At 32.3% G+C, this 907545-nt stretch overlaps 26 protein-coding genes, 2 long non-coding RNA genes and 3 other non-coding genes across 58 annotated transcripts; 15 read left to right on the top strand and 16 right to left on the bottom strand.

The window, feature by feature from the left end:
• Positions 1–32415: 32415 nt before the first annotated feature.
• On the bottom strand, positions 32416–46653 carry LOC113510267 (neuronal synaptobrevin-like). 4 transcript variants are annotated; one of them, XM_052898143.1, is made up of 7 exons: positions 46502–46653; positions 41933–42080; positions 40255–40333; positions 39527–39606; positions 38404–38455; positions 36532–36615; positions 32416–35044 (listed from the first exon to the last, which is right to left on the bottom strand). In XM_052898143.1, coding segments are annotated over exons 1-7 (447 nt in total). In that variant the 5' UTR covers positions 46504–46653; the 3' UTR covers positions 32416–35042. The 4 variants fall into 4 exon arrangements, with proteins under 4 accessions (XP_052754103.1, XP_052754105.1, XP_052754102.1 ...); XM_052898145.1 differs by lacking the exon at positions 36532–36615; XM_052898142.1 differs by lacking the exon at positions 32416–35044 and having other exon boundaries at positions 36524–36615.
• Positions 46654–64438: 17785 nt separating this feature from the next.
• LOC113514836 (uncharacterized) lies at positions 64439–66914 on the bottom strand. Its single transcript, XM_026898931.3, has 4 exons — positions 66869–66914; positions 66002–66084; positions 65428–65563; positions 64439–64533 (listed from the first exon to the last, which is right to left on the bottom strand). Exons 1-4 carry the CDS (start codon positions 66891–66893, stop codon positions 64466–64468), a joined length of 312 nt encoding a protein of 103 aa, XP_026754732.2. The 5' UTR covers positions 66894–66914; the 3' UTR covers positions 64439–64465.
• A 14932-nt stretch (positions 66915–81846) lies between these two features.
• LOC113517832 (PAS domain-containing protein cky-1-like) lies at positions 81847–104094 on the top strand. The gene is made up of 11 exons (XM_052898116.1): positions 81847–82402; positions 90609–90790; positions 91740–91813; positions 91886–91975; positions 92484–92672; positions 92991–93175; positions 95411–95517; positions 98186–98336; positions 99098–99409; positions 101077–101222; positions 102440–104094. The coding sequence occupies exons 1-11, from the start codon at positions 82392–82394 to the stop codon at positions 102631–102633; spliced, it is 1641 nt and encodes a 546-aa protein (XP_052754076.1). The 5' UTR covers positions 81847–82391; the 3' UTR covers positions 102634–104094.
• Positions 104095–118540: 14446 nt separating this feature from the next.
• Positions 118541–121418, bottom strand: LOC128201365 (uncharacterized). Its single transcript, XR_008253215.1, has 4 exons — positions 121251–121418; positions 120435–120631; positions 119883–119929; positions 118541–118709 (listed from the first exon to the last, which is right to left on the bottom strand). It is a non-coding gene; the product is annotated as an uncharacterized LOC128201365 (long non-coding RNA).
• A 3917-nt stretch (positions 121419–125335) lies between these two features.
• On the top strand, positions 125336–131187 carry LOC128201362 (uncharacterized). Of its 3 annotated transcripts, none has more exons than XM_052898122.1 (5): positions 125336–125508; positions 125881–126013; positions 128444–128541; positions 129245–129383; positions 130413–131187. In XM_052898122.1, exons 1-5 carry the CDS (start codon positions 125407–125409, stop codon positions 130493–130495), a joined length of 555 nt encoding a protein of 184 aa, XP_052754082.1. In that variant the 5' UTR covers positions 125336–125406; the 3' UTR covers positions 130496–131187. The 3 variants fall into 3 exon arrangements, with proteins under 3 accessions (XP_052754082.1, XP_052754081.1, XP_052754083.1); XM_052898121.1 differs by having other exon boundaries at positions 128444–128550; XM_052898123.1 differs by lacking the exon at positions 125336–125508 and adding an exon at positions 127572–127828 and having other exon boundaries at positions 125923–126013; positions 128444–128550; positions 130413–131185.
• Positions 131188–133825: 2638 nt separating this feature from the next.
• LOC128201363 (uncharacterized) lies at positions 133826–138218 on the top strand. Of its 2 annotated transcripts, none has more exons than XM_052898132.1 (3): positions 133826–133978; positions 136846–136984; positions 138083–138218. In XM_052898132.1, the coding sequence occupies exons 1-3, from the start codon at positions 133862–133864 to the stop codon at positions 138088–138090; spliced, it is 264 nt and encodes an 87-aa protein (XP_052754092.1). In that variant the 5' UTR covers positions 133826–133861; the 3' UTR covers positions 138091–138218. The 2 variants fall into 2 exon arrangements, with proteins under 2 accessions (XP_052754092.1, XP_052754091.1); XM_052898131.1 differs by having other exon boundaries at positions 138076–138218.
• Positions 138219–138564: 346 nt separating this feature from the next.
• On the bottom strand, positions 138565–140152 carry LOC113514707 (uncharacterized). The gene is made up of 4 exons (XM_052898125.1): positions 140069–140152; positions 139711–139802; positions 139282–139622; positions 138565–138589 (listed from the first exon to the last, which is right to left on the bottom strand). Exons 1-4 carry the CDS (start codon positions 140085–140087, stop codon positions 138565–138567), a joined length of 477 nt encoding a protein of 158 aa, XP_052754085.1. The 5' UTR covers positions 140088–140152.
• Positions 140153–142007: 1855 nt separating this feature from the next.
• On the top strand, positions 142008–144738 carry LOC113514706 (uncharacterized). The gene is made up of 4 exons (XM_026898805.3): positions 142008–142158; positions 143386–143438; positions 143830–143965; positions 144611–144738. Exons 1-4 carry the CDS (start codon positions 142143–142145, stop codon positions 144727–144729), a joined length of 324 nt encoding a protein of 107 aa, XP_026754606.2. The 5' UTR covers positions 142008–142142; the 3' UTR covers positions 144730–144738.
• A 1314-nt stretch (positions 144739–146052) lies between these two features.
• LOC113519273 (uncharacterized) lies at positions 146053–151834 on the top strand. The gene is made up of 3 exons (XM_026904333.3): positions 146053–146298; positions 148043–148178; positions 151496–151834. Exons 1-3 carry the CDS (start codon positions 146215–146217, stop codon positions 151600–151602), a joined length of 327 nt encoding a protein of 108 aa, XP_026760134.1. The 5' UTR covers positions 146053–146214; the 3' UTR covers positions 151603–151834.
• A 31-nt stretch (positions 151835–151865) lies between these two features.
• Positions 151866–155434, bottom strand: LOC113519274 (uncharacterized). Its single transcript, XM_026904334.2, has 2 exons — positions 155336–155434; positions 151866–152848 (listed from the first exon to the last, which is right to left on the bottom strand). The coding sequence occupies exon 2, from the start codon at positions 152840–152842 to the stop codon at positions 152492–152494; it is 351 nt and encodes a 116-aa protein (XP_026760135.1). The 5' UTR covers positions 152843–152848; positions 155336–155434; the 3' UTR covers positions 151866–152491.
• Positions 155435–174445: 19011 nt separating this feature from the next.
• On the bottom strand, positions 174446–175818 carry LOC116413806 (uncharacterized). 2 transcript variants are annotated; one of them, XR_008253209.1, is made up of 3 exons: positions 175522–175818; positions 175105–175207; positions 174446–175020 (listed from the first exon to the last, which is right to left on the bottom strand). XR_008253209.1 is itself a non-coding variant. In XM_031914711.2 (3 exons), exons 1-3 carry the CDS (start codon positions 175751–175753, stop codon positions 174602–174604), a joined length of 678 nt encoding a protein of 225 aa, XP_031770571.2. In that variant the 5' UTR covers positions 175754–175805; the 3' UTR covers positions 174446–174601. The 2 variants fall into 2 exon arrangements, 1 of the variants encoding a protein (XP_031770571.2); XM_031914711.2 differs by having other exon boundaries at positions 175105–175131; positions 175522–175805.
• Positions 175819–178118: 2300 nt separating this feature from the next.
• On the bottom strand, positions 178119–184605 carry LOC116413811 (uncharacterized). Its single transcript, XM_031914724.2, has 4 exons — positions 184404–184605; positions 183098–183141; positions 180119–180260; positions 178119–178603 (listed from the first exon to the last, which is right to left on the bottom strand). Exons 1-4 carry the CDS (start codon positions 184429–184431, stop codon positions 178119–178121), a joined length of 699 nt encoding a protein of 232 aa, XP_031770584.1. The 5' UTR covers positions 184432–184605.
• Positions 184606–193814: 9209 nt separating this feature from the next.
• On the top strand, positions 193815–213841 carry LOC113520393 (neuronal synaptobrevin-like). Of its 5 annotated transcripts, XM_052898129.1 has the most exons (8): positions 193815–194281; positions 203043–203163; positions 205181–205259; positions 205909–205988; positions 206616–206667; positions 206771–206900; positions 208755–208807; positions 209598–213841. In XM_052898129.1, coding segments are annotated over exons 1-6 (348 nt in total). In that variant the 5' UTR covers positions 193815–194279; the 3' UTR covers positions 206785–206900; positions 208755–208807; positions 209598–213841. The 5 variants fall into 5 exon arrangements, with proteins under 5 accessions (XP_052754089.1, XP_052754088.1, XP_052754087.1 ...); XM_052898128.1 differs by lacking the exon at positions 193815–194281 and having other exon boundaries at positions 203035–203163; positions 208755–208788; XM_052898127.1 differs by lacking the exon at positions 193815–194281 and having other exon boundaries at positions 203035–203163.
• A 1981-nt stretch (positions 213842–215822) lies between these two features.
• Positions 215823–246235, top strand: LOC113520445 (activating signal cointegrator 1 complex subunit 3). Of its 3 annotated transcripts, none has more exons than XM_026905779.3 (39): positions 215823–215967; positions 216135–216282; positions 217257–217515; positions 217735–218010; positions 218651–218900; positions 219557–219740; positions 220410–220561; positions 220941–221086; positions 221730–221930; positions 222793–222985; positions 223704–223890; positions 224744–224870; positions 225391–225674; positions 227113–227218; positions 227879–228103; positions 228442–228531; positions 228634–228778; positions 229413–229549; positions 229769–229945; positions 230326–230551; positions 231025–231166; positions 232358–232469; positions 233253–233344; positions 234378–234454; positions 235193–235413; positions 235907–236009; positions 236360–236549; positions 237378–237531; positions 238068–238204; positions 238908–239124; positions 239715–239873; positions 240680–240821; positions 241260–241450; positions 241885–242075; positions 243290–243458; positions 244036–244323; positions 244794–244928; positions 245183–245387; positions 246051–246235. In XM_026905779.3, exons 2-39 carry the CDS (start codon positions 216161–216163, stop codon positions 246197–246199), a joined length of 6561 nt encoding a protein of 2186 aa, XP_026761580.2. In that variant the 5' UTR covers positions 215823–215967; positions 216135–216160; the 3' UTR covers positions 246200–246235. The 3 variants fall into 3 exon arrangements, with proteins under 3 accessions (XP_026761580.2, XP_052754069.1, XP_026761581.2); XM_052898109.1 differs by having other exon boundaries at positions 215831–215967; positions 216076–216282; XM_026905780.3 differs by lacking the exon at positions 215823–215967 and having other exon boundaries at positions 215980–216282.
• Positions 246236–246617: 382 nt separating this feature from the next.
• Positions 246618–248758, bottom strand: LOC113520296 (alpha-1,3/1,6-mannosyltransferase ALG2). The gene has a single exon (XM_026905587.3). The coding sequence runs from the start codon at positions 248562–248564 to the stop codon at positions 247299–247301; it is 1266 nt and encodes a 421-aa protein (XP_026761388.2). The 5' UTR covers positions 248565–248758; the 3' UTR covers positions 246618–247298.
• A 961-nt stretch (positions 248759–249719) lies between these two features.
• Positions 249720–252211, bottom strand: LOC113520332 (peptidyl-prolyl cis-trans isomerase FKBP2). 2 transcript variants are annotated; one of them, XM_052898126.1, is made up of 3 exons: positions 252168–252211; positions 251729–251828; positions 249720–250033 (listed from the first exon to the last, which is right to left on the bottom strand). In XM_052898126.1, the coding sequence occupies exons 1-3, from the start codon at positions 252194–252196 to the stop codon at positions 249776–249778; spliced, it is 387 nt and encodes a 128-aa protein (XP_052754086.1). In that variant the 5' UTR covers positions 252197–252211; the 3' UTR covers positions 249720–249775. The 2 variants fall into 2 exon arrangements, with proteins under 2 accessions (XP_052754086.1, XP_026761440.1); XM_026905639.3 differs by lacking the exon at positions 252168–252211 and having other exon boundaries at positions 249723–250033; positions 251729–252072.
• Positions 252212–252412: 201 nt separating this feature from the next.
• Positions 252413–263907, top strand: LOC113519332 (nuclear RNA export factor 1-like). Its single transcript, XM_052898115.1, has 10 exons — positions 252413–252905; positions 254458–254788; positions 255375–255492; positions 256266–256338; positions 256525–256665; positions 260017–260212; positions 261031–261224; positions 261827–262036; positions 263173–263288; positions 263741–263907. Exons 1-10 carry the CDS (start codon positions 252762–252764, stop codon positions 263883–263885), a joined length of 1668 nt encoding a protein of 555 aa, XP_052754075.1. The 5' UTR covers positions 252413–252761; the 3' UTR covers positions 263886–263907.
• A 773-nt stretch (positions 263908–264680) lies between these two features.
• LOC113519331 (transcription initiation factor TFIID subunit 12) lies at positions 264681–266821 on the bottom strand. The gene is made up of 3 exons (XM_026904390.3): positions 266427–266821; positions 265723–265915; positions 264681–264878 (listed from the first exon to the last, which is right to left on the bottom strand). The coding sequence occupies exons 1-3, from the start codon at positions 266637–266639 to the stop codon at positions 264751–264753; spliced, it is 534 nt and encodes a 177-aa protein (XP_026760191.1). The 5' UTR covers positions 266640–266821; the 3' UTR covers positions 264681–264750.
• A 1789-nt stretch (positions 266822–268610) lies between these two features.
• On the bottom strand, positions 268611–281136 carry LOC113513623 (uncharacterized). The gene is made up of 4 exons (XM_052898120.1): positions 280681–281136; positions 278379–278505; positions 277687–277862; positions 268611–271105 (listed from the first exon to the last, which is right to left on the bottom strand). The coding sequence occupies exons 1-4, from the start codon at positions 281044–281046 to the stop codon at positions 271004–271006; spliced, it is 771 nt and encodes a 256-aa protein (XP_052754080.1). The 5' UTR covers positions 281047–281136; the 3' UTR covers positions 268611–271003.
• On the bottom strand, positions 270257–270328 carry Trnaq-uug (transfer RNA glutamine (anticodon UUG)). Its single transcript has one exon. It is a non-coding gene; the product is annotated as a tRNA-Gln (tRNA).
• Positions 281137–283131: 1995 nt separating the features above from the next.
• LOC113520401 (short coiled-coil protein homolog) lies at positions 283132–285892 on the bottom strand. Its single transcript, XM_026905727.3, has 2 exons — positions 285528–285892; positions 283132–284760 (listed from the first exon to the last, which is right to left on the bottom strand). Exons 1-2 carry the CDS (start codon positions 285790–285792, stop codon positions 284618–284620), a joined length of 408 nt encoding a protein of 135 aa, XP_026761528.1. The 5' UTR covers positions 285793–285892; the 3' UTR covers positions 283132–284617.
• Positions 285893–286035: 143 nt separating this feature from the next.
• On the top strand, positions 286036–288915 carry LOC113520347 (39S ribosomal protein L19, mitochondrial). Its single transcript, XM_026905659.3, has 6 exons — positions 286036–286245; positions 286318–286554; positions 286708–286850; positions 287216–287395; positions 287797–287951; positions 288714–288915. Exons 1-6 carry the CDS (start codon positions 286182–286184, stop codon positions 288844–288846), a joined length of 912 nt encoding a protein of 303 aa, XP_026761460.1. The 5' UTR covers positions 286036–286181; the 3' UTR covers positions 288847–288915.
• A 922-nt stretch (positions 288916–289837) lies between these two features.
• LOC113520263 (klarsicht protein) lies at positions 289838–674676 on the top strand. Of its 4 annotated transcripts, none has more exons than XM_052898112.1 (25): positions 289838–290048; positions 322234–322264; positions 445900–446297; positions 446992–447112; positions 447966–448104; positions 449367–449570; positions 451618–451716; positions 453141–453243; positions 453814–453944; positions 626086–626256; positions 629120–629299; positions 629862–630042; positions 630760–631349; positions 632372–632515; positions 632870–633106; positions 634986–635221; positions 635785–636157; positions 636693–637505; positions 639601–639697; positions 664899–665077; positions 668072–668223; positions 668747–668951; positions 669600–669761; positions 670865–670962; positions 671447–674676. In XM_052898112.1, exons 3-25 carry the CDS (start codon positions 446288–446290, stop codon positions 671685–671687), a joined length of 4866 nt encoding a protein of 1621 aa, XP_052754072.1. In that variant the 5' UTR covers positions 289838–290048; positions 322234–322264; positions 445900–446287; the 3' UTR covers positions 671688–674676. The 4 variants fall into 4 exon arrangements, with proteins under 4 accessions (XP_052754072.1, XP_052754073.1, XP_052754070.1 ...); XM_052898110.1 differs by having other exon boundaries at positions 289839–290048; positions 671444–674676; XM_052898113.1 differs by lacking the exon at positions 632870–633106 and having other exon boundaries at positions 671444–674676.
• On the bottom strand, positions 294697–294769 carry Trnav-cac (transfer RNA valine (anticodon CAC)). The gene has a single exon. It is a non-coding gene; the product is annotated as a tRNA-Val (tRNA).
• LOC128201360 (uncharacterized) lies at positions 404188–408095 on the top strand. The gene is made up of 3 exons (XM_052898114.1): positions 404188–404767; positions 405181–405301; positions 405389–408095. Exons 2-3 carry the CDS (start codon positions 405188–405190, stop codon positions 407642–407644), a joined length of 2370 nt encoding a protein of 789 aa, XP_052754074.1. The 5' UTR covers positions 404188–404767; positions 405181–405187; the 3' UTR covers positions 407645–408095.
• Positions 502242–556233, top strand: LOC128201364 (uncharacterized). The gene is made up of 3 exons (XR_008253214.1): positions 502242–502547; positions 504608–504840; positions 554455–556233. It is a non-coding gene; the product is annotated as an uncharacterized LOC128201364 (long non-coding RNA).
• LOC113510569 (putative nuclease HARBI1) lies at positions 567927–571112 on the top strand. 2 transcript variants are annotated; one of them, XM_052898118.1, is made up of 7 exons: positions 567939–568136; positions 568313–568544; positions 568631–568827; positions 569091–569223; positions 569837–569972; positions 570261–570678; positions 571051–571112. In XM_052898118.1, exons 2-6 carry the CDS (start codon positions 568320–568322, stop codon positions 570659–570661), a joined length of 1092 nt encoding a protein of 363 aa, XP_052754078.1. In that variant the 5' UTR covers positions 567939–568136; positions 568313–568319; the 3' UTR covers positions 570662–570678; positions 571051–571112. The 2 variants fall into 2 exon arrangements, with proteins under 2 accessions (XP_052754077.1, XP_052754078.1); XM_052898117.1 differs by having other exon boundaries at positions 567927–568544.
• On the bottom strand, positions 571725–574927 carry LOC116413170 (myb-related transcription factor, partner of profilin). Of its 5 annotated transcripts, none has more exons than XR_008253210.1 (5): positions 574562–574632; positions 574235–574420; positions 573354–573539; positions 572754–572956; positions 571725–571997 (listed from the first exon to the last, which is right to left on the bottom strand). XR_008253210.1 is itself a non-coding variant. In XM_052898124.1 (4 exons), exons 2-4 carry the CDS (start codon positions 574418–574420, stop codon positions 572849–572851), a joined length of 480 nt encoding a protein of 159 aa, XP_052754084.1. In that variant the 5' UTR covers positions 574562–574927; the 3' UTR covers positions 572004–572848. The 5 variants fall into 5 exon arrangements, 1 of the variants encoding a protein (XP_052754084.1); XR_008253211.1 differs by having other exon boundaries at positions 574235–574371; positions 574562–574576; XR_008253213.1 differs by lacking the exons at positions 574235–574420; positions 574562–574632 and adding an exon at positions 573702–573716.
• LOC128201386 (U4 spliceosomal RNA) lies at positions 613959–614098 on the top strand. Its single transcript, XR_008253224.1, has one exon. It is a non-coding gene; the product is annotated as a U4 spliceosomal RNA (small nuclear RNA).
• Positions 674677–676801: 2125 nt separating the features above from the next.
• LOC113520442 (serine-arginine protein 55) lies at positions 676802–690571 on the top strand. 6 transcript variants are annotated; one of them, XM_052898031.1, is made up of 11 exons: positions 676802–676984; positions 677897–678025; positions 679343–679413; positions 681000–681104; positions 682982–683066; positions 685013–685086; positions 685834–686013; positions 687032–687103; positions 687957–688112; positions 688502–688519; positions 688860–690571. In XM_052898031.1, the coding sequence occupies exons 2-11, from the start codon at positions 677900–677902 to the stop codon at positions 689077–689079; spliced, it is 1107 nt and encodes a 368-aa protein (XP_052753991.1). In that variant the 5' UTR covers positions 676802–676984; positions 677897–677899; the 3' UTR covers positions 689080–690571. The 6 variants fall into 6 exon arrangements, with proteins under 6 accessions (XP_052753991.1, XP_052753994.1, XP_052753993.1 ...); XM_031914590.2 differs by lacking the exon at positions 681000–681104 and adding an exon at positions 680883–680978 and having other exon boundaries at positions 676805–676984; XM_052898032.1 differs by lacking the exon at positions 676802–676984 and adding an exon at positions 677075–677256.
• Positions 690572–692691: 2120 nt separating this feature from the next.
• On the bottom strand, positions 692692–731918 carry LOC113520382 (neurogenic locus protein delta). The gene is made up of 7 exons (XM_026905709.3): positions 731565–731918; positions 721005–721304; positions 708627–708687; positions 703133–703390; positions 696781–696841; positions 695248–696618; positions 692692–694960 (listed from the first exon to the last, which is right to left on the bottom strand). The coding sequence occupies exons 1-7, from the start codon at positions 731610–731612 to the stop codon at positions 694867–694869; spliced, it is 2193 nt and encodes a 730-aa protein (XP_026761510.2). The 5' UTR covers positions 731613–731918; the 3' UTR covers positions 692692–694866.
• Positions 731919–907545: the final 175627 nt, after the last annotated feature.

Genomic DNA, 907545 nt, shown 5'->3' with positions numbered 1-907545 from the left:
ATATAATAGTCAATAAAATATAATCGGTTTGAAGAGATATGACAGTGAAATTACAGGGTACATAGACATATATAATTTATAATTTTTTATATATGCAGTTTTTTTGACTAGGAATTATTTGTTTTACTTACAGCACGTTTCTTTAATTATAAGTATGGTAGTGTTAATTATATTGTATATAAATTATCTTATACTCTTTGGCTTGTCTGAGGCAAACACTGCCAAATGGGGGGAAAGGGATTGTTAGTAATGGAGACTACGAATCTCATTGCTAGCAATATACCTAACCAGGTCGCGCGCGGTTCCTGCTGGAAACTATCAAGGTTAATTCGTGATGAATTCATCATGATGGGCTAACTGATCTGTTTTCATTTTCATAGAACACCTATCACTGGTCCTCTGCTAGAGTAAACTGTTAGCGCAGGCGTGAGTGCCATTCCATTTTCAGCCATAAAAAAAACATTGTCAAATTTTACATATTGCGTCTATTAGGGAAAACCTATAAATGCCTTCATTGTTGTTATCTTGTACTTATTTCTTTATGTAAATAAGTCTTAATTTTCCTTTTACAAATAAATAAATAAAATCTTAGTCCTTAGGAATGGCAACGCATGAGGGCGTCACAGTATACACACTGTGCTGTTAATAAGCGCTGTTGGTTTACCTTTTAAATAAATAAATAAATATTTATTTCTCAAATCCAAGTCGTCAAACTTGAATCTTGTTATTCTTATTCAAAATCGCCATATGGTGTCGCTGTAGTCCGGACACCGAACCCACTAGCTCGTTACGTACAGCTAATGAGTGAGCGTGGCACTTTATTAGCTCTGCAAAAACATTGCCGGCGAACGCATCGCCTCTATGCATCTTGTATGAGACGCCCGGAGCGGAGAGGTGAGATATTCTGTAACGGGGGTTAAAGATTTTTATTCAATATACGTACACTATACAAAGCAATCCGCGCCTACTTCCTACGGGTAAATATTTTTTTTGAAATAATATATAGCATATATTACCCGCTGGTAATGTTACTTAACAATTTTTTAAACAATTATATTCATTATTCAAGTAAACTTTTATATTTACTGGAATAAATTATTTATTTATCATTATTATTACTATATATAATTTTTAAAAGTACATCTTCAGTTTATCTATTAAACACAAACAATCAAATCTTTAATTTTTGTTATGCAACTTAGAATGGCAAACAAGCTGACGGCCCACCTGATGGAAAGTGGTAATCGTCGCCTATAGACATGAGCAGTACTATACATAACAGAGTATACTGTTATGCCTATGATACCCCCCATGCGTTGCCATTCCTGAGGACACAGGTGTTATTTCTTTGTACCCTGTAAATTCACGCCATATCTCACCCTTCAAACCGAAACACAGCCAAGCAGGGGAGAAAGGGATTGTTAGTAATGGAGACTGAGAATCCCATTGCTAGCAATATACCTAACCAGGTCGACCTCCTCGCAGTTTCCCCTGGAAACTATCATGATTAATTCTAGATGAATTCATCATGATGGGCTAACTGGCCTGTTTTCATTTTCATCGATCACCCTTCACTGGTGCCCCGCCAGCGTATCCCGTTAGCGCAGGCGGGGTTACCATTCCATTTTCATTCAATAAAAAAAAAACACAGCCATGCAAACACAACTGCTTCACGGTAAAACACGAATGGACAGAGATACCCAAGCAGATGACTTTTGTACAGTCTCTTCTAGTAAAAAGTCTCCGTTGCACCATAATATGTATTTAATAAAAATCAGTCTATTACATATACTCATAATATTTTATTGATTTAGGTATTATTTTATGGAAGTCCACATCATTTGTTATTTGATTAGAACTTGTTCATTTCCGCTATCATTAGTATGTCTGCGATTGCCAACACTCGAAGATTGAGTACTGTTAAAGTTATCGGAATTTCTAAAACCTTCCACATTAGCCATCAATTTCCGATTGCCATTTCGTCCAAGCACGTTTTATAACACGTGTTTCACCTTTAAACGAGACATCTTCAGGCAATTTAATAGGCCCTTCTCGGCATTTAGTATTCAGCGCCCAAACTGAACAAACTAATCAATACCTAAAATATTATATCTGCTTAGTTTGTAACTAAATGACACTGTCCGATATGTGTTATGGTATCTATTATTTATTTATTTAATCAACTGGTTCTATAAAATAGTAACACTGGTGATTTGGTCTACCAAATGCCATAATATTGGGGGGAGCTGGATTATTAATTATGGGGTATAGCATCCTCATTGCTAGCAATATATCCTGCCAGGTCGACTGCCATACAGTTCCTCCTGGAAGCCACTGATTAATTCTTGTTTAATTTATTACGATAAGCTAACTGTCCTACTTCATCCTTTCCTGTCATGCCTTACTGGTGCCCTGCCAGTTTATACTGATAACGCAGGCAAAGTCACTATATATATACCTTTTCACAATTAAAAAAATAATAATAATACCATATCAAGATATTGACTCTTTATAATAAAAGTAGACGTACTATTTATACGCACGAAGGACTTTTTGTCTTCCTTCATTATACGTAAAGGCAAGGATTTGAACTTTCTCCCACTTATATTTTTCCTACAACATAATCTAGACTAATTTAAGACAAAGGCAAATAGATAATTCGTGGGTCTGCAAGCTCTAATTTAGACTTCATAATTACTTTCGATAGGTAATATGACTAGATAAGACAGTGATTATTCGTAGGACCTTTCAGCAGTAAAAAAATTAATTAATTTTTTTTTAATAAATATTCAGAATATTCCCTCGTCGGTGTGAGCCAGTTAGTTTTGCGACGATGTATTGCGCATTGTGAGGCTACAAATTGATTGGGCTCGTCACAGAGCGCGCCGCCTTCGCGCCCGTCACTTTGTCACACCATACGCGTAAACTTTGACAAATTTTTATTCTCCACTTCCAAATGGGAATAATGCTCGATTTTAAACCTTATGTCGAGTGCCATAAGACTATAAGGTCATGGAGGAAATAGATTTCGCAGTTTGTCGAGCAATGACTTACAGATCGCATTCATGGAATCGGTTTTTGGGTGGTAGCGCTGAATAGAAAAATTTATTATTTATTTATTTATTTTAATGTATTACAAGATATTTTAGTTTGCAATCCCATACGTGTATATAGGAATTAATTCTGAATACTCTTTTACTTTTACCAGAGGGAGACTTTGTACAAAAGTCGATTGCTTGGGTACCTCTGTCCCATTCGTGTTTCAATCGTGAAAGTTGTATTTGCATGGCTGTGTTTCGGTTTGAAGGGTGGGATATGGCGTGAATTTACTGGGTACAGAGGAATAACACCTGAGTCCTCAGGAATGGCAACGCATGGGGAGTATCATGTGCGAAACAGTATACTCTGTTATGTCATTGGTACTGCTCATGTCTATAGGCGACGGTTACCACTTTCCATCTGGTGGGCCGTCAGCTTGTTTACCATTCTAAGTTGCATAAAAAAAATACTTTCTTTATATTTAAGATACTATTTACCACTGTTAGCCGTTATTGGATCTATTAAGTCCATTGCATTCAGAACCTTGACAGGTCGACTACAACGCAATCCCCACCGGGAACCATTTTTGTTTATGCATAATTTAACACACATTCCGTGTTCCTAATTCAAATATTTTTCAACTGACTTCAAAATGAAGGAAGTTCACAATTCGGTTGTATTTTTTATGTTTCATCATCATCATCATTTCACCCATTATCCCTCCACTACTGGACATAGACCTCCCACATAGACTGCTATAAGAAACGGTTCTGAACCACCTGCATCCACTAACTCCCTGCAATGCATTTGAGGTCGTTACTCTATCTAGTGGGGAGTCGTCCTACACTGCGTTTGTCCGTACGAGGTCGCTACTTAAGAACCTTTCTTTCCCATCGGTTGTCGGTTCTTCGAGCTACGTGACCAGTCCATTGCCACTTCAGCTTGCTTATTCTTTATCATTCATGATAAAATGTATGTAATCATAACTTATATCTCGGATCGACATTAATAAAACAGACAGATCGTTTAAGAATCATACAACAATTCTTCCCTCGCAACATCAAACAATGACCGAATAATTTAAAAAGTAAACGAAACAATGGTAGCATTGCGAGCAAGTGCAATAAATACCCGCCGAACGACAATCCCGGGCAAAAATGATCGGGATTATTGTAGACGAAACAATATTTATGCGCGGCGCACCGGCACCGAACCTGCGACCCCGGGCTACCGTGCCGGCGATGGTGGTCTGCCTACAAAAAATGTCGTGCATCCATTGAGATAGTTTGATACGCTCATTAATGTTAGTTTTTTTATATTGTCTTTTTTCATCTAGTATGTAATGGCGGTGTTTAGCAAAAGGAGTAATGAAATGGCAAGAATATACCATAAAACATTAGCATATAGGTAACTTAATTAATTGTATACTATCATTAGAAAATTCTATGGAAACTCAAAGTGCATGCATAAAACGGGTCATAAAATGTCTCTAAAGATTTTGGACTTCCCATCCTGCGTAAAGGATTTGGCGTAAAAATAATGTTCTTCAAAAAGGGCAGCCCTCAAAAAACCTTATTCTTAAGAGTCAGCAACATAGCTTGATATCCTTCGTGTTATAGGCGTCCATAGGCTACGGTAACCCCGTTTACCATCAGACAGGTCGTATACTTGTTTTCCAACATAGTAGAAAAAAAATCTAACATCATATTGAAAAGAGGGAAAATTTTTATTTTCTTTAATAATGGATAAATTCAAACCATACTTATTTTAATTTACCAAAAAAAAAATCCCTTATAGAAAAATACATTATTTCTCAGTAATTTATGGCTGTGTGGTCCTGGCATAGAATAGATTACCCTCTCCTTTCCTGTGGATATAGTAAGAGGCAACTATGAAAGGGCGAAAAATGGGCAGCAGCGCCCCTCTTACAATATCACCAAAGCCTAATTGCAGCTGCCATCCCGCCCACCAAATGTAACAACTACTAGCAAAATGTAGGAATGTCTATGTTTAGCAGTGGACAGTTAAAAGCAAATAAGATGATATGATAAAATTATGACTTTTTTTTATACAACTTAGAATGGCAAACAAGCTGACGACCCACCTGATGAATAGTGTAAAAAGCAGTACCATGAACATAACAGAGTATACTGTTTCGCCCATGATACCCCCCATGCGTTGCCATTCCTGAGGACTCAGATGTTATTTCTCTGTACCCAGTAATTTCACGCCATATTCCACCCTTCAAACCGAAACACAGCCATGCAAACACAACTGCTTCACGGTTGAAACACGAATGGGACAGAGGTACCCAAGCAATCGACTTTTGTACAAAGTTTCCTTCTGTTCAAAATTTCTTAAAAAAGAAAATTGTGTGATGGTAGTGAGGGTCGTTAGTAATAAGTAATTATATTAGCTATTAATTTCTAGTTTTATTTTCAATTTAATATTTATACTACTGTCTTTGAATAAATGAAAGTACAGCAAAAATATTAAAATATCCTGGTTCTGGGAGACTAATTTTAATTCTTAAATACGCCGTATGATTTTGTGTAATATGGTACCCTATGGATTGAAATCCATAAATTCTGGAACGTATTCAGAAGCACAGGTCATAGGTTGAAAAAATAGATGTAGAATATTCAACGATGTTGTTTACTGCGCTTATCTAAAAATGCATACAAACCACGGATTTATTCAGGCAAACGTTTTAAACCGAGCTCTTGCATTTATGTTTAAATAAATTTTCTACGTCAGCAATATTCTTATTATAATATTATTTTCAGAATGAAATTACACTGTGATTACATATAATATTTTTTGGATTAACTATATCATATCAGATCAAAGACTCATAATGGGTGGGTATTTTTATACTCCTTTTTTCCCTAAGAGTAACTTTTCCCTATAAGAATTTTTTATTGACATTGGTTCAGATAAGTTGCTTATATAGAGCGTTCACTGTATTAGTTTTCCTTAAAGACAATTGTATGGTGTTTTCATTACACATACGTTCACAAATGACATCATCTGTTTACAAAGTAGTCACAGCCGTAAATCATATAATTTTTTAATGAATTGTCTGGGTTTTTACATAACTTAGATTGACAAACAGACTGTCCAGCTGATAAAAAGAGATAAACGGCGCCTATAAGACAATGATGAATAACAATACAGTACTCGTATCATGAACTTCACAAAATACACTGTAACTGTAATATAATGCAATTCCTAAAGGCTCAGGTTGTATGTTGCTATGTGGTCCCGCATAGAATGAGCTAACCCTTCCATTCCCGTAGGTGTCGTAAGAGGCGACTAAGAGAGCTCAGTGATTGAGGAATTGGCAGCAACGTCGCTCTTAAAACACCACCAAAGTCTAAGTGCAGTTGCCAATCCACCTGCCGAGCGTGGCTGCAACTGGTAAAACCCCCCTTATAAGGAAGGCCTATATTTAACAATGGACAGTTGACCGGCTAATATGATGAAGATGATGAAGGTTATATGTACCTTGTGAATTCACTATCACATCCTACTTTTCAAGTGCTAAGAGTAAACTCATTTGTACATCAGCATTTGCGGTACATATGTACCTATATAACAATTTACTATAAGAAAAAGGAAAGAACAAAAATGTATGGAATTACAAAAAAAACAGTGCAGTAACAGTAACTTAAATTAGCATTTTTTTATACAACTTAGAATGGCAAACAAGCTAACGGATGGAAAGTGGTAACCGTCGCTTATAGACATGAGCAATATCATGGACATAACAGAGTACCTATACTATTTCGCCCATGATACCCTCCATGCGTTGCCATTTCTGAAGACTCAGGTGCTATTCCTCTGTACCCTGTAAATTCACTGCCATATCCCACCCTTCAAACCGAAACACAGCCTTGCAAACACAACTGATTCAAGCAAACGACTTTTGTACAAAGTCTCCCTCTTGTATATATACTACTATACAATAAAATATTTATTCACAAAAAAAAAGAAACCTCTATCTGTATAAAGTCAAATTTTGATTCACGTTCACGTAATATATACGCGTTGCAATCTTAACGTAAGGCAATCCATCTCACTACCTCACTCAGTGCATACATTTTCAAATTTATTGCGGCCTCATCACGAAATTCTCAAATCTCATTACACGATAGTGCCTACAATTAATTATTTATGGAGCACAAGATCGCCCAGAGGTATGTGCGATACGCAGCTATAATCTAATCTATCTAATGGTGAACGGGCAGAGATAATAAATATGCAACAAGTTATGGAACCGCCGCGGGCGAATGCGCTCTTATAGATTTTGTATAATAAGAACCGATACTGAACAATGCCTAGCAGATTTATTTGTTTACGTGTAGACTTCACACGGTGCTTGTTTAGGATAGTAGAAATGTGTTAGATCTGGTCGCTTTTTATGTAAATAAATAAAAATGTGTCGGTCTCAGCATAGAATGGACCGCTACTTTTACGTGGGTGTCGTAAGAGGTGATTAAGGGAGCTTATTGTAGAGTGATGGGCAGCGGCGTCCATCTTAAAACTTTCGTAAAAGCCTAACTGCAGTTTCCAACCCGCCTGCCAAGTGTGGCAACTACTGGCAAAACTCCTTGGCAAAACCTTCTGGGGAAGGCTTATGTTCAGCACTGGACAGTTAACGGCTGAAATAATAATAATAAAACAATTTTAACATAAGTAAAGGATTTTGAATGTGTTTATTGTATAAACATGAACATAACAGACTATGGGCATAACCGAGAACTGTGTTACCCATGATATTCCTTATGCGTTGTCATTCCTGAAGACTAAAGTTTTATACCTCTGTACCCTGTAATTAAATTTTTGTAAAATTTCTTTTCATTTTTGTAAAATATCATTTTACAAAAATCTAATTATTTAAAAACAACTAGATATTTACAATGTGACAGGTACTACCGCCATCTATTGGGTTTATTTTTTCAAATTACAGCAAACAATACATACGAGTATTGGCAAAAATTGTATTGAGATCTGACTTGAATTTTTTTTACATTAACCGCCCATTTCTTGAAGAAGGTTATAGACTATTCAACATTACTATACGATCACGAACGAAGTTGTAGGGTTGTAGGTTTAAAAAACTTTAAGATTCCCAAATGAAGAGTTAACCTAATTTATTTATTTATATATTCACAGATTTACCAGAGCTACACCAAAGCAAATAGATACAGTTTAGATATATATAATCATATATGTTACATAGATATAACACAAAGCAACATAAATAGGAATTAACAAAAAAATCTATATTATGTACAGACACGACTTTGTTCCAGTTTTATATTTATGTATCTATGAGTATATTGGTTACCTGTATTGGATTATGAATATGATAAGAATGAATAATTATTGGAATGATACCAATCGATTGGCAATAGTTCTGCATTTATTGTACAATTATTAGCATTATCTGTCTATTAATGTGTATTCATAGCACGATTGGTGTATTACTTGATAAACTGCAAGCACCTATGACCTGGGACAAGGAATTAAAAAACTTAAATCCTTACTATTATAATATTATAAATCGTGGCCTTGTAGGTCCCGGTATAGAATGGGCCACCTATTCCTTTCCCGTGGGTGTCATAAGAAGCGACTAAGGGAAGGCGAGGGATGGGCATCAGCGTCCCTCTAACGCCAAACTGAGGTTGTCAATCCACCTGCCAAGCGTGGCAACTACTGACAATACCCCCCTTATGGGGAAGTTATGGTCAGCAATGGACAGCTACCGGTTGATATGATGTTGATGATAAATATCATAAATATGATATTTATCATCAACATCACGACAACAACAACGAGTATCTTTTTTTATAAACGAAGTGGAATGGTAACTCCGTCTGCTTATCGGTATATGCTGGCGGGACACCAGTGAGGGATAATTGGAGAAGATGAAAAATGACAGGCCAGATAGCTCATCACGATTTATTCAACAATAAATTAGTAACGATGGTTTCTAATTTATTGTTGAATAAATCTAATATAATATGATGATTGGGGAACCACGTGGAGGTCGATCTGATAGGGTATATTGATAGCAATGGGAACTAGCCTTCCTATTACTAACAAATCCCTTCCCCCTAACCAGTATGCTTTTTTAATGGATGAAAATGAAATGGTAACTCCGCCTACGCTATCGGTATATACTGGCGGGGCTCCTGTGAGAGATGACAGGTGAAGATAAAAACAGATCATTCAGATCATCGTGACGAATTTCACAAAAATTAATCAAGATGGTTTCCAGGGGGAACCGCGTGGAGGTCGACTTGATAAGATATATTGCTAGCAAGGGGGCAGTTAATTCTTTACTAATAATCCCCTTCCCTCTTAACGAGTATGTTGGTCTCGTGGCACCTTAATGGCTTAACCATTCACTATGAAATTTGGATTGGTACACAGGCACTATATGGGATGGAGAGGGACATAGGCTACCTTTTATCTAAGTTGGCAAATGTATCCCTCTCACGAGTAAAAGCCAGTAGTAAATAAATAACACTGATGATGTGGCACAGCGCCATCTAGTTTCAAATTAAGCAAAGCTTGTACGTACTTTTAGTACTAAACAACGAACAGAACTATTTAAATATTTTTTGTAAATACATATATATTACATAAAACATTTAGTCCAAAACAAATAAGCATACTCTTTAATAAAAAAAAAAATATTGTGCGGGGATAGAAAGTGCGAACTTTAGAAGGGGAAGTTTAGTACATTGGTACTAAACCTCTTCACCGTCAAGGTCGTATTATAAAGATAAAATTTTAAGTGTATGTAATGTAGGTTATATACTGTCTGTATATAATAGGTTGATTTGGGGGAAAAGGGATTGTTAGTAATGGAGACTGAGAATCCCATTCCTAGCAATATACCCAACCAGGTCGACCTCCTCGCGGTTCCCCCTGGAAACTATCATGGTTAATTCCTGATGAATTTACCATGATGGGCTAACTGGTCTGTTTTCATTCTCATTTATCACCCATCACTGGTGCTCCGCTAGCGTATCCCATTAGCGCAGGCCGAGTTACCGTTACCATACCATTTTCACCCATAAAAAAAATAGGTTGATTTAGGTATTCGTATGTGAAAGAGCGAATAGCGAGCATGCAGTTCTCCTGATGGCATGAACACTCATGAACAGGGGAGACGCCTATGTATTACATTCTTTTATACACATAGCTTTTAATTAATAAATAAATGTTACTAAACAGTATATTTTTTTATTTTATTTTACTTTAATAGGGAAACATACAATACCTAAAACAAGTAAAGTTTCCACAATAAACTAATCAAAAAATCGAAAAGAGATGATTAACATATATATATACATGACAATACAAAAAAAAGAAAAGAAATATATCGATAACAATTAACAATTTAAACATGATTTTTGCTCTCTAATCAAATGGAGTTCGCCTGAAGTTCCTTTCTAACGTATTATTTCCAAACATGCCATTTTAACAGAGAAGCTGTTAGCATGTCTGTATAATATATATAATTTTTAAATCTATATTAATGCTTAAAAAAATTTTGCATTAGATAATTTATTTCTTTAAAATGTTTGGGATTTCAACATTACGATACGATCAAGAGCAAAGCTGCGTGATCACATTATATATATATGAAACTATAGTACAGAGACATATATAAAATTTATTTTAAATATTAATTAACGAGTCCATTTAATTATATATCAATGTAATATTATAGGAATAAATAGTTATTAACATCTGGTGTTGAAGGCAACATGAAGATTTATGGGTGTGAACGCGTGGAGCATTTTATGTGATTGTCATCGATTTTATCTAACAGGTCATTAATATATTATTAAATCTCTTTAAGATAATTTTAATAATCAATATATTTAAGATTTAAACACAAACAGTGTCTGAACTGAATGTTGGTGTAATGATAAAGATGTTGTATTTGTTTGGCCATTTTCAACAAAAAAGAAGGTTCTTAAATTAGACTATATATTTTTATGTTTATAACCTCAAAACTCGGTCATTTATAAACCAATTTAGAAAATTATTTTTTTTATTCGAAAGGATATACTTTTAGATCGGATCGATTGACATATTATTAAAGTCGATTCAGTAGTTTGGTTTGTTTGGTTTTTAAATCAAAACAAATGGTGCTGCCACGATTAAAGTAGATTTTTTTTTTGGGAATAATATCTATTACGAGAGATAGATAGATAGATAGATAGATAGATACTCTTTATTGTTTCCTCCAAAAGATTACAATAGTAAACTTATTATAAATATAAATAATTACAAGAAAGCGACCTTATCGCTAAGAGCGATCTCTTCCAGGCAACCTTTGGATGGAGAGGAGTAATTATAAACAGTTTGGTGGGAGGCACGATGAAAAATTTTGTTAGTTCTAAATATGGGAGATGTGATACATATAATAATATAAATATGAATAAATGAAAGAAGAATTACGAAAAAGCATTAAAATTACTAAGCACGAATGAATGGAGATTTCGGTAGGGACCGTCCTAGATGAACTATGCCGTGAATGATGTCAAGCAAATAGGCGACATGCTAAAGAAAGAATACAATAAATGTATCCATAATCGCCGAGTGTGTATGAATAGATTGATGAACGTGGATCAAAAGAGGTCTGTTTGAATGGGAGCTTTTGGCGTTCTATTGTTTTTAACTGCTCTAATAAGAAATATGCGTAATGGATATGTATGTATGTTAAGCTTAAAAGTTACAGTGTACCAGAGTAAAACTATGCAAAAGTCATCCACTTAGATACCTTTTCTCCACTGGTGTTTCTATTAATCAAACATCTATGTTATGCTTGTATGGCTATATGCTTATTTGTTACCTTTGTAGTATAAAAAAAGTGTTTGATATGGCAGTGAAATTATAGTACCAAGACAACTTCACTTACCTACAACATTCAAGAATGATAACGTCTAAGTGGCACTATAGATGTACCTTTTAATATGTACAAATACTTTGAATCTTTACTAATATAATAAATTTTGAAAGTTTGCTAATCGTCATGAATTTGAATTTACTGGGTACGGAGAAATAACACCTGAGTCTTCAGGAATGGCAACGCATGGGGGGTATCATGGGCGAAACAGTATACTCTGTTATGTCCATGGTACTGCTCATGTCTATAGGTAACGGTTACCACTTTCCATCAGGTGGGCCGTCAGTTTGTTTGCCATTCTAAGTTGTATAAAAAAATATATATGTACACTATTAATTGAAATACACATAATGCTATTTTTCATTTTAGTCAAAGCCGCAAAGACAGTTTGTATATAAGTGATTAAATTGCGAACATTTATTAATGAATAATTTAAAATTCTGTTCCACTAAAATAAAAACCGTTAAATTTTGGTTAAACGAGTTACTTTGATTTAGAAACTCAACTATTGGCCTGATTTTGATGAAATTTCTGTTTGACCAATCTGTATGCCCTTTCAGGTAATAACAAAGAATTTAGCAACTCAATTTGTAACTGAAGAAGGTGACAAATATAAAAAAATACAAATTACGAATTGGAAATCTCTTTCTTTTTGAAGTCAGTAGAAAATATAAGTCCCTCGACGCTAAATCTAATTTAATTATGATCCAACCTGATGAACGATGATTAAATAAATTTTCCTTATAAATACTGGGCTGGAGAAAAATTGCATTACTTAGAATCATTACAAATCTCGACTTAGACTTTTTCTAGGAAATAACAAAACGAACTAGATGTGTAACACCATATAATTAAAACTATATTGTAATCAATCAACAATTAGAATTGCATAAACATTGCTATGGAAATACCAATACCTGTGAACAATGAGGCAATAAACTACAGGAACTAGGGTTATGACGTAAATGGATAAAATATATGCATAAGTTATGGGAAAGACCATATTTTACTAGTCATAGATGATTATCTCTTTATTATAATCATTATAACTTCCTTTTTGTTTATTACTAGCTTTGAGTCGCGACTTTGTCTGCGTGACCGCGATTTGTTTACTCATCAAATTAAGTTCTCTATCCCATATAGTACGTGTATACGAAATTTCATAGGGATTGGTTAAAATGCTAAGAAATAAAACAAATTCACTTTCTAATTTATTTATTTTACTCCTTATTCCACCAAGTAGCCAGAGGGACCACCAGAGGGAGACTTTGTACAAAAGTCGATTGTTTGGGTACCTCTGAGCCCTTTCGTGTTTCAATTGTGAAGTAGTTGTGTTTGCATGGCTTTGTTTCGGTTTGAAGGGTGGGATATAGCGTGAATTTACTGGGTACAGAGGAATAACACCCGAGTCCTCAGGAATGGCAAGGCATGGGGGGTATCATGGGCGAATCAGTATACTGTGTTATGTCCATGGTACTGCTCATGTCTATAGACGACGGTTACCACTTTCTATCAGGTGGGCCGTCAGCTTGTTTGCCATTCTAAGTTGTATATAAAAAAAGTTTTCCTCCTCTTGTAATTATATATTGTACTTTATTACCTTAGTCGCGTTGTTTTAAGATGATATGTTATGATAAAACGTAATGACACATTTTATTCGTACCTCGTCAACAAACTAGCAATAAAAATAACGTAATTTTTTTTTAATTTTCATTAAAAAGTCCCTTCGTGAACATTAATTACTTCAAATTATTACGACAATGAAGAGCTTTGGTGTATACTATTATATAATTAATCATGACTTATATATTTATTATATTAATATGTACTATGTTTCATTATTTACATATGTATGTATTATATAAGTATATAATTTTTGTAAGTATATTAATCTATATGTTTGTATGTTCATTTATCTTAAATAGTATTAATGTTGTTATCTCCCAAAATATTTATTTAATTTACAAAATTGGTTTTGTTAAATCAATGCACCGCCATTTACTCTTTCTCTCTCTCTCTCTCTCTCTCTCTCTCTCTCTCTCTCTCTCTCTCTCTCTCTCTCTGTGTGTGTGTGTGTGTGTGTGTGTGTGTGTGTGTGTGTGTGTATGTGTGTGTGTGTGTGTGTGTGTGTGTGTGTTTAGCGTAACGGATAATTAGTAGAGAATGCTATCAAGTATTAAGTCCGCCATGTATACATATTTTAATGTATGCACAAGTATAAATAAATAAAAATAAATTTAGTAATATCAAGGTCTCATAATGACGATAACTTCGCATTATGTAAAAGAGCAACGACACATTCTTATTTCGTCACTAAACAGAAAATAAAAAAGAATATACATTAATTTCAAGATCATACAACAATAATTTGATATTGTAAACCAATCTCCGTACAACCTAACCTTCACAAGCCCAGCCGAGATCTCCCAGATTGAAACGTCCACCTATAAATCCACCACGTGCCTTTAAAGGCTTTCAAAACATAAAAACGCCGAGGGCAATAAATTATAACAACATAAACACCCAATATTGTTGGCTCGGAACGACGCGAAAAAAACTACAAGAATTACGCTCGACGCACACTGGTGTGCCCTCGATTATAATTTAACGCCATCGTGAGATATTGTGTATCCTACAAAATTATTTCACAACTCTTAAATATAGTGAGAAACATATATGTAATTTATATTTTAATTATTATGTGAAATTTTATTATTGATTAATAGCTAATATGAAACTTCTCGTAATAGTGGTGTAGCGGTGGTCATTCTTCGAGTGTTAGCAGTCACACACATACTAATTACAGCAGAATTAAACGAAGTATTCCTAATTAAATAATCAGTTTTATGCACTTCTACAAAATAACACGTAGTTCAGTAAAATAGTTTTTATGTCTTTGTCGAGTTATGCATATACACTTATAGTATTTTCAATCAAACTGAATGCTGTATACATATAATTATATATTGTTATTTTACTTTAAGCAAATAAATTTTAATTTTATTACACTGAAGGAATTAACTATTAATTAGTTCTAATTGTATCAATGACATAAAAATGAAAAAAAAAACTTGTCATCAAACTATTGCCCTAATAAATTTTTATAATATTAATTTATTCCACTCTTCCTCTTTCACTTCTTTTTTCATACACATTTTCTTATTCATCGCATCTTGACGCTTCAACGATTTAATAAATGGTCAAAAAAATTAATAAACGTGTAAAATTTGGCATGAAAAAAGACAGGCGCAACTGTATATTTTATTACGTATATATATATTTTAAATAAATAAAATACTTTCAATAGTTGTAAACTATTTCAGTGTATGGTGATCTTTAAATCAAGTAATGAGTAACAAAACCTGTCCATAAATTTTAAGTTAAAGAGGTGTTATAATTAATGTATGAAGCCTAAATGGATGTAAGTAAAGGGTCGGTTAATTTCATAGCCCTTTGTACAAGGACTGTTATAATTTGTATGAAATAAACACAAATGCAAACCTCGACTACATTTATCTGTACAAAAGTCGATTGCTTGGGTACCTCTGTTTCATTCGTGTTTCAACCGTGAAGCAATTGTGTTTGCATGGCTGTGTTTCGGTTTGAAGGGTGGGATATGGCGTGAATTTACTGGGTACAGAGGAATAACACCTGAGTTCTCAGGAATGACGCATGGGGGGTATCATGGGCGAAACAGTGTACTCTGTTATGTCTATGGTGTTGCTCATGTCTATTGGCGACAATTACCACTTTCCATCAGGTGGGCCGTCAGCTTGTTTGCCATTTTAAGTTGTATAAAAAAAACACTAACGTGATTGTAACTATTGTTATAAGGTAAAATAAAGTTTATTAAATATTAATTTACAATTTATATTGTAAATTAATATTTAATAAACTTTATTTTTCAATATATAAATATAATTTTAAAAAATCATCAGTAATGGTACAAAACATAGTATAAACTGTGACCTATATCCATGTGTAGCCTTTTTGAGAATAAAAAAAAAAACAATAGAATTTATATCTTCATCCCTACCTTATTGCTTACCTTCATCACCTTTCGCACGAACAAGCGTTATGGTATTTTATTCCATTAGTTATTCCTTAGATCAACAAATGGAATAAATGTCATGTGATGTTCTTACCACGCCATCTTATGCCCCAAATGAAAAAAACAGCTATGCTAATACCCCTGCAATTTATGCATCTTTGAATAGCAAACTTACTACCTCATGAAGAGAGGTAACTGTCACAAAAAGCCATAAACAGCACCATGGTCATCATCCTATAAACGAAGGCCAAAGTAATTTATTCGTTGGCAACTCTGAGAATTATTATGCCTCTATGTAGTGTAATTTCAGTGTTATATATAAAAAATTAAAAAAAATAAAAAATAAATATCCCACTCTTTAATACAAGCACAGCATGTAAGCATTGCAAGCACAGGTCGAATAAACACGAGTGATAGAGAAGTACCCATTCAAATTACTTTTATACAAGTTTTCAAGACAAAGGTACCCAAGCATACTACTTTTATACGAAATCTCCTTCTAGCATAATTATCTTATTATTAATATTTTGAACTAGTTTTTTGCCCGCTATTTCGTACACGTTTGCCCCCTATGTTTTAAAAAACTTGGATTTCCAAAATTCTAAAATAAATGAAATAGACTACTTTTAGATAGCGTATCAAGATAAAACCGCGTCCAATTTCAGGCAGTAGTTTTTGGGTAATATTGGATCAAATCTACAGACAGACAGACAAATAACTTTTATTGATCTTATTTAGACTAGAGGTCTAAATAAGATCAATAAAAGTTATTCTAGTATAAAAAATATTAACTATATTTTTTATACCAATGAGGTGGCAAATAAGCGTACGGTCCACCTGATGGTAAACGGTTATCGTAACCTATGAACGTCTACAATACTCGTACTAGGAGCATTGCGCGCGCGTCGCCGACCCTGAAGAAACCTCTTTATCTCTTTTTTGAAGAACCACATGCTGTAGTCCCTTGAAAAAACCTTATGATTATACTATATATATTATTTTTATAAATGGTGCATTAAAGTGTAAATAAATAAATATTTTCTCCTATAACTATCTCTCATGTACAAACACCCTCTAGTTACGATTTTATTATATTATAGTAGTAAGATTATAGCATCGAGGAACGATTATTACGAAACATTCTTTTGTAATGTCTACTGTTAACTAAAATAACTACTGTTACACACTATACTTAGTAAACCCATTAATTAAGTTCAACACGTGGCAAGATCAATCAAATAATTTATTGCCAGCTTCACGCTAACCTATTATTACATACTTTAAATAAATTGATACTATTAATTATATACTTAACTTGTGGTACAATGTAATATTTGACTTCGATTGTAACACTTGGCCTAGTGTCATAATAATTTTGCAATATGCGCAAATATGTATCGAATACGGTATCCTAATTAACGTAACCCGTTCCATAAAACTGGTATCAGTATTCATTAATAGGGTCTGAAAAATTATATTTTTTTTCTACATGTTTTTTGTATATTTTACTGAAGTTAATTTTATACTTTTTTTAAATATATTTTATTGCAGTGTTGCCGTTCAGGCATAGAATAGGTCACCCCTTCCTTTCCCGTGAGTGTCGTAAGAAGCCACTTGTTACGGTTTTTGCGGTTGCCAAACAGACAAGCTGATAGCCCACCTGATGGCAAGTGGTAACCGTCGCCTATAGACATAAACAGTAAAGTAGACATAATATAGTATACTGTGTCACTCATCATACGTCATGCGTTGACATTTCTGAGGACTACAGTATTATTATATATATCAGTACTCTGTAATATCACAGCATATCCCACCTTTCAAACCGAAACAAAGCCATGCAAACAACTACTTTAAGGCAAAAACACGAATGAGGCAGAGATGCCCAAGCAAACGACTTTAGTACAAAGTCCCTCTTTAAGACTTTTTCATATCTAATACATTATAATTCCAACATTAACCACATAAAGAAAAGTTAGCAATTATTGTTTTACCTATAATATAATTAATTTAAATTTATTATTGTATTCGTATTCTAAAATTACTCATACTTACATCTAATGGCGGTTACAATTGTTGTTTGGTATGTAAATAGACTTGCATAAACACCTGGATCGAGTCAATTCATAAATTTTATATTAATCATTAATCACGTTATCGATTATATTAAATAACAATATTTCGAAAATTGTTTTGGTATGTACTCGAACACTAGCTATTGAAATAAAAACATAATTAATATTTTCTTTGATTTATTTTATTGATTAATTAAATTGAATTTTACCCGAGGGAGGTTTTGTACAAAAGTAAACTTCATTTGGTATCTCTAACCATTTTTGTTTTTAACGTTAAATAACTATGAAAAATATCTTACTCCCTTATTCATAAAAATTAGAACCTCCTACGAATCTATTTTAAGTTTGAAGTGTTATGTCATTTTCATTTAAATTAAGAATTTAGCGCAAAATGTTTGACATTTTTATTAATAAAAGGATTAGTCCTTAGGAATAGTGATGTACGAGTCCTTCAAATTGAACAATAGCTATGCAGTAACAGGGTTGCCAGATTAGATTTTTTATTTTTGCCCAAATGTTATTTTTTCCGCAATGATATAATTTCACTTATACTCAAACACACAATTCTATCGGTATTAACCAAATTTTGAAATGTTACCACTACCTGAACGACACAAAAGAAATATCTTTCCCTGCGTCTAATTTTTCCACCTCCTGTTGCTTCTTTAATTGATTAACAAACACTAAAACCGTAAAAAATACCCAAATTTCTCCATTCCTATTTATTTTTGTTAAAAAAATTTCTCCAACTATTTCGTTTCTCTAAAATTTTGCGAACATTGTAAAAAAAATAACCAATCTGGCAACACTGCTATATAAGCACAACTGCTTATCATCAGAAACATTAAAGTAACCGAACAGGCTACTTGTACAAAATCTTGGTCTACGTCCCTAAATGAATATTAGTAAAAAAGCTGTCACAAAGCTCACACACTGTTGATTTCTAATTGTACTTGATTACTAGTGTACTGGATCGCTGTATAGTGAGTAATAAAATGAAGTATTTCCATAGCTCACTAGTGTTGAAACTTAATTAGCAAGTCCAGTTTAGTGTTCCTAAGAATTTATTATATTGATCAACCGAATTAACTAGCCACTTTCGTGTTTACAGGCCGAACTGCTGTGATACAATGTTTATTTTGACATTTATTGTGTTGATTTATATTAATTTGATTGTCTAATTTATGTATCGATTTGATGTTATAGCTACGCAATTTCATCTGTATATGAACAAATATTTACAATCGACTTCAAAAAGGAATGGAAGAGCTCGATTCGGTTGTATTTTTATGTTTGTTACCACATAAGTCCCTCAGTTGTAAACGAATTTGGATTTTTTTTATCTAGAAGGATTTTTTTGTTTTACAGATTGATTTCATAGAATTTTTTTGAAATTGGTTCAGTTTTGTTTTTTGATCAAACTAACTGTTTTTGTCACGATTGACATCGGTAAATAGCAAATCACTCATAAAAAGCTTGACGGAATTGAATTCAATTTTATACAAATAAATCATTTGTTAATAATCCAGCTCGAAAAACCAACAATCGATGGGGAAGAAAGATTTTTGAATGGCGACCGCGTACGAGCAAACGCGGTATAGGATGACTCCCCACTGGATGAAGTGACGACCTGAAATACATTGCAGGGAGTCATAGATGTAGGTGGCTCAGGACCGTTCTTTATGGCAGTCTATGGGGGAGGCTTATGTCCAGCAGTTGACGGATAATGGCTAAAATGATGATGATGATGAAACCATTTATCCCAAATTCACACGGGAAAATAGCTACTTATTTTTAAATCGAAAATCAGTAACAGCGTTTGTTAAAAACTATATGTAATGGTAAAATATACAGTGTTACAGTTTTATAATGGAACAGATTCGCTTATAACAATTGCCAGTTGGCGGCCGTAAAATTTTATTGTACAGCCACTTAACGTGTGACGCGCAGCGAGAGAACAGACCCACTTAGCCTTAATAGTCGTCTCGTTATAGTAAATACTGAATTGATTTTATTTACTCGACGATTCACCACTACTATGGAACAATTTTACAGAAATAATTTATATATATTTATATATATAATATATATAATTTGTTGTGTTTACATGGCTGTGTTTCGGTTTGAAGGGTGGGATATGACGTGAATTTACTAGGTACAGAAGAATAACACCTGAGTCCTCAGGAATGGCAACGCATGGGGGGTATCATGGGCGAAACAGTATACTGTGTTATGTCCATGGTACTGCTCATGTCTATAGGCGACGGTTACCACTTTCCATCAGGTGGGCCGTCAGCTTGTTTGCCATTCTAAGTTGTATAAAAAAAAATTAGTATGCTTGCGACTGCTAACTCTCAAAGATTGACTACTATTATTATTATGAGAAGTCGTACAATATTCCATATTAGTTACATGCATACTTATGATACCTACCAGAATTAAACAAAATAATTCTACTCACATAACCGGTGATATGGACTTCCACAAAATAAAACCTTATTCAGTAAAATGTTATTAAATATCGAATTATATTATATACGTAACTGTTAAAATATGAAAATAGCATATCAATAATTAATTTGTAATTAAATTTTATTACTAAATAAAATTTTAAATTTTTTAATGAAAGATTGTGAGGGGAAGGGATTGTTAGTAATGGGGTCTAATGAACCCATTGCTAGCAATACACTATCAGGTCGACCTCCACGTGGTTCCCCTTGGAAACCATCGTGAACAATTCTTGTTGAATTCGTCATAATGGGCTAACTGACCTGCTTCATTCTCACCTATCATCCTTCACCATGGTGCCCCGCCGGTGTATTACCATTCCATTATCACCCTTTAAAAAAAAATGAAAGATTGTAACATCAATACCGCATGCTTCGAAATTTTTCAAACACTCAAAATTATAATATAGTTGTCGTTGATCAGAAGTGTTCTTCTCTAGTAATCTGTCCAGATCCAGAGTAAGGGTACACGACAATATTCTAAGCCATTGCAGTATTACAAATAGTATTTAACAAGTATCCTCTTCACAACTGCAGACGATTTATAGGGAAAAGGAGATATCCCTTTCCTTTTCCCCGTAAATAAATTGGTTTCATAGAAATTTTATCAAAATTGATTAAGTTGCTAATCATTTTAAATTAAAATTAGTTGAAATTGGATTTTTTTTTGTAGAACAAAATTTACCTGTTTTTTAATTTCTACTTCTTTTTGAAATCAATGGATAACCTATGCACTAAAATCGAAATTAAACACGATCGTAAACCAATAGTAGATCAGTTATTCAGTGACAATGACGTTTTATTTTAGATACTATTTTTCTTAAAAGGTCTCTATAGACATTGTTCGGTAGTTTGACATTAATAAAATGTATTTATATTATTATTATTATTATTTATATTTATATCATGCAAAATAAAAGTATTATTTTATACTCCAATTTTATATTAATTATTAACATTTAAAGAAAATTAATTTACGAGTACTATTTACTCATCAATTTACTAGTATGCCTACAAATGGAAGTTTAATAATATAAGTAGATAAGAATGAGATATAATAAAAGAGAAAAATAGAGAGAGAACATAGAAAAATAGTACTAAAATATAATAATATTAATATATAAATATATTCAATTAAAACATTTAAGCAAAACCCGCGAGATACAGTTAATTGAACATAATACTTAAAATATAAAGCTATCAAGTTCCTCACTTTCATGGGCTGCGCAGATTAATTTAAAGATTTCACCATTGTCTGATAATTAAATCGATCATAATCTGATAATTGCTTACAAACGGGTATGTCAACTGAAATGGAATATATCACGTCGGTTAAAGATAACTAGAGAGTTAACCCGAGGAGATAGTTAAGGGTTATCTCTAAATGGGAAGCCAATTAATTTATACATGCAGTAGGTAGGTGTGAAACGAAGTACCCACTGTTACTTGTTTGTGAATATACATTTTTAATATGCAAGTAATGAAAATCTATATTTATGTACAAAAAAATATGTATGTCTTTAGTTATATAGTAACCATAGTATAAAAACTATATAATTTAGGCACTGTGTTAAATACCTACTAAAATTTATTTTTGTATATGCGTATTGTTCAATAACAATAGACCAATAGAAATAGATAGAATGTTTTTATTATATCATATCAGCTTTTAACTGTCCACTGCTGAACATATGCCTCCCCCATAAGAGGGGTTTTGCCAGTAGTTGCCACGCTTGGCAAGCGGGTTGACAACCGCAGTTAGGCTTTGGCGATGTTCTAAGAGAGACACTGCTACTCATCCCTCGACTATTGAGTTTCCTTAGTCGCCTCTTTCGAACACTCACGGGAAACGAAGGGGTGGTCCATTCTATGCCGGGACCACACGTCAATGTTTTTATTGTACGGTGCACGAACTCGCGACTGCCTGAAGGTGTAATAGTGTAATAAACATCTATACCATCAAGATCTTTACATTAGTAAGAGACATCTAAAATATTTCGTTTCTATAGTGTAAAGGTGGCAAACCACCGCCTTAGACAATCTTTGGCAATAAAAACGAAAAATAGCATACGGCCCGTCTGATAGTAATAAGTTTTTACCTGCATGGAAGAACAATAAAGATTAACATAAAGCTCAATTATTTTATCAAAATATTTTCTGTGTTGTCTTGACAGCATCATCATCATATCAGCTTTTAACTGTCCACTGCTGAACATAAGCCTCCCCCTTGGGGGTTTAGCTAATAGTTGCCACGCTTGGCAGGCGAATTGGTAACCGCAGTTAGACTTTGGGGATGTTTTAAGAGGGGCGCTGCTGCCCATCCTCCCTTAGTCACCTTAATTGTCCTGACAGCTTCTGGAAAACCCCTCTCTTTATAAAGAAAGCATATGTTCAGAAGCCGACAGATAATAGTTAATATGAAGATGATAAAGCAAAAAATCCAGTACAATGGGAAAAAAAAAACTTTATACCCTTGCAGTGGCAATATCTCTTTTAGAAAGACGTCCATATCCAGTAGTTTGGCGTAAATTTACTGGGTACAGAGGAATAACACCTGAGTCCTCAGGAATGGCATGAGGGGTATCATGGGCGAAACAGTATACTCTGTTATGTCCATGGTACTGCTCATGTCTATAGGCGACGGTTACCACTTTCCATCAGGTGGGCCGTCAACTTGTTTGCCAGTTTAAGTTGTATAAAAAAAAAAGTTTTTTATGGATGATATAATATAAATAGAATAGAAACCCCACTCGCGATATCGGTAAAACCGGCGGGGCACCAGTGAAGGATGATAGGTGAGGATGAAGCAGGTCAGTTAGCCTATCGTGACGAATTCAAAAAGAATTAATAACGATAGTTTCCAGGGGGAACCACGTGGAGGTCGACCTAATAAGGCATATGCTAGCAATGGGGCCGTCAAACTTCATTGCTAACAATCCCTTCCCCCCGCCCCTATATCCAGTATTAAGATGTTAAAAGTGGTGATTAAGTGAAGGAGTGGAGCGAAGCAGCTTTGAAGAGTGATTGCCTTAATACAAAATGCTTATAGAACAATAACGACACCAATTTGATATTGGATTGATCTCCTCAAATCTCACTTACGAGTAGACACGTACGCATCCAGTAGCCGCTCTGATGTACAGCTTTGTATTGCATGCATGCATGTTTTGTATTACCACAGATAATATATAATACAACAGTAATGTTACAGACGAACCAATTTTTGGAGTTGCTAAATTATAAGATAGTGAGATTCATTACTTCTTCATAACATTACAAACTGTTTATTCGAATATCTGCTAAATAAATTTAATAGTCATTATGGATTAGACTGGATCCCAGTTATCTAAAAATAAATAAATAAATAAAATAAAAAAAAAATAAATACATTATAATGGTCAATTTAATAATCTACTTTTTTTATACAACTTAGAATGGCAAACAAGCTAACGGCCCACCAGATGGAAAGTGGTAATCGTCGCCTATAGACATAAGCAGTACCATGGACATAAAAGAGTATACTGTTTCGCCCATGATACCCCCCATGCGTTGCTATTTCTGAGGACTCAGGTGTTATTCCTCTGTACCCAGTAAATTCACGGCGTATCCCGCCCTTCAAACCGAAACACAGCCATGCAAACACAACTGCTTCACGGTTGAAACACGAATAAGACAGAGGTAACCAAGCAATCAACTTTTGTACAAAGTCTCAAGTACAAGTACAATTTATTGCTGTTTGTATAATAAATGTTCTTAAACAAAATGGGTAGAAACTGTTATTAATAATTAACAGCAGCAACATAGTGTTTATTTAATTTATTTATTAATCAACCGACTTCATAAATATTGTTTATTTCACATACCCACTCTAATTTTCCTTACTTGTTTTAGATTTATAATTTTTGTACAGAAAATTAAAATCCGTTATTGGCTATATTTTTAAGAGGCTTAGCGTGTTAGTTATTTGGTAAGAGAGCCTTAGCATGTAAGTAATTTTGTAAGAGAACTGCGGACTTTTATATTGAATAAAATAAAACATAAAATGTATTTTAATTTCATGTACATAATAAAGGTAAACATGGCAGACATAACATCTAAAAACGTTTTATGCTAGTCAACTATGGGGCTAACAGAGATATTTAGTAGCAGTACTTTAAAATAAAAAGGAAACTATATATAAAAACACACCCACTAATATAAATAAAGTAAATATGAATAATAAAATCAATGTTTAAATATAAATCAATTTAATAATTAATTTCATATTACACGTAGTGACAAATTTAATACTAAATTTAATTATTTAATCTTTTTATAATAATTAAATTTAGAAGAAGAGAAGAGAGAGAGAGAAGAAAATAAAGAAAAATAAAAAAAAATATTAATTATTGTTTATAAAAAAATTTATGATTAATTTAATAAATAACTTAATTGAATAATATTTACAGTTCGTAAGCCATCGTCTGGCAAACCACATAAGGAATCTTCGTATACTTGTACAACGAAGATGGCTTAGAAATCTTGTTATCCATCCGCACACAAGTAATATTAGTTGGTAGTGCAATAAAATGGGACGTCCGTAAACTATTCCCTTTCTACTTCCACGTGCAACAATATAAAATTCATTACAACAATTGCATTGCAATAATACCCGCAATTGTTCCCTTGTCGGCGCCTGATTCAGGCTGATTTGATTGCGATTGTACGTTCAGCTCATATTGAGTGCAACGCAGTGCCAGGGTCCAGTTTGCTGAGTTTAGAATCACATACCGATATACAATCGGTAATAGATTTCCTTATTAAGATAAATGCTTCATTTGTAGATGTTTAACCGACTTCAAAAAGGAAGAAGCTTTTGATATGGCAAAGTTTTTTTGTGTCTTTTAATTAGATAAGTGATATCTTTGTCAGGTATGTCCCCGATTTTGACGATTCTTTTAATAGAAGGATTTACTTTCATGATAGTTTTATATACTAATTTTTTAAAGACTGAAATCAATTATTTCATAAAGCATAGTAATAAATTATGATTAACTAGCTTTTACATGCAGCTTTATCTGCGTGTTCGGGATATGATCACTAACAAGGATAAAAAGTATCGTATGTCCTTCTCTATTACGTATAATATCTATATACTAAATTTGATAGTTATTGGTTAAGCCGATAACGCGTTAAAAAGGAGGCTTAGCGGTCTAGGAATGCGCAGCAAAGTCGCTCAAAAGCCAAACTACGGTTACCAAACTACCCGCCAAGCGTAGTAATTACTGGCAAAATCCCGTTCAATGGTAAACTGCTACAAGGAATAGTCCTGTTTCTTACGGCAGTCTATAGAGGATACCTATGTTTGATATTAGCTGATATAATGATGACACAAAATCTTAAATTAGTTCAAGTCTCTAGTACATTGTCAGTTCACTGCTAAATGTAAGCCTCTGCCATAGACTGCCATAAAGAACGGTCCTGAGCCACCAGCATCCACTGATGTAGTATAGTGCTTACATAAACCTAATGTATAATGAGAGTTTAATCGAATCTAATTATCTTATCTCCTCAGCATTCAATACTTCACCTCTGAACTAAATTACGGGCCGGACCTACACAACATGTTACTAGACAAAGCGGTCTAGAATTACAGGGAAAGTCGCAAACACCTCGTTATATGTAACATAATAATCGCAATTTGCTATACTGGCAGGCCACACGTAATCTATACGTTTTCCGGCCATTTTGTAGCTGACAGACACTTGAGATGAGTAACCGGGAATATAATGGCCGTACGATAGAATGCATAAACCGCGAATGCTTCTTATTTGAAAAATTTAAAAATAAATTCCACAGCTGAGGTCCCACATGGAATGGGGAGAAGGGAATGTTAGTGTCCTAGCGACTGCATTAACATCGATATACCCATATAGGACGATCTTTACGCGAATCCTTCTTTCTGCAATCTTAACATTTATCTGTATTTGTTAGGGTGGCTCTTATTTGACCATATGATTTAATATTTAGCTATCATTTCTCACTGACCCACCAGAATATAAAATAATATCGCAGATAGACAACCACTCCGTTTTCATTCATTGAACATTCCAAATAAAATGGGGAATGTCTAAACACCCTTGGGAAAAATGTCCTATAATAAAGAGTCGTCGAGTTTAATAAACATAAATGGAAAAATAGTCCTATATGTGTATCCTGATATTATCGCTTACCTCGATAAATATATATATATATATATATATATATATATATATATATATATATATATATATATATATATATATATATATATATATATATATATATATATATATATTATAATGTTTTTATATAATATACATTCGAATTGAGAATCTTCTTTTTAAACTGCTTTGACTACTTAATACTAGAATTGTGACAAAATTGTTAGTTTTTATCTAAAATACATAAGAGCACAGGTTGCGAGGTCGTTAGGACAAAAATAAATATATCTACACAGTGAAGAGTTCAAGGAACGTGAAAATAAACAACGATATGTGCTCTTCAAACACCTGACAGTCCCATTACCGCGAACTATCAACGCACTATGCACTCACCCACTAGCTTCGAGTTCATAATATTATTTTATATTTTGTGATTTTTATGCACCTGCTAAAGAAACGAGGAAAAAGAGGAAAGAAAGAAGAGACAACTACTGGCAAAACCCCCCTTATGGGTGAGGCCTATGTTCAGCAGTGGACCAGCTGATATGGCATACTGATATGGTATTCGAGATATTCTTGCCATGTATAAATTATTAATTCAATCCTACCTGTATATTACCTAGTATTATAAATTACTTTTCTTTTATTTTGTCCTCCATATATATGAATAATAATACAATATGTATATATCTAAATGTATGTTATATATTTTATATACGTATCTATGTAATATTATAAGTATTTAGATGTACGTAAAGTATATTTTTATTGCATGTTTTATTAACATGCGTATTATTTTATTACATGCACTTCTTATGTCATGTAATAGATACCTTTTTTTTCTATTTTTCTCTACTCAAAAGTAGTCTGAAAGAGACTGCTTTAACTATAAGACCACCTTTGTACTTTAAGAATAATATATGTATATATATAAATATTTATGTTATTCTTCAAGTAGTGCAATAAAGAGTAAATTAATTAATATATTATTTTTTTATAAATTATTTTATTTCCTTGCTACATTATCTTTACATATAAAGTCGATCAACAAATCATACAAAGAGTCAACAAAAAACATTAGTTTATTCATATTATTGATGTATTTTTTGACCGTACATTCATGTTACCGCTGCACTGTGCACACAGTATCACCTCTCACCCGCAGACAGCGCTGCAGCTCACCGCTTGACACGCAATTAAATAATGCTTGAAGTGTTCACACTAAATTCAATATCTTCCAGCGAACTCTTTTAGATCTATGAGCTTTATGATCCTGTGACCCCTACTACTAGTTATCAAAGCCGGAAGATTACTAACTTGTGCTTCCTAGTCGGAAGTAGAATCGAGGTTAATCGCGGATTTATATATACGGTTAATGATATATGAGACTATGGGTAAACTTTAAATTTTTAATTTGTTGGCCCTTTATGTTTTAGACTTATGTTCGGTTCTTTGGAATCCTTTATTGCTTTGTAATTCTAACATGTTAATTATAGATAACTTGTTAAGTCGATTTGTACTTAGATTCAATATTATCTTATTAATCTTTACTAATGTTATAAATGTAAATGTGGCTTTGTTTGTTTGTTGCTTTATAGCGCCTTAACCAGTTAAACAATCACTGTGAAATTTAGTATAAACGTACGATATGAGATAGAAAAGGAAATGGTTACTTTTTATCCTGATCAGTAAACATATCTCTGCCATGCAGACGAAGTCACGGGTAAGAGCTAATACTTATATATTTAAAAAATAATAATTTAATACAAATACAAAATAGATTCACTGCAACCTCATTTACCAAATTTTTTATAAAAAAGAAATATATGGCAGGTGTAAGATTTTTTATTTCTTGCTACTCCTACTGTAACTTAATTAGTGAACTTAATAAGTGGTCGTAGTTAGATAAAAAAAATCCTGATTTTGTATTGTTCGTAGCCACCATATTTATTCTGTAGTTTTCGTTAAAATTCCCGGCATTGAATGGGCCATCCCTTCCTCTCCCGTGAATATAGTAAGAGGCAACTAAGAGGACTTACTGGTTTTTTTTTTTATGCAAAATAGAATGGCAAACAAACTGACGGTCCACCTGATGAAAAGTGGTAGCCGTCGCCTATAGACATGAGCCGTACCAGGTTAAGGCAAGGGCAGCAGCGTCTCGATTACAACATTACCAAATCAAAAGTGCGGTTGCCAACCCGCCTACCAAGCGTAACAGCTACTGGCAAAACACCCCAATACGGGGAGGCCTCGTTCAGAACGGCTGATATGGATAGATGGATGGCCCAGTTTTCGTGACGTAAATTGCTTTTTAACGAGGAAGCGGCGAAACTTTGTATTTTGCCATAGGAATGAAACATAGTGCCTTAGTCGAAAGAAATGTATACTTGTACATTAACTACAATATTGCCACATATTATACAGTAGTTATTTACGTGATTCATTCTCGAAATACGAATTATTTGTAGTTTTATTTTCTGTATAGGTTGATAGATAATCTCCAAAAGCCAATGTCAATACCAAAAATAATACAAATGTAACAACAGACAATTTATTAAAATCTATTTAACTGTTTTCAAACGATTTAAAAAAAAAAGATATTTCTGAATTCGGTTGTATTTTTTTATATTTGTTACCTCAAAAGTCTGTCAGTTGTAAATCGATTTGGAATTTTTTATTTATCTGGAAGGATATGCGTACAGATTGGTCCCAAAGAAATTTTATCAAAAACTGTTCAATAATTTACTTTTTAAATTAAAATTTTAACAGTTGAAGTTTTTTTTTTGTAGAATACAATTTAATTATAGTCATATCAGAGATTCATACATACATACTCGTAATGTAGTTTAACAACATTACCTTCCTATCTTTGACAGTTAGTTAAACAGAACAAGAAATAAACTAAATGTATATTAAAATCTAATTATATTTAGTTAATTCAAATATTTGATCGCAATGAAATACAACAATGGCTCAAATATAATGAGAATTAATAGTAATAGTCGGTACAACACAACATCAGTTGTAACTGAACACGCTTTGTTTTCCTAGACAGTTCCCACAGAGAAACTAATTGAGTGTCTGTGGAACGAAATATCGTGTACCATTTTTGCATTACTTTATAAAGCAGCTAAAATTTCGCATAAAACTACATTGACATCGATATTCGAGAAAACAGGATTTACTATCTGTTAAATTATCTTTCCCTGGCATTTTTTATTTCGGTTTAAGCAAAGATATAGAATACAACGCTTCTCGTTTAATTCTCTATCTATGGAATTGGATGTTTTTATAGTTTCGAATTATTAATACAGTGTGTTACTACTTCACTTTATTCAACATCTTGAGAAAGCATTTGTTTCTCGAATGTCGGATGAAGTGACTAAGGTAACATAATACAATACAGCAATGAAAAAAAAATAGGTAAGCATGGAAAAATACAGAGTAATGTTAGTATTTTACCACGTCTGTACTAGCATTCTATCTTAGTGCCAATTCCCTTATGGAGTCGACAAAGAAAACAAATGTCAATTGGCCTCTTATCTCATCTCTTCAGTTGTTATCAAAATTCTACAAATACATGAATTTGATATACTTATCAAAAGATTTATTATTCTATATTAACAGCTGGATTGATTTAAATGTAATTTGGTATACAAACGAAGCGTAATGTTATTAAATTAACACACAAAATTATTTTCATCATAATTAAACACACGGGTAAAACCACGAGATGCCGCTACTATTATTATAATGTTTCAATTTCATTCATTCGGTTATTCATAATTATATTTTAATCGATTGTTTACTTTTTAATTTTATCCTACATTAATGGTTCAAATAGCACCAACATTACTTAAGTTTAAATGACACGAACGCATAACTCATGTCATACCAGCCATTACTGTAACTCAAAATGGCGGCCAACTATCAAAGAGAAAGCTCGCGAGCTCTCACATCATTCTCTATGGTCTAGTCTATGAGGCACGTACCATAGACACACTTTTTTCCTGAAATTTGATCTTTATCGTTGATACAGTAAAATCTAAATTCGTTTGAGGGTTTCCCTGTCGATACTTTCTTGGTGTGACAGGACTAAATTTATCAATTTACGAAGATTGTTCATTGTCTCTCGCTATTAACACGTTAACTTCGTGGCTGTAGTGTTATTGGAAGGAGTATTGCTAAAATATTAATGTAGAAGTTTCACTTATCTTCCTGTAAGCATAGATATATCCATTGAAATGACGATACTTACTGTGATTCAATAGATATATTTTATATTTTCTAGCTGCGTAAACTTCTGACTGAGTTATATTGATTGACTGAGATGAAAAAATAGCTTACTTCATTCTAAACACTACATTTATGCCAATTTCCGTGATAATTAATTGAGATACATATCCTAATAATAAACGTCACAATTTCACATCTTTAATATTAGCATACTATAAAGAAATACTTTTTATTTCACTGTGATATTAATAATAATAATATATATATGTAGGGATCTATAAACATAAAAATATCTCTTGACTACCGTGTAGTCCCGGCATAGAATGGACCACCCCTTCCTTTCCCGAGAGTGTCGTAAGAGATAACTAAAAGAGCTAAATGGTCATAGCATGCTGAGCAGCATCCCTATTAAAACATCATCAAAGCCTGGCTGCGGTTACCAACCCTCCTGACAGCGTGGCAACTACTGGCAAAACCCCCCAAGAGGGAAGCCTATGTTCAGCAGTGGACAGTTAACGACTGATATGATGATAATGGATCCATCAGGTTAACAAAATGGAATTAGTTCATTCCAACAACAAACAGAGAATGGTGGTTTTGTTGTTTACTATCCCAATTCGGTCTCCGTTGCTCCTCTGCTGATAACTAATATACCTATATTGTTATTTTTTAATTAGAAGCATAATATGTACCAATGAAATTACCGAGTAGGTTAATAAAGCCTTCCTATCATATCTTAGTTCTCAAGAATAGTATATATAAAAATACTATGACCCTCACAGTGTACAGTGTAAAGCCAAACCAACTTACATAAAGAAAACTATTTGACCAATGCCTCTAAGTATTCCAAATTCTTTCTATAATATAATATTAAAATAATTGCAGGTATTTAGAAAGAAATATGCTCCATTCTTAAAGGTTTCAATGTTGCATCCATTCGGAAATACAACTATTGAAAATTGCTTCCATACTTTGATTGTACGTAGAAGAAAATATCTATAGAGACTATACGGTTGAGGACCGCTGCTTGTCCAGATGGACGGGATGGACGGTCCAATGGAAGAAGCTGGTATTGCTGTGCTCCAGCCCAAAGGTGAGAACTATATTTCATATGTAGGCGGATTATAGTCATGTGTATGTTCATTACATTATTTTTAAAAATAAAAACGTACATTGTAAGTGTAATCACGATTTTATAATCAGTAACATCATTTACATTCTGTCTTTAAATTAAATTATAATAAGAAATAATTATATTAATATTATTATCTTGCTCAATAAAAATGTAAAAAAAATATGCGGCAAATAAACTAAGTAAAATATAATTGATAGTATAATATTAATAAGTATAAGCTCATGTGTTTAATTAAAATCAATGATAATAATAGAAATATATTAAGAAATATTATTCGTTGAATTGAAATATGTATATCTTTTTATTATATTGTTTTTAATAAATCACATGAAAGCAAAGTATTAATTTTAATTGGGGCAACACTTGATAAAATTATTATTATCGGATCACATCGTGCATTAAAACATAAAACATTATAATTGGAATAAATACATATAATTAATTTTATACATATAAATTATTTTATTATTATATAAATCAGATAGTAATATAATATTTTAATAGGATTTATATTTATAATTTAAAAGGGCAAAAGCTGAAAGCACAACGTCGTACAATCGAATTTTTCCATAATTACACATTTAAATTCACATTTCTCTTATCACACCATATACCTTCATAGTTATAAAAGAACTAATATTGTCAATGGCACCATATATTTATCTCCTGTAGTCACTTACAATTTTTATAATCTAATATGAATTATAATTAAATCACTACTATAACTTATAAAATCAAACTAAAAGCGTGTATTCAGTGAAAAATGTAAATAATTATCCCCCTTACTTATACTCTCTCATATTTATATAAAAAAAATATTCCATCACTAGTTAATATGTGAATTCATTTATTAACATTAAATATCCAATTGACTATTTATTACCTAGTATGAGGGTTATTATATATAATGAGGTTAATTTTTATATAAAAATAATTTATATTAAAACCCTTACTTATATATAAAAAATTAAATTAAATATATTAATTTTAATAATAAATTTATTAAACATTAAATTAATTCTTGATTACCCAGTACTACTGATTTTTATGAATAAGGGGGCTTATTTTATATAAATTTATCATTAACCCCATATTTTGTAAACAATAAATACATTTTTGGTTACTAATAAATAAGCAGATAACCCTTTTTTTGTACAGAAATGACCTTTAATTATAAATTGGTAATTTCCTAATGAGCAGCTATCGTACTTTTTTATAAGAAGAAATATTGTTTGAGACAATAACTACCAAATAGCTCTGTTTTATATGTAAGGGGGTTAATTATTTGGCACTAAATGTACCTCTTGCAAATTATTATGGTGGCACATAAGCGCATAAAAAATGTAAGTACACACAGTACCAATTACGCTCTTTTCAGGCGACTAGTGATTACCAGTAATCTACATTGACATTACAAACTAGCAAATTGTAAATAAAGAAGATATTCTTTATAATAAGCACTAAACTAGTATGGCAATATAGATCGTTTATTGCATGTTTTGCTACATAATTGACTTGAGAAGCCCGATCACATAATCGAAAACATAAACGATTACCGCAGTATTGATAAAAAAAACATCTATTATAGTAGTAAAAGTAATCGATTGACACAAGTATTAATTTATGAACGAATTTAATTTGATATTTCGATGAATTACCGATCATGTGGGCCGAGCCAATTTCAATATTATTTAACTATCTAATGCAAATAATTGACTTCAAGACGCTACAGTGTGCAAATACCATAATAAAATATTAGTAATTTGTGAGCAAGAGGGTGGTAAAAATGGAAGTAAATACCTTAATTAAAAATATATAATAATATGCATATACTTAATATAATATAAAGTTCTAAAAAGTATTCGGTCTATTAATAAATTAAAATACATAATCGGTTAATTTTAGCTTAAAATGAATATTTTCATAACTAAACTGATCCTATTTATTATTATTAAATTGTAAATATATACTTTAAACTTTTAATATATTACTTGCTCAATTCCATTGAACTACTATTGCTGTTACATTATTGGTGTTTTAGATATTAAAAACAATGAGAAAATTCTACTTATTTTACAAAAAACAACAAGTGTATGTGTAAGATTCGTGTTATTATTTCATTACTATCCTACATTATCAGATAGATTCCACTACATTTGGAAGATCTCAATGACATAATTGAGTTACAATATCATAATATACTTCACAGATCAGTATCTCATAACACTGCGACTAAGCGTACGTAATAAAATTATTACTTCAGGCAAGACTGTAAAATACCTATAGAATTGTCTTGCCATATAAATAAAATACTATAATAGTAGAATTTAGGATTCTAAATAGTAGAATCTAGTTCAAGGCACGCAAAGAAATTTAGACAGCCGAGCTTGTCGTGAGTTCTATAGTTTTAATTAAAAAATAATAAATTTCTTCTCTTACCATCTATATACTTTCCATTAGGCCATTAGGTATAAGAACATTGTATACTCGTACATACAGGGAATGACTTACAAATATTACATTATTTAAAATTTACACATCATTAATTTAAATTAAACCAAAATGCATATCTTCGTTTGGTATTTTATGTTTTCGTTAAAATTAACTACATTCACTATAGTAGTAATTAATTAGTAATTACATTAAAAACCGTTAAGATTATTATATTCAGATCTGTTAAATAATTTATTCTAAATTCTACAGTATATCGCTATTTATATAATTATTATTTACCCCCATTTATTTATTTCAAAGTAGGCCGACATATATAATATTTAATATATTATAAACCATAAGTTAAAGAGTAAGTAAGTATAATTTTACATTCTTCTCATTTGAAGTGGAACCCAACGGATGCGATGAATAAATTATTACATGTATTTTCCTGTAAATAAAAATTTAATTATTAACATTATAATTAATATTACTAATTATATTTATAACATATTTTAAATCAATTTATAACGAAACATTTTTTAAAATACCTCATTCTTTCTTTGTTCTATTATAAAATTAATTTAAAATAACAATTTTTAAACACATGCTAATTTAAAATTGTGAAAATTTGTGTAAAATTGTGTAATGTAATGCGTGGAATAAATTGAAATATTATAAAATGCCTATCTACTGCAATTATTCAATTCAAATTTAAAATGTAGTGTTAACTAAATGTTTTATATTTTAAATACTAATACAAATTACCGACATTTTTATTATTAAACAAAGCGATGGCATTATTAAACACGTGCTTATTGTAAAACAATTTTACTGATTCACGCTGTGTAAAAAAAAAATTTGAATATTTGTATAGGAAATTTAATTTAATGAAAAATGAATATTTTGAAATTCCTATATATTTCTTTTACAACTTTAGAAAACAAGTTTTCTGTATTGACATCAGTCTGGATATTTTGTGTTTGGTCTTAAAATGTTGCTTGTCTAATTGTTATAATAATCAGCCGTTAACTGTCCACTGCTGAACATAGGCTTCCCCCTATTGGGGAGCTTTGGCGGTAGTTGCTACACTTGACAGTTCAATTAACAACTGCAGTTAGGCATTGGCAAATATCACTTTAAAAGGGAGCGTTCTATTTAAACATAACAGGCTGTCCGTCCCTCGATCATTAAGTTCCCTTAGTCACCATCTCACAACACACACGGGAAAGACAAGGATGACTCATTCTATGCCAGGTCCATAGGGCACGGATTGTTGTTACTAGTATATTATTATAAATGTATGACACTAATACAAGAAATGATGGCTAAGAAAATTTCCCGAAATTCCACGTGAATTTAAGCGTTTCCATCCTGATACATAGCTGCGGATAATCAATGATTAATATACATATTTATATACATAAATATTATATGTTGAAAAAACTATATCAGGCAAACCATACATAAACATTAACCACATTGATAACTGCATACTTATATATAGGGATATAACACAGTCAAAAATACAGGGTATAAACGAAGAATGATCTTGTATTATCTGCGTGATATCGTATTCAAACTTTTATTTGAAAAAAATTATAGCTATAATTCCTTATGGAGCAGTCGTTGTAGTGAACGTAATACTCGAAATGTCCATATTAGTTTTTATTTTCCTGCAAAAGGGTTTTAATACACTTAATTTCACAAAAAAAGGTTCATTATCTATGCATACTGGATTCAAATGTTTAATGAAATGTGGTCAACTCCAATATCCAATATCAAACGTCGTAAAATAAATATGCAATTTTTATTTAGGTATCATCTATATATATGATAGTGTATAACCCCCTGTATCGTGCACTCAATCTCACAATACTATAACTAAAGCAAACATGCACAAGCAAAAGGGTTTCGAGAGTAAGGTCCGTTACTCACAATTTTTAGTAATAGCTGTAAGAGTGGCATTGGTCGGCGCAGGAGGTGTTCCATCACTCATAGTCGGTGTGCCGCGGTACCGAACTAACCAAACATTTGTTTAATGTTATCACCTGCAAACAGCCGTAAGCAGAACATATGCCTCCAAGCGGCTACTCTACCCTACATCGCCAAATTGAGCAAGGAATTTCGTATTGCAGAATTGGTAGAGACTTTGTTTGAATATAATAACACATTTGGGAATGCCTTAAAAGGCGAAATCGGACAAGTGTTTATTGTAACGATTTGTACAAATGTTTACTGTAATAATATATATATCAATATATAATAAAATTAATTAGTAACATGTAAGAAAAAAGAAATATAGTTATATTTTAGCAAAGATGTAAAATAAAACAAAAAATCACAAATAACAAATAAAGATGTTATCATGGTTTTAGCATCCAAAACTTAGACTGCAAAAATTGGAAAGAATCTTTAATAATTTAGATTTCAAGTAGTAAATTATAAAATTATAATTTAGTTTTTAAACAGACTTGTGAGTAAAAAATATTTTAAACATATTAGATACAATTATGTAATTAATTTATTAAATAATTTATTTATTATTAAAAGTAATAATAAAATTAATTTAATTTTCTATTGGGTAGAGAGAAACATACCTACAGACAAAGTTAAATAATTTTAAAACAGATTTCCGTGCTCAATTTAAACCAAACCATAGTTCTCTTGAACAGTAATAAATACTGACCAGCCTTATTACACTATACACCGATCATTCTAGAAAACGAAAGCAAAGAAGACAGTGTCAGGGTTTAGAAGAGCGATTATTCAGCCATTTTGCTAAATGTAAAAACATTTTTATACCTTATATTTCTAATACAAAATGCTTTATTGTATTATTGTTTTATAGAATCGAGTACTGTATTATATAATACAATACTTTCATATACAGACACCAAATATTTGATGCATTTACGACATTTTCAGTTTTGAGAAAAAAAAAGCTGTTTGTCTACCCAATACAATTTCTTGTGTTACACATATACTATGTATAACAAGTGTAGGATTCTAAAATTAAATTTTTCATATTTAATTGAAATTGTCTTGGAATTAAGTATAAGACAATCAGCTTTTAGTCGAAACTTTACGCGCTAACAGTTTTTTTTTTTTATAATTTTAAATGTTTCACTCCTTTTCGACCAAGAGGACATTATACGCAGTAAATTCACGTGATATATATATATATTCATAGTTATTGTTAATTAATTTGTTATTATTATTGCGTTAAGTTTCAACTTTCTCTAATATAAATATTACACTGTTAAATATATGATCATATGCATTTATATTTTATAATCATAAATAGATATACAGTTCCCTTAAATAAGCGATAAACGAATCCATCTAATATGTTTGTTTTAAAACGGCGGATCATCTTATCTCATTATGAGATAGAACCAGATAGCAACTTCATGCATTTTGTTCTTTTGCATGTGCATGGTAATACAATTATATTTACCGATAGATATTCCCACTTACCTAAATAAATATGATGAAAATTAATGTATAAACTTTGTTTTTTTTATGTAATGTAACTTTGTCATTAATGTATAAATAAAAAAAGATTTATTATTAAGTAAATTTACACCACACAAAGTTATTTAGAAATATAAAATTATACAGCTACATCAATCACTAAATATTTTTATTATACTAAATAATTGTTTCAACTATCGCCGCAGATATTTGACAGTGTAATATAGCCCTTAGATAGACATTTGTAACATCTAACGGATCAATCTATACATCAGTCACTTGACAACATCGATTGGTCGACAACAGTAGGAATATAAAAAAATAATTACTCACCAAACAGAAGACCTATTATTACGATTCCAATGACACCCATTATTATCATCATCTGAAAGAATAAAAAAAATAAAGTGTATTTAATTTCCTCGAATCGCACACTATTCATTATTTATATAATTTTTTTTATACAACTTAGAATGGTTAACAAACTGACCACTTGATGGAAAGTGGTAATCGTCGCCTATAGACATGAGCAGTACCATGGACATAACAGAGTATACTGTTTTGCCCATGATACCCCCCATGCATTGCCATTCCTGAGGACTCAGGTGTTATTCCTCTGTACCCAGTAAATTCACGCCATATTCCACCCTTCAAACCGAAACACAGCCATGCAAACACAATTGCTTCACGGTAGAAACACGAATGGGACAGAGGTACCCAAGCAATCGACTTTTGTACAAAGTCTCCCTCTGGTAAATATATAATTAAATATAAATTATAATTAAACAAAAAAAGAATTTATGCAATGCAATCTATGGGGAGAGAGAACAGCTGATATGATGATAATGATGCAATGTTTATTAAAAATTTATATACAATATTTTTATTCATTTTTTATACAACTTAAATTAACTGATAAGTTAATGTCTAAGTACTTGACAATATAATACAGAAATTATACTATTTTGTAATCAATGACGAATACTACTAATACTTAAGTGCCGCCCTCTGGTGACAAGATTGTTTAAGTTGCTTTCGTTATACACGAATTCCTCTACACAAATTATGAGACGATGTGTCCTCGAAATACGAATCAAATGACAATTATTTCTAAAATATCCAAAGATGAATTTGATACTTTAAAGATTGGGCAGTCCAAATCATTGAATTTTCAAAATCATCCTACCAAGATATCATAAAATCATAGTGAATTCTATATTTTGACATTCTTAGATAGTAGTCAAATGAAAATGAAATTTAATATTTTCTTTATAACATGGGCAAACGAGCTTACGGCTCGCCTGATGGTAAATGACTACCACCGCCCATAATCACCAGAGACAGTGCTGTCGGCCAGTAAATATGTACAAAGACATACGACATGTAAATTAGTAACTGATAAATACGAATACTTATACATATACTTAGCGGATAGATAGATGTTATCTTTAAATACCTTAAGATTTTGTAACCAAAATTTATTCTTCAGACTCTTTGCTTGTTGTTCAAATTGTGATGCCCCTTGTTGCAAAGCCTCTGTGAACACATTTTAAAAGTTTATCATATCAATAATTAAAGATAGTATCTCACGAAAAAAAAACTGATTTAAACTGTGACAAAACCAAATATTTTTATTTCAAAACTAAACCATTGCACCGATTTTGATACTCGTAAAATTTCTATGATAAAAAATTGTAATTTTAACCTTTCAGATAAAAAATAATTTTCCAAATCAGTTTAGAATTGACAGAGTTACAACAACAAACATAAAAACAGGTAACAAACATAAAAAATGCAACTGAAGTGAGACCCTTTTTCTTTTAAATGACAATTTTTATACGTAATTTTTTTATAACACAAGAAGCAAACGAGCTTTCGGCTCTTCTGATGGTAAGCGACTATCACCACCCATGAGCACCCGCAACACCAAAGAAATTCCAGGTGTGCTGCCGGCCTTTTGAAAAAGAATATGCTCATTTCTTGAAAGTTACGATATCGCATCGGTTCGAAAATACTACTGCTGGAAATTGATTTCAAAGCGTGGTTGTGTGTGGAATAAAGTGTCTTAAAAAACGTACGGTGGAGTACTGCCACTCATCCAGATGGTTGTGGCAGATTGTACGACTTATTTGTGACTTACGATCCCCTTCCCTGGGGAACTCCCCTTCAAATTATATTAATTACCTGCTCTGTCGTCAAGTTCTGACAACTTGGCATCTCTGTCAAGGACCTTTTCTACGTTTGTCTTCATTATGTCCACCACCTGAAAATAGTAAATAGTTGTATTAGAAATTTTGAAATAAAATATAATTCAAATTAAATAAACAAAAATACGCACGCGCGCAGCGACAAATAGGGTGCTACTCGCGCTGTACTACTCGCGACACAGCTATGTACTGCGCTCAGGAATAAGGGCTCCTATTGAGTTCGAAACTAATCGGACAACCTCGAATTTAAAACGAAAGCTGAGACAAATTATAACAATACAAAATATATTATTATTATCTTTTTTTTTAATATCTTTGTTTGGGCTAGTTTAATGATGATAATCCGATACCGGTTGCATCGCACGGTATGAAGGTCGTTTTACCACACAAGAGAGTGCTGTCGCTTCGCATCTGAGCGCAACTATGTTCAGATTGATAAAAAAAAAAGTAATATGGCGTTGGCGCGAAAAGGGATGATGGGTTGTTAGCTGCATAAGCTCTGTTTTGTGTATTTATTTTATAATAAAGGACATATAAGTGAAATTCATAGTTTGTTACGACGTGGTTTTGTGTGCAACTTGTTATATTTCATAATAAGACTAAAATTCTATTAATGGAAAAACTGATATATGTTTCATGGACATGTGAAGTACCCGACATTACACCACCCTATTCAAATACAACATTTGTGCGTGCTCTGGAGCCCGTGAGGATCCTTAGCTGCGCCGTGGAGAAAGACAGCAAACCCAGGAGGCAGGTGAACCAGGACATCAAAGAGGTACGATGAATTTATTGCGAACGGTATACCGGTCTAGGAAAGTCATTGTTAACCGCCTTCTCTGCAGACCCTTGGACTTTTAGTTTTTCGCCCATACAATCTTATTTTTTTATTAAATTGTGTAATGTTAAATATTACACAATTTAATTTAGCTAATTTATTATAGTTTAAATTTATTGCGTATATAGAATTAATTGCGTCCATTGATTCTAATACCAAACAAAATTGGAATCAGAATCTCCCTTTATATGTGAGTGTATTATGGTGTGGAGTGTAGTATGAAGTGTAATATGAATAAATGAGAAAGTGAATTTGTTTGTTGATATGATTGTTATCTTTTGGCGCTTTAACGGCTTAACCAATCGTCATGAAATTACAGCATAAGTACAGTCAGTGTTTAGGATGAAGATAGATATAAGTTACTTCTTAACGTGGTTAATCAATATAATTACGTAATTAAAAGAAAATTAACTTTACTGAATTGGATTGGAGCTGAGTGTTCAGGGTTGTGCCCTCAGATGCTCATTGTCTGATTTCTCATAGATTGGTTGGTTAACTTAAGGTCCAAGTAATTGATGTGATCGTATGGCATTATATATATTTACAAACTAGCTTCTATCCATGACTGTGCCCGTATAATCGAGATATGTAGGAAATGTACCAGGATAGATAGTAACCTATGTCCATTCTATGTATTATATAATACGTATATACCAAATATGACCATTGGTTGAGCCGTAAGATTTTTTTTCATGAGCCGTAAGTTAGAAGTTAACAAAAAAATACTCATTTTCACATTTGTAATATAGGTAATGATATTCCAATCAAACGGACGAAGTCGCAAGCAAAGAATAGTATTTAATAAAAAATATTATACCTCGTCTACTTGTGCTCTAGTCTGCTGTAAACGCTTCTGTGCGGCGATTTGTTGCGGAGTACGTGGCCCCCCGATAATTTCCCCATCAGGCCCCACTTCTGGCTCCTGTGGCGCCAAACCCCCTGGTGCTCCTCCTTCAGGTGCTTCCCTGGAACAGAAATTTATGTCCAAATTAAGTATCAACTATATGTTGCTCTTCAAAAAAAAAAACTTCTGTCATAACAACACACCGAAAGATAAGATAATTCACATACAAATTATTTCGAATTTTAGAATTTGAATTCTAAATAAAATATGTAACAACTACATTTTGCTGCGTTACAATTACTTTTTGCTTCGTAATAATACAAAAAAAATCAGCTTCAATCGTCGTAAAATTAATATGTAATTTATAACATCTAGGTTTAAATATAGTTACACATACTTGTTGCCAAAGAATAGAAAAAATTACAGTACCTCTGAGAGTCTACTTTTTTTTTATACAACTTAAAATGGCGAACTAGCTGACGGCCCACCTGATGGAAAGTAGTAATCGTCGCCTATAGACATGAGCAGTACCATGGACATAACAGAGTATACTGTTTCGCCCATGATATCCCCATGCGTTGCCATTCTAATTACTAATTACGTATTGCAAATCCACAAGCTTCACTTCGCAAATTCTTCACAATGTCCTCGTTCAAATCATATATCGACAGGGGGAAAGGAATTGTTAGTAATGCGGCTACCAGTCCCATTGCTAGTAATACACCCTGTCAGATCGACCTCCACGTGGTCCCCTCTGAAAATCATCGTAATGAAATCCAAGTATATTAATCACGATGGGCTAACTGGCCTGCTTTCATCCTCATCTATCATCGCTAACAGGTGCCCTGCCAGTATATATTGTTAATGCGGGCGGGGTTGCCATTCCATTTTCTAATTGTCAAATTAGCTAACTCGTTTTTTTATCAGTGTTCTATACACTTACGCATAAAATGTATCTTTACGTATTATTTAATAAATAAAATGAGTATTTAGACATTAAAAAGATGCAAAATTTATAAGACAAAATAAATATAGAAGTTATAAAGGAATCATTCATAACTATTTATCACGAAAAATTTTATGAAAAAGTTGACCCCTTTTAAATAGACCATACAGTAATATGGGAACAATAATAAAATGCCTAGCAGAAATTTTAATCACATATTATTTTTACACAACTCTATTGATCCGGCTAGAGACATTAAAAATCAATTTGCTTAATAAATGTATTACAGATAACGATCGTATATATATATACTGTGGCGCAGTTGGCGAATAGTGACGTCAGTTGGCAACATGCCAGCCTATACGGATTGGTGGCACTGTCATCCAACCTAGAATTAAATGATAGCTCAGTGAAAATTGAAAAATCAATATTTACTATAAGTTCAATGAAAATTATTGACTATATGAATCAAACTTTTTAAAGAATATTCATTATACGGTTAAAAAATAACAGAAAAAAAAATTGTTTTGGATCCAGTGACAATATGTATTTTAATTACACATATGTATTTTAATCCATTATCCATTATAAAATAATAAGTTTAGTGAAAAAATACAAGACACGTTTTATAAAAATCTGATATAGAAAAAAGATAGAAATAATACATTGTTCTAAAAAACCTCAGTGTCAACAGCCAGTATTAAAACTCCGACAGGAACCGCACTATTTTTAATCTATGGAATGGAATAATAAAAAAATAATAATAAATAACACGACTAGTATTTGTCATTTATGTGGAAGTGTTACGCAAATGTTATAGTGGCGCAAATTCAGCGTCTTCTCCGAGATTCTTTTTCGAAGCTCTATAATATAAAAGACCGGCCATATACGAGGCGAGCTCGCTCACCGAGGGATTCAGACATAATAAAAAAATTTTTAGCGACAAACTAATATTATTTATGATGTAACTAAAACTTATGATTTTGGATTTCTCACTTTACTTACTGTGAGACATTATATTGTTTTTTGCCAAATTTTCAAATTCTAGGTAAAGTGCCCTACTTTTCATTGACATATGTTTTGATTCTTTTACAAATATCTAAATGGATGTTGTAAGTAATGCTATCTTTTGATTGCATTGACATGAATGTTTGATTTTTTCACAACTTCCATAGATTACAGACTTGAACAAACAGATGGTCTAACAATAAAGTAATCCTATAAGAGTTCTATTTTTTCTTTTCAGATATGAAACCCTTAAAATATGATATAATATAAAAATAATTTGTTACACAGTCTTATTTATATGGCTGAACGCATTTGTATAAAATACACATATACCTACTATATCTTGGATAAACTAATAGGATTATTTTAATCTCTCTCTTATATCATATTAGTACACGCGGGCAAAGCAACGAGATACTTATGGATAATACTCGTATTGTAAACGTAAAAGTTTGTAAAGATTTAGGATATTTGTTACTCAAGCACGCATAAACGGCTGAACGAATTTAAAATCTGGTAGGTGCAAAGATATGCCATGTCCAGAATATTGATTATTGTATTTAACGTAAATAATATCTTAATTCATATGCACAAACACAGAGAGACGCACATACACACGCACATACATACACGCACACACACATCATCACGCGCGCGCGCGTGCGCACGCACACACGCACGAACGTACACATATGTATACATAAAATAATTATTTACAGGAACTTTTTTTAAAACCCATTATTAAACCTTGGCTTAGCTCTTCCCAGAAGGATTCAAAGAGTTTCTTCTTTCAATACATAAAGGTAATTACGTTCCCTCTCATTTGTTGATTTACGAGTGTCATAAATAGCTCCAAAAATGTGTTTATCTATCTATTTTTAAATCGGATCTCTAATTCGGTAGATATAACGCAACATACAAAAACAAAAATAAGATCGAATATAAATTTACTCCAAACACAGAAGGATTTGTATCTTTCTTTTCCTGAATCAACTTCAATTGTAAACCGATATTTTTTTTTTATTTTAAAAGATATACTCACTTACAGGTTGATCCCATAGAAATTTTATCAAAATCAATTCAGGAGTTTAGCTTTTAAATTAAAATAACTGATTATGTCACAATTGAGATTGTTTTTTTTTTATAGAACACATTTAATTATTTTTCTTCGTTTCCTAAAATCAAACACATTGAGGAAATATAAAATAATAGGGAATGAATTCTAAAAATACAAAACATACGGCAAATAAATGTCACATTAAAGAGAAACAACTACACCCTTCGAGAAAATAGTACCTTAAACACATTCGCAGGCAATCCAATATGTCCAGACAAATTCAGTCGGTCATTGCTCCTGTTTATTTCGATAAACCCTCCAATATATTTACACGTCGTTTCATACGTAAAGCTAGTTGCTATAAATTATGTGAATTTATAGACCCGACGTTCAATATAAATACATAGTTTATCATTTAATATTGACGGATACGGTGTGATGTTTTACTGAACATACTGTATTACACAACGTCATGTAGTTCCTACTAACTAAGCAGAATTCATACTTTATGCAGGTTACATTCATTACATTGTTTTAAAGAAACTGTTTATCAATGAAAATGAAAATTTTTCAACTAATAGTTACTAACGAATGTGTCCTGTCAATTTTATTTAGTAATTTATTTCTTTTAAGTAATCTTTAAATATTTGTATTCTGTTGTTTATCGATCCTTTTTTTTAAGGAAAACCTATTTTTTTTTATTATAACGAGTATAACATGTGTTAGAATAAAAAAAAATGTTTTAATAATAAACAAAAAGAAAAAGAAAAACATGTATTTATTCTTAACTTACAAACATAACCATCGTCTGTTACTCATAAATAGTTATTCTGCATATTTTTGATGTATACTATTTTTAGATAAACACTAATTTTAATTATTAAATAATACGTCAAGATGCATTTTATGCGTAAATATATAATGATAAATTGATAAAAATAAATTTGACAATTAGCTGATAAAAACTTGACCCGTTTTTGAGGCTCGATGCTCTATCTATATAATCTAAGACCAATATCTTTTTATTACATCCTTTTTCACTTTATTCTGTTATTACTATTATAAATACGATAATTACGTAGATGCTTGTATGGATGGATGTTTGTTATCCTCACGCAAAAACTACTAAACGAATTTGAATAAAATTTTGTACACGAGTAAGTCATATCATAAATCAGACCATAGAATACATTACGTACTAATTTACGTGATCAAATCCGATAGATTTAGATACTTATATATATTTCTCAAATACTCTCAAATATAATAAAAACTTAATTCCGATTAAAACTGAATATGAAAAACATTTTACATAAAAACAACTCGTAGATATATAAATTAAAATCAATAAGATACAAATATTATGTGCAGGTCGCTATTAATTATACTAGTTATTTTTCTAACAAAAATAATATAAATATAATATATTAAAAATAAAATAAAAACTATTAGAATAAAAATCAAATAAATACATAGTGTTTCGCAAAATATATCATGGTATAGTCAACAAGAAAAAAATATTTCAACTTACATTTTTGTTCCTTCCTCACGTATTACGTCAAATTTAGAAAAGTATAATAAAAATATATTTTAAATATACAAGTCTGTAAGTTAAATAAGCACGGTAAGGCGTTTTCAGGCTTTCGCCGTTGTTTCAGCGAGCTCGACTGCCGCAAAGCTCGTCTGACGCCGGTCGCAGTAATGTCGTGAACAAATTTGTTATGTAAAACATATTCTTTTGCCAAATATAAAATAGGTTACTTACGCATGCTTCGAACGAAGATATCTTAATGTTATATTTTAGGTCATGACTGTATCTGGTATCGATTTGTTAACACTCTTTTGTATCCTTTTTTATTTAAATATATACATACACAAATCATGATCATCGTCATCAGATCAATCGTTAACTGCCCACTACTGAAGATAAAGTTCCCCCTTGGAGAGTTTTGCTAGTAGTTGGCAGACAGGTTGGCAACCGCAGTTAGACTTTGGTGATGTTTTAAGAAGGATACTGCTGCCCATCCTTCGACCATTAAATTTCATAGATACACAAATATTTTTTTAAAACACAGTTTATTTATCCTATTTGATAGGGGTCTTAGTTACTGCTTAGTTGAAGATGTATAAATGTCTCTTAAAATAACAAGAGTTTTCTCTAAAGAATACACCGTGGGGTTCTTCGAAAAGAACGTAATAAAGTCTCTTAAGCCATACGGCTCCACTACAGTAACCCTCTTTGTTATCAAACGGACTGTATGCTTATTTGCCACCATAGTAATAAAATACAAGACTATCTGCAAAATACCTAAATTTAAATGTATTGCAGGTGTTCATAGACTACGGTAACCACTTACCATTAGGTGGGCCGTATGCTTATTAACCACCTCAGTGGTATAAAATAAAATGTATTTTTGGTAAGCGATAACTTTATTAATTTTAAACTGATTTTAGTTTAATTAGATCTTGTTTGTTTTCTTAAAAATGTTTATGATTTACGTATAGTCTCTACGCGACTTTTTTAAATGCAATACTAATTTTAGTAATATTTTATTAACACATAAATGAAAAATTAAAAAATCTAATATTAGAAGGACATAAACATTTATGTATTATATGAACAAATATATTTTTCTTTTGTTACTATTTTTACAATTTTTGTGTAACTATTGATGGAAATAAAGAGTTTATCCATGTATTTGTATTGTCCAAAGACATTTTACAGTAATATCGTACTACTACCAACTAATGACAAAGTAATATTTTAGAACGAAAAATTTTTAGAAAACACTTTTCCACCAACCTGTACTGTTTGACTAGAGTGTGTAAATCGCATGCGCGGTACTGCGTGAATGTAACCCATCGATTGGGCACCACTCGTGGGGTAGGTCCAGGCAGAGACACACGTCTAGCATTGCACCATTAATGAATGTTGTTGATGAATGCACTTCAATGATGAAATTGTATGAACAATCACAATAAAAGTACAGTTGGCTTTACAAAAATGCGACGTTCATCATAAACACAGACTGACTAAAAATAATAAATGACTTAAAAGAGGCGTTTCATGGATACCTTTTTATGTACACATGTATATGTATATATATATATATATATATATATATATATATATATATACGCTATGTATATTATACGCTATGTACATATTCATTTACTTTTGAAGAATTTAGAGGGCGTAATCGCGTGTTTACATATAAATTTTACTTCGTAGTAAGCAGTTATTTGCTCTATACAAAAAATGCTGTTTCAATCGTCACAAAATTAACATGAGATTAACAAGGCAGTAAATCCTATGTATAGTATGGACTGCAAAAATAATAATAAAAATCCAAATAAAATCATAATTGGCACAGTAATATGATTAAACTAACTCCATCTCTTAACAAATAAACTCCATTGTGTAGTTGTCATAGATAGTTTTAAAGCTATATCATCATCACCATCATTATCTTCCTACCCTTATCCCAATTATTTGTGGTCGGCGTAATATGATTTTATCCATATTACAAAAAGATTTGGTTTTTAGTTTTACGACCGGCCACCTGCCTGACGTCAACTCTCTTTGGGAAGTTTTAAAGCTATATGTTTGTCTTAATAAGTCGTAAAAAATACAAAAAAAAAATTAACGAAATATATGAATCGAAAATCTCTACAAGTAATTCGCACAAAATACAGATACAGAAATACAGAGTAAAATCAAAATCATTAGCGTCCCATTAAACAGTGATCTATTCTACTAGTGAAACTTTATATTTATTCCATAGAGTTTCGGATTAAATAGCAACAAAAAATGTTTTGAATATAACCCATACTAACGCGGCAAGTCCTTCTATCAAATTAGTATGGGCGAATTAAATTACTTTTTCGCTTTTTATCTCATGTTTTTTTTTTGGAGAAAATGTTGTTTCGATGATAGAATACTTTGTTAAAAGTGTGCTAATGATATAAAGTCCTTATTTTACTGAACTAGGTATTATCCTGCGGAAGTCCATATCACTAGTTATTTAAATAGAATTATTTCCTTTTTAAAAGGCCGGCAGCACACCTGCAATGCCATGGGTGTTGTGAGTGACCATGGGCGGCGGTAGCCACTTACCATCAGGTGAGCCGCATGCTCGTTTGCCCCCTGTGTTGTAAAAAAAAAAATTGTTTTATTCCACTAGCATCAGTATGTGTGTGACTATCTACACTCGAAGATTGACCACCACTATTACTACTAGAAGTACCACAACCATCCATATTAGCCATCAATCTCCGACCACCATTTTATTCACGCACATTTTGTGACGTGTTTCACCTTTAAACCAGCCTAGTGTTAACCGTTCGGCACCCAAACTGCGAATTTCGCAGTTTGATTGAATAAATAATAATTCTATTCAAATAACTAGTGATATAAATTTTTTCCTGCAATATATTTAATTAAAAATTTAAATAAATAAATAAATAAATACAAATAGTCACGACTGTAATCCCAGAATCAATCAAAAGCCTTCTAAGTACTATATAGATTGGGTAAATTTTTAGTAACGGGAACTAGCAGCTCCATGGATAACCCTGTCAAATCGACCTCCACACGGTCTCCCCTAGATAACATCGTGGTTCTTAAGCAAATTCGTCAAGTTAGTACAACTGACCTGCTTTCATCTTCATCTATCATCCCTCAATAGTGCTTCGCCGGCAAATACCCACAGGGCGGGCGAGATTACCGATCATTTATCATCTATTAAAAATACAGACAAAAATATAGGTCTACGTATGTGCATAATGCACTTAGACATGGATAATATGGATATCGATCCGATATCTATATATTGGGTTCCTTTGAACTTTTATGGCGGAAGAAAGGTCATCATCCATTTTGATTTCACCCATATCGGTCGGATATATATTATATTCCATATTTATATATTATATTCCCATATTATTTTTTAAATAACAGACTTTTAAAGTATTCGTAATTAAACTTGTATATGGATGTTGTAACTAAAATATATAGATATTGCTATATATGTATTACCCACTCCTAATGCACATACATTTTGTGATACTGATATTCTGTGATACAGCTGAAATATTGATAGATTGGTCTATTTTGTGATACGTAGAGCCATTGAAGTCATATGCGTTATCACTTTCCATCAGCGTTCACTTTTACCGGAGGGAGACTTTCAAACGTCGTTTGCTTGGGCACCTCTGTCCCATTCGTGTTTCTACCGTGAAGCAGTTGTGTTTGTATGACTATGTTTCAGTTTGAAAGGTTATTTCTGTACCCTGCAAATTCACTACCATATCCTCGGCAGTGAATTTACAGAGTACAGAGAAATAACACCTGAGTCATCAGGAATGGTAACGCATGGGGAGTATCGTGGGCGAAACAGTATACTCTGTTATGCCCATGGTATTGCTCATGTCTATAGGCGACGGTTACCACTTTCCATCAGGCGGGCTATTAGCTTGTTTGCCATTCAAAGTTGTATAAAAAAGCATGTTTGCCATTCCAAGCCATATAAAAAGAATTAGATAATGAATGTATTTTATGCGTGTAATCAAATCGGAAAACTAATGTAACGAGTGCGACCAGACAAATGCGAGGGCCGCGCGCGTACGCGCTATAAAACAATGCCGCGGTTAGAACTCCGTGTAACACTGTCATAGCGTGGACATTACATTACTAGATACAAATTGTAAATAAAAAAAAACGATAAACTTAAAAAAAAAGTTAAATAAATCTAATTTTAAAAATAAAATAATTATTAATACTATAATATTGAATTAAGTCAGACGCAGATCATATAGATTCACAGTCACGATCCACATGAGGATACAGAGATATTACTAATTCATTAATTATTTTCAGCCGATTTCAAAAAGAAGCAAGTTCTCCATTTGGTTATATTTCTTTTATATTTGTTACCTTATAACTCCGTCAGTTATACTCGTAAATTACTCTGGAAAATTCTTTTTGTATCTGAAAAGATGTAATTACAAATGGTTCTCATAGACATTTTATCAAAATCCATTCATTGATTTAGCTTTTAAATCAAAATAATTGGTTTTATCACAATTAAAGGCGTTTGTTTTTCATTAAACACAATATTAAATTATGTAACTATACAATAATTTAATCTATCGCAGTTAAATATTTCATTAATTACTTATTTATTTTTTTAAAGTTTAATGTACAATAAAATTGTATGTACATATGGCGGACTTAACACCAGACTCTACTAGTCTACCAACATCTATCAGTCAATTAATGTTAGATTATGAAATTGGAAATCTTGATAGATAAAAAAGTAACTTTTATATTTAATTTTTTATTAGGTTAAACAAATAACCACAAAGATTGAGAATAGCTTTTCACTACTCGTTTATTTAATACAAACTGTAGATTTTTATGGCATTCTATACGTAAATTGGTATAAAATCCAACTATTCAAGCGTGATTGTGTAACAAATATCCAAAAATTTATATACACAAACTTTCACATTTATAATATTAGTGGGATAGTAAATATTAGGTACATACCTGTATTTAAATCTAATTATCTTATATAAAAAAAATATTTTAAATTAAAAAAATTCAATACTACATACATTACAATGAACGTTCCTCGTTAGAATTTTTTATTCATTGTATATTTTTAAATAATTAGTTTTCATTTCTCATACACATTCCACCATCCACATCAATCTATCTTATGATAAATACATTAAATATAAATTTTATAAGGCCATTAAAATTAGGGCGGTCGGGCCGCGAGCAAATTGTTGTGAGCGTCGGCGCGGGCGCACAAAGGGGGCCGGCTAATCAATTGCCTCTCCAGCGGGCCGCACTCGTTGCTTAACAGTGGTAAAGCGGAATAACTCTTTTTTCACAAAACTTAGTCACTTTTATTACCTTCATCATAAAGTATAATTTAAGATTGCGTTCAACAAAAAAAAAACAACTTCAATTGTGGCAAAAAGTCATTTTGATTTAAAATCTAAACTATTAAATCGATTTTAATAAAATTTCTATACATAATATAATATATACAATTACATATAATATTACAATATATACATATAATCTTAAAGTATATCCTTTAAAATAAAAAAAAAAAGAATTTTACAAATCTGTTTACAACTGACTGAGTTATGAGGTAGCAAACATAAAAAACTACAACCGAATTGAGAACCTCCATCTTTTGAAGTCGGTTGATAAATATTTTTTCTTTAAATAAGAATTCTTGAATAGTCTTTTTTATGACGCTACCGCCCAGATCGGAAGACAGTTTCAGTTGAGAAGAATGAACAAGTAACTAAGCTTTAAAAAATTAGAAGGAAAGGGTAATAAAATAAGAAAGATCACTTCTGGTATCTAACATTCTTCTAATATAAATAACATTTTCTATATCACTCTCTCTTATGATAAGCAGATCGAATATTTTATAAAGTCATTAAATTTAGAGCGATTGGGCAAATTGATATGAATGTGGAAGCCGACTAATCTATATAACAGAATAACTCTTTTTTATAAAAATTAATAAAAAATGTAAAATTTTTCACAGGTTTTAGGTATATTATTGTACTTGAATGGAATTTAGATGAATTTGAATATATGTAGATTTTAAAATATGTATCATAACTTATAAATAATGAAATATGTTTAATAAGGAATAAAATTATAAATTGCTTTACGTCATTACACTGATATTGTGTGTATGTAGGTACTAGATATAAATCGTAAATAATAATAATATCTCTTACAAATAAAGACAGAGATTCTCTTGAAGCAACGGATCTGAAAAAGCAAATTGCTTTTTGGGATCGATCAACTGTATTAGATACAGCACGATTAGTACAGTAGTTAGTCGTGCAGTAATGTACATGTATCAAATCCTCACATTGCAATACACATACTAATAATATAATTGCAAAAACAACTCTATCACCATTTTAAAAATAAATTTATGAATTTTGATACTTATACCATTTTACCATCATACTTCGATGACTGCGATCATTGCCGGCTCTTCATTTATTTTATTAGCAGGACTCCGCGAGGCATCGTAACTCACTCTAATACATTTATTTATTTCAGCCATATCTTTAATTACGTGGACTTAAGTAATAACAAGCGTCAATCCGTGGGACTCCCCACAAACAGATACGGTATTTGCATTTGTTACTGTTAGTATTATAGTGTGAGGATGCCTGTTCTTCTCTTATCCCTTCAAATTGTATTTATTGTAAACATTACAATGAATGGTTGAGCGATAATCAAACTTAGTACACTGTACTAAAGTTGTTTGCTAGGGTACCTCTGTCCCATTCATGTTCTTACTATGAAGCAATTGTGTTTGCATACCTGTGTTTCAATGTAAAGGGTGGAATATGGCAGTGAATTTGTAGAGTACAAAGGCAACACCTTACTCCTCAGGAATGGCAACGCATGGAGGGTATCATGGGCGAAACAGTATACTATGTTATGTCCATAGTATTGCTCATGTCTATAGGCGACGGTTACCGTTTTCCATCAGGTAGGCCGTCAGCTTGTTTGTCATTCTAAGTTGCATAAAATAAAATGTTTAGTCTAAATTATAAAAACAATTCAACAAAACGACCAACTCCAATTTTTGCATAGTGTTCCATCTATAAATAATCTGTTTCATTAGTTTTCGTACCTCTGAAATCAATGCATACGCAATAGAAACAAAAAAAGCTAGTAAACAATGATTTGCTGTCAAACCTTTAGAAGATTCAAAGTTTTTGATAAAATATAAACAAACATCAATTACTATTATCTATTGTAGTGTATATTTGTATTGTATGCAAGTACAACTAGGAAACATCCACTCTAATCACTAAACCAATCAGGTATCTAATATTACGTACTTAGTTCACAGAAAAACGAGGTCAAATGAATTTTCTATTCGACAAAATAGCCGATGTTTTCCATAGCGAACACAATCCACCTTTCTCCCTGTTCTAAGATAAATTACTTCAGTTCAATTTGTGGTCAAACTACATACCATTAACATTAGTAGGTCAGGACACGACTGAGTTGAGATATCATGGTTTCTATAAAGAAAACCATGGCGATATAGATTTTCATGATTAGGGTACAAATTTCTGTGAAAGCAGTGATATAGGTCAGTCAATTAATTTGATCTTGACCGGTCAAAGTTTGGGAATCCAAAAATCGAATCTCTGCCCAACATACACCTCTGAACTTTCCAATTTCCTATTTTTATTATTAAAATTAGCTTACACGGCTATGTATCGATAATTACAGATGATGAAGGCATAATCCTCATGAATGGCAAAGGGGTACCATGAATATCATCGTATATTCTGTGATATCTATTATGGTCTTCATATCTATAGGCAGTGATTATTCAATAAGTGTTTTAAATAACAGTTTTAAATTTATTAAAAAATAGATCCAATATATCCTACGGTATCTTATTTTAACATTTAATACCAATTCCCATAAAAAACCTGTTAATTTTAACTAAACGATACTTCAGAACAGTAAGTTTGTATTTGTATCTAGTATTAAGATTATTGCAATCGCTGTTTTTAAAAAACATACATATAAAATACAAAAGTATTATTTATTTTATTAAATAATTAATTTTTACTTATTTCTTGGTACTACTGGACGGTTATTACTTTCCATCAAGTGATCCGTCAGCTTGTTCGCCATTCTAAGTTGAAAATTTAAATAATTGAAATAAGTGGAAAATTTTTGCAGGAAAATATTGGGACTCAATGCAATGAAAAATTTTGTAGCCATGTAAGTAACATACCTGCTTATTTATTGCCGATGTTTCAACGTGGATTGCACCACGTCATGATTGTGACAAGACTACGATAGTGTATTTAAAATATGAGTAAACAACGCGAAAATTTAAAATTAACCATTTTAAACTTTTGCGTTTTTGAAAACGTTGGACGTCTGATCTCTGTCTGTGGTTTGAGTCATAAATAATATATTTCAAATCAATTGTGTAGCTACAAAATACTGTACAATAATTATAATAACACACCTATACCTACATATAGCTTCATTATACGATACAATTCACTCATACTCTGTTTACCTTCTTTTGTGCTAATATCATAAAAGCTTACAAATAAAACGAAGTGACTGAATAAACAGCAGTTGTGACGTAGACTTATAGTAGGTACTTATAGACATATACAGGCTGTAACAAAAATAATATAATAATAATTCTGCCTATACGGTCTGTGGAAGTGTCGTGATTCAGAGAATACAATTTTCCCAATATAGAACAGGATTACCCAAACAGAAATACCCATTTCATCACACCCTGTAAAACTATTGATTGAATTGTTAAATATACATACTAATGTTATAAATGTGAAATGAAAGTTTATAAAGATGTTTTTATGTTTGTACATTTATTACTTAATCACGTTTATACACGTTCAAACGTGGTGGAATCTTACAAAATTAATAATTGGTCGAATTTCATTTTTCAATGAATAATAACCAGTAATGCTGACTGTATTTTCCCGCTAGATATAATTACAGATGGGCAAAGCACCGGGTTTAAACCCGGTGCTTTGGTAAAAACCCAATAAACACCCATAAACTCCCATAATCACCCAAAAAAATAGGTTTTTACGTATTTTTTTGAAAATATGTAAGTAAAACCAATAAATTATTTTTATAAATTGTATTGATCAATTCTACAATATTAAATAAAACGTTAACTAATAATATTTCAGGAAATTTTAAAAATCTATATATAATAAAATGAAAGTAATTAATTTTCAGTGTTTTCATGTTGCAGTTGATCAACATGTTGGCCTTTTGCTTCCCGGATACTTTAAAATTTCTTCATAACACCTCGTTCGCACACATGGCCGTATATATTTAAATTCTTGAGCCACTAACAGTCCGAAATACTCATTTCTTTTATCCTCTTCTCCATAAATTAAGATTTAGAACAGTTTTGTTTCTTCTTTCAGTAAATTTTCTTTTACTTTATCCTCGTTTTTTTTCTTTGTTGCGACGACGCTGGGTAAATCATCTGGACACTGGGTCTCACTATCGCCAAATATATTTGGAGATCGGCTTCGGCTTGCTTGGCAGACATTTTTTTCTTTCTACAATTTTAAATTAAATTTATTAGAATAAATGCTTCGAACACACGCGATCTAAGTACCTTTTGTGTTTATTATACCTTACCTCCCTAGGTATAAAAAGAGTACTTAATTTTCTTTTATTAACTGTTTTATACGAAGATCTTGATCTCTCAAATTAGCATCCATTTTACTTCCAGTGATTATCAACTTTAATAATCCATGTATTAAATAACGTTTTTATGAAATATTTAGCACAAAAACAATACCCTTTAAATATCGATCGTCAAACTGTGGCATTTATATTCTACTTGTGAAGGGGAAATCCCCAATAAATTGTTTGTGACTGATGATGTGAAACATAATAAAAATGTTGCCAGGTAACGTCGTATGTTTTTGTCTCATAATCTTTACGGTTTGAGTATGAGTACATAAATCGTATATTTCAAATCAACAAAATCACGTGTAACAATGTAGATATCAAAATATACGGAAGAGATACGGACTTAGAAAAAACAGAAATGTTGTTCTTTGTGGAAGTCATTGATGAAATTCTATGTATTTTAGCCCGCAAACAAACACAGCGCCATCTATATCGAGTTCTGTAATTATCTCTTTGTTTATGGATTTGAAGTAAGACCGCCACGCATGCAATACATTATGACTGGGGATTCCCCTATTCGTCGACGCTGAATATGAGGCGACGACAATCACTGTCAAACGTGTTCACTACCTTCTGGTTGTGCTAATATCATAAAAAAGTGCATATTACAATTTGAAATAATATTTATACTTAACAAGAAATAATTAAAGTGATTTTTGAATAAACAGCAATTTTAACTTAAAATTAGATGTATTATTACAAGCTTTTATTTAGCTTGCGTTATGTAAATAAAAGTACGTAGGTATATGTTGATGCAATTATCTTCCTCAACCGACTGGGATAAAATTTTCCATACACGTTTATTTTGGATGATAGTGCATATACAGAGTCGTCATTGGATAATAATGGTGGATAGCAAAAATAATATAATATGCGTATAATCGAGTTAAAGTTGCCAGAACAATACGATAATAAACTAGCGTCTGCGTTTAATCCTCCGGAGATGTAATTTTACAAAGGTTTTTTGTATTTATTTTATTATTTTTTTAATAAATTTATTGTAAATAACAAGAAATAATCATTGAAAAAAATAGGCACTCTATTGTTGAATTTTCGTCAGACCAATATCATCGTTCATTTTTTTAGGTTCAATGGGGAGACCTAAAGATTTACGCATATGGGAGCAAACAGAAAATAAGGTCTACAAATTCATAATTCATCAACATCTTATCACTTGTCCAAAATCTCCAGAAACATTAAAACTATTTATAAAAGATAGTTCCAAAACCAAAATGTCTGGACTGTCAGAGATAGAGACTAATGATATAATATCGTCTGCTAACACTACAATAAATGTTATGATCATATAAAAACAGTTAGAAATATTTGTAACAGTTATCGATAAAGGATACAATTTTTCGTTTTTAAAATACCTTCACGTAAAGCTTTAGCGACAAAATACTTATATAAAATATATAGAGAAATGCGTTTTGAGTTAAATGAGGAACTAAATGCTTGTAGTTACTTACACCTTCAGTGCGATGGCTGGTCTAATTTAAGAAATGAAGGAATAATAATTTCTTATATCAAAACCTCAAAACGTTAAAAGTTTGAATACAGAAAGTGAATACCTTAGAAGTTGAAAAAGTAATGATTTTAAGTTTCTTGTAATGACGATAATAACAAAAGGCAGTAACAAAACTCAAATATCCACATGTTGTTCCTCTCGGTTGCTGTGCACATATCCTTAACTTGTTGTGCCAAGATATTGTAAAGATACAAGAAGTAACTGTGTTTATTATGCAAGCCATAAATATAATAAAAACTGTTAAAAGGAGTTTAAGTTCCTTGTTGATAAAATCACAAGATTCAAAAACACTAAAATTGCCTTGTGCTACAAGATGGGGAAGTCATGTTACTTCGTTAAAAAGTTTGAAAGCAAATAAGATAGCTTTGCAAATATTAACAGTTAGAGATGATGTGGTAATTTCAAGAGATATTAAAGATTTAATTCTAATGATTTCTGGACGAAGACAGGGGAATGTATAAGTATTTTGGAACCAGTCATTATTTTATAAGCGATGGTTTGCATCGCACATACATTACATTTAGAGATGTCAAGCTAAGATACGTTTTGCATTAAATGAGATTTCGACATTGAATACATTCTAACATCAGTATCTTTAAGATGCAATATGGCAATGAGGCCAATACATTTTGCAGCATATATTCTAGACCCCAGGACTCTAGGAGTCGAACTTACTCAAGAGGAAGAACTTAAGGGTATGGAGTTTATCTACAATTTAAGCCAACATAATTAAATGCTTATAAAGCTAAAGAAAACTTTTGAATTTGTATGGAGCTCATTAGATAGCATTGAGCCCCTAATATGGTGGAAAGGTATTTGTGGTTCCACTGAGTTAAGCAAAGTAGCGATTCGTATTCTATCATCGTTCGGCAGCCACTGAGCGTTCCTTTAGTATCCAAGGCTACATACATAATAACAAAAGAAATTGACTTACAACTGAAAGAACTGAAAAAATTTCATTCATTTGTTATAACTGGAATCTTAAACATAAAGCTGAATGCGAGGACATTCAGTTTAATGAAGAAAATACCTTAGACGCTTTCATTGAGCAAGTAAATGAACATAACAGTTTAGACGAAATAGAGCCTATCGAACCTATACAATTCATCGCTTGTAATAACTCTGAATCTGACAGTGATTGACTGTAGTTTTACATTTTACTTTCATCTCTTTCTTAATAAACTCAAAATCAAATTAAAAGTTTTTTATTCTGTAGGCTGTATAATAATATTGTCTATGTCCAGTATAGTGGACGTCTTGCGGCTGAGATGACGATGATGAAGTACAAAATCATAAACACCCAAAAATTTGGGTGTTTATGGGGTTTAAACCCAATAAACCCAAAACACCCGGTTTTTACCCACCAGACTTTAAACCCACCCAGGTGGATTGCCCATCTCTAGATATAATGATTCATTACACAAAAAACAGCATTCCTCAGAGGCAAGTGGAGTGTAATAACACTAATAAATGTTCCTATTAATAAATGGGAACTGAAGTCCCCATTACTAATAATACATCCTGTAAAGTTAACATGTACACAGTCCCCCTGGAAACCATCATAATTAATGCTTAGTGAATTTGCTACAGACCTGATTTCATCCTCATAATTTCATCGTAGGTCATGTGGTTCCGACATAGAATAGGCCACCCCTTCCTTTCCCGTTGGTTTCGTAAGAGGCGACTAATAGAAGGCAAGGGATGGGCAGCAGCGTTCCTCTTAAAACATCTCTAAAGCCTAACTGCAGCAGTGGACAACTGGTTATGTTCAGCAGTGGACGGTTAAGAGCTGGTATGATGATGATGAATCTCTTCGTTTACGGTGGTTCGGTCATTTTATACCATTAAATTGGTGTACCATTCCACTTTTACCCATAATAAAGCCAGTCTTGCACTAACAGTGATGTAGATTTTATGTAATATTATGCAGACTTCCGTGGCTTTGCATAATAAGGTCTCATGTTCGATTATCAGTCGGGCCAATTTAGGCAAATTTTCTCATTTGGCTCGGGTCTGATTGTTCTGGTTTATGCTCCCAAAACTTCATTACCTGTTTCCTCATAACACAGGATATCCTAGCTTGAGAGCCAGGTAATTGGTATTATTGTATAACATTTATTACTTATTTTAAATATTTTAATTGATGGAGACCTAAAATTTATACCATGTGTGTGATTTACACCGTATGATTCCGGCATAGAATGAGTCACCGCTTCCTTTGCTTATCTTAAGAAGCAACTAAAGGAAGATAAAGATTTAGGGATACGCAACAGCGTCCCTCTGAATACATTATCAAAACTATGCTAACCAACCCGCCTGCCAAGCGTGGCAACCATTGGCCAAACTCCCCTTATGAGGAAGGCCTATGTCCAGCAGTGGACATTTAACGGCTGATATAATAATGTTAAGATTTAAAATTCATCTCGAAGGTCAAGTGTAACTATGGCAGGTGCTCCGCCGACATTCTACCAACAATTAGCCCACTTAACCTGCAACTAGGCGTAGTAAACAAATCCGGTCTTTGTCCACCGCGTTAACGTGCCCCGGCTAAGTGGTGGACGATCCTTGTTAACTTTTTAGGTTAACAAGGGGACGGTGCTGTTTACGTGGCCTGTTGGTGCAAGTTGGAAGCGATATGTTCATAAGGTTTTGTGTATAGAAATAAAAAAAAGACAGAAATATCGAGGTAGAATCTATACTTATAATAAATCTGTAGAGAGGTCAATTCTGTGCATGAAATATATTTCCAAAATAACTATCAGGGGGTGATTAGTGATCGATACTGATGTCAAAAATGCAATCAATAAAATTTTTGCCTGTCTGTCTGTATGTTCTTTATAGAAACAAAAACAACTCAACGGATTTTAACGAAACTTGGTACAATTATTCTTCATACTCCTGGACAGGTTATAGTATACTTTTCATCACGCTACGATCAATAGGAGCAGAGCAGTGAAGGGAAATGTTAAAAATGTCCACTCATGCGACGCCGTGACGGGCCGCTAGTTATTAATAAGTTTAGATAAAAAAATTGTATATATACACTTTTTATAATGAAGTTGGTTAATTGAATTAAATTGGAAGAAATATCTGTATCGGACTACATCGTGTTGTATTCAAGTAATTCATATTGCATAAGCGGTTCTAAATACGATATATTTATTGAAATACAATAATATTGTTAAATATTTATAGAAGAATTTATTAATATTGACTTTAATGAAAATATAGGTCCATCCTGAATGTATTCCAAAAAAATAAATAAATTCCTAACTATCAATATATAATATAATTTATTCTAAACAACAAAAAAAACCATCTTAATTATTAGGTATATTAGCAATCCGCTCTGACTTCGCACAGGAAGATAGATAGACAAATTAGTATTTTATATTAGCTTTATTAGGCAAATTTTTGATACCTTGTGTTACATTATTGTAAGTTTCATAGAGATTTAAAAAAAATATACATATATAGCTTATAGTATTCGATGATAATCTATTTTTCTATAAGTGAAAATTTTATTTAAATCAGTTGTGTAGTTTTTGAGTTTATCCATTACAAACTCTTTATAATATTGGTATTGACAATTTACTGTACCTATAACCATTTCAAAATTACACTACCTTAATGTAAATCAGTTAATGTAAATAAAGTTTCAAATCACATTACCTTAATGTAATTCAGAATTTGTTACCATATAATTTTAAATCCAGCTCACCGCCATCGCTTTTACCTTGAACTGTAGCACAAATACGTAATAACATAAATAATATACATATAATAATATGTATGTACAGTATTGTATTCTAAACTTATTTTTACTGAAAGACATCCACAGTAAATATCGGAGGCCTTAGCAATAGCACAATACAGCGTGTTATTTAGTTATTAGATTTACTTCTTAGTCTGTACAAACTGTAACGTCATAACAAGACGGAATCCAGAAATAATATCTAAGAAACTGAACAAGTTTCCAGGCACGTTCCAGAAAACTTTTTCAGTTTCATCATTTTCAGCGACAGTTGCGCACTGCTGTATACGCCCCTCCCCTACTACCCCCCTACTATAACTGCTAACTGTTCACTGGTGAACATAAGCCTTCTTCATAAGGGGGATTTTGCCAGTAGTCCTATACTTGACAGGCGTGGCACTACTTGCAAAATTCTCGTGCATGTCGTAAGAGGTGATTGACAGAATTTAATGGACGAAAGATAACCAGCAGTGTCCCTCTTTATACATCACCAAAACCTGACTACACTTGCCAACCCTCCTACCAAGCATGGCAACTATAGGCAAAACTCTCCAATAGGGGGAGACTTATGAATGAAAGAATGAGTATACTTTATTTGCATTATACAATATAGGGTAAAAACAAGACAATAAATATAACGATACAATTGTATAAGTACAGCAAGGCGGTCTTATTGCTGAGTGCAATCTTTTCAAGACAACCTTAGGGTAATGGACTAATTGTTGTACAAGTAGGTATTGTATAATTAAGAAAATTAACGGAATAAAATATTAAGAAAACAATTATAAACTTATGTTCAACTATGGACAGTTAACGGCTGATATTGCATGGTATGGTATAGTATTCTTAAAGATCTAAGACCTTAAGACCTGGTGACTTTTTTATCTTGATAGGCTAACTAGAAGTAGACTTCTAATTCCATAATCCACTCGTACGAAGTCCAAAGCTATTTTCTTTAATGGGTGAAGATGGAATGGTAACCCCGCCGGCGCTATCGGTATACGCTGGCAGGATACCAGTGAAGGGTGACAGGTGAGGATGAAAACAGGTCAATTGGCCCATAGTGACCAATTAAACAAGAATTAACCACGAGGATTTCCAGAGAGAACCGTGTGGAGGTCGACCTGATAGGGTGTATTGCTACTAATGGGATTGTTAAATCTCATTACTAATAATCCCTTTCCCCCCAGCCAAAAGCTATTAGGATATACAAGTTGAATTCATTATCTTTTGTAATGCTAGTTCGTAATATATACAGACTTTCTGTGTAAACAGAAACAGAGACAAACTGTCACCTGTAGCTTTGATGTTAGTCGTTTAACACTTGAATGCCAACGACAATGTCACCAAAACGGTCTCATGTCAAAATTCGGCATTTCCTTCTGGTCGTATTATCACTTATACGGTAATGGGAAGCGCGGGTGCGCGGGTGCCGGCATCTGTACAAACATGCACACATAAAGGAACTGTATCAGCCATAGATATTTATAAAAATAGTTTTTTTTTTTATACAACTTAGAATGGCAAACAAGCTGACGGCCCACTTGATAGAAAGTGGTAACCGTCACCTATAGACATGAGCAGTACCATGGACATAACAGAGTATACTGTTTCGCCCATAATACTCCCCATGCGTTGCTATTACTGAAGACGCAGGTGTTATTCCTCTGTACCCTGTAAATTCACGCCATATCCCACCCTTCAAACCGAAACACAGCCATGCAAACACAACTGCTTTACGGTTGAAACACGAATGGGACAGAGGTACCCAAGCAAACGACTTACGATGACACAAATCTAAAAATCAAAGCCTATGTCTACGTAAATATGTGGCCCACTTAGCATCGCAGTTTCCACAATTGCAAGTATTTCTAAGAACGCGACGAACTAAATACAGCAAGTATTCTCTCTTCCACAACCATACCAACCACATGTAAGAATCATGCGAATGTTGTCATATTTATAAAAAATACGCTTTAATTTTTTAATATAACTTTTTTGATGTCAGTACCAAAATGGTAACAAAACTTTATGCTTTTCAATTTGCTTATAACTCCTCCATTTTTCTAAACACTATTCGTACTTCTAGTAACTGTGCCCACAGCATCGTTTTCATGGTCAGAAAAAAATCCTTCTCCATTTAAAATTAAACACGTATGCCAAGTTTTATAGTGAATGGTCAATACCTTAGTATTAAGAGGTAAATAAACAAACTCACTTTTAATTTTAAATAAGTATTAGTAAGTTTAAAAGGATATCTTATTAATATAATAAAATTGTAACTAAATGGGAGATATTTTAAAAAAATCATATAGGTAAGAGAAGCAGAAAATATTTTTTTTGAAATTTTGTCTGTCGACTATCTGTTTATACATATATTTGTTCCAGTATATATATTCCTGAAGTTTTTCGTATTTATACGTCGTCTAGAAGTGATAAATTCATTAATTTTCATTCTTTCTTTCATTTATTTTCGTACTGTAATGTAATGTAACGTAATGTAAATGTTTTTGTACCTCTGAAGTCCACGCGTACGAAAAACTATATTTATAATAAATCTGTAGAAAGTCAATTCTGTACATGAAATATATTTCCAAAATAACTATCAGAGGGTGATTAGTGATCGATACTGATGCAAAAAATGCAATCAGTAAAATTTTTGTCTGTCTGTCTGTATGTTCGTTATAGAAACAAAAACTTTTTTATTTATGATTTTAACGAAACTCAGTACAATTATTCTTCATACGCCTGGGCAGGTTATAGTATACTTTTCATCACGCTACGATCAATAGGAGCAGAGCAGTGAAGGGAAATGTTAAAAGTGTCCACCCGTGCGACGCCGGGACGGGTAGCTAGTAACAAATGAAACAGAAAAACGTAGTAAGATTTAATAACACAAAAAAAAAAATCTTAGTTAATTCTTATATACTTATTCGCTAATCCTCTCCGCTGCAGCGGCCTCATATTTGCAGACATCCATTTTTACGTGACGATATTCTGAAATACAAACAGAAAGCGTTTAATATATTATAATGCTATCTTTCTACAGTCATTAAATGGAAGTACATCTCTAATTCTTATAATTTTTTTTATACGACTTAGAATGGCAAACAAGCTGACGGCCCACCTGATGGAAAGTGGTAACCGTCGCCTATAAACACGAGCAGTACCATGGACATAACAGAGTATACTGTTTCCACCCCTGATGGGGTATCATGCGTACCATGCGTTGCCATTCCTAAGGACTCAGGTGATATTCCTCTGTACCCTGTAAATTCAGGTCATATCCCACCCTTCAAACCGAAACACAGCCATGCAAACACAACTGCTTTACGGTTGAAACACGAATGGGACAGAGGTACCCAAGCAATCGACTTTTATACAAAGTAAAACAATTTTACCAGAGGGAGATTTTCTTATTTATTGTTAGACATTATTATTAGTCCAATTAAATAGTATAAATTACCATAACATCATCATCATTATTTCAGTCATTATCCGTCCACTGCTGGACATAAGCCTCCCCCATAAACTGCCATAGAGAACGGTCCTGAGCCACCTGCATCCACTGACTCCCTGCAACGCATTTCAGATCGTCACTCCATCTAGTGGAGGGTCGTCCTACACTGCATTTACCCGTACGTGGGAGTACTTCATTCATACGTACCGTATAATTAATAGTAACGTCGAGAAATACAATATTTAGTATGTATCTATCACACAGTCCCATTCATGCTATGAAAATCCAGTTGGCAACTGCAGTGAGATTTTGATTATGTTTTAAAACGGACGCTGCTGCCCATTCTCTGACCATTAAATTTCCTTATTTTATTGCTAGCCCATTCTATGTCGGGACCACACGGTATTATTATTAATTAAAAAAAATCTTACGTTTTTTCTCATCACAATTATATTCGTAAAGGTCACAATTATCGTTGAACATTCTCGTGATGCCCAGCGAATCCTGGCCGCATATAGGTACGAAGTCGTGTTGACATTGGTCCGCCATTTTGCAGAAATTTATTACCTGAAAACATAATTATATAACATTAAAACATAATTGTTATTAAAAACAATATAACCATATATTAAAGTATAATGTATCTATTATGAATTTAAATTACTTTTTTATCATTTTATGTATATTAATTCAGCATATCTAAAATTATAAATGAAGCAATTGTTTTATTTATACAATTAATTAATGAAGTAACTTGTTATTAAATCATAATTTTTATATTTCTAATTTAAGAACCATAAAAATATTATGATACCATTAAATATAAATAATTAAAAACATAGAAAATTATTATAACACAATTTCTAAATCAGTGAATTAAATAAATGAAATAAAAAATAATTGAACTGTCCTCAAGAAATATTTAATATATTTTTCAGAAATATTGTTAATAATAGATAATAATTATTTAAGAACTACACTATTAACAAATTAAAAATTAAGTACCGGCTCTAAAGGAAAGAAGTAATCTTCAGCTTCTATTTCTACGTGCGACCATACTTCTGCTGCTAGTACAAGAATTATTAAACCTGAAACAAATTATTATTTTTTTATACTACAATACTCATAAATAAACAAAAGTCACGATTAACGGCAAACGGTTACCGCAGCCTAGAGCTGTTTGCAATACCAACAGTATCATGTGCGCATTACTGTAAGAAACCTTATTACAGAAGCTTATCAATATTCTTACTAAACTAGGTATTATCTTGTGCAGTTTAAAATTATTTTGTTTAATTCTGCTATCATTTGTATGTGTAATTTGCCTGAAGATCCCTCGTTTAGAGGAGAAACACGTGACGCAAAACGTGCGCGAACAAAATGGTAGTCGGAGATTGATGACAAATATATAAAGGTTGTGGAACTTCTAGTAGTAATAGTGGTAGTCAATCGAGTGTTGGTAGTCACACACATACAAATGTTAGCGGAATTAAACAAAATAATTCTAATCAAATAACCAGAAACTTATCATTTATTAATCCCTTTTTAAGAATCTTCATACAGTCATCTACATACATCATTCCTATTATCTGAGTAACTGCAATGTGTGTGTTCATTTAGTCTACAAATATGAGGATGAATTTCCTTCTCGATGGCGATTGGAGAGATGATAAAAGTTGGCTATAGACGTCACTTCAAACAAATCTTTAAACACAATCAGTTATTCAAGCTAATAAGAATTAGTTTATTTCTTATTATTATTACTATGAACTAATCTTTTTTTTATTTCAGAAAAAAATGTTAAACCCCTCTGTTAGAACACCTCGATATAAGAATGCAAATGATTTTTACTCCATCCTGTATAGTACTTACTTGTAAATATTTTTTTGAATAACATAATATCCACACAAGCAATCCAGTTGGTACACCGCGGTAATCTAGTTTAGTACTTACTAACAATAGTATGTTTTCAATATCTACTAATACATACTATTATAGTAGAACAGGAAATTATGAGTAAACACGCGCTTTATGCTGAATACTATCTAGAGTACAATATCCATGTCAGAGATTACAAACATTTTGATGGTTAAGAATTTAAATAATTTAAATATATATGACTAAAAACTGTCTAGTTTCTGGTCACTAACAAAACGTAGGTACTTATGTACCTACGTTTTTTAGTAAACTAAGGATATTTTCAACCAACTTCAAGAAGAAGGAGGTTCTCAATTCAGTTGTATTTTTTGTTTGTTACCTCATAACTCCGTCGGTTCTAAACCGATTTAGATTCTTCTTTTCTGAAAGGATATACTTATAGATAAATCTCATAGGAATTTTATCAAAATCAGTTTAGTAGTTTTAAATCACAATAAGGCTTTATTACAAATGCAGTCAGTTTTAGTAAAGTACTTTAATACAGTTAAGTGGAAAATATCCTGTGAGCCCAACTGATAGAGTCTATTAAAAATAAATACTAGTTGGAACCTAGGATATTGTCTATCTGTTGTCTACCAATTCATTCAAATTTGTATATTTATATTTTTTTATATATTTGTTGTTTTCTAAGTAAGTAACTTGCAAACATTTTGATATATTATTATTATATTATATATACTTCTCGTGTCAAATAACTACCGTGTTTTTCTTTTCTCCTCTACCCAAAAGTTGCTTGGAAGAGATTGTATTAACGATAAAATCGCCTTTTGTAATTCATAAATGTAATAATAATAATAATACATTATATATAAATGTAATTTATAAATTAAAATTTTGTATAACTCTTTAAGTGATGCAATAAAGAGTAAATAAATAAATAATTATAGAAAATCGATTTGGAATTGATGCAGATATTTTATAACATACAAAGAACGGTGAGATAAGAAGCTTCTGTTTTCGGACATCGTTTAATAATTATTAAGATATTTTGCTTCGAAAGCAACATAATTTAATAACGTAACTAACCTAAACATTTTATTGAAACTTGATTGTGTCATTTTAATTTAATTAAACAATTAGATGAGTTGTACAACCCTATTGATGCAAACTAGTGAAAATCAATGTAAACACTATACCTGAATATTACCAAACAATTGTTTAAAGTAATAAATAGCGAATTATATCCATGTCGAACAGCCATGTGGCATAATTTATTGATTCATTGTAAGTAACTTTTCTTTTAATTTATTCTTTTCTTTTATTTATAAAGCTTGTTTTAACTAAAAATAAATTTATCAAATTTTACAGATATATCTTATTCGTTCTTTTATCTGCAAATATACGGGCATATTCCGAATTATGCAGTAACGCCATCTGTAAGTTAAATAGTACCTACCCATTTAATATCTATATACAATAAATAAAAATTAAACACTTTTTATTAGTAATCGCATTATTTATAGGAATATATATTAGGAACTGGTGAACTGATTTGACATTTTTTTTTTATTATCACAATAATCAGGAATGAAATGAAATTCCGAAGTTTCGGACTCAATTTCGTGTTTTCGTTCATACCTAATACTGCCCAGTAAATGGAGCTTAACATTTAGTTCGTCATAAATCCTACCATAAAAGTCCAAAAGAATAATATTTTAATATTTTTAATCGGTAAGTATTTTGTAATTTTAAAATCAAATTTGTATTTCGTTCGGCTCCGAAATTTTGGAAAACATTTCATGGTAAGCCCTCAGTACTTTAAGCAAAAGAAGAACTAATACAAATTGAAACAAAAGAATTTTTGTTAAGCTGCATAGATGGAATATCAAAACGGTTTGTTAAAGTACCAAGGGGTAACAAAGAAACAAACTTACTTCCGTATATTATAATATTAGCTGTATTCCACCGCTTCACCCGCGTGTATTAATAGAACATAAGAGTTCATTACCAGAGGGAGACTTTGTACAAAAGTCGATTGCTTGGGTACCTCTGTCCCATTCGTGTTTCAACCGTGAAGCAGTTGTGTTTGCATGGCTGTGTTTCCGTTTGAAGGGTGGGGATATGGTGTGAATTTACTGGGTACAGAGGAATAACACCTGAGTCCTCAGGAATGGCAACGCATGGGGGGTATCATGGACGAAACAGTATACTTTGTTATGTCCATGGTACTGCTCATGTCTATAGGCGACTGTTACCACTTTCTATCAGGTGGACCGTCAGCTTGTTTACCATTCTAAGTTGTGTAAAAAAATCTTACTATACAGTACGAGGCAAGATATTGTGACGTAAAAAATATACTCACTCCGAAGAACGCTTCCGAATAAAGTCAAAATAATTGTTGGTAACGACAAACACAGTAATTTCATTAAAATCCCGATATCCTGTATCGTTATATATTAAGTTTTTAGTTTCAATAACTAATTATAAAAACCAATACATAGTTATGATTCAATATCATACAGAAGCTGCACTATTTTTTTTTATAACACAGGATGCAAACGAGCATGCGACTCACCTAGTGGTAAGTGACTACCATCGCCAATGAACACCCACAACACTAGAGGCATAGCAGTTGTACTGCCGGCCTTTTTAAAAGGAATACGCTATTTTCTTGAAAGTTACGATAGCGTACACTACTCATATCAATCAGGAAATGTATGTAAATGTATAAAATTAAAAACTAAAAAATAATAAAATTTTTATTTCAGAACACAATAGATCAATTTTGCAACCTGGCAGATACTTGCGTCCACGACACTATACCAGTCTGTGGGAGGATGGGGGAAGAGAAACGTACCTTTTTGGATATTTGTGATATGCTCGAGTTTGCCTGTGACACTAATCAGGGTAATTCTTTTTTTTAAACAGTATTTTCTAGTTGTAACCCATATCTCTGCCCGCGTAAATCTATAAATAAAAATTAACTGTGTTGCTAAACGCACAATTCGAAAATTCAGCATTTTTTTTTTCTATATTTTTTAAAGTCAGAAAAAGGTTCTTACGAAGAAAAAAATCGGAGAAATCACCCAGAAAAAGTTTTAACTCTATTTTCTTTTTTACACAAATGGTTTCCCGCTGTGAATTCAAATGCTTAACTTTTGATAGAACGACATCTATCGGATGAGCTATTATTTAAAATACCCTACGTATTAATGTAGGATAGGTTCTATGTACTATACGTCATTCAAATCTAGTCAGCCATTTAAGTATAATTTACTAACGAACACCCAAACTCAAATTTATAAAGTACAATGATTTTTGATTGAAAATTGTTTTTTTTAATAGTGAGTTAAAAAATAAATAAATAAATACTGATTGACTTAAAAAAAACTGAACACATCTTGTACACATACGGCGTATCTAGCTTTCAAGTCAGTATGAGAGGTACTAAATTTTTTATTATTTTTCAACTCACGTTTTTTTTCGATAAAAATATTTAATATCGCAAGAAAACAATACTCAGTAACAGTATTACAATTATTTTAATTTCAACCCGCATACCTTCTATTGTTACTGGAGATCCGCCCCGCCTTCGCATGGGTAGAAAGATAAAAAAAATATATTAGCTTAGGCAAAGTTCTGATACTTTGGGTAACATTATTGTAATATTCGTATGGATTTCTATTTTTTTTTTTTAATAATGTATATCTTATCTCACTAGCTGATAATATAACTTTCTATAGGTGAAATTTTTTGTAAAATTTTTCAAAATTTTCTTCTTTATAATACTAGTACATATACTGTTCAATTGTTACTTAATGAATAAATTAATGACAAATAAAAATTTAGAACTTTATTAACTTTTTCTTTCAGTATACACACACATAGATGACACTGAGGGATGCCCATAGACTAAAGAGAGAATCTTTCTATAAATCTTTTATTCTGCCCTATTTATTTCTAATAATAATATCGACAAGATATGCCAGGTAATTATCAGATACTTTTCGAGTTAACAAAACTAACTTAAACTTCTATTGTAAAAATAAAGAACAAGCAAGCTAAAGTGGAAATGGGCTGGTCACATAGCTCAAAGAAACAACAACCGGTAGGGAAGAAATATATATAGTAGGACGAAATCCCACTAGATGGAGTGACGACCAAATGCATTGCAGGGAGTCAGTGGATGCAGGTGGCTCAGGACCGTTCCTTATGGCAGTCTATGGGAGAGGTAAGTATTCAGCAGTGAACAAATAATGGCTGAGGTGATGATGATGAATACGCATTTTTTTTTGTATGTATAATAATAATATTATATTTTCATGTGAATTGTCTTACGTACACGTAAAACATTTTTTTTTATACAGTTTCAAATTTTATTAAAAATGAAATGAAACATTTTATATATTTTTCTCATTTCAGATAATTATTCATGGAGCAATACTATGTGTAGCGATTGTTAATTTCAAGACCAAGGAACAACGAAACAACCAATATCAACATGGCAGGAAAGATACAGACAGAAACTACGTCCGCTTTGAATGATTTTTCAATTTATATATAACTTCTAATATTGTTTTCAAGGTCTAATAATATTATGTATGATAATTATAATTTATTTATTATAAAAACTTTATTATATATTTTAAACAAAGTATTAATCGCATATCATAAACATCTAGAAGTGTTCGAGGCCCAGACATACAACTTTTTACGCAAAAAGAATATTTACTTAAATATGTGTTTAAGTATCATTACGGTAATGTTCTCTGGGTTGACCTGGGATTGTGTGAGTGGGAAGAGTAGATGGAGGGTTACGTGTGAGCGACAAGGAGGTTGATATCTCGAAGGTTGACCGGGTAACAGGTTGGGGCAGAATAAGTATAGCGAGTGCGGTAACGTACGGTGGAACGGGCGCATCTTAGGCGGACGACACAAAAAAATAAACCAGGGTTAACCTACCAGAGCAGGGGGCAGGTAGTAACATCGATTATATCTATTTTAATTAACTTTAAAAATGGCAGGAGTTGTCAAATTCAAGTAGCAAAGATATAAAAATGGGTTACGTCTGTATCCGTATTTCAAGCAATATCTTTTCCATTCATAATATTTATTTTAATAAATGCATTCTCTTTTATACTGAACTTGTAATAATTAAAAACTTTTTTTGTAATAGTAATCCTTATAGAATTATTATGGAATCAGCCCCGGCTATTCTTTCAATTACAAAAAGAATTATCAAAATCGGTGTATTTATTAACGCAGATACGTTGCGTACACATAAGCTGCAATTTGACATATAGAATTTAGTATTCTTATCATCATTAACATATCAGAAAAATAAATAAATAGATAATTAGCTATCTTGCATTACTTACATCACACATTTTATCTCGTTTCTTTGTGTATGCCTAACACAAAGAAACGAGATAAAACAATTCATATACAAAAAAAAAACCTAAAAGAAGTAACATAATTTTTTCCTTTAATGCTTTTCCCTTAAAAGAGCAAAACATTGATATTTTATTGTATTGTTGGGCGAAATATCCTGTAACCCGCATAGATATATGTATAATATTATATATAGGAGACAGAGTACTGTCACTCATAATCGCTGTAACGTTTAAACCTCTGAAAAAAAATGTTCACAAATCAATTTGTCTTAGCAAATTCTGAATAAATTCTAATAATTATTTTACAATTTAATCTCATATTAATGTTATTACGATTAAAATAAATTTCTTCTCAAACGACTTCAAAAAGAAGGAATTTTATTGTTTGTTACCTCATAATTAACATTTGATTTGGAAAATTATCTTTTTATCTGAAAGGATTTACAGATTTGTTCTATAGAAATACTGTCAAATTCGAAATAAGTGGTTTTGCCTTAATTGATTTCTGTTTTTTTTTTTTAATGAAACACAATTTTTTACTTATTAATTTAATTAAATATTTAAACTAATTTAAAAATAGAACCCGCCTACAAAAATGGAAAGTTAGAAAGTGGATCTAAAAAAATAAAGTTAACCCTACGTCTGTAAACCGGCCCGTATGCGGTCCGTGAGAAAGGTACAATTTGAACAAGCCATAATTAGCAAGCGGGGCATTAAATCACGGGCATTCGACGTCTGCCGCGCCCGCGCCCGCACCCGCTTATGCCCGCTTATAGCGATTCCGCCGATTAACCTGCTTAAGGTCAATCCGAACAGGTGGATTTGTGAGGTCAAGGACTTTTTAACATTTCCATTTAATTGGTAATAATAATTCAATTATAACATGATCTATTTGATATATTTTATCATTTAAAAAACATGATTTAAATATCCTGTCTATATGTATGTGGTCCAATTGTAATTATGAGTAAGTAATAAGTTTTATTCAAATTTGTCAATTCAGAATTAGTAAAGATATGGCCTAATATATACACATTAAACACTGCAGAATTACCACCTTGAAGTAGGTTAAAAATTACACTACTCTATCTTACTAATATAATAGAATTATAAATAGACGATGTCAGTACGTGGAAAATATTTATGAAAAAATACATGAGTAATCCTAATGAGACGTTAAAACAATAATTGTTTGAAATTTTGTGTCTCTCTGTATACTTTTGCTCCAGCATCACGCAAAAGCTACTACTGCAAAATTCTCTCCGGTTTTCAAAGTAATGTTCTATAAAAGGTTTCTTCGAAAGTCTTACTTAAAATCTGGTGTATATTTTATCTTGATATGCCATCTAGATCCCTGTGGTCCTGGCATAGAATAGGCCACCCCTTACTTTCCCGTGAGTGTTGTAACAGGCAACTAAAGGAAATCGAAAGATGGGCAGCAGCGTCCCTCATAAAACATCTCTTAAGCCTAACTGCGGTTGCCAATCCGCCTGCCAAGCATGGCAACTACTGGCAAATCATCCACTCGAAGGGTGAGGCTTATATTCAGTAGTGGACAGTTAAAGGCCGTTAAAGTTAAATGATGATGATGATGACGCCATCTAGAAGTTTTCCACGCGTACAGAGTAACAGGTAAAAAGCTAGTCTACAAGTCGTTTTCTTGGGTACCTCTGTCCATTCGTGTTTCAACGGTAAAGCAGTTGCGTTTCCATGGCTGTGTTTCGGTTTGAAGGGTGCGTTATGGTGTAAATTTACAGGATACAGAGGAATAACACCTGAATCCTCAGGAATGATAACGCATGGGGGGTATCGTGGGAGAAACAGTAGGTATACTTTGTTATGTCTATGGTACTGCTCATGTCTATAGGCGACAGTTACCACTTTCCATCAGGTGGGCCGTCAGCTTGTTTGCCATTCTAAGTTGTATAAAAAAAATATTATATCTGGATTCCATTAAACATGAGAAGATTTTTTTATTATAGGCTAGCTTTTTACCCGCTACTTTGTGCGCGTAGAATTTACAATTGTAAATAAAAATAAAAAAAAATTCTGACTTAGGATCAATTAAAAATGTAGCGATCAGTGGTTCAAGTGTCGGTCAATATCGGCAAATAGCCTTTGTTTGCGGAGCAGGTAAACTGAACGGACGCACCGGCCAGCAATCGCGCCATCTGCGTACCACGCCCAGCGACCCCGCGACCGTGGCCGCGCGCAGGGTTAACACCAATTGCTTCACTTTTGACGCAATCGAAATGGAATCGAATATAAATCACTTCTATGGTTCCGTTTTCCCTATCAATAGAGAAGATGTAAATAAATAAAATAAAAAAATAAATAAAAAAAAAGACAAAAGGACGAATCCTATACAGCCATATAGTAACGTGGCATAAACCGATTGACATAATTTGTGATTTGAATAAACTATTTCAAGAGATAGAAAACTCATAACACACCTTATAAACATAACATGTGTAAATATATAAATATTAGTATCGTCTTATAGGTCCCGGTATGGAATGGACTACTCCTTCCTTTCTCGTGGGAGTCGTAAGAGGCGACTAAGGGAGCTTATGGTGGAGAGATGGGCAGCAGCGTCCCTCTTAAAACATCTGTAAAAGCCCAACTGCAGTTGCCAACCCGCCTACCAAGAATGGCAACTACTATTAAAAAATCAACATCATATTTTCATAATCACACTGATATTATGTTGATTATATTCCATTAGACATATTTACTTACCTATAACATCGATGGTGTTTATGACTACCAATGTCTAGGATTCTATTTACAAGTGAAATATTAACTGGCCATTCCAAATTGTACAATGAAAAAAAAGACTTGAAACAAATTCAAATTTAAATACAGCACGGGTGTAAAAAAAGATACATTCTATTTTTAAATTTCTCAATAATCTAGATCCGCTATAGTATAATTGACTTTTAAAGGCCAGCTGCTGTCTTATAATTCAAGATCTATAAAAGAAAAAATTCAAAAGATTACAGAGCAAGAACGTTTAACTTCAAACTGTGGAGCTGTGCCATTATAACCTAGCTCATTATGACTAAATCGGACTACGGTGACTCACCCAAATCAACATTTGAATATTCCTTGAAAAATCAAAAGACCGTCAATATCTTGAGAACTAACTCCAAATGACTACTAATTTGAATTTCCTAACCTTATAATCTTTCAATTTTACAACAACAAATGAAATTATAGCTTTAAAATATTCCGTGGCAGCCCTATAGTTAAAAACACATCCAAGTTAAGTCTGCCTTACTTACCGGTAACGGCCCTAACGTTATAAAGGTACTGTAAAAAATACAAATGAAAGGTGTAGTGCTAAGTAAAAATAAACAAGCACATAATATTATAAAGCAGAGTTTAAAAATTTAACATTAAACAAATCAAAATTGTTGTTTTTATTCTCAGCGTCTATATAATTAAAAGATGTTTACGTGAGGGGGGAAGGGATTGTTGGTAATGTGAACTACCAATCCTATTATTAGCAATATACCCTATCAGGTCGACTTCCACTTGGTCCCTCCAGGAAACCAACATGCTGAATTCCATTTAAATTTCAGAGATGTTTTCTCTCACGAACACTCAGGTTATGGAATAAGCTCCCTGCCGAGATTTTCCCAAGAGACTACAGCATGGGGTTCTTCAAAAGGGGGGGTAAAGAGGTTTCTTCAGGGTTGGCAACGCGCGCATAATACCTCTGGTATTGCAGGCGTTCATAGGCTACGATAACTGCTTACCATCAGGTGGGCCGTATGCTTGTTTGCCACCTCAGTGGTATAAAAAAAAATCCAGGTGTAATCATCACGATGGGCTAACTAACCTGCCTTTTTATCCTCACCTAAAATCTCGCACTGGTGCTCCGCCAACTTGTATAGATAGCGTAGGCGGGTTACCATTCCATTACCATCCATTAAAAAAATACATCTTTACGTGTAATGAAAATATTAATTTAATACTTTATGATATTTAAAGGTTAGTTTTGAAATCAAGGATTTATAATTCATTATGAGAATGTAATACTGTAATGTTACCAAAAACAAAAATTTATCACATCACACTTATTTACTTATCCGAGACATAATGTGCTTTATTTTTGTTTATTCTTGATTGTACAGGCATATTAATTAATAGAACATTATTGATTATAACGCAAAATTCATTAAGAACAATTTTAGTGGAACAACATTTTTTAGAAATCATAGAAATTCAAACGAAATTCAAGTTTTCTGATAGAGATGTAGTATTGCCAGATAAAAACACAATATGTTTTGGATAAAATACAGTCGTAATCATTAATATACATATGTGCAATGATACATGTCATGCTGTAATTTAATCAGCTTAATAACAGCATGGCATGTATCATTGCACATATGTATAAATTATAAGTGTACAAATCTTTCAAATCCAAAGTATTACTGTGGTCTAACTATTTATTGTATAACTAGTATTGTAGTTTTTATAAATTTTCATCCTAATAATCATATATTATAAATACGCGTGTCGTGGCGGCCTTTAATTTAGGCAGTATTTTATAATGTAACCTTATTACCATGTATTTTAAGCAGATATAAATGTATGCTTTGTTGGTTATCTTTAAATAAATAAATATATTCAATCAAGGATAATTTTAGAGGAACATTTTATCTCGTTACTAAGTTCTAAAAACTGTTATTCCACTAAAAAATCTACTTCAATCGTGAGAACATTAGTACGGAACCAGCATGGGAGTGAAAAAGGAATTATAAAAGTAATTATCAAAATCTATTTAAAATCGGTGAAGCGAACGAATACATATAAAAAACAACCAGTTAAATTGAGAATCTTCCGTTTTAAAGTTAAGTCAAATGAAATCTCATTCTTCGACCTTTCATATGTTATAGTAAATTCTTGGTATTCACCGATCGCTAATTCGGCATATCAAAGCGCGTAACATCACACAAGTGGCCGCAGCCGTCCGGCGCGCTGTCACCGCGCGGTGATTAGCGCGCGACTCACGCGCCGCCTAAACTACGACACGTGCTGCGCCTGCGCAGGCCGCGAGCACCCTGCCGCTTATATAGGCTGTTGTATAATAAAAAAAATACTATAAATCCTTACTAATATTATAAATTTGAAAGTGAGTTTATTTGTTCAGTACCTCATGTTACCTCTTGGCAAGCTAATATATTAGAATTCTACTTTTGAGACTTCATAAGCATGACCGAGATAATAATATCTCGTATAAACATTGATAATCCTTAATAAAAAGTATTCTATGTACTTTTTCATTTCAAATACTAGGTGTATACCAAATTACGTGATGATTAGTTGAACCGTTAAGGCACCAAGAAGTAATAAACAAACAGACAAACTCATTTTAACAATCATAAAAGTTTAGATAGTAATAATAGTAATAAGATTAACAGTTCAGAATTAGTAACGTACCTAATAGCATAATATGGTCACAATAAAAAAAAAACAGAAAACTAACTAAATTAAAATAAGAACATTACTTACAGATTGGTCTTGTAGAGATTTTATCAAAACAGGTTCAATAATTAATTTTTAATCATCAAAATAACTGGTTTTACCATAATTTAAGTCAGTTTTTGTAGAACACAATTTCAATTATTATTATGTAATAATTAACTTAGAACTTAAAAAAAAACATCCTGTAGCTATCTGTATCGACAATGACGACGTATTTAATAGTAAACAGCAGGGAGGTCCCCTTAAAGACACCGGCATGACTCCCAAAAATCACGTAGCCACCACCCCAATGTAAACAATGGACAAAGACACCGCCCGTCATTAGGCTAGCTGATGACAATCGTACCGGGAAGCTAGGTTATATGGGACAGTTTTGGCTAAATACGTCGTAGAGATTGTATCACACTCGGACTACGGCGTCTGGGGTTTGACTGGGACTTATGACTTCTTTTTAAAAAGTACAAAGGATGAAAGATGTAAATTTGATGATTTTACAATATTGCAATGGCTTTACATACATCCCATTTTCAACGTCACTTTATAAAATGTGAAATTTTGAAAAAAGGAATGTTGCCTTGGTTTGGTCATTTGGAGAGGATGGATGAAAGAAGAATTACGAAAGAGATTTATCGAGTAAGAATGAATGGAGACGTCGGTAGGGGCCACCCTAGATGGACGTATGTTGACCAAATAGGCGACGTGCTGAATAAGGGCCTAATTAAAAGTACCCGTAACCGGTGAGCGTGTATGAAAAGATTGATGAATGTGGAAGAAGCGAAAGAGGTTTGTTTGAATCGAAGCATTTGGCGTTCCATTGTTTCTGCCTACCCTAATGGGAGACAGGCGTGACAGATATGTATGTATGAAATTTTGTGAAAATACGTTCAGATATTTAATCTTACAGAATACATACAAATATATTTCTATTTAAAAGTTTTTAAAGTATAATTTTTATAGTTTTTTTTTCTTACAATACGAAGGGCAATCGAGCGTGAATCTTACCTGATGGTATGTGCCTACTAAGGGTGAATAATATATAGCAATACCTATATATTATATTTACAATATACATACATACATACATATCTGTCACGCCTGTCTCCTATTAGGGTAGGCAAAAACAATGGAACGCCTAATGCTTCTTATATTGGTCTAGAAATAGATATATTAACTATCGGTTAACCAATATATAAAATCGAAAAGAAGAACCCGCTCGTAATGAATATAGAAATCAAACTAGTATAGACCCTAGAAAATCCCATTGCTAGCAATATATAGCAAGCATATGTGCTTCAAGGTAAAACCACAAATAATTATTTTATTTAATAATTACTTCATTAATAAACGGGGTTCTCGTATATTCGAATGAATATTTATAAATAAAATAATATAATACTAAAATAGGTAAAATAAAAATACACGTAGATTAAATAGGTGTATACTGTAATTTAAAAAATTAAATTAAAATAAGTAAATTAGGTACGTGCATTAAATGTACTTTTTAAAAATACTATTCTCTAATATTATTTGTATTTTAATTAAGGATACAAAACCTAAATGTATAAGTGTAAAAAACATAAACTAAGAAATTAAAAATGGAATTACATTTTCCATTTAAAAAATTAATAGTATATGTAGATGTTCAGGTCACTGTCTTTTACTGCGTAACGTGATAAAAAAATATTTAAATTTATAATTTAAATATGGGATTACAAATTCCATATTTAAAAAATATCGATCGTTAAATATAAAATATGTTCCCACATTAACAATGTAGATGGCCAGATTGCTGTGTTTATCTGCGTAACACAGGAGGCAGCCGCGGGCGACGTTTCAAAGTAAAATTTTAACCCCGTGTCTTACACGGTCGACTCGTGTGAAGATTAACTGTTTTGATTACACCACGGTTACCAGTGAGATAGCATTTTAAATACAAAAAAATCAATGAAATGCGTAACTTTTACCAAATTTTCTTATTTATATTACAATATATAACATACGTAGCTTAGACAAATCAACTCTCTTAATAATAATAGACGAAAATCAGCGACAAAAAAAGCATGTTTATTGAATATTACTCTTCTTATTTAATTATCAGCTTTTTCCTGCAACTTTCTACACCTAGATTTTAGAAGACGGCGTATCGAGATGAATCACATTTTACTACAATACACCACATTTTAAGTTAAATCTCCAGAAACACAACTGTGAAACAGCATCCAATTTGATGTAGTTGAGATTCGAAAAATATTGAAGTTTAAATATCTCTTAATGTTTCATATTCGCATCCCCCCCCCCCCTGTCTGTCTGTATAGATAAACAGAAACAAGTTCTAAAACCTATTGTTTTGACATCTTTCCTTTTATTTAGATCTTACATATTATTTTTTTCTAAAATATCTCTCATGTGAATACAGACATCTAGCTATAATTTTATTTTATTATTATTTATTGCTAATACTAGTAAGAGAAGAAGTACATTATTATATTCAGTATCAGAAGGTTACATACATGCATAAAATACACAAATGTTAACCATATACACATGAATATCTACATGCTTCTCCTATGGGGAGAAGCATGTAGATATTCATATGTATAAGAGAAGGACATAATGTAAGGACATAAAGGAACATAAGAGAAGGAATATATCTTACTATTACTAGGCTATCTGTACAGTTGTAGTACTAATTACCCAATTATGAAATTAGCACAAGTTTAAAAATTTACCGATATTAGAATAAGAATGTAGAAATTAGAATATTAGATAGTAGATATACCCAAAAATTAATAGATTCCAGCGGTTTTAAGTTCCAAATATTATTATAAACCTTACTCTTTAAAAATTCCAAAATCTAACGAATTGTACATATATTTCTTTTCGTATTATTATTACTATTTCATTTTTTTGCAAAATATACCTATTCTAACTATATATTCATATAAAGAATAAATACAATAATTCTTATCTCTACAATTGGCATCTTTTTAATGTGGTATTCAAGTAATGAGAATAAATATTTCTTGCCAAAAAAATATGACTCGAAAAACGATAAAAAAATCTTAGCCTCTCATACTAATATTATAGTCAAACGTGCCGTGTTTTAGGGAAAAAACCGAGCTCTTTTTTTTCAATTTATAATATACATAAACTTATATTTTTTTAGAAAAGCGTTCCGTTTCACTGATAAAATATACCCCCCAAAGATCCCTAAAGATTTGGTGCAATAATGTTTGCGTGATACCGGAATAAACATATAGACAAACAGACGGAATTTGTAAAGAATGTTTTTTAGTTTCTATTGTTCTTATTAAGCAAATTTGTACATATGTACAGTATTACTATATTATTGTATTTTTTATAAGTCACAAATGTGCTACCACTCACCTCTACTCGTAATATGTCATAAGTCGCAACTAAGGAACAAAGCGTTATTCTGCCTTTTTTCTTTCTTTCTAAGTAAACTTGAAATAAAACTCTATATCCGTATAATCCTTCTTTTAAGAAAGGACCTATTCCCAATAGTGGGGCATTAATAGTTTAGATAAAAATAACTACGTAGATAAATTGTGTACAAAAAAAACAGCACAGAGTAATTAATTATTTTCATCAGCTATAAACAACCAGTTTTATTGGTCAATTTAAAATGGCATGTGATGTAAAAACGCATCTCTTGATCTTAAAGCTGTCATTAAATACTAATTAACATTATCACCTGTATCTAGACGCAAGACCCTCCTATACGGCAAATCGCCGTACTCAACATATTGCGCCAATATCAATAACTGTCAATGCGTCCAGTCATTATACTTTTGTCTCGTTTACGCATCGCTATAATTACTTGGTCATTACCTACATCTCTTTCGAACTCATTAATCTGTTGCAACGAGAGCAACAAACCGCTCATTCCGTTTCATTCCCTCCAACCAACAAGTCAAACTCGAGGAAAAACGTGGTAATGAAACATCTACCCGTCTCGTTCTCACCCATGCTCATTGCAACCGATAGAGCTGTATAAAAACATTTATTTTTATTTTTCCAAAGTGACATCCACTTTCCTGAAATGTCTAATCGAAATTCGAAGGCATATTTGAAATGGGAACTGTCCCCGCCAAAATAAGGGACTCGTTAGAAGCGCAGGCGCATGGTTTTCAACAAAAAAGAAAATAAGGCTCACGAGAAAGAGAGGTTTAGTGTAGGCTTTTTATAGTCGTTGTCCCGATGCGCTGGCGCACGGAAGTATCGAGCTTCAGGATCGGGCCTTAATCTCATTCTAATAAAAAGCTCACGCATAAATTGACGTGCTGTCATTAGGTTTTTAAAATAGTTTTTTTTTCTAATGTCGATGTGTAAACTTGCTGTGAGGTTCTGTAGATGTTAAATTATGTCCGACACGTGCGGTTTATGGTTATTTTTATGGTCGCATTATGACATTATATTTGTGATGTTTTGTGAAAAGGGTTGTTTTTATTATTGAGCAATCATTAGGACTTCATACCTCGGACTGTGTGGTCGTGTTTATTTATCAGTTAATTAGCATCTCTTTTATTAAGGTTATAATGGATTAATTTGTGGTTGAGTGAAGTTCTTTTTTTAACTGTGGAAATTAATTTAAATATTATATCAAAATGTTCTTGAGGTAAGTTTTTAAATTTCTATACTTTTTTTCTTTTTTTTTTTGATATTATAATTATTATAATTATTCTGACATATTTTATGTCAATAAAAAATATGGAAATTTATTTTATTCATAACTTTCCTTCAAATTACAATAAAAATAGAAATGAAATATGTATTTAAACGAAACATATTTAGAATTTTTAATAAGTTTATTTGATTTGACGAAAATTTTTAATCCTAAAGTACATTATAAATCTAGTTACATGAAACTAGTTTCAAAACTTTTAATTAGATCGTGCGTTTCAAGTATAAATCTCCAATTTCAAAGGACATATTTAAAAAAACTAATAAAAAAATAAAAGGTTCTATAAAAAATTTTCACGTTCTAGACTTGTGAATTTTATATAGTTATTTTTATTTTATTACTGCATTAAATTAGTTTCCTTATGGCTGAATAAACAGTAAAAAAACATAATAAATTTTACAATTTTTTTAAGAAGTCTTGTAAAATATCTTCAGTATTTCTTTAGTCTTTATAATTTAAAACTTATTATTAAAAATATAAATATTTAAATCTATTCTGATCAATCCATACTAAAATGTATTCGATACAAATTTATAACCAACCTTCTTGTTTAGTACAATTACCTAACAATTCTTTAAATACAATGCACTAAAATTTAATCCAAAATAAATTAAGCACTAGTAATTAAACAGAATAACTTTCTCCAATATGCATATTTTGAGTTGAAACAACATTATTCAAGTATTTCATACTAAACCCATCACATTGCCATCCTTCAATATTCTTTTTGTACTTACGCTATGCTAGTAGGTACATATCTACTATCATTGGATTTTAAATTGATATAAATATCATACAAAATACACTAGCTTTTTGCCCACTGCTTCGTCGTACACATCGCTTCCAGAATTAGAAAAGTCAATAAAATAGAACACTTCTGGGTATCAGAATAAAAGATATACCTATCTTAGACGGATAGACCAAATTTCTAAAAATTATTGTTTTAGCATCAATTAGTTCTATAATACCTAAATTATTATTTTCTTTATAGCTATTAGTAAGATTTTTCACTACATATATATGTATCGATGCCAGTCAAATACATCGATAACTATCCCTGTTCTTGTTTTAATTAGACAGAAATAAAATATGCCATAAATTCTAGTCCAGTTGATTTGAAAATTAAATAGTAATGTATACGTACAGCTAGTATAGTCTCGGAGAAAAATTAAAAAAAAAAGTAAAAATACCAAACTGATTGAAAAATTAGAAACTTAAAGTTTATCATTTTTTAAACTGCTAATTTCGTGAAATAATTAGCTACTTGTCTTATAATAGTAAAAAAATATTACTAATAAAGAAAATAACATGTAGGTAAAACTACGATAATACTAAGAAATAAAATGACTTACTAATCGCTAGTCTTGTGACACAATAAAAAAACTACTAATAAAAAATATAACATCTTAAACACGAAAAATCAATTATCATTGACAATTGGCAAATACAAATAAAAGGAAAAACATTTATATGCCATGAACATAAGGCTCAATATGCAATGTAAACAAATTATTTAATTAGTCGAACGTGTAAATCTGTTAGCGGGTGCCACTGAAACCAAGTTTCATTGTTACTGAAGTGCTAAATAAAGTACGACCGTGCCTTTACAAACCTACACATGAGTTTTACTACTCTCGTAGAATATTTCTCAAGCGATTGTATACTATTGTACTCTGTCATAGAGTATATATTGATATTATCTCATCACGGGCCTATGTCAATATCTGTTCCAATATGTTCAGTTGTTAAGTAACGTCAGTATCAAACATAACCTTGTATGGAAATAAATTTATTTCACATCTAACTATACGTAATACTCAAATATGGTGACGTCGTAACGATGTTTTTTTTTAAATATATTTGCCTTTTTTTACTAAGACAGTTGATGTAACAGACTTTGTTCTGTCAGAAATATTCGAATTGACAACTAAGAGTCATCGCAATATAATTGTTTTCTCAGACTTTGTGACAGAACTGACTGAAATACGATAACCAGTAAATATGCTTACTACTCCTGTAACTACTCGTAGGAGTGTGGCGACCTCTGGTATCATGAATTTCTAATTTAAACCGCCTAATTTAAACTAATATCCAATCTTGGGGCCATCGGTCCATAGACAAGCGTTCTTCAACTAAGCACATCACTGTGTTGATCACGGTTAAACCGTATATATATATATATATATATATATATATATATATATATATATATATATATATATATATATATATATATATATATATATATATATATATATATATATCTCTCCTTTAAAAGATTACATATAAGTAATATTAATAAGAATACTTCCCCTAAGTATTCCTAACTCTACCAATCCAGAATACTTTTTGAGACGGTGGATATAGTTGCAATGTTTCCCTTTTTAATCGACTTCAAAAAAAGGATATTCTCAATTCGGTTCTATTTTTTTTTTTACGTTGTAAATCTATTTTTATGTAAAAGGATATACTTACATATTGGTTCCATAAAAATTTCTTTTAAATTGATTTAATAGTTTAGTTTTAAATCAAAATAACTTGTTTTACCACAATTAAATTAGATTTTATTTATGGAATACATTTTTAATAATAATAATTAATCCTGCTACCTATATACTGTACTTTAATAAGTAAGTAAGTTTTATAAATATTTAAATTAACCCTGTTCGCCGCACCATAACTATTAAATTTCTTGCTTTGATTTCCACGAGAAAGGTTTTGTCTAGTATGAGGTCAAAGCTCTTTTATAACATAGACTAATTTTGTTTAAGGAAATAAAGTTATTCTTATTCTTTTAAAATATGTTTAAATATTGGTCACTCATCACGAAAACGGATTGAGAAATATTAATGTTTTATACACAAATAGACTATATAGCTGGAATATAAGCTTTTTGTCCTAATTTAAGCAAAACCGCAGGTCGCAGACGGTCAAATTTACCCACGAAATAGCTACATTGAATGAATATTGTCTGAACTGTCATTCATATAGATCTACTACATCACTAATGTATTCGAGAGGAATTTACACGGTTACGTATTCGAATGTACCGTGAAATCACTTCACGGCCCGTATGTATGGAATGCGTTTTTGTGGCCGATAATGAACGAGTAAACGATTACCTATCGCACCGATACATTCTCGATTCGATTGTAAAAAATACAAATAATCGATATTAACCGATGACATTTTCCTTGGTCAAGCCTGAAAAAGATTATTGCAATTTCCTGAAGATAACAGAAATAGAAATAAATCGTTTCTTATGAAATATTGCGCTTCGTAAAAAACTCATTCTGAATTATATTGAGGGGTTTTAATGCAATGTTTATTATGTTTGACGATTATAAAAGAGTTTAGTATTAAAAATACAGATGTAAGCAATAATGTAATCAAATTTTATTGTGTGATTCATTCAGAACGTTTCCGTAGAAAAATTGAGTTTTTAATTTCGATTTTACATTTTAAAAATAAATTATTACGTACTTAAATAAATGTAGTGCTTCTAGATAACCTAGTTCTATTTCTAATTCTCAATTCTAGTGTGTATAAAACTTTTTAACTTTTTTTATATTGGATGTATTGGACTTAATATCATATAGTATATTCAACGGGCCTACCATGAAATATTTTCCGAAATTTCAAGGTCAAACTAATTTAATGTTAAAATTACATATAATGTTTAAAAAATGTTAAAATATCGTTCCTTTGGACTATTGTGATAGTAATTATGACGAACGAAATGTTAAACTGTAAGCCTTTACTAAGCAAAAATACGAAATTGAGCCACAATATTCGAAATTCCATTTCATGGTACACCACCTGGGTTCAGTCTTTAAGTACACGAAAATAAATATTCTAAATATTTCAAATAGGACAATAATCCCTTGGTAGATAGCCATATAATCGTAACAAGCAAACAGAAAGTCTGACTTTCCAGATTACAATAATATTTTGTTAATAAAAAGACAGAATCTGCTTTGATTTTGCTTGTTTTATGTAATTAACTGTCCATCTTACTACAAAAGCGTGTTCCATAACATATTTAAGTTTATATTACAGAGGCGTCCTGGCCCTTTAAAAAAGACGAATATGTATTCTCAAACACGTTTTTCCTATAACTGAAAGCTCCTCTCCATATTCTGGGGTGGGACATTATACTTAGTCCCCCTCTAAATAAGTCTATGTCTAAACAAAAGACAATGTATATTATTAAAAATAAATTTTTGAATATATTTATAAATTTTGATACATAAATTTACAACTAAACATATATAACATTGACTAAATAATATATCGCTCAGACAGAGTTTTTTGAAACACTATTTAGATAAACATGTTATGTTATTATTTTCATGTTTGTTACTCAACACGTAAACAGCTTACACGAGATTAAATTACACGAACTAAGCACGCGGGATAAAGTAAAAGCACCATAATCCTTTTTACATGTGATGACTACATTTTGTATGTTCGTATAATAAATATGGATAAGGAAACATACATTTTATACTCGATTATAACTAAAGTACACATTCATTGGTTGAAAATAACATTTGTAATCAATTTGCAACATGCATATTTATTTATTCTACACCAATTTACATGTTATGGTGAATGGATGATATTTAATCGTTCTGTGGACAGATAGATATATCCTAAATAGATAAACACTTTGGGTAATCTATGACACACGTAAGCTTATAAAATTCTTACAACTAAATAAATGAATAGATACGACTCGTGTGGCTAGTTCGGCCGCAGTAACTGCGGCTAGAATCAAACACTCAAAGTATAAGATTCTCGACCCAGCGGGTCTACCATGAAATGAAATTCCAAAGTTTCGGACTCAATTTCGTGTTTTTGTTCACACCTAAATCGGGCCAGTAAATGGAGCTTAACACTTCGTTCGTCATACATCCTACCATAAAAGTCCCAAGGAATAATATTTTCATATTTTTAATGTTTTTAAACGGTAAGTATTATCTCATTTTAACATCAAATTTGTGTTTCGTTCGGCTCCGACATTTCGGAAAACATTTCATGGTAGACCCTCAGCTTACATCTTCGTTCCCGTTGCTTTTGAGACTACTGGCGTGTGGGGAGCGGAAGCAAAATCCTTCATAAAAGAGTTGAGTCTGCGCATTGCGGATAGGGGCCATGATCGCCGTTCTGGTTCGTATCTGGCTCATAGAATATCTCTGGCAATCCAACGCGGAAATGCCGCAAGTGTCATGGGTACCTTTGGGTCGGGTCACGAACGGGACTCATTGTTGAATTTCTTTTTTGAAAAAAAGAAAAAAAAATGAATTACATAATTAAAAGACAAAACACAAAAAATAAAAAAAAAAATAATATGTTTTCGCCATGTGTCGCAGTGATACAAATAGGATACAGCTGAGTGATAGTATTGCTTAAAAGCAAAGCACTGATTTTTAACTACAAAGTTAGGTTACATGGACGCGAGCAACGTACTATATGTTGCTCTCTCTATGCTGCTATATATAACACCTTGTAGTCTATGCTATCACCAATATAAATTAGTCCTTTAGATATCTTGTAAATGCCTCATATTGAATGATTAACTTTGCTGCAGTGTACTCCAAATGACGATAATGCAGATAGTTTTTTATTATATAATAACTGTAGCATTTCGTTTATAAAACCGTGTATTGCACGATTCTGTTTTTGAATCATTATTTAAAACATTTGTTTTGACTTGCATACAAATATATTATGATTGAAGACGTTTTAGTTATTTTTAGAAAATCACTGTCAACATAATGCCACAATTAAGCAAAACATGTAGAGATGGGATTTGAGTCTTTATATTAAACATAACATTCAAATAAATAAATTTAAAAATAAGCTAATCTTAAAAAAATTAGTGCCAAAGGAATCCATACAAGAGATCTATCTCTTGTTATATTCACTTATAACTTTTTATGCAGCCCATCATTGTTGACAATGATATAAGCGAGTGCACTGTTCCATTATCACCTATAACAAAAAATCTTAGGCATTCAGTTTACAGCCAATTTTCAATTCACATATTGGCTCAAAGTTTCTTGATTATCCCTTCACTTGATTTATAATTTATATTATTCCAAAACTATAGAGTAGTGATTTCGTCTATTTATTTTTATTCTCTTACAGAACACTTTTTTTAAATTCTGTCTTATATATATTCTCTACTACTCACGTACTCCGAATATTATATATTTAGTGTATAAACAACAAACGAAACGTAGATAAAATAAAAAAAAAACAATATATATTAATAAGCAAACAACAAATCATTTTAAACTCAATCAAATTAATAATAAAACGACAGGGCACCAATCATTGTTCCCACAATAATACTTAACGACCAAAAAACAACTAATCACACGGACAAATAAAAATAAAGGCACAAAAGACTCCCAGGGGAGATGAAAGCGCCGCGCAAACGATCGTCGGGTGCGCGGGCGCATGTTAAACATCAAACGGAAAGCTACTTCCTCGGTATACCTGTTAATGATGAATTAATTTACGAATTTCGGTGATTTTTATATGGATATTATTATGAGTCGCACGTGCGGGATTGTATTTTCGTCCGGACCGCTTGAATAACCTGCAGCATCTTACCTTAATTTTAAGAACCTTTTAAAGAAGAGAACATTGTGGCTAATGCTGAGCATAAATTTATACAACACATACAACTGTATATAAAAAAATATACATTAAAAAGTAAATTACATTGATGGTGTTAATTAAACTTATAATAAATGTAGTTGTATAATTTTATTAATTTTCTTCAAAAAAGAAGGAATTTCTCAGTTCAGATGTATTTTTTAATGTTTGTTACCTCGTAACTCCATCAGTTCTAAACCGATTAGGAAAATTATTTTATTATTGAAAGGATACGTATACTCACAAATTGATATCATAGAAATTTTATCAAAATCGGTTCAGTAGCTTAGTTTTTAAATCAAAATAACAGATTTTACTACAATTGAAATTACAATTTTTTAACGAAACAATCTTTTGTATATAATACTTTATTGTTACTAGGCAGTAAATTATGCTATAACCAAAAATACTGTAAGATGAAATTTGTCAAGTATTATTTAACACATAATTATTTACACTATTATCTAAGTTTACTTAACATAAATTTGTAATAGTATAGTACAATTTTTTTTTTTACGGTTAGATCCTACAAAAACTAAATATTTTATTCAAATAACAGTTTATTAACAACAAATCAATGCATCCTGCGACCGACAGATTTACTATTATAATGGCGGATCCGCGCCTTATGTTAATTCTTGGCTTGTCACAAAAGTTGCGCCCGCGCACCTGCCCACCTGTCCGGAACACTGTATCCGCGCATTGTCTACAAATCCTAGAAAAATGTTCACATACCTTTACCATACCATAACAATATTGTTTTTATTGAGACTTAATTTAATGGTAACCTCGCCTGCACTATTGGTGTACGCTGGCAGGGCACAAGTTAGTGGTGATGGGTGAAAATGAACTCAGATCAGTTCACTTAATCACGATAATTTCCAAAGGACCCGCGAGGAGTCTACCTGACCTCATGATTTGAATAAATGTAACCTATTATACTGTCAACGAAGCTCCTGAAAACCATATCCTACATAGGGGGCACCGTGTGAAGGTTGAACTAACAGAGTATATTGCTAACAATGGGACAATTAAAAGCCTATATTAAAATCTCTTTCTCCCATAACAACATATTATCGTCCCACTATTAAACATGTCTTTTTTAATTAAATTCAACTTGCCGTTCCTTAGTCGTCTTTTACAATATTCTGAAGATGAAAAAATTTCGGCACCTTATATAATATCTCTATTCAGTGGTCCCGGCATAGAATAGCCCATCTCTTCCTTTCCCGCGGGTCTTGTTTTTTTTTTATACAACTTAGAATGGCAAACTAGCTAACGGCCCACCTGATGAAAAGTAGAAAAAGCTGTATATAAAAAAAAAAGAAAAAACACTACTTACGTATATATTTCTTATATTAATGGTTAAACTAAGAAGAGCTAACAAACACACAAACTTACTTTTGCAATCATAATATTAATGAAGATTACTAAATTGAACAGAATTAAATGTTTATAACGACGTGTACAGGTTCGAACCAACAAAATCAACAAAGGGCGCCAGCAAAATGCGCCGTGATCTCATCAACGCCGAGATCTCCAACCTTCGGGATCTCCTGCCGCTCCCGCCGTCCACCAGGCAGAGGCTCTCTCAGCTCCAACTCATGGCTCTCGTCTGTGTTTACGTTAGGAAAATGAACTATTTCCAACAAGGTAAGTAAATCATACATTTAATGGAATTGAGGAAAGTTGTTTTAAAAAAAGTGATAATTTCTTAATTTCCATATTATAATACATAATAATAATATGTAAATCGAGAAATTATAAAAAAAAATAACTTATTTTTAAAGATTTTATTCTGCATACATCAAATGATTGCACAATTTTTGTAAAATATTTTATTTTTCTTCATTATTTAATAATTAACTCCCAATAGGAGGAGGCTAATGATCAGCAGTGCACAAATAATGGCTGATATGATGATGATGATGATTTAATAATTGTAAAAATATCAGTTAGGGCGCTGTACAGTTCCATAAATATTGTTACTATATTAAGGATCGAAATAATAGGAATTTGAACGAAATAGATTAAAAACTATCTATTTCTTTGAAATTATCATATGATATAATAATGAATTATTTTTATTTAAATAGATATAAGAACTAAAGAGTAAAACAAAATTTTACTTTATTTATTTATACAGGAAAACCAAGGCTACACTAATATAAATAGAAATAATCCAGAACTACAAAATTTAACTTTATGCATACGAGTATGTGTATATAATATATTTTATTATGTAGCGACTACATTCACTTCGTTTATATTCATAAACTTGGTTTTGATGATATTTTGAAGTTATCAGTTACACTCATTCACTCATTGCTAATTCAGTAAGGCTTTATGCCTAATGAGTGTAAACAAAACAGTACTTAGTAATGTAGTAAACATTTGTGAAAATTTTCCTTCAACGGTTTCCCATGGTCCCAATCTTTCTAAGCTCATCACGTGCCCCCTTATCCGTAATCTTGTCCTTTCGTCTCCCAACTTTTTGTCGACTCACCTTCAGTCACGAAATCATATTAAGACGTTTAAAATGCATTTAGTTCGCTATCTTATCTCTGTTTCACCCATAATTCCGTCTTTCTTTCTGTTTTAGTGTTCAAAAGTCACGAATTCAGTTATCAGTACCAAGAGCAAGCGACTCCCACACCTAATATTGGATTTTCTAAGGTATGTTTCACGTTTTATGTGTAGTCTAGTTGTAAAACTTATTATGAGCTAATGTTTACAATGTCCTTACAGGCCATGAACGGGTTTATGATGATGATGACACAGAATGGGAAACTATTGTACATATCGGAAAACGCGGCGGAATATTTAGGGCATTCTATGGTTTGTATTGAATTTTCTTATGTGTACAATAAATAAATGATGATTAAAATTATAAGTTTATGACAACAGAACAATTGTAAATTTTTTAAATAATACAAATTCAAATTTAATTTATTAATATATAAAAAAAATTCTTCTTACAGTTCGGTCCTATGAGATTGATTCCACATCTCTAGCTATCTGCATTAAGATTTTGACCTATTATAGTAAAACTTTAAATGTTAATAAAATATTTTTTTTTTTATAATATTATTTATGGTAATCGAATTAAAAAGTGTTACAGAAAATATTAAATGTTTTTAAGTTTTTGCCGGACTATTTCAACACGTTTTTATTATGAATTAAAATTTATTTTATGTAAAATTTTTGCTTTCTTTTTTCATGATTTTATGAATTACAATACTATTCATCTAATCAATAACAAATTAAGAGTTATATAATATTATAATTAATTTTCTTGCGCTTAGGCAAAACTTTTTTCGGAAATTAATTAAATAAATATTTTCAGGAGGATCTACTAATACATGGGGACAGTGTATATGACATAATAGACAGACAAGATCACCAGACGGTTCAGATGGAGCTGAATAGAGGCGATAACGCAGAGACTGAAATAGTACCAAAGAATAGACATTTTTTCTGTAGAATGAACGTTTCAAGGAACGCAAGGAGGCAAATGAGATTTGGGGACCAAAAAGTAAGCGTCTTCAATATTATATATAATATATTTTAATGTTGATTTATGGAGTTTTATGTACACATGTATAGACTGGTAATTACTTTCATACGATCCTATTATAACGTTTTTAAATATCAAACTAAAATAATATACCTAATTTGAATTGATTAATAAGTTAAGGAATCAAATATTATTGACACAAAATCCCGTAACAGTAATATCGTTATCTTGAACCTCAGAAAATTGACTCAAAAAATGAGACTTCATATGATTTTGCAATTACAGATCGTGTCATTCCGATAATCTCATTATAAAAAAGTCATTTTCTAATCCTAGGTAGTTCTTGTAAGAGGCCATTACGTATCATACCTGCCGCTGTGCAGCCGCAACGAACCAGTGTTCCTGGCGGTGTGCACGCCGCTCGCGATGCCCGAGACGCGCGAGTGCGTCGTGCACGGCGCCACCAACGTGTTCACCACCGTGCACGCGATGGACATGAAGATACTGCACATCGACGCCAAGTAAGTTACCCGCGCTGCGTGTTGCACTAGCCGTTACCTGCCTCGCCTGCCGCTGTGCAGCCGCAACGAGCCAGTGTTCCAGAAGGGAAGGCAAGAACATACGAAGCGCGGATCCACCATTACGGGCATGCCCACAACCCTAATAGACTTCTGACGACACACTTTCGCAATCTATTAAGAACGATACTTTTAATACTTTTGTAACTTTTGTTAGCGAACAATCAAACGTTTTACACATTTATTGATTTACTGTGTTTCATCCTACGGCATTACCCACATTGAACACTGTACAAAATTTCGCTTAGTGCATCAAATATTTTGTAAATATCTCCTTTGTATTATTGCATTTCATCGGTCATAAGCGAGTTCGTACTCCGACTCGCTCTTGGCCAATTTTCAGGTGATTGTAACCTTTTTTAAGGGCTGGATCCGCACCTAAGACCTACTGAAGTGAATTTATTAAAAATAAGCAATTTCTAGTTATAGTTACTTCGCTTATATATAGAAAGCGGAAAAGTTTGTTTGAACGTGCTAATCTCTGAAAATGCCAATAGGATTTAAAAAAAAAATCCTTTTGAATTTCTTAGCTTATTTCTTGTTGAAAAAATCGGCTATTGAACATCATGTCGAGTCCAAAGATACAATAAATATCGTAATTGATTTATTAAAGCACAAAAAGTATTTAATACTACATAGATTTTATATATAATCTAGGTACTCGATCAATAGTTGAATTAAATGTAATATATACACACACACAATGTCCAAATAACCAAATAATTAAGTTACCTAGATTTAAAGCAATCAATACATAAATCACGACTCAATTAAATTCATAATTTCTGTAACATGAACACTAGCGCGGTGAGAGTGTTCAATTTATTGTATAGCGGTCCCTAGTTAAATTTTAATTAAGTTTGTAAGTGATAGTAAAATGGATGAGATACGAGCTGATGATTCAATTATAATTTTAAAAGGTTTCCACTTAAATAAAGAAGCATCTTTTTATACGAAGCTTTCGGAGATTAATTGCAATGTAAGCAAGTAAAAACTGTTAAACTTGTATATGTAAGTACTAACTACATACATACATATCTGTCACGCCTGTCTCCCATTAGGGTAGGCAGAAACAATGGAACGCCAAATGCTTCGATTCAAACAAACCTCTTTCGCTTCTTCCACATTCATCAATCTTTTCATACAAGTACTAACTACTGACAGCTTAAATTATTTTACTTTGTAATTATTATTATTTCAGCCGTTAACTGTCCACTGCTGAACGTAATGCTTCCCCGTAAGGAGGGTTTACCATTAGTTGCCACGCTTGGCAGACGGGTCGAAAACCACAGTTAGGCTTTTAGAGATGTTTTAAGAGGGACGCTACTGCTCATCCCTCGATCGTCCTTAGTTGCCTCTTATGACATCCACGGTAAAAAAAGGAGTGACCCATTCTATGCTGAGGCACACACGGCAATTTACTTGTAAATACAGGGTGAATTCGAAATCAATCTATTAATGACTATAACCGTTCTCCCCAAGAACACTTCACCAACAGTTGGACTGTCTTTTTTTAATGTAAAATAATGGAATGATATACCCTATAATAATATATCGGTATACTCTGGCGGAGTAAGAGAAGAGGGATTGTTAGTAATGGGGGCGTTAATCCTCATTTCTAGTACATAATATACCTTGTTAGGTCGACCTCCACGCGGTCTCCCATGGAAACCATCGTGCTAAATTCAAGATGTATTCATCACGATGGGCTATTATTATTATTGAAAGACGGGCTTTTTCAAACAGAAAACCTGTGACCCATTATGACGGATTCTTCAAGGATAATATATAAAATAAGCACAAAAATTTCCAGGGAGACCACGTGAATGTCGATCGGACTCTAAAATTGAATTTTATATGTCGTATACAAGTAATATTGATAGCAATGGGATTGTTAATTGCCATTACAAATTGTTTATTGCATATTAGTGATATAAAAAATAGTCTAGTCCGTGCTAATATTATTAATGTAAAAGTGAGTTTGTTTGTTTGTTACCTCTTAGAGTCTTAACGGCTTAACCAATCACTATGAAATTTGGTACATAAGTGTTTTCCGGGATGAAGAACGACATACGCTACTACTACTACTCTTTTTCCGCTCGCTAAACACATTTCAGTCACACGAACAAAGTCGCAGGTAAAAGCTAGTAGGTAAATGCTTGTTTTTATTTGTTTCAGTGGTGAATGGTACTTAGGATGGAAAAAGCAGGAACTATCCGATGTGTCGTGGTACCAACTGCTACACTGGGAAAGTTTACGAGATGCACAGAGTAAACATAGACTGAGTAAGTATACATACATATGTATATGAGATAGAAACAAATTCGCTTACCAGGTGGAGCCTTTATACAAAAGTCGCTTGCATGGGTACCTCTGCTCCATTCTTGTTTTTGTTGGCTATTTCGGTTCGAAATGTGAGATATATCAATGAAATTACAGGATACAGAGGCACAATACCTTAGTTTTTAAGAATGGTAACGCATGTGGAATATCATGGGCGACACATGCTATGTCCATTGTACTGTTCATGTCTATAAGCGGTGTTTACTACTTTATATAAAGTGGGCCGTCAGCTTATTTGCCATTCTATGTTGCATAAATAAAGGTTCGTTCAATTTAGGGTCAACAATGCGCATGTAACACCCCTAATGTTTTTTTTTTATGCAACTTAGAACGGCAAACAAGCTGACGGTCCACCTGATGGAAAGTGGTAATTATCGCCTATAGACATGAGCATAACAGAGTATCAGTATACTCTGTGAAACAGTTTTCACCCATGATACCCCCCATGTGTTGCCATTCCTGAGGACTCAGGTGTTATTCCTCTGTACCCAGTAAATTCACGCCATATCCTACCCTTCAAACCGAAACACAGCCATGCAAACACAACTGCTTCACAGTTGAAACAAGAATGGGATAGAAGTACCCAAGCAATCGACTTTTGTACAAAGTCACCCTCTGGTATGTTGCAAGCGTCCATGAGCTACAGTAACTGTTTATCATCAGACGGGATTATGCTTGTTTGCCACCTTTGTAGTATAAGAAAAACTATAGCCAAACAATTTATATCTCTTTTTTCAATATCCGGCTGCAATGTTTTACATGTAATTAAGTAAACATTTTGATAACAAAAAAAGTAAATAAATGTTGTAAGGTAACAACTTAAGGAAACTGTAAGTGATATTTATTATTTATGTTGCTATTAAAACAATTTGCAAGGTTATGTTTAATGTTTTTATTTTTATAGATAATAAAATAAAATAAAAAAAATATAAAAAATTATATTACTTATTTCAGATCATAATCAATACATGTCAACAATTTTAAAAATATATATATATTACACTAATTGTTTTGTATTGTAAAATCTTCATTGCACATAATTTACAACGGATACATTAAGGGATTTAATTAATAAATGCTCTCTAGTATAAATAGCTCTCAATAGTTTCTTTATTTGAAATTGAATAGCGGATTGGATATTTTATTACTAACTAGCGGCCCGTCCCGGCATCGCACGGGTGGACCTTTTTTAACATTTCCCTTCACTGCTCTGCTCCTATTGATCGAAGCGTGATGAAAAGTATATTATAACCTGCCCAGGAGTATGAAGAATAATTGTACCAAGCTTCGTTAAAATCCGTCGAGTAGTTTTTGTTTCTATAACGAACATACAGACAGACAGACAAAAATTTAACTGATTGCATTCTTGGCATCAGTATCGATCACTAATCACCGCCTGATAGTTATTTTGGAAATATATTTCATGTACAGAATTGCCCTCTCTATAAATTTATTATAAGTATAGAAAATAGATATAGCGTGCTTCCCTTCTTCTCGCCTATAATTAATATTGATCATACTAAATATTGCATTTCATATACTTTTAATTACAAGAACTTGTAAAATTTTACAATTCTTTTTTTTTATTATATTTTTTAAACTTGAAAGAAAATCGAATTAGTAATGAGGAGATCCTGCTTAGGGTTAAGGAAAAAAGACAAATTATTAGAACTATTGAAGACAGGAGAAAAATGTTAGGATACTTGATACGATACGACGAACTTATGAACATTATAGTAGAAGGTAAGATAGAAGGAAGTAGAGGCAGAGGGAGACCGAGACGTAGTTACATCAGGCAGATTAAGGAAGGAGTTGTTGTCGTGTCGTATCAAGAGGTGAAGAGACTGGCTGAAAATGGTAGTGAGTGGCAAGAGCTCCACCGACAAGAGCGCAGCATTTAAATAGGATAGATAGATAGAAAGAAAATTAAAAACTCTTACTTTTTATAGCGGCACATTACTACTTTTTGCAGTGGTATCCCATTCATTCCTGCTTCGTACATCTGGGTTGGGGAATTAGCTCCCTTCTTCAGATTTCTCCTTACATTAAAATATGGGACGTTAAAAAAAACTTGTCTACAAACATTTAAAAGACCGGCAACGCACAAATCTCTTCTCGTACTGCAGGTGTTCATAGGCGACAGTAGCCGTTTTCGATCAGGTGATCCGTCCGTTCGTTTGCCTCCCTAACAATAAAAAAAATCTATAAGGCAGACCAATCAATATAGATTTTTTTTAATGGGTGAAAATGGAATGGTAACCCCGCCTGCGTAATTGGTGTACGCTGGCGGGGAATCAATATAGATTGTCTATATTGAAAAATAAAACACTATGTTATTTAAGATTTTAGTATTGATAATGAATTGGTAACCCCGTCTGTGCTATCGGTACACGTTGGCGTGGCACCAATAAGAGTGATAAGTGACGATGAAAGCAGCTATGTTAGCCCGTCGAATTCCACTAGAATTAACCACGATTCCAGGAAAAACCGCGTGGAAGATAACCAGATAGGATGGGTTGCTAGTAATGGGGAAATAAGACCCCACTACTGTCCCTTTCCCCCTACTTGTTTCATTGAAAATAATGTAACAAGTGCTTGTCTTTGTTACAGTAACACAGTCTGAACAGGACAAATGTTGTATCCTACTGGCGAAGTTACAGCAACGTTCTGGACAATTCCTGTGGGTCCATATCGTATTGCAAGTAAAGGACGCGGCGGACTCTCCAAGGCAGTTCATTGTAGCCACAAATCAGATATTAAGGTATATTTACACTATGTTTATATTAACAAGAAAACTATACAGCTATTTGTGTATTTGTTTTTTAACACGTTATGCGTATACTTATTAAGTTTCAATCAATTTTGAAACCAATGGAATTCAATATTTTTCCAAAGAATAATAAAATAATTTAAGCATGTTTTACAAAAAAAAAAACAACTTCAATTGTAGCAAAAAAAGCTTTTGATGAAAAACTAAATGAACCGATTTTTATCAATTTCTATAAGACCAATCTGAAAGTATGTCCTTTCAAACAAAAAAAGAGTTTTCCAAATCGGTTTATAAATGACTAAATCAAGAACCTCCTCCTTTAATTAAATCGATTAAAACTTACAAAAAATTTAAGAATCTTCTGTACTAACTTTAATTGGTAATTAATTAATTGTGACATAATATATCTAATAGAAACAAAGAAAAAAAAAATTAAAAAGATTATAACAATTTATTGAGAAAGAAAATTCGATTTCAAATAAAATAGAGGTTTCTAGAAATTCAATCTTTCGAAATTTTACTAAAATTATGTTCACTATATAAACTAACACAACCTCAAATATATTACATATTATTTTAGTTAGTTGTATGTTAGTTTAGTTAGTTTAAAATCATGTAGGTTACTTAGGACTTCCTCAAATCTATGGGGGACCGTATATTCAGCAATGGACATATAACGACTGATACCATGATCAAAGTTCAAACTACGTGGTAGACCGAATTTTATATTATTAATTCCATTTTATCTACAGTGAAGAAGAAGCTTCAATAATGATGGCCAACTCCTGGTTATACCAATACTACGGTTACCAAAATCAACCGTGCAACATGATAGACCCTAGATGCCAAAAGTTCTTCAGGAGAGAGCAATGCTATCAAGAGCCTTACCAGGAAACATATCAGTATATAGAAAACCAGGAGTTGGAGTATACGGGGTACCACGTGTCGTCGTATGTGCAAAATAAAGGTGTTGAGGAGTTCAGTGGTTGCGAACGGGTGTACCAGGATAGAGGCCCTGTTGACTATTCCACTCATTCTCCACAATCTACTATTAGTGAAGAAAGGTAAATTTATTTATTTATTTTATTTTTAGTCCAATAGTATTATAACAATTCTATATTTTAATAGAGGATTTGAGAACTAATCATTTGTCGTGATATGAGTATGTAATGCGCAGGAAAGAAGAGAATATGGTAAGAAAGGTATTATGTATGAATGTGGATGGTTATAAGTGAAGAGGAATACAAAAATAGATGGATGGATTGTATGAAGGATGACTTCATTTTGTGGATCATAATTGAATGGTAACCCCACCTATCTATCCCCAGCTATCGGTATACACCGGCGGGACACCTGTGAAGGATGATAGGTGAGGATGAAGCATGTCAGTTAGTCTATCATGACGAATTCAACAGGAATTGTTCACGATGGTTTCCAAGGGGAACCACGTGGAGATCGACCTAATAGGACATATTAGCAATGGGGCTGTCAAACTCCATTGCTAACAATCACTTTTCACCGGGCGACATGATTAGAAAGCCAGAATAGCGAGATGACTACAAATAGAGTTACAAAAGAAGAAAACATATTATGCCAACCCCAAATAGATAAGGAAAAATTTTAAAAAGTAACAGAACAGTTTTTTATTTTACTTTGGTTTTAAATTTCTTGTGCATTTATAAGTAAAACGTACAGCATTCAGTGTATTGCGTTTCAGCTTAACAGAATAACAAATATCTTTTAATTTAAGAACACCCGGATTAACTTACATGTATTTTAATCGCGATTGCGTGACTAGTTTCGTGCCATCCGGGACCCTTAGTCATGAGCGGCCGTAACGCGAGCTCGAGCTTGATATTAAAATATAGTATGTACTTAAAAAACATATAACAATAAATATTTTTACAAATTTGCACATTAAATATTCAAAAAATTTAGAACAATTTTGATATACATACAGACAAAAATAAAGGTGTTTTAATACTTTTATTTACTGCACAATTGTACAAGTCAAAAGCTGGCAGATAAAAACAAACATACACCAAGATCACTAAACATAATTTGTACGCGTCATGTCACAAGCGAGCAATATAAATAAGAAAATCATCACCCTGTCCGTCTGTCCGTCCATCCGCGTAATTTGACACCTCTCATTACCATATTTATTGTGAACGTTCCGCTACAAAAATATTAATGTAGTATATGAAAATATCGTGTCATTTATACCTTCGCATTAAAGTTCAGTTTTGAATGACCATATTTATAAACGATTGCAAACACAATGGGGTAGTTGTAAACCAAATACGAGGAGGTTTCAAAAGTGAAGCGTCTCTCTGTGATAGCTTTTTAATATGGCTTGTAATACTTTAACATAGTATAGTATAACTATTTACAATTTATCATCTGTACATATTAAAATTAAATTAATTTGTCCTACAAAAAATACTTCGTTCGGGACAAAATTATTAGGTACTAGCTTTTACCCGTGACTTCGTCTGGGATATGTTTGCTGGTCAAGATAAAATATACCAAATTGCATAGTGAACCTCCAACGCGGAAATGCCGCAAGTGTCATGGGGACCTTTGTGTCGGTTACGGATGATAAATATGACTGATCATTAATTTAATTTATTTTTTAGATTAAAAAATTAAAAATAATAATAATAACTTATGTAATAACTTTACTAATAAACAAATATTTTAAATATTATATTTCTTAACTTGTCCATAGATCTCCTCATCATTACGACGCTCCGTCAGAGATAGTGGTAAACAGTAATATGTATATGTACCCACATCATGGCAAGAGGGAATACTATGAGCAATATCCAAGAGTTACATATATGCAAGGACCATGTTCAAGTGGTTCATTAGATGGTAAGACAATATTTAATTATTCATTTTTCATTATTCTATAATTTACGTAATGTATTCAATATTTTTGTCTATCTTATCTTTCTAATATAACGAAATTTAAAATAGAGGATGATACTTGGGAGATATTTAAGAAAAAATAATATGAAAGGTCTTAATAGGACCAATAGATACTAAAACAATAATTTTTAGAAATTTTATCTCTCTCTGTTTGTATGTTTTTACGATATCACGCAAAAACTACCGCGTCAAAACGGATGCAATTTCCACAGCTGTGTTCCGGAAGGTCTTAAATTATACACATATAGTATATTAGTTTTATATAATAATTTTATACACAAATCATCAGCGTGTATTTTTATCCCATTTGTATTACTGCCGCCAAGTACGTAATGTTCATCACAGTTTGTGTTCATACGCAATGTTCATCACAGTTTGTGTTCATACGCAATGTTCATCACAGTTTGTGTTCATACGCAATGTTCATCACAGTATGTATTTATACGTAATGTTCAACACAGTATGTGTTCCTACACATGTTCATCATAATATATTTTATCATTTCCATGATGCTACGTATTTAGCTTTATGTTTAATGACGATAGTTACCGCTTTCTATCAATAACGTCAACAGTTGGTTTTCTATTGTGAAAAAATATTTCGACCCTGTCTAAACATATTTTCAGTTAAAGAAAAAAAAATCACTTGATTTTAATTTCACTCTTTACCTTGCGTAATTGCACCTTATTTAAGGGTCAATTAAAAACATTTATTCAGTAAGGGTACAATCACCTATGCATTCGGTAAGTCGTACCTTTTTTTACCCAAACGTAGAACGATTCACCTTTCCGTGTGTGGGGAACACCTATAATCTGTGTGTGTCTTAAAAAGATGCGTGAAAAAGCAGTTAGTAAGTGAACATATTGGGACCGATGGGAACATTAACTTAATTTATAGTTTGATTACAAACATTATTTCATGCATTGTACATCGTGTTTATTACTTAATTTTAAGCTATTTGGTAAAAAAAAGTTTAAAGAATTAGGCATGTTTAATATTTCTCAATTTTTTCTAAGCATAAACTAAGATATGAAGATGTTGCCTTCTAGTATTAGAAGTTTCAAGACCACTCTAGTTTTATATGAAGGTCTCTAACGTAATCTATTGTCATATGCAAATATTTTTTTCTAAGCATTAATTACTCCCTTTTTTATTTGCAGCTATAGAATATCCAAGTCCGAAACGCATGCGCTTAGTGCCTGCCACGTTAGCAGTTGAAGAGGATGGCATGGACCGCTGGAACCCAAGCCCACCCTGGTCGGACACCACCCTCAAACTACCAGAGTACACCCAGCGTTTCACATACAACCACATGATGGCAATACCGCCAAATGAAAGAGCTATGGTCACCTAACAAACACCATAAAATTGTACATATTTTACTAGAATCAGCTTCCACCAAAGTGCGCATGAACCACGCACACAAAAACTATACAGGGGTTCTCAATTCATTTCTCAGAGATTCCTAACATTGTGTGTCAATCTTTGTGCTGGATATGTCTAATAAGTTTGGTTAAAATCATTTTTAAAAACAAGTATTTATTTATTATCCTTAGGATTTATCATCAGACTGGGTCGTCACGTAGGGTTATAATTATGTCAAAGCAAATCAAATGAGCCCAAAAACGACGGATTTATCCGTCGGTCCGAGTTCCTATATCTACCGTCCTTCTTCATCATCAAACTATGACACACCATAATATATTGTCAGTGAACTTATGCTTGAGGATGTCGGAATTTGAGACGAGGATATCTAATATATAATATTGTGGTTCAATTCAATCAATCAATGAAAACTGCAGCGGTAGCAGCTCGGTGATTGGGACCATTCCATCTTCTCTGAGACCTTCTCATCCTTTAATGGTGGCTAAAGTCATTCAATCGTAAACTCATTCAATCGTAATGTCATTCAATCGTAATGTCATCCAATCGTTCTCGGTATCAGATACTTATTTTATTAATAATTTTTATAACTTATTAATAACAAATCTATTTGGCATATTATTAAAATGGCAAATTATTACATCATATTTATTGAGTAATTTTTATTTATATATCAATTTGCAATTATGTAGTGTATTGCCAAATGTCTAATCATAAATTAATGTATTAAATATCTCTTTTACCCTCCCGTTAAAGTTTCGCTGTCGATTATTTCTCAATACTTTGTTAAAACTACTTTTTTATTATATTGTTTAAATAAGTCAACACAAAAGTTTAATAATAATGTATAAATTAATAATCAGTATAAATTTATTCAATTCTAAAATAAATTCATATGTTTTAAAGTATTATTCAATGTTCTTTGAATCTCTTGCTTTATGAAATATAACATGCATAATAAAAAGTTGCTGAAATTAATTATTAAAAATGTATTAAAAATATTTATTTCGCCTCATAAAAGTTGATTGTAATAAATTTCAAACATTACCCCTAAATATCGTTTCTATTATCAAAATTCAAAATACTGTAAATAAAATCATTAACAATTTTAATGTTATATATTATATTTATAATTAAGGTTGTTCCTATAAAAAATTGAGCTCAATAATAGATGGAGTATATAACAGTATTTTTAGTCTAAGTGTCATGTCAGAATTTTTTTTTGTTATTTTTTCTTTTTAAATTAAGTTGTAGTGATTAAAAAAAGCAATGAACGATTCCGTCCAAATATTTTGTGCATTGCATTCCAAAGGAATAGATAAAACTTTTTTTTGTTGTATATAAATGTATTATTAAATTGTTAAGCGCTTGTAAATAAATCTATAGTATTTAAACATAAGTTATACTGGAAAATAAATTAAAATAAATAATAAAGAAATATGTTCCTCTTATTTATATCACCTAGCTGTCTTATCCAAGAAACAAAATAGATAATAGAATCCACGAACCAGTATGATAGTATTGTGTTTCTGTAATGACAAAAACAGTCAAATTAAAATCAATTCGAAATGTACAGAGTGAAATATCATTATTGAAATCGATCTTGATGCACCATAATCTATAAACTAATCAACCAACTTCAAAAAAGGAGGAGTTTCTTAATTGACTTGTATTTATTTTATGTTTGGTACCTCATAACCCTGTCATTTATAAACCAATTTGGAAAATTATTTTTTCTGAAAGTAGGTAGGTAGGTATATCCTTTCAGATAGGTCCAATAGAAATGTTATTAAAATCGGTTCAGTAGTTTAGATTTTAAATAAAAAAAAAAGAACTAGTTTTGTCAAGATTAAAGTCGGTGATTTTGTGGAACAAAAACTGTTACAGAAACGAAGAAAATAAAACTACATTATACAATCTTGTAGCTGAAATAGATCTCTACTAGACCATAAGGCCTCAAAAATAGCAACGTATTCACAGTATATTCTATTACAACTATGGTTAATACCTTTTGAAGACGGTTACTTTTGAAATTCTAAATTGTGTAAAATTCAAGGTCACGAAGTAATATAGAATTATTCGTTATTTTTTAAATAACCTTTGGATATATTGCACAGCGCCATCTAGCGCCAAGCTAAGCAAATCTTATATTACGGCTACTAGACAACTGATACACATGCTTTGATATAATAACAATAAAGCCTTTATTCGCTGACCACAATTAAAACTTACATACTATACTTATAAAACAAAGTGTCTACATTTTATTCGCAATTACATTAAAATAATATAGAAACTTATTACTAGTTAGGTTACTATCAACCATTGTGTTGATCAGGTTGTCTGTCAATATAGGCCTCCCCCATTTGCTTCCACTTCTCTTTATCCCTAATTGACTTTCTACATCCTTTAGATAAATCGTTCTCCCATTTTTTGACTTGCCATCCTCGTTACCTTTAAAAAAAGACAAGCTTTGATACTTTTTCCTAAATACATACATATTATACATAGACGGGCGATGGTCCCGGTATAGAATAGGCCACCCCTTCCTTTCTCGTGGGTGTCGTAAAAGGCGACTAATGAAGCAGCCGTATCCCTCTAAAATATCTCTAAAGCTTAACTGTGTTGCCAATCCGCCTGTCAATCGTGGCAACTATTGACAACCCCCCCACCCCCGAGGGGGAGGCTTATTTTCAGCAGTGGACAATCAACGGCTGAAATGATGCAACATAAACAACAAAGCACGCTTGGCAGAAAAGTTGGCAACCCCAGTCTGGCTTTTAGAGATGTTTTAAGAGGAACGTTGCTACCTATCCGTCTACCCTTCACTTCCTTTAGTCACCGCTAAGTTTAATTCCTCTTAGTTTACTTTAGTTCCTTCAGTGATTGCTTACCACAGTAAAAACCACCTTTTAACTATCATATATACATACAGTATTACTCACATTCGGTTAAATAAAGATTTCCCAAAATTAGTTAAATTGATGACAGTATTACCTACATAAAATATATAGGTACTGAATAAAAATACAACCAAGTTACCGAATCACATTTTATAAAATCCGTTGTAAAACAAATTTAATTGAAATAACAAGTTCATTGAACTCCCTTGATCTAATTGTACCAAATTACTAATTAATAATAATACCAGAGGGAGACTTTGTACAAAAGTCGTTTGCTTGGGTACCTCTGTTCCATTCGTGTTTCTACCGTGAAGCAGCTGTGTTTGCATGGCTGTGTTTCGGTTTGAAGGGTGGTATATGGCAGTGGTTTACAGAGTGCAGAGGAATAACACCTGAGTCCTCAGGAATGGCAACGCATTGGAGGTATCATGAGCGAAACAGTATACTCTGTTATGTCCATGGTACTGCTCATGTCTATCGCCGACGGTTACCACTTTCCATCAGGTGAAATGTCAGCTTGTTTACCATTTTAAGTTGCATAAAAAAAATAATTAAATATTTTGTTTAATTAATAATAATAATACCGCATAGTATCTTGTTGTCACTTCGCTATTAAGCTATCACCAGAACGCTATTGCATAAGTTACACGAAATATTTAAATGTCTAATGCGTGCCATTAACATTAAGTAACAAGAGTTCGAACTCTTAATAGATGTAATTCGCTTAGCAAACAACCAATCTAAGAAGACCTGTGAAGTTGCATATTAGTTCTGACTGATGTTAGAAGAATTAACACAATAAAGGAAGGATGTTAGGTCTTGTTAGACTGGTGGCGCTATGGCCGTCAATCAGGAAAAAGCTAAGCCCGATATGGCACAGTTCAAGTAATAAGCGACAGCGGAAATCAATGTAATCAATGTATCTATACTGCGTAATAAATATATTTGCAAGACTTTTTCAATTTATAAATTCACGGTTGACAAATTATTTATTCAAGACAAACTAATATAATACCAATATCATAATTGCATTTAAGAGTACGTTCTTACTAAACACTTGGTAAGTTTGTCGTCAAACGCACTTGAATTCTTACTTAATATTATTAATGTGAACGTGAGTTTGTTTGTTTGTTACCTTATAGCACCTTAACATCTTAATGAATCACTATGTAATTCAGTATACACGTAAAAGTACAGATTAGTTTCATCCCGGTCAGTAAATATATCCCGGTCATGCGGACAAACTCGCAGGTAAAAGTTAGTATTAAAACAAAAAGAGAAAATGTTTAAACCCATTGATTATAAAAGGATTACCAAATTGAACAGAAAAACATGGGCAAATTAGGAACCTCATATGTTTAGAAATCGCTTATGAACCACTTTTATTTGGGGATGGGTAATATATTAAAATATGTATATATTTTAACACATATATATTAAAAGTCTGTTATTCAAAAAATAATATTGGTTAACAGACCTTTAACATATTCAAAAATAGATATGCGACCGATATGGACAATATCAAAATGGGTGATGGCCTTTTTTCCGCCATCAATGTCCAGGGAAATCCAATATATAAATATTGAATCAGTATCCATATAACCCATGTCTAAATTTTACTCATATATCATTTACGCCCGCCTGTCTCTCATGCCTGAAACGTCAAAGCTCCTGCAAAACATTGATCCATTGTTATTGCAGGCTTGTCTGACGCCCTGCAACTATGATGAATTATTGATGTCCAGGTTATATATACGTGATGCTCAACCCCAGCCTGGATTACAGGTACCTACAGGTTTTCTAAGATCTTCAACACGAACACATCAAAAAAATTCCGATACTATGAAAAATTCGAGAAAAAATTTTCAATGCTTATTTTAAATAAATTTCAAAAAGGATTTTAAAACAATTTTATGCTGTAATCTTAAAGTGTAAATTAAGTATCAAGGTCTTACTAATATTGTTGTTCATTAATTAGAAATTATCTATATAATTATAAGTAGCTAAGTAATAATATTGATGTACAAGAATGAAGCATCTTAAAATTATAGCAATACATTTTACAATTTTCTTTATTTTGACGACAGTGTAGAGAGAGATATATTTAAATAACATCTAGAAACTAAATATGTCTAAGGACAAAATTCCGTTTTATTCTTATAAATTTTTTGAAACTTAAGAAATATACTTTAATTAATTTCAACAACTACAGGAAAGTTCACTTCAAGATTTACATTAGTTTTTAACAAACTTTCTCAAAAAACTATAGAATGGCCTCAAAAGTAACGAAGTTCTCGCGTGTTTTTATTTAAAAATTGTTATATGTATATATTATGTACATAATTTAACTACTTTTTAATATAATTTAATTAAATTTCTTAAAATATTTAATAAATAATTATTTACTAAGAGTAAAGGATGAACAATATCCATATCTACAATACAAATTTTTTTAATACTCTAATTTCTGTCGCTATTGTTGGGGAAATATTTCTAACTGTTATGTAATTGTTGTATTTATATTCTGTGATTTATTTTATTCTTTTGTAAATAAGACTCATTTAATTTTTATCCCTAATAATTGTTTGTATCTATAATAAGTTTACTATTGTAATCTTTTGGAGATAACAATAAATTGTATCTATCTATCTAATCACAAAGGTGTCGATCATTTATCTAGTCAGAATGCAGCGTTTGTAACATTTGCGTTCATCCATTGCGTTGTAATTATTTAAAATAATACTTGTATATATATATATATATATATATATATATATATATATATTAACTTAATATATATGTACGATTCTAAAATATCTATGTCGTATTATTCAATTCTATATGTATATGACAGTAAAAATCACTTGTTGGAAACACTGTCTGTGTTTCCAACAAGTGATTTTTATCACTACACTTTCCAAAAAGCTAACTCCAAATCGTATAGAAATCATTAACAATCGTATTTCAGTTTAAAAAATATTATGTCAATCATGACTAAATTAATATAGAACCAACAGGGGCGTAAACTATATAAAAAAAAAAATTCTTCATAAACAAAAATTTGTTAATCACAGTCTGCTGCGTTTAGCTTTCCATCAGGTGGTCCGTCAGCTTGTTTGCCATTCTAAGTTGTATAAAAAAAAGCTAAAAAAAAAAACATAATGCAAAATGAAAAACTTTCAAAATTCATAACAAACATAAAATTTTCTAACTAAAAATGATAACACAACCTAGTTAGTCTTCTAAATAAAATAAACAAAGCAGGTTCCCTATTGCATAACGCATGCCCTCACTTTAGAGGCAGTGCTGTTGTTCGCATTAGCAGGCTCGTTAGTGGAAAACAAATTAATAAATTATGCCCTTAGTAAAGTTTCCGATCACACACCTCGTGGGAATTGATAGTGTAATTTATTTATCCATATGGGAGCAAACCGTACGTAGAACGTGTCTCGTATGAACAATCCGTAAATATTGAGATGTTAATTATAAAAAATCACATTCACACCCACTCATATATACACACACACACACACACACACACACACACACACACACACACACACACACACACACACACACACACACATATATATATATATATATACAAACACACATCATACACACACGCACGCACACACACACGAACGCATACACTCAACAGCACAAAAAGACAATAGAAAATTACAATCATAAAAAATTATTAAAATTGATAAAAATTTATATCATAGGCACAAAATGGGCATATTTCTGTGATCCACAAATTAGAATTCTCTTATATCAGAACAATAATAATCAGAAAAAAAATTACTGCTTTTGGGAAATTTCTTTTCCTTTCCTAAAATTCTCAAGATAATAGAATAATATAAAACATAAATAAATAAATTCTGTAACTTTCCTCTTTATTACCAATAGAGAAACACCAGCCCATTATATTATAATTACTTTTTTTATATATTCTATATTTTTATAATTCTTTAAATTTTAATCAATCGCTCAACTTATTTATAAAAAAAAAAAAACAAACTACACTATTATACAATGTAGGTAGAGTAACAAAAACATTTTACACGCGTCATAAAAACAACGACGGTTCTAACTCTCAAATATGTTAGATAAAAATGCATTAAAATGCCGTTTACGACTGAACCGACAGTATCTGTGATAAATATTCATGCAAATATATCGATACATCCTGGTTTCTATTTAAAAAGGGAAATATTAACAATGGACAATGGACGATTTATTTCTTTCGCAAAATACACGCGCGTCAATCAGATGAATGACAGCGTAAACGACTTCATTCGATTAAGAAAGAAAGTTGTTTCAACGTAAATCATTAACTAATAATTGTTAAAAAATAAGTATTCATTATTTCTGATAATTCATAAATTTAATTAATTAAAATAAATTATTTATTATTTTTATTTTAATCCATATATTATAGAGATTTTTTTAAATTTAATTTAATTATTTCAAATAGTCTGAATTGGATGACTATATTTTTTTTTTATGTTTTTGACGAGATATCAATTTAGCTATTTTTTTACACCTAAAGAATATAAATATGAAATATTACCTTTTAATATTATAGATTCTTATATTTGCCATAAAATATACTGATATAACGCATTTTACGACACACAACAATACTAGGACAACAATACTAGGACAACAGACGATCACAACATTCTTTATCCCATTATATCATTTGCAGGACGTTTTGAATTTTTAAAATGAAATTATTGTGCGATATTTCATAAAAAAAGATTTAAATAAAACACACAAAATACAGTATTACAAAAAAAGAAATTATCAAAGCATTTTATGAGACTTGAAATGCTTCGATAAATATTATGTATTTTTTTTACTACTTCTACATACTGCAAACGACAATGTTACTAATACAGATAGTTATATATATCCACAAAAATATTATTTATTTTTAAAATCGAATTGACTTCGAATTTATGAAACACTAGCAGTAAACTATTTCTCAATTTAACTCCACATCAGATTAATTCCATACTGAAGACATAGGCGACACATTGCGACTTCATAAACTTCGAATAGACTATAAAGTAGAAACGTACTTTCTAATATTTAAATAAAAAAGTGATTATAGATAATAAATATTAATATTTATTGCGTGATCTCTTCCTATGCAATTCATGCATATATCCACACATCCTGGATTCCGTTGAAAAAGGAAAATAACAACGCGCACGGATTAAATCAATGCACTTCCCTATGGCGAATGTACGTTTTACAATTACATTTTTGCTGTCAAAAACTTTTACTTAACTTATTTCTTTTTTAATCAAAATATCCATAAAATATAAATTATTAAAATTTAATAATACAAAATAAATTATTGTTATTTATTGACTATTCAATTATTCATTTGTTTTGCACTAATAATTTTGAAGTACTTAAAAATTAATTATTACATATTTACGATACATTATATACAATAATTATATTTTTATTTATACATAAAATATATAATGTATAAATGTATGTATTTCCTTATCTTACTGTGAGAAATAAAATAGTTTTTAAAATATTCATTTTTATTACTAGCTTTTATCTACTACTTCACACGCTTGAATTTCGACCTCGAAATAGACGGCTTCTAGATGTCTAATCTTTATAAAACATACACTAGTTTTAAGCTGGATCTTCCGAAATATAACTGTGAAATCTGTACCTAATTTGGTGCAGTAGTTTTGACGTCATGTTGGAACAAACATGCACACAAACAAACAGAATTTCTAATAAATATTGTGTTGGTTTCTATTATTCTCATTAAGACTCTCTCTCGTATATTTTTTTCTTAAATATCTCCCATTTACAGAGATCGTCTGGTTATAATTTTATTGTAATAATAAAATTTAAGTATCAGAGAGAGACTTTGTAAAAGTAATCTATATGGGTTACCTCTGTCCCGCGGGGGGGAAGGAATTGTTAGTAATGGGGAGGTTAGTTTCCATCGCTATAAATATATTTTATCAGGTCAACCTCCACGCTGTTCCCCCTGAAAACCATCATGACTAATTTATCGTTAAATTTCTCATGATGGGCTAACTGACCTGCCTTTTCATCCTCACCAATCATCCCTCACTGGTGCCCCGCCAGTGTATATTGATCCCGCAGGCGGGGGGGTTACCATTTCATTATCATCCATAAAAAAAACCTCTACCCCACTTGTGTTTCCGCCATCCAGCAACTTATATGGCAGTTATGAATATTTGGAAAATAACTTTTTAGTTCTTAGGAATGTTTATCCATTAACTGGGGTGAAGGGAAAAGGAATTGTTAGTTGTGGGGACGGCCAGCCCCTATGCTAAACAATAAACCTTACCAGGTCGTCTTCTTACCTCATTGCGGTCTTTCCTGGAAACCCTGCTTAAATCGAAGTCAATTAATCACTATAGGCTCACTGAACTGCCCTTTCATCCTCACCTATCATCCTTCACTGGTACTGGTAGCAAATATCTTTGGTACAAGTAGGTTCCCATTCCATTATCACCCATTGGAAAAAAAACCACGAACTATGACCATGACCGTCACAGTATAACCAGTGACACCCTTTTTACCCCCTAAGCGACGAAAATAAATCTTATAATATATTTCCCCAAAGCTTATATTTCTAGAACTTTTTTCTTTGTACGCAAATTTCCTTATTTCTCAATATAAAATTGACATTTGTATATACATAGCAACAATAGAAACTTGATCTCTTTCGTTTTTCATATCGCTCTTTTAAATACAAGTTATTTCCATACATATTACAACACAATCGAAGTAATCATAATCATAATTATTATAATGAGGGCGCAATAATGCAGTAGCCACCTCAGCTGAAGCGACCAGATGAATACAAAGTGGTACACCGTCAAAGAAACAGCGATTCCTTTATTCGTGTTAATCGAAATGAACCGATATATTGAAAACAATTGGTAGGGTAGTGCACGATTTCGTATCGTAGGAATGTCCTCGAAATTACATTATGTCGATAAAAATTAAAACTATCGATAAAAGCTTTGAATAAATCTCATCAATAAAAAATCCTGTAACGTCTCATTTTTAGGCATAAGTATCTGTTTAAATAATATGAGCCGACTATTATTGTTATGGTCAATCGATATTACATAGTGTTTTATTCAAAGTTTTCTTTTTCTGTACTGGTTTATAATATTGAATTCCTTTAGTTGGCTCTTACAATATATTGCTAAGATAAAAGTATGCATCATTACAGCTTTAATACACCTATCTACTTATCTACCTAAAATTAAATTTAAAACAATTGTTATCATTCTATAAAAAAATTACTCTTTTATTTGGTCCTATATTTTTTTTTAATTACCTTAATTATCAAAAAAATAGAGAAAGAAATAATATTCTATATCTATTTGCTGATTCAGTAATTTTATTAAATATGCTTGAATCTGACTACAAAATAAAAAATTAACTTCATTCTGTATAGTAAAAAGCATATGAATAAAACAATGATAATTAATTACATAAAAACAGCTTCTTAACCTCAACTACAATGCACATTGTATATGGATGTACGTATTCTTTAACGATATATTTTGATAGATTAAATTTAAGATACAAATAATACTGTATACTGTCAAAATATATTTCGTAAAATTAATGTAAATAAGGGTTTCCACTGAATGTAATTTCAGCAGAATCGATTTAACATTTTTTTTAAATATTTTTAGATTAAAAGTGTCTGTTTATAAATTATCCTTAAATGATTTTAATGACCACACTTGATTTTTTTTTTCACAATTATTCAGTAAATACTTGTTTTCCAAGACAGCAATTACAATATAACAAACCTGTAATGCCTTAGTGCATCCACAAAAGTCGCATAGGAACATAATTTTATAACGATAACTATAACTCTCGATAATATTTAATAATCGACACAATGTCAATCCCTATTCATATCATAGCAACGCACGATTTTCATGTCATTTGCCACGTGTGGACTGCGTATACACGACACCGGCTTACACCCTGAATTGAAAATTAGTAAACAATATTATTCTTCGTATTTACCCTTTCTAATTCTAATCGTTTATACGCACGCTCTCTTAACACGTGCCCGACGAGAGCTCTGAATTTAAATCGACTTAAAAATTTCGTTACCGATTAAAACACAAAGGGGTGCGGTACCGACACCGTTACATCGATATCACCGGTGTTTCAATCAAAACCGTTAGGATCTATCAGTATTTAACGGATGATTTTTGGTATCATTAATTTTGATCTTTTTCCAATCGGATGTCCAGTTAGAAGGAAGTTTATTATCGACAAAGGATACCTATTTCGGTAGGAACCTATTTCCTATTAATTATAGGAACACTTCTTTTTGTTTGCCCGGTTGATTTTAGAGCGTGGTTATTTTATGTGTTTTTTTTTAATCCCAAATGATAACGTTTGCCCTTTTCTCGAGTTTCTGTGGTAACCTTTAAACTTTTCTATTTCTGTATTCTCAATAAACCTATTTTATTTTCTGCTTTGTTTCACGAAATAAATATAACATTAATTCTGAATATTTGAAATTTACTTTATTAACAAAACATTATTTGTGCCTACAACTTTTAAAAAGATTCGTTTTACTAACGAGCATTATTAAACTTAATAAAAAATTATTAAAAGAACAACAAAAGAAGTGACAGACAAATAAAGTAATAATGAAGTTAATAATTATGTCACCGAAAATACATTTTTGTATTTTACTATGTAGCAGAATCGAGTCACAGTTACTGGAAACAGTGGGATGGATGTTTATTTTTGAAGTTTATTTTATAATTTGTAGAAAACTTTATTCTTAAATGTACAAATTATTAATTCTTACAAGTACAAATTTCATGATAGATTTTTTGACATTTTCGAAGTTAGGTACAAAAAACCCAAAGAGTAAAAAAGTATTTATTACTTCACTACATTAAATATGGTACTGTACTATTACATTTAAAATATCTCGTTGCTTTTAAATGGAATCATATACGATTATTTTTTTATTTATTCGTTTTTATATGCATACGTAATTTTTTTTCTATACCTATTAATCAGGTTTATCATATTACGTTTTCTGTAAATTTTTATTGGGATCGAGTTTATTCTAGTCGTTAAACTTTACAATGGTAACATAGCGACAAACATGTTAAACAGACAAATGTGATGAAATTAGACATATTCCTTTTGCTTACAGAAATATTTGTTTATAGAACATTAAAAAACGAAATATTGTTTTGTGTTGTACCACATGATTATATCAACTTGGGTATATTACGTACCTGAATTAACCAAACCACCCATTTTGATGAGGACATGTTCGTTCTTCTGTGCTCTGTCCCAGTATTCGCGAGGAAAACTTCGTAACACAAAATTGTCATATTTTAAGAAAAATATGAAAAAAAAGTAACATGAAGCAATAATAATTATGTATAGGTATATTACTAGTTATTATTTTCTTTACCTATCCCAATAATGAAATGCATTCGTGATTCACTGTTCATCCCAAGAGTTGATTGGTAGAGATCGCTACTAACATTAAGTTTGCATTTTGTACCATATTTTCTTTTGGTCAGTAAAGTTATTTAAATTAATAAATGAGCAGTGCAAAACTGTACTAATAAAATTGACAAAAATATGGGAGAAATATGAGAAATAAATATTTAAATTCCAGAACTAATTATCAAAAACCATATAATTGGTATTGATGTCGCGTATCATACACAAAAATAGTTAAAAAATATAGTCTAATTCAGAATATCCTTACTTATAACAGCTTATCTTTGCCTTTTTTCTCAATGTCCTCTACCCAAAGGTTGTCTGGATGAGATTGCTTAGCGATAAAGCCGCCTTTTGTATAATTTCTTATTAAAATAAACTCTATTTATTATAAATAATGCAATAAAACTTTAAAAAATAATTTTCGATTTTTAGAACTGTCGTCGTAACCACATATATGATAATGTCCTCGAAATAAATTAAATATTGGTCACATTATTTACCTATACGTACTCTCACACTACTATCTTACTAAAAACATACACAACACTGTCATCATGTCAAATTCGTGATGATAGCAGGTGGAGACGTGGGCGAAACGTGCTATCTAATCTCATTCACAATAAAGCAGCATTTTCACTTAAAATGGTATTCGCGAAGCAGTTTTGCCAAAATATAATGTAGTATTATTACCTAATTAAACATACCTACTTTAACAATATTAGGCATTGTTTGGATAGAACTTGTTGACACGAATAATTAAATCAACAAGTGATTTTACTTTGTTTTAATAGTGTTGTGATCCGAAATAAAGCACACTTATAATATTATTAAAATGTATAAAAAATCAACACGGAACTAAACTCTACTATGTCACTACTCGAATATAATATAAAAAGAATTGATTTCATCATCATCAACATTATTATATCAACCGTTAACTGTCCACTGCTGAACATAGGCTACCCCATGTTGGGGGGTTTTGCCAGTAGTTGCTACGCTTGGTAGGCGAGTTGGCATGTAGCCTTTGGTGATGTTTAAAGAGGGATGCTGCCCATTCCTCCACCATTAAGTTCGCTTAATCACCTCTTACAATACTCACAGGAAACCAAGTGATGGTCCATTTTATGCCGGAAGCTATATGTATGTGGAACACGATCCACAATTCAGTTATGGCAAAACCAATTGTTTTAATTTAAAAACTAAAGTACTAAACCAATTTTGATAAAATTTCTATACGACTAATCTGTAAGTATATCCTTTTAGTTAAAAAAAATAATTGTCCAAATCGATTTACAACTGCCGAAGTTATGATGAATTAATGAACATAAAAAAAAATACAGTTTGAATTGAATTGAAATCCTCCTTGTTTCTGAAGTCGGTTCCAAATTGTACATTGTTAAAGTGTAGATAAATTTGAAAAAATGTACATATGTAAAAATAATAATCAGTTACCTAAACAAAATTAAGACTAGTCGCGACATCTGTCAATTATATTGAGTAACTTAAAGCAGTTGTTTCTTAAATATAACTTAGATGGTTCTAGAGACAAATAACAGATGGCAATAGTTGGAAATTTAACAAAATACGTAATTTCATGGCAAATATTGACTCTACTAATATACGAAATTAAAAAAAATTGTTTCAACGATATTTTAAAAACCGTAATTGAAAAATTTCATTATTCTAAGCCCATGGATTTATTTATTATTATTAGGCTATGCACTCTTTGCCAGTTAATAGAGTTTTATTAAATAAGAAGATAATAGTAAGCATCCTGTATATGTGTTATTATGGGGATTAGCAAACCTATTGTCAGTAATTCCTCCTGCCTGGTCAATCCCCGATGAATTCCTCGCGATTGGTAACTAACCTGAGTACGTACTTACCTTTCATTCCTCACTGGTACTCTTTTTGGATGAATAGGATTATACCAATATTAACCTATTAGAGCCTTTTATTTTATTATCCTGGATTACTAGTACAGTATTATCACAGTGTAAGAAAGAAACAGCAATAGTCCAACGTCTTTGACGTGTCCCGAACTATTATATGACAATTGCTCGAGACACATTGCTCTGTATGGAATCAATGCAGTAAAAAAGTAATTAATTATTAAGTAATGTATTACTTGTTAATTTAACACTGCACGCACTGGATTATGTGTCGTCTCACAATTTCTTTGTTTCATTTTGTTTGTCATGTTATATGTATGTATGTATCAACCGTTATTTGTTCACTATTGAACATAACAATCCCTATAAGGGGGGTCTTGCCAGTAGTTGCCACGCTTTATAACGAGTATGCGAGTTGATAACCGTAGCTTTTTTTTTTTTTATTAATGGGTGAAAATAGAATGGTAACCCCACCCGCGCTATCGGTATACACCGATGAGGCACCAGTAGAAGATGATAGGTGAGAATGAATGCAGGTCAGTTGGCCCACCATGTTGAATTCAACAAGAATTAACTATGATGGTTTCCAGGGGAAACCACGTGGAGGTCGACCTGACAGGGTACATTGCTAGTAATGGGGCTATTTGACCCCATTACTAACAATCCCTTTCCCCCTGATAACCGTAGTTAGGCCGCTGCTGGCCATTCCTCCATCATAAATTCCCTTAGTCGCCTCTTTCGACACCCATAGGAAAGCAAGTGGTACACGACGATTTAAATAACAAAGGAAGAAAATTAATAGTTTTATATTTTACATCGTAATAAATGTATTTAAAAAAAATTACATTATCTTATCCATGACCAGCTTAACCAAACCAGGTACAATTTTTCGCCATGGTGATCTCGTTGTACTATGCGATTCCCATGTTCTGTTTATATGAACAAAATCTAAAGTGATATTTTTTTCAGCAATGAACTGTTTTTTTACATCGCATACCGTGTTGTTAACCTCAATGAAAACTGAAAATATAATTTTATTACACTCATATTTCTATTGCAAAGCAGCTATACTTGTATAGCTGTTGTCTATATTTGTCCCCTATCTTTCTTATCGCCCTGGACTCTCCAGCTAGAAGTTTACCAAGGGACGCCAAATAAGCTATTTATTCTCACATGGGTGAGGTTGAAATGGCAAGCCCGCCTACGCTATTTGTGTACGCTGACGGGGTATCAGTGAAAGATGATAGGTAAGTATGAAATCAGCTTAATTAGTCTATCACAACAAATTCTCTAGAAATTGTTGATAATGATTTCCAGGGGGGACTGTGATGGAGATCAACTTGACAGGATATATTACTAATAAAGAAACCTCCAGCCCCCATATTAATAGCAATCCTTCCAACAAACAGATGGGTAAATGGCCCATATGCTTAGCCAGCCTAGTAATGACGATAGGTCTTCTCCAATAAACAGATACCTATGTCCAGCTGTGGGAAATTAAGTTTCTACTCTTATATATATGTATATTTTAGGCACCTACATCCTTTCCCATCACAATTCACTTTATGAAGAGTACAACGATCTTCAAACTCAGCTAGATTACTGGTTTTCTGATCATAGCCACAGATTTTGAAGTCTGATGCTGGGGTACAAATCTTCCATTTGTAGCAGTGATACAAAGCAAAATTCTTCACTAGGCGAGGGTCATCGAATTGCTAGAAAATGAAGTTATTTATTAATTTATTTATGATTTTGTATATACACTTTTAATATAAATATTACGTTATAACAAAAATGTACACAATTAACCTTAAAAATCTGAAAAGAGAAAATATCAATAGGGTTTGTATATAATATGATAAATAATATATTAGTAGCTCTATAGTTAGTAACAGTGTATATATATATATATATATATATATATATATATATATATATATATATATATATATATATATATATATATATATATATATATCTATGTATTAGATTAGCTATATTATACAAATGTCTTTACACCTTCATAATGTTTGTACGTAGAACACTAAACCAGAGGGAGACTTTGTACAAAAGTCGATTGCTTGGGTACCTCTGACCCATTCGTGTTTCTACCGTGAAGCAGTTATGTTTGCATGGCTATGTTTCGGTATGAAGGGTGGGATATGGAGTGAATTTACAGGGTACAGAGGAATGACATCTGAGTCCTCAGAAATGGCAACACATGGGGGGTATCATGGGCGAAACAGTATACTCTGTTATGTACTTGGCACCGCTCATGTCTATAGGCGACGGTTACCACTTTCCATCAGGTGGGCCGTCAGCTTGTTTGCCATTCTACGTTGTATATAAAAAAAATGCTTGCCTTGACAGTATCTAAAAGAAAGAAGAAAAGTGATTGACTATTGGTAAATTTCCCTGCCTACATATATCGAAAAAGCAAGCGAGATTACTATTTCATTTTCACCCATTAATAGTTAAAGACTGTGTTCTACAGGAAAAACAACTTCTTACGTGATAAAACCAGCCATTTTGATTTCAAAACTGAACTAATAAACTGATTTTGATAAAATTTCTATAGGACCAGTCTGTAAGTATATCCTTTCAGACAAAAAAAATCCAACTCAGATTAGAACTGACAGAGTTATGAAGTAACAAACAAAAAAGAAACTACAATCGAATTGACCACCTCCTTTTTTGAAGTCGGTTGAATATCAACTTGTGTTCTTTTGAGTATTATTTCAGTTTCACTAGTGTAACACTCCCAAAAAAGATACAAGCTTAAATTATAGATGCAAGTGATTTTAAATTCATTTTGTATAAAGACTAATATAATCACCGTTGATTATTAAACGAAATAATTATTAATTAATTGATGAAATGGTACTTACATCTTTATCATCCCTTTTACCGTTTGAAAATTGAGAATAAAAGATAACTGAAAATTAAACATCACATATACCTACTTTAGTACTATAATAGCATATCCAGTTAGCGGTTAATTACTAAATTAAAATCTTACAACACGTACATACAAAAATCTATCATTTAAGTTCATGTTTCGTCAAAATGCCGCATATATATTTACTGTATATTTATTTATTTTAATATTTACTTTATAACTATGTCATATTATAATATAATATATAATATTATTTAATATAGTTATTTATTATGTCTTTTTTTACTGAATCACTAGTTTTTTTGGCGATAATTTATACATTTACTTATACTATACAGATTTCTTTAAAACAATTTTAAAATACGTGATCTTGTATTCGCGAGTCCTAAATAGGTATTCAATTTTTAAATTCTCTTGACTAACTTATACAATCGAGTGTAATCATATTTTCTTTCTACTTTAATTACATATAAATTGGTATTTTTACCTCTCTTTTTAAACAGTTACTAAAATATGAATAAATCAGTCATCAAGTTCTTACCCAATAACAAAGGAATACTTCTATTCAACATTGTAATTTGTTAAACACTGTTTAATTAAACAACTAATCACAAGAAAATGTATGCATAACTGTTAATTATAATGCAAATAAATGAAAAACGATTATATGGATGGATAATTTTATTTAACGTTTACGTTTCAAACACTTGTTTACGTTATCTCTCGTTGCGGTAAAATCTGCAAATAATGACAAATTAAACATATATTATATGCTAGCGACACGCTTCCACTTTACACAAGTGTGATTATACATTTATATGAAAGTTTCATTATTGTTTATTATACATTTAAACCTTTTATAAAAAAAAAAACATATTAAATGCCTGTGAAACTCTATTTAAAATCCATCGTACAGTTCAGATAAATACGGGTTCGCGAAGAAACAGCGAGACACGGACATTGGTTTTGAATACTATTTAAAGACATATGTTTGACATACACAGCTGACCCGACATACGTTTTCTTGTCTAAACTCCATTTTTTTTCTTTGTTATTAAAAACTTATCCTTCTAGTTTACTATTCTAACCATACCTACAACTACTACTCGAACACCATCTGATCTCGAGGATTTCAACTTTATAAACGAAAGCCTTTTACCACATTGCTTCATATACCTTTCACAGCATTAAGCAAAGGACAATAATTTTTAAATTATCCAAACACATATTTTAAAAATTCAATATTTTGTACTGGAATCTAATATTGAGTCCTCGTTCAAAGGTCAGATAAGTGTTATTAATCTAAACTGTCACCGTTCAACAGTACTGATTAAGAAAAAAAATTAAATTCACAAACCATGGCCAGCTTCACAATTGTGCTTGTACATAGTACACTCGCACTGAAATACTTGGTACCGTTTGAGCCGACGATCTCTTCCACATATAGGATTCTCAATCACATGACAGTATTTGGCACGCCAACACCAGTACTTATTGCTAACAGCCTAACGACCGGGAAAGACGCTTGTGGTTTGCTGTTCAAGAAAAAGAAACTCTATTCATAAAAGTTTACAGTAGGTTTTTGTTATCGCTACTCTGGTGGGTTTTTCTCAGGGCATCGACCTAGGTCCCGTATATATTATCATTAATCGCCGTTTTAATTAACGTTTTTAATATCATAATCAATTTTACATACCTAACAGAATATATATTTAAAGCACAATAATGATTTTTAAATTAAAAATCTTTTTCTTATCAGCCGTTATCTGTCCACTGCTGAGCATATTCCACAATAGCCTCCGCCAATTAAGAGATTTTGCCAGTAGCTGCCACCCTTGGCAAGCGGGTGGGCAACCGCAGTTAAGCTTTGGTGTTGTTTAAAAAGGAACGCAGCTACTCATCTCTCGATTATTAAGTTCGCTTAGTCGCCTCTTACGATAACCACGAGAAAGAAAGAGATAACCAACTAGGGCCACACAGCGAAAAATCTTTATAATCTCTTCAATAGAGCAAATATAATGGCAATTCTTGTAGTATAATGACAGTCATCTTACTCTTGGTAAATAAAATTCCGAGTTCAATTATCGATCGGATCAATTTATAAAATTATCTTTTCTAAATTGAGTCTGGATGATTAAGGTGATTCTCATAAATTTTCATCACCTGGTTTCAGTGCCTAGTGGTTAAAATATCCTAGCTAAAAGACTAAGCAATTTTTACAATACATATTTATTTAGAAAATATTTTATTTATTTTTATTTATTCTTTATTGTACACAAAAATTACAAACATAAAATATATATGAAATAAAGATGTACAACAGGCGAGCTTAACTCTGTAAGAGTTCTCTTCCAGCAAACCCTGAGTGGAAAGGAGCAATAATTACCAGCGGGCAGTATGCGTACAATAATAAATATGTTAATAAAAATATAAGATGTTTAATATAAACTTAATATTTTATATACTATACTATAATAACGGTAGAGGTACAATCAAATTTTAAATAAAATACCACAATTAACGACTACAATCTTTATTCAATAATCTATAAATTTCATCAATGTCCTCGTTTATTCAGTGAAGGGAGAGATTTGCATTTCCCTAGAGCCGTTTTCGTGTAATCTACAAAGTGACGTATTTATGTATATATTAGTGCAATTAGTAATATATCTGACTACCCCGCAAGCGTAAAAATAGATATATGGTTTTTGCATGTAGGCCCCTATATTTGGAGTCCGCAATTTATCTCTTTTTTTATCCACTATCATGATGTAGGAAATTGCAGCATGCTCATCATTCGACTCATGCATACACTAAATGCAACCAAATACATAAAAAAATTGCATTTAATCAGCTAAATCAGCTAGATCATTGTCATTACGCAAATGTGAAAATGATTCATGGCTTAATATAGATATAAATTTGATTATGTATTGACTGTAATTCAGCTGTACGTTTTCCAAAAAAATATTATAAATAAATAAATAAATAGAATAAAATAAATTTCAAGCTATAAAAGATAAAGCTGCATAAATGATAAATCATTTGAACTAAATTGCTATAAATAACTCAATATATTTACTTTCAGAATTCAAACAATTGTACTCCAACATGTCGCAGGTGTCGAAGAAGCGACGAAACTGGCCTTTCTTGTTAATTCCACACTTCTGTTTACTATTGTGATAGCATGTTTTAGCGTTATAGCATGCCTGGCAATATTGAGAAAATGTATTGAAAGATATATAATTACATACTAATATAATTACAAGATCAAGAATGCGTCATAGTGTATTAAAATGCTGGTTATGTCTATAGATGTAAAAAATTAATTTTTATATGATATTTTAAATTTTTGTTTATTTAATTTTTGTTTTTTTTTTTAATCGAGATCATTGCATGACAAATATATTTAAAAATGTACAATTATATGTAAAATAATTAAATATAATCTGACATCTAAATTGATATTATTGCTTGTACATTAGCTACCTATCAATATAATTTTGCTACACCCAAACAGAGTTTCATATACTTACTCTTCATAAGAACATTCCGAAAACTCTATATTATGTACATGAATGCATTATAATAAATAAATATAATTGAAAATAATGTGAGTTACATGCGACAATAATCAAAATAATTATGTCTGCACTAAATGATTATCTATTTATACAATTCGATAATAAAAAAAAAAAACATTAATACGCGTGCATAATACGAAGTTTGAAAAATAAATTACAATGAAATTCATTCTTATTTTCCAATTTACAATCGTTTAGTCCACTTGGGTTTTCGCAAAATTTTACCTAATTCAATAAAATATATAATTGTTCACTATAAATAAAAATGTTATGATGAAATATTCACACTTCATATAGTACTAATGTGTCCGATTATAGAATATGAAATTATACAATAGAAAATTATAGCATTTTCTATTAAAAATATTTTAAAATGAAAAAATTTTTAGAAATTATTAATACCAACAAGAAATTAATAAACATAATAATGAAATGATAGTGACTAGTAGCCCATTGCTAACTTTATACTCTATCACATCGAAACGATCCCTATGTGACGTTTGTTAGAAACTATTATAATTCACTTGAAGTAATTTAGTCGGAATGTAACAAAGGATTAGAGGCTCTACCATGAAATGTTTTCCGAAATTTCGGGGCCGAACGAAACACAAATTTGATGTTAAAACTAAATATTACATACCGTTTAAAAATATTAAAAATGTTAAAATATCATTCCTTTGGACTTTTACAATAGAATTTATGACGAACAAGATGTTAGGCTTCATTTACTGAACCAATTTCGAAACCGAACGTATTATGGACGAAAACACAAAATTAAGTCTGAAAATTCAGAACTTTATTTCATGATAGACCCCCAGATTTCATCTTCGCGTATCATCTTTCAATGGTCCTCACCAAGATAAACCAATAATGCGAACTAGAGTACCGTATTAACTATCATCCATAAAAAAATAACATCTTTATAATATTAACTATAGAAATAATAATAATTATACTAACTACGCTAGCTTCAAGCGAACAAAAACTCAAGATAAATAACAACGTTCCTGAAAACAAAAGAAGTGAGATATCGTTTATTACAATAATTCCAACAAAACAATAAAAATTGTATACGTTATGTTTTTAATTAAATATTTATTTAATTAAAAACATGGAATACCTTATGATTATGTATATCTAAGTGATGTAAACAGTACATAATGTACGTATATTTAAAATCTAACCTAACAGCGCTGTAGCGAACCATCGAGCCATTGTGAAATTATATTTATTACTTCTCGCATCAAAAAGCAATAAACTAGCATTCAAAGTATTTCAATTTATAGTTTATAAGGCTTTGTACACATTAAAACCATTTTTTATTTCTTTATTGACGTTACAAAAAAAAATTTGGTAAAAAAGGTGCACTTCTTTACTTAAAAGCTTTTTTTTTTTTTGTTGTTGTTGTATCAGCCATTAACTGTCCACAGCTGAACCTAGCTTTTCCCATAAGGGTATTTTTGCCAGTAGTTGCCACGTTTGGTAGGCGGGTTAGTAAACGCAGTTTGGCTTTTGTTGATGTTTTACGAGGGTCGCTGCTATCCATCCTTCCACCATACTGGGGGTGGTGGGGTAGCCTATTCCTACAGATAAAATAGCAAGCGTGCAAGCTATTGTTATATAAACTTAAAAAGTATAAACTTATGTACCCATCCATACACTTTTTTGTTTAAAGCGGCAAACTACTGAAATTAACATGCTCGCTCATCATATTATTAATTTATGCCCCAGAGAGGTAATATAAATAATAATAATAAAATAAAATCATATTGTAACTATTGTAAAAAGACCTTTACATACAAATTAATTCGATCACCAGCAAATCGCTATAAAGAAAAATCCATTCGAACAAATAGTGTATTTACCTACATATGTGTACAGAGGCAAAAATAAAATTCATAAATCTTTTATAAATGCAACTGCATATTAATGTCTTCGTATAACATTATGAAATACATTACTGTTGTTATAATATTTATCTTTATTTTTAATATTGAAGAAAGTAATCAAAGATTTTCAAAGAATATACAAGTAGGTAACATCAGTAATTTGATAAGTCGTTTTGTGTGTGTGTGTGCGTGTGTGCGTGCATGCTTGCGTGCGTGCGTGCGTGCGTGCGTGCGTGCGTGCGTGCGTGCGTGCGTGTGTGTGTGTGTTTGTTTGTAGAATGGCATACAAGCTGACGGCCCATCTGATGGAAAGTGGTAAACGTCGCCTAGTAACATGAACAGTATCATGGATATAACAGAGTATATAACTATAATATATAATATATAGTAACATAGTTAGTAAGTAAAGATTTATGACTTCTAGAATGAAATGCACTTAGTGTTTTATTCTATGAAGTAAATTCTACCATGAATGGATTATCTAGTAAGAGAAAAAAACTACTTTTTCTGCCAGCAATACTGTTTGGAATCGAAGTTTTGCCTGCATACAGCTAAGAGGCGCTGTGGTTTGGACTATAAAACAAGGGAAGTGAGACGTTTTCTGGACAAATGTGACATGTTAGAATTTAACTGCCGATATGAAAGAGGTTAGTATCTATTCATATTACTCCACTCGCATTAATTTACTGTCAATGTTATTGTAATCATGTCAAATATTATATATATATATATATATATATATATATATATATATATATATATATATATATATATATATATATATATATATATATATATATATATATATATGTATATATATATCCAAACAGTAGGTGGCGGAAACCACCAACAAATGCATTCCCAAAGAGGGTTGACGTCAAACAGGCGGCCAGATGTAAAACTATAAGCCAAATCCTTTATTAATATGGATAAAACCATATTACGCCGACCCCAAATAATAATTGCGATAAGGATAGGAAGATGATGATGATGGAAACGTACAAAGTAGTAAACAGAAAGTTAATATAATATATAATATAAATAATTATATCTTTATTTTACTTTCTAAAAGCATTTATTTAACGTAAGACGCGAATAATTTAATTTATTTTTTATATCAAATCTTTAGTTACTTGTAGATGTGTGAGTGTGTAGGCGGCAAATACAATTTAGTATTTTAATTTGATATTTTCTACGGCTATTAACAAAATCAGTCTCTCTTTAATAAAAAAGAAACGCCGGAGGTGTTACCGTTCCTTTTCATTGTCATCAGTAGTTTTTTATTTAGAATGACAAACAAGCTGACAGCCCTCCTAATGGAAAGTGGTAACCGTCGCCTAAAGACATGAACAGTACCATAAACATAACAGAGTATACTGTTTCGCGCATGATTTCCTCTCATGCGTTGCCATTCCTGAGTACTTAGGTGTTATTCCTCTGTACCTTATAAATTCACTGCCATACCCCACCCTTCATATCATAACACAGCCATGCAACACAATTGTTTTACGATAGAAACAAGAATGGGACATAGGTGTCCAAACAAACGACTTTTGTACAAAGTCTCCCTCCCTCTCAATATAAGTATATATCTTGTACTTTTACTTGCACATATTTATTTCTTCGATTTTAGAGGGGCATACCATATTATCGTAGAATATACTCAGGCAGATAATATTCGTAGTAAATCCTTCTGGTAGCTGTTATTCTTTAGGCATAAATATATATTATTACTTTTTCATGCCTGACCCCGGAATAAAATCCTAGCTGCACTTGACTACTTCTATAGCAATTTTCATCGAAAACAACTTATCAATTCATCCATTAAAAAATAAAAACAACATAATATATGTACTTTCGCTTTTAATGAATTTTAAGATTGTGTTCCGCAGAAACAACTGACTTGAAATGAGATGACTTAAATGAAATCATGCTAAAACCAGTTGTTTTGATTTTTCAACTAAACTATCGAACCGATTTAGATAAAATTTCTATGAGACCAATCTCTAAGTACATCCTTTCAGACAAAAAAAAGAATTCTTCAAATCGGTTTCTAATTGACAGATTTATGAAAAAGTTTCATAAACATAAAAAATACAACTAAATTGACTAGTTCCTTCTTTTTTTTAATAACGCTTGAAAATAATGGAAACTTATATTTATTTATAATAAAAAAATAAATTAAAAAACTTGAAAATGTTGCAGAATTCAGAATTGCATCAAATAACAAATGTGGCCACGTACCTCCATTGTAAAATATTTACCAAATTGTCAGTAGCAAAGTTCCAGGAGGTTAGTGAATTAAACGGAAGTTTTGCTATAAAATAGACAATAGTGAAACCGTGGACTATAAACAAAGTCGTAGTAATAACCTAGCTAGTTGTTTTATCGCGACAATTACTCATTGGAGTTTGGAAGCGTATCTCGTATTAGAAGAATGACGTTAACAATTTATTTATCAGGTAAGTTCTAGATCAGGTTCTTTATCAGGGAGATTATATTAGTCTTGAGTTACCCGCAAAATTAAATTGACACAAAGTTTTGGTGTCAATCTAATTCAAACTGACGACCTGTGAAGCCTATAAGTCGAAATTATAGGGTAGATACTTAATATTTTTTCCATAGAAATTTTTCCCAATTCGCTTGTATTTTTTGTGCGTATATTAGCGCTGCCTTATCAAAATAACAATCAATTTTAACAATTCTTTCTGCAATCGACAGGCTTTACTCCCCTGTTAGTTTCATAAAATAAATTAAAATAAACAATTTGTCTTGATTGAAATCACTGTTCTTGCAGGGCAAATTCCTGAAATATAAAATATTTATTTCATTTCTCGTTTGTTCCTTATTCCAATAGTAAGACTAGGTAAGTTTATTTTATTTTACAATAGTTCGAATGGCAAACACGCTGACGACTGTCAGTACGCCGTGTATAGACCTGAACAGCATCATGCGTTAGCTTTCCTAAGGACTAAAATATTATGCAAATCCCTCCATACCTTGTAATAATACTATTTTCAAACCAAAACACAGCCATTACAGCAATAACAACTTAATTATTTTTTCTGTTACATTAGCTTTACCAGTCCTTCTATTTGTGGGCTGTTTGTTATCCGTGGTGGCCCATGGACCACCTCAAGATCGCGACAATGAGGACATCACTATGGGGAGGAAGGTAAAAAATGTAATAAAAATTTAAATGTACTCTTATATTGAAATGAAATTAATTTATTTTGCTAGAATGTAGGTAGTTTTCGATGAAAGAGGTTTACATTTCCCATATACATTCTGCCTCTATGTCGGCGTGCAAATTATTAACAATATGAAAAATTTACATAATTCTACATTATATTTCCCCTTATTTACTATTTAACACACACATAATTTATTACAGTAAATAGAAAAGAAAACAGGAGCCAAAGTGTCGATCACATCTCCAGTATAGACTGTCAAGTATATTTGTTTTTTTTAGTAAAATATTCATTGATGGTATAAAAAATATTACATAACAGCCAATTCCTAAGTTTATGTTTGAACGCTGTATGAGCTGTTATTTCTCTAATGTAATTTGGTAGATGATTGTAAACTTTAATAGCCATACAATATGCATTTCTTTTATGTAAATCTAACCTACACTTTGGTTCACATAATTTGTCATTTGGTCAATTATCCCATCGAATCGATTATAGGATTCTTAAATACAAACTTACGCATTTTAAATATTTTTAATTAAACATTAAGATCGTCAAATAATAATTATCATAATTTTAATAAACGATTGACAAAAATTTATTACATTGCATTATTAATATTCCCTCTCCCCCCTGTAAAATAGAATAGTTGATATCATCTGCTTATATTATTTCATGTGGCTTTAGATGGGACCGAAATGGTGCAGCATGGCGAGGGTGTGCAACCATGACCGTGTGCCGATTTGTGGCATCAGCCACGCAGGCGACGTGATGGGCTTCAGAGATCTATGTGACATGTTCGATTTCAACTGTATCAGGAGACGGAGTTAGTATTTTGTTACGTTTTCGTATGTCCATTGTTAAATATAGTTTACGAAACAAGTATCTACTTATGTATAAAAAGTGTAGATATATATATATAAGTTAATATTCAAGAATTCTTAAATGAAAGTTTACTTGAATAAAAATATTTATTTCTCTCTTTTAGATATGTAATATCATATCATCGATAAAAAAAATATATCTTACTACTTAATATAATAAAATTGTAACTAGACGACGTCTGTACATGGAGATATTTAAAAAAAAATATGAGCAATAGAAGTCAAAATAACCATTTTTACCAGTGATTTTATTATGTCTTTCTGTCTGTTCGTTCTGGTATCACACAAAAACTACTCAATGAAATTGGATGCGGTGCAGTGACATTTGTATTCCTGAAGACCTAACTTAAAAACTAGTGTATGTTTTATATTGACAGTCCATCTAGAAATTCATTTTTCTATTTCTAAAATCCATACATAATAACTTACGAGAAAATCCAGTATTTTGTATATTTTAGTGCAAAACAATTTAAATTGAAAGAAAGTATCGAAGTTTAATTTAAAATTAAAAATTTTGTTCCACAAAAAACATAACGACTTCAACAGACGAAATTAATTTAAGAACAACATTGAAGTAAAATCCTGTCAATTGTAAAAAGAATCATTAAAATGAGTGTAAATTGCAAACATTTATTTATGAGACGGAGCATAAAAAATAAATGGTGCAAGAAATTTATATAACAATGAAGGTTATTAGCATTGAAATCTCTCTGCTTTATCCTGTAAGGATATGAAGGTACATAAATTGACAAACGAACCGGATTGTGGTCAGATTTTTTTTTTAAATTGGCAAACAAGTAGTTGTTATAATATTGATACAAAACTAAGAACGCAATTGTTTTTTAACCGTCACCTATGTTTTAGAAAATAATTTTAAATTCAGAATATTATGTAACGGAATATTCATTAATAAACTTAAAACTTGATAAAGAAATATATATTCTAATGTTGAAATATTTTCGTGTTTTCAGATTACAAGCAAACAGCGTGTCCAGAAGATAAATCAATACTGACTGTGTCACGTCGACCCACAAATAGTTATTATGATGATTAAACCTATACCTATGTTTGTATAATTGATTTTTAAGTGTAAGCACAAATCAAATCAATAAACAATGGGAACAATATACCCATTAACATGTATGCAACTTTAGGCACAGATATCTCGTTTTCTTTCTTTAATATGCATACCTACTACGAATATATACAACTATATAACAATTAAAATTTATAAGTAGTAATAATAATACGTATTTCATAGTTATTATTAAAAAAAATCCTGCCTTTTAAACTATTATTAGGTATTACAAATAATAACCGATGTATGATTCCGGCATAGAATGGTCAACCTCTTCTCTTCCCGTGGGTGTCGTAAGAGGCAACTAAGGATCGAAGGATGAGCAACAACGACCCTCTTAAAATGTAACCAAAGCCTAACTGTGGTTGCCAACTCGCCTGTCAAGCGTGGCAACTGCTTGCAAAATCCTCTTATGGAGAAGGCCTATGTTCAACAGTTATCAGCTGATATAATGCAATAATATAACATAATAATAATGGCCGTGTGGTCCCGGCATAGAATAGTGCCACCTCTTCCTTTCCCGTGGGTGTCGTAAGAGGCGACTAAAGGAGGGCGAGGGATGGGCAGCAGCATTCCTATTAAAACATCTCTAAAACCTAACTGTTGCCAATACGCCTGCCAAGCGTGGCAACTACTGGCAAAACCCCACAAGAGGGAAGTTTATGATAATACAATAATAAAATAACTAACAATGCTAAAGGATCGTTTAACTTAACAGCCAAAACTGCTAAGTCTAGAAAACCAAAATTTAGTACACAGGCTTAATTTATAACCTAAGCATCCGCTAAAAAGGTTTTTGGATACTAGACACCACGCGTGCAAAGCCGCAATCAAGAACTAGTAGAATTATAAATCTTAAGCTTCTTGAATATTGAATGAATATTAAAATAACCATTTCTCAAATATCGTAAGTAAGAATTTCCGTTTTGGTTACTCGATTATTTTACTTTAAAATTCATGGGATTTGTATAATCCAAAAGTAAATTCTACAATGATAAATTATGCCGGATTATCTATTATTCATATTTTATATAATTCATATGAATTACAATGAAGCTGATAATTACAACACCCACGTCTACAAAATTATCTCAATGAATATTTTACTTAAGATTTATATTTTTTTTTTTTATACAATTTAGAATGGCAAACAAGCTGACGGCCCACCTGATGGAAAGTGGTAACCGTCGCCTATAGACATGAGCAGTACCATGGAAATAACAGAGTATACTGTTTCGCCCATGATACCCCCCATGCGTTGCCATTCCTGAGGACTCAGGTGTTATTCCTCTGTACCCAGTGAATTCACGCCATATCCCACCCTTCAAACCGAAACACAGCCATGCAAACATAACTGCTTCACGGTGGAAACACGAATGGGACAGAGGTACCCAAGCAATCGACTTTTGTACAAAGTCTCCCACTGGTATTATTATTATTACACAATTATTTTTATTATAAAATAATTCTATAAATTTATACTTGCAGAATAAAATTGAAAACAGCATCTTTTTAAGAGAGTGTGCTATCAATGAAACATTTTTATTTTTTCCGAATACAAATGTAATCAAATCTCTACAAAAATGTAGTCTTAAAAAACAATTTGAACTTCCAATACAAATACAACACATTCAGTTGTAGAACATGTAATCGGAGCGTAAAATTTTTTGTAATTTTTTCTCATAGTTTTTTTTTATAGGAAAAAGACACAATGATTTCTACTTCAATCTGTATACATATTACCAAAAAATTTATTAATATACATAGATAAGAAACTATATAGGAACATACTTTGTTTCATAAAAATCATTCTGAATTTTGTCCTGATTTCATTGTTGTCCAGAAATTCAATAAAATTCCTACTTACGAAATATTGTGTACAGTTTTATTATAGATATAGCCTTTATTTTACATACTATAATCTCTTGCTATAAACCTATGAATATCATAATTAATCAACCATTAAATAAGTGTAATCAATTTATAAAAAAATATTTGTGTGTTACAGCAAAACGAGTCTTGTTATTTTTTAAACTTATGTTTATTTTTTAATTTTTTTTTTCTGCAATGTCTATATCTATCTATCCATTTAAGAGCTGCGCTCTTGTCGGTGGAGCTCTTGCCACTCACTACGATTTTCAGCGAGTCTCTTCACCTCTTGATACGACACGACACCAACTCCTTCCTCCTCCTCCTTCAATGTCTATATACATGCAAAAAAAATTTTTTTCTTAAATTAGACCAATACTTATAGGAAAAATTAAGTGTGTATATTTGTGTTGTGTGGCATACAGCCACTGAAGAGGTAAACAAGCATGCAAACCCCCTGATGGTAAACGGTTACCACAGTCTAAAAGTATTTACTCAAAGAAACAAGCTAACGTGTATAATGCGCTGCTCTTTTTTATCAACTCTGAACTAGATTGAAGAGATTGTTAGTAATTAGGAAGATACTCCCGTAATCAGCAGTTTGACACTATCAGATTGACCACATGGTGTCTCTGGAAACAGTCGTTATTAATTTGTAGTGAATTCGCCACGATAATTCAATTACCTAATTTCATCCCCACCTATTTTTCATCTTTGGCACATTTACCAATATTCCATTCATCAGTCCAATAAGAAAAGACTACAAAAACTTTTAAATTTTTTTACACACATTTTATACAAAGATTTAGAGTCTAAATTAAACTCTACTGAGCCTATTTAGAGTCATAATATGTTGCGTGATTGCGGCGATGAAAAAAAAACAAAATAGCACCGAAATACTTCAATCTTCACAAAATTAATATAGGAGACACACATAGAGATACATATATATCTAATGCAAAAATAATTACTTATATAGATTCCAAATAAGTGACGCAAAAGAAATTAATTATTTACAACTATATTGTTTGATAAATTACCATAAATTTTGCTACGTAAAGAATGGCATAATACATATACGTAGATAGGTTACAAACAATAGAATCTATATAATATATTCATATTATATTTTATTATATAAAAGTCCTGTGTTGCAATGTTCGTTCATACTAATCTCCGAAACCACTCTACCTCTACAATTTTAATGAATATTTATAAATGTATATTATTTTCTCAAATTTAAAAGATAAATAGATATATTTTTTTTCCAATTAAATAATAGGGACCCGGCAGGGGGCGAAACAATGTTTGTCGAAACCGCAATCCCCGTCTACCAACAATAAAGCTACGTCTAGCTAGATCTTGGAATCGATTAATTCTTGACAAACCTAATCCGATATTTCCTTCCGGCCTTTGTCTATTGGATTGCAGCAAGACATTGTCTATACTCTGTGGTCTATACCACAAAAGACGATGTGTCGAAGAACTCGTTGGAAAGCTAGCATTTTATCGCTTCAATTACTTATGTTATTATTTACAGTTTCATTTAATAGTATAAAGGGACACCTAGTTGGCGATAAAGCTCATTTGGTAAGTTAATTTTGCACACAATATTTAAACACGATTAGTTAACATCATTTATTAACAGGGATGGGCAGCAGCGTCCTTCTTAAAATATATCTAAAGCCTAACTACGGTTGCCAATCCACCTGCCATGCATGGCAACTACTGGCAAAACCCCCTAAGGGAGAGGTTTATATTTAGAAGTGGACAGTTAAGGGCTGACATGATGATGATTTAACATCTAATAAGGTGCTCAATTCAACTTAATTTTTTACGATTATGCTTTATGATTACATAGATAATTCTAAACCGACTTTTATTATTCTTTTTGCATTAGATCAGGTTTCTCACTTATGAGTTCTATATTAATTGTGTAATGATCGGAATTGAAGTTTACCATAGCAAAACAAAAAATATCCTGTGAAGCAAAATCTGCATCATTGCGTGGAGACGTTACGCCTCATTACGTCTTTTATCGCATATATCTTGAAGAGTGTTCAAAAAAATTATTTGGATTAATACCAGCTGCTGAACTTCATCATCGTACAATCCGTTACAAGCTGAAGTTCCATCACGATCATCTGAATGAGAGGCAGTCCTCTACCATGCGTTTCTGTAGGCATTTTCTTCCACATATAAATAAAATCATTTATCCTGACTGACTATTAACACACAGATAAAATTACTAAGTCTATAAATCTAAAATTTCGAACATTGTTTTTTTAGAACATAAGCTTTTTATAAAATATAAACTTAAAGGAGAAACACGACACCACGCGCGTAAAGCCACCGGCAACAGAAAGATTAAGTTAGTATTACATTATCTGTGGAGAAAATATATCATACAAGTTTAATTACAGTGAATCAACGACGTCGCAGCATGACGTTAATTTAACTCCAATTCATCTTACACGTGTTAGACATTTATAGGATAAATATCAACGGAGTACGCCCACACACGACAAAATATTAATTTATTTATTCACAACTTTCCCCCTTTGATCTAATATAAAATTTTCTTTATAACAATATTTACAAGTTATAAAAATAAAGCTGTAAAAGTTCCTGAGCTTTTTGTTATGAAAAAAAACTGACAGTAATATGAACGCAGAAGTATATATATTTATTATATCAGATTGTCACTCAAACAGATATTTCAGACACACTCTTTGCGCGAGTGAAATAAATTATAGTAATATAAGATTTAACACAAAATTACGACTTCATGGCTGCAAAATTAATATGGAACCTTATATCTCTTATATCCATTAATATATTTTTTTATTGGATAATAATAGAATGGTAACCCCGCCTGAGCTATTGGTAAATACTGCTGGGACACCAGTAAGGGATGATAAGTGAAGGTGAAGCAGGTCAGTTAGCCCATCGTGACCAATTCAGTCAAGAATCAATGATGGTTTCCAGGACTAGGTCGCCTGATAGGGTATATAAATATCTTCTGTGTTAAGCTTTTGTTTATAAGCATAATTATCAAAATTAATTCAAAGTATCAAAATAAATAAATCAAAAGGGTCTGGAAGTACCAGAAGTTGAAGGTTATAGGCTATTCAAGTTCACGATACAACTACGAGTGAAGTCGCGTGATACAGTTAGTATCATCATCATATCAAGTGTTAGCTGCTAAATATAGACCACCTCTCAGTAAGTTTTGTCAGTAATTGCCATGCTTGGCAGGTGGGTTTGCAATCGCAGTTAGGATTTGACTTCCTCAATCGCCTCTAACGACATCCACGGGAAAGGAAAGGGTAGATAGATAGATAGATACTCTTTATTGTTTCCTCCAAAAGATTACAGTAGTAAACTTATTATAAATATAAATAATTACAAGAAATAATCACAATAATAAAACAATGGGCGACCTTATCGCTAAGAGCGATCTCTTCCAGGCAACCTTTGGATGGAGAGGAGTAATTATAAACTATTTTGGTAGCACATATTATATATTATCAAATAATAACACGTGTGTAAATATATAATACTTATTAACGTTTAATCAAACCCGACGAATTATAGTTATATGCTTTTATTCTAAATATAGTAAACATAGTTGTTTATCTAAGATTTATCTTGAATAAATATTGTAAAAATATCAAGTCGTTTTCTCCCCCAGTGCTTTAAATTTTAAATATTGCTAATACTCTATTCTATTATTATATATTTTAACAAAAATAGCAGATACTAATGTTGACAAACTCTTTGACCGTTTTGTGTTAATATTTTTTTTTATAAATTTATTTTTTTATAGTCTCTAAACAAATCGAAACATCCAAACAATTGTTCTATTTTTGATTTAACTATTATTAGACATTGTTGTATCAGCCATTAACTGTATATTGCTGAACATAGTCTCCCCTATAAGAGGGGGTTTGCTACTAGTTGCCGCGCATGGCAGGCGAGTTGACAACCGCTATTTGACATTTTAAAAAGACGATGTTACCCATCCCTCCACTATAAGCTGCCTTAGTCGCCTGTTACAACACCCACGGGAAAGGAAAGGGTGGCGTATTCTATACCAGGACCTACATGGCAAAACATTTATCATGAGACATTAGCAAACTGTTTTTTTGGTCGGATCAATTATTAGTTTATTTACATTTTTATTAAGTTCTATGGAAACACATTATACCTGTTTATAATTTCATTTGCGTAATTGGAAAATCATATCATTCCATTTCTGTATAATTCTATATTTTTTTATCTTGTTTATTTTTTGTATTTTAATTTTGCGTATACAACAACTTCTTGGTTTCAGAATAATTAACTACCAATACGAAAATATATAACTTGAAATACAATAAACACATATAATCATGATAAAATTAACTGTATTGTTATTTTATTTAACTGCTAACTATTGTATAATATTGCTTCAGACCGAACTGAAAAAATTATGCGAGCACGCATACACATGTTTTCATGACACCGTCATTATTTGTGGAAAATCGGTCAACGAAGCCAGAACATTCATTGATCTATGCGATTTGTATGAATACTCCTGTGAATATAATATGGGTGAGTATTTGTCAAACAATCAATAAATTTAATTGCATAAACATAGGTATAGTTATAAATTTTATTTTTATTGTAGATTTCAAATCAAATCAAATTCTTTATTTGTAAGAAATACGGGTCATTATGATGTTACAAAATAGAAATAATAAAAGTACATGCTTTCCACCCATAGGGCGTGCAAAATTATATATATATATATAAATATATATATATATATATATATATATATATATATATATATATATATATAAATATATATAATATATATATATATATATATATATATATATATATATATATATATATAGTTTTTACTAATATAAATTCAATCATTTAATGAATGAATTGTGAAAATTCTTTATTGTTCCCTTAAAAGAATTATACAGACTATAAAGGTTAATAAAATGTCAACAATAATTATTATCGTTATTAAACATTTTATTATACATTATTGGGAATTAAAGTTTAATCTGTAGATTTACACGATCACAAATTTAAAAGTTTTTTTTTTTATTCCTTAAAAATAACAAACAAGCTAGCGGCCCACTTGCTGGAAAGTGGTACCTGTTGCATGTGACAGTTCATTTTAAACTTTCGTGCTGTTTATATATATTTTAAATTCACGTTCTTTCCATCACATTCCTGATTTATCTAGTAAGAAAGGGGTATATAGCTAATATTTACCTGTAATTGCGTTACATTAAGTTTCGATCGTAAATTTTATATATGTCTTCTGTGACACCCATATTAGCCCTAACGCCTTTTTATCCTTAGGGCTAATTTATTATAATTATTATAATATAATATAATTTTTTTTTATCCTTATTGTCTTGAAAAAAATATTCGATTTCATTAGTAGAATAGACGCTAATGAATACAATTTCTCTTAATATTTTTTTTATATTTTCATTCACTATAATCATAACGTTTTATATGTGTTTCATAAGAGACTGGAATTAATACGATCATTTAAGTAAACTATAATAATTTAGCTAAATTATCTCGACATTTCGATCAGGTTACATCGGCCGTAGTCACGAGTATACTAATGTAGCGCTATATGTATGATTTAACTATTTTTTTTTTTTTAGTTTACAGGCATGTAAAAGAAGAAGATGGAGTTTGTCCAAACCCAAAGGAGTTAGGTACCGGTATTGGGTAGTAAAAAATGCAAAAAATACAATGTAAAAATCAATGAAACTTATATTTTCCGTTAAAATGTAATACAGAAATTTAAAATATAACAAATCATGAAAATTTTATATTAAATTTATAAAAATATAAATGTTTTTATTAATAATAAAATATTTCTATTGAACTATATAATCTCATTAATCATTTTCTTTTTTATTTTAAAATAACAAATTACTAATAGATTTAGTTAAAACCTTATTTCATGATAAACATGAAAATAAAATTTATTTATTTATTAACAAATTATACCGCTGGCTGTTATTTTTTATGTTACTTAAAAAATACTCATATACTCTATTATCTTTAAGTCTAGCAACGGTTACCATTTTCCATTAGGTAAGCCGTCAGCTTATTTGTCAATCTAAGTTGCATAAAAAAAAATTGGATTACAATTTAGCACTAGCATAAAATCTGGAACAAAATATAATACAACTGAATTAAAGATGGAAAATGAATGGAAACTCATATATACACATACAAGTAAATCAAAATAGTGAACACTCACTATATTACCTATAACAATTAACTTCAAACATACGGGAAATATCATAAATTTACCGTTAACTGAAATTGTTGTCATGACAATAAACTAGGATAGGACTGCCTATGGCATAACAAGGCCATCCCACACCATGTATTCGCCACATCGTTATTAATTGGCAAAATTGAAATAACCACAGGATTAAGATGTACACTGGAATAGTAAACTTCTAAGAATGACAATTGCAATAAGTCAAAATACTGAAAATATAATAAGTAGAATACGCTTCTATAAGTAGTATATAATAATAAAATAACTATATACATCGCAATAAAATAAATTGTAATAATTCCGTCAAAGGATAAAGAAGTAAATAATTAATATGTAGTTATTATATATACACACACAATATTAATGGGTATATATTAAAAGCACTTTTATAATAAAAAGAATAGTATAATTTTTTAGTATGATTAATTTAAAGTTGTATTATTTAATGTACATATAAAAAGTAAAAGACTGATATAAATCATAGAATTATTTAGAACATGGAAGAGAAATTTGCGTTATTAAGCATGAATCTGCAAAACAAAATCAAGTACTTGGATTTTTTTCTACTAACGGCATTGGATCTGTCCTGTCCTCAAAATGGTTTAGAATAACATTTTTAAACAGTGTTCCATATTTTGGAATTCTCTTTCCAATTCTAAAAATAATGCTATCATTGTCTGCGCTGTCCTCCTCTGCATTATGACGTCTAGTTTCTTTATGTATCTCAATTTCTTCTGGTAACTTTGACTTTTGCGCACTTTTACTAAGGTTTTCAACTAATTGTTTAATTACTTTTTCATTGTTTTCAATTACTTTGACTAAATATCCTAATGCTTGTCCATGTTCGATCAGCTTTTCCTCTATAAAGTTGTTGCAATCATTTTGCTTAGATGTGTCCCGCTTTTCAATTCTCTGGCAAAATCAAATACTACATACAAGTTACTAGACTGCTCTATATATTTAGAATGTAATTATATTATCAATTGTTCATTTATCTCACCGTTGATGCTTGTGATGAATAATCCAGTATGTCCTCTAAGTCTTCTATAGGCATTTGAGAAGATGATGTTACTATTAACACGACCGTGATAGCTAAGACAATAAAAAATAACACATTTTAGTACATTAACTATATTATTGTCATATATTTTTTTAATTGTCGCAATGAAATTATTGGATAATGATCACATGACATGAACATCATCATGTCATATTGTCAACTTGCCCAATACTACTAATAGTTCTAAATATCATAAAAAAAATATTTCCGAACACATCTTTTTGGAATTGGATTGAGAAGTTTTAGAAATTTTACTATAACATTACTACGTAAAGATTCAAATTACATTATGGCTCACCGAATACTAGAGGCTTCATGGCGTTTTCAATTCAGGCCATCCAACAAGTAGCCCGGGCTAGACGGCTCAGCCACTTATAGTGTGGGTAATTGAGAACTACACGTGAAACGTCTTGATATTTGATATACCTACCTATTCAGTTAATTACACCTAATTTAGCGAACAGAGCAAGCAATCACTACATTATCCGTAATTTAGTGCTTGTTTGTTTATAACATCTTATTGTATAATACCTTTTACCCGCAACTTCGTACACGTGCTTATTTTTTTTTAATGGTTGATAATGAAATGGTAATCCCGCCTGCGCTATCGGTATACGCTTGCGGGGCACCAGTGAAGAATGATAGGTGGAGATGAAAGCAGGTCAGTTGGCCCATCACGACCATTTTATCAATAATTAAGCATGACGGTTTTCAGAGGGAACCGCGTGAAAGTCGACCTGTTAGGATATATTGCTAGCAATGGGATTGTTAGACACCATTACTAACAATCTCTTTCTCCGCACACATGCTTATTGAAAGTAAGAAAATCAATGAAACCATTCACTTCTAGAATACCTACGAAGAAAGAAAGAAAAATATTTATTTGGCGCATAACATTGACATAGTTATAAGATAAAACATACATCTAATTTTAAGTTGAACTTTCAGGAACAGCATCTAATATGATGCAGTAGTTTTTGCGTGATACCGAAGCAAACATACATACAGACTAAAATTATAAAAAAATATTGCTTCGATATGTAATCGTATGGTCCCAGCATAGAACGGACCACTCCTTCCTTTTCTATGAGTGTCGTAAGAAGCGACTAAGCGAAAATAATAGTCGAGAGATGAAGAGCAGCGTCCTTCATAAAATATTACGAAAGCCTAACTGCGGTTGCCAACCTGCCTACCAAACGTGTCAACTACTTGCAAAAGTCTTCTTATAGGAGAGGCCTATATTCAGCAGTGAACAATTAATTGTGGATATAATTAAAAATATAATAATTATTTATTTTAATCAATATCTCCTATTTACAGATTTATAAATTACAAAACACAAATTTATATTATTAGTGCCTACTTATAATTACTTACCATGCTTTACAGCAGAAAGAGTTGAGAGATGCAAATGTGGAAACACAACTTGTAAACCCGAACCCTAGCATTACACCAAGAAGAAAAAGAATTTTATCAAATAAGAGTCCGGCAGTATTTACTCCTCCTCCTCCTCCTCCAGTATATACATATCTCTCGGAATAAATGATGCTTCATGATGAATTTCTCTATTTTATATGGACCATAGTAACGAAAAAGTAAAATGTGACTTACTTATATTTGCTTTTAATATTTTTTAATGATTTAAATTCTGTATTACAGTAGGTATGTATAAAAGCCCTTAATCGTGCCCTAAAGCGTGCTATAATAAAAAAAATTATATGCATAGTATAAAGAGATCTAGCGGTTAATTTTCCAGGATGTAACAAAAAATTTAAATTTAAAAGTAAAAATAAAATTATAACGATCAAGATTAGTAAGAGACTATTGACTCTCGAAATATGATTTATAGTTACTAAGCACGTTTTGATTGAATTATGTACGTTGATACGGGTCTCAGTTACGAGCTAAATTGAACTATTAGTATTGTACTTTTATACCATGACATAAATTAAGATTATAAAATACTAATAAATTGCATTGCAATTCCTAATTAATAACTAGATTATTAAACTAATTTATTTGCCTTTTCAAAAATTTAATTTAAAACATATTAAAAGTAATTCTAAACTCCGTCGTTTTTAAAATGTATATTTCTATTTAAAGTAATTTTAGACCTTGATTATTTTATTTTAGCTTTTTATATCTTTAAATATTTCGTTAAATTTTAAAAATAAAGCTAAAATTGTAGTACAATTTAGCAATAAAAATGTGACTATAAATTTTAAATTATAGAACTTATTACCTGGCTCAATATACATAAATAATAAAAACGATAAGTGTGCAGAAAACTTTAGTTTTATGTATAATGCAAGTGACAAATATTGACGTTATTTACACCAATAACCAACTACTGCCTGTTATGATGTAGTACCATGAAAATTTCACTAGGTAAGTCTTTGCTAATGTTATAGTGACATATATAAGAATTATCATCATCATCTCAGTAATTTTTTTTAATGGATCATAATGGAATGGTACGCTGACTGTATACGCTGGCGGGGTACCAGTGGGGTATGATAGGTGCGATGAAAATGCTGATGAGTTAGCCCATGGTGTTGGGCCACCTAACCAAAAATTCAGCATGATGGTTTCCAAGGGGAACCACGTTGAAGTCGACCTGACAGGGTATATTGCTAGCAATAGGACTGGTAGTGCGCATTACTAACAATCCCTTCTCCCCATATAAGCCGTTATCTGTCTGCTAAACATAAGACTGCGGAACAATATGTGAATGGAGAGAAGAAATTATTAGTAATTTCGATTCCCTCAGGTTAACCACATGAATGTCAGGTCGACATACCCCTAGTGCTCCGGGAAACCATCGTCATTAACTCCATGTGAATTCACATCTATATCTACACCTAAAGTCTTTCATGACTATCAATATCAACCTAAATTTGTCACGATAGACCAAGTGACCAGACTTCATCTTCATCCATCATCATTTACGAATATTCCATCAACGTAAACGTCCACTTTAATTAAAAATATATATTATACTTATATTACTGTGGTTACATAAATGAAACATTTATGTAAATTGAAATTAAAGACTATAAAATATACTTATTCCTTAATTATAAATAATAAAGGATCAACATGAGATAAAACGTATTTAATTATATTATTTTTTTCAAGTTATTGTTGGCAAAAAGACTTATCAAAATCGATTCGGAAATAAAAACACATAATTTATCGATTCTGTAATTTTCTTCGGTCGCTCCATTCAAATGTACAATTTACGCATTGCTATTTTAATAGAATGTTACTATTAATATAAATAGTAACATTCTATTAAAATAGCAATGCGTAAATTGAATTTAGCTACTGTTAGTACTCGTATATTATAAATTTTAATTGTTTTGTTTGTTTTGTTTTATACAACTTAGAATGGCAAACAAGCTGACGGCCCACCTGATCGAAAGTGGTAACCGTCGCCTATAGACATGAGCAGTACCATGGACATAACAGAGTATACTGCGTTGCCATTCCTGAGGACTCAGGTGTTATTCCTCTGTACCCAGTAAATTCACGCCATATCCCACCCTTCAAACCGAAACATAGTTATGCAAACACAACTGCTACTAATTTCTTTAATATATGAATTTATTTCAGCTTTTGTTTTATATCTGGTGTCATCTGTAAATAGTCACAGTGAATCAATTAAAGTAAGTAACAGATTTCATAAATGTATTTAATTTCAATCGTATAATGTATGAAATTTTATCATTGGTATACAAAATACCCAAGATGCACAATCTGAGACTAAAAACCAGTACTGAAAATAGAGTTCATTTGAAAATAATGTAGATTCATTTTTAAACATCTAATGGCATTACAGCCAAAAGTGTAGAAATGTACTTACAAATTTTGTAAAAATATAGGGACTGATATAATTAGGTATCGATAAATAAATTTATTCTACTCTTGTCCTGCCCTACGATAACTATTTATTCCTTTTAATTATAATTCAGAAAACTTTTAAGTGCACAAACTTTTGTACGAAATGTGAATCTGATTTTTTTATGTCTATGTATCTTACGCATAATCTATTCGCAGAATGAAGAGGAATGTAAAATAGCTGATTTATGCGTACATGATAAAGTTCCTATGTGCGGGATTGACTCTTGTGGCGAAATGCGAACATTTATTGATACTTGTGATATGCACGAGTTTAATTGCGACAGCAAGAAAGGTATTAACAAATTAATTAATTAATTAAATGTAGTTGTTTGTTAGGTAATTTGTATTTAATAAATGGATATATTTGTTTGAAACTGATTAAATGTAACTAATTACCAAAAATAAAGAAAAGAGATAACTTTTATATGAAATCCTTTTTACCATTAAAATTTGATAGTAACTTTGTTTGTCTGTTAGCTCTTGTTTTGATTCTTGGCACTTGAATCACTCAACCAATTATCACAAAATTTGACATTTGGGATGGAAAAGGACATAGGTTGCTTTTATATTATATTATACCGGTTAATAAGTATATTTTGGTTATTAATAAATATATTTACAAATTAATTATACTTGCGAGTTCCGTCGCAAATCATCCATCCTAAATACATTGTATACACCTTTAGCGATCAGCTAGGGTATGGCCTTATGAGCTGCAATGTAACTAAAATATATATTTTATTTATTTATTGATTACATTACAAAAAATGACTGGTACAAAAGGCGGACTTAATGCTTTATAGCATTATCTCCCAATCAACCTTTGGCAAAACAGAAATGTAATTATGCGGTAAAAAATTAAAAATTGTTATAGATAAACAATTACACGTACGTGTCCATACTCACTTACAAATATATATAATACCTAAAATTTCAGATTTCAAACAACGTCCCATCCACGAATGCTGGGTAACGTGCAAGAGGGGGCGGTCTTTCAAGAAACCCGAATATAGAACGGACTGCAACATCAATATTAAAAATAATAATAGACTATAATTCAATGAACTATTTGCGTTTCATTTCTTATTTTAGAAAGTATGTATTATTTAATTTGCGAGAAATGTAAATACCTAAATCGAAATAAAATAAATAAATATATTCACAATTGAATCTCAACACTCAATATAAAGGAGTGCGCCGAGCATATTTGAATCAACAATACCGCCGCGCCGTCTCGCTAGGATTAGAAGCACAAACAGATAAAGGTACACATTTTCGAATTTACTCTATTACATACATGGATAGACATACTATGTGCCAACAACGATAAGTATAGTATATAATTTATTATGTACATACTAACAACTGCAAGTTATCAAGTGTAAGTATAACGAATGGCGGTCTTCCACCGTGCGTTTCTCAATGCATTTTCTCCCACGCACAACCACTCTTTGGAATCAACTTCCAGCAACAGTATTTCCGAACCGATACGACATCATAACCTTTTAGGAATATGTTCTTTTCTTGAAGAAAAGAACATATTCCTATTTAAAAGGCCAGCAGCACACTTGCAATGCCGTTGGTGTTGTGAGTGATAATGGGCGGCGGTAGTCACTTACCATCAGGTGACCCGCATGCTCGTTTGCCCTTTGTATTGTAAAAAAAAATCTTATGTTATTATACACACATTCTAAAACCTCCATCCATTCATCGCATTTCGCATCAATTCAATATCCAACGCACTACTACAGCTAAAGGTACTCACTTGAATAAAATTGTTAAGTGTAAATTGCAAGCATGAACAACATCGTGACGGTTACAATTTTTCATCAAATGGGCCGTCAGCTTGTTTATCATTCTAAGTTGTTTATAAAAGCATTATGAATATCACATTTAAAACACTATGACGCCCACATTACACCACATACGTTGCCATTCCTGAGGATTAAAATGTTTCTAGTTTATGCTGGCGGGGTGCCAATGAAGAATTGATTAAACAGAATAAACTCAAGCTCAAATCTTAAGTCAACCTCCACGTGGTTTCCCCTGGAAACCATCGTGATAAATTGTTGATAAATTTATCATAATGAGGCAACTGTCCTGACTTCATTCTCACCTATCCTCTCTCATTGATACCGCGCATATAGGTACCAATAGCTCACGCCGAATTACCATTCCACTATCATCCATTAGAAAAGAAGTCCCCATTAATTCTTCAGGACAATGGTGTTATGCATCCGTACTCTAACTTTGCTTAGTACGTATAATACGAGTATATCTTTTGTACAATCTCTCCTACATTTTCTTTGTGTCTACGTTTAATAAACTTAACCATAAAAATGTATGTATATTATTTTTGTTCAAGTTAATCCATGAAAATGGTATAAACATTTATTGCTCTCAACATAAGTAGATATATGTATATTGCTTTCCACATACTTACAGATTTGTTTTATTCAGCAACTGAGTAGAAGGAATGCATCAATAATTTAATATCATATAGATAAACAATAAACATGTACAAATACAGACTCTATTAATATGTCCAATGTCAATTGTGTGCTAATTATAATTGGTTTATCAGCATTAATTAAATACTCCTACCCACACATTGATAGCGAAAAGGTAAGTGGAAAATCAATAAATTAATTTGATTTATCATCAAACAGATATATATGAATATGTATTTATATTTATTTATTTATACTTTAATATACAATAAAATTCTATGTACATTTAACGAACTTAATACCGGGCGGTGTTCTTTATCAGTCAAGCAGTTAAGCAATTTCTGGGTACAGAGGAATAACACCTGAGTCCTCAGGAATGGCAACGCATGGGGGGTATCATGGGCGAAACAGTATACTTTGTTATGTCCATGGTACTATGTCTATAGGCGACGGTTACCACTTTCCATTAGGTGGGCCGTCAGCTTGTTTGCTATTCTAAGTTGTATAAAAAAAAGCATTGGGAAAACAGAGAAATCAGTGGAAGGTGCATTACTGAATTAAAGAAATATAAAGTAATACTTAATAGATTCATAAATTCTAAACATATAATTAGGCCAATATAAACATACACATAAAATATTAAATATATATATATATATATATATATATATATATATATATATATATATATATATATATATATATATATATAGTAAACATACATGAATAAATATATAAATATTACTATTACAAACAATTAATTGATAAATCCTCACGTGACATCGCTAAATAATGTTCCGCTAACTAAATCACAACTGAAATATGGCATTGACAAACTGTAATGCAAAATAAATATACATTTAACAGCTTTAATTATTTAGATGTACAATTTAAAATGTATGAGCTAAGGTCAAAACGCAATTATAAAATATTAGATAAATATTGGATGTCGTCCTGTAAGAGAGGCGTTACTCGATCGTTTTTAGCATTTCCACTGGATATCTAGTTATTATTATTAATCAAAGATCTAGAATCTTAAAATTTTAAATATTCCATTTTCTTTATGTGCACTTAGTACAAAGTAAATATAAAAATATTTTTAACTGATCCAGCGTAAACACGAAATAAAAATAAATCAAGATCGGTATTCGATTACATTCGATTCGATTGAGCTTTCATCGTGCAATTCAAAGGTTTCTAGGAAAGTATCCATAGAAACGCGAGAAAATTTCAAAGCGTGAAGCCAACAAATATCAAATATACAAACTCGTTTAAAATTAGATTTAGCAACAGGATATATTTGTGACCATTATACATTTCAATATTTTGATTAAATTTATTCATTGTTGTCTTACAAGGCTGGAGTATTTACAAAATGTTGTTTATAAAGTTTATATATAAATATTAATATAATATTTATTGTTCCTGGTAAGTATATTAGATTATTCAACATACATATAAATGGGATAGTACTATTAAAATATTGAAAGACAGGGATGGACCTTCGGTGTACTATACTATACAATGTGATACAATATCAATGCATAGGGGGGAAAGGGATTGTTAGTAATGGAGACTAAAAATCCCATTACTAGCAATATACCCAACCAGGTTGACCTCCTCGTGGTTCCCCCTGGAAACTATCATGGTTCATTCCTGATGAATTCATCATGATGGGCTAACTGGTCTGTTTTCATTCTCATCTATCACCCTTCACTCCACATCCACCAAAAAAAATATATATCAATGCATCGGTGTGTATGTTTTAAGGAAATAAAGATAATCGTATTCATACATAGCACACCTACAAGTAAATAGACATTGTATCATTGGGCGCGCATCATCTTATATCGCCTTGTCACATAAAGGTGACATTGTGATTTAACGCGCTCGATTTTAATAACAAAAAAAATTTTTAGCTAAACGAAGAATGTCAAATAGCGGACATATGTCGCCACGACCAGGTACCAGTGTGTGGGATCGACTCATGCGGTGAAATGAGGACCTTCATTGACACATGCGATATGCACGAGTTTAATTGTGACAGCAAAAAAGGTAAACATTCATAATCATTCATTATTACCAGAGGGAGACTTTGTACAAAAATCGATTGCTTGGGTACCTCTGCCCCATTCGTGTTTCTACTGTGAAGCAGTTGTGTTTGCATGGCTGTGTTTCAGTTTGAAGGATGAGATATGGCGTGAATTTACAGGGTACAAAGGAATAACACCTGAGTCCTCAGGAATGGCAACGCATGGGGGGTGTCATCGGCGAAACAGTATACTCTGTTATGTCCATAGTACTATATATAGTCCATAGTGCTCATGTCTATAGGCGATGGTTACCACTTTCCATCAGGTGGGCCGTCAGCTTGTTTGGCATTCTAAGTTGTATAAAAAAAAAAGAATTTCACTAGAATTAACCACTATGGTTAATTCTAGTGGAATTAACCAAGGAGAACCGCATGGAAGTCAATTGAATGTATTGCTAGAAATGGGTTAGATAGACCCCATAACTAACAATCCCTTTTGCCGTCTAATATTTCTTATTAGAATTATTTTATCTGAGACTAAAAAAACTAACTTCTAAGAAAACCCAACGCATTTTGTTTCGTTTCATTATTGCTAGGTACTTGAATAAAAACAATGTTTCCATTAATATTAATACCTTTTGATTTGTTTTAATTTACGTAGGGATAGTAGCTTCATAGCTATGAATGAAGGAAAGATATAATTAATCTTTGTCTGATATTTCGAAAGGTTATTCTCCCACGCCTATATGTAGATAAGTGTTGAAGTATTCAAAGTTTTATTTATGTCTCGCTGTTATCCACAACATCGTCCGTGTAGGTTTATTTTGAACAATAAAATAGTTTTATATAAATAATGTTAAACTTTAATGCACAGTAAAATTCTATGTACATTTATACGGCGGACTTAACGCCGGACGGTGTTCTCTAGTCAACCATTGAACAAACCGAGAAATACGTAGGCGGTGCATTTTTGAATAGAGAAAAAAATAAAGCAATATTATCTATCTATCCTATTTATGAGATGCTCTGTTGTCGGTGGAACTCTTGCCACTGCTCTGTACTCTGTCCTACTTAGGGTTAAGGAAAAAAGACAAGTTATAAAAACTATTGAGGTCGGAAGGAAAAAATGTTAGGACACATGAAACGACACGACGAACTTATGAACATTATAATAGAAGATAAGATAGAAGGGAGGAGGGGAAAGGGGAGACCAAGGCATAGTTACATCAGGCGGTTCAAGGAAAAAGTTGGTGTTGTGTCGTATCAAGAGGTGAAGAAATATAGTATTATATATACCTATGTTATTTTCGAATTACTATTTTGATTTCATTTTGTTCATAACGTTACACCGTCAATTAAATTTTTCGTTACTCCTATCTACGGTTGACCGGTATATAATGCCATATGGTGTCATGTTGACCATTTACACTTTATAGGTGTATTAAAGTTTAATAAAATAAATAAATAAAATAAATATACTGGGTCAAAATATGTCCCATTTTTTTTAAACAGCTGTCTATATAATAAATAGAAATCCTCTTATAATAAAAGACAACTATTGAACGTATATATATGTAGGTATATAAAGTATGAAAAGCCGAACCTATCCACTATTCTCTTTAACATCTTGGTCTGTGGCCACGGTTTATTTCGTAATGGTCATAACACAATACAAAGCCTACAGCGATGAAGAAATCATCCTTTATTATCCATACATACGTGTAGTGATTCTCTTAATGCATATTTAGTTACTTATTCATCACAATTTATGTATAAATCATCTATAACCTTAAATCAAAAATAGTACTACGAATCCGGTAAAAATTTTAAACATCGCTGACGAAATATCATCTCACTTATAGAACGGATTCTTATTTTGGATAATACTGTTATTGATCTATATATCAATAAATAAACTGCTCTTTGTCACTGGTTAATAAATCTTTTGTCGGTTCTTAATTTAAAAATTTTAAAATGAAATTATTTTTAAAAGCTTGTTTTTCTTTTAAACAATAAATACATTCTGGCGATGTATGTAGGTATGTTATGTCTGCTGGAATGCAATGTCAATGCAAAGCAAAATCGTGACAATGTCACGGCATTAATAAAATCTGTTTTTTACATTACATCTCCTTGTCAATGAACTATGATGTTTATATTTAATATTTTGTTTTAGTGAGATGTGTCCTGTTTTCATGAGATATTAACTAAAAGATATTAATGATCGTAATACACAAAACAACTATCAATATTTTGACTTTTGTTTTTTTTTTTGCTTTTTTTTTGTTCAATAAATAATTTTTAACAAATAAACAACATACAGCAATGTATGTAACATTGCTGTTTCGCGACAAAAATAGATATAATAACGTTCTACCTACTCACTGAGTCACATAAAATGATGTACAAATATTTTATTAAATGGCAATTTATTTCAATTATTTAAGCTTCATCAACCACAAAAATACAACGCCAACGATTCCTCTGATTACTGACATTTACTTATTTAAATACCAATACGTTCAAATAAACCGGCTATAAATAAGTAAAACAAAATATTCCTTTGATATTTAAGAAAATATACGTTCGACGAACATTTACCTAGTGTTGACTCAGAGGGATCGACTACTAAGCTATTCTTGTGAAACCCTACTCCCTTCGTCTTACTGAAAACCAGTTTACAAAGACCCATAGCATCTATCCCATTTGCTACATAATTGAGTTAAATAAATATAATGTTCAGGTCAACACTTGCTGGCCACTTTAACGCCTACGCTGGCGCCGATGACACGTGCTGCGTATTAGCATTTTATTCGTAACAAAACTGAACTTCGTATAGCTTAGAGCATGTTTTTTTTTTATTTAAATCCTATTTAGGTACTTTTCCTAAAAATTTGTATAAAACAAATCGTCATCGTTATTATATCAGCCGTTAACTGTCTACTGCTGTATATAGACCTTCTCCTTGGGGAATTTATGCAAGTAATTGCCTGGCTTGATAAGTGGGTTAGCAACCGCAATTAGGCTTTGGTGATGTTTACAAAAGGACGCTAGTACTTATCCCTCGGGATGACGTCGTCGAAAAAGGTGACAAGTCGAGACTTGTCACCTTGGGAACTTTTCGACACTCATGGGAAAGTAAGAGGTAACCCATTTTATGCCGGGACCAGACGGCTTAATATAAAATAAATAGTTCATATTAAATCGACTAGATTCGTAAACTAGGCAAACAGCAAAATATTGCTCTACTTGTGTCCGAGTTCGATGAATTACTCCTATTGCGTAAAAAAATCTTTATTTTTTTTATATGTGTACAACTTAATATATATATTCTTTACAGATTTCGTTCAAAAACCAGTTCATGAATGTTGGGTGACATGCAAGAGAGGTAGAAGTTTTAAGAAATCGCAATACGGCAGCGAATGTGACAAGGAAAATATCGTTTAAAAAAAATACATTTTTTTTATCAAAAACTGTTGTTTTTTTTTTTTAATAATAACAAATGAACAATAACTTACTATACGTACTTATTGTTCGAGATCACAGTGTATTAATACGAATAAAATTCTGATAATATTAATTTAAATACTAGACTATACTTAAATTTAAACACTATTACTAAGGAAACATAAATAGAAAACCAGTTTACAGTTTAAATTACGCGCATAATTTAAACAAACATTTACATACACTAATTAATTACTTATTAAAATACAAGTCTAATTAATGATAGTTATATACAATTACTCATTCAAAGGTTACGTTGTTACATTGTAAGTTATGACTTAGATACACAAAATTTAAACTAATACATCTAAAGTATACAAGGTGACGATATCATTATTATCTATGTTCTTATATAATATTTAAAACATTAAATCATAAATATTTACAATAAATAATTAATTACTACAAGAACATGCATGTATAAAAACTTGACAAAATTTTTGAAATGTAATGAAAAATAAACACTTAGTTGATGTGAACCCTCGTTTTCTAAAATACTTATTACTTTATAAAAAAAAAAAAGTTTGCTATTAAATGTAAACATCCAGAAAGAATATCTCGCTACAAATGACCTATGGTACTTTAGTTTTATGTAATCTATTTCTATTATAGCCCACATATTTCTATTATACTTAAACTTACAATATTGGCCAGCGTGTACTTTATAAGGATGTTAAATTATTACAGTTATTACTGGCAACACCAAAAAATGGCGCGCTTCGTTTTATTAAAAAAAATACACTTCAACGAACTGTTGGAGTTAGATAACAGTTTTTTCGTTACATTTGACACTTGATATTCTATCTAGATGTAAAATCTATATTAGCACCTAATGACTATCCAAAAATCCAGCATTTTTGACGATATTATAAATTTTCTGCCTCGGAATTTTCTCTGCTTCTCTCTCAACAACTTGCATCTCCTTATTGGTGAACCACGACTCCTTCGCTAATCCAGAAGCAATCACTGGATTGTCGTAGAAATCACTGGACTTTAACAAATCACGGGGTAATAGAGCTTCGCTGGCTGCGTTTAATTCTACTGCTGGGTGGGCTCGGACAGCTGGAATTGACGCGTGGGCGTATTCCACTCCAATTGGCTGCAAAGGCTGGGTAAATATAAACCCAGGTCTAGCTTGTGCCACTGCTAAAACTGCCGTGGCTATGATTAGACAGCGCATTTTGACCTGAAAGAAAACAAGTACTTTGTTGAATGACGTCCAAATATTGATTGTTTGTAATGATATCTGAGAGTATCTGTGACATGTTTTGCTAAGTCTGAGAGCGGAGACAGTGAAAATTATCATGGTTATGTGAATTTAACATAACGGACTAAGTTTAGCCTCAGTTACCATCCTTCACTAGTACCCCGCCAATAATATGTAAATTTGCAACAATGGAGTTGAAATACCACTTTCATAAATTAAAAAAGAAAATAAGTACCTACTCTAATATATCAACTTCGGTGGAATAGTTTGATATTTTTTTTTTAAAGTAACGTTAATTAAGGTCTCAGATAGACCCAAAACTAGTGAAGTACCATCATCATATCAGCCGTTACGTATTCACTGCTGAACATAGGCTTCTTTCTATTGATGGGGTTTGCCAATAGTTACCACACTCGACAGGCAGGTTGACAACTGCAGTTAGGCTTTGGTGATGTTTAAAGAGGGACTGCTATGCATCCCTCAACCATTAAGTACCCTTAGTCGCATCTTACGATATCCACGTTAAAAGAAAAGAAACTAGTAAAGTACTCCGGACATTAATACATATATATTAATTAGCTTATTTTTAGCTATCAAAACAATGTCAAATATATATAACTTGTTTAAACAGGTCTAAAATTAATATTATAATGAGATGACATAAATTTTATTCATTGTTCATTTATTAATATTATTAAACAAAATAAAAATATATTTTTAAACTTATATCTCAATTAGAATTAAACCGAAATTATTATGAATGTTTGACGTTGCCAAAGTTTTCTCATAACTTTTCGAAATATTTTCAAAGAAAATTAATATAATTAATTATATATTCTTACTTTAGAAATTATATCAAATATAATTAAGCCCTTCAAAGAGATCAAAAAATCTTTCATGTTTTTAACTTACAGTCTGAGTTCTATTATTAGTTTATCTTTTCTATATTTTTGTCTTGTTCAAATAAAAGTTTGTAATAATGTTTATATGTTTGAATTTTCTTTTTTATTTAATCGCGCTCAAAGAACTGGATTAATTTTATTGAAATTAGAGTAGAGAGGAGCGATATTTCAAAAATATCGATATTGGTATTATATCGTTACTTCAGTATCGGTAATCCAATATTATCGTAAACAATATTATAAATATCCATATATCTTTACACTATAACTTGGTCTTTAGTAAATATAAAAATGTAATGCTAAAAACACTACATTTTAATCAATACTGATTGCACTTGAAGAACCCCAGCTCACTAATACAATGTTACGAATACTTTAATGACAATGTGTTGATATTTTAGCAAAAATATTAATATTTTGAAAATAACAGTGTCTACATTAAAGTATCGATATTTTGGTTCTTGATATTTCGATATTATTGAGAAATATCGCTCATTCTCAATCTAAAATAATGTAATCCCAACTCACGAGACCTAAACCACGGGAAATATTTAGTATTATTAATATGATCATTGGTAATTAGTTGATGTAATTATTATTCGACCGCGCTTATAAGCTAAACAAATTTTAATGAAAGTACACAAATGAACAATATACATTTTACACGAGCGAAGCCGTATGCCACAGCTAGTAAGTAATGCGAATATTTATACATGTAATATAAATAGTAATAAAATGTATATAGAAGCTAAAAATAAAAAATAGCCGGACAAAATTCAGCAAACTTAAGTTTATCGTATTAAATTGCGTAAACGATCAGAAATACCCTGTTACAAAGGTATCGATTTAGAAATAAATGTTTCACTATAGATGCTGAATGAAATCTAATTATAGAGGGCTCAAAGTAAATGTTCTTTTTATAGAAAAGTCTTTTAAAGATCTTTATCATAAAAAGTATTCGACTAAGACAATATTCATATTGCTTGAAAAAATCTTATATATATTTCGCATCGATTCTTTTTTTTTTTTTTAATAGTTTCAAGAACCAAAATATTTTCGTTCTTAAGTTAATTTAGATACATAAACTATTCAAAATAATAAAAATAAAAATGAATCTAAATAATTATTTTGTATCGTCAAAGTACTTAAATGTGATAAAAAAGCTAACTCCAGATGATTCCAAAAGATTTCAATGGGTCGAAAGTGGGTTACTTAGGCTTTCGTGTGCAACACCGAGTTAAAATACAGTCTAAGAACAGTCTAGTCCCACTAATATTATTACGTTAGATTTTTATGTTTAGTCCCCTTCCCGCCTTAATGAAATATTACTATTTCGTGAAGAAAATAATGCTATTGCTTCTTCATCAGTGACCCTTAATTTTTTAATTCGTGTTCAAGAACTATTATTACACCAGCCATAACCACTGTCACCATAGATAACACAAAAAATATTTTCTCCTGCGCATTTAAAATTTTAGACATAGATTCGATATTTGAAAACGTAATTCATAATAGAAGCACGTACACACACACACACATATGTTTTGTAATATGCGTCACTTACGTTCAAAACTTTTCACGGTCACAATGCAATACGCAAGCGTGCTGAGTCGGTCACTGCGCGGGCGCATACAATACAACGAATATATAGCCTTTGCCGCGCAAATAACCTTCTCTACAAGCTTCCGGGACAGCCTCATACATTCGAACTGATGCTTGGGATATTTTTTTTTTAATATCATACTAATTTAAAATGATCCGTTATGACTTAAGTAGTCACGACTTTGTATCATTGATCTTCGTAAATTATATTGTAAACACAGTGACATTATAATACTGTAGTAATGAGTAAAATTGTATGAAGTTATATGTTTCGAATTTTATTAAGAATTTTCTCACTTTTAGATTTCTCTAGAACAATCCCTTTACCGGAATCTTTCACTATAAGATTGCTCTTTTACTAAATAAGAATTTCGAAAAGTAAATTTAATAATGTTGATCGAAAATAAAAAAAAATACTCCAAAGATTATACTCTTCTGAGATAATACAATATATTATGACGTTAATTTCTATCATATATCATTACATTTCTCGCATTAAAGTATAAATATTAGTATAAGTCTATCTATCCTATTTAAGAGCTGCGCTCTTTTCGGTGGAGCTCTTGCCACTCACTACGATTTTCAGCGAGTCTTTTCACCTCTTGATACGACGCGACACCAACTCCTTCCTTGATAGGATTGATCTGCCTGATATAACTAAGCCTCGGTCTCCCTCTTCCCCTCCTTCCTTCTATCTTACTTTCTATTATAATGTTCATAAGTTCATAGTGTCAAAATAAGTATTATTCTTAAATCTCAAAATTACATAGAATCAATTGTGTACAAACGACTAAACGGATTTGAATGAAACTTGGTAACTAGGTGTATTACGGTTTGAAAAGTGTAACATAACGGTTAAATTACAGGACGTAACATTGTAGTCCTCTAGAATGACAATATATGTCTGTGAGCGTCACAGTGTATTCTGTAATGTCCATGACGTAGTTCTTGTTTATAGTAGGCTATGGTCAATAATTTATATCAGGTAAGGCTTCGGCTTTTCCTCATTCCGAGATACATAAAAATAAAAATACCATATACAGAACTAAAACATGTCAAAGCTCACGTCCGCAGCACCGCGACATGTATTTCATACAGCAACTTTTATATGTATATCATATATATACCATATATGATTTTTTATGTATATTTGGTAGATCTAAGAATAGATCGCAGAATATTTTTTATACCCCTAGTGACAGGGGTGACCCTCCTCAGAATTTGTTTTCTAATTTTAGGACGAAAATTGTTTTATATATGTTTTATGATTTGACATCAAAAAATACAAAAATAAATATCTTTCAGTCATAGATGAGTTCTATCGTCCCCACATACTTATAATAAGTTAGTTATTTGTTATTTAAGTACTTAAATATTTAATAGAAATAATTCAAAGGCAATGGTTTATATATTTATATATATATATATATATATATATATATATATATATATATATATATATATTCTTTTAGTTATATACTTCATTATCATGTTATATTAGTAACTACAATTATATTGATTTATTCATTAACTAACGTATAAAGCGAGTCCGTTCGTCAAAATAAAACGTAACTAACAAACTCACTTTCACATTAATATTAGAAGGGATAACTAACATATACCTACATACAATAAATTGAAAAAAAACATTTGATTAATTATCGTGTAATGGAACGTCAATTTATCAAGTCAAAACTCGTGTGCGCCGTAAACAACGCCATCGATTTATGCCCTTACACCTTGACAGTGACGTGTTGGGTCGTTCACACAAATAAACATATGTACATGTGTGTGTACACCTTCCTCAGAATAACTCTGTTGACAAATATGTAGACAAGTAGATCACCTTGTTGTCCGGATTTTGTTCCGGTTCCGAGTTCACCCTTCATGTCAAAGACAATAGGCAGGTATACCTTACTTCAATTACACATACAACTCTCCTTTCTTGTCGTTAGCTAACTACATTGCTACATATTCATTTATATTTAATATCAACTTCACAAATTTTTTTTTTCTAATAAAAATAACCCATTTTATGTTCAAGATTTCTTGTTTTTGTTTGTCATGGATATATTAAAAAAAATACTAATTGATTTTTAATCTTTTTACGTATTAGCAAATATCGTGGACTGTGTTTTGTTTACAAAAAAAAAAAAAACAAGTAAAGCCGAAGAAAAAAGAAAGATTTTCTTTTTTTCTTTTTTTATACCACTGAGGTGGCAAAGAAGCATACGGCCCATCTGATCGTAAGCAGTTACCGTAGCCAATAAACGCCTGCAATACCAGAGGCATTAGGCGCGCATTGCCGACTCTGTAGTCTCTTAGTTTGCAGTGGATAAACTCAAAAAATTTACCGATTTAAAAAAATATTTCACCTATAGAAAGCTACGTTATTAGCTATTAATACTATTTTTTTTTTATTAGAGATCTTCTATATGTCGATTTATATGAAACCGGGGTGGATTACTAGTATAAAATAAAATAATTACTCTTTGAAGTGTTCAATCTATTAAAAAACTTCTAAAGCAAATAGTTAACTTACAAGTAAATGTATCGATGTATTTCCAATTAAGTGGATTAGTAGATCGCCTTCATACTTAACAATATTATTTCCGATAGAGGCGCACCTCTCGGATATAAGATATATTTTATAGATACAGTACCTAACAATGTACAACCAGTTGGCCTAGACTTACAGCTAGTAGTTTAGGTCTAAACTCTTTAAACATTATTAAACCTTTTTTTCTATTGGTATTATTTCTATTATTAATGTAATACTAAATACATTTTATATTATATTTTAAATAAGTATTAGAAAGTGAAGAAATATTATATATTTTTCGCATATAAATAAAAGTTTATTTCGAATTACTTTAAATAGAGTTAATCTTTATTCAAAAATTCTTAGAAGCATATACTTTAAGTAGAGTCCTTTTATTATACTACACTTATTGTAAAGATTATTTGTAACTTTTTTAACATAAAGTTAAAAAAAATACAACGCAGCATTAAAATTAGACATCCATAATGAGCGCATATATAGTCCATAATACGCAACACACAAACAAACTTACTTTCACATTTATAATATTAGTAAAAGTATTTTAAATTTTATAATTATGACTACAGGAATAATTCAGTTCACAATTTATTCGAAGGTAAAAAAGATATCTCATTGCCCTAGAATTTCAGTGGCATCCATGTTTTGGAACCGAATCTCAGCTTGACAGAAAATAATTACCATACTTTGCTTTGGCAAAGGGTGGCTTAAACTGTGGTTTTTAGGCTGTGTTTCATCATCATCATCATATCAGCCTTTAACTATCCACTGCTAAACATAAGCTTTCCCCTTGTTCTGCTAGTAGTTGCCATACTTGGCAGGCGGATTGGCAACCGCAGTCAGGCTTTAAAGATGTTTTAAGAGGAACGCTGCTGTCCATTCCTCGCCCTCTCTTAGTCGGCTCTTACGACACTCACGGGAAAGGAATGGATGGCATATTCTATGCCAGGAATACACGACTATAGTTGGAGTATGGCAGTCTAATTACAAGATATAGAAGCATAACACCTTAGTGCTCAGAATTGGCAACGCATAAGATATATTATAGGCGTCATAATATACTCTGTTACGTCCATAGTACTGTCTATGTCTATAGGTGATAGTTAATACTTTCCATCAGGTGGGCCCTCAGCTTGCTTGTTATTCTAAGTTGTGTAAAAAAAAAGAAAATACGAATAGTGCAGAAGTATAGAAGACTTTTACGCAGTCTTCCTCTGGTAAAACTTATTCAACATTTCTAATCTTTTTTTTTTTTATGCAACTTAGAATGACAAATAAGCTGACGGCCCACCTGATGGAAAGTGGTAACCGTCGCCTATAGACATGAGCAGTACCATGGACATAGCAGACTATACTGTTTCACCCATGATACCCCCCATGCGTTGCCATTCCTGAGGACTCAGGTGTTATTCCTCTGTACTCGAATGGGACAGAGGTACCCAAGCAATCGACTTTTGTACAAAGTCTCCCTCTGGTAAATAAGTATTAGATAATCTTAAATAACCTCTGGTAATCTTAAATTAATTATTCGATTCCCCACTAACTATGTTATACAAATACAATTGTGTATATAAAACTTACCTCAAAAATGCACATTTTAATATGTCATATTCTTTATATCAAAAACTATAAAATCATGATAAAAAAATGATCAGGCCGCATTGGGATCTGGTTCAAGGTTGCCGCCACGTGCAAGGAAAATGGACCACGAACGCTTAAGTTTTGCAAATCGAATCCGTAGTCTAACTTCTTTTAACTTCATTCGACCTAGGGATGAACGATATTTATCGATATTATCAAAATATCGATCTCGTAATATCAGTACTGATAACTTCAGTATTTTGCATATATTTTAAGAAAAATATCAACATATCGATATTCCTTATCAGAGACATTACAAATTCACAATAATAATTGGTGTTCTGTTTATCCTTTATGTCCAATCCAGGGAATTGTAGAATTATAAATAATATCAATATTGAAAAATGTCGATATTCTGCTTATAATAATGATTCTAACGATTCTAACGATATCAATTTCAATAGCAATATCGATATTTAGGCAATATCGATCATCTCTAATCCAAGGAAGTAATACGTAGACAATTGTTTTGTGTAACAGAAATTCCGCTTTCTATTTTCAGTCAATTCGAGGGAAAGAGTAGCTTATCAAACTCTTAGACAGACTATTGATAATAATAACCAGAATATTCCTATCCTTATTCAAATTAAATATATAAAAGAAGGTGCAAATCGTCATGAAAGGTTCATTCTCTTGCTCTCCTTCTTCAATATCGTTACAGGGGAAAAAGTGATTGTTTGTAATAGAGACCAATGGTCTCATTCCTAACAATATACCCAGTCAGATCGAACTACACATGGTTCCCTCCGGAAACCTTACAAATTAATATTTACAAATTACGTCACAATGGGCTAACCTGCTTCATCCTCACCTATCATCCCTACTGGTATCACGCCAGTATATACCGACATACCAAGCGGTGTCACCGTTTTATTTTCATTCTTAAAAACATTGGCATCAACACTCCTTAACAATGCATTGGTAATATATCCACTACTTACATCTTAAAATCCTACATTAACACTAGTTGTATCTCGCGGTTGTGCCCGTGGTCGTATATTAATATTGGCTATAAACATCCTTAAGAGATGAGCTATTAAAAATATTTTTTCATCCGACTAATATATAGTTCTAAACATTAGCACGTACAAACAAATACACTGTCAGTGCGTATTGATTATATTAATCACGCGAACGAGGTCCCGTGACTTAATTCGGTTAGTATAGGTAAAGGTATATTAAAATTCTCATAATACTTTCGTACTTTGTAACTTTTAATGATGTAACCGGATCAAATGAGAGTTAAATCTCATTATAATTTTCCTATAGATAAATAGAAGAAATTGTACAAAGTCCTTGTATTAAATTAAATTTACTTAACTTTTATATACTCTTAAAAGAGAAAACAAAACTGACTGCTTATTTTGGTATGCGGTATTTTGGTATCATCATTAACATTGTTTTAAACTTAATAGAAATAAGTACGACAGATTAAATAACTTCAATTACAAAGGAAACCTATAAATATAACTAGATAAATATAATTCTGAGTAAATATTATGTGTAATATAAAAATTTATCATAAATTATATACACAATAACAGCATATCTTTAAATGTAATGGACCTAAAAAATTTACATTCATAAACATTTATGAAATAAATAAACATTAAAAAAACCGACTAACTAAAATATCAGGTAAGAAATTTTGCATAGAGGTTCGTAATAGAAATGTTTTTTGAAAATTCCCACAGGAACTGAGAATAATGGTTCAAGCGTACGAGCATACGGGAAATAGCTAGTTATGCATATGAATAAGTGAAGATGAGGCATTAAATATTTGGTAGATCGTAAGATTTATGCCTAAGAGAAATTTCTTCAAACTAACCTTGAATACTTGATATGAACCAGTATTTTAAATAGCGGAAATCATAAGCAAACACAAACAAAATTAATAAGGGACCTATTTCGAATTTAATAGTTTTTCAAAGAAAATTTACAATTTATATCTAGACAAAATTAATATAGAACCAATACGGGAATAAACCGTACATTGTAAGAAAAGTCAATAACATTTGTAATGTGTTTTAACAGATTTATTTGTAATGTACAAATGTATATACAAACAATGTGTTTTTTTAACTTGCTATTTTTTTCCGTCTTCCAAAAGAAAGAGACTCTCAATTCATCTAGAGGATTAAAAAGTTTGCCTTAGACATGTCATAATAGAATTTACTTTATATAACCCGCCAAATAAACCACCTAATTTAATAGGCCTAATCACTGGGGGCGTAACATTAACGGATTACTACATTTACACTAAGTTGGGTTATATAATTTAAAGCAAATCCTGTTATTGTACTGTCAAGTAGGTACACAAATTGTTTTTAACCCCCCAGATTTGTTTTATTATGTAAACAAATATTAACATTGTTGATTTGAGTCAGCCCTTTATTTTTCATAAAAAAAATTATACTCATAAACCTCTTGACATAAAGTCATCGTTTTATTCCAATATATATTATTAAAGCATGTGTTTGTATTATTAATATGCCTAAATAAATAAATAATTCTGTTTAAAAACAAGCTTCTATAATAAAATCTGTCATTTTGGTGTGGCGGCCATTTTGAATTTGGTGTAACGTCACTTTATCGTTTTCTGCTCTTCAAGCATTTTCATTTAATTGAGATTGAAGCAAAATATATGATTTACAATATTGCGATGGCGACCATTATTAAAAAAAAAATATTACAATATCCCCAGAATTAAAGACGTATATAAAATTGGAAGTTAAGAGGTGATTCAAATGTAATTTATTAAATGGATCTAAACTAACTAGGTAACGTACATTGCAAATTAAATAAAAGCTTGTAAAAAATTTCACTTATTATAGATTATACAGATAGAGCATCGAGCCTCAAAAACGTATCCACTTTTTGTCAGCTAATTGTCAAATTAGCTGACAAAATGTATCTTGACGTATTTTTTAATAAATAGAATGAGTGTTTATGCATTAAAAAGATACAGAAATTATAAGACAAAATAAATATTGACGTTATAAAGGAATCACTTAAAACTTATTATCACGCAAAGTTGTATGAAAAAGTTGACCCGGATTTCTCAAATCATTTCTATGAAGACACTATCTATATAATCTAAGATCATTCACTACTACAGAATTTGTCATTGAGACGTCGATGCGCCACTGGAATTGGAAGGTGGCGACACCGACGTCACGCAATTTGCATCGAGCATAAATTATAGTGAACACGGCTGACGAAGTGCAATGCATTCAGTAATCATAGCTAACCTATTTTTAGATATTAAGCTTATTTTATATATTTACTACTAACTTTTTGCTGCTACTTCGAACGCGTTGATTTCAAAAGTAGGAAAAGTAATGATATAGACAATTTCTAGATGGCGTATCAAGATAAAACATACACCAGATTTTAAGTTAGACTTTTATAAATACAAGTACAAAAGTCGATTGCTTGGGTACCTCTGTCCCATTCGTGTTTCAACCATGAAGCAGTTGTGTTTACATAGCTGTGTTTCGGTTTGAAGGATGGGATATGGCGTGAATTTACAGAGTACAGAGGAATAACACCTGAGTTCTCAGAAATGGCAACGCATGGGGGGTATCATGGGCGAAACAGTATACTCTGTTATGTCCATGGTACTGCTCATGTCTATAGGCGACGGTTACCACTTTCCATCAGGTGGGCCGTCAGCTTATTAGCCATTCTAAGTTGTATAAAAAAAAAAACTATATGGGATGGACATAGGCTACTTTTTATCCTGGTCAGTAAATATATCTCGGTCAAGAGGACAAAGTCAAGGGAAAGCTAGTATTAAATGTTGGAAAGAAAATAAAAATTTTGTTCAATCACTTATAAGGTAACAAACAAACTCACATTCACATTTATAATATTATTAAGCATTCTTGATCACACTGCCTCACCATCTAATGGTTGCGGTTTGGATCCCTACACTAACATTTGTATTCAATAGTATCTCTGTTTTTATCTGAGTGTTATCTAATGCCCATAATATAAGCTCTCCTTAATTTGGTACCATATATATGTCTAGTGGTATTTATATATTAAACTGTAGACTGTTTTGCATACACTATGTAACATTATCTGTCTTGATAGTAATAAATAGTTGAATAGAAATACTAAGTATTTCAACTTCTGTTTCAAGATTCATCAGCTTTAAAATTCTGTACAGACATAACCTTATTTCTGATTTCTCTTTTACATTACGTCAATCTCGTTTAGACGTGACTTCAATTAAACAGATTTCACAATAAGATACTTGAAATACAATGTTAAGAAATTAAATTCTTGGGCATTATCTTATTTTTCTTTGTTTCTTTAGGAATTCAAGAATGATTGTGGGTTGATTATTAAACCAGACATCCAAGGACAATAACTGTGCAACTTTGTATGAATAAGTACAAGGCTTTACATGTTCTAAAGATTATATCGGTTTGTCTTTCCGATCAGGAAATAAGATGTAAATAGGTGTAGAGTTGGCCGTGGGGTCCCGGTATAGAATAGGCCACCCCTTCCTTTCCCGTGGGTGTCGTAAAATGCGACTAAGGGACGGCGAGCTATGACCATCAGCGTCCCTCTTAAAACATCTCTAAAGTCTAACTGTGATTTTCAATCCGCCTGCGAAGCGTGACAACTACTTATCAAACCCCCCAAGGGGAGGCTTATGTTTAGCAGTGGACAGTTAAACGCTGATATGATGAGGTGTTAGAATGTTCTTTGTTTATTTACTAGTTTATATATATATATATATATATATATATATATATATATATATATATATATATATATATATATATATGTGTGTGTATTTATATATATATATATATATATATATATATATGTATATATTTATATATAGCATCTGTATTTATACATATATATATACATATAAATTTGAAAAATTTTAAGGCACTGCTGAATTTCTTGCGGATTCTTCGCAAAATATTATTATTCTGAATTTATTCCGAACCCAGCAGTAAAATTATAAAAAAGAAAATAACTTACAAACAAGTCTACTTGAATAAAGATTATTTCTATTCAACTATATTCCTATTCAACGGACTTTATAATTTTAATCACCATCACCACTTAGCACAGAAGTAATTATAAAAGCGACTTACCAATCGAACAAGCTGACCTAACCGGTGACTACTTCATAAAATAATCGCCTAATAAAAAGGTTTAGTCATAACAAGCCGATAGAGACGTTGATATTTCATTATACACGGCTATATCCTTAGACGGTCCTTTCAAATCCTTGAAGCATTAGATACTGTGTTGTAAGGACTTCATTCATTAATAAGTGTCTATTAAAATCAAAGTACCAAATAATACACATAACGCTAACCAGAGTGAGACTTTGTACAAAAGTCGATTGCTTGGGTACCTCTGTCCCATTCGTGTTTCAACCGTGAAGCAGTTGGGTTTGCATGGCTGTGTTTCAGTTTGAAGAGTGGGATATGGCGTGAATTTACTGGGTACAGAGGAATAACACCTGAGTCTTCAGGAATGGGAACGCATGAGGGGTATCATGGGCGAAACAGTATACTCTGTTATGTCCATGGTATTGCTCATGTGTATAGGCGACGGTTACCACTTTCTATCAAGTGGGCCGTCAGCTTGTTTGCCATTCTAAGTTGTATAAAAAAAAAAACTATTTTTATAAATATCTATGGCTGATACAGTTCCTTTATGTGTGCATGTTTGTACAGATGCCGGGACGGTTATCACTTTTCATCAGGTGAGCCATCAGCTTGTTTGCCATTCTAAGTAGTATAAAAAAAAATTAATATGTTCTTTAAGAAAAATCCCTAAATTGTATTCGATTCTATAAACTTTTAAATTACTAAGTAATATACCTATGGGTATACATTGTTTTAATCAGCTCTGTCAGCTCCTGAGGGCCTACCATGAAATGAAATTCCGAAGTTTCGAACTCAATTTTGTGTTTTTCTTCGTACCCAAATCGACCTAGTAAACGGAGTTAACATTTCGTTCGTCATAATCCTACCCTAATAGTCCGAAGGAACAATATTTTAAAATTTTTTTATGTTTTTAAACAGTATGCAATAGGTAATTTTGACAACAAATTTATGTTTCATTCAACTTCGAAATTTCGGAAAAAAAGATAGTTGCGAGTTATGGTTATTATTAAGAGATATTAAAAATAAAAAAAGTTCTCAATACAAAGGTTTTTCGTGTCCATTTTACGCATATTTTCATCAGTTTTCACCTGACTTTGATGAAAAATATCAAAATTCGGTCATTAAAAACTTTACAATCGATGCTATTTATTCCTCGTCATATTATTTCGTCTATTTTGTTTCTGTCACGATTAATATCCCTGTTTTATTTTTAATGAAAGAAAATCTTTATTTATTTAAAGTTACAATACTGAATAACAAAAAGAATTATTGAGTAATTGAAACATTTCGAAGCGAACAGGATTAGAATACACACTGTAAAATACGAATTTTATATTATAATAATATGTCTATATTAATTTGCAATGGTGTAATAAATTACTAAATGTCTAATCATAAAAAAAAATACATTCTCTAATATATAATAACACATAAGTCAATCGTGTTGGTCTTAAACTCATAGTTAAAATATAATGTCATAAATTGTAAATATGAAAGTGTATTTGTTTATTACCTTATAGCGCCTTAACGGCTTAAAAATTGAGAGGGATATAGGCTACATTCTACCCCGGTCATTAAAAATATCCCAATTACGCAGACGAAGTCGCGGGTAAAAGCTAATACAATATGTATATATATTACCATAAGAATAAATAGTCCTAGTCTTTATTCCTTAAAGTCTTAAAAACTCTCAACAATAAATAAATATGTTTAAAAAAAAACATTGTTTCAATGGTCAATGATGGCTTTAAAATAATAATTTGCAATACACGAGTATAGCCAAGTATTGTTCAAACCAAACCTTTAATTATTTTCGGATCAACATTACAAAATGTGACAATGTGAGTTATCCAAACACGTAATATTTGGTACAATGACACGCCATTTCCTCTAATTGTACGTTACACTGAATTTAATGGTACATATCCATTCTGTGATTTGATACGTACAATTTAACAGAGAATTTGAGTGTGTTTACAGATATGGGAGGGAGGGTAACTTTGTACTAAAGTCGTATGACTCTGGGTACCTCTATCCTTCCCGTGTTTCTGTCTTGAAGCAACTGTGCTTGTATAACTGTATATTTTTGAAGCATGAGACATAGCAGTGGAATTACATGGTGTGAAGAGATATCTTCAATTGCTTCATAATACAAGCTTCCACTATTTTCAATAATGTATGTAGTAGATATCGAAATAGATATATTTAATAGTAACAGCAGTAATATAAGAAAAGCCATTTATTAATTATCTAGACTGCAAGTAATTCAATTTTAGTTAATTATATGTGGTAGCTTCTAATTAGCTTATTGTTGTCATGTATAGTTTATCATTAAGTTATTACAGCTGTACGTTTCCTTAAAATAATAAATAAAATAAAATAACACTGTAATCTTCCAGAATGGCAACGTAAAAAAGGTATCATAGGCGTCACAGTGTATTCTGTGAAGTCTATAATGCTGTTCACGTCTATAGGCAACGTTTACCACTGCTCAGCAAAAGCCTATAGTCATATTGCCATCAACTCTAAATATTATTAAAAAATGATTAATGATTAGCAATACTATTTTGTCAAATTTGTCAATTCGTCTGCCAAGCGTGGCAACTAGTGGCACAATCCTCCTAGAGGAAAGCATATATTCAGCAGTAGTCAGTTAAAAACTGATTTTATGATATGATGAATACTAAATACATTTTCGTATTACATTTCACAACACACTTCATTTTCACTTTCACTTCCTCTAAATTCTTATAATGTAAGCTTAAGCAAAGACAATTTTTATGAAAAAGTTTTGAAACCTAAAATGACTTCCTAAAAATGTACACTTACCCTTATTAAATCTAGATATCGATTACAGTTAATTAATTAAATTCGATCTTTCTTGTTTACAGATTACCACGTGTGAATTCACTCGAGGTTCCGCTAGTGAAATTCGAATTAGACATTGCAGAATAACATTATAGTACAATTCCGGTGTATATATCCCCATCACTGACTCCTATAAGACGCAATGAGCTGTGAAAGTGGGAAAGCTATAAATGTATCTTATAAATCTCACAGCGAATTTAATCTTAAAGAAATAGTCGTCCTCTGCCTCTTATGTGTTCGGGTGATCGTAAATCGCCCGTTCTATTTTCCCCTACCTGCCAAAGAAAAAAGGTATTTTTAGAGAGGGAGAGAAAATTTTTTAGAAATGGGAACTAACAGCCCCATTAATAACAATGTAGTTCGTTAGGACGACCTCCACTCGGCGCCTCTTAGCAACCATCATAATTAATTCCTGGTAAATTCATAACAATTGTCCAAAATACCTCGTTTTAACATCTATCTTATCTCATTGATATCCCGCCATCAGAAAAATAGTGCATACAAGATTATCCATAGCTATTAATATATCATACTTGACGCATATGTAGGAGTGAATTGATCGACCTTTACCCATATATATGCCAGTTATTTTTTCGCGGAGGTAGCCGAAGAAACTCCGCAACATTTACAAAATGCTTGTCATTCCTATGAAGGTGACTTTAATTTGTTTTCATACAAAACTTATAAAATACCGTGAATCCCATACTACTAATAAATTTGAAATCCCACTCTAGATTTTATTTTAATTGAATTTTAAAAGTATTCTATATTCAAATGTCAAAATTGATCAAGTACTAAGCTTAATGACTGACGTAATAGCCTTTGATACATCAATTGGTATATAAGTTCGAGTCACTTTGTATCGATATAAAAATCTATATAAACTTAAATTCAAAATTTACATAAACTTCATAATATTAATAAAGAAGTACTATTTTCTTAAATATAATGAAAAATCGTATTAATAGACTTATTGTAATCATTACAATTGCGCAGGTGATGGTACCCAATGTATATCAATATCGAGTTATAGTTATTAAAAGTATAAGCGGGGTTACCATTACATTATCACCCATTAAAATTTCTACATTGAAGGCTTGTGTTAAATTGACATCTATCAAATGAACGACGACAACCGGTCCCCATAAAAAAACTCCAAAGATTTCGGAAAAAACACCCAATATTATCCATCTTCTCTATTTAGATATCTGTGAAGTTACCATTGACATAAAAAAAGTTTAAGATACATACTTTACTATATATCTTTGACACTTAGTTTAAACGATAACTATCGATTATAATTGGGATCATCATAAATGTGGGATCATCATAAATATAAAATTAATATGGCAGCAATAAAGTCTCAAAATCTTACGAAATATTCCTATAACTTAAGATTATATATAATCTAAGCTCATAATTATTATTACTGTAAATCCGTAAATGGTTGTAAATACCAAAAATAACATCATCGTGTCATAGTTTAAAAGCTATGTATTTTGTTTATACTAATATTGTAAACAGGAAAGAGTGTTTGTTTGTAATGGATAAACTTAAAAACTACTCAACCAATTTTAAAAACTCTTTCGCCTATAAAAAGCTACAATACATTACCAGCGAGGAACATATTATGCTATATATTAAGTATTTTCGAAAATTGTATCTTTCCGAAAATTCTATCTTTCCGTGCGAAGCCGGGCCGGAGCACTAGTTACAAATAAATAAATAACTTTAGAAATTGAATAATAGTTTGCCCACCACCACCACTTTGAAACCACACCAATCATGTCTACACTTGACTGTCCATTAAAAAAAAAGAAATTAACAGTTGATTTACTTTTTAATCAATGTTTAAGTGGGTAGTAAGTGTTTGGTAATTAAAAAAAAAAGTGACAAATCAAGGTTTGTTTATTTGTTAACATGTATCCGGTTGATTCATATAAAAACAATTCTCTATGAAGCGCAATGCCTATGAAGGCATCACAGGCGTTCAACCTTCACAAAGATCATCAGCTGACCCGTACGAATACTAGCTAATTATTCAACATTATTCAAATCTTTGCGGCATTCCATTGGAACTTCGATCATATGGTTTTAATATTATTAATATATAATTAAGTCATTATTAAAATTTATTTGCATGCCACATTTCAAAGGGTATCTCTAACAACTCAATATAAAAACACTGCGAGTGTTATAGAGATCTTTGGACGAGGTTCAGAACGTAAACTTTTTTATAATTAAGTAGTTTATTTTTAATTATTTTTATTTATTTTTAATTCTACACTGTTTAAAATAAAACTTATTACTTATTTTTAAGTATTTTTTAATTATTTATGACTATATTGGTTAGTTATTGTTTAATATATAAAATATTTTTTGTATCAAATGTGTAAAAGCTTGTTAAATATTAAATTGAAACAAAATAATTTGCTATATAAAATACATACTTAAAGTATTAATTTTAAAATATTTCTTTTGTAAATCTATTTTATTTATTACTGTAAAAGCCCTCACATTAGTAAATCTTAAGTTTTACCAGTAAAATAAACTTAGGATTTACCAAAGTGAGTTGATATATGTGAAAATTTTATAAAAACAAGATTATTTTTATATCTTTAAATAAATAACAAATACAAATATTAATACTTAATAAAAAAAACTATAAATATTAATAACAGTATCTTAAAATAGACCTGTATCAAATAGAATTGTTTATGACGATATTATATCAAAATATAGTATATAAATATAGTTCACATTGAACAACGATGAATTCGCCTACGTCGGATTAAAATAAGCTCGATGAAATCCGAGCAAATCATGAACACAAAGGTGACAAACAAAGATCAAATGTCCAACGTCCTGACATACACTGCCAGGGGGAAAGGGATGTTACTATTAGATTCTGACAGCTCAATTATTTTCTTACTTAGTAGTTAATACCCATTACGTCTTTACGTAATAATTTTACTATGATCTCACATTTCCAATCGAAGCAGCCGTATTTTAGTACAATTTTTTTTTCTATTCTTTATTTAATAGTACTGTAACCTTACTGAAGATTATAAGAAAAAAGTTTTCATTAATTTTATATGCGTAGGCTTTCTTTCCGTTTTTATGGTTTTAGCATAAAATAGGAATATAAAAACCCCTTCCTTTCCCGTGGATGTCGTAAGCGACGACTAGATGGGCAGCAGCGTACTTTTTAAAACATCACCAAAATCTAACTGCAGTTGCCAATCCGCTTGCCAAGCGTGGCAAATACTAGCAATACGCTCCTTATGGAGTAGGCCTATCTTCAGCAGTGGACAGTTAAAGGGTGATATAATAATAATAATAATAAATTGCGTGCAAAGTGCATTTTCGAGTAAAAAAAGCATATAATTTGCGGAAAAAACTTCCATTTTTAAATGTAGGCCAATAGTGTTGTCAATAGTAAACAAAAAAAAAACACAATGTCACGTATCGGTATAATACCTAAAAGCTGTATAAATTCGATTAAATTACCAAGCCATTTACATAAATAAATCCACACGGGTATGAAATTTATGGTCTGCAGATACCAATTTCCATATTGATGTGAAACTTAATTCAGGTAGAATGTTAGAATAGACTAGAATAATTAATTTAGTTACATTTAAAAGCGTAATTAAAACTTCAATGCTACAGTTTTCTGTATTGTCTACTTTTTTCTATACGAGTACAGGGTGAAATCGATATTAGTAGCAATATGCAGTAACTGAAGATTATGTCCCACAAAAAACCGACTTCAACTATGACAAAACCAGTTGTTTTAGTCTAAAAACTAAATTACTAAACCGATTTTGAGGAAATATCTATTAAACCAAAGTGCACATATATCTTTTTAGATAAAAAATATAATAATCCAAATCGGTTTATCACTGATGTAGTAATGACAATAATCTGTATATGGAATATTGCTTTGTGGTCCCAGCATAGAATGGGCCACCCCTTTCTGTCTCGTGGATGTCGTAAGGGGCGACTATGCCTTATTCATCCCTCGACCATTTAAATTCCCTTATTCACTAATTTAAATGGTCATCTTAACTGCGATTACTAACCTGCCTACTAAGCATGGTAACTATTGACTATTGACAACGCCCCCCTATGGGGGAGATATATGTCCAGCAGTAGACAGATAATGGCTGATATAATAATAAAGATACAAACTAAGAATTAATACATACAATAAGTTAACGAATATATATATATATATATATATATATATATATATATATATATATATATATATATATATATATATATATATATATATATATATATATATATATATATATAATTCTGTTTAAATCAAGTTGAAAAATTTCTAATCAAATCTAAATAAAAATTACATGTTAAAGAAATACGCTTATTATGTATTATTCATTTAATGCTCATATTATATATATATATATCATCCATACATATTTTATTTGCTCGTCTTTTACGATTTTACGCGATGGTAATGATGAAACATTGTACTCCTATTTCGTCATCGCATTTATAGACTAAACAAAATGTCAAAATACAAAATAAACATTACTCTTGCTACTTACAATAGTGAACGTTTTGCTGGGTCATAATATTTAGTAACTGTATACAATAAACAATCCTCTTCACTGCTCTTTACTCATATGGCAACATCTTAATTTCGACAGACTCCGAGATAACATACCATACATGGCCAAGTTCATTGCAATACAAACAGTATCTACTGCTTAATATGCGACCTAAGTAAATTCACTCATAGACAAAGTACAATTTGACAAGTAATATAATTATGAACTCTAATGTAAAGTTTTAAAGTTCAAAATAGCATAAGTAAGTGCACAATAGTTAACATTCGTCGATTACAGGTTAGTTCGTCTTGTACAGTGTATAGTAGATTTCAATTACAGCGTCCATCTGACCGTCTGCTTTTTTAATCTGAAGAACTATTGAATAACTAGTTATAGGTAACTAGCAATTTGCTACAACTTCGCAAACCTATCGAACTTTTTTAAATCGCCTAAAATTCTACCGAAATTGTTTGACAAAAAAGAACATGTTATAATTATGTGTGCGAATACAGAGCAATTTTTCATACACAACATCAGTAAATATTTCTTTGAATATTTTAATGTCCACTTATGAATCCCAATTACATTGGGCCTTTGATATTTGGACGAGCTTTGTAAGTAATAAGCAATATAACAATTGTGGAATTGCCTCACCCACGCCATTTTATAAACGGTAATTCACTAATGAAATATTACGGCATGCTTGTTATAATACAACATAACGCGCGCCTACACAAATTACTGTGGATTGTATAAAATGTTCTAGAAATTTCTATGTACACAAATTAATATTAAGCCAGAACTTTTTAGGGTCGCGTAGCCAAATAGGCAAAACCAAATCCATATAACTTTCGTATAGGTATGTTTCTTGCCATGTATTGGTTCAAACGTCATATACTTCACTGGTAAATGCCAAATGATCCCTAGATGAGTCTTAAAAAAGCTATAAAAGAACAATTAATTGAATTATTATCTGCATAAAAATTTGTTAATAATTTATCGTTTAATATTCTTAAAAGAATATCAACCAAATTTACTTTTCGCTCGTTTACTCCTTTTGAAATAAATCATTCTTAGTAATTTTAAATGTTTCATCTTTAGATGTGTCAATACGTTTTATGTTTGATCTTGAAAACTTTCATTTTATTTAAAAAATAAAAGTAAAGCACCTGAGTCCTCAGGAATGGCAACGCATGGGGGGTATCATGGGCGAAACAGTATACTCTGTTATGTCCATGGTACTTCTCATGTCTATAGGCGACGGTTACCACTTTCCTTCAGGTGGACCGTCAGCTTGTTTGCCATTCTAAGTTGTATAAAAAAAAAGTCGAATAAGTGGACATAAGTGCAACCTAACTATAAATCATACTGAACCATAAAACTTAAGAAGATCATGAACATAATAGCAACAAACACATCATTAGAGGCATTACAACGAAACAATTCGACATACTTGTAACATTATCATTTTATTCGCATCTTTAAGGGCGGATAAAACTTCGCAATCGACTCTACGTATACCTTCATCTAACAATATTTCATCACAAACACGTGATTTCGAACAATAATAGGTATAGCACTTATGGCTCATTATTTTGCTATCGGGTACCATCGAGAAATACAATGCATGTACCTTGACATTACTTTAAAGTTTGCTCTCACAAAGATCAGCGTCTGTAATCTTGAATATACTTGACTTGAATGCCACTATAGACAAATTGATTTAATCACAGTAATTAGCCAAGTAAAAGTACAGTATTCTCATAATTTGTTATTGTTATATAATACATTTGTTATACGTACAAGTTTTTATTTCGCAATAAATCAATATCAATGTTAACAATGACATTATTGTAATAACAATTGTTAGCTATTTTTAAATAAATATTGTAAAAAATCACGAACTAGAAATATTCTTCAAATCTACATCAAGTTCAATCAACACATAATTATTTCATTTGACGGCAGAACTAGTAAGATTTTTAAATAAACGGAATTTAAATAATTCGATACCAATAATATCTTCCGCCGTATGGTCCCGACATAGAATGGACCACCCGTTCCTTTTCCGTGAGTGACGTAAGAGGCGACTAAAGAAGCTTAATGGTCGTGGAATGGGCAGCAGCATCATAAAACAATACCAAAGCCTAAACGCGGTTGCCAATCCACCTAACAAGCGTGAGAACTACTAGCAAAACTTCCTTAATTGGGAGAACCTATTTTAAAAAAATAATATAACAATAATAATATCTTTAAGAAAAGATATTTCATATAGTAAAAAGAAACTATTTATCACATGGTGTACATTTAGTTTTAAATCATTATCATTATGTGTTATTTTCAATTCCAACTGATACTCTAACATTGAATAAAAAACAATGAATTTGTACAAAGCTCTATCAGAAGCTCTAAAAACAAATTAAGAATATTTAAGTTTCATTGTGATCGCCAAAAATAAATGCATTATTTTTTTCATTAATTAAAAAGTTACTACGCCTTGGCCATTGAGTGGTGTCTCTCAACCATCTGGCTCTTCTGCCGAATTTTGATTTAAGTATTTGAAAAAAATCTCTGCTCTCTCCTTCCAATGTAGTTTCCCACGTCAAGGGCCTGTTGCATTCTTTGGGATAAGTATTCATACAAAGTTTAGTCACATTATACCGTATAGAAGGTTCAGTTACATTTACAAAATTTTGCACTTCAGTTGTCATATTAATATCCCCTTTACTCATATTTGACTGATTTGTATAATTTGTTTCCTTTACAAATGAACTCGTTATATTATGCTGAAGGATTGTTGTAATTTCGGCTTCGGTCGTAGTTATGCTTTCGTTCTTTGAAAATGGATCTGAAATATATTACAGATACTGTTTTTATTTATATTATTAGCTTGTATTAGTTATTGTATCAAACTATTAAAATAAAATTATACCTTGCACATCAAATTGTGTAGAAGTATCTGAAATATTATTTACATTATGTATGATTATTATGATTTTCTATACCTTGTAAATTATCTGATTCTGTTACACGGCCTGTGAAAGCATTATTATTAATCTTCTGTTAATCAGATACATTTTCTTACACATCTTTATTTAAAACACTAAGATTATCTTGGCCATAATACATAATATCTTCCCAAATGAATATCGTAAGTGGATTTTACAGTTCCAAAATAACTATTTGTACTGTTAATCTGATTTGTTGTAACACAACAAATTTATTTATATTTGTTAATAAATCCTTTTTTTTTTAATAATAATTATTCAATTAAAATTATTTTTACTTTATAGCAAATACATCATAAGAACTAGAAATTATATCAGCACGATAATAAATTATACTTTACCTTTTACTAAATCTTCATTAACTTGTTCCTGAGTTGTATTTGCACAACTAACATCTGAGTTTGTGATACATTTTGGCTGAGTTATTGTGGTAAAAATTGTAGTCGAGCGATTTTCTCCTCTAGTACAATTCCGCTCAAAAGCAGTAGTTTCTTCATCGGAATATAAAGACAAAATAGGATCCTTAGTAGTAGTTGATGCAGTAGATAAAGATGTAGTTTCATTTGCAACCATTGATGGAGTTGTAGAACTCGTATTGGTAGAAACTGATGTTAAAAAAGTTTCAGTAGTACTTTGTGCAGTTGATAATAAATTTATGGTACTAGTCATGTAATTGTGTGGTATTGTTAATATATCCGGTATAATATCAGTAATTTCAAGTGTGGTTATTGTAGCTATTTTCTCATCGGTACCATTTATATTTACACTACTATTAATAGTAGATATTTGATTTGAAGTACTTTCCATAGGAGAAGTATTCTCTTGTAATATATTACTTTTTTGTTTCGACAATATTTCTGTTGTAATTGAAGTGGTATTATTTGTTGTTATTACCGCTTCAGGTATATTTTTATTTTTAAATGTACTAGGTATAATCTGATCTGTAGCATTCTTTAAATAAAATGTCTCCCTTGAATTTGTTTTATTTTCTTTGGTGTTTTTGTCAACACATTCATATTTGTTAACAATTTTGTATTCTGTAATCAGGCACATATAAAATAAAACATCGTTGTATAATATTAAATAGCTTTATAATTATTAATATACAGATACCTATTGGCATACTGAATAAATATGATAACTACAGCATACCTTTTTTATAATCACAATTGTGTTCATGCATGTCGCATGCATCTAAAAATAATCGTGTGTCAAAATTTTCCATATCACTTCCACATTCAGAAATACCTGTATGATTGCATGTATATGCCAAGTAACATGGATCATCGTACTGCAAACATATATTTCAATAACAATATTTATATAATAAATACTTAAAGCTGTGATTTCTAACGAAAAAATTAACAGTTGCTACCAATTGAAACTATTGAACATGATCTTCCAGCTTTTGCTCAAACATATCAAAAATCAATATATCAGAATACGATCAGCTACCTTACCGATTAATTTATATATATGTTTTAGTATCACAGAATATAAACTTACTGATACAAAATGTTGTACCGAAGACTTAGTAAAAATTAAAGAGATGACGATTACTTTAAATGTTGCTCCAAGCACTATCGGCAATTCCATTGTATTTTTAAATGATGTAATTCCCAATACATTTTTTCATATTTCTCTAGCAAATTTATTCATAAAACTTATAACATTTTAATTTAAAATTACTATTGTTCTTTTTCAACAATCATCAATTCATCACTGTTTTAACCGTTGTAAGCATTCAAATTGTTTATTTTCCATTTATACGAAGTTTGTTTTATGGTTATTTTTACAATTACATTAACCAATAAAATATTTCGTATATTCAGTATAACACTTTTACAGAAACACTAGATTTTATTAAAGACTTTCTTCCAGGATACATTGATTTACTGGAGTAAACATCTCAAATGCTACGTTTATATCAAATTTGATGCCAAGTGACAAAAAAACTCACTTTTATATTTATAATAATAGTGTGGATCATCATAACTATACGTAATTTATTACTTCCTAGAACATATATAGGTATAATCTGCCTAAACGCTTAATGTTATTTCATGCAGGAGAAGAATAAGCTCTAGACTGGTTGCTGACAGATCGTTCGTCTTAATCAAAACATTATTCAAATCATCTATAATTTCAAGACCCGACCACCTTTTGTAAGCACTGCTGTATAATACATAGAAGTTTCATGTTACTACTGTTAATTAATTTTGTTTTCAATCTTTATGTATTATAGTTTATATTTAGATGTGCCTAGTAGATTTAGTATTTAGTATTAAATCTTACAGTATTTAAAAATGTTTTACCTGTACAATTCTCTCTCCTTTCTAAATAAAATGTTTCGGATTAGAAAGATAACAAATCTGCCGGTTTAATCTGTATTAATAAATAATTAATTTTCTCTAACCCAAAAGTCAGGATGAGATTCTTATGTTTTTCAAACTCATCGTTTCTAATAAATACCACCTACGCTTCGAACATTCACCTCTGCAGGTGATTGGAACTAAGCGTCTCAGGTCCAACAACTGAACGGTTAAAATTTTCAATATAGAATATTTGAAAACATTGCGCTATTTTGAAAACAATTCTTCCGATAGTTTTTCTATTCAAACAAGTATTAGTAATGGCAATATATATACATATATATAATATAAATAATGATTAAAAATTGTGTAAGTACTCGAGCGAGTATTAGATGAGTCTAATAACCCTAGAACTGTGGCATTCATTAGCCAATATATTAGCTCGGCTATACGACGGGGTAGTGCCGCCACATTATGCAAAAATTGTCACATTGTTGAAATTGAAATATTGTACATATTGTAATTTAATTAATGAGAATTTTATTTCCATAATTTAAATAATTATTTTTTAAGTATCTATAAATTAACATACTTTAAATAAAATTCTTTCTATTGTATTTTGTTTTTTATTTTACTAAAAATTCAGAATCATAATTTACTGGTTTTTCAGTCGCTGCTGTTGTTGAAATACCTTTAATAACTTTAAGTAATTTCTTTCCATTCCTTATAACTGATTCTTTTCTCAGTACAATTGTTTTCTTATTGCTTGTAATAATCAACGTGCTTCTTGTAACAAACATTTTCTTTTTTACGAACCCTCTCTTTCTTATCATTGACGTATACTTTTGAATCTCCTTCTTCATAATACTCTTTATTTTCCTCTTTTTTAGTATCGGGGTATACCTTCTTTTGCCTTTCAGCATATACATTGGCAAAGTAGATGACTTTATTGGTAAACTTACCATTCTTCTAGGTTGATTTCTGACTAAATTACGTTGACCCATTTTATGTTCTTGGTGGTTAGGACAAGTGGGATTAGATGGGCATGGTAGGGCGGTTGGGCAAGAAACCGGTCCAGTAAAACAATCTGAATAATTTAGTAACTCATAGTCTGAAATAGAAAGAATATGTAATAGTTTTATTACTTATTTATTTATTTATTCACTAGCGGCCCGTCCCGGCGTCACACGGGTGAACATTTTTAACATATCCCTTCACTAAAGTGATGAAAAGTATACTATAACATGTCCAGGAGTATGAAAAATAATTGTACCAAGTTTCGTTAAAATCCGTCGAGTAGTTTTTGTTTCTATAACGAACATACAGACAGAAAGACAAAAATTTTACTGATTGCATTTTTGGCATCAGTATCGATCACTAATCACCCTCTGATAGTTATTTTGGAAATTTATTTCATGTACAAAATTGACCTTTCTACAGATTTATTATAAGTATAGATTAATACATGTATGTGTATATGGCGGACTAAAAGCATTCACTCCCAGTCAACCTTAGGGAATTAGTATTTCATGTTTGATATACTAAAAAAAAAAAAACTTTAAGAAAACTAAATCTAATTGCAAATTTCACTGATGGTGATAAGTAGTTCTATTTATTTACCTTCAATTCACCTTACTAAATTAATAAAAGTTATGAAAGCGCAATTGCCTAAGTAGAGAAACATTGATGAAAGAAAGTATCTATGTATGATTTTTTTTTAGTCTCCCATCGGTATCTATTTAAAGAAATGGTCAACAACTGTGTCGTTGATACTGAATTATTTTCTCAAAGAAATATGAGTCGACGTTAAAACATTTTTAAAATCTCATATCATAAACTATTAGTTGAACGCGCCATATTAATATTAGACCATTTAACATTTTTTGACATTTTTCAGTCCATTTTGTTTGGGCTTTTTCATTTGTTTCCTTAAAAAGACGCTAATAGTACAGATTCACCTCGTGTCCTTACTAAAATTATAAATGTAAAAGTGATTTTGTTTTTTTGTTACCACTTACCGCCTTAATGACTTAACCAATCACTATGAAATTCAATATATAGGCAGTATATGTATATATGGATGTATCTCTTGGGATATATCATTACCATCATTTCAGCCATTATCCGTCCACTGCTGGGCATAAGCCTTCCCCATAGACTATAAAGAACAGCCACCTGCATCCACTGACTCCCTGTAACGTATGTCAGGTCGTCACTCTATCTAGTGGCAGATCATCCTACACTGCGTTTACCCGTACGTGGTCGCCACTCAAGAACCTTTCTTACCCATCGATTGTCGGTTCTTCGAGCTATGTGACCAGCCCACTTCAGCTTGCTTATCCTTTGGGCTATGTCGATTATTTTGGTTCTTTTGCGGACATCCCCGTTTCAGATTCTATCACGCAAAGAGACTCCGAGCATAGCCCTCTTCATAGCACGGAATCTTCTCAATAGATCGAGAACAAGGGCTACTTTAATCTCGATCAATAAACATACGCCGGTTGCTAGGAAAGACTAGTATAGAATAAAAGTGAATCATACTTATTGTGAATGAGAATTAGTGGAGGAAGAAAAAATTCTATGTTAATCCTAATATTGGAACAAAGATAAGGCAATCAAGACTCACGTTTATCATTATCGCAAGAGAACTCCAACATATCACATTTGTCAGTGAAGAGTCTGAGCGTTCCGTTCTCACCCCTCTCGCGGCCGCATTCCGGTATCCAAGTGTGATTACATAAATCTGCCAGAATACACATGCTTAGTGGCTGAAACGGAACGTAACACAAAAATCCTTTATACATAACCCCTGATCATCAATACTGTAGATGTATAATAATATATTATATCAAACTGGGATCACAACATAAAGAATTATTTGTGGTGGGGTCTTATTTGTAATTAGTTTCCTTATTATAATTATTTGACAATCATTAATCAACAAAAATTACTGTTTTTCTAAATAAACAAAACTACACTTTATCATTTAAAATTAACATTCCAATTGCATCGGTATTTTTACAATTTTAGATCGTATTTTTTTTAATAGTCGGACGATGGCCGTATTTAAATTCTGTTTTAGTTCGTGGAGTGTTATCTAGGTGGTATTGATGATCGAAGGTCACACGGAATTTGCATTAAATTATGTAATTTACGAGGAAAAAACTACGTAATTTTTAACTAATTTGTCCTTAAAAATACAATAGATTTTAGAATCTAATCTTTTTTTGAAGTAAGTAAAAATACCAAGTTTCATAGATATGATGCACAATAACTGTAATAGATACAGCAGTATAAAGTCTATGGTCACGTTAAGATTTTCAACCCCTCTACTTATATACCACAGAATATATATAACTTTATATATATATATATATATTTCATTAATTCTGACCTTACGCAGTGTTCATCCAACTCGGTGCTAACCTTGTTAAGCTACTTTTGTACGTAACGATGTTTACTGACTTGGGATATCTTAGTGTGTTCGTCGACTCTTGATACTGACTGTACTTACTATTATATAGGAAACTATAACGCGTATCTATCTATCTCAATTTACACCGCATTTATTTTATCTGTCAATTTTCATTTTCATTTCTAACGAGGAAAAGGAACTTGGTACAACTTCGCTAAGAGGCATCGTATTAATGTACACTCGGGATGCACTTTTAAATAGAATAAATAATGTCTAGTTTGTTACATATTCCACATATTTAAAAAAAGAAGGTACTCAATTCTATTATTTGATGTATTTTTTTCTGTTCGTTACCTCTTAACTCTGTTAATTCTAAACCGATTTCAAAAAATATTTTCCGTCACAATAGATGTACTTACAGTTTGGTCCTATAGAAATTTAATTAATATAGAAATTTTACTAGAGGGAGACTTTGTACAAAAGTCAATTGCTTGGGTACCTCTGTCCCCTTCGTGTTTCAACCGTAAAGCAGTTGTGTTTGCATGGCTGTGTTTCGGTTTGAAGGGTGGGATATGGCGTGAATTTACTGGGTACAGAGGAATAACACCTGAGTCCTCAGGAATAGCAACGCATGGGGGGTATCATTGGCGAAACAGTATACTCTGTTATGTCCATGGTACTGCTCATGTCTATAGGCGACGGTTACCACTTTCCATCAGTTGGGCCGTCAGCTTGTTTGCCATTCTAAGTTGTATAAAAAAACTTATCAAAATCGGTCCAGTAGTTTAATTTTAAAATTATTATAACTGGTTTTACTAAAGTTGAAGTCGGTGTAATTTGAAACACAATCTTAAATTCTTAACTTAATTTATATTCAATACAAAAACCACTGAGATTGTCGAGTTTGTTCCATTGAAATCTTTGTAGATTTAAGCTATTAATTATTTAACACTCATTCTGAACTGATTTTAATAATTATTTTTTAAATCGTTATTCAGTTTACTCATGTATTTGTGCCCAATTATTTTATGACGATTGAAACCGCCGTAATTATTTACAGAACAAGAAATTTAACCAAGTCTTTTTTATAAACACAAGATTCCACATTTCAATAGTTTCTATCTAATTTGTCTATAAAATATCTAGTCTTTCATTAATGTGATCATGTTTTCTTTCTCTTATAACCATTAAAATAAATACATGACATAATGTATTTATTTTAATGCTTATAAAATTTACTCCCGTATGAGTTTACAATAATTTTGCCACGTATCGGGTTTTTTATGGAATATATACAATTTTATTTAGGAGACTAAGTAAACAAGTAGTAAAAATGCAATAGCATAGTGCACAAGAAGAAAAAAATTATATGATTATGCCAAGCGACTTGGCCAGAAGGAGACTTTGTACAAAAAATCTTGTACCTTGCATGGGCACCTAGTCCCATTCGTGTTTCTACCGTGAAGCAGCTGTGTTTGCATAGCTGTGTTTCGGTTTGAAGGGTGAAATATGGCAGTGAATATACTGGGTACAGAGGAATAACACTCTAAAATGGAAGTACCATTACGTTATTAGACGCTGGTACACGCCTAAAAATACTAAAAATATATATTTTTAAAAATAATTCGAATATAACATTCGAATAGAACATAAGTTGTGAGAACATTTATTATTATAAATGTTCTCTAATAAGGTAATCAGATTTGTAGACTATTGCCACTGTAAATCGACATACCTTCGCACTTTCCGCTGAGCTGATTAATATCATTATCCTCATATTAGCCGTTAACTGTCCACTGCTGAACATAAATCTCCCCTTCAGGGGGTTTTGCCAGTAGTTGCTACGCTTGGTAGGCGGTTTGACACCACAGTTAGTCTTTGGTGATGTAAGAAAGACGCTGCTGCCATCCCTCAACTATTAAGTTCCCTTAATCGCCTCTTACGACCCTCGAGAAAAGGAAGGTATGGGTATGGTATGCTCATTCTATACCGGGACCACACGGCAATATACGACACACAATATTTATTTATTTATTTGTTTATTTATAATATGTATATTTACAATATAAAAATAATAATACCCAAAAACTCACTAACACAAGCTCAATAAATATTTATATAAATCGTAGGCACATGGAAATAATCAGCAAATCCCAATAGAAAACCGTATTGAATTATTAAACATCTTACCCAAATAAAATGTTGATTTGTTGGTAACGGGATGAAGAGGGTTACTGCGAACAGAAAAATGTGATATGAACTTACTAAATTAAAATTTTTACGCTTAATATACATAAGTTTGTTTCAGTAGAGCCTTATTGAAAAATATCATCGTCATCATCATATCAGCCTTTAACTGTCCACTGCTGAACATAAGCCTCCCCCTTAGCCAGTAAATGCTATGCTTAGCAGACAAGGAGGACTTAGGAGGCAAACGAGCATGCGGCTCACCTGATGGTAAGTGACTACCGCCCCCCATGATTACCCACAACACCAACGGCATTGCAGGTGTGCTGCCTGCCTTTTAAAAAGGAATATGCTCTTTTCTTGAAGGTTATGTTGTCGTCGGTTCGGTTCGGAAATACTGCTGCTGGAAGTTGATTCCAAAGAGTGGTTGTGCGTGGGAGAAAATACCTTGAAAAACGCACGGTGGAGGACCGTCACTTATCCAGATAGTTGGGATGAAATTTTAGATTATGGCGCGCTGTCGGCCTTTTAAAAAGGATTGTTGAATGTTTAAATTTTTTTCCAACTTCATTTGTAATATTGCAACAACACATGATTACTTTTAAATTGAAACAGACTATACTTACCTATTTCCTTCTTAATATTATAAATTTGTACACAATGATTGGATGTTAGTGTTTGATGTTTGAGCAACAATATAAAACACGCCGTAGATTAAAATACGTGATACTTTTTATCCTAATATACACGGGCAAAGTCTCGGGAAATATCTAGTCAACTGTTACTTTAATAGATAATAATGTTTATAATGGCAATAGCTAATTTAAATTTGGATTTACAGTAGTAAAGTTATTGTATACTTTAAAATGTCACTTTAGTAAAATGGACTCTTACACGCACATCGACATTTTTCTTGTAAATCAATGGCATTAGACATATCGAATGATACCTCATTTATCAAAATCGTTTAAGCCGTTAAAGTTGAGAATACTTAGCGATATATATACGTATACATTTACATATATGATGTATTATTTACACTCATCCACGAAATCTCTTTACGAAATTTTGTAACGATGTATGCAAGGATGGAAGTTTGTTACTCTTTCACGCAAAAACTACTGAACAAATTAGAGTAAAATTTGGTTCACAAGTAAACTTTATCCTAATTTAATACGTAGGATATTTCATAGGTATACTAATTAACTTGAGTGAAACCGCAGGATACAGCTTATCAAAAATAAAGATTTTTGAGTATTATATTAACTTACCTTATAATACACTTTATTAAAACTTCTTATATACTTACCTATTATAAAGACGCAATAATGTAACATAGTCTTATATACATTGTAAAAAAAAAAGTAAAGCAGTTAATTCATAAAAACTATAATAAAAATCATAATTCTTTCTACACTAACGTTTGTATAATTCTTGCAACATATTTCCTAGTAAATACAATATCGAAAAATCAATTTGTTCCATTGAATATTTTCACGTTAAAGTGGATTAGGTTGGGCCAATAAAAACATGGTTAGCTTATTCGATAAATACAACTCAAGTTAAATTGAAAATAAAATATGATTTTCCTCAATATAAATATTTTTACGCGAATGCCAACAAAAAAGGCATTTGGGATATGGTAGTTAAGTTTTGCAGGTATAACACTTTAGTCCTCAGGAATGGTAAAGCATGTGGGATACCATGGGCATTACAGGATATGTTATGAGGTTGCCTGGAAGAGATCTATTTAGCGATAAGGCCATCCATTGTAGCCTCTTTATCTTGTTTTTATAAAGTAAAGTTTATGTAATTAAATATTTATTTTGTTTGTGTACATACTGTTAGGAATACACAGAAGAGAACAACAAAAAGTTTTCATTCCTTCATTTATTCATTTATGGGTGACAGTTACCACTTGCTATCACGTGAGCAATGGGCGACGCTATCGAACTTGCTTGCGATTTCGATTTAATTAAAAAAATAAATGTAATTGAAGCAAATATTTTTCTGACGTATTTAGATGTTCAAATTTTGGCTCACAAGCCTTGTGTAACTTATGTATCTGAAAACCTATTCCTACATTCACTATAAAAGAACATATTCCTTTTAAAAAAAGCTGGTAACATACCTGCAGTTCCTCCAGTGTTGCGTTTGCTTATGAATGGTGGTAGTAAATAAAACTACAGGACCTAATAAAAATGAACGACAGTGACTCTTACATAAAGGTATGCCCTACAGTTAAATATCACCCGCATATAGAAACAGCATATATTATGTAAGTAGGTTTATATGTCCCGTTTAGTCTACGTGGATTCAATATAAACACAATTAAGCACCCACCTACCTACAATCAAACTGTAATTTACTGTAAATCTAAAATGGAATGTATTTCGAAACTTATGTGAATTACTTTATTTTATTTATTAAATTATTTATTGTAAATAAATAATTTGCTCAATAGATGACCTGACTATATGAGTCTACATAAATACCTATGTTTCTACATGACTATATTTTAAAATGTGAAATGTAATAGTGAGATTATATAGTAGATTCAAAGTAGGGGTAGGTATATATTACCTATAGATATATCTATATATTCGTCCAATAACGAATACTTTTAAAGTCTGTTATCGAAAAAATAATATTGGAAAACATACTTTTAACGTATTTGAAAATAAATAGATATCCGAGCGATATAGGCGATATCGAAATGGTTGGTGACCTTTTTCCGGCATGAATGTCCCGGGAAACCGAATATATAGATATAAGATCGGAATCCATATTACCCATGCTTAGTTCAGAGGTATTACACCATGTATTCTGTGATACCTATGGTGCCGTTTCTGACTATAAACTAAATTACTACTTTCCAACAGATGGAGTGCCAGCTCTTTACTATTCCGAGTTCCTTCAAAAATTACAAAGTAATTATAATTGAAAGGATCTAATATTATAAATGTGAAAGTTTGTAAAAATATCATCATCACATCATCCTTCAACTGTCCACTGCTGAACATAAACCGCCCCCTTGGAGGGTTTCGCCAGTAGTTGCCACGCTTGGCAGGTATATTGGCAACTGCAGTTAGGCTTTGGAGATGTTTTAAAACGGACGCTGGAACCTATCGCTCGCCCTCCCTTAGTCACCTCATACGACATCCACGGGAAAGGAAGGGATGGCCTTATTTATGCCAGGACCACCGACTATGTTATAAAAATATAAGTTGCATGAATGTGAGTGAAATTTGGTATATGGCAAGACATCCTATATTACATCCTAAATTAATACATACATATGATATTGTCTCACTTAATTCATACAGACTAAGTAAGTAAGTAAGTAAGACTAAGACATGCGGAATATAACTAGTTAATTTATAAAAAGCACATAATACTGAACTTGCCCATATTTCGTTGGAAAGAAATTAAATTAGAACAAAGTTTAGGCCGGAATTGTACCCACGCGACGACCACCGGTATTACAAGCCGAGATAGTAAACCACAAGGTCACTTTGCTTTTGTTATATGACTAGTTTTTATTCACCACTTCGTTCACTTAATTATAATCCGTACCCTCTTTTAGAATTCAAACTAAGCACATGGCAAATTTTATCAGTATTAGTACAGCATTTAACTTATTAAATCTAAGACCGGTAAGTTAAATTCATTGATGAAAAAAGAGTTCTCATAAAAGCACCAAATAAGATAATATAAGATAATAAATGCTGTTATAATCATAGCAAATTAATAGATAACCAATAATATCCCATATTACTATAATCACGGAAATCATTATAGTTCCGGAAATGATCGAGAGCAATGGACCTGCGCATGCGCGATCAATGTCAACCGCGAGGTAAACTGGTTCTGATCTGCCTCAGCATAAATATTTGCAAATCTTCATGTCAATATATTTTTTTATTTAATTAATAGGCTGTAAGTAAGTATCTACTTTATAATAAACTTGCAGTATGCCATGACTATGCACTATTTTATTGTATGTACGGTACTCGTCATCTTTATTTCCGATTCTGTTTAAAATTTCGATAAATATAGCATACTTTTTCGTTTTAAGAGTAATTTTGAAAAATCCTTTCTTAACCATTTAACTTTTAAGAGGAAAATTCAATTGCTATATCCTATATCCAGTAATATTGTCAGTAGTTAGTCACTTCTATTTTCTATCAATTTGTAACATCATTGTCTTATCTAATCGATTCTTCGAACTATGTGGTCAGCACAATAATTTTAGTTACTATGTTCAAGTAAAAATAAAACGTTTTCATGATATTATTACCACTGAAATAACAATTAAGTACGTTTTGTATCGTAAATAAAAAAAAATGCCACTGTCCTACCAAAATATAACTATTTTGGAAAAAAATTGTAGCCAGTATCACTCGAAAATACGTAAGGAATCTAACGATACCATATACTCAAATTTGTGCATGCAGGCATTTATAATGATGGAAAAGAAACTGAAACATATATGTGTACCCTAAAAATATTATAGTCGTGTAACAAGCTTACGTCTCGCCGGATGTTGTAATGTCATGTTATTTTATTATTATTTCAGCCATTAACTGTCTACTGCTAAACATAAGCCTTCCCCATAAGGGGAGGGTTGCCACGCTTGGCATCAATACTTATAATAAATCTGTAGAGAGGTCAATTCTGTACATTAAATATATTTCCAAAATAACTATCGGGGGGTGATTAGTGATCGATACTGATGCCAAAAATGCAATTAGTAAAATTTTTGTCTGTCTGTTTGTCTCTGTATGTTCGTTATAGAAACAAAAACTACTCGACGGATTTTAGCGAAACTTGGTACAATTATTCTTCATACTCCTGGGCAGGTTATAGTATACTTTTCATCACGTTACGATCAATAGGAGCAGAGCAGTGAAGGGAAATGTTGGGAAAACGGGAGAAGTTACTCCATTTTTAAGCTTCCGTCACGTGTGCAGACTTAATGGCCACTTTTTAAAATGTAAAAACGTCCACCCGTGCGACGTCGGGAAAGGCCGCTAGTACTTTAATAAAAATATCATAACTACCCATCAATATATCGCTATTAAGCACGGTAATATTAAGAAGACAGGTATCGGTCTACTATATTTTCCTAACAATAAATATAATTTAATATTTAAACAATATACCTTTATATATAATGAATAAAATATAGCAAGTTTTTTATTTATAAAATATAAACGTAATTAAAATAAATAATAAATGCCACTCTTGTTATTAAATAGACAAAGTATTAATTAACTCTGACATTTACCTTTAATTTTCGTAAACCCACACATCAGTTATTCTGTTTATACAGACACAAAAATTTTATATAGCTACATAAATTATATTCTTTTTTTTTTTATCTTAAAATACAAAACCTACTCGAAACTGACAGCCTAAAGATATTAACAGAACTCTTCGTAGTATCCGCAGGTACCATTCTTAATCTATGATGGTACCCCTCATCCCCTCACACATTCCTAAGAACTAATTACTCTGTAGCCAAAATTTTGTTGTCATATTCTATCCATCAAATTTATTACACTCACACAAGAACAAATACGTAGCGGCAGAGATTCCAGTGGGACAGAAGTGCTTGAACAGACGTACAATCTCTCTCTAAAAATAACATGACTTGGATTTCAAGTTGATAATAATAATAAAAACTGTCATATAATGTCAACTTTTCTGCCAAGTTAGGTTTATACCCTATTTTATACTATTAATTTAAAATTGTGTCACCCACCAAAAAAAGTCTACATTAATTGTGGCAAAGGTATTTATTTTGATTTAAAACTAAACTACTAAAATGATTTTGATAAAATTTCTATGGAAGTAAGATCCTTTTAGACAGAAAAATAATTTGTAACTAACGAAATTATGAGGTGAAAAACATAATAAAAATACAACAGAACTGAAAACCTCTTTCTTTTTGAAGTCGATTAAAAAGCAGTTAACGCTTCTTTTTGAAAGAGTGGAGAGATTTTTTCAATGTCGGCAACGCGCATAATGTTCCTTGTATTGCAAGCATTCGTAGGCTACGGTAACCGCCTACCATCAGGTAGACCGTATACTTGTTTGCCACCTCAGTAGTATAAATAAAAAAGGATCAGTTTGAAAGTACAACGATCATTTGAAAAAAACAAAGATCATTTGATAGTAGAGTTGCTATCAAATGATCTTTGTTTTTTTCTAGAGTTTAAGTAGAGTTATTTAAAATCTAGGCCTAGTTAGGGCTCTAAATAGCATACCTCTATATATAGGACTCTATAGTCTCAGAATGGGACAAAAGTACCGATGCAGAAGACGTGTTAGTCTTACTGAAATTTGGTCCAAATTAAAGTTTTTATTGTGGAGCAAAATCTTAAAATATTATTGTTTTCTAGAAATTTCCTTTTCTTTAAGCAATCTTCATGGATAAGTCTTTACGTTAAATAGTAGGAGTATAGCTGGCTAGTTCATTAAATAAAGGTCGCGGGAAAAAGCCAGTGCAATTTCCGTCCAATTTCCAGTTGAATTATAAACGCTTTTTCACTTCTCTGAGGAGAAATTAAGTTCATTATATTCATTATGACATCCAGCTAGCGCCCACGCGTTTAGGGATCATAAATACTTCGGCACGGATCCAAACTATTCCAGACATACCTATTTCGGACTGTGACTTTTCAACTAGTTCGAAGTTCTAAATTCCAATAATTCCGGCATTGATAGATTTTTATACAATATTCACGTCTCCACTTCTTAAGAAGGGACTTAAACTAACTCCCGGCAGAAGCACAGTAAGCCAGGATTTAGGGCCCCAGGGGGAGAAACCGGTGTACTATGCGGGCAGTATGCAGGAGCACCGCTTTTTACATCTTTCCCGGAAAAGAGCTACCTCGGAGTCCCAACGGTCTGAGGTATTATTATTATTAATGTTTATTGCCCATGAATTTGTCCCCTAAAACGGAGTAAAAAAAGTATAAATGCTTTCTTTCTCAATCCCAAACACTACGTACGAGTATATACCAAATTTAATAAAATATATACAAAAGCAGCATACTTCACGGTTATTCTAATATTAATGATTACAAGATTATGAACAAAGAAAAAATTTCTTCCACATTTACAATTTACTAATGATTGAACCTGACCCGTCTCGTGCTAAACATACGAGATAATCATATCAGCCTTTAACTGTCCACTGCTGAACATAGGCCTACTTCATAAGAAGGGTTTTTTTAATAGCTGATAATGGAATGGTAACCCCGCTCGCGCTATCGGTATACACCGGCGGGGCACCAGTGAAGGATGATAGGTGAGGATAAAGCAGGTCAGTTAGCCCATCGTGAGAAATTCAACAAGAATTGTTCACGATAGTTTCCAGGGGGAACCACGTGGAGGTCGACCTATAGGGCATATTGCTAGCAATGGGACGGTCAAACTCCATTGCTAATAATCCCTCCCCCCCCCCCAAGAAGGGGTTTTCTCAATAAATTGGCAACCGCATTAGGTTTTTAGTAATGTTCTAATAGGGACACTGAGGAGCATAAGAGATGGATAGATAATATAAGTTATATTTCTCGCTAATAATATAACTTAATATATTATCAATGAGGCTATAGAGAAAAGAATTTTAAAATTGGTTAAGTAGTTTTGTACTTTATCCATTAATAACAAACAATAAATCAAATCTTTTCTCTTTATAATATTAATATAGATTAAGAGTAAGAATTACCTATACTTGACATCAGTCAATATATACGAGGTCTGTCCGGAAAGTTCGTATAAAAGTGTTCTGGAATGCGAGAAAGAGGAGTGGGGAGGCCAGGTAAGCGCAGGACCCCTTCCTTATGTCCCTAACAATGCTTCAGTTCTGGTCTGACCGCCGTGCGGTGCGAACTGGCTTGTCACGCCATCTGTGAAGTTACCTCTTAACGAAACCCCGTCGGCATGGAGCCCGCTTCCGTTGAAGAGCAGCGCGTCGTAATCAAGAGAATGGTGACTTTTTGAACCGAGTCATCACTGGAGATGAGTCTTGGTTCTACGAATTTGATGTCGAATTAAAATCCCAAAGCAAAGAGTGGAAGACATCCGGGGAACCACGAACAAAAAAATCAAGAAAATCCCGCTCAAATGTCAAGACAATGTTGATTGTTTTTTTCGATGTTCGGGGGATTGTCCATCAAGAATTCGTCCCTCCAGGCCAGACAGTTGATGGAAAATTCTACGTCGATGTGCTCAGACGCCTCAAAGCTCGTGTGGCACGAGTTCGTCCAGAATTGGCGCGAGAGGGGCGTTGGATTCTTCACCACGACAATGCCCCTGCCCACACCTCTCTTGTTGTCCGTGAGTTTTTGAGTAAAAATTCCATTACGGTGACCGAACACCCCCCCTATTCGCCGGATTTGGCCCCGTGTGACTTCTTCTTGTTCCCAAAAACCAAATTGGTACTTCGGGGGCGGCATTTGGGGGACATAAATGAGATAAAAAAAGCTACGACGGGGCAGCTGAGAAACCTACAACCAGAGGACTTTCAAGGAGCCTTCTCACAGTGGAAACGGCGTTGGCACAAGTGCATTATGTCACAGGGGGAGTACTTTGAAGGGGATAAAATTGATTTACCTGAATAATTGTAAAATAAAATTTTTAAAAAACTTTTATACGTACTTTCCAGACAAACCTCGTATATCCATATTGTAGATTATATCTGAATTCAAATTAAAGTCTGCAAATGAAGCCCAGAAACCCATTGGTTTTGGATTATTGAGTGTTCGTCATTCCATTCAATTAACCCCTGATAACGAAACGAGGGTTGTTTTCAGTCGACCTCGTTTATAAACAATATCTGGTGATATCACGACATTAAAATATAAGATTGAAGTGACGAGGCAATTTATTACCAACTTCAATAAAGAAGGTTTTTACATAAACACACAATATCTTTGCAAAACGTGAAATGATTCTTTCGAATTTTGTCGAAAAAAATTTGAAACTAAAATGTTATACCCACTTTGTAAGGAAAATTTAAAATGTTTTATGTATCCTACTGAATTAACAGCATAGAGATTGCATGTGGGCGAGATTGCGAGAAAATCTAGTTTACCATAACTGGAATATTCAAAATTACTTATTTCCCCAGAGAATTTTATATAGTACAAAGATAAAACGATTTTAAATAGAAATTATATTAGTATACCATCCCTAGAGATATACTAAAATAATACGATATATATTAAATATTTCGTGAACACAAACAAATGCACATACCGGCAAACCAAGAGCTGTTTCGTAGATATATTTATTACATTACATTATGAATACATATTTGAATTTAAACGCAGAATCACGTATTTGTATATGTATATTTTCATTCTCAAACAAACAGTTTTTTAGTACACAAAGAAGTAAACTGTTGTGATTTTGTGGCACTTATATTATTATTAATTGCCGCTGCAATTGCTATAAAATTAATTTGAATACGATTACCTTAATAATTATCAAAATCGATTTAAAATTCGAAATGAAATTATGTAATAGGCTCAGAAAAAAAATAAAGCAGAATTAGGTAGCTACTTTCTCCTTTTTACTTAGAAACAGTAGCTCAAGTTTAATTCTATCCTACTAAATAATATTACATTAATGTAAACATTATTGCCCTAATTGCGACATCTTCCGCGTGACTGGGATTATGTTGATTACCTGGGATAAAAAGTATCCTATGTCCTTCTCCTTTCTAAATAGTACATCATATTTCGTGAGGATACGTAGAGTCGTTAAGATAAAAAATAAATAAATAATTAAAAACAAAAATTTATTACATATAAATTATTTAGTTACTAGCTATTTTCCGCGCCATGACACGCGCGTCAAATAAATAAAAAAATACATTAATGTTATAAATATGATGGTCATGAGATATGATCCGTCTTTTTACTGAATTTCATTCAAATCCTTTGAGCCATTTAAGCGTTTATTAAAAATGAAATACGTGCTAACATCTTTGTAAAAAATCACATTTACAATCTTAGTAGGAAATCGCATGTAGCAAAAACAGGCTAAATAGTTAAAAGGATCAACAACCAATAGGGATTAAAATCCTCGAATGGTGACCCTGCACAGACAAATGCAGCAATGAACGGTCCCTTGCTAGTTGGAACGATCTAGTAGGGTAGATAGTAGATACAGGACGCTCAGAATCATTCCTTATGGCAATCTATGAAGGAGGTCGAGGGTTGATGATATTTGTAAGAATTTTAATGACTCCATTAAAAATAAATTAAAGCAAATTCGTACTTAATGCTACAGCCATAAGTATCTACTCTAACAGTTATACTGTCCTCTATCAGGTAAGATTTAAGAAATCAGCAATATAAGTTGTAATAACCTATAATACAAAAAAAAATTAAAACTAAAACAATTATGGGACAAATAATATATTTTTGTAAAGAGACTTCAATTAAACACATATACTATCGAGATTTTTCTATCATAATATTATTCCCAATTAGAGCCAGCATGAAGCGCCGTTGCGAACATGTCTTCTCATTACGTAACACCCACATACCGCCAGCAATCGATTTTTGCCACAACCATCATTTGTATACGCATGCGCCAATATTCTGACACACACATCCGCTATAACCAAAAATCACACATGCACATCTTTGCCGCTCCCCAAAAAACCTCTTCCCAACCTTATTCCATACCACACTAAGGTACAGATTCGTTAACCCTGTGAAATATGGTATTTTTAGACAATACGTACCTATTATGGTGAATACAGTCGCGCCCTCTCCCATACAAATAGGAAAACCTGGCAGCGGAAGGTTTTTCTCTTCAATATATTTTGAGAATTTCTACGTTTTAAAACTAAAATTAATTGTGTTATTAATCAACCGAATACCGTTGGAACAGTGTGTGTTCATATCAATATTAATCGTGTTTGTATAAACATTTTTACTAAAAATAGACAGTTCCTCGATATAATATACTTGTAGGGAAATCTAGCAACCGCTTTCCATTCATAAAACACATTCATTTCGTGTTGAGCTGTGAAGGAATCCAGATCGAGCAAAATATAATTAATAGTGTAATCATTTCGGATTTTGAATTTGTGAGCGACCAATCGATAAGCGGATCGCCTGCTTCGGTTTCTTTTGTGGCGTGAAGCAGGACATCAAAAATGTAAGTTGTATTTCCTGTTTATATAATAATAATTATGCTGTACATTATATGGTGTTAAATATTGATCTAAAGTTCAAGTAAATGTGATAAACAACAATAAATAAATGTATAAAATTGGGCCTGTGTGACAATATACAAAGATGCTGGCAGTATAGCCGATTAGATACGTCGCCAAGGAATGTCCCAGCTTTTTGATCACCAGATGGTTCGATTAGGTACTTAAGGATTTAGTTATTCGACTCCGATTTGAATGAATTAATATTCAAAGATACCGTTTCTATATTTTCCTACTATTTTATACTAATCTTATTACAGTTAGAGACAATTTTTTGTAACGATTTTATAATTTTGTGAAATTAGATATATAATTTTCTTCCTTATTTTTTGATAATTAATTAACAACAACAAATAAAAAAGAGATTTACAGTATACATTATATATTGTACATATATTATTCATAAAAATGTTAATAGATTGATCAGTGTAGTAATTAAGTAGGTTTTATTTAAGATAAATAATATTACTAACCATAATTTATTAAATTAAATTATACTACTAAATTCAACTGAAAATTACAGATTCCAAAACTATATTTAGAAAGCTAATTAAAAAATATACTAAATAAAAATATTTTTTAAATTTTCATATATGCATACGTAACATAAATAAATTTGTCACAATAGATTTGTTTTGTAAATTAAAATTTTTAACTAAAACTTTTTTGAACTATTTTATACCTTCCGTTATATCATTTAGATAGGTTTATAAAAATATTTATTTATAAAATATAATCAAATAAATATAATTCCTTTGCTGTTTCATAACATGATACGGATTCCTGAAATGCCTGCCTACTTAATTTCGCTCCCTGGATAAAATATTCCAAAGCCTCAAGATTTGTCGAGTTTTTACTGCGTGGTTAGCGCTCACAAAAAGATTAATTCGCCTTTCCTTGAATGTATTATTGATGAAAAATGAAAAAGAAAATAGCGCCATGGAAGACTTTTTTTTATATACCACTAAAATGTCAAACAACCATATTGCCTGTCTGACAGTAAACGGTCACTATAGCCTATGAACGCTTGCTATGAACACTAGGGGTATAATCTGCCCATTGCCAACCCTAAACGTTAATATACTCGTTTTGAAGAACCCATACTGAGTTTACCAACCTTTGACTTTTCTTACAGATTATAAACACCTTTTTTTACACGAAAACATCTAAGAATATAATAATTGTTACATTTATATGCATTATGAAAATTGAGCGATCAATATAGTATCCTATCTTGGCGACCAGAAGGAGACTCTGTACAAAAATCGTCTGCCTTTGTACCTCTGTCCCATTCATTCATGTTTCTGCCGTGTAGTGACGGTATTTGTTTAGCTGTCTTTCGGTGTGAAACATGGGATATTGACAGTGAAATTTCAGGGTGCAGAGGCATGCCACCATCCGCAAGAATGATGATGATGATGATGATTCTGTGATGTCGATGGTACTGTTCACGTTTATAAGTAACATCCACCACTTTCAGCCATAAGACCCTTATAGAAAATAATCTTAAATGTTAACAATAAGCGTATGGAAATATTCCTTAATTTATTTAAACATTATTGACCAATAAAATGTGGTTTAAAAAGCGAACGAAGAAAAGAGTTCTATGGGCACTCTCTACGATCTTTACGATACGTGACCAGGATATATTTACTGACCGGAATATATCCTTCTCCATCTAATATAGTACATATATACCAATTTTATAGTTATTGGTTATGCTATTTAGGCGCTATAAACTAATAAACAAACAATCTCACATTCACATTTATAATAATTATTATTTATTATTTAGCTCATCATTACTTATATTGTTAATAACAACTCATAAATTAACAAAACATAAAGTTTAAAATAACAATTGGTATTGGTTCAAAACGAAAATTAAGTGCACTCTAACAGTCTGTATGTATATGTATTTCTTTGCACTTTTGGAGTACACTTAATTTAACTTGTACCACATTTACATTAATTTTTATCATATGTTAAATAAATATATCATATTGTCTATCATATAAGATAACCAATAGATAGTATTACAAAAGAAATATAACGATTTCACTCATGATATAATAGAACTATCAAGAGAATTCGCTGCAAAAACAAAACCCTAACAAAATCTGTTCAAATTTAATAAATATACCGCGTAACTTACATACAAACAAAAAATAAACACCCAGACGAATTAAAAACTTTCTTTCAACTGTTTTCAAAAGTATGAATAAATTATAAATAAGAATAATAGTAATAAATGCTATACCAATCCTCGATTTAGCATAACTTGTGTTTTGAGAAGGTACGGAACCGTAAACCAGGGTAGCGTGTTTGGATGAGGAACCAGGTAATAAATATCTGGGTGTACAACCCAAAACATTTATCTCCGAGCCAATTTAGGAAAGTTCGTTTCCTAAATTAACCCAACCGAGAATCGAAGCGGAGACCTCATTTACCCAAAACAACGTGCCCACCACTGCAGCTCGGAGGTCTAAATTACAAAGATTATGCGAAATTTTCATGAAGTTTTAAAAGGTATTGTTATTTTTAATAATACCTTTTAAAAATTCAAACATCAGAAGCAGGATTCGAACCTATGCCGTCTTTCCATTAACCTCTAAATGCCACAATAACCTTTCAGTTTAAAGTTTGTAATTACGAAATAAACATTAATTTACGAAAATTGAAGGCTCTAATTCTGTTAGGTAGGTATCTGTGCGAATTAATTAAAAGATTGACCTTTGAGACAAACAGGCTTTTACGAAATCAACGTTAAACATTTTATTTTTATTATTTTTAATATTCTTTTTCTTAAAAATGGGATATCAAAATGTTATTTCGTTAAGGATTTACCAGTCTATCAGAAGATGGCTTTATAGATAAATCATCAATAAGGGTACCTTTATCCCACTCGTGTGTATGAAATCGCTATATTTTGAACTAGCTTGAATAGCTATGTTTTAAGTTGAAGAATAAAATACAGCAGTCAATTTACAAGACGTGGATGCATAAAAATTTATTCTGTAATGCAGTATAATGGTGCTGCTCCTGTCTATGGAGGACTGTTATCACTTTCTATCAAATGGGCCGTCAGCGTATTTGTCATTCTAAGTATCATATAATAAAAAATATTTTGATAAAAATGGATATAAACTGCAGATAATACAATATAGCTTTAAAACATGCTTTATTTCCTCTACCTTATATGATAAATTTCCGAAATAATTAAACCAATAAAATAGATCAATTTCTAAATGGACTATCTAAGTAAAGTACCACATTGTATAAGTTAGACCTTCAAGAATACAACTGTATAACCACTTCCAATTTGATGCAGTAGTTTTTGCGTGATGTGGGAACAAACAAACAGACTGGCCAAATTTCTAAAAAATATTTTTTTTGCTTTTGTTGCTCTTATTAAAACGAGACGTTTTATTTCTTTAAATATCTCCCATGTACAGATATTGTGTAGCAACAATTTCATTATATTAGAAACATGTAAAAATGAATTTATTACCTCTTGACGCCTTTTGTTACTGATTTCACTGTCATTTAGATAATTTTTACAAAAGGTTTGAATGTTTTCACATGTGCGATGTATGGACAGGCTACTAGTATAATATGTACTGGTACCTGTAACTAAAAGACGATTGGTATCTAACTAAACCAATTTTCGCACCGCATGGTGATTCAATTCCATTTATATCGGACATATATGCGACAATACCATAGCGCGCCAATAAACCTTTTTATTGAAAAAGCATACAATAAAATATGAACTTTATCTGTGAGTCTTTAAAGCATTTTTTATAAAAATACATTAAATATGGATAAAGTTGGGAATGTTTTTGACCGATGATGTCTTGTGACTTGAGTGTCCGATTGAAACGATTATGTATTGAATTGTTTAAATGAAAAAATCTCGTAAAGGGACTATATAACTTAACAATACCAGGCATAACATTTTAAAGTTAATAAACTCCGCTCAAACATTGCTTATGGTAAAAGTTATCCTTATTTTTAATAAAGTACAATCAGTCACACCAATGACCTAGTCCTCAAGGTACCCTAGGTTATAAGGAACCAGGTCATTAATATCTAGAGGTGCAACCTAGAACACCTAAACCAAAGCCATTTCAAAAAAGTTCATTTCCTAAATTGACCCGACTGAGAACCGAAGCCGGGACCTAATTAATGCAAAACGACACGTTCATTACTGCTCTACGGAGATCATCAAATAAAAATATTATGATTATTATAAATTTGAGGAGGAATCTGTTTGTTTGTTACATATTGACACCTTAACAGCCCAACTAATTCTCAATAAATTTAATATACAAGTAAATAGGTACCGTACCTACACAACTTTAGTCACGAGCAACGCTAGTTGATAATAAATATTTAGGTACTTAACTTGCTTTTTTTATGCAACTTAAAATGGCAAACTGACAACCCACTTGATGGAAAGTGGTAACTGTCGCCTATAGTCATGAGCAATATCATGGACATAGCAAAATATACTGTTTTGCCCATGATCCCCCCCCCCCCCCATGCGTTGCCATTCCTAAGGACTCAGCAGTTATTCCTCTGCACCCTGTAAATTCACTGCCATATCCCACCCTTCAAACCGAAACACAGCCATGCAAACACATTTGCTTTACACTGCTTCACAATTGTATTACAGAGCACCACAAAATGACGCTACTAAACCATATAAAATTACCGTTACCCTTTTCACATCCATTTTTAGTTCATTTTTATTTAAGTAACTAGTTCTTACCTTGCAATTCTTCCACGTGATTGAGATTTATTGATTGACCGGGATAAAAGTGACCTATATTCTATAACCTATAATAATATCAATATACCAAATTTCACGACGATTGACTCAACCGTTAAGGTACTAAAAGGTCACTTTCACGTTTATAATATTAAAAAAGATTTGATTCTCTATATTCCCTTTGCTTATAGAAATATTTTTATTACAATTTAACACTGCTAACCGGTATTCAATCTCATCATTTTGTACGTCAACGTATTTTTATATACTTATTTTTAAACATCACATTATTATTTGAACATACGTCATTCTTTGTCACAATATGGTTTAAGAGTGCCCTACATTGTACAGTATGTTAATTATACAACAACAAATTATACAACATAGAATGGCAAACAAACTGACGGTCCACCTGATGGAAAGTGGTAACCGTCGCCTATAGACATGAGCAGTACCATGGACATAACAGAGTATACTGTTTCACCCATGATACCCCCCATGCGTTGCAATTCCTGAGGACTCAGGTGTTATTCCTCTGTACCCAGTAAATTCACGCCATATCCCACCCTTCAAACCGAAACACAGCCATGCAAACACAGCTGCTTCACAGTTGAAACACGAATGGGACAGAGGTACCCAAGCAATCGACTTTTGTACAAAGTCTCCCTCTGGTAAGTTTAGGTAAGTTTAGATAATATTATACATTTTTGTGTAACCTTAACATTCAGCCAGTTTGACATGCAACATTTTTACATGTATTATTTTTGGTAATCATTAATTATAAGTTATATTAATTAGAACAGATTTTGATGTTTCTTTTACTATCGATGTCGTTTATATAATTTTTTTCACGATTGCGATTAATTTAATGAAGCATTTAACAATTTCATAATTAGTACTTACTACAACACTAAAATGTTAATATTTCTGTGATATTTAAATATATGTATATATAAGTAAACAAACCCGCTCTCGAGTTACTGTAGACACAGGTACTCTCCTTAATTTATGAGGGTTACCCTCTGAATGGTTACCTCTAAGGACAAAACGGAAAGTGTAATAATATAGCTCTAATTTAATTATGACTTTGCTTTTTCACAAAAACCGGCCCACTGATACTACGGCGAAATAATTTAATATTGTGTCTCATAAAAGAATCTACTTCAGTTGTGGCAAAACTAGTTATTTTAAATTAAAAACTAAAGTACTGAAACGATTTTTATAAAATTTCTATAAGGTCACTCTGCTAGTATATTTTTTCAGATAAAAAATAATTTTCAAAATTAGTTTATAGATAATGGAGGAGGAGGAAAAAACAAACATAAAAAATACAGCTGAATTGAAAATCTCTTTCTTTGAAGTCGGTAGAAGAAATAAAATATATTTCTTGTACTTTACATTAACCTTAGAGACATTACTCTAATATAAAATAAACTATTTTTCTATAATATATAATAAAAGCATTTTTTAATTTTATTTTCTAGCCATACTCTTAAAAATTTGTTTTATTAGCCCATGTAACTGCCATTATTATTATTATTACATTATTATTGTTACATATTTTTATTTATGATTAGATACTTTTAGCAATTTTCCGTAATTTATTCGAATTATTTGGGAATATCCGACTAATTTCGGACTCAATCATCGTATCATGTTCGTGAATAAGGACTCCCATCGAAACCAAAATTATAATAAAGTTTATTAGAACTATACACATATAAGATACCTGGTTGTCCTAATTATATCGAGTCCGAATCTAATAGAGCCGAGATATACCGAAATTAAAACACTAGCCAAGTCACATAAATAGGTATAATAAAGTTTATTAGAACGACAAATAATATAATACTATAATAATATAATATAAATAATAATATATTAAATGAGTTGTCCAAATTATTATCAATTTCGAAACTAATAGAACAAAACAATCTCAAAATTAAAGCACAAGTTTAGTCGATACAAGTACTTACAATACAATCATCATCATCATCATCATATGAGCCTTTAACTGTCCACTGTTGAACATAAGTCTCTCCTTAGGAGGGTTTTGCCAGTAATTGTTACGCTCGACAAGCGGAGTGACAATCGCAGGTAGGCTTTGGAAATGTTTTAAGAGGGACGCTTACATACGACACCGACGGAAAAGGAAGGGGTGGTCACCATAGAATACTATGGTGAGGCCGACACGGCGGTATTATAATACAATAACAAAGTTTATTACAACTTTACTCGTACATACGTGTATTACATGGGCTGCCTTAATTACCAAGTCCGAAACTAATAGTGCCGAGCAATTCTCAAATTTAAACACGACTCAAACCAAACCAACAAATGAAAATAAAATAGTGACTTTTGTGATAAATGCACATGCATAGGACAACCTATCTAAGGTTGTTCTAATTTCGTTCCAACAAACCAAATAGATTTCGAACTATAGTGTTCAGCTGCGATCGACCTTCGAAACCTGAGTACAGGCCGAGCTCACGATAATCTAATAAAGAACGGCTTAAATTAAGGGACCAATTCTCTTTTAAATATATTACTAACAACACTCATGACTACGAAAAAGTTGTCTTAATATATAAGGTCTAAGGGTAAGAATATTATTAATTTTTTTAACTTAAAATTACATAAACTGAAATTGGTATATGTGTCTTAATGGATCTCTATACTTTAATAATAACTAAGTTTACGATATGTTAGAGCTAACATGTTGTACTATGAAAGCACCTAAATAAAAAAATTAAGAAATAAACTTAAAGTGGTGAGTCACTATGTTCTCCCATTGGAAATTATTATTAAAATTCGCAAAATTGTATTTATTGAAAAAAAATTCGACTACGACTACGTTATTATTAATTATTTCAACCGTTAACTGTCCACTGTTGGACATAAGCCTTCTCATAAGGAGAGTTTTGCCAGTAGTTTTCATGCTTGGGAGGCGGGTTAGACGACTGCTGCCCATCCCTCGCCCTCCCTTAGTCGCCTCTTACGACACCCACAAGAAAGGAAGGGGTGGCCCATTCTATGCCGGAGTACACACGGCGATACGACTATATAAAATAAAATAATCATCGCTAATTGTGAACTAATTACAATACAATGCCCATACAAATTATGAAGATATTGATTTTTTAACAAATTATTAAATTATCGTGTAGGCATATTATCAATTTAGTACTTGTCTTTAACAAATTTAATTTTAATAACCTAATATACAAGAATTATTCAAATTACAATTGATTCAACAAGGTAGCTTCTAATCACAAGTCTTGTCTCTCATAATTATAATTCAGTAAATTTTATTATTAGATTCCTTCCGACAAAATGTCAGTAAGTTCGTAGTTCTGACTGACAAATGAATTTTATTGAAGTCACTTAATCATGCTAATATTATAAATTAAAAAATAAAAAAGTTCTAAATCCGACTGGGTGTGTGTATTTTAAGTACGCGACTTCGCCGGTTCGGAGTCCATTTTTATTAATACATTTCAGATACGATTAAAGTTTCATATAAATTTCATCATGATTATGGACGTTATTTTTGTGGAATCAATTATTTAATTTTTGTATATAGATAGACACATAATTCATTTGTACTACTAACAGCACACAAATAATAACAAACAGATAGGCATGTAGAAAAAGAGAAAAAAAATACAAAAAAAGTATACAATTATGACCTATATATTTAAATATACCCATATTTATTTGTTTTATTATTTATGTTTTGTATAATATAATCATAGTAAATACCAAGACCAATACAAACAGACATACTCGTGAATACAAATGCTAGCTTGTAAATGCGAGAATCAAACGCGATATCGTCGTATATTGAGGCGGTATTTCTGTACCTCCTTTTAATATCTTCGAACAACTAATAAATATGACGTCGTCCCTTAATTCTAATATGTGATGCGTAGGGCGACGGAGGGCGGACTGGCGCCGGCCGGCGACGGCGACCTGCCCGTGGGCGGGCCCAAGACGCCCCAGCAGATCGCTGCCCAGCGTCGCCTCCAACAGACGCAGGCACAAGTTGACGAGGTATGTTCTCTCTATTACTAACTCCCTACTACTATATTTATGAAGGTGAAATTTTGTAAGGATGGTTAGAAGTTTGTTATTCTTTTATGTAAAAGCTACTAAACGGATTTGGATAAAATTTGTATATGAGCAGCTGTATGCTAACTTAACGTGTAGGATACTTTATATACTAGATCATTTAGGTACAGACGTGGGATCATAACAGCCTTTAACTGTTCACTGCTGAAGATAAGCTTCCCTTTGGGGACTTTGCCAGCAGTTACCACGCTTAGCAAGCGGATTGGCAACTGCAATTGGGATTTAGAGATATTTTAAGAGGGGCGCTGCTGCACATCCGTCATCTTCCCTTAATTGCCTCATAGGACATCCATGGGAAAGGAAAGGGTGACCTATTCTATACCGGGACCACACGACCATGCCGAGACCACACGGCCAGCCGTGGAATATTTCTAATCAATACAAACATTAGAATCATAATAATTATTATAATAAGTACTTGTATTATTATACAAGTACTTGAACCCTGTAAAAACCATATCAGGCTACTAAAATAATATTTTTTTTTAATAACTTATAATGTTAATTCAGTATACGCGTATACTAACAACTCAAAATTAAAAACAAATATTTTAAGTGGTCATGTAATTGCGCGATTCCTAAATCTTAGAGTAAAAAAAAGTTCCTTTTTTATATTCATTAACATACGTTAATTACTGTTCTTTTGAATACATGAGTTTGGATTATAACCTCAAAATATTTTGGAACAATTAACTTTTACCTACTTCGCTTCTCCCTGCATTCGTTTACGATGTTATTAACTTTTTAATCTCCGGCTTTGTAAGTTTTATAGGATACGGAATAAAATAACCTATGTCCTTCCGTATGACCTGAATAACGACCTATGTCTTTATATAGGTTATTTTATTCAGGTCAAGGGAATACCCCGTATCATATACTATACATATGGCAAATTTCATGAAGATTGATTGAGCCCTTAAACTAGCTGTATCTAGCGACTTTGTTCACGTAAATTAGGATAGAACTCAGGATAGACTACCTTCTGTAAATTAACGGAGATTTTAGATAAGAGCTCAAAATCAAATTTTATTTAAAATTATCCAGCCAAGTCAATTATTATATATATATATATATATATAGGTTCTCAATTCAGTTGTATATAAATAAACCATAATAATATAGCAATAAATGTCAGAATGGAATAACGGTTTTGTTGACCGAACGACTCTAGCGTAAGCAAACACTACGTCACAATAAAAAGTCGGACAGCAAATTGTTTGTCAATATTTAGATACACTTAAACATTTATTTATATTTTAAGATTACATTCTATTTATAAGAAGCAAAGACAGTGATAAATAATGATTTATTTATAAGTATTATTTATTTGGAATGAAAATAAAATTACTACGAGAGACTTGAAACTTTTTCGGTTTTTATTGCACTTTTTTTTATGTCTTGTCTTTTCTGATAAAACATAATAGTATCTTTCAAAGACGCTAATAATATTTACTTCATCTAATAAGTAGTTGAAATAATTGTCCATACTTTACCTTCATCTTCATCATCATTAGCCGTTAACTGTCCACTGCTGAGTATAGGTCTCTCATCTGAGGGGTTTTGCCACATTTGGCAGGCAAATTGGCAATACTTTACATTATTACTAACGTGTAATCTAATAAAAATAATATAATAATAATTACGTAGCTCGAAGAACCGCCAACCGATGGGGAAAAAAGGTTTTTGAGTGGTGACCCCGTACGGGCATACGCAGTGTAGGGCGACCCTCCACTAGATTAAGTGACGATTTCAAATGCATTGCAGGGAGTCCGTGGATGCAGGTGGCTCGGAACCGTTCCTAATGGTGGTATATGGGGGAGCCTTATGTCGGGCAGTAGATGGGTAATGGCTGAAATGATGATAATTATGGTCTAAAAAAAAGTCTACAATCAAGTTAATAATGTTATTCCTAAAATTTGTTTAATAAACAATGTTACAGGTGGTGGACATCATGAAAACAAATGTTGAAAAAGTATTGGAACGAGATCAGAAACTCTCAGAATTAGATGACAGAGCAGGTATAAAATTCAAATTTACATCAAAATGTCCCCTGATGGTCTTATAGACATATTTTATTATCGATCATTTATTAAATAATTAATTAATTGTGAAATTATAATTCATGAATCAATGTGACTAATTTAATTTAGTAACTTAATTAAAATGTAATTATTTAATCTTTTTTTTTTTATACAACTTAGAATGGCAAACAAGCTGACAGCCCACTTGATGGAAAGTGGTAACCGTCGCCTATAGATATGAGCAGTACCATGGACATAACAGAGTATACTGTTTCGCCCATGATACCCCCATGCGTTACCATTCCTGAGGACTCAGGTGTTATTCCTGTGTACCCAGTAAATTTACGCCATAGCCCACCCTTCAAACCGAAACACAGCCATGCAAACACAACTGCTTCACAATAGAAACACGAATGAGACATAGGTACCCAAGCAATCGACTTTTGTACAAAGTCTCCCTCTGGTAAATCTAAATGTAGTTACTGAATTCAATGTAATTTTATTTATAATAATTCAAGACTATATAAATTCAAAACGAGATTTGAATTTATTACACAAAAATGATAAAATTGCGCCATGTTATGATAAATTTAAGATACATATGTATAAAAATTACCATATTAGTGAACAACTCCTTTTCCTTCAGATGCGCTGCAACAGGGCGCTTCACAGTTCGAACAGCAGGCTGGGAAACTGAAAAGCAAATTTTGGTTGCAAAATTTAAAGGTACTATCGCAATAGTATTTTATATAGGTAGAGTCTATACATATTAATGTTTATTGAATTTATCTTAAATTTATACAGAAGTAATTAATATCTAATAATTATTATATTATATTATTTAATATCTCACTACACTAAAATCTATTTTAACAAATATATTTATTTAATCCTAAATTCAATTATTTATTTTGAAATTGTAAGGTTTTAATGTTATGTACAAATGCAGTAGTGAACTAGTGATGTAATTACTAACACAAGTAACTGAGTTTAAATTTCACAAAAAAAAACTGTGTGTATTGTTTTTTATATGTGGTCTATTAAGACCTGCTTAGTGTAACCATATAGTCAAGGAATGCACTTTTCCATTTTTATTTTTATGAATCAACGCATATTGTATAATTTGAGTATGAAAATAATGGAAGCCAAAGGGATATGTTACAATAGACGCAAATGGAAATCTGTAATGTCTACCTGCCTAAAGGACGTAATTAATAATATATTATCATAGATAAATCACGTATACTGCGAACATCCTCTAAAAACAAAACTAAAATGATACCTAAAATATTCTTTACTATACATACAAGTGTCTATTTAAGGTATATATTTCATCAATATTCCCATTTCCAGATGATGATCATTGCGGCCGTAATTGGAATCATCATTTTGGCTCTAATCATTGGTAAGTCGTGAACTCACATCAGCACACACTAGAGACTAGACAATCAATGTTTAAGTTGTTTTTATTTTAGACTAATCATATCATTTATTTTCCACATTTTCAGCCAACTTTGTGTGAACAAGTTTTCGGTAACCGAAGTTTAATTTAGAAGTTAATTGTTATAATGTTAATAAATAGTAATATAACGTACGTTGTTACTCTCTTATTACATTATTGGTACTAAGCCTGTGTTGGTAAGTGGGCAAACTATTTGTGGTTGTTGATGATAAATGTTGGCTTTCTCTGTTCTGTCACTTCGTATGTCTGTCTCTATTGGTGAAAATTTCAAATCTTCGCTATATGGGCTATTACGTCATCTTAAGGTTCTGACAGATTATCGGCATTGCCATGTGACGTTACACAGTGTCGATTGTCTGTAAGAACTCTTAAAATCTTGGGGGACTGATTACTCTCAAATATTGATGTATTTATTTATTTTTTTTATGTTTTTTTACTCCTTATAATAATGCATAGAGATACGTATTTACGTTTGATATAATAAATAAAAGAAAATAACATCTTTTGATGTATTCGATGTCTGATTGTATACTTCCCCCATATTGAGTTTTGTGACTATAGCCCTATATAATATAAAGTGATATAAAAACTGCCAATTATATCAGTGACTTCTTGACACTTTTTCAATGAACTTATATTAAAACATTTAAAAACCTATTTTATTCCTGACAAACTAAGCCAAGTACCAATAAAAATAGATACAGCAACCAATTTTATAAAGTTAGCATAATGATTAATTTATCACTAAAATTATAATATCTAAATATCAAATATGAACTATATATTATATATTACATTTACCAAAAAAAATATACTGAATTCCAATTAATACCTCGAATTGACGTCACTAATATAAATGGTTCGGAAAAGCTGAGCTTACTTTGCAAAACTAAATGTGTTCTTATATCTAGGATATTTTCATCTTTAAAAAGATTCTATATAAGAAACTACAGGACTGTTAGTACTGTTACTAGAATTGATGAAATGCTTGTCAGTTACTTTATCCAAGAATGCGTTGCCTGTCCCAAAAAACCCCAATTTAGTTCGCTTCTTCTTAAACATTCTGCACACTTCTAAATATAACCAATAAAACAAACTTGTAACTTGGAGAATTTGGATAAAATGTATATACTGAAATAATTATAGTACACATTCCAATTTTAAATATATACAGTTATAAAAACACTAGAATAATAATAATAATTTATGAGTTCATTAAATTTATGATTTCATGAATGCAGAATTCTCTTTAAGAATTTACGCTTTAAATAGATTGAAATCTCGGAAAAATATTATTATACTTACATATTTATGATTTTCTGGAATCTTGACGTTATAGTATCTATTATAGCAGTCTACTGTTTTTCCCATGCCATTTATTTATTTTATCAAGGACATTTTTTTATTTCAAGCTAATCAATAAACTTGTTCTGAGACGAACACAAAAATGCTTTTATATAACTAAGCAATATCATAGCTAAGCAATGCTTAAATCCGTGCTAATTACTATAATAATTTATGTATTTGTTTAATAACTTTAATTACTATATGGTGCAAAAGCGGAGTTATTGCTAAATATAATTTTCTACCAGTGAATATTAGAAGAAAAAAGATAAATTTAGTTAAGCAATATTGAGATTAATGGTTAAGTAAATTAATGTAGTCATATATGTAAATATTGCAATCAAAATCATTAAATATAAATTAACAGAGAAGATATAACATATATTCATAGTATTTTGTAACTTCCGTATTGTAATGTCTGTAATGTTTTCAAGCTATATGTTTATTAACTTTGTAATTAAAAATTTGCATGACTAACACAGAAATTTTAATTACATACTTACTTATCTACTTTGTGAAAAATGTACTAATCTTTATAATAAAAATGTTGTGTCTACAAACTTTTACTCATATTTATGGCACATTTTAAAATACATTTAAAGCATTTGTGAATATTGTCATCTTGTTACGTACCTACTTATGTATTGATAGAGAGCCAATATTAACAAGTATTAATTGCTTTCTAGGTCTGTAAACTTATATTTGGAGTGACATGCCGAGGTATGGACATATCTACAAGGTATTTATAATAACTTATTCACAATATTTCTTTTTTATTATTATTATTATTAAAATCATTACCTGTACTGTACTGTTTCCGTCTGTAAGCGACGGTCGTCGGAGAGCACGTTAAAGAGTTAAAATTGTTGTTAATCAGACACGTAGCTTCTTGAAAATACATCTCATAATACGTTATAGAAACACTATTACAATACAAAAAGTAACCAAATTTTGTTAAGGTTATTACAGACATATTCTCTACACGAAATTAGTAACAAATCAAAATGTTCTATTAATTACCTAACCCATTTTTATTAATATTACTATTAGACATCAGCATATTGTCTCAGCAATAAACCGGGTCAATTATTTTTTTGTTTACATTTTTATTCAAGTCTATTAAAACAGACTTATATATTTTATTGTAATTCAACAAAGAGGCTTCACAGCTAAAACATTTTTTTAGAATATCCTTGTGCTAGTAAGTCAATTTTATTTTAATCTCAAAGTTGTATAGATTAAGGATAGTACCTGTAGTTCTCTTTTATGCCCTTAACATTCTAGAAACAAAAATAATTCGTGCTCATAGGTGTATCAAGAGGGGGCCATCTGTGTCCACCTCAGATTTGTCTGGTGCATCTTTGTATGACGCCAAGCTGCAATGAAATATAACCTTAAATAAACCAACGGTTGTGACGCATTATATATTCCGTCAGTCACACATACACATACATACACACAGTCACACAGAGACAAAATTTAAATTTTTTTTGTCATTTATTTATTTGTTAATAAAATTGACATTTCAGGTTTCATAATTTGGAAAGAATGCCTACTACGTAAAAAGAAAAACAGCCCGTTATAATGAACTCTATATCAACTATCAGTAGTCATTAGTGTTGTTAAAATATCCTCAGAAAAATATCAAATAAATAAATTACCGTATTTTATGTCAGGTGTCTGAAACTCACTGCGTATCCAATCTTGTGTACAACACATTTTTTTTATAGAAACTATGATGAAAATATATTGTATTTTTAGATAATACATCTTTGTTAATTACTGAAAGTCGTCACTGTTTGCTACCAACCAATTTAGGTAGGCTTATGTAAAAACTTTGTGGAAAAACTTTCATTCACAACTAATAAAGACTAGTTGCGTTCGTACAATAAGATCATTTTGTTCGATTTGGACCAAGTTTCTTAAATTTATTGTTACTAGACGCATTTATTTTTATATCTACTTCATACAGTTTTAATTCTGATCCCTGTATTTGTTGATATTTGATAACGAACTATACGCATGTGTTTATGTAATCTACGCTTGTAAAATCACTTTAATAGATGTTGAGTATGAATAAGAATATATATATAGTTATTTAGAAATAATACTACTTATATAATAATAATAATAAACGATCCATTGAGTATCGTGCCTAAAGTAAATTGATGGATGCAGGTTCATTTTTTTTTTTTTTGTAAAAGCAAGGTTTAGTCGTGGGTATTTATCTAAGATTGTTGTATAATAACAGCAGTAGGAATAAATGTAGACTAATTCCTAATTTAAAATATTTACTTGAAAGCTGAAAAAGTGCTTCACAATGCTTAAATCAATTTTTAATCTTGTGTGTAAAATAATATCGTTACTTTTACTAATTACAATGTGTATGTATAAAAAACTATTTTGGACTTAGATAATCTGTAACTCGAATAGATATATACTTAGTTTGAAAACAAAATCACTGTCGTTCTATTAATTCAAAAGATTATTCTAACCGTGAAACTAAACATTGTCATAAAAAACGACAAAAAATCCTATACGAACTTAATAACTGGACGTTGCGTGTTCGTATAGTTTCAAAATTTTTTGTCGTTTTTCGACTCAAGTTTTTTTAGAAATATTATTTAGTTCCCTTAATAGACTATTACTTTAAAATGTTGCTAATAATTCCGATTACAGCCTATTGTATTGTCTATATGAGAAACTAATTTTTCTTTTAGTTATTATAGTTTTAGTTAGTCCATAATAAATAATAACTTATTATTTCTTATATTATAATAACGAGTATAATGCGGTTTTAGTTTTTCAAACTATTTTCCTAACACCCTGCTAAAGCACCTACAACCTACACCTAATGTTTGTCTACTAACACATTTAACCTAGGTACTTTTAACTGTAAAACCTATGTTCTTTTTGCTAACTGCAGTCCATTAAATTAAATATAAATTAATTAGGTAAATTAAAACTAAGCATTTTTGTTGCAATGTTGGGTTTGTCGACTAAATCAAAACTTTTCGTAATATAACAAGATTTATTGTATGTTTATAATAATTTTGTTTGTAAACCTATCTTGTAAGTAGTTATTAATCAATTTACCTATTTAAAATATGTGTGACCTCTATTTGAAACGAAAATGTGTATTAAAGTTGTTCATTATTAAATAAATAATGCATATTTCGTGTCTATCTATAATGATTAGAAAATATTCAATATTAATTTTTTAGAGCAGCATAACTAACAGCAAGAGCATAACTAACGCAGTAAAAAATATAATAGTACTGTTTGTGTAGAATTAGACTATGATTCAATATTGCAAAGAATTATATAACGCTGTTTAAATAAAGTACCCACAAACCATATTGGACAAATATATTTCACTAAAACAACCATATTTAAAAATCCTCAAGGAATATTAACCTATTCAAACTTCAAAATAACTTATTTCACGTATTAAGCTTTCTACTTGGCACTTGTTTTATACATTAACGTTCTCATCCCTTTCTATTTATAATATATAAAAATATATATAAAAAGCAGCAGGTGATAAGAAGTGTTAACACAAAAAAGCTGTGAAGTTGTAATTTTTGTTAGCTATATTCTTTTTAAACTTCATAATTGTATTGAATTTGAAACCTATACCTACATTGTGGCTGCTCGTACAACAATGGTATAATTTTGATTTGGTTGGATATCTCCTTTCTACTGAATAATGCAAATATACCATACGGTAATGTCTATGTTAAAATTAAATGTAATTTGTTAATTAAAAATAATCAAAATTGGGCATCCTTGGCCAGTATGTTTATCTATGGATAAAGCAAAGCATCGATTATCTGCTAGATTTAAAAAATATTTACATAGTCAGGTCTTTTAAACAAGTGAGGAAAAAATCAATGGATTGTACCAATTTTACTTCTCTCTTGCGATAATAAAAACATGTCTACTAATACATTCGATCTCAACACATCTAAAGGATTCTATTCTCACAGATAACTATATTCTATTATAACCTTGGACCAGGAATATTTAGATATATAATCAAAAAAATATTTCTGTCGTACTGATGATCTGGGGTATAACTAAAACACTTGAAAACAGTAAAAATCATTTCATATCTGCAGAGAGTTGCACTTAATCTATAAATATAAATAAATGAAATAAAATCTTATTGGCAAAGGTAAACAATAATATTACAAAAAGTCATCAGTTATCATTAAATCATTACATTATCAGGATTTATTTGTTTTCTATTTCTAGTTTTAATATTTACCTCACTTTTTGAAACACAGCTGTAAAGTAGAAATATCTATTTTATGTACTTAACACGAATACATAAGAAATAAGTAAATAATAGTCTTGGATAAGAGCATTTTCGAAAACATATATAACCATAATTTCTTACGATATAAAGACTATTTAATTAAAATTTATAAAATGACTATTATTAAATTTTATTGAACCTAAATACGCATCGTGATACTGAAAATCGTGTTTCAAAAACTGAGGTTACATTAACATTCACTGTAAGGTAAATAAAAACACACCAGAAAAGTATGTTATTTAATTAATTAGGTATAGTCTATAATAATGCATAAACATCACTGCCGCAAAGTCCAAAATAAATTAATTATTTAGAAAAAAAAAACAACTTTTTTTGTAATTTTGGACTTCACGGATGTGATTGGCCCTGTTAATTATTACGATATTAATATATTCTACGTTATTATTTTTTTCATACCTATTCATAGCAGTTTCGAACAATATACAATCTAGGGGATAAATTTTTGAAAATATTTGCCATAACTATAGATATAATAAAAATAAACTAATTTTGGTAGTAATTTTTAATTATTAAAAATATATATATAATATATATATTTCACATTGTGAGATTTACTTATTCTTTTGATTTAAATAATGAGTTATTGTATATAATACTCTAAGATAACATCCTAATCCTTAGATATGGCAACTCGTGAGGGATACTATGAATGTCACAATATACTTGTATGATATTCACTTTACATTCAAGAAGCCATTTACTTGTTTGAAAGTCCAAATTGTATAAAAAAAAATATAATATCGTAATAATTAGTGACAAATTTTAAAACCATTTGATTAAAATAGTCTCTCACTGTCCCTATGGCTGTTTGGACAACGAAATGTTATTTACTCGATTATTATAAAAATCAAGTCAAAAAGCAGGCAAAGGGATCGTGAATAAGGCTAAAACGAACTTGTATGTATTTATGTATTATCGAATGGTTTTAAACTAATTTAGATGTTAAAATTAGAATTCAATAGCGTAGATTATAGCACTCGTTCTCTTAGTTTAGTTAATCACATTTATTCCATTTATTCGTATATTTTGAGGGTGCGAGAATGAACTATGGGAGTACTTACATTAATTAGGAGAGCTTAGTAAAAATATCACAATCAAATGTTAATGAATAATGGTTCATAGAAGATATTCACATAATTATTGTTACAAAAATTTTAAAACTTTTTTTTTGTTTTTTAATAAATAAAGTGTCATATCCAGTGTGTACTAAATAAATTAAAAGGCGTAGGTACTTAATCAATTTCAAATACATAGTTATAACGGTGTCTAACTCCATTTTAGAATTGATTCGATAATATTCAATGTAACGTACCCAAATCATGAAATAAAGTTGTAAACGTACCTACTAATGTGTAAGGATACGATTACTTATATTATGTACCAAGGTGTAATTATTGCTTCACTAAAATAAAAGCAAGTTTAATAAACTGATCTTTGTTTTCATTCCATAACTTCCAGTAAAAAAAAAATTGTATTCCTGGTTTTATTTACCCAACAGTTTGTTGCTGACTTATCCTGACATTGAATCTACCTGACACCGAAATTATTTTGAATTTAAAATATATAATAAAATTAAAATAAAAACCGCCGTTAACATACCAAAAATAATCTAATAGACCTATAATAATCTGAAAATAAACCCAAATTAGGTGATGGATTAATTATGTAAGGGGGCATCCATTAATTACGTAAGCTCAGAATAGAGGGAGAGGGGTCTAATGAATTCTCACCAAATCTCATTTACACCGAGGGGGTAGTAAAAAATCTCACGTCAACTTCAAAAAATATAAAATATTAAAAATATTACTAAAATATTAAAGATAAACGTAGACGTTTCCAGTGATTGTCTTCCGGCACTACTAGAAATCCCAGATGATATGTGTCCTGGATTGAGTAAAAATTTAAAAGAAAGTGTTGTTTTTATGTTTTTGCTTTGAATTTTATTTAATTTAAATAAATTAATTATAGTATACCTGAACGATTTATTATTTTCCCGAATAATAAATATAAATTAAGGTTAAAATATTTTTTGCGTTAGTCTCACGTAAGGGGGGGGGGTCAAGGCAAATCTCACTAAATCTCACCTAAGGGGGGGAGGAGTCTAAACTAATCGAAAAAGAGCTCACGTAATTAATGGATGCCCCCTAACTGGTATGTATCGGAATTATTGTTAGTAGATTAGAAAAAATGTAACAGGAATCTCATCATATATAGATAAAATGCTACACTGAAAATTTTTAGAACTGGCTACTTGAAAGCAATATAATAAAAAAAAAATTATTAAAATTTTGAAAATGGAACTCTACGAATAATACTGAGTATATAATTTATTCGTTTGTCATTTGTTTTACGGTTTAGCGGCAAATTGAAAATAGTCTGTGTAACGTTATCATGAACTTAACACGAGAAAATTTTCGTGCGATGATTTTTTATAACTTTCGATCTCATCTAAGTCAACAAGAAAGTTATGATAGACTACGATTGGCCTTTCACGCTGAAGCCCCATCTGATGCCACTGTTTACAACTGGTTTAATGAGTTTAAACGTGATCGCACTAATCTCACCGATGATGTGCGTAAGGGACAGCCTTCTACGGCGACGACTGAAGATAACATCAGTGTTGTGCGGCATATGATATAGAGACTGACAAAAGAGTGACCTATCAGCAGATCCGGGCAAGATTAGGGATTGATATGAGTCAAGTGCACAAAATCCTCCATGAACATTTGGCGGTCAGGAAGCTTTGTGCCCAGTGGATACCTCATAATTTGACCGAGGCTCAAAAACTCCGTCGTGTGGTATTAACTCATTCATTCATCAGTCATTACGTGACAATTGTTTTAGAGGATCGAAAAACAGTTACTGCAGAGTGGTACAGTAAGGCCATCGAAGAGATCCCTAAGGACGAATGGGCAAAGTGCTTTTCTCAGTGGTTCTATCGAATGCAACGATGTATTGACGTGAACAGACATTATTTTGAAAAGATAAAATAAAGGTAAAAACTTGCTAATTTAATCAGTTTTTTTATTTTCCAAAGACTTTCAGTTTGACACAGTTTATGTAATGTATGTGAGTATACAAGCAGGTTCTATTTGAATTTGGTAGAGTTATATGGCCGTATAACATTTTCTGTACACTGGCCTGCTATGAATTGCGACTAAAGGTGTATCTTTCTTCCTCTTTTTACTAATTGTATTTGCATAAGAAGAGAGGAGGCAATCATGTAATTTAAAGTGATAATTCCTTGTTCTTAGTGATATTTATTTACTCAAGTGCATCAATTTAAAAAAACATGTATAGATTAAGGATAGTAAGTAGCTCAAATAGTAGTTCTCTTTCTACGCATAAAGAAAATTGTGAAATACGTCAAAACAAACGTCAAATGTCGTTGTCTCATTCGTTTTAATGTTTCCTGTCAGCAGCTTATCACTGCTTATCGCAACTATAATTAAATTAAATATTTCACAATATTTTCCAATAATAAATATAAAATATAATATTTTTTATTAAATTAACTTTTTAAAATCCTGACTTTTATAATTGTGCCTTCGTTTGTGGTGCGTTTAATTAATTTAAATTAAATATAATATTTTTTATACTATAATCCATATTTATTATTCCACATTTTATTCCATATTAATTTATTGCACTAAATTTATATTTAGAAACGTTGGTGAATTTCTAAAAATCATGTGACTGCTTTATTTTATTCCACAATAAACAGTTTTACAAAGAAATAAAGAAGACAACATGATTGAATTACCTCGTATTACACGAGCCCTAAGGGCGCATACCCAGCTTGATAAACCACGATGTCTAAAACCAACTAGTAATTCTACATTGCCAGTGGTCAAGCCAAAAAATCATCACAAGTAAGTCTTAATTTCTTATTTAGATAAACTATCTCATCTTTTATTTAATTTTATTACAATACATTAATGTACCTGTATTTCCAGTAATAATTTCTTATATTGAGTTATCTCTATTGATATAACTCTCGAAATTGGTGAACCCACCCTTGGGCATGCATTATTTGTATTATTATTTCGAGCACTTATTACTTACAGCACACAACTAACATTAGATATTGGTACATACTTAAAAAAAGAAATAAAACAAAACATATAAAAAAAAAACAAAAAGAAAGTACAGAAAAGAGGTTACACAATTTCTCATGAGTGTACCACAGTAACACAAAATTGCGATAAGGGTATGATGATAAAACTCACATGAAGATATATTTTCTATGAAACTGGTATATCACTTACTTACTTATATCACTTGTATACTATAGTATCAGTAAGAAAAAATTCTTATACCAAAAGAAAAATGTTATAATATGATTATATGTTTTAATTAGTTCCTTACTCGCTTATTTATAAAAAATCAAACCTCTCATAAACCTATTTTAGTTATTTAACTATTCTGTCTTTCTTTTACACTAAATTCTAAATTTGGAAGGTTAATTTAAATTTTTCAAACAGATCTAGCAAACATTGTTTTGTTCTCTGTAACCACCTACTAAGTCTTATTTATCTTGTTAAGCATGCTCACCTCAGAACTGTCTGGTGCCCACCCTAAGATGCGAACTTCATAAAGACATGTTTGAATTACATATGCACAATATTTTCAGAGGCCAAGCCCATCATGGTAAATAATTTTAAAATGGGCCAATATTGTTGAAATTAATATTATTCTATCTTTCAAATTGAAGCAGACAATACATATAATTATACTAAATATAATTAAAATTGATTGAATAGTTTCAGAGATAAGCATAGGCAAACATTGTGACACAGATTTTTTGCATATTACGATATTAACTGCTCTAACTGCTTAATTTCAGGTTCAAATCATATGCAGACATTTGTGACTACATTAGAAAAAATGAATCGAAATCAGATGAATTGTTGAAACTACTAAAGGATTTGAAAGAGAGCTGTAGACAATTAAGCAGTGACCAATCAGAAGAGATGACAGATGATGCTGCAGTTATGACCTTAAGGATGTTCATGGATCATGATATTGTGATGTTGAAACACTTGAATCAGCTCAGACAAACTTTTGGCTCTGTTACTAATGCAACTGCTAATAAAATCTGTGAGGTTTGTATTTACATATAAGTAATTTTTGTAACTGCAAATAATTTGAGGAATCCCAATGCATTTTCCCTTCTTAAATTGCATCATCTCCCATTCCTAAAATAATTCCCCCACTGGCTTATCCAAAATCCACAAATATCAATTAGTCCTACTAAAATTATAGACTTGCGACATCTCTTGTATGTTTATGACTTTAATTAATACCAACTTTATATTTTTAAGATCGTGACAGCAATATCCAGCGAAATATTAGATGAGACAAAAGAATATATTAAAAAGGAAACAATTGAAGCCGATAAGGAAAATATCAAATTATGGGGTGAAAATATACAATGTCATTATATCCCATACAAACCAGTAAAAAAACCATTAGCAAATCTAATAAACAAACCAGCAGTGGCAGGTGTATTTGTTAATGATTTCTCTATGAAATATAATAACAGTGTAGAGAAAGTGAATAGTGTCTCTAAAGAAACTAAGGCTGCTCCTGTATCGAAGGTTAGTTTGAGATCATACAGATCTATTTTTCTCCTCTTGTATGACTGACTGATTATATATCACCTTTCCATCTACTTTTGTTACAAAAAATACCTATTTTGGTATAAGCATTAGATAATTAGTGAAATCTCTGATACTTGTAAAAGTATAATGGACTGACTTAGTCATGTCCCTGATGCTTTTTTATCAATGAAATTGGAATGATAGCCATGCTTGCGCTATTGGCATATGCTGGTGGAGCACTAGTGAGAGATGATAAGTTACTAAAAACAAGTCAGTTGGCCCATTGTGATGAATTCAACAATAGTTAATTATGATGATTTCCAGGAAGAACCACAGGAAGGTCGACCTTGTAGGGTATATTACTAGCAATGGAGCTTTTAGATCCCATTACTAAAAAACTCTTTTCTTCTTAGTGTTGTACTATTCATGTTTATAAATTCCAATTACCACATTTCCTTAAGAGACTTGCAAGTATAAAAAAATTATATTACGTAAAGTATTATTAAATAAAATAAATACTAAAAGAGTATTTTGAACTGCCAGTCTGTCCAAGCAACAGGATAAATAATTCTGTATTGTAATAATTTCAATTGTATAATTTTACTGCAAATATTAATAATTATAAATGTTATTTCAGTTTGGTAAAACCTGGCTAGAAGTAAAAGTAAAAGAACTGTATACTAGGGATAGTGGAATATCCAGTGCAGATATATTACAATCTATCATAACATTTCTGAATTCAACACGATCTAATGATGAACTACAGAATGATCTCTTCGAGTTGTTGGGTTTTGATAAGTTTGAATTCATTCTGGAAATTTTGTCACATAGACAAGATATAATCGATAGTTTGAAAGCGCCTCCTCCACAACCTACTCTGTCAGAACGTATGTATTTTAATATACATGTGTACGTAATAATTTTTTTATGTAATATGATGTCCTTCATCACATATAAGTCTCATATTTTATATACAGTTCAATGAATTATAATTTATTTATAATAGACACGATCTTAGTTTCTTATAGTCTATCTAATAAAAAATGCAACGTGTCACTTCTTTGAGTCTTTCTATCTGTAACTAACAAACAAATGTGATTCAGATATTAAAATTCAGTTATTATATTCAGATATTTGTTCAGTCAGTATATTTACAAGTAATAAATCAGTTTAATTAATTCAGTAATTTTAATTTTTATTTGTGTTAGGGCACACAAACATGTAGTCATGTGTCATTATTATTTTTTTATACCACAAAGGTGGCAAACAAGCATACAGCTTGTCTGATGGTAAACGATCACTGTAGCCTATGTACGCCTGCAACACTAAGGGTGTCACGTACGCGTTGCCGACCCTTAAGAAACCTTAATTTTTTTTTTCCTTAATTTTTCATGACCCATAAATATTATTAATTTATTAATTATACTACGAGACTATATTGCAGAAAAGAAAAATTTAAAAGATTGTATTGTATACTTTACTTGCTACAATATGGAACCCATAGAATCTCAGTTTAACTTATAGAGTCTTTTTATTATAATAGTTGCAGCAAATCTTCCCGAAAATAAAATGCCTCAATACTTGTGCCAAGTATCAGTACTGTCTGAACAAGAGAAGATGCTTGCCAAATTAGTGAGAAAGGGAGAGAAGAAAGCAAGAAATAACAAGAGAAATGATGATGAAGATGATGAACCAGAAATCAATGTAGCACAAATGAGAGCTCGAAGGTTTGTCGTAATTTTATTTATAATAATTTACTACTTATCACCAGAGGGAGACTTTGTACAAAAATCGATTGCTTGGGTACCTCTGTCCCATTCGTGTTTCTACCGTGAAGCAGTTGTGTTTTTTTTTTTTGATGGGTGAAAATGGTATGGTAGCCCCGCCTGCGCTAACGGGATACGCTGGCGGAGCACCAGTGAAGGGTGATAGGTGAGAATGAAAACAGGCCAGTTAGCTCATCATGATGAATTCATCAGGAATTAACCATGATAGTTTCCAGGGGGGACCGCGAGGAGGTCGACCTGGTTGGGTATATTGCTAGTAATGGGATTCTCAGTCTCCATTACTAACAATCCCTTTCCCCCTGAAGCAGTTGTGTTTGCATGGCTGTGTTTCGGTTTGAAGTGTGGAATATGGCGTAAATTTACAGAGTACAGAGGAATAACATCTGAATCCTCAGGAATGGCAATGCATGGGGAGTATCATGGGCGAAACAGTATACTCTGTTATGTCCATGGTACTGCACGTATCTATAGACGACGGTTACCACTTTCCATCAGGTGGGCCGTCAGCTTGTTTGTCATTCTGTTGTTTAAAAAAAAAACATAGTCTATAGCCATTCATTCCTTTAAATTAAATATATCTTATTTATTCCGTTTCTTTTTTTATTACAGAATAGCTGAACTGTCAAAACCGGTGGTACCATTTTCTACATCGAAATCTTCAAATAATACAGATCCCATTCTACAGAAAATATCCTATTTTCAAACTAAAGTTCAATATCCAAATGTGTATGACTCGTCTATAGATGCAAAAAATGCAGCTGGTAAATATTATTCCTCTAAAAAATAACTAATGTGTATGTAAAATATCTATTATAAAATACATATAGAATTTATAAAATAACGTTGACATGTCTTATCTTCATAAATTCAATTCAATTCAATTCAATTTATTTTTATTCGGTACAATACTGCATTGTGTTGAATATTTTTAGTGATAAGAATATATCATAAAATATAACAAAACAAAAAAATATGAAGCGACAAAATAACCAATAATAATTGTCAAAAATAACATTACAATCAATTTACAAATGTCATTAGTAAAGCATAAAATATAAGAAATTTGAAAATAATCAGTAATTGAAAATAATAAAAAATAATCTCATGAAGCCCTTAATGATTTCCTTTCTTGACTTTCAGGTTTTGTATCAGGACTGAAATTAATGTTGCCTGAAAATGCTGTTAGAAAAGACTTGAAAGAGTACGAAGAGGTTATTATACCGAAAAATGATCCACCGCCTTTGCAAATAGGAAATAAACGTGTTCCTATATCTGATTTGGACGAGGTAAGTTGGTAATGTAAATGTAACACTCAAATATAATACATGGTGTTTTTTTAATTCATTTAATATTTTTATGTATAAGTATATTGTTATATATATATATATATATATATATATATATATATATATATATATATATATGATATATAAATTATAAATGCGAAAATGTTTAAGGAGAGACAGATTGATGCTTGTTACTCTTTCATGCTAAGACTACTGAAAGAATGTGAATAAAATTTGGTATATGGGTAGGTTATATCCCAACTTAGTACATAGGATACTTGACATAAGCGCGAATTCACGCGACCGAAGACGAGGGACAGAGCTACTATCATATAATATTCTCATTGTCAACTCAAAGAAATATTTTGTCAAACACTGTATTAAAACGACAAATCAATTAATGCTATGTTAGCCTTTACCGCCTTTTTTAAAAGAACGCCATACATAGTCTTTTAGAAAACTTTATTAGTAACTTCTATCTGCAACCAGAGCATTCGCAAAAGGAAACTCTTTTTAAATTGCGCTATACACGGTCATGTAAATTCCAATATGTTATTAAAAATTGTATAATCGCAGCTCAAAAACAAACAAATCATAATCTTATGCTTTTAACAATAACGTTTATATCTATTGTACATTACAGATAGGACAAATGGCATTTGAAAATATAAAGGAGTTGAATCGAATACAATCAGTGGTATTTCAAACAGCGTACAACACAAATGAAAACTTACTAATTTGTGCCCCGACGGGAGCGGGTAAAACTAACATAGCACTGCTGACAGTTGTGCATCAGATCAAACAACATATTGAGAATGATGTTATTATGAAGAATAAGTTTAAGGTTTGTATTTTCTAGTTTTAAAAAATGAGGTGAGAACCTTAATTTTTTTACTCATTTTGAATAATTTTAAGTAAATAAAAGGAAAGAGGAAGTGTTAAATTTGTCTTAATTTTTTTGAACGTCACGTAATATTGTCGTCATTTCTGAAACGATTTTGGTGAATTTTTTTTTGCAATCAATAAGATGTCGAGCCCATATTATTTTTTATCGATTGCAACAAGATTTATCAAAATAAGTCTCGTATTAATTTTATAATGCTCGGATTTTCTTTGCTTAACAAAATCAGAAATGGCGATATCCGCAGAAAGAAGCAAAGCAACTGTCATAGCTCGAAAAATAAATAAGCTGAAGTGACAATGAGCTGGTAAAACCGTTAACCGATGGGGCAGAAAGATTTTTGATAATTAAGTGATAAGCTTTAATAAGCAATTTTTATTAAACCTTCAGTTATATTATTGTAGTTTTCATAGGCATATGTAATTTAAAAAAAAATATACAGCCTTTGTTACTCACTCTTTATGTAGCTTTGTACTGGTAAATTTTTTTTACAATCGATTGAATAGTTGTTGAATCCATTACAAACAAGCAAACAAAAATTATAATATTATTTATTTATTTATTATTTATTTAACACTTTATTCCACCAACATAACAGGATTTATTGAACAATTTTCAATACGTATAGTGGAGTACAAAAGGCGGTCTTATTGCTAAGCAATCTCTTCCAAACAACGTTTGGGTAGAAGGAATTAAAGCATAAATAGGGAGGTAGCGCATTAAAAAAAAATAGATCTGTAAAAATAATATCTGTGACAGCATAGTCATATTATTAGTGTATATGGTATACATATACTTTCTCCAGATTATATACATTGCACCGATGAAAGCCCTCGCGTCCGAAATGACGGCCAGCTTCGGACGCCGGCTTCGCGGTCTCGGCATCGCCGTCCGAGAATTGACTGGCGACATGAAACTTACTAAGAGCGAGGTCCAGCAGACCCAAATGATAGTCACCACACCAGAGAAATGGGACGTCGTCACTAGGAAAGGAGCCAGTAAGTTTTAAATAGTCGTAGAGTTCAAAAATTTATAAGAGCTTTTTATATTTACTATTTTCTATACCAAAACGAGACTAACAAGGTTGTCTTCATTTACATAGATAGGGGCCTCTATTGTATTTTATGTGTTTTTTTAGATAACAAAAACAGTTAATTTTATTTTAAAATATATATATATATATATATATATATATATATATATATATATATATATATATATATATATATATATATATAGAATTACAAAACAGAAGCCAAAAACTTCTCCTTGTGATAAACAATGTTTGCTTCTCCCTTTCCTGTTTCATAATGATTTAGATTTATCCGATTTCACCATTAAGCCTACCAAATCCCAAACAAGTGAAATATTATTATAAAACACATTTGCCTTACCGCACTGGTACTGGGCGTTGCTGTCTCGTTTTATCACGTGCATACGGTAGCCAAAACGTGTCTATAACGTAAAAAGTAAAAAAATACCACTCCTTGCAATTTTCAACCGATTCCAAAAAGAAAGAGGTTCTCAGTATAGTTTTTTTTTTTTACTCCGTCAGTTGTGGTCCGCGTTTTAAAAAAGACTTATTTTTATCTGAAAGGATACACTGCAATAGTTATTAAATTAAATTAAGTGGTTTTATCACAATTGAAGTCAATTTTTTTAACACAACCTTATTTCTTTTCATATTTATGTATTTTACATTTTACATATTTATAGCGGATACGGAACTCGCATCGATAGTGAAGTTGATAATCATAGATGAAGTCCACCTGTTACACGGCGACAGGGGGCCCATAGTGGAAGCAATAGTCGCCCGAACGCTCAGGCAGGTCGAATCGACGCAAAACATGATCCGCATCGTCGGCTTGTCCGCTACGTTGCCGAATTACCTTGATGTTGCCAGGTAAATTGGACTTTATTTTCCGCGCTCTCATTTGGGCCATTGTACGTATGAAAGTTTTTATTTGTAGTTTCGAAAAAAATATTAAAAGGCAATAAAATTACTGGGTACTGGGTAATGTTGGTATTTTTCACATATTTATTTTTCATTATCATCTGCTACTTGTTTTGAAGTTCGATCTTTTTTTATACAACTTAGAATGGCAAACAGGCTGACGGCCCACCTGATGGAAAGTGTTAACCGTCGCCTATAGACATGAGCAGTACCATGGACATAACAGAGTATACTGTTTCGCTCATGATACCCCCCATTCGTTGCCATTCTTGAGGACTCGGATGGTATTCCTTTGTACCCTGTAAATTCACGCCATATCCCACCCTTCAAACCGAAATACAGCCATGCAAACACAACTGCTTTACGGTTGAACATGGGAACGAATGGCACAGAGGTACCCAAGCAAACGACTTTTGTACAGTCTCTTGTCGCTCTCTCTCTCCCTCGATTATTTGTCTACTTTACTCACATATTTGCCGTGTGGTTCCAATATAGAATGGGCTACATCCTTCCTTTCCCATGGGTGTCGTAAGAGGCGACTTAGGAAACTAAATGATCGAGAAATGAATGAACAGTAGCGTCCCTCTTTTAATATCACCAAAACCTAACTGTAGTTGCCAACCCGCCTGCCAAGCGTGGCAAGTACCGGCAAAACCCATCAATAGGGGGAAGCCTATGTTCAACAGTGAACGATTGACGGCTGATATGACTGGTGATGACTCATATATTTATCATCTGGACTGCCAATAACTATGTAGCTTTAATTAGCTTTATATGACTGGTCGATTGGTTTTGACACCAGATTTCTACGTGTGAATCCAAACATCGGATTGTTCTTCTTCGACTCGCGTTTTCGTCCCGTACCATTGGAACAACAATTTATTGGCGTCAAAGAAGTCGGCAGCGGCGGCGGTGCACATCTCAGACAAGTAAGCTTTTACTACAATAATAATATTTTATTAAATAAGAGATATGAAAAATACCCTTTAACACTTGGCTTTTCTTTTTTTAGGATGTTCTTTAATTACATAGTAATAATTTTTCTTTTAAATTATGCTCTCTACCTCATTTCTTTATGGTGTAATGTTGTGAGATCCCATCATCCCTTTACGTAAGCTTTATTCGTAAGATTTTATTAATTTGCTTGTTTTACTAGATACATTCAAATGCTACATATACCTTAAAAGAATTACTTTAAATTAATTTGTCATAGTATTGTCTTTCCCAGCCCAAAAGTTGTAAAAGACACTAGAATTAAAACTCTTTGTTCTTGTACTCTTCTATGTAAAAAAAGTTTGGGATAAAAATTCACATGTATTTATTATCCGTAAACCAATGCAAAGTGTATACACATATTGCACCTACCATTAAAGAAGTGTAGAAAAATAACTTCTTAATAATTTAATTTTTTAATTATTTAATTTTTTTAACCTTTCACCTTCGTTGCAGATACAAATAATGAACGAAATATGCTACGACAAAGCTGTCGATATGGTACAAAAAGGTCACCAAGTGATGGTGTTTGTACACGCTCGCAACGCCACCCACCAAACTGCCATGATACTGAAGGAATTAGCCCAAAAAAAAGGCCATTTGAAACACTTCGAGCCCGAGGACTCAGGAGGCTTCTTGAAGGCTAAAAAATCAATATCTACCAGTCCCAACAAACAATTGGCAGAGTTATTTGCAAGTGGATTTGCGTGTCACCACGCGGGGATGTTGAGAAGTGACAGGTAAGTCTTTTTTGAGAATACTTTGTGTTTCCTGTATTTTTGTATCTGTATTATCTGTATTTAATTTAAAAAAAAGTGTATAATTCCTCTTCCTTTATATATAAAGCACCTTTCGTACTTATTAATATAAATAAAACCGACAAGTAAGTACGACATAAAACATCATAACCTTCAAAAAAAGACTTAAGTAAGTATTTATATCTATATAATAGTGCGCCACTTGTCCTTTGTCTTTTCTCTCTATGTCCTCTACTCGAAAGATGTGTGGAAGAGATTGCATAACATTAAGGTCGCCTTTTGTATCACTTCACATTACAATTTACTGTATTTATTATTTTTATAAGTGTTACAATAAAGTCTAAAATAAACATATGTATAATAAAAGGTCAGCAGCACATCAGCATTTCATCCAATGATGCGGGTGCTTATTAGCAGCGGTAGTCACTTACCATTAGATAAGCCGTATGCTTATTTGTCCCGTGTTATAAAAAAGTGTCAGTCACCTAACAAACAAAATATACTATCATAATGTTATAATTATTTTAATGAATAAATAAAAATAAATAAATATTATAGCCAAATAAAATATATTTGCATTGTTCAATGAAGTTGGTGTATCTATAGATTAGAAAAGAGATAATATTTCATGAATTTATCAATATGTGGATCGAAATGACCGAAGACGATTCTATCTGACCTTTCGCTTACTCACTTTAGTTTTTTTTTATACAACTTAGAATGGCAAACAAGCTGTCGGCCCACCTGATGGAAAATGGTAACCGTTGCCTATAGACATGAGCAGTACCATGGACATAACAGAGTGTACTGTTTCGCCCATGATACCCCCCATGCGTTGCCATTCCTGAGGACTCTGGTGTTATTCCTCTGTACCCAATAAATTCACGCCATATCCCACCCTTCAAACCGAACTGCGGGCCAGCCTCTACTGCGTTTTGGCCTTGTTAGCAAATAGGCTGGATTCTTTCTACATGAAACATTGTGTTGCGTTGCATGTCGAAAGAACTCGACTATAATTATAAGTGTAATAATTTAATTAATTTAATCCTAGTAACCTTAATACAAACGATGATTATTATTAAACTCTTAATACAAGTAGTTTAGAGGTTTTTGGTTTAGTTGGGAGGTTTTATTTGTCTGTTATAACATCAAAGAATAAGATTCTATTCCTTATGAATATTTACATAAAAAATGTATATTCATATTATATTTACCCGTGTGAGGTGGATGTGTTTCGTAAATTTACCTCAGGAAAGGTAAATTTACGCCATATCCCACCCTTCAAACCAAAACACAGCCATGCAAACACAACTGCTTCACGGTTGAAACACGAAACATTTCAGAAAGCTTCAAAGTAGACGTAAAATGTTTACTCTGTATCACTATATTTCAGTTCTTATACTTGATTCTTGTATTACAGGAACATGGTTGAGAAGTATTTTGCTGAAGGTTACATAAAAGTTTTGGTGTGTACTTCGACACTAGCTTGGGGTGTCAACTTGCCCGCTCATGCCGTTATAATTAGGGTATGTACGCATTCACTTTTATATTGTGTGCTCTCTAATCTGACATTTTACCAACATAGATATATTTTTTTTTTTTGTAAAATAGATAAGAAAGACGATGGAAGAACTCTACGACTTTAATAAAAATTAAAGAAGTTGCTACTAAACTACTTTTCTTTATAGCACTACTTTACTTTTCTCGCACTGGATCCTTTCGAAATTATGTAGTAATGCTATTTATATTAATCATACTTATATAATAAAATCGATACTGGACAACGTACAAATATCGTCGGTCTGTACATAGAAAATATTAAAAAAAAAAAGTTGATAGGAGACTTCTAAAAGCAATAGAAACCAAAACAATCATTGTTGGAAAATATGTCTGTCTCTCTGTCTGTTCAGTCATCAAAAACTGTTGTTCCAAATTGAATATAGTAACTAATAAATGAGCTCTATTGAACCTAATGTAAAACGAAAAATTGACAAACAAAACTCATGCAGTGGTGTCATCTGTTTAAATTCACATCTCTTCTTACCTTCAATATTGTATAGAAAGTGGCTATACATACGTACATAAATATACATATATACATACATTACTATAAGAATAATTCTCATTAATACAAATTGTGAATCAATAAACCTCGTTTTAATATAAATCTTATCTACTTTCAACAGGGCACAGAAATCTATGACCAGAGTCACGGAACATTCGTAGATTTGAGCATTCTGGACGTACTGCAGATATTCGGTCGCGCTGGCCGACCACAGTTCGACAACTCAGGAACAGGCATCATCATCACTACGCATGATAAATTGACGCATTACTTAAAGTCGATGACGAATCAGTTCCCTATAGAGAGCAACTTTATCAACCTGCTAGCAGATAATTTAAATGCCGAGGTAATTTTATTTTTTATGGTAATTAATAAGTGTAAGTAATATATTGTATGTAATCGCCTTATTTTATGCAACTTAGAATAGAAAACAATCTAACGGCCCACTTGATAGTTGTAACCATCGCCTATAAACATAAACAGTACCATGAACATAATAGAGTATACTGTGTCGCCCATGGTAGTCATGCGTTAATCATTTCTAAGGATTGAAGTGTAATGCCTCAGTACCCTGTAATTTATGTTTATAGGCGACGTTACCACTTTTCATCAGGTGGGCCGTCAGCTTGTTTGCCATTTTAAGTTGCATAAAACTAAAATTTATAAATTATATATTCTTTCCAGGTTGCACTTGGTACAGTTACTAATATAGACGAAGCAGTTGAATGGCTCAGTTACACGTACCTCTTCGTGCGAATGAGAATTAATCCTCAGGTAAGGGTTACACAACGCCATCTAGTTTCAAACTAAACAGACATTGTTCTATTATATACTAGACAACTGATAAGAAATACTATATTTATTTCTTTTGTCTAGGTGTATGGTCTAACATACAACGACGTACAAGATGAGCCAATGTTAGAAACAAAAAGACGTGAATTGATCACCGCGGCCGCTATGCAGCTCGACAAAACGCACATGATACGTTACAACGAGCGCACTGGGGACTTAAACGTAACTGGTTAGTGTAAACCTGTGTTTATTTATCTATTTTTATCTATATCTATCTATCTAATGTAGAAATTACGCGCCTATTATAGACGAAACAGAAAAACAATGTGTAACCAAATTCATCATCCCTATGTCAGGTATGATCGACATACATACACACGCATGCACGCACGCACCCACGCACTAACAACGAATTTAGTCGAACAATAAAATTGGCTGAGCCGGTCCACCCGTTCTCAATTGTCCTTATCAATGAAAACATTTCATTTTATTTATATAAATTAATACCACTAGAGATTATGATTTTATTATACATTGCCATCTAGTCTCAAGCTAAACGTACCTTGTACTATTTTTTTTATGGGTGAAAATGGTATGCTAACCCCGCCTGCGCTAACGGTATACGCTTGCGTGGCACCAGTGAAAGGTGATAGATGAGAATGAAAACAGGCCAGTTAGCCCATCATGATGAATTCTTCAGGAATTAACCATGATAGTTTCCAGGGAGAACCGCGAGGAGATCGACCTGGTTGGGTATATTGCTAGCAATGGGATTCTCAGTCTCCATTACTAACAAAGCATCAATGTCAGCAGTCAATGTATATGTATTTAAGAAATCTAATTTAAGTTTATTCTCAACACAGACCTGGGACGTACTGCCAGCCACTACTACATAACTTGCGAGACGATGGAAGTGTTCAACTCTATGGTCCGAAAATCTATGACGCAGGCGTATGTACTAGAAATGCTCACGCGTTGTTCCGACTTCCAACAATTGAAGGTTGGTTACTTTTAAAAATACCGAACGTAAAAAACTATTTTCAATTCTTTATAAAAGCATATCTCCTTTCTCTTAAATGATAGTACCTTATATCGAATTTCTTCAAAGTCGATCCAGCAGATTAGCGGTGAAAACTAAACTATCAGCTAGACAATATTGTATTTGTAAATTACTATGGATACTGCTAATCACATCTCTAAATAATTACATTAACAACAGGTGAGGAAAGAAGAGTTAACAGAACTGTGGAGCCTCAAAGACCAATACTGCGAACTGCGTATTGATGACCCTCCCGAAGACATACACTGGAAAATCAACATATTGCTGCAGACATATCTCTCACGTGGACGGGTCAATGGCTCCTCGTTGCAATCTGATTTGAACTATATCAGTCAGGTACTTTAAGCCTAAATTAAATTACAAAATTATCTAGTTTTATTACTTTAATGTCATTTATGCATGTGAACCTATTTCGTAAGGCTTGTAATAGGCGAACAAGTAAAACGCAAAGTTATTTTTAACATATTGACATATAATGAAGCAATTCATTTATATGGCACAGTATGCACTCATACATACATAAGATCATTCATTAGTTTTATGAAACAAGAGCAATTACAACTTAATTCTAAGTAGTGGTCCTTCGAGCCGGATTAATTAAGGTCTCCCGTACTTTTTTAAGCAAAATCTACTTGTTATACTAAGAACTTTATTTCAAATCAATTCTATTATATTATTACTTTCTTTATTTATTATAATTCATATTCTATTTTTAGAATGCAGTACGTATAATTCGCGCACTATTTGAAATAACACTCCGCAAAAACAACGCATATATGGCCGCCCTATACCTCAAGATGGCGAAGATGTTGGAACTACAACAGTGGGACTTCTACAGTGATATGAGACAGTTCAATTGTTTCACTATTGAGACGCTCAAACACATCGAGTATCCAATGTTAAAGCCGGATCAAATTAGGGATATGGACTGGAAGGAAGTAGGTGGGTATTTAATTTAAATTTTATGGCTATATGCATATGATTGCATTTCATTTCTATATTAAGCTCAATCAAACAAAGTGGAGGAAGATAAAGGGTGTCACCAAAGATAAAATAAATAAAATGATTTATGAGAAAAATGATAAAAAAAGGACTGAGACAAAATTTGACAGATAGAAAATTGATCTCCTTCAGGTGCTTAATGACCTTAATTAACAATTAACCCTTGACTACGGTTTGCTGATTTTAAAATCTCAGATGCATAAATCTTTTCCTGTCTGGAGCTTTCAAAATCGAATTCCACTCTAAGTTATTTATATGTTTCATTTAAAAATTATTACCACTGATTTTATATTTCGAAGGGTATGTAAACGTCGTCGTAAGTAACCTCAAAAGACTTTTATAACCAAAATGTGCTAGAAACTCTTGCTTTACACAAGAGGGCGACTGATTTATTTAATTTTCTGTATACATAGGTGACTTGATACGGAACCCTAAAAACGCTAGACACCTAAAGAAATGTGCCGACGAGTTCCCGCTACTCGAAATGGAGGCGAGTCTACATCCGATAACAAGAACAGTTCTCAGGATTCGACTAACTATTATACCTAATTTCAAGTAAGTCGACAACATGCTACAAAATAAATAGGAAAACATATATTTTTTTATACTCCAAAGGTGGCAAATAAGCATACAACCCATCTGACGGTAAACGGTCACTGTAGCCTATAGGCGCCTGCAACACCAGGGATGTCACGTGCGCGTTGCCAACCCTGAAGAAACTTTATACCCTTTTTGAAGAACCCCATACTGTAGTCTCTAAGGGAAACCTCGGATTGGAGCTCATTCCGCAGCCTAAGCGTTCGTGTGATTTTTCTCTGAAACTGCACTATAAATCTATAACTTGTAAACGTTTTTGAAATGTAGTTTAAACATTTTCATGTATAAGGTTATTGTATCACCATGTAACTTATTGACTTTTCCTATAATATACATACAACCCATTTTACAACAACAATATTTACAACTTACTATTATTTACTTATTTACTTTATTTTATTTTATTTATTTGGCGCACATAACAGAAGTTTACAAATACAAACTTAAATTATAACATGCAAGTACATAAATGTATTGATCAGGTAAACTTGCCACAACATGTGCACACAGCATGATCCAATAATAAATGCGACTGCAACAAAGCCATTCGGTTGCAACTATTAGTGAAAAAAATTAAACATAAAAAGAAACATAAACATAAAGAAAGTTAAATAAAAAACAAAACAAAATTATATAAGAAATTTCTAAATATTATATTATTTTATACAATTGTCTGCGATATTGATTATAACTGAGTCCAAATATATTAAGGTCGATTTACTATCTAATTGTCTAAAATCTCTTTCTATATTAAGATACATACTTTATTTTAAAGCGGTCACTTGATCGCTTATGGTTGGATTAGGTACCATATATATGAAATGTCGGTAGGTTTAGTGTTAATGAATAAAATTTAGATAAATAAAATAAACATGAGACATGTGTAATAGATAGTGAAAAGAATTCAAAAGAGGGAAAACTCAAAATAAAACTCTTTTATACATACATATCTGTCACGCCTGTCTCCCATTAGGGTAGGCAGAAACAATGGAACGCCAAATGCTTCGTTTCAAACAAACCTCTTTCGCTTCTTCCACATTCATCAATCTTTTCATACACGCTCTTAAAACCCTTTTATCTTAAACACAATGTGGGACGTTAATGGTTTGTAAAGTTGATTAAACTCAAAAAATATTAATTTCGACCCAGGTGGAACGATAAATACCACGGCAAAGCACCGGAGGCTTTTTGGATATGGGTAGAAGACCCCGACACCGACATAATGTATTACCACGAATACTTCCTTATAACTAAGAAGCAGGTATTTGAATATTGAAAATAATATTTAGGTATAAGTAGATGTAAATTACTCAATTATATAAATATGGCTATAGAATTAATATAAAGAATTATTTTGTCATAACTATTATAATGACTGTTGCATGTCAGTTATGACAAAATGTGTGAAACCAACTATTGTAATATTACCATGTCACCTTATTGTACCACATTTTTAGCAATAAATTTTATTCATTAAATCATTCATGAAATATTTTTTTAGTTTATTAGAGTACAAAATAATGTATTGAAATATCTATGTATACTTAACCCTTTTAGTGCCATTGATTTTTACTCATATCTACTTAAAAATGCCAAAGAAATCTTTGTCGTGTTAATTTCATTTACCCTTGTCTCTAAAAAAACTGTATCTCCTCCAAAAATTATCCAACTTTAATATTTTTTTTTACAGCAAGCTAAACAGCGACTGATTTCACGAGCGCTATGACGCTCGTGGCACTTTTATTTGCAATGCGCACGATCGTTGGCACTCAAAGGGTTAAAAACAAAAACTAGATCTTGAATAAGTTTTGTTTGATTTTTCATTATATATATACTTGTTATCAGTTATAAATAATATAAATAAACATTATAGCACGATGTTATTTATTTATAGCTAAACTAACATGGCCCCTGCATGGCATAGAAGGTGTTTAAGTCCGCCCGTTTTGAAATTTTTCAATCGCACAATAATTTATTTGATTTTTTTTATTTGATCTGACATTGATTCAGTTTCACTTATCATTATATATTTTAATATTTTTAGGTAGTCACCAAAGAGCCACAGGAACTGATCATCACAATCCCGATTTCTGAACCTCTCCCTCCTCAATACTACATCAGAGCTACTTCAGAAAGGTATTTGTTTATATGCTTTTGTATATTCACTTATAATATAGATGTTAGGTTATTAAAAAATGTACACAGGCTGACTTAGCCCTTAAAGAGATTTCTTTCAGTCAATCTTGTGAACCTGAAAAGAGAAAGTATCTATAGAGTTTGTATATAAAGTATAAAACACAAAGGTATTTCATTAAATCTATACTTATAATAAATCTGTAGAGAGGTCAGTTCTGTACATGAAGTATATTTCCAAAATAACTATCAGGGGGTGATTAGTTATCGACACTGATGCCAAAAATGCAATCAGTAAAATTTTTGTCTGTCTGTCTGTATGTTCGTTATTGAAACGAAAACTACTTGACGGATTTTAACGAAACTTGGTACATTTATTCTTCATACTCCTGAGCAGGTTATAGTATACTTTTCATCACGCTACGATCAATAGGAGCAGAGCAGTGAAGGAAAATGTGTCTGTTACATCAAAACCACTGAACCGTGAGGAAGGACATAGGCTACTTATTTTACGAAAAACGACGGAAACGCTAACGAAGTCGCGGGCAACAGCTAGTTAATCATAAAATCAAAACACAAAAGACATAAAGGTAAAGGTAGTTCCGTAGACAACACAGAATGTACTGTGATGCCTATAATATCTTCATTTTCGTTGCCATTCTTCCCTCCTAAAACATCTTCGAAGCCTAACTGCTGTTGCCAATCCGCCTGCCAGGTGTGGCAACTACTGGCTAATCTCTCCTAAAGGGAGGCTTATGTTCAGCAGTGGATAATTAAAAGCTGATATGATAATCTCACTTTTCAAACTGAACCACAGCTATAAAAATATATTTACCAATACAGTTGACGCATTTGTGTCAAGGCGTAACAATTTCTAACAATTTAACAATGCCATGCATAAAAAAAAACTTTTTAACAAAACGTTTTGTGCATGTCCACTAAATGACGTACATCACCATATTATTTATTTTTTTTAATATGAAATTATAAGAAATTCGCCAAATGTTGATACAATATTTTATTATTTTTCTTTCAGGTGGCTAGGATCAGAAAGTGTTTTACCATTAACATTCCAGCATTTGATACTACCTGAAACACATCCACCTCACACGGGTAAATATAATATGTATATACATTTTTTATGTAAATATTCATAAGGAATAGAATCTTATTCTTTGATGTTATAACAGACAAATAAAACCTCCCAACTAAACCAAAAACCTCTAAATTACTTGTATTAAGAATTTAATAATAATCATCATTTGTATTAAGGTTACATTATTATATTGTATTAAATTAATTAAATTATTAGACTTATAATAATAGTGGAGTTCTTTCGACATGCAACACAACACAATGTTTCATGTAGAAAGAATCCAGCCTATTTGGTAACATGGCCAGAACGCAGTAGAGGCTGGACCGCAGTTGGGTTTGAAGGGAATGGCGTGAATTTACAGGGTACAGAGGAATAACATCTGAGTCCTCAGGAATGGCAACGCATGGGGGGTATCATGGGCGAAACAGTATACTCTGTTACGTCCATGGTACTGCTCATGTCTATAGGCGACGGTTACCACTTTCCATAAGGTGGGCCGTCAGCTTGTTTGCCATTCTAATTTGTATAATATATATATATAACTGCTGAGCAGTGACGCAGATCGTAATATCGTAATATGATATTAACGTAATAATCGTAATATGAGAGATACGAATAGTGGTGTAAAAACAATCCACAGAGTTTAGAAGTTTTTGGTTTAATTAGATTTTAATGATTACTTGTAAATATTACGTTACACAGATGTAGGTCCACCTTTAAATTCATAATAACCTATTACACAATTTGATTTTTAGACTTGCTGGAACTCCAACCTCTGCCTGTGACAGCACTAAACAACCCATCGTTCGAGATGCTATACAACTTCAGCCACTTCAACCCCATACAGACGCAGATATTCCACTGTTTATACCATACAGACAACAATGTGCTGTTAGGCGCGCCCACTGGCTCCGGCAAGACGATTGTCGCTGAAGTGGCTATGTTCAGGGTGTTCAACGAGTACCCTGGGTGCAAGGTGTGTGACCAAGATTTTTTTTATATTTGCTTTACTAACAATCTACCACGGCTTTGCACGAGTAAATAGAAAGATAAATTAGCATTTTATATTAGTTTTAAGGTGGTTGGCCACTAAGCAAAATTATACACGAAATACTAGATGGCGCTAGCATCAAGACTTGTGTTTTTTGTTGATTATTTTGTAATTAAAGTACTGTCTTTTTTTTTTTACAACACAGGGGGCAAACGAGCATGCGGCTCACCTGATGATAAGTGACTAAACTACTGTGTAATTAAACATATAAATAGAATAAATGTATATAAATTTTTACCGGCAACTTCGTCCACGTGACTGGGACTGTCCTTTTCCGTCCCATATAGTACCTGTATACCAAATTTCATAGTAATTATTTTAGTCGTTAAAGCCCTAAGACGAAACAAACTCATTCACATTGATAAAGATAAATCATTTTTCTTACAAAAAAATAATTGCTATGTTTGAATTTTTTCAGGTTGTTTACATAGCACCGTTAAAGGCACTAGTCAAGGAGCGAATTAAAGACTGGAAAATACGACTCGAAGAGAAACTAGGCAGGAAAGTCGTCGAACTAACAGGTAAGGTAGCTTAGATAGACTCATAAAACACTTGCTTCCTTTCCTTGTATTTCTTCTTTTTCTAAAATTTGTTCCTTTTACATATTCACATTGTCACTGGATATTTTGAAATGATTAAAGGGAACAACATAAATATTTTATAATTACCCCTTTCCATGCAAAGGTTGCATTGTTTTCTCATTGTAATTATTTCTTATAATTGTTTATATTTATAATAGGTTTACTATTGTAATCTTTTGGAGGAAACAATAAAGAGTATCTATCTATACATTTCAACGGTAAACAAACAAACTAAGACTCTTGAAAAATGTAATAATTACAATTGTCATAATTTTTTTTTTCATTTTTAGGTGACGTCTCGCCTGACATTCGATCGATAAAGAGCGCACATGTCATAGTGACGACACCTGAAAAGTGGGACGGCATCAGCCGCTCGTGGCAAACCAGGAATTACGTCAGGGACGTGGCGCTGATCGTCATCGACGAGATACATCTTCTCGGAGAGGACCGGGGTCCCGTCTTGGAGGTTATCGTGTCTAGGTAAAAACTAATACTGCATCCTTGATCAGTATAGCCTTGTAACAATTTTGGTCTATTGGGCAATAATATTTTTATCGCTTTAGCCATTTTGCCCCATTGGACAATAATATTATTTCTTTAACCATTTTGCCCCATCGGGCAATAATGTTATTGGCTTAGCCATTTTGCTGCATCAGGCAATATTATTTTGTCACTAGCCATTTTCCCGGCTAACTTAGATGAGTTGGCGGAGAAAGGGATTGTTAGTAATGAGACCCCATTGCTGGCAATATACCCTATCAGGTCCACCTTCGCGTGGTTCCCTCTGGAAACCATCGTGGTTAATTCTAGTGTAATTCATCGCGATGGGCTAACTAACCTGCTTTCATTGTCACCTATCATCCCTCACTGGTGCCCCGCCGGCGTATACCATTAGCGCGGGCGGGGTAACCATTCCATTATCATCCATTAAAAAAAACTTAGATGAGTCTCTCACTGGTTGGGAGAGAGAATGTTGGTAACAGTCCCTAACTCCTTTGTTTATCATGAATTTACTCAGTCTAAACTCTCAAAACATGAGGTGTTGCTTAAGACAATTATAATAATTTAATATTTTGTAGCCTTTCTATTCCTGGCATAGAATAGGCGACCCATTCCTTTCCCGTGAGGCGACTAAGGAGAGCGAGTAATGAATAGCAACGTCCCTCTTAAAACATCTCTAAAAACCTAACTGCAGTTGCCAACCCGCTTACCAAATGTGGCAACTACTGACAGAATCCCCCTTATGGGGAAAGCTTATGTCCAGCAGTGGACAGGTAGCAGCTGAAATAATAATAATAAATATTTCAGAACGAATTTCATCGAATCTCACACGTCCCGGCGTCTGCGTATCATAGGCCTGTCGACGGCGCTAGCCAATGCTAAAGACCTCGCCAACTGGCTGAACATCGGTGAAATGGGACTCTACAATTTTAGGCCTTCTGTGCGACCCGTACCTTTGGAGGTATTGTTGTTTTTTTTTTTACTAGACATTGAAAGTACTACTGCTGTGCATAGGTGCTCTACCTTAGTGAACACAATAATTTGGATAGATATATTTTTTATTAATACAATTTGGAATGGCGAACAAGTTGATGGCCCACCTTATGGAAAATAGTAATCGTCATCTATAGATATGAACAGCAATTCTTAAGATATTATAGTTTTACCTCTGTACCCTGTAATTTATCTATCATATCGAATCCTTCATACTAAAACACAGCCATCCAAATATAACTTGGTGAAAATAATGATTTAATTTTGTTGATACTATCACAAAAGCAATTTCTTAACGAAAATAGTAACAAATTAAAACATTCAGTCAATTAATCGATTTTCCATTTGTCCTAATGTCCAATAGTACTACTATTGGAGAGTACAGCAGTCTTATTGTCAATTTGATTACTCGTTATTCCATTTTCATAAAATTTTATTGAAACATGCTATAGATACGTTTACGCTACCACTATAGTTGTACTGAAACCAGCATGCGTCCCTCAGGTGCACATATCAGGTCACCCGGGGCGGCACTACTGCCCGCGCATGTTGTCCATGAACAAGCCCACGTTCCACGCCATCCGCCAGCACTCGCCCGCCGCGCCCGCCCTCGTCTTCGTCTCCAGCCGACGGCAGACCAGGTATGTCTCCATACCATTTTTTTTTAACTAACTGACCCAACAGACATCTTTCTGTTCAGTGCTAAGCTATTGGATTGGAGACTTGATTGCTATGGGGCCTCTAATGGGGTGAAGAGATGGTTAGTAATGCGGAGTACTAGACTCATTGGTAGTAATATAGGGTATATTGCCATGTCGACCTCCACGTGGTTCCCTTGTAAACTGTTGCGCTTAATTCCAGGTGTATTCTTCAAGATGGACTGACTGAGTTGCCTTTTTATTCTCACCTATCATCCCTTACTGGTATCCCGCCAGCGTATACCGTTAATGCAGGCGGGGTTACCATTCCATTATCATCCATTAAAAATTCCTCCCTACCCATGAGAAAGGGATTGTCAGTAATGGGGTCTTACAGCTCCATTACTCACATTATACTCTATCAAGACGACCTCCATGCGGTTCCTCATGGAAACCATCATGGTAAATTCTTGTGAAATTCGTCATAATAGGTAAATGACCAGCTTTTCATCCTCGTTCGTCATTTCTTAATAATAATAATTTTTTTAAGCTATTTTAAAAAAAATAATTCTTAATGACTGGGCGCTGCATACTGACGATGGCAGTGAGTTCCAAGGACATATGGCGTGCACAGTGAAGAATTTAGAATGATTAAAAAGTATTCGAGTTATATAAAAAATATAAGCATAATTAATTCATATTTCAGATTAACAGCCCTCGATCTAATCGCGTATCTAGCGGCCGAAGAAAACCCCAAACAGTGGCTGCACATGCAAGAATCGGAAATGGAGCAAATTTTATCCAACATCCGGGAATCGAACCTGAAACTGACGCTCGCGTTCGGTATTGGCATACACCACGCTGGCCTGCACGAGAGAGACAGGAACACTGTTGAGGAGCTGTTTATTAATCAGAAAATACAGGTAACTTGTATATGAAATAATGGAAACTTGAAGAAATATTAAATTTCTAATAATATTTTATTAATATATTTTTTTATTAATATAAATAGTGTAAAATAAAATAAAAGATAATTTATGTCGTAACACGATACCAGATATCCACCTAATTCATACAGATGTTTATATATTTAAAAAATCATTAAAACCAGTCGAGCAATTACGAAGATTAGCATAAACGAGTATTGTGACACAAGATTTTCAACCGACTTCAAAAAAGGAAGAGGTTGTATTTGTTTTTATGTTGGTTCCCTCAGAACTTCGTTATTTATTGATATATTAATTTAAAAAAATATTTTTTAATTGTTCTAAACTTACTTTCAGATTGATCTCATAGCAATTGCATCAAAATCGATTCAGAACTTTAAAGTTCTGAATCGATTAAAATTAATTTCTAATCAAAATAACTAGTTTTTATAAAAGAAAATATCATATAAATACAATATAATTATCATTACAATTATTGATTTAGTGATTTATGATTGAGTATGCAAATAAAAGTAAAAAATAATAATTAATACAATAAATAAATTAGAATGTTTCCATTCACCAAGGTCCTGATCTGCACAGCGACGCTTGCCTGGGGCGTCAACTTCCCCGCGCACTTGGTCGTTATCAAGGGCACAGAATATTATGACGGCAAGTCGCGACGCTACGTCGACATGCCCATCACTGATGTACTGCAGATGATGGGCAGAGCTGGCAGGCCACAGGTTATTTATTTTTTTAATAGACAATTACTTTTTTTTTTACACTGCAGACAGAGGCAACAGCTAAAGATCTACCCTCAAATAAATAATTAATATATGAGTCAGAGAAATTTACCAATAGTGCACTACATACCCGTGTGTATGTATAACCTACCTGATGCAGTGACGACTGTGGTACTGCTTTTTGTGTAAAGATGGCGCAATCCGTCGTTAAGATTTTTAGGGCGCTATCATGGTGCTTTCTTACCAAGAGATGGCTTTACGTGCTCTCTTGGAGACAGTGTCAGCCACTTATCGTATCACGTACTCTTTTTTAAAACATTACATTACATTAGAATATTTCAGACCTTTACCTAACAATATTGATCTATATTGAAAAATACAAAATAACAAACCACGGACTTTTTTTTTAATGGGTGATAATGGAATGGTAACCCCGCCTGCGCTATCGGGATACGCTGGCGGGGCACCAGTGAAGGGTGATAGGTGAGGATGAAGCAGGCCAGTTAGCCCATCGTGACGAATTCAACAAGAATTGTTCACGATGGTTTCCAGGGGGAACCACGTGGAGGTCGACCTAATAGGGCAAAGACAAACCACGGAACTGTCGACAGAGGCCTGCTATGATAACATAAATATCTATAACCTTCCATTAATAAGTAGCGTTCCTTCATAATGGTGACCAGCATAATTAGTGGCAAAAGTCAAGTATTACGCTCACTATAATAGCAATTTTCGACGTCACTGTCAACCCTTATTGAGATTACAGTCATAAGCATATATATTAAACAGTTTTTGTTGTCTATTAGTATGACAACGAAGGAGTGGCTGTCGTACTAGTTCACGACCAGAAGAAAAATTTCTACAAGAAGTTCCTGTACGAACCTTTCCCTGTTGAATCCAGCTTGTTGGAAGTGCTTGCGGACCACTTGAATGCCGAGATTGTTGCGGGTATGTAGAGCCGAAGTTTTTTTTTATAACTAACGGATCGATACGGAATCATATTTATTTTTTAATAAATTGCACCCTGTGTTACTCTCTAATGATTTAACTTCTTTATAGAAGTTAGTTCATCTTAACAAGTGAAAGATTTTTTTAAATTGGTTTAATCTTTTTTTTATCCTTTACCAATAACCAAATTTTTATAATATTCCCCCCCCCCCCCTCTATTTCTCACCTCTTAATATTTATTTAAACCATAATCATTATCTTCTGACGTCTTCTTTCAGCCTGACGTCAATCCTCTTTGGGTATATATATTTAAACCATAATATTAAACATAATAATTGCCAAAAACTTCAAAGAGCGTTGTAGGGAAAACTTTTTATTAACCATAAACTAAAAGACCCGTATTTAATCTACCCTAGTCTACCATCACAATTTGAACAGGCACAGTACAAACGAAACAGGACATCCTCGACTACATGACGTGGACGTATTTCTTCCGGCGATTGCTGAAGAACCCGTCGTACTACAACTTAGAGAGCTTGGAGCCTCAGGACGTGAACCGCTACCTGTCCAACTTGGTGCAAACCAGCATCGACGCGCTCGTACAAGCCTACTGCGTTGAGATTGAAGAGGTAATATACCGTATATCTGTTTACCATATCCATGATAAAATTTTTGTATTTTTTTAATAGTATTTTGCTATTTTTTTTTTCTATAATTTGTTACATATAATAATCTATTCAATAGCTATTTATTAAAAAGTAACCAAGTTTTAGAGGGAGGCTATGTTCAACAGTGCACAGTCGACGGCTGATGCAACAACCAAGTTCTAATAAAAGTATTGTTTGTTAAGCTTGTTTGCCATTCTAAGTTGCATGGAAAAAAATTACAGGAACACTTTTTAAACGAAATTACAGGCCAATAACAATAATTCAAAATCGGTTATTTTATTCTTGTTTTATTTAGTGTTTACATTTTCAGAAATCTATTGAAGTACTAAACTATAATACGGTTAATGAAATTTCTAGACGTTTTACGGTTCAAAAGTATATATTTTCGATATCAGGACGAGCGTACAGTGCACAGCACGTGGATGGGCCGCATCGCCTCCTACTATTACCTCTCGCACCGCACCATGGAACATTTCACTTCGCAACTGGCGCCCACTCTGCACGTCGACAGTCTACTCAGAGTGCTGGCAGACTCGTACGAGTATGCCACGCTACCGGTCCGCCATAACGAGGACGTACTTAATGGGTAAGTCTACTTCCAAGTCTATTCAATCTATGAAGAATTAAAGAGAGCATTTAAATTTCTTTTATGTGAAATGATGGCAAACTAGAATGTGAATCAACAAATACCGCCTTTCCCAAAGTGGGCAATAACGCCCCCTTATGGGCGCTGCAGGCCTATAGGGGAGCGGTAAGAGACCCAGAAAAAAATGGGGACCTTGTGTAAAGGCTCATTTAGAATTAATGTTTAATTTCCGTTTATATAGCTTACAATAATTGGTTAATTTGAAGTAATAGTGGTTTTTAAGTAGGTGAAAAAATGGGGGCGCTAAAAAATAATTTATTCTCAAAGTGGGCTGTAGACAAAATAAGTTTGGGAACCCCTGTACTAACAGTAAGTGATGACCGCACCCCAAAGACACTAACAACACCGGACACTAATAAAGACGCATGCGCATTGACTCTGATTTTAAAAAAAAAATAGAGAAGAGAAATTAAATTACAGGCGTAATCTTCAGGAATGCATGGCATTGGTTTACATGTACCTACAATCGTAAAAATATCAATTTCAATCAATATAAAACAATAATTGCAACGTCAATTAGGTATTTAAAAAAGAATCTGGCGTTGGTTTTTTTTTATATTTAATCAATTTTTTATTTGTACTAATTATTACCGCCCCATTCCGCTATAGAATAAGTTACCCTTTCCCGTGGGTGTCGTAAGAGGCGACTAAGGGAACCCAATAACCGAGGGATGGGCAGCAGCGTCTCTCTTAAAACATCATCAAAGTCTAACGTCGGTTGCCAACGCGTGGCAACTATTGGCAAAACTTCTAATGGGAAAAGCCTATGTTCAGTAATGAATTAAATTTTCAATTAACGACTGATATCATAATAAATAAAAACTATTATTAGACATCAAGAGTCTTATAGTCGAGACGATTATTTGTTTGTTTGCATTTTCATTAAAGTCTGTTAAACATATTATAATTACTTTTTACTATTTTCCTGTGTTCACTCTTCTCTTTCCTTTGTTATTCTCTCCTGTTCTATGTATGCTATTAAATAGTGTATGTTTATGTGTGTGTTATTTATGTGTATTAGTACCTATATAATAGTGGAAATGATTTTTTGTTGACGCCTTTTGTATCACTATTCATTTATATTTACTGTATTTATTGTATTTTTTTTTTTACTTGGTACAATAAAGTGTAAAATAAATAAATACTTTTTACAGTGAACTATCGCAGCAACTTCGCCTACCTGTGGACCCTCTGTCGCTAGATTCGTCCAACGTGAAAGCATTCCTACTTCTACAGGCGCATATGACACGCGTCCCGCTACCAAACACAGACTACCTGACTGATACTAAGTCAGTGCTCGATCAAACCATACGAATATTACAAGTAAGTGCTGTACTGTTGATTTATAATTTTTTTAAATCCATATTATAATATACACAAGCTCGTTCATATCTAATCTATCATATAATTTAAACTAGAAAGTCGAAAGATTTTATTTAGTTGTTTATAGTGGAACTCAAAAATACTTAATCTATTTTAAAAAAAAATTAATTATAGAAAGTAACATTATTAACAAGTAATATAGGATGCATTTTATTTCATAAATAGTGTTAGTCCCACAAAATCTATTTAAAAACTAAACTGCTCAACCGATGTTGATAAGACCAATCTGTAAATATATCCTTTCAGTTAAAAAACTTTTCAAGTCAATTTAGAATAAACGGAGTTATGAGGTAACAAACATGAAAAAACTTACGGGCAAAAAAAAAAACATACGACTAGATTAAGAACCTCCTTCTTTTTAAAGTCGGTTGAATAGAACTCTACCTATATATATAATATATAAATTAAATAAGTTCCCAGGCAAAATAGCAAACTGGTTTAAAATTTTTACTAGTACATTTATACACTATCAGAAATTTTAATACACTATCAGAGCAATTAATATCTTACCTTACAGGCAATGATTGACACGTCAGCAGAAAACGGCTGGTTGTCTGTCTGTCTGTCCTGTCAGATGCTAATGCAGAGCATCGTACAAGCGCGGTGGCCAACCGACTCACCCCTCACCACATTGCCCCATATCGACTCGCACCACTTATATATGTTCACACATATGACCAAAGACACAAACAAGCCTTGCACGTTGTTGAATGGACTCAAAGTGGTCTGCATGAGGAACTATGAGCTTCTAGCCAAATACTTGAGAAGAGAATTCGAGGAAGGTCAAATTGAGCAAATACATAGGGTGAGTATAGCTCAATTTTATTCTCAGAAATTATTCATAATAATTTATATTGTTCTGCAAATAAAAAGCAGCAATTTCAATTGTTATAGAATTAATAGAAGATTAATAAATGTAAAAACAATTATTCAATATCGATTCCAAATCGCCGAACAACAACCAGAAGGAGACTTTGTACAAAAGTCGTTTGCTTAGGTACATATGTCCCATTCGTGTCTCTACCGTGAAATAGTCGTATTTGCATAGCTGTGTTTCAATTTGAAGGGTTGGATATGGCGGTGAATTTACAGGGAACAGAGGTATAACACCTTAGCCCTCAGGACTGGCAACGCATGGGAGGTATCATGGATAAAACAGTATGCTATGTCCATGGTACTATTCACGTCTATAGTCGGTGGTGACCACTTTTCATCAGGTAGGCTGTCAGCTTGTTTGCACAAGCCAGTAATAATTTATATTTATAAATTCCATAGGCAATTTGCGACCTTCCTACATTAGACATAAAGTTATCAGTCCGCGGTATTTGGTACGACGGTGACTGCGAACAAGATAAGCGGCTCCCGCAAGCACCCGGAAAGGACAAGTGGTTACCATTGCATGCTGACCAGGTTTGTATTATGTTGAATTTAAAATATTCTCTATAACTTAACACAGTTAACATTTATACATAGTTTTTATATCTGAAACATTATATTGCAATAGAATTAACTTCACCATTCTATATCGTCCACAACCACTTATCAGATGAGTCGTAAATTTGTCAATAAAATGTTCCTATAGGTGAACCGGTTTTCTTTTTAAGGTCCAGTACCTTAAATATAGATCAACGTTATTATTAGTTACAAATATTGTTCTCCTTTAGGAGTACACGTTGTTAATCGAAATGCAACGCCGCGGTGGCAACCCTAACAATGTGCTGTGTCCACGCTTCCCGCGCGGCAAGAACGAGGGATGGATACTGACGCTCGGCTGCCGCGACCGCGGGGAACTACTTGCACTCAAGCGAACACCCGCCGCCCGCGCCACACACACTACCCATCTTGCTTTCTACACGCCCCTACACAGAGGTAAAGTAATAATAATAAGTACCACTGGGTATATGTGAGAGATATATGTATGGACATATTACTCAGCGCCATCTAGTCGCAAACTAAGCAGAACTTATGGATAACTGCTAAATGGAAATACCTAATGTTAATACATATTATACATACATAATAATAGTAATAATTTATTCAACAAAAATATACAGATGCAATTACAATATACATATAGATTACATTTTGATTCACAGTAAGTGTATCTGGCCTCCATGCTAGGAAATAAGTAATATTTAAACCAATACAAAGTCATACACCATGTATACAAATGTTTGTATTGTGTGGGACTATTCCCGCAATAATTACCTTGTAAGGCAATGTATAAAACCACTAAACAATCAAAGTATTCGCGTATTATTTTTTATTTTACAATATTAGAAGAAGAAAATAAACAAACAGGCCATTTCATTAATACAAATCACTATCATACAGAAGTGCTTTATCCTTTACATCATAAATTATACAAAGCAATTCCTATTATGATTCATGTAATGTAGGCTCTTTAACACCCTTGGTGGTTCAATGTAGGGCTTTTTATTTTTCCTACTCTTACACTTGTTGATACCTCTTCTGACTTCTCTTACTCCATAACCAGTAGTTAAAATTAGTAATTAAAATATTAATTTCTAGGTCGAGTGATTTACACGATATACATAATGAGTGACAGCTATATGGGACTGGATCAACAGTATGATCTACAATTTGAAGTGATGGATCCACTGCCTCAAGAGAAAGTCGACAAAGCATATAACACAATTGATAAGACTTCATTGGAGTGAATCATTACGTATAAATAAATTGTTTTTACTGTTGTTTATCTGCATTTTCAATCTCTTGACAACACTATTTATTTATTTATACTTATAGCCCTGTAGATATAATATATGCAATTATATCTATAGGGTGTACTTGATGCCTGATGGCATTTTCAATGGCATTCATGGCATCGGTCAATAGATATATGGGAATATATAGATTTTTAGGATATTTATATTCTATGCATTAGGGACCTTTTTTATTATAGGGAATATTATAAAAAACACCCACCATTATGATAATACATAACAAATGAGTCTCTGCAATTCCTTGAACTAATAAGTATTGTTTCTGCCAAAAATAATATCCTTGTATGCAGTGACTGAAAGTTGTATAAAAAATATTGTATTTCCATCATTGATTATAAAATAAAATTCATAATTGCTTCAAACAATAGTACATTTTATTTAAATATATTCATACAGTATCATTATATTATAGTAGTATTATGTATTTACATCATTTAATTATTTAATTAATAAGTAATACTTATCACAAACCAATATTAATTTAAATCAAAATTAATTTTACATGGAACAAATTATGACTGGCTACTTACTAGTAACAATTAACATTATTAGTACCCTCATATATTATACTTATTAACAGAATCAGTTGCCTACTTATAATTAACACTACTACTTCAGTAAACTATTAAACATTTTACAAGATACTTGACTGGTGGTAAAATAAAATTGCATACTGATTTTTTATAAAGCATGCAAAATATAAAATGGCCTCAAATCAGCATTTCAATAAGCAATAAAATTATTTCATAAGTATTTCTAAAAACATCACAACAAATCGATTAAGTGAAACTTTATTAGAAATCATAGACACCTATTATATCATAGATTATTAACATTATTATTAAAATAAATGCACTTATACATAACCATCATAACAAAAGGGGGTGTTTGAAAATTAGCCTGAGAGTGGCCATAGTGTGCATGAACAAATGTAAATAGAGATACTTAAGTTTAAATTCCCTACTGATATTAAGATCTTTGGTTAAGTACACCCTCAAACAACATCAAATATTGTTGGAGAGTCAGCATTATGTTATTTACGTTTCTTCTGTTCAAACTCTATGGCTCTTGCTTCAGAGATTACCTGTCTCTCTCTTGTTAATATACCATCTAGCTGCTCTGTGAATGCATCAAATGAGAACTTTGTTTCAAACCTTTTTCGACCTGCTTCACCCAATCTCTCACCAAGTTCTGGACTCAATATTAACTTACTCATAGCTGTAGCAAATGCTTCAGTTGTTGGTTGACAAAGGAAACCTGTAACATCATTTACTATTGTTTCTGTAGGCCCACCATTATTCACAGCGATCACTGGTTTGCTGTAATACATTGCTTCTAGAGGAACTATACCAAAATGCTCATTTGATGGAGTGTAAACCAATGCCTTGCAATTATATAGAAGAGATACCTTCTCAACATCTTTTGGAGACTTCATGAATGTCACTTTGTCCTCAATATCCAATTCGGCTGCTAAATCAGTCAATTCAATGTAGTGCTCCATATTTTCCAAATTTATAGGGTCAAACCCACCAGCCATTATCAAATGCACATGATTCCAGTCAGATTCACTTATTATATGTTTCAAATGCTCTAGTGCTCTAAGAGCTAACTGCAAATTCTTTTTTCTTTCATACCTATTTATAGACAGGAATATAATCTTATCTGTGCCAACTGGTACAACTTCTTTCAAAGGCATAGGTGTGGTAACCTTAAAAAACTCTGTATTGATTGAAGGATAACAAATATCTGGAATATCTTTGATGTTTTGGAATGCATCCTGATAGACCCTAGCTGTGTATTTACTGTTGACTAGAACCTTGTCAGCTTGAGATGTTGTCAGCTCCTCCAGCCAATTCAAAGGGGCTCTGTACAATTTCTTAAGGATCCCGCCTTCAGAAGTCAATAACTTATCTGGATGATGACAATAAAATACGACACGGAATGGCCCCTGAGCCATTTTTAAAAATGGAATACAAAGCGATATTAAATCACAAAATATAAGAGTCGGTTCCTCCACAGGTATAACATACCAAGCCAAATATACAGCTGCATAAACCATACGAACGTATGCACAAGCTGCTTTAAACCTTCCAAATATAGATCTTGGTATCCAATCACCGACAACCGTTACTGGAAAGGTACCGTCTCTAGTTTCTGCAAAACAATGGCTGGCATCGTGATGATTTGTATAGAAAGCAACTTCGTGTCCTTTCCGCCTGAAAGCTAATGCAGCGTCGAGAACCAGTCGTTCAGCGCCACCAATACCCAAATCCGGGTGGAGGAATAATATTTTAACCATTATCACAACGAACTTGGAAAATTTCACAAACACTAATAATTTATAAGTCCTTGCAATTTATAATTCATACCATAAGATATTATATTGATAGAATGAAGTAAAGATATATAATTTAGCAAATGAATTACAAATAGTAGCAAAAACGCAGTTCAGCGAACAGACACACAAATAGAAAATCGTGTTAAAATTTGTTGTTCCAGAATTTGACAACTTCCACCACAGATTAAAGCCTTTCTAAAATCACTACTACAGGTTTATGCGAGTCCACCTATTAATTCACAGATTACAGAGACTATATGTAAATATATCTTAACATATGTCTAATAGATTTTAATTTGTCAGAGAAACAAACGTAAAAAATTAAGGGAACGGATTTTACTTGAAGAGATGTAGTTTAATTATAATTTCGCAATGTGACAATACGTAATTGTTTGTTATGGTTGGTGTGGGCTTGAAATATTATTTTGCTGACAGAAAAGGATGTAAAAATGACAACCAATTGAGGAGTCCATGGAATAAGTATTGTGTCTGAGGCATTCTCCTTCTATGACTGAATCCACTGATGTTTTCTAGCTATTGCTCAACAGTTTAAAAATAATTCAAATTCTTAATCGACAATAAGGTGCTTAAATGTCTGTGTAATAAATTCATTTAAAATTTTTATATACATAAATAAGCAAGTAAATTATTTCAGTCTTTTATTATAACCGTACCACCAGTTCGGTTCGAAACGCTAAAAAAGAAGATAGGTACCTACCTAACAAAATAAAATATATATACTAATAAACTCCTATATTTAAATATGAATGAAAGAATGAAAATTTATTATTGAAATTTTCATTCATTCAAATCACATATACTTGAGATTGTGTTTACATACATGTTATTAAAATTAAAATATAGATTCACAAAAAATGTTATATTAAATAAAATGTTTATTAATAGATACTTGTTGGAGATCAATGTTCCAACTATATATATGACATACATTATATTAACAGAAATTTCAAATAAATAGTAAATTTTAAAACATAATTAAACCCTTTACTGTAAAACTCATAATTTCACCAGCGGTCATTTTATATTATTGTAATCATATTCAAGTAAACACACAATAACACAACAAATAATTTCATAATGTTTTATTTAATTTAATTTTAGTAAGTATATAAAGGCATAAGAAACCAATTATATGAAAAGTGAACTAGAAATTACAGTTCATCTTTTCTTTCAATTTTGACAAGATCTACATGGAATGTAAGAGTGGCAGACTTTGGTATCTTTGGTGGAGCACCAGCTTCTCCATAACCCAACTCTGGTGGTATAACAAGCTTCCTTTGTTCACCTTCACACATCCCTATTAGTCCCTGATCCCAACCTTTAATGACTTGGCCTGCTCCAAGTGTAAAGGTGAGGGGATTACCACGTGGTATAGAACTATCAAATTCAGTGCCATCATCCAATGTGCCCTGAAATAATGAGAATTGAGTGTAGTGTCATAATAAATTGAAGTTTTTAAGTTTAAATAATAATATAATCATGGATATTTGCTAAACAGTGGTATATAAGCTTAAAAAATATAATCATGATACATCAAAGTGATAGAAACATTATTAATGCAATTAATCTGAATGCCACTGATAGACATAACAATTGTTGTTTTTCACAAAGGTACAAAGGCTCTCTCTGGCTACATCAGGATTGCAGTTATGATTATATTTTTATGTAATCATTATCAATGTTTTAGTCACAAATATGGACTTAAATACATGTAACTGGATGTACTTTTCATGTACATTTATGATTCTAAAATGAGTTCAAAGAACCTAGATTGACTTCATTTAAATACAAATTTGAACTTTGTGTTAGAAAAAATTTTAATGACGGCAGTAAAATGCCATTTTCTGAATATTTTGATTACACTGTCAAAAGCTTTTGTATTATCATGATAAATAATTTAGTATTGACACTTATCTTAATATAAAGATCCCGTGTCATGATCTTCATTCATGACAATTTCCACACTGATTTTTTTTGTGCAGCTTAGAATGGCAAACAAGCTGACGGCCTGATGTTTCCATCACAATGATAATCATCACCTATTGACATGAGCAGTACCATGGACCTAAAAATATACTGTATCACCCATAATACCCCTCATGCACTGCCATTCCATAGGACTCAGGTGTTATTTCTCAGTACCCTGTAAATTCACTGGCATTTCCCACCCATCAAATCAAAATACAGCCACGCAAACACGACCGCTTCACAGTAGAAACATGAATGGGACAGAGGTGCCCAAGCAAACGACTTTTGTACAGTGTCCCTCTGGTTAACATATTTTAATGAAATTTTGTAAATGTGTATGGTTTAATCCAAGAAGATAAAAAAATAGACTAAGTAGGTGGTGGTAGTAAGTAATATGGTTTCAATTTAAAAAATGTGGTTGATTTTGAGATATTTTCTATACTTGTATCTAAATAATTTGATGGTTTAGTAAAATATATTACAGATCATTGAGAACTAAACAAATTTTTTTATTTAATTCTAATATACATTCAAGATATTTGTAGAGAAATCAGACTACAGTCTGATTTCTCTACAAGTTCATTACAAGGGTCTAGTAATTCTAGAAACAGGTCTGGAAATTTTATAAAGTATTGGAAATGGAGACAGATATATGAATTGAATTTATCTTTTATATTTATTAACAATATATATAATGTGATCTAAAATAAAGCTAATTATTTAGTTTATACTGGACCATAGAATAATGATTAGACTATAATATCAAGTTAACATTTACTTTCAGAGAATGGCACTACAAAATTGACCGAAAATGGGACCCTAGTTTTATAAAAATCCAATTTTATACTAGTTCTACAAATCCTTGTTCTATTGAACAAAACATAGATTATCTCTAATTTATTAACTTTATAGGTTGTAGAATGGTTACAACTAAATTGATAGTTTTGTTTGACCACTACCTCCAGCCAGTAAAAGTGATATATACCAGGTTAAACATGTCTCTGTAGGAGTGTTTGCTCCTAATATGTAATATCCATGATATTAACCATATTACAAGCTACATTTCTAATTAAGTGAATTTAATCACATTGCAGTATGATGAATACAAGCTGTAACATTTTTCCGAATTTACCTACCGTGTAATGCATATGTAGTAAATCTCCTTTTTTACTCTTGGTTGGGCATTCTGATGGTCTCTTTTTAACACCAATTTGTAATTTCTTTGGTGCAGACGTACTGCCAATAACAACATATGTAAATAAACTCAAAAATATTAGAACAAAAACTATGAATTTACAGAGAGTGATAAAAGCAGGATTCATAATTATTTGCTTTCGTTTACAGTATAACTTATAAAGAAACTGTAATCCGAAGGGCAAATTTTCCAATACAGAAAGCACTCACTTTTTTCTTATAGACGTATAATTTTGAGTTTTTTGCAGGCTCCTAACTGGTTTGAGTAATTTTAGTCCTCAAATTGCTCAACAGAGGCGATACTAACATTACGAAACGTAAAAAAAAAAATACTTGACCACAAATATCATGCAATTTTCAGTTAGACAAGAATTTACCTACCGTAACAATCGCAACCATAGAACAAACATGATCTATTTTACTGCTTATTCTGTGGTTCTGTACTGTTTCTTTCTTCTGTACATAACAGAGTAGTTTCGCACCTGTTTCCAAACTTTTTGTCGCATGCACTTTGTGTCGTGACATATGAAGAGAAAAAACAACAATTCCAGACAAATTATCTTCTTGAAGACTAGGCAGCATGGTCTCCGACCTTAGCCTGTTCCAAACGGAACAAACGTACTAAAAAAAAAAAAAAAAGAAAAAACAACAACAACTGTTTATTGTAATTTTTTTAGTTTCGAATTATTTTTCACGATAAATAAATAAACGTTCATAAATAAAGCAATGTGATTTATAATTAAGAAATAAACTGTAATGATGTAATTACATTATATTCTGTGTGTAACTTTTATTATACAATTTTAACTGATAACTGTCTCGCCACTGCTGTTCTTATGCATCCTATATTAAATAATATAATTTTTCCTTTGTGAAATAATTAAATAACATACTAAAAATTATATCGTTAGTTAGTGTATAAATTGTTTCCTTTTAATATTTTTTTTAGTTAATTTTTATATTTATGTGCTTACAATGAATACAAGAAAATATCAATTAGATAACTATACCAAGTTCCTGCTGACCAGAAATACTGCAACATCAGCTTTAACAAATCATATAGAGATCTGTCTATCGAACGAAGAAGATATCTCCAAACATTATTTTCATAAATTTATGGTTTGTTTAATTGAATTTATTACTTACTAGTGCACACAATAATTTTTTTATAATAGATGTTAACTTAGCTATCAGTATACGCCAGCGAAATGCTACGAAGGAGGATAGGTGAAGATGACAGTAGATCAATTGGTCCATCGTGAAAAATATATCAGAATTAACATTATCTCAGAGATTATGTCGTATATATATATATATATATATATATATATATATATATATATATATATATATATATATATATATATATATATATATATATATATATATATATATATATATATATATATATATATATATATATATATATATATATATATATATATATATATATATACAGCACACACTGTATACACAACTAACATTAGATATTGGTACATACTTAAAAAAAAAAATAAAACAAAAAAAAAACAAAAAGAAAGTACAGAAAAGAGGTTACACAATTTCTCGTGTACCACAGTAACACAAAATTGAGTCTTTGTGTATATATTAAAGTGTATATATTAGCACAATGTTAATCATTGTGTAATGTAGTAACTATTGAGTAATTGGTATATAGAGCTGTTTTTGTTGACTTAAAAAGTATTTGAGAGATATCTACGAGGTTTGTCCGGAAAGTACGTATAAAAGTTTTTTAAAAATTTTATTTTACAATTATTCAGGTAAATCAATTTTATCCCCTTCAAAGTACTCCCCCTGTGACATAATGCACTTGTGCCAACGCCGTTTCCACTGTGAGAAGGCTCCTTGAAAGTCCTCTGGTTGTAGGTTTCTCAGCTGCCCCGTCGTAGCTTTTTTTATCTCATTTATGTCCCCCAAATGCCGCCCCCGAAGTACCAATTTGGTTTTTGGGAACAAGAAGAAGTCACACGGGGCCAAATCCGGCGAATAGGGGGGTGTTCGGTCACCGTAATGGAATTTTTACTCAAAAACTCACGGACAACAAGAGAGGTGTGGGCAGGGGCATTGTCGTGGTGAAGAATCCAACGCCCCTCTCGCGCCAATTCTGGACGAACTCGTGCCACACGAGCTTTGAGGCGTCTGAGCACATCGACGTAGAATTTTCCATCAACTGTCTGGCCTGGAGGGACGAATTCTTGATGGACAATCCCCCGAACATCGAAAAAAACAATCAACATTGTCTCGGCCCTCTCTGAATCTTTTTAGCCACTTGTGGACGGTTGGTTCCTTCACAGCATCATCCCCATAAACTGTTCTGAGATCGGCAAAAATTTCACGGCCATTCTTGCCGAGTTTCGAGAGAAACTTGATTACGACGCGCTGCTCTTCAACGGAAGCGGGCTCCATGCCGACGGGGTTTCGTTAAGAGGTAACTTCACAGATGGCGTGACAAGCCAGTTCGCACCGCACGGCGGTCAGACCAGAACTGAAGCATTGTTAGGGACATAAGGAAGGGGTCCTGCGCTTACCTGGCCTCCCCACTCCTCTTTCTCGCATTCCAGAACACTTTTATACGAACTTTCCGGACAGACCTCGTATATATATAATTTTTTTTTTATAATTTTTACTATACTTTGTTTTTCAATTGTAGGTGCACAATTGGTCTGCCAGTGCTAGAATGCTCTTTGATACAATGAGTGAATATTATTCAACAACTTTGATACCAGTAAATTATACATCCCAAGGTGACATCGCCAGTTTTTACTCGAGTAGCCTCACCTTTGTGTTAAAGATCATAAAATTTAATTTTATGTTCCCATTCCAAAGGAATATGTATAATGTTGACATACTTTTGAATGACAAAACTTCAGTACAATGCTTTGAGAACAGAGTATCAGTGGAGGACATAGTCAGTAGTGTTGTGAGCAATCGTTTCAATGAAAAGCTTGAATTGGATTTATCAAATATCTGTTCTGATCCAGGTAAAATATTTTTATTTTATTTTTTATTATTATAACTGCTTGTTTTTTGGAGGAAAACATTTGTAATGTCCATAGGGGAAAATGAACATTACCTGGGGGCATCACGCTTCAGTAAAGAATATCATCATATTAAGTATTGGTACTTACGAGTCATCAATACAGATATTTTCTTACTAAGGGACTAAAGTAACTAGTCAAGCTAACCCTGGGGACAATAAAGAGAACCATCTCTCTACAAACTGTATTGTTTTATGCATAGAGGCAGTCATAGAATAATTGACCAAAACCAAAAAAAAATCTTCATCAGAGTTAACTCTTTCTTTTAAAGATTGTTTAAAAGAGATTTCTTTAGCAATGAGACCGCCTTTTGTGTAATATATTTGTGTATATATATATAACAAAGAAGAACAATTCCATCATACATTATTTAGTTTTATATTTCAACATTTTCAATGAAATTTATAGGCGACGGTTACCACTTTCCATCAGGCTGTCAGCTCGTTTGCCATTTTAAGTTACATAAAAAAAATCATTATTTTAACTAACAATTAATTCTTGTGTATTAATAAACCTAACTTGTTTACAGAATTTGTTGAGAGGAAAATATGTTTTTACAAAATTGGTCTGCTAAATAATTTTAAAATACTCATGATTAGAATGGGCCGAGATGCAAAAATTTTAAACCTAAGCTATAATAATTTAAGGTAATACATATTCCAGTTTAATGATTTTGGTGCATATTTTGACGATACCACACAGTCATCTAACAATCCAACTATTTTTCCAATACTTTACATGTAGAAAGTTATTTTATGTTTATTTGTCTGTGGTTTTATTTTTATTTCAAAATGTTTTTTTTTTTTTTGGATTGTGAGTTGGGTCAGATTGGAATCATATTGGAGTTTTTTTTTAATGGGTAATAATGAAAAATAAACCTACTTACACTAACGACTATAAAACAGTGAGTGATATAGGTGACAATGAAATCAAATCGGTTACAATGTCGTGACAAAATTACTATGACAATTTACCACTATGGTTTTTATAAAGGATATGATCCGCGCGGAGTGGGAGTTGACCTAACAGTGTATATTGGGGGGAAGGGATTGTTAGTAATGCGGACTATTAATCCTATTGCTAGCGATGTACCCTATCAGGTCGACCTCCATATGATTCTCCCTGGAAACCATCATGCTAAATTCCAGGTGTATTCATCACAATGGACTTACTGACCTGTCTTTTCATTCTCAGCTATCATCCTTCACTGGTGGGTACCAGCGTATACTGTTAGCGCAGGCGAGGTTACAATTTAATTATCATTCATTAAAAAAAAAACAGCATACATATAATAATAGTACTTGGGATGCTTTTTATCATTACTAATAATCCTTTCCACCCATGTTGGATTGTGAAACTGTTAGATGACAGTGTAATGTCAGCTTTATGTGTACATTAATTAGTTTGTATTTTGTTCCAGTGAACTCCCGAATGATATAATGAATTTTTTCACAAAAGGAAACTTAGTTGCCATTAATTTAAGTTACAATAATGTAAGTTAACATATGAAAGATTACATCAGCATACAACTTACTTTCATTTATACTTAAAAAAGAATATATTTGTATTATTTTCTTATTAATTAATAAATATTTCCTCCATTATGGAAACATTACATCATTGTTATGAATAAACGAAATATTGCCACATACTTCTTTGTACTGTAACGATGATTTCAGATCATGTCTCTTGCCGACATACATAGACCCAGTAGTAAAATAGAAAAAATATGGCTAGAAGGTAACCCAGTATGTGAGGACATCGATCCAGAAGTCTATGTCAAACAGCTCATTGTCAAGTTTCCGAGAGTTACTGAAATTGTAAGTTAATAAGTTAAATATTTGTAAGTTGCCCATATGGGTGTCTCTGTCCTAATCATAACTATACGACATCATACCCTATAAAAGAACATATTTATTTTATTTATTTATTCATTAGTACAAATATGTGTACATGGCGTACTTAATCCTAAAAGCATTCTCTCCCAGTCAACCATAGGGAAGTGTCAGAACACTCGAATGCGATACTACTAATTATTGATAAACATACATACTAAAATTACATATATAAACGAATACATTTATAAGACCGGCAGCACACCTGCAGTGACTCTGGTGTGGCTGATCATGGGCAGCGTTAGTCACTTACCATCAGGTGAGCCACATGCTCATTTGCCCCTTGTGTTATAAAAAAAAAACATATTGCTACTGAGTAGTAACGGTTTTTCTATGCCTGTTTCAGCAGTATGCATGCCCTGTAATTTAGATCTCAGGAACTGTTATGGGAATTATATTATTATATTGCATTATTTTGTGATGTGCATGGTCATGGTGCTCATGTCTCATATTGACAGGAGACATTTACCACTTGCTATCAGGTTGTCCTTCAGCCTGTTGGCTAATAAAAGTGTGTTTGTCACGTCTTAACACCTCAACGCCTAAACCAATCACTAAAATTTGGTACACATAGATAGTGTACATGGCGGACTTGACATTATATAGCGTTCTCAACCAATCGACCGTTGACAGAAATAATTATGTTATTAATTGTTAACTTAATAAGCAAATAAATAGGAAAACAATATTAAACAGTAATTTAAAAATAACTACATATAATACTCATGTTACCTACATTATACCTACATATATATTATGAACTTGCTTCGTGCGTTGGAGAACACGTAAAGTTGTCATGCAGTAAACCATATGGCATTTGTTTTTATTTTTTTATACTACTTAGAATGGCAAACTAGCTGACGGGCCACCTGATGGAAAGTAGTAACCGTCGCCTATAGACATGGGGAGTACCATAGATATAACAGAATATACTGTTTCGCCCATGATATTCCCTATGCGTTGCCATTCCTGAGGACTCAGTTGTTATTCCTCTGTACCCAGTAAATTCACGCTATATTCCACCCTTCAAACCGAAACACAGCCATGCAAACACAACTGCTTCACGGTTAAAACACGAATAGAACAGAGGTACCTAAGTAAACGATTTTTGTACAAAGTCTCCCTCTGGCATGGTCTTCGTCTGTGAAAGATGGTCTAGATTATGTTGATGACAGAGGGCGCCACATTCACGCTATTATTAGTAGTATTTTTTTAAGGGATGGTAAAGGAAAGATAATCCCACCTGTGCTATAGGTATACACTGACAAGGCACCGGTGAAGGATGATAGGTGAGGATGGAATCAGATCAGTTGGCCCATCATGACACATTCTAAAATAATTCATCATAATGAATTCGAATCTTGGGAGAGGTCACAGGATGCACTCGGAGTTTTTTGTGACCTATCAAAGGCATTTGATTGTGTGGATCATAAAACGCTTTTGTACAAGCTCGAACATTATGGTATAAGAGATAATGATCTAAAATTAATGAGAACTTATTTAGAGGATAGGGTTCAAACTGTAGATATTGACGGTGTAAAATCTAAGGGAGCTAATATTAAGATGGGCGTTCCACAAGGGTCAATCTTAGGCCCCTTTCTCTTTTTAATCTACATAAATGACCTTCCCTTTATGGTAGAGAAAATTGCAGATATAGTGCTGTTTGCGGATGATACTTCGTTAGTGTTTAAAATTGGACGTCAAAGTAATCAATTAGACGATGTAAATTGTGCTATGTCTGCAATATTAAATTGGTTTACATGTAATAACCTATTATTAAATTCCAGCAAAACAAAGTGTATAAAATTTACACTTCCTAATGTAAGACTAATAAATACACAGTTATTGCTTAATGACGAAATAGTAAATTTTGTTAATGATACAGTTTTTTTAGGTATAACAGTGGACTCGAAATTACAATGGGGGCCCCATATTTCAAAATTAGCCAGTAGACTCAGTTCTGCTGCATATGCAATTAGAAGAATTAGGCAATTAACAGACGTGGCGACGGCTAAACTTGTATATTTTAGTTATTTCCATAACATAATGTCTTATGGCATACTGCTGTGGGGTAAAGCAGCCGATATAAATACTATATTTGTTTTACAAAAGAGAGCCATACGTTCTATTTATGGTATGGGTTCAAGAGAGTCATTACGTCAGTGCTTTAAAGACTCAAATATCCTCACAGTTACTTCACAATACATTTATGAAAATATTATGTATACACGGAAGAACTTAGCGAGTTTTAAAAAACTCAAAGACTGTACAAGTAGAAACTTACGCAATATAAATAAGCTTATTTTACCTAAATGCCGTCTGCACAAAATCAGTAATTCATTCTATGGTAATTGCATAAGATTTTATAATAAACTGCCGGAATCTGCATTAAATCTGACAGAGAGGCAATTCAAATCTTATATTAAACAATTTTTATGTAAGAAAGCCTATTACAGGATAGACGAATTCATAGATGACAACATATCAAGTAAATAATTAGTTTATTAGCATACAACGTTATAATTTTATTTTCTCATTGCTTTCTTGATTTAATTGATTAATTTTAGAAATATGAAAGCGTAGCGGTTTTTTGTATTAATTGCCGCATGCATTCTTATGTAAAATGTGAATACTATAACTATCAGATGGCAATTGTGAGTAGCTTTGACGTGGTCTAGTGTTTTGAGTAGTCATGCTCACTAAAATGTCCAGACTTGTGGCGGCGTGGTGGGCCGGGTCATTGGGCTCCCTAAAATATGGTCGAGCGCAGTGATGGCTGGCTCATCCGTCATACTCGTGAACGGGTGCTGCTTGTAGGGACTGGTCTGCTCTAATCACTATGACTGATTTCCTCTTATTAATTGTTTAACCAGTTGGTTATGTATTCAATTTTTTTTTTCTTTTTGAGTATTTAATTGAATTAGTGCTAATTGGTGGTTTGTATTCACACAATTAAACTTAAAAATGTAAAATAATAATAAAATTATTTAAAAGAGCATCACGCAAGTTTCTTGCTCGTTCTTCTTGTGATGAGACAGCTTTCCGAACGAGCGGTAAATTAAAAAAAAATGTAATGACTTTTCAAAAGTGCTTCAATGTAAGTTTATTTGAATAAATGATTTCTATTCTATTCTATTCTATTCTAATGGTTTTCCAGGGAACCACATGAAGGTAGATAGAGTTCGATATATGGTATATTGCTAGAAACAGGCTTGCTAATCTTCATTACTAATAATTCCTTCTCCATTAATAGTAGTTACTTATGATTGTTTTCAGGATGGAATAAAGTTGTATTCACACGGATTCATGTATCCATTCTCCAGGAATTATATGATGACAAATGAAAAGTACTCCAAAATGGTTGTGGAGAAGTTTTTAACGCTTTATTACTCGCATTACGACACGTGTCCACGGAAAATAGACTCATTTTACGATAAAGGTGCAGTATTGACCATATCAACATCATTTAATGGTAAGTAAATTTAGTACAAGTGTATGAAGATGATGATTGGTTTAGTAGGATTGATTCTTAGACGCCGTTTCTCTAAATCTCTTAATCTTTATTTTTTTTTATACTATTATGGGGGCAAACAAGCAATATGGCCCGTCTGAGAGTAAACGGTATTACCGTAGCCTATGGACGCCTCTAACACTAGAATCGTCGCGCGCGTTGCTGACTCTTGGAAAATCTTATTAATAATGTAATATCATAATTACAAAATTACTATTTTATTTTAATATGACAATTTAAATTTATAAGAATTTTGACTTAATTTCTATAAGAAATTTATTGGTACACAAAACAAGAATTTTAATATCAAATTGTAATTTTAATTTTAGACATAAATTCTTACTATGATTAGTTATTATTAAATTAATGATTAGCTTGTAAAGAATGTCATATGGCATTAACCTCGCCACTTGTACATAGTTTGTTTTTTTAATTAATGATAATGAAATGGTAACCCCGCCTGCGCTAATGATATACGCTGGCGGGGCACCAGTGAGGGATGATAAGTGAAATAGAATGAAATAGCAAGTCAGTTAGCCCATAGTGATGAATCCACCCGGAATTCAGCATGATGGTTTCCAGGGGGGACCACGAGAAGGTCGACCCGACGAGGTTCATTGCTAGCAATGGGACTAGTAGTCCGCACCACTAACAATCCCTTCCCCCTACTTGTACACAGTTTTATTGTGCAAAAAATAAATAAAAAGTTTAGAGAATTAGTGCTTCAGAATCGACCCCAGTCTCACAATTAACATTAAAATATTAACTTTTGTTTTCAGAATCGGAGCAACAGAAATTAAATGCTTGTTACAAACACTACACTCGAAACGTGTTGGACCCTGAGAAAAGAAAATTGGTATTGGCGTACAAAAAATATTACACCAAAGAGAATGCTATATATAACGCTCTAAACAGTTTTCCAGCTTCCACTCATGATCCGGCCACGTTTTGCGTAGATGTTCCTATACACAATGTAAGTTTTTTGTAAATTAATTTTGATAATAGCCTTGACATTCAAAACGTATCTTTTGCAGAGAAATGATCTGTATCGCGTTTCTTACAGAGCAAAATTTATGTAAAATAAAGCAAAATGTCTCAATCTGTCAACAAAACAAACCGATGTTCACTGGTTTGTTTCGCACACATTTCGTTGTTTAAAAATTTTGAATTAAATTTCGCTCCAGGAAGCGGCTTCGGTCATCCAAAAATTTATCTAAAATCTCGACAGTGAAGCTTATCTATTGAAGAAGGAATTATGAAAATCAGTTAAAAAAAAACTCAAAATTAATTCCAAACATCCAATTTTTTTTTAATAGAGGAAATATAATCCCGCATGCGCTATCGGACTACGCTGGTAGGGCACCAGTGAAGAATAATAGGTGAAGGTGAAAGGTCAATTGGGCCATTTTGGCGAAAACAATAATAATTAATCACAAAGATTTCCATGGGACACCATATGGAGGTGGATCTAATAAGATATATTGCTAGTTTTATTACTAATAATCTCCCCCCCCCCTCCCTTTGATGATGTTAGATCTGTTGTTTACTTTTAATCCAATATTTAATTTGTTTCAGAAAGACATGCTGATGATAGTTATAGACGGAATTTACAGAGAAAAAGACGAAAAAAATTTTACCTCTGAAAATACATATTTATATTTTCAATTTAGAAGAACTTTTATGTTTAAAATACTAACAAACCTCAACAAACAGGAATACTTAATTACTCATGATATGTTCAGTATAAGCAGCGCAACTAAGGAACAGATTGAAAACAGTTTTAAGGTACAAACTTCATTTACCAATAGAGTATGCTACCAATCTCCAATAATATTAAATATATTTAAAAAAAAATGCCTACAAACATAGGCCAGTAACGCACAAGCAACTCCTCTCGTGTTGCAGGTGTTGCATGGGCGACGGTAGCCGCTTTCTATCAGGTGGACCGTCTGCTCGTTTGCCTCCCTAACAATAAAAAAAAATATATTCAACAACAAACAGCAGAACTGAATGTTAATTCTAGTAATAAAATTAATCTTCTCCTTGAGTGTCTTAAGAAACGACTAAAGAAGGGCGAGAAACGAGCAGCAGTGTCCCTCTTAAAACATCACCAAAGCCTAACTTATGTTCAGCAGTGGACAGTTGAGGGTGATATGATGATGACTGATGGTATATAAGTGATGTTTACAAATATACAACTAACACCGTAGTCTATGGAAAAAATATCTTGATGGTTTTTTTTATACAACTTAGAACGGCAAACAAGCTGACGGCCCACCTGATAGAAAGTGGTAACCGTCGCCTATAGATATGAGCAGTACCATGGACATAACAGAGTATACTGTTTCGCCCATGATACTCCCCATGCGTTGCCATTCCTGAGGACTCGGGTCTTATTCCTTTGTACCCAATAAATTCACGCCATATCCCACTCTTCAAACCAAACACAGCCATGCAAACACAATTGCTTCATGGTTGAAATACAAATGGGACAGAGGTATCCAAGCAATCGACTTTTGTACAGTCTCCCTCTGGTTTCCACGTACATACATAGAAAGTAGGTAATTTTTAATATTGGGGACTAACGGCATTGCTAGCAATGTAGACTACATTTATTCAGGCCGACCTTCACATAATCTCATTTGGAAACAAGTGGTTTAATTTCTAATGGATCCTTCATAATTGGTCAATTGACCTGTCTTCATACTCTCCTATCCTCATTTAGTGTTACCCAGCTAGTCTATTCCTATCGCGCAGACGAAATTATCATTCCTTTATTTTGGGTTCATATCGCGAAGTCCATCCAATATGTAGGGTGGCTGGTGAGGTTGTACAACTGTATATCCAGTAGTGAACTGATAATTATAACGAGACATTATAAAAGTATTTTCATTTCTAATACAGCTGTTAATTTATTTTAGATACCAATAAGAAACATGAATATTTTGGCGCTAACAAATCCAGATCCTGAAGAGATAGAAACAGTCTCCAAAGCTTTTTCGCATTTGACACAACTTAAAAAGGAAGAGGCTAAGCTGTAAGTATTTTAACTATGTACGTTATATTATATGATTAATAATAAAATGAACTGTTATAATAATTAGCTGTTTCTGATTTTGATTGTATTATGTTATATGAATTCGAGATAAATTGTATTTACAATTTGCGTAAAGTAACTTTTTTTTACACCATGATTGTTTTTTCTAACTACACTAGATTGACTGGAAGATATCTCTTTTAGAGATAACCCTCTCTTGCTAACAAGTTGTTAAAATAATCGCTGTACCTATTGTTCAAGTACAATAAAGAATATATATTGTTATCGAGATACTAAATTAGCACTATCTGATATTTACAAACTCTTCAATAAAATTCATTAAAAATAAATGAGTTTTATTATAATCTATTGAATAGTTATAAACCGCAATGTTATCTCCTATATTATATTAACCAGAGTACCATATGTCATTTTGTGTAATGTTGTTTCAGGCGATTGAAAGCCAACGACTGGGATTTCAAGAAAACGTTACAAATATTTATGGCAGAATTGAGAGCTGACAAAATTTCCGAGGATAGATTCATAATGGATGGTGATGATTTTTCAGATATATCTACTTTAAGTGATGTTGACTAAATAAAGTATTATAGTAATTAAAGGCTTCTTTCATTTCTAAATATCTAATCCTTATAGGTATATAAGCTATTAGTGGAATGTTAGCGATAGGCTCAAAAGAGTATTTTATTATGAAATTAATTAATTCTTAATAAAATAATATAATAATTAAGAAAATTAATTATGATATAATAATTAAGAAAGTATGTAAAAGGTCAGCGTGAAGTGTAAATGACACGAGCCACAGCCTTTATATGGTTTGGTACTTTTGTCGTGAATTATTTATTTTTTCCCATCGTGTATAATAAAAGACGCGAATTTACACTAATCTAAATTTCCACGAACTTCTGTAACATGTGTAAAAGTATAAAAATATACGGATTGTGGGAAAATCACGCGAAAATCAATAACTAACAAGTCTGTTGTCAACTGATTCCTAAGAATTATTGTATTTACATTTTCTATGAGGACATTTAAATCATAACAGCTTATATAAAAATTTATTTCTCTGTTGTTCTAATTGCTATGTAATACACATATGTCTAAGTAATATACATACATATATGTAAACTATTTTAAGTTTCAATTAATATTGATTTGTATTAAATAGATAATAATTTTGAAGTGATCACTTAGCCTAAAATAAAAGATTTTATATATTTTTATAAAAGGATTTATATTTAAAAAAAAATTATACTTACAGCAGTCATGTTCTGTACTGTTACAAAAAATAACAGTTTTTGCAAAGAACTTAGTCAATATCAAGAAATTTAACACCTTGGATTGAATGGTGAAAAAAATCCATTTTATTACAAATTATTAATTTTTAAAATCAATTCACAGAATTTTTATTTACACTAAAACTATAATGTACTTAAGAATGATACTAGTATTTCTTTATAGTTTTCCGTATAAGAGCCATGCGTTGCTTATGCGCTTCTGTGACAGCTGCACGTTTGTATGGTCGTAGTTCATCATTACCAAACCCAGGTATCCACATATTCCACTGTCTTTCTGTAAAATTGGAAATAAAATTATGTTGCATATAAAACTTTGTTATTTTTAAGAAGATTATTATTATAGTAACTTTAATATATAACAATAATAAACCAATTATCATAAACAAAAGAAATATCTCTATAATAATAATAAATTAGTCTCTAATTTTATTTTTATAACTTTTTTATTCAATGTCTATATAGCTGTAGCCCGCAGTGCGACTTAGACGCTGTGATGCAAAGCGCCAAACATTTCCTGAAGAAGACTTCTGGATAAAGTCGATTCAATTGTCAAGAACAACAACAAAAATATGTATATAGACAGACTACCATCTGTCCTCCTTCAGAGAAATCAGAATTTTGGAAACTCTTAACTCTTAAAATCATTTTAGCCTAATATTAGTACACTTACAAAAATATTACAATTTAGACAATATGACAGCAGTTACTGCTGTAGCATCCCATTTGATATCTCACAATAGTGATTAATATAATGGCAATTAAACCTGCTCACAATTATTCATGTGTTCAATGATTAAATGCAAATAAACCTGTAAACTCATTCCTTTACTGTGGGTGTCATCAGAGGTGACTAAGGGAAAATAATAGTAGAGAGACGAAAAACAGCACACCTCTTAAAAAATCACCAAAGTCTAACTGTGGTCGCTAACCCAACTGCCAAACATAACTACTATGGACAAAAGTCCCCTTATGAGGGAGGCTATATTCCACAGTGGACAGTTAACAGCTAATAAAAAACAAACCTATGAATGTTTTAGGTTGTGTTTTTAACTTACTGTACATACAGATGTTTTAGTGCAATAAAAAAATATATATATATATGTTAAAAATTGTCTTACCTAAATGTAACTGTACATCTCTAAGCTCCACAGTTGGAGCATGTCTGTGTTTTGCCAGTGAACATGATGCATTTAATGTTGTGTCTATAAAGTCATCTGCCAGTTGTAGCAACATTTCCTCCACTTCCTCGTCCAGTTGGACTGTGGGGTCTATCTCTCTGACTAATTCTTGTAATCGAGGCCGGCTGAGAAGCTGAAATCATCTTACTAGTTAAATTCTTACTAACATCAATTCTTTATGCTAACAAAGAATCAATGCTTTATTCTAACACAGAATGGGAAGTTAACATTCTAGCTAATGAAAATTAGTAACTAACAGCTATAGACATAATTCATTAACATCATAACAAATCAATAACATAAGTATATTCACTAGGATTACACATATGATTGTGACCCAGATAACAATCCTAAAATACTGAAAATCAAAAACACATTATCTTAATAATGTACTGTACACACTAAAGTGCCCCAAATTTTCATAACAACCTGATAGTATTCTTCAAAAGTCTAAAGATACACAAATAACAATACTTTTTACTTCTACTTGATAGTGTAAGTAAGATTAATTGACCCATTATGACGAATTCACGAAAACTATGACTATTTCATGGAAGCAATGTGAGGAACGGGCTAACAGAGTAAAGTGGCTCTAGATACTGTCTTACTGTTCATACTTTTAAGTTTATAACATGTCTACTAACCTGAGTAGTCTGGTCTCCAGATACACTTGTTGCAGGTTTAGCGGTGGTTTGCACTTGAGTACCCATTGGGCTATGCTGTGAGGGAGAGCTTTGTATTGAACTCGATTGCAATTGTGGACTTTGCATCGGATTATTCACGTATTGTATTGTTCCTTGATTTATAGTTCCTATACTAGGCATATTAGGAGCCTGGCTCATAGAATTATTAGCCATTGTTTATTACAAATTCGTTTCAAATCACAATAAAATATTTGGTGATTATATTATTTAAAAAAATGTTAGGAAAATAGTACTTTTAATATAAACTTTTCAGTTTTAATTTGTAAAAAAAATATTGGAGAGATTCCTCTAGTCACATACCCTTCTATGTAAAAATAAGCAATTCTGATTACTACGTAATGAGTTGGCACTAGACAGTTTCGCGTAACTTTCATACTATAAATATAAAGGTTTTGATGTATGGATTTGGTCAGGAAACATCATGCCAACATTTAGTTAAATGATGAAATCATAACAATGCCAACTTAATTAACAAAAATACTGTCAAATGTAATACAAATGACTGCCATCTAAACTATTTGTGTAAGTTTTAGCTTTGTATTTCATAATTCTTTTTATTTTGACGGGAGCATAACAACTATATATAATTAATATTGATTCTATTACGAGGTGTACTCTAGAAATAAACCATATATTACAGAAAGTGTTGAAAACTTGTGTTTACTATCAATAATACTACGAAATTGAGTACTCAAGATAATATTTTATAAATAATAAATATATTTAAAAATATTATGTTTCTTTTTTTTATTTTCTCTAAAAGAATTTTCGTCGGAAAATGCAATTTGACATAGAATAGAATATTTTATTTGCGTTGAAATATAATAGTAATGACAAAGCTTTTTAGAATACATAAACAGTTCCATATTTAGCTAATTTGCATTTCTACTATTAAACTATAATATAATTATAACCCTATTAGTTTCCATTTTGAACATCAGGCTGGCCAACATAAAGAGAAATGGAAAACTTTTGTGTAGATTGGATAGATATTCCTAAATGAGTCGTTTTATGTTGTATGAAGTGCATTCTCTTATCCCTTGGTTATGGTTATATATTTGGCATCGGACTTACGTCAACGGAACCTGGAGAAAAAAAAATAAATGCATGTTACTTTTCCGAAGTAACAATATAATAAAAATAAAAAAAATAAACAGTTGTGGCATCACACTAAAGAATACACTTCCTAAAAAAAATATCCATAGTGTTGTACCACTTTGCTTTCACCATGCTTTCATCCAATATATCGATATCGACAGTTACCATGAAAAAAACTAGCTAGTTCATAATATAAAATTTTCAAATTTTACGAAACACATTAAAACAAAACAAGTAACTATATTTAGTTACTTTATTTAACTTTACTGCAAATTTTAATTTATTTTTTGACAAGCGAATAATGCATAGTCCATTTTGGGCATTAAACAATAGTTTGAAGAATTATGCCAAATCAAACTATCTGTAAAAATAAACACGTATTCAATTCTAAAGGATATATACGTATTAAATTATTATATTTCGTAATGGTCATGTTCCAAATTCAACGAATTTCATTTATTCGAATACGAATTAAAAATTTATCGTAATCTAGAGTCATTGTCAAGCGCATGCTGTTGAAACGCGTTGTTCGTCAGCGCAACTAAAAACCAGCCTAAGAATACAAGAAAATTCCTCGTAAGTTCAAACAAAGATGTTCGAGACTTGTTGGGAATTCCTCTGTATTTTTTCAAATAAGTTGCCAATATTAAAGTCCTATTCCTGGAATTTGGATTATTTATATTCCAAATGCAGAAATTTTCACTAGTTCAAATAATTTGTAAGTCAGAGTCCAAGGGACCCCAGGTCCTATATGCTATTATATAACAATTGAAGAACAGCTCCCCTAGACAAGCAACTAATTCATGGAATGAAGCGTCATCGCAACTCGTACAACGGTAGGGAGTTGGAATGAGATATCGATCACTGCTAACTTATTGATGACGATTCCATTCGCTTGCCAGTTGTCTAGAAGTAATCCTCGAAAAATTTTAATTTTACGACGGCACAGAGCTCATTATTGTACACCAATAATGCTCTTGACTAGATTTTCGTTACGTTTGCAGGATGTCCCAAATAAAAGTCAAATTGTAATTAATTGTACATAGAATTTAATGTAATAATAAATTATAATAAAACATTAATAAAAAATTAAAAATAAATACATTATACAGAGAAGTAAATAGGTGTAAACTTAGGTAATTAAGTGATTTAAAAGCTCCGCTATAAGGCTTTGATCAAATATTTGTGGTAGGAAATGTGATAACAACATATATAGTCAATTTACGAGGAATATAGCAGAGCTTTTAATTTTTTCAAGAATTACATTCTGATAATTAATGTAAATACATATAGCAAGTACATAATAAATAGGTTTTAAATAAACCTTTAAAATCAAAGATCACCCTGGCATGATAATTTAAAAGAAATTGCAATTTTATTTATGTAGAATTGGACATAACACTGGGAATGTACGAATTAAAACATAGGAAGTGTATAAAAATAACATTATTTCACAATAACATTTAGTGCTTATGATATTAACAAAAAACTTAAAAATGCAAATAAAATAATAACTGTATACATTATATACCATGTATAATGGGTAATTAAAAATTATACCCCTTATTCATAAAAACTAAAACCTAATACAAACCTATTATAACTATTATAGTAATCTGTCACTTTCTTTCTATTTGAACTTTAAGCCTATTATGAGACTTTAGAGTTTTTATGAATAAGAGCGTAAGAGTTACACACTGGTATAATTAAGTACATAAATTCATTGAATACCGTTTAAAATTAACAATATAATATTGTGGCTAAGCCTTTTCAGTGTCCGTATACCTTTTGTGAAGTTAGCGCAATTAAATAAAGCCGTGGTCATATTAAACCTTAAAAGGAATTACCTAATAATAATCAAAATTTTGTATAATGCACCTACAGTCATGATAAAAAATGATATAGTAAAGTATTCATCATTCTTAGAAATTTGCAAACATTATATTATTGAAATATCAAAAAAAAAAAAACAGTTACAATCCAGAATCGACTTTTTGAGAGTTCCAACTCCTTTCATAACTTCGTTAATAAAAGTTATATGAAATTGTGAAATTACTCTTTTTTAATAGTTAGCTCTGTGTAACGTGCAGCAATTGCGTTTTGTTTTTCTTTCTTCTATATTCTAAATATTGCTGGGATTCTTTTCCAAGAATCGTTGTTTTCGTAAATAAAATTTAAGATATGAACATAATGTTTAATATAATCAATTTTTATTTTTATCACATTTTCACACACATTAGAATTAGGACACTTATTTATATCAATTGATCTAATAACTATAAAATTATCAAATAATTTTATCAGCGTTGTTTCTTAGAAGGTGGGTTGATATCGTGTATGCTACATAAAATAAACATGCTAAATATTTAATCACTGGTGATTAATAAGTAAGCAATCAATAAAAACCTCGAAATTTCTAATTTAATTAAAAACGTCGAAACCTTGTAAGAAACAAACATTAATACTGAATTCTAGACTTAGATAATACATTTTCTATAGATTTTACTCATTAATCCCTTTCCACTTCATGTTTATTAAAAAAAATATATAAAAATTCAATATAATCATAATTTGCGATTTAAAAATAATAAAGGTCCAAATTAATTAAGTTTTAATAAACGAGTCATACAACATTATATTGTTTAAATATCTTTATGCAAACGCAAAAAGTCAGGTTCTACCGAGGGTTGAACTCGGATCGCAGGATTCAAAGTCCTGAATGCTAACCATTACACCATAGAACCGCGTGACCAACCGGCCGTCTGTTTAGAAGGCATTGCAATCAGGTCACGGCAGTTTACTATAGCAATCAAATATACAATCATAAAATGTACTTTACTAAAGTACTTTATTTTTTATGAAGAATGCATGAGTTAAGCTTAATAATAACAGAAACTAGTAACTGTGTATATTGTATGTCGAAAACATTTATATACCCTTTTATATGTTGAAATCTACAAGGGCTCGACTCGAATTCGATTACGACAAAAGTCAACCTACAAATTTGACCTCAATGGAACACCAACGATGCAATATCACAATTTTATTTCGTCATATTAGAAAAATAACAATAAAATATCGGGTAATAATGTACAAATATTAACATTTAAATGACGATAGCTAAAATAAAATTTAGAATAAAAAAAAAACAACCTCATTAATAAATTAAACGTTTAAAAAGACCACATCCAAGTCTATATGACGAGCGTATCGCTCATAAAAATACTTTCACCAAATACATAAATCCTATTAAAAGGTCATTGACACCTCGTGACTTACTGTCTACAAAAATGTATCTCAATGTCAATTATCCAAAATAGACTAATAATTACAGCACAGAATAATACACGTGTCATTTTTTCAAAATTCACAAACCTAGAAGTGTGTAAAGTGCGCTCTAAAACTTGAATTGTTGTGATTTAAGCATCGCAAGAAGCGGCTTCCTTATCTGGATTGTAAAGGTGATCAGAGGGGTCCACTTTCTTCCAGTTGAGAGATTTAGATACTATCGCCACTGGTTCCTGTAAGGATTACACAAAAAATAATTAATAACGCTTTGTAGTACACGAGTATATGCGTTAAAATGACAATGTTAACTTCTATATCAGTCTGTATGAATAGACGATTATTTTTTTAAAAGAATTACTGTATTACCTGTATTATACAAGTTATAAACTTCATATTTACACAAGGTATTAAATGTGTAAAAGGTAAAAGTATTAGTAGTTTACTCACGGGGGACCAAGTGTGTAAAACGTATACGGAATTATGTTTGGTCTTATACGAAGTACCAAATGTGTAAAAGATATCAAATTTAAATTACGTATTTACACAGAGATTTGAAAGTGCAAAAATAATACGGCTAAAAAATAGTCTAATTTTTTTTTATTTTAATTACGCTAAATATAAATATTGATTAAATTAATTTGATTGATAAAATTGTTGCACCTTACGAAATTGTGATAACAATGTCCCAATGTGGTAGGAGAATTAAAGAATAAACAATGGCAATGAAATTAAAGCAAAGAAGACCTATTAAAATCACCTAAATATATACTTAACTAGTAAAAAGAATAATAATAAAGAAATATCAATGTATACACAATAATTATCAAAACACTGCGAGTAAATATTTTTATCGAAGAAATGTACTAACTACCATAACTTTATTTACTGAAATATAAAATTTAAGACAAGCAAAATATTTACCGTAGATAGGTATTTTTTAAAAATACATGAATTAGACGTCCATAGTATATAGTAGGAGGCAATATATTCTCCGTTCTTTTTAAAATGGAGTTAAATCAATCGATTTTTTGTTACTACTTTGAAAATTTTTTAATTTTCTCACCTTTCTTTGCTCGAGTGCAATCGTTATCCTCGATTTCTTTTATCTACATCTATTTGGTTTTCTGTTATTAAGGTTTTTTTGTTCTTTTAGTTTAATTCAATTTCAAACATCTAATGTTGTACTTGCGCCAATTTATCTCAATGCTTATGAACTTCAAAATTTCATAAAACTACGTAACACGCTGTTTTGTCTATATGGAGTAAAAAGTATCCTATATATTAATCTAGACTGGTTTATCTAGAAATATTTAGAAATGCGTTCAACTTTGAGTAAAAAATATGTATTAATTTTTACAAACTTTATAGAACATATGTAAGACATCTTTGTTTTGGTATAATTTGACAAACATGCGTTATCTATTCATGTAATTATCTGTCATCAAGTATCTAAAATAGATAGGCATGGACACGTAACAGTATAGCACAGGGCAAATGAATCACGCGCGTTGATAATTTGATAAGATTATATACATACGAATCAGTTACCTTAACTGGAACAGTTTTATTTGTACTTGATAAAATACAAATACTAAGTACGTAATTACCGACCATAGCCACCAATTAAAATAATCACAACAAATTCTTTTATTGGTTTTCCCAAACAAAATGTAATATATTACACATCTTAGAAATCAAAGCACAATATATAAGATATATAAAATATGTATAAGAAAAACTTGAAATAAAACACTTTACCTAACAATCTGGCCAGACTGGTAATAGGCTGTTATAAAGAGACGTCCGTGCTTAGCAGGGGATAGCTATTTTTTTTATAGGTGATAATGAAATAGTAACCCCACCCGCGCTATCGGTATACACCGGCGGGGCACCAGTGAAGTAAGATAGATGAGGATGAAACAGGTCAGTTGGCCCATCGTGACGAATTCAACGAAAATTGTCACGATGGTCTCCAGGGGGAACCACGTGGAGGTTGACCTGATAGGGCATATTGCTAGCAATGGGGCTGTCAAACACCATTGCTAACAATCCCTTCGCCCCGAGGATAGCTATTGGGTTGGTAAGGCTATTTACCAAATGCACAAGAGCCTTCTCCATAAGGGAAGTTTTGCCAATAGCGCGGCAGGCAGGTTGGCAAGAACAGTTAAGCTTTCGTGATGTTTTAAGAGGGACGCTGCTGTCGCTCTCTCGGTTAAGCTCCTCTAGTCGCCTCCTACGACAACCAAGGGAAAGGAAGGAGTGGCCCATTCTATGCTGGAAACACACGACGTTAATGTTTAATGTTTTGTCATTCGTGAATACGATCATTCAGAGAGCAATTCGTGTGCAATTCTGGATGAATTGCACACGAATTGCTGAATTAGAGATTCTTACAGAGGCATAGCCGGTGCATCAAAAATTAAGGCTATAACTATGGTAAACTGCAAACAAGCATATTTTGACAGCAAAACTACTTTATCATCAGCTATTTATCGTTCACTGTAAGAAACAGCTGATGGGCTCAAAATTGTTTAAATATGTTGCTATGATTAAAATCGGATTACAACCTATTTAGATTTCGAAGGTGAGAAGGTTTTTTACCAGTTCAATCTGAAATATTGAAATAATCATAGTTATTATGATTCATACACATCATGCGCACAAGCCATGCGCATTGTGTGCACGATTTGAGCGCATGATAGTAATGCACGTGCGCAGATTTAGCTCTGGTATTACTTTAGTACCAAACATATTTATCGATAAATACCAATGTAATGATTTATAACAATAAGTCGATAGCCAATTAACGTAATAAAATCATATACTTATTAGAGATTTATAATAATGAAATACACACTAATATATTAAATACATTCTTTACGTAAACATTTAAACAAGTAATCTTGTTTATATGTTTTTATCGTTTTTAATCAGTAACTTACCTGTAATACTTAATCAGAAAAATAAGTTTAAGTCGAGTTTTTATTTACTTTAGAATCTTGATTGCTTTATATACTTTTTATAAATAATTGAATTATGTTATAATGTATATGTAATAAATAATTATATTGTTATTTATTGTGAACAAAAACAGTACTTCACACTACAGCAGAACATTCTGTTATATAAAGCACAGGTAAGGTCATGTTTGGAGTACCTACAAAATTTTTCCTTTATTGTATGCTGGCCTACATTTTAGTTTTATCATAATAAAACTCTTTGTACTCTACAATGTTACTACTAATAAGTGACTAATACAAAGGGAAGGTTTTCCGTGGACACAATGTCCATCATCCGCAATCTTTATCAGTATGTTTACAAACAGTTATATATTTTTAGATATTTAACCTTGAAACACCTAGTGAAGTACTAATATAGTCATACAGGTACTTGTTTTGACCTTATCTTGTTCATATTATCCGTATAGAAAAGTGTTTGTTACACTACAGCTATAAAATACATATTTGAATGAAAATATAAATTGATTGTGGATAATATATATGCAACACGATGGCATTATTTAGAACCGTCACTTGTAGTAATAATTATAATTAAATTTAATATATTATTATGAAATATAGTAAATTTATTATATATTAAATTTAAGATATCATAACAATTTCAGTATCCAGTACCTTATACGAAGCTTGTTAGTCTTTTTAGTTATTCTTTTTTGTAAAAACAATTAAATTTAGAATCTATTGGTACTTTAGAAGAGTATGAATCATTCGTTGAGGAAAACGCAATTCAAGAGTAATAATATTTTAAGTAGACATACGTATACAGACTATTATTTATATACCTACCTACTAAAGTAAACAGAATCAAGTTTCTTGGAATGAGAAAAAATAGAGATTAATTCATTATGATAACAAAATAATGTCTAATTGCTGGGCACTGAAGTGTCCTATGCCCAGCAAAAAAAAAATATCCTCAGGCGAGAGCTCCTGATGTTATATATTTTTTTATTATACTTATAAGGCTTTATTTAGATTATTACAATTATTTTCTAATTTACATTATACATACTATAACAAGTCTCGCTCGTCATCTGTTTGCCTATTTTTTTTTTGTAGGTGAAAATGGAATAGTTTCCGGCCTGCACTATCGATATATGTTGGTGGAGTACAAGTGAGAGATGACAAGTGAGGATGAAAGCAAATCAATTGGCCCATCGTGATGAAGTCAACAAGAATTAACCACGACAGTTAACAGGACATTGGAGATCGATCTGATATGGTATATTGCTAGCAATAGGAGTTTTCAACACCAATCCATTTCCTTCCTATGCATTAACAAAGACCTTTTCTAATCTACATAATTCTTTTTTTATCTGGGATAATTCCTAAGGATATAAAACAAAACAAAATAAAAATAAAAAATAAATTTAATGGGATCAACACGGAAGTAAATGAATCCATACTCATAGTAACGTAACATAATCACAAAAAAATACACTTTGGATGTCGCTGAAAACGGAAATAAGAGAATAATTAAAAATAAATTAAAAATTCTAGTTTCCTAAATTGATTCAATCGCTGATTTCAACCCAAATATAATTACAATATCCAACACTACGCTGATCAATTGACATTTTATTGTTTTTATGAGAAAGAGAGACAAACGAGCTTTAAGATAGTGTGTATGTACGAGTATTATGAAGGAAGAAGTCGTAATTCATACATATTATAATTAACCGGGAATCATCGAATGTGGCAAACAAAAATAACATGCAAACAGCCTAATGATAAGCTGGGATGTTACGTAAAGTAACATGAGCAATGCCGACCTTGAAATCGCTTGTTTGTTTAACAAAAGTTAACTAACATGTCAAAGGATTCGAGCATAGTCTCTAATAAAGTTAACGTAGTTAACGTATCGTTATAAACTCGTCTAACTCGATTATAGAGTTATTCATGGAGACCACTATTCAAGAAGGAAGACTATGATTTGGAATTTTTTTTTGTACAATGTTTTTTATTAATTAAATATTTACGCAGTATTACGCAAGTATTAAATGTTTTACGCAGCATTATTGTAGCATTGTATACTTTAATTACATAATAAATTTATTACGTATAATAAAATTGTAAATAGACAATGTTTGTATACCTTTACTAATATTGTAAATGTGAAAGAGTTTGTTTGTTACCTTATAACTCCTTAATAGCAATCATTAATTTAACTATATGGAGTGGAGAAGGATATAGCGTACTTTTTTTCCGGTCAGTAAACATATTCCGATCACGTGAGCGAAGTTGCGAGCAAAACTAGTAGGAAATATTTAATAAAAAATTGTAATAAGAGGTTAATAAAAGAAATATTTTTACATTTTTTGTCTGTCTGTATATATGTACCGGCATAACACAAAAGCTACAGCATCAAATTGCTATTCTTTTACTGCAAGCTAACATACCATGTTCTAACTCAGAGTCGATTTAGAAAAAAATATTTTCTACATTAGTTTGACTAGAAATCGAACCTGCGACTACATTTACGCAAAGTTATATTCCTACCACTGAGCCAGGGAAGTCGTCAATTTTTTGAGAGTATAAAATATTTTTAAAAATAAATGCACAATGTATAATCTTTAAAATACATTTACTGGAGGGATTTATACATAAAAAAAAAAAAATTATAATCCAGACAAATGTGTTTCTTTGACGTAAATCCATATTTCAAATTGTTTCTGAAACTATAGTCAAGAGGAAACTACAAACCTTGTACAAATTGTGATAAGCTAAAAATACATTACTGATTGTTGAGCTAAAAAACAGAATAACAAGTGACAAAAATCTTTTACTACAAATAAATTTAATAAAAATACTGTTTACATTTTGTAGTAAATGTATAATTAATGTCCATACATATGTATCATCATCTATCAGCGGTTAACTGTCCATTGTTAAATGTAGGCCTTCCTCTTGTGAGGTGAGGCAGTATTTGCCAGGCTTGGCAGGCGGAACTGCAGTTAGGTTTCGGTAATGTTTTAAAAGGGATGCTGCTGCCCATTCCTCGACTATATTTATATATTCTTTGAATATATTATACTGTGTCTAACTTCGATCCCGTAACCGAGAATAAAGTTGTCTACCTATTTCATTCAGCATTCTAAATACAGCATTCACTCCCAATTACATAACGATTAATAGAGTTAAAGTCATCAAGGTAACAAACAAACAAACTCGCTTTCACCAGAGGGAGACTTTGTACAAAAGTCGATTGCTTGGGTACCTCTGTCCCATTCGTGTTTCTACCATGAAGCAGTTGTGTTTGCATGGCTGTGTTTCGGTTTGAAAGGTGGGATATGGCGTGAATTTATTGGGTACAGAGGAATAACACCTGAGTCCTCAGGAATGGCAACGCATGGGGGGTATCATGGGCGAAACAGTATACTCTGTTATGTCCATGGTACTGCTCATGTCTAAAGGCGACGGTTACCACTTTACATCAGATGGGCCATCAGCTTGTTTGCCATTCTAAGTTGCATAAAAAAAAACCACTAATATTACAACCCTATATGCTGTGTTTATCCAAAACATAGTATGTCTATGTATAAAATTTATTTTTCGTTCAGCCATTTAACTAGTGTAATTTAGCAAGAAAAATTCTAATATCTTTACAAATTATAATGTAAAGAGTAGGTAGAGAATGTTTGTAAAGATATTGGGATCTTTGTAAATTTGCTGAACAGATTTGGATGAAAATTTGTATGTGTAAAGGAATATAGAACTACCAAGACGTATAATATTTGGAGAATTTTCTTTGATATTTATTGCAAGTTCAACTGTTATGTGGTATAATATCTACTCACTTTCGAGATCAGTTTTCCATCATCACCAATCAGGAATTCTTCCAGACCAAACACTAATGGTGACGCATTCCCGAGGTGGAATATCCTCGAGGAGGTGCCTCGCGTGACTCTGAACTCTATTGTCTTGGCCATCAGTACATTTGTGATCATGTATACTGACTTCTTGCCTTTCAAATCTGAAACAAAATTATTTTATTTATATCTTGAAGAAAGTAAAAAAAAAACATCATCATTACGTAAATCGTTTACTGCCACTACTAAACATAGGCTTTCACCTATTGGGGGGTTTTGCTAATAGTTGCCACATTTGCCAGACGGATTGGCAATCACAGTTAAGCTTAGGTGATGTTTAAAATGGCTGCTGCCCATCCCTCGACTATTAGGGTCTCCATAGTCGCCTATTAATATTCCCATTACACACATATTGTCAATAAGATTGAGTTAAACAAAAAAAAAACTATTTATGGCAAAACCTTTTCTTTTATTTATTTTGATTTTAAAACTAAACTACTGTATCAATTTTGATAAATTTTCTATGGGACTAATCTGTAAATATAATAAAAATAATTTTCCAAATTGGTTTAGAACTTAATATACTTTTACAAGTTAGTTATAAGATAACAAATTAAAAAAAAAAATGAGAATCTCCTTCTGTTGTTCAAATCAGTTGTAAATATGTAAATCACACATACCTTTATTATTTTCTACATCTAAGTAAATGTTGTTGACCAAGTCTCTGCTCTTTGGGATTGAACAGCGTGTGAAGTTCACCATAATGACTCTCACTTTATTCTTGATTGATTCATCTTGCAATGTGATCTAATGGACAATTGAAAATCCTATTAATATTATAAATTCAAATGTTTATAAGGATAGATGAATGGATGTTACTCTTTCATGCAAAAAGTGTGTAACGGATTTGAATGAAATTTAGTACACATGTATGTTATATCCTTATTTAGCACACAGGATACTTTATGTACTGATTCACATAGGCAAAGGCGCGGAATGCAGATAGTTAAGATAAATTGTAAAATATGTTTTTTCTCCATGTTCAAATTTTAACCCTTTGCACTCCATTGTCGCCCTATTTGCGATATTAAAATGCTAACATTAAATCCACTGTCGCGGCTATGGCGACACAGTTATTTTACTGACTCAACACCCTTAACACTTAGGTAAGCAAAATCATCTGTGTTTATCTTATAGTCACATCAAATCATAGTGTTTATGATATGTTTATTATGTTTACATTATAAGTTATTGATAAGTTAATGAGTTATTAGTATCCTCTATGAAATACTACAGTGCAAAGGGTAAACCTCCGATGCAAAAAGAGGATTTTTTGTTTTAGTTTTTGTGGCAAAATCAGTGCCAAATTAATAGATATTTTCTTTTTATTTCAAATGTAATCATATTTACAGTTAGATTTGAATAAAATTTTAATTTTATTTCATACTGTTTACTTTGTTGAGACACTCGAGGGGTCTTTACGATTTTAAGTTACATATATTTATTTTACTGAACTAGATGTTATTTTGCACAAATCCATATCACCAGTTAATTAAATAGAACAATTTAATAATAATAATTTAATTGCGCTACCATTACACTCGAAGATTGCTTACTATTATTTTAACCAAAAGATAAATATAATTTTTCATCAACTGCCACCTTAAATACAAATTATATATGTGACTGTATCTATAGATTTAAATGATACAATATGTAGTTATAAAAGAAAAGTTTTGCAGACACAGAACCTCTTTTGTTAAATAATTAATATTGTGAGTCATATTGTATTGTAATTAATCATGTCAGCTTTACTTTTCGCCTAATTTAAACTGTGGATAAATCCTAAACAAATAAATAAATAAAACCTCTTTTTCTTATTAACATAGAGATTTCAAAATCCCATCATATTTGATTGATGAGCCTAACCAAGTTACATTACATTATCACATGAGACTCAAGTTTGAAGAGTTAATGGTTCAAAGGTATATTTGTGGGGCAAATTTAATTCAAATCTATTTAATCAGTTGTATAAACACATCTGAAGAGTAGTTGTAAGCAATACATATATATTGAATAAGTTTAATTTCCAATTTAATAATTTCTCCAAATATGTGTATCATTTGTGATTAAAAAAATTTTAAAAGGAATTTGAATAGACACAGAATACTTGTTTAAATTTTGGTCAATTGTATAAATAAATAAATATAAAGAAAACATTTGTTTGTGTGAAATGGTCAACTGATTTCACCTTTAGATGACTGATTAAAGATAATTAAAGAAAATAATTTTCTTTTACACATACGAATGTGTAACAGAAAATTATTTTTTTTAATTTTGTATATGCTGATGTATATGAGATGTATTGGCGATTCAAACAATAGTCTATATAAACATATATTTATATAGACATAATTAGTGTTTTGAAAGAATTCTAGTAGTTTTTTCAAAACACTCATTGTAACTTTAATCATTAATTTTTCTTCTGAATATGGAGAAGATTATATAGAACAAATTGTATATTTAAAGCATTGAAAATAATCTGTGTCACCAGAAAAAAAAAAAAATTGTGATAAACACCTCAAGGTTTGAACACCTGTTTAATCTCACATCTATAATCTAAGTTTAGACATACTACTGGTTATATCTATTAAAAATAAAAGATATTTAAAGTAAGAATTTTTATTACAATGGTTTTATTATGTCTTTGGTACATAATATTACAAATAATCATAATATTGAACACACTTAGACAAAGATTTCGTCAGTGGTTACCCTAATGGGCGGTTGTTTGTTAAACGCAGTTTGGGTAAGAAGTGTTTTAAATTATTTCTGCAGTAGACTCGTCGTAATTGTAAAAAAAACTGTTTAGCGAGAGAAAGAGGTCAAGGACACCACTTAAATGGACGTTTTCTAAAATTATTTAATTATTCTACATCAACAAAATTGAAAAAACAAAGTTTCAACAACCAAACTACGTACCTTGACGCTTTCGTGTGGAAATTTGAAGTCTGTGTCGTGGAAATTGCCTTCTTCCAACCATTTCACATAGTCGCTATTAGATTTCTCTTTATTAATATTTTTTATTAGTTCCCCTAGTGGTGTAAACATTTTACCATTTATTTCTTTATCATTTTGCACGAATAATGATGTCGTTTCGTATAATACTGCTTCTGTTATATGCGGAATACAAATTAGTTCACTACTTCCTATTTCTATCTCAATTTCATCTCTTATAAACGGCCAGGCATCCTCCAGCCTGAGTGATTTAAGATTTTCCAAACTAACATCTTTGCGTATTTCATGTGAATACAATGATTTCACTACAACTTTAAGTTTTTTCGGCATGTTTAAATTTTGGGTTAATTCTGATAAACCAGATAAACAAAATAACAAGACGACTAATAGAAAGCAGTGTCAGAATAAAACTGAGTGTAAAATTGACTTATAGAATGAACTTCGTTGAATTGAAATGACAAAACCAAAGTTGCCATATTTTAAATCAAATATCTCCGGAATACACAATTGGTATTTACTAACTGTAGGTACCAATTAAACACGTACCCTCTTATTCTATTATGTATTCTAAACCTATTTTAACTATTGCAGTGTTTTGTCACTTTCTTAATTTAGCACAAAAGAAAAAGACAAAACACTTCATTAGTTAAAACATGTTCATTTAATTAAATAGGTGAGGTTAGACATTTTTATGAATAAAAGAGTAAAATGGAATATGAAGGTAATATTTGACGTTTTTACTGAATAATATAAAGACAAAATTTAATTATAATATATGAATATTTTATAGTTGCACATATTGCTTCTCTTAATTATCGATAAGTATATTCTCATATGTACATGTTTTATTTTATATATTCTATAAATGCCCTAGACCTAATTTTTAGTCTTTCCAAATTCGCGTGAGATAGATATTGTTATTAGTGCAGTTGTTTCCTTGTTTTGTTTTTGACAAAATTTTCCTAAAATCGGGGTAAATGCCACTAGAGAAGATAAAAATAGAAAAAAGTAACATTTAAATCGCGATTATATTATATATCCCATAGATATATAATATAATAATACTACACGGAGCAAGTAATCATACTATAATCAAAGAGTATATAAACAAGGGATACCTATACTACACTGAAATTTATTTAGCGCCTTAGTACTTACTTGTATCTAAGTATCTACACTGTGACTATAGCTCGGTTTGCGTGAAGTGGCTACCTAACTACAGACCACAAAATATAGCTACTTAGGCATTTTTTTAATGGGTGAAAATGTAATATAAACCCTGTCTGCGCTATCGGTACCTATAAGGTAAACGCTGGCGAGCGCAGCACCAGTAATAGATGATGAAGTGAGGCAAGGTGCGGATGAAGGCAGGTCGGAAAGACAAATTAACCACAATGGTTTTAGGGAGAACCTCGTGGAGGTGGACCTGATAGAATATATTGCTATTATTGGAGCTGTTAGAGCCCATTATTAACAACGTTTTCTCTCGGTACATAGGTTTAGTTTTTTTCTTAATGGGTGATAATGGAATGGTATCCCCACCCGCGCTATCGGTATACAACGGCGGGGCACCAGTGAAGAATGATAGATAAGGATGAAGCGATTCAGTTAGCCCATCGTGATGAATTCAACAAGAATTGTTCACGATGGTTTTCAGGGGGAACCACGTGGAGGTCGACCTAATAGGGCATATGCCCTGCATCTTCAGATAAATGTTCTTCTGAGCAGTCTTGTTTACGGTCGCTCGTTTATTTTCGATGCGGCTGCTCTGACACGACTGCGTAATTCGTCCAAAGACTGTATAGGCTTACGGTACACTTCCTCTTTGAGGCAGCTCCAGTAAAAAAAATCTATTATATTTTGATATATTTTGTTTTGTATTTTTTTAGGACGGCCATAAGTTGAACTATAAGACGTTTCAAGGTTTTCCATTCATTACCGGACACTCTGTATATCTATAATAATACCTTTTGCAGGATAATACTTAGCTGCTTAGTTATTAGAATGAAGGAATAAGAATGGCTTTCAGTAATAGTGAGCCTATTTCTATATTTATCAAATTCTTGTCAGGGGTAGGGGGAACTGCCAAAAATTTGTACAAGGGCGCTAGATAAACTAAGAGCAATCCTGTTTATTGTCGTTCAATTACCAAGTTGTCACGAGCGACTTTTTACGAATCTTCTAATACAAACTGTATTAGAAAATTTGTAAAAAGTCGTTTGTATTTACTTTTTAATATGAACTTTTTTTTAAATATACATACTATAGTTAGCTTTAATAATATGTAATATCGCAGTCACGCAGTTGAAGACGTATGATGTTAACATCAATTACTGACTGTATTTGTCTTGTGTGTTAATAAATAAACGACAAAAAAATGTTAGGTTAAATATAATAGGAATAAAAGTTTTGATATTAAAATTCTTAAAAATTATATTATTATTTAAAAGCTTATATATAATAAATCTGAGATACCTGAGATTACATTTGGTTACATAACAGTCAAAAGTTCATGAGAGCATTATATCAAAAGTGTATTTTAAATAAACATCACAATAAGCATACAACGCATCTGATAGGCGCTACTGTAGGTACATCGGAGGTTTAGTAATCTGAAACCTTTGTTTACTGGCTGGTAATCTAATTGGACATTCTTTGTAAATACTGTCCAGACACTGGAATGTAGTGTTATTTAATTGAATTCACCTGTAAAGCTGAAATGTTTGCCAGTCCAGTGTTTCAAGCAAGAGATATCACTGTGCATCTTTTATAAAAAAAAGTATGTGTTTCACTATTATAGCTGAAATATTATTATAGTTTTAAAAAAATTACATTGGTGTTAAAGTAACTAATCACAATTCTGTGTATATATATATATTAACAATAATTTATCATAACATTACAAATTTTGTGAAGACAAATTGGAACAGAAAATATACTGTATCAAGACCAGATCATTGGATAAAAGCAATATAATGGCGACACAAACATTATTGAATAATGTTAGCATGTTAATTATACTGATGTATCATATTCAATTATTCTTCTTTTAATGTTATTTTTTCCTTACAATTTGTTTTATATTCTTATTCTATTTTAATTTAATTTAACTTTATAGTGTATCTGAAGTAGCAAAACGAGTATTAGATGTTGTAAATGTTGTTGGAATGTATATTACTATTCGAAATTTTAATATAATTATTATATTGTTAGGTAATGATTTAATTTTTTTTTTTACATTATATACTGTTTGCAATATATTCTATATTTATAAAATATAAATTTATAAATATACAGTCATAATGCATGTACAAGGCATTCTCAATGTTCACATTACATAAAATTTCTCTTTGCATCTATCTAATTTTAAGCAACATTTTATTAATAAATATACATTCTATTTATATTATCACTTAGACAATTGAAACAGCTGAATGAATCCACCTATATGTTTGAGAACTGCTATAATTTAGGTATGTCAATGGGGAAGCAAATACATAGATAAAACATCACAAGTGCATGTTGTAGGTAGTGAAATACTAGAAACTCCTCCTGTATAAGGCATCCACTAAGAAAACAGTTTAGAAATTTCCTATGAGAATTAAAAAAAAAACTAGTTTCAACTGTTTCTTATTGGTGTTGTATACACATTGGCAAATATAGATAAATATTGCTATAAAAAAATTCTCTGTCAGATTACTATGCAATAACAAGATCTAGATGAGTTCCCTGCAGTTTCCTAGCTTATTGAATAGCAGTACCCATAAGTGTTGCAATAGTAGTGCTTTTAAAGCTAAGCCTCCTTCTTATTACAAACTTTTTTATTTTAATACTAGTAGATAAGTATATCAAAATAAAAAAAAAAAATAAAAAAAAAATAAGTATTGTGCTTCCATGTCTTTTACTTCTTATGAATATTAGGTGTGGTCGACTGAAACACTGATGATGCAGACATTAAATTCTCTATATACTGGCCCAGGACTTGATTTTCGGATCGTAGCTTCAAATTTTCTTCTTTTACAGAATCAACTCTTTGTGAGAGATCTGTAAAAAAAAACAATTATTTATAAGAATATGGTGCTGATCAAGTCTATAGTGATAGAGTGTATACCATAAACTATAGGAAACACATAGACTAGGTGGGCCATGCCCATCCAAGGATTAGGAGCACAGCTTTTAATTATGGGCTATGACTGACATGTTCAAAAGTGCATGTGCATTACATAAGGGATCAGGCTCCCCCTGGAAAATAATCCTAAATGTGTCAATGGTGGTTACCACTTTCTACCAGTCAGCATAATATGAATTATTATCTTTATTTCCAATAAAATAAATGTAACATTTTATCTTTGTAACAAATTATTACACTTTTTTTATAGAAAAATATAGTGGATGTAAAAAAAAAAATGTAAAATATTTATTTCAATAACAAAATTAGTACACTATAAAGATTGTTTGTTGTAAGGTTCTAGTAAATAATATCACCTGTATTAGAAGGTCATGCTCTTTCGTAAACATAAAAATACAATGAAAATAGTGTGTGGGTGTGCATATGTGTGTGTTTGTATGGTCCTACACATGTTGGTATTTTAAGGATTATTTAATAAAAATTTACTTATCATTACATAAAAAATATAATACATGTATCGTAACTATACCTAACATACACTTCACATATATGATGTATATGTAACACATTATATATGTTTGGTGTTAATAGTATTAACAATATAATAATTTGTAGATACACGATTACCTAGAAATTAAATTGTATGAAACTTCCGAAAAATAAAAACAAAATAAGAGCATACCATCCAAAGTATTCTGTAATTCTAAAACTTGTGATATTAATCTAGCCTTTTCCTCTTGTTCATCAATTCCCGAGTCTGGTTCGAAACTAGGTGGACCATTTAGGCCAGGGCTAGACGAGCCACCAGTGTAAGAACTAGGCAATGAGTCCATTGATCGGCCGTGGTCTAGGCGGTTGTTTTCTACGTCATCAGTAATTATCACTTGTGGATCATCATCCGCCAAGGGTATATTATCATCATTGCACTTTTGTATAATAGAAGACATTTTCGTGAAATCTCTGTTTTAAATTAAAGAGGAAATTGAGAACAAGGACAAATAAACAGAATCAATACTTAATACAAAATAGTGACTAGATGACATTGACAGCCACTGACAATTTGACATGACTGACATTGTTTTTTTTTCTAAAGAATAGTCTGACATTTTATTTTTCGCGTGGATAGTCTCTAATCAATTTCTTTAGATGTAGTCTTTATAATCTGTGGTTTTTTATGAGCTATCAGTTATTGTCATTATAAAACCTAGAACATCTTTTTATTGTTTTTTAATTTGTGTTCCAAATTTACACATTTTATTATTGGCATGTTGTATATCATTTCTTTAATTTTTGAGGAAATTTTCTCAAATCATAGTCGGTATTTTTAAATTTTACAATGTCATTGGCTCTAAGAAAGACGACTGATATTGTGGCTGCAACAAAATGGATCCTACGAAGAGGTTATAATTTTCTTAATATTACTACTTTTTACTAAATCCGCAAAGCTGATTTTAATTATTATTTTTCCATAGGCTGTCTAAATCTATCTACTTTACCCGAAAAGTCGGAGGTTTTAGAACAATCGGGAAATGAGGTTAAAAGGCGGTCTGGGAGAAAACCAGTTAATCCAATTTTGAAATGCAGACATGTCTATCCTGAATTTCTCCCTGATCCCAATCCTAAATGGAGGAACAGTCTTCGTGAAAAACTGGAGAGAATGGATATGTTGAAACGAAGAAATCAAATTGAAATACCTGAATTTTATGTTGGTAAGATAATGCAAGTTTTTTTAATTTAGGGCTACAATTTGCACTTATTTGGGAATTATATTTTTATCTAGATAATGTATCAGTTTTAAAATGTTAATAATTTGTAGCAACACTACATATATTTATTTATTTAATTAAGTGTTGCATTTTCAGGGTCAATTCTTGCCGTAACCATATCAGATCCACATGCTCAAAGCAAGACCAACAGGTTCGTGGGTATCTGTATAGAAAGAAAAGGAAGCGGACTCCGTGCTGAGTTCACTCTTAGAAATGTTGTAGATCATCAGGGTGTAGAGGTGTGTAACAATAATGTGTAATAAAAAACATTCACTTTAATATATTGTAACAATAAGAACCATATTTGTAAAACATTTTTTATGAATAGTATAGAGCTTTAAGTTTGAAGAATTGACACTTTTATGAAAAAAAAACAATAGAACTTAAATAGAAACAGGGGCTTACTTATTTATTTTAATATTAAATTTGGAATCAACAGCTTATATCTAGAATAATTAAAAATATTGTATGGACATTAGCCAATTACAGATTCCCAATGAATATTGTGAATGTGGTGTACAAAGAAACAAAATGTCATGTGGTGTAAAAAAAGTGTATTGTGTGCATACTGTTTATTTTATTAAAAAGCTGTATTTTTTTGCAGATCAGGTATGATCTTTATGATCCAACCATTCATCAGATACAAGTATTGCGCCTTGAGAAACGACTAGATGATAAACTGTTTTATTTAAGGGATGCTCTCCCAGAATACAGTACTTTCCCATTTGACATGGATCCTGAAATATTGCCTGAAGGAACCCCTGTACCAATCAACCCTGTTCAAGTAAATATGTATAATTTATAATATTTTTTTCTCCTTCTCCTTTCATTCTTTCAAAAATTTATCTAGAATTTATTTAGAATATGCTTATAACATATAATTGAAATCTCTTTTTGCCACACAAAATCACCTCTATTTATCACTTGAAATATATATAAACAAGTCTTGGGTTTGTGTTAGCAAGCTGAAAAGTATCTGTGTATACCATACACATATACATAGACATATTTAATGGAGAGACTGAGTGGCCACAATCCACTTATTGTTTTGTTGAGTTTGTCGTAACAATTTTCACATTTATAGTTTTAGTAAGATTATAGAATACTAACTTTATAGCTGTATTGATTTGGTCAGTGCAATAGTGCAATGCAATTTATAACAATTGTAACTTCATATTGTTTTAGGTTAAACTGAAACCAAGACCTTGGTTAGAAAGATGGGAAAGACAAGAGCTGAAAGGTATTTCTAACATTGAGGAACACTTGAAAGAGAAAGACAGGGTTAGGAGAGAGCTTAGGAAGAAACCATGGGAGAAATATGACTTAATGCTCCAGTACAGGTATGTTGATAGGCTAAATACTTGTTTAAATTATTCATAGATATAAATATAAATTTAATTATTAATGATGTAATAGTAATACAAAAAAATTGTAGTTATTATGTGACAGGATATAAACATTAGTAAATTTTAAAAATTCAACACTTACAAATGTTACTGAATTGATAGAAATGAGGCCATAGTTTAATTGAATGCATTCATATTTTTAGTACAATTACAGTTTAAAAAATATTCAGTGTCTAAAATTGTGTGATTGTCCATCTTAGATTGATGATATTTGAATGATTGAAGTGATGATATTTTAATTCACATACATCACAATACTGACCCAATAATATTAAAACATTAGAAAGGCATTATGCATTAGGCTGATATGATTTTTTGTTTCAAAGAATAACTGGTGAGATAGGGGAGGTTGTTGGAAATGGAAATTATTGGCCCAATTGTCATTAATAAACTTCATCAGTTTAAATATGCAGTTTCCCCTGGACACCATTCTTGATAAATTAACTTTACCTATCATTTCTCATTAGAATCCTGCCAATGTAAAGCAATAGCACAGGTGGTGCAAGTAAACTGTAAGACTTAAAAACTTATTTAAATAGAAAGGAGATAGAAAGCTGAGTTTTATTCAGCAGTTTGTCTGTCAGCAGGTTCACTTCTGATCGTATAAAAGAATGACTAAGAAATATTGCATAGACATATCCTGTTTCTTAATCTACTTGTGTTCATTGAAAATAATTTTTTATCCTTTTTTTTTAGAAAAACAATTCCAATAGAAGAACAGAATGATATTTGGAGTGAAGTGTACAATCAACTACATCAGTTGCAAGTCTCACAAAAGAAAATCTCTAGGAAACGCACCTATAGTACACCTAAAACTCAGCTTGGCTAAGTGGAAATATATTTAAGTGATTGCTATGAAAAAGTGTAGTTAAATAAAATAATTTATTTAAACAATGTATCCCTTTATTGATTGAGTTTATAACCACACAGTTTAAAATAATCTATACATAAAAACGATGAAATATACATCTAATTTAAATAAATTGTAAATTTACATTTAAAGGGCCTGATTCTGAGTATTCTAAACATAATAATTTAGTTCTTAATTTAGTAATTTCATTTTTTTTTCTAATTATTATTTTATTGATTTTATAAATTTTAAATCTATTAGGAAATTGGTTCACACTGATTCTTAAAATAAATATTTCAAAGATGTTTAGGGAAATGGCGCTTCAAAATGCATCCCATTGTGTTACCCAGTTAGTTTATAGACTTTAAAATATCATACTGTAGTTTAAAAAGCTTTATAAAATAGTTTAAATAATTCCTTATAACAACAAGCAATCGCAATAATCGAAAATTATTTAATTATTAGTAATTAGCAAGCGACCGTCAGTGGTGCCTCTGTAGAGCGATTCAGGAACTAAAAGTATTGCTACAAATTTGTAGAAAGGTGCTCGCAGCGGAAGGGAAATAGTAAATAAAAGATAGATAAGATAGAAATATAGATATTATCTAGCCAAAAGGCAATAAAGATATGTACCTCCCTTATTTTATAATTTTTGTAGATATTGCATATTAATTAGTTAGATGCTCCATTAGATGATTTAATCGTAAATGATTGCAATGATTAATTCAGAGGCAACAATTTCATTTAATTTAAAATGCAATTATTAATGTAGTAATTGCCTATTTAATGGACATCATATAATATTAAAAAAAAAACATTGTTTATAGTATTCTAATTTATCTAATAAATAATTATCTAATAAGGTGTTTTATATCTTCGAGAATTGCTACCGACAATATAAAACGCTTCGTGTAAGAAGGGCTTAACTTGCATATATGCATTGACGCATTGCAATTGCAAGTTCCACCTGTCAAAAACAAGGATTTCGTGTTCGATCAACAGTTCACTTTATTTCTTGGAATCAGTACAGTATTCATTCCTAATTCAGTGTGATTTTTCGCGAAACTACAAAGAGAATTAAAGTGGACCATAATTTATGTTATGTTATCATTTACTTGTGTTTTATGTTTGTGAATAGATAAAGTTTGTGAAGTTGCATTTCTTTGCACCTGTCGCGCCGGGTGAGTATTGTTTATCTACTTATAATTGCGATAAACTTACAGTTTTTCTCGTTCAATAAAAGCGTGCTTGCCAACGTTTAACTTTTATTATTCAAGAAACGTCTCTTTCTGTTACTTTATATGTACTAAGTATCAACTAAATTCAGAACCGTTAGCTTTTTCATTTACTCGATGTTACTCGTTGCAAACTTGCAGTTGTGTACAAATAGTAACTAGAATTAATTAATTATGCGTCATGTAATTTCAGCCACAATTCAATTTGTTCAACACATATAATATCTTAATAAGCATAATCATAATACAAGAGGTTATTTTTTTTAGTACTTTTTAGTTAGCTAGGTGCATTCAGTTTGTAAGATTTTTATATCAGTTGACCAGTAGAGTAATGTAATTAATAGATCACATTTGGTGATTTTTGCTACATATAATAATTATTCTATATTCATATTTTGCCTTATTACTGTAAATAGTGCAATAATACTTTAAAAGTTTTATTTGCCCTTTATTTTTACACATAAGTTTTGAAAATTGGCTAATTCTGAATCACTCAGTTTGTAATTATTATATTTGATCACCAGATTGTGTTCTATATGTGAGGGTAGTATATCAATGAGTCAAAATACTCTCCTGACTCTAGAACATTTCCATCAGTGGGATTAAGTGGTTTTATTAACTCAAGTTATAATTAAAGGTTAGTCAGGACTTAGTCATTGGTACATAACTTGCCATTTCTGTTACCCAATTGATTTGCTACATATTTCATTATTGGTATAAAGAATCATGAAAAGGGGCATGACATAATTGATCTAATTTAACTGTGTGTGAAAATACAATGAAATTAACATTTTTACAGTGTTAATCAAGAACAGAGCAAATGGTTTCCAAGCCCTACCTACTTCACATCCTTTGCTTCCAACCACATTCCAACCTTATCCTAAAAGAATCATTTGAAGAGGAGATTTGAAATTAATCTTATCTCTATTAGATATCAAATGTTTTATACCTATTGAAATTATATATTGTGATGTGTCTGCACAGATGAGCATTTTGTCTACAACATAATATATTTTTATCTCGGCCTCCTTTATCCAGACCTTCAAGTTGTGACTTAAGACAAATCTATATATATATATTTTAATTTGGTTGTAATGAAACCTTTAAACTTGCGCTGCTATAATATACACATGTTGTATACACTGTACAAAGTGAAATTGAAGTCATTAGTTGTACATTAAATTAAGAATCTACCATGCTATTGATTAAATTAACAGAAATTATGGAAAAGTTTATAAATAACATAAAATTTTGAATGTAACTTAACGCTTGACATCCCATGTTAGTATAGGAGGCTTTTGTTGTTTTTGACTCGTGTTTCTTTGCCTGGATCGTGTTCAGATTTACTGTTAGAACTGCACCTGTATGTGATTTATAATATAATCTGCTCAGGCCTTTAATGACAAATAGATAAAATTTACTTCTCAAAAATCAAAATGTGTCTTTTGACCATCCACAACAACAATTAAAAGTATTTTTATATGTATAACACATGTTATACATATAAAAATACTAATAAAAATACAAGTGTATTAATATAAATCAATGTTAAATACATGTTTCACACTGTAACTTTATAACACATGTATCTTGTAATTAGGCACTTCAAGGTTTCATCACATAAAACAAAGGAAACTTGTTATATGTTGATTTTAATGTGTGTAGTATGAACATGTATGTATGTATGTAAATATCAATATTAGTGTATATTAATGAGTTAGTTATTGATTTATTCTTTCTTCAATGTATTTGTATGTTGAGTGTAATTATAATACATTATCTTCTTGATTATTAGATTATGCTTGGTATGATTTATATAGAATTTCAATTTTTCAATAAAATATAATATAAAAGGTTTTATTTTCTTTTATAATGGTGTTTTGAAAGTTGAAAGCATAGCTTACAACTTTGTCACATGACCGATAAAAATATGGCTTGTCCAGCTTAGTCTTCTCTGTCTTAAATACTATTTTTATCTTAAATTTCTGTCTAATTTGAAAATATATAAATTAGACTATTTTACAATTAATTCTAAATAATTATTAATTATTATTAAAACTACAGATACATAATAGAATCACAATAAGTGAATAAATTTATTCAGTGTTTAAAAGTGACTACTGATCTATTAGTATTAAGGTGGATTCAAAATTTACTTAGATATATTAGACTCTATTAAATATTCAAAGAGAAAGAATGTCTGACAATTTTGTATATTTATCACTTTTAATGAGTCTACTGGGAACAGCTTATCCAGAACCAGGGGACTACAGATATCTTAAACCGCATGATATTGTTAAGGTAACACAAAGGATCTATAAAATGATGGTATAAGGCAGAGGGAAGCACAAAGATCCCAATGGGTCGACGTGCAACAGCTTAGCTGACCCCATATGCGAATATAAGATAAGATACCACTTTTAAAATAGTGATGTTCTATATTTATATTTTGTTTTACACTTACATATGTCACTGTGCTGTAATCAAATACCCATTTTAAAAATCTCTCATTTTTTATTACTGACTCCTATTATATTTTTACGAATTTAAGTTGCCTGATGCACCACAATGATTTTAGACAATATAGGTATTGGTTTGAAACAGCCAAGTTCTCACAAGTCACGCGTTCAAAGGCCGTTGACCTATAATCCCCTACCGCGTATTATTGGAATTACATTATATTTTTTAAAAATATTAAATGTTTACAGTCGCTTACACTGATTTATGTAATATATGACAATATGAAAATCATATATATTGCATGAAACATGTGAATGTATGAATGGATACAGTATACGCAATTTTTCCAATAGCTTCTCCATTGTTGACATTACATTAAATGATCAACTTCAATTTTTATAAAATGATTTAAGTGGGAATAAAAATATCATTGAAATTGGATGACAATTGGCAGAGATATCACTTAAGATACATGTATAAACACAAAACGAAATAAAAAAAATAGTCCGAATGAAAGGCATTATTTTGATTATATTTTGTAAAATTGTATTTGGAGCAGCGATTCATTTTACCACTAATCATTCATATGTAACAGGAACCAAAGACAAGCAATGTTAGTTTTTTGATAATAATAATCTAATCACGCGATAAAAGTTGATTATAATTCCTGGAATACTTGCTTGTCCCTTATTTGACGAAGTACTTTGCTAATACACGCCGCTTATACTAAAGTGAAAAACGATGTGCGCTTTTTGAATTAACATAACACGACACGATAATATCGTCGACCTCCACGCGATACCTCTGGAAACCAATGTGGTCAATTCGTTACAATGAGCCAACCGAATTTAACATCACTTTTTCTTTTCATAAAAAAAAAAAAAAAAACATACAGCGCTATATACTACGATTTTAATGTCTCGTTACAATTGCAAATTGGGGTCTCATTTTATATCCTAACAGATAAGGTATAATTTATCCGAGTACCAAATTTTATTAAAATCTGTTTAGCCGTTTAAGAGTGATTGCATTCATTGAAACTTCTTCACAAGTTTCCATGTTTATAATATTATTAAGATAACAGCCACCTTGTCTGCCAACAAACGATAAAATCGTTTTAACTTTTATAATATTAGTAGGAATTTGTGATTTAGTACCGTATAATGTCAAGTACCACGCGGGAAACGTGGATAGATCGCAATCTTGGGTTAAAAATTGTGATGGCAATGTTTTGCAGGAATGATAAAATTGACGTGCATAATTTGGGGTAATTTTTTGACAATTTTGGTATTTGTAAACCGTACATGACATAAACATTATAGGTATGTATAATATAGGCCCATAGAATACCAAAACAAAAATTGCATCTGGCAACGCTTCACGTGGGTAGGTCAGCTTCCGCGTTTGCGGTCAACCTATGTGGAAACTCTGATCTTTGAACGAGTTGGTTCACTACTTTCTAGGTTTAATTAGTCGTTTATCCACCATTTATTTGAATACTACACATATTTATAATATTGTACATTTGTAGGAAGTTATGTAAAAATTTTACACAGAACGAGACTCATGTTTCGCATAAAATAAAATTACTGAGAATAAAAAACAAATTGTACTGTATGTATTACGTAGTAATTTGTATCTCGTGGCTTCGCCCGCGTGAATTAGAATAAAAAGTTTCCAGTGTTCTAAGTTAGAATATAAACTATATGTGTAGTAAATTTCATTCATATTCGTTCAGTAGTTTTTGCGTAAAAGAGTAACTAACGTCAATCCTCACAAACTTTCGCATTTATGAATAGATGTTACGAAATTTTGAACCCTTTTTCAATATTTTAATAATATACATACTTTGAATGCCTAATAGAATTATTTTTTATCTCAAAATATTTTGACCATTTATTACATTAGTAATGTTTTTAGTACTACATTGACTAATATGCTTTTTATAAGGAAATGTAAAAGTGTTTTGTTTATTATTTATGAAAACAATGTACTAATGTTATTAATTTTCTAATTGAATATGAAACCTATAAAAATTAAAATATTGAAGATTTTTAAATGAAGGATTTTGAAATCATTATTTATAGGTTTAGTATTGGTACTTTGAATATGTATTTAAAATAACAAAAAGACCTGTTTCCGCCCGGGATCGAACCGGGGACCTTGTGCGTGTGAAGCACACGTGATAACCGCTACACTACGGAAACCATGTTTGTTCTCGGCGAAAGTACAGTAGCCAAGTCAGAAAATGGTCGTCTACACACAACTATGTATTGATACAAATTTGTAACTGCATTTTGGGTATTTTATAAAAGAATATTTACTAGGCTAAAATTTTATATTTATCTGTTTTTAATATTTAAGAGCTAATGCTTAATAGTTGCGTACGTCAGGAGATATGGAAACTCATTTTAATTAATTTTAAAAATAACACAGATTAATTAATTAGTTGATCAATCATAAAATCTTATTATAAAACAAATGATGAAATATTTGCGGTATAAAATACATACGTAACAATAAAAAATTGGCTGCATGGTAAGTCGATGAGAAAACAATAAAGTAATTGCTGGTTAATTACTACAAAGAACTTAAACAAAAGGTGGATCTCTGAACGCAATCATTATTGATGATTCATTGCTTCCCTACAAAGGGTTTGCTCAAGGTGTTGAAGGTTGATGTTACTCGTAGGTATGTTGTCGATGATATAGCATTGTGTAATTATGATACTTTTTTTAAATTGAAAGTTTTGAACCTTTCGGCAAAAGTATTTGATTATTCAGTTATCACTTTATATTTTTTTTAATGAATGAAAATGAATAGCAACCGTGCCTATGATACTGTTTTATGCTGGCCAGCTACCAGTGAGGGATAATAAGTGGTGATGAATCGAGTCAGTTAGTTCATCGTAATTAATTTACCAGAAATTAACAGTTTCTAGCGAGACCCTGTGGAGGTCGATCTGATAAGATTTATATTGCTTGCAATCAATGGAGCTGTTTTTTTTAATGGGTGATAATGGAATGGTAACCCAGCCCGCGCTAATATATGCTGGCAGGGCAGCAGTGAAGAATGATAGTTGAGAATGAAAAGGCAATTAGTCCATCGTGACAAATACATCTGGAATTAATTTAGAGCGATGGTCTCCAGGAGGGACTCTTTCTGATTTTTTTTTCTTTCACCTCGATAGATCGATTTATCATAAAAAAAAACCTAGATTTAGTAAGTTATTTCTATCATTAATCAAAGTATACTTTCCCTAGTGTCTGATAAACAACTTTTATCGGAAATAGTCAAGAAGAGTTACGAGGCCACTTTAATGTTCATCTTAAACACTTTAAGGCCATTATCAAGCCCATGATTATGTTTCTTAATTGAATTATATTATGGGGCGATAATAATAGTCGGCAATATAACGCTTGAGCAATGATTGCCTTTAACGGGCAATGCATTTTATGTAGTCGTGTGTGTATAATAGAAATGTACCAACAATAATTTCGATAAATTCGATTTTAATCTGCAGAGGTTATGTTGTGTTTTAACCTTTTGACCACTTAGCTTTGTAGCAACGTCGTGCCCCGAGCTCTCGACTCACTATTGATTTTTAATAAACATTCTGATTATGGCAAATAATTTTAAAGTAGTTCAAATTTTTTGGTATTTAGCTTGAGATATCAGCTAATATTTCCGTAGTGGAAGGGAATAGGATAAAAACAATATAAAAAGTACAATAAAATTTAATACAAGAGCAAATACAGAAAGCAGCGATTGTTGCTATGGATGTGTCAACTTATTTTAAAAACGATATCTTTTTAATTTACAACCGGTCATTAGTTTATAGCTGTATAAAAATAAACCTATTTCTAATAAATTTTTTGTCCTACTCGTATATTCTGTTTCTGTTTTATTAGTATCAACATACTAATATATGTAGTAGGTAGTTCAATAAGTGAACATACAGACAAGTTCTTTGTGGAGCCGGTACGTTCTAGAAAATACTAGTTGAACAAATTCGACTGGGGCGCTTAAAAAATATTTATTTTTATTATTCTCTGGTATACTTCAAATTCAAATCATCTTTATTTATCTAATAGATTTGTCTACAAACACTTTTAAATTGTTATTTTCTTTTTAATCTACTGCAGGGTTCGGTTGTTATCTGTTGACAATACCACCGCAATATATATATATATATATATATATATATATATATATGATACAACACCGCAAGAAACTCAACAGTTACTCTTTTAAATCTCTGTTAATATTATGTGTATTTGTTTAAATGCACTATGTCTAATTTTACATGATCGTTAAAAGCCCCTGCATGATCGACTAACATTAAACTTAAGAGTTTTGTAAAGACAAATACTGGTTTGTTTTTCTATCATTGACTTATGATTGTGATATTATCTTTCTAGCTTTTATTTTGAATTGAATTAAATCAATATTTCCCTATGGTCTATATCGTTTTGTAACATATTCTGTTTGACTTTCATAATTAAAATGTAAGATCGATTTTCATGGCATTTGGGTTGTAGATAACTAGAAACCTTATTATAATCATTACGAAGTTTATTTATTTTATCATTACGAAGACCCGATTTCGCGAACGATTACGCGAAAGCTATTTTGCCTAGTTTTGATTTTTTTTTTTATATTTTGTTATTTTTTTTTTTTTTTATTTTTATTGACACATAAAACAGATTACAACCATAAGAAACTTAAGTAATAATTACATTTGTGATTCGGCTAGGTTATAATCCGATTATATTATGTGCACAGCTTGAGTAATACATTAAAAGAAAACACATAATATAAAAAGCAATAATTAAAATGTTATATAAATATATAAAAGATAAAACTATATAAAAAAAAAAAACATATTTTCAATCGTGTTCTACATAATAGAAATCAAGTTCTTCCTAAATATCAAATATTTTGTACCGAATATGTCGATGGATTTGTGGTCGAGCAGTAAGTCATTATAATGACGACACATTCTTACCACAGGATTGTAATAAGAAGTGTTATTTTTGTATACTTGCAATGTAAACAATTTATGAGTGGGATTACGTGCTTTGTACCTCGTATTAAAATTTAAATTAAGCAGTAGAGATGGAGAATCTATGACGTTATGGATGATTTTGTACAGATATAGTATGTCACTACGCTGACGACGCCTCTCTAAAGATGTAATATGAAAGTGTTCAAGCTTGTTTTCATAAGAGCTCAGTTTGCGAAGCAAGCCCGTTCGAAACGCGAGTATATTAAGGCATTTTCGCTGAACACTCTCAATACGATCACAATGTACTTTATAAAATGGAGACCAGATAACCGAGCCATACTCCAGAATACTTCTCACCAGTGATTGATATAGAGAAAGAAAACTGCTAGGATTTTTAAAATTTTTAGTTAATCTAGTAATAAATCCCAGCAGTTGGTTGCTTCTGTTTATAATACATTCATAGTGTGGTTTAAAAGAAAGTTGGTCGTCAAAAATAATACCCAGATCATTAGCGACATTTCTGCGTTCTAGTATTTGTCCATTAATAGTGTAATTATAAATTAATTTTTGTGATCTGCGAGTGAAAGACAACACAAAACATTTACGTACATTTAGACCCATTAAATTATTAATGCACCACTCGGATATTGTATCTAAATCGTATTGAAGCAATTGTGAATCATTGAAATCTCTTATAGTACAAAAAACCTTTAAATCATCGGCATATAATAGCGATGGACACCTTAGTTTTTCTACGAGGTCATTAATGAAGATAATAAATAAGAGAGGACCAATATGAGAACCTTGAGGAATTCCTGAGGTTACAGGAACAGGTGAGGATAAGTGTCCATTGAGCGTAACTAATTGGCTTCTGTTAGCGAGGTATGACTCGAACCATCGAAGAAGACTACCATGAATACCGAAGTGTCTAAGTTTATTACAAAGAGTCAAATGGTGAACCCTGTCAAATGCCTTGGAGAAGTCCGTGTAGATAGAGTCAACTTGAGTTCGGGTAGCAAATGCTCTACAAAGGAAATCTTTATATTCAAGGAGATTGCTTATTGTAGACTTTTTTGGTATAAAACCGTGCTGGTTAGGTGTTATAAATTGTGAGACGTGATAGTAGAGTTCATCGTAAATTAGACTTTCAAATAGTTTGGCAAAGCTACACAATTTACTAATCGGTCTATAATTCTCACACATAGTAATATCACCAGACTTGTGAATCGGTACAATGTGTGCAATTTTCCAACAAGTAGGAAAAGTACCAGATTCTAATGATTTATTAAAAATAATACAAAGGGGTACAGCAAGTTCTTTAAAGCAGGAGATAATAAAGAAAGGTGGTATGTGGTCTGGTCCAGCTCCCTTGTTGGGATCTAGTTTTTTTATTGTACTCCTTATATCAGATTCAGTGAAAGAAATTATGTGAATTGGGTAGTTCGGTACAGTAGCTTTATAAGAGTTCGAGTTCGTTACGCTATAAGGATTGACAAATACAGAGCTGAAATAACTGGAAAATAATTCACTAGCTTCATTATAATTAGTAGATGTAGAACCGTTAAATTTAAGTGTAGGCGGTACGGCATAATAAGATTTTCTATTATGAACATATCTCCAAAAGTGCTTGACATCAGACATAAGAGATTCCTCTACTGATGATAAATAGTTCTTATGACACTCATTAATAAGTCTTTTGCATCGAGTTCTAAGAAGAGCGAAAGTATCATAGTCCCGGGGATTGCCAAATTTTTTATATCGTTTATGGTACTTATGCTTTTCAGACAGACACTTCCTTAACGAGCGACTAAACCAACAAGGGTACGAATGTGAACCAACTACTGTTAACGGTATATGTTTACTTATTAAATTTTCAAGTATTTTATAAAATGTCTCAGTTGCACTATTAACGTCTGCATATGACAGTACATTTGACCATTCGATGCACCCAAGCTCAGCTCTAATTTTTTCATAGTTACCTTTACGGAAATTCGGACGCTGGCATATTTTAGATTTGGGAGGATTGAAACTATTTGAAGTGTGTATATCTATACAAAGACAGGGATGGTGTTCATCGATTCGAATAAGAGGACTCGCTGCATAAACCTGTAGGGTTGGCAAATTAGAAAGTACAAGATCCAAGTAACGGTTGTTTTTATTTGGTATATTATTGAATTGGTTTAGGCCACACAAAGATATAACATCAATAAGAAGGCTAGCTTTACGATCTTGGGGATCACTCGGTGTCATTGCCGCGTAATTAGGTGATCCAGACCATAAGATACCAGGCGTATTAAAATCACCAATACACAAAAAATCACTCAATTCGTTAGAGCGTAACATTATATTCTGAATGTTATTATAAAATTCTTGCAACATTGTTGTTATTAAGTCAGGAGGTAAATAGCACAGACATAAATTTATCACCTTATTTTTTGAATTATTAGGAAAAATACTTAACCACAAATCCTCGACTCCACTTTCCCAACAAACCTGACGGACACATCTGAGATTCTTTTTTACTGCAATTGCGATTCCACCCCCTTCAGTTTTATTGATAAGAGTTGTGGAACGATCTCTGCGAAAGACATTGTACCGAGTATCGAGAAATTCAGCATCAAATACAGAGCTATTCAGATTAGTCTCCGTCAAGCAGATAACATCATAATTAGAATTTAAAATATTAATATACAATTCGTCCAGCTTAGATCTAATCCTATTGACATTTTGGTAGTACACAAACATAGATAATTAAAATAAGAAATAAAACAGAGTTACAATATGCTAATATGACAAAAAAAAAATACAAAAGTTTATAAAAAATAACGATATAATAATTATAGAATAAACGTGGAGGAGTGACCGAATTACAACCTGGCCAATGAATCCTCGTTTTTAATCGAAATACAGTTTGAGTTGTCGTCTTTACGCACATAAATGCGACCGTATTTCACCCAGACATACTTATATTTCTTTTCCTTTGCGACGATTCTAGTTTTAGTATGCAGAGACTTGCATTCAGGCGACAGGTGTTCAGCGATATATATTCTACGTGTCTCACCAGAAACTCCTAAGTGAGTAGAGCTAAGCGGCTCATTTGCGTTGGTCTTATTAAATCGTGATACCGAGGATAGTATGATGTCTCGCAGGCGGGGTGTGGAGAGGGTTAATAATATATTTCTCGGGCGATTCGATGATGAGCTAATCTTAGCGACCCTTCGACAAGCAACAATACTCGACTCAATGAGCGGAACTTTTATTGTGTCGCATAAGTTTTTCGCAATATTTAAAACGTTTTCGTTTGGGGATTCAGGGACACACTGAAGCTCAACATTATGGCTGCGTGAAATCCTTTCTATAACTGAAACTCGGCCGCCCAGAATGCGTATTTCATTTTTTAATTTTAAATTATCAGTCTCCAGCGTTTTAATAACACTACATTTTTCTTCTAGTTGAATTTTCAAAGTATTATGCTCCTTATTTACAAACTCAAAAGAAGTATTAAAGTCACATTTCAACTCTTGTACTACGGTTTTCATTTCAGATCTGACCATTTTGTTTACATCATCCCTTAGTGCGGCACGAAAATCATTCATGAAACTCGATAAGGAAGATTGCAACTTGCTATCAAGAAGGTCACTAATTTTCTTCATTGTGACGGATTCTGATTGAATTATAGTGGGGTCAGATGATTCGGCTAGGGAATTTGAATATGTAGTGCTATTACGCTCAAAATTATCCAGAGATATGTTCATAGAAATGTCTGGAGATGGTACGTGATGCTGCCTAACGGGTGTGTTTGAATTAGATTTCTTACGTCGAGAAACATTACTGCATGAAGGGCACAACCAAGAAGTCAAATAGTCAAGACTCAGTGACAAAAAATGATCTTTGTTTATATTGAGACACTGGTGGTGGTATTTACCTTTGCACTGATGACATTGCATAAGACTGTCTCTTGTAATTTTCGTGTTACATGCATTGCAAATCATTATGAGATATTTACAAAAAAAAAAAAAATGTAAATAAATATATACGCAATGTTCTCTATCAAAGACCTCCGTGCAATATCTTAATTATGATATCTTTCAGCCAACCGCCCAAGCCGCAACTTCAATATGCGTAAACGCAATCCAGGTTGACGGCTTAGTCAATCTTATAGCTCCCGGATGACGCTGTATATATTTCTAATAATGTTCACAGTTATTTATATACTGTATATATATTGAAATGAGACTCGGCAACAAGGAGCAAGCACACACAGTTGCAATCCGGTCACTATTAACAACTTTCAACACATTTTAATGTTGAATAAAATTTTATTTATTTGGTTCACTACCCTACACATTTGAAATGACACTGCACTTACACTAGATATCTAAGTTTTCACTCAATTCGAGTTTACAGTCACTGTTTTATATTAAATTTTATATGAACAATATTATAGTTATAACTTAATACACTTTAAATAGATCGAGAGTTATGAAAACGATTAATACGTAAGATAAATTTTATACCAATTTACGCAAGTAAAACCGTATGAAACAGTTATTTCACAATATCAGTGAGATTGTACGTTATTATTTTCTTTGAAAACTGATCAGGTTCACGTTCGGTCGTTCTATTCTATTGAATGTAAAAAACTTGTAGAAGTGTACAAGTGTTTACACTTATAAACTGGGAATATTTTGAATTCTATTTCGATTCAGTTATTGATCTTTGGTCATTTAAAATACTTTTACCACTATTAGGTATATGGGAAATGAGTAAGTTAAATATTCAACAAAATGTTAAAACGTCTATATATTTTAATAGATAGACAAAATCAAATTTATTCCGGGCGCGCAACCTCGCATGCACTCTGTTATTATTTGTCTACAGGAATTTTAAAAGATTTTGTTATATATAAAGTTTTGTTATATATATTATATATACGCCACACGTACTACTGAGTACTACTTGTGTGGGGATATTTTTTAGTGTCAATACAGGAGTTACTAGGGCGTCTTAGTTATAAGGCTATAATAGACTTACACATTAATGTCTTTGGTGTGGTTTATTGGACAAAGTCCTGCTTTAGTACTAAACATTTAATTAACTACATTATTTACACTATGTTATGATTTTTGGTATATGCGTGCAAGTAAGAAGTAGCCCCTTGCGTGTACATGCGTCGTAAATATTTTGTGACGCTTGGGGTAAATTAATCTCTCAACAGGGGTAAACAACACATTTCATTAGGGCCATTTCTAGTTTAGTTGCCATATATGGCGTATTTTCTAAAAGATTAATTAATATGGGGTAAGAATTCGATTGAAGTTGCTATATTTTTACGGAGCACAACCTTTTTTAAAAATAATCTATATAATTTAGTTAATTTTTTAAAAGCATATATTTGTTGTGTGGTTAATATTATTCATTGAACGAATAAAAAAAATGTAAAAGGCATTCACGTATTCTCATCCATTAATTTGTTCTTGAAGGTCAGGCTGTATGGGTTAGTTCCTTTGCTTTTCTTATTGCGGATAAAATAATACTACTATTATTTATACGCTATTGTTTGGAGAAAATGTTTACAAATTTTGACGATACAGACAGATACTGGTATTTTAGCAGTTTATTAAAACAACGCGATTATACATTTGCTGCAAATTAGCTCAGACACGGAAATATGTCTGCGCTAATGAATATTAAGCGTTGACCTGCTCGCATTTTAACACTAATAAAATTCTGCTCAGATAGACAGAAACAAAAATACATTAATAACCTATGGGAGGGAAAAGGGGTTGTTAGTAATGGAGACTGAGAATCCCATTGCTAGCAATATACCCAACCAGATCGACCTCCTCGCGGTTCTCCCTGGAAGCTATCATGGTTAATTCCTGATGAATTTATCATGATGGGCTAACTGGCCTGTTTTCATTCTCATCTATCACCCTTCACTGGTGCTCCGTCAGCGTGTCCCGTTAGCGCAGGCGGGGTTACCATACCATTTTCACCCATCAAAAAAAAACCTATTTACTTCCGACTGCTGTCCAGGTGTACACTCATCTCGTAAGTCTATTGTTATCACTTGAAAGTACCATTTCGAGTGTTCATACTCTTGTACTAGTGTATTGTGCTTCTTTCCTCTTACGAATTCGGTCTCTTGTATATGTATGAAAGTGGTGATTGGTATCACTGTATTCTTAGATTGTCCAGGTATTCTAGGTGTGTAGTCAGATATTCGTTGATTAGTTTACTCATAACACAGGGTGTCCTAAGTTGAGGACTGAGCGATTAGTGTAATTGTGTGGTGCTTATAATTATTTTTATCTAGTATCCGTAATACGAGCTTACTCAGTTTGAGACTAGATGGCGCTGTGTCCAATGTTCAAGCGTATTTAATTATTTATAAGTACTTCATGGTCACATGAATAAATTCTACCTATTTGTCGTTGCTATTAAAATATGCAGTAGACCTTATAAAACATATTAATATCTATTTAAAACATCTTACGCGATTCTCATAAATACGCTATCAGAGCAATTGATGTTCTCACGTCAGTCACGGATCAGCATTTGACGTCGGCGACTCCAAGCGTTGTTTATGCATACAACGTTGCGTTTTGATGTCGCTGCAATCAAGAATATCTCACGACTTTCCGGCTTTCTATGCCTTTATAGGGTCGATGGCTATTCCTAGGGGCTTTATCATGTGCAAATTGTGAGATAAGAACGGTCGTGGGTATTTGGTATTGTTATGTCACGGAGTGTGGACGGACGGAGCGGAAGGATCTGTTGTAATTTTGAAGTCTTCAAAAGGAGGAAATATTCAATTTGTATGTTTTTTTTTGTAGACTACGCAATGTCTTTGCTAATCTTGAATAGATTTTGCTAACACGTTTTATAATTGTTAGGGTTTACTCCCGCATTGGTTTTTTATTAATTTTATCATGAAAATATGTCATGATTGGAGCCAGGTAATTGTTCTTGGTACTCATATATTAGATTTTATGTTTAAGTACCAGAGTCTAAATTACGTCAAAATTCTTAATAAATACTATATACAAACTAAAATATACTTACGTGTAAGTATCATACGGGTACAGAATTAGAAATGTATTTTAATAAAGCATTGCTTTCTTTCATCAAAATCACCTAAACGTATCAAGGCTTTTACAATTAGTTACTTATAACTCATGTATTAAATATTCCTACTACCGTCCATTTTGAATATTTTATTCAGTATATCTAAATATAATTTAAAAATGATATTTACATTAGAGTATATGAAATTAATAATTAAACTAAGGGAGGTCGAGGGATGGGCAGCGGCGTCCCTCTTAAAACGTCTTCAAAGCCTAAATGCGGTTGTCAATCTGCCTGCCAAGCGTGGCAACTACTGAGTAAAACCACCAAGGGAGAGGCTTATGTTCGGCAGTGGACAGTTAAAGGCTGATATGATGATGATGATATTGAATGAAAAATAAGTCAAGGCATTGACCTTGACCTTTACTGCAGTTGGAACAATCGATATATTGTAGTGAAAAAGCATACATGTGAACCTTTCCACATGGGCTGTAAGTTCTGCCACTACAATAAGTGTTATAGTTTAACACAGGCTACTTTCACTAGTTTATTCATCCATGCAAAAATACATGGCACCAAACCGGATATTCACATAACAATGAAGGAGAAAAGTTCGTTCGATTTTCCCGCTTTTCTAGGATATTAATCCATTGTATTCTATCGACATTCTGAATATCTCCGTTCATATTTATGCTACGACAATGAGCTAGTATCTTGTTAGTGTAATATATTTGTCTTGTTTAAAAGTGAAATCCGTTAAACCTAATAAATACCTTTGTTTTGGACTCGGCTATCCGCGAAGCTGCAAAATAAATGAACGTGTTACTTAACACAGACATGTCCATATTTAAACCTGCCAGTGTACAATAACAAAATCATTCGACGTAAATAATTTCAACTTTCTTGAGCAATACGCGACAGACCGCAATTCCCACGACGAAGAGATGAAACCTGTGTTTGGCCAATGTAAAACGATCCATTAGAATTCAATTGAAGTTCATCTATCTTTGAGTTTATTATCAAAAACGAAATTGCTCGAGGGGTCGAAGTAGTTTGGACGCTGTACTTAAAAATCATGTCCTGCTTGACATAACTCCGCGGGAGTCTGACTTGCTTTGATTCGTTTGTGTTTACATTATTTGGTATCTACTTGCGGTTGTGTATAGGTTTATTTGTACTATCATAACCTCAACACATGTCAATTGGTATTGCACTTTAGATTTAAAAACGTAATGTATATCGACGTCTCTCACGTGCGGTGTTTATAGATACGTATATTATATATATGTATATCTACAAGCTTTTACCCGCGACTTTGTTCACGTGAGCGCGATATGTATATTGATCGGGATAAAGTAGCTTAAATCCTTCTTCAACCCATATATATGTGTATACCAAATTTCATAGTGATTGGTCAAGTCGTTAAAGCACTATAAAGTAACAAAAATAGACTTTCACATTTATAATATTAGTAAGGATTTAAGCGAAGTTCAGCGTACTGATAGAGTAACCATGAAGTTTTAAAAATTTGTAACCTATGAACCTGAAATTAGACGGGAAGTTTCATTATAGAGTATATAACATCAACTATTTGAAATTCCCACGGGCATAAGGGATAACAAGTCACGTGCTGGCGAAGCTTCAGGCCATAGATAGTTTCAATAATACGTTTGACTATTTTCTAACGGCCAGATAATTTGATGAAGCTAATCAAGCAGGATTTTGCTCCGCAATGAAAACAGCGACGATGGTTACAATAGTTATCAAAATCCGATATGAATTGGTGAAGATATCGCGGAAGGTACACAAAAACAATAGGTACAGACGACTAGTGAATCTTCTCCTCCTTTTGTTAACTCGCTCAACAACAGTTGCTTGATGTTGCAGTATTTGTCCAATTAAACGTTACCATGGAGATTGACAGAAGAAAGCAAGGAGGTGGTTACGATAGCGAAAGTGTATTGCCCGTCTAGCTTCGTATGAGTTGAGGGAATAATATATTTGTGAACCTATTTATATTGATAGCGTTGTCAATTAGGTATATTCGTTATTTTTTATTGTGGCGTGTTTTTTTAATGAGTGATAGTGAAATGGTAACATCGCCTGCGCTATCGTTATACGCTTGCGGCACACTAGTGAGAAATGACAGATGTGGATGAAAGCTGGACAATTAGCTCATCTTGATAAATTCAAATAGAATTAACCACGATGGTTTCCAGGGGGAATCGCGGGAAGGTCGACCTGATAGGGTAACCCCATTTGTTGCTCTCATCCCTTTCCTGCTTACCGTGACGTTGTTCTATTAGGTATTTTACATAAAGTCTTCCTCTAGTAGTAATCTGTTTATCAAATTCTTTCTATCCATATTATATCAGAGGGAAACTTGTACGAAAGTAGTCTTAGGGTACTTCTGGGTTTCTCGTGTCTTTATCGTGAACTAGTTGTGTTTCGGTTTTAAGGACATGTGACAGTGAAATTACAGGTATAAAAACATAGTCCTCAGTAATGGCAACCCATGAAGGGTATTATGTGCGTTACTGTGTGATGTCCATAGTGCTGTTCGCTGGACACCACTTTCCATCAGGTGAGCTGTCAGTTTGTTTGTCATTCTAAGTTACATAAAAAGAAAATCTACCCTATTTTATATCTAGATACCCTATTTTAATGCTGTAAATATTAAGTTATTGTTAAAATAAACATAAGTTACACGAACGTCAATTAAAGCAATGTTACGACAAATTATTAGCCATCCTAATTATTTAATAATTATTTTGAATAGCAGTGAAACATTTTGCTTTACACGCTGTTTCCTACAGCCGTATACCGTCTAAATGACCAATAATGGCTTAATTTTATTAAACCATTAACAATTGTGGCACGACAACCTGCTATTATAGTCGGCTTTGTGCATAACAAGGTTGGTTGACGTTGGCAAGGGCCTATTTTTGTATATATTAATATTTAAATGCCATGTTGGCGTGATAATTGAAAACTGTTAAATATAGGGGACGTCGGTTTTGGACTGACCATTCAAGACGGTTGGAGCGGATTAGGTGACAATTTTTAAAATACGAACTGTATATGGTTTAGTTGTATTATTATTATATTATTAGTGAACGGCCTGACTTCGTAGTAGTTAAATTTTCAAAAATAATGTTTTTTGTTATTTGCACATAATTTAGCTTTTGATAGGTAAGAGAATTTTTAAAATCAGTTGAGTGATTTTTTAAGTTTATCCATTACAAACAAACAATCAAATCTTTATAATATTATTATCGATTATTACAATTCAGTTTATGTCATACAGACTACCGTCTCGGAGGTGTAATTCATTTAACGATTTCATTATTATTTCTATATTATAATTCACGAACATAACAGACAATAGATATTTATAAGTAACGGTAACCTTCATTTTCTATTAAACCACCAATTGAACACAGAACAAATTTTGATCCTTCGAACCGGATTATATATGTGTATTTATGTTCAAAAGTCATTATATATCCATATACATATGTACATAACATACGGTACAATATTCAATGAAATATAAAACTCTCATGAATGTTAATATTGTTAAGATTATTTAAAATCCTATCAACCCATGCAGCCTTACATTATTATATTATAGTGATATACTCGTATTTAGTATCCCGAAGAAAAAATATAGCGATTCTTATATATCGTTGCGTGCTACAGACTCATCTAAATCGTTAATTTCCGTTCCATTTTTCTCATTTATCCCTTCGTAAGTTGACTGTACGCTTAATGATAGTAATTTGTGTAGTTGTATGAATGATAACCTTTATATTCAGTGACATAAGGGCTGAAATGGAGTCTCGTGAGTGGATAAGGATTATCGTGGGTTCCGTAGAATCCATGGCACTCCTTCAAATTGTTATGTAATAGGCGTAACTTAAACCTTTAGTGGTCTATTATCTAAATCCAGATCTCGAGGGTAACGTGCTGTCCCCTATCCTTACCGTAATTTGTGGACATAAAAGTAATATTTTTTTTGTGAGTGCTGGACTTCGTTATGTTATTAAACTGTCTGTTTTTATTCTATTGGTAAAATATATGAAATTTTAAATTTTGTTCCACAATCAGTACAATTTGCTTTACAAAAAATCGACTTCAATCATGAATGAAAAAAATCGACTTCAATCATGAATGTAAAAATCTCCGATAAAAGACGTTTCATGTTTTGTTTCATTATTTTAATGTCTAATATTATATTAAGGCGAGGGATGGGCAGCAGCGTTCCTTTTAAAACATTTCTAAGTTTGACTGTGATTGCCAATTCGCTTGTCAAGCGTGGCAACTACTGGCAAATGGCTACCCTCAAATGGAGGCTTATGTTCAGCAGTGGACAGTTAAAGGCTGATATGATGATGATGATGAATATTACGTTGAAAATATTTGAAGTTAGAATGAATTTTGTGTTTACAATTAGATTAGCAAAAAATGAAGTAAAATGTATTGCAGTGTTTTGTTTCGCAAAGGAAATGGTATCTTCAAAGGTCACAAACTTAATACAACACGGAAGTGTAATCCTATTTAGTACGTATGTGCTTTATATTAAGCCTATGAGTTCTATCGATTTCAAAAACAGTTGTGAAAATCATGTTTAATTGGTGATGTAGTTGCGTAACAAAGCCATAAAAAATCTGAATTTAAATCTTCCTTCTGTTGGAATTTGTTTTAAAACAAATCGTAAAAAAGTTTTAAAGAACTAATTTTCACGGTTCTTTTTTAAAGTAAGAATTAAATTAAAATAGTCTAACAGAGAACTTCCTTTTTTATTATTATACCATGAGAATGGCAATCAAGGATACAACCCTTCTGATGGTAAACATTTACCATAGTCTGTGGACGCCTGCAACACTAGGTTTTTACATGCACTATGCCGACGTTTAAGAAACTTTTATACGTTCTTTTTGAAGAACCCCATATCGTAGTCTCTAAGGGAAACCTCGGCAGCGAGCTCATTTCGCGGGAAAAAACTCCTCTGTAACACATTGTGCACGACCATTTAGGTTCTAGCGTGTGAGGATGAAATCCCTGCTGATGGTGAGCGGTTGAAATAAGTACATTATAAGAATAAGAGAGTTATAGCGTTTTATTTGAGCCACCATGATATTTGTCATCGTCCTATAAAAATCAGAATGTGTACTAGAATATGTAATATATTTTTCAATTAGTTATCACTAGGTTCTTACTTTATTACAAAAACAATAGAGTTACGTAAAGCTGTAAAAACAGAATTTTCAGATAATTCGCTATTGCTAACGAAGAAGTAGGTTACGTTTACATATATATATATATAAGTACAATTAAAATAACAAAGGGCTATTGTTAAAACATACCATTGGCATATTCTCGAAAACCTGAAGTCCTCATTAGGGTCACTGAACTTATATTTAAACAGTTGTTTTTATTCTGAATTTCAGAACTGAAAAGAGTTAGGTACTCGTTGTAGAGTAAAATTATTGCAAAACTATCGTTAGAACTTAACGGACAGGTGTACAAACAATTTGCGTATTTAGGAAGATGTTTCCTTTTCATGGGTTTTAGCATAGATAAAATAGGTATGTACTTATAATAATATTTTGTAATGTATTCGCACTAGTTACGTACGTACTGGACTAGTGTTAAAATATGTAAGCGTTTTCAGGATTAGTGTGTTGGAAGTGTTTACATATTAAAATGAACTAAATACTAATTTGTTTTTTTTTTCTGTCAGTTGTTGATTATAAAATTAATAAAGTAGGGGTAAATCGAATGAAGCCGCTGTTTTTATTTGTAGAGCAAAAACAACTGTTGCGGAGCAAAATCTACGTGCAGCCGCACTGTTTTGGTTAATAAATATTTAATCAAATGCGTCTAGGATCATTCTATTCGTCCATTGAATTGCTTCGTCACTAAAGTTTTTTTTTGCGGAGCAAAAGGCACTGTTGAATGTTATTCGTTTAATGGGAAAGTTTTTTCTATGCTGGTTCGTTATTAATAAATTTTGACATAATTGGAGTCAGTTTATTTAATAAATACATTTAAATGACGTGCCATTAAATTGTTCATACAATGACGGGTAATAGTGGTGTTTTGTTTACAAACATTTGCGTTAGAAACGAGGTCAGTGCCACAGACGGCTCTTATAGTTTCTCGTTGTCCTGTTAAACGAAGGGTTTATTATAGTGAAAGTTGCAAATGTATCGTAAAATCGCAGCGTGTATGTCCTACTATAGAAAACTTTTGAATGCATTTAAAAGACGATTAGCGTCTGATTATGCGAGTTACTATTTTATTATCTGCAAAATACAATGCAGCGTTGGTACACATAATTTTAAATAGTGTTCCACTGAAAAAAAAATCCATAATCGTGGAAAATCAGTTATTTTTATTTAAAAACTAAACTAATTAATCTATTTTGTTGAAATTTCAATGGGGCCAATCTGAAAGAATATCTTTTCAGATAAAAAGTGAAAGAATTTCCTAAATCGGTTTATAAATGACGATATCATGAGGCAATAATAAAAAAAAATATATAACCCTAATTGAGAACCTTCCTCTTCTTAGAAGCGGTAGGAAATCATATAGTTTTCTTATGATAATAGCTGTAATTAATGTTTCTTTTTGTATTAATTCTTTCATTTCATTCATTTGTACATAGACTAGTCTGTTGATGTTTTTGGCAGGTTTTAGACTATCTTCTTTTGTTATTGTATTTAGTATTTAGACTCTAATTCTAGAAATCTAATTCTAAGAGAATCTAATTCTCAATGCAATTTGAAGCAAATGGGTACTGTTTGTGTTATTATAAATAACGTACCTACTCGTTAAAAGACCTTTTTTGAGTCTTAATTATAAGATATTTTTTGGTTATGTCTTGGTGCTTAGGATTGTTGTTGTGATATAACATGGACGACATTTAAATAATTCAATATTGTATTGAATTATGTATTTAGCCCAACAGCTAACTTTTAGTTGTCATGCTAATTGCAAGCAGGTACTTAAATACCATAGCGTGTACCGAGAGTTATTTAATTTAATGTGAAAATTATGCGACATCTTCGATTGTGCGTAAGTTACTTAACAACCGCTTTGTTATTATGGAAATTTCTTATTGTTATTTTGATTTTCACCTTTCTGAATGTTTCATTTTAATTCCGTCATACTTTTAAGATATGTCATAATATTTCCTGGACATGTTTTATTAACTATTTGTCAATCTATTGGACGGTGATTTATTTATAATAAATCCTTTTTAGTGTCTTTTTGATTTTATCGCAAATAAGAGTATTACAAAATAGCACTATTCTTTCAAACACAAACACCGCTTGTTTTTAAAAGCATAGCGTAATATAGTAATGTTATTATATCTACTAGAAATTACAATAAAACAAGAAGACCAACTGTCTCTTGGACAGTCATAAAGTCACGCAGCGACGTCTAACGGAAGGATTTTTTTTTTATATTTTTGACCACAGATATTACTGAATATATTTTGCAGGCAAGGTGTACGAAATTTTTAAGTTTGGGGCAAAATTTTATCTTCACGATGATACAAAACACGTTTCTTTGTAAAATTGGGCTCATAAACGTTTACGAGCCTTGGCGTCCAAACGGATATTGACGTTGTGTATGTCATAAATTGTACCTGAAAATGTCCAAGCGGCCAAAATAGTTCTGTCTTAACATATGCTTTTCGTAATTTTAACATCGAAGTTGAGTTTTGTTCGCATCTGAACTTTCAAACTAACTTTCAAGTTAGATTGAGTACTCGTTGTATTGTGCAATGAAAATAATACGCTAATAAAACTTAGATCTTGTACTAAAGTACTTGTTCAAATTGGAAACTGGTTGCAGTTGAAAATATTAAACTTCGCCAAAGATTTGTTTCAAGTTGACGTGCCGACAGTGTTTTCGTATAGGAGTTTACATTGGTCGGCTCTTTGAGAGACATTAACTCGTTATGATCGCTGTAGTGTAATTAAATATGTGAATTAACTTTTGTTTGAGGTACAGCGGTACTAAATGACGACAAATGCAAATTGTATTCTTTGACCCGCGCTTTTGTTCGGGTAACCGGGATGTATTCACTAATCTGGATAAAAGGTAGCTTATGTCCTTCTCCATCCCATATATTATCTATTTACCAAATTTCAAAGCGATTGGTTAAGCCGCCAAGAGGCAACTAACAAACAAACTCACTTTCGCATTTACAACATTAATAAGAATTTAAATTGTTCATTTCATTTACAGTTCCGTGTAGTAAATGATGTGGTACATTGATTACATGATTCGTGTGGTACATTTTAAAAGGTTTAAAATTTTGGAATTAATTGAACAAATTTATCTAATTTGTCATTAAACATATCAATATCTGGCTGCTGAGTAATCAGAGCATTGAGCAAAGAAATAGCCTTACAAACTTACTTTTAAATTATTATAGACGTAGGATTAGCTAGAACTAGATAGTCTGATATCTTGACTACTATTAGCGACTTGTTACTGTATATTGTTGTATTGGACCGTGAAATGTGGAAAAATATTGGAGAGGCATTTGTTCAGTCTTGCCCTACTACATCTTTAATAAAAATAGCTTAGTCCATACGCTTACTGACAGAAGATTCTATTATAATTTTGTTGTGTTTAAGAAATTTTTGGTTGATAGTATAACAATATTTTACGATATAAGAAATCATCATCGTCATATCAGCCTTTAATTGCCCATTGCTGAACATAGGTCTTTCCCAAAAAGGGGAATTTGCCAGTAGGTACTACACTTGGCAGGCGTGTTAGTAACAGTAGTTAACGTTTGGAGATGTTTTCATTTAAAAGTATCTAAGTTGCCTTTTACGTTACCCACGGGAAAGAAAGGAGTAGCCTATTTTATGCCAGGACCTCACGATACACGGATATAAGAAATACTTTGTATTTATCAGGTATTATTATTTAATGCATGGGTCTGTGTTAGCAATCCTAATACTCATACATTCATCTATTCAATCATATTTCCTCACTCTACAATTCTTTATTGATTGATATTATGAGAGAGTTATAAGACTAGTTAATATATCTATAACCTTAATTCAAATTGCACATCTTGTTGCCGGATTGCAACATACAAGACAATTTAATTAACTAAACTTAATTAACTTATGCAGAACATGTCCATACAATATCGATTTACAAACTTTCGAATCGGACGAGTCGATTTTATAACCATCTCGACGTCTCGGTATCTTCAACTCAATTAAAATTATAGTTTTCCCATTGAAATTCGTTTTACGCCGAGTTTTATGGTTAAGAATATTAGCTAGGTGTGATCAAGTGTCGAGCATAATGTCTAGCTCTATCCTTTCTCGCTATAGTTTTGAAATGGCTTATTTTTAGTAAACAAGTAGATATTGTTTCGCGAAAAAAATAGACAGTGATAATTTAATAGTTGGTAATTTAATTATTCTGATTTCAAAAAAAAAAAAGGCCCATCTATGCATTACATTTAAAATGTTTCAATTTAGAATGTATCGTATATATACAAACTGTAAGTAGATTTTACAACGCATCTGTATCATGTAAAGAAAAAAATTGTAAAACATTGAAAATTTTATACTTGTGTTTATTGTGATATGTATAAAAATTGTGGGTTCCATAAGTTTTGCATATTATATATATAATATATATATATATATATATATATATATATATATATATATATATATATATATATATATATATATATATATATATATATATATATATATATATATATATATATATATATATATATATATATATATATATATAGAGAGTTTTCAAAATTGGACCTCTAATTTATCCACATACTGATAATCTACATAAAATTGTTCTTTCACTAATTCTGAAGTCATTTAAAAACAACTTTTTGAATTATTTTGAAATACCATTGTAATGGTCGATGAATATTTCCAACGTTATACTGAATAACCGTTCGCGAATGTAACTAGGTCCAGATATTAGGAATTCATGTTCAATCTAACAGGAATGTGTGTATGGAAAGGTGCTGATTAGCTAGCACTGACCGATAGCTAAAGGCTGACCGCATACCGTGTCAGCGCTGATTGTATCCATAGCTCAATGCTAGACACCGTATGCCTGATCGTCGTGATTGTGTATTGCGCACCATGGGAAACTGAGCTGATATGCACTTGACATCATGTGTTTATCTCCGCGTCTTATATCCGCAAATGTGGGATTGAGGTCGGATTAAGTAATAAGATTATTGTTAGAATCTATGTTGTTTCATGTACATACTTGTTCATCACTTTACCGAGTTTTAAAATATAATTCTTAACCCGCTAAGTTCAAATTTTGATAAATTTATGTTAAAGTGTATAATATATAATCGATATTAGTAATCAATATTATTTTATTGCAAAGTAAAATCGATTTATTATATTCATTTCTCGGTTGCGTTCGTGAACTGTTTGTTTCTTTACGAGACTAAAATGGCTAGCGTGAACTATGTATTAATCTATAATTTAAAATGCATATTCATAGTATGGTATGCGCTTCAAACGGTGTTGCAGGATCACTGATCGACCTCATCGTTCACCGATTCGACATACACTTCCTTCCCAGCACATTTTATCTCCACATTTATGGTTTCGCCTCGAACTTGCTTTTACCGTACGTGACTGGCAGACTTGCAGACTTCGATTGTTAATCGAGGTTTGCAAAGTATGTGTCTTTATTAACATAGTGGGATGTATGATGATAAGTATATTATATATTCAATTTTGTTAATCTATATATATATATATATATATATATATATATATATATATATATATATATATATATATATATATATATATATATAATATAAAAATCAATGCCACTTTTCGTTGTAATTTTATAACTCAAGAACGGGTTCACCTATCCAAACCAAATGTTTAGGCTTTGTTCGGACTACTTAGTAGATGGTTTATGTGAAGTTTGCACAAAATCGGTCGAGCAGTTTTTCTATTATCACATTTTTTGTAACAAATGAATTCAAGAAATGGCGGATCATTTTGTTAATAGGGATTTTTGTGTCAAATTGAAACTTTTTTTAAGATTGGGGATTGTTCTGTCAAATTGAAACTTTTTCAGTGTTGACAGTATGAGCATGTTGTTATGTCATTCATGCGGTCATTTTATTTTGGACGTGCTTCGATTAAAGCAAATTGTCAGCGATAATTATTGCTTTGTGTTTATATTTTTAAACTTAATATATTTTTAAAGCATGCTCTTTAAATGTTTTTATTATTTCACTTTATACGTAGCGAAGCACGTACCAGGCCGCTAGTAAGGAATAAAGTTGGATGTATAATGTATTTAATATTGCATATTCAACTTTATTAAATTGAACAGGCGTATTATTTTCTAAAATGAATCTATTATGTGATGCATTTGTTTTCTTAGTTATTAGTTTGGTTTTTGATGACAAATTGTACAGGAAAATGTAAGGTTTTAGTCTGTAACTTCCTTAATTATACACAAAGAAACAAGTTGGCATGTTATAGGTACCTGCTCGTACAATAATTAATCTATTACCCTAAGGTTGTCTTAAAAAGATTGCTCTCAGTAATAAGATCGACTTACTATCCTTATGTATTGTATCGTTACATTTATTAGTTGTTTTGCTTAGGTCTCTATGTTGTATAATGCAAATGAAGGATACTTATCCATTTATTTATTGATGATTATTCAAAAGATAAAACAATATCAAGTTTGTTTCTTTATAAAAGTTAAGTAGAATTATAATTTTGCTCACGTGATTGGGATTAAAGTGTCCTATATTTATCTACATATGTAGGTTTTTTAATAAGTTATAATGGTATGGTAACCTCGCCTGCGCTATCGGTATACACTGGCGGAACAATGATATTACTGATGAGGATGAAAGCAGGTCAGTTAGCCCATCTTGACGAACTCAAATAGAATTCATCACGATGATTTCCAGGGGGAACTACGTAAAGGTCAACCGAACAGGGTATATTGCTAGTAATGGGGCTATTTGATCCCATTACTAACAATCCATTTCCCCTCATTATTATGTAGGTTATGATCTCTGTACTAAATTTCATTCAAATTCGTTGAGTCGTTTAAGCATCAATGAGTAACAAGTATCCAAACATCTTTACAAACTTTCACCTTTCATATTTATATAGATAAAAATTAATTGCCGAATCTGTGTAAGCGCATCATATTAGATCGCTTGCGTCTATTTGGCAAATTTTTTTTTGTGTTTATAAATATCAGGACAAGGTATTGTTTTCAGAAAACGCTGTAAATTTGTTCATAATATATTTATAGTATATATATATAGTATGTGTAGGTCCCAAAATAGAATAGGTCACCTCTTCCTTTTTCGTGGGTGTCGTAAGAGGGAGTTTATAGTGGAGAGATAGGCAGTAGCATCCCTCTTAAAACATCACCAAAAGTCAAACTGCGGATGCCAACCTGCCTGCCAATCGGGGCAATTACTAGCAAAACCCACCATAAGGGCTGATATAACAACAACATATTTATAATCTTTGTAATTACCTATGTGAGTTTTTTTTACTTCATTATCTAATTTAGAGAAGAACTGTCTAAACAACTAAAACATTTATGCTATAATATTTATAATAATACCAATAGTTTAAGTCTTGTTTCTCAGCAATGTTTAAACTATGCATCTGAGATTAGTGGCCGAGGATATCTGATCGATAAGTGACGGTCAGACGATGGTACACTTCGATACTATTGTAAGTGGTACCGCGCTGATATACCGATAGGCTTGCTTGGATCAGTCCTAATTTGATGTAACTTACGTACATAAATAGCTGAATTGCGAAGTAATTATTTGTATTTAAGTCTTTAGTAAAACAAACCGTTTAAGACCAGTAACTACTAAAGGTACACTTGACTTGATCAATAAATGTGACAGAGGTCTGTAGTAGAGGAGTAATTTTAATATTATATTATTTCTCTATTATGTTCATGTCTATAAGCGACGGTTATCACTTTTCATCAGGTGGTCCGTCAGCTTGTTTGGCATTCTAAGTTGCATAAAAAATACGGGTATATTTTGCGTCACAATATTTGTTCGTGTCCATCTTTGAAACCGTCCAATTGATTTTAATGAAATTTTGTAAATATGTATTTTTCACGCGGTAGCAATAACAGGTCATCAGGTGAGCTGCATGCTTTTTGCTCTCCCCGCTGTGTTATAAAAGGAAAAATAGAGAACTCCTTTCTTTTGGTTGCTTAAATTAAATCGTTTAAATTGTTAATGGTATCTATTAACAAAACTAATATATTTAAACACGTAAAAACATAAAGTCATACATATAAATAACATAATCATCTTTTAATATTCAGTTATTAAATTGCTTGTCTTACAGTGCAATAAATTACTTTACCCATTTCTTATTAACCAGTCAATATAACGGTATACAAATTATCATTTTTCATCGATAATGGTCATACGAAACACTTGATTCCATTTACAATCTCGGTTGCATTAAGAATAGGATGTATAAATCTTTAATCTGGCAAATTAGGTCATAATCTGTTGTCTGCTCTGAGAAACATTTTCTTTATTAGCATAACGAGTTATGAAATGTTGAAGATGTTCACGCATATCATTTATTTAGGTAAATAAGAGTTAAATGTGTACCTACCTAAGCCTACTTATAGGGCGACAGGAGGGTTTGTTATTAATGGGAACTACTAGTACTATTGCTAGCAATATACCCTCTTAGGCCATCCAACAAGCCACCCCCCCCCCTGGAAATTATCCTGCTAATTTTAGGTAAATTGATTATGTTTGATTAACACAACTCATATCACCTATTTCCACCCATCATCACTGGTGTTCCGCCAGCGTTGGATTTCATTTCATTACTCATTAAAAAATAACTTATTTGTAAACCTAGCGTTTATTCTTTTTCATTTTTTTTTGTGATTTGCAAAAGGAATATGATTTGAGTTTGTTTGTATTTTTTTTAATTGTTACCTGATTGACGTCAACAATTCTTATTTTAATAATTCTTTTTACAATCGCTAGGGTTTACTCTTGTGTTGGTCCCATATAAATTTTGCTAACGATTAAAGCTATTGTTTATTTTTTTGCGGAACATAATCCTGCTTATTGTGAAGCAAAATCTACTTGTAGATAGGATTTGGCATTCTAAATCCAAATATTATCTAATATGTTTACGGAACATCTCATTGTCCGTAGGTATGTTTTGGCACGATCAATTTCGCTGTTTGTTGCTAAGCAAAATATGCATCTCAGTGTTAATGTTTTTTTTAACCACTGAGGTGGCAAACTGATGGTAAGCGGTTACTGTAGCTTATGAACGCCTGCAATACCAGGCACGCGTGTTGCCGACCCTGAAGAAATCTCTTTATCCCTTTTTTGAAGAACCCCACGTTGTAGTCTTGAAAAAACCCCGACAGGGAACTCACTCCATAACCTGTTATGAAGTAGTTTTGCAGTCTCTCATGTAAGCACCAATTTCTCGTCACAATTAGCATGTGTAGTAACATCCATAGTTTATAATTATTGTTCAACATAATTCTACATCGTGTCTATTGATACCGTGGGAGCAATATGCACAGTTACGGTGCATTAATTACCGTGCCGTGTCAACGACCAAATAGAACTGCAATTGACAATTATTGGTTGGCGATTGGAACGAAACGGCCGACTCAGCTCAGCAGTTATGTGCCCATTACCTTTATAGGCTTAGATTGTTACAGTTTGTGAGTGAAGTAATGTGATCATTATGGTTGGATTCTATTTTTAAAGACACCTAACGAAATTTGAAATCTGAGGGGAAATGAGGTTATATTTGTACGTGTTACCAGGTGATGGCTTTGTCTGATTATTATCTGCTATTGAGCAGGAATCCTCATTATGTTTATAATTAGGCTTTATAATTTATGGTTTTGGTTTACATATTTTAATTTAAAAAATAACCAATCTGACCAATCTGAAAGTATTGTATATCCTTTTAGATAAAAATCCAGATCAGTTTATAAAAGAAATAGTCAATAGGTAACAAACGTAAAAAAATACAACCAAATAGAGATTTTTTTAAGTCAGTTGAAAAAGTGAAGACACTAAAGACAATATAAAAACAAGATACGTAACCTTTTTTTACTCAATGGTGGTGACAGAAAAGTGTCCAGGCATCTCTATATAATCTTTCATGTACATGACGTTTTTACTCATATCTATAATCAATGAGTCCTTCCATCAATCAAGTAGTTATTATTTTGCCTTCATAAGTAATATAAACAAAGTAGCTTGGGCTGCAGATGAGATTTTTATATAATCCTGTCTATGATCTTTCAAAATTATTAGGATGCACTTTGTACAAATAAATGTCGCAATAGTAGTCAGATAATCTCTAATAACAAATAACTCCATATTTTATGGAACTAGACCATTAAAAACGACACAATTAATCAATCGAATGAGAATGCTGCATTGCACTACTATTATGTTGTTTACTTCTCAATCTTCTTTTACTTGCACACTTCTTGGAACGTGGTAGGTAAATGCCAAGAGTTACATAACTGTCAGGCACATTGTACTGTAATTAGATTAGTTCCCATGGTAGGCATATTTGCGATATCGTGATCTAACCGGTTATCAATGATTCTGTGTGATTTGTGACTGTTAGCTGTTGATTATGGGAGTCCTGTTTGTATACTTGATGCAAGTTTTTATTTTATTATTTCGTGATCGTTTTTAGTCGAGTTAACTTTTCCTATAGTTTAGATAGTTTTATTACGTATATTTATTTTAGACGTTAATGTAGACCTTATATTATGGAACGGTAGATTGTGATGAGATAATAAATGATGAAGACACGAAATTCAACGGAGAAAATGTATTGTACAGCGACAAAAAAAGATACAAATCAAAATTGTAAATTAAAATATTCTAAATGTAAATATGTATAAAAAAGTATATAATAAGATGTAAAGGACTGCATCGTCCCATCGCCAACGCATTATATATTAAATTTTATATAAATTTAAAAGCAACTGATTAAAATCTGCCTGGATTTCCACCTTTATCAGTCTTTTATATTTTTTAGTGTAAGTTCACTATTATTACAGGCTAAATTTGACAAACATAAAGCTCAAATGATGTCCAGGTATAGATAGAAAACGAATTCTAAGATAACATGTCTTTTTTTGATAACACCTGCAAAGTAAGAAACTTAGTAAAACAATGCGTAAGGATTTGATATCTGTTAAATGTTATGGACTAAGAAATTACTAAAGTAAAAGTAATGCAAATAACGAATAGCTAAACTAGGAAATTTAAATAGGATTCCATTTGCGTAGCAACTCCACTTGTCATCGTCTCAAATCTTTCGTTTTATACAGTACAGGTTGACAAATATTACTTTGCTGCTCCATCGATATTACCACTATATCAATTGTCACTGCACAGGAAAGCTGTCTTTTATCGTCATCCCTTCACGCACGCTTCGATCTAAAACTATCACAGGAAGTATAACCCTCACATCTTAAATCTAATCTTACACTTTAAGTCAAATCGATGAGTGACGATGTAGCACTAGTACATCATAGTTGCCACAAATAGATACATCGATTTGGTAATGTTGTTACACAGTCGAGTGTCTACGACCTTTAAAAAATAAATCTTGAACCCGTTTGTAGCAGACCTGATATTTATAACTTTGATAAATCCTAGGCGGATTAACTTCGATCCAAACTGGATGCACCGACATTTATCCAATTCTAAAAGTTATTTCCGCTACCAAAAGATTGTCTGGAAGAGATTGTTGTAGCTATAAGATCGCATTATGTATAATGATTGTATTTACTTTTTTATTTATGTATGTTATTGTAAAAAAGTGTAAATAAATCTTTAGAACCTTAAAAGTATAGCAAGAAGTGCAGGGTCGTCGTAGTCATATATACAGGTGGAATACGAGGGGGCCTATGTACATGATACATGAAATGATAATGTTTTTATAAATGAAAAAAATGTCCATAGTTATATATATATAGATGATGAAATGTATATATAAACTGTTATTACGTTTGTTTGTTGGTAATTATAGTATTTAATTCAATAATCAAAACTATAAAAGAAATAAAAAATAAACCTAGATTGCATCAAAATGTAGCTTTCGTTAAGGACATTTTTCAAGATCTTTGTCAAACCATACAGTGATGTGACCGTAACATATGCAGCTCAGTAATTACACGTACGTTGTTGCCATAGAGAAGATTATCTTTGTGGTAAATTAATAAAACACTCAAAAGGATCTCTCCTGAAATATACAAGCACTTGGCGATGTTCCAATGGATGCTTCGGTCATCTCTTAGATTAGAATGAAAATGGCCGACTAGCGAGTTTTAACTTAGTGCAGTTAACTTTAGACTGCAACTATTAAATCATCGATTTTACGATGTCTATAATAAGTAATTTATATCAGTGTGTTTAATATAGTTTTTGCTATATTATACATATTATTAGTATAATGTAGATATTAATTTTAATAAGTGGTTTGTTATTTTCAGGTAATGCACCGACATGGAGCGTCTTGATTAGGTATGTGTTCATGATTGTCATCAAACGATGTTAGCAAGTAATAAGTTTCACTTTGTTGGTTGACTTATTTATGATGTGTTACAAATACCGTTTATATTTTAATTCAAATAACTTACAAATATTACCAACGGGTTCTATTCTACTTGCATTAACACTTACCTCTTCGTGTTTGTATGTTTATTGAATATATGTTTTATTTATTTTAATTTGGGAAATAATTAAGTAGATAGTTTAAATCCAATAGGTCTTCAATTTTAGAATTAGTTTGCCATATCACTATTTTAAAACAAAGAACTATAACATTCAAATCTATTACTATTGTTAGAGATCATTGGAAAATAATTATATGCCTTAGAGCTTGGATGATCGCGTACAGCTCGGTTTTAGAGATGTTTCCTCCTACGAACGTTCAGGTTATCGAATGAACTCCTTATCGAAGTTTTTTCCAAGAGTCTACAGTGTGAGGCTCTTGATAAAAAAGGGTAAACAGCCTCGCCAATAGGTGAACCGTATACTTGTTTTGCCAACTCAGTGGTATAAAATAAAATATACTGTAATTCAAAATAAAAGACAAAGATAAGACAAATTATTACACTTAAGAAGTTGCCATGTGTAAAATCATATGTCAACAATCGGTAGGTAACATAGCACGATCATTAAAAAGTCGACTCCCAAATACTTTAGCACGAGATGAAGCTATCTGTCTACGGTCCACTAACCCCTAGCTCGACGGGTCGTTATTTTATGCTTCACAGCGCATAATATTACTTAGTAGACGATCTACTTTCATATTATGATGATTGTGGCGTAAAATAAGTTACTACTGTGTGCTCGATAGTACTTCTTTAATGTCTAAATATTTGTATATTCGTTAATAGAATATAACTGAATCGATTTTTATAATTATTTTTGCAATAAATAGGGTTTTCTCACGTGTTAGTGACATATTATTATTGTGTCTATTGATGTCTCTTTTTTTTTGTAAATTATATTTGTAAACACGTTTTTCGCGTTCTAAATTAAAATACTATAAAAAAAAAAAAACTTCTTTACCTGTGGGTGTCATAAGAGACGACTAAGAGAACTAAACAGTCGAGGGATGAGCAGCAGCATCCCTCTTAAAACATCATCAAAGCCTAACTGCGGTTGCCAACCCATCTGCCACGCGTGGCAATTATTGGCAAAAGCCAATAGTTGCCATGTTTGGGGTGGCCTAAGGGAAAGGCTTATATTTAGCAGCAGACAGTTAATGACTGATATCGTCATTATCAACATCATTCCATTTTAAATAAGAGTATTGATATAACTAGTTAATGTTAATTTATCACGATTTTAGTAATTTTTGTGGTTCAATTTATCTTCATAACAAAACTCTTGAGAAATACAAATGTATTAGTAAATATATTATTTATTATCTATTATCCGCGTTTTCGCTTTGGTAAATTTGAATAAAAACTCCTACAAATATTTCATAGGCTTTCGTTTTGTCCCTTCAGCTTCTAGCGTGATTAAGAAATATCCAAACATGTTTATAAACCTCCATATTTAAATTATTAGTGAGAAGTAAGATTATGTGTGAATGACGAAATAAGTATACTCTAAATATACGGTTCTGCGTGCAAAGTGGTCAACAAAAAATATATCGTGTTGATGTGTGGAGTGGAAGTGATTATCATCTCATTTGGACATTTGCAACGAAAAACGCCTGTCAACGTTTCTGTTAGATGTTCCACTTGGTTCTGGTCAACTGTTTATTACTTTGACCGAAAAAAAAATTCCCAAAATTCTATGTATTACCACCGATTTTCGGGAAGAACTTTCTTCTTCTAAAGTTGCAATATCCTATCGGAAGTTGACGATTATCATGGCTTTACTTTGTACACCCTGAAAAGTAACCTGATGCTCATTTCGAACATCTTAGATTTTTTAACCAGGAGGTTCGGCGTCTTCCCGATCTTCGGTAATCTTTGATCTTTCCATGGTCTATTGGCGACTGCTGCCACTTACCTTCATGTGAGCTGTAAGATTGTTTGCCTTTCTAAGTATCATAAAAAAAAAAAACAGAATACTGTGTAAAGAGATTATTAGTAATAGAGTCTACAAATTTTTTAGCCAGCAATATTCCAGTAACAGCTTATCAAGGTGGCCTGTGCATGATCCCTCTTATAACCTAGGATATGGTCGATCCCTGTATAAAATTTAATTCAAAGCTGTCCAGTCCTTTAAGTTTAGACTGTAATATTTATTATTAGGATTAAAAAGTTTACTAGTAATGAACCGTTTGTTATTTGTTCCCAATTGGCACCTGAATTATTTAAATCAACGTAAAATGGCTTAACGAAGGTATGTCATTTAGTCGCCGTGTGGACATAACGATGGCCTTGTCTTGTAGTACTATATCGGTACGGTTCACTGACCCGACCGCTCCAAATAAAGACCGAATACCGAACGCCTCGTGAACATTAGTTTTAGAGCTAAAATTGTAAATGACAATTTTGAAATTGTGCATCAGGGAACTTAAAATAGCTAATAGTATTCATGATTGCCATTTATTGAATTGCTATTTTTATGGCAATCCCAATAATGGGACGCTTAATAGAAGTTAATTTGACAACGAGTTTCATAAAAAAAATTACAGATTTCTACAGAAAATTGTTAGATTTTTTATACAATTTGAATATAAAAAAAAATCTATTTGTATGGCCCCATATTGTGGAACAATAAATACAGTAAATTGAAAGCTCCTTTTTTAAGTCAATTAAAACTAAAAAAAATTCAGAAATACTTTAGAAGAATACGTTTTTATTTAAATAGCTAACAATATTAATAAATAAGTTTAATAATATTGTTTGTAGTTAATACTAATAACTTCCTGACTGGTATGAACTTCCTAAACCGCATCGAACAAAGGGCTGTAACCATTTCCTACCGGTTGCCAAACAAAGCGGTAATGAATATGAATGGACAGGCTTCTGAGCCGTAGGTGCCCCGAATTATGATGTAACACCGCAAGAGATATGGAGTCTGTGAACTAGCGATTATAATGTGTAGATGCTCCACAGTGTTAAAGTAAGATACTTAAAATAGAGTGCGGTTTCAGAGGAACTTCCATCCGCAAACACTTGGGTTGTGTTTGATTTTCCTGCCGAGACTTCCCTAGAGATTACAGCATGGCATTCTTAAAAAAAAAGGCGTATTAAGGTTTCTTAAGGATTGGCAACATGCGCGTGACATCCTTGATGTTACAGGTGTCTAAAAGCTACGGTAACTTCGTTTATCACTAGACGGGCCGTATGCATGTTTGCCGCCATAGTGGTATAAAAAAAACTTAGGTGACCCTTTCACCTCATTGATAGAAAATCACACATTTAGAATTTGTTAAATATTTCAGAAGCGAAATCGACGATATCATACCTTTTTCTTTTTGTGAATTATTACTTGTCGGAGGTCGTTGATCATCAAGACCATCCGAAATTTAGAGGTGCCTATCCGGAAATGGAATCTGCTGCTTATTTCGAACCAGTTTATAAGATTTTTTTAGTCCGAAATTGTGTACTTTGCTAAGTGTTCTGCAGCCCTTTATAATAAGTTGTAGTAAAGCGTATTTGTCATCCGGCTATGTTATTTTATATTATTATGTTATATCGTCAAATATTAGCTAAAGTATTGTATTACGCAATATCTAAATTTGGTAATAAATTTGTAGTTCCAAAAAATATTTTGCACGTACATAATAAACATAAAATATTTTCTTTTCTTGTCTTTCTCCTTTGATTTACAAGATATCGAGAAAGAACCTTGCGGAGAATGCCTGTATTTTTGTGGTATTCGTCTCTTTTTATACATATTATTGCTCCATAAATCTCTTTCGTAATTCTTCTTTCATTAACTCTCCAATTGATGTAACCAAAACATCATTTATTTCTATCTTTGTCACTACATCACACCATCTTTCAATCCACACTGTCTAATCGTACTTTTCGTTACTCTGCCCTTTAATCACATCACATTATATTAGTGTTCATAAATCTTTTTTACTTATTTCTTTTAAATAACTTATTTCAATAGAAAAATTGTCAGAAGGTATAAATATAGTAGTTGGCGTATCTACAATATATTTATATTAATACAAATAATCCATGCCATGTACGAAGTTGTGCGTGGGAGTAGCATTCAGCTGCAAGTGACAAGTTACCGTTTGGGAAGTGATGTTTTTAATTACATTCCATACATAAATTCACTAATAGTTATCAACAATTTTTTTTTATTTTACATTATGGAACAAATTGATCAATTAGGTAAAAGATATACACATTTTTTTTAAAAAGATGAACTCTTTAATTTCAGTTTACTAGAATAATTTGGAATATTTACAACTAAGTGATCCTTATCATCCTTTGCTGCTTCTTTATTTCTGCAAATAATTGTTACAGATGTGAAACTTAAATTCTTAGTTTGTAGCAAAATTTATCGTTTTAAATATAAGACCAATTGTCATAAAATTTGCTATAGAAATATTTAGCACAGAGAAAGATAAACCTACAATACTTTTTATCGCATTTGACATATCGCAGTTTCGCATGCAATTTCGCGAAACTATCATGTTATTTTTAACTAATATTATAAATGCGAAAGCGAGTTCGTTTGTTTGTTGTCTAAACGGTTGTAAGCTACTTTTTCTTCTGGTTAGTGAATATATCTTGGTCACATGGATGAAGCACGCGGATAAAAACTAGTTATATATAAAAATACACAAGTTATGTAAAAATTATATTTTATTGATTGTCAATTAAAATATAAATATAATAGAAAGAAATTTACGAGAATTGTTTCGATTTCATAAATTATTTTATTTGGGATAACAACAGCTTTTTACAAAATTCAATACATATTACATTACATTAACTACATGCTTATCAGTTATAGTTATCCACAGCATAAAACAAGCATCCGTTAAGTAAATAAAACCATACTTTATAGTAATATGGTGCATCCGCTACTGCTCACACTGCAGATATACTGTGCGAACGTAACATATAGAATCCTTCATAGTCCGCTTCATTTTTTACAAATAATGAACATAAGTTTTAAAAATGATTGTGTAAGCATATTTGTGCGTCTTATTCTATAATATTTTTTGTGATCTCTCTGTGTCTTTATATAAATAAATGATATTTGTATTATGTGTTTCTCAATTGTCACGAATACACTTTTATCTATGTGACCATTATTTTCGTTCTACATCATATTGATCACAGTGACACGTGCGTAGGCGCTGTCCGCTGCATGGGTAACATGTAGTCGTGTGCTGTTCACCAGCCGATGACTATCATTGTTTCATTTGATACGTCTACCGCTTGGCTGAACTTCAAAATGCATGTTGATTTTGTTATACATATTTGTATTGCTATCCAAATTCATGCATGAGTAAGTTGACGATTTAAAACGGTCTTTTTGCCGGCCCGTAATAAATGCAATCAAATGCAATTCATCTTTCTGCTAGAGCTCGTATATACGAGGTTTGTCCGGAAAGTACGTATAAAAGTTTTTTTAAAAATTTTATTTTACAATTATTCAGGTAAATCAATTTTATCCCCTTCAAAGTACTCCCCCTGTGACATAATGCACTTGTGCCAACGCCGTTTCCACTGTGAGAAGGCTCCTTGAAAGTCCTCTGGTTGTAGGTTTCTCAGCTGCCCCGTCGTAGCTTTTTTTATCTCATTTATGTCCCCCAAATGCCGCCCCCGAAGTACCAATTTGGTTTTTGGGAACAAGAAGAAGTCACACGGGGCCAAATCCGGCGAATAGGGGGGTGTTCGGTCACCGTAATGGAATTTTTACTCAAAAACTCACGGACAACAAGAGAGGTGTGGGCAAGGGCATTGTCGTGGTGAAGAATCCAACGCCCCTCTCGCGCCAATTCTGGACGAACTCGTGCCACACGACTGTCTGACCGTTAAACGACGGTCCCCATTAACACAAGTTCGAATTCTTTCCACGTTTTCGTCGGAATGTGAAGTGGAAGGACGTCCTGAACGTGGGTCATCTTGAACGCTTTCTCGGCCCTCTCTGAATCTTTTTAGCCACTTGTGGACGGTTGGTTCCTTCACAGCATCATCCCCATAAACTGTTCTGAGATCGGCAAAAATTTCACGGCCATTCTTGCCGAGTTTCGAGAGAAACTTGATTACGACGCGCTGCTCTTCAACGGAAGCGGGCTCCATGCCGACGGGGTTTCGTTAAGAGGTAACTTCACAGATGGCGTGACAAGCCAGTTCGCACCGCACGGCGGTCAGACCAGAACTGAAGCATTGTTAGGGACATAAGGAAGGGGTCCTGCGCTTACCTGGCCTCCCCACTCCTCTTTCTCGCATTCCAGAACACTTTTATACGAACTTTCCGGACAGACCTCGTAGATGGTGTAAATAGCTGTTTTTGTTAAATACTAAATAATGCTTTTATGGTGTTGATGGGGTTTTCGCGGATCCATAGCGTATTTCAAGGATATTTGCAGAAGCGCAAATAAAGATTTTAAATGAATGCTTTTATGCTGTAATACGCAAAATAACTTCGTCCGTCTTGGATTCTTTGTAGTCTAAAATGACTTATGTTACATAGATGAATTGCTGACATGAATCATTTTAGTATCCTATTACAGTTCACTTAAGTGCTCATTTTTAATACCCTAATCAGTATTTCGAACTATTTGTATTTTGTAATAATTTATATATCTCTATTTGCGTATACTCAATGTAGATTTCTTTGCTATCTTAACCGGATAAATAAGTAATTTGTATGCGAATTTTTTGCTTGTACGTTTTTTAAACGTGCAGGGTACATACTAATAAGTGATTTGCAATCGTCTGGCATTCCATTTACTGTTTCGTTTACATACCGCTCTACTGGTACTCGTAAGTTGAAAACTTTTAGACAAATAATCGAGTGCATGTTTTAAGTTACCTTTGGTCTATTCATCCATACTTTAACATCACGAGTCCTGAAAATAGCTTCTTCCGGTTTGGTCACAACATGCGATCTATTACATCCGGCATACGTCGGCTGCTTTCCTTTAGGTCATTAGTCCAAATATACCGATAAGTCTGAAAAATGTAGCGGAAGCGTCGGTTAAAGGCGAATGTCGGACAACAATGTAAGCATTTGAATGTATTTCTATGTAGCCACTATTTGTTTTCAACCCACTTCCAAAAAGAAGGAAGGTTGTCAATTTGATGACCTTTGTAGCACAGTGGTAGATACTTCGCATTGATTAATGAGATTCCGGTTTCCATTTTCGGTTGATCCAATTTACGAAATAAGTTTTTTTTTAAATTAACTCGAGGTCTGTCCTAGATATTCTTGCCTGATTCCTTACAACACAGGTGTTTTAATTCGAGGACTAGGCAATTGGTTTGATTGTTACTTATTATTATTATTATTAATCCTTTTGAATTTTTTTGTGGCTATGTTATAATTGCAAACTTTAATTTTATATTGCTAATGCATTTTGCACTCGATAGAATTGTTGACATCAACTCCCTTGTTGGTGTCATTAATTTTAGCATGTTTAAAACGGGCCTTTTTTTTTACAAAAAAACTGCTTGTTTAGTATCAAAGTTTACTGGTAATTTGTCAATAAAATTTCAATAATTAGAATGCTCAATGAGATTGATGTGATGTACTTACTATACGATTTGTTGAGGTAAGTGTAATTGAGAAATTGGACGAACAATCTAAATGAAATATCTACAATCAGTATGACTGTGTGGCATTAACAAACATATGTTTACTTAAAATAATATACTTGTTGTGGCTCTTACAACATACTTATGGCCGAATGACAGTGTTAATAGCGCGACGACGGAATGTTTGTAACTCGAGCATTAAATACACGTTAGTTCCGAGCCAAGGAGCATATAGGAGTTGCAAATGAGCCGTGATGTCTTAAACGCGGTTGTTTGTTATTTTATCTATAGTATATTATAACTAAATCCTTTTTTTTTTTTAGGGAAAGGATAATTATATGTGACAGCTTGATTTGTCACTTATTTTAAGAAATCTATATAAAAAATAAATAAGAAAAAATGTTTTGCGACAACTGATACTTTTACAGTGTTATACTCGTACGATGATTAAATAAATTAGATAATTTACGTATTTGTTTTTATTTGAAATAATGTTTTTAAAACAACATTATTTTTTTAACCTTTGAATAACTTCTTAAAACTTCTCTAAAGCCTAACTGCGGTTACTAATCCGCCTGCCAAGCGTTGCAACTATTGGCAAAACACCCCAAAGGGGAAGCTTGTGTTTAGCAGTAGATAGTTAAAGGCTTATATGATGATGATGATGAATGCTTGTATATAAATAATGTTAATGTATCATGCTGTATGCACTTATATCTGGCCTTGCAACTTGTTATGTTACATATAGTCTAGTTAAATGTTTTGTTGTTGTCTTGTGCATCTAGTAAATAAATAAATAATGAAAATTGTGTTTCGTAATCTAAAGCAGTTATTCACAAGCTGCTGTCAAAAATAAAATACTTGTATTACAAAACAATGAAAAGGGCACGTATTATAAATATTTGCAAGTAAAAAAAAAACGTTCACGACTTTAATCTGTTATGGGGTATTTGCAACTGTAAACTATTATATCTTTCATTATCATATCTATCTTCACTTCAAGTCTCTTATTAGGGTACGCAACGAGCCAACGACCTTTACTTGTCCTCTTTCATAATATAAACAGATTATAATCTATTCCATCTACGGTTGACAACATCTACCATAAACTTTATATTTCATGCTAGACTGGATTTTAAAAGCACGCTTTATTTGGAACGTAGACTCCCTTATAAGTATTGTGAACTTGGTGTTAATGTAGACCAAAGACGTCACAACACAATCCATAACCTATCACAATTCTTTTTTTTGACATTCAGAATGGCAATCAAAGTGACGGTTCATCTGTAACGATCTGATTGAAAATGGTAACAGCATCGTGGTATCACATAACACAAAATACAGGGGGAAAGGGATTGTTAGCAATGGAGTTTGACAGCCCAATTGTTAGCAATATGCCCTATTAGGTCGACCTCCACGTGGTTCCCCCTGGAAACCATCGTGAGCAATTGTTATTAAATTCGTCACGATGGGCTAACTGACCTGTTTCATCCTCACCTATCGTCCTTCACTGGTGCCCCGCCGGTGTATACCGATAGCGCGGGTGGGGTTACCATTTCATTATCACCCATTAAAAAAAAAACACAAAATACATTGTGATGCCCATGGTACCCAATATGCGTAGCCATTCCTAAGGAATATGATGTTTTTTTACTATATAATTGCTATATGCACATGTTCAGATGTCTCATGGCACGACCTCACTAATACACAGAGTCTCCTTTTGGTCTATCTTTCTTCTTAATAAAAAAAAGATAAAGGTTACGTGCGTAAGATATCGGTTTTTTTTTAATACACATGAGTATGATCTTTTTCTTCGAATAAATGTCTTTATTGTTTTATATAATATTATTATACATAGAATCAAAGAAAATAAATAATTATTGTATTTATTATAGAAAAAGCAAATTTTTTATACTACTTGAATTAACAAACAAGCTGACGACTTACCACATTATTTAGTATATGTATACCAAATTTTATAAGTAATGGTTAAACCATTTAAACAAAAAATAAAACTGTCGATCAAAATCAAAAGGATCATCAAAATCGGTTTACGAAATGATACATAAAATAACATTAGGAAAACATCACTCTTTTTGAAGTCGGCCAACACCAAACGTTAGTCTAAGAATATAGCAAATGTCATTACAGTCTGAAATTACAGGCGCGACGTGGTTTGTCTGATTAATGAATGGGATATTATGCAAATGGTTGGCTACATAGAGCGGCATTCCAACAAGGCTGGGCTGGAATTGAAAACAACTTTATGGTAACGAGGATATAAATAATACTGTCAGAGGAAATATTCTATGTACATGTGCATCACATATTTTTCTTTATGCGACGAAATTTTATTTCGCTGTATTTATAGTATGTAATTATAAATTCAGTATCCAGACATAGTGGCTAGTGTAAATACTCTGTTGTATTCCCGGTAATAGAGTTGAAAATATATTGAACTTAGAAGCGGCGAGCTTCGTGAATTACTTATTTCAAGACTTGAAGAAGATGATATTCATAATTTTATTGATCTTTTTTATGAACCTTTGAATGGGAAATGAACTGATATCCCACCTGATGGAATGTGGTTAACATTGCCTATAGACATGAACAGAACCACAGATATCATAGATATTCTATAATGCTTATGGTACCGCTTATGTACCACCAATCCTGAGGATTAAGGTGTTACGCCTGTACCTGTACCCTGTAATTTTACTACCATATCCCACCTTTCTAATTGAAACATAAGTACAACACACAGGTTTTAATTGTTAAAGTACCCTTTTTTCAAGATCTTACCATAAATCTATATCGATATACATGTATACATAACATAATATGACGTCTATTATTTTAATTACCTTCTTGAAAATATAATGAACTACTAGCGGACTAATTAGTAGGTTATCGGTTAATCTAATGATTTGGATAATTAAATAATTGTCATATCACAATGATGTTTCGATAGATACCTTACTCCATTTATGGAATTTTAAACGTAGTCTTACGGCCAAGTATCATAGTGAGTTACGAAGAGAGGATATGCGCTGTTATGTTCGCCCGCAAGCGTAGAAAGAGAATGAGAATGTGACCGTTTGTACTATCCTTAATTTACGTCCGTGTGTTTTTTCGGTGAATCCGTTTTCTAAATTCAAATATTTTCAATCTAAGTCTACGAAACATTACGTCTATCAACGGTGTGTTTTAATACGATTGATATTGCTGTTTTTTTTTTTAAGAAGCAATATATTATGTATACATCTATAATCAAAACCTCATTTATCGTAATGATCCGTGTAAACGCTGTTGGCAGTCAAACGTATTGCAGCAACATGTGATAAAGTATACGTTTTGAATTAAACGTATATTAACACTAATAATATAACATCGTTTGGAAACAAGTAAGCGGAACTAAAGCCGTAAACTATTAATTTAAATGTAGCTCATTGGTTAGATATCGAAGTGTCGGTGTCGTAAACTGGCAGATCTCCGATAGTATTCATACGGACCTGGCTTAATTTAGAGAAAGTCACCGTAAACCACATAGACCTTTAGCTGTGTCGTAAGCTGACATAAACAGATACCTGTGGCGAACGGATAAATGTTATACATATCTACTTAGAACGCATTCCGCAGATTTTGCCCCTCTATTTTGTTTGGACAATCCAAATGAGATTAATGATATCTAGATAAAGTGTCTCCTTAAAAATGCTTCGAAGAAAACAGTAAAATTTTTGTTTTATAAATGGTGCTATTTTTTAATAGTATTAATTTTGTAATTTATGACTTTTATAATAACGAATAGCTGTATCGTAAACTGGCAAATATAATACGACTATTTATCTACGTACGTACGCATTTAAAAAATATTTCTATTATTACCCATTATTTTACTTGGATCGATCACAGAAAAAGTTATGGAATTGGAAAAGGAAGCAAAGGAAATACAAGTGCTTGCACAAGGATATAGAAGTACAAGGATGGTAACAATAATATTATATGGTCTAAGGTTCGTAACAATTAGAAAAGAATTGGCTGGACAAAGAATAGATATTTCACACCTAAATACTTTATTTGCTGTGTATGCTCTGGCATAGAGTGGACCACCCCTTCCTTGCCCGTGGGTGTCGTAAGAGGCGATTAAGGAAGGACGAGGAATGGGAAGCAGCGTCCCTCTTAAAACATCTCTAAAAGCCTTACTGCGGTTATCAAACAGCCTGCTAAGCGTGGCAAATACGGAATTTACGCGGAAGGCGTAGGTTCAGCAGTGGACAGTTTATAGCTGAATTAATAATAATAATAAAGTACTTTATTTAGATAAGTACGATAAGTAGCGTGATTATCTTAATATTATATATTAATTGATTATTTTCGTTTTTATCATCCGTAATATAGTTAGTAAACTAGCTAATATAAATATTAAACACTGCAATAGTGATTAGTACACAGCTACCTAGTATTTGCATTAGTGATCTTGTAAAATATTATGATTTGTACTGTCATTTAAAAACGATTAAATAAACAGAAAATATTTAGAGATAGTGTAGGAGAAAATTGCGTTTTACGCTGCAAATGATATTTTAAATGTTAATATTATAGAATAAGTTAAATACATACATACATATAACATATTATTTTAGAAATTTGTTTATTACTTCTTGGTATTTAAGTACGTCTTAACAAAAACGTATAGAAATTCGGTAATCTCGTTCCAAGTATTTGTGATGGAGACGAACATATTCGGATTCACGCGATCGAAATTGTGGATAAAAGCTTGTAGGTTTATAATAAATTCATCGAATAATTTTTTGTTTATTTTGTCTTATATAACTGCTTTTATGTTAACATTGTTCCTAACATTTAAAAATGCAGTTGATCAGTTGAGTTATGCAGCTATGCACTTTCTTCACTTCTTAAATTTTTGTTTAGTGTAATTGATCAAAATTATTCTAGAGTATGCTTTCAGTATTAAACTACTTAACTTTTTCGAAAAGACTGCTCTCCATGCTGTTTTTTTCAGATCTTTAGAGAGAAAAACTGTTTATTTACTATGAATTAGCTTTATTTCGCAGCTTTATCTCTTCTTAATAATTTCCTGATCTGTGGAAATATTTAAAGGAATCTCTTTCCTTTTAATGTTTACTTACCTTATCTAAGGAAATTTTTTGCAAAATTTCATCTTTTAAATTAGACCTAGAAGTTTGATTACATATTAAATGCAGTTTGTGAATTACGAAGAGTGTGGATTAGGAAGTAAATGATATTTCCACCAAAGATGCACATAGTTTGATACCGATAATTTATTCAAACAAGGAAACGTATATAACAAGTAATTCAGATTACTTAGATAGGGCTCAATGGACAGAGAAACACTGCCTATAATCAAACTGTTCACTTTCGCACCACCCACGCATATTGTCTAAGACTTATTAGTCCTTTAACCGTTGCCCCAGCTATTTGTCTTCCAAACACTTTCTAGATAATTATGTCCGCCAAATGACCAATTGAATATAACGAGAAAGTAAATTTATTGTTGTAATTTCGTGATCCATAAAATCATGGCGGAAATAAATTCATATTAACGTCCGTTCGATATTAATTTAGTTTCACATAATACTTTTAAATTTGAACAATCTTTCATTTAGTACTTAAAATTTAAAAGTAGGTAATCTACGTTATATATTTTGATACCTAATTTTTGCATAAATATACAGTAAAATATGATATGCCCTATATCTTACCATCATTGCGCTTGCAATTTAAATTGATATTACAATCATGAAATTTGAATAATTTATTTTTTATTTTTTATATAACTTCAAATGGCAAACAAGCTGACGGCCCTCCTGATGGAAAGTGGTAACCATCGCCTATAGACATGACCATGGACATATATATATATATATATATATATATATATAAATTTTTTTTTTTTCAAATAAAAACATTAGTACATTACAAAGATCGTTGTTGTGACTTTGTAGTAAATGTGAGTTAACCTGTAAGTAACAGAAGGTCAATAAATCCTTATATCATTAACCGAATATCTTTTACCTGTCAGCTATTAATTTTAAAATATTTTACTGCTAAGTCAAGCAGCCTAATTCATTTTAGCCAGAGGAGGTACGATTGTATAATAAGATCGGATGGAATAAATTAGTATCAATTTTCTATTATTTGTTACCAGTGGCACTTATAGAATAGTTGTCATGTCTACCAACCGTTTCTAAACTAGGATTTGCCACAATTTCTATTACTGTACTTTATTGTATTCTTCAAAGAATGATACAGATTATAAAGATTAACAAAATGTACATAAACAGAATGAATAATTAATTACATAAAAATATGATAAAGAGGCAACAATAACGGCCTTATCGATAAATAGCGATCTTTTCCAGGCAACCTTAAGATGGAGAGGAATAATTAAAATTGTGTTTGGTCAAGAAGGCGTAACAGTAAAATAATAAGACTAAAAAGGGAAAAAGAAGGTAGGTACTTAATAGTTACTTTTTTAGCATCAGTTGCTTGTTCATAACACTTCAATTGTTCTGCGTAGGTACACTTTATGACAAAACTGTCGATTATACAAGTACACTTTCAATTTCTCTCTGAGGGTGGACCTAATAAATAATGCTTTCCGATTTATTCCGTTTATTGTTGGGGGTCTCAGTATTATAAACTACTAAGTCATATTGTGATTATAATGATATTTCCTTTATATATGGAGAAGTTCTAGAAGAATTTAGTTTTCTTTTCAGATCTTAGACGAACACCATTTACAGATAATAAGTGGAAATGAAATCAAGTCGATTGACTTATCATGACAAATTGATCAAGAATAACTACGATGATTTCCATTGACGACCGAGTGGAGGTTGATCTAACAGCGTATAATGCTAGCATGAGGGTCGCCAAACCCCATTAGATTACAATCCTCTCTGCCCCTCCGGAAACTGTTAGCTGGAATTTTAAATTGACACATTAAGTTTTTGATGAAGCCACATTTTAAAACGCAGTCCTTTGTTGTTCCAATGGGAATAAATAACCTCCGTACAAATCTCTCGAAAATTCTTCGTATCATTTTTTTTACAACTTACAATTGCAAACTAGTTGACGGCCTACCTGATGGAAAGTGGTAACTGTACAGACATGAACAGTACAATGGACATAACAGAGTATACTGTTTCGCCCATGATACCCCACATACGTTGCCAATTCTGAGGACTCAGGTGTTATTCCTTTTTACCCTGTAAATTCACTGCCATATTCCAATTTAATTTCAATATCAAATTTAATTTAATATCAATTTAGAAACATGTCTATTTAATACCATGAGCACCATACTATGATAATGTCAAAAATCGTTGCGCTTAACTTGTGACTAGAGATTTGAGAAAGCAATTGTCTGAGGTGGATCACGAGCCGATGTATGCCTTTCCCGCTAAATTGCGATTTCAACTAAGATATGACTGATATCTCAACGTTTAAGGGATAAACGTTTTCTTGTTAGCTACGCCGACTTTCTTGTAAATTCCATTTGGTATAATTGTTGCGGGATTGTCTGGCCAAACGAGATGGTCGGAAATTGATAAGGGAAAAGCGACCGTAGGACAAGATTGTGGTATCAAACGTTTATGTAGTACTAATTCATTGTATTCTGATATTCGTATACGTATTTCTATTGGAGAGGGTATTTAAGTGAATTATGAAAAGGCTGTACGGTAGAAATAAATGAGATAGTAAAATCGTAACAACAATAAAGAATGCAATCAGAAATGAGGTAATCTGTCTGAAGAGACTGAATACTGCAATTATAATGGAGTACTTTAAGCATTATGAATACTAATAAAAATTACTAGATATGTTTAATATATGTGATATATAAAAACTGTGAAAAAAAAACTGTGTTACGAGTATGAAGGAATCTAATTAACTAGTTTTGGAAAGTGAGACGGTACAACATCATATCAGCCGTCAAGTGTCCATTGCTGAACATAAATTTTCTCCATAAGGGAGGTTTTGTCAGTAGTTGCCACGCTTGGGGAGCAGCGCGCAGGACACCCCTGTTGTTACAGTTGTCTATCGTCATCATCACCATTATCATCATATCGGCCTTTAACTGTCTACTGCTGTACATAAGTCTTTCCCTTGGAGGGTTTCGCCCGTAGATGCCGCGCTTAGCAGGCGGATTGGCAAACGTAATTAGGCTTTGGAGATGTTTTAAGAGGGACGCTGTTGTCCATCCCTCAATCTTCTTAGTCGCCTCTTACGACACCCACAGGAAAGGAAGGGGTGGTCTATTCTATGCCGGGACCACACGGCACAGTCATCTATAGACTACGGTAACTCCGTTTACCATCAGACGGGCCATAAGCTTGTTTGCCACCATAGTAGTATAAAAAAATGCATACTAGGGCTATTACTGCTTTTCCATCTTTTCATCAGATGGAACTCATTTGTTTTTGTTGCAATGTACATAGTTAAAAATGCAATAAAAATAAATAACCATTGCAGTAACCATTGTGCTGCGTTCCAATGACGAACGGTGAGCCTTTTACAATGTTTTAATTGATAATTAAAACGGGAATATAGCATCTGAGAAACAAACATGAATTTATTATTATACTTATGACACATGAAAATTTGAGTAAGTCTGCTTTTTTACCACTACGACGAACCATCTAAGAAGAGTACCTAAACAGCTGACATTTTGACGCACCTGCGACATCTGGTAGCAGTGACGCTGATGAATGGTCACAATTAATGATTTTTTTTATAATAAAGGGCAACTTGTATAGTTATGCGTTGCATATGTGTTAAACAATTTAGTATTAGCTTGACATTTAAAAAAAAAAACTATTTTATAATTATCTTTATGTGTCCAATACCGAATATTTAAAAATAACATTTTGTAAAATGAATAACGGGTGGCAATAATTAGTGTACACTTGTATCGGAACATGAAAGCTTGTTTTAAACCTGAAAGAAAAAGTAAATTGGTAGAATGTGCCGAAGTACGCATAAAAAATGGTTACTCCTATTTTTGGCAAATCAGGGTATTACACGATTTCGAATTCGAACAAAAAGAAAACTAAAGAACAGTGAATGTAGATTGGTGGGTTTTGAAATAGTTCGAAAATGTCCTCGTAGTTTTAGACAGCGCCATAGTCGATTTAGATAAACATTGTTTCTCAAATGTACTGACAAGTATCTGCTGCCTTTGTATAGAAAAAAAAATCGATAAGATACGGGTACTTTTAGATTGAAAGATGGCACGTGTAGTGTAATAGTACATGACTGCAGCGGCCAGCAACTGAGGCATTGATGGACAAACGTGCAAATCTGGGCCGAGGTGTAGCCGAGGCACACATACGTGAGTCCATCAATGCCTTGTTGTGGCCAAGGCTTGTATAGTACTTTTCTCAAACAATGCGCGGAAATCAAAAACACAATTTTACTTTTTAAGTTCAATGACGAATAGCGGAACAATAATAATTTTTCACCCGCCATAATGTACCTTTGTTTTTTTTTTTTCAATAAGCATGTTTGAGAAAAAGTTTTATATTCATATATCATAACATTAATAGTCTAAAATTATTTATTAAAAATCACGTAACGTTTCTTTAATATTACAACTGCAAATCTTGTTTAATTTCTACACCGAGATACATATCTGGCGCGAGTTACATATACTGTGGTTAATAATTTATGTTATTACTAATTTTAACTCGTAAACCAGCTGAAACTATATTGATGTTCTAAATACTTTGAAAATAAAAAGTCCAATAGTGCTTTATATAAAATATTTGGAACAACTAATAACAAAAAAAGAGTAATAACTTTATTATTAATTATATTCTACACACCAATTAATATAATGTAAAAAATAAGTAAAATCTCTCTATTTAAATAAGTAACGGTTTAAGCGCCGTTTCCTTTTTATTTGTAAAAGATAATACTATTTACTGATAAATTATGTATTTAAATTGCAATACAACGAACGTTATGTATATTGTATTTCACCTAAGTACACATTGCTTTTACTACATCACTATAGGAACCAATTACCACTTTTAAGATACGTAAATGGACAAAACAATATTATAAAAAGACTACTTGTATCGCATTATTAATCATATAGAAGAAGAAAGATTGTATAATATGTATCATTTTTAATTTCTGTTCATTACCGTTATGCAATACGATTTAACTGAAATATGACAGAAGACTTAGAGTAACTCATTAGCGAATAAACTATATGCATACACTATGCCAATAGAGAATAGCCGTTCAATGATTAATGGATCACCATGTAAATGTATTATATAAACTTTTCCTAATGATTATCAAGATCCTCGACTTTTAATTATATTTATTTCGTAACTACAGTAAGTCAAGACCTTAGATTGTAGTCGATAGTGTATAAATTCAATAGATGTATATAAAATAAATCTAGTGTCATCTTGTATTAGTTGGCGTACAACAACACAAAGTGTATTACTGTTGACTAAGTAAGTAATCAACGAAATTTGCATCTTAATCATTATTATATTAAAGACATTGGTTTTGAAGTAGTATACACTAATAACATAATTGTAATCTGCCGTGTTTACTCATACAATCTGTCACTTTCAAATCCTAAACAGTCAAATGAAATGATCACCGACTTGATAATTCGAAAGTCAATGCGATCTTCATATACGAATTGTTTTTTTTGTACTTATATATTTCACTCGTATCTGATTTTGACAAGTCACAATTATTATTGATGCCGGTTCATGAAATCAATCTGCTTCGCAAATTAAAATAGAATCTATCCTTACTTCGGTAAAATTTTGATTTTAATATATAAATGTGAGAGTGAATATGTTTTTTTTTGTTACTTCGTAAAATTTTGTCATTAAAAAAATTTTAAAAGCATTTCTTCCTAAATTATTTAAACAACTGAAAAATTAATTTGTTACTAATCATATAGATAGAAAAGCGCATATACATAGATAGAACATGTGACAGCTTATTAAAAGATGTCCTATCCTATTTTCAATTTAGAAAATGCTCAAATTTGAATGGATGCAGTTACAATTAATAAATCAATTTTAAAATCCCTATAGGTACTCTGTATTTATACCATAAATTATAAGTCATGGCAGTAAAATAGTAATTCTATATGGCAAAGGTTATTCGACTATAATGCTATTTCTACTAATTGGTATTTTAATGCTCATTATATAATTTTCAAAGCTTTCTTTTCTAAAACCGCCGTTAATCCGAATAACGATGGATTTGACGTTATTGGGTTAACATCACCTTTTTGAATGTTTCTTGAGAAAACATTTCGTGTGCAGGAAGCGGAAAGCTCTTTTTAAGTCTTTTTTTTCTTCTGTCAATTTGACAAGTTAAGAATACTGGTCTGCGAATGCGGAAGTTACCATCTAATTGGTGATGATAAATTCATGGGAAGTCTCAGATGTTTTAACAATATGTCTTATGCTTAATTAAGATTGTACTAGTATACGTAATAAAAAAATAGTGACGTAGTAAAGACGTATTTTATAATTTAATAGTTTTTATTCGCGGTTTCTTCTGAATGACCGGATATTTTGATTGATTGGAATAAAAAGTATTAAAAGGTTATGTCCTTCTCTATCATATCAAATTTTCAAATAAATAAATAAATGTCATAACGATTGTTTGAACTATTCAACTTCAAAAAGATTTCAAATAAAAAAAAAAAAACAAGCACACTTGTATTTAAATCATTAGTAAGGATTATTAGTTTTTAATAGAAAGTTTCAAATGAAAAATGATTCTTATCCTGCTCATGATTGATGGGTTTTAACACTACACTTCGTGAGGTGTTGATTTCAATGTGTCAAATGTTTCAATTTTAACGCATGTTAATTATTAGTTGCAAATTGTTTAGTTAAACACTGTGAATCTTTACAAGTGATTGTTTATTTAAATATTAATACATAATATCACATACCGGATGTATGTAGGCACCAAATTTGACTTTGCTAAATGAGTTGTGGTTCTATTGCAACACATAATGTAATCTAATTGATAGTGGTCGGTTTCAATTCATTAATGATGTTTGTTTTCTCTACACTGCCCACTTTTGATACGTATTTGACCTCAACATGAATGAAACATAGAAGTGGACTCGATTCATAAATTATTCTAAGTCAAAATACATAAATTACGTCACGAATATTATAGGTTAATCGGATTTCACAGTTTGACCCCGAAGGGATGGGCCAAGCTAATTTATTTTACCAAAGCAAACGTCAATCACGTTTAGGAAATTTGGATTGACGCATAATGAATCGGGTTACACTAAGGGAACTTTTTGTTTCGTCGACGGTCCGTTATGAAACAGCGAAAGAAAACTTCGTGTTTATTTAATTACCGCAACGAATCCTCGTATTATGTTCGGTAAAGACACGGGTGATGTAATAGAAAATGGCGCGGTTTTTGTATTATACATATTTACTACGGAAGCAGATTTCCTTTGAAAATAATGTGTTGTCTTGTAACTTCCAAAGGAGAGGTTTCAATTTGTCTGTATTTTTTTGTGACTGTCTAATAAAGACTTATATGGAAGTAAGTTTGTTATCTCTACGTGCCTTAACGACTTGACTGATCGCTATGAAATTTGGTATATTGGTACTATATAGGATCGAGAAAGATGTAGGCTATTTTTTATTCTGGCCAATAAATATATATTCTATGAAAGATATTGACTTCACCAATTCAGAATTAAATTTCATAAATATTTTTAGGTTACTTTCGTGTGGTACTGATATGTATTTATTTTGTAAGGATCAAAGCTTTTTCTATACAGAGCAAAAAAGTAATGTACGGAATAATAAAAGGAAGTATGTTTCCTGTGAAAATAATGTTGACACTTTTTAGGATGCGTTTTTATAAGGCAGTTAGTGAGATTTATATGTGATCTAATAATAAGGCAGTAACTTACCATTGGATTTATTGCGGCACCAGTATGGCCACAAGAGACCTGGCTCGTGTTAAGTTTCAAGCCGCCCATCACCGATCTGTTTTATATCTTCCGCATTCTTCTATAACGTCTATTTTTGTTTTACTTTCATTTATGGATCGTGTTTATTAAATAAAATTTTGATTGCTTCCTGCGAACGAATGTCTTATTAACCCAATTTTTAGTCGACTATTTCAGAAGTGGAGACTAGAATTTTAAAAGGTTTGCATGTGGAGATTTACTTAACTGCCAATACTAGTAATATAGTGAGTAGTAAGCGATTGTTAGTAATGGAATGTTAACAGTTTCATTGCTAACAGTATAAGCTATCAGGTCGACCTCTATGCTGTTCCCCCTGGAATCCATCTTAGTTAATTTTAGTGAAATTCATCACGATTGGCTAGCTGACCTGCTTTCATCCTCACCTATCATCGCTCACCGGTGCTTCGCCAGTGTATACCGATAGCACAGGTGGGGTTACCAACCATTTTAACCCATTAAAAAAAAATCGTAACAAACTAAATGCTTTCTATGTTCAGCAGTGGACAGATAACTGAGATGACGATGACGATAATGAAACTAAATACTTAAGTATGTATCTGACTGATACCTCTTTAACATTTAAGCTAAGTTTAGCTATATTTTATACATTTTTAAGTAGTTGTACGATGACCTTGGTGATGCGGTTTAGAACATTGCCACATCTTTCAATTATTGCAGATTCTATCCCCGCACAACACATACATTTGTATTCATGACTATAACTTTTTGTATCGGTCTAGGTATTTTCTATGCATATCTAATATGTGACATGTTTGTGCAAAAAATTTAAGTATTCCTATCAGTTGTGTTATTCTCATAATAAAACTTCTATTTTACTTGGTATTATCGAAACACAAAAGTCTTGTTTTTTTTATTATTTGCTATAAGTATATAAATTTAATGTTCAACAGTGGACAAATAATGGCTGAGATGATGATGATGATCATATAAATCTAGGGATTGTTTTAATTTTTCCGCTTCGTTGTTGGATTGTTTCATTTTGGGTTTTTATTTCACTGTTTTATAATTTCGCGGGTGTAGGCTTCTAATGCGTGGTTTCTTCATTGTTCACATATTTGGTTGGGTTGTTAAGCAGCACTGGTGTGTATGCTAGTAATTGAGCTTACCATTTTTGTAAAACGTCTATCCGTATGTGTCACGCCTACTACTACTTTACTATTTTTTTTTTGTTATCGTATCTGTAAAGTACCCGCAATATTTACAGTTGCTTAATTATTTAGCTTGAAATGTATGTAAAGATAGAGGCCTTTGGCGATTCATTCATTTTGCCAACTCCGCAAGGGACTTAGCGGGAAGGTATTTAATGAGACATATTTAACATGGGATAATAATAAGAAGGTAATATAAATAAATACTTAAATACTTTTATTCTAATTTTGTATGTTAGTGTACGATAACAGCCGCATATATGTATATATATATATATATATATATATATATATATATATATATATATATATATATATATATATATATATATATATATATATATATATATATATATATATATATACATATATATATATATATATATATATATATATATATATATATATATAGAATATTTTAGTCATATTACTGAAGGTCTAACTTAAAAACTTGGTTTATTTTCTAGATAGAAGTAGTCTTTATCATTGGATTTCCCATTTCAGAAATTCCCACGTAGGAAGTTATGGCAAAAGTATAGATATATCACTAAGTATAACTTAACTATCTTAACTATCTTTAAGTTGACGAACGTGCACGTGTCACGTCCACACAGGCTACAGTGACCGTTTATCATCAGACGAGCTGTATGCTTGTTTATCACCTTCGTGGTATAAAAAATAGTTCGGATTTGACGACGTAATCGTGTGACGTCTGATAAAAGTTCTTCGAATTGTGAAACTCCTTTTGGATCTCGCTTAAAAATTACAGTTGTGTACGCTTACCTACAACGATAAAAATTAGAGATAAAAATAATGATGTATAGATGCAATAAAATCCAGTTTTTATCATTCGAGTTGGACACTGCTGACAAGTTAATGATTGTTCACTTTGTTGAACACTATATTTACGCTCAGGTTCGTAATAAAAAGTAACTAAAATATAAGAGTTTTTTTTTTAATATTGACTGACTGTTGATTGACATATAAAGTACTTAGTAGCTTTTACCTGCGACTTCTCCTGACTGGGATATCGATTGATTGATTCACCAGGATAAATAGTGGCCTATGTCCTTCTTAATCCAAAATAGTACTTGTATACTAAATATTACGATTGGTTGAACTATTAAGGCGCCAAGAGTTACCATACTAACTTTTCATTTATAATAGTAGTAAAGATGTAGTTATTAAGTACAAAATATGTGAATATACAATAAAGCTTATACAAACAAACAAACAATTAACATCTAATTATGATGGATCTTCAAATGTCTTCTAAGAGGACAAGGTTTTAATTAGACTATTTTTTTTGTACGTTATGCGAGATAGGGTCTAGACCGATTTTGATGGTTTTTTAACGGAAGGGATTGACATGATTATTGATCCTATATTAATTTTGTCAAGTTCGAAGTATTTTTTTTAAACAAACTTATTTATTGCAGGAGAGAATAGATTCTAAAATTTAAGATGTACTATTAAAAATACATTAACACAAATATCTGTTTGGTGCACATTATTTCTTAAAATAATAATTCAATATACACCAAGCAATATGATAAACAATAAACATATCTTCGACATTGTCATAAAATCAGCGAAATGATAGCATACGTTAACGATCATTTTATAGTGGTTGCGTTATACCGATATGTCCCAGAGTTGAGTCAAATAGAGGTGGTAATAATTGTTGAATAGAGAAAGTTGTATTAAATTAAATTGTATGATACAGCCTATATCTTAATTTGATAATTTAGACAATGTGCTTTAAAATGTTCTAATATATTTTTAACAGACTTTAAAAAGAAGGAGATCCTCAATTTGGTTGTATTTTTCTTTATCTTTGTTTCCTTATAACTTCGTCAGTTCTAAACCATTCAATGTGACTAATCTTTGGGGTTCCGTAGAAACTTTATCATAATAACTTCAGTAGTTTAATTTTTAGATCAAAATAACTGGTTTTGATACAATTGAAGACTTTTGTTTTTGTGAGACACAATCTTTAATTGTTATTAATAAAAATGGAATCGTAAGCCCACCTGCACTATTGATTTACGCTGACGGCGTACCGGTGATGGATGATAGCTGAAGATAAAGTTAATTGGCCCTTTGACCAATTAACCATAAATTAACTGCGATGACCAGTTCTCTTCCCACGACTGTGTAATATTAATCAGGATAAATACTATTATCGGAGTATCATCTCTAATTCAAATACAAAGGGACGGTATATTTATAGTGTTACTGGTTAGTAGTCTTTAGAAAGGAAATCACTAATTATGATAACCTGAAATTGTGTGAGCGTGGGCACGTTTATTGTTACGTTCGTTACAATAGATATTTGTATAATTATCATCAGGTATTAATTATATTTTTTGTATTTATCTGCTCTAACAATTTCATCTCAGTGCTGTGGATACATTCAAGTGAGACAAGATCTCGTTAGTATCAAGCGGGGGCTATATGCTCGGGCGCTCGTTTCCCATTAATCTTCTTCGATTTTAGATAATTTTCAAGTTCCATAATAGAAAGCGGAGCAGCTTGTATACCAACTGCAACCCTAGAGGGCTGTAATGTGATCTGCTGATAAGCTGTATTGTCGGTTAGTCTATGGTCAACTCTATGGTTTCTATTGTGTTTATGTTGTTTTCATAGTGAAATAGCCAATTTCAAGATATTATTAATAATGGAATATATAATTTATTTCTGTATAGAACCTATTTTCCAAAGACACGGTTCGCTCGTATTATAACTTTAGTAAGAATGTATGAGAAGTTAATTTGATTTGTTAACTATGTGAACTATCACCGGACAATTTTTTTAATTAGTGATAATGGAGTAACGTGGTGGTAACCCCACCCGCGCTATCCGTAAACACCGGCGGGGCACCAGTGAAGGATGATAGGTGAGGATGAAGCAGGTCAGTTAGCCCATCGTGACGAATTCAATAAGAATTATTCACAATGGTGGGGAACCACGTGGAGGTCGACTTAATAGGGCATATTGCTAGCAATGGGGCTCTCAAACTCCATTGCTAACAATCCCTTTCCTCCCATTACCGGACAATTAGGCGGAATTAAAATTTACAATCAAACTTTAAAAGGTTAACATCGCTCAGATTTGAACTTATGACGTCACACCTTTTGGGATGTAGTGGAACGCAAAAGTAGTCAACGACACTCTAAAAAGAATACTACTATGAACGGCAAACAAGCTGACAGACCACCTGGAGGAAAGTGACAACCATCGCTTATACATATGAATAACACCTGCTGAGTGATGAGTCATAGACATGGATTTAAATAGATATAGCAATTGAATTTTGCGCGCCGCTTTTGTCACTGCTTACTCCGGCTAAAAGATTAGGATTTTTTTACATGGCATTCATTTAGGCAAAAGTTCAGGCATTTGACAAAGATAGCATACGGGTGGTGTTTTTTTTTACAAAATCCTTTAGTTTTTATCTGAATGTTACACAATGTCTTCGCCATTGTGAATTCAATTGTTCTAATAATTTATTCTTGCAATCAATATTTTTTTCCCGTGTAAGTTCCATGTTTAATTTTCCACGATTCAAAAAGTCATTTTTCCGCCAGACAAAATCCTATTTGTTACACTTATACTCGTAGGTAGGTAGGTACTACTTATATATGTATACAATTCCGCATTCCTAATTACAATATTTTAATTCTAACATGTCTATGACATAATTCGTCGTTTATGTGTACACTAATTAATTTTAAAACTAGAATACGGATTTTAGAATATAATAGAATTAAGCAATATTTTTTTATTTACATTCCGGTTATTTACACCTTTACCAACTTTATGAACAGGATATTTTCTGTGATTATATTTTTGTGATCTCGGATGTTTTTGATCTCTCTATTATAATAATATTAATTATTGGTAATTTTGTCACGGTTGAAGACGGTTCTATTTGTGTAACATTGCACTAAGTAGGAGGAAATATGATGCGCTTAGTTTTCATACAGCTTTAGGTACTTGCGCCGTCTATATCTAACCATATCTGTGCGGCGAGTACAAATTTTAACAATATCTATGGTAATGACGCGGTGTGAAACTATACGGTATTTAAAGTATTAGTGGTATAAATGTCATGGTGTTGTGGAAAGCGGCTATAATCACATAGAACAGTTTGTCACGGTCTACGTTCCAAGTTGTCGTCTTTACATTAACAGCCCTTACAGGAAAGCTAATCTGATAACTGTGATCGAAAGTGACTTAGATAGTCTGGTTTCTTTGAAAGTTACTTTATATGTTTGAGATCCCTGGGTGTCCAAACTTCTGCTCGTAAACTTTTCGTTGATTTATTTATTTATTTTTTATTTATTTAAGGACATCCAACAAAGCATACATTTATATCTACTTAAAATACATGATAAGAAGGTTACATTATAAAATGATGCCTCTATTAAAGGCCGCCACGACGCGCGTATATATAATATATTATTATTAGGATGAAAATTTATAAAAATTACAATACTTTGTACAGTAAATAGTTAGACTACAGTAATACTTTGGATTTGAAAGATTTGTACACTTATAATCTATACATATGTGCAATGATACATGCCATTCTGTTATTAAGCTGATTAAATTAAACTAAAGAATCTATACAAAGTGGATTTGAATTTGTTTAAGGTCGTGTTAATATCAATATTAATATTAGGCAATTGATTACAAAGGAAAGCCACTTTAGGGTAAATTTTAGGTTTATTTAATTTAGTTAGTTAATATATCTACGCATTTACATTGCGTGCCATATCTTGATGGCTAAAAATATAGGAAATCTCTAAATACTTACTAATTGGTATATCAATTATTAATTTTGTTACGGTAGAAATAGCTGTTTTTTGCAAAGCAAAATATACGCGTGGTGTTATGGGTCACAATGGTGTGTCCATGGTACGTGAAAGTACTGCGGACATCGATGGTTGCGGAAGTAAGTTCCGATATGCTTATGATTTGTATCGCCCATTAAATTTTGCTGTAGGAATTACTGCCGGCCATTTTTTAACGTTTATCATTCGTTATAGATTATTGTGACCGATATGTATACCGTTTTCGTAATATTTATGGATTGCTTTTTAGATTTCTAGGAGCGTTCCTTTGCCGCGTTTTTCCCATTACCATTGTAATGGTGATTAATTTATGATTAGTTATGTAATTTATTATCAAGATATTCGCCGAATATTGTGGCTTTACTTGTGAATCCGTTATCTTATGATCTAGTATGTATCATAGTCATGATTCTATATGCAAGCTGATCAGCATATCAACTGTCGGCTTCCCGCTTGCTGAATATAGATTTACTCCTATGGAGACTTTGCCAGTAATTGTCACGCTTAGCAGGCTAGTTGGTAATAGCAGTTAGGCTTTGGTGATGTTTTAAAAGGGAGGATGCTGCTGGTGATAGATGAGAATGAAAACAGGCCAGTTAGCCCATCATGATAAATTCATCAAGAATTAACCATGATAGTTTCCAGGGGGAACCGCGAGGACGTCGACCTGGTTGGGTATATTGCTAGCAACGGTATTCTCAGTCTCCATTACTAACAATCCGTTTCCGCCCTCGCAGTTAGGTTTTGGTGATGTTTATAGAGGGACGCTGCTACCCATGCCTCGAAAATTGAGTTCCCTTAGTTGCCTCTTACGACATGCACGGGAAAGGAAGAGGCGGCCTATTTTATGCCAGGACTACACAGTACGTTTTGTATGTATGTATTTTTTTTAATGGGTGATAAATATTCTTTATGTGAGTTGCAACAGTTACAAATTCACGAGCTCCTATCGTATTTTGTAAGTTTTCATTATTGTCATTTAATTAGTAATTACAAAAATTATATACATACGATAATAATATCTAAAGGGATAGCCAGTGGCGTTTGTCGACTGTTGCAGTTATGGTTACACCCTACATGCACACAGTTTGCGAAGCTCATTAAAGAAAAGGAAAACATAAACATCACGACAATTTGAAAATAAACCTTTGAAGTAAATAGTCACTTCAGAAGTATGCCGAAATATAACGCATTAACCTACAAGCGAGTCACAGTAAACTCCGCTACAAACACAAAACTAATATTTGAATTACACCGGATGTCTACATTAAATGTCTATTTAGCATTTACATACTTACACAGCAATTACATTACTTACATAACAGCAGCACGCGGTGTAGACTTTCATAAGCTTACTTATCAAGGACAATATAGCATTAGAATCGTTCACAAATCTTTTGTGTGTTCGCGACAAATTCGACAACTTTCGATTTCGCTCGAGTTGATTAATTACCCTTTACGGATAAGGCGCACGTTTGACGATTGAATGGAAATCCACAGACGCGTTCTCAGACAATCTCACGCGTTGATCTTTTAAATATCAACTTTGTAGTCTACAAATATAGTTCATAATCCAGTTGAATCGTAGTTTGCTTTTTTCTAAAGTTCCGTGTATTGTATGTGCCGACAATAAGCCACGGCGGTTAAATCATCGCTCTCAATGACAATTTTTGCGACTCGCACGAGTTAAGCTAGCGTTACAGTGCAAAAAATAAAAGAAAGTATATTCAATGTGAACCACCTTAAAAAGTGTAACGAATTTTATAAGGTGTTGGGCAACAATAACATCAATGTACTTTTTGTGTTATTTCTTGGCTTAGATGAGTTCATAAATATTGACTTACGTCTGTGGTATTCACAAAAAACGAAGCCAAATTAGTATCATCCACTTTTCTAACTCCACAGAGATGAATATATAATTTCGACCGTGAACTAACAATCATCATCAAAATTTGGGCACTGTATTGATGGTTGATTTTTGTTTAATTGACTAAACTAGATACGTATAGTCTATTACTGTATTAAGTATAGTTTCAGAACGCGACGTCTATTAGTAAGTATCTACTTAAAGGTAATATATCAAACTTTTAAAGGGATTAATTAAATGCATACAATATTCACTGCATTGCATGATTTCAATTAAGATAGCACAATTTCTGGTCCAAGAGGTTTGACAACTTTGTTCAATATTCAACACGTATTATATCTACGTCTATGATCATGCGCAAGTGTGTTACAAAAACAATCTCATACATAGCATTGTATGAACAATTAAGGTAGGGCAACTTGTAACAGAGACTTGACAATTTTGTGCAACATTCAACATCCATTAACCAAAATAATACTTTCTTATCTAAAGCACTGTGTAAATTAAAGTAGTGCAGTAAAACTTCAGAGTATAGAGGCATAAGACCATTGTTCTCCAGAATGGTGAGGAACGTATGTAGAGTAGGTACCATAAACATTACACTGCATTTTGTAATATCCATAGTCCTGTTCGTTTAGTCTATTGGTGACAATTATTACTTATAATTATTGGACCTGTTTTTTAATGGGTGATATTGAAATGGTAACTCCGCCTGAGCTATCAGTATATGCTGGCGGGGCACCAATGAGGCACGATACGTGAGGATGAAAGCAGGTCAGATAGTCCATCGTGACGAAGTCCACAAGAATTAACCACTATATTTACCAATAGGAACCACGTGGAGGTTAACCTGACAAGGTATATACCTTGTCAGGTGCTAGGCAAGTGTCAGGCTAGTAATGGTGCTGTTAGATCTTCATAATAATTATAATTCCTTTCCCCCATTTGAATTTGCCCTGTTAGCTTCATCATATACGAGTATATAAGGGGAGTTTTGACAGTAGTTACCACGCTTGGCAGGCGGATTGGCAATCGCAGTTAGGCTTTGGTGAGGTTTTGAGACAGACGCTGTTGTCCATCATAAAGTATCATAAAAACAGTGATATACTCTTGTCTGACAAAATAGGCGTTACAACGTTGTCCAGTGTTTACCATGGATTAACTCTACGACAATTCGCAGGTGTATCAAAAAAACTAATGTCCTATTCATACAAATAATTTCGTTTTGTTATGCAAAAAAGCTGTCAGCATAGAAAGGTGCACAAGTCACATCACCATACGATGTCAGGATGTTAGCCTTCAAGACGATTTAACCATTCGCCATTCAAATCACATTGTTGACACTTGTCCTCGATCGATGATTGTGTCATGCGGCTCTGAATTATCATAACTAGTCTATAATCACTGTAACACGAGGCATGGCGCATGTAATCATCACAGTGTTGTTCTCTTTTGTCAACTGGCTGTTTTCTATGGTTTTGCCCGCCCGCGGAACCCTTTATCTGCCATTACCATGATAGGTGGCATAGATTTTCGAAATTAGTCCAAGCCAGCGAAAGATCTTTCTACTATTTTTTTATTATTATTTCAGCCATTTTCTGGCCCCATAAGGGGAGTTTTGCCAGTAGTTGCCACGCTTGGCAGGCGGGTTGACAACCGTTATGTTTTAGAGATGTTTTCACAGGGACGCTGCTGCCCATCTCTCGCCTTCCCATATGCCTTTCTTCTATTACTCCTCCAATTTTGTGTGAACGTTCAAAGATCAGTATATTGTCTGTTATTCTTATACTTTTTTCCCATTCGTAGCTGAATAATGTAAATTACTTCGTTACAGTTCGAATCATTTTGAAACTGTTAGTTGTCACGTTTTGATAGTTTAGTAGTAACATACCGTGCAATATATGTAACTAAAACTGTCAAAGGGTACAATTGTAAAAATGTTATTCTTTTTCTAATAAGAATAGAAAGTTACATAACTAACTGTACTTCTAATTTGCATATCTATGTTATTTGTCTAATTCGTTCCTTCGGTGCCTTTCGGATGCTTTTGTTATATAAGGAATTCGTATACAAAATTCCACATTTCTAGCTTTATTAGTTTTGGCTGTGCTTTGATATTATGTCAATCAGTTGTCGTACTTAGTATACAAGTATGTAGTGTATTGCCAATATTCATTATCATTACTAAAGATCTCAAGACAAGAGAATGTGGAATATGATATTAGGGTGTCACTTTTGTCATACGACAAACAATGACAGATATTTGTGTTTGCGACACACCATTGTGAAATGTAATGAAGTAGCGCCGTAATAACGTTGGTACAGGAGCATTACGAATATTTCGTAAAACTATATGATAGTAAACCTTCAAGTATAATAAATGTTATCAGATAAGCGTGTTTGTTGTAATACACTGAAATGAATACGATAAGCAACAGCTTCATTTTTTCATTTGAACTAAGCTAATTTATGATCTGTCGTTTACCAAAAGGTACATATATGTGTAATATTGCCCTAAATTATATTTAGGGCTTTAGAAAAATTTATTATTTTAAAAGTTTGTGTCCTCCACATCTAATTTATGATGTTGTCATTTTTGTACACTATTAAATTCGTAGCAAACAAGACTACCGCCCGTTTGATGATAACCGATTATCGAGTAATTTTTGAAGAATCCAATGCCTATATGTCATGTACCGAAAGTACTGCCTTAAGCAAGATAATATAACAACAATATATTTACTATAATCCGTCGGTTAATTTGGCGAACAATATCGGAATGGGGCTTCATATTCGTTACTAAAAAGCCAATTAATCTATGAGCACTGCACACAGCATACATTTTTCTTCCCAGATACAGGGATATCGAGTCTTTAACTTGATAGACGAGGAGCATTTTAAAATACCTTCCCCTTACATGTACCATTTATCTTTGGATTATAATCGATTAAGTATTAAAAAACAACTCGCTCGGAGTTTTGTTCATAAATTTTCACATAATTCTATTTTTGTCGTATAATAACAAGCTAGGACAGATGGCGGCGACAAAAAAGCTAGACTTGTGCTGGCGCAGGCGTGTGCAGTAAGCGGACAACCTTGCCTTTTTGCGGTCTCAGGCTGAACCTGATCCGGTCATTATTGATGGAAAACATTTTACCCGACTAAGGCAAAACGAACGATGGACAATTAATGTTTTATTAAAACTTTATTAACCAATAAAACGTGGTGCAAAAGCGTGGAGGTATAATGGATATAGTGCTATCGGTATATTCGCTATCAACTCGTTGGGAAGTATAGAGATACTCGAAGGCGGTATAGTTTTGAAAACAAAAAATACATACCATCTATAATATTATAAAGAAGTGTAGAAGGTACTCGAAAAATACTACACCGATTTTAAAAATTCTTTCGCCTATAGAAACAAGAATTATTAAAAAAAAAAAATTGAAATTAACATATTTGCTCGTGCGAAACTGGAGCGGATCGTTAGTATATTAATAATGTATACACACACGTAAAGTAATATCTTAGAAATACTACAGTTATATATTATATAAATGACATTCATTGCTTTGAAAGATGAACATGTACCCCTTCACACTGTGCTATCTATTTTGTATCATATTTTTAATAAAATTTTACGATGTTTTGAATTTACAACGTTTTCAAATGAAGCGTTACTTTTACTTTAAATTATTAACTTTTATAAATTAATTATGAAAGTTGTCGGTTGTTTATTTTCATTGCGAGTTTTAATTTATTTTGGATGAATATAATATTTATTTCGAATAGTAAATTAATAAGAGAACTCTAATAGACAGCTACGTAACCAAATATATTGAACATATTTCGTAAATGTGAAATTTGTAATGTTTAAGTTAAGGTTATAACTGTATGTTTATGAATTTTAATTACCGCAGCTGGCAATAAAGACACGCGTCACATTCTTACCAAGGTAACTTCAGAGAAGTACCTACAGGGATATAACTTGTTCAAAATAAAATATAGTCAATGTTACATTTAATATTTATATAGCAATATTTTAATACTTTTTACAATATTTTAATTTTTACTAGAGAGACTCTATAAAAGTCGTTTGCTTGGATACCTCTGTCCCATTTGCATTTCTGCCGTGAAGTTGGCATGGCTGTGTTTAGGTTTGAAAAGTGGATTATGGCAATGAAATTACAGGCAAAAGAAGGAAAACACCTTAGTCCTCAGGAACGGCAATGCGTGAAGAGTATCATGGGCGCCGTAGTATATACTCTGATATGTCCATGGCAATAACCATTCTATAGGCGACGGTTACCACTTTCCATAAGTCGGGTTGTTAGCTTGTTTGCCAAGTTGCACAAAAAATATAAATAATTGTCATAAAATAATTTGTAATATTTAATAATTATGTCTATAAAAAGTATAGGTAAGTATATGTTTTTAATGGGCGAATTTAATTAGGCGAAAGTAATTAGTCACAATGATTTACAGGGAAATCGCATGGAGATTGACCTTATAAGTAGCAATGGTGTCGCTAAATTGTATTACTAACAATTCCCTTTCCCCTAGTAAGTAGAATCAGTAAAAGTGAGAGAGCCACCAGTTGTCAAATTAATATGTGAAAGTCATAATTTTTCTTGTTTTATCGATCCATATTTCTTTAGAGAAAAGATAAAATTTCATGGCAGAGAATACTCGTTTAAAAGGATGTAAATGATTTCGAATCAGCCCAGTGTTGACCCGTGAACAACTTCGCCTTAAAAGGAACTAAGAGTGTCAACTTTTAACAAACATTACTAACGGTACCACATTCTTCTAAAATTTAGATCTAATACAATAATGTCAATATGTTTCAAAAGTACGAGCTCATTGACCTCTCATCCGGTAACGTCCCACATAGCAGACGAGACACCGTGAAAGTGTAGATGCACAGATAAAATCCAATGTCCAATGAATTTGCCATAATGAAGTAAATAATGAACCGAATATAATAGTTGCAAGAATTGAGATGTTAGATTTTCGGTGAAATTCCTTTATTCGGTCAATGGCTAATTAGAGCAATCGTGTGAATTGCGTGACCCCAATATGTTGTATCTTTGTTCGATTGTGCCGATCATTAGTGAAGCTGGGTTGCCTCTGTTTTCTTTTTAGGCGAGATTCAAAAAGAGGTGGTTCTCAATTAGTCTGTACTGTTTTTTTTGTGGCTATGTTACGCGATTATGTCGCCAATCGATCGAGTGGTCTCAATCGATTTTGTAATCCCTTGTTGGTCTCATTAATATCGTAATGATTTAAGCTACCTTTTTTCTTTGCAGAGCAGATGCTGTCAATATAAGTAAACAAATCGATTTAAATTCAAATACTTTCATTGTAATCTGTCTTCGAAATATCTCGTCGTCTATCGGTGTTTTAGTTATTTTTAAAGGGAGTTTTGCCAGTAGTTGTCACGACTGGAAGGTGGGTTGACAACTACAGTTAGGTTTTAGAAATGTTTTAAGAAGGACGCTGCTGTCAATTCCTCTATCATTAAGTTCCCTTAGTCGCCTCTTATTACACCCACTCTTCGTTTTATTTCTTTTTTTCTAATCAAAATTTTTTAAATACTCCTTAAACTCCTAATCCTGCAAGAGTGAAAAGGCTGTGCTAGGAGTTTTCCACCAAGCTGATCGTATGATTGATAGCCATTCTATCTATATTAAAGAAATTATATCTTATCAAGTACGCTTGCTTTTCGATGTCTACGAGTATAAATTGTAATGTCTATTTCTTTAGTCTACACTCCATTAACTATATAAAGTAACAGGTACCTAATGATGATCTCTCAACACCGCTGGCGTTATAATAATAGTTAAGCCTCTAGTCAAAGTCAATAATAGATTTACAGTAGATCAACTCCAGTAGTTGATCCGACTTAATCCGTATTGTTTAAGAAGTAAAAGTATAATATGTATGATACTAGCAACAATACGTAATATTTCTGCATTTGCCTATTGATTGTCGTTCTCATATATGGGTTAATCGTATACACAATAGGAGCCACAGACAACCCTCTATGTCGAAGCTGTTTTAAGGCCGACGGTTTGAAACGACGTCTGTTTGTTCACGTAATCCTGGAATGTGAAGCTGTGACCCCTCAACGTTTAGAAATCCTCCGAACAGTGAGGTCGCTCCGTGAGGCCTGTGGTGAACCCAGGAAACTTCTGTGCTTCTGAGCTGAGCTGGGTTAGCTGTACTAGCCATGACTCATACACACAATGCCCCAAATGAGAGGCTTAGCGCGGATAAAAGAGTCCAATTTACATTACATGGGTTAATCGTCCTGAACCAATCAAATCGAATAGACGTCTAATATAAAGTGAACTCCGATTAACGTTTATTCGATGTCATACCGATTTGATCTTAATTCGATTCTATCAAAAGTCACCTCTAAGATTGTAAAATAGTAATGTGTGCGTTGTTGTCTTTCAAATTTAGAATCTATTTAAGGTTAGTTAAAAAAGTTATTCGATATTTATAAACAATTTTTACGAATATCCTTAAAATTGTTAAAATATCTTGTACATAAATTGAACAGACTAACTGTTGAGTTTCTTGCGAGTTCTTCTCAACAGATAATAACATTCCGAAACCAGTAGTAGAATCTAACCGAAACCAGTAGTAAAATACTATTTAAAAGAGCTTGTAAAGAAGCCCGTTTGAATAAAGATTATTTCTATTCAATTGAACTACTGCAAACATTAGATACTGTACAAAGTGCCGACATAGAGATGGTGTAAAGTGATAACGTTTCCCCTTACTGTATAATCAGCGATATCAAAACATCAGTACACCTTGATCTATCTGATCATGGGATTATCCTTCTGTTTATTTAGGAAATATGCTTGTAGATTATTACAAATTTGTCATTTAGTTAGAAATATTTGTGTATTTATTTATTTTATCAGAGGGAGACTTTGTACAAAAGTCGATTACTTGGGTACCTCTGTCCCATTCGTGTTTCTACCGTAAAGCAGTTGTGTTTGCATAGCTGTGTTTCGGTTTGAAGGATGGGATATGGCGTAAATTTACAGGGTACAGAGGAATAACACCTGAGTCTTCAAGAATGGCAACGCATGGGGGATATCACGCGCGAAACACGTATTGCTCATATCTATAGGCGACGGTTACCACTTTCCATCAGGTGGGCCGTCAGCTTGTTTGCCATTCTAAGTCGTATAAATAAATTCTTATAACAAACAGATCATGTTCGTAATTTATTCAATGAATATAACAGCTTCAGAGTTCACTACTAAAGATATTTCCTCTTTCTGGTATTAATAATGTTTTTATATTTCACGTGTAGCATCGCATTGTAATTACGAATGTTAAATAAACTGGTACTTTACATAATTTATAGTATTTCGTTTATAACCTTATTCTTAAAATATACAGGTGTAGATAGTTACTTGGTCGTGTCTTTGGAATAATCTTGACATCTATTTGTTCCCTGTTTTCATAAGATGCGATAGGGTGCTTTACACGTAAACCTGTAGTTGTAATATAGTCGATAAAATTTAACGATCTTTAAAATGATTCAAGTATACTACTGGAATAATGTAGCTACTGGAAATGTGTGATTTTAGAATTTTATTATGGATACCTCGTTGATTTAGTAATTTTAAATTACTGGTTTTATAACTTGAAGTTTTGTTTCATGGAATATGTATGATATTAATGGCATAGAGGCAGGTGAGTATATTTTATACCATCTCTTTTTTTTTTATTAAATTTTACTTTGCATTCTATATGTAAATAAATTATTCTTATCATGAAGATAATTGCGATTGTGTTCCACAAAAATAATTAAAGGTTGTGTCCCATAAAAAAAAAACCAACTTCAATTGTGACAAACTAGTTATTTTTATCTAAAAGTAAATTACTGAACTAATTTTGATAAAACTTCTATGGGACCAATCTGTAAGTACCTATATCTTTTCAGTTAAAGAAAGAATTTTCCAAATCGATTTACTACTGACAGATTTATGAGGTAACAAACATAAAAAAAGGATATATAACCAAATTGAGAACTTCCTTCTTTTTGAAGTTTGTTGAAAAACTGACGACAGCAGTGGTAAAACCTTAAATATTGTTTTAAAGAGTAATACTGAATCAATTATGGTAAAATTTCTATGTGTCCAATTTGTAAGTATATCATTTCAGATAGAAAAGAATTTTCGAAATCGGTTTACAATTGATAGGGTTATGAGGTAACAAACATAAAAAAAAATACAACCGAATTGATAAACCTCCTTTTTTTGAAGTCGATTAAAAATGAAGTCTCTCATCACCTTGATATTGATATCTATCTCTATTATTATTACCGTATCATTATTACCATCATTCCAATATTATTTTTAAGAATCCAATTGCTAATATCGTAGATATGATAGGTACAAAGCAAAAGAAGCCCTACTTATTGAAGATAAATCTAAAACCATGTCTGCTAGTTGTTTCAGTATTTATAGCTCAATTACATAGTTTTCTACAATTAAAACAATTCGTGTTAGATACTTCTTAGTAGGAAGCGTGCTCCTCACGCGAGCTTAACGGTGTTCAATGCAACGTCACAGTTATTTGCAACCGAGAGACCATTGTCTTGACGTAACACTGTTACATGCGATGCTGGCATTACCACTGTACAATATGGAGAATTTGTACATTGCTACTACCAATATGTTAATGCTGATGATTACTGGCATTTACTGGAATTTGGAAGTTACACAATCTTATATTTTGTATACATCTTTGATAATGCCAATATACGGCAAACCGGTTGTTATCATATGTAATTATAATATTGTTATTATAATATTGTCTATCTCCGTGGTGTACTGGTAACCAGGTTGCTTTGCTTAATTTTCAAAACATCAATCTTTCTAATTTGGCTCGAGTGTTCTAGGTTTGATGTACTCTCACATGTTTTTAATTCAAATTCTATATTTGCTATGTAAGGTTACATTTAGCTTGTCGTTTACATAATTACTAGTTTCTCATAATGTTTGGTATATTTTACTTGAATGTCCAGGCAATTTAATTTATCATTACTACACAAAAGAAACCTATTTTACTAAACTAGATGTTATCTTGCTGTAGTCCATATCACTGGTTATTTGATTAAAATTATTTTGTTTATTTCGTTACCATTACTATGTGTGTGACTGCCAACACTCGAAGATGAACTATAAATTTGAATTAATTAATTGATCTTCTGATAACGATGGTGGTCAATCTTAGAATGTTGGCAGTCACACACATACTAATAGTAACGGAATTAATTAAAATAATTCTAATCAAATAACCAATTAAAACCTATTCCAAGACCCTAATGGCCGTGACATCGAATTTGGGCGACATCTTTGATTTGTGTCATATACTTTCCGACTAAATGTCGACAGATCTATATATTTTCACAGTAGTTTAGGAAGTACCTTTGTCGTAAATTCTATTACCCTGCTTTCAATTCCAAGGGAAATTACCGAGTTTCCGTGTTTAAAACATTTCTTGGACTGGTAATCTCCACTTTATTCCTTCTCCTTTATACTGTCCGATTGATACTAAGTCAATGTTGTCTCAATATGCTTGGCGAAATGTAAGCACATGCTTAACGCGAATCACGTCATGATATTGACACAATTGCAATAAAATAAATTTGCTCTTAAACTATGTGACACGTGTCGAAATTTATTAAAATATGTGCTGCGACAAATGTATCCTATATGCTATATCCAATTTCTATTGGAATATTTTTCACGTTTGTTTACATTTATTATAATTTTATGAATAATCGACTGGATTAATCGGTATATAAATTGGTAGCACAAACAATATAGGTAATATATGTCTTTGAAATGACAGCGCAAGTCGGGCGTGTCAGATAGCCTATAATTTCGTTAGTGACAGTTACTAGTTTCCATCGAATGAGCCCTCTTCCCATTTCCAGTCATATAATAAAACATAATTTCGACCGGCGTAAACACGAAGCGCGTTATGAATACCATTGACACCGGAAACACCAAAACAAATTGTATGACATTTAAAATTATCATCAAGGTATAAAAAGAAATCATAAATAAATTTAGATACTTAACATTAATTGAATTTGAATTAATTTATGACAATGATATATTGTGGTAGCGTTTTATGTGTATCTGAGTTTACCATGCTGTCCTCAACCTTGACCCCACTTGCAGCGTAGGCGCTTCGTAGTAATTTGCGTCTGCGTATACAGCATTAAATGCATTGCATCGTACGTATTCATTACTATAACTACAAATATATAAATATAAGTACCAAGTCACAGCTGCGATGTACAATTTTAACTACCTACTGCAATGGATTTTATTGAGCTTTGTATTCTGTACATTTTACTTGTTCCGGTATAATTTAAAAACGAAAGAGGTACATATTTACTTATTAAAAATAAAATTTACACATTACACATACTAAACAAAGTAGTATTAATGTGACGATAATTGTAATAAATATTATCATAATTTTTCTATTTCAGATATATTTTTCATGCCCTTACTAATATTATAAATGTGAAAAGTGAGTTTGTTTGTATCTTTGACGCCTTAACGACTCAACCGATTGTTGTGAAAATCAGAATACAGGTAGTTTTTCGTAAGGATAAGGACATAGACTAATTAAGGACTTCCACTTTTATGTAAACATCGGGCGACAGTCGAAAAATAAATTAATTGATTGAAACCTTTATTTACTAACAATATCGTAGTAGTGTTAGTAAATAAAGGTAAAACAACTGTAGTGCGTGTTCTACTTAACAGAAAGATCAATGATTCTATTGTTATTGTGTTTTATTCGATTAAGCGAGTCACAATCTATAATTAGGAATATTCTCACGTATCCGACTCACAATAATCGATACAGGTGTATCGGCCAATAGATAATTTATTGCCTCATATATGATCCCAATTGAATAAGTGCCCCAAAATCTTACGCCATATACTCGTAAGTATTCCGTCAACTAGATACTATTCATAGAACTTTATAATCCCTTAAAATGATTGATTATATATTACATAAACTTATAAATTTTGAAAACTAATAGGTATTATGTCATGTTGTATATTGATTTTATAAAGTTCTCGATTATAAATCTTGTTAGGGCATTGCATTACCTATCCAATTTTGTGGGATTAATTTTATGTAATGGATATCAAAGTAAAACTCCTTCAATAATATAATGTTTCTTGTATTCTTGCGTCTACTTTATTTTCGTAATGAAACTAAACAGACGCTCTATCACTAAATATCGTGTTCACCATTTTTATGAAGATGATTCCTGTTTTTTAACGAACTGGTGGATAATAACGTTTATCACATGTAGATACGTGTTCTTTACACTAGTATGTAAATAAGTTGAAGAATTTAATACGCATTATAGATTTGCGTCCATTTTTTAAATGTATTCACGATTTTTTATTTTATTAAATATTCAAATAACATCTTTATCCTTACACAGCATAAGTGTTACAGGCGTCCATAGGCTACGATGACCCCGTTTACTATCAGACGGGCCGTATACTTGTTTGACACTATAGTAGTATAAAGAAAAAAACCTTAGTTATTGACATATTGGTATAATAAGATATCAATATTATCTAACTGATGTATTACTCGATTTTCTATAATCTAACTTTGAATAGAACTATTTCATAGAACATCAGTTTACTTATTGACTTAATACATATGTTTCTTGATAGTGAACTTGACTAATGTAATGATTCAAGGCTTAAAAACAAATTGATACTTACTCAAAGGCCATGGCTTATTATTGATAAAAAAATACTACATTATAAATATACAGACATTAAATACATTGATATGTTATATTAATTTTAAATTCAATGATTCACAGCTATATTTATCGCAAATTCTTGAAAACCAGTTCCACTTGGACCAAGGTATAGACAAGAAATTCTGATGCCGCCAGGATAGCAATCAGAATGCTATTTAATTATACTCGTGCTGTCTTAACTAGTTTTCCCTTTAGTGTAAATAGTTAAATATATCAAATTATAGCTAAATGTACATACAAGGTAAAAATTTGTTCTAAAGATGGAATCGTAATTACGACTTCGGGCAACTCGTTTTTTATTAAATTTATATAGTATCTACGTGAATAGATTATGGGTTTAATTTTTCTACTTTTTTTATTTTCCTTTTTTGATTATTAATTTTATTTTCTTTCTGTATTTTGTATGAATGCTTTCGAACTGAAAGATAAAGCCAATTATTATGTCATTGTTTTAAATAGTTCTTTAAATAATTTTTAACGTTTTAAACACATGCGTGTTTACTCAACTATTACAGGCAAAGAAAATTTATCGATAATATGGTGACTAAATATTCCAAAATACGTCTTAAGGAGGGGAAGGAATTGATACTAATGGGAGCTCATAATTAGTAATATTCTCTGCAGGTTGATCTCTGCGCTCTCTCTCCTGGAAATCTTTATGGTTGATTTTTGATGAAGGCGTCATGATGAGCCAACTGGCCTGTTTTTAATCTTTTGGAGGAATCAGCAAAGAGTATATGATTAACTATCTATCATCCCTCACTGGTGCCCCGCCTAATACTAACAGTGTAGGAGGGGGTTACCATTTAATTATCATCATTAAAAAAATACGTATTTTTTTCTTTAATTTGAAGTGCAGTTCTGTAGTAAATTCCTCATAATCAATTAGACCAATAAACCAATGTGTTAATGTCGTTTGATCATTTGTTTACTTGTTGGAGAAACTGATGAGAAGCAAGCTTTGTTTCAAACGTACGACTGTTTGTTTAAACGCCGCTTAATTATCACTATGCACATGTGGATGTGTTTGTACTTTCAAATTACTTTCTTTCTACTTCCGCGTAGAGTTTAGTTTTGTTTGAATTTTGATCAATATACCTACATTATTCACGATTCATATTGGAGTGATTGTTTTACAAATAAACGTAGAAAATGAGTTTTACGAAATTTTGAAATGAGCGCACGTTTTCAGAAGTAGTATGGCGGTACTTTTTTAATTCTTAATTTTATGTTTACATACTTGGTGAACTTCTATTTACCTGTTAATGAGTAACAATTTTTTATTTTTGATAATTTCCAACTTTTTGAAAGAAATACAAAACATTAACCACTTGTTGTTTTAAAAACGGCGATTACATTTATAATAAAATATAATATCAACAAACTTAAGTACCAACGCTGAAGAAAAAGAGCAGTGCAAGAAGAATTATCAAAATCCAGTCAAAATCGGCAAAGATATTGCATAACATTTTATTTCTTACTGATATAATAAAAATATAACTAGACGATGTCTACATGGGTGATATTTAAGAAAAAAATATATGTGATATTAATAAGAATGGTAGTTGGCTACACAATAATTCTCAGAAATGTCCGTCTGTCAGTCTTATCTGTCTGGATGTTTGTCTGGTATCATATAAAAACTACTACACCAAATTGAATGCGGTTTTCACAGTTCTTTTTCTAATGATATAACTTAAATTCTGGTGTACGCCTTATTTTGATATGCTATCTGGAAGTGGCTTTCATTGGTTTCTTTACTTCTGTAATCTATGCGTACGGAGTTACAGATAAAAAGTTAATAAAAAAAAAATGAAATATTTCACAACATGGTCTAAATTGAAAAAACAAAAAATATTGGAACGTAATATTATATTCATATATAAAAAAAATATTTCAAATTATGAAGTTTGAGATCTTTTATTTACCTCTATCAATTTATCGTATCGTCTATACTATCTATTTAACTTTAGTAGACATAAGCAATTACACTACAGTCCACTTAAAATATGTACGCAAGTTTGTATGACCAGTTATGGGATATGCATGATCACTTTCATTTAATATTAATAACTCACTTTAATGTGTTTAACGAATTAGTTTATTACATTTATTTTTATCTTCTCATTTTTCAAATTAGTGTTGTAATTGTACGTATTATATATCAGTAATTACTTTAATTATTTCTCACATCGTTTAAAACATTTTTTTTATACATTTCCCTTTTATGATTATTTTTTTGACATTTACTTTTATATTGGTTGCTAATCTTCATATCGAATTCTGGCGGCGTGGTAAGTCGGATCATTTGGTTCTCTATAATATAGTTTTTTTTTTAATGGGTAGTAATGGAATGGCAACCCCACCCGCGCTAGCGGTTTACACCAGCAGGGCTCCAGTGAAGGATAATAGGTGAGGATGAAGCAGGTCAGTTAGCCCATCGTGACGAATTCAACAAGAATTGTTCATGATGGTTTCCAGGGGCAACCACGTGGAGGTCGACCTAATAGGGCATATTACTAACAATGGGGTTGTCAAATTCTATTGCTAACAATCCCTTTCCCCCCTCTATAATATGGTTGAACACAATAATGACTGGCTCATCCGTCATACCCGTAAACGGGTGTTTCTTGAAGGGATTGGTTTGTTTAAGAATATTGTGATTGAATGTAGCTTTGTAGTTTTTAAATTTCTTTCCTTTTATATGAAGTTTATGATAGTCATTTTATTCATTCACATTTTTGTTGAAAACTTAAAGTTTATTCGAAAAAAGCAGCAGCTGAGTTTCTTGCACGTTCACTTCATCTAAAATTGCATTTCGAACTGAGCTGTAGATGCATAAAAAATATTATTCAAAAATGCTTATAATTTATTATATGCTAATATTTTTTTTTATCGAAGTAAACTTTTACTTTAATAAAAAAATATTTATTATTATTATTATCTATTTAATTAAATTACTACATAAAATCATTAATTTTATTTAGGACTGTAAAATTACTATTCTTTTAATATAGGACTTAATGCATTTTTTTTTTATTAAAAGCTGATAATTTCAATGTGTTTTATCTCACATTATGAAAATACACATTGTACTTTTAGTAGTACAAACAAAATTCTAAACTAAGATCTTAAGATGGAATCTGCATTCCCCTGTAGGAATGTTAAGATCTACTATATAAATCCACTTGTTGTTGTATCCGCATTTGGCTTAACTGAAATGGGGTTAACCATCTTAATTCAGATTTTAATTGCGTATCCAACGGAAGTATATCATATTATAGTTAATCAAGTTATTTAAAGGCGATTAAAATAAATTTAGCACAAAATTTCTATAATTTTTTTAATACTAATAATAAATTGATGAAGTTGCTCATTATATATTTAATTTATACGAAAAGGAAGACCGGAATGGACTAGGTGAAACAAGGTATAAATGTTTGTGGAATGACATATCTGATATAACCAGAGAGAGAGAGAGAGAGAGAGAGAGGAATGCAAAAAGATTCTAAGGAATGGTAAGGATCTTAAAGATTTTAAATTTTTTTTGGATGTTGATGTATTTGTATCTGGACTGTCGAAGAGGCGTTCAATACGTTATGATTGCATACCTGAATGACAGATCTTGAAAGCCTTGCCCAGTCGCAACCATGTATGTAACTTGTAGGATTGCAACTTTGTAAGCCTTCCAATTTAAAAGTTGTGTCAGGACTATTTGTGTTGTACTAGCTTACGGAAGGTTTTAATTCAGTTGGGTAAAAGTTTGAAGTCCACTCGTTTAGATGCGTCGGCTGGTTGCGCACGACGGCGTACGGCGCTTCAGTTTGCTCGCGCTACCCGCGCAGCTCACTCGCGTGTGTATTATACTCGTGTCGTGATAATAAAAACCAACTTGCCGACTCGAATTTGGAACGTTTTCGACCGGTAATGTGTCGGTTTAACTGTCGCTTTTAAACGGCGAACGCTTCTGGTGACCGCATGAATTTCGCATTGCGAATCGAATGTGCGATTGCTCCATACTGTTACGCTAGTGTTAACAGATAACTGTGAAGAAACGCGTGTAGGCCTTCAGTGTTGTGCACTCAGCAGATTTAGTGCTTTATCTGTGCAGTGGAGTTGAAGTGTTTCGTGTTAAGTGCTATTTTTCCTGTTTGATAGCAGACTTGTGATTATGTTTCACTGAACTCGAGACAAAAAGTTGTTTTGTGATCGAGTTTATGTGACTACCGGAGTATTGATATGTGCTTTCCCCTTGTCCACAATTTGATTTATGGTAAGTCATTTAAATAGTTTTATCTACATTTGCACTTGACCGTCACGTGTAACATTTCGAGAAAAAATATTAAAAATTGAATTACCTTAGGTAATTAAACACTGACGCAAATTGCAATAACTACTTACCTAAATACAATATCTAAATTTACTTTCGTATTAAGCTTTAGGCTTAAAAGGTATTCTGAAAATGTAAATTCTTATTTCAATCAATTACGCTGTTTATTAAAATTATTATTGGTAACATTTATAAATGTCAAGACTAATGATTTTAAGATGGTCAAGAAAGAAAAACATAAAACTTGAATTTTAGATACTTATTAATATATTATAGATATATATGGATGCCTAATAAATGGACTTTAATGTAAACAAACATAACAGTTAAGAAATATTAGTGACATCAAGCCAATGGTGAGAAGAAAGTGACATTAATAACTTTATATCCAAGTGGTCATGCGTATCAATCACGCTAAAACCAGAGATTGTATAAAGTTATGGGAGACTTGAAATTAATTAATACAAGCGAGGGAATGATTCAACAATTTCAAACGTACTGAATTGTGGGTCATAGCATTTATTAATTGCGAATCAGTGCAAAGAAGTGGAACTGGCATTGTCAGATAAATAAAATAGCACCTGCGAATTACATTCACTTTTAAGACGAAAATCATTAAGTATAAAATGCAAGCCGTAAAGTTGGCAACGAATAAATATCAATTCAATTATAAAATATTTTCTGGACGTTTGATTTAGAACAAAACAATATTATTTATTATTGCTTGACATTAGAATGAAACATTGTTTACAACTGTAAAGTTTACAGTCTGTTTTCTAAGCTCTCTCCAGTATTGTTTTTGGTTGATTAAGAATATTAGACGTAAGAGTGAATATGGACACATGGAGAAAGTTAATGGTGTTTTTTGTTTCATTATTTTGCTGTTAAATATCGTATAGTAAATTTTTAGTATCATAAACATGAGCAATCGGCGTTATAGAAACAGGCAATATCTTACGCAAACAAATAGCCTTTTCACCGTGTACAGCAGTATCTTGTTCTAAATCACTGAACTGTTTGTTTCCACTCTATGTTTAACCTAGAGTTGTGCCCTAGAGAGTTTGACCTAGGCATGGATTGAATTTCTGTGCTTAAACAGTAACGTCGGCAGCCATTTGTGTTGGCTCCTTGACCTCTTCCTCACGATCACTACAAATATTGAGAGTCGTGAGGTCTGTCGATTTAATTATATTTGTACCTTAGATTCTCTAGTGACAGTATTATTTGTTTTAAGCTCATTAAATTTATTTAGTAAGGTTTACTACACACTGCAATTTAATGCTTTATTAAGCAGTTTGTTTCTATTTGCAGTTTTTTTAATACCTGAACATGTTGGAGTCGATTCTGAAGCGCGATTATCACTAAAATTAAAATAAATAAAATTTTATTTCATATTACAGCGAAATGATTATTTTAACAACCAAGAAGTATAAAAAATTTATTTTGTACACTTTTTTTTGCAACTTAAAATGGCAAACAAGCTGACTGCCCATCTGATAGAAAGTGGTACTGTCATCTATGTACATGAACAGTACTATGGATCTAACAGAGTACACTGCGTCTCTTATGATGCCGCTCATGCGTTGCCATTCTTAAGGACTAAGGGGTTATTAGAGTGTCAGATCTACTTTACATTTTATTCTCGATAACTCATAATATAACAAAGGTTTTGCAAAATTCTCAAATTAATTTTAGAGATAAGTTAAAGGAATCAACCTCATTGCTGTTTTAGTTAGATGATATCAAATTTACAACTTTAAATTAATTTAACTTTTAAATAATATAAAAAATTGTCTGCTGTCAATAACATTTCATTTCCTTACACCATGTAGTTTAAACAGTGAAGAGATAAATTATTATATGAATGTAACAAAGTCCACAACATACTCTTTTCAATGTATAGACAAATCTGTGTCAACTGCTCCATATTCATAGTGACAATTCTGTAATTCATTGAGATCGATGATCTCGTTATGGGCTTCTTATTGTGTCTGTACTAGTACAAGGCAAAAAGTGGGTGTTCCGAAGGCCAAACATTCATCAAGAAATACAGTTGAGAGTATGGGCGTATGAAAGGCTTTTGCTACAGAATTTGAAACGAAATAATGAAATTATTTTTGTCCCAGCAAAATACAAGGACATTTTGTGAATTAATTCGAAAATATTAAATTTAATTTGAAATTCCTTAGCACTTTGAATTCTCTAGTCGTATTCTAGAAATAGCTAATCATTCATATTTCAATTCTGCGCCGTGTTTAAATTTATCGGTTGCCCTTAGCCCTGCGGATAAATAAATATACGTTTGTGGGACAACTGTTTGAAAACCTATTACGTGCATTTCCTTTGGAGCCTCGGTCACGACTGGCTTTGATTCGACACCGACTCATCGAAGTAAATCATTACTGCCCTTGATATTGTATCGCGCCGGTAATTTATATTGATACTCGGTTGTTCCAAAAATGTAATTGATTATTCGAACTCTTTGAGTTAGATTATATATATATATATATATATATATATATATATATATATATATATATATATATATATATATATATATATATATATATATATAAGTGTTATAAATATCGACGATTATTCTAACTGATTATTCTATCATATTGTAAAAGGGAATAGAATAGAAATATCACCGTAAGCATCTAAAAAAAATGGCAAAAAGAAGTGAATAGAATAAGGACGAAACGGGTATAATATTATATTTATAGAGTATAAACAAGTAATGAGATAAATACAAGATCCTCTCACAGTAAACATCGTAAATTGCAACATCTTCGGTTCTTAAAGCATATTCCATGTGCTTTATTCCATTGGTTTAAAGAGGCACTATTTCAGCTTTAATTATGTATTTGTATATTGAACAATCCTGTCACTATTAATCAAAATAGTACATTACTTAAGTTTACTAAGTTGGCTTCAAGTTAAAATTAGCTACAATGCGGAAAATCATAAATTTGAGGATAAAACACATAAATTTAAGATAATACGACCATATTTTATGGACGACAAAAAACTAATGTTCATGATACTCGTTGTAAGGTTTACTATTGTTATAGTATCATCTAGTTTTATTCTGTTAAGTAATTCAGATTACACTAAGATAAATAATACGAATGACTTCCTTCCAACTTGAGTTAGTTTTACTAAAGATGTTTAAATAGTAAAGGATACAAACGAATACATATGTTTAGGTGTACATCAAGCCTGTCTGCTTTTTGTCCACATTTGAGTTTATGAATATTTATACAAAAGTTTGTTATGAGTATACTTTATTATTTAACTTAATACTTTTTCAGTACTATCACCTAACACCGGCGTACGTCATTTTAGGGCTACGGACATCTCCACTCATTATCTCTTGATATAATTAATCTTTTGAAGTTTACAAAATAATTTTATCTGTTCTTTGTAAGAAACGAATACAAAATACTCTTCCAGATCTTTGATATTACATCATGTTAATTGATTTACCAGAGGGAGACTTTGTACAAAAGTCGATTGTTTGGGTACCTCTGTCCCATTCATGTTTCTACCGTGAAGCAGTTGTGTTTGCATAGCCGTGTTTCGGTTTGAAGGGTGGGATATGGCGTGAATTTACTGGGTACAGAGGAATAACATCTGAGTCCTCAGGAATGGCAACGCATGGGGAGTATCATGGGCGAAACAGTATACTCTGTTATGTCCATGGTACTGTCCATGTCTCTAGGCGACGGTTACCATTTTCCATCAGGTGGGCCGTCAGCTTGTTTGCTATTTTAAGTTGTATAAAAAAATGTTTTAATTGCCTTTTTTATAGACCACTTTTCTCTTACGGTCTTTACACTATTTTTCTTACTACCAAAGACTACATATTCATACATTCAAATCTTTCATTCCTACAGCATCAGTCATGTTTTTTCTATCCTAATCATGATTTACTTCCATATGTAAGTGACGGCCTTAAGATTTCTCGATGATGAGGCAAAGCAAATATGCTCGATGTACATTTGCTTACTAACTTTTTAATTAATATCTACATGCCTATACGGTATTGGAATATTTCGAATTCATTATCAAGCTTTTACTTATCAGCTATCTTATCTCCGATTAACTGGAATATCTATGGAATATACTGCCTGAAAAGTAATTCGTTTAACAGATGATTTGCATTATATTGTGATACACTTTCACACCTATTAGAATTAAATTCCGGTTTCTGTTATATTGGATCATATAAATCATGGCATACCACTCATTTATACATATATTAAGATATAAAAGTCCGCCACTTCAAATATGGCAATTTAATAAGTTATCTTTATATATATTATATGTCATTAAAATATAATTTCTTATGTTCAATATCACGTCGAATCGAATTTAGATAGAAGTTATGATTTCACAAATCTATTAAACTTGTTTTTTATGATCTTTTATAATCATAATATGTACCATATACCTAATAGAAAGAGGCTAAAGAGGAGAAATAATGAAAGATGAAAACTTTATTGCATTTAATTTGATTTGCTTATTTTACACCAACTTTTTTTTTTATAATCAGTATTATATATTTCGTATTTGGTTTCATATTAAGTTTGTTACGATTAATGCCATTGTTTTGTTTTATGAGACAAAATTCTGCTTGTTAAATAATAATATTAATATCATGTTCGAAATTCAAATATTATATAAAATATGTGACTGAAATTATTTGTCTTTTGTCATTACCTTATTCGTTTTAAAATAAGAATAGTATATAATATCCTCTATTTTCTTGTGGAGCAAATTTTATTTCCATAACAAATTATTTCATTTTGTAATTTTGTATACGAGCTAGTATTCTATCTTGTAATAACATTTAGAACCGCCCCGTCAAGTATAGACACCCCGCGGCTCTAATTACAGTTGTAGACTTGTAGTTAGTATTCGTTGCAGTTCCATTGTAATTATTTTCGAAACTTAGTGCGTGCATTTGCTTTTGCTTTTAAATATGTCATTTCCTATATTTAATTGAACTCTGTGTTTAAGAAAATTTATTTTTCAAACTGAAGTTGTGAATACAGCTGTTTAATCTTTAGTTTGTGTAGTTTGATTGCAAAAGTAATTCAGGTCGATGAATTGCACATGTCTTCTTGTCCAAGATGTCATCTTGGTATATTAGTATTTTCAGTACAGCACATCTGTAATGCTACTGGTGTTGCGGGTGATTATGGACGTTGGTAGTCATTTATCGTCAGGTGAGCCGCATGCTTATTTGCCTCTTGTATTGTAAAAAAAAATAGAGCAACATAATTTAATTGCTTGTAATTGTAATTTAATTGCTTCTCTATATACATCATCATCATTATCATCATATCAGCCATTAACTGTCCGCTGTTGAACCTAGGCCTCTAGGAGGTTTTACTAGTAGTTTACTAATACAAAGGTAATACAAACAATGTGACAAAATCAGAATGAAATAAGATAGAGCAATAGAAATTATCCCATTACGAGTATATTTTATTTAGCAAAAATACTCCCACTTCGGTTGTAACAAAACACATAGAAATGAGATGTTTCGTAGATACATAAGATTTAAACTAATATTTTAATTTAGAACGCGAAATTGTTTGGTTTTACAAGTAGATTTTGATTTGCAACAAAGATAGCGTCAATCGTCATGAAATTAATATAGAACCAACAAATATCGAACCATTAATTGCTAAAATAATTATCAAAATCGTTAAAAATGTCGAAAAAAAAAATTCATACGTATTGACAGAAGTTGCTTAAAATTGTAAAAAGGTTGCGAATAAAGAATACAGAGCAAAATGATTCCCATAAAATTGCATCTTTACATTCCACTTAATATTAACAATATTAAAGCAAAACGAATACGTATTTCCATACTAATAACTAAATTAAGTTAAACCGGTTGTATAATACAGGATACTGTATCGACCACAAAAACTACTCTACTTCCCTCCATTTTTTTTATTGTCTTTGCCATAATATTCGCTAATTAAGTCAATGACTTTGAAATTTTTCTGATTACGTTTATTACTACGGTCTGGAGGCTATTTGGTTTAAATTATTACAGTAGCCCTCATATTCATGACAGTTATGGCAGTGCCTTCTATAGTATTATGTGCGTATTATGTTAATTAAATGTAATAACATATATGAGAGCGTTGTGGTCTAGTTAACGATTTATTATGAACTTCTCATAAGATCCCGATAGTTGGTAGTTCTACTTTGGCCAACAAAAACATTTTTTAAAGTGCCAACCATCATACCTGGTTGCCTGGTTCTCAAACTAGAAGATCTTGAGTTATGTGAAACTAAGTAATGAATATTTGGGGGCACAGTTTAGAATACTCAGATCCGAGCTAATTTAGAGAAATTCGTTTCCTAAATTGGCCCAACCACAAATCTAATCTAGGATCTTATTAACAAACAGCGATACATTCATCATTGCGCTACGAAGGTCACCAACAAGTTTTACATTTTCGATTTCAATTGCCTTTTAACTCTGGTGATATCTAAAATGGTTAACAATCTGTATTAACCGTGGATCATTTGAACACGATCTTCTCTGTCATGGAAATAGTTGCATTCAGACAGTATAAGTATAATAGTTCAACGTTAAATGACAGACTAAATAAAGCAACAGCTGTTTACATGTTTGAAAGTCTATTACTCGTATATGTATCTATAAAGGAATGATAGTTCTGCAAAATTTAAAATATTTCTGTATTGTTTGAAGTTAAGCATTTCCTTCACCCCTTTTAGATATTTTTATGCCTTTTGAATGTTCTATGATTATATTATTATTATCTTCATGTCATCAAATATTAAGTACATCCTTTATTGGCATTATTGATTCGCGAACGGCATATTCAATAAGTTAATATACAGTCATTGTGACTGCAACACTTTTAATAAATTGCATGTGAGTCACCGCACGCACGTCCGCTTCCATTGAAATCAGCGATGCGAATGCATCTATCGGTCAAACATTCAATAGTCGCACCCTTTTCCGGTGCTGCGTACGCGCATGTTATAGGTATTATAATGAGCTCGTTATTTTTAAGAGCATATTTTAAGGCAGATCAGTAAGCATACAGTGAATTTATGAATATTCTTCTCTAAGTTCTGAATGAATGCTAATTATTTTATTTAGTAATGTTTTATGTATAATTTATTTGTCTGCACCTTATACGAATTACGCACGTACATCCGTCTCTTCATTATCGTAACAACTATAATTGATTCGTGCTTGCTTTTTTATGATAATACATAGGAAAGTTTTATAGGATCTATATATAAATACACACAAACAAATATGTAATATTGTTTCTTTAAACTAAATCATGCTAGCAGAAAAAGACTTAGTCGTCTCTGAGTATAGGCAATACAGATAGCTTTCTCTAATAATGTAAATCGTAAATTATAGCATTTGTAGATGAAGGTATTAAAGTAAAACCATTGAAGTATTATGCATATGTATATGGGAAAACCGACAGTTAAGTGTTTATGTTAACTGACTGTTATCCCAGATGGTGTAGTTAGAGAACCTTAAGTTACTAATATTAATAATTTTGTCTTAGAATATCGTTCTTAGATATAACTTCTATTAGAAACTCCTTCTAAACACCGTTTATATTAACACAAATTTAAATGCATTGATAAATAACTAGACAAGTTTACATTAAAACAGGACTCGTTTCGCTAATGTGCAGCATACAGTGAAATCGTTTTAATCTCTATATAAATAAGATTATAATTGACCACAATTATTCCACGAGTTAAATATCGGTGTAATAGAGTGAACCCGTCCGCATAATGTATATGTAAAGTGTCAGGTGTAATAAACAACTAAGTAATAGTTAAAATTAACCACGTCGGGCGTAGCATGCCGTGCGGCAATTATATTGTGATTGCATTGTAATTAAACACATTAATAACGATTGACAATATTTAGACGAGCGAGAAGTGTTTTCTATGTTTAAAGATGTAATTCCACAGCTGTGTAAACAAATAGACAGCAGTGTTGTAATTTGTAATATAGTGATATTACCAGATTGGTTATAGAACGTTTTAGTTTGTTATAAGACCAGTCTTGATATTAATATTCATTCAGAATTATTGATAATTGTTTTAGAAAATCGACACTTAATGAGGACAATTAACGAGATTCTCTTAATAGCCTATATTTCAACGTGGATTGCACGTTGATTAATTCCAGTGGTATCTTCTTTTTGCAGCTCGTACTGTTTCTTTATCCAATCTGACGCTACAAATATTACTGTATCCATCTTATATACCTCACTAACACTTAAACTAAGTTATCTATCTCTTGTGACTAAATAATTACTGGATTTCATACTATTTAAATCCTATATCCTTGTTCCTCATTGAAGTTTTTAGAGTATTCCTGGATTTTAATTTCTTTACGTTATAATTAACTAATATAGATGTTGCCTGACTTCTTTATGAATGATCTAAGATCATTCATGAAATCTTAACTGCATTTGCTATCAATTTTGTATGGTATTTCTTATATTTTTACAGCAATACAGAGCCAAGTGTCAAAGACCTCTGTATACATCTTTTGCTTCATCAACTTTTATATTTCTGATGCATGTACGCCAGTTTTGTACAATTGGTCTAGGTCCATTCATCCACTTTCACATTTTATATCTGTTTCGTCAAAAATTATTACACTCAATGTACCCCTGTTTATCATACCTCTGTTTTAGTTTTACACAATTTATTTTTTATTTTAAATCAATGTTTCTCCATCTCAGTAATGTTTGTTGTACGTTAATAGTTAATTCGGTATATTTATCTTTACTTCTATGTTGTATTGGTCACGAATGATTCAATATAATTAATCCATTCGAAATCATGGGTCAAAGAACGTAACTTTCTTTTGATTTACGTAGGCGCAAACATTATTGTGATGCTGTAATTACTTCGGAGAATACACACAGGTGTATTCTTATATTTAGTTTAATACAAAATAGTGTTGTATTCGACTAATTATGTGTAGTTACTTTGTGTAAGTTGTATTGGGTGATTGTTTGATATTTTATAAGTATCAATTTGGTAATCTCATACCATAGTAGATGTTTACATTATTGGAAGTAATAGACAGCTGAAAGTGATACGTGAAAGCTTAGGGGTATGAAAATAATGTCTCGAATTACCGCAAGTTGTTTTTGAACAAAGCGTTTGGTTTTATTATATTTTTTTATTCAACTTAAAATAGCAAACAAGTTGACGATCTATCTATCTATTGGAAAGTGGCAACCGTTGGCTATATTCGTAGTATAGACCTGAATAGAACTGTTTTAATCGAATTCATATGCACTTATGGTATGGATAATTTTGTTTTTTTTTTTTTTTATTATAGTATATGTGACTTCATTTTGAGCAAACACAGGGACAGTGATGGTCATCCGTAAAGAGAATGTTCTACCCTCAACGGTTGGCCACATTATGCTGGCTCACTAATTGCTTTATGATGTTTGAAGGATCCGATCCGAGCTTATAGGACGTAGGAAACACTTTAAAATCGAAAGGTTTCACTTTCGTGTAGATGTATATTGGTTTTGTCAATATTTAAGTTGATTTATCCTGTTTGCGAAGTAAAGAAGGTAATGTTTTTCGGGTGTGGCATCGTTAGCATCCATCTCTCACAATGAAACTGAAATTTATAGCTTCCCCCAAAAAAAAGAAGTTCCTAAAGAAATCAAAGGTCGAAAAAATGCAAAAAATGTTAAAGTTCTCATATATTTAAAGTTTATTGATTAATCACACATATTTAAATATGTGTGATTACAAAAGGCGAACTTAGGATGGTGAAGGACATGAACTACAGTTTATGACGGCCACGCGAACGACGTCGCAGCCACAGCTATTATTTTGTAAAGCGAGTGTCTGAACAAACATGGAAGTGACTTACATCATACATGCTCACCTGCAGTGACCTGTATGTAGTAGCATTTTGTTACCATTCACGTCTCGGAAAAACAATAACTGAAGATTTATTGTCAAAAATTACGTAACAATAGTTCTTACACAATTTGTACATTTGTCTTATCTTCGTATGAAATATGAATATTGCCTATGACAATTACGTAGTTACGCCCTGGAGTCAGCTATATACGAAAGTTGTACAAGTATTTTTTCTTTAATTACACACTCCATAAGTGGTGTAATAAATTTGATGATCCCTTGTGGGCTTCTGGATGGTTTAATGTTTTCCGTTTACACTTTTGTTTTTATTTTATTGTTTAGTGTACGTGTTATAACTTCTAACGTAATACAATTTTAAATAAAATTCAAATAATTGTGTAAGCTAAATGCGATGTTATTTAAGACCAGTTTTTATAGTTTTCTATTTGTATATCATGGAGTTGTCATATACGTTATCCTATTCAAATAATATTGTAAATGTGAAAGTTTGTGTAAATGAATGAATGAGTTATATTTTATTTGCATTGTACAATCTATTCTGTAACGTAATCTATAGTACAAATATTTTCTATAGAGAAGATGATGAGATGTTTTTACTTTGAGTAAATAGCTTTACATATTCAATGTTTGTATTTACGTGTATATATTGACCCTTAATAGTATGGTTAAACGAGTTTCAAAATGAAGAATCATTTTCATTCCTTTATATTGTTTTGTGTTGGTGATACGCTATTTTTATAAATCAATAATCAATAGGGTCTGCTTCCATGTTGATCCTATACTAATTTAGCAAAGACAGAGACAAATGAAGTTTTCTTTTGGAAAAATCTTCAAATGTATGTAATGTAACTTTATTACTACATACTAAAGCGAAAAAATTTGTTTGTTTTAACTTTGGAACTACCAGCAAATTTTTTTAATAAATTTGATAGCTTATTTCTTAAAGAAACTTACAATCTTATATTGACGATTATATTATTATACAATCACAGACGAAGCTGCGGAAGAGAATTAGTATAGTATCATTGTAATACATTCTAGGAAAGTTTCTATTATCTTCGATTCCGTTATAACAGTAACTATCTATCACGAATGTATTCGCCATATTTATTATTATATTATTTATTATATTGAATTGTTACGACGAGAAATCAACTGTTATTGCTAATTGTGAATACGAAACCCTATATCGCCAACGTTGATAAACAGCGACCAAATATGGGCAACCGGTAAATATGTCACCGATGATGTCAGCAACCCGTTTCTACTGACACAGTGCAACCAGTTGTGGGAATCGTGAAGTGTCTAATTATAGGTAAAGTTGAGGTTACACCTGACTAATATAATACACAGGCTATAGTGATCTAGTTGCAGCGTTATCAGATGCGATTTTTTTTATTTCTTTCCAAATTTCAAATGTTTGTTTTCTTCAAATTGATACGATTTTACTTTTATCCAATCGCAAACTTGTCCGTTTGTACTTTTACCAATTAATAACTATTAAGACCGATATATGTATTGTAAAATTATATATGTACCTATGGTTTATGAATACAAAAACTCTCAAATAAATTACTCTAAATTCAAAACGTGTTTTTTCTATATGAATTTCTCCAACGAATTCATTTTTCTAAAATATTTTTAACCGAGATTGCAAAAATATAAAACCATTACAACTATGTATGTAAATTTCATATCAATAGCGCTCATAAATTCCTTTCTCACTGGTCATATAAGAAACCTATATTCACTCAAAATTTCAAGTTTCTGATTTAGAGTCAGATGATAGTTGATTTAGTCGAAAGTTCATTTAGTCAAGATTAGTCATTTTTTTTTTTGTTTAGATTAATGTTTTTGTGAGCTGCATACTTAGATATTGAAAATCGTTTCTCGTATCTCATATTTTCATTAAAAATCATCTCTCGCGTTTGAAACTAACATGGGCAGTGACAAACAAATGCTTGGAATATTTTTATTCTTTACTCTCTGTATAATACGTGTATAATAGCTATAGCTTTGGTTATATTTGTTTTGTTGATATTTATTACACTTTGTCCTATCGGACACGTTTTAGCCTCTCCGTTACTATTGACATTATAATAGTTTCTGCGCTCGGTACAGCCGTAGCATTATATTATGTACTCACCATATATAGAGTTACATTACTTGATAAGTGCTTCTTTCTTCAGTTTGCCTTATTGCCCAGTGGTTCGTATTATTTCGTAGGCTTTTATTTATTCGCTTACTGTGTTCGTGTGATTTGTATTTACAGTTATTAAATGCCTACGCAACTGTTAACAATATATGTAGTTTGTTTTGTTTGTTTTTAAATGTTTATGTACTAACAAATAGAAATATATTCTCAATTTGACTGTCTTTTTTACAGATTTAAAGGGATTCAGGAATCATATCTATTGTGATCTTTTTTGAGGTACTATTCTCTACTGTAACTGTAGAGATGTTATCTCTAAAATTAAAATTTTAATTTGATAGTTTAACAAAACTATTTTGATATATGGTTAGAAATAATGTAGTGTGGGCCTTAAGCATTGCAAGAAAAATTAATATCATTTGAAATAACTTATATCGTTTCGAATCGATATAAAAATTATCGGAAATGAAGAATTCGAAGTATAATAAGCTTATTAAATTCCAGATATCCAATATTAAATATGTTCATGTTAAGTTTTAAGCACTTTTCTTAAATTATTAAAATTAAGTTTATAATTCTCTGTAGGTAGGCTCTTAATGTGTCACGGAATCCGTGTGACTGAGAAGGCTGTGTTATCTGTGGTAATTAAAAACAATCGATGAAAATATCACACTTCACACTATGCGAACTTGTTTCTAGCTGTAATACTTGTGATAATTGTCAGATCGATGCCATTAATCATCGTGCGGAACCTGTTTGTGGGAAAGCCTGGGAAAACTCAGGAAAGCAGGGAAACCTCGACACTAATGAGTTAATATACCAAGGCCGGTTGTGTCTTTTAAGTCACTGGTTATTTTATAAATTGAATATCTTATAAAATATTAATATTACTTATTTCATAAAGTGGCTTTTACCCGTGACTTCGTCCGCGTAACCGGAATACGTTCATTGACCGGGACAGCCTGTGTCATTCTCCATTCCGTATTGTGCATGTACACCAAATTTCATAGTTATTGGTTAAGCTATTAAGGCGCTAAGAGGTTAAAAACAAACCAATTTGTATGAATTTGTTTGTATTGAGAGTATCGATTTCAATTGTGCGATTTCCGAATGGAGGAGATTCACAATGTGTCTATGTTTTTTCATAAAATTTGAACTAATTTTGATGTTTTGCGATAGATAAGTTTTACTCACTTAATTAATTTACTAATTTAGCCACAAATGATACAGTTATATTTCTTGGCAATGAATAATCTTAAAAAAAAAACCATGTAGTAAACACATCTAAGGATTTCGCATTTTTAATTCAAACAGGTATACTAATGCGTTTATATGATTAGGTCATACTTACATAAATGTTGAATACTTGTTTAAGGATATCATATGCTTGACTTCGATAAAATGTACAAGAAATTAACACGGCACGCTGTATTTAGATAGCACTAATTAATGTTTTTATGTTCATATGATTTGCAATTCAATTGTTATATTCATAGGATCGTTTTTTCCACGATTTGTTCGTACTTTTGTATCCGGTAATGTACGTAGTTGTGGAATAGTGACCCAACAATTAATTTCAACTAATTGTGTTGATCTTAATTGTTTTCCAATTAGAAAGGAAGTTAGTGTGATCTCTGTTGTTTTGGGATTCCAAAACGAAAACAAAAAATTGTAAAAGATATTCGGGATTTGTTTATGTTTTATTTATTTAGGCAGTACCAATTAGAATATTATTAACACCAAGAAAACACATAAGATGTTAAAAAATAGTTAAATAATATCATAGACTTTTTGACATATAGATTATTTTTTACAAGAATAAATAACATATTGTTAAAAAAAATACTTCAATTTTAACAAAATGCGAAATAAATGGCAAAATATCGATGGGAAAAAGGGTTTTAAAAATCTGTACACCATTGAAAAGATATTGCTTACTTAATATTCATACAGAGACCCCTTAAAAAGTAAATAAGTTAATTTAAACCAACAAGTCAGGAAACGACTTTGTATTTCCATTGTCTATGCGTGTATCGTTGTAATCTTGTATCTTGACCCTAACTTGACCATAAATGGAGCCCACTAATCGCGTCGTTCGTGCATGAATGACCACCACTTTTTTTTCGAGGCCGTGGAAATCGTGGCCCGTTCGTTCTCCATTCAAAATTTCAAACAGCTGTCGCCGCCAATGTTATATTGTTAACGTCAACGATGTGTAGATACTGGCCGCTGGAAGATGACACATCAAAACAGTATATATAGTTCTTTTGCCTATTTTTTTATTTATGAATTTAAGCGAAATATATAAATAATACCAAAGATGATGGATATAGTTTTTCATCTGAGGTATGTTTACTAGTGAATAGTTATTGGCTGATATGATGATGATGATTTATTTACTCTCGTTTTTGTGTTCATCCCTCTATCTCGTGGGTAGGGTTGTTCTGCTCTACGTTTTATATATGGGGTTGCTATTTGGGAAATTTTTTTTTACCGGTGATCGGTCGGTTTCCATACTATTTAATTTCAAATTTAATAAAAAAAAATGAATTGATAGATTGATAGTTATTTGTAGATAGGTACAGCCTTATTATAACAAGTGATGGAAACATCGCAGTAAAAATTTTGGATTGCTTTTGTTATATCAATATATTATTTTAACGGCCTACGAATATTCACAGCTCGATCCGAGTCTCTTGTTTCTTTCCATAAAAGAAGATATAGCCGAATTATTACGACGCTGACAAGGCGACTGGATTAGAAATTTAATTCAATATTTATTAATTCCTATGTTAGTACTGTACATCAAGAGACGGTGTACATTAGTCGCATCTTACATACATAACTCTGTAGATGAAAAAGTAGAAACACGTATTTATATTTCGTCACCATATGCAATCATTATTTTCCCTTTAATCAAATAATGTACAATATATAAATCGTTATTCAATTAAGAACAGTTATTTATTCTTATTCATTATTCTATATATATTTTAAATGCTAAAGTTTATAACGATGGATAGATAGGTATGGATAGATGGATGTATATTTGTTACTCTTTCACGCAAAAATGGGATTACATACGTAGGTTTTATCTTAACTTAGCACATTAGGCATTTTATGTGCTGATATACACAGACAAAGCCGCGGGAAATAGCTAGTCATAATGTTTACAAAACATTTTAAATTTTAAAGAAAAATTTAAAAGTATTTTCCTATAATTTTATGTTACATCTAGTCGAGTTATGTCCGTGGTGATGTTTAAGCAGGTGATTGACAAGTGTTATGCGCAAGAGTAGGTACTATGGTTATTGTAACTCTAAATGAGTGTTGTAGTATTTTGAAGTGTCGTTGAACGGTACTTACTTTTCAAGTTAAGTTTTTCTATACAGTAATTGATAATTGCCACGTTAAAATGAACGGTTACATTCTAACTTGTGTAATAATTTTATTTTAGGTTGTTTTTAAAGTATTTCTTAAAGAGGGAGATTCTACGTTGAATATTGATAATTTTGAAGGGTTTATATTATTATTTTTTCCTCTATTGAAGATGCTTAGTTTAGGTCAAAAGAAAGTCTATCTTTAGTATTACTATCTTTAGCATCTATCTATATAAGTGTTCACAGCACTTCAGTTAAAATAGTTTTGAAATACTTCATATTCTTAACTCTGGAAGACTCCATTTTTTAGTATAGTATATATATATATATATATATATATATATATATATATATATATATATATATATATATATATATATATATATATATATATATAGGCTTCATAGGCTTCCCCCACAAGGGGAGTTTTGCTAGTAGTTGTCATGCCTGACAGACGTTTTGGCAACCGCAGTTAGGCTTTGGTGATTTTTAAGAGAGATGCTGTTGTCCACCCCTGGACTATTATTTTAGTCGCCTCTTATAACAACCACGGACATTACGGTTGTCTACCGTAACTATGGGAATCTTTAAATTGTTTGTTGCTTTTCGATCCATATTTCTATTAGAATAGTATTCAGTTGAATTAATAGACGACTATTAAAAGGACGCTAATGATTCCGATTTCACTCAGTAGATGATTTTTTTATTATATTTAGAATGGGAAACAAATTAACAGCCCACTTATGGAAAGTGGTAATTGTCGCATATAAATTATTTCAATCAGTAGATGATTTTTTTATGATACTTAGAATGGCAAACAGGTTAATGACCCATCTGACAAAGTCGAAACTGTCGCTATATACATGAACAGTACCATGGACTTCACTGAATATACTGTAACAGCCATGGTGCCCTCATACGATATCATTCCTGAGAACCATTGTGTTATGCCTCCGTACCTGTAATTTCCATGCAAAATCTCCCCTCTTAAACCGAAACACAGCTACACAAGCTCGACTGAAACACAGGTGGTGTACGAGTAAATCGACATTTTAATGATTTCCGTTAAATTGCTTTTAATTAGATGTATTTTATATTTATTCATAAAAAACATTCACCAGAGAGCCCATCTGACATTACTATAACATTTGGTTTTGATTAATATTTCACTTTCCTTTTCAGGTAAGCGTTTGAGGTCGATTGAGTAACGTTTTCGTCGTGGGTGAGTTTTTGTACTTATTTTAGGTAGATACAAGAAATATGATGCAATGGGCGATACAATCGAATGGTTGTTTACCTAAATAGTAAAAAAATAAACTGTTCCGTGAAGAATCTCATAATCTGTTCTTTTTTTTAACTTATTGTTATGTAGTAAACAAATTTGGTTTGTCTTTTTACGAAAATGGTTATTAAAAAATACGTATATATCAAAATATACATAAAAAAGTAATATAAATTAGTATAAAACCTTTTTTGTTCTATGTATTTATTTGACTTTTTTGTTTAAATTTAAAAACTAGCAAACTTATTTCCCTCCTATTTTATTAAAGACCTACATGTTTAACCGGACTTTATCACGATAGTTAGATTTGTTTAATTGTTGTATTTATTAATTATAATTATATATAATTTTACGTTATTAAAATAAAGTACAAAATTATTTACGTTTTACGAGATTAAAAAAAACCTGTAAATGAAACAAGTCTGCATAAGTTTTTTGTCAGTATTAAAAAATATTCTGTTAGAAAATTGAATTATTATAGTTTTAATATAGTATTATAATTGCTATAAAAGTTACTATAAGTATTGTACAGTATAATTCTTTATTAGTAATTATTACTATGATTACTAAATCCGTGGTCAGCAAGGTCTGACCACTGCATATATGCAAGAATTACATTAATGATTATTATACTCATATATTATTAGACACCATCCCGACCCCAAATAATGGGAAGGCTTGTGAAGAACGACGATTATTACTATTAGCCATTCACCGTAAATAATGACTCTTATAATGATGTGTCTTAATTACTTTATTACTAGTCACATACTAATAATAAGACACAGCCTAATTGAATTGTAATATTTTAATAGGTCGACCTTGCTAAAAATTGCAATGTCGTGACTCCTCTCAAATTTTGTGGTTTTTTTCATTATTATAATTTAATATATTATTTCAATATAGAGTTATGCAAAATTTCCATTATACATATATGTGGTCAATTGTTATATACATATGTATATATTTTGTTAGTACAATGTAAACGAGAAGAGACCATTATGTGTGTATTGCTGTGTATGGTGAATGATGATTTAAATTATTAATTTAGGATTGTATTTTATTAAAAAATAACAAAATACAAAACATATAATTTTGGTAAAATTTGTATGGGAGAAATACAGGATTAAATCATTCTCATCAAAAAGAATAATTGAAATTAAAATAAATGAAGATTTTACTTTGAGAATTTGTTTTTCAAAAAAGGGACTGATTCCATTTGAAACAAATACAACCTGGGATCAACAAGGGAGTAAATAAACAGCGATTTGGTGATAATTTAATACTGTTGATGTGTGGTCGAGGCATAGAATGGGCAATCATTTCTTTCCCCGTGGATATCGTAAGATAAGAGGCGACTAAGGGAATTTAATGCTCGAGGGATGGGCAGCAGCGTTCCTCTTTAAACATCTCTAAAGCCTAATTGCGGTTGCCAATCCGCCTGCCAGACGTGGCAACTACGTGCAAAGCTTCCCTTATGGGTTAGGCTTATATTCAGCAGTGAACATTTAATGCTTGGTATAATGATATCACTTTTAGAGTGCATACAAAATAATGTTTGTAATAGAATGCCTTTTTATATTTATCTTTGTAAATTGTATGTCTCAAGAAGGCAGAATATGGTAGAACTTCTAATATTTAATATCTTTATGCTCATAAAGAGATTAAGACTTTTTTATTTTATATTTAATAGTTATGTTTCTTGTTACTATGGTATATTGTTGATAAAGACATTAGATATAGACATACTGGTTAAGATAAAAAAAGAATTAACAAACAAGATACCTACAGTCATTATATTTGTCTTACTTTTTATATTCTACAAAGAGCCGACTCAACTGAGAATACTTGGCAACACTTTTTATAACCACAAAAACACTTCAACCGAAACGCTGTCGATCACACGATTTTTTTTTTATTTTAAATAACGAACATAAAAAGTGTATTGTAAATCAATTCTCCTCTATCACATTAAACGCGAATTCGTAATCATTTCATATGTACTAGGTACTTTTTCAATAATGTAATTTAGCCTTTTTCCTACATAATCTACCTCTATATTAAAACTAGCTGTAGTTCGCGATATTGCCTGCACAGAACTATGTAGTTTTTCCCGTTCCCGAACGATTCTGAAAAACCTTAGTAATTATTTAATAGACTTCTTTTTTTAACTTGGATAACTCGGTCATGGAGATCCACTTGATACTGCCGAATTTTTGCCAGCTAAAACCCCATAAAGTTCCAATTCTTCGTCGCAGCGCCAAACCACGGTTTCACTTTCGCATTTACATTAATTATTTTAGTTGTAAGTTAATTCTATAGTTTATTTTTGTTATGAATATCAAAATCTAGGCCACAAACTAGACTTCGACGGAGTTTTGTAGGTACCACAGACGTTCTAAGCTCTCACGACGAACTAATCAGCCGTCGCTATCATTTGAGACATTATTTCAAAGAGCGAAAGTGAATCCGGGTGTAAATAATTTCGCGAGGATATTGTTCCCAGCATGAGTTCGCGGCTATGGTCTACCATGTCCGCAATACTTTATTATTGCCAAATAGCAGTACTTATTACATTACGCAAACTGAATTTTGAACCTTAATGCTAAGTTTATAAAAGTCAAGTTTCCTTTTCAATTCACATCTTATAGAGTTCATTAGATAAAACTGTAACGCCGCGATGTACTGATGCTATCACGGATTTCCGAACTTTACTTTCATCATCTATTCAATTTTAATATTATGGGGGCGTAAAGAACCTGCTAGAAGGGTCTCAGAACTTTCAATTTTATTATAGTTAAGTTATTTAATTTACTATCCGTAACCTTACAAAATGTGAGGAGAGTTCATCCAACTCTTTGTTTTACGTTTACAGCTGTGTTTTTTCTATTCGAGAACTTTAATTATTTGTTGATTAAACTTAAATATTGAACTAATTACACAAGTAGTATTAAGCTTCATTTGTAAATATATTTAAATAAATTTCTAGCAAGATTGCATTTATAGATAAAAATAGAAAAATTTGAACTGGCATTGTCAATTGTAAACTTATGATTAATAAGAATAAAAAAAAAAAATAACTTTCTGCAATGCAAATTTTTCCCTGTTCACTTTATTATTATTTATTATAGGCCGTGTGGTCCCGGCATAGAATAGGCCACCTCTTCCTTCCCGAGGTTGTCTTTAGAGGCGACTAAGAGAGGGCGAGAGATGGGCAGCAGCGTCCTTCTTAAAACATCTCTAAAGTCTAACTGCGGATGTCAATCCACCTGTCAAGCATGCCAACTACTGGCAAAAGCCACCAAAGGGGGGAGGCTTATATTCAGTAGTGGATGGTTAAGGGCTAATATGATGATGATGATGATGATGATAATGATGTTTTTATTACATTATGTAATTGGTTAATAAGTTGTTATAACTATGGGAACTTTCTTTATCTAATAGTTTGTGACGTACTTAACTTAATAAAAAATGAAATGTATTACCTATTTACATACCAACATTGGTTTCCTTATGGAAATAAGCAGATGCAAATTTTGTTTGCGGAACACATAGAAATAGTTGTGGACGTTCCACGTGTTTAAATCTTATTAAGCACCACAACCACAAATGTAACAATAATTCCACCACAATCATTATTTATGGGTGTTAAAGAAATTTTGTATGGTGAAAGCTTAAAAACTAAGTCAACATTCGAACAAACAACAATTCCAGGATGTTTTCATAATTGTAATAATAACTAAAATAAAGTTTTTTTTTTTTTTTTAATTCGGAATTTAAGTTCTGTGTCAATGGAGTTAATGAAACTGTAGTCAAACATATAATTGATCCGAACAAAAACAGTCTGTTAGTCAGTTATTCAACAGTACAAATAAAAAATCGATTGATTCGTCGTAAGGTTCGATTTGTTATTAATTTCTTTTATAGTGTTTCTGTGATAATTTTGTCAAAATTTTGTTACCTTTTTATTAGGTTTTTTTTTATCACGAATGTGGCAAACAAGCATACGGCCCGTCTGATGAACGGTCATTAAACGGTTATTGTAACCTATAGACGCCTGTAACACTAGAGGTGTCACAGGAAAAGTAAACTAACAAGAAGTAAAAGGAACAGTATAAGTTGCATTGAAACAAATAAATAGTGTCATTTAACTTATACAACAACAGTACGATACGCCACATGTACGAAATACGCTATTATGACTTCCGTCTGTTAAATTATATTCCGCCGAGATAATATCTACCACCATATTTGTTTGCTCTGATTCATTATGTCAAATTTGTAATTACCGCTCAATTCGTTCAAAATGGCGGTTCGGTTCGCGTTTCGTATAATCATTCAATTAAGACCGGTTCGTCGATGGATCTTGATCTTGCGGTTACATTTCAGTACGAAAGTGAAATTGGCAGCGGCAAAATTCGGCCGGCCACACCTTTTTTACTAATTATTTTCTGCAAGGCCTTACTGTTACTTTGGGGCCAGATTAGGGCTATTTGTTTTAATGCTGTCTTATCTAGTTTGTTCTAGTTTTTACTACATTGTTCAATCTACCACTGAATTCTATTGACCGACATCAAGTTAATATAGTATAATGAGATAGCAATGATGAGGTTTCCTTATCTCCATCTATGTAAAAGTAATTGAGAATAGAGGAGGTATAATGTGGGGCTACCATGTATTATGATGTGATAACTTCTTGGTGTAGAAAAGATAATTAAAGAAAGGAAAGTAGTGACAGGGGTGATCTAGAAATACTACAGTTAAATTAAAGAAATATTTGTGAGTCATGTAGAGATTTTAATATTTAGGTCTAACAAGAGAAACCTTATGTATTTTTGCAAAATAATAATATTATTTATAGTATTCATTGTAAGGTTGTTGATCTAATGTACTCCATACAATTTGTTTAAGTTTTTGATATAGCGTATAAGGTTAATTTTTTTTCATTATCTCTTATTAAACAATACAGTGTTCTATGTTATATAAACGCCACAAAAGTAAATACGCAAAAACAAGTATCATGCATTTAATGTATGCAGTGGTTGGTTCGCTGCATAGCCGTATGGCTGCAGGCAATCGCATTATTGATTTACGCCTTCCCTCGCGGTTACTACGACTGTTAAATAGGATATATTGGTTGTGGAGATTACGGTACAGTTAATGCAATTGTGTATTCATTGTTTATTTTCCTAGTCGGTCTTGTGTGGTCGGTTTCACACGACTTTGTTTATTCCTTAGATTATGTTGATAGAGAGTCGATTGTCAAAACGTGTCATTTAGTCAGTAAATTTAACGTTTGGCTGACAATTTTTTTTTTTTAAAATAACACATGCTTTTTTTTTAAACTTTCTTATCAGGTTATATATTTTAAAATTTGAATTGAATTTGATTATTTTCTATTATAATATAAATATATGTACAAGCACATATGTACGTATGTTCACGTACATATTGTACGTATTGCTAGCAAATTAATACAGATAAATTTTTCGTTAGAATTTTGTATTATTTTTATTTTTTTAATTGAACCATATAATATAATTTTTGCTCTATACTGAGTAATAAATGTACGCTATGTTTCCATACGTTGAGTGTTTCCATCACTCTATCTGTATAGTCTAAGGTTTATTCTTTGGTTAGGACTTTGTGAGCGATAATCAGAATGTAATCAATGCTCAAAACTCATTTGATAACTAATTTTGTGACCTATAAGGTTTACTTCCGTGATGGTCTCGTATTAATTTTGTTATATATTACTTCGCTACGTTTGTTGTGGAGCAAACGATCCAATTATGTATTAATTTGTAAAAATAACATCATAATTATCTAGCTATTACGTAAAGTCCCTAACATAATGTTAATTACGCGGAATGCAACTAATGAATTAAAGTTCTAATTTTATGATAATTAATAATTAAAATCTAGTGAGCAACAACTGAACCGTAGTTAATTAATAAAAAGAAAGCTTCCGTTCGTATCGCTGTTCTCAGCTGTAATTATATTATTATTAAATGTTGATTTTTATATAATTATTTATTACTCTTATTTTTTATTTAAATCCTTATTAATATAATAAATGTGAAAGTGGGTTTATTTGCTTATTTGTTACGCCTTTGCGTCTTAACGGCTTAATCAATTGTTATGAAAAAAAGTATACATATGTATGGTATGGTATGGTATCATTCTCTATCCCATACATAGGTACTATATATGGGATGGAGGATGATATAGTTTACTTTTTATCCCGATCAGTTAATATATCACGGTCACGTAGATGCGGTCGCGGTTACTAGTTGAAACACAGGTAGAAATATAATTTACAATTATCAACTTTTGACACTATCTACATATTTTTTTTGTCTTCTTTAGTTGAATTCACCCTGATATTTAGAATAGTTTGCCAAAAACAAAACGGGGATACGACAGTAATAATAAAAATACTTATCTCAAGCGAATTTGGAAAGAATAAGGATTAGGTCTAGCATATTCCACTGTGAGTGTACCATAGACTTTTTTTAAATTTATTAAGACTTGGGCTATAAACCCCAAGTATAGTAACAAAAAACAAGTATAAAAAACTAGGTACAATATTTACGTGCGTAGGTAATCTTCATTTATAATTCTAAAAACAATTATAAATGTACGTAGTAATCCACAAACTAAAATAATATGCTTAAATTACTTATTTACGATTGCAGTGTCAATTGTACTCACGTGTATCATAGATTTAGTTAGAATAGTACCAGATGGTACCATGCATGTTTCAAATTAATTTTATACTTGAAAACTGTTATTATTATAAAAACAAATTATGTTTATATTTACGATCACGTAAGAATATATGTAATTACTTAAAATTTATTCTACGGATTATATGATGCACTGTATCATTTAGTAGAGCTAGTCAATTTTCAAGTATAGTAAAATGGTATAAAAACAAAACCGATTTAATTTATCTTTTGTTTCCTATCTTGCAAATAAAATATATCTATTTGTTTTATTATTATCTTTCTGTTTGGTTGTCTTTTTATGGTAGTAACTAGTAGGTTTGGTACGAATCTCACGTAGACGAAATCTAATACTAATGTTATTGGGTGGGGGGTGGGGGAGAATGTTAGTTATAGTGTGCTTTTCAACTGCTAGCAATACACCTTGTCAGGTTGACCTTTTCTTTAATGTCAGGTGAATTCATTACGATATGATAACTTTTTTTTTATACAACTTAGAATGGCAAACAAGCTGACGGCCCACCTGATGGAAAGTGGTAACCGTCGCCTATAGACATGAGCAGTACCATGGACATAACAGAGTATACTGTTTCGCCCATGATACTCCCCATGCGTTACCATTCCTGAGGACTCAGGTGTTATTCCTCTGTACCCAGTAAATTCACGCCATATCCCACCCTTCAAACCGAAACACAGCCATGCAAACACAACTGCTTCACGGTGGAAACACGAATGGGAAAGAGGTACCCAAGCAATCGACTTTTGTACAAAGTCTCCCTCTGGTAACTGATTTGACTTTGCGTTCTCATTAATCATCTCTCTATAAGTATGAAAATTGTATAATTAATACCAAATTTATAAAGATTCTATTAATAAAAAATATATGAATATGCTTACAACTGCAATATCTATAATGAGAGACCATTGTATAGGATGCAAAATTCAACATGCTCACATATCGTCATATATACCAGAATCCATCATGGCAGGGTGCTTACCACCATCACTCGAAATAATTCAAATTACGATTATTAACGATGTTTTAACGTTTAAAGGTTCATAAACTTTTAAGATAACGGAATGTCCAACAAATACCTTTTAATTTTATAGAACCCCATATCAAATGATTACAAATAAAAAACACTATATTTTAATAAGAATAAAAGCTTTAATTAGAAATATTTTAAAAGTATAGTACTTTATAATTTCCTTTAAAGTTTAATGTGAAGATTTAAATAGTTTCACTGTATAAATAATTTCGCGGAATTTTGGTGACTTTTACGGAACCCTTAAGTTCCGAGGAACTCATTTTAGTAATTTCCTATAGTTTAATATTTAAACTATAAGAAATGATACTCAAAGCCTTGGGTGTTGATCATATTCACCAGAAGGAAACTTTATATAAAAGTAGTTTGCTTAAGTACCTATGTCCCATTCGTGTTTCAACCGTGCAGGAGTTGTGTTTGCATGGCTGTGTTTCGGTTAGAAGGGTGGGATATGGCGTGAATTTACAGGGTACAGAGGAATAACATCTGAGTCCTCAGGAATGGCATCGCATGGGGGTATCATGGGCGAAACAGTATACTTTGTAATGTCCACGGTACTGCTCATGTCTATAAGCAACGATTACCATTTTCTATTAGTTGGGCCATCAGCTTGTTTGCCATTCTCAGTTGTATAAAAAAAAATTCTAAATCATCCTTTTCTTTGAAGTTTAGTACTACTAATTCATAAATGTTACCTACTGTTACATATATTCGGTCTAGATACTATTAAATTTATGTAAATTGAGTGTAACATTAGGCATTAAACGCAGTAACAATATGGAAGGAACTAGTTCACACTTATGCATAACACGTAATAATTATAATACGTGTAACAACCGGTTACGTTCAATCGTTGTAACGTTTCATCACAGCCTAATAACGCTAGATTAAGTTCTCAGTGATAACCATATATCTCCGGTGATAAATCTTTTGTAATAGCGCTTTGTAGATATGGGTCGCGCACTTATCGTAAAAATGAGCTTTCAGTTGTTACATTTTATGACACTGTGTCAGCTTATGAAATACGTCAACGTTACCGACACCAATTTTTAAGCGGACTTCAAAAAAGAGGAAATTTCTCAATTTAACTATTTTGATGCTCTCATATTAATTTTATTGAGATTAAAGCCATTTTTTTTTGGTTAACCGTAAGTAGAATTTACTGGTAAGGTAAGAGACCGCAGATATATATATATATATATATAATTATACTTGTTTTACTTTCTTTTCTCAATGTTTTCTACCCAAAGGTTGTCTGGAAGAGATTGCTTAGCGATAAGGCTGCCTTTTATATCATTTCTTATTACAGTTAAATGTATTTACTATTTTATAAATGGTGCAATAAACTGTAAATAAATAAAAATAAATATATACAAAAATATTTTTTCTTACATTGAATTGTTTCTTAATATTAAATTGTTTCTTGTATTGTAATACAGTTCATATTATTATTAAATATAATAGGTATATTATTAAGCATCCTATAATTAAAGTAACAATTTTTACACGAATAGACAACCTCAATATACAAATCATTAATAATGATGGATTAGTACTATTAATCCCATGCATGTCTCGGATAATCTTGATACTTGTAGCCTACAAAATAGAAAGTTCTAATACAGATTAGAATTAAGGCAATTTAAACAGTATGAACACAATCAGCTGGAATTATAAAGATTGGCGTAAGTGGCACACCGGTCATTGTTCACCAGTCCCATTGACAATTTGGTTTTATTTTTAAATTATTCTCGACTCTATCGTGGGTGTTCAGAAGTTCAATGAAAAATTTATGGTTTCTTTTTATTATTTCGAATGGTACTGACATTTTTATAAATGTACGCTATTAGCCTTAAGAATCACTAAATGTATTGAATTATACGGTACTTAGACACATACTCGATATTAGACTGGATACTCGTATTATTCGATACAAATTTGTGCGTTGTGTCAATATGGAATTTAGGAATTACGTAGTAAGTAAACATGTAATTCAGTAAAGGTGTTTGTAACCCATATTCCTTATCTATAGAGAGACGAGTGTCGCAATGTGTTCTGACAATATTCTCACGGATTTCTATTGGTTTACAGTGTAAGAAATGGCAGTAGTTCAATACTACTTTTTTGTTACGAATGAAAATGGAATGGTACATTCGCATGTGTCAAGTGCCTTGCTATTTTCACACCAATGGAGAATAAAATGACGAGGTTGAAGTCGGATTAATTGGCTTATCGTGACGAATTCACTACAAATAATTACGACGATTTTCATCAAAATCATATGGAGGGTAACCTGAACATTGTTACGAATGGGGATTGGCGTCCCTGAAAACTAACTAACACTGTTATCTTAATACGAGTATGAAATAGAGGTCACCTTAATGAAGTTTTACTTGATATAAGGCTAGTTGTTGTTATGGTATATATATGGCAAAAATGTTAATAAAGAACATAATGCACGGCCACTACTCTAATAGGTTACATACATGTAGGTATGTGGTGTCCGTAGATAGGCAGTGACCTGCTATTCAACTTATATCAAAACACTTCAATCTCTCAGCTTTTATAGTGAGAGTATGCACTTAGTAAATTTGGTGTGACCTACTACAAGATTGGTTATAATAATTTATTTTGTATTACGAACTTGAGCTACTGCTAGTTAGTTTTACTATGGAACAGTCAATTCTTGGTTTCTGTGCCTCTGTGATCGCATTCGACACGGTCATTAATGCGTATTAGTTTGTGTTGGTTAAGTTAGCCTTCAAGTTATAGAAAATTGATAAATAGTCAAACAGTTGAGATTAAAATCAACTGGTATTTGTATTTAATGTTTATTACATTTTCTATTCTATTGAATACGGCAAATAAACTAACAGATCACCTGATCAAAAATGTTTAATGTTCTATTATCTATTTATTATTTATATCTGAACAAAGAATACATATACATGAAATTTTCAATTTTTTTTAACATATTATGAGGTAGATACATATAAGATTCTACATTTCATTATATCCTGAAGTAAAATTTATTAACGTCATTATGTTGTATCGACCTTGATGAAATTATGTTCTATGCTTATAGATTATCTATATTGAATAGATAATGCAAGTTTATCTAATTATATTAATTGAATTTAAGTGTTAATATAAACAAATGATAAGCAGGATTTGAAGAGGAAAACAAGCGGCCAATAACAATTGATTAAGTTCAAGAAATAATGATCGCCTATCTATCTATGCTATATTATAAAGAGAGAAATCTTGACTGACTGATCCGGCAACGCATAGCTCAGACTACTGTAGTTAGAATCACCAAAATTTGACAGTTCGAAATTCGGCCCCTAAAGTACTAAATATAAATTTATATTATTATATGTATCACATCTCCCATATTTAGAACTAACAAAATTTTTCATCGTGCCTCCCACCAAATTGTTTATAATTACTCCTCTCCATCCAAAGGTTGCCTGGAAGAGATCGCTCTTAGCGATAAGGCCGCCCATTGTTTTCTCATTGTGATTATTTCTTGTAATTATTTATATTTATAATAAGTTTACTATTGTAATCTTTTGGAGGAAACAATAAAGAGTATCTATCTATCTATCTATCTATCTATAAGGGTGGAAGTTTGTATTTTTTTTTACCTATATATACTTGAAATTTACTATAAGTAGTCTTAAAATAGCGAAACTAAATTTTAGTATTAAAATTAATCTGCTAATTATGGGATTGAATAATTTTTCGACCCCTGTTTCTTTAGTATAAATGTTTAGTTTTTATAGGATATACTATTTACTAATATTATAAATGCGAAAATTTGTAAGGATTTATATTTGTTACTCAATCATACTTAAACGGCTGAACGGATTTGAATGAAATTTAGCAAACGGGTAGGTAACTTAATATAATACATAGGAGAATGTATAGATTAATGCACGCGGGCAAAGCTGCAGGGAACACCTAGTTGTAATATAAAGTATTGTTAATTTACAATAGAATAGAAAAAACACGTAATTTGTACTCGTAATATCCTAACGTGGTGTTTGCTTGAGCTCACATTATTTATTCAACAAAGACATTTATCGGCGTACGTTTCCTAAAAACCACAAGAAATGTAATTATGAATATTAGAGAATGCACCGTTTCTTGAGGTTAGGGTGTACAGGGCCGGATTAATCGTGTTGGGGCCCCTAGGCACATTATTCAAGTCTCGCTTACAAAAAAATCTAATATTATTCTTCATATAAAACTTAAAATGTGTTACGAAATATAGTTAAATATGAATATAAAATAAAACAAAAATAATATAATATTTTTATTTAGGGGTTTAGTAGGAGTTTGTAAATATAAATCATTTATTAATTTAATTAATTTCACTGAAATTTCTGGAAAAAAATCATTTTCTTAAGACACAGAGCCCTTAACCAACGTGGGGCCCATAGTCGGTCGCGCCTACACTGCTTAATAGATAATCCGGCTCTGTAAGTATTACGAAAATGGTCAAAGGTGTATCGGTAACGGTAGTCCTTAATGAGTTTTTTTTTTTTTTTTTTTTACAACACAGGGGGCAAACGAGCATGCGGCTCACCTGATGGTAAGTGACTACCGCCGCCCATGATACAATTGCATAAAAAGGAATCTCTTTTCTTGAAGGTTTATCGGTTCGGAAATACTAAGTTGATTCCAAAGAATGGTTGTGCGTGGAAGAAAGTGCCTTGAAAAACGCACGGTGGAAGACCGCCACTCGTCCAGATGATTGGGATGAAACTTTAGTTTGTGGCGGGTTGTACGGTGGTGAAAATCAGCAGCAGGTATCAATCCGAACAATTCCTCAGAACACTCCCCATGATAAATTCGGTAGAAGATGCACAGAGACGCAACATCTCTGCGCAGTTTCAATGGGTCGTCGGACAATAAGGCGTTGACTATCGATAATTCGAGCTTTGAATGCGGTCTAACGGAAGGAGTAATCAGTATTCCATATGCGCTGACTTGGGCTTTATATAATTTCAGGCGGTGTTCTGGCATGAAATATCGTCTCACCCTATTGAGCACTCCTAACTTTTTGGAAGCTATCTTAGCCTTCTCCTCCAGATGACCGCAAAACTGGACGTCGCAAGATATATCAACGCCCAGAATTCCTAGACTTGACTTTTTATCAAGGGAAGTGCCCTGAAAGTGAGGAGATACGACAAACGGCGTCTTTTTTGCGGTAAACGCGCAGACTTGTGTCTTTTTGGGGTTAAATTGGACAAGATTTTGTTAAACTCAAAAGATTTTGTTTTGAGTAAACATCGAATCGAAATATCAATGAAAGTTTATTTTCGATCTTGGGATGTTTTAGATCATCAAAGTAATGCTTTTTATGATGCGTCCACTTTAATAGTTCCGAGCAGTAAAGTCTAACTTCAAAGTATTAACTTTTTACGATACTTACCGTTAGCTTGGTAATTCGTCACTTAAGTGTTTATGGGCTCTCTTACAGATTTTAAGCTGTGATAAAAAAGATTAAGAGTACGTAGATGTTGTGATTCATGTTGAGAAAATATAAACACAATAAACAATGATGTTTTGTATATTTGATTCCGGCATCATCATAAGAAATAAAAAAATTAACATCATTAAAGAATTAATTTTATGAGATATATATAAAAAAGTTTGAGAATAAAACAAATATATTGATGTAAACACCGCATCAAAATTAGGCAATAAAGTAACATTAAATTAAATGGAAATATCCGTTAAAAAGTCTTTCGTGAACATTCTAGAAATTACAAAATTTATAGCCTTGAAGTTTATGTGAGAAATAAATCAACTAAAGTTTGTTTCTTTTGCTTTTCTACGATTTTAGTTTCAATTTAAGATCTCCAGAGTTTTTTTCTAAATAAATATTTATTTTAACCTATTATATGAAATGTTATTTCTGTAACATGTTTATTATTTTCCCTAACGATTGCATTAAATTGTAAATCAAATAAAATTAAACCACAATTGTTACCATTGTTTACTTAAACAATATATTTATTGCATTATTTAAAGGACAAATATGATATTATGTCATTATATGGACATGTGAGTCAGTTGAATACGAACACACACGAATGCCAAGTTATCAGGGGGAAAAGCAATATTGACGGGAGTGGCTTTACCCTTATTTGGTGTACATTTATTACTTGGCTACGTTGAGTAAACACGTTAGGTGCATTATTGTTATTACTGTTAAATTTAAGTTAATCGAATCAATTGCTAAAGAGCGTAAACAAATCATATTCTGTTAATAATATAGTAGAATAGAGTATTTATTTACCTTTTTATTAAAGAAAAATCATAAGCTAAAAAAAATTGTAATAACAAAAGACTGTTAAAAAAAGCCAATTACAGGTTTTCATCAATAAAAACAATTTAACTTAATGCACATGACATCGCTAATGCTTACAAGCAACTAAATAAACTTAGAGTAACATTATGGTAGTACAAACATTATAAGTAGGCAGTTATACAAAATAAAAAGTTGACTCACACATTCAACGATGAATTATCAAAGAACTACTGACTTAGCACACGTCTTGCGGATTCTATCTTAAAATTAAATAAATCTAAATCGAGATATCTGTATATTTTATTAAACTTATGGCGTGAAAGCCAGTGATATGGATTTTTTTCTATAGTTAGAATAAAAAGTTGGAAGTTTAAACCATCCTGGCCACATAATTTTTATGTTGTACCCACATCGGCAGTATATGTATCTATATATCAAAGTATAAAAATACTAATATCTGTGTACTCTTATATTATTTCTCAAAATAGAACCAAACTTTATTAATAATTAAGTAATAAAACTGATAACATGGACAGAAAAATTTACAACACGAAAACAAAACGCTCTATTTCAATTATTTTGACTGGTAAACATAAACCTGTACATTGGAGACCAAGAAATACGATTGGCTATTAATGGATTTTCACATTTATGACGGGAGCATTTTGGGTTTATGACACAACGGCGTCATCTACTATTCTAACATTTTGTAATTGTAAAGAATTTTTGAGTATTATGTTAAAGGATTTATGTGATTTTGTCTATCATAACAGGTGAATTCTTCAATGGTTCCTGAAAGGCAGAAACAAATGTTTGACAACATATTGATTTAATGGGATTGTGGAAAGTACAAACAAATACAAACTGGCCTTTTGTACTACTCATACTAAGTATTTATTTATTGTTATGTACTATTGCAACGTTAACGTAGATTTGTTATTAAAAATATTCTACCGGATCTTTTGCAGATGTATATGTGTAGATGTTTGATACTTGAATAAAGTAACTAAAAAGACTTTCCGAAGTTTAAATTTCATAAAGAAGAGAAATTTGTGCTTTTGAATAAGAATAAATATTATTCGACGTTTCATCCATAATCATAAATCACAAAGATTACACAATCTATCCATCAATAATGTATTGCACCTGGAACTCACTACGCTGATATATAAGTAGATTAATGTCCATAATAAAGTTTATACATGTTTCTAAATAGACCAAGTGGCGTTATGGTTTTTATGGTTTATAGGAAATGAGAATTAACGCGATCATTTAGGTAAATTATGATAATTTATCTGATTGTCTCGACGTGTCGACCAAGTTACACCGACTGCGGTCACGAGTCATTGATGTAGCGCTGTCATGTTTCCACTGCAGAAGGTTTTTCTTCTACTACCCACTCATTGTCCCACATCATACAAATTGTGTTACTATATTAAGGGATTCGGAATACAACACTGACTGTGTATTTATTTGATGCATTTACCGATTGCACATTACAACGAAGTAATGACCGTTCTGGTCTTTGTCTATGGTAAAGCAGAAAAGTCTGGATTTCAGGATATATCTTGAACACTTAATCTAATTTGTTTTCTAACGCTATAAAATTCAAATGTTCCCTCACATTAGCGGTCGATGGTTGTTTTCACCAGGTCATTTGCGGACACGAGCGAATCGCCGCCTATTTGTATTTAACGACTCAGCTCGCGTATCAAAAGCGAGAAATCTTTTGACTTTGAAACTGACCGTAACGTAGTAAAGTAGAAATTCGTTGAGAATAATCCCCTTTGCATATAAAAAACTATGTGCCAATTAGTTTTTATAGTCTTCGTAAATGAGATTAGGTTTTTAGATTCGACTGTTCAAATTTTGGTTTCTATCTTTTTCAAATTAGTACGGTTATTTTTTTATCTGATTTCTCTTGATATAAGGATCTTTTGTTTACATCTAATGATTGCCTAGACTCTAGACAACCCAATTACACCATTTAGCTAGTCCCCAAACTAGTATACTCTAGACTCTAGAGACTACTAGTTTGGGAACTAGCCAAATGGTGTAATTGATTGACACTTTTTTCAAATTTTGAAATGTAACAAATGAATGAATATTATCCACGGAAGTTTGAGTCTTTTTTTTATAACATAGGGGGCAAACGAGCATGCAGTTCACGTGATAGTAAGTGATTGCCGCCGCCCATAGACACTCGCAACATCAAGAAAATTGTGGGCGTGTTGCCGGAGTTTTATACAGAAACATGCTTTTTTCCTGAAGGTTTCAATGTCGGATCTGTTAGAAAATACTGGTGCTGGGGGTTAGTTCTATATTTTGATTATGCGTTGAAGAAAATATTTACAAAAACCTACGGGCGGAGGATCGCCATTCATAGGTCAGATTGAAACATTAGCGGGTTGTACGGTGATGAAATTAAGCGGCTTGTATTCGAATAATTCCTCTGAACACATATAATGATATATGCGATATAAGACCCGAATAGGCGCAACATCTTATCTACGTAATGCCAGGATATGAAGTTAATCAAGTCGTTGGTCATCAGTAATTCTAGTCGCCCGGGATATTAGAATAGATATTTTTTATAATCATTAAAATTAGATAAGAGTCTTTTGTCAGAATGTTGTTGTTCAGTTACTTTTAGTCTTATTTACGTGGATGACACATCTGTTAAGGAAAGCATCGGCTACTGGGAGCCACTTATGATCGAATATAATAATTATGCTTATTTGCCACCGCAGCATATTAAAATTATAATTGGAGATTTTAAAAATTAACCGGTATTTTAGTAGCATATAATTTGCGTACGTATTTATGTAATTTCTCTTAACTAAAGATAGAATTTCATTGATCTTTAAATAGAATTTCGGACGCTTGACCGTTGTATAATTATTTAATAGTATAAAATTATCTCATATTATACGCAATATTTTAATAATCATCCCAATAAAGCAATTAAGTTGTTTCGATACCAAAACATATGATTGATTTATGATTTAAAAAGATGTACTAATGGGCGATTAAGAAAGTGAGGCGAAATTTACTACGGAACAAGAAAGTTCTTTTTTTTTTTTTTAAATTGAAATTATAATAAATGTTATTTGGTATTTCAACACGTTTCTTTTCTGACAACTATATTGTAGCTTGATTCTATTGGTTGCCTATTGATTTTGTATAAAACTATTTTTATTTACAATAAAATATAGGTACTGTAGTGGTGTTGTGTGGTCCCGGTATAGAATGGACCGCCCCAGCTTTTCCCGTGACTGTCATAAAACGCAACTAAGGGAATATCATCAAAAGCTAAACCGCGGTTGCCAATCCGCCTGCCAAACGTGGTAACTAGTGGCAAAATCCCTTCAATGGTAAATTGCTGTAAAGCTTATGGTAGTCTAAGGGCAAAGCCTATTTTTAGCAGTGGACAGAAAACGGATATGATGATGATACTGTAATAATTCTAATTGATAAATAAATATTTATTAGAGCTTTACTTCTAAATATCGTTACAATACTGCTATGTATTATCATCATATTTTGGAACTTTATTATTAATCATCTTGAGCTTTCTTTATATATTCTTTTGGTATACTTTAATTTTCTTTACTCCGATCTGTTTGAGCTAGCAATTGTTCACTTGTAGCTCACTATTTTCACTATGGGGTATTTTAAAATTTTATTTTTAAACCTAGTCACAGATAAACAAATAGTATTAAAATATATACTATGCTAGTAGCCTAGCGGATTAATTAGTAAATTGATAGAGTTTGTCGTTGAGTAAGTCTGTCAACTAGAAAGTCTTTTTATATACGTGTAAGTTAGCATGTTAATGAGCAAATACATGTAAATGTGTACATATCATCCTGCTGATTCATTCAGTTTAAAATAACATATTAAATGACGTAAGCGGAATTAAAAAATATTTAATATCCCAAATCACGTTTCAACGAGTGTTAGCTTATTTGGAATACGTGATGGAATACATGATGGCTTTTAAAATTATTAATGCTGTAGTTGAAATAATAGAGAATAGAAGAGGCAAAATGATGGGCCACCTTATACGACATGATGATTTTTTTAAGAGCATAGTAGAGGGAAAAATAGAGGGGAAAAGAGGAAGAGGAAGACCGAGGAATAACTACATGGGACAGATAAAAGTAACACTAGGTGTCATGTCGTATAAGGAGGCCAATGATATAGCCTGGAATAGAACAGGCTGGAAGAAGATGCCTGAATTAGTTGCACCGACAAGAGGAAACTCTTAAATGAAAAGAAGAAGTTGAAATAAGTCTGATGATTGTAATAAACAATTTAGAAGGATTCAAAGGATTCATAAATTAAAAAAAGGATTATAATAAGATGAATAACATAGAAATTCTAAGCAATTCAAGGGATTTAATAGAATTAAGAAAGATTACAATAAATTAAAAATTGAAAAATTGAAAAAGGAATGTTGCGTTGGTTTGGTCATTTGGAGAGGATGGATGAAAGAAGAATTACGAAAGAGATTTATCGAGCAAGAATGAATGGAGATGTCAATAAAAATTAAGACAAATTAAAAGTACCAACCGACGAGCGTTTTTAAAGTGGAAGAAGCGAAAGAGGTTTGTTTGAATCAAGCATTTGGCGTTCCATTGTTTCTGCCTACCCTAATGAGACAAGATATGTATGTATGTATGTATGTACAATAAATTAAACAAACCAGAATTTTTAAAGAATTCAAGCAGTTTCCAAAGAACAAAGAAGAAGACAAACAACAAAAATATTCCATGGATTCGATAACTGTAAGAGACATAAGAGCGCAATTTTTGGTTAAAAAGACCTACTATATGCATTCGACCATGGATAGAATGAAGTGATGAAAACGATGATGATGATGAATCGAAAAATGAATGGTTTTAGCTGCCGTGCAAACGCACTTGTGATAAATTATGTATTACGTACACTAACTCCACCTATTTATTACCTTATTTACCTGTCCATTCCACTATCACTGAAATCCATTTATGGACTGTACCAGGAAACGTTTGATAAGGAATAGGTAGTCCAGCTCGTTCCGGTTAACACAAGTGAACGTGAAATTGTCATGCACTACAAATTTTGAAATATAAACTAAATGAAATCCATGTATCGCGCATATTTAGCATTAATTTTGGGGTTAAACATCTTAATGTTTTTGTGAAATTATATATTGTACTAATTACTAGTCGTCACATAATGTTGTCACTATTGAGAAGTACCCTCAGGTTTATTATATACTTTAATTTTTGTCGGTTCTTGACATTTCTTTTTAAAGAATTATAATAAAATGGTAACCCCACCCGCATCATCGGTATACATCAGTGAGGGATTATAGGTGAGGATGAAGTAAGGTCAATTGGAGCATCGCGAGTATTGTCAGTAATGCGGACTACTAGTCCCATTGCTAGCAATATATCCTGTCAGATTGACTTCCACGTGGTCCCTCCTGGAAACCATTGTGCTGAATTCTTAGTGTATTCATCACGATGGGCTAACTTACCCGCCATTTCATCTCACCTATCATCTCTCACTGGTGCCAGCGTAAACCGTTAGCGCAGGCGGGATTACCCTTCCATTGTCATCTATTAAAAAAAAACTTTTATATTAGATTTACTTTTATATAATTAAATTTAAAAAAAATATTGGCGTCGCCGATTGCAGAAAAATCATTCCCAAGTTACTACCAGAGAAACAACTTTGTACAAAAGTTGATTGCTTAGGTACCTCTGTCTCATTCGTGTTTCAACCGTAAAGCAGTTGTGTTTGCATGGCTGTGTTTCGGTTTAAAGGGTGGGATATGGCGTGAATTTACTGGGTACAGAGGAATAACACCTGAGTCCTCAGGAATGGCAACGCATGGAGGGTATCATGGGCGAAACAGTATACTCTGTTATGTCCATGGTACTGCTCATGTCTATAGGCGACGGTTACCACTTTCCATCAGGTGGGCCGTCAGCTTGTTTGCTGTTCTAAGTTGTATAAAAAAAACTATTTTTTTATATTGTCGATACGATATATTTTTTTAATTTTATCTCTCATTTTAAATGCATAGTTATAAAATTTGATATAATAGTTGAATTCGGATTTAATTCCTGCCATATTACTATATCAATGAAAGGGAACATATATTTTATGTAGATTTTTTATGAAAAATTTAAATATTTAATATAAATTAAATGTAAATAGTTCTTTATAACTATAAAGAACTATTCTTTATAACTCATCTATTAGTATAAAGTGGAAAAGCAGATGCTTCTATAAACGCCAATATTATTGTATGTCGGGCTTATCCCGTTAGTAAATAGGCTATAAATGGACAAATTGATAGAATACCAATAAGGCTCGCATAATGCTATAACGGACGTGTCTGATGTTAAATGAATTCGAATTTGAATTCAGAGAAAAGAGGTACGACATGGAATTCCTTAACTTTTTATTTTTAAATTTTATGAACACATGGCAAATTATTTTAGTTAATGTACAGAAGAGAACATTTTATATACCGCATGCTTAATGTAATACTGACTCTTTAGTAGATAGGTCAGAATTGAGTTACTTACAGATGTAGGCTTCTGTTACCACTATCTACCGTCTACCTTTTGAATTATGTTGAAATTACGCATTGTTGCCACCCCTGCAATATATCCGTCTCTTTCACATTTGTGGGATCTCTCTTCGTGTTTTCGTCAAACAGAGACTCACGCCAGTTTGTGTCCAGCACTTGTAGAGAGAGGTTATTATAGTTTTATTGAACGAAGACCCAATCATTATTGAGTGTGTTTACGACTAAATTTGAAGTAAGTTTTATCCAATTTTGTAATCTTATATTGACAGATTAAACTTGAGGTCAGTTTAATAGATATTTTACTAATATATTACGTGAAACATTCTGTTTTAAGACAATTTAATATTATACGTTATTATATCTTTTGGGAGCTATTAAGATTTAAGTCAGTTTACTATTAAAACAATCCATTACTTGAGGTAACACTTTGTAGCATTCGAGTATAAGTCTGTTTACCACTGAAAGTTATTTTTACTTAGGGGCCATAATATTAGTTTAGTCTTTGTTTGAAAAAAAGAATGGAATATAATGCGTAACTTTTTGCTTTTCCTGTAAATATTTTATATTAAGTCATTGTTGATCTAAAAACTACTTACAAAAATTTTTTATTGTCCCAGAGGCATAATATTACTATTTATATTTTAGGTTGATAATGTCGCTGAATAGCTCGAAAAAGATAATAGAACTTATTCGGACTCGAAATCCGGCGCCACTATTGGCAACACAAGATAAAGGACACGAATCAGTGCCATCAACAGAAGTGACGGTAACAATTTTAAAGAACTTTAAAAATTAGGTTCGTATATTTCTTATTTATTTTAATATATTACTAAAATACGTTTTATTATTGTAGATGTTAACTGATATAACAAACAATCCCGAAAATCAGCATTACTCAAACGTACAGGAATATTTTGAAGTTTTGGAATCACCTTCAATTAACAATGAAAATGACTTTCATAACATCACAGACATCCACGATTGCACTGATGAAAAACATTCCAAATCTGAAAATAGCGATGTCGATTTGAGCGATCAAGATTCGACATACATTCCAACTAAAAAGAAAAAGCAAATACCAGTATATCCAAGTCGATCAAGATCATCAGGGAGCTCCTCATCTTCTACATGTTCTTCATCCTCATCAACTTCAGGATCTTCGAGTGATAGTTCCGATACAGACTCCAGTAATGAACAAAACAAAATAAAAAATAACATTGTTCAGCAATCAGCAAAACAATCGGAGCAAAGAAACATTAATGAACCTACAATAACCGAAGTTGCGAAAAATCAGGAAATCAGACAATATACTACATTACTAGAAGAAAATGAAGGCGAGAAGAAGGGAAGGAAACGTAAACGGAAAGAAGAAAGCTGGAAACAGAATAAAGCTAAAAGTCTGAGAAATGCAGGAAAATCATACATCAATATGAAAAATAAAACAATTAATCCTCGTTCTGTTCAACTACCCTGTGGTATTCAATGTAGACTCAAATGCTGTAAAAAGATAACTGCAGATCAAAGACAAACAATTTTTGATATGTATCGGAATCTCGGCCAGGTTGATGCTCAAAGATCATTCATTATGTCTTGTATGACTAATATAAACCCAAAATATAAATATACAAATGCTAGTAATCCAAGAAATTGCAATAAAGCTTTCCATTTCGTAGTAGAAGGGCAGTCTGTTCGAGTCTGTAAAACGTTTTTTATAAAAACCTTAGATATTTCTGATCGTGTTATACGAACTGTCAGAAGCAAAATAGATGAACATGGAATTCTAGCACAAGATCTGAGAGGACAGCACAACAACCATGCAAGAGTTGATAAACAACTACTAAACGATATTAAAGAGTTTATAGATTCGATACCAAGAATTGAATCCCATTACATTAGGCAATATTCTACTCGTGAGTATATTGATGGCGGGAAAACAATTTCAGATCTTTTCAGAGACTTTAAAGTAGCTCAAAATGAAAATAACAAAGCAGCTGGTAGATATTGTACATTTTATAAAGTATTTACACAAGATTATAATATATCATTTTTTCGTCCCAAAAAAGATCAATGCGATTTATGTTTGCAATATAATAACACGACGCTTCAGCAAAAAGTATTACTTAATGATTTGTACAATGCCCATTTAGAAGAAAAAACATTGAGCCGCCAAGAAAAATATAATGATCGCTGCAAAATAGATGATGGAAATAAAGTTCTTGTGTTTGATCTACAAGCTGTTTTGCAATCTCCTAGAGGAAATAATTCAGCATTTTATTACAAATCAAAATTGAATAGTTACAATTTCACAATAACGCTTTTAAACAAAAAAGTTGACGGTCAAATTAAAGACTCGTATGACGACGTACACTGTTTCTTTTGGAACGAAACTGATGGTAAACGCGGGGCTAACGAAATCGGATCTTGTTTACTAAATGTTTTTGAGAAGCTCTCAGCGGAGTCAGTAAATGAGAATGGGTGTAACTTAATTCTATATTCTGACAATTGCTGCGGTCAAAATAAAAATAAATTCATAGTTGCAGTTTACCTGTATGCAGTCACTCATTTAAATATTAATACTATTACTCATAAATTTTTAGTAAAAGGTCATACACAAAACGAGGGTGATAACATCCATAGTCTTATAGAAAAGGAGATTAAAAAAAATCTAAACTCGGGTCCAATATATTCCCCTCACCAATATGTAACCATAATTAAAAATGCAAAGAAGTCTGGCAAAAAATTCTCAGTACATGAACTAACATTTGAGTCATTTTTAGATTTGAAAAAACTTCAAGAAGATTGGGGTGTTAACTTTAATAAAAGTAAAAACGGGACTACTGTTTTATGGAATGACATAAAGGTGATAATGGTGAAAAAAGATACACCTTTTTCATTTTTCATTAAAACTTCGTACAAACATAACGTATACCAGGAAGTAAGCATCAGAAATACAAGGAAGAAAATGCTTCCTCTGCTTCTAATTAAACCAACTAATGCCTACATACAAAAGAAAGAGCTAAGTGAGAACAAAAAGAAAGATCTGAGAGAGCTTTTATCAAAAAAAATTATTCCAAATTTTTATTTAGATTTTTATAACTCTATTCTTTAATAGTGTACCCACCTTATAATTAATAAATTAACTTAAGATTAATAAAACAATGATTACATACCAAAGTTATTTAAAAAAATCTAAAAAGTTTAATTATGTTTTCTTTATAAGTTTTGATTTTGTTTTATAGTAATTTAACTAAACTTGATTAATACATTGATTTATTTTATAGGTTTAATAACCAAAGTGTGTATATTTTTTAAGTTTGTTAAAACTTTTATGTTCTAATATAGAAATTTTGTTTTATAATTTCAATTCAAACAAGCAATTCTATTGCTTTTTTTTGCATTATTTTTATGTTGATTTATAGAACCAATAAATAAAATTGAGACGTCAAATTTCTTATTTGTATGTGCTACTGATAAAGAATACTGCAATAAAAGTTTATTATTTATATTAATGTCTTTTAATAATTTGAAAATGGCTGGTATTAAGTTTATCGACAGTCTGCTAATTTGAATAAAATGACCCATTCTCTAAATATGTTTTCCCAATGTAATCATATATAGACTAAATCCTAAATTAGTCATTATAAATAATTAATAATTTAAAATGAAACAGGCTTAAAACCTAATAGAATACTTGCATTTAAAAATGTTTGCTTTACTTTTTATAAAAAACTGACTTAACTTAGAATGTACATTTTACATATTTTTTTTTAAATAGATAGAAATTATTTTCGGCATTTGTTTTTACTTGGTATTGATCAATAGTTAATCATATTTTTAAAATACAATCATTCATGGTTAATTAATAATCCGTTTTAATGTTATTCATCAACAAGTAGGCTAAGTCCTTATAGCAAAATCTTCTTTTGCGACTTCCCAACAATTATATTTTTTGAGTTAGGTCAGTCTTTCATTAAGCATGCGATACAATAGTTATATATTTTTATCAATGTGGTCAATATTTTAGACACTATTAAAATATTATAGAAATTAAAATGTTGACAATTTGCACATTCTTATATATTGTTTCTGTTTTAGGATAATTTTAACTATGTATCATTTGTTATTACTATAACATATGATACCAAAATTTGTTTTGGTCAATGAAAGTAAAAAAAAATATCAGTTTATAGATAGTAGAGAAATAATGCAGTATATTTCTACGCTACTATGTTTTGAAATAAACCAAATATGTTTCCTTTTTGTCACAGATTTTTATACTTATATGAGAAGTACTGCATGGCGTATAAATAAAGCACAAATTTCCCCTCAACGCCACAAACTAAACGCTTCAATCGATGACCAACAATGGTAGGTAATCGACGATTTGCGTTCAATACGATTAATTCGATTTCACCGGCGAAATTGTTTTTATCGATTCACAGCTTTCTTTCGTCAAGTACAAGATATTTATCGCCGTCGTTTGTTTTATCTATGGCGTAGGCTTTATAGTTTTTCATATTATGAACCCGTAATAAAATGTATTTTATGGTGCGTTATATAAGTGTGAATATAACGCGAAAGAAAATATTTTCCACGGTGCCTGGTACCCGTAATTATATATTATTAATAGTATCTTTAAAATGATAATTTGTGGTGTAAGAGGTGCCATGGTGATCGTCTGACTTTATAATGTAGGTAACTGTAGACCCCTGACCTGTTCATGAATATTTAGTAATAAATCTATTAACGTTTGATCTTGCGGTAATAAATTTCATCGCCCACTTGGTATATTTTTTCAACACGAATCTCTAACACATATAGATTGATATTCCTTTTTTATTTTGATGTTTAATTAATATTATAGTTTTTACCCGCGAGTTAGTCCGCGTGACTGCGATGTACTTATTTACCGGGATAAAAGTAACCCATGTCCTTTTTCAATCTAAATACTATGCATATGCCAAATTTAATGACGATTGGTTAAAAACTTTAGAGCGTGAAGAAGTAACCAAAACAAACTAATAAACATATTACAACTTAATATATAATAGATATATAAAGGATTTTTTTTTATAGATATAATTAAATAAAAATCTAAAATAAATAACATTTTAAAAACGAAACAACTTGCATTATTTCCTAACTATAAACGTATTAAATTTACTGTGTTTTCTACAAAGCCTAAAGCGTATGGTGTCACATTTCTCAATAGTGAAATGACTCGAATTGGCCTGCTTAGGCACAATACTAAGGGAACAAAGTGAACTTTAAGACTCGTATCTAGTCGGTCAAACGTGTATTAACATTTAGGTTAAACTATATCTGTCCCTTTTATTCGTCATTGATATGAAAGGGACGTGTAAAGTCGAAGTTCAGATGTTTCATGGGACCACTCAGGTTGAAGACAGGGCGATAGATCTGTTGTAGCAATATGTCAGTTGTTGTAATTTATTTATCTCGTTATATCCATTAATTTATGTATTAAACGGACTAGCTTGTAGCATTTTGTATAATTCGTTCGCCTATAAATGCTGCCGTGGGTATGTCCTGTTTCGTTTGCTTAGACATTCATTAATGTGCAAAATCATATGAATCTGTCAGTATAAATATAAATATATATATATATATATATATATATATATATATATATATATATATATATATATATATATATATATATATATATATATATATATACTTGCATACATTTTTATTCATATGGCTTTGACACAATTTCAAAGGACAGACTTTTTATTAGATAAATTTTGTTACTAATACAAAATACTGTAGTATGTAACCAACGATCAAGAATTATCATGAAACGTAACTAAAACATCTTGATTAAAGTCGTTTTTATAAAGAATTGAATTCAGCCCATTGGAAGCTACGACGCCACAGACACATATAAAAACTTTAATTTTATAATACCTCTTTTTGTGTCGGCAGTTAATTAAACAGAAAAAATAAATTAAACAAAACGCTCCGCGGTCTACGTCGTAAAATGATTACGAACTATGCCACTAATGCGTTAAGCAGACTATAAAATTATTTTCTAACAATAATAGTAATGCTAATAACTGTAATTATTAAGGTCATATTGAATGTTATCTCGTAATATTATACTATCGTGATATATTATAATGACCGTGTGGTCTCGGCGTAGAAAAGGTCACTCCTTCCTTTTCCTTGTGTATCGTAAGAGCCGACTAAGGGAGGGCGAGGGGTGGGCAGCAGTGTCCCACTTAAAACATCTTTAAAGCTCTGACTGCGGTTGCCAATCCGCATGCCATGCATGGTAACTACTAGCAAAATTTTTATTTTATAATAAGTGTCCAAATGTTTAATTGGTGTAAACGAAATTCTGAAAGTAAAAGTAGGTAATACAGTAAATATATATATAAAAAAAAACCGTGGTGTATTTTTTTAAGTCAATTACAACATTAAATACAATTTAAAATTTATATTAGACGATATAAAAATGTTCATTTTAGGTAAAACATTTGTGTAGTGCCTCCTATCTAGTTATTACAGATTTACATATACACAATATTATTTCTCTGTATAACATTTTGTATATTTCCTCTAGAATTTGTTATTTACTACTATCACTTAAATCTCTACCGGGTAATTAGTATACCTTGAAATGAATTCTGAACAAGAACAGCCCAAGGGTATGGGAGTGTTTCACATTTACGCGCGAACTCTGATAAACCCCTTTCACTTATCTACATGATAACCCCTCAGGTTACATATCTGTGCAAACATTGAAAACTACCTTTCGCTCGTGACTTTGTCCGCATATAAATTGTTCTTGGCTAGTTTGATATCTTAGATCATTTTCCCATGTTGTGGGCTGGAGCATTTCTCTATAGGTCAGATTAAAACGTTTATTAAATTTATAGAGTGTAAGCTAGTGTTTTACAACTGGACGCGTTGTATTAGTATGGGACTTTCAAAATTTTCTTATGTTTTAATGTTTTTCAAACCATCTTTCTTTAGGGAGAAATGTTTAAAATCACTGTACGAACTCTCTTTTAAAATGATAATGGCTTCTTTGTCATCTCGTCATTATCATTTTCCTGCTCTTTTTCCAATTGTTTGGTTTCGATGAGGTTTGATGATTTTTTGTGCCATGCCACAGTACCACACTTGGCAGGCAGATTGGCAACCACAGTTACGCTTTAGAGATGTTTTAATAGGGACGCTGCTGCCCATCCCTCGCCCTCTCTTAGTCGTCTGTTATGACACCCACGGGAAAGACTATTCTATGCTGGGACCACACGGCTATGTATCATTTATATTAATAACTTTTTTTTTAAAAGAATCTCTTCATATCCAGTATCAAATGTTAATAATTGGAAAGTATTAACTTTTAGATTTTCGAAACAGGAATTAGTGCAATATAAAGTTGAGATAATTTAGGTATATTATTATTATTATTTATTTTACAACACAGGGTGCAAACGAGCATGCGGCTCACCTGATGGTAAGTGACTACCGCCGCCCATGGATCATTATCATATTATCATAGTTTACCCAAATGATCACGTTTCTTATGAAACAAAAGTTGAACAGTATATTTGTTATATATACCTAGAATCACGATTAGCATAATTTCTTTCTATTTATAATAGTCCACTACTGAGTTTTTTTTAATGGGTGATAATGGTATGGTAACCCCGTCTGCGCTATCGGTATACACTGACGGGGAACCAGTGATAGATGACTGATGAGGATGAAAGCAGGTTAGTGAGCCCATCGTGACGAATTCAATAAGAATTGTTCACGGTGGTTTCCAGGGGGAACCACGTGGTGGTCGATCTAATAGGTAATAGACTGCTAGCAATGGGGCTGTCAAACTCTATTGCTAACAATCCCTTCCCCCCACTACTGAGTTAGGTCTATAGTTTATACTCGTATTGTACAAGAGATATAAATTCGAATATGAATACTTGTTATTACTCACAATAATTGCCAGGGGTCGATTTAATTACCCTTTTAATCCCTCCTCTAACTCTGATAGTATCCTTTTAATTGCTATGGTATTTTTAATTAGTTTTCTAGTAAATGTTACTTTTAATGTTGTAATCATACGTTAATATTATTAAAGTATTTTATTTATGACAAACTGTTTCCTGTGACTTTGGCCGCGTGGAGCCATTCTCTTGTTTCTATGGGAATTTTGGAAAGGAAAAAAAAATTTTTTTTGAGTTTTCTGTGAAATTAAAAATATGTGTTGCATTTTATAGCGCACATAGAGGTAATCAAATGCCCGTGTCACTACATTTCCTCTAGTTACTCCGTTAGAGATTTAACGTAAAAATATTTAGGCTGTACCCTAACCTAATTGAATAACTAGTTGATAACTATGCCTAGGTTTAGAACTATTACAAATTATATTAATACTAATAAAATGTTAGGTTCTGTGTGGGTGAAGAAAGGTTCTTTGGTGACGACCCCGTACGGCCAAACGCAGTGTAGGACGTCCGCCCACAAGGCGGAGTGACGACTTCTAATGCATTGCATGGTATCGGTGGATGCAGGTGGCTTAGGACTGTTCCTTGTGGTGGTCTATGGGGGAGACATACGTACAGTAGTGGATAAATAATGAATGATAATACAATGCTATTTTACAATTAGTAACTTTCAAAAGTTATTTTCGTATAAAGAAACAAGTCCCGTTAAAGTTTTATTGTCATATCTACATATTCGTAAATGTTACGTAGTAGTAGACGAGGAACGAACCAATGTCTTGGAAACCTGTAAAATATGTAGGCAAAGGGAACAAACACACGAGCTAAACTTATGTTTATTTGTTAAATAAACAAGCATGAGAAATAGCTGTCGTTAGAGAATATAAATGTTTTGCGTTTCCACTTTCCTGTAACAATTTAATGTACCTTAGGCCTACATGAGCCGTGTCATGTATATTACTTCTCTTTTACATACGATATTTCATACTTTCACTCGCTACTCCAATATGAGTATTTAAATCGTATTAATTGTGTTTTGTCACAGTGTGAGACGACCCCCACTAGATAGAGCGACGATCTCAAATGTAATGCAGGGAGTGGATGCTGATGGCTTGAAACTGTTCCTTGTTGCATTATGTGGGGGGGGGGGGGGGGGGGACATATTCTAAAGTGGATAGTTAGTGGATGAAATGATGCTGATTATGTTTTTTTACAGTATGATACAATTTAAATTATCTGTGTATTTTGTATGTTGCTTTTTCCAGATTTGTAGTAAAATTTGGCAATGCCATGAGCGGCACCGTTGTCTGGTCCTGGCGTAGAATGATCTACCCCTTCCTTTCCTATAGGTCTCGTAAGAGGCGACTAAGGAAACATAATGGCCGAGGGATGGACAACAGTGCCCTTTGTAAAATATCACCAAATGCCAAACAGAAGTTGCCAACCCACCTGCCAAGCGTGGCAACTACTGCTAAAATCCCCCCAATGGTAAATTGTCATTAGGAGCGGTCTTGTTCCATATGATAACCTATGGAGGAGGCATTGGTTCAATAGAAGATAAATAACGGCTGATATGATGATGATGATCAGCACAGTATAAAATGTTTATGATCATTGTAACAAGTCTTCAGTAATTATTCTTGGCCATAACAGAATATCAGTGTTTTGTTCTTTTGAGAGCAAAGCAATAAACTGAGTTGTAACCTTTTTGTGTTACTATGGCACACGCATGAAGGAAAAGAAAGATAGGAAATTGTTGGTTTATATATTTTGTTTTCGGTTTTTTTTTGTTGCTTTATTTATTTTCATTCTTTTATCTCTTGTACTGTATTATGTGTATTTTTGTATTATAATTTGTGTGCTGTAAGTATTCTAAATAAATTATCTATCTATCTGTGTATTCAATTGATTACCGTTAAATAAGTTCGACATAGCAACTCGCATCTGATACTTCTGGTATATCAGTAGGGTTGCCAAAAAATGTTAAGAAGAATTTATATTGTAAGCGTCAAACAGAACAGTAAGGCATCAAAAATATTATGGCAGCTCGTTTATTTTTTAAAAAGTGTACTTATTTAACTTAACAGTCGTTTTTATGGGTGTTTACACTCGTGCGGTGTGAATAAAGCTATAAAAACTATATTACATATTATGCTACAGAATAATATTGTAGAATACTCTCTCCAGTTAAATTTGCCAAGATTTCGGGAGGTTTGTGAATGCGACTTTAGTATTTATTTTATCTAATGTAGGCATCGTTTCGTTCACACAATGACACGAGCAACAAACGATTCTAATGTTGGGCTTAAATATTTATCCGAGATATATTTTCCAACCTAAGTTCCCAAGAGTATATATTCGAGTTCTGGCTTAAATTATAGTAGAATGCGAAGAGTATACCTATCTGATAACCCTAGTCGCTCGTGCCCATATGTTACGATGACCCATATATCAACTGACATGTCGTGTTTTTATTTGCTATAGTTGCACAAAGGTGGCAAACAAGCATACAGCGCATCCGATGGTAACCGCTGTAATGCAAATAATGTATAGACGCCTTCAACACTAGGGTGTCACGTGCGCGTTGCCGACCCTGAAGCAACCATAATTATACCCATTTTGAAGAACCCCATATCTATAAGATTTTTTATGTTTTTATTTATAGAAGTATGTGCGTTAATTTTATTTTTCTTTCTATTATATATTTTGTTTTATTATGAAATGAAAAGTTGTTGAATTAGTAAATAAATATATATAGAATCGAATATATATACTTACGACTGTAATCCCTAATGGGGTATTTGTCGACTGTGGTCGTTGTAGGGAACGTAACATGCCTACATTTCGTCAAGTCTATTAGAATAGAACGTTGCAACGTTGTTCTGATTAGATTGGTTTGTTAACGGTGTTTTCTATAACCGGAAAGTTAGTAACACATTTAAAATGAGTGTTTTGTATCTCTAACCTTCTATATAAGTTATCTAGAGTATTATTAGGCCATAACTTAAGTTATTATAAACTAGCGATCTGTCCCGGCTTCTGACGGTATTTTTTTTAATAAAACAACCGTTGTTATTGGCTGATAATCTAGCTTCCTACAGATGAAAAAATTTTAAAAATTGTTTAAGTATTTTTTGAGTTTATTCATTACAAACAAAAAATAAATGTTTTCACTTTATAATTTCTTTATAGTAAGTATTTAATAATATAATTACTATAATTAAATATTTAAGTTTGTACTGTATGATACCAAAAAGTTTCACTTTCGAAATAAAATGAACGTTTCATACATTACTTTCATTATAAACGAGGTTTGTACAATTATCTTACATATTTAACTAAGTTTTTGTTGTAATCTTTATACGAATTACTTACTACATAATTACACTTTCAGTTTATAATGTTCCAGTTGTCAACAAGTTTGTTTTTAACGTATAAATTTGTTAATATATTCTTTAGTTTATTTATAAACATATCAGTTTATATTAAAGGAAAAAATTCTGAAATGACGAATAACTCTTTAAAAATAACCGCTGTTACGATTAATTTGATTATTATGCATTATATATATATATATTCTTTATAACTATTATTTTTATATTTTAATATATATATAATATATATATATATATATATATATATATATATATATATATATATATATATATATATATATATATATATATATATATATATATATATATATATATATATAAAAATTATATAATTGGTCAATTAAGTAAAAATTATTGAAATAATATTTATTACATAATTAATAGTAACTTTAAAATTATGAATATAAATTTATTGAGTGATTTTTAAAGGGAGTTTTGAATTCACCTGCAATTTCGCCAAATATTAATCGATTTTGGTATTCTATCGGTATGTGTTGGCGGGGCACCATTGAGAGATGGTGCTCATGAAAGCAGGATAATTAGCTCATCGTAACGAATTCCACAAGAATTTATCACGGTAGCCTATGTTGCTAGCAATGGGTCTGTTATAACCATATTACTAACAAATACTCCTTTCCCCCTATTTAGACCAGTAGATCCATAAGTTCACAAGGAATTAACCAAGATGATTTCACCCTGACCACATGGAGGTCCACCCGACAGGATATATCGCCAGCAAGAGGGAAAATATGTCAGTTATTACACTACGGTTCGGCTAACAGTTGTGATCAACGTTTGTTTTGACCAAATATGAGCATAGCCATGAAAACTGACCTTTGCTTTACTGACAATGGAAGGATTAATAAACCTAGTAACTAAGTAATCTGGTTTAAATTAATTTTTATTTTCACAAATGTATTAAAATTCTGTCTAATGTAATTAAAACTGACTGACTTTCGTTATGAATAAATCTAGATAAGTTAACTCTTTATAACTGACATTGCAGTGGAAGTTTTTAATTCGACTTTATTTTTTTTTATATACTCGTATGTTACTGAATTGACGAAGCTATGCAATATTTGAGATGATTTTAATGATCTTTTTGTTATCAATAAGGTAAGCATAGTTCCTTGAAGTAATTTTTTTGCGAAACAAACTTCAACAATAGCACCAATATCTTGAGATTTGATTATTTTTAGTATTAATTCAACAACTTCACTAAAGTACATTGTTATATTTGACTTCTTCTCATTTCATATTAACGATCCAAATTGAGGATCTGTCTGTAAATTTAAACGTTACCATAAAATCCATTATTAGATACAATTACCTACATACCCATCTTCATACATGAGTCAACTTTTATAAATATAGTAATTTTGCATTTCATATAAAACTGTATTGATGCAGTAGGTATTCCGTTATGTTTTACAAACACATCGTGTGTGTACCGTGGAGGTTATGAATCAGCGAAGTCAGCCACTGCGAACATGTCTAGCATAATTTATAACTTGATTTGACCAAGTACATTACGTTATGCGCAAGTAAGTACTATATAATATCTATTAGTTACTTGGTATGTACGTAATATGAGTTGCTAAGGACTAACATATGCATACGGTTTAATATTCTAGTAGGTTCTAGATTGAAATGACTATTCTTGAAGCGATTTTCAAGAGTTTCTCAATTCGTATAAAATTATGGTTACATCGTCAATTTTTTTTATTTTATAGGTTACAATTAAAAAACAATCTTTGTGAGAGACGTATAAAATTATGGTTACATCGTCAAATATTTAACTGATTTTGACATATCCTTCTATAGTCAATGAGGTTAACTTTTGTTTTTTTTTTAATGGATGTTAATGGAATGGCAACCACGTCCGCCCTAACGGTTTACTCTGGTGGGACACCAGTGAGGGATGACAGATGAGAATGTAAAGGCAGGTCAGTGAGCCCATCGTGATAAATACACCTGGGATTCTATGGTTTCCAGGGGGGACCATGTGGAGGTCGATCTGACAGAGTATATTACTAGCAATGGGACTAGCAGTCCGTGTTACTAACGAATCCTCCCCCTATTTTAGTGTTTATTTCGTATTGTTTTTGTGATAATTAAAGATACATTTTTTTGTAGCAAAAGTCAAAAGAATAGTAATTAAAAAAAAATATTGCAGTCAGTTAGGGGATGCATGTGACAGTTCTCTCTTATATTCAGTTGATGATGAACAATAATTATTATTATTAAAAACATACAGTTAATAATTTTTAATGTATTAAAGTTTATTTAATAATTTATTGACTATATTATAGAAATTGACTTAACATTTCGCTAAGCATCCAAGTTTTTTTGGGATCTTCAGGAGATGGTCGGAAAACTAAGGACTTTCGTTATACTTATAAGATTTAATGGCCTCATGGTGGTCTGTACAATAAAGACATTATAATCAAAAAGCCATAACGTCAAATCTCAACGTTATAAATGCACCAGAATGTTGATAGATTGCATCATTTACTTAACATATCTACAAACCGACGACAATTAAGCCATTGGCTATTAGAAAGTGATCCCGGATACATGTTCTATGGATAGCCAGAAGCACCGAAAGCCATCATCATATTTTACTTATCGACGTTTTGTTTATGTTAAAATATTTTATGAATTATAGAACAAATTATTTCGTTCTCTTGTCGCTAGAGGCCATGTTTTATTAACGTTTAATTTGTTGTTACAGGTAATTGTCATGGTGGCTACTTATCGGTTGAAATTAGACGATTTATATGAGTATATATGGGTTTTAAACTTGATACAAGTTGGAAAAAGATATAATCGAATCGAATCAAGATGTAGAGATTCATTGAAAATTTCACTAAAGGTCAAATAATGACAATAATTGTGATAACAATGATGAACTTATCAGTCTTATAGTTTGAATATAATGCGATAATTTGTGTAAATATAATCTTGTATTTTGTTTTGATACGTTAAAACTAGCTCACAAATATATTCCCATTCCACTGTCATTAAATTTAAAAATTAGAATATTTAATATAATTTTCTTAAAGAGGTTTCATCAAAAAGTATTTAAAAATGTAATGACTATAAATTGATACTTGAATATATGTTTACAAATAATGCTATGAAATTATTCATTCTATTATAGAGTCATCGAATTAAATTGTATCAATCAATATTTATTGCAATATTAAAAGATACAATGCACATACATAAAAAATGTATAAGATCTTACAGTTATTTTGTGACGCCCCGTAAGGGCATGGCAATATAAGTAGAGAGCCTTACATTTTATATGTAATTTACATTACATACGTATAATTTTTTGGAGGCATTATATCATAAGTATATAAAATATTAAACAAATAAAAATTATATACTGTACCTAAACTAAACAAAAGAATAAACGTGCACTGACACAATTTGACCTTCGATGTCTACCAACGAGGTGAAGTAATATCGAGACGCGAGATGCAACCTCCGAGATTAGGTAATCGATATAATCGAAGCACTATCAACTCGATCTAGTGTTGAACTGTTTAATCATTAATTGGGACCGATTCGATTATCGATTACGTTGATGTAGGGAGCTCGGTGTGTAATTATTTGAAAGCGTCCATAATGATAGTAGAAGCATGAAATAATGTTATTAATATTTAATAGTTTAAATTAGTATTTTATAGCTCAATTGTATTACGAAATTTGGAAAAATACTGGAAACTTATTATAATTAATATTTTAATTGAGAAGATTGTATCAGTATTTTTGGAGCACTTATTTATAATGTTTTCTTTGTCTTTAAATGTTATTAAAAAGAAAAATAAGATACAGTCCACTTTTTAACTTTCCCTCCAAAAATTCGAAAGTTTATGGTTGTTTCGTCAACTGAACTTTTGCATTTCACAATCAAGCTTTAATTAATGTAACATGAACTGATTTAATTAGAAATGTAACTTCATGTTTTGCATTTTAATTCAAAGTTACCGTATTACGGTGGGAATTACATTTAATTAATTCTAAAAGTGAGCCATATTAGACATATACAACGGTAGTCGTTTGTTGTTGTTACACGTTTTTTATTTCGTATATGTAGTAGAATGTCATAAAATTTCTACTTTCGATTAAACGAATCAAGTGACAATATATTTTGGCATTATTTTTGGAAAGATAACTGTTGAAAGATACTAACATAAATTTGATTAATCGTGACCAAAGTGTACATTTTGAACATTTTAATCCGTCCATATTTTACAGTTCGACCAAGAGACTACAGCATGGGGTTCTTCAAAAGGGGGTAAAGAGGTCTTCGTCTATATTTTATATTTCATAGGCTACGCCGTATGCTTGTCTGCCACCTCAATGGTATAAAAAAAAAGTGCGTTATGGAGCAAAAATTTAGATGTAATCCGAAATCGAATTACCTACGTTCACGATTAGGATAATAATTGAATTTTGGTTTATCTATCTACTATAAGCTTAACTATTCGTTACTGAGTGGTAAAAAATTAATAAAATAAGTAGACTTTATTCCATAAAAAAAAACCATGATAACTCCAGTTATTTTGTTTTATAAACTAAACTACTGTACTGCTTTTGTTAAAATTTCTATGAGACAAATTTGTAAGTATATCCTTATAGGTAAACAAATAATTTTCCAAATTGCTTTATAAATAACGAAGTTAGTTAAAAATATATCCGAATTGAGAACCTCCTACTTTATTTGAAGTCGGTTAAAAAACAAGGAAAGAAAGAAGTTGAGCGCTGTAACTCCTACTTTTATAATATTAATTATTATCCTTGTTCTAGATTATTTACTATTGTAGTAACATACACACTTTATAGATATTATAATATGATATGAAACCGTAATTACAGATTACTTAATAGTTACAACGTAACTATTAATGTCTCAGCAAGGCTAGCCTTGTTTGAATATGACTTAGTGTTTTTATAGTTCACTTCATAGCCACTAAATCTCTAATTGCGTAATTTACTTTATAAATATCGGTGTTTTTCACCTTCTTGATGTCGAAATATATTCGTACACGAAGTAAATACATTCTATTCATATTGTAAGAATTGTTATTATTGATGAATGTGGAAGAATCGAAAGAGGTTCGTTTAAATCGAAGTATTTGGCGTTCCATTGTTTCTGCCTACCCTAATGGCAGACAGGCGTCACAGATATGTATGTATGTATGTTATTATTATTATTAATTTTTTTATCATCATATCAACCCTTGACTATCCACTGCTAAAAATAGGCTTCTCCCATATAAAAAGTTTGCCAATAATTGACACGCTAGGCAGGTGGGTTGTCAACCGCAGTTAGTAGAGTGAAAAGGGATTGTTAGTAATGGAGATTGAGAATACCATTGCTAGCAATATACCCAACCATGTCGACCTTCTCGCGGTTCCCCCTGGAGACTATCATGGTTAATTCCGGATAAATTCATCATGATGGGCTAACTGGCCTGTTTTCATTCTCATCTATCACCCTTCACTGGTGCTCCGCCAGCGTATCCCGTCACCGCATACAGGGTTAACATACGGGGTGGGTGAAAATCACCCACCAAAAAAAAACGCACTTAGCTTTTTGCCAGAAGCAAAGAGATTGTTAATAATGGAAACGTTAATCTCCTTTGCTAGCAAAATATCAGGTCGACCTCCACGCGATTCCCTCTATAAACGATCGAGTTTAATTCTTGTTGAATTCGTCATAATGGGCTAACTGATTTGCTTTCATCCTCACCTATTACCACTCACTTGTGCTCCGTCAGCATATACCGATAGCACAGATGGGTTTACCATCCCATTATCATCCACTAAGAACTAGATTCTTGCCTGCTGCTCCGTACGCGTCGATTTCAATGGTAGGAATATCAATAAAAAAGACTGCATCTAGATTGCGTATGAGAATAAAACATACACCATTTTTAAAATTAGACCTTTACAAATATAAATATGAAAACAGCATCCGAATTGGTGCAGTAGTTTTTGCGTAATAGCGGAACAAACATACAGAAGGACAGACAAAATTTCTTAAATTATTGTTTCGGTTTTTATTGCTCTTATTAAGACCCCATATATTTTTTTCTTAAATACCTCCCATGTACAGACATCGTCTAGTTATCATCATATCAGCCTTTAACTGTCCACTGCTGAACATAAGCCTCCCCTTTGGGGGTTTTGCCAGTAGTTGCCACGCTTGGCAGGGGGGTTAGCGACTGTGTCAGGTTTTAGAGATGTTTTAAGATGGACGCTGCTGCCCATTCCTCATTCTCCCTTAGTCGGCTCTTACGACACCCACGGGATAGGAAATGGTGGCCTATTCTATGCCGGGACCACACGGCCATAGTCTCGTTATAGTTGTATTATATTGAGCAAGTCGTGTTGAACTCATGTTTGTTCTAGTCAGTAACACTATTCGCTCTAAAAATTACCACAGCGACACCACTGTTTTCTGGTTGCTATATGACCCAAATGTGCTGCCCGTGTCCGATGTCCTTTTCCACCTTTGATGTGTATGATATTTGAGACATTTCTATATAAAAGTAATTTGATTCATCTTATGTTATTACAGATGTTTCTGTATTATTATTATTTGATTCAATGCAGCTTCTAACTCCCTTCTTGTGAATTAACCATCGTTTTTACTATTCAGCATATCTATTTGACTAATTATTTGGTTGATACGAGTTGTGATAAAGAATATAGACAGAGAGAATTGATTTTAAGATAATTTATAAATATATAGAAGAAAAAATATTTCTCTATGTAATAGTAAATTAAATAGAAGTGTAAGTTGGAAAAAATACGACGTGGTAGAAATACTCATTTCTACCACGTCGTATTTTTTCCAAATCATTATTATTATTAGTGGTGGACGTCGATATGTCTTCACTTTTTCATGTTTGTTATCATAAAAGTCAATTAAGAGGAAAGAAAAGAAAGAAAGAATTTATTCATAGAATCATGAGATTTGAAAATAATAATAATAATAAGTGCATATATGTATTTGTGTGCGTGTCGCAATGTTCTGTAAAATAAGTCCGTGCTTAGAGGAAAAAGTATAATACACAATGAGGAAATATTCTTATAGCAATGGACAAAGGGATCGGTAGTAACGGGGTCAATCGTCAATTAGTTTTTTATTATTTAGATAAATATGTATATACATATTAATTTGTATGGGAAACAGGCGCCATAGATATGTATGTATTCATTTTTAATATGGGAATAATTAAATTCAGACTATAAAATATTGCTTCATTTGTATGTCCCACATGTGTGTTTTGATGATTTATCATTTGATCATGAACTTCATTTAAGTCCGGCCGTAAATCCGGTCAACCGGTCATACGTCCGGACTTCAGTCGTGTTAACATAGTCACTTAATATAAGGAGTTATGGACGGTAAAGCGGTGGCCGGATGGCAGACCGGTTGAAGTGTTAAAATTCAATGTCAACGTGTGGATTATCGTATAAAGATATTGACCGCTGTATACAGTCATCACCTTAGAAATCTAAGCAAATAATCTTCTAGTTGTCGATGTGACTAGAGTAACCATATTTTACTAGTGCGACCACAGGAGGAATGCGATAATAACTAGCAGCTTTTACTCCGCAAAAAAAAAAAAACAGAAACTTCAATCTTGTAAATATTGACTTGGGTATTCTTAACTATTAAGTATGCAGTAATATAAGTGAGATTAAGTCACTATCCTTTTATTAAAAAGAACTAACGAACGACATGATTTTTCATAAATTGAAAATATTTAAATTTAGAACACGGAATTATGACTACAAGTAAATTTTGCTTTGCAACCAGTACGATTTTTCTTAAAAAAAAAAAAAGCTTCACTATAATAAAATGAATACGAGGCAAATAATGAATAAACCCTATACATCGCAAAAAGAATTATCAAAATCTAAAATTGACGAGGATATCGCATAAAAATATAACATTACCACGGATAATATAATATTAACATTACATTGAAAAGTGAAATGCAGTAAGGACGTTTATTGGAACGCTAGCTGTGTATCTTGTTATTACCGAACAATATGTAGGTCAAATTTATTAGCCGCTAATGTGCGCTCTTGACATTGAGCATGTGTCCCATTTGCTATAGAGGACAAAGAATATAAATACAATGGATACGAGTACCTCCTTTTTTAGAAGTTGCTTAAAATGACCATCTTAATTATTATGCTGTTACAGTCTAGAAAAATGTAATCTTTTATACTTAACTGACTTGGATTTTATTACTGATCTGAGCTTATAGGTCAAACTTATTAGCCACTAATGTACAAACTTGACATTGAGAATATGTCCCAATTCCCACAGTGATATAAAATGTATTCAAGTAATGATGAGTAAGTACAATCGACTGCCAATGATAGATAGTAATCAATATCAATGCCTTTGAAAATAAACGGAAATACATTATGTTTCACATGTAGATTGGAATTCTTTTAACACAGTTTGCCATTAGCTGGGTTTGTTTTATTGATGTTAATGTATGTTTCAATTAGGGTGTTCTTTATTTACTCTAAGGGTGAGACCATGTATTGCTTTAATTCTGTTATGATCTGATGAAGATGTTAGTACATCAACCCATACAAATGGAGGATGAAATGATGAGAATAGCGTTAGGTCAGTTGGCCCGTCGTGTTGAATTCACTATGAATTAACTACAATGGGTTTTAGGGGCCGCCACGTGGAGGTCAACCTAACAAGGTATACTCTAGTAATGAGAGCATTACATTCCATCATTAAGATTCCTCTAAGGAATTTAGACAGGAATGGGGGGATTTCCTCACTTCTTTTTATAAAGTGCTCCTTAAAGCATAAGGTACCTGAGATATTTCTCATGGTATTCAAGTGTTGCTAATAAAGTGGCAGGAAAGAGAGATTGTTGTTATAACTAGAAACCCTACCATGTGGTCCAGCTTGGTAACTATCGTCCTAATTCCCATTGAATTCATCACGACAAATCAAGTGACCTCATTCCTCACAGGTACTCTGCTAACGTAAAACAAATAGTAAAGAGTAGATTCCAGTTTTGTTAAGGAAAAAAACCTAGAGTCGAACCCGCCCGGGAATCGGTACCCCTTTCCATGTACTTATTGAAATGCCCTATCGGTATTTGTTAAAGTGGGATACTTGCCATAAAGGATAGAGGAAAATAGTAGCCTGTGTTCTTTTTGTATCATATGAATTACACGTAATTGGTTGACTTATTCAAAATACAAAGAAACCTATAAATGTAAAAGTAATTTACAATACTAGGATGGATAGTGATTTTTATACGGCTTAGAATGGCAAACAAACTGACAAAAATAAAACCATTAATGTCCAGATGACAGTTTCGTCATTACAGTTGTTATTACGACATGGCTGTGGTCAGTGAGTCATGTAGTTAGTTACTTGATGCAGGCCGTTTTACTGTTAGTTGAAATATTTGTTTAGTATCAATTCGCACAAATAACGAAGTTTTGACATCAATAAAGTTATTTTTAGATTTAATAATATGTGTAAGTTTATATTTTATATTAGCTAGGATACAGTGATTATTGAAAAACAATAGTTTTGGTCTATATGTGTAGATTAAGCTTTAGTGTGCTGTAATCCTATTAATATTATAAGGAATTATTAGTAATAGAGTTCTATTTCATATTAATTCAGACAGTCTTAGTACATACGTACTTATCTCTTTATATCTATATTATCTATAGTATATTTTATGGATAAATCTGCACTTTTCCCAATATCAAGCTCGAAAATTTTTCTTTATACCATTGAGGTGGCATACGGCCCACCTGATGATAAGCGGTTACCGTAGTCTATGAACGCCTGCATTATTAGGGGTAATACACACGCGTTGCCGACCCTGAAGAAACCTCTTTACGCCCCTTTTGAGGAACCCCATGCTATAGTCTCTTGGGAAAACCTCGGCAGGTGTGCTGGTACTACAGAATGGGAAAGTACTATCGATTAATACACATGGACCTACATACACAATATGTCCCTGACACAAGAGGCAACTTAGAAATAAGAATGCATTATTTACGGGTACCTTGGGCAGTATTTTCTCTTTATATTTTATATGTAGAGAGGAATAACATCTGAGTCCTCAGGAATGGCAACGCATGGGAGGTATCATGGGCGAAACAGTATACTCTGTTATGTCCATGGTACTGCTCTGCTCATGTCTATAGGCGACGGTTACCACTTTCCATCAGGTGGGCCGTCAGCTTGTTTGCCGTTCTAAGTTGTATAAAAAAAATGTATTATGTTTGTAGTGTCACTTTATATTTTTTAATCGATGATAATAGTATGGTAACACCCGCCTTTGCTATCGGTATACGCTGCTGAGACATCAGTGAGACATGATAGCATAGGATGAATGCAAGTCAGGTCGTCCATCATAACGAATTAAGAATTAACTATGATTAGGGGGACCGTGTGGAGGTCGACTTGATAGGACTGCAGATACTAGTAATGGGATTTATTAATAATTTAGAATTTAGCATTTACCAAATCGGTTTAGAACTGAGTTATGTATATATAACAAACAAGAAAGTTACAACCGAATGAAACGTTTTTGAAGTCAGTTGAAAAAATATATTATCAGGCATATACAATTAGTAACACTGTTGTCACAGCAACTATATATTATTACTTTAAAACAATGTATTCACTAAAATATGACAAAAGAAATCACCGAAACAAAACGTGTCTGTGAAGTGCTGTCATTCGTAATTCGTCACTGATAATTGGACGAAGTGTATTGTAACAGTCATTTATAAGTTATTTGTATGCACGTCGGTATGCCTTATATGAATAATTTTTGCAGGTTCCTCACGCCGTTTGCTCGTATATGATACAAGGAACACTTGTTCGCAATTGTGTGCGTAGTTTTTGTGTATGTATTCATCATCATTGTACTAGCCGTTCTGTCGACTTCTAAACATACACTTCGGCTATAGCCTGCAATAAGGAACGGTCCTGAACCACCTGCATTCACTGATTTTCTGTGAATGCATTTGAGATTGTTACTCCATCTAAAGGGAGAGAGGATAAAGAGGAGTTGTACTGCGTTTAGCTGTATGGTGTCGCCACTCAAGAAACTTTCTTCCTCATCGGTTGTTGGTTCTTCGGGCTATCTAACTAGCCCATTGCCATTTCAGCTTGCTTATCCTTCGGGCTATGTCGTTCTTCTGCGAATGTCCGCATTTCTGATTCTATCAACCAAAGAAACTCCAAGTAACGGAGTAACTTGAAGCTTTTGCGTTGTGTATCTATGTATCTATATGTAAATTATTATAATTCTTATACAACAGAAAATAAATAAATTTTTGCTTTCTACATTTACTTATACTATTGTACAAGTACATTTTACTCTCCAAAACACGACTTTAACTACTTATTTCATTAGATTTAAGTCCTTTGTCCTATAACCTTGGATCCTTCAAACCTAGCGTTAAAAAGTACTCAGTGAACTGATATAATACTGCCAATCATTGATAGTGGAGCATTCTCTTTTCGATTGATCGCATTCCCTGTGTTCGTTCAGGATAGTGTGGTCAATGGTTGAATTTAGAAAGCATAATACAGGCAGATTTGGTTTCGCAAGAAGCAGTTTTATGGCTTTGCAAAGAAAAGTGGTAGTTCCACTGCAGTAAACATAACTATCGCAAAAAGAGTTGTGAAAATCAGAAGAATCTTCCTCATATTGTAAGTTTCTTAAAGAAACAATAATGGGATGTAACAGTAATCAAATAAAGTTATGTCAATTGTAAGCATACTTGTTCCATAGCCTCACGCATAGCATAGTCTACATACGCTTCGCAAAACCCTGCGTTTGGAATATTTTAGCGGATTACCATAAAACGGTGATTTTGTATACCATGACCCAAACTAATTTCAGTTTGGACAGGTGTTGTCGCGTGTTGCCAGACAATTGTCACGCGATCCATTTGTACAACTACAAATCTAGTATCATGTCACAGAGGCGCCTATTCTGAAGTATCATCCTTTAAATTTCGCTTCGCAAAAAATAGTGAAGTCAATCTTAATAAAGTTAATCTCACTCACTAATAGATTGCAGTATTATTTTAATCGATTGACGAAGATGTGTTTATAGATATATTAGATTTGTAATATTTAAATTTAGAAATCAGAACTACTCGTACAAATAGATTTGAATAGATTTAAAACTAGCAATTGCTTACTCCGCAAAGAAAAATATGAACTATATTACAAAATTAATATAAGGTCAACATATTTGAATTATAATTATAATGACAAGGATTGGTAGTAATGGGATTTTACAGCCTTATTGCTAGCAAAACAGCCTATCAAGTTCACCTCTAAGCGATTCTGCTTGGAAACTATCGTCTTAATGCTCGTGGTATTCATCACGGTTGGCTAACTGACTTTCTTTTATCCTCACCTATCCATTACTAGGGTCTTACCAGCGTATACTAGCAGTGCAATCGGGGCTACTTATACTCTTATCTTCTATAAAAAAAAATCCAGTCAATTGTAAGAAATATTGTGAGTGTCGATTCAGAATTGGCGACTTAATCGCGAATCATAGCCACTAGAAATCTTCCTTTTGGAAGTATCTTAAAATATGATTTCATTTGTGTCTGCTTGAATACTTGAGCTATTCTGGTGTCAACGTTTTCAATTTATTTTATCTTATGTAGTCATGGCACAAAATAAACTTTGCATGTTATTTGAATTGTAAATAAAGGTTGCGTGTAGAAAATAGTTTCTTGTAGAATATAGTAACTTTACTACTTCTACTTATAAATTATGGTTTGATATTATGGAATTCTTGGCAATATTTTTCAGTAATACGGGGAAATAAATAATTTAATTTTGTATGTCTGTCATAAATTTACGATTTTCAAAAATCGAAATTGTTTTAACATGTTTTTTGTTGAAGAATAACCAAAATTTTAAATAGTGAATATAAAGTCCGGTTGTTCGATTTTTAAAATATTTACATTATCTTCAATTTGATCATTAGACGGTAGTGACTTCATATTCAGGTTTTGTATTTTTATTAAACTTAAAAAAATAGTTTTTTTTACAATTTGTTGAGTAATTACATTCTTGTTAATTATCATTGATAATTCGCTAAGATTAGCATTTCACGCATGTATGTTACAACATTATTGATGATTACGAAGTGTTAACATACTCGAATGATGTACTTAAGGTACTCATATAATTGATTGTCGATTTTAAGCGTACACAATAAACTAATTACTCAACTTTTGTACGACGAGAGTGTACTAGAGACCTGTAATTCAAGGCTCCTTAAGCCAAGGGCGTAAGTTACAAACTTGTTTGAAGATTTCTCAATTGAAAGTCAACATTCAAAACCCTTAATGTTTAATAGACAAATGTTTGTCTTCATACTTTCAATTTTTGTTGTCGTATGTATGTAAAAAATTAAATCAACAATTAGTATTGCAATTTTCGAATGGTGAGTGAAAATAGAGTTTTGAAGTTCGAGAGATGAAGATGATTAATAGAAAAATTGTAAAAATTTATTATATTAGTTCAGCACTGGTTGACAAATGTTGTTTTTAGCGTCTCACAAGTAACCTAAAAGAACCTTAGGATGAGATTATCAAACCATTTGTTTTTTATAAGTTACGTGATATCATCGCCAGTTGTGGACCGATTTTAGATGGAAGAGTTTATGGATTAGTTTGAACTATGTTGCCAATTCTGAGCTTTTTTTGCTATAGATTAAGTTGATTTTAGATTTGTATTATATTGTTCAATGATTGTACTATATGTTCAATTCGTAATTAATTTTCGCACATTATCTCATGAAAGCGAGATCCGGGAGCATGATACATAATTGCTGTTAGTACAAAATTAATTACAAGTAAACGTTTGGAAAGTGTTCAGGAGATTGATGGGCTCTTGCTAGGGTCAAGTGACAGTTGCCACAGTCATTTGTTATAAGTTAATGTGACAGCTCGTGTGTAGGTGGCTTTATGAGCCTATCGAATCGTTTCATTGATGCCTATTGTTGTCTAAGGTTTACTGCAGACTTAGATTTATTGATGTTGCAACTGCATATAGTTTGCGTGTCATTTTTTGGCCAAAGTTAGCATATAGTCACCAGAGGGAGACTTTGTACAAAAGTCGATTGCTTGGGTACCTCTGTCCCATTCGTGTTTCAATCGTCAAGCAGTTGTGTTTGCATGGCTATGTTTCGATTTGAAGGGTGGGATATAGCGTGAATTTACTGGGTACAGAGGAATAACATCCGAGTCCTCAGGAATGGCAACGCATGAGGGGTATCTTGGGCGAAAAAGTATACTCTGTTATGTCGATGGTACTGCTCATGTCTATAGGCGACAGTTACCACTTTCCATCAGGTGGGCCGTCAGCTTGTTTGCCATTCTAAGTTTTTTTTTTTATACAACTTGTTATACTAAGTTGATAAAAAAAAATTAAATACATTACTGTTTATATTCTTACATGAAACGAAATGCTCTAATAATCTATGGAACTTAAGCCCGGATTGTATACATGCGAAAAAAAAAACGAATCACAAATTTATTTGAATTTAAAAGAAAATAATCGAGTTCAGAAAATAATGTTTACTAACTGCAATAAAAATAGCCGTAATCATATTCATGTTCATGTTCTTAATCACATATAGTATATGTATACGAAATTTCAGTGATTGGGGGCTCTATGGGGTAACAAACAAACGAACAAATTCACTTTCATATCTTTAATATTAGTAAGAACTTGTGTTCGTTTTGTTCTAATGTATATACATTATATTATTATTGTATATTATTTTTATTATGATAATTACATTCAACGTAGGTAATAGGTAGCTCTATGTGGTACATATCTCATGCTTGAATATCGATGAATAATTCAGAAATACATGAAAAACGAGTTTTCACTGGCATCGAGACATACATAAATATATTTAATGTAACTGCATTTTTAATACAATAATTTCTTATTTGGGCACTTATTTAAAATTTATATTTGACATCAAAACATTTAGAAATGTGGACAGTTATCTATTGTGACATAATTTTCTTTAAACTGCCATTTTATTTTTAAATTAATCCGCTTAACACTCAGATATGAAGCTAATGTCAACTACTTAATATTGTTATGTAAAACACATAATGTATTTGCATAATATTATTAACTTAGGTAGTATTTCATTACTTAATAAAATATTTATTTGGAAATTTACTATCAAATGTTGCATGTAAATTCTATTTATTATGTACCTATTTGCCAATCTATATTATAATGAAAGATAGTTGAGTGGGCGATGTTTTAAAGAAACAACTATTGAGATGGAAAAAAGAAAAATAATCATCATTTTTGGTAAACAGGGCAAATTGAGTCAATTTTGAATCAATTTGGCTTATTTGTTACAGCCAAGTTGAGTTTTTTTTATACAACTTAGAATGGCAAACAAGCTGACGGCCCATCTGATGGAAAGTATGTATAAAAAAAACCTATAGACATGAGCAGTACCATGGACATAACAGAGTATACTGTTTCGCCCATGATACCCCCCCGCGTTGCCATTCTTGAGGACTCAGGTGTTATTCCTCTGTACCCTTCTGGCAAATTGAGTTAAAAATTGTCTCCTATTTTCTGTTCTCGGCTGATCAATTTTTGAACTCTCCATATCTTTACTAAGAACTGTATGAATTTATGTTGTGCTTATAAATAAATTCTTTTCAATCGTTATTTCATATTGTTTTCAAACTTATCGTTTTCGCAATTAGATCAATCTGTATCAGTAAGTGAGCGATATCGCGCGAAATGTCGATTGGCGATACAGCCGTAAAATATATACTTCCTTTATTGGTGTTTGCTTATAAGATTACAATAGAAATGGTGTTAACAATTTATAATAATTCTTTATTTCTAGTGTTATAAATTACAAGCAATCCGCCCGGTTTCGCACGGTTTTTGAAAATTGAATACAGGTAATAGTTTACAACAGGTGAAAGAACTTTTTAAAATCTGTTAAGTATTTTTTGAGTTTATTCATTATAAACAAAAAATCAAATCTTTCTTCTTTATTTTATAACTAGCTACGCCGCTCGGCTTTGCACGGGTATATAAAATCATTTAAAATAATATATTGTAGCCTATGTTACTTACTAATAATGTAGATATGTATAGGTGAAAGAATTTAAAAATTTTTGAGTATTTTTTTAATTTATCTATCACGAATAAACAATCAAATCAAAGTATTATCATACTCTGTCTATCTTTCAAGCTGGGTAAAGTGATTGTACCTTCCTTCCTACCGTTCTACAAGGACGAATCGAATTCATATTAATTTAATATCTGAAGTAGGTCTGTCTGTATACATCTATACTTAAAAAAAAACGTACCAAATTTCATTTAAATCCGTTTTTGTTTGAAAAAGTAACAAATATTCACCTGTCCATCCTTACAAACTTTCGCATTATCCAAATTTATCCAAAATTTATAATAGTTTTAATAATATGACAACAATGAAATTCCGAACAGTGTATAAGATAAGATGAAATAGATCTTGCATTCCTTAGAAAAAATAAGTCGATTCAAGGAACAGGATTCGTCTTGCTCTACAAGTGTATTTCGTGTTGACTGATCATTTTATCTATAGCATGTTTTATAAATGGATTTATTATGGTTTATTGTTTTTTTTTTCTAATGATAATTTTATACATTTAATATTATTTAAGAAAGAATATGCGAAATGTGTATGTATGTACTGTAATTGTAACACTGAACATAGAAGTAGTATTAATTTATCTACAATGGGAAAGGCAAAGAAACTAAGCCATACAGTCCGATCTTCCGTAGATCGATTTTTTGTTTATTTTTTATATACTTATTAAAAAATATTTAATTAATATTCTTCTATTATTTATTGTTAGGTTTAGGTTTCGTTCAAATATTAAATCTTCGTGCAGCTTATAAAGCTGACAGCGAAATGAAAGGTTTCTATGACTACTCCCGTTTATCTGAATGGGCATCTTAATTGATTTCCCACATTCATCGTCAAGAAAGGTTACTTAAACATAATTTTACTTTCAGTTAGTTATTTAAGAACGTGTTCTATTAAGGAAATAGATTGTAATTCTATTGTTTTAAAATTGAAAATTGTTTTTTTTCCCCTTTTTGTGATAAATTGTTTACGTTTATCTTATGGTAGTCACCTTTACTATGCGACTGTATTAAGTATTGTAAAAAGAAATTAATTAGTAAAAGCCTCTAGTATTGAAATCTTTACATAGTTTCAAATTGTAATTATTATACTTGAAATCAAGAATAATAAATATAGATTTCCCTTCCCATTGAGTTAACAACTGGACTCATTAGGAAAAGAGTATGAGGTTCAAAATTGTTTTTAAAACCATGTTTGTATGGGTAAATTATCAATTTTACTGATAGAATATTTCTTTAAAAGTATGCTAAAAAAATACAGGTATTTCCTTTAATTTCATCCTCTTTTTAATATCGTTTAATTATAGCTACACATTGAATTAATGTCTTTTATATCTTGTTGGCACTTATGGTAAGATAAAGTTATAGAGTTAAAATTAGTTTCAATATAACACTTACGGTATATATTTATAAAAACAAATTCAATAAAGTTGATAGAGTAGTATAAAACATGTATATATATGTATACACTTTATTTGCAATTTACTTTCTCTCTGTAACATCATGCCACTTAGTTCATGTATATCACTAATTAGTAGCTTCCTCTTTCAGTAACATTCCTCAAGACGAGGGTGATCTTTGACTCAGTCCGTTTCTCTTTATCTGTGTCATACGGTTGCAAAGACTTTACGGTTACTAGTTTTTATCCGCGACTTCGTCCGTGTAATTGGGATATTTTTTTCTCAGTTATATTTGGTATTTTTTATGTATATGATAAGTTTACTATTGTATTTATTTGGAGGGAACAATAAAGTGTATCTATCTATCTAATCCATATTTTAGGATAAAATTGCCTGTATTCTCCATTCCAAATGCTGTGTGTATTATTAGTTATATAACGGTAAGATGCGTCGTTTTTTAATCTTTTTTATTTAGAGGCTTTTACCCTATAAGGATATGTCAGCCACATCTTACCCTAAGTTGCGTCGTAAACAAGCAAAGAAGTAACAAATAAACGCAGTATCACATTTCTAATATTCGTTTATTTTACTGTAATATATCAATGAAGTATTAAAATATCTGATACTTTTTAAAGATATTATAAATATTAGATGTATGTAACACACACACACTTTATTCATAATTTTATGTAGACTCAGATTTTAATTAAATAAATATTATATTTCTGAAATATGAGTAGATTATATAAAATGCATCTTTGTCTTTATATTTTTCTTTTCATTATATGCGTCAAATATAATTGTTCTGTACGTTTTGTATGTTTATGAAAAATGAATCTTTATTAATAAAGACGAAAGCCCTCGAAAGACAAAAAATGTAATTAATAAAGATATTAAAAAGATCTCACTCTGAAACACTTTTGGATTTGTTATCTACACATCTTACTAAATACTATAACCCAAAACAAAGATTAGGGGATCACCATAAAAACAATAAACTATTTATATTTAAGAAGCTTCATTTTGTGAACAGCTGTATAAACCTGTCCCGCCGTGATATCCTTTTGATCTCTACATAATTACACCGTAGCGGGACAGGCTCACCGTACATTAGACTACAGCGCGTCGTCCTCTACCATCAAAGCGGGATGTTTTTTTTATCCCTAATACCAGTAAAGAAAGTGGATGCATCCCATTTTTTATGTTAATCGTCGAAACGTTTTTTTAAATTCTTTCGGTATGATCTTATTCAGAATTTATCTAACCTGAGAGATAACGGTGAATCTTGATAAAGATTAAAATAGAATGAATTTTCACTATGCAGTTTCAATCGTAGTAAAAGCAGTAAAGGGAATGGTTGGATCCCATACTTTTACGCAATTCTTTTAAAATATTTTCAGATAGTTTTATTTAGAATATATCTAACCTGGGAGATATATCTTGAGTTTTGATTTATATAAAGACTAAGGCAATATGAATTTACTGTGTATTAATATTATTTTATATATTATATTATATATATTTTATATAACTACACGCACAAAAAAATTTGAAAATTGTGTAGAAAGAATAGAAATTTTAAATGAGTATTCATCCTAAGGAAATTAGAATTTTTTAATATTCACAAATTTTATATAGCTTCATAGATTAATTCATACATTTAAACACTAGATCTTATTCTGTATTAGCGTAAGAAAAATAATTAATAAATCTCTCCAACTGTTCTCACATTATGCCTTTACCAACAGGGTTGCTACATTGAGTATTATTGGGTTGTTGGCGAAATTTTGGAGAAATGAGCGAAATTCTTGAAGAAATGAAAAATAAAATAAGTGTGGGCAAATGTGGTTAAGTTTTTGACAGTTTTAGTACATATTTTTAAATTGTATAATAGAGAATATACATCCATAGAGCATACTAACGAAGGTAGTGCATGACGTGAAGTAGTTAACATAAAGTCCTCTACAGAAAGGACATTCCATTTTTGTTTATGTAGGTGAACCATAGATTTAGTTTAACGTACTTGAACAGTCCATTTGTATAATATCATAGACGGAGAATATTTACTGAGCGTATAACAAATACTTACGATTATTGGACTCAACAGTGACGAGGTCCGGTCCGGTCCGCTTTTTGTTTCCCGTAGTCCTGCTGTACTTTTTGGAATCCATTCAGTGAGAACTGGATTTGAATGCTCCTCGAGAATGAAACGGTTTCATTGTTGCTGACTTTTTATTGTAATGTTGAGTTATTCCTTTTGATATTTTACGATGTTGTTTTTTTTTTTGTTGTAAATTGTAATGTGGTAAATCTGTAGACTACAGATATCACTCATGCGGACTATCGCTGTAGACTGATTTTTATAATTAATGTTTAATATTTATTTATTTTAGAATATTTTAAATTGTAAAAGGAGGAGGTTATTAATTTGTTTGATTTTTCTTTTTTTGTGGATATGTTATCGATTATGCTGTCCATTTTAAACGTATTTTCATAATTATTTTTGTCATAGAAATACTTTTGTTTTTATGATAATTTCATACTAAATTTGTTACAATTTAAAAAAAAAGTTATACACATTATTTTATGTTCTGAATTTAAATATCTTAAACGTTGTAATTTTTATTAATATTATAAATGTGAAAGTGAGTTTCTTTGTATGTTACCTCTTAGTGACTTAACTAATCATTATGATATTTTGTATACACGTATTATATGGGATGGAAAAGGGTATAGGCTAGTTTTTATCTTTGTCAGTAAACATATGCCGGTCACGCGGATGAAGTCGCGGGTAAAATTGACATTGACGTTCCTTTCCACTTTGGAAGTATTTGCTGGAAGAGAACTCTTTTAGAGTTAAGCTTGCCTTTGTACATTTGATTACCTCTGTCATATATTTATGTATAATTAGTGTGTACAATAAAGTATTAAGTAAATAAATAATAAATACAAGCTAGTTGTATTGTGTACCCGTGACTTCGCCTGCGCGTCCCAAATATTTTCACTGACCGACATAAAATCCTTTTCCATTCCATATAATATATCTATACCAAATTTCATACTAATTAGTTAAGTCGTTAAGTCTTTATAAGGTAACAAACAAACTCACTTTCATATTTATAATATTATTAAGGATTTATAAACGCACTAACACACCGCATGTGTAGTTTATGGTTTTACAACTATTTTAAACTAGTTCTCACTTTCCACAGATCACTTGATTAATTATCGGCTTTTCTGCAATCATAGTGATTGTTCAGTATGGTACAAACACCCTTTCTCCCGTACAACTAAAATGTAATCACCTACAAATTCGCAAATATAGACCTTGTAGTAAAGGCATTAGAGTACACGAGGGTTTCATTGAATTCTTATTGACTGCACTTTAACTATTGCTCATATGACATTTTGCTAGTTTTCTAATACACAAACACCTCATTAAACATTTATCAGAGACAAGGAATCACTTGATGAAAGTAATACTACAATTAAGAACAATCTGATAAATCTATATTCGGTGGGTACAAGTTATGAGCAATAGCGATATTCACATCAATTATCGACAAAGTAATTATACATATTGTTTACGGCGCAATGTGCCTTATAAAGATATTATAATGCATCTTGAAAAAAAATTGTAAATATAAAGTGTTTGATAATTTTGTTAGAATTATATAATTTATCACTAGCTACTCACCATGACTTTACAGGGTTTTAACAATGATGAAAATAAGACCACTTTTCATTTAAGTACGATTTCTCAAACATTTTCTTTTATACAAATATTGTACTGTCAATTACAAACTCAACAAAAAAATAATTAGTAAATCTGTTCTGAAGTAATTACATACTTTCAATTCAGTAAATATTTATTCAGTATGTACTACGAGTATTTGGATTTAGTAATAGTACATTACTGCAGCGGCTAGCAACTGATGCATTGATGGACGAAGGTGCAAATGTGGGTCGAGGCATAGCCGAGGCACACATACGTGAGTCCATCAATACCTAGTTGTGGCCAAGGCTTGTAGGTACTTTTCTCAAACAATGCGCGGCAATCAAAAACACAATTTTACTTTTTAAGTTCAATGACGAATAACGAACAATAATAATTTTTTACGCGCCTTAATGTTCCTTTGTTTTTTTTTTTTTTCAATAAACAGTTTTCTATTTGCAAGCCAGTTCGAAATTTAAATAAAAAATCTTTCATTAGTTACCTCCTTGGTAGCCATGTTTCGAAGTAAAAGCTCATTCCATTTTTAAATTACAGGACAGATATGAGTTTACATAGTAATTTATCTGGCCGCAAAACACGACAGATATGGATTTTCATATCAATTTTGCCGGCCGCTGCCCGCATGTATCTGGCCAGTACGGCAATTTTGATTTATTTCAAAGAAGATTGTCAAAATAATGCTCGCATTTCCAAGCATGTTTGAGAAAATATTTTTATTACTCAATATAATCCGCTTATATATATTTATCGTTTATTCACGAAATATAATAAATTTTCTTATTATTATATTAGCTGTTAGCCTCTGCTGAATATAGGCCTCATTATATGGGAGCTTTTGTCAGTAGTTGTCACTCTTGGCAGACGGGTTAGAAACAGCAGGTTAAGCTTTGGTGATGTTTTAAGAGGGACGCTGCTTCTCAACCTATGACAATTATGTTCAAAATTCTTTAAATTAAATTATTCACTTATAAATTACTAGTAGTAAATCGCTACTATACAATACTTTGGGCCACGACAAAAGACCGGAGGCTCATCTGACATTTGACAGTGTAAAAAACTTTTATAAAATCACTTCCTATTGTCTGCGCATCTTGGGAAAGATATGTACTGTGTTGTTGCAGTCTAATGAGATACACTGTTAGCGCTTCTCACAGATAACTAAATTAAAAAGTTTCGTTGATAGTTACTTTATTTAATTTAAAGTATATATTTGTAGAACAATTATATATTATACTATATACAGAGTGACATAATTTCCATCCTTACAAGAGTATCTTCTACTAATACTAAAAATTATTGCCAAAAATTTAGCTGTTTGTGTCGCATTTTGCTCTTTTATAAAATGGCGCTTATTATATTTTGTTTTCCCAATAATTAATATCTACTTTCCATTTATGATAACTCATTAAGCCCAAATTCATTAATTCATAATTGAAAATTAATCGAGCAATCACTTTTTTTATTGCCTTTTTGCAATGGAAAGTTCGAGATTGCCCCATATGTTTTCGCATTGTTTGTATATGTATAGAATTCGCACGATATGCTCGCGATAAATATTACAACGAAGTACTCGTAATTTACTTTCTTCACGCGTCGAATTAAAGAAGCAATTTATCATAATCTTACGTTTACTTTCCTTGATCGCTTTGTAATGATTAACCTTTTAATGTTTAACAGTTGTGAAATGATGTACGGTGTAATAGTAGATGTAAATGGTATTATTGAAATGATCGGAGATAATTCAGACTTGTGAAGGGACATGATGGAGAAATTACAGGGTATATAACAATTTAGTTCGTTGAAATTGTAAAATATTGGTGATTGGGTAAAATGATTAATTCATTTTACTCAATCGTATGAATTTGGAGAAAAGATTTTTTGACATTTAGGTAAAAAGTTAGAAATCATATCTGGTAACGCTTCAGTTACTTTCCATCAAGTGGACTATAAGCTTGTTTGCTAGCTTCAGTTGTATAAAAAATAAGGATCAATCAATTTATATAGGTAAGAATGAAAAAAAAATGTGTAATTTATAAATGCTCATTTTTACACTTATGGAGTTACGTGTTGAATAGGGACTCAAAGAATAGCAGACCAGTACAGGAGAAGAAAGATTAAGCCCCTTCCTTATTCATAAAAATATCAAATCTCTCATAAAACTAATTCAGTTATTTAGAACTATTTGGTCTCTTTTTTATGCTAAATTCTCAGTTTAAATAAAAGTGACAAAACAGTGTAATAGTTAAAGTAGGTTTGTAGGAGGTTTTAGTTTTTATGAACAAGGGGACAAAAATGCCTAAAAATCTTTATTTAATTAATATTAATTAACACGTTAAACTTGTATGCCTATAATTTTAATGCAATTAAATAGACAGAACCAAAAAGTTCTGTCACATGGCCTTTATTATGTCAAATGTCTGTTTAAAACAAATAAATATTCTTAGAAAAAATGGATACCTATTATAAATATTAATTTACCTGACTATCATAGTAATTGTAAGCGAATACCTTTTTTTTATGTGAAGTGACTCATGTCTAGTAGGGATATGTTAAAGAAATGCGTTATAGAAGATCTGGTGTTACTTTATTTCAAACCTACACGTTACATATACTTAAGAAAGTATCTATTATATATGGTACGAGTATATGTGAAAATATCATACAGTTGATGCAATAATTGTCGTTAACTTGTGGACGTTGAAATCACATAATTTGTCTGCTTTTAACGTAATTGATGTCTTCTGCAGTAAATTATCAGATATCAGCCCGACGTCTGTAATTAATCGGCTTGTCGATCAAGCGAGATAGACGTCGCATTACGTCGACTTAATCCACTGCTGTTGTGGAAATTGCATTCAGCATTATCCTCATTTATACGTATATTATGTAATATATGGAGTTCTTATCCCAACGTTTATTATACCATTATACGACTATCAGCCGTTAACTGACCACTGCTGAACATAGGACTTTCCCATAAGGGGGTTTTTGCCTGTAATTGCTATGCTCTGCAGGCGGATAGCAACCGCAGTTACGCTTTGGTGGTGTTAAAAGGGCTGGTATCCATCCTTGGACCATTTAGTTGCCTTTAACGTCTCTTACGACACCCACGGGAATAGAAGAGGTGGCCCATTCTATGCCAGGATCAAATGGCTGGTTCCCATCATTCTATTGATAAATTTAATTATTTAACTACTTTAAAAGGAAAGAGGTTCTGAAGTTGTCTTATTTTAATACACGATTATATTGCTAATTCTAATCCGATTTTAACAATTCTTTTGTAATCGATAGGGTTTGTTCTCATTTTAGTCCTATATTAATCTACGGGTATTTACGATACATCCCATCCTTTATCGCTGTATGTATAAAACGATCAACATAACTGTTTTTTTTTGCAGAAAATAATGATTATCTATTAGAAATTGGATGATTTTGGTAACCATCAGGGATTCCCATCTTTAACCGTCGCGTTAATGAGACTATACAACCCTTTGTTGCAGCTTTTAAAATGTATTTAACTTGATTTCTCTCTTCGCTCTTTTCAACCAGTTCCTTTTGGGGGATAGTTCATTTATATATTCTTGTAGCATGTCGGTGATTTTCTAGACGTAGATCACGTACTGCTACCATTATCTCGATACCATAAATTTAAACTTCAATACAGTTACCGTTACATCTAGAGCAGACAGATTAAATTGTCTGACATCGTCTAGGGGGTCAATTTGATCCATTACAACCGTTTACTGGTTAGAAAGTGAATGTACCCTTAGTGATATTAGGTATAAGCTAAGTTCATTATTAATTTTTAAATTATGTACTATTTACAAGGAAAATATATATTGTCATTCAAATATACGAATATAATTGAAAAGGAGAATATTATAAATGTTCTCAATTTAGTTCTATATATTTTTTGTTTGTTATTTTATTTATGCTCTGTCATTTGTAAACCGATTCGGTAATTTTTTATTTATCTGAAAGGATATATTTACAGATGAGTCCCATAGAAATTTTATCAAAATCGCTACAGTAGTTTAGTTTTGAGATCAAAATAACTGGTTTTGTCACAATTGAAAGCGGTTTTTTTGTGGAATACTATCTTAATTATGACAAAACACAACGACTAGACATATCATAGACACATCAGATAAAAAAATGTTAGCATGCAAAGAGAATGTCAGCTTTAGTTATAAAAAAAAATTAATTAAAAAAAAAAGAAATTAATGATAATGTAAATAAACGAATAATGTAAGTTGTACGAAAAAGTAAGATGAAACAAGATATGTATAGATTTAGCTACAGAATGAGATCTGTGACTGTTGGTTCTCTCTGCTTAACTGCCTACCTCACAAGAGACTTAGCGTGAAGATAAATAAAATAAAAACAGTATTAATATTATTATTATTACTGGTCTGTATTGATTTTATTACAATTGTAGCATCAGTTTTTTTTTTGCTGAGAAAAATATTTTTAAATACGTATTTTTTAACGTACGGAACCCCGAAAGTGCTAAAATTTTGTCTCATAATATTTTAATTAGACATCGTAAGTAGGTGAAAGTTGGAGACTGATGATTATGTTTTATCTATGAACAATACAGATAACAGATCTCTTCTGTGATATTAAGAATGCGGGAGATTAATAGGGCGCTTCGAGCCAAACATCCGTCACTAAAGACATTACAGACTGTCACTAAAGGTGATGGTGACTATATTTGATGATTTGAATAATTATGGTTCTCATTTACATAGCGTTAAAGCTTAGAATGACATAACAAAAGATAAAAATCAGGTGTTTAAGTATGTTCGAAATTAATATATCATGTGTGCTTTTCACATGAATTAATCATTTTCAACCGACTTGACTAAACAAAGAGTTTGAGAATTTGACTGCATTTTTTATATGTTACGTAGTATCTTAACCATCGTGCCATATAGCCATCGGATTAGCCAGTGTAGATGCCATATTAGTTTGGACAAAAGGTTTTATTTTTATTTTGCTGAGCGGAATCTTAAATTGTTTCATAACGAGATAATTCTGTCTCGCAGCTTTCCTCAGATACATAGGCATATTAAAAAGGTATTACCAGTCAGTCCCTAGTTTTTATCCCCAATTTCGTACGTGTGGAACTAGGTGATTACTGCTTGATGGCGTTTTAGGATATAATATAACCAGATTTTGAGTTAGACCTTTATGAACGTAACTGCATTCAATTTAGTGCAACAGCTTTTGCGTGACGCTGTAACAATCGTACAGACATATTCTTAAAAATATTGTTTTGATTTTTATTACTTTTATTAAGATTCTTTGTATCATTTTTTAACCCATATACAGTCATCATTTACGTAACACTTTTATGAGAATACTAGCAACCCGCTTTGCTTTCGCACTTCACAAGTCATAAATTTACCTCTTTATAAATTTAATATAGATTTCAATAAGCACTGTACAATAATTAGTCCGTTTCCATAAGGTTGTCATGAAAAGACTGCTTTCAGAAGGCGGTCTTAACCGTCTTCCTATACTTTTACAATTGTATCGTTACATTTATAATTCATTCATTGATTTTTTTTTTTGATGGGTGAAAATGGTATGGTTAACCCGCCTGTGCTAACGGGATACGCTGGCGGAGTACCAGTGAAGGGTGATAGATGAGAATAAAAACAAGTCAGTTAGCCCATCATGATTAATTCATCAGGAATTAACCATGATAGTTTCCAGGGAGAACCACGAGGAGGTCGACCTTGCTGGGTATATTGCTTTTTTTTTTTTTTTTTCCGTGTGGAAAATCTTCGGTATTCTCAGTCTCCATTACTAACAATCCCTTTCCCCCCATTGAATATGATTGCAAGCAGGTTGGACTGCCCTTTCATTGGTCACTGTTGATCTTTTATTTATTTGTGTTATTGTAAAATATACTAACATTAGGTTAAGATTATGTTACTAACAAATTAGGCCATTGCAGCCTGTAATAACAAAAAAATATATATATTATTCTTGTACCTATACTCGTTCATGAAAATTGAATAATTATTATAACTAGTTTCCTAACTGGAGGTTGTAAGTTATTCGAGTATATACAGAGTGCTGTATTAAGGACCTATCAAAATGCAAGTACCTAATATATGTGACATTTCAATAGGCGCCGGGCCTGCACATTCAAATTTAATAACCATTCCAACTAGCAACCTAATTAGAGGTTGAGATAAAATTGAATATTATTTATTTATGTAATATTTTCCATCGAAACATGTGTTTGACAAGTCGTTTTGAATTATGCAACATAAAATCTAGACCAGTAAGGTAGTTTGACTTCGAAGTGTGGGCGAAGCGGATTTCGTAGAAGGATAGTTAAAAGAAAATGAATCATAATATGCCACCTACAGTGAATTAAAAATGGGCAGGAGTCGTTTAAGTTTCTTTTCAACCGACTTTTAAAAGGAGGAGTTCCTCAATTCGGTTGTACTTTTTTTATATTTGTTACCTCATAACTCCTTTTGTTGTGAACCGATTTAGAAAATTCTTTTTCATTTAAAAGGATATGCTTACAGATTAGATCCATATAAATTTTATTAAAATCGGTTCAGTAGTTTGTTTTTAAATCAAAATATTTGGTTTTCACCAATTGAATTCAATTTTTGTTTTTTTTTTTTGTAAAACGCAATCTGAATTATTATAATATGAATATTCTCTGGTTAATTTCTATTTACATAAATTATTATTAAGTTTTACATTATAATTTTAATAATTAATAATAGTTTCCTAACTACTTATTTCTCGGTATATACCCAATGGTTATGATTAAGACCTATCAAAATGTTAAGTCCGCTAATATATGTGACATTTCAAATGGCGCTGTGCATTACAGTTTAAATTTAATAAATATTTATATACTAGCAACAATTAGACCAATATAATATTATTTATTTACATATTTTCCATGAATACAAATGTCGTTATATTGTGCAACATAAAATCTGAACCAGTAAGGTAGTTTGACTTCGAAGTGTGGGCGAAAGTGAGGGATAGTGTGTCATAATATGCCACGCTACAGTGAATTAAAAATGGGCAAGTCGTTTAATTTTCTTTTCAACCGACTTTTAAAAGGAGGAGTTCCTCAATTCGGTTGTACTTTTTTTATATTTGTTACCTCATAACTCCGTCAGTTGTCAACTGATTTGGAAAATTATTTTTTTATTTAAAAGGATATGCTTACAGATTAGATCCATAGAAATTTTATTAAAATCGGTTCAGTAGTTTGTTTTTAAATCAAAATATTTGGTTTTAACCAATTGAATTCAATTTTTTTTTTGTAAAACGCAATCTGAATTATTATAATATGAATATTCTCTGGTAAATTTCTATTTACTAAGTTTTACATTATATTTTCTCAATTTAATAATGCTTTATCTACTTATTTCTCGGTTTACCCAATGGTTGACTGATAGAGACCACCGTCCGGTGTTAAGTCCGCCAAATGTACATAGAATGTCGCTCTGCTTTACAGTTTAAGTAAATAAATATTTATATACTAGAAACACCCAGACCAATATTAATAAACATATTTATGAATACAAATGCTTATATTGTGTAAAGATTGAACCCACGATTATGGGAAAGTGAGGCAGTGTGTTAAAACGCTACTTTGTCAAGCTCGTATTAATTTGTGCTTTACAGCTGCACCATGGAGGTCGCACATACATACATTTTTATTTGTGTTAATATATTTGAAGTGTTATCATGAATACTAAGTCTGAATATATTGAACAAGCCTCCAAAGTTGTAAATGTTTATAGATATACATGAATGGTAGGTAGGTATTTGGATTACAGAGGAATTTTATTACTTGCAATAAAATAACCGTTTTATCTATTGTTAATATAATTCTTGAGATATAGGTACATAAACCATTATAACATTAGAAATTTAAAATACTGATTATACAGACTAAGGGAAAACTTATTCTAATAATATTTTTGAGTAAACAATAATTGAAAACTCCCCTTATAGGGGAGACCTATGTTCAGGAGTGGACAGTTAACGGCTGATATGATATGATAGTCATCATATTTGAAATGCGCTCTTATTAATTTCATTTTTATTAACATTCTAAAAGATTGTTAATAAGTTGAAAATTTTGCATTCCGACGGTTCGATCAGTTGCGATTCCAATCCTCTTGTAGGTGTAGGTATGCATCATACTCATCATCATCATACATTGTAAAATTGTTTTCAATTTGAATATGGATATGAATTGAAAAAAAAAATTGAATTTGAATTTGGATATTGTGATATTTAAGAAAAAATTACCTGAGGGGTTTTCAATAATTCCAATAGGTGGTAAAACAGTATTTTTTTAGATATTTTGCTTGTCTGTCTGCCTATATGTTTGTTCCGGCATAAAAGTTTTAAAATCTGTATCTGTATGTTTTATCTTTATACGTAATTTATAAGTAGTTTATTTCATTGGTTTTCCTACTACTGAAATCCACGCATTTCGTACACGTAAATTTCCGAAATAGTTTAGTGGGCATAAGGCTAGGTTAAAATATTTTCAAATATATACTAAAATATATATTTTTTCTCTTTCCAGGACGAGCTCGGCAAAGATCAACGCGCGAACAGACAGGGCAAACGGAATCAAACTCCAAAATGTGACCACCGACATAGTGACCAAAACAAACGCACGCTTCAAATTCATGAATCTTTCCTCAAGATTACATGATTAACACATTATTTATTGTACTTGTAACTTTAAATATAAACGAATCTAGTCGCCATAGCACTTTTTAAACACGAAGCAATATAGCATATAACACTAAATGAATAGAGTTGAAATCGTCACATTCATTTTTGACGCAGTACAAAGATTAAAGAATTTGATGAGAGAGTACAAACGACTGACCGGAACGCTAACATCGATTTATAACTAAATTGATTTCATTAGAAGTTCCTACACAGAAAAGTGTCAAGAAATCAAAATGTCTACTAGTGAGTATATAATTATTTATATATTTTGCATTTAAATAATGTGAAATGAAACCCGCCACTTTGTATTAGTAAATTAGGAAAGAGCATATTAGTAAATTTATTTGCTTACTTTAAATTCCAAGAACCAAGCACCTCATTTTACGAAATTTACGAAAGTAGTATTGTGGACTTACAGGTCATAAAATTTATCTCTCTCTCGATGCATAAGCAACGGTTATAATTTAATTGACTAAATGACTACTTCATTGGAGTTACATAGAACCCTATTTTTATGTTAGTTTTGACCTCCAAACTATGTCCTGGTAATCATCGCGGTTTATTTATAAATAATTCATTACGATGATCCTGTTGACCTAATTTCATACTTATCCTTGCATATTGTTAGCATAGACGAGTTTTTAATGGCTAAGAATTGGTTGGTAATTCTTTTTGTATACTCTGGAGAGATTATTGCTGAGGATGAAAGTAGAACAATCCCTTTCGTCCTAAAATATGTTGGTGTACTCCTCCAACTTTATCAATAAAAACCTCTTATTGTTGTGCCAACAATATCTGTTTGCCTTACACGGATTTAGATGTAGTGAAAATTGAAGTTTGGTTTAAAAGGAGCAATTAAAAGTAAAACAGCCTCCGCGTACCCAAGCTTGTGATGTTATTTCTATGTTTTAAAATCATAATTAACAATACTTTTCAGGTTTTGAACACTCCGCCATGAAGAGTAGCTTCTCGTTGTCTTCATTGAGAAGCGCGCCCGCTCCACCTGGCGGCTGCTCCGATCAACACGAGCGGCCGTATCACAGCCTCACTAAAAAGAGGTCTGATTGTGATGATTCTGTTATGTGTAGACTTTGTTAATCTTTAATGTTAGGTTTACCTTTAATAACTTTTATGATATTATAATCATAATATCAACATTTGTTTATTGATAGAGATCTTTATCTATCTATTACCTACGTAATTTATTATTGAACTACCACGTTGGTAATGGCCCCTTTTGACTAATTTCGTATTTTTTTATACAACTTAGAATGACAAATAAACTGACGGCCCACCTGATGGAAAGTGGTAACCGTCGCCTAGAGACATGGGCAGTACCATGGACATAACAGAGTATACTGTTTCGCCCATGATACCCCCCATGCGTTGCCATTCCTGAGGACTCAGGTGTTATTTCTCTGTACCCAGTAAATTCACGCCATATCCCACCTTTCAAACCGAAACACAGCCATGAAAACACAACTGCTTCACGGTTGAAACACGAATGGGACCGAGGTACCCAAGCAATCGACTTTTGTACAAAGTCTCCCTCTGGTATTGTTTTATATATTGTATAATTGTCTATGGCAACCGCTTATCTTATCTTATATTTCCTATTAAGAATTATCCATATTATTAATTCACTGTGATAATTATATATTATCTTTCAATGCAGTATAATGTTGCAACGCCATCTATTATCCATAATTGCGTTTCCATTGACATACAGACATACGACGGCAGATGGCGCTATAAACTTAAAAACAATTCGATATTTATTCCACAAAAAAATGGCGGGATTGTCGATTCTTACATTCATAACATTTGCTATTGTCAACTAGTCCCTGGTTACCTCTTAGGAATTATAGCTGTGAGCATATTTATTTTAAAAGAAAAATTGTTATATTACAGAAAGGAGCCATGCCGCGAGGTATGGCGCCGGAGCTGGGGGTCGGCAGCCAGTGGTGGCAGCGCTGGCGACGATCTGTGGCCGCTGCTGCAGCATCATTATGATTACATCATGGACAACCAGATCATAGACACATGCAAGGTTATTGATGTTTTCACTGTTTTTTTTAGATCAATGGCTCGTAAGACGATAGCCGTGTGGTCTTAGCATAGAATAAGCCCCCTCTTTCTTTTCCGTGCGTGTCGTAAGTGGCGACTTAGGTAGGGCGAGAGATAGGCAGCAACGTCCTTCTTAATATATTACCAAAGCTTAGCTGCGGTTGCTAAGCCACCTGCCAAGCGTGGTAATTACTGGCAAAATCTCCTTATGGGGTAGGCCTGTGTTCAGCAGTGGACAATTAACGGCTGCATCATCATCTAACACGATGGAATGCTAATGGCTATGTACTAATTTATTTATTTATTTATTACATACACAAGATTACGACAAAACATTTTTATAATAGCAAATATAAATCAATCACCTTCAATCACCTCTTTCAAGAAAAGGTTGAAGTTACATTTTCTTTCCTTTGAGTCATAATCTTAATTTATTTATTTTTATAATTGAACTGTCAAACTTTAAAATCATTCAACTAAATTTCTATTCTAGGTAGTATATTCATTTATTTTAACATCCACTGTATAAGTAGGTAGATATTATATTTATTTATAGTATATGTATTTATGTAATATTTTATTATGTATCTTAATATTTTATTTAACTGTATATTTGTTTATGTATACTAAATATTAATAGTTGTAGCACTTTAGCTGCCCGCTAGCAACATGTTTTCTAACTGCATTGGGTTGACTGGAAGAGATCTCTGTCAGAGATAAGTCCACCCTTGCTCACAATATTTATAAATGCATTAACATTGTAATTTACAAGTGCAATAAAGATATATATATATATATATATATATATATATATATATATATATATATATATATATATATATATATATATATATATATATATATATATATATATATATATATATATATATATATATATATATAAATCTGTTTTCTTAGCTCATCTTCATGCTCTTTTCTATATGGACCGTCTGTAAAACTATGACTGGTATCCTATAATCTGATTCCTTCTTACTATTAACTTTAAAGCCTTTCAAACAAAGAGAGGAAAAACACTTGGTGAACTGATTGTGTCAGGATAAGTTAATAGTCTTTCGTATATATATATAATATAGTATAGTCTCTAATACACATTTTATTGGATGAGATAAGAAATTCAAAAATTAAAGAGATGTATGGTACTCAGCTTATCCCTTACAGGCTTAGTCGTGAAAATAGAGTCTTGAACTTGATTAATTTTATTTACCTTTAAATATGTAATTACAGGAAGCAAACGGTGAATTGTTGTCACACAATTCATCCGCTTTGCACAACGGGCCGTGTCTACTGAACCCTACAGCTGGGTTTAATCGGCAGTGGTCACTCAACCAGCTGATCGCCGAGTTCAAAGAACTCTGCCAGTGGCTCACACACGTTCAAGAGGAGATTTATTCTAGTCCAGAAAATCTGTCAAGCAGGAAATTGAGGATGGTGAGTTGGAATAATTGATTTTGTATGAGAACTTTTTGCTTAATATTTAATAACTCCTTCATTTTCTTATTATTAATGTGAAAGTGAAATATTTTTTCTTTGTTACTTCTTGCCATTTTAGCGGATCAAATGAATTTTGATATATATTGTCAAAATATGATATATAGATAGAAAAAGACGTAACATAAGAATAAGATTCTTTGTTCTTATGGACATGGGTTACTATTTATTCAATATGTCATAGTTATGCGTACATAGTTGGAGATAAAATCTGATGTAACTGATATTATAAAAAGATTTAATTTTTTGTTTGTAATAGATAAATTTAAAAATACTTAATCGATTTTAAGAATTACTTCATCTATAGAATGTTACATTATCAGTAAAGTAATATGGGCTGTATTTGATCTTATTTAACCGTCTATCCTTACAAAGCTCTGGGGTAGGTCGGATTAGTTTTTTTTTTTATAAAGTAATAAATATTCTGCGTGTAAAACTATGTGCGCTGCAAACATAAACAAATTAAAAGTTGTCCCCACGCAGGAGTTTAATTCCAAGAGTATTAAAACTATAAACAATAGTTTCCTTATTTATAAAACTTCATACAAATCTATTTTAACTATTAGTTTTGTTTTTTTTTTTTTAATGGAGAAATTAATGCAAAAGAAAAAATAAAATACCTCAAAAGGTAAAACAAGTTTGTGAAAAGTTTTATTAATAAGTAGGTAAATGTATTCTACAGGGCCGTGCGTGGGCTGTCCATCAATTGACCAATTAATTTATTATTATTAAGTAATTTGAATATTACTCCAATTTATCTCTTCGTAATAATTTGTTTTTTTTTTTGTAACAGTTAATAAGTTAGATTTAGAATACTACAGCGCGCCTCATTGAGGTTACTGGTGACCCAAAAGCTGGTAGCTACTTTGCCCAAAAGATAAGTTTGGCAATCCAAAGAGGTAATGCTGCCAGTATCTTGGGTACGTTGCCTCGGTGTGGTGCGTTGGGAGATTACTTATAATTAGTATTTAAGGAATTGTATATTAACTTTAATTTATTGATGTATTGTACAATGAAATTAATCTGGAAGAATATTAGTGTGGTTATTGAGAGTATTGATTGGTAAAGAGTTGATTCCGACAAGCAAAGGGCAACGTTTAGCCCTTTAACAATTGGTCACATGACAATTTCGGTAGTCTAAACATTTACATTGTTTATAATTTAAAAAAAGATAAACAATCTTATATATTCGATTTTGAGGTCAGCTAACGTACGTACGTACTGTATGTCGACCCATTAGGATCTTTTTTGCTTCTTCCTGCCTTATACTATCATTTTTTAGATCCTATATATTTATTTTTCAATATACCGTGATAGGATATGTATAGGCCTCTGGCATCGAATAAGCCGTTCCCAGTAAACTCATGTGCATACTTGTTAGTAAATCGTAGTTGCACATCAGGTGTTTTATAGATTCCCATTCCTCACTGTGTGTCCGAAAACAGAATATGTAAGGTAATAGTAAACAAACTAGGATAATTTTTATGTAATTTGAAATAGTAAACTAAACCACCTGATTAAAGGTGGTACCTCAATGTTGCTTATAAAATTAAATAACTCTGTCCACGTGACTGTTATAAAAAGTAATCAACAGTTTTCTTTCTCAAATAGTTTATTTATGTTAAATTTCTTGAAAATATGTTGAGCCGTTAAAACCACCATCAGAGGGAGACTTTGTACAAAAGTCGATTGCTTGGGTACCTCTGTCCCATTCGTAAATTTACAGGGTAGAGAGGAATAACACCTGAGTCCTTAGGAATGGCAACGCATGGGGGGTATCATGGGCGAAACAGTATGTGTGTGTACTGTTACGTCCATGGTACCGCTCATGTCTATAGGCGACGGTTACCACTTTCCATCAGGTGGGCCGTCAGTTTGTTTGCTATTCGAAGTCGTAACCCCAAGAGTCAAAAACTCTCAAATAAACTCCCTTTTTCATCTATAATATTAGTTAAGGTTAGTGAAGGATATATTTATTTTTTTTTAGAACCGCATGTCAGAGTTGGGGGCGGTAGAGCCACGCCGCGCGAAATTCATGGAGCAAGGTGCTGCCATATTGGAGCGTATACCAGAAGCGAGTGCCGAGGTAACTGAAAACGTTTCGAAAATATTCATCATCATTTCAGCTTCATCATTCATTGCTGAATGATTTTTTTATAGTTTGTGGTAGATGGTGTTTTTCCTTTGAAGTGAGTAATGATAGAGTTAGAAAAATAAAGTTAATTTTTAATTGAAGCAATGGACGATATAAAAAAAGTTGAATCACCCTAATTCTATGACACCCTATGACACCTTTCTTCACGAATTACAGTTCAGAATTGTCGTTCTCTCTGATTTGGTTAAAACTTCTAAAGAAGTGGCGGAACAGTTTTAACATGGCTGTGTTTCGGTTTGAAGGGTGGGATATGGCGTGAATTTACTGGGTACAGAGGAATAACACCTGAGTCCTCAGGAATGGCAACGCATGGGGAGTATCATTGGCGAAACAGTATACTCTGTTATGTCCATGGTACTGCTCATGTCTATAGGCGACGGTTACCACTTTCCATCAGGTGGGCCGTCAACTTGTTTGCCATTCTAAGTTGTATAAAAAAAAAAGACAGATTTTTTTCCAGGGGAAACTTTGTACAAAACCTGTTTACATAGATACCTCTGTTTCACCTATGTTTCAACCGTAAAACAACTCTGTTTGCATAGCGGTGTTTCGATATGTCGGGACCACACAACCAGAGAAAGACTTTGTAAAAGTCGATTGCTTGGGTACCTCTGTCCCATTCATGTTTCAACCGTAAAGCAGTTGTGTTTGCATGGCTGTGCTTTTAGTTTGAAGGGTGGGATATGGCGTGAATTTACTGGGTACGGTGGAATAACACCTGAGTTCTCAGGAATGGCAACGCATGGGGAGTATCACGGGCGAAACAGTATACTCTGTTATGTCCATGGTATTACTCATGTCTATAGGAGACGGTTACCACTTTCCATCAGGTGGGCCGTCAGCTTGTTTACTATTCTAAGTTGTATAAAAGAAAAGCTTCCTATAGCTATTTGACCCTTTCCCTTCCCGTGGGTGTCATAGCATTTCATTCCTCGATCATTAAGTTCCCTTAGTCGCCCTAAGGGAACTTAATGATCGAGGAATGGGTTCCTCCTGTCCTGGATGTTCCTCTTAAAACATAACCAAACCTAACTGCGGTTGCCAACCCGCCTTCAAAGCGTGGCTACTACTGGCAAAGCCTCTGAAGGGCGAACCCTATGTTTAGCAGTGGTCAGTTGGCGGCTGATATGATGATGATGATGCCGATACTGAAAAACCAGGGTTCTCTAGCAGAGCACATTTTAAGTAATCAGAAACATCGAAAAATGTTCAACTGTTATTGAAAACTGACAGATATTTGTGACATAAATAAATAAAACATTGACATTGCCATACTTCGTTATGAATATTCATAATGATTAAAATTGTATCGTAATTTTGTGATTCCAAATCCCATTTCATTATGTCATTTACAGGTCACTTGGCGAATGGAACATTTGAAAGTAAAGTGGGATGGCCTCCGGTTGCTGCTAAGTCCTGAACAGCAGCATAAGGATGAAGATGGTTCTGATACTGTCGGTTAGTTACATAAAATAGGTTACACGAGTTATAATTATTTGTTTTTCGATAGAAGAATTCATGTTGATATATTTAGTTACAGCGCTATCTAGCGGAAATATTACAAACTAAGTTGATTGTAATTGCGACAATTTCAAGTTTTTTTTATCCAAACCAGTGCTTTCAATGTAACAAGAATTTTGTAGTTGACTTTCTTACATTAGTTTTAAACGTATAATATAGATGGCGTTTAAAACACTTTCAGATTACTTATTTTTTGTTCTTAGCAAATTTTTTAGAGAAGAAAATGGAATAACAATCCCTGAGTGTGAAGACTTTTTTTGAGACTTAGAATGACAAACACGCTGACGGCCTGCCTGGTGGAAAATTATCTTCAATAGACATGAATAACACCGTAGACATAACAGTCATACTGTGACGTTTATGTTCCTCTTCATGCATTCCTGAGGGTTATGGTGTTATCTCCGCACCCTGTAATTTCATTGTAACTACAAACAGAAAAACAGTCACATAAGCATAGCTTCTTCATGGCAGACTCCCTCTGGTAATTTTTTTTATTATTTCATACAGATACAGCTCATGAGCTTCGTTGCCTCCGCCGCTGGCTTCACTGCATGGAAGGTCGGTTGCCGCCGCCTTCGCTCACCGCAGCCAGGGCCGCATCGTACCACGAGCTCATGCGGAAACTGAGAGAGCATCAGGTCAGTGACTTCTCATAAATTCATAATGGTTTCTGTAACTGATAAATTAAGACTGTAGACAAGCGCCCATTTTGTTTAGAATATGATAACCAGGAATGAGGCTCACAGTCGTGTTTTCCTTTAGCTCCGAAGTTTTTTTTTGGGTGATAATGGAATGTTAACTCCGCTTGCGCTATCGGTATATGGTGTTGGGACACCAATGAGGGATGACAGATGATAATGAAATAGGTCAGTTGGCCTGTATTGACGAATTTATAGAGAATTAACCATGATGGTTTCTAGGGAGAACCGCGTGGAGGTCGACCTGATAGAGTATATTGGTAGTAATGGGGCTGTTATATCTCCATTACTAATAATCTGTCCACTCTCTACCCTATTCAAAGCAAATCCTATTATGATTGTAGTGTAAGGTAAGTTGATAAACTAAGGGACTAAAATGCCCAATTTACGTATATTTTATTGTTTAACCGACTATCAAAAAAAGGAGAATGATATTTTTCAACTGCTTATGCAACTCGGTGCAAACAAGTAGAATCCAGTGATGTATTAGAACTATGCGTAATGTTGGTAGTGCAAAATGCAGTATGTAAAATAAGTTTTACGTTATATTGCATTACACATTTTACTGATTTATTTATTTATACTTTTGCACACATTGAAAGAGTGGACTTAATGCCTATTGGCATTCTCTACCAGTTAACCACCACGTCAAACAGAGAGAGCAGATGACGGTGAACAGATTTAAAAAAATAGTAAATTAATGATTGCGTACAATCTATTTTCATTATCTCTATTTCACTACTGGCGGAGTACAATTAAGAGACGATAAGTGAGGACGAAGTTAGATCAATTAGTTCATCATGACTAATTCACCAGGAAATAATTCGATAATTTCCAGGAAGGTTCAAATGAATTGATTTTGAAACTTAAAAAAATAATTTATTAATAAAACAATTAATATTAATTTAAAAAAATATATATATTTTATATCATCATCATCACACGTCCGCGTGATCTATATCCATCTCTATTCCATATAGTATAAGAACACCAAATTTCATAGCGATTGTTTAAGCCGTTAAGGCGCTATTAACTAACAAAGAAACTCACTTTCATATTTATAATATTAGTAAGGATGCTGAATATTATGAGTAAACTGAATGAATCTATGTTAGTATTGCTTGAATTATAGTTGTTAATAAATATCAAATAAAATAACATAGTTATTCAATTCGAAAGACAAAAATTTCGTCAGTAGTCGCTGAATATCTCCGACCTAAATTTGATGCAATCAAACCACTGCATATTGTTATCAACACAGTTTCCAATCAAGGAACTCGAGACGGAGCAAGCCACCATTTCTGTTAATTAATTACACTGATTTAAAACAAGCTCACTCCATTGTCCTGCCGGAACGTTCTTGCCAATGCAATGAACATTTATTATAATAGCCGTATCGTGTCGCTATTGTATAACTCGTCTAACAGCTATTAATCGCATGGTTTTATGCATGTTCTTTATAGATAAGGCTCTTATTATATATCAACGAATCGTGAATTATTACGAGTCGTGATTTATAACGGATCGTTTTTCTATTTTAGTACATGTGACCACACCGTTCTGAGTGAACAGAGAGACAATTTGCTACACAAATACGGTCAACTAAAAAGGAAACGTTTTACCATCAACAGTTGGTTACTTTTACTGTATATTTTAACTTCAGTGGCTTATTACATCTTTACGATAATGTTAAAAAATGTCTGGACATAAATAAATCTGTCGTATCGTTCCGATTCGGTTTTTATTATGTACAATTCGAATGCAAGTGTGAATTTAAATTTAATTTGCGTTTACTCCAATTCAAACACTAATAATATTGGTTTGATAGCGAATTAGTTATAAATCTTGATTCCATTTTCAATTTTTTTGTTTGGCAATTCAGTATTAATTGACAAGCGTATATGTGAATGGGTCCTAAATCCACACCGTTTACGTCAATTTCTCCATAAATCTCAGACGTCAATAATAAGAGGTTAACAGCGATTTATTCATAAGTCTCGATTCCGTTTGTAATGTTCGTAATCCGTCTCATATGATACCTTATTAATTAACAATGAATGTGTGATTTGGCCCTTTATTCCAACTTACTCATCAAGTCTTACACCTTAAACGCCAATAATACTCTATCAATAATGATTTATTCATAAATCACCAATCATTTTTCGATATTCGTAATCCGTTATTGACGTTTCGTTATTAAATGACGGATGTATGTGTGAATTGACCTTAAGTCTTTGTCGTTTACTCATACCTACCTATAAATCCTACACCTCAGACGCCAATAAAACTATAAATCAATATCGATTTATTTAAAACTCACGATTCCGTTTGCAATCTGTTATTGTCATTGACTATTCATTATTAGTTGAGTAATATATTCATTTATTTATTTAAATAACTTTATTGACGAAACTAAAATAAGGTACAAAAGGCGGACTTAATGCTAGAAGTCTTTTTTTACCAGTCACCCTTTGGGATGAACGAAAATCACGAATGTGGAACTTCATTATTGGACTATGTACAGAAAATAAAAACTAATAATATATGCCTATACAAAATAAATAATACATAAATATAAAGGAATATGCTAATATATACAACTAAATAGATATATAAAATATAAGTTATATATAAATAAAATATATAAATAACAGTGTGAAATTGTTAGCAGTACTTAAAATTTACCTGTGCAATAATATAAATTAAGTAAGTTTAAGGTACATATTTAAGGGGGCAGAAATTTTGTGAACCAAAAATTTATAAACGGATCACACATCAATAGCTGAATACGCCATCTTAATATGAGTGACTCAAAATCCCTTCTCATTTTTCGACCAATGTTTCTTTAGGGAAATATTCAGTTTCGTTGGTAAAAAGCTCAATTTAAATGTGTAGGTATGTGTGAACGGGCCTTAATTCCGTGCCGTTTACTCCTGCCTACCCATAAACCTTACACCTCAAACGCCAATAATACTCGATCAACAGCGATTTATTCACCTTAGAGCACGTCCATTGCTGTGGCGCCGCCGTGACGCTCGTTGCACGGTCTAATGATCGTTATAAATCAGCCGGCGATGTAGAGATGCCCTTAATTAGCTTCGACAACTCGTGAGTGAGAGTTCTTTGTTGTATGATCAATGTCGCCGTGTTCCGTTTACGGAACTTGGTTGTTTCTGTTAAATAGATTAGATACAAATATGCTTTACATATACCGTTTTTCATACTGAAAATTGAGTTACATACTTAGAATATCTTATGTTATTTTTAGTAATTTTAATCACATTTAAAAAATTTAGATCATTTCTATTAGTATCCAATTTATCAAGTATTAGTTTTTACCAGAGAGAGACTTTGTACAAAAGTCGATTGCTTGGGTACCTCTGTCCCATTCGTGTTTTAACCGTGAAGCAGTTGTGTTTGCATGGCTGTGTTTCGGTTTGAATATGGCGTGAATTTACTGAACACCTGATGGCGTAAATTTACTGGGTACCAGCTACTGTAATAACACCGGAGTCCTCAGGAATGGCAAATTCTAGTTTATTTTTTATTTGTTTTTTAATGGTGTATCTAATATGGCTTTTATATTCAAGGAATAAGAAAGAGTTGTAAGGCGATTTCTTTTAAAGCGATTATACTAAACTATACTGACTTAAAAAAAGGAAGTTCTTAATTTGGTGCTATGTTTTTATGTTTGTTACCTCATAACTCCGTCACTTTTTTATCTGAAAGGATACTTGCAGATTGGTCTCATAGCAATTTTATCAAAATCGGTTCAGTAGTTGTTACTATAACTACAAATGAACTCTGTTTTTTTTTTAGTGGAACGCAATCTAAATGCTAAAGGCATTCTAAAGCTTGACTGGTAGAGAATCCCTATAGCATTAAGTCCGCCTTTTGTACCACATTATAATGTAGGATGCATTGCTAGCAATGACGCTGTTAGACCCCATTACTAACAATTCAATTGACCCCACCCCGTACAAGTTTTTTTTTTGGTGGGTGAAAATGGTATGGTAACCCCGCCTGCACTAATGGGATACGCTTGCGGACGACCAATGAAAACCTTTAATGGAAAGTGGTAACCAGGTGATTCTCAGTCTCCATTACTAACAGTCCCTTTTCCCCCCACCCCGTACAAGTTAATGCAGCCATTATAATATTCTCCCTTGAGATGTATTAACAACCTCAAATATATCTTAAGCGATTGTTAGTAATGGGGAGATTAGTCCCCATTGCTATCGATATACCCTATCAGGTCGATCTTCACGCGGTTCCCCCTGGAAACTGTCGTGACTAATTTATCGTTGAATTAGTCACGATGGGCTAAGTGATCTGTCTTTTCATCCTCACCTATCATCTCTCACTGGACCCCTGCCAATGTATACCGATAGCGCAGGCGAGGTTGCCATGCCATTTTCGATCATTAAAAAATCCTCAAATATATCAGGCGGCGGAGAGTCTCGGGGTGGTCTATAAACTAAATACTAGAGGTCGCCACCTACATAAGAATAGTAGTAGGTTTATTAATAGTTTTGTAAATGCATAATTGTGTTGTATATGTGTATGTGACACTGTATACGTATATCTGAAAAAGCAACAGTGCGTCCATCGTGAGAATTTTTATATGAGACCTCGACGATAGTGAACCCTATTGATTTTTAAATAAATTATTAAATTTGTTTTAGAAATTGACGAAAAATAAGACTTATATCTTGCGTTGTGGTCCCGGCATAGAATGAGCCACCTCTTAGCAACAATGGGAACTTAATGGTCGAGGGATGAGGAGCAGCGTCCCTTTATAACGTCACTAGAGCCTAACTACCTTTGCCAATCCGTCTGCCAAGCGTGGCAGCTACTGGCAAAATTCCCCTTAATGGGGGAGGCCTATCTTCAGTAGTGGACAGTCAACAACTGATACAAAAATAATATAACATATGCAAAAAATGGAAAATTATAATGGAATTTTTTTTATACCACTGAAAACAAGTACGGCCCAATGGTAAGTATACATGAACACCTGCAATACCAGATGGTAAACGCGTTCGTTGCCGACCCTGAAGAAACCTCTTTATGAAGAGCCCAAGCCTCTTGGGAAAAGCTCTACAAGGAACACAGTGTTCGTGGGACTCTCTGAAACCGCGCAGTACGCGACCATTGAGGCTGTATATGAGTGAAAATGAAATGGTAACCCCGCCTGTGCTATCAGTTTACAATGGCGGGGCACTAGTGAAGAAAGACCATTTATACTAAAAAGGTAGCAAACAAGCATCAGCCCGTCTGATGGAAAACGGCCTCTGTAGCCTATGGACGCCTGCAACACTAGGGGTGTCATGTGCATGATATGGTGCCGATTCTGAAGAAACATTTTACCCTTTTTGAAGAACCCTGTTTGTAATATGTGCTGGTTCTTAGTATTTAATTATATTATTTATTATATTAGTTGTAAAATAAAATCACCGTCTGTTGACTTGAATTTCAATTGTTTATCAATTTTCTTTTTTATAAAAATCTACAATTGTCATTGTACGTAAAAAGGTTAATTTTGAACAAACCCTATACTGTAGTTTTTAGAGAAAACCTCGCCAGGGAGCTCATTCCATTGCCACACAAATGTAAAAAAGACGTGCTAAAGTTACACCCTTTTGAAGTCGTTTAAAAACAAACATTTTTTTAATAAAAGTTGTTTTTGAAGCTTGCATTATGGATATACCTTCACAAATCCATTAATAAGATGAAGGCAGCATTAACCCCGTTCTTCCGCCGTCTGACGTTTACGTATTTCACGGCATACAAAAGATAAATGAACGCAATTTGTAAGTGATTCCAAATTACTTTTTGATTGTCCGTTAGAAAGCAGAAGAGTTATATTCCCCAATTGGCAGGGTTTTCTGCCACTCCTACGAGAATTAACGGCTGATCATTATATTAAATGACCCGTTTATTACGTTGAAAATTAATATTAGATGCAGTTTTATGAACCTAATTACAAGGTGTGGAACAAATTGTATGTCTTCATAATACTTATCATTTATAATATTTTAAATTATCTTTAAGTTTATGTCATTATCATTATCATCATCATATCAGCCGTTATCTCTTCACTGCTGAACATAAGCTTACTCCTTGAGGGACTTTTCAGGCAGGTTGGCAACCGCAATTAGGTTTTGGTAACGTTTTAAGAGGGACGTTGCTGCCCATCTCTCGACCATAAAGTTTTCGTATTCTCCTCTTACTATACCAACGAGAAAGAAAAGGATGGCCCATTCTATGCCGGGACCACACTGCGAATTTATGTATCTAACCGTAACTAAATAGTGTCATACAATCACATTAATCTTGTAATCTTTAAGTTAAGATACGCTGTGTTATAAGAAACCAGGCAATTGACGTCAAGGGTACGCCACGCCAGAACACATAGATCCGAACCAGTATAAAAAAGTCGAGGGAAAGGATTGTCGGTAATGGGGCCTAACTGCTAACTTGCTAGCAGTATACTCTATCAGGGCTCCTCCACGCGGTGTCTCCTAAAAACCATAGCGGTTAATTTTGTATTCGTCACGATGGGCCTACTGTCCTGCTTCATCTTCACCTATCATTCCTCACTGGTGCCCCGCTATTGCAAACTGATAGCGCAATTGCCATTTCATTGTCACTCATTGAAAAATACAATAATACTTGTTTAGTAAATTGGCTCTACTGAAAATCGAGCTTGAGATCTCATTTAAGCAAAATAATGTGCCCATCACTACACCACGGAAGTCATAAACAACGTAATGTACTTTTATATGATACATTTATATAGAGAATAGTGTTACCATATCACTCTCTGATCCGAAAAAGGTCATCAGTACATCATCGCAAATGATCTCGAGTAACAATTTCTTTAGCAAATTGCTCCCTTATCTGATGGTTTATAACTTGATTGACTAATGTGCGACGTCGGTTTTGCACGAGAAAGCTCAGGTCGCACGATGTCAGAATTAACCTCCCCGAGTCAATTTGTGTGACATGACTATCTATTATCGGGAACCATCGATCTTGAGGTAATAGCGGCTTATCGCGGGGTACAATTCTCAACGAAAATTATACGCTATGAAAGATCTAAGCCGGGACAATGCTACGTTTTGTATGCTAATTTCATTATAGCGTTTGATTTTCCGTGTGGTGACTGTGTAAGATTGTAACATATTTGTTTTTATTACATATTACTTAAAATAGCAGAAGGAGACATTGTACAAAAGTCGTTTGCTTGGTTACCTCTGTCCCATTCGTGTTTCAATCGTAAAGTAATTGTGTTTGCATGGCTGTGTTTCTGTTTAAAGGGTGGGTTATGGCGTGGATTTACAGGGTACAGAGGAATAACACCTGAGTCCTCAGGAATGGCAACGCATGGGAGGTATCATGGGCGAAACAGTATACTCTGTTATCTCCATGGTACTGCTCATGTCTATAGGCGACGGTTACCAGTTTCCATCAGGTGGGGCGTCAGCTTGTTTGCCATTCTGTTGTATAATAAAAAAAAAGCTGACGGTCTACCTAATGGAAAGTGGTAACCGTTAACGGTAGACATGAACACCACGTGGGATATTACAGATTGTACTATTATCCTCATAGTATCCCCTCATTTATTGCTATTTCTGAGTATTACGATGCCCTGCCTCTGTAATTTCACTGCTATATCTCTTCCCTTCAAACAGAAACACAGTCATGCAGAGATATTTATTCAGATTGCTTTTGTACTAAGTCTCTCGGTTCGGTTTGAAGGGTCGGTATATGGCAATGAAATTACAGGGTATAGAAGCATAACATCTTAGTCCTTAAAAATAGCAACGCATGAAGGGTAACATGGCCGACATATACTCTGTTATGTTCATGGGACTGTTCATGTCTATAGGCGACAATTACCACTTTCCATCAGGTGGATCAAAAGCTTGTTAGCTATTCTACGAGTAAGCTTCATAAAAAAAAAGAAAACTAAAGAAATTTGCGTCGGCAAATGATGAAAAAGTTTATCTCATCACAGTTATTTAGTATGACATGGTAAAAAAAGTTTGGTCGTTTTTAGATCTGCTTTTTTTTTTAAATATTCAATTTCACTAGTCGAATATTTCCTGAGGCTGCTAAAAATTTCGATGTAAATATAATGATTACGATAAGGTATTCTCATTATAAGTTTTTTTAAAAATCTGTTAAACTTTATTGACGCATATGCCTAGAGAAATTTATTATTAAATCTTTTGAAGTTATTTTCATTGTTGTGTATTTATTCGGCAGCCCATATTAAAACTAGTTTGACGACTTCCTTAAATGAGAAATTCTTTGGTAGTTTATTAACAGGATTTTACGAGCGCATTTTATGAATATTTTGTGTACATGTTATTTTCACTTTATCATTATGAAGGATAGAGAACTAGATGCAATGCAAGGTTAGTTGAAATATTTGTATTTTTCAACCGATTTCAAAAAGAAGAAAGTTTTCAAATAGGTTGTATTTTTTATGTTTGTTACCTCATAACTCCATCTGTTTTAAATAGATTTGGCAAACTTTTTTTATCTGAAAAGATATAGAGGTCCCACAGAAATTTTATCATCATCAAAATAATAGTTTGATTTTTAAATCGAAACAACTTTCGTGTGCCACAGTTGAGTAACTGTGGCCAGCAAAAGTTGTTTTTTCAACTCAACGTTTTTTTTTATGGAACTTAATTTTACTTGTAAATTATTTTTCGATACGTTACCCCAGCACAAACTGTAGGCGAGATTACCATTAGATTTTAATTAAAAGACAAATATAGTTCTGAAAAATATTTACAACCGGAAGTGCTAGAAGCAAGAGCAATATCACATAGTGTGAACCAGTTCAGTGCCTTTAGTGTCTGCAAATAAAGACAAGCTCCGTAGTCGGTTGGGTGATTAATGAATTTATCAAAGTGTAAGATCGCCCGGCACGGTAGCCGGCTTTCGCTCCCGCGGGCTGTGTAGCTTGCGATTTATTTAATAATTAACGTGTTCGGATACGCGAGCACGACTTAAAGTGTACTGTCTAAAAATAGTATTTTTTTTATACGAGTATCTCAAAGCGTCATACTAGAATTTCTAAAATTAAACCTTTATGGACATACAAATATAGATATTCTTTATTTTATATACATAGATACTCTTTATTTTTTCCTCCATAAGATTAGGATACTCAATAGGAAACTTATTATAAATACAAACAATTACAAGAAAATTATATATTTGTCTATCTAAAATATTACACTAAACAATGGGCGGCCTTATCGCTAAGAGCGATCTCTTCCAGGCAACTTTTGGACGGAGAAGAGTAATACACGCCTGCAAAATCAGAGATATCACGTGCGCGTTACAAACTCAGAGAAGCGTTAATAAATCCTTTTTGAAAAACTCTACAATCTCTAGGAAAAACTTAAATGATGAAATGCTCTCACTGTTCGTGGTGTAACTTATTAATGAGAGAAGATGGACCTTACTTGCGTCATCAGTATACGCTGTCGGGGTATCCGATATTTTTTTTTATTTTTTTTCCTATACAACTAAGAATGGCAAACAAGCTGACGGCCCACCTGATGGAAAGTAGTAACCGTCGCCTATAGACATGAGTAGTACCATGGACATAACAGAGTATACTGTTTCGCCCATGATACCCCCCATGCGTTGCCATTCCTGAGGACTCAGGTGTTATTCCTCCGTACCCAGTATAGGGATACCCAGAGGTATATAGGGGTATCCATCCCTCGACCATCCCTCTCTCCCAATCAATGCTCCCTTAGTCGTCTCTTATGATACCCACGGGAAAGGACGGATGGCGTATTCTATACCGTGTCTATACGCCTAAAATGTAGCTAACATATAATTCAGTAATCTGTATAGAACCTTTTTTTATACAAGTGACCATCGCCTGGTCCTGAAACAAGGATATCCAGTGTTATTAAAAACCAGACAAACAAACATCTGGGGGCAATCCAGAACTCCCTGACCCATAGTCGATTCATAGAAATTAGTTTCCTAAAGTATCCGGGAATCGAATCTGGGACTTCATCTACGTAAAGTAACGTGTCTACGACATCGCCACTCAGGTCGTTAAATATTATCAACAGCTTGTTATCATATTAACATCGACCTCATGTTACGGCCGATTGCATCCATCGTGTGATCACCACGCGTGGTTTCACACGTAGAACACGCTCCACACGGTGACGAATTGAATCAGGAGAAAGTGCCCGTCACTCATATTTGATGAACGTATAACAATTATGCACTGAAGTAGATGCTAATTGCTTTTATGAGTTTATCTTGCGTTTTTATTTAATTTATCGCTGTGTAAGATTAATCTTATATGACGAAAATACCTCTCTGGAATATCTTTATATTACATACATTGTATATCAGATCAAAATAGAATACTGATGATTTTACATATTTAAAAAAAATCAGATACAACAAAAAGAATTATTGTTTTCTGCAAAAAATAGCGACTTTAAACACAACCAGATACATACATTAACAACGAGATATTCTGTAGACATCATATTTAAATTTGGAATGTGACATCGTTTGTGTATAATTATGATATGCAACTAGTAGATTTTTTATTTATAAATAGAAAGAATATAAAATAAAAATGGCAACTTTATACGCTATAAAAGGAATATGGGACTAAATCAGGAATAAATAGTAAAGGTTCCTAAATCTTAATCCGAGTAAGCAATGCAGAAAACAGCCATATTACACTGGATGCCTGTAAAATATGGTTGCTTTATGCGTATTCACTAAAGAATCAGTGACGTAATCGCGTAATGTAATCAATACCATTAAACCACAAATAAATACAGACGAATTGAGTATCTCCTCCCTTATGGAAATTGCTTAAAAACAAAACAAATAAATGCTGTAATATATAACATACATAAATATACATAAACATGTTATTATCCGGCTGTGATGGTCACGACTTCGACCGCCTGGTGCCTAATCGAAATTAACTTTAATTAAAAAAATACTTTAATTTTTAAAAACATGATGTGATTATTTAGCTTATTCTTAATATAAAATCTCTATGATATAATAGTTTCTCTCCGTTCTACTTACGAATGGTCATGTGTTGACCGCTAATGACCTAACTCAAGTTTATTATTAGCACCGTCAGACACCTACCAATTACTCGTGACTCGTGTTTTACCGGAGATATTCACTTGTCGGAAAAGCTAACAAGCGATACGGAAACCATCGTTTTAACAGTTAGAATACTTGTTAATATTCATATCTTTATTGGATATCACTTGTACAGGAACTAGTGTAGGCCGAGAGAAATACAAGTAGGTGTAAATACTGCTTCGTAAAAAATTTACACCGACTTCAATCGTTATGGCCAATCAATGACGAGATGTTTTGTAGACACATTAAATTCAAAATACAAATATTTAAAATAAGAATCTTATGTTTCTTCATATAAGTCGGATTTTGCTCTGCAAAGGAACGACTTCATACGTCACCAAATTATTAAGGATGTACATAATAACGGGAGTAGGTAAATCACATCGATTGTAAAAATTATTTATATTATCAAAATCGATTTCGAATTTAATAAAACAGATTTAATAGCATAATATAGCCTCAAAAAGTATGAATTGAACGGACGAGTCTTCTCCTTTTGATTGTTATTAAAAGTTTGCGGATTAAATTTGTTTATGTTTTTGACATAACATATAGAATATTTTTGCCCTTGTAATACTTTATAGCGGTATTCTTTCTGTTTGTTCTTCTTTTATCAATTTTATTTACGTTTACTTTAGGACAAACTTCTCTCTCTTCTCATTCAAAAATTTCCTCTTGTCGGTGCAACTAATTCATGCATACTATTTCAGCCACCTCTATTCCAGGCTATTCTATTTCTATTTATTCTATAATCTTTGACCTCCCTATATAACATGACACTTAGTTTTTCTTTTATCTGACTCATGTAGTTATTTCTCAATCTTTCCTTTCCTCAGGATAAATCTATATTGTTAAAATGATAGTGTCAAACCCTTTTTAGAGACACAAATCGTCACCTAATTAATATAATTATATTTGGTGTTAAATTCTCTATTCTACATCTTCTTTAGAATGTAAAAGTTTCTCTGTAGCTATACAATGTGTATCCGTTACTATACTTGTTAGATGTCGATCATCACAACCAGAGTCGTGGGGCTCACGGACACAGCGTTAGTTAGTATTCGTATGTTTTGAATTACATGAGCGCATTTGAGTCACGAATATCGCTTCAAAATCCTATTCCACTCAGAGACTCATTGTTTTCTGTTGAATGTAAATGATAACGTGCGTCCTAAGTTTACGTCTGTATTCTCTAACTGGTATATGTATATATATATATATATATATATACATATATATATATATATATATATATATATATATATATAGGTAAACGTAAAATCATATCGAATGGAGATAGAATGACGACATATAGGGTGTCATGAGCGTTACAATGTATTCTGTTTTAATCAAGGTAATGGTTCTGTTTACTAATTCATCAGATAATGCGTTAGAATTATTTGCAATTTCAAATTGTATAAGTATAAAAGAAGATAGATATGGGAATCTTAAATAATATATATTATAGAGAGTAAATCTTCCATAGATAAACAAATTTATTATAGTCATATTACGAAGGAGATACTGCCCAATAGAATTCTTATAAGAAATTGATCATTGAGATAGAGTGTCATTATTCCTACCATTAAAAATGGCTTGTAGGATACAAACTAAAAATGTAATGAATGTTAACAATTAATGTTATCCTAATTAGCTCATGTGATAGAATTTTGTACTTTTAAGAGAAGGTATTGTATATGAAAGTTAATGAAAGTTTAAGAAAAAAAAAGGTGGAAGGACTTTGTGAAAGAGTGAGCTGAGGTATAACGGCTAATAGCGATCAGTAAAGGCAGACACTTGTCGTTTTGCTGCCCTAAATAATGAGATAAATGATGAATGTAATTGTGCAAAATTTTTAATCAATTAAAATAAAATATTAGTTTAGTTAGTAAATTACTATAGTTAATTTATAATTCGAGATCTAAATAGAATACTATTATTTTTAAATACCTCTTAAATGGAAATGTAGGCAAAATTAATCTAAGATTTCAATAGGGAGATTCAAATTCCTGCGCAAAGAATATTAAAATGTTTATTTCTTCATAAACACGTGGATTTGTTAGAATGCTCATGGTTGAAAACATTTCAAATAGATTGTGCGCCGTAAAATATATGAATTACTGGTGTGTAAGTACTTATAAGGAAGTAAGGGTTAATTGAGATCTACGTAATTTACTATAAACCCTTCCGTTGCTAACGGCAGCTATATATAACAAGTAACCATTCCGGAGTGGCGAGCAAGGCACGTTCTCTCCCAAATGTAGGCAACTGGTGGCCAATAATTCTCCTCAGCTGCCGACGCGTGATACCATCGTGGCTTGGCCGCGCCTGTCGATACCCCGTGTGTCGCTACCGCTTCGGTAAAGCTGCATTCAGCACTTTTTTATTGTCATTAATTTAGAAACGTACTCATTAATTAATATTTGATTCCTTAATTAGTCACAAAAAAGTTCCTGTCTTTGTCAGAAATTCGCATATGAATGAGCATAGAGCATAGAGATTTAGAAGTTTGTAGGTTACAAGTCTAAACAGTCTGAGGTAGCCCAAATATCAAATAATATCAGTCATTACAGCCTGTTTCCACATATTTTGGTTTCTGCAGTTCTTTATTTACTGAAAAGTATAATTATGAACTATCATAACTATATCTAGTTTCATGCTATATGCCGTCGGAGTTATTTGAAGAGAGTCAGATGCCAGGACCTTCTACTCTTAAACCCACCTCTTTATCCACATATAGCAGATCAAAAGGTGTTACAGTTCTTAATTATATAAGAAAGATAATATACCTTATTGGTGTTTGAAAATAAATAAACTAAACACTTTTTAATTAAATCCTTGTACGTATAAAACACGAGATATAGTCTCTCATATAGTAGTCCATAACGAGCATAATTATGAATTTTCTCGTGTGCATGGCGCTTTATTTGCAGGTGTTGCCAGTTTCGGCTTATAGCCACTTCGTTATTTAAGTGAAATTTCTGTATTGAGATATTCTCGCCTTGAGAAAGGGAGGCGTTGCGGGAATTTATACGTAAGACGTGATATTTATGTACAGCACGGAAAGCGGGCAGATTTATATCTTGTACCTATCATATACTACAATAGGAAGCGTCATAAATCCCACATATCGCCTGTTAAACATTCTAAAACGGTCGTGACAGTTGGATTTTTGTCTTAAGTTATTTTACTGCATGGTGATGATAATTAAACTTACGAATGGGAATGTCATGTGAATTATTTGAACTAAGGTAATTTCCTAAATCTTCCACATTTTAGTATTTTAACACAATCTTTTACTATCTACACAATAATGGGTATAAGAAACCTCTAAACAATAATAGGAAAGTTGGAATAATTCTCTAATTGTCAGTTCGCGGTCTATTTGATTACAGTAACTCAGTTTAGAGGCGAAACTTTTTCTCGGAGATCTTTAGAGGAGGAATGAGGATAGGTAGTTCAGTCCTCAGAACAGATTTTCTCGGTTTAGACACCGAATCTCAGCCTAAACTTCTGAATTATCAAAATCATGTTTGGATCATTTAAACTGATTTGGAGAACACATAAAGTCGTCACCTGGTAGGCCATGCCAAAGGCAATCCTGTGTAATGAAGAGAGCCTAGAAACTCTTGATTCCAGAGGGAGATACCTTCATACTAGTACTTGTAGTCGTCATCTTCCATCTTATAGACTTGAAAGTCTATAAGAAGGGTCACTACTTCCTATGCCACTGCGTTAGGTTGACTGGAAGAAATCTCTTTTAAGGGTTATTTTTTTGTTGTTACTGTATGTTTTTGTGCAATATATATATATATATATATATATATATATATATATATTTTTTTTTTTTTTTAAATGTAATATTTATCATTGCCGAATACGGAGCACAAGCACTGTAAAATCTTTTCGAAGATACCTTTATTTGCGTGAATCGTAGTGTAGTAAATAAAGTAGTTAAACCCTCAAGGGGTATCTGAATGCATGCTAATCTTCACGCGGATTTAGAAAGCACTAGAAAGTAAGCTGTGATAACGTTATGTGGCAAAAATGTTCTACAATACCCGCCTGCGTAGCCTTAGGCTGTGGCTCGAAAACTCAGAATGCAGAACTATAATGAGATATTAGGAGTATTAAGGTGTTTGTGTAGGAAAGTATTACTAATTTAACATAACTCTATTATTATCTGAATGGCTTTTGTCTTTTTATTGAATGATTAATGAACACGAACGTGGTTGTTGAATTAATGAAGACACAAAATACTACATGTATCTATGTATTTGCTTTTTTGTTCTGTCTGTACATGAAAGATATTTAAAAAAATGATATTAGGGGTCTTAATGAGACCGATAAATGCCAAAATAATATTTTTGAGAAATTTCGCCTGTCTGTCTGTCTATATGTTTGTTACGTCATCACGCAAGAACTATTTCACTAAATTGGATGCGGTTTTCACAGCTGTATTACTAAAGATCTAATTATCTATATTCGGTGTATGTTGTATCTTGATACATTATCTAGAAGTGGTTACCTATAGAATTCACGTAAACGAAGTTTAGCGACTAGCTTTACCTACCTGCGACTTCGCTCATGTGACCGGGATATGTTGATCGACCAGGATAAATAAATAGTAGCCTTCGTTTTCGGCTCCAAATAGTACATTCATTTATTTATATGTATTCGTATACCAAATTTTATGACCCTAAACAATCATTTGTAATATTATATGGCTCAAGTCTCTAGCCTAGTAACAGTGTTTAAATACTAAGTCAAATAAAACTAACTGAAATATCAATTTAGATTTATAATTAGTTTCTACTTAGACATAATATCTGTATTACGTGTCTGATAATTGAGTTTAGTGCATTTCAATTCGGCGTAATTCAAGTTATTAATTAAGACGACTTCATTTCTTATTTAATTGCTGATAATTTTCGATAAGTGAATAATTTTGTTTTATAAGTTTAAAATCCGGAAACGAAATCAATTGCGTAATCAATTATGCAATTATTAGTTTTATTACCTATGGTACATTTTTTAAAAATATTTTTGTAATCGAGCGACTTCAAAATATATATGTTTCTCAGTTGGACTGTTTTTTTTATGTTATCGTTTTACGTCATATTATTGTTAATTTGAAACAATTTTGTTTTATTTTATTTTTTTAATAAATAATCGATGACATTCAATTAAAAGGTACTTTTTCAACTAAGAACATAAACGCTTGTTTAAATTTGTTTATTTTTATTTAAAGCTAAGACGGTGCGTCTAGTTGTCAAGTTGGTATTTGGACCTATTTTTTTAAGTATTTATTTATATGGTACTTTATTGTAAATAATGAACACACTAATAATACATAAATAATTATGACAGTGGAAAGTAAATGTACAAAGGCGAGCTCAACTCTGCAAAAGTTATCATGGGCGGCGGTAGTTACTTAACATCGGGTGAGCCGCATCCTCGTTTTCCCCCTGTTTTATAAAGAAATAAATTACTCTCTTAAAAGAATGTTATTGATTTTTATTTTATCCAGTATTTCTATCTACTCGTATCTAATCTGTTCGTTCATATTAAAATGAATATGTGTAATAGGTGTAAGATGCAAATCCTATTAAGTAAGGTATAAATTTTATGTAATGTCCTAACATTTGCTAAAATTTGTAATAATTATTTAGTATCTTAGTGATAATGTTTGATTTTAATATTAAACAAAAATCAATTAACAGCCATCATGGTTGTAGAGGCTACAAGGCCAGGGGTCAACCGTAAATTATGTGTTAGGGCATTGGATAGCGCTGTCCACGTTCATAATAAATTTTCGGTAAACTTTAATTTAATTTGAATGTAATATTTTAATGAAAATGTATTTGGCTTAGGTAGATGTATAGTATATTTTTTTATAATACGGATATTTTGTTTATATTTTTGGAAAACACTTTCCCTTATTTGAAACTCAGATATTTCTTGCACCTTTGCTCATATGTATTTTGATTAAAACTATGTGAATATAGTAGATATATTTTTGATTTTCATTCAGTTCGGTAAGGCCGTTAAAGCGTTATTGATTTACAAATAAATATCTAAAAGTATTTGCAAATTTTCATATTCATAATATTAATAGAAAGTAATAATAATTTTGTAAATAATTAATATATATATCAATAATTAATTAACTATATTCAAATGTCAAAATGTAAATAAAGAACGTATTAAGTAGGAAGTACCATGTAACATTTTAAAATAAAAAAAAAATGCAATCAACTCATCGTCTATCTAAGATTAATAGTAACTATTGTCTAGATTTGTCCATTTTAATGGATCTAAATTAATCATGTTTTTTTTTCATTTTTTTTATGACAAATTAAAAGAATAAAATAATATTTTGCAAAAAGTTTACCTACAAAATCTCTTTTTTTTTATTATCTAAGAAGGTATTGACTATAGATTTATTTTGGCCTGTGGATCCTATGGAAAATGTTCTAGTAAACTTTCTATTTCAATGTTTACGCCCAAGTTTCCCTCCTCATTTCATGCTTGTCAATTTCAATTTACTAATCGGCCGAGTTACCTAGTCACTGTTGTAACGACACTAATTCGGCTTTACTTTTTTGTATAGTTGTGAAATCGAATACAGAATTGGGAAATGTGCTTAATATTTTATAATTGTGTTTATACACCGTTGTGGTGGTAGAAAAACTATGGCTCACATGGTAGTAAAAAATTACCTTAGCCTAAAATGTCTGCAGATCTAAGAACATTGTGTGCGCGTTGCTGCTCTAGAAGAAATCTCTTTACCCTTTTTTTTTTTTGAGTAATTCCATGTTGTTAGTCTTTTGAGAAATTGTAGGTAAGGAGCTCGTTCCATAATCTAAGCGTCCAACAAAGGAAGAACCTCTGAACCGCGCGGTCATCTAGGTCCTCAGGTATGGAAGTGAACTCTCTGTCGGTGGTGAGAATAGTGAGAATACACTCTGTTCTGTGATGCCCATGGTTCTGTTCATATCTGTAGACGTTACCACTTTCCAACAGATGGGCTCTAATCTTGTTAGCCGTTTCATTTTGGATAAATAAAACGAGATCTTAATAATATAGGATATAATGATAACATTGTTTTTCATATATCATTTCACATCTGCAACAAAACCATCTGCGCGACATCTTTACTTGTTAGTCATTTTAACACTAACTGGGTTTTATCTTAAATCTGAGAAAGTCCCGTCTCATGTTTCCTAATGGTTTTCTTGATGTTTACTCGTAAATGTTTTATATGATTGTAAGTTTACATTTTCTCGTCTTCTAACTTTATATCATATCACAGCGACTAAATAGAACATTTTAAAATTGTGCTTCTTTAAAGAATTTAAAAGTATTTGTAGCTAGGCTGTGATATAATAGGTTTATATTTAATTTCTTATATATTTTATTACTTATACCTAATTTCGTCAATTACTACCGTTTAGTTATGGTTTTGTTTGATCAATAAAATTGCATATAAACGCTTTGAATAATCACATCAATTAAAGTAAAATTTTGCAGTTCGCATGTACAACCTGCGTAAGGTGTTTAATTACTGTGATTTGGAGATAATAAAATTTAAATATGTAATAAAGAAACAAAATTATAACAAGGCACCCGATTCGGACTGTTACAAAGTTTTTACGACAATGATTATGTGTTTTTTGCAAACCTTATTAGTTAGTCATTAAGTAGTATAAAACAAAGTTGTTGCTCGCGTTTGTTTGTTGTTTTTTTTATGCTTTTCTTTGTTTTTAAACCACGCAACGGATTTTGATACCATTATTATTTAAATATTTTTATAGAACATTTATTTGTATGAATTGTACCCGTGCAAAGTCAGAACACAGGCTTTTGACTGTCAATAGATTTTTTAAATGAATACTGGAGCAAGGTACGAGTCGTCATCGTCATCCTCCTATCCTTATCTCAATTGTATAAATTTTGCACCAACATATGAATAATATGTTTAATTTTGCGAAATATTACGTTTGAATATTTTGCCGCTATTATTTTCTGAGAAATAGATCTTAAATTATCTGTATTTGTATGAATGGTTCAGTGTATAAGTATGTATGGATACAATATCCGTTTGCAATTAGAAAATATAAATATGAATAGATATATATTAATGCCTTCTTATTTTCTAAGTGAATATTTTATTGAACAGACTTGGAAAATATTTTCTATGTATTAATTTTCTCTTAGTGTTATTTATAAGTTCAAGTTGTAAATAAATACTTAGTTTTAATTTTATCTATTAATTAACTTTCACGACATTGCTGACAGTTCTCTTCGTTTTCAATTATTCCCATATTAGTATAATAATTGCAGCGGGTATGTAGTATTTAAACACTATACGATGCATTCATAATCATAAATCAATCGATACATAAGTCGTAAATACTGTCAATAATTTATCACTTAAGAGTCAAAGGCTATATACATTCACTTTGGATAAAATTCGCCCCCAAACTTAGACGAAGTTTGGTAACTATTATGTCGCAATATTAAAAAAACGAAATGACCTCCATTTTATGTATTCATTCTAACTTATAATTAACTACAAACTTGGGTTCTTCGACAGGCGAGTAAAAAAGCAGCCACTAAATCGACACAGAGGGAGCAAATGGGGAATTAGGTCTAACTAACTCATGGGTTGATCCTAAAAACTGAATATTGCTGTTGCTGTAATTAAATGTAAAATCACATGTCACACTCATATTTAGAATTTCATATATAGATTCATTCTCTTTATCGTTTTCTCAAAAAAAATATAATTGAATCTTTAAAATTTTTTTGTGATTTTACTATTTATATATTGTATTTGTATTTAGATGAATTATAAAAATGCAGGAAGCAAGAGATGTACTTAAGGATAGTCTTTTACATTCGGTTCTCTCTGCCTACCCCGCAAAGGAATTGGCGTGAAAATAAATGAAAATTAATATTGTAAAAATTCCTGAAATATATCATTTGTTACATTTAACGATATCTTAGAATTGATTATCATTTGTTTTGCCGGCACATTATCACCGTAAGCTATAAATTTTCCACCTATATTCAGCGGTATTGCATTTGCTCTCAAGCTATCTTGATCAGTATTAGTAGAACCATAATTCAAGACCTAGCATTATATAATTGCACCAGTCGCGGAAACTTGGGGTAATAACCGTGCCTTAATTGATACTGTGCTGATAACAGGGATAAAAGAATCTGTGCAATATTGAATTTCTCTTTCAGAAAACGTGCATTGGTGATCTATGATTTTGATAATCTATAGCAACCATTGTCTGTAATATAATACTGAAAATAGTCTTCTTTGTTTGTAGTTTCGGGGGCTAGTAAATTTTCCACTGAATCAATTCAAACAATTTTTTCTGAATTCTAAATTTAATTTGAAGGATTTTCTATCAAATTACTAGCTGTGATAATTGATAACAATTTTTTTGATCGAATTGACTCCTATGTATAATGTATTTGAAGAATATATTTTTCGTATTACTTTTAAACTAAACTAAACTATTTTTGTATATTAAGAAACGAAATGTAAACTGTATTACACAGTAGTTTGCTACTTCTTGGCGTCTTTACTGATCAATTAATTGTTATAAAATTTTCTTGCACGTAATACTTAGGATGAAGAAAGAAAATGTCACTTTTAGCTTAGTGAACTAACATATGCCGATTGCACAGGCAAAATTGCAGGTAAAAACTAATTAACCATATTAATTCGTATTTATTTAGAACACATATATAAATATCTAATCGAATAAATCCCGAAAATAATTTGACTAAATAATTGCTGACAAGTTCGTAATTAATTTCTAATAAAAATATGATTGTATCATGAGAAAAAAACGAACTTTTTAGTTCGTTATTAAAAACTTAGTTCTATATTTATTTATATAAGAAAGATTGAATTTGCATCCGAACTGTTAACGATTTGTAGTAGTAGTAACGATTTAATCCCACTATTTTTTTATAAGGTAAGAACTTCAGAAATCCAATTTAAATCAAAGGTAAAGTAAATTGCAATTAACCTATTGTTGGTAATAATATTTACTAGTTTCAAATGATAGCTGAATTAGGATCTTGCTTTATATCCCGACAGCTCTTTGTAATCTCTTAGCGTAAACCAATAGCTTTCAACTTGCAATTATTTTGCTCTTAGTTCCTTCCCCTTTAAGCCTTTAAATCGCCGTTTGTTTTTGTTTTCATTCAGTAAGGCTTTTGAAATTGCTGCAATTTCGCCATCTCCTATTGTGAGACATGCAACTTCAACGTAACGCACTTCATAATCGAGTTTTGATGGTTTTTCTTTTTTATTATCTATTAGTTCTGTGAACAACATATCTGATGTACTTAATTTTTTCAATGTTGTTCATATTTTGCAATTGCTTTTCAATTTCATTAACTTCAATGTTACGCGCGTGGACTTTATTCTATAATTATTTATCAAAGATAATCTAAATTCATTTTAATTTTAAATTGATTTTCAACTTTTCATTTCGTTTAATAAAACACAAGAGACAATTGCAACTGTCCCATAGTACAAGGTCGGACCCTTTTCTAATTCTAATATCCGGTGCGTGAACCATTGTGCTTGTTTCCTGTCGCGCCTCAATTAATCCATTTTTACGACTTATTACTTGTCGACATAATGACTAAAAGTTCCGGTTGAACTTGTCTCACAAATGTTTGATTTGTTATTTGTTTTGGGGAAAATATGTTTGTATTCTTTGAAGCAGATTGAGTAATAAGCGACATTTTAATCAATTTTGAATCAATATATTTCTCCCGTATTGGTCACAATTTGATTAAAGTTTTTTTTAAGTAACAGGACGTAGAGTCAGTTATAAATACTTCACGTAGAATATTTGCAGAGATTATAACCTGTGTTTGCATGAGACACTAATGCTATATATGGTCATTTTTTCATTCAATTTCATTTATCGTCAATCTCGACGACACAAATAACCGTTGACCTGTATTTAATTTAATAGTTCCGTTGCAATTTCCGTTATTTAGCATAAAATTATCGTCATTGTCATTATGATTACACTTACCCACATGACTCCAGGTTTTGTGTCAATCGTGGCATTACCGTTATAATTAAGGTTCTATTATGTTACCAAACTGTTTTTATTCGGGTTTATAATTAGTTGTATAATGTAACTATTGTAACGACCTGAAATGTTTATAACAGCGAACATAACAATTAAAAAAAATAATTTGGTTATTTCCTTTATATAAGTTTTTATGACTTGGAAATAGCATAAATCATTAGTAAAAATATTTTTAAGATACTTTTAAAAGAAAGAGGCTGTTAATTTATTTTCTTCACTGTTTATGGAACAAAATTGTAAGTTATGAGAAGACAGAAAATAGATTATAAATATATATATATATATATATATATATATATATATATATATATATATATATATATATATATATATATAATATTATATGAAATACAAATTTCTTTTTGTATTTCTAGAAATAAAATATGCCTTAAAATAAAAATTTCATACAATATTTTAATTAATAAACACATTTTTCCAAAGTTTTGTTCATTCTTGTCCTAATTTTATTTAGAAATAATGCACAACTGTATCACGCTTTAGTAGGACATGTAAGAAAGACTCTGTTTTCCGCACTTAGCCTCCCATTTGGGCCGTTGTGCGTTTTAGTAGGACATATGCATTCATAATTTTTTTTTTGGGATCCACAAAAAGTTTTGTAAAGCATATATTTTATAATCGTAGGCAATAAATTAAAGCTTGTTGTTTTGTCTGTCTTATTATATGTAAGGATCCCTCTTTTTACACAGATATTTAAATAACAGCATAGAACATATTGCTTCAATTGTGAGTTGTGATGGTGAAGGCCCCAATTGGATAATGCTGGACATAATTAATTTACGAGTAGTACTGTAAACTGGAGTTAGTTTATTAACAACTTTCTATTTTAGTAAAAATAATATTCTTGATGGATATTGCTGTTCAGCGCATTCGCATAATAATAAATCTATGCGGTAGTAACACTAATTATTCCAAACCGCGTTAGTGACTACTTTCCACTATAATGCATCAAATGACTTTTGTTGTTCCTTATAGTGAGATTTACACTATTAAAACACTTCTTACTTATGATATACTTTGTTTGTGTTCTACTTTTTAAGTTGCATTTTTAACGTACTTTTTTATATCTAACTCATTAATGTTTAAATTACATAATGAAGGCGATGGACACGCGAGGTAACAATATTCAAACGTAGTTTTAGATAGATCGTCAAACATCTGAATCGAATATGTTTTCCTTCATAAGTTTATTTGCGTCACTGGTCGAAAACGAAATTAGTGTAGTCTAGCTACACGTTCTGAGTCTATTATTTCGAAAATATATAAATCTGCTGAAAGTATTCACAAATGATATCTTGAACTAGCCAAAAGAACTATAAACCTGCGCAGAGACATCAGCCTTTTTTCGACCATATTTTTTATATGCATTCATGAAGATCACGCACAGTTCAAAATACAGAGTTAATAGTATAATCAGATTATCTCTGTTTGTGTAAATGTCCTTACGTTTATATAATGGCTACTTTGCTTTCTGCACATTATACTCTATGACCTTTGCTTTAATGCTTTCTCTACAATCTTGTGCCTAGTTTACATTTACCATATTTTTAATATGTATTTTCGGACATCTAACGCTAGGAGATATATGTAGCTAACATTCAGTTTGCGTATTATGCAATTTATAATTTATGTAAAATTCAAGACACGTTCAATTAGATTTTTAGAATGTTTAGAAATATTAGTATATATTTGAGGTTCTGCAGCCAAATTAAAGCTTATAATTTAGATTTGCCTCTCTTAGTTAATGTCTTTTTTATACTTAGCATTTTTAGTAAATATTATTGCTGTTGGGCATGTTTTTTCAAAAAATATTTCTGCCGTTAATACACTGTTAAACACAGGCCTTCCCAATAGACATAAAGAAGGGTTCTCAGTTACCCGCTCCCACCATATCTAGTAGGGGATTGTTGTATATCGTAAGGAATTGTCACTTAAGAACATTTCTTCCCCATCAGTTATCTCTTCTTCGAGGCATATGGCCGGTTAATTAAACTCATTAAACGTAGCAAGTTTAGTTAAGAATTTTCGCAGTGGAATCAAAGTCGTTCTGTTGGTTACGAGAAGAATTTACAGTCACAAAATACATTAGATTTGTTACCTGGATGAATCTGATAATAGAATAACATTGTTAATAGTCCAGGTAATTAATTCATATATCTTAAAATGTTACTAAGTGTGGTCACAGTATTGTTCTCATAGAATCCACTGTCAATTTCTAAGAATGTCCTATTACGTTTATCTACTGTCTTTATGCTAATTTTACGAATAAACCTCTGACCCATCGTGAGTTAGCAATCGTTATTTTTAAATTCCATATTCTCTTGACATTAGCATTATCTTAATTGTACAGGAAGCTAAAGTACAGGATTAACAGATAGATCAACAGTCACGACTTTTTTTTTAAGTCTATTTAATTGCGTTATTTGATTGCAATCGAATGAAACTATCTTGATCTCTACTCACGCATTTTATGAACTGGCAGTTTATTAATTGCTAAAATTTGCGATACAACTATAGTTTTATTAGAGGTCCTTATCATGTTTTCTAATATGTTAGGGATTATGGGCGTGGCTTGAACTATTTAAAAGTAATTGGATATATAAGTATTAACTATTATATAGTTTAAAAGAATAGACATTTCAATTTTACAATAAGTGTTGATAAAAGTTGTTTCTTATCTGTATGTAATGTGTGATTATTTAATTAAAAATCAGGTAGCAAAAGCTGACCCTCTGATCCAATATACATAAACACCTTATCCCAGGCAAATGTTTGCTTTAAGCTCTTCTAACGTTTGTTTTATCGTGGGAGTTAAATACTATGAGTGGGTCTTAAGAAAATATTAAATGAAAAAAGTCTTCAGTTAAAAAAATCTTGGATTTTACATTCTAAAATAAATGTACTACTAAAACTATACGTAAAATAATTAAAAATGTATATGCGAAAACATGTAATTTGTTTTCCGAAGAAAATAAAAAAAAAAATAAAAGCTCTAATATTTCAGTGCTGTATATTAGATTGATAGTTTTCCATTTAATTTCACTCACGTGGAACAATTTGTTTGTTATATGTTGATTGTGTGGAAATTTCGGGATATACCTTTATGGGATGCATTATAGAGAATAGAAAATGCAAAACGATGGGTCACTATACAACATTACAACGTCATAAAGAACTTATTAGAAGAAAAGATAAACGAAAGAAGAGGGAGGAGATCAAAGAATAATTACGTGGGACAAATAAAGGAAAATGCTTAATATAAGGAGGCATGGAATAGAATTGGGGTGGAGAAAAATGCATAATTAAAGTAACACGACTAGATGAAACTTTATGAGAAAAGTATGCATTCTTTCAACTCCGTTACCTAAAGTTATTTCTATTCTGTACAAATAACATCTATGTAATATCAGCGATTTTTAATACTTCTTATTTAAGGAACTCGACGCCTGTACAAAATGTTTACACTAACTGTTTCAATTGGAACGCAACGACTAGGCGGCTGTGCAATATTTCAATTTTATACTTTTTCGATAATTCTTACCTAAGGAACGTTAAAAATTCATTTTTCCAACAGTTTTGGTTATGAATCAGAGTTCAGTTATTCTTTTCTATATAAGTACGAAAACCGCGCCCTCATCCGTCAATGGAATATCTCTTTGTCAAATTTTATCCGAATCAGTATGAATTAAACGAACTTATTAGATTAGATTATCGTAACATGTTAAATCCTATCAAAGATAAATTATATGTTTTATTTGTCGCATAAATTCATCCAACGTTTATTTTCAGCTCTCGCATTGTTGATTATTTAGTTACCCTCTATTAGTATTTCTTTAGTTATGCCTGCGTGCAATCCATTGTCCCATTCTTTTGTACGATAATTTTGATAAATACACGTTATCGTTTTCCATCAGGTGGGACGTCAGCTTGTTTACCATTCTAACTTGAATTAAAAAAAAGCGAATAATAGCGTCAAGATATGAACTTTTTTTTTAAGTCTTTTAAAAACATTCTCGCTTGGCCAATGTTTTTTATATACAGTTATATACGGTAATAATAGAAAATTGTTATTTCACTCGTGTGCGAAAATAATCTAGTAGATTTTACGATTCAGATTGTATCTATCTGGCTTTATGTTTTCTTGTATTTTTGCGAGTAATTGCATTACGTTTCATGAATTTTTATTATATGACGTAGCTCGCGTAAGATAACAGTTTTATTAATATATGTGTAATATTTTAAACTTTCAAAAAATATATAATTGATGTTAATTTTGTTGATAACGTAAAAGAACGAATTGGTTCGGCAGTCAATGTAAAAGGTAATTGCAATGAATGAATTCAATTGGTATTATTGCCATGATTACGTTTGAAATGGAGTACTTTAATTAAGGCTTTTCAAAACTTTATACTTTATTATCAGTGGACTTGCGTTTATTTACTTTACCACTTTATACGATTAAGTAATATTTTAAATTATTATATTTGAAATGATATTTTTTATAATTGGAGAAATCAACGACGGCCTACTTACTTCGGGTTTTTTGATACAAGTTACTAGAGTTATATTTTATATACTTTATTCGGTATTCTCTAATATTTCCATATTATATTTTACTGAACTAGATGTTATTTTGCGAAAGTCTCTGGTTAGTTGATTAGAGTTGTTTTAGTTTAATTCCTATGTCATTAGTATGGATACGACCGCCAACATTTGAGGATTGACTATTATTATTATTTTAGAAATTCCCCATTAATCATCAGTGTCTGACTATTATTTAGTCTACGTATATATTGTAACCTCTAAGCGAGACATCTTCAGACAATTAAACGGTCGCTGCTCGGAGCATAGTGTTGCCCGAAAATACATTTGCAGTCTGGGCGTACGGTCGAACAAATGATAGCGGAATTAAACAAAATAAACAATTCTAATCAAGTAAACAATATTTTTATATTCCTATTAATGCTATATTGTATTCCTAGTATATGATGATTTGTATGTGATCTATATACGAGTACATATGTTACAAATTCACTAACTCTAAAATTAAAAACAAATGTTGAGGTGTTTTTGGCGAAATGGTAGATACAGAGATATACTCAATTTAGATATTATTAATCCACTAATCATCATCATTTCAGTCAGCGGATGAATAACCATTGCTGGGCACAAGCTTCTCCCATAGACTGCCATAAAGATTTGGCCCGGGCCACCTGCGTCAGAGAAATCAAGATCATTAGTAATCTTTTAATTTATCAGTGAAATTGGAGGTTTTTTTTAGACGTTATAGCTTAAAAATTAATTAAAAAATTTTAGTGCTTCTTTTTACAGATTTGAACTGGTTGTATGCGATTTCTTTGTGTCAAATTTCATGTTTTTGTTTGAAAGTTTCATTGATTGATTTAGTGTTTTCAAAGGACTATTCCTTTCAAATTCAGTCTCTATGTAAGAATATTTGTTTTATATTATTTTTATATTTGCAATAGAAATACTATTTATGACTCCAAACGCAAGTTTATGACACACAAACAACAATCATAGTGGAAAGTGAGGATGCCATGTATCAGGATAGGACATGTTATACGAACTTGTCGCCAAGTTTTTACGTAAGTAATCCCGAAATGGAAAGAGGTCGAGTTGACCCTCTTTAGTACGATCACAGTTCATTGTGTTTGTGTTTTGTTGCGTAATTCTACGCCAATTCTGATTCTGAATGAATTTTTTTTACAAATAATATGGTGAAGCGGCATCTTCTTAGATGTTTTTAATACAGCATAACGCATATGGCAATTATAAAACAAGATAAAAAATATTATTTTATTTACAGGAGAAAAGCTACTTATAGTTTAAAACATATTTACTCATGTAATCTCGAAATGAAAAGTGATTGACTAGAGGGTCGCGCGCGATGTAGATTGTAGGTACGAAAACAATCATGCCATTGCTTCGCCATTGGATGGTGTTTCTAGAGTCTGAATGATGATCATAGTTCATTGTATTTTTGTTTTTTTTTTTTTTTTGGTGGATGAAAATGGAATGGTAACCCCGCCTGCGCTAATGGGATACGCTGGCGGAGCACCAGTGAAGGGTGATAGATGAGAATGAAAACAGGCCAGTTAGCCCATCATGATAAATTCATCAGGAATTAACCATGATAGTTTCCAGGGGGAACCACGAGATGGTCGACCTGGTTGGGTATATTATTAGCAATGGGGTTTTTAGTCTCCATTACTAACAATCCCTTTCCCCCCAGTTCATTGTAATTGTGTTGTTTTTCGTAACATCTACGTCAATTCTGAATGGATTTAATTTTTTTTTTTTTTACATAGAATATAACGAAAGAACATCTGCTCAGATGGTATTAATTTATATCTATCTATAATACGAGTATATTTGGAAGAAGTAAGATATAAAAAGTTAATTATGATTGAAAGTGCATTTACTTCATGTAATTCCGAAATGGAAAGTGGCTGAGTTGACCCTCTTGTGTACGATCGCAGTTCTCAACAGCACATCTGGCGTGTGAGGTGTCACCGCCACTTTATGACATCACTATTGTGTAGGATTTCTCTCGTGTCCCTTCCAAGAAGGTTCTATGGTTTCGATTTCTGGTTAGTTATAGTAGACAGGAAAATTGATTTTATGTTATTCTATTTATGTCACTATTGCGCAATATATTCGCCGATTGTATTTATGAATGCATTTTGATAATTCTTCATTGAATAGGAAAGGACTTATTCCTATGTTTGTTTTATACTTATTTAGTTAAGATAGTAATTACTAAATTTTATTTTGAGAAATAAAATTCTAAATAAATTATTTTATCTATACTAATATTGTACAGAGGAAAAATTTGAATTTTTGTATGTTTGCTTATAAACTTTTTAAAAAACTTGTTAAAAAACTTGTTAAAAACTACTCAACTGTTACTAAAAATTATTTCACGTATTGATGGCTACGTTATTAGCGAATAACATGGATAGTTTAGATTATTTTCAATTATTTTCAAAAATTCTATCTATCTCCGGGCGGATCGCTAGTTATTAACAGTTTAAAATTACAAATAAATAAAATAAAACTAAATCATCGTCATCTTCCTACCCTTATCCCAATTATTATTTGGGGTCGCCATAATATGGTTTTATCCATATTACGAAAAGATTTGGTTTTTAGTTTTATGACCGGCCACCTGCCTGATGTCAACCCTCTTTCCAACTCCTCTTAATAAAACTAAATAATAATATTAAATGGAATATTAAATTAATTTGAGATCAAAAACAAATCTGTTCATTTTGTTTAAAGTAGAACAGTTGTATTTTATATGTTTTTATGGTATTTAAATAGTATATAATATTAATAAATAAATATTTCGAAGAGGACATAGTAGTAATATGTTTAATTACGAGTTAACTCTATTATTTGCCAAAAGGTTTGCTAATTTCGATTCAGCGTTGATAAATTTACAGTTAAATTTATATCCTCACTTTTGATATCTGTTGAAAACAAACCGGCAACCTATTCGCATTGCATGAAACTACCTCTAACATTTCCATTTTGCACTGTAACGCGTTATTACACTGACCAGTAATAACACACATCATGCATATACGTCGGACTCAATCATCTCACGTATTGAACACAATCATCAAGTCATTTGTTACCCAATGTGATGCTTAGCGGGATATTTGTAAGCCACGTGAGGATCAACGGGTCATGCAGGCAACAGCCGGCACCGTCATAAAGTTTCAATTAATTCAATCTGTGATTACTTTTACATTTTTCAAGTACTGTGTGTTGCCAGTTTTCATATTTATTTGTTCGTTTAAAGTGATAAAATTAAGATTGACCAGTAATCTGACATAAAGAGAACATAATGAATAACCAAATGATGAACAATTAGATGTTTCATAGACTAGATTAGATTTAGTCACTGAATCGTTTGTTTAATAAGTCTATTCTGCTCTGCGAAGAAATAACAGCTTCAATAGTCACATAATTATTTTGGATTCATCTAGTTCGCAATTCCTATCAATTGTAAAAAATACCTGAATGTTTTTTTTAATGTATGATAAATAGATACTTTTTATTGTTTCAAAATATTGTTTTAATAAAATATTATAAATATAAACAATTATTTAATTCTGTTCATTTTTAAATACATACAGAAATATAATATTAATATATAGATATAATATGGTGGTAATGGAATAGTGATACCGCTTGGGATAGATGATAGGTGAGGATGAAAAGGTAGGTCAATTAACCCATCGTGATGAATACACCTGGAATTCAACATAATAGTTTCCATTAGGGACTGCGGGGAGGTCCATCTGACAGGGTATATTACTAGCAATGGGACTGCTTTTCCAATTACTAACAATCTTTTTTCCTCCATGTTTGCTGAATCAGCTAATATAGATATAACAACATTGTACCATCAAAACAAAACGTATTCACACCCTCACGTGGCGTCGTGTTTAAGACAGGGCGTGGCTACATCCATCAAACCTCGGTCAATATGAATTATTACCACATACGTTATTTATAGCAGTTTCCTGGCCGGTTTCTCCTGTCATGTGGCCATGGAGATAGTATACCCTTATATAATCTATCATTACAGTACAAGCATTTACAATGGGGCCGATTATGGGACGCCATTTCTGTAAACTTCTCTGTTAACCTATTATTTTATTTTATTGATTAAATTTCGTAAGCACAGGTTATATTTTAATGTAATAACAACTAGTTTAACTTACTCGTACGTGTAATTAGATCGAAAAAGTTCGACTAGTTTTGGAATTAATTTGTAATCCTTAATCATTATTATTGTATGTTTAATTTTTTTTTTCGCAAATATACTCATTTATGGACTATCACAAATTAAAATTGTATTATTTTTTTTCTTATACATGTTAGAAAATTTGTTCATATTGGTCCTTACAGTAAAGATTTCGCTATGATTTCAATTTGAAATTTTATTTTAGATACATGAGTAGGTTTAGAGAAATGCCAATTGCCACGCTTGACAGGCGGATTGGCAACCACAGTTAGGCTTTAGACACGTTTTAAAAGGACACTGCTGCCCATCCCTCGCCCCCTCCCCCCTTAGTCATCTCTTACAACACCCGCGAGAAGGAAAGTGATGGACTAATCTATCCCAGGACCACCTGGCCACAAGGATTAATTTGCAATTGCTATATAATCTATTTCGTCATAATTATTTATAAATAAAATGTAATTTACTATTGATGACTTCTCCTTGGAGTTGCATCACTATGTTTATAAAAATCTGAACTATTCAAAAACAGTCTGTCACGGTCCAAAGGTGACGAATATTACTTTCCATCAGGTGGACTGACGGCTATGCTATTTTTTATTTCATAAAAAAAAATATTGGTAAGTATAGTGTTGACAATTCTAACGTGTTCGGCTGAGTTTTACATCATTTGTGAAGATCCAAATACAAATATCATCATCATATCAGCTATAAACCGTCCACTGCTGAACGTAGACCTCCCTCTTAAAGGGGATTTGCCAGTAGTTGCCACGCTTAGCAGGCGGGTTGGCAATCGTAGTTAGGCTTTTAGTGATGTTTTAGTAGGAACACTGCTGCTCATCCCTTGACCATTAAGTTCTCTTACGAGTAGTTGTAGGCATGGATAATATTGATACCTCTCTAATATCTATATATTGGGTTTTTTTGGATATTGATGGCGGAAAAAAGGTCATTATACATTCCGATATCGCCCATACCGGTTGGATATCTATATTAAATAGTGGTCGCCAAGGTGTCGAGATTCGACTATAACATATACTGTAATAAAGGAATTTATTATGTTTATGTTTGAAATTCATTAATACTATAGATAAATAATATTAATGACAAACAATATTCTCTCAATAGTCTATTCTCAATTTGACCACAGACTTTAACAATAAACAAAAGAGTATATATGCGTGTGTGTGTCAAATACATGGCAGTATGTGTAGTTTTTTTTTTTTATTTAATGTATTTTGTATGCATAATTTAAAAAAAAATATTAGCATTCTGCACTCCTCTATATAAACTATACTCGTAAATATGTTTTCACATTGTCACATTTCACATTTCACACATGTCATACTCCTCAGTCAGCGCAATTTTCGTAAAAAGGGGTACAAAGTTTTTGTTTCACGTATTAATATATAGATTTCGATCGAGTTCTTTATTTCGACTATTAAATATTGAATAACAGACATTTTACATATTTGTTGTTGGGCCAGTATACAGATATTGTAATTAAAATATATAGGTATTGCTGTATATTACCCGCTAAAACTTTGTTGCCTCTTACGACACCTATGTGAAAGCAAGCATCATACTACCCAATTAATATTCTAAATGTAGAAGTGTTTAAACTTGTTTGAATGTTTTCAATACCATGGACATCACAGATGGGTCACCATTCGTGATGCGGGTGTCACCCAGTGGTACCACTTATACGCTGCTATCTAAAAACTGTGATGTTACGAATTCCTATTGTATTATTATTGCAAAATTGCATACTTTATTACATATTATCGTCTTGATAACAAACTATAGGTATCTCTTTTAATTTCACAATATTTGTTTGGTCGATCCGCACATCGAACTCAGTATCAAGGTCTCGGATTGGTACTACTAGAGCAATTGCTGGATAAGTATTACACATGTAAATTACTGTATCCGACATACAAATCGAATATTCATTGCATTGGGGCCTTTGTTTTGAACGAACTCTTTGTGTGCCCACACAATCTGTTATATTTACGCAAGCCCCATAACATGATGGTATCTCGTGGTTTATAATTACTTTCGTTGTTGCAGGTAAGGCGTTTACTGTTGTGAAATAAGGGTAAGTCGATTTAGACAAAGGGTCTGTGTTCTGTGGTTTAAATTATTACAAGGTCAGTGTGATACCAGTGCATCGAACAGTTTCACGTAAAAGTAAGGATCAACATCAATTCATATTTAGTATTGATTGTAGATAATACGCGGGCTATGTAAATCGAAGAACCGACGGCTGACAAGCTCGAAGGAACAGTATAAATAGGAGAGTTAAATTTAAAAATGAATAAATATGTTCATGTCTGTTCATAAAACCACTTTTATCATAATACTAAAAAAAAAAAAAACGATCAAACAACAAAAAGAATAAAAATGGTATGTAAAAATAGAAATATAGTACGGTTTTTCACTTGTCATGTTTATTTGAAGTCACAAAAAGCCGTACGATATTTAACTGTTGTATGGCCGCCATATTTATTATGTATTGTACAGTAATGTGTAACATACGCATCAATGTTGCCAGATTGGATTTTTTTTTTTACTATTTTGGGTAAACTTTTTGAATAATTGAAATTGTTGGAGAATTTTACCCCGCCTACGCTATCGGTATACGCTGGCGGGGCACCAGTGATAGATGACAGATGAGGATGAAAGCAGGTCAGTAAGCCGATCGTGACGAATTTCACAAGAATTAACCACGATGGTTTCTGGGGGAAACCACGTGGAATTCAACCTGATAGGGTATATTGTTGGTAATGGGGCTGTTAGATTCCACTATTAACAATTCCTCCCCCCCCCCCCCTCTAAGGGGTTTAGATTACGTTACATTGTACAGTTATTTAGGTATCCTTACATACATACATTTAAAAATTACAAATTTCAATTCGGCAGTTGAGTAAAGGCCAATGACATGGGTTAGTGCAACCTACAGATAAGGTTACATTGGTGATAATAGATATTAATTATTTATTTGGAAATATCACATTCATTTTAAAAGCATGGAACAAAAGAACGCATTAATAACTATAATAGACTTATTGTTACCGCAATCGATTTGTATTACCGATTGTAACACATAGATTACACGTTCTAAATTATATTTAGGTATATCTACTTTAAGTCTCGATTTAATGTCGGCAATACACATAAAGTGCATTAAAAAATCTTCATAACAACAATAAATGTCAAACCATTTTAAAAAAGTAAAATATTTCATTACTAATGACTACGGCGTAGAATTCTTCAAAGATGGCGTAATAAGGTATCTTAAGGGTTTGCAACGTGCGTGTGACACCCTTGACTCCCATTACAGATATCCATAGGCTGCGGTAACCGTTTACCGTTAGACAGATCGTATGCTTGTTTGTTATCAGTACTTTAAAATAATAAATAAATTGAGAACCTCTTCTCTTTGGAATTTGTTTAAAAAAATCTAGATTTCTCTATTCACAGAATCGGAATATAGCAAAGTCACGAATCGAGTAATCCACAACGCGTCCGCCCGTGGCGCCCCCTGACACCACATGGCATCGATTCGATTATATCGATAGCAAATCGAAACTGCTATAACAATAGAATCGTTAAATTATTACTATTATTCGACCTTGCATTGAGAAATCGAAAGACACACTTCTATATTTATGTTGTTATGAACTTTAGTTTTTGTTTTTAAAGATGTAAAAAGAAGTAGAAAATTTCTAGATTTTTTATTCAATAAAAAAAGCAGGACCTTAAATTATCATTGAATTAATATGAGATTAATACGGGAGGACACCCTATCGATTGTCAAAAATAATAATCAAAATCTAAGTATAATTGGCGGAGCTATCACATATTTATACATAAAAAAGACAGGCTGATTCTATGAAAAAGAAAAATATGGATTAAACAAACAATAATAATATATTTATGAACGCACCATGTCAATACGGGTAGGTCAACATTTTATTGTAGTTTTTCGATCTTTCTTTGGTGAGAATGTTCAGTTTTGTTAGTAGAGCACTCTTTTTAAATAATAATTTTTCGATTTCACCTTGAACATAGTCATCACAGAACGTACATAAAAAGTTTAAACAATAACTGCTAAAACGATGCACCATCAGAATTGGTAACCCCGCCTGCGCTAACGTACGCTGGCGGGGCACCAGTGAAGGGTGATAGATGAGAATGAAAACAGGCCAGTTAGCCCAAACATTATTTAGTGGGAATCGAACCATCGATTTCTAACTTTAATAAAGGATTCCGTATTAGAACTTCAAATTAATAACACGTGAGATAAAACTTGTAACTCTGTTAATCGATTTTTATTAGAAGGCCAAATAATTGATGGTCAAATATTATTTTTATCGTTAATGTCACATATAGTTGTTAAATATGTAAATAGGTACCTACATATTTTGATTGGTCGATATTTTTGCATCAAAATATCTCTTTTGTGTGGGTAGTGACGTTATAGTTGAAGTATTTTTTTCAGGAGCCCTGCTCCTCGTTAGGTAATCCTCTAACTAAGACTTTAAAACATGATTATTTTAACATAATCATACATTAAGATATTATCAACTTTGTTATCGGACTTTTACTACAGGAGGATTTATTAGTTTCAGATTGTTACGTGAACAGTAAAAAATAGCTAAATCCGCTATCGCAATAGCTGTGTTTCACAATTTAACACAAAAGGGTTAGTGCAGACCGACAGAATGACGGCGCAGAGCACTGCATAGATGCAAGAAACCTTTTTGAAGCCAATAAGAGGTTCATCTTGTTTTTTTTTTTATATCAGAACCTATCAAACGGTATTGTATATAAAGCACATACAACTAAATTAAGATATTATCAATGTTGTTATCTAAAATTTACTTCAAGAGGATTTAGCTGTTTCAAATTGTTACGTAACAGTAAAAAAAAATTGCTGAATCCGTTATTGCACTAGACATGTTTTGTAATTTAAGGTCGGTACAGATCGAAAAAATAGTAGCGGTGGTTAGAAAATATATTTTTTTAGTACTGCATTTTAGTAAGAAACTAAAATGCAGTACTAAAAAAAGTGCATTCAACCAGATTATGCACAAATTTTATAATCAGTCAAAATCAACCAACGTTAATACGTTTGTTGTCAATAATCTTACTAATATTATAAGTGTGTGTGTGTGTTCGTGTTTCAACCGTGAAGCAGTTGTGTTTGCATGGCTGTGTTTCGGTTTGAAGGGTGGGATATGGCAGTGAATTTACAGAGTACAGAGGAATAACACCTGAGTCCTCAGGAATGGCAACGCATGGGGGGTATCATGGGCGAAACAGTATACTCTGTTATGTCTATGGTACTGCTCATGTCTATAGGCGACAGTTACCATTTTCCACTAGGTGGGTCGTCAGCTTGTTTACCATTCTAAGTTGTATAAAAAAAACAAGTAGATGTGAACGTTCGAAATGGTATTCAGATGTTTGTTTCTAAATATGTTTGAATGAAATTTTGTACACAATCGAAACATATTCTGAATTTATATTTTTATTTTAACCCTTAAACTATTCACTGTTGAACGTAAGCTGTCACCATAAAGGGAGTTTTGCCAGTATTTGCCACGCTTGGCCAACCACCTGGATGGCAACCGCAGTTAGGCTTTTATAGATGTTTTAAGAGGGGCGCTGCTACCAATTCCTTTACTATAAACTCCATTAATCGCCTCTTACGACACCCACGGGAAAGGTTGGGGTGGCCTATTCTATGCCGGGACCGACACGGTGCGGTGAATTTACCTATATACACAAATTTATATCCCAACCTGCGTATTTGGCGTTGTTTTAATAATAGCAACGTTGTTTTTCGTACTTAAAATAAGTTCGTACTTAAAGTACGTTGACTCTTATAGTAAACATAAGCTGTGTCATACAGGTGGATTTATCGCTTTTGTAGCGGCTTCACTCGATTTTTTTATATCTTTGTTATAGATAAGGATATCCTGATGATGTGTAGTTCCTGTTTGCCATTTATTATCTGTAGTTTTAAATAATGATAAAGAAAAACATGTTTAAATAGCGGCTTAATGAGCGATTAATTTTTTTTATGAATAATGAACTTTTCTTTTTTAATGTATATAAGTCGAATTTGTCGAAATTCCGGCGTATGACGTCACTGACTCGTGATAGGCGGGAAGGGATTGTTAGTAATGGGGAGGTAGTCCCATTGCTATCAATATACCCTATCAGGTTGATCTCCATGCAGTTCCCCCTCGAAACTATCTTGACTAATTTATCGTTGAATTCGTCACGATGGGCTAACTGACCTACGTTTTTAATCTTCACCTATCACCTCTTACTGGTGATTCCCGCCAGTGTGTACCGATAGCGCAAGCGGGGTTACTATGCCATTTTCACCCATTAAAAAAAACAACTGGTGATCAATTCACAAAAGTTTAATCAAGCAATAAATTTGTAGATGCAAGTTTTATCCTCAAAATTTCAATCTAATGTATCTATGAAACTTAATATTTCGTAGATACATTAGATTGGCTGTGTGTGGTCAGTGAAATGTCTGTTTTTATTGTAAAACATAATGTATTTTTGTTCTTATTATTTAATTAATATTACTGAAGATGTAAAGAAGAATTTATCTGTTATTTTTAACGATTAATGAACTTGCGTCTTCTTTTATATTATCATTATAAATGTTTGAAAATAATATTCCTTAAATCATTACCATAAGTAATAAAAAAACCGGTTAAGTGTGAGCTGAACTCACACGGCGAGTGTTTTGTACATAAATATATAAGTTTGATGTAAAACGATTTATTCTAATTCTTATACGAAATAGAAGCCTAATAGTTATTATTATTGATACAATAATGTGTAATTTCTTATTTTGGATAATAATTGTGGTTATAATCTGAATCACAACTATGACTACTTTTGGAGGTTTTTTGATAAATTCTCAAAAATTTTGCTAGTTAGAAACATCGTTTTATTTTTTCTGTAATATCTACATGTACCTTTATAAACTATAATTACTTTAAATTTATCGCTACAAAAGTATCTGAGATAAAAGGGGGGTGGGAATAGGGATTTTCTCACATTTTCGACCATAATTAAAAAAGCTTTGAAAAATGCAAATCAATTTAAAAAGGTACAAATGAATTCCTTTCATATGTTATTTAACTTGGACTGGTAGATCAATTGTAAAATTTTGAGTATCCGTTTTGGGCCCCCTAACAAACGAAATAAAAATATCTTTTTAAAATATTTTTAATAATTTTCATTGCAAAATGTATGGTAAATTTCAAATCGTGCCCTTAGTAGTTGCTAAGATATAAAGCTGCGACAGACTGACATACTGACGGACGGACGAATAAAATCGCATCATAAGGATCCTTTAATACCGTATTTGACAGATAGTTATTTACAGATAACAAATAAAGATAATACTTATTACTTTTAAAACTTATGTCCGTAGTTTTATTTCACTCAAAAAAAAAAAAAAAAAAAACTATTAAAGAAATAAAAATGTCTAATGGCGCCTTCTTTTATTGTTACATCGAAAGTCTTTGGAAAGATTAATTATACGTAGCCCATCGTTCACACCGGGTCGCGGTCGGCGCTATCAATTAATCCGTACGTGGGCGCAGTCGGTGGGCGGCAGTATACTGCACCGTGTTGCCTGTTGTACACCCTTCACTAATAGCAAAAGATGGCTCTCCAGTAGCTCAACTATACGTAAACAAATAACTCATTAATCAGTTATAGATATAATTATATGACCATGGCTCACGGATATAAGTTGTGCAAAATAGTATAAAGTATTAACTGGTTATGAACTATTATAACTTACCAGAGGGAAACTTTGTACAAAAGTTGATTGCTTGGGTATCTCCCATTCGTGTTTCAACCGTGAAGCAGTTGTGTTTGCATGGCTTTGTTTCGGTTTGAAGGGTGGGATATGGCGTGAATTTACAGGGTTCTATACCCTCATAAATAACATCTGAATCCTCAGGAATGGCAACGCATGGGGGTATCATGGGTGAAACAGTATACTCTGTTATGTCCATGGTACTGCTCATGTCTATAGGCGACGGTTACCACTTTCCATCAGGTGGGCCGTCAGCTTGTTTGCCATTCTAAGTTGTATAAAAAAAATGGTAATTACTGACAAAACTGCCCTTATGGGGAAGGCTTGCACATATATATGACAAGTAATAATAAAACATTACATTCGTGTCAAAGAATTAAAATTATTATATTGCTTGCACGTGATTCATTAAATGAGAATATGTTTATTTTATGGTGATCTATTTTAATATACATTTAGTGATTACGTCATTAGCTCCTCTTTCGTATGGAATTAAACTACTGTTTTTAGTAATTTGTTCCGCCATTCTTACGGAAATAACTGATGCGTTTATAAACTGCCTGTATACGGGGAAACATTTAATCATTGTGCCAGATTGCGAAGTATTGCGATTGAAGATTTAGAAAACGTAAAACTATAGTCTGTTTCAACAGAATTTAATGGAAATGTAAACAAACGAATAATTGACCCATCCATAAGACCGTCTGCTAATATTCAATGTCTGGAATAAATAAAAAAAAACGATTAATTGATTGAATGCTTCGATTTGTTACTTATGTCATTTAGAGAGTGTTCCTGTGATAATATTAACAAAACTTGGTTTTTCTTTTATACTATTGAGGTGGCAAACAAGCATACGGCCCATCTGATGGTAAGCGCAGTTATCGTAGCCTATGAACGCCTGCAATACCAGGGGTAATACGCGCGCGTTGCCGATTCTAAAGAAACTTCTTTACCCCCTTTTGAAGAACCCCATGCTATTGAGAAAACTGTTGTTGGGAAAACTTCGGCAGGTTTTTTTTTATTGTTTCATTGCAACTGATAATACCTATTTATGTCATACTAGTTTTTGCTTGCGTCTTTGTCCGCGTGACCGCAATACATTGATTGAACTGTATAACGTGTATATTAAAAGTCAAGACAATTGTTGGACCCGGAAAGGCGCCAAGTGGTAACTAATAAACAAACTCACTTTATGTTTGAGAAATTTCACAAAAACATAATGTTCACTCAAAATGAGATACACATATAGTTATAAAACTTAGTATTACGTTATTCTGCCTATCCCTGATGTTAAATTTGTAGTTTATATACAAAGTTTTCAAATTTATTTTTTATATATACTTATGTTATTACATTGCCAAACTATTAAATAGTTTGACAATTTATTTATACAGCGGAATCCCTTTCCATAATGTCTATTTTCATAAATAGTTCGGGTAATAACAGGTTGCACTGAATTTTTATTTCTTAATTGTGTGTTTACACTTTTACAATTTTAAAATTAGTAAAGAGAGAAGAAAAGGATTAGCAGTGGAGCCTAACAGCTCTATTGCTAGCTATATACTCTACAGGTCGGCCTCCACGCGTCTCCCCCGTCAACAATCATGGTTAATTATTGCTAAATTCGTCACATTAGGTTAACTGACCTGCTTTCATCTTCGCCTATCATCTTTCACTGGTGCCCCGTCAGCGATCTTGCGGTTTATCGATAGTGCGGGCAGGATTACAGTCATCTTCAGGGATTACAAGAAAAGGAAAAAGACATCAGTAATAATTAAATAATAAAATTTATTATTAAATGGTCAAGAGTACTTTTGACTCTTTATACTGTTAAAAGTGACATATACACAAATAAGACACATTGATATGAAATGATTACTAAATATAAAAGGCTCTTTGATGTACAAAATTTCTAGGCCACTTTCGTTTTAAACGAAGGCCTTTGAAGTGACTTACCAAACGACGGCGACGACATCAAAAAGGATACGATTTTTAATTCATCTGAATCTATTTAGATAGTTCTTTCTGCAATTAATTTGCTTTACTCTTATATAACTCTACACGTGTGGTTCCAGCATAGAATGGGCTACCCCTTCCTTTCCCGTGGGTAAGGTAAGAGGCGACTAAGGAAGCTTAATTGCAGAAGGATAGCAATGTCTCTTTGAAAACATCACTAAAGGCTAATTGCAGTAGCCAACTCGTCTGCCAAGCGTAGCAACTACTGGCAAAACACTCCAATTAGGGGAAACCTATGTTCAGCAATGGACAGTTAACGGTTGATAAAATAATATAAAAATATAATAAATAGCTCGACATGTGACCACACCACTCTATGAACACAGGGACAATATGGTTCACGAATGCGGTCAACCGAAAAATATGTTCTTTTTTATTGATTAACAATTGAAATTCCGTAATATTTCAGCTATATACTTTTTCACGCTACATTAAAGAATCTCAGGTTACAGAAAGAAAGGAAAAAGGCACAAAAAAGGTTTTTTTTGAAAGAAAAATTTTATATTATTTATATTATTATTATTCAAAGGATTGGCGGAAGAAATCCTTTTTATGAGAGAAGTCCCCAATTATACTCCTTAATTTTTTAAGAACTCTTTCCTATAATTTAAAATTTGACTATACAATACGAGTAAAGTGATATAAAAAAATCTGTAGCAGTTCTTATTGCATTAATCTTCAGTCACAGACCTCAATCTATAGACGGGCATAGAACTAATAATTGGAAATTGTAAACAGGCTAGCTTGGGATTTAGTTTTGGAATGCTTGTACCATACTTAAGCATTCACCAACTGAACTATAGCAGGTCGCCGCTATCTGAAATTTAAATTACGTATCTAATTGCGGAAGTCTACATCGTCGTAAAAGTTGTTACTTTAAAATAAAACAAAGTGCACACATGCTAATTTATCTGACATTATTACTTCGCTGACATAACCGACACGAGGAATGATGACCATTTGGAGCACATACTCATATCTTTCGAACCTGTTTCAGTCGTAATTAGTAAATAACTGAACAGTAAAATTTTTAATGATAGCGAATTTCTTTTACATAACAGTGTTTATTGGCATATGCCCAATGACAACAGAATTTGAATCTCCCAGATTGGATTCCAAGATTATTTTGTGTATTTGACCCAATTTCAATATTAACCAATTGAGCAATCGTCAAAGATCTGCTTCAACTAATATTTTAGCAACCGATTGATGGATAGGTTCAAAAGTTACGCAACAGCAATAACACTGGACAGCATCGTCCAATACAGCATTCCTTGCAATTTGTAACAGTGTTTGCAAAAAATTTGCTGCAAACACGATCTGTTTAAACAAATTAAATTGTCTCTTACAAGTTATGTAAGTTGAAAATGAATGTACGGGTAAATAACAATAATGTAACAGGCTGATATATGGTAATCTAGATATGGGTTAACGTGTTTGAGATACAATCTATTATATTCATGCTGAATCAGGATTTTGAAGCTGTTGGTAAGATAGTATCTAAAATTATGTATAACTACTTGTTAAACCACATAATAAGAAATGTAAATACACATGCACTTAAGTTTTATCACAATATTTTTTTTATATTATTTATCTTAATCAAATAATGAAGTCGATTCTGAAGTACTATTGTATTTTAAGAACTGGTATAAATTACATTTTTAATAGAATTGCGTCAGACCTGATACATTATATCATAGATAGTCTGTGACATAGATTTGCTAAACTGAATAATTAATGAAACAAAATTTTATATTAAAATCGTAATTTTAGAGATACATTTAGAGTTTACCAGAGGGATACTTTGTACAAAAGTCGTTTGCTTAGGTACCTCTATCCCATTCGTTTTTCTGCAGTTGAAGCAGTTGTGTTTGGATGGCTGTGTTTCAGTTTAAAGGGTAGAATACAGCAGTGAGTTTACAAGGCACAGAGGAATAACACCGTAGTCCTCAAGAATGGCAACCCATAAGAGGTATTATGAGCGAAACAGTATATTCTGTTATATCCATGATACTGTTCATGTCTATAGGCGATATTTACCACTTTCCATCAGGCGGGCTGTCACCTTATTTGTCATTCTAAGTTGCATAAAAAAAATTAGAGTATAATACCTACACCAGAATCGATTTCGTGTTTGTTGAATAAAGATATTTAAAGACAATAACAATTGTAAAAAATTATACCAATGTTTTCAAATGACAGATTTTTTTTTATATAAGATTTTAATTAATTAATAAAAAGAGTTAATTAATATCCACCCTAGTAATTTAACTTGATCCCATGTCTTTGCTGTTTGATTCCATTTGTAGCCTAAAATATTAAATACAATTGCATTGAATTGTGGTGGTTACATAGATTATAATGAGTTATAATTTTGCTAGCACCCAATTTCAATCTGCCACAATATACGGAAACTACGCGGTGTTCAAAACCGGGAAGCCAAGAGTAATTGTAAAGATATATGATGAGATAAACTCCATTACTATGGTCAAGGAAGGATAGTGTATTGGGTGCAAAATGACTGCCGCGGGCGTTGTTATAAATGTAAGTAGTTAGTACTGTCCCACTTAGAAATTAATCATCAATTAATACAGACATAAAGCTACTACTTGTTTATCCTGTATGGAAGAGCATAATATTATTATAAAATATATAGAATAAATACATTTTAATAATATTATCATCATTAAATTTCCAATTTTTACATTGTAGCAAAAGGTGTTTGTTTATACCTACAATATCTAATTTAGTTTTGTATAAAATAAAAAGCAGATATAATATGCGATACAGTATACTCTGTTATGTCTATAATACTCTTCATATATATAGGCGACAGTTATCGTTTCGCTAAATTGCATACAAAAGTGGATATACATTATTTTGATCAGATTGTAGAATAGTTCAGCCAATAACTAAGATACCTACTTGACATTTTATCAGAGAGATACTTTTTAGAAAAATCGTCTGCTTGGATACAACTGTTTCACTAGTATTTTTGGCGTTAAGCAGCATTGCAGTGTATTTTTGGTTGTGCTTCAATTTGGAAGAGTGGGATTTACCAATTACTCAGGCATAACTCTATATCGTGATCATTATATTAGCCTTGTAAATGTCCATTGCTGAAAATAAGCCTTCCCCTTAGGGGGTTTTGCCAGTTAGTTAACTGCAATCAGACTTTAGAGACGTTTTAAAAGGGACGCTGCAGCCCATGCCTCGCCCTCCCTTAGTCGGCTTTTACAATACTCACGGGAAAGCAAGGAGTGGCCCATTCTATGCCGAAACCATATAGTCTGCATCTTAATGTTAAGGAATAATAAATGGAAATGCACGGGCATTTCCATTTATTATGCGGTTATCATGAGCATTGCAGAATATTTTGTTATATTTATGATACAATCTATGTCTATAGGTGACGACGATAGTTGACTTTCTATCAAGTGGACCGTTATTTTTTGCCATTCCGAATTGAAAAAATAAATAAAACATGCTGTATTTCTTTATTTAAAAAAAAAAAATTTGAAGAAACTTTAAACATTCTAATTCATCATTTGAATGTAATTTTGCAATCCATTATGTAAATAATGTGACATTTGGCTTGAAATTGATTTTTACTAAAGTGAGTAAAAATTTATGTAAAAATTTTAATGCAATTCATGACAAAGCAGACTCTAGCTTGTTTACCTACTCCAAGCCTCTGTTTAATCAAGTACTGCACAAGAACCTGTTCCTTATGTGTTCTGACTAGATTTTTTTAAGGTTACTAAGAACTTTTATTCGCTTATTTTATTTTCTATTTGAAAGCGCTTTCATCTGATATACTCAATATACACTAAAAATACATCACGTTATCGATATAATATACTTGAGTGGGATATTTTTATAATGTATTGATATCAATAGCTTATTTCATCATCATCATCATATCAGCTATTATCTGTCCACTGCTGAACAAAGACCTTTCTTATAGATTGCCAAAAAACAGGTCTTACATCCATTGACTCCTTGAAATGCATTTGAGGTCGTCATTTTATCTAGTGGGGGGCCGTACTACACTGCGTTTGCCCGTACGGGGTCTCCACTCGTGAACTTTTCTTCCTCATCGGTTGTCAGTTTACTTATCCTTCAGGTTATATCCATCACTTTGGTTCTTTTGCTGATATCTTCATTTCGGATTCTGTCATACAAAGAAATTCCGAGCACTGTATAGAGGTACAACTCGCTTAGTAACTGGAGCTTTTACATATGGGCAACGGTGTGTTACCATGTCTCGGTTCCATAGGTCATTTGCCAGTAATGAAGAATACGCACTAGTGAAGAATTTTCGTTTTCAAAATTTGAAATATATTGCATAAAAATCTTTCATCTATACACATTGCATGCATTAATCATATCCAAAATAATAATATAGATATACATCAGAAAATATAAACCAAGTTTAAAAATAAAAAAAAAGAAATTACACTTGACTATCTAATTATAATCCAATGTTGATATCACTTACTAAATGTAGCAGTACTTATATAAAATTTTTACATTAAAAATTGTTTAAAAGAATGAACATACATTTTGTATGAAAATATAAACTAATTTTGGGGACAAATATTGTATGTCCATGTTAATGGGCGTGAGGTTTTAATAAATCGTTTTAAATGATATTTTTTAACACATTTATAATCAAATATAAAATGCAAATCATGAACGTGTAAGATGCTTGAAACGTAACAAATGACGTACTTTCAATCAAATTGATAGACAATTCATTTACAGAGCTCTCAAAGTTATCCATCAACATCAAAAAGAGAGAAGTCCCTAATAGTAACGCTTTGAGCGACTTGGAAGGGCCAAGTGAAAGTTTGGTAGGTCTTTCGTAAATCAGTCCATCGCATTGTTAGTTGCGATCCAGATTCGAGAAGCATCAATCTTTTGTATTGAAATGTTTTAGTCTCTTTCTTAGAAAGTGCGACAGTGTCGCCTTCATATTTTAAACACTTTCCTGCAGTTTTTAACGTTTCAGTGAATGTTAAGTTATTTAAGAAAGATTTATCATGTTTGTATACCTACCGTTGTTATCTGAAAAATGTAGTATCTTGAACTTTGGAAAACTTATTTATCATTTAAATTAAAAATTTAGAAGATTCTTTATTCTGCACGTAGTAGCATGGTGGATATGACAGATGAAAAATATCAGTTGTCATGAAATATGTAATAGAACTATATATAGCAATTCATCTCATGTATTGAGTGATATTTTTGAAATCGAATCAGTCTACTCGTAATAATCACAAATTGATACTCACTCACTGTGAAATGTTTTGATGTTATGTTTTAGTAATTTAAATTTTCTGTGGCTTTAATGGCCTGTCCAAAATAGTATTCGCCATTAAAAAATAAACAAATTAAGAAATATAAATTAACCCTAGTGTCATATCTGAGACAATCTTAAATGAAGTGAAAGTTTGACCAATTATGTTTTTCTTCTCTGTACTCATTTTTATGGACAATAATACTTCACGCAACATCACCGCGTCTCTAACAGGAACAATGAGACTTCCAAATGTCATATTCTCTATATCCAATTTCACGCTTTCGTTTGTTTAGAACCCTCTATCCGGTGGCGCCAACTTACGCAATGCCTCAATTGGCTCTTGAGTTGTGTCTTTCCGTTTTGCTATTGTTTCGGTGTTGTCTGACTGTGACCTCAATTTTAGAATATCATAAAATTGGTATAATTTGATTTGTTAATTTAAAAATTGTTCTGCCTTCGTAAAGTTGACTTGATTTATAGGCGATCATTAGATATCCAAGATTGTTTTTTTAATGACATTTCTATTTTTATATGTAGTACTTTATTTTTATTTTATCTACGGTAGTATCGAAAAATAACACAAAATAAATATGTAATAAGGAATAAGCCAATTCGGTTATTGATAATTTCTTAGAAGAAATAGTACATGCCTTCATGCCAGATTTTTTGTGGAGTTAGATATTTGTATTGATTTTTTCTACTAACCTATCTCTTTTTATCAAGATCGATTTATCATCTTCGAATACCCATATGAGTTCTCGAAAACGGTTGTAAAATATTCGAAAAGGACCAAATTTTATTAAAATTTATATATTATAGTTACGATATCTTCACTCGTATGTTATTTTTATACCTTCAATATCGTATTGTTTAGTTTGAAAGCTATGACATGAACATTTCAACAAGTGATTACTCAATAATACTCTCAGATTTGTAATCAGAGTTCAGTTGTCCGAATCCATTCTTATTTTCATTGTAATTAACCGACAATTTGGGCCTTTCAGAAATCTTACGTTAGTCTTGCAGATACATTAGTTAAATTAGATGTTCTTTATATCCTGCAATGTAATTGTGCAAGAGTGATAAATATAACTAGAAGTACTGACGCAGTTGCAGCAGATACTTAACGATTTTCACTTCTTTGACAAAAATTTTGTGATAAGAAAAAAAAAGATCTTTGTAGTCAAACCAAATCGATGCCAATACTGTAAGCGTTAAAAACTATTCTCAACCGACTTCAAAAAGAAGGAGGTACTTAAAAGAAAATACAACCATATTGATTTGGTTGTATTTTCTTTTAAATTTGTTACCTCATAACTTCTACAGTTTTTAATCGATTGGAAAATTCTTTTTTTACATGAAAGAATGTACTACAGATTTGTGCCATAGCAATTTTGTTAAAATCGGTTCAGTAGTTTTGAAATAAAAATTATTGATTTTGTCACTTTTTTTTTTTTTTTGTGGAACACAAAATTATTTATAGTTGTGATATATTTTAAAATAAATTCTATTTCCAGCCCATAATCTTGTTGAAATAGATCTCTAACTGTAGGATATTTTATTAGTAAACTTATAATGGTTTTATTTTTTCATAAGCTTCTTCTAGATTTAGGCTTTAGTTTAAATCTTTGTTCTCTATATCATTGTCCAGTCTTAGAAGTTCATACATTCGTAGATAATGCTTTTTATTAAAACAAACATGTCGTGTTTCCCTCGTTCCGCTTCAACTCCTGTCGATAATAAAAATAGAAGTCCAAATCCGAAACATTCGACACGGAGAAAAAAGTCCTGCCAAATACACAAAAACTGATCGTTCCATTCCACTCTGACTAATGCTTGGAAACTATTCACGTCGCTGTAAACTTTATCCTGCGATAAGAAATGAGCAATGTGAGAATATATACTGTCTCGTTTCTTCACAGTGTGATACAAACCGACGAAGGAGACAGCGCGGTAGGGTGCCCTCCGCGTGGCCGTTGATGTTTAGTTTGAAACGAAACGGAACAGTTTGCAAGTCGCCGGCTTTGCGCATGGCCGACTCACGCAGACGGTCTGTTGTGCTCAATTCGTGAATTTATTTTAACAATTCTGGAACTGTTTTCTAATTTCAATTAGACAGTGCCTTATTATTAATGGATGTGCTAGTGTATGCATGGAATAACAATCTTCAGGAGAACAGCGTCCATGAAGAATAATTGCGTGTGGATTTATTGATGCATCTTGCATTAGTGTCCTTTTGGTAAAACATCTGTATTAATCGACTTATGGTTTCTTATTTGTAATAAAGAAGTTTTCTTTGTTAACTGTTTTGTGTTCGAGCACGTTTCTCCCCGTATTGGCACGAGCCCTTAATAATAATAGTGCACCGAAACCAGTTTGCGAGTGTGGTTCTCGTGCGGTTATCCTGACTTACATATACATGCGGGCGCCCTTCTTATGGACAAAATTCGAAGTTTATACAGGTACTCCTAGCAATCCCAAAATAAAAGCAATTCAAAGATTAACAAAACTTTAAAATGAATTATGTAGAGGTTACTTTAATTCTAAAGGTTATGTTTACGAAAGGCTCTAATGTATTAGTATATCCAACCTTGATATTGTAGTTAAACGATATTTTTGGGTTTTCAATTGAAGTATTGGACCTTGATCGTTTAATATAATGTGATTGTAATTTGAGTTGAACAAAGTTTTGAGGTAGGTATATCGGTCACGTTCAAGACCATGTATAATTTCGACCACTTTACAAGATATACTTGAGTATATTAAACCATTGCTTACATATTTGCTAAAAGATATTGTAATTAACAACTAAGCCTTTCCTTTATGAAACTTCATTATCATACAAATTAAATTCAGTCTTTACATACATTTCGCAATTTATGTTAAATACTTGTAAGTATTTACTAATTAATTGTAATTAGTAAACTTTACAACGACTTGTCATATGTAGGACCTGTAGACATCTGTTTTTTATGTTAGTATTTCGTACATTCATCAATTCTTTTTAAAGACAGATTCTGTAGCATTTTTTGTTACGTTCATTTCTTATATCTTGCGAGTTGCTAGTTTATCAGAATTTGCTTGCTATTCTCTTTCCACTTGTTGCACGCTTCGCTTGATTTAAACGTGACTTCATTGCCAAGTTTTTGCTTTAGTATCTCCTTATCTAACTCGAGCGCGCAATCCAGTTTCAAATTGCCCAACTCACCTTTAGCAATTTTCTTGTTTTTGTATCTTGATGATTGCTACGCTCAGGGTGATTTTAATCCGGCACTTCCTCTGATTCATTATATGTGTACGAATATTTTACAAAATGAGAATTACACTTACTGAAAAATGGCAAACATCCAACGTTTTTGGATGATGTGTTACTTCCTTGAGAGAAATCTAAAAGTAGTTCATCTGTAGTTCAAACTGTATCCTAAATTCGTTTGTATATGTTATGATTTATGACCAAAAATCAACTCACGATAAATAAGAATGGAAATAACTGGACGCACAATTGTATAAACTGAATAAACATTCAGGAAACTCGTCTCTGAAACAGTAATACAAAACCGCAGTTTTGTTAATAAAGTGATGCGTGGCAAGTTATTTACTGTTTTAATAGGTAATTACACAAATAACTAACCTACTGCAATTGCTTATGTATTGGCTATTAATAAATAAACTGCTATAAATACCGATGTAGCCCGATATATACGAATGGTTCTAAATATTATGAGATTGTTTATTATCAGATATGGGCATCTGGAAAACAGTTTTAGTATGACTTTTTAAAATGTCTGATTTAACTACATCTCTATGTGGGTCGAAGACATTTACTTTTTATGAGGTGTTTGCGGTGTTATTCTTATTAACTTCTTTTATGTCAGGAGACTTTGATAGGACATTATTTTTTAAAGTTTATTTCGTATTTTATAATATGAGCTTTGTTCGTTATTTGAGTTTATTTTGATTCTTAATTGCCGTTTTGGTCAGTAACTTGCGTTATATAAAATTATGGCCTATAACAATTGTCCTCGTCATGTTCTCTCTTTTCGTTTTGACCTTTTACAGATTTATCAATGTGAACTTTATGTCGCTTTAATAAAGATGACTAGTGAATGGAGAAGGGGGCCCGTATGTTTGTTTTTTTTTCCGTGCCCATAAATGGCATGATGTGTTAATTTTTTCAAATAAAGTTTTCAAAGGAATGAACTTGTGTGGGTATATCTCTAACAAGAACTTTAAAACTCATGGTTGTCTTGCTTGATACAGTATAACTTAAATAACATTTTTTTTTTCCTATACCAAAAGGACACGAATAGAATAACATGCATTCCATATTTTTAGACGAACAATCGAAACTAAACTCACAAAGTGATTTATAAAAGTGCTCTTATAATACTAATAAGTAAAAATATTTAAAATATATTACAATAAATCGTTATATTTTTTAATGTTTATCTTTTGGAATCTGCCTTGCCATTATTGCCACCACGACATCCTCTAAGGTATTCTACGTATATCAAGATGATACAAAGCATTAGGTAAGTAATGATATTTTTTTTATATTAATGTAACTGTGACTTGTTTATGTTATTTAGTTCTAATAAGCAAAACACCATTATCATTAGTTACTCTAAAAGAGTTAATTTTTTTTTTAATATTGGTATTATGTCATTTGACGCTTCGTTATGTGTGAGATATACGTGTACGAGCGAATGACTACAAAACTGAATTGCCTTAATAGTTAGAAATCAATATTACCATTTTCATCTATGTATAATCCATTTGCACCGACGTGTGTGCGAAAGCATAATGGAACGTGTGGTCAATAGCTACAATATAAGAGAGAGCATTTAGAAAATTTCTGTTAACAGCATCAATTATATTGTAAATTTTTACGATCAATCGAATGACCCTTAAAACTAAATCGTTTATCGATGTATCTAGTACATGACGCGTATGCTATAAAGTTATTTCGACTGACCACCTAATAGTAATACAAACTCGATTCTCGACTGCCAACCTCTTAACCATGTTATTTATGAACACGATTAATTTGTAGTGATTGAAAGGTACATAAAATTAATGCATTACGTTTGAGCGACTTGATATATTATATTTTTATTTGTTGGACATGAATTAATGCAAGTGCTTGTTTGATGAAAAATTTTTTATGACATAAACTTTAAAACTCTTTATCTAAGTAGTATCCAACTTTAATTATATTTATTAAAAAATTCTTAAGATATAATTTAAGATTTTATTTAGCAGAAAACAGCAACTTCAAATTAATATTAATATATTATAATTAATAACATTGGAACCAACACAGAAGTAGCCCTATAAATTAAAAAAAAAAGCATAGTTCAGAATTGGCAAAAGTATCCTATGTCGCAGAGAACTGATAAAATTACTAATTCATATAAAAAAAAGCTTAAAAGTTTCACTTAAAAACTGTTTTTAATAAAAGTTATATGTCAATAACGGACTGTTAGGGATTTACATAAATAGGAAAGTAAAACATAGAAAGTAGTTATTAGAGAATAAAGTTATTAGTTAGAAAACAATGCAGAAGAAAAGGAAAATATATTGTACTGACCCCAAACCTAATGCTATTTTTGGGGAGTTTCCTATGATATCACTTTGTAGAACATTTCCGATGGTGTATGGTGATGGACAGATGACGACATCTCCATGCATATATTTCCGTAAAAAATACAAGCGCCGGAACACCTGACATGTAATCAAAATGAACAATACGCGTACGTGAGCTGCGCGCGCGCACAAGTTTAGGCAGATCCGGCTATTGCAACGCTCTCTTCACGCCCCAGTTCGGTCGGCTTCATTGAGATTTGTTTTGTTTGTGTTTAACGTGAAACACCCTTACTTTTGCTCATTTTTTAATTGATACTCGTTTGTCTGATTTTATTCGGTTGTTTGATTCTAGCGATTATGTTACATAGATATTAATTTATTTCTTTTACATCGATAACGCAACAAAATAGAATTTATAATATTAAAATACTAGCATTTTGTCTTTAATTTTTTTCTATCGATAACGTCTTACGTTTTATTTAGGTATATCTTCCTTTGATAGTAGTAACTGGACTTGTTTTCACGTTATGTTATCACTATATAATTAAATAATTTATGGTTTATTGTAAATTAGAGTGTTGTAAGATATTTATCTTTTAGTAATATTACTTGGTAATAGGAATTTCTTTATTTACTTTTTATGAATGTGACTATATTTTAGTAACTATATATGGCTATTATTGTTTATAATATCATCAGCAAAAATTTGATGATACAGATATCGATTCCCGTTTATTGAACATTTCTTATTTACACATAGACATGTAATCGTTTAAAATATAAATACTCATTATGGTACAGCCGATTTAGAGATCACAGCATCAAGTTATTATATGGTTAGATGTAACCAGTTTGATTCGTGTACCAAAAACCGTGCAACAATAGCGCAGAGAGTGGCATCAGTCGAAATATAATCTAAGTTTACCGTTATAAGTTGTTGCAGTCAACTGACTATTCGGACTAGGTCAGTTTTTGTACGCTCTTGCCAATTTGTGAGTGGAACTACCCACTTTTGTGTAAACACGACAATTGGCGTAAAGGGCACATTGGTTACCTTTATTGTTTATTGTTTTATAACTAGTTCTCCCCGCGACGTCGTCCGCGTGACCTGGATTAATTGTATTTCCTTTGATATCCCAAATACTATATATATGCCAAATTTCATAACGTTTGGTAGGTAATAAACAATCTCATTTTTTCATTTATAATATTAGTAAGCATAGAATTTAAAAATTACTGGCAAACCTCCCCTTTATGGGGGAGGCCTATGTTCAGTAGTGGACAGTCAATGACTGACATGATGATGATGATGATAGAATTTAAAAACTTCCGCACTAAGGGCTTTTTTCCTTTATCTACTCACAAGATAATCTTGAGGTTGTACTTGTACCAAATCAATTTTATCTCGGCTGTCACGATATCTTGTGACTTTGTTGGATCCATTTTATCATTATCTAGATCAAATATTAATGGATTACTGATCACGGAATATTTAAACGTATGCCCAGGACAAAACGAACGTTCGTTCGTCGGTATACGAACGACAGGATGTTTTGTGGATATATTAAAGGGAAAATATTTGAATTTAGAACCCGGAGTCGTGTGTTTACACAGATTTTGCTTCGCAACGAATATTCTTATGCTTCACCAGACAAACGGCGGCTTTAATTGTAACATAGATAATATCAGTAAATGATATCGATGACGAACGTATGACTTCTTAGTATCCTACTATTAATATTATAAATGCGAAAGTTTGTAACGGTCGATCGATCGATGGATTGATATTTGTTATTCTTTTATGTAAAAGCATGGGCACGGGTAATATCGATGTCTTGTCAATATCCATATATTGGATTCTTCTAGACATAGACGATGAGAAAAAAAAAGATAATCATCTATTTCGATATCTCTCATACCAGTAGGTTAACGTTAATGACCGATTATATATATACTGTAACTATTTTATTTTTTATATTTATTTATTAAAATAATTGTAACATCATAACAGAAAAAAAATATATAGATATTGCTATATGTTACCCATACCAACTACTTACTTTACTTGGATACTTTATATATTGGTTTACGCGGTTGAAGCTGCTAGACGTTAGTACACTTATTAACTTTCACGTATAGTTGTTTTTACTAAAAGAATTATTTTATTCCAAAGAAAGGTCCATCACCTTAATAGTAAATAATAGATAAAACACGTTATCACATAAACTAGATGCGTATGTTCCCAAACTAACCAAATAGATAGTGTAATGGAAAAATGAGTATCGGAGAGACCAGTAGATAAGAAAAAGGTGCTTGAGACTTAAAAAACTATTTATTATATAGTCCAGTAATATTGTTATGATTTTTACTCGATTACAGTAAAAAAGAAAGATGTACGTATGATTTTAATATGTACCATATTCAGAGTTTGTTTATTTGAACACGCTAGTCTCTGGAACTACCAGTCAGATTTGAAAAGTTATTTTTAAGAATAACAGTAATTTTTTTAAGTAAATTTAATTGCATTTAAGCGTTTTCAGATAGTTTTTTTTTTTTTTAAATTCTACTATTTTAATAATTTTTTTTATAAGCTATTCAACATTACGATACGACGACGGGCGAAGTCGCGGGTTACAGTTAATTTTATTTATTCGTTACTACATAACTTATCTAATATGTAAAAATTGTATGTGACCGTGTGAGACCATGCCCATGTACATTTACGATTTATCTTCAAAATAGCTCAACCGATTTCAATATAATTTTGTAAATGTGTATAGTTCATACAAATTAAGAGATAGGACAGGTTACACGATGGTTATAATCTTCCAATATCGACGAATCACGAATTTAGTACTTCCTTTCTTTTGAATGTCTTAAATGAGATAAAATTTTCCGTCTAGATTTACGTTTCATTGACGTTCATAGATTAATCTATTAGCCGTAGTCGCTTTTACCTTATCATTATGATAAACCATTCGATAAATAAATAGCATCCGTAAAGGGAATAGTGTTTACCTTGTTATTTTCAAGACTGCATAATTTAACTTGACAAACAATGCATTTAAGAAAACCGACTTCAGTTATGGCAATATTATTTTGGTTTCAAAACTATGGGTACAGATTATGAGTTAACAAACATAAAAAATGAAACAGAGCTAAGAATCTCTATTATTTTGAAATCGATGTAAAATCAAAGCAAATTGAGTAAAATGACAATTAGATTTCTAGTTTAATTTTATATTAAGGTAAAGCACTTCATATTGAAATATAAAATATATATCTAATGTTGTGGTTTTTTTTTTGAAATATAAAATATAATATCTAATGTTGTGGTTATAATTATATATTACGTAATAAGGTTAATATACTTTGATAATAATTAACACGAATAAAATAACTATTTTAAAATCTTTTTGGAAAAGTTGTCATTTAAATAATAGTTTTTAATAATAATAAATAAAGGGAACATTAATATTTGAAGAATATAATCTTTAATTAATTATTATATTAACATAATCCTATTTTAAAATTATCAAACTATTTTTTAATATATCAAAGTGAAATCAACTGTATTTAAGAAATAAAAATATTTTTTCAATAAAATACTACTAAGAAAACATTTTAAATATTAGAAATTTGAGAGCTTAAAATTGACTTAATGTTATTTATGATATAATTTGCATAAATATGTCTTAAAATACAATACTGGTATATAATAACAACATTTAAGAATGTTCTAGAGTTGTCGCTAGACACATAGTCATAGTTTAAAATAGCAACATCATAAACTGTAACACTCAGTTTCTATAAATATGTATGTTCCCGTTCATGATTCAGTAAAAGAAGATTCACAAATAATAGGTTAAGTTCACATAATATATTTTGTTTCTTAATAACTTTTAGGTCATTTAACAATAATTAAGACTTATGGCTCAAAGCCTAGTTTTAGATGTGGATAAGTTTTAAACACTACTGGGCCGTCACGGTTGGGAACAAAGTTAATAGTTTACGCGGCAAAAACGTCGTTGCATGTTATTTTTTTGGTCAATTAACAGTGACCTTACGTGTACTTACGTGTATGTATATTACGTGTATATAATTTATTTATGTTTTTTTTTCATGTATTTCTGTAAATTTGAAGGTGTTCAACAATGAACTATTTATAGCTGAAATTATGATCACAATTTAGGTTTCATATCGAGCTTTAAATTTGAATTGTCTCAAAATTTAGCATGATAGTATTCGACTCGAAGGATCAGCAAGAATCTATTATAGAGGAATTCCTAAAAGACAAATCTGACTTTTTATTACTAACTATCAAAGCACATATAGTAAATTAATATTTATTGTTAATTTTTACTGGAATTCACCACAGTATCCATCGCGCATTGTTAGTGTCACGACAAACAGTCTGCTGTTTTTATATTGACTGCAACCGAGGTCGCAGTTATAAATTTAATTGTCAGCTAGTGCAAGAGTTTTAATAGCTTTGTGTTAAAATAGTTAATGTAATATTAACTGTACTTAGTATGTTTCAGTTATTTATTTCAAATACTCACTTGTACTTTGACATTTCAGTTTTTTTATTAACGCTATATACTAAAAAACAAGGAAAGTATATCATTAAGTACAAAATTTTACTACTAGGTCAAGTGGTGTGAGCTTCTTCACTTTATTTGGTCGCAAGTTATAAGCAAATATTGAATGGCTCGACGGCAAACGCAAGCTGCACGTAAAGTTCTCATTAAATATAATTGAAGACACGAAGGGCTTTCTAATTGTTTTAGTTTGATGTCTTCATATAATGCATGAACTGTTCTACTTCTGTCAAATATTACGAAGCGTATTTCAAATTATTCGGTTCAGTGGTAATTTGACTGATCTTTATTTCTCTTAATAAAAGTTGATTACTTGTAAAACTTTAAATGATTGTTTTAATGGGTATAAAATAGTAACGTGTTGTATATCGTATACAAGTCAATGCAATCTCCAGTACGAGAAGCATAACTAAATCTTCAGAAATGATAAACCATCTTTATTCCATCGTTGTAAATTGTGTTTATTGATGACGATTACAACTTGCTATCAGGTCATCGCCTTGTTTGCCATTCCCATTCGAATAAAATAAAAAGGCTGTTATTTTCTTTAGTGCTAGCATCATTAGCTCTTTCGATTGTACATTGCGTAAAACCAGTAACTTTGTTTTATTTTTTTATAACACAGTGTAGATTTACTATTGATAGAATGAGTATTGTTACTATAGTTTTATATCCAATCAGACGATATTTTGTAATCTCATCCACTCTCTGTGAGGTCCATACCTATTTCTTCCTCCTAACCATAATGATTCCAACAAATTCTTACAAGCTGTTATTTTTATGTCAACACCATTGTAGTAGTTCGGAATCAAGTTAAATTGTTACCGAAATAAGTTGTCAAACTCAACGTCGGATTATCCCAATTCTATTTTTATTCACGCTCAGTCTCGGTGCGCGTGCGCACCCATAAATCAATCCTGTCGATGTTACGGTTAATAGGATCTACAGCGACAACTTAATAGTTTCCTCTTATTATTAAACTGGTTAATTCAAGTTTCCTGCACCAGTTCATTGGATAGTTTTAGTGCTACATTAGCGATTGTTTTATATTTAGTAAGCTAAAATATAGTTTTAGTTTTATTTACGACTGGTAAATATACATATACATACGGTGTAGTGATGTGTGTTAAGAGTAGGCACCGCTATTTATTAATATTAAGTGTTTGCTACCTAGTTGGATTTAAGTGGCCTATTCTTGGTAAAGTTTATTTTTGTCTAGTACTCTTAAACTACTTTCATTGATATTAGTTTAAGAGTGTTTGGATTCTACAAAAATAATTACATACAAAATTGATATCTAATTGCATTTGATATAATTTCTTGAATTATATCTAGTACTAAGATATCCGTAATTGACAATAATGATTGCGTTCAGTCAAGAATTTCCAAGCGAATCCTATAAATTTAAGTTACCTTACTCTGTCAGCAATCTGCTATCACCGATTACTGATCATTTCCAGTCGCCTAAAGCGAAACCCAATAATATGCTTCTAGATTTAATAAAGCCAAGCTTGGAGAGAGCCTCGATAAAGTGTTAGGGGACTTGCCCAGTCATTATTTTGTTAACGATTTGAGTGAAAACACTTGGAAATTGTTGACGAAATTGCCAGTTGCAGATTTACTAAGATCATGTACAGTGAGCACGCCTATTTTGAAGTATCAGTTTCTCTTCATTCAAGCATATTCAGATGCCCTTTCGTTAATGTTAAAGACTACATTGTGTTTGATATTGATGCTGGATATTATATTATGATATTCTTTGATATTAAAATTAACTTATTATGATTTTATTAAACTAACTTGTAACTTAAACAAAAATAATTTATAATTTTAGATATTTTAAAAATACAATGATATGCAATGTTAGTTATTGATCAGTATGTAGTCGAGTTATATAGTTTAACTAGAGATTTCAGAAAAGACCCATACGAAAAAGACATTTTTAGACAGCTAAAAATTTCTTTTTTTAAAGGGTTCCGAAATCTTTACTTAGGTGATTTTTTATATCGTGTTCCTTATTTAATATTACTATTAAAATATCTTTGTCCTTGTCTTATTTTGGTTGCATTTTTAATGTGCAAATCTTGTTATGTTTAAGTGATAGTGTTACTGAATTGAAAATGTCTACAAATGGATGAAATTTTTAAATTATACGCTGTCTAAAAGGCAAATGCTTGTTCGACGAAAGGGATACTAGCTAAGTGTTGTGTAGTGTCTTATCAGCACCGTCAGTTCTGTACATGCAATATGCCGGGGAAAGACAAATCCTCTCGGGCATTAGACTGGCACTAGAACACGCAATTTCTCTAGATCCTTATAGAAGATAGTTCTTTAACGGACTATAAAGCATTCAAAACAAGTCGACGATCGTTATGTTGACACTTATTTCATATTAAAATAAATTAATATAATGGATGTTTTCCATCATTATAATTTATATCTTTATTTTTCTATTGTCACATTACGTCTCTTATGTGCTAGGTAGAGACTATATGATATATCTTTACGTTATTAATTTTCTTATTAGCCAAATAAATGAGGTATTTTGATTTATTTTGTCATTTTAAAATTCAATTTATTTTATAACGTTATTTATATACTTTTTTAGACTTTTTATTATAACAACTAAATATGCGTGCGTGCGTGCGTGTGTATGTAAGTATATGAATTCTTTTTCATTGTTTTAATTTTAAAAATATATATATATATATATATATATATATATATATATATATATATATATATATATATATATATATATATACCTTCATTGCACCTTCATTGTAAAGGGCATTATCCTTGCAAGCGAGATGTATATTGTTCACGTTTCCGTAATTCAGTATAATTATAGTTACCGTGATTATTGCAATACGAGAATTATCATAAACCGTTATTTGTATGCACAACTTAAGAAAATTACAGGAAATTTACATTATATTATGCTATATACGAATATTGCACTGACGTTATTTATTTATTTTAATCGGAATAGTTACAGTTTGTCAAATTATTTTATTATTAAAGTATATTATACAAATGTAAGTCGAAATACTATTCACATTATCAGTAAATACAGTAATTACAGACGTTACACTTTATAAGTAAATGATACAAATATAAGGGAAAATATATAATACGAGTATATAAAAATAAGGGAAGCACAGACCACCACATTTATTTATTATTTCAGCCGTTAACTCTACACTGTTGAACATAAGCTTTCCCCATGAGGGGAGTTTTGCCAGTAATTGTAACGCTTGGCAGGCGTGTTGGCAACCGTAGCTAGGTATTTAGAGATGTTTTAAGAAGGACGCTGCTGCCCATCCATCGCTCTCCCTTAGTCGACCTATACGACACTCATGGGAAAGGAAGGGGTGGCCTATTCTATGCCGGGACCACACGGCGACTGACCACATACCTTACAATAAATTAGAAATTATAATAAATTTTAAAACACAATGTGTAAATATGTATAAATATGAATATGTATGAATGAATATAAGTGTGTAATAAATAATGTTAGATCCTTAAAAATATATATGTGAATGTAATTCTGTCTCCATGAGACCTTAAAGGTTCAAATAATCATGGTTGATTTACATGTAATATTTGAAATGGAGAATGACAAATTTTTATGTCTGTAAATCAATATCATCCCGATCACGGCGGACGAAGTCGCAGTTAAAAATTAGTAATATAAGTCTTAATTTATTACTAGAGCAGAAACACTGCGGAAAGTAAGCAATAGAAAAAGTCAGGTAGCTCTTTAGAACGGAAGTTTACTATTAAATATTTGATCGCACGGTTGACGTGACACAAAGTGAGAATTAAGTATATTTTTTTTTGTGTATCAAAAATAAACCGAGCGAGAGTTCTTTGTCAGCTTGTCATACTTTTTCTGGTCTAACAAACCCTTTACTAGATTTGAGATCGGCGAAAGTGTGACGCGCGATAGGAGTTGGACGTTTGGATAAGTTAATATGAAAGCGTTCCAACTTTAAAGAGTGCATAAAAAAAAAAAATTAAAGTGAGATTGGGCGCTTAGATTCTAATAGGTAGACAAAGATCTCCATTCAGTGGGTGCCTACAGATACACATCGTCGCATCAAGAAACGATGGTGTAATTTACGTAGTTGCATTTAAAAGAGAAGTGGTGCAGAACAAGAATTTTTGGAAGATGAGGGAGACATTTGCCTGGCAGTAGGATATCATGAGTTGAAAATAGAATAGAGTATGAGAAAAATGTTTCTATTTTTTTATGTAGAGTATGCGAAATAATTACATTTTATTAAATTAATTATTATATCTTAAATTATAACCCTTCGTGTTGGAATTACAATAATAACACGTCATAGATATAAGATATATTGTTGTAAACTTATACTGTATCGTGATCTTGTAATGGTCTAAGTTATAAATATAAAAAAATTGTTCCTCAGAAAAAAAAAACATACTTAAAAATAAAATAAATTCGTTCAGTATTGATGAAGAACTTGTGTTGTGTGCACAGAAAATAATACCTCCTTCTTTTTGAAGTCTCTCAAAAACAATAACATACTATATTGTATTCAATGACTTTATCTTGATATATATTCTCTTCATTTGTTATCTCTTCCGCTGTACAAGTTCCTAATTAAACTTATAATTGATATGCAAAGGACGTGTTTAATTCAGATACTTATCTTGTCGTATGGACGTTGTCAAAGAATACAGTGTTTAAGCAACATTGTTATCTTGTTCAAACATACAGGTTTGATATCTAAAGATGACTGTTATGTTTTTAAAAATATAGCTATTATTTGTTTATTCTCGCCAATTTAAGGGTTTTATAGAAACTTAAATAATACCCATCAGTCACTTCTAATTATATAGATACAATAATGTATATTCGCTCATAAGTATGAACAATAATTTAAGCTAAGATATGTAACCTAAGTAAGTTACGTATTCATTGTTAAATTTGATTAGTTTGTTCATTAGTAGTATACTCATTGAATAAGTATGTTAAAATTTTTGTTTAACCAATTCTCAGTATATAGATCTATTTATTATACAAATACATACGTTATTTAATATATCACAGGATTATAGGTATTTTTTTTTATTGTGTGATAATGAATGTGTGACCCCGCCATCGTATACTTACGCTAACCAGTGAAAGATGACAGGTGAGGATAAAAGCTGGTCAGTTAGACCTTTATTACGAATTTCATAAGAAGGTGAAGGTTGATGTGATTGGATTGCAATGGAAATGTTAATGTACACGTATAACAATCTCTTTCTCCTATTAGTGGTGATATCATGTGTATGAAAGAGATGCGCAATTTAGCGTATATAATTTGATACCAACAATTCGTTCAAGTTTACTGTTCAATCAACAGGATCAAACGTGACTTGATAAATGAAGCTGTTTATCCACTTTTCGAGTGGGATTTGAAATATTTGTAAATATTATTTCAATGCGAATTTTCATTTAGATATTTAATTGTGACTGAGAACGCACACGGTCAACATAGTTGAGAGATTAGGGTTCGATTTGCATTGGATCCAGTTATCGGAGTCGAAGGTTACATTTTTCTACCTAGTAATTGGACTTTTTTATGTAACTAAGAATGGCATATAAACTGACGGAAACTGACCTGATGGAAAGTAGTAACTGTCGCGCATAAATATGAATATTGTGGACGTAACAGAGTATATTATGTCCCTTCATGCGTTTATGCCATTCATGGGATTTTTTTTTTTGTATTTTTAAGAAAATTAGTTGACGGTTCACCTGAAGGAGATAGTTAACGTTGCGTTTGAATATTTGAAACACTAGAGGAGACAATGCCCAACCAGTATTATGCAGGTTTTTAAAAAAATTGTAAACACGTATTGTGCACAAGAACCGTATTATTAAACAAACCTCAGAGGGAAAGGATATTTGAAATAATTTTTATATCCAGAATTATGGTACTTTTAGTATCAATAAATTATTTAATACAGTAATACAAACTTGTGTAACCAGACGCGGGTTAAAACAGTCATTTAATAAATGAAACGGCATCAGAACTAATAAAAATGGTAATAAAAGATATACTCGTACTTGGGTGCAATTTACTTTTTACTTATGTGTTTATTTCAAAGTTTCGGACACTGCGGTTTCTGTAAAGCGGTTAAACCGGTTGAAATCCTTTATTTCTATCTTATATCTTCATCTTGTAAAACAATAAAAATAAATAAACATCTTTAGATTATATATACGAGGCCAGAAGTATGCAAATCAAAGCCATCTTTACACAGAGAAAAGTTCATTGAGCAATTACCGTCGCAGATTACGTTTTCTTGGGGCTTTGCTAAATAAAAAAATAATGGCTAATATAACGAATGTTTACTCGCTAAAAATACATTAATTTTGTCTATATTTCATCTAAATAAAGCATTTTTTCTTACGCTAATAATGCCTATTTATATTAACGCTAATACATATATAAGATTATTTTCCAGAGGTGCCTTGTCTAGTTTAAAAAAGCGTATACAAGTATGGATTTTGTGATGTCTTTATACAGCTTCGATTTTAAATTGAGATAGGTAAAGTATTAGATAATATATAAAATAAAATAAAAAAAATACCTGTACTGGGACTTTATGATAGATAAAAATAATTCTAAAGTTAAACTTCTGAGAATGTAACACCCTATACTCTTCTTGATGTAACATCTTATTTAAAGTCCCACGTAATAAATATCTTTGAGTTACTGTGGTTTTATTTGGGTTACATCACTCTGTCTCATGTATTTAAACACCTACATAGTTTTTGGTACAACATAAATGAATATATTCGATAATTGCTTAAATCTCAATAGGTAATTTTTGGGCGGAAAATTACAAGTAAGAATTTCATCGTAAATGTCGATAGTGTTCCATTTTTTTTAAAAAGGTTATTTTCTACCTCTAACTCTATTATCGGTATCGGTAACTATTTTCTTCTCATGAGTATAATTACTAAATAAAAATACCAAATAAAAATACCAAATAACAATATACATCTATACTATAATCCCTAAAAGGATAATCAGTGGCAATTGTCTACTGTTGCTGAAGTGATGAATGTAATATTCGATTTGCTCATACTTCGTCGAGTATATTAGAAACCCACATGTTAGGGGGCAAGCCTACCATCGTCACTTGGATTCGTTAAATTTCTTATCGGTGTTGTTCGTCACTAAACAGTCGGAATTACTTTCTGGATTCGAACTCACGATATACGGTCTACAAGTCATGATAATAGGTGTACCACTATGTTTATAACGTTCTCAACAAAATTCATACAATCATTATGTTTTGATCTGTGAAAATGTTGCACAGCGATTTCGCATCTCTATTATTTTAACCGGTAATTATGCTTTATCACAGAGCGTTTGAATAGAACAGTCTTTCATAGCCATCCATTCAGGCTATAATACCTAATTAGTTATATTCTGCAATTTCTATAGTTTCAATGGATCATTATGTAGAACCTAGCTCGTGTGGGCTGAGCAAATGGGGCTAATGGGAACCTTTATCCTCAATTGTGTCTAAATACTATGTTTAAATACCGTTGGATAATAAAATAAATAAATGTTACTTTTCTCTGACCTTCAAAGCTAATGCTTAGGTGTTTGTTTCAATTGCACATTGTAATTAACCATATAAAATTATTTATAATACACTTGGTCATAAGTTTATCACCATGTTTATATACAAGGCTAACATTACCTAGTAATTAAGTGCTAGATAATCATACCAATATAAGTTAATTATTTTAATCACTAACGTTTAATATAGATCTCGAATCTTGTAGAAATAAAATTATTTGAAAATTATCTTTAGCTAATTCTGTTTTCCTATCATGTGTATGTATCTATAGACAATAATGTTGCACAAAGAATAGTTATTATTCTACAAAAAAAAAATGCTATATAAATAGCAAGAAAATTAATTATCTAGGAAAATTAACTAGTAATCCCTAAAATAAAAAAAGGTAGTAATACTTATTAATCAATAATTTTATAATAAATAAAATGAGTTTTTGAATTTGATTTTAGAATGATGTTTCAATTTATCGATTTTATTCCATAACAAGCAAAAACCATTTTGATTTTTCTGCAAGATTTCGCTTACGAAATACGTAAATATGCCCAAAGTTACTAGTGACTAAATTGATGTGATACCAATACATAAACGTAGAGTACGTCGATTGCAAAAAGAAATGTCCTTATCGGTTTAGAATTTGTGAAGATGTATTTTTAAAATGTACACAAAAATTACTGGCGAATTTAGAAACGTCTTTTTTTAAAGTAATTAAAAAAATATCCAACTTTCTTCCAACAGCCACATAATTTCTCTAGCACAGTTTCTTTCTACCCATTCTAGATTATGCTATTATATATGATCTCATTGTATAACTAACAAATATGAGCACATTCATAACTTTCTTATTATTATCTATGAGATTCATATTTGCGTAAGCAAATATGATCGTGTCATTGAATTTCGCAAAAAACTCAAGTGGCCCGCAATTCATAAGCACGACTTACTTATACTTTCTCTGCTTTACATTTCTAAACGTTGTTATTTTAATAAGATTTAGTATTTCGATATCTATTTCTTTTTTAACTCGTATTTATAAACGTGTAATTCGTTTCTTCATCATATTTCTACGTTGTTTAATTCCTTTAAATAATTGATCATATAAAAGTTTAAAATGTGCAATATTTCTTTCTAATAACTTTATAATAACTTCAGCATTATCCAATATCAGAAAATAGTCAAAAATTAGTTCGCCACATTTATACCTCACGCAAAAATAATTTTACAGTTAAGTAAATTAAATAATTCTCAGTTACGTATAACCAACTTAGTAGGAAATATAAAACCATTGGCAGTTTGACAATAAAATGAGCTAAGCATTCACTTGCTTATTACCTAGTCTAACCGTTCACAAAGTCTAACGGCTTAATTAATCTTGGAAGACATTGGAAAGCGCAATGTAACTTTCAAATGAGGCCTGACGGTGCACACAATTTGATTTCCATAGCAATTATTTACTTAAAAGTCGTTTATAATTTGTAATCGATACAAACTGTCGGTATGAATTTATGTCTATGTGTTCGGAAGTTAAGTACGAGTATATATGTCATGTCGAAGCGGAAAGAAACGAATCTTGATTAAAAAAAAAATCTAATTCAAACGTGGAACAGGTTCTCGATTATTGAACGTGTTAAGTCTTATTTTTATTGATTATCAACTAGGTTAATTTTTCAAAAAAAAAATATTTATATATAAATATATTTGTTTTTAGGTTTCACATTTATACAAACTTTTTTAATTCTCTTTGTAGCGATGTCTATTGTGTGTATTCCAGCGAAATTTCGAATAATTGAAATGAAATATGGAAAAAAAATCACATAGGTAAAAACGATATCCTTTTAACTATTATATTTATTTATATCTCTAAAGCACATACTTTTTATAAGAATTTTAAGAGAGGAACACTAATTTGTCCCACTTTTGCTGATACATGCCACAGTAGATAGATTTTGTTTGAATATATTACTAGCATTTGTTTAATAAATTCGAAGGTAGCTCTGACTATTTGTCACGCATCAATGAAATTGTATAATTGCTGTAGGTTCTGTGACTTCATAAAGAAACTTTATGTTAACTCTCAAGTCATAAGCTGAAGCGATTTCTAATAATGTGTTTATCCCAATCTTCTTAGACAAAGTGCTACTAATATAGAGATGTTAGTTCACTTTTGTAATGTAAAGAAAACTAATACTATTCTTATTTATATTTCATTCTTTTCATAACTCGTCTCCTCCATACATGCATACAAATCTTGCATCTTTCACATTACAAATTGAATTTATAAATGCGCGTGCATAGCTAAATCTGAAAATAGGGTTCATTTTTCATTTCTTTTTTACATTGTCATTATAAGCCAATATATAATAGTTAAGATAGGTTTAGGTTTTACAGTAATATACTCTTGTGGGCTCCGCTTGAAAATATTTTAAAGGATCTTTGAATCTTTCTGAAATAGACCTATATTAATAGCAACATGTCTTGACCACTACAAGCTCTTTTTCATTTTAAAATATTTGTAAATACTTGTGTTATAATCAAATCAATATAAGTACTTATATGATATATTCACATTAGTCAATAGTATTTTAAATACACTAAGAATCTATTTAAGGCAAATGATGCTTAAATAGTTCCGATGTTTGCAAGGATTACGTAAAACAATTATTGGCATTGCCAATATGTAGGTTTGTGTGAGTCATAGTTAATAATTCGAAATCCAGTAATTTATACATTGAAATTATCCTACGCACCGACACAGTATTTATGTCGATTTAAGGCTATGATGTATATTTCTGTATTGTTTCATTAAGTTTAATTGTTTGTGATGAGAAATAAAATCATTAGAATAATATACTTGCTTGATTTGATGCAAAGAAACACATAAGTCACGACTGTCTCCTATTGCACAGAAACAATAGCAATGAATTAATTTTAGGGATATTAAAAAAAATACTGATTCTCGGTGTAGTGATGATGTTAGAATACGATGTTTGAGCATTCCTCTTCATTTCCACAATGTTAGAGATGTCTAAGGAAACAGTAAAATACACCAATGTAAGAGAAGGGAAATTCGAAATTAAACATAATATCAAGGTGGACACACTGACCAGACGGTCAGTGTAATAAGCCAATGTGGTAGACTATATTCTTCTTCCATGAGGAGATACTTATATTTAAGTAATGATTTTTATAAAGATGATGATAGTGAACTAATATCACAAGCTACCTCTCATAACTTATACCACACGACAGCAACAGAAGAAGCGTATTCTTTAATTAAACCGTCACTCAAACTATTCTTTGTAATACGACCTCTAGCACGCTTGGATAACCGGCAAAAGGTTGTAATGCGACCAATAATAGCGTGTTTGTCTTATTTTGATGTCAATCTTGGGACAGTAGCATGACGAAAATTATTAAACTGACACAATATATCACTTCAGGGTCTAAATCGCGGTGTTATTATTAATAATCACACTAATATTTATAGTCACGACCATGGTGAATATTATGGTGGGAATTGACATGAAATTTTATGCGAACAGTGTATGGTGTATGTGGTAAATTTTAAATGTTAGTATCGCCTTATGATATCGCCATTTTTACGATTTGTTACAGGTAATAGAAATTATATTCTTTTATGGGATTTGGTCTTGCTTAATTTGATGGTAGATATTGACAGGAATATTATATATCAAGTCAACTGCAGACAGTAGCACTGCTTCCTGTAAAGAGATCAAAACATTCCTGCCTGAAGGAAATTTTTTTTTCAGTTCAGTTCCATTATTGAGACTAATTTTTCTATAGATCGTTTCATTCGATAATTAACCATTAGCGTTCAAGTCAAACTTAATAGAACTCCATGTCTTATAAGCCATAGACTTCTACTAAGTTTTCAGAAATTCCCACCATAACCATGGTAGATAATAGAATAGATTCCACGGGAAACAAGCTATGTTAACAACTAGGTTAACATAACAAATTAAGCGGTTTTTTTTTGGAACAAGAAAAGTTAATTATTTAAACTTAAAATATGTGCAATCAGTTAACAACAAGAAAAGAAATTAAAAATATATACACGTAAAAGTATATATTAACTTGCTTGCTACTAAAATATGCTATTTCAGTAGCGTGTGTTGTAGGTAATTAATCAATCAATTAATCTTTTTTATAATTGCGATTGTACAATTGTGTACAATATACGATTTGATAAAATTGTCGTATATTGTTTTTTAAGTAAGTAGTTGGCCTACGTGACTATAAATACAGACATAATAAGATAACAGGTTGAATTTCGTCTAAAGGGTTTCGAGTGGCCGATTGGCAACACTTATACGGAATCTAATCCACACAAGATGGAGCAGTGACCTCAATTGTGTTATCGATGGATGCAGGTGGCTCAAGATAGCTCCTTTTAATAGATCGGTAATGTCCATGTAAACTTGATGAATGGATGTATTGATGACTAACTATTATATACATTACTAATTATTATATACGTTACTAATTCTTATATATTGGTCCAATATCGGTATATTGCAAAGAGGTATTTCGATTATTCTCGATATTTATTCAAGTACTAATTGTAATTAGATATATTTATAAATTTTGTAGTAAACAATTAGAAATTCGCTACGGTACACATAGAGAAATGGGCTAAATTTGTCTTGTTCTGGAAGCCAAGTAGTGGATACCAGCATCGCGGTAGATGGAGGCGAGGTTTCGGGAAGAACATGACCTGACTGAGCTCTAAATAAAGACATGCGAAGACATAAAGGTTAAAAAATCTCGTATTTGAAAATATTTTATAATAGTAACTAAGCAATATGAATTAGAATTCTATCGGACTGAGCTGTTGAGAGATTAACGTATAATTAATGAATCTAATAATTATAATTTTTATTTTTATGCTTTATTGCCAATTTACCATGTGCCAATGTTATGCTGTCAAAATCTTCCTTTGAATTCCTGTTTGACCTAACTCCTGTTAATAGTTTAAAAAATTTGTCATTTCAAGAAGAAAGAAAGTGATGGATATACGAGGTTTGTCCGGAAAGTACGTATAAAAGTTTTTTAAAAATTTTATTTTACAATTATTCAGGTAAATCAATTTTATCCCCTTCAAAGTACTCCCCCTGTGACATAATGCACTTGTGCCAACGCCGTTTCCACTGTGAGAAGGCTCCTTGAAAGTCCTCTGGTTGTAGGTTTCTCAGCTGCCCCGTCGTAGTATCTCATTTATGTCCCCCAAATGCCGCCCCCGAAGTACCAATTTGGTTTTTGGGAACAAGAAGAAGTCACACGGGGCCAAATCCGGCGAATAAATGGAATTTTTACTCAAAAACTCACGGACAACAAGAGAGGTGTGGGCAGGGGCATTGTCGTGGTGAAGAATCCAACGCCCCTCTCGCGCCAATTCGTGCCACACGAGCTTTGAGGCGTCTGAGCACATCGACGTAGAATTTTCCATCAACTGTCTGGCCTGGAGGGACGAATTCTTGATGGACAATCCCCCGAACATCGAACTCTTTCTCGGCCCTCTCTGAATCTTTTTAGCCAATTGTGGACGGTTGGTTCCTTCACAGCATCATCCCCATAAACTGTTCTGAGATCGGCAAAAATTTCACGGCCATTCTTGCCGAGTTTCGAGAGAAACTTGATTACGACGCGCTGCTCTTCAACGGAAGCGGGCTCCATGCCGACGGGGTTTCGTTAAGTCTTCACAGATGGCGTGACAAGCCAGTTCGCACCGCACGGCGGTCAGACCAGAACTGAAGCATTGTTAGGGACATAAGGAAGGGGTCCTGCGCTTACCTGGCCTCCCCACTCCTCTTTCTCGCATTCCAGAACACTTTTATACGAACTTTCCGGACAGACCTCGTAGTGTGTCGTTCTTTCTAATACGCGTGCTGTCATAAACGTAATTAGAAATAGATCTTTATATTATTAGAAAAACAATACAGTACAAAACTCTTTCACAAAGAAATAGATCTGTTTTCCATTTGTCAAAAGGGCGAGATAGAATGATGTGTCTTAACAGTAATATCGTCTAGATTGACATGTTTGCTGATTTCAAAACGAGACTGACTGCATTTCCCAGTTATATTTTGCAACATTATTATTGAAGTGTCCTATTTATCGATTGGGATAAAGTTATCACAGTTTATCATGCGATAAGCGTGAACTAATCTATGTATGTGATAATGTACTGTCTACATATGGTATTATATTAAATGATATCAATGCATTCTTTTGTTACAGGTAAGCTATGTGAAACTGATCGATGATTGAAGCGAGTGAGTAGCACATTTATTATTGAAAACTATGCGCAATACCGTCACTTAGTGTCATTACTAATTAACACTATAGCGGAAATCACGCTATCATTTCATATAAAAGTCATCGGGTACCTCTGTCCTATTAGTGTTCATGAAGCGATTGTGTTTGCATGACTGTGTTTCAGTTTGAAGGGTGGATAAAGCAATTAAAAGGTACAGAGATATAACACCTTAGTCATCAGGATGGCAACGCATGAAAAGTATCACGGGCGACATAGTATACTGTGTTATATCCACGGTACTGTCCGTGTCTATAGGCGATGGTTACCACTTTTCATCAGGTCGCCCGTTAATTTGCAATTCTAACTTGAGTTTGCGGATATATAAAATACAATATATACATACTCGTACACATTGCAGTTGCAACTTGAAACACAAATAGAATGATCTTGATAAATTATTGTGATTTTCTGATTTTTTAGAATACTTCTAGAACGCGAAATCGAAAAACGGATAGCATCTTTATAAAACAGGCTCTCGTACTTATTTGACCGCTGGTGGTGCTGGATTAGGATCATCATCATCATCATCATATCAGCCGTTAACTGTCCACTGCTGAACATAGGCCTTTTTAACATCTGCTACCTTTACGGTAAATTTATCAATATGTATAGGATAGTATTTTTTTATAGGTGTTAATGAAATAGTAACCCCACCCGCGCTATCGGTATACGCTAATAGGGCACCAGTGAAGGATGATAGACGAGGATGAAACAGGTCAGTTAGCCCATCGTGACGAATTCAACGAGAATTGTTCACGATGGTTTCCAGAGGGAACCACGTGGAGGTTGACCTGATAGAGCATATTGCTAGCAATTGGGCTGTCAAACTCCATTGCTAACAATCCCTCCCTCCCTATAGGATAGTATTATCCCGCAATGATAACAAAACATAAAAAAATTTACTGTTCCGTTCACAACTAGACAAATATGATTATAGCTATTATCATAGCGCTAAAACAATCAATTTGATACTGCTACCGTACCGTTACGAAGATACCTTAACTAAACAGATATATCCGTCTCTATCGCTCCTTCATCATTAGAGAAGGATGATGGTTATCGATAGATAAGCGTACCATTCCCATTACGGGATGAAGCAGTTTTAGGGTTGGCAAATGAGATTAAATTAATTTGCCATTACTTCACTTTATAGAGTATTAATAAAATAAAAAATAAAATGCTAGATAGCTACTAAGAAAACTTAATGATCGAATGATGGACGGCAGCGTTCCTCTTTAAAAATTATCAAAGCCTAACTGCGGTTGCTAACTCTCCTGTCAAACGTGGCATCTATTAGCAAATTAGGGGGAGGCCTATGTTCAGCAGTGGATAGTTAACGGCTGGTAGCCTTTTTATTATAAATAGAATTTTAGCAACTATAGATTCGTTTTCTACATTTTTTATATAATATAAAATATAAAAATATTTTAGAATAAATCACAATAAATAAAATTCACACTTTATATCGTTATTTAAAATTTCTCCAATATGGAAATCAAAACATAATCAATTTGTATATTAGGTATTATTATAATTCTCAATTTTTTTTTAAGTTTGAAAAGAACAGTAAATATTTGTTTATTAAACTAATAAACTATACAAACTATAGTAAACTTGAAAAGTGTGTAGCGACAGCCCTATAAACACAACACGTCCATAGCTTCCCACGGGGGCGTGAGAACATTTAGACTGCATTTCATGATACATCTAATAAACTGTCTCACAGTGACGGACATGTTGCTATGTTTAGTGACAATTCAGGAAGATATTATAGAGTTAAGATTTAGAAACTGCGCTTTATTATTTATAATATAGACGATAAATTAATGTTTTTAAGCAAGTTCCAAGAAAAAAGCTTTTCGATTGGTCTACATTATTTCTGACTGTGTTACGCGATTACGTCGCCAATTGTTAACTGATTTTTATAATTCTTTTTGCATATGATAAAGTTTGCTCCTCTCTTAGTTCTATATTATATTTGTCATAAATAAACATGCCGTTTTTCTTTGCACCGAAAAAAAAAAACGTTTTAATGAGTAGCAAAATCTATTTGTTGACACGCGATTCCATGTTTAAATAATTCTCACTTAAATTACTCGTAGATCTCTAAATTTATTTTTGTGTATTCACAATTGAAATTTCTTTTTTACAGTGGAACATATACTTATTATATACATTCTTTTATATTTATAACACCGAGGGTTTTTTTTTAATGGGTGATATAAAATAGTAACTTCGCCTGCGCTATTTGTATACGCTGGCAGGGCACCAGTTAGTGACAATATGTGAGAACGAAAAAAGGGCATTTAGCCTGTATTGACGAATTCATAAAGAATTAACCATGATGGTTCCTAGGAAAGAACCGCGTGGAGGTCGACCTAATAGGGTGTATTGCTAGTAATAAAACTTTTAGATTCTCATTTCTAACAATCCCTTCCACCAACGAGGGTTGACGTCTATACAGGGTCTAATAATTTTCCTTATTATATTAAACATACATTCATTTCAATGTGTTAAATGCTAATAATAAAAGTCAGTGACATCATAATTTATTGTATGACTAAGTGGATTAATGTTAGAATGACGCAAAAGTTGAAGTTTATTTTCCTTACCAAAGGTCATTTAGGTATTTTTATGTAATTTGCAATAGCATACAAGTAAATTGATCATCTGATGGAAAGAGGTATCCATCACTTATAGCCATGAACAACACCGTGGACATCATATAGTACAAATACGTTGTCTATGGTGCACCATAAATCTTTATGTGTTGTTATTCTTAAAAGTCCTTATGCCTCCATAGATCTGTGTTTTTACTGTTATATTCCTTAACATTAACATGCTGCTCTATTAACTGCTTAATAATATCAACTTAAAACCTTAATATTGTGATTCTAAACTATTTTGACTATTTTATATAATTATCTTTTTATTGTTACACCACTTGTTTAAATGTGGCTATCGTCCCCAATGAACAATTGCAATACGAAGGGAGTTGCTTGAGCGTTGCTAGCCTTTTAAATGTTTTTAGACGCGTTTTTGTAATTCCTCATATTATATTGTAAGGGGAAAAAAACTGAAGAAGATAACTCATTCCATAAGCCAAATGTACGAAGTAGAAATAAACGGAATGCAAGGACCATGCATCTAAGAAATATGGGTAAACTCTAGCACTATGACGAGAAGTATAGTAATAAAATAGCGATGAAGGTATCAGGTCATATATAATGTTTTGGAACATCCCCCATTGTACAAACAATATTCCTTATTTAAAATAATTCCATCACTGGTATTTGGGTTCAAATATTTTCTCACACTACACTCTGTATGTTTTATTCCATTTCTCACTCGTAATGGTTTGATGCTCATATAGGTGAATAAACATTTACATCACAATTTGATTGTATACATGATTTTTCGTTGATTCACATAAATAATATAAGGTTTGTAAACACGAAAGCCATTGTTCTATATCTGGAGTATTACAAGGCCGTAAAATCTTACCCAAGACGCAAACCGAAACTACGAATTGAGTAAACAGAATGTAGCGGAAACGGGCGGGACACGTGTTCGATTCCGACCCTCCCGTGCTTCCTTCTGCCCATCATTAACTCTGAACTATATGTGGAACAAGCCGAGATTGTTTTGAAGTTGTGAGAAGGAACACAATGTTGACAGTCGATTTCATGTACGGTATTTCATTTTTGAAAATAAGAAATGATTAATGACATTAGCATTTTTTTAAAGAAACGACTTTAATTTTATCTATAGTATGGGATCAATATGTATGTTTGTGTATAGCCCTCTATGTGGTAAGGTTGATAACGATGACTCTTAGTGTTTCATGTGCTTTAATATGACTAGCAATATCTAGTTTCTTTTGAAGATTCGGTCACACTGAGTATAATTAGCCAAATTCACTGTAAGTATGTATGTAAGAGCATTTAGTATAAGTCTTGCAAGCGAAACGTTTCTGGTCCAAAGTCTTTAGAAGTTTCTCCTCATACTTCTAAGAATTCATGAGAAGAGTTAAGAACCATGCAGATCGTCTTTACGCAAGGCTCTCCTACCCTTTAGCTGGTATGCCGCAAGCATTTAGATGTCTTCAGTTGGATTAATATAAACCTATGGATTGATGATATAATTATAATTGGCAGGAGTTATCCTGTGTTAACTTCGTATTATGCACTACTAGCTGTAGCCTGTGGTTTTGCATGTGTGGTGTCATGTTTTCCCTTGCTTACGTTATAAAATAAATTTACCTTCTAAATTTCAGCTTTTTAGACTTAGTAGCATTGGGTGTGTATTGATAGTCAATTAGGACAAATGATTTTATAAGCAAAGATTATATTACTAAGGTAGCAAATCGTAAAGGCGATTAATAAAGCTTATGGCGGAGGGATAGACAACGCAGCGTCCCTTTTAGTTAGGCTTTTAAAGATGTTTTAAGAGGGACGCTGCTGCCCATCCCTCGCCCTCTCTTAGTCGCCTCTTACGATACCCACGGGAAAGAAAGAGGTGGCTTATTTTATGCCGAAGCACACACGGTACTGTAGCCTATGAACGTCTTTAACATTAGGGGTATTACATGCGTGTTGCCGACCCTGAAGAAACTTTACATATATTACAATAGTCAGATTTTTGATGTGGAACAAAGATTTAAATCCTCTATAAATAATATAGTAGGATATACTGGTAGAAAGACCACTAAATTTCTTATTCGGCCACAGAACGACCCCAAAAAATATTCCTTTTTTAGTTTATATATTTGTCTAGTTTTTGGATTTAACTAGAATCAATTAACAGATGAACCTGGATAAGTATAGCGTGGGTTTTATTGTATACGCCTACAGTATTAGAGTTAAGTACTTTAATAACCTCAAGTTAAACTTACCTCCTTTGTTACTTCACAGATTTCGCCCACGTATAAAAACAAATAGGTTTCTTGGTGTTCCAATTATTATTTTTAAGCGGCTTCGTAAAGGCTATGTTATATGACAACATCGTAAATTCTGAACCGATTTTAAATTTTCTTTTTGCAATCTACAGGATTTACTCCGTTGAAAAACGATCATTTGACACACAAAATTTAAATATTTTCAATCTAATGTGTCTACCTAATATCTTATCGTTAATTAGTATGTTTTGTTATGGTATATGTAATTGTTTGAGATCAAAACATTATGTCATATGTAAATAAGGAAGTTGTTACTAAAATTATAAATGTAAAAGTAAGTTTGTTTGTTACCTCATGGAGTCTTAACAGCTTAACTAATCACTATGAAATTTTATATATATATACATACTATATGGGCTGGAAGAGGACATAGGTTACTTTCTACACCGATCAGCGAACATGACTAAGTCCCGCGAACGAAGGCGCAGTAAGGTCAGAGCATATTGGTAGAATTGGCAAGAGATTGGCTAGTTTACCTTCGGGATCTCGAGCTTTCTGGTCTCTTGCAAATATACAAATCAGTCATCTTTTCCACCATTGCGCAGGGAGGATAACTCGTTGGCTCTGAACGCCAAAGAGAAGGCCGATCAATCTCTCTTTGCATCAATCGACGTATGACGGTTATATATGATTCTCTCCCTTTCGATGGCATTCCTCCAATGTTTGCGCAAAAGTTGGCTCCGGTTCTTACGCGTCTTTTTCGGCTCTGTTACTCATCAGGTATAGTCCCAAAGTTTTGGAAGACTGCTCTGGTGCATCCGATCCCTAAAAAAGGAGACCGCTCAGATCCAGCTAACTATAGGCCCATAGCTATCACTTCCTTATTCTCGAAAGTCATGGAATCAGTTATTAACCATCAACTGCTCCGGTACCTAGAGGATCGCCAGCTGATCTCAGACCGCCAGTACGGCTTTCGACGGGGACGCTCGGCTGGTGATCTTTTAGTTTATTTAACACACCGATGGGCAGTGGCAATCGAGAATAAGGAGAGGCCTTAGCTGTTAGTCTGGATATTGCGAAAGCCTTTGATCGGGTGTGGCATAGGGCACTAATCTCAAAACTACCTTCGTTTGGGTTGCCTGCGAGATTGTGCAGTTGGGTCGCCAGCTTTCTTAACGAACGTAGCATTAAGGTCGTAGTCGACGGAGCATGCTCTGACTTAAAACCTGTGAATGCTGGTGTCCCGCAAGGCTGTGTACTATCTCCAACACTGTTTCTTCTGCATATCAATGATATGTTACATATCAGTGATATTCATTGTTATGCGGACGACAGTACATGCATTATACACCGGTCATGCAAAGATCTCGCGGGCACATACCGATGAGCTCCGGAACAGACTTGTGTCTGAAATCGAAACTTCACTCGATAAAGTTTCGATTTGGGGTGAACACAATCTTGTTCACTTTAACCCTAAGAAGACACAAGTCTGCGCGTTCACCGCAAAAAAGACACCGTTTGTCGTATCACCTCACTTTCAGGGCACTTCCCTTGATAATAAGTCGAGTCTGGGGATTCTTGGCGTCGATATATCTAGCGACGTCCAGTTTTGCGGTCATCTGGAGGAAAAAGCTTAGCTTCCAAAAAGTTGTGCTCAATAGGGTGAGACGGTATTTCACGCCAGAAAACCGCCTGAAACTGTATAAAGCTCAAGTGAGGCCACACATGGAATACTGTTCTCACCTGTGGGCAGGAGCGCCACAGGACCAACTCCTTAGACCGCATTCAAAGTCGGGCAGCTCGAATTGTTGACGATCGGTGTCTTACTGTCCGGCTCGACCCACTGAAACTGCGTAGAGATGTTGCATCTCTGTGCATCTTCTACCGAATTTATCATGGGGAGTGCTCTGAAGAATTGTTCGGATTGATACCTGCTGCAGATTTTCACCATCGTACAACCCGCCATAAACTAAAATTTCATCCCAACCATCTGGACGAGTTTCCACCGTGCGTTTTTCAAGGCAATCCACGCACAACCACTCTTTGGAATCAACTTCCAGCAGCAGTATTTCCGAACCGATACGACAACATATTCAAGAAAAGAGCATATTCCTTTTTAAAAGGCCGGCAACACCTGCAATGATGTTGTGGGTGACCATAATGTCACTTATCAGGTGATTCTCGTTTGCCCCCTGTGTTGTAAAAAAAAAAAAAAAAAGGTAAACTCTAAGGCTTACAAATATAAAATATCTGTAGGCCTTAGACTTGTCAAAAATATAATGAGGTTATATATGATTTTCATTTATGGTCCTAAATGTTTTAAAAGTAGGCAGAGTCACTCATAAAGTGCATAATACCTTTCGCCGCTTATCGAATATGAATATAATCGTTAGAGCCTTAATTACGGAAGCGTACATAGGACCGATTTCCTTTCAATAATTACTTGGAATGCATGGTTATAGCTTTATCATTACCTGGCATTACAAGATATTGATGTAATATATGACCTACTATGTATATTACGTTACTTAATAATAACAAGAGATCAATAAACACAAGGTAATTATGTATTGCAGAATATTTATCGGTATCATATAAATATAAACTTAGATCTTTTCTTCAATGTGTCGAAATACAACTAACACAAGATGTATTTCAACATTGACCTATGTCTCAAGAGATTGATATTATAATGTCATTATAGTATTCTAGTGTAATTATAACAGTGTTATCAATTGACTCAACTAATCGCTATGAAGTTTGATATATAAGTTTTACATTCTGAATAGAGAAGGACATGGGCTGCTTTTTAAAGAATAAATCTCGGTCACGCGGAGCAAATCGGGGGAATTCTACTAGATTATAAAATAGTAGAACGATAATTCTAAAAAAGAAGTTTGTTTATACAAACTTTCACGAACAGTTTGTTACTCCCTATTCTATATATCTATATAGGATCGCGATCTATTGTTTTTTTGTATCGATCTCTTGATCGATCTTTTTTAAAAAGATCGATCCAATAATCGGAAATCGAAGTTCAAAAGATCAATCGGTGTATCGAATAGAGATCAGAAACTCTGCATACTGACTTATTATGTATATCTTTTTAAGTCTTTTAAACATCATTGTGACCCATGACAGATATGTATATCAATGTTACTATGAAATGTTCAAGAAATAGCTCGAATGTTTAGCTGGACTTTCTACGCCTAGTTCAGTCTCATTGATGCTATCTCAACGATTCGGCTCAGTATAACTGATGGTGGTATTTATATTCCTAAACTATATAGGAATTCAGTTATTATTAATAATTAATTTACCTTTCCTTTATTTACCTTTCATTTACATTTCCTTTAGCTTTGTTAATAAATTAACATAAAAATATATATGATAATTCAAGATTATGCACCAAATATTATCCAGTCTATTGAGTCTTTTAAGCAGATTCCTATTTCACTTCATGACAGACGTAGTAACTACTTACTTCTTTCGAGATGTTGAATGTGAATAAATAGCGTGAAAAACTAACGTGAGAACTGATAATCCAATGACCCAGGAAAACTCTCGAACACAATAGATACAATGCGACAAAGAATGACAAATTATCGAACGACTTCCAAAAGGAAGAAGTTTTCAGTTCATCGGCATTTTTTTGTGTATTTATTTATAACATAGGTGGCAAACGAGCATGCGGCTCATCTGATGGCGATTACTACTTTGTTTGCACTCGATTACGTCAACAGTTCTGAACCGTTTTTGATAATTCAGCAATCGACAGGTTTAACTTCCTAAGCTGCTATTTTCTTAGTGGTGTGTAAAATTGCATGTTGTGAAATAAAATTTTATAGGCATGTGTTATTACGTTTTAAATATTTCATTGTCATAGGTCATTCAATTATTTGCCAAATCAAATATTTTTAAATGTATTGTTTACGAATCATCTCGGCGTTCATCAGTGTGTTTTATTCGGTTATACCTATATTAATTTTGTTAACTATTATAGGAATTGTAATTATAGGTATGGCAACCCATGAATGGTATCATAGGCGACACTGTGTACTCTATTATATCCATGGTACTACTGTGGGTGATGGTTTCCACTTTCCATCAGATGGACTGTCAGTTTGTTTGCCATTCTAAGTTGCAAAAAAAAATTGAAGGCGCTATTCTTTGGAGAGCAAAATTATTATTTTTTTTATTATCGAATGGTCACGCGATTGATAATATTTTACCTGGTGGAGAGTAACGATGAAGCCGAATATGGAACTCGCTAGCTTATAATCAGCTTATTCCTTTTTGTTTTGAAAAGATTCAAATTATAGTGCTCTGGAAATAAAGAAGCTTACTTCTATTTTAAAACATAATTTTAAAAATTCTGTCAACATAATTTTAAAAATTCTGTCAATAGACTGTACAGTCTACATTTTGTGCGGTTTAACACGTCTACGTTAACGGAAGCCGGACGCAGACAGAAGGTCATTCAATGATTTGCCAAATCATTATGAACAATCATTCATTAATGCACAATAAGTAATGATATTTGCTTGTTTTTATCACTACCTATCATATTTGTAGATTATATATATTTAGAATTAATGTAATGACTGCCAGTGTAATCTAGTTCTTAGTTAATGCTTGAAAATCTATATTATATATCTAGGTGATATTTAAATTACGAGATTTGCAAACAATTTGTCTACGTTTTGATATCAGGGAACTTAAGTCAAATAAGTTATAATATTTTAAATATTAATTCTTAAATAAATTTGAATATCGTTTCGCGATCATTTTAAAGTTTTGACACCCTACATTCTCCTTCTTTTCTGGTTCAGTCATTATTATTTACTGAAAGTTAGATTAAAAAAAGGAAAATGTAAATTTTAAGACGTTTGAGTTTCTATGCATATGAGGTCTTTCTTTGGTTGATGAATGACTTTCGAAATTTCTACTAGTGAGTGTACCCATAATTTCTTTTGTCGTTATATACAATACATTCTTATCATAATCGTTCTGCCAATCTCAGACTACAATAATTCTATTACGGGTCTGCCATATTGGTCGTGATGCGAGGCCGTCGACCCGCAAATGGTGTTAATCACGCGCGCGGGAGACGGATCGTAAGATTTATGCGAGTACGGCTCAATCCCCCGGCGGCCTTGTGGAGCGTGCGGTAACATTAACACATGGATAGGGCTACCATTTAACACGTAAGCTTAACACCTAGGATGATAAGTGTTTCTTCTTGATACAAGTATTTGCATACACACGCTCGTGCTTATAGGCGCATACACACATACGCATACACGCACGCATACGCACTCCTATTCACACACGCACAAAAATTCATACACAGAAACAAATCCATACGTTCGTATGCAAATTTTGATATTCGATGTTCGCCACCGTACAACCCGTTACAAACTAAAGTTTCTCCCAATTATGTGTGTGTGTGACAAGTGGCGGTCTTCCACCGTGCGTTTTTCAAGGCACTTTCTTCCACGTACAACCAACTTCCAGCTTCCAGCAGCAGGAATCAACTTCCAGCAGTAGTATTTCCGAACCGATACAACATCATAACCTATAAGAAAAGAGCATATTCCTTTTTAAAAGGCCAGCAGTACACCATGATCAGCACCATGAACAACATGTTGTGGGCAATTATGGGCGATGGTAATCACTTACCATCAGGTGAGCCACGTATTATAAAGAAAAAACGCTCGTTTAGAAAAAAACATTTACCTCTATCTTGTAATCTTATAGGTTAAATATGTTTTGTAATTTGAGTTCGTTCTTATTCATAATAATATTTGTTACATATATATTTCTTAAAAGAATTATCCGTAGGGTATTCCCCTTAAAAATGAATATGAGAAAATAAAAAAAATATATAAATTTTCTGAGCCAAGTTGATTATGAGATATAAGGAAAAAAATATACTAAAATTGTCAGACAGAAATATTTAAGAAAATCAAATCTACTTGATCCTTAGATACTGCGAATTATAAATACGATGTAAGAAATCAACAAACGAAATTCTGGACGCAAGACTAAACTTGATTTGACCGTCATCATTAATTTGTGATGTCATTAGAAATTGCACGGAAACTAGATGTTACATAAAACACGTGAATGGTTCAATTAGTTCTCAAGAAATTAACACGAAACCAAATTTAATTGAAGGCTAATTACAATTTCTTTGACTCTCCAACAATACTGTATTCAGCTTTCATATATCATAGAGATGTTTATATATTCGCACACTCCTATTAAATATATATTCTTTGCTTTTCACTTCACTAAGACTCACAATTGAATAGGTCGTAATGAAAACTTCATAATCAGTACTTACGTTCCAAACTAAACCTCGTTAAAAACAAATAAAACCGTATAAAAATAATTAGTTTTGCTTTCTCTATTCTATTCAACGGGTTTCTTTGATTTACGGTATTTAACTTAATTGGCATTTAACCGGGTTTTGTTGTTTTAAATATAGTTAAAGAAATGAATTAAATTTATTAAATGATACGGTTCAATACGTTTAAGAGAATAATATTGTTTTATATAAATGGCGTGTTATTTTACAATGCACATGTGTGACACAAACACGCTGTTAGATAAATGTTCCATATTATGTACAGATTTTAAAAGTGACTAGTAAATAAATTCTTGTTAGTAATACAAGTAAATAATTTTTTATTAACTTGCGTACTTATATCATAATGCATTAATAAAATATGCAAAGTGCAATTGCTAACAAGAATTGCTACCCCAGAATAAATAGTAATGCCCATGGTACCACTTTCAAGTTCTTTTCCATCCATTTTAGGAGCATTCCTTAGGACTAACCCTCTTATTAATAAAAACGAAAACTTACAAAACTATTTTAACTATTTCACTGTTTTGTCACTTACTTTTAAATTGGGAATTTAGTGTGAAAGAAAAAAAAAACAAAACAGTTCAATAGCTTAAATAGGTTTGTGAGATATTTGACGATCTTATGAGTAAAGAGGTAAGCTTATGTGCCTCTGTATCCTATAATTTCATTGCCATATCCCACCCTTTAAGTTGAAGTACAACCATACGAGCGGTATAAATGTACTAAATATCCAAGCAAATGATTCTTGTATAAAGTCTCCATCTGATAGTTTGAAAGTAAGTGATAAAGTGAGACAATTCACGATTTATTTAGTCCACCTACCACCCACGTTACCATATATTTATTATTCGAATACTAACAAAAGAAAGCAATTTATTTATTCATATTTTATCACGTCACTAGATGTACAAAAGAAAGTCGTCAGACAGCATCTATTTACTTGGTTAATCTTTAAACAATTTGTCACATTTATCTGATTTGTTACTTTTTAAGAGACATTAGAAAGAAGGTTTTCAATTCCTCTATGTACTTTTTTTTTGTTAGCGTATTACGTCGTCAATTCTGTACCGATTTTGATAATTCCTTTTACAGTCGATTGAAGCTGCTGTTTTTCCTTGCAGCGCAAAAATGCTTTGTTGGAAAGCATCTATTTTCACTTGTAGAGACACATTTTACATATAGAGTAAAATATTTTTTATCTAATGTGTCTACCGATATGTAGTCTTATTGGTGTGTTTTGTCATGATTAATCGATATTTTTAACCGACTTCAAAATGAAGGAGGTTTTCAATTCGATAGATTTTTTTTTGTTTGTTACTTCATAACTCAGTCAGTTGTTAACCGATTTAAAAAAAAAATTATCTGAAACTAAATTTTTGACTTACAGATTGGTCCCATAGAATTTTTAATCAAAATCGGATTAGGACTTTAGCTTTTAACTTAGATAACTGGGGTTGCCGCAATTAACGTCGATTCTTTCTATGGAACACAATTTAATTATTTTTTTCCAGTGCACCGGTGCATAATGTACTTATGATACCTTATACTTATGTCCCACTCTGCACTTTAGATACCGGTCTTTTAATAAATTGAGATTTATGACAGAAAAATATTTCCCAATTAATTGAAGCAACAATAGTAGCTTGTCGATTCCCAACCTAGATCTAAATAGGGTAACATAACATTTATGGCCCAACAGTAGCGCGATGAGAATAGGCCATAATAGGCCCCATTAGGTAAGTAGGGGGAGGGTCGATGACCGTTCCCCTTGCCCTACATTTATGAGGGTCTAATTGTAATCACGGCGTGATAATTACTATAGTGCAATTACTAGTTACGGATTGTTATCGCGAGTAAATAACAAGGTTTTGGTGAATTGCCACCTCTGGTGTTTATGTTTTGAATTTTGATATATAATTATATAGCTAAAGATTTTTAAACGGCTTTTACTCTATAATGACACCAACTGTGCCTCGCGGGCACAGTTCGATCGAAACACATTTATTAAGGGGGGCGTAATGGTAGCCTGTGTCCTTCTCCATGCCAATTACTAGGTGTATGCCAAAATTTAATGATTAGTGGATCTGTTATAGTGTCAAGAGATGTCAAAATACGCACTTTCACTTTGTGCATATTCGGTATTTCTGTTAGGAAACCGATCACAGGATGATTTTACAGTTATACTAAATTTTAAGGGTTTAATTTTTTTTTATTTAAATTTTTTATGCAATTTAAAATGGCAAATAAGTTGATGGTCCACCTGATGGAAAGTGGTAACCGTCGCCTATAGACATTTGCAGTACCATGGACATAACAGAGTATACTGTTTCGTCCATGATAACCCCATGTATTACCGTTTCTGAGGACTCAGGTGTTATTTCTCTGTACTCTGTAAATTCACTGCCATATCCCACCCTTCAAACCAAAACACAGTCATGCAAACACAACTGCTTCACGGTAGAAATAGAAATGGGACAGAGGTGCCCAAGCAAACGACTTTTGTACAAAGTCTGCAAAGTAATAATTATAACAGAAGACACATACAACCAGATTAAGATTTTTTTTATTAGGAGAGTAAGAGAGGGCATTATTGCCATTATAATTATTGTTGATATATTGATTTGTGTTGGGTTGCCAACAAATTTAAAATATTAGTGACAATCTGTAATTAAACATTATGTTACGCGTTATGTGAATAAATAACATAAAAGTACAGAAGCAAGAAATGTATGTAAGCATGAAGGTCTTTGGCACTCGTCTTTCTCTGCCTATCCCGTAAAGACTAGGCGTGAATAGATATATATCTTATGTTTTAAGAATGACAACACATGAAGGTTGCCTTAGAGGCCATAGTTATTTCTGTCAAATTCATGACGATCTACGTGTGATAGTTGTTTCCCATCAGGTGGTCTTTTTAGCTTGTTTACTATACCGATATCCATAAAAAATGTGACAGTGATCATAATTATGTATATATAATCTAACTTTTATTATTTTCAACCGAGGTTTTTAATTCGATTGTATTATTTTTTGTTTGTTACCTCATAACTCCGTCGTATATAAACCGATTTTTTTTTAATATATCTTTTATACTTAAAAGTGATCCCATAGATTGTTTATTAAAATCAGTAAGTACAATAGTTTTTAAATCAAAATAACAAATTTTTTTCTTCTATTGAAGTAGACTTTTTTATGGTATAAAATCTTTACATTATTATGTAAAGTAGTTTTTAATACTGTGATATTATTATATAGAAATATATACTTATTGTTCGATTTAGAAAAAAAAAAACTTTTCCGACACCATTTATCTACCGGAAATATAGTAGCAGCGCGGTTCAGCAAAGTTCCTTCGCAGGAAGACACACCTGTGTTTTTGGTTTTTTTAATGGATAAAAATGGGATGGTAATTCCGCTCTTTGCTAACCGTTGAAGGGTTAATAGTGAGGGATTATTGGTGAAGGTGAAGTCAGCTCATTTAATCATTTATAGCGAATTCACAAGGGATTCACCACGTTTGTATTCAGCTAGCCATATATCAGCAGGTCCACATTTACTAATAAACCCCTTAAGTTTTGTTACGCCTATAGTTAATTAACTTATGAAAAAAAATATTCCAGGTTTATAATAATTTAATATATTTTAGTTAGTCTAATGAATTGTACAGCAGATTGTGCTCAGAGGAATTATACAGCATGATGCCCACGGCCACTTTCTGCCATCGCACAGCTCGCTATTGACAGGAAGTTTACCCTCATACCTTAGAGCTAAGGTGGTCACGTACAGCGTAGTTTCAGAGATGTTTCCTCCCATAAACGCTCAGGTTATGGAATAAGCTCCCAATCGAGATTTTCGCAAGAGATTACAGCATGGGGTTCTGCAAAGAAGGGATAAAGGCGTTTTTTCAATATCGGCAACACGCGCGTAATACCCCTGGTATTGCAAGTGTTCATAGGCTATAGCAACCGCTTACCATCAGGTGGGCTGTATACGTATTTGCCACCCAATGGTATATAAAAAAATAACATGCAAATTGGTAAATTAAAACTTCGACCCAAATGTTTCTTTAATCCCTATTTTGATTCAACCCCAATTCCTAACCCCAAACCTGAAATTTACATACCATAAACAAACGTATATTCTATCATCCGTAAAAAATAGGCCACAAAAGGACTTGGTAATGATAGGTGCGGTTCCCCTTGCCACGCTGTCACGCGACTAGGTACTAGGTTTATGGCACGTGTTTTAAGCGACACGATTAACCATAAACAACCAACAGTTAACTGGTATATTTTTTACAATTTCTTATTTACTTAATATCCATTACCTTTATTCTTGGACTTTACAAAATGCTTCCATTTCCTATTTCCTAAATTTGATTATGGTTATGGATGGATCTTTTCAATACTTCTCTGTTTGCTTAAGTATCGTTATATTATACCTATCATAGACTAAGTTATATTTTCTCCCAGTTAAAATAGCATTAAGTCCGCCTTTTGTACCGAACATTTATTTTTGTAATATGGTTAATAAAGAATAAGTAAATAAAATAGAATAACTTACTATATCTACATAATATAGTCATGGGCGATCAAATAAAAACCTAATAAGAAGAAAAACAAATAAGACATCGCTTAGTGATAAGGCCGCCTTTTGTATCAGTTCACATTAAAATTTACTGTATTTATTTTTATAAATGTTGCAATGAAGTGTTAAATAATTATATTTTGTACATTATGATATCACACTGTGTTCAGCTTTCATCTTTTGTATTATGTTTTTAACATGTCACACATAAAAATTCATTTGGTGTCAACAACGAACATATTTTCACAACATCTATTTTAATTTTAACAAAATACTTATATGATGCGGAATAAACTAGATTGAAAATAATAAAGAAAATCGATGGAGAACTAATAAATTTTATTATAATGCAAGGTTTACATGGGGTTTTTTTCTTTTATTTCACATATTAAGAATTATAGTGTAACGCAAACATATGAAGTTTTGAACGCTCTTGAACACTACCAACTCGCCCTTCGTTCAACACTTGTCCTAAATAAGGAAATGTCAGGTTCAACCGCATTACTGGCGACAAATTAACACGTCCGCCATTTGTTGTTCGAAACGTAATCTAGATTATTATCAACTATAATTACATAACGGCACCCCATATAGGAATTACAGCGAGAAACGTCATTACCATACCTAGATCGATATGACTTCATGCCATATTAAGAGTGTTAGTTGACCCAACACAAATTTCAATTTTTTTTTATAGTGACAGTCATGCTCTCTCTCTGTTATAATTCTTACCTGTCTTATGGAGGTTGATCTGATAGGGTATATTGCTAGGAAATACGTAATTAGATTCCATTACTAACAATTGCATTCCCACCTCGATCAGTACCTAGGTAGGTCCTTGACCGACTAGGTTTTTCTAACAGGTAAAAATAGACTGGTAACACCGTCTACAGTATTGATTTACGTTGGCGGGGTGCCATTTAAAAGTAATAGGTGAGAAAGTAAGTCATAACGAATTCACCAAGGTAATAACCTCGATGATTGCCAAGGAAACTGCGTGGAGGTTGACTTGACAGAGTATTGTATTGTATTATAGTATTGGTTGTTAATCCATGTTACGAATAATCTCCTCCCCTTCTTTGACTAGATCGGTACCTAAATAGTGTTTTTAACAAGTCAGTAATTAATTATAGTATACCTAAGTTACATTTGCGTGGCTAGAGGCGATAAACTACATCGTGAAAGCCCACAAAAAACAAGAGTCAACAACCCTGGCCTTTTTAACCTTGTAACTATGAAAGGACAGCTTCATTAGTGCTTAATGAATTAATAGAAGCTAAGGAAGCTAGTGTTTTACAATTAGATCTTAAAGAACGTGTAAATAAAGTGGAAAATTATTTACAAAGGACGTCGAGGATTAAAAAAGTCCATAAATTTAAACATTCACGACTGTTTCAAATAATTAGTAAGTTCTAGAGGGTTCTTTGTCCAGCCGAGAAGACGAACGGTTGAAAAGGAGTCGTTTGTCATCCACGCACGCGCTGATTGTGTCAAATATTCATCATGGTTATTTTTGTAATTATACTATTACGATGTTTTTTCTAATTAAATGGGAAGTAAAGAAGAAAATTGCTTAATTTAAAGTGTTACAAGATATAAACAAGTGAAAACATAAAGAAATTTACAAAAATTGGAGTAAATTATAGAAAAAATGTTTTGTAATTGGACTATTAGAGTGTATGATACACATACATACATATTCATGCTAGAATAATGAATAGTTTTAGTTGGGAAGTATAGTTAGTGTTTTGTGTAATACGTAATATATTATTTTGGCATACAATTGTTGGTATAGTTAATTTATTATTGATTTGTATTCGTCTGCGTACTTGTTATTGTTTATCTTTTTAATCGACAGACGAAAAAAAGGGTTTATATGAAAGTATGTGTGTATATTACCGAAATTAAAATTAAGTTAACAATACATATAAATAAAAAATGTAATGCAGCTTGTTATTTGAGATTGAGTACACTCATTGCATTTTTTTAATGAATAATCTAATTATATCTTTTAGGGAAAGAAAAATAAAGATATTTAGACAGTAAAATCTTTGTTCGGTCAGCTTGTATATGGCTACTAAAAATCTGCGAAAATTAGTAGGATATTTTTACTTTATGTCCACTTGAAATAATTGTCGTATGTCGACAATTCGATGGTTAAAACTTTAATATTTCGGTATTAGTTTCTTTGAGTGACGCCTGTTTAGAGTTCCCAGAGGAAACGGTAATGGACGGATAGTTTCCTTTCTAAGAAGGGAACCATTAAATAGCATCTATTTTGGTCACTAGTTTTAGAGAATTAGTTATTTCATTCTGTTCTTCAGTTATTGCTACGCATTTTTAAAAAACAACTTTAATAAATGAAAATGAAATTATTTATTTAAAAAATTTAAAGCGACGTGATTTTCGACAATAACATTTAGAATCTATGTAGATATAACTTTGTTTCTTGAAATCGCTTCGCGTTAAGTTTTGAAAATAAATTTATATATCAATACCGATTACTTATTTTTTTTTTATATAATTTCAAGTAGCTAAAAGAGCCAGTATATATTTTGATTTCTTAAGAGTTCATAAGTGATTGCAAATTATGTTAAATGTAGTACATTCTACATTAAAAGTATGAAAGTAGGCTTATCGTAATTTTTACCGTTCCTATATATTTACGTTTAAATTAACAACGGTCAAAGATTATCTTTGCTGTCAAAATATATCCACATTATATCTTTATGACTTTTAAAACAACTTAAAATTTAATTCAATCATGCAGATATTATTCTAAATATTAAGTACTTGTTTTTACCCGCGACTTCGTCTGCATGACGGGTTCATTGACTATCTATAATACATAAACAGTATTCCTAGTTCTGTACTCGTATGTGAGAACAATATGACCTTTTCCATCTTATATACGAATAGTACGTCAAATTTTATAACAATTGATTACACCGTTAAAGCCCTAAGAGTCATCAGTAAGGCGTTAAAGATTCCTAAAGATTATGAAACTAAACATCAGGAACCGTTTTGAATTGAAATATTATTTATAATTAGAATAACTAAATATTTATTATAAGCACCAGATGCTGCAGAAATACTGCATCAACATATTGTGTCCATGTGTGCTGTGTGAGAAAAATAGGCCTTCTGCACATTGCGCTACAAAGAAAATTAATTAATAATTTATTTTAAAATTAGTAATAACCAAGACAAACATAATTCGTAGACAGACAGATAGCTTGACAGTTAATTCGATCATATTTGTTTATGACTGATAAAACAGAAAATTTGTATAAAATTGAAGCAGTAATTTATTTTGTTATTTTGAATTTCATATTCTGTTATGTACGTATATCTATGTAGGTGACATACACAAAATAAATACTCGATTTAAAAATAAAAACAGGTACACTAAGAATTGTTAAGAAATGTAAAATTGAGTGAACCATCTTCATGTAATAACCGTTCTCTTAGCTGTGGTCTTTTGGGGAAAGCCTCAGCTAGAAGTTTAGGCGCTAAGAGGCAACAAACAAACTTACTTTCACATGTAATAATAATAAGGATTAAAAATTTGATGACATTATACATATTTAAACGAGATATTTCTTTATATAAAAGGTGTTATGTAAAAATAATGAAAGGCAATATTGTGTTTTTATTTTCGATTTCTTATTATAATGTGTATAAATATGGATTTATTTATATCAAAGAATTATATAGACTTTTAAACTTTCTATATAATAAATAAAATACAGAATGAAATTGTATGATAAAATTGTTAACATTTTATTTGGTATTGATAATTTTATATTTCTGTCCTATAAATATCATGTAGTGAAATACAATAAATTATGGCAATATTCTTTTTATAATACTTGTATAAAACTTATTGTATTTACTGTAATGGTAATGATATAAAAAGTAAAAGTAGTTCAGGAAGATCTTTGTACAGTTACGGGACACAGTAACTGTTCAATGTATAAAATATAGAAACATATACATGCTGTAGAGCCATATTAATGGTTATTTACAGCCATTTTATCTCACGTTTACATCAGAACGTTCTGAATTCTTTATTCAAAACTCCTTCCCTAATTAATCGGAACATGGGATGCTCATATTTAGATTTGAGTCCAAACTAATATGACTTATTGTAATTAAAGGATGAAAATTGAATGGAAACCGCCTGTATTTTTCATATATGTTAGCGAGGTATCATTGAATGAAGATAGGCTTAATCAGTTTGTTCATCGTGATGAAACAAAAAATTATCCAGGAGGGACCTCGTAGAGGTCGATATGAGAGGAGGGTATAGCAGTAAAATGGTTACAAAAACTCTATATCTTGCTCATTTATTCTCTTCTCATCTAAATATCGTTGACAACAGGACATGTCAAATGTAAATCGGTTTAATTTTAATTATTTATAGAAGCTCACCATACGGAGGAACTAATTTCAACTAGATATTACGTCACATAGATGTACTTAGTTACAATAATAACTGACCTGATTACCGCAGTTGCAGGATATGCAGCTGCACTGTCTAATTATGGACGTTCTGAAGCTATTGTTAATCAATGATTTAGAGGTGTATTTTACTAGTAAACGCTTGTGTAATTATTATTTTTTGAATAGAATATTTATAGAATGATAAACAAGCTGACGGCCCATTTAATGAAAAATGATAATCATCGCCTATAGACATGAACAGCATCATGGGTATCACACAATATACTATAATGAAGATGTGCTATCTTTCCTAGAATACATTTTAAATAAGCATTTGAAAGTATTGAATATTATCTGTTTTTACCTAAAGGTTAGCTGGTAGAGAATGCCATATGGCATTAAGTTCGCCACTTGTACAAAGTTTTATTGTGCAATAAAGAATAAATGAATAAAATAAAATTAGTTGTATCCCTTCTTCGCCCGCATGTACTAAATTTCATTCAAATCCGTTCAGTAATTTCTGCGTAAAAGATTAATAAACATCTATCCATCTCCCACCACCTTACAAAGTTTTGTATTTATTATATTTATGGAATTATTCGTTTTGAATTTGATATTAAAAAGTAATATAGTAAATAACAGACATTGCCAAATTTCGGTATGACCGCATTTAACCTTATGAGTTAACCTCATAGTAAAAGGTTTATGTGGTTTTATAATATCTTCATAAGACCCATTAATCACCTAAAGGTCACTTTTCGTTATGACCCTATATTTATGAGTTTGTCATATGTATAAAATATACATATGTACAAAGTATTATATCAGTAAAAGATGGTTTGAATTTAAATGCATCCATTTCTAATGCATCATGCATAAATGTATGTTTTTATCTTTACTTTTACAACATGTACATATGTAAGATGTTCAGGCAACAAGCGTATACAATATAATTAAAAATAACATGAGATAAGAAATGATAATAAAGTCTAATAAACATGGCTGCTCAGAAAACAATAGAGTTCAACGAAACGAATCAAAGACTTATGATAAAACAAAGTTTTATTAGTTTACACGAAACATTCAAACTACATTAAGGTATAGCAAATTTTACTTGTTTCTTAAAGATAGGAGTGTTTTTTATGCAACTTTAGCAAACATGCTGACGGCTCACCTGATGAAAAGTGGTAACCGTCGCCTGTAGATATGAGCAGTACCAAGGACATAACAGGGTATACTGTTTCACGCATGATAACCCCCCCCCCCCCATGCGTTGCCATTCCTGAGGACTAAAGTGTTATTCCTCTGTACCCTGTAAATTTACTGCAATATCCCACACTTCAAACTGAAACAGCCATGCAAACACAACCACTTCACGGTAGAAATACGAATGGAGCAGAGGTACCCAAGCAAACAACTTTTGTACAAAGTCTCCCTCTGGTAAATGGTATTGGTAAGTGTAATATATTCCAAATGTTGCTGTTGTAAGCACGTTTGGATCCTTTATAAATTATCTAGTTTTTATATATACGATGTCATTACACTTAACTTGAATTATAAATGTATTACAGTCAAGAGACAGTTATTAATATTATAAACGTGAAAGTGAGTTTGTTTGTTACCTTTTAGCGCTTTAACGGTTTAACCAATCACTATGAAATTAGATATATACTATATAGGATGGGAAGGATATAGGCTACATCTTAACCCGGCTAGTGAATTTATTACAGTCACGGGTACGAAGTCGCTGGTAAAAGCTTGTATAAAATAAATATGGCCGACATGGGAATTGTCCATTAAATTTGATAAAATTCTTAATCCAATTCAACAGTCTGAGTTCTTGTGACTTTCCTGCGTCTACTTGTACAATGATCACTTGAAGTCAGGTGTCAAAATAAACAATAATAAATAAATAATAAAATATTTAGGTTTTCTTTTACTTATATACGTCATTACAAAAATTTACCATAATTTTTCATTTCATGTACACATTAGGCCACAACTATTTATTACTAGACATGTGCTTGTCATGGTGAGTGACCACCATCCTGAACATCTGCTGTTAACGTAAATATGTACTTATGTATAGGGTAACTGTTAGTTTGAAAGCCGATTGTAAATATTTTGGACGTACATAAAAATTATATATAGTTAGTTTGTTTAGTTTGTTTTACTCAGTAAAATAAACTTTTTTACTAATTTCTGACGTAGACATGTCAGAAACATACGGTGATGGGTTTACGATTTATTATTTCCCGACGCCAGGAATTTCGTAATTTTGTTTCACAATGTTGAACAAGGTGTTATGCAAAGCTGGTAGGAAATACGTGATAAGTGCATTGAAAAAAAGATGTAGTATGTTACAACTGCTTACAAGATGACTTTAGAAAATTTAATATTAACCAATTTAAGAATTATTTATACGGCTTTTTTTTTATTCTTCAGGGCTTTTACCTTTTTCGTTATTAAATTAATGTTATTATACGACAAAGGAATATTTAATTGACAAAATAAGTACGTAATATAAATATGACAACTTTATTTACCAAAATTTTTGTATTGTAATACTCATTATTAATATAGTATTTATTTGACTTAATGTCTCACAATGATTAAAGAATTAACCACCAATTTATACACCGGAAATAGTAGTCCATGTTTGGGATGTTTATTATGATTTAACATAATTTTGGATACAAAATTATGTTAAATCATAATAAATGTTTAGATAAATAAATGAACTGAATTTATTTCAACTTAATTGATCATTATATATCATTTATTAATGCGAAATCACGTAATATTTTATTATGTTAATAAGAAGAATAAACATGTGGACAATCCTTTTGGTGAAAAATAATGTCATGATCATAAAATAAGAATAATAACTGTTCGTATACAATAATATCAGAAACTATACTTAAATAAAATACATATACATATATTTTATTTAAGTATAAGATTTATGTATCTTATAATACTAACTAGCGAAAATACTGTTGACAGATCTGTATTACCATACTCAAGTTAAGTACGAGAAAATCATTACTATCTTACAACTTGCTGCTTTTATCAAATATTTTCTGATAAAAGAGGTGGTGACAAATTTGTCACCAGCTGTCAGACTAGATTTACCTATTACATATGATTAACTATATTATTACTGTTGGTCATACGAGGGTAACGCTCTCTGATGTCAAGAATTAAAAAAGCAGCTGATTTTTAAATGCCATATTGCATTTATTATAATATACATTCAATTGCTTACGTGACATCGCTCATGCACCTGTAAGAATATGAATTGATGAGTCAATGTTACAGATTACAAAATTTGTAATAATTAGTCAACATTTTATTTCAGATTACATACAATTTTGAAGGCTCTTTATTTTTATTTATAATATGAAAACCAAAGTTTATTTAAATAAAAATAACAACAATAATGAAGTTACTTAAGGATTTCACTCTCTTTTTCTTTAAGAGTTTCCTGTTGTCAGTGCAACTAATTCTTGCAGTTTCTTCTAGCCACCTCTATTCCAGGCCATATCTTTGACCTTCCTATACGACATGACATCAAGTGTTTTTTTATCTGTCCCATGTAGTTATTTTCTGGTCTTCCCCTTCCTCTTTTGCCCTCTTTTTAATTTTATGTGCCAAAATCTATAAACAATTTTATAAATTTAATACCTTTTATTTGGCGATTGTATAACGGATTGGGTACTGAGGAATTGTTTTGAAATGATGCCTACAGCCACATCTATCATCGCACCGCTTGCAATCGATAGGGAATTTATCCTAACACGCTTGAACCTAAATGATCACGTACAGTGCGGTTTCAAAAGAATTTACCTCAGGCTGTGGAATGAGCACCTTGTCGAGGTTTTTCCCAGGGACTACAGTATGGGGTTTTTCAAAAAGGGGTATATTAATGTTGCCTCAGGGTCGCCAACGTGACATCCCTGGTGTTGCAGGCGTCTATAGACTTTGCAACTGACTTCAAAAAGAAAGAGGTTTTCAAATCGATTGTATTTTTATGTTTATTACCTCATAACTCCGTCAGTTGTAAATCGATTTGGAAATTTTTTTTTTATATAAAGTTGACATTTTTATTTACAAATTGGTACCATAGAAATTTTATCAGAACCAGTTTAGTAGTTTAGTTTTTAAATCATAATAACTTAATAATAAATAAATAAATAACTTGTTTTCTCAGAACTAAAATCAGTATTTATTTTATGGAACACAGTCTTATAATTGTCCGGAATCAAAAGTCGTTTATGTTTTTTGCCCCAAATAATACATATATGCTAATTTTCATAATGTTTGGTTGAGCCGTTAAAACGCCAAGAGGCAATAAACAAACATACTCACTTTCACATTTATAATATTAAGTATTTATTTAAGGTTCCGTTGCTCTAACTGTGTAATATTTACATAGATATAAATAATATGTATTCAGGTATCTTAATTATGTGAACAATGAAACAGATTCTATCTTGTTAGTCTTAACAAATAAATATCTCTCAACATTCGCCCCCAAGCTCTTGTTAAGATAATTTATACTGCTTCACTATAGTTAATTTAATGCCATAACCTTGAATGAGTAATAGTTAATTATGGCAGCTGTGTTCTTGTACTATTAAGAGGCAAAACTAATAAACACCATAGTTCCATTCGAAATATAGGAGTTTAACGGCCTTTTTCTTTTTTTATGCAGCTTATAATGGCAAACAAGCTGACGGCCCACCTGATGGAAAGTGGTAACCGTCGCCTATAGACATGGAACTCTTTTAACTCATATAATTTTACTTCTTTACTATGTTGAAGGTATACCGTGTGATCCCATCATAGAATAGGTCACCCTCTTCCTTTCCCGTGGGTGTCGTAAGTGGCGACTAAGGGTAGGCGAGGGATGGGTAGTAGCGTCTCTTTTAAAATAGTTCTAAAGCCTAACTGCTGTTGCCAATCCGTCTGCCAAGTGTAGCAGCTACTGGCAAAACCCCTCTAAGGGGAGACTTATATTCAGCAGTAGGCAGTTAAAGGCGGATATGATGATGATGTCGTCTGTATTTTTATGTGGTTGTATTATGTGATTGCAACGCTAATGCTAACCAAACCATAAGATACTTAGTTTTTTTCTAGAATAATATTTATCTCAAACATATTTATTCTTTTTATTAAAATACATACGCATAAACTTTTGAAACGCGAAGAGATTGTGCCTTGTTATAAAAAATAGTCAAACTAAAACGCTGAACAATCCGGATGCAAATTAATATAATTACTCTCTAGCTTCTTTCTTACTAGAACTAGGTTGTTTAGTCCTTTTTGTTCTACTAGTAGAACAAAAAGTCATAGAAGAACAAAAAGTCGTAGAATTATACGGATACAATCGATTTTATAATTCTTTCTACAGTTGTTAGGGATTACTCTCGTATTGCTTCCATGTTAATTTTGTGACAAAGAAGCCGCTGTTTTTGACATATTCATGTCTTTAAGTGACGGTTAGCTTATTCCACCAGCTTATTTCAAAATCACGATAAATAAACCTATGATTGAACTGTTGTTTTAATTATGATTAAGACTTAGTTAAATGATACTTTAACCATTTGTTCAATAGTAATTATGCAAAAGCATAAATTAACCTATAAAGGTTAATTTATCGCCTTCTTAACAGCATCATAGTCATATTTAACGGAAGTAACCACCGAGCTAACTCAGTTTGGTTTGTCAATCTACATTTTTATATAATGAGTAAGGAGTGTAGAGTCATATGAAATCAAAGTTTATACAGTTTGTACAAAAGTCTTTTGCTTTGGTACCTCTGTTTCATTTGTGTTTCTGCTGTGTTTCAGTTGTGATTGCAGCATCCGTTTGAATGACATTACAGGGTACGGAGTATAATACCTTGGTCCTCAAAAATGGCAATGTTTGTAGGGTACCACGGGCGACACAGTATACTCTCTGGTACGTCCGTGGTATTGTTGTTGTCTATAGGCGACGATTACCACTTTCTATCAGGTGGGCCGTCAACTTGTTTGCCATTCTAAGTTGAAAAAAAATCCCTCAATGACATTGGTATTCGTATGAAAACAAAGTTCTACCTAGTATTTATTGATCGAACCAAATATATTACAATATGTGCTTATCTACCAATAAAGCACTCAATTCCCCACAGATATTAATTTGAATATCATAATACTACGAAGTGCTTGATGTTATCTATTATCAGTTAGCATAGTGATATCACCGAGTATAAATATGACCCGCTTCTGCTGTTTTTCGCTCATCTACTGAATCGTATAAAATCTAGGTTAATGATCTTTGGGGAGAGTTGGATGCTTTTTGCACAAGTCTTTTGTCCGTCTGGTTTTGTTATGTAGGAAATCATAAATTAAACGGCTTTTGTGTTTTTAAAAGTAGACGACGCAGTACGTTTCGTTGTTTTGGGACGACAAACAAGTAGATTTTGCACGTAGACATTTATATAATCAGTAATATGTAAATTTATATAATCAATAGTGTTTGACCTCATCTATAATTATGTACAGAGGCGGGTAATATTTTAAGATTTTGTTTAACCACACCAAACACCGATTTTAGTCATGACCAAAACAGTTATTTTGATATAAAAACTTATGTACTCGACCGATTTTGTAAAAATTCCTATAAGATTAATCTGAAAGTATATTTTTTCAGATACAAAAAGAGTTTTTTAAATCGCTTTATAAATACAATTATGAGGTAACAAATATAAAATATGTACAACGAAATTGTGAACTTCCTCTTTTTTTGAAGTCACTTAAAAAAGTATAAATCATTTCAAAATATGATCTAGTAATGGCAAAAATACGATTTGTTGCTATTTTTAAAGGCTCCTCATTTTTACCACTCTGTTTCTCTAGTTATACAAGTCTATTTCATTAATAAACCATATGAGAGACAACTTAAGTCAACAACATTGTATTTTACGAACGGTAGCACAAGCAAACAATATAAGTCACCAATTATTTACAATCAAGTGTAATTTGAAGACTTCAGTAGTCGTCCATAAAATCTTATATCTCCATATCCGTCCCTACATTAGCCACATATAGCGCACTTATATCACGAAAGGCCGATCTCAACACGTTATTATAGTTAGGGTTGTCGATTATTAAGCGTGTGGGCATCACAGAATTTATTTATTTAAAACATTCTATTTAATTTAATTTATTTATTTAACTTACGTCACAAATTGAAACCAAAACAAAGTGCTTTATGTATATCATATACATAATATATACATGACACAGTATTGTTAGGTTTACAGTTCTTAAATTATGCGTAAATAAATTGTATTTATATTAAGTATATTATTTTTTAAATGATATACGTGCGTATAACTAAAACCATCGTTACGTGTATGAATAGCGAATATTATATACATGAAAAAGAAATAAAGAAAATTGACATATTAACATAAAAAAGTGCATGTTGCTTGCATCTACCGTAATGGTACGTAAAACAATACTCTTATCGTCAGCTTGCTATTTTTTATAATATGCAATGCCATTATTTTTGGTATAGCTCGGCTAATTATTTATGTAGATAGATATACAGTACTAACAGTGTACGTACAGTGCTGTGTTTACGTAGTATTTTTTTAAATATAACAAAAACACTCATAATAATCTACTGATAACTGACGGTTAGATAAGATGTCCTTAGTGATATTTCAACGTCAATAAAATAAAAATAAATATACATATTTTAAAATAAAAAAATAAAACATAATTACACTATGCTTTAGATTGTTATACTCCTTACATGCAATATTTTTTTTTATTTTTATTATTTTCAGTGCCAAAAAGAGGTCATATAATGTATAGTGATAAATACATTAAATGTATTTAATTTTACACAAAACACTGAATTACCAAACCCTGTACTCTTAGTGCTTTCGATCGCTGTCGTGTACTGGTTAATGTTAGTATAAATATAAGTACATATACATTCACAAGTGGCAACCCTAAATCCAATATAAACGTACTTCATGCAGCTGTAAACCGTGGGAGGGGCGACATATGGTTTGATATTATTATTTACTACGTACTACAATGTACAACGACCACCGTCGTTGTGGACTTGCTCTATTTTCGTGTGGTATTCTGATATTGATCTTGTAATGTATTATTTATGGGATTTATATTGATTGATGACGTATAAAGCTAGCCAATATATAATTAAAGCTTAGTTGAAACTAGTAATTTTGTGTAAAAGCTTAGCTCCAATCGCTTTACATACTACTTAATGGCAAAGAGTACTATTCCATTTAAATAATATTTTTATTAACGGTGTATAGTACACCCTGCACAAGATGGGATGATGACATCAGGGAAGTGGCTGGTATAACATGGGACAGACTGGCTTAAGAAAGACGAGAATGGAAACGTTTGGAGGAGGCCTTTGCCGATTGGTGAATTACAGAAAATAAGCAACAAGCAATTACTAAAATAAATTATTTTGTTTTATTATGTTTTTTAAAGTTTAATGTTTGTTTTAAAGCAGTGTTAAGTTGATCTGAATAAAGGCTGTTTATTTTACTTTTTATTTTATATATCTGTGCCTCTAGTGAGAAAGGGTTCAATTCAAAATGGTCACTTTTCAGGAGAGCCAAAAAACTATTTTAAATAAAGAATAAAAATTCTGCTGCTTTTATTATTTGCTAATTGAACAAGTCAATGATTGCATTTATAGTAATTTTTTCTCCTCTTTCTTATGAAATTGTCGGTTTTTGTGTAAAACCTATAGTTTTAAAAATAATTCTATTATACCTAATCATACTTAACAAAAATATTAAAATTATGATGTGAAAATAGTTTTAAGTTGAATTAAAACTATTTTATTGAAGTATTGAAGAAAAACAATGTTGTGTATTTTACGCTATAAAAAATAATCGCTATTAAATGGTGTAAAAGGGTTCAAATCGAACTGATTCATTTTACAAAAATAATTTTTGTAAAATATTGTAGTTTTATTTCTAATTATGACTTTTTTACCACAAATATTTTGTTAATTGTAGCCTTTTACATGTTTACTATCTCTATTGTTTTTAAAGATATCGTTACGATTCTTATACCATTCGAAAGAGAAAAATTTGCTTATTTAAAGTAGCCTAAAAAAGAAAAAGGCTATAACTTGAGTTATACCCTTTCTCACTAGAGGCACAGATATAGTAGGTATTTCTATGATACTTAGAATGACACACATGACATAATAGGCTATCGGCTCACTCTATAAAAGATGGTAACCGTCATCTATAGACATGAATGCCGTCATAGAATACACTGTGGTGCCTATTGGTACATTTCATGCATAGATAATCCTTAGGATTTCAGTGTTATGCCTTTATACTCTGTAATTTCACTGCTATAATGTAGTCTTCAAACCCACTACCGAAACTCGAGTGGGACAGAAATACACACTCAGATGACATCTGTACAAAATTGCTACACATAAAATAATATCGAATAATACTCATGTAGGATATAAGTAATTTGGTGGCAGTAATGATATTCAACATCTTATTGTTAAAAATAAACGCGACTTATCTTTTATAATGTAACTTGATAATATTTCTTTATAATATGAAAATATATCTACTATATTTTATATGTATTTCTAATTATTCTAATAAAATGCATTCTTTATTTCCAGGTAAGACGTGTTCTTTCATCGCATCGCACAAATGGGTATTTATAAATTAATCATATTCCAGTTTATATTTAGACTGGTTATAAATTACCACCAAATTTGTCTAAACGATTACTCAGTAACAGCGGTGAGACGGGTTAGAAGATAAATTTTCACTTAGAGCCAGATTTAAAAATGATCTGTATGTTCTGATACGTGGGTTCAAATTGATTTGGCGTGATACGTAATATAAAACAGAAGCGTGGCCATTTATTTAGTGTCCCGCATCCAATTACAATCGTAATGGTTTGTAGCTACTGTCTACTGTCAGTGACATTTGTTGGGGCTGCATATCACACTGTCACGAACAATAAAAGATGGAGAAAGTGATTTTTAATTTATTTTTATTAGAACTCTGTAATATGTCGCTTTGAAGCCAACGTACCTGATATATAAGCCTAAACGGCGTAATTTTGTGTGAGATGAAAATGGTATAGCGATCTAGCCTGCGGTATCGGTATACACTGGCTGACCAGTAAGAGGTTGATGGCTGATGAACATAAAATCGAGTCAGTTGGAAAATCGTGATAAATTCATCAGAAATTACCCACGATGGTTTCAATGGGAGCCACGTAGCAGTTGACCTGACAAAAATAATAACAATTGCTAGCAAAGTGACTGTTAGACTCCATTACTAACAATTTTCTTCCCTTTCTGAAATGCGTAGATGTGACCTTTCAGCGATGAGATGTTATTGCACGAGTCCTGTGAAGTTGTCGGGGCCTTTCTGCGCTTTTGTATGGAGGTAGGATGACTATGTCATCTATATGCTAAATGACTCATTTCGGAAAATATAGTACGTTATGATTCTGTTAAATTATATCAAATTAACAAGGCAAAGATGAAAAACAATTTTTACGAAGTTTTTGTAAATTTTGAACATTTTGGTCTATATATATAATAAATTGGACATAATATATATTTATTTTATAGAATAGATGAATACAAACGTATCTTACAAAATTCTCAATATGATTATATCGTAATATTGTAATTTACTTTTTGAATTACCGAAATTCTAAAAATGAATATTTTGACTAGATAATTTTTCTATATTAAATACTAGAGATAAGGCCCGACCTCGTACAGTTAGATAGAATTTTTGAAATATTCAACATATTTAATTGTAAATAATATGTAATAAATGTTATAATATGTAATAAAATTTAATTTCTGACTTTATTCATTACAAAAAAACAATCAAATTTTATTTATTAATATATATCATATGATCATGATAATTTTTAGTTATGAATATAGACCACGAGTCATATTGAAATTTGAATTCTGTAACTCAGACAGGACGTGAGTAATCAACAATAGTAATTAATTACTAAGATATGAGTAAAGCTGATATAAATGATATATAAATTATCTGTATTTTACAGGATATACAAAGTTTTTTCTTTTTAATTTAATATAAAGGCACAATCACAATTCACAATAAGTATTAATTTAATAATATATATTACGTGATGTAATTTATGGTAAGCCATAGTTTAAAGAGTTATTAATTTAATTTATTTTTGTTTAAAAAACTTATAAATTGACGTTGCGTCGTGGTCTCTAGTGTAGACTGTCTCGTATTGGATTGGTTATTAACCGAATTTAAAAATAAGGAGGTTCTTAATTCGATTGTATTTCTTTTCATGTTTGTTACCTCATTAGTTGTAAACCAATTTGGTAAAATTCTGTTTTTTATTTAGAAGGATATTCATATAGATGCCATAGCATTTTTTTTTTTGTGGAAAACAATCTTATATTTTTATGGTCTGCTAAGAGTCGGTTGATAATACGTATTTATTTTCAAATTATATTGTTTCACATCTTCCTTAGTTTTCAAGTGATTTTTCAAATTGTTTAACGTATTCATTGACAATCGACGGCTATATATAAGTATGACTATTCAGTAACATCTAACGATTTTATTCTTGTTTTGTGAAGTTATATACTATTATTTTTTATGAAAAATTAAATAGCAAAAGAGACTAATGACCCATCTGATGGAAAGATCAAAATACACTGCGATTGTCATGGTGACCCCCTTTTCAGTTCTGAGGACTGAGATGTTTTGCTTCCTTATTTTATAATTTCATTGCCATATTCCTATTTTATTTAAATTTTTCCGACTACATTGATTTAGTTCTTGCGGTAAATTCTCTTACTGGATTACGTGACGGTATAATATAATGCACACTTTTCAAACCGTGCCTCGGACTAGCCGTTATACCTATAGCTTCTTGTTATCACGGACGATAACCTCGTTTTGTTTATCGTTATAATAATTTTAACTCTTATCATTCAAGTTCAAAATTGCAATAAGATAAAATAATTTATGTTAATCAACACAAGATAGAGATTTATTGGCTTAATTTTACTTTTTTATGCGACTTAAAATGACTTAGCTGATGGTACATTTGAAAGTCGTAATCTGCGCATATAGGCATAAATACCATCATAAGATATCACAGAATACGCTGTAATATCAATGGTCTCTCTCGTGTGTTTCTTTATTGTGGATGATCCAAAGAGTTAACTTTAAATGGAGAGTTACAAAAATGTCGAAATGTATTAATTTAATTAACACTTAACTGAATCTTGAAACTCCCACACTTGAAAATCAATTTGTAAATATATTGATAGAAAAAAATACTACATAGGACCACTTTACTAGTAAATACACCTGACCATTTTAATATTTAAATGTGATAATTAATTAAAATTGTCTTTACAAGATTTGTTGTAAAGAACTCACATATAAGTTATTTATATAATTTCCTTTTCACCAATTTCTTTAACTGCCACCCAACGGCCCCCTTCTTTTTCTTCAAACTTTCTTCCATACCGCATGAGGCAGATACCACCAACAAATATATTCCCAAGCAGCGGATGATCTTAGGCAGGCGGCTGGTTGTAAAACCAAAAGCCAAAACCTTATGTAATAAAATAATATTTCACTAACCCCAAATAATTGGGATAAGGGCGTTGATGATGATGAATTGCATTATAGTTTCGTTTTGTGTGTAAATATTGAACACCTAAGGTATTAAGTTTATAGTACAAATCTGTGGTTTGACCGTTCCTACCGCAATTGCTATGAAATGACCGCAATTTACTAGTTCACACGGTAGAACTAGAGCGGAAGAATCGTGTAATCTGTAGGGTCATCTGCTATGTACCGTGTTACGTTCATTGTTTCTTTAGATGCTTTTATCGATACAAGACGCGTAGGAGCGTCAACTGCTTAGAAAGTATCCAATTACTCGATAGAATCGATTCGTTTATCTACTATCGACTAGAACTGTCCGGCCTACGTATGGGCTGATATTGAGAAATGTTGGGAATATTGCTTTATAGGGATGATTTATTTTCAATTTGATTATTGTCGATGGTATTATAATCAAGTACATGTATAATTTTGAGAGTATTGTTAAGACTGAATTAGATTTGGAATTTCAAATATAACGCCTCTTTTCTATGGAAATTAACCGTAACATTCATAGATTAATTTTCAATGTGATTCAAAATCACTAAAGAAGTACCTGATGATAAATTGTTAGCAGATGTGACGTGCGTGTTAATCTGTTAAACTCTTCTATTTTACATCTAAGAGGTTCATTTGCAGCCCTTAATTTCTGCAAGAACTAATTAGTATACTGCTTTAATTAAACGTAACCCCATTCGATTCGATTTCATCCTGTCATGCTCTATTTCGTAATTTCACCATCATCTGTACTTATTGTCGTTAAATGAAACAGAAAAATAGAAACGTATAGGCGCGTAGTGGGCAATAGATAATCATTAGAATATGTCATGTCACAGTAAGCCCATCAACTGTCACAAACGTTTGCAACACAAATCATCGTAGCAAATTATCATCGGTCATGATTGCAAAGTATTGTGATAATGCCCTCTTGTGAAACTTGTATATCAGTTCACTAATTCAGCAGTCGGAAAACTATTACAGAATAGGGTCAAAAGTGTTACTGAATGTGGTAATGATCGGTACATTCTGACTTATGAATTTGAGTGACGATCAAGCCGCGTTGTGGGAAATGACCTTTACTATCCAACACTGATTGATATGAAGGTATCTGATTGATTGTTTGTTTTGGTAAATATTAGATGTTTATTTTAAATCATTAACGCTTTTGTACAAGACCACAAAAGAAGTAACGGTACGTACAAGAAAAATAATGAACAAGAATAAATGCATGAATATTTATAATTATTAATATTAAATATGATCAGTATATAGATGTTAAGAATAGGTATAAGTCCACATATTTCGCCATAGATAGAGAGATACTCTTGGTTCCTCCAAAAGATTACAATAGTAAACTTATTATAAATATAAATAAATACATAATAATTAAGCTTACAAAAATTAAAGAACGTAAAAGTATAAAACTAAGTAGGAAGCGTTAATACCGTGGCTGCTGATGGTATATTAATGCCAACAGTTATCTACGAGTATTTTGAAGCTGATTTGAAATAAATTTACGTGAGAGTTTTGGGCAATACCATTTTAACTTAACTGTTAGTTTAGGTGAAGTCCTCGTACATTCAGTTATCATTATATTAAAACATGGAATATTCTAGGTAGATGACAAGGTTATTTTTAACTAGTATTTGTAATTTAAATCAATAATACACATGTAATACGACGACTTATGTATTTGATTTGCACATCCTACGTATTCTACGAACAAACTAATGATCAAAGCTAAGTTGATGTAAAATAAATATTAAAATCTAAATTGTTAATATTTGACGTAGCTTGTCCATCTTTGCGTTACTGTAAATTTATTTAAAATGTGTACTTTATAATCAACTTACAATTTTTTCAATGAGAGCCTTCATTCGCGATTTCATTACATTCGATTCTAATATATAAATAAGATTATTTTATACTGATAATTTGATAAATGTTTATTCGTAGGCAATATCATTATTAAACATAGTTATTTGCATTACATATTGCTGTGTTCGCTTTGTTTTGTTTGTTTGTTGTTTCTTTAAGTTCTGTATACTCTTCTTCTTCTTATTACCCTGATTTCCATATGTTATGTTATATAAATGTGTTTGTTACCTTTAAGTTAATAGATCGTCAGGAGATTTTGTATAGATATTGTATTAATAAGATTACTATTTCGATCCATTCGAAATTTCAATATTTTCGCCACTGCTAGTCATTTAGTTAGATATGTCGCTTTCTGTAGAGATAATGAGTGGTTTTTATAATGTGTAGTTTTTGGAACACTTTCCCTTGTCAGTGGTTAAAATATTTGCTCGTTTATTTACAAAAGAAAAACTGCACTGGCGTATTTACAAGTATTATTATTGGTTACCCTAATTCTAATAAAATTAATATTGTATATGATAATTAAAATTTAAGCAAACGAATAATTAACCCGACCATGTCCTATATTATACAAATAAACAATTGATTGGATAATATCGATGTGTTACTAATTTCATTTATATAGTCGTTCTAAGATAAATTTTAACAAAGCTTGTTTATTTTTTCATTCAATTATATTAAAACAGACTAAAAAAAGACAATGATTTCATTTATAGGCGACGGTTACCACTTTCCATCAGGTGGGCCGTCAGCTTGTTTGCCATTCTAAGTTGTATAAAAAAAAAAATTCTCTATCGTTAAATTGTAGTAATATTATCTTCTTGATAATTTTTTTTACTGTATAACTGAGGAGATTGCAGTAAAATGAAATTTTATCCTAAGTGCATGTGTTTGTTACGTGCTAATTTTAATTTGCCAGAAGTATCAGCATGCGGCGTTTCCTCACTATAGAACAGTTTGGCATTTAGGTCAGTTAAAGATAATTTTCGAAGTATTTCTCAGGTGCATGATACTATAGTTATAGTTAACTATGTAAATATATTTGGGTAACTTTATTGTATACTTCCTTTTTGCTCACTTTTTCTTACAAGTGGATTTCAGAAATAAAAATACCAATTTAATAGATCACTTTAAGATGGTGGATCAATATAAAATACACAATATTTTAATTTAAACCTTTAGGAATACAACTGCGAAAACCACATCTTATTTAGTGGTGTAGTTTTTACGTGTTGCAGGAACAGACAGACCGATAGATAAAATTTCTAAAAATTATTGTTTTGGTTTCTATTAATCCTATTTATATTCCTCATATCGATTGTTTTAATGTCTCCCATGTACAGACATTGCCTAGTTACAATTTTATTATTATAATAAGAAATAATCTCCCACGTGTTGTTAACCTAATTTTGCTAAACCTTTTCCATCATATGCCCAGCAGAATCTATGATTAGAAATAGATTTACTACCAAGAGTGATCTCATGAATTATGTATCCTTATTACCAGTAAGTGATTAATTGATCGCCTCTTATGATCTTACGGTTCATTACTAATAAGTAATCGTTTAATACGTGTCTATCTGTCTGTACAAGGTATGAGATATATCATTAATTTATTTCCTTGCGATAGTTTAAGGTCAGATAAAAAAGTACATTTTGCAAATGTGAGCAATAAATCTTTTCCATTCAATCAAGTGTACTTCTTATAAGTTATTTACTTATTTTGATTGTATATATTCATTGTTTATATTATTTTATTAAGAATTATAATTACTTATGATAGTATTTCTTGCCACTGTATAGTATTTATAATACATCACATTTCGACATCATCATATTTCGATTGCCCGTACACTATCCCCGTAGTTACCGTTCCGTGCCGTTCCGTAGAACTGTTCTTGGTGCCAACTCCACTGTACCACGTTTTTGCAAGCTGTTGAATGATTGCAAGCAACACTTGGATATTCACTTCGATAAAAAAGCGGATTTCTTTAGGAAAGCATTACAGTTAAATTAAATAGCTAAAACTTATGTGAAGCAATCATCTATTGAATCTAAAAAACTATACCAATGTCAAATACCTCAAGAAATTGTTATACCATATTATTGTTTTTGTTAATTAGCATGCTGTGTTTCCTTTAAAATGATTGTACACTAAGTATAAATAGACAGTAATTTTAATATTAAATCTTATCAGTGTAACAATTGCTAGGAACCCAATAAAGATAAAATAAAATAAAAATCACAAAATTAACAAATAGAAAATGAATTCGTTGGAAAATATGAATCTGTGTTAATGGTTACAGATCTGATCTTAGACGATATCAATGTTTAAAGTATAATGTTAGATTTGAAAAGAATGAATTAGTAGTCCTCTTAATTATGGATGCTGAGGAAATTTTAATTTAATACCCTACATTACAATGAGACCCCACACATGCAACCCACGTGATCATTACAAAATGCTATAAAACATTAACATTACACAAGAAACTTGCATCAATAGTGACAACAAATTATAACATTTACTAAATCGCTGTGGTCCAACAATTGCCAATCTTCTATAAGAAAAAGTGGGGCGATCTATAAATTAATGCTGCGCGTGAGTCGACCATACTGTAAAGAGGCCCAAGGTCGCTGGAAGTGTTCCAGATTTTGTTGTTTTTTTTTTTTGTTAAGTGTATTAGGAATTTCATTGGCGAAATCTATGAAGGATTATTGAGATTATTTATAAACACATATTGATCCAAAATTACAGAACTCGGTTCTTTATCTAACAGATAAACGTTGAAATGGTTTTTCAACAGTGGGTAAACTAGGAGAATATTCACCAAAGCAGTTCTAATAATTGTACTAGTCTGTATAAACTCGCACAGCTGGGCAAAGTAGCTAGTTCGTCCATCTTAGGTACAAACACAAATATGAATTACGAACATCTCTAATCCTGTTAATATTGTAATTATTGAAATTTAAGTTTTATGTATGTTCAGATGTTTGTGATGATTCGGCAAGGAGTCAATGGATGCAGGTGGCTCTGGACCATTCCTTATGGCAGTCTATGGGGGGACCTATATTCAGTAGTGGATGATTAATCGCTAATATGATGATGATGTTTGTTATTCAATCATGCTTGTGAGTGAACTGATTGAATGAAATTTGGTGCACGGGTAGGTTATCCTGACTTAACCACAGGACACGTTATATATTGATTCACGTAAGTAGAACCGTGGGAAACGATATTGTAATAAATATGGAAGTATGTACCAAGATTTTAAAGTTGAGATAATTATTGGAGTAACTGTTAGTCCCGGTCAGATTAACACTAAAAGCGTGGCTTGACAATGTGTCAAAAGCAATTTGTTCGCTTTCACCACACCAAAGAAATCCAGGGAGTCGGGTTACTTTCCAAAGTAACAACCAATAAAGGATGTTTTACATTTTGTGGAAATGGCTACAGCTTGTAAACAAGCCGCGGCTGGTAATGGCGGACGTGTATTTTTATATGCAACTTGGAATGGCAAACAAGCTGTTAGCTCAACTGATTGAAACTGGTAACCATTGCCTAAACGAATAGATATCAACCTCGGACATGATACTCCCACATGTGTTTCCATTCCGCAGAACCGGTGTTATGCTTCCATATATTTTCGTTTCCATATTTACCTTTTAAATCCTAACAGCTATGTTAGGCTTTAAACTTACTATTAGCATAATGCCGCAGCCAACATCTGATTTGCACTAAAACATAGCAAGACAAATTTTATATCATTTAAAGTCCCCAGAGGGACTTTGTACAAGCCATTCGTTTTGATTGAAATTGGCATAACTTTTTCGCAAATTTTTTCCTGAGGAAAAATTCCAGTCTTTAAAAAAAGAAAGGCCCTTACTGCTGATGTGGAATGAACACGCATGGTAGATAGATTCTAATTGTCAGATACTTTATTATTCACTGACAAAGATGTATTTAATAAAAAAGAAAATAGAAATGTGAATAGTAGGGGTGGTAAGAATTACTACTTCTTCATTAAGTTCAGTTATAAAGTCACTGAAGATGGCACTTTCTTTTTAAACTGACAATCCTTCGAATAGAAAATGGTAACCGTTACCTATAAACATGAGCAATTTCATAAACATTACAGAATACTTTGTGATTCTCATCGTACACTTGATGCATTGCTATTCCTAAGGACTATGGTTGTTATGCCCGTGTACTCTGTAATTTCTCTACTATATCCTACCCATCAAACCGAAACACAGCTGCTTTATGTCAGAAACAGGGGGGAAAGGGATTGTTAGTAATAGGGTCTAATTTCCTCATTACTGGTAATACACTCTATCAGGTCGACCTTCACGCGATTTCCACTGGAAACTATCGTGATTAATTCTAGTGGAATTCGTCACGATAATAATAATAATAATAAAGTCTTTATTGCGCACAGTAAAGATGTATACAAGGAGTATTTATACAGAACGTGCATATACAAAAGGCGGCCTTATCGCTACAAGCAATCTCTTACAGACAACCTGGAATAAAGAATGGATAAGTACAGAGAGAAAGGTAGATGGCGCAAATCAGACACAGTAAATGCATAAAAGGAATCAGACAAAATGCAAAAAATTCTAAATATAAAAATAAGATTACATAACCTAAATAAACATACATATATAATAAAAATAATAATACATAAACATACATATATAATATAAATAATAATACATAAACATACATATATATAATATAAATAATAATACATAAACATAAATATACTAAATAGATCAAGATAAATCACACATAGTAAACGTCAAAGCAAATTAGAGAGATAGGAAATGAGATTTTACCTGCCTCTTGAACGAGGCAAGAGATTGCGCTGATCTAATAGAAAGAGGTAAGGAGTTCCAGAGACGGATAGCTTGGATAGTGAAAGAATAGGAATAGAATTTAGAAGAATGAATAGGAGTTACTAAACGAAGGGATCTCGCGCTGCGCAATGTACGACCCTGAGAATCGACATGAAACTCAAAGCACGTTTTGAGGTAATCGGGAGTTGAAGGATGAAAAAGAATAGTGTAAAGAAGAGATAGGATGTGCCAGTTCCTGCGAAGGCGAATTGGAAGCCACTTGAGTTGATTGCGGAAATCAGAAATGTGGTCATATTTGCGAAGATTAAATATAAACCGTATACATATGTTCTGAAGTCGCTCAAGTTTATTTAATTGATCTTCTGTAAGATTAACATAACAGGAATCAGCGTAATCTAGAATAGGAAGTAGTAGACAGTGTGCCAATGCAGTCTTGGTACCGACTGGTAGAAAGTTTCGCAGCCGATTGAGACTACCTATTGAAGCAAATATTTTACGGCTTAACTGAGATATTTGATAAGACCAGGTCAGTGTTTGATCAAAATGTATTCCGAGATTTTTCACACTAGTACTAAATTTAATTACTTGACCGTTAAAAACTACTGGTGGAAGATTAATTGAATTTAATTTTGATATATAATGAGGGCTACCGATAATAATACATTGCGTTTTTGATGGATTTACGGTGAGGCCGTAAGCTTTGCTCCAGTCTGATATACGGGAAAGGTCTTCATTAATGATACAAATTGCATCAGTGATATTACTAAAACTGGCTTGAGAGTAAATTTGGAGATCGTCTGCATAGAGATGGTAGGAAGATCGAAGATTATGTGTAATGGAATTGATAAATAATGCGAAAAGAAGAGGAGATAATACGCCACCCTGAGGAACGCCAGCAGTCGTGTTGCACCAAGAAGAGTTAATATCCTCAATACGAATACGCTGCCGACGCCCAGACAAGTAAGAACGAAACCAATCAATAGCCGTTGGAGATATGTTAAGAGAACGTAAAATGGCGAGTAAAATGTCAAAATCCACGGTGTTGAAGGCATTACTAAAATCCAGTAATGTCAACACCGTCAATTGCGACTTGTCCATGCCAAGCCGAATGTCATCAGATATTTTGATGAGAGCGGTAGTCGTACTATGACCTGGGCGAAAACCTGATTGAAAAGGATTTAGGAGACAATTTCGCAAAAGAAAGGTATAAATCTGATGATGCACAAGGCGTTCTAAAACTTTGGACAGAAAAGGGAGTATAGAAATAGGGCGATAGTCAGAGAAAGTCAATGGTTTATTATTTTTGGAGAGAGGTATTACATTAGCATCTTTCCATACAGTCCATATAGACTCACGAACCTGCTTTAATCGTCATCTATCACCACTTACTGGTACTCCGCCAGACTGATAGATACCGATAGATAGTAATACCGATAGCGCAGGCAGGGTGACCATTCCATTATAAAAACACAGAAACTCAGTTGGAACAAAAGTACACATGCAAACGATTTTTATACAAAGTCTCCCTCTTTTTTTTATTTTTATGCAACTTAGACTGGCGAGCAAGCTGAGAACCCCCCTGATAGAAAGTGATAACCGTCGCCTATAGACATGAGCAGTACCATGTAATTAATGGGAAAAAATGACGAAACTCGATTGTAACTGTACCAACAACCATCACAATGTTGACAAGTGATTCGTATTATTTTTATCAAATTACCTAACGCTTTATGCAATGACAGCTCGACGCGAGCGATTTGATGATGACATACAAGTACAGTGTGTTAAGACGTCAGTGATCCATCAAGTAGGCCTATATGATAGAAGCCGATTTCTTTGTACAATGATCAGACAAGAGAAAAATTGTAGATAAGAAAACTGGCGAAGAGCGGCTGCTTTTAATAGTGTTTCTTGATGTTCCACTTTTAACATGTTTTCTTGTATATTTGTAAAAATGTATTTGCTAAAACAAGTTATTAATAAAAGGAAAATATTTTTTATATGTACTTACTAGTATTATATGTAGGTCGGCAACGCGCACGTGACATCTCTAGTGTTTTAAGAGTTCATGGGCTAAGTGACCGTTTTACATCAGACGGGCTATGTTTGCCACCATCGTTGTATAAAAAATCTTGATATTTCTTCTAGAACCTTACTGATGTTATAAATATGAAATTGTATTTCTTAGAATTTAAACATTAATTTGAGACCAGAAATTTTAGCTTGAAAACATAATTTACATTTTCAAGCATAAAAGTATTGATCCAATTTAGATTAAGTTTCGCAGAAATTGATTGAACTCTAGCAATTAATAAAGCTGGGGTTCACTAGCAATTGATAATTATAGATTATTGTTATTATTTGACGAATGTAGTAAAAAAATAAATTTAAAACGAGTAATGCTTTTTAGAATCCCCAAATCCAATTTGGTTGTTCTCATTGCAATACGTACTTGACCCCTCACCTTCACGTATTGAAATGTCAAAGAAGCCTTATTAACTAATATTTGAAATATTACAGTCTATCTCCTATCACACTGTGTATATTCACTTTCACTGTCTTCACTTATACTTGCTACATGATTAGTCGATGTTTGATTGATTGTTAATCAGTCATTTACGATGATAGATCATCATGTTCCACCGGTCAAAGCTTAATAACATGCACTTGCATATTTAATAACTTTTTCTATAATCATTTATGTAATTATTAACCTTTGTATTGGTTGGAAGTCGTATTGATCTTATGAAAGTTCGATGTAACTAATTCATTACTTTCTTGTGTCAGAATTATGCGAGTGAATTATTTTTTATCTTTTTTTTTTACGTCACATAATTATGAAATAGTCATTATATTATGGTTTGTTTCTGTGAACTCTTTTGAAAGCATGGTCATGATTTTTAATGCACTCTGTATATAAGTACATGTATTTTTTTTTATACAACTTAGAATTGCAAACAAGCTGACGGCCTACCTGATGGAAAGTAGTAACCGTCGCCTATAGACATAAGTAGTATCATAGACATAACAGAGTATACTGTTTCGCCCATGATACCCCCCATGCGTTGCCATTCCTGAGGACTCAGGTGTTATTCCTCCGTACCCAGTAAATTCACGCCATATCTTACCCTTCAAACCGAAACACAGCCATGCAAACATAACTGCTTTACGGTTGAAACACGAATGGGACAGAGGTACCCAAGCAATCGACTTTGTATGACGACTATGTACGACATGTATTATTTATTTATTTATTAAATGTATTAATATATGTTACTCTTCCTCATTAGGGATTACGGGCGGGGGGTTGTGAAAGGATTGTTAGTCCTCATTGTTGGCATTTTTTTTAATAAATGAAAATGGAATTATGGAAATTAACCCCGAATACGCTATTGGTATAGGCTTGCGAAGCACCAGGGAGAGATAATAGATGAGGATGAAAGAAGTTCAGTTAACCCATAATAGTGAGTAATTCCACAATAATTAATCACGATGGTTTCCAGGTGGAACCGCGTGGAGGTCGACTCGACAGAGCATATTACTAGTGATAGGGCTTTTAGACCGTATTACTAACAATTCCTGTAATTGTTGGCATTATACTCTTACAGGTTGATCTGCGTGTAATTATTCTTGGTTACCATTGTGTTTAATTCCTAATGAATTCGCTTGGATGAAGAGAGAACTGACCTGCGGGCCTACCACGAAGTGCAAATCCGAAATTTCGGATCGATATTTCGTGTGATTCGTACCATGAAAAACGTTCATTCCGAAATCGTGCCCGAATACGGAGAATAGCTTTTCTATCGTCCCAAATCGTACCATGAAGTATCCGTTCGTACGTAATTTTGACGTTTTGACAGCACGTTTATCGTGATTTAAAGCGCGAAGTAGACGAAACCTAAATAGTTAACTTTTTACTTTCGTAAGTATGAATTTTACATATATAAGTGCTGTAATATATAAAAAAGTGATTAATTAATAATTCTGTTAATGTGTTACAGTGAATAATGTGATAAAAGTTAAACTAATTAGTGTTTTTAAATATTATTGTGTTCAACATAACCTACAACTTTGCATTACTTTATTTTGATGTTTTAGTTTCATTATGGCAAGATTAGCAGGAATTTTAGAAGCCCTCAATGAAGAAAAAATTGAAAGACGCAGGATTAAACGAAAAATGCGTAAAAGGTACCTCCAAAGATCCATCCCAGACTTCGAGTTTGTATCTAAATACAGACTCAGTCGGGAACTCTTCGAGGATCTATGTCAGGATGTGGTACCATTATTATCCCTGCCTAAAAATAGTCGAGCAATCGATCCAATAACCAAAGTAAGAACTTATGTACATGTTGTAGATGAAAAGATTTAGTATTTACCTATTATTTAGTATTCACATATCTACATATTTTTTTTTAGATTCTCACTGCATTAAATTTTTATGCCAGTGGTTGCTACCAGGGTGCAGTCGGACAAAATTTAGACACCCCTATGGCGCAGCAGTCTGTCTCAAACTGCATCAGGGATGTAACAGATGCCCTAAATACACCCTTTATACTGAGGAAATATATAAGATTTCCTCAGTCCAGGGAAGACAGGAACGTTTTGAAGAGAAAGTATGTTTATGTATATTAAATATGAGTAATATTAACCTTTATAGAATTTTATGCTTTTTGTCAATTTATAATATATATACTATTAATTTAGTTCAGTCAACTATTTGTAGCTGTAAGTTTATAAATGATATTATGAGAGATCTAGCTATCCTATTATAGTCACATAAATCATGTTCTGATAGAAGGAGGAGTTGTTAATTTCATGAATCAACATAAATGTTAATTGTTGTTTAAATAATCATTAGTTTATATTTCTTTTTCAGTTTTGCCACACAGTATGGTATTCCTGGTGTTATAGGATGTATCGACTGCACCCATGTAGCTATTATTCGGCCAACAACCAATGAGGAGAGATTTTTCAATCGAAAACATTACCACTCTTTGAATGTTCAAGTTGTAAGTACAGTATTTTAATAGAATCTGTCGGATGCTTTTCTCAAAATAGTTTACACCTTTTATTTACCTAGATTATTTAACAAATAATTTTGGGTATCTTTTTCATTTCTGGTTATCTTTAGTATTTTAAAGTTTATTTCCTCTTCATGTTTTAACAGATCTTTAGTACTCGTATAGTACTTGAAATATAGAATGACACAACTTGTTTCTTCCTGATTAAGACAAAATGGAGACAATAATACATTTTATGTGCAAATACTTAATGTATTATTATGGTAATATAAACACATGGCAGGGTTGATTATTAAATATGCAAAGTGTTTATAAATATGTTAGTTCTGTTTATTTATTTAGTTGTGAATTAATTTTATAAAATTTAAATAAAAATACCGTTTTTTGAGGCTGTGATATTTTATCAAAGACTATATTTATCAATTTATATAAAAAAGTTTATTTTGAATACTAAGTATAGAAATAGAAAGACACAACAAATACAATCTTGCACAGTAGATATTTTTTATGTAAAACTTTGCATAGTGTATAAATGATTCTCAAGTTATTCATATTTGTCATTATCTGCAAATATCTTTATAATGTTTGTCCTATTTTTTAGATTGCTGACAGTAATTTAAAAATTTTAAATATTGACGCCTCTTACGGTGGCGCCACTCATGATGCTTTCATTTGGGAGCATAATGAGATCAAAGATCATTTGGAGAGTCTTCAAGGAGAAACAACCTATTTGCTGGGTAAATAAATCATTATTGTTAACTTTGTAGTTGTACTACATATAAAATTGGTGAACAAACAAGAATACAATGTTTTTTCATTCCTTTTCATTATTAGGATGTCATAAAAGATGATTATAGGAACAAACGACAAATATATATATGTACTGATGCAAGGGAAGGAAAAATTTGCAATAAAACCCTATACTAAGCTGCCACTGAATACTTGATATTATATTATCATATAATATCAAGTGTTATGTTATTGTAATAATTATAAGATTTATAGAAATATATTGTTTATTATAGGTGATTCAGGGTATCCTTTAAGGGTATACCTTATGACACCCTATGAAAACGCTGTTGAGGACTCTCCTGAGGATAGATACAATTCCCGGCATAAGCGCACCCGCAATACTGTAGAACGCGTCTTTGGAATATTAAAAAGTCGTTGGAGATGCCTTCTTGCAGCTAGAGAACTGCATTATGCTCCAAGAGCAGCAGGAAGAATTAGTATTGCTTGTGCTGTTTTACACAATATGTGTATAGACCAAAATTTGACGACTCCAGATTTGTCATCTGAAGAGATAAACAATGAGTCAGCCCGGCAACCTTCAGCTACAGTGTGGCATCAATCATCCACTGCTGCACTTGATCGAGGGAGAACAGCTAGAAATTCTTTAATACAGCTGCTTGAGCAATCTAGATAGAAACATTCAAATATTAGGTATAGTATACAATAAATTTCTCTAGTACTCTAATATCCATCAGGTAGAAGTGGAAATTATCGTAAAACATGTGATTATTTTATTAGTACCATCAATTTTAAATTGTGCTAATACCTATTTGATGACCTTGTGTTTTGACATACAGCTGCTTTTGATAGTTGAGGGTTCGATTCCCATAAAATACAAACATCAGAATTCATGATTCAATAAATAAATATTAATTTGTATTTGAGTATTTTTTTATGTTAATGTTATTAGCTGATATTATATTGAATAGTCTATAACCTTCCTTAAGCACACAGTAAATAAGCTATCAAGTGCATTTATCAAATTTCAAGTCTCACAGTTAAATATATTTTCTTTTGTTTCAGGTATATACAAATTAGAAGTTAAAGCATTACTTATTTACAAAATTAAAAACTTTTTAAAATAAAATCTTTTTATTTTATAATCACGTAAATGTAGGTATATATAGATAAAAGTAAAATCAAAATTGTATATTAAACATTTCTTAAAATAACACAAAAATATTATAAATTATTAAAACATTCATGTGACGTTTTTAAAATTTCTATTTGTGTGTTAGTGTTTCACAAAAAAAATCCGTTTTATAGTATAGTAAGCTAAATATGGACTAACATACAAATCATAAAATGTTTAAAAAATTATCATTGAAAGAGGTTTAATAAATATCTTCAAAGGCATCTCTTGTTTATTAGATTATCTCTACTAAAAATATACAAATATACATATTTTTTATGATACTTAGAATGACAAATAAACTGATGGTTCATCTGACAAAGTGGTCCTGCTATTCCTGGAATATGATGTTGTCTACATACCCTGTAATTTCTTTGCCATATCCTTCCATTCAAACCGAATCACATCAGAAATAAGAAATGTACCCAAACAGAAAAATATTGTATAAGTATATGCAAACTAAATAACTTAGTTCAAGGCGCATTAAATTAATGACTAGTGTCTATCTGATAAACTGGTAAGACATATATATATATATATATAACAAATCAACAAACTAACATTAATCAAATCAACAACAATTAACAATTTAAAAAAAAAAAAAAATTATCTATTCATTTGTCTTAATTCCATAAGTATCCCCTCCAATCCATCCCTTATTAATTCATTCAGTTCCTGAAGTGTTTCGCAAATCAGCCCTAACTCTGCCACTCGTCTATCCTCCGCTGCGATTCGCCGCTCCTCCATTTCGAACAGACGCCTGCGTACACTGCGTTCAGATCCAATGGCGTCTGCTCGACGGCGTCGTCGCTCTGGACGTGTAGCAGTCGTTGAAGTTCTAAAAAAGTTTTTTTTTTTTAATAATTATTATCATTATTGTTTTCTGTATGTATGATTGGTACTAATAGCAGACTTGATGACTAGAAATATACTAGTGATTAGGACTATAAGCCCCCACAACTAATAATCTTAATATTTACAGAAATATTTTCATATAACAATAATTTATTTATGATATAATTTTTTTAATCAATAATACAGTATAAGTAATAGTGTTATTTGTTAGTACTGTCTTATCTTTACTTCTTAGTTGACATTGAAAAACTGTGTATATATTGAATTGAGTATACATAAAATTGTAAAAGTTAAATTGAATTTATGAAATAATAAGAGGCATTTGGAAGACAGATATATTATAAAGATAATATCATCACTATCATCTTTTTCTTCAGCAGTGTTACTTATAATAAAATAAATAATTTATTTCCATGCTTTTAGTACGTTCTTTAAAGTTGATCATCAGCAATCTGAAAAATCCATGTCAGGACTCCCAGGCAATGCAAATCTGGCTCACAAAAAACTGCTATAATATTTTTCTACATATAAAAATTAGAAATACAAATATACTGAATATGGCAGTTGCCTGTACTAACTAATGGATAATGCAGCGCTGGTCATCAAATGTCTTACCAACTATTTTCTCTATTTATTACACCTAAGTGCACTCTTATGGACGTCATCTTTCACACAGTCCATTCATCTTTTTGGTCATCACCACAACATATCAATTAACATAAAATTTATAAATACATACTTGATCATTCTAAATAGTTTCAATCAACATTATGAAATGCCGGAAATGTTTTGAAAATGTACAAATATAACTAAGGCAACTTGTCTTAATTATATTTATGCATTAGAAAATATGAACCCGTGATGTTGCATCGGTTGCTGGGGATTTTGCTGCTGTTGCTGCTCTATATTTTGTGATGGAGCTTCATCTGCTGAGCTGGGCACCTAAAAACATTTATATACATTAGCTGTTTCCCGTGACTTTGCCTTCACTCATTAGTATATTAAGTATTCTATGTGTTTACTTTGACACATAAAATATTAGCAGGATATTGCAATAGACAGTCTTAATCACAACAACAACAGTCATCTGCTCTGAGGTAGAGCAAGAGGTACCCACTCTGTCCCACTCATATTTCTGCTATGAAGCAGCTGTTCTTGCATACCTGTATTTTAGTTTGAAATGTGGGAAAAGGCTATGAGCTTATATACAGAAATAACAGGAATGGTAGTGCACGAGGAATACCATGGGAATCACCATGTATTTTGATGATATCCATGATGTTATATATGTCTACAGATAACAGTTAGCACTATTTTAATATATGGTTTTACAACATACCTCTGGAAATGCAGGTACACATGCATCCGACTGAGGTTCCCCAAATCCTTCTCCCATAACAGCCAATATTCTTTTTTGTATGGGGTTTAAAGGCTCAGCAGATGATGGCCCACCCCCAGTGGCTCTGGCAGACCTTCGAGCAGCAGCAGCAGCTTTTTTTGTTAAATATTTTTTGTCAGCCCATACCTAAAATTTATAAAGTACGAGTATTGGAAAATTTTATTTAATAACAAAATTGTACTGTAATAAATGATAATGGTTTTACTTAACATATTAAATGCATATCATGTACTAAAATAGAATCTTCAAAAGATTATAGCAGTAAACTTATTGAAACAAAAAAATTACAAGGTCACATTGAAAAAACAATTAGCAGCCTTATCCTTAAAAGCAATCTCATACAGGTAACCTCTGCAGACTGGAAAGAAGTAAAGGAAAATGAATAAGAAGAGAAAAGATTTAATAATAATAAAGAAAGAATATTGTATAGGTAGATAGTCATTCAATTACTTCCTTCAAGAAAAGTGAGACTTCAACTTTTTAACTAATAATACATAATAATACTATGCTTTTGCTTTTGTATGTATTGTATTTGTTTATATAGTATATATATTATTATATATTAAATTTGCATATTTATACATATGTATTTACAATTTGTGTAATTTCATTTTAATGGTATTTTATTTACTTTGTATTAATGTTAAGTTCTTTGTTCTTGAACGTTTCCTACATTTGATTACTTGCTAATCGTTGGAAGAGTTCTCTTTGAGACATAAGCCCACCTTTGCTAACAAGTTGTTAAACTAATCGCTGTATCTTTTACGAGTATAATAAAGAATATATGTATATAATTGAAAAAATATCAGAAAAGTGCTTACCTTCTGCCACTGCTTCACAGTTTTAGTACATCCACCCAATGCATTGAGTTCGTCTGTGAGACGAACCCATAATTGGTTGGATCTTGTTCGCCCTTCAGCATTTCTACAGCGGCCACGAGCTAACTCCTGGTGCTCTTCTAGAAATGTCAGAAGGGTATCTACTTGTTCCACAGTGGGATTACTCATCTAAATGCATAAATATGTGTTAGCGTTGGGATATAAAAACTAATAAATAAAATCAAAATTATTAGATGTTCATTTTCATTGATGTTTAACGAACAAATTTAACAATAAATAGTCATTTAAAAGCACTTGTAAATATCTTACCTTTTATAAATTAAAAGATTATAAAAAAAAATAAAAACGAAAATATTTGTTACACGCAGTACCGTTATTCCAATTTCTATTTCTGCCATTTTTTTAGTCAAATAGACGTTTCCTTTTGACATATAATACTACTAATTTTAAAAGTTTATAATTTCCATACATTTAAATATAAACGACTGTACATTTTATTTTATCCGGAGTATACCTCTTCATTTTTTTTCTAATTTAAAAGTGTCTAATAAAAGACCTCTCATCTTTCATTCATTCACGAACATAGTCTATGGTACCCGTCCGAAATAACTTATTCCGAAGAAACTTCATGGTTCCTTTGGATTAGAATTTCGGTCGTATTTCGTTGCGGGCGCGATAATCGGACAGTTACATTCGTGGTAGGCCCGCTGATCAACATAATCATCTATCATCATTCACTGGTACCCCGCCATCGCAGACAGGGTTACTATTCTATTTTCATCATTATTAACTAGAAATTACAGTCGTAATTAAATTATTAAAAATAAAATTTAATTGTAATCAAACGCGATGGTGTTTAACGCAATGACGTCAACTTGATCACGACTTTCCAAGTACATTTCGTACCGCGCTCTTTTGTCCCAGCCTGTAATTTAATCTCTTACAATAATGTATGCAGTTACCCGATATGCATGCACGCCGGCGTAAAAGGTCTTCACCATGCTTTAAAGCTTTCACATTTTAATTTTGTGTTGTTTTACGATCAGTTAACACACGACAAGAAACGATCTAATAAATTGAGATATTGTTCTATATTTATTTTCTAGAAACAAGCAATCTATTTTAGAAATGAATTAAATAATAACAGATTAAATAAATTAATTAAAAAAAAAACGAATATAATTCCTAAAGGGATTAAACTTACTCGTTAATCTTAATCATTTTAGCATCAGCCACTAGCATAAAATCCTCAGTCGCTGAAACCAATTGATGAAGTGAAGCAAAAAGTACGATGCTGTGACGAGTAGATTTTGCTTCCCAAAAAATAAACAGTGAAATCGACAATTACAAAATTAATATAGAATATGCTCTGAGAAATCCTAAGTAAGTATTATAAACAGGAAAAAATTGTTTATTTTTTTGTTTGTAAAGGATAAACTCAAAAACTACTCTACACTCATCAGATTATAAAAAATCCTTCACCTATAAAAGCTACTTTATTACCGAATAACAGGCTTTATATAGATATTATTTACGAAAAATCTATCTACCCATGCGAAGTTAGGTCGTATCACTAATCTGTTATCAAAATCTGTCTATACTCAGTTGACAATAAGAAATATCGCATAAGATATACAAAACAATCAAATTGAGAATCCGTCCGTTTTCAAGTCATTAAAAAATATTATACCTATTTATTGTCAACTTAATTTCTGGTCGCTATTCAATCTGGTTCGTGTGAAAGGACATTTCATTACGAAACAAAGAGTTACTTCCAGTCGCTTTCATCCTTGCATAATCCATTGCATTTCATGTGAGCTGCAACCTATTTAAAACAGTCATAATACATTCACTTTAATGACTGTTTTTAGTACTTCTTGATTGGTTGTCTTGTTAAAATTTTAACTTAAAATATAAAGAACTATAAGAAAACTCTAATAGCCAAAGAAAGAAGAAAAAAGAAACAATATAAATGAGTAGTGGAAATATGTCGCTTAATTAATTATTGAATAATTATTACAGGCTAATGTTATTAGATTATTAAATAATCGTACCATCTTACTCAACAAATAATCATTAGTTAGATATTTGTTAGATTTTTTGATTGTTGATATGTCTTAATCACAATGCAACTAATGCATCGTAGGTAATAAACAATTCATATCCCTCTACTAGGAAAGTATCTCTCCGTAAGAGCCTATTACCTCGTAGCCAAATATCTTGGCTTTATGGCTTTATTTTCTTAGTTTAGATATCGATACCAGAGGGAGACTTTGTACAAAAGTCGATTGCTTGGGTACCTCTGTCCCATTCGTGTTTTTACCGTGAAGCAGTTGTGTTTGCATGGCTGTGTTTCGGTTTGAAGGATGGGATATGGCGTGAATTTACTGGATACAGAAGAATAACACCTGAGTCCTCAGGAATGGCACCGCATGGGGGTATCATGGGCGAAACAGTATACTCTGTTATGTCCATGCTACTGCTCATGTCTATAAGCGACGGTTACCACTTTCCATCAGGTGGACCGTCAGTTTGTTTGCCATTATAAGTTGTATAAATAAAAAAAATCTTTTTTTTTTCTTAGTAAAGAACAACATTTAATCAATACCAAAGGCTCGCTCAAGGGATCGAATAACCTTGGCGAAATGTAGGAAAATTGAATATTACATTTAGTAATAACAGTTAACTAAATACTCTATTTGAAATTAGAATCACGTGTATCTATTAAAACTCGTACTCTTATTGACTGACAGAAAGACAACTTACAGTCTAAACCAAACGGTGTAGAAGGCACGCGATTTTGCATAGAAGACTCTTTTATATGTATATCGTAGGATCCTCCATTAAAAGATATACCTAATTTCCTACGACTGGTAGAAATAAAGAATTCGCACAGTCCACATAGCAACTTGTTTTTGCTATAAATGCGAAACAATAATTGTAAATATATTTGGATTCATTTCAAAGAAAGCAACTTATACATTTAATGGGCAATATTACACGTTTCTCGGAAATCTAGTGTCGGCAAGATAGTAAAACAATCGCATTACGTTATCTATGTGATATACATAAGACTTGACTTAGTTTTAAGAATTCTATTTATGAATGTGTATGAAATGCTGTGTAATTCATATTTTGCTCTAAGCAAGCATATTATATATCATCTATATTGTATAATGCAAATAAAGTATACTCATTCATTCATTCACAAAAGAGTCAATTTGGATCCTAGTGAAATTTAGATAAATGTATATTTTTTATAAAGTTGGAAATAGCAAGCTGACGTCCAGCCTAAAGGAATGCGGTAACTGTTGTCTATAGGGGAAGACAGGGATTGATAGTAGTAGTAGTGTCTAACAGCACTATTGCCATAAATATACCATATTAAGTCAACCTCCACAAATCTTGGTTCCGAAACTAGTCGAGCATTCGCGACTAAAATTATATAAATCCAATTAGTTTTACAAATTAAAATATATGAAGAACTTTTGTATTGATTGTATTTTTATGGATTTTTAGTTCTTTTTATAGATGACATTGCATCGCAGGAAGTTGGTGAATACAGGTGGCTCAGGACCGTTCTTTATGGCAGTCTATAGGGGAGGCCTATGTTCAACAGTAGACAGTTAATGACTGAGATGATAATGATGATGAATAGATGACATAGAGACATATATGAGAGGAACATGTGTATTCTTAGCGAACCATAAGTAACACGACCAACACCGTCGCATTAAACTAGTCACAAATCAAAGCTGAGCGTGGGATTTAAACAAGTTAAATAATTTAGCCGGTGACAATTCATTGTGAAAGTGTTAGTGAAAATACGCTGTTAATATTGCATTGTTCTCAGGTTTAGATTCATATCTGGTATTACGCTATCTAATTTATATGTTTTAGATATAAGAATTTTCTGTAGGTATTTCATATTTTCTAAGAAATTAAAGTACTAATGATCCTATGATACGTACACACCATACACATATGTATGTGTATTTATGTGTGTGTGACAAAGGATTGTTCTTAATTAACTTGTATGTAATCGTCATTGCAAGCGCATTACAGTATTATTTTCGCCAAAAAAACGACTTTTTTTTTTTTTTTTTTACAACAAAGCATGCGGCTCACCTGATGGTAAGTGACTACCGCCGCCCATGATCACCCATAACACCAGCGGCATTGCAGGTGTGCTGCCGGCCTTTTAAAAAGGAATATACTCTTTTCTTGAAGGTTATGTTGTCGTATCGGTTCGGAAATACTGCTGCTGGAAGTTGATTCCAAAGAATGGTTGTGCGTGGAAGAAAGTGCCTTGAAAAACGCACGGTGGAAGACCGCCACTAGATGATTGGGATGAAACTTTAGTTTGTGGCGGGTTGTACGGTGGTGAAAATCAGCAGCAGGTATCAATCCGAACAATTCCTCAGAACACTCCCCATGATAAATTCGGTAGAAGATGCACAGAGATAAAGATAGTTTATTTATATTAGTTTTAGATAAAAATTAAAAAAAAGGAAAACAGTTTTAAAGGACTTCAAAAAGACAGAAAGGTTCCTTTTCGACGTTTTTTTCTATAATTATGCAGAATACAGGAGGTCTTTTTTTTTGTCAAAAATATCCCTACAAATGTTATACATGTAAGAGTTTGTAAAGATAACTTTATACATATTAGGGACAGTGTCATAATTTCAGTTGTTAATTGTTCATTGCTGAACATAATCCTTCTCCATAAGAGGAGTTTTGCTAGTACTTGCAGTGTATGATTGGCAGATGGATTAGAAATCGCAATTAGAGAGGTTTAAGAAGGACGCTGCTATCCATTCCTCTACTATAAAGTTCCTTTAGTCGCCTCCTACGACACCCACAGGAAAGGAAGTAGTGGTCTATTCTTTGCCGGAACCACATGGTCATAAACAATGTAAAGAAGTTTAAATGTTTCTGGCAGAAAAAAAAATAGCGGTATACAGCTGTCAATTATATAAAATAGTTTAGTTAATATTTATAACACGATATTAGCTTTAGTAATGAATGAATCCAATAAAAAATAAGTCTATATCAAAATTATATCTTTAAATTTGTTTTAAGTTTTGATACTTTTTGAATATATAAATATAAATAGGTTTTACAGAAAAAATAGACTAAGATCTTAAAATATAACCTTAGTTTTTATTACGTTCGATGCTTATGCGTTAACATCGAATGAAATAATACGAGTAGGTGTTTTTCTAACCCATTGTCGTTTTAAGGTCGCGCCAAAAAACTGGCCATGATTTTCTGATCTAAATGTTGTTGCTTGTTACTGCAACCATATTTTAATAACAAAATAATTGTAGATAAGTATAACGTCGACCTTCTACAAGTAGTTGGTGTTAATTATTCCTTATAACTATCATTAATCTTCTTTGTCTTATAACGTTTGTTTGGTTATAATTGTTATTTGGTTACTTTATAAGTATACTAATTGTTTCTGCACAAGGTGAGAGGAAGCCTTGTTTAATTTTTAAACCGAATTGTTATTATTATAATAATATATTGTGATGCAAATTGTATTAGACTAACTGTATCCTGCGCCTTCATTTTTGTATCGTAATGTTAAATAGTGTATAACCTTCCTCAAGTAATGAGCTATAAAGAGCAGTAAATAAAAGAATAATAATAAGTATAGATAGAGCAAATAAATAATTAATTTAACACTGACATACTAAATAATACATAATAATAACATAATAAAATAATGTAAATAAAATTAGTATTAAGGATCATACATTTACATGCCAACACCATGTTTCTCATATTCCAAGTGAATAATAAATAAATAACTTAATTAAACGCAAAAAGAATTTTTCAAATGCGACTGATAGTTCCAAACATTAGCGCGTTCATGCTCTTCCGCTTTATTACTTTATTATAGATGATATACAAGGGGCGTTTTATTCAACAAACTTTCCTTTATTTATTTAAAGGAATACCAACAGCATATTGCATTATAACACATAACAAATATTCATTACCATACAATATTAATGCATATGCCTATTAAAGGCATTTACAGTATTTGCTTTAACATAATTATACAGTATGAAATGAAGTAAATTTTAAGGGATTAAATAATACTAGACTACAAATATTTTAAAAGTTGCTTTATATTTATATTTGGACTGTCTCTAAAATACTAAATACATTTTGTGAACATTTTAAGCTATTTATATTAAAACACCAAAAATTTTATATTATAACACACACATGTGCAGGTGTGTAACTACACAGTTGATACAATAGTTAATTTTATTCGTGAACATCCATCATAAATGCAAGCTTTGCAAGGTAACTACCGAGGTGATGAAATTATTAATATTAAAGTCTATAGTAATAATAGATATTAATTGCTTTATTTAAATAAGGACAAATTAGCAAATCATTTCTTCTAAATTGGCTCGGATCTAATATTCTTGTGATGGCTCAAGAATCAATCCAAAAATAGGAATATCATCTTTGTTTTCTCTTAAAATAACATAATATAGAGTAAGACCAATAAATTCTATATTATAAGTTGCATTCTAAGTTGTATAAAAATTCATAATACATGAATTTTTATTTTCTTATTAATTTTCGTAAATGACATTAATATTTTTGACAAATAAAATCTGATTATTGTTACAATAATATTATCCTATTTTTTTTTTCTTATTTATAAAAATACATTCGTCAAGCTGTTAAAATGAAATATTTAAGAACTTTTAAGATGAAATCAGTTTTTTAGTATCGCAAGGTGTCGCGTACACCTGCGACGCCTACGGATGTACCTTCCTTACCATACTTAAATACGAAACCAGTTTATACTTTATTTCCAACGAATTAAAGTCATTTTTCTTTATTTGCAAAAAGCTAATCGATTAAATTAGGTAATATGTGTCTTACATCATTAGACTTAAAATTGCTTTTTGTCAAACACTTAGTATAATAAGCTTTTAAACATTCAACTCAGGCTCTATAGTGGTGCGATGTGAGAAAAATTACTTTATCGTGACTTTAGGATGAATGAATGGAGTCTTTCGTAATTGTTGTGTCCGTTGCAAACAAACGATCGTATACCTAACGAATATATGAATATTAAAGAGTCCTTGTTTTTATATATTATTGGTTTATTGAAGTATATTTGTATATAATTGATTTATTGATTGATGGTCTGTGACGACAACCTGCCATGGCAATAAATTATTTATTATACATATTGCACGTGAGTATAAGATCATAATAATTTATTGGTTTTATTAATAATGTAAAAAAATTTCTACAAAAATGAGGACACTGTCAATTGCAAAAAAAAAAATGTATAACTATAACATTTTATAATATTTACAAATGCAGATCCATTATGATATCATTATCATTATGAAATTTTACATTTTATTTAGTTTACTTGAAATTATAATGAAGTTAGTCTAAGACACACAATATAAAGTAATTATTGAATTTACTATTTGCAAATAAAAACGTTAAAAATTAGCGAAATATTGCGTAACATATGCACAAAAATAAATACATTCAAATTGAAAGATTTTTACTTTTTGAAATAGCTTAAAAATAAAGTTTTAATAAAAAGACGAAATACCAATTGTTGGTATAACAATCTTAAAGGAATTTTGAGATTTCCCGTACTTTTAATCCATTAAAAATTATCATTTAAAGTTGTAATCACATGTGGATGTTTACATAAATTTTCAACAAATTTGTAGATGTTGTCAGAAATTGTATAAATAATTAGTGAGTAACGTAGTAAACGTTATCGAAAAAGGTGATCCAGCAATAATATACATGAAAAACATTGATCTGTCGTATTAAAGACGTCACCTCTCGTGTTGCATATGTGCATGGGCAACGTTAACCACTTTCTATCAGGTGTACCGTTAACTCTTTTGACTAACAAATTAATATTAAAACATCAAAATATATTTTTTTATATACTTCGGAAAAAAAAATTGTGCCGTATTACCTCTTCTATATTGTTAATTCCATATTTATTCATTACTTTTGCTCAATGCTTTTTACGCGTCGATAGCAGATAAAGGACAACCAACCAAAAAAAAACCGATTCTAGACGGCGTATCAAGATAAAACGTACCAGATTTTAAGTTACACCTTTAGGAATACAACTGTGATAACCGTATCCAATTTGGTGTAGTAGATTTTTCGTGATACCAGAACAAATATACAGGCAGACGAATTTTATAAAAATTATAATTAAAAACCCCTCATATCATTTTTTTATATAACTCCCATATCTATTGGGGAGGCTTATGTTCAGCAGTGGACAGATAATAGCTAAGATGATGATGATGACGATGATGATCTCCCAAGTACAAATATCGTATAGTTATAATTCAACTATATACGTAATATATACGAATAAACACCTAAAAGCGTTATCTCAAAGACAAATCGTGCAGCACTAATGCTTGTGAATGTGGACATAATATAATTTGTAACAAAGTTATCAGTCGATCAATCTTCATAATCCAAATACAAGACGGCAGTATAGCTACCATAATCGGTGCTAGTTCACAGTTGCATAACATATGTCCATTTATGCACAAATTACAGTCATACACCTCTAAAATTACTTCATGCACGAAACGACCGTAACACTAATTTGACAGTCAGAGAAAGTACGAGTGAAAAAGAAGCAAGTGTGATTAAGAACAGAAACGTCATGTCCCATGTGTGGTAAGGTCGCGAGGATGAATTATTGGTATAGTCGAGTCTTACATACTAAATACGTTGTATTATGTATTTGTTTGTCTTTATTTTACTTTTTTTTTTATAATTTTAGAATCGTTTATACATGTTTATATGTATATAATTAAAGATTATGTCCTACAAAAAAATTATTCCAATTGTGACAAAACCAGTTATTTTTTTATTTCTAAAACTTAAACTATTGAACCGAGTCTTATAAAATTTCTAAGAAATCAGTCTGTAAGTTTATACTTTCAGATAAAAAAAGAATTTTTCAATTCGGTTTAGAACTGACCGATTTATGAGGTAACAATTATTAAAATAAAATTTATTCTAATAGTAACCCTATAGATATTTTTTAATGGATGATAATCGAATGCTTTTTCCTTACTCTACAGATTAGTACATTAACGAAGTCGTAACAAATGATTTGCAAAACAGTCACTGATCCAGAACGTGTAATGTTGACGTCTGAATAACTATTTGTAATTGCACTTTTTGTTATTATTTTTAATGGTATTACATAAGGCTTTTCACACTCGAATTTGGCGATAGGTTGTCTGTATACTTTTTGTATTGCACAATATATAATTTGCGGGTGTGGATCGTAAGTAACTCAACTAAACTGACGGCTGTCTAATATTTCTAATTAGAAAAATGTATTTCTGTTTTGTATTAATGTGTCTATTGATTGAAAGTGAATTAAATGTAATAAACTCAGTTTTATATAAACTATTTTTATACTTACAGTTGTAAGTTCTAATAATCTATTATATTAAAAAGAAAATGATCCCTAAAACTCAATTCTGTTGGAAATATTACCTTTCAAAAAGAGTCTATTTTCAATAATATCTATAGGAGGATCTCAATTCTCTTCACATAAAAACATATACATGTTACGCAATATTTTATTTGCCAATTCAATTTTTTTTTTCATTATCTTTTGAGTTTTCTCCTATTTCTCGTTTCATTTTTGTCCCAAAAAAAAGCAACTTGAATTAAGTTGTTATTTTTTTTTTTATAGAACCAACTCTTATATTGATTAGAACTTTTTGAGTGTATGTTACATGATGTCTTCATCAATTCAAAACGATTTTAAAAATTTTGTAGTAATGTGAAGTTTTTGTACTTACTGTAATATAGTTAGTCTCATACTATTTTATTAAAGATTGAAGTCGGATTTTTGGAAAAAAGTATTAAATAATTTAAATATATAATCCAGTTTATATCGTGTATTAGATCACGTTGCATCGTAGTCGCGTAGGTGGCCAATGAATGTGCATTTTTCATTATTGATCAATGTTCGCCCGATTGGAAATGCATTTACAGAGAAAGTTATCGGTGGCTGAGCATTCGCCAATGTTGTCTTTATAAACACAAACTGGATACCTATCAAGTTTTTACTCTAATATATTCCACGAATGCGCTGTTTCGATTAAATCTAGAGATCCTATAGATTTGTAGTATGAAAATAATTAAACTAATTGTAAAACTTTACAAAAATATACTTCTATGAGTTTATCGTAACCAGTATGCGTCGCAGTAACTTTCGAATATAAATTTAAATTTGAAAATTTAAAATGAACTTTTATATGAATTTATTTGATAAAATCCATATCTATAGGCTTAATCTTAATAATTGTAAATTGTGTATGAAGTTCCTACCGACGGAATTAATACCTAATTATTATATTATCACGACAAGACAATCAAAAAAATATATAATACCGTACGATAAGGTATAATAAATAAACAGTATTTTAATACTTCACAATAAACAATGTATTTATTATATTTCAAACAGTTGTATGTGTAAGTAGGTATCTATAGTTTTTCTTTCATTGAATTCATTTTATTCACAAGCAAGTCCCGTTTGTGCTGCATTGATGGCAGATAAACGGTTTTTTATTATCTTAATTTGGTCACATTAACATTTGATCCACAAAAGTGACTCCAACGGTGACCACACACATACAAATATCAAGGAATGATTAATATGTTTTGTACACATATTACCTCGAAAATATTTAAATAAAAAAGTTAAATCTTTTTAAAATTTAAAAAATATGGGTATGTATTTATTTCAATTTTAAAATTGTAAAACTAAAATATATTTTAAACAACAACAAAGTAATTTAACGGTTTTTTTTTCTTACGCAATACGCTAAAAAAGTTAAATCTTTTTAAAATTTAAAAAATATGGGTATGTATTTATTTCAATTTTAAAATTGTAAAACTAAAATATATTTTAAACAACAACAAAGTAATTTAACGGTTTTTTTTCTTACGCAATATGCCTATTCTGAACCAATTTTGATTTTTTTTCGAAAGAGGATTTTTACTCGGGAGTACCTAAAAATATATGACCAATACGGGTATTGGAATTGGTATTATTATACACCAAAAGCTTTAATTAATTTGTATATTATATAAGATAGAAGTAAAAAATCGTTACTCATTTCTTAGAATAACTGTAATGATCCATTTGCTCCGGAGACACATTGCCTTAAATAAAATTAATTGAAATGTAGATCTGTTACATTGATAAGAAACAAAGAAAGCTTCGATTGGTTTTACATAAATTTAAATATGTTTATTTGTATAGGGATATTTATAAAAAAATCGGTTAATTAAATTGACAGTTTTGAGTATGTCTGTCCGTAAACAAGAGAATGTGAAACTGGTTTTAAAATGTATGTTTGTTCTTTTTTCGTGTAATAATAATAAGTGCAATATATGAAACTGGAAGCCACATACCGAACTAAAGTTCATTTGGTGGATACTGTGAAATACGAGCTTTCTCGAGCTTATATGATTTTGCGGTTTTATAATACGTTTTATGGTAACTAATATATACGAGTACTTTGTTTTATTGTAAGTTTAAAAGTAAAATATAAGAAAAATAATTTAAGATTGTATTTCACAAAGGAAAAAAAAAACTTCAGTTGTGGTCAAACCCGTTATTTTTTTTTTCAAAACTAAACTACAGAACTGATTTTCATAAAATTTCGATGGAAACAATCTGTTAGTATATCCTTTCAGGTAAAAAAAAATCCAAATCAGTTTATGGACGGAGTTATTAGGTAACGAACATAAAAAAGTACAACGAGATTGAAAACCTCTTTTTGAAGTCACTTGAATAATTAAAACATTGTGTAATTGAAAAAAAATTTTAAGCGAGTAGGATTTGATTCTGTTCCTAATAATACTCGGACTATAAATATCTATATACTCTTATATGTAGGGAATAGGCGGATAATATTCTAATTCCCCAATCCCCATGTTCATAAAACGAAATTTATCCTATGTAAATAAATATAAATGTAATTTCTTTGTTTTAATCTTTTATCGCTTTAACAACCCAATCATAGTCATGTTATTATAAAACCAAAAAACAGTAAAAATAAGAAATCTCTCTATTTTCATACCGACAAATGAAGTATTAAATTCATCCACCATAGATACCATGACGCAATACCTTTTTACCTAAATTTTTTGCACTGACAAGAACTGGCTAATGTCAACGACCGCCAGTATGGTCAGTTATAAAAAATGCCTTTTACGGAACGATTCATTGATCGGACTCAGGTGTTCTGATTTTTTGCACCGAGTTACTTCCAATTTATTTGCTTGTATGTAATTAACCATTTTTGGTTTGGTAATCCTACCTACTAATATGGTTATTATATACACAAGTTAAAGCTTCTAAAGATGTTTATGTTTGAACGCCGGGTACCGCAGTTAGTTAGGATAAAAAGTTTGTAGTTTAGAATACGTTAATCTAGGATATTATGGTTTGCCTGTATGTTAAATTTTATTCAAATCTATTTAGAAGTTTAAACGTGATTGAATAACAAACATTCGAACATCTTCACAAACTTTATAATGGTATGGGTAATATGAATACCGCTCCGATATCTATATATTGGATTTCTCTGGATATTAGTAGTTAACTCCTATGTTGAGTCCTTCACTAACTCTACTTACATTTGTGTGGGTACCTATTTACAAGTTTACATAGCGCCTTGAATAAATTATTATATAATACCATAATACGTACAATTATTGGCCATGTAGTCCCGGCATAGAATAGGCTACGCCTTCCTCTCCCATGGGTGTCATAAGAGACGACTAAGAGAGCTTAGTGGTCGAGCGATAGGCAGTAGCAGACCTCTTAAAACATTTCTAAAGCCTAACTGCGATTGCCAATCCACCTGCCAAGCGTGGCAACTACTGGTAAAACCTCCTAAGGGGGAAGCTTATGTACAGCAGTGGACAGTTAAATCATATGATGATGATGATGATAACGTGCAATTATAATATCAGTTTTAATATCACTAACCAGCATGTAAAAAAAGTTTCTTAATAAGTAACTGCTGTACTGTCAGTTTAAACTATTTTTATTTTTTGTGTGCAAATTCAGAGAAAAATAACCATCACGATCTCAGTTCAAGTTGGCGGATTGTTTGATATCGCTAAATCTATTATTAAATCGTTTTTATATCAGTTTGTTACGCTCGTTTGTGTGTAATTTAATAGATACACGTGTTCAAAGAAAATTCACATTTCAATTCATTGTTTATAAAGTACAATATTGTATGATAAATAAAATTGAGAAAATACTAATATAGGTACCAATTAAATTTCTTTAAATGTTTACAGTTAAAAATTTGATAATATATTGTGTATTACTCTTTTCCTTCTATTGAACGCAAGTTTGGTTGAGAATTTTAATTAAATTACATACTAATCATATGCAATTTTAAAAAGAATTGTATTAATAAGATTATGTTATATACAATCAAGTTTTTGTTGTGAAATAATTGATAATTATCATTATTTTAAATAAATTTACCATATATATATATATATAATGACTACTACGCTAACAGGTAAAGGACCACTACGCGTAACGACTATTAAACGAAAGGACTACGTTAAATGATTAATGTGCGTAAACTTCTACGTTAATGATTACTGGGTACGCTAATTTAAATAAGTACTTTTATATTTTATTGTTGTAGTGTAGTAATCATACAGAACATAGCATTTAAAACATAGATGAAAAAATACGCAAATCTCGTATTGCGTACATTTAATTGCATTTGATTACGTTTACGCTACGACTCTATGAATGTACTCACACTATCTAATGACTATTACGCTAAATTACGCAAAACGACTGTTACTATCGCAAATTGATCTTCTTTTGAGACGATATCGTTTGAGTGGTCTCGCCCCCACTCATCTTTGTTAATATCAACTTAATTACCTAAAGATCGCAGTACATCTTTGCGTCATTGCGAAATGAAAGGGTCCCACTCATTTTTGTAGTCTTCTAACTGTTATGCTAATACGAGTATCAAATAATTATTGTTAATTGAAATGACATAAATTCTAATACGTATTGTTTTTTTTTTTTTGTTACAGGTAAGCGAATTTGTAATAACGAGCTAACAATGCACAATGAAGTAATTAATCATGTGAGTGAATATATTATATTATGTTTCGATTTTTAAAAAATGTTTATATATAGCATACAAAAAACTCAAATTCACGCACTCATAAACAATGCAATTAGCACTATCATTACGCACTTCATACAAACACATTAATCAAATAATTAGATAATCGATTACATATCTGATACAAAACTGTATTTACTAAATATCGGGACTAATTTTGTTTGAAAGCTTGCAAATCATTATCTGGCTATATTAAAAAAAAATATTCAAAGAATACAAAATACACTTTAAATAAAAACTCAAATTCACGCACACAGAAACAATACAATTTGCACTATCATTACACACTTCTTACATACACATTCATTAATCAATATTTTGGTAATTTATTGCATCTCTGATACAAAACTTTATTTACTAAATGTCGGAACTAATTTTATTTAAAAGCTTGCAAATCATTATCTGGCTATAATGAAATAGGGTGCAGTGATTAATCGATGCGCCATTCATCGCATCGATTCGCCTTGGGATTTAAAAATATCGATTTTATTGGATAAGTAATATTGTCTAGTCGATTTAATCGATTACAATTCACGTGAATTCGCGTGGACTTTAGGTTATGAAATTTAGAATAATGTTGTTTTTATTTGAAGATTTAGCGTATTAATGAAGGGTATTACGAGACATCAGCTTGTTTACCATTTCAAGTTGCATAAAAAACACTGACGTCTGTAATCCCAAACGTGTTAGTCAGATGTATTAATTAACACAACTTAATTGCCATTACAGGGAATCGTGTTCGATTTGCCTACTTTTTGCATTAGAATTAAAATATGTAATTATTAAAATAATTCATACAATAAATCAGTATTAAAAAAAAAATTAGTAATATAATTATGGAGTAAAAATATCACAAATCTAATTCGCAATCCGTTATTTTAATAACAAAATTTGGCCTGTAATAATTGCCTATAAACTTTTAACAATTTTATTATCATATTAAAAAATAATATAAAACCTCTAGCTAATACAGATTTATCTCAATACTGGTTTGGTCAAATTGCGATATCATTACTTGAATTGGAAAGTTAATTGACTTAATTACAGTGTTGATGTCACGGATAACTGTTTAAAATTTTATTCATAATTTATCCGACCTACTTAATACGATGAATTTTAAATTGGTAATATGATGTCATAAGTCATGTATACAAAGAATGCGACGTCAATTAAAGTCTAGACATGTAAATACAAATAACTTTAGATTAGTTTTAAAGACAGTGAAAAGGATGGTACATTATATTTATTATTTACGAGTACATTCAATCTGGTATGCAAATCAATAATTCAATTTTATTGTAAGTGTTAAAATAATAATACAAAATTTACATTAACTCGTGAAAAGCTAAGCTACTATGCAAACAGCGGTCTATAATTAGATAATCCATTTATAGATAACAATTTATATCTCTATGCCGATAATCGTCAACTACGATTGCGGGACGCAATTAGAGAATATATAGGATAGATCAGATATCTAATGGCCTATTACTTATCACAGAAATATTAATGGAATCGATTTAGCACTTAAATCATTAGGAAACGAAACAATTGTTGATAGTTAATCTATGAATTATTACAATAAAGCTATACGACATCTCTTGAACTAATCTATACCATAAGTTCTAAAACAATCGATAAAGATATGGCAACTTTATGAAAGTGTCAACGTTAATGTTGAAGTTGCATTAAATATTGTCACGAGCGACGTGTAACCTTGATGTGCATTTGCACAGCTGCAGCTAATGCTAAATGTTTTGTACAGAACGTTGCTCGTGGCCTCCACCTCTCCCCGAGGGTAACCGACTCGCTTCCATTCAGTTGCTTTCCGAAACCGCCGACGTCGATTGATAAGAATATTCATTCGCCAAATTTTATATTGTTAACAACTGATTCGTTTCAGTCCTTAACATACAGAGTACGCGTTTGGCTGTTGTGATTGTGAATGTGAGTTCAGTACCCGCATTTTTGTTAACGCCATTGTGAAATGACGGTGTACTGTGAATGTCAAAGCAAACAAGTTTATGACTACGATTATCTTTAAATACAACGCTGCGAAATTCTCTCCAGAAACAACGTAAGTTACAATATTCGGTTTACAAAATAACTTATGAAACAATAGATGTGCATTTAGGTGGATCTCATCAGCGTCTTTAACGCATATAACAAGTGAACGGCTCTTAAAATCAGGTACCAAGGTCGATTCACTAAAATCATCAAGAAAATTTTTAAGGTCACGATATGCTTCGTTTCTCTTGTGTTAATCGTTTCGCATGGATTATTTTGCCTCATAGGCACTTTGATCAATATACTTTTATTTGTTATTGTTTAATTGGCTTAATTGAATCAAGTTTCGGCTTTCTCTGTCGTCCATAATTTATTTCAGTAGGTTATGTTGTGATGAATTATGTGGCAAGTCAATTAAATTGGTATTTTAAAGTGTTTTAAGTTACCGATGCCTAATTGTTTATTTCTATTTTTTAAGTCATAAAAACAACTTCACTGTTACAGTCTAGTAGTATTTCAAAGAACTCTTCTAGTAAGTTTAAAATTCAAAACATATCCGTTCAATTTCACTCGGGTCATTTGTCCATATTGGAGCCGTTTTATGTTATTGTTTGCCCATCTGTTCACGGACATTACTCAAAACGGCCTAATGTCGTTTGACAGATGCTGTTTCAACATCATTATTTGTACAGTTAGTTTGATCGCCAAGCTGTTTAATCAATTGCATGTAACGAGTAAGTGTTGCCCATTTCTTGCATTTACTGTTCTACCTATCATTACTTTCCTCTAATGGTTAATTTTCAATAATGTCAGTGTATCATATAATCAAAGTCCATGGCGGTGCTGCTTACAGTTGTTATGTTTTTATTTATGTCCGTATTTCAACAACAATATTTGAACGTATTCTTATAAAACTAGTATCACTACATAGTATAAAACATAGTCGCTTTCCGTCTGTCTGTCCCTATAAATGCTTAAATCTTCAAAACTACACAACGGATTTTGATGCGGTTTTTTTTAATAGATAGAGTGATTCAGAAAAAGGGTTTATATGTATAATACATGGATAATATAGTAGAGAAACGCTGATAATTTAAGAGGTTTTTAATTTTATGTAATGTGCACCCGTGTGAATCCGGGGCGAGTCGCTAGTAATAAATTCTATATTAATAGTATTATTGTTATCAAACTAAATTTAGCAGTTTAAAATAGAAAACCTTGAGAATATTTAAATAAGCCAAACATCAACATTATCCAAGTGTTAATTTTAAAATTTACAATCTTGTATATTTTACCTTGATACCTTTAATCTGCAACGGTGCATTCTCCTTTCAGATATTTTATATCACTAATTAAAATATTTGTCATCTACAAAACTTATGTAATTGATCAGTTCAATTAATCTTCATTATTTCAACCATCATTATTGAATACACAAATTAAACCTGTGACAAAAAAACTCTATTCAAATTGGTACATACAGATCGTATGAATACTATCTTTCTATCTCCAATCGACTTGTATATCGACAAGACGAATGGTATGTATGTAGATTAGCCTTGATTACATCGTACATCGCATGGCCCACACTGATGATCGTTTCACAACGCTAACTATATTAGTTAATTTTACTGTAAATTACTTAATCATAATTGCGTATTATGAACTCTTATACTTTCTCATCGGCCATTATGTCACTGAAGATCTTTTTAAGATATCGACACATTATAATTGGTAGATGATGATGATTGTGACGGGTTTTATCGCTTTGTTTACGAAATCATTCAATTACTGCTATTACAATTGGGTTAATATAATAATAGTTATATAATAAATCTTAACTGCTATTAATTGCAATCGTCATATTTAAATTTAATAGTTTCGTTTTATAATAAAACGATTATTTTATATTTTGTTCGAGTTAACGTCGTTTCCTTATTGTGTTTATTTGTTAGTTTAAATGATTGGTTATTTTTCGTTATCTAATAATTACTTAGCGTTCTCTGTTTCAACAAACGATATACTATCGATTTTTTCAATTGTAACTTATTATTTCTATTTCTAGTACAATTTTCCATAAATAGTATTATACGTTACGATTAAAATAATTCAATAAAAAACACTTTTAGCTATTTATACCGAATATTGTAATATTGTTGCAATTATTCGTTAATTTAAAAGAATCAATTAAATCTTAATCCATTAAATTTGTTTAACGGAATCCAATTAATAAATTAAATAATTAATTAACTCGTCGATTGTTCATTAAATAAATTCTTAATTGGTATGTAAAATTTTATACAATAGACAGTTAAGATATAATCTAAAAATCCATTCAAATTGGCAGTTTTATTAAAAAAATCGTCATTGTCTTCGAAAACAAAAATAGAATTCACCCTTTACAAACCTAGATTTATGATTCTAAGATGTACATTTTTATTGTTCCTATATGACAGTGTAATAACGCCCTAAGTACTATAAATATTTAGAAAGATAACAGATGGCATGCGTGCCATGACTGATCACTCCTCTCTGTGTAAGTGTACCGTGAAGATAATTTATGGATAGATCTCCCATAGTTCATTAGGGGCGGATGCGGGTTTTTCAACGGGTAATTATCTCTAGCTATACTGATTGAATTTGTATAGAGCACGTGGACTCAGAAACTATATTTTAATCTTTAGTTGCTGATGTAATTTAACCTTAAGGCAAACACTATACGTATATCTAAGAAAGCCAGAGTAAAAAAAATCTAAATATCAAGTATTTTGTTTTAGGTGTAGGTAATAGGAGTTATATTTGTTTAATATTTTTCACGGATTCTTTATTCTTTTGTAGTTTTATGTATGAAACGTGTTCGTTAATTTTAAAATATTTTTTTATGATTTTTATGTGATCAAAGGGGTTGTTACCTAATTGGATTAATTTTAATTTTGTCACTATTAACATCGGATTTTATTTTAAAAATATAGTCAATGAATTTTGTTTCGTTCGTTCGTTTCGTTTGTCGATTGTACTGGTTGTATATGTTTTAGTTAGGTCCTTATTTTCGATTTTAATTTTATACCTTGTTCTAACCAAAAACATTTGTAACGATTCTAAATCTTGAACTTAAATACATTTTAAAACATTAAATCCGTAAGGGACCACAGATAGCGACATAACAGTGGACATTTCCATATCGTCGTGTTTCCAACTGAATCCATAATTTTCATTTGCATGAAACATTGAATCTCGCCCATTGGCCCAATACATTATCCGCCTCTGTTTCGTAACTACTCTGTGCTTATACATTACCATCAGTTGCGGGGTAGCGAGTTTGAACTTGGGTCAAGTAAACACTCGTTGATTGAGGGTGGGTACTGTAAATCTGCTTGGGGAACTATAGCAACGGATGTTTGTTCCCAAAAAAATATTTAAGGATTTTATTCAATAGTTTTTCTGCGATAGGTTGTTTAATACAATATAGATATGTGTATGTATGTATATTATTATTATATTAGTCACGATGTGGTTTAACTATTGATTGATTCATTCTGAGCTTATTTTTGCTCGGCAAGGGGTTTACGCAAATATTACTCATATTTTTAGCGTACCTAATAATTGTGTGATCATCAATATTAAATTAATTGTCACGATTGCTTAGTTTTTGTCATTGGGTCTTTGCCTTATAATGGGACACCGTTTTTGTTATTAGTGCTTCTCATTTTTCTCGAATAATCTCGAAGAATCAGTAACATAAACATCAAAGATTAAACTGATTTTATTTTCATCTATTCTTGTAATATATAAGCTTGTGGTTATATCCGTTCTACATTTTTGTGCAGTTTCACAAACATCAAATATATATATATATATATATTTTTGGATCCAAACATGTTACGTATAAGCTTTCAGTGACGTCCATGTCGACATCTTTATCTAAAGTTTCAAAAAGATAAAACTTAAACTATGTATATTTTACGGTCCAACAGATACATTACGAAATCAAAAGTTCTCGCGTTTCCTATTGGCTGTGAAGTCTTAAAATTTCTCAACTATTAAATAACATTAAAAATAATATAACAATGAGTGTTTCACGTTGAGTCAGATTGGTCGGGACTACCAAGAAGTCGTAATGAGTAACGGTTGTAACAAACGCGCACTAAAGTGCTCCAACGAATTATCTACGGTAGTTATTGCATGCAGAGTTAAATTTAACGTATGAATATTGTGTTTTGTGTTGTTTCTCAGGATACCTGCTTATAAGGGGATGTGTCGATAGAGATTAGATTGCAGTAGTGGTAGATATAGATTTGTATAGCTCGTAAAAACGCTTATCAGTTTGTATTTATAGTGCAAAAGAGTATTTTATTATTGATTTCATTGTTCTTCTAAATTTAATATATTAATTAATTAAATATAATACATTGATATTACATAATTTGTAATATATTTAAATCAAAATCATTATGAATAGGTTATGGTGGTCCATAACAGTAATTTAGCGAAACTATCAAATTAAAATAATATGTTAAGAGATAGGTTTGGGGAAATAGTGCCAACTGTGTACTCTGGTTGTAGGCAAGATAGAGGGAAGACCACGCGGACGATCGCCTAATCGATGGTCGGACCAAGTGACCGCCGTTACGGGACTGTCAATCACAGCTGCCCTGCGAGACGCTGAAGACCGTGCAAAATGGAATAACATCATAAGAGAGGCAACAGACACCTTTCAAGGACACGACTTTCAGTAATGAAGAGGACGAAGAGAGAGAGTGTACTCTGTCTCTAGTGAAAATAATCAATAATACACAGTATGCTTTTTCAATTGCAATAACAGAGTCCACATTTGATACAACGTCCTATGCAAAATTTACAATTTATATCCTTTTTTTCACTGTAACCGCCGATATTCTCTTTTTTTAACTAACAGAATAGCTGTAATCGCCACTTACATGGAAGAATACCATGGACATTGATGATATCAGTTGTTTACTGTACATTGCTGAACATAGGCTTCCCCTTTGGGGGTTTTGTCAGTAGTTGCTACGCTTGGCATGCGTATTGGCAACCGCAAATAGGACCGCGACCATTAAGTAATCGACTTTAGTCACTTCTTGAGAAGAAAGAGGTGGTCTAATTTATACCAGAACTACACGGCAAATGATCATGGACATTACAGAATAAATGTGTATACATAATAAACATGTGATAATTTTACACGTCGACTCTCCAGATGACTTGGTGTTACGCTTATTATTAGAGATTGTAGTAATATTTTCACTCTAGACCAAAACAAAATTATAGCTTTATGATAGAAATGGGTAAGACGTGACATAGTACATACGTACTCATTTATGTGTTAAAGTGTTACATGAACGTTACCACCAGTCTGTGTATATGTTTAGACATTATTTCCAGCGTGTATATGACGGTTCACAAAATTTGCCAACATTTTGACACTTAATTATACACTTTCTTATGACACTTGCATTTGGTTATAATGTTAAGCATATGCTGAATAATATTTTTGCAAGTTTAGATGTTCACTGACTCTCTACAATGCAACATGTCACCAGTGTGTTTAATACGGATATTTTCCACTTCCTGCACTAAGTAATAGTGAAATGATAAATTAACGAAGCCGCTCGTGACCGTCTAATGACATACAGACACATTGATGTGCTTATTACGTGGTAGCTGCGCATGCGCATAACATGGTCGTCGACGAGCAAATTGCAGGTTTCGAGAATTTAGCTAGTTAATTTATGACTATTAAAAAGTAATCCAATTGCAGTTCTCTTAAAAATAGTAATATATGTTATCAAAGGAGATATTTTTAACATTCTAACAGTTACTTAGTGTTTTTTTTTTAATGGGTGATAATGGTATGGTAACTTCACCCGCGCTAACGGTATACACCGGCGGGGCACTAGTGAGGTATGATAGGTGAGGATGAAGCAGGCCAGTTAGCCCATCGTGACGAATTCAATAAGAATTGTTCACGATGGTTTCCAGGGGGAACCACGTGGAGGTCCACCTAATAGGGCAAATTGCTAATAATGGGGCTGTCAAACTCCATTGCTAACAATCCCTTTCCCCCCTCACTTAAAAGTGTTTGTTACTAGTAATAAAGAGAGACATCTAAGGCATTCCGATATGTTATGCATAAGATAGTCGAATTTCTCAATTACAAAATTATTAATATTGAAAACATTGCCCAACATATAAATGTTACTTTATTATTACCAATGAATTATAAGAATTTAAAAATTAAAAAGATAAGTTATGTCAGTAAGCTATACAAATATGTATATGTACTATAATAAAAAAAACAACGTCTATTGATTTTACTATTTAAATGATATATAAAACATTTATATCACCATCAATTTAGCTGCAACAACTCAAAATACGGAAACATAATTTCGTTGATTATAGACGTCAATTTTCGTAGTTATGAATTTCTAAATAAATTTAAAAAAAAATTAACTAAACGGATTGTAAAGCTTATTCTTATAAGAAGAGAGAGCAAATAATTTATATAAATGTCAACTTGACTTAACAAATCCGGTCTGAATGAAATAAATGCAAATGAAACAGTACTTTTATATTTTTATATTCCGCAATGTTATCAATAGATACATCTTTGAGTGTCACAGACTGTGAACATAGAGATACAATCGTACTAAGAACAAATATCGCTAATTTTACGTTACATAACATTGGTCTACCATCGAAAAGTGAAAATTGTGGTTAGTACGTAACAATGAAACGTACACACGGTAATTGTTTGGATTTTTACAAGCTAATTGAATACAAGGATGGTAATGTTAACACATAATTAATATTTATATTTACTGCATACGGAATTGTTTTGTTTCAATGGCAATTAGTTTCAAAATTTTCATAATTCTATTGTTTTTGCTTTATTAATAAAGTTTATACAGATTTTATTAAAAAATATAATGATATAATGATAATCGTGTATGTTATGTCTTTATATTTTTTGTTGTTGTACCTGTGTAACTTAATGTTTGTATAAATTAAACCTTTATTAATATTTAAAATTATGTTAACAATTTTTATTTCACCCTTCTACCAAAATAGTCTATGTGCCAACCCAAATACTATATGTATAGCAAATTTCATGGCAATTAGTTGGACCGAAAAGAAGTAATAAATTCACCCAGTTTCACATTGATGATAATAGTAACGTTACATTTTACTTGTACATTACAACAAATATTGACATTAAAACAATAGGGAAGAAAACTAAAGCCTACCATTACGTATTTGTCTCAAGCTATACCATTGATACGGTCGATCTTCCTATACTACACGGAAGGAAAGTGGCTTGATCACGGTGCCATTAAGCAACGTCATATGCAATTTAGCAATGGATACTCAAGATAATTTCACTGTCACATTTGAACACCAGATCCCAGCATAATTGTTTCCTGACAACGTGACACATAAATCGATTCGAGCGTGAATACGAATCTTAATTCTAATAACACGAACAGAATTTATCGATACGGCAACAATGAAATCGACTGTTACATTGTCCCTTTAAAAGATAAATCGTTGTATTGTTGCATTTGAATAAGCTTTTGTAGTTGTTTGGATTTTCTCTATTAAATATTGCTTATTTTATCTTGTAGCTGTATGTTTTATGTTGGCATCTTAATTTGTCTACTTTATATACTATCTACTGTTTTATAACCATTCTACTCGTAGATTAGTATAATGTATCTGAAAAGTGTTATTGTTTCGGGACTAATATTTCAATTTGTTTTATTTTTTTGTTTGTTTTAATAGACTCTGTCTATTTTAAAAACATCATATTATTATACTAACCCATTACAGTTGTAATCCCAATACTGGACACTCATCTTTTATTCTTATTCTCTAGTTTCTTGTACTTCACGTGTAAACAAGGCAAAAAACTTTACAAATTTAATTCCAAATTCACGCTCATTTCTTGGGCGCATGGCATACTATGTACTATGTCCGTGCATCTCGTTCATTTCTACCTCGTACATCTAGATTGTGGAATAAGCGTCTTCAATCCTCTCTTTACAATATTATATAGGGAACTTCAAGAAACGTGCTTAACAAACATTTAAAATGCCGGCAGCGCACAAGCTACTCTTTCCGTGTTGCAAGTGTTCATGGGCGACGGTAGCCGCTTTCCATCAGGTGGAACGTCTGCTCGTTTGACTCCCTAACAATAGAAATAAAATAGAACTCCTGCTTATACTTCTATCATACATGCCTGCCAACAAACAAAATAATTCTATGTATATTTTTTTAATACATAAGGTCGTTAAATTAACTTATCACTAACTTAATTCCGAGGTTTTTTTCATCAATAGACCATTATAATATAGTTTATATTCATAGTATTAACAATAAAATCCGAAAACCATTTCTCTTCGGTCAAATTTCATTCCTTGAAACACGAGAACCGGTATAAATTTAAAGTTGCACATAATTTAATGCACATTAAACCACAAATCAATGTAATTAATGCTCCTATTATTATAATTCATAGATATTTGCTTTTACCATAAAATTCAGAAACTTTCAAGTACTTACTGTCTATATCGAATGAGGGCGAATCAATATTTTATCAGTATCAAAACGATAACTTAAAATACGTACGCTCGGCCCTACAGGCAATAAATTTCTTCTCTAAAATTTCGTGTTTGGCCTTTACGACCTTGCTTTTCTCCGTGTCAATAATATATATTTTCTCTTTCATTGATTGACTTGCGCCCATGTTTTACACTTATCATCTCATTAGCATCTTTATTCTAGCTGCTGACAGATTTGTTTTAATAGTTTAGCCATTTATCATTACCTGGGCATTATATACGCTTGTAGCGATATCTTATAGATCTTTTATGTTAATTTTCAAACAATCAATATCATGGTCGTTATACTAGCTGTAACATTGACTAATGGGTTTTATATGTATGATTGTTATTACACTGGACGTAAAGATGCAGAAACTGAATGGTACAATAGACGACGTGAAAGTATTAATGACAATACGATGTCTAGGGCTCGGCTCTCTATGTTGTTGATTTGCTTTGATTGATTGTAAATAGAGAATTGTTACTTCAAATGTTCATATTTATATACGTGTAACTTGCTTACAATCCTTAAACATTATTATTTGTTTCAAGTTCTATTTTATGCCCAGAGATCCAATGTTGATTTCTCATTACAAGTAATATCTCCGAGAAAAAGCAATTGATGTTATTTTGCGATACTTGTATTAAGAAAAAGTGAATAAGATCCATGTCAGTAATTAAGTTTTGACATGCTACACATATTCATTTATCTGAGATTTTGTCCATAATTACATATTTCTTACTTACATATTACATATATCTGTTTCATTACATGTAATCTCTAATAAATAATAAATTACTATTTGTATTTTAAAATATTGAAAGATTTATGTGTATTGTGAGATAAGCTTTAAGCCACGTATATATTTTATTCGACTTTCTTAGACAGAAATCTCAAACGTTTATGTCTGTTCTTAATACAACAAGTAACAAAGTTAGATTGACGTCAAGTAATGTACGTTTATTGATCGTCAATCTATATCATCTGGTGTTTCAATCGTTGTATGGAAACTATCAAAAGTTTAATATAAAATTATTGTTTCACATGTTTTAGAATTGGGTAACTAATTAGCTAAAAAGCAACCCTTATAATTTGGCTGTCTGTATATAAAACAACCTAAATTTGTACATTAAAAACGTTTAAATTTCTTTAAATAGTCAACTTAAGAATTGTTTGCTGAATGCAATATATATAAATAAGTGTATACGAGGTCTGTCCGGAAAGTTCGTATAAAAGTGTTCTGGAATGCGAGAAAGAGGAGTGGGGAGGCCAGGTAAGCGCAGGACCCCTTCCTTATGTCCCTAACAATGCTTCAGTTCTGGTCTGACCGCCGTGCGGTGCGAACTGGCTTGTCACGCCATCTGTGAAGTTACCTCTTAACGAAACCCCGTCGGCATGGAGCCCGCTTCCGTTGAAGAGCAGCGCGTCGTAATCAAGTTTCTCTCGAAACTCGGCAAGAATGGCCGTGAAATTGATGTCGAATTAAAATCCCAAAGCAAAGAGTGGAAGACATCCGGGGAACCACGAACAAAAAAATCAAGAAAATCCCGCTCAAATGTCAAGACAATGTTGATTGTTTTTTTCGATGTTCGGGGGATTGTCCATCAAGAATTCGTCCCTCCAGGCCAGACAGTTGATGGAAAATTCTACGTCGATGTGCTCAGACGCCTCAAAGCTCGTGTGGCACGAGTTCGTCCAGAATTGGCGCGAGAGGGGCGTTGGATTCTTCACCACGACAATGCCCCTGCCCACACCTCTCTTGTTGTCCGTGAGTTTTTGAGTAAAAATTCCATTACGGTGACCGAACACCCCCCTATTCGCCGGATTTGGCCCCGTGTGACTTCTTCTTGTTCCCAAAAACCAAATTGGTACTTCGGGGGCGGCATTTGGGGGACATAAATGAGATAAAAAAAGCTACGACGGGGCAGCTGAGAAACCTACAACCAGAGGACTTTCAAGGAGCCTTCTCACAGTGGAAACGGCGTTGGCACAAGTGCATTATGTCACAGGGGGAGTACTTTGAAGGGGATAAAATTGATTTACCTGAATAATTGTAAAATAAAATTTTTAAAAAACTTTTATACGTACTTTCCGGACAAACCTCGTATTATTACAATAATATTCTGATTTGCTTTATATTTACAATCTGGATTATTATTAAAAACAGGCGAAGTATCAATTAACAGTACTAATCACTTTTGCAAGATAGATAAATGCTTGGATCATATAACATCAACTGACTGTTTTACATCAATGATCTCATGCAAAATCATATACAGTTTCGGACGTACAATTGATTTTGATTAACGTTATAATGCGGCCTACAAATTTGCAGATGCCTGGTCACGACTTTGTTACATGGGCGTTACAAATTGGTGTTATCAACACAAATTATTAAATGTCTTCGTGTATTAACCTTACAGAACGCATGTACTATATCCTTAAGAAGTTTAGTTTATTTAATACATATAATGTTATGTAAGTTGTTTTCTTCTGTACAGTAATTAAATCACAGATGAATTACTATCGCTGGATTAAATCAGTTTTGTGCAATGTCTTTTTTCCATACAAGAATTCCAATTTCCGTTCGATTTCTAAACTTCGTCCATCTTAAAATAAATTGAACAAGTCAATTACGTTCAGTAGGTTGTATATAATTGCGATTTAATCCACTTGTTGAATAAGTGGTTCAATGTCTGGAATGCTAATTGAACTTCACAACCGGTTTCGAACAGTATTGTTTGCGGATGCTATCCACCATCGGCCGCACGTGGCATCGCCGTTAGATATATATTCAGCACTTCGTCAATATAATCCACGAAACCAGGTCAATTTGTTTTATCGCACTGTGATCTGCTCTGGATTTCTGTGTTCGTGATATCAATATTTCCATTAACAGAAAAGTCGATTTATCGATAAATTCGTAATAAGGATTGAATTACTTGTATCGGTAAAGCTCATTGTAACTTCCGCAGTAGTCGAACAATCTATGTTTGGATCGACCCAATTTTCCTTTCTCCGGTGGTTAGTTGTGTAATTAGTCTCACAAACTAGTTATTTAAATCGTGTGTTGTTAAGTTCTTTTAGTTGAGTTTGCTGATTACCGTCCTTGTAAATAGGTCAATGGCATCTGTACGAGCAAACACAATATGAGAGACTTGAAGAGGAAATTAATAGACAAGTGAGTCATGATTTGCTGATGATCTCATTCTTTAACTTAAGTTTATTGTGCTTTGAAAAAAAGCTTCCTCATGTTGTTACAGTTCCTGATATTAAATTACATGCATCGTTACGGACTTGTAGACCTTGCGTTTGTCATAGTTTCTTATTTTTCAAAAAAAGAGGAGATTCTAGGTATTTTTGTGCGTTTTAATTTATTATAAAGTTTATTAAACGTGATTATTTAATTTCCTACCTGGCTTTATACTTAATTATTGGCAATAAGTGTACAATTTCTTATTTTGGTTAGCTGTATTAAACATGTGCGTATTTAAAACTTTGTAAGGAATACTTGGTTATATCTCTACATGTTATTTATTAAAAAAGACTTAAACGATTGTAAAAAATAACTGAAAAGCGTGTCGTAGGATATTATAGGTATTTTAAGCTTTTTAACTTGCTTACTGATGTGTCAAAAGTTCTTGTTTTTACATTTCAGAAAAATATAAAATGATTTCATCTCGACCTTTGTCAGAACAAATTATTGAGTCTAACTAAAAACGTTTCGTTTAATCTATGACGTGACAAGGTCGATTTGGTTTCCTACATTGGTTAAATTATGTAGTCATTGTTTTTAACAAAAATCTACTAACAAATCCATTAACAGTCTTGTACATGATAAAAGATTTTGAATATCAAATGTTATCTAATTGTAATGATATAATATTTTGTCTTTACGTTATTGAATACCTATATGAGCAGATATTTCCTTGACGCTCTTTTATCATATAGTCATTCTCCCTCCAATCGCTCATTCCTATCAATTTTATGCAAATCGTTTCAATATCTTTTAAGGAGACGTGGGTCACATTGTTTGTCCAGACGTCGTCTTTACTTTGGAAATGTTTACACAAACGGTAATCAGTTTTACAATAAATGTGAACTGACCACCCATTGCTATTTCTGCTTGTATATCTTTATCATTAGAGACTAAATGACTTTTAAAGCTAACATAAAGGTCGTTTTAGTCTCTAATGATTTATCTAGTTTCAAATTTGATCTCTCAAAGAAATTCTGAGCATAGTTTTTTCATAGTCTTTCATATTTTATTTCTTGCTTAGAAGCAAGCTATGGAAATAACTATGCTCTCTCTCTCAAATCTCTGGATTTTTATTTATAAACAAATCTTATCATTATTGTTCGCGTCTTGGCTTCGTAAATCATTATGAGAAGGATACTGATTGAAAACTTTTGTGTCAATTTTGCCGAATGAGTAACGTAGAAGTACATCTAAACGTACTGACTGATCTCCAATCGATAAGGACCTCACTACCAATGTTCTAGTTTGAAATAGGATTATATTACGTGCATTATATTATTAGTCACCACTAGAGATACTTATGTATTTGAAAGTAAATTGTTCTGAGCAATAGCACAGACAAACGCTATTTCGTTTTTACGTTCATTTAAATTTGATTCATATAGATAGAAAGCTTCTATATAGTGTTATAATAGCATCTATAGGCCCGGTGTACGAGGTGGATAATCTAGATATACACTGAAATAGACAAAATGACTCAATTTGTCTTCCAACTTCTAAGTGGCTCAATGATTTAGAATCTCGGCTACACCTACTTGTGTTACAGTAGTAAGCTTCTAAATCTTTGGAATGAACTGTTCATTATGAATTCTTGAGAAGGCTTGATATTAATAACAAAATCGTGCAATGCAACTTTTAATTTTATGTTGATTAAATTGCTGAAAGTGAAATTAATTTCTTACGAGAGTAATTATTTGAGAAATTTCTTGAAAAAACTTTTTAGATTGCTCTCTAAATGTTCTACGATCTTATTTTTAGGAAATGATAATATAAATAAATAATTATATATAAATAAGTAATTGTAAAGAGGTTTTACTAACTGAAGTAATAGCAAATTTTATAAACACTCCCGTGAATGAACTTTTATCCAGCCACTGACCTCATTATACGTGACTTTAAGCGTGAAGTTTAGAAATTAAAGTGGCTTGGATCCCCTCTCACTATACCTTGAGTATTAATTATAGGCGTGCATTTATGAGTTGGATACGCGATAGATACTTTCGATTATTGCTACTTAATCACGTCTCTAATACAAAATCCAAAGGACTAATTTTTGTTTCCAACAAATATTGTTAACAAATAAAATCCTTGTACGTTCTAATTTAGTTTGTTTTAGATATTATAATAGCTCTATAATCAAACAACAAATTAAAATTAGATTATTCGAAAAAGAAATTGTGATCTGATAGTTTTCTAAAGTCTTTTTTCCTTTTTACGCCTCATATCGGTTGAATCTGGTCTTAAAGCAAGTTTGGAGCTACGCTCATTTGTAATGCTAATGCTGTGTGACACATCAGTCTCACTTTCGTTGCTACGTCTATGTTTACTATACTCGACTCACTATTAATACAGATATGGAAATCCTCCCATATTTTATCTTTTCTCGTAACACAATAAGTTATAGCATCCTTTGATCGAGACTACATAGTTGTTATTAGTCTCTAACGTTATGCTAATAATAAATATTTTCTTTTCTTTCTAATACGTTGTTATGAAAAGCGAAGATTTGATTTTTTCTATATATGTATACTCAATCGATATAAAAAGTCTTTCACATATAAATAGCTACATTATCAACAAGTAACATAGGCTCAGGACTGTTATAATCCGAATAAAAATAAAATAGTAAAATAGTGTAAGTGTAAGATAAATATAAAATTGTCATGTTAAGAAAAGCATAAACGAAATAATGAAAGAAAAACGAAGAAAAATTTAGGTGAGAAATGTCATCATTGCCAACAAAATGATCATACTTTGATGATAATAATGAATGGGATTTATGAACTGGGCTGTGCGTGGGACGCTACTACACTCCTCGTTCGTGAATACCGTAAACACATTAGTAATTTAATGTGGGTAGATGATCATTGAGTTTAATTTTACTTCAAGACGGGGTGGATGACCGAATCAAGATATTCGTTGAAGTTTATATGTTAAAAGCAAAAATAAAGACACGAGCGGAACAAATGTATCTACCTACCAGAGGGAGACTTTGTACAAAAGTCATTTGCTTGGGTACTTCTGCCCCATTCGTGTTTCAACCGTAAAGCAGTTGTGTTTGCATGGCTGTGTTTCAGTTTGAAGAGTGGGATATGGCGTGAATTTACAGGGTACAGAGGAATAACATCTGAGTCCTCAGGAATGGCAACGCATGGGGCTATCTTGGGCAAAACTGTATACTCTGTTATATCCATGGTACTGCTCATGTCTATAGGCAACGGTTACCACTTTCCATCAGGTGGGCCGTCAGCTTGTTTGCCATTCTAAGTTGTATAAAAAAATATATATATGGACATTTTTTTAGAGTCCTCCGATCGATAGAATAATTTGAGATTAATTCAGATTAATAATATTTAATCTACTAAATATAATTTGTCAGATATTGCAATTTTAAAATTTTAAAGTGGCTTCTTTGTCCTAAATAAAATAATGTATCACTACATACAATCAAAGTGTAAACCAAATTAATTTTTATTTAAATTTCCTACTTTATTTTCTAGAATGTTATCTATTTGACAAACATGATGTTCCGTTTTCTTAATTAGTGACTGACTTGTAAAAGTTTTTATGCTCAAATGTACCAATTATTCTAGTACCGTAACTTCAAGTTCAAATTACCTTCACGATAATTGTAACCTTTTGCTTTTACGCTACAATTAAAACGTAGCGGCCTTTTCAAAAGAATTCCAACTTTTAACTATGGTTATTAAATCATATTTTATAGCAGTTAGTAGTACATGCTAAACCAATTTGTGTTGTTTAATCGTCAATCTTCAATAACAGTTGTTCTGTTGTATGTTTCTTAGTCATGTTCACTTTGTATGTGCTGTCATTATTCTCTTTTTGATTAAAAGGTGTAAACAGGGCCCAATTGTAAAGAATATTCAAAGTAAATTCTGCCAATCATACATAAGGCTCGCAGAAGGGTCTTCCATTTTTAACGGTCTTAATTAGCAAGTTCTGAGATCAATGCAGGCGTCCAAATTTCTGCATCATACAGTAACATTGGAAAAGCCAAACTCCTCATTATATGTATTTTGGTGTTCTTTGTGATGTTGCAGTTCTTCCAGATTTTATGCAGTTTACTCACAGCTGTTTTTGTGATAGCACATCTCCTTCTTATTTCGTCCTCACACCCTCCAGTATTTGTGATTAAGAAAGATTATAAGTTAGAAAGATTATATATGCTAGTTATTTATTACACATATTCTTTCTATGATGATTAGATATATGATTCTGCTCGCACCTATTTTCCCAATAAGAGCAAACCTTTAAGTAATGCTTCATCGTCAGATATATGTTATATTTCAAAACTGACGTAATTAGAACAAATTCAATTGTAAATGCAGACCTTCTTGAGTAACTTTCAAGGTCTAACGTATCAAATGTCCAATTACGCTCAGTTCATACTATGTTATACAGCAATTACTATAATTTAGTGATTTTTTCATTCTCGTACGTCTGCATCAGATGTAATATTTTCCGCCACATTTTTAATGGAGGTTATTACACAAAAGTCTGTATTATGAGTGTGTTTTTGATCATTTATTTTAACTTTAAGATAACTGTAATACTAACAATCGTTCAATCTTTTGTAAATTCATATAACTGTATAGTTACATACATATAGTGCATACTACTCGTAAGTGTATATGTGGAATGAATGAATTAGACTAATTTTTATAATATTCAATCAATATATCCCAATCAACTAGATAAAGTTATTTCGATGAACTCTTAGATTAAAAAACCACAACATAAATCTTATGTTCTTGATGCAATAGTATGTATGTTGTTTGCAATACCGCTTTTTAACCAGATTGTTACATCTTTGGTTTTTTTGTAAATGAAGTATATTTAAACAATTTATGAATATTAAACAATTCTTATAATGATCATTATACATTTTCTACTGTACGTTTTCTACCATCATTGTATGTTTTACCTATAATTTCGCAATTTAACGATGTTGCCAACCGCAGTACATATAATAACTAGTTGTATAACGTCATACTGTGGTTAGACAGTAGTATTTTATATTTATTTTGCAGATCTAACCATTCCTTCATGACCACTGTCACTATAGTCAACTTGTGATTTATTATCTGATACGATAATTTGATGTAATAATGATTCATCTTCGAATACAGTTATGTGATTATTATATAAATTATTTTTTTTATAAAACTAATTACAGTTTATTTCAATTTTTGCGTCTTTACGTCTTTGTATATTTTCTATGTAATGAATTAATATTAGTATTCAGTCATAATAATAATTTCATAGTGTTTCGTATTTATTGTACTTAGAATTTGTAATACTTTTAAATTATTGTTAAATTCAATAGACCAAATATAATGTAACAATTGTTATGAGCATTCCCGGCAGTCTAACAACATATTAACAAGTTTGAACGAATGAAGTGCTCACTGGAAACAATAGGTACATTTCAAGTATTTCTATTTCACAAACGGCAGGCTTATAGAAATGTTTACTTATAAATCAACTCATACTCGTGGTTACAACGTTATTCTCAATACAAAGAAATACACTACAGAATTTTAATGCACATTTACTAATAGTGTTTTGTTTGAACTTCAGATTCTTGTCGATGGTTATGAACTTCTCTTAAGTGTATTTTAATTTACACTTTGCTGAACTTTTCAAAATGTTTTGAAGTTTAGATATAGAAAATTAAATATGCCATGAAAATATGTGTGATAAAACGTTTCGTTAGCTCTAGGTTATCGTTTTCTTCTCATATTAAAATTCTGTTGTTAATATTAATTACTTCGTGCCCTCAAATAACGTTTTTATTCGTGAAAAAGCTTACCAGGTACTTGTATTATATACCACTGTATTACCATATTTTGTTCTTTGATAGACTCTTATTTTTTTATTTATATTATTTATACAACTCTAATTTAAAGATTATTTCTTAATGTAATATTATTGTTTTGACTTTAACATTTTGTTTCGTAACATTACGTGTATAATACTTTTTTCGTCAATCAGTAATAACTCGACCCTTTTCTGACAATTTGATGTTGGAATCGAATCGAAACTAATTCCGATTAAGAAGCGGTTTACGCAAAAGGGCATGCTGAGTAAACACTTACAACATCTACTTACATCTGTGTCTGTTATCTATCAGATCATTTATCAGAGATATATTGTTATTAATCAAGTACTCGTAAGTTATTGATGTAACTAAAGTGTTTATGAATGACTAGTGAGAGTAAAAAAATCTGTATTTACATCCATTACTTTGGAAATCTGATTTTCGAAATCATCTACTAACATCGCAGTTATCTGTACAAAGTAATAACGTAAATTCAATCGTAATACAAATTTTTTTACACTCACGCTGTATATCAAGTAAAGACCTCTCTAACTACAAGGTTAAACAAATAAGCTATAATAGTTTATTTGGCTATATTTTATTTTTAGATCTTTTAATAACTATTAAACATATGTTGTTTCAGGTAATAATAACCTTGGATTCCTACTTCAAACTGAGTTACCTACGAGGTTTGCATTTGTTGACGTTATTTATTATGTAATTTAGATACTGTAAAAATCATGATCAAATTCAAGTGGCATTACCACTCAATATTAATGCACAATATATTGATGCAGGTTATAATGCCTGTACATTGTTGTATTCTTTTCTATAATTTATTGCTATCAATTATTATTATGCTCTCAAATTATTTGTTCTGTTTAAATTATTATTATAAACAGAAAAAATATTATTTTCTTTTTATACAATAAAACTTACAAACTTTATTACTTGTCGAAGTTCACATACATCATGAAACGTAATAGTATTCTTGATGGTAAATTTGAACTGGATGTTTTTTATTTTATAATAACAATCTATGAAATCATCAGTTGTATATTTATCTAGCGGAAGATAATTGAATTTTATTCACTGTTTTAAAGCGAAAATTAATAATTTGCATGATCATTCATAGCGAAGCCAGCCATCTTATAAATTTTATCAGATTCACTTGGGTCGTTGCTCTCACTGTTGCAATTTTATGTACATTTACATTGTATATATGTTTCCTCATTTTACTATTCAACGTTATTTCCACATTATGGCAAAACAAGCATTATCCTTCTCATGTTTGAATACTTTGAAAAACTACTTGCTCTCACCGTCGATAAAATAATAAGACATGTTTACTTTTCCTGCATTCTCGCATTACAGCTGTATCAGCATTTCGACTGCGTTATTCTAATTTAATTCTTACGTATCCAACTTTAGCATTCATGTATCAGCATAGACAACTGTAAAATTACAGATAATTATATAAAGTCCATTAGTTTAGTATAAAATTCCATTAAAAGCTATACGATTAATATTTGTTGTTCGTTTTCGGAATAATATGTTGATTTGTCAATTAAGATATAACTTTGCATCGTGATTTATCACACCTATGATGGATTTGCTGATGCAAATCGATGAACTGTGAATAGATATAATATGATTAGTGGAGCCGATATTCTATTGTTTGAGAAACTTAATATCATAGCGGTCAAACACGTTATTTTTTATAATAATGATTGTTAATTCTCAGATTTGACTAATATCTTAAAATTTTCTGATGCGTCTGCCTGTTCAAAATGTTATTATTTTCATGTGTACGAAGAACGTATTTGTATTTATAATACAGGTCGATATTTTTCATACATTTTGTCATTCTATCCTCTTGTCCGAATTTCATATAGGCGTCTAAAACCCGTGCAATTTTAAAGTTGTAACTCAACTAATTTTGCTTGTGCTTTAACAAGTCTATTGGTCTGTAGTTCAGTTTCTTCTTTACAATGCAATACGCATAAGTATCCAGTACATTTTAATGTTCTTACTGTGTCTTTACTACTTTCTTTTATGTTGCACGATGTATAAGTTTTAACACTTCACTGCAAAAACGTTTAAACCTTTTTTTTTCTAGAAATTTTATTATTGTGTTAAATATTGTTGCATTGTGTACAAATATGACTGGTCATGTGTATTAGAATTTGAAAGATGCGTTATATAACATTATACTAAGTTAATCTCCACTAGACTTCACAGCTGCAAGCATATTTCCGAGTTATAACTTGATTGATTTCAATACGCCAATCATTTGGACCGAACCGAACCCTTCGTGCGGGTCATTGCACAATGCACAGCTGCACGTGTATTATGCTTGTCTACACGTGTTACTTATACATATACAAATGCGTAATAAGCAAATCATTTGTCGAATAATAAATGCTATCTTGCTCGAATATGAGTTTGAGAGAAATAATATGTAATATTTAATGCTAACAGGTACATGGTATCAAACATTATCATTAAGATTATTTTAAAATAATGAAGGAATAACTATTTATGGTAACATATGACCTTATGAAGCAACCAGTGATCATAAAATTTGGTATACACGTGGTATTGGAAATTGAGACAATTAGTTATTTATTTCTAAAACATAAAACTATTATTACAGGAATTCCAAAGTTTCAATAACTAAACTCGCATAAATATCACATTCTGTAATTTATAAAATATAATATGTTTATCGTGAATTTAGTCTTAGTACACGAAACTATATTCAAATGTTTTACAATTAGATTTAGCCACATAAGAATGCGTGTTAATGGTGCTTCGTTTAACAAATTGTCACTTCCGCGTGGTACAATAAACAGCCATGGTTGGCGTCGCCGCCACACGTATCTATCGGGAACATTCAATCCGTTTATTAAATGATTTCAAAATCAATATCATTCATTCGTCTTTTTGTACAATCTGAAATTCTAGAAAAAGTACGGGGCGAAATTTATTTAACAAAATGATTTCTAGAAAACATCATAATATTAAGAAATAATTAATAACAATAGTTATTATTTATTTCACATGTAAATTTCAATAGAACACGCCATATTAAATATGTAATCGTATTATCACATGCATAAGGTATAAAATCGTAAAATGATATGAACCAATTTGCATTCAGCAGATTTCGACGATCATAGAATTGTTTCACTCGCATATTCATAGCTAGGGACCGAGGAGTCATTACAGTGATTTGCAAACGGATTGCAGGTTGTGTTGTAGACTGATTGCTTAGTTCGTGGAGTCGCAATATGACGTTATTACTCGGATACTCAGTATCATTAAAATTCTCAAATTGCAAGGAATAATGATTTGGGAAATCTATTGAAAGTTGTTCTAATTATTACACTTAGTACACTGTCAAGTTTCCAAAATATTGTTGTGTTAAAGTTTAATATTCGTACCGAGATATTGTAGCCCAATAATAGTTTAAATTTAATGATTTCTTCTAGCATGAAAGATTTTTAAATGGTGCAATATTTTCTATCACCTGTCTAGTTTACTTTGTATTTTATGAATGAATGAAAACTCGCAACCATTAGTAGTATTAGATGGGATTGACTGTACACCTATGAAAGGAGAAAGGCTACATGAATATTGTACATTGTGTGGGTTATTGGTTTTGTGGTTTATTTACTAATATTACGTATGTATTTTACTGTATTATAAACTTTGTACTTTCGCTTTGCTATTAATTGCTGTTAGCGTAGCATTGTAAAAAGATAACCATAAATATGGAGTTTTGTTTGTTTGCAAACTTTTTAAACGCATGCAGAATGCTCAGATCTGTGCATATAGATAGTAATGGCATATATAGCGTCTGCCAAAATTTTAAGAATATCTATAATTTGTTATAGTACAAATTGGTTATTTTGTTAGTCTGTAGTTTTATTACTTATCTACATTTCATCAATTCATTGATCATCCAAGAAGATCATGTTGAGCCCTTCTCCTTATTTATACTTATGCCTACAGAAATTTTCAAGGATCTCACGATATTACAAAGTTTTATTTCGATGAGTCACAATTTTGCAAGCAACCAAGACATTTTGTGGTTTCAAACAGCAATTACAACAGTTACTCTCAACTTCACTATGTAAAAAATATTCCCATGTAAATTTTGAAATTTTTGCAAGCATTGCTTTAAGTTGCACCTATTGAGTTTTAGAAACATACTTATTTGTAAATAAACTAATGCCCCGTTCCGGTTTCGCATGTTTTTTTTTAAAGTAAAATATATCCCATACAACTCGCTAATCATGTAGCGTTATATAGATCAAAGAATTTTTGAAATGCCTTCAGTATATTTTGAGCTTATCTATTATAAACAAAAAATCAAATTTTATCTCTAGTTTAATATTAGTTAATGACTTTAATAAAGATGGTTGATCAAGTTGATTGCTTTTGGGTTGAGTTAGTCTGTTTTTTTTTGTTTGTTTCGTTTTGTTATTGTTTAATACTTTGAGGTTCGAATTACACAACACAGTTTCCCAATGCACCCATAAACAAAGGGCGATCTCCGATCACCATTGCAATATCAACACGATCGACAATTTCACAGTTCCGTACAGTCACGGCTCATTTCGTTTACCTAATACAGTACTTGTTATGGATAGCAGGTTACGTCAACGATTACCTTATGGTGACCTGCTGATACTAAGTTCCATTTCAGTGATTCGTTATGGCGTGCTTTTGCCCTGAGTATTTTGCGATTTGATATGGTAGCCTGTCACTGTGATTTTATACGCGCGTGATTTTAACTTTCTTCTTTTTTTACGTAATGAATTCTATTGTCTTGATTATGTATTGTTAAAAAAGTCAGAATTATTTATCGAATATATATACTTACTAGTATCTGTGAATTTTCTGCAACATGGCTAAACTAGAAAAGTATAGTTGTTAATTTGAATTTTACTTGAAGCTTTTGATGTAACTCGTTTGAATATAATTAATAATTATATAATAATAATGAATATTTATTTTCTATCACAATGGTACTTTATTTTTACATTTTACAAAGTAGAAAATATACAGATTGCCATTAGGAGTGAACAGAATCCGTACTGGGATACCCTGTGTTACGGTATTCTGGCCCCCACACTCTGCTCCTGGCTATACAAAGAACAGGTAGATAAACCATAAGATAAAAAGTAAGAGAATCACAAGAAGTAAAAAAGGTACAAAATTGTAAAAGTTAGGTTTAGATTGGTCTATATAAACTATTCCGCATATTGTTTAAAATTAACTCACTGTATGGTTTTTTAGAAAGCATTCATTAAATGTAAGAAGTACGCCATTGTAAAATTTATATATTTTATTGGCGCTCTTGTAAGTTCTCAAACATCAATTGTTACTATAGCAGTACTTTTATTGATTTATGTGATTATTCCTGGAAATTATAGTGTTTAATTTTGTGTAAGTCTTCTATTAATTGTGTCAGGATTTAAGTTTCTATTTTTGTGCCACAAATACGAGTATAAATTTTGTTTTTTTTTTTTGGAATAAAATACAACTTCAGACACATTTTATAGCATAGACATATTATAAAACGTGTCTGGAGTTTCTAAATGTAATAACAAAATCAACTGGCAGATGGCGCCACAATCAAGTTGAAACGCGATATCGTTTCGCCTCAGTCGAGTCGTAAGATATTTTGCATGCATATTGATATTTAGCTTTGCGCAGTGGCAATATCATAATCAATGAGGTTAATCCGAGATGTGATTATTGCTAGTTGAAAACTTTAACCAATACCCCGCCACGTGGACGTGAAATACCGTCCGCTATGGCAATTTTTGAACGGCCGTAAAGGCCTAATGAATAAAGAAAGATATACAATAATTATCCATTAAAATAAATGATAATCATCATATGATATGGTAACGTTCTTATCAAAAATGCTTGTCAAGTATTTCTTGGAGTAAGATAGAGGTTCGAATGTTATTTCGTTACAGCTTCAATTATTAATTTCTCAATCTATTTCGGCAGCACTTGTAAGTAGTTACCCATAAATAAAAAAGTCACCGCTATAATATCATTTATATCCCAACTACATAGCATATTTATCCTTTGCGTGTTCTTCAACTAAAAGACCTTGATCGCTTGAATGCCGTTGCAAATGGCGGTGTTATATGTGGTGTATCTGTGCTAATTCGATCCAATTATGTGTTTACGCATGACGTCGGGCTGTGGGAACTAGTTACGGAGCTAGACTTATTTACAGCCATCAATGCACTGCATACGGTTTATAATCTTTATGTAGTATGTTTGTAACGGAATCTTTGTGACACGGTTCAACTTTGACTGTTGTGACGGTCATGAGGTCACCTTATAAGGAATTGATATAAAAGGTATTGCTATCATTTGTAGGGTAATAAATAAGATTAGTCACTTCAATGATGATGGATATGAAAATTGTTGCAGAACGTTATCTAGTGTTTTTTAACTTTAACTATAATTATTTAAACCACGTTTTCATTTACCATACCTACACCGTTAACTGCCTAGAATTATAAAAATTGTAAATTAAAAATTATGCAACGTCTTGATTACATTATAATTTTTTTTTTGTTTTGGCGCAGGGACCTGTAAGAAATGGATTTATTTTCATAAAAAGGCCACTTAGTGGTTACTGCTCTGCTTTTACTGGTATCTATACTCTAATATAGAGTAATTAGTGAATTCATTATCAGGTGAATCTCAATCTCTTTTATTTTAAATAAATTTACTATAATATCAATAGATATAGTTGTCGTCCATTAGGTTTTGCTTTTCTTTAATGTTAACACATTGGTCTAGTATAAATTTATGGTAATGATTCCCCTCCATACAGGCAATGCTCAGTCACATGCAACTTGAACGTCAATATTTCAAGAAAATATACCAGCTTCATGAACCGAAATCTACCATTGCTACAAACAAGGTTGAATCCAGTAAGATGGATGTGAACCGTTTGAACTGATGCATAAAATAAATGTTTATGCCTCCAACGTCAGTTGAACGTTATATATCCCCCCCCCCCCTCCTTTTCTATAACCACCCAAGTAGATCAGATGAACTGAATATCGAAAGGAATCCGAAGAAATGCTGTGATGCTGTCAGTTTGTTTAGATATACATATATGTACTTTACCACTATAATCATTCTAAAAGCTGTATTAAATATGCATGCTTCGGTTGAAGATTCTCTAGGGATATAAAAGTAATGAAAGCTCTTTTCGTTTTCATTTGTAATTTGTACTTCTCTAAGATAGTTGTCCAAGAAAAAATAAAAGATATCATTTATATAATTTATATCTCATTTATATAATTTATGAGATCTGTATAACAAGCACTTCAAAGATAAGCAACCAGTGAAATAGAGAGTCACGGTTGGTTTTCGAGCATCCGATCGACGGTCGTTAGCAATTTTATAATCTGGTTAATTGAGCATAAGACTGAATGTATATTCCGATATTTCCGGTCACAACGACTGGTATAGTAATTATAACTGTGCTCATTGAAATGTAAACATTATAGTTTTATATTCAGGATATAGTGTCATAAATATTTTATTTAATGCCACGTAAATGTCAATATTAACAAGCATTCTCTATTCAGTTAGCTATTTATATCTGAAACTAACTTCATTGACAGAACAACTGTACTTATTTATTTAAACGATTTTCATTGACGTGAAGATAAATAGATAAAGTATGAAATTATTATATCTGTTATAACAAATGTCGATTAATTTATATTAAGCGTCAATGCGACAGAACTAATGACTGATAGCTCTCAACTTAGGGCGCTGTCATAATAACAGTAAATTGAGAATTTCCGAAGCAGGTACGTAGAAAATTGTTGATAGGACCACTTTAGTGTAGCCGGTTGCACATCCGTTCTTCCTTTTGCGGTGACATAACCCATATTATAACGGTCTACTTAATGGATATCATGCTGGTAGGTTTATCTTTATCTAGCTCTAGGAATCACATTCTATTACAAAAGTTTCACTGTTTGACTGAGGAAAGCGCAGATTTAAATACATTCGGGATCAATATTCAGGTAATTATTAATTATTGTAATACCAGTACTGTTTCAGTTTTTTTTTTTAGTTTACATAATAAAAGCTAGCTACTGTCTTTTCTTTCCTCTATTCCAAAGGTTGTCTGAAAGGTATTAAAAGTATAGAAAATAAAAGCAAACCAACAGATACATTCTTCTTTCAGATTCATAAGATGTTACTATGTTAAAAGAAATCCCTTTGAGGGATAAGTTCGTCTGAATACCTTGTCATTTTATTTGTAACCTGATATTTGTATCAAATATGAATGAACATAAAAATTTATACAAACAAACAAACTCCCTTAATGTTAACAGAATTTTTTTGTTACTTAAAAATTGGGGAGTTTATATTTTGTACCTTCTAAACAAATATACTTGTAATATACTTGGAAGAAAAAATAAATATAAACACTTTGCAAATACAAATTTTATGAATTTTTAAAATTACTTTTAAAATCTTTGGCATAGTCTTTTTACTTATCGTGCAAGAAACTCCTAAGAGAATAGCTAGATCCAACTTACATATACATACTTGTTTTCTGACAAATAAAATGTTGTTCAAAACATTGAACTGGTTCTTAAATAGAGTACGACCATTAGTTTGGATTGCCCTGTAATCGTTCACAACACAATGTACGCTCTCATAAATTGTTCATTGATTCACACAGATACGGTGTTGTCGCTAAAAGAAGTTCTTGTAACCTTGAAATCAATTTCTCATGACTCGGTCACGACGGACGGACACTTGAATATAACAATGGAATTTTATAATTGAATCTAATTTGATTTCGTCCGCTTGGTTTTGTTGTAATCTCTTCCTTAGTACTCATAGTATCTTAAACGGTATTATAAATATCGAAAGGGTAAACAGTATTTAAAACATTTCATTTCTGCTGAATCATTAATATTGTTGCAAATGGTTGCGAGGGATCCTTTAGTGTTAAGACCATCTTCTTCGTTAGTTTCTAGGCCACTTTGGTATATATGAAGGCCTTTGACTTGGAGTAACTTACCGGATAACACCAGTTTATGTAACCTTCGAAGCAAAAAGTGATATAAATCACGAACATGAACTTTTATATTTAGCCTGATTCACTGTTGTCATCGTTTCTGAATCGTTATTGATAATAATTTTCATTACTATAAGCCGTACCGTTTTCTTCTTTGAAATATAAGAAAGAGCCACTTGTACTAAATCTTTGCTTTCACTGTGTGCTTTAAACGTTGCTCAATAGTTCTCTGTGACCTATTTTGACCTCCCTTTAAATTTCGACCTCTCTCCAATTTGGTCGAAGCATAGTCGTCAAGTACATCTTCACTTGTACATTATTTTGTGTTGAAAATTTCTTTAAGTATCGGATTATCAGTCACCCTTTCTGTAACACATTCATAATATTTTACTAAAATTATGTTACTATAGTCTGTTTAAGTAAAACTTAACGAAAATGTAAATAAGTGATTAACCTAACTATAAAACAGTGTGTTGATGTTCAAGAGTGATGTAAAAAATCAATTGAATAATGGTTTGATTTGTTACTTACTCGTATTAATTTTATTTAGATAATATTTCTGTAGTAATTTCAAAGAAACTTGGTTATCTATCTTTTCATTAAGTGCTATTGAAATAGATATCGTGTGGTCCCGATATAGAATGGGCCGACTTTTCCTTTTCCGTGGGTGTCGTAAGAAGCGACTTAAGAAGTCCCTCGTTAAACATTACCAAAATCCTAATTACGGTTGCCAATTCACCTGTCAACTAACTACTTATAAAATTCCCCTTATGGGAGAATATGGAAGGCCTATGTGCAGCCGTAGACGATTAACGACTAATTCAATATATATATTATTATATTGAAATAGGTGACATTTTTATATCTCCATAATGATAAAACTGAACATTATAGCGAAAATCCTCGTGATATAAGTATTTCAATTTACTATAATCTTTTGTGAAAAATTTACGAGTATTTTGATCTCTTAAATAAACAAACACTGTTAATCAATCATTCGACCTTACACAAAACACAATGAAGGTTGATTACAAACAACGTCTTGCAATCTTTAAAAGCCGTGAATTTGAAGTAATATAAGGGTCAGTGGTTCAATAGATCACGGATGAGTTCGTGCACAATAGACACGAGTTACGTATGTGAGTATCGTAAAGGGGAAGAGTGGGGATTTTTCTCGTTCCCCGGCATTGACCGTTCCATGGTATGCTTCATCTAAACAGATCTAAACATTGCTGAAACGCGGACAACTGGATGTTTTCTGGACATTCGGCTATTTCCGTCTGCGGTTCGGCTAAATCCGTCGTCTGCGGCCGATGACTCCGGCGGCATGCGCCGATCGCCGGACCTTGACGTTAACTTGATGTATGCACTTGCAATATTGCAATTTTAACTTTATCACTTTACAATTAGACGCTTTCAAGAAGGCTCATTTTCGTAAGTAAATAAATAGTAATTTTATTCAATCTAAACTTTCGATAAATTCTAGAAAATTCGAGACTTATTAGATTAGCTCTATTAGAGCATCAAAATGACATCTTGTATTAAATTTAATATTTTATTTTTTTATGAAATACATTCAAAGTCCATAGAGCAATTTAAAATCTTATAAATTCTTTCGTGCTATATTGTTTTTCCGTATTCTGTCGATATCAAATTAATTTATGTACTTACAAACACAAATTTGTCACCTAATATAAAATAGTAAGCTGGCATAATGCTGCCAACCGTTGAGTGTAGAACATTCTCTTTTCGATTGATCGCATTCATGGACCATGTTGTATCTGCGTACCCAGGATGGAGTGGTCACATGTCGTGCTGTAAAAAAATATTATAATGGCTAGTTTCATTAAAATTTATATAAGTATCTATTTATATAACAGTCAGAATAAAAATAGAGTAGTAACAGAGTAATTCGTGCAACACAAATTATATGTCAGGTGAATGCACAATGCCTTTATTTCGCGGTGATTATGTGGGCGGGCCCATTTCTATTTTGATTGATTGGAAAAAATTCAAATACTGTACTTCCGTATCGCTAAAGCAAAATGTATGCTCTTTCAAAAATACGATTAGGTTTTTAACCACTTAATTATAAGCGTTAAAATGTAAGAAGACCAACAATTATGTTGTCTTATCAAAATTACATATAACATTAAAAACTCATCTCGTTACAGCTGTCAATTATTTAGACATAACGCAAGTTGAAATAGCAAAATGATTGCTATATTAAAGAATTGTTCTCAGCAATCGCTAGGTATAAATGAGGTCTGAATTATAACGTTAATCAATACATATAGAATTAAAATCATAATTAGTACATGGAAGATATATAAGAAAACTATTATAGGGAGGCTTTTTATGAACGCAATAAAACCCAAAACAATGATTTTTAGAATTTTTGTCCGTATGTCTGTAAGTTTGTGTGCGCTAATTTCAGAAACGGCTTAACCCATTTCAATTCGGTTTTCACTAATGCGTTGTGGTTTGTTCCACTTAACATTTAGTGTTTGTTTTATTTCAATCTGTTCATAAATGAAAAAGTTATGTTAATCTAACGAATCACATATAAAATGCTATAAAATAACTGATCAGTTTAATTGACTAAAACTTTTTGAAGGTATATTTTAAGTCATAGGATATTTTATATACCGATTCACGTGGACAAAACGCCGCGAGAAAGAGCTAGTAATACAATATAAGACTAGATTCAAGAAGAGTTCCAATGGGACTGATATACGGGAACGAATAGGAGCGGACAACGCCGCAGGAAACGACTAGTTATAAATAAAATTAATGTTTTGCTTAAAATACAAATAATATTAAATAAAACTCTATTTGTTTGTATCACCTGAGTAAAAATACATATATTTTTAATTCATCATCATCATCATATCAGCTGTCAACTGTCTACTGCCTCCTCCATAATGGGGAGTGTATATATAATAGTTTTAATTATTAATTAGAATTTACAAAACGTAAACAGTGTAACGTGTATAGTTTTACTCTTACACAAGTGTGGAACAAAAATACTGTATAGTGAAATAATTAGGCATATCGTGCACCTGATGGTAAGCGACCGCCCATGAACGCTTGCACTAGAAGCATCACCCACGCGTTACCGATCCCTTATCATATAAAGATATCGAATTAAAAAGTTACTTACTCAAAATCGTTACTACTATATCTCTCAGCAGTACAAACAAATTATATTAAAATATTAAACTGAAAATTTATCAAGTATGTATGGATAATGTACCAACGTGATATACGTTACCTTTAAAATTTTTTTGTTCGACTTAGTTATCAGATGTGATTTTAGTCGAGTCATGATCACTCTGAATCTAATATCTATAAGAATCTAATAGAATACATACTAACACAACAAAAGAAATGAGTTTTTATTGAATATCTCATCTACATTAAACGATAAAATGAATTGAGCAGCTGTATCAAAAGATACATGCCGCGCCGTCTTGCCAGAAGTTGAAGTGTTAACAACAAAAAATTGTAATGCTGTCGTGACTTCCTCATGTACTATGCTTCTAACTTGCGCAATGTTATTATTGTATCTACTCTAAATCTTCTACGAAATAAAATCAACACTTGAATTTCGTTCGAATATGATTATCGATGATGAATCGTTTAAAAACCAATTCCATCATATTCGATTACCAAATCCAAAATATTTACTTACTACATTGAAACTTAATTTAAGAGCTTAGTAAAAAGCAGAATTAAAGAAAATAAATAACTCTCCACTGCTGAATATAGACCTCCCTCTATTGGGGGACTGTACCAGTAATTGCCACGCTTGTCAGGTAGTTTGGCAACCGAAGTTAGACTTTAGTGATGTTTTAAGAGGGAAGCTGGTGCCCATTCCTCAACCTTAAGTTCCCTTAGACGGTTCTTACAACACCCACGGGAAAAAAGTAGTGAGCCCATTTTATACCAGAACCACATAGATGCATGTATATAATATTTTAATTATATAAATATATATTTTAAAATAAAATGGCTCGATGTACAATTTTATGTGCCCTGAAAACTTCTTCATTTATAATATTAGAACTTGCATAGCAATCATATGAAATCATGTTAAGAATATTATAGTTTAAAGAACATTTTTTTTATTATTTACGCTTATTATATTTAAATGTATATGCATGTAATATATTGTTATCTAGTGATCAGATCATCCCTCCCCAAAGCAATGCTAATAAATGCACATTATCACGTTCTCAAGACGGCATATCACGAAATGAATCGTATTGAAAATGTCATCTACACATCAGCCTTGACTCGAGACCCCGTGATATTTAACACATAATATATTTATTTTCATTTTACTTATAAGCATTTAGATAAACATATATCTGCAAATACTAATGTTGCATTCCAAAATCCATATACTTATGGTTTAGTCTCACATAATATCCGAAAAAATATTGTCGATGACTCAAATAACATTAACCTAATTTTCAAGACATCTTTGCTAAATTGGGACGCTTATTGGACTCCACTTTAATGTCACAATATAATTAGACAACCTGCTGAGCTGTAACTACACTGAAGGAAATTAAAAATTAATCAAGCACCGCAGGAGTCACGTTTATAACCTTTTTATGTTTCAGTCTTTAACAGTATGGCTTTAATTAAAGTGTACAGGAAAACGAGACTTCAGGTATTTCTCGTGAGCTGTTCTAATTTTCAAACTAATTTCTGTTCCTAATTGTCAAAACAGGGTTACTGAACCCTGCAGATTTTATTCTTAGTCTTTATATCCATCCATAATAACCCATTAATACCTAGTTTCTGTACACTAATCTCTCTTCTTAAGAGGAAGATTTCATCCTACTACACGTATTACATCGTATTTGATCCATTTGGTTAGGTTATGCTTTTTTTTTCTCATATTTTGTTCCTCTAATCGCATTTTACGGCATCCTGAAGATGAAAAGGAGTACTGACACATATTACTCTTAATTTATTACCACGAGGATTTAATAGAAAACCATTTAATAACTGTAGATTCTTCGTCTTTTTATCCCATTAATTAATACAAGTTAGTTCTTATAAGACTCAATACGATCAATTGTTGGATGTCGATCAAATGTTTTGAATGAAGGTTATGTTTTGATTGCATTTCTCAAATCATTGAACCATCAAGGTCATTCATTAAACCGATAGCATCGCTATGGTGTTATTACTGTTTGTGATGCAATGTATTGTGTGGATTCCAATGAGGCCAGCTGACAGAAATGTAGTTACCTGGTCAATCGGACAATGAGCTTGTGGAATGACTATTTGATTTTACTATTGTATAACTCTTCTATAGTCAAAGTACTAACATGAAGTACTTCAATGGTAACTACCACGCGCGTGTTATTGACAAATGACATAATCTATGTAGATACGTAGATTGTATCAACAATATCGTTTTTGATGTTGTGATTGGACCCCTGTGGTTCCCTATTTCCAATCTATTCCTATGAATGCTATTAAAATGTCTATCTACAATGATAGTTACTACAAATTCCGTAATTATGAACATTGAGTCACGTGTGAACATACCATAATATCTACTATATTATTATGGTTTAGTATTAATAAACGTTTGATATGTAATTTACACATCATATCAGCCGTTTAACTTTTAATATGTACGCCAACGCAGGCTATAGCATTTGTTTTGAAATCATCGTATAATCTAAGAATTTGGTTGGAAACAAGAAATGTATGCCTCAATTTTAATGTGTTCTCACACTGTTCAATCTCCATATTTTACTATGAACGCTCTCATTCTCATGGGAATATTTCTACTTACTTTACACATAATTTGAAAAACAACACAGCATAAATTACTAAATATATAGCTACAAATTTCACTTTATAAATGCAGATGGAGCAGATCAATGGCGTATACAAGTGCTTACATCTTTCATCAAGCTTTTATTTTTATTACATTTAACGGCTTGAAAACTTAAGTTATTCAAAATTTAGTGCTTTGTATTTATTAGTCGGTATCGATTAATGACATTAAGATAAGTTAAGGAGTTTCATTAATATCTACTTATATACATCTTCTATTCGTCGATTTATTCTTACTTTTAGAGCTGAATGTTTGGATCTTTTCAATATTAATAACGTATAACTGATGGGTTCATACCACGATTATTTATTGAATTGAATTTTATATAAGAAATAAATGTAACCATTATCGTAGATACCTCTTATATTCACATACCTAAAGTATCAAAACTATTATGAGCTGCATGCTGCATTCCTATCAATCTATACATATAAAAATTAATGCCACTTTTCGTTGTAATTTTATAACTCAAGAACTGGCTCACCTATCCAAACCAAATGTTGCGGCTTTGTTTGTACTATTTAGAAGATGGTTTATGTGAAGTTTGCACAAAATTGGTCCAGCAGTTTTTTCATTTATTACATTTTTTGTAACAAATGAATTCAATAAATGGCGGATCATTTTACATTTCATATTACATAATACACCCAGTTTAAAAATATTAAGATACCGTTTTTTTGGACTTTATGGTAGGATTTATAACAAACGAAATGTTAAGCACCATTTATTGGACCGATTTCGGTACGATCAAATACTAATATTATAAGACATTTTAAATACTATTATTTATTGCGAACGCGAAAGTTTGTGACTCTTTAACCTATTATATATTAAACGGATTTGAATGAAATTTTGATACACGAATAGGTTTATTTATATACTGTCATAGTATAAAAGATATATATGCTGATTCACGCGGGCGAACCCGCGGGATACAGCTAGTATTTATACTCTGATGATCTTAATATTTATTTCAACATGAACCTATGATCGAATTAATCAAAAATCAAGAAAGACCTTAAACAGCCAGAAATTAAAATTTTAATTTAAGAGAAATTGCAAATAAAACTACGAGCAATACGAAACCAGCGAATAATTGACAGGAAAATTTTCGTTGTGAAATCATTCTGTCAGTACACTCTTTTTGTTGTATTTAAAGAATAAATACCGTAATATCGGCTGTCATAGCCGGATGCCCGTGCGCACTGACCGAAGCACGTTCCACCCTTTGTTAATTTTTTTCAGATGCTATTTTTTAAGTTTCTTTCCGCTAAATAGCTTTGGGTTCTTATGTCAACGGCTATTGTTAAGTTTGATTGGTCCGTACACCGTGGCCTTATTGTGCGTAGTCAAATTATACTTTTATTATCACAATCGGCGTAGGGTCGGACTTTTTCTATATTGTTTCCGTCGTTGTTATTTATTGTTTCATAACATGTGTAGTACGTTTCAAATTGTTGATCTCGTTGCGTGTTTGAAGATCCGCGTTCTTACAACTTTCAATTATTTCATCATATTTAATTATCACACAAATTTTCGGAGTGTGGTCGATTTAATGACCAACACCCTTACTTTCTCAACGTGTTTAATATGACACGCAATGTTCACTCACAACCGCCGTACTTTATCATTATGGTAATAATATGCGGCAATCAAAAATATAAATTGAAATTACTTAAATCGAATGAATAAACATTAATTTTTACACATAATTTTATTACCTAATAATTTATTATCACCATGATAATTGTTTTCGTGTTTATTAGTGTTTCTAATCAAATTAATATCTAGAACATATCCTAAACATTCCGAGTATTACGATTATGTTATATATAATAAAGTTTAAGGAAATTTATTACCATTCAAATAAATTTTAAAATAGTTACTCTCTTATTCATAAAAACGTCAGATGTCGGATTAAACCAATTGAAGTGTTTTGTCTTTTGAATAATAAATAAGAGGGTTAATGTTTATAATTTCAACAACAATGTTATTTGAATCATCTGCAAATATTGTGTGTTATACTATTGAAGACTGTGAATGATCGTTAAACTACAAACAAGAATCCTTTCTATACTTCACATTTATTTGTCGTAGTCAGTCTTCTTCTTCCTACCCTTATCTCAATTATTATTTGGGGTCGTGATAATATGTTTTCCTCTTCCATTCTTTTCTATTCCCAGTCATTTCCGCATTCACTCCCATTCTGGTCATATCGTCTTTCACATAATCCATCCATGCCTTTTTAGGTCTTCCTTTGCTCTTATAGCCATCTATTTTCAATCTTAATACTTTTTTTAAAATATGCTCCTCATTCCTGCGCATCACGTACCCATTTATCGTAGTCAGTAATACCCTAAAATTTTAAGTAACCAATCACTATTTGTTATAAATACATTCGAATACAGTGCCTAATACAAAAGTGACAATATCATTATTACAATAAAGTTACGTTTTTTTTTTCGAGTAAGCAAAGGATAGACTTTCATTTAATACTATATAACAATATACAGCTTTCATACACTCAATACTAGGCTCGTTGATTTCGAGTATTCTAACTTGGCGTTTCTTTAGAATATATTTTATATTGTGATTTTTTTTTGGAGGAAACAATAAAGAGTATCTATCTATGCAATATGGGAGCTGTGTAAGTTAGAGAGAAACCCCCTTGATTTTATTGTTCTCTCTGCCGCTATCCTGTTACTCGAAATTAGGTTTCTAAACAATTTACCACCATTTCTGTCGTCAGTGCATAGGTATCTTCTTTAAGTGCTTTTAAGTCGAATACTGATTTTATCGACTTGTATAATGACTGTTTCCCTATAGATCTACTTACATCCATACTTCAACATCTATATCGTATTATTTTGTTTCAGGTATTGCAACGCGACGTGGAATGCCACGGTCGGATCGTGAGTTCGGTGGTGCGTCTCTGCAACGGTGGCGACGTAGCGCGCGCGCTAGAACGACGCTGGCATCTCCTCTACCTGCGAGCCATCGAGTGGCAGTGCCATCTAGAGGCGTGCCTTGCTAAGATCAATAATCAGGTACATATTATTTAGACAACCTTTTCACATAATAAACAATTTTAAAATTCGAATTCGGATATTCTAGAATTAATTAGATATACCTTGCTAACAATGCATCTAAATATAAAAGCAGTATATCCTGTGATTTTCTCTTGTAAACAATCATTATATTAATTATTCGGGTGAATTCATGAGGCGACGTGCCAATTGCCCATTTTTTTTATACCACTGAGGTGATAAACAAGCCAATGACCCACCTGATAGTAAGCGAATACCGTAGCCTATGAACGCCTGCAATACCAGGGGTATTACGCGCACGTTGCCTTGAAGAAACCTCTTTACGCGTTCTATAACCTAAGCTTTCGTGGAAGGGAACATTTCTGAAACTGAGACCGAATGACCTGACTTCATCTCACCTCTTCATTGGTACCACGCTTGAGTAAATCTATTAGTTTTTCGGTTTGTCAGCGGAGTTACAATTCCATTTTCATCCATAAAAATGTATATCTAACGTGTGATATCATGTGATAGTACTATCTAGTGACATAGTTTATTAAGATTCAAAGTCCAAAAGTTAATATTTTCTTATTTACCCGACTTTAAACAAAATATCGTAATGTTTTTTAATGCATATAAATATGTAGCTTACAGGGTTTGAATAATGTTATTTACTGACGTGACGTTAACTCCGTTTCATTCGTGGGAGTTTCATAGACTATCAACATATTAAGATTTTTTTAATTCTAGGACACGTGTATAATCCCCTAATACCGATTTAAGTAATTTGTGTGACAATTCGCACTCCTCTTAACTTTCTATATTACAAAACTTCAAAGAATCTCTTGCAGTTTCCCATAGTTCACAATAGTACAATCAGCCACCCGTCGTTCCCTGTTTGCAAACATAACCCCAAGTGGCGTATAAAATTACCACTTTAGAATCCCCCAATACTTTTAGACAATTAAATAAAACCCTACAACTTTTGAGAAGAGACAATTTAACCTTTAATTCCATTTCACCCTATCCCACATTCAATTTGACCACATAAATATTAATAGTGGCCGTTTTTAAAATATATTCCTAGTCAAAAGGGTTGGGCCACGTGTGTCTAGTGCTATAAATTTTGTATTGAAATCACGTGGGATTTGTTTATGATTTGTTGCTATAGGAAACTGTTTGACCTACTTTCCTTGTGTTTACATGGGATTGTAGTACCGAGCTATTTCATCATATCATATAGTGGTCATAAATTTCTTTATTATTTTTCAAATGACATTTATTAATCATAAATTAATTTATGAATGGACATTGTTAAATGCACTGAATGAAAGTTACGAGTGAGCTTTATGGTGGTTTTATTCAATAGATCATACCTCCTTTTGTATGTAAATTATGACGCATTGTTCTAGCGTCTACAATCATCAGAAAATATACAATTAAATACTCATACGGAATGATGATACGGTACAGATTACTTGTCAATCATATATGAGAATTGTATAGAGTAAGTACAAATTGTTGCCCGCGGCTCTATTTGTGTGGATTGACGTCTAGGAGCGATTATAAATATGTAAATCATTCCATGCTGTCCATGTGGTGAAATCTTGAATTTTATATGCTTATTTAATTAGTGTGTTTACAAATACCTCGGGTGTATGCAGTAACTCATTATTAATTGTCATTAATAACATAAAAGATGTGTGTTTATTTTTTAATAAAAGTATACATATTTATAAATTAATACATTGGGATGCGATTATTAGTACATATACATGATGTAAATTTCTATTAAAGCGAAGTGGTGTTTTTTATAAAAACAGCGAACAATATTTTGAAATATTTATTTTTCTTTTAAAACAAGATTAATTTTCTTAAAAGAAACCAGAGACAAGAGAGAGAGCACACACTAATAAAAAAATAAAAATGCAGGAGTTGCCATTCAAAAATAAGACAACTAATAAAAAAAATCATAAAAATCATCAATAATATTTTTGGAACTTTATTGAAACAAACTTTATACTCATATACATATAACAATACATATACTTTAAAACATACAAAACTGATAACTGATAAAACATAGATGGGATCACACATATACTCCTAGTACTAGGTGCCATAAATCATCTTGTATTTCTAATTTAAAATAGGTAATACTTCAGTTTTATTTATTAATAGTCTGTGACATTTGTATTATAATCTGTATTGTCTCTGGTTTCACAAAACCTTATATAAAAAAAGATGTCTCTTTCTCTGGTTGTGTGAAATAATAAACGTAAATGATGGTATTAATAAAATTGGTAATTAAAAAAATAAAAGACTGATTGACTGACTGATTCTAAAATATTTAATATTATAAATCCACAACACACAATTCGACGAATACAATTTCTATAAATTTTCTCAAAATTATGACTTATGCATTACTTTAAGCATGTTTTTTTTTAATGGGTGATAATGGAATGGTAACCCCACCCACGCCAACGGTATACACCGGTGGGGCACCAGTGAAGGATGATAGGTGAGGATGAAGCAGGTCAGTTAACCCATCGTGACGAATTTAATAAGAATTGTTCACGATGGCTTCCAGGGGGAACCACGTGGAGGTCGACCTAATAGGGCAAATTGCTAACAATGGGGCTATTAAACTCCATTACTGACAATCCCTTTCCCCCCACTTTAAGCATGTTATCAACGCTTCGGTTACCTACCTATTCGTCTATTTTAATTGCACTTAAGGTAGTCTAACAAAAACACAAAATTAACATAATTTGAGGTTATCGCTACATTTAAGGCCGTCTCTCCACTGCGTTTACCTTTACAAGATCGCCGATGAGAAGACATAGTGAAATTATAACAACAAACGATTTGGATTTTGCAGGGTGTGGCGTCAGTGGAAGCCGCAAGCGACAGTGACGACGAGCCCGCCCTCAAACAGCCGAGACTCAGCCGCGGCTCACCAAGGCTTAGCCGGGGCTCACCGAGGCGACAAAGAACACCGGTCAATGCGCCGCGACGCCGCAGGGAACTATCGGTTGATAGCAGACAGTCCGCCTCTGAGGTATGTTGGATATCTGTATTACATTCGTGTTTACGATGTATCTGTGCTCGTTTGGTTGTTTTGCGGTTTAAAGGGTGGGATATAGCAATAAAATTACAGGGCACGAAGGCATAATATTTTAGTCCTCAGAAATAGTAACTATTGACTTAAGTAATGAAATTAAATTAATTTATTTTGCTAGAATGCAGGTAATTTTAGATGATAAAGTAGATAAGTAGGTATTATATGGTGTGCATATTTTATGTCTATATATAATGGTTACCACTTTATTAATTTTTATTTTTAAAACTCCGTGTTCATCTTTTTACTACATATATGCAAGGATTTTTATAAGCTTACGTTTGTATATGTTTGGTGTTTACGACATTTGCTTTGACTGTGAATCAATTCTATACTAGTAACGTGACGTTACAAAAGTTCTTAATTTATAGCAAACTCTATTACGCATTAAACACTGTTGTAGAAAATACTGTTATTGTATTTTTTTTTTCGAAGCATAATCAATATTAAATATAATGTCATGTCATAAATATATATAAATGTCATATACGTTTATTTTCAGGAGGAACAAGAATATGTGCTAACGTACACTTGGCGCGGTTTCGGATCGGACTGCGAATCGGAACTCGTGAGAATCCCAAATAATAAAATGGCGGACGAGCGACGAGTGCCCGGCGCATGCGACGACGTCGGCACCAGACCCACCGACCAGACTGTGCCGGTCACAGTAGACCAGATTGATGGTTAGTTAGTCTATTTGAGGCAGGATGTTGGGCCACATACACTTCCTAAAGAGTAAAAAAAAAACAAGAAGTAATTTTCAAATAAAAACTAGGTCTCATATCATATAGTGAAGTCAGTATAGTTTACGACAGAGACAGCTATATAAATATATCCAATCTACGAGAATTTTAACAAACATTATTAGATGGAGAATTTGCATAAAGCTGTCTCTATATATACCTCTGCGTCTATATAGCTTCATGTCTAAGGCAACGTTTCCATTAGGCAGGCTGACAGCCCTTTGCCACTCCAAGTCTTTTATAAAAACAGAAGCTTGCCCCTTGCCAAGTTCGATTCGCGTAATTTAAACACAATTTAGTTTAGTGTAAAGGGATGTGAATAATTGGATGCGTAAAATGCGGGAACTTGTAAAATTGGGTGAGCTTTAGAGTCCAGCAGTAGACTGTAAGCTGATAATAAATGTGGTCAAAGTACTTCTAACAATTACATATAAAATAACCAGTGTACTTATAAATGCTAAAGAAATTCATTATTAGCAGTTCGTGAATGAATTTGTTTACATTACTCGCGAAAGAAATCATTCAAACAGCTCTCGCAACTGAATCGAATTGAAAAACAATCGCATGTTGATTGGCTGCAATAGTGAAACGTTTGTGTAAACAAATAAACAATCGCTGTCTGTTCATTGATGATTAATCATCAGTTTTTTGTCGTAGGCTTAGACGTACACACCGCGGCGACAGAAGAGAAAATGAAGACTCCACCAACAGTTATAAAAAGGAAAAAACCAGTTGACACTTCGAAGTTCAATCAATCTGATCGCAAGTCCAAGAATTGTGCCACTTTCTACTTCAAACACCACGACACAGACTCCGATAGACAAATGATTGAAACTGATGAGAAGTCGCAAGAAGAGTCATCAGAAGAGGAATGGACGTACGTCGGTGGGACCAAGATAGCAAATGAAGACTCGACCGATATAATGACGTCATCTGTAGAAATTCAGTGTGAATTGCCTTGCGAGGAAAAGAAAGAACGACAACCATCACCCAAGCCGAAACTTGAGTCGTCTACACCTGACCTTCTAAAACTCGACCAGGCTAGATGTAAGGATATCGAGAGATTAGTAATACAAGCGGAGGAATTGGTTCAGAAACAAGCTCAGCACATGGCGAAAAAGAAGGGATCAAGGAGCTTTAAGCCGTTGATGTTCGAGGAAGATGGAAAGAATGTGAACAGAACAAAGATGTCTCGAATTAAAGAATGGTTAAATCAGAGTTCGGATGGGAAGAACGATAATAATCAGGTAAGTGAAAGTAAAAATAGGCAATTATAGGAATTATGATATTAATGTATTTTGCAGTGTTTTAATTATTTATGATATTATTTTTTTATTGTCTTTTTTTTATTGAGGATAACATTGTAGAATATGTATGGGCATTGTCCACTATTGTTTCTGTCGCTAGTTATGCTTGCATGGTTGTTTTGACTTCAATTATGAGGTTGATACTGAAAGTATGGAGGTGCTATACTTGTTTATTTATTTATAAAATTTTGATACACCTGGATAGTGTAATGGCGGACTTAACACCATATGACTTTATCTACCAGTTGACCGTAGACAGGAATAACAAAAATATAGATAGATAAATACTCTTTATTGTTTCCTCCAAAAGATTATAATAGTAACTAATAAACAATTAATATATGTATATTAAATATTTTAAAGGCAATGTAAATTATGTAAAAATTTTACAATAACAACAATTACAAGAATAATAATAATATAATTGATCAATTACAATTTAATTGACGGGAAAACGTAATGAATAATATATATTTAATAAAAAACAGTCATTTAAAAATGACATACATATAATATTCATATTATCTATATTATATATACTAAAAAATATTATATTATAATAAAAAATAATGTCGGTTAAATAACCAATTAAATACAAGGAAAATACTAGCATCAGACAAAGCAAAATGTTAAAACATATTACTTTTCTAGGGATTTCCGAAAAAAAAAATGTATGCTTGAATGCCAATTTGACAATACATTAGTTTTCAAAATTGGCAAAATAAGAGGTACAATATAAGCGCCACGGTGGTGTATTCTAAGATACCCATGATGTAAGTTCATGTTTATAGATGATAGTTGCCATTTTTCTGAGATTGGTTGTCAGCTTGTTTGCCATTTCAAGTTGCATAAAAAAACCTATATAATTTATATAGCGGCAGAAACAATGAAGTGCCACTTGCCTCTTAAACACCTGGAGCTTTCATAGGTTGTCTCATAAAATTTTAATGTCAATATTTCAGTGTACAGAGAGCTACGACGCGTCCGGTGAGTATACAACAGAGAGCGAAGTCGACACCTCACTTACTTCCGAAGAAAGAAACCTGCACTCTTCAATGGATATGAGCACATCTACCTGTACGGTCACCCCAACACACCATGCCAAGGTAAAATATACTTTAATGCTTATACTCACGATAATTTTTCGTTTGCTTCGCGTGTTTGTCAATAACAATTTGTTTTTATTGTAAATTTTAGTCGAAGAATATGGAATGTGCCGACACAAATATCATCCAAACGCTTAATTTTCATAGCAACTATATTGTACAATCTTTCCGTTATTAAACATGAAAATACCAGACATTAAAAACTAAAGTACAATACTTTATGGCTATTATTTCTTTGTCTCTTTCACTCATATAACTTCGTTAATATAATACCAATCATATATCTGTCTCACTCAATCACTTGTATACTTACAATCACCATAACAACCGGGCTGAGGTGTAACTATAAATCAGGTGCAACTACGCAAGAAACGGGGCGGCAACAGTGCGCGGCCGTGGTCCGTTTCGTGTTTGTCGCAGCTGAGCGGCAACGGCGCATCGCTTGTCGCAACTCCCACCGCCGGCGACGTCGCCGCTATGTCGCACAACATGTCTATATCAGAATCCGCTTTGAACACTCTCGCATCGCCTCAAAGGGTCACACCGGCTAACTCTAACTCGAAACTCCGTGGAAGTTCTACTACTGTACAGGTATTGTGGCTAATCTTCATGTTTCACGTCTCTGGACGCCGCATTGTTGAAATGAGCATGTTATTTGATTACAGACCTGTATGTAAAGCACTAAATTAAACACCCCAATTCACCAGTTCTAGCTCTGTTATGGTTAAGGCAAGCAATAACACATTATCAATTGACAATCTCTTCATTTGGATTTTTGCTAGCAAATTAGTTCTTCCATATTTTTTACCAAAATTGATTGAATGTGAATACTATGATCGGATTAAAAAAAGCATAGGTACCTCTGTCTCACTTTTATCTCTACCGCGAAATAGCAGATAGAATAGGTTTGAGGATGTAATTAAATTAAAGGGGTTTTTTTTTAATGGCTGATAATGGAATGGTAACCCCGTCTGCGCTATCGGTATACGCTTACGGGGCACCAGTGAAGGATGATAAGTGAAAATGAATATCTAGGTCAGTTAGCCCATTGTGATGAAAATACCTGGAATTCAGCACGATGATTTCCCTGGGGTTTCCATGTGAAGGGCGACCGGACAGGGTGTATTGCTAGCAATGGGACTGGTAGTCCCCATTATTAATAATGACTACCTTCCCAAATTATAGGGTATGCAGAAATAATAGACTTTAGTCCTCAGGAATAGCAACGCATGTAGATACCCCGCATAGTTTTTAATACTATGTACCTCTTATTATATTTTATGTCTATATTATTGTTCACGTCTGTAGGCAACGGTTACCCTTCCTATCAGGTGAATCACCAGTTTATTTTGTTTATATAATGACATAAAGCTAAAAATTCAAGCACATCTAGTACAATATAAGACAATAATGTAATTTAGTTTTACTGAGTACTTACATTACCAATCAACCTTTGCTAAAGACTGTACATACATATTTAACATAATAATTTTGATTCATTATAAATATAATGCACTGTAAATTGTGATAACACAATGTACCATTCGGTAATGGTTTCTAACATATTATAGGAAAGGTTATCCTCACATATTATAGGAATTAACATATTCAATATATATACACATATATTCATTTGGTAAAAAGATTGCTGGAAAACTAAATGTGTAACATCATATGTACATACATACATAATCACGTAATAACAGACGATCTGAAATAATACAGAGTTTTTTACAGTAATATATCCAATAGGATAATTTTAGGGTATAAAAATCCAAAAATATGTAAGCATTTCGTCGCCGTGGTGAATGTAATACACATAAAACATTAAAACAATTAGATACTTTTATTATCTGTTTTTTTTTTTTTACGAGCATAAACCCGGAACTTCTTCCAATAACCTTGTTTAAAAACAATAAGTTGCTCATTGCTTTGTTATATAGGTATAAAACGAAACAACAAGGTAATTTATATTAAGTTTTAACACGAATACGCGTGATCGAAACGTACAATAAACAAAAATAAATCAATTTTAACGACTGTATTTTACTAAACGTATAAAAATATTGTTTTATTATTTTAAATCAATGATTGGTAATTATTTAATCTTAATTATCCGGTCTTTAATTGCGAACTCGCGAAGGTATAAACCGGTGATTAATGGCCTTAACTTGTATCGTAATAACCAGCATAACATTATTTTTTATAGAACGTTCTAGATTTTTTAATTGGACATCGTGGTCTAGTGCTTTACTATCTCATCTTGAGTTCAAATATGGCCGACTCAGAAATCGCTAATAAAAAACTTCGGTAGCAAAACTAATGCTAGAGACCGACCGTAGTGTTGTTCCCTACCAACTGTATTCAAATGTCAGCAACTTCGTTCAACTCAGCTGTATCTAAGAAAGTCTAGTGTGTTATAATGTCTCTAGAAACTTCAGAGGATTTAAAATTAATTTTATGTCCCCAGGGCCACGTCTCTAGCACAAACACGATGACGGAAGCTTGCACGTCGTGCGTCGAAACCAACGACAAACAGTGTTGGCTACGTCGAAAGCGATTGAAACTACGACGCCATAACACTACAGCAATCAGGAGAGAAAAACTGGTCAAGTCACTCTCTTTTTGCGGAAGACTCAGCCCTGAGATTGAGTATAAGAATGAAAGGAGTGCCGCTAGTGACCCAGCTACCAGTAGGAAGAGTCGGTTAGTACACATCTAAAAAAAAAAAAATATCTTTTATATTCCATACAATAGCATTTCGAATCAGACTAAACTTGTACTGTAGGTATACGCATAACTGAGAGTTGCGTGCGCATTTTGGAATGGGCATTGTCCACACGGCCCCTTCTTAAATACGTCTATAACTTGATGTATTAGACAGCGCATAGACTATAATACAGACATACTCGTAAATACAAATATTTGTGTTGTACAGGAATCGAACCCGCATCTACCAGAAGGCGAAAACTTATTACTAGAATTTTGCAGAATTTAAAGATTGCAATTAGTCTATTCGGACTAACTGTGTGCTTCTTCTACTATTTCATCTATAATATCCATACTTTCTAGAAATATATAGTAGCATATATGTATGATATATATATATATATATATATATATATATATATATATATATATATATATATATATATATATATATATATTATATATATATATATATATATATATGTCGTAAATATCAGTTAATTAAGACTAAATATCAATTCAAAAGTATCGCACAATACAAATAAATAATTATCCCACAGATTTGATACAACATCAACATCCGGCAACGACAGTGACGAAGAACTAATACGACAACAATTGGCGACCATTGCAAACCTCCGTAAGAGCATAGAGAAGACGCATATATCGAGTAGAGAACCAGAAAGTGCCATTCCAGAACAGACAGAGCCTGAGACTCTACCTAGCTTCAAGCTGGGTCCAGCTGGTGGTGAAGTGAGAACTAGGCTAGCAAGGAGCATAGACAGGGAGCGGTCCTTCCTCGCTTTGAGTTTAGGAGATCCCAGTGATTTATGGGATCTAAGTATGGACAAAGATTCTGATATAGACAAGAGTGTGACGGCAGGCACGGAAGAACACAGCTCATTTTCAGAACAAGCGTGGGACTTTTATCAGGTTAGTCATAATATTTGAAGAACTTTTAAAAACTTGACATATTTAGATCACGTGACTACAAACTGGCCTGTTTTATTATTTACTTATTTATTGCAGGAACCCTAATTCTATGATTTTAGTGCCGATCTGCGGGTTAAGTCATTTTAATATATATCTGTCAAATTGTAAAGATTCATGACAAACCCTCTGGTTTATTTTGTGCCATCAGCTGTTGGACCATCTACATATTTCTTTAATTTTTTGTCTATTATTTAAAAAGGTTATTCATACAGGAAATACGTATAGAGTATCATTAAAATAGCAGAACAAGTTTGCAGTTACAACCCTCAATATGTGTATTATATAAAAGGTCTTAATAAAGATATATGATGAAATACGTATATAATTTCAAGCCCAATTAAGCAGATACCCCAAGCGGTTTATCTCGGCAATTTAACCCTACTTATATTAGGTATTAAATAAAAAGTCTCGATAAAATTTTTGAAGTTCGTTACAATATAAGATAGTATTAACGTTATCGCTAATTTGTTCCCAGGAGAAATATAATTCTGAACCGTATTCCGAGGCGCCGGACTCGGACGCAGCGCGGCGGTTGCTCGAATTCGGCGACGATTACAGAGCATTCCTCGACTCGCAATCCGATTGCTGTTCAAGCCTATCGGCACAGCCCGAGAACGACTTGAGTCCTAGCGGTACCCGTCGTCGACGCCCGCCCTCTGACGTCTCCAGAGAACGAAGCTTGCCTCGCTACAAACGGCCAACAAGGTCATCCCCCGTCGAAACCCCATCGAGAAAACCCAAAAAGTCTATGTCCAGTGCCGAACGCAAGAAGTCCTTACTTGATAGTTTAGAAAGATCCAGGAACAACACAAGTATCGAGAGCAACGATGGCGTTCGCAGACGTAGACCATCAGAGAGTGAACGAAAGAATAGCAAACGGTCACCGGAATTCGACTTGCTCAACGTCCAAGCTCTAAGCCGTAGGCGTCCCAGCTCAAACTTGACTAGCGATGAAGTGAACAGCTCCTTGGAGTATACTGATGTAAATAATCGCCCAGATATCTTGGACTCGCTGAACAGAAGGCGAAGAACTGAAAAAGACGGCGAGACGGAACTTCAAAAGGTCGCGTTGTCGGAATTGCGACGGCGTTCGACCGAAAGCGCGGACTCGGAAGACGAGTCGTCGAGTCCTAAGAAGCACAGTCGACGAAACTGGGACGGAGATTCGGATTCGGAGTCGGAGGAAGTGCGATCGCTGGTCAGGCGCTCGAGTTCGCAGCTGGAAGCGGCGGAGGCGGTGATGGCTCGGCAGGACAGTTCCCCTGACCTTCTCCGGGCCTTCGACTACGTAAGGACCAAATACGATATCGATTACAGTAGTAGCTATACCGAGGCGGAGGACGAGTTATCCGCGTGCGCCACACGCCGCCCTGCATGCTTGCGTGCTAGAATCTGTCTGGCAGTAGCCGCATTCTCGATTTTAGTAATAGTTTACATACATCTACAATGACATTTGGCTTGGGCTTGTGTGATATTTATTATTATTTATGTAAGTATACGCATAAAGCTTGCTGCGATCGTCAGATAACATCCGCACACGTTTGCGTCCATATGTTTTCTATTTAAATGCCTTACGAGCATTTAGTTAAATTTTCTTTTTATTGTATTGAAAATAAATTTATGAAATTATCATCATCATTTTAATAATACATATATATACAATAAACATAATCAAAAATAAATTAATATTTCAGTGCAATCATTCCTTACAGACATTCCAAAGTTTTCAATCATTTTAGTTTTGTAAGTTGTACAAATGATTAGCATTTATTTGATTACTACCGCTGACGATCGTATCAAATTAATCTAATATTTACACTAACTTATTAATTAAATATTTAGGATCATCTAACAGTTTTTCTCTGTTCCGATATATTTTTTTTTTTTTTTGAAAAAATATTTACTTGCAGAGTGAAACTGTTTTTGTTTCGAGCTCACATCTCTGTTATCAACGTATCTCTATATTTTAGTTTTCATTTTCATATAATAAATGTTTGATTTTTTCTTTCGACTAACATTTTTTTTTTCGTTTTCCGTGTGATTGTGATCGTAGCCTATACTAACTGCTTGTTATTATTCTTTTTTTTTTTTTATAATCCTCCTTTCTTTTTGGTGGTGATAACTCGGTGCTAGACCAAGTCTAACTTATATAATATATATTTCATTTAATGAAATAAGTAAATAATAATTATATATAGGTACAGACAAAACGCTTCGGTTAGGAACCATTTGAAGTTACCAGTGCCACTAAAAAACTAAAAAAGTTGAAATGTCAAATTGACAGACAGTTCATTTGACGTTCGGTAATAAAGGGGGTTTCACACAGGTAGAAACTAACCAATAATTAATTTATAAAAATATGTACCTCAAATAAATATGTGAGTTCTTGTCATTGAGTGATATAGATTTACTTTAGATAGTAGCTCTGTTATCTACTTCTGGTTGTATTTTTATATAAGAATTCACTTTGCAAATATTGTGTACATGTAAATGTGATTTGACTGAACTCCGCATAATCTCACAGTATATATTCTAGAAGTATATTGTACTAATCATGTGTTGAATAGGAGTTAGGTTGTTAATTGATCTTATTTTTTTTATAAAATGTTAAAAACATAGTGATCTTTGTATAAATGTTTAGAGAATAAATGTGTCAGTTTGAAAATTAAAAATGGAGTTTCAGTCAATTAACACCCTTCTCTATCAACTAGAAATTTTAGAAAAAAATGAAAAATGGATTTAATTGTTATAGGGGTTGTTACATGTTAAATTCAAAATTTTTCTTTTATTTGGGTATTGAAAGCTTTTCTAATCTGTGTTTGGCATTATTAGTTTTTGTTAAGCTTGGGTACTTATTATGAATAAAAAAAGATGCTGATAATAACATACCTACTGTAATCTTTTTTTCCTTCTTGTCTTATTTGGTAAGCAATCTTGATATGTCTTAATAAAGAAATTTGTAACTTAAAAATAAGATCTTTACGTATGAATTTATATTAACAAATAATTATTTAACATAACAATAGTTTTATCTTTGCAATTTGTTTCATTTATTCACCGTTATTTCTGCAAAGAGCATAGCAAGATTGTATACGAAATAAAGCAGCAAGAGAAAACAGATTATGCAGACTGACGTACACAAAAACAAATTTATGAAATAGAGTAAAGCATGTTAGCAAAATTTAATTTTTCTTTCCTAAATGCATGTTATAAAGATTTTCTATTAGTGATATACACCTGGTGTTTCCTTATTGAAGATATAAAGAAGTTTGAAGTGTTAAAACAAGATTGGTTATCAATAACATGATTCTATGTTTAAAAAGATTACTGATGAATGCATTCGTTTTTAAACATATGCAAATTAGGTGTTTTTCGGTGCACAGACGGAGATAGTAACGCGATGCCGTGAAAATATCAACCTTCTGGACGCGGCCTTAGCCGGTGGGTCTCTGTCGGCCTCGTTACAAAGAGATATCAGAGGTAAGAACACGTTTCCCATATAAGTACATAGCTAATTGTTAAAACTTTGTGCTGATTTTAATAAGCCGATATAAAACATATACTGGGTGAAATAGAAAACGTACGCATCTTTTTAAGGTGTTCATTCAGCCAGTGAAACTGATTATTTTTTGTGGCACTTGTTTTTATTTTTACCAAAAACACATGACAATAAAAAAATAGCTTCTCATTTTAAGACGTGCGTCTGTCAAGATAGTGTGGGGAGCTTTAAATTATTACAATAGATAAAATCTTAGTACGTTATAACACAGTATGATAACTATCTTACACTGCAGTGTTATACTATGTCAATGGATAAGATATATTCACTGCCACTAATAGAATACTATATATTTATATATCATGTATAATAAACAAGTATCTAAACTAAACGAATATAATCAAAAATATTAAAAAAAAAAATCTACCAGGACGAAATAATAGACAATTTTATAAGCTACAAAACATTTTTTATAATACAAAAGTGGCAAACAGCCATACAAAATAGGGGAAAAATTAAAGCGTCAGAATATATATTAGAAGCCAAATAGTGATGTTTGTGATTTACGTGTTCCTGCGATACGTAAAGCTTTTATAGATGATCGAAACATTTCCATTGTCAAAAAAGCATATGTATCTTAATTATGATTTGTAGAGTAAAACGAAAGATGGCATGACGTTTGTATACCATACTATATCAGCCATTTATTTTCCACCGCTAACTTAGGCTTCCCTCATAATTAGGAGGGGGTTTTGCTACGCTTGGAAGGCAGGTTGACTAACACAGTTAGGTCTTTGTGGATGTGTTAAGAAATACACTGCTTCCTATCCCTTGACCAAAAGTTTCTTTAGTCACCTCTTACGACACTCATGTGAAAGGAAAGGATGGCCTATTCTATGCCGGCACCTCACGGTGATTTGTATACTCTTTCACGTAAATGACAAACACTAGCCATTTTTTTTTATTCTTATTGTTTCTAGTTTTAATTTTCACTTTTTAATTATTGGATAATGATGTGAAACAAATGCTCACATAGGTGAGTTTTCGATGTTTGAAATATTTTTGCATAAAATGTATTTTGTTTAATGTTATTTAGGGAAGGAAGAGTCGGTAACACATTTTATATTCTCGATTATAATAAGCGTTTACTATTTATCGTTCTGATAATATTTCTTATACAGAAAATATACAGATTTTTAATACGAATCAATCAAGTAAACTTTATTGGTATCGAAAAAGATATAAAATTACATGACAGGATAATGCAATTGTATTATACACGGAGCAGTGAGCAAGCACCGAGTGTCCTGTTTCTTGCAAAAAAATTCGTCGGATTTCTTCGGTTTTTACAACCGGTTTTGAAACGAACGCCATAATCTCGGTCGCGATCAAGGCCAGCCCTTGGGTGCTTTGGTTGCATTCACCTCGCCGTTATCCAAATTTATTTTCATTAAATACGATCCATAAAAAAGTACAGTCAGCATCAATCGTTCAACATCTCCATATGCCCAAAATACGAATACATAAGTTGATTATTAAAGTTAGAACCAGAACTTGATAAATATCATTTTAAGCCAAAATTCGTTGAATATTATAGAATGAGACGTGTATCACAGAGTATAGGGAATTCAAAATCTTAATTTTCCATCATTTTTGATGCTGACCGTACAATATTGATTTTAAAAAGGAATTTCTTAATTCGCCTGTATTTTTTGTACATATATAGCTACTTACACGATATCTTCACCAATTTGGAAGAGATTTTAAATGATCTTGTTTGCATTCAATAAGATTTATCCCAGTATGGTTTCCATATAGGTTTGGTCATGATTGATCTTGCTATTTTTTTAAACAAAATATTAAACCTAGCGCCTTGAATACATATACGAAATAGATTTTTGAATGAATGTAACCCAATTCAGTATATTCTATTTTAATCATATACATATCTAGTAGGATTACTAAAACAACTACATACTTTTCGATTCGAATTACCTACATGCAATTTACGTCGATTCTTTTTTTCTTCAACTTAGAATAGCGAACAATCTGACGGCTCACCTGATGAAAAGTGGTAACCGTCGTCTATAGACATGAACAATACCAGTAACAGTAGAAGTTTGTCGGAATATTTAAAAAGTCTTAATCACGAACTTTCACAATAAGACATCCCAAAATTGTTTACATTCTAAAATATGCCTAGTATTAAAATTTTATATTTATGTTTTTGGATAATCCGCGAAGAAAGTTAATTAATCTCCGCAGATCATTAGGTGAGGATAATGATATATTGGGAAAGTTTATAAAATGAAATCACGTATTATCCTATTTCTTCCTTCCGGAGCCATTTTTTATTTCCTGTTTATTATTATTTTTATTTTATTTGTTATTTATATCCTATTTATTTTTTATTATAACTTTTATAAAAGTTTTTTTTTACCAAATTAATGAAAAGCTATTAAATCTGTTTCGGATCGAAGCAGTTATTACCTACGTATTATGGATCCTAGTTATCTGTATTAAATTATTATTATTGTAACGAACTAGGCTTATGTTATTCAATATTCATATTACACTAAATTATTTATTGACAACCTATGGAAAAGTCAACCGTAGCAGTGCGTGGATCCCGGAAGCGGCGACACGGCAGTGATCACATGCCCATTTGTTCGTCTCCATCTATTTCTGCCAACAAAAGCGGAACGGTCTCGTCGGCACGGAAAGTGGCGACACCGTCTCACGCAATATTATTGGATTTTTTCCAGTTACAAAATATAGATACACATAACTGTTTCAAAACAAATCCAGATATTTCGTTAACAAATTTTTATGGGACCTATATGGGAGAAAAAGTAATAAATTTAATTTTTTTAAAACTTGAGAACTTAGCTTGTAAAATTGAGATATAGTTTAAAAAAATGTCTATGTTAAAAATTTGTGTATCTGGATTGAACCTTCTTTGATTCACAAGTAGACGTGATTAAGGTTTTTATGCAACTGAGTATCACAAACCTAACGGCGTATTTAAAAAGTTAAAAACCCGTCTGTTAAATTAGTTTTTCACAGTTTATGGCCGCCATATTTATTTTATGGAGTTGTCGTGTTGCATAACGTATTCTCACAAATAAAACGATCCTAACGACACCACATTTATTAAAATCTGTCGAGCAGTTTAGACGACATAAAATTACGAGTACATTCGACACTCAAAAACTTTTTTTTTAAACGAATTCGAAAAAAAGGAGGTTCTGTCGATTGTATTTTTTTTTTTTAGTTTGTTACTTTATACCTCTTTCAATTGTAAACTGATTTGGGAAATTCTTCTTTTACTTGAAAGAATATCTACTTATAGATTGATCCCACAGAAATTTAATCAAAATCGTTCAATATTTTAGTTTTTAAATCAGAATAACTGGTTTTGCCACACTTGAAGTGGGTTTATATTATGGAATACAATTTAATTATTTATTATGCAGTCAAATGAAAATCCAGTTCACAAATTGATCACGTAATATGCAGAAGGATTCTATAGTGTTTTATTTTAATGGCAATTTTTTTTTCGAATGTAAGATATATATAAATATCTGTGTATCTTTGTAGTATATTCGGATCTTTTACATAACAAATGAGACCTAAACAACTCGAATCTATTATGGAAATGCTATAGGCTATTATATACACAACATAAATAATTAGAGTGGCCATAATCTGTCAAAAACTTGTAAAATATTACAGTTAACGTTTTCTGTGACTGGTCACATCCATTTAGTCAATTTAGATTTTTATCAATTTTATCGTTACAAAAATAATTATCGATGAAATTACGCTATTGAAAGATTATTTGAATATAAATTATATATATATTAATAAATGTAAAGCTATAGAGGAGAAGGTAATAAATAGATGCTCTATCTATGCGCTCTAAAAATATTTCCCTCTAAGAATACTCAACATGTTGCATTCGCTTAACCCCTATCATAATAACATCTTCGACCTTAATACAAAAACTGTATAGTTCAAAATGGAACACTATTATTAGAGAGGGGTAAACTGTTCTTCATTTAAACGTTTCTTTATCTTCGTACATACATTTAAAGTTACGTGTCACGATAAGCTAACCCGTGTATGGCTGTAACCCCAAATTCTAATTTTGTGAACAAATATATCGTCATAACATACTGCAGACAAAGTAAACAGATAGGTATGCATTGTTTAAAGATAATACAAGTCTGTAATTAACGAATAATGCAAATTGTTATACCAAATTAACCGAATATGTACTTACGTTATCTTAACAGCTACAACTATTGCTTATAATAATGTTAAATGGCTTTTAAAATGTAATTAATTATGATAGGTTAAGCAAACAAATAATTTCGATATATACATTTAATTTAAAATAGACAATACTATTATCGATGATCAAACACGAGGAGAATTGATACATTTACTGATTAATAATCTTTTTTTTATATATAATTTATGGTGTGTAAGATCTTTAAGTCAAATCGTATTTTTCTAAAATAAACATAGATTATGGCTTGCATAATTTTTTTTTTTATTAAAAATACACTTAAAAACATTACAATGTTGCCAGAACCAAAGTTGTATGCTTTTTAGCAAATCGATTAGGAGGAACGGATTATAATTCAGCGTGCAAAATTTAAAATCCTAATCAAACATTGCAAGTGAAATAAAACTATAAAAAAAACCAATAAAATTTTCTTTAAAAATAAAAAATATTGAATAAATTATTAAATAAAATTATAAGTACATATTTTAGCATTTACTTAGTATGTAGATGCAATGAAGATTGCGTGGGCGTCAATTGAAAAGGTGCCAATAACAATTGTCAATACAGTTTTTATGCATCTAAATATTAGATCATCTTTAAGGATGACATCATCACCTAGGCCGAACACGTAAAATCAGTAAATATCAGTATTCAGAGTTATGCATTATTAAAAATTCCATCACAGTACTATTTTGGATTTATATCTATTTAGTCGTGGAATAAAAATGGTTGTTGTTAGTGAAATTTTTGTTATTTTACGAGAAAGAAGAAAGCCTGCCCGTAAAAGTGAGTGACATTCTTTTATCGCTCCAATTATTTTGCGTATTTCACAATTAGATTGGCGTTGTTAATTTGAAATTGTTTTTTTTTAATTAACTTTACTAATTGCTTCTGTGGTTTTTTTCCTATATATTTTTATTATTTGAACCTAGAAATACTGGTTCGTTACCATATATTAATGGTAGTTTAATACAATGCGATAAATACGTTTATCTGACTTTGAAATATAGAAACGGTGACCTTGAAATAATAAATTTGTTGCAAAACCAGATATAATTGCTCTGGAAGGATCTAGAACTGAAATTAACCTATTTATATGTATAGTGAGTAGTTATTTATATTATAGTAATGCTATTTTTTGATATTTAACTAGTTTTTAGTCTAGACTTTATACGCATGCACGTACATTTTTAATAAAAATAAAATATATTTTAATAACAAGAATGCTGTCCTCTAAATTGTTTGTGTATAAAAAAAAAAAAAACCTCAAGCAACGGTGCTTGCCTTTGTCTAAAATATACTTAATAAATAAAATATTTTTATTTTTCATCCTCTCCCTCTCATAATAACACGCGTAGTTCATTAATTCTAAACGTTACTTTAATTAATAGTAAAGTATAAATTTCAGGAGACTTAAAAAAAGACGTCCTTTTTTAACTTGTATTTGTTTTTCGGTAATTTTATTCAACATTTTCGCTAATTCTAAAACAAATAGCTAATACTAAGTTTATATAAAAACCTTAAGATCAAATGTTTAATAAAAAAAGCATGCTAAATATTATGTACAATGCTATCTATGTTATCAATATTATCCACACAATACGCACACCTAATTCGGACACTTCAGGTTTAAAGAACAATGATTCAACTCTGTAATCACTATTCCATATTCGGCAAACTCTGTGATGGCTTGATGCCCATTTCTGTACCGCAGTTATGGTTTCTTAATATACTCTATTTCCCAATATACAAGACAGTTCATTAATTAATAAAATTGTTTATAATCTGTATATCAATCCCTAATACTACAAACCTTATGTTTGAATAAAATAAACGTAGACCAATTGAATGTATGTACAATAAAAATATTACAATAGTCTTTATTTAGATGGACTTGAGAGCACATTTAAAATAGTAGTTTTCGTTATTCTACTGGGCGCTGAGTAAAGTCCCCAAGAAACTCGTCAATTTCTCTTCTTCTACAGCATTTAAAAGATGTAACGTCACAGACAAGGTTACCTATTTAAACTTGTAACTTACATAACTCAATATGGCGGCCTCTTGCATTCTTTGGCATTGTGGCCAACACTATTGTAATAGCATAATAACTGATATCTGCACTGTTAATGCCAACGTTTACAATTGAAGCAAGGCCAAAGTGAAAAATATAGACAACTGTTCGTATTTACACGTAAAGTGTTTGAGTTTCGCTTAGATTAGAACAGCCTCCTAATGTTTATATTTGCATTAATTATCTGATATTATTTAGTTACTTCATTACATTTAACAATGACATACAGATTGGGAAATGCAATAATGTGCTTCATGCTTAAACTTTTTAATGCCTAAAGCTTATATAGAAAATTATGCTAAATGTTTTTTTTTATACAACTTAGAATGGCAAACAAGCTGACAGCCCACCTGATGGAAAGTGGTAACCGTCGCCTATAGACATAACGGAGTATACTGTTTCGCCCATGATACCCCCCATGCGTTACCATTCCTGAGGACTCGGATGTTATTCCTCTGTACCCTGTAAATTCATGCCATATCCCACCCTTCAAACCGAAACACAGCCATGCAAACACATCTGCTTCATGGAAGAAACACGATTGGGACAGTTACCCAAGCAATCGACTTTTGTATAAAGTCTCCCTTTGGTATATGTATAGATAGGATTTCTGCAACCTGTTTAGATGTTTATCAGAATATATTTTTTAATATTAAATCTAGTTATATTGTTGTCTACAGATTCTCCCATCTCAGTGAGCGCCTTTAATTAAAAGAGTGATTTTTATTTTGATTCTTGTTCAACTAATTCAAATCCTAAACTTCTAAAGTACCTAACTCAAATTTGATAGTTCCAAATTTTGCTATCAGATTATTATTCTAATAGGACTGACAATCGGCAGTTAGAGTAATTTGAGATTTACTGGTATTGTAGCTTTTTGTGACACATCTGCGCAAACACGTACAATATCTAATCTTTCACTTTTTAATAGTATATCGTTGTATTCATTGATTCTGTAATCGGCATGCTGTTGAGAATACACAAAGCGAAAAATGTCATTTTTCAGACACTTTCTCGCATCCTCGTCGTCTTTTTCAGTTGTGAGGGTATCGTTACGATACCTCACTTAAGATTCATCGTCCTTTTTCCATATGAATACATAACTGTTTTATTTATATTGTAGCACTGCATGGATAATAAGCCGGAATGCAGTCAAAACACGCATCTGCCTCAATAGGCTACATAATTACTATGACAGACGCATATAAAACACCGCTAAGCCGTCTGTATGCACACGGCTTTTCTCTAAATATGTTGAAATGCATTTATTTAAATGCATTGGTAAATATTTTCTTTTACTGGTTAGTTTATTATTTTTACACTCCTTCTTGCATTAAAAATAATGTTTGGAAGCTAAGGCGATTATACCTTATGAATTATTATATTTATTTATGATTTAAACTCTATAATGTCATTATTAATTTAGTGGTATTTCTCGTCTAGTTAAGTCCATTGTAATCTTTCTTTTTTCTACGAGTATAATATTACTTGAGGCAATATTTTGGTGAGTTTGTGAAATATTGAGCTTGGTTTATTTATGATATGGTACAAAAAATCTTGAAATCTATTTTGTTTTAAAGTTGATTGGAATTATTTTTATATTGTATACTCATTACTTATATGACAAACTTTTTTATTTTCGTAGTTTTCTCTATTGTTTATATAGTGTACGAGAATATACCTTATTGCATTTGAAAAAAAAAATACAGAGATTAGTTATTATTATATATTATTTTAATTATTACATAGCTGTTAAAAAATGTCACAAAAGACACAAAATCTGGAAATATTTTTTATTTAGAATTATAGTGAATCAATTTATAATTCCATTAATAATGTTTTGCCCTTAATTCAAAATTACCTATGTCTAACAAAGGTGATTTGTCTTCATTTAATGGTTTATCGAATATTGCAGCGCTTTAATGGCTTTATTGGTGAATCACTATTACTGGTTTATTGCCTATCGTGATAGCTGCAAGCGCTTTTGTGGAATAGACGGATATAAAGGTTTATGTACACATCAGATCAGCTGAACGCGCCGCGCGAGGCGGTCGCGCCATTTGTCAGTGGATTCATATTTATCGCGAGTGTTTGTTTTGTGTTTACATCAAAATTATCATTGCTAATTGGTATTGATGTTGTTTATTCTTAACTCTCAGTGTTGTTTCTGCATATATTTTTTACATTATACTTATTATCCTCAAGAGGAAATGTGCATTTTGTCGACATAAGAGAAACTGGATGCGCATGAGTGATTTAACTTTCGCTACAATTTCGGTCGAATTATAAATAGGGAGGACATGTGGTTGCATTTTGTTTTGCATATATACCATATGCAAAACATAATACATGTCTCTGAATCGATGTGAAACGAGTGTTTATTAATTTTAATGTAGCTTTATAGATTGTTGGCTGAAATATATTTGGCCTTCACGAACAGTCTGGACTTGTTTGTCAGCTGTTTAAATAAATCTTAAAATCAGATTGCTGTAAAAATTGTGATTGTAGTGAATCCTGAGTGAGATTACTAGGTTTATGAATTAAATTAAATTACGTACTCTGAGGAAATATGTAAAATCTAGGTATAATGATTTCGTTGCTTACGTACGACGTGGTGTGACATTCTTCTAAGACATTTATTTAAAGAGTAAAAAATAGAATTCAAATAAAAGTTAATATAAAAAAAAAATGTGCAATTTGTGGTTGAAAGTACATCAGCAACAAGTTTTTAATGGTGGATTATTAATTTATTGATGATAGTAATTTATTAACCAATTTATTAGGACGTAGGTAATTAAATATCAATTATTTATTATGGTGTCTTCAGGGTCGGCAACGCGCACGAGACACCCTTAATGTTTGTAGGCGTCTATAATAGGCTAGTGGTCGTTTACCATCATACGGGCTATATGATGGCTTCCACCTTTATGGTATAAAAAAATTAAACTACTGTATATAAAACTGTCATGTGGTAATCGCATAGAAATAGTTATATACATTACATACTAAATTACAATAAAGCTGTCTAATCATTTGTGCAGAAACCCAAATTTCATTGAAAATTTGTGATTTTGTATTTAACTTCACAATTACAAGTTAAAGGCAATTACAATCAGATTTGGTATACTCGTACTTTATAAGATGGAGAAGGATATAGGCTTCTTTTTATCCTGGTCAGTAAACAATCCCGATTGCGTGAAATCGCGGCATAAAAATTAGTCTTTTATAAATTTTATAAAGCGACTTTCAAAAGAAGGATGTTCTACTGAAAACCTCCTGAGAACTGAGAGAAATTATAGTTTTTTTTTTTTTTGCAAAAAGTCCAGTTGTTCAAGTTTAGGTATTCCTGTATTAGTTTTATCAAGATTGCATTAGTGATTGTGTAAAACAGTGACTCTCAACCACTGTGCCGCGGCACTTTTGTGTGCCGCCAAATTTTAAAAGTGTGCCGCCAAATTTTGCAAATATTTAAAATTTTTGTCATAAACTATTTATGCAGTGTGTTGTAGTAAATAAATAATTTTTATCTTTTTCTTTGTGTGCCGCCAAATTTTGAAATCGTTAAATATGTGCCGCAACAAAAGGTTGAGAATCACTGGTGTAAAACAACATCTAAAGGTGTATTAAAAGAATCTTGCTTTACTGAGGTGTCTAATTGTTATACAAGCATGCTCATGCTTATCGTACTTCTCTAGTTAATTCTGTTAATTGTAGTTACGTTATATGGGAGAGTTTTGTGCCAATAAACTTTAGATACTGTACTCAGTCGTAACCGTTTTTAATCAACGTTGCCCGATATAGTAGCTTTCGAAATTTTGGGTAAAAATTTTTCCATTCGCAATGAATTTTTTTTTTTTATACGACTTAGAATAGCAAATAAGACGACGGCCCACCTGATAGAAAGTGGTAATCGTCGCCTATAGACATGAGCAGTACCATGGACATAACAGAGTATACTGTTTCGCCCATGATACCCCCCATGTGTTGCCATTCCTGAGGATTCAGGTGTTATTCTACCGTACCCAGTAAATTTACGCCATATCCCACCTTTCAAACCGAAACACAGCCATGCAAACACATATGCTTTACGGTTGAAACACGAATGGGACAGAGGTACCCAAGCAATCGACTTTTTACTATTTTTACTTTACTCTTGGAGTAAAGTAAAAATAGTTTTAATATGTGTAAACTCTGTACAGATATATAAGGTATATAATTATAGTAAAATAAGTGACTGAAAATGCATAACGGAAAGAGAAAAAAGGGAAAAACAGATACAGAAGGAATGCCCTTTTTTCGCCGTTTATTTTGTGGCATATGACAAAACGTAATGAAAACGGTACAACTTTGTAATAAGGAAACCATTCTGGAAATCATATCGATTTGGAGAAAAAGTATTTGACGTTTGTGTAAAAATAATAATTCGCATCTGGCAACCATGTTTTTATTTGCTTGCCCCTTTTGAAGGTTAATATATATAATAATAACTAGTATTGTTACTGACGTAACAGGAAAATCACCTTAGCCATATGATATGAGGCGAGCTGTGAGATTGATATGGTGAACTAGATTATTAGCGATTCAATTTATACGGGTACGGAAACATAATATCGTAGTTCTCAGGGATGGCAACACATGGGGAATACCATGGGCTATATATAATACTGTATTCTTTACTGTCTATGGTACTATTCATGTCTATAGGGTTATCACTTTCCATCAGATTAGCCCTTAGCCTGTTTCCTACTCTACGTATCATAAAAAAAAATCGAAGCCACTTCAGTCGTGACAAATTAATATGAAAAACAATATGGGAGTAAGGGTTTAATGAATATTGTTGATTATTTAATTTAATTTTACTAATATAATAAAATTGTAACTAGTCAATGTATGCACATTAGAGATATTTAAGAAAACTTAGTATAAGATGTCTGAATAAGGGCAAAAAAAACCAAAATAATAACTTTAAAAATTAAATAATCTGTCTATACCGGCATCACGTGAAAACTACTGCACTAAATTGGGTGCAGTTTTCACAGTTGTATTCTTAAAGGTTTAACTTAAAATCTGGTGTATGTCATAATCTTAAGAGGTCATCTAGTAGTCGTCTATTTTATGAATTTTTCCTACATATGAAATCTACGCGTACAAAGTAGTGGACAAAAAGCTATAAAAATAATTGAGAAATCGTTTCAGAATAACAATTATCTTTATTTACCACTTAAAAAGAACGTAACTTGATTATAAATCACAGATTTGGCGACTGTATCTCGTAACACACAGTAAAGAAATATGGCCATATTATAAAAACCTCTTTCTTTTAAAAGTTGCTTACTAATGGTGTTGTTTATGTCTATTAGATAATTGTTTACACTTTCCATCATGCGGATCCGGATCGCTAGCTTGTTTTCCATTTCAAATGATATCAACTTTTACTAATAACTAACTGTGTCACGCATGTTTGCCCGTTTGGATTAGGATAAACGTATTATATGTTAATCCAGTATTACTATTATCTTTGACTCAAAGGTATGGTCTATCCATATATCAAACTTCGTCTTAAGCTGCATTGAGTAAATAACATTTAAACATCTAAAAAGAACAAATACAAATATTAAATTATACTGGATTTATTATTGGAGACGAGGACAAAAAGCAATCGTATCCTTCTTCCAACTGGTAAATACCAAATGGTAAATATATACCAAATTTCATATAGACTAATTAATTCGTTCTAACGCCATAGGTAACAATCAGATATATTGATTTTCATATTTATAAATTAGTTAGGATTACTAATATAAATTCGAAGTAACGTAAATTTAATTAACAACGTATAAAACCTACAAAGTTACCTAAGAAAATAAATGTTTTATCATATAATAACGCGCATTGGTAGGTACTTTATATTTGTTATTTTTTGCAATATATTTCTTACTCAACTACTTACCTACGTATTATAAAATGCATTGTAAATTTGGTAATTATCATAAATACTGATTTCTTTATATTTCTTTGTATTGTGTAAATTATTTTGAACTCTGGTTAGTCACTCTTTCTCAATAACGTAATACCATTTACGACATTACATTGTAAAGTTGATGTAAACGAACATATTTTATCTTTTGAGGTATTTTTAATTTAAAGAAAGTCACAATACAACAATATTTTTATTAAAAGTTTAATACTTTAGCCATTAAAATACAAGAAACAGACAGCCTGGCAAAATTTTTATTTACCAAAAATTATACGTAAATAATATAGGTATTGTTATATAAGTATATAAATTATTCATTATTATTATTTTTTTAAACAAGATTCAAGAGGTCATTGATCTAACCTCGCTACAGAGCAACATATGATGAGATCACTGGCACTCCTTGCACGATTACTAACTATGAACAATATACCTTTAGGTTTAAATCCAAGATGATCCATAGATTATAGATATTGACCACAGATTGGCATTGGTCTATAATTTATTTACAGCTCACAATATGACTAACATTACTATCAATTACCATTTACAATGTATACCATTAAAGGCTACCTCAGGATAAATGTATTTAGTAATTTTTAAAGCTGATAAGATATATAAATATTTATTAAAGAACGTTCAAGGTCAATAAACACGTGGATACCTAGTTGTGAGTAAGATTAATGCGCAAAAAAAAAGAAATTATTGTTTATATTTAACCGTGACAAAAAGTAGCCTCCTTCTCTATGATTTGATTCTATGATTGATTAAGAACGATTAAGATGTCAAGAGATAACAAACATGTTTATTTTCACATTAATAATGTTTGTAATGACAGTAGCGATTTAGGTGTGTGGATATTGCTTAGTCTTATTTAATTTTTTTTTTTAATTATATAGCTATCCTTTCCAAAATATCCTTCTTGCCTTACTTATATTTAGATAACTACATATATAATATTTTATTGTTAACTAAATTTCTAAAATGTTGAAAATAACATCAACTACGAATATAACTGTATTTGATAAGGAGTCAGAAACAAATAAGTTTTTATATCACTTGTGATAAATATATGATTTCTCACGTATGTTTATATTTTACTATCCGTTTTTAAACTATATATATGCAAATAGAATCTAATAGTCTAGGTATATTAGAATTTATTTTGTCATAGTGGAATCTTGTTTTATACAATTAGAGGATATGAAATATTTTCCAAACATTTCGGGCCGCAAATATAAACTCTTTAAAGTTGTTAAACCCCATTTACTGGGCCGATTTCGATATAAACAAAACACGAAAATATGTCCGAAAATTGAGAATTTCATTTCATAGTAGACCCCCAGAAGAAAGTTAATCAGAGAATGGAATTCTCGGATTAACTTTAATAAATCTCATTCATGTGCAGAAAAGATACTCTGAAAGCTGCTACTGGGCGGTACCTATTATTAGTATTACTATTTTTAACTACTCTCTCGTATTTTTATACTTACTTCTATATAATTAAATGAAAGTGTGTGCATCTACTTGTTATAATCATATGGATATGTTCTAATTGTATAACAACAAGATGAATATAGCAATCTGCTTCGATCATTGAAAATCGTAAGATCAGCTGCTTTCGCAACTTATTGAATGTTTCTTTATACTAAACTAGCGACCTACCTACTTCTTTTTAATATTTACTTTTTCTCGGCATTAATTATATATTCTAGTAATGTAACTTGTATTATCTTGTCAGTCGGTTGCCTATCGTAGTATCAAAGTTCCCAAGTATTAACAAAAGTTATTTTATAAAATAATAGTAACTCTTCTTTGATCCAAATACCTAATATAAAACGTATATAAAAATCTATTCTGTCTTTTCTATATCATTATTCACAGACACCCTTGTATATGTATAGCCCTTTGAATGCATTTAATTTTTTTTTAATATATATTAAAAAAAAAATTAGTAGTATTTATTTCTACATACCTCATATTTTACGATACTCCAGTTTATGTTCTCGCTCGGAATTTAAAAACAATTTAGTAAATGAATTTTCTAATTTAATTTAAATTCTGCAGGATTATTCAGATACGCTTTTGCAAACTCACGCAAATCTATTTGTCAAAACAACAATTGTATTGAAATACCAATTATGTAACATTTATTAATAAACTACTGTATTTACGCCAAATCCTTTAATAAATGTAAAATGTTTCATAATATTCTAGCAATCTTATTCCGTGTTCTTCTTACTTTAATATCATTAATTTTATTAATAATTTCTATATTGCTTCACTTAAGTGATGTGTCATGCACCCAAAGCGATCCGCTTTCGGTTCATTACTGGCATTGTTCATTTGTTTCTCATCAATTTCAACTCTATCCCTTTTGTCACGGCACTAAGTTCAATCCATTAATTGTGTTTGTCAGACAGTCAGTAACGGTGTATCAGACCGGCTATTCTAGTTCATCCCGTTTACCGCTACATCTCAATTCTATGATATCTAACGTGTTTTATTTTTTAGTGCTTTTTGCGATTGGCTCTTAGCTGTTTTTATAGTAATTAAAACATAGTTAAATAGATGTTCTAATTGTTTTCTATTTTTATTAAAATATTACAAACATTAAGTACCTATGGATTGACTGACATGTTAATGTCGGTACGAGTACAAGCCGATTTTTCAAATGCCTAAATAGTGTCTAGGTATATATAGGTGGTATCAATAAAGAAATGATTTCGCAGAAAGAAATAAAAAATACGAAAAGCATGTAGAGAGCAATACTGCATAAATATAATATTCAATGTAATATTTGAAACATACCTAATTTAAATTACAGAAGACGTACTTTCTGAATTGCGTTGATAGAATGTTGATGAATTAATTCACAATTTTACTAAGGTAGGAATTAATCCGCGTACAGTTCAAAATTATTGCAAATTGCAAGTTAAAAGTTTACTATTACTTACCATCATCTCAATTTACAATAAGTAGACCGAATAACAGGAAATAATACTGAACGTATGATATTTAATTAAAATATTTTGCTAAAAATCCATTATAGAGCTTTGTGTCATTGTGACGCAACGCAATTAGAATTCTGTTAAATTCGTGTGCATCCACGCTTCTCTCTGGTTAGATAACTTCCATTATTTCAACTGCAATTATCTCTTCCACAATGGCCATAGTGAATTGATAACTATCTTTTCTGTCAATGAAGTTATATCATCGAGATTATATATTTCGTTAGAAGAAAGGACTGAAGTTAATGAACTGATCTTTTGTTTTGAGAATCAGAAATGTGTATGGATTTGTGATATATAAATTACAAGTGTGAATAAAACAGTAAAAGTGACTACAAAAGAAGCAAAATGAGTTTATCAATTACGTCGACCACCACCAATAACGATGAAATTGGTAAGTTATTTAATTAAGATTGATGTTGTCGATAAATTGTCTTCTCATTCGATCTGTAATGACTCGCAGTTCATGCAACCATGTAACTACATTAAGAACTTGTTTGATTGCACAATTTCCTACGGAACTTCACGATTTTATATTTATGGTTGTTTTTATAAAAGTATTACGTGGTGTTCACATTAAGTAATGATATAGTAAGCCTCCGCCAATTCCTTCGCGCGTATCTGAAAGATCATCATCATTCTCATGTCAGCCGTTAACTGTCTACTGTTTAAAATACATATAATAGTTGCCGGTCTTGGCAGTCATGTTAGCAACCAGTTCTGGTGGTATTTTAAGAAGGACACTGCTGCCCATCCCTTGACCATTAAGTTCCCTCAGTCGCCTCTTACAACACCGCTCAAGCTCTGGACATCTATCTATCTATAAAAGATGAGTTCTCTCCTCATGTACACAACAAAACTGTATGTATGATATCAGTTCTGCAAATAAATTACACAAAATGTGAAATAGTCTCTGATTATTACATATTCTCTCTTCCTTTGTCGTAATTACTTATTCTATTTCTTTTTACCTATACTATATTATTTTACTTACTATAAGTAGATACATTTAAAATATTGATTAATTGGCGCGCTGTTATATCCTTGCTGCTTAAGCGTTGATATTGTTTAATTGTTTATATCTAAACATTGTACTTGACCTGCCGTCAATCTGGTTCGCCTACAGCATACGCCTACGCCCCCTGTACTGATATTAGCGTCTTACTGTTTTCTCCCTTGCCGAGTGCTAATTACATCATTCGCGTATTCTTGTTAATGTATCCTGCGTTTAAATTTCTATCTGTAAAAATTTCTACTCAATTTCATTTATTTTATTTATTTTTAAACAACTTATTAGAATTAAGCATTTTTTAACTGCTTACAAAAAGGAGCTTATCCATTCCATTGGGCTTTTGTATTTACTCCAATTCTAAATCTTTTTAAATTGAAAGGGTTTACTCCCCTGCAATAATAGCATAAATAATAGTAAAACAAGTATAGAACTAATACCATTTCGATCAAGATTTAAAATAGTTTCTTTAGATTATCAAACGATTTGCATTCAATGTAATATCCTTACTATTTACATAATCTTCGCCCACGTAATTGTTAACAGTTAAATAATCTAATGCAACCAATATCAAAATCATAAAGTCGTGACAATGACATTTTGAAATTGCAAAGCCGATAAGTTCGGATTTTGTGTTATTAACAAACTGCATTGCTTTATTGTTAAAAGAGCAAGTCGATACAAAGAATGGAAGTCTGAATATATTTTAGGTCGCAGACTACCGCGTTTTTACCTTCGGCCTCTGTTCAGACATTATCTCCTGTCGTGATGTTGCAATTGCAAAACTTGCGCAACCACTAGCAATAACTGACAGACAGTCTGCGAGAGTATGAGACATAGCCAATTTTCAACTCATGTGCTCTATGACAAGAATAATTCCTTGCATAATCAATAATTACGTTATAGATAGTAACGCTACTAATTAGATTTTACTTTTATATCCCTGTTACGAATTCATAAAAATCTTTCCTTACGTGATTTGGATATTATGTAATTAATAATTTTGTTCACGGAGTAAGTTCCGGCTTGATTCATTCATTTGACTTTACGTATGGCGTTTTAATATGCTGTCATCGCTTACAATTTGGAATGTAAAAGCGTGGGTACAATCAATAGAATATTTTAAACGGAGTTCATATTAATACAGTTTCACCTTCGAAATATAAACAAAGGATTAAACCGGTTGTTGTGATGTAAATTATTATATTTACATATATTCATTTGGTCGATTTCAGAATTGCTAAATCTTAAAAAACCTAAATTATAAATAACGTATTCATTTATTCACCGTTATACATAGCCACATTTTTATCGTTAGAGAAATTGTCTTTAAAAATCTGTACATTTACATTAATTAACAAAGATAAGTAAAAGTTACATTAAATATAAATAGTAGCTCGCAACTTGAAAATAATTTTAGTACCATAAAACATACGTATGCAAACTTCTTTAACGTCTATGGTTTATATTTAAGATTGTTGCGTTAATAATCAATGTATAAAAAATATGATACTCACCTATTTATTTTACTTGAAATTATTTCGATCATAAGAAGTACCTACTAAATGTATATAATTTTCACACACTCAATGATAGATACGCATATATCATTGGTTGAAATTTTATTCATAGAAATTAGGAAACAGAATGATAAAAACATAATAAATATACTAATGGATTTAAATATATTAGTACCAATTTAATTGGTTTCAACTTCTACAATTTAAATAAATACTAGCTTTTATCATTAAAGTATTCTATTTTTATGTCCTCGTTGTATGTTGTTATTCTAGATATTTTGCAGTACTTTTACGTAGTAATTGCATTGCCTTTGTACACAAGGTCGTGTAGTTTCACATCTCAGTGCAGATCCATTTAATAATTTTATTGGCGTTAAGGTCACGAGCTGATAGCCTTCGGTAACAGACTTACTTTTATAAATATTAATAACACGTTAGTAGATAATTACTTGTTTATGTTTATTATAATTATTCTTATTTAACGACTCCTATTTACGTCTCATTAATGTTATATTTTCTTTAATCACTTCATAAGTGAGTGACATTATTTCGTTAAGTTTCACTGTTGTCTTTGCTAATGACTTAATTTTAGTGTTTAGTAATATTTTCATAATAGTTTTAACAAGAAACTCTATAGTCGTCATTGAGGTCACCTTGTATTCGTCATAGTGAACTTCGTGCAGTAAATTATCTCAATGCGCTTGTAAAAACATATTGTTTATTATTGTAGCAGGAACTGTTTTTCTTTATTTTCATTTCAAATCATTGTGTTACAAGCTTACACCATCATCTGTTATTTGCAAGCAACTAAGATATTCCTTTGAATTTACAATTCTTTTCAACTTTATTTTATTTATGCCAATTGCATTTGTACGCATTCTACTTAAAATCGTTGCAAAATTTTCCATTAAAAGTGTATTCTGTTAAGTGTATTAGTGTTGTATTGCTAGCTAAGAAATTAGTTTATAATCCAGTGGTGCAAACGCCGTGCAATTCTGACCTTGCCGCCTCATCGACTCCCGCGCATGATCGAGTTGACAGTTCTATAATGGATTGCAACTACGTTCCGCCACACTCAGGTATCGTGAGATAGTCTAGTTTACATTTGCTTTTCTATCTACTTTATTCCATGATTGCTGTCGGTAAGTCTTTTATCAATTAATTCGTTTTCAAGTTTTAAAGTTTTAAAATTGAGTTCGAAAAATAATTTCTAAATTAAAATATATTTAAAATTACAGTAGTCATTATAATATTACATATGTATATAATTTTTTTTTTATTATATTTTAATATTCTTGATTTTGTTCATGTATTGCACACCGAATCTTGATTCTTAGTATTTGTTGTACCATCCATCAGATGTCAAGATTATAAAAAAATTCAACAAGACTAATACAAAAATTATAACTCTGTTAGTCTGTTAATAGTATTTTACATTAGATTACAAGCAGTACGGTGTGGAAAATCCTTCTCTTTAAAATATATTGTTGTTATTTTCAAAGTAACATTCAAATTAAGGTTTTATATTGTGAAAATTAAAATTGCCCAAAAAAGCGAGTTAAAAAGACATAAACGAATTTTACGACGTTTTATGTGACAGTCACAATGGACATATAATTTGTTTGCTTTCACCTACCTTGGAGAAGCCACGGCGTGTTGTAACGACTAGTCATACCACATATGGACGGGAAACGTTTGTATTCGAAAGCCAAGAATTACGTGTTATCTCATTTTACTGCTGACCACGGTTAAATCTAGCACACGATAAAAATCTAGCTGTGACAAATTTACATAATATTATAATTATTATTATACATCAATATTAAGTTTGAAGCGTTAAAATCAAGAACAGATGCTCAAAATTCTAAAGTTTATAACACTATGGTAGAAGATTCACTTATAAGACTTGTAATAATAAGTCTCAACAAATAATAATCATAAGTGTAAAGGCAAATAAGTCATTTTTTGGTATATGCTAATACATTAAATTGCATAAACGAACTCAGTGTAACACGTCAACCACGATATTTATAGGTATCCACTCGAAATATATTAGAAAACATGTTTTACCTTTTACATAAATTCATTTTGACCTTGAAAAATCGCAGTGGGTGTATTTCTGTAGGCATTGATAGAATATACTGTTTCTTCAAATAACAATAATAAAGGGCAAATTATACTACTTAAATTACGTACTCAAACTGAATATTTTTTTTTTTTTTATACAACTTAGAATGGCAAACAAGCTGACGGCCCACCTGATGGAAAGTGGTACGTCGCCTATAGACATGAGCAGTACCATGGACATAACAGAGTATACTGTTTCGCCCATGATAGATTGCCATTCCTGAGACTAATTTCAATGATATCCCACTCTTCAAACCGAAACACAGCCATGCAAACACAACTGCTTCACGATGGGACAGAGGTACCCAAGCAATCGACTTTTGTACAAAGTCTAATTTTGCTTATAGACGTTTTCCAGGATGAAATGTGATTACTAGATAATTTCAATGATGCGGATGTTCAGAAAGCTAATAACGGATAAAAGCTATCTATAGTGCACTTAGTGCTAAATGTAGGAAATCGCAGCGTAATGCAGCTGCGGCAGTGCCTTATATTACTTAGGAAGTGTTTTATAGCCGCGTAACATGACATCAAAAGGACTTAGCTCAGATGTTGCAGAACAGAATAGATAAAAACTAATTTTACTTTTCCGTGCAGATATGTTTGCCCATCTGTGGCCAAAACCGAGACAGCAATATTGATTGCTTTTTTTATTGTAGTATAAGGTAGATTGAATTGCTATTTTCCGCTATTTCTAATTTTTTTTTTAATATTATAGAGTAGGAATTACGAATAAACTAAGAGTTGTTATTTTGCATCAAGTATAAATATTGAAATGACTATCAGTTACTAACAACACCATGGTTATCACATTATATATTCTACCGACCTAGGCCTCGCCACAAAATTAAAGTTCTTTTGTTTTAAAAAACGGCACTACGCTTTCTATCTAACAATATGCACTACATACAAATTTAGTAAGATAGCAGTAAATATTCAACAGAGTCCCTTAAAACTCTTTCAAATCTTACATATTTCTTCTTCCTGTTCCATTCCTTCATGTATATAGTTATCGCTTTCATATCCTTCCATTTCGAACTCTCTTCAGAATAGCACTAGTTTAGTTTCGTATAATTCATAGACATATACTACTAACATACTCATTTTCTTTTTTTTACATCAACAGTATTCGAGTATCTGTTTTCAATTGTATTACCAACTTTCCACCCTATTCCTTATTCCATAGTTTTTTATCTCATCCATTCAATGAATTTATTAGCAAGTACAGCAAATTATTTCTTTTGCTCCTTTTGTATTTCTATCATAGTCGTAAATTCAAAACGGCGTAATGTTAGAGCAGCAGTAAAAGTCTTACTAACTAGAAACTTGTCCTTACATTTAGCCTCGCAAATAGCACTGCAATAGGAAGCAGTAATGGCTCGTTGAGTTTGAGTGACGACTCTCGCGGTTGGCAAATTGGTTGCCTTTCCGTTATTGAACGAACGCGATTCGTTTGTATCGTATTTTAAAGTTGGTATGAATCATAATTTTGTAAACAAATAGGTCAATTGTAATGTTGATCTTTCAAGCCCAATTTTTTTGATTCGATTCGAATAAGATATTGCCAATTGTCATTGCAGTTGCAATAATCGACATTACTGTGATGTCAAAACACAAATACAATTTGTTTGGAGTTCTTATCAGTTATTTTAAACCTATATAATTACGATTTATATACAATTTTGCAATCTACAAACTTTTCTCAATAAAAGTTTGCTATGATAGTGTTTTAGAAAATTAAAATTAATATTCTTTGAATATTTAGATCGAACAAATAAAAATCAATTTAATCAGATTAACGAACTAGATAATATCGAGTCCCCACTAGACATATCGTCTAGATATTTTAAAATGCCGCTTGTATATTTAAACCATTTCCTTTAACATTTGTTTTATCTAATCTAGACTAGAATCGCGATTTCCTAACAATGTTAAGCTAAAATTAGTACAAAGCTAGTCTAGACATTAGCACGTTACGGTACGTTGACACTTAGTAAATCAGGAACATATTGTAAACCATTAACCACAAGTTCATGGACCCAATGACATTTAGGATGCTATTTCAGACGTACATTCGCCCTGGCAGGTTTCCTTCATCTGATATACGAATAGAAGCGGTTTACAGCGATGCCTTGAAATAAAATGGTCTATGGACATTTTTTTTATCTCTTGGAACATAAACGCTGCTCAAAATTTAATTTATTATATTAGTTACTACTAATATACATTGAAAACATGTTGAAATATTAATTATTGGATTTTTTTTTATTTGTAGACTTTTTGTAAATACTCATGTATACCTAATCAAAGTAATAGAAAATAGAACTTTATATTAGATAATTTGGTGTATGTTTGTATACATGAAGCCACCAATTGATCATATTAATGATAATTGATTACAGGTTTTTATCGATCATAAAACTGTCATTATGACACTTTCCTTGAATTGACTTATACAAAGGTTCCAATTGATTACATTAATAACCGACGAGGGTGTTTTATCGATCTTAAAACTGTCTAGTAAGTCTATGTACTTTGAAAATCAATATTCATAGACAACTTCCGTGGCGCAGTGGTGAGCACGTTAATTTGCGAGAAATGAGATTTTGGACATGATTCTCTGTTGGGCTAATTAAGGATACAAGCTTTTCTAGCTCGGAAGAGTTCGGATCTGAATATTCTGGATTGTAATCCCTAGATGTTCTTTGCTAGTTCCCCATAATACATGGATAATATTGAGGGCCAGGTGATTCGTGTAACTGTGTAGCACTTATTATTTATTGTTTTATATTTCACTAATACATAATAATGACATTTGGAAATCATCATCATATTAGCCTTTAACTGTCTACTGCTGAACATAAGCCTCCTTGGAGGTTTTCTCAGTAGTTGCCATGCTCGGCAGGCGAGTTGGCAACCGCAATTAGGCTTTAGAGATGTTTTAAGAGGGACGCTGCTGCTCATCCCTCGCCGTCACTTAGTCTCCTTTTACGACACCCACGAGAAAGGAAAAGGTGACCTATTCTATACCGGGACCACACGGCCTCTATTAATATTCGAAAATAATTCTCATTTATTAATAACTTAAGTAGTACTTATTCCTTTGAAACGTAAGATTTTACTTCATATACCTAATTTATCTCTCGTACTATTACTACCGAGTCCTTTTAATATCTAAACGAAAATAATAATGTGCAAATGATATTCGTAGCATAAATAAAATTAATCTTGTCTTCTTGATCTCTTCCGTCTTATTCGCGTATCACTTATTTATAACTAGATTTTATATCTTCAACCGCATAGACATAATCGATTTCCGTTTCTATTACTTCAAATTGCCGTGTTTCTTGTTAGATTATACTTACTTTCTTTAGAACTTCAATTGATACTGTATTTATTGAATGTTGAGTAATAAATAGTACGTAAGCCAATTTTTGTTCAATCTTACTTTGTACAATTATCTTTTACTCAATTGCGTCTTACAATGTCATATAATTTTGTTGGTATGTAATATGTAATAATGTTTGGCTTTCTCCTGATTATTTAGTTATATTTGTAGATATTATTATTAAAAGAGCATGAAGAAATGGTTGCTTTGTTGCTTTGCTGTTGCTTCCTTATTATTTAAAAACATTTTTGTAAGATCCAATTCATGTCAAAATAGATCAGACGGGTCGTTATATTTTATGCATTTAGCAAGTTATAAACGTGTCTAATTTTGGAATTTCAAACGACTTAATTATGGAACTGATGTAATCGTAAATAAAACTTCATTTGTATGGTTAGTTACGAAACTATTGGTTATTTATAGAGAGGGAATACAATTGGAAATCTTAAATATGATTATAAGTAGCCACTATCTGTCGATGAATAACGAAAAGAAAATAGCTTCATAAACAAAGAACGAATATCAATTAATTAAATAGGCATACGTGGGATAACAAGTGCAGAATTGGTTTTGTCATCGGTTTTTAAAGCAAAGATAAACTCACTAGATGTCTGTAATAGACTGATAATAGTTATTATTCATAGAGTGCTATGTATAAAAGGAATAACAGACATTATCAATAGTAATACATGAGTGAGTGTACCATTGCAATGCAGACTTTTGTATTTTGTGATGTTCCACTTACCAGCAGTGGACTATGGAATTGATAACCATTCCTGTTGTCCACAAATAAACGGCTGCCTAAGCCTGGTAACGTATTTATTTGAAGATATTTTTAGTTCAGTCTTGTAATGTTTCGAGAAAAATAGATGATTACGGATATAAATAAACTTATGTACATTGTTTCCATCCAAATAAAAGTAGGTAAGGCAATGATTAAGAACATATCACTATAAATTTGTAAATATCGCAAGTGATGGTCCAGCAAAAAATGCTTATGTTTTGTTTTTTTATAAACTTTATAGACCAATTGTAAGCTTTCCTAAACAACTAACAACCATAGTGTTCTCAGAATACTACGTTGTATCGTTAAAAATACCCGTGTTTATGTGCAATTGATGCGCCTGGCATCAACATATGTGGGTCAAGCGATGCACCCGAGGGTCACTATGTCAGTTTGTAGACTAATGTAATCGTAGTAACGTTGGTTCAAAGCCAAACGTCCAGAATACTTTTAGAATTGTAATTCGTACACAATCATGTATCTCTCGAACACTCGTTTAATGTGAGCGATCTATAAATAATGGTAGAAGATTTGCTATCGAATCACCAACGCCAATGAAATCCTGAAGATGTAGGGAAAGTGAACAATGTCGACTTTACGAGAGAAATATCCCAGTATTTAAGTTAGTTCGCTTGTAATCTATACAAAACTTATAAAAAAGTTAAGTCGCATAGGCAGCGTAGTATTAGTAAACTAATATCCTCTTACTTCTCTCTTTCTCTATCTCTTAGATATATTAGTCATTCTCGAGAGCCTTAAATAGTAAAAACAAAACATACTTAAAAATATAAAAGGACCAGAGTTGCCTATTCGAAGAGACCAGTCAGCGGCCAGGTCGGTAAAGTAATAAAGTAATTTTTCGAGTAACTCGGAATATCAAACAAGCTGGGTGGTTATGCTACCTGATAGAAAGTGGTAATTTAGAACGAAAAAGGATATAGCTTTTTATGCCAGTCAATCAATATATTCCTAATTAATAATGATATATTGCTTTGTTCCAGCTGTATCGGCACGATGGTCAGCGCTGCGAGCAGCCGCTACAAGGCGCGGCGGCGCCCGACGCCTACGCCGCGAGATGGCAGCCCTACACGAGAATCTCGACGACGTCTGCGAACCGGGTGAATGTGCTCCTCAGCCGCACACCAGGGCGCAACTAACGAGACGGATCGAGGAACTGAAGGTATGTATACGCACCGGCAAAAACTTGAGCACGTTTATAATACTACGCACCAAAGGGACTCTTAAAGAAAAACCTTCATAGAGAAAATTAAGAATTTCATTTGTGACTAAATAAATATGAGACTAACATGAGAGTAAAGCCTATCTTTGAAGTTACTGACGACCAGAATGCACAAAAGGCTAGCTTCATTGCCCCACTGGATAACAAAGGAAATCCGTTATCAATAAGAAGTTTCTACCAGATATAGGCCAGCGGCAATCAATTACTATCAAGTGAGCCGTATGCTCGTTTACCACCTGTTATGAAAAAAAAATACTAGTAATATCCACATTTTGAAATTATCAAATACTTTTTGCAATGTCTGCAGAGCAAAGTTCTAAATTATTTAATAGCAGCATTAAAAGGCAACTTTATCTACATTTAGATAGGTACAGAGATATTTTATCACATCAAATAGGTATTTGTATATTTATGTAAAAGGTTAACAACACATTTGGTGCGGTCAATACCTACTAACTCAGCCGTTGTATACTCTACTCAGCTATCATCGATTAATCAAATATTTGCCTTGTTTAGTTTATAGGATATAGAACTTGTTAACTGGAACTATTACCTACCTAGTCATTTGTTATGAAAGATAACAACACTTCTAGACCTCTCCTACTATATCATGTTGTTTTCTCATTGGGTTTGTGACCATACTCATATATAAGACATTGGTCACTTTATACAGAAAAGACATCGTTTGGAATAGTTTGTCGTGTGTTGTTTGTTGAACTCTTTTACATTTATAATCTAAATAAGAATATGTATTATTACAAATAAACTTATGTTTTACTTCACTTCGAATTAATCTTTCCTATTTCATTCAAACAAAAAATAAGATTCAAATTTGTTTCTTTTTTTGTGACTATGTTATGAGATTACGTTGCTAATTTTAAATACATATTCACTGGGGGGAAAGGGATTGTTAGTAATGGAGACTGAGAATCCTATTGTTAGCAATATACCTAACCAGGTCGACCTCCTCGCAGTTCTCTCTGGAAACGATCTCTGGTTAATTCCTGATGAATTCATCATGATGGGCTAACTGGCCTGTTTTCATTCTCATCTATCACCCTTCACTGGTGCTCCGCCAGCGTATCCCGTTAACGCAGGCGGGGTTACCATACCATTTACATCCTTAAAAAAATACATATTTACAGTTAATTATTTACACAATCGATTGTCACAATCAATTGTTTTTTTCGAATACAGTAACCTCGGTAAATTACGTTTGAGTGACCTGTAACCCGTACCTTGCTGTAACTCACGGAGTATAATGGCCCCGAAATTAAAACAATAGTAATGTTTGTAGGTAGCTGACCTATTGCTACGTCAGTGACTTTATTTGTAGAATACATATGGTTTTTAATGGAAGAAAATGGAATTGTAACTCCGCCTGCGCTAGATTTATGTTAGCGGGATATCAATAAAGGATGATAGACGAGAATGAAAACATGTTGAATGAATGAATGAACGATACTTTCCAAAGAGAACCGCGTGAAAGTCGTCTTGATATTGATATTGCTAACAATGGATTTCCTAGCCTCATGACTAACACTCTCTTCTTCTCCCTGGTTAACGCTGTCTGGTACCAGTAAGGGATGATAATTGAAGACGAAATCAGGGTAGCTAACAAAGAATATTCTTTGTTCCTTTGATTAACAAGGGGTTAACTCTATGTTATTAACAGTCTAATCACCCCATATCCTTGAGCCTCAGTTCATCCATCGATCGATTACCTATCCGTCGCGAATTTTTAACACTAGCTATAGTAGTGCTTGCGTCTTCGTATACATTACCGAGATAAAATTCTTTTCTTTTCCTTTCTATGTATTGTTCAAAAATATAGATTTGAAATTCTAGCTGAATTTAATATTCATTAATTAAATTATTCTAGTAGACAGGTTTGAAATATTGATAAAAAAATGTACGTCCTATTTTAAAAATATTGTAGAAAAAAACAAATAAACATCATTTGCGAATAACCTTGAATGTTAATGCGCAATTACGAAGTTCAGGTATATCCTTGATTATAAAAAACTTACTGAACTTATATAAAACTGGACTGAACATTATATGTACCTTATTTTTTATTCAACTTAGAATGGCAAACAAGCTGACGGCCCACCTGATGGAAAGTGGTAACCGTCGCCTATAGACATAAGCAGTACCATGGACATAACAGAGTATACTGTTTACACCCATGATACCCCCCATGCTTTGCCATTCCTGAGGAATCAGGTGTTATTCCTCCGTACCCAGTAAATTCACGCCATATCCCACCCTTCAAACCGAAACACAGCAATGCAAACACAACTGCTTTACCGTTGAAACACGAATGGGACAGAGGTACCCAAGAAATCGACTTTTGTACAAAGTCTCCCTCTGGTATCTATCAGACTACAGTCTGTATCGTTTCACAATTACTTTATTTATTATTCCTTTACTCATACATATTTAACAGTGCTTCTTTTAGTATGTAGACTTTCTGTATATTGAAATAATGTAGGTGGTTACTGTATTATTATATAATCATATGGTAAGCAAGCTGAAATGGCAATGGGCTAGTCACATAGCTCGAAGAAACGACAACCGATGGGAAAGGAAACTTCTTGAATGGCAAACCCGTACGTAGTATAGGACGAACCCTCCACTATATGGAATGGCGACCTCAAATAAATTGCAGCGAGTCAATGGAAGCAGGTAGCTCAGAACCGTTCCTTACAGCAGTCTATGGCTTATGTTCATCAGTGGACATATAATAACTAATATGATGATGATGATAATAATATGGTACTTATTTTATACGACTAGGAAATCTTTTGGACACTCGTATTAGAAATCGCCTGGATGACTGTGAAATCATATAAACCCTGTTCAAAAGTAAATTGGTCAATGTACAACCGTAGGTGGAATAAATATAAATAAATATTTATTTTCCCCCCACAGGAACGTTTGTCGCGCCTTCTAGAATGCAAAGTGTCCATGTTGAAGCTGACGGTATCTGTGCGCCGAGCTCTCGGCGAGATGGAGTCAGATGACAGCGGGCTGGCTACGGAATTGTCTGCGCTTTTGGCCCGATGGGAGGATGCGCATCAGCGGTGAGCAATCTCCATCATCATTCCAATTAGCCAGTTTATGGTCGCGAAACTTAACAAACCTATCGAGTTTTTAAAATTGAATTATGCTCGCTGCTCATTTACAGTGTTTAGTTTCTTTTTTATTTGCATTTATCATTTATTTCGTTCACTTTTGTATAAATTTTCTATCTTGAGAATATAAAAATATATGAAGTTTTTTAAAATTAAAAGTTTAATTAAAAATAGAAGTATAAAAAATTTATAAAAATATATTAGGCTTTATTAAGGCTAAAAAGCGGAGAGGGGGCTTAGTGACCTGTAACACAGGTGGTTTATTCCTATTTAGCGTGGGCACCAGTTCTCTCCATAGTATTATAAGCATAGAAGGTTATGTAACTAAAGTATTGTAACTAATTGAAGAGAAATAAATCATTTATTTATTTTTAAGAACGATGGAAGAATAACACAGGTTACGCTATTGATTTAAGTTGACTAAGCACTAGTCATACTTAGAAGTTATAAACTATTTTTTAACACTCTACAGCACTTCAAATGAGCTGCTCTCACTTGAGAAGGCAGTTTGCGTCTGGGCTGAATGGGAGAACGCATTCCGTGAGCTGCAGGGTGCTTTGAGGGGCGACCTCGCCACATTGGAAGCGTTGCGCGACCGTGGCGCCGCCGTAGGCGACCAGACTGAAGTAGCCGCTCAGATTCGGCAGCTCGCTGCGTCGCTTGTAGAGAAAAAGAAAGTCAGTGAATGGGAATTAATTATATTTTTAAGCTCTATTTGTTTTTAAATGAAATGTACTAATTAATTATTATTTGACTTAGATTTTTTAAGAATTGGAATCGTTTGACCGTGACGATATCTCATGTTTTGTTACTACGTGTGTTTATGAAATAAAAATATAATATATTGTTATTACCATACCTCTTTATTCCTAGGATATCGTAAGAAGACTTTGGAAAGCAACTATAATACACCATTACACGAAAATGAATAATTAAAACACTTTAGTACTAATTCGCATGGCCAAACGATGTTAAATATCTTATTATGGGGAGAGACTCCATAGTCAGTGGATATTCAGAAGTGATATGAATTATTATGGAATGTTTTCCTCATACGGTGATTGAATAAGCAACCACTTACTCTATTACCAAGTGTAAGGAAAATAAATCCATAAGGCCAGCATTTTTAATATTCTTTGGCGAAAGAAAACCGTATCCATGATTCGATTTAGAGGGCACCAGTTGGCTAATTTGAGTTCATTATAACCTAAAAATCTCATTCGTAAATGCCACGAACATGGTTTAGCGGCAAAATGGTTAATCCAGCACTTGTGATAATAACGTATGTATATTGTAATATAATATAAAACGTTATACATATATAGGGAGGGTCCACATGCGACTCGTTGTCGGACTCCGGCATCTCCGACGGCGACAGCGAAGGCGCGGGCGGTCGCGCTCGTCGGCTCAACGCGCTGCGGGAGCTCGCCCGCCGTCTGCAAGCGGCCTTAGCTCCTAACTCGCCAGCGCACAAAGCTATTGCTAAGGTGAAATATTTATTTATTCTTTATTGTACAGAATAGGTTATTGAAATGGAAAAGTAAACATAATAGTGCACAAAGGCGAGCTTATCTCCAAAAGAGATTATTTATATTATATATATATTATATTATATATATATATATATATATATATATATATATATATATATATATATATATATATGCTTATGTAACATCGGTACCATCATCTATATACTAGATTCCTCTAGATACTGATAGCGAAAAAAAGGTCATCACCCATTACGATATCTCCAACACCAGTCAGATATCTATATTTATTTCGATTGGGTTTGTTGAGAAAGCAATCCACACATTTCTTAATATGGCAACTTTATTAGTCTATGTGTGATGCTCTCTGGTTGTTGTCTGGTAATTGTTAGAAAAGAAATATGTCGCCTCTAATGAATTGTATAACTTAAATGTACTAATAAATTTATAAATATGAATAATGTGTCTAAATATTACATTAAATACTCTGCTAAATTACTTCAAAATAAAAGGGTTTTTTATTTCGATGTTCTATATTCGTTATTAGGCCAAAATATAGATGTTGTAGTTGCAATATATAGATATTACTATATATTGTCCACCGCTAATGTGTATTTTGTTTTATACAACTTAGAATGGCAAACAAGCTGACGGCCCACCTGATGGAAAGTGGTAACCGTCGCCTATAGACATGAGCAGTACCATGGACATAACAGTATACTGTTTCGCCCATAATACCTCCCATGCGTTGCCATTCCTGTATAAATTTAATATATTTGTGTGTTATAGTTTAATATATTAGTGTGTATATTTAATAATTAATGAATGGTTTGCTTTGATGGTAATAATTGAAGGTTATGATTCTTAAAAATATCTATGTAATAAATTTAAATAAATTTTATAAATATAGTTACGTGTATCATATTTCTTGATCTACTTTAATGAAATAATACTTTTACAGGGAATAAGAATTAATTTTAAGTGTATATGGACTTTTATTTGATAAGCTAGAAGCCCATGGAAAAATAAAGGCTCTATGGTAACTAGGTTACGTCATATTGTTATGATTTATTGATCAAATCAATTTTTTTCTGTTACAGCGTATGGAACAAACTGAAAATGAGGTCCGTATATTGCAAGAGTCATGTCGCGCGTTAGTAGAACAAAGCATTCCTGATCTGAAAATCGATGAAGAAACGTAAGTTGTATTAATAAATCCAATTTGGTGTTTCTTTCTTGTATTTTTCTAATCCTCTTAAAAAAGGAAGGCGTCTTCTAGTCAATGTTTGTATGTAAATGTGTATGTGATATCAGAAATAATAATAAATAGATTTAAATGTTTCTTTAATTCTTTTAATATAAAAAAGGGAATTTAATATCAACTATTATTGTTTGTTAATTTTAATCTTACATTTAGTTACGTATTTATTTCCAAATACAATTATTAAAAATGGCTGTTAGAGAATACGTATTGAATATAATGTATCACCACTTCTTTTCATCACCAGAAAATTCTAAGAGGATACTAAGGAAACAATATAGTAAAGCAAGAGAAAGATAACTTAAAATAAAACTACACCAAGCTCTAACAGCTGAGGGAGACCCGAATCCAAAAGTGGGGCGATAATAAGCTGCTATAGTCATGGATGTATCATATTTAACTTTTTTTATTTCAACAGCAGGGAGCACAATGTAAGTACTGTGGCTGGGGGCAAAACAGGTGCTGGCGATCCGGACTACAGTCCTCGAGGAGGGTGGGTGTGGCGTGTTCTTCGCTCCTCTCTGCCCATTCAACTGTGTCTTGTAGCTTTATTACTAGCCGCTTGGCTGGTGGAGCGGCCGAGGTGTTGCGATGCCTTGAACTCTCTTGCTCAAACCCTCACTCCGCAACTCCGTTATGTACGGGGACCGCCACCAGTCTGAACACGTCATTACATCGATCGTGTATTTCGTGGAAATTGGCTATTTGATTAGCTATAATACATTGTTCTTTTGAAGATTGCTTTCAAAGATGTTTTCTAGATCTGGAAAAGGATTACTAGCAAATTGCAGTGGCGAATTGAGTGCAATATGGCCATTGTGTTATTACTACTTATGATTGATAATTGTTTGACTTGGCAAATGGGCATATTTAAGCTCACGATCCTACATATTGTAGTTTATTCGATTTTGAGTTTACGTGGTGTGTACGTCACTATACGTGGATGATGCAGTTTTGCTTAGGCATTATATTATTATATTTTACTAACTCTCGAATTGACATAAAAATGAGACGTGAATGTAACTCGTATAAATAATGATGACGAGGTTAAAATTTTTTACTAACGTACTATAAAATAAGTAGAAAAAAAAAATTAAAGAAATTATTAACAATGGAGAAGAAGCGAATGGAGTTAATTTTGAGAATGTCGCTTCAGTAGACGGATGTGATGTTTAAACGAGAAAATCTTACCATAAACAATAACAACATAATCGAATTTGATTTAGTATCAGACTTTTATTATTAGATACCCCTTATTGCTCATAGCAAATAAAGTTCAAATAAACAAAAGTGTTCTAAAAAATAATCATCTGTATCAGATGAAGTGCAAAATAGTTAGTACGCATTACTTAGTATTAATTAATGTACTAACATTGACAAACAATAAGTTTGTGCATAGAATAGAAGCATGCCTATTTTAGTACAAGTATTTAATAGGTAAAGGAGGATGAGAGTGCGCTGAGTATGAGAGATGTCCTTGTAATACCTTGTGTATGTTTTACTTCAACTACACCTACTAAATAGGTTTTATTTCATAAGTTACAACATTTTAAATTGTGTATCTACAAACATATCATGTGTATTCATAAATGATACATTTTTCATCGAACATAGACTATAGAACCATGTGGAGTCTCTATGGTTGATATCAAATATATCAATTCCAAATAGTTCCAAATACTGTTGTGGCCTTATGATAATCATCAAAGACTGATAAATTAGTAAATGTGTTTCAATATAAACTAACAGCTCCTAAAACTTAGTGTAACTTTGATGTCAAATCTATACTGAAGTCGCCAAATAAATAATACAATTTTAATTCCAAATATTTTTTTTATCACCGTACTCGTTATATTTTTATTGAATACATTGTATTGTATATACAAATCGAATCCAAATATAATTGAAAATAAATATTATATTGTTATATTAGTGTTTATTATCTGTTGATATTATATATTTTTATGTTAATATTTTATATTATTATTTTAAATTGTATTTGTCAAGCCTACAAAATTCTAAATATTTATATACCCGTAGGAAATTGAATTTATTTTCCCGGTATTATTCGAGTCTGCTCCAACTATGTATGTTTAAAATATTTGTTTGTGATCAGTATGAATCAATAAATGTATGTAATTAAGTTTTACCATGTTAACTCAATGTCACCTGAGAAAAATGTGTTCAGATAATCCAATTAACATAATTGTTTTTTAATATCAATTCAGTTTTAATACCAATTGCTCAAATAATCACCATCTAATCTAATAATAGATAAAGTATTATTTTTAAAAAGATTACAATGATTTGCAGTGTCCACGTTCAAATGACATTTACTGCAATGAGCAAGAAAAGTGTTCGTTTACTTTGTTATTTTTTGCCAAAATAATGTAAAAAGTCAGTAACATACGTGTAATAAGTTTTATCTCCAATAAAGTGTTATTTACATATTTCATTCACTATCTAAAGTGTAAAAAATTCAAATCCAAAGTGCGTTCATGAATTATAAAAACTATAATCATAATAACCCACGGAAATATGTTAAATGAGTACATTTCAAGAATTCTCACCGACAATTGTACCTGTTGTATAAATGAAAAATATACTACAAATTTCCTTATATTATTTTATAATTTCCATAAAAAAAATATTCTCGTTTCGCATTCAGTTTGTTACGATTTGTTAAACATTTCGTCATAGTCGTAAAATACTGACGGATCTTTATATGTAATATTCGTCAGGTCCGTCAGTATTCCACGACTATGACGATTTCCAGGTTTTATAGAATACAATTTTATCAAGAGTAAAAAAATGCCTAAAGTAATAAAATTGTCATTACAATCTGTCTTTCTGATTTGTTTTCGCAGTGACAATCATGGTTTGTTTAATAAAATAATTTTTTTAATAGTAATTTGTATTCCCAAATAGAAAAAAATTGTCTAATTGTGAACGCATCTTTGTTCTTCCTTATTCAAATAATTACAGCATTCAGTAAATGTGTGAATGTACTGTAAGTAACTTATACTGCCTTAACGTATGTTTGTAGTGTGTGGCGCATTCTATTTATGAATGTAATAATTTAGTAAATGAGCTTTCGCTGTGGTTCGTTATAGTCCATCAACTTCATTCGCAGCGCCTCAAGTGAATGTGGGGGACTTGTGGGCGGCGAGGTAAAATATCTTTTAGGGCATAATGTAGCGGGAATAGGAAGAGAGCGCATTCGCCATTCACCTGCCTTGCCTTGAAATAATGTATCCCCCCCCCCCCCCTCCTCCTTCCCTCATACTGCTATTTGAAAGAGTGCCGTGTACAAAGTTGATGGACTATTGATTTTATTATTTTCTTTTAAAACGATTTCGATTCAAAATAATATTTAATAATAATTGTTTTATAAATTGTTTTTATCTTGATCACAGTGAAAGTATCTAGTACATTCTATAACTTGATGTAAGGCAGTTGATGCCTATATAGTGTGTCATATTTCTTTTAATTTTTATACATAGTTTTTAACTAGATAATTGAAAGAAAATAGACATGCTATGAATGTGCATTTAATTTTTTTTTTCTCTGCGAAGATCGTAAGCATAATGTAATTGATTGCATAGTGGCATGTTGGCTTTTTGGAATGGAAATAAAATTTGAATTTACAAATTGACTTTTTACTTATACTTTTTACCCGTCATTTAATTGTGTATATAGTTTTTTTTTTTATTTTACAAGGCTATGAAGGGTGGTCAAAATTATTTAAGTCATCTCAACCAATACTTTCATCGCAGTACCCTCAAATTGTAATGTTCCAGTCAGGTTTAGGTATTCGATTATTTTGGTAGTCATTAAAAAGAATCGTAAAATAATGATCAAGTATTTTTTTAAATATTCAAAATGAAATGGTAACCCCGCCTACGTTATCGATATACGCTGGCAAGCCCCAAGTGATAGACAATAGGTGAGAATGAAGGTAGGTCAGCCGGTCCATCGTGAAGAATTCGACAAGAATTAACCATGATGATTTCAAGGGGGAATCACGTGGAAGTCGACCTGATAGGATACATTGATAGCAATGAGGACTAACTTCTGCCTGCGCTAACAGTATATACTGGCGGGGTGCTAATAAGGGATGATAGATGAAGATAAAAAAAAAAACAGGTCAATTAACCCGTCGTTATGAACACACCAGAAATTCAGCATAATGGTTTCCAGGAGGTATCGTGGGAAGGTTGACCTGAGCCTATATTAATGAAAATGCCCTATATTGCTAGCAATGGGGCTGGTAGTCTCCATTACTAACAATCCTTCCTAAAGTATTTATGTACCGTAAGTACTTGAATCCTATATTTAAGTATCCGAATTTTGTATTTTAAACATTTAAGTCCCCAAATAAATATTAAATATTCGGGCCAGTTCGAGTCGACACATTGCTGCCTGTAAACTGAAATGTACATATATACCATGTATGAATCTGTCTGCAAACAATATTGAAGTAATTGTATAAAGTCAACAAGTGAGTTAACAGTAGACTATTTAGAGAATAGAGTAAAATTCTGAAATTTTAACTATGTAATTTAGGGGGGAAAGGGGTTGTTAGCAATGGAGTTTGACAGCCCCATTGTTAGCAATATACCCTATTAGGTTGACCTCCACGTGGTTTCCCTTGAAAACCATCGTGAAACATTTTTGTTGAATTCGTCATGATGGGTTAACTGACCTGTCCTTTCATTCTCAGCTATCATCCTTTCACTGGTGCCCCGCCAGCGTATACCGATAGCGCGAGCGAGGTTATCATTCCATTACTACCCATTAAAAAAAACTATGTAATTTACATGCTTACATTATATAGATACACTGTCTCTATACGAATGTTTCGCCAAAAGCAGGAAATTTTTTAATCTTTTCACTAGCAACATTGAAAAAAGAACGTGTTACATTCTCTTTGTTCTTAGCGTAACATTTGGTTTTTAAAAAAAACAGGCAAATTTCTAATTACGCTATCTATAGTAAAAAGTTTGCGCCTATTCATATTTAGTTTTAGATTTTTTTAAATATATTATAGTCATTACAATCCATTTTTTTAGTAATAGTTTAATAAGAATGTTGATTTGGTTTGGTTGAATTTTGGTGCGCTAGAAAAATAAAGCATTTTTTAAACAAGGCCTTATTCAATCAAATATGAAAAATAATAGCTGGACTCTACGCGATTAAAAATATATATATTACAAGTTAGCCAATATACAATAAATAAATCCATTTCCTTTTCCTCTTTTGGAGTGTTGCCAAGTTGCTCTTTCCGGAGATATTTATATATTTAAGGGAGATAAACATAACAAATACAAACATAAAATGATAGAACAGTAGTACAATAACTATCCAGAACAATAAAAACCTATAATTATAATAGAATTTGTTCTTTGTAGTCTGACGATGTAAATGTTCTTTATAAATATTACGCCTTCAACGCAAAATACCTCTACAGATTATACAAAATAAAATCCATTACTATTTGTGTTAAATAGTATTTCATCTTGCTCTTTTCGTCCTTATATTAGCTTTTACAACTAGCTTTAATAAATAAAAAGAAAATTGTTATTATTTAAAAATTTATAATTTCTTGCTCTCTTGTTAATTTCGTAAAATTAAAAATATGAGCAGAAGGTGTTTTTTTATTAATAAATAATATAATTGATATTTACTTACAAATTATCAATATTAAAAATTTTCCGTTTGTTTTTATGTTGTTCACCGAGTTGGCAACATTGTTTGTATGTTGGCTACTTTTGATTGCTGTGCTGGTGCCGCCGCCGTAGTATTTCACCTTTCCGGTTTGTGGAACTTCCATGTGCACGTGTACAAGAAACAATTTTTGTTTTTTCCCAATCATTGTTTAATTATTATTCTAAAAGTGGATTGACATACTCCATAGTGTATTCAGTGGATTAAAACTACTCGTGTGGCTGTGGATTTCGTAAGTATTTATAATTATATATACATAATTAACCCGGTTTGAGCGTGCTCTCCTGACGCCATATTGTGATGCCATGAGTTTCAATTATTGGCTTTGTATTTTTTTTATAATTTCCAGGATTTGCTCGTCCACTGCTACAGTAAAAATAAATTAATATTAATGAAATTAAAGTAAAACGCGGATTGTTCCCTATTTTCATATGAATCTAATACCATCTTGATTTTCTTATTTATCGTAGACTTGTGTACCAGTGAACGATTGTGTGGTATCAGGTAATAGATTACGTAAATTGCTATTATTATTTTGTTAATGTAGTTTTCACTTTCCTTGTGATATAAATTCAGAAAATGTCACTGCTTTAATAAATTATGTTTGTGCGGGAAAAAAAGCCACGGTGTGCTTTGGTTATGCCCGAAGCCAATTTCCCCGTATGGTTCTAATTGATCAAGCGATGCTTTGAATAGAAATTGGATAAGCATCTAATCTAATCGATACAAAATAAGTTGTAACGACATAATTAGAAGTAAATATGTACGTTGACATGACGATTTGATAGCCTAGACACCTAGGTGATAATGCTTCATGCGTTATAAAAGAATAGTGTACTAGGTGTTATCTTGCAGAAATCTATAATAAGAGTAGTGTTCAATCTTCAAGTTTTGACAGTCGCACATATACTAATGGTAGCAGAATTAAACAAAATAATCTTATAAACTAGTATAAAAATATTTATATTTCAGCATCCAGTCTCTGTGTTTGTTATTTAGCACTGTGACCACTATTAAAAAAAACAAACCTTGTTAGTAATTTGATTGTCTTGATTTTCAAGTTTAGCACACATTTCTCCAATGATGGAGACTAGATTGACGGTATTGGCCTCTTTAATGTCTGATTTTTAATTCTTTTCTTTAGAAAATGGTGGGATCTCGCGTCTATGTAGGAGGACTGCCATTTGGTGTCAGAGATAGAGACTTGGAAAAATTCTTCAAAGGTTTCGGAAGGATCAGAGATATTCTCATCAAGAATGGCTATGGTTTTGTGGTGAGTGTTTCTTTTATATTTTCAATATTATTTAATATATATGTAAACCTATGACTAATGAATTTATATCTTCATTATTATCATCAGCCATGAACTGTTTGCTGCTGAGTAAAGGCCTACACCATAGATTGCAATAAGAAACAGTCCTGAGCCATATGCATCCATTGACTTCCTTAAAATGCATTTGAAGTTGTCACTTCGTCTAATGGGGGTTTGTCCTACGCTACATTTACCTGAACAGTGTCAATACTCTCTTGAGTATTCACCTTTCTCTCCGATTGGTTGTCTGTTTTATGACTTATGCAACCAGCTCATTGCCACTTCATCTTAATTATCCTTTGGGCCATGATAGTCACTTTGGTTTTTCTTTGAATTTATATCTCGTTTATATAAAAATATAGACTAAGTTGTGGGCTATAGGCAGTTATATTTTTATTAAAACATAATATTTAATTTATAAATATTTGTTATTGTCAGTACTAGATTTAATGCAGATATTTTTTATTTATTGTCAGTTTACTAGAAGATAATATTATATAATAGGTATTCTTATATAATAGGCATAATATGTAAACAATATGAATATTGTTTACATGTATGCAATATGCAAAATAAATAAGAATTATATATTCAGGTCACGGTTTATTTTCGTCAGTGCCATACTTCAACAATTTTAAATGTACTCTATTGTTTTAAATGAATTTTATTTTTTAATTTAAAAATTTATAAAATATTTATGGTATACTAGCTTTTGCCCGCGACTTTGAGTGACTGAGATATGTTCACTTAGCAAGATAAAATGTAGTTTATATCCTTCATCCCATATAGTATGTATATACCAAATTTTTAAGTGACTCAAGTCATTAAGGTATTAAAAGACAAACTCCCTTTCACATTATTAATATTAGTAAGGATTTTTTTTTTCTTTGATGGATGAAAATGGTATGGTTACCCCACCTGCGGTAACCGGATACGCTGGCGGAGCACCAGTGAAGGGTGATAGGTGAGAATGAAAACAGGCCAGTTAGCCCATCATGATGAATTCATCAGAAATTAACCATGATAGTTTCCAGGGGGAACCGCGAGGAGGTCGACCTGGTTGGGTATATTGCTAGCAATAGGATTCTCAGTCTCCATTACTAACAATCCCTTTCCCCCATTAGTAAGGATTTGAAGGTATCATAAATACAATTCTGAAGTAGAAATAAAACATTTGTATAAAATTATTGTATGTTATATTGTTTGATGTCTGCTTAAATAAAGTATGTTTTTTTTTTATTTTAACACCACAATTATATATATATATATTTATTGCAGGAATTTGAAGATTACAGAGATGCTGATGATGCTGTGTATGAATTAAATGGCAAGGAACTACTCGGGGAAAGGTAAGATTCTACTTGAATTATAGTTGTCTATTTTCTTAAGATCATTACCATTTATTGTAACTGAAATAATTTTTCCAATAATTAATACTATCAATTATAATAATAATGATTCTTAATTAGAAATTTATCAACTTATTTCTCAATTTACTGATTAATTTTCTTTATCAGCCGGCTCCACATTTGTGTGAGAGTAGTATGAAGGACTGATATATGAAATTCTATCGTGAAAGTAATATTTTGTGTGTGTGTGTGAGACTGTTGAATGAGTGAATGAGTATATAATCTTTATACACATATTTTAAGACATTTCCGTTTAGCTTTGCCATATCATATGAAATTTCATTATAAACAAAGTATGGAAGTTTGTGTATGATATATTGGATTTGAATGTTGCTCCATTATTTTTAGAATAAATTCATTTTATGGATTATCACTTTATCAATTGGTAGCAAAAGTAATGTGAGAATTAGGTGGAATTCCAAAATATTGAAATTAAACAATTTTACTACAAAACTATAAGTAGATTTTTAACACAAATTGGAAATCATGATTATTGATCTATGATTACTTACTTGCCTAATTAGTAATAAATAACACTTACTATTGCAATGCGCTTCTAACGTTTTAACTACAAACTAATCTACAAATAATTGCTAGCTATTAATAAGCACTTATTATACTCATTTAGATTGTGACTTAATTGCAGGGCCTACAATTGGTGACTATTTAAAAACCTTGTTGAACAATTTGTATTATAATAAATTTTAAATGAGTAGAAACTTTTGAAATTATTTTTAATGAATATTTATCCATTATCAAATTGTAATAATACACTCAAATCACAAAGACAAAACCTCTTTCTGGCAGTGTTCTCAATTCAACTGTTTAATCTTACTAATATAATAAAATTGTAACTGATGAAGTCTACATGGGAGATATTTAAGAAAATGTATAATGAATCTTTAATAAGACCAATAGAAGCTAAAACAATAATTTATAGTTTTGGCTGTCTGTACGTTTGTTCCAGCGTACGCAAAAACTACTGCACCAAATTAAATATGATTTTAAGTTAGATGTTCAGGTACACTCATGTTCTAGAAATTGTGGTATTAAAATTTATTTTGATACACTATCTAGAAATGGTATGTTTCTTTGGTTTTCCTACTTCTGAAATCCACGCGTACGAAGTAGCGGGCAAAAAGCTATTATTTATATATTTAAAAAAAGTTTAATTGAAAGAAAGTAGAAGAGCAGGGCCGGCTTTAACTTACCTTACGCCCTGGGCAAATTTTTGCCGCCTCTCTCTTATTGGCTTATATCCATGGTAGCTCTATACTAAATACTCTAGAGGAGTGGTGTCACAAATATTTGCTACCAATTGGCAAAGCGCCGTCAGTCGCATAATGGAGTGTGTGTCGGTGAGGGCGCGCGAGGGTGGCAGTGCTAACAGTACGACGGGTGTGCCGCAGGGTGGTGGTGGAGCCGGCGAGAGGCATCGACCGCAGCGCCGACCGTTACCGCCGCGACCGCTACTACGAACGCGACCGCGGCAGGTCGCGATACGAGTGAGTGTCGCTATGTTGTAGGGTGTCGGTGGAGCGCGCTCGCGGTATGCCGCGGGGCTCGGACCGCTGGCGGTGCCGCGAACTGCCGCCGCCGCCGCCCAGACGCCTGCCGCCGAGACGAGATCCGTCTGTATCTTAGCTCATGCAGTGTCCGATCTAGATATTTTGCCGCTCCGGGCAAAATGGTCGTTGAGCGTAGGTGGACAACTATATTTACAAGCAACCATTTAGTTTCATACCTCTTCTTCTTAGTTGAAATTGTAATCGAAATTATGTGGTAAAATTATAAAAAAAAATTGATCATTTGAATAAAAAAATATTTTATTTTAAATGTATATAGATAATCCCAATTCAGTATCTTTTTTTTTATTAATTTCTGTCATAATTGTTAAAATAATTTTGTTTTATTAATTTCATAAATATATCATTATTAAAATTAACTTTTAGTTACAATTATGACAAATGAAAAATAAGTATTTTGAAACTGTAAGAATTGAACTATTTCGTTTTCCATCTACGCCGACGAAGTAGTTGCCATTCTTGGCAATGGCCATCTAAACCTGCAGTGAATTCTTTTTGCCCTCCATGAAATTATCCATTTGGCCTTCCCTAGATCGGACCCTGAGCTCATGTCATGTGCAAACACTTATTGAATATAACGCGACGACACTATGGAATCACGTTTTGATATGCATTCTGAACTCGTGTATTTCTTTTGTCATAACGACGCTTATTCTTAGTTCCTACTGATATGTTTGGAATTGCTACTTTTAAATTTTGAGAAACATTGATAATGCAATAAGATTTATAAAATCCTTATCCTTACTAATATTATAGACGTGGAAGTGAGTGTGTAACAAGTAAACCTCTTTGCGCCCTAACGGCTTAATCAGTCACTATGAAATTTGATAATCGTGTACTGTATAGCATGTAAAAGTACATACGTTTTTTTTTATTCCGATTACGCGACCAAAGTTGCCGGTAAAAACTAGTATTAGTCTAGTTTGTTATAGATGCAAAAATTTACTATCATATTGATAATGCGAAATATTCTGTAATTGTTTAATTTGATATTACACTCTGATATCATGATTAATTTATCTAACTTGTAACTAGAAGATTAGGATTACTATCCAGTTTGCTTTTATTCTGTCAATACCAATAAACCGTAAGAACTAGGAATAACGTTAAATAAATGCATAATTGTTAAATGAACAGTTTTTGCACATAATTGTGACTCCATAGTGTGTATTGCACATTTTTATTGTTCCCATATACCTTTTATCCATACTGTTTGTTGTGTAACACTGTTCTATGCTTAATTTATTCTACAGCACCATTATTTTCATAAACTTTCCAACCTCAGTATTACCACTGTTAAAGGCTATTTGTTGTTTTTTTTTTGCATTTATTTTTTATTTTATATTTCAGCTATCTGTAAGTAAACTTGGTAGTGATGTTTGAAAGTTCGTACCAGTAGATAATTTCTTCATGCACTAGTGTTGCTGTTTACCTCACAATTTTGTGTTGATCCAAGTTAATTGGTTGATTATGTATTTTTTGCTCGACTAATAAACCCCAATAGTAATAAATTTAAACATACTTATAGATATGAAATGGTTTAGAAAACCCGATAAGTGTATCTTCGATGACATGTCAGTTTTGTATATGATAACAAAAATATATACAGGAAATGTTTAATATAAGTATAATGAAATTGTTTATAACAGTGGTATCTATTTTTTTTTTTTTATACAACTTAGAATGGTAAACAAGCTGACGGCCCACCTGATGGAATATGGTAACCGTCGCCTATAGACATGAGCAGTACTATGGACATACCAGAATATACTGTTTCGCCCATTATATTTTTAAGTTACTAAGTCTTTATATCATTAGAATTGTTTCTTCCTATATTTAGAAATTGAATTGATACAACATTACTATTAATGTTGTACGACTATTCACAAAGATGAAACTTACATATAGTTTTGTATTTACAGTGACTACAATTATAGATACGGGCCGCCCACGCGCACCGAGTATCGACTTATCGTCGAAAATCTGTCTAGCCGCATTAGCTGGCAGGTAAGAAACTGACTGGAACAACATTGGGTACATCATCATCCCATCAACAATCACCCAGGGTACCGGACACGAACATCGCGCTTACATTCGGGCTGGGCGGAGCATCACCTTCCACCAGGGTACGGTCGGTTCAGGGAGTCTGATGTCAGGACGCTTTGCGGTCGAACGGACGAACGTTTGTGCAATTCATGGGTCGAAAAAGATGGTAGAAGAATAATACAAATGGAGACATGAGAATGGAACGATGACATTCGGAGAACTGGTCAGAACTTGCGAGAATTCCTTCCTGATTTGGATGAACCAACGAGAGCACCATTATGAGAGTTGGAAATATCGAGCTGGCACTACTCACGCTACATACGAAGACGGGACTATGCGTCAAGGACCACGGACCCGAGAAGGCCCCAGGCGACTCACTCGTTCACTTACTAATAAACACCACAGCAGTCATTTTCCAAATGTTAGTCATCTCTTTCTTTGTAATTTAGCATAACACTACTCCCTTGAATTGTTAAACAGCATACATTAAAATGTTGCATTAAAATAAATGATACTCTCTAAATACTTTTAAAAGTGTAATCCAAACACGAGCTTATAGAAATAATTTTTAAAAACAACAGAAGGTGGCGTTTCGTGCCCTGAGCCCTCGATGTAGCGCAGTGTGAGATGTGGTCTGAGGCGATGTTAGGAGGTATGGGTCCCGCCGCAGCCTGCAGCCGCAGCTGGTGCCGCCGCCGCCTGCCCCCCTCGCCCCCCTCGCCAGGTAAACCGCACCAGGGGGGCACACACAACAGGACGTTCTCGTTATGTGCAATCTCCCGTTTTTATTCATTTTCTCATCGTTATATTTTAAGTTAACATTGTTCATAATAACGGCGTCCGCTCAGCGAACTCGCCGGCTATTGTGAATATCCATCCAGATTATTTCCGTCAATTATGTTCTTACTAGCTCGAACAGCTTTTCGAATTTGGTGATTCCTTTATGGTATCATTGTTTACATTGTTTGATGAGGATTGCTTGTTAACGATTGCGGAATGATGTTGTGTCTTGTTGATGGAAGATGTTCATTCAATTGGCCGACTTTAACCAAGGATGTTAGCTGAACCTAGGGCGACGAAGTGCTCAACATGCAAGGGAAGGACGTAAAAATCATGAGAGGCTAGAGTATATAAGCATGACCCAGAAAAAGGTGGTACTAGATTGGAAACCCAGTAAAAATTGAGAAAGCAGTTTTCCAGAGTACAGCTCGATGACACCTTCAAAATAACAGAATACGAGGTAGAGGAGGCAGAATGGCACTCACTGAAAGGCAATTTTAAGAATATATGAAGACAGAGACCTCACACTATGGGATCCATTTTTTTTTTTTATAATATATTAGAATATGAGGTAGTCGAGACACACTCAGAAGTCGAGAATGGCATTCGCAAAGGATGACAATGACGAGAAGTATGTGGAGATTGAGACTCAACACAACACTGATTGGAATGTCTTATATGAGGCACTCGAGGCTACCAGAAGTCTAGATTGGCACTTGCAAAGCGGGATATTGGCAAAAATTTAAGATGGATAGACTCGACACTATAGCATATTGAAGATGGATAGACCCAGCACTATTGGATTGAATTGTTCTTGTAAACAATGATAACCAATAGGAGACCGTTTACGAAATGATGTTCGTAGCACATTTTTTATTTTATTTTTTACCATTAGGTCCTAATCTTGATTCAAGTTGTGCATAATAAAGGCTTCATCGTTAGGACATTAGGTTTGTACTATCACACGCGAAACTTTTCCTAAAGTCTTATTTAATGATGATATATTTTTTTACCATCTTTCGGGGCTGAAAACCTTGATGCTACGACATTATTCTGATGAAGACTTTAGGAAAAGTGGCACGAATTTTGTTTAATAGTAACATTAACTTGATCCCTTGATATTGCAGGACTTGAAGGATTATATGCGTCAGGCTGGGGAAGTGACCTACGCCGATGCACATAAACAGCACAGAAATGAAGGGTGAGTTTTGTATTTCTGTTAATTATGTTTCATATGATTTGTGAGGAATTTTCTCGTCTAAAAGAAATTCGGGAAGATAAGAAGTGTTTTCAATATTTATGCTTTGGTTCGAATAAGGACATGTAATAACTTATGGTAGGTAGCTTACATTATATAGTCCTCCATTTTTAAAATGCCAAAATGTTGGGCACTGCTAAAATAGTTTTAATATTAATTTTAGATTCTATTATAAACCATAGGATGTAGATCATTTATACTACTTGTGTGTAAGTCTGCACAAGTGTAAGAAAAAGAAATGATTTTATATATATAAAATCGTCTGTCCAGGTACCTGTCTCGTGTTTTGGTCAACCAGTTGTTCTTGCATGACTTTATTTGATATCGCAGTGAACTTCCGGGGTATAGAAGCATAACACTAGTCGTCAGCAATAGTCAGAAATGAGGTGCATAATTGGTGTTACAATATATTGTGGGATGTCAGTGGTGTTTGTGTCTGTGTGTCTGCCCATTATGGGCAGCTATTGTAAATTAGATGGGCTTTTAGCTTTTTCATTAAACGATAAAATTTTGTGTAACCCGTATACTTGCATAACACGAATGCGTTGTAGCATATAGGTATAACTAGACTATAATATTTTTCTTAAAATTATCCCCCCATAGAATTTAAAACTTTAGGATGACCATGCAAAAAAAAAGGAATATTTGTCAGCGGATAAGATTATGCTGATGATTTGTAATGATTTACAGTGTGGTGGAATTTGCGACCCATTCTGATATGCGGGCTGCCATTGAGAAGTTGGACGGCACGGAACTGAACGGGCGCCGCATTCGCTTAGTGGAGGATCGCCGCTCGTCACGTCGTCGTACACGCTCCTCCTCCAGTCGCTCTCGCAGTCGTTCTCGCGATCGTCGTCGCAGCCGCTCTAGGTAACTAAATACCCCTCGTCTCGCACTATAGATAATAGATATATAAATGTAATAAATTTGAAGACTGAATGCGCTAATCTCTATAACTACTAGGTAGATTTTATTTTAATTTTACATTACTAAATGTAAAACTAAGCTACTAAGCTTATTTCTTGAGGAAGGTTAATAGGCTGTTCAACATCACGATATGACCACTAGCGATACCGCCGCATACAGATAGTTTTTTTTTTAATAACCATCGTTAGTCATAGTAATACCAATCGCCATAGTTTTTAAGGTTTTCTTATAAGAAACCGAGCAACGAACATCCGAGTGTATCATCCAGAACACCCACATAAGTCAATTTAGAAAAGCTCTTTTTTTTCTATATAGCCCGATTCAGAGTCGAACCCGCAACTTCATAGCACAAAGAAAAGTACACACTATTGTAGCACTGAAATTGTCAATTATTTAGTAAGCCAGTTAGCCCATCATGATGAATACACCTGGAATTCAGCACGATGGTTTCCAGGGAGACCATGTGAAGGTAGACTTGACGGGATATATTGCCAGCAATGGGACTGGTGGTCCATATTACAAATAATTCCTTCCCATATCGTATTAAACTATTCCTATCTCTCAAATTGGAGCAAAGGATACACATTCATAAATTTCATGCAAATCATTTGAACGTTTTCGAAGTCTAACGTGAAAAAACATAGTGACGCTTCATAAAGTAAATGCCAACAAATTAATTAATCCAAGGAGATATTAATAAGTTTTGTTTATATATGAAGCTCACATTTGTAATGTTAGTAAGATAATTCGCTTGGTGTTATCTTTAAAATAAATTTGCTCTTAGGAATTAAATCAACATAATTAAATTATATATTTTAATGATGATACTATATTTTTTACCATCTTTCGGGGCTGAAAGCTCTTGCTGATAGTTTTTAATCTGAGTACGTATAACTACTCTGTATATATTTGTAATATTATTAGTTCAGTTTTTATCTACACATGTTCACATATTTTGCAGCCGCTCAAGGTCCAAATCTCGCCCGAAGAGCAAGAGTCCAGCGGCGAAGTCGCGCTCACGCTCGCGCTCCAAGTGAGTACTTTGTACTTTTTATGGACAGACTTTTTGGTGACACACCAAAAAAAAATCCAAAACGAAATTGTTGTTAAATTAGGTGTTTCATTATGTTTTTTGTACTGTTTTTTGTATCAATAAAAAGTCTGTTAATATTATTACCACTGTTAAATTTTTCCATATATCAAATTATACATGCATGAAAGCACTATAAGTTATATATGATGCTGCAACAAATATCTGTCTCTGAAGTTGCATGACGTAAATTAACCTAGTATTCATTTGGTTAGGTATATAATTACTTGCGCTGAACAAAATTTAATTATGTAAGTACTTAGCTGTAGTATTCACTGTTTCTTTTTTAAACTGTCACTATCTGTGTAGCATTTTGGTTTCCTATGTACTTTTCATGTGTACTTTAGTTGCTTATGTGATATAGACTAATTACACGGTAAGGTTTTATAAATTTTTAAATTTATGATTAAACGATGCTTTTTTTACATACCACTCATAATATTTGAAATTATATTGAGACATAGCATATGCATTCAATACATATCATATACATATAAAATTGGTGAAATTTTAATACTAGTTTCTTTATACTTAGTAGCTATGTATAAAGAAGCGAAAAGTATAAGTCTGTTCACATAAGCAAAATATAAGTAAGCTATATTTATTATGTACTGTCAAAATAGTTAATCACTACTACAGAACACAATATTATTGACAAATATCGTGTAAATATATAAGTATGTAGACTCATAGTTGGTGAAGTAGCTATCTTGACAGATTGCAACTTAGTTTAGTGGCAGTAGTCTATAACTAAACCCCAAATACTACTATTTTGTTGCGGTATCACAACGCTTAGGGACCCCAGTCGTTCGAAGTCGCGGTCTCGCTCGGCCTCGCGTAGATCAGACCGTCGCTCAGAGTCACGCCGCTCAGCGTCCAGGAAGTCTGGAGAACGGAACGGGCACCGTTCAGCCTCCAGGTCAAAGTCCCATTCGCCGAAAGCTGACTCCAAGTGAGTAAAACGAGTGCTTTCAATTCTTATTTGACGGCCATGCACGTTTGCGAGGGTTTTTCTCATTACACCAGAATATCTGATATAAAAAAAAACGTATCTTGCTAGATCAAATTTGGTTTTAACACTCCTTGATATAAACAGGATTATACTCATAAATATACTTCGGTATTCTATAATATTAATATTTTTCCATTCCCTGACTTTGGGAGAGAGCCTCGCAATTTATTTCAAGCATTGTTGTCAAATACATTCACGAAATAAAGCATTGGCATTCGTCTATTTTTTTTTTTTTTTTTAACAAAATTGATTGAACTAACAGAAAATATTGATAGCACAGTTTAAATCATATAAATTATTAACTCGATCCATGTTTTCCTGCATCGCAGAGAGACTGCCATCGCAAGGTGAGCATAGTATTGCATAGTGTTTGTTTCCTTAGCTTTTCTGTCCTTTTTATTTGAGTATTCTTTAGTTTTGCTACTATTATTAATGTATATTATTTGCAGTTGAATTTTTTCTGTGTTTATAATTTTATAATGTGAGAATGACGTTATTATTGTTTTATAGAAAAAAAAATGTAATTATAATATTTTACACATTTTATAGTGAATTGATTGCAGCATTGCTTAGACTGAAAGTATAGTTGTTAACATCAATTGTAATATAAATCTGATCATGGATTCAGTCATTTAAGTTTAGTAATAATTTAAATAAAATGTTAATAATAAATATTTTCATTTTTAGAGAGAGATCGCGTTCGCGCAGCAAGGAGGCATCACCTAAGCGAGAAGAGGAACGCCGCGCCAGCAAGTCTCGATCTCGTTCCCAATCCCGATCCCGGTCGCGCGACCGATCTGCTTCCCGCGACCAATCCGCATCCCGCTCTCGGTCCCGCTCGCCCCGACAAAATGGCGACGGTCACGACCGCGCAAGTACAGACCGCTCCCCGCGCAGTGGCGACTAGGAACTTTAGCGTGTTAACTTTAAGATACTTTTTAGGTTTACGTGTCTATAGTTTAGATGATCCGACTTCGATCGGCGCACGATCTCTGTCTGGTCCCATGGACCTAGAAATATTTAGGCATAAAACAGGGCTCTTTAACGTAACGTTATTCATGCAATGTCTATTATTATTATGTAATGTTGTTTTCAGTTCTAACGATATTCCGGTATGGGTACAAACTGTAGATAAGAGTTTACTATTTTCTTTATTACTCTGTATCATTAATATCGAATTAGATAATTGTTATTCTTTGGGATTGGTTAGATACTATAGTGAGACAACTTATAGTATTAAATGTATTGACCAATAAAATGTGGTACACAAGGCGTGCTTAATACTATAGGCAATCTCTACCAGTCCACCTTTGGCATCAACCCTATGTACCTATATTTCATTTGTGACTTACTATAGTAACAGCACCAAATTTCTAAACATTGCCGACACCGGAGTTTTTGTTACTGCCAAAAACATTAACCTCTCTTATTTTTTAACGTTCCTAGAAGCCCTGAATAAATTGTATCGGCAGTTTTCGAGATAACTCTTTTACTTTCATGTGTGGATTAGTTCAGATAATTTTCTTCATCATAACTAATGGAAAAATAGGAATTATATTTTTTCAAAATACAAGTTACGAGATATCTTTGAAATAGCAATATTTTTTAAATATATTAATAAACATTATTTCTTAGATTATATAGATAGTCTTTATGTAAAATCTTCGAAAAAAGCGGGCCACCATTTTTATACAATTTTGCGTGGTAAATAGTTATGTTTCCTTTATAACTTCTATATTTATTTTGTTTTATAATTTTTGCATCTTTTAAATGCGTAAAAGCTCATTTTATTTTTTAAATAAAGATACGTCAAGATACATTATGTGCGTAAATATATAGAACACTGATAAAAAAAATGAGTCGGCTAATTTAACAATTAGCTGATAAAAAGTAGACCCGTGTTTTAGACTCGATGCTCTATAATGTAAGCATTGTTTATATTAGGAGACTTTGAAAACGTCATGTATTATCAGTTAGTTTCGTTTCTATCATTTCATGGTCCATGGCTAATAAGTATAATGTAGGCTTTCGATATTCGAAGTCAAGTGTAATATATAAGTACTTTAAATTTTACCACATTTTGTCATTGTCTTTCATGAGCGTTTCTTGTCGTTGGCAATGTGACTTGCAGGGTATGTGGCTATCCTAATAAAATTTAATTATACTATTTTTAGTTGAAGTGACTTATGTTTCAGAATTAAGTTAACTATTTTACGGCAAATAAAACGGCGTAAATTATTTTAATATGACTTATGTAATTTTAATATACATGAGCCATGAGTACATCATATAATGTATGAAAATTTGTTGCGACAACCCTCTATATAGTAGGTATGTGGTACTTTGTAAATATTGGATTTTGTTACTAATTACCAAATAAATATATTAAGAATTTTAAATCGTTTCCTTGTTTATTAAACTCATGTAAAAATACATACCCTTACTTATATATAAGAACTTTATTATGTCAATCGTAAATCAATAACTAAATGTCCTTGATGGGAAAATTCACTAATGAGGGGAAAACAAGGGGCTGTTGTATACAATGCTATAAGCTCTCTATGCAGATGCAGAAGCTTCTAAGACGTTGTATAAACGTGTAATTCAGGTATATGTGGTTTTCTTACATGACTTAAATTTTTGAAACTAAAGTCAGGTCATGAAACCTGGATACTAGAAGACTGAATCAATTTTTGTTGGATATATTATCTATACAATATTGTTTAAATTATTACAATGCCCCAAAAGAAGGGAGTTAAATGAGCGCTTTTATAATAATTAAAATGTACAACTAATGTTTACTGAAGTAATTTTCCATCAACGATACCGTGGACGTGCACAGAATATAGTCTACAGGTTTTTTTTTCTATAGTTGATATGTCATATGTCTAGTACAAATAGATGACGATTGATGAGGATCAAAATATACCTAAAGCAAAACGAAAAATATACCTAATCTATCTACATTAGGTATATTTTTTAAATTAACGTTTACACTAGGTTATAAAGTACGTAGTACGGTATACTAAGTTTATAACTTGCGCTTTATATATTTTTACGCCATCTATTATTGAGTAGTGTCAATACTCGGAAAATTGGGAGAAAACTTCTTTCTCAATAGCTTAATATTTTACTTAGTTTGCCGTAAAAATTGAATTATAAAAAATACAACTGTTTTTAAGCAAAACGCAAAGAATAAAAAAAATAGCTATTTTATTAATTGCAAGTAAGTATTACAACAAACTATTTCCATTAGTATTTTAATGAACAGTTTTGGCTTTCAACACTATACGTAAAAAGAGAAAACCCACAGGTAGAGTATAACAAGGAAACACCTCAAGCAGCGTACCATTTGCGTTTTTTTTTAGAGAAGTTACTTTTTTTCAATGGATTATAATGAAATTATATCTCCGCCTGCGTTACCGGTATACGCTGGCAGGGTACTAGTGATGAATGATAGGTGAGGATTAAGCAGGTTTATTGATCCATCGTGATAAATTAAACAATAAAACTAACCGCGATGGTTTTGGAAACCGCGACTTGTAAATATATCCCTTCCTTTCCTGTGAACGCCATTAGAGGTGCCTAAGGGAATTTAATGGTCGTATAATAAGTAGGAGCGTTCTTAAAACACCACCAAAGGCTAATTGCGGTTGCCAACCAGCGTGCTAACGCCTGCTGGAGTAGCACCAAAGAGTTCAATGAGTCGACGTGTCGCTTAGCTAACCTCATACGCAAATAAAGATGAGGTTGCTAATCCCCATTACTAACAATAGTTTCCCCCTAAGATATTTTGATTTAAGGTAGGTATTTTTCTGTACAAAATAGATATATCAGAAAGTATTTCCTGCAACCAGTATTGCAATTTTTGGTTGTAAAACCTCAATTAGGGTGAATCAGCGTCTAGACCAGATTTGTCGATTTATCATCAGGCGAGCAATCATTCAGAATGGTAAATAGCTTAAGTACCTATTTCATATAATTTTTAATTACAATGGCAAAATAATCTCAAAAATTCTTATGATGAATAGGCCATTTATTTAAGTACGTTGCAAGATATTATATACTATCTGCTTATCATCAGGAACACATGTTTGTTCTTGTTTGCCATCTTAGGTGATATAAATATGAATTATATATTTACGTAAGTATGAAACCTCTGGTTTGGGTTTCATCACTTATTATGTTTCTTTATTTCGTACTAAAAGCTAGTTTTGGCTGGTAGAAGATGGGATACGATTAATAAAAAGAAATTGCATTTATAATCTTTTGTAACAATTGTTTATTAACATTTTATTTCTTGTTGCATCACTGCACATAATTACACATTCGTCACAAACACTCGCTGGCAAATTTATCACCGAAACCACGACCCCCGGCGAGCCGTCGCCGCGCCGACCCGCCCAGGGGTCGCCACCAAGATGAACATTAATTACAAAATCACTTCAATTGGGATAAATACATCTATGGAATCATTAGTTCACTTCTATTGAGGATTACTTTCATTTTTCTTTTAAATAAAAAAAAAAAAATGTGAATATACTAAAAGCACACAAAGAAAAATTTTATTGTACTTTGTCCTAAAAGGGACGAAATAAAAAAGATAATTAGAAATCAGGTTTCGCATGCACAATAAACAATATAAGAAAATAGACAGTTTAAAATAAAAATAAGATTTAAAAAGATTAATACTACTTAATGTTAGAAATGGAATGATTTGAACATTTCTTTCAGTATACTCACAGATCCTGACACAAATGCATTCAATTAAATATTCCTGTAAAATTATCCAAAATAATCAAGAAGACAAATTTGGCTTCAGTCAATTGTAAACATAATTCCAAAATATAATTAAACAATGATTTTTATATTAAAAATTAAGGAATTCACAATAATTATAAATGTGTAATAAATAATTAAAAATACTGTCATTTTATTGGCTCTCATAGAATTAAGTTACAAAATTTTATCAATTTAAAAATCCTCAAAAAGAAAAATGAAAGAGAGTTCTACTGTGATCAATTTTAAGTACAAAATTATTTTACTATTTTAGTACAATTGCTAAGGTATGCATTTCTATTTTCACATAATTTAAACTTACATTTTGTCATCTTACAAAATTAAATACAAGAATTATTATTGATCATCAGTCTATTCATAGTTTGATATAATTTTGTCGATTTACCATTTTTTAATCTACTTTCTAGTAGTTACAATAGGCAACATAAGAAGTAACGCCTATCACTTAGCAAATAATATCTACAAGTGTTTCATAAAAGTGTAATTTAACATAAATTATTTCATAAAAGCGATTCGGCGTCAACGATTCGCAGATTCAGATGGAATATGCGAAAGATTAAAAGCCGGAATCTATATAAACACAACATAACTCGAGAACTGTACCTATTAAAATAAATAAGTTAAAACAACCTGGTGCCCTACGACGTCCTATGTTGCCTAATGTCGTTTAATATTGTCACAGTACTCTTACGAAAGTAATGGAGAATATTCTTACAATGCTAAACTTAATAGTTTTTTATACACAATGACTTAGGTTTCGACAATTTGTTTCTTATAAGTACAGAAGTTATTATAACCTATGGACTAATTACGTGCGTGATGTTTAACATTTTGTGTGTTTCAGAGCGCAATTTGTAACGCGTCCATGCAGCGAGCGAAGCAGGCGACATGGCTGCGTTACAAACCGACTCGGTCTCAGGAACGTACGTAGTTACTGTGCTAATTCCAAGAGCGGAAGCTAAATGAAAGAAAAAATCTATGTTGATTTTCAAGAAAACCTGAACAAGATTTTTTTTATTGAAAACACTTTCACTATAATAAATCATAGGAACAATGACAATAATTAGTCAATCACAAAACAATCAATGTAAAACTGATGAACGCATCATTCGCGTTTTTTTTTTTTTATAAATTAGTCTAAAATCTTACTTTACGCACGTTTTGGCTTTTATACTGGTGCGAGTCTAGAGGGATAGTGTTAATGGCGTGGAATGTTCGCAGACTCTATACCGAGCACTTTAAATTTTCAAGGAAGTATTTCAATGGAGATTAAATCTACAACGGTTCATGGAATATCTAGCTATTCGCATCTACAGATGCGAAATGCGTAACAGTTTATTGCAATTATGTAGAAAATTAGAAATGTTGCATGCATTTACCACTACAATGGTGTAATTGTAACAATGTTACGTACGTCGGTTGATCGGAATCGAGTCTGCGCCGGCGCAGCGCAGCGGACCGATACTGCGCGCGCCGCCACACCTTACCTACAGAGATCGCAGACAGTGGACGTGGTCCACCTGGCCCCACGGCTAGCGCGGTCCTCGCCCTAAACCCTAACTACATCCAGCGTACCCGCAAAACATTATTGACGCCTTGTACAACAATGTTATGCGCATACGCCACTTTATCTCTAGATCAGTCTGGCAGTGTCACTTGGGCGACGCTTGCCGATCAGGGGCGGAAAAACGCGATCCGTTCCGCCGTTTTTATTTACAGTGGGGTACGAATCGCCCTCTCAAATAAATACATCCGAATTCTTAAATCTAGCCGTCTATACAGGGGTCACTTTACACTTTATGCTATATTTACACGCGGCGCACAGCCAGAATCGCACGAGCGTCCGTAGTGAATAAATAAGTTATTTTAACGTCCATTGTTGCGTTTACGTGCACTACACTTGCGTGGCGAACGTCGGCGGCAGGCAATGGTCATCTAACACGTACACCCCTCCGCCTTCTAACGCTCGTTTTACTAGCGACGTATCGCTGTGGACAAAAGAAAATAGGTTAGTTAATAACACTATTGTTACCAGTTTTATGGAAAAGAAAACCTTCTAAAGGCTATTCATCTGTATGTGTTTATGAAATTATGATTTTTAAATAATATTAATGATTTTTTTTGCAATTTAGAATGGCAAACAAACTGATATTCCACTTGATGAAAAATTATAGCCGTCGCCAATAAACATGAACAACATCACAAAATTTGTACAAAATCTACCTCTAAACATTAATAAATAAAATATGACCATAAGTTCATTTGGAATACTGACCTATTGGCGCAATACGCTGAGTCGGCGGAGAGCCGCGATAGTCTAGGGTCGAGCGCCGCTAGTAATCGCGCTGCGCTCTCTGTGTTTAGAGTCTTTCTTTTGCACTCTTCTGCCGCAGCGTTGTGCGCATTCTGGCACTCCGGTACGGGCCCCTCGCACTTCCCCCATGTATTGCGGATGACGCGCCCGCCGCCACCCGCGTTCGCTGCATTCTGGGCGCGCGCTTCCGCGTCTGCTGCACTCTGGGCTCTTTTCCTTTTCCTCCTTATGCAGGCCACAGCGACAGCTGCAATAAGCGCCACCGTTGGCACCACAACGGAGAAAGCAGCTATTAATGCTACATGATTTCCTGTTAAACTTTCTTCCTCAGGTGTGTCGTCGCCGATTCTTCTTAAATGTCCCCCAGCCGGTTTGGATACTGCTTCCGCCAATAGAACGGTACACGATTTACCGCCCCAACCTGGGGAACAGTTGCAGTGATATCCGTCCACTCTGTCTCTGCAAGTGCCACCGTTCCGACATGGTGATGATGCACACTCATCTACGTCGATACTGCAATCTTTGCCAGCGAAACCAGGTCGACAGCGGCATTCGTAGTCATTGTCGAGAACCATACATTCGCCGCCATTGGCACAGGGTTTTGCAAGGCACAAGTCGACTCGAGTTTCACATCGCGGCCCGAGGAATCCTGGCGCACATTGACATCGTTGTCCATTAACCAAGTCGACACATGTACCTCCGTGCTCACAAATAATACCCATGCAATCATCTATGTCGATTTCGCATCGATTGCCTCTGTAACCAAGTTTACAGGTACATTTAAAACCATCTCCGGCTCGGGCGCATGTTGCTCCATTTCGGCAAGGATTGGCAGAGCATGGGTCGGCTTCTACTGCACAATCTACACCGGCGTAGCCAGCAGGACACACACATACATAGCCAGATGGTCGAGGTTCGCAAGTGCCACCATTACGGCAAGGTCGATCGGCACAAGTGAGTCTTCGAGTTTCGCATCGTGCTCCTTCGTATCCAGACGGACATGCGCAAGCGAGTTCTCCGCCTTCGTCAGGGACGCATGCTCCTCCATTTTTGCAAGGTCTAACAGCGCAAGAATGATGACTTTTTTCGCAATCAGGTCCAGTGTATTCTGCTGGACAGACACAGGTGTAGCTTCCCTGTCCGGTGTTATGACACGTCCCCCCATTTCTGCAGGGGCGATGATTAGTACAGTAATTCAAATCTTGATTGCAGAAGAGACCGCCCCATCCTTCCTCGCATATGCAATCCCAGGGCCTCGAGCAGGTTCCGTGTACGCATCCCGGATGTCGCTCGCATTGATCGCAGAGCTCGCCCACCCAGCCCGAATGACAACTGAAATCAAAGGAAAATATTCATCAGTAAAGAATACGTGATAACAAGGGTCTAAAAACCGTGTCTTTCTTCACAAGAGGAACAATGAGGAGAATGAATGATATAGACGCAGAGGGCGGCAATGTTAAGTGTTTAGCACAAAAGTGTGAAGTGGGTACTCACATGCATTCGTCGGGCTTGAGGCAGTGGCCGTGCTCTGCGTCGCAGCCGGGTAGACATTTCGCTGCAACAAAAAGAATACATTCGTTAGCGCATCACAAAGACAAAGGCTGACAAAAGAATAGCTAACTAATGGATTTCTTTAATTTTAAGCCATGGGGAGCGGAGCGATTAATCTTCCGGCTGAAAATCGTTTCTCGAACGTAGTTTCTCGCATTAATGTTGGAATCTCCGTGCAGTTTCGTTGCAAAGGACACGGCGAGTGCAACAAAGAGAGAGGTTCGTTAGCGTCCCGGCCGGGGGCGAGGTCGCGCGCACAAACAATTTATCTCCCACCAGCTCGCGCTTCGCGACTACAACACGATCCTCAATAAACTTTATAATCCACATTAAATTATTTTATGTATCTATCTATCGTACGAACTTACATCTTGGTATTCAATAAATACTTCCATGTTATTTAAAATTTAAAAGTACATTCCGGTGTTAGTAGATTATATATATATGCTTACAAAGACGAATATTAATACAAACAGATGATGTATTATGGAAGTAATATTATGTGCGCATCGTTAACCGTGTGATTTACGTGCTGTACGCCTGCGAGCCTTATGTTGTTCTAAACTTTTAACATGCGGAGAAAGCACGGACAGGCAGCAATTGGTCGAAATGCATTGCCGTGTACGTACATTCGAAGACCTATATTGTAAGCTAAAAGTAGTAATGTATGATTAACAAAAAAATTGTATGGAAATAAGAAGCAGCGCTGACTCGTATCGGTCGGGTGCGCATGGGCAAGTTATCGGAGCGAATACAAAGGGGGCAGATAGCGCGGGGAGCCTAACCGTCACTCGACCGTTACTATTCCCCTAACTCACTAGAAAAATACTAGACGCCATCTTGATCATTACCACAAGGAATAGTGTTTAAATGCAAATGTAAGCTGGTTAATATATTCTCAGTCTAAAATAAACAAGGAAGCAATTTCTACGAAGTTTCAGTTAAGTACAGAAATTCGAGCGGATTTTCTGATCTCAGTTCGGTTGGGAGCTAAATAAAGCAGATTAGCCTTCTCTGTGCGTTCCCTAGACAGTAATATAGGTTTAAGCCGACCGACTGAGCACAAAGCCCCGAAACTTGCGCAGAGCGTTCGCAAATCGGCTTAAGTTCCACTTTAGCAAAATTGTTTGGGCTTTATTTTCATTCCATTATCGTAGATTGTTTTATTTCATATAAGAATTGAAATTGAATAAAAGACAATAGACTTTCACACAGTCGTTAACACTTTCGCGAACAAAATTTAAATGTTTTAAACGATCTTCTCATGACCTTTCGTGGCCATTACACTGAATTAATAATAAAAGTTTATGGGATACATAAAACTTAAAGAATTGTTGGCGCCACCACCGTGCATCCATGGGAGATCAAAGAAATTAAAGCGGCTCATTGCTCATTGCTCTCCACTTCAATGCACTCCCACTTGAGCTTATCTTGACCCTCGAACGGTAGGTAAAACGGGAGTCGTAAAAATTACACTTCAAATACTAATAATACGGTCATAAGTGGTCTCGACGAAGCCGCGGGGAGGATGTTCTGTTGTCCTCCTGCAGAGCTATTAATTATCAATGAGCACGAACGGTATCGATTTCTAATGAAAGGCTAGCGTGTGCCGCACTGCGACCAAGTCTTGAACTTCTTAACATACCCCGCGGCCTTTGTCGAAGCTATGTAGGACGACAAAAAGCAACCTTCCCCGAGGATGAACCTTCCCACGTGTCCGGGCCCAGGCAAATATTTAACTGTTTTACACATCTGCCTCCTATCTGAGACGGAAATTAGGAGCGCGTGGGATTCGCGATTCAATACAGAAAGTAATATTCGTGAGAACTTTATTCTCGTTTACAATTAGGTGAAATTAAGCGGGCGTAAAGGCTCCTCGCGCGATGTTTACCCTATCATTAAGAATGAGAACTGGATGCTGGATAATGCTGTCGGGACATGCGAATAAGTTTTTCTGGATTGTTAAGCTTTCCCAGAAGGCAAGATACCGTTTGGCAGATGTGAGGCAAGTTTCGTGACACGGTCAAGTACAGAGTTTATTTCGATTGGTGTTCAGTTCTCGTTTAAAGGTGTTTTTGACCCGGTTCGCGGCATCTGTGTTGCGGGCCGCCGAGCGATGTGTGTGTGAGCGAGTGTATAGCGTTGTTTTCATTTCATTATGGCCGCTTCTCTCGCTTTTACATTTTCGTAATCGCCGATACAAACTCAACCGATAGGGTTGGCGAGACTTTTATTGCCATACATTTATGTAACTTACGGTCGTTTATGTTTGCAAAGTAGCTTCGTTCACACGTTCACTATAATAACCCACTATTTTTTGTAGCGGGGCCATCTCGTATTTCGAAGAGGACAGTCATTCTTATTTGTTTAACTTTTCCAGAAAATTGTGATTTCGCGCTTATCCTGACGCGTGGAGGTACCAGGGTCGCATGGCTCACGGGCGGGCAGCCCTGGCGTGCGAGCGGGATGGTGCGCTACGCGGAGCGAGCTCGTTGCTCTCTGTCGGGCGCGTTTTTTGCGGCGCCGGAGTGTGGGAACGCGGCGGCAGGTGGGGCTGCCGAGATTGCGACGCGACATCCGCCCGGCCACAATGCATCTCGAGACGCACCGCTTTGTTTTACAATACACGACGCGATGTGTTTAACATACGTCAGAAGGTAGTAATGACGTTTGAAATGTATAGATATGTTTTTTGGTCACCGCTCATGCGTATTTATTAAATGGTACTTTATAAAAGCGAGCATCGGCTAATGTCGTTAATGATGCGCTACCGTAGATTGCTTTGTTTACAAATGGTACGCATTCATGAAGGTAAGCAAACATGGACCACACGCCCGGATGGTCGCACGCTCACGAAAACTAGCTGACTGATGAAGGATTAAGTTGCTGAGTAATAACAGAATTTTAAATAAACAGAAAATCATATGTACTTTAATTTGCTAACAAGATGATTTCACGATGCAAAAATATTAGTCGAGACGTATAAAAGACAACATGGCATACGTGTTTCTGTTTGTTGACCGCGGTCATCAGAGAACCTTTTAATGGATGTGGTATTTAACTGTTATGATGTGACGGACATTGTTAAGCAAAGTTTATTTGTCGGTACAGACGGAGAACTAAATGACTCAATTTTATAGTTTAAAGATAATAAATCGTGACTTACAAATTTTTTCCTTCGTTTTATTTTGTCGTAATTAATTCTGTAGATAGTAAGATAATTTTACTGTTAACGTTTATAAAAAAAAAAAAACTCAATTATATTAAAATACATTTGGCACATTTTAGATAATTTTATCTCAGTTCACACATGCAAAGCCGTGGGTTGCAGCTAGTTTTATTAAGTTAATTGCCGGCACCGCGCTATTTATAATATATAAATCAAAATATACTTAAGTTAGCCATGCGAGGCGAGAATTTAAAATAAACTAAATAATTGTGAAATTTATTAACAGTAATTTACTTGGAGGCCGAGCGATGCCCGCAGGAAGTTGATGTAACCTTATAAATTAATTATATATATTCTAATATTCGATTATGTATACGGACTAATTAAAACAAGGATTTATGATCGAGATATTGTCAGATAATAGGTCATTAAAATTTGCGAATTATAACCTCTCGCAGTCTAGCACATATTAAATATTACCATAGAATAAATATTAAAGACAGTGTTGCCACCGTTTTTTTTTTTCTTTACTAGCTGCATCTCGCGGTTTCGCCCACGTGAATCAGTACATTCAAGTATCTTATGTGCTACGTTAGGATATGACCTACCATTATACCAAATTCCATTCAAATTTGTTCAGTAGTTTTTGCGTGAAAGAGTAACAAACATCCAGCTATCTTTACAAATTTCCTCCTGATGGAAAGTGCTAACCGTCGCTTATAGACATGAGCAGTACCATGGATATAACAGAGTATACTACTCAGGACTATAGGACTCAGATGTTATTCCTCTGTACCCTGTAATTCACTGCCATATCCCACCCTTCAAACTGAAACACAGCCATGCAAACACAACTGCTTCACGGTAGAAACACGAATATATCATTGTCATAAGAATATAGTGGAAATGAAATGACTATCACTGTGTTCTGAGTCCTCATTTCTAAAGCAGAAGGCCAGCCGTTTTAATTAGGTTTTTTTTTATTAGGATGCCACGCAAAAAATGTCACAGCAAGTTTAATGAGGAAGAGGGAATTGGGGACTGTGACATATTTAAACGATAGGCATTTGACATTAGGTATATGAGACATTTTATAATGGGCAACAATCCTTACTAATATGTATATTATGTGAAATTGAGTTTGTTGGTATGTCACATTATAGCGCCTTAACGGCTTAACCAATTACTATGAAATATGGTATACACGTAGTATGTGGGATGGAGAAGGATATAGGTTAATTTTTTAATCCTGTCCGTAAACACATCTCGTTCATGCGGATGAAGTCACGGGTAAAAGCTAGTACACTATGTACTTTACTATTATAATAAAATGAAGAGAAAAATCATATAAGAGATATTATTTATTATTATTTTGGCTTTTATAAATAAATACAAAATATTTTTTAGTATTTTTGTTTGTTTATCTGTATGTTTGTTCTAGCTACATATGGAAACTATGGAATCAAATTGAATACAATTTAACAAATTGAATTTTACGGTTATTTTTCTCAAGGTCTATCTTAAAGTATGTTTTATCTTGATATACCCTCTAAAAGTAGTTACTCTTAAATCCACGCGTACGAAATTGCAGGCAAATGTTAGTCTATTTTAAATAAAAAAAAAAATAAAAATAATAATAACGGGTAATTCACTTGTTTGTGCAGATAAACCGGGAAACAACTAGTGTGTTACATCAGATGCTATATTAGTATGCTGTTTGAGAATCTAATTACATTTAATCAAATTTCAAAATGTACATTCAATATTTTATAAGAGTAACTTCCTTATTTATAAAAATGTTAAACCTCATATATCTATTTTACCTATTGCAATGTTTTGTCTTTTTCTTTCGCTCTAAATTCTCAATTTGAATGTAAGTGACAAAACATTGTAATAGTTAAAGTAAGGTTCGTAGGAGGTTTTAGTTTTTATGAATAAGGAGGTGTCTATCGAAATTCTAGTGGACTCTTCGAATACAAATAACATTCCGAATGCAGCGGTAGATTAAAAAATAATCGAAAATATGATCGAGTATATTTATCTAGTTACTAGACGATGTATAAGGTGAAGTGATACAGTATGTAGGTAACTATATAATTAAAAATGGCACGCGTCAATAACAAATCAATTTGTGAAACAATTGTTATAACTAAAGAGATATACGACGAAGGATTAGCACTTGAAATTGAATAATACAAACATGTGAGACCTACTGCGAAGGCGGACTCCCACATCAATAATGCCTATTTCGTATGTGTGAATGAAGCCGTATCTTTAGTATAAGAATTTCATATAAGAAGGGCATTTAAGGAAGATTTTCGCGCGTGATAATAATAGACAATCGTATTATGCAAATTGAAACATTTGTATGGCCAAATTTATTTATTTTTATTTATTTAAACTTTACTGACCAATAAAATGTGATATAGAAGTTTCTGTAATTAAGTAATTGATTTTGTTTGTTTACATATTGTTAATCTTTATAAACTGTTTCATTATTTGAAGGGAACAATAGTTTTCATTCATTCATTCATACAGAAGGCGGACTTATGAAGTAGGCATTCTCGAAAAGTTAAATTTTAGGATATGCAGCTACTAGATGGCGGTTTAAATAATATTTTAATGTAATATAGAAAATTACATACTAAAAAAAAAAACAATGAATTCATATATACATTTATAGAAAATGTAATATTTAAGCACATGTTAATATATACATACACAAAATATATTTATAATTATATATACTATATATACATTTAATAAACTGATTGATTTAGTAGACTCATTTTTGTAGATGCATGATTACAGTTGATCACGATAAAACAAAACGATGAAAGCGAGATATTTTTAGACATAAGTTATATTTAAATTATCGAAATAAGGTTCGAATTGTTAATATAGCAACAAAAATTATGGGCGAATTGATATTACAAATCATAGTCATTGAAAGTCATAACTGCACAAACAGTCGCTTGATGCAAATGGTGCAGGGACGTATTTTGTAGTAAAATATGAGGAAGAGAGAACTTCCTCAAACTTCGCCACAAAGTAATTTCAACAGTGGATGACAGATGGCTGTAATAATTATAAATGTTTAAACAACAATAAAAATAATAAACTTACGTTTAGAACAGTAGTCCCCAGTCCAGCCGGGTCGACAGACAATCTCCCCAGTAGATGAACAGGTGTAATGCCCGAAGGCGTCGTCCCGTGGCCTGCACAGGACTTCGCAGCCGGTCCCGTAGTAGTGCGCCGCACACGTCACCCGGTAGGAGAGCCTCAGGTGCGCCCCACCGACACCCCCCCATTTCTGTTCCTCCTCGACCCACGGGCCTCCGACATCGGCTATACTCTGCTTCGTCATCCGCGCGATTAGCGTATCTAAAAGTAGAAAGACTATGTTAAATTACTCATTAAAAAATCCAGCACGAAATGGTAAGGAATAAACAGGCTTGGAGACATGGAGATGATGATAAATAAATTATTTTTTAATAACTATTTATCAATTAAAATGGAATGGTAATTCTGCATGCGCTGGTGTTTACGCGGCGGGGTAACAGTGAGGGACGATAGGTCAGGTCAGTTTGCCCATCGTGACGATTTCATCAGGAAATAACTACGATGATTTCAAAGGGGAACCGCTCATATATTGCTAACAACGGAGCCACAAATCTTTGTCCTAACAATCCTCTCTTAAAAAATATTATACATCCTTATTATAGTTATTATATGAAGCCTATTTCTTTCGGAAAGAAACAGTTATATTTTATTAAATGATGAACAAAAATTTAGCCAAATATTCAGAGCCGAGCTTGTTCAAGTGTATACATTGATCAAGTGTCTCATCGACTAAGTTATAATAAAATGATTATTACTAGAAAAAAGTGATATCTAAGGATAACTTAATTAGATTAGAATCTACTAAATGCACAAATATTTGTTTATCATCGTGGGAAAGGGTTTACAGAAGTAAATTGACCTGTTAACGTCGCTCGTTTGACGCCCGCATTCGACCGTGAGATTTCATTGTTCCCAAGCGTGATTCACTGTTTTGATTTGACGGAGGCGCCCGTTCTACGATTGATTAATAGTTTTAAATACATTTCTTTAGTAACATAGTAGCCACCATAGATAGAATAGCGAAATAAATGCTTTATATCTCAGTGCAAAGACATTGCATAACATACAAAAACTAGTCTTTGAAAACTACCCACAGTCGCTTATAAAAAAACTGCCACTCCATTCATCAAACCGCTGTAAGTGGCCAGTCGAAGGCATGCTGAGAAATCTCAGCCTCGACCAGTTCCTACCTTTATTTATTTCTCGTCGTGTATGCCCGCTTTTTGCTCTTTTTGCCTCGATGGTACATTCCTAAGCCGGTAATCCCGACAGCAGATAAAATTAAACCAGACGCGAAACAAAATTAAAAGGTATATAAAAACGATCGATCCCGACTAATTTCGTGACGTATGGTATTCGATACGACTGTTCTTTTTGTTTACTCGGGTGTCGGAGATAAAGCGTATTCAGTAATGAGAGTCCATCGACAGTTTATCTCCTAATCGAGCCTCTACGTTCCATTTGTTTACGAATTCGACGATTGGTAATATTGTAACGATAATCGCGATCGGTTACGAAATATTCGAATACATCGTAATGCACACGACTTACCGATGCGGTGTAGGTTTACATCGATTGTATCTGATCAATAAATTTAAAAGATACGAGTATGCACACATCAGTAAGTAGTAGTCAACGAAATAACAGTAGGTATAAAATAAATTTAATTTCCAAGACGAGTTCTAATCGAATAGAAATTGAGGAATTTTTAATCATTTATAATTGGTTGTACGGACAAGTGTCGATAAGATTTCCTTCATTAACATATGATACCCTTCTTATATCGTATTTGATTTCAAAATTCGAATTGTCAACGTTCTTCACATTTTATAAATATAATATACAGCGGCATCGAATGGGCATCGAGATGTGTAATCGATTAATGCTCGTAAAAGCCCAATATAATATTAACTATTAAGCATAGTGGAAAATGGGAGATGTCCAATTCGCGTCTCGCTTGTGAACAAGAATGAAGTTTGTATTGCTTTTCTACAAAGTTAATAAACAATGCGAGTGTAAAAAGATAGGTTTCAAAGAAATGTTATTATACCCAAGTGTTCAGAGTTCGGAGGGAATTAGAAAAATGACGTGTGGGAACCGAATGCAGGCTGTGTGCAGTGCAATTTAGTTTAAATGTGCAACAGAGAATTATGGCAACCGTGCACTTGACGGCTCAGGTGTACTAGGGTTGCGACTTTTATATCTGAGATTAATTGGGTAATATATTTTTTATTATTTAATTAATTAATTTAATTATTTAATTTTTAATCACTATGCCTTCTACGTAGTTTATTATGTAAATTTTGAATATTAAAATAACTATAATATTAGAAATATCGTTAATACTATTTACTATGAGGTTTTTATTCCTTATTATCCGCTCGAGTCAATAAGTCTCGTCGGCCTGGTGCCACAAAATAACCGCACAAATTACACCCATCATCCTAATTCAGTGCCGTAACGATATTAAATGAAGGTGTACCCGGCTTTCGCGTCTATTAATGTAATTCCGATTCACAAATAAATAACACATTTAAAGAAGGACGGGGCAGTAAGTCTGGGTACGTGCCGCGCCGCCGCTACGTCAGATAACGTGTAATTACGGGCCCAGAGGTCACTACAAATAAAACGAGAATAAATCCGAACGGCAAACGCCAATAAACAAAAACAAAAGAAAGCGAAATAACCGATAATTTGGTTTGGCTTCGCTATCGGAGGCGGACGCGGTCGATTTGAGATGTTCAAAACGCGAATTTAGGGAAACGCGGGGATGCGATCACGCGAGGTGGCTTCCGCTGTGATGATCGATCGATCGGTCGATAAATAAGGCCGCCGGATGTCGGTCTCTCATTCATTATGCTTTTAGACCGACGTCGGCGTCTAACGAACGCCTAAACTGGATCGAGCTGATGCTCTAATTAGTGGGCTGTGGGCGTTGAACGAAATCGAAATCGGTGACGCGTAGTGCTTTGCAAAGGTTCGACGACTTTTCGCAGCTGAGACCCGCATCATTAAACGCTGCCTCGATTTCCACTTCTCGATTCGGACACCTGCCCCGGCCGGTCGCCGAGCCGCCGGCGTTGTGGGAAACGGTCATCTCATCAATGGACTGTGTAAACAAACGACTCACTCCTTTTGTTTATAAAACTGTCCACTTCTAACGCTCATCGACAATACATTTGACATCTAAGTGCGCCTCGGAATCGTGCTACATAAATAACTTCATCCACTCGACGATCGAGTGCTTCGGACGTTAAGGATTTTAATTTAAGAATAACAAACAATGTTCTTCAAAAAGGATTTCGCGCAATACGACGCTGAGGATGCTTCGTTTTAAATCTCCCATTGTTTAATGAGAAAACGTACCTACAATTTCGTTCCGCGCAGAGAATTCGATGAATGCGGAGAATTGTGTAATGCACTTGCTACATTTACATTACATTATGCTGACGGGGCGAGTTTAACCTTTGTGTAAGGTAATTAACAATTGAAAGTAATCATAAGTAGATGCGAAAGCTCTGGGAACGTATACTAGGAGCGACTGGAATTGACTAATAATGCACAGCTCGCTATCCGGCGATAGTGAGATAAGCTGCCGTCACAACATAACTGTATCGATAATCGCATCTCGTTCGTGTAATGTCAGGCGGCAATCGGTAGCGCGGCCTGCGGCGACTTGCGATGATCACTACACCACTCGAATAATTTTACGAATCTCTTAATGTTACATTGCGCCTATCGTTTCGCCTGTATGGGGCGAAACCAGTATTGTAATCGTAAACAGGACGCTTCTGTAAACAGATCTGAGGACGGGACAGTGGAAGTGTGCCCACCTATTATCCGAGAGCATGTGCTTGGCATCTGTCGACAACGTTTCCTGAGAGCGCCGCAGCGCCTGTTATATCATAAATTTGTACCTTCCGGAGCGCCTTCCGTGCTTTTTTACTCGATTCAAGCCCTACGACGACGAAAGATGAAGTGTAAACTAAAAGCTACTTCCCTCAGAAAAATGTTTTTTAGCATTGGGTAAACAATACGCCGACCCGTTAGTACGAACCAGGTGCAGCCTTGTCCGCCTCGGGCGCACACAAAAGATTTCGGTGAAGAAACGAGCGACAACATCAGCATCGCTTGTTACTATTGTTGTATTTGTTAGCACGGGAATTTCGTTATTTATCTCTATGAAGCCAGTAACAATTCAAAATACAATTGTGTGTTTATCTCCATGATATATTAGATTCTTTAGACGTGTGGTCCTATTCTTTGTCGACTGTCTTGTGTATGAAAATTTAAACGCAAGGGTCGAAATAAGCGATTTATGCAAGTTTCTTCTAAACTAAGATTGCAGCTGTTACGGCCGATATTAGATAAAAAAAATCAAATATGATTTAATTAAGCATTAGCCCAGTGAGTAGATGGTGAGTGAACACAAACGGCGTTCTTGTAACCTGTTATTATGGTTGATTAGATTTCTGTTGGTAACATTTCTCGGTAGTAAGACGGCGCCGCCCATCGCTCCCGAGCCGTATTAAAAATATACCCGTCCACTAAGCTATCCACCGCGGACGCTAATGATTTTCGTTGTACCGGCCCGTAGACACACCTCGCCGTATCTCCGAATCTTGTCTAAGTAAATCACCGTTTTTTTTGGTTGTTGTTCTGTCTGGAGTAGTAATTATGTCGGTCAGAGTGCAGCAGGATGAAATTCTAATTAAAATATGGGCGTTGCTGGCCGTTTTCGCGGCGGATTGTTTTATAATTTTCGAAAAGTCGATTTGTACATTAGATTCTCTAGTTTTTTCGTGATGTAGTTACGTATCGATGCACGAAGTGAATTATCATGATGATGTATTTATGAGCAGGCCCGGTACATTTCATTCGGAATGGTTTTTTCGGTCACGCCATGTCGCATGCACGCCGTAAACTGTCGATTCTTTATTGGGCGTTTCGACTCGACGTGGTATCGTCGAATGGAATAAGCTCGAGTTATTCGATCAAATCGATTGTTTTAATGATAACAATCTAATATTATTCGTGCACATGGCATCTCCAATTTAAACGTTTCTTGTGTTGGTAATCGCGTGTGAAACAAAACGCAATCGTAAATACAATTCGCCTATTTTTTTGGAGTTGCGTTATAACGCGCCCAGGCTGCCGGTCAACGGCCATCAGAATACATTAGAACATTTCTACTAAATTTTCGTCCTACAGAAGGCTGACTTTATTAGAATACGACGAGCATTGCGAAGCGAATCACGCGCGACGCCGCGTGCCCTGAACGCCAATCGTCCACACCATGGGAACATTTTTGTCTTCCACGATATGATAATATGAGCATTCAAATATACATACTGTCCGTTAAATGCACGATAAACACACAGAATTACAGTGAAACCTGAATGCGAGTGAGTCGTGAGCGACGTGATTTGAATTTTACAAGCGGCGACGATTTTCATGACCCTCTTTATCATAATCGTATTAGAAAGAAAACACTCACCGTCAGATCTCGACGTTTCGTTCGAGTCGTGCCACGCTTCGACTATAAGCGAGAATGTGCCCTGGAAAAAGAAATAAGGAAATTTAATAATCACAAAATGCGTTACCCGAAAAAGAAAGTAAGGGGAACTTATCAGGAAATCACAAAAAGCAATCAGATACATTAACGGAATATTTAATATCTAAACATAATATTATATTATCAATACAACTTCCCGTGTTACAAAATTGTGTTCATTTAGTTTCTCATAATATTAAAAATTTCAGGTCATTGCGACTTAACTCGATATACTCTTTGGTCAATAATGTAAATTGATAAAAATCTCAAAAAATGCTAATTTCGTTTCCTTGTTGCGTCAAAAATGCAAAAAGGTCATTATGTTTTATGAAGTAACAATATCGTGGATTATTTCACATGCTTCGCCAAATCAAGGTATAATAGCATATCCTTTGAATGTGGACCTTTAAAACAATTGCCATAATATTTCATATATGTATTTCCTTTATTCATAACATAGTCACATTCTTGGTATGTTGGTGGGGTGTAAATTGCCACATGATAGACAGGTGAACCAGCGAGCAGATGGTAAAAATTGTTTCAATATGGGATAAAAATACACAGGCTTAACACGACAAACGCGCGTACTTATTTCGCCCAATATGGGATCATGTAATGGTTCCGTGCCTTTATAAAAAATCGAGAACGAGTGCGTATCAGATAGTGAGCTATTGACATTTGTCGATGTTTACATAAGGAGCGAAACGGCAGTCGAAAATCGATTACAAAAGATAAGGAAGGAGTCAACACCTTTTGGGCGCCCACGTCTCACTTATCAATGGGTTTGATAGCCCGCTCTAAATTTATCCATGCAAAAATGGTACGGCCCTACGCGTTGGTAGAATGTTTGTAATAGCCATGCGGAGTTCGCTCGCTGCCCTGTAGGCGCCGGTTGTGGGAGTTCATAAAACATAGATCACGAATCTCGATACTTATGCTTGCCTAACAACGAGCCCTTATGATCTCCGAATTTCACTGTAACGAGAATTTAATTGCACACTTGTGGGCGTGTTCGCTAAGAAATATTCCCCGAAATGCTACTGTAGTTAATATACGGCGATTAAATAAATATCGTCGGTATATAACACAATTCCTGGAGAGGTACTTGAAAAATACGGACAACAAAGACAAATTTGAAGAGTACGTTGCAACTATAGCGTTTTAAAGACGGATGGACGGAATTTGAGACAGTATTATAATTACAATAAGCATGCCACGGGTCGTGGCTGCAGCTGCGCTCGGCGGATATGAAGGGTCACTATATTAATTTGATCACTCCGCTACTCTTAAAGAGTGATTCAGTTTTTCCTGACAGATGTCGCCCGTCGTCAATTAGTCTTGATGAATGAAAACATCATTTGCATAGGCGAACAATGACTCTATTTGCATAGGAACTGATATGTTGCCTCTCTAATAAACAATGCAAGAAATCAATACTAGAAATCATCGTTTCCCAACACACCTCGCACGGTATTTTATAAAAAGTGAACGCTTTTCGATATCTTTTCCCGGCAACTCTCATTAGAGCTTTCGATACAGTAAGGTTTTGACGAATTTATAATAAGGTTTCGTTAAATACATCGACAATACAAGCGGACGTGTTATCGCCTGTTTCTGAATACTAAACAGGCTGCCGTATTGTGACTAAACAAATTTGAGCCTTAAACGCAGTAAGTACACCATTATCAGTGTTTGTACCGAAATGTCAATTTATCGTAAACCTTACTCGGTGTAAATAAGGAGCGAAGGACAGTTGTCATTACATTTTATTATGATTTGTGTTGCGTTCAGCCGATCAAATATGGCAAGTCGTAGTATACGGTGTATTGATTTGTTAATCGAGTATGGAGAGCGCATTTCGGTCAGCTGTGGCCGGTTGTAAGTATATGCTGGTTCCCACGACAGTGACTCTCGAGGTAGCCTATAAAAAGCGGCCGACGTAAGCGTACGTGTGGTGGTGGCAGCCTTTATAGATGTGTCGAGCTGGCGATATCGTACATTTACTCATACAATAAGTTGCACAGACTGCAGCTAGCTGGCAATTAAGGAAATGTATTCGCCCGTGTCCAACTAACTTTATTTTATGTCGATCATATTCGAATTCATTGCAGTTTGTTCGACTTTGTTCCAATTTCGAATAAAATACTGGCCATTAATGTGTAAATTACCGTTTCTAATTTGGATGTATCTCTTATTTTTTTAAACGTAAAGATATTTACGATGTAAAATACAATATCGACATGAGATCGAGCCGTATCGCGACGCATTAATTGTATCCCTCGAATGTGATGCGTTAAATTGTATTAAAGACTTAAACGAACCAATAGAATCATATCGTGCGGTCTGAATGCTGGGGAATTATTTGATAATCGTTTTATGAGGGTTCCTAAAGAGGCTACTTCCATATCGGAGCCTGTTTCGGAGTTATTTCGTTATTAATTAAGGAACCCGATGTAAGGATACATCGATACGTGGGAACGATCTGTACTTTTGTGGCTCTTGTTTGTAAGCGCCATTTGTTTGGGATTTAAAGCTTTTGAACAAAAGAAAATAATAAGGTGTAGGGGGTGCATTTGTGAATCTTCCTGACACGTGTTTCGGTCACCATTGTTTGTTTTAATGTTTCGTTCTTTAGAAATTGCAACAGATGTTGGAAATGTTCATTTGTTTTCGTTATCGCTTATGACAGCACGACTGTGGAGATTTTTTCTTTTGTACAGACCTTAGACAAGGTTTACGGTGTTTAACATTAACCATGCTAGTGCAAGTAATTTCTATCTATATATAATAAAATTGTAACCACACAAGACTGTAGTCTATAGATAGGAGATATTTAAAAAGATATTATAATTCAGGTTATAAATATATGCATGGTCTTAATAACATCAATGGAAGCCAAAACAATAACTTTGAAATTTTTTTCTGTTGTCCGTGTGTTCGTGTTGTTCCGACAACACCAAATTGGATTCGGCTACTCAATTGTGTTCCTGAAACATAAAATCTAGAACAATCCTAAAATTTAAAATGTTTTTATTTTAATCGGTTTCCCCACTTTCAAAATCCATATCCGTAACCGAGTACGAAGACACGGGCAAAAGCTAGTGATAAATAAAATAGAACAAGGTCGTTACAGTACCGCCGGTGGATTATTCGGTCAATATTGATACAATATCGAAAGTATTCATAAAACCCATACAAAAACTATATTACCGTATTTAGCTTTCAAGTTTCGTCACGAGAAAATATTTGGAACACAAATACCCGGGCAAGTGGAAGAGTCGTGATTTCATATTTCACACTTTGTGTCAGCGTGGTAACGTTGCTTTTGATGTTTTTTTTTTTATTTACTCGTATATAAGTAGAGGTGGTTTGTCTTATCGGCTAATGGAATTTGATTATTATTACATATAGGATTAACAAAAAAGTTATATGCAAAGTTTTTATTGATTTGTAGACAAGCCAGCGAGTCTGTGTAACGCGTCAAATTAATAAAAACATACTTATGCAAATTTCAATGTCTGGCAGATAAGTTTCTTTATTAAAGTGTTTCGAACGCATTTAATTCAGATTATTAATGCTTTTAATTAAGTTTATCTGCTTCTATTTTGGCATCTGCGATTGTGCGGTGCATTGACCCGTGAATCATAAGTAAATCAGAGTAGGAATTTACGAATGAGAATCTAATGTCATTTAAATGTGGGTATAGTCTATAAGAAAATGTATGTAGTACATAACAAGAGTTAGAACATTTAATCAGGTAGGTTTAGTAGGTAACAACGACCTCAAACGTGACGCAGGGAGTTAGTGGATGCAGGTGGCTCAAAGTTAAAACCTTTTATTATGACAGTCTAAGTTTAGACGGCTTATGACTACTGAAATTATGATAAACGAAAGCTCTTAGTATATTTATATGATAGAATACTACTATGAACTTATATTAAATACAAATTAGTGTCACAGATGTTCATAGGCTTGTCTTTACTGCTGACCATTTATCATATGACAGGCTGGACGCTTATTGCTACCTTCATGGTATAAAAAAAATGCAAATTAGAGGATTTTGAAGACCGTTTGCTTATTCAATATAACATCATTGAAAGTTAGTTTCAGACCAAAAGAACTAGGAGTACATACCAAAAGTTAAGACAGAGCAAGAGTCAGATTATAGAACTTACGAGAAAATTCTTAGTGCTTACAAGTATACACAAAACAAAATCTTATTAACCTGGTTATATTTATCTCTTATTCTGTGCTTTCAAAAGGTTTTATTTTTCTTTAAATTTTTACTGGAAACGTGCTAAGTGTTTTCCAAAAACATTTTCTTTAGTTGGTTAACTGCGTTCGCGTTATAATTTTATATAAGGTTATTTTAGTCTAAATCTATCTGGTTCTAATTTTTGTTCCGTGCTGTTTGTTTCATTTCAATGATTTAGACTAAACAAATATTTGGAGGAGTATGGGAAGAATGAGTTAATTTGATAAAACTCACCTAGATGTAAGAATAAATACTTTGTTCGGTGTGAGTTGGACTTCCTGTGAAAAGTCCTGGTGTAAGTATCCAGGTCGACAGTTTACTGGCGTCGGTGCGACATTCGTTGAGAATGCTAAACAGTTTCTGCTTAAAAACGAACGACTACAGTTTATGGTGAGCTTATTGCACTATCCAATTCATAGGTGTTGTATTTATAGTCAATACAAGGCGTTTTAAATGTGGTCCATTGATACTCTCATTATAATTTAAAAGCAAACGAAAATTAGTCACTCTATAAATTATTTTAAAGTTAAACGTCTTCAGAGATGTCGTGATGATGTTTAGCTTAGAATTTGTGTATTTTACCGATTGTTTAAGAGAATGGTATTCAAAATTAGCTGTATTGTTTTTCACTTCACTTAAGAATCTCTTAATTTGACTTTTTTTTATTTAACCTTTTGGGGGAATCCTTTGTTTACATTACCAATATGACTGATGTACAATGTCACAAAAAATAACATGAAAGTATTTTAAAAAACTAAAACGATACTAAATTATCTCAGATAATGTAATAAGCATTTTGGATATGTGCCAACTGACTCGGAACTACCGTAAGAGATTTATTTAAACGTACTTCGTGTATATGAAACTTTTTCAACTAGTTACAAACGTCACTTCTACAATTCCATAACTATTGTGATAATTCAACGGAAGTGTTATACTGTCCAGTTGCTAAATTAATTAATCATGGTGATCTCAAGTTTTAGAGTTAACAGCAACATGTTTCTGCGTCCAATTTTTCGCATACTATGAATTAACTGACTATTATATTTATGCTTAATAAATAAGAATATAAAAAATATTATTAAATAAATAATTTCAAGACAGGAGACTAATTATTTAACGGTTTTTTTTTAATCAATTTAACATAACATAGATAGCAAGTGGTAACCGTCGTCTAGACATGGACAGTGCTATGGACATAACAGAGTTAACATTACGAACTGGCTAATTGTGTAAACAACCCAAATAACAACAATCTCACTTAATAAAACAACTCACTTACGATTTCACGAATCACGAAATTTGTCTGTGACTTAATATCACCTGGGAGAAACTGGCGTAATCGATGAACAATTGTTTAATTACTTACTTACAAAAACGCCACACCAATTACTGGCTGTCAGGAATTTTCACACGCCAATCATAAAATTTACCATAAAATTGAGATGTTAATAAAGCTGCAGTGTTGCCACACTCGGTATACCCGGACCGTGAAAGTAAACATGGCGGTAGGTGCACTAAGAAAAAATTAACCAACTGTTTAGTGCACCATTATGAAAGGATTAATTACCACGCCCGCTTTACCGGGAAACATAAAAAAAAAATACGAATCGCCGCTCGTAACTTTAAAGAAATGGTATACTTTTATATCTGTGACGATTATTTTACGAAACGCAGCTAGGAAACATTAAAACAGACGTAACCACTTTTTTACCGCTAACGACCGGACCGGTCTGTGTATGAGACACGAAATAAGTCAGACATTAACAATTTATTGCCCTCAATTACAATCATCGCGAAAAAAGTCACTTCAACGACGGAATTCGGGACTTTTAAATCGAGGCGAAGTGAAAAACGAAAAGGCTGGCTTTAATTTCGGACGGCATCGGCGGCATTCGGCCCGAGTGCGGCCCCAACGGGCAGCAGAAGAATTCCAAAAATGAAAATGTCGGCCATAAACAACGAAACGATTTCAATGAAGTATAGGTATATGAGAATTAAAAAATAAAGGTTAACAAATCTGAGGATGTCCGCGCAGGGCCCGACTCCACGGTAGATCTGATAAGCGGTGAGAAGGGTAATGCGTTGAAACCGAAACCGCATTAAAAATAAACACTCTCATGATCAGTTCATCCGGATTTTATCCGAGAATGATGTGTACAGCCTTATACAAGTTTCGACGTGATTCTTTTGATGTTATCTCTATTTTTTTCTAATCTACTTTGCATATGTGAGCAGTAAAACTAGGCGCGCGTACATCGATGAGTAATATCACCTTTATAGAAAATTGGAATATTTGTTATTCTTTACGCATTTGATACTCTTTTTGTATTATACATTTGCAAAGCACAACTATTATTATTAGGGCTACAATTAAATTTACCAAAAAATTAAATCCGTTTCAGCTGTACTTCATGTAGTGATAATGAAAGAAAGTAATTAGTTGAATGAATGCAAATTTACGGATATTGTAAAAGTTGCATTGCTCGCGGTGGTTCCCAGCCTATGATCGGCCTTTGACACGTCTATAAATTCGTTGAAGTACGTATGAACGTAAGTACCGGCGCACCTCCCATACTAAATAATGGCGACGATTTATTCGCGCGGCTGCAGATACGAGCCGAGTATGTGAGCAGCTCACACCGCCACTCATAATTCCTAGAAACCGAGCGCGTGTGATGAATAAAGTGAGAAACTTTTGGTATTTTATCATGCAGATTTAAGGGTTCGTCGAGTCACTACATACATAGTACGTGCATTCTTTTTTCTCGTGAGACACCTCACTCACGGAAAAAATAACGCGGATTTAATTTTGCGACTGGATTTAATTCTTAATTTGAATTTTGATTGACGTCGCTCTATTATTAAATCCTCAAGTTGTCGCTTCGAGAAAAAATTGCCAGCAAATTACATTTCGACTACCACAATAAATCGGCCTCTTTGAACAATTTTATTAGCGCTCATAAATGTTAGAGAGACGCAGTTAAAATGTCAGAATCTGACCGTAAACGAGCGTCCATTTGAAAAAGGAGTGTTTTCTTTGCGTTCGGTTCGAGAACTCGAGACGCGTTGTAATAACAAGACCAGTAAAGTTTATTGTCTATTCACTGCGCTGATGAGCTTATTTTCTTTATCTCGTTGTCTATGACTAATCGTTATTAGGATCTCGACTTGACCAATTTCTTTAAGTTGTTATTTTAGCATCGACGTGCCCGAAATTATTGGAACGTCCAATCGTATTATGCGGTAACAAGTTTATTTAGGCGGATTTACCAGAAAAGGTGGGCTCGTTAATTGATAGGTTGCCGAAATAGCTGTGCAGTGGCTCCGAACAATGCAACTAGCGTTTTAATTATACACGCTCCGATTATTTAAATTTGAAACTTATGAAATCGCGGCTACAAGTGGTATTGTAATGGCTCATACATGCTGTCGTGATCCTCAAACTGTTACGGGGAATTTCATTTGCGATGCTTTTTTGTTTAACATTAATTGCCGCTCGTCCGACTGAGATAAAAGACGGCGTCGAAGAGGGAACAAGATCGAACGAGGCATTCCATAGCTTCGGTAGACTTTATTAAAAGAAGCGGATGTAGGGGTAAGTATTTTAAGAGGATCTCGACGCGAGCGGATTGAAATAAAGGAAATTACCACGAGCTCTCTTTTTATAAAAAAAAAAAAAAAATATATGCGGAAGTTACACACGACGTAGTCTGTATTGCTCTGCGTCCCAAGAATTATATTACAGTAAACGTCTACTTAGAGTGAACCTAACAAGCCGACGATTCGCGCGAAGGTTTGCAGTTTTTCCAACGTGTGGAAACTTATATAACGAGCTCGCATATTGAATAATAATGCGGAGTGTTTGTTTATTAATGAATGCAATTATAATTTGACGCCTTCTACTCCTTACTCTGATATATTTCGTGTTTCACCGCGTGATGCGATGCGGACTGTTAATTACTTTCTATTGGAGAAGCCGTTAGAAGAGTAAAAAGTGACAGAGTTCACATAAGCGACAATGGATAACAAACGGCAGTATGTTCTCGTGGCGTGCTTTACCGTACTATTGTTTTGATATTCGAATCAACATGTGACGTCATTGGAACGTTAATTTCTACGAAATCAACGGTTTTATTAAATGTTACGCTATTTCGCGTTATTACTAGGGGTGGGTAATATCGCGAAATATATATATATATATATATATATATATATATATATATATATATATATATATATATATATATATATATATATATATATATAGTTACAATAGGTATATATTAGCTTAATAAAGGGTATATTAAATACCGGTTGTACAATATATAGTTAAAATATATTATAAAGAACCCGATCGAAATTAATATAGGTGTTGGGCTGGTATGGATATTAAAATAGGTGATGACTCTTTTCCCGTCATCATTGTCCAGAGGAAAACAATATATATTTATATATATTTACTGGATATATTAGAGTGATACAGATATCACCCATGCCTAGTTACTACTTTTTTTATTATATTTCATTTTCAAATTGAGAAATTACATCTAATTAACGTAATTTAAAAGAATTCCTTCAATATTTAGTAAAAATAAATAAAGAAGGCAATAATTTCCAAACCGCTGTCCACATGTGGTTAGGCTAACCAAGGCGATTCCACACTTTCATTCAAATGCCACTATTTAGAGCGTGAAACTATTTACGAAACATGCAAAATAAGTAACAATCTCTCGAATTAGTTACGCCGTTGCTTAGTCTACTTGTTCCACAATAAAGATGCATGTTTCCTCGCTAAATGACACAAATACATTAATCAGACGGATAATGAGCTTATTTACTGCCCTTTTCAATAAGCTCTTACGAAATACGTTTTAAAAACTTTTTTATTATACCTATGGTATGTTTGAATGGGTTTAATTAACTTCAAAAGTAAATTGACAATGAGCAAAATTTTCTCAAGGCAAGCGTCTAAAATATAATACATTTTGGGATCATTCGCTTTGGAGAACATTCCTCGCTCTGCTGCTCACTGAGAACAAAATTTTATATATTATAAAGATACAAATATGACTACCACTAGGTAGGTGTCTTTGGATATTAATTTAATTAACCTTAATTAAGTTGGTGCGCGTTTGTTTCTAATGTAGTCTCACGCTAACAAATAAAACTGGATATAATATATACTCTTGACTCTTGCCAGATACGAGAAAATAATGCTTTCCGGATATAGGGTTGACACTAAATTACATTTTAAACTATGTTAGATAAAAGTTGATAAAACTAATAAAACGTTATCATTTGGATTTAACTGAGAAATTCAGAATATATGAATGCAGATTTATCTTTTTACAAAACTATGAAGTACATACTTATATATTTTATCTCTCATATTATCTATTGAGATTGACAGCACGTATGTGGTTGTAACAACCCTAAATCAAAGACAGGATTGTGTGAGGGCCGCGTTAAGTATCATGTTTTATAGGGCCCATAGTCGACCGACCTTCCGACTACGCTTTGTGGGAAAGTGCCTTGCTGAAATGGTTTATTTCTTCAACGGGAGCGCCAGTTCAGGAAATATTTAAAATACAATGGCAAGGATGATATATGGATTTATTAGAATTTAATCGTTCTAGCAACACTGGCATAAATGTAAAATGGCCGTAAGCGTTAATCATTTATATCTGAGAACACAATGGAAGATGGTCATTTTATTGAGATAAAACGTTTGACAATACAAACGATGAGTAATATCATCAACACGCAATACGGATCTTTAGTGATTCCATAAAAAGTATAGTTCAGGGCCAGTATCGTGTTAGAATAACGAGATACTGATGATGTGCGATTACGGCGCAGGCGCAGCTAGCTCGGGCAGTCGGGTCCGCACATGCGCGGAAATACACTCTGACATTTACACTGTCTCTCTATACAGCAGGTGTTTCTATAAAGTACCCATTGCATAAGTGTAAAATAGCTTCTTTTTTCGCATTAAAAAGACAGCGTGTAACGGTCTTTGGATTAACCTCGTGCTGCTGAATGAGCCTGTTCATACGATAGAGGGGAGCGGCCACCCAACAAGGCAAGGGTACAATTAAGCACCCTGTACCATTAACCTTACTCTGTGACTAGCGCGGTAATAGTTCGAGTATACGTGCGCGAAGCTTCGCTCATAATCCGGTCCTCACATTGACATCCGGGCATTCTAACGGACTTCACGAAGATATGCATTACAATATAAAACATGTGATTTACAAACACAAATTGTTTAAGAGTAAAATAAATGAAAACCCACCGCCGAGACGAGCGGTTGAATACAAATGAGATTTCTTTTTGGAGTGAGCCATCTCTTTCTTTAAATGCTGTATGATAAATCGTTTCTATGCGTCGTTAACGCGCGCGCCGGTTTACTTGTAATTTTACTGTTCGATGTTGTCAGTAATATTAATATGCTCATGACCTATTATCGGCTGGGTCAAATCTAAGTATGAACGTGGCCTAGCACCGATTTATTTCTCGATCAGATAAGTGTTCAGATGCAGTTGCGTTTTAAATTACTTGAACAGGATTGAAATACAACCGGACCTGCTACGGGACGGGAGACCCGACCGGAGGCTCGTGTTTCAAAATATTGTGATGCTGGCCAACACGGCACTCGACGATGAGTAAATTAAATGTCAATTTCGAATATCGAACGTTGTTGGTCGTTGTAAAGCAGAATTCCGTTCACCTGCTCAGCGAGTCACGAACGCAGCGCGCGGAACGTGCACCCATATAATACATTACGTGGTACATATTTATTCTTATGGGCGATATGCCTCGTAAAACAGGCACTTCTCAAGCCAACGATGACCTCATTGTGAGAAAAAAGTCCAACTCAGCCTATAATCCGAGCTATGCATAAGTTTTATATAATATCAGATTAAATTGAAGTTGAAACGGTATGGCACACATCATAGGGATAACAAAATTCGCTTAGTGACACATGGAAAACGTCATCTGGAAAGTAGGTAGCCAGAAGAAATATCACATATGGCGTGAATTCGGCACCAAACTAGTCGGCTTAGCCCGTCATTTTTGAAATTCGATAGAGAGGATTATTTCGCGTCACTTTCGCTCAATTGATCGCATGTCAACATATGTCCGTCAGGCAATAGAGAATTACATGTGAATTTAAGCAGGAAGTTCCAATTTAGCGCCAATTCATTTGAAATGATAGTGACTGTGTTACCGGACGCATGTCTATGATCCGAAAAGACTTAAATTTCGTCTATGACGCAGTACAGGGTCTCTACCTGCAGTTCCGTTTAGTTACCAAATGTCACGTTTTTCTCCAGATGGTCCGAGCTTGTGCAAGCGGCCGAGCTTAGGAGCGTTTGTTTGTTCAAACATTACGAGACGGTACGACATTTGAAGCGGGCCGCTAAATAAAATACAAATAGTACTCGAAACCTCGAGTGTCCACACGAGGCTGTGTAAACCATAGACAATTCACGCCAGTGAAATAACCGTAACTAAGATCCAATTAAGACGTCTGTTATCCTTGGAATCGAGATAGATTTAAGCGCTATCTGTAGATAAATAACAGGTAATTACAATATCGAATCACGATCCGGACTGACCTCTATGCTTTAATCGTCGATGAAGATGAGAACGAAGCCACAATGAAGGCTAAACATAGTATTCTAATAACATGTGGCTGGACATACACAACGCTACTTCGTAATTAATTAAAAATGAACCATTGAACGTTGTAATCGTCCCACACGGCCGCTCGTTAAACCATCAAGTATTCTTATCGTCATCGCTTCTGTCAAATTTGAATATAGATTCCCTTAATTTCTTTTTTACTATTATTTACGGCGAATGGGATGCCTCACACTGGCCATCGTGGATTATTGGAATTTGAATGTTGGTAACATTGACAGCGTTGATTTATTGATGTAGGGTTGCTACTTAATGCTTCTTTTACGATGTATTGATTTTATGCCTACAAAATTAATGAAGTGTTGTTTTGTTTACGCAAGTGTAGTATGTATGTAGAAAAGTATATTAGTACTCACCGGCCACGTAAAATCGAAGGGAAACACGATGGGATTACTAAATCCCTCCACATTGAGGTTGGGAACATCCAATGAATTTCCACCTAACACTGGTGTTGTAATATCACCAAACGTACACGGTGACGTGGTATCAATATTCGCTTGGTAAATCTTGAGGCACACACGGAATTTAGTCCTGCACGGCGCCAAACACGGCGCATCACTACTTGAGGAACCATCACAGCACTGGCCACTACTTAACCTACCCAATGAGTTCGTAAAACTTTTTATCCTAAGCTCGAACGATCCGGACGACAGCACCTGGAAAGAAATAAAATATTGTTAACAAACTGAATGTTCTACAAGGAACACACTCATAGCTTAACGCCTGTTTATCAATATCATGACAAAACTAACAGATTGTCAAAGCTCGCAACGCCCCCAAGATGTAATCCTCAAACAAACTATTTGCACAACTGTCCACGCGATCGATCCCGTTGAGACATTAACGGTTTCACTGGACAGTTTATGTAGGTCGTTTAAAAATGGGGTGGTGAGCTCATATGGGGTGACTGCACGCGGTGACACCCCTAACCTGAATTGAATTTCGAACACAAGTCTATATAACGCAATAGCATATTTTTTTATTCCTACTAATTAAAATTTTGGCGCCTTTTCTGATAATCAAATATTGTTGCTCTGACAACGGTACAACTTTATGATAGATAAGCATTTATCGATTAGTCGACTCGAATGGTCAATGTTCTCCGTGAATATTATTAAACGAATAATAATAACTCGTTTTTGTCGCCCCCAGCGTGGTACAACCCTTGTAATGAAAGAATGTGCAGTTGGTCGTATTGTATGTGGGGTCAACTAGTTTCAAAGCTAATGCATAAGGGAATGCGCATAAGAATACATCTGAATAATAAGCACCTTACGTATTTCTACTGTTGCGCGATATCCATGAAAAAAATAAAATAAAATACGCGCGCACTTTACATAAAATCGTATTAGTTTTGATATAATTTTTAAGTTAGTTCGGAGAACTGAGCCGTTATTTATATGGCATCGGAAGGAAGTGGTAGGTATTAAGTTATGGCGTTCATGGCAAATCATTACCGGAGACCTACTATAATAACGCCGATGTAACGCGTGTGCGTCCGTCGCTTCATAGCTTGCACGTACGAAAAAAAAATTGTTTCCTGCTCATATTCGATCTAATTGATTATTTAATTGTTGGACTGTCTCATAATAAATTACATGCATAAGTGTTTCCTATGTCCCTCATAACAATTAACGCGACTGGAATATTAATATTCGAATAATTATAGACTTAACAATAACCATATATATATGTAAGAAATGTTGCGTTTTTTATTTTTCCTGCAATGACTTTATAAATAACTCAATGTTCCCACGCCAAACCAGTTTTATCTGGTTAACCTGTCATAAGTCTAGAGACGAGAGAAAGGTATGCACAACGAACCATTGAGAACGGCGTCTTATCTTCTGTACTGCAGACGGCAAGTCTGTACCTACATGTCAAATTTTATCCCCCGTTTAAACAGAAAAGCGGTAAAAAATACACCAGATTTGGACTGGCTTCCTGCCGTGTCTATAGGGGTAAAGATCACCTCTGTGGATTGGAACGCGCAAAACATTCGACCTCTCTGTCTAACCGCATAGTTCAGAGGAGGAAACAAACATCTATTCCTCTTAACACATTAACGTGGTTACTGAACGTCAGGTAGGAGCGGAACCAAAAAAATGCTCCAAAAAACGTATACGGACACACTAAACATCCCCTTTTTTGTTGGCGTATTGTTTGTATAAAAGGATTGTGATGGATTGTGGCTTACTGTTTTATGAAATTGTTTATAATTAAACGCTTCCGTAAAAATAAATTCTATTACTACTTACTATTACTAATTACAGATATGAAGTTCGTGAGGATGAAGGATGTATATTTAGATGAATGTTTGGTACTATTTTATACAAGAACTACTGAATGGATTTCAATGAAATTTGCTACAGTGATAGGGTATGTCCTTACTTAAAACATGGCATACTTCATATACCGATACGCGGGCAAAACGGCGGGATACAGCCAGTAATGTACTAAACTATAAAATTGACAATGGCCATAAAAACAACATGGTTGCGAGCGACGAAGGTGCCTAGCCTCGGGCTGACCGCAAAGTAACAATTAAATAATACTTACGGGACTACCGATTAAGTTGAATTTTATAATGTCTTCGGGCGATTTGACGCGTTATCCGTCTGATTGATGTTGTTTAGCGAGAGCGTTTTTTAATAGGCGTTAAGCTTTATGAGCGTTTGTCGTTGCCTTTATGGAATTAAAATAATTACTTAATATACGAATTCATACAAATGGCATGTGAAATTCTCACAGCACACATACAACATTATATGGTAAATTATAGGACTTGTTTATTTATTTATTTTAAACTGGTCGATAAAGTCGTGTGAATTTTTTTTTTTTATTTCAGTTATGTCATCAGCAAAATAACATATGTTCTTCTGAAGGTAAGAAATTCATTAACAAAAGTTATAATAATATATGTAACTGTTTTTTCTATGCAGCTTAAAATGGCAATCAAGCTGACGGCCCACCTGATGGAAAGTGGTAACCAATGCTATAGACATGAACATATATTATCTTAATATTTGATATATTTAATAATAATTTTTCCTAATTAATCTAAATATAAAAATAACAGTACAGTACATATAATTAATAGATACTTAGCTAAAATAAAAAAGGATTGGTGCTTAATAAAATAAATAAAGAAATTAAACTAATATTAGTGCTAGTAGGTATACACCTATAACGAGGTAAATATAAACTAAGTTGTCCTTATTATTGTAATTTAACTCTTTATTCATCAGGAAAACAATATTTATCAGCACATTAACTTTCAACACACAACGTTGACTTTGAAGTATGTCAGTAATCAATCCCGCATCTGCCTAATTAATTTAAAATACGATCTCACAATTTAAACATTCGGCATCAATGAGTCATTGAATTCAACATTATTTGAAAAAACAATTTTTTTTTCACAATTGCAACATTTTACTTTTAAAGCAGTGTTTTTCAAAGTATGGGTCGCGACCCCCTGGAGAGTCCTTATGCCTCTACAAGTGAACCGCGGACGGTCGCAAAACCGTAAAAAACAAGAGGTTAACAACGTAATCGATGCCTGTTTTAGATAATGAAGTATTTACTTTATTATATTTAACCAATATCTAACTATGAAAATAAATAAAAATATATACAGGTTAGGAATCGCGGAGTGGAAGGGGTCGCAAAATATTTTTACATACTAGGGGGGTCGCGCGCTATGAAAAAGTCGAAAAACACTGATTCAAAGGAAAGTAAATAACATTAATTGCGGTGTCGAAAAAACCGTTCAAATTGATTCGAGTAGATTCGTACCTACGTATCGTCGATCTCATAGCGTTTTAGTATTTAATCTGTGTATCTAGTGTTTAGTTTACTTTTTTATTTTAATAGGATCGTCAAACGCTCACAACCTGACCGTATTCTTCAAAAAGTGTTGCTCTCTCTCAACAATCTATGTGCACGCGGCTTTACGAATATTATAAACTCCCGTGCGTTTTCAGAGTTACCTATTTGAGACTGTTTACCGCGCCGCTTTTATTAGGTACAGATAATAAGGAGTAATAATGTGAACACCATTGTATGTAAGTAAGCCAAAAGAGTAAACACTCGTTCCAGTCGGCAGGTTGAGCGCAATCTAAAAATAACACAAATAATGAAACGCAGGGGAATGTTTTTCATCTCGGCCGTTATAAGTACACGCGCGAAATGTGTTAAAATAAACTCCGAAACAGTCTTTTATTAGAGCGACGATGTGGCCAGTGCATTAATTCGCAATTCAATATTTTAAATTTAGAACATGCGACCACGCATGATCTTTTTATCTCTCAATCATAACACGTGCGTAGAGACGTAGACATTGTTTTGGTTACACTGCTACATTTTCCGTACACATGTTGGAAAATTGTTACGACTTTCTATATTCGTTGCCATGGCCAAATTAGTGATTACATTCTAGAAATAATAATGTCCATAAAACACAGCTGATGCATCGGTGGCAAAATTTTCATTATCAAATCAAATATAATTTTTCATGTTTCATTACTATTGAAATATAGGGGAGCGCACGCCGGATCCAACAAAGAGCGTTCCATTTCAAAGAATGTCTATAAAGGACACTCGTTTTAAAAGGAACAAAACGTTAAGAAATTCGGTTTTAGCGCGACAAAAGTTGCGATCTCTTTGTTGTTTAATTTCTGGCAGCTGCGCTTTTACAAAAGAAACATACGTTACGACGATGGAATTCCAAATCAAAGGAGAATCATGAGCTTCGAGCGCGTAATGGTGCCTAGATTGGCTGGAACTTATATGGAAAGCGCATAATAAGGTATTTTGCGGTTATTTAAACGTGTTGCACAAGGGAATTGAGATTTCGTGCGTCGGAGTCAGTTGAGGCTCGTGTACTATCGTCTATCGTAAACCAGATCTTCTTGCATGAATTGTTATTGGGATTATACGTGTGAACCTCTCGAGATTGGACACGGAACTTATTAAAATTGTTTCGAGTAATTACTAACTTTTTTATTTGTCATACAATCATTCCAATCAATATTATAATATATATATAGTATGTGTTAGAATTTATTTGAGAACATATGGCTGATTTTTAATATTCCATTTATGACTTTTTAAAATAGATTTTGCATTAGTCTTTTGTTTTACACTTCACTTGTGTCATTATCCTCTAAGTACACGTCTTAAAAACCTCTCCTTTTTGTTGCTATGCGGTATTCTACGTAACGGTTAGGAACCATATTTTCCGTTCCTTTCATCTGTTAATATACTAAGCTGTAAGCACTTATAAGAGGTAGAGAGTTATGCAGTTATACGAAATTAGTTTGAATGCGTATACGATTCATGTATTACACAGCAATTTAGCTTCAACGTTATGAAACTTAAGTGCATCTAGATAAATATCTATATACCTATAAAATAATAACATATTATTATTTTATAGGTGCATATATACATACAAGAGAGATTTCATTCTCGTGTAGTTGTAGTTTTTATACACGTGTAGTGATGAATTGTCAAGGTAGTCATATACAAAAAATACAGTCTAATTGAGACCCACTTTTTTAAAGTCGGTTAAAAGGTAAACAGAATTTCAATAGACACCTTATTAGATAATTTTACGCTCGACACCCACACATAGCAATTATTTAGCACATTTAAGTACTGGGGTATACATAACTGTCAACCATCGGCCTTAACTTTCGACTTACGTGTAATGAGAAGCTCACTCATCTTCCAACTGAAATATTGTGCAACCCACGCCGTGCTGCCAGCATAGCTGACACATTTACCCAATTCGGAATTTAATTATTTAGACAGGTAACACTAAACAATAGGACCTTAAATTAGAAGGTTACTTAGAATTATAATCAAGTAGATATCATTTCGAAATGAACTGGTGACAAACGATCATAAAGATATTTCGGACAGTTCTAATAATTTAGTCGAGAGAGATTAAATGAAGAAAGATTGTTTTATTCAGACACATTTAAAAAGTTGTCCGAACTAAGCTCTAGTTGTCTACGATCTCTTTTTTTGTTCTATCTATTCGAGTTTTTAATTGCAATGATGCAAAACATATTAAACTTTTTTCCCAACTAATTTATGCCTTTTTAACTAAGACATAAAACTCAAGATATGACAATCTTTATAAATAATACATAATCTTGGGCCGACTTCTCCGTATATCCAGTTTGGTGACATTGCGTAATCTGATCAATGATCCTGGCGGCCATTTTGCTTTTTTTTTTTTCAAGATACCACGCAATTAGCGTCCGGTTGAATTGAAAGAGAAATATGATGGAAGAAATGGCGGGTGTAGGGATCGGTAGCTATGGGAAATCATTATCTACACATTATACGGCTTAGATTATCAAATTAGTCCATATTATTTTTTCGCTAGTAAACCAGTGTAGAAAAATATTCGGAGGCTTAAAGTTAAATGGGCCATACATACATAACGAAGTTTTAAATTCCCATACATTTTACACTTTTCAAAATACCAATGCTAAATCAAAAGTTTTCTTTTATACTCAAATGCCACGTTGAAGCTCTATGGAAGATATTATTTACAGGCCCGTATCATTTCGATGATAAAACGTCATAATTAAAAATAGAATACTTAGGCATTCCATTTTTAATCATGAGTCTATGCTTAGACATAGCCTCGTCATTTTGTCACTACATACATACACTTCATGTAATCGAATGATAGATAGTTAGTTATGTCGACGCGATATTTCGAGTCCATTACACGCCCCCCATCACGCACAATAAGACGAAAACTACAAGTTTTCTCATAGTTAAGCCGTTAAAAACCAACGATTATACGGATTTCGTATATAGTCGTTTTATAATTGACTCGGTTCTCATAGAACAAAAACCTTTTTTGGACAATGGACGAAATTATAACAGAGTAAACCCGACCGTTAGGGAGTTTCACATACTTAAATGCTTATTGCTACTAACATGACATATGACGATTAATTATTATTGTGCCATTGTAAAAATCCGTGCGACTACATACAAAATGAGTTGAGACAGCAGGTGGTTGAGCTATTGAGACTAAGTACGTACCTAAGTGTTTATATTTGATTGCTGAGAATTTTTTTGGGAAATTTTTACTCGTACATTGTAATCTGTAGTCACCTTTAGAGTCATAGGTATTGACTTTGTTGGTAGGTACCTATAATATATAAAATTAATTTCAAATTATCGTTTATATATTTACAAGTAATAAGTCTAAGAACAGTATAATGTTAAATTATTTAACATATTATTATTTAACAGATTAGAAATCTCTTGATCCACATGTATAAAACTGGAATTATGGGTGCTGACAAAATGTCTAGTTTTAGTGATCACACCTATCTATTACAGTATTTTTTTTTAATTAAGGAACGAAATGAGAATGCATTAATTTAAATTGTTATTTATGATTTATTTTTTCTACTCTATTAAATCACAAAAGTAGTTTGGTTTTTTTCTTAGTACCTAATCAAGCCTACGTAAATCCTTATTTAGAACGTTTCGTGATTCGCAATTTGAGCAAAATGCAAATAAAATTCAAACTAAACCAGTTTATCAGGCTAGGTGGAGGTACCTACATAAAATTGTCAAATAAATTGAACCGCTAATTGTGAAAAAAAAAAGACCACTGTTATTAATCTAGCTAAAACGAATTGGCAATAAATAAATTTCTCGATTATATTATTGATCTGCGGAATTCCTAAATTAGACAACGTTCCACGACTGCTTTTTCAATTTGTAGCTAAGTAGACTTAATAACTGTACCTACTCAGCGCCTAACTTTTATGATGTGAGTAATAAAACGTCTATTAGACCAGCTAGTTGCCAGTGACAACGAACCCATGGCCGGGATGATATAATCATGGTGACAATTAAAATTCGTGTACGTGAAATTATGGAAATGCAGCTGGTGGGTTGCTCAGCTCAACTGAGGTCGCGGCATGCGCGCACCTGCTTCACTGCAATGTGGGCAATCGCCAGTGTGAACGCTTATGGTAGTTTTCGACTTTTCGGGTTAGTTTTTGGACTGAACGATTTGTAGATTGGTATTATTTTGAGACGAGTACAGTTTTTCTAAACGATTACTTATTGACTTTTTAATCTTGCATGATGCGTATTTGTTTTTTACCATAGCTTATTTCATTGTATTAAGTATTAGAATTGTTAAAACTGTTTTTAGTTGAATATCAAAACTAAAGACAGATAATTTGAATGAAATAGTGTAGGATGATGAAGCAGAAAATCCATTTTAAAAATGGAACATCTGGGCGATATACGAAAAAAAAATATATAAAAATGTAATCGATTATATCACAAATCATAACGCAATCATACACGCACCTAACAGCACTTAACGTTCCGTGCAAGCTATGACATGTTATGTCCTAGATATGCGACAGGTAGACGCCGTACTTAATCAAGATACAGAATGTTGCGCTATGCTCGATAATACAATATCTCACTGCAATCAAAGAATACTTTATATCCTTTTATAGTCTGTGACGCTTATTAAAAATTTCTTACGTAGGAACCTAGATGAACGCGATGTTTACTTGTAATCTTTGCGTCGTAGCACAGTGCGGGTGACAGCTGACATTTAAAAAGATGGAGTGAATTTTTTAGGATTGAAGTCAATCTAAAATCATAATCGAATATTTTATATAATATTTTTTCTACTTTTTCAGTGAGATGTCACTTGCATTATGCCATAAACTCGCATAGTATAGTTACAAATCGAGACCCGAACAAAAGTAGCCTTAAGTGAATTATTTGCTTTAAATTGGAAATTATTATTGCGGTTTCGAGCAGACGTGTTTCCGATGCCGCTTCCGATTGACGCTCAAATGATCACGCAAACCAACTTGTTTTATGCGATCTGAGAAAGAATAATGTGGGATGGCTCTAGGCGGTGGCAGTTTGCATGCACGTGAGCTTTTCAAAAATGGAACACGGCCATCGATATCCAGAGGTGCTTATCGAGTATGAAGTATCGAGTGGACCGATCGGTGGACAATTACATCAATGTCCGTCGATCGTCACGTAGACAGGACCGGGGGCAACTTAAACCAGTCCGGCGCGACGCGGTGGTGCGCAAAATACCGTTTTTTTTTATGGAACAACGCGACTTCATTCATAATGTATTATAGCGCCTTGAAAACACACTCGCATACACACGCATCGAGCTATAAATAAATGTAGATGATACAAGAGTTCGGTTGAGTGTGAGAAGACAGACCTGGCACAACCATTTAATTAAACCTGACTGGGAACGTTCAAAAACAATTAAGAAAAACGTAACTATTGATGGCAACGTAGGTAACTACACGAAAACATGGTGAATTCGCGATCTTATGAATCGATCCATTCCCGGCCCAGCACGCTGGCCGCACACAAACAAGTTATTAATATTTACATGTAAAATGCATTTGTGTTTGTTAATAACGGTACATTGGCGAACACATTAATACTTAAATAAGCGATCGTATGTTCTGCGCACACGCATGCATAGGATAGGTTCCCTCATTGCAAATTACCATTGGAGACCGGTAAACAACGCGGGAGAATAAAAACACACCCTACGCCCTATACTGGTGTATCGATTTTTTTTGCATCGGGGACTCGTTGACATTTCGGAAGGGGTCGTAATAGACGTAGTTATGTTTATTACCTACATCATTATCCACGATAGAATGCTAGCTAGAATGCTATAGTGATCGGAGCGTGGGTCCTAGGTACGTAACGATTGGGAAAGTAGGTATCGAAGCGATCGAGCTAGCATCGGCATTATCGATGTAGGGGTGGAGTGAATCATGTAGAGAGCGTTTATGCTATTTGAGATGTTGCTAGTGATGTACTTGTTTCAACAAATAAACACTTCGTCCCCACGATTGTCTGATTGATCGTTTATTACTACACCACATTCTTTTTTTAGTTTATTAGTTACTTTTAATGTACTAGTTGTTAAAGTAAAATTATAATAGGTAAGTATGTAAAATTATAAGTATTTATAAAAGGGTCTATACAAGAATTCATTGCATGTCGCCACTAAAGTTAATGAATATGAATTCACACGTCAACCTCTTAAAAGCAGCCCTTTTATTTGAATTAATTAATAACCTTGACCGGTTCATAGGGCAATGACCGCAAATCTAATCTCCAATAGATACCTTATGTATTACATTGGCGAATTATGTAATATTATGTTTTTAGCCCATCTAATCACGTTGCCGCCTATTCAAAAATTTTATTTACATTTTAGAGCTTTCGGTGTCTCGGAAATTAGCGACGGTCAATAAACAAGGGTTCCGTAGTGTAAACTAGACCGAACTACTAACCCTGCCCGAAATATCTCGCCTTCAGAGACGTCTGGAATGGTTATTCCTGTCGCACATGCATTCGTATCGTCGCGGATTCGCCTCTTTCAGAGTCAGCCTCGCCTCGAAGGCTTGGAATGCATCTAATTTTAAAGCGAAGAGGCTCGCGACCTAGCTGACCCCGCGCGCCGGGCGTATTAAAACCTGAACTTTCTTTATAACTATGTACCTCGTCTACCTATGTTTGTTTGCTCGGTAAACGTATTGAACACACACAGAGACGGGCGCGACTTGGAGTCGGCCGGCGAGGCTCGCGGCCGGTCACGACTTGCCGAGCTCACCTAACCTACACCCTCGCTCCGGACTATATCCAGGACAATCTGCTAATCCGAACGCCGTGCCACACTCGCTACTCGTGGGAAAGTGACGGTCGTGTAATGCAGGACGGCCTCGCGCCTACGGCCACCGGGATTGCAATGTTTATACTCGCGTATCGATGCGAACGTTTCGGCTTGGTATTGCTATGCGAAACATAAACAAACGGGGGTTCGCGCTTTTCGGTGTCGGTGTCAGTACCTGGGGTAGAAACCCTAGCAGGGCGATGAGCACCGCGGGGGCGCGCATGCTGGCGCGACCGGGCTAGCGGCGCCGGGGCATATATGTCGGGTTCCAGGCCCGGCAGTCGTCAGCACGCGGCAGAGGATCCGCAGTAATCCATCACTCGCACATGTATGCACTGAGCGTTTCACTGTTAAGTCACACAGCACAATAATCGAGGTGTCACTGGTTGCTCATCGGCTTCGGCGAACCGGTCGCGGGAGTGAACTACGTTCGAAACGCGCGCGTCGCGTGTGTCGGCGTGTTTGAGCCGTTATAACGTATATACGCGGCAACGCGTGACGGCAGACTGAGGAGGTGGCCGCGGTGCGGGCACGGCCGGCGCACCTGGTGGCGGGTGCGACGGGCCGAGAGATGGCGTTGCGCGACGCATCTGCCGGCCGACGCTCCCCGCGCGCTGCTTGCGCTCCCCTTCGCCAGCCAACCAGAAAATACACGGAAAACAGACGTCTGTGTACACGAACACGTGCCCATATGTAAAAACTTCGAAGAAGAATCGAGCGACATACTAGTTTCATTTCAAGTAGGTATCCGTAATGATGCATTTTTTGCAGCCTCGAAATACTTACATATACGACTATAAATATATGTAATTCTTAGATGTATTTATCTTATTAACTATACGGTAGGTACAAATTTAAAATAGATTAGGGAATTTTAGTATGTTAGTTATGTTTAGTAATAAATAAATAGGTATCAAATTTATTTATTTATTTAAAATTTAATTATTAAAATAGTATAGGTACATATTATCAACTTACAGAAAAATAGATCTAAATGCAGGTAGGTATAGAGGTAATATAGATAGTTCTGAGTAGGATACGTAACAAATAACTGCTTGTCTAAGTACTTAGTTACCTAACCTATCTAAAAATAAATTTTGATAAAATGTATAAACATTATAGACTTTGGAGTGTCATAAAAACACAAAAAAACATTTGACAATACAAATACAGGGGGGAAAGGGATTGTTAGTAATGGAGACTGAGAATCCTATTGCTAACAATATACCTAACCAGGTCGACCTGTCTCCCTGGAAACTATCATGGTTAATTCCTGATGAATTCATCATGATGGGCTAACTGGCCTGTTTTCATTCTCATCTATCACCCTTCACTGGTGCTCCGCCAGCGTATACCGTTAGCGCAGGCGGGGTTACCATACCATTTTCACCCATCAAAAAAAAAAATACAAATACATCAGAACATTCACACTTGAGTTATTGCGGCGTTTTAGAAATTGTCCTTATCGGGAATTGAACTGCAACTACAATTACATAAAGTACCATGTACCATACCATTACGCCATAAATATGAAGGTCCTCAAATAAATTTCTGGTTCTGAATTCGAAAACGAGTAGGTATTTTTTAATGTTTACATTTTTTTTCATCCACTACAACTACAACTTTTTATTTTGATGATTCTTTTTTAGTTTCACCAAAATACTACTGTTATTATTTATAAAATAACTTACTTACATCTATAAAATTATAAAAGGTATAACGGAACGTCCCGCGACGAGGACTGAGGTGTTGACACTATTGACATAAGAATATGGGTAAATAATATCCGGGGTTATTGGCTTATGTTACCAATAGGCATTTAGACTCGGAGCTTGTTGCATTTATTATTTGAGAAAAAAAAAATTATAAATCAACCTATCACGATTCACGATACGATTTTACATTCACGATAAGGGAAGCAAAATGTATGTATTTTTATATGATGAAAACACTTTTAAGTTGGGGGGAAAGGGATTGTTAGTAATGAGCATTACCAATCTCATTACTAGCAATGATGACAGGGTATGTCAGGTCGACCTCCGCGTGACTTCCAGGTATATTCATCACGATGGACTAACTGACCTGCCTTTCATTGTCACCTATCATCCCTCACTGGTGCCCTACCAGCGTATACCGTTAGTGCAGGCGGATTTCCATTCCATTATCATCCGTTAAAAAAATCACCTATTATTTGTGTATTGAAAATGTAGGCGGTGTTACCATTCTTTATTTTTAATCTCATTAAAAAAAAAACTTTTAATATTTGCGTGTGTTCCCGTTGTCTGCGCAAAATTAAAAAAAAAGTCTTCATAGATTAGCATACATTTTGCACTCGTATCACGATTATAATATCATACTTGAATAAAACGCTTTGATTAGCTAAATTATAAAATTGCCCATTAATTAATTTCATTACAATCAGCTGTCCGGAAATGGTATAGATTATGCAAAACGTTCAGGAGCGAAATTCGCGTGATGATGCCCAATTCACCTATGCAAATTCGGCAAAATCTTAAAAGTTATTGGCACCTGCCTCCGGTAAGAGTGGCGATAAACTTAACATTCCCCCTGGCAAGTTTAGCGATAAATATATTCATGAACAGAATTATTGTGGTGGTGAACACGATACCAGCCCCTGGGGCCATGTAATTCAGGGAGCCATGAAATGTCTATTACCTTTTATATCAATAATATGTATAACACTGATCAGGTTAAAATCAATTAAAAAAAAAACATCTATTTTTTGTAACATATCGAAGTCATAGCATATGACTTCGATATGTTACAAAGAATTGATTTTTTTATAGGAATTTTGTGGTATACCGAGAGAAATCTTAGTATGATAGAAGGCGACGATATTTCAAGTTTATTGATGTTTTTAAGCGACTTCAAAACAGGAGGATCTTTTCAATTTTTCGTAATATCTTTTTTTTATTAATTTTTTTATGTATGTTACCCGATTACTCGAAGATGACTGGATCGAATGAATTCGGAAAAAAAATATCAATGACTATGAATTAAAAACTAAATTACTGAATCGATTTTGATAAAATTCTACACGACCAATTTGAGAGCATATCATTTCAGATAAATACAACTAGATAATAATTGTCTAAATCGGTTTATAAATGACAAAGTTACGCGGTAACAAACATAAAAAAAAAACGGACGGACGCAGCGCGCCTCATCGGGATTGCTGGTGACCCGAGAGCTGGTAGCTACTTTGCCCAAAAGATAAGTTTGGCAATCCAAAGTGGTAATGCTGCCAGTATCTTGGGTACGCTGCCTCGGTGTGGTGCGTTGGGGGATTACTTATAATTAGTATTAGTATTTAAGGAATTGTATATTAACTTTAATTTATGGTTGTACTAAAAAAAAAAAACAAATAAATCAAGGACCTTATTTTTTGAAGTCGATAGAAAATCATACAGAATTATAACAAATATACATATATTTACGGTATGTAAATATTATCTCTTTTAATAAAATGTTTTAAGAAAAGAAATCATCGCTATTTAAATAGACTTGTTTACAAGATCTTTTAAATCGTCACTTTTTATGATTCTACCGCTGTGTTCGGAATGTTGTTATCTATTAATTTTAGATTTTTAAACTTACTTAATCCAATTGGACTTAGGTGAAAGAATATTTGTAAAAACACGTGTTTACGTATAACAAACAGATAGTGTTTGTCTATCTGTAATAGGTAACGTAGGGGGAAAGGGATTGTTAGTAATAAAGTTTAATAACTCCATTGCTAACAATATACCCTCTCAGGTCGACCTCTACGCGGTTTCCCCTGGAAACCATCATGGTTAATTCTTGACGAATTCATCATGGTAGGCCAACTGACCTGCTTTCATTCTCACCTATCATCCTTCACTGGTGCTCCGTCGGTGTATACCGATAGCGCGGGTGGGGTTACCATTCCATTTTCATCCATTAAAAAAAAATAGGTAACGTAAGTTTACACCTAAATCAGTTTGAATACGGAGGGCCTACCATGAAATGTTTGCCGAAATTTCGGGACCGAACTAAACATAAATTTCAGGTTAACTACATGATACATACCGTTTAAAAAAATTATGTTAAAAGAAGGAAAATTATGTTAAAAATTTTTATTGAAGTAAACTTAGATTTAGGTATTTTTGAATAGTAATTTTTTCCTTACAGCCCATTCAGAACGCAATTTCAGCCAAGAAAAATAGGCAAGAAACTCAGCTTACAAAACTGAACTGAAATATCGTATCTTTGAACTTTTATAATAGGATTTATGACAAATGAAATGTTAAGCTCCATTTACTGAACCTATCTAGGTATGAACACGAAATTGAGTTCGAAAATTTAGAATTTCATTTTATGGTAGACCCCCAGGTGTAATAATAATTAAGGTTCCTTTGAAGTGTGTACTTGTCGAGAATAGAATCTGGTTACATTGAAATACCTATTATTACACAGCTTAATGCAGTACCAGCAAACGCTAGTACCTCTACTTAGGTAGCCGTGATTGCCGTCCAGTTTTTATTGGCCGTCACAGGCCACGCCTATGCCTAATACCTATTGACTATGCTCCACATACTCTATGGCCATATTATTCAATTGTTGCTATATCGACACATATGCGAATTGAGATTCTATTGTTGTTGGATAAAGTTTACATTGGGAGTACCGTGTTTGATTATTCAAATACAAGTTTTAATGGATTATGCAAAGAAAAAGATAAAAGAGAAAACTCTTAAGTAAAATTTAATTAAGGTGATATCTATACATGATGACGATCCATGCAACTAAAAGAGAAATTTTGACCCAATTTGAAAATTTAAATTGATTTTACAATACGGGTTGAAAAGATGGATGGATATTTAAGGATACGCTTAGTAAGGACTTCAAGGGTGTTAAAAAAGCGCTTTTACGCAAATAATAATACGTCACGTATAGTAATATTTTTTTAATTATATTAGCCATTAATTGTCCACTGCTGGACATAGGCCTCCCCCATAAAGGCGTGTTACCGTAACTCTAAAACTAAGTTCCCTTAGTTGCCTCTTACGACACCAACGGGACTGAAAGGGGTGGCCCATTCAATGTCCGGACCACACAGCTATTTCATATTTTTTTTATACAACTTAGACTTAACTTACAAAAGTCGATTACTTGGGTACCTCTGTCCCATTTGTGTTTCTACGGTGAAGCAGTTGTGTTTGCATGTCTGTGTTTCCGTTTGAAGGGTGGGATATGGCGTGAATTTACAGGGTACAGAGGAATAACATCTGAGTCCTCAGGAATGGCAACGCATGGGGGGTATCATGGGCGAAACAGTATACTCTGTTATGTCCATGGTGTTGCTCATGTCTATAGGCAACGGTTACCACTTTCCATCAGGTGGGCCATCAAGTTGTTTGCCATTCAAAGTTGTATAAAAAAAAAACAATAAAATTAATTAATGAAGTTTTAATATCAATTCTCAATAATTATATTGATGTAAACATTATTTTTCTATGTAACATAAAAAAGGAGCTAGATAAGATGGAAAAATGCTAAAACTCTTTTCTAAATGCCAAGAGTTTAGTGGCTAACCGTCAATGTACATAAGCCTTTTCACATGTACTAATAAATTTATTCATCATCATCATCATATCAGCCTTTAACTGCCCACTGATGAACAAAGGCCTCCCCCATAGGGGGGTTTTGCCAGTTGTTGTCACTTATAACAGGCGGGTTGGCAACTGCAGTTTACTTTCTGGTGTTTAAAAATGGACGAAATAATAAATTATTGCTTAACGCAAAATAATTATAACACGCTAGTGGGAATAATATAGGTCCAAGTCTCATTATTTAATTAATATTTGTAATTTACAAATTCTAGAATACGCCCAATGACCTAACCCAGAGAGGGAAACTATATGCCTTACATACAGTTGGCACGATATCAGAATACATACGACTATCAGGTTTTACAGGAAATAACTTGATACCAAAACATTCTGATGTAAAAAGTTTTCAATAGTTTTTGATCTCAGAATTCATGTACTTTTGTTTGATTAAGAATCAAATATTGTAATCGATATTGTTTTTATTTAAAAAAAAAAGTTTACAAAGTTATAGTACAATACGTAAACATATCGTATAGTATCAAATAGTGCTGATAAACTGAAATTATCATTAGCATTTCAGCCGTTAACTGTCCACTGAGAACAAAAGCCGCTGCTGCCCATTCCTCGACCATTAGGTTCCCGTAGTCGCCTCTTACGACACCCACGTGAAAGGAAGGGGTGACCCATTCTATGTCGGGACCACACGACGATAAACTGAAACATACAAACAGATATACATAGATAAATAAATTGACAAGATATATCAATAAATATTTTATATATTATATATAAGTATTTTAAATATCTCCCATTTACAAATATTGTTCAGTTACAATTTTATTATATAAGCCACATGGTATATGGTGTAGCCATAATACATACATAGTGCCATAATGTAGTGTTCTTCTTAATTAATATTCAAGTTAATAATGTATTTTGGCGATTTCTAATAAATTAATCAAAAACATCGCGGTGCTTTTATTTTTTCATTAGATCTGTGTTGCATAAATTATACATTAAAGAGTGACGACTCTAATAAAAAAGCACCGGCGAACTAACCTATATGCGTTAAGAAAAACTGCATTCTTTACCGGTAATAATTTCCGGTTTCACATCACTTACACCGGTTCCGCAACCGGTTAACAGTTTGGGCTCGGTTATCGATTTATCTGATTTCTATGTAGATTAATTTGTAACAGATAAAACATCTGCAGACTAATTATGTCAATGTCAAAAAAGGTGTTAAGTAGATTTATGACGTTTCCATATTTCATCACCTTTCTTCATGAAATTGTTATTATTTTCATTTTACACTCAATTTAATCTAGATAGTTACCTTATAACTTTGTTATTTTTTTTACTGTTAAAATTTTCGTAAGTACATATTATATTTTAATGTATTAACTACCGGTTTAACTTACATGTAATTAGATCAAGAAGTACGACTAGTTTCGAGATCAATTCGTGATCCTTAGTCATGAGCGACTGGTACGCGAACGCGAAACTGATTGTTTGTTATTTTTGGTCTAAATCGATTTAGTACTTTATACTTCAAAATTAATTCAGAAATGACGAAATTACCGCAAAAAATACAAAAACAACTTTAAATGTAGGAAACTTTAAAATCTCACCTTTAAAATTTAAGAATCTATTCTTTTTGAAGTCAGCGACAAATACCTACAATAATCGAATGACTTATATGAAACGAGTGAACATAAAATATTTTAATAAAAATAAATGCAAATAAAATACATGTATGTACCTAACAAGATTAGGCATTGTAGGATGTGTACGGAACAAAACTCATCTAGTTAACACGAGCATCAATAAAAAATCTATTCTATCCGAAACTCGCGTGCACAGTACGATAATGCAATGAAACAAAGAATTGCTCACCACACCTCACCTGTTGCAGACACGCCCAGTCGTACTACCGGAGTATCAAAACCCTGACACGAATGGATCGCAGATATGCAGGGACATAAACAAGCCACCTTATTAACTAGTATATCCCGCGGCTTCGCCTGCGTTAATCAATATAAAGCACAAGGAACATACATATATACATACATATCTATCACCTCTGTCTCTCATTAGAGTTAGCAGAAACAATGGAACGCCAAATAATTCGCTTGAAGCAAGTCTCTTTCGCTTTCTCCACATTCATAAGAATCAGTATAAATATAAATTATTCCAAGATAAAACCTATTCGTATACTAAATTTGGTTCATATCCGTTCAAATGTTGTGTAAAAAAGTTAGAAACATCAATTCTCACAAAAATATTTCATTTATAATATAGCAGTAGTAGGATTATGTAGGTTAAGGATATAGGTTACAGACTTTTTTAGTTTGCTTGAAAAAAAGTGACAATTTTGCGGTTTCATATAAATCTATACTACAAAGTAGGAATAGGTCTCTCTCTGTAAAAGGATGATCATCGTCATATCATCATCATCATCACATCAGCTATTACCTGTGCACTGTTGATCATAGGCCTCCCCCATACTCTGTCATAAGGAAAAGCGCCGTTCTCATGGCAATTTACCATTGGGAATGGCTTTTCCAATAGTTGTCACGTTTGACAGGCAGGTAGGCAACTGCAGTTCAGCTTTTGGTGATGTTTTAAGTAGAACGCTGCTATTCATTCCTCTACCATTAAATTCCCTTAGTTGCCTCTTACGACACCCACGAGAAAGGAAGGGGTGGCTTATTCTATGGCGGGATCACACGACAAAAGGATGATATTATCGTATTATTATGACGACTTGGTGAAGTGGTAGGTATGTGGCTTTGCGTAAATGACGTTTCAGAATCGATTCTCTAATAACTGATTAATTGATTTTCTAAATTAGCTCGGGTCTTGGTGTTCTGGGATGGATGGATGTGATATCTCATCCACCCATCCCAGAACAGGCTATCCCAGCTTGGGAACCAGGTAATGATCCTGTTTGTGTGGTATTTATTGTTATAATTACTAAATTGGCTAGTCGCCTTATTTAAAACGAGTTCGTCTAATTCTGAGGTGCAATTTTTAATTCTAAGCCTAACTATAAATTAAAATTTCAATTTAGTATCGTAGTGAAATCTTTATAGTATATATTCAGTGAACGGTATAAAAAACAGCTTATGTTCTTTTTTATCCCATATCTTCTTATTCTTTCGAGTAAACAGGTAATCTAAATAAATTTGGACTAGAATTTAGCAACTTTTACAGCGCAGTTGGTTGCCTTATTCAGGTCCTCCTTCGTGTAGAATGAATGACACAAAGGGTGGGGCAGGAAGTGAGACATGGTCCGCGAATTCACTCTACAGTCACCTGAGACAGAACACTATTTTACCAAGATGTAACTGCAGCGGATAAACTCGGCTAGCAGTATTAAGGGATGTTCAGATTGACTACTGTAAGGCGCTACCCAGATACAGGGTCACCCCTTATAGTAAGTGTATGTTAAACTTCACAGTGATAAGCTATTGTAGCGCGAAAAGATAACAAACAAACAAACTCACTTTCACAATTATAATATTTGTAAAGATTTGTTGGATAAGTAGGTAACTAGTACGGAACCAGTAATTGAAGCAATGATAATGATTATGTATTATTGGAATTGGTTAAAACACATCCTTTAGCTCAGTTTCCTTCTGATAACGAACACGATGCCCTCGGCAATTACATTTTAAGGTCATTACATTTGGAGAGTTATTATAATTACTTTAAATGTATCAGGTGGGGGGGGGGGGGGGGAAAGAATTGTTAATAGCTAGCTAGCGATATACCCTTTTAGGTCGACCTTCACGTAGTTCTCTCTGAAAACCATTGTTGTTGATTTTTGAATTCTTCACGGTAGTCTAACAGACCTGCTTTCATTCTCATCTATCACCCCTCACTGGTGCCCCGCCGCATATACAGATAGCGTAGGTGGGGATACCATTCCATTTTCATCTATTAAAAAATGTATCAAAAAAAATGGTGGTATTATATTATAAGATTTCTCTTTTTTCACGCCTAATTCCTTGTGAGGTAATGTCTACCTCACAAGATTAATTTCTGGTATGGTCCAATTGCTTTAATTTTGATCGATTATTTGATATGATCATGATGATCTGACAGAATATACATACTTACAGATTGGTCTCGTAGAAATTTTATCGAAATTTGTTCAGTAGTTTAGTTTATAAATGAAAATAATTTGTTTTGTCACAATAGAATTAGTGTTTTCTTTTGTGGAACACAATCTTGAATGTTCCTCATAAACCTTTAATGATTTAGATACTGTGAGTTAACGCGTACAAGTACAGTAACACAATACAGTGATATATTATTTATTTTAGTGACTTGAGTTATTATTTGAATATCATGTTAGTGATGTAAAAAAAAGAAATGCCACAGGAGAAAGTCACACATAATGCATGGCTAATGTAATTGTCAGTACAACAATAATTTCATTAGAGTCATTGATAGTTTGTCCTCAAATTCTTCAAATATGTTTAGTTTATGGTAAAATAGATTTTATAACAGGTGTTTTAGTGTCGATATTCCTTTGGTAAATGTTTTATACAGCAAGTTCATTCATCGGAATCGTCTGTATTATTGTCTTACAAGTTGTGATTTATCTGAGTAAAGTATAAGAGGTACTAAAATCTTTTATATTAATATTTAAGGTGCAGTGCGTACGTTGCTTTACTTGAAATCAAGTCTCGGGTTTGATACCTAGTCAGTTCAATTTAGGGATCAATGATGTATGCCGATTTATGGTTATATATAGCAATTAACAATATACTCGACTCAGTCACACTGCCTTTCCCAGTTTCATTGTTTTTTAAAGGATGAATTTATTTGGAAGAAGTTGTATGTGTCCTCCTATGCTAACAACATGCAATAATACGATGGTTTCCAAGGAGAACCTCGTGAAAGTTGATCCGACAGGATATATTGCTAACAATGGGATGTAACTTCTCTATTACCAATAATTCCTATCCGCTCCTCCCAGTTTAAATGTTTTTAATGAGTGAAAGTGAAATAGTAGCTCCTGCACTATCGACATACGCTGGTGGTGTACCAGTGAGCGTTGATAGGTTAAGATGAAAGCACGTCAGTTAGCCCATCGAGATAAATTCAAGACTTATCCACGATGACTTCCAGGGGGAATCGCGTGGAAGTCGACCTGATAAGATTTACTGCTAGCAATAGGGCTGTTGGACTCTAATGCTAATAATCCTTTCTCTCCCAATTCACGTTACAAAGATACTAATGAATTTTCATTTCGCGCTACACATCTGTAGAACAGGCTATCTTCTAACATACATGGATAGTACCTCCATTACTTCCTTCAATAAAAGATTGAAATCTCACCTTCGGTGAGAAAGTGTAAAAAGTCTCTCTCTAGTAAAAATTTCAAGTTATGGGAACATAACACTACCTCAGGGGGGTGGGGAGGGGAAAGAATTGTTAGTAATGGGAACTTTACTCTCCATTGATTATGGTCAAATTCGTCGCAATGGGCTAACTAACCTGACTTCATTCTTACCTATCATCTCTCACTGATACCCCGTCAGTGTATACCGATAGCGCAGGCGGAGTTACCATTTAATTATCATCAATTAAAGAAAACACTACCTCAGGAATGGCAGCTCATGATGGTAGTATATTTTGTTATGTCCATAGTGCTGTTCGCATCTACACCCGTTGGTTACCACTTTCCATCAGGTGGGCCGTCAGCTTGTTTGCTATTCTTCAAGTATCATAAAAAAAGAATAAAATATTCTTATGGTCATGTCGTAAGAACTGTATTTTTACGATTACGCCATATTTATATGCTTAGTTAGTGTTATTGCTTTGTTTACGCTAATCCTTCTCTTATTATTCTTTGTTCGTTGTTTTTTTTTTTAAAAAAAACTTAGTCTATGCTACCCATTAATGCTTGTCCGACAACTAAAGTGAGACAGTAAAAAAATTACCTTTCAAATTGAAACCTTCAACTTTTATTTTCGACCCTACGATTCCACAACTCGGCAGTTATTTTAATCAATAAAAAATAAAGATTATTGGGTGTTAAGTTAACAATCCACGAAATCATGCAATTTCAATTCGATTTGTACCTTCATTGTGTATATTTTCTATATTTTACGGAATAAGGTTGAAAATCGTGTGTGCACAGTACATTTGCGAACACATTCGTTCGTACGTAGGCACCGATTACCTCAGTTTCAGTTAGTTGCGCTTACGCATATCGTCGAACCAAGAATGTGGAGTTACGCAACAAACGTTGGCTTGCACAAACTACAACAGTATTTACATAAACAAACTCATCCAATTATCACTACAGAGCTGAAATTGTGTATGCTTTGGTAAATAGTCCGTTATTTCGCCAATATAAAGTGCCTTGCGAATTTGCAAATTGCAGTGTGCAATACGGGAAAAGAGGGGGGGGGAAAGGGATTGTAAGCGATGGTGTCTAACAGCCTCATTGCTAGCAATGTTACTAATCAGGTCGACTTCCATGTAATTCCTTCTGGAAACCATCGTGGTTACTTCTCGTGGAATTCTTCACGATGGGTTAACTGACCTGCTTTCATCCTCATCTATCATTTCTCACTGGTGCCCCACCAGTGTATACCGTTAGCGCAGCCGTGGTTACCATTTCATTATCACCCATTAAAAAAAAACGGGAAAAGATTCGTGTCCAGTAATGGGATGTTATGGGATTGTTATGAGTGCAATACAGATACGATACGATCCTTACTAATATTGGACAAATGAAAATGAGTTTTCTTACCTAATGCTTTAATGGCTTAGCATAGAATAGGACACACTTTCCTATCCCGTGGGGGTCATTAAAGGCGACTAAGCGGGACTTTTTAGGTTGGCAGCAACGTGCCTCTTAGAACATCTCTAAGGCCTAATTGCGGTTGCCATCCCGCCTGCTAAGTGTAGCAACTATTGGTAAAATCTTTTAATAGGAGAAGCCCATTCAGCAATGGACGATTAACGGCTGATATGATATGGTATATGATATTACATAGGCTAGTTTTTATTTTAATCGATGGACATATCCTGGCCACGTGGTCGAAATTGCAGGGAAAGGCCTTGCCTTGCTTCAATATTGGTGGCAAAAATTATATGCAGGTGAATATACATCGGAAATTCAAATTGTAGATGTGACATGTCAGTAAAATAAAATAAAAAATAAATATGAAAATGTTGAATCCCTTGGATGCATCCGAGAGATTGCATCATTCTCCAAGTAGATAAAACATTACTACATTTATAATATTTAATAGAACGATTGATTAAATAAATTCCCATATTAGTTCCAAACTATTATTGTCAGAATCGAACGCATTTTTTTTTATTTACAGAATAAAATATACTTGTCATCCAACAAAATAAAATAGAGAAAGCTGTTTTTAGCAAAAATATAGGTGAAACAGTTGACTCTGTACAAAGTCTCTTTCTAATAATGTTAAAGTTACTGCATATGTGATATATAGGTATTTGACAAGTAAAATAACGCATTCCGATCCACAAATATATAGTGTAGTGGTGCCGAATAATCGGTTATTAATTAATCGATAATGTTCATTCAGAATTATCAGTGATATTTACAGTTTAGAATAATGAGAAATATTTTACGCAATTTAATTGATTATAAATTATTAATCGATGTAATACTATCATAATATCGATTGTATCGATAGTTAGCTACAAAATAATACTACCGAATATATTATAAATAATTGGATAATAGTTAATTAGAATAGATTAATTGTTTATAATCATAATAGCCTAAAAACAAATAATCTATTTATTATCGTCATATTGATTATATAATCGAATATTTATTATTTGTGATTCTAATCGAACTATCGATTATTAATCGATACATAATAGGCCACACTAGTTCAATGTTGCTTGCGTAGTCGACGACAGGGCAAAGGTCCTGTAATGTGCAATTTTACGGTGATCGTTAGCCGAAGTGCTGTTAAAACGACATTAAATTAACGGATTTTACTATCTCTTATTCGTGTTTAGATAGTCATGTTTTAAACTAGAGTGTCCACATACTATTAGGTCGGTAAATCAACAACCAGCACTTTTCATTGGAAACTTTTTGATGACTACAGATGCAGAAGATACACATTCTATAGTGTGTTCCGTATCCATATACAGAAGGTGAATTTTTTAATTCGTCTTTGTTCTTGTAATTATTATTCGATACGTCACCAATTTAGAATCGATTTTGATTATTATTTTGCAATCGCTATGGTGTATTATCTTTCATCGCCGTTTTAGTTGGCAGAGCATAATCTAACTTGTACCTAAGCAAAATCTTCTTACATACTTTTCAGCGTTTTAAATTCAAATATATTAATTTTTAGAATATCGTGCTGCATGTTTTATGAGAGACGAGAATTAACGCGATATTTTTTTTACAATGGATGATAATGAAATGGTAACCTCGTCCGCGCTAATGGCATACGCTGGCGGGGCACCGGTGAGGGATGATAGGTGAGGATTAAAGGGCAGGTCAGTTAGCCCACCGTGATAAATACACCTAGAATTCAGCACGATGGTTTCCAGGGGGAATCACGTGGAGGTCAACCTGATAGGGTATATTGCTAGCAATGGGACTGATAGTCCGCATTACTAACAATCCCTTCCCGCCAACGCGATCATTTAGGTACCTAAACTAAGAAAGTTTCCCTGATTTTTTTATATTTTATTATTATTATTCAAATATATTGAGTCTAATGTCTCTATGAAACGTCATTTCGGTTAATTAGTGTATTTTGTAACTTTTACATCCAAAATTTATTACAAGTATAAAATTGAGGACTCTGTTCTATAGTATAAGATTCCTTATGAATATACCATTATGCTAGGCGTTTGCAGATTAGCACCCATGTTATAGGTGAATCCAGGACCGGATTCAGCATCATAGACCGGATTACACCGCTTTCTTGGGTTCCGTCGTCCATTAATTATGCAAGCTGACGCGTCGCATGACGGCGGGCTGTAGAAAGCCGACCCGGGGTCAGCCGGGACGAAACCAGCCTCGGAATTATTTAGATAGGATACATCTGTGTTATGTGTCCGTCGACTGAAGAAGACACTGCGGAAACCATAGAGTACTCAATGAATTTACATATTATTGACTAATAGCTGATTTGACAAATGTTCTTTTGCCTTTTACTGTTACTTATTGGGTTTAAGTTTAGGATAACATACCAAAAGAGTATAAATGGATCAATATGGCGCGATTTTGTATCACAGCGCTTTATCTTAGTATCTACAAATATTTTATATTAAAGTTGTAATACTTATATATATTATTGGTTCACACGTATTGTAAAAGAAATAATTCAAAAAAAAATTTTTTTGTTCGAAACATTATAACATGTTTTTTTTTATTTGGAGGAAAATACTTTTAAAATAGAAGTAATTTACTTATTATTACGATACGGCCATTAAGTTTGGTTTTGTAATACTCTATTTAATTACTAGATAAATAACATTCTAGTTAGATGGTTCTAAAATATTCATAATTCTATGTAGCTCTCTCGTTAATGTCCACACACTTGGATCATAACTTTCATGGTCAGTTGTAATTAAAAAATACTTTTAAGGTTCATGTAATAGAATTGGAATTTGCTTATTCATTAATGTACATAAGACTTGACACTAGCATCTTAATTTATATCCCAAAGATATTATTATAGATCTTCAGATAAATGCGTCGGTATCCAATTTGTTGACAATTTTTGTTTTTATAATTAAAAAAAACTAGTGCCGTATCGAATTTCTTGTTTTATTTAAATAGTTTAGTTTAATATTACATTCTAATCAATGATGTTTATTAGGTTTATGCAATTGGAGAGAGGAAGTGATAATGTTAACTTACTACATAGTAAGGTCGATTCTAAAGTGACATTTCTGTAATCCTATTTTTATATTTGATTGTACAGCGAAATTTTTACATTATAGCATATTTAAAAAAAAAGTATTAAGAATGAATGTAGATGGCTATAAGAGTAGAGGAAGACCTAAAAACACATGGATGGATTATGTGAAAGACGATATGGCCAGAATGGGAGTGAATGCGGAAATGACTGGGAATAGAAAAGAATAGAAAAGGAAAACAATAATAATTGGGATAAGGGTAGGAAGATGATGATGATATTACAGCGAAATTTTTATTTTAATTGGTCCGTAAAATAAAGATTATATGAACTAAATTTTTAAGAGATTTAAGTGAAAAATAATATAAATTTAGTTTATCAGGATCCGTAAAGTAGTAATTTCACGAAATTATCAAATTAAATTATTAGATATTGAGTTAGGTTTAGAGATATAACGCCAATTTTTTTTAAATTTTAGAAACATGACACCTTAGTCCTTAGGAGTTGTAACGCATGAAAGGTATTATGGGCGACACAGTATCTATACCCTGTTACGTCCACAGTACTGTTAATGGTTTTAGGCAGCAGTTACCATTTTCCATCAGGTGGGCCGTCAGCTTATTTGTCACTCTAAATTGTTTAAAAAAAAGCAACCCTAGCATTTTAATATTATGAGTTGTAGATTTACAACGGTCAATAATATGGCCTAACATCTTCTTCTATTATTCTTATCCTTACTTCACCAGAGGGAGACTCTACAAAAGTCGTTTGCTTGGGTACCTCTGTCCCATTCGTGTTTCAACCGTGAAGCAGTTGTGTTTGCATGGCTGTATTTCGGTTTGAAGGGTGGGATATGGCGTGAATTTACTGGGTATAAGGAATACTAGGAATAACATGCGTTGTCATTCCTGAGTCCTCAGGAATGGCAACGCATGGGGGGTATCAGGCGAAACAGTATACTCTGTTATGTCCATGGTACTGCTCATGTCTATAGGCGACGGTTACCACTTTCCATCAGGTGGGCCGTCAGCTTGTTTGCCATTCTAAGTAGTATAAAAAAAAAACATTGGAGGAAACAATAAAGAGTATCTATCTATCTATCTATAAATGTAAAAATAAATTTGTTTGTTACACCTCGGTGCCTGAATGGCTCAACCAATTGTCACAAGATTTGGTATATAGGTACTATTTGGAGTAAACAAGGACACATATTTTATGCGGCCACTCAATATATCTCGATCGAACAAAGTAGCGGATTATATCTAGTATCCAGTACATATAACTTAAATACAATATTGTTATTCTATAGCGTTCTGGACATATCATGCAGCGCCATCTACTCTCAACTAACTAGATAGAACAAGACTAGAATCTAACTAACCAGAGCCTTTACGGTAAGGATAGATATAAACTTTATATCATTTAAAGTTTTACTTCGCCAACAGATATGTACAGAAATAAAAAAATAAATAAAAAAAATGTGAATGGATTTTTTTAATTAATTAAAAGATGTGTGATCAATTTGATTATGCACGGGGTGGATACAAAAGAGATTTATATTTTACAACTTAAACTTTCCGGATGAATATATCAAAAACGGGCCGCCGTCATTTTCAAACATAACACATACGTAACTATATCATTTACGATTATAGTGTGTTGTTATATGGAATAGTTTTTATATAGTGTGACTAAATTCCAGATTGTTATCGATCACCACGGTTTGATGTCGTAAGAAGTGTGACTTTCAAAATTGTGGAAACACACGTTAGGATTTTTATTTTTTATATAGTCCTTTTTTGGAGATGGGCCTCAAGTCGACGATATTCTTTTGTATTGTTATATATTTGCAAAAAAAAAAAAATAGGATATATTCTCCAAATCTGGGTTTCTACCATGAAATGAAATTACGAATTTTCGGGATCAATTTTGTGTTTCTGTTCGTACCGAAATCGATCCTGTAAATGGAGCTTAACATTTCGTTTGTCATAAATCCTACCACAAAAGTCCAAAGTAACGATACTTTAGCATTTTTGATATTTTTAAACGTTATGTATTATATAATTTTAATATCAAATTTGTGTTTCGTTCGGATCCGAAATTTCGGAAAACATTTCATGGTAGGCCCTTTGATTTTTTTGCAAACAATATAATTTAATTGGTGTCTATAATCGTTAACTTTGTGACTATTGAAGCGACCGTTTTTTTTTCATAACTTTTCTTTATGCAACTTAGAATGACAAACAAGCTGTCGGCCCACCTAATGGAAAGTGGTAGCAGTTGCCTAAACATACATACATACTAGGATGATTAAATATGTTCTAATTTCAAAATTTAATCTAAATGACAATCTAAATGATGTTCCTGAAACCTCTGTCCTTAACTTGACCTGTTAGATGCCCTATTAACCTTTAGACTAGACGGAAATTGGGTTACTGTTTATTTACCTTAATGAAATATATTAGAGTTATATTTGACCAGGGAGACTTTGTACAAAAGTCTATTGCTTGAGTACCTCTGTCCCATTCGTGTTTCAACCGTGAAGCAGTTGTGTTTCAGTTTGAAGAGTGGGATATGGCGTGAATTTACTGGGTACAGAGGAATAACACCTGAGTCCTCAGGAATGGCAACGCATGGGGGTATCATGGACGAAACAGTATACTCTGTTATGTCCATGGTACTGCTCATGTCTATAGACGACGGTTACCACTTTCCATCAGGTGGGCCGTCAGCTTGTTTGCCATTCTAAGTTGTATAAAAAAAAAAAAATCCGAAATATTTAAGAGTAAAGTTTCCAGTTAAGTCTGATAATTATGAATGTTGTGTGTAAATTATTTGCAATTTACAACCAATATGTTATATACATCACTTACAAAGTTCCTGTAGCTTGTAACAGATTTCATTAAACATTATTGCACTAACTATTTAGGTGTGGTAATTTAATTTAATAACTAACTGCTAATTCAATATTTATATTCTTGGCACTCGGATGTTATGATCAGTGAGTAGTTATAATCGCAGGAAATAAATAATAATGTAAGATTTTTCTTCGCAAAAAAAGAGATTTTATAATGACAAAATAAAGTACAAATGGCGTACTTTACATACTTGATGTACATGATGTGACTCAAATAAACAGTTACAACACTCTCGATAAAGATTATTACAAATTATAGATAATATAGATATAATTCTCAAATGTTTTGTGTTTCAAATGTTTGTTGTGTTTTGTCTTTACTTATTGCATTTACATAATAATGTATAATATCTGACAAATATAATACAATGGAAACCAAATTGTTTATAATAAGAGAAAAAGTAATGGTCCCAGAGTACTTCCTTGAGGCACTCCATTTTTTAATAATATTAATGGTTGGTAACACATTTATTTATTAAATAAACATAAAAAATTTAAATCATACAGCCATTATAAATAAATCTTATAATTCCAATTGCATATTTATATAACTGATTATAAATACTTAACTTTTATTTACACTAAAAATGTCCTTTTTGCAAAGAAGTTAAGAACCGATGACTCCGTATTTGTGTGATAACATAAAAAATTAAAGATAATCAGTAGGAACTAATGACAAGTTGCGTGTGCTGTATAAGTGGACGGGCTTATTTCTACTAGATTGGTTAACTAGAGCCTACAAGCTCGTTTAGAAAACATAAAACCTGTGGCCGTGGGAATAAGCATTAGTGGAAGAAATTAAAAAAACCGCCAGTGTGCCCCGATGTGGTTCAAACCCGTCACGGCATAATTCCTTATAGAGACGGACTCGCGTGCGTACAGACGGACATAAAGACACGCGTTTTAACTATTAATAATAAATGCCTAATTGGAACGTGCGCAGGCGCATACGTGAGATCTGTCTGTGAACTGTAACTGAGCATTTTATTGTTACCTCTGAGAAGCGGTCTGGTGAACTTGATACATTTATTTTCGATTCCGTATGATATAATTTTGGTTTCAAGGTTAATTCAATGTGTTTTAAATTTTAAATTAGTATGTTGGTAATTTGTATTCACTGTAAATTCGAAATATAGTAGTGACAGCTCTGTCGACAACATTTGGCTCCGGTCTGGGGTTCGAACATTCTTCGGTTGAAAAGCAATCTACCTCTGAATTTTTCAAATTTATATTTGGATCATTTAAAATTATTGTCCCTTGTTTTGTTTTTCGAATGGTATGTAAATCTGTCATCTGGTAAGTTACTTCAGAGATTTATAAACTCCTTGATATAAAAGGGTGCTATCATCACAGGTTCTTAATTGAAAATCCGTTTTCTATCATACCTTCGCCAATTCTAAACAGATTTTAATTTTTTTCTTTGCAATAGTGTTTACATTATATAGGTGGAATGTAGCAAATGTTTAAACTATTAGTTTTTATAGCTTTGGATACTGCGGGAACCCTACAAAAGATATTTATTAGTCGAATGATATATAATCGATGCTCGTTGTTTTTATGGCATTACAAATTGTTGAACCTTCGAACTGAGTATGAGAATCATGGAATGAATGGAGTCACGTCAATTGTGCGGTTGGCATATTGTTCTTTGACCCATGATATGATTTTATAGCGTATTTGTGACTTACTTTTTATCTGACTGCAAAAGAAAGGAGGGTAATGTTTCGAGTGTACTTTTTATATATGTATGTTTATATTATTTCAATAAATCTACTAATATTATAAATGTGAAAGTTTGTTTATTTGTTACCGTATAGCGTCTTAACGGCGTAACCAATCAATATGAAATTTGGTATGTACGTAGAAGGATATAGGCTACATTTTATCATGGTCAATAAAGATATCTCCGTTACGCGGATAAAGTCGCGGGTAAGAGCTAGTAAATAATAAAAAAAAGGTTGATTGTCGAAATTCAAATTCTCAATTAAAGTTATATTATCGTGGATAATGAATTATGTAATTAGGAACTTAAGGCTGAACCGAAACTAAACGTTCTCACAAAACAAAGCAGATCCAATGATCTGCTTGTGAGAGCATACCTATTGAGGTATACCTATTGAAGCAGAAGAGAACATATCACAAGGAACTTAATCTCGAAGGAGTACTTGATTGACATTAATAGATTAATACATTGTAATAGATATTACTTGATCATAGTGAAATACCATGACGATTCTGTCAAGAGTGCAGTATTAAAGAGCTACTAAATAAACTGTAGAAAGAAAATTATTTATACAGCTTTGTCTTTGTATTTTATTTTAAACATCTCTGCTTTGTTGTTGAAATGCAATTATTTATTATATTACACACAATACTTATGTTTTACTCAGTAGTAAAGATTCCACGTCACACAGAACAGGTTCATTACCACTAACATACATGTAACAGACGTGACAGACAAGCTCAAGTGTCAAACATTCTTTAGTAAAATAAATATTTAACGAAGTTTATATTAACACATTTTATGCTTTGAGTCTTTTACTATAAGTCAAGTAAAAGTTGATATATTAATAGCATTCGTATCTAATAGTTAATGAATACTATAATTAATGAGTGCTGAATGTAATTATCTATAATTATAATAAAATTCAAGTGACAGATGTACAGTTTGTCCTTTAATAAATAAATATTTTTACTTCCACTGCAATTAAACATTTTTATTTTTATATATTATTTTTGGTCATTTGCTTTATACTTACTATGAGTGTGTAAACTAAAGAATATCTAGACCACTTTATAAAAAAAAAAACAAAAAAAAAAGGTTATATAAAGTAGTCGTACTAAAAACAATAAAATAAATATATTAATTTGTTAGTCAATTTATTCTACATGGCTACTTTGTCATGTCCTATTAACATAATCCTTTTATGTTCGATCACAATATATTATATCATGCTTCCAAATTATCTTAATAAATTTCTTAGTGCCATCACGAAAATTTAAAAAAATAAATTATATTTCTAAATAAACATTTAATATCATTTATAAAACCAAAATAGAAGTGAATATCCTCGAATATCACTCTCTCTTATTTCATAGACAATATTTTTAATCTGTGTCAGATACTTTGTTCAAATCTCAAGCGAAATCGTGCAATATCGTGGGTGTCATAGACTACAAATTAATGGTTGTTACATTAGTTTATAAATTAATATGAGAACGTAATAGATGTTGAAGTAGTTTATGCAATCGGATGATCTATTTAATTGATTCGATATTTGGTGTGATGCAAGTTCGCTATGGTTGTTAGAGGCATTATTAATTGGAAATGATTATATTGATATCTATTTGAACGATTAATTGTAATTAATTCTTTATGAACTCAGAGGTCGGATTTTTATTTCTAAATTGGCTAAAACATTGAGTAGCAATGTATATTTGTATTTTAATATGATAACAGGTGATCAGGGGAACAAATTCAAATAATATACATATATATGTATATTATTCGAATTATGTGTGTACATATATACATATCTGTCACGCCTGTTTTAGGGAAGGCAGAAACATTTTTTTTTATACATTAGGGAAAAGAATAAATAGAAACAATTTTATTTTGTATAAATTCAATATCCCACCCTTCAAACCGAAACACAGCCATGCAAACAACTGCTTCACGGTTGAAACACGAATGGGACAGAGGTACCCAAGCAATCGACTTTTGTACAAGGTCTCCCTCTGGTAAGCCAAATGGAAAGCCAAATGCTTCTATTCAATCAGATCTCTTATTTCGCTTCCTCTACATTCATCAATCTTTTCATACACACTCGCCGGTTACGGGTACTTTTAATTTGGACCTTCTTTAGCACGTTATATATTTGGTCAACATACGTTCGTCTAGGACGGGGTAATCTTTCTTTCTAATTTCGTAATCCATCTTCTCCAAATCTCTGAACTAACACAACATTTTCTTTTCACAATAATTTATACTATAACATAAAATGTTAAACTTTGAATGTTGTGTTTGTACATTACTGCTATTTAGAGTTTTTAACTCTTTCTACCTACCGTTATTGGGGCTCACGGAGAAGATCAATCTGAGTATCTTTTTGCTAAGAGGTTATTTATTTATTTAAACTTTAATGCATAGTAAAATCCTATGTACATTTGGCGCACTTAATACCGGACGGTGTTCTCTGCCAGTCAACCATTGGGCAAACCGAGAAATACATAGGCGGAGCTTTTTTAAATAGAGAATAAAAATAAAGCAATATTTGATAAATTCATATAATATAAAGGTTATCTAACTATTTAGTTGTTTGGTAGGTTCAATTAAGTTTCTTCTACAACAACCATCTCAAATTTCAATTACCTAACACTTAGCTAATACTTAGCATATTGAATAGTATATGAAGAGACATACAAACAGATTGGCAATATATGTTTCATAGTTAGGTGTACTATTTTGCAATTTGTAGAATAATTTAGGCCTATTATTTTGTAATATAAAAAGCAAAATAATAGATCCTTTCTAATTAATGAATTATAATTGTAATTTTGTGTTTACAAATTGTTTTCCACATTGTGTTGTGGTCACTGTTTACCAGAGGACTTTGTACAAAAGTCGTTTGCTTCGATACCTTTGTTCCATTCGTGTTTCTACCGTGAAGCGTTTACATGGCTATGCTTCGATATGAAGGGTAAAATAAGACAGCGAATTTGATCAATGAATAATAATTTAAATAATAATAATTTAAATGAGATATTTCAGCGAAATTACGGGGTACACAGGCATAACACCTTTATAACGGGGGGAAGGGTTTGTTAGTAATGCGGACTGATGACTGACTGCAGATCCATTGCTAGCAATATACCCTGTCATGTCAACTTCCACGTGGTTCTTCCTGAAAATAGTCGTGCTGAATTCACCTATCATACCTCACTGGTGCCCCGCCGTTGTATACCGATAGCTAGATAGGTTTTCATCCATTACAAAAACACCTTCATAACAACACATGAAAGGTATCATGAGCGACATATGTATACTCTGTTATGTCCATGGTACTGTTCACGTCTGTAGGCGACGGTAACCACTTTCCATCAGGTGGGCCGTCAGCTTGTTTGTCGTTTTAAATTTCTTAAAATAAAGATTACATCCAATTAATAATACGAGTAAAAGCATTTAGGTGTAACTTGGAAGTATGAATACCTCATTTGTAAAGCTTTGGTGCATATTAAAAGTTTCAATTACACATTCAGTTATGTGATTTATTGTAAACGCGATAAGATTTCATTTCCTTTACGACCGCACTCTTAGACACATAAGAAATTATAGTGAAATTCAAATCTGCTTTAAGTGAAAGCCTGAACAATTATGGAGCCGGCGATAGGATGAGCAAACCGGACCCGTAGGAAGTTGTGGAAAAGCCGCTGACTTATATAGGGATTTGGGTTCACAAAGGTCAAAGCTTGGAAATAGACTTTTAGGTGTTTTTATATAATATGTATATATATAACTAAAATGTGTTATATTTTTTAAATTCAATTATTTAAACTCGATTTTGGTTTGTTTTAGTTTGAGCATTAAGACATGGTCATATTACACCATAAATATATCTATTACATACAATGATATGTCACTTTGATAATAAAATTAGCATTATATATTATTACATATTTATATATTTATACTTTTGCACACATTAAAGTATGTCTATAAGGCAACCTTTAAAGCCTGATGTCATTTATTAATTACTATTTTTAATGTAGAACAATAAATGCACAATAAACGTTATTATTTCTTTTAATATAAGCATAACGGGTGATACTCGTACGTACATTTAAAATTTTGTTTTTATTTATATGTATATGTATATAATTCTATATAGATAACTTTATATTTTGTACATACACACCTGTACATATACACATAAGCGGAGCTCGCGTATATCAAAAAGTATAAAATAGTAACATTTTTTCATCTTAAAAAACTGTCCAAAGATTTTTTATTGAAGTTTTTCAACTTTCGGCTACCTTACAAAGTTGTAAAAAACCTTTCGTACTCTATTTCGATCTTGACACGTACCATCTAAACTTTAAGGTATATTTTCGTTTAAAAGTAACAGTCAGATGTGATTGTAGTGAACAGGTGTGTAGTAAACAGGTGATATTGTGACCGCTAATATATCGACTACAGGATCGAAATCGGCGTTCAACATATTGTACTATGTACAATTAAGCTTCAACAGATCTAACCACATACAATTTTATAACTTACCTTTATGATGTTAAGGAATAAATTTCATTGCGTTTCGTGACAGATGGTATATTTACTTATGCTACATGAGTATGTAATTCAGTATTTATGTGCGTACCGACGGTGATTGGAATAGTATGGTTAGGAATGCATTTTCTAATGGCCTTGTAGGCCTACAAGCCTATTCCCTTTCAGTCCCGAAGTAAGCACAATCGATTTAATTCGAATGATTTAAGATGGCAATCGATTTAAGTTGGTCCTCATTTGCAAATTCAAACTAGTTGATTGGCCTTTGTTTATACAGGTACCTACCTTCACCTATTGTTATTTTTATTAGAGTTAGTTGTAAAGGATATATCAAGCAGAAACCTAGTGATAGTAGGGGGCAAAGGATTATTTACAATATTAACATAATGATAACATAGATTGTCAGGTCGACCTCCTCGCGTTTCCCTCTGAAAACCATAGTGGTTAATTCTTGTCAAATTTGTCATGGTGGGCCAATTGACCTGCATTCACCCTTATCAGTCATTCATCTTTCACTGCCATTGTATATCATATATATATTATCGATAGGAAGGCCATTTACCATTCCATTTTTATTCATTATAAAAAAATAATGATGGTGTTAATGAAACTGAATTATTTTCTTCAAAATAGACAGAAAAATCTAAAATATTTTTTTCAACCTTTCATACTATATAAACCACGTGACTACGAGACTTGTATGCATGTAAAAATTTCAAATGCAATTTTAGATGGATCATCAGGTTGTTCGCCGGTGCAAGTTGCATATAAATTGTAATAATATAAAAAAAATATACAGTAAAGATATAATAATTATTCAATTAATTTACATGTAAAAAACAAACAGACAGACCGACCATCGTATTTATTATCAACATACAACTAATAAAAGTTGTGTGTTGTACCTAAAATGACAGGTGTATGTAGCCATTTATGACAACTTGACGTTACCTTGGAATTTTGTTCCGAAATATCAAACCTAATTATGCATATAGAGGGGAAGGGATTGTTAGTAATTTACCTTGTTCGGACGACGTCCACGCGGTTATCTTTGTAGATCGTGATTAATTCTTGAATTCGTCAAGATGGGCTGACTCGTCTGCCTTTATCCCCATCTATTATCACTCATTGGTGCCCCGCCAATCAATGGCGTAGTTAGGATTACCATTCTATTATTATCATTCATTCATCATTCATATGGTAGCAACTCTTGTATGAATTAAAAAGTTCTTATTTCCCCTGGTCTCAATTGATCAAGACACTTGACTGGAACTATTAAAACTATAAGCACATCCTTCTGTGTCTGAGTCCAGTTGACATAAAAATTAATAACGAACCACCTACCTACCTTTAGGCTTGGTTACTAGTATACTATTATATTATCTGTAGCTTGGAATATTTCATATATCACAAGTGAAATTATAGTTATATGTTACAACACATCATACGGGGGGAAAGGGATTGTTAGCAATGGAGTTTGACAGCCTTATTGCTAGCAATATGCCCTATTAGGTCAACCTCCACGTGGTTCCCCCTTTAAACCATCGTAAACAATTCTTGCTGAATTCGTCACGATGGGCTTACTGACCTACTTCATGCTTACCTATCATCCTTCACTGGTGCTTTGCCGGTGTATACCGATAGCGCGGGTGGGGTTGCCATTTCATTATCACCCATTAAAGTAACACATCATACGTCATTTCTGCTAAGTCCCTTCACAAAGAGTGCTACAAATCACTTTAAATGAAATCGTTGTCTCTGTGTTCGGTTTTATTCGTGAGTCATCAGCTGTGCTCGGTTAGTAGGGAAGTGAAATCGCATCAGACGATCGACTGGGCCGTATGGAGCGAGCGAATAGAGATTTTATTACACTGTGTTAAAGTATCTATTTGTTCGATCTTATTATAAAAATCATAATTCATATTTCACGTAAATAGCAATTGCGATATTACATAAATAAAAAATAATTCACTGCTAGCGAAAATCACTTTTTTTTATTTGTTATTGTAGTGATATTATTAATACAATAATTCCACAAAATGATAATGAATTTAATGTAATTCCATGCCTATTTTAAAGTAACAGACTTAACTTAAAGAGACGTCCATTTATCAGTCAAAAGACATTTTTTGTCAATTATCGAGATAAAAAAAAGTTAAATGGACTTTTTTGAACATCTTTTTTATAAATGAATATTGTTAAGTACTACAAGTTACCTGCCATTATCTCTGATATTGTTTTTGTTTTTCAATAAAGGGTCCTTAATTGGTTCGTATCAAGATAAGAGTAAAAATTGTCTCGTATTATGTACTGCCATCAATCATTAGCTATAGTAGTGTATGAGCTAATGACGGTTAATCAACGAAGTTTCTAGACCAACAAGCAGAGAAGGGTATCAATCTCCCGCATGCATTTTATCATAGGCTTCATAAAAAGTCTCTCCATTCTACTCTCTTTTATTGACTTCAAAAGCTTCTAATTTGATAATATTTTATTTTGTTTGCGATATCTTTGTCAAATTCTGAATAGATTTGGATATTGAATTCATTTTGCGAAGGATGAGGTTTCTTTCGTTTTTATTTTTTTTAATTTTTTGGTACATGTGTATGTAAAAAGCAGACTTAATATTGAAAGCATTCTCTTCTAGTCTACCTTAGGAATGTGTTAGAATACTCTAATGCGTTATGTAATAGTTCTATTACTTTATTGTTGAAATCTCAAATTAATTTGTATTATTTTTCATTTTTTGTGTGTATTTTATACGATATCTTCGTCAACTGTAAACTGAATTGGATTATTCTTTAATCGAAAGAGTTTAGTTAATTATTGGTTATAAAATACTCTGTAATATTTTTTCTGTTAATTGTATTATTTATTTTTTAAATAAAATAAAATAAAAAATATTTATTTAAAATCATTTAAGACACTTACATAGTTTCATATATTTTGAAGTATTATTTAAAATGAAGTTAAATTCATTGAAAACAAAAAATATATATAAAACATGTAATTATAGATGCTAAGTGCGTCTGTTTACATGTATTAATACACATATATAACGCTTCCAAGGTTAAACTTAAAATATTGTACGAAAACTCGCAAAAAGATTACCCGAACTTCAAGGTCGTGGCATATCATCAAATGTAACACGAACAAAAAAGTATGGGTATTTAGATAAGTTATATTTGTTGTCACATGTTTGCATTCAACAGAACTTTGAATCTACAATAAAGTGTGCATGGTGTTAGTCGATCATGCACGGGCTTTTTAATGGCCATGTAATTTTAGATATAATACATTTAAATAAATACACATAATGTTAACAGAGATTTTAAAAGAGTAACTGTTAAGTTTCTTGCGGGTTCTTCTCAACAGATAACAACTTTCCGAAACATACAGTAGATTTAAAAAAAAATTACGATTTAAAAGTACTTGTAAACAAGTTTAGGCGACGTGCTGAAGAAGGGCCAAATTAAAAGTACCCGTAACCGGCGAGCGTGTATGAAAAGATTGATGAATGTGCAAGAAGCGAAAGAGGTTTGTTTGAATCGAAGCGTTTGGCGTTCCATTGTTTCTGCCTACCCTAATGAGAGACAGGCGTGACAGATATGTATGTATGTAAACAAATTTATTTGAATAAAGATGATTTGAATTTGAATTTAAAGGATTCATTGTTATTAATCCTTACTAATACTATAAATGCAAAAGTGAGATTATAGCTTAACCAATTATTATGAAATTTGGGATGGATGGGATGGAGAAGTATATAGGCTACTTTTTATCCCGGTTAGTAAACATATCCTGATTTCGCAGACGTATATAGTATCCTATTAATCCTATCCTGTTAAATGATGTTAGTATTGTATATACTATCCTATATAAAAGTTCTTTACTAATCAGCTAAATGTTTTGCGGTCCTTTATTTTGAGTAATAAGTATTAAATATAAATTTTATTAAATACTACAATTTAACTTATCCTTACTAATTTGTAAATGTAAAAGTGAGTTTGTTTATTACCTCTTTGCGCCTTAACATCTTAACTAATCACCATGAAACTTGGAATACACGTACTATATGGGATGGAAAAGAACAGAATATTTTTTGTTCCTGTTAGCAAATATATAAAGGTTACATCGATGAAATTGTGGGAAAAACTTAGCAATAGTGTAAACGTGAAAATTTGTCAAGATGTTTGTATGTTTTGTTACTCAATCACGCTTAAATGGATGAAACGATTTGATTAAAATTATGTATATAGGTAAGTTATATTCTGACTTAACTTTCTATCATCATCATCATCATATCAGCCTTTAACTGTGACCTGCTGAAGCCTCCCCGTTAGTAGAAGCCTATTTTTAGCACTGGCCAATAAATAATTTGGAAAAAGAAAAATATACATCCAATGGCAGTATTCTTAGCAGTGGTACGATAAAATTTGTTATGGCTGGCTAGATAGATCGTCTTCTTCACTGCACCCACAATATTTGTCGACAATTTTTGTGTAAATTCTTCATACAATACTTATTTCATTTTTTTTAAGGATGATAATGGTATGGCATTCCCACCCGCGCTATCGGTATACACCGGCGGGGCACTAGTGAAGGATGATAGCTGAAGATGAAGCAGGTCAGTTAGCCCATCGTGACAAATTCAACAAGAATTGTTCACGATGGTTTCCAGGGGGAACCATGCGGAGGTCGACTTGATAAGGCATATTGCTATGAGTTTGCCAAACTCCATTGCTAACAATATTTTCCCTTTCCCCTCAATATTAATATTTATAATTTAAGTAGAATAGTTTAAGAGATAAACTATAAAATCTAATGTTAGAAATATCACAGTTCTGTTTTACGTGTAAGGGTCAAGATAAGTTGTAATTGACTCTAATCTCCAATCGACAATTCACCGGCAGAATAAAATTAAACTTAATTTTATTCAAATAGAACACTAAATTGTCCGCATTTTGTGCCTTTGAATATACAAACTTCAATAGTAATATAAGTATCAAATTAAATTCCAAAAAAATATTTATCATTAATAGGCATTATTGACATTTTCCTTCGCTATCAGACCAATTTTAAAAATAATTTAATGTGTAAAATTCTTTTCCTATTTAGAATTTCCAGCCGTCACCAGTTTTATCGTATACGTAGACAGACCATAGATAATATTGCCACTTAAATATCGAAATATAATTTTTAAACTGGCAATCTAATAATTATGGCGGGACTATAAATAAATTACTTTAGTATTTATTGATTTTTTTTAATCTAGGTATCTTTCATGTAACCATAATTACCTACATCACTTTAACATAAAATTACACATTGATATTAGTACTTGATAGTAAGCAAAAATAAATAGAATCTGTTCATAATTGACGCCAGGCCGATACAGGGCGATAAGAGTGTACGTGACACTACATAGTCTTCCTTATCTATCTCGCTCTAACGTAGGCATTACTATGTTTATCCCTCTTGTATTGCCATCTAATATTATACTTTTAAAACCTCTTAGGTTATCTACGTATTAAATAAAAATAAAGATTTATCGGTATTAGAGATGGAAATTTTTGCCATTTGTACACACAAAGGCATAATGTATTAGAATTTATCAATCGCTGGCAGCTTTATTTGCACAAATCGATTAAATAATCCATTCCGTAGATAGTTTTTTCACTAATCTCCTTATCTTATATATTGACTCGGTGTAAGATATTATCAAATCAAGTTTTATCAAAAATTTACTAGAGGGTTACGCGTGTACGTGCGCAATCAAACAGACAGGTGGATAGACAGGAACAACGTCTTTAGTAAAAAAAGCTGTTTTGAACATTGATATTTTTAATATTTTTAGATTTTTATTGTATTATGTTGCAGAGTTTTTACCATTACATGGATTATAGATAAAAAAGTCAATTATACCACCATATAATCACGTGACTTGTGCAGGAACAATTATATGTCCGGTTTACATTATACTAGTTGTACTTTACGGCTTTGTGCGCATGAATTAGTACATAATGTATTACCTTGTGTGTTAAGTTAGGATACAATCTATTCGTGCATCAAATTTCATTCAAATATGTTCAGTAATTTTTGCGTGAAAGAGTAACCAACATCCATCCATTCATTCATCTATCTTTACAAAGTTTTGCATTTGTAATATTAATAATAATATAATAATAAACCATGTGTGTGTCTATCAAGTAATATCTGTTTTAATAAAGCTCCATGAAAATGTAAACGAATAATTGAACCGGCCATAAGACAATGTGCTGATATTTAATGGTAGTAACAAAGAGATTTTTTTAATAAATTAAATATTTCGGATTGTCAGTAATTTTATTATTCTTTAAGTGGTGTAATAAGTAACAGTTAATAAAAAAAATAGTATTTGTGTGATAATTTTTTATTCTTGTAATCTTAAGTTTTAAAACCACGCAAGATTTTTAGTAAGAGTTTAGATTAGAGTTAGAGCTGAGATAGAGATTTATTTAAACTTTGTAAACATTAGATTGAATTGTAAATTTGACCGGATTACAAGTATATATAAAATACACAATAATTCCAGCCAGTTAATTAATTATTATATATAAAAAAATATTCTTTAGGTTTTCAGGTTTTTAGCAAATTCAAGTTATCTCACATCTACATGAATTAGTAACCATATTTACCGTGTGCTAAATACCTTAAATCACGGAATGTCGACTCCTATAGAAATAGTAAGTTGCCTGTCTTCATTGGAAAGTGTGTACAATCTCTTTAAGTTACGAAATTTTGTTTATAATGAATTAAGAAGCTTTTATTCTGCGCTACATTAAATTTATCTACTGTTATTTCTTTATTATAATATATCGCGTAATATATATATATATATATATATATATATATATATATATATATATATATATATATATATATATATATATATATATATATATATAGGCATAGTGCCTCGTGGCAAATTTCTCCTTTGTGCGTTTCCATTCCTGAGGACTCAGGTGTTATTCCTCTGTACCTTGTAAATTCACTACCATATCTCACCCTACAAAATAAAACAAAGCGGGGGAAAAGGGATTAGTAATGGGGTCTAATTTTCCCTAACCCCTACTAACAATACACATTATCAGGTCGACCTCCACGCAGCTCCCCCTGTAAACTATCGTGGTTAATTGAAGTGGGATTCATCACGATGAGCTAATGGACCTGCTTTTATCGTCATCTATCATTCCTTTGCTAGTGCCCCGCCAGCGTATACCGATAGCGCAGGCGGGGTTACCATTCCATTATCACACATTAAAAAAAGCCGAAACACAGCCATGTAAACACAACTGCTTCACGGTAGAAACACGAATGGGATAGAAGCGTTCAAGCAAGCGACTTTTGTACAAAGTCTCCCTCTGGTGTGATCGGTTAAGTAATTTAGGTTTGAAATCAATATAACTGGTTTTGTCACAATGAAGACAATCTTTGATTATTGATAGTTTTAGTCCTATATTTTTTGTAATTTCCTTTAAGAAAGGACCAATATCTTTCCCATCCGTTCGCAATAGGTTTAGGAAGTTTTTTGTTTATCTGATCCTTAAAAGAAATGATTTTTCCCAGGTAGACATACTCAGTCACATAATCTAAACTCTAAACTCCTATCATATCTACATACAGATATAATTAAAGCATCCGAGTTAATAGGAATTTTTGTTTTCTTTACATTCATTGACATTCCTACTATCCGACTTTCATATTCTAAAATTTCAATCATTGTTTCAAAATTCTTTGGGTTTTCTTCGAAGAGGACAATGTCGTTTGTAAAACGCAGGTGCGAATGTAATCCATTGATGTTAAGTTATAACCCTTCCCAGTTTAGTTTCTGGATACTTTACGGTATTTATAATACTTTCCAGATGAGAACAGTTTGGGAGACAATGGATCTCCTTGACTTATTCTTTTGATTATCGGACAAGAGTCCCTTACAGTTTCGAGTTTTATAGTTTTGTAGTGGTTGGTACCATTTTCTTGTAGGCTTTGCTGCGGTCATTGAATACGATATATGTATTAATGAACGAAAACTCTTTATTGTTCTTTTTTCAAAAAATTATACAGATTATAAAGATTGACAATATGTATATAAAATTTTGAATACTTAATTATATAAAAGCAAGATAATATAAAGATAATATATAGCACAGCTTATAGAAAAATACAATGAATTTATCATTGTATGTTATCATTGTATTGTATAATAAATTTATCATTGTATTTTTTTTATAAGTTGCTTTACTTTACTGTATATTACTTTTATTTATTACTGTAATTATTTTTACAAATACTTTGTATAAATTTGAAATATTAAGCATAAGGATTTGTAGTTTTCTACATCACCTTTTGATCCTTTCTTATGTGTGTGGATTCTGTGAGATTAGCTTCACTTTTGATGATTAAACTAAAAAAACGGATTTATATAAAATATAAAAAATACTTTCACCCGTAGGAAGCTAGCAGTATTTTATTTTCAAAAAATTAGATTTCTGTTTACCTGCGCGAAACCGGGGCTAGTAACGGTCTTAGAAATAAATTTATATATTTAATTTTATATAAACAATATAATTAAACAATTTTAATAATAAATCTGTTAAGTCCACATTATATTATAGTGGGCACGTAATAAAATTAAGATATTTCGATGGCAATACATAAAATACGTTGTTTTCGTACAGTTTGATCTAATTTGCTGTTAATGCTGCTTCTGTGGTTATCATTCCGAGAATTGTTTTTTATGTACTTAGATCTCACGTAGAATTTTAGAAATCATTAATCTAAAGGTAAGCTTACACGGACAATTTTTATTACACAAATTTTGCTAATTATTGTTAACAATCTCTAATATGCTGCTTTACGTGAATTATTATTTTTATTAATAAAAAGTATGTGAGATGCAAATAACCGGATTTTATGAAAATATTTTCGTGTGAAAACTGCATTCGAGAAAAATAATTCAGTTCGTATTTAGATGATAGATACTGATGCCTAAATAATTTAGTTTTATTTTAATTTAGTTTTTCTTACAACGATATATTTATTAAAAAAATGATATTTCTATATTAATAATATCCTTTGATTTATTTTGGATCTTTAATTTAATCGATGGCAAATGTTTTCGTACAAGACCAGATATTGTTGACTGTCTTGTCTGCATTCTGATGTCGAATGACTAATACGTGGCCCAAAAAACAATTTCATAAAAATTCATCACAGTAGTATAGAGATTTTTAAAGGATCACAAAAAATTCAACGACATTCTATAAAGTTTACACTTGGTCCAGTGACTCACTCGACACCGTGAGATGGTGATGACTCAGTCGCTCAGTGATCATTCTAAGGTCTTAGATGATCATGGAATTGCGTTTCTTTTGGTCGCAAAATACCCGTGTTAACTTAGCCGCGTTACGGTGCCATGCGGTTCCGTACTGTTTATTGATTTTATGCTATTTTCTGACATTGTGACTTAAACGAGCCGATTTGTAGTCGTATTGGAATAAAACAATATTTGTATAATGTTATTACATTTGTCTTTTATTTAAATCTACGGATTTCAAAATTTTCCTTTGTGAATAGAATAACTAATAAGAGAAGAGAGAAATAAATATTTTTATTCAAGTAAACTTAGATTTGAGCATTTTTGAATAGTCATTAAATTTTATTACCATTCATTAGGAACGCAATTTCAGCCAAGAAGAACAAACAAGAAACTTACTTGTTGCTTGTTTCAAAATTCAAAAAGTTTTACTAAGCATATAAAGAATGAAAATGTGTGAATACAAACTACTAAGCAATATCAGATCATAAAAATTGTTATATATGATAAAGTAAATCACGCTATTTGACTGTGTACCAAATTTTATTTATATCCATTCAATTATTTATCAAACAAGCAATCATCTTTTTAAACATTTATGTTTGGTAATATTATATCGCAAAGGTTGGTCGCAAAGTTGGACAGAAGGTTGTATCTTTAAGAAAAGTATTATCTTGTTTATGGTTGTAGAAATGTGCACATTTTTTATTGTTTGCTGTTTCTTAGACCATTTTTTGTACTCCTACTATATACTTTCCATCTGGTGGGACCACCGTGGTACAATACTCGTCATTCTCTTTATGCATTACACCGTGCATAATGTTTGATGTTGGTCTTTCAAGTTTGAACTTGAATTTTTCATTTCTTGCAAACAATAAAAATATTAAGCGATTACATTTTGTTATCTTCAAATCCAGATGTTGCACTATTTATGCTATTGTTTTCCGTGTCTCAGAAATTTGAAGAATTTACTAACTTACTGTTACTAAATACTTTAATGCGTCATTGTTCACGGTTGTTCAGGGAAGCGCACGTGTTTTACAGTTTGTGCAGATGTTTTATTGGTTTCCATTGACAGAAAAAGCGGCTAAATTTCTAACCCATTAGGTGGTAAAAATAAAAATATTTTTTGTAGTTCGGCTTAGTCATTCGAGCTCATAGCTTATATTGGTCCTATGCATTCATTATCTTTTTAAGAAATGCACTAAATTATACCTTAATTTTTTTGTATTATATTCTCTATTCCTGTTTAAATATAATTTTTGTTATTAAATTAAGTTAAATTAAATTAATGTACTTTAACTACAATTACAATTAATTAAATATATTAGATTTAATTATAAAAATTTTTTTAGTGGCATTTACAATCACATAGATGATAAATATACAGATAACATATTATTAAGGGGTGACGCTATCCTCCTACCTAATTACTGCCGTGCCCAATAAGGTATCGCAATATGTCCTTACTTACAAACTTTTATATTTTTACCTGACTGTCAAAAAAGTAAGTGTAAAATTTTTGTATGCATGTATACTGTATGTGTAACTAAATCTTTGGCACAATGTTTAAATAGCTTGAACGGACGGCTTGAATTATTTTAATAAATGAAGTGTCTCGTTAGATTTGTCCTATTAATAAAGTATAATAAATATGTATAATATAATAACCTTTATATAGAAATCGTAACGATTGCAAAATTACATATATTAAATATCTTTAAAAAATTAAACGATACTGACACGAACTAACGTTGGTTTTTTAGATGTTTTCTGTATGTGTGTTTATTTTTTACTTTATTATTATTTATTTTATATTATTGTAGACACAAATAATACATAAAAATATGACAGAGGTAAGCTTAACAAAGGCGAGCTTAACTCTAAAAGAGTTCTCTTCCAACAAACTCAAAGTGGAAAGGAGCAACAATGTCATGTTTAGGTATATTTGTTAGCGATTCACGTAAAACGAATGAATAGATTGTGACAAAATCTGCACAGTATATTAAATTAAATATATGTCCCATATTTAACTTAGGTGATGCTGGTATAAATTTAACAAAATACTCCTTAAAGAAGTTAAACTATTGTTTTTTTCAAACTTACCTATTATTAAGTATAATGTTGCCTTTATTAATCAATAAATGGCGTAAAAAATGTGTAAAAAATGTACAAAATTAAGATAATGAAATTTAAATTTAATTTTATTTAATACTTAAGTATAAAAACACGTGAACGCAGTAGCGGGCACAGCTGGTTGAACGATAAAAGTAATTAAATTGCCTTGTGTACAAATATTTTCTAGAGCTTCACTGTTCCCGGGACACGAGTTGATGCATTCCACGAGTCACAGTGACCTTAAGGCCGATCGGCGGGCGAGATGGGGTCACGTTAACGTAAAGCTCCTGTGTGCACACAGTCTTACCGTTGTAATTGGTAAACGTTAAAAAAACCTGTTTATTCAGAAATATTGTTTCATTTTTATACGGCACTTATTACATTTTATTCGTGTACGTATTTTGAATATATTTATTTGCTTTATTTATTGATATTTACGGAGATAATGTAAAATTTCGAGAAACGCGGTTATTTCGTTATGCAATCCGGACAATATTTCGATAAATTTTATTTTAATAATAAATAAATAATGTAAATTAAATAATAACGGCTATATGACAAAACTAATAAGAGATAGATATTGATTTAATTTAATAAAAATTATATTTAAAAATTTATCAAAATTGGTTCTCAATCTCAGGTTTGATTTTTTTTATGTTTATTATCTCATAACTTCGTCAGTTGTAAACCGATTTAGAAAATTCCTTTTTTATCTAAAATACAGATCGGTCTCATAGAAATTTTATCAAAATCGGTCCAGCAGTTAAATTTGTAAATCAAAATTTTGCCACATTTGAAACCTTTTTTTTTGTGGAATACAATTTTAATACACTCATAATATTAGTGAGGACTTTTCTATTTGAAAAATTCTATTTAATATTTTTATATAATAAATATTATAAATTCCGTGTGGTCTCTGCATAGAAAAGGCCACCCCTTTCTTTCTCGTGAGTGTCGTAAAAGGCGACTAAGGGAGGGCGAGGGATGGGCAGCAGCGTCCCTTAAAACATTTTGCCCACCTGTCAAGCGTGGCAACTACGGAGTTGCCACGCATGGCAGGTGGATTGGCAACCGCAGTTAAGTTTTGGAAATGTTTTGCCAGTGCAGTAAGAGGGAAACTTATATTCAGCATTAGATAGTTAAAAGCTGATATGATGACATAATGAATAATTTTATAATATTTTATTTATTTATTTATTTATTAATGCTATTTTTTACATTGAATAATAGATGTACATAGGTGCAGTCTATAAAACCGATCAGCATAGCAGATTGGGTCACAACGCTTTGGCTTCCGTGCAGTCGAACGTGAATCGCGAATAAATAGGTGCATTGCATTTTCAACGTTGAACTTTTGCGATGCGCAAGTTGGTGGCATAAATTCCATCCAGTTACAACAACGTGAAGATGATCGGAAGATAGGGTCACGGCTCGACACTTGGTTTAATGTGCATTCTTGATTGTCTTGTGCATTTATCCGGCTCCGAAGGATAGTAAGGTATTGAGTTTTGGACATTTTCCCCAATCCCTACCTTCTTATTGTGTATACTTACCAATCATATTGAAATTATAAACGTGAAAGTTTGTAAAGATATTTGAATGGTTTTACTTGATAAGTATTAAATGAATCGTTTGAGAATGTTTCTAACAACAGCCAAGGTGCGGTTGCCAACCTTCCTGCCAAGCGAGGCAACTGTTGGCAAAACCTCCCTTATGAGGGAGGCTATGTTCAGCAGTGGACAGTCAACAGCTAATATAACAACAACCACTATTAATTAGATAATTTAAGTGAGATACTTTTGCATAAAGTACAATTTACCAGAGGGAGACTTTGTACAAAAGTCAATTGCTTGAGTACCTCTGTCCCATTCGTGTTTCAACCGTAAAGCAGTTGTGTTTGCATGGCTGTGTTTCGGTTTGAAGGATGGGATATGGCGTGAATTTACTAGGTACAGAGAAATAACACCTGAGTCCTCAGGAATGGCAACGCATGGAGGTGTCATGGGCGAAACAGTATACTCTGTTATGTCCATGGTACTGCTCATTAGACATGATAGGCGACGGTTACCATTTTCATCGGGTGGACCGTCAGCTTGTTTGCCATTCTAAGTTGTATAAAAAAAGAAAAATTTACAATGTTTAAAATTTATATTGAACGAGAAAAAAGTCTGCATTACCATCAGTCCCAGACTAGGCCAGAACTGTATCTTACGCATTTGTTTCTGCTTTTTTAATGTAATCTTTTAACAATACAGACATATATCTATTTAGGTACATCTGGATATTTGAATACTATACATAAAATAAAATAGGCTCCATACAGTTGCTGTTTATGACAGAACTGTAATGGTATGGCGTATCACATTGCATCTCCGTACCTAATAGATATTCACGCGTGCAATCATAAAATATACTTGAATGAGCCAATCCTTGTATCATCTCGTAAAAGCGCGCAGGTCATATGGGGGGAAGGAGTGGGGAGGACCAAATTCCGTAAGCACTACCTTCACCTGACCTAGCTTTAGTGCTTTCGGTTTATTTATGTGTCGTGTTACCAAACAAATATTATTGTGTAAACGGTACCGTGTAATGTCGCTCTTAAGGGGAACGGGATAAAGTTTTATATGCGTTGCCATAATTGAAGATATTTGAATTAATTTGAAACGCATAACAGTGCATAGTTGTAATATTTTTGCATAGTTGTTTAATTGTATTTAATTTAATAGAATTATTGCTGATTTTATACCCTAATGGGAGACAGGCGTGACAGATTTGTATGTATGTATTGCGGATTTGTGTATTTGTTTAATTTTAGAAAACGGACAACGATGTGATCTTATGAGGGTTTCGTTTTTCCTTTGGAGGTACGGAAACCTAAAAAAGATTTTAGCGTAAATATAAAAAAAATAGAATACAAATAAAATTACAACAAATTGTAAATAAAAATATGTACATGTACAAAAAAATGTTCAGGACCGTTCCTTATGGCAGTCTATAGAGGAGGCCTATGTTCGGCAGTGGACAGATAATGGCCGAGATGACGATGATATGTCGAATGTACTATTTTCTTCCTATAAAATATATTAGTATGATGGGTTTCTTACTAACATTTAATGGGATATCAAATACATATGTGCTTTAAGGATGGTCTCTGTTTTTACATTTATCGTTCAATCGCTCTTAAATGGCAGATCGGTATGATAAAATTCCATGTGATCATTTGAATGACCTTTGAGATATGTCGAGCGTTACACTAGTCTTATGTATGAGTCTAATGCATACTTAATCTATCTATACATAAATGAGTAGTGAGATAGTAAAGCATTTTAGACAAAACAACATTTGTTTATTTTTTTTTTTTACTTTCATTATTCTTTATTTAAAATAAAATAATTTCCAAATATTTTTGAAAATTATGTTTTTTTTAATATTTATTGAAATTATTTTTTAAATAAGTAATTAAAATTAATATAGTTTTTTTTATGAACCTATATATTGATTTGAGCCCGGGATTATGCTTACCACAGTCTATAAAATTTATCCACTTATTATTGATTTTTTTTATTTAACATGGAATGGTAAAGAGTTACCCTGTGGTAAATGGTAACGGTTACCTAAAATCATGAATCATATTTATACCACATTATAAAGAACTACTTAATATCGTGTCGGAAGTTTCTATTGCTAAGTCTTTAACTACGAAAATTTATATGTTATACGTTTTTTTCCAAATGTGATGTGTACCTATTTTGATTATTCTTTTTTATTGTATTATTCGCATACGTTATTAACTTAATCGCCTAATTTAAATATTACAAAATATCCAAATAGATATTGGTAATATGAACACATATTACCAGGTTCTACTTAGAAATATTGTTATTCGAAATTCTATCAGTAAATTGTTTTATTTATTAGTAAATAATGTACTCTAGATAAAAACCAACAAGAAAGTGAAATCAAAGTTTACAAAACACGTTAACAAACTCAGTTAATCTAATACAATCTGGAATGCAATTAACATATTCCAAAAGATAATCTACTTGTCGGTCTTTCTATGAAATAAGTTTCTGTAAACGCTCCGGTGGTATGTGGGCGTTACTTGAATCTCTTCTATTTTGTATATAATCGATTAAGATTTAAGAGTTGGCCATTGGAAATACTTTATGTCATAAACGAATTATCAAGTCGTTAAACTTACTTTATCCGATATTTATATCGATTATACGTATTCGCTTCACTCATATATAATTTTATTTTAATTTTAAATATGTAACTTTCTTAAATTTACAGCGTTCCTTAAAAAATACAAGACAACCTTTGTAAGTAATTTTGAGTTTATCAGCATCATTAAATCAGCCGTTAACTGTCTTGCTGAATAAAAGCATCCCCCAAAAGGGGTGTATTGCCAGTAGTTGCCATGCTTGGCAGGCAGATTGGCAACCGCAGTTAGGCTTTAGTGATGTTTTAAGTGGGACGGTGCTGTCCATCTTTCGACTATGAAGTTTCCCTGATCGCTTCTTACGGTGCTCACGGGCAAGGAAGGTTTGGCCCAATTTATGCAGGGATCATACGGTAATTTGGAACTCATCTGACGGAAAGTGGTAACAGTTACTTCTTTTAAACATGAACGGGACAATAATAATAAGTACTATGTTTTTCTATCTCTTATAATATTTATTTAATATATCGAGGTCGCTCTTCCATTTATTTCATATACATACATATTTTGAGTGCTTTATTTATACGCACTATCATTAAAATGTACTCAGGTTGCATAGTAATAAAACGTATGTAGCTATGCATTAAAACAACAATTACATTGCACAAAACTACAAAAAATACTACATTTTGTGCAGTTGTAATAATATTACAACTAAAATATTTTAAAATAATCTATCTGCATACATGTTCATATTTTCCGTAATAAAATAACCATTAGGTAAATGTTAAAGGCAAAGGGTAGTTTAAACCTATATAATAAAATAACTATTAGTTTTTTTTTTCAACTATTCCGTGAATATTTGTTGATCCTTACATACGTAGGCATCTGCAGTAGATGATAAAAGTAAAATGTTTCAAATAAATATATTTTTAAAAGACTTTTAAAAGGATGTTTCAATCTGTCTGAATTGTTTTCGATATAGTTAAGTCATGTGTTGATTTCATGCTAATTTTATAACATTAGAAGTTACTATTTTTCTATTCTTGGAGCAAAATCATGCTTATTGAGAAGCAAAATCTATAACATTAGATTCAGCATTCAAAATTAATTGTTTTATCTAATATATTAATATTATAATATCCGTTACCGCGTGGTCCCGGCATAGAATGGGGCAATCCTTTCTTTTTCCATGGGTGTCGCTTAACTTTAATCGTAGAGGCAACTAAGGAAACTTAATGGTTTAGGGGTTGGGCAGCAGCGTTCCTCGTAAAATATCACCAAGAACCTAACTGCATTTGCCAACATATCTACCAAATGTGGCAACTACTAAGAAAACCCTGTTTATGGGTAAACATCTCAACAATTATTGTTATTTTTATTGTAAATTTTCGTCATGATAAAAAACCAAAAATTCCCAATGTTCTTAGAAACAGTTGACGTTTATTATTGACAGATTAGGAGAATATTCTTGCTGACTAAACGGGATAAATGTTAGTGGCAATGAAATTTGGGCATAATATACTGCAACATCTGTCCAGCCCACAACCCTTCGGCCATGTGTCCAGTGATGACTAAAAAAGGTCAGTAGATAGACAATGGTGGAGATTTATGCCGCTTCACATCTGGTTGGCAGCCGTACCTGGCCCGAGGTGAGAATTAGGGTACGTTTATTCATTTAACAGTGATTTTAGTGTGCTCCAAAATGTTCTCGTTTCAATCCATAACTGTTATAGATTTGAGAGAAATTGTATTCGCCTTACTATAAGTATTGAAACCAACTTTATTCTGGTAAAGTTAATTTTTTTTTCTTGTGAATTGATGTGTATAAATTTCTAAGCTTATTGGTTTTTTTAAGAGACATCTAAAAGGTGACTCTAATTTGCTTGTATTTTTTTTTTATATAATAATATAAATTATCCTCTTATGTCTTGCCTGTCTTTATTAATCTTTATTCATTATTTCAGCCGTCATCTGTCCATTGCTAAACATAAGCCTCCCCTAGGGCATTGGGGGATTTTTCCAGTAGTTACCACGCTTCGCAGGCGCAATTAGGTTTTTGGTATTGTTTTAAGAGGGATTTTTTGACAATTAAGCTTCCTTAGTCGCCTCTTACCATACCCATAGGAGAGGAAGGGGTGACACATTCTATGATGGGACTACACGACTAAATCTTTTTTAGTAAGTTTGTTTCTTTTTGCCATCCCTTAACGTTTTAATAGCTCAAGCAATCATTGTAAAATTTTACAGTATCAATCAATTTGTCGCGACCACGCGGACGAAGTCGCGAGGATAGCTAGTGTTATTAAAATTGTTAATAACCCTACATTATGTATTCAACTTTATACAACCACCATAAGGAAAACATAGTTTTTGACATGTTTATTGTGTGCAGAGGTAGATATTCTATCAGTCGAGACATCAGAACCATTTTCGCATTCATGATAGGTTATTACGAAAACCCTATTTTTTGCCTTTTTTTCTCTGCAATTTTATTTGATATTTATACCACGTAATATTCTATAAACCATACAGCTTCACATGAAAAACCATTAATGCAATCAATTAATAAATGGGAATGATTAAAGATAAGTATTGTGTATACTTAAATAACGTATTCAATAGTCTTTTAAAGTTTCAAAGACAGATTAGGATACAAGTATGAAAGTTTCTACATTCAGTTTCCTCAAATATTTTTCAACGATCGGTGGAGTTAATACAATAGAGATAATACTAACTGTAGAATCCGAACATGGTACGCAAATGTCTAATAATACTGCCCAATAATAAACATAAAATAAATAAATAAAAATGTATTAAAATTTAAAGACTTCATTAAAATATTCGCTTTGATAGCAGTAGGAAAAGTTGCTTTTCATCACTGTTGTCTTTTTTACCTGATATTTGCTAATTTTAAAGTAAATCACCCTATATACTTAGTATAATATAATTATGTTTAAATGTCATTGTAAGTACCTACTGTCCTTATTTCACAGAGCTCAGAGTCTGAACTAGGTCGAAACCTGTATTACAGATCTCTAGACCTATCCGGGATCTTACAACATATTATTATACATTTATAAATACGTTATTATATTTACTTATAAAGACATTCTAGTTGTTGTAAGATTGTATTGGTATTTTGTTAAAGAGGCGAATGTGTGAGTAAGTGTAGCGTTAGTGTGTGTGTTTGTGCGTATGTATATGTGTGTTAATTCCTCAGTATTTTAAATTTGTTTATTCTTTGCACACCCGATCGGTTGATCACATAATTTAGTATAATGAAGTCGTATCAAGACTGACAGTGAAATATTTATGTCCTGAATTTAGGTACGGATGTCTGGGCCCACGACTTTGTTCGCGCGGTAGTCGAGGTTAATTCGTAAAAACATATAAACGATACACTTAATTTAAATCCTTACTAATACTATAAATGTAAGAGTATGTTGTCTCTTGGCGTTTTAATGGCTTTGGTATTCACGTACTGTTTGGGATGGAGACGGACATAGGCTATTTTTTATCCTGATCACTCAACATATTCCGGTCACGTGGACCAAGTCGTAGGTAAAAAGCTAGTAGGTATTATAAGTAAATGAATACGACGTAATCATTCAATTGGATGGTTTTCATTCAATTAGTTCAACCTCTTCGGTTTACGCGACTTGTTCCAGCATTATGCAAAATATATCTACTACTCCAAATTAGATGAGATTGTAGTCCTGAAGGTCTATCTTGAATCTGATATATCTTTTATACATATCTAGAAGTGGTTTACAAGTACTTCATTGATTTTTCTACTTCTGGAATCTATACGTACGAAGTATTGAATTTTAAATACGCTTATGATGGGGGGGGGGGGGAAAGGGATTGTTAGTAATGGAGACTAAGAATCCCATTGCTAGCAACATACCCAACCAGGTCGACCTCCTCGTGGTTCCCCCTGGAAACTATCATGATTAATTCCAGATGAATTCATAGTGATGGGCTAACTAGCCTGTTTTCATTCTCATCGATCACCCTTAACTGGTGCCCTGCCAGCGTATCCCGTTAGCGCAGGCGGGGTTACCATTCCATTTTCATCCTATAAAAAAAAATAGATTATTTTCAAGAGAGGATCTCGCTCTAAAGGCGTGATATGTACTCTTAGAGATGTGTTTAAGCATAACTGAAAGTCTCGCTTGCATCTAGTGGTGGGCATCAGACAACTCTTGGGTGGGCACGACCCCTTTATGCATATAATACAAAAGTCAAGTTGCAATACTGCATATACTGTTTTCCTTAATCGATTCGGATAAAACATACACTAGTTTTTAAGCTGTTATTTTCTTAAAAGACGTATAATTATACAACTTTTTCTCATGATCACATAACAACCATTGATTCTAAAATGGCTGATTTTAGTTAAATAATTAAAACAATAAATATCATTGGATCAATTACATAGCGCCATTTATGAATATATAAGTTTCAAATTAAATAAAGCTTGTTCTATGGGTATTAAACGACGGAAACAAATATTTTTTTTATTTCTATTTGCTTAGACACTGTTTTGATTATTATTATATCTGATGACAGTCCACTGTTGAACATAAGCTCCTTCATAAGGGAGGGTTTTGCCAGTAGTTGCCACGCTTGGCAGACGGGTTGGCAACCGCAGTTAGGCTTTGGTAATGTTTTAAATGGGATGCTGTTGCTCATCCCTCGGTCGCTTAGTTCCTTTACTTGCTTCTTACAACTCTCACGGGAAAGGAAGGATTGGTCCTTTCTATGCCGGGATCACACGGCACTTAAATACTTATTATTCAATAAAAATAAAAAATTCAATGTACATCAAACTTTGCGGTTGTCATAATTTTATTATTAATAAATACAGGTTATATGTATTTTTTATGATACATTTTTTTACACGTAAGTTACGCACAAGTCTCGCGCGCCATTGCTCAGTTAATTTTGTACATACCTACAGTTGATTTTTTCAATGCGCCGGCACAGAGCGTATGCGGCTTGTGCAAACATGGCCTTTGCCTCGCATATAGGTGGTACTTTATAAAAATTCTTAACTCGTACCACAATGAGATCATTTGTAAGTTTATGTGAATTGAAAATGTCAGGTGGAATTTTTATGTAAATTCAAATTTCATTAGTTGCTAAAGGTCGGTTTGTTGTTTGTATTTTTATATTTATGGATAAATTGACAATGTCCTCGAGCAATAAAATTATTGTGTTTAAAGTATAATATTTTAGCCTAAAAACAGCCTATATTTATTAGTTAAGCGTCCCTTTTAAAATATAACCAAAGGCGTAATTACGCTTATCAACCCGCTTGCCAAGCGTGGCAACTACTGGCATTATATTAGCCGTTAAATGTCCACTGCTGAATATAAGCCTTCCCTATTTTGGGGAGTTTTGCCAGTAGTTGTCAATCTTGGCAGGCGTGGTAGTAACCGTAGTTACGCTTTTGGTTATGTCTTAAGAGGGACGCTGTTGCCCATTTCTCTATCATTAAGTTTCTTGAGTCACCTCTTACGACACTTACAGGAAAGGAAGGGGTGGTCTATTCTATGCCGGTACTACACGGCCAGACTAATTATTTGAACGCATATTTCTGACTCTGTTTTCAGTACGTAAGTACACTACGTCTATTTTATGCTGTTACAAGTGTCACCATGGTTACTATGTAACTGATGAAACATGAGCATGACTTGAGGGCAAACATCTGTTTATCCTCTTTCTTTATGGTATGTAACAAGCATTTTGGTCGTATTTCGTACGCGTCGACTTGAAGGGGTTTACCATGAAATAAAATTCCGAATTTTCGGACTCAATTTCGTATTTTTGTTCATATCAAAAACCGAGTTCGAGTTCATATCGAGTAGGAAAACCGATAAAGTGGAACGACAAAGACAGGACATTTAAAATAAATATTGTTTTGGTTTCTTAAGACCCCTCATATAATTTTTTTCTTAGATATTTTCCATGTACGTTCAGAATATACATAAAAATAAGATATACACTATTCACAATATATATATATATATATATATATATATATATATATATATATATATATATATATATATATATATATATATATATATATATATATATATATATATATATATATATATAGTAAGCTAATAAGTGATATTATATTATATTTGTAATATATGTATACATAAAGGATAATACAAGTTTGTATGAATGTTAAAACTTTACATAAAAGAAAAAAATACAGTCAAAACAATCTGACCTGACAAGGGTCTATTGGTTACTGACATATTAATAAGAACGCTTGTATTGTGAGGGGATAGAGCCCGTGACCACTGGAAGGTGAGGCACCACCAAGGTCATCAAAATAGTGCTAGTTTAATATATTCAAGAAGAGTATTTAAAAATTACACTAATATTTGGATTATCCACAGTAACGTAACTGCTTCGATCAACATTTGTAACTGCCAATAAATTGAAGACGGGTTTGCATTGCGTAATGTCTATCAATACTTATATATTGGTCTATTTTCTGTTTTGGAATCCTGCAATGAGGAGGAAGGCGTTGATATTTGCGACACAGTTTTATACTTCTGTGGATATAAACGTTTTCCAATAATTTTGTAACAAATGTTTTGGTCTAAATAAAAAACTATTATTATTAAAAAAAATGTTTTTTTTTTGTCTGTGTAATATAGCTGTACTTCTGTTGGTTTCGAGCCTTTAGAAAAATTGTTACCAACAAAAAGTATTTTAAAAATTGCTTCCTTCTACATCTTCTATATAGACAAAATCAATCCTCTATGTTGGATTTTTTAAAAACTCGTAGTTAAAAGCAAAAATAGAAGATCCACCTAAAATTGGAAAAGGGTCTCATTAGCTGCAAGTTATCCGATTAACTTTTGTCCGCAAATTTTAGAATATAGATGGCGTATCAATATAAACTATACACCAGATTTTAAGTTAGATTTTTTAAAAACAAAATTGTGAAAATCATTTTCAAATAGGTGTAGTAATTTTTGCATGATATCAGAACAAATAAACTGAAAGATAGACAGAAAAAGAAATACAAGAATTAGGCTTCAATTACTTCTTAACCACAATTTTATTATGTAAGTACGATGACATTTCAGGAAAGATGAGGACTCGATTCCGTCGTATTTATTTGGTGTGTACCTTTATATCATATTTTTGCTAATACTAATTATTTAGTAAAGTTTGCTCTCGCGCTGTTTCCATATTTTATTACAGCAAAATCTACATTTTTTTCTCTAGAATTTTTAAATCTAGAATTTTTTCAATAAGTGGCATTTGTTTCAATCTGATTTAACTACTTACTGTTAGATTGCAAACTATCAATTTATAAATGTTTTAAACGTAAATGATAAAAATAAAGATGTTTTCTTTGGAAAGCTCATTCAGTTAGAATTTTAATGTTTACACTATTTGCGAGTATAAATAATACATGCGCCTTATAAAACTCCAGTATACGATATTTAAAACGTGGCGACCGTAAAGTTCATTATGGACCCTAAATTAAAAGAACGCTCAGTATAAAGACGCCTATTTACCAAAACGATACAGATTTGAAAATTTGCTGAAGAAAAATTAATAATATGTGCCCACATAATTAAAATTTAAATAATACTGATTAAGAAATATATTCATTAATATTGGAAGATACGAATTACTAAGATTAGAGATAGTAAAGTTTGACGGAATCCTAAAGAACTGGTTGCCATTCAGGAGTCATTTAAAAACAATTTGACAAACAAAACAACAACAATTGACAATGATTCAATTTCAACAAAATTTGTGCAACCATTTTTAAGTACAAGTAACATCTGATAAATAAATAGATTTAATCTATATAAAAAATTATTAATATTTTTTTTAGTTTAGACTTTGTTATCAATTTTAATATGTGTAGAAATGTTGTTATATTGAATTAAGTATTGCAAGGAACGTATGCGTAATTATGACGTCATTATCGACATATGAATTGATTGTATCGACATATTGCCGCCTGCGCTATTGGTATACGTTAATAGGACACAAGTGAAGGATGATAGGTACGGATGAAGCAGGTCAGTAGGCTCATCGTGACGAATTCCACAATTATTAACCACGATGGCTTTAACATTGGGTGTTACTCATGCTATTATTTACACATTTAGTTATTATATATATTAATTATCGCTCTGCAATCCATATAACGTAAAGCAGTATAAGAGAAGCACATGATTATAATTATTATAGTTTTATGCTAGTTAGAATCTTCCCCTTTTCGGAGTAGTATTACATGTTGGTCCTATAGATAACAATCAATTCAAAGCCGCTTTGGTATTTGACATTAACTATGTAATCTACTATAACGTAAACGGTTAAACTAGAATAAAGCGTATCTCCAATTTCAAATAATCTATGTCAACTTTCATTAAAAAAATATAAGTATTTTTTTATAACTGGCCAGTAATCTAAAGTACATATCAAAAGACGTTTCATACGACAAAATTGAACATCTAACCGACAGAGCGAGACCCTGGGTAATTAAAGATATTAAGAGTTGAAAGTGGAAGGGAGAATTTTAGGGTTGGGCCAATCTACACCTTGGCTGCGGCAGGTGATATCTCGGGCGTTCATCTTTTTTGTTTTTTAATTAAAAACGCCAGGCGTCATGTGTCGCGATGCAATCGCGCTTCAGAGTTGTCAGTCTCTTTGATTAGAGTGTATCGATTTATTTTACATTAAAATAAAATATGTTTACCAGTGACAGTTTGCTAATTAAATATTATAAGTAAGGCCGGTGATTGACGCTTTGTGTACAATGTGTAATCTAAAACAGATAAAATCGGTGTAAGAAGCTTGTAAGTCTAAATTAATGTATAAAACAAATAATAAAATTAATTTACTTACCATTCTGAGAATTCTTGGGAGTTATTTTTACTCCAACCAATTATTTCTATGATACAATCAATAAAAATCTGGAAATTACATTACAAGTTACATTTGACAATAGCGCGCATATACGAGTATCATACGTTCTTTGTCTTAGAAAGAGAATGTCATATTATGTTTAATCTATGTTCTTTACATTATGTTATTACGTTATAATGATGACATAAAAATGTCATATATGTACTGGCTGATTAAAAACCAAACACTTTGTGGATTCCTCCATTTGTTGCATAACATATGCAAAGCAGGCACGTGGCATTTGGTCAGGTTGCGTTTTTATTTATTTTTAAATAATGTTCGCTTCAAATTACATCTTTTTTAAAAAAAAATATCTTGTGATTAGTATTATAAATAATGTTAATGGTCATTTATGCATTTTTAGGATGTTTTTAATTAAGATTATAAAGAGTTTTAAAATATATATATTGCAGAAGTTTTCGATAGAATCTAATACGTGTACCTGGCTATGAATATTATTATGAATGTATGCAATATGTGTAAAGCCCCTCATACAAGGACTGTAATGATATGTTTTTGTTGTAATGACACGTTGGTAAGCTTTGGCATGATTACCCCTCAGGTAAGAAATGAAATGGAAAAAGTCAAATGTATGTATAGAAATAGTTAAAGTTGCATATATGATATGTAACCAAAGCGTTGTCAGATTGGATATTTTTTCGAAATTTTGGGTTAAAATTTTCTGTTCGTGAATTTTTGGAGAAATTTTTAAAGAAATATGAAATTGGATTTGATAAAATTGGGTATTTTTTGGAATAGGATTGATACTTGTATAGTATATATAGGTAGCAAAACAGAGAAAAGGATAAGAGAACAGAAGATAAAGTAAACTAATAGTAGGGATAGAGGGGATGGTTTTTTTTCTTCTCTATTTTGTAGTACATGGTCGAAAATATAGTGAAAAACAATACAACTTTGTAACAGGGTCAAAATCCTGAAAAACATATTGATTTGGAAAAAAAATTGGTGTTTGGGTAGAAATCTAAAAATTTGCATCTGGCAACCCTGTCAGTGAGTGAAGAAGAAATAAGTCTTTTTGCTTAATTCCAAATAATATAAATAATTTACAACACCTGGTGGATCTAGCCAGTTGTTGAGCTGTGAATTATTCCCGCTATTTGTCTTTACTATAACTATTGTAGACATATTCATTTGCATTTTGATATAAGCACACATTAATGGAACTGAAACGGGAATGAATAACTGCGAGTTAAAAGAATAAATAATATCGTGATCTGACCATGATAAATGTTTATCTTTAAAAATTTGCTTAGTTTTAAATTTAATTAAATGATACATTATACGGTCTTGTATCAAAAATATTTGAAACACTGTTTGCCAAAACAGTGTTTAACAAAACTCTGTCTATCAATAATTTACAGACTAAACAATAGTCACTAGTGTATTGTTTACTTATAATGTTAGGTCCAAAATTTATAGTTTATTATAATAAAATTTATTAGTTTAAACAAATTTTATTTTTAATAACATAGACTTTCTTTTGTTTAGACATAAATCAATGTTGATCACGCTTTTGTAATAAAACAAGTATTGAATACCTATTTATTTCAAAATTATTTTTTTTGTAGTTTGATAAAAATTATCTTAAATTATTAATATTGTTTCTATTGTGAAGCAGTTGTATTTACATGGTTGTGTTTCAGTTTGAAAGGTGGGATATGGCAGTGAATTTACAGGGTACAGAAGAATAAATCCTCAGGAATTGCAACGTATTGGGAGTATCATGGGCGAAACAGTCTATTATATCCATGGTACTGGTAATGTCTATAGATGACGGTTACCACTTTCCATCAGGTGGACTGTCAGCTTGTTTGTCATTCTAAGTTGAATAAAAAAAATCTTTCTTTTGCATTATATTGGTGTTATAATATTTTGATGTCTAATAGAATTTAGGATAATTTTACAATTTAAATATTTTGCCCCCATAAAGGACGTAGATAGAGCAATAGACAGGTGATTAAAAGTTGCAAACATAAATAAATTGTTTTGCTTGGCACAAGTAACAGATGAACGGACAGATGTAGTAGACGTCTCAAAATAATCCATGATTCGGCAAAAAGTGTAAAACGCGAAGTTTATGTTGCAGTACACATGGCCCTGTGAGATGTAGCTCTCTTGTATTAGAAATATATGGATATGCTTTTTATATTTATTTTTTATATTCTTTTAGAATATTTTTTTTATGTGTGAAAATATAATGATAACCCCGTCCGCGCTAACGGTATACAGGCCACCAGTCACGGATGATAGGTGATGATGAAAAGGCAGGTCAGTTAGTTCACCGTGATGAATAAGCCTGGAATTCAGCACGATGATTTCCAAGCGGGAACCATTTGAAGGTCGAACTAGTTACGTATGAATATTGCTAGCAATATACGTAATATTGCGAGCAATGGGGCTCTTAATTTTCATTGCTAACAATCCCTCCCTCCTGTCTTTCCAAAGAATATACATGGCCACTACTCTAGAATATATTAGAAAGGAAAATTCGTTTATCAAAAATTCCAAAAGTAGATACAAATTATATTATTTTGTATGTACTTTTTGAATTTTGTTGTTTTTAATTTTTTTTATCGTTTAAAAGGTTTTTTATAACACAGGAGCCTAACGAGCATGCGGCTTACCTGATGGTAAGTGACTACCGCAGCTTCTGAGTACCTGCAACACCCAAGGAATTGCAGGAGTGCTGCTGATAGTTTGGAGAAAATATTAAGTTTCGCTGGTATAATATTCCTTTCGAAAGATGCTTTGAATCAAAAGATGGTTGGAGAATATATATTAATTTTTACGTTTCACTGGTATATAACACATATATTAAAGAAATGGATCCCAAGATCGAAAGATGCTTTATAATAACACTAGAAGGGGTGAAAATGGATCAAAAGATACGTAAAGATTTGGTTTTCAGATTGTATATAAATTATATGCCACAGAATATGCAAATAGACTGAAACTCAGCGGATAGTCTGCTCAGGGATCAGAATACTGATTTTAATTATTATCTGAAATCAGTGAATAAAATTAATTCATTAAAAAACGAAGTAGGTACAATTATATTGAAACACTTTAGGATTAACATTTTTCAACACTTTGTTAGCCATGTGGTCCTTCCCGTGGGTGTCGTAAGAGGGAACTTAATGGTTAATGGATGAGCATCAGCGTCCCTCTTAAAACAACACCAAAGCCTAATTGCGATTGTCAACCCGCTTGCCAAGCGTGGCAACTACTGGCAAAACCCTCTTTACAGGGCAAAGCTATGTTCAGCAGTGGACATAATAACAACTTTTTTTTAATCTATTTTCATTATTTGAAACTATAGCATTATTAATAAAATGTGCGGTGATCTATATTAATATCAACATCGTCTTCAAGCGTCTCGCCTAAACAGCTGTTCGACAGACAATGACCAATCACAACAGCATAGTAAAAAAGCTAATTAGATCTGGATCGACAATCATGGTTCATTTTATTACTGGCTATAACCTATTCACCTACATACGTTTATATGAACGTGAGAAAAAATTATTGTATTTTGTTCAAACTGCAACTTCGTTCTAAAGGACAATTGACGAATTCAATTCGTTTAATAAGCATTTAAAACTACGTTATATCTTAGTATCCAAAATACCTCAAAATTAGAAGATAAACGTCAAAGGAATTCTTTAATATTTTACAGGACAAAGATAGTCTTGTTGCTAAACCGTGGAGAAGTTTCAAGGTGGTCAATGAACTATGTGTGGAGTTTAGTTACGTGCCATGCGTAATAGAAGATGGGAAATGAAGATATCCGCAGAAAAAAGTATGAAAAAGGTAGTGGCAACGAGCCTGCTATAGTTCTTTAAGAACTGTAATATTTAAATTTGCCGCCTTCTATTTTGTTCTTACGTTTAACATAGATTAATAGTTGTTCAAGACTTTTGACATATTCTTTTTAATCTGTATTGTTCTCTCTTTAAAATAAAATGTTCTCCTGCGGTTTCTGATTTCACTTGTTACAAATTAATAAAATAGTTTAAATAAAACAACAAGAACTAACAAGTGATGAGGATGAAATGTTCTGGAGTGACAATCCGTATAAGCAAACATAGTTTAGGACTCGAAAGTGATCACTCAGTGCATGTGGCTATTTCAAGACCATTTATTATGCTATTTAATGAGAAAGAATTATGTTTATGCCTTACCAAGGAACGATTAATGACTGATATGATGATGTCCTACAAAAACCTAAATAAAAGAATTATCTATATTGATTTAAAATTGGCAAAGATATGTGCTTAAATATATTCGGATCTTTGTAGCAATTTGTAGTCTAAACGGCTTGACGGATTTAATAAATGGCGTGTCGTTAAATTCGTCTTTCTTGTGAGAGTGCTTTAGGCTGCATGACGATAACATAAAATAAATACGGCAGCTATAAACTGTCAAAAACTAATTTATTTGTGGGGTTTTCGGGACATTTTCACGGACACTTGTTAACTGTGGCCCGGAGGTCACACAAATGTGTAATATATGTGTGTGTATATATATGTCTCTGTGTGTGAGTGGTAAAAATACCTCGGTCATAGATAGTGCTCACCATATATATATAATATAAGCTGTTTCTCGTGACTTTTTCCACGTAAATCATCAGTATATAAAGTGTCAACGAGTCTGTATTAAGTTAGGATATAACTGACACGTGTAGGTATTAAATTTTAATTATATCCGTTCAGAGATTTAATATTGATTTAGTAATATACATAAAACGTCTTTAACATCTTTACAAACTTTCAAGTATATAATATATATTAGTTATATCAAAATACACGTTTGGTGGCCAAGAAATGGCCAGCAGTGTCCCTCTAGAAACATCACCAAAGCCTAACTGCGGTTGGCAACTTGCTTGTCAAGCGTGCCAACTACTGGCAAATCCCTCCTTATGGGAGAGGTCTATTCCCGAGGGAGGAGATACCTACTCAGCAGTAGACAGCTTATGGCTGATATGATGACGATGATGATGATGTTACAAATACGTTTCATTAAATGAGATAAAAGATACCAATGTGAATTGAATATTTCTAATAAATAAGTATATATAATACTCATGACTGTAATCTATGATGGGGTAGTCAGAGGTGTTTGTCTAATATAACAGACACTCATACATAAAAAAATATATGTACAATAAAATGTAATTTATACTTAGTTCCTTGTAAAAAAAAATACATTATTATTATTATATGGAATAATTATAATAATTAGTTTGGACAAACAGATGTATTAAAGAACAGATGCATGGCCCGTAGCGACGCGGCCGTAACATACGGGATCTGATCTCTGTAGAGTATCACAAAAGCACCTAACGGGTTTTAAGACATCTGCCCATCTTTTCTCATTGTCGTTCGAGTTATAAACTGTAGCGGGAGCGATTTTATAAGTACTGTTGGAGTAGTGGTTTAACACATTGTCTTATCTTCCAATGATTGGGAAAACTATCCATATATTTATATTTGGGAATATGTGTGTCTTATCTGGAGTTTATTATTATATGTTTCATTAAAAAGTATAATGTATATAATTATAGTATGTGTACACTAGTCTATATTTATAATAAATCTGTAGAGAGGTCAATTCTGTACATGAAATATATTTCCAAAATAACTATCAGGGGGTGATTAGTGAACGATACTGATGCTAGAAATGCAATCAGTAAAACTTTTGTCTGTCTGTATGTTCGTTATAGAATCAAAAACTATTAGACGGATTTTAACGAAACTTAGTACAATTATTCTTCATACTCCTGGGCAGGTTTTAGTATACTTTTCATCACGCTACGATCAATAGGAGCAGAGCAGTAAAGGGAAATGTTGGGAAAACGGGAGAGGTTACTCCATTTTTAAGTTTTCATCGCGTGTGCAGGCTTAATGGCCACTTTTTAAAATGTAAAAATGTCCACCCGTGCGAAGCCGGGACGGGCCGCTAGTATTTAAATATGTTTCAATACTCATTTGCACTACTGATACCCGCTCATAATTTCATATGTCATTGTATTGGTTTGACTGGAAGAGACTTCTTTTAGAGATAAGTCGACTTTTGTATTAATATATTCATGATTATTTCAGATTATTATTATTCTAACGGTTAGGGTTTTCGTTTATTTATATAAATACATTTCATTTTTTTCTTTCTACCGATATATTATGTATTTGAATGTATGTGATTATCAAGCAGGTGTTATTACGAGTCCATAAAATCGTAGTCCTCAGGAATGGCATGAGATATACCATCAGCATCACAGCACCATTCTGTAATGTTCATAATGCTGTTCATTTCTATAGCCGACGATTATCATTTTTCATCAGGTGGGCTGTCAGCTTGTGTTCCATTCTAAGTATAAAATCATAACCCTACTTCAAAAAGGAGGGTTATGTTTTTATTATACTTAACTTGCAAATATCTTCGTAGTCGATAGTATAAGTGTAAAAAGACACTATAGATAACACAGGATAAAAAATGATTGAATTAGTACTCGCTCCCGCCTCCGCTCCTTACCAAATTTGGACCCTACCCGACGGAGCAATTTTAAAGGGTTGCGCGGGCGCACAAGGTGCGGCGGCGCAGTTTTTTGGCGACAACTTGTTTGTAGAAAGGTGCGTTTCGTTGTCCCGCACTTTTGTTGATATATGTGGGAAAAACATTAACAATAACGTAGGTGGATATGACATGTGTTAGACGGTGAATGTGGATGAGACTTCAGTCGTACTGTTCTTTGATTTCCGGGTTTATATACTTGAAAAATAATGTAGGATACCGTTTGTTGAAGCGATTTCTAAAATAATAAGATTATAAATTCGTCTGTATTTTACGTTATCATTATTGAGAGACGAGCTTTTTGGGTACAATAACCTATATCGTTGCGATTTTTCCATTATTTTTTCTACTCGCCTTTTTTTTAAGTCGCTGCTAATTCCTATCAGTGATAAGAATTATAAGATATTCTTTGTAGCGAAATTTTTATCTCCTCAGGATATAAAGTGCATTTTCCAAAGGAGATAAATCGTTTATGTATGAGTGGGTTACAGCCATAAATTAAATGCTGTTGCGTTTCTTCCTTATTGTGACAAATTAGTAAATACTTTATAGGCTAAGCCTAAATTTATGTTACGTCATCAATTTTGAACCAATTTTGATATTTCTTTGCAATCAAGCAAGATAGGTCATTTCGTGATGATCAAAGCTGTCGCTTTCCTTCTTGGAGAAAAAACAACTGCTTGTTACAAATTAAAATCTACTTATAAACACAAGATTTGAGGTTGAAAATTTAACATTTGTTTATGAAACATTTGCTTGTTTACCAAATGTTTTTTCTTCATAAATCGTTGTCTTTTGTGGATCACAATATACTATATCTACTGTAGTTACTTAGTATATATATATATTTTATACGACTTAGAATGGCAAACAAGTAAACAGTCCACCTGATGGAAAGTGGTAACCGTCATCTATAGACATAAGCAGGACCATGTACATAATAGAGTATACTGTTTCGCCTATGATACCCCCCATGCGTTGCCATTTCTGAGGACTCGGGTGTTATTCCTCTGTATCCTGTAAATTCACGCCATATCCCACCCTTAAAATCGAAACACAGCCAAGCAAACACAACTGCTTCACGAATGAGACAGAGGTACCCAAGCAATCGACTATTGTACAAAGTCTCCCTCTGGTATATATATATATATATATATATATATATATATATATATATTTAGTATGGTCTGGTTTTATTATATTAATATTTATATAATAATTTAATGCATATTATTACAACAATATAGTATATAGGAATATTTTTATAAAGCTTCCTTATAATGTAACAATTATACTATAAAGATTAATTTTCTTTTAAAAGTCGCAACTTACAATTATTTAAAATATATAAATTAAAAAAAATATCAATAAAATAATTACAAGAGATAAAGATTATATATTAAATAAATTTTGAATACTACAATTAACATTTAATATAAATATATGTAACATATAATGTATATGTAAAATTTGTACCATAAGGATTAGCTTTGATTTAAAAGTCACAGCTTGTATATAATACAAATTAATCAAAAACCTTAAAATTAAATAAGTAGTTACTTGCTTAAATCTAAATCATCAAAGTATAGTAGATATCCGTCTGTATTGACGTTTTTTACTACTTTTATACGACTTCCTTTCAAATGTAATTGACATACTTTTTGTATATAAAATATATAGTAAACGGAACATGAACAAATTTACAAAATATGCTTAAAATATGAAACATTGTCTCAACCAGCAGCTGTCTGTCTAAAACAAGATATATTGTCTATAAAGAACACGAAAATAGTAAAAAGAAAAATAGCAAAAAACAAAGCACATGCGACACTAATCACAGACTGCCGATTTTTAACAACGGATGCGCAAGAGTCGAACGGAAATTGGCACCTTTTTACCATACAACGCATAAACTTCACTGATCCCCGACCTTAAGCTGTAGCCATAAAGTCGATTATTTAAATAAGTTGAAAATGTCTAAATTAGTACAATTCTAAATAAAAATTAAAAAGGTAAGGTGATTTTTTAAGTTTTGTAGGTCAACTTTTTGCTATCAATTTATTATGCAGATGCCACGTTGAAAACATGCTTCCGAGGTGAAGCAGATGCATTGAATCCTTGAAGATGTTTGGCAATAAAAAAACACGCACCTTTTGCTTGGAGCACTTTTTTCGTTTTTTAAAAGATGCTTTTGTGATATGCTTAAGAATCTAAACTGAGCGCTTTTTTTAAATATTTGAAGGGTCTTTAGAAATACATACATGTTCACTAAACTTCTAAAATATCATGTGTGTGTACGAGTATGTATGAGCAATAGATGCATATAATACGAATATTGAGGTAACCAATAGACATCAATGATTGGTGAATTTTCTACCGACTTCAAAAACAAGGAGGTACTCAATTCGATTGTATTTTTTTATGATTGTAACCTCATAACTCCGTTTAAAACCGATTTGGAAAAATTTTTTTTAGCTGAAAGATGGTACTTACAGATTGATCTCATAAAATCTTTATCAAAATCGGTTCAGTAATTTAGTTTTTTAATCAAAATAACCATTTTTATTTTTTGTCGGATACAGTTTTTAATTATTTGTTATAATATTATTTTTTTATTATTTGGTTTCTAAGTTGTGTTATCTAAATAAGTTAATAGCTTTAAAATACAATGTACACAAAATTTATTCGTGTGATAATCAAATCTTAATATCCGTTTGTGGAATATCTTATACATAGAATAAAATATTGCATAATATATTCATTTAATTCTAATTACTATGTTTAACGGACTCTACTACTTCTTTCTATAAATTTTATGTAGCTAGGCAGGTTCATTCGACATAACAAGTCATGGTGCGATAATATATACCATAACTAAGATGCGAAACAGTTTAGATTGCGATCGTAAACATAAATTAATTTATGAAGCCAAGTCCTGCGCACACGCCGTCGTTTTGCCGGAAACTCTTATTATATTTAGCAGTTAAACCAAACTTTATTACCTCTGTCATACGAGATGAACCAATGACAATAATACTGTAAACACACGTTCAAAATAAATCGAGTTTTAAACAATGACTCCCGATTTCGGACAATAATAACCTTAGGCGATAGCGCCACGCGCCCGAATATTCACGAATACCCACGAAGCGAACTGCACAATGTTACAAAAGATTTGAAATCTTATTACCAGAAGGTTCAAGTTGTGAATCCTTTGAAGGATTAGTTTCAGAAATTAGAGTTACGTTTTCTTTTACCACAGAGCAGATGCATAGCACAAAAGCAACTTTCGTATCATTATAAGATTTTTTCAAGACATATGCACGCAGTCTGAAGATGTCCAGGTAAACGGACGGACAGATGCGGCCCAGTCCCCGGATATTATATTTGGCTCTATATTACTGTTGCCACTGGAACGAGAAACTGCTCATGTAATCTCAAGACTTGATTTTTTGCAGAAAGTCAATTGATTTCCGCAGTATAAAGATTAAAAAAAATAATAATTAATGTTCTTTATTTTATTAAGCTAACAGGATATGCCTCGTAATTAATTTAAAGTGCCATCGAGCAATGTACTGGCAAGTAATTAAATAGATAAGGTTAAATAGATGTGTTCCATGCTTAGTCGTGCACATAAATCAAATTTATATTGATTTTAGAATAATTTTATTTCTATAAATGATGCTTGATTGATACTAGTGCAGAAGTATAGATTTATGGGGCGGGTAATATATAGCAATATCTATATATTTTAGTTACAACATCGATATACTGGTCCAATAATGAATATGTTAAAGTCTGTTATTCAAAAAATAATATTAGATAACAGACTTTTAACATATTCGAAAATAGATATCCGACCGAAATTGGCTATATTGAAATGGGTGATGACCTACCATCAATATCCAGAAGCACCCAATATATAAATATCAGATCTGTATATATATTATTCATGCCTATAAATTAAATGCTATTGCTTATTGTGGTATTATCTGCAGTTTACGGATGATTAAACTCGAACAATCATAATTTGCCTGTAGTAATTATAATTTTCGTAAATGTCAAATTATTTATAATATTAAAAAAAAATACCAATATAGTAATTACAAGAGATTAAAATTATATTTTAAATAAATTTTGATTGTATCAGTAAGGGTTTATCTATTTATGATTAGTATCAGGGCGACAAATGAATAATTTAAAGGGCTATTAACGTAATATTGTTCTTTTTTATTTTAATATTAATAATATGAACAAAAAGGTGCGTAGTAAACGCAAAATATCCTAGCTTGTAGAGTGATTGATGTGATTGTCTGGCACTTACTATCTTATATATAAAATTCTCGTGTCACGGTGTTTGTAACCAAACTTTACCGATTTTTATGAAATTTTGTGTGTATATTGGGTAGGTCTGAGAATCGGCCAACATCTTTTTTTCATACCCCTCAATGATAAGGGTGACTCTCCAAAAAAAAAATGTTTTTTGACTAATTTTTCCATTTTTATTTTATTATGATTTAGCATTGAAAAATACATACAACCTCAAATTTTCACCGTTTTACGATCAACTCCTGTTTTTTAATCGAGATTTTTATATGCTGCAATAGGGTTGCAAGATGGCAATCAAATAATGTATATGGTAAAACAACGTTTGCCGAGTCAGCTAGTTATTATATAAAAGGTATATCTATACTAATGTATACCAATGTTATAAAGAGGTAAAATCTGTTAGTTTGGATGTTCGAGATAATCTCCGGTAATACTGAGCCGATTTTGAATATTCTTTCACTGTTAAAAAGGCATGTTATCCCTGAATGCTATAGACCTTTTATTTTGTTAAATATATATTTACAATAATTAATCATAATATATGTAATTGAAGTCTGCTTTAAAGGTGAGAGCCGCCTGAAATGCTTGTAATAAAGAAATAAAATCACTAGTAATAATATTAATTATCGCCTTTATATATCTAAGTTTAATGTTTCAGCCAAAAAGATGGTATTTATGTTAAAATTAAAATAAATTTTACAATACCTTCTTTTTAAAATCTTAGAGAATATTAGTGTAGTACTTTCATATACGCCAAAATGCAATCCTTACTTAAATGTGTTGAACAGTTAAAAAGTTACACATACAAATATTGCACCCGTTTGAAGTCAGGGCGAGTCGCTATTTATTAAAAAAAAAATGTGATATAGACTGTGTAAAAAATGAGAAGACTTGATTTTAATTTTTAATTTACGAAATATTCTTTTTAATGCAATAACCTTAAAACTGCCTCTGATACAAGTTTATGTGCAACAAAATATCGTAAAATATGAACATAACTGTGTACGAGTACATACAGGTTTGCGTTTACGTCTGTGAAGTATAAAAAATAGTGCAAACCATAACAGTCATGAGTTAGTGACTTGAAACTTGACATTACCTACTGTGTAATGGCAGACATATCGGGATATTCTCATGACTTTTATGTATTAGTGAATATCTATATCAAAGTACGATCTCAAACAATTTATTCTATATAATAATATTGCTTGCCGTGGAGACCCGGCCTAGACTGGGCCACCCCTTCCATTTCCGTGGGTACGACACACAAACAAGAGGCGACTAAGAGAACTTAATGGTCGAAGGATGGGCAGTACCGTCCTTCTTAAAACATTATCAAAGGTTAACTGCGGTTACCAACCCGTCTGCCAAACGTGGCAACTACTGGCAATACCCCCCTTAGTGGACAGTTACTGGCTGCTATGATGAATAATATTGTTTAAACTCGGAGATACTAGAGATAGATTTTATTGAAAATTTATCGCTTCTTTGTGCAACTTGAAATAGCAAAAAATCTGACCTGATAAATAGTGGTAACCCTCAGCTGTATAACATAAATAGTACTGTAAACATCATAAAATCCTATATGACAACCATAACACGTATCATTCCTGACACCCTATATAAGGTGTAAATGATTCTATTGATGGAATCGTTGTCCCTAGTAGTTCATGAGATAGAATAAGATGACGGCCTTTCTCGTGTTTGTACTAACAGAAACAATATTATTAATAGATTCGTATGTAAAATATCTAGGGGCTCTTATACACTGTAATTTAGTGGACATATCCTAGGTTATTAAAAATCGTATTTAAACATAAAATCTCTAATAAACTTATTTTCAACTGTCTTCAAAAAAAAAATTCTCAATTCGGTTGCATTTGTTTTTATGTTTGTTACCTCATAATTCAGACAGTTCTAAACAGATTTAGAAAATTTGTTTTTTTATGTGAAAGGATGTGCTTAAAGATTGGTTCCGTTCCACGGAATATTAAAAATATTACCGAAATGGGTTCAGTATTTTAGTTTTTAAAACAAATTTTTACAAAGGTTTTGCCACAGTTTGCCAAAGTCGGTTTTTTTTGTAGAACACAAATTAATTTATGCCTTTGCTATCCATACGTTCTCCATCCTAATATGACATGTGAGCTACACTTTTTGCCCGTCATATGCCTCAACTTTTTTATCCGACAACCGAAGAGATGTTAGGATTTTTTCATAGCGGCACGTACCAAATGTTACTGCGGCAGCTGCGCACGCGCCTCAAGAAAGATATCTCGTGCTCGAAGTGCTTTTTCGCGAATTTTCGTTCTTCGAAAGACAGATGCATGACGCTGATGCGAAAAGTATTTCCAACATTTAGTTTAATCAACACATATGTCTTTTCGATTATACTGTTCTTGTATAGATGAGTATAAAGGTTGCAATATGCGTTTCTCAAAATGTAGTCGTACTATTATAACTATAAGGTTTAAAATTACATGTGTTTTGTACTGTTCATGTGTGATTACGCTGTTGTACGAAACAAATACTTACACCTGACTGGAAACTTGCTCTTAAAGTGCGTGCAATATTTCGGGTATGGCTTTGAAAAGAGGATTCCTTTACAAGAACTTTGGCAATTACGCGCTTCAATTGCTTTCAAAAGGTATTGTGTGCTTTGCAACAAAGTAGACACGAAAAAGGTAAGGCAATTATACATTTTAACCAAATTTCATCTTTATCTACATACGAACAAATCATAAATACATATTAGGAATATTAATTGTAATTTACTTAATTTTAAACATTTGCATTTCGTTCACATACATATTTTAAATTCACAATCGAAACTGGAACTTAATGCGACGTGTTACAGGTGAATAGTACCTACATACCTGAATTTTATTGTTGGTGTTTCGACGTAATAGTGGCAATTCATTTTGGGAATTTAATATATAAAAATTTCATGTTGAAATGTTTATTAATGGTGATTTCCGAAACTGCTCAATTTTAATGAAATTTTATAAATATGTATTGTTTACTTCAATGCAAAAAAAATTTATCGGACGATCGCAGCGCACCTCGTCGAGGTTACTGGTGACCCAAGAGCTGGTAGCTATTTTGCTCAAAAGATAAGTTTGGCAATCCAAAGAGGTAATGCTGCCAGTATCTTGGGTACGCTGCCTCGGTGTGATGCGTTGGGGGATTACTTATAATTAATATTAGTATTTAAGGAATTTTATATTAACTTTAATTTATTGTTGTATTGTACTTTGCAGTTACATGGGAGTGTAAAATTTTTACTCCAACTAAAATATGTGTTTGTATTATCTACCGACATCATAAAAGATTGTGTTTATTTTTATGTTTGTTACCTCATAACTCCGTCAGTTCTAAACCGATTTAGATTTTTTTTATCTCATAGAATATACCTACAGATTGGCCCCATAAAATTTTTATCAAAATCAGTGTAATTTTTAGATCAAAATAACTGGTTTTATCACAATTGAGGTCGGTTTTTTTGTGGAATACGATTTTTTATTATTTCATTAAAACAGAATAAAAAGTATTTTTAGAGATTATATAAATTTAATTGTTTACTTGACGATGTTCGATATAATATTTACAATGACTGCTAGTAAAATACAACTTAAAATCATTTACTTATCCTTAGTTATTCATACTTATTATTTATTATTATTTCAACTTACAATTGTTATTTTATTTATGTAATTTTTGTATTTTGAATTATATGACGAGACTATATTTACCATCAACCATGATATCTGTTTATTCAGTCACGTTGTATAATTAGCAATGGAAATATTATTTTTTAGTAATTAACAAAATGTTTGATTATTATTAAAATAAAGAGACGGAGACCTCCATATAATAAATACTTTATTATATGGATTACTTTATTATCTTGTTTAATACTAATATCATACAGAAAAGTAAGTCAATATTTTGGATATCAAAAAACCGGAATTCCGTCAATCAAATATTATACAGCCTGTTATCAAAATTAACCGGTTGTGTTTATTGAATGTACTTAATATCAATCCAAATATTTTGTTGTTACTAAAGTAAGATTGTCTCAAACAGTATACCAAAAATTTTTTATTCCATAAAATTGGCTAGCAGAAAACCTACCAAATTTCCATAACTAAAAAGAAGGATGAAAATATCCGTAACAGTCAATATATCTTAAAGATCTTTTTTAAAGGGATAAAAACTTGTATTTGTTAAAAATATTTCCAACTAATGTATACTCCATATTCGGGCAATAAATGATTTTAATTTTAATTTGAATATTTTGTTTCACACTATATAATAAATCATTTTTATTAAGTTGTCATTAACTCATTAATAACACAAAGTTGCCAAGTAATAACCACACACAGTAATATTTACTGGACATTAAAATTTACTGCATTTATTATTTTTGTAAATATTAAATAACGTGTAAATAAATAAATAATACTAGTTAGTCGATTAGAATTATTTTGTTTAATTCCACTTCGAAGATATGATATATTGATATGCAGTGATATGGACTTTTGCAAAATAACATCTAGTTCAAATAAAATAAGTAATTGTCCATTATGCAATAAATAGAAATACATTCTGAACGTACGATTAAATAGTTTCCAAATAGATATGCTTGGATGAATTTGCCAAGTAGATGTTAATCATTTCGTATCATTGGAATTAGTGTTTACATGCAGAATTTTTTATGAATATTAGAGTCATAAATGGTAACTGTTGGCTACAGACATGCACTGTACCATAGATGCCCATGGTATACCTCACGCGTTGCTATTCTAGAGGATTAAAATATTACGTCTCTATACTCTGAAATTTGATTACAAACAAACCGAAATTCAGTCATGAATGTACAACTGCTTTACAGCAAAAACATAAGTAGTATAGTGGTATTTACTCGGACGTTTTTGTAGAGTGTCTTCTTCTAGAGGAGGTTGTAAGTTATGCGGTATAAAAAATCCAATACACTCTATCAAATCGACCTTTACTTGACGTTTCTCCTTGGAATCCATTGTAGTTAATTCTTGTTGAAATTGATATGTCAACTGACCTGCTTTCATCCTCATCTATCATCTCTCTGTCTTGTGCCTCGCCAGCATATACTAACAGCGCAGTCAGAGATACAATTCCACCTACATTCATTAAAAAAATGTCTTCTTTTAGTTTCTTTCTAGTCTAAAGAAGAACACTAGTATGACAGAATTAATACAGTGTTAAAACTCTATCAATTGCAAAAATAATTACCCAAGTGGGTTCAGCAATAATAAAAACATCGATATTCAATCGCTCAAAAATCGATTTAAATAATCAACACGAACTACTGCTCACTTCAATTTCACTACAGTGGCGCCAAATGTAAGGAAGTTGAAATCATTGTACGCAAATGATTTTATTGCTCTCGCTTGTATTATTTTTCCCACAGATCCGAGTTTCCTGAATGGAATACTAAGTCGATAGTAAACACAAGCTTGTAAAAAGTAATGGTATTGGTGCTGAATTTTAATTGTCTCTAATTAGTTCAAATTTTTTGTTTTACGTCTCCTGTCTGGACGTTTCAATACTAAGCATAATTCAAATTGTTCGAGTACGTTGTACGTAGATACGTGCGTCATCATAGAAAATCCGGATATTTATTGCCCACTGTTGAAGAGAAGCATTTCAAATAGATGGCCATACGGAACGGTTAGTTGATTATGTACAATTTGTTTTAAAATCGTCACTTAACTTGATGCCATACAATGTGTTTACTAATGAAGAGCCTTTCTTCAATTTCTAGTATTCTTCTAGGTAAATTCTTATGACCTCTTATCTCATTAATATTGTTTATTAAATCAAACGATGTTACTTGTTTTATATTCTTTATTCGTCCCCTGACCATCCTTAATTCGCAATTGGAAGAATTGTATGCAAAATCCGAAATTTTTTTTTTTTAAATGAACAAATAGTTACATTTCATTTGTATTAAGAAAATAAATATTTGTAACAATATTAAATTAATTTAGGAGTCAAAAATTTCTTCATTATTTTAAATTTAGAATTAAAAATCAAAATAAGTTTTTGACGTCAAATGAATGTACTACTACTTGTATTTGATATGTAGGTATCAATATGTAGTTTCAATGTGATCTCAATTCTATTCCATTAAAAGTCAGTCTGTAGGGGACTATTTATTTACAGTGTTCAACTAGACTATGTAATAAAGTATCTACATAATTAATACATATATCTATCTACATAGACAAAAACTTTACAGACTAGATTAGATTTTTAAAAACACGTTTTGTCATTTGTAAAAGGAAGAAGATCATATTCCATGCTTTATTACTAATCCGCTTTACGAAATCTTTATATGGGAAAACCTAAGAGATTTTACAAAGCAATTTTTTTTTACATCCATTCACATTATGTTCGTTTATTGAACCGTACTCTTGACTAATTTATAAGTTGTCAATTTTATTCCATAATGAACCTTACGTGTTTAATAATAAGTTTACATAAACTACTTTTGGCACTTTATTTATTTGAGCTAGAAATACTAACAGCAAATATTAATATTGGCTTATACTAATTACACAACTTAGTTTGTAGATTATCGAATCTTGATATTTGTTTGGATTTAGTGTTGCGGATGTTTGATTTTAGTTTAAGAAATTGTATTCAAATTATCAAATGGATATTATCCATTCATAGACAGGTTTTATATATCATAGAGTCTATTATGATATCTAATTACAACCCGAACTAACTGGACCGTTTCTAACCCAAATATCTTGCGTACGATGAGACATTAATACGGGCATAAGTCCCTTGCTATCAAAAAGCTACTCCATAATAGGGTTTGTGGTGTAACTCAATAGTTTGTTACATTTCATTAGAATTAATGTTCATGCAAATGTAAAAAGATTTTATACATAATAATTTGAAAAGAGTAACTATTGAGTTTTCGCTGGTTTTTCTTAGCAACAAAATCCCGCACTCAACAGTAAAGTATCTTCTTTTGAATCTTCTTGTGCTATCTTCTATCATCATCAGCGATCTGTGATCATCAGGGTTATCCAGACTTTAGAGATTGCCGCCCGGAAAATAAATCTGTTTCTCATGCCGAACCAGTCTTTACGATTTTTAAGCCTGGTAGTGCATTATCATATAGGTAACTAACTGCGGTCCTTTATTTTGAAGAATATCATAAAGTATCATATATATATTAAATTTATAAAAATATAATATAGTATAACTGCATAGGTAGAAATAAAATAATTGACATGTTCTAAGAAATCAAGAGCTCTAAATATTATCAAAAGCTTCTTGCTGATGACCAGTATCTATGACAAGTAAACAAAAAGATTAAAATATTTGCATCATCATATTTCGTTATTTAATCATTGATTTATACACAAAGATTGAGTTACTATATATATGATTGAAACTCCATATTTTAGACGTGATTGTTGACTGCTTATGCTAAGGGGACAGATTTTAGGCAGATATATTATACTGAGCAAATTATTCATTTGTTGACTTTAATCATATTATAAACATCAGTACAGTATATTCATTATTATTTCAACCTATCAGTTAACCTAAGTTTTATCAAACTTCATAAAACTTATGAAATCTCAGGCTTCCCCAAAGATCTAGATATAGTACCAGTTTTTAGGCGACAATTATCACATTCCAGTAAGTGGCCTGTAAGCTTATTTGCCATTCCAAATTATATTAAACATTGTTACTCTAATATTGATTTTACTCACATTTCTTTGATCATATAACAATGTATCAGGGGTACGCTCACAGTGGATTGATATTCACAGTGTTACCATCGTACCGCTGGGAATTGTCAGAAAATGGAGACACAAAGTTTTGTCACAACTGCGACCTTGCGACTATCGAGGTCTTTGTATATAGTCACGTTGCGCTCTATGAATTTGGTAATTTTATACTTCTATATATATATATATATATATATACACATTGGTTGTGTGGTGAGTTCTTAATCGAACTTCATTATATCGACTATACAATATTATTAATGTTATTCAAAATACTTGTACTTTCTTTCAATATCTTTATTAAAATATTTTATTGTTTATACATTTATAAATATTTATGTATATCGGTTCCCAATCTTCATCTTCAGGCGTATTTATAAATATTAAAACAGTTTATACTATAAATATTTATTACTATACACCTAAACAAAATCTTTCTTAAAGACGTAAGTAATTTATTACTATACACCTAAACAAAATCTTTCTTAAAGTCGTATAGGAAATTAGAGTTTTATATTCTAACTAAGAATCCATGTAATGTCGAAATATCTCACAGTTACGGTTATTGAAGATCTGTTATGGACCTATTATGATAATTCATCAATTGCATAACAAATTGAACCTTCTGACAAAGTTTTTCGCATAGATACTATATCCAAAATATTATAATTTTTAGGACACTACCAATTTTAAAATGAGAGATGTTGACAGCATTTTCATTGTGCTATATTTTTGTAACAAGACTTTTAACAAATACTAATTCTTTAAGCTTTTTTATTCATTGTTGCTTAAGATCGGTTGACCTCAATTTGTCTCTGTCTTCTAAGATGGTAAGTGGAAATGAGGTTGAATATAGATTTTAGACAATGTCATTGAGCAGTCCTCTTGTTTATGAATCGCAAAATGCAGATGTAAGGAACAATTCCGTTGCCTGATAAACAAAAGGAAGGGAAATGTTTAGTTGTCATGAATGGAATGTCCCCTCAAGCCTTTCTTAACTCAAAATTCCGTTGATGAATAGATAATAGATGCGGTAATGGATTTTATTGCGATTAAATCCTAACTCAGATCCGGACCCTTTTGTAAAATATATAGCAATTAAAATACTTAAAAATGTCGATAATTTACAACAGTGAAAATAATATTTTTCGCTTTTATCAAAAATTATAATTTTAATTATAATCCAAAGTTTGCTGTTTAAATTTTAAATCGGTCACTAATCAAATCGAGAAGCGACTACATTTCCACCTATAAATAAGTATAAAGTGATCCAGATGATTATGCCTGTGGACCGAGAACATATATCACTTGTAAAACAATGCTATATCAATAATTTATTATGTGATGTCGACTTGAATAGTATAAATAAAATTGCTTCATATTTGAAATAATTACGGAGCCGTCTGGATTCGTATTAACAAAGGCTTCAATAGGTAATTTAATTTGGTCCCAGAACTGGTTGCCGCCAAAAAAATGTGTAAAGTTCAAAGAGCTATGGTGTTTGTTTTTTTCAGTTAAATCTCGAGGTCGACATGGGTTCACTCTTGACGCTGCTTGCTTTAGGTTGTAGATACACTGGGTTTTTCTATGTTGTGTTGTTACAATTTATTGTGAAATAGCAAATATACAGCTATATCTTGGTATATTTTTTACCAAATCTGAAGTGTAGTTTCATGTTCTGTTTAGAACCTGTAAAATTCTAGCTCTCAGTATCCTCGCCAGGAAAAGTCTTACCCATACATGACGGTATGATATTTAGAAATGATAGTCATTTAACATAATTATCTAGATATACAAAACCCCTAACGATGCGTTATTAACCAGCTCAAAAATGGATAAACATTTAAAAATTTGTTAAATATATGCAATGTTTGATAAAACGCTGCCGTTTTGTGTGTGCGCGTGTATCTGTGTGTGATTATATTAATTCCGTAAACGTGTAATCGCAGTACAATTTCTTTTGTATATTTAAATATAAATATTGGTGTGTGAGCCGACGTATTTCAGTTACTGTTACAGTGATTAAAAATATTACACGAGTTTACATTATTGATTAATATTTAATAAACCTAACCAAGTGTGCAACTGGCCTGGTAGTCTCTTCGGTGAGTCAGCTTCGTCTCGTCTCAAACTCTTGCGCAAGACAGACGCACTCACACATATATAAATAGCCTTTAAACCTACGCTTAACTTAGTTTCGTTGAATACCGTCGTTTCCCAATTGTACGATACTCATAACTGCTATAACACTGAAGAGCTTACAATTCTTTAGTACAATACAAGCAGTGTATTTACTTTTGAAAAATATATTATGACAACGTCTCTATCAATATTATTACGGATGTCAGTAAACTTAGACCAGTTAAGCACCTGTTTACATATGTGATGTTACATGCTTGTATTTTGTGAGAGATTTAATAGAGACATCGTCGGTGTTTTTTGTTGTACAAACAAAGTTTACGCTCATTAATGCGTTTTTCGACAGTATATTGTTTAAAGTGCTTCACTTAATCTGTTGGGTTTTGGATTAATTGATTCTGATTTATTGATGTATTAGATCGATATTGTACTATTAATATATGTATAGATTTAACTGAACTAAGTGTTATTCTATGGAAGTCCATACCACATCCAAACTGCGAATGCGATACCGAACTGTTAACATTAAGCTCTGACATTGATTTAATAATTTGCCTGAAGATGCCTCGTTTAGTAGTGAAACACGTGTCGTAAAACGTTCGTGCATAAAATGGCAGTCGGAGATTGCTGGCTAATATGGAAAATTGTGGACTGTCCACTGCTGGACGTAAGCATTCCTCATAAGGGGAGTTTTGCCAGCAGTTGCCATGCTTGGCAGGCGGGTTGCAAAGGCAACCACAATTAGGCATTTAGGGATATTTTAAGAGGGACGCTGCTGCCCATTCCTCACCTTCCCTTAGTCGCCTCTTACGACACCAACAGGAAAGGAAGGGATGGCTCATTCTATGCCCGGGGACACACGGAAAATTATTACTATAGTGGTGGTGAATCTTCGAGTGTTGACAGTCGTACAGATACTAATGGTGGCGGAATTATACGATATACGTCTATTCAACCTTTGTATACATTTATAAGCTATTAATTTCTGTTGGTCTTACAGTTTTTTTTTTAATGGATGATAATGGAATGATGACCCCGCCTGTGCTATCGGTATACACTAGCGGGACACCAGTGAGAGATGATTGATGAAGATAAATAGGCAGGTCAGTTAGCCCATCGTGACGAATTCATCGATAAATTAGTTACGATGGTTTCCAGGGGGAACCGCGTGGAGGTCGACCTGGTAGGGTATATTTGATAGCAATGAGGACTAATCTCCCCATTACCAACAATCCCTTCCCCCCTTTGGTCTTACAGAGTTTTATAATAGCTTACCATAGGAAGAACATTACGGTGTAACCTCTTTCCGTATCAACCCTGTATTATTAAGTACTTAATTTAGAATTAACATATGTAGGGCAGTTAAGTCATGATTTATATACCAGAAACAGTATATTTTACCTCTAAAAATCACATATATTTGACAGTGGAATTAACACTATCCCTCACAATGTAAGAATTGGCTGTTATAAACATGTTAATATTTTTAGATTTCCTTCTATGATAAGATCTTAACGATTTAAATAGGTAGTCAACTGTGTTGTTGTGTATGTAATAAACGCGAACCCATGTATATTTTTTTTTTAATGAAAATGGAGTGATTACCTCATCTGTGCTAACGGTATATGCTGACGGAGCAACAGTGAGGGATGATAGGTCAGGACGAAAAGGCAGGTCAGTTGACTCATTGTGACGAAGTCACTTGAAATTAAGTACGATGAGGGGTGTGACTCCAGAGGGGCCCATGAGAAGATCGATTTGACAAAATGACCTAGTATTAGAACTACTAATCTGCGTTATTCACTGCGCAAAACAATGCTTGGATATCTTGTGTTATGAGAAACTCAATAAGGAATATATTGGATGCATCCTAACATAGAGAGATGGGAAAGGGATTGTTAATAATGGGGTCTAACTGACCCATTGCCAGCAATACACCCTATCAGGTCGACTTCCACGCGGTTTCCCTTGGAAACCATCGTGATTAATTCTAGCGGCATTCGTCACGATGGGCTAACAGACTTGCTTTCATCATCACCTATCGTCTCTCACTGGTGCTCCGCCAGCGTATGCCAATAGCGCAGGCAGGATTACCATTCCATTATCACGCATTACAAAAAAAAATACCTAGTAGAGATGTTATAGGATATAATGTCAAGTGTTCACAGATGCACGGATTAACTTATAAACAGCTGTGAATGAAAAGATTTATTCTTAATAATCTATTTTCAATGCGTATATTACGTAACATCTTCGCCAATCCTGAACTGATTTTGATAATTGTTTCTGCAATCGTCAGTTTATTTTTGTAATAGTCCCATATTAATTACTAGAAACCCACCCCGGCTTCGCCCGGATGTTGCTCGATGATAATAAAGCTAAAAATTTATTTAAATATTTTGAGACTTTGTTTTTATAATATTAGTTTGAATTAAACGAATTCCTATAGAAGTAGTTTCAAAATAGTATTAAGTATATTGCTTTTTCGGTGTATGATATCTTCGAAATACCTCATCATTTATCCGTATGTTCGTAATAATGGTTAAGGTTTGTTTGTTTGTTTACAACACTTTATTATACAGTAAAGTCTTAAATTATAGGATACAGAGTTGTTAAGAAAAGAATGATTACAATGGCGGACTTATTCCATAAAAGGGATCTCTCGCAGTCAATCTTTTGTCGTTTCTTTTGCGGAACAATTGAACTAGTGTCATGATCAGGGCCGGATTGTCTATCAGATAATATAAGCAATTGCCTTGGGCCCCCTGTTGGCTAGGGGCCCTGCGCCCCGACAAACATTTTTCGGGAAAGTTTAATTAATGGAAAATCACATTTTGAAGATTTGTATCTTACAAACACTCCAATATTTTTTTTTAACCACGAAAGTGACAAACAATTATGCAGCCTATGTGATGCTGTCTGATAGTAAACGGTCATTGTAACCTATGGTTACTATGGGTGTCACGTGCGCATTGCAAATCCTGAAGAAATAATCCATACTGTAGTCTCTAGAAAAAACTTCGGCAAGGAACTTATTATACAACCTGTATGTTCGCGGAAGGAAGCTCTTCTGAAACCACACAGCATGCGACAATTTAGGTACTTATTTGCATGTGAGGATGAATTCCCTGTCGATGGCGAGCAATATGATGATAAAAGGTGTTTGCATAATTTAAAAAAAAATCTCCAAAATACAATTTGTTATATAAGAAAATACCTTGTATTTTTTTCATATTACATCGTTATGTTTTAGTATATTTTGTAACGCATTTTATGTAATTTATATGTAGTATAATATTATATTATAGTAGTTTTTTTGTGAGCGAAACGTGCTTTGCCTAGGGCCCGACATGGTTAATGCGGCCCTGGTTATAATTAAATTCGTCAGTTTTTAGCACAGCGAAATCAAATTGTTTGAACAGGTGTGTTGATATTAAGTCATATTGATATATGCACTTGCAAACAATAGAGTCCAATTACACATTTCATATGAAAGGGAAGATATATTAACATAATTGTAAGTATAGTTTTATATTGTCGTAGGCGTTTCGTGATTGATCCATTCATAAGCGAAATACACTGATTTTAACCTAATGTATAAACCATTAAGTGCCAAATTAGATGTGTCTATATTGTGTCTATTTTTTTTTTTACTTAAAGGCCATAACCTTCACTTGTACAATTGTACATATTAGACTTCCGTGAATGATTAGTACGCATCAAATCATTATGTTTATTGTTTTAGTAGCAATAAAAAACTCATTATAGGCACTTCTGTTTGTATACTACAATTAATAGACAAGTATATATTATATTTGGCAACATTAAAATATAAATTTTACTAATTAATGTCAGGATCGACATATGATAAAGGCAATAGTTAACAGATTTTGTTCTATACTGTGAATTTAATCGTGAAAATTAGTAGTGAATTTATATTGATTTATTCTATATGTTAGCTGTAATATATAACATTTTGTTTCATACAAAAATATCGATTTCAATTAATAACTAAACTACTACAACAATTTCGATAAAATTTTTAGGAGACCCATCTCAAAGTATATCCTTTCAGATAAAAAAAGAATTTTCCAAATCGATTTATAAATAATAGAGTTCTAAGGTAACAAACAAAAAAATATAATTGAATAGAGAATCTCCGCTTTATTCAAATAGATAGAAAATTAATGCAGTTACGTCATTTTTGTTTTCATGTTTGATCTTTGGACTTTCTATTGATTGAAGAAAGTGTACCTTATACATATAGGCATTCGTCTCAGTGTTGAATATTACTTATATCATGGGTATTTTTAGGATAAAACCTTCCAGTTATTAATTAAACAAAGAAGGGGGAAAAAATAATAGCCGACTATACGTAAACATCAAACATTGAATTATTTATTTTTCGCCTACGCCAACGATATATCAAAATTTACGAAGAGATGCAAAACATACAAATTCACTTTTACATTTAGAATGTTAAAAAGGATATTTGTAATATCAACCGGTTGGTTTATTATCTAATTTCATTCATCATTCCGATTGTACGATTGTATTGTTGTCGTATCGCTAACACTAAGCGCTGAATGGCCTTGCATTTGTACTTGTAGTATGCGACTATCGTTTTATTTAATCAAAATATCACACGACCGATTCATTCGAATCTCAATTAAATAAAAATTTTATTTTGTTTTTATGTCCAGCACTAGAATGAGATGTCAAATCTATAAAAAAATTTACCTTTAGATGGTGTAACCTAGTATGTAATAAAAATTAAATATTGAAATATTATAGGCAAATAGATAAAATAAATAAAAACGTTATGTATCTACATACTCATACTTTTATATTAGTTTTATGTTTTATATTGCGTGTGGCAAACTCACTATTGTCATATTTTCACTTTTAATGTTTCTGTTTAATATATTATTCTGTGTATTTAGGTCCGATTTATACCAAAGATGTCGGAAATTTATACTAGAATAATATTATGTTATCTGTTGTATTACCCGCTTATAATTGTTATAGTTTTTATATTTCATATATTTGACACCTGAGGATGACTGATCTTGTGTATAAAATAACAAAAGGATTTTACAATAAACTAGTAAAATAAAGTACATAATTAATTTTTTGTTTGCATCCATACTCTAATAAAGAAAAAATATTTATTTTTAATAAAATGCCTAATTGTATTAAAAAAAAAATTAAAAGAATAATTTAACACACATCATTAAAATAAATAAAATTATGCTAACGATATTTAAAATTAATAATAAAATAAACATCCGTGCTCTAATTACAGCGAACTCTCATTATTACACTGTAATTTACACGTCATTATGACGGATACGATCAATGACAAAAACAAATATGGCGCGGTCATTAATGTCAAACTTACTTAGAGAATTTAAAGGGCAATAAAGATTACTCAACATTGTAATATGTTCTATGTCTATAATGTAATTATTTCTGAGGTTTTATATCAAGTACTAGTACCTCACGGGTATAATTTTAGTAACTGTTCAAGTATATACATATATCCTAGTTTCGACGATGGATCGCATTAAAAATAAGGTACAGATTGGTCACGTAAATAAATCTGAATCAGTAGAACTAAAGAAATAAGTAATCAAATTTGATTGAAATTATCATAGAAATATTCTTTAAAATAGAAACATATATATATATATATTCATATATATATATATATATATATATATATATATATATATATATATATATATATATATATATATATATATATATATATATATACACACAATAATATTTATATATAATATCTATTACAATACTAATTACACTATTTTACTGACTCAGTTTTTGTGACAACAACTTAATTTCGGTAGAGGCTTTTTTTCCTTATATTTTCATTAGTAATTAAAGTGTGTTTTTAGGTAAGTTTTAGTTTACACAAGTATGAAGGCACCACACAAAAATAATTCATGCCAATAAAAAAAGAAACTACCAACATATTCTTAACGCAGAATCGAATTCGAGATCTCAATTATGCAAAATATGGCGTGCAGCTACTGTTTCACGGAGGTCGTCAGTTCTCTAAAATCAATCGAAGATGAAAATTATTCAATATAGGTATTAATTAGTATCTTTACTTATCTTTAATTATATCATACCCTAATATCCATATAATAATATTATATCGATATTAGGTAAATTTAGTTTTTTATAATTTTTTGTGTACATGAATACCATTACTCTACATATGAGGATAAAAAATTTAAAATAAGAACCTGATTAGGTACGCTAAAATCTCATAATAATATTTGGCAAGTGAAAACCATTAATATTATTGCACCACCGAGTGCCTATAATTTTCTGAAACATTTCGTAAATCATTAAATCTAGAGACATTTGATGCACAAACAAGTTCTCCTTTGAGAAACGAAGCGAACAATCTAAGCAAAAGTCTGCAAAATTGGACTATTGCTGTCTTTCTGTTCCGACAGCCGATTATAGCTCGCATATCCGACTTCGTTCCCACGCCGCCGCTACAAACTGGTTATTATTAAAACCTACTGCTATATCAGAAGCAAAAACTGCTATAACAACAGTGTCCACGGTCGCTTTTGCTCTAACACACAGATTGGATACAGCAAACAAGGCGGCAGACAAAACGGACTCAAATGCAACAGGCATTGAATTCAAATTTGGTGGTAACCTTCAGTCAAGACGGTGGCCTGAAGAGTACAATTTGAAGTTCGTATTTAGAGTCGTCTGTGAAGGATTTTAAGTCCTCTCTCCTTTGTTTAAGACATGTTTGAGTTAAGTAGCGGTAAAATTTTGTTTTATAGTGGAGATATAAGTAGTGAACATATTAATTGTGCCAGTTACGTGTATAAGTATGTGCATATAGGTATAGGTGTTCGTGAATGGGGCATCTAGCGAGATGATAACTGTTTTTAAAATAAATGGATCCTCTGTCAAAATGCTATTTCAGAATTGGCTATATTTGGTTGCATCATTACATAGCACGAATCTATAATAGCACGTTTATATCTATATTAATTTTGTTTTCAATAGTCCATGATTGGACTTTCTTTTTTTATTATTCCTATGCACATTTTGCTGATTAGAAATAAACACTTTCTAAATTTTACTAAAATATTTATATTGTTATTTCACATGTACGTAAATGTTCGATATATCTTGTGCTATCAATTAGATAGGTAGGTATAATAAAGTCCTAATGTTATTAACTTTTAAGATTTATTAGTTATTAAAGTCATAACATTTACTCAACAGTTCATAGGAATATAAATTTAAACACCAACAGGTATTATTAGTTGAAAATGTATCTATACACTTCCTTGTAATATTCGTATTAAATAGAATGGAAAAAATGGTGGAATAAATGCGAAATTATTCCATTACTTCTTGGAGGTGTTCAGCTTGTTCCGCGTTCTTTAACCTCTGTTATTTCTACGTGATTAGAAGTTAAAACAGTGATTCCCATGCATTTAGTCTAAAATTTAGTTGCTGGCGTCGATTTGTGCTCATTGTTATGTATGGTAATTGTGGACAGGCGGCTGGCATACGAAATGCAAAATTATGCGAAGTGTACTAAAGTTGAGAACACTACAGTATATGACGTAACGTACTTTTGTCGAGTATTAAATAACTGGTAATCCCATAGATGTATACTCCTACACCTATGGGATCTTCAGCGTAATATTAATGTAACAATGTCCCATTGGTGAAAACAAGTTTCTCCCCATATACTATGGAGAGAATAATATTAGTCTACTATTACCACACTGACTTGGCGGCTTAGTATAGATCTTAATTTCGTTTTTCTTTTTTGTATTGGTGTATTACGTTTTATATTCTTAGTTGGAACTTACGCCAATGCTAAGAATAAAGTTGAAATTGAGAATTATTATTATTTTGCGTGTTGTATTCTATATCGACCTGAAATCAATTAAATCAGGGAAGTGTTTGTTTAAAATAATATCAGATAACGGTTGTATGAAGTCTATGCAACCAGATTGTTAAATTAGAAATTTTTACATTATAAAGTAGCTAGGTGTTTTATGATACATATATATCAATCAATATTTTCAATAGAGCCATGTTATTAATAGTAATACAACACTAAATATTAGTTTATTTTTTTGTATATGGATGCGGTTGCATATATTAACTTTCTATTTTTAACAATATAAGGACAGTGTCAACTCTTAAGTAACGTAACAATTTTCTCTGTTAATTTGTAAATTATAAAATCCTGGGTTCCATATTTAAATTATTCCATGCTGCCAGCATCTAGGTATGTACCAGTATAGGTCATTCTAAAAATGGTATTAAATTGGCTGTCTTATGTCTGTTCCTTGGCCATCGATCTTGTTCTCACATTCATTGTCTTCATGGACACGAGAGGGACAGCGACATATGTGTGAAAGAGGTAACCATTCGACAGGATAATCGCAGGAAGCGTAATTATCTGTTACCGCTATATGCTTTTTATTTGTATCGACTATGTTGCAGGTTTGAAAACAATTAAATGGCGCGCAATATTAGTGATATGGAGGCACGTGTATTTTAGTTGTAAGGATGGCAGCATTGATTTGATACCATAATGATCTGAATTTAAATGAATTACCAATTTTATTTAAAGAGTTCTATTTAAAATTTTCGAAATCTTTATATTTCTAAATCGCCGCGTGGTCTCAGCATAGAATAGGCCACCCCTTCCTTTCCCGTGGGTGTCGTAAGAGGCGACTAAGGGAGGCCGAGGGATGATCAGCAACATCCCTCTTAAAACATCTCCAAAGCCTAACTGCGGTTGCCAATCCGCCTACCAAACGTGGCAGCTATGAAGAAACTCTGCCTGGACCACACGACAATGATAATCATATGACGTGTGAACCAAAAATTTTGATACAGACGGGGGTTTGAACTTTTTTTTTCACAATATTTTAATATTACATATTCTACAATATTAAATTTATAACTATATATATTTATGCAAATAAAAGATTGTTTGATTTACAATAAAAGATGTTTATACCTATATATATAAAATTATATGTCATCTAAAAATATTATACAAAATAAGTATAATATTTGATTTTATTTATTCCAAATAACCAGTGTTGCGTACATTCATATCGTTTTAGCAGGCACATTAAAGGGCAGGTAAATGTTCCTCGCGTAATGGACAGTCATTTATATAAACTCACGGACAAGAGCGGGTGCCGGCAAGTACCAAGTTATAATCAACATTAATCATCATCATCTGATGATGACTATTTATCAGGCCTTTACACGCCCCTTCTGATGGATAAGATAAACTAACCATTCTTCGAGTTGTCCCTTATTCGTCCTATGACATCTCATACCTATTAATATTCTTTACTTGTCTCACATTTTAGATGTAGTCTGTATTATAAACTCGACCAAATACTTTTTTTTTTATACAACTTAGAATGGCAAACAAGCTGACGGCCCAACTGATGGAAAGTGGTAACCGTTGCCTACAAGACATAAGTAGTACCATGGACATAACAGAGTATACGGTTTCGCCTATGATACCCCATGCGTTGCCATTCCTGAGGACTCAGGTGTTATTCCTCTGTACCCAGTAAATTCACGCCATATCCCACCCTTCAAACCGAAACACAGCCATGCAAACACAACTGCTTCACGGTTGAAACACGAATGGGTCAGAGGTACCCAAGCAATCGACTATTGTACAATAGTAATTAAAGAAAAATCAAAATTAAGGTAAATTATTCGATTGTGAATAGGCAACTAAGGAGAGCGAGGGATGGGCTGTAATAGTCTGTTAAAGGCTGACATAATGATAACGATGATTCGATTATGATAAGAACATTACAATGAAAATATTTTGCTTAATTTTGTTTAAAAATTTTATTTTTAAGACGAATATAAAACAAATAATTGTGTAGTTAGTGTACTTTTTAAAGTAAATCTCTTAGTTATTTTTGAAAGCTAAATAAATGTATTTTATTTATGATTAATGTGTATGAATAAATTTTTATTGCTCCGTTAAAAAATTATACAGATTATAAAGATTAACAATATGTATACAAACAAAATGAGTACTTAATTACATAAAAAAAGAGGCAACAATAGCGGCCTTATTGCTAAATAGCGATCTCTTATAGGTAACCTTAGGATGGAGAGGAATAATTAAAATTGTGTCTGGTCAAGGAGTAACAGAAAAATAAGACCGAAAAAGATGAAAAAAGGGGTTAAAGATAAATTTAAACAAAGTACAAACTATATAAATAAAAATACATATAATACATACATAAATAGATGCAAATAAATAATACACACATATATATATATATATATATATATATATATATATATATATATATATATATATATATATATATATATATATATATATATATATATATATATATATGTATATGATTATACATATATAAACGTTTAAATAAATTTAATTTTAATATCCTAATATACTGTATTAGGTACTATGATCGAGATGATTTTCTTAAATAATATTTTTTTACTTGTAATTAAAAATTTGGCAACGATTTTATATTTCTTATAGAAACTGGTAGTTTATAGTAATGAAATCGGATATTAAACCTCTTCATTATCATATATATTCTATTCGATAATTAATAATAATCAATAAATAATTTAATATTTAACATCAATAAAATTTATTATGAAATGTTACAATATAATATGACATATGAAAATTTGATTTCTTTTAGCAATTTTAGTAGTTCTGTCTGTTTTATAGATGAGTCAGTGAGTCAGGACTCGGTTCAAATCTAGTTGTCTAGGGTTGTTTTAAAACTGGTTTCTCATAAAATAGTATTAATATACTATAAGTTATAAGAAACTGGTGTGTTCCATGAGCAGGCAATTAGAGCTATTGATTTAATATTTTAAGCAATTTTCGTTTTATAAATGTAACTAGTGTATAACTAAATATATTAGTGTGTACAGATGATTTTCACGCAATCTGGCGTAAAAGCTTCGTTCTTATATAGAATATGCGGGACTGGCAACAGTATCCTGAACATGTTTGTGAATAAATTAGATAGTCCTCTCGTGAGAATGTTTGCCAAGAGGACTAGATCATTGAATGAATGAATGAATGAGTATACTTTATTTGCATTATACAATATAGGAAATAAACAAGACAATTTACAAACATAACGATACAATTGTATAAGTACAGTAAGGCGGTCTTATTGCTGAGAGCAATCTTTTCAAGACAACCTTAAGGTAATGGACCAATTGTTGTACAAGTAGGTATAATAGTGCTTTATAATTAAAAAAGCATCTTTTGCAAATTAAAAATATATAAAAATTATATACATATATACATACATATACACATACATATATATACATACACATACACACGCATATATATACATACACATACATATCAATCAAACAAAATTATATAATCCCATGTATATATGTTAAATATGTACCCAGTACTATGTACCTAATACAATCATTATTAGTGGTTAAGTATTAACATAGTTTTTAAGTACACTTACTAATTTGTAGATAGGTAAATTTGACATATCATAAGAGTCTAGAATAGACCTACATGAATAAAGATATTTTGAAATTGAACTTAAATAACAAAAATGAACCCAAGTTGTCTAAAATAAATAAATAAAATAAAAATATAGCTGTGTCTTAAATTTCATTAAAATTTGTTGAACAGTTTAAGCGTGATTGAGTGACAAATATTCTAACATCTAAACACCCAAACTTGTTTACAAATTTTTATATTTATAATATCACTATAACAATTCATTAATCCTACGTTGTTAAGGACGAGTCTCTCTCTTCATGAGATAAGAGAAAGATTAGCATACTGTTACTAGGCTAGACGGCTTAGTATATAGATGTGATTCAAATTTTCACTTTTTTACACTGGTGATCATAATATAAGAGTATAGTATTAGATATGGCGTGAATTTACTGGGTACAGAGGAATAACACCTGAGTCCTCAGGAATGGCAACGCATGGGGGGTATCATGGGCGAAACAGTATACTCCGTTATGTCCATGGTACTGCTCATGTCTATAGGCGACGGTTACCACTGTACATCAGGTGGGCCGTCAGCTTGTTTGCCATTCTAAGTTGTATAAAAAAAATACAGCATATTATTTTGATGATAGTGTGGTATATAAGCTCACAATCTACTTGATTGGAAACGGTAAAGGTCATTTATATACTTGAACAGCATGACGCTGAATACGCTGTAATGCTTACGCGTTACCATTCTTAAGGACTAAAATGTTACGTCTGAATAACATTAAGATACCTTAGTCGACTTTTACAATTGGCGCATTTAAGATTATGTTCCAGAGGGGCGGGGCTCTTTAAGAAGGCCTAAATGTACTATCAAACATGTTTCATGTCAGCCTTTAATTGTTCACTACTGAACATAAGCTTCTCCCTTGGGGGTGGGGGTGGGAGTTTTTTTTTTGATGGGTGAAAATGGTATGGTAGCCCCGCCTGCGCTAACGGGATACGCTGGCGGAGCACCAGTGAAGGGTGATAGATGAGAATGCAAACAGGCCAGTTAGCCCATCATGATGAATTCATCAGGAATTAACCATGATAGTTTCCAGGGGGTACCGCGTGGAGGCAGACCTGGTTGGGTATATTGCTAGCAATAGGATTCTCAGTCTCCATTATTAACAATCCCTTTCCCCCCTGGGGGTGAGGGTTTGTCAGTAGTTGCCACGCTTGGTAGACAGATTGGCAACCTGTCTATTACTGCTTATTCGCAATTAGGTTTTGGAGATGTTTTAAGTGTCCCGCTGCCTATCTTTCGACCATTAAGTTCCATTTGTTGTCTGTTACGATACCCACAGGAAAGGAAGGGGTGGCTCATCGAGGGTGATGACACACCTCGACTCTGTCATGGACGAATTAAAATAAATATTTTACTGTATTAGGTGTTTTTGCAGAAGTACATACCACTGATTAATTGATTACTATGATTTTGCAACATGTGCGTAAACAGAATAACGGTCAGAGATTGATGACTAATAAGGAAAGGTCATAGAACTTCTACTAATAATAATAGTATGCAGTTCTCAGATGTCAACATTTACACGCACACTAGTTAGAACTAGTTAGAATAAAAAAAAAAAAAACAATTAACCACGATTATAATAACTCCTACTAAGCTTGAGGGAAAGGGATCGTTGACAATGAGATGTAACAGCACTAGGATACATTGCTTAGGTCGTCCTCCACGCGGTGCCTCCTAGAAACTATGATGGTTAAGCCTTCTTTGCACAGTGGTGGAAATTTCCATCATAATTTGAATGCCCAAAAATGATATAAAAGGACAAGTTTACTTTAAGTTGATCGTGTCTGGATACCTTTTTAACGTACATTGCAGAAAAAAAACATAGCTGTCAAATTTATTTTTTTAACCATTTGTCCTTTAATTTTGAACATGAATTATATCATCTTGATTTATTTCGCCAATAAAAAAAATCATGCAAAGGGTTAATTTTCGTTATATTCGTCACTGGTACCTCGCCAGCGTTGTACCGTTAGCGCAGGCAGAGTTTCTTTTTTATTTTCACTTACCAAAAAAGTACTCACTACTAGTTGAGTTGGCAAATGTTGCGACTTTCGACACCTACCCGGTCCAATTCTTCTTCATCATCATTATCATCATCTTAGCCATTATCTGTTCACTGCTGAACATTGGCCTCTTCCATAGACTGACATAAAGAATTGTCCTCAGTCACCTACATCCACTGACTTCCTGCATTTGAGATCGTCACTTCATTTAGTGGAGGGTCGTCCTAGACTGCTTTTGCTTGTACGGGGTCACCGCTCAAGAACCTTTCCTTCCCATTGGTTGTCAACGTGTGCCTGATTCTTTTAGTATTGCAGGAGTCCACAGGCTACAATGACAGTTTACCATCAGATGGATTGTATGCATGTTTGCCACCTTGGTGGAATAAAAAAAAAATTACATACTTGTAAAGAAAAAGTCCTTTATCTTTTCCTAAAGCATAGAGCTACTTACGAAACCTTGATTATCAATTTGATGGTGGATTAACTATGCAAATTGACCATTTACGCACAATGGAGACGTCACAGTGTGTCTGTCCGTTTGTCCGAGAACCTTGGCTCCAATACCGATGATTTATTTCCACGATCATCATAATGATGGTCGTCGTGATTGAAACAATGAGATATCACGAACTCAGTTTACCTAGAACAGTGTTTTTCAACCTTTTTGAACAAATCACGATGCCTTTACAAAAATAAAATTAAAATAATAAATAAATAATAAATACGAAATAAATCATACAAAAAATAAATATAAATTAATAAATTAATTTGAACTACTGAAAAATCCTATTAATATTATAAATGCAAAAAATTATGACGATGTTACTTGTTCACGCAAAAATTACTGTAAGGATTTGAATTAAATTTAGTACATGAATTTAGTATATCATGACATAGGATACTTTATATAACTATAGTCATATACAGTTAATATAAAATATATAAGTGTTATACAGGAGATCTTTAGAGCTACTATGTATATATCGTAGACCTTAGATAAATTCTAGGTTGAACAGTCTGTAGGCAGCCTATAGGTAGGTATAAGGATTAATAGGTTCCAATGATATTTTGTATCCTGAAAATACAATTGGAAATAAATTAGTTAAAGACAGATACAGTTATTACATTTAGATTAATGTGCATTAATATAGCAAAGGTTCTACAACTTCTGCATCTTACTTTTACCTAGCTTATGATTTCCTTCGAATAAGTGTGCGATCCTCTGATAGTTGCGGTCCACAGGTTGGAAAACACTGACCTAGAACATTAAATGCCTACTGATGACATCATCAGTCTATTGGTACTAAGTCTAACTTCTATTTATAAGCATCAAACCTATCTTCTCAATATTATCATACACGTGGTGCTATTTTTGTACGGATGAATCCAATATACGTATGCCATCAAAGTCATGGTGTACGTTTTTTTTTACAAGGTGCCCTCGCCTTTCGATATGAATTTAACAGCACTATGGAGATTACAAAACACGCTCATGAAAACTCTGTCTCGCCGACATCGTCATGGGGCCGAGATATCCATTAAAACGACTTTGCACAATTCTTTACTACGTACTAATGAACATAGCCTCCACCATACGGAGGGTTTTGCCAGTAGTTGCCACGTTTGGCAGGGGGGTTGGCAACCGCAGTTAGGCCATTGGTGATGTTTAAAGAGGGACGCCGCTGCTCATCTCTCCACCATATAACTCTTACGGGAAAGGAAGGGGTAGTCTATTCTATACCGGGATCACACGGCTAAAACACTGTATACTTATATTAAATACAGGACTCTAGGAGGATGTCAGTATTAGAAATGGGGAGGATAATACCCATTGCTTTTTACGTACCCTATCAGGTCCACCTCCACGTTCCTCCTGGAAATAATCGTAATAAATTTATCATTGAATTTGTCACGGTGGACTATTTGACCTGCCTTTTCATCCTCACCTATCATCCTTCTCTGGCGCCCCGCCAGCGTATACCAATAGCGCAGGCTACTATTTTATTATCATCTATTAAAATATATATATATATGTATATATATATAATGTGGCATCCATATCTATGTTGATCTTACTAAGCATTAGCAGGTTATGAATAAATCGATACGATCTAATCGCATCCTCTAATAATCGATTTAATGACAGACAATTATTCGATCATTTCAAACGTATGTAATGCGAAACGAGTCTCATAATGGTCGGGCACTGCATAATGCATTATTACGCGTTCCAATGACAAGCCTTCATGCGGTTTATCGTGGAAACGAATCTGTGTCAATACGTAAAAGATGTTATCGGCTGCTAAGACAATCGATTGATGTTAAAAGATTAGCTGAATTTGTGTTACGAGTATTTCCTCTACAAAAGTCGTCTGCATAAATACCTCTATTGCGTCGTGGAACAGAGGTACACTTTTGAGTACAGAGATGTACTCTAAAAGTGCCTCTGATTGGCTGGTGTTTTTACCACCAGCCAGCTATAATTGCATGACTATATTCTGGTTTGAAGGGTGAGATATGGGGTACAGAGGCATAGTAAGGGATGATGAAATAATGAAGATGATGAATAATAAAGGATGATAAGGATAAAAAAAGATGCATGAGGGGTGCCATTGGCTTCATAATACTTGTTCTATGGATTGTGAAGTCTATGGTCCTGTACATGTCTATAGATAATAGTTGCCGTTTTCCGTAAAGTAGATTCAATCAATCTTTTTGACATTTCAAGTTGCATAAAAAATTAAGTACTTACACTAAAAATAAGGTTACGTATTTGAGCTAATCAGTAAACCACCTTGCTGGCATGGTATTTGTGACAAGACCCCAATATCTTATAGGGGTTTACTCACATCAAAAAATGTCTTACAAGTCTTGCCTCATGCCTATAGAATGTCAATGGGTTATTATTGTACTTTTTTTAGCGTTACTACATATATTTTTTATACTTAAGTTTTCCATGCTTTAACAATTTAATTTCATCATCAAACTGTAATTCTTGGTCATCACCATAAGTATTTTCAGTAATATCCACTACGTGCTTCCATCATCCTCATAGACAGCCAGGAACACCCCCTGATCTTAAGTTATCAGCGTCTATTTGTACTATACGGTATTGTATTATAATAACAATTTTGTTTTATTATCCGTAGGCAGTATTACATTGTTAGTAGGTACACAATAAAAAATAAAACATACACTCCAAAGAATCACCATTGAAACAACAAACAGCTCGTGTTTTTAAGTTTATTTATTTAAACGTATGGATAGACAATATAAGCTATCGTTTGAATCGCCGTACTCTTACTGTTGTTTGTATAAACAACATGTCACAGCATTGTTTGTTCAATGCGCAGGAGTTGAAGTGGTATTTGAGTTGGTGCACGATGGTGCTTCGATTTAGTGTATTAAAAAAATACAAAAAAAAAATTATGAGGTACGGACGGTTTGGTCAATATTATTTAAATTCTATTTATGGTTTATGAAATAGGGACTGGGTATATTCATTGGCTTATTTCAGGTTTTTCCAGGGTGTCTGGCCCTTTATAAAAGGTACATATTTTTTTTATACAACTTAGAATGGCAAACAAGCTAACAGCCCACCTGATGGAAAGTAGTAACCGTCGCCTATAGATATGAGCAGTATCATGGACATAACAGAGTATACTGTTTCGCCCATGATACCCCCCATGCGTTGCCATTCCTGAGGACTCAGGTGTTATTCCTCTGTACCCTGTAAATTCACGCCATATCCCATCCTTCAAACCGAAACACAGTCATGCAATCACAACTGCTTCACGGTAGAAACACGAATGGGACAGAGGTACCCAAGCAATCGACTTTTGTACAAAGTCTCCCTCTCCCTATGTAACATCATCATCATATCAGCCGTTAACTGGCCACTGCTGGACATGGGCCTCCCCCTATTGTGGTGTTTTGTTAGTAGTTGTCATTCTTGACAGGCAGATTGGCAAGCGCAGTTAGGTTTTGGTGATATTTTAAAAGGGACGCTGCTTCCTATCTTTTGGCCATTAAGTTTTCTTAGTCACCTCTTACGACATCCACTGGAAAGGAAGGGCCTGTTCTACGCCGGATCATACGGCGGTATAATATAATTAATACACATATTATTTATAAAATTTATAATAATTGAATCCAGTTTTCTGGATATTCTACGGCGGCGGCGACTTCAAGAATTTTTTTTAAAGAAATATTAAAAAAATCATTATTCACCTTTATACAATAATACTATATATATATATATATATATATATATATAGTAACATAGTATTAATACTTCAAAATTCTGTTATGATCAGCTGCTGTCTGTGCTTTTAGATAACAGTCGTTAAAATTAACCATCCTAAAAGGATTTCGTTTGACGTTACTTACACCAGAGTCTTTTATTACTTAGGTCAGATAGCATTCGCATACAAATATCTTAATTAGGCATCCACAAAAATACTTTTAATAACAAGAAATTATTGAAGGGAGGTCGATGTACTTCAGGAATGTTGTATCATATCTATATTATATAGTTAACTTCTGCATTCAATTTTGTATGCGTGAAGTTTTTTATTCAACTTATGGTAGAATGGCAAACAAGCTGACAGCCCACCTGATGGAAAGTGGTAACCGTCGCCTATAGACATGAGCAGTACCATGGACATAACAGAGTATACTGTTTTAAATTATGGAATTGTGGATTAGGGAAGTTTGTGACCACTTCTAAACGCCGTATCAAGATTAAAAATACATCAGATTTTATAATAAGTTAGACATTCTATGCTTCTTTTTAATTAGATCAGAATTACACCTGTAAAAACCGTATTCAATTAGGTGTAGAAGTTTTTGAGTAATACTGAAACAAATATACGGATAATCAGCAAGATAGCAAATTTCTATATTGATTGTTGTGTCGTGGTTTCTATTGTTTTTAACCCTTATCTCATATATTTATTTCATAAATATTTCCTAGGTATCTACATAAAAAAAAATATTTTGGCTTCTATTACTCTTCATACTTTTTTTATATTACAAATTTATTATATTAGTATGATTAGAAATAAAATTATAATAATATTATAACTAGACATTAATTAACAATATATATATATATATATATATATGAATGATCTTAATAAGAGTAACTGAAGCCAAATAATATTTTTTATATTTCTTATCTATCTGTCTGTACGTTTATTTCAACATAGCACAAAAGCTACTGCGACGAATTAGATACGGTTTACATTCTTGAAGGTCGACCTTAAGTTCGAGTGGACCCACGTTTTATGTGGATATGTAGTTTTGAAATGGTTATCTACTTCTAAAATACACGCATACGAATTTGTGGGCAAAATCAAGTAAAAAAAAAAATAATAAATCCCCTTGGGCATATTACACGTATAAAATATAAAGCGCCATGTCTTAAACTAAGTAAGCTTGTACTATAAGTACTAGATAAGTAATATACTTGAATAATACAAAGCCTATTACACACTAAACGATAACTTGAGTGACAAATGTGCATTGTATTAGTCGATCATGCACGGGCTTTTAACAACCATCTAATTTTAGATATAGTAACATTTCAATAAATACACATAATGTTAACATAGATTTAAAAGAGTAACTGTTGAGTTTCTCGCGGGATCTTCTCAACGGATAACAAATTTCCGAATACTGCATTCATAAAAAATAACGATTTAAAAGTGCCTGTAAACAAATTTATTTAAATATAAATGATTTGAATTTATGTAAATATGTAGAAAATATCTAGATTTATATATACAAACTAACATACTCATAAATATAAATATTTGTATCGCACAGGAATCGAACCTGCGATCATTGATAGACGAGGCGGTAATATATACTAAATATAAATATATAAATATGTTATCGTGACCTTTCATTGTAAATAATAATAAACGAATTAATGAATTCGGCAATTATAATATAAGGCGATTATTTATCTCTGAAGAGAATTAATTGTTCTGGAATGTTTAATTATGTTAGAGCTCGCAGATTTATTTGTGTTAATGTTTAGTAAATAAATTGTTATGAATGATTTATTTATGTTTATATTTGTTATATTCGTCATCTACAAATTGATTTATTACTATCAGTAGTCATTTTGTAAAAATGTTTTCATATATTTTATTAAGTAATGAATGTATGTATGATACATACATTTATTACTTAAATAAATAGATATTTATTTATTTTATTTATGTATTCATATAAATTTTTCAGGATTGATTGCTAGGAGCTCATCACGATTTATTTGGGAATGTAGTACCTTAGGGAAACCTTTTAAATAGAATAAAATTTTTGAACCGGTTTAAAAAAAAAGCAATATCAATTGGACTTTATTTTTAAACCATTTAATAAAAGATTTCCAATTCAGAAGATTACGTCATACGTTAACCAATTCAGAACCGATGTTGATGATTCTTTTTGTAATCGACCGGGTATAGACCGGTGTTGGTTCTATAATAATTTTGCACGATGGAAGTCCAATTATTTACCAATTGCACAGATTGATATTTTAGCCTAGGTATTCGATTAACATCAGTTCCCTTATGCAACGGCAAAATGATGCGTCATGACCGTGGGACCGACCGCGGCAGACGGTCCTGCATGCCGCGTGACGTGACTCCGTGACTTACCTCGCACCACAGATACGACCTTGTTTAGGGTTGTCAACATTAAGCCATTATTATGTTTAATTGGTTAAACAGTTAATTTAATAAGATTAAACAATTGCTAATAACTTTCGAAAACATGTAAATAATGCATATTATTTATATAATTGCATACAATTGCAATAACAAATTAAAATCTTGTTTTTTTTCTTAATACTACGAAGGTGGCAAACGAACATACAGCCCATCTGATTGTAAATGGTTACTGTAGCCTATGACCGCCTTCAGCACTAGGGGTGTCACGTGCGCATTGCCAACCCTGAACAATTCTTAATATACCCTTCAAAATATCTTTATTTAAATTATTTAAAGGCTTCGGAATATTTTCCGCTGAGAAGAATCCGCAAGAAACTCAACAGTTACTCTTCTATATCCCTGTTAATATTATATTTGTTTGTTTTATATCATCGTCCACTGCTGAACATAGGTATCCCCAATAAACAGAAGTTTTGCCAGTAGTTGCCACGCTGGCAGGCAAGTTATCAACCGCAGTTAGACTTTTGGTGATGTTTTAAGAAGGTCGCCTGCCCATCCCTTGACCGTTTAGTTCCGTTAGTCACCTCTTACGACGCCCACGGGAAAGGAAGGGATAGGCTTTTCTATGCCGGGACCACACGGCAAAGAAAAAGCCATCCCATTTTTATTTCAAGACTTTCTTCTGCTGTGGTGTATTATACTTTCTTCCCTAAATAGTCGTCTTCTCTTACGACATTTGTCCGGTGCATTGCCTGTGTTCACTAGGATAAAAAGTATCTTATGTGTTAAACTATATTATGGTTAGGTACTAACTAGAGTAACAAATATTTAAATTTGAAAGTACTATACTAACACGAATATTATACAATTTTCGTTGCCTCTTGGTACATTGACAGCTCAGTTTAACAACTTATGTATAATTTAGTTAACTTAAAATAGGTCTACTTAATATTTGAAACTTAGATTATTTTAATCCCAATAAAATAAACTCCCGGTTGCGCAGAGATACACTTTGTAACTGTTGTGGTTGCGAATCCTTTATAATATAGACATTTAGTTTTATTATACACCTGTAACTAATTTGGCAACCCTAACGTTTGGACTAAGATGTAGGCTGATAAAAAAAAAATAATTAATAATGCAAATGTTTATTTTCGCATGCCTTTTAATTTAGCCAGGACATTAGATAAAATGAAGTAGTAGGCACTGATGCAATGTTCTTAGTCCATTATCACAAAACATTAATTATAAACACATATTTTGTTTTGTACCTGAGCACTGTAGGTTTTACCTTTATTTTTTATTTTCATATACTTTTTGTTGCATTTAATTTAGAATGCATTATAATAATTAAATTAATGTATTTGTACAAAAAAATACGTGATAAACAATGCATGGTATTTTTTATTATTCTTTATTTTTTTCATGGAGATAATCTTTAATGGAAGGCTATCAGTGATTAATATTCTGTTTATAAGACATTTGTTTCTGTAAACAAATTTAGTAGTTTAGTATAAAATATGTAACCTATAATGATACATATAACAAAGCGGAAGTGTTTGTTTGTTTTGATACGCTAATCTCTAGCACTACTAGTCGAATTTGTAATTTTTTTTTTAATTTGACAACTCATTTTTTGAGAATAATTATAGCTTATTCAATACCATGACACGACCACGGACGAAGCCGTGGGATACAGCTAGTAAACTAATAAAATAATGACTACAACTAATGCAAACTATGATATTATTATTAAATATATAAAAGACCTAATTTAAGATGTAGATAGATTCTAAAATATAATAAATCTAAGGTGAAAATGGAAGTTATTAATATTCATTTAGGGAGTGTGTTACCAGCCAAACTGTTACTCTTTAAAGTATCTTTTTTTTCTAAAATTAGAAAAAAAAAAAAGATTTAAAAGAGATAGATAGGTCAAAAACCATCAAAACATCTACAGCTTTTTATACTATATAACTAAATACGTTGTGTTAATATAGTGAACATAATATTTTTGGTGATTTTTAAAGCACCTTGCTTTGAGAAAATGTTCAGGTTTTATGATAGAAATCTTACAGAGTTAAGCTCGCCTATTGTACATCTTTATCTAATATAAATTATATGTTTGTAATTTTTTGTGTACAATAAAAAATAAATAAATAAATAGAATTATTCTGTAACAATATTAGTGATATTATTTCCATCCTAGTAAGCAATTACATTGGCAATTATAATAATCCAAATTATGGCGGTAGGCTCTTTCCTTACCACGTTGGAGTCAATTGTGTTTGACGAAATATGGACGTGTATTACGTTCTTTACAATGATAAGTAAAAATAAATAAATAAAAAATATGTTTGTATAAGCACAAATTTAATAATCGATTCTTACACTAGACTGAGCCTGTCCTGTAGGAAATATGGTTCGTATTACCATGTATATGTTTACAGAAATTACCATAGGCTTTCTAGTAGTACGGATAATTGTTTACCTACTAATTTATATGAAGCAGTTATTTTTATTTAGATTTCAGTACTAATAAATTCATAAAGATTTGTGTACGCAAAGGACGTGTATGGGTGTATTATGTATGTTTTATTACAACACAGGGGGCAATCGAGCATGCGGCTCACCTGATGGTAAGTGACTATCGCCGCCCATGATCACCCACAACACCAACGGCATTGCAGGTGTGCTGCCGGCCTTTTAAAAAGGAATATGTTCTTTTTTTGAAGATTATGATGTCGTAACGGTTCGGAAATACTGCTGCTGGTAGTTTATTCCAAAGAGTGGTTGTGCGTGGAAGAAAGTGCCTTAAAAAACGCACGGTGGAAGACCGCCACTCGTCCAGATGGTTGGGATGAAATTTTAGTTTATAGCGGGTTGTACGTTAATGACTGAAACATGTATCCATATATATAATAGTAGGTAAATGCTTTTAACTATCCCATTAGTGGTTACTGTCGTGAGCATATTTATTTTATTGGGCTATAAACCCGAAATAATAAATAAGTAATGAGGGCATAACCTCACATGCAATCAAATTCCAATTTTAAAAATTCGAACAGTATCGAACACGCGATCTGTTTTCGTCCAATCAGCGTGTGTTACCGATCCGTTACGGAGGTTGTCAAATAAAATCAAATGTGTTGTTACTTGTTTCTAATACGAGATAAAAGCTGTCACAATGTTGTGTTGCCGTCATTATCTAAAATCTACCGCATACTTGCCACATAATAAAGGAAATCGCCAATTGTATAAAACAATGCACGCTACGGGCCGGCTGTGTGTTAGGGGCTGGTTACACTGTCAAACTGATAATAGAATCGTATGTAATTGACAGACAGTTTACATTATATATTATAAATATATAAAAATCTTTTGTCACGGTGTTTGTGGTCATATTCCTCCGAAATGTCAGATTTTTGTAATTTTTTTTATCTATATTTGGTAGGAATGAGAATAACTCGTAAAGTATATTTCATACCGCTAGGTGATTAGGGTGTCCCTTTAATTTCTATGGAAGAACAACGTTTGCCGAGTCAGTTAGTACCATAATAAAATGATTATCACGGTGTGGTCCCGGCATAGAATGAGCCACTCCCTCCTTTCCCATGAATGTCGAAAGAGATGACTTGATAGTCGAGGATATTTGATAGTCGAAAAATGGATAAACAAGGGAGGGAAAGATGTCATCCCTTTAAAAACATCACCAAAGCCTAAGTGCGATCGCCAACCCATTTGCCAAGCGTGGCAACTGTTGGCAAACCCTAGATAGGGGCAGGCCTATGTTGTGGCCACTGCTGTGGACAATTAACGTTTGATATGATGATGTTGATTCGATCCAGATATGACTCTATATATTGGTTAGTGTAATATACACCTTACGTTTCCTTATCTCGCATCTCTTTAGCACTGCACGTTAAGTATTTACGTAAGAATGTATCCTATATTGCCTACGTGATATGTATATAGTTGATTGTATCTACATTGTTAAATTAACATTATTACTACTAACACACTCAAAGATTTAGAGAAATGTAGAAAATTTTATAAAGAATAAAAAAAAATTACAAGATTTTATCATGTATCATCACTAAATAGACTAAGCATAATAAATATATTCTATACTAGTGTTCCGCCCCGACTTCACACATTTTTTTTGGAAATACGAGTAAACTGTAGCTTTTGTCGCTCACGAGTAATGAATAACTCAAGAGCTTTCTATAAGTGATTGTTTTTTATAAAATTTGTCTTTGAGTTTATCCGTTACAAACAAATATACATAAAATAATAGTTTCCCTTTTAATGTTTATTTAGACTTAGAAAATACATAGTGTAAGTTTAAAAGTTAATGTATGTCTTTAAGTATTTGTTACATCCATGCATTTGTATTTATTTAGGCATATACTATTTAGGCATATAATACTAAAGACAAATAAGTACCTTACGTGTATAAATAATAAAGCACTAATTCCAATGTAAGAATTCAATTTTTATTTCGATATAATAAGGTTGCATCGAATAACAAATAAGTGCCAAATTTATAAAGAGTAATTTATGAGTTTTGCGGATTCTGCTCAGTACATGACAATATTTCGAACTCAGGCGTAAAATCATGTTGTTCAAGTAAAGTCATCATTACTAAAATGACGTTTTAAAAGAGCTTGTAAATCCATTTCAATAAAAAAATATTTTTTGTTTTGTTCTATTCTATACTTGTAAAGTGCTCAGGCAAATTCATCTAGTCTCTTTAATTGCTTTTAAACAGTTTAGGGTCCTCTTAGCCCTCCATACGTGATAAAGTACAGATAAGGAAAGTGCTACTTGACTGTCTCTCGTTTTGTAATTATGCTCCTCAAAACTACTAAACTGCAGAATTTAGCACGTGCGATGGAAAATGCATGGGCTGAGTACCTTTCGATGGGGGACCCTGATAAGTATTAGTACTGAAAATATTATGGACGGGATGTGAGATACATTTATAGAATATAGAATAATTTACAAATATTATTGAAAGGTTTTTAAAGGTTGTTTATTGTATGATAAAAATACAATATTATTTGTTATAATTAATTGCATTATATATTCACTTTTAACTACATATTATTGAGTTTATTTTCAGCTGTACGGTTTTTACCTTTGTTTCTGTAGTTTTCTTTCGGCTTCTCAAAGGTTTACTGTAAGAGATCTCTTTATGGGATAAATCTGCCATTGTATATTAAATTGTTTAATATGTCCAAAATAAATTATGTACAATAAAGATTTTACAAATACAATACAATATATTATGTCGATGTATTATTGGATATTGCTGAATCCTGTCCGTTTTCAATCACGACGACTGAATTATTAAATAATTAATATAATTGGAATAAGGTTAGAAAGATCAAAATGGCCATTCTATTGAAATTATGTCAGCAATAGAATACAAACAATTTTGTTATCAGAATTTATTGTATAGTAACTGTACCCTGCGGCTTCTCCCGTGATCATAACGTAATGTAGAATAGCAAGTGAAAAAAGACTTATTCAAATCCATCTGATAATTCTAGAGATTAACGCGTTCAAGCGAATAAACAAACAAACTGTCCCACTTTATTATATTATTATAGAAATTAAAAACACATAATCATTCTAAACAATTAAAGTGTTGGTGTTGACCTAACATTTTTATAGGTCAGTTGATACCACGCGCTATTAAGAAATCTGGGTTATACAAAATTGGACAACGAAATAGTTGCCAGTATTCCATTCTACCATCGAAATGTATCACCACATATTATGGTATGGTGTCAAGAATAATTATCACCCATTATTTTATTGAAAGATCTATTTTAATGTTAACGCGAAAAATTATTAAATTTTATCTCTAGATTTTAAGGAAAGGATTATTTAAAATTAAACCTATGTCCTCTTAATGTAATAAATGTGAAAGTTTGTAATGATGAATACTTGGATGGATGGATGTTTGTTACTATTTTACACAATAACTATTGAAGAGACATGAATGAAACTTAGTATATAGGTAGGTTATATCCTAATATAGCTTATATAATACTTTATGTAGTGATTCACGCGGGAAAAGCCGCGGATACAGCTTGTTATAAATAATTAGAAAAAGTAAAAAGTGTATTTGAAATACAATAGTCATTATATCCCTTTTTGTTAAGCTTTACGTATGAAGATACATCGGGTATTAGAATAATTGATTGATAATAAATATATCGCTGAATACTATTTATAATAAAGCCTTTTAACTCAGTCTCTTTAATATTTAAAACAATTATAATTATTCGATATAAGCATGCACTGAGTAGTACATTCAAATACAATGTACCAGATTTATTGAAAGGGTGAGTGAGGGCTAAGCACGCACGTGTCCAACCACGCGGCCCCACTCTCCCCCGGTTCCGTTTTCCGACATACACTTCCTATAGACACCCCTCATCGATGTCAATCGATTATTATTATGACATAACTTCATAAAATTAATACTGGATGTGACAGTCATATAGTTATTAGAAAAAAAAAAATTCAAAAAATAAATACTTTTTTTATATAATAAAAATCTTATAAAAAAAAAACAATTAAAATTGTATGATATGTACATAGATTCGTAGATACGCTGAATCTTTACTAATACATATGTACATAGAGCTATTAGTTGCTTAATTACTAGATACATCATACAATGTATGGGGATTTGTGACGCGTGAGAAAAGAAATAATTATAATTGTTCAGTATTTTATGCATACTTAAATTTTATACTTCATAATATTAGGAATATTTTTATGTATACTAATTAAAACTGCAAAAGCCTTATAATATGTATTAGTATTAAAAATAATTTATTATAATTACTCTACCCTTTTATCTTTTACTTGTTCTTATTCTGCGAATTATGTAAATTATTTTATTGTGAAATATATCATAAATTCGCTGTAATTGCATTGCTCTCATTTCATTGTTATTCTAGACAACAAAAAAATTTTACCATGCCACTGTTTTACCAGGTAATTAATTAGTAAATTATTACCACTGACATACGACTTACTCAGCGGGACGTCTTATCAACATGGACATGTTATCTCTCGTTCGCCATTAAACATTTCGAGTCACCTGTCCGATACTATGAAAAACGATTATGACATACTAATCGATTAATAACAAAATGCTTCGATAGAAGAGGACTTAAAATTAACGACATTCCAAAAAAAAAAGTAAATATAGTAATTCTATATTTTTTTTTATTCCATAGATTAGAACAAAGAGACTATTTGATTTCAGTAGAAAAGAACACTATAAAGAGATATAAAAATAATAAGGATTGATCCCTATTACTTTTCGATTCGAAAATATCATAATTCTTTTAACTAACTACTCTAAATAAAAGTGTTCAACTTTTCGCAAAGAAACATGAGTTGTTATTATTATTAAATTGGCTCAAAATTGAATAATTATGTAGGAATTATAAATAATCGAAGAAATCGGTATGCAAACATAGATTGAATTAAAATTATTAATAATTGATTTATAAAACAAATGGCATTTCTTGTCAAAAATTAATTTATAGCTTTGTAGAGGGGGTTGCTCGAACGAAATGCATTATTATACCGTGCCACAATAAGAAAAAAAAAACTTTATTAAAAAACTGTTAATTCCGTTCTATTGTTACAAGGCTGTCCGTACATAATTGGATGATTATTAAGCCAGTGTTTTAGGATGTACTCTTTATATCCCCTCTTAAGGGTTGCTAAAGGGTTACTAACAGATGCATGATTTTTGGCCGGGCATCATTTTGTAATTGGTTCCGTGTAATTGGTTGTTTCGTTTCTTATCGCGCCAGCTGCTTACCAATTAATGGTTTCAGGACTTTGTTGCCGATAAACTAATATTTATTATATAATCTTTGACATTGAAAAACCTTTTAATGTAATTAAATTTTTTACGGTAAAGGCATAGATGTAAAATAAAATCCAGATTCGCAACTCCATTCAAAATTTACAACAAAAAGTGTGTTTGGGTGTAAATTTAATAATTAACTACCAGGACAAGATATAAGACCAGAGGGAGTCTTTGTACAAAAGTCGATTGCTTGGGTACCTCTGTCCCACTCGTTTTTCAACCGTAAAGCAGTTGTGTTTGCATGGCTGTGTTTCGGTTTGAAGGATGGGATATGGCGTGAATTTACAGGGTACAGAGGAATAACACCTGAGTCCTCAGGAATGGCAACGCATGGGTGAAACAGTATACTATGTTATGTCCATGGTACTGCTCATGTCTATAGGTGACGGTAACTACTTTTCATCCGGTGGGCTGTCAGCTTGATTGCCATTCTAAGTTGTATAAAAAAAGTGGAGTTGATTATTTATGGTGAATATAAAACAATGTTAGAGATAATGAATTTTTAGAAAATTTGTAAAAAACATTTTAATACATTTTAATAATCTTCACTGGATAATTAGAAGTACCATTTTTGTCGCCGATTGAACATCTTGTGTTTCTTGTATATCAATTTAAGTGTGAAAATATGTTTATGTTATCTACAACATAGTCTACATTCAAGGTCGAGATGTTGTTGCAGGTTCAGTTTTTCTGTGTAAAGAAAACAAGCTATATAATTTTTTCCTGGTTACATGTTATTCGAAACAGCTCAAAAATGTACTAAGAATGTACATGATTATTTAAAGAATGTGAGGGGATCGTCTCTCGCGGTAAAATTTTATAGTACTTTTTTACGTCTATTACAACATTGTTGTAAAAGTTAAATACATACTATGATATTCTAATCTATGATGATCAAGTAGATCGTATATTGTCTGAAGTAGTCAAGAGTTGTTGGAATCGATGTGTAATATGGAACAATCTATGAAAGTGGTTGAAATAAGATGTACTATAGAATATGAGAGATAAGGACGGGAACTCAGTTCTCTCAAGTGTTCTACCATGAAATGAAATTCCGAATTTTCGGGCTCAATTTCGTGTTTTGTTCGTATCGAAATCGAACTAGTAAATGGAGCTTAACATTTCGTTCATCATAAATCCTATCCTAATAGTCCAGAGGAACGATATTTTAACATAAATAATAATTTTAAACGGCATGTATTATGTAAATTTAACATCAAATTTCTGTTTCGTTCGTGCCCGAAATTTCGGAAAATATTTCGTGGTAGGCCCTCTACTTTCTTCGCTTAGCCTGATCACTATGTGGATAAAATAAAATAATTGTAGAAATTAAATGGTTTAAAAATGTGCAAAATAAAAATCCTACAATGTTATCTAATTGAAATGTCGGTTATCTGCATTTATGTGGACTCGAGCGGCGATGTTATCTTCAGGATTGGTTTACGAAAGCGCGGTGTGCGCGGGCGCAACGAACCAGAGCGCGACCGCCGCTGCACGCCGTTGCTGCATCAGGCTGCGTCTGCGCATGTCCCCCGAGCATGCACTGTAAACAAGTTTATTGTATTTTATTCCTCCTAATAGCAAAAAAAAAAACTATGTAATGTATGGTTTTTTAATTTACTAGGGCGAGGTGATGGGGATTATTAGTAATGTCTAAAAACCTCATTGCACAGTAATATATTCTGTACGGTAAACCTTCGTCTCCTCTTCCATGGAAATCATCGTGGTTTCGTAACCCCACCTTGATATACGCTGGCAGGGTATCAGTGAATGATGATACACGAGGGTGAAGGTAAGTCAATTAGCTCATCGTGATGCATTTGCCAGGAATTAATTAAGATGGCTTCTAGAGGCCGTGTGAATGTCAACCAGATGGGATATATTGCTAACAATTGAATCACGAAATCCACTTACTAACAAGCCTCTCCCTCCAATAGATGGTTAATTCCCAATTCTAATCTGAATCAATTTGGTGGTTTATTCCTAATGAATTAATCACCAGATTAACCCCAATTTTCTTTACTTGATTCCTCATTAACATACGATATCCAGGCTTGCGGACCATTGGTGTGTATGTGTGTGCGAAAGCATGTGCGTGTGTGCGTGTACGTGTGCGTTTGCGTTTGCGTGTGCGTGTGCGTGTGCATGTGCGTGTGCATGTGTGTGTGCGTATGTGCATGTGCGTGTGTGTAGGTGTGGGTATGCGCGTGTGCCTGAACGTGTGTGTACGTGTATTAAATATCTAAATAATTCGTTATGCTGGGTCAACTGATCTGATTTCAATTTCACCTATCTTCCTTCACCCCGCCTTTGGTACCCCGCCTTTGGTACTCCGCCACTATACACCGATAGAAAAGGCGGGACAACAATTCCATTAAAAAAAATACTACACGTACGTATATATTTATCTATAAGGAATGCACAAAACCGTTGTTTAGAATTAGCCTTGACAGTTGACTGTTGTTACTGGTAATCAGAAAGCAGCGTATCAAATTGAGGGGAAAATTGTAAGGTACCGATCCCGTTTACACATACAAACGTACACGTATACTAGTATTTACACCTGACATTACTGCTTACTGAACTATGAAAAGAATTCAAGTAATATCTTTAACCGCTTCTTTAAGGCCAAGTGTGTAGTTACTTGTATTCAAATTTTGATATAATCGGTATAATCAATATAATATATAGGTATCAATATGTATAAAAAAAAATATAAATATGCGACAAAATATATAAGTAGTAAAAAGTTGTTTAATATTATACACTGTTCGATTTTTAATTTACACTTGGTAATTTATTTCAAACCCTGTCCCAATTTTTAAATATTGGAATTACATTTTAAATTCACGAGAAGGACTTAAGGCGAATCGATTACAGGTAGGTAAATAATACATACATATCTGATTTTTAATGACAATGTTTTGACTCGGGTCACACCACGTCGTGGTCACGGCAGGACTAAAGTAAAACGACATCTTTTGGCAGCCCGCGCAGTTTCTTCGACCACCCTTATATTACCACTAGTGTTGTCTATATCCACTCTACACACCATACTCACGGTGTCCACACTGTGTTTAAACAAATTATCGCGTGACTTAATTATATATTCATCTTCCTTATTGAAATTTTTCAGATTTTTCGGGCTACTGACAGAAGACGCCGTTCACATCAGTCTTATCGTCAGCACAACTTGGGGCAATCTACGTCGAAATTTTGGCAATAAAAATACGACATGTAGGAACAATTTATCAAAATGTGTAAACGACACGAGATTTTAAAATTAACTATTTGAATTTATTTACTCATAACTATTATTATTTTTAGCTTTGTATTTTATAAAAAAGTATTTTTAACGTGTTTAATATTATGCGTTAGGCTGGTTAGAAATAAAAATGTACTTATGTTATACTCATATGTGCATATTAAAAAAAAAGAATAAAGAGGTTCAGGGTCGGCAATGTGCGCGTAATGAATGCTCCTAGTTATTGCAGGCGTTCTTAGGATACGGTAATCGCTTTTCATCAGGTGGGCCATATGCTTGTTTGCCACCTCAAAAGTGTAAAACAATATTATGGAAGCATAAATTAAAAATAGTACATACGTCTACAAGTATCTATAATAATCTGTTTTATCAATAGAAAAACAAGATAGCATGATGGAATCACTCTTGTGGTCATTTGAAAAGCTAAATCTAGATATACTTACGCTCTTCTATTTCAGTCTCGCATTTCACTTTCCAATTAATATGTCGCCAGTAATTTTATTTTAATTGGTTGACTTTGTTCAGAATTTCTTCACTAGAATACTATTGTCGGTAATAATTATCTTCATTAAATATAATTGTGCCAATAATTATCTGTTCCTTTTCTCCTTGGCGAAAAAAACAGAACAAGTTATTGAAACTGTCGTACGATGGGAAGACGTACAATTAAACAAGTATGCAAGTATTACAATCGATAAAATTTCAATATCATTTATGTAATGTAATGTAATAATTTTTTTTATTATTTATTTTATATTAATATTGAAAAGTGTTTTAATTATTAATAAATTGACACACTAATTACGGTATTCATAATGAGTATTGAACAATAAAATGTTTATGTTAAATTTTATTGCAATTATAAAAAGTTGGTCTCCTGTCGTTGAAGGTGTAAAAGGATGGTATAACACTGCCTTATTTGTATTACATAATTTGCATTAATTAATAATATTAATACAAAATATTAAGGGGCCCATTTTAAACGGTTTTACGACTGTCCTCTATCGAGTGATAACAGACGAGACTTACAGCTTATTGCATTCCGAAATACGAAAGAATTTTTTATATCTATATATTACATATTTTTTATAACTTGAGGCAAATATTTGAAAAGTTATAAATTTTTATATCTTTATGGATATATAAACTTGGAATATCTACTGATAAATCAGTGTCATAAATTGAACTCGAGTAATGCATTTACGTATATGGAAATAGTTCACTATTAGAATACAGAGCTCGATGTAGGGGGCGCTAGTTGGATAAATGTCTAGAGTTATAAAATGGTTTAACATTGTTATTTATTATAAAGGGTGGCAAATTTCAATTTTGCCCGGAGCGGCAAAATCGATAATAGAGTAATATTCTAATGTAATTAAAATATTGAATAGACTTCCTCTTAACAAACAGATGACGTCATAACAATTGCACAATTAGTTGAGTGAATCATTGCCGCCACAATTGTAAGAATTTTAGCGGCGGATATGACGCAATATTAATAAATATCAAGGATAGGTACAGTGAAACATCCTATCTATGGGATATGCATATGGGACGTTATCAAATATTATACTATGCGTTCATCGATCATTATTTATTTTTTCTCACAAGTTCGAGCCAATTTTAAGTACAACATTAGTATGAGAATGTGAATCTTGTTTTTTTTTTATATTAATGTTTTGACCTAGCAAGTTTCAAATATATATATTTTAATATTTTTTATGCAACTCAGAATAACAAACAAGTTGATGGCCCACTTGATGGAACGTGGTAACCGTCGCCTATATACATTAATTACCATTGAGATAACAGATTATACTGTTGCCCATGATATCCTTCATGTGTTGACATGTATATACAATTATTACTAAAAAGGTTTTATTACCTTTGATTAGGACTCCTACAGATGGGCAGGGCCCAAAAAAATAAAAATAAAAATATTATAACTCTGGCCAGCCGGCAATCTATACAACTTCTTCGAGTTTATTTCTCATGCAGTATGCTTCATTTCCGCAATCGCTTCTTACGATTTCTTGCGGAAAAAATGTAGTGATACTGTATTCTCACTCTGTTATCACATATACTCGTAGTACTTCTGTAATAAAAAACAAGTTTTTATCAAATAATTAAAATTTTATATCCAGTTTTTTTACTATTATCGTACAGGAAATCTTACCACGAATGTAGTGTAGCGGTAGCAGTGTATAGGTGCGGTGGACTATTCGAAATTCAAGCGTTTTTGAATTTAGAATCTACCAATTTTTATAGATAAGAACCGTTAAAACTGTTTTCAAATTAAGAATAGGTTTTAAAACACACATTACTTTTTTAATTCGAGCTATCATGCGCACCTCATCGCGATATAAACCGTGAACTTCTTTATGAAAACTTGATTAATGTTAATTATTAACAACTATTCACTAATTGAGTGAGTAGCCTTCTCCCTAATTTACGTTCTACGGAAGTTATAAAATATAATTTTAATTTAACATTACAAGTATACAGTTATTTGGTCCGAACTCGTGTAAGCTAGATTTGTTTTATTTTGGCGGATATTAGGCCATAGAATTATATGGCGTTGCTTTTTATCAATTGAAATATTATAACCTGTTTAATATTTAAACCTGTAATAAATATTCGTATACTCGTATATGGTATATTTGAGCAGTAAGTGCTCTATATTATTCTCAATTTCGTGTATAATATAGCATATGTCATATATGTGTAAGTATATTTGTTATTTATATATATATTTTTTTTCGTTTATATATGTAATTTTAATATGTATGTATATCAATAATTACTAGTACATGAATTTACTGGGTACAGAGGAATAACACCTGAGTCCTCAGGAATAGCAACGCATGGGGGGTATCATGGGCGAAACAGTATACTCTGTTATGTCCATGGTACTGCTCATGTCTATAGACGACGGTTACCACTTTCCATCACGTGGGCCGTCAGGTTGTTTGCCATTCTAAGTTGTATAAAAAAAAAATTATATAGAAAATAAGAATCCGCTCGTAATGAATATAGATATCCGACTGGTATTGGCGATATCGCAATGGGTGGTCATCGATGTCTAGAAGAACTGAATATATAAATATCGGATATTACCTATCTCTAGTATAAAACAAAGACGTCTATTTCTGTACGTGGTTTGGAAAGAAGCTATTCTTTCCAAACCACGCAGTGGATTTTGATACGAGATTCGCTGCCATTTAGGTATTTTTTACGAAAGGTTTGTGCGTACAATTTGCACCTGTACGAAGCCGTTGCGTGTCACTAATTTATTAAAATTTATTATTAAAAAAGCGCGGAATGATGCGGACAGAAGGTCATTAATTATACCTGACTATAAAAATAATCAATTATATAATTAAAAATTATGATTATAAAAGTAAATATGATATTCGAGTAATATTATAAATATGGTAAAAGTGTTATATTACAATTTTGTAACGCGCTATAAAATTAACATATTAAAAATGTTGCACAATCAAAGAGCTATTTATGAGAGTAAATTTCAAAATGTAAAATATAAATAATTGCGAAGTGTTAAAGATCAGATGATGTTTGATACATTTGTAATTAAAAAAAAATGTTTCGGTATCAGAAAATGATTTAGTTAAAATCCATTTAATAAATCTAATATAATTTAAGTTTCAACTATCAAAGATTCGAAACTACTATACCTGTAGGTACTTTGGTGAATGCGCGCAAAAACTATATGTCTTAATCCCGTTTACTTCATTTTACCATTTCTCTTTTATCTTCATAAGAAAAATTATGGTTTCAACGTACTACACATTCCTACAAAGTGATTCGCATTATCATTCTTCTTGTGAATTGCCAAAGAGTTTTGTTAAGTGATGAAAATGGAATGGTAACCCCGGCATACACTGGCAGGGCAGCAGTGAGAAATAACAGATTAGGATGAATGCAGGTCAGTTCGCCTGTCGTGACGAACTCAACAAGAATTAACTACGATGATTTCAGGAGGAATCGCCTGGTGGTCGACCTAATAGAGTATATTGCTAGCAACGGTGCTGTTAGTCTGTTACTAACAATCCCTTTCCCCCTAATGCTAAGGAGTGCAATGCTCTATCTGTTTCCGTGTTCCTAATGAAATACAACTTCAGAATCTTTAAGTCGATAGTATAATTGATAGTTTTTTTTATTAATAATAATAAAAAATAAAAATGTTTATTTGGGATCCTTAGCTTAATTTACAGTTTTTTGTAGGTTCGATAATAACTGCATTAGTCACAAAGAGACTGTGTCGCAGCTATTAACGCCCGCTCCATAACATGCGGTACAAAATTTAAATAACAATAACACAGGAGAAAATTAATAAAATTACTAAAAATAAAACTAATCAATGAATTTTGAAATTTTAATGGATGATAATAGAATGGAAACCCCGTCTGCGCTATCGGTATACGCTGGCGGGACACCAGCGAGTGGTGATAGGTGCGGATGAAACCAGGTCAGTTGGCCAATCGTGACGAATCCGACAAGAATTAATCACGATGGTTTCCAGGGGGAATCGCGTGAAGGTTGATCTGGTAGGGTATATTACTAGCAAGAGGATAGTGAGGCCCAATTACTAATAACCCCTTTCCCCCATATAATCGATTTTATAATAGCTAACTTGTAGTGCATTTCATGTTAAGTCATGCCACCACTTCTTATCAGATAAGTTCAAGCGCGTAACAATTGTTTAATAAACAAAAAAAAAACAGCATTTACCCGTGACTTCGTCCGCGTTCGCGTCCGCGCGCGAGATGGATATATTCACTGACCGATATAAAAAGTGTACTTCTCAATCTCCTAGTACGTGTATACCAAAATTTCACTACAATTGATTGCGTCATTAAAACGCTAAGAGGTAACAAATTAACTCACTTTTACATTTGTCATATTAATAAGGATTTATTTTGGATCAGCGAAAATAAATACGATGTATTCTTGATGTTTCTTCACTGTCGAGAGGAGAAGGGTAGGTCAGCATACATTGGTTGATGGGAGGTAATGTTAAACTAGGTGTGGTGACCGCGGTTTGCCCGTTCCGCTGGGGTGCCATGATATATGAGACTTTTTATTGTGAATGACCGTGCGCTTGACCTACGAAGGCATGATCCACACTTGTATGTATACATACATAATATTGTACAATTGTAAGTACGTACAGAGAAGTGAAAATATTTTTTTTTATTTTTTTAATAAAAACCTGTATTCTTATTGTTGGTGACATATCTCTTTATATAAGTTTACCTTTTTAGATTTCATGTTTTTCTATTTTAAATAAATATGACTTTTTGCTTTTTTGTATATTATTTTTTTGACATCTAGTGTCGTGTGAAAGAAAGTCGATTGCTTGGGTACCTTTGTCCCATTCGTATTTCAACCGTGAAGTAGTTGTGTTTGCATGTCTGTGTTTCGGTTTGAAGGGTGGGATATGGCGTCAATTTACTGGGTACAGAGGAATAACATCTGAGTCCTCAGGAATGGCAACGCATGGGAAGTATCATGGGATAAACAGTATACTCTGTTATGTTCATGGTACTGCTCATGTCTATGGGCGACGGTTACCACTTTCCATCAGGTGGGCTGTCAGCTTGTTTGCCATTCTAAGTTGTATAAAAAAAATCTTGTATTAAACTCATAATTCGTAAATGTATTTCATTTACGAATTATGAGTTTAATACAAGATTTTTTTTAGTATTTAAGTATTTAATACATTAAAGTAACCTCGAATAACTCCGTAGACATTGACAATAAATCTTTTGAACGACCTGCTACTGTGTTTACGCAATTCGATGCTAATCAGACAAACACAAACTCAATAAATTACGTTACACAAAAAAAAAATTACTTAAAACTACAAAAAAATAGCCGTTTTAAATGGATCGCCGAACATAGTTGATGTTGCAGTTGGATAATCCTTATGTCATAATTTTGTTTGATAAAAAGGCACTTCATTTAGACTAGCTGTAACCCGCCGGTTAGCTCGTGATCGTTTAATGATTTCGAATAGCCTGTAACCTTCCTCAAGAAATGAGTTATAAAATGCAAAAAAAATCAAATTTGACTACTGGAAGTATGTTAAACACTGTAGTCTCTGGAACTACCAGAGACTATAGTGTTCAAACACACTAACTTATTCGTTTTATATGTTAGTATAGATTAAGGAGGTATCTGTCATAATAAACATACAAAGTGTCGAACTAAAATATGCCTACCTTTGGAATATAACTATATTTTAAGATGCTATGACTAGACGATATGAATATTTAATTAATAGATTTTATTCCATTTAAATAATGGATTTTGTTCCATAAAAAGACTAACTACAATTGTGACAAAACCAGTTATTTTATTTTAAAGCCATACTTATAAGTTTCTATAGAAACTATAAACTGAAGCTTTTGTAAAAGCAATTCGAAAATATATATTTTCAAATAAAAAAGACTATTCCAAATTGGTTTTATATGGTAAATAACAAAGTTATGAGGTGTCAAATATAAAAAAATACAACCTAGTTGAGAACCTTCTCTATTTGAAATCAGTCGGTAATTTTAAAACGAATAAAACATACCGACGTACGATCAGATGTTTTGTAGACATAGTAAATTTAAATAATTGAATTTAGAACACAGAATCATGTGTCTAACGATAGGAAGAATTTACTTCACTTATAATAAATAGGAATATGATTATTCGTAATGAAACACGACATCTATCGTGATTAATAAGGTATCAACACAGAATTAAATGGTATTGATTTTAAAATGAGATATCACAAATTTTTCAGAATTAGCAACGCTGCATCCATGAAAAAAATATAGACGATATGAGAAACGCCTTTTAGGGGAATCACTTAAACATATTTATAATGGTAGGTGACTCAGGACCGTTCTTTATGGCAGTCTATGGGGGAGGCTTATGTCCAGCAGTGGATGGATAATGACTGAAATGATCATGATGATATTTAGAATATTAAGGTAACGAAGTATGGTCCCGGCATAGAATAGGCCACCCCTTCCTTTCCCGTGGGTGTCGTAAGAGTAGACTGAGGAGGGCGAGAGATGGACAGCAGGGTTCCTTTTCATTAAAAACCTCCCCTTATGGGGGAGGAAATTCATCAGTGGACAGTTAATGGCTGATACAACAAAATGTATAGATAAATTTTCTATTGTCTTCTATTTTATGGCATACCCATTTCTGTTTACGTTTTTGTTATTGTAACTTGTAACAAATAAATAAATGTATAATGAAGTAATACATTTTTTATTATATTACGACCAACATACTTACATTCATACATAATTATATGCATACACTCGTATATATAAGTATTTAGGCAATGGTTATTAAATGAACGGATGTTAGAAACATTTTCTCGTATATTGTAATAAAAAAGTTTCATCAAAATTCTTAAGATAAATGCCAAGATAAGAGTCACACTTGACGGAACAATTATTGCTCATTTATAGTGAGCAAGTATTAAATCGAGGTGAAGTGAAGCATATCTGATGATGTTGAATGGTAACAGTCGATTAAACTGGTATTTTTAATGATTTGCTTTGTATTTACTAGTGAACAAGCCGGGGGAAATAATTATTATACAATTTTATAATATAAACTAGGCAGCAGTTAAAGTAATCTAGACATCTAACGGTTACAGGATAGGTACGTTTAATTAGAACTTAATTAAAAGTTAATCGTACTTTGTTGAAATTATCATAAAATCACAGTAATTAGTAAATATTTCTTATTAGATATACTTATTACGCCAAGAAGCTACCATCTTTTTTTCTCCAAATCCAAATTTTTTTTTATGCAACTTAGAATGGCAAACTAACGCTGACGGTCCACCTGATGGAAAGTGGTAACCGTCGTCTATAGACATGAGCAGTACCATGGACATAACAGAGTATACTCTTTCACTCATGATACCCCTCATGCGTTGCCATTTCTGAGGACTCAAGTGTAACTCCTCTGTACCCTGTATATTCACTGCCATACGCCACGCTTCAAACCGAAACACAAATGCTTCACGGTAGAAACACGAACGGGACAGAGGTGCCCAAGCAAACAACTTTTGTACAAAGTCTCCCTCTGGTGAAAATAAGATTTTAATTAACATGCTAATTCTAATACATTTATTCAAAAAAAGAATTAGGCCAATATTGTCGTCATAATACAATTTTTTTAACAATACTACACAATTTTTTTAAATACATTCATTATATTAATGATACCGGTATAATTACGTACTTTTAGTAAAAACATTGCACTATATTTTTTTATTATACCGTTATTTTTATGTCTGCACATGTTAATTACTGTCGAACAGTGCTTTTGTCTGTAGGTACATCGTCTCCAAAAGCAATTAAAGGCAGTTATGGCCTTTTCACACGAGCACCGTAATCACAACCGACATTGTTATTTGAATCTAGCTTTTACACGCGACATCGTCCGTATAATCAAGATTAAAAGTAGCCTATGTCCTTTTACGTCACATATAGTACATGTATAATACCAAATTTCATAGTGATTGTTTTTTTTTAATAGATGATAATGGAATGTTGGCTACCATTTTATTATCATCTATTAATGTATGGTAGCTAGGTCTAATACGTTATGGTAGCCCCACCTGCGCTGCGCGCAACAGTATACGCTGGCGGAGCACCAGTGAAGGATGATAGGTGAGAATGAAAAGGCAGTTCAGTTAGCCCATCGTGATAAATAGACCTGGAATTCAGCCCGATGGTTTCCAAGAAGGACTACGTAGAGGTTGACCTGATAGGGTATATTACTAGCAATGGTAGTCCACATTACTAACAAACCCTTCCCCTATAGTGATTGGTTGATCTATTAAAGTATTATAAAGCAACAAACAAACACACCTATTTATAGTATTGGTAAAGATTATTTTGCCGTGTGATTCCGGCATAGAATAGGCCACCTCTTTTTTCCTGTGGGCGTCGTAAAAGGTGACTAAGGGAACCTACGTAACTTAATGGTCGAGGGATGGGCAGCAGCGTTCTTCTTAAAACATCATCAAAAGCCTAACTGCTGCCAACCCGTCTGCTGGGGGGGGGGGGGGGGGGAAAGGGATTGTTAGTAATGGGGTCTAATAGCCCCATTACTAGCCATATACCCTCTCAGGTTGACCTCCACGTGGTTCCCCTGGAAACCATCATGTTTAATTCTTGTCGAATTCATCATGGTGGGCCAACTAATCTGCATTCATTCTCACTTATCATCTTCCATTGGTGCCTCGTCGGTGTATACCAATAGCGCGGGCGGGGCTACCAATCTATTTTCACCCATTAAAAAAAAACCCGTCTGCTGAGTATGGCAACTGACAAAACTGGCAAAACGGGGGGGGGGGGGGTCTTGTGGTGTTTGTGTCGGCAGTGGACAGTTAACGGCTGATATAATGATGTTAAGGATTATTTGAAATGACCGATTGAATGAATGACTGAAGCTACACACAAAAATTTATGGAACAAGAAAAATCTGCAGCGGCAACTTCAAATTATTTAATCAGATAAATTTTATAGTATTAGTAAAGATAAAAAAAAATTATGTACTTACATAAAGATAAAATATAAGAATAATGACACAATAAACACCAAATACGTGTGTAAGTTATCAAAGCGTGTACCGTTAAAAAATTGCACATTATAAAACGTTATCGTGAACACAATCGTAAATTATGTTATGTTGTAAGTTTTTAACCAACTTCAAAAAGAGGGAGGTTCTCCGGTTATATTTTTTTATCATTATTGTTACCTCATAACTCCGTCAGTTATAAAACCATTTAGAAAAGTTAAACTTTTTTTATTTAAAAGGATTTTTTTACACAACTTAGAATGGCAAACAAGCTGACGGCCCACCTGATGGAAAGTGATAACCGTCACCTATAGATATGAGCAATACCATGGACATAACAGAGTATCGCTGTTTCGCCCATGATACCCCCCATGCGTTGCCATTCCTGAGGACTCAGATGTTATTCCTCTGTACCCTGTAAATTCACGCCATATCCCCCCACCCTTCAAACCGAAACACAGCCATGCAAACACAACTGCTTTACGGTAGAAACACGAATGGGACAGAGGCACCCAAGCAATCGACTTTTGTACAAAGTCTTCCTCTGGTATGTACAAATTAGTTTCATAGAAATTTTATTAAAATCGGTTCAGTAGTTTAGTTTTGAAATCAAAATAATTGATTTTGACATAATTGAAGTCGCTCTTTTACGATATCTTGATATCGTGTAAGAGATTGTTAGTAATGGGGACTAGCGGCCCAATTATTAGTAACATTCACTATTAGGTCGATCTCCACACAGTCCACCTGGAAACCATCGTCGTAATTAACGAAGTCTTGGTTTTGTCACGATGGCCTAACAAACCTGTCTTGATCTTCACATATCATCATTCACTGATACCCCACCAGTGGATATCGATAGCGCAGAAGGGGTTACCATTTCAGGTACTCAGAGACTCAGGACCATTTCTTGTAGCAGTCTATGGGGGAGGCTTATGTTCAGCAGTGGATAGTTAATGGCTGGGATGATGATGATGATGTATGTATATATGAACAATTAAGCATTCCACACACGTGGCTATGGGTATCTATGTATATGTCGATCTATCTAACATATTTAAGAGCTGCCCTCTTGTCGGTGGAGCTCTTGCCACTCACTACGATTTTCAACGAGTCTCTTCACCTCTTGATACAGCATGACACCAACTCCTTCCTTGATCTCCCTCTTCCCCTCCTTCCTTCCTTCTCCTTTCTTCATGTATATGTACGTGTGTAAAAATGGTGTTACTTTTATATAAACAATTAGGTAGGTATTGCACACATGGCGGTGGGTATCTACGCGTGTATATGTGTGTGTGTGCGTTGCGCACGCGCCGTGCCATACGGGAGCGTGTCGTGGCCGCCGTTCCAGAGCGTGAGCGCATGCGCCAACCTCAGGCCACGAGATGTCGTTCCCCTATGTCGACTACCGGAACCGCTAAATGTATCGATGAAGGGCAAGAAAAAGCTATTAAAATACAATTGAAAAGAGTGGCACAAAATAGAAGATTTATTTTCACGACTCTCTTTATTTAAGGATAGGCCATGTTTATCAAAGTACACATTGATTATACCAGAGCTAATTTTTACTAATATTATAAATGCACTATGAAGTTTGGTACACGTACTATATGGAGAAACCTTTATTTTACTTTATTGCGATCAATCGACATATCCCTGTCACACGGACAAAGTCGCGGGTAAGAACTAGTATTATTGTTTTTAACTTCTTAGCGCCTTAACAGTTCAAACGATTGTCACGAAAATTGACATATAGCATTTGAAATGAGGATATATGCTATTTTTTTATCTCAGTCACTCGAACGAAGTCGCAGGTAAAGACTAGTAATTGAATTCGTATATTCTTATTTATATGTACACATTATATAGTAACAATAAAACATTTTATGCGTAGACAGTGACAGATCATACAAATCGAGAAGAATGATTTTTGATATATGAAATCATCATGTATTTATTATTATAAATAAAATCTTTAGCTCTCGCTGTTTGAATGACATCATTAATTCTTAAGTTAATGCCATTTTATATGACATCATACGCACCTACCTGTAAGTGTATACTTCTGATTAATATTACCTATATATTATAAGCATTATTAATAAACGTAATAGGCAATGCAATTTCTGATACATTAGACAATAATCATAGATAATTATTACTTATTCCTTTTTTGATTATAAACGTGAGAATTTGTTTGTTACTTATTGGCATCTTAACGATTCAACCAATCGTCGTGGTATACTATGATATATATATAGGCATAGTGCCTTGTGGCAAATTCCTCCTTCAAATTCTTCTAATAATTTCTATTCTATGCTACTCTACTCCAGTATGGAACTGCTGTTTGCTTTAGCTTCCTTCGTAACTGACGTCCCTGTGGACGACTTCTTTTACTTTTAGTATCATAATATTTAGGTACCAAACTGTGACATGTATATATATATATATATTAGAACACTAAAATTTAACGTAAAAGTGGTTTGTAGAAGCTTTTAGTTTTTATGATTAAGGGAGTGATCCTGGAAGGAGATTAGTAATGAGATCTAGAGGCCCTATTGCTAGATGTTTATACTGTCAACTTTCACATGGTCCTACTTGGAAACCATCATAGTAATTCCTGGTGAATTCATCACGATAGACCTACCATCTGATTTGACTTAGTCTTCATCTGTTATCACTCATTTGTACCCCGCCATTGTATACCAATAACGCATCATCCATAATTATCGATTTAAAAATAGAATATCTCTGACCATCTCGATAACCTCGATGATGTTAACGAGATTCGATGTAAAATTGGAGGAATGATTTGGACGTATAATATGTATTATTCTTGATTAATTGGTGAATCGTTCTTGTAAAATAAACTTATTATTTATTTATTTATACCTCTTCTGGAATTACAGTCATGTACATATATTAATATGTACACCTGATGTATAACTTATAGTCTATATAATATAATGTAATGGTACAATGAGTCACATAAACAATGAATACTGCAAAGTTGCAGTACGAACATTATAATTCCTAACGATAGACCTTGCATTATCCCAGGTGGAGAGTTAAGTTTTAATTAAAATACTTCAATTACCTACCTACCGATTACATTAAAATCTACCATAGCAAGTAATAACTAATATACATAACTGGTGTTAGACATTTGTTTGTCTGTGCATCCGTGTCGACCTAAAAACGGGCATTCCACCTGCATCTATTGTTGCACAACCACTCTGAAGGCAGTAGGGATGAGATATTAACAGTATTTTTTTTTCTTTATATCTGTTATTTATTAAATAACGTTAAGGTGATAGCAGCAAAATAATAATAAATGGTTTTCCAAATGATATGCGTCACCAATTTCCTAAATTTTCTTTTTTTTTAAATTTATTTTTCTATTATATATAAAACACATAATTTTATTTAATTTCGTCACTAAATTTTGTAAATTTGATGTCAGTTTTAGAACTCTAATTATATCAAATATTTTATATAATTTAATTTTTTTATTTAATTTTATAACTATGATTTGAACGCTAATGAATTTATGCAAAATGTACAAAAATTATCCAATGTTTTTCTCATAAAACAATTTGCAGTAATAACAATTAATCATAAATGAATCAAGTAATATAACTGTAATATTTAAGTCTACAGGTAACAGTTTTATTATCTCGCGATGATATCTGTATTTATTACAACTGTCTCATTAATGTTCACGTAATTAAAGATACATATACAATTTTATCCGATGTTATTACTTGCTCCGTTTGAAGTTAATAAAAACCGTTATTGTATCGTTATTAATCAGTACATCCCTAACTTTACGCTTGCTAAGCGTTGGGCCACAACACATAACTTGCTTTTACATAACGCGTTACTAAATATAAGTTATATTTACAACGGCAATATTTAGGAATTTGCGATCAGTTGGCGTAGTACTAAATATTAATGTTATGAAGTCTCAAGATGTTACCCACCGGCGAAAAACGGCTGATGCGTTTACGATATGACATTTTATTGTGACATAAACAATTACTTTAATCATAGTATATATAATAATATAAATAATAGTTGTTTGTGTAATATTTTATGGTACTCTCTTGCATACTGATTGTCTTACAATTAACTTCTATAATGCAGTAGTAAAGGGTACTTTGGAAACATGTTCGCAACTTATTACGAAACAAATATTATATACGAGTAATAAATTGGTAGCTTATTTTCAATGATTTTGAATTTAGACAAAGTTACTGATAGGTAGCAGATAGGGATGTGTCTGAAATATATAAATCTAATATTATAAATCCCTTTTTACTACCAGTTTTCCCACGGACTCACTGAATTTTTGATGTGATATTAATTTTATCCAATTCCCAAAGAGGGTTGACGTCAGGCAGGCGGCCGGTCTTAAAACTATAAGCCAAATCCTTTAGTGATATGAATAAAACCATATTACACTGACCCCAAATATTAATTGGGATAAGGGTAGGAAGATGAAGATGATGATGATAAATTTTATCCCGTGGGTGTCATAAGAGGCGGCCAAGGGAACTTAATAGTCGAGAGACAGACAGCGGTGTCCCTCTTAAAAATCACCAAAAAGCCTAACTACGATGGCCAACCCATCTGCTAGGCGTGGCAACTACTTGCTAAATCGCCCTTATGGGGGAGGCATATGTTCAGCAGCAATGTATATATATGACAGAATACTGTCATGGGAAACCAATAGACTGTAAGTTATATTGGTCTAGAGAGCTACACAATTCATTTAATAAATTAAAGATCCCGTAACATTATGAGTATAAGGCAATCAAGGCATTCATACTAATCTTTTTGTTACGTAGTATTTATTTATTTTAAAAACCAACAGCGATTTACAAATAAAATTAACAAACATGTTATAACAAAGTAGTATGGCCAATAACAGGGTTTTCTAAATTAAATTCTGTAGATTATGTACTTGAGATATTTCTTTTTTTTAGGATATTTTCAGGACAGGCTCAGTCTAGTGTAGGAATCAATGATAAATTCTGTGCTTATGCAAACATACTTTGTTAAATAAATATATCTTTATCTTTTTTTGACTATTTCGCTACTGTAAGAGCTCATCATTTCCAGACATCCATGCATGCATGATTTATCCCAGCCAGTGAACATATCCCGGGCGCTCGTACGAAGTCGTAGTTAGTTATACATCTCCCAACATTACATTATAATTTCATATCAAGTTAACAATCTTTTCTCGCAAATTATCTATACAAAATATTACAAGACTTTCCCTTCCCTTGCATAACAATAAAAATGTATGAGACCATATGTACAATCATAACAATGTTTCGGAGCGCTGAAGTATTAACATAATACAAAGTTATCCGGGCTGCCCTTATCTTGGCCGTTTGATTAATGGTGTACAGGTTAATGAATTTATAAAATAATGAGCAACGACTGAAAGGGGAGTGCATAATGCATGCATATAACTTAATTGAAGTTGGCCGAGACGATTAGTGATGGGTTAACATTGATAAGTATCATATCCTCTCATTGTAATTATTAGCTTACATTATTTTGATGGAAACTGTGCGAAATTATAAATGGTTTTATTAAAAGAAACGTTGACTAATTTGATGATATCAATTTATTAAATTCTCGAGTGCTCCCGACGTAGAGTAGGCCACCCCTTCCTTTCCTGTGTGTGTCGCAAGAGGTGAATAAAGGAGGGTGAGGGATAGGCAGCAGCGTCCCTCTTAAAACATCTCCAAAGCCTAACTGCGGTTGTCAATCTGACTGCCAAGCGTGGCAACTACTAAACGGAGACCTATGTTCAGCAGTGGACAGTTAAAAGCTGATGTGATGATGATGATGAATTTATTAAATGTATTAATTTTTACGGTCTGATTTAAAAAAAAACTGGTAAGTTAGTTAATAAAGGAAACATTCTGATGATGTAAAATTAAACGTGACAATAACTCTGTCAGACTGACTTCACATATTTTAAGTGGTTGAATCGATTTTGTTGAAATTCATTATGCAGATAACGTTAAACCTAAGAAACAGAGGGTCAACCATGAAATGTTTTGCAAATATTCGGAGCCAAACGAAACAGAAATTTGATGTTAAAAATACATAATACATGCCGTTTGGAAATATTCAAAATGTTAAAATATCGTTCCTTTGGACTTTTATGATAGGATGTATGACGAACGAAATGTTAAACTCCATTTATTGGTCCCATTTTGGTATAAACAAAAACACGAAATTGAGTCCGAAATTTCGAAATTTCATTTCATGGTAGACCCGCTGATAGATCACTTTTTTAAAGTACTCAGAAAATAAAAGATAGAATATATATCTTGAATGACATTTTTATCATTTACTTTCTCTTTATTATCATGATATAATAAGAGAACAAAATGTCTGTAATTGTATGGAGATAGATTTTACCGCAGTTGTATCATGAAGGTACGTGGAAATAACGTTTTATAATTATTGTTTATATATTCTTTACATTAACGTCTTAACCAATAACTATAAAATTTGGTTTACGTGTACTATATGGGATTGGAAAAGTTTCTTTTTTTGTACAACTTAGAATGGCAAACAAGCTGACGGCCCATCTGATGGAAAGTGTAACTGCCGCCTATAGATATGAACAGTACCATAGACATAACAGAGTATACTGTTTCGCCCATGATACCCCCCATGCGTTGCCATTCCTGAGGACTCAATAATTCGGACGAAGTCGTGGGTAAAAGTTAGTATTACATATATTTGATTTTTCTTTTATATAGTGGCAGTAAAATTATACAACAAAATCTAAGTAAATAGAAAGCGAACCAAGTCATAGGATAAGTTAAATTTAATGGTAGCTATTTTCCTGTGGCTATGCCCGCACCTGAATCAATACATAAGCAAAGTTAAGGTATAACTTATCCGCACTTAGCAAATTTGTGTTAATAGTTTTTGCATGAAAGAATAACAAACACACACCAATCTATCTATTCATCTTTAAAAACTTTTGCATTTAGAATATTGGTATTTATAAGCTTAACAAAAACAACTATAAAAAACTCGGTCCACTTATTGCCAATATCTAGATTAGCGGATTCATTGCAAATAGTGTAAAATAATAAAACTTTATTGTAATCTCTTGCGAATTTAATTTCACGTAACATCAGTGGCCTACATTGTGTAACTCCACACAAAAATATCATTTTTAATTGATCGAAAGTATGGCGCGCTAATGTTGGCGCATCTTGATTTATTGGCGTTGGAAAAAGTTACTAATACTAATAAGACATCAATATTAATGCTCAACCAGTCACGATGCGCAAATATAATAAAAAAAAAAGGTTTTTAAGCAACGTCCATAAGAAGGAAGTTCTTAATTCAACTGTATTTTTTTCGATGTGTGTGTTACAAGATTCCTATAACAATTTCGACATTTTCTTTTAATTAGATAATAGAGTTTTCTAACTTGTAGGATTCATATTAATATTGTAAAATTCAAGCTGGCCTTTTAATTTTTGGAGCAAATTATCTGCTCGTTATAAAGGAAAGTTTTTTTTTAATATAACAGTACTTGATTTATACGAGGTTTGTCCTACGTATAAAAGTTTTTTAAAAATTTTATTTTACAATTATTCAGGTAAATCATTTTATCCCCTTCAAAGTAACATAATGCACTTGTAGATAATAAAGAGTTTCAGCTGCCCCGTCGTAGCTTTTTTTATCTCATTTATGTCCCCCAAAAGCCGCCCCCCAAGTAACAAGTTTGTTTTTGGGAACAAGAAGAAGTATTAATAGGGGGGGTGTTCGTCACCGTAATGGAATTTTTACTCAAAAACTCACGGACAACAAGAGAGGTGTGGGCAGGGGCATTGTCGTGGTGAAGAATCCAACGCCCCTCTCGCGCCAATTCTGGACGAACTCGTGCCACACGAGCTTTGAGGCGTCTGAGCACATCGACGTAGAATTTTCCATCAACTGTCTGGCCTGGAGGGACGAATTCTTGATGGACAATCCCCGAACATCGAAAAAAACAATCAACATTGTCTTGACATTTGAGCGGGATTTTCTTGATTTTTTTGTTCGTGGTTCCCCGGATGTCTTATCGAATTAGATCGGCAAAAATTTCACGGCCATTCTTGCCGAGTTTCGAGAGAAACTTGATTACGACGCGCTGCTCTTCAATGGAAGCGGGCTCCATGCCGACGGGGTTTCGTTTTTTGGCGTGACATAAGACCAGAACTATTGTTAGGGACATAAGATTTTATAATTCCAGAACACTTTTATACGAACTTTCCGGACAGACCTCGTAAGACACGGGTCCCATAAAGCAATTTTATTTTTATTAGTCACAAAGTATCTGAAACCTTTCTTGAACATTTGCAATACTGCTTCGCATCTTACAAAATGAAATAGGAATCTTTAATTAAAAATTTACTCAAATGAAGCACGCTCAACCAGCTACTAGGGGGAAGGGACTGTTAGTAATGGGGAGGTTCGTCCCTATTGCTATCAATATACCCCATCAGGTCGACCTCCACGCGGTTCCCCCTGGAAACCATCTTGACTAACTTATCGTTGAATTTGTCACGATAGGCTAACGACCTGCGTTTTCATCCTCACCAATCTTCCCTTACTAGTGCCCCGCCTATTTATATCGATAACGCAAACGGGGTTACTATACCATTGTTATCCATTAAAAAAAACCAGCTACTACAAGTTGTTATCTTCACATTAGATTACATATAGCTATAAAATAACGTACAAAAAGTCAACGATACGTAACACTTCCTCTCAAACGTACCCCTCAAGAAACAATAAAAAATTCTAACAATAAACCTGCGGTCAACTATCCCTTGTACGATACTGTGATCTGCCAAGCAGAACTGTAGAAGACCTGACTTTTACACGGAAAAGAGAAAGTCAACTGTAAACCAAGGCATTTGAATTCATAATCGTTTGTTACTCTTTCACGCGTATCTGTCAAAACAATATGTCTGTATAAAAATATTTTTTGAAATAGAACCTTAGATAATCTTAGTAATAAAGTTGAAAATTAAATAATCAAAGTGAATGTAACAGCTAGGGTTGCCCCTACAGTCACGGTGTGCGCCCAAGCAGCGGTAATGGGCAAGCAAACAGTAACTTTTTACCTAAGAGCCCAATTGTTATGTAATTTAATTTCTCGTATGCTAAATGGAAAAGAAAATATGCTTAGAGGATGTCTAGAAGTAACATCTGGATGTTGGTTTGGTGAAACCATACTTTACAATTTTTATACAACTTATGCGATTACGTCTCAGATTCTAAACTGATTTTGATGGTTCTTTTGCAATAAAAAATATTTACTCCCGTATAGACCTCATATTAATTTTGAGACGATTGATTGAACTTTTTTAAATACTATTGAGATAGTTATATGAAATTACTACCTAAATCTATATATATATATATATAAATAAATGTGTATCATGCAACCCTTAATTATATAGGTATTAAATATTTGATTTTTGATCAGTTATTTGTTATTTTTGTTATCTTTTAAAGGCTTATCCACTTATTCATAAAAACTAAAATCTCTTACAACCCTATTTTAGTATGTGAAACGTTCGTCACTTTCTTTCAAATTAGGAATTTAGCGCAAAAGAAAAAGACAAAACACTAACTAACGCTAAAATAGGTTTATGAGAGGTTTGAAGTTTTTATGAATTTATAGTATTTATGCATTTAGCTTTTAGGTAGGAAAACAACATAGGTACATATGCTTTTGTATATTCATTTATAACAATGTACATAAGCGAACTTATTGAAAGGATTTCTTCCAGTCAATCTTATGAACCTGAAAGAAGTAAGTATCTATAGGGTTTGTATATAAAGCATAACATATATGATGTAAGTTAATACTATAAATAAAAAAATAATAATAGCTATATAGTTAGTAACTGTACAGATAAAATTATAAATATATAATAATAAATAAATACATATAAACATAAAATAACTATTATACATATAAATAACTTAACTGTCAATTCTATTGTAAAATGTTGTTTGATCTTTGAAGGCATGAACGGTATGCGCCATTCTAGTAACATTTTGGTAGCATTTATTGATGAGGCAAACGGATCCATGACTAAAAACTTTATTAGTTTTTATATAAAACATAAGCCTACATTTTTATTTATTAGTCTATATATATTTTATACAACTTTCCTCAAAGTCAACATTTAGTTCCGTCCGAAATAACAAACGACATTCGGACTATTTCCAATCTAACAAAAAATAGATTTATGTTCGAAAAATAATGGAAATATCAAAGTAGATACAGTTATTTCTAATTATTGTATTTCGCGGTGTGGCAGGTGTATGCTGTGAGGGGCGACGGGTGAAATTTATATAGTCATTAGTAATTTTACGGGTACCATTTATTTAGGGGTGCTTGTTTTGGGGTCGACACAAGATCAGTGTAGCTTATTAAAATATTTTTAAAAAAGAAACTTTAATATAACGTTAATGTGTAAAAAAACAACACTAAAAACAAAACGTATCTCAGCAAATTTTCTATTCATAAGGAAATTGTAGTAATGGGGTTATATAAAAGTGGGGTTGTATAAAAAATGTAATGAAAATTATTTTCTGATGTAAAACATCAACAGAAATTCATTCATTTTTACAGAAATTCATCATTATGGTGATAAGTGTTTTATGTAATCTAGATTTTGATACACACATGTACTTACAATATTAATGTTCCAGGGATGGGCAGCAGTGTCGGTCTTAAAACATCACCAAAAGTCTAACTGCAGTTGCCAACCCGCCTGCCAAGCGTGGCAACAACTGGCAAAAGCCCCCTTATAGGTAAAGCCTATGATCAACAGTTATGATGATGATAATGTACTTACTAAATTAATTCAAATTCTTTCAACGAGTTAAGCGATGGAGTAACATTTATATAATTATAATCCAAAAGGTTTCTTTTGTCAATGCCAATTTATTTGTGAAAATTATACTACTAACATTAATTCACACATAGTATAAATTTATCCCAAAAGTTTAATAACCGGACTGACCCTGTTTCTGTCCGTGACAATATTAAAAAAAAAGGATTTACACTTCCTGCCCCGGTGGCGGCCACGCGTGGCAAACTAAATGGGTGAAATATTCTAATGTCAAGATATCCCCCTTAGTTTTTAAATGTGGTATAAGGCACAAGCAGATGGCGTATACAGTGTTGAATTTTTTTTAATAATTTTTATCGTATAACAATAAATTAATAACGTTCTTGCAATTTTATTGTTTTTATTAAAATGATTATTAAACTGCCTCATAGTTAATTTTATTAAAAATTAACTAAGAGTGTAAACTAAATAATTAAGTAAAGTATTAACTGAAGAATTCTATTGTATGTAATCAGTAATAATTTCTGGAAGGATGTAAAATATCTGTAAAATATAATATAATTAAAAGAAATAGAAAAATAGTGTCGATGTTATATAAGCATAAAATATTATACATACATAAATATCTGTCTGCCTTACTCCTATTAGGGTGGACAGAAAAAATGGAACGTCAAATGCTTCGATTCAAAGAAACCTCTTTAGCTTCCTCCACATTCATCAATCTTTTTATACACGCCCGCCGGTAGTACCTGTAGCACTTTTTAAAATATAATAATATTATACTACAAAATACTTTATTTAAATAAAATGCATAAATAACTATATTAGTTTATTGCAAATACCACTATATCAAATGCTATAAAAATCCTTACTATAAAGTTACCCAGGCTCTTAACGGCTTAATTAATCTCGTTAAAATTTGGCACACCTGCAGTATAAAACATGAAGAAATGAAATAGGCTACTTTTTTACTTATTTAAAACTAGCTCTATCCCGCGGCTTCACACTACGTAAATCAATATAAAGTATCCTATATGTTAAGTTAGGATATAGTTTACTCGTGTACCAAATTTCATTCGAACTTGTTCAATAGTTTTTGCGTGAAAGAGTAACAAATATCTATCGAACCATTCATTCATTGTTACAAATTTTCATATATTAATAGAAACTCATGGGTATAGCTTGTACTTACATTGTTTTTTTCAGAAACACATTTATTTAAAACGTATCTAAACCTTTCGCTTGTACCAACCCCTATTAACCTCATTAGGTGCACTCTTGGCCGAGGACTAGTTTTTATAAGAATCGATGTTGCGTAAATAATGGGATTATTTCATACAGTAATATTTTACTTTAATTTATCTTCTAGCGGCGTTAAATAGTAAAAAAAAATCTTTGTTTCCGGTAACAACTGTTAACTAATGGGTTTAGCTTTTTTGAGTCAATAAACTTCCATGTATCTTAATGAATTGAGAATAGGTGTTCTTTTTTTGTCAAAGTATTATTATGAGTACTACACTAGCTTTTAGCTTACTACTTAACTTTTACCAGAGGGAGACTTTTTACAAAAGTCGATTGCTTGGGTACCTCTGTCCCATTCGTGATTTTACCGTGAAGCAGTTGTGTTTGCATGGCTGTGTTTCGGTTTGAAGGGTGGGATATGGCGTGAATTTACAGGGTAATATCTGGTAATATGTGTGACTGGAAAATAATATCCTATATACTTTTTCATCCCACATACAAGTAGTACCTGTATACTAAATTTCTTAATGATTATTTAAGCTGTTAAAGCGTCAAGAGGTAACAAATAAATATTCAAACTCACTTTCACATTTATAACATTAGTAAGGGTCAGAAAGGGTGATTAAATGCAAATTAAAATTTTTAAATAATATATTTTTAAGTACGTTTACCCAAAAGAAAGATACGTCATCTATTTATAAAGTCTAAAGCTGTTTTTCTACAGGAACTAGCAGGATAAGTGTTCCACTCCTTGGTAATAGGGGGAAGGGATTGTTTATTAATAGGGACTCTAGATAGCTAGCAATAAACCTAACAGGTAGACCTCCACACGGTCTCTCCAGATACCATCCTTATTAATTCTTGATGAAATCATTACCATGAGCCCTTTAACTTGCTCTCATCCATATTTATCGTCCCTCACTGGTATCTCATCACACCATTTAAGTCTATTAAAAAAAACTTTGGCAGGTTAAATTAAGAATTATGACGTAAACGTAAGAAACCATTTCGAATTTGTAACAGTGTTCAGTTAATTACTTACTTTTAGATTATATTTTAGAATATATAAGATTTACAGATGTATTTTTAAAAAGATATAATTTGATAATTTCTGCAATAAGCCCGGTCACGACCCGACGTTCGCTTTTAAATCATAATATCGTTTTTATTAAGAAATGTTTACTTCGAAATTTGATTCTTTAGTTTGTTATAATTTTGACATACTTAACGAAATTGTTAATAACAGTTATGTAATATTCTAAAGAGTAGACTTAAAGAGCATCTTCTATTCTTATTAAGATGTTTTTATTTATATGCGTATGTATGTGAAAGTATAATATATAATTATATCTATGTATTGCCGAGACGCAGGTGGCTCAGGACCATTTTTTGGCAGTCTATAGGGGAGGCTTATGCCCAGCAGTCCAGCAGTGGACGGGTAAATATTATATATATATATATATATATATATATATATATATATTCTCTTTATAATATTAGAATATATATATAAAATAAAATAAATAAAAAAAAGACTTGCATTAAAAAAAATTAAAGCAGGAGTAAAAGAAAAAAGAACGAACATTAATATGATTTGTTTTTTTGATTGCAAATATTCAAATGGATTTACCTGAACATTTGTAATGAAAACTTTTAATTATTTTTATGTTAATTTATTACCTAGTCGACTTAGACTTTCGTTTAATTTACATATATTTTTTACACAAACCATAGACAAATTAACCTATTAAAAATTAGACATATTAGTAAATGTAGGTAAATAGTGAAGATTGCATAAAAAGCTCGAGGCGATGTGATGGAATAGTAAAAATGGATGATTGATAACGCGGCAGTGAACAGGCGCGAATGGAAGACGACCGCGAAAGGACGATGTGGATGCGCCGCGAGCCCACACAAATATGTTTATTTTTTTAAGTATTTGTTAAATTCCTATATATCTCGTATATCAATAAATATTTGTCTATTTTATACTGTGTTAATCACACATCATAAATTGTTTTTAGAATTAATTCCATCTCTATACTTACTAATACTAATACTTCAATATAATATACTAAATTTGTAGATTAGTAACTTACATAAGTTACCTAACTTTTATAAGTGGGCGGGATATCAATAGAAGATGACAGGTGAGAAAGTTAACTCATTTCGTCTGCTATGCTATTTTCCAATGGAGACCGACCAAATATTTAAAAAATATGACCATTAGTATTTTTTATTAACAATACTTTCACCCAAAAGCTAAGTTTTGAGAATACAGAACTGAACAGCGCTACATAATCAATCTCATTGATTGTTATATTAGACTTTATCATCGTAAACACTGGGCTCAAATTGACAGACTAGTGTTCAGTGGCGGGGCAAGACCTAAGTTGTATGTGGTCAAAATACATTTTGTGCGAAGCCATTTGGATAAAAAGACAGTTTAATTTTTTAACCCTGCTTTACGTGATTTTTTTATTGGTGAAATAAATCAAGGTAATATCATGTTCAAAATTAAAGGAAAAATGTTTAAAAAATAAATTTGACATGTATGTTTTTTTCTGCAATGGAAATTAAAAAGGTATCCAGACACGATCAAATTAAAGTGAATTTGTTCTTTTATTATTTTTTGTGCATTCAATGTTATGATGGAAATTTTCACTATTATGTGAATAAGGGTTAATTCTGTGACTTAAAATAAAAAATGGAAATCTACGCTGCGCATGGCTCGAGGCCGTCGACAACGGTCCAATTCGTCTCCACTGGTGCCTTATCCATATTAACCCGTCGACTGGTCACCGCGGCCAGACCGGTCGCACATCGGTGCGCGTCCAATTATCATATCCACTTTCTCTGGCGAGGGTTATGCCATCACGAGCTCAGCAAGGATGCCCGCAATGCAACGCGGCTAATTATTTATCATTGAATGTTAACTGTTCTATTAATTACACAATCATTAGAACGTTGATTGGTTTCTACTAATCACTTTGGTATAAAGGGTTTATCTTTGTAATATCCGCATACGTGCCTGCAAATACTAAGTGAATTCTAGAATATTCTAAGTTGCATTTAGATACTTTAGATTCCATGTAACTATCTATTATGACTTCATGTATTATTTTGTACCCAATGTTGGAACGTGACAAGTACTAAATGGCCGTGTGGTCCCAGCATAGAATAGGTTACCCCTTCCTTTCCCGTAGGTATCATAAGAGCCGACTAAGGGAACTTCAAGGTCGAGGGATGGGCAACATGGTATATCTCTTTAAATATCACCAAAGCCTAACTGCAGTTGCCAATTCGCCTGCTAAGAGTGATAAGTACTGGCAAAATCTCCAAGGGAGATTTGTGTTCAGTAGTGGACAGTTAAAGGCTGATATGGTGATGATGATGAAAGTAGGATACTATCGATCTGTTAAGCCATGTTTCGTTTAAAACAGGAGATAATAAGAGAATACTAAAATTATTTCATGTACCTTGTTGTAATAAATATGTAACTTTTAATGATCCTCTCTTCCGCATGTGCAGACTGTACAATAATTATAATGAATTGGACATTTTTGCTTACAGTTTAAATTCTTTGCTTAAAATATATAGTCTCAAACTGAATAGAGTTTGTACAAATACTATGTTGCATAGAAAACATTAAACCAAAACAAACATACTCATATATAAACATTAATTTATTTATTTTTATTACGTGGAATCTGCATAATATAAAAGGTCTATGTATTATGCAGATGGAGTACTGAACAAATCGAAATCATCAATTTGTTACTTAATATGATTAACAGAGGAAACTCTTAACTTCCGCATAACTTAGGAATGTGGAGCCACATCAATAAGCAATCACTTAACACTAGAGTACGTGAAGTTCAATGATTAAACTGTTTGATATGAAGTATAAAACAATCGCAGAAAGGTAACTGTTTACATAATAAGTGTAAATGAGTTCACGAATGCAATTAATGATGTCGCAGCAAAGATATTTGTTAACTATTGCAGTAAACATAATATTTAACATGACATGTAAAAAAATTATTTGTTAGATTATTAAAAAATCTTCTACAAAATAAGACCTATTATCATGTAAATGAGTTTCTTAGTAATGAGAATCTCTAGTCCTGTTCTAATAGGATTTCTATTTCTGTCGCTCCCATTACAATGCCTAAAATGTACATGTGTCAATTTGTTCAATATTTCTCTATGTAGTATAAATTCATATGAGAGTAATGTAAAAAGGGGGGAAAGGGATTGTTAGTAATGGAAACTGAGAATCCCAGCAATATACCCAACTGGGTCGACCTCCTCGCGGTTCTCCCTGGAAACTATCATGGTTAATTCCTGATGAATTCATCATGATGGGCTAACTGGCCTGTTTTCATTCTCATCTATCACCCTTCACTGGTGCCCCGCCAGTGTATACCGATAGCGCAGGCGGGGTTACCATTTCATTATCATTTATTAAAAAAGTAATGTAAAAAAAAAAAAGTTATAGCCAGCATCATATGGTATAATGATGGTTCTAAGGATACCCTATACAGCCAAATCTGTGCAGGTATTTAAAAGTTTGATGGCATAAAGAAACATATATACATACACATATGAACCCAAAAAACAGTACAATCCTTTTTGAACAATTGTGCAATAACACAACAATTTTTTTAATGGGTGATAATGGTATGGTAACCCCATTTGCACTATAGGTATACAATGTCAGGGCACCAGTGATAGATGACTAATGAGGATGAAAGCAGATCAGTTAGTCCATCCTGATGAATTCAACTAGAATTAGCCACGATGGTTTCCAGTGGGAACCACGTGGAGATCGACTTGACAGGGTATATTGCTAGAAATGGGGCTATTTGACCCCATTACTAACAACCCCTTTCTCCCTAACATAACAATTTAAAACACCGTGTAGTTCCGGTATAGAATTTCTTTTCCATAGGTGTCGTAAGAGGTGAGTAAAGGAACTTAACGGTCGAGGGATGGACAGCAGTGTCCTTTCTATTCTAAAATCCTTAAATCCTAACTGCGGTTGTAAACCTGCTTGCCAAGCATGGCAACTATTGGCAAAACCGCAACTTATGTGGTAGGCTTGTGTTTAGCAGTGAACAGTTAACGGTTAGTATGATGATGATGATGATGATGAATAGTTAAATGAATAAATGAATCATAATACAATTTATAAATAAACAAAAATAAATATAATCTACAATATAATATACAATATAATATAATGATACAATGGACATATTTAAAAAACCAAGTTAAAATTCACAATAAGCAAAAAATTTAATTAATGATACAATGTTGTCTGCCTGCAATATTTTCTATTCTTTGTAAGTGAAGGTATTTAAAATAATAATGGATGCGAGCGAATGAGTGTTGGTTCTAGTGATTGTATTCCAAGTGTGAGTTCGTTACATTTCGTGAGCTTTCATAATACTGATCTAATTATAATTACCTGGCCATTCACCTTATGGGAAATGTTCCGAGGGTTTTCACTGTGCTAAAGACGGTGATAAATTGAACGACGCTCAGCTATAAGATGAAAGAAGAGTGAGATGAGAAGAAGATAGGTGGAGAAAGAGTTTTCACTGTGCCAGAGATCGCAACGAATAGGATGAGATTATTTAAAAGCATCAAAGGCGGTAAGAAATTGAGAGACGCTCAGTTGTAAGTTAACGGCTGGATAAAAAGGAATATAGTAGGAGGAGGACAGGGAAATAGAGTTTTCACAATGCCAGAGACCGCAACAAATGGAAAGAAATTACTTAAACATTGAAAGGAAAATATCACGACAATAAGCGTCATACCACAGGTTTTTTTTCGAAATTTTCGTTCTTTTTCACATTATATTTTGATAAGTAACTTTCGCTACACTTGTGTACACATCCTAAGCACCCACTTGTCAATCGACACTTCCTTTGAAATACATTGAGTATGTAGTACGTTATACATACACTACAACATCAAATTCAGTCTGTTATGAGCGTACAAAAAATGTAATTTGATACAATGAACTAGATTGCTCTCTTAGTATAATACTTCATTTTAAGTAATGTAACAAAATAGTCAATGGAAACGATATTTATTTTATAAGAGTTATAAGAGGGTGTACAAAAAATATGTAAAACGATATAGGGACATATCCGTCGCGAATATTTGTACAATTGGATCGGATAGCTCTCCGGATACGGATATGGGTTGAACGGAAGTATGGTACGGATCCATGAGAAATTGGAGGTTTGGTTTACATTCGAAATATCTAGCGTTATGTTACTACGATTTATTATTACAATTATATTAGACGTTGTCCACTGCTGAACAAAAATCTCCCTCTCGGGAGAGTTCGCTAGTGGTTGCCACGTTTAATAGGCGATTGCCAAACTGCCTACTTACAAAACGTTTTACGGTAACATTAGTCTTAGACACTCGAGCCCTAGGTACTAGATATTCGAACACTAGATACCCGAATACTGGACACTCGAACCTCAGACATTCAGTCACTTGAACACTAGACACTCAAACACTCGGACCCTAGACACCCGAACACTCGATACTCGGATACTAAAGACTCGGACATCAGCCACTTAGATACTCGGAGACTGAACACTCAAACATTCAGACACTGGATACTCGGACACTAGACCCTGAGCACTTAGATATTGGATATTCAGATACTTAGCACTCGGACTTAACACTAAACACTCAGACAATTGATACTCAGACACTGGACACTCGGACACTGATTCCTGGACCTAATAGTCACGTACAGAAGTTTCCTCCCGTATATTACTTTCGTCCCAGATAGAGTCATCGCCATATGTATCTGAAATATCTAAAAAATTATACTCAAGCGTCTGTCTAACCATGTTCACCGTATGGTTTTTCGTTCCTTCCTAAAGGAGTACCACAAATCTTGTCTAACAATAAGGGCAGGCGCCATATGCCGGCTCTTATTGAAAATAGAAACATATAAAAACCCAAACTTAATGAACATAATTCCCGTATAAAAGGGTTATTTAAAAATAAACATGTGGGGTGCTATTCTAAAACATACGTTATGATAAAAAGCTTTTTTATTTTCATATTCGTTTAGTAGTTGTAATAGACTGTATAATGCCCCAATTATTGACAAAATAATATCTAAAAATGTAATTTAAAAGACATTAATTAGCAACTATTACAGAGCTGTTACACTAACTTAATTTAGAAAATGAAGTTTTTCAAATTAATCTAACCAAGATTTTAAAACAAGACTTTCATTATCACTTCATATGCCTTATTAATTCATGAAATACTTATAAAGTAAAAAAAAAAATAACTTATAATTAAGAAAAAGAAAAAGTTTGAAGTCTTAATCAATAGAGGATTATTATAAATCTTCCAGTGAACGGATACAGAAAACACTATCAAACACTCGTTTCACTACTGTAATAATCTTTTATACAGAATAAATGGGACAAAAGGTCACAACATAAATCATTATAACATCAATCATGATACAGAAATAACATGTCCAATCAGTGTTTTATTCAAGTGTTCTCAATCGATTCATTGACGCGTCGATGTCGACCGGTAGATATTCGATTACGATTCGTTTAACAGAATACGCCCCCGGGTTTCTGGCTCGCTATAAGTTGATACTGAAGGTATGCGCACATGATTTATTGAGTTTAAAGCTATTTTTATAATAAATTAAATATTGTATTGATAACATCATTTTTTAATAAAAAAAAAAGGTAACAATTATTTTGAATTGAACACTAAGAACAACCTACTCTAATACATAACATATAATTGTTTAACCCCTAAAATAGATTATAGAAAATTCATGTTAAAATTGTTTAATTACATTATACAGTAGGAGTGTAAAATTAATATAAAATAAATATTTAAAAAATGATGAAATTTATTAATTTTATGGATGAAATTTATTTACAATAAGTCTTATCGTCTCTGATGAGTTATTTAACTTTAATGCGTATATAAAAAAAATGGTTGTCAATTGTCAATTAATTCTTTTTTCTCTTTCTGTGTGTGTTGTCTCCTATTAGCAGTTGGGGATATTCATAGCGACCTCTGATTAGTCCACCGTAGCCCTGAAAAAGATGAAAACCCACATAGTCTGTCTAGTTTTCGTCTACATTAAATCTTTCTATTTTAATTTACAAAAGATTGTTTGTATTAGACAATATTATAATAGTCTTTTTTTTTATATACAACTTAGAATGGCAAACAAGCTGACGGTCCACCTGATGGAAAGTGGTAACCATCGCCTATAGACATGAGCAGTACCATGGACATAACAGAGTATACTGTGATGACGCCCATGATACCCCCATGCGTTGCCATTCCTGAGGACTCAGATGTTATTCCTCTGTACCCTGTAAATTCACGCCATATCCCACCCTTCAAACCGAAACACAGCCATGCATACACAACTGCTTCATGGTAGAAACATGAATGGGACAGAGGTACCCAGGGCGATCGACTTTTGTACAAAGTCTCCCTATTATATGTCAATTGATTCATCGCAAAATATTAACCAAACTGTATGAAAATACATTTAAATACGCTTGAGATGATCCTTGAGGTATTTAGTTTAGATTCTGAGTTTAGATCAATTGCACCATAATCTCTTGTTTGTTTGACGACAAATCAATTGATATAGACATTTATATGAATGATTTATCCTCACTAATATCATAGATGTGAAAGTGTGTTTGTTTCTAAACTCTAGATGCTTTAATGGTTTAACCAATCGTTATGAAATTTGATATACACATACTGTTTAAGATGAGAAAGAACACTGACTACTTTTTATCTCGGCCAATAAACATAAGCTGTTTGCTTGGGTACCTCAGTCCCATTCGTGTTTCTACCGTGAATTAGTTGTGCCATGCAAGCTGTGTTTCGGTTTGAAGGGTGGGATATGGCAGTGAATTTACAGGGTACTGAAATAATACCTGAGTCCTTAGGAATGGCAACGCATGGGAGGTATAATGGATGGAATCAGTATACTCTGTTACGAGTATGTCTATGGTACTGGTCATGTCTATAGGCGATGATTACCACTTTCCATCAGGTGGGCCATCAGCTTGTTTGCCATTCTAAGTAGTATAAAAAAATATCCCGGTCACGCAGACCAATCATAGATAAAAACTTGTAAATACACAGATGTAAATATAACTATTACTAAAAAATAAATTAAAAACCCTTTAATTAATTAAGCAGATTATTAAATTATCACGTTAAAAAATATGTTGACAGTAACATTCTAGAAGTTCTCTGTAAGATTCGACTACTAAGTACCATTATAGTACCTAAATCTGTCTAAACAAGAAACTTCCCACCGAATCTCAGGCCAAATCTGTCAGAGTGCAGATGTTTCCAACATTTTTTACAATAAAACGGAAACGGAAAGACAAGAACTATTTTGTTCCCGTTCTAAAAACATATCGCCATCCCTGTCCCGCATCTTCCGATGCCTTTTTTTTGTGGGAAGTATATTATATTCGCAGGTTTTTCAAGCACAGATTGTGTGCTGCGTCCGTCACCTGCTTCAGTCAGAGTAAAAAATGTTTTGAACAACTGACGGTCATATGGTGCGTCCATTGCTTACAGGTTTGTTTACGCGTGCATAGGACATAGGACTTTTCCAAATTGACAGAAAGTTTTAAATCTTTATTATTATGTATGTGAAAAACAAAAGAATGCATTATATCTAATACATTCTTTTGTTTTTAAACATATTCTTTCAACTAGTTTTAATAGGTATGTCCCGTACATGTACTAAGAATATTAGTAAACAAACTTGGCACTTTGTTTTTTTTTTAATTGGCCATTTAAAAATAGAACTAGACATAAAATGGCCGCAATATTTATTTCTAAAATTCTTAAAATAATTTTATAAAATAAAAATAGTTTTAAATTAATCGACTTAATCATATGCACAGTTTTTTCTATAAAAATATTTCAAGATTATTTACTAAATATGCCAAGAGCCTACCATAACACGAGAGCCGTGTGTGTACGGGCGACTCAAAATTTTTCCAAGGTTACCTCTTGAAGTCCTCTTCAATGACTACTTTTTATTTCAGTCATAATATTGCTAAATACTTAGCAATATTATAAATGTGGAAGTGAGTTTGTTTGTTTGTTACCTCTTAGCGATTTAACGGCTTGACGAATCGCTATGAAATTTAGTGGAGAACGGCATAGGCTATATACTATTTATTTTTATTAGTGAACGTTTCCCGGTCACGCGGACGAAATCGCGATTAAAAGCTAGTTCTATAGGTTATGTATGTATTTTTATTATGTCAACCGTTAACTGTCCATTGCTGGACATAGGTCACTCTCATAAAGGAGATGTTGGCAATAGTTGGAAGGTAAGTTGGAAACCACAGTTACGCTTTGGTGATATTTTAAAAGGAATGCTGCTGTTCATCCCTCGACTATTAAATAAAACTTAAACTCTTACGATACGCATGGGACAGAAAAGAGTAGCCTATTCTATATATATTAAACATATTATATACCTCTGTCCCATTCGTGTTTCAACCGTGAAGCAGTTGTGTTTGCATGGCTGTGTTTCGGTTTGAAGGGTTAATTCGGTTTAAAGGCAGTTAATTTATAGAGTACAGAGGAATAACACCTGAGTCCTCAGGAATGGCAACGCATGGGGGGTATCATGGGCGAAACAGTATACTCTGTTATTTCCATGATACTGCTCATGTCTATAGGCGACGGTTACCATTTTCCATCAGGTGGGTCGTCAGTTTGTTTGCCATTCTAAGTTGTATAAAAAAAGAAAAAAGAAAAAAAAATCAGGACCACAAGGCCTTTTACCAATCCACTATATGTTTAAAAGATGTTTAATAAGTTGTTGCCAATGTTGAAACTTGTTTGGGCACATCACCGTCTACTATATCTATTCCTGTCCTATAGGAATCGCGTGTCATAAACAGACAATAAACTGTAATAGATAACTTAAAAGATCAATCTGTCAGTAGGGTAAAGACACCGGTCGTTGACACTGAGGTGATCTATCACCGCGATACGCTGAGACAACAAGCCCGGTGATTGGTGTGTTTACCCCGAACTCTCCCACGAGAGTTTGGGAAAGGATGTCATTGAATTCTTTGTGAAATTCAGTTAATGCTATTTAAATTAGATATGTAAATACATAAATCATCATACATAATCATCTGTCTACATTCCTATCGGGTGCTTTACTTATAAACAGACAGATCTATTTGTTATTGGGGGAAAAGGATTGTAAGCAACGGGAACTAAAAGCCCCTTTGCTAGCAATGCCTTATCACTTTAACCACTTTGTTTTCCTGGAAACTATCATGATTGATTACTAGTGAATTTATCACTATTCTCCAACTTAACTGACTACATTTTCATATGTCATACCTCACTGGTATCCCGCCAAGGTATACCGATGACGCAAACAGGGTTACCATTCCATTGTAATATAATAAAATTAAAAAAAATTGTAGCTTATACATACTTCTTGTTTCGATATAGAGAAGTACACTACATATTCATAAAATTACATTACAAAATGAAATAAATGAAACATTACAAACAATGGTTAAGTGGCTCAGAACTATTAACCTTAAAATAAATTTTAAGAAAACAAAATTTATTCAATTTCGCAACTATAAAAATAATTCTTTAAAATTGAAAATCCATCATTTAAATACAACAGTCGAGGAAGTTAACGAACATAACTTTTTAGGTGTTACCATAGATTGTCATCTAAACTGGAAATCGCATATAGATAAAGTAAATAAAAAGATATCAAGTTATTGTTATGCTCTTTCTATACTCTTTGAAAACTCTTCGCCTACTGTTGCTCGGTCCGCTTATTTTGGTAATGTGTACCCTTTACTAACATACGGAATTATATATTGGGGAAATTCTGTAGATGTTGCATCGACTTTTCTACTTCAAAAGAAATGTCTACGTATTATTTATAATATGTATTCAGATGAGACTTTAAGAAATATATTTAAAAATGAAAAATATCTCAGCCTGACTAACATATATATTATGGAATTGTGTGTTTTTGTTAATAATAATATGACATATTTTGTTAATAAAAAAAATAATTTACGTAATAAATACAAATATGATATTTGTCTACCAACAATAAATAGTTATACATATGGAAGGAGTGCAATTGTAATTGGTATTAAAGTATTTAATCATCTTCCCTTAAACATTAAATGTCAGGATAAGCATATGTTTAAAATTAAATTCAAAGCCTGGCTTTTTGATAATGTTTTTTATAATTTAAATGAATACTTCAATCTTAAAACTAATTAAATTAATAATTAATAATAATTGACATGTAAGCGAAATTGAGTTTATTTTATTTTAATTTGGTTATGATTATTCTTTGTCTTGTTAATTGTATTGTATAATATTTCATATTTATTTGTAATCAAGTAATGGTAATAGTATTGAATGTTTCGATGTTAATATAATTACCTGTTCTTAAATTGTTGCATGCCCGATAGGGTATAACTGTTGATACTGATGTCAAATTCAAAGCAATAGTTTATATTATGTACACAGTTAGCATAAAATACTATTCTATTCTATTCTATTCTATTTCAATCTACCTTCAATAATAATAAAATGGATTAACCGAATACAAAATATTTAGATTTTGTGCATATACGTCATCTACATAAAACAATATCTTAAATTCATAAAATTAATTGTACTTCAAAACATTTGTTACATCTTTATTACTTTCTCAGGCAACATATTTATTTACAATTTTGTTATGAATGAGTCCATAGCTATCACATTACTTACATATTGTACATCCTTCCACTTCTGCACCCTATATTTACTTCGTTATTTTACCTATGGCTTTCTTTTTACATAATTCAAATCACTTTTACTCGTACATTATGAATATGTTATAACCCATACATCTTGTTATAGAAATAAAAAGCGTAAGTAATTGTAAGTAATTGAAAATTTTATTTACGTAACGCTGTTTGACCCAAAACTATCAATACGTCGTGAAAATAAATATCCACTCTAACGAATGCATCGTGAAAATTAAGTATCAGTAAATTTTTGAGAAAGCAAATATAATTTGATCACCGTAACTGACTTTGTATAATAAAAATATCGCACGATTATAAACAATAATAATCAATATTTAGAGATTAACGTGTCATATACGAACAAGCTTATAAAGTCATAACTCTTTTACGACCCGCAATATTTCAATACAAAATTAAAACCATATGAAATCATCTTTTAAAGAGGACAAAAATACACGCAAGCAACCCTTTTAGATGTAAATCATAAAGACTTGTAAAAAAGGGGAGTGCGGTCTCGATTTGTTGTGAGACATGATTTATTGATTTCTGGACAAGGACGAGTGAAGACAGGGCTAATAATAAGCTTATTAGCAGCTGCCTATACACTTCTGCTCTTAAGAAGAATTTATAACTTCCATCAGATTATTATTGTTACTCCATCGTTATCGATTAATGACTTCTATTCTTAAAAAAATGTGTGTGCCCGGCATAGAATGGGTCACCCCTTCCTTACCCGTGGGTCTCGTAAGAGGTGACTAAAGGAGGGCGAGATATTGAGTAGCGCCCCTCTTAAAATATTTCTAAAGCCTAACTGCCGTTGCCAATCCGTCTGCCAAGCATGGCATATACTGGCAAAGCTCCCCTTATGGCGAAGGCTTATGTTCAGCAGTGGACAGTTACCGGCGGAAATAATAATAATAAATTCATAAAAAAGATCGTGTTCCATAGAAAAAATCGACTTCAGTTGTGAAAAAACCAGTTATTTTGTTTTAAAAACTAAACTACTGAAACGGTTTTAATAAAATTTCTATGGGTCTTATCTGAAAATATATCTTTTCATTTAAAAATAGAATTTTCCAAATCGGTTTAAAACTGACGGAGTTATGAGGTATCAAAAATAAAAAAAAAATAACATTTTTTTATATTTGAAATTGAGAACTTCCTTCTTTTTGAAGTCGGCTGAATAGTGTTTTTAACTTCGATCAAATCAGATAGGCGTATTCAATCATTATCCACTAATAAGACTTCCATTCTTGTATCATAATATACTCTGTGATGTCCATGGTGCAATGTGTATAGGCGACGGTAAGCACTTTACATCAGGTGGACCGTCAGCTTGTTTCCCACTCTAAGTACGAGTAAGTAAATAAATATATCCAATCTGACCGATTCATTTGATTAGTATCGATCAATATTATCAATCAATGTGATGAAGTCTCTCTTTGGGTGGGTAGCCACATATAACCACGCCGTGTGGTCCTGATATAGAATGGGCCATCCCTTCCTTTTCCGTAGATAATAAAAGGCGATTAAAAAAAGTTAATAGTCGTGAGATGGGCAGCAGCGATCCTCTTAAAATATCACCAAATCTTAATTGCGGTTGCCAACTCGTCTGTCAAACGTGGCAGGTATTGGCAAAACACCTCTTACGTATAAGGGAGACTTATGTTCAGCAATAGACAGTTAACGGCTGATATGATGATGATGATGAACCACATAAAGGTTTTTTAACTTGAGCATTTTTGTATTTCAGAAGCAATGTGAAGCCATTGGTTTCCGTTGTCTATGGATTCTGTGATTGATCCGTAATAAAGGCGGATCAAAAATTTCCTAATATACAAATGCTTATTAGATATAGTTTTATTTGTAATATTTTTAATTATTTGTATTTAATTCGCTTATAAGTATGAATTATTAGTTTCTATTTTATTTGCGTGTTTAAGGGTCCAACGTGTAATTGAAATTTAAAGACAAAAATGTTCAATAAACTCAGTTGGGTGCCACTTAAAATATGTCCTGCCGATGTCGACTTCTGTATTAAGTGGTGCCACAGATACAAAATAAAATGGATAATGCAATTTTATATAGATAAGCGTGTAAATTTTATTTTAATATATTAATTTAATAAATAAATATTGCCATTGCTTTTTAACAGCAACACATAACGTGTACTTAGTTCTTTGTTGTTGTCATTACGAAAAACTCAATAAAATTATTTTTCTTTCTTTCTCTTTCAATTATTTAAAGTGTGATTTTTATGCGATATAACTCCCCTTTATCGACGACACTACAGATAAAAATTCATATATGGAAAAATGGCTGCGAATTGAGAGAGAGTTGTCTATAGAACACAGTATGACAAGTTTCATCAATCTTAGTCTATTTTTTTTTTTTCTAAAATGCATACACATGTCCATAAACAGAGTCATGTATTCCCTTAAAGTTTTTCTTCTCATATATAATAAGTATAGACGTAGATGCGTTAGCAGTATGACAAAATTAAAAATTCAGTTTCGATTAGATACAAAATAATCTTAGAAGTAGTAATCATAATTGTGTTATTCATTTATATTACATGGAAAATACCATAATAAATAAATATGAAATACAAATGCATTATCCATTCCTTCCTTACCGGATATCTATGGTTGTAACTATTTAGTAGGTACTAGACAGCTGCTATGAAGGAATCATAGCCATAGCACAGCACTATTAGCACAGTAGCTCTATATATACTCGTAAAAGGACGTATTCTTGAGTAGAATATATTATTCTACTGGTAGAATAAAATGCATTCCATTATAAAAATAAAAATGTTTGCTTGTAAATGTGAACAATAAACATGAAAGTTACAAAATAGCAACTAATGAGCAAAAACTGAATAGGCGAATAACAAACTTATGTACATTTAAATTAAAAATTAAAAAAAGAAATACGCTCACGACTATAACCTCTAAGGGATAGTCAGAGCCATTTGTCGACTGCAGATAAATCTATAGGCGATTTAAATGGCAACAATAATATTTTTTATTTATGGTTAGACAATTGGCAAATTCTTACATATTTGGAATTTGATATTGAAAATTTAATATACTACACCTTAGATAATATAGATTGAGCCTCAAAAAACTGACATCTTTTTGTCAGCTAATTATTAAATTAGCTGTCATCAGTATTTTATATAACATATACATACATATTACATATCTGTCACGCCTGTCTCCCATTAGGGTAGGCAGAAACAATGGAAGGCCAAATGCTTCGATTCAAACAAACCTCTTTCGCTTTTTATATAATTACGTATAAAATGTATCTTGACACATTATTTAATAAATGCATTAAAAAGATGCAGAATTAATAAAACAAAATAAATATAGAAGTTATAAAGGAATCGTTCCTAACTATTTATCACGCAAAATTGTATGAAGAAATTAACCTGATTTTCTCGAAGCATTTGTATGAAGACACTCTATTTATATAATCTAAGATCTATACATACATATATAATATGATTTATGCAAAGTATGTACTTTATACATGTATATATTGTATATGTGTACAGCGTCATAATAATTAATGTTTTAAATGGGCATCGTATAAATATATGTGATAAATAAATATATATACTATATCGTCGTATAAATATATATACTAGTGATAAAAAATATTCTCTCCCCTATATCTAGACATTTTTAATTATACATATAATTAATTCCTTAAATTTATATGTACAAATACATAAACCAGCTAATAAACAAACTTCGATGAAAATGATTGTAACATTTATTATACAACAAAACCTCGTCATTTGCACCACATGTGTTTGTAAAATACATAAGTAATACCTATGCAGGATTCGCAACCCCTCTGTAAGTAAAGCAAGCACCTGTTGCTTGCGTTTTGATTTTATGCTTGTTGGTTCCTTCATTTTGGTTTGGTAGACAGAAATAATTTGAGCAATTTTATCGTTAAATATTTTATTAGTTAAAAGAAACTTTTATGATTGTTTGAAATTGAAAAGTTACAATTTAAGTATGTCTATTTTTAAATACTATTGATTCTAATTGTAAAATGTAATACAAGCTCTGAATCATAAAGTATCTATGTAAGCAGACGTGTTTGTAACTTCTTTAGCGCATGTTTCATACATTCCAGATAAGAATTAATAATGTTAATCGTTTACAATATTGGAGTCCGTCATTATTATTTTTCTTCCACCTTACTTTAATGAATAAAAAAAGTACTGACTGAATGGAGGCGTGTTCGTGGACGCTCGCTCCTGTAAAAATAAATGTAATTTGTGTTTTTAAACTGTATGTGCATGTGAATAATAACCTGCAAGAACTTGTGTGTGCGTGCATATAGGAGTTGAGGAAGAACTGCCGATCACCTACAGCAGAAAAATACAGAAAGCCGATGCCAGGTTAGTCCTCTTCGACAGACAGAGAATCTTTCCGTTATAAAACGCTTCCACTGCGGTGTTTTACCTTAAACATTAATTATATAGCAAAAATGCCGTAGAATGCAATTTGTTCATATAATAGAAAGTTAATTAGATAAATATATATGTTGACTAAAAAAGAAATTAATATAAGATTTTTAAAATAAGTCGATGGAGTAATAAAGTGTGGGATGCACACCGCTGTTTCCGTCACGGACGGGTTGTAGACACATGCGCCTCAGATTTCCGGTAAGACGCTCCAAATCAGAAAACACCTGGTTGAAAACACCGAAACACTCCACTTTTTGTTCATCACTAACCCTTCAAAATACGAATCGGAGGGAAGAACTCTTTTACCCCTTTTCATTTCTTCAATAGCCGCCATTATAATTCCTCCTTGTCTATGCACCGCTGCATTCCATTTTTAAGCTGCTATTCTGACCCCGTTTCTATTTTTAAATATCGAAAAGTTCGAAAAGTCTTCGCAAAGTTTTTTAATTAATGCCGAGATACTTATCTGAGTATTAGGTTTTGTCTCACATGCTGTTTTGGAGTTTTTTAGGTGTGCATATGGTAAATTGTTTTAGTTATTTTTAGGTTGGCATGTGCTGAGCGCCACGCCATACACGGCAGACGGTGATGTCACTACTTTATTTTCGATTATTAGTCGAAAAGGGTTACTTTGTAAAAACTCATTTGGTCCAATTATAGTCAGTGATCTGAGATCAATAAATCAAGATAAAGTCCTAGGAAGGTATAGACAAAAACTTTTTTTAAAATGACGTGTTTTTCAGATGGTAAAAATTGTATTAAGTTTGTAATTGATTATTTTTATAACACGAACTATCGATTTATTTATTTATTTTTATTATTAGTACTATAATATCAGACTTTCATGTAGCATGAAAAAAAAATTACAGCCAACAATCATGAAGTCAAGAAACGGCTAGTTCTTTGAGACGTATTTTTACACTCGCAGCGCTATCTAAATGTACTTACTCATTTTAATTCACATATGTGTATTTGTAAACATAACAAGATTTATTAATGTTTTTCACATTTCTTTCCATAAACGCAGTGGATTCCTTATGGCGATTATATTTCCCAGATAGATTATTTATTAGTCATAAATGGATGAATCATAATTTATAGAAATCGAAGTGTTAGATTTATCAATAACATTACCGTTATAAGTTTAGGTGTTTAGTGATTTTAAAAAGTAAAAAATCGTGTTTATGTCTAATTTGACTGAGACAGATGTAGCTGTCGGGCTAATGGACCGCGATGGAGAAAGTGAATGTAGCCGGTGTTTCGCACTTTGACCTGACCCACACACTAGTGATGTGCCGAACCGACCTTTTTTAGTATTCGAGTATTTTGATATTTATAAAAAATGAATCGTATCCCAAAAATTTTTATTACTCTATTATAGTTTTCAATTACTCTTTCTACAAACAAACAATTCTCCAACGCACCCCAAACATATAAATGTGCTTAATATAACAAACCAGAATTACTAAGATAGGTATCTCAATATTATCAACAAATAATGAGGACAAGATGCCCCTTATAGGTGTGCCTGTTAATCTGAAAAAGAAAATTATAGAAATAACAATTCTTATTCGAGGACTCGAGCAAGTACTTGATTACTTCTACGATTATTTAAGTAATTCATTAAACTTAAGTACTTTTTTAATTAACTTTTAGTTTAATTTTATGAAAATTATAAATGTTCAGTAATTTAATAAATATTTCTTCGATAAATAAGAAAAATGTATAAAAATGCTAATAAGGTAACAGAAACATTATAATAAACATACGAATAGTATTCGATTACCGTAAGAAATCTGTATTCGAATACCGTGTACCCGAGTTCTGTATATTGAATACTCGAATATTGGAATGTCTTATAGTTATTTCGAGTCAATATTCGAGTCAGCCTGACTTTGCACATCACTAAATTTTGTATTTTTGTGAGATTGTTTGTTAATCTTTTATAATACTATTTCATTATGGTATTTCTACAAATCTGTGTATTAAGATCAATAGTACTTGTACAATATAAAAATTAAGGATGAAAGGAGTGGTGACAGTATACTCCGTCAGATTACGTTAACAACCCTTTAACTTCCTTTCCTTTCATTTATTTGTAATGTAGTAACTAAGTTTAAGTGGCCTTGTTACTAGAAAGACCTTCACGCGGTCTTCCCTGGTTAATTTTTCACGATCGTTTTTCATCGTTGTTAATTTTTCAGTGAGTGGTGAGCTAACAGACTTGAGTTCTTCCTCACCTACCATTTTATCTTGTTTCCTCAAAGAGTATTTATGTAACAAATAATTTGTTTATTTATTCTATTCATTTAATCTTTTTTTTATGCAACTTCGAATGAAAAACAGTCTGACGGCCCACCTAATATATGACGAACATAATAGAGTTTACTGTGTCATTTATGATAAACTTCATGTGTTACCATACCTTAGGACTAAGGCCTAAGGTATTATGCATCTGTGCTCTCTAATTCAATTGCCATAACCCACTTTTCAAACCAAAACACAACCATACAAACACAACTGCCATGGCGGAAAATGAATAGGAAAGAGGTATCCAAGTAGAGGACTTTTGTACAAAGTCTTCCTCTGATATAAATCCTTAATGTTAATAAATATAGAATATTTCCATAATGAAAATAATAATTATATACTAGTTTTATTTTTCATTTGTTATGCTTGTATTGCATTTTGTCTATAAATATGCAAACGTGGTAATTTAAAAAAATAAGCCATCTTTTTTTAAATACTTAAACTGCAACAAGAATTACTTCATTTTACCATAGTTCTAATAATCTCGGTCGAGTATTTAACTATTTTAATTCGAAATTTATAAATTTCCATATTCAATAACTTAAAAAAAAAGAAATAATGATTTTAGAAAAAAAATTGTGTGATTCTGTGTCTGTGGTAGAAAACTTGAATGCGTCGAAGTTTAAATGTGAATCACCACAATGATTCTACAGTTATAGATGTGTAAAAGCTCGCTCAACTTGACCCCTGCCCTAGTGGATACACCATCTGTCATGTTATTAAATATTTGATGCATCCGCCATAGTGGGTTAATGGAAACTCTTCGACTGTTTAACTATTTCTTTCATTAGCACATTCTTTAGTATATACGTTTGTAATGGTTCTTTTATTTAAAAATCGAATCATTACTATACACTTTGTCATTATCTTATTTAACAAGTAATGAATTATTATATTTCTTTTTTTTTAAATCTACATGATAATAACCAGAACAGATTTTAATTGATAACCATTAATTAAAATATATTTTATCATCGTTAATTTATATACATATATTTTTTTTTTCTTGTTTTTGGTAAATATTGTAAGGCCGGCTGCTTAACAAGTCTTTATTCGTAGACGGCATCTCGTCTGAAACAGGAGTGCTTCCTAACCTGGGCTAAAGGTGTGGCGTCGCGAGATCCTAACACCAGTGCTCTTAAAAAGAAGTATAACTCTGCCTCTAGGTCTTTCAAAAGAGTTATAGCCACAGCGAAGTCAGAGCATATTAGTAGAATTAGCAAGAGACTGGCTAGTTTGCCCTCTGGGACTCGAGCTTTCTGGTCTCTTGCCAAAGCTGCACAAGGGAATTTCTGTAAGTCATCTTTTCCACCTTTGCGCAGGGAGGATGACTCGTTGGCCCAGAACGCTAAAGAAAAGGCCGATCTTCTTGGATCCATCTTTGCGTCAAACTCGACATTGGATGACGGGGAGAAACCACCACCGACCATCACGTGTTGTAGGAGCTCTATGCCTGACATTAAATTCACGCATAGCTCAGTGCGTAGAGCACTTTTCTCCCTCGAAATCCATAAGTCGAGTGGGCCTGATGGTATTCCTCCAATTGTGCTTAGGACGTGCGCACCAGAGTTGGCTCCGGTTCTTACGCGTCTTTTTCGGCTTAGCTACTCATCGGGCATAGTCCCAAAGTTTTGGAAGACTGCTCTGGTGCATCCGATCCCTAAAAAGGGAGATCGCTCAGATCCAGCTAACTCTAGGCCCATAGCTATCACTTCCTTATTCTCGAAGGTTATGGAATCCATCATTAACCGTCAACTATATTGCTCCAAATGGAAATACCTAGAAGAGCACCGGCTGATCTGTGATCGCCAGTATGGCTTTCGACAGGGACGTTCGGCCGGTGATCTTTTAGCTTACTTAACACACCGATGGGCAGTGGCAATCGAGAGTAAGGGAGAGGCCTTAGCAGTTAGTCTGGATATTGCGAAGGCCTTTGATCGGGTGTGGCATACAGCGATGCTTTCAAAGCTACCTTCATTTGGGTTGCCTGCGAGACTGTGCATTTGGGTCGCCAGTTTTCTCAAGGAACGTAGCATTAAGGTCGTAGTCGACGGTGCATGCTCTGATTTAAAACCTTTGAATGCTGGTGTCCCGCAAGGCTGTGTACTATCTCCGACTCTGTTTCTTCTGCATATCAATGATATGTTACAGATAAGTAATATTCATTTCAGTCGGTGCTATGCGGACGACACAACAGGAGATACATTATATACCGGTCATGCAAAGATCTCGCGGGCACATACCGATGAGTGCCGGAATAGACTTGTGTCTGAAATCGAAACTTCACTCCATCAAGTTTCGATCTGGGGTGAACAAATATAATTGTCCAATTTAACCCCAAAAAGACACAAGTCTGCGCGTTTACCGCAAAAAAGACGCCGTTTGTCGTATCTCCTCACTTTCAGGGCACTTCCCTTGATAAAAAGTCAAGTCTAGGAATTCTGGGCGTTGATATATCTTGCGACGTCCAGTTTTGCGGCGTCATCTGGAGGAGAAGGCTAAGATAGCTTCCAAAAAGTTAGGAGTGCTCAATAGGGTGAGACGATATTTCATGCCAGAACACCGCCTGAAATTATATAAAGCCCAAGTCAGGCCGCATATGGAATACTGTTCACACCTGTGGGCAGGAGCGCCACAGTACCAACTCCTTCCGTTAGACCGCATTCAAAGTCGGGCGGCTCGAATTATCGATAGTCAACGCCTTACTGTCCGACTTGACCCATTGAAACTGCGCAGAGATGTTGCGTCTCTGTGCATCTTCTACCGAATTTATCATGGGGAGTGTTTTGAGGAATTGTTCGGATTGATACCTGCTGCTGATTTTCACCACCGTACAACCCACCACAAACTAAAGTTTCATCCCAATCATCTGGACGAGTGGCGGTCTTCCACCGTGCGTTTTCCAAGGCACTTTCTTCCACGCACAACCATTCTTTGGAATCAACTTCCAGCAGCAGTATTTCCGAAACGATACGACAACATAACCTTCAAGAAAAGAATTTCTGTATATTCCTTTTTAAATAGGCCGGCAGCACACCTGCAATGCCGCTGGTGTTGTGGGTGATCATGGGCGGCGGTAGTCACTTACCATCAAACAATTCTCGTGAGCCGCATCTGAATCTCGTTTGCCCCCTGTGTTTGTAAAAAAAAAAAAAATCACTAACGACGGTATTATCACTAACGAGCTCTTTTTTATGCAAATTACATATTTATTTATACTGATATTATAGGGAGGAAAGGTTTGTTTGTTTGTTTGTTCATTTGTAATGGATAGACTCAAAAACTGCTCAATCGAATTTACTAATTCCTTCACCTATAGAAAGCTGCATTATCAGCGAGTTACACAGACTATATATTATTTTCGTAAGTTCCATCTATCCGTGCAAAGCCAGATCGAATCACTAGTGTAATATAAAATGATGTATACAAGTACACACATATTTGTTGAATTGTTTTATGATTATATACATAAAGTAGATATATAATCTTATAATTTGAAGTAGATGAAGTAAGGAGATACCCACATACATTTTTCTATACTATTTTATCCCAGTCAGAAATATGCCTTTATTTTACAGTCAGTTCCATATAATCTAAATATATTTTATAAACTTACTTACTTAAATTTACGAGAATTTGAATAAAACGTTATCATGTCTAATGTATTAATGTATGATATCCATGTACCAAATTCGTTAAAATCCGATTAAGCGTGAATAAGTAACAAATATTCAAACATCTTTACAAACTTTCACATTGATGATATTTATATCATTTTAACCACGTGCATATGAAATATGGCGTACGAAAAGTTACCTTATCAGTAGCAATTAGGTAAATATATATCGAAAACTATTAAATATACATCGAAATAGAGTAAAAATTAATGAAAATCTATTGAAAATACATAAAGAATGAATCGAAACCCAGAAATTATCGAAATTGCATCAAAATCGAATAAAAATAGTTCGTAATCGATTAATATATATTTCAGTAATCGAACAAATTGCCCAATCGATATCTTTTGTTTCTTTATTATGCTCGGGGAGTGGCGGTGCAACACAAACAACATTGAGAAATGATATGTAAGCGTGTTTACCAACTATCTCGGTATCTGGTGTTCATTATGACATATTTTTTAATTAATTATATTTGACACGAATATCTGTCGACTTGAGTGGCACATTCATAAGTATTTTACTATATTTTTTCCCATTTAAAGAGGTTTTTACACATAAGCAGTATAATGGAAAATGAAATTAATTGTATTATTATTATTAAAAAATATATTTTGTGTACATTGACGCCGTGTGGAATAGTATATATATATATATATATATATATATATATATATATATATATATATGTGTGTGTGTGTGTGTGTGTGTGTGTGTGTATACAAAAATAGGCTATACGCCACTCATAATAATTTGTATACATACCTATATATATAAATACATAATCCCGAAAATCGTGTATTGCTTGGCTGTCTTGACATAATTCCTTTGCCTCCTTTATTGTTTCATGCATTTCTACTTAGAATGCTTCTCAGTCACGACAGCCAACTTTTAATTTTGCATATTTTCCTATTTGGTATATATTTTAATACATTATGCACTTATTAAACACTAGGTGTCATGTCGTATAGGGAGGTCAAGGATATGGCCTGATATAGAGCTGGCTGGAAGAAGATGCATGAATTAGTTGCACCGACAAGAGGAAACTCTTAAATGAAAAGAGAGCATCTCTCTTACTTATGCGCAAAATAATGTGATGAATTTAAATGGCTTGTCAGTCATTTAACTTATTGACCTCGAATGCTTGTCACACGCGCTAAGACAAATTGTTACGATCAAACAATAAATAGGTTAACAATAAATCGTATGTGAATTAGTATATACCATTACTAACAATATATTGTGGGGAAAGGGATTCTTAGTAATGGGGTCTAATTTCTCCATTACTAGCAATACACCCTATCAAGTCCACCTCCACGCGATTCTCCTTAGAAACTATCACGATGGGCCAATTGACCTGTCTTCATCCTCACCTGTCATCGTTCACTGGTGCCCCGCCAACGTATACCTACTGTTAGCGCAAGCAAATTGTTAATCGCAATTTGTGTAAATTGCATAATGAAATTTTTATTTTAAAAATGCTCATTTTTTTTGTACCCTTGTTTTATTTTCTATATTTATTTATTTAATTTATTTAGGTATTGCAGTCACTCCATCATAATATGTTAAGTTGGGGGAAAGGGATTGTTGGCAATGGAGTTTGACAGCCCCATTGCCAGCAATATGCCCTAATAGGTCGACCTCCACGTGGTTCCCACTGGAAACCATCGTGAACAATTCTTGTTGAATTCGTCACGATGGGCTAACTGACCTGCTTCATCCTCACCTATCATCCTTCACTGGTGCCCCGCCGGTGTATTCCGATAGCGCGGGTGGGGTTACCGATCCATTATCACCCATTAAAAAAAATATATGTAAAGTTAAACACATTAATCGCATTAAAAGTAACTAATACGTAACTAATAAGTAATACGTAAAGTAACGTATTAATTCACTTATGATGCATTAAGTAGATAGTACCTTATGTGTAAACCCTTAAGATTGTGTAAAATACTTTATAGCCCTATTATTAAATCGGCCATGTATCTCTGATAGACCATTAACTTGTCTTGCAAACGTGCCGGCATTTTGTATTTCTGTGACTGATTCGAACGAGTTTTCTTACTAAATGTATTAATTATTTGGACTCGGGATTATTTCATTGGCATTTTTTTGCTAATTACATTTATTTAAGAAGCAATTATGTCAAATTGTGGCAATGGCGAAATTATCTGTCAATTTTCATAAATAATTAAGTTTATAAACGTGAATGTGTGTTTTTCTGTTCGTCAATTTATTTTACTACTGATTTACGCGGACATTGCCGATTTGTGCGTACAACAAAAAATGTCTGTTCAAAATTTTAAGCGTTTTGGAAAATCTATTTTTTTTTAAATGCTGTACGTGGTAAAGATCAAGCAATATTTTTTTTCTGACACCACACCTCCAAGAGAATAATTTTTCAATAGCATTTACTTAGTATTGAGAAAAACATAACCTACTTTTTATTTGTATCACGTGGCTGAAACAGCGAGCACTACTTGTAATAATAAAGTACCTGTTAATTTTTTAAAAATCGAATTGTCGCACTTCTTAAAACGCGAACTTGAACGGAAATCTTTGTACTCTCACAATCAGACCATTCATAAACTGTGATTACGTGGCCATTATATATTGACACTCTACCTTGTACTATTGTCCTGTATTTAATAATAGATCACCGTGAGAGGAGAGGTCTTTTTAAATCGGTTTATTAAGAGGCGGGGCACCATATGTTCACGTTCGGATATGCTTCCGATTCGTCCTTTTGTGACTCTAATTTAAAAAAGGTTTCTCCGCACATGTGCCCAGTACACGTGCTAACGTTTGAATACTTTTTTCTAATTCTGATCTGGCTTTTACTTTTAAATATTCATCGTTAGTAAAAACGTGGACCTGCCGTTTAATGTACAATTAAAATAATTATTAAAAAAAAACGCTTATTCGCGTTACATACGCCAAATACTACAAATACGACAAATACTTAGAAACTTATTTTAGCTGTTGAATTATTTTGTTTGTTTTTTCTTTCAAATAAATAAAAAAGTAATAAAGCACAGCATAATAGTTAACAATGCTAACATTATAATTAGGAAAGATTTGATTGTTTGTTTGCAATGGATAAACTACAAAACTACTCAAGCGATTTAAATACCTGAAGATTCAAATTTGATACCGGGGTTATAAATCGTTTTGGGTGCCTGTAATCGATTTTATTTTAATATTTCTCTATTTACATGTTACCAAATAGTTTTCTTTTTTTTTTTCAAAATAAATATATAAAAATATCGCTTTGATTTTTTTTACTATTTTTCTTTATTAGTAAACACAGTAAAAGTATAAGTGTACCCTTATATATTTTTTAATTTGATTTAAAAATTAATCTTGTTATACCTACAAGAAAATTATCGATGAAAAACTGTCTTTTTCTGTACAACCGCTGCATTATATGTATATAAATAACATCCGCTGCATTATATGTATATAAATAAATAGAAAATAATGCATTGTATATTTTACTGCTGAATATCCACGTTATTTATAACGTAATTCTATTCTAACTTGTTCTAATCACAAAATACTTGTGACTGTGCACTTGGTTTGAGAGAAAAAAACCTCAGAATGGTTGCACTTCCCTGTTTTTGTGAAGGCAGCTGCGTGTGCGCACGTGCCGGAGCGGGCAGTGTTTGCATGTCTGTTTGCGTGTCGTCAGATAAAGCGTGATAACGTGAGTATTTGTTATGTTAAAAATAAATTTACTAATTATTAGGTCTTATTTTAGATATTAGTATTGTATTGTAAGTCCCGGCATAGAATAGGCCACCCCTTCCTTTCCCGTGGGTGTCGTAAGAGCCGACTAAGGGAGCTTAATGGTTGAGGATGGACAGCAGCGTGTTTCTTAGAACATCTCCAAAACCTATACTGTCCCATACTTTCTTTTTTTATTTGGCACAATTTTTAAATTTAAAATCCTATTAATATAATAAATGCGAAAGTATGTAATGATGTGTGAATGGATGTTTGTTACTCTTTCACACGAAACTACTAAACGGATTTGAATGACATTTTGTGCAATAAACGTGTACCAAAAATCAATCAAATCCTGTTATTCAGTTATATTTTTTAAAGGTTAAACCCTAACTTAACACAAAATAATTTATTTGATTGATTCACACGGAATGAAGCCGCGGGATACGACTAGTATTTGTACTTTATAACAAACGATAACATAAAACAGACAAACATAAAATTTTATAACGCCGCTTTAAACATTTCCGGTATCCTACTTTTGGATAAAGACTCATTAAAAACCATTAAAATGGCTCCATTAAAATCACTTCATTACTACTATCTGATTGTCATAAAAAGTTTTATGAAATTACTTAAAAAAATATATATTAATTTTATTAAGTTGCCTATACATCAATGAGTTAATTCGAATTATTTATAACAAAAACATTTTTTAATGATAAAACGTTTAAAAAGTATTATATTTCTATATAAAATGAACATGTGGGCGCTAGAATTCTATCTCTTTAGAGCGATGATTATATCTTGATACTTGGCCGGATATTCTTTTAGGATCTGTCATAAACAGTGGAAATGTAATTTTTATTTTTTATGCAATTTAAAATGGCAAACAAGCTGATGGCCCACCTGATGGAAAGTGGTAACCGTCACCTATAAACATGAGCAGTACCATGGATATAACAGAGTATACTCTTTCGCCCATGATACCCCCCCCCCCCATGCGATGCCATTCCTGAGGACTTAGGTGTTATTCCTCTGTACCCTGTAAATTCACTGCCCTTCAAACCAAATTAAATATAATTAACAATAATAAACTTTCATATTTTTCTGTAAATATTTATGTATTAGTAATGGGAAACTGTAATTATCATACGTGTTATTTTAAATATACTTTAATCATCTGATATTCTAGTAATTTCATCATAACACATGACACATTATAGGATAATATATGTATGTACTCGTATGTGTAATAAAATTTATGTGTATACATTTAAATATTGGTAACGCTATTTAGATTTAGTCGTATCATATAAATTTAGCACATAACACTAGAATGAAAACAAAGCATAGTAAGGAGAGAATATCAATCGATATTTTTTTTTTACAACTGTAAATAGTACAAAAACTCTAAGTATAAAAGAAAAACACACATTTTTGCACTATATTATGTCTTTGAGTTATCTAATTGCGTTATTATTTCTAATTTAGATATTACATTAGATTTATTTGTCGAAACATTACTAAAATATCCAACAATGACGATTGGTTTCAGCTTCGAACATTTTATTTAAATAAAGTGCACTCCACATTTCTCGGTAGTAATATATCTTTCTATGGGTAAAAGAATTTTTAAAATCAATGAAATATATATATATATATATATATATATATATATATATATATATATATATATCATATATATTTATCTGCTTCTAAACAATCAATTCTTTCCTCTTTGTAATATTAGTTGTAAGTATCAAGAATATAAATCCATTTAACATGTCTTCATCAGCAGCGTGACACTGTCACAACGGAATCTCACATATGCTTCATTTTTTACCAAAAAACATTAAAAATATATTTTGAAAATCCATTAAAAATATATCTATAAATCATTTTGCATCTGCCGATGCTGTGGGCTATGGCTTTTGTAAAAAAGATCTTTGTTTCTGGTATTGTATGTTATGCTATTTTAGAAGCTTTTTAACCAACTTCAAAAAGAAGGAAAAATAATGCTTGTTAGATGTATGTACTAACTCATGTTTGATAAGTTACTTTTATTATTAATATTTATCTATTTAACACATTCAAGCGTTCGTTAGATATTTATTTTAAATTATATAAATTTTCTTAAACATCTTGTGTCAAAATGTGTACCTACATTTATTAATAAAAATCAGACTAACTACTTTAAATATATTAAGACTGTTGTTGAATTTGACATATACGTACTATATAGGATAGAGAAGGACATAGGTTATAAATACTTTTTATCCAGGTTAATGGATATATTCCAGTTACAAGCACTTAGTTGCGAGACTTTGTTTAATGCTGGTATTTCCCTTGTTTCGAAAGAGTTTTATTATTTAATATGTATATATGTATAATGTGGGTAATAAATGCGTCATTTTCAAATTACTATTTTAAATTAATATTGTTTTTGTTTTTCTATTTATTCGCTTCTCAAGTTGCACCGTCAATTATATTTTCTGTTATTCCTGTATACGTCCTGTGACTGGTAGATAACGTCATATGGTCGGAGGAAAGGGATTGTTAGCAATGGAGTTTGACAGCCCCGTTGCTAGCAATATGCCTTATTAGATTGACCTCCACGTGGTTTCCTCTGGAAATCATCGTGAACAATTCTTGTTGAATTCGTCACGATGGGCTAATTGACCTACTTCATCCTCACCTATCATCCTTCACTGGTGCCCCGCCGGTGTATATCGATAGCCCAAGTGGGGCTACCATTCCATTATCATCCATTAAAAAAACGTTATATGATATAAAGTCCGCCATTTACACTATCTTATTAATTATAAAGTTTAATAAATAAATAAAAGTAATAATAATATTATAAGAAATGCTTTAAAACTAATCCTATGGCTGAGAAACTGGCCTATGAATGTCTGGGAATGATCCGAGTTAAAACAGTTCATTTTCTAAATTGTACTGACAGGGAATCGAATCCAAGTCTTCATTTACACATAACAACGTGCCAACCACAGCGTCACGGGGGTTATGACGTAAGTAGATATCATATACGCTTTGTATAATATACCTACTCCTGCAGTCAAGTTCATAATGTGAGACATCGACCTCCTGAGTCCTGACAGACATAACACAAAAAATCTACTTTAAAAATTCGCCACAACTATTTAAAATTATACGGCCGGCTTATTCACAGTGCAGACGTAGAAATTGGGCAATTTTGCCCGCTAAATTGGCCAATTTACAGTTCTAGAGGACAAATTGTGCAATAAATCAACAAGTTATTGCCATCGAAAAAAGAATAGGAAATACGTAACAGGAAATCGATATGGGCCCAATGATGAATGAAAGTTGTCATTTAGTTTATTTTTTTTAATAGTATTTAATACTTTATAGTTCAATCTTTAAAAGAATGATATTGTATTTTACTCTCAAACTATCATGTCACTTACGGAATCAAATCTTTTATTTATATAGAATATTTAAGCAAAATGTCAATTCAAAGTTTTATTATATGAACTTATTATCTTCTACCTTCACGTCAAGTTCTTTACAGAGTGGGCAGAGCCATAATTCTTACTCATTTTTTTGGCTTTATCTACTTTCACTGAACGGATTATGAGGGGATGATCCCAGGTAGCAAGGTGACGTCTGTGACTCAAATAAGACGTCAGTTTTAAATCATTTTAGGGTCGGTGACTAAAAATCTACGTCAATACGACATATAATTGTTATCTTAGAAAGATAAAGTTGATTTCAGCTCAGTCGGCGCATCGTGATAAATAAACCAGAAATTAACTTCGATGATTTTTTGGAAGAACCGCGTGGAAGTCAACAGAAAGTCAACCATCCCCCTTCCCCTTTCCTTACATTATAGAAGTCTCGTATTTTTTTTATCAGATGAAAAGTTTGTACAAAAGTCGTTTGCTTGGGTACCTCTGTCCCATTCGTGTTTCTACCGTGAAGCAGTTGTTTGCATGGCTGTGTTTCGGTTTGAAGGCAGTTAATTATGGCAGTTAATTTACAGAGTACAGAGGAATAACACCTGAGTCCTCAGGAATGGCAATGCAAAGGGGATATCATGGACGAAACAGTATACTCTGTTATTCCCATGGTATTGTGTCTATAGGCGATGGCTACTACATTCCATCAGATGGGCCGTCAGCTTGTTTGCCATTCTAAGTTGTATAAAAAAAATTAAAAAAAACTCTTAAATTATTATCGAAAAAAGTAGCAGGCGATAGCTAGTGTTAAATAAAAATGCCAATTATAAAGCGATCATTCTCCATTTGTGTGGAGGTAATGAAGTGAGAAGTGGGGTCGCTGGTGGGCTTTATTACCCCGCCTCTTATTACTGCCGGCTTCTTAATGCTCATGCTCGCGGTAGGTATTGCGGAATAATTTAATGCAAATGCACCAGCGCTGAGAAAAATATTGGTTTAATCCATATTCGTCTTTTCCCATTATGTATACATACTATTTGCATTTTACTAAGTATTCTTTATTCGCCCTATAATTATGTATTATTTTTTTATGAAATAGTAATCACTAGAGATAGGTAATATCCGATATCATTATATTGAGTTTTCTGGACATTGATGACCACCCATTGTGATATCGCCCGTATTAATCGGGTATCTATATGTATTACGAGCGGTATCTTCTTTTCGATTTTATATATTGAATAACCAATATGTAATGTATCTGTTATTGGGCCAAGATTTGTATGTAGATATTGTAGCTACAAAATATAGATATTGTATATATATATATTACTCACCTTTAGTGACCACTTTTATATTATTGACTTACGCTAGCAGTGTATCAGTAAGAGATCATCTCTTACTACCTATCAAGGTAAAGATGAAGTTGACGAATCGTTGTAAAATTAGGAATTAACCACAATAGTCCTCGTCACTAAAAATGCTCACAATCTTGACTCTAAAATGTACAGTTTAAAATCAAGATTGTGGGCATTGTAATAATAAATGAGAAGACTTATTATCTAATAGTGGATAATGCGGGGAAAAAGGATTGTTAGTAATGGGTTCTAATAGTTCCATTGCTAGCAATGTCTATCAGGTCGACCTCCACGCGGTTCCTCCTGGAAACCATCGTGGTTAATTCTCACGGAATTCTTCACGATGGGCTAACTGACCTGCTTTCACCCTCACGTATCACCTCTCACTGGTGCCCCGCCAGCGTATGCCGATAGCGCAGTAACCATTCCATTTACACCCATTAAAAAAAAATAGTGGATACATATATACATTATTTTGTATATTATCCCATAAAATATAATTATAATATATCTATGTGATATATTGCAATAATATTTGCTTTATTAGTCAATTTTAAATTCATAATTATTTCAATTAAATTTCGAGAAATCTGAAATAAAAGAAATAAGTTATTTTTTTTATTGTAGTTCGATTCGAATCACGCAATATCGTGTTTAAAAACAGTTAGAGCGGATATCTGAATATTATTTATAAATAATTATATGCATTTGTCGGTTGCATAAATATGTAAATTTGTATGTCAGGAAATATTATTTTGAAAATTCAGTTACGTTTCACTATTATAGACGTGGCCTAATAAAGAATGGATTGCATTGCAGAGTTATCTAAGTAATGCGGTTCGTTTCTAATCTTTTGCAATGAAATTCGAATACGAAGGAAATAAATTTTATATAAACTACCCTCAGTTTTACAAGTTGTAACATCTAATAGTTTAAACTAACCTACGCTCCTACTCTTTATCTAAACTTATAAAATCACTAGCCGTGTGGTCCCGGCATAGAATGGGCTATCCCTTCCTGTCCTATGAGAATCATAAGAGACGACGAACTTAATAGTCGAGGTAGTCCGTCTGTTGAGCGTAGTAATTATTGGGAAGGCCTATGTTCATTAGTGGACAGCTAACGGCTGACATGGTGTTGATTCGATCTAGATATGACGATATATATTAGTGTGGTAAAGGTATTGTTAGTAATGGAGACTGAGAATCCCATTGCTAGCAATATACCCAACCAGGTCGACCTCCACGCGGTTCTCTCTGGAAACTATCATGGTTAATTCCTGATGAATTCATCATGATGGGCTAACTGGCCTGTTTTCATTCTCATCTATCACCCTTCACTGGTGCTCCGCCAGCGTATCCCGTTAGCGCAGGCGGAGTTACCATACCATTTTCACCCATCAAAAAAAAGAAAGATATATATTAGTGTAATATAGACAAGTGTGGGTTTGGCAGGCATCAGTAGTTGCCACCATCTACTGATAAAACTCCCCAAGGGCCTCTCCCTATGTTCAGCAATGGACAGTTTAGCTTTTTTTTTATACAACTTAGAATGGCAAACAAGCTGACGGCCCACATGATGGAAAGTGGTAACCGTCGCCTATAGACATGAGCAGTACCATGGACATAACAGAGTATACTGTTATGTATTGCTGTTGATATGAATACCACTTATTTCATAAATGCACTTCAAAGATAGATTTCGTAGATACTCTCTTCATTATGTTGCATATTTACAAACACATGTTGCTTTCCAAGAAACAATTATTTACTCCTTAAATAAAAATGCAATTTTAATCGCCACAAAATTAAAATACGCAACACAGTCGCAAAAAATAAATCTAATTAAGAATTTCCTTCTTTAAAAATTGTTTCTTTAAAAGATATGCATGTAGCTAAATAATTATGATTGTTGACATATATATATATATATATATATATATATATATATATATATATATATATATATTACCATACCAATATACCAATTACTATCATATGCATCCCTACACGATAGACCGCCCGCGCTCGCGTACGAACGAGCTTACGAAAAACTTGCCACATAGTGGAATGGCCTTTCCCAAGACGTGTTCCCTTTGTAATATAACCTGGAATCCTACAAACTTAGCGTGGAAAAGCAGCTAGTTAGTTACTAACAACCGTTGAGAGTAGAATATTCTCATTTCGACTGATCGTATTCATGGATCATATTTGACTCTATTAATATAACTGCAAATTTATGGTATTCGGATTTTTCTTTTTATTTATTTATTTTTATTATTATTTTAAGGGTTTTTACCTTCTTCAGGTTTATCAGTCCTATCGTACCCTGAACTGATTTCTCAAACAAAACATTATCTACTTTCCCTAGACGCGGAAAGAGAAGAAATAATGGGCATCAATAATTTACAGAGATGTTCAAAAATTTCTGGTTTAAGTTCAGCTAATGTACTGTACGTATTTCTTTTTGCCAAATTTCATGTTTCAAAGCCAACAGAAAATAGCCTATAGACATATTGAGCAGAACTTAAATTTATTAACCGCTTAAATATTACAGAATTGAGTACCTATTTGATTTTCATTTTCAAATCTATCGATGGGCTAATGGATCGTATGTGCAAGATCGTATACCTATATCAGAATCTCAGTCGCTATAGTGGCGACACCAAATTAGTGCGTGTCGCATCGATAATGACGGGTTGCATTAAATCCTCTATGCGTTCACTCACATTGACACACGCCACTCGACAATAAATCTTAAATCTTCAGATATAAAGTTCAATAGATATTTAAAAAAGCACGTACATCTAGTTTCGCATTCCTCTAACGAACGCTTAACGGATCGCTGTGACATTTTTATTACACTGAATTGTTTCCCACAATTACATTGAGATTTTGACGTGTTACGCAGGGCAGGATATAGAAATGATCTGATTACATGATAGTTGTACTTTTGCAATGTGCAACGGTCATATTTATGTTAAAATAAAACTATGTATTTAAAAATCTAAACTAAAAATAACTAGATAGAGTCTTTTTCTACAAACCTTCGTTTGCTTGGGTACCTCTGTACCATTCATGTTTCAACCGAGAAACAGTTGTGTTTACGTAGCTGTATTTCGGTTTTAAGAGTGAGATATGTAGTTGAATTTATAGGGTACAGAAAAATAAGACCTAGGTCCTCAGGAATGGTAACGCATGGGGGGTATCATGGGCGAAACAGTATACTCTGTTTTAGATCAAGTGTCTCATCAGCTTGTCTGCCACATTAAATATTATAAAAAGTATATCCTACTCCTAACTAGCCGCGATTTTGTTCACGTGACTGGATATGTTTACTGACTGACTAGAACATTTTGTATCACTAGTTTTATAGTGTAATTAGCGATCCGGCCCAGCTTCGGGAGAGTTTTTTTTATACAACTTAGAATGGCAAACAAGCTGACGGCCCACCTGATGGAAAGTGGTAACAGTCGCCATAGACATGAACAGTAACATGGACATAACAGAGTATACTGTTTCGCCCATGATACCCCCATGCGTTGCCATTCCTGAGGTCTCAGATGTTATTCGTCTGTACCCTGTAAATTCACGCCATATCCCACCCTTCAAACCGAAACACAGCCATGCAAACACAACTGCTAGAAACATGAATGGGACAGAGGTACCCAAGCAATCGACTTTTGTACAAAGTCTCCCTCTGGTAAATACAATTTTCGAAAATAATAAATAGCTTACTAGCTTTTACCCGCGCCTTCCTTCGCGTATATAAAATTATATAAAATATGTGTATATAAAATTTCATAGCGATTGGTTAAACCGTTAAGGCGCTATAAAGTAATAAACAAACAAACTCATTTATTATATTAGTAAAGTTAAGATGATTTAGGATATGAATTATCACATATAGATAAACAATATGCTACGTCTATGTCCTATTCCCGTTCAACTGTTTAAAGGTGATTGTGTGACATTCAAACATATAACAATGCATTACAAACTTTCACATCTGTAGTGTTTGATGGGATTACATTAATATGAGATTTATACATATTTAACTGTATAGTCCGATGCGAATTCTATATGCAATTTATTGCTTCTGCACATTTACTAGTACAATAAATATTTACAACACACTAGTAATAAAAAAGTGAAAGCGTCAGTCTATAAATATATGTATTGTTTTACAATTAATAACGAGTCGTCAATAATCTATTAACCAACTTTCAATAGTTCGTAAAAATTAATAAACAAATATATATATATATATATATATATATATATATATATATATATATATATATATATATATATATATATATATATATATATATATATATATATATATATATATATATATATACTGCGTTCATGATGTAAACAGCAGATTGCAATAGTGAATGTAGTGGGGGTAAAATAGTTAGTAATGGAAAAACAAGAGATGAGAATCCCATTACTAAAAACAATATATGACTACAACCAGGTCGACCTCCCCTACTTCTCCCTGGAAACTATAATGGTTAATTCCATGATGAATTCATCATGATGGGCGAACTGGCCTGTATTCATTCTCATCTATCACCCTTCACTGGTGCTCCGTCAGCGTATCCCGTTAGCGCAGGCGGGGTTACCATACCATTTTCACCTATCAAAAAAAATAGTAAAAGTAGTGTTTATAACGTAAAATATTCAATTTAGTAAAAAATACTAGACACATTCTATAAGAGACTGACATAAAACAAATTTAAAAACAATATATGTTGTACTAGTACCACATTCGAGTATTCGGACACTACCCTATGGCTGACTTAGCATTAAGTCCGCCATATACGCATATATGTACTAATGAATAAATTTAAATTGATTATTAAAAAACTTCAACAGTTCAGCTGTTGAGTTAGTGTATGAGAGATTCAATTTTTTTTTATCATTACTGAATATTTTACTTATGAAATTTATATCGTGATAAGTTTGCCAATTCTTATGTGAACTGTACCACAACAATGTGGAACGGTCTATCCCGAGACGGATCTCCTTCATTTTATAAACTTTAAACGTAGTGTGTAAACGCTTTTAGTCAGCCGACATAGCACGCTTTTCGGTTGATCGTATTCATGGACCATGTATCAACGTTCGCTCGAGATGGTTTAGTCACATCTCGTACTATAATAAAAAATAGAAAAAAAAAACGGGTGGATTTTTAGATTTTTAAAAGTCAATTATCCAAAAAATATTATTGGATAACTGTAAATATTTTTTTTAGAATAACTGACTTAACATATTCGAAAATAAATATAAATAAAGATCGATATGGGTGATATCAAAATGGGTGATAACCTTTTTTTCGCTATCAATCAAGTCCAGAGGAATCTATATTACCCATGCCTACCGGTCAGTTCATAAATAAAACATAGTTAAATAAATATCTGTGAAAGTAGGTACATGTATTTTCTGGCTTATAAAAAAAAATAAGTCATATTAATCTTTAGGAGTTTTGAACGGGACCGTAACAAAAGCTATTGGTCGATGAAAGAGGAAAGTTTCTTAGTTATGCGACCACAAACGGGTACAAACAAACGTGGTGCGATGAACTTTACCATCTCAAATCGTTGTTATTGTACCGCTTCTGTGGCAAGTCGCGACTCATTTTTCAGCAACTATAGAATTGTATGGACATTATACTTTCCATTATTATTTATTTACGCAAAGTTTGCTATTTTTGAAAAGTAATAAACGTCATCTTTATGGGATAAGGGATTATTACAAACTAGCGGCCCGTCCCGGCTACGCATGGGTGGACATTTTTACATTTTTTAAAAAGTGGCCATTAAGGCTGCACACGCGACGGAAGCTTTAAAATGGAGTAACTTCTCCCGTTTTCCCAACATTTCCCTTCACTGCTCTGCTCCTATTGATCGTAGTGTGATGAAAAGTATACTATAACCTGTCCAGGAGTATGAAGAATAATTGTACCAAGTTTCGTTAAAATCCGTTGAGTCGTTTTAGTTTTTCTAACGAACATACAGACAGACAGGCAAAAATTTTACTGACTGCATTTTTGACATCAGTGTCGATCACTTTTTGGAAATACATTTCATGTACAGAATTGACCTCTCTGCAGATTTATTATAAGTATAGATAAGTATTGTGAGACCAATATTGGCAATTTACTTGTATTTTTTTATTTCCAGAAAATTCACCATGATGGGATGCCTAACCCGACTTCATTCTCATCGGTTCATATTCCACTGGTTGGCCATGTAATCCCGGCATAGAATAAGCCACTCGTTCTTTTTTCGTGGGTGTCATAAGAGACTACTAAGTAACCTTTATGATCGAGAAATGAGCAACAGCGGCCCTCCTAAAACAGCACCTAAGCCTGACTGGGGTTGCTAATCCGTCTACCGAGCGTGACAACTATTAGTAAAGTCCCACAAGGGGGAGGCCTATGTCCAGCAGTGGACAGTTAACGGCTGCAACATCATTATTTTCCACTGGTTCATCGCCAATAATTGCCATAGTATACTATTAATCATTTTATAGTGTATGAAACATTAAAAAAGGCTTCATCTTTTTACATAAATGCCACCATGAACAGTTTTAAATTTTTGTTAGAACATCATTTCCTATGGGAAACTACTTCAATCGTTAAAGAAATACTCGTATTTATTTATTATAATGTTACCACGAATACACATAGCAATAATACATATTGTGGATTAACACCTTATGGCAATTTACCCTATACACTCCATAGGATAGGGGGAAAGGGATTGTTAGTAATGGAGACTGAGAATCCCATTGCTAGCAATATATCCAACCAGGTCAACCTCCTCGCGGTTCTCCCTGGAAACTATGATGGTTAATTCCTGATGAATTCATCATGATGGGCTAACTGGCCTGTTTTCATTCTCATCTATCACCCTTCATTGGTGCTCCGCCAGCGTATTCCGTTAGCGCAGGCGGGGTTACCATACCATTTTCACCCATCAAAAAAAACTCCATAGGATGAACAGAGATTAATAAAGGCGATGGATTATCGATAATACCTAGAACAAAAATGTTAATAAAATTAATGTGAGATGAACTTGGTAGTAAACTATATGGATTCCAAAAACTTATTAAGTTTGTTCTGAAGTAACTTACACACATAAAGGAATACAGACAAATTGAGAAATCCCTCCTATTTTAAAGTCTCTTAAAAATATATTTAATAAAGAAATCCATATAAATCTTTCGATATCATCCCACTATGAGCCCGTAGTCGCTGCGCTGCGACTCCCCAATGTAATAAATCTCTCTTTGTATTCGTATTGTTGGCACGATCTCCGCAAATGTCGATGCTGCAGGCCGATGACGTAACCGGGACTCCCATACAATTCCTAGCTGTTCATATGGGAGTGTCTATACATTTTACAATAACGGTAAATTTCAAATATTTTCAGCCGAATTCAAACAGAAGGAGGTCCTTTCTTTTATATTTTTTTATGTTTCATTATCATACTAGCTGTTAACCGTCCACTGCTGGACATAGGCCTCCACTTTATGGGTTTTGCCAGTAGTTGTCACGCTTGGCAGGCGGATTGGCGCCATCTAGAATTCCTGTCCAATTTTGTTTAGTGACCAACTACCTTAAAGCATCTCCAAAGCCTAACTGCGGTTTCCAACTCGCCTGCCAAGTGTGGCAATTATTGGCATTATTCCCCTTATAGGGGAAGCCTTTGTCCAGCAATATACAGTTAACGAATAATGTAATAATAATATAAAAAAAATAGATAAATCATTAAAAATATGAGTTGCGAAATATACAAAACTGTGTTTTCGGTTATAAGTCATCGCGATGGATCAATTTAAAAAGAGGGTATTACGTTAAGCACATTATTCACAGACATTTATCTAGCTATAATTCTTTTTTCAAAAGACGGGAGTAGGGAAGCAATTTCTAAGGGGTTTAGGGGAATCTTTTGATTGGCATACCCTTGGTTTAGGATCATTCATAGAATTATCGGAAGCCAACGTTTAGTTCTATTTGTAAGCGTAATTATGACTTCTTTTACTTGAATAGGCGAATGGATGGTAGGTACGCTTCATCAAAATTAGAAAATAGGATTTTAATTAAACACATGCAAACACTCTCTACGCACACATAAACACTCACCACACATAAACTTTGAATGTGACCGTTTAAATAACTCTACATTACACATTACATACTAGCAATATTTATTATTGTTGTATAGATTTCTGTTTTGCACTACCACTCACTAGTTCCTATGACACTACGTAGGTATGTTAGGTTGACTGGAGGAGATCTCTTTTAGAGATATTTTTTTTTTTATACAACTTAGAATGGCAAACAAGCTGACAGCCCACCTGATGGAAAGTGGTAACCGTCGCCTATAGACATGAGCAGTACCATGGACATAACAGAGTATAGTGTTTCGCCCATGATACCCCCCGTGCGTTGCCATTCTTGAGGACTCAGGTGTTATTCCTCTGTACCCAGTAAATTCGCCTAGATAAGTTCGCCTTCGCTTACATTGTTTCTAATTGTTATTATTACTGTATGTTTTAGTGCAATAAAGAATATTAATAAACAACTATTCCTAGTTATGTAGTGAAGCCTAACTACAGTTGCCAATCCGCCGGTTAAGCGTGGCAACTACTGGCAAAACCTCTCTAGGAGGAGGCTTATGTTCAGCAGTAGACAGTTATTTTTTTTTTTATTTTTTTTTTATTGGCACATAAAACAGATTACAACATAAAAAACTTAAGTAATAATTACATTTGTGATTCGGCTAGGTTATAATCCAATTACATTATGTGCACAGCTTGAGTAATTCATTAAAAGCAAACACATAATATAAAAAGAAATACATAAAATGTTATATAAATATATAAAAGAACAGTTAAAGGCTGATGTGTTAATGATACATTATGTATAATTTTTTATGCTACATCATGATACCATACCATTGCTTTTGGAATAAACCATTTTTATTTTGTATGTAAATTAGCAAACAGCCCTTAGATGGTAATCTCAATGAAGTGTACTGAAATCGTTTTTAGAAAATCTTTAGCATCTGGGACCCCTTTCATCCACAATTTTTTTTTGATGGGTGAAAATTGTATGGTAACCCCGCCTGCGTTAACGGTATACGCTGGCGGAGCACCAGTGAAGGGTGATAGATGAGAATAAAAACAGGCCAGTTAGCCCATCATGGTGAATTCATCAGGAATTAACCATGATAGTTTCCAGGGAGAAACGCGAGGAGGTCGACCTGGTTGGGTATATTGCTAGCAATAGGATTCTCAGTCTCCATTACTAACAATCCCTTTCCCCCCTACCACGCTTGTAGTTAAGTTTTGGTGATGTGTTAAAAGGAGCCCTGCTATCCATCGCTCGACTATTAAGCTACCTTAGTCGTCTCTTACGACACCCACGGGAAAGAAAGTTATTAGGTCAATAAGGATTTATACTAGCTTTTACCCGCGACTTCGTCTGTTTACAAAACTTCGTATAGTTATAAAAGAAGCCTATGTCCTTCTCCATCCTATTAGTATATATATAGCAAATTTCATAATTATTAGTAAAGCCGTTAAGGCACTATAAGGTAATAAACAAACTCACTTACACATTTATAATATTAGTAAAAGTTCCCGTACTATAAACATATGCATATAAACTTTATCCAACAACCAATCAAATTCATGCAAAATCTTAAAATATAAAATGATTTCAATCACCCCTACGTTAACAAGTCAAAATCAAAATTCAAATCCGGCGACAGGTGGCTCTGTGAAGGGGCGCGAATGTAGGGTTGCGGGTTCGGTTCACCGGCAGGACAGATGCGCGTTTTATAGATCGGTCTGTATTTATGGCCTTGTTTAAATAATGAGCATCGTAAAGCAGTAGTTTTATATCGCTAGTTGTCGGTTTATTGCGGTTGAAATAGTGACCTATAAGTTTTGTTAAAAAAAGATAATTTAAAAATAAGTTTGTATATCAAAGAATAAATACGAGTATAAATTACTCCACAAATAAAAGTAACTTTTATAAGGAAAGCACCAATTAAAAATTACTTAAAAATACCCAAAATATATAACATATACTCGTACATAAATTTCGATTTGCAATCAGATGTCTTTAACTTTATAAAAAAACACAATTTCGATCATTAAAAAGTTTATATGAAAGCACCATGGGGAGTATAAGAGTGGGATTGTTAGTGACGGGGACTAGGGGCCCCTTCTTTAACCTCTACACAGTCCTCTCCGAAAATTATCGTGTTTAACTTTTTACGAATTCATCATGATTAGTCAGTTTACCTATTTTAATCCTAACCTATCATTCTTCACCTATTTCTGCTCTCTAGTAATCTTCTAGCGTATATATGTGCTATTAAATGCATTCTGGGCATGATTGCGATCAGCCTGGACTGTCTTACTTGAATGAATTGCTGGAACAACAACAATCATCATTATCATCATCATGTCAGCCTTTAGCTGTCCAGTGCTGAGCGTAAGAGGAGGCTTGGGGTGTACTGCCAGTAGTTGCCACGCTTGGCAGGCGTCAGCAGCTTTACAGGTGTTTTAAGAAGAACGCTGCTGCCCATCCCTCATCCTCCCTTAATCGGCCTTACGATACCCACGGGAAAGGAAGGGATGGCCTATTCTATGCCGGGACCGCACGGCCAATAACAGTACGATGTAGAAAAGATACGTCGTAATTAACAATATAAAAAATGACATTTAAATCTTATTAACAATATAAGTCTGTTACTCCAAAAAAAAGCGAGCGAGGCTTAAAGGGCGAGCACAAAAGATCACAGAAAGGTCGCAGTGTCACAGGTTTTTCTGCTTCAAAAACCCCTCTTTCAATAAAAATAATACTCCTAAATAAACAAAAAAAAATGCCATTATTAAGTCGGTATTTGTTTTGTGTATACCAAAATATATAATCCAATTGTGTAGGTTTCTCCAAAACTTTTATAACAAAGTCAGAAATGAAACCGTCGTCATTTTATCCTCAAATATTTGCATATATACCTAAATCCAAAGCTATGCAAGTTCCAGATGTGTAAAACACAAACAGTGATGTCTGTTACGATGACCTACACGAGTCATTGAGTCGGTGAGCCGCCGAACTTTGTAATTACAGGCTACAGTGACAGATTAATATGGCAAAAAATAACTTATTAAATATTGTGATCTAATCTTGTAAAAATAACACGATGCAGTTATACCGCGGCGAAAAATGCATTTTAATTTAAATGATTTTATTATAATTAATAAATATTGAATTATTGGATAAGTATATTAAGAATAGAATAGAATATTTTCATTGCTTTGAATAGGTGATGAATTGGAATGTATTCAATGGAAGTAAAATATTAAAAAGTAATACCAGTAAAAGGAAAATTAAGGGGTAACTCCCTTTTACATAAAAATATCAAACCTCTTATAATAAAATATCAAATGTTTTACCTGTTTTAGCAATAGCTAAAACAAGAGATAAAACAGTTCAATAGAACTGTTTTATCTCTTTCTTTTATGCTAAATTTTCAGTTTGTATGAAAGTGACAAAACAGTGTAATAGAAAAAGTGGGTTTGTAGATTTTAGTTTTTATGATTAAGGAGTTAACAGTCTCTTTTGGTATGGAAACATGATGTGCAAGGGTAAGGAGCATGCTTTTATAAAGGATATTAAGCATGAATACGAGTATGGACCGTTATAAGAGCAGAGGAAGACCTGAAAAAACATGGATGGACTATGTGGAAGATGATATAGCCAAAATGGAAAATAAAACAAGTTGTGGGCATCTCAAATAAGTAATTATCCAAAATTAATCTAAATTTGGATTATTTAAGACGAAAACCACTTCAGAGTTAGAAAAAACTCTATAAGTGTTTCTTGATTTATTCTAGGATACCACTACTATTTGGAATGATGACTCCACATCGGCTTGATTTATCAATTCAAGATCAATGGAGAGAATTAAAATATAATCTCTTGATATTATTTAGTTTTAGCAATTATTATTTTAACGAGGAAACCACAGTCTAACTAATGCGTGCATAAATCTAATTAAAAATGAGAAAAAAACTAACTCTGATTCTTATAGTTATTATAGTTTAGAATCTTCCCCTTTTATGTATTGACTATATACATATAATTATTAGAAATATATTAGATATTAAGTTTCTGCTGACAGTAGCTTCGTGGATGCCTACTTATTATATGTACTTATTGAAGCCTGCAGCTTCGTCCAACTAATTTAGTTACTATTATACTATATGGCTTATTTGTACCAAATTCAATTCAAAATTAGTTTATGTGTTATTAAGTAACAAACAGTCAAACGTTGACGAGCTTGATGGTGTTCAGGAATGTGGTAGATGCTTGATGTCCGATTTATCATAACACTGTGTATTCCAACTTGGAATGTGGTAGATGTTTACATGAAAATACTACATGTTTTCCATAAATAGTTTTTCATTATCATAAAAGAATGAATATCTATATATATATATATATATATATATATATATATATATATATATATATAATATATATATATATATAATAGAAATATAAAAAAATAAGAATATAAGTAAAATAAATTCATTCCTTTCTTTTATAGAACTGTAGTAGTATTCTCTATATTGATTTCTATTTCAACTTGTATATTTAATAGTATTGGCTTACGTATTGTATATTTAATACTTAGTCTTAATAAGTCGCTGTTCTTTTAATAATATATTTTACTGCTACGTATTATTCTATGTAGGTATTACGCAATACCTATGCTCGTCTTTTGAAAAAACAAAGTCAAGGATATTAACAATGTATCTGTTTTTTTTAGTATTACAAAAGCCGCTATCTATCGATCTACACGATTAAATAAATGAGGATACGTATTTTCCTGACCTTATAATGATGTTGTTCTTGTTTAAAAAAAAATACTATAAATGTTTATTATGTAGTATTTATTGAATATATTAAAAGCCCGTGTATTGAAGAGAAGAAACAATAGGAATATTATAAAATTATTCTTAATAAAACAATAAGGATTTACCAAACCCTCGGATATGCGTGGTAATTATAGACTACAAGCTTTTACCCGCAACTTCGTTGTGTGACTGGAACATATTCACTGACCGGGATGGATTCTCCTTCCTATATCATCATCATCATTATTTCAGCCATTATCCGTCCACTGCTGGACATAGGGCTCTATCATAGACTGCCATAAGGAGCAGTCCTGAGCCATCTACATTCACCGACTCCCTGCAATGCATTTGAGGTCGTCACTCCATCTAAAGGGGGAGGGGGGGGTCATCCTACACTGCATTTGCTCGCTACTCAAGAACCGTTCTTTCCCATCAGTTGTCGGTACTTCGAGCTATATGACCAGCTCATTGATTATCCTTGATTATTCTTCGGGATATGTCAGTTACTTTGGTTCTTTTCGGATATCCTTGTTTCGGATTCTATCACGTAAAGAGACTCCGGGCATAGCCTACATAGCTCGCTGGACAATTATAAGCTTTTGCATACGGGCAATTCTATATAATGTTAGATATTACCTATAAATTATATTTAGCTGTTTTACTATGTTTTTGAATAAAGTACAAGCATAATAGAAAGGTTATTAAGTAACTTGTTGTTACTTCAAAATGAAAATCTATCCGACTAATACCTACATTTCTATTTTGCGCCTTGTACAAGTTTTCATTCTATTTTAAAACTAAGTTTTCATTCCTTCATTTTCCCAGCGAGTTATTCCCTTACACACGCTACGAAATTTAGTATACACACTAATTTTCATACTAATTAATTATGCCATTGAAATGCTAAGAGGTAACAAACAAACAAACTCACTTACATGTTTATAATATAAGGATTCCCCTCTTATGTGGGGGGAGGATTGTCATATCAATTCGTTTATTAAATTTTAATACCATTTTTTTTTTGTTTCTAAATATAAATCGGAAACTACTACAAAATGACACTATAATTTAGAGCTATCTTAAAATAATACAATAAAAATAATCGTTTAAATCAGTCTAATGATGAAGACGTCACGTAACATACAAAAATACTTTATATACAAAATTACCAATATGTACCCCTAAAACTTGGTTTAATTTTCTTGATAGCTTCAGTACATAAGAATTGCATTTTATTAAATGATGCATCCATTATTACTGATCTCAATGATAGTAGTCATTGAAACAATGTATAATGCAAAATATTACAGTAAAATATGCAGTCGCTGTATCTTATTTATTTACTTTTTATATAGACATCAGAGGGCCTACCATGAAATATTTTCCAAAGTTTCGGGCACGAACGAAACAGAAATTTAATGTTAAAATTACATAATACATGCTGTTTAAAATTATTAAACATGTTAAAATATCATTCCTCTGGACTATTAGGATAGGATTTATGATGAACGAAATGTTAAGCTTCATTTACTGGGTCGATTTTGGTACGAACAAAAACACGAAATTGAGCCCGAAAATTCGGATTTTCATTTCATGGTAGACCACCAGATCATAACGAAAATTTACACTGACGGACTTATCTCTTAAAGGGATTTCTTTCAGTCAACTTTGAGAACCCGAAAGGAGAAACTTTCTATAAACATTGTATGTGTATACCTATGTATATGGTACAAATATAATATGATAAATAGTAAACTGTATTATTATTATAATAGCTATATAATTAGTCATTTTAATTCTTCTGTTGATTATTAATATTTATATATTTTATTTACAATATATATATATATATATATATATATATATATATATATATATATATATATATATATATATATATATATATATATATATATATATATATATATATATATATATATATATATATATATATATATATATATATATATATATATATACTGGTCCAATATCATGTATGTTAAGAGCCTGTTATCCAATATTATTTATTCGAAAATAAATATCCGACCATTATGTGCGATATCGAAATGGGTGATGACCTTTTTTCCGCCATCAATGTTCAGGAGGAACCCAATATATAGATATCGAATCGGTATCCATATTATCCATGTCTACTAGAGTAGAGATACTATAATTTCAGATTTTATCGGACATTCGATAGCCAATATATACGTCACTACATAATTTCAGTGTTTGTTTATCCACATCCGAATGCCATTTATCGATATTATTTACTAAACACGAAGTTCCGAGCTTATGACGTCACACTCTGACGTCACATTCTTTGTATGACCGCTTGTTTTGAAACAGGCGCGTGCGCAACTGATAATTCTATCTTAAAATGTCTAATATATTAATTGTTTTTTAATTATGTTTTATTATATAATTTATATAATTATCTGTTCCCTCTATTTCGTTCACAATTTCAGCTATGCAATTTCAAACAGGAAAAGTAGCCTGCCTCCTTTTGCCCAATAGGTACTCGTATGGGCACCACAGAATATCAGCGCTGTAGCAATTAAATTGCTGCAGCACATGCTGAGTGGTGACCACGTTGGCAATAATAAATGTAAAGTTTTTTGTTTTTTAATTCATAATTTATGTAACTTTTTGTTGTTGTCAATAAATGTTTTCTTTATTCTTTCATATACATGTATAACAAATTCCATAATAGGAAAGGATTGTTGTTTTCTTGCTGATGTATTCTTCACGAATCACGATAGGCCAACTGACCAACTTTTATTCTCACCTCCCATCCCTTGGAGACCAGCCAATCTATTAAAATAGCACATCCATTAAAAAAAATCACGACGTCTGGCGAGAAACATAAAACAATTGTAAACGACTTCATAATGGTATTTATTATTATTTATATTTATGAATTAAAATTAAAATAATTAAATACTTAATTTAAATATACACATAAATAAATATTTATTACACTACATTTGCAGGCAGTCGTGAATATTTTATTTATTTTTTTTAATGGGTGAAAATGGAATGGCCGTGTCTGCGCTATCAGTATACGCTGTGAAGAACCGGTAAGGGTTGATAGATGAGGATGAAGCAGGTCTGATGGCCCATCGTGACAAATACATATATCAAGATAAATTATTGGTCTCCAGGACAAACCGCAAGGAGATGTAATAATAGTGAAATTAATTCCCATTGCGAGCAAGTTACCCTATAAGGTCGAATTTCATGCTATTCCCCCTGGAAACCATAATGAATAATTCTTTTTAAATTCGTTACAGTGGACTAACTGACCCGGTTTCATCCTCAGCTATCACCATTAACCGGTGCTCCGCCAGCATATACTGATAGCGCAGCCGGGATTAGCATTCCATTATCGTCCACTAAGACAAATGTATTAGTAATAGGACCGCTATTCCCTATAAATAATTACTCCTCCTGAATTTTCTGATTCACAAATTGCTACCTCCTATCTATCCCGAATGGTAGTGCAAATAATATGTCCAAACTAATTTGAGCCTTATTGTATTGATTTATAACATATTTTTGATAAAAAATTTCAACACAAAAATGGTAACTATCAGTACCATTCAATCTACAATCGTTATCAGGCGTCATCATATCAACACGGGTTTCATATTCGTCGAAAATAATATTATCGGGATTATGATGAATTTAAACAAACACATATGCAGGCAGCTGCTAGTCAAAACAAATTTTTATTCAAAATAAAGGTGTTTCCATACAAAAGTGCGCACAATGGCTGACATTATCTAATTGTTCTATCTATGTGAGGCTTTGTTAGCCTTATAACAACTCAATAATTCAAATAAATTGTTTATAACTAAATTAAACCTGAATGAAAGATTAATTCATATTCCATACATGTTAAATTTTGGACTAAAAAATGTCTAAGTTAATCAAATCTGTGTATTATACTTCGACTCATTATTGCATTTACATTTAAACTATAATTGTATTTAGATATAAATTAATTTAATTTATTAATTAAATTAAAATGTAATTATTATTTTTTAAATATTCCAAAATAAATATGATTTATGTTTTAATATTATTTTAAATTCCTGAACACTACGTTTTATGAATTTCACTTAATTTCATTTTTGTGTGTACGAACATAAAATTGTCGTATACACGAGTCAGTTGGCGTCATGTTTGTATTTTGACGCATAATAAATATAAAGACATCTGGTATTGAACGACACAATTTCAAAACGCATATAAATTGTTTATTTTAAAACATTTATTATATATAGGTTATAGGTATATATAATTTTACTGACAGCCATAAATGTAAGGTATTAATGGAATGAGGCTCGTGGTTGAGAAAGAATATTACTTTTAACATAACATTATATCGGTATATTTAATAGTAGCAGCAGTTATATAACAAAAACAGTCGCAAATAATTCACTCAGTGTTTTTTTATTTATATTTGCCCACTCATTAATTATCCAGATTGCAACTTATTCAGTTTTCATTAACTATATGTCGTAGCTTTTAATTAGCTAACTTAGCTAGCTATTAGCTAGCTAGCTAGCTTAACAGTAGTTATATTATATATGTAATTATTAAGTTATTATAGCTATTAGCTTCTCTCAAAAATTAAACAAATAAAACATGATTTGCAGTAAGATAAGCTACACCCACTTTTTATTATTTCAACTCAACGCTATAACATCTCTATCCAATTCATCAATCAACTGTATAATTGGTTTGTTATCTGTAAATAATATGTAAAATACAAAAACACCTTGCAAATTATTATTTTGATAGATTACTAAATATATTTATTCTTAAGTTTATGGCATTTTCAAGAAAATGGGATTATATGTTTTATGGGTAATAATTGCTCGTAAAACATAAATGTACTCCGACAATTTTATTGAAGTATCTTTTATAAATGATCAATTAGAAAGTCATAGAATATTCGTAATTTGAATTCCTGAATCAATATTGTTAGTTTTGAATACTTTGTGCTTTCTTTTCTTTTTTCTTTTTATGGAAGATCGGGGCGAAGGAATCAATGCATGTGGTAATAGACCATGAACACTAATATACTACTACCAAATGATTAGCCGAACAATAAGTTTTTTTTTTAAGAAATGTAAATGGATTTTTTTTAATGGGTGATAATGAAATGGTAGCCCCGCCTGCGCAATCGATATACGCTGGCGAGACACTAGTAATGGACGATAGGTGACGATGAAAGCAGGTCAGTTAGTCCACCATGACGAATTCCACTAGATTTAAAAATTCCTTTCCCTCCGATGTAAATGGATTGGAAATTCCCTGTTATTGACATATGCTAATGAGGTAACACCAGAGGGAGACTTTGTACAAAAATCGATTGCTTGGGTACCTCTGTCCCATTCGTATTTCAACCGTGAAGCAGTTGTCTTTGCATGGTTGTGTTTCGGTTTGAAGGGATGGATATGGCGTGAATTTACTGGGTACAGAGGAATAACACCTGAGTCCTCAGGAATGGCAACGCATGGGGGGTATCATGGGCAAAACAGTATACTCTGTTATGTCCATGGTACTGCTCATGTCTATAGGCGACGGTTACCACTTTCCATCAGGTGGACCGTCAGCTTGTTTGCCATTCTAAGTTGTATAAAAACAAGAGGTACCGGTAAGAGATGATAGGTGAAAATGAAGTCAGGTCGTTGATAAATGGCTCATTAGTAAATTCAACTAGTAATAATTTTTTTATAGGAGACCACTGATGGTGGATCTGATAGCGCTAGTTTCAGCAAATCAAATGCTAAGTATATTTAAACTGCCGAGACCATATTACTACCAGTTGTCCCCGGTAGGTTCTGAAATTGATGGGAACCTGCTTATTATGATCGAAATTTGTACGCGCTATCACATTTCTAAAATACATTAGTCACACCTGGACAAGTAGACCTCCAGGCAGTCCTCTTAAAGTCCTTCGTAAATTCGTCACGATGAGCTAACTGATTTGTTTTCATCCTCATCTGTCATCTCTCACTGGTGTACCGCCAGCGCAAACGGAGTTTCCATTCCATTTTCATCTCGCAACTTCCTTACGATTGTAACATATAAGGCATAAAACTTTCACTATATGAGAGAATCTATATCAATTCATAAAATAAATTGAACGCATTACACAATGTTTGAACTGTGCTCTAAAGTAATAATCATTAATGTACATCAAAATTTTATTAGCGACACTAAACATAAATTACTTATCTAATAGTTTGATGTACCTGCATTAAAATTATGTCACTTACCTGTTTCTTGCAAATTGCGAAAAGCTTACTTTTTTTGGTTGTAGGTTTCTCATATATATTTATGTCCCCCAAATGCCGCCCCCGAAGTATATATATCAAAAACTCACGGAACGATCTTGGCGCAAATTTTTTTCATTTGAAGTTCGTTTCTTAGAATTTCGTGGACCACGGTTTTGCCCAAATTACCTGTCTGACCGTTAAACGACGGTCCCCATTAACACAAGTTCGAATTCTTTCCACGTTTTCGTCTGAATGTGAAGTGGAAGGACGTCCTGAACGTGGGTCATCTTGAACGCTTTCTCGGCCCTCTCTGAATCTTTTTAGCCACTTGTGGACGGTTGGTTCCTTCACAGCATCATCCCCATAAACTGTTCTGAGATCGGCAAAAATTTCACGGCCATTCTTGCCGAGTTTCGAGAGAAACTTGATTACTGCTCTTCAACGGAAGCGGGCTAGTTTCGTTAATAACTACAGATGGCGCCTATCAGACCAGAACTGAAGCATTGAACTGCACCGTGAACATTATACTGTGTCGCTCAGTATACGCCTCAAATTCACTCTATTTGTCGGTCTTTCCTTATAAGGCTTGACTCTTCCTGATCGGGGGGAGAAGGGACTTTTAGTAATGCGGACTACCAGTCCCATCACTAGCAATATAAATATACCCTGTCAGGTCGACTTCCACGTGGTCCCCCCTGAAAACCATCGTGTTGAATCCCAGGTATATTTATCACGATGGGTTAACTGACCTGCCTTTTCATTGTCACCTATCATCCCTTACTGGTGCCCTGCCAGTGTATACCGTTAGTGCGGATGGGGTTGTTATTCCATTATCATCCGTAAAATATACCTGAATCAGAATTGGATACCTCATTTACACAATGCAACGTGCCCACCACTACACTATGGAGTATTCGTTCTTTTGAATTATAGTAATACACTTTATTCTTCACATCTGTAATAGGTATTTAACTTCAAAATGTGTTACAATATTTATAGCATATTTGTGTTAAAATATTATATCGCTGAAATAAATATTTACTTACATATTTTGCTTACATTGAAATGATATGAAACATGCTAAATAGAATTTGTAAATACTAACGAAAATGTGTAATCTTTTTAGGGTTCCGTAGTAATACAGGAGAAATAGTACCGTAAAAATTACGTAACATCCAACTATTTAACTGAACCAGGTGTTACCTTACAAGTTCATATCACTGGTCATTTGATTAGAATTATTTTGTTTAATTCCGCTATCATTAATAATATGTATGACTGCCAACACTCGAAGAATGACCACCACTATTATAGAAGATTGACCACCACTATTATTGAGTGTTGACAGTCACACACATATTAATAATAGCGGAATTAAACAAAATAATTCTAGTTAAATAATACGTAATATCCGTATAACTATCTATAAAGTTATAATTATTTCTCGTCGAACGGTACGATAAAATATGATTCTTCATTCAACAAGGGGCTATTCTGTTTTGAAATTTCATGATATAATTTTGCGAAATGACGTCAAGATATTGATTAATCAATTAAAGTTATTTTGTTTAATTCCGCTACGATTAGTATGCGTGTGACTGCTAACATTTGATGATTGATTAATTTTT

Source organism: Galleria mellonella, unplaced genomic scaffold (assembly GCF_026898425.1).
Source record: "Galleria mellonella isolate WM207_F2 unplaced genomic scaffold, CSIRO_AGI_GalMel_v1 utg40, whole genome shotgun sequence".
Classification (NCBI taxonomy): domain Eukaryota; kingdom Metazoa; phylum Arthropoda; class Insecta; order Lepidoptera; family Pyralidae; genus Galleria; species Galleria mellonella.
The sequence above is the reverse complement of the archived record's forward strand: the minus strand, read 5'-3'. Positions and strand labels throughout refer to the sequence as shown.

Coding starts and splice junctions, on each gene's coding strand:
- LOC113510267 (XM_052898142.1), bottom strand. Junction 39,607..40,254: donor AGAACTTGACGACAGAGCAG/GTAATTAATATA, acceptor ATGTGTTCACAG/AGGCTTTGCAACAAGGGGCA. Junction 38,456..39,526: donor TTTGGTTACAAAATCTTAAG/GTATTTAAAGAT, acceptor TTATTCTTTCAG/ATGATGATAATAATGGGTGT.
- LOC113514836 (XM_026898931.3), bottom strand. CDS start 66,893: ATGTTATTCAAAAAAATATTTACAA. Junction 65,564..66,001: donor ACTTCTTTCCTTTAGAGCCG/GTACTTAATTTT, acceptor TTATGTTTTCAG/GTAATAAATTTCTGCAAAAT. Junction 64,534..65,427: donor TAATTGTGATGAGAAAAAAC/GTAAGATTTTTT, acceptor TTTGTATTTCAG/AATATCGTCACGTAAAAATG.
- LOC113517832 (XM_052898116.1), top strand. Junction 92,673..92,990: donor TGAGATTTGGGGACCAAAAA/GTAAGCGTCTTC, acceptor TTCTAATCCTAG/GTAGTTCTTGTAAGAGGCCA. Junction 95,518..98,185: donor ACAGAGTAAACATAGACTGA/GTAAGTATACAT, acceptor TCTTTGTTACAG/TAACACAGTCTGAACAGGAC.
- LOC128201362 (XM_052898121.1), top strand. CDS start 125,407: ATGTCTTCGTATAACATTATGAAATACATTACTGTTGTTATAATATTT. Junction 126,014..128,443: donor TAACTGCCGATATGAAAGAG/GTTAGTATCTAT, acceptor CTGTTACATTAG/CTTTACCAGTCCTTCTATTT. Junction 128,551..129,244: donor TGGGGAGGAAGGTAAAAAAT/GTAATAAAAATT, acceptor ATGTGGCTTTAG/ATGGGACCGAAATGGTGCAG.
- LOC128201363 (XM_052898131.1), top strand. CDS start 133,862: ATGTGTCGAAGAACTCGTTGGAAAGCTAGCATTTTATCGCTTCAATTA. Junction 133,979..136,845: donor TTGGCGATAAAGCTCATTTG/GTAAGTTAATTT, acceptor ATATTGCTTCAG/ACCGAACTGAAAAAATTATG. Junction 136,985..138,075: donor CTCCTGTGAATATAATATGG/GTGAGTATTTGT, acceptor TTTTTTTTTTAG/TTTACAGGCATGTAAAAGAA.
- LOC113514707 (XM_052898125.1), bottom strand. Junction 139,623..139,710: donor ATTCATCACAAGCATCAACG/GTGAGATAAATG, acceptor TGATTTTGCCAG/AGAATTGAAAAGCGGGACAC. Junction 138,590..139,281: donor GACAGGACAGATCCAATGCC/GTTAGTAGAAAA, acceptor ATTTTGTTCCAG/ATTTTATGCTAGTGCTAAAT.
- LOC113514706 (XM_026898805.3), top strand. Junction 143,439..143,829: donor GTCACAGTGAATCAATTAAA/GTAAGTAACAGA, acceptor ATCTATTCGCAG/AATGAAGAGGAATGTAAAAT. Junction 143,966..144,610: donor TAATTGCGACAGCAAGAAAG/GTATTAACAAAT, acceptor CTAAAATTTCAG/ATTTCAAACAACGTCCCATC.
- LOC113519273 (XM_026904333.3), top strand. CDS start 146,215: ATGTCCAATGTCAATTGTGTGCTAATTATAATTGGTTTATCAGCATTA. Junction 146,299..148,042: donor CACACATTGATAGCGAAAAG/GTAAGTGGAAAA, acceptor AAAAATTTTTAG/CTAAACGAAGAATGTCAAAT. Junction 148,179..151,495: donor TAATTGTGACAGCAAAAAAG/GTAAACATTCAT, acceptor TATTCTTTACAG/ATTTCGTTCAAAAACCAGTT.
- LOC113519274 (XM_026904334.2), bottom strand. CDS start 152,842: ATGCGCTGTCTAATCATAGCCACGGCAGTTTTAGCAGTGGCACAAGCT.
- LOC116413806 (XM_031914711.2), bottom strand. CDS start 175,753: ATGGTTGCAAATGAAACTACATCTTTATCTACTGCATCAACTACTACT. Junction 175,132..175,521: donor TAATGAAGATTTAGTAAAAG/GTAAAGTATAAT, acceptor ATAATATTTCAG/ATACTTCTACACAATTTGAT. Junction 175,021..175,104: donor TACACAATTTGATGTGCAAG/GTATAATTTTAT, acceptor AATATATTTCAG/ATCCATTTTCAAAGAACGAA.
- LOC116413811 (XM_031914724.2), bottom strand. CDS start 184,431: ATGTTACATTATTGCGTCTTTATAATAG. Junction 180,261..183,097: donor CAAATCAACATTTTATTTGG/GTAAGATGTTTA, acceptor GTTCCGTTTCAG/CCACTAAGCATGTGTATTCT. Junction 178,604..180,118: donor CTCTTGCGATAATGATAAAC/GTGAGTCTTGAT, acceptor TTTCTATTTCAG/ACTATGAGTTACTAAATTAT.
- LOC113520393 (XM_052898128.1), top strand. CDS start 203,035: ATGCGTAGGGCGACGGAGGGCGGACTGGCGCCGGCCGGCGACGGCGAC. Junction 203,164..205,180: donor CGCAGGCACAAGTTGACGAG/GTATGTTCTCTC, acceptor ACAATGTTACAG/GTGGTGGACATCATGAAAAC. Junction 205,260..205,908: donor AGAATTAGATGACAGAGCAG/GTATAAAATTCA, acceptor CTTTTCCTTCAG/ATGCGCTGCAACAGGGCGCT.
- LOC113520445 (XM_026905779.3), top strand. CDS start 216,161: ATGATTGAATTACCTCGTATTACACGAGCCCTAAGGGCGCATACCCAG. Junction 227,219..227,878: donor CTCATGCCGTTATAATTAGG/GTATGTACGCAT, acceptor TACTTTCAACAG/GGCACAGAAATCTATGACCA. Junction 236,010..236,359: donor GAAAGTCGTCGAACTAACAG/GTAAGGTAGCTT, acceptor TTTCATTTTTAG/GTGACGTCTCGCCTGACATT.
- LOC113520296 (XM_026905587.3), bottom strand. CDS start 248,564: ATGGTTAAAATATTATTCCTCCACCCGGATTTGGGTATTGGTGGCGCT.
- LOC113520332 (XM_026905639.3), bottom strand. CDS start 251,914: ATGAATCCTGCTTTTATCACTCTCTGTAAATTCATAGTTTTTGTTCTA. Junction 250,034..251,728: donor TACTACATATGCATTACACG/GTAGGTAAATTC, acceptor TCATTATTTCAG/GGCACATTGGATGATGGCAC.
- LOC113519332 (XM_052898115.1), top strand. CDS start 252,762: ATGAATACAAGAAAATATCAATTAGATAACTATACCAAGTTCCTGCTG. Junction 252,906..254,457: donor ATTATTTTCATAAATTTATG/GTTTGTTTAATT, acceptor TTTCAATTGTAG/GTGCACAATTGGTCTGCCAG. Junction 254,789..255,374: donor AAATATCTGTTCTGATCCAG/GTAAAATATTTT, acceptor ACTTGTTTACAG/AATTTGTTGAGAGGAAAATA.
- LOC113519331 (XM_026904390.3), bottom strand. CDS start 266,639: ATGGCTAATAATTCTATGAGCCAGGCTCCTAATATGCCTAGTATAGGA. Junction 265,916..266,426: donor CTGGAGACCAGACTACTCAG/GTTAGTAGACAT, acceptor AGATGATTTCAG/CTTCTCAGCCGGCCTCGATT. Junction 264,879..265,722: donor AGATGTACAGTTACATTTAG/GTAAGACAATTT, acceptor CCAATTTTACAG/AAAGACAGTGGAATATGTGG.
- LOC113513623 (XM_052898120.1), bottom strand. CDS start 281,046: ATGCCGAAAAAACTTAAAGTTGTAGTGAAATCATTGTATTCACATGAA. Junction 277,863..278,378: donor AGATGTAGAAAATAATAAAG/GTATGTGTGATT, acceptor ATTTTGTTTCAG/ATTTGAAAGGCAAGAAGTCA. Junction 271,106..277,686: donor ATGGAAAACTGATCTCGAAA/GTGAGTAGATAT, acceptor TAATCCTTACAG/GAACCAGTGGCGATAGTATC.
- LOC113520401 (XM_026905727.3), bottom strand. CDS start 285,792: ATGTCTTCTATTATACAAAAGTGCAATGATGATAATATACCCTTGGCG. Junction 284,761..285,527: donor ATTACAGAATACTTTGGATG/GTATGCTCTTAT, acceptor TTTTTTTTACAG/ATCTCTCACAAAGAGTTGAT.
- LOC113520347 (XM_026905659.3), top strand. CDS start 286,182: ATGTCATTGGCTCTAAGAAAGACGACTGATATTGTGGCTGCAACAAAA. Junction 286,555..286,707: donor AATACCTGAATTTTATGTTG/GTAAGATAATGC, acceptor TTGCATTTTCAG/GGTCAATTCTTGCCGTAACC. Junction 287,396..287,796: donor TACCAATCAACCCTGTTCAA/GTAAATATGTAT, acceptor ATATTGTTTTAG/GTTAAACTGAAACCAAGACC.
- LOC128201360 (XM_052898114.1), top strand. CDS start 405,188: ATGTCGCTGAATAGCTCGAAAAAGATAATAGAACTTATTCGGACTCGA. Junction 405,302..405,388: donor TGCCATCAACAGAAGTGACG/GTAACAATTTTA, acceptor TTATTATTGTAG/ATGTTAACTGATATAACAAA.
- LOC113520263 (XM_052898110.1), top strand. Junction 635,222..635,784: donor GCTACCAGTAGGAAGAGTCG/GTTAGTACACAT, acceptor ATTATCCCACAG/ATTTGATACAACATCAACAT. Junction 636,158..636,692: donor AAGCGTGGGACTTTTATCAG/GTTAGTCATAAT, acceptor ATTTGTTCCCAG/GAGAAATATAATTCTGAACC.
- LOC113510569 (XM_052898117.1), top strand. CDS start 568,320: ATGGCAAGATTAGCAGGAATTTTAGAAGCCCTCAATGAAGAAAAAATT. Junction 568,828..569,090: donor AGGAACGTTTTGAAGAGAAA/GTATGTTTATGT, acceptor TTTCTTTTTCAG/TTTTGCCACACAGTATGGTA. Junction 569,973..570,260: donor AGAAACAACCTATTTGCTGG/GTAAATAAATCA, acceptor TGTTTATTATAG/GTGATTCAGGGTATCCTTTA.
- LOC116413170 (XM_052898124.1), bottom strand. CDS start 574,420: ATGAGTAATCCCACTGTGGAACAAGTAGATACCCTTCTGACATTTCTA. Junction 573,540..574,234: donor CTGTGAAGCAGTGGCAGAAG/GTAAGCACTTTT, acceptor TATAAATTTTAG/GTATGGGCTGACAAAAAATA. Junction 572,957..573,353: donor GTGTACCTGCATTTCCAGAG/GTATGTTGTAAA, acceptor AAATGTTTTTAG/GTGCCCAGCTCAGCAGATGA.
- LOC113520442 (XM_052898031.1), top strand. CDS start 677,900: ATGGTGGGATCTCGCGTCTATGTAGGAGGACTGCCATTTGGTGTCAGA. Junction 681,105..682,981: donor CTGCCGCCGAGACGAGATCC/GTCTGTATCTTA, acceptor TTGTATTTACAG/TGACTACAATTATAGATACG. Junction 685,087..685,833: donor AAACAGCACAGAAATGAAGG/GTGAGTTTTGTA, acceptor AATGATTTACAG/TGTGGTGGAATTTGCGACCC.
- LOC113520382 (XM_026905709.3), bottom strand. CDS start 731,612: ATGCGCGCCCCCGCGGTGCTCATCGCCCTGCTAGGGTTTCTACCCCAG. Junction 721,305..731,564: donor TGCTAGGGTTTCTACCCCAG/GTACTGACACCG, acceptor ATTTCTTTCCAG/GTGCTGTCGTCCGGATCGTT. Junction 708,688..721,004: donor CCTTCGATTTTACGTGGCCG/GTGAGTACTAAT, acceptor TTCTTTTTCCAG/GGCACATTCTCGCTTATAGT.